The 933,884-nt window shown below is 52.1% G+C and overlaps 7 protein-coding genes across 17 annotated transcripts in view; 5 read left to right on the top strand and 2 right to left on the bottom strand.

The window, feature by feature from the left end:
• Positions 1 to 74,723, top strand: part of PPP2R2C (protein phosphatase 2 regulatory subunit Bgamma) — a 147,702-nt gene extending 72,979 nt beyond the window's left edge. For 2 of the 4 annotated variants that reach the window (XM_058301234.2, XM_004472761.4), the window contains exons 2-10: positions 12,907 to 13,004; positions 15,550 to 15,715; positions 19,566 to 19,678; positions 25,897 to 26,074; positions 41,182 to 41,346; positions 57,011 to 57,180; positions 63,028 to 63,119; positions 72,188 to 72,458; positions 73,693 to 74,723. In XM_058301234.2, coding sequence (XP_058157217.1) covers positions 12,907 to 13,004; positions 15,550 to 15,715; positions 19,566 to 19,678; positions 25,897 to 26,074; positions 41,182 to 41,346; positions 57,011 to 57,180; positions 63,028 to 63,119; positions 72,188 to 72,458; positions 73,693 to 73,704 — 1,265 coding nt within the window. In that variant the 3' untranslated portion in view covers positions 73,705 to 74,723. Of the gene's footprint in view, positions 1 to 12,906; positions 13,005 to 15,549; positions 15,716 to 19,565; positions 19,679 to 25,896; positions 26,075 to 41,181; positions 41,347 to 57,010; positions 57,181 to 63,027; positions 63,120 to 72,187; positions 72,495 to 73,692 lie in introns of those variants that run through there. The other 2 variants (XM_058301233.2, XM_004472760.5) reach the window with 1 other exon arrangement.
• Positions 74,724 to 84,776: 10,053 nt separating this feature from the next.
• WFS1 (wolframin ER transmembrane glycoprotein) lies at positions 84,777 to 125,312 on the bottom strand. Of its 2 annotated transcripts, none has more exons than XM_023587241.3 (8): positions 124,500 to 125,312; positions 116,474 to 116,710; positions 101,239 to 101,321; positions 97,167 to 97,311; positions 96,049 to 96,219; positions 94,402 to 94,482; positions 91,260 to 91,408; positions 84,777 to 87,256 (listed from the first exon to the last, which is right to left on the bottom strand). In XM_023587241.3, the coding sequence occupies exons 2-8, from the start codon at positions 116,703 to 116,705 to the stop codon at positions 85,454 to 85,456; spliced, it is 2,664 nt and encodes an 887-aa protein (XP_023443009.2). In that variant the 5' UTR covers positions 116,706 to 116,710; positions 124,500 to 125,312; the 3' UTR covers positions 84,777 to 85,453. The 2 variants fall into 2 exon arrangements, with proteins under 2 accessions (XP_023443009.2, XP_004453061.2); XM_004453004.5 differs by lacking the exon at positions 124,500 to 125,312 and adding an exon at positions 123,232 to 123,494.
• A 149,952-nt stretch (positions 125,313 to 275,264) lies between these two features.
• On the top strand, positions 275,265 to 372,305 carry JAKMIP1 (janus kinase and microtubule interacting protein 1). The gene is made up of 22 exons (XM_071217400.1): positions 275,265 to 277,786; positions 279,682 to 279,954; positions 288,911 to 289,405; positions 312,965 to 313,174; positions 317,123 to 317,242; positions 320,139 to 320,285; positions 321,124 to 321,264; positions 322,887 to 322,946; positions 336,164 to 336,283; positions 339,079 to 339,207; positions 340,650 to 340,733; positions 343,149 to 343,211; positions 345,009 to 345,107; positions 347,647 to 347,748; positions 348,424 to 348,477; positions 349,012 to 349,077; positions 355,843 to 355,911; positions 357,607 to 357,684; positions 360,538 to 360,741; positions 364,478 to 364,543; positions 368,628 to 368,672; positions 369,741 to 372,305. Exons 2-22 carry the CDS (start codon positions 279,826 to 279,828, stop codon positions 369,768 to 369,770), a joined length of 2,511 nt encoding a protein of 836 aa, XP_071073501.1. The 5' UTR covers positions 275,265 to 277,786; positions 279,682 to 279,825; the 3' UTR covers positions 369,771 to 372,305.
• C1H4orf50 (chromosome 1 C4orf50 homolog) lies at positions 371,735 to 521,527 on the top strand. Of its 2 annotated transcripts, XM_071217390.1 has the most exons (14): positions 372,225 to 372,305; positions 375,886 to 376,277; positions 380,792 to 380,930; positions 397,139 to 397,268; positions 398,654 to 398,781; positions 400,736 to 403,165; positions 417,046 to 417,219; positions 424,750 to 424,806; positions 427,715 to 427,897; positions 433,116 to 433,164; positions 435,305 to 435,414; positions 462,948 to 463,166; positions 465,219 to 465,873; positions 514,552 to 521,527. In XM_071217390.1, exons 2-14 carry the CDS (start codon positions 376,000 to 376,002, stop codon positions 514,923 to 514,925), a joined length of 4,926 nt encoding a protein of 1,641 aa, XP_071073491.1. In that variant the 5' UTR covers positions 372,225 to 372,305; positions 375,886 to 375,999; the 3' UTR covers positions 514,926 to 521,527. The 2 variants fall into 2 exon arrangements, with proteins under 2 accessions (XP_058157210.1, XP_071073491.1); XM_058301227.2 differs by lacking the exons at positions 462,948 to 463,166; positions 465,219 to 465,873 and having other exon boundaries at positions 371,735 to 372,305.
• Positions 521,528 to 525,709: 4,182 nt separating this feature from the next.
• Positions 525,710 to 598,167, top strand: CRMP1 (collapsin response mediator protein 1). 2 transcript variants are annotated; one of them, XM_058301222.2, is made up of 14 exons: positions 525,710 to 526,128; positions 554,867 to 554,955; positions 558,114 to 558,298; positions 562,237 to 562,401; positions 574,733 to 574,794; positions 575,598 to 575,678; positions 580,379 to 580,447; positions 582,079 to 582,199; positions 584,785 to 584,941; positions 587,511 to 587,652; positions 588,232 to 588,402; positions 592,240 to 592,419; positions 594,674 to 594,839; positions 597,180 to 598,167. In XM_058301222.2, the coding sequence occupies exons 1-14, from the start codon at positions 525,748 to 525,750 to the stop codon at positions 597,269 to 597,271; spliced, it is 2,061 nt and encodes a 686-aa protein (XP_058157205.1). In that variant the 5' UTR covers positions 525,710 to 525,747; the 3' UTR covers positions 597,272 to 598,167. The 2 variants fall into 2 exon arrangements, with proteins under 2 accessions (XP_058157205.1, XP_058157207.1); XM_058301224.2 differs by lacking the exon at positions 525,710 to 526,128 and adding an exon at positions 529,979 to 530,187.
• Positions 598,168 to 599,401: 1,234 nt separating this feature from the next.
• Positions 599,402 to 690,349, bottom strand: EVC (EvC ciliary complex subunit 1). Its single transcript, XM_058301221.2, has 21 exons — positions 690,012 to 690,349; positions 681,622 to 681,747; positions 669,812 to 669,895; positions 667,535 to 667,767; positions 665,552 to 665,636; positions 662,504 to 662,599; positions 656,148 to 656,285; positions 653,243 to 653,401; positions 649,305 to 649,521; positions 647,714 to 647,862; positions 645,189 to 645,287; positions 633,278 to 633,490; positions 626,452 to 626,561; positions 623,491 to 623,701; positions 622,487 to 622,693; positions 615,858 to 616,002; positions 612,988 to 613,096; positions 608,040 to 608,166; positions 607,478 to 607,571; positions 606,622 to 606,733; positions 599,402 to 605,532 (listed from the first exon to the last, which is right to left on the bottom strand). Exons 1-21 carry the CDS (start codon positions 690,183 to 690,185, stop codon positions 605,391 to 605,393), a joined length of 3,030 nt encoding a protein of 1,009 aa, XP_058157204.1. The 5' UTR covers positions 690,186 to 690,349; the 3' UTR covers positions 599,402 to 605,390.
• Positions 690,350 to 691,656: 1,307 nt separating this feature from the next.
• EVC2 (EvC ciliary complex subunit 2) lies at positions 691,657 to 858,546 on the top strand. Of its 5 annotated transcripts, XM_071217375.1 has the most exons (23): positions 692,194 to 692,469; positions 703,857 to 703,911; positions 706,749 to 706,806; positions 707,191 to 707,357; positions 709,471 to 709,539; positions 716,501 to 716,687; positions 720,538 to 720,647; positions 724,425 to 724,478; positions 742,210 to 742,344; positions 744,970 to 745,109; positions 771,273 to 771,597; positions 779,320 to 779,559; positions 782,194 to 782,369; positions 784,223 to 784,382; positions 795,356 to 795,810; positions 801,267 to 801,471; positions 806,897 to 807,019; positions 836,053 to 836,280; positions 843,628 to 843,842; positions 846,184 to 846,271; positions 853,322 to 853,506; positions 856,046 to 856,147; positions 857,835 to 858,546. In XM_071217375.1, exons 4-23 carry the CDS (start codon positions 707,208 to 707,210, stop codon positions 858,103 to 858,105), a joined length of 3,618 nt encoding a protein of 1,205 aa, XP_071073476.1. In that variant the 5' UTR covers positions 692,194 to 692,469; positions 703,857 to 703,911; positions 706,749 to 706,806; positions 707,191 to 707,207; the 3' UTR covers positions 858,106 to 858,546. The 5 variants fall into 5 exon arrangements, with proteins under 5 accessions (XP_058157184.1, XP_058157179.1, XP_058157193.1 ...); XM_058301201.2 differs by lacking the exon at positions 706,749 to 706,806 and having other exon boundaries at positions 691,657 to 692,469; positions 806,900 to 807,019; XM_058301196.1 differs by lacking the exon at positions 706,749 to 706,806 and having other exon boundaries at positions 692,101 to 692,469.
• The last annotated feature ends 75,338 nt before the right edge of the window (positions 858,547 to 933,884 follow it).

The following is a 933,884-nucleotide window of genomic DNA, read 5'->3' as shown; positions in this document are numbered from 1 at the left end:
AATCCAGCGGCCCCGGTCAGGCCCGCACCCTGCCTGAGTGAGCCTCTGCTTGCCCAGCTTTACAGCGGGCACAGCGCGGCCTGCCGGCTGGGCAGGATGGAGTGGGCGAGGTGTGGGGGTCCGAGGCCTGGCCTGGGCTCCGTCACCTGGCCTGGGGCCAGCCCACCCCACTCACCGTCTCCAGGGCACAGACCCTGGAGTCAGGCAGGCAGAGAGGCACCTGCCTAGGGCCTGGGGCCAAGTTCAACCCGGGAGCTGCGGTTTCTGCACGCGTGAGACGGGAGGATACCGCGCATCACTGACAGCTGTCTCGAGGGCTAAATGCACACCCTGCGTCCAGGCCAGGGGCCCCTCCAGGGCAGCCGGCGTGGAACCAGGCTGGGACCTCTCCAGAGCCACCCTTGCCCGCCGCCTGGTGGCCTGAGCAGAGGAGCCCAGGGGGCGCTCCCGGTCTCCAGCGGAGGGGGTCGGTGGAGAACTGCAGCGGCCTTGGAATCGGGGGGCCCTGCTGTGCCGGGTCCTGCCAGTGCCTTTGTGCCAGCACCCCGATTCACAGCACCGTCACCTGGTTTCCTGGGCCCCGTATCAGAGGGCACAAGAGGGGGCCTTAAAGCGACAGGGATTGACTCGCGGTTCTGGGGCCCACGAGCGTGGAATGGGGGTGGCGGGGTGGCGAAGGCGCTCGGGGAGGGGCCTTCCTTGCCCCTGCCGGCTTTTGCGCACACTCCCCGGGGTTCCTGGCTGTAGCTGCGGCACCCCCCTCTCTGCCTCGGTGGTCGCTCGGCCTTCTCCCCTGCCTCTGTGTCCATTTGCCCCCTTCTGGTCAGGACACCAGTCGTGCTGTGCTAGGGCCAGTCCAGCTTGGCCTCATCTTAGCTAATCACATCTCCAGGACCCTGTTCCCAAGTAAGGGCCCAGCCACAGGCCCGGGGCTCAGGACTTGAACATGTCGTTCAACCCATAACGCAGATGGGGAAACTGAGCCTCCCGAGGTTGAGCTGCTCAAGGTCATGAGCCAGGGGCAGCGCTGGCATTGATCAGGGGCCTGTCTGATTGTCAAGCTCTTCCCCTGGTGTGCTGTGGTCCCCCCCCGTGATGGGACCCTCTTGTCCCGGGACGTCTGCACCCTATACCATACCTTAACAGGGCCCCTGGAGGCTGGGGTAATGGGGCCTGTCAGCAGGAAACGGGGAGAAGGGAAAGGAAAGCAACCTGGCTCTGTACGTGCGGCTCTTGCCCTGTCTATTTAGATGGAAGATTCTGGGGCAGGGGGCCTGAATTCCCATTGCCCAGCGCAGGGCATTTAGCAGGTGCTTAGGAAATACTTGTTAATATATTAGGTGTCCCTTTTGGGGAGTGCCAACAGTCCGTCTGGCTTAAGGGCTGTGTTGGGAGTGGTGAGCGAGGGCTCGCCAGGCAGAGTGGTCGTATCAGCCAAAAGGCTATTTATTTGGGGTAGGAGGTTATGAGCACCAGGCCCCTAGAGAGCCCAGCTCAAGGCACCACGGGAGGTTGCCACGTGTTGACACAAGATGGCGGCCATGTCTGTGAGGCGCCGCCTTCCTCTTCCCCCTGAGTCTCCGGGGGCCCAGCTCCTTCGACCGCAGCTGTAGGCCGGAGGGCTCCTTTCTTCCCAGGCTCAGCCACTCCTTTCTCTTCACAAGGTCAGCTGGCAGGAGAATGGCTCTTTCTCTTCCCGTGGTGCAAGATCAAAGTTGGTTCCTCTGCCAGGCATGTGGCGCTCCCTTGCTTCCTCCGTGTCTTTCTTCTTCTGCCGTCTTGATTGAGCGTCTGTCTATATCCCCCAAGGAGGCGGGAACTCAACCCTGCATGTGCTAGTGTCGTGGTCAAATCAAAGCCCTAATCTTTTTTTTTTAATAATACTTTTTAAAATTAAAGTTACTAGATCACATAGAATGTTACATTAAAAAAACATAAGAGGTTCCCATATAACCCGCTCCCCACCTCCCCACCCCCGTCATTTTTGTAAATTGTATTTTTTTGAAGATACATACATACAAAAAAGGTTACATTATAAAAAACATAAGAGGTTCCCGTATACCCCCACCCCCCACCCCACTCCTCCCACACCAACAACCTCCCCCATCATCGTGGCACACTCATCACACTCAGTGAACACACTCTGGAGCGCTGCTGCACCACGTGGATGACAGTTTACCCTGCAGTTCGCACTCTCCCCCAGTCCATTCAGTGGGTTATGGCAGGATATATAATGTCCAGCATCTGACCCTGCAGTATCATTTAGGACAACTCCAAGTCCCCAAAATGCCCCCACATCACATCTCCTTCCCGCTCCCTGCCCTCAGCGGCTACCGTGGCCACTTTCTCCCCGTCAGTGCTACAATTTTTTCCATTACTAGTCACAGTAGTTCCATAGTAGAATATCAGTAAGTCCACTCTAATCCATACTCTATTCCTCCATCCTGTGGACCCTGGGATGGTGATGTCCACTCCACCTCTATATCGAGAGGGGGCTTAGATCCCACATGGCTGCTGGATGCAATCCTCCTGCTTGCAGCTGTAGGCACTCTTGGCTCCCTGGTGTGGGGGTTGACCTTCACCTCCCCATTAGCTAAACTGTAAAGCAACCAAAGGACATCAAGCCCAGGGGAACAGACAAGTTTACAAACATTATATCTCTTTTTGGAATTCATAAATAATATCAAACTGCCACGAGTGCCTTGTCCGGGGAGCAAGGGGGAGCCCCAGAAGGCTTTGGGGAGCATCAGGATTCGGGTTCCGGCTGAGCAGTGGCCTGGGCTGGTGGCAGGAAACCCAAAGAGGAGACGGCATCAGTTGTCCAGGTGAGAGGGGCTAATGGCCCTGGCTGGGACAGGAGAGTGGACAGCGGGCACGGGGCTCGCTCTGCCCCCGGGACCCCAGCACCCCCGGCCTGGGGAAGTGTGGCCAGAGGCAGGGCAGCTCACTGTCTTCCCCCTGCCCCCCAGGAGCAGACACAGGCTCTGGGGAGGGGGGCCGAGGTCTGATGGACGTGCTGATGTGACAAGACCTGAAGGTTGTCCTTGTCACCAGGCCAGCTTGGCCCTGCTCGCCTGTCTGCTGGCCGGGGTCTGAGAAAGCTGGCTGTAGCCTGAGTAAGGGGACAGGGCCCGTGGGACCCCAGGTGCCAGGAAGACAGAAGGCAGCCCGGGCCAGCTGGCCTGGTGGGGATGTGGGCGGTCAGTCTGAATCAACATCAGCCCTCCTCCTTCCTCCCCCCGCGGCTCCTCACCCTGGCACGGGAACAGCACATTACAGTTTGCAGAGCCCCCCGGCATGGGCTGCTCTTATTATCGCCCTTTCACAAATGGGGAAACGGAGGTCTGCATCACACAACCAGGTCAGGGTGGGATTTGAAGCCAGATCCCCTGGCAGCACATACACGTCCCACACACCAGCAGCGGTTTGGAGGCTCATTTCCTTCTCTCATTCTCTTTTATTCTTCTCCTCTCTTTCTTTCTTTCAAGATCAGATAGTTCTGTGATTTGGCTTCCATAAATAAAATAGTACACTGCTCACGGCAGCTCAGAGTTTTGAGCAGCTTCTTGTTCTGAGCACCGTGTGTGTGTATCCTAGTTGAATCCTCACAACCTACCTGAGATGATAGTGTAATACCCATTTCAGAGCTGAGGAAACTGAGGCTCAGTGAATGTGTGTGCAGCCCCTCTAAGCTGTGGCCTTCGCATCCCAACCCTGTCAGCAGATTTCAAGCCTTGCCCTCACCACAGTCAGAAGGCAGGGGCCCAGCAGCTCCCGTCCGGCAGGTCCGGGCAGGGTGCTGGGAATCTTCGTTTTTCTCTGAGAAGCTGGGGTGATTGTGCTGTGGGGCTTTGCAGAGCCTGTGCTGGGAGGAAGCAGAGCGGAGCAGGCCAGGAGCAGGCCGTCTCCTCTGGGCTCCTCCACCGTGGCCCTGTCCCTAGGCCAGCTGCTGGCCTTGAGCCGCCGGGCCCCCTTTGCAGGCCGGCGGGGCTCCAGTGGAAGGCGGCACCCGGAGGCCACCCTGAAGCCGCGGCCGGGGTGGCCCCTGCTCTGGACAGAAGCCGGCCGGGCCCAGCGTCAGAGCCAGCAGCGTGGCTGGGTCCCGCTGACCTCGGCGCATCACAGCTGCCCTCCCACTGCCCGGCCCATCTGCCTCGGTGCCAGCTGGGCCCACAGACGCTGAGGAGGGCCCCGTCTGGCCTGGGCAGGGGGGAGCTGGCAGCCGCAGCCCCCGGCCCCCTCGCCCTGGCCCGGTGGGGCACCCGCAGAAGGGGCGTCCTTGTCCCACCCTTGCTCCGGCCCTCGCAGCCCCCCATCCCTTCCGCGGGTCGATGGAGCGGGGCCCCGGTGGGCCTGGCTTTCTGCTTGAAGAGCAAGGGGCCTGCCTGCTCGGAATCACCGGGGGCCTAGGGGGCTACCACTCGGCCGCCGAAAGGAGCCAAGTACCAAGGATGGTGCGTCGAGGTGGACCTTGGAAGCCTCAGGCCGAGGGGAGAGGCCGGACGCAAAAGGCCCTGCTTTGTGTGATCCCATCCATACCAAGTGTCCCCACGAGGCCAGGCCACAGAGTCAGGCAGTGGATCGGTGGCTGCCAGGGGCTGGGAGAGCGGCAAGCGGGGTGTGACTGCTGACGAGAATGGGGTGGCTCTGGGGCTGATGGAAGTGTCCCGGGGTCGGCTGCCCGAGGGTGACCCTCCCCAAAACCACTGAAGTGTCCATTTTATTTTATTTTTATTTATTTATTTTAAAATCTCCCTCCCCTTCCCCTCTGTGACAAAGCTATTAGCTCACAGAGCCGATGCCAGGTCCAGGAGGCACTGCCCTGCCGGGCATGGCAAGTGGATTAGTCAGCCAAAGGGGCGCTGATGCAAAATACCAGAAACTGGTTGGTTTTTATAAAGGGTATTTATTTGGCATAGGAGCTTACAGAGACCAGGCCATAAAGCATAAGGTACTTCCCTCACCAAAGTCTGTGTGCATGTGTTGGAGCAAGACGGCTGCCGACAGCTGCAAGGGTTCAGGCCTCCTGGGCTCCTACGTTCCTGGGGCTTGCTTTTCTCTGGGTTCAAGGTTCCTCTCTTCCTGGGTTCCTCCTTGCTTCTCTTTCCTCTGGGAGCTTACTCCCCAGGGCTCCAGCTTAAGGCTTCAGCATCAAACTTCAACGTCAAAACTCCAATGTTGAAAGCCCTCAACTCTGTCCTTTATCTGTGATTCCCACCCACCCAGGGGCGGGGACTCAATGCCCTAATCCTAACTCAATCCTGCCAGGTACAGATCAGATTACAAACAATGTTTCTTTTTGTAATTCATCAATTATATGAAATTGCTGTAGTGAGGATTGGACTTGGGGGCAATGCCGGCAAACTCCCCCCCCTCCCCCCCGCGGCCCCAGGGGGTCCCGGGAACCTCCTCCCCCTCATCTTGTCCCCTGAACAACATCAGGAGGCACTGTTTGCTAATTCCTCTTTCCCCCGGGAGGACGGAGGTGCAGGAGGGAGGCGGCTTGTCCAGAGTCACCAGGCAGAAAGAGGTGGGGGGGGGGGGATATCCCCGGGGGGGGGGGTGTGTCCCACCCGCGGGCAGGACCAGGCCCCGGAAACCAGCAGCAGCACGGCCAGCCGCCTGCGGGTGGCGGGACCTGGGATGTGTCGTCTTCTCCCTATCGCGGAAGGGTCAGCATCCAAAGGCACAGAGCCTGGCGTCCTCAGGGCGGTGCAAGTGGGGCAGGCGCAGGCGGCACCTGCTCGAGACACCCCCTCCCCAACACCTCCCGCCAGCCGCTCACATTTGCCCCCAGCACAGGCCTGGAGCGGCCCATGCCCTCCCCGCTGCCACCGCCTGCAGCCTGCAGGGTGGAGACGCTCACCAGGCCTGCTGGGGGCAGGGGAGAAGATGGGGTGCACAAAATGTGGGGAGCCTGCCGCGAAGGTGAAACCACGAGTGCCGCGCCCTTGATGCCTGGGTGGGGCCTGGACGCCACGGGAGCCGGCGGGGCCTCCAGGTGAGGGCTGGGCCGCGGCAGGTGCCACCGGGGTCGCCACCGTTTCCTGAAACCACGGGTGGGGCGGTGGCCTGCCCTGCCCTGGGGGTCTCCTGATGAAACGTCTGGCCCCGGGGCGGCCAAGGCGCTGCATGGAGCGGGCATTTCTCTCCTCCGTGCCTGCTTGGTGACGGAGGCTGACGGTGGGGCGGGGCCTGCAGCTCTGCTGCCCCCCGCTCGCCGGCTGGCTGCTGCAGGGACCCCGCAGGTAGAAGAGGGGGGTGGGGGCTGGGCTGTTTCCTGCCTGTGGCCACTCTGCCCGCTCTGGGTAGGCCTGGTGGGTGGTTCAAGCTCTCGTTCCTCTCTTGGGTCCTTCACTGGGATTCTGGAAGTTTCCCACCAGGCCACCTCCCGCAGAATCCTGGGCCTGGGTGGTCACAGCCGTACGTCCAGTGGCCAGGAGCCAGCTGCAGCCTCCCTCTGCTGGACTCCCCTTGCCCCCTCAGGCCACCCACAGAGAGGACCTAAGGTGCCCTGGTGCCAGCTCTCCGCTGCCCCCTTGCTCAGGCCTTCCTCATCCCGCGTCACGGAGGCCCAGGGCGGCAGGCCTGGTTTCCTGCCACCAAAAATGTGTTGTGGCGCTCTCGGTCTCCCCAGGCTTGGGGAGGGGTCCGGCATGCCCCCATCCCTCTCCCAGAAGGGGGGAGGGGAAGACTCAGCTTGGCGCCTGCTTTCTCAGAAATGCTGACCCCACTTCCCCACCCCTGTGCCCGCCCTGCCCCCCCAGGTACCCCTTTAAATGTGGACGGGCATGGTTGTCATGTCAAGGACCCCAGCCAGCTTCCCTGGGACTAAATCCCGCTCTGTCCTCCAAAGCTGGGGGGCTTTGGGCAAGTTATCATCCTGTCGATGCCTTGGTGTCCTCATCTGTAAAGTGGGGGTGATGATACTACAACCACTCCTAGGGGGTGTTAAGAGGAGGAGATGATGATACTACGACCACTGCTTGGGGGTGTTAAGAGGAGGAGATGATGACACTACAACCACTCCTTGAGGGTGTTAAGAGGAGGAGCAAAGTGGTTCCCAGCAAGCGCTGGGAGTGTTGAGGATTATCATAACCTGTCCTGGGCATTGGTGCTTGGAGAGCTTCTACGGAGAGTGTCTGTATTTCACCTTCATTCTTGAAGAATATTTTTATTGGATAAAGAACCTGGTTAACAGGTTTTTGGTATTTTTCTTTCAGCACTTTTAAAATGTCTTCGGATTTGATTATTACTGATGAGAAGTCAGCAGCCATTTGAGTCACGGGGCTTCCAGCTGCTTGCAAATTTTTCTCTTTATTTTGGTTTTCAGCAGTTTCACTATGATATGCCTAAGATTTTCTTTGTATTTATCCTGCTTGGAGTTAGCTGAACTTCTTAAATTTGTAAAGTTCTCTTTACCAAAAAGGGTATTTTTCAGTCATTATTTCAATTCTTTCTTCTACTAACTTCATTATTTCTCTCCTCTCCTTATGGAATTCTCATTATACACGTTAAAACTTTTGATGTTGTTCCCGAGGTCCTTGAAGATCTGGTTGTTGTTGGTAGTTGTTTTTTTCCCTTTGTTTTGTTTTGGACTCTCTTCTTCAGATTGGGCAATTTCTATTGATAGACTTTTCAAATTCAAGAATTCTGTCTTCTCAAATTTTATGCTAAGCAATTTGGTGAATTTTCTATTTTAGATCTTGTATTTTTCAGTTACAGAATTTCTATTTGGTTCTTTTTCAGTAGTTTCTTTTTCTCAGTTGAGATTTTCTTCCTTTTCATTCAGTTTGAGCATGTTTCACATTCTTGAATGTAGTTATTAGCTACTTTTAGAATGTTTCCTAATTCCCACATCCAGGAGCTTTCAGGGTCGGTTTCCATTGATTGTCTTTTATCGTAAGTATAAGATAGGTTTAACGATTTCTTCTTATATCAAGTAATTTTGGACTGTATCCTGGGTGTTGTAAAAGAAACCACTATAAAGATTTACTATGTTTCTCCGAAGAGCATTTTGTTTTGCTTTTCCGGCAGTTAGCCTGACTGGACTGAACTGCAAACTGTCTCTGTGGACAGCGGCTAAAATCTCAGTCCCGTTCTTTGAGGCTGTGCTGGGCTGCTTGTCGTCTGTCCTGTGCATGAGGGCTTGTGGTCAGCCAGAGATTCAGGCGGAGTTTACGTGCCACGTGTGGGATCCCCCGTGGGTCTCTCCTTTCTAGGACTTACTCCCTCACTTTCCAGCTGCTGGCTTGTCACAGACTCTGACTTCCGGCTTGTCAAACTGGTAAGACTGGTTTTCTGTGTGAGTCCCTGCAGCCACGGGGCTCAACCTCTGCCTTAGCCCCTTGAACGTGGACGATGCCCACTGCTGCTCCCTTCTAGTTGCCAGCTCCCCTGCCACGTCTGCTGACAGCTGGTCACACTCGAGTGTCTTCAGCTAGTTTGCTTTTCTCAAGGGTTTATGGTTGTTTTCTGTGAAAGATTTGATCCAACAGGGGCTGCTGGCCCATTACCGGAAGCAAACTTTCCCGTGGAGAGCCCGAGTGACTGTCGCCTCCACAGGGTTGGGTTGCCCTCTGTTTTCCAGAGACTGCTGGGCACCAGGAGGGTTCAAATCTGTGAAATACCCCAGCGTTTCCCCCTCTGTGGGAGAGAGACTAGACCACCCCGTGTGCATTTCTCTGTAGCCGTGCAGGGTGCACAGTGGGTGGAAGACCTTGGCTGTGGGAAAACCATGAATTGGGAGAGGGGAGAGGGCTGTCCAGGAAGGCTTCCTGGAGGAGGTGGTATCGGGGCTGGGTAAGTGTAACAAATTCCGGGATGAGAGGATGGGCCACCAAAACGGCCGCGCTCAGGTTTTAGTGATGGGACCGTACCGCGTCAGGGGAGAGGACTTCTCCTAAGGCAGGCTCGCCAAGACACTGTAAACATGGGTCAGCGTCACTCGTGCCCCACCCCTTCCTCGACCTGGGTAGGAGGGGCTTCGCGGTGGGCTGGTTGCTCTGTAAATGTTTGCAGAACACGAGTGGGGGGTGACGGTCAGGACCCCAAGTCCATACAGTGAGGTTTGGGCGATGAATTATCTCACAGAATTCTGCGCTGGCCACTGAGTTTCGAGGAGGCCGTAACTTCTGTCCAGTAAATTCCGGTAATTCATCATTCCTGGGATCAGCGGTGCCCCCCCCTTCCCAGCCTCTCAGCCCCATCTCCTCACTCGAGCCCCTAACCTTGGGCCGCCCCTGCCATCACCACGTGACAGATGATGAAACCGAGGCTCAGAGAAGTGAAGTGTCCTTCCCCAGACCACACAGCACCGGGACTGAGACTCCAACCCAGGACCTCTGACGGGTGCACAGAGGGAGGGCAAGGCGGTGCCTCCGGGGGGGCTGCCGGTGGAGATATGAGTCCTGCCCCCAGAGGGCCGGCGCGAGGTTCAGGAGAGGCAGGGGTGTGAAAACGACCGAGAAATGATAAATTGCCGGCGTGATAAATTGCCGGCAGGCGTGAGGCCCGTCCCGGGAAACCGCCCTCGTTTATGGGCTGCCTTCACGCTGGGGGGCCCCCATGTTACGTTGGGGTTTTAATTTAATAGTGTTGCTGTTTTTCCATCATCATCATCATAGATGTTCATTATAGAAAACTTAGAAAACCTAGAGAAGGAGAAAAAGGAGGGGCAGTGATTTTATTCCAGTCACCCCGGTCAACCTCTGTGAACAGTTGAGGGATTTTTTTCCCCGGCTTCTTTTTCCCCAAGCCCGGTTGGCTGGCTTATTTCACATGACTGTGCTCACTGGTCTATATAATTAAAAACATTTTATATGCGATTTGATGTCCTGCTCGTTGCTCCTTAGGGGATTTTACTAGGAGATGGCAAGAAGTCCAGCACTGCTGGGCGGTGGCTCAGGCTCCCGCGCAGCCTGCTGCTGACGCCACGCTCAGCGCGTCCGTGTGTTCCCAAAGAGCCGCCTTCTGCCGTTCTGCCTCCCAACAGCTTCTCCCTCTCCTTCCTGTCACTGCCCAAGCGGCATTCGTGTGTAGCTCGGGCCACCACAGACCAGGGGCTGCCTCCCAAAGGCCCCTGCGGGAGAAAGAAAAGGCCCCCCGTGGGACAGATGTGAATAGCCATGCAGGCACCGCTCCAGGTCCTGAGAGCGGAGTTGCCAGCCCAAAGAACCGAGCTTCCCGGCCTCCTGGGGCCCTCGTTCTGATGGGAGGAGCCGGCCGGTAGACAAAAGAAGGCGACAGCCGAACGCTGGGTCAGGCTCATGGGGACGGCGAGGTGCTGGGGGCTGTGCTTTCCCACGGGGTGGGCAGAGGTGGCTCAACGAGGGGGCAGCGCTTGAGCAGGCGTGAAGGAAGGAAGGGGACGAGCGGGCTGCTGTCCAGGGGCCATCCACTCCGGGCAGGAAGGACAGGTCTGGAGACAGAGGCTGCCTGGGTTCTTTAGAGAAGTGGCCAGGAGAGCAGAATGCAAGTGCCAGGTGGAGAGGGGTGGGCGGCGAGCCTGGGGAGGGAGGGTATCTGTGACCTTCTGAGGAGCTAGAAACCTGTCACTCCCATGGCACGAGCCATAAATGGTGGTCACACATGTGCGGCGAGGGCTGCTGGAGGCGTGGCCGGCTCGCCCGGGCCCCTTGGGTCTGCCAGGCTCTCGGCTGTGCTCAGCTGGGGCAGCTCTGCACGGCTGCCGCCCTCCTCCTCCCAGGACCGATGGGCTAGCCTGGGCACTTCCTGCTTCTGGCAGGGTCGTAGCACGGCAAGCCCCGGTGCCCGAGACCGCGTCCAGCCTCTGCTTGCAGCCCGCTGGCCAACATCACACTCAGTAAAGCACGTCCCACAGCTGAGCTGAGAGTCGGGGCAGGGTGGGAGGTGCTGCCACGGTCCACGGCCAAGGCCACAGATGCAGGGCAGGGCTGGCAACTGGGCTCCACGTGTGGCCTTCCCAGGGGGCTGCAGGTCACCCAGGCCCGGTGGGTCGCCGTGAGACCTCGGCTTCCTCTCGGTGCCAGATAGGAAAACCACAAGAGGGTCTCAGCAGGGAGCGGCATGCTCGGACGTGGGTGCTGCAGGTGCCCTCGGGCTGCTCTGCCGGGTCGCAGCAGGCGGGGAGGAAAGCTCGGCGCTCCAGGAGGAGGTGTCGCAGCGTCCGGGCAAGAGGTGGCTGGGTTTTGGATACACTGTAAAGCTCGAGCGGCAGGCCTGGGTGGGGGCACGAGAGGGGGGCATCCACGGCGGCTTAGGTCTTTGGCCCGAGTGGGTGGGAGGCTGCTGCTGCCATCACCTGAGGGGTGGAAGGGGTTGGGGAGGGATCTGGAATTCGGGTTTGGGGCCCCGGGGAGGCCAGTGAGCCGAGAAATAACGGTGTGGCTTGGGGTTCCACGATGGCCCTGGCAGCGAAGGGCGCTAGATCGCGGGGCAGGGAGGCCCACGCAGCTTCTCGCCTGCCGTGGACCAGGTGAGGGAAGGTGGCTCAGCCTTGGAGGGGGGCTGCCGGAGGAGGGCGCGGCCCTGCAGTCGGCGAGGGCGGCTCTGTCACCTTCGGGCGGGGATTCCCGGGTTTGAGACTCTGGGACAGGAATGTGAGGAATTAGAGGGCACGGCTCCCACCTCTGCATGTTGCTGCCTGAGCACGGGGGGCTCTGTTCCAGACCTTTCCACTCTTCAAGACGTACTAGAAAATGCGGATTTTTACGTGAAATCTTCCACTTGTCGAATGAAGGCAATAAATTCAAATAAAAATCACTTGGTGGCTTCAGCAAAACTTGCTCTTGGCCCAGCCCTCAGGTTCCCATTGGTTCGGGGGACCCAAGAACGTTGGTGACAAAAGGGCATTTTCCCTGGTTCACATGGGGAAACTGAGGCCTGGAGATGGGGCTGTCATTTCTCTCTGAGCACCTGCCCCCCAGGAGGGCCACCCTGGGTGCTTCAGTCTCTAGGTACAACCCCCTAAGGAAGGATTTGAGAGAGCAGTGCCAGGAGCATTCAAAGCTGGCTCAGCATTCTAGGAGCAAAGACTGGGGAGAAACCCGAGAGGCCTTCCTGGAGGTGGGGCCCTTGGAGCTGGGCTGGAGGGGAGGGGACAGCTCCCCCTCAGCCTCACTGTGTGCGTGCGGATGGCTCCGGTGTCTGTAGAGGTGCCGGGAAGGGCAGGCCTGTCTGAGGGGCTGGGATTCCTGACGGGAGGTGGGGTTGCATCCGGGGGCTTTGGATGCCAGCCTCGGGAGCTTGGATTCAGTGCCCGTGGGGCACCCGTCTCCATGGAGCCAGCTGGGGTTACGTGCTCTCCTTTCCTGCCCCCTGACCTCCCCCCATGGGCCCACCCCAGTGCAGGGGCCACACCCCAAAGGATGTCAAGTGGAGATATCGACACAGGCCACTGGGTGCTTTGGGCCTTTTGTCCACCTGCCCCTCCCCCACTCCCCTGCAAGCCCCCCCTCCCTCGTAAGCATGGGCTCCTGGGAAGCTTTTCCCACCCACCTTCCCTGCACCAGCGCCCCTGTGCACCTGCCCCTAGAACACCACCCCGTGTTTATTTGCACAGCTGGGGCCCCTGTGAGACCCTGAACTGGGTGGGGCCAGAGGGTGCCCAATCTGTCTCTGTGGATTTGGGTCTAGCGAGTGTCAGACTTGAATCTGCATCACCGAGAGAAGCATGTGGGAAAACCTCACGCTGCCGCTTTAAGGAAGGGAAGGAGGCGGGAGACCAAAGTGGATCCCATCCCTGAACCAGCGTGGACGGGCCGGGAGGGCATCCCAGGGCTGCGCTGCTGCCCCGTGCCTCGGTTTCCCGTGTGTCCCCGGGGCCCCGTCCAGGGCTGTGGGGCCCTGATCTCCGCCCCCCCCCCCAGCGTGCGGCCCCTGGAATCTAATGAGCAACCCCTCCTGTCTCTTGGCTCCTCCCAGCTGATATCATTTCCACGGTCGAGTTCAACCACACCGGAGAGCTGCTGGCCACGGGTGACAAGGGCGGCCGCGTCGTCATCTTCCAGCGGGAGCCGGAGGTGCGAGCGGGCTTGGTGGGAGGTGGGGGTGCGGGGCTGGGGTGTGGGGCGCCACTGTCCAGCTTGGGCCCCCACCCACGGGGTACCATGGGGCGTGCTGTGGGGACCGCGTTCTGGGGAAACGTGCCCGCCCTGCCCTGTCTGCTCGCTTCCTCCCTGCAGTCCCTGGGGCTGGATGGAAAGGAAAGTGCTGGGATGCAGGGAGCAGGGGCTGGGGATCCAGGGAGCCCGCGGGGGCCTCACCAAGCCACGTCCTGAGCCCCTGCGCCAGCGGGCGTGCTCTGCCGTCACCCGGAGCTCCCCCGGGGGGACCATTTCTAGGATACTGAAGAGCTAAGCTCCCAAGTTTAATGAGCACCTACTGTTTGCAGACATCTTGCTACCTTCCCTCTGTACTTCAGGCCCTTTACTCTCCACGAGGGGAGGGGTCCACGCCCCACTTTACAGACAGAGAATTCAGAAGTTTACCCAGCCTGGTGACCCAGACAGAATGTGTGAAACCAACCAGTGGGGTGGGGGAAGAGAAGGGAAAGGAGGGGGAGGAGAAGAGAGGGAGGGGGAGGGGAAGGGTGGGGGAGGGGAGGAGGGAGAAGGAAGCAATCGCAGAGCCTCCGCCCCTTCACTGACTGCTGGACCGAGTCCCCACAGCCCAGCTTCCTTGAGGGCGGGCGTTACCTGTGCGCCCTCCCCTGACCCTCGCACAACCCAGTGGGTTCAGTGGGGCGCTGTCCTTCGCCTCATTTTACAGGTGAGGAGGTGGGGGCCCAGCTGACTTCCACTGGCTGACAAGGGCACGTGGCAGATTAGGGACAGCCACGGGCTGGGCGCATTTATCTCAGCGCCGCGGAATGCAAGTCGAAGCCTCCCTTTGGCCAAATGGTAGAGAAAAATTAAATTGGTAGATACCAGCCTAACGTTTTCCTCCTTTCTTTCTTAATTCTGGTCACACTGACTTTTTTTTTTTTAACTTGGGTATTTTATTTATTTATTTTTGAGCATTTATTTATTTTTTATTGTATTTTCTTGAAGATCCATAGATCACAAAAAATGTTACATTAAAAAATATAAGAGGTCCCCACATACCCCCACCCCCTCCACTCCTCCCACATCAACAGCCTCTTTCATCATTGTGGCACATCCTTTGCATTTGGTGAATACATTTTGGAGCACTGCTGCACCACATGGATTATAGTTTACATTGTAGTTTACACTCTCCCCCAGCCCATTCAGTGGGTTATGGCAGGACATATAATGTCCAGCATCTGTCCCTGCCATATCATTTAGGACAACTCCAAGTCCAGAAAATGTCCTGACATCACATCTCCTCTTCCCTCTCCCTGCCCTCAGCAACTGCCGTGGCCACTTTCTCCAGATCAATGTTACAGTTTCTTCCATTGCTAGTCACAATAGTTCCATAGTAGAATACCAGTAAGTCCACTCTAATCCACACTCTGTTCCTCCATCCTGTGGACTCTGGGATGGTGATGTCCACTCCACCTCTATATCGAGAGGGGGCTTAGATCCCACGTGGATGATGGATGCGATTCTCCTGCTTGCAGCTGTAGGCACTCTCGGTTCCCTGGTGTGGTGGTTGACCTTCTTCACCTCCCTGTTAGCTGACCAGTTTAATAGCCAGTGCTCATGGGACGTGAAGTGAATTAGGGGCAAAATATTGAAGAACTTTAAAGGTTTTCAGGAACAGGAAAGGTATATACGTATAAAAATAAGACAAGATAAGTTTTAAAAATCAACCTAAGTACTTGAAACTGTGCTGGGTTTGGTGTCGTTTTGTTCCAGGCAATTATGCTTGTGGTTGTAGTTTTACATAATCCATATCAGTTGTCTGCTGGGAAAATGGCCCCTGGTCCACATGGTGCACTTAGTCACCTCAATATTTTGGGGGTTCTGCCAGCAAGGTCCTTATTACAAGGAACTCTGCTGCCTAAACCGGGGTGGGAACCACCAAGGAAAGCCTGATATTGCAGGATATTCTGCTCCAGTGTCTATTCTGCTGCAGATGGCATTCGCTCATCGAGCCTGGCTCAGTTAGAAACACGGAATTTAGGAGCTGGTCAGGGCCAGCCTTGGCCTCAGACCTCAGCAGGGCGAGTGACGGCCACATGGTGCACACATGGCCTTGAGCAGGTCACTCCGCTCTCTGAGCCGCTGCTTGCTCTTCTGTAACATGGGGATCACCGTGGCGCCCAGCGCAGAGGGTGGCTTTGAGGACCTCGATGATGCATGGGAAACACTTAGCTCAGGGCTGGCACATAGTAGGCGCACGATACAATGTGAGCTTACTTGTCCGATGAGATGGGATCCCCAAGAGGGCCTTGGCCATGATCACCAGCAAGTTCCTGGCTCTGTAGCATACCAAGTTTCCTGTGACCCCTTGACACGGGTCCATTCGCTCCGCTGGGCGCCCAGTCGTCACGGCTGTTGGGCCCGGGTGAGTTTAACGATCCCATCCCCTCCTCCAGGGGCTGGCGCCACCTGTCCTTGGCAGTCATGGTGCTCAGGCCCCTTCTCCTGGGTTTCCTTGCAGAGTAAAAATGCGCCCCACAGCCAGGGCGAGTACGACGTCTACAGCACTTTCCAGAGCCACGAGCCGGAGTTTGACTATCTCAAGAGCCTGGAGATAGAGGAGAAGATCAACAAGATCAAATGGCTCCCGCAGCAGAATGCCGCCCACTCCCTCCTGTCCACCAACGGTGAGGTGCCTCCCCCCATGCCGTGCGCGTTCGCACTGGGGTAGCGTCTGCTGGTTCACACTTCTCATAGACCCTGAGCGTTTTCCGACATCTTTAGGACTCCGGAAAGTAATGACTTGAGTCGCACGTAGAGTCCATCAGGAGACTGTGCCGTAGCTTCCCCAGCCGTTGCCCTGTGGTGGGACAGGTGGGCTCTTGCACCATCCCAGGTCATGCCATCGTGGACATCTCCGTGTCCTCTCTGAGGGTGGAGGGAGCTTGGGTGTCCTGACTGAGGCAACCTGGTCAGTGAGTACAGTGCACACGTGACACAAAGTTAACTCTCTGTCCCCACCCCTCAGATCAGAGGTGGAAGGAGCACTGGCTTGGGAGCCCGGCTGGACACTTTCTCATCCTGCCTCCAGGTCCCCAAGGTGGCTCTTGGTTCTCCTCCCCTTCCATGGTCTACCTGGGATGGAGCGGCTCCTGGGGCCATCTTGCCTTGGCTGGTGGTGGGACCGGGGCTGAAACCCAGCTGTCCAGTACCCTAGGCCCGTCCTCCCCTCCTTCACCTTCCCAGAGGGTCCTGCCCTGGCCCCATTCCCATTGATCAGAGGTTGGCTGGGATGGGTGGAGGACAGATGGGGATTCTATCCCAGCCCTGTGGCCTTGGGGAGGTGACCTTGCTACCCTGGGCCTCAGTTTCCTCACCTGTCCATCAACCTGGAGGCACCTTCCTCTGGAGTCACGGAGAGGATGGAGTGAGCTGGTGCCCACCCAGTGTCCCGAGCCCAGTGGGCACTGCTGGAGCACGATGACCTTACCTGAGGCTGTCACCTGCACCTTCTCTGAGGAGGTCCTCGCTGCTGGGGCAGCCTCGGAGGCGCTCCTGAGCCTGGCCGGGCTCACCTCCCACCAGCCCTCTCGGCTTCTCACCTGGCCACTCCCTCCTCCTCCCTTCCACCTCCGCTGGGTGGCACCTGCCACCGAGCCTTCCCTGACCTCACAGCTGAGCCAGCTGTCCCTGCAGTGGGTGTTCCGGCCCCTGCCGACCCCGGCCTGACCCTCGCAGACACCTGCTCTTCTGGTTGTATGCGTCCAGCTCAGACTCCAAGCAAGCATGCCCTGGACCTGATTCTGTGTCCCCTAAACAGGGCCTGGCAGGGGGTCGGCGCTCCCCCGAGTGAGTGGGCCCTTCCCCTGAGCTGGAGCAGGGATGCTCAGACGTTCTCCCTGATGGCGGGCCACCCAACGGGTGAGAGCACCGCTCTGGCGCCAGCCCCTGGGTTCAGATCCAGGACCCCCACTTGCAGCTTGGGTGACCTTTGGCAAGAGCTTCAGTCACTGCCTCAGTTTCCTCATCTGAGCATGGTACTGACTGTCCTTGCCTCATGGGGCTATTGGGAGGATGAAATGAAATACTGAACAGGGCCTGGCTCTACTAAGCCCTAAACAAGTGCCACTTTAAAAAAAAAAATCATTTAAAGGAGACGTGCCATTTCCCTTCTGCCTCTCTGGAAGGAAAGCTCACCTTTAGGAACTCCCTAACACCCCTCTCCCCTCCCAACCTTCTCCAGCTTGCCGCCTCTTCAGAGGGAGGCAGGGGATCCCATTAGGGCCCAGGAAAGATCCATAGCGGGGTGCCGACACACAGAGGGTCCTGGAGACAGAGACCCGTGAGGGGGTGGGTGGGGTGGAGGATTTACAAGCCCATCCCACCCAAAGACACAGAGAGGTCAAGACTGGCTTTATGAACTGTTGGGAAGCCCCTTTTTGGCCTCAGTATTTTTTCTGCACCCCCGACCCAGATAATAGGCTGTTTGAGATTTCCCACAGCTTCCTGATGCTCTGTTTCCTTAAATTCAGTCTGCTTTCTCTCTCTCTTCCTTTTGTATAGTTTTTACTGCTTTGTCTTTAAGTTTACTTATTTTTTTCTTAAACAGTGTCCAATCTGCTGTCAGTCCCATCCAGTGTATTTTGCATTTCAGACATTGTATTTTTCACCACTAGGATTTTCATTTGGGTGTTTCTTATATCTTCCATTTATCTCTTTAACATGGTCATGTTTTCCTCTACCTTCTTGAATATATGGAATATCATTGAGATGCCCATTTTGATGTCCTTGTCTACTAATTCTGTCATCTGTGTCATTTCTGGGTTTGTTTCTATCAACTTTCCTCCTCATTTCGGGTGGTATTTTCCTGTTTCTTTGCCTGCCTGACAGTTTTTGTTTGGATGCTAGACATTGTGAATTTCATCTTGCTGCGTGCTGAATATTTTTGTGTTCCCTTCAATGTTCTTGGGCTTTGTTCTGGGGCACAGTTGAATTCCTTGGAAACGGTTTGAAATTATGGAGACTGACTTTTAAGCTTTCTTAACTGAGACCAGAGAAGCCTTTATTCTGAGACTAATTTTGCCTCACCACTAACACAGTGCCCATCTGAGTACTCTACCCGCTACCCCGTGATTATTATAAGGCACCTCCCCTCTGGTTGGGGGGATGTGAGCTGTCTTGGCTCTGTGTGGTTTCCCGGGATTGTTGCACCTGCCCCCTGCCAGCCTCACACGTGTGCCCTGATCACTGCTCAGCTGAAGGCTCCCAGCACACCCTCTGCCCATCCTCAGAGCTCTTCTGTGCACTTCTTTCCTCTCTGGAACTCATTCCAGGGACTCCTAGTTGCTTTGATCTCTCAGAATTTTCAACTATTTCCCCAACTCAGCCAGACCCCTGGGCTCTGTTGGGGTTCACCCTCCCTGCTCCTTGGCCTGGAATCTACCCCCAACAGTTAGCTGGGGCGACCGTAGCACCCACCTCACTTGTTTCTCTTCTCCCAGGATCCTGCACTGTCTGTTTCTTGAAGCCTTTGTTTTATATCACAGCCCACCTCCAGCTTTGAATTCCAGCTCCACTCTTTCCTTTTTTTTTTTTTAAAGATTTATTTATTTATTTAATTTCCCCCCCTCCCCTGGTTGTCTGTTCTTGGTGTCTGTTTGCTGCGTCTTGTTTCTTTGTCCGCTTCTGTTGTCGTCAGCGGCACGGGAAGTGTGGGCGGCGCCATTCCTGGGCAGGCTGCTCTTTCTTTTCACGCTGGGCGGCTTTCCTCACGGGCGCACTCCTTGCGCGTGGGGCTCCCCCACGCGGGGGACACCCTTGCGTGGCAAGGCACTCCCTGTGCGCATCAGCACTGCGCATGGCCAGCTCCACACGGGTCAAGGAGGCCTGGGGGTTGAACCGCAGACTTCCCATGTGGTAGACGGACGCCCTAACCACTGGGCCAAAGTCCGTTTCCCCTCCACTCTTTCCTAGCTGCCCGACATGGGGCATGTGTCAAGTGCTTAATTGATATCAGTTTCTTCACACACCCCCTTCCTTCCCATGAACATGGTGATAGTTGTTTTGGCTACTGAAGATTTCTCTTTTGATGTTCTTGGCAGGATTCCAGACAAGCTAGGCTGCTGGACAGCTGAGCCCTGAATAGGTGGGAAGTGGGTTAGAAATAGCAAATAATTTACCCTCTTCTGTCAATGAAGGACTTAAAAAGTAGGAAGCTGAGTTGGTGCTGTCTTTCTGGAAATCAGTTTGGAGACTGATACCTCCCCATAAAAGTGTCATACCCTTTAACAGCAACAATCTCACCTTTAGAAATTGATTGCAAGTTAACAATGGAGAATGGAGACAAACAATCTATACTGCAAAGTTGTTCACTGCACCAGTATGCAGAATAGTTAAATCGAAAGGGCCTACATGTTCAAGAATAGAATAACATAATTGATCGGTGCCTGTATCATTACCTAGTTGGCTAGAGTGAATATCCTGTTCTTTGTGTTGATGTTGATTATGTGTCTTGATTTACTTTTTCTGTTTGTAAAGATAAAACTATCAAATTGTGGAAGATCACAGAAAGAGATAAAAGGCCCGAAGGCTATAACCTAAAAGATGAAGAGGGGAAACTCAAGGACCTGTCCACAGTGACATCCCTACAGGTAAGATGGGGAGCACAGAAGATTCCAGCAAGTGGGAGGCTTGTTTATGGTTCCTTTTTAAAAGAATGAGCATTTTAGGACTCGAGAGGCCTTAGAGATTTGAAACAGGAGCCAGGTTCAAATCCTGGTTGGGCTGCCTACTTGTGGGGTGGCCTCCTGTCCCATGCCTCAGTTTCCTCACCTGCAAAATAGGGATGATAATTGTTCTGCTGGGAGTCTTGGGAGGATGAGGTGAGATGCATAAAGCACTTTTCACCTGGCATGCAGCATCGCGAGCAAGTCGTGTACTCCCTAGTTATACAAACGGGGAAACTAAGGCTCAGAGAGAGGCAGCAACTCACCAAAGCTGCTCAGCCAAGTTACTGGCAGAACCAGAGGAGAATCCGCTAGTTGAGCTTTGTGAATTCCGAGGTCACAGAGGGAAGACTGGAACTTGCGATTCTTGTAACATTTACAAGTTACAGCTTGAAACACTGGAATTGGTGTAAAAGAGACTGGGAAGGTTAAGCTGCAGATCTGTGCTAAAAGAAACTCATGTCCCTAGCACCTTTAAAAGGCCAAAGGACTCATCTTTCTCCCAGGGGAGAGTGTGAAACTTGGGAGAAAGACCCCTGTAGTTACCTGGAGTCCCAAGTCCTGGGTTCAAATCCTCCTCTGCCATTTTCTGACAGTGTGAGCTTGGGCACGGTTCTCAGGCTGCATGAGCCACGATTCTGCACCTGGAGCAAAAATAAATGGCTCTGTAGTGAGTACTGTATCTTCTGTACCCTCTCTGTGGAATAACTCACCTGACCCTCGCCAAAACTCTAAAAGCTGGCATTGCTATTACCAGCCCCATTTCACAGAGGGGAAACCCAGGGGTGAAATGGGCTTCCCAACTGGTTACATCGACTGTGAGGTGCAGAGCCGGGACCCAAATCATTCTGCTCCAAGAAGGGGGAGTGAGGTCACCTGCCTCCAGGAGAGCCGTGGGGACGGCCGGTGGCATCACGTGGAAAGGGCTCTGTCCTCGTTGGTTTCCTTTCTTCTCCATCGGGGAGAAGCAAATGGGGGGCCACCTCGTTCTCCCTGTGTCCTGGTTTGCCAGGGCTGCTGTGACAAGTACTGCACACTGGTTGGCTTAAGCAACAGGCTTTCCTTGGCCACGGCTTGGGAGGCTGGAAGTTCACATGTCAAGCCGTGGGCAGGGCTGTACTTCCTCTGGAGCCTGGGCGGGTCTGGTGCTGGCCTCACGCGGCACGCCGTCTGCTGCGTCTGCCCTTTGGCTTCTGCCCACCTCTGGCGTCTACTCACTGATGCTTCTGCAATTGCTCTCTTTGTCAGGCTCCACTCCTATGGAGTAAAGCCCGTCCTGATTTATTCTGGCCACATATTAACTAAAAATGACATCCTCAAAGGTTTAGGTTGGAACATGTCTTTTGGGGGGGACATGATTTAGTCCCCAGTAGACTGCATTTTGGACCCCCAAAAAGGCATGTTCTTTCCACGGGCAAGACGCATTCACCCCATCTCAATATCCCAGAAGTCCAAAGTCTTATCCAAAATTAGGCTGGGGTGTGGTCCATCTGGGGCAAAACTCCTCTCCATCTGTGGGCCTGTGAAACCTAGAAAACAAGTCATCTGCTTCCAAAATGCAATGGTGGGATGGGCATGGGATAGATATTCCCATTCCAGAAGGGAGAAATTGGAAGGAAAATGGGTCACAGATCACAAGCACATTCAAAGCCCAGCAGGGCAAACTCCGTTAGATTCCAAGTTCCGAGAGACGTCTGCGGATCAGTGCTTTATCCTCCAGGCCTGTTGGCGCAGGAGCCCCAGACTTTCAAGAGCGCAACCATGCTCGCTCCCTGAATGATGTGCATAGACGTCCCCCCCCCCCGAGTATTGGGGTGGAAGGCTGCAAGTACCCCATGCAAGCACCAGGGCAGAAGCCCTGCCCTACCCAAAGGTGCAGGCAGAAGCCCCTTTCTCTGAACTCAAGAAGATCCCTTTGGCTCAGACCTCTGCTTCCATAGTTCTGCCCTTGAAGTCATCTTTCCTTCATTTCACCCCATCTTTGTTCCTTTCAGACCAGGCTTCTGCTCATACAAAATTCTCAGAAGCCTTGTCAGTTTGGTATGCAGTACTCTGGAATCCAAGCTCTCAGGTACAAAGGTCTTCCCCAGCTCCTTCCTGGATAAAAGCATTTCTAATTTGACTTCCTCTGAGATGGCTGCCTGGGTCCCTGAGTTATATGCCTATCTCCTTAGCAAAGCGGGGTTCAGCCAAACCCTCAGACAGAGCTCTGTTCTCTGGGAACTCACCTCCCAGATGCTCAGGGAGAGCCCTGGCGGAGCTGCTTCTGTCTCTAGTCTCAGAACATGCTATCTGGATAGGCCGAGAATTTTCCTAATTATTAATTGCTGTTCCTTGTGCTTAACAGTTCATTCCTCAGTTTATCTCTTTCCTCTTACCTTTTACTATAAGCAGTGAGGAAGAACTAGGCAGTGCCTTCCACACTTAGCATGGAAATCTCCTCAGCTAAAGGACCAAATTCATTGCTTTCAAGGTCTGCCTTCTATCCAACATCAGAACACAATTTAGCCAAGTTCTCTGCCACTTTATCACAAGGATCTTCTTTCCTCCAGTTTCCAATGGCACAGTCATCATTTCCTTCTATGGCTTCACCAGTAGCACCTTTAACATCTGTTACTTCTGTCAACATTCTGTTCATGACAATGTCTGTATTGTCTAAGATGACCGAAACTTTCTCTGCAGCTATTTCTGAGCCCTGCACCAGAATTGCCTTTAATGTCCGTATTTCTACCAATGGTCTCTTCAGTGCAATCTAGGATTTTTCTATCAAGTATCTCAGAATTCCTCCAGCCTCTACCCATTGCCCAATTCCAAAGCCACTTCCACGTTTTTAAATATTTGTAATAGCAACACTCCACTTCCTGGCATCGAAATCTGCCTTAGTTTGCTGGGGCTGCTATGACAAATACCATGCATTGGCTGGCTTAATAATAGGAATTTAGTGGCTCGTGGTTTCCAGGCTAGAAGCCCCAAATCAGGGTGATGCCAGGCCAGCTCCCGCCTGGAGTCTCTCGCGTTCTGGTGTCCTCTGTCATGTGGCAGTTTTCCATCCTCTGCATCTGCTCTTCTGGATCCTGCTGACTTCTGGCTTCTATTGACTGACACAGCCAAATGTCCTCTCTTTATAAGGCCTTCAACCTGGGTCATTTTGGCCACATCTTAACTAATAAAAACATCTTCAGAAATCCCGTTTACAAATGGGTTCTCACCCCCAGGAAGATGGATTATGACTTGACCCTGTCTTTTGAGGGGGGTGTGAGTCAATCCCCTACACCCTGGCTTCTAGAACCATTCCTGGCATGTAGGGGGTGCTTATGGAGCACCTGCTGCATGCCCCACCCAGCTCTAGGGCCGCAGTGAACTAAGAGGCTTGCAGAGCCTCAAGGGTGATGACGCAGGGTCTATTTCTTAATGTCCCCGCACCTGAGGCAGGCCTGGCATGGAGGAGGTGACTTCAGAGTGCTGATGAATGAGCAAGGGCGAGCTCTGGGAGGTGATTCCTTTTCCCCGCTCCAGTTTCTGCATTCTGATGTGATTGGAAAATGCTGGATTGTCTCCCTGGGTTGGTATCTTAACTCCAAGGGTGCTGCTGCCGGGGAGAATTTCAGCTGCCCGATGCAAGGGGTGGTGCTAGCGCCTCTCCCAGGCCGCACAGACACGCTGTTAGCAAATCCACCCACTGACCTTTTCCTAAGAAACTTCACCGGTGCACACAGTCCAAGTGTCCAGTGAGTTGTCATAAATGGGAAACCCTCATCAGTGTTCTTGGGAAGGAGGGACAAGTGTTTAAATATGTGGGTGTCGAAGTGGCCATCATAAATACATTCTGAGAAAGCAAGGAAGCCAGTTAGCTTCAGCATGAAGTAATGGGGTGTGACGGTGCCCCCCACCCCTACCCCAAGAAGGCTGTTGGTTTTTTTCCTATAATTTTTTTTTTTAAAGATTTATTTTTTGGTTTATTTCTCCCCCCTCATTTTCCCGTTGTCTGCTTTCTGTATCCATTTGCTGTGGGTTCTTGTGTCTGCTTGTATTCTCATTAGGCGGCTCTGGGAACCGATCCTGGGACCTTCTGGAGTGGGAGAGAGATTACTCTCTTGCGCCACTGCATCTCCCTGTTCTGCTACATCTTATTTTCTCTCTTGTGTGTCTCTTGTTGTGTCACCTTGCCGCACCAGCTCTCCGTGTTGGCCGGCATTCCTGCGCAGGGCGGCTTTCCCGTGCTGGGTGACATTCCCATGCAGATCGGTACTCCTGTGTGGGGCCTCACTTCTGCACGGGGCCGGCACTCCTCATGGGCCAGCTTGCCCTCACCAGGAGGCCTGGGCATCGAACCCTGGACCTCCTCTATGGTAGACAGGAACCGAATTGGTTGAGCCACATCCGTTTTCCCCAAGGTTTATGAGGGTTTCAGATCCCGTGGGGAGGATGCGATGATCACATCTGGGTCGCTCTGGATCACATCTGGGTCATTCCTGATCACATCTGGATCACATCTGGGTCACTCTGGATCACATCTGGGTCACTTAGGATCAGATCTGGATTGCTCTGGATCACATCTGGATCGCTCTGCATTTGGAGGCAGAGCCCGGGGCCCCTGGGAACCCCATTCATTTCTCTCCCAGGATCTGGAATTTTTCTTTCTGTGCCATGCGCATCTCAAACTAACCCGCCCCTAAACTTGGCCTGGAGGAGAACAAGGGGAAGGCTTGGGGGTCCCTGGCCTTTCCTCACCCCCTCCCTGCATTTCACCCCTCATGCCAGCCCTGAGCAGCTCTCTACAGGATCTGTGCATTTCATGCCGGGGGCAGCTCCAGGCAAAGGCCCTGGTGGCCCCAGAAGTGAGCAAGACAAGGCTCAGTGCCCCCCAGCGTGTTCCCAGCCCCGCGGGCCGTGCGCACGGAAACCCCACCGCAGTGGCCGCCACGCCGGGGAGCCCCGGGCGGCACCTGTTCAGCAGGCACCATCCTTGCCTGCGCCTCCCACCTTTTTCGGAGGTACTGGGGATTGAACCCAGGACCCTGTATGTGGGAAGCAGGTGCTCAACCACTGAGCTGCATCCACTCCGCAGCCCCTTTCATAGACACGGAGACCAGAGGCCCAGGGAGGTGGCATAGCGGTGAAGGGCGGGACTGACCGACAGGCAGGTTTGGGCCTCCAGCATGAGCGCCACGAGAGCCCCCTGGGGCCGGTCGCACCTGGGCGCCGCCCGGCCCCGCCCCTGCCTGACTCTGGGCCTTGGGTCCATCAGCTTCACCCAGGCCCGGTCTCCTTATCAGGAAAGTGGAGGCGGACACGCCACCTGCATTTTCTGGGCATCCTGTCTGGGTCAGGCTGGGCACTAGCCACAGCCCCGTCCACCTGTCTGTCTCTGCACCTCACAGTTCCTGGGACAGAGAGACAGTCCTGACACATAGGTCGGGGCGTGTGTGGAGTGCTGGGGTGAGGAGAGGCGAGTCACCTCGGACAGGGCACACTCAGGGCCAAGGGACCCAGAGTCCCAGCCACCGATGCTGGCTCAGGAAGGTCCTCCGAGACAGGAATTGGTAAGAGTCAGGCTGGCACCAGCGGCTATGATGAGTAAATCCCAGCATTTGGGGTTAGAACACACAGAAACTAATTTCTCCCCCATGGAGAGGTCCGGTGCCCGCGGGTCTGATCTGTGCCCGGCTCCGCTGGGACACAGTCTCCTTCCAGCCCGTGCACCCCGGGTCCTCGGCTTTGAGCCGGCGGAAGGGGAAGGGGGTGGGGGAGGCTCACCGGTGGATTAGCCACCTTGGCCCGCAGGTGCTCCCGTGGCACTGGGGGTCCATGCCGACCGTCGCTTCCGGGGACAGCTCCGCTCTGTGGAAGGGGGAGCTCATGAGTTTGTTTAGTCCCACTGAAGGGACGCAGTCCTCAGTGTCGGCACAAGGCTCAGGCCCAGGGGGCCACTGCAGAGCTGGCTGGGGGGGCCGAGTGGCGACGGGTGTCGGCCCCTGGCACGACTTCCTCCCACACGTGGAGGACGGGCGCCCGCCCCTGCCTCTGGGTTGAGCTCCCGTGGCGTCTTGCGAATGCCGCCCCCGGCCCGCCCCCCGAGGCTCCCACCCCCGTCCTCGCCCCACGCTGAGCCCACTCTGACCGCCCCCCTCTGTGCGTGGCAGGTGCCCGTGCTGAAGCCGATGGACCTGATGGTGGAGGTGAGCCCGCGGAGGGTCTTCGCCAATGGCCACACCTACCACATCAACTCCATTTCCGTCAACAGCGACTGCGAGACGTACATGTCGGCCGACGACCTGCGCATCAACCTGTGGCACCTGGCCATCACCGACAGGAGCTTCAGTATCCTTGTCCTCGGCCCTCGCCCGGGGGGCAGCCCGGGACCCCCTCCAGGCACCGCTCTCCATTGTCCACAGGACTGGGGTGGGGGGCTTAGCCTGAAGCGGGCACCAGGGGCTCCGCTCTGCCTCGGGTCAAAACGAGGGACCCCTGCCTCGCGGTGTGTGAACGAGGCCCTCGGGTGGCATCGTGGGCCCCCTTTGTGCAGAGAGGACGGGGCTGTGCCCCCCTCCAGGGAGGAGCCCGGGGTCCAGCAGCAGGTGGCGGGGGTCCCTGCATGCTGGGACCCCACCCCCATGAAGGAGGAGGAGGGCCCCCGGCTCCCCTGGACTCCTCCCGGAGGCCCGAAGCAAGCGCCTTCGGTATTTCGTGAACAGCAGTGGGATCCCGCCCGGCCTTAGCATGGCAGTCAGGGTGTTGGGAGCCCAGCTGGGGGGGGTCCAGGGAGCACCCCTGCTTGGCATCCCCTGTACCTGGGGCAAGCTGGGGTGGTGGGATTGGCTCTGCCCCCCACCACTGGGGAGGGGAGAACGGTGGCTGTATGAGCACTGGGGAGGGGGTGAGGCAGACACTGCGCTCCCCCTTTTACAGATGAGGAAACCGAGTCACAGAAAGACAAGTAACATGGCTCTGTGTTGGGTTTGTCTCCCTTCTAGCCCCTGCCAGGAGATAATTAGCCAAGAAGGCTGTAAGCAGGGGGCAATGCTGCCAGCTTTGGAGAGCACTCTGCTCCGAGGGGCTGTGGGGGCAGGCGGTGTGAGGGGGAAGCAAGGAGACCAGTGAGTAATGCGGGGGGGGGGGGTAGCTGGCGGTGGCAGGCTGGGCTGGGTGTGGGTAGGAGGGGGCGGCATGGAGAGCCCAGAGGGAGAGCTTGCAGCATCTACAGCAGATCACTGCATGACGATCGTCTGTACCAAGGTGGCCACAGGACATGGGCACAGATTCCTGAGAATAAGGAAAGAGGGTCTGTGCCAGGACAGGACTCCCGAGTCGTTCTGTCCACCTGGTCCCCTCACCCCGCAGCTGACACAGAGTGTGCCCCTTCTAGGGGCTGGAGAACACGGCTTTCACCAGGTCCTTACTGCACACCTGCTGTGCGCCAGGCCCCGTGCTCAATGCCCGAACCAGACAGGCGTCCTTGCTCTCCTGCAGTGGACAGATGACAAACCACTGATGCAGCAAACGAGCGAAAGGTAGAGCCGGCGAGCGCGGGGGATCAGAGCCGCGGGGGCGGTGGGACACGTGCGCGCGGCTCGTGCTCTTCTCCAGCCTCCTTCGGGCATGCGGCTGCGGGCGCGGGTGGGTGGCGAGGGAGCCGGCAGCGCTGTTGTTGCCAAGCAAACACGAGGGAGTCGCGCTGATAGGGTGTGCGGGAGAGGGGAACAGCTGATGGATTCCCAGCCAGGCGAGGGGGGTCAGGAACATCCCAGAGGTGAGAACATGGAGGGGAGGCCCCGCGGGCACCCAGAGCCTTCCCCCGCTGCCTTCGCCTTCCCTGCCCTGTACCTCGGTCCACCCTGAGCAGCTCCTCCCGTTTTGTGGATGTGACTAATGTTAATTGATCGACACATCGAAGGCCTCGGTGCTCAGGGACAGCAGTGGCGTCTCAGTGCACGCTCTTGCCTGGAAAATTTAAGCGTCAGGCAGAGGAAGGAGCCGAGCGTCTCCAGGGAACGTTGTGGTTATGGAAACTGCCCCTGGTGAGAGCCGGGCACCGGGGAACCCGGCCACACGTGGGGCAGTGACAAGACGCGGGGTCCCAGGGCCGAGAGACCTGCCGCCCGCGCCCAGCGGAGACAAGCCCGCCTCGGCAGGGAAGGCATGGGGACCGCGGGCGGCAGGTGCGGGCACGGCTCTGACGGCAGCTGAGGAATTAGAAAAGGCGTTTCATTTCCAGCGTGGCTGGAGGCGTGGGAGGCGGCCGCGCGCCACGCTGAGCCGGGGAATTGCTCTGAAATTTTGAGACCCTTTTTGAACAAGTACGGGCTGGAGGCCTCCGGCCGTCAGATGGCGGTTCTGATTCGTGCTGAGAGGAGAGCCCAGGGCTGGGGGGCTGCGCCTGGGCTGGGGGGAAGGAGGGGAGGGGGCGGGCAGTAGGAAGACACTCTCCGGGACCTGGGAGTTGGCATCCCTTTCTCTCTTGCATGGTGATGCCTCGGTCTGTGCGGACGATGCTGGGGTCAGCGGCTAAAACCCGGCGGAAGCATCATGCTGTGTGACCTCCCCCTCAAGGCCAGATGGCGACATTCCCATCTGACACTGCTTTGACTATTGGGCAATAAGCAAGCTGACAAAGAGGCTGTGCCCCTCCAGAGTTGGCTGTTAGGACGGAGTGATGGGGCCCGCAATGGATGCAGCTGTGTCCCCGGCGTGTCCGAGCCCCGGTGGCCTGCTCTGCTCCCCCAGGCTCCGGCAGTGGGGAGTTCGCAGCCTCCTTCCTTTTCCTTTCCCCCAAACCTGCAGGAGGTGCCTTGCCCTCTTCTCTCCCCTCTGTGGTCTCGAATCTACCCCCTCGTGCCCCTCCCCTTCCCTGTGACCCCCTGCCTGCCTCTGTCCCCTGCCAAGGGCCCAGCCCATCCTTGCCCACCGTGGCTCATGCAGCGATCAGTCCTCTGCAGAGGGGCTCCTGCAGGGCTGCTCTGACAAGCTCGTCCCCTGCTTGAAGCCCCCAGTGGCTCCCCGTCAGAGCCTGGGGGGCCCCGGACCCCTCCGCGGCGCCTCTGAGGTCCTTGGCGATCACCTGTGCCTCTCTCCAGTGCCCCCCTCGCTCCGAGTCTCTGGTCAGCCTTGCTCACACTTTCTCTCTCTGCCTTAGCTCGGTTCCTGCCCATCTCACCAGGCCACCTGCCCTGATCTCTCTGCCGTCCCTCTCTAGCCCTGGACTGGCCAGAGGTCTTTCTGGGACTCCAGCCCCTTTTCCTGCTCCCTGGGGACTCTGGGTTTTCCTTGACTGCTAACACGACTGCCTCCTCGGTTTCCAGATGAAAGCTTTGCAATTAGGCACAGACCGAGCCCTCTCTGTGTCCCCAGCCCTAACGCCGAGCCTGGCACGGAGCAGGTGCCCAGGAGTGCCGACAGGTGGGGCAGCCTGGGGCTGCCCAGTGAGGGCATCCGCAGTTCCACGTGGTCTTTGGAAAGACCTCTTTGGAAGTTAGGGCTGCTGGTGACCCAGGGACCCCAGATGTGGCAGGGTACAGAGGACACCAGCCTTCGGGGCCGGGCAGACCTGCGGTCAGATTTGTTACTTAACCTCCCGGGATGTCGATTTCTGTAAATGTAAAATGGGCAAAAACTCCTCATCGCATGGATCTGAGGGGCTGCGTAGCATGGGAATGATAAGGAACGACAAACTAATCCGTGTAAAGGGCTGGCGGCTCACTGGCACCCAGCCCCTGGCCCTTTGAAACAGGAGCCCCTCGGACAGTCAGGGTTTGTTCTCAGAAAATTCCTGCGTCGTCTCTGGATTTTTAAAGCTCTTTGCTCTGCCAGCACCATCTCCGCCTCCGTTTAAACAGCCTCCCACCTCCCTTAATACCAACATTTTGAGACGGTTGCACAGCTCGGGTGATTCTTTCTCCAGTTCAGGGCATCTTAAAGGTAACGAACGGCTCCGGCGGCCGCAGCTGATTGACCGCTGCTCTATTTTTAGCACCTGGAGAATTGTGAAGAAGGTTCGATTGATTTTTCTGCCCCCCCCCCCCCCGCCCCCGAGCAGTTTCTCACGGTGAAGCCGCGGTCTGGAACAAATCTCTAATTCCCAGTTACAGAGTGGGTCGCGCAGCCCGGCGCCCCGGAGGCGGGTTAGTGTGGGGCCTGGCTGGTGCAGGGAGCAAAGGAGGGGACTGGCCGAGTCCCCTCTACACGGTGGGCTCGGTGCCAGGCTGAGACCCCAGAACCTGGGCCACAGTCTTGCCCTTCACTCTCCGAGCAGCCCCTCCCCGGCACCCAGTCAGGCCGAGCCCCCTGGCCCCATCCACTCAGCCGGCCTGTCTCCTGGATTGGGGGCTGTGGGGCGGAGCAGCCGGGCTGGAGCCCCGGGTGCAGTGTGGACGCACAGCGCACCCCAGGCCCGACCTCATGGGCCTCCTCTGGCCATCCTGTGCACGGTACCGCCTCGCAGAGAAGGAAACCGGGAAGTGCCTGCTGCAAAACGCTCTGGCCACAGTTTACTGGGTCAGTAGACCTGATGGTAAGAAATAGAGGCCGTGAGTCAGGACTCTTGGGTTCTGCTTCAGCTCTGCTGCTACCTGCCTGTGGTTCTGTCAGATTTACTCTTGTGCATTCATTCATCATTCATTCAGTCATTCAGCAGTTTTCAGGAGTCTACTTTGTGTTGTGCATTGGACTTGGTGCTGGGGATACAAACAGAATCACTGCCAGGGTCTCCGAGTACAGTTGCACAGGTTGTCTGCTGCACAAAGGGTCACAAGGGAGGTGCCAAGTGGGGGCAGAAATCAAATCCAGGCGTCTTGAGAAGACACTTTTTTCTAATTCCTTACGGAGGAGTTATCTTGCACTGTCAGCTTTTGAGCCAACGGGTCCAGGTCCCTTTGTGAATTTCTAGTGGAGCAAGACAAGAGGCAGTCAACAGGCCGAGCCTCAGGCTCTCCCTGACTCCAGGTCCCTGTCCCCACCTCCTGTGACCGTCGTCCTCCTCGCCCTGATAAAGGCAATGACCTCCTCCCTGGCCTTCCATGTGGGTTTAAGAACCCAGGCTGCTGGGGTGCGTCTCGGCCCCAGGCTTGGCGCCTCTGCCGCCTTGGCCAGGTGGCTTCAACTCTCTGGGTCTCGGTTTCCTCACGTGTAAAGAGGAGAGACTCCTGCTCATCTCCAGGGCGTTGTGAGGACAGGGTGTCCCGATCCCACCTGCCAAGCGCTGGGAGCCGTGCCCGGCGCACGGTTGATGCCACGGCGCCATCAGGTGTTACCAGATACGCATCCCCTTTTGTCCCCTTATATTTTGTTTCTTAAAAACGTCCACGGCCTCACAGCCCTGCTCGGAACCTTCTAGCAACTCCTGCCAACTCCAAGTCGTCTCCACGCCGTTCCTCTGGCCCTGCCCCCTCCCCGGCTTCTCCTCCCTCTGCACCTTGTTCCGTGGGCGCCAGCCTCACCTGGCGCAGCCCACGCCTGCCCTCGCTGCCAGCAAGGGGCTTCCGTCCAGGCGGGCCTGAGTCCCCCTGACCAGCCCGTCTGACCTAGACCCGCCTCCCCTGTCCCCTCGGCCCCTTCCCCTGCTGCGTACAAGAGAGCGCTGGCCCCGCCGCACTCGTGGTGTTTTCGGCCTCCCGCTGGACTCCCAGCTCCGCGAGGCCTGTGTCTGCTTTACCTGGACTGACGCTCAGCCCGTGGTGGGTGCGCAAAGAAAGACGCGGTCCCAGGAAGGCGGATGAGAAGCGGGCGAGGACCCCAGCTCTGTCAGGTGGCGGGGGAGGCTCCTGGAAGGACAGACGCTGGGTTCCTGGACCTGCCACCTCGTCTTGGCAGCCGTCTCGCCTTCCTGGGCCCGTTTCCTCCCTCTGCAGATGGGTGGGGTGGAACTGCCTGCTCTGAGACCACGCTTCAGCCCGGCTGGGGGAGAGACTCTCTCGAGGTTTCAGCTCGGGGGGGAGACCCTCTCCAGGTTTCGGCTGGGGGGGCGTGGAAACCCTCTCCAAGTCTCCTTGGTCTGGAGCTGGTTTATGCTGGTCCCCAAGGGTGAGCTGAGTCCCTCTTGCCAACCGCACCTTTGGGGACATCACTCTGCTGGCGTGAAATCATCCATGGGGTAATATTTATACCACAAATGTCTACCAATGCTTAAAATCCACCCCCATCCCCCTTGCCCCCCATCTCCCCAGAGAGCCGGTTGTCCAGGCTTGCAGCACACCACTGCTGGGGCCTTACCTGGCGGGCAGGGGCTGAGCCCACCTCCAGGGCCCAGGGCCCCGCGCCGCCGTCCGCGGTGCTGATCTGACAACACGCTGTGGTTATGTAGTTATGTAGTTATGAACGTGCCCCTTGCACAGATGAGGAAACCAAGCTGCTGGAAAGTTAAGTCACGTGGCTGGGACATGGCCCCCTGGACTCAGACGTGGCCCCCTGGACACGGAGAGCAGACATCTCACCCTCCTGCTACCCTGCCTCCCGGGCGTGGTGGTCAGTGGCCCCGCTATGACCGCTCTTTACTGTGCATTTAGTCTGCCAGGCGCTGGGCTAAGTGCACGGCTCCTTTCTTACATTTGACCCTCCCAGCAGCTCGCCTGTGCGAGGGGGTCCCGTCGCCCCTTACGGCGGTGGAGATGAGCCCCGGGAGAGGGATTCGCCCACCTGCGGCCCCTCCTGACCCCGGTCATCAGATTGCCCTCCCAGCAGGAGTGGATCGGTCCTTACTTTATATCCTAGGGGCAGGCAGGGCCGGGCCCGTGGGCTTGGCGGCGGCGCGAAGCCTCTGCCGTCCTGCTAGGGCTGGGGGCGTGGCCCCACCGTGCCACCCGCCCTTCCTGAAGGGCCTCTGAGGCACTTCGTGGACACGCTCTCCTTGACAACGTACTTGCAACCCCGTCGTCACCGTCAGTCCCAGCTCGCGCCCCGAAGCCCGTCCCCACCACCCTGGGCGCTTGCCGCACCTGCGTCGCCCCAGGGCCGCCCCCTCTCTCGAGTCTCCCCTCTTCTCTCTTCCAGGGCAGCGTTCGCACTCGCCCCACCGCCCTGCCCGCTCTCAGCTTCTCCAACGCACACTTGGCCTCCTCAGAGCCTTTCCGCCGGCTGCGATGCCCCCTGCCCTCACAGCCCCCGCACCTGCCCCCAGCCCGGCTCTCGTCCTGGATGACTCCTCCCCCGTCAGGCCTCGGCTTAATGCCTTTCTCAGAGAACCTTCCCCGACCTGCCGCGGGCACCCACACGTCTCGGGCATCAGTCACAGGGCAGACACTGGCACAGGGAGCCTGTCTTGCCCCTGCTGGACCCCCCGGGTGTGAAGCCTTATGCTCGGCCCAGCCCCGCCCCTGGCTGGCTGACCCGGGGTCTCCCGCCCAGCACCCAGGAAGCCTGGACACAGTCCAGCCCAAACCCCGAGGGTCCTTCCAGACATTGCACTTTCTGTACCCTGCTTAATTTTATGCCTTTTTATCTATAGGCAGAGGAAGACTGGTGTAATTAAAGTATTAACGTCATGCCAGGTCCTCCAGCGTGTGCATCTTCTCATGAGGTCTTCCTTGTAGCCCTGCCCAGCAGGCATGATCAACCCACCCTGCAGATGAGAATGCAGGGCACAGAGAGGTTGAGAGGCTGACTGGAGGTCACACAGCTGGTCTGCAGGAGGCTGGGAAGTCAAACCTGGCCTTGTGGCTCAGAGTTCAGGGCTTTCCTGGCATCTCACAGCTTTCCTAAGTCCTTCAGGAACCATGTGAGCTGGCTGGGGACAGGTGCATGGGCCGGATCCTCTCACAGAGGGCAGAGGCTCGCCAGCGAGCAGTTATGCAGAACGACCCCTGTCCCGTGGCCCAGCGGTCTGGGTGGTGTTCCTCGAGAGGGACAGCGCAGTTGCCACCTGCCAGGTGCTCTGAGCAGAGGAGGGAAGGAGGCGGAGGCTGCAGGAGCGCCCCTGTAGGGTCCGGCAGGCTTTCCCAGCACTCACCGCTCACCTTTGCGGCCAGGTCAGGGGTGGAGAAAACTTGCTGGAGCCAGCGGTCGGGCTGGCCGCGCCCCACCAGGGCAGCCTCCGCATCGCAGCCTCCACGCTGAGCCGGCGTGGGATGCCCTTCCTGGCCCTTTGCAGCGCCACCTGCCTCCCTCGCTCCCGAGGATGCTCGGTTGCCGTGGTAACAGCCGCCTCCCATCCGGAGAGCCCGTTCCTGCCGCGACGCATCTGAACCCGGCACGCTTTGCTTGGTTACAGCAATGGAGCCCCCGCCACAGCCCTCGCTTCCCCCCAGCCCCCATCGGTTCTCAGCCTCCACCAGCCCACGGCTCAAGGACACGGCCAAATCCAGAGGACACCCCCCCCCCCCACCATCAGGGACCTCGGGAGAGCTGCAGCGTGCGTGGAAATTCACTTTTCTCCAGAACTGTCCGGGAAGTCAGGAAGCGGGGGTTCTGGATCCCCCTCCCCACGGCGGGGAGGGGGAGGCTCCGGGCCCCCCTCCTCGCTCGGGCTCCCCCCCCCTTGTGGGTCCCTTCCTGCAGGGCCTGGCGTCAGCAGCTCTCTGGGGCCACACCTGCTGTGAAGCTGGGCTCAGTTCTGTGCCCTTACAGGGGTCACGGCGCCTCCCCTAAGGATTGTCCTAACAGCAGGCAGCATCTGCGTGGGCTTCTTGCACTTAGGGAGTGCCCCCCGTACCCGCCCTCTCGCTGGAGCGCCCCACGGAGCGGGTGAGGCGGCCTGTGGTGCCCTCAGCAGTCGCCTGGCGCGCCAGCGGCTGAACGAGCCACGCTTAGTCCCAGTTCCCACTCAGAAGGGGTGGCTGCTCTGGCTGGGGTCCCCCAGGAAAGTATGTTGAGTCCGAATCCCCAGTACCTTAAGAAGAGGGCATTACTTGGAAATGGGGTCTTCGCAAATATTAAATTAAGACGTCATACTGGATTAGGGTGTGCCCAGAACCCAGGGACCGGTGGCCTTGTAAGAAGAGGGGGGCACGGCGAAGGCGGCCATGTGGAGATGGGGCAGACACTGGGGAGACGGCCGCCAGCCGAGGCACCACGGAGCCTCCAGAAGCCGGAGTAGCCAAGGAAGAAGGTTCCGGAGAGAGCACGGCCCTCCCAACATCTTGGTTTCGGATTTCTGGCCCCAGAACTGCGCGAGGAGACATTCCTGGGGTTCTAAGCCCCCCGCTTGTGGCAGCAGCTCAGTGGGGCTCGGAGGGGCACAGCCGGTGGAACGGGAGCCCCTGGGCTGACCAGCCTCCCCCCACGTTTCTCGAGCCCCCGGCATGGACTCGCGTGGGGGCGCTGGGCTCCAGGACTGCGGCTGCTGCGCAGTGCGCGGCGCTGCCTTGACCCGGCAGGGCTGTGCGAGATGAGGAGATGCCCTTGGCGGGATGAAGGGGCTTCCATAAAGGTGCAAACTTGATGACGCTGCAGAAGGCGCATCTGGATTGCATTTCCCGTGTCCTTGGCAGGAAGAGAAGAGGCCTTGCTCTCAGGCTGCGCCAGCTCCTTCCTGTGAGTCCTGCTTGCACAGGGGGGCCCCAGAGGAAGGGCCGGGGCTCGGCTCCTCATCCCACCCCTACAGGGTGAGGGGGCTTCCCACACTGGGGTGGGGGGGCCCACCTGCCCCTCAGGGGCTGGACTTGCTGGGTCTGAAGTTGAAACCTGGGATCTGGGGACAAGGGGAGCAGATGGGGGAGGTCAGGCCTGGGGGTCCATCCAAGGAAAAGGGGCTCCTCGCAGGAAATGGGGACTGGGAGCCAGGGGACCGCCTGGGTGCAAAGTGTCCTCCCAGCCCTGGATGTGCTCCGGGGAGCTGGCCGCCCCTCTCTGCCCCCTGCGTGCCGGCCGTCCTCTGTCGCGGTGCCCACGGCTGCCCCTCTCCCGTGGTCACTGCATGATGTTCAAGGCGGCTTTGAGTCTGGGAGCTTCCCAGCAGCCGGTCAGTATCGCACGCGTTCTACCACGCGACCCTTAGCCGTTCACTTACAAAACACCTACTCTGTGCCAGGCTCCGTCCTCAGCCCATCGCGTGCCCGATCCTAATGGATCCTGACGAGGTATGCGATTGCCATTTGAAGGTCACGGCCGTGAACAGCAGGGCTGGTCTCTGAGCCAGGAATGTATGATTGCAAGTCTAGGTGTTTCTTCCTCCCATGGCCCCTTAGAGAAACTGCGGGTCGCGCACGCTGAGATGGAGTCCCATCCAGGACGAGCTAGGTGTGCTCCCACCACAGGGCCCTTGCACTTGCAGTACGCTCTGCTTGCACCGCCCCATCCCCAGGCCCTTGGAGCTCCCTGCTTTGTATCCTCAGATGTCTGTCCACAGGTTGCCTGCACGGAGGGGCCTCCTGTAGCCCCTCGCCTCCTCCCAAATTCTGTGTCTTTCACCTTTATGTTTTTGCAAGCATTTTTCGCTGCTTATTGGACACCCCTGGGCCCTGGTCTCCTCTTCCAAAACTAAGAGTAGCGTTGCCTTCCTTCCAGGGTTGGGAGAACAGGGTTTCTAAACCAGAAGGGCCTTTCATGAGGAAAGACTTAGGGTGCTCTCCTCTGCTAGCCCTCTTTCCCCAGGCCTGCATTCACTCGTTCCTGCATGCATCAGTCCTGCTGGGACACCCCTGAGCACCTGCGCTGAGCCCGCTGTGCGCGCTGGGTGGTAGGGAAGGCGGGCGGCCCGCGGCACCGTGACCCAAGGTCCAGGGATCTGCAAGGATGAGCCACCAAGTGGGACCTTGCCTTGGTGGTCAGGCAGGGACCATGCCAAGCCCGGAGGGTTCTGGAGACTTCACACCGTGGGGCGTAGCTAGAGGGAGGGGGCAGAGGCTGGGAAGGGCGGTGGGGCGGTCACGGTGGGACTCGAATGCCGGCCAAGATGTGTGGCTTCCTCTCATGGACAGCAGGTACAGCTGTGCTGGTCAGCGGGAGAGCCGGCCGCTGTTCTAGGAAGCTCGTTCCCCAAGGGGTGGGGCTGAGAGGTGGGGGAGACGGGAAAGCAGGGAGCCCATTTCTGCTCGGCTGCAGGGAAGGAGGGCGAGCAGCTTCTGGAGACACCCTGCTTCTGGGCCTGGGGTTAGGGGCTGGGGTGCTGGGGCAGGGCCCATCTGGGGTGGGTGCCAAGGACGGTCTTGGGCATGTGCACCCTACAGCCCCCAGGAAGCAACGCGGCATGGCTTGGGCTGCGCCCGGGGCCCCGGGTCAGGAGCGGCGTCACGGGTGCTCACTTCTGTCCACTCTCCTGCAAATGCCTCCCTCTGTGCGACAAACTCTCCCTGTAGAGAAAATGATCCCCAGCGGCCCAAGTGCGACTGGAAGTTCAGCAAAAGCCCGTCGACAGTTCAAGTACAAGGAGAGTAACTCAGCCGCTTCGCCGGGGCGGCGCTCGTGGCCGAGGCCGGCTGTGCTCCTTCTCAGGGAGGCCGGTCCTGAAATGAGCTCTGTGCAGCGCGGTTTTGGGAGCGGGATTGCTACGGCCGATCGCGACACGGGGACGGGGCCACCTGAGGGCCAGTCCTCAGAAGGAAAGAGTGCCCCAGACTTGTGAACGGGGAAACCGAGGCTGGAGTGGAAGTGCTTTCACAGGTAGCCCTGCATGTTCCAGAGACGGCTGTGCCTTCCCCTTCTGCCCCCAGCCCCTGCCTGTTGGGATGGTCACTGCCGGGCGGGATGGCCAGTCCCGCTCGGCTGAGGGGCAGGGCAGGAGGGACGCTCGCGGACCCTGGGACGTATCACCCTGCTGCTTCCCCCCGCAGGAATCCTCAGGTCTCTGCTTTAGGAGGTGATAAAAGGATGTGGAGTAGCCCCACCTCAGGGACCCCGCACCCTCCCCTGGGTGCCATCAGGACACTGTCGCCCCACCCTGGCCCTCCACCCATGTGCCATTGGGGACCCTGTCACCCCACTCTGGCCCTGTACCCTTGTGCTGTCTGCACCGTCACCCCACCCTGGCCCTGCACCCATGTGCCATTGGGGACCCTGTCACCCCACCCTTGTGCCTTAGGGGACCCTGACTCCCCACCCTGGCTCCACCCTCAATCTTGTGCCCTCAGCCCTCGGCAGCCCCACGTGCCCATGGTCAGGTGCACTTGCTGCGGGCGTGGTCGCGCCTCTGGACTTGTAGACGCCGACGTGGCCTCCGACCTGTTTCTGACGGGGGTGTGGGGCAGGCAGGCCGGCGCCTCGTGGAGCAAGAGCTGTCCCGAGGGCCCCCGGGGCGGTCAAGCCAATCGGGCAGGGCAGCCGCGCACGCGTGAGGAGGACCAGGGTGTCGGGCCGGGGGGGGGCTCAGCCCTGCTCCGCCCTCCCTGGCCACCGGCACCCATGGCTCCTGAGCTCGAGGGACGTCGCCGGGAGCCAGAGGCCAAGTGCGGGCCAGGAGCACCTGGTAATGTGCTGCCGAATCACAAGAAACCGCTGCCGGGCGTGAGCCGCCGTGAAGGGTCCACTGGCCTCATGAGAATCTGGTCTTTGTGGCGGCGGGGGTTCAAGAGCTGAAGCTCAGAACTCCACCCTTCTCCGTCGAGATGCCTCTAGAACATCCCAAGGGGGGAAGGAAAGAGTGTTCGGGGCAGCGAAGCAGCCCGGGGGTTTGGTTATGCCGCAGTAACAAATGGCCGCAGGTGGCCGAGGCTTGGAGCAGCCCCGGTGTGCTTCCCATTCCAGCCACACGTCCACCGGCCGAGGGACGGTGATGCAGGACCTACGACTGGCTCTCGAGGCTTCAGCCTGTCGGTGACACGCGTCGCTTGTCACTGCCTCCCACCGCTGGCCAAAGCAGCACGGCAGCTGGCCACCCTGAGCTCGGCAGGGCCGGTGGGCCAGTCTCCCCCAGGAGGGAACCAGGATATGGGGACCCAGGAGCCCGTGAGGCCAGAGCTCTGAAACGAGGTGGCCCCTCGTCCCCTAACGAGCGGCTCAGCCAGGCGCGCTAAACTCGACCCTTGCCCCCGGGCCCGCGGCTTCCTGGCCCCCCGGCTTTCGTTCGTGTCCTGAGTTCTGTCGAGGGAATTCAGTCCCCTTTGCCCCGACCCTTGGGTGTGGAACATTAAACAGAGGCTGTACCGACGTTCCTGGCTGTTCACGATCGACCGCAGACACCGTTTAAAGTTTCAGCCGGGCCGGAGCAGGTGGAACGCCCCGGCAGGTGCGGGCCAGGCGGTGCAGCCGGCAAACGGTGGGTGCCGCTGGTGAGATTAGCATCAGAGAAGTCTTGGTTCTTTTTCTCTCTTAACCTTCAGCATCATTTTTCACTCTTTAATCTCAGCTTCTTATCATACCAGAAAACCCCAGTTTCCTAGGAAACCAATTCAGGCGCCGATGATTTAGTTCAATTTTTTGTCCCTTCATAGATGTATCTTTTGTTTTTAAGGAGAAGTTGTGAGATTACGGAACACTCGTCCATGGAAAACATGATTCCCACACACCCCCTGTTTATTAACACCTTGCGTTGCCGTGGAACATTTGTTACAATTGGCGATAGCACGTTTTTATAACTGTACTATTCTGAATAATGAGAGTCCATGGTTTACTTTAGGAGTCACTGTTTCTGTAGTATATTGATATTTTTAAAATTTATATTCTGTTGCCATACATGCCACCTAGTCTTTCCCCTTTTAACCACATTCACACCTGTAGTTCAGGGCTGTTAATTATGTTCTCATGTTGTACTCTCGCCGCCCTCCATTACCAAAACACTTCCATCCTTCCAAATAGGAACCGTGGACCTTGGCTCCTTAATCTCGCATGCCCTGTCCTGCCTCATCCCCTGGTAGCCTGGAGTCTAGATTCCGACTCTGTGAGTTGGCGTCTTCTAAACATTTCACGTCAGCGAGAGCGCCCAGTGTTTGTCCTTCGGCGTCTGCCTGTTGCCCTCGGCAGGATGTCCTCTGGCTTCGTCCCTTGGTCCCACGGTTCTGGTCCTCGCCCCTCTTTCCAGCTGACCTTCATGTTGTTTTCATGTGATTCTTGGTTTCTGACTAGTGTGCTCCTTGGAAATGAGATTTCAGTGTGAGCACCAAGGCCTTCTCGGGTCCTTCTGTTCGACCATCTTTTCGGATCTGTTAGAGACTGTTATGTTTACAGAAGTCAGAAAATGCCTTTCCTTACTGAGAGGAGCAGCTGCGTGGAGTGGGAGCAGGGGGGCGTCTCGGCGCCTCCGCCAATGCTCTCCAGATGATAGGAAGCAAGAAAGGGAGCTGACGTTTGTGGAGCTTTGCAGTGTGCAGAGCTCACTGCACACCTGTGGGATTAGCACTGTGAACCCATTGTACAGGTGAGGAAACTGAGGCACAGAGGCTTGCACAGCCAGGAGGTGGCTGGGCTGGGACCCAAGGCCAGACCCTCTGGCACCAGCGCCTGCGTACAAATGAATGGGGGAAGGACCCTGTCCAGGGAATGGCAGGTGGGGCATGGACTGGGGAGACTGGGGCAGACCAGGGACCTGGGGTGTTGCTCTCAGATGGTGGGCAAGCAGGAGGAGCTGAAGCTGCAGTGACAGGGGGCGGGGCTCTGCTGGGCCTTGAACGTCATGCCAGGTGGCTCCGATTCGCTGCGGTGGGCAGCAGGGAGCACATAGGGAAAGAGTAGGCTTGGGCGCCCGGGGGGCCGAGGCTGAATCCAGCCTTACCACGGAGTGCTGGAGCCCCCTGGACAAGTCGCTTAACCTCTCTGCACTCAGTGCAGGAGTCGGGGCTACCTTGCAAGCAGCAAACAAAAGACAGAGAACCTTAAACAAAAAAGCAAATAGGGAAGCGGACATGGCTCAACTGATAGAGCGTCCACCTACCATATGGGAGGTCCAGGGTTCAAACCCAGGGCTTCCTGGCCCATGTGGTGAACTGGCCCACGTGCAGCACTGCCACTTGCAAGGAGTGCTATGCCACCCAGGGGTGTCCCCCACGTAGGGAGCCCCATGCGCAAGGAGTGCACCCCACATTGAGCTGCCCCGCACGAGAAAAGCACAGCCTGCCCAGGAGTGGCACCGCACACACGGAGAGCTGACGCAGCAAGGTGACGCAACAAAGAGAGACGCAGATTCTCGGTGCCGCTGAGAATTTAAGCAGACACAAAAGAACACAGCGAATGGACACAGAGAGCAGACAGCTGGGGGTGGGGGGGAGAAATAAATACAAAATAAATCTTAAAAAAACACAAACAGGAAAACTTCCCCGAAGGAAAACCTTGAGACTGGGAGCAGATTGAGGGTGGTGGGTGCTGGGGTGGGTTAGCCCCAGATCCTGCCAGCAGTGCCCCAGACACAAGTCAGCATCCGGTACACAGTAGGCGCTCCATTAACGCTCCTGTCCTGCTTGACGGGAAGGCGGGCAGGGGTGGGGGTGGGTGTCAACGATCGCTTTGCGGTGTGGGACCAGGCGGCAGACAGCCCCTGCCAGGGGGCGGGCGGCAGTCGGGGGCCCCGCGGGGCGGGGTGGGTTGCGGCGGGGACCCCGGAGCCTGCCGGCCCTTTCCTTGACGGCGCCGCGCAGACATCGTGGACATCAAACCGGCCAACATGGAGGACCTCACGGAGGTGATCACGGCGTCCGAGTTCCACCCGCACCACTGCAACCTCTTCGTCTACAGCAGCAGCAAGGGCTCCCTGCGGCTGTGCGACATGCGGGCGGCCGCCCTGTGCGACAAGCACTCCAAACGTAAGTGCCCGCCCGCCCGCCGCTGCGGAGGGGAGGCGCCTTGGGGGTGGGAGGGTCTTGCCCCGCTGCCCTCCCCCACCTCGAGCTGCTGCATGGCCAGGGACTGCCCGGCATGCGGGTGGGAATTGTAGGACCGGAAGTAGGAAGTGAGCTGCTCCCCAGGCCTTTGAAGGAGACCAGAACCTGAGTCACCTCCTCCAGGAAGCCCTCCCTGGCCTCTCTCACCCTGTGGAACTTTCCGTGAACTGCTCTGTGTCCCCCAGCCTAGGAGCTCCCGAGGGCAGAGTCTGTCACCTGTCATGCTGTCATCCTAGAAGCCCTGGGGTTTCACCAGGTCTCTGGGGCATAACAAGTTCCAAGGGCAGAAGCGGCCACAGCTCGCTGAGGGGTGCGCCCTGAGCCAGGCACCTGCCGAGCTCTTTCCTTCATGACTCGCTCCCAGCAAGGTCCTAGGCAGGAGAGGAAACTGAGGCTGCAGGGGTGGGCCCAGGGTCTCCCGGCCCGAAAGGGAGGGAGCCAGGACTCGAACCCGGGGCTCTGGGGCGCCGCGTCCCCGCCCTTCCCGCCGGGCTGGGCTGGTTGGTGCTGGCCGTGGCAGGCGCCTCACTCGGCCAGGGCGTTCGCTGGACGCAGCTGAAGGCGCAGGAGGGGGCAGGTGGTCCCCGTCCCCAGCCTAGCGGGGTCGGCCGGGCCCCCGCGGGCAGGGCAGGGGTAGGTCTCCCTGTTCTGCTGGGTCTGCCCCCAGGGCCCAGAACAGTGTCAGGAAACCACTTGTCAAGAGAATGAATGAATGAAGGAGCGAATGAACGACCCGCCGGCCCCGGGCGCAGGGCTTCATTAAAGTCGGGGGGCGGCAGAGGCTTGTCTGGGGGCGACCGGGTCAGGAGCTGGGCTTCACCAGGCAGCGAGAAAGAGTGGGGGTCCCCACACCAGCCCGGGGCTGCAGCAGCCACCCCGCTTCCCGTCTCCTCCTCCCTGCTCGGGGGTGAGGGGATGGCCCTGTCGGCCCCCCGCGCCCCCTCGTGCCCTTCTCTGTGGCCTGTCCTCACTCTGTGGACGTTCTCGGGGCCTGGCCGTGCCGGCGCGGGGCAGGACGCTCGAGCTCCCCCAACCGCCCTCGTCCACATGCGCAGGTACGCACGGCGTCCCCGGGACCCGAGCTCTGCGCGGTCCCCGGACGGAAGGCGGCCCCCTGAGGCCCCTCACTGGCCACGCTGTGGCCACTGGACCCGACCGTCCACCCGCGCTCAGCCCTCACGCACGCACGAGCCCCTGCCTCAGCCGGGCGCAGGGTCCCACGGAGAGCCGAGGACGGAGCCCCCCACCAGGAGCCGACTGCTGGAGGGGGGGCCCGTGAGGAGCACGGCCCTGGGGCTCCTAATGCCGGGCGGTGTTGAGTGACGGAGGAACAGACACGCTGAGGGGGCGAAAGGGAAGAATGTTCTGGAAGGAGGGCACAGCAGGGGCGAAGGCTCCCAGGTGGAGTGTGCCCGAGGGCCAGTGGGCCCCGGGGCCGTGACCAGGGAGTTGAGGCCGGGGAGGGGGTGGGTGGAGGGCCAGCCAGGACCCCACTTTCACCTCCTTGGGGTGGGAACCCACGGAGGACGGAGTGTAGGCGGGACGTGACGGTGAGTCCCGGGAAAGCCCCCGGTGGCTGTGAGGAGCGCGGGGGGCCGGGTGGGCTCGGCGCTGTGCGGAGGCGGCCTTCCTTCCTGTCCCCGAAGGAGGTCGGGTGTGGACATGTGGCACCGCATCCCGGTGGCTCAGCGTTTGGCCTCGAGCGCCTGCGTCAAGGGGACCCTTGCCCAGCCCGGGACGGCCCGCGCGGGACAAGGGGGGTCCCCCGGGCCTGTTTTGGAGGCAGTGCGTGTGAATCTGCACGGAGCCCTGGAGAGCGGTGTTGGGGGGCGGCCAGGGGCTCAGCGGGGGTTCAGGGGAGGGGTTCCCCTGGAGATAAAATGAGGGGGGGTCCTTAGCGTTGGGATGGGATGAGTGGGCAGCCGAGGGGCTGGCAGGGCCCTGGGGGAGAGCGCGGTGCCTGCCCCGGGGGCCGGGTGCGTTTCCAGGCGCTGCGTAACAAACCACCGCGAACCGCGCTGCTGACCACCGCGCACGGGAGTTCTCCTGGGTTCCGTGGTCCCCGAGGCCAGCACGGGGGTCCCCGGGCTGAAGTGTCCCTTCTGAGGGTCCAGGGGAAATCGCTTCTCTGGCTGCCCTGCCGTGGACACTGCCTGCTCACAGGCCCAGCGGGCAGCACGGGGCGTCTGTGGGGCCAGGGTCCTGCTGACCGAGAGGCCTCTCCCCCACCACTGTCCTGTGCCCACCCCCGATGCCTCGGGCCGCACACCACCCCGAGGTTGCCCGTGTGCTGCTCCGGGGCAGGGCATGAGGGGAAGATTGGCAAAGAGAAAAGAGGGCATCCTCCAGGAGCCCCCACTCCTGAACAGCCTGAGTCAACAGGGAGTCAACAGGCACCCCGGTAATAGAATATAGTTCAGCCATTTAAAATACCGTTTAGAAGAGATGTTTAACGACACAGGGAAGTAAGTATGGCAAAAGATTCAGTGGGGGAGAAAAAGCCAGGGTATGACTGCATTGCCAAGGAATGGAACTAGAGGAAACACGGGAAAGGAATGTGCTGGAAATGGCCTGAGTGGTGGGGCTAGGAGAAAGCCATTTCTCCTTTCTCCTGGCATTTTTCTGTGTATGGATATTTTAAAGTGTGGATTTAAACTTTGAATCAGAACACGCGTGTGTGTGGGGCGGGGCGTGTTTTAGGATAAAGAGATCCCCGCACAGAACGAGCTGCACGAGGGAGGTGGCCCCACGCGCTCCTCCGTGGGCTGGAGGTGGACGGGGGAGGCCCCGGGCTTTTGTGACCCGTGGCGTCGGGCTCCAGGGTCGGGAAGAGCCGCCGCCACCAGCGCGGCCGTTGTGTCCGTCGTCCACGTGCAGGCACAGGCGTGGGCTCAGGTTCCAGAACCGTCAGCCCCGGGTGTGTGACTGCCCGTGGCCGGCCCACCACCCCCAGAGCGCAGGAGATAGGACGCAGTGCACGACCCGCTCGGTTTTCATCTCCCACGTCTGCCTCGGGGACTGCGGGGGACGCTGGCTTTAGGGCCTCGGGGTTCCCGGGGTGCGCTGAGGTTCCAGCAGGTTGCTGGGCAGAGCGAGAGGCGGAGCAGTGTGGGCTTTTGACCGCGTGCCCGGCTGACCCCAGGGCCAGGGCTCTGGCTGGGAAATTCCCCAGCGTCCCTTGCGGTGCCCAGGGGACTCACCTGGGGGCTTTGGAAAATACAGATGCCCGGGCCCCAGCCCGGCCAGTGTTTCCAGGTCTCTACAGACAGGGCTGGGGCTGAATTGATTTGCTAAGATTTTCTGTAAGCTTTTTCACGTATGTTTGTGAGGCTGATCTTTCATTTTCTTTTTTTAGACTCCTCTTGCTCAGTTTTATTAGGATTATTCCTGTCTCCTAAAAATTAGTCAAGCAGCCTCCTCTCTCTTTTCTCTGGAATAAGAGAAAAAAAAATACACATATTATTATACACATTATATAAAATATATCCACTCCTTGAAGTTTCAGTAGAACTCATGTGTAAATCCATAAGGTGTCTTTTGGGGGAGAATGTATATTTTTTTTTTACCACCAAATCCGTTTTTTTGTCGTTGTTGGAAATATACAGTGTTCTGTTTCTCTTTGAGTGAATTTTGTATTTGAAATTTTTCTAGACCTTTGCCCCGTTCTCAAGATCAATTTTCTCTACTCAGATACTTTCTCTTCAATGACAAAGGATTTAAAATGAACTGCGTGGTTCACCAGCCCTTTAACACACCTGTCCGCCTTCTCTTCTCCCTTGTCCACTGAACTTGCCTTAAATAAGGAGTGAGACGTGGAAATACCTGTCTGTCTGTACGTGGGCTCTTGGCGCACGTGAGAAGTGCAGTGGGCGGCCCATCCCCGGGGAGCAGGGGTGCCGGGGTGAAGCTGGGGGGACCACAGAAGAGCTGGTCCTGGCGCTAACCCACTCCCCCCGTGTAAACTCCCTAGGCGGGACCTTCTGGTTAAATTACATCACCTGGGGTGCTTGGATTAGATTGTGGGGCCCAGGTGGTCTTCGTCCTCTTACTGGGGTCCTTTGTAAGTGGGAGAAACATGCAGCGATGCCGAGGAACAGCTGAGCGCGGAGGCGGCGGGGGCGCGCGCAGGTGCCGCCCGCGGCTGCAGCTCCGGGAGCCTCCCCTGCTCGGGCTGCGTGTGGACCCTTTCCAGCCTCGAGCTGCCAGCCTGTGACTTAGTGAAGCCCCCTTGTAAGAGCCAACCCATTTCTGGTTGCCTTGGCAACCGTTAGCAAACTAAGACACAGGTGTTAATCCTGTACAAGAGCCCTGAACTCTTCCTCCTTTCCCCTCTCCATTCTACCGGGTCATCTAGTCACTGCCCCAGACTCAGAGACCCATCGATTGGGACATCCCCGGAGAGGAGCCTCCACGCCTTATGCCCCCAGAGGGAGAGTGGTGGTTTGTGGTCCCTGAGCACGGGGGGAGAGGTTTATTTCTGCAGACAGGCAGATGAGGAAACTGAGGCCCGAACCGCGAGGAGGCTCAGGAGCCCTGCCCGCCCCCCGGAGCTGGGTGCGGGGCCTCTCTGGTCCAGCCCCCCCCTCCTCCCCCCCGCCTCCCCTCTCTCTCCAAGGCAGCAGAAGCACTGGTCTTTGTCTGCCGGTCGTCCTGACAGGGTAACCATGGAAACCACCGTAAATGCATCCTCGAAATAGACAGTTATTTCAGCTGGTGACGGCACAGGGCCTTGCTGGAGGGAGCACAGAGGTTTGTCAGGCGCCGTGGCAAGGAGCCGCTCCCCGCTGGGACCCCTGCCATGTGCCGGCCCCGGGACGGGGTGCACCGGGCCCCAGCAGCACGCCCCTGGGGAGCCCCCCGCACATGCCCGGCGCTGTCCTAAGTTTCATGTCATCGAGGCCACAGTGATACCCGGCGATGGCCGAGCTGCGGGGTTCGCGTCCCAGTTGGGGAAACCGAGTCTTCCAGCTGAAACATCGCCACTTGAGACGGCACGAAGTTTATTCTCTTCCACGTCCGGAGGTCGGAATGCAAAGTCCGGGCGTCAGCAGGCCTGGTGCCTTCTGGAGACTTCGGGGGAGAAGAGCCTCCTGTCTCCGTCCTCCACCACCAAAAGGCTCCCCTGGGCCCCCGTCGGCGCAGCTCCTCCTCCTGCCTGGGCGCTTCCCGTTTTACGAGGACCTTCGTGGTTGCGTCGGGCTCACCCGGAGCACCCTGCCTTGACGTCCTCGCCCACACGCCCCTCTGCCGTGGAAGGTGGCACTCTCAGGGTGTGGGCAGTAGGAGGACGTGGCCTCCGTGTGCCCGGGTGGCTGTAACGGAGAACACGGCCTCCGGGGCTTAGCCGACAGGACTCTCTAACCTGGCACCTGGGACCCAGGTGTGGCAGGGCCGCGCCTGCTCTTAGGGGAGACGCCCTCCCCGGCTGCTGCTCCGTGTCCAGCCGTCAGGCCCTGCGTCCGGCACGTGGCCGTCTCTCTCCGTGTCTGTCTGCCCAGCTTCGTCCCCATTCCCCCTCTTCTGAGCACCCCAGTCCTATTGGATCACGCCCCCCACCCACTTTGGCCTCGTCTTGGCCGATCACATCCCCAAAGCCTCATTTACGCCTACGCTCACGCCCCCAGGACTCGAGCGTGCCTTTGGGGGGCACGGTTCACCCCACACAAGACAAACTCGGGGCCGTTCTCCATCCACCGCACGACATCTGCTCCAGGCCTCACGGCTGGCCGAGCCAGGAGAGGGCCCTGGGGGCGCCCCCACCTACGGCCTGCGCTTTGCACTGAGTCTTTCCAGAAGCCATGAGAGCTGAGAGCTCTGGCTGGGAATTGTGGGTGAGCCAGGATGGTTTAAAGGGGCCGGGTGGGGGGCAGCGGACGTGGCTCAACTGATAGAGCGTCCATCTACCATATAAGAGGCCTAGGATTCAAACCCAGGGCCTCCTGACCCATATGGTGAGCTGGCCCATGCACAGTGCTGCCACGTGCAAGGAGTGCCCTGCCACGCAGGGGTGTCCCCCGTGTAGGGAAGTCCCTCGCGCAAGGAGTATGCCCCGTAAGGAGAGCCGCCCAGTGCAAAAAAAGCACAGCCTGTCCAGGAGTGGCACCGAATACACGGAGAGCTGACGCAGCAAAAAGAGACACAGATTCCCAGTGCTTCCAAGAATGCAAGCAGACACAGAAGAACACACAGCGAATGGACTTGAGGGCAGACAACTGGCGGGGGGGGAGGGGGGAAGGGGAGAGAAATAAATAATAAAATAAAATAAAGGGGGGGCTGTGTGGGGTCCCCTAGACCTCCCTGGCAGTGAATCTGGAGCAGCAAGTCCAGACCCCACTGCCCCCTGCTGGGCCTGCAGCCCCGTGGGGCCAGAGTGGAGCCAAAGTTGCCAGGCAGAGGGCAAAGCCCGTGCAAAGGCCCTGGGGTTGCCTGGACGACGGGGCGGCAGGAGCACAGCAGGGTGGGAGGTGAGGCTGGAGAGGCACGGAGCCCGCAGCACCCACCTGAGAGACCTGGCAGCCCCAGGAGCAGGAGCTCCCGCCCCCACTGAAGGGGACGTGACTGGCTCACGGCTCTCCAGAGTGCTCGCAGACCCTTCTGCCCTCTGCCCTCTAAGTGCCGGCGACCTCTGGACCTCTGCCCTTGGCCAAGGCCTTCACACGGCTGCTCGATGCTCCCTCTGCTCTGCGCGGCTGCAGCCTCGAGGCGCGTGCTCTCGTCTGCCTTATCAACAGGGCACAACAGGCGGGGCAGGGTGGACACGGGGCCAGCGGGAGGAAAGGGGTGCTGGCGCGCGGCGCAGTGGGCGGCCCCCGCGGCCGGAGCCCACTGGATAGGCTGGTGGCTTGAATGAGGGTGGGGTCAGGGAAGGCCGCCTGGGTGCTCGGATGGGGAGGGCATGTCCTTAGGGTGGTCTGAAAGGCAGAGGGAAGCTACAGTCGAGGGTGACCACTGTCACCAGTTCCGCTGGGGTCTCCGTCGCGCCCCTCCCCACCCTGCCCGGCCTCGGCCCTCCTGACCGTGGCAGGTGGGGAGAAACGAGGCCATGCCTCCCCCAACAGTGGGCGGTGCCAGGGACCCCAGGGACCCCGGGGTCTGGAAGTCCAGCCTGCCTTCTGCTGCCGCTGCGCAGGCTCCTCCCAGAGCCGACGTCGGAGGCGGGGACGTCCCGGGGTAGTGCCGGGGCAAGGAGAGGCTGCGGGGCCTCTAGGCAGGAAAGATGGGGGGCAAAGTGGGACGGGCTCTAGGAGCTGGCAGGAAAGATGGGGGGCAAAGTGGGAGGGGCTCTAGGAGCTGGCAGGAAAGATGGGGGGCAAAGTGGGAGGGGCGTCTCGGAGAGGAAACAACAGGCACCCGCTGGGAAGGCCGCTCTCCAGTTTGGCTGAGCAGCTGCACCGAGGCGGGCCCGGCCCGGTGCCTTCCGCCCGTTATACCAGTTTCCAGGTGGGAGAACCCGGGCTCAGCGAGGTTGAGGGGTGTGCCTGGGGCCCAAAGAGCATGAGCTGCGGAGGTTGAGCCCAAAGTCTCTCGGCTCTTTCTGCTCTGCTCCGCTGTGTGTGGCTGAGCAGGGATAGGGGCAGGCAAGCGGGGCACCCTGGGTGCAGAATTTAAGGAGAAGCACCCTCGCAGGGCAGGTGAGGGCCAGCTCATGAAGAAGCTTGTCAGAGACAAGCAGGAGTTTGAACCTTGACCCTCTGGGCACTGGGGAGCCGTAGAGGGTTTTAGACAGAAGGACGATGCCATCAGGGTCGCGTGTCGGGCTGGAGAGGAAGGTTGGGTGCCGTCCTTCGAGCCGATGCACCCCATATCTTCAGGCTCCCCCAGGACCCCTCTACCTTGGCCTGAGCAGAGGCCAGGGAGGGGGGACATCTCACCCCTCTCCCACCTGTGCTGGGGACCCCTCAAGATGCCCGATAGGAGAACAATGCTGGAAAACTGGCTGGGGCCCCGAGAGCCTTAATGATGCAAAGTCCTTAAAAAAGAAACAGGATCGAGATTTCTGCAGGTTCAGAGCCCTCGGCAGTTTAAATAATTAGATGGGGGGGGGCACTGGCCCAAGCTGGGGACCGCCAGTGCCAGGGCTGTGGGGCTTGGTCCAGCAGTAATTCCTGGGGCCTGTCCTCAGTGGTTCCGGCAATCCGAGGGGAGCCCTCCCTCCCCCTCGTCTCTCAGGAAGGCCCTGGGGGCAGGGGGAGCAGGTTTCAGTAGGTGGGGGGTCCAGGGATGGAGGAGGAATCGTCAGCTTTCCTGTCTTTAAAAAAATGTGTCCAGCATTTCACAGAAAGGTTTAGAAAGAAAAACAAGAGCATTCAAGTGTAAGTTTGCAAGCTCATCGATATTATTCCCATTATTTTTCGGACTTCAGTCCTTTTGGCCTTAAAAAGCAATCCGGCCCGTTCCGCCAGGACTGGGGTTATGAGGCCACTCTGCTGGCTCTGCTTTCCGTGACGGATGGCGGTTTCCGCCCCACCCTGACCTCCGCGGTTTGCTCCTCCTTGAAGCTGGCCAGTGGCTCTGGGGCTTCGAGGGCGGACGGCACGTCCATGATTTTTGGTCCCTGATCCTGCTAACTTCCGTGCCCTGCAAGGCCAGCTGGGAAGTCTGCAGAGCGCAGGGTGGGCTCAGGCCTGAGCAGAGACCTGCCCCAGGGGCTCCGTCAGAGGGTCCAGAGTCAGGGGTACGAGAAGCAGCCCTTTCCTGATGCGCTCGTTACGTCTGTTCTGATCCCTCGCCAGAAATGCTGGCTCGGTTGACACTGGGTTCCCGCCGCCTCCCCGGGGGGCGGGGCTTATCCAGGCCAGGGTGTGGCGGGGGCCACCAGCTCACTGTCCACATCGAGGCCTGGGGTCACTTCTCCCCGGTATTAGGTCTCCGGGTCCGCTAGGCTCAATTAGCCTCATGTAGCGAGAACGTAGCATCCCACCGTTTTTTAGTTGAGGAAAGAAATCAAGTATTGAAATTGTTCTTTCTTTACTCCAAGTATCTGAGAGCAGAAAGAAATGTCACGCTTCCTTTTCTGACTTAACAAAGAGAAATCCAGATACTTGTACCTTCAGAAAACAAAGCTGTCCATTTAATTGTCCTCTCCAGGGCACAACGCATGACTTTGTAAGGCGTTTGGGAGGCTCAAGGTAACTTCCACAGGATGACCCCTTGTTAGAAGGAACCTCTGCAGGGACCATTGGGTGACGCGGGAGAAGCTTTTTGCAGCTTCGGCGAGGAGGGGGCGTTCCTGCCTCTCCTGGTGAGAGTTCTCCCATCGGCCAGGGAGCTCCACCAGCAGCACCCAGGCAAAGAGCTCGGGGGCTGGTCGGAAGCCGGGGGTGGGGGCGCGGCAAGCCGGGGGCCTGAGTGGGCCACTGGCGAGTTGCTCGTGAATGCGCTCACTGCGCCTTCACCCCCCAGAGCCTCTCATTTCCCCCCAAGGGTGTGGTTTTTGGGGTCATGAAAGCCAGAAGGGCCGGCAGCCGCTTCTGCATGGCGCATGCCCCATCCTCCCTCTCGGGCCACCAGTGGCCTCGGGCCAGAGGGGGCCTGAGAGTGGGCGGAGTGGAAGGCGCAAGGGCTGAGGACAGTAACTCGGGGGTGGCTTCTCATGGGGGTGTATGAGCCAGGGCTCCCAGCAAACGGGCTGGCGGGAGATAGAAACACATTCGTAAGTGGATACTAAGAGATGGATTATGTGTATATATGTGTATATACAAAGGCCCGTCGATACTAAGGGCCTGTAAGAAATGGCTCGCACAGCCCTGGGGACTGGCAGGTCTGGGTTCCTCGAGCGGGCTGCAAGTCGCCGTCTCGAGGGGACGCTGGTGCCCCGAGGAGAAGCCGGCTGCCTGCAGTGGAGATGGGAATTCCTCTCTGGCTGCCGAAGTCCTCAGTTCTCTCCGTAAGACCTCCAGCGGCCTGATGAGGAGACGCCTGTCACTGCGTCTTCCGGGTTGATTGTAGATGCAGCCGAGTGGCTGGTGATCTAAATCCATGCAAGCCCCTCATAGGGGCAGTCGGGCCAGCGCACGCTTGACCACGCAGTAGGCACCGTGACCCGGCCGAGGTGGCCCTGGGACTCAGCCGTCAGGGGCGCCATCCGCATCCCACCCCTGAGGCCAGGCCGCGCTGGGCTACGGAGAAGGCGCTGGGCCCTGTGGCCGTGCTCCCCGCTCAAGCCACTTCCTCTTCCCAAAATGCTCCCCTCCCCGAATCCGCGGAAGCTCGTACTCACCCTTCCAGACCTGGACTTGGGGGTCACCTCCTCGGGGAGCCCTCGGCGGCCCCTCTGGCCCAGCCCTCACGTGGGCCAGGCGCTTGCAGGGGGCTCGGCGATGCCCGCGCGTGCTGCAGGGGCGCGGCGCTGGGTCCCCGCTTCACCCTGGCCCCCGGGGCAGGGGATCCCAGAGCCCCCAGAGCAGCCAGGCGGGCCTGAGGCCGGATGCGTGTGCCAGCCAGCGGGGACAGGTCAGCCCGGAGCAGGCCAAGAGCCAGCACCGCCGTGGCCCCTGCTCGGAGGTCACCGAAGAAACACGAGCGGCCGCTCCTCGAGCCCCGCCGCGTGCCGGCGCGGACCCAGCTGCTCGCCGCGCTCGCTCACCGGGTTGCGGAGGCCTCTTGGCCGCGGGAAGACTAACCACCAGGCGTCACGCCGGGGCGCCCAGGGCCTGGCGCTGGCCCCGCATTCTGGGGCTCTGTAGACTTGTCACTGGTGGCCCCTCTCGGTGGAGGAAGCCGACTCCGGGGTCTCCCCCGCCAGGACCGCGAAGCCCCCAGCTGACGCCCGGCAGCTGGCGGGAGGCTCATCCCTGCTCCCCACGCCCGCCCCCCGCGGCCCTGTGCGCACAGAGGACGGGGGTCGTTCCCGCTTCTCTCTTGCAGGGAATGGGAAGTGTTGGCGGGCAGCGCACGGCCTGGCCCTGCCTCCGGCCCCGCTGCCCTTTTTTCTGGCCGCCTGCCCGTCCTGCCTCGGTGCTGCTGGTGCTGCGGGGTTGATGGTGCAGCGCCTGCCAGGCCAGCTCGGGGCGGGAGCCGTCACGGCTTCGGAGAGGCCGCGCCTGCCTCGTGGGTTCCAGAAGCAGCTGGCGGTGGACGCGGCCACCACCCTTCCTGCACGGCCGGGGAAGCCACGCCTGGAGGGCAGGCACCTGGGGCTCCCTGGTGAATGCTGGGTGGCTCGAACCCACGGGCCGGGCCTCAAACCTCCCCCCGAAGCGCATCTGTGTATAATCTATACCAGAGGGATTCGGGGGGCCGCAGGAGACAGAGCAACCCTCACCCCACCCGGAGCCGGGGAGGGCTCCTGGAGAGGGGGTTCCAAGGTAGGGGCAGACTCACAGAGTCTCCTCGACACGGCTTGGGGTGACAGGTGGGGACACCACCCCACGTCCGAGCGGCACCAGCCAGGCGCGTCTGGTTATGGGACGTGCTGGGCTCTGTGGACTGGGACCCCGAAAGCCACCACCCCCCTCAGACATCTAGGTTTGGTCAGACCCAGCCTCTGTGTAGCGGCTACCGCTGCTGCGTAACGAAACGCCCCAAACTTAGCGGCATAAAATGACCGCCATGCTGTCTTTTAATTCCATAGGTCAGGGAGGTGGCCAGGGTACAGGAGCGTGGACGTGGCTGGCCGCCTCTGGGATGCTCGGATGGCTTGCTCGTCCCCCCACATGCCCTCATCTGCCCCGTGGCAGGGATGGCCGGAATGCTGGACCCCGCACAGCCGGGTCGATGGGGGCGCCCGCATGTGGCCTCACCAGCCTGATGCCCTCGAGCTCCTTGGACTTCCTAGGTAGCGGCAAGCAAGAGAACAGGCTTGGCCTGTGTGACCTGGCCTTGGGGGTCCCCCTGTCATCTCCCTGAGCTCTGCCAGCAGAGGCAGATTCCAGGGGAGGGGCTGGGACCCTACCTCGCCGTGGGAGGCATGTCCAAGAACTCGGGGGCACGTTGTCAAACTGCCACACCCTGTGTCCCCCAGGCCAGGCGACACATCTCTGACTCTGGCTGTCGGGGTTTAGGGAAGCCCCCTCCCCTCTTGGGAAGACGAGGGGAGAGGCCAGCCCTCCCAGCTGTCCCCAAGGGCCCCCTTGGCCCTTGCAGCTGCGGGGATGGGAGACTTGGGGACATCAGAGGGGCCGCTCGGGGGTCTCCACGTGCCAGCCCCGGGCAGCTGGCCCCACCTTTAAATCCGGGCTCTTGGCGCTGCGCCTTTGGTTCTAGGCCTCTGGTCGCTGCTGGGATTGCGAGACAGCAGGACGCGCCGCCTTTAGCACCCAGGGTTAATACATGCCGGGGTGCGCAATGCGCCAGGAACCTTACAAGGGATTTTGTTTCCTCCGAAGTCACACAAACAATAAATAACTTCTCCTCTCATGCGACCAGCTTTGAGCGACGGGCTGTGGGCCCCTGGCCAGGGCCTGCCCCCCAGCTGCTGTGTTAGCGCAGGCAAGGCGCCTGACCTCTCTGGGCTGTGTCTCCTCACCAGCTAGGGAGGATAGGAACAGCGCTAGTCCCTAGAGCCGTTGGGGAGCTCAGGGGCTCGCCCGGGATGGCACCTGGCATGCTGCCAGCGGGCACTCACCCTTGTCCACCTGTGACCCAGCCCTGGCAGTTCTGTCTCTTATCAATCCGTGCTTCTCCCCTCTGCCCTACCTAGAGCCCTGCCTCCCTTCCCCGCCCGGACCCCTCTCCTCTCCCTGCTCTCCTGTCCCCCTGCCCATCCGGTCTCAACGCCGCAGGGAAAGGGGTCCTGGAGAAACCGCGTCTGAGCACGCCCTCCCCTGCTCCCAGCCCTCTGCGGCTCCCCATTGCCAATGGGCTCACGTCCCTCTCCCGGCTGACAGCCCCCTCCTCTGCGGCCTGCCCCACTGCGGTCAAGGCCAGGGGCTGCCTGATTGGGCCACGGACACTGGAGCCCCGGGGAGCCTCAGGCAAGGGTGGGGTGGCCTCCTCCTTGTGGACTTGCTCCTTCCTGGCAGGGGCGCCGGGGGCAGCGCCGCCCCTGCCCGTCGGCCGAGGAGCCCGCGGCTCGGCAGGGGAGGGGGGGACAGCGGTCCCCCCCGCAGGCCTGGCTTCTCCCAAAGTCAGCCCCCTACCCCGCTCGCCTTCCGCTCCCAGGCTGTGACGTTTCTCCTGGCCCACCCTTCTGCTCGCACGTATCAAAAGATGGCCTGCTGGGAGATGCACCCCGGGAGGGATGGAGGGAGTCTACGCTGGGGGGCGGGGCCCGGAACCCAGGGGCGTCTGGAGGGGGGTCGGGGCTGCTTCCCCTTGAAGAGGAGCGTGTTTCCAGCCCGTTTCACCCTTGTTTAGTCCAGCGCCGGATGCGCTGACGCCACGGGCCTTCCTAAACGGGATCTGACCCCTTGGGTGCTACAACAGGACTCCCCGCCCGGGGAGTGGGGTGCTGAGCGTGGGAGCCGGAGACGCCCCGTCAGCAGCCGGCAAGGTCATCTGGGGTCGTTGCAGGCAGCCTCCCGGGCCCCGGCTTTCGAGGTGCTCTTGAAGGCCTGTCTCTCCAAGGCCCGTCCCAGGTGCCTCCTTCCCTGCCTTCCTGCGGGACCCCGGCTGCCAGAGGCAGGTCAACGCAGGAGCCCTTTCTGGCCCCAAGGACGGCGTTCCCCATGTCAGCTCAGGACCACTGGGGCCGACTGTTTTTTCTTTGAATGGGCCAGCACGTGGTGGCTTCTGTCTGTGCTGACGGTGGCACCTTGGATTTTCTGTGGCCCTGGCCTTCTGTCTAATGGAATCTTCCGCCACTGTGGGAGGGGTGCTGCAGCCTCCTGCCTGTCCCTGGACCCTCAGTGGCTCCCGCCTCCCTGGGAGTAACATCCTCACCCGGCCCGGTGGCTGGCATGGCCCAGCGTGGGTGGCCCCGTCGCTGCCGCCTGCCCCTTGCTCGCTCCTGTCTTCCCTGGCCTCACACTGTCCCTGCCCCAGGGCCTTTGCGCGTGCTGCCCCAGCTTCCAGGAAGGCTCCCGTCCTGGGGGTCCCCGTGTCCCTCTCTCTGGGTCCCTCCAGCCTCTGCTCAGCCGCCGTCTTCCGTGGCGGCCCCGTCCTCTAATCTACGAGCCCGTCGCCTTGTCTCCTCGCCGCCCTCCTGGCATTCACCGCCGCCTGACCGTGGAGTCGGTCTCTTAGCGGCTGCCGGCCTCTGCGAGGGGCGGGCCGGGCCCATCGGGGCAGGGCTTCCCTGGGTCACGGCCTCGTCCCCAGGGCCTGGCACGGTGCCCAGCACCAGGTGGGGGACGGCGAGGATTGGTTGGCGGAGCGGATGCGTGAGTGAGCGAACGCGAGAGTATGTGCGTGCCTCCAATCCCGCGCGCCACCGCCTCCACCCTGCAGAGGGCGCTGGGCCAGGGCCGCCTTCCTGGGAGACGGAGAACAGGGGCCTGCCCGGGGTGGGCGTAAGGGCCAGGACAGACTGGAGGGGTGGGAGTGAAGGCCTGTGACCAGAGCGGGCAGGCAGGAAGTGGGGCGCTGGGTAGCCCCCGGAGCGGGAGGCGCGGCCAGGCTCTCTGCTTGCCTGGTCAGTCTTCGGGACTGGGAACGCACCCCCAGGCAGCTCTCAGGCACGGCCGGCCGGCTCGTTGGGTTCCGGTCCTCCCACCACCCCGTCCTCTTCCCACGGGTCCCCGGGCCTCTCCACAGCCCAGGTACGAATGGGCTAACGCTCGGCCGGCAGGAGCCCCCCTTCCGCTCTTCCCAGGGCCGCTTCAGGATCTGCTTGGCCAGTGCGGGCATCGGCTGGCAAACTGGGGGCAGAGAGTTACAGGCCCAGGGGCTGGGAGAGCTTGGCCACGCTCCCAGGGAAGGCCTGGACGCCGGGCAGGCCTGGCGACTGGGGAGAGAGGGAGGGCGCTGCTGGGGAAACCGCGTGGCTGGGGTCGGGGCAGGGACAACCAACGCTCTTGCCTTCAGGGGCCGGTTGGGTGGCTCTATGTGAGCAGCTGGTCGAGATAACAGGCAGGCGGTTGGCAAACAGGAACCTGGAGCCCCCCTCTGTGGGTGGCTGGATTTGACTTAGTTTCAATCCTGATACCAGAGCCGACCCGTGGGCAGGGTCCGGCCGTGGACCCCCGTGCACCCTGGGCAGAGGAGAGCGTCAGGCCCGTTGGGAGCCAGAGCCCCAGGCGGTGCCCAGCCTGGGTCCAGGGCACTGTCCAGCACATCTGCGAATGTCAGGACACCTCTGCGACGCGGTGTCCAGCGTCACCACCAGGGGGCAGTAGAGCGCAGCCCACCACGCGCACGTGGGGGCTCGCACGGGCCGACGCCACCCCTTTCCAGCTCTGAGACTGGCCTGGTTCTCAGCCACCTGTGCCTCAGTTTCCCTTGCACTGGGCACCATAGCACCGACCTGGTATTTTTTTCAGAGGATCGAGCCCGGCGCCCGGCTCCTAGTAAATGCTCAGTGAGCACTGCTGCCCCAAAGGAACGCTCCCTGCAGCCAGCTCGGCCGTGTGGAGGCACTGGGGCCGCCGCCCTTCGGGATTTAGTTACAGCTCGGGTGATGGCGTGACTGAGCGAGAGCCGTGGATGGCGAGCGCGGGGGGAGGCCATCGCTTCTCCCAGCGGCCCCGCTGCTTCTCTGCCCCTGCAGTGTTTGAGGAGCCCGAGGACCCCAGCAACCGCTCCTTCTTCTCGGAAATCATTTCCTCCGTGTCGGACGTGAAGTTCAGCCACAGCGGCCGGTACATGCTCACGCGGGATTACCTCACCGTCAAGGTCTGGGACCTGAACATGGAGGCGAGGCCCATCGAGACCTACCAGGTGGGCGCCGCGCCTCGGGGGTGCGCGCTGCAGGGTGGGACCCCCCCAGGCTGCCCTTCCCTGAGCGGAGAACTCCCGTGGAAGGGGCTGCCCGGCTTCCGAGCGCCCGTTGGTGGTGAAGACACCGGGCCCGGGGCAGGAAGTGACTGCACCCTGACCCCACGGCGCGGCCCCCTGGAAGCCGTGACAGTCGCCTGCTCTCCGGCGGGGACTAAGCCTGCGGTCCGGGGCCCAGGGGAGGGAAAGGAGGGGGCGAAGAAGCGTGGCCGGCTGGGGCGCCCGGCTGGAGGGTGCAGACCGTGGCCTGCCTTCCGGGAGCCGGTGCCCGCCTCTCAGCACTAGGGGGTTGGGCATCACCCCCCCAGAAGCAGCCCTCGGGAATGCCCACGCGGCGGGCGAGGGGCCCTTGGTCGTCGAGGCCTCAGCACAGCCTGAAGGGCGGGTACCGTGGGCAAGAGGGAGCCCCGCGGCCCAGGGGCAGCTTCCTGGAAAGTCGGAACTCAAAGATCTGCCGTGGAGGAAGGGAGCGTTCTTTACCTATTAGGGCCCACCTAGACATGTTCGGGGGTAGAAAGCAAAATCCACACGGGGCTCACATGAAGCGGGCACTCGCAGGAGCTGGGGCCGCGTTAAGGCTGTTTCCAGCCGGGCCTCCGGCTGGGGAGATCCAGGAGGCTTCCTGGAGGAGGTGACCTCTACGATGGCTCTGTAGGATGGGCTGGATTCAGCTGTGCAGCGGTAGTGGGAAAATGCTCCACTGGAAACGCCAGCCCGGTCCAAGCCTTAGGCACTCTCTTCCTCACAGCCCCGGCCATGTGGGGTGCTTTCAGCCCCCCTTGGCAGAAAGGAAACTGGGGACCCGAGAGCTTACACGGGCAGGTCTCACAGCTGGGGGGCAGCAGAGCCACAATGCAGAGCCTGAATTTGGGGCTCCAGCCTCCCCACCCTCCTGCCAGGCCTGGGGGAGGGCAGGGAGCCCGGAGAGGGGGAGCCCCCGAGCCTGACCCGGGCTCACGCCTGGGGGTCTGACCCCTTCCCTGCTCCCACCCCCGTGGTTTGCCCCGTGTGCCCTCGGAGCCCTGCAGCCCCCGCTGGCTTCTCGCCGCAGGCCCCCCGCCGGCTGGAGAGCAGCTCCCTCCACACACTGCACACTCCAGGGGGGGCGTCGGTTCCTTCTGTCCCCCCTGGAAATGGCGGAGGCCCGAGCTGGGGACAGGGACTAAATAACCCCTACCCAGGCCGGCACGGCCCTGTCGGCGAGGGTCTGTGAACCCCTGAACTGACGCGCAGTGTTTCGTAAGGGCATCTGGGGGGACAGATCCTGCAGCGTTCAGAGAGTCTGACCTAACGATTCTAAAATAACAGTTTTATAAAAGCAACCCAGTCCCCAGCGTTTCCTGGGTGCTCGGTATGTGTCAGAAGTTGTGCGGCAGGCGTGTGTTTGGCTGCCTTGCAGGACTTAACAAACAAGGGCTTGTTTTTCTCCCATGACGTGGTGCCTGGAAGTGGGCAGTCCAGAAACGGTGAGTGGCTCTGTGACCTCATCCGTGTCCCAGGCTCCTTCTCTGATCCAGTCCACCATCATTTGATGGTACTTTTCCACCTCTGCGTGAGATACCTCATGGTTACAAAATGGCTGCTGTACCTCCAGGCACCATGTCTCTGTTTTGCAGGTAGGAAGTAGGAGGAATTGGGAAAGGCTGTGTCAGGTGGGTCTGTTGCACATTTTATTGGAATAACAGAAGCCTTCTCAGAACTCTGCTCAGAAGATGTCTTACAATTCATTGGCTGAAATGATCCACAGTCAACCACCACAGTGCTGGAAAAATGAGTAATTAGCTTTCCAGCTTGTGTCGTTTGGGAAGGCCGAGAAAAGGGGTGGGGTGGGTGTTGAGGGAGCCAGCCCTTGGCGGGAGCCACGTTCAACAACATTCTTGCACACTTGTGTTCATCTAAGCTTCCCCCTGCCCAGGGAGGTGGGGCCGGTATTCTCCCCGTCCCATTTTATTTGGAGGAAATTGCATTCACGGCCGCGGTGACAGAGCTGGTAGGCAGCAGGCCTTAGCCTGGTACTCGGGTTTTTGGCTCTCGGGGCCAAAGCGCTTCCTGATCCTGCCACCAGAGGGCAGGAGAGAGAATAGCAAGTGTTTGGACGAGTGCAGCAGTAAAGCCGGGGGACTAAGTGAGGAGGACACATGGAGGTATAGACAGGCAGATGGCATTTGTGCCTTCACTGTAGGTGTCACACCCTCAGGCTGCTCTGGGTCCGGGGCTCAGAGAGGAGGAGAGCTGGCCTCACCTGAATTTCCCAAGCAGACAGGAATGCTGGGAGCATCCGCATGGCGGGGCTGGGGCAGGGGGAGGCTCACCAGAGATGGGCATGAGACCTCTGGGGGACTGAGGGGGAGCACGATGCTGGGGGGGGGGCTGGGGAGGGATGCATGGGGGGGTCAGCCCCCCCCATACCCCCACTCTGTTTCCCTTTCTAGACTGTCTCCTGGTGTCACCCTCATACCCTCACACTGCGTGGGTTCATCAGCCTTTCCCCTCTCCAGTGCCCTGGAGGCAGCCCCTGCTTCCTTGCCTCAGGGACCCCTCCTCACCTTTCCTAAGGGGGTGGCTCCAGCGCTGCCCCCAGCTCACTGTCTGGGGCTCTCCTTGGCCTCTCTGTGCAGATCTCGGATCAGAAGTGGCTGAGTCCAGTTCCATCACACTCAGGAGCACATATTCCAAAGTAGGACCCTCTGCCATGGCACAGAACTCCAAACCCATCTGCCATGACCATATACCCTGTAGATCTCTGTAGCCTTCAGGAGAACCAGTACCTAGGGTTGTAACTATTTTGGCTTTTTCTGGGGTCCTGCTGAGGTGTGCAGAAGCTTGACCCCTCTGATGACCTCCCAACTCTTTTTGGAAGACTTAGCCATATAAACTCATTTGTCTTTGCCATTTCCCCCTTTTATTCAAGGTCAAAAAGCAGTTTTTAACACTTGATACAACTGAGATATTCTGCTGGTTGAGTTGACCCTTTTATTCGAGGTCTCTTTCTAGTTGCTTCACCAGATAGTGTTTGGTAGTAATCCCTTGGCGCCAGGGAGGCTCATCCCCGGGAGTCCTGTCCAACGCTGGGGGGAAGGTAATGCATTTACATGCTGAGTTTGGCTGAGAGGCTCAGTGGGCTCTGCTTACTTCTCCCACAGCTGCCCCAGGCACCCCCAGCCCCTCTACTCCCTCACTGCAGCTGGGGCTGCTCCCCAAACCCCTGGCTGCCACCCAAGCTGGCAGCCAGGCCTCTGGAATGCCCCCTCCCCCCGCGCCCCTCCCTCCTGGGGTCTCCCCTCTTTCCAGCCTCTCCCAGCTGCAGGCTGTCTCCTGGACCACCTTGCCCAGGCCCCGAGCCCTGAGCCCTTCATCCCCTCCAGAAGATAGGGTGATCTCCTGTGATGGGGGGACAAGACAAATAGGTCCTGCCTTGAGGGACTTCCACTGTGGTGGGGACAATCTGCCAGCCACTGAGCAAGTAGACAAATAAAATAATCATCATCTGCAAAAAGTATAATGAAAAAAGCAGGGGCCAGGGCAGAGGAAATAAGGGTGCCAAGGCCTGAGGGAGGCCGGGGAGCGGGCCGGCTGGAGGAAGTTCCTGCAGAGGGAACGACAAGTGCAGAACCTTGAGGCAGAAGTAGTCAAGGAACAGCAAGGAGCCAGCCTGGAACAGAGTGAGCGTGGGGGAGAGAAGAGGAGGCTGAGGTCAGAGGGGTGACGGGGCACAGCCTCGGGACTTGCCGGCCCTGGAAGGCTTTGAGCAGAGGAGAGAGGCGATCCCACCCCCTTCTAAAAGGCCCCTCTGGCTGCCTGTGGAGGTGGAATGGGGGTCCGGGCTGGGCAGAAGCAGCGAGCCCAGCTGGGGGGCGTTTGGAGGATGGGGTGGGGGTTGGTGTAGGTGGGGCAGGCAGAGCAGCCGGGGCTGGGTCTTTAGGTTCCCAGTGGACGGGGGAAATCAAGGCTGCTGCTGCCCCTGCCCGGGGGGCTGGGGGAGGACTGGGGCCTGGGGGGAGTAGGCACAGCAGTTCTGAAGGGGGCTCGCAGGCGTCCACATGGGAAGATCACAGGGGCAGGGGGCAGCCAGGCCGGAGTGGCCGGGAGGGTGGCGTCTAAAGACGGGGGGATGTGCCAGGGTCTCCTTAACAGTGATGGGGGAGCAGGGACCCCCCGTGGGAGAGTGACAGACTGACGGTGACAAACTGGGCTAAGCATCGTGACGAAGGAAACCAACAGGACACAGAGACGCGAGAGGGGCAGGGGCGCAAGTGCTTCTCGGGTGGGGCGGCCAGGAGGGCCCCTCGGAGGAGGGGGCACCGCGGCCGAGACCTGAAGAAGTCACCATGGCAAGACCAAGGGCGCGAGAAGAGCAGGCAGAGGGGCTGACACAGTCCTTGAGGGTGGAGAGCCATGGGGCTTCTGATGTGCTGTAAGAGGCAGAGCGAGGGCAGGAAGGCACAGCCTGGGGCAATCCAGGGCGGCTGACTGGAGGAGGCATTTTTAAAGCTGAACGGGAGGTTCCCAGCCAGAAAAGCTTGAGAACCTCAAAAGGAAAACCAACGAAAACGGGATTTTGCTTTCATTCGGAGGTGCGCCCACCTCGGCTCCCTGGAGGGGCCCCCTGAGCAGCGCCCCCCCTCCTTTCTCTCCGGCTGCCCCCCACACTTGAGCCCTGCTCTACTGCCCACCACTGCCCACAGGAGTTGGTACCTCTCTCCAGCTTCCCTTGGGGCAGCCCCTCTCAGGTGCTGGGAGTTTCGTCTGGTTTAAGCCCCCGCTCCGGTCTGGGGTGCTCTTCTGACCCCCAGTTTCAGACAGGCACCCTGAGGGCCCCCCACCTTCCTGGTGCACAGCCAGGATGGGGCAGAGCTGGGGGCGGCCCAGGGCCGCTGTGAGCGCTGGCGTAGGCCTCGTAGGGCCAGTAGCGGCATCTCCCGTGTGTAAGGCTCTGCTACTTACGAGCTGTGTGACCTCCGGCCACTTACCACACCTCTCTGAGCCTCGGCATCTGCCAATTGGAGGGGTTCCAAGATGGTGCCCAAGAAGCTGCAAGCACAGGGCCCTTTCCTCGCTGGTCACCATCCACAGAGGACGTGACGGCCACCGAGCAGTCGCCCCGCAATGAATCCCCCAAGTACCCCTGGCGGGTGTGCTTATCACCCCTTGAGGACAAGGAAACTGCGCCCAGAGAGGTGCAGCCACTCACCTGAGGCCACACGGCCAGGAGGGGCAGAGCCAGGTTCCAGACCCAGGCGTTCCTGGCCCCGGGCTGGCTGTGCTCCCTTCGACCCTGTGCTGGTCCCCTGGCACTGCCCCTCTGCCCACTGCTCAGGAGCCGCCCGTGGGCTCCCAGCCTCCTGCCTTCCCTGTGCGGGGCTGCGGGCGCCCCTCAGGAATGGGCTTGGGTCGGAGGCCGGGTCAGGCCCCAGGGGGCACAGCCGCTCCAGCCACACTCACAGCCTTCTCTGGCGGGCTGGGGGCTGGGGCCCAGGGGGCTGGGTGGCTGGGGGCTGGGGACTGGGGGCCTGGGGCTTGGGGGCTGGGGCTCAGGGCCCAGTGGACCAGGGGCTGGGCACCGGGGGGCAAGGTCCAGGGGCTGGGAGTCTGGGGGGTGGGGGACTGGGGGGCCGGGGGCCAGGGATCCAGGGTGTTGGAGGGCCAGGGGGCCAGGGGCTGGGGCTGGGAGCTGGGGCCGGGGGGCAGGGGAGCTGGGGTGCTGGGGGCCGGGGTGCTGGGGGGCCAGGGGCCAGTGTCCGGGGCCAGGGTCCGGCGCCCTGTCCGCTCACCGCGCGCCTCTCCCTCCAGGTCCACGACTACCTTCGCAGCAAGCTCTGCTCCCTGTACGAGAATGACTGCATTTTTGACAAGTTCGAATGCGCCTGGAACGGCAGCGACAGGTAACCTCGGGCCCCAGCAGGGGCCTGGGCTGCGGGCGCAGCTGAGAGCGTCACGGGGGCCTGGCCAGGACATCGGGCGCTCGCCCAGGACGCCCTTTCCCGTGGCTGGCACCAGCTCCAGGCCGCAAGCTCGAGCTGCAAGGCGCATCCGTCCCGAGTCCCTGCTCGGTCCAGGGACCCTCACCACGCCATCCCCCCAGGTCATCGGGGGCTGGTCCCAGAGCCTCGGCCATCGCCGCCGTGCCCGCCCCTCTGTGGAGCTCGGCCCCTGCCCTGCCCTCCTCCCACCCGCGGGCTGCAGCCCCGCAGGCCCCTGGGGCTTGGGGAGCCCCTTGCAGCCCATGTGCCATCCGTGTGCCCAGACGCCTCCCGAGACCCCTGCCCCAGGAGAGCGCACGTCCGGGGCTCCGCCCCCATGGGCTCACCCCGTGGGCTCAGCTGGGGCGGCCTGGGGAGGCCTGGCCGTGACCGTGGCCCTGGGGCAGGATTCCCCACCCAGCTGAGGGGCGGGGGGCGCCTCTTCCAGATCAGCAGCCCTTCGCTCGCGGTCCAGCAGGGCTTGAGGTTCTGGGGTGCAGTAGCCTCAAAAGCTGCGAAGTGGCCCCTGCTCCTGCCGCTGCCCGTCTCCCCACGAGCTGCCGCCCAGCCCGGCTGCCCCAATCCTCACGGGGGTCTCCAGCAGGCAAGGCCCCCGCGGGGTCGAAGCCCACGCCTCGGAGCTTTGCCTGTCACCCTCCTCACTGGGGCCACCTGCCCCCCTCCCCCACTGTCCGGCGTGGTTGGCAGAAGGGGCGCAGGGAGAGCCGCGGCCCTGGGGGCGTCCGGCCGCGGGTGCACCCGGCAGGGGGCTGTCACCACGAGGCCAGGAGCCACCGGCTCGGTCCTGCCGGGCAGGGTGTCTGCGTGAGGCCCCTCTCGGCTCTGTCCCCGGGACGCGCTGGGCCCGTGGGGACGGGTGAGTGGGGAGAGGCAGGGGCCGAAGGACAGAGTCAGCCAGGAGGCCCCCACGGCCCCCGGAAGCCGGGCTGACCCCCTGAAGGCTGCCGACGGCCTGGGGCTCCCCGGCCCGAGGGGCTTCCCAGCAGGGGCTGTGCCCGCCAGGGGCGCCCTGGGCACTGGCCGTTCAGGAGGCAGGTGGGGGCCAGACGGCAGCACGGGGAGGGTCCTTGGACCCCGGCGCTCTGTGCAGGCCCAGCACCCCCGGGGAGGACGGGGCTCCCCTGAGCACAGGCAGGGTCCCTGGAGCCTGTGTGTGTCTCAGGGAGGGGCCCGCCCTGCCCTCCCTGCCCGTCCTTCCTCCACGTGGCCACCAGGGGGCGCCCGTGGGCAGACAGCGCACCCGGAACCCCGCTCGCCGGCCTCCCACCGCGGCTCCGGTCTGTACCGCACGCGCCACCCCACTCTGCCTCGCCCCGCCATTGCCCCTCCACACCTGGCTCCGCTCCTGTCCCCTGGAGCCCCACTTGCCACCCCTGTCATATCTGCTCAAGGCCACCTCCTCCAGGAAGCCTTCCCAGGGAGCCGCAGGCTCGGCTCACGTCACCCCTGCCTCCCGAGCTTCCCTGCCTGTAGCTCGTGCTTCCTCCTGCCTCTGTCCATGTTCGCCTCCCCCACGGGAGGGAGTGTCCGGGGACGTGGGGCTGATGCACCCCAATCCTGAGCCCCTTGATGGCCTCGGGAAGGCGCTGAACTGCCCGTTCCTTCCGCTTCACCCCACAGACGCCCCCCGAGCCTTCCTCTCAGCCAGGCATACCCTGTGCGGGGGGCTGGGACCCCACCTGCCAGGGCCGCCCAGTCTGAGGGAGGCGCCCGCGGAGCCCGGGACCCCTGCCCTGCGGACCTGACTTCCGGGACTCAGTGCCCTGTCCTCCTCGTCTCCGTGGGACTCTCACCCAGTGTGGCCCAGAGGAGAGCTCTGGATTTGCTGCCTGTGGGGGCTGTTCTGGTACCTTCTCCCACCCTTTGCCAACTCCAGCAAGACTTTGTTCACAGGAGCCTGAGGGAGGGGGCAGCAGCCTCAGTGGCAGTTCCCACCCCACCACTGACCCCCTGGGATCTTGATCGAGCCTCTGGGCCTCTCCGAGGTTTAGTCCACTCATCCAGGTTGTGGCGCTAATACAACATGACCTTCTGTGGCTGTTTTGGGGCCCAGAGGCCAAGTGTGAAGCTCTTGGCAAGGTTGGCAGTGGACGATGTATTTTGCACACACACCTGTGTGGTCTAACTTACCCTTCCCCCAAGGCCGCCTCCTCCACGAAGCCTTCCTTGCTTGGTCTGTTCTGCATGGGAGAAAGGAATTTTCTACCAAGTGTCTCTGGGTTGCAGACAACTGGGATCAGAGGAGCATAAGCTAAAAAGGCTCTTTGGGTTCTGGAGGCCCCGGGCAGGGCTGCGTCTCTGAGGCGCTCTCCTTCTCCATCTTTTCCCCTCTCCGCTTCTCCCTGCCTCTCCTTCTGCACTGGCCTCATTCTCCCCTGCTGCAGCTGGCGTCCCCCTCACTGCTGGGGACGAAACCCCAGAGAGTTCTCTCTTCCCTTGTCCTTCAGCCCACAAGCCTCCCCCAGGGTCTATTGAAAACGCTCAAGGAAGGATCCAGTTGGCTTAGGGTGGGTCACGTGCTCACTTTCTGAGCCTATCACCATGGACTCTGCCATGCCAGGGGTGGGGAGAAAGCTGTGATTGACAGTCCCCCAAGAGCCGCGGGGATTGGGGAGGAGCCTTTTCCACTGGAAAGAGGGGAGCTGGGGGACAAACGGTGACCCCCGTGTGCCGATGAGGAAAACGAGGCTTGGAGCTGTGAAGCCCTAGGTGCCAGTCAGGGAAGGGATGTCCCTTCTGGTGTTAAGGGAACCTTCTAGAATTCAAGAGCGCTCCAGCAATGGGCCGGGTGTGCTGGCTAGATTAGCAGGGCGCGCACCTCCAGCCGAGGCCGGGTGTTGCCGGGTGAGTGAGGCCCCTTCCCGGGCACCTGGGGTGGGGCGGGGGGCGCGCCTTCCCCAGAGCACTTGTCAGCTCGATCCCTGCACCTTAGGAGAGGACTCTTAGCTGTGTGGGCGGCAAAGGACTTAAATGATCTCGCTCCCCGTCCTTGGTGGGTCAGAGGAAGGACAAGCATCGGGCGACGCCACCGGGGCTTCCTGAAGTGACTCCTTGCTCCTGGCTGGGTGACGGGGGTGGCCCTGGGGCTTCCCACCCTCCCAGCGGCCCTTCTCTGGGGTGGCCGGTGACGCTCTCAGTCGCCTGCCCTTGTCTGGGGCCCCTTCCACACCGGCGCAGTGACCGTGCCTCCAGGTCACGTGCAGAGCTGTCGTGCTGGGGAAATTCAGCATTCAGCAAATAATGGGAGGCCGGAAGTGCTGCTCTAAGCGTTTTCCACCTGTCCCCTGAGTCAGTACCAGGCTCCCGCAGGGATGCGGAAGCAGAGCCAGGGCCTCCACCAGGTGGCAGCCCAAGCACCTGAGTGCACCTGAGCAGGCCTGAGTGCACTTGAATGTACCTGAGCTCACCTGAGTGCACCTGAACGCACCTGAGCACGCCTGAGTGCACCTGAGCTCACCTGAGCACACCTGAGCGCACACCTGGCTTTGGCATCGTGCCTCCCCCACAGACAAGCAGGTTGGCCAAGCAAGGGCGGCGCCCCCACTTTTACCACAAGGTCAGCTCAGAGAAGTGAACCCACCGGCCCCACATCCTACAGCGGCTCGGCCGCCCGGGACTCCCCTGGCCCAGCCCTGAGCTCCTTCTGCCTCACCAGCCGCTCCGGGGAGGAGGCCATGGTCAGGGTGTGGGATTCACAGAGGCGTGGGTGTTTTAAGAGCACCCCCTCCCCAGCTACCCGGGCCCCGCCTCGCAGCCTCTGCTGCCCCTCCAGGTACAGGCTCTGGACCGCCCAGGGTTGAGTGCGAAGGCCGGGGAGAGGCTCAGACACAGGAGGGAGGGAGCTGCGGGGGCGCCCCACGGCCGGCCCAGCGCACCCTCCTGGGAGCAGGGACCGGCCCCTCTGGCGGCTGCCTCAGGCCATTTGCACGTTCCCTCCAGCCCGGGCGCTGTGGGGTACCTGGGGCTCCCCAACCCCTGCTGACTCACTTCTGTGCTCCCAGGCCTGGCCCAGAGACCGCAGGGGTGTGCAGAAGGCCTGGACGTGGGACCCCCCCCTCCAGGCCGCCCGGGGTCCAGCGTGGGAAAGCACCCTGCCTAGCTCCCGGGGGTCCTCAGCAGACGGCGGTTCCCCAGCTGTGGCCCAGCCCCTGGCACGGGGCTCAGGGGACGCCATCGTGGGGTGAAGGGAAGGGTGGGAGTGGGGGCGCCTGGCAGCCCATGAACAGGTCTGCCCACCCTCTTACCTGGTGCCCTCCTACCCCGGGCTGGAGGCTGGGGGTCACGGTTCCTCAGACTTCCAGCCGGGGACCCCACCCCCTGCAGGGCACGGGGCTGTCCCCTTGCCTGGGGTCTGCAGACTCGGCTCACACGAGAGGACAGGGCGCCGAGGACCCGGCCGACACGGACCGACCCTGCGGTGCAAGCCCCGCAGTGCAGTGAGAGCCGAGCACCCGGAGCCGGAAGGCCTGGTAGTGGGAGCAGGAGGGGAGCCGAGGGGCCTGTTCTGCGGGAGGGACTTGGGGGCAGCCCCCCGGGGAGGCAGCACTCCAGTCTCAAGAGCCCACCAGGAGTTTATCCACAGAAGGTGGAAGGGCATTCTGGGAAGGGGAACAGCATCAGAGGGCTCAGAGGCCAGAGTGTTTGACGTGGTCATAGCTTGGTGCAGAGGGTGGAGCAGAAGTTAAGGGGTTAATAAGGCCCCCCGGAGTGGGTGTTCCACCTGGGGAGTTCTGTGGGGATGAGGAACTGGGGAGGGGGCTACTGCAGTCGTCCCACAGAGGTGATGGCGGGGAGGATAGAAGGCGGGGGGTGGGGGGCAGGACCCCGTTCTGATGGCTCAGGGGTCCAGGAATGGACAGGACCTCCCAGCAGGAGGCGGGCAGGCCCTGCACCCACCTCGCCCCCCATTGAGCACGACGACACCAAGCCTTTGAGGAAACGGGAACCCGTTCAGGAACGGAAGCAGGTGCGGCTTAGAGGGTGCCTCAGACTGGCTGAACCGGCCGGCCTGGCCCTCAGCCCCGAGGGCTCGTTTCTAGGGTTCGGGCCCCGGCTCCCAGGAGGCCACCCCACCCGAGCCTCGGCATCCTCCCCTGTGGAGGGGACCCCAGAAGCGCCCCTCTATTGAGAGGTCTGAGAAGTGAGGGAAGGAAAAAGCGTGAGGCCCCGGGCCCGCCTGCCCCCACCCCCGTGACCCCCAGCTACAGGCGACGCTGATGGCAGGGGCGGCGGCCGTCAGGCTGCGCGGGGGGAGGCGGGGGCTGCGGCGCGCAGGTGCTCCAGGGGCCCCAGGGCCTGCCCGCCTTCCCGCCGCCCCGCCACGGTCTCTTTCTCTCTTTGTCTCTGTCTCTGTCTCTCTTTGTCTCTGTCTCTCTTTTTTCACTAGAAGAGGTTTACTATTTGATAAAAATTATACAGAAGTATTCAAATCAGAAATGCTTTAGAATGTGCACCACTAAGTCAATACTTCTTAGTAGGGAAGGTAAAAGACTTCCTCGATGGGGGGAAAAGAAGGCAAGAGAAAGACTGAATTAAAAAAAAAATCATGACAACTCTGTTAAAGAAAATGTTTAAGTCAACATTGATTTTTGTTTTTTGTTTTTCGACAAGGATATTGCAACGATTACTTAAAATCTGGTGGCACATTCTTTAGTAGGTCCTTAAGGCAATACATTTAAACTAATTTACAATTTGATTTAATGTTAACTTTTTTAAAACATCAACCTCAAAATAGATGCTTAAAATAAAGCCCTCCCAATAGCCTTTTTAAAATGTATTCAGATGTTTCCTAAAAAATAACAACAGTAGCTTTATTATAGCCACTGCAGTTAAGGGTCTCCCAGAATTATTCTTAGGAGTTCACCACAACAGATCACGCCAGCTTCATCCAGTGGGGCAGTGCACAGAAAAGCAGTTTTCAGTTGCTGGTGCTTTTTTTGTACCATTGTATATCAAAATTTTCATTATATCTTCAAAATCCAATGTCTATAAAGTAAATCAAGTCACCTCATAACTTAGACTTTAGAATAAAGTAGAGACATCTGCAGTTATCAGTAAATTGCCACCTTTAATGCACCCTGCAGTGCCCTCTGGAAGGGTCACAGAAGGACAGTTACAACCATATGATCTGTCTCTCTCTGTCTCTGTCTCTCTGTCTCTGTGTCTCTCTCTGTCTCTTGTCTCTCTGTCTTTCCATCTCTGTCTCTCCCGTCTCTCTGTCTCTTTGTCTCTGTCTTTGTCTCCCTCTGTCTCCCGCTGTCTCTGTGTCTCTTTGTGTCTCTCTGTCTCTCCCTGTCTTTGTCTCTCTTTGTCTCTGGCTCTCTGGCTCTCTTTGTCTCTGTCTCTGTCTCTCTGTCTCTCCCTGTCTCTCTGTCTCTCTCTGTCTCGGTGTGTCTCTCTCCCTCTGTCTCTTTGTCCCTCTCTGTATCTCCCTGTCTCTCTCCCTCTTTCCCTCTGTCTCTCCCTCTGTCTCTGTCTCTCACACCCTCCCCGCCCAGCCCTGGCCCCTCCTCCCTCCCTCGGCCGCCTCCTCCCACCTGCTTCCCTCAAACGACCCGCTGTCCCCTCGGTCGTCCTTCAGATTCGGCCTGGACTCGCCCCAGGGACTGTCGCTCCGAGGACAGCCCCTCTCAGGGACACAGGGGCCCCCACCCGCCCCCCACCTCCCAGCCCTCCCTGCCAAGGACAGGCGGGGGTGACGTGGAGCTGTGGGTCCTGGGGACGGGCTGCCGGGCATGGCCACCCTCCCACCCCCGGCCTCCCCGAATGGCCTGAAGACAACGGTGCCCCCAGGGGAGCCGGGGGCTGCATGCGGGGGTGGGCGGGGGTGGGCGGGACCCCAGGAACCCCTGGCTGCAGCCCCCGCCGGCCCCGCGCCTGTGCTGCGCCCCGGCCTGCCTGGGGGACAGGGGGTGCCCTCCCAGCCCCAGCCTGGCTGCCCCCGGGGCTGCCCCGGCATCCTCTGGCCCCTGGGGTGAGGCCCTTGGCCGTGCTGGACACGCCCCCGCCTGCAGGCCGTCCCCACCGCCACCAACAGGTGTCCAGGGCCCTGTCCAAGCGGATCCCCACCCCCAGGACCAGGGCCCGGGACTGGACGCGCCTCGGGGGGTTCTGTCCCCAGCAGCTCCTGCCTCCGCTGGGCTCGCCCGCTGCAACACGAGGGCCAAAGCCTGTCTTTTGGGGGGTCCGAGGTTCAGCCTACCTCACTTGGTGGGTACCTCTGGGGACAGCACCCTCTGGACGCTCAGGTCCTCTGGGAGCAAGGAAGGCCCTGGCTCCGCGTCCATCTCATTTAAAAGCAGCCCCTCCCGGGCTGGGGGCTTGCCGTGACCGCTGGGGGCCTCCCCTCGGGGCGTTGCGGCCCAGCTGTGCGGGCGCGGGGGCTGGCGGGGCCCCCACTCCCTCTGCCCTTCTCCGGGCCGGTGCCCCATGCTCTGCGCGGCTGCTCCGACGGGCGGTGGGGAGCCCGCAGGAGCCCCTGGGGCGGCTGGGGGGCCGGGGCGTGTGCCCCCGGTGGGCGCCTCTCGAGGCTGCGGGGCCCCTGGACATGGCGCCCCTGCCGGCCCTCCGCGCGCACGTCCGTGTCTCTCTGTCTCTCTCCACCCCCTTCCCTTAGCCCTTCAGGCCTGGGGGGAGAGCAGCACCCCAACTGACCAGCCCCAGGGCACTGCGCCTGCGCCGGGCTCCCATGTACCGTACATCTGCATTTGCAAACATTCTGTACTGGGCTCTTCAGATTCTCGGGTGGGCGAGGGCCCCTGCCCTCGCAGGGGAGGGCCCTGCTTCACCCCTCCAGATGCCCCAGAACACCCCAGGAGGGCTGCTCCCCCAGAGGGTCGTGCCGTCCTCGCAGACCTCCCTTGTCTGCCCCCCCCAGCCCATCTCCTGACGCAAAGGGAGAGCAGGTCAGAGGGCGGGGACGGCAGCGAGCCTGGACCCTGCAGGGTGTGACCCAGTGGGGTGCTTGGCCTTGGGGGGCAGGCGCCATCTCAGGAGCGGCGCGGCCGGCAGCAGAAGCCGGGGGAGCTGGGGTCCCCGGACCCGAGGCCTCTGCGGCACCCCAGGCAGCGCAGGGCAGGAGCTGCCGAGCCTCGGGCAGTGCCACCTCCTCACACAGGAGCTTGGGGACTTCCGTCGCCCCTTAGGTCCCCGGAATGGATCGTTCCAGCCCCACGGGGCCGGGGCCCCTCAGCTGGGGGCCTCTCCAGCCCCACCCATCGCCATCCAGAAGGTGTGGCGTTAGGAGGTAGCCCGGGGCCTCTGACCCCCACTTGCCTACCTCCTTCAGGCCACAGGGTGGACTCCCCAAGGGCTCCAGGAGGCGTGTCACACGCCACAGGGGGACATGGAGCGGGTGCCTGGGGCCCGCCCCGAGCTGCCAGGCGCCCGGTGCACCTTCTCCCTCAGGAAAGGGGTGCGGTGGCAGCGCTGTGTGACCCCTGCCTGGGACACGGCATCCCCGGGGGGCCGGGGCCGCCCGTGACAAAACAGCGGGGGGCTTAAAGCAACAGGAGTGGCTCCTCCCCGTCAGGGTGCTAGGAGTCCTCACAGTGCTTCCCAGGTCCGAAGGCAACCTTTGGATCTTGTTTTCAGGAGGTACTGGGTCTTGGACCCAGGACCTCGCACATGGGAGGCAGGCGCTCAACCACGGAGTCACATCCGCTCCCCAATGAGTTGGTGGGGGGGGTACTGGGAGGCAGGCGCTCAACCACGGAGCCGCACCCACGCCCCTTCTCTGCCTTTTCTTAGCTCCTGGTGGTTTGCCAGAAATCCGAGGTGGCCTCCCCCGTCCCCCACCGCCCACGCCCCGATTCCCTCTTCTTGGGGCCTCTCCCGCGGGGCCTCGTCTTGACAAACCCTGTCTTCACAGACGCTGTTTCCACCGCGCCCCGTTCCCCGGAGGCCGGGGGGTGGGGGACTCGGACCTGGCTCGCGGGGGGCCCCCGCTGACCCCCCTCTCCTCCCGCCAGTGTCATCATGACGGGGGCCTACAACAACTTCTTCCGCATGTTCGACCGCGACACCAAGCGCGACGTGACCCTGGAGGCGTCGCGCGAGAGCAGCAAGCCCAGGGCGGTGCTGAAGCCGCGGCGCGTGTGCCTGGGCGGCCGGCGCCGGCGCGACGACGTCAGCGTCGACAGCCTCGACTTCGCCAAGAAGATCCTGCACACGGCCTGGCACCCGGCCGAGAACATCATCGCCATCGCCGCCACCAACAACCTCTACATCTTCCAGGACAAGGTGAGCTCCGAGGTGCACTAGCCGGGCCCGGCCGGCGCGGCGAGGGACAAGGGACGGCGGTGAGGACCGCGCGGGGGCCCGGGGGCCCGGCCCCCTCTGCCCCGGCGGCCCCGGCCCGAGCCGGCTGCTGGGAGGTGACGGCCACGCTCGTCAGGTGCCTCGACACGCGCCTGCCGGGCCACCGCCCTAGGGCCTTTCGCGCCCCCCGGGGGATTTTTTTCGGGGACAGGTAGCCAGCTAGGGATGCTCTCGGTGCCTCGGTTCTGCCGCCCTCACCCGAGCTTTTGGGATCCCGGGTTCGTGCGGAGAATCTGCAGGTGCCAGCTCCTCTTTTGGGCTCGGTCGGTGTCCTGAAATACCCGGGTCCGCTCCGGCTCCCGGAGGGGACAGGGGCTCAGTCCCTCTGTGCACCTGCCTGGCCTCCTCGCCTAACTCGTCCAGCTGCCGGGCGCCTCCCACTTGCCCGACACGGTGCTCGCTCGTCGGGCGACAGCTCTCCAGGGGCCTTGACGTCCGCACCCACCCAGCCCCCCGGGGGCTCAGCTTAAGCCTCGGCTCTGCGCCAGGGGCCAGGGATAAGGGGGAACCATCTAGCTCCCCAACACAAGGGGAAACTGAGGCTCCCGGAGAGTAAAAGTCCTGCCCAAGGCACACACCAGCCAGGGGAGCTGGGACCCCCCCCCCCAAGGCTCCTTCCAAGACGCCACGCAGTGGCTCATAGTAAGGTGACGTTTAGCCTGGAAGGGGCCAGAAGCTTCTTCATCCCGTGACCCCGTGATGCGGGACTGGCAGCTGAGGTGACGACGGGCGCCGCGGGGGGAAGGGGCCTCCCGGTGGCAGGTGGAGGAGCCGCCGTGGCCCTGCTGTGGCGCCTGCCATGGCTCGGCCTCTCGGGGACTCCCCGCATCACCCCAGAGACACCCTTTCCAGGGGAACCCAACTGCTCCGAGAGGAAACTGCATGCCTGACCACTGTAGAATATACACCTCCTTCAAGGCCCGCACGGCCCCGGGAGACTGTCCGGTTTAGTGCTGTCGCCTCCCGACGGCGAGGCCACGGGAAATGCGGTCTTCCTGCAGCGTCCCGGGTTCTGGCGAGACCCGACCCGCCAGCCCTGCCAGCCACGCTCTCGGGCCGTGGAATTGCAGCCACGCCACGTGGCTTCATGTTTGGATTCAGAAAGCCAAGTGCCGGCACGGCCCAGCAGAAGCCACCGTTTTGTTTTTTTTTACAGGATGTCACGTAACCCAGGATACGGACCCGACTGGGATTTTTCTCAGTGGATCGCTCTCTACTTCTGTGTGTGTAAAAGCACAAAACGCATGTATACTCACTTCCGGCCCTATCGTAATTCCACAAGGAAATGGGCCCATTGGTTTTTTTTTTTTAAATCGACATGAATGAAGAATGTTTTGTTTATATGTCACGGTAAACTCCAGGTGACCTGGACAGTATTATATGTACATAACTAGTCTAATTAAATTTAACAATCAAAGGATTGGATTCCTTTTTTTTCCCCTTGTAAAGAGGTTTGAGAATGTGGTAAACTGTACAGAAATCTCACTGATGCCAAAATCCAGCTTTGAGGGCCTTACACAAGTACACGGCTCTTGGCAGGATCCATTCCCTTTGTGGGTCAAGCACTAGCAGCGGAGACTTGCATTTGTAACTAGAGTCACTATTGAATCACATGTTTAGCATTTACCTTCTTCAAAGTACAGGTCTCACACTGTATTAAGAAGGAGGTCTTAATACATTACTACTTCCTTACTTCTGTTTTAAAGTTTGGGAACCAAACCAAAAAGAAATGGAAGAACGAAAAAGATCTTAGAAGAAAGGTGTATCTTCGGAACCTTTGAAAAGAATGATGTCCAAAGCAAATTGTGAATAATCGTATGTGTGTCGAGAAAAGATGTTGGGGAGGGGGGGGTCCTGGCAAAAGTAGAAATGGCAAAAGGACCAGTTTAATAGGCACAAACTTTGCATCCTTACTGGGTAAATGTTCTGGTCTTCTTGAACGTATGGGCGTTCAGAGTCATTGTGAATTGTGGTTTCCTTTTTTCCCCTGTCGCTGTTTTCTGGGGATGCGGCTCTTGGTGGCGTAGGCTGTGTGGTGGTACAGTAGGCAGACCTGCTCATGTTGGACTCTTAACTCCTAGTTGCATTCTTTTTCTTGGTGTCTCACAAATTATCCAACTGTTGAATAAAATTATAAATATGTGAATACCAGCTTTTTCCAATAAAATAACAAATGTTACATCTACAGTTGGGCTCGGCATGCCGTTTGTTTTGACTGCGGCCCACCCGGGGAAGGGGCTCCCGTTGGGAAGCAGCTTGGCTGGCTGCTCTTAGCCTTTCTGCGCCTTGAACTCATCACCGGGAGATGGAGTTAACCCTAGAATCTACGTCATCAATTTCACAGACGGGTGGGGGTTCAATGAGGTAATCCTCGCAAAGCACTGTGTCTGGCACACAAGCACCGAATCAACGATAGGTGATAGTTTCGTGTTTTGTTTCTTCCTTTTGAAGCAGGCACGAATAGCTGACCATGATTTCCAAATACGTTTTCGTTATCCCGTTACCCTTTACGACCCTCACATCCACGCTGAGCATGGGGTACAGATGAGCACACCCAGCTCAAGAATTGACTCAAGATCGCACGGCTACTGTGTGTGGCAGCCGGGGTTTCATGCTTGGGTGGGCCGACTCCTAAAACAGTGCTCCCCAGCGTCACACAAACGGCTCGGTGTCCCAGAGAGCCTGGAGGGGATGACCGCCGGGGTCGACTGCCCCTTGGGTTTCCCTGCGCCCCTCGTGGAGCCCAGGGGTCGCTTCTTCAATCAGGCCTGGCAGCCCGCAGGATGTGCATAAAGGAGCAGAGAGCCCCCTGCTGGCCAGGTGCCCGCGGACGCCGGAGACGCACCCCTCAGCGTGGTGGCCAGGGTGCAGAGCTGGCAGTGCTGCACTGAGCCCTCCGTCCCGCCGCGCCGAGGGCTTGCCGCGTCTTATCTCGCGCGTGTTGTCTTGTCTTGACTTCATGTTATTCGTTTCGCAGGGGGTGAGGGCAGGACTATTGTTAGACCCATTTTACAGATGAAGAAACCGGGACTTTCAGTGACTTAGCTTTGGCCCAAGGCCATAGAGCCAGTGAGCGGTGGAACGAGGATTCAAACTCAGGCGGCGAAGGTGCCGGGTCCATGGGGGACACTCAAAAGCCGGTGGTGAGTATCTCAGCCTTGGCCCGACCGGGCCCAGCCTTGACTGGCGCCGAAGAGTGCGGTGGGCAGAGTGATGGCCACCCATGTGGCTGCGCCCTCGCCCTCATCGAGGGCCCCCTTGTCCTGAGGCCCGGCCCCAACTGGTCCTTGGTGGCCCCGTGCTGAGTGAAGGGGGGCGGAGGAGCACGGGGGACCCTCCCAGCCACCACCACCCCTCGCTCCCCAAGCCCAGCGAAATGCAGCGAAGGGGTAGAAGACAAGCCCACGAGGCGGGGGGGGGGGGGGGGGGGGGGGAGAGGATGCACCGCGACAGCAGCTTAGAAGGGAAGAAAGCTGATCCCGGGAGCAGATGGAGCTCAAGTGCGTGAGCAGCTGCTCCCCATGTCTGGGCTCAATCTTCGGTGCCTCCTGAAAAAATGGAAGAAAGCTGAACCTAAGCCAGCTGTGGGGTTTGCACCCCAAAACTGGACCTTGAGGCGGCAGGGACCTCTGGAGATGAGGTTGCAGATGATGAGCAAAAATGGGGATTTTCTGCAAGTCTGCTTCAGCAGCAGCAGGCCGGGTCCCCTCGCTGGGCCCGGCAGCAGGTGGGGGGCTCATCGGAGGGAGAACTGGGGTGGGGGGGTGCCACCCCACAGTGGGTTATGCTTGTCCCCCCCACCGTGTGGAAGATGACAGCTTCCTCACTGGGACGCCGGCCAGTCTAAGAGGAAAGCCCGGCTGCTGACATCTGGGGGACCCTAGCCCTGGACCGGGAGGCAGGGTGGCGGCTGGGTGGGCCAGCATGGCCTCAGCTCAGGTTTCGTCACGGGCTTGATGTCAGTGGGATGACATGAATGACAGGGCCTTGTCATCCAGCAGGCTTGTTCACATGGCGGGCCCAGGGTTCCTAAGAGCAGCAGGATGGGGTAAGCCTGAGGGCACAGGAGCCTGTCAAGGCTCTGTATGTGCCACTTTGCCCCTGTCCCATTGGCTAGCATCAGTCACATGGCCAAGCCCAGATTTGGGATGGAAGGGAGCTGCCCAAGGGTATGGATTCAGGGAGGAATATAAAAACTTCCTCCCAGCCATTTGCCCTTTCTTAGAAAGCTACTGGAGGATGCACTCCACCAAAAGGAAGGAATAAACCAGCAAAGAAGAAACACTAAGGCAGAGTTTCCTACCTGTCCCAGATATCTAATATTCCCTCTCACAGGGCAAGAAAATTGTTAGCCAAGCTCGTGGCCGTCCACAAGGGCCTTTCCTGCAGCTAGATGGGGCCACCTAATTTCTGCCCAATGGACATGATGGGTCCAAATGCCAGGCATTATTCTAGGAGGAAAGAAGCCTGGCTTTGCCCTTGACTCTCGACACTGGCAAGGCTGTAGACACAATGGTGGGAGTTGGAATAGTTATTTCAGATCTCAAGGGAGAAAATGGGGCTGGAGGGAGACATGGCCGGCACACTAGCCTTGGACCAACTCCTCAGATATTTGCCTAAAAGAGAAACTAGTTTGTGTAAGCCACTGTCCTTTGGGGGTCTCTTGGTTGCAGCAGCCTCCCTGTTTTCTCGCTCATCCATGTGGGACCCCAGGAAATGGGGATCTAACAGGAGAGAGGCAAAGGGCATGGCCCATGATGTGGAAGGGGAGCCCAGGGTGGCAGCCGGGCAGAGGCCACGAGAGCGTCCAGGTCAAAGCAGGAAGGCGGAACGCTCCAGAATGATGCCGCTCGGGGGGAAAAGAGAGCAGAACTGAGCTTACCTGAGAGTGTTAACGTATCGGGAAGAGTGTTACACTTTTGGCAAACAAATTAGTGATCAATACAGAGAAAACTAGACAAACAAAAACCCTAATTATGAATTCCAGGACAAACAAAATGGTTTTACTGGAAAGAAGGTCATCACCGTGGGTGCTGGGGGTTGAAGCCTGTCCCCGCTAAAGGCATGTGGACGCGACCCCTGGTGTGAACTCATTTGTGGAGGGAGCCCAGACTGAACGGGGGCAGGGGCTGGGTCCAGCAGGCCTGGAGTCCGGATAAGCCAAGGGGTCTGGACACAGAGGAGCCGGCGGAGCCTGCGCCAGCACGCCACGGTCTTCGGAGAGAAGGCATCGCCTGGCTGAGGCCCCCGTTTTGGGCATCTAGCCTTAAAACCATGAGCCAATGAAGTGCCGTTGTTTGAGCTAACAGGGCATTTGTTTTAGCAGATGGGGAACTAAAGCAGTGTGTGAGGCAGCTCGGTGCAAATGCTATTTACGTAGCACAGAAACGAACATGAGCATTGACTGACCCACCCCCCATGAGACGACATTCGGGAGGTGGGGGGAGGGAGTGTCTGGTTGGGGACAGGAGATCAGAGGGGCTGAGTGACAGCAAAACACTTGTCTTCCAAGGTGTCAGTGGATAGTATGTAAAACTGGAAAAATCAGAGCATATGAACATGTAACTCAGAAACAGGGAGGTAATTAGCAGAAGAAACAGCTAAAAGGGCGGAAAGCAGCTGCCTCAGAGGTGTGGGAGTCAGGGGTAAAGCAATGGGACGGGGAAATGACGCTGTTATTATAACTTTAAAACATAAACATTTGACTTGATCTAAAAAGACACTGGAGGGAAGCAGATGTGGCTAAAGTAAGCGGGCTTCCGTCTACCATACAGGAGGTCCAGGGTTCGATACCCAGGGCCTCCTGGTGAAGGCGAGCTGGCCCACGCAGTGTGCTGCCCCACACAGGAGTGCTGGCCCGTGTGGAGGGCTGGCACAGCAAGATGACGCAACACCAGGAGACATAGAGGAGAGAGAACGAGATGCCGCAGATCAGGGAGCTGAGATGGCACAAGAGAATGTTCACCTCTTTCGCACTCCAGAAGGCCCCAGGATCAGTTCCCAGAGCCGCCTAATGAGAATACAAGCAGACACAGAAGAACACACAGCGAATGGACACAGAGAGCAGACAATGGAGGGAGCAGGGAGAAATAAATAAATGCAAAAAAAAAAAAAGTAGACCCACCACCTGCCCTGATTTGGGGTGGCTCATGAGAGGGTCACAGGGGTGGCAGATACTGGGCTGGCAGGGAGATGGAGGTGGCCCCAAACCTACAGAGGTTCCTGGGGACCTGGCAGGGGGCCGTGGGGGAGAAGCCTAAAAGGGACCTGACTGCCAACCTGCTGGGGTGGGGAGGGGCGGGGGGCACAGCGTTCAGCAGACCCAGCCTCATCACTTACCAGTGTATCTGTTATCTCTTGCCGTGTAATAAATGGTCCCCAAATTCAGCAACTTAAAACAACACTTACCATGTCACATGGCTTCCAGGGGTCAGGGGTCCAGGAACAGCCTAGGCGCCCTTATGCGCATGTGGCCAGGCTGTGGGCCGCGGCGGTCATCTCTGAGGACTTGGCTGGGGCTGGAGCTTGTTTCCAGGCGCGCTTAGATGCCTGTAGGCTGGAGTCCCAGTTCCTTGCTGAGTGCCTCCCCCAGCCCCTGCCCAGGGTAACTGATGGAAGGAAGACAGCGGCCCAGCCAGCAGCTGCAGTCTTCATTAACTAACACCGGAAGTGACGGGTCATGCTTGCTCCTGACATGCTCTGCTGGTACCATGGGGAGGGAAGGATACCAGGGGGCGGCAGGGGGCATGGGGCATCTTCTTGGCCACCATGGGGGGGCAAAAGTCAGCCCCAGGCTCCCCATTTGTACACCCTGGCTGACACAGCGACCTGGCGAGGTGTGAGGGAATCCAGCAGCCGTCGCAGCGGCTCTGGAGATGCCTGGTCAGTCGTCTCCCCCTGCTCCGGGCTCCAGTGCCCCCCACCCCCGGGTGGGGCTGAGGCTTTGGAGGCTCCACTGGCTCCACGTGGCGGGCTCAGCTGCACCCCCAGTACTGGATCGCCCCAGGCCCGGCCCCTCTTCCTGGGGAGGGGTTCTCAGCTTCCAATGCGATCAGCCCCCCCTGCAGAGCTTCCGACAACCCCACCCCCCTCCCAGGTATGAGTGGGACGCAGGCAGCAGAGAGAAACCATGTAGGAGGGAAAGGGCCTTTCTGGCTAAAAGTTTGCAGGAAAACCCCCACAAATCTCTAGTTACTTGGAGGAAAGCTCGAGACAGTTGTTTGGCCGTTTGATCTGAAATTGCTTCTGGAAAGGGAGATGGGGGAAGCTGTCTTTTTTTTCCTTCGTTTTTTTTTTTTCTATTTTCATCCAGGCTACTTTTCAAAGTGACAATATAGAAGTTCAAAAACTTGACTAGCAACTTTAACAAAGGCTTACCAGCCTTCGGGAGGTGGTTTCCTAGCAACCCAGAAGCTTTTAGAGCTCAAATAATTGCTCAAGTCGTGATTCATTTCAAACCGAAAGGTCCTTTTTAAATAAAAAACAAAGCACCATTAACTCTACCTGGCTGCTGTCAGAATTACAAGGGGGCCCACTCAGTCAAGCCGCACGGGAATTCAGCGCGGGCCGCGCACCTGCAAGACGCAGCAGTATTACAGGACAAAAAAAGGGAAAATGAAAGTGGTCAAAACCCCATTATTCAAACCACGCAGAAAGTATGTCCAAACATGGGAAACAGCTATGGATGTGTGGAGAAGCGAGGTGTGGTTATACTTCTTTCAAAACTACGGAATTCATTTAACTCTCCTGTAAAGCGGGGACAAGGTGCGAGTGGCTGTGTCCCTTGGCCGTGACCCGGAAGGAGGCCCCGCTTGGCCTTGGCAAGCTCTCCCCCTGCCCTTGCAAATTCGGTTAAACCTTCCTGTGCTCATTCTGGAAACCCTTCCCAAGCTGTGAGCTGGGGGCGCGGCGCAGGGACGCTGGCGCCGGGCTGCGGGCCTCAAACTCCGGCTTCGGTGCAGCTTGCCCAACAGCACAGGCGGGTCCTGGCGATCCTGGGGGCATCGTGGGGGGCCTCAGCGGCCGCTCGAAGGAGCCCGCAACCCGGGGCAGGCGGTGGTTGGGGAGCAGCCGTGGCCGCCAACACCTGCAGAGGGGGGCCTGGGGGTCCGACTGCATGCATCACCTGGGACCCCCAGCCCAGCCCAGAGAGGGGACTGGCCGTGACCGGGATCCTGTGGCCACGCGGTGAGGAAGGGAAGTGGACATTTGCCGTTCGTGGTGTCAGGAGCCCTTTCCCTCCCGCTGGGTGCTCTCCTGCTTGGGGGCACCCCCTGGCCTCGTGCGTGCAAGCTGGGTGGGACTGAGTCGGGGCGTCCAGCCTCCTCCAGCCCCAGCACTCGCCCTCCCCGGCCTCTGAGCCTCGAGGGCTGGGAGAAGGACGCCGCGGGGGACGACGTGGCGCTGGTGCTCTGCCGGTGGGACCCCGAGAAAGGCGGGTTCATCAGTGGACGTCCCGGGGCAGGATGGTCACAGCCTGCCCACCCTGAGCCCCCCACCAGCTGCTCCCACAGCCCCCGGCTCCATCAGGACCCTGAGCCCGCTCGCCCCCCAGGCGTCCCCGGGCCTCACCCACCAGATGAGGTTGAAGGACAGTCGCCTCTGTGGCCAGCCAGGCCCTTCCCTGGGAGACGGCAGGGGGCCCCTCTCGGCCAGCGTGGGGAAGGGGCTCCAGGGATGTGGGATTTCACCAGAGTCCAGGCTGGGAGGACAGGCCCTGGTGTCCAGTCCAGCTTTGCCACCTCCGGCAGTGTCAGTGGACGAGCCGCTCTGCCCTTGAACCTTTAGAATCCTCAGCAGCACAATCGGAGGGGCTGGGAGGGGCAATTGTGACCCCGTAGCCTAGACGTGAGGACCCCAGGAGGGGAGGTAAGGGTCGGCCCACAGCGGGCGCGGGAGCCTCTGCTCCAGACGGTTCTCATGGCCAAGGCCAAGACCAGGTCTGAGCCGGGGAAGCCGCCAGGATTACAGGGGTCGAGGCCTTTCTAACTGTTTACGTACCCTGTCCCAAGAAGCTCCACCAGAACCCAACAGCCCTCAGCACGGCAGGGCTGCGGCGGGGGGCAGGGGGTCAGCCTTTCGCCATCTCTTCTCTCCCCCAGACCCCACCAAGTACCCCGCCCGTCTCCCGAGGCTTAGCGCTGACCCTGTCCCACCCCCGCCGGCTCTCCCAGCTGTCCAAGGCTGGAGCTCCCAGCTGCCCACGGAACCAGGCTAAAATCCGTCGCCTCTACCGGCCCACGCGCCCTCCCTGCCCACGCCTTATGCCCGATCCCTTGAGCGCCTTGTGGCCTGGGACCCTGGCTGGGACCTTCTGATCTGTGCCTCGAATACTGACTCTTCTTCCCAGAGCCCTCCACCTCGTTTCTCCCCTACTTTTCCTATCCAAGGCCCCTCTGCCCATGTTGTCGGGGCCCCCTGCCAGGCTGGACGTGTCCCCCCTCCTGTCCTCCTGCTCAGAAGTCAGGCCGTTCTTCCTCCCATCTGCCCCGCTGCGGGGCCCGCTCTGGGCCAGGGTTGAGCTCAGCATCACGAGACCATAAATATTTGTTCAAGGGCAGCGGTGAGTGAATTCAAGGCTCATTAGTTAAAGTAAATAGGGGCAGTTTTAGACAGTAAGTCCCAGGCGTTGGCCAAGTTCTGAGGAATTACCCGCGGTGCCGGGAGAAAGGCGGGGGTCTGTCCTCAGGGTGCGGTCTGGGTGTACAGCCTCTGTCAGATAGCCCACCTGCCTCTGCGTTTTTTTCCCCCCATAGCTCCCCTTTGATATTTGGTTCAACTTATTCTAGGTCCTCAAAACTGCCCGGCCTAAGTTATCAAAATCGAGCCAGGGACTCACTAGTGGGGCACACGCTTTCTCCCAGGGGGCGGATACAAAGAGAGCCCACAAGTTTTTGTCCATGCAATTCCCTGGCTGGCCAGCAGATGGTGCTCGCCAGCGCCCCCTCCACGTTGGTGCTTCTGCCTGGGCTTTCCTGTGCTCCTGTGTCGAATCTCAAGGGCAGAGGTTCAGAGCAGGCTCTGGTGGCTGAATTCACGGAAGAAAAGCCCCCCGGCTTCCCCCCTCTTCTCCCTTGACACAGCTGACAGGGAGGAAGATGGCTGTTCCCCTCAGTTGGCTGCAGCGAGCCAGGGGCTGTACCCCAGCTTAGTATCTCGGGGCGGGAGGGGTTGGTGGGGAGCCCTTCCTGGCAGCCCAGGGGGCTCGGTGACTTACGGGTGTTGTTTCGGCCTCTTCGCCTCCTGTCCCTCACTCCCATGGGAGCCGTGTAGCACTGTCCTTGTCTGCTGACCCCCAAAGCAGGTGCCCCGCACAGCTTTTGGCTCCTTCTCTGTTGTTTTAGCCAGAGCGTTCGCCTCTGCCTGTTAGGTCGTGGCCATCCGGGCTTTTTGCTTAGGCCATTCCAGCAGCTCCCATCTGAGCGTGGGTGTGTAACGAAGTTTAACTTCTGTAAAGTCTAGAAGGGACTTGACAGGTCTGGTGAGTGACCCCTCATCTAAAGGTGGTTCTGACGTCCACAGGCGTTGGGCTCCTTTAAGGACAGGAGCCAGTGTCTGTGCGTGTGCCGGACGCAGGCACAATTCTACCGCCTCGCAGGAAACGCGCTCCTTCGGGCCTCTCACCGTGGGGTCCATCCCCTGGGCCCAGTTTTGCAGGGGAAGCGGGGCCTCAGGAGGCCACAGCTGGGGGGCAGGCGGGGGGTCAAGGCCGGGTAGGCCGATTCCCGCCCCGGCTGCACATGCTGTGCACCTGTACTCACAAAGACTTTACAGATGTAGATGGGCATGTAGTTTTGTAAAAAGGGTCTCGCTGCTAAGGTTTGGAGCCCAGATTGGAAAAGGCCGTGTAGACAGGATAGGGAGGCCTGGGCACATGGGGTGTGGGAGAGCGAGGAGCAGGGGCAGAGGGCCCCGGAGGGCACCGCCCCTCCCCCCAGGCAGGCGGTCCAGGAGGGGCGCCGAGTGGCTGGCTGGTGGCCGAGGGCAGGCCGGGGGCCAGCGGGTCTCGGTCCAAGCCTGGCCATTCCCTGCTCCCCAAACATGTCCTCTGCCATGGCTGGGGGTCCTCAGACGCCCCCTGGGAGGCATGAGATCCACGGGGCGTCTGGATTTGCTCGGAGAGGATGTGACTCTGGCCAGTCAGAGGGGTGCCTGGGAGGCTGAAGCGACGGGTGACACATCTCCCGGTCTCGGGGAAGGGGACAGGGAGAACTGGGGCTGGCCTTCAACCTCGTCCCACCACACAGGGAAGGGGCCCCGTGAGCACAGGACAGGGGACGCCCCTCTGAGCAATCAGCATGTGCCATTTCCAGCCTGCCCCGTGGAGACAGGGATAAGAGCAGGGTGTGCCATGGGGACACAGCTGCCATCCACTGCTGAGATGAGCTTTGCTGAAAAGAGGGGCAGCCACTCCCTAGCACGAGGTGTGCAGACCACGGAAAGAACACGTGGCCGGCCCAGCCACAAGCAAAGACGTGGCACCCAGTGGCCGGCCCATGGGGCCAGTGGGGGGAGCGGGGGTGGCCTTGTCCTCAGCGTCAGCCAAGAAGCGGAGAGAGGACACAAGGGACACAGGCGCCCGCCCAGTGGCTGACCCTGCCCGCGCTGCTCACGCAGCTCTAATGACTTAATTCCTGACAACAGTCCTTTGGGAGGACAACGGGACGTCGCTGAACACACGATGTGGTTTCCAAGCATATTGGAGCCACCAAACTGTGACTACCCACGGACGCTCTACTTCATCAGCAATTTGAGGTTCAAAAATAACTGTAGGAGCGTGATGGATGCCACCTGCTCTCAAATGTTTAGAAAACGCACAGGCAACGGAGAAGCAGGCAGGCCGGGAGAGTGATGCGGCAACTGTGGCAGGTGCCAAGGGTTGCTAAACCTGTGTAGGGGAGGTTGAGTTCTACGTCTTGTTTCAGGTCTGAAATTATTTCAAAATAAAAAGTACAGATGAATTGTGACTGCACCACGGTCACCCAGGGAGCTGTGACACGGCAGCCTCACCTGGCCGTGCTGGGGGAAGGGCAGCCGCCGCGGGGGCCCCTCCCGTTGTGGGCAGCGCCAGGGGCTGCTCTACAGACAGGTGGGCGGAGAGGCGTCTCGAAGAGGCGCTGCTCCTCTGTAACTCCAAGCGCACCTGTGCTTAATGCAACACGAGTGCTTACACCTGTTCTTATTCTCCACCCCCGTGCAAGGCAAGACTTGTCTGAACAGAACAAAGAGCACACAGCACTCTAGGTTTTACCAACGGGCTTTATTTTGGCCACATTCCATTTGCTTTCTGCTCTACAGGATCAAACGCGGGCCAGCATTTCTGAGCACTGGAGAGAGACACCCCAGGATTATTCTCAATTTCCCAAGTCCTGGCAGATTCACGCAAGAGCGTCACGCACATGGTGGGAGAGCCACGAGGCACACGGTGGAGCCCGGCCCCTGGCACAGGGATGCTCTGGCCGGAGCTACCACCTCCCCGCCCGGCCCCCCGACCTGCGAATTCAGGCCGGCCCTGACCGGGCGGCAGTGCTCAGGCGCTGTCGAGCACACCATCCTCAAGGGTCAGCAAAGATCAAATAAATAAAGCGTGCGATCGCTTAGCTTACACGGCAGCACACCCAAACACAAAAGCAAATGAGGTTAGCAGGGTGCAGGGAGGGGAGAACTTCATACATAAAGTGCTTCTCGGGACACAGGGATCTTAGTGGTGGAGCCCGGTACACCGGCTTTGCTCAGAAAGGTGCGGGCTGGGGGAGCGGCTGTGCATGCAATTCCCAAGCGCGCGCGGTACCGGGCGCGGGCAGAGCTTCCAGGGGCCAGCCCGCCCCACCGGGGCTGAGCAGCCCACGCGCCAACAGGTCTCACGCAGCGTGAGCGCCAGGCCCCGTCCGCTGGCCGGGGTCGCCGGGGGGCGTCTCTCAGGCCGCGGACAGGAAGGGGAAGAAGAAGAAGTCGAAGGCGAACTTGACGGCGCTGTGCACGGTGCCCCGCCAATCGTGCTCGATCTTGACGTGCCGCCGGGCCGGCGACAGCTGGGCCATGCAGTTGAGGCAGCTGATGGCCTTGAGCTCGAAGACGGGCCACTTGCTGCCCAGGCGGCCCTCCAGGATGGTGCTGAACTCGACCAGGCTGCCCTGGCGCAGGTGGAGCAGCACGCCCTTGAACTCGCTGCTGGCCCGCAGCACCAGGTCCTTGGTGACGTCGTCGTCCTCGGGGCCGCGGCTGCCGTTGCCGTAGGGCATGCCCACCGTGATCTCGAACTTGTAGCGGTCGAACTTCTTGATGTGGCAGGGGTGCTTGGCCAGCAGCTTGAGGCGGCACAGCTCCTCCTCGGCCGTGGAGGTGTTGCCGGGGCTGCACGAGGGGTAGGCCTCGCCGTAGAGGCAGCGCAGCCAGTCGCCCACGAAGAACGGCAGCATGTTGATGGCCGACTCGGCGCTGTTGTCGGTCTCGGTGACGCGGACGTACTTGAAGCGGCCCGTCCACGTGACCCGGTGGCCCTCCAGGTGGCTGCACAGGAGCTGGGTGCGCGCCATGTTGGTCTCCCTCCAGGCCCGCGGCCCGCACAGGTGGCCGTACTGCTGCCAGGTCAGCGTGGAGTTGTAGACCTTCATGCCCTCCGAGCGGTACACGTAGAACCAGCAGAAGAGCACGATGGCCGAGAGCCACACCAGGATGAGCTTGACCATGGAGCTCCGCGTCAGGGACTGCACCATGGCCAGCACCGAGAAGTGGGCCCTGCTCCACCGGCGCCACAGCAGGGGCACGCTGCAGGCCGCCACGGCCACAGCCACCTTGGCGAGCCCCAGGGCCAGGAACCAGCGGGCGCACTGCACCACGGCCATCAGGGCGAGGCCAGCCACGAGGACCGGGAGGGCGAAGAGGAAGAGGAAGTAGCCGACGGACGCGCGGATCAGCCCCAGGCCGGTGGACTCGAGCAGGATGACCACGGACAGCTCGCACCACATGAAGCAGACCAGGTAGGGGACCAGGTAGCAGTAGGTGCCCTGGAAGTTGCGCAGCTGGGCCATGCGGAAGAAGAGGTAGAGGAGGTAGACGTAGAGCAGGCACGGGACGCTGGCGTTCAGCACGACGAAGTGGCCGAGCGGCACCGTGAAGAAGGTCTGGCCGAGCAGCTGCAGGCAGCGCCAGTCCAGGGGCACGCTGGGCAGGAGGGAGAGCAGGCCGGCCGTGACCTCGGTCAGCAGCGCCCGCCGCGTGTAGGGCTCGGCCGAGGAGCTCAGGCTCAGGTAGCTGGTGACGGTGAAGAAGAGCGAGACGACGGCCAGCTCCGAGCAGGGGATGCAGTCCTTGCTGGCGACGGGGAAGGAGAAGATGACGAAGGCGACCGACAGCAGGAAGTGGGCGTAGGGCTCCAGGTGGTTCCAGCCGAAGTTGACCTCGGCCTGCTCCACGTCCAGGTTGGGCTCGAAGCGCAGCAGCAGGCTGGTGAGCGCGCGGAAGTTCTCCCAGGCCTTGCTGTCCTGGAAGACCTTGAGGGTGCAGATCACCATGGAGACGAAGGCCAGGTAGAAGACGACCAGCGGCACGGAGAAGGCGAAGAAGTCGATGGTCAGGTTGCTGATGACGAAGAAGAAGATGAGCGCGTTGATGTGGTGGGTGGGCACGATGGTGGACAGCCAGTGCATGCCCGCCTTGGAGGCCACGTCGATCAGGTACTCTTTGATCTCCATGATGGCGTGCAAGGGGTACTTGACCACCTGGGGAGGGGGAGGCAGACCGAGAGCGCGCTCGGGGCGGCCCTGCTCGCGCTCCTGCCCCCGCCACCTTCCCGCCCCCGGGCCCTTTGCACGCAGGCCCCACCTCTAACGTCCCGCCGCCTGCTGCGTCCTCCCCGCGCTCCGCGGTCCCTCCACCTTCTCGGGGGTCACCCGCACAAGACATGCCTGCGCCCGAGACCTCGAGCACCTGGAGGTGCGCGTCTGGGGCCTCCCCTGAGCCTCCCCCGGCCTCACTGGGGCCTCCCCCCGCAGGAGCCTGCCTTGGGGCTCAGCTCTGCACAGCGGCAAGGGGCTGTGGCTCTCGAGCCTCAGCTTCCCCCACCCCCAGGGCTCGTCACCAGGGCTGTGCAGGGCCCCTCGGGCGCTTTAAAGAAGGGGCAGGCCTGCAGAGTCCCAGCGTGGCCGTAGCTGCCCCAAAAGAGAGCAAGACGGAAAGCTGAGTAGCAGGGCTGTATGTCTGTCCTGCAAGAGGTGATGACACAGCTGCTGAGTGATCAGGTGGGACATACACACCTTTGGTGACGAGGCCTGAGAACCGCCTACTGCCACCCACCTGGGCACACACACACCCCTCATTACTGCTCAGAACAGACACAGCCCCACACAGCCAACCTGTGCTTGGGGCGAAGGGCAGAGGCAATTCCTGGCCTTGACACGGCCAAGGACGCAGGCAGGGATGTGGGGTGGACTTTGGGGAGCAGCCTCGGGAAGGGGTCGGCGGCCCCCACGTCCTGCCTCGTTTTCTGTGCAGACCTTGCAGGGGCTTCCAGTCCTCCCCAGGCCTGGAGGGGGTGAAGAGGGCGAGGCCGTGGGCAGAGTCGCCCCGCAAATGTGGCATGGGGAGGGAGCAGGGGTCTGAGATTCCAGGGGCTCAAGGGTCTGGGCCAGGGACACTCAGCACATCACCCACACACAGGGACAGAGCGGGCCCGGCTGCACCGCAAAGCCCACCCGAGGGCGACGTGAGAGAGCCAGCGGGCCCCGGCGATGGGCAGCCGGCAGCTGGACCCTCTGGCGGTGCCCGGGCAGGCCCCTCCCACTCCCACGGGGCAGCTCTGGTGCCCGACGTGAAGGTGGGAGTCCCGGGGGGACGGTGACCGAGCAGCACCACCAGCGTGTGGCTGTCACTGCCCCAGGGCCCCGGCTGCAGGCTCAAGATGACCAGGATGCTGGAAGCAGCGGGAAGGTTAAGCCTTCCACAGATGAAGGAAACTGGAGTGCCGGGAAGGGCGTGTGAGCATGCGCCCGCACACGTGTGAGGTTTGTCACTCCCATACGCTGCTGGCAGCCCACTAAAGCGCTGCTCCCTAACAAACCGGTATACCGGCTCGGGCCTCCCCAGCTCTCCGGGGCCACGACCCTCCCCGCAAGCGGCCAGTGTGCCCACACTGCCTGTGGACGGCTAAGGGAACGGCCGGGGCCGCAGCGCCAGCCCTTGCGGGCCTCCCTGAGCTCGCCAGGGAGCAGGCGAGCACTCAGACAGGGAGCAGGCGAGCACTCAGACAGGGAGCAGGCGACACTCAGACAGCGAGCAGGCGAGCACTCAGACAGCGAGCAGGCGAGCACTCAGACAGGGAGCAGGCAAGCACTCAGACAGGGAGCAGGCGAGCACTCAGACAGCGAGCAGGCGAGCACTCAGACAGCGAGCAGGCGAGCACTCAGACAGGGAGCAGGCGAGCACTCAGACAGCGAGCAGGCGAGCACTCAGACAGGGAGCAGGCGAGCACTCAGACAGGGAGCTGCCTCCAGGGACCCGGGGGGGGGGTTGCTCTGGAGGAAGCCAGCCCCGCCGGCTCGGAGCCCCCGGAGGAGCTGGGGCCTGTGGCTGCGGCCTGCCCCGTTCGCCTCTGTGGAGCTGGCCTTGCTCCTGGCAGGCCGGGCTAAGCGCTCAGTGGGCTCGTCCTGCTGCCTCTCAAGGCCACCCCACCCTGTTTAGTCAACACGGCACAGCTGGAGGGGCCGGCCTTGCGCACCAGAGGAGCTCACTCATTAAAGTTCATCCCAAGTCCTGCCTTACGCTCAAACCCACTCATATGCACTTTAAAAAGAAATCCAAGGGCCCACACAATCACATGGCGGAGAGGGCATTTAGAAGCTTCTAGAACATGGTGCCTGGCCTCTGCTGCACAGAGTAGTGGGGCCTGCTCCACACCTGGGCCACTCTGACCAGGGGAGCATCCTCTTTCGTAAAGTCCCAGACTGCTTCCCACCAGCTCCACCCAGGTCCCACCTCTTGGGGACCCCAAGAATTGTGGGACTAAAGAGTTTCATCTCCTTTTCTTTCGGAAATGTGAAACAAATTAAACTCTTTGAGCAGAAAAAAGTGAAATAAAAAATGGGAGTAGGGAACCCGTTCTACTGAAGGGGCAGGGAGGAGTGTTCTGTTCAGGTATGGGGCTATCGGCCGTTTTTCCCTGCTGACACAAGCAACCAGGAGAAGGGAACATTCACAACCCGTGCAGCTGGACACACGGCCGGCCTTCAGCCAACCGGAGACAAACAAGCCTAAACCTGATTCAAACCGGAGGTTTCCCATATGCTGTGTTGGCCTTTAACTTAATGTGGGAAAAAATAAGGATTTTGAAATCTCATTAGTGCTTACTTCAAGAAAGTCACTGGAGCAGTGCCTGGAGAGCACTGCGAGGACGCCTGGAACGTGCTCTGGGGAGCACCATTAGTGCCAAGAGAGCACCTGTCCTGCCGCGCTTGGGTGTGCCAAGCCCCCAGAGCGTGGACCCCAGAGCACGCCCCCCCAGGGCACAGCCCCCCAGAGCGCAGACCGCAGAGCATGGCCCCCCAGAGCGCGGAACACAGAGCACGGCCCCCTGAGTGCGGAACACAGAGCACGGCCCCCTGAGTGCGGACCCCAGAGTGCAGACCCCAGAGAGCGGCCCCCCAGATGCGGCCCCCCAGAGCGCAGCCCCGCCTCTGCTCTCCAAGCAGCTATTAGAAGCCAGGACAGCTCTGGGTTTGGGGAGACGCCTGCCCGGGTCATTGTAGAGGACATTGAAAAGGACATTGTAAAGTCCTTTTGTACAGGACTCAAGATACTTGTGACAGTTTCAGACACCACCACAAGAGGCAAGGCCTTGCTGCCTCCTTGACAGGAAAGCGTAAACCTCTCCCTTCCAGAGGCCTCTCGGGTTCTTTTACGCCTCTGCAGTCACCCTCACCTGGGCCCTCAGGGGCACTGGGAGCGCCGGCCCCCTGCCCGGACCACGCCAGGCTCTGCCCCCGCCTCGCGCCTTAGGAAGCGCTGACGGCCGCCACCTGTGCGAGCTCGCGGCCGGCCCCTCGCCTCGCTCCTGACCCTGACCTCTAAGGCCCACGCCTGGCTCGGAGCCTCTGGCCCTGGGCCCACGACCCGGGCTGGGTGGGAAGCTGGAGGCGGCTAACCCATCGCCCCGGGGTGTGCCCAGCTCTGGGGTCCCCCCGGGCTCCACACTCGTGCCTGGTGCCATCGGCTCCTGGACGTGGTCACCCCTGCCCACACCGGGCCGCAGCCCCTCCCGGCGCCTGTTGGCCTGCCTCCGCCCTGGATAGTGAGCGGCGGGGATGGGGCGGCAGCACGAGCTGCTCTGACCCCCCTGGCACTCCCAGCTGCCCACGGCTCCTCAGCTACCCTTGACCCTTGGAGACCTTTCAGCCTTCTCTCGCCTTCTGACCCCGACCCACTGGGTTCTAATCCACTGTGGACCTGACGGCCATGTACAGTCTTAGAGAAAACAACACGTGACCCCAGGACTTCTGGGATGGCCAAGGGCTGTGGGCCTTGTGGTGACACCCCAGAGGCCCGGTGCACTTGGCACAGGCTCCCAGCAGGCCCGGCTGTGTCGGCTGCAGGCCCCTGGAAATCCTGGCGTTCTCCGCAGAGTTAAGTACAGACGTCTCTAACTCGGAGGCGCCGAGCGGGGGGCCGCAGTTCCAGAAGCTCCTGAGTGCCCGGGCAGCACCGGGGCTTCTCCGCCCCCAGCCCGCTCACCTTCAGGCGCAGCGGCAGGTCCTCGGGGCTCTTCCCTGCCAGCTCGTCGTCGTCGTCGTCGTCCTGCAGGAACAGGTTGGTGGGGATGATGCCCTGGGCGTACTTCTTGGTGATCTCCACGAAGTCATCCAGCGCGATGTAGTTCTTGGCTGCAGCACAAGCGAGAAGGGCGGGGTCTCAGCCAGACAGGCCGTGTGCCGTCACCCCGCCGTGGGACAGCCGGGCACGGCAGGGGGCAGGCCATGCTCAAGGGGTGCTAAGCGAGCCCGGGGGCAGGGCAGCTGCCACCCCAGCCCTGGACACACAGACAAGGACCAGGCTGGAAGGGGCAGGAAGGCCCACTGAGGGTGGCCCCGGCCCCACCGCCCCATTCCACAGAGCCCAGCCCTCCCAGCCCTCGAGGCCGTCTCTGCACCAGCCCTTCCATGACCCGCCGTTGTCTCAGCCCCCCTGCCCCGCGCAGGCCCCGGCTCTGCCTCCCCCTCCCGGCGCTGTGCCACGTGGCCTGCAGCCCTGTCGCCGCAGACCCCCACCCTCCATGCACCCAGCGGGCTGCTGGGTGCAGACACTTCCTACGCTCAAGAAACTTGTGTGCAGACCTGGTCCAGCCCCAGGGCTGGGCCCTCAGCCTGGCGGGGGACACAGACGCTGGATACGCTGTAGGCGAGCAGAACCCCCCAGGGCAGTGTCCGCCCCAGAGCTCTTGTCCCGCTGGCTTGCAAGGAGGGCCCGGGAGGGTCTGGGGAATGAGCCAGTGCAGGCTGACCACGGCCACAGCAGCCCTGCCAGCCAGCGCGCCCACGGCCACGCTCCACAGGCCTGGGAGCCACAGCCATTGCCTCTCCTGGACGCTGGCCAAGAGCACCTGGGGGGGGCTGTCCCTGGTGCTGGGGAGGAGGCAAGGAGCAAGGCCTCGCCGCGTGGAAGTGGCATGCTTGGAAGGAAGAAGGGCGGCGAGCACCAGCAAAGCCAATGTGTCGGCTGCTGGCACGCAAGGAGCAGCAGACAAGGCAGAGCAGGGCGAGGGGGCGCCCCTGGACCCTGAAGCTGGGGGCAGCTCGCAGCACAGCACCGGGAACAGCAGGCACCACGTCTTCAGGCAAGAGCGTGAAGGAGCACCCAAGGGGCGAGGGCGGAGCAGGTGGGGCTGGAGCACCGCGGGGCGCACGCGGCGAGCCCTGGCCTGGGTTTTAGGGGGTCCCTGGGCTGCCGTGGGAGAATCACCCGCCAGGGTCTTGGCGCAGTGAGGGCGGCTGCAGGGCCGGGAGCCCGGGATCGAGGAGCAGACACTACTGGGGGCCACGGGGGGCCCAGCTCCAGGTGGGCGGAAACCCAGGAAAGGGCAGGGGGCCTGGATCAGGGCGCGCCTGCCGCGGTCGCCGAGTGAGGTGCTGAGGGGCTTACAGACGGAGCAGACAAGGGTGTGCGGGAAGGGAGGTGTCGGCACCCCCGGAAGGCGGAAGGCGGCTGGGGGAGGGGCCCACTGAGGCTGTGCAGGCATGGCGCGTGGGCGGGACGGACCAGTCTTGGGCGGGACCCCGTGGGGGCCCCCGAAGGCACTGACACCAAGGGACATGTCACACAAGGCAGCGAGCGTGGAGGTTTTGGGGGCCAAGGCCAGGCCCGCAACGGCCCCCGTGTCCAGAGGGGCAGAGGCCTGAGGGCGGCAGCAGCTGGCGGGTGCCCTGGGGGCGGGCGGGGCCCTCCGGAGGGAAGGGGCCACGCCGAGCCAGGTGGGGACAGAGCACCTGGAGCACCGGCCTTGGAGGGCATGGTGCCCTGGACGAGGGCCATTCCGGTGGGAGGACAGAGAAGCCTGGCTGCAGCCGGGTGGGGCTGGGAGGGCGGGAGGCGCGGGCTGCAGGCGCCCCCTCTGGTTTGGCTGGAGAGGGGAGCTGGGAAACGGGGTGACCGCAGATGGGAAGTGAGGTCCAGAGAGGGGTGTGGGTTTTCAATTTACTGAAGTGGGAGAAAGCAGGAAGGCTGCGGTGCGGGAGGGCGGGCTGGCCCGGGCGCCTGCCTCCACCGCGCCCACGGCCCCCTGGAAGGTTCTGGACCTGCTGGAGCTCTCTGCAGGCTGAGCGGGCCCAAGCGGGCCTGCGCGGCCCCTGCAGCTCTATTTCAGGCTGAGCTACCCACCTCGCCCACACCTCCTCTGAGATCCTTCCACTTCAAATACCGTCAGATCCCGACACCCAAGAGGCTTAAAAAGAAAACTGAAAAGCCTCTCGGCTCCTCGTTCCCCTGAGTCACGCGCTTCTCCGCTGCGGCGTGGCACGTCTCCTCGCCCCCCGCGGAGGCAGCCAGGGAAACGTGCGTGCAGCCCCGCGCCCATCGCGGGGGCAGGGGCACGTAGGCGCAGTGAGGCAACTTGTCGGTGAAGCTCCAAGAAGACCCTCTAGAGAAGCTTCCTTGGCCCCGCGGGAAGGTGTGGGGTGACCCTACCCGTACGGCACCCACCTCTGTGACAGAAGCTCCTGGCGCCGAGGGGTCCCTCGGGCGTCTCATGGGAGCAGCTGGCTGGGAAAGGGAGGCCCCGAGAGAAACCCGAGCCCTGCCCCAGGGGCCAGAAGAGCCAGGGCGAGGCCAGGCTCCCTGCTGGTGCCAAGGGGACCCTGATGCGCCAGCACAGCCATCTCTGGGACGGGGGCCAGGCCTGGGAGCAGTGACCAGGCCCCCGAGGCAATGACCAGGCAGGGCAACTGCTCAGGGAGGACCCAAGAGCCCGGATGTCGAAAGGGTCGGCACGCCCCTCACGCCCCCTGCCTGCCCCCAGGCCCCGTGCTCCGTGCTGCAGCCCACTCTGGGCCTCTGCTGGTGCCGCCCGTCCTGCCCGGGGCGCCCGCTCCTTGCCCTCCCCCCGCACCCCCATCGTGCAGCACCAGCCCCTTGCCCTCCCCCGACACCCCCATCCTGTGGCACCGCCAAGCCTCTCTGGTCTCTGTCCTTTGTCTGTCCTTCTAGAGCATGTGCTCCTGGTGAGCCGATGATCCCCCAGTGCCCAAACCCTGCACCCTGGATAGCCCGGGATGGAGCCGACCGGGACCTGCCCGTGCTCTCTGCACTCCTGGCAGGGGCCTGGGGTGCTGGGGGCGGCGTGGAGGTGGGTGGCGGCAGACGCAGGGCCGCTCGCCGCACTCACCCTCACTGCTGACCAGGCGCTCCAGCATCCGCCGTTGCTTCTGCAGCGACTTGGGCACTGGGCCTGGCTGTGTGCCTCCATCTGCAGGGGACAGAAGCGAGGATCAGGGTGGGCTGGGGCTGACCCACATGGCCCGCAGCCCGCCATGCCCAGCCGGCACGCTCCTGGGGCGTCCAAGCTCCAGGGACCACGGGACCTGGGTCCCCTGCCGTGGCCCTGGATGGGCGGCCATCTCTGAGCCCGTACCCGCTAGGACAGACCTGGCTCCCTCCTGGCACTGGGCACTGGCCAGTCCATCATTAGGGTGTGCCATCCTCTAATCAGCTCAGCCTGCACTGCCTGTTGGTGCAGTGGCCCCCTGGACAGACTGGGAGCACACAGGAAAGAGCCAGGGCCACTCGTCCCTGGGCCTCCAGCCCCAGACCCTGCAGGGAGCGCAACACGGGCCTGTTGAAAGACCTGTGCCAGGATTTAGGTTTTCCCTTTTTTCTCTTGCTCATTGTCTGCTCATTGTTTTTGTTTATTGTTTTGTTTTCTTTAGGAAGCACTGGAAACTGAACCTGGCACTGCCCATGTGGAAGGCAGGTGCTCAACTGCTTGAGCCACATCCGCTCCCCCCATTCTGTCCTTCTGACACGTTATCACCCCGTTTCTCCCCCAGACCTGCAGACAACTGCTGAGCCCTTCCCAGTGCTAGGTCCTGAGGAATTGGCGCTGAGTGCCAGGCCTGCCCCTGCAGGTTCAGGGCCACGCAGGGGGTGACAGAGAACAGATCAAGACCTGCTCAGAGGGGCTGAGATGGGGAAGCTGGGGGCAGCAGGTCCAGACAAGCTGGAGCTCCCAGTGAGGGAGGCGGGGGGCCGCGGGCTTTGTGCAGGCTCATCACACACGTCCTTTTGGGTGGGGCAGCCAGGGTCCCAGGCCGTGCAGACATCCCACCCCAGCATTCCACACTCCCCAGCCTAAGCTGGAACGTGACCGAAGTCCCCGAAAGCCGAGGCCTGCTCTGCGGGCCCTGCCCAGAGACCCAGCGCAGGAGAGAGTCTCAGCCTGCAGTGTGTCCAGGAGCAGAGCCTGCTTCCCGCAGGCCCCAGAAGCAAAATCCAGGACCAGGCCTGCCGTGGCCTCCGGCCTGCCCGTGGCACTGAGGGTCTGTAGGTGCTCGAGCCACCACCTGGTGGGCCCGAAGGAGATGAGGGCGCAGTGGGGCGGGCACAGAGCACCTTTCTGAGCAGGTTGAGGTGGAAAAGGTCAGGAGCTGCAGAGGCACCGCTGATGCCCACTGGGGCACCTTCTCCAGTGCCGGGCGGGGAGAAGGCGCGGGTGGGCTAAGCAGCTGGTGAGGAAGGCCGCGTGGGGGCTCTGGGGGCAGCCGGCTCAGCGGCCCTCAAGCCTGGTATCGGGGCCAGGCCCCTGCCCACATCTGTCCCTTCACCTGGGCCCTTTAGGAGGAGCAGGACGCCCTAGGATGTCAGTAGGAGGGGCAGCGTCTGGGGAGGGACACCGGGGCAGAGCAAGTGGCGCTGGACCCAAAGGAGGCAGGCCTGGGGTAGCGGGGGTCTAGGGGGGGCCTGAAGGGCAGGCAGAGCCCGCGGGGGCTGAGCAGCCGCTCCAGCCTCCGCGGCGCGGCGGCGCCAGGGCGCGCACCGTGCTGGTCCACCTGGCCGACGTTCTCCAGCAGCTCCGCCACCGCCACCTGCTTCTTCTTCTTGGGGTTGAGCTTCCAGTACATGACGAGCGCCGCCTTGCGCACGGCCCTCTCCAGGTCCGTCTCCGAGGACAGCTTCCTCACCTCCTGCTCGTTCTCCGAGGTGATGCCTGGGGGACAAGGCTAGTGAAGGCCGCCGCCCTGCCCCTGAGGCCCGGCCGGTTCTGCCCGCGAGGGCCTTCGGGGCAGGGCGGGCGGGGAAGGAGGGGGCCTGAGCCCCTGCCAGCACCCACGCCGGCAAAGCCGGCTGGACCCTCGCCGAGGGCCACGGCGGGCAGGCACCCGGCCAAGGAATCTCAGCACCTGCCACGAGCTCCGCTTTCACCTTTGACCCTCAGGACGAGCCCGGCAGCAGGTGCTGCTGTCCCCGCCCCGCAGACAGGACACCAAGGCACAGGGTGAGGTGCTGGCCCAAGGCCACACAGGCACGAAGGCGGGGCTGGGTCTCAAACCCAGGCCACCGGCGGCCACACTATGGCCCCTGGGGCTGCGGTGGCCATGGTGGTACCCTTGGCATGCAGCCCAGGACAGCTGGGAGGCCGTGCTCCCCACATGGAGAGCAGCCCTTCGGGGGGAGACAGGAGGCCCGGCCTGCAGCAGGCGTGCAAGCACCTTTCCCACCCCAGTAGCTGCCACTCTCCCTTGTCCAGCCACGCCACAGACATCGGGCGGCCTCTGTAGGAGAGCAGCGTCAGCTACGGGACCCCTGGGATGAGCGAGGGAGCTCCTGTGTCCTTTAAAACTCACCTGGTTTCACCTTAAACGTATTTCTATAGCCAGAAAGCACACGGTATAGAGTGGGGGACCCGTGGTCCACGCGAGGCCACAGCCTCAGCGCCCCCTTGCCCGCCCTCTGGTTCCAGGCACTTGACTGTGCCCCTCAGAGCCTCGGGGAACCTCTGGCTCCCCACGAGCACCGGTGTGGCTACGCTGCCCGGCTGGCCAGTGCAAGGCCCCCGCAGCGGCCCTGGCCGCAGGCCCTACCGCCCTTGCTGTTCACTTGCTGGTCTCCTGCGCAGCAGCCCGCGGGCAGGGCTGGGAGGGCGCGCGGACCCACCTTTCCTGTCGGCCAGGCACCGCCGGAGCAGCTTGACGGCCTCCCGCCGGCCCTGCTTCGCGGCGAGGACCAGCCAGTCCACAGCGGTGCAGTTGTTGAGCTCTTCGTCCGCCGCGGCGGCGAGCCGCAGGTAGTGCTTCCCCACCTGCAGGACAGATGCCCCGACCGGCCCTCGGTAGCCTGCCCAGACGCCGTGGGGGGCCTGCTTCCCCCCAGGGCGACCCCGGGCTCCCTGGACCCCCCACCCGGCCAGTCGGACCCCTCCTTAGACGTGGGGGGCTGCCCCGTCACCTGCTCCTCCACCCCCACTGCAGACGAGGCGACTGCGGCTCTGACCCCAGCCACCTCCTTCCTGGATTCGCACCCGCACACCCCCCGCCGGGGCTCCCCCATCGGGGCTGGTAATTCATAGTGAGGATTTGGTCCGTTTACCACTTCTCTAAATCGTCAGAGTTAGGGCTGGAGAGAGGCCAGCTAGCACCGGGTCTGCAGGCTGCAGCTCGTGGGCTAAATCCAGCCACGGGCTGTGCTGGTAGACGGCGCTTCCTTGGCCCACAGGATGCCCACCGGTGCCCTGCTCTCTGCATTGCTTTCCTGCCGCACGGGAGCTGGGCACCTCGACAGGCTTGTCGGGCTTGTAAAGCCCGAAACTCTCTGCCTGGCCCTTCGTGGAGGAGGCTTGCCGGGCCCTGGTCTGGCTCATCATCCCGTCTGCACCCAGGCGGGGCCCACAGGGGGCTGCCCGGCCTCCCCTGGCTCAAAGGCCTGGCACAGGCTGGGGGAGGAGTGGGGGTGCACGGAGGGCGTGAAGCAGGAGGAGGGATATCGTCTCGTAGGGCTTCACACGGGAGCTTTCCTCGTCCTCGGGGAGCAGTGGGGGGTCGCTCTTGACAATGGCGGGACAGCAGGACCGGGGCCCCCAGTGGGGCCGCCGCGGAGGGCGGCGAGGGCTGGTGAGAGGTCCCTGCTGGGCCGGGGCGCCAGGCCTCTCTGGGCCTCTCTGGAGAAGGCACTACGAGGCTCCAGCCAGGGCGGAAGGAGAGGCAGACGCCAGGCACACGACCCCCGAGCTCGCCCCGCCCTGCCCCTGTGGGGGCCTAGGGCTCTTCGTTTGTCACACCAGGGGCTGGGCTGACCCCCAGTTTTGAGGTCCTAACCCCAAGGTGAGGAAGCAGCAAGGAACACATCGGCTGACACGCCCAGGGCGAAGCTGGAGGAGGGGGAGGCGGGGCCAGGGTCCTCGCGGGGGCCAGGGCAGGCAGAGGCCGCGTCTCGCCTTCGGGGGTCCTGGGAGCACTTCGGGCGCCCATGCTCCCGCCCTGGCTCACTGCAGGGGAAGGGGCACACGCCCAACGGCCCAGAACAGGACAGAGCCCACCGAGAATCCGAGGGACCGGGCGAGGGAGACAGCCCCCCTGAGGCCAGTGCTGCCCCCCACACCAGGAGAGGGTATGCACGGCTCCCCCCCTCGCTGTGCAAGGGCTGTTTAGTTCTGCGCATGTGCGAGATGGGACAGAGGGAAACAGAGACCAAGAAAGACAAGTAGAGAGAGAATCAAAAAGAAAGAGGAAGGGAGACAGGCAGAGGAGCAGAGAGACGTGGAGAGAGCAGGGTGCAGATCATAGTGCGACGGTCACAGAGAATGGAGAAAGAGGGAGAGAGAAAAGAAAAAGCAGTCAGGTAGTGGAAGGACGTCGAGAGAGCACAGAGACCCCGAGCCAGAAGGCCAGATGAAGCAAAAGGCAGCCAGACACGCAGAAACAGGAGAAACTGAGTAGAACAGGGGGGCAAAGAGGAAGAGGGGACGGGGGAAACGGAGAACCTGAGCAGGATGGAGAGAGGCAGCGAGACAAAGGGGCAGAGACAGGAAGCGTGATAGAGAGCCCGCGAGGCGGGCACAGGACAAAGAAGGCAGCAGCCGGCGCAGGCCCACGAGGAGCCCTCCTGGCCAGAGCTCCCCGCCGCGTGCCCCTGGGTGGGGGCCTAGCCCTCCTGGCCTTGGCCTCCTCACCCAAGAAGTGAGAACGGGAACTCTGCCCTGCGCGGACGCCAGGAAGACAAGGTGCCGCTGCCGGGGCCGGCCGATGATGGCCAGGGTGGACCCCGGAGAGCGTCCCGGGTGCCGGGCCTGGGCCCAGCATCCCCCCACAAGGCCCGACCCAGGACCCGAGGGCAGGTGTGACAGCCGCTGTTCAGAGCCCTCGCCAGAGGTCCACCAGCGAGGCCAGCGCGCAGCTTCCCGGTCCTCAGGGCCAGCCCCAACGCACGGGGCCGTAAGTGCCCACAGCCCTCCCCGCAGGCCCCCGGCCCCGGGAGCAGGAGGAGCAGGACCGGGGGCTGCCTATGGCCCCCATGCCAGGGCCCAGCTGTGGTCAGTGCCTGCGCCCAGCCTCAGCGCCTGGCCCACCGCAAGGAGCGCCCTCCAGGAAGCCAGCGGGCCTCAGGGCGCGTCAACCCGGCCCCAGGCACCTGTCCCCAGGCCTGGCCCTCCCTGCTGAACACGGATGTTGGCAGCGGCCCCCCCGAGCCCTGCTCTGCAACTCGCACAACCCAGGGGGCGATGGGGACCCTCGCAGCCACCCGCTACCCAGGCCCAGCTGAGGAAGGGAGCTGGGCCCCTGCACAGAGCCCCCCAAGCCCCTCTCTGGCTTCTTGCTCTCCCAGCACCTGGCAGGGCCCGGGCCTGGGGTCCGGTGGCTGGCACCCTCCCGCCCTCAACGGCCCCTTCGCCCACCCAGGGTCTGCGGCCCACACTGGCTGCTCCTGCCTCGATGCCCCAGGCCTGCAACCGGGGCCCGAGCCCCCACCGCCCCAAGCCTGCCTGCAGCGACCCAGCAGACGCAGTCCTGACCTTGGTGTCGTGCTGCGCCGTGGCGCTTCCAGGCTCGCTGCCTGCCCCGGGGCGCCCCCAGCCTCCTCCAGGGCTCCTGATGGCCCCCGCAGCCCCATCTCCTGTCCACATGCCTCCCAGGCTGCGGGCCTCCTGGGCCCCACTGCCAAGCACCCAGGCTCCATCCGTGGATGCCCTGTGCTGGCTCCACCTTCTCCCCTGGCGACGGAGCCTGGCCCGACGGCTCTAAACACCCACGTAAGGCCCCTGATGCGCAGCGACCCAGACCGCGCCCAGGCTCCAGCTCCCTCCCAGCTGACCCCGCGGCTCCACCTGGACTCCTGGGGGAGGCATCTCGGTGGCATGCGGCCAGGACGCTCGCGCCTTGCTTGCCGGCCAGACCAACCAGCCCTGCCCCCCCAAGCCAGCACATGCCCCTCCAGGAGCAAACACGGACCCTGCCCGTGCCCACCCACAGCCAGCCTGGCCGCACGCCCTGCCAACTCCACCCCCCCCAGGGACCCCCAGACCACTCGCTCTTGCCAGCAGTGTTGCCGGCCCCCTATTCTCACCACCTCCCTACTTGGGTGACGGTCAGGAAAGCCTCCTAGAGAGCCTTCCCCACCCCTAACCCCCAGAGCCAGAGGGGCCTTGGAGAGCTACGCACCAGAGCCCGTCACGCCCAGAGGCTTCGTGCCCTCCCACCTTTCAGTTCCCGTGGGGTGCGCGCGTTCTCCCTCCTCGGGCCCCAGGGGTGCAGGTGTCGGCCTCGGCCGAGCCGCCCCCTCCCCGCATGGCCTTCCCAACGGGCCCTCTGCCACGCCCCGCCTCGGGACCGTGTCCGTCTCCTCCTTATCGTTTGGAATGAATCCACTCGTGTGTCTCTAGCTGTGAGCACAGGGACCGCCTGCCTGCCCCCTGCCAGGGGCACCGCGATTGAGCCTGAGGGCCTGGGCGCACAGCTGGTGGCCAGCCACGCCCACCGCCCTGGACCCACAGGCTGAGGCAGGGGAGGGTGAGGTAGGGCAGCGGCCTGGGGTGCCCGGGCAGAAGCCGCCGGGCAGGGGGAGCCTGTGACAAATGTTGAGCAGGACACGGGCCGGACACACTCTCCAGAATGGTGATGGGGGACACGGCAGGCGTGAAGCGGGGTGCCGGGCCAGCGCGCTGGTGCTGCCTCCCACTTCCCACCCGGCACCTGCTCCTCTGGGCCAGGCTGCTGGGCCGTCGCGGTGTGCTCACCTCCGTCTGCGCCTTGGGGTCCCCGGCCTTGGCCTTCTCCAGGACGTCCTCAAAGGGGACTGCCGTCTCTTCCGCCACAGGCCCTTCAGCGTGGGAGAAGAGACACAACGTCACAAAGCGAGTCCAGTCTCCACCCGAGGAGCGGGAAGGGCAGGCAGCACAGGCCTGGGAAGCCCAGGAACTGCTTCTCGCCTTGAGATCCCTCCCCGGAGGGTGGGCGCAGACGCCACGAGGGGACGGGCTCCGAGGGCGATCTGCCCTGCAGTGACGCCACAGCAGGCGGCACAGGGGCCAACCGTGCCCCGGGGCAGCCCTCCCCAGCCCCTCAGCGCTCTTTGGGTGGGAGGTGTGGGGGGTGCACACCTGGGGGCCCCACCCCCACCCCGTTCCAGCCAGCACAGCTGAGCTCCTGCCTGCTCTACCTCTGGGGCTCAGGTTCGAAAGCCCCAACTTAAACAAGAGAACCTGCACCCCAAGGCCCAGCTCCCCGGTAAACCTCACGCTCGTGCTCCCACAATGGCGTCCGGTCCTCGCCCACGTGCAGGCTCTCTGGGGGTTACCACCAGGGGCCAGAGGTTTGACATCCACGTCACCGTGACCCCCTCCTCTGCGGAGTGCCCCTCGGACACACCGTGAGCCCCTCCGGGGCCGCTGGAGGCTGCTCAGCCTGTCCTCGCTCGTCACACGTGAAGGCTATTCCCAGGCTATTTCATTAAAGGGGCCCCAAACGATCCCACGCGCACTTCTCCTTTTGGGGACGGCTGTCTGGACAGCTCCTTCGGAGTCAAATTGCGAGGCTCGGGCCGGCGCCGTGGAGGCCCGTGCTGGTGTTACTAAAGAGGCATCCTGTTTCCCCACATCCTGGAATGCGCTTCCCCACGCCCTAACCAGCAACGCGACACGCTACCGAGCTGAGCAGCCCTCCTCGCGAGGCCCAAGCCGGCCTCCGCGGCCCCCCACCTCCACACCCTGCCTCGTCTCTGGGCAGGGGCCCTGGGCCTCGCGGGAACGCCTCGCGTGCCGCGCGTTGGGGGGCGCTCGCCTCTCGCCTTGCCTGGACAGAAGGCAGATTAAGGGAGCAGGTCCCCAGGAAAACTGCTCCGTCCCCTTTGCGGTGCCACCGGGGCTTTCCCAGAACCGGCTCTGCAGCAAGGGGTGCGGCCCGGTCCCCACGTCCAGGGTGGAGCAAGCGTGCGGGGGGAGGCAGCCTGGGATGGCACAGGGGACACGAGAAGGCCCCAGGCCCCGGCAGCCGAGGCGCGGGCTCTAGGAAGGAGTGGGGATTCCCCCAAGGCCGCACAGGGACACGCACGCCACCTCCTCTCGAGGGACAGCGTCACGCATGGCGTCCACCTCGCCCTGCAGGGAGTCCTACTGGCTCGAGGGCTCTGGGGCCCACGGAGGTGGCACTGGCCAGCCCTCGGCCAGCCCTCCTCCGAGTGGCCCCGACCCTGTGCTGCCCACCAGGCCCGTTCACGCTTCTCGCTGCTGCCACACTCCGCGGGCCCTTCCTGTGTCCGGCCATGGCTTAGTGGCTCTGGGCCCAGGACCCAAACGGCTGACGTAGACACAGGTGGATGTGCAGGTCACCCCAGCTCCCTGGGCCCGTCACGACAGTCGTTCACGTTGATCGATGAGAAGGTTTAGGATTAAGTGAGAGAAGACGCTGGGTGCCGGCTCACAAGATGGGAGCTTCATTTCCCTCCCGGGTCCCGTCTGGGTGAACCCAGGCCCTCTGCGCTCCCTCGCCGAGGTCGTACTCTCAGCACAGCGCTGGGCTCCCTGCGAGCGCAAAACCCTCTTCTCCACTAGCTGAACTCACCAGCGTACAGCCTCCCCCCACCCCTTGTTTTACACATCAGGATGTAGAAGAGTCAAGCATGCATCTGTTGACTAGAAAAGATTGTCTAGCCCGTGATTTAGTTTTTCAGAGACTATTCATAGCCTGACATTTCAAGACGTCTCCCCAATACACAGGATCCTTTTGAAACAACACAATACCTCCCTCGTCATTACTGCAGCTTCTGCATCATCATTACTGCATCACAGAAATGTCCTGGCAACCGCCCAGATGCTGGGCTCGTGCTGAAGGCCAGGCGGCGTGATCAGCTGTTTCCATGTAAGGGGAGCCCTTGCGGGCAGCTCCCTGCTCACACCCCAAGCGACGCCTCCAGAGGCTGGTTCTGCAGCGCGGGGCCCCAGGGCCGTGGCGCACACGCGCTCCCTCATGCTGGCCTCCCCTGCGCCTGGCACAGGGACCGGCCGTCTGCCTGCTGACACCTGGTCCTCGTCTTTCCTGGAAGAGCAGCTCCACGTCCCTTTTCGGGCTCCACCCCTCCTGCACTCTCGGTCCTGGGGGTCTGGGTTACTTGTTCACCCCACGTGTGCGTCGCTCAGGGATGGACAAAGGCCCAAGTCAGGCCCAGAGGGTTTGTGCTGGAACTGTGGGAAAGCGTGCTTTCTCCTGCTGGACACGGCTCAGCGGGTGCCAGCTTGGAGCCCTGGGGGGCCACCCCACGGCACCAGCCCACCTGAGGGTGAGGACAGCACAGAGCTGAGGGGGAGAGCAAGTGAGTTTCCAAAGACATCAGGGCCCCTGGATCCAGCCGTGCCTGAAGCTGGACATCTACTAGAATCTTATTGAAAACACAGACGCACGGACTAATTAAAGCCCTTCTTATCTTCCATTTTTCTTTTTTTGTTTGTTTGCTTTAATGGATTTATATAGGGTTTGTCAGTTACAACTAAACAGGGCCTGAATTTAACTGCCAAGCAGGCACAAACAGCAAAAATAATTTCAGCGCTGTGGCCTTGGGCAGGCCTCTCGCTTCTTGGGCTGACCCTCCCTGCGGTCAGATTGAGGGAGCTGGGCAGACCCACAGAGAAGCACCCCCTCCTGTCTTTAAAGACTCCTCTCCCATGGATCTCAGCATTCCAGGTTTCTGTGGCCACAGCGGGTGAACAAACGACGCTCTGCTCATTTCCTCCTGAGCTCCCAGCAGGCCGGGCTCTTCTGGGTGCCATCCCCTCCCCAGCACCCGTTTCTGCTGGAACTGGAACGCCACCTCCCAGCCTCCAGCAGCCTTGCCGGGGACAGCCAGGGGCCCTGGATCTAGCCCAGCTCACCGCCAGCTCCCAGCACCACCCGGGGCAGTGAGGCCCAGCGGCCGTGGAGAAACTGGAGGGAGGGAGGCCCTCTGGGTGGGGCACCCAGATCCTCGCACGGGGCCTGCAGGCAGCGAGCGCGCAGCCTGTGTCTCACCTGCCTAGGTGGGCCCCGATCTGAGCAGGCGGAGCACGTGGAGAGCAGGCCGTGGGCAGCCCGTGGGGGTGCCGAGCCAGGCGCGTCCCCCACTTGAAGGCTCCACTAGCTCCAAACCTGCACGAGACTCTGCCCCAGACGGTGCTGCATGGAAGAAAGCCGATGCCAGCATCGTGACAGCGCCTCGAGATATGCTTCGTCAGTCCTTAAAATCGTCGCACGTGTGCCAAAGTGCTGCTCGAGGGAGAGTGCAAGTTTACACACGGAACAATCCACGCGACGCCACGCTGTCTCCAGCGTGGCTGCCACCTTGCCCTTCCCCACCCCAGCCTTGAGCTGTCTGTCACCTCCTAGGGTCCCACGGATCCAGGAAGTGGGCCGAAGATACCCACCCTGTGGACCGTGGTGAGCGGAGAGGTGAACAAGGGAGGAGCAGGCGTGTCGTCGTCACGTGGCCAAGCTCAGGGCAGCCAGGCCGCTCTGCACCCAGAGGGTCCCTTGGCCTCGGTGGGGCGAGTTCTTGGAACCATCAGGGTGTGACCCTGGGCCACCGCGCTTTCCAGGGGCTGGCGGGACGGCAGCAGGGACAGAGGCAGGCGGCAGTCCAGCGCCCCGGGCAGGCAGCCCGGCCCACCCTCCCAAGAGGCCCACGCAGGGCGGTGGCCTCGGCCCCTTCACTCAGCCAAGGGCACGTCTCGGGTACGAGCTCTGCCCAGTCCTGGCACCCGAGCCAAAAGAGGCAGTCCCTGCCCTCGGGACCTGTCGCCAGTGCAAGACAGGGGCAGCAGAGGTGCCGGGGGACACCGGTCCACACTGGGGAGGCTGCCTGGGGAGGTGACGTCTGAGGCTTGAAATGTGAGGAGGAGGCTGGCGGTGACAGAGGAGGGTGAGCCGCCAAGTTTCCACAGCCTCAGAGAGCACGGCACCTGCCCGAGCCTCACCCGAGGCTGCGTTCGTCTGGCAACAGGGTGTGCTACTAGGTGGCAGGGAGAGGAAGTGTCACAGCCGGGCTCTGAGGTCCCACAGGCCACGTGTGTTTGAATCACAGGCAGGTGTGCAAGGATAAAGTAGCACGCACAAGCCACCACATGCTAGATTGACAGCCCAGCACCCCGACTGCAGGCCACGGACCCGATTGGCCAGGGAGCCGTGCCCAGGTCAGCAGGCCGGACGCTCTGTGCCATGCAGACCCCACGCCCGCCAGCAGGCTCCCTGCTTCTCGCACCACTGTCCAGGTCCAAGCTCAGAAACCTCTGGAAACTGCCCTGGTGTCCCCATCTCAGGTGGAGCCACTGCCACCTATTTAGCTCTCCGCCAGGGACCCATCTCTCTTCCTCTCACCCCACGACCAACTTCCAGACCTTTCCGGCCCAGTCACCTGCTCGCTGCCCGGCCTAGCCTCCTCGCTGATCCTGGCAGCCACGGCCGCTGCACTCACAAGAAGGCCATTCTCCTTCCCAACCCTCGGGGCCCGCATGCCCAGGTCGCCTTGGAGGTCTCGGCACCCCCAGCTGAGGGCCCCCTCCCAGGCCAGGGTGTGTCTGACCCATCCCCTGCACACCCTAGAAGCAAAGGCTTCCTGGCAGGCGGCGCCCTGCCGGTTCAGGCGGTTCCTGCCAGAACCTGCACCTGTGTCCCTGCAGCTGCCAACACGCGCCACGCCCAGGCCGGCCACAGGAAGGCCATGCAGTCTCAGCGGTCGTGGGCTAGCTGCCCACCATGACCGCCAAGGATGGGGACAGGGTGCAGCCACCCCCTCCACCCCACGCCTCGGCCTGGGCAGGAAAAGACACGCTCATCACCACTGCAGGCACCGCCCTCCACCAGCCCCGGGTGCGCGCCCACCGGCCACCCCCCGAGGCACAGAGGCTCGAGCGGCCAGGCTCTCCCACAGGGAGGGTGCAGACCGAGGCTGGCACCCGGCTGTCCCGGCCAGAACCTCACCCTCAGCCTTGAGGATGGAGAGGCCCGGCTCAGGTCTGACCCAGCGCCTGTACCCAGCAGATGTGCAGCGCAGCACAGTGGGGATGGGGGTGTGCTGGGTCACCTGGGCCGGGGGTGAGGCGCTCCCCTCGTTCTTGGGGTGGCTGGAGGTAAGCCAGCGCCCCGCAGGGTTGGAGTCTCAGGACCCCTGTGGAAAAGGCGCCCATTGCCCACCTGCGGGGCTGCCAACGGCCAACCCCCCCCCCCCCCCCCCCGTAAGCCCCATCATACCCAGGAGGAGGCTGGACAAACATGAAACATAAAGACAGCCGTATCACCCTCTGAAAACAGACAGGAACTGGAGCTCTCCTAACAGGCAGCGCCAGCACACACCTGGGCGGCCTCATCCCCAGCGCAGGGCACTGTGACTCCATCCCCACTGCCCCCAGGAGGACGGGGCACTGCGGCCAGGTGGGGCTGCCAGGAACACCAAGGTGGCCTAGCCCTTAGAAGGCAACCAGTGCAGCTTGCCGCGTTCACAGAATAAAGGAGAAAACGATGGGGTCACCGCGGACCCCCGACACATGCAGGGGAAACGTTTGACGAAATGCAACCCCTGCTCATGGGACCTTTTAACAAATCAGGAGTAAGAGGGAACTGCTTGGCATCACTGGACACCCCTGGATGGGCTGCGCCGAGGAGGAAGTCCCGAGAAGCCCACGGCCCCTCTCCCATCGAGGAAGCATCGGGCAGACCCAGGTTAGTAGGCGTGTGCACATGTGCGCACGTGTGTGTGTGCGTGTGCACGTGTGTGTGTGCATGTGCGTGCATGCATCCATGTGTCCATCCTCCCCGAGCGGGTCGCGTGCCGCTGGAGGACGGCCCAGCAGTGACTAAGTCTTGATTCACGAGGTTGACTCGGGCGGCTTAAACCCCCTCGCTGCTGCCTGTTTACAAACAGAAACAGCGCACACCTGCTCCCACAGCCCCACGCCGTGCAGCCCCCAGCGAGGGCCGCAGCTCTGGCCGCCGCCCACCGTGGCCTGCGGGCTCGGGAGGAAGCCACCGCTCCTCTCGGGGTGCGCAGGCCCAGGGCTTCCACTCGGGGACCCCAGGTCAGTCCCGGCCCTGCACCCCTCCAGGGGGCACCAAGAGTGGGGGCGGGTGGAGGGAGCCTGCTGTCCCCCATGGTGTCACACCCACGGGTCTCCTGAGCCGGGAGGCCCCAGGACCGAGGTTCTCTTCACCCCCACGTGGCGGATGAGGAAACTGAGGCTGGGAGTGAGGCGACTTGCCCAGGGCACAGAGCTGGGGCTGAGGGCGAGGTTGGAGCCAGTGAGGTTTCCAGCACAGCACCCCACCCACTTCCTTGGGAGGGGCCAGACAGTGGTCACTCAGGGAGGAAGGAGACCCGAGCTCAAGGCCAGGTGCAACTCAGTGCCTGTGCCACTCGCAGGGCGCTGCACGCCACCCTCAGTGTGCTACACGCCCCAGTACAGTCACTTCCATCCCGCCCATCCAGGGGCTCCCAAGGGCAGGCCTGAGCTCCCGTCCTCCACCCCGTAGCCCGCCCTGAGCCCCCGCCCTCTGTCCCCATAGCCCACCCTGAGCCTCTGCCCTCTGTCTCCCCAGCCCGGCCTGAGCCCCCGCCCCCTGTCCCCGTAGCCCGCCCTGAGCCCCCGCCCTCTGTCCCTGCAGCCCGGCCTAAGCCTCTGCCCTCTGTCCCCCCAGCCCGCCCTGAGCCCCTGCCCTCTGTCCCCGTAGCCCGCCCTGAGCCTCTGCCCTCTGTCCCCCCAGCCCGGCCTGAGCCCCCGCCCTCCGTCCCCGTAGCCCGCCCTGAGCCCCCACCCTCTGTCCCCGCAGCCCGGCCTGAGCCTCTGCCCTCTGTCCCCCCAGCCCGGTCTGAGCCCCCGCCCTCCGTCCCCGCAGCCTTCCCTGAGCCCCTGCCCTCCGTCCCCGCAGCCTTCCCTGAGCCCCCGCCCTCCGTCCCCACAGCCTTCCGAGCCCCCGCCCTCTGCCCCACAGCCAGCCCTGAGCCCCTGCCCTCTGTCTCTGGAGCCTGCCCTGAGCCCGTGCCCTCTGTCCCCGCAGTCTGGCTCAACCAGGCCGCCTCTGGACAAGCTGACAAGCCCAGGTCCAACCCTAACCATCTCTGATTTGTTTCGGGCACTTCTCTGAGCCTCCGTTTCCTTCACCGAAACAGGAAGCAGTCCCGTGCCTGGGCCCTCTGCGGTGCCCACGTCCTGGGTCCCCACGGCCCCCATGGCCCACGAGGGTAAACGGCACTGGTGCACCACGAGCACATGCCCACCGTCACCACCACCGTGGTCCCGCAGGCCGGATGGGCACAAAGCCTGCAGCCACTCCCCGACCGCCGCCCTCACCAGCCGCAGACCCGGAGTCTCCCTTTGCGGGGTCTTCTCACCTGGAAACGGGGTGACAGCAGAGCCTGTTTCCAGGTGTGGGAGGCGAGCGTGGCGAGTGCAGGAGGCAGACTTCGAGCGGCACCGGCAGTGGCTACGCTTACTGCTGGCGTTTGCGCCGGTGCCCAGGGCCCCTTCCTGACACGGACTGGCGGGTGAGTTGCAACTAAGGAGGAGGAAAGCCGTGCCGAGGCCCAGCCCTCCCGCGCCCAGGGGCCTGCTGTCGCCTGTGAGTGGGGCGCAGGGAGCTGGGGAAGGCGGTGTGCCCCCAGGCCCATGGGCCCGCAGGGCGGGCAGGAACCGGGGCTGCCACCCCGGCCCTCAGGAGCAGAAGCCAAATCGAGATCACCCTTGCCCGTGGACACCCCTTGCTGGAAACTCACTCGGGCGCAGCGCCTTCCTGCACAGCTGCTTTCCATTACCCCACCGCAGCCCAGGGCGCCGCAGCCCTGGCTTCCACCCAGCGGCAGGGGACAGGGGCGGCAGCAGCGGCCAAGATCCGGAGCCGGCACTAGTCTGCCCAGTGGCCTCGGAGACACAGGAGGGGCCGTGACCTCCAAGGAGATGTGAGACCCAGGGCCCCAGCACGGGTGCGCTTCTGAGGGAGAAGCCCGTGCTCGGCCAGGAGCTGCCACGGGGCCTGCGGTCACTGAGGGCAGGCACTCGGCAATGCGTCTGGCACCACGCTGAAGTGGCCGGTGCAAGGCATGCCCAGGCCACCTGTGTGCCTGTCACACACAGCCCCTCCTCGGTTCCCTCGTCTCTGAAGTGGGGAGAACAGACTTCCCTCATGGTGGTGTGACCTCTGAGGACAAGCGGGCACATGGCAGGCGCTCCTCACAGGCAGACATTGTTGAGCTGGGCACAACCGCCCACGGCGGGCGGCCTCACCAGGGAAGGACGACAGGGCAGGGGCGTGCGGGCTGGGAACGTAAGGCCAGGTCTGGCCAGAGGCGGTGGCCGCTGCAGTTCTCTAAGTCAGCCGAGACCAGCTGGGGAAACCGGAAGCTTCATCCCACTCCACCCACCGAACAGAGATTTCACACCTGCCCACGTGGTGGTGCGGGGGAGTAAAGGAAGCCCCGCGCACAAACGTGCGTGTGCACACAAAGGGTTTGGTACGACGAGCTTCCTTTGGGAGTGGGGCAGGGAGAAATTCAGGAAAAGTCTAAACTACTGTGTAGCAGTTTCATATTATTGATGAATTCCAAAAAGAAATATTGCATTATGTTTGTAAAGTAATCAAGTAAACCTCTTGTGCCAGAAGGGGGTTGAGTCCCCACCCACTAAGGGGTGGGGACTCACAGATAAAAAGCATGGCAAAGGACAGAGTTGAGGTTTTCTGATGTTGGAGTTTTGATGTTGGAGTTTGATGCTGAAGACTTAAGCTGGAGCCCCGGGAAGTCAGCTCACAGAGGAAAGAGAAGCCAGCCCCAGGAAGGAAGGAACCTTGAATCCAGAGAAAAGCAAGCCCCAGGGATGTAGGAACCCAGGAAGCCTGAACCCTCGCAGACGTCAGAAGCCATCTTGCTCCAAACAGACTTTGGTGAGGGAAGTAACTTATGCTTTACGGCCTGGTATTTGTAAGCTCCTACCCCAAATAAGTACCCTTTGTAAAAAACACCCAATTTCTGGTATTTTGCATCAGCGCCCCTTTGGCTGACCAACACACACAGCTATATTCTGGAAAACACAGCCGTGTTCTCTGCCACCAGATGCCCAGGTCAGCACATTAACAAAGCACAATACCCAGTGAATCTGCTCCAGAAGCAAATGGAACACGACCTCACACAGACCGTGAAGTGCCAAACAAGTGCCAGAAAACAGCAGCACTAAGCACAGAGGTCGTGCTCACTCGCCGGAGCCCGGGGCTGAGACTACCAGCCTAACCCCTCCCAAGGGGCCTACTTGGCCTCCCGGGGCCCCGGACAAGACCAAGCTCCACGCCCGGCATCCGATGCCCCCCACTGCCCAGCCACCACCCCCTGCCCCCACCTACCAGCCAGGCCACGACCAGCCCCTCCCACCCTGCCCAGCCTCCAGTGGTCCCAGACCAGCCACTGCCCTGAGCCCACCCTGCGCCTCTGCCCCGCAGGCCTTTGCCAATGCTGCCCCTGGCACCCGGGGCTCATCCCCATAGCCTGGCACATGCCTTGCTCTTATCATCCTCCTTTGCCCAGAGCGTGACACCCAGAAGACGTGCCCTAAACGCTGGCTGCCGGCTGGACAAAAGGGTGCCTTCCCCCAGAACCAGCAGGGGTGCAGCACAAGGGGTGTGAGGCGCAGCCCGTCAGCAGCCAATGGGCCTGGCTCAGCCTGCCCACCACAGCCCAGACCAGGGACTGCCAGCCGTCCAGGAGGGCAGCCCCACGCAGGCCCTGTGAGCCGGTCCTGCCGAGGCAGTCGCCCCGGAGCTGTGGGGCGTTATCGCACCTCATCCTCACCACACTCTGCCGAGGCGCCCGGCGCACCCGAGAACCACGTGGCCACTGCAAGACCTGCCACCAAGCCCCCGTTTCCTCAACTGCAGCGAGTGGGAGCCACTGCAAGGCACCCAGGTGGCTTGCGTCAGTGTCCAAATGTCCACTGCAGGAGCCTCCCAGCAAGGCCAGGGGTAGGGAACGCCCAGGCTGGGCGAGCAAATACGTGATGAGGACACCGGATCTGGCGAGCTCCAGGCCAGCTCTTTAATTTTTAAAAAGCAGCTTAGCAGTACAGAAAACGTACTGTCCAGAGCTACGTATTCCGGGCAATCGCTCAGATGTTACCCAAGAAAAAAACAACAGGAGATAAAATGTGAGAGAGAAAAGGAAAATCAAAACCAGTTTGAATCCAGCCACTCCTGCCTGAGAAGCAAGGAGGTGGTCCTCCCCAGCGGTGCCTGCAGGGGGGCGGTGGGGGCGCGGGTGGGGTATCTGGCAGACTCACGGGGGTCCTTCCACCAGGACAAGACGAGCAGGCAAACCCTGCCAAGCACCCACCTGCCCGTCGTCCACGCCCACCGGGCATCTACCACAAGCCGTCTGTCTGTATGTCCCCCCGTCTGTCCTCCTCCCCGTGCTGGCTTTAGTCTTCTGTGGGCCCCAGAAATCCTGCTCTTAAAGAGAACCCACTCCTGTCCTGGAACCCCGGCGCAGAGGGGACCTTTTGGTTAGACGCTGCAGTTAGGGGCCTCTGGTTAGGTGCAGGACCCAGGCGGGTATCGATCCCCTTACGAGAGTCCTTTATAAAACGGGGGACTCAAGAGCTGCAGACACCAGGAAAAAAAAGCTGCAGTGACACAGAGGTCCAGAGCCCGGAGGCTGGGATTGGTGGAGCAGAGGCACGGGAAGAGGCCCCAAGAGGCCGAGAGAGGCCCACGGCGAGCCCGAAGCTGCAGCACGAGGCCTGGAGGAGCGGGGAGACCAGCAGACCCTGCCACATGCCTGAGCGCCCACAGCCGAGCTCTGGGAGAACGTGAGCCTGGGCAGGCAGAGCCGCTGTGCTGCCTTGCGACGTGGCAGGAGTCCAGGACGGCCAGCAGCCGACCTGGGATGAGACAGAGCCTCTGACGATGACACCTTGATGTGGACATTTTCACAGCCGCACGGAACCTGATAAATCCCCACTGTCAAGGCCCCCTGTTTCTGGCTTCTTGAACTGGCAGCCTCTAGCAGACAGCAACACGCCCTGACACAAGACGGAAGGAGAGATTTTGTATCCCAAACTCTAAGACGTGAGAACGTGCGCTAAGCCACCCACACCAGCCAGACGCGCTACTTGCCCACGTGGGCATTCTTAGTCGAGGGTCTCGGGCTGCCGGCGCTGCCGACACCGCCCGCCGCTGCCTTAGCCAGCAGGAGGTGACCTATTCTGAGGCCGTCTCCCAGTTCTGAGGCTCCCTGGAAGGCCAAGCTCAAGGTGTGGGCAGGCCACGAGATCTCCAAGTCAGAAGTGTCCGGTGCTGGCTTGCCGGCAGTCCATGCTCAGCCTCGGCCTCTGCCACGGAGCCGCCTGGCTCCTCCGGTGGCTTCTGCTTCCGGAACTCTAGTCATACCAAACTAAGGCCCACCCCGGCTCAGGGGGTCCTCCTCTTGGCAGGCTCATCGGGGAGCCCACTTATATGTGGGTTTGCAGCCAAGGGCTGGGCAGGACTAGAATGGGCCTTTGTAGGCGACGCGACTCAATCTCGCGCACCCAGCCACGCGCAGCCTGTGCTCAGTGGGAGTCACAGACCTTCACGGGGGAGACGACACGCCAGGAGACGCCCCAGGAGGTGGGGTTCACGGGCCTGGAGCTGCCTCGTGACGTGCCTGAAGCACGCTGTGCAGTCACAGCTGCAGAGCACCCAGCGTCTCATGAGGAAGTCCCCGTCCAGGCACACATGGAGGGGGCTGGAAGCAAACGGCCCTGAGGACGGGAGCCCCCAGCTCAGCACCACACTCTGGCCCGCGCACTCCCTGGCACACTGCAGGGCGTGAGCAACGTCCATTCGCATGCCAAGTCCCAGCCCGGGGGGCAGCCCCACGAGGTCGGTAGTGTCATGCCTGCTCTGCACACACAGGAACGGGCTCGGCCAGGCCTCCCGACTCCCGCAGGTGCACGGCTCAAGGCCGCCAGCTGAGCCGAGGTGCACACCTTCAAAGGCCCCCGAACCACCCCAGGGCCCTGACACAGCTAAGCACACAGTTCCTGTGGACGAGTGGGGACCCCAGGGCTCGGGAAGAGCGAGCACCCAGGCAGGACAGGGTGAGGGCTCAGCACGGGCGCCTACCAGAGGGACAGTTTCTCAGACTGCAGCTCACAACCGCGACAGGGTCGTGAAATCGGCTCCACTGCCGGGATGGTGTGAAGCTGCACCGACCCCAGAATGTGTGCTCTTCAGGCTAATCCATTCCCGTGGGTGCCAAAGAAGGACCTTTGGATTAGGTTGTACTTGAATAAAGTGTGGCCGAGGTGGCTCTTTAACTCTTTTCCTGGAATCCTTAATAAGACAATGAGATTCACAGAGAGAGAGAAAGCCAGGGAAGCAAAACGCTGGAAGCAACAAAACCCGAGAAGGGAGAGGCCAGCAGACCCGCCGCGTGCCTGGCCATGTGGCGGAGGAGCCCCGGACGGCCGGCAGCCGGACTCGCGGAAGAAGGCAGCGCCTCGATATGGGCATTTTCACGGCTTCAGAACCAGAAACTTGTGAGCGAATTAATCCCCACTGTAAAAGCCGACTGTTTCTGGCAGCCAAATAGACTAGAACAACTGCCCACAAGCAGCATTTTTTAAAATAAAAGAAAAAGAACAAAAATAGACCACAACACACACAGAAAGAACAACTATTACTCTAGAAATTTCCATTCCCACTGAGTGTGTGTGTGAGGATGAGTGTAACAGTGCATGTGTGAGAACACTCGAGAGTACGGTAGTGTGCATGTGAGAGCACGCAGGTGCGTTAAACGTATGCGTAAGCATGTATTTATGTGTGTGTGCACACCAAGCTGCAAAAGAAAACGTATTTCTTCCTGTGGGTGAGGTCAGCAAGTGTAAGAGGCAGTGGGGTCTCGAGGGGATTTCAAGAGGTGGAGGGGGGTGACGTGTTTTGGGCAGAGGTTTCCAGGCGGGCAAAGGGCAGGTGGGAAAACGGGGAGCGGTCTCGGTGCGCAGGAGGAGTGGGTGGTAACCCAGGAAGGCAAGCAACGGGACTGTCCGCAGAGGCCTCTGGAGCGGTGGCTGGGCCGGGCAGCAGAGCCGGGAGCAGCGGCCGGAAGCCCGCCCTGGCAGGCAGGGCCCGCAGAGGCAGGACCTGTGGGCGTGAGCCCCAGCCCCGCGGGGTGGCTGGAGGGCGGCAGTCTCCTGGCTCCCTGCGCAGCCTTGCCTCCAGGGCGGGGGCTTTCTGGAGCCGGCAGCCCCCTGGCCCCAGGTCAGTGGACTCACCTCGGCCAGAGGCAAACCCAAAGTGCCTGGCAGCCTGACCTTGGCAGAAGGCGGTTCCCCCTCGGCCGGGCTCCGAAGGAACGGCAGCAACGACGCGCCTGCCCACAGAGCCTGCACCCAGCCCTGGCCTATCGCTGCCTGCACCATGGGTTCCTGGAAGGCGAGGCTGGGCCGGGGGCACCCTCCTCATCTGGGGGCCCATCTCAGATGCGGCCCAGACGGGGGCTCGCCAACGCTTTGTTTGGGGGGGAGTGAATGAATGGGCCCTCCCGCCTGGCTCCCACCCCGCCCGTGCGTTAGGAGTCACTGCACCCACCTTAACCAAACCCCAATGCCAGGGCTCAGAGCCACAGGTTTGCAGGCAAGTGTCCAAGACGGGGCCAGTCCCTGCAGTTTCCAAAACACGCCCCGGCTGAGTCTCAGGCCCAGCCAGGGCTACGATGTCCTGCCCACTGGCTCGGGGTCTGGGGACAGCCCCCTCACCCGTCCATCCTCCTGCTCCCACCCTCAGCCACACCACGGCCTTTAAAAGACAATTCAGGTCACAGTATTCCTCTGCTCAAATCCTGGCACTGCCCCCATCCCAAAGCCCAGTCAAAGATATGCGAGGGCCCTGAGGCTGTCCAGCCGTGCCGCGCCTCCCCACGCCCTCTCCAGCAGCACCTCCCACCTACCGCCCACACCCTGCCCCCTACCGCCCTCACCCTGCCCCAGCAGCGCAGGCCATCTGCACACGCTACTCCCCCCGCCTGAACCACCCTTTCCTCGTGAATCGACAAGGCGGAAGCGCCCTCATTTCCTTCGGGTCTTCCTTGGTGGTAGATGAACGGATGGAGGGAGTAAAGAACAGAGACCGGCAGGTGGACACCTGATGTGGCTCTCTCTAGTACTGAATGTCCTTGTGTGTCCCCCACCCCCATGAGCTCGAGACGGCGAGGCTCATCACTGTCCCCTGCGAGCTGGCAGGGACAGAGCGCGGTGGTCCAAGGAGCAGCAGGGACCTGGGGGCTCTGTCCAGACGTGTTCCGGGTGGCAGCCAGCCCCCGCAGAGCCGCCTGCTCAGACAACCCCTCGGGAGACAGTGGAAGGGTAGCAGGCGTGACCGCACTGGACGGGAGTAGAGTGGGTGTCCAAAGAACTGGGTGGGCCCGGCCTGGCGGAAGGGTAGCCTTCCTCACCGGATGTGCAACTGCCCCTCGGGCCAAGGGCACGGCAGGATGAAACCAAGCCACTGGATTAGAAATAAAGAATCTTGATGATGCTCCTGCATAGACGTAACAAATGTTTCACAACAATGCAAGGTGTTGGTGGAAGGGTGATGTATGGGCATGTTTAAGTTCACAACTTTTATTGTACATTTATTATGTATGTTCATCTATGAATGATACACTTAGATAAAACTAAAATTTAAAAAAAGTAAAGAAAAGCCAATGAAGAAATGTGACATCTGCCACAATCTCTGCTGGTGAACGTGGGCTCAAAGCCCACTGCGCCCGTGAAAGCTGAAAGGCCCTGATGGAATGGAGAGCCCGGCGCTGCCAGCCCACACCCACAGCAGGGCAGCATGGGCCCACCCCCGCTATGGCGAAGGCTGCAGACCCTGACCCCCAGGGGCCGCTGCCCACCACGGGACCCCTCAGGGCCCGGGGACCATTCCCGTTTGCACAGCCAGCTCTGGCCAGGGCTAAGGACAAGGTCAGCTCTCTAGCCCCTGTCCCCTTACCAGCTGCGTCTGCTCCATCTCGGCTCCCGGCATGCTGGGCCCGGGACCCGGCCGGGGTGGCTGTGTCTCCAACATCTGGTCCGGGTCCCGCTTGGGGTCCAGGAGCTTGGGGCGCCTCGCTCTTCTCCTGCTCCACCGAGGTGGTGGCGTTGAGCCGCGCGCGGGCCTGGGGCTGCAGCGGGGGCGTGGGCTGTGGGTGAGACGGGCTCGGCGGCGTGGCGCTGGAGTCCATCCTGCCTGCAAGAACAGAGGGTCAGAGGTGTGCCAGGGCTGGTGAGGCCCGCAGCTCCGGCTTGGACCCCCTGGTAAGGGGAGGAGAGGGGGCAGGCAAACGGGAGGGGCCGCCTGCCGGGCCGTGTGCCCTCCCCTGCGGCCTCCCGGCAGCCCGGGGCCTCAGCGCAGGTGTGTGGAGGAGGGCATCGAGGGCTGCCCCCTCTCGCGGGCTAGCTCAGCATCGCAGGGCAGTCACAGTCTCAGGCCCTAGCATCTTGAAAAGCCCTGTGACCTTGGGCCTTGGTGTGCGTGTCTGTGAAATGGGCATGAGATAACACCGCACAGGTTTGGGGTGAGGCTCAACGAGAAGAGCCCACAGGAGTAGGCAGCAGTGCCCACACAGAGGGGAAGTTAAGAAGATGCGGGCAGGTGGGATGGGGTGGGGGCTGGGGAGCAAGGGGAGCCGGGAAGGGGGGGGAACACAATGGACAGAGCCAGATCTGCGGCCAGACCTGCCCACTTCAGAGCGCCAAGCACGGAGTGTCCACGCCACCGGTGTTAGGACAGGGTGCAGAACAGGATACTTTACGTCGGTAGCACTGGCAGAGGACTGACCAACAGACAGGGCACAGGGCACGTCTCGGGACCGTGGGAAGGGCTCGGCCAGTCAGTAAACACGGCCGCCCGGGCCTGGAAAAAACCACCCATGCACCCCGAGGGCAACCCGGAGTCACGGACTCGGGACGGGCCTGGGGCCCTGGATGGGCTTCAGGGGCCCACAGAGCCAGGACCTGGGCGCAGGGAAGGCCTGCCCGCAGGCGCCCCTTAGGGCTCGGTGCCCGCGGCCTGGTGCTCCCAGGCGGGCTCGACCCTCCCTCTGCAGCTCAGCGTCCCATCAGCAGGGGGCGGCTGTGAGTCCCAGAGGAGGCCAGAGGCCCAGAGCTGTGCCAGGCGCAGGACCATGGCCGCCTCCCATCACCCAGGTCCTGGCGAGCAGCCACGCCCAGGGGTGCTGGCGGCTATCTGCGGAGACGGTCACCGGGGCGGCCCCAGCTGTCTACCCCCGCCTGTCGCCGGGGGCCGGCCAGCCATTTCTGCCCACTCCCCGTGACAAACGCGCCCTCGAGGTCGGATCTGGGCCGGCCAAAGAACACTACAGATTTCAATCTGGCCGTCCCTCCCTCGGAGGGGCCTGAGCTCTTCCTTCATAGCCACCCCGGTTGGGTCACCGGCGCGGAGCTGCCCGGGAAACTGACTCAGCGCTCAGCTTCTGGGAACAAAAGCCGGGGGCAGCTCGGGTCGGTTCTGCTGGACGCCTCCCTGAAGCACACGGGCTGACCCCGGTGAGCAGGGCCGGCGGCAGGCGGGGGACGAGGCCATGACGGCCCCACACCCGCAGGGCACACGCCGCGGACGTTCACGAAGATACCGACGCTCCAGACCACGTGCGGCCGCGTCCCAGCTCACGGTCCCACTAGCTCCCCCGATGGCCCCTGAATCCAGTGCAATCTTGTCAGGACCAGGACAGCGTGCCTTCCAGGCACGGCCACCCGCCACCAGCACCCGGAGGGCGCCGGCCTGCTCTCGGCGTGAGGTGGGTGGGCCGGGGCCCCCCCAGCCAGGGGGGAGCTGCCACCACCATCCTGGCTCCAGAGCCGGGAGGCCGTCTACCCTCAGCTTGCACCCGTTCCCGACGAGAAAGTTCCACTCAGGAAAGGCCTCTAAGAAATGCCGTGGCAGGCCGAAGGCTGCCTCACGGACACGCTCCCCGTCCCCTGCGCCCCCGTGGCCGTGCGCCCACCTGAACGGGACCCCTCCAAGACGCTGCTGGTGGTCACCGCGCGGCCAAGCGGAAGAGCATGGCCCCCGGTGCTGATCAGAGACCTCGCGGGGACGGCCTGGAAGGACGTCAGGGAGCGAGAACGGACAGGCCGGCGCCGCGGGACGAGGCAGAGGGACGAGGCAGAAGGGCGAGGCTGGGGAGCCCAGGGGCACCCGGTCAGGCTGGCGCCAGCACGCCAGGCCCGGGGAGGAGGGGCGCTTTGGGGAGAGCTTGCTTGGGGACTTCTCCCCACACCAACGGCTTCCTGCCGCTCAGCCCACCCTCTGTGCCCGCTACGTGACAGTGGCGCTGAGCTGGGATTCAAACCCACACGGCCTGAGGCCAGAGCCCCTGGCTTTCCCGCCGGGAAGTCCAGGCCTCTGGAAGCCTGGGCCCCGCCTGCCCCTGCAACCTCCCCTCCCGCCTGGCCCTCCACTCTGCCCGCTCACTCCCCAAACCTGACTGCAGGTCAGCATCGGCCCGCACCCCCCGCCCCCCGTTCTGCTCCTGTAGCCTTCCTTCTAGAATGTCCGTCTATCCCTCCCACCCCTACAGCCTTCAGATCAATTCAAGGAGCTCCAGCTGCTCCTGCCGGGAGCTTCCCAGCCGCCTCTGCTCTGAAGCCTTGTCTTCCTCACCTGCACTCAGGTAAATACTCTGCGTTCAGAGTATCCTCAGTCGGAGCCCTCCCTCTAGAGGGTCTTAGAGGGGGTCTTGTACCCCCAAGAGGAGCTGGACTGGGGCACAGCACCAGCCCGGGACAAGAGGACAGCACTTTACAAGCAGAAGCAACACAGGGGGTGGATCCCAGGTCTGCTTTCCTGGGAGACAGCCTCACTGCGTCATGGTCTCCCCGCCTGTGAAGTGGGAATAGTACCCCCCACCCCACGCTGGGGTGCTGTGGGCATTCGGGACAAGATGGAGAAAGCAACGTGTGAACTACCAAGCAGTTAAAAATTCCAAGCTGTCACTCCCTGCTGCTGGACAAACATCTGACGGAAGGCGCGTCAGCACACAGGCTCGGGCTGGGCTGCGGGGCCACATACCGAGCACGTCCCATTCCAGCCCAAATGAAGAGTTTAAAGAAATTCTCTGGGCAGTCAGGACAGGTGCGTGGAGGAGGTTCATTTTCAGGTTCTGGGGGCCCGGCCTTTTCTGGGCCACAGGCCTGTAACTGCCAAACAAGCTGAGCAGCTCCTCTCCACAGCTGGGTCACACACCACGGCGCGGGGGCCCTTCCTTGGCGAGCCTTTCCCCCGTGACCTGGGACCCCCGAAGCCGGGCTGCCTCCCGCTCGCTGCAGGGCCCCTGCCGATGGACTCGCCTGGCAGCCATCGGGGCTTCATGTCCATTGCGGTTGGGGCTGCTGCGCCCCGGGGCAGGAGTGCTGGCAGGGAGCCAGCAGACGTGGCCTTGGGGTGGCCATCGGCAAGCGCCCCCCAGGTCTCAGAACCAGAGCACCATCACCCGCCTCCTCCAACCCTGCCACGAGTGGAGGGGTGGGACCCGGCGTCCCCGAGGCCGAGGTGGCAGCTGGGAACAGCCCCCGTGCAGGGTCCACAGATGCAGAAAGGCTGGCGTTCTTCTCCCGCGAGCTCGGAGGGGTATTTTTATCCCATCAAAACACAAAAGGCCAGCACCAGGGAGCTCAGCCGAGGGGCCACCACCAGGAGGGCTGGACGGCCTCACGTCCACTGAGACCCAGCGCCTGCGTGCGCTCTGCCAAGACGCTCACACCCTGGCCGCGGCCGGCCCCAGCTCCGTGCTCCCAGGAGGCATCCTGGCCCCCTGAGCCCACTCCTAGAAACGCGTCCGTGGGAAGCCTTCAAGCTGCTCGTGCACTGACCCCGGAACCCAGCCCAGGGCCAACCCGGGATGCCACGGGACTCACCCCGGGGTGTCGGTCACACGGCTAGTGCTCAGACTGTCCAGAACTGCGCCCGTCCACGTGTGGTGGCACTGCCCAGAGAGCAGTCAGCCGTGACCTTGTGCATGAAAACCCAAAGGCCAGGAAGATGGCTGCACTGTGCTGCTAAGCAAGACTTAAACCAGCCTGGGAGGCAATCCCGCATCTGTTTAGGATGAAGACAAAACACACCTACAGAAAAAGGTGGAAGACAATTCCCCCAGAGCATTAACAATGGTTTTCTCTGGGTGGGAAGGATGATGGGTGGTTTTGTTTTCATTCTCTCTTCTTCAAATGTCTTTCCTTAGTTTTCTATAATGACTGTGCAATGTTTTTGGAATTAAAAAACCTGTACTACTTAAAAACCCACCTGCAACTCAGCCCTGAGGAGGGGGCCCAGGGAGCAGGGCCCTGGGGAAGGCGGGGAGGGGTCTCGGGGGCTGGGCTGTCTGCTCCGGCCGGTCCCTCCTGGCCACGCGCCCTGGCACAGGGCTGGCTCCTCAAGACAAGGGCACAAAGCCCTTGGTGGCTCCCAGCTACCTATTTTTGCTCTAGAGGATTAAGGGCCAAACCAAGGAACATTCCAGCTTCTCCCACTGTGGCCAGTTCACGTGAACAAAGGGGGCCTCCAGCCGGGAATGCCGGGACCCTGATCCTGGACGGCCAGAGACAGCCCAGTGCTGTCCCCAGTGGCCCGGCCATCCTGCACACCTGGCGCCTGCCCCAGGTCTGGCCTAAGGACCCATCTTATGCCAAACACCGCCCGGGGCACCCTCACCACCAAGAGAACCATGCACGATGGCCGGCCAGCAGCTCAGTCTGGACGGGAGGGGCGGCACCTAGAGAGCCGCCCCCTCGTGCAGGGTGAAGGCAGAGCAGCAATCAGGGCTGTGCACAGGAGCCCCTCACCCGCCCCAGCAAAGGGGAAGGGTGGAGTCTGCAAGAGAGGCCCTGGCTACGCCTGCGTTGCCCTCCACCCTGGCGAGAGTGAGCCAGGCTGGGACAGGGCAGCGTCCTGGGCCTTCCAGCAGGGAGAGGTGCCCAGGAGAAAGGAGCAGAGGGAGCGAGCCAGCAGCACACCCAGGAAGTTCAAGGGGGCTGGGGGGTGAGTGCCTGTGGAGGACACAAGCCAGGAGAAGAGGCTGAGTGAGCCGCAGACAGGTCAGGGAGGCCCCGAGCGCCGGAGCCAGGAAGGCAGTGAGCCGAGAAGTGGCACCAAAGTGGCACCGTTCAAGAACTTTCCACGGGGGGGCTGTGTGGACACAGGAGTGGTCGGGGAGGAGGCTGGGGGTGTCCAGGGCTGCAGAGAGGAGACCGGACCAGGCAGGCTTCACAGAGGCTTCAGGGCAGACAGGCTCCGTCCCCGGCTCAATGCGGGGGGCAGCCGGGGATGGTGGGGGGCTGTGGTGGGTGACACCACTGGCCGCAGTGGGGACCGGGCAGGGGGTGCTGCGTGAAGCGTAAAGGTCCGCATCTCCTGTGACCTTCTCCGCACCACCGTGGGGGGGTGTTTGGTGTCACTCGCAGGGTCAGCCTATCTGGGGGTGCTGCTCCCCGTGACCAGCACCAGCCCAGGAGGTCCGTCCCGAGCCGGCCTGCGATGGGCAGAAGAGTCCAAGTGGGAAGGAGTGATTTCGTCTCCTTCCTAGTCTTTCCTGTACCCAGTAAAGTCCACACACCTGAGGTGCGGGAGAGGGCAAGGGAGCAAGAGAGAAAAACCTTGCACCATTATGAATCGTCTCTTGAAATCCGGGGTCCAACGTGAAGGGGCTCCAGAGGGGCTCAGCCCCTTTGAGATGGGCACAGGTGGGCGGCGAGCAGGGGCGCTTCCCGTTGGCAGCCCTGGGCTGCAGCTGCACACAGGGTGCCCCGGGCACGGCTCGGTGAGTGATGGGTGCAGGCAGGAGGAGCTGGGGACAAGCTGTAAAGCCCGGGCCAAATGCCAGGGGTCACGGTCCAAGGTGAGGAGGAGCAGGGCTGCGGGTTCACCCCCAGCTGGCGGGGTCCCAGGCAGGCCACCAAACCCAGGAGCCTCAGCTTCCTCCTGTGTGCGATGGGGACCGTAATTGCCACCCCCAACGCTACTGCGAGGGTTCAAGCCCGTGCTGAGGGGGAGGGGGTGGTGCTGGACAAACCTCAAGTCCCTGGAATCTCATCACATCAACCACAAAGAACGCGGCGGCAGAGAAGGCTCCAGAACACCCAGAGGGCCTGTGCGGGGCTCCCCAGGACCCTCCACTGTCCCAACCGAAGTGAGAGGGACAGGCAGAGCCCAGGGCTGCCCCTGCCCCGCCCTCGACGAGAGGGGTCCCCGGCGGGGAGTGGCTGCTGCCCAGCACCCGGGCGGGCTTGGGGGGCTCACGCTGGCGCAGGAGCTGCCCCGGCCGGGGGCCCGCACTGGGAGTTCGCACCCACCGCTCCGCAGCCCTGGACCGGGAAGGGCCGGGACGGGGCAGGTGGGCCGGGGGCGCCCGGATCGCTCGGCCTCCCCGGCCTCGGCCTGCCCACCCGCCACGGGGGCTGGCGGCGAGGCGGGGTCGGGAGCTCTGAAGGCCCTGGCGGGGGCCGCGGGACCCCGGACGCGGGCGGGGCGCGCACCCCGGGGAACCCCGACTCCGGCCGCGGAGAATCGTCTCGAGCTCGGAGGCGCGGGCGGGACCCCGACCTGCCAACTCTCGGGGACCAGCAGAGGCCGCGGGGACCAGCACGCCTGGACCGCACGTCCGTGCGGCCGGGAAACTGAGGCCCGAGGCGGGCGGCCCGTCCCGAGTCTCTGTCCAGGCCCTCGCGCACTCACCCCCGCCCCGAAGTACTCACTAGGCCAGCGAAGGGGCCGCCCTCGGCGCTGCGACGCCCTCGGGCCTCTGGGTCGGCCGCGAAGTTCTCGGGAGGAGCGCGAGGGACCAGAGCGGGGAGCGAAGCGGCGCGGGGCGAGCGACCCGGCAGGCTGCTGCCGGCGCCGGCTAGCGCGGCCCTGGGAGGCAGGGGGTGGGGCAAGGGGCGGGGCCTCCGCCGGCCCTCCAATCACGAAGCGGCCCGAGGGACGCGGCGCCGGCCCGGTCCGCCGAGCGGCCGGCGCCCCTGCCAATCAGGGCGCGCTTCCGCCAATTACGGTGCGCCTCGCCTGACTACCTCCGGCCCTCCTCCCACGCTGCCAGGTCGGTGGATGCCTGGGAAGGGGCCGGGTCTGCCCCGCCCACCGCGAAAGTTTCTGAGAGGACTCGGCCGGCCCCGCCCACGGGCCCGGCCCCGCCCACAGGCGTCCCGTCGCAGGGCGGGGCCTTTCGCCTTATGCTGTGGGTTCCTGGCGAGGCTGGGCTCCGTTTCCGTCCGCCACTGAGGCCTCAGGGGCCCCAACTTAAATTTCATTACATTTGCCAGTATAATTAACTTGTGCTCTTTTGAGACATCCTAATTCCAGCCTCGCCAGGGACAAGAGAGGGTTCCCCTAATGTAACAAAGCAGAGGTGGAAAAACTGCCTCCATGTAAATTTTGCATGGAGCCAAGCCCTGCTTTAAATGCACATCAAATGCAATGTAGCAAGCTTTTCACAAAGGTGTGTGTGGGCCCTCTTATCAATAACGGTAGCGGATGTGGCTCAAGCAGTTGAGCGCCTGCTTCCCACATGGGAAGTCCCCGTTCCGTTCCTGGTGCCTCCTAAGAAAAACAAAGACGAAGGAGCAAACAAAGGAGAAAACCAACTCCGGGGACAGGTGTGGCTCAGTGGTTGAGCGCCTTCCCACTTAGGAGGTCCCGGGTTCATTTCCCCCCTGCCCCCCTTTTTGAGCCTTTTTGAGTCTCCCTTACCTCAAAAAAAAAAAATTATATATACCTCACCGTGGAGTGATGCAAGGAACAGGGGCTTTGGGAGACCCTCTTATTCCGAGCTCTGGGGGTCTAAGAGGTGTGGTTTGGAGGTGCAGCAGCCTTCAACTTGAGGCCAGCCTTTGAGAATGTGAGGCCCTGCCGGCGGCCCCCAGCTCCCTAGACTGTCTGCTCTGTGGCCAGTCCTCACGCAAACCTGAGATGCCTGTCCTGGGTTACCGTTGTGGAAACTGAGACTGAGAGCCCGTAAGCAACTTACCAGCAATTGGGCTGCCAGCGTGTTGGGAGAAGAGATTCTGGAAAGTTCTTGCAGATGAGCTCCATCCACTGACAACTCTGCCTCAGGACTTGGCTCAAAGTTCACCATTCACATTTGGTCCCCAGCTGTCCCCCTCCAGCCCCCAATCTTCTCATCTACCCCCTGAGAAGCTCACGAAGGAAGGAAGCCATCATCGAGCTGCACCCAGGCTCGGCTTTTGGGGGCATCCACGTGGCAGGTCAACTCAGAACTCCATCAAGGGGAGAGCAGACTAGCCGACTGCATAAGGTGGAGTAGACGCCTTGAAAGATAGAGGCAGAGCACGTGAAAATCATCAAGAAAAAAGACCCTGAAGAACAGTCCCAAGAGGGTGACACCCACAGATAAGAGTGCCAAGAAGAGCCAGGGGGAAACAGAGAAAATGTCCCTGGGCTGAGGCCCTGCTGTGAAATCCCAAACTCCAAGGACAAGATTCTTCAGAATTCCAGAAAGAATGGGTCACTTCCAAAGGACGGAGTTTCAGAATGGCCCCAGGTTCCTAGAAGAGTCTAGAACAAAGTGTATAGGCGCTGAGCATGTGATTCCAGATTCCTTTCCCTGACTCTGCTGGAATGCATCTGTCAAACCAAAAGATAAACATGTCCGGTGTGGCAAGACTGAGCGAGGGGCCCAGCAATGTTATCTTTCACAGGAAAACACTCCAGGAAGTGCCCGTCCCTCCAATATAGTTCACTCCCAGCAGAGATGTCAAGCTAGGGCATGACAGCCGGCAGAGTATGTGGTCAAATCCAAACAAGCCTGGGAATTTGCCCAGTCATTGTTAAGCAAGGATTCTTGAAACACAAGCCACATACTAAAGGGAAAACTGTGTTAGCCTGGAATTTAAAAAACAGTACCTGTCTTAGCAAACCCAGGAGGTGAGGGAGCAGGGAGTGGAGTGCATCCAGACCATTCTAAGGTCACATCCCATCTGGGAGAGAAAGAGGGGAGAGGGTCTGATTTTGTGGGAGGGGAGAGTTGGAAAGTAAAACTTCATGTTGGGGGATATTGTGACCATTTACTCTTAATGCTTAACAAGGAGATACTGGTTTGATGATGACTATCAGGGATCGGAAAGCAGCAACTGGTAGAGAGGATGCGGAGAAGAACTTCTGAATTAATGGACAAAAGTTGGGGCGGTGGTGGGTGGATGTGGAGAGAAGGATTTGGGAAGCAAAACTAAGGAAGGAGGAAAAAAGGAAATAACAGCAGTAACAAAGCTTAGTAAGATTAAACAGGAAATGAAAGAAAAGAAATAAACATGAACATCGGCTTTCATAATAAATGCAGATGGGCTGAATTTTCCCTCAAAATCCTGGAAGATTGGGGTAAAAAATAAAATCAAGGTAGATGCTATTTACAAGGAACATACAAAAAGTGGTGACAAATAAAGCTTCACCGTGGGCAACATTTGCCACTTGAAATTGAAAAAAAATTACAAGAACGGCAAATTACTAATGGATAAAGAGGAATTTAAAGCAGAAAAGCATTCAAAAGAACAAAGAATGGTATTATGTAACAGTGCATGGTACAATCCACAAAGATTCAGTAGTCATAAATCTCAAGCACATAAAAAAGAGGCAGCCCAACACTTGAAGCAATAACTGCTAGAAATTCTAGAACTTATTGAAACAGCGCTGGTCGGAGAAAGATCTAGTTGTTCAATGCCATCTCCTCTAGCAGGCCTGAACTCACTACCCCAGAGAGCCAAGCCCTGGATTTGCTGTTGAGGATTGAATAAGTGAATGAGTGAATGAATGAGTCACCTGGCACACGGACCTCATAAAAGCCCCTTCCTACCTGCAGGACGTTGTCCCAGCTCGTTATTGTGACATCCAGATATGCTTCTCCCACCTTCAATCCACCTATCCCACCTGCAGTCCCCTGGTTTCTTCCACTGTGTTCAGATTCTGCCTACCCATATTTAAAGCTGACTTCCATTTACTCAACCAAAGTTTATTGAGTTCCCACCAGTTCCAGGCACTGGCTGTGCTAAGCATCCAAAGAAAAATGAAGGTGGCCTGGTGAGTTACCTTCTCCTGGAGAACAGCGTTGGGGGGCTTTCCCAGACCATTGGTGCAGTAGGCTAGTTAACAGCCCCCAAAGATCTTAGGCCTTGATTTCAGGAGTCTAAATGTGACCTTATTTGAGAAAAGGGTCTTTGCAGGTGTGATTAAGTAAAGACTCTAGAGATGGAGATTACCCTGGATTATCTGTGTGGGCCCCAAATGCCGTCACAAGTGTCCTTTGAAGAGGAAGGTAAAGGGGGATTTGACCCCTGTAGAGGAGAAGGCGATATGGAAAGACGGAGCAGAGAGAGACTGGCAGATGCCGGCCTTGAAGATGGGAGTGACGTGGCCACAAGCCAAGGAATGCCAGGAGGCACCAGGAGCTGGAATTGGCATGGGACGGGTTCTCCCTGCTGTGACCCAGGAACACCACTTGCCCACTTCTGACCTCCAGAACTGTGAGAGAATACATTTTTGTTGTTTTTATTTTTTTTTTTTTAATTTTTTTATTTTTTATTGACTTTGTAATAATATTACATTAAAAATATATATGTGAGGTCCCATTCAACCCCACCCCCCCACCCCCCCTCTCCCCCCCCCCCCCAACAACACTCGTTCCCATCATCATGACACATCCATTGGATTTGGTAAGTACATCTTTGGGCACCTCTGCACCTCATATACATTGGTTCACATCATGGCCCATACTCTCCTCTATTCCATCATGTAGGCCCTGTGAGGATTTACAATGTCCGGTGATTACCTCTGAAGCACCATCCAGGGCAGCTCCATGTCCCGAAGACGCCTCCACCTCTCATCTCTTCCTGCCTTTCCCCATACCCTTTGTCCATTATGTCCACTTTTCCCAATCCAATGCCACCTCTTCTATGTGGACACTGGATTGGTTGTGTCCATTGCACCTTTATGTCAAGAGGAGGCCATTTTTGTTGTTTTAATTCCTTACAGCAGCTGTCGGACACTCATACAGTCAGGAGTGCTGTGTCGGGTCTACAGTCCTATTTTTACCTGGGGCCTACCTGGCGTCCTGCCGATGAGCTTGGAGGACCGGGACATTCCAGCCCTTGGTGTTCTAGTCTGCTGGGCTGCCGAAAACAATATACCAGAAATGGGTCAGCTTTTACAATGGGGATTTATTTGCTTGCAAGCATGCAGTTCTGAGGCTGTGAAATGTCCAAATCACAGGTTCATCAAGAAAATACCTTCCTCCTGAAGACTGGCTGCTGGCAATCCTGGACTCCCCTGTCTGATGGCAAGGTGCATGGTGGCATTTGCTGGTCTCTCCCTTCTCTTCCAGGTTTTATTCCTTCCAGCTTCTTGCTTCCAGGCTTTCTCTCTGAATTTCATTCTCTTATAAAGGACTCCAGTAAGAGGATTTAGACCCACCCTGGGTCATGGCTTACTGAAGGAACCTCATCAAAAGGCCCTACTTACAACAGGTTCCCACCACAGGAATGGGTGAGCTTTAAGAACATGATGTTCTGGGGTCCATAGAGCTTCACATCCCACCGACTTAGAAGCGGCCAAGGCCAGGTGGCATGGTTTCCAGCATGTCGGCCGGATGGGGCCTTGATGATGCCTTGATTTGGACATTTTTCTCAGCCTCGGAGCTGTAAGTTTGTAAGCTAATAAATTCCCATTGTAAGAGCCAGCCCCTTTCTGATGTCCTGCTTTGTGGGCCAAGCACATTAGAACAGAGGGAAGGGTCCAGCTTCCAGAGGCCTCCCACTTCTCTTCTCCCACCTGGTCCTCCTAGAGCCATGTGGCCAGGCTGGCCCTGCTCCCATGGAACCCACCAGGAGAGGGAGTGACCTTAGCCTCTGGGGTTCTGCTCCCTCTACCTCCCGCACCCTCTGGCCAGCGGCGCCCCCTCCCTCCTCCACTTTCCCTTTATAAACCTGAGCTCCCCGCCCACTCTGCAGTCTCCTTGGAGTCCCAGCGGAAGTGGCTGAAGCGCTGACCAGAGGGCTTGCTGCTGGTCCCAGGGCCCTGAGTCACCAGGCCTGGGGGCTCCATCAGGGCCCCACCCGCACGCCTGCCAACACCGCCCACCCGCACGCACGCACTCGCTCAAACCTGCAGGCTGCGGGCGGCTCTGGGCCCCCCGTGTGTCTGAGTCGTGATTTACTCATCTCTGCAGGCACCGTGACTGCCACTTGACAGTCTTGCCAGTGAGTCACCAAGTGCATGGGGAGTTTCATTTGGGAAGAGAGAGCACCCGCCAAGCTCGGGCAGAGCACAGCTTCCCCACACAGGGGAGAAGCACTGCTCCACGAGCCCCCGGGCCTGCCCCTAACTCACTGAGCCGTGCCACCAAGCCCCCGGCCCCCCACCTCCTGCAAAATGGAGCCAGCCAGCCTCTCTGGGACAAAAGCATGGGGCCTGCACAGCTGACATCCTGCTTAATGGTGAAAGACTGACAGCTGTCCCTCTAAGATCAGGAACACGGCAAGGATGCCACAGTCACCACTGTTGCAATGGTTTCTTCGACTTTATACCCAAAGCACAAGCAACAAAAGACAAAAATAGATAAATGATGGGACCTCATCAAAATAAAAAACGTTTGTACCTCAAAGGATTTTATCATGAAAGAAAAATGACAGCCTACACAATGGGAGAAAATATTTGTCACGATATGCCTGAAAAAGGTTTAATATCTGGAACATAAAGAAACGTTCAACTTAACGACAAAAAGACAAACAACCCAATTTAAAATGGGCAAAAGACTTGAACAGACATCTCTCCAAAAAATGTATACAAATGGCCAGAAAGTACATGAAAAGATGCTCAACATCATTAGTCATTGGGGAAATGCACATCACCACCACAGTGAGATACTATTTCACACACATTAGAATAGCCACTATTTTTTTAAAAAAGGAAAGTAAGTGTTAAAAAAGATGTGGAGAAGTAGGAACACTCATTCACTGCTGGTGGCGATGTGAAATAGCACAGCCACTGTGCAGGGCCGTTTTGCAGTTCCCCAGAAAGCTAAGTGTAGAACTACCAGATGACCCAGCAATCCCACTGCTGGGTATACACCCACAAGAATTGAAAGCAAGGATCCAAACAGATGTTTGCACACTGGTCTTCATAGCAGTATTATTCACAATTGCCAAAGGATGAGAGCAGCCCAAGTGTCCTTCGGTCAATGAGTGGATAAATAAAATGTGGTATATACTTATACGCAATGGAATATTTTTCAGCCGTAAAAAGGAATGAAGTCATGGTACGTGCAACAACTTGGATGAACCTGGGAGTCATCATGTTGATGGTTGCAATAAACCAGACACAAAAGGACAAATATTGTATGATCTCACTGATTTGAGACAATTAGAAAAAGCAAATTCATGGAGTCAGATTCTAAAATGTAGGTTACCAAGGGACAGGCTAGGGAGAGCAAATGGGAAGTTAAGCTTAAAAGGTATAAGCTTCCTATTTGGGCAGATGGGAATGTTTGGGAAATGGATGGTGGTGATGGTAGCGCAACGTTGTAAATGCAATTAACAGCACTGAAATATATATCTGAATGTGATTAAAAGGGGAAATGTTAAATTGTATGCATGGTAACAGAATAAAAACTTAAAAACCCACGGAACTACACTACATGGTGAACCCGAAGTTAAAGCATGGGTTTTAATTAATAGTACAATTATAAAAATGCTATCATCAATCATGGCAAATATGCCACACCAATGGAAGATGTTGGTGGTGGGGTGGTATATGGGAATCCAATATTTTATGCATGATTGTTCTGGAAACCCTCAACTTCTCTGATAAAGAAAAAACAAATAAAAGGAAACGCGTAGGGCCTGGCTGTGGCATCGGTCACGGTGGCCCAGTTGCTGCCGACGGCTTGGCCAGCGAGTCTTGGGGCTCCGTGTCACCAGGGCAGTGGCCCCCGGCCGAGCCTCCCATGTGCCAGGCGCCACGCCTGCTCTTGTTTGGTGCGGGTTCATCTTATAAACGTCAGGATCAGCAGGGGAGCCATTCACACCGGGGTGGAGGAGCTCAGGGAACTCCTACTACGTGCTCTTCCGCAGAACCAACTGGGTACCGTGACAAGAGATGAAGGGTCTGCGGTACCTGCTTCTGTCCCTGCCCCAGGGGTGCTTATAGGCTTGTTTGGTCCAGAAGCCCCAAATGCCAGCCACCTGTTAGAGAACAGGGACGACGGAGCCAGGCAGGAGAAAGGTTCCTGCCGGGGGAGAAATCAGGCTGGCAGGATTTCAGCGTGCAGCCTGCCATCAGGCAGCAGAAGTCCTGGAAGACTCCCTGGAGGAGGGGCCGGCTTTAAATCAGCGGGCGGAGCATGGAGAGGGAGGCGAGGGCCCTCGGTTCTCGCCGTGGTGGGTCGTCAGGCAAGGCTGGCTCAGCTGAGGTCCTTAGACCTGGAGCAGCTCACTGGACACGGCGAGCCTCAACTCGTTCCTCCCCTGTAAAGTGAGGATTCCTGCCTCTATACCATGGGATTACTGGAAAGCTCCATGGGCCCTCCTGCATGCGAGAGCCCGGCGTCGCCGCTGGCACGTGGTGGGACTCTGGGGATGCTGGCATCCTTCAGCATCGCACCCCAGGGCTCTGCTCCTCTTTCCTTCACCTGGTTCTCATTAAACCCACACCTCAGCCTGGGCGGGCAGCACCCCCGGGTACAGACCGGCCCTCAGAGGCTTGAGAGCTGGGACGACACGCCCACGGTCACGCCCACAGTCCCAAAGCCCTGCTGTGCTGCCACCACCCACCGGCCCATGTTTGAAACCCAACAAGCTCAGCTCGTGGGTGTCAGGTGACTCTTTCAGACAGCCCCAGGGAGCCGGCCCCCCTCGCCTCCTCCAGGCCCCGCGCAGAGAACTTGCAGCCTGCCTTGAGTCCCCAGCCCCTCCTGTCTCAACACAAAACCCGGAACTGGTGGGAGAGGGAACTGCTTGTTCACTTGAGCAGGAGACGTTAGAGTGAAATCTTGAGCGTCACAGCACTTAGGAGATGTCAAGAGGAGCTGAAAATTACCCAAGTCAAACCCCTCCCCAGAACCTTCCGGACACCCGCTTGGCTCAGCCCCAGCGATCAGAACCGCATGGACCCGTGTTGACATGGAGACTGGCAGGAAAACTGGGGGAAGAAAGCTCTTTCGATACACGTGGGAGCAATCTGGACTGTGTGACAGAGAAGTTGTTTTTGACAGTCCTTAGAAATACCGATTACCCAGAAGCCTTGCTGGGATTGCAGATCACTGTTTTCCTTAAATTTGGGATGCAATGGAAAGCATCAGGCTATGGTTCCTACTTGCTCCTGAGATGCCAAAGCGCATCTCCTAGGAGAGGAGGAGCAGACCTGGGCACAAGTGAGCGTCACTGTTGTCGGACATGAAACGCATGAATTAGTTGACCTTAGAGTTTTTCCCAGAGGCTGTTCCCAATTGGCTGCTCTCAATTCTGCTTGAACTTTGTCCTGCCGTGATGCAGAGGCCATAGGCCACCACCCCCAGGGGGTAGCCGCCTTGGTCCCGGAGTGGAGGGAGCACCAGCTGGCCTGGTGCCAACAGGTGGGTTCCACAGAGAGAGGCTGGCGCCCAAGATGAATGAAGCCTTGAGGGCAGACTCCAGCTCTTATTTTCAGAACAAGGTTCAAGGTGGCGAGGGCACAGCAGCGTTCCCGGGAAGGGCAGTGGGGGTCCGGAGGAGGCCGGAGGGAGTTGGGGAGGCGGGGAGCATTTAACAAGGCCTTCAAGAAGGAACAGAATTTGCCTCTAGGAAGAGGAGAGAGAGGGCATTCCTGGTGGAAGGCATGACGTGTTCGGAGGCTTGGAGGGTGAACCCAGGCAGAGGTTCTGGGTGAGGAGAGTGGAGGTGTGGGGAGAGGGGCTGCTCCAGAGGACAGAGAGGTAAGTTGAGGCTAGGTGGTGAAGGGCCTCGAGAGTCACGCTAAAATGTTTGGAACTCATCTAATAGGCAAAGAAATCACACCACAACCCACTTGACCCCAGAGGTCCCCTTGGGAAAAGTAAGGCACATTCCACGAGAATCAGTTAACTCTTGCTGCGTAACAAACTATGCCAAGATTTGGTGGCTTTTCAAGGGAGTGAAAAGACAACTTACAGCATGAGAGAAAATAGTTTCAAATCATCTATCAGATATGGATCTGATATCCTTATATAAAGGATGCCTACAACGTGGAAAAGGCAAACAACCCAATTAAAACATGGACAAAGGGTTTGAGTAGACATTTCTACAAAGGAGATGTGCAAATGGCCCATAAGCACTTGAAAAGATGCTCAGCGTCATTAGCCATTAGGGAAATGCAAATCAAACCCACAGTGAGATACCATTTCATACTCCTAAGGATGCTATTATTTTCAAAAATGGAAAATGGAAAGGATACAGTGAAATTGGAACTCTAGGGTATTGTTGGTGGGAATGTAAAATTGAGCAGCCACCCGCAGGCACTGCAGAGCACCGCCCAGCCCACAGGCTCCACGGAAAGCCGACTCAGCAAGGTGACCCAACGACAAAGGGAGACAAGCAAAAAAAAAACACACAGAAGAAGAGCACGCAGTGAATGGACACAGCAAGCAAGTCGCAGGGGGGAAGGGAAATAAAATAAATAAATACAGACACAGAAGAACGCACAGCAAATGGACACAGGGTGCAGACAGCACGCAAAAAGCCCCGGGGAGGGGGGAATATATATATATATATTTATATATATTTTAAAAAAGGTCCTGTAACCCCACTTGTACAGTTACTCAAGTGAACAGAAATTATTTCCACGAAAAAATCTCACAACCAAATATTAAAAAAAAAAAAAAAAAGGTGTGGCCACTGTGGAAAGCAATATGGCTGTTCTTCAAAAAGTTAAATGTAGAATTGCCATTTAACCCAGCCACTCCACTTCTAGGTATCTACCCGAAGAGCATGAAAACAGGGCTGCAAACAGATGCTGTACACCAACATTTTCAGCAGCATTATTCACCATAGCAAGGGCCGGAAACCACTCAGATGTCCATCAGCAGATGAATGGATAAAGAAAATGTGGCTTATACACACAAGGGAAAAAATGAAGTTATGGATATGTTGCAACATGGAAGAACCTTGGAAACTTTAGGCTTAGTGAAATAGGCAAGATGCATAAGACAAACACTATAATATAAATTTTAAGAGATGGCTAGAAATAGCAAATCTACAGAGAGAGAGAAATCAGATTTGGAGGTTACAGGGGAGGAGGAGAGTTTATAAAAATTTAAAAAATTTAAAAAAACAAGTGGCTTAAAACAACCCCCACTTTACTTGCTTATGATTCATAGTCAGGAATTTGGGCAGGTATCGGCTGGGTGGCTCTTTTGCTCCAGGTGGCACCAGCCAGGGTCATCCGCTCAGCTGCATTTGGAGTGAAGGTCCGAGAAAGCCTCCCTTGCCTACCTGGCACGTGGGACCTCCTGCACGTGGACCTCCTGCGCGTGGCCCTCCTGCACGTGGACCTCCTGCGCGTGGCCCTCCTGCACGTGGACCTCCTGCGCGTGGCCCTCCTGCGTGTGGCCCTCCTGCACGTGGCCCTCCTGCACGTGGACCTCCTGTGCGTGGCCCTCCTGCGCGTGGCCCTCCTGCACGTGGCCCTCCTGCACGTGGACCTCCTACACATGGACCTCCTGCACGTGGCCCTCCTGCACGTGGCCTCTGTCTAAACGTGACCAGCTTGGGCTTCTTTCCAGCATGGTGGTCTAGACAGTCAAACTTCTTACATGGCGGCTGGCTAGGTGAGGTAGTTTCAAGAGGGGCAAAAGTGGATGCTCACGTCTCTTCAGGCCCAGCCTCTGGAGTTAGCCTCTTTTCCACCATAAACTAGTCACAGAGGAGCCAGCCCAGGTTCCCTAGGATGACTGGCCGAGTATTTGCAGCCCATTTAATCTGTCACAGCCTCCTGCCAGGAGGTTAAGGAGCCAGCCATGGCACAGGCTGAGGTAGAGGCACAGTCAGAGCTGAAACTCAGGTCTTTGGGCTCGTGGGCAGCCCTCTTTCCTTCTCCTCACACAGTCCACAAAGGCACGTTATCAGCATGGAAAAATATTTCAGCTAAAGAGGAGATTGCTGGAACCTGGGCTCGGTTTTTCTGCTTCACTGAATGTCCAGTTAGTTTTTAAAGAGGCTGGTTAGCTAAATGAAACAGGCACGTGGAGAAGCCTTTGTCTCTAGTGGAAAAAATAAGAAACAGGAGTCAAGGTTACTAAGCAACGAACAGAAAGTAAAATGAATTGAGCAGGCATCAAATTAAATAGGGCTCTTCCACCTTTGTCACAGAAAAAATCTGTGTGCAAACCAGAGTGAACAGATGTGGCTACTTGTGCTGGCACTGACTGGCCCTGGGGCTCCAGCGCCCCAGACACTGGTGGACCTCACAGAGGGCTGAGGAAATAATCATTTCAGCCCACGGTGACCCACTCACTTATACCACCACCACCACCCTCACCACCACCACCATCTCCACTGCCATCACCATCACCATCTTCACCACCATCAACATCACCACCATCCTCACCATCACCATCACCACCACCACCACCCTCACCACCACCACCAACTCTACTGCCATCACCACCACCATTCTCACCACCACCACCATCACCACCATCCTCACCACCATCCTCACCACCATCACCACCACCGTCACCATCACCACCACCACCACCACCACCACCAACTCTACTGCCATCACCACCACCATTCTCACCACCATCCTCACCACCATCACCATCACCACCACCACCACCACCACCACCACCATCGCTAACACCATCACCACCACCACCACCACCATCACCACCACCACCACCACCATCACCACCACCACCATCTCCACTGCCATCACCATCACCATCTTCACCACCATCAACATCACCACCACCATCCTCACCACCACCACCACCACCACCACCCTCACCACCACCATCGCCAACACCATCACCACCACCACCACCACCGTCACCGTCACCACCACCACCACCACCACCACCACCACCACCATCACCACCACCAACTCTACTGCCATCACCACCACCATCCTCACCACCATCCTCACCACCACCACCACCACCATTGCCAACACCATCACCACCACCACCACCACCAACATCACCATCACCACCACCACCATCACCACCACCACCATCACCACTGCCATTGCCATCACCATCACCACTGTTGTCACCATCATTATCAACAACACTCAAATGTAAGGGAAAACACCCTAGTGACAGCTAGAACCTTCACCTCTTTCTTATCTGGGAGAGTGTTAGTGCTTACTGAGCACCTGTGTATTACCTCATGCGGTCCTTTCAATAGTCACCCAAGGTAGGTACTCTTATTCCCCCCATTTTATGTTTGGGGAAATAGAGTGTGTAGGCAGCTTGTCCAGGGTCCCACAGGCCCACCGTGGCAGAGGCATCCTTTATACCTGGTGACCGACGTGCGCTCAGCCACTCAGAGTTTTCCTCTTGGGCTCCCATGGAGAATCGAGTGACACCCCCATTTTGCAGCCAGGGTTCAGAAATGTTAAGAGACTTGCTCCAGGCCACACAGCAGGACCATGCCTTGTCTTCTCCTCAGGCTGGGGCTCTCTGTCCAAGGCTGCATCCTCTGAAAGCCAGCTCTTTGCCAGTCCACCAGGTGTCATGGTCTTCCAAGAAGGGTCTTCCAAGAGCTGCCCCCAGCTCTGTCCTGCTGTCATGTTTAAACATTTCACATGCATGCCCCTTGGTGTGCTTCCTCACCTCGCCTCTCTTTGAGCTTGCACAGTGGTTCTCTCCATGACCCATGGAATTAGACCTCTTTGGAGGTGAAGCAAGCCACAAACAAGCCACTTGCATGTCCGTCTCCCCCCACTCCCACGTTGAGGGCAGGAAAGTTTTGCTGAACTGAGCTGCAGAAGGGTTTTGCAAACAATAAAGTGCTTGTAAAACTTCATCCTGATAAACTGTGATTAGTGAGGCACATGGAACAATGGAGCTCTTTGATAGAAAGCCGAGTGCCTCTTTATCAGGAATTTATGACCACTTGAAACAGGTGACTTGAGAAGCAGTGGCAGGAGCCACCATGGACGCCTGGCAGAGGCAGAGCAGTGGGGATGGGCGCCAGTCATCAAGCTTGATGCTGGTCATTCATCTGCCAGTCTTGCGGCCCCTCCTTGGTTCCTCCACATCTCAGCTCAGGCCATCTACTCGGTGTGCGTTGCTGAGAGGTGGCCAGTGTCGTGCTCCTCCTCCACATGCTCAGCCTCCAACCAGCGGCCGAGAGGGAGGTCTCGGGGCCCTGGGGGTGGTGATGCCCCAGGTCGGGGAAGTTGGGGTCTCTGAGCCATCGGTGGAGGAAGGCTGTTGCCAACCAGGCCACCCACGTGGACCCATGGGAACAAAAATGAACTCTATTGGTAAGTGTGGGGGTTGGAGCTGTATGGACCCCAAAAAACATGTTCTCAGAGGTAATCCATCCCTGTGGGTGTGGACCCATTGTAAGTGGGACCTCTCGATGAGGTGACTTCACTTAGGGTTTGGCCCAATTCATGGCGGCTGGCTCTGGAGTTCAGTGCCTTGCCAGTGGGCCCTGGAATTTGTGCTCCTGAGTGTAATGGAGCTGGACTCAGATTTGACTTTTCTACACATGCCTCTTCTGTCACTTTTACTGAACCTGTGGTTGACGCTGGGGTTGGTGTGTACCCAGGAGACTTGAATCTCTGGACTGGCCGTGTGCCAGCTGGGCCCTGAGCCTCAGCAGAGTTGCAGCTCCTACTCTCCGGTTTGCTGGACTTGCACAGGTCGGCTAACAGGGAGGTGAAGAAGGTCAACCACCACACCAGGGAACCGAGAGTGCCTACAACTGCAAGTAAGAGACTCGCATCCATCAAGCAATTCAATCATATGGTCTTAATCTTCTCACTGGATGGAGTCCTTTACCAATGGAATGAGGAGAGAGCAAGAGAGTGAGAGCACACCCCAGAGGCAGGAAGCTGAACTCAACATAACCCTGAAGAGAAGAGAGAGAGCAGCAGACGCCGCCATGTGACGGAGGAGTCCCGGAGTCCCTGCAGCCGGTCTTCAGGAAGAAAGTATCACCTGATGATGCCTTGGTGTGGACATTTTCTGGACATAAACTGTAAGTGAATAAATTCCATTGTGTAAGGCAACCCATTTCGTGATATCTGCTTAAAGCAGCTAGGAAACTAAAGCAGTCAGCCACTGACATCTGGGCTTATATGTCACTGCAGCTAGCGTTGTCCTCACTAGCACACACACAGACCTGGGTTCCATCCTCGCCCTACCCTCAGCTAGCCATCTAGCCTGGGGCCAGTAACGTCCCCTCTCTCAGCCTCAGTTTCCACATCTGTCACATGGGAGGAATACTGCCTCAAAAGTTTGTCAGGAGCAGTTTGGAAGATAACTAACCCACGTAAAGTAATTTGCTCAGAAGCTGGTGACCGGTAGCCTTAGCGGAAGCTAGCCCCCTCTCTGCCGAAGCCCCCACTTTCCTAGGTCATCTAACAAATGTTTATGGCTGTCCTGCTGTGGCCAGGTGTGACCCTACCCACTCACGGCAGAGTACTACTGAGCCAATGAGGACGTTACCTGAGTAAGTGAACACCTGAAAATAAAGCCAACAAGGCGCTGCCAGGTATCGAGAGGAGACCAGACACACAGATGTCCTCGCTGGCCTCTCCCTAGGGCGGGCCGAGCCTCCCACACAAACATTCTTCCAAGCCCTCTTTCTTCTCTGGCAGGTGCAAGCACATCACCCGGGGCCTGCAGAAATGCAGATTCGCCTTCAGCAGGGCTGGCCTTGGGATTTCGTCTGCCTGCTCGAGTAGGAACCGTGGGCAGCAGCCCAGCAGCCCAGGGGGCTTGTTAGGAACGCAGGGTCTCAGCCCCCCGACCGCCCCCCGAGAATTCTGCCTTTTAACACAACTCCCCCGAGTCGTGCATGAAGCAGCTTTGAGAAATGCTGCCCGAGGGCCACTGAGTTCCTGCCACAAGACGGCACAAGGCGAGGGTTTTCACAGCGCGGACAGCGGGTGGCTGCAGACGGCCACGGAGGCCGCGCCACGCCCCGCGGCCTTTGCCCGGGCTCGCACGCCCAGGCGGCTTGAGACACGCTTTCCTGCACGAACTCTGCCTCCTCGTCCTCCAGGTTGCTCCCCTCACTGCCCCCCTCCTGTGAGACTCTCCTTGTGCCTCCTTCTGCCCGAGAGGGTGGCGGAGGGCCAAGCGGGCATGTCCAGTGGCTGGCAGGTGGCTGCTGTGGCATTGAACTTAGGACCGTCAGGCCATGCGCTAATCAGACTGTTTGGGGGAGACGGCAAAGAAGCTCGTGTATGCGGCGGGGCGCGGGCGCGGCGGGGGGAGGATTTGACTGAGCTGACCCCCCCGGCCCTAGTTTCTGTGTTGCTTCTCTTCCAAGTTCTCGGTTGCTCAAGCCAATGAGCAACCGCTTGGCTCTGGTGACCTCTAGTGGACACCCTCTGAATGGCAGCATTTCAGATGAGCCCTTGACATCACTGTGAGCGGCTGAGCCTGCAGGAGGCGAGCTTCAAGGTCACCTCCCAGACCCCGTGGAGCAGAGATGAGCCTTCCCCACTCAGCCCTGCCCTGGCAGCAGACATGCAAGCTCAATGGTTGCGATTTTTAAACGGCTTTATTGAGACATAACTCACATCCCTTTAGAGTGTACAATTCAACCATTTTTAGTGTGTTCAGTTTTGCAAAGACCACGATCAATTTCAGAACACCTGCATCACCCCCAAAAGAAAGCCTGTACTTACTAGCAGCCACTCTCCATATCCCCTCACCAAACCCCACTAACCGACGTTCTGTCTGGATAACTTCCCTATTCCAGAAGTTTCAAGTAAATGGAATCACTCAATGATCATTTTAACAGGACAAATTTGCCTGAGACGGTACACCCAGGGCAGGCTTCTCAGATTTTTGGCGCCTACAAATCACCTTACAATATTATTCAAATGCAGATTCTGCATCGGTAAGCCTGGGGCGAGTTCGAGATTCTGCTTTCTTCACAGATCACCAGAGGATGCTGCCCTGGGGCCTAAACCACACTTTTGGGTGGGGAGGAGAGATCGAGAGTTCAGATTCACTGACACCTGCCGCCACAGGCGAGGGGCCTGCAGTGGGGAGGGAGGGCTGTGCCTCCCGCAGCGGGGTGAGAGGGTTGTCACCACCGACCCTCGGGTTTAAAGGCAGTGCTCGTGCCGCACGCACAGCTCTACATGGGTAGACATTAAGGGAAGAATTTCTGCCTTAGAAAAGTTGTGGCAGAGCATTAGGGCTGACACGTAGCGGTTCCTTCCATTGTCATCCCCTGGCCACGACATAGGGCCCAAAGCAGGGGGAAAGGGCAATTGAATTATTGAATATGAAGCTTTCCCCTTTAAAAATGTTTTATTACTTATGGAACGTAATGGGGTAATAGTGACACATGAGCAACAATATAAACACACAAAGTATAAAAGTAAACATTTGGTGTCGTGGGTTTATATTGCACAATAAATAGCAATACTTTATTGATGTGATGATTTGATTATAAGAGTCCCTGGCTCGCTTTTCTGCAAATTCATTTAATAGGTCATCAAGATTTATACTTTCAGCAACTTTATTTTTAGTTTCAGGACAGCAGTTGTTCTTGGCAAATGCGAGCTCACAAATAATTTTTGGTAATTGTCCATTTTGAGATCTTTCTGCTGGTGCAAGTGTTACTGGACCTGAGAGTATTTTGGAGGTTGCGGTGCCATTGGGATAGATATTGGATAAATTATTTTAATAGAAATTTTAGTTCAGCTAGAGCTGATGATTCTTACAGAACAATTATTCTAAAAAGGTTTGACCCTTCAAACAAAATCAGTTTCATGTAAGCCTGAATTTAATTTTAGATGTGAATTTATACTAAGGTATTTGAAGGCTTTGTCTGGCATTCCCTGTAACTTGTTGAGGTCATACGAGAAGCCGAAAGCGGCTTTATGATTTGCATGTAATTCAAAACATCTGCCTATGCACTTGATTGTGAGATCTCCAAATAACAAATAATTAATAATTGGCTTACCAGAGCTTCATATGAAATTATTAATAGTGTTCTTTTCCATCTAACATGGGATGTTTGATTTTCATTTTCACTCCTAAGCCTATGGCTATTTGTTTTGTAATTTTATAATAGTTTTCAGAACCAGAGATTCTAAACTCTGGAGAACTAATAACTGGGCTATTCTTCCCAGCAATGTCCAGGTGTTCACTTCTATTCTGTAATAATTTACTGACCAGGGGTTCGGCCCGAGCCCCGGCAGGTCCTGGCTCCAGAGTTCCTAATTGTGCAGCACAGGACAGCCTCAGGGTGGAAGGGCAGGTAGGTCTCCTGTTGTGGGGACTCAGGATGGCTGCCACTGCCCCTGCCCTCACCACACCCGCCCAGGCCCATGCCTCAGCCCCACCCACCCCCTTGGGGCCCCGCGCAGCCCAGCCTGCCCGAGGCATGTATGGCATGGGCACTGTGCCCATGGCTGCCCGCACATCTCTTCTGCCCACCCATGCCCCACTGTCTCCTCAGACTTCGCTTAAGAAACACACAAGTTCAAAGATAAAAGTATCAAGAATTTCAAGCCAGCAGCAGCAGTTTCATGAAACCGCAAGCGAGCGCAGGGCCTTCTGAAGTCCCTGCTAACAGCTGCCGCACGATCTGTGGACTCATTTAACACTCCACAGTCCACTGCCGACACCCCCACTTTACAGATGGGACGCTGAGCACCCTAGGGGCGGGTAACTTACTGAGGCACGCAGCTAGCAGGGGCCGTGCTGGGCACCCGGCAGGGCGGTGCAGAGCTGGTGCTGCTGGAGGTGCAGTTAGCCACGAGGCCCTCAGCTCCCAGCGGGGGTGCTCGCTCCACCTCAGGCTCTGCTTCTCTAGGGCCGCACCCAGGCCCTCCCTGCAAGAGGCAGAGCCACCTCCGAGGCCAGGCTCCCAGGCTCCCAGCTCGCCAGGGTGGAGAGAGGAAAGGGGTCAGGCTGTGACTCCAGCCTACTGAGTCCTAAAAGTGGGTTGTCCGAGAGAGAATTTTAAACTGGAGCCAGGACCTAAGAAGAAGTCCTGAAATCCACTCAATGGACTGTGCCCTGCAGTTTTAAAGCATGAAACAGAAAAGAAGACAACGTGTCAGAGTGCACCCCTTCAGGAAGAGTCAATACTGTTTTGCAAAGCTTTGGTTTGCATTATATGAGTGTGTGCTGGGTCAGGTAAAATGCGTTTCTCCTGTGTCTCCAGGGCAAGTCTGGGCCACATGCGTAGGTCCCAGGTCTGCTGAGGGGCACACTCATGGCACACTGTAGAGTGCAGATGCAGCTGCAGTCTCCATCACAGTTCCTCGAGGTTCCCGTGGCCCAGGAAGCCTGCCCACACGCTCATGGCTCACCTTTCTCTGTCCAAGAGCAGCCAACACCCCAAGTCCTCTAAATGCACCCAGAGAAGCACATCCTGCAGAGATCCCAGGCTCTGAACTGCAGCGGTGCCTCCCTGGGGGACCTCAGGTGACGCGGCCGGGAGTTGGATTTCAGGTGGGGTGCCTGGTTCCATCCCGGCCTCTCACCAGCCGGTCAGGCCCCAGCGCTGCCGTCTGGGTTTGGCAGCAGCTTTGTCTGGGGCCCCAGGGCTGGCCCCAGGACGTTTGCACATGCTCCTGCAAATGCTGGCTCACCCAAGGTGTGGAAAACACCTTGGAAAGGGCGCCTGCCGGCCAGAAACTCAAACACAGAGCCGGACACCCAGTGAACGTGACAGGAATCCCTTCTGCCAAGAGGCTCAGAGGTGGGGTTAGAGGAGACCAGCCGCGCCGAGCCTCCTGTCGGCACCTGGCAGGTGGTCAAGGAAGGTGCGCTGGCCGCGGCGGCTCCTGGGACCCACCTGGAGAGCAGCTGTCAGGAGCAGCGCGGATGCCCTGGCGCCATTTCTCCCCGTCTACAGATGGGCTCAGGCAGACGCACCTGGCCTGGACAAGTGAGGCGTTCGAAGCTCCAGGTACACAGCAGACCGCCCATGTGCTCACTGGAGACTGGAGGTTTAGACCTCGGCTACTGAAACTCCCTGGTGCAATTGGGGAAACAGAGGCAGAGGGCGGGGCTCCAGGTCCCACAGGCTTCTGGAGGCAGAGCCGTGGCCAGAATCAACCTTACCTACCATCCCACGTGAATCCTTCCCCCCTGCTGCCCGAGGAAGCTGGACCTGGCACCTTCGCTGTGGACCTGCCATTTCTTAACTTCTTGGGGTGTTGCCAGCAAAGCACAGGCCTCGGGCCCAGGTGCCTGGGGGCAGCTCCGAGGTGGGAACGACGAAAAGGTGCCTCAGCGGATGCGCACACGAGCACAGCGTGGTCTTGTCCATACAGTGGAATGGTATTTGGCCATAGGAAGGAATGAAGGACCGATGCTACAACACGCAGAAGCTAGAGGAGAGAAGTCAGACAGGAAAAGCCATTCGTAAGAAGCACCCAGAATGGGGAAACCTTCAGAGACTGGAAGCAGACTAGTGGGCGCTTAGGGCTAGAGGCATGGGGTCTCGGGGGTGACGGCTAAAGGGTATGGGGTTTCCTTTTGAGGTGATGAAAATGGTCCACAATCAACCATAGCGATACCTGCATAACTCTGAGAATTTACCAAAAATTGTATACTTTAAACAGGCAAATCGTAAGATAGAGAAATTGCATATTAATAAAGCTGTTTAAGAAATGGAGGCAGCCTGCCTGGCTCCTGCCTTTGCCCGTCCCCCTTGTCCTCGTCCTGCCTGGAATGAAGAAGCAGTGCTGGAGGCCGAGCAGCCTTTGTGGGGTGAAAAGTCTTAGGACAAAGGGACAACTGAGCGGAGAGACAGAGGGGCTGGCCCTCCTGGCCGCCACCGGCCCAGCCCTGGGCAGTCACCCCTGGACTTCCCGTTCCATGGCCACCGAGGACGGTCTCTGCTGCCAGGGCAGCCCCAGCCCTTGCCTGGCATCCCCACCCCGCCTGGGGGGGCTGGAGCCCTGGAGACCACCCACCCTTTTGTATAGACATCCACTCTCAGGCCCCACGTGCTGTGACCCCCCGGGCCCTGCCCAGGCCCCTCGCCCTTCCCGCCCCCAGGGCACACGCCCGCCGGCCTCCTCGCCCCTTCTGTGCCCACGCTGCCAGCTGCGCAGACCCCCATCCTGGAAACTCCCCCAGCAAGGCTTGACGGGAGCTGGGGACCCCAGCTCCTACCCCAGTGCCCCCAGGGACGGCCGCTCCCACCTGGGCTGGCCTCCCAAAGGAACCGCGGCGGGCAGGGGCTGCTCTCAGCGTCCCCTTCCGGGGGGCCGACCTGGGACGAGCGGCTTTTCTCACTCGACCCTTTGGTGGCGATGACAGTCCTGATCATGATTCCGCTGAGGCAGAGGCTCCAGGCCTGCCCCGAGGCAGGGTGACAACGCAAGCCCGGGAGTGGTTCAAAGTCAGGGCCCTCCACGCCACGGCCCTGCGGCCACTGCAGCCGCGACGTGTGGGCTCCGGGAGGGCACGCTTCACGGGGTGTCGCCTGTGCAGAGGCCCCTACCCGATCTCCCCCCACCTCAGCCCCCCAGCTTTTAAGCCCCCCGTGGGGCCCTGTGCGGGCAGGTGCCCTGCGGAGTCGCGGGCACACCAGACAGGCCCGGGGGCCGCGCAATCGCGCTCAGTGGTTTATTTCCTCCCGGACCAGCCGCGCCGCCTGCGAGGTCCCCTCTGCGGGGCCCCGTGGCCTGCCGTCCTCCCCCCCCCCCGAGAGGGGTGAGCCGGGGCCGCCGCTTTACGCCGCGGAGCTGGAGGAGGAGACCAAGTCGGGGTTCTGCCTGGCAGCCGCCGGAGCGGGGGCCCCAGCTGCCTTCTCAGGCCCGCGGGGACCCCTGCCCGGGGCCAGGCCGGCACCCAGGTCCCGGGGCCGCTCTGCGCCCTGCGCACGGCCTGGAAGGGGGGGCGGGAGCCACCACCTCCGGGCCTCAGACCTCAGGTGCCCGCTTGGCGACAGCCAGGTCCCTCCTGGAGGCGCCTCTGACTCCGGAGCCGATGAGCAAGCCGAGTGTGCCGGAGGCGGGGTTTCCTGGCCTTGCGGGGCCCGGGCGGCCTAGCCGCAGGCCTCCCCTGGGAAGGACGCTCAGGGGGCACACCTGGGCTTGCATCGCCCCACGGCCCCCTCCATCGGCCCCCAGAGCTGCGGCTGCTGAAGCTCCAGCCACGGCTGGGAAGAGACCTGCGCCTCGGGTTAAGGCCCCAGGAACCCTCCTGCCCGGCCCCACCTGCAGGGCAGGCCTCACCTGTGGCGCTGTCACGCCGCTCTCATTTAGACGCCATGCAAAAACGCACGCGGAAATCACCCCCAGGCCCGCGTTCTCCCTCAAGCTGAGTGGGGAGGGACCCCAGCTCCCGCGGCACCCAGCCACCCCTTCCCCATCCCCCCGCCGCAGGGCCCCTGGGTTTGAGGCTTCTATTTAAGGGAGCAGGAATGTCCCGGACCGACCTGGCCAGCTGGGCTCTGAGCGTCACTGCCTCTCAGGGCAGAGCCCGGCATGGGCTGGCCACGCAGGAATGTTTGTTGATTGAAGAAACGAATGACTGGGTGCATGAGTGGGTGAACAGATGGCACCCTCCCCCGGCCCTGGTTCATGGGCCAGTAGAGGGGGGCAGGGGGCGCTGGCGTGGGGGCCAGGGCGGGGTGGGGGGGCGTCTGCCCTGATGGCACCTGCTCACCTGAGCTCACAGCCTGCAGGCCAAAGTGGGAGAGCGTCAGCACCACGCTCAGGGGCTCCAGCTCCTTCTCCAGGACGCCCCGCAGGCCCCGAGGCCCCGCCGGCTCCCCCCCACCTCCAGCCTCTGCCGCTGGTTCTGGAGGGAACGGTGGAAGGCTCAGGGGTGGGTGGCTCGTCCTCGGCGGGGAGCAAGATGACACCCAAACGGGGTGAAGGAAGGAATGAGTACGTAAATAAGGAAACAGTCGGCGCTCGCTGTTCGCAGCGACACACCAAACGCCGCGTGGCCACGTGGGGGGATCGAGGGAGCGAAGCAGGAGCCAAAGGCTGGGGACACAGAGCCGCAAAGAGACAAGGCGGCTGCGCGGGCCGTAAGGACGCGTGCGCGAGGCCCGCGGGAGAGGGACGCGGCGCGTATGCGGGCCGCGGGGTTAGGAGGTCGTGCTCCGCGGGTCCCGGGGCGGGCGGCAGGTGCTTCCCTCCCGGGCTCGCGCGCCCGCCGCGTCACCTGGAGCCCCGCCAGCTGCCCCCCAGGGCCTCCCGCTGCGCCCGCGCCCTCCAGCGTCCTCTCCGGTTCTCTGAGCTCCAATTCCTCGCCTGCGGGGAGACGCAGGAGAAGGCGGTCATTTTCCGCTGTGGGCCAGCAAGGGGCCCTCCCCGTGCCTTCACCGGAGCCCCCATCCACGCGGGCCGTTTTCCAGAGTGTGGGAACAGCGCTTGTCCCTCTCCCGGGTCGTGGTGGTGGCGTCTGTCCTGGGGGAAGTGTGGCAGGTGCAGGAAGGGAGGGAGAACGTGAGGAGGGCCCTCGGGCTTGCCTGCAGGACCACCACTGTCCACAACAGGGCCCCCCGGGGGTACTGGCACATAGCTGAGGTTGTTGGGAAGGAGAAAGGACATGGGCCTTGGGACCAGAAGGGTTTACCTCTCTGCTGGGCCACTCACCTGTGCAGCCTTGAGTAGGCTGCTTAACACTCTCTGTGCCACCCTTTCCTCCTCTTTATTTATTTATGTCTTTATTTTATTAATATTACATTTTTTAAAAATGAGGTCCCCATATACTCCCCACCCCCCTCACTCCACTCCTCCCCCCATAGCAACAACCTCCTCCATCATCATGAGACATTCATTGCACTTGGTGAATACATCTCTGAGCACTGCTGCACCTCATGGTCAATGGTCCACGCCATAGCCCACACTCTCCCCCAGTCCACCCAGTGGGCCATGGCAGGACATACCATGTCCAGCATCTGTCCCTGCAGCACCACCCAGGACAACTCCAAGTCCCGAAAACACCCCCACATCACATCTCTTCCTCCCACTCCCTACCCCCAGCAGCCACCATGGCCACTTTCTCCACACCAATGCCACATTTTCTTCGATTGCTAATCACAATAGTTCATGAATAGAATATCAGTAAGTCCACTCTAATCCATACTCTATTCCTCCATCCTGTGGACCTTGGATTGGTTGTGTCCACTCCACATCTATATCAAGAGGGGGCTTAGATTCCACATGGATGCTGGATGCAATCCTCCTGCTTGCAGCTGTAGGCACTCTTGGCTCCCTGGTGTGGTGGTTGACCTTCTTCAACTCCATGTTAGCTGAGTGGGGTAAGTCCAAGAAATCAGAGTGTAGGAGCTAAAGTCTGTTGAGGCTCAGGGCCTGGCTATCACATGGTCAGTCCAGAGATTCAGGTCCCCTGGGTATATATTAAACCAAATTCTCTTACCTGGCTCACAGTACTGGTATGAGAATGAAAAGGCCATTCCCTGTACAGAGCACCATGCCTGGCATGCTGGGGTGCACCGCTTCCTCTCCTTCTGGTTATCATTTTTACTCTCACAATCTTACACTGCACCATTTTCTGGTGGTTTCCATGTAATAGTATAACCTATTGTGTGATTTCTTCTGACTTGCATTACAAAACCCTCGATCACCAATTGTGTGGCCACCAAATTGACCACTCACTTTTAAGCAGTTTAAAGATAGACTCTTGCAAGAAATACAAGTCGAGCAAAGCAAAATTCTCTGGAGCCAGGCTCGGAGCAGAAGGGCATCAGGGCACTTGGCTTCCTCTTCCGACTCCCCTTGTTCAAACTCTGGCTTTCCTCTTCTTTCAGAGACTTCAGAGGCTTGGAGCGCTCGACAGACTCTTTCAAATTCCCCTAAAAAGCCAAGAAATCCTGGGTGAGGGCCGGCCCCACGGCATCACGTGAGCAGCCCCTTGTGTCTGCTCTCAGTCCAGAGGTGGGCACACAGTCCCTGCCTCCAGGTCCCAGCAGGTGGGGAGACAGGCACATATGCAGAAGACACCGGGGCAGGGCGATGGTGGAAGAAAGCAGGGAAGGCTTCCTGGAGGAGGAGTCCTTAACCGAGCTGGGCTTTGAAGGGTGAAGAGGAGTGTGCTTGGCACACAAAGGGAAGAAGGCCATTGCAGCAGAAGGGCAGGCTGAGTGAAGAGGCAAAGGTGTTTCCCAGCAGGCATCTCTGGGGGACCGTTGGCAGCTTGGTGGGAAATGGAGGACCGACTGGCGCAGTCCCTGGCTCATGCTAAGAAGAGCTGACCCGCAGAGTGTGCCAGGACCGCGACGCGTCGCTAGTCCTTCCTGGAGGTGGGCATCATCGTTCTCCCTGCGGGCAGCTCCTTTGTGCAAGGGATGGAGGGAGGAAGTGCCGTGCAGGGCTGGGAGCCAGCCGGTCTGCCTTCCCAGGGGGCCTGCGAGGCAGAAGCGCCTGTGGGCGCCCAGCGGGAGAGGTCTCAGCTTTAGCCCCCGGGATGCTGCCCAGGACAGAAGGCAGCCGAGCAGCCGCCCGGAGCAGGGGGCCTGGGCGCCCCTGGGCACTGAGCGCTGACGGGTAAGAGGTTTCCCGTCGGGGCGGTGGTCACGTTCCCAAACCAGGCAGAGTGGGGCCGCCGACCTGTGGCTCTCTTAGAAGCCACGTGCGGGCTTGCGTGGCACAGGAGCCACATTCAGTCAAGGCATCGAGCCGAAGGAACCTGGGGCCGCGGGCCGCCATCTGCTCAGCACCCTGTCTGGCTGGGGAGCCAGCGGGGGTCCCAGGGGGTGGGCCAGGGCAGGAGGTTTTCTGGGGAGGTGCCGGCAGAGGGACAGGTGATCCTGGGCTCAGCCCAGCTCAGTGGGCCCCAGGGCAACAAGAGCCATTTGCAACCCCAGCCCAGAAGGGATGCCGGGCTAAAGCCCCCTCCCCAGCCAGGGCCCGGGCTGGGGGACCACAGCCTGGCAGCCCGCCCAGCGTGGGACAGCGAGAGCCCTTCTCTCCTGCAGGCTCTTCCCAATGAGCAGAAATGGCCAAGCTCTCCAGAGCCCGACGGATGAAGCAGGGCGGGGGCGATGCAGAGGGGGCATGAGGCCAGGCTGGCCTCCGTCTGCTTCCTAGAAATAATTATAAAGGTGCTTCGAGGGTTTCCCCAGAGCACAGCCACAGGCCCCCAGCACAAGTGTTTACGGGATTGGTAAATGAGCCCTCCTTCTCCCCGTGGGTGATTTATACAGCAGAATTCTAAGCGTCAGGGGCGTAGAGCTGACACTGGCTGGCAGGTAACGAGGCGCGTTTTCACCTTTGGGGTGACTACTTATCTCCAACAAGCCTTTTTGGGGAACAGTCTACGTCCTTCCATCCCATACTTGCTCCTGAATATTCCTGTAGCAGATATTTATGGAGCACCTGCTGTGGGCGGTGCGGTAGACTCCAGGGTAGCACCCCGAGCCCCTCACAAGGACAGAACCAAGGAGGCCCCCAGCCCAAGCCCCAGGCCCACGAAGACTTTCTGGACGAGGGGACAGAGAGAGGCCCTGCAGGAGGCACTTTCCACCCCCAGGAGAGCCGGGGAGACGGGCAAATTCATCCTGATTTTCCAGACAGAAAGCAGAGGGCACAGAGAGGTTAAGCCACTGGCCCAGAACCACCCAGCAAGTGCAGCGCAGCATCTGGCTTAATCTAGATCTCCTGACCCAGGGGTCATCCCAGTTCCCTTGTGACAACTTTAAACAACAGGTGGCGGAGGAAAAAATAACTCCAATTCCTGTTTTCCCTTTCGGGGGTTCCTTGCTGGCCCCAGAGAACAGTCATCGTGGCGGGGGCCTCCTTCGGCGCCAGGGTTCTCCTTTCCCGTGAAGGCTCGTCCTTTCAGGCCTGTTCACCCAAGGGCATTGGCACTGACCCGGGCCCTTGAGCCTGGGTTTCTTCCCGACAGGCCGCTGTGTGTTCTTTTCTGGGCCCCTAGCACATGCCACAGTGCCCAGAAAGAAACGCGTGCTCGGGAGTTGTATGCTGAATGGATTCATTCGTTCATTCATTCGTTTGTTCATTTGTTCATCCACACATCCATCCATCCATCCATCCATCCATCCATCCATCCAACAAACCAATCCTTATCAAGCAACCTCCTTCGAGTGCCAGGCATGGCTCTAGGTCAAGGCTACGGCAGTGACTGAAAGGGCAATATCCCCGCCTGTGGGGCTTACATTTGGGGGTGATAAGGGTCAGTAGCAAAATGAGTGAGCAACTGAGCGAGGCTGCTAGAAGGTGGCAGGAATGACCCGGCGAGGCAAAGCTGGGAGGAGGACACTGAGTGTCAGGGGCCAGCGGGCTTGCGACTGAAGGACCTGCAGGCAGGGAAGCCTCCTTGGGGAGGTGACAGGTGAAGGACAGAGGGAGGCACCAGGCACGGAAGGCGCAGGGTGGCGTCCACTCTCCAGGTGGGCACGATCAGGGGCCCTCCCTTCCAAGGACACTTAAGGAGCCCGTGGGCCGGGTCCAAGGAGGAACCGAGGCCCCGAGGGGCGGGGCCCACATGGGGGGCTTGCTAACGAAGAGGCCAACTGACACTGTGTTCCCTGGGAGACCCGCCCCCTCCCAAACACCCACCTGGAGGTGAGTCTGATTAGATCCTATCTTAAATTAAGACGAAATCCTAAGCAGGTGTGGAGAGGGTGGCAGATCTGGGGACTCAGGGCAGGTGGAAGGGAGGCCTGCCGTTGCCTACAGGTTACCTGTGAGGTTCTGCGGGTGCTGCTTCCCCAGCAGGTGTTCCTTCTTGTTATGCAGAGAACTGAAGAACTGCCTGCAGGTCCTACAGTACACGTCCCTGTTTTCATGCCCCTGTGGGCAGAAGGGGTTTCAGACGAGCTGGCACAAGGCGCTCGCTGAACATAGAATGAGCTCAAAGGGCATGGGCGGGGGGAATGAGAGTACTTTGGAACCAGACAGAGGTGGTGACTGCACAACGGCATTGTTCCTTTTCAAAGTTCATTTGTAAAGGGTGAGTTTCTGTTTGGATGACTTTCCACTAAAACAAAACACAGCACAGCACGGGCATCTGGCTTCCCGTGGACCGCCGGGTCCTGCTGCGCCCTCTTCCACCTGTGCCATCACTTGCAGCCTCACTGTTTTGAGGCTTTCCTGAGCCCAGCTGAGCACGCCAACTTGCTGAGATCCTTGCCACCAGGCGGGAGGCAGTGCCAGCACTGGCAGGGAGGGCGCAGCAGGCCGGCCACGCAGGGGCTCTGGGCGTTGGGTGCGTGCCCGGGAGGGCAGCCACCCATCCTGGCTTGCTGTTTTCCCAAGTTTGCTATGAAATCCTAAACCAGAGTGAACTCTAAGACCAAGGATGTGCCCTCTCATCAGAATGTAGATGAACTAACTCGTAGGTGCGTCTGTACCTGCGGATATTTCTGGAAGATGCACTAGAAATGGATCACAGCACATTGGGGTACACTCGGGGTGCCTTGGGCTACAGGGAGGTTGGGGGGATCTAAGGGACCTGGGAGTCTGGCATGTGAGGAGCCACTGCTCACTGTGACCTGCTGGGTACTGTTTGTGCGTGCATGTGTTACCATGTGTGTGAACTACTTTTAAAATTTAAAACCTAGTTAATTAAAAAAGCATATCTAGCTATCTGCATTTGTATCCATTTACTAGTTATGTAATAACTCCCAAAACTCTAACAAGAGACAGTCCCTGACACAAATTTGGAAGCCCCCCGCCGGGCCTGGAGAAGCCCGCTGCTTGTGAGCCTCTCCTGGGAAGGGCACCCTGCACCCTGAGCGGGTCCTAGCCCAGAGCTGCACCTGTGCGGGAGGACGGCATGCTGGGCTGCTCCCACACCCCTTGGTGGGCCACTTCCCACACTCACTAAATGAGTCCACCTTAAAAATTAAGACCTTTGAAAGACACAGGCGTTCAATTTCCCCCTACCAAAAGACACATGTACACAGTTTCCCACTTCCAGTTCCGTTTGTAATACTTTGTAGTTTATAAAAATCACGAACCTTAAGAAGAGTGGGTATTTTGTTACAAAGTTTTCCTTTCTATCTTGCCCCAAAGCAAAAACGGTGATCTTCTCAAGTGTTTATGGGTCTTTCTCCAGGATAGACCTTATGTAGGGTCACAAAACAGATCTCAATAAATTAAAAAACATTAAAATTATACAAAACACTTTCTCTGATCATAATGGAATAAAGCTGGAAATCAACAACAGGCAGAAAAAGGGAAAATACACAACTATATGGAGATTATCAATACACACTTAATATAGTGGGTCAAAGAAGAAATTACAAGAGAAATGATTAAATATCTTGAGATGAATGAAAACAAGAGCACAACATATCAAAACCTATGGGATATGCAGTGAAGGCAGTGCTGAGAGGGAAATTCATAGCCCTCAATGCTTACATTGAAAAAGAAGACAGCACTAAAATCAAAGACCTAAGTACACAGCTGGAGGAACCAGAAAAAGAACAGCAAACTAATCCCAAAGCAAGCAGAAGGAATGAAATAACAAAGATCACAGCAGAAGTAAGTGAAATTGAGAACAAGAACAACAACCAAAAAAACACAGAGAGAATTAACAAAACCAAAATCTGGTCTTTGAGAAGATGAACAAAATTGACCAGCCCTTAGCTAGACTAACAAAGAAAAAAAGAGAGAAGATGCCAATAAACAAAACTAGAAATGAAAACAGGGGCATTATTACTGACCCCACAGAAATACAAGTGACCATAAGAGGATACTATGAACAACTGTATGCTAACAAACTAGACAATGTAGATGACACTGACAAACGCTGAGGAACTTAAGAACAGCCTACACTGACCCTATAAAAAAATAGAAGACCTCAACCAATCGCAAGTAAAGAGATTGAAACAGTCATCAAACACCTCCACAAAATGAAAAGCCGTGGACCAGATGGCTTCATAGGTGAGTTCTACCAAGCATTCAAAAGAGATTTAATACCAATCTTACTCAAACTCTTCCAAAAAATTGAACAGGAAGGAACGCTACCAAAGTCATTCAATGAAGCCAGCATCACCCTAATACCAAAGCCAGATATAGATATTACAAAAAGAAGAAATTTTTTGACCCATTTCCCTAATGAATATAGATGCAAAATTCTAAACAAAATACTCACTGATCAAATACAATAACACATTAAAGGAATAATTACTCATCATGATCAACTGGGTTTTTTCCCAGGCAGACAAGGATGGCTCAACACAAAAAATCAATCAGGGAAATACATCATGTTAATAAATCAAAGAAGAAAAAACACAGGATCATCTAGATTGATATACTAGCAGAAAAGGCATTTGACAAAATCCAGCAACCTTTCATGGTAGGAACACTCCAAAAGCTAGGAATTGAGGGAAGCTTTCTCAACATGATAAAGAGCCTACATGAAAAACTCACAGCCAACGTCGTACTCAATGGTGAAAGGCGGAAAGCTTTCCCGTTGAGCTCAGGAAAAAGATAAGGATGACTGGTGTCACCACTGTTGTTCAATATGGTGCTAGAGGATCTAGCTAGAGCTAGAAAAGGAAATAAAAGGCATCCAAATTGGAAAGGCAGAAGTAAAACTTTGGTAATTCAAAGATGGTATGATCCTATACTTATAAAGTCCTGAAGAATCTATAACAAGATCACTAGAGCTAAAAAATGGGTTCAGGAGAATGGCAGAATATAAGATTAATATGCAAAAACCAACAGCATGTCTATACACTAGTAGTGAGCAATCTGAGGAGGAAATCAAGGAAAAAATTCCATTTACTATAGTGACAAAAAGAATCAAATATTTAGGAATAAACTTAACCGCGGATGTAAAGGACCTGTATTCAGAAAACTGCAATTCATTGCCAAAAGAAACTAAAGAAGACCTACATAAATGGAAGGACATTTTTGTTCATGGATTCGAAGATTAAGTATCATTAAGATGTCAATTCTACCCAAATTAATTTACAGATTCAATGCAATCCCAATGAAAATCCCAATAGCCCTTTTAAAAAGAAATAGAAGAGCCAATTATCAAAAATTTTTGGAAGGGTAAGGGACCTTGAATAGCCAGAGACATCTGAAAAAGGAAGCACAAAGTTAGAGGACTCTCATTTCCTAACTTTAAATCATATTACCCACCTACAGTGGTAAAAACAGCATAGCACTGGCATAAAGATAGACATACAGATCAATGGAACTGAATTGATGGTTCATAAATAGACCCTCATACCTACAGTCAAGTGATTTCTGACAAGGCTGTCAAAGCCCATATAGCTGGGGCAGAACAGTTTGCTCAACAAATGGTGCTGGAAGAACGGGATATCCATATCCAAAAGAAAGAGGACCCCCACCTCGGACCTTAGACAAAAATTAACTCAAGGTGGATCCAAGTCCTAAATTTAAAAGGTAGAACCATACAGCCCCTGGAAAAAAATGTAAGGAACATAATCAAGACCTGGCAGTAGTGGTGGTTTCTTAAACCTTACACCAAAAGCACAAGCAATGAAAGGAAAAAATCTATAACTGGGACCTCCTCAAACTTAAACACATCTATGCTTCAAAGGACTTTGCCAAGAAGGTGAAAGGGTAGCTTACTCAATGGAAGAAAATATTTGGAAACCACATATCCAATAAGGGTTTGATTTCCACTATAAAAAGATCATACAACCCAACAATAAAATGGCAAACAATCCAACTAAACAGACTTAAATAGACATTTTTCCAAAAAGGAAATACAAATGGTGAAGAAGCACATGAAAATGTTGATATCACTAAGCTATTAGGAAATGCAAATCAAAACTACACAGAGGGAAACAGACTTGGCCCAGTGGTTAGGGCGTCCATCTACCACATGGGAGGTCCACGGTTCAAACCCCGGGCCTCCTTGACCCGTGTGGAGCTGGCCCATGCGCAGTGCTGAGGCGTGCAAGGAGTGCCCTGCCACGCAGGGGTGTCCCCCATGTAGGGGAGCCCCATGCACAAGGAGTGCACCTCGTAAGGAGAGCTGTCCAGCGTGAAAGAAAGTGCAGCCTGCCCAGGAATGGCGCCGCACACACAGAGAGCTGACACAATAAGATGACGCAACAAAAAGAAACACAGATTCCCATGCCGCTGACAACAACAGAAGTGGACAAAGAAGAACATGCGGCAAATAGACACAGAGAACAGACAACTGGGGTGGGAGGGGAAGGGGAGAGAAATAAATAAATATCTTTAAAAAAAAAACTACACAGAGATGTCATCTCACACCTCATAGAATGACCATTATTAAAAAAACAAAACAAAACAGAAAACAAGTACTGGAGAGGATGTGAAAAAAACAGGCACATTCCTTCACTGCTGGTGGGAATGTAGACTGGTGCAGCCTCTGTGGAAAACAGTTTGGCGGTTCCTGAGGAAGCTAAATATAGAACTGCCATAGCCATCCCTCTACTAGGAATGTATCCAGAAAAACTGAAAACGGGAATGCAAACAGATATTTGCACACTGATGTTCACAGTGGCATTATTCACAATTGCCAAAAGATGGGCACAACCCAAGTGTCCATCAACCGATGAATGGATAAACAAAAGTGGTCTCTACCCACGATGGAATACTCTGCTGCTATAAGAAGACATGAAATTGGGACACATGTGACAACATGGATGAACCTTGAGGACATGATGCTGAGTGAAATAAGCCAGCCACAGAAGGAAAAATATTGTATAGTTTCACTAATGTGAACTAAATATGATTTTGGAGTTAAAATTTTAACTAAATGGAGTAAAACTCTAGAGTATAGGTTACCAGGAGATAGGCTGAAGGTTGAAAAGGGGTACTGATGCTTAATGTATGTAGAATTTTTAATAGCTTGACTGGACAAGTGTAGAAATGGATAGAGTTGATGTAACACATTATAGTGAGGACAACTAACACTGCTGACTTATAAAAGCCCTCACTTGACATAGATGTGCAATGGACACAACCAATCCAATGTCCACAGAGAAAATGTGGAATGGGTGTGGGAACGGTAGCCATGGGGGCTGCTGGGTGTGGGGAACGGGAGGAAGAGATGAGATGTGGAGGCGTTTTCGGGACGTGGAGTTGTCCTGGGTGGTGCTTCACGGACAATTACGGGACATTATAGATCCCCCCAGGGCCCACTGGATGGAACGTGAGAGAGTCTGGGCTATGATGTGGACCATTGACTATGGGGTGCAGTGATGCTCAGAGATGAACTTACCAGGTGCAATGGATGTGTCATGATGATGGGAGAGAGTGTTGCTGTGGGGGGAGTGGCGGGCGGGGGCGGTGGGGTTGAATGGGACCTCATATTTTTCATAATGTAATTTTTAAAAAAAATAATAAATAATTAAAAAAAATAAAAAAATAAAAAAATAAAAAAAAAAAGACCAACAGTTATCACTATAAAAAAAATAATAAATGTGATTGTGACTGAAAGGGGTAGGCTAGGGAAGTAAATGCCAATTGAAAGACAGCTAGAAAATAACCTAGGGACTATAGAACATAGTGACCTCGGTATTGGAGGAGGGTTGTGGCTTAGCACAAATACAAGAATGTTCTTTTATGAAACAGAACAAATGTATATCACTATTACAAGGCTGTAAGAACATGGTGACACTTGGGGAAAATGCAATTCATGTAACTTATGGACTATAGCTAACAGCAGTATGATAATATTCTTGTATCAATGTCAAAGAAGGTATTCAATCAACAGTAAGTGTCAATAACGGGGTATGGGATTTCTTCCATTGGACTAAGGAAAACATTCAAAAAATTTACTGAGCCGATGACTGCACAGCTCTGATGAAAGTGAGAGCCACTGAGTGTGCACTTCAGGTGGACGGCGCAGGCATGGGACTGTATGACACGGTGGGCCACGAGGTGGGTGATGGACTGCGGTAAACAGCACAAGCATGAGCACGTTCTTTCATGAACTATACGCATGTGCAGTTCTAATACATGGTGTTAATAACAGTGGATGTGTGATCAGTAACAGAAGAGATTGTAGTCTTGATGTGGAGAAAGTGGCTACGGTAGCGGCTGATGGTCGGGAGAGGGAAGAAGAGATGTGATGTGGGGGCATTTTCAGGACTTGGCGTTGTCCTGGGTGGTGCTGCAGGGACAGATGCTGGACATTGTATGTCCTGCCATGGCCCACTGGGTGGACTGGGGGAGAGTGTAGACTACAATGTAGACCACTGTCCATGGGGTGCAGCAGTGCTCCAAGATGTGTTCACCAAATGCAGTGAATGTGCCACGATGATGAAAGTGGTTGTTGATGTGGGAGGAGTGGGATGAGGGGGGTAGGGGGTATATGGGGACCTCATATTTTTTTAATGTAACATTTAAAAGAAAAGAAAATAAAGAGAGAAAAAAAGATAATAGTGGATGTATGGGGAAAAAATACACCAAATATAAGTTATGGACCGTAGTAGTGATATTTCGATGATGTTTCTTCTTAATCTGTAATATTCCACAGCAATGCAAGGTGTTGGTGGAGGGGTGATGTATGGCAATTCTACACATTATGCACGATTGTTTTGTAAGCTCTCAACTTCTCTAATAAAAAAATACATATTCATATATGAAAATTGCTGACCTGTGGTACTCTACGGGAACGAACACATAACACAGTGACAGATCATTCTGCTTGAGCTCTAAGTGTGGCCCGGACGTTGATTTATAATTCTAAAGTTGGGTTCATTCACTCGGTAGGTACAGCAGGCGTCAGGCACCCAGCCAGGAGCTGGGGGTCAGAAGGAGCAAAAATAGGCACAGTCCCTTTTCTCACGGGGCTTTCTGCCAAGCAAGGGTGACGAGGATGGAGAAAAGGACATGCTGTAAGAAGGGCCAGGCGGGGAGCACAGGGGTTTCTGAGAACCCATAACTGGCCGTGGTCTAAGTGGGGTGGGGTGGGAGGAAAGGGCTTCCCTGAGGAAGGCAGCTTTGACCCATGCGCTAAAGGATGAGCAGGAGGTAAGTGGTGAGGGAGTAAGGTGGGCGGCCAGGCAGGGCATGTGCAAAGATCCTGCGGCAGGAGCCAGGCTATGCCGGGGGCTGGGGGCTGGGGAAGGGAGAGGGCATGCGATGAGCCTGGAGAGGACCCTGGGCCCTGGGAAGGGCTGGGGTCTTTTTCCTGACAGCAAGAGGCAGACACCCACGGGGGTTCCACTCAAAAGAGCAGCACGTGAGAGGAGGTGGGCAGCGGAGGGGAAAGCAGGGAGGCCACGGGGAGGCTGCAGGTGACAGAGGATGGTGGCCGGGACTGGGGGTGGGGGGCAGGGGAGCTGGAAGGGGTGCCTGGATTTGAGAGACACAGGCAAGGGGGTACTGGGTGGACCTGGCGAGATGGTGGATACAGGGGCGAGGGAGCAGGAGATGTCGAGGGGCGCCCGTGTTTTCAGCTCTGTGACTGGGTGGGCACAGGTGTCCTCCGCCGGGCGAGCTGGGGGACAGCAGACCGGGCTCTCGAGCTTTTAGTTTCAGGTCCCCTGAGCCAACCGCGGCGAGACCCAGAGGCCGACGGGGACGAGAGGCACTCGGCCCCCTGCGCGTGCCCGGGACGAGGCTGCCAGCGGCTGCACGTGGGCACCACCCTGCCGAGAGGGGACAGCGAGCGGGGAAGGGAGGGGCTCGGGCCTAAGCCTTGGGGAGCAGTGGAGGAAGGCGCTCCTGCAAGGGGGGAGGGGGAGTGCTGGGCAGGGAGGTGGGAGGGTGGCCGGAGAGAGGAGGGGACCCCATGGAGGAGGGAGGGGTGGCGGTGCCTGTGCCCACTGAGGCTGGTGCTGAGCAAACCAAGTGATCGCCCGAGATGCCCAGACGCCTCAACAAGAGGTCCCAGCCCATCGCTCCCGCATATGTAAATTACCATCATCACTGTACAATTAATATTACAGCTACTATTACAGACCACCCAGGCTGGCAGTTCCAAGTGTTAGGGCTCAGAGATCTTTTGACCATTGATGGGAGGGGCCAACCCGTCATTCACATAATCACGAGGGCAAATCCTTTTGCGATCTGTAGGCCAAGATTAGGGACCTCTGCCTAGAGAAAATGAATCATGAGGTGCCTAGAAAAAGTGTCAAAGGATGCACAGCCCAGGAATCATCCTATATCATTTCCAAAAAAAAAAATGTGAGCTCTCCATACACCAGAATCCGTGTGTATTTCTTTCTGACTCGACCAGGAGCAGCAGAGCATTCCCTGAGCGCCAGCACCCAGGCACGGCCCTGGCCCCTCGCTTTGGGCCCCTCCATGGTTGAGTATTTGCAGGGCGGACATGTAAGGAGTGTGACACAGTGCCACCTGCAAGTGGCAGGCAGAGGCTACGACGTGTGAACAGTGCTGAGGGCGACGGCAGGTCTGTCCAGTCACACTCGTCCCCTGAGCCCCAGTCACGGCGAGGAAGACGAGGCAGGGAGAACCGGCAGGGACTCGTCTGGGGTCATGGTGCTGCTGAAGGGGAGGGCGCACCTCTGGCAGTGGCAGCCGCACGCTGGCATCCCTCCACGGGGGACGTGGCAAGTGGATGAGACTGCGTAGGGAGCTAGATGCCAGGTCAGGGAAAGCCTAGCCATGCAAGCAGTAGGGAGTCAGGGCAGGCTCTGGGCAGAGAGTGGGAGGGTAGCTGGTTGCGCAGAGCAGACCCTTCGGGGGGCAGAGGCTGCAGGCTGGAGCCTGGGTTGCCGAGGTCTGCACTTAAGGCAGGTGGGGACCCGGGGAAGCCCTCTGCCCTCTAGGTGAGTCCTCAAATCGATTTCTGACGACAAAAGACAGTGCGCTTAAAACAACTTATCATTAATAAGGGTAAAGAAAAGGGAAAAAATACCTGCCATCCCATTTCCACTTATTGTAGGGAACAGTTTCTCGGGCAGCCTTCTAGAAAATTTCTGTGTAAACACATCTGCCCTTTAAAGTCATTTCAGCCATGCTCTGTCTGCTGATGAAATACACCCTTCACTGGTAAATTGGAACTCAAAGGGCAAACCCCTATAAATTCCACCCTAGCTTATTGGAACCTGGCTCCACGTGGCATGCCCAGGCCCCTGAACTGCCTGGAGCTGCCCTGGGCTCAGCGCTCTGCCCGCCTCCAGGCTTCCCCACCGGGTCTCCTCTGCCTGGCACAGCCCCTCTGCCCCACCTCCAGGCGCCGCCACCCCGGCCAGCGCCTGCTCTGGGAATTTTTCCACGCTCTCTTTAGGAAGAGTCACCTCGTGCGGCCGGCCCCGCGGTCTTTCCAGAGGCACCCAGCAGCCTCGGGGGCTCCTTGTCACGGTGGGCAGGCCCCACTGCCCGTTGCCACCCACCGTGAGAGCCCCTCGCGCTTCACCCACCTCCGCGTCCCCAGTGCCTGGGCCCCTGCCTCCCAAGGACCTGGGGCCAGTAAATCCTCAGCCAAGGAACACACCCAAAGAGGCGGATGCGCTGGCCACGCCCCAGGAGAACTTACAACTGTGTGCCCAGCTCTGTTTCTCTCCCAGGTGCTGTGACAAAGGGCCCCTGGCGCGCGTGGCCGGGGGTGGGGACATCCACAGCGCTGGCACAGGAGCCAGACGTCCCCGCCAGGGGGGCGCGGGCCCCACCTGGCCACGCCCGCTCCCGGCAGGGCGCCCTGTGCACTGCCCGCCTCCTGCAGGACGGCCCGGGGGGCCTGCGACCCCTGGTGGGCCTGGAGCTGGAGGAGGCAGCGCTGCTTGTCCTTGCCCGCCTCGTAAACGTACCTCTGGAAGGAAAAGAACGGCTGAGACTCTTCATCTAGGGGGCTCTCGGCCAACCTGTCGGTGGCTTTCAGTCCCAAGAAGTCTGCTTGCATACCTCCAGGGACGGGGCCCTCACTACCCTCAAGCACCTTCCCTCCTTCTTTGAAGGACAGTGCAGAAGCTTTTCCTGCTGACAACCTGGAGGCTGCCTTCCTGGGGCCTCCCGGCAGGTGTGTCTGACGCTACAGGGGTGAGGGGCTCCATCGGGCCCCTCTTGTGGACATTAGGCTTGTGTTCAGTTGTCATGGGTGCAGACCTCAGTGCGTTACCCTGTGCAGGGTCTGGGTCTGGGGACTGGTGATGAAACGGCCAGTGAGCCCCAGCTCCAGGCTTGGGGGTGCTCCTCGGGGCTGCCCCCTCCATGACTGTCTTTCCTCCACCAGGACCTCCCTCTCACCTCCCGTCCCTTGGCCAAATCTTACTTACCCTTCGAGACTCAGCACAGACAGTCATTTCCTCCAGGAAGCCTTCTCAGGCACCCCCAGGCTGGACAGGTGCCCCTGGAGTCCCCCAGCCCGTCGTACAGACCACTGCCCCTACACCCCTCACCCCGCACTGTCTGTGTCTGCCTAGGGCACAGACGAGACTGTGAGCTCCTTGAGCATAGGGACTTTGTCTCCTTTCTAGCCGCAGGCCGCACGGAGCTGGCCTTTTGGACACGCGTGGGTGGTCGCTGGTAAACCCGGACAACGTGGGGTGCCAGTGAAACTCCCCCTAAGAATACTGCCGAGTAGCTAACATTCACAGTATTTATTTACTTTGGCTACTTGGTAACTTGATACAAATAATAAGTATATAATCCAGTAAATATTAAACAAGCACGGTCAGACCAAGGGACAAATAAGAATGGCTGTGGGGGAGCCCCGGGCCTGGAGCTGGGCAAGGACAGGGCGAAGGATTTCCGGAATGGTGCAGACAGCTCGGAGACTCCCACAGCCTCGGACAGAGGTCCTGTGTCTCTCGTTTTCCTGTAAGAGCCGCCCTGGGCTCTGCAATGACCACCCTTGTTGGCAAAACTAGCTATGATTTTCCTGTCTCGTGCAGCTGACCGGTTGGAGGCTTGGATCGTTTGTGACAGGGGTGACTCCCCCTAACCATCCTCACCCACCTATACCCACGGTAGCTCTGCCCTGATCTGTTCTATGTACGTGTGCGTGTGTGTGTGAGCACGGGCTTGTGTACATGTGAGTGTGCACAGGAGCGTGCAAGCATGTGTGCACGTGGGTGGGCGTGCATGTGTGAGTGTGTGACACACTGTGTGCACATGTGCGGTCACTTCTCACCCACTCCTGACGTTGCCTGCCACACGGAGGCAGCTCCATTAGCTCAGCTCTCCTGCTTTCTTCTGCAGCCCGCTCCCCTCCCCGTGGGAGAAGGAACTCACCTCAGTGGTCAATTTAGGAGCCAGGTCAGGAGATGCTTGTTGAGTGGGGAGACCAGCAGTCCAGCTCTGCCAGCAACTGGCGCCCCTGACCCACAGGCATTCTCTGTCCAGTGGTAAGGCAGACACTTTCATCTCCATCTGGCTGGCTACTCAGTCTCTTTCCAAATGGTTGCAAAGGCTGGTAGGATGGAGAGCGGTGTTAATCACCGACGTCCTTTACCTCTCCTCCCCGCAATTAGGGTTTCTCTGTAATGGCTTCTTCAAATCACAGCCTTCTATGGCCGAGGCTGAGTTAAAGTGGTGGGGGTTGAAAGTAGCTCATCTCAGGGCCTTGCTGTTTGACCTGGAGACGTGGCGCTGGAGGCAGGGTGCCCTTCTGGAACAAGAATGGGCCCTGGGGTCAAACATACTTAGGAAGCGAATGGGAGGGCTTCCAGAAGGAGGTGACACTGGAACCTGGCCTGAGCAGAAGATGGCCCATGGCCCATCATGGCTGGAGTGGACAGGGGTGGTGGCAGAAGTTGTCATTGGACTATGGCATGCATGTGATGCTGAAGGGGCTTGGCTCTGTCCCATCAATTGGTGTTTCCTCTACGGTGAGCCCAGAACACACTTCCAGAAGAGGCGGACAGGCGCCCTCTGAAAGACGGTTCCGTGGCAGGGTCAGTTTGGGAAACGCCACACTCCAGCGTGCCCCCCTGCTCGCCCTGCCCCTCCCTGCCCACCTCCTGCAGGTCTCCCTCGTCCTTGGCTGCAGCCTCAGCACCTGGAACGGGCCAGGCACCTGGCAGGCGCCCAAAACGTATTTCTTACATGAACAAAACTACATTAAACACCTGGAAATTGTCCTAGAAAATAGGAAGGAAACCTGTTCAACCTGTCTCACTCCAGGACTTCCTAAATTTATTTGACAACTGGCCCACGTTTCTCGGAAGACTCGTGCTGCAGGCCATAGCTGGGGAGACGCTGCCAGGAGCCACCAGAAGCCAGCACTGCTTGACGGAGAAAGGGGAGACGCGCCTTGTGTCTGCATTCCCAAAAACTCCTTCTGTCTGCGGTGTGACGGGATGAGGAGGACCAGCTCGCCATCTCAGAAGGGACCCTCTGCGTCAGCCCGCCGGGAGCAGGACTTACCTGCTTTTTCTCCTGAGACAGCTCAGCCCACTGAGCAGCCAGCATCTTCGTAATTTCCGTAAAAGGCAGATCGGGGTGGCTGGCCCTCAGCTGACCGGAAAGGAAGATCACGTACCTGAGAGGAACACACGCAGGACCGCTCTGAGCAGACGGCTTGGCAGGAAAGCAGGTGGGCCTGGCACAGCCATTTCCACTTTCTGGTTTTCATAAAAATCAGGAGTCACAGGTTTGCCCATTTTTCCAACCGAATCAGCAACATGGAGGTTAAGAGAGAAAAATACTTGCATGGCCGGTTTACTCCATGAAAGGCCAGGGAAGTGGAGAGGGGCTCCCCTGGAGCGGTGGGAGGGGTCCCAAGCCGGGGTAGGCCGTGTCTGGCAGGAGACGCATTCGAATCCCTGTGCTTTGCTCTGTGGGAAAGTCGCTTTCCCACCTGAGCCCCAGTTTCCCCTCTATGGATGGGCATACCACACCTGTTCACAGACTGGCTGTGAGGCCCAAATGCTCCATGCTCGGGCCCTCCCAGGCTCTGGGTCAGGATCCACTGAGGCAGAGACAGGGAAGCTGCAGGCCTGGAGCGAGACAAAGCCACCTGCAGACCCAAAGGCCGGTCGGCAGGTCACAGGGAGGACCCTCGCCCTCTGGAATCTGGGGCCTGAGGACCAAGACAGCAGGGGAGCTTCGAGGGAGCAGAGCGACCCCAGGGCAGGGGCGCTGGCAGCCTGAGACCTCTTCTGTAGCCCAGGATGCTGGAGGGGGACAGCAGGGTTGCAGGGGGCTGGGAAGACGGAGTTTGGGGCCTCAGAGCACCTGGGTCCAAGCCCGGAATGGAAACTAGACCCACAGACTCCGTTTCCCACCTGGGAGCCCAGCCCAGCTCTCCTGGCCTCTCCTTTTAAGGAACAGAACTTTATTGTAGCTTTAAGAACTAAACAGTCGGCCCCTCTCTCCCCGAAGCGTGAACCCCTACAGATCTGGAGCCCTAAAAGAGCAGACAATGCTGGGATGGAACCAGGGCCACCCCAGCTCACAGCGCAGGCCGCATGGGGAGCCCCCGAGCCCTCCGTGGCGCTGGGTCATCTTACCCTGCAGTGGGGGCGCGGGGAACAGAAAGAGCCCTCGGGGGCTTCCTTTTCTTGCCTTTGAGCCAGCCCCCTTTCCTTTTCTGCAGCAGAAACACCACACAGGAAAACCCCAAGATTAGCGACAATGAGTTACCACATTCAGAGCACGGTCTATGACAACAATGATGATCGACTAACGTCGATCTCTGCTCCACACTCATAGCCAATCGACATGTCCCCTAGAGGACAAGGGACCTGGGTATGGGGAGAGGAAATGACCACCCTAGGGCTGCCCAGCAGGTGCAGGAGCCAGGATGGCCTCTCCCTTCTAAGCTGCAGAATGGCCATCGGGCCATCAGGTGCCATCAAGAAGCAACCCCGGGGAAGTGGATGTGGCTCAACTGATAGAGCATCCCCCTACCACATGGGAGGTCCGTGGTTCAAACCCCGGGCCTCCTGACCCGTGTGGTGAGCTGGCTCACGCGCAGCACTGGTGTGCGCAAGGAGTGCCCTGCCACGCAGGGGTGTGCCCCGCGTAAGGGAGCCCCACGCGCAAGGAGTGTGCCCTGTAAAGAGAGTTGCCCAACGGAAAGAAAGTGCAGCCCGCCCAGGAATGGCGCCGCACACACGGAGAGCTGATGCAGCAAGATGACCCAACAAAAAGAGACACAGGTTCCCAGTGCCTCCAAGAATGCAAGCAGACACAGAAGAACACACAGCAAATGGACACAAGAGAGCACAATGGGTGGGGGGTAGGGAGAGGAAATAAATAAAATAAATCTTAAAAAAAAAAAAAGGAAGCAACCCCAGGCTTGGGCCGCTAGGTCTGCAGGGAGATGTGGTAGAACCTCTGTGCCAGGAGGCAGGGACAGGGGGCTGCACATCTGAGCTTGACTGATGCTTGGCCTGCATTCAGACCTCAGCTCTGCCACTTACCTGCTGTGTGGTCTTGGGCAAATTATTAACTGCCCAAGTTTCCCCACCTGACAATGGGGATCGTGATAGTCCCTCCGTCATGGTTGCCAGGAGGACTGAATGTGTTAATGTTTGTTCCGTGCTGAGAACCTGGCGGGGCTCAGGAAGGGAGGGCTGTTATCAAGGCAAGAGACCCCTCCCCACCGACGCCAGCTTTCAGGGGGGAAAGCCAGGCGGCCAGCTTGCCTTCCGTTCATCTCATTTCTCGGTTCTTCAACAGCGACTGAGCTCTTGCTATAACCGGGACCCTGTGCCAGGCTTGGAGCTGAGGACACAGTCGGCGCCCTCAGGCAGCTTAGCGCCTAATGGAAGAGGCTGGCCTGTCACTAAGTAATTCTAAACAATTCATTACGGGGCTAGATGCGATGCAACGACCGCCTGAGCATCCCGGCACTCAGGGCTCAGCTTCAGCTCTCCCTAAACCAAACCCACTCGCTGTGCCAAAAGTGGGGGTGAATAATCAAAATGTGGCCTGAAAACCTATGTCAGCAGGTGGTGTTTTCGAGCTTTTAAAACACCTTCACGGGCTTGCTCATTTCGGTCTTCTGAAAGCCAGGAGAAGGGGAGCAAGCCGGCGGCCCCGCAGGTGGCTGGGAGAGGAGCTGACTGTGCGGCCAGGCCGGATGTGGCCCACGGAGGACAGGGGTCGACAGGGCTGGCTGGCTTTGGGGACTTCAGGGGCAAGTGGACAGAGCTCAGGCCAGGCAGTGTGACCACGTGTTTGATGAGACCACGCCTCCAAAGTACCTGGCAAGGCAGCAGGCATGCAGCTGGTGCTCAATCAACGACGCACTCGCTCACTCATTTACCGGGACCCTGCTGACCAGCAAGTCTGAAGGTGAACGAGGACAACCCTTTCAGGACCGCGGAGAGTTCGCAGGGTCCCAGGCTCGGGTTTCATTTGCTAAACCCAGAGAGCAACCGCCTTTTCCAGTGCTGGAGTTCATGGGGCGTTCACACGTGTTTCTGAATGTGAATCCCACGTTCCCCTGCTAAAGCAGGCATTATCATCATCCAGTGTCTCGGAGAGGTGATGTCATCTGGCCCCTGAGCTGCAGCGCCAAGTCGAGACGGGCGGGCCCCTGCCAGGAGGACACCCACGGCTTCTACTAGAGCCAGAGCCTTTCCCTGGAGACCCCACAACCGCCTGAGGGGACGGGGGAAGGAGCCTGGCCAGCCACGGGCGCCTCCCTTCCTGCTCAGCTGCTCCGCTACAGCAAGTGGAGAAGATACTTTTTTTCTTAAAATTTTTAATATAGTTTATTGCATTTCTCCATATCCTAGTAGTATGGTCAGGAATTTTAAAAAATGTGCTTATTTTATAGCCATCTTTGGCCCCTCATTCACTTCTTTATTTAAAAAAAAAAATCCTTCCTTGAATGTTTTCTTAATTAGCCTGGAAACCAGAGTTACTAAAACAAAAGCAGTTGGAAAGGCTGCAGGGAAATTTTCCCCTGAAACTTTTCTTGCTGAAATTTTCAAGCAGGATTTACACCGAATTGACTCTGCCCTAGATAGAGCCATGGACACAGCGAGCTCATCGTTAGACAGGGTGTGGAGAACGTCCTGCACACACTGGACTACACCAGTTACAAAAGAAAAGGAGAGGCAGAACGTGATTGAGCAAGGAAAGACTGAGTTTTAAAAAGGGAGCTGATGTGGCTCTGCGGATGAGCACTGGTTTCCCATATATGAGGTCCTGGGTTCAATCCCAGGCCCGGACCCCTCCAAAAAAGAAAAAGTGTAGCCAGCAGCTGAGCAAAAAATCAACTAAAAAATTGAAGGGAAATTCAGAAAATCAAAATTCAATGGGAGAATAAATCCATTCCAATGATCATTCACCAGCTCAGACCTTTTGCATCCAAAATTGCAACAAAGAGAATTTTTGATATTTGGCTTTATAAGTATAATTTTGTTTTAAAAAGAACATGTCTTCTGGGTGTAGAGGCAGGGTGTAGAGGATGGATGTGGGCTCACGTCCCAGCAAGACACAGTGTGACTTGAGGTCCCCCTTTACCTGTGCAGGCCTTAGCTGTATAAAGGGGTGGGGAAAAGCTGGGATGGATGAACTGATGTTTGTAAAAGGTGTAGCCCAGTGCCTGGTGTGTGGCAGGAACTCAACGCGGGTGCTCCTTCCCTCTCTCTATCAGGATGGGAAAAAAACCAAGTACAAACTAATAAACAGGATTCTACAGAGTTACTGAATAAGTTTCAAAGAGAAAAGTATTTTATCTTATGCAACTTATTTTCATGTCATTCATTTGGGAAGAAGACCAATGTTCAGATGATTATAATCATGAATAGGAAATGGCTCTTGGCTCTGTGGGTTTTACAGAGAACTTCCCCAGCAAAGGCTGGATCCTGGCTATTTCTACTCGGGGAGTGGCTTGGCTAGGGGCATGCCAGAGCAAGTGCGCTCCCTCTCTTGGAAGGGTGAGGATGTTCCTTTCAAGATGGTGCCCACGACCCATGGTTCTAGGTGACATGAGAAAAATTAAACTGTTTAAGGCTGGGCTCCTCCTAGTCAGTATCAGGATCCTGGCTTAGATTAGGATTCTAGTTCATTTATTTCTGGAATAAACTGAACACTGCAAAAGAGGCACTTTTCCAAATTTTTAACGGAGGACTATGAGACGCCACTGGCACCCCTTTGCCTAATTTCTCATTGTTCAGTTTTAACCAGCTTTGAGGACTGGAGGCCAAAGGGAGAGTTTGTAATTCTCAGGGAGCGTGAAGGGAGGTGGTTAAAACTGGACCCTGGAATCAGGCTGTCCAAATTCTAATCCTGATGTTTCCATGTACTGGCTGTGGAACCGTGAGCCCATCCCTAATTGCTCTCTGCCTCAGTTTCCCCCTCCGTACAGTGGGGATCCCAGTTCTTACCTCACTAGCTGTGATGGTTGTAGAAGCTCTGAGAACAGGCACCTGGGCACAGGAAGCCCTCAGCTTGACGACTGTTCCTGAAGGGTCAGCCCCTGGCACTCTCAGGCTGCCCCTTCCGCTTCTGCACATGCCCTTGGGAAAGTCCTTAGACCTTTCTGAGTGTGACCATCACTTGCAAAGTGGGGCTGGCTTGTGAAGGTCACATGGAGAAGACCTACACAAAGGGCAAGTGTTTCTATCACTCAGGACTCAGCCCCAGCTCTCAGAGGAGCAAAGGACCTGCATTAAGTGCCCCCCACACTTCTGCATGGTTGGCAGACACTGCCAGTCGACTCCCAGAGTCCATTCTGCCTTTTCCTCCTTAGGAGTCGAACCCTGATTTTTATCCAGGCACCTGGAATCAATATTTGTTTCCCAGCCTCCCTTGAGGCAGGGTGGAACCATGTGACTAAGTTCCAGCTAATAATTCATAAAAGGAAGGTCTCACTTCCTGCTTCCTACTGGCTGGAATGTGAACATGAGAACTTGAGGGCTGGCACTAAAGCAGCCACCTTGGACCAGGAGGCAGTATGCCAAGTATAGCAGATCAGTGAGATGGAAAAAGTCTGGACCTCTGCTGATGGTGATGCTTCCACGCCAGCCCTGGATGGACCACCTACCTTCAGATGTCATTCACATGAGAAAGAAAATTAAAAATTTCTATCTTATCTAAGCCTCTATCATTTGAGGAGTTTTTCATTATATGCAACTGAGTCTCATACTAAATGATGTAGAGAGTCGTTGCTTCCTTCTGGTATTTCTAAGTAGATCCTTGTCATCTCTCACCTAAACTAGTACCACAAGAAGGTGGAAAGGAAAAAACTTGCTGAACCCCTATTATGTGCCAGAGCCTTTGCTCTGTGACCGATATTCAGTCTTCACAGATTCCTTTAAAGGAAGCAATATTTTCCCCATGCTACGCAGAAAAGGAAACGGAGGCTCAAAGAGTTAACATGTCTTGCCAGAGTGGGCAGCGGCAAAGCAGATGCCCATACCCATCTGTCTGTGTCCAAAGCCCCTCCTCTTCCCACTGCAGCCCCCACTGGCTCCCTTCACTGGCCTGTCCTCCGCTTCACTCCACACCAGCCCCCTTTCCCACACAGAGAGCCCACCTGGGCAGAGGCCCACTGGAGGACCACACGGGCCCCGGAACCTCCACCGGCAGCTCCAGGTTTCCTGGCGTGGTTAGGAACAGGAGTCTGAGTCTCTGCTCTGCCGTTTACTGTGTGACTTTGGGTAGGTTCCTGACTTCCCTGTGCCCCAGAGCCATCCCTGTTAATAAGTGAGGATGAAAATACCAGCCTCGAAGAGACAAGCTACAGAAGTGTGCAGCCCAGAGCTTGGAAATGCTAAAATAAAGTACTCTTGCACTGCAGCTGAGGTCCTCGCGGCCTGCCCCGGGTCCCCCACTTGCCTTTGGCTCCTCCGTGTCCAGCTCCTTCGGGTCCCTCGGTTGTCATGCTGCACAGGAGAGGCGCCAGATCCCGGCAGTGGGTCTGGATCATGGAAGCTCCGGGGGAAAGCTCATGCACCCCATCTGGAGGTAGAAGGAGGAAATCCGCAGGCGCTGAAACAGCAGGACGACCGTCAAGCAGATGCGGGGATGCCGACGCCCCTGAAATCTGACCAGCACGGCACTCTCCTGCACAACGTTTTTCACAAGTGCCTGCAAAGGCCCGAGACCCCAGTCGACAGTCGCTTTTCTGGGGCACGAGTGGACAGCCGCACAGAGAAGGCTGGACTGCGGGAATAAGTCACCTCTCTGGCGGGCAGACGGAACCGAGGGCCAGATCCTGCCCCCCAAACCACACTGCAGGGGCTGTGACGGGCGCCCCTTTGCCCAGGAGATGTTGTGGCTGCAACGGTGGGTTCTGAATGAGACCGTGGGATTCAGACCCCAGCTCCCACAACTCAGCCGCGGGCCATCAGCGACACACTCCGCCTGCACCGTCCTCCAGTCAGGGTGAGTCTCAGACCTACTTTGTGGGGTCACTGTGTGCCTGCTGCGTGCTGGGCTCGGCAGGTGCAGGGCACGGGACAGATGCAAGTCCCAGGGCCCCTTGGCCCCTGGAGTGTACAGTGGGGGGCAGAGAATTAATTGCACTAGTGAAGGCCTCAGAGCAGAATGCAGCACTCCGTGGGCCCTCCATAAATGCTTGCTGCTGCTTCGGTGGCATTTCAAATTGGGGCTTTGCAGAAATCTGTGCTCTGAGAATTCAAAAGCTGACTGTGGTCAAATTACCCCTCTAGGAAGGAACGGGGTATTGCTTGTGACACCCCTTGTCCAGACGGGAGGGGTGTGGGAGAGGGCCACTTTCCTAGCTGAGGTCGAGTCCACTTTCCATGCACAAACTGTGTGTAGATAGGGAAACTGAGGCACAAGGAAGCAGAGTGTCTTGTCCAGAGTCACACAAGTAGGCAGAGCCTGCAGGAGGTCCCAGGCCAAGTCTCCTGGTTGCCAGCCCAGGGTCCAGCCCCCCGCCCCCTGCCCTGGCTGTGACTTTTCACGCCCAGCTCTCAGGTGGCAGCCTTAAGCGGGACCCTCACGAGTGGCCCATGGCCTTCCTTAAAAAGCCACCACACAGAAAACGCCCCCCTGCCAAACCCCTCCCAGCACCGGCTTGTCCCAGAACAAGGAAAAGGACGGAAGGAGCCACCGAATTTCCTCCCAGGTCCCTGGGAAGAAAAAATGCAGCAAATGGTGATGATGACAAAGCCCAGTGTTCTAGAACTTTCCTTGCCGGTCCCTTTGCTGTTTCCCTCTAGCCTGGCTTGGTCCAGGGACCATAATCTGTCGCTGTGACTCTTCTGACTTTAATTGGCATTTTTGTTTTGAATCCTAATTTGTGGGACGGTGCAGAACCAATGAGGTACACAAGGAGGCTAAGAAGTCAAGGTGGTCCTGCCCTCGGCCTCCAGCACCGAGTCCCCTCCCTCAGGGATTCTTTGTGCGCCCTTCCGGAGCAGGTCTGTGCACTCACAAACGCTCCTGTCCGCCCCATGGCAAACACCTGCTTCCTTCACGGAAGTTCCCGCACATGCGAAGCAGGCGCTCAACCACCGAGCTACGCCCCACTCTCCAGCTCTTTCTGCCCGAGCACAGGCCCCCACATGCCTCGGGCAAGGCTGTGGAGGAGCCTTGGTGCACTCACCTGCGTCAGTAATGGGCGCAGGGCTTATCCCTGATCTTGGCGCGCAGGCATGTCATGCGTGTGGGTGGCTCTCTAGGAATTGGACGGCGGGGTGCACAGCATTCCTGATTCCAGCAGACCCTGGCTGGCACGTGTCTGGCTCACCTTCCTCCCAGGGACCCCCACCTCTGGCTCACAAGCAGGGGGTCCAGGCTCTACAATGCCGGTCCCGTTGCCCCTCATGCACCTCCAAGGCTTCCTCTGCCTTCAGCCTGCAGCCCGGGCCCCCCTGCCCAGCATTGCAGGTTCCAGAAGGCCAGGCCCGCACTCCTCCTCCAGCCCCCCCTGCTCCAGCTGACCCCACTCCCTCTGAAGCGTGATGACCAAGACGAGAGGCTCAGACCTTCACGTCTATTATCCCGCTTAATCTTCGTGAGCCTCTGACCATGGCCACCCATTGCACAGATGGTGGAGCACGTTTGGAGAGCTTGGTGGCCTTCGCCAGTGTCCACAGCTGGGCAGGGGTGATGGCACCCAGCTCCCCGGCCACCGCCCTGACACGAGTTCCTCTCCCACCCAGGGCAGCTGCTCTGATTCAGATGCCTCCACTCCCCAGCCCAGCCCCCAGTCTCCCCTGCTTCGGGCCCTTTTCCGGGGCAGCAGGGAGAGGCCCACCTAGAAGAAAGTTCCCGGTTGATTCACTCAGTCAGTGGACAGACCTACTTCCAGGGGTCGGCCAGCAGGTCGGCTCTGGGCACAAGCCACCAGACCAGGGAGCTAGCTGCCATCCCCAGGTCATTCTTAGGTCCACAGAGGGCAGGGCCATAGAATCACTTTGCCTAATATTTTCATTCTAATTATGGGTAAACTGAGGCTCTATGGCTCGCCCAGGACCTCCAGTTGAGAGGAGGAGGAGCCTCTCCTGGAGCCAGGCCTCCTGATGGGTTGGACAGTTTAGGGGTGACACCTCCAACTCGCAGAGACTGCCTGGCTGCAGGACCCAGCTCTGCCACCCATCAGCCATGTCACCCCTTGTGCCTCAGTTTCCACACCTGTAAGAGGGGGCTACAGACTGAGGACTGACTCAGTGACTCCTGGTAGAGCACCCAGGAAGCAGGCAATGACCAAGGGCTGTTGTTATTCTAACTTCAAAGTCCTCGTTTGAACGTAAGAAAACTGCGAGTTAAACTTTGGGCCCAAATGCTGTTTGTCCTCTGGTGACAGAAATACATTAATCAGGAACAAATCATATGATTGTCATTGATTATCCTACAAGGTCAGGAGACAGGACTTTTTTGCTTAAGGGAAGGTTCTAGATAGGAAACGTAAACCTTTCCAGCGTCATGCCAACATGCCCAGGGCTGCTGCTGGAGGCCTGGCACCCACCCCTGGTACCACCCTGGTTATGCCAGGAACGACCCGCTCAAGTCGCCGAGCACCTTCGGGTTCTCCCTGGGCCAGCTCCCTCCCCAGGACGAGGCGAACACAGGCTCGCCGGCCCAAGAGCGCCCCACCCGCGCAGCTGTCCTTAGGGCCAGCGGGGCTCGCGGGCCGCGCGTCCCCGCCCTCCGCTCGCCGACGGCGGCGGGGCCTGGACTTGCCCCCGGCTCGGCCGCGGGGGCCGCGCCCCTTCAGCACCGCCGGCCGCGCACCGCGCCCGGCCCGGGTCCCCGCGCAGGCAGCGCGGCCGGGAAGGGGGTGGTGACGCCGGGGCGGCCCAGGCACCTGCGGACCGAGGGGACGCGCAGGCCTCGCGGCACGTGCCCGGGCCCCCGCCCCGGGGCGCCCCCACCGCGTCCCAGGAACGACCCCCAGGCCCCCGAGCCCCAGAGGGGTAGGGGGCGCCCCTCGGGCCGCCGACCCGCAGCCTGGCCGCAGTCCCGCTGCGTGGCGCGCGCCCGCCCCGGCCGCCTGCCCCGCGCGTCCGCCCGGCCTGGGCGAGGCCCGCAGCGGGGGCACGCGCCCTGCCCGCCGCTCCCGGGGCTGCTGCGCGGGCCCGGGGCGCGGGATCGGCCGCTCCGGACCGGGTCGCACCAGCCGGGACCGGGGCGGGCGCGCGCGTCGGGCTCCGGGCTCCGGGCTTTGCGAGCAGCCCGCGCTCCGGCGGGGGCAGGGAGGGGAGGGTGGGAAAGAAGGATGGGGAGGGGAGGAGGGATGGGAGGAGGGCGGGGCGGGAGATGGGCGGGGCGAGGGAGGAGAGGAGCGGGGGGGGGGGAGGGGAGAGGAGGGGGGGCGGAGGGTCTGCCCGCAGAGCCCCGCCTCTCCGCCTGCTGGCCTGTGAGGTGCAGGGTCTGAACCAAGAGCGGGTCTTTATGTTATTTATACTTATGCTAATGTTTTCAGATGCCAAGGAATAATTATGCATAATCACTGTGGTGAAACTAGAAAACCCTTAGGAGCCCATCTCTACCACCTGTTACTCTTCGCGGTGCTTCCTTTACCCACATCTCTATATAATTTCAAGGCTCATTTGAAATGTTTAGAAACAGCCTAGAGCGAGCTCGTCCCGCTTCTTTCCAAGGGCATGGCTGTGCTCTCAAGGTCCCTTCCGGTCTGTGGCAGGCGGCCCGAAGGCAATCGTGGGGCTCACGCTTTTTGTGGGTGCGAGTTCTCCAGGTTATGAATGAGACGGCCCAGCCCCTGGAGCCAGGCGTTTCTTAGCCCCCCGCCCCCGTCCTGGGTGACCTCGGGCCAGTTGCTTCCCCTCTCTGGGCTTGCCTCTCGGCTGCTCAGTGGTGAAGGTAATCGTGCCTGGAGGCTCGCGGGATTGATGAGTTACGGCCCCTGAAGTCCATCGGAAGCGCTTGACAGCTCTGTTAGCTATCATTACGGAGGCCTTCTGCAAGCATTAATGATAATGAGCAATAATTGCATCAGTTATTAATTCGGTCTTTTAATTCTTCCCCCAGACAGCCATTCCATTCCTTTGCTTTTATTTTTAACCAACCAGTGCCTTCAGTAAGTAGCTCCCTTAAGCTCCCTGTCCTCAGTTTCTCCCCTATAGAAGGATTCGGCACCAGCCTCACAGAGGCGTTTGAGAAACAAACGAGAGACTGGGGCAGGGGAACGCCCACCACCTGTCCAGCCCCAGCCGGTGCGGGGCACTGGGCAGTAAGTGCCCGCACAGCTCTCCTGTGCTGGGGCTTCAGAGCAGGAGAGCACCCGGGAGGGCTAGATCACCATGTCGTCCCTCTGCACCGGGGGACACCGAGGCCTGGAGAGGGCAAGTGGCTTGTCCAAGGGACGCGCCTTCTACCTCCCCGCACAGTCTCAAGTGAGTCCCACTAAATGCAGGAAATACATGCTGAGATCACCTCCCTACAAAATGGGTAAAAAATATTTCCTGAAAATCAGCCTTTGTGAAGAGCTAAGAAAATTACAAAACAGAGCAGTCCCGTGAGACTTGTGTTTTCCTATATCAGGCCATGCAATAAAGCCACTGTAATCAGGTTGGTGTTGAGACAGGAATGGGCAAATTAGATGAGTGAGGCAAGAGAGGGAACTGAAACTAAGTACAGCGCATGTATTAAAGTAATATGGGACAAATACTAGAGATCAGTTCAGGGAAAAGAAGGAATGCTTAATAAATAGTGCTCATAGCAGCTGACCAGTCTTCTGAAAAGGGAAAAACTGGACTCCAACCTTATTCCCAACACTACAGTAAATTCTAGGTGGGTGTTGGGGGACGAATCGCGTACCCCACCTAACACGTGCTCAGGTCCTGTGGGTGAGAACCCATTTGTCAATAGGTCCTTTGAAGAGCTATTAGGTCAGGTGTGGCAAGCTGGGGGGGGGGGGTGAGCCTTAACCCAACCTGGCTGAAGTCTAATAAGAAGGGAAATAGGACACAGAAGCCAGGAATCGGCAAAACCAGAGGAGCAGACGTGGGCGAGAAAGACTGCCAGGTGATGGGCGGTTGCCAGGATACCAGGAGACGCATGGCCTCTCAAGTCCTTCAGTTTGGACTTTTGGCCTTCAAAACAGTGAGACAATAAATTCCTGCTGTTTAAGCCAATCCATTTTGTGGCATTTGTCATAGCAACCCAGGCAAACTAAGATCATGGATGAGAGACCTAAATGAATAAAGTAAACAATAAACATCGTGAAGGAGTCTTTGGGATCCCAATAGTATACTCGGCTCAGCTGAAAAGCCGCCTCTGATTGAAACACAGATGGGGGGGCTGGCTGCAACCAATGTCAAATGCCCAGCTAAACTCACAGGAAGATCCTGGGAAACAGCCAAGGATCACTTTTTTTCCCCAATGAAGGAATAATCAGCCCAAACCAGAACGAGCAGAAGAGGGAGATCCGGGCACTGGGTACACCACGTACATGGCACTTCGAGTTTGAGAGCCTCATGGTGGCAAAGGGGACCAAGGACAAAACTTTGACACCTCTGCTGACTCTGAGTTGAAAAACATAAAAAATAAAACAAATAGTCTCTCTTGAGACTCTGTAGCCAGAGGACTGCTCCCGTGAGTGCCCGATGTTCAAATTTACACTGCTCCCAAGGTCAAGAAACCTCACTTATGAAACTAAATTAAAATAATTACAGTTTGGTTGTGCTCCCTGGATCCCAGAAGAAGCAATTGCAAATGCTCTCTGGAGAAAAGCACCCTCAATCCAGATGCATCAGGATTTCCAAAGATGAACTTTGGCCATGTTGAGTTCATAGTAAAAATTACCATGCATATGAGGAAATAAGCTGGTGTAAGGAGGAGTTGGCAGAATAACAAACAAAATATTTAGATCCCCAAACATTTCTGACGCTAGAAATATAATTCAGACTATACAATAATTATATATAAACATAAACTGTTTAAAGAAATAATAAAGATCAGTAAGTCCACTCTAATCCATACTCTATTCCTCCATCCTGTGGACTCTTGTGATTAGTAATGGAAGAAGTTGTAGCACTGATGTGGAGAAAGTGGCCACGGTAGCTGCTGAGGGCAGGGAGAGGGAAGACGAGATGTGACGTGGCGGCATTTTCAGGACTTGGAGTTGTCCTGGGTGGTGCTGCAGGGACAGATGCTGGACATTATAAATCCTGCCATAACCCACTGAATGGACGGGGCGGGGAGTGTAAACTACAATGTAAACTATAATCCATGTGGTGCAGCAGTGCTCCAAAATGTATTCACCAAATGCAGTGAATGTGCCACGATGATGGAAGAGGTTGTTGATGTGGGAGGAGTGGGGTGAGGGGGGTGGGGGGGTATGTGGGGACCTCTTATATTTTTTGAATGTAACATTTAAAAAAAATAAAGAGAGAGAAAAACAACAACAACAACAAAACAACAAACTTAAAAAAAAATACAGAATTACGTATTTGGAGAGAATGAGGAAAAATAGGAAGACTCATGCCTTAATGGTATTTTTGTAAACCCACAATCTCCTAATTAAAAAAAATTTAAGAAAAAAAAGAAATAATAAAGAGAATAAAGAGTGTTCAAGGAACAAAAGTCAAACAAATATGATGAAGAAGATTTTTTAAAAGCCTAGTAGAACATGCAAGAAAGTAATTATTGAAATAAAAGCCTCAATGGATGACTTAAACAGCAGCTCAGATCATCTAAAGAGATAAATTGAAGAAGAAAAATCACATGATCTTCTCGATTGCTGCAGAAAAGGCATTTTACAAAATACATCATCCTTTCTTGGTAAAAACACTCTAAAAATAGGCATAGAAGGAAGCTTTCTCAATGTGGTAAAGAGCATATATGAACAACCTACAGCTAGCATTGTACTCAATGGAGAAAGACTGAAAGCTTTCCCACTGAGATCAGGAACAAGACATGGATGTCCACTCACCACTGTTATTCAATATTGTGATAGAAGTTCTAGAGCAATTAATAAATAAAAGACACCCAAAAAAGAAAGGAAGAACTAAAACTTTCACTATTCATTGGTGATATGATGCTATATCTAGAAAATCCTAAAAAATCTGCAGCAAAGCTACTGGAACTAATTGAAGAGTTCAACAAAGTGGTGGGATACAACATTAATACAAAAATCAAATGTTTTTATATACTATTGATGAACAATCAGAGGAGGAAATCATAAAAAATTTCCAGTGATACTAGCGACTAAAAGAATCAAGAGTTTAGGAATGAACTTAACCAAGGACATAAAGGACCTGTATTCAGAAAACTACAAAGCGTTGCTGAAAGAAACTGAAGAGGACTTAAATAAATGGATGGACATGCTGTATTTATGGACTAGAAAACTAAATATCATTAAGATGTCAATTATACCCAAACTGATTTACAGATTCAACGCAATCCCAATAAAAATCTCAACACGCTTTTTTGCAGAAATGGAAAAACCAATAATCAATTTTATTTGGAAAGATAAGGGGCCCCAAATAGCCAAAAATGTCTTCAAATGGAAGGACAAAGTTGGAGGACTCTCACTTCCTGACTTGAAAGCATATTACTTAGCTACAGTGGTGTGGCAGTTTGATATTATTCATGAATCCCCTAAAAGAAAAAGATTATGCTTGTAAGCTGGTCTGTTCCTCTGGGTGTGATACCCTTTCAATGCATTAGATTCAGCTGACATGTCTTGATTAAATTTCCTGTTAAGAGTAGGGCTTTGATTTGAGCACTTTGGCAGGGCATGACCCAGGGTTGAGTCCCATGCCCTTGGTGGGCTGATGCAAATGGGCACTCACCCAGGAAGAGGGGGAGCTCCATAGGCATGGAGGAGAGAGAGAACTTTGTCAGTTTTGATCCTGGAAGCCCTGGAGAGAGACAAGTCCTATGCCAGCCTATAACTTAGATTGGAAGACACTGTGCCCACGGATCCTTAAGAGGAAGAAGGAAGGAGAGACCCGGCAGAGACTTCCCACCATCTTGCTTCAACTCGTGGCAACAGACTTTGGGGAAATAGTACCAGTTATGGTACCTTGAGTTGGACTCTTTAGGACCTTGTAACTGTAAACTTTTACCTCCAAATAAATACCCTTTATAAAAGCCAACAGAGTTCTGGTACTTTGCATCAGCAATCTTTTGGCTGACTAATACAAGTGGTTAAAAAAAAAAAAGCATGGTACTGGTATAAAGACGGGCAGATTGACCAAATGGCAGTAAATCTAGCACTCAGAAACAGACCCTCACATCTATGGTCAAGTGATTTTTGACAAGGCAGTCAAGCCCTCCTGGCCAGGCCAGAACAGTCTATTTAACAAATGGCGTTAGGAGAACTGGGACGATCATACCCAAAAGGAAGAAAGAGTATCCTATCTGACACCTTATATAAAAAATAACTCAAAATGGATCAAGGATCTAAATATAAAAGGGACAACCATAAAACACCTAGAAGAAAATGTATGAAAATATCTTCAAGATCTTGCTGTAGGCAGTAGTTTCTTAAATCTTACACCAAAAGTATGAGCAACAAAAGAAAAAATAGATAAATGGGACTTCCTCAAAATAGAACACTTTTGCACCTCAAAGGACTTTGTCAAAAGGCAGCCAATTCAATGGGAAAAAAATGTTTGGAAATCCAATATCTGATAAGAGTTTAATACCCATGATAGATAAAGAGATATTACAATTCAACAATAAAAAGACAAACTACCCACTTTAAAAATGGGCAAAAAACTGGTATAGACAGTTGTCCAAAGAAGAAATATTAATGACAAAAGAACACATGAAAAAAGTTCTACATTATTAGTGGTTAAGGAAATGCAAATTAAGTCTACAAGATATCTCACACCTCCTGGAATGGCCACTATTAAAACGTCAGAAAACTACAAGTATTGGTGAGGATGTGGAGAGATAGGAAGGTTTGTCCACTGTTGATGGGAGTGTGGAATGGTGCAGTCACTGTGGAGACTGTTTGGCAGTTCCTAAGGAACTTGCCGTGTGACCCAGCAATACCACACTAGGTATCAACCCAGAAGAACTGAAAGCAGTGGCACGAACAGACTTCTGCACACCAGTGTTCACAGCAGTGTTATTTACAATTGCCAAGAGGTGGAAACAACCCTGGTGTTCATCAACTGACGAATGGATAAACACACTGTGGTGTATATACACAAAGGAATACTATGTATTTGTAAGAAGAAATCAAGTCGTGAAGCATATGCCAACATGGATGAGCCTGGAGGACATTATGTTGAGTGAAGCAAGCCAGACACAAAAGGACAAATACTCTATGATTACGCTGTTATGAGCTGAATGTATTGTGTAAACTCATTGAGTTAATAATTAGAATATAGGTCACCAGAAAATAGAATGAGGGTAGAGAATGGAAAGCTGAGTGTTGATCTGTACAGAAGTGGAAAAAGGTTGTTTGTAAATCTTTGGAAATGAACAGAAATGGTGAAAGCACATCATAGTGTTTGTAACTAGCTGAGCTATTAGATGGGTATGACATTGATTGAAAGGGTAAGTCTAAGGACATGTATATTACTAGAAGGAAAGCTAAAAAATGTAACATGGGGGTTATAGCGAAATCTCACGTGAAATATGAGTATGGGTAATAGTGCATATATAAGATGTTTTTACAAATATAAACCCAAATAAACTAGAGAGACAGAAACAGAATAGCACCTAGGCATGGCAGGGGAAGCATAGAGAGACTGAGAGGTGATGAGTTTTTTTGTTTGTTTGCTTTTTTGTTTATTATTATTACTGGAATAATGAAAATGCTCTCATAATGATTGAAGGGATGAATGCACAACTATGTGATTATGTCAAATGCCTTTGATTATATACTTTGGATGGATTTATTCTTTATTACTATGTACCAATACAATTGATTTGTTTAAAAAAAAACGATTGTAAAAGCAACAGAAAGAAAAGACATGTATTTTACAAAGGAATGAAAATTACCATACTTTATCAAATTTAAGATGCGAATTTTCCCACATTTTAGCATATCTGAAGTTGGGACAACTCTTACTATTGATGGAGTCTTACAGTGATAAGTGACAGAGTTTTTCTCCCCCAGTAATAAAATAATAGTGGATCTTATAATTGGTGGTGTCTTAGAGTCAATGGAATATGGTAGACTGGAAGCAGACTTGTCACTGGCATGATGGGAGTCTGAAGAAGGCGAAATAATATGTTTAAGGTTCTGTAAAATTTTCAATAAAATAAAAAATTCAGAGAGATGAGAAATTTGCCTCCTGATGTAAACAACTGGAAAACTGGACAAAATATACGAAACAATTATTTCAACAGAGCAGGGCCATAATCCCTGATAGCAGAGAAACAAACAAGGGAACCTTGTTGATCATTTGGCTTCCTGCCTAGAAGCATTTTCTTGATCATGATTCAAGCAAGGGGAACCAAATCACAGAAAGGAGGCCCTGCTGAGTCGAGGAGACACAGATAGAAGAGACACAGATAGAAGGGTGGCCAAGGCAGCTGGGATTTGAGGATCAGCGTACAAGAGAAGAGGGAGATGTGCAGAGAAAGAGATCTAGAACTTTACCTAAGGGCCTTTGAGTATCTGGATCAATACTAAGGAAAGCATGTGTAGGGTGAAACTTCACAACATTAGACAAAGAATCGCTACCAGACAGCCAAAATCTGAATAATTCTTGGATCTCAAATGGGCGGGGGTCCATTTGCGTTCTCGTCAGTCAGAGTGGAAAGACCTTGTTGAACATCCTGAGGTATTTGGTAGAGACCCCAGAAAGGCTGCATCTGAGGAGTAGGGTTGATACAGCCCTAATGTAAAAGCAACCATAGACCCAACGAAACAAAAATTAAAACCAAACTTCCAAAGAAGCAAACTGATCTGCAAGTAAATTAGCTGCCTGTCAGAACAAAACCAGACACTCGTAAAAAAACAGACACACTCAACATAACAGCAAAATGCCTAGCATCCATTAAAAAATTACTAGACAAATGAAGAAACAGGAAAACATAACCACACTAGAAGAAAAAGTATCAGTCATAAAAGACCCAGAAAAGACAGATGATGAGACTGGAATTCAGGGGCTGTAAAGAAACGATTTTTAAACTGCTTAAGGATCTAAAGAAAAACATGAAACTAATGAGATAAATGTAAGATAATAGAGAAACAAATGGAACATCTAGTGCTGAAATGTACAGTATCAGATAGGAAAAATTCATTGGATAACTTCAAAGATGCTTGGACACTGAAGAAGATAAGATTAGTGGCTATGAAAATGCAGTAGCAGAAATGATTCTAACTGAAGAGAAAAAAATGGCTGGAAAAAAAATGAACAGAGCTTTAGTGACCTGGGGAATAATATTGAGTGGTTATATGTAATTAGAGTCTTACAAAGGGGGGAGGATCAGAAATGAATATTTGGAGAAATGATGGCTGAAAATTTTAAGAATTCGATGAAAAGTATAAATACACAGATCTAAAAGTCTCAATGAATTGCAAACACCAAAAACACACAAACACTGTATTGGTTAGGATTCTCCAGAGAAACAGAACCAACAGACACATATATCTACAACATCTTTCTCTCTATATATTTTATGTTTATGGTTATATTTTTACTTATATATATATTTGTATTTGTATTTATTCATTGTAAGGAATTGACTCACACAACTGTAGGGGCTGGCAAGTCTGAACTTGATAGGCAGACTGCAAACTGGAAATTCTAATAAAAATCCTTAGTCTGAATATCCTAGTGGAAGCTGGCTGCCTGGAAATTCCAGCAAGAACCAATGATTAAATTGAGTTCAAATTTCTCTTTTGACCTCTGAAATCCTCAATCTGAGTTTTAAGACCTCCAGCAGATTGGATGAGGTGATACTGCACATTGCCGAGAGCAATCTCCTTTGTTGATCATAGGTGCAATCGACTGATTATAAATGCAAATTCCATTTCAAAATACACTCATATCAATAAGCAGGCCAGAGCTTGACTGAACAACTGGACACCATAATCTAGCCAGGTTACATATGAAATGAACCATCTCACAAACACATGCACACATGCGCACACACACCCATGCGCATCTTAATCAAATTGCTGGAGACCAATAACAAAGAAGATAATTTAAAAGCAGCCAGAGAAACTATTACACCAAGAGAAGAGCTGAGATGGAGGACCTATATTACTTGCATTTTTAAGACTCATTGTAAAGTTACAATAACTAAGGTATTGTGATGTTGGAGTCAAAGATGACACATAGGTTAATGGAACAGAAGAGACCCAGAGATAGACTCACACACACGTGGTCAATTGACTTTTGACAAAAGTGCAAAGAAAATTCAGTAGGAAAAGGATAGTCTTTTCAACAAATGATGTTGAAACAATTGGATATCCATATAAAAATAAATTTTGATCCATATTATAAACCATCTATGAAAATCACCTCAAAATGAATGACAGATCCAAATATAAAACTTAAAACTATAAACTTTTAAAAGAAAACATATGGGAAAATGGTTGTATCTTTGGGTCAGGCAACAGTTTCCTAGATACCGTTAAATAAAATGGCCACCTGCACTGGGCATTGCTGGGAGCAACCCCCTTTCTAAGAAATGACTGGGACCTTCCAGAAAGTCGATTATCTACAGGGACAGGATCTTCTGATATCCAGGAGAGTTGCAGTTTGAGTGGCACTTAGACACTAAGTGATAAGTCAGTTTTGGTCGAGCAGAAGTAGCCTACCAGAAATGGGTAAGCATGCCATGCCATTCATCCACTCCCTGTTGTGTCAGACACGCCCATGTAATAAGAACCTTGAGTGTCAACCACCCACTAGAGTCTCCCACTTGGCAGTCCTCTCAGGGCCTTGGTGAGCGGCTCTGACCAGATGGCTGTGGGGACGCACGTCAGCTTTCCCGGCTTGCGATCGCCTTGCCTGAGCAGTTTCTCCTTCAGCAAACCCTTTGAATGCTGTGGCTTTTACATGGGAAATGATTTCTTTTGACACTATGATACTCAAAGCATGAAACACTGTCCAGGCGGTGACAAGAGAAGCCACGAGTTTGGAGAAATTGTACGCACACACAATTTATGTTTATATTTAGCTATATTTCTACATACCCAGGATTAAGAAAGAACTCTCAAAACTCAATAAAAACAAAACAAAACACAAACAATCCAATTAAAAAGCGGTGGAAAGATTTGAACAGACACTTCCATAAGATATACAAATGGCAAACCACCGCAGAACAGATGCTCACATCGTCAGTCATGCAAATTAGAGTGCAAACTGAAACTGCAGTGAGCTGCCACGACACACCTATTAGGATGTCTAAAATTAAAAGAGGGACCATACTGGTTTTGGCAAGGTTGTAGAGGAACTGGGGCTCTCGTGCCCTGCTGGTGGAAATGTAAACTGGGACAACCACTTTGGGAAAGAATTGGGCAGTTCTTAAAAAGTTAAGCATACATTTACCACATGACATGGCCTACACTCCTAGACATAGATCCGAGAGAAATGAAAGCATATGCTCATACAAAGACGTAGATACAAATGTATATAGCAACTTTATTTGCAAGAGCCCCAAACTGGAAACAACCCAAATGTTTATCAATGTGTGACTGGATAAGCAAATTGTGGTATATCCATACAATGGGAGACTCTTCAGCGAGAAGAAGGAATAAACTATTGATTGGTGCAACACTTCGGATGGATCTCTAAATAATTATGCCAAGTGAAACAAGACCAAAGAAGAGATCAGGGCTTGAGAGTGGGTGGGAAGAGGCAGGAGGGAGGGTTACAAATGGGCTCAGGAGGGCGGCCGACTTGGCCCAGTGGTTAGGGCGTCCGTCCACCACATGGGAGGTCCTGAGTTCAAACCCCGGGCCTCCTTGACTCGTGTGCAACTGGCCCATGCGCAGTGCTGATGCGCACAAGGAGTGCCCTGCCACGCAGGGGTGTCCCCCCTGTAGGGGAGCCCCACGCGCAAGGAGTGTGCCCTGTAAGGAGAGCCGCCCAACATGAAAGAAAGTGCAGCCTGCCCAGGAATGGCGCCGCACACACGGAGAGCTGACACAAGATGACGCAACAAAAAGAAACACAGATTCCCATGCCGTTGACAACAACAGAAGTGGACAAAGAAGACGCAGCAAATAGACACAGAGAACAGACAACCAGGGTGGGAGGGGGAAGGGGAGAGAAATAAATAAATAAATCTTGAAAAACAAAACAAAAATAAATGGGCTTAGGAACCTTTGGTGGGTGATGAGTATGTACCAGTCGCTTGGGGTGATGGCTTCACAGGGATATGTAGTGCCCAAACTTATATATGTGCCATTTATTATAGGCCAGTGTTACCTCAATAATGTTGTTACAAAAAGAGAAAAGGACAATTCACAGTTTTAAGGAAAAATAATTGCGATGTACTTTTGGACTTATGAGAAATACAGATGTAAAATAGTTACTAGCACAAAGGGCAGGTGGGGAAATTGCAGTATATTGTTATTAAATTTCTTAGATTACGTGTGAAATGGTACATCTTCCTTGAATTAGCCTGTGATAAATTAAAGATGCATATTATAAACCCTAGACTGACTAGTAAAAGACATAAAATAGAAGTATAGCTAAGATCATAGAGGTTATAAAATAGAACGCTAAAGTCACAACTCAGAATATGAAAGGGACAGAAGAAAAAAAGAACAGAGAACAGATGGGAAAAACAAAAAGCAAACACCAAGAAGGAAGACTGAAACCAAACTGTGTCAATAATTACACGAAAACTAAATGGGTTTTCCACTCCAACTAAAAGGCAGAGGTTACCAGATGGACACACAGGAAGACCTGGTGATACACTGTCTACCAAAAACTCCCTTTAAATGTAAAACTGAGGTACAAGTTGAAAGAAAAAATAGACTATGCAAACACTAAGAATGAAGAATTTTTATAAAGTTAAATCAATATTGGAAAAAATAGACTTTATAGCAAAGAATATTGCCAGACAAGAGGGACATTTCGTACCGATAAAGGGTCAGTTCATTGAGAAGACATGACAATCCCAAACATGCGAATCTATAATAATAATACTCAAAATACCTGCACCAATAACTCACAGAACTGAAGGGAGAACTAGGGGAAAGGAGATATTCCCAACTGTAGTTGGAGATGTTTTAACATCTCTCTTTCTCAGTAATTGATCAAATGAGTAGATAAAAATCAGTGGGCACATAAATCTGTATAGTACTCTCAAATAACTTCACCTAATTGACATTCACAGACCCTTCCACCCAGAAATAATAAAAATCACACTCTTTTCAAGGTCATATGGAAAATTCACCAAGATAGACCCTTGGCTGGATCCCAGAACATGTCTCAACAAAATTAAAGGGACTGGCATCAAATACAGTATTTCTTTGACTATCTAGTGTTCAATTAGACCTCAGGAACATTAAGATGACTAAATGTGGTACACTGCACACACACAATGGAATGTTAGTCAGCCGTAAAAAGCAATGAAGTACCAATACATGCTGTAACATGGATGAACCTTGAAAACATGCTAAGTGAAAACTGTCAGACCCAAAGACATATTAGATGATTCCAAATCAAATGAAATGTCCAGAACAGGGAAATCTATAGGCAAAAAGTAGGTCAGTGGTTGCTTGAAAGGGGAGCAACAGATGAAGGGTACAGGGTTTCTTTTTAAGATGATAAAAATGTTCTAGGAATGATCGTGGTGATGGTTGTATATGTCTGAATATACTAAAAAACATTGACTTGTACACTGTGAATGAGTGAGTTCCATGTTTATGAATTATATCTTAATAAAGCTGTTAAAAATGATGTCTAGAAAATCTTCCAAATATTTAGGAATGTAGCAACACACTTCATGTTCTAAATAATATATGGGCCAAAGAAGAAATCATGAGGGAAAATAGAAAATATTTAAAATGGACCAGGCAATCCCACTATTAGGTATGTGAATATAATGAACAACACTGAGTTATATATTTGAATGTGGTTAAAAGGGGGAAATTTTAGGATGTATATATGTTAGGAGAATAAAAATTAAAACTAACAAAATTATAAGACTGTACAGAACAAATGGTGAATGCTAATGTAAACTGTGGCCTATAGTTAATAATTCAATTGTATAATATTCGTTCATGAATTGTAACAAGTGCACCACATTAACGCAAGGTGTTAATAATGGGGGTGTGTGTGAATGGGAACTTTGTATTTTCCACATGATTTTTCTGTACACTTACAACTTCTTTGAATAAAAAATTTGCATGATAATACATACTGTATATATAAATTTATTGATATCTAACTTAAAGTGTAAAAAAATAGCTAAAACCAAAATATTAGGAAAAAAATGTATTCTGGTATGGAAGTGATGATGATTAAGGTATTTAAGCTTTGTAAAATATGGTAAAACATCTGTTAATCACTAAAAGGATGGCAATAAATTGTGTAACTTTCAGACATTAGAGGAAATGGAGTAAGAAAAAGCTGAATCAATTCAAATGAAGAAAAAAGAGAAAAAAGAAAAGGCAGGACAAATAAAAATACAAATGAGATGTGTAGCAATATCTCAAAAAGAATGAGACCAGTAATCACAGTACATGCCGATGATCAAATGGGCTGGTTAAGTCATAGAGTGCTAGCCTGAATAAAAATAAAAACCCAACTATACACTGTTTTCAAGAGACACACCTAAAGAATGAAGACAAAGGAAGGTTGAGAGTCAAAGGATTAAAAAAGACACATGAAGTGAGGGAAAGTTACAATAGCTTTTAATATTGGACAAAGTAAACTTCAGATTGAAGCATGTTTAAGATAAAGAGTTTCACTAGCAAATACAACATTTAGCAAGAAGATATCACAATTCTAGAATTGCATGCATGGTATATGAAATAAAAATAAATAAGAGATGGACAAAACTAAAAGGAAAGATTGACAAATACACTATCTTAGTGGGGATTTCAACATACCTCTTAATAATTGACAGGTCAAAGAACCAAAAAATAAAATTTGGTAAGGATGGAGGATATTTGAATGACACAATGAACAGGCTTGATTTATTGAACACATATAGAGCGCTCCACCGTCATGTAACGAACACATAAAACTTTAAGAAAGACACCATTTACAAGAGTGGAACAACATTTACTGCACAAATAAATCTATTGGCAGATATGCAAGACCTTTATGCAGAAAATTATAATTCCACATTGATAGGTGTTTAAGAATTGAATAAATAGAGGGACTCATAAGTAGGAGAACTTTGGTATTACAAGAGGCCATATGGGCGGTGGACTTGGCCCAGTGGTTAGGGCATCCGTCTACCCCATGTGAGGTCCGCGGTTCAAACCCCGGGCCTCCTTGACCCGTGTGGAGCTGGCCCATGCGCAGTGCTGATGCACGCGAGGAGTGCTGTGCCATGCAGGGGTGTCCCCCACGTGGGGGAGCCCCACGCGCAAGGAGTGTGCCCCGTAAGGAGAGCCACCCAACACGAAAGAAAGTGCAGCCTGCCCAGGAATGGTGCCCCATACATGGAGAGCTGACACAAGATGATGCAACAAAAAGAAACACAGATTCCTGTGCCTCTGACAACAACAGAAGTGGACAAAGAAGACGCAGCAAATAGTCACAGAGAACAGACAACTGGGGTGGGGGGGGGGGAAGGGGAGAGAAATAAATAAATAAATAAATCTTTAAAACAAAAAAACAAAAAAAAACAAAAAAACAAGAGGCCATATGTCTCCACACTGATAGATTCAATGCAGTTCCCATCAAAATCCCAATGGGCTTTTGCAAAATTTGGTAAGTTAATTCCAAAACTTAAAAATAGCTAAACTGCTCCTGAAAATGAAAAGCTGTGGGGGGGGGGGGGAGCGGGAAGGGCTTGATGTAGCGGAGATCAAGATTTACTATAAAGCTAAAGTAATCATAATAGTGATAGATAAAGATAGCTCAGAGACAGACAAATGGGAAAATAGAATAAAATAAGGAGACCATAAATAGATGGAAAGTTGATATATGATAGAAAGTGGCACTGCAGTTCCTGGGGAGAAAGGATGGAATTTGAAATAAGTGATGCTGGGACAATTGGCTATTCACAGGCAGTAAAATGAAATAAGATCTCCACTTCATACTCTACATAAAATTCAATTTCGGGGGCATTAATTCTTAAAACTAAAAAGTAAGTCTTTAAAATATTTAGAAGATAATATGGGAGAATATTTTTAGTGCCTTTAGATAGGGAAGGATTTCTTAAAATAAAACCCACAAAAAAACCCACAAATCATATAGGAAAATGTTGAAAATATTTTACTATATTAATACTTCTATGCACTCAAAGGATCCCAAAATAAAATGAAATGGTAAGCCATGTAACCCACAAAGCATGAGTACCCAGAAAACATAAAGAAATATAAAGAAATCCTGAAAATCAGTAAGAAAAAGACAACCCAATTGAAAAGCAATGAAGATACACAAAGAGGCATCTTCATGGAGCAGAGGGTACAAGTAGCCAAAACTTACAAAGAGTTGCCAAACCTGATGAGTAGTCAGAGAAATTCAAAATAAAAGCTCTGAGATACCACTTCCTTGTCACCAGGTGGGCAAAACTTAAAAAATTCAGCTCGTCTTACAAGTTGGCAAGGATGTGGAGGCACGGGTTTGCTTATAGACTGTTGGATGGATAATAAATTAGTACCAACATTTTGGGAAACTATTTGGTGGTGTCTTGTAAAGTTGAAGGTGTCTGAGCCCTACGCCTTAGCAATTCTGTTCCTACAGCATACACTGTGGACCACAGTTGTCAACCAGTGGTGAGTTTGCTTCTGGTGGCCAGTGGGAAACATCTGTAAACATTTTTGGTCGCCACCCTCCTGGAGGTGGGGTGGGGAGGGGGTGCTCCTGGCATCTGGTGGGTGGAGGCCCGGGTGCTGCTAAAGATCCCACAATGCACAGAGCAGCCCCACCCCCACCCCACCCAAGAATTATCCCCCCTCAAGTATCAATTGTTCTGCTAGTGAGAATGCTCTAGAAACTTTTTTTTTAATTAATTATTTATTTTTTTAAATTACATTATGAAAAATATGAGGTCCCATTCAACCCCACCACCCCCGCCCCCCACTCCCCCACAGCAACACTCTCTCCCATCATCATGACACATCCATTGCACCTGGTAAGTTCATCTCTGAGCATCACTGCACCCCGTAGTCAATGGTCCACATCATAGCCCAGACTCTCTCACGTTCCATCCAGTGGGCCCTGGGGGGATCTATAATGTCCCGTAATTGTCCGTGAAGCACTATCCAGGACAACTCCACGTCCCGAAAACGCCTCCACATCTCATCTCTTCCTCCCGTTCCCCACACCCAGCAGCCACCATGGCTACCGTTCCCACACCCATTCCACATTTTCTCTGTGGACATTGGATTGGTTGTGTCCATTGCACACCTATGTCAAGTGAGGGCTTAGATTGCACAGGGGTACTGGATGCACTCTTCCTGCTTCTAGTTGTAGACACTCTAGGCTCCATGTTGTGGTGGTTGACCTTCTTCAACTCCATGTTAGCTGAGTGGAGTAAGTCCAATAAATCAAAGTGTAGGAGCTGAAGCCTGTTGAGGCTCTGGGCCTGGGTGTCATATTATCAGTCCAGAGATTCAAATCCCCTACATATATCTTAAACCCAGCACCAACTACAATTCCAATAAAGTAGCATGCAAGTCTTGTGAAAAGAGATCCCCTCTGAGTCCAATTCCATCACGCAGAAACACCAGCTCCAAAGAAGGGCTATCTGTCATGGCAGTGAACCCCTTCTGCCATGACCATAGAACCCGTGGGTCTCTTTATCCCTCAAAAGAACCAATACCTGGGGTTGTATCTACCTTATCTGTCTCTTAGACTCTGTTCAGTTGTACATAGGGGTATTCCTTCTGACAACCTCCAGACTCTTTTTTAGAGACTCACAGCCTTATAATCTCATTTCTCCTTTCCATTTCCCCCTTACATTAGGTCAAACAGCTTCCCGAAGTCATGTTATTATATGTAGACAGGTATATTCTGCTGTTCCGCATTGAATCTTTAATTCAAGGTCATTTTATAGTTGCTTCTTCAGCTGGTATGTGGTAGTGATCCCTCGGTGCCAGGGAGGCTCATCCCCGGGTGTCATGTCCCACACTGGGGGGAATGCATCGCATCTACACGCTGAGTTTGGCTGTGAGAGTGGCCACATTTGAGTAACATGCAGGCTGTCAGGAGGAAACCCCCAGGCACAATGCTACTCTAGGCCGTGTTCTTACTGCAGGTGTATAGGCTCAAAAGTGTAACCATTAGTATCATGAGCCCACTGTTGGGCCCTCCTTCCTTCCTGGTTCTTGCCGTTGCACCTGGAGGATTGCCGCTGCTCTCCCAGGGCCCACAACAGTGACCCCCCGGCCAGGAGCCCAGTACCCCCCCAGCTGTTGTTTTTGTTTCCACTATGAGTATATGTAGACATTACCATATACCCTGGGCATATGCCCTGTATAACTCCCTGTCAACCATATATATCCTGTCAATAACATCCCATATCAGTATTCCTCCGCTGCCATTGTTGAACCACTCTGTGATCCAAAACTTCCCGTAAAGTGAATCCCAACATAATGTCAGCTTCAGAAGAGTCTTAGATCACTGAAATTCATATATACAATATACAGTATTTCCCCAGATCCACCATAAAACCTTTTCCCTTGCACAGCAATAATCTTTTAACTTATTCATATCATATTTCCTGAAACTGATGTACAGATTCCAACACTATAGTTTTCAAACAAGGTGACATTTGTGCTTACTATGTGGTCCATATTTTAGGCTGTACAGTTTTCTAAATTTTTTAGTTATCCTATGTTTTGTCTTATGGTTTTCATTATTAGTCTGTTGTCCCCTATATGTTTTTGGTGTAATATTAGCTGTTTTATATTCATCCTCGTGTACTCTCACATAACTCCTCTTTTGCCCCCTTATTTACCTTTGTTCCATCCATTCCACATCCATTTTCCCCTCCCCTTAGGGCCCACAACGCCTGCCAATCTAATACCCTGGGAGCCGTCCTTTCTCACGAGAGATACAGTTCTCTCTATTCGACGGCATTAGTCTTCCCCAGGATATGGGTCCACCCCACCCAATGGTAGAACCCACCTTGGCAAAATGAGCCTTCAGCTATTCCCTCCGGAGTCCGTCACGCATCAGACCATACCCCCTGAGCGTCCTAACCAGGTAACCCTCCTACTTATACTTTGATACTTTTTACTCAACATTTAGTTCTCAATGAACTTCTGACACTCTCCCATATTCGTATGTTGCCCCTCCCTCCCACCTATTTCTTGGACAATATTACCCCTCTTCCCATCCCCAGCCCCCCTGAAACCCAGAAAACCCCACCCGAAGGTAACCCCTTGCCCCCATTTTGTCCCTTCTTTGTGCTCATACTTACCGCCAGCTCATCACAGATTCCACCCCTGCAGACATTAACTCACAGCCTTCCTCCACCCCCCGATTTCCAGTAAGCCACTTTTCCAGACTCTAGCTCTCTGAGGCAGTTAACTTATTTCATATCATTGAGGTCATATAGTATTTGTCCTTCAATGCCTGGGTTGCTTCACTCAACATAAGATTCTCAAGGTTCATCCATGTTATCACGTGCGATTGTAGTGTATTGGTTCTTACAGCTGAGTAGTATTCCATTGTGTGTATATACCACATTTTATTGATCCACTCATCTGTTGATGGACATTTGGATTGATTCCAACTTTTGGCGATAGTGAACAATGCTGCTATGAACATTGGTGTACATATATCGGTTTGTGTCCTTGTTTTCAGATCTGATGGGTATATACCCAGCAGTGGTATTGCTGGTCATATGGCAAATCTATGGATAATTTTTTGAGAAACCGCCAAACTGTCCTCCAGAATGGTTGGATCCTTCTGCATTCCCACCAGCAATGGATGAGTGTTCCCCTTTCTTCACATCCTCTCCAGCATTTGTATTCTACTGTTTTTTTCATGGCTGCCAATCTTATGGGAGTAAGATGGTATCTCATTGTAGTTTTGATTTGCATTTCCCTGATAGCTAGGGATTTGGAGCATTTTTTCATGTGCTTTTTAGCCATTTGTATTTCTTCTTTGGAGAAGTGTCTGTTTAAGTCTTTTTCCCATTTTTTAAATGGGTTGTTTATCTTTTTGTTTTCAAGATATATGAGTTCTTTATATATGCAAGTTATAAGTCTCTTATCAGATATATGGTTGCCAAATATTTTCTCCCATTGTGTGGGTTCCCTTTTTACTTTCTTGACAAACTCCTTTGAGGTGCAGAAGGCTTTAATTCTGAGGTAGTCCCATTTATCTATTTGTTCTTTTGCTGCTCGTGCTTTTGGTGTGATATTCATGAAGCCATTTCCTATTACAAGGTCCTGTAGATGTTTCCCTACACTGCTTTCTAAGGTCTTTATGGTCTTGGCTCTTATATTTAGGTCTTTGATCCATCTTGAGTTGATCTTTGTATAAGGTGTGAGATGGTAATCCTCTTTCATTCTTCTACATATGGCTATCCAGTTCCCCAGGCACCATTTGTTGAATAGGCCATTCTCTCCCAGTTGAGAGGGTTTGGTGGCTTTATCGAATATTATATGGCTATATACATGAGGTTCTATATCTGAACTTTCAATTCGATTCCATTGGTCTGTGTGTCTCTCCTTATGCCAGTACCATGCTGTTTTCACTACTGTAGCTTTGTAGTATGTTTTGAAGTCAGGAAGTGTGATTCCTCCTATTTCGTTTTTCTTTTTCAATATGTCTTTGGCTATTCGGGGCCTCTTTCTATTCCAAATAAATTTCATAGTTAGTTTTTCTAGTTCCTTAAAGAAGGCTGTGTTGATTTTTATCGGGATTGCATTGAATGTGTAGATCAGTTTTGGTAGGATAGACATCTTAATAATATTCAGTCTTCCTATCCATGAACAGGGAATATTCTTCCATTTATTTAGGTCTTCTTTGATTTCCTTGAACAATCTTGTATAGTTCTCGATGTATAAGTTCTTTACCTCTTTAGTTAAATTTATTCCTAAGTATTTGATTTTTTTATTTACTATTGTGAATGGTATTTGTTTCTTGATTTCCTCCTGATCTTGCTCATTATTGGTGTATAGAAATGCTACTGATTTTTGCGCATTGATCTTATAACCTGCGACTTTACTAAACTCATTTATGAGTTCTAGAAGCTTTGTTGTAGATCTCTCAGGGTTTTCTATATATAGGATCATGTCATCTGCAAATAGTGAAATTTTTACTTCTTCCCTTCCAATTTGAATGCCTTTTATATCTGGTTCTTGTCTCAGTGCTCGAGCCAGTACTTCCAAGACAATGTTAAATAGGAGCGGAGACAATGGGCATCCTTGTCTTGTTCCTGAGTTTAGAGGGAAGGATTTCAGGATTTCGCCATTGTAAACAATGTTGGCTTTCGGTTTTTCATATATACTCTTTATCATGTTCAAAAAGTTTCCTTGTATTCCGATCTTTTGGAGTGTTTTTATCAGGAAGGGGTGCTGTATTTTGTCAAATGCCTTTTTTGCATCTATAGATATAATCATGTGGTTTTTTTCTCTCAGTCTGCTTATATGGTGTATTACATTGATTGATTTTCTTATGTTGAACCATCCTTGCATACCTGGAATAAATCCCACTTGGTCATGGTGTATAATTTGTTCAATGTGTTGTTGAATACGATTAGCAAGTATTTTGTTAAGTATTTTTGCGTCTAGGTTCATTAGAGAAATTGGTCTGTAATTTTCCTTTCTTGTGGTGTCTTTGTTTGGCTTTGGTACTAGGGTAATGTTGGCATCATAGAAGGAATTAGGCAGTGTTCCTTCTGTTTCGATTTTTTGGAATAGTTTCAACAGGATTGGTGTTAGTTCTTTCCGGAATGTTTTGTAGAATTCACCTGTGAAGCCGTCTGGCCCTGGGCTCTTCTTAGTTGGGAGATTTTTAATGACTGATTCTATCTCTGTGCTTGTGATTGGTTTGTTAAGATCATCAATTTCTTCTTTCGTCAGTATGGGCTGCTTATGTGTTTCTAGGAATTTGTCCATTTCCTCTAAATTGTCATTTTTGTTGGAATATAGTTTTTCAAAGTATCCTCTTATGATAGTCTTTATTTCTGTGGGTCAGTGGTGATATCACCTTTCTCATTTCTTATTTTGTGTATTTGCATCTTTTCTCTTTTTTTCTTTGTTAGTCTCGCTAAAGGTTTGTCAATTTTGTTGATCTTCTCAAAAAACCAGCTCTTGGTCTTGTTTATTTTTTCAAGTGCTTTCTTATTTTCTATTTCATTTAGTTCTGCTCTTATCTTTGTTATTTCCTTCCTTCTTCTTCCTGTTGGGTTACTTTGTTCTAGAAACTTTTGATCTATGTGCATTAGATAAGAGTGCCAATATCCATAGTAGCTGTTTAAACATAGTAACTGTTTAAATTGAAAAAAGAGAAAGGAAATAACAAGACTGTCTATCCAAAGTTCAGTTTATATGTATCAAAATGGACCAATGATAAGGAATCACTCTTGAGATAATGGTTACCATTTGGTGAAAGGCATATAGGAGGGTCCAACAATAAGGTCAAGGTATTATTTCTTAAGCTGGATGGGGGTATCCCAGTCTTCCTTCCTCCCCCTCCCCCTCCCCCTCCCCCTCCTTCCCTTTCTTTCATTTGGAGGTATGGGGGATTGAATCCATGACCTCATACATGGGAAGCAGGTGCTCAACCACTGAGCTTCATCTGCTCCCTTGTATTATTATTATTATTTTTTAAAGATTTATTTAATTTATTTATCTCTCCCCGTCCACTTGTAGTTTGCACTAGCTGTGTCTGTTCATCTTCTTTGTTTCTTTAGTGGGCACCAGGAACCAAACCCGGGACCTCTGATGGTGGAGGGAGGCGCCTAATCGCTTAAGCCACCTCTGTTCCATGCTTTGTTGTGTCTCTCATTATGTTTTTCTTCTTCTGTCTCTTGTTGCATCAGCTTGCCATGCCTACGCGTCACACCAGCTCGCTGTCTTCTTTAGGAGGCCCTGGGAACTGAACCATGGACCTCTCGTGTGGTAGGCGGGAGCCCAATTTCTTGAGCCACATCCACTTCCCTTGTATTATTTTTTATTCCTTGAATGCGTCAGGCACTTGTGCTGAGCTTCATTTATAGCAATGCATTGAATCCCCAGCCAAACTGTGAGGCTACTACTCATAGCATGAGCTCCATTTCACAAGTGAGGAAACTGAGGCATGTAAAGATTCAGGGACTTTTCGAGCTAGTAAGTGGCACAGCTGGTCCAAACCAGGTAGTCCAGCTCCTGTGGTGACCTGCAGTCACCACCTACATCTTGGTAAGAGCAGGCGCCTCCAGTTCATCCTTTCTTCTACATCCAACTAAGTGCAGGTCCAGCCCCAGGGATGGGGGCCTCACGACTCCCCAGAGGAAGGAATCCAGATGTGCCTCCCTGCGATGTAGGGATGGGCTCACACTCAAGTCAGAGCAGGGGCAGGGAAAGCAGCTTCCGATGCCGACAGACTCTTGGCTCTGACATTTGCTAGCCGAGGAATCCTTGGGCAGGTGCCTCCTGTATTCAGTTTCAGGCTAATTAGGATAGCAGTGGTACCTGTTTCCCAGCGTCATTTCTAGGGTCACATGGTGACCACGGGCTGGCAGCGGGCGTGGGTGCGCTGCAAAGCTAAGGGAGCATCAGCTGCGGGACCCCTGGGAGGGCTCTAGGGACAAGCTCACAAGGGCATGTCGTTTTGGAAATCTTGTAGAAGTGTGATATTTTAGTCTCAGCTGGTTAAACTGGCTGTTTCATCCCCTCCGACTTCCTGTCTCCCACTTCCTCTCCTGCTGGGAGACGTTGAGTGGCTAGCGGAGAGCATGCTGGGGAAATAGCTGAAGGCAGGTTGAGCTGGGCACACCTTTGCTTTGGGGGTGGTGGGATATGTTCGTACGGTTTGCTGCAGATTTGTGTATGTCAAGTTCTAGCTTGCTGGCCCCTTGCCCCGGCTTCCAGGGGGGCCTCTCCCTGCGCTGGGCCAGCTCGTGGACATCGGGCATGGACGCGGGCTACCAAGCCTACGGCCAGAAGTCTACAGGGAGAGAGGAGTTTTGAGATGGAATGCTTCCAAAGCTTAATGCTCATTTATTTATGAAATGATAGAGGTTTTGCCAATGTTGCCAGCATTCTTAGAACAAACATGTACTTTACTAATGAGTTATGAGCATGAAGTTTTCTAACCAAAATTTAAATAATTTCCATCCGCCACATTATAGTACTCTGAGTTTTCTATTTTCTTCTTAGAAAAAAAAATTACAAAATCTGTTTTCCTCTGAGGGGGAAATAAAAAAGGATGAAGCCAAAAAAATGTAGGAAATGATGTTAGAAAGGCAGGTGTTTGGTAGTTAATAAAATTTTATATTATTTTTCTGGATTTTGTAATGTTTGTGGTATTTGTCACCTGAAAACATTTTTTTAAGTTATGAATTTTTAAATTATTCTAAATAAATATTCATGTTTGTATCTAAATTTTTAAGGTTAGTTATGAGTTAGGGGAAGGGTTAGGTTTAGCATTAGGATTTTTGTTAGGTTAAGAGTTAGGGTTAGGGTTAGGGTTGGGTTGTTTTAGGGTTAGAGTTTTTTTTTAAATTCTGAATTTATTTTATTATTTAACATAGCAATTTTATTGGTACATACAAATTACAAATTTTCTATTTGCAATTTTATATTTTTTTCTTAAAGGGGATCGCCCACATTGTAGAAGCTCCAGGCCCTATGTGACTAGGATCCATCAGTGTTAGTTTCCTGCTCAAACTCTATTCTTTGCCTCTTCCTCGATAATGTCACACTTGTTTTGTTTCAGGGAGTGATGCACTCTCTCCTTGAAAAGAAACCATTTCCCAGCATTCTCAAAAGCCAGGAATGACCCTGTGACGCTATTCTGGCCAATAATTGAAACACAGATCTCTACAGGGAGCTTCTAGGACTTTCAGCTTAGTTGGGATGTGCCTTTTACCTTATCCTTCTTGACTGGAAGAGTGATGGGATGCTGGGTGAGGGGGCAGCCATCTTGCCAACATGAGGGGACTACGAGGAAGAAGCTTACATACTGAGGATGAAGGTGGGAAAGAGAATGAAATGAGGGACTGATGACATTTGGATTTCTTGTTAAGTGACAAAAAAGAAACACTTCTTTAAGCCATCGTATATTTGGGATTTTGATTACGCCATGGACAGACAGGATCCCCCTCTGTGTACCCTCTTCCTCACAGCACGTCTTGAGGGACTTGGAGAGAGCCATCGAGTTCTCACACTGGATTTGCCCCTTGGCACTAGGCTCATCTCCACAAATAGTGGTCAGTGTCTACGGGTCGCCAGACGCAGCGCTACGTACTGGGGAGTTAGAAGTGACCATGTCTGCACTTAAGGTGAAGCTAACAACAAGCACAGCATTCCAGTTGGGTGGGATAGTGCGAGAACACGAGTGAGTAAAGGCACGGCAGCTAGAGCAGGGCGTGAGGGAGGGCTGGGGGAGGCAGGGGGGCCCACAGAGAGCCAGTGTCCACCTCCCCGCCTTGGAGCCTCTCTGGTCCACGAAGTCTTGCCTGTCTGACCTGGGCCACACTCACCTCATGCTGACTGCATTTTCCTCCTCATTGTTCCATCTCCTGTGGCTCCACCACCCCACCCCCTGCTCAGGCACAGAGCCAGGCCCCGTGGCAGACACTGCTTCCTCACCGCTCTCGTCCCAGCCTTCGCAAGTCCTGCGGGCCCCACCGCTAGACCTCTCTGATGCTCCTCTTCCCTCGCCAGCAAAGCGTGCCCCTGCCCTGCCGCCTTGCAGGGACCCTTCCTCCTGCAAGCCAACTCCACAAGGCGGCCAGAGAATCCGCCAATGGACAGTCTCAGGTCTGCTCACAGATACTCCGGTCTCCCCACCCTGTTTGGGCCTGACCAGGGACTTGGCCAATGAAATGTGGAGAGAAGGTGATGTGTGCCTGTCCACGTGGAAGCTTTAGAAGCCCGGACGAGCTACCACGCTTCATCCAGACTGTCGTGCCCATTGCGGATGCAAGGCTGAGGCAGAGCCTCCACGAGCGTGGCTTCCTAAGCCAGTGAGACGTTGGGTTTGTTTGTCACTGCAGCTTAACACAGCTTATCCTGACCTACACATTTTAATAATGTAAACCTGACAGTGACCCTGCCTTAGGGTAAACTGTGCATCCTGCCCCACAGCCCACAGAAGCTGCCCACCTCCCCAGCCTCACCTTTTGCCACTCTCCCACTAACTGCTCTGCGGCTGAGATACCTGCTCTCTTCCAGCTTCTCCAGTGGGCCACCTTTTCCTCCAGTCAAGGTCCTTATCCATAGCTTTCCCTTTGGGTGGATGTGCTTCCCTTCCCCCACTCTAGAACCTTTCTAGAAGGCAGGGCAGTGGCCTCGGCCCCGCTGGTCCCTGCCCCACCCCTAGATCTTAATGACTACCTGCCACCTAGGACGTGTCCATAAATGCCTCTTGAGTGAATCTGAATGAAAGAAGGAACCTGTCCCAGCTAAATCCTACTGCCCCTTCCACCTCACACCTTTGCGGACCCTGCGGTTGTGCAGTGCTGCAGAGTCTGACCTCAGGGGTACGTCCCGGGTTCGGATCCCAGCTCTGCCACTGCCTTGATCACTGGGCTCTACCCTCTGCCTTGCAGGCGGGCGGATCTGGTAACCCAGGGGCCGCGTCTCCTTCACCACCCACCTCCCAGGGCGGGCCGAGCCCCGCGGTCCCCACCCTCCCTCTCAGGGCCGTGAGCCCCCTGCGGGCAGGGCAGGGATGGGGACGGTCGTGGGGGCTGGCCCTGCTCGGGGCACCCGGAGGGCGCCCGGGCGCACTGCGCACGCTCCCGCACCTCCTCCCGCGGCCGCAGAAGCGCTCCCGGGCTCGGCCCGGGGCGGGGGCGGGGCGAGCGCCGGGCCCTCCTCCCTGACGGGCGGGAGGCCCGGCCAATCGGAGCGGGGCCCCGGGGGCGGGGCGGGGCCGTGCGGGAGCCGGGCGCGGGGGGCCGCGCGAGCTGCAGCCGCGAGCGTGCGGCACGCGCCGGCCGGTGGCGGGGACCCTCGTCGCCAGCGCCGCCCCGCGCCCCCCGCGCCGCCGCGCCCGCGCGCGTCGGCCCGTCGGCCTCACCTGCTTTTTACGGTTTTTTTTTTTGCATGCATTCGTTTTCTGTCCCGTTTTGTCCTTTTTAAGGCGGCGGCGGCTGGGGGCGGCCGGAGGATGCGGCGCGGGGCTGCGCTCGCCGCGCCCGCTGCTGCCGCCCGGCTCGGGCCTGAGCGCCCCGCAGGTGGGTACAGGTGCGCCGGGGCGCGGGAGGCGTAGGGGAGCCGGCGGCCGGGGACACGGGGACCGGCGCCGCCCCGCCCATCGCCCCCTTCCCCTCCTCCAGCCCTCGCGCGCCCCCTCGATCCCGCGTCCCCTCTCGCATCCCACCTCCGGGGAGCCCCGCCCTGCCATCGCCACCCCCCACCCCTCCCCAGAACCCCCTCAACGGCTCCAGCCCAAGGACCACGTCCCGCATCCACCGCCCCTCCCCAGCGCGTCGCCGCCCCGCTCTCCCTCACGCCACCCCCGTTTCCACTCCTCCCCCCATTCCGCCTCCGAGCCGAGCAGGGGGAGGGGGACCCACCCGGGGCCTCCGCGGAGGGGCGCGGGGGGCGTGGCCGGCCGGTCCCCGCCGCGTCCTCCTTCGGGTGGGTCAGGTCCCGCGGAGGCACGGAGGACGGGGCGGGAGACGCGCCGCGGCGGCGGGGGGGCCGCGAGGGCGAGGCCGCCGGGCCCGCGCCGCCACCCCCGGGACCCGCACAACCCACGCCTCCGCGGCCCCTGCCACGCTCCCCCTCGCGGGTGCTGCGCCCACGTGGGCGCGGGGAGGAGGCAGGTGAGATGGGAAGAAAGGCTGGACCCCACCCTCCTGCCCGGCCGGCGCGCCCTGGGCGCACCCCGCCTCGGGAGATGGCAGGAGGGGACTGGCTCCCGCGGCGGCCCGCACCTCCCCGGGGCCCGGCGCGCGGGCCGGCGGCCTTTCCGGCTGGCGTTCGTGCGCCGCGGCCTGGACCCCTCGGTCCCCTCCCCGTGGCCCCGTCCTCCCCGCGGGCCGATGCCACAGCCCGCTTGCCAGGCCCGACCCTTTCGCCTTCGCAGCCCGCCCACCCCCGTCCCACCCCGTGGTCCGCCCTTCCCCGGCCTCGCTCCCCGCCAGCCTGTGCCCGCGCCGGACGCCCCAGCGATACCGTATCTGACGGCTCCCCCTCCTCCTTCCCCCACCCCTCCACGCGCACTGCCCTTGGCCATCGCTGCGCCGTTCCCGTTCCGGGGAGGGCCTCCGCCCCTCATCCGGCCAGCTCCTACTAGCCCAAGGGCAGGGAGAGCCCCTTGCCCGTCTGGGCCTCCTGTGTGACGGATCCCACCGCCCTGGGAGACCCCTGTCTGATGGTCTCTGCCACCGGATGAGGATTTCTGGGAGGGCAGGAGCAGCCTCTTCCGTCCCTCTGTCCTCAGCGCCCTGCGCAGGGCTCTGCCCACGGGGTGCCTATCGGATGGAGGGGCCTTCCCTTAACCCAGGGGTGCGGTGTGGGGGCGGGGCAGGGGGAGGAGCCAGCTCCTGGGTGCGCCCCAGCCCCAGGCAGGTAGGTGGCAGTGCCATTCGCCCAGATGGGCAAGGAGGAGGGGCAGTCTGGCAGGGGCCGGTGGTCAGGACCCCCTTTCACCCCACCTGCCCCCCAGCAGTGCACTGTCCCTCCCTCATAGAGGTTTATGGACAGTTGCAAACTTGGGGAGGTGCTTGGTCCCTGTGGGTGACGCCAAGCAGCTCTGTTCTGGATTGGGGGGCTGCCACCTTTAGTCTTTTCATAGCAGGGAGCCCCACAAAGGGTCGCGGCATGGGCCCAGCCAGCCCAGCCAGTGAGATCATTGCCCCTTTCCCCATCCGAAACCATCTGCGGCTCCCACTGCCCCCAGGCCTCCCGCAGCCCTGGCTCACGTGCTGCCCTCCCCCCAGCCCACTGCTCCCCTGTGCCCACCTCAGGTGTCTGACTCAGCCTCACGGGGCACTGCTGTGTGCCCAGACATGGCTTCCCACTTTGACTTTTCCCCGCAGGTTTTCTCCCCCCCCTCCCTGGGAATGCCCCCCATCCCTTCTCTGTCTAGAGAACTCCTATTCCTATGATAAAGCCCTGCTCCCTTGTTGTTTTCTTGTATGGTTTTCCCTGACTCCACCAACCCGAGTGGTTTTCTTACCTATACTCTCCCACAATGCATACGCATCCAGGATGATATTTTGTTAGTGTTTCCTTAAGCAGATCTTAAGGTCTGAGGGGCAGCCCCTCTTTGGGGAGCCCTTGACCTTCTGGGGAGGTGGTCATGCCGTCACTGCCAGCCGCTGGCGTAGAGGCAGGTGCATAGGGACACAGAGCCTAGCGAGGAGGCGGCAGGCCTGAGGTCCCTCTCCCTTGTGCCTGAGGCGGGGCGGGGCCCGGGGTTGAGCGGCGGGAGGAGCAGCGTGTGAGCGGCGTTTGCGGGCCGTGCTCGCCGCGTGGGCTCGTGTCGGCTGCGTAAGGCCCCGGGAGGGAGCCCCCCTTTTCAGGCTCTGGAGCCCGACTCCCTGGGCGCCCATCCCAGCCCCGGCCCTCCCTCAGTGGGTTCTTGGGCAAGCCCCTCCCACCGTGGGTCTTCTAGGGAAAACGGGGTGCCTTCCTGGGAGAGCCGTCGGGCTCACCTGTGGCCTGTCCTCACTGCTGTGTCCCAAGAGGATCGAGTACCCTCTCTTCGACTGGAGTGGCGTGAGGACTGGCAGTGTGGCCCCTGGGCCCAAGGGGCAGTTAGGACATGGTCCTGGTTATGACGGGATATACGATGAATGATGGAAAAACTAGCCCTTCAGCTTCGCCGCGCGCCGCAGCTCCGGGTAGAGGCCCTTTGTCCTCTAGCGGAAAGTACCAGCTAGTGAGCTGGGTGCTGGGTAAGAGGAGTGGACAGTGATGGCCGCGTGCGCGTGCGTGTGTGTGTGTGTGGTTGCCGTGCTGGCCAGTGTGGACCTGGCGAGAAGGCTGCCGGGCACCCTGACCTCAGGGCTCCCGTGGTGCAGGCCTCCTCCCTGCTCCCCAGGACACCTGCCTTGGGGTCTCCCTCCCATCCTACACTTCTTTCCCGCCCAGTTGGAGGGGCGCAGGCGGTTCTGGTCCTTTCCGCCAAGTTCCTAGGAAAATGCTTCAGGAACCAGTGGACAGAAGTTGCAGCCGCCGGCCAGCTGAGCTGAGGGGCGTGAGGGCTGGGGGCCCGTGTGACCTTGCGCAAGTCACGCAACCTCTCCGAGCCTCGGTTCCTTTTTCTTGGGAATGTGGATGATGTTCGGGTGAGAAAAATTGCCGTCATTGCTTGAACTGTCGCTTCTGTACGGAGAGCTATTTAGCTGGGAAAGCGTCATTCGGGGAATGGAGGAGCTGCGTCTCGGGCGGCGAGGGGTCGGCGGCCTCTGGGGCCACGGGCCGAGCTCACACGTGGGTCTCCCTCACTGTGGAGCTGAGGGTCGCCCCACGTCTCCCACTGGCCTGCAGCGGGAGAGGCCCTCCTTCCAGGGCCCTTGGGAGAAGCACCCCAGAGGAGGCTTTTTGGGCTTCGTGGGAGCAGCAGGCCACGTGAGCATCAGTAGCCGCAGTAAAGGATCCCAGGGGCGGCCAGTGGGGGCACCTCGGCGTCCTCGCCTGGCCCTGGATGCCTTCCGAAAACGTTTTCTTTCCTCACTTCGCTCCAGGGCCAGAGTGGACAGGGCAGGGGCCGTGGGCCAGGAGTGAAGGGCGGGGGCAGGACGGGGGGTCTTGGGGCCCTCTCGCTCTCAAGGACAGGGGTTTGAGTCCCTCCTGCAGGAGGTGGGATGGGGAAGAGGGGCGTGGCCAAGGAGGTCATTGTCACCTGGTGCAGACTCAGCCCTGACGGCTGAAGGGAGAGGGAGAGGGGGGCGCACCCGGGGTGGGGCGGCTCAGAGGGAGGGGGCGGCCGGGGGCTCTGCTCTTGCTTGTGGCGTTAGTATTTATTTTTGGAATCACAGCCTGGAAGTCTTGCACCACTCGCATGTCTACAGAAGTGAATCGAAATAAATGCCATCTTTCCAAGTTCCTGAACTGTGACTGTTAACATTTGCTACGCTGGTACTGAGTTCCAGGGCGTTTCCCAGGAGATGGCATGCTCGGGCCCGCTGCCTGTTTTTGTAAATAAAGTTTTATTGGAGCACGGCCCCCCCCACTTGTGAACACAGGGTGGAGGGCTGTTCCCTCGGCAGCGTTGAGCAGTTGCCACATGGATCGTCTAGCCCTTTGTGGAGAGAGTTTGCCTCCCCGGCCTGTCTGTCCCACCCGGATTGGACCCCTCGGTCCTCGGCACAAGCCCACAAGCAGGGCACCTCTGTGCTCCTGTTGGTCAGTGGGCATTGAGGGGCTCCAGGCCGGCCCGTGGCCACGGCCAGGAGGTAGGAGGGCTGGGATTTGAACCCGGGCAGCCCATGTCCTCAGCCCCCAGGCTGTCCCGTGCGGGTTGTGTAGAACCAGGCAGACAGGAGAGGCATCACGGTTCAGTAGAGGAGGTTTTGACTTGGCCTTGAATCCGGTCTCTGCCATTTCCCGGTGAATCTCAGACAAGCCTCTGAATGCCCTGCAGCTCGGTTTCCTCACTCGTGAAGTGGGGTACCCCCACCTGCGTTCCTTGACGCCCACGGTTGTGAGGATGGAAGAACAGGACAGAGGCCTGTGGCCAGTGGACGGGAACACGGGTGCTCGCTCCCTCGATCTCCTTCACCCCCCTTAAATGGGACGCCGTCCCCCCCCCGGTGTCAGGACGGCCAGTGCCTCTCTGCGTGACCCGCGGTGGCCCTCCGCTCCAGCTCCTGGCAGCACCCCAAGCCCGGGGCCCAGGAGGACCCGGCACTATTTGAATGCAGGCCGCCTGCTCTCCTGGCTGCAAGGCCCGCACTTGGCTCCGAGGGCCATTTTGAGGAATGAAAGGGGGTTCTGTGTGCGGCCAGGCCTGGGTGCCAGGGGCTGCTCGCTGTGGCAGCGACGCCCCCGTGTGCAGGTCAGAGGAAAGCCCTGGCAGGCCCCGCTGGCCCCACGCCTCCGCTTCTGCTGCGCTTGCACACGGGAGCCCCGGGCTTGCCGGGAGCCCTGGACCTGCCCGGAGCCCGGCTCCGTCCACGGGGCGTCCTGCTTCTTTGGAGGCGTGGGCCGTGGAGGTGAGGAGCGCCCTGCTAGCGGGCCCTGCGCATCACCGTCTCCGATCTCCTCCCCTGTGCCGTGGCTGGTGGACGCTGCCCGCATGTATCCAAGGTAGGAGTTTGACCTTATCCACTTGCTCTGATGCTGGGATTTTATTGAATCAGATCACAGCCTAGCTCTTCCTTTGAAGCAATTGTTTAAAAAAAATTTAAAAAAGTGTTTTCCTTTTTTAACGAGGGGAAGAAAATTCACATAACAGGAGCTGCTTTAACACGTGCAGCTCAGTGGCGTTCCACGCAGTCACGGTGTTTTGCAACATCATCTCTGTCTGGTTCTAAACCATTTTATCGCTCCCAAAAGGAACCCCGTGCCCATTCAGCCGTCACTCCCCGGCCCTCGGCAGCCACAAATCTGTCCCGTCCCTGTGGGCTGGCCTCTCCTGGGCCCTTCATAAGGATGCAATCGTGCCACATGTGACCTTTCATCTGGCTTCTCTCACTTGGCATTGGGGATTGAACCCTGAGCCTGGAAAACATGTTCTCGATCTCCATCCGTTCCTGCGGGTGTAAACCCAATGTTAAAACGGCCTTTCGAGGGTATTTTTTCAGTTGAGACTTGGCCAGCTGAATCAGTTTGGGCTTAAATCCAGATGACTGGAGCCCTCTATTAGCAGAAATTCGACACAGAGCGGAAGCCACGGTGGGGGGCAGGGGCGGGCCAGAAGCTGGAGGTCACCAGAACCGGGAAGAGAGAGAAGATGCCTCCATGGGCACTGCCGTGTACGGAAAGGCCAGGGAATCCTGAAGATTGCTGGTCAGCCGGAAAATACCCTGGGAAGAAGCAGCCAGCCTGTTAGCCCCTGAAACCACGAGCCAGTGCCTTCCTCTGGCTGAGCCCACCCATGGCAGGGCATTTGTTTTAGCAGCCGGGAAGCTAAGGGCCTCGATGGAACGTTTCTGAGTCCATCCACGTTCAGAACGTGTAAGAACTTCCCTCCTTTTTCTGGGCTAAGTACTATTCCCCCGGTGGGTACACCCCACTGTGTCTCTCCGTGCATCTGCTGGTAGACACCCCAGCTGTCCCCACACTGCTGACCACTGAGCGACTTGTGTGGAACAGTTTCCCCCAGGGCTGTGGCTGCCCGGCTCTGTCCAGGGCAGGTACCTTCAGGCACGCCCTCATTCACAGCCTGCTGCTCCCTCTCTCATCAGTCTGTCCACCCACCGCTGGCTGTGAATGCCCCATCCATGCCAGGTGCAGGGCTGGGGGCTTCTTCAGATCCAGAGAGTGATCTGTTGGTTTCTCCTTTTCCAGCCAAGAGCTTGGGAGTGCCCGGGGCAGCAGGGGCATGGTGGGCACAGCAGGGTGGCCCTGGCTGCCTGCCTGCCAGTCCCTGGAGCATGCCTGATGCGCTTCCTGCTCAGGGCTTCCGTCTTTGCCGCTCTGTCTGTCTGGAGCCATCGTTCCCTGCCTTTGGTGGCCCTGCTTCTTTCCAGTCTTGAGGTCCCAGCTTCCTCTTCCCCTCCTTGGGGAGCTCCTCCCTGCCCAACCAGGTGGAGGCGCTGCCCCCCCACCCTCTTATTCTCCCCTTTGGCCCTTGCTTCTTCAGGGAGTCTGCACGACCTGGATGGATTTTAATTGTTTCCTTTTTTATTATCAGTCCCCCCACCCCAAGCATAAGTGAGAATGAAAGTGTGGGTAGGGCAGGACCCCAGCTTGTCTTGTCTCCCCATCTCCAGCCCCAGCATGGCACTTGTCGTTGTCATTGTTTGAAGCCAGATGTGGATTAGCTTCCCAGCTCTGTGATCTAAGGCATGTTGCTTGATCTTTCCAGGCTTCATTTTCTACTTTTGTTAAATTTAGATGGTGCTTTCACCTTGAGGGGTTGTTAGCACGGTGAAAAATATGCAGTCATTTGCAAAGACGAGGTATGAAGAGAAGAATGTAAGACATCTCAGGAATAATTTTAACATTTGTTACCTGTCGACATATTATTTTGGGTGTATTGGGCTAAATGGAATGTATTATTAAAATTAATTTCACCTGTTTCTTATGACCTTGACCGTGGCTCCTAGGACATTTGATGTGGCATGTGGGGCTCACGGCCTTTCTCTTTCGGGTAGAGTGGCTCTGGATTGGGAGCTCCTTGTGGGCAGGGACCAGGCGGAGGGCACAGCGGCAGTGGTTCACCCCCCAGCTCTGCCTTCATGAATTCTGTGAGCTTCAGTGCGTTGTTTACCATTTTTTGTATGTCAGTTTCATCCTCTGTTAACAAGAAGCTCTGTGCGATGACAAATGATGACCACACACACTTGGGGGCCTCCTGTGCGCCAGGCCCCCCACTAGGGATGGGGCTGCAGCCAGGACAAAGCCTAGCAGGTCCCGGCACACGTTCTGGTGGGGGTGGGAGGGACAGCCACAGCCTACAAATACAAACATAAATAAAATGTGGCTAGTCCTCTGAGGGAGGGAAGTTGGGGACCCAGGCAATGAGAGGGGCTTCCATCACATCCCCCAGGAAAGCCTTGGGAGGTCAGGAAGGGGACTGCCAGCCTGGCACATAGTGGGTACTCACCACATAGCAGCCGAGGCCATGGCTCTTCACTCTAGTGAGAGTCACCCCCCAGCTGAGGCCCGAGAGCCTTCACCTTGTAAGAGTCACCCCCCAGCTGAGTCCCGAGAGCCTTCACACTAGTGAGAGTCCCCCCCAGCTGAGGCCCGAGAGCCTTCACACTAGTGAGAGTCCCCCCCAGCTGAGGCCCGAGAGCCTTCACACTAGTGAGAGTCACCCCCAGCTAAGGCCCGAGAGTCTTCACACTAGTGAGAGTCACCCCCCTAGCTGAGGCCTGAGAGCCTTCACTCTAGTGAGAGTCACCCCCTAGCTGAGGCCTGAGAGCCTTCACACTAGTGAGAGTCACCTCTCAGCTCAGGCTTGCGAGCCTTCACTCTAGTGAGTGTCACCCCCCAGCTGAGGCCGAGAGCCTTCACACTAGTGAGAGTCACCCCCCAGCTGAGGCCCAAGAGCCTTCACACTAGTGAGAGTCACCCCCCAGCTGAAGCCCGAGAGCCTTCACCTTATAAGAGTCACCCCCCAGCTGAGACCTGAGAGCCTTCACACTAGTGAGAGTCACCCCCAGCTGAGGCCCGAGAGCCTTCACACTAGTGAGAGTCACCCCCCAGCTGAGGCCCGAGAGCCTTCACACTAGTGAGAGTCACCCCCCAGCTGAGGCCTGAGAGCCTTCACTCTAGTGAGAGTCACCCCCAGCTGAGGCCTGAGAGCCTTCACTCTAGTGAGAGTCACCCCCAGCTGAGGCCCGAGAGCCTTCACACTAGTGAGAGTCACCCCCCAGCTGAGGCCCGAGAGCCTTCACACTAGCGAGAGTCACCCCCCAGCTGAGGCCCGAGAGCCTTCACACTAGTGAGAGTCACCCCCCAGCTGAGGCCCAAGAGCCTTCACACTAGTGAGAGTCACCCCCCAGCTGAGGCCCGAGAGCCTTCACACTAGTAAGAGTCACCCCCCAGCTGAGGCCCGAGAGCCTTCACACTAGTGAGAGTCACCCCCCAGCAGTTCTAGCCACACCAGTCCCTTTGCATGTGATAACTGCGCCAGGATTTTGCTCTCCTCCGAAGAGTCTGCAACCTCACGTTCTTTTTCTGTGGCCTCTGAATCCAGGTACCCTCTCCCTGCATCTCCAGCACCCCATTTCTGGGCTGCCCCCCATGGCCTGTTTTGACTGACGGGGACGGCGGATTCTCAAGAGGTTGGCACAGGCCACGTCCATGGCCAATACCTGGCCTCGTGCTTTGTGCTTCTCCCTCTGCCCGGCACCCACTTTCTCCCAGGCCCTGCTCCAGCCACTTCACCCTTGGGAGCTCTGGCATCCTGGGGTAACACTGCCCCCACGTCAGGGCAGGAGGGAGGATGCCCGGGGGCAGGGCTCTCTTCTGAGTTTTGCAGGGGTCAGTAAACGCTCTTGGCCTTGGTTCCCACGCAGGTACCTGGCGTGGTGCCTCCGGCTGGGGTTGGGAGTGGTGTTGGGTGGTGCTTACAAAAAGCGGACCCCAGCCCAGGTGGGTAAGGGGGGCGGCAGCGAGGCCTTGCGCCCCTCAGTGGGCCTGCACCATCTTATTCCTGGTGCACAAGTGACGCACCTGAGACTGCTCAGGTCGGCGTGGCAGGAGCGGCGGGGGGTGGGTTCACGCCCCTGGGGCCGTTCCTCAGGGTGGTTGTTACTCGTGGAGAGAGAGCAGCGGCTTAGCCCAGTGTCCACGTGCCTGGTCTGCTTCCCGCTCCGAACCTGCCACCCCCACCCCGCGGACCCTGCCCCCCTCCTCCTCCGCCCATGCCCTCGCTTACCATTTGCCTCCTCCAGGAATGCCCCTCTATCCCCCTGCCAAGGCCTGCCTGGCAGTACGGCCTCCTCCATCCTTCCTGGGCCCCCAAGAGAGACCCACTTGGTGCCCCCGCAAAGGTGACCGAGCGAATGAAGTCGCTGCGGCTGCTTCGGGCAGGGCGGCCCGGGGCCAGAGGCCGGCAGGAAGGGGCTCCTGGTTCGTGCCAGCGTGTGGCGTTTGGGCCTGTCCCTGCCTCCTCCTCCTGCCAGCCTGCAGCAGAGCAGGCATCCGGCGATGCCCGACCTCTGCTGCCGCCGGCGGCCTTGACCTGCCATCCTCCCTCCCCTGCCCACCTGGGCAGCATGCACTTGGCCGTGCCTGAGCCTTCTTCCTCCCACAGTCCTTCCCTGACTGTGCCCCAATCTCCACGGTGTCCCCGTCTCTGTCCCAGGGTGGGCTGGGAGTGTCCTTGTGCTCCCACTGTCTGAGCCTCCCTGTGTCACTGCTCTGGCCACGAGGTATTACAGGTGCCAGGGGGCGTTTGACTCCCCCGCTGCACAGAGAGTTCCGTGGGGGTGGGTGCTGCCCAGTCCTGGAGTCTGGCTGGGGCAAGCACAGAGTAGGGGTACAGTGGATTTGGCCATAAGTCTCCTTTTAGGTCAGTGGTGGGCGGGGCCTGAACGGAAACACAGGGGGTTCTCTGTTGGACCCGCGGTCCACTTTGCGGAGCTGCAGGTACTGTCACACCTGTAGTTCAGACACCGCTGCGCAGCACAGGGTCATATAAGCCCGGAGGTGGCTTCTGTAAGGTTGCCGTAAAAGTCAGTCATCACAGGTGAATGCAGTAGAAGAGGGTACTGCTGGGACCTAAGGGAGCACTGGAATAGAGGATGTAACCTTATGTCAAGGTTAAATTTCTTGGACTTGATAACTGCACTTGAGGTGCCTTTGTAAGTCAATATCCTTGTCGTAGGAAATCCAAATGCAGGTATTGTGTGTGGACGCGGTAGGATGTGTGCAGCCCGCTCTCAGACCTTCAGGGGACAGATGGAAGGGGTGCTATGGGAAGGTGGCAAAACGCTAACAGTGGTGGGTCTGGGTATCTGGGGGGATGGGGTATGTTGGCATTCTCCGTATGGGGTTTGTGTTATTTTTGCAACGGTCCTGTAAGTTTTTATTTCAAAATAAAAAGGTAAAAAGTAGAAAGAGCAAAACTCAGTGGAGCCCTTCCCTTCCTTTTACTGTGACCTACTTTTGGTTCAAGGCAGCAAAAAAAAAAAACAAAGTTAGAAAGCTCTGCCTCAGTGCCCACGCTGCGTTCCTGCCTGCACGGAGGACCCTCCTGCTAAGTTAAATGGCCCGAGTTCCCTCCTCCTCCCACGCGGCGCCCTCGGCAGGCGCTTCGGAAGGCACAGGGTCGCTTTGTTGGGCCGGGGCAGCTGGTGCGTGAGCGCGCTGGGCGCGGTGCTAATTGGATTTCTTTGCCGAGTCTTGGAGCCTTCCAGGCTCAGGGCTGGAGCATTTTCCTTTGTCCATCCAGACACGTTGTGTTTAAAGAGGGCCCAGATGCCCCCAAATGGTCGCTGATCTGTTTAAATGGATGGCAACCGGGCAGTGCCCTGGAGGGAGGTGCTTCTGCCTGTGAATGGCAGGCCACCAGCACTGGCCGCGCTGCCGACGCTCCCCCTGACTTTCCTAAAGGGGCGCTAACAACGAATGCAGGCTGAGAGGTTCTGCTCGTCTGAGCTGGCCCTTTAATTCAGGGTCTTTTCCAGTTGCATCACGAGTTAGTGATGGGTAGCAATCCCTCCGTTGTCCTGAGTGATACCGCAGGGTCAGATGCTGGGCTTTGTATAGCCTGCCGTAACCCACTGAATGGACCGGGGAGAGTGTGAACTGCAGGGTAAACTGTCATCCACGTGGTGCAGCAGCGCTCCAGAGTGTGTTCACCGAGTGTGATGAGTGTGCCACGATGATGGGGGAGGTTGTTGGTGTGACGGGAGTGGGGTGGGGGGTGAGGGGTATATGGGAACCTCTTAAGTGTTTTTTTGTGATGTATATATCTTTAAAAAAAAACACAACTTACAAAAATGATGGGGTGGGGGGGTGGGGAGTGGGTTATATGGAAACCTCTTATTTTTTTTAATGTTTTTTAATGTAGTGTTCTTTGTGATCTATTAACTTTAATTTTAAAAATGCAAAAAAAACCCAAAAAATAAAAAGAAGAATTCAGGCTCTTTAAACCGAAGACACAAGCAGGCCCTGATGCCAGAGAGGCTATCAGAAATTGAGTCTGCTCCACCCAGAAGATGGGGGGGTGGTCTCCTAAACCTCAGGTGATCCCAGGAAAAGTCATCAGGAATTTGGTATTTGTGATAATGTCGCCTGGATTGTCGCCACAGGTTGGCTGATGAGCAGAGAGCTTTGTAGGTAAAGCAGGAGGTCAGGTGGCGAGGAGGGTGGGATGGGGGTGCTAAGTCGCTGTCGTGCAGGGATGAGGCCTGAAGGGTGTGGGACAATGTCTTGTCTGTTCCTTGGAGAGAAGCAGAAAGGACCTCTGCGCCCCCGGGTGCTGCGAGTGTGAAAGCTCTGCCCCTAGTGTAGACTCTGTGAGTCCAGCCACTCTTCCCACCTTGACCCGAAGCACTGAGCTGTGACCCCACTCCTGATTGCCACAGCCCGTGGAGGTCGTCCCCCCACACGCATGCTACGGCCACCTTCCTGTGGGATGAGCAGGTTGTAAACCTCCCTCCCTCCTGTCCACGAGGCTGGCAGGGACATTCTGTAGATCGGGTTCAGCAACTTTTGGATACTTGACTTGCTGCTTTTTGCTGGGGCCAGAGAGAGTGAAAATCAGGAATGAGTAAAAAACGATTTTGTTTTTTTTTAAGATTTATTTTATTTCTTTCTCTCCCCTTCTCCCTCCATCCCCCTGTTGTCTGCTCTCTTGTGTCCATTCACTGTGTGCTTGAATTCTCAGTGGCAACGGGAATCTGTGTCTCTCCTTGTTGCATCATCTTGCCGTGTCAGCTCTCCGTGTGTGCGGTGCCGCTCCTGGGTGGTCCGCGCTTTTCGCCGTGGTGGCTCTCCTTGTGGGGCGCACTCCTTGCGCGTGGGGCAACCCCTACACGGGGGGGCATCCCTGCGTGGAACGGCACTCCTTGTGCATGGCAGCACTGCATGTGGGGCAGCTCACCACGTGGGCCAGGAGGCTCTGGATTTGAACCCTGGACCTCCTATATGGAAGGTAGATGCTCTATCAGTTGAGCCACATCCGCCTCCCCCATTTTAGATTGACTAGGAATGGTCAGAGAGAGAATTTTGTTAGCTCAATTTGAAAGAGGTAGCTTTAAAAAAAAAAAAAGAGAAGACACTCTTTGAAGTTCTTGCCCTGATTTGCCTGCCAAACAGAGTGCCAGGCTCAGGGGCTGATGCCCAGTTCCGCCCTCGCCAGCGTTATCCTCTATGGCTCCCATCTACCCCCTTTACTTCCGGCCCAGCTGAAGGCCCCCTGCCTTTTCCTCGGCCACTGCTTTTGGCCTCTGTGGCTGTGCTCATGCTGTCCCCCCTGCCTGGAAAGCCTGTCCCTCTGCTGGGCCCCCATCCTGCTGCCCCCTGCCCCCCTGGCAGGCAGCTTTCCCCCCTCACTGTACTTCAGGGGAGCTTCTCCCGGGGGCCCCCCGTAGGGGTTGGTGACGACGCCGTGTTTCTCCTGTCCTGGGCTGAGGGCCCCGAGGCTGGGTCTCATCCTCTCCTCTTGTCCCCTTCTTGCCTGGCACAGTTGGGGAATTTTTTGCACTGGGGTAGACGTAAGGATACTGCTCAGAACCAGCGTGATACTTAGTTCTGTAGATATTTTGGCAACATAGTTTTAATGGTTCCGATGGGAAAGTTGTCTGTGGGCTGACTCGAACTCCTGCCTCCATGGGCCTCAATCAGGGGGCTGGGGGTGAGCCTTTTTTCCATGCGGGGACCCTGGACCTGCAGCCTCAGCAGCCCCTGGGAGCAGGATGGAGGTGCTGGCTCAGCAGCTCTGGGGCCCCCGGGGGTTCCAATCCCACTCAAGTTTGAGGACCAAGGCAGGCGGCTGGTCCCCACTTACCTGTAGGGACACAGGTCCCCACTTCCCTGCTTGATGGTGTCTGAAATGGTTGGCCCAATGGTCGGCTCCCTGTAATGTGCACGAAGCACCCGACCACCCCCTGATTGGCCCACGAGACCCTTGTTTTGCAGTGTTGGGTGCCTGCCCAGCCAAATGCGCCCATGTTCCCATTTGGCGCTCAAGCAAGGGGCGCACTTGGCTTCTAGAGCCGTCCTGTAGAACAGGAGAGAAGTCCAGGCTCCGTTACCCGGCACTGCCCCTGAGCAAACAGGAGCTGGATGGTGGTTTTCTAGGCAGGCAGGGAAGGCAGCGGGGCGTGGACACAGGCTCCCAGCCAGGCCTCGGAGACCTGGGGTGGGGTCCTGCGCGCCTCTGGCCTTGGCGGGGTCCTTCCTCCCCACGGGTGACGGTGGGGGGCCTGCTGTGGCTGGGCTCGGTTTCTGCCCTCGTGAAGCCCTGAAACAGGTAATTACAGAGCAACGCCATAGCTTACCTCTCTCTGCGCCTGCTTCCCAGCTGTCAAATGAAGTGTTTGCAAAACGTTTCCTTGTTTTACCCGCTCAACCTCTCCCTGCCCCCAGTGCACAGGAGGCAAGTGCTGCTTTATCATCACCTTGACTTTCTGATGAGTTGATATGGCTATGAGTCTCCAAAAAGAGCCGGGAGGTTATCAGAGGGGTTGCCCTTATGCACACCTCAGCAGAGTCCCAGAGACAGATAAAGTACATACAACCCTGGGTATTGGTTCTTCTGAGGGCTGCAGAGACCCACAGGTTCTAGGGTCATGGCAGATGGAGTTCAGTGCCACGTCAGTTGGCCCCACTTTGGAGTTTGTGTTTCTGTGTGATGGAGCTGGACTCAGATGTGGTCTTTGTCCACAGGCCTCTCCTCTTACTTTTACCAGAACTGTAGTTGGTGCTGGGATTTAATATATACCCAGGGGACCTGAATCTCTGGACTGACCATGTGATAGCCAGGCCCTGACCCTCAACAGACTTGCTTTGTCCACTCCACCTCTACATCAAGAGGGGGCTTAGATTCCACATGGATGCTGGATGCAATTCTCCTGCTTTCAGTTGTAGGCACTCTTGACTCCCTGCTGTGGTGGTTGACCTTCTTCACCTCCATTTTACCTGAGTGGGGTAAGTCCAACAAACCAGAGTGTAGGAGCTGGAGTGGACACAACCATTCCAAGGTCCACAGAATGGAGGAATAGAGTATGGATTAGAGTGGACTTACTGATATTCTATTCATGAATTATTGTGATTAGTAATCGAAGAAAATGTGGCATTGGTGTGGAGAAAGTGGCCATGGTGGCTGCTGGGGGTAGGGAGTGGGAGGAAGAGATGTGATGTGGGGGCATTTTCGGGGTTGGAGTTGTCCTGGGTGGTGCTGCAGGGACAGTTACTGGACATTGTATGTCCTCCCATGGCCCACTGGGTGGGCTGTGGGAGATTGTGGGCTATGGTGTGGACCATTGACCATGAGGTGCAGCGGTGCTCAGAGACGTATTCACCAAGTGCAATGAATGTCTCATGATGATGGAGGAGGTTGTTGTTATGGGGGGAAGAGTGGGGTCAGGGGGTGGGGGGTTCTATGGGAACCTCATATTTTTTGAATGTAACATTAAAAAATAAATAAAGACAAAAATAAAAAAAAATAAACTGAACAGCGCTTACTAGTTAGAAGGCCAGTCAATAAAAACAGACACTTTCGCTCTGACGGATGTAAAATAACTTTTTACGGTCGTAGCCTTCCCAGCCCCGGCATCCAAGCCGAGTCACCTTTGCTCTGGTTGTGAAAATATTTGCATATGGATTTGCAGTTGGTGACTTCCTTGTTAAAAGCTTGCCTTGCGGTCTCAGGCCACCTTCCACGGAGGTGACGGGAGAGGGCTCGAGGCTGGTGGCTTCTGTGAGGCCTCGTGCTTGGTGTGCGGCTCATTTGAGTTTGTGGGACATTTTTGTAGTTGACAATTAAAGCAGCGTTCGCTGCCCCAGGTCTCTCCCCCATCCCCCAGCATCTTCCGGGAGCCCCAGGGCTAAGGTGCGGGTTTCAAAACCCAGGCCAGGTCATCGTGCCCGGAAGCTCTGCCGTGCCCGTGCCACCCCTGCCTTCCCTGGCTCTGTGTGCCATGTGCTGTCGCCGGCCCGGTTCAGCCTCCCCGTGTCCTTATTCTCTGCGATGAGGACCTGGGAGTGGGAGCCTCCAAGCGCCTCACGGACTGAGCCGGGCTGAACTGGAGGGAAGGGCCACTGTCAGCACCACCAGCTCCTGCCTCCCAATCCCTGAGAACCCAGTGCCCCCGGGAGCTCGGAGGGCCTGTCTGCTCGCTCCTTTCGCCGGGTGGCTTGTGTGAGTTGGGAGTGTTTGGAAGAGGGATGTGGCCCCAGGAAAGGATAATGACTTTTTTTTTTAGGAGGTACCGGGGATTGAACCCAGGACCTTGTATGTGGGAAGCAGGTGCTCAGCCATGGAGCTACATCTGCTCCCCAGTGAGAACTGGTTTTTTCATTTGGTTTATTTGTTTGTTTTTAGGAGGTACTGGGATCGAACCCGGGACCTCGTACATGGGAAGCAGGCGCTCAGCACTTGAGCTCCATCTGCTCCCCGGTAATGTCTTTCTGAAACCCCAGGCTGTCTGGGCCACTCCTCTGCTCCAGGGCTCCCTGGTGGCCCAGGTTGAAGCACAGACTCCTGAAGCCACAGTGCGCTCTGCCTCTCGACACTCCTACCTGCTCCCGACCCTGACCTTACAGACTGAACTTGCTCCCCCCCTTGGACTTGGCACAGCTGGGCCTCTTCCTCGCCTGCCCTTCCTGCAGCCTGAGAGCTGGCTCAGGCTCACTGGGCACCTCCCTGACCCTCCAGGCTGGGCCGGTGTCTCCCTGCACATATCTCTGTCGTGCCCTGGTCACTCCATGTGCCTGTTGCCTTTCGTGGTCTTTCTCCCCCAACCGAGTGGAGCCCCTTGAGGGCAGGGGCTGTGCGGGATTTACGCCTGAGGCCTCGGAGCCCAGCAGTGGGCCTGGCATGGTGCAAGCAGTGGGTTACTGCTGAATGGATGGATGGGTCGATGGAAAGATGGATGGGTGGGTGGAAGAAAGAAGGGAGAGAGGGAGGGCGGGAGAATAGATGGATGGATGGATGGTTGAGTGGATGGTTGGGTAGATGGGTAGATGGATGGACGGGTGGATTTTTGGATGGGTAGATAGATGGATGAGCTTTTGTTCAGGCTGCTCTCCTTACCCAAGGGTGATTCAGCCTCCTTAGATCTCTGCTCCTTTATCTGCATGTCCAGATTTCACCTTGCCAGGGACCCCTTCAGTTGTCAGTTCCTTTACCTACACTCCCTGGTATCCTGTTTACACCAGGGCTTGTATTTATTTCTCCTTGACTCGACTGACAGCTCCTCAAGGGTGTGAGTGAGCCATTGGCACACTCAGCCCCTGCACCAGCACGTTCAAGGGATGTCTGTACCTAATAAAATCATACCTGACTTTCCTCCTTCTCTGTCATGCTGATAGTAACCTGATGCTAACCTGGCACTAACCTGGTAGTGAACTCTTAGTAACCTGGCACTAACCTATAGTAATCTAGCAGGAATCTGGTAGTAACCATAATAACCTGGTAGTGCCTTGGTCCCAGCCTCCCCCAACCTGGAATTGGTGTCACTCTCTGAGCCCTGGCCTCTCCCTGCCATCTCAGCCACTCTGCCTCTGAGTCTGAGCTGCTTTCCTGAGAGAAACCCAGAATACAGCTGAGCCCTGGGTTCTACCTCCCACTGGTGCACTAAAGCTTGGTGCACACAGCAGGTGCTCAGTGAATGTCTGTTGGGAAGTATCTGTAGCACAGTGAGCCCCGTTGAGGGGCTGCTAGAGAGAGGATGCACAAACCACAAAAAGAAGCTGCTCTTTGCTTGGAAACACCGAGCAGCCCTGCCCGTGCTCGGCGGTGTGGTTGCTTGCCAGCTTCCGTGACTCATTTCAGCAGAGGCAGGACAGAAGCCACCAAAAGGCCAGGGCCTCTTCTGGTACTTTTAAAGGGGCCAATTAGTAAAGGGGAGATTTTTAAATGATGGAGGAAGTTTGCGAAGAGCCAGCAAGTAGCAGTCAAAAGATCAAAGACTGTATTCAGATGGGGACTTGAATGAGCCACTTAATTGCTTTAAGCTGAAGTTTCCTTCCCTATAAAATGAGGAAGATAATAGGAGCCTCCTGAGGACCTTGTGACACCTGAGATGATGTGTGGAAAGCCTCCTGATATTTGCAGCCACTTAGGACGCAGTGGCCATCTACCTCCAGGTATGCAGAATGGCTGGGCTTAGCTAGTTGCCCAGTAAATTAGTTTCCTTGGCCTTCCTGTGGGTGGGGCCATATCTGGGCTCCCACTGCCCCAACTGTACCCTCATTTCCTAGTATGATATCTGGCATCCAGAAGCTATGTCGTAGAGCAGGTAAGAACGTGGACTCTAGAGCCAGACTTCCTGGGTCCAAACACATCATAGTTGAGTCACCTGGGCCAGCCTATGCTACCTCTCCTTGCTTTCATTTCCTCATCTTAAAAATGGGGACAACGATAATATACATGTCAAAAGACCACAGGACACTAGATAATTTGGAAAGCTTAGAACAGTGCCTGGCACACAGTGAGAACTTTAGAAGCAGGAACTATTGTTCTTGTTACTTGTTGCATATTTGTTAAATTGTATTTAATTCTGTCTTATGGGAAAGGGGAGTGGGTGCTGTCTCTGCTCTGTTCTCACAGCAGAGGTATGGGTCCCCACTGCCCATCTCCTCCTCAGTCTGTCCTCTTCAGGACCTGGTAAGGTTTTACAATAAAAACCTAAGGAAAAAAGAAAACACCACATGCACAGAATGTTCTAAAGGAAGCCCCATAGTGTTCTCTTAAGTGTTGATAAATGACTCTCATTCTTCTATTTGATGAGAATTTTGTTGTGTAGATTCTGCCTGTGTTATGAGTAGCAATTTTATCAGAAACTGTTTTTGTTTGTGGGGAACTGAAGTAGGTGGTTTTCTGATGATACTGGATGCTGTTCATGAGCTGGAATATTTTGAAACTGCTGTTTTATGAAAGCCCTGGGACTAATTCAGTGGTGTTTAGTTGAGCCGTCAATGTGCTTTGTTCTTGGTGTGCAGGAAGAAACCTGACTGTTCATTCCTAACGAATGTTCTTGGGTGTCTTCTAAGAGTTAGGCACAGAAAACAAAATGAACACAGCTCTTTGGGCACTGGGAGGTGCCTAAGAGTCAGGCAGATCTGGGTTCGAGTTCTGAGCCTGCCGCTTACAAGTTGCAGACCTCAGGCTAGTGACTGCACCTCGCTGAGCCTCAGTTTCCTTATCTGTAAAAAGGAGATACTACCGATACCTGCTTTACAAGGTGGGTTTGAGGATGGCTTGAGATAAGGTGAGCCCAGTGTCGCCCCTGGCCTGCAGCAGGTGCTTATAGATGGCAGCTCTGGATTTAGCTGCAGCTTTGGCATGTGGAGGCAGGAGTGATGCCCCAGGGCCCCAGGCAGCCTGCCTCGGGGCCACCCCGGGGCCACTTCCTTCCCCTTGTCCTCTGCCTGTCAGAAGGTGCAGGGGGCCTCTCGCAGGGGAGGCAGCCACCTGTGTGGAGGCGAGAGCCTGACTTCCTGTGGGTTTGCAGCTCTGCCGGTGGCCCCGTCGATGGCGGTGGTGTCTCCAGGCGCGCACAGCTGGCGTCCCCTGCCCGGGGCTCGGCTCTCCTACGCGGTCAAGCCTCTGGGCTGCTCCCCCGGGTGGGCGCTTTATGCTCCCCTACAGACCTCTCAACCAGCAGGCAAGAAGGCAGGAGGACACTGAGGCTCTGCATAACACACAGAATTCGTGACCCTGGGGCCGGGCTCTGCCTTGGTCTGCCTGACCCCAAGCTCGTCCTCTTTCCACCCAGACGTGGTCTTTCCCGGTGGGGTCCGTGCAGGCGGCTGAGGTTTGGGTGGTGGGTCCTTGCCAGAGCGACCTTCCAGTGGCTGCCCGACACCATTTCATCTGATGAAAAGGCAAAAAAACCCAAAAACGCATGGCAGCCCCTTCTAGTCTTATTTTTTTTTCCCGTCTGCACATATGGTAAGTTTGTTGTTTTCCCCGGCTCGTGGTCTGTGGTCATCGTTGTGAAGCCTCACAGTCCCTTGTGGACATTTTCACCCGTTGCTCTGCTCTGCTCTGGAACCATTTCTCCGCCTGGGCTCTTGTGGGTTCGCTCAGCCAACGTCCCCTGTGCCCCCCAGGCCGGGCACGAGCGGGGGCTGGAGACGGCTGTGAAGGCGACACGGCGGTGGGGGTGCGGGGGTGCTGTGCGAGCGGGAGACGGAAGCGGCCTGGTCTTGGGTGGGGAGCGAGGCTGGCATGGGCTTCCCTGGGGACGTCACCTGGTGTGGCCGGGTTGGGGGTGGCCAGAGAGGAGGAGCCGGCAGAGGGGCGGCGGGCAGCGCGCCCAGAGGCTCGGGCTGGAGTCAGGGGCTCCCGAGGCCGTTGCTGATCCAGGGGCTCGGCCATGGGTGGCGGCCTTGGAGTTGGCGCGGAGGTGTCGGTCCTCGGGGGATGCGGCCAGTGTTCAAGCGGGTTGATCCGTGGATCGCTGCCCCGTCCCTGCAGCGGTTGCCTTAGTCCATCTCATCTGTGCCTCAGTCCCAGGGGACAGGATTGTCTCCGACTCAGAGAGGTGATGTGGGTTCCCATGGGCCACACGGGGCAATCACGGAGGTCTTCCTGGAGCAGGTGGCGATCTGCTTACAGACCTTTATGGGGCTCAGTAGAATGTCGAGGGTGAGGAGAGCACAGGATGGGAGGGAAGAGGTCTCCCCATGTAGATCTGCAGTAGACACGCCCTCCCTGGGCCCAGCTTCCCACCTGTGCAGAGGACAGGTTGGACCAGGTGGCCCTGCTGAATATCCCGCCCACCCTGAAGTCCGTGTTGCCTCTACAATGTCAGCTGAGCAGTTTTCCTTTGGGGAAGGCGATGTTTTCTGCCAACACCCTCTGCCACCTCTGTGGTTTCAGGGTGCCAGTGGATGTCCAGCAGGGTGGCTGCTCTCACAACAAGGTCATGCCCTGCCCACTCTTTTGAGACAGGCTTGGACCCCTCACAGGCCACCAGGCTGTCAGGGCTGCTGGGAAGTTCCCTGCCGGTAGGATGCTGCGAAGCCAGCACTGCAGTCTGACGGATCCGTGTTCGAATCCCAGATCCTCTCGTTCCTGCAGCGGGACCTCACGCCAGGCACTCTACCCCCGAGAACCTCGGTTTCCTCTTTTGTCAAATCTCCCAGCCCCTAATCCACCACCCTGTTTGGAGCAGGTCAGGGCGATACGGCACCGCTGCTCCCCGTTTCTTTGGAAAGGCAGCCCATGGAGCAGTAAGGTGCTTGGGAGACAGTTGAGGAGATTCATAAAGGGAGGCAGGTGTGGCTCAAGCACTTGGGCTCCCGTCTACCATATAGGAGGTCCAGGGTTCAATGCCCAGGGCCTCCTGGTGAAGACGAGCTGGCCCACGTGGTGAGCTGGCCCACGTGGAGTGCTGGCCCCCCGGAGTGCTGCCCTGCGCAGGAGTGCTGCCCCACATGGAGAGCTGGTGCTGCAAGATGACGCAACAAAAAAGAGACACAGAGGAGAGACAATAAGAGACGCAGCAGACCAGGGAGATGAGGTGGCACAAGAGAATGATCACTTCTCTCCCACTCCAGAAGGTCCCAGGATTGGTTCTCAGAGCTGCCTAATGAGAAGACAAGTAGACACAGATGAACACACAGCGAATGGACACAGAGAGTGGACAGTGGAGGGAGGGAGGAAAAAAAAAAGCTAAAAAAAATATATATATAGTCACTGGGGCCCTAGGAGAGCCTCCTCCCCTGCTCAGCTGGCCTGCGGGGCCCTGTGGTTTAGCTCCTGATGTGCTCGTGTCCGGGGCTCGCCTCAGGCCTTTTTGTCCCCCATTGACTAGGACGCAGCCTCTGCATTGTCTTCCTTCCTCCAGTGGCACCTCCTCCAGGCAGCTCTCTGGGCTGACCCTGGAGGAACTGGTCTGAAATTCCTGGGGGTCTGATGTTCTGTGCCCCAGTGTAAACTTGGCCCCTGCTGCTTTCCAGGTCAGGTCCAAGCCCTGGATTTGTTGTGCTTCCTGCCTCCTTCTAGCTGGAATCACACCAGGGCAGGCGGACCTGTAGGTCTCTGTGTCTTTAGCGCAAAGCACTGGCATGCAGCCGACACCCCGCGATGCTGGCACTGCTCCTACCGCTGTGAGCAGGGCACGCCATACCCGTTAGTGATTGTGGGTACAACCCTGGAGATAACTAGGTATTATTATCTTTCTTTTAGGGGTGAGAAAACTGAGGTTTGGAGAGGGCAGCGGTTCTGATGGGACTCAAAGCGGTCGTTGAAATAAATATACTTTTAACTTTTTAACCTAAGTGTCTGCAACATTAATTGGGAAAAAAGGAGTCTGAGTCCTGGATACCAAGTGTTTTGCAGGTGTGCAGAGCTGGGGGTTTGGCAGGAACGTGGTGGGTGTGGGCCGGCGGGGGCTTCTAGGGAAGTGTCGCTCGGCCGGGGCGGAGCTGTGCGGGAAACACTGCCCGGCACGGCCATGCCAGGGCCGGTCCGCGGCTGGCATCAGGCCTCCGGTTTGTCCAGCCGTCGTAGCGTGTCAGCGATGCAGTTTAGGACATGAGCAGGTGGAGAGTTCTTCTTCACTCAGTGTTTGCTGATCGCTAGTCATTACTATTTACATTTAAAATGGTATATAAAATTAATGAAAGCATGGCAGAAAAAGAAAAATAATGGCAACCAACTGCACTCCCACCCCTCTAACCAGCTGTTGGTGGACTGGGGGCTTGGCATAGCTGCCCCAAGGGCCCTGGGGAAACTGAGGCTCCTAGAGATGGTGTGGCTTCTCCAAGCAGGTGGGAGACGCGCGCTCTGGACCAGTCCCCTGGTCTTCTGCGCCACGGCCTGCTCTTGCCTGTGGGTGTGAGGACACGTGACTTCTGTCGTCTTGGACACGGAGCCCGAGTACAGGTCTGGCATCCGTGGGGGACTCGTGATCCTCCATCGCCGTGCCCAGGCCCCGTCAGCCACGCTGCCGCAGCAGTCGTCACAGGTGATTCTTTACCTGGTGGCAGCTGTTCTTGAGTGTCGTTCCTTTTTACTTCCCCACCGCCTGGATCTCCTGGGGAAGGTTTACTTTTGGCACAGGGCGCTGTGGCAAAGACACACATGCACCCTGCATGCTCTCCAAGAAGCGCTCAGAGACTGGGGTCAAGGAAAAATTCGCAATTTGGGACGCTGTTGGGACAGCTGGTGAAACCTGAATCTGAAATTGCTCAGTTTTCTGATTCTGGTCATTGTGTTGGGCTTAGGTAAGGTCCTCGGTCACAGGAGATAAAAGCTGAACCGTTTAGGGTGAGATGTTACAACTCATTTTCAGTCAATTCCAAAAAATATCCATGTGTGTCTAAAATGCCTCTCTCTAGAGAGGAGGCCACGGCGGGGCCATTGGAACAGTTGGTGAATCTAGATAAACATGTCCGGCCACTCACTGTCCTCCTCTTGGAACTTTTTTGTAGATTTTGAAACTTTGCCAAAAAAAAAAGTGCTTCCAGCGGAGGCGGTGCCCTCAGGTGCCACTGCATCGCCTGTCTGTCCTGCCTCGGTTGTCTCAAGGCAGAGGGAACTGCTTGCCCCATAGTTCAGTGCCCAGAGGCCTCTTGGGAGCCAAGACAGGGGCTTTTTTTTTTTTTTAAGACTTATTTTTTATCTATTTCTCTCCCCTTCCTCCCCAGTTGTCTGCTCTCTGTGTCCATTCACTGTGTGTTCTGTGTCCACTTGCATTCTTGTCAGTGGCACCGGGAATCTGTGTCCCTTTTTGTTGCGTCATCTTGCTGCATCAGCTCTCCATGTGGGTGGCGCCACTCCTGGGCAGGCTGCACTTTTTTCGCGCTGGGCGGCTCTCCTTATGGGGCGCACTCCTTGCACGTGGGGCTCCCCTACGCGGGGGACACCCCTACATGGCATGGCACTCCTTGCACACATCAGCACTCGCGTGGGCCAGCTCACCACATGGGTCAGGAGGCCGCTGGGTTTGAACCCTGGACCTTCCATGTGGTAGGCGGATGCTCTATCCATTGAGCCAAATCTGCTTCCCAAGACAGGGGCTTTTGACGAAATTAATTTCTCCTACACAGAGAAATGACTTTGTCTTTCAGAATCTTTGCTTTCGGACCAAACTTCCTTCAAATTTTCATTTCTCTCCTTCGCCTACACTTGTAAAATTTTACTGCCTTTTATGTTACCTAAGAAGTATTTGTCATGGTGACTACTTAAATAGAGAAGAGAGTGGAGACTTTGCTAATCTTTCCCCTTTTCTCCATCCTGCCAGGTTCTGTGCCCTGGGAAGTTGCCAGGGGTGGGTGGCAACCTTGTTCTCTACTTGTACAAACACATGCAGACTTTCAGGAGGGCGTAATTTCTTTTCTCTTTTAATTCTTTTTTTAACCTCGTTGAATTCCTGCTTCTCCTTGAAGATTCAGCATGGAGGGCGCCTCCTCCAGGAAGTCTCCGAGTGCTGACCTCACTTGGTTGTGATGATCTGATTACGAGCCACCGCCCCTGCCCGACCTTGGGCAATGCAGGGGCAGCGGCTGTTTCCGTCTCCTGTCTGCGCTCGAGCTGGGTGCCTTGAGGATGCACAGCCTGTGATTGTGAACAGACAGGGAGGGGAGGCCTGGGTGAGGAGGCCGTGTGAGCACAGCCTCGCAGGTAAGAGAAGCTTTCTCATTCCAACGTCACCTTCTAAACCCTGGGAAGAGAGTCCCGGGGCCGGGAGCACCTGGGGACTGAAGGTCACTCTGGGGAACAGGGCCACCTCCAGGGACCTCTGCCTGGATCTCGGTCCCTTTATCTTCCCACAGTGCCCCTCCTTCCTCAGCGAGGCTCTGTTCTCTGCAGCCGGGATTGATTAATGTCATCTGCAGATCACAACAGTGCCAAGGGACCGGGCACTGCCAGTTCAGCTGGCATAAAGCCGAGGGGCTGGCTTCTGGGCTGACGCGCCGGGGCAGCGTGGAGAAAAGCTGTTGCTCTGAGCGGCTCAGTTGAGCTTCCAGCTGATTCCAGCCAGAGGGGCGCTGGCTGGCCTGCGGGAGGGAGAGTGGACTAACATGCCAGAGGACTTACCTTAAGGGAAGAGAGCGGGGCTGGGGATGCCAGCCTGACCTGGGGCGGGATGTGCCCTGGGAAGACTGTCAGGTGGGGAGCTAGTGGAAGAGAAGTGAGAATCCTGCTTTCCTTCTAGTTCTTGTTGCCTATTAATGATAAATATTAATCAATTAAATGTCTTTTCAAGAACAATCACATTACCAGCTTTGAAACCAGCACGTCCCCCTTAAGTGGAGGCGTAAACTGAGTGGTGAAGTCAGGGCTGGTTGGCTCATTCCATCAACAAACAAGCCCGGGTTCTATGCTGAGCCTTATGTGGGGGTTGGAGTATGGAGACACGAGAAGCACAGTCCTGCCCTCAGGGCGTTTCTAGTCTAAGAGGGTTTGGAGGTAGAGTCTTTAACGTCTGTCTCTCCATACCCGTCACTAGTTTGTGCTTATAGCATTCACTTCTGCACAAACACCGTAGGGAATTAGAGATGGCTGACTAGCAGCAGGCTCTGTAGCCTTCTCTCTCTGTTTCTCATCTGCCTGTGTACCTGTGGCCAGGCATTCTTTGATGGCTGGGCATGTGCTGGAAATGTTCACTAGTGATGGTGTTGGTGGTGGTGGTGATTGTGGGTGCTGGTAGTGGAGAAGTTGCTGGTGGTGGTGATGGTGGTTGTGCAAGTGGTGGTGCTGATGTGCTGGTGGTGCTAGTGCTACTGGTGGAGGTGGTGATCATGCTGGTGATGGTGATGTAGGTGGTCATGGTGATCCAGAAGGTGGTGGTGATGGTGATGGTGGTGGTAGCAAGGATTATGTGGTAGCGATGGTGATAGTGGTAGAGAGGGTGATGGTTATGGTGGTGGTGGTGATGGTGGTGGTAGTGATGGTTGTGCAAGTGGTAGTGGTGAAAATGCTGGTGGTACTGCTGGTGGAGGTGGTGATGGTAGTGGTAGTGATCGTGATGGAGGTGCTTGGTGATGGTGAAGGTGGTGGTGGTAATGGTTATGATAGAGGGTTGGTAATGGTGGTGGTTCTGGTAGTGATGGTGGTGGTGATGATGTTGATGGTGGTTCTGGTAGTTGTGATGGTGGTAGTGGTGGTGGTCGTGGTGATGGTGATGATGGTGGTGTTGGTGGTGGTGTTGGTGGTGGTAGTGAACGTCATCACGATGATGATGGTGGTGGTGGTGATGGTTGTGATGGTGGTGATATGGTGAAGGTGGTGGTGGTGATGGTGATGGTGATGACAATGATGGTGGTGGTGGTGGTGGTGATGGTGATGGTGGTGGTAGTAATGGTGCTGGTGATGATGGTGGTGGTGATGGTGGAGGTGGTAGTGATGGGGATTACGATGATGATGGTGGTGGTGGTGATGGTTGTGATGGTGGTGATATGGTGAAGGTGGTGGTGGTGATGGTGGTGGTGGTGTTGTGGTGGTGATAGTGATGGTGATGACAATGATGGTGGTGGTGGTGGTGGTGGTGATGGTGGTGGTAGTAATGGTGCTGGTGATGATGGTGGTGGTGATGGTGGAGGTGGTAGTGATGGGGATTACGATAATGATGGTGGTGGTGGTGATGGTAGTGTTGTTGGTGGTGGTTGTGATGGTGGTGATGGTGGTGGTGATGATGGTGATGGTGGTGGTAGTGATGGTGCTGGTGATGATGGTGATGGTGGTGGTGGTGGTGGTAGTGATGGGGATTACGATGATGGTGGTGGTGGTGATGGTAGAGTTGTTGTTGGTGGTGGTGGTTGTGGTGGTGGTGGTGGTAGTTGTGATGGTGGTGGTGATGGTGGTGATGGTGGTGGTGATGGTGGTAGTGATGGGGATTACGATGATGATGGTGGTGGTGGTGAGGTGGTGAGGTGGTGATGTGGTGATGGTGGTGATGGTGGTGGTAGATCAGGTGCCCTGATCTGAGTGTCCCTTTCTTGCCCGCCTGCAGCACAGGCCTTGGTGGCAGGCCTCATACTCAGCGCCTCCCCTTCCAGATGGTGGGGAGAAGCCGTCTTGCAGTCCAGGAGACCTGCGTGCAAACCCCGATTCTGCTGTTTGCCAGTGATGCTGTGTCACCGTGGACAGCATAGCTCTCTTGAGCTCCTTGTTAATCTGTAAGATAGGAGAAATAAAACGTTGACTCCAAAGGAAGTTTTGAGATAGAGTGACCATAAGCAGCTAGGCACAGCGCCCAACACGCGGGAGCCTTCTTTAAGAGCGATAGCTGCTAACGTCTGGTAAAACAGATCGGAGTGGCTCTCAGACTTTGTCAGATCAGAATCACCGAAGAACTTGGTAACTTGAAACCTGCTTCAAGAGCCGGTCCTCCCGGTGGTTTGCACAGCCAAGTTTGAGAACCCCTGATCCACCTGAAGACCTGGAGGCTGTTATTAGCCGATAGCTAAGGACACCCACTTCTGTTCTGGGGACCAGAGGGCCCTTCCCTGGGGTGGGGAACATGGCAGGAGCCCGGGTACCAGGGAGGGAGACGTGTGCCCAGGTCAGGGCTGGTGGAGTCTGAGGTATCTGTGGGTCAGCCGGAGGAGGGTCCCAGCTGGCAGTTGGGGTCCCAGGTCTGCAACTCCCACGACATCCCGGGCTGTAGCCCTGCTGTCTCTTGGGAAGCCTGCGGGTTCTTCAGGACCTCCTGCTTCTCGGTTTGTACCTGACAATGAACACCTGGCCGAACCCGGGGCTGTGTAGACGCAGGATCGTTTGATCTGGGATCTGGCAGAATGTCGCGTGCCGTAAGCCAGGTCGGTGTTTCATTAACGATCTGCCCGTTTTCTCCTGTCTCTGCCCCTCGGGCTCCTGCCTCCTCTGTGCTTGGGAAGGGCCCTGGTCCCACTTCTCTCGCCCTTCCCTCCCCTGAAGCCCCTTCTGGGGCTACACGACCCCCAGAGGGGCCGTCACCACTGTCCCTGGTAGACTCTGGGCATGGACACGCTTTCTCTCCACCTCGAGGGCTTTGGTTTGGTTCACTGGCTTACCGGTTCAGGCTAAAGTACCTTTTGTCTTAAAAGCCAATTTTAAAATAAATATGATCTGTATAAACAGCTTTATTGAGATGTAATTCACTTAAAATAAAATTCACCATTTTAAGGGGTATGTTCAGTGGCTCTGCGCGCGCCAGCCTGTTAACTAAAACGCCCGCGACGGCCTTCTCATCTCCAAAGAGCGGCTTCTCCTCGCTGCCCTGGATGGCTCTGCTCCCATGTGCGCTGCCTCCTCTCCCGGGCCCGCGCCCCTGAGCTAGCAGCCCTGTGGGTGCCGACTCACAGCCAGAACAAGGCGGTGGGGTGCAGGGTCCACCAAGGAGGGCGAGGGTCTCGAGCTGAGCGAATTCTGTGTGATCCACAGCTCTGTGTTCTCCTGCGTCCTTGGGTATAGAAATACCATTTTCTTTTCTCTCCTGAACGTTTTGTGCCATTGATTCCTGGTGGTTTTTGATTCAGTTATAAATAGCCTTGTATCTCCAATTTCACCCACTAATTGGTTCTTGCTGGTATAGAGGATAGAAAGTGACTGTCTTTGGGGGATTCTAAAAATCTTATTTGCTATCTTTTTTTTTTTAAGATTATTTATTTCTCTCCCCTTCTGCCCCCCCCCCCAGGTGTCTGTTCTCTGTGTCTATTTGCTGTGTGTTCTTCTTTTGTCCACTTCAGCGGCATGGGAATCTGTGTTTCTTTTTGTTGCCTCATCTTGTGTCAGCTCTCTGTGTGTGCAGCACCATTCCTGGGCAGGCTGCACTTTATTTTGCACTGGGTGGCTCTCCTAATGGGGCACACTCCTTACGGGGCGTACTCCTTGCTCGTGGGGCTCCCCTACGCGGGGGACACCCCTGTGTGGCAGGGAACTCCTTGCGCGCATCAGCACTGCGCATGGGCCAGCTCCACACGGGTCACGGAGGCCCGGGGTTTGAACCGTGGACCTCCCATGTGGTAGACGGACGCCCTATCCACTGGGCCAAGTCCGCTTCCCTTATTTGCTATCTTTTAGATTTGACACTTTGACTTTGGTCTCGGTGCTGCTGCTACTTCTCTCCCACCTAATTTTCCTCCCTCTGTTCTCTTGGTCTTACTAGTCTTCTCCTGTGGCCTTGTTCTTTTCTTCCTTGCCCTTGTTTGCAGTTTTCCAATGTCTCTTGCTGAGAATTTGCTTTTTTCCCAACGGTCTCCTCCCCTACCCTCAAATGGAGATGGTTTTCTCCGTCTATCTTGATGGTTTGGGTCATGATGTCAGTGGGTGCCCTGATGTGGTCTCCCCACCCCCCCAAAAAAGGGGGTCATCCAGGTTGGAGACCCGTTTTTGTACACAGCAGGTGTCACGAGCTCCTTCCACGGCCCTGGGGTCTGGCTGAACCGTGGATGGTTTAGCAGTCCCCCCCGATGCCCGCTGGAGGTGTCACCCCTTGTCTGACTCTCTCCCTGGGGTCAGTTCTATACACGAGGCTGCCGGAGCAAAAGCAGTCCGTGGGTAAATTTCTCACAAAATTGCCAAATGACACGCCAGGAAATGTGCCTATTTTGGACCCACCTGGAGTGAATGAGGATAGCAGTTTCCCAGAGCCTTGCCAACAAGGAATACCTCTGATCTTTGCCAGTGCGGTAAGTGAAGATTCTCGTCCCAGGTTCCAGTTCTTAGGTCTTGGTGAGCTTGATTCTCTTGTCTGCATGCTGGTCATTTGCTTTCTTCGTTTAGGAATTCAGCGTTTACACGAGTTTTTCTCTTATCATGCTGCTTTATGCAATTTTGCTTTGTAAAACTTCTATCGATCAGGATATTAGCCTGTGGTCTGTAATATATTACAGTTATTTTTTTTTCCCAGCGTGTGGTTGATGTGTAGCTCGATGATGTCTTTTGGTCTGCAGAGGTTTAAATATTTTTGCCTTTTGTATCATGCTTACTAAGAGCTTTCACCTATAAATATTTGCTTCTAGGAAATTTGTGGTTTCTTAGTTTTTATTTAAATCTGTAAACCACCTGAAACGTGTTTTGCTGTAAGGAGCTAGGTGGCTATCCAGTTTTATTTGTTCCCCAAGAGCTAGTCATTTATCCCAATTCGGTGTTGCTGTATCTGCCCTGTTTTTCCTCTGTTGTATTTTGTATGTTAAATTCCGGTGTATGTCCTTGAAGCTATTTTGGGACTTTCTCTCTGTCTCATTGATCTATTGAAAGCCCTATTTTTACAACCTTAAGGAGAGAGGTTCTCTTTCCGCTTACTCCTGAAGCTTCCTTTCCTAACTTGGGAAGATGGACTTCATTTCTGGGACCCTGTCTGCTCGTGGAGGAGCTAAGAGAGCATCAGTGGTCCTTCCCTCCCTCCCAGGGGAATAGCCTTGCTGCTTTTTTTTTTTAAGATTTATTTTTATTTATTTCTCTTCCCCTACCCCCCTGCTCTCTGTGTGTGCTGCGCCACTCCTGGGCGGGCTGCACTTTTTTCATGCAGGGTAGCTCTCCTTGCATGGCATGGCACTCCTTGTGCATGGCAGCACTGCACGTGGGCCAGCTCACCACACAGGCCAGGAGGCCCTGGGTTTGAACCCTGGACCCTCCATGTGGTAGGTGGACGCTCCATCAGTTGAGTCACGTCCGCTTCTTAACGCCTCATCAGATCCCCCCGCGGCTCCAAACCCAACCCTTCATCTGACCTCCAGATATTTGCTCACTGCGGACTCAGGCCACGCCCCGTGCTGGGCTAGCGGGGAGAATTCACATCTCCCCTACCCTGAAGCCCGTGGACCTGAGTTTACCTGCGGGCCTCACCGGGATCCTACGTGGACACAGGCTGACAACAGACGCCCCCTCTGCCCCGCCAACTGGCCCCTCGAAGGTTCTCGGCCTCCCTGAGCTGGCCGGTCATGGCGGGACCCTCTGTGATCCTCCCAGGGAAGAAGCTGGGGTGGCTGGAGTGTGCGCTTTGTGCTGGGCATCGATGCCTTAGTCCTGGTGGTGTCCCCGAGAGGTGGCCCGGGCTTGTCATACAGCTTTGAGCCAATGGAGGCAAAGAGCACGCGAGTACCTTGACGTGGGGCCCTGCGAGAGGGGCAGCGGCAGCCCACAGCCCAGCCCTTCTTCCCAGCGCTGGACGCACAGCCCCGAGAGCTCCCTGAAGTTGGGGGGATAAAAATGACCCACGGGAAGAAAGCTGAGCTCGTGCCCTTGATGGGCCCTCCCAGTGAGTGTGAGAGCGAGACAGCCCCTGCAGAGGTGAGGTGGCACGTCCAGGTCCCATGGGGCCGGTGGCCAAGCTGGGATTCTGGTCTCCGCAGCCCACCCTCTTACCTGCTCCTCGGGTTCCCGATAAGGTGGCCAAAATGATGGAGCATCGTCAAAAAGGGTAATTTTATGACGGAAAGCGTGTGCTGGGGTTTTGTTTGAAAATTTTAGGATTCCTATACTTCCCCATTTGTAGGTCCTGAAGTATCACTCATTCGCTGTATTTGTGTTGTAAATTGCTGCTTGTCAGAGAAGGTCCAAATTAATTAATCCCATAGGATTCTCAGAATCCCCTTGTGCCCTGGGCCCTTTGACAGATGAGAACACCTTGCCAGGTGCCTTCTACTCTCTGACTGGCTGTCCTGCTTCCTGACTGCTAGACAGATACTGCACGATGGGCTGGCGTAAACAGTGGGAATTTATTGGCTCCTGTTTCGAGGCTGGGAGAAGTCCAAAATCGAGGTGTCAGCGTGGCAGTGCTCCCCCCCAGGACTGTGGCATCCTCGGGGTTCCGTGGCCCGTGTACCGCCCTGCACCCCCCCACCACATGGCGACACCCTTCTTTTCTCTTCCGGAGTCAGTGTGGCCACGTGGCTTTCTGTTTATGAAGTCTCCAGCCGTAGGCTAAAGACCAGCCTCGTTCACTCGGCCACACCTTAACTCAAAACACCTTCAAAGGACCCTGTTCACAAAGGGTTCACACCCCAGGAATGGAGTTTCTGGGGTGCATAACTCAACCTGCCACACTCGCCATGGGATAAGTGGGGTCTCGGCTAGGGAGCTGTCTGCCCCACATCAGGCAGTCCCAATGGTCAGGACAGCCATCCTGGACAGACCAACAGCCGCGTGTCAGCACGGCCGTGAAGTTCCAGCTGGACTGCTGGGAACGGTGGAGCCGCGATTCAGCCCTTGTCTGACACAGAACCCCCCTTTTCTAGCACCTTCCTTGGCCTCTGAGGTTGGAGATGGTGCAGAAGCCGCACCCCTGCCCATCCTGGACACTGTCAGAAGTTTCCCAGATGAAGAAAGTCAACGACGTTGGTTTGCTTCAGACCTTCACAGGCATCTCAGCAGCCAAGCTGGGACGACTGGGCCTGCTGCGGGCTGGAGCGGGAAGCTTAAAACAGATGGCCCTGGATTTATTTTTGCAAATCACGGGAAAGGGAATGCATGACAATCTGTTAGCTGTGTGGACATCTGATTTAAAATTTTTTGTCAGAATTACAGATCCTATTAGATAACGGTATTTTGTTACATCCAAGATGCCATCAGTTGGACGATGCATCATTATTTTTGTACCACTGAAGACAGGGAAGAAATGCTGCCAGTAAAACATCGTAAGGTGATTTCAGAAATGTGAAAACATGCACATCTTAGGGTGGCTGCCATTCGGTGGTGTTTGCTCGTTGGTGAACTGCTTCTCTAGGGCTTGCCTGGGTACAAAGATGTATGTGGTCCTTGTTGCCAGGAAGCACAGTATCTGGCCAGGTATTTATTTATTTATTTTTTAAGATTTATTTTTATTTATTTCTCTCCCCTTCCCCCACCCCTGCCCCGGCTGTCTGCTCTCTGTGTCCATTCGCTGTGTGTTCTTCTGTGACTGCTTCTATCCTTATCAGCGGCACGGGAATCTGTGTCTCATTTTGTTGCGTCATCTTGCTGCATCAGCTCTCCGTGTGTGCGGCGCCACTCCTGGGCAGGCTGCGCTTTCTTTAGCACTGGGCGGCTCTCCTTGCGGGGTGCATGCCTTGTGCATGGGGTTCCCCTACGTGGGGGACACCCTGCGTGGCACGGCACTCCTTGCGTGCATCAGCACTGCGCGTGGGCCGGCTCACCACCCGGGTCAGGAGGCCCTGGGTTTGAACCATGGACCTCCCAGGTGGTAGGCGGACGCTCTATCAGTTGAGCCAATTCTGCTTCCCAGGCCAGGTATTTAGAAGTGCAAATAGATATTGGAGAAGAGTTTTCTGACTGCTGGGCTCATTTCTATTTCTTGTGCACTTCTTCATGTCAGGCAGGGGCACCCCGCAGTGGACAAAATGACTTGGGGAGCTGACCCTGCCAACAAATACTTGTCTCCAACGGTGACTCTCAAATGGGACACTGCAAACCCTGCCAGAATTCTTGTTAAAAATGAGATGACCCGGCCCTGCCAATGGTGTGCCATCCGTTAGGGCTCGGGCTGGACCCGGAGCCTGCATTTTGACCGGCACCGAGGGCGTCCGCCCAGGGCGTCTTCAGACCACCACTTGAGAAATGAGCTTTGGGTTCAAGGGTTTCTTAATATCCCTTGTACAAAAGTTCCGTGGCACCTTCAGTTGTTGCACAGCTAGAGAATATTCCATGGGCTTCCCGTGTTCCCTATTGTAAGTAACCTGTCCACAAAGATCTCCGCAGCTCTGTGCTTGGGTAAGTCCTCAGTGGGTTGGTTTTCTGTTTTTTAGGGTCAATGAGTCCACGGATTTTAAGGTGGCTTTTAAGGGTGAGTCACTTAGGGGTTCACCGCCGATGCCTCCAGCGTCATCAGCTCCCCTGAGCCAGCCGCCCCTCAGGAGCAAGGTCCCTAACTGTGCCAGTCTCCTCGCCCCTTAAAGGGGATACTACGAGCACCTCCTCGTGAGGGTGGTTGCGAGGATTAAAGTGGAGTGCCTGGAAGAGAGCTGCGCGTGCCCGGCTCTGTGCGCCTCGGCCGTGGTGGGGGTTGCTGCAGTGAACGACACTCCCGGTGGAGAGGGTGCCGTGCCTCGGCAGGGCCCCGGCAGCCCAGCATGCTTTGGGATTCATGCCCGAGAATGGATTTCCTTTTCATGGACCCAGTTTCAGCCCTCGCCCCGCTGTCTGTAGAAATGCCTTCCCTCCACGCTGCCCTGCCATGGATGTGCTGCTCTGCTCGTTGTCTCCTCCCTGACGTCCACCTGCCCAAGGTAAACTGACCTCCTGTATGCATTTGATGCGGAAGAAAGGAAGGCCCTTGAGAGCAGGTTCCAGCCCCCCCTCCCATTCCGCCCCTCCTCCCTGTCTTCTCTGGGCTGATATGAGGGAGAGAGCTTCTTGGGAGCCAGACCTCCTGTGGAAGGTGATGACTGAATGGGCCTTTGAGGAATGAGTAGGAGTTTTCTGAGCGAAGAAGGAAGAAAGGGCTGTTGGGGCTGATGCAGCAGCATGTGCTGAGGCACAGCAGTGTGTTTGGGCCATTTCCGTCATTCTGTACAGTGGGATGTGAGAGCCTGGGTCATATGTAACCTGCAAAGGGGGTGGCGTTGGGTGGGCTTGAAAGGGTCTCCGTTTCCAGGGCTGCAGAGTTGCCACGTGGTTCCTGCCCGCGGTGGGCCCAGCGAGGGGTGGGAGCCAGCACTCAGGGGATAAAGAGAGTTCTAGAGCCTCCCTTTCTCCCCAGGCTGAAGCGCGCCTCCCCCCCTTCATTTCCTGTTTCTAATTTCTTTGAGGGGCTGTAGACGTCTGACACAGGCCTTCCTAATTGCTGAGGGTGCAGAAGGCTTCCTTCAGTCATTTAGCTCGCCGTGAACTCGGTGCTTGGAAGGGGACCAGCCTTCCTTTGCACTCTTGGCAGTAGATCCTTCTGGAAGTGCAGATCGGACATTGTAGAGGGGTTTTCTTGCAAATGGTTTTTCTCTCCGAGGGTATTTCTTGCAGATCATTTTGATGTGAAAATGAGTGAATTATTACGATAACTGAAAGGACTAGAAGGTGGGCGGAAGTCTGAGAGGGAGAGCACCCTGGCTGGCGCCCCTTCGGTTCGCTCCCCGCTTCCACACCCACCGTCTCCCGAGACACAGGCTCTGCCTGCTCTGCAGAGCAGAAGCGGGCGCTTCTCCCCAGGGCTGCCAGAGACGGTTTGAGGGGCTGGGAAGAGGGTGGGCTTTGGACTCGCCCTGGGGCTCACCAGCGGGTATTTAGTAAGCGCCTGATATATACAAGGCATTGGAGGAGGCTCCAGGGCAAGTAGGATGTGGACTGGGAGGGCCTGGGGAGAGGTGGTTTCTAAGTGGGAACGCGTGTGCTCTGCTGGCAGAGGATTTCAGGTGGCACCTGGGCAGAGGTATTTCACTTCACTAGGCTTACTTAGTGTACATTAGAGAACACACAGCTAGCACCTTAGGCATGTGGTGTGGTGGAAATTATTAGCTGGAATAAGACTGCAGTATGGATTTAGGTTAAAAAAACAGGTGGTGGACTTGGCCCAGTGGTTAGGGCATCCGTCTACCACATGGGAGGCCCGCGGTTCAAACCCCGGGCCTCCGTGACCCGTGTGGAGCTGGCCCATGCGCAGTGCTGATGTGCGCAAGGAGTGCCCTGCCACACAGGGGTGTCCCCCGCATAGGGGAGCCCCACGCGCAAGGAGTGCGCCCCGTAAGGAGAGCTGCCCAGCGCAAAAGAAAGTGCAGCCTGCCGAGGAATGGCGCCGCACACACGGAGAGCTGACACAAGATGATGCAACAAAAAGACACACAGATTCCCGTGCCGCTGACGACAACAGAAGCGGACAAGGAGGACGCAGCAAATAGACACAGAGAACAGACAACCGAGGTTGGGGGTGGGGGAAGAGAAATAAATAAATAAATAAATCTTAAAAAAAAAGTTAAAAAAACAGAACAGTAAAACAATAACAAGAGGTAAATCAAAGCATGTTGAAAAGAGGCACGAGGGAACGTTTTGCGGTTCCCAGCAAAGTTTTATAATATCTCTTGAGCGTCAAAACTCATACTTAAAATGTCGACTGTACCTCAGTTGAGGCGATTTAAGTACGCGTGGTGGGCGCTGGATGTGGGGATCCCAGCAGCAGAAACGGAATGCTGGAGGTTTGGGAAACAGTGTCCGGCAACCTCATTTTTCAAGGAAGAAGTGGCAGCCCAGAGAGGGGAGACGCTGGGCTCAAGGTCCCAGAGCGAGTTGGTGGAAGGGTGCCTGGCGCTCCCCTCGGGCTCCCTCTCGCACTCCCGAGGCCCACCGTGCCCAGGCCTGGTCTAAAGACGGTGGAGAATGTCCCCGACCGGCAGGGGCCGGGGAGGGCCGCGTGGGCCGGGCCGGCCTGGCTGTGAGCAGCGGTCAGTGCTGTGCAGCCCTGAACAGGGGGAGAAGCCTCGGGCAGGTCCGGCTGGGACTGGGTGGAGCTTGGCTTTGGGGCCTCGGCTGGGGGCCTGCGGATGGACCTGGGCTGGCTGTCAGAGAAGGTGGGAGTGGGGTGCGCAGGTGCGCGGCTTGTTGCAGCAAAGCACCCTGTCCCCAGATTAGCAGGTAGGTCCCCGGGGGTTACCGGAATTGCTAAGCCACGCCCACCTCTGCGAGAAGATTCCAGAGACCTCCTGCTGCAGGAGGGACGTTCTCTAGGTATCGAGATCCAAGGGCTGTAGTCACATCGAGGGGTTAAAGGCCCACAGGAACGTGCCTGGAGCGTCCTCCCGTGGGTGTGCCTGGGGCCCACGGTGGAGCCCTTGTCCTCCCGTGGGTGGGAACGGGCCGCCTGCCCCCCCCACGTGCAGCCGGCTCGTCCAGCTGCACCGTGCACACCAGCTCTCACCTGGCACAGCTGGAGGGTGCACAGCGTGGCTGGGGGCTGGGAGCAGGAGGCTCGGGCTTAGATGGTGCAGCTGCCCCCAAAGAGCTGGAAAGTAAGGCCCGCGCCCCCCAAGTCACAGCGGGGTGTCTCGGCAGACTTAGGAGCTCTGTGCCTTTCTTGGTCCCAGTTAGGGGGTGCTGCTGGGTAGGCGTTAACCCCAGCTGGCTCATCCCCTAGGTTTGTTCTCTCATCATTCTCTCTCCCTTCCTCCCTCCCTCCCTCCCTCTCTCCTTACCCCTTCTTCCTTCTTCCTTCCTTCCTTCCTTCCTTCCTTCCTTCCTTCCTTCCTTCCTTCCTTCCTTCCTTCCTTCCTTCCTTCCTTCCTTCCTTCCTTCCTTCCTTCCTTCCTTCCTTCCTTCCTTCCTTCCTTCCTTCCTTCCTTCCTTCCTTCCTTCCTTCCTCCCCCCTTCCCTTCCCTTCCCTTCCCTTCCCTTCCCTTCCCTTCCCTTCCCTTCCTCCCCCCTTCCCTTCCCTTCCCTTCCCTCCCCTCCCCTCCCCTCCTCTCCCCTCCCCTCCCCTCCCCTCCCCTCCCCTCCCCTAAATAACAGCAGCGGCAGGCTGGCGGGCTGAGTGACAGCGGGCCGTGTGCCCAGCTCGCCCCAGCCCGTCCCATTCCCGTGGCGCCTCCCTGGGCTGGACGGTGGTTTAATACTCCTGTCTTACAGATGAGCACCCCGAGACCCAGGCAGGGGCAGGAGGCCCTCCCCCCCCTCCCTGCGGCTCCCCAGCGTGTGACATAGACATGGAGCCCTGGCCTCAGACAACCCTGAGCGCAAGGGAGCAGCGGGCGGGGGTGCGGGCACGGGGGGGGGGGGGGGGGGGACAGCGGCAGAGGTGGGAGAGCGCGCTGGAGCCTCCAGGGAGCAGGTCTGGGGAGACTTTTGGGGGCCGGAGGGGCCAGGTGGGGAGTGGTGGTGGCAGCGGTGGCTGGAGCAGAGGGCCCCGCTCAGGAGGGCTTGGCGGGGCGGGGGCGCCGCGCAGCGGGGCTGGGCTGGCTCATTCGGGGGGCAGCGAGTGAGGACGCGGGCTCGAGCCTGGCCTTCGCCTGGGCCCGCCACGCTTAGGGACCGTCTTGAGAAGGCTGCGTGAGTCCTCGAAGCTCCGATTTCCCCGTGTGTGCAGGGACATCGTAGGGCTTGTCTTGCAGGGTCTTTGTGAGGATGAAATGAGGTGAGCCTGGAACACACGGTTGGCGCCGCTGCTTTTATTTTTGGTGTGTGGGCTGCTGTGGCCTGTCATAGGTGGGTGGGACAGGGACAACCTCAGGGTCTGGGTGCTGCAGGCCTCGACTGCCAGGCCGGAGAGCCTGGACCGGAGCCTGGAGACGGGGTGGGGGGCGGACGGGATTAGACGGGGCGGCCGTGGTCAGGGGACCTCTGGCTTGCGGGGAAAGGCCGCTGTCCCCACACGGCCTCGCCCAGCCTTTGAGCGGTGGTGGGTGACGCCGACCCACCCTCCGGCCCCACCCTGCGGCCGCGTGGGCACCCTCAAGGATGGCCCTGCTCGGGCGGGGGCCTGCGTCCTCCACTGAGGCATTGGGACTGACTTGGCACCTGAGCCTGGGCTGCGGCGAGGCCCCAGGGTCTCTTCTTTCCATGACGCTCCAGGAAGCTGACTGCAGAGTTTTCCGAGGTGCTTGGTAAAAACTTTGCTTCCTGCCAGCAGCACCGGGGCTATCCGGGGGGCCCAGATGGAGGAGGAAGCCGGCCAGATGCTGAGGCAGGCGCTGCTGGCGCTGGGAGTTCTGCATCAAGACGGGATGACACGAGCACAGGGTGCGTCTCAGGGCAGGGGGAGCAGGGCCTCTGGTCCTGGGTGCAGCAACCGCTGCGTCCCCACCGCGCCACGCCCCAGCCAGGCCCCAGAGGCGGGAGGTGGCTACCTGCCCGGCCCTGGAGAGCTTCTAGAAACACCTGAGCAGCGGGTCTCCTGCCCCAGGCCGCCCGTCGGGCAGGGCATCTCCCCTCTGAAATGGGAGCAGGTGGGCGAGAGGAGCGTCCGTTTCATGGCATTACGAAGATTTCTGAGAGAAGGCCCAGGAAGCGTGGCACCTGCTCCCCGGATGCTCGGTTCACTCCCTCCCATGTGCTAGAATGTTCTCTGGTGTCTGGAGGTGGGGGGGTGGAGCTCTACCTGCTCCTTTACCTTTCGTCCTCAGAGCTCGGTATGGAGCAGGGTGGTCCACCCACCTTTGTGATGTGCCTGTTGAAAGAGTGAGTGTGGGATTGGCCGAGGAGGATAGGGTGGGTTTAGACGAGTGGAGACTTGGAGGGGGCGGGTCGGGGATGGAGGTGGCAGAGGAGCAGCGGGACGGAGGCGGGGGGGGGGGGGGGGCGGGTAGGAAGGAGGTGGGCTTGGCGGGAGGACGCGCTCCCCGTGGGGAAGGAGAAGGGGTGGGCTGGGCCACGGGGCGGGATCGCGACAGGCAGTGGACCAGCGACAGGATCTGAGATGGGCCTTTGAGCCCGGGTGGGAAGTGGTCCAAGTCGGGGGGCGCGCCGGGGCCTGGCCGTGTTCTCCTGGGGCTTACCTCCATCTTGGGAGAGGAAAAACGACTGGGCATAGAAAGAGAACTGGACGTAGTTTTGATTTCGTGGGTCGATAGACCTTGAATTGGGCACATTTTCTTTTACCTTATTATTTGCCTTAAGCGTCTCCTGCGCGCATGTGGAGGAAAGCAGGTGATTCAGAGTCCCACCTGGTTTCACATCCCGAAGGCAGCGTTTCTCACCTTTCGTGACTTTGGGCCACGGCCCTTGATTTCCCTGAAACTCGGTTTTCCTGCCCATAAAACGGGCACATCCTGCCTCTTCCGTAAGCCCGGGAGGGTCAGCTGCCGGGGACCTGGAGGGCCCGGGCCCGGACACCGCGCCCCCTCACTGCTGGGCCTTTCCCTTCTGGGAGAGAAGATTCCAAGAGCACGAGGACACGCCCGGGCCCGGCGCTGCGGCTGCGAGTGGGGGGCTGCCCATTCATCTTTATCTTCTTCTCAGAACCTCTCAGAAGTGATGAGTGTGATTTTCATAATCACCCATGTGACTTACAAGGCCCAGCGATCCACCTGCTGGGTCCTTGCGTCGGCAGAGTGGCCCTGGGCCCGCCTGTGGCAGGCGCGTGCCCGCGGCGGGCTGGCCGGCTGCGCCCGGGCCTGCCAGGCTGCTGCTCCGGAGCCTCAGGCTGGAGGGAGGAGCTGGCCCCGCGTGCCTTTGGGCCAAGCCTTTTGCCTCTTGGAGTGACCCTCAGGCCATTGCCCTGGTCAGCCCTGGTGGCCTCTCTAAGTCCAGGGCCCAAGTCAGCCCCTCTGGCTGTGTGAGCTTGGGCCAGCGGCGTGGCCTCTGGGAGCCCAGGACTCCCCTCCCCCTGCAGACCTAAACGCCTCCCAGGCACCCACGCCGCAGCCCCGGGCATCGCCCTTGCCGTCTCATGCTCTTACGTCATCGAGGCCCTCTCCAGAAAAGTGGCTGTCTCCATTTTAAACGTCTGCACATTGAAAGCTATTCGCTAAGATGGAGAGCTCACTGCAAGCTAGCGCCCCAGGAGGCCGTGGTAACATCTGCAGATGAGGCTCTGTCCTCCCCGGGCCTTATAATTCGTGTGTGTGTGTGTGAGTGTGTGTGGTGTGTTTGGAGGCAGAGCAATAAGTAAAAAGGCAGCAGGAAAGGCGCTGGGGATTGAGTCGTGCCCCCCGCAGGCCTGTGCAGGCCCCAGCCCCTGGTCCGGGGGTGTGGATCCATTTGTAAGTAGGACCTTGCAAACTCTGCTAGTTGAGGTGTGCCCAGACGGAAGGAAGGGGGCTCGGTCCAAACGCTGAAGGCCTTCGGAGAAAAGGGAAGTGGGCACAAAGTGGAAGCCACAGGAGGACACCAAGGAGACGTGGCCCGAGCGCCATTGCCAGAGGCCGTCTCCAGACCACTGCGGACTTCAGGGAGAGGGCACAGCCTGCCAGCATCTTTGTTTTTGGACTTACAGCCTCCGAATCATGAGCCAGTAAATTCCTGTTGTTTGAGCCAACCAGTTCGGCAGTACTTGTCGTAGCAGCGCCGGCAAACTAAGACGAAAGGCAAGCCTTTGGTTGCCTGGAGTTCCTGGAGGGTCAGGCTATAAACTTATTCCCTTTCCTCCAGTTTCCCAGCACGTGGTAGGTACCCAGGAAATGCTAGTGAATTGAATTGGGTGAAAGGAAGAAAGAAATTGGCTCCTGCTGTCTTGAAAAGGTTGACCTGTCGTTCGTGGCGCCCAGACCTGCAGAAAGCATTTGGTGTCCTGGGTATTGCAAGGGGTTCTGGGGACCAGTGATGCTCGTATGTTTTTCCTGGGCTCCAGAAGCTGAGGCTTGCTATCATCCTTTGCTTAGGGGGAAACAAATGCAAGGTAGATTCTTCTACACTGGGCAAACCTGCTCGGGTGAGCCGGCCTTCAGAGCTGTGTAAACCGGCTGTGTGCCTTGTCTCGCCAGCAGGTGCGGCTGCCTGGCTCCTGGTCTGAAACGGATGCACTCTAGCCCTCAAGTCGTTGCATTTTAGCTGACACCCAGCTGGATGCGTTAGAGTTTGGGGAACAGTGGACATTTTACCCAGCCCCCGGCATTTTCAGAAAGCTGCCCTGCCGTGGACTTAATTTGCCTCCATTTCTTCTTTTACTATTCGCTCAACACTGACTCAGGAACTCTCCTAGGCCCTGGAAGGCAACCAAGACAAGGTCTCTGTTCTTAAGGAGTTAACGCTCAGAGAGCACGGGCTGTAGAAGGGCGGGTTCTGTCTGTCCCAGTGCTGCGAGCAGCCTTGGCGCAGAGGCTCGGTGGACGCCTGTGTAAGGAGGGAATGGTTAGATGGGGCGTCAGTAGGCAGCGCCAGCCCAGTGAGGTCAGGGCGGCCATGACAGAGGGAAGCACACGGGTCGTGAGAGTCTCAAAGCAGCTTCTGGAAACTTCTTGTGGGGAGGAGACTTGTGAGCTGAGGAAAAGCTATTCTCCAGACAGGGCTGGGTCCTGTGGGCAGTGGAAGGCACAGAGGCGAAGCCACACACCTGGGCTGGGAGCTGGTGTGGTCAGAGAGGTGGGGGGTCAGAGCGGTGGGGGGGTCAGAGCGGTGGGGGGGTCAGAGCAGTGGGGGGGTCAGAGCGGTGGGGGGGTCAGAGCGGTGGGGGGGTCAGCGTGGTGGGGGGGGGTCAGAGCGGTGGTGGGAGCGTTGGGAGCTGAGTGCTCGGCTTCCGGGTAAGTGGAGGCATGGGCAGAGCACTGTGTGCCCAGCTCCCGGGCTTGGGCTGGACCCTCAGGCTGGGCTTGCTCTCGCAGCCGTCCAACAGAGGCCCGGGAGAGATGGGGGGCAGGGCCTGGGGGACGGACGCAGCTGACGTGGCACATCCCGGCCTCCCCCGGGTCTCCACAGCCACTCGGTTGATGGTTCTTCCTGACATGAGCCTTTTTAAAAGCGGCCAGTTTGGCCCTTATGTGACTGAGTTTCGAGACAGGGGAATTTCAGAATTCCCATTCCATTGCTCCGCTGAGGTGGAGAAGTTTCTTGCGTCAGGTCCTCATCTCGCTTCCTGTGTTTAGTGAAGGAACGGAGACCTCGGCATCATCAGACCCAGGTTCGAATCCTGCTCCGTGACGTTCCAGCTGTGCGACCCGCGGGAACTTTCTTGACTTCTCTGAATTTCATTGTCCTCACCTGTTAAAAGATGGGCAGTGCTGGTACCCGCCTCATCATGAGGCGGAAGTTGAGGGAGATGCTGCACGTAGCAGGCCCAGCACGGCGTTATTCCTCTGCCCATCAGAAAGGATGGCGTTTGGGAAGCGGCTGTGGCCAATCAGCTGGGCTCCCGGCTACCATGTGGGGGGCCCTGGGTTTGCGTCCCGGGGCCTCCACGTGAAGGCAGGCTCGCTCACATGCTGCAGAGAGCCACTGGCCCACAAGCGCCACGGAGAGCCGCTGGCCCGCACGCCGCAGAGAGCCAGCTGACCAAGGTGATGCAGCAAAAAGGGAGACAAGCAAAAAAAAATGCAGAAGAGCAGGCAGCGAATGGACACAGAGCGCAAACAAGAAGCAAGCCGCAAGTGGGGAGGGGATAAATAAAAAATAAATACAGACCCACAGGAGAATGCACAGTGAATGGACGCAGAGAGCAAACAGCAAGCAAACCGCAAGGGGGGGGGGATTAAAAAAAAAAAAGATGGCATTTGACCTGATGGCGTCAGCACCCACTGTTGTTTACATTATAGTTGGCTTGGGGGGAGAGTTACACAAAATTCACATCCATTCCCTTCTGCATGGCTTTTCTGTGCTTTTCTGGCTTTTCTGTGCACAGGAGGCAACTGAGTCTGGTGGAAAGGCTTTGGCATTGGCCCAGTTTTGAATCCCAGGTATGAGCCGAGCTGTGTGACCTTGGGCAAGTCACTTAACCTCTCTGAGTTTCACTTTCTGGTTTCCTCGTCTCTGAACTGGGGATGGTAATAACTCCCATCTCACCCTGGTGTCATGGCAAATGTGGAAAGTCCAGAGCTAGGAACTGAGCTGGAGTCTTCTGGCCCCTGGTCCAGTGCTCTTGCATCCTCATCATAATTTATCTGGCGCTGAGTTTTTGATATAACGCTGTGTCTGTCCTTCTAGGCCATTCGTGTAGGGTGATGTTAAAAGTGAGCAGGGACTGAACGATAGCGAGTGCCCAGATTTATGAGGGAAGGTTTTAGAAGTTCTGGGGTCGGCTTGGCTGCGTTCCCCAGGTCACTTCCAGGCATATTTTGGAACGAAAGCCAGCCTGTCCCCCAGGTAGCGCTGCCTCTCAGGCGGGATACATGGGGAGAAGGTGCTGGGGACGCTCCCACTGCTGCTCTTTGTCCAGAGCTGATGCTCTTGAGCCTTACACCAGCCTGCGTGAGGGGCTTGTTGAGGCTGCTTAAGAAAAACACCAGTGTCTGCACCCCACTCAGACCTGCGAAATCAGATTCTCTCACGTCATGCCAGGCTGGGTACTTTTAAGAGGGACCCAGGGAATTCTGACTTGCCCCCAGGCTGAGAACCCCTGGGTGCGCGGAGGCTGCATGGGTTCAGCAAGGAGATGAGTCATGGGCGTTGGAGTCCAACCACGAAGCCAACTGTGTGGCTTTGGGCAAGTGACTTGACCTCTCTGATCCATAGGTTCCTCATCCATCCAATGGGGAAAGCACTTTTTAAATTGCAGGGTTGTCATGAGGGTCGAAGGAGATGCTATGTAGAAAGTGCCTGCCTTGGCATGTTGCGCAGGGCATGTACTTAGACTGTCGTGGCTGCTTTTGCAATTGACAGTCATGCCAGTCTGAGGGTGGATGCCCAGGAGGCCTGTTTCTTCCAGACTGAAATTCCATTTTGGCATTACTCACTGCTTGTACATAAAAAGAATGTCGATTTTTGTATGTTGATCTTGTTTCCTGCAACTATGCTAGACTCATTTATTAGACCTGATAGGTGTGTGTGTGTGTGTTTGTGTGTTGGCAGATGCTTTAGGATTTTCTCTACACAAGGTCACATTGTCTGCAAGTAGAGATCATGCTGCTTCTTCCTCTCCAATCTGGCTGCCTTTTATTTCTTGCCTAATCTCCCTGCTAAATCTTCTAGTACATGGTTACAAAACAGACATTCTTAGGGGAAAGCATTCTGTCTCTCACAATGAAGTACAAGGCTGGCTGTGAGTTTTCTGTAGTTAGCCTTTTCCAGGTTGAGGAAGTTCTCTTTGTTTCCTAGTTTCTTGGGTGTTTGTTTGTTTTTTTAATCATAAAAGAGTATTGGATTTAGTCAGATGCTCTTTCTGCACCTGTGGCGATGATTGTGAGGTTTGTTCTTTATTCTGTTAATATGGTGTATTGCACTGATTGATATTTGGATGTAAAACTAACCTTGAATTCCTGGGCTAAATCCCACTTGGCCATGGTGTGTAATTCTTTTTATGTGTTGTTGGATTTGATTTTCTTGTATTCTGTGGAGGATTTTTGAGTCTACATTCATGAGAGAGATTTGAGCTGTAGTTTTCTTTCCTTGTGATGTCTTTGGTTTTGGTATTAGGGTAATACTGGCCTTGTAGAGCGAGTTGCAAAGTGTTGTTCTATTTTTTGGAAGAGTTTGGTATTAATGCTTCTTTATTTTATTTTTTTAAAGATTTATTTATTTATTTATTTATTTATTTCTCTCCCCTTCTCCCCCCCCCCAGTTGTCTGCTCTCCGTGTCTATTTGCTGCGTCTTCTTTGTCTGCTTCTGTTGTTGTCAGCGGCACGGGAATCTGTGTTTCTTTTTGTTGCGTCATCTTGCTGTGTCAGCTCTCCGTGTGGGCGGCGCCATTCCTGGGCAGGCTGCACTTTCTTTCGCGCTGGGCGGCTCTCCTTACGGGGCGCACTCCTTGCGTGTGGGGCTCCCCTGCACGGAGACACCCCTGCGTGGCAGGGCACTCCTTGCATGCATCAGCACTGCACATGGGCCAGCTCCACACGGGTCAAGGAGGCCCGGGGTCTGAACCGGGGTAGACGAGGCCCGGGGGTCTGAATGGGGTAGACGGACGCCCTAACCACTGGGCCACGTCCGCCGCCCAATGCTTCTTTAAACATTGGGTGGAACTCACCCGGTAAGCCGTCAAGCCAGGGTGTTTCTCTGTCTCTGGGTGTTAAATATATTTAACGTAGCAAGTACAGTTGTCAGCTCTTTGTTGTGATGCGATTTTATCAGAATTGGAAAGGTAAGGTTGACCAGGCCAGGGCTTTGAAACGACCAGTGTACGTTGGATTTGCAGTTCCTCTGCTACCCGGAAGGAGTCGCCAGGGAGGGCGATTTTGCCAGCTCAGACCCTTGCTGGCCCTGGGACATGCCCTTTTTCCTAAACTCTCCCCCACGGCGGGCTCTGCGTGGGCCTGGACTGGCGTCTCCCCTAGCCTGGTGGGGTGGATGGTGCGGTCCCCGGTTCTGGTGAGGGGGTGGAGGGGAAGGATGGCCCGGGCCCAGAACCCCCAGCTGTGGGAGGCGGGGGCGGCTGGCACGGCCCCGCCCCCCAGGATCCCCTGCTGACCTGAGAGAGGCGGCGCCTGCCCTTCCTCCTCCTTGCGCTTTCTAGAGCAGGCTCTGTTGGAACCGCCTGGAGGGCTTGCTGCACGACGGCCCAGAAGCTGCATTTCTAACGCAGCTGCCATTTGCGGTGCTGCTGGCCCCGGGACCGCGGCCTTAAGAACCGCTGCTAAAATTTGGGCCTATGGGGACCCTGGTTAGGACCAGCAGGCCCATCTCTGCCCGCTGCGGGGAGCGAGGTGGAGGGTGGACGTGCCCCGGGCCTCCTGGTCTCCCCAAGTTCAGAGACGGCCCAGTGGGGAGTGGCTGGCGGCGGGGCCTTGAGGCCTTGGCGAGTGGAAAGGAGGGTTCCCACTTCCAGATCCCAGGTTTGACCTGGATTCAGGTGGGAAGCCCCGAAGCCCCTGCGTCTGTCTGTCCAGAAGGTTTTCAGAAGGTGTCCAGATGGAAGTCAAAATGAAATAAAGGCTTGGGAAGAGGAAGTGGCTCAACTGATAGAGCGTCCATCTACCACATGGGAGGTCCACGGTTCAAACCCCGGGCCTCCTCGACCCGTGTGGAGCTGGCCCACGTGCAGTGCTGACGTATGCAAGGAGTGCCGTGCCATGCAGGGGCGCCCTGGTGTAGGGCTGCCCCACGCACAAGGAGTGCACTCCATAAGGAGAGCTGCTCTGCATGAAAAAAGCGCAGCCTGCCCAGGAGTGGTGCCGCACACAGGGAGAGCTGACGCAGCAAGATGACACAATAAGAAGAGACACAGATTCCCAGTGCCCCTGGATAACAAGTGGACACAGAAGAACACACAGTGAATGGACACAGAGAGCAGCCACCGGGGGGTGGGGGGTGGGGGGGAAGAGAAACAAATAAAATAAATCTTTAAAAACAAACAAAAATGGAATAAAGCTTCATGTGTTTTGAAAACTCTCCCTCGCCTCAAGTGCGGTGTGGGGGGTGTGAGGTGGGCTAGCTCATCTCCCCGCGCAGAGCGGACCCCACGTTACCCCGGTGTCTGTCCCTTACAGGTGGGGAGTGGGGCTCAGGGCACTTGGGTAGCCTGCCCGAGCCACAGGCGGGCAGGGGTGGAGCTCACGTTGGACCTGCGCCTTCCAGAGCCTGCCAGGCTGCCCCGGGGGACGGGGCAGATTTCCTCGTTCATAGTGCAGAAGGAGCCGAGGGGGCGGAGAGGGCTGGGGCCAGGCGCCCTCATTTCCAGAGTGCCAATTCAGCTTTCCAGCCTCGGTTTTCTTGCCTGTAAAGAATGGGCTTGGTTTTTTGTGATTTCTGTATCTTTAAAAAAAAAAAGGACAATTGAATAAAAAAATATATTTAAAAAAAAAAGAACGGGCCTGGGACATGATTGCTGAAGTGGTTGAAAATTCCTTGGGGCTGTCATTTGCGACCTCTTCCCAGCCTTGGAGACCACCCTCGGGCTGCTTAGTGTGTCCTTCAGGGATCAAGTCACCTCATGATCCCAGCCAGGGCTGCCTGAGCAGCGACCGCAGCCAGGCTCCTTCTGGAACATTCCCTCCTCATCTCAGGGGCTCCTGACGTCAGGAGAAGGCCTGGTCCTCCCCAGAGGTCGTGGACTTGACCCCAGTCCCAGTGCCAATGGTCATTCTGTCAGGTGTGAAATGATTTCCTTAATAGCTGGTGCTATCGAGCCTCTTCTTGGGTGTCTTTTGGCCATTTGTATCTCCACTCTGGAAAAATGTCTGTTCAAGTTTTTGCCCGTTTTTAGATTGGGCTGCTTGTCGTTTTGCCATTAAGTTGTGTGATCTCTTTATAGAACATGGAACTCAATCCCTTGTCAGGTATGTGGTTTCCAAAAATTTTTTTTCCCATTGAGTTGGCTGCCTTTTTACTTTCTTAGCAAACTGTTTGAAATACAAGTGTTTCATTTTGAGGCAGTCCCATTTTTCTATTTTGTTGCTTGTGGTTTGGGTGTAACGTCCGTGAAAAACCATCACTCCCCACAAGATCTTGAAGATGCTTCCCTATATTTGCTTCCGGGAGTTTTATGGTTGTAGCTTTTATATTTAGGCCCTTGATCCATTTTGAATAAATTTTTTTGCATAAAGAGTGAGATAGGGTCCTCTTTCATTGAATAAACTGTTCTGCCCCCGTTGGGTGGGGTTGACTGCCTTGTCAAAAATCACTTGACATAAGATGTGAGGTCTATTTCCAAACTCTCAATTTGATTCCATGGGTCAATTCATCTGTCTTGATGCCAGTACCATGCTGTTTTAACCAATGTAGCTAAATAATATGCTTTAAAGTTAGAAGTGAGTGTCCTCCAACTTCTTTTTCTTTTTTAAGGATATTTAACTATTCCAGGACTTTTACCCTTCCAGATAAACTTGATAATTGGCTTTTCCAATTCTACAAAGAAAGATATTGGAATTTTTGTCAGGATTGCATTAAATCTATAGATCAATTTGGGTAGAATTGACCTCTTAATGATATTTAGTCTTCCAATCTGTGAACACGATATCCTTCCATTTATCTAGATCATCTTTGGGTTCTTTCAGCAATATTTTACAGTTTTCAGGTCCTGTATGTCCTTGGTTAAGTTTATTCCTAAGTGTTTGATTCTTTTAGTTGCTATTGTAAATGGAATTGTTTTTCTGACTTCTTCAGATTGCTCATAGGCATGTGTATTAGTCAGCCAAAGGGGTGCTGATGCAAAATACCAGAAATCTATTGGCTTTTATAGAGGGTATTTATTTGGGGTAGAAGCTTAGAGTTACCAGGCCATAAAGCATAAGTTACTTTCTGCACCAAAATCTATTTGCACGTGTTGGAGCAAGATGGCTGCCGACGTCTGCCAAGGTCCAGCCTTCCTCTTCCTTTTGAGGCTCCATGGTCCCAGCTTCCTCCAGTATCAGCTGTAGGCTGGGGTAAGTCTCGCCTCTCTCCCAGGGCTTGTTCTTCTCCCGGCTCAGCTGCTCTGGTCAGCTGTAGACTACCAGGCTCTCTCTCTTCCTGGGGCCTCTGCTGTGTCTATGAAGCTGTCTCTATTCCTCTGGGTTCTTCTCCTGTGTGTTTACTTCCAGGGTTCCAGTATCAAAAAACTCCTACTAACTCCTCTGCTGTGTAGTTTTCTCTGTGAGTCCCTGCCCACCAAAGGGGCAGGGACTCCACGTCCTACTGATGTGGCCCAATCAAAACCTTAATCATAATTTAATCAAGTAAAAGTGAAACCTCTGAATCCAATACAATCTAATATGCCCAGAGAAATAGATCAGTTCACAATCATAATCCAATATCTGTTTTTGGAATTCATGAATAATACCAAACTGCTACAGTATGTACAGAAACACTATTGATTTTTGTGTGCTAATTTTGTATCCTGCCACTTGCTGAAAATTGTAAGTTCTAATAGTTTGGTTGTGCATTTTTCAGGATTTTCTAAGTATAGGATCATATGATCAGTGAATAGCAAGGGCTTTACATCTTCCTTTTCTATTTGGGTGCTTTTTATTTCTTTTTCTTGCCTCATTGCTCTAGCTACAACTTCCAGCATAATATCGAATAACAGTGCAGACACTGGGCATCCTTGTCTTGTTCCTGATCCCAATGGGAAAGCTTTCAGCCTTTCACCATTGTGAAAGCGCTAGCTGTAGGTTTTTCGTATATGCACTTTATCTTACTGAGAAAATTCCCTTCTATTCCTATCTTTGAGAGCGTTCCTTATCAAAAAAGGATATTGAATTTTGTCAAATGCCTTTTCTGCATCTATTGAAGATCATCCTCTGATTTTTCTTCTTCAGTTTATAATGGGGTGTACTGTACCAATTAATTTTCTTATGTTGAACCATTCTTGCATACCTGTATAAAACCCACTTGATCATAATGTATAATTTTTTAATGTGGTTTTAGATTCAGTTAGCAAGTATTTTGTTAAGGATTTTTGCATCTATATTCATTAGAGAAATTGGTCTTTAATTTTCTTCTTTTGTAGTATCTTTATCTGGTTTTGGTGTTAGGGTGATGTTGGCTTCATAGAGTAAGTTTGGCTGCATTCCTTCAATCTGTCCATTTCATTACCATTGTCTAGTGTGTTGGCATACAGTTGGTCAAAGTATGCTCTTAGGGTCATTTTTATTTCTGCTGGGTCAGTGGTAATGTCACCCTTCTCATTTCTGATTTTATGTATTTGCATATTTTCTCTTTTTTTTTCTTTGCTAAACTAGCTAAGGGTTTATTGATTTTATTGATCTTCCTGAAGAACCAACTTTTAGTTCTACTTATTTTCTCTATTGTTTCTTGTTCTCCATTTCATTTAATTCTGCTCTGATCTTTATTATATCTTCCTTCTGCTTGCTGTGGGATTGAGTTGTTCATTCTTTTTCTAGTTCCTCCAGATGTGCTGTCAGGTCTTTGATTTTAGCTCTTTCTGGATGTGGAGAAATAGGCACACTCCTTCACTGGTGGTGGGAGTGTAAAATGGTGCAGCCTCTGTGGGAAGACTACTTGGTGGTTCTTTAGGAAGCTAAATATAGACCTGCCATATGATCCAGCAATCCGGCTGCTAGGAATACATTCAGAAGAACTGAGAGCAAGGATACGAACAGGCATCGTACACTGACGTTTATAGGGGTGTTTATTCACAATTGCTAAAAGGTGGAAACAGCCTAAGTGTCCATCAACTGATGAATGGATTATTAACAAGATGTGGTATATACATGCGATGGAACACTACTCAGCTCTAAGAAGAAAGCAATTGCGGAAGCATATGACAACATGGAGGAACCTTGACAATAGTATGTCGAGTGAAATAAGCAAGACACAAAAGGACGAATATTGTATGGTCTCAGTGATGTGAACTAAATACAATGAGTAGACTTACGGAGTTGAACTATGATGTGTACATTGGTGGGAGACGGAATGAGGGTTGAGAAGGGGAGCTGAGGCTGGATGTCTATAAAATGTCAATAAGGTCAAATGGAAATATGTGGTAATGGATGGATTTGATGGTGACACCTTATAATGAATGTAACAAACACTGTTGATTTATGGATGTAGTTGTGGCTGAATCGAGTAGTCTGGGAGGTTAATGTTATTTGGAAGACAGCTGGAAGATAATTTAGGAAATGAGTAACAGTGATTTTGGCATTAGATGAGGATAGTGGTTAATAATATAAATACAGGAATGTTTTTCTACTATAAGACATTAGCATGTGATGATATATGGAAAAATATAACTAATGACATTTATAGACTATAGTTAACAACAAGATTGTAATGTTCAGGAAGTAGACTTGGCCCAGTGGTTAGGGCATCTGCCTGCCACATGGGAGGCCCGCGGTTCAAACCCCGGGCCTCCCTGACCCGTGTGGAGCTGGCCCATGCGCAGTGCTGATGCGCGCAAGGAGTGCCCTGCCACACAGGGGTGTCCCCCGCGTAGGGGAGCCCCACGCGCAAGGAGTGCACCCCATAAGGAGAGCCGCCCAGCGTGAAAGAAAGTGCAGCCTGCCCAGGAATGGTGCCGCACACATGGAAAGTTGACACACAAGATGACGCAACAAAAAGAAACACAGATTCCTGTGCTGCTGACAACAACAGAAACAGACAAAGAAGAACATGCAGCAAATAGATACAGAGAACAAACAACTGGGGCAGGAGGGGGGAAGGGGAGAGAAATAAAAAAAAATCTTAAAAAAAAAAGATTGTGATGTTTTTGGGACAAAAGAGAAGGTACTTTATTAATGCTAAAGGTAAGGCAAAGAATATGGGGTTTGGTTTTGTGAGATATGAATATGATTAAGCATTTTTTCTCTTCATTTTTTTTTCAATAATAAAGAGACCTTGAGTATGTCATTTAACTAATCTGTGTTCTTCTGTGTATCTTTCTGAACACTGGAGGAACAAGTGAGTGAGTTGTTGGCATTAGATGAAATGAAAGTACCTGGACAGAATTTTTTAGGAGTAATGATTCCGTAACTTATTGAGCTGCCTTTTGTCTGTTATTTTATTTTTTGAATTTGAAATAAAGTATGAATAAAAAATTTAAAAACACCAGTGATTATGAACAAAAGCAGAGCACACAGCTTTTTAGTGTTGCTGAGTCTACTTAGAACTTTTATTGCGTGACAAATTCATGTGATCCTTGGGTTGAAGGTACAAAAAAATTACTTAGAAAGCATAAGACTCAGAAAAAACAGAATATGAAAAGCTGCTCTGCTTAAAAAGCAGAATTGCCGGCCAGGTGGGCGCTGATGGGGACAAGCCCCCTGGAAGCTTCGTGGCGTTTGGCCTGCGGTTCTGCCCCTGGAAGGGACTCTCTCCTCGGGGAGTAATTCCAAATATGCTCAGTTACTGCAGTTTCCTTCAGCGAGGAGGAAACATTGGAAATCGTCCAAAATGCAGGGACTGACCAGTTCAGGGCCTCACTCCCACTCTTCAGAGTGCCTTGGAAAAATATGTGTTTTATGATGACCAAATGGAAAGGACAAGGTAAAAAATCATCTATAGGCTTGAGTTTGAAAAATAACTGAAAACTACACCCAGGAAGACAGACTAGAAGGAAATCGTGGAAGAGTGAATGGTGCTTAGGGTTGGACCTTGTGGGAGCAGTTTCTTTTTCTGTTCCCTTTCCATGTCTGTTTACCTAAGTGTTTTTCATGGCATGTACTGACTTCTGTAATGAGAGTAGTGGTTAACACTCGTACAAAGCACACGCTCCCTTGATGGGCCACTGGAACATTCCCTTCCAAGACCCCCGAGGCTGCAGTGAGGAGCTGGTTGCCATTAGCACTGCTCCCGCCAGGCTGCTCAGGGTCAGCAGGGCAAGGGTAGGTGAGGCTGGACAGTAGCACCGTCCTTGGCATCTGCGTCCGGTCATCTGCTGAGGTCAGCGGCTGGCGAGGAGGAGGAGGGAGAGTCTCCAGGCCACGGGAGTGGGGGGAGACGGGGCACTGCCCACGTCAGGCTTTGGGGAGGGCAGTGCTGGTGTCCTGATTACAGAGGGGTGTGTGTGGAGTGTGGCCAGTGTTTGTTTTGTGACATCGGCGACTTAGGAGGTGTTGTGTACACCCCTTTTGACAGTAGAGCTGTTTGTTGTTCCACATGATACACTCGGGATGGTTGTGACTGAGGGAGGAGGCGTGGCCCCCCTTGCTCACAAGTGCCCTCGTGTCCTGGGAGCCAGGCCCTGAGCCTGAGTGTGAGCTCACACTCATGCCACACACCTGGCAATGCACCTGGCCCACCCATGCCTGGTGACACACCTGGCCCCAGTCACCCACTTGGCCCCACCCACACACCCGGTGACACGCCTGGCCCCAGTCACACCCCTGGCGACACACCTGGCCCCACCATCCCTCAGCTCTGTGTTCCAGGGTAAAGGAAGTGCTTTGGCTTCTTGGAACTTCAGTTTCTGCTCCTCTAAAGGGTGGGGAAGGAGGACACCATTTTTCTGAGGGCTTACTATGTGCTGGCACTGTGCCAAGATGCTCAACAAAGGCTTTCCCCGTGGGCCTGTGGTTGGCTTTGGGGACATTAATTATCTTTATTGCAATTGCTTAATTAATTACTACTCTTCTTGAAGACACGAAAAAGGATACCAGATGGGAGAAATACCCTCCTTCCAAATTGTCTGGGGCCATTTTAATCATTTTTTCTCTAATGTAGAAAATATTGCAGTTTCATTGTGGAAAATTTGGAATACACAGAGAAAGAGGTGATTCCTTCACCTCCCCGGGAGAGGGGGTGGCCAGGCCACTGGTGGGCCCCACCTCAGCTGTCCTTGTTGGCCCAGCAGGTGGACTTCTCTCTGAGCCAGCAGGATGACCTGGTCTGCTCCCCTTGGAGGTGGGCTTAGGTCTGCTAGGCTCGGTGGTGAAGCAGGCACCCCAGGCACCAGGGAGGATACAGCACTTTAGCAATGCACTTGAACAACTTTTAAGAACAGGACGTCCACTGAGCCAGGCAATCTATTTGGGCAATTTATAGTAAGGAAAGCATCAGGTTGAACTCTGATTTTTGTGGGAGGATATCTATTACACACTTGTTTATAACGCCCCCCCCAAAAAAAATTGAAGAAAGAAAAATAGGAAACAGTCTAGATCTCCAGTTGGTGAACCATTGTATATGATTTTTTTCCTACTGCCATCCAGTGTTGTTCTTGAATTGTAGTTTTTTAACAAATCGAGACGATATTTTATATGTGTCTTTTAAGTTGCAAATATATCTAGAGCCATTTTCAGTGTCATTAAAATGGTCTCCTGAAGCTGTGGTTTTCAAATGTTCGTTAGCTGGGGTGGAACCTTTTTTAAAGGTCTTGAGGCCTTTAGAAAAAAACAGGTGCGTGTTGGGCGGATGGGGTGGCGCCTGGGCTTCTGAGGAACCCAGAGGAGAGCAGTGCTGACCTTTGCTGGCGTGTGTTTGGGTGTGCACGTGTGTGTGTCTAAAAGCTCGACCATTTGATGTGGGCCTGGGAAGCTTGAAGGACGACAGTAAATCCAGTAATCAACAATGGGAAGCAGATTTGGCTCAATTGATAGAGTGTCCGCCTACCATATGGGAGTTCCAGGGTTCAAACCCCAGGCCTCCTTGACCTGTGTGGAGCTGGCCCATGCTCAGTGCTGATGCATGCAAGGAGTGCCCTGCCATGCAGAGGTGTCCCCTGCATAGGGGAGCCCTACGGGCAAGGAGCGACCCTGCAAGGAGTACGCCCTGCAAGGAGAGCCGCCCTGCTTAAAAAAAAGTGCAGCCTGCCCAGGAGTGGCACTGCACACATGGAGAGCTGATGCAGCAAGATGATGCAACAACAACAAAAAAGACAGATTCCCAGTGCCACCGACAAGAATGCAAGTGGACAAAGAAGAACACTCAGTGAATGGACACAGAGAGCAGACAAGGGGGGGGATAAAAAATAATAATAAAATCTTAAACAAAAAAGAACACACACACACGCACAAAAGATAACCAACAAGTTGTTAAATGCCGGCCACTGTCCTAAGGAGGCAGCTGGTGTGCCTGAGCTCATTTTACACTCCCCACCAGGCCAGGAGGTAGGGATTACTAGTTTCCTCATGTCCAGGTGGGACACTGAGGCCCGAGAGGACAAGCACCCTGCCCAGTACACACAGCCAGCGAGCGGTAGAGTCAAGAATCTAACCCAGACGGTCTGACGCCAGAGCAGGCGCCGAGGCCACCGCGCCTCCCTGCCAGCCTGCGCTTCTGGAATATACAGTCCTGGCCATGGCTGTGGCTGTGGACAGGGTCTATTTGCAGTCAGTGTGAATAAAGTGTGTGTTTTTCGCCTTGTCCTTTAGGATTGTTTTGTGTGTCCCCCCTTAATCGTAACTGGTTAGTGGGGCGCCCCAGTGTCCATGTATGTTCAGTTGCAGACGACAGAAGCTGCTCTGTCGAGCTACTTGAAACAGAAAGGGTGCCGACATGGGGAAGGAGGTGCTGGCCGTGTAGTGGGAAGGGTGGGGGAGCTGGGTTTGGCCTCAGGATCGGCCACCAGCGTGACAGCTCTGACCTGCCCTCTGGGAGCTGCCACCACTGGGGACCCGGGGAGTTGGGACCCCTGCCCCTGCGCTGACTCCAGGTTCAGCTGTGAAAAGCCAGGGATGGGAAAGCCATGGCCAGAACTGTTGCCTAGGACACCCCACATCTGCTGCGCCCACACCATCAGAATGGGAGCCTGGCATGGTTCGAGTGCAGTGCAAGGAACGGAAGCCACAGGTGGGACCCTAGCTGCAAGGGAGTCTGGGAAATGCAGTTTCAGCTTCCCAGCCTCCACAGTACAGGGCGGCACATGTAGCCCACTTTGGATTTGTTTTTTGCTCCGGGTGCTGAGACGCTGGATGGACAGCTTGTTCTGGATTTTGGGCCATGTTCCCCAAAAGACGTGTTCAAATCCTAACCCCCAGTTCCACGAATGTGATCTCATTAGGAAATAGGGTCTTTGAAGACGTGATTGGTAAAGATGAGGTCACCCTGTGTTAGGTGGATGCTCATCCAGTCGGGCTGGAGTCCTAGAAGCAGAGGAGGTTTGCGCACAGAAGTAGGAGACAGAGAGAGGGAGACGGCATGTGCTGCAGGCAGAGGCTGAATTTTGGGTGGCCGCCGCCAGCACCCTGCAGGCCTCGGAGGGAGTGCACGGACACCGGCTTTCACTCTCTGGCTTCCAGCACCAGGAGACAATCAGTTGCTGTGGTTTTAAGCCCCCCAGGGGGTGGCACTTTGTTACAGCAGTCCTAGCAAAAGAAGACACAGTAAAGGAGCATTTCCCAAATCCTGGAGCTTATTGCAGTTCCCCGGTTCTCCCGGAGCACAGGACATGAAGGGGGGCGTGGTTCGTGTTAACGCACCGCCAGAGCTTCCCAGGGTGTGAGACGGCTTTCCAGGAACACAGCAAGTGGGACCTAGTTCAGCTTCAACAGGCAGCGCCTCGGGCGGTTCCTTGAATGCTGGCGAATGCTCGGTCTGATCCTGCTCTGGCCCCTTAGGAAGGAGGCAGTGACAGCCGGCAGGGGCTTCTCCAGGCAGTGGACTGGGCGGGCCCTGCGCAGGAGCTGTGGGTAGGGGGGAGGGAGGGACTGAGAAGGTGGGCCTTGCAGAACGCCTGCCCAGCGGGCTTCCCGGGGGAGGCCGCCAAGGAGGAGTTCGAATCTGGGCAGAGGAGGGCTCGGGGGCTGTGGGGTCACACAGGCCTGGTGGACTCTTGGGCTCTCCCCTCCGCTTCACTTGCTAGAGCCTCAGCTTCCTCCTCTGTGAAATGGGGCAGTCACTTGTATCCCACACGGTGGTCCCGGAGAGGCAACGCAAAACTGAGCTAAAATTTGAGTAGCTTTGTCGCCAGTAGCGGAGGTTTTGACTTCTCCAACCCAGCAGGCCCTGCCGTACCTGGGTGATGGGAGGGGGAGGATCGTTCTTATTTTCGTTTTTTTCAGGGCAGACCATTTCTTGGAAATCTAGATTCTTCACCTTAGTTTGACTCTTGGGTAATACTAATCACCCTCAAAAGTAAGAAAAGACAACCTACAGAATGAGAGAATAGTTGCAAATCATGTATCTGAGAAGGAATATCCAGAATATGTAAAGAACACGAGCAGTTTGACATTACTGGTGAATTCTGAAAAGAAACATTGGATTATGTTTGTAAACTGATCTTTTCCTCTGGGTATATTAGATTATATTGGATTTATAAGTTTCCTTGGTTAAGTAATCAGGTAAACCTCTTGTGCCAGTAGGGCATTGAGTCCCCACACAGATAAAAGGCACGGCAAAGGACAGAGTCGAGGGCTTTTAATGTTGGAGTTTTAAGTTTTGAGTTTGATGCTAAAGCTGGAGCCCCGAGGAGAGAGAGAGCGCCGTTTACCTGATAGTCTACAGCTGACCTTGTGCAGGAAACAGGAGCTGAGCCCAGAGCAGCCCAGGAAGCCTGAACCCTGGCAGACGTCGGCAGCCATCTTGCTCCAAATAGACTCTGGTGAGGGAAGTACCTTGTGCTTTATGGGCTGGTATCCGTAAGCTCCTACCCCAAATAAATACCCTTTATAAAAACCAACGAATTCCTTGTATTTTACATCAGCACCCATTTGGCTGACCAATACAAACACCTACAATTCAATGACAAAAAGACAACCTAGTTAAAAAATGGGCATAGGGCTTGAATAGACATGTTGCCGAAGAGGATATGCAAACGGCCAATAAACACATGCAATCACACACCATTGTGGTTTTAATTTGCATTTCTCTAATGACTCACAACCACAGTGGGATACCCCTTTTGTCCCCTAGGATGGCTATTATTTGAAAAATGAAAAATAACAAGTGTTGGGCGAGGATGTGGAGAAATGGGAACTGCATGCATTGTTGGTGGGAACAGAAAATGGTGCAGCCACCTAGGAAACCGGTGGGTGGATCCTCAAAGTGAAACATTAAATTACCATAGGACCCGGCAAGTCCACTCCTAGGTGTGTACCTTAAAGAATTGAAAACAGGAACTCAAAGAGAAACTAGTCACCCACAGGGGGAAACAACCCAAGTGTCTATCGACAGAAGAATGGATAAACAAAGTGGTCCGTCCACACAATGGACTAGTACTCGTCTGTAAGAAGAGCTGAAGCTCTGAGACTTCCTGCCGCGTGGGTGAACCTCGGGGACATTTTGCTTTGTGAAATCAGCCAGACCCAGCAGGACCAATGTTCCATCATTCCGCTTCCATGAAACATTTAACATAGCAAATCCATGGGGATGGAAAGCAGATGAGAGGAACCAGGGACTGGGGGCATGGATGAGGTGGGGGGAGGGTTGTGGCTTGGCAGTTAAAGAGTGTTTGGAAAGTTTGGCAATTTTAGAAATGTGAAAATTAATAAAAATAAGGAAAGCAAGAAAGAAATGGTACCTCCTGGGGACAGCGGCAGGAGCCATTTCTGGCTGTGGGAAGGGCGGGCGCCTTGTTTGTCCAGGTTCAGCAGAGGGAAAGTAACCCCCACAGACCTTGAGAGGGTCTCTGTGATTTAATTTAGATTCATCATTACTATTCTTTGGGTCTCATTTTTGTTTTGGAGGTACTGGGATTGAACCCAGGACCTTGTACATGCAAAGCAGGAGTTCAACCACTGGGCTCCAACCGCTCCCATCATTTTTAAAAAAATAATGTGCTCGTTGACTTTCATTTTTATAATGTTATTTCATCTTATTGAATTGACTACAAAGATCTTTATTAAATTTAAAAAAAGAAGTGGGGTTTTCTTTTGGTTGTAGTTTAGAGGTTCTGTCAACATTGAGAGCCTAACGGTGGCTGGGAGGTAATTCGAGTGTCCATTTCCCTTCGTGTGCTATGAGTGTTCGGAAGTTGGCTGGCTTCGAGATGGCAGGATAATCCATCGCTTTCTCCATCCTCCCTCCCTCCTGCGTGCGGCTTTTCACATTTCACTGGGCAGGGCTTTGCCAAAGCAGCATGGGGCTAACTGCAAGGTGTTTCCCTCGGGGGCAGTTTCTCCGGCCTCTCTGGGGCCATGGAGTGACCCCAAGTCCAGGCTGTGCGTGTCACTGGCCACGGGGCTGGGGCTCCAGATCTGCTCAGTTCAGTGGCACCCACCATCTTGGAACACGGCTGTGCTTTAATTCTTGGGTGCATCTCCAGATGGACACACGCAGGACTCTGGGCCCCTCTGCCATCGAAGGCGGCGTCCGCAGGCGCCCGACTGCTGCCTGGTGGCCTCCAGCCCCCACATCATCCTGCGCGTCAGTAAGAACGGTGCTGATTCTGTGACTGGGGTTTCCGTGGTGGGGAGAGGGGGCGTCCCGAGCTGTTGTGGCAGAAGGGGTGGCCCTGGGGCATTTGCCTCACAGCCTTCCCAGCTGTGGTGAGGGTCCAGAGGACAGGACCCTCATCTCTCTGTGACGATGCTGAAAAGAAGAAACAAGCAGGAGTCAGAGAGAGGCCGCCGGCCTCATCAGGGCAGGGCAGGACCGGCTCATGGTGCTCTGTGTCGCAGTTTCGTGTCCAGCACCCTACCTGGTGTTTAGGTAATGCTGAGAACACCTGCTGATCCAGGGGTGGAAAGAAGTGTCCACCTGCTTTCTCTGATGCTGAGGCCTGTGGCGTGGGCAGGTGAAACGTGCACAGCTCTGCTCACCAGGAGCAAGCCCAGGAGAGTAGGACGTTGTTTTGCCAAGGGCCATGTCAGCTCAGGAGGGGCCCAGCTGGCACGGGGGGTGGGGGTGGCAGCGGGTCAGTGACTCTGTCCACACACGCTGCACCCAGCAGAGGGCTCAGGAGACCCCATCCCTTCAAGGATCCTGCGTGTCCCTCACCAGCTGAACTTCGAGGATGTGGGGAACACCCCACGGGGCGCTGCTGCCACACTTGAGCAGACGCCCAAAGGCAGGGTCCTGATGCCATTGTCTACTTGGGGCCGCCCCTTTGCTTGGTACCAGAGGCCCGGTCAACCCATGGCTCGGGAGGAGCTGGGACTCCTGGAGGGCAGGCAGGTGCGTGGACGTGGAGATCCAGCGAGGCCGTGGGGGGCCTGGCAAGGCACCCGCTGCTGTACTCCGAGGCATCGAGGCCACAGCAGGTTCACTTATCACTCTTCTTATTTTTTTAAATATATGTTTTATTTATTTCTAAAAGATACTTAGATTATATAAAATGTTACATAAAAAATTATAAGGGATTCCCATATGTCCTACTCCCCACGCCTCCCACTTTACCCCACTTTAACAACTTCTTTCATGAGTGTGCTGCATTCATTGCAGTTGCTGAACACATTTTGGAGCATTGCCACACAGTATGGATTACAGTTTACATTGTAGTTTATATGCTCTCCCACTCAATCCTGTAGGTTATGGCAGGATATATCATGTCCTTTCAATGTCTTTGCAGTGTCATTCAGGACAATTCCAAGTCTCGAAAATGCCCCCATATTACACCTCTTATTCTCTCTCCCTGCCTTCAGTAACTCCAGTGGCCACCATCTCCACATCAATTATATATCTTCCATTGCTTGAGTCACAATAACTCTGTAGCAGAAAACCAGTAAGTCCACTTTAGTCCATATTTTATTCCCTAGTCTTGAGGATTCTGGGATGGTGATGGCCACTCCACCTCTAATTGAGAGAGGGCTTTGATCCCATTTGGCTGATGGATGGCTCTCTTGCTTGCAGTTGTAGACTCTCTTGGTTCCTTGGTGTGTGGTTACCCATCCTCACCACCTTTAGTTGTCCTGGGGGAGTCCAGTGAACTGGGGAGTAGGTGTTGCAACTCCACTGAGGCTCAGTGTCCAGCTGGCACATGGACAGCCCAAAGAGTCAGGTCTCTTGGGCATATACCTACCAACTCCAGCACCAACTATAGGTTCAAATAGAACGGACATTAGAGGCATATGTAGAGAAGTTACAACTGAGTTCAACTCTGTCACACTTGGGAGCACAAACTCCAAAGTAGGGCCCACTGGCAAGGTACCAAACTCCAGAGCTATCTGCCATGGCTGTAGGATCTTGGTGTCTTCAGAGCCCTCAGGAGTCCCACTATTTGGGATAGTATCTATTTTTGCTGTCTGTGAGATCCTGCTGGGATGTGCATAGGTGTTACCTCTGTGATGACCTCCTGACTAATTTTGAAGTCCCTTAGCCATATAAACTCATTTGTCTTTACCATTTCCCCCTTTTATTCAAGGTCTTTTTCCACTTGTATCACTAGCCGGTGTTTGGTAGTAATTCCTCAGCACCAGGGAGGCTCATTCCCAGGTTTCATGCTCCATGCTGGGAGGAAGGTAATGCATTTACATGCTGAGTTTGGCTTAGAGAGTGGCCACATTTGAGCAACATAGAGGCTCTCAGGAGGTAACTCTTAGGCACCCTGCAGCTCTAGGTCAAGTTGCCATTTCAAGTTCAAAAGACTCATAAGCATAGTTATCATACCAAGGGTCCATCAATGGACCGTCCTTCTTCACTAGTCATTGCCCCTATACTTGGGGGATTGTTGCTGTTCCAGTAGAGAATGTGGCAGAGCTCCCCAGGATGGGAATTCAGTATTCTTTTGGTTGTGTGAATCTCTGCCCACTATGGCAATGCCCCACGAACATTTGAACATATTTATATACCTGATATGTATGCCCAGGTAAACTTCCTCCCATGTATCTCCCATCACGACACCCCTCACCAGTGACACTCCCTTGCTCTAGTCGTAACCTTTCTGTGATCTGAAACTTCTTTTAAAAACGAAGCCAAGAATATTGCCAAATTCAATTAATAGGAAAGTGAAATAATGATAGGTTTAAACATAAAAAATAAAATACATAATAATTTAGAAAAACTGAAACTAAAATTTAAAAATTGGGGTGTTTAATGAAAAATATTTAAAAAAATTTTTTTTGACATTTTGCCTTTTATCACTATAATAACTGTTGTCCTGTATGTACAGTGGCATTTTCTTCCATTTCTTTTTCAGAGTCTTATTTTTCAGTATGTCTTCAAAAAAGTTTTCGGTCACAGTAAAATCACATACAGAATATCAGGGACTCCCATGTACTGAACATCGTCTTCCTTTTTCCCCTTCCCTATTAATGACCTTTTACATGTGGATGGTACATTGTTAGAGGTGATGTACAAATACTGAAACACAGCTACTAACCATGGTCCGTAGTTTCCATTATGGTTTACATTTTTGACCATACACTTTCATAAATTTTTGGTGAAATTTAACATGGCCTGTATCCATCATTGCAAGATCAGGCAGAACACTTCCATTGCCCCCTAAACACCCCCTCTTCCGTCTGTTCTATTCCTCTCTCCCCCTCCCCTCGGGGCCCACAGTGACCACCAGGCTTCACTCCGTGAAGGACAAGATTCATAGATACCTGCAGCAACACTGAGGGCTGGACACACTGGTCTGTGCTCCCCATCAGGAGCCAGCCATGCTCTCCAGGGACACCCTTCCCTCTGAGGACATATCGGGCCTCCCCAGGATGGGAGTCCAACTCCTTCCCACTCTTATTATTTTTATTAGGGAAGTTTTAGGTTTGTAGAACAAGCATGCATCAAATACGGGGTTCCATCTACCCCCTATTATTAACACCTTGCATTAGTGTGGATAAGTTGTTACAATTAATGAAAGAACATTTTTATGATTGTACTATTAACTTTTTATTCTAGTAACGTATATGACCTAAAATTTCCCCTTTCCACCATGCTCAAATCTGTAATGCAGTGCTGGTAATTACAGCCACAGTGTTGTGCCACCAGCACGCCGTCCATTGCTAGAGTGTTTCTGTCACCCCAAGCAGAAACTCTGTGCCACTGCAGCCTTAGCTTCCCATCCCCTGTGGGATTTGTTGTGTTTTTCCTGGCAGGGGCAGAACGGGGCTGTTTTGTGCTTCAGGTGGCACCTGCTGGGGCCATGGGAGTGTGGCTGGGAGCAGGCAAGGAGACTTGGGGCTTTTGAAGCTGGCCGGGCTGCGGACAATGGGGCAGGAACCCAGGGCCACTTGGCAGGTGGAACTGTTGGCTCGGGAGGTGTGTGTGGGGGCGAGCAGCGGCGCCTGGGCGCTGGCAGCCCCGGGTGGGTGTTGCCGAGCAGATGACGCATCTGTTCATTTTGCTCTCGTTGAAGAAGCCCTTCAGTGCCCAGAGGGGTCTGCTGTGCGGGGACAAGTCCCCTGGGCCCGGGTTTGGACCTGGTGTCGGTAAAGACTCCCCTTGGCTCCCTGCTCCCTCCTGGTCCTGGACTCTGCCCTGCACGCGCCCTGGGGTGCCCGTCTCAGGGAAGCGAGGGCCCCTCTCCATGCCTTTGGATGCACAGCTGCAGGAAAGCCATACTCCCCTGTCTCCCTGGAGATGACCATTACTTGAGCATCTCCTGGGTGGTGGCGCGGTCAGGGGGCTTTGAGCGGAGGAGACAGGCACCCCAGCCGCGTGTCACATGCGCTGCCGAGGCCGCAGCTGGCATCCCCGCCTGGCTGGCTCGAAAGCCGGGGCTCTTTCCTGGCTGCTCGGCTGGGGGCAAGTGACCGTCTCTGGGCGTCAGTTTCTTCCTCTGCGAACGGGGCATGAGGGTCGTCGCTGCGCCCCGTGCGGTCGTGAGGATTCAGAGATGCTTCTGAGGTGCCTCATACATGGCTCAAATGCCACCTGGAGAAGAGCAGGCTGGGGGGAGGATGTGGTTGGAGTCGCCACGCCTCAGGGGCCTGGACTCGGGACGGGTGGCTTCAGAGTGCCAGAAGGAGCTGAGGGCAGCCCTTTTTGGTTCGAGAGAAGGAAGTGCTTTCTTCTGCCTTGGGCTGCCCCAGGCGAGCCGGTGCCCATGAGGGTGGCCTTTCAGCAGAGCCGGGATGAGCACGGGGCTGCGGGGGGCGGTGGGGAGGGGAGGGGGAGGGATGCCTTTTGGGGGGGCCCTGCGGGCGCCTGGGTCCGAGCTCTGGTGCTCTGGCGCTCTGGGGAAGTGCCCTGTCGCCCCCGCCCTTGCCTCTGACTGCCTGGGTGGCTGGGTTGCTCTTTACGCGGTGTCCAGAGCCACGTCTGTGGAGCGCGTCGCAGCCTCCCCAGCACTCACGTGCCTTGTCCTGTGGGTCTTTAGCAAGGAGCCCGAGAGTGGGACTGTCCCCGCACAGCCATCCAGCCAGGCCTCGCCGGCCGCCCCCCTAGGCCACCCCTTTCCTCTGCTTACCCCCTTTCCTTCCTGAACAGCCAGCTGCACAGCGGACCTGACGGGGCCGCCTTGGAGGTCATCCCGAGCCTCAGTTTCCCCGTCTGTAAGTGGGTGAGAACAGTCTCTGTCCTGCCCCCCTGGGGTCAGTGTGCAGCTCGGGTGAGGGAGGCGGGCCCAGGCAGCTGGCGGGCAGGAGTCGGGGGCGCCGTGGGCAACTCGGACCCCTTGGGTTAAAGAACGAGGGTGGTGACCCCGCCAGCCTGGGCGGGGTAGGGTCCCCCGGAGCAGAGCTGCCGTCCTGAGCTTGTCACCACTTGCTCTGGGCACCTGCGGCTTCCCAGAATCACGGGGTCCTGGGAAGGCTTGACAAGAGCCCGGGACTCCCTTAGGAATTCTGGTGGGACGGGAAGATTTATGCATGTCTCGGATTGCTTCCTTAGAGACTCCGGCGCTTTCCATGCTTGTCAGAACTGCCGGGCGTGTGTGTGTGTGTGTGGGGGTGGTGGTGGTGGAGCGTATGGTGCATGTGCAGTGTGTGTGTGTGTGTGTGGTATGTGGTGTGTGAGGTATGTATGTGATATATGTGTGTGCAGTGCATGTGTGTGGTTCACATGTGCTGCGTGTGTGATGCATGTGTGTTGTGTGGTGCTTTGTGGTGTGTCTGGTGTGTGCCTTGTGGTTTGTGTAGGGTGCATGTGTGTTGTGTGTGGTGCATGTGGTATGTGTGCAGTGTGTGTGTGGTGTGTGTGGTTCACGTGTGTTGTGTGTGTGATGTGTGGCGCATGTGGGTCACTTAAACGGCCTCAGCCCCCCGTTACACGAGGGACTCTGGTTTGTGGGGTGCACAGTGAACACCCTGAAGTCACAAGGGAAGTCGGGGAATCTCAGCCCCACAGCCACAGCCCCCGCCCCGGGCGTCAGCTCCAAACGGTCCCAGCTTGGTGGGAACCCTGGTCTTGTCTGCAGGGCGCTCATGGGGGTCTCAGCCCTCAGGGGTCCCTGCTAGGGGTCCTGGAGCAGGGAGGCAGCCAGCCTGGGGACGGGCGTGCCCCCGTGGCTGTGGCAGTGATAACACCGTGAGCCCAGAAAGCAGGAGCCTGTGGGAGGTGAGCGCCTCTCGGTCAGCTGGGCTGGGGCCCAGGGTGGTCCTGGGGGGTGGCTGCCCCCCATGTTCTCTGCAACTCCAGGTGAGCTCCGTTGACTGCCTGGCGGTGGGGGTCCAGGGTGGGCAGGTTCTCTTCTCTCTCCTGGCACCTGGCCAGGCCCCTGACCTGCTCAGGCCTCAGTTTCCCCACCTGTAAAATGTCTGTCCCTTGCACCCATCCTGGCCACTGGCCTTCCAGTCTTAAACACACATGGATGATGGTGTCCAGACTAGAGCCATCTCCATGAGGATGCCCTGGGGACAATTAGGAGGTGGCCCAAGGTGGCCGTGAGGCAGGGAGAGGCGTGTGCAGAGGCTGCTGAGCCTGAACATGGTGGCAGGCGGCCAGGGGCCAGGAGACCAGGGGTGGCCCCATGGAAACGGACAGGGAGGAGCAAGGGCGGCTGGATGGTGGCAGGAGGGACGCCTCTGGGAGCTGGTGAAAGGGGACAAGACTGGACAGCTGGACGTTTGGGGTCTGGCTGACTTGATCCTGGGGGCTGATGTGTGGATTGGAAGAATCCCGCCAAGTGCTTGGAACGGGGTCCCGCCCTCGGGGCCGTGGCGGTGCAGGCTGTGGTTTTTGCGGCATCGTTTCTAAGCGCCACCAGCGTGGCCCTGTGGAACCCCGCCCAGCGGCTCACCTCCACGCAGAGCTGCTGCAGGACCCAGCACCACTGACGGGTGGGAAACCCGGACTGAGAGGGCACAGCTGGTCAGGCCCGGGCCACGGAGGGGTAAGGGCAGGGCTGGGGGGGGGGACCGAGCTCCTCGTTCCGGTCCCTTCCGTAGCACTTTGTCCTTATGAAACGTGTTTGTTTCCTACCACTGATTGTTTTCAGTAAAGTAAGAGCCTGGGCAGCACATGCCCCCTTAATTCGCTGTCATTGGAAAATGAGACTTCCTAAGAAAGCTAATATTCTAGGGCTCCCACAACCTTTTTCCTGTAAGTATTGACGCTTCATTTTAATCTCTCTGTCTTTGGCAGGGGTGTGGTGGAACAGTCCTTGCCTCCTAGATGGTCAGCTCTCTTTTCTTCATCCTGTCTGTCTGTTCCAGCTTCAGCTTCCCACCTGCCCAGGGCTGGGAGAACAGGCATGGCGGCTTGCTGGCCGAGGATGGGCATTGTGAACGGCTGGCATTGTGTGGTAAAGCACGAGGCAGGAGGCTCCCAGCAAGGGCGTCCCCTCGGGCGAGGGATGCCCCTCCCGGCTTTTAGGTCACCTTCTGATCTGTGGGGCTGCTCCCCGGTCAGCGAGCCTCCTTGGGGGCCAGTTGAAAACTGGAAGCATCAATGGAAGTGAGACGGAAGAGGAAGTGGGATTCAGGGTGGCCCCATCTGTATGCATATGAATGGCCAAGATGGGGAAAAAACGTGGAGCCTTTTGAATTTGCTGAATTATAGCATTAACAAGTCATACTTTTTGCTTGTAAAAATGGATTTTATGGTTGGCGAAGTAGTAAAATTGTTCACATGTTTTGAGTGCTTGTTAGGGTCCGAGCCTTGGTTTTAAGCATCTTGCAAGTAGTAACTTACTTCATCCTCACCACAACCTTATAAGGAAACGATAATGACTGGCCTCATTTTCAGATGAGGAAACCGAGGCACAGAGCTCTCTTGTCTGAGGCTGGCTCTGGAGGCTGTGCTTAACCCTTTGTACGCCCTCTTACTGATCCCCACACCGTGTGCCTCGGTTTTGCAGTTGAGGAAACTAAAGCTCAGAGATACCGAGCGGCACAGTGCGTGCCCCCGGCCAGCCCTTGCTTCTGTGGGGCCGGGGTCCAGGTTGGCAGCCGCTCCCTCTAACCTCTTTACAGGGCGTTGTGCTATTTTTCTTCATATGACCTCTGCCACTCCTGATTCCTGGTGTACTGTCTTTTAAAAACAGCAATGATCTTTTATTTTTTTCGTGGTAAACATGCAAGACAGGGTCTTTGTAGAGACTTTGTAAACCATATCTAGGTAAAAAGCAAACCTGAACAACAGGAAACAAGGATGAGCCTTGAGGACATCGTGTTGAGTGAAACAAGCCAGGCACAAAAAGACAGATATAGTAGGATTCCACTTACATGAAAGACCCAGAAAGTACATACTCTGCGATGGGGAGTTAATGCATAACGGGTTCAGGTTTCTGTTCGGGGAGACGGGAAGTTCTGGGAATGGCTGGTGGTGAGGGCACAGTATTGGGATGTGACTAACGCCCCTGCATCGTCTCCTGGCATGTGGCTGAGGTGGGAAATTTTACACTGCATGTACGCCACCACAATTAAAGAAAAGGACTGAAGAGACAATGACATCTGAATGCAGTACCTGATCCTGGCCTGGACTTCATAATCGAGGAAAAGAGGCCCAAAGGACCCTATGGGGACAAGTGAAAAACTTGGTATGTGGACCATACGTTTTACATCAGTGTTAAACTTCCTAAACGTGATAGCTGTCCTGCAGGTGGTACGTGAGTGTCCTTGTTCTCAGGAAATGTATGTGGAGGTGTTGTTAGAGGACCGTGATGTGTGCAACCTATTTTTAGAGGTTTAGAAGATGATTGATAGCTATAGATTTTAGCTAGATAATTAGGTGATAGATGATTACATCAATAGATGATAGATCAATAGATGATAGATAACAGATGGAGGGATAGAATTATATAACAAATGTAGCAAAATGCTAAAAGTTGGTAAATTTGGGAATCTGAATTGAAGTTCTGTATGTTGTTTTTGTACTTTTGCATCTTCCTATAAATTTGAAGTTTTGTTTAAAAAATAGTAAAAAAAAGAGGAAAAAGCCCAACTACCCTTACCTCCTCAAAGGATACCCATTGTTGGAAGATTGGTGAATGTTCATCTGGGCTCTTTCACACCTGAACTTGAATTCCCACGCTATCTATACTACTATGTAAGTTGCTTGTTTCTACTTACTACCTGGCAAGCATGTATTTGAAAGGCAGTGGTCTCGGGGCAGATCTGACCCGCAGATGATTTTGTTTGGACTATACAACATGAAAAAAATTTTTTTGAATTTGTTACTAACATATAAACATTTGGGGGATTTCACATAAAATTCAGCTTCTGATTTCTCTTGAAAAATCGGATCTGGTGCCTCAGGGTTGGGCTCTTGATTATTGGCTGGAGCAGGTGTGGCTCTGTCGGTGGGTTAGGGGTACACCCTCACTTCCTGGGCAGCTCACTCACCTGTGCTTCCTGCGGGGCCGGGGCGCACACTGGGGGTTTGTGATGTCCGCACCTTCCCCTTTATATGGCCTTAGCAGGACATCTTTGAGGAAGCCCCTCTAGCTAGCACTTGGGTCCTTTCCAGACTCTTGCCCTCTTAAATATGCATGGCACTCTTCTTTGGAAGATGTGGGAAGTCAAAGGGAAGAGAGTGCAGACCTCCAAATCTTCATGTTCCCAGCCTGAATGCCAGGAAGTAGCCAACCCTTTCTCCCTTCTCTTACACAGCCAGATTTTCAACGGAGTCATTGGGGTCATTGACCCCAGGTCAACTATGGATAGTTTTTTGTAAGTCAGGCAGGGCAGGTTAACTTGGATAATGATGATGGTGATGATGGTGATGATAGTAGTGATGTTGTAGGTGGTGACAGTGGTGGTGATGGTGGTGATGGTGTTCGTGGTGGTGGTGGTGGTGGTGGTGGTGATGGTGGTGGTGATGGTGGTGGTGGTGGTGGTGGTGATGGTGTTTGTGGTGATGGTGGTGATGGTGGTGATGGTGGTGGTGGTGGTGGTGGTGGTGACGATGGTGGTGGTGGTGATGGTGGTGGTGATGATGTTCATGGTGGTGGTGGTGGTGAGGGAGGTGGTGGTGATGGTGGTGATGATGGTGATGGTGATGATGGTGGTGGTGGTGGTGGTGGTGATGATGGTGGTGATGGTGGTGATGGTGGTGGTGATGGTGTTCGTGGTGGTTGTGGTGGTGAGGGAGGTGATGGTGATGGTGGTGATGATGGTGATGGTGATGGTGGTGATGGTGGTGGTGGTGGTGGTGGTGGTGACGATGGTGGTGGTGGTGATGGTGGTGGTGATGATGGTGGTGGTGGTGGTGAGGGAGGTGGTGGTGATGGTGGTGATGATGGTGATGGTGATGATGGTGGTGGTGGTGGTGGTGGTGATGATGGTGGTGATGGTGGTGATGGTGGTGGTGATGGTGTTCGTGGTGGTTGTGGTGGTGAGGGAGGTGATGGTGATGGTGGTGATGATGGTGATGGTGATGGTGGTGATGGTGGTGGTGGTGGTGGTGATGGTGGTGATGGTGTTCGTGGTGGTGGTGGTGAGGGAGGTGATGGTGGTGGTGGTGATGGTGGTGGTGGTGGTGGTGATGGTGGTGATGGTGTTCGTGGTGGTGGTGGTGGTGGTGATGATGGTGGTGGTGGTGGTGGTGATGGTGGTGATGGTGGTAGTGATGGAGGTGATGGTGATGGAGGTGATGGTGGTGGTGGTGAAGCTGACATTTTTGAACAGTACTACATATCAGGACTGTGCCAAGAACTTTGCAAACGTGAAGTCATTTAATCCTCCAACTCTTCAGACTGGGGGCTCGCAAGTCCTGTTTTATAGATGAGGAGAGTGAGCAACAAAGAATTAGTGGAAGGCTTGGAAATGCTAGCCTGGGGTGTGAACCTCACACTGCTATTTCAGCTAATGTTCAAAAGAGCATCTAGCACATTCTTTTTCATTGTTTTTGTGGAAACAGCATTACAACAGTCATGGAATTCAAAATGAACCTTAGAAATCAGCAGATGTGGACTAGGTGGCAAGCACCATTTTCACATCTCTCCTGGGCTCTGCCTCAGGCAGGCAGGGTTTCTGCGCTGCTTTTGTTGCTCAGCCTTATTTGATGCATTTTCCCAGGTTGTTCCTTGGTTGGCTGATACGTCCTATTTATTTAGCCCTTCCTCAATATTTGGGCCCTTGTGTCATTCCAGTTTTTCATTGCTATAAACACTTAGAATGTTAGTACATTTTGGGTATATGGCACGTTCCTTTTGGTAGTGTTTTGGTTTTCTAGGCTACTTAAAGCTAATACCGTGAAATGGGTTGGCGTAAATGGGAAATTTATTAGCTTACACTTTTGAGGCTTGGAAAATGTCCAAATCAAGACATCATCAAGGTGGTGCTTTCTTCCCAAAGTCCGGCTGCCGGCAATCCTGGGCTCTTTTGCCACGTGGCAAGGCATGTGGCAGGTCTGCTCATTTCTCCCTTTGCATCTGGGTTTCGTTGCTTTCAGCTTCTTGCTTCTGCGCCTTTTCTCTCATTCTCTCTGCACTCATTCTGTTGATAAAGGACTCGAGTAAAATGATTAAGGCCCATCCTGCGTGAAGGGGCCCACGCATTAACTGAAGGAGCCTCATCAAAAGGTCCCACTTACAGGGGTTCACACTCCCAGGAATGGATCAGATTGAAAAACATGTTTTTCTGGGGGTACATACAGCTTTAGAACACCACAATTTCCTTGGAATAAATTCCCAAGAAGCTTATTACTGAGCCAGGGATGGGAATACTTTTAAGACTTTTAAATCAGCACCAACTATTTGGATTTAAATATTTGAATCAAAGGAGTACACTGACTCAGAGATGTTTTTCATTGAGATGATATTCCCATAACGTAAAACTTACCATTTTAAAGTGAACAACTCAGAGACATTCAGTACATTGAAAATGCGCTGCAGCCACCACCTCATCCAGGTCTAAAATACTTTCATCACCCCCAAAGAAGACCCGTACCCATTAAGCAGTGACTCCCCATTTCCCCCTCCCCCCGCCCCCTGGCAACCACTACTACGTGTGTTGTGTCTTTGAATTTGCCGGTTCTGGATACTTCATCTAAATGGAATCATGCACTCTGTGACCTTTGTGTCTGGCTTCCTTCACTTAGCATACGATTTTGAGGTTCATCCACTTTCTAGCATGCATCAGGAATTCATTTCTTTTTACGGCTGAGGAATATTCTGCTGTCCAGGTAGACCACGTGGGTTTACCCATTCGGCTGCTGGTGACACTTGGGCTGTTGCCACCTTTTGGCTATTGTGGGTAAAGCTGCCGTGAAGATGGGTGTACAAGGAGCTGTTGGAGTCGCTGTTTTCAGTTGTTGGGTATATATCTAGGAATGGAATGCTGGGTCCTATGGTAATTCCGTGTCTGACTTTTATAAGAAATTGCCAAATGGGTTTCCACAGTGGCTGTACCATTTTATCTTCCCACCAGCAATAGAGTTTTAAAGGGCCCGTTAAATAATGAATGTTCAGGTAAAAAAAAGGACCTAGGTTCTTTGTGGCATGCCCACAGAAAGGATTCAACTTGACAGATACACCTCCTGCACACTTTCCCCAGGGTGTCCACATAATTTTTTTGTTAATGATCAGGACTTCCTGCAAAGAAGGCCTCTTGGGGATGGTCTCTAATTTTTGCATATCAGGTGCTATTTGGTTTTCATCGTCTTGAAGGAGCTGATTTTTTCATAGGTTTTATGAATCCCATTATAAGAATATCAGGCTGCACGGTGTCGGAGGTCTCGTTGGAAGCCCTGTATCAGCCGTTTAATAAGAGAGCAATCTTGGGTAATTTGTTTCAGTTTTCCAAGCCTCACTTTCATCTGCAAAATGGGGGCGATGGGAATTTCTTGTCTTACTTCCCCAGTTGTGAAAGTGCAAGTGTGCGAAGCCGCTGTCAGATGGGAGGCCTTCCTGCTTAGCTGACAGGAAGTGCAGCGCGGGCAGCGGGGGGCTCACTGAGAGGGCGCCCTGAGCAGCTGGTCGCCTTCAGTCCTTTGGAGCGGGGGGTGTGGGCAGTGGGGTATATGGGAACTTCTTATGCTTTTTAATGTAACATTTTGCATGATCTATGTATTTTTTTAAAAAGATAATAAAAAAGGAAAAAAAACATGAAAAGTATTAAAAGAAAGAAATACACTCAGCATCAAAAAAAAAAGTATCCGCGTGTGCCCTCGTGGGTCTCCTGCCTGCCGCTGTGCTCCCTTCCTAGGGCTCTTGTAACAAAGAGCTTCCATCCACGGCAGTTGTCCAGGGCCCCCTGCTCAGAGGGACCTACTTGGAGGGGCCTGCTCAGTGGGATGTGCTCAGAGGGCCCCCACACTTGGTTTACTGCCACGTCACCGTCTTGAAATTCTTACTAACGTTGGAACAAGGGCCCTGGCGTTTTCCTTTTTCCTGGCCCTGCACACCACGCGCTGGCCCTGCCCGCACCCATGGACCACGACCGTCTGGGCTGCAGCTTGTCCCTGCCCCTCCCGACACTGCCTTTGGGGAGACCGTGGTGGAGCCGTCCCACGGGCCTGCTTTCTTCGCTCCCAGCACTGACCACAGTCCCTCGGTCTTTTGCGTATCCGTGCGCCTGGTCGTCTCCCGGCTGGAAGCTCTGAGAGGACGGGGACCCGGCCTTGTCCCATCTGACCCGGCAGCCCAGCACGTGGCCAGGTGCTCGGGGCACTTGCTGGGATGAGGTCTCTCGGCTCGGACTCGTCCCCCCTGGGTGGCTTTGAGCGAGCCGCTTGGCCCTGCTTGTTTGTCCACACGGTGGACTGTGCCGTGTCCTGCTGACCGGGCTGTCGTCAGCTCCAAATGAAGTGTCCCTGGCACGGGGTGGGCGTCAAACTCGTTGCAGGTAGGATGGTGACCCGCTGTGCCTCCCGCTGGGCGAGGGCCGGGCGAGGACCTGTGGAGGCCGGCGGGCTCTGAGGGTGGATTCCAGGGGTGCCTGAGCCTCTGGCCATGACCTCGGGGCCTGGCTGCTGAGGCCCACATGAGCCTGGATTTGACGTGGCTCAGAATGTTGGGGCACCTTCCCATCCTGCACCCTACGCGTCTCTCCGTTCCTTGAGGCCCCGTCCTGGCCTGTGTTGAGCGTGGGATGTCAAGAGCACTAGGCCTAGTGTCAGTTCCCTGGAACTTACTCATCCTGGGAAGTTTGCTGGGCACAGGGAGGGGTGGATGGAGCTGGGGGTCAAGGCCCTTCCCTGCCCTTGAGGAGCTGGTGGGGCCTGACGATGAGCCAACACAAAGGGTTATCTCTAGGGGTCTCTGCTGTGGCCCCCGCCAGCCTGTGGTTGTGGGTGTCCAGAGGAGGCACCCCATCCAGCATGAGGAATCCAGGGAGGCTTCCTGGAGGAGGAGGGGCTGGAGAGGAGCTTTCTGGATTGGGGGCTACATGCAGCATGGCCTGCTGGGGAGTGCGGTGGGGGGAGGCAAGGGAGGGGAGAGGCTGTGCGGCCTGGGGAATTGGGCCAGGACTTCCATCAAAATGGCCTGAGCCTTTAATGGCTGCTCTGGCCTCAGCTCTGCAGTCGCAGACTGCAATCCCTCTTGGGGCCTCAGTTTTCTCATCTCTAAAGAGATAAGGGAGGTGGATGTGGCTCAGGTGACTGAGATCCCGCCTACCACAAGGGAGGCTCATGGTTTGGTTCCCAGTGCCTCCTAAAGAAGACAGTGAACTGCCACGACGGGCAGGCATGGCAAGCTGATGCAACAAGAGACACGAAGCAAAAACCTAAGGAGAGACACAGCAAAGCAGGGAGTGGAGTGGCTCAAGCGATTAGGCGCCTCCCTCCCACATTGAAAGGCCCGGGTTCAGTTCCTGGTGCCTCCTAAAGACACAGCGCCATGTGGGGGTGGGGAGAAAGAAATAAAATAAATCTTTAAATAGAAAGAGAGAGGAGATTAGTAGTGTATGGAGGTCCTAGTGACCTGATGGCAGGAACCACATTTCTTGGGGGTGCTGTGGCCTGCTAAGAACTTGGGTGATGGGGAGGTGCAGCATCCCTTTGGGTGTCCGGCCTGGTCGGCTCCTGCCTGTCTTGTCCTTTGATTCTTCTGCTCTTGGGGTCTTGAGAGCCCTTGCCCGCTGGGGAGGGGGGAGGCTCAGGTGCCGGCCCCTGCTCTCCTGGCCCTCCGAGGCTGCTGAGCTGCTGCCTTCCAAGGGCTGGGAGCCTCTCTGCTGTGCCCCTGGCTCCCTGGCCTGCGTGGTCCCCATGCCTCACTGTGGAGTGCGCCTGGCTGCCAGCGTCCTGCCTGCCAGGTCCCTGTCCCTGAGGGCCAGCCGCGTTGCCTCCTGGAGGCCCATGTGCCTTGTCTGCTGGGCGGCCATCTTCCATGACTCATGCTTCCTGCAGCTTCAGCGGAGTGTCCATCAGGGTTCTCCAGAGAAACAGCCGGCAGGGCATCTACCTATCTATATCTGTCTAATCTAAGAGATTGTAGGCATTGGCTCACGCAAGGCCACGTCCCATGGGGTAGGCCACAAGCTGGAAGCGCCAATGAAGGTGGCTTTGAATTCCCCAGAAGAAGCTGCCTGAAGTGTCTAGAAATTCTTTGTGACTGCCGACATCCTCAATTCTTGCTCTGAGGCCTCCAACTGATCGGGTGAGGAAACTCCCCTCCTTGCTGAGGTCGTCTCCTCTGCTGATGTAGATGCAATCAGCTGTAGATGCAGTCAACTGGCTGTAGATGAAATCCATCTAGAAAATACCCTCACAGTTACCATCGGATCAGTGCTGTCTTGACCAAACAACTGGGCACCATCACCTGGCCAGGTTGACACATGAACTTAACCATCACAAGTGTCCTGAGAAGGGATGCTGGGGATGGAAACGGGCCTTCAGGTTGTACCTGGGGCCGCTGAGAAGCTGTGCCAGTGATGCCCCATGGCACGTGAGCCTGGATATCATAGCTTTGAGCAGTGCCCAGTCCCAGCACACGTGGCCCTGAGGCCAGTAATCTGACCCTTGTGGAAATCACCAGGAGGCTGACATTGCTTCGGCTAAAGAAGTCAGTTTTCTTTTGTCTTCGAGTGTGTCTTTGCTGGGCTTTGGATACTGATTACAGAGATATTCCTTATAAGGCCTTGTGACACTGGTGGCATTGTCCCCATTCAACGGATGAGGCAGCTGAGTGTCCGAGAAGTTCAGGGCTTTGGCCAGAACCCCGCAGCCAGGGACCTGGGACTCCAGGCCAGGCTGGCCTTGCTCTGGAGTGGCTGCCCTCGGCTTGAGTGACAAGCCTGTCCTGTGGAAGGGCAGCTGTCTTCTGTGGGGGACTGGGGGTGTTGGCCTGTGTTCTGTCTTCATGGGGAGCACGTCTGCATCCAGCGGAAGTGCCCTCTGATTGCACCTGCCGTGACCCTCAGCTCCGGCGTGAGGCTGCTGGCTGGACCGTTCCTGGGCACGGGGCCCGTTTTCTTTCTCTTTATCTTTTTTCTTGGGTCCTTCCCAGCTGGGTCCAGACCTTTTTCTGAAACTTGCTTGCTTTTCTTGCAAAAACAAAACACACATTGCATCATTTTCTATCTAGGGTAGTACTTGCACCTTAAAGGAATCTTGGTTTTTCTAGAAGAGGATAAGAAGAAAATCAACATCGCTTCTAATTCCAATGCCTGGGTCATCGCAGTTAGCATTTTGCAGGTGACTGGTCCTCCCCACTGCACCCCCAGCTCCAGTACAGGGCCAGGCACATCACAGATGCTCAATAAATATTTGTGACCAAGTGAAAAAATGAACAAATGTGTATATAGTTTTCGCAAAGTTGGGATCATAAATTTTATATATATCTGTATGTATATGTATTTTTTTTTTTTACCCTGCTTGTTCCACTGTTTATGACTTTTAACAGTTCTCCATGCTGAGTTTGCTGCTTTGACATAATTTACCTAACCCACCCCCGGCTGCTGAGCATTGTGTTGTTAGCGTGAACGTACAGGGGTTTATGTCGGTTGCTATACCTCTGATTAGTTCCTAAAATGCATTCCTAGAAGTGGCACCATTGGGTCAAAGGCTGCGATAGAGGAGAAAACTTCCTTTTTTGGGGGTTATTTCTGAAGGGTGCTTCCTGTTTGTTCAGGGCGTGGGGGGGTGCATTTCATAAGCAGAGTCCTGCTGAGCCCTGCTGTCTTACCAAAATGGGCTGGTCAGGGCAGCTAGTGGATGAATTATGTATTAAGCTCTTAGCAGTCAAGGCCAAGCAAATGGCGTGCATATGATCTGCATGGACCTTTCTGGAGTGGACCGGTGGGCTGTTGCTTGCCCTGCATAGTCCTTCACGTCCTGCTGAGCACATCGCTCTGCCCTGCTCCAGAGGAGTGTCACTGGCCTCCCTCACGGCCTTCCGGATTTTCTTGTTGGGACAGTATTGGGATTGAATCACACCCCACACAAGCACATGCCGGTTCCTAATCCCGGCCTGTGGGTGGGCACCCGTTTGTCAATAGGCCTTTGACGATGCTGTTATTAATCAAGGCACGGACTCATTGGTGAATAGGATTTTCAAAGATCTTATTTAGATGAGGCTGAACTGACTCGGGGTGGGCCTCGGCGGAGGACTAAGTGCTTTTAAGCAGAGGGGGTTTGCGCGCAGGCGGTCAGTGGCAGCCCAAAGCCGGGACAGGCCAGCAGGCAGTCGCGGCTGGAGGAGCAGGTGCAGGAGCCAGGGCGAGCGCGCACGGGACGGAGGTGCCGGGAAGCCACGGACTCCGGGAGGAAGCCAGCCCTGCCGGCACCTTGATGAGGGACTTCCAGCCTCCAGAACGTGAGACAGAAACTCCTGTCATTTATGCCAACCCGCTGCGTGGTGTCTGTCATTGCAGCGCTGGCAGGTCAAGACAGACAGATATCCTGGGCCCTCCGGGCCGGCAGGCCACTCTCCACTCTCCTTCTCAATCGCTGAGCATCTCCAGCTCTGGCGATGACAAATCTTCATCCATTTCCTTCTCTCAGCATTCCTGTCTGTCTCCCAGTGTCCCATTCTGTCTCTCAGCATCCCTCTCTGTCTCCCAGCATCCCTGTCTGTCTCCTAGTATCCCTGTCTCCCAGCAACCCTGTCTTCCAGCATCCCTCTCTATCTCCCAGCATCCCTCTCTGTCTCCCAGCATCCTTCTGTCTCCCAGCATCCCTGTCTGTTTCCCAGCAGCCCTCTCTGTCTCCCAGCATCCCTCTCTCTCTCCCAGCAGCCCTTCTGAGTCTGCCCAGTTTGGCTCCTGACTCCCATACCCATTTCCTTGGACTCCATGCTGCTGAATCCAGTGTCCAGTTTCTGGTCCTCATCTGTGCTCTTGGTAATTGTCCACACTGTTGACGCCTTCCTTCCAGAATCTTTTTCTTCTTAGCTCCCCTGGTTGTCCCTTTTCCCCTTTCTATGAAGCTTCTTGTTTAGGGTCCCCCTTGACAATTTCATCTCTTCTGCTCAGCTTCAAGGTTACCTTCAGGTTCACATGTTACCTTGTTCTCTTCTCCCTCTGCATTCTCCCTCCAGGAGATATAATCCCAGCACCACCACTTCTACCTGTGTGACCTTAGGCAGCTTCCTTAACCTCTCTGTGCCTCGATTCTCTCATCTAAGAATGGCCTAATAACTCTACCTACCTCTTCAGGTACTGTGTAGATAGATTACATGTGCCCCAGCTCCTGTCCCAGGCCTCGGCACATAATAAATGCCACTTAGATGTTTGCTGTGACCCCTCAGCCATTCATTCATTCCCTCACTCAGGCAGCAAATATTGATAAAGCGCCTCGAACGGGCTGGGCTCTGTTGTAGGCACAGGGGATACAGCAAGGAACACGCCAGACCAAGGCCGGACCATTTGCAGCTTACATCCTGGTGCAGGGGAGACGGACACAAAATAAGTAAATATATACTTAGTCATATGCAAACAATAACATGGCAGAGGACGGGGGAAAAGGGACTGGAGATGGGCCTCTAGCGGCAGTGTGGCATGGTAATGAGGGAAAGGACTTGGAGCCAAGGAAGGAGGGGTCAGGCCTGGCTCGCCCGCTTCCTGCTGAGCCCTTCCCGGGGTAGCAGCACTTCCTCTCTGGGAGGTGGGGCAACAGTGCACTGCCCCTGAGGGCTGCTGTGAGCGCCAGCGAGTTACTCTTAAGTCAGCTAGAACAGTCTCACGATACACAGTATATTTTGCAAATACATATGCATCTGTAAATATCATATATTGCTAAAATTAGTATTTTATAGAAGGCAGTAGTTTCTGAAGAGCTGACATTGGAGCAGATATCTGAAGGAATGAGAGAGCAAGAGATAACTGGGGGAAGAACTTTCCAGAGAGAGGGGCCAGCAGGGGCAGAGGCTCTGACATGGCAGTGTGTTTCATGGTTTGGGGAAAGCCAGGAAGTCACTGTGGGGGCGCAGGAGTGAGGGAGAGAGGGTGGAAGAAGCGTTTGAGAGGAAGCAGGGGCCACTCCGCCTTGACGGCAGTGTCCACTGGACACGTGGGGAGTGGACGTTCAGGGCAGCTAAGACGGGGGCCCAGCACTGGGGTCCTGGGGTGGCCACGGCTTCAATCCAGACTCGTCTGTCTCTGAAGACTTGGCTCTGTCCCGGTTTGCCAGGCAGCTGTGACACAGTGGGTTGGCTTAAACAGCAGGAATTTTTGGCTCATGGCGTTGAGGTCAGAAGTCCAAAGTCCAGCTCTGGGCTAGGCTGGCTTCCTCCTGAAAACCTGCTGCATTCTGGCCCCGGCTGCCGGCCGTCCTCGGCAGTCCTCGGCTTGTGTCTCTGCCACACTTCCTTTATCGCCTCTGTGACTTCTGGGCTCTGCCTGCTAAGCCTCCAGCGGAATGGCTCAGGGCCCACCCTGCCTCAGTTGGCTGCCCGGTAACTGAAGATAACACCCTCCAAAGGGCCTGTTTCACAGTGGCTCACACCCACGGGACGCGGAGTAAGATGAAGAGCTTGTGTTTTCTGGGGCGCAGACGTCCACCTGCCCTAGGTTGTTTACGTCACTGCAGGACTTGCGCTTGTGGTGGGAACGGAAGGAGTAATCAGGGCCGTCTAGGAATCTGCGGGGCTAGCCTGAGAAAAGCCCAGTCCCTCCCGCTCAGGAGGGGCTGGCTTGGCCGGGTCCGGGGACAGGGAGTGCCAGCCTCCTGCAGGTGAGGGGTCTTCCTGAGTGCTTGCTGTGGGCCAGGCTCTGTCCTAGGCCCTGGAGAGGGGGCATGCGTCGGGGGAACAAAGCAGATCAAACCCCTTGTCCTCCGGAAGCTGAGGTTCCAGTGGGGACCGACACACAATAATCAGGAGAGGCCTGTGGAGGGAGTGCCAGGAGGCGTAAGTGCCGTGGACGAAAAGGCAGGACGGCGAGGGAGGGGGCACGGGCTCTGATTCTAAACGGCGAGGCCGGTGACGGCAGAGTTGAGATCTTGGCGAGAAGTGCGTGGCTCGGGGCACTTGTCCTTTGCCAGCCTGGACGCTCGTGCCCCATTTAATGACCTCTTCTAGGCTAAAGAGGTTTGTCTTTTTGTCACCGCCCTGACTCGTCCCTCCCACACTGACTTTGCTACTCACCTGGGACATGTTTTGATGACGAGCCAGATTTTTGAGATTAAGAGCATTAGGGCAGTGGCACGTGGAAGGGAGGCGGGCTCTGGCGTCCCCGGCTGGGTGCGGCTGGGTGCAGCCTTGCTGTGCCTTCTCAACCAGCAGCCGCAGTCCACGCTACTGCCCCAGGGACGGCCCATGGGGAAGAGCCCCGGCTTGGCGGGCACCCCCAAAGCCTTCCCCTGGTGTCGGGGTCAGCACCCCCTTACTGTGATGCCAGTGGTCAGGTGCCAACTGCTCACTCCCACTTCCTCCTCTGCACCGGGGGTGAAGCCCCCCGTCCTCTCTGAAGCCCCCTGGCCCTTTGGGCAGCCGCCTCCTTTCTGAGCTCTCGGGAAGGCGCTGTGTGCCCTGGAATTGGAGTGGGGAAGTTTGGGGGTTTAGGGACCGTCACCACCACCTGGTGCAACTTTGGACAAGTCCCTTTTGGGGTCCGGGTTTCCTAAAGCAGGCAGTCCCGGGTTCAACTCCTGACTCTGCCTCTTACTGGGGGTGTGGCTGTCACTGGTGCTCCACCTCCGTGCCTGCTTGCACAGCTGTAATGCTGGGCATCACCTAGCCGGAGGAGCTGATGAAGCAAGAGGCAGCACAGGTGTGTCGTCTACAGCGGGTGCCCCGTGAGTTCTTGCTGCCAGCACTGGGCTGGTTTCGAGGGGCTTTGGCTTTGCCACCCCCATGGTTTTTGAGGACAATCAGACCAAACTGAAGGTGTGAGAATCCCCCAGAGGCCCGGGAGCCACGGCCGGACCGCTCGCTTTCCAGGACTCCTGCCTGCCGGGTGACCTGCTCGGGCCCTGGCACAGAGACAACTACTACTTAGCGGTCACCTTCCTCAGGAACCTTCATTGCTTCTTCCAGCCTGGCCTAATGCCTGCGCCGGGTGCGGAGCTGACAGCGCACAGCCCGTGTTCATCCGGGGGCAGGGGAGTGGGAACCCTGACCTACGGAAGTCTGCCAGCCGGTTTCCCAAAGCTCCATGCTCAGTCCCTGCTCCAGAGGCACCTGGGAGTGCTGATGGGAAATGCAGATTCCCTGGCACCCACATACCCCTCCCGCTCCCCCCCCCATGCTTTGTGTGCCGGGGCCAGGCCTAGGGATCTGCCTTTGACAACAAGCACCCCAGGTGCCTGAGGCACCCTGAGGTTGGCAGACTGCCTTCTTCAGGTGGCTTAGGAGGCAGACGCACCCAGGGCTGCTCCAGGTGTGATCTGTGGACCCGCAGCTTCCGCATCACCTGGGCGCTTGTTAGAAATGCAAATCGGCTTCTCTGGGGGTGGGGTCGGGGCAGGGTGTCTTCAGCTCCCAGCCGTCCCGAGGCACTCCCAAGTTTGCGAAGTCCTAGGTGTGCCCCGTGAATGGCGGGACATTTGGCAGCTGACGCAGGTGTCGCGCTCGGGGAGGGAGGCCTCCGCCTGCCTCTCCCCGCTCACTCGGCTTCCCCTCTTCCCAGGCCCCCCGGTGATGGTGGTTTCCGCGGAGGAGCGAGCTGAGGCCTGCGCCTCCGGGTAGCAGGTAGCACCGTGGCGCAGGGAGCCGCGCCTGCCGCTGGCGGGCGAGCGCCGCAGGACCTGCGCCCCTCCACCCTCGAGGAAGCATGTCCAAGAAGGGCCGCGGCAAGGGCGAGAAGCCCGACATGGAGGCGGACGCGGTGCAGATGGCCAACGAGGAGCTGCGGGCCAAGCTGACCAGCATCCAGATCGAGTTTCAGCAGGAAAAGAGCAAGGTGGGTGGGGAGGGGGGGCGGGCAGGGCCTCGGGGTCTGCGGGTGGTAAGCACCCCGGTGGACGAGGCGGGGCTGGGGCCCCGTCTGCACCCAGCCCTGCCCAACCTCAAGCGGGCCCCTCGTTCAAGGGTTACTATCAGATGTCGCTGGAGGCTGCCTGGTGGAATCCTGCCCCACGCGCCGGCGGGGTGTCCTTGGACAAGCCACTTTACTCTCCATGCTTAAGCGTCGTCACCCGTGGGGTGGGGGTAGCCATAGTGCCCCCAATGGGGCTGCGGCCAGGCATTAGAGCCGAGCCTGGCACTGCCCTTCGGGCAGGTGTGGACTTTGGAGGCACCAGCAGAAAGTCTGCTTGGGGGGCCCTGTGGTCCTTGGGCAGCTTTGCGCCATTGTGCTCCACCCATGGCAGCTGGGGGAGGGGGAGCTCAGGCTTTCGGGTCCTTGGCCCCTCGCTGGCTTCACAACTTAAGGCCCCAGACCTGCATTTTCCCACCTGTGCCCTGACAGGTGAGTCACCTCCCAGGTGGAGGGGGTCGTAAAGGGCCCCTGAAACATGCACAGTAAAGAGCCCTGGGCAAGGGGCCTGCCTGCCCTGGTTGTTGGTGAGGTGCAGGCTTGGGTGGGCTTCAGGGCAAAGCAACCCGGAGTGCAGTGAGCCGGAGAGGAACCCCCATCCTCACGGGGTGGGGCAGGGGAAGGGGCTGGGGCCTGGGGGCCTGGGCTGCCGAGGGCCCCCTGGTGTGTGGAGTGCTCTCCAGCCCGTGCCCCTGGCACCTGGAGTGAAGGGCCAGGCACTTCCAGCAGGTGCCCCCCTCTGGGTGGGAGCTGGGACTGGGCACATGGACAGGGGCTTAGGGCCCGTCTCCAGACCAGCTCCGGGGCCCGAGGGCTAAACCGAAAAGAGGCAGAGCCCCAGCCCTGGGAGATTGGGGGCCAGTGTGCACCCCCATCTCCAGGCACTGGGTGCTCGGGAAGAGAAGTGCTGTCTCCCCCATCTTCAGGTCCTGGGGCTCAGGGACAGAGGTGCCCTCTCCTGTCACCAGGCAGGAGCTCAGTGACAGGTATGCTCCATCCCAGCTCCAAGCACTGGGCGCTCGGAAATAGGTGTGCAAACACCCCTCCCCCCCATCTCTGGGAAGTGGGAACTTGGAGACAAATGTGTCCTCCACCTTCAGGCACTGGGAGCTCAAGAACAAATGCCCATCCCCATCTCGAGGTCCTGTGATCTTGGGGACAGAGGTGACCTCCCATCCCCAGGTACTGGGAACTCAAGGACAAATGCGCCCTCCCACCCCCATTTCCAGGCATTAGGAGCTGGGGGACAGAGGCACCCCCACTCCATCTCCAGATACTGAGATTCCAGGCTGTCTGTAACCTCCTCCAGCCCTGGCTGCAGGTGGCAGCCACCTGTCCACGTCAGGGGGGACTCACCTGCGGGTTGCAGGGCTGGCAGCTGAGCACCTGGGGGCTGCAGACCGGGGAGGTCCTACCCGGAAGTAGGGCAGCAGCTGCGCTTGTGGCGTCAGACTCCCAGCCTCCACCCCACTGCCACAGGTGTCCAGCCCAGAGAGCCGGGTCAAGCCAGTTAACCTCCCCATGCCTCGGTTTCCCCACCTGTTGAACATGGCCTTCGGAGACTCCTGCCTCCCTGGGTGGCTCGAGTAAATGAGATGGTCAAGTACAGGGTTGGATGCCGCCTGCCACTCGAGGCATTGGGGGTCTGTCGTGGCTTCTCTGGAGGCAAAGCCAGGGGCTTTTGCTGGGCGGGGCTGGTATCCCCCAGGGCTGCAGTTTCCTTCCTGCCTCCAGGCTGCATAGGAATTTCCCCATGGGGGTGCCCTGGCTGCCTGTTTTCCCAGTCCAGCCACCTTCCCTGAGCTCTGTCTCCTTCTGGAGGGCACACTGCTGACTCCGCTGGGAGGGTGCCCATTCTCCGAGAATTCGACCTATGTGCGTGTGGGCTGGTTGGAAAAGCATAAATAGAAGCCTAATTGGGCTTGGGTACTCTTTGACATGCCCTAACGATAATTGTTGATGCCACATTTATTTTAGTGACTGGTGAGAGAGGGAATGGTGTTTACACAATCCCACGCGTCCAGCTCCACTCACGAGCCACCCGAGCCTCAGTGGGGTTACCAAGGCCCGAGGGCAGAGTCCTGGCACCGAGAGGTGCTAGGGTGGGTAGGCGGGAGGAGAGCGGAGAGGCGGAGGAGGTGCAGGCGCTCCCCGCCACCTGGCGGCTGTCATTAACCGTCTTGCAGCAAGCAGCCCGCGCTGGTTCCTGGTCCCCACGGGGCTGGCAACGAGCCGGGCACTCACCTGTTGACTCAGACGTGAATGGGACCGAGGCCCACCCTCGGGCGGCTTCCAGCCCCACTGGGCGCATGGAGAGGTTGGCACTTGGCTGTGAATTTGTGGCTGCAGGGGCATCTCGGGGCTCTGGGCGGCCCTGACCCAACCCCTGGCCAAGGAAACCTTCCCACCACTACTGGAGGATGGTGGAGGTGTCCCGGGCCGTGGGGTTGCTCAGGGCAAAATTGGACCCGGTGGGGCTGATGAGGAGGCTGTGGTTACTATTCACAGACCCCGCAGGCTGTTCATCCTTCCCTTTTCTTCCCTCAGGCCACAACTATTTAATGAGCCAGGCTGTGTTCTAGGAACTGCAGGTCCCTCTCCTGGAGCTTGTATTCCATTTGGGGAGGTCGGAGAGGAACATAATGATTACCGTAGAGAGTTTACCAGGTGGGGAAAGTTCCAGGGAGCAGCGAAAGCAGGAGGGGATGGAGAGGCCTGGATATCGCGTGTGCACTTTGGATTAGAATCCAGGCCTGCTTTGTTTTCTTGCTACACTGTTCTGGATTTGGCCACTGGGAGCTCCTGCAGTTGACCCGTGACCTTTAGACACAGCCCATTGCTGCAGGGTTTTACAATTTTGTTTGTTTAAGCCTTAATTTAAGTGGGCATGTCCTTACTTTCTGGAACTACAAGGGGCATCGTGTACCTTTCCTGCTTGAGTCCTAGAACGAGCCATTTCTCCCAGGAGCCCTGCTTCCTTCTGTTGGAGACTGGGATTAGAAATCAAGGTCCTGGGCGCCAGGTGTGCTCAGAGCTGCTGGGGCGTCCCTGCTTCTCGGCCCTCTCCACTGACGGCGGGGGGACGTGCGTGTCCACCAACCCCTGTGCACGCCGCACCCCTGACTAGTCCTACGTGAGTCCACACCCATGTCTCTGCTCTAATCCATACCGTGTGGCTCTTGCAGTCCCCTCCCCTGGCTTATCTGTATCTCGCGGGGCGCCAGGGGAAACCTGGCCCCACCACCTGCTGTCCTGGGCTTACTTGCCCAGTGCCACACCTGAGTGTCTTCAAGCTGGGAAGCCGAGCCCCCGTGGGACTCGGGAGGCCTTGCGCCCTGGGGGCTGGTGGCTGATGTGCACTTGCAGAGGTCTGCCTGGCTGCCGAGAGGGACCCGGGGTGAGCGGGCAGGAGCCGCAGGAGGGAGGTTGTTGGTTGGGTGGCGATTGCCGGGGTCTGGCAGAGGGCCCACTGGGGTGGGAGCGGGGAGCGGGGAGGTGTGGTTGGTCAGGAGTGCGGGGCCAGCCCGCAGGACTGTGAGGGCAGAGGCAGGGCCCGGCGCGGTGCTGCTGGTGCCGATGGATTCGCCACGGCAGCCCCACCCCCAGCGTCCTCCCGCCGTCCTCTGACTCCTGTCACCGCACTTGGGGTCCAGGTGCCAAGGATCGGGCGGGCGCTGGCCCCTGGCCCTGCTGTGCCTCTGGACTTGGTGGGTGCAGTGCTGGGCGCCCTTCGCAGACCTGCCCAGCTTCCCTGAGTAGGGAGGGGTGACCCTGTGCTTCCCTGGGGGCGCCCAGGCCCCGCTCTGCCACACCCGGTCCTGTCTACCTGGGCTCAGCAGCACGGGGCTGAGCCGGTGGGACCCCACGGGGTCTTTGGCCTGGCCCTGTCCTCTGTCCACGTTCCTGCCGCACACCTCCTCACCACCCGGCCGTCCTAGCCGCCCCCTCTGTCCCCTCCCAGGAACGGCCACCCCCCCCCCACCCCGGGAACGGCTCCCGGGCTCCGCGGTGTGCGCTCAGCTCTGCTGACCCAGGTAGGCGGCCCTGCTCACCCTCCGCGCACCTCCCCATGTCCCTCCCCTCTCGCCATGGGTCTCAGCGGGGCTTGCTCACGCCCACCGCCGGGGTGCAAACCCAGGCCTGCAGCAGCCACCTTGCAATTCCCAGCCGTGCCAGGCGTGGGCTGACCATCCTCCTCCCAGCAGCCCTCCAGGGGCAGCCGTCGCCCTCCCTGAGCCCTGCCAGTGTCAGCAATGGCCCCGGGATTTGACCCCAGGTTACTGTCAGGGTTAGTCAGGGAGGTGAGGGCAGTGTCGCCTCTCGTCTCTAGCGGAGCAGTGCTGTTGCCTGGCTCAGGTTCCCGCTTCCGGGTTCAAAGCTTTGGGGACGCTCCGGCTGCAGCCCGGTACTAGCCAGACCTGCATGTGCTTTGTTTCTAAATCCTGCGTCTTTGCCTGGGTTTGCTTTCTTTGCTTCTCTCCCTGCTCTTTTTTTTTTTAATACCTCCCCCCCCCCTCCCCCCCCCCCCCCCGCCGCCCCCAGTTGTCTGCTCTCTGTGTCCATTCACTGTGTGTTCTTCTATGTCCACTTGTATTCTTGTCAGTGGCACCGGGTTTCTGTCTCTTTTTGTTGCATCATCTTGTTATGTCAGCTCTCCGTGTGTGCGGCGCCACTCCTGGGCAGGCTGCACTTTCTTTCGCTCTGGGCGGCTCTCCTTACGGGCGCACTCCTTGCACGTGGGGCTCCCCTACGCGGGAGACACCCCTGCGTGGCATGGCACTCCTTGCGTGCATCAGCACTGTGCGTGGGCCAGCTCATCACACGGGTCAGGAGGCCCGGGGTTTGAACCCTGGGCCCCCCATGTGGTAGGCGGATGCTCTATCCATTGAGCCACATCTGCTTCCCTCCCTGCTGTTTTAAGTAGGGAATATTAATACTCAGGTGACGGGATGAATTCCTCACTTAAAATCAATTTTAACGTGTTCGTATGCTATAAACAAGATGGTTTGTTTGGGGGAAAATGTTGCCATTTTCCACAGAAGCAGCTGCTCGGTGCTTCTGGGACTAGGATTATTTAGAAAACAAATGGCTTGGAAGGTGCCTGTGTCGATGGAAGCTATTTGAAGTGAAAAGGTCTCCTAAAGCATTTTGGCTCATTTCACAAATAATGTTTTATGTTGTTGGCTGATTCCATTAAGAGGTTTCAGGCTGGGCTGGTGGCCCTGCAGTGGCCAGAACCTTCTCTGGGGCCAGGTGAGGCCTGGCTCTGCCCCTGGGCAGCTGTTCCCCTCAGGCAGGTCACTGGAAGCTTCTCTGGGCCTCGTGGGAAATGGGCAGCGAGCTCCCGCCCTCCTGGGGCTGCCGAGAGGGTAAAGGGCCTTGTCCTGGGGCCCAGCCCAGGCACGGGGGTCCCTGGCAAGGACGGCCCCTCCCCTCCTGCTCCCCTCTCCACTTGGTCTGCCCAGCTCGAGTCGAGTCATGCACCACGGGAAGGTATTTCAGCTTTGGCGAGAGCCACGGTCACTGCCAGGTGTGCCCCGTGATGAAACTGGCCGTTCTCATAACTCTCGGGATTGGAAGGGCCTTCAAAGCCTTGCCGTGCCTCTCCCCCACCTCCAGGGTGATCACCTCGGCGGACGAGGGCTCACCACCTCCAGTTCTAAAGAGCGAAAGCTTCACCTCTTGGCGGCTGCAGGGCACAGTTATTGACAAATACTGGGAAGCCTCTCAAGCGCAGGCGTGTAGAGTGCTAGCAATAGGACGGTGAGCCGGGAGGCGGGGGACGCAGAGCTCTGTAGGGGGCAGGGGGCAGAAATGGACAGGGGGCGTCATTCAGCAGGGTGGGTGCATCCTGGACTGTGGCAGCTCAGAGTGGGGGCTTTTTCGGTGGGCACGTATGGGCCAGGAGGGCTTCCCGGGTGAGTAGAAATTAGCCAGGAGGTGACGGGAATAGTGTTCAAGGAGTGGGAATAGCATGTGTGAAGGTTCTGAGTGGGAAGAGAACGGCACTGGAGGGACTGAAAAGCTGTTCCGCAGGGCCGCAGGGCCGATGTGAGCTGGGGTAGGAGTTCTGTCAGGAGAAGTAAACAGCCCCTGGTTTTCAGGCCTGTGAAGAGTCAGTGAACAAAATAAACGGTAAGGGAGGATTCACCTGAGAAGGGTGTCCCCCCCGGGGCTGCGGGAGCCACTGGGGGGATGTGTGGTGGCCGGTTCAGCTGGATGCCTGTGCGCTGGATGCCGCAACGTGGCGCCCGCTGGGCCCTGCGCTCCAGCCTGGCCTGCGTTCTAAGCAGAGAGCAGCCGGTGTTCTCTGCTCTGAGCCCTACAGCCGCTTGCTGTTCCCTGCAGCCTCCACAGGCGCCAGCGGCCTTAGCGCCACTCGCATTCACGCCCCCCACCGCCCACCACCCCTCCGTGGCCCTGCTGGGTCCCTGCTGCTGTCTCTCCTGCCCCTCGGTGTCGCTGAGCCCCAGCCTCCTCATCTCACAGGGCTCGCTGCGGGGATTTAGCAGCCTCCCGGCTCGTGTGAAACTCATTGCTCGGCAAATGTATAGCGACTGGGTGGAAGGGAAGAAGGAAGGAAGGAAGGAATAAATGAATGAGTGAAGACACCAGCTCAGCCCCCAGCAGCCCCACTGTCCTGAACCTTCTGCTTTTTCTGCCCTGGTGGCTTCCCCAGGTCCCCCCCAGGTGTGCCCCCCGCTGCTGCTCACCTGGTCACACCTCCGCAGGTGGGGCATGCTGCCCGCATCGGTCTCCTGCCCCTGCCAGTTGGGTGAGCCGGGCAGCGTCCTTGGCCTTGGCGGGCTTCCCTTCTGGCTGGGGAAGCAGACGGCACACACAAAGCCGGCGTGGGCTCTCCTGCCGTGTTAAATTACCGGCAGGCACTGAACAGCCAAGGGGGACGCTGGGCGCTGAGTTCTTGGTGATGATGCGAGTGTGTGTTTGGGGGGAAGTGACGGCTGTTATTTCAGACGGAGACACTGGGAAAGACCTGTCTAGGAGGTGACATTTGAGCAGACCTAAAGAAGGGGAGGGGGCGAGCTGTGTCGGGAACTCGGGGAAGTGCGTCCCAGGCAGAGCATACAGCCCGGCCGGGGCCCAAAGCTGAAGAACATTCTAGGTGTCTGGTTGGAATTCAGGACGCTCTCGGGCTCACTGTGGCTACCTGGGACTAGGGGGTTCTTATTCCCTAAATACACCTGGACGACTCCACCTGGTTGCCACAGAAGTGCTGCTTTTTCAGGACACTGCCTGCCAAGCTCTAAATCAGTGGCCTCAAGGTGAGTTTCGAGTATCCAGCCTGCCGATAGTTCTCGAGCCTCTGCCTCTGCCACGCCGGGGTAAGTTCCCTGGGGAGCGAGCCCAGCCCTCGGGGTCGCAGCCACTCACCTGCGCCTACTTCCCAGGCAGGTGCAGAGCGCCCGCTTCACACGAGTCGGCCCGCAGTTGATGCGGGCAGTGCGGCGCACCCTGCAAGCGCTGTCCCTCTAGGGCAGCTCTGCCGCTGCTGGCGTTTACTCGGCACTGACGGCGCCAGCACCGGGCAGGCTGGGCGCTTTACGTAAACGAGAGCCGCCTCCTCTCTCCTCTTCAGAGGGTGCTTTTATTTCCATTGAGTACTCTGGATCCCTGGGTGGGAAAGGGAAGTCAGGATTCGAACCCAGGCCCTACCGTTTCCAGTGCTCACTCTCCGAGCCTCCAGCCACAGAGGTGGGCCCGTGCACCCACCTTTCACTGTCCACCGTGCACTCTAGTTTCCCTTGGTGGATATTCCAGATGAAACAACCAGAGGAAACCAGGCTCCTGCTGGGTAATTTCCAGACACGGCAGGTGAGGCGCACCAGCCTTGAGGCCGCCTCGCCTGCGTGGTGCCTTCAGCCGCGCACCTGCCGCTAGTCTTCATTTCTCGATCCTGATCCAGTAACGACACTTGACACCATCCCCAAGTCCCGGCGCTTCCTTCTCCGGAGCCAGGTGTGCCTGGATGTTGAGGGTGTTTTCGTGGAGAGGCCCCCTGGCTGTCCTCTGGCTTGTGCTGGGTGCCGGGCACGGGGCTGGGGGCTCGAGGTGGGGATCACGAGGGTGGGAGCGGGGTCCTCGGTGGCCGGCGTCTGGGGGGCCCTTGTGTGGTGGCTCTGCTGCCGTCCTGTGGGGGTTTGTGTAAGCCTGTGTCCTGGGAGGGCGGGTCCTGCTGCCAGGGACCCTTCTGGCCTGAGGCCAGACCCTGACTCGTCAGCCCCTGCCACCTTGACAGCTCCCAGCTGCGTCTCATTAAAGACCATTAGCTCTAGTGGCGTGAAGGCTACCAGGTGTGGGGGATGCGGAGTCAGGCCTGAGGGCACTTGTCCTGGGGAGGGGGATGGGGACTGTCACGAGCCTTTGGGCACTTGACTTACATCCAGGGGAGAAGAATCTGGAAAGGCTGATTGGGGCACCTGATGGTACAGAGTGTGGGTTATCCCAGGAGCACCAGCACCCTGGCTTGGCACTTCCCAGCCCGAGGCCATCTCTGGGCCTGTGGCCTTCCTGTCCCCCTGGACCCCCACAGTCTCTCCAGGAAGGCTGAGCGGTCCACGGGGTGTCTGCGAGATGATTTCATCAGTCGGGAGTCTTTTGTCTGTCTTCACCATATCTGAATTTCCATTTTCCTTCTAATGTGTTAAATGAGTCATTTCCATTGATAACAATCACGTTTTATTTAGGTGAAAAGGCAAATGGGTTAACAAAAATCTCAAGCAAATAGTAGGAGAGGTTCTGGATGGGGTTGGTGGGAAGGGCAATGGCGTGTGGGGACCGCGGCGGGTCTCCTGGGTCACATGGCAGGGGGCCGGGGTCCCGCCCCTTCCCCTGACCGCCTGTCTGTCCCGCCCGGCTGCAGGTGGGCAAGCTGCGCGAGCGGCTGCAGGAGGCCCGGCTGGAGCGCGAGCAGGAGCAGCGGCGGCACACGGCCTACGTGTCGGAGCTCAAGGCCAAGCTGCACGAGGAGAAGACCAAGGAGCTGCAAGCGCTGCGCGAGGGGCTCATCCGGCAGCACGAGCAGGAGGCGGCGCGCGCGGCCAAGATCAAGGAGGGCGAGCTGCAGCGGCTGCAGGCCATGCTGAACGTGCTGCGCGACGGCGCGGCCGACAAGGTCAAGTCGGCGCTGCTGGCGGACGCGCGCGACGAGGCGCGCCGGACCTTCGACGGCGAGCGCCTGCGACTGCAGCAGGAGATCCTGGAGCTCAAGGCGGCGCGCAAGCAGGCGGAGGAGGCGCTCAGCACCTGCGTGCAGGCCGACAAGGCCAAGGCGGCCGACCTGCGCGCCGCCTACCAGGCGCACCAGGACGAGGTGCACCGCATCAAGCGCGAGTGCGAGCGCGACATCCGCCGGCTGGTACGTGCCACGCGCTCCCCTCCCCGGCGCGCACCCTGCGTGCCTTCCCTCGGGCATGCGAGAAGTGCACACCGCCGAGGACCTGCGGTGTCCCCGGCACTGTTCCAGGCATGGGGGAGGCAGCCAGGTCCCTGCCATCCTAGGTGTGCCAGAGGAAGCTTTGCGGGCCACCAGGTCTCCCCTCTCTAGCTGCGTGGTCCTTGGCAGATCACCTAACAGCTGAGAGCACGGTGTTCCCATCTGTGTGATGAGGTGATCAGAGGACAGGTAGGGTTGCAAGAATGGACTGTGATAGCATAACCAAGCTCCGGGCATTGATTTATTCATTTAGTTGATAAACCGGAAGCAGACCTGCACCTCCAGGGAAGATGTGGTAGGACGCAGCAGGCCGGGCACCCTCCTGCAAGAAGGGGGACGGAGTGTAAATTGTAAGCAGTTGAATTTTTAAACATACCAGAGAACGGCGGAGGCTGTGAGGGCTGGAGGAGCTAGCCTTCTAGAGGGGACGGGCAAGAGCCCTTCCTGGGTGCGCTGACCACTGGCAGCCACTGCCTTCCCTGGGGTGGGGGCGTTTGCCGACCCTGGGTGTGGGCTGAGGATTGGGGTTGGCGCAAGCACGGCGATGCTCTCAGGGATGGAGAAATCATTAGAATCTGAGTTGACGGGAAAGACCCGGAGCCTAGAGCAGCCTCAGACCCTGGGCCAGGTGGCTGCCCAGGATGTTCATGGACGTGTGGGCTGATGTGGGAGGCCAGCGAGCGGGGCTGGAAAGACGGAGTGAAAGCACTCAGGGCCAGGGGCACTGGAGGGGCTGCCCCGCAGCACGGCCCGTCTGCCCGCTAGATGGCTGTCAGACTTTGAACCTGTGTGGAGGTTAAAAAGCTGAAGCTAAGATGGTCAGACAGGCTCAAAGGACAACAATAGCAACTGGGATATTTACAAGAGATATGCCTTAATTATGGTGATACAGTGTGAAAGTAAAGAGATGCGAAAAGATAATGAGTTCCACAAACTCTAACTGGAAGCAAGCTGGTTTGGCTCTGGGTAAAGTAGACTTCAAGGCAGGAGGTAAGCCTCGAGACAAACAGGGACCGTCTTAATAATAAAAGGGTCAATTAAACAAGAGTGCACTTAATCAAACCTCAAAATGTATGGAAGAAAAAATTATGAAAACGAAAAGAAGTAGATAAATCCACAATTATAAATGGAGCTTCACACACCTCTCAGTAAGTGTTAAAAACAAGCAAACAAAAAATGAGGATTATGAATTGAGCCACATAGTTAACCAATTTGAATCAAGCTAACTGATTATCATCGTCCAGTAATTGCAAGATGCTATTTTTTTTAAGAGCACACAGAAAATTATCCAAATAGACAATAGATTGGGCCATAAAGCAACTCACAAGAAATTTCAAGAGATTGAAATCTTAGAGAGCATTTAATTCCCCTCTGGTAAAAAAAAAAAAAATTAGAAATCATAAAAGAACACGCTAGAAAATCTCCCAATGACTGGGAATTAAGCAGCATATTTCTAAATACCCGTGGCTCAAAGAAATGATTATTGTAATAGAAATGAGATCATATTTTGAATTGAATATAATCAAAGTACAACATTTCAAATTTTGTGGGTCATAGTTGAATCAGTCCTTAGAGCAAAGATATTTTAGGGAAAAAAAGAAATGCTGAAAATTAACCATCGAAGCTTCCAAATCAAGGGGGAAAAAAGAACAGAATATTAAACCCCAAGAAAGTAGAATGAAGGAAATAATAAACAGAGAAATCACTGAAATAAAATCAGTAAAGAAAATCAGTAAACTCAAAGTTAATTAAAATTGATAAATTGATAAGTCCCTAGCAAAACTGATCAAGATACTAGAAATCACCAGTATAAGAAGGGGAAATACAACAGCTCCTACATACTTTGAAAAGCTAAGAAGAGTTCATTTAGAACAACGTGTGCCAATAAGCTTGAAACTTAAATGAAACAAAGTTCTTAAACAAGCACAGCTCACCCAAAGTGAAGAAATGGGAAATGTGAGTATTCCAATAGCTGTTAAAGACATTGAGTCTGGAATTAACAATCCCTCCCCTCCCCCAGCCAAAAAAACAAAGGCCAGACCCAGATGGCCTCACAGGTAAATTCTTCAAATATTTAAAGAAGAGACAAATCAAATTTTATGCAAATTCTTCCAGAAAATAGAGAAATAGGGAACATATTCTAACTCCCTTTATTTTAAGCCAGCATAACTCTGATTCTGAAACCAATGACATTACCAGGAAAGAACATTTTTGGATTATTTATGAACATTAATACAGGAATCCTAAATAAAATATGAGCAAATCAGATCCAACAACATGTAGAAAAGCTAGTAAGTTATGACTAGATGGGGTTTATTCTAGGAATAAAAGATTGGTCTAATAGTCCAAATCAATAAACGTAGTCATAGAATAGTCATAGAATAAATCAGAAAGAAATGGTGTTCATCTTAGTATATGGAGAAAAAGCATTTGATAAAATTTACCATCCCTTTGTGAAAGAAATTCTCATCAAGCCAGGAATAGATTGAAATTTCCCTAATCCGATAATGGGTATGTAATAAAAACCTACTACAAACAGTATTCACTATAATAAAATAGTGAACATTTCTCCCTAAATTCAAGGATAAAGCAAGATGTACATTATCACCACCTCTGTTTGACATTGAATACAAAAGACAACAAAAATGAAAGTATTAATGATTGGAAAAAAAGGAGGAAAACTGTCATTGTTTGCTGATGTTATGAATGTGGTACAGAAAATCCAAGAGAATCTACAAACTACTAGAATTAATAAATGAATTAAGTGAAGTCTCTAGATACAAAGTTAATATGTAAAAATTAACTATTTCTGGGAGGTGGATGTGGCTCAAGCAGTTGGGCACCTGCCTCCCACACGGGAGGCCCCAGGTTCGATTCCCAGTGCCTCCTAAAGAAGATGAACTGCAACGAGCTGTGAGAGGAAGTGGCTCAAGTAGTTGGGCACTCGCCTCCTACATGGGAGGTCCCGGTTTCAGTTCCTGGTACCTTCTGAAGATGAGCAGGCAGACGAGAGAGCCATGGCTGGGGCAGGGTGGGTGGGGGGTAAAAAATGTTTCTATAGTCTAGCAATGGACAGTTGGAAAAGGAAACTTAAAAAATACCGTATCTAATAGAGCATCAAAAAAGTCAAATACCTAGGGATGAATATGAAATATAATAAGTTATAAGATTTCTACCCTGAAAACTACAAAGCATTGATGAAAAAAATAAAGGAGATTTAAACAGGGACCATTTTCATGGAGTAGAAGACTTAGTATAGGTATCAGTTTTTCCATAATTGACGTATAAATTCAAAGCTCTCCCTACCACGATCCCAGCAGACATTTCATAGACTTTGGCAAGGAGAGTCTGTAATTGATGTAGAATCACAGTCTTGAAGAAAAGCAGTTGGAGTCTTACACGGCCATCTAACAACGTTTAGTCTAAAGCTTCAGGACTCAAGCCCATGAGGCTGAAGGAGGGACAGATAGGTCAATGAACAGAAAAGTCTGGAAAGAGACCTAGACATACATGCTTGCTCGATTTAGAACAAAGGCACCACTGTCATTCAGTAAGGACAAGATGGTCTTTTTGATAAACAACATTGGAGCAGGTGGATATCCATAAGAAAAAGGTACCATGCTATAGGGATATTAACCCCACATTATACCATCCACAAGGATGAGTTCTTCTGGACCACAGACATAGATGAAAAAGGAAAACAATGAAGCCACGAGGAGAAAACAAAGAAGGACCTCTTCCTGACCTAGGGACAGGCGAATACCTCCTAAGCAGAACAAATACACTATTCACATCAATACACTCTTTAGGAAAGGTTGTACTTTGGACAATAAAGAACTTTTGTTCGCCTAAAGGCTTTGATCAAAGAGAGACAAGGTAAACTACAGACTGGGAGAAGATATTTTCATTAAGTGTGCCAGAAAGAACCTTTATTCTGATTATAAAAAGAACCATAAAACAATGTGAAAAATAACGAAATTTTACAATGGATAAAGACTTGAAATGGAACTTCAAAAAGAGAATACCTAAATGACCAATAAACATTCGAAAAGGTGCTCAAACTCATTGATCCCTGATGAGGGAAATAAAAATGAAAATCACAGTGTAATACTATTTTACATCCTCCAGAATATCTACAAAAAAAAGAAAAAGAAAAAAAGGCTCTGACAATAACAGTTGATAAGAACCCTCGTACATTACTGCTGGGGCTATAAAATTGTGCAGCCACTTTGGAAGGTGTTTTGGAAATTTCTTAAAATGTTCAACATAAATTTATATTTTGAACCAGAAATTCCACTCTTAAGTATCTACTTAAGAGTAATGAAAGCATGTATCTACATAAGGGTTTTTATGTGAATGTTCATAGCAATATTATCCATAAAATGGAAATGACCCACACATTCATTAATTGGTGAGTGGATAAAATGTAATATGCCCGTTGAATAGTGTACTATTCAGCAATTAAAAGGAATGAAATATGGGTGCGTGCTGTAGCGCGGACAAAACTCAAAAACCTCCTGCTAAGCCACAGACACCACGATACGAAAGACCTCGTGTTGTAGGACTGTGCTTAGGAGTGGGGTTCACTGTCGGGGATGAGGGGGTTCTTGGAAGGGTGAAAATGTTCTGAAGCAATTATAGTGAAGGCAGCATAGCTCACTTCTAAAAATCATTGATTGTACACTTAAACTGGATGAATTTTATGGGTTATAAATTATACCTCAAAAACCTTAAAATAAAAAATGAAAATCTGGGAAATTCAAATAGTTTGATAAAAGTTCAGTTGAGAATCATGGACCTTGTATGTGTATTAAGAAGAATAAACCATATTTATAAGAGAAGTGAAAACACACAATGAGCTAACCTCTGCATCACCACCAGGATGGCTAAATTTAGAAAGACTGGCAATACCAAATAATGTCAAGAATTTAGAGCAATGAGAACTCTTGTATATTCCTAGTGAGAGTATAACTTGGGTTCAACAGTTTTAGAAAGTAGGAAATATCTTCTATAGATATCTCCTGTTCCTATACTATGTCCTACTAATTCCACTTCTAGGCATATGGCCAAGATAAATGAGTGTGTATGTCCACCAAAAGATATGTACAAGAGTACTGATAATAACTGTGACCACTATAGCCTCAAACTAGAAAGTCTGAATGTCCACCATCTGTAAAATGGGCACTTCTGCTTTTAGCCATCCAAAACTGGCATTAGAATGAACCACCCACTGTAAACAGTTATTAAGCTGGCCAAAACACAGGGCAACTATTTTTAAACATCAGACAGCAGGCAGCACAAGCCTATGATCCTTGAAAGATCAAGCAGGTGAGGTCAGCCCCACTCTCCCCTAGCTTTCTGCTTGGGGTCCTTTCCTGACTGCAGTTCGGGAATAGAGCACAAGGCAGAGAGCTGGGTTTGGGAGCAGTGAGGCCGCTGGAATTGCACTGTCTACCCAAGAGGGTAGCTGTGTAGAAGGCAGCTGGTAGTATGTGCAGAATTCTCTTGGGTCTTTGGCCAAGGGCTGGTGTGCACGGCAAAGGGCGGCATTTGTGAGGCCTGGCAGAGCAGCTGCTGGGGGCTGAGAGCCTAGTGGAGATACTGAGCCAGGTGCTGGGAGGCACCAGGGCTCTAACTCAGCCCTGGTGGAGAGACCTTTTCAGACACCTCGGACATTTAGCTGAGAGCTCAGAAAGCCCACACTCTGGGAATAAGGATGTTCCCAAGGACAGTTTCTGAGCCTTAGTGCTATTGTCACTTGGGGCTGGGTAATTCTTTAACATGGGGGCTGTCTGTGCGTCGTAGGGCGTTTAGCAGCATCCCTAGTCTCGATCCGCTAGTTGCCAGCTGTGACCACCAAAAATGTGTCCTCATATCCCCAAAGGGGCAAAATCACCCTGGTTGAGAGCCACCGCTGTAGAGTAAGGGCCAAATCCCAGAACTCATGACAAATCCAAAACAGACTTATCCAGCAAAGAAAGAAATCACTCCTGACAGGATAGAGCAGATATGCCAGTAGTTTAGCTCTTGCCATAACAAAACTCAGCACCCTTTGAAGTAAGACAGAATAATCCAGACTTCTTAGAAGCAACATAGCAGCCACAGTATTCAGCATACAATAAAACATTTCAAGACATCAGGAAGCGTGACCTTTAATCAAGAGAAAAAGCAGTCAATGGAAACAGAACCCGAGATGGCCCAGATGTTGAAGTTGGAAGGCAAGGACTTTAAAATACATTTAATAGCTCTTTTCAAGCATTTAAAGGAAAAGAAGGGCATAATGGGTGAACAGATAGGGACATCCTGGCAAAGAAATGGAAACTATTAAACAGAAAGTTTAGGTCAGAAATGTGACGTATCTGAAAGGAAAGAAACTCACTGGATAGGGTTAATAGCAGATAGGAAACTGTAGAGAAAAGGGTCAGTGAATTTAAAGATAGAACAATAAAAAATAAACGAGAGTTGAAAGATACTGAACAAAAAATGAGTAGTGCCCATATCCTGTGGGCCAATATTGTCTCATATGTGTTACTGGAGTATTAGAAGTACTAGAAGGAGAAGAGAAAGAGACAGAATGGGGAAGAAAAAAAGTTTAAAGAACAAAATGGCAACACATTTCTCAAATTCGGTAAAAGATATCAATCTATAAATCTAAGAATCTCAGAAAATCCCGTCAGGATAAATATAAATAAAACTGTACCTTAGCATATCATGATCAAACTACTAAAAACCAAAGATAAAGGAAAAAATCTTGGAACCAGCCAGACCTAAATGACACTTTACCTATAGGGGATCAAATGATGGCTGGCATCTCATCAGAGACAAGGCTAGAGATGATGGAATGGTATCTTTTAAAGTGCAAAACCAAAAATCTGTCAACTCAGAATTGTACATCCAGCAAAAACATTCTTTCCTAAAAAATAAGGGTGAAATAAAGACATTTTCAGATAAGTGAAAACTAAGATAATTCATCAGCAGAAACCAAACTGCCAGAAATGCTGAGGGAAGTTCTTAAGATGAAGGCATGATATCAGATAGAAATTCAGTTTTATAGGAAGGCAATGAAGAACATCAGAGATGAGTAAATGTGAATAAATATACATGATAATTTATGCATTTATTTACATATAATTCTCAGTTTCTTTAAAAACACAAGTGGTTATTTAGAATAATAGCATTGTATTGAGGTTTATAACATGCACATAAGTAAAATATGGAGGTAGTTAGATGTAGATAGATGGAATGATATTCATTCTTGTAAGATTCTTACATCTTACTTGAAGGAGAGTACAATACAATATAAGGAGGCTGTGACAAATCAAGATCTAAAAAAAGCACAAAGAGACACAGTTAAAAAGCTAATTGAGGAAATAAAATGGGATGCTAAAAAGCATTTGTTTATGCCAAAAGAAGGTTGAAAAGGACGATCAAAAGAAAAATCAGATGGGATAAATAAAAAACAAACAGAAAAATGGGAGAATTAAACAAAATTGTTAATGTGGCATTACGTTAAATGTGAAGGGTCTAAGCCAGTTAAAAGGCAGAAATTGTCTGACCGGATGAAAAAGACACACTTTAAATATAAAGAGCTACTTTCCTAAAGTAAAAGCATAGAAAATATACTGTGTAAACTATAGAAATAACGAGAATTGATAATGGTGTCTTTAGTCAGTGGAATATTACACAACAATGTGAAAGCATGACCTTATGACACACCCAAGGACATGAAAGACTCTCACGGACATAATGCCAGCACTAAAGAGGACCAGAGACCAGCACAAAACCTAGATACCATGTGATTCCATTTGGATGAAGTTTAAGAAAGGTAAGATTAATCTGTGGAGATAGAATGGGTTACCTTTGGGGATGGGCTGATTAGTCTTCTCAGGTCTTAGAAATTTCTTTTCACCTGGGTTGTGGATACAGAGGTGTATGACATATAGGGAGACCTTGCTTGTGCGTTACATGGAATGCACGCCTATTGGACCCACATCCCTGCTTCGCATGGCACCATGTTAAATGGGACACATGCATATTGGAATTGCAGCCCTGCTTTGTATGGTTTCTGGCGAATGAAATCTAATCCAATCTGTGTAGCCACACAATGCAAAGAAGGGATTTTGATATGTACAACTTGAATTAATACAGTGACATGCAAGTGAGGACTACATGTATATGTAAAAATTAGTTGAATGATACATTTAAACTTTGTGCCCTCTTCTGCATTTATGTTACGCCTCAACTAAAGAATCATTAAAATGAAAAGGAAAATAAGTTACCAGCATTTCTAGGTGTTTCGAAGGGCCCGGTCAATGGCACCCTGCTATTGTCTGCTCTGATTCTGAATCTGTTTGAGATGAAGACAAAAGCATCATCAGCTGGTGTTGTAAATTGTTACACTTACTAGTGACAAAGGCTAAGTCAGAAAATGCATTTTTTGTAAAAGGCCAAGTGGTTTTTGAACTTCTTGTCCCTGTTTAGACTCTGCAGCAGCTTAGAGGAGGGAAGGTTTGAGTCTGCAAGTCAGCAGAGCAGATGCCGCCACCCAGGCCCTGGCTGGCCCTGGCCCCGTGGAGGAGAGGGTGGAGAGCCAGTCCTCACCGTCTGGCCCAGGGGTTCTTAACCAGGGGTCGTCGGACCTGGAGGTCTGCGGGAAGGTTTCAGGGGGTCCGGGAACTTGAATTGAAAAAAAATCCGCTTATTATCTTATTTTCTCTCACCTCTAACTGAAATGCAGCATTTCCTTCACTTATGAATGTATGCAATAAATTACAGCTGTATGCATTTCATACCACGTTACAGTTGCATGTCTCAAAAAATCACGCTCATCCATGTTTAAAAATTACGGCAGTTGTTAGACCCGACGCTAGTGGAGTGCCATAGAGCTATCTGCCACTATGTTCTAGAAGGGGTCTGTGGAACAAAAAAGGTGAAGAACCCCTCATCTGGCCCTTTGAGAGACTGGCGCCATCTAATTGAGAATGTTGAGGAGCAAGGGGTGGGGCAAAAGGCCAGGGGCTGGAGGGAAATGGCTCCTTGTGGGAGGCAGGGTCTCCCCTAACAAGATGGACAGGAGGCTTAGTTCAGTCCTTTTGGTGTCAAGGGGCAGAAACCCAGCTCGAGCTCCGTCAGTACCTTTGGGAATTGGTCAGTAACTGAAAACACGGCAGGTGGCGCGGGGCCTGGCGGTGGAGAGGACGTCTCGGACGGGCTCTTCCTTCCTCCCTCCCCAGCTCTACTCCCCTCCGAGTCGACTTCACTGTCAGGCAGGCTCTGGGACGAGGTGGCTGCCAGTAGCTTTACTTGCTCCGGCTCAGATGCTTGTGGAAAGATTGTGTCAGTTTCCACCAAGGCCTGAATGGGCCCTGATCGGGGATGGACTAGGCCAATGACGAGGAAAGGAACTTGGGGAGGCCCACCCCGACCCCCCTGAGCAGAGGGTGAGGCCGCAAGGGGGCAGCTGCTCAGGCAGAACTGCCAGGGTGTCCACACCGACGCGCCTTGAAGGAGGCCACGCCATGCCAGGCTGTGCTTGGGTGCCCGGCACCCACTCCGTCAGTGTCCATTGTTCACCTCTGACTTTTTTATTCCAGAACTCTCTGGAGGCCGCCCCTGAGCGGTCTCTGGTTGTCAGCAGACCCTGTGTTTCTGTCTCACCGATGCGTTGAGCCACAAAAGCTCCAGCTGCTTTTCTTTCAGAGAGAGCCTTCACTGGCCTTAAGATAATAAAAACAAAACAGCAACCTGCCATCCTGATCTTGAATTATCTTGATCAGAGGCAACAAGATTGGGTTCCTCCAAGTTGCAGAAGCAGGTTTTGGTCCAGCTTAGGTTGGCCCCAGCGCCGTTTGCCAAGTGATGACGAAAATGAACATTTCCCGTTGCGTTTCTTGTTGTGCAGCGGGCAGTGGCGTGTAAAGCTTCACCCTGTCTTCACAGATCGCTTTCTGAAGGTCGAGGTATTTCAACTCTCATCTGGCAGGTTAAAAGTTGAGCAGCATCTCGATGTCCTCAGGTGGCCCTAACAAAGCACCATGACCGGGATGGCCTAAGACACCAGAAGGTGTTGTCGCGCAGTCCCCGATGAAGGTGGCGGCGGGGCTGTGCTTCCTTCCAAGTTCTTGGGGAAGGATCTGCCCCGGGCCTCTTCCAGCGCCTGGTGGGTTGCGCCGCCCGTGGCCTTGTCCGTCTGCCTGTGCCCAAACTTCCTCCTCTTCTGGGGACCCAGCCTGCTGGGTTCAGGGCCCTCCTCCAGGGTGATCGTGCTCTCACCTGCCGGAGTCCATCCGTAGGGGCCCTCTTTCCAAAGTAGGGCAGAGTCTGAGGGCCTGGGATTAGGGCTCCAAAGGATCATTTGGGGGGATGTAGTTCAGCCCGTCAGAGTGGAGTTTCACCCTCTTGTGATGGACACAGGATTGAAAGCAATGCCCACTGAGCTCTCTTAGCATTGACAGAGTATTTGATGCACAGACAGCAGGCGTGGAACTAGGAAAATAAAGAGATTGGGGAGCCTTCTTAAGACAGCAAGTTACAAGAAACACTGGACCTCAGTAACTGGTCCAGGGTTGGGAATAGGCAGAGCTCAAAGAGGCAAAGCAATGCCTCCTAAATATAAACGATTGTCCAACTTCACCAGTTATGAAGTGCAAATTAGAACAGCAGGATGCTTTTGTTTCCTGTCAAATGAGCCAACATTAAAAAAATAACAGGGGGTGACTCAGATGTCAAAGAAGAAGACGGTGACAAGGGCTCCTGCAGGTCCCTCCTGCAGGCCCCTCTCGGCCTCGGGGCCTTTGAACGGGCAGGGCCCCCGGCCATCCTCTGAGAGGACACTTCGGGATCTTTGCATGGCTCGGCCCGTCTCACTGTTAAGCTCCCACCCCAAACGTCACTGTTGCGCGGAGCCTGTCCTGAGCACTGGCATTTTTGACAAGCTGTAGAGACTTGGGGAAATGCACGCAAGATTGAAAGTGAGAAAACGAAACAGGACACCCCATTCTATACGCACAGCTGTGCAAATGAATGAAAAAGAAAAATGCGTAGATGCCTGAGGAAGAGGGAACGGTGGAAGTGTTGGCAGAGGTGGCCCCTGGCTGCCAAAGTTATTTATGGGTGGCCTCTGTGTCTTTATTCCTTGGGGTATTTTCATTTTCTTCTAGTGAGTGTGCATTCTTTTCATAATTGGGCAAAACTGGGTTTTTTGAAAAAGTGCTTTTGTTTGGAAGGAATTTGACAAGACAGGGGACATGAAGTCACAGGTAATACTGGGCCTTGAGCTGCAGGACCCTGGGGGGATGGGTAGGAGAGGGCTGAGGCGCCAGCCTGCGTGAGGGACTCGGGTCCCCAAAACTCCAGGGTCCCGCGGTTTGCTTTCAGGTTGCTTTGAGAGTCTCTGCTTTTCTTCCCAGGCCTGTGTGCCGAGCCTGCAGCCTCCGGGCTGGGGTCAGACCCTCTCGTGCCAGCTGGTGGGAGAGACTGGCTCGTTTCCAGTCTGTTTTGTGTTTGCATCTAGCGGGAGGCAGCTGGGCGATGTGGGAGGGGGTTGCCTCTCTCCCTTGGCCAGGACATTGAAGAAGAGAGACTAGCGTTTCCCCGTGCACTTCACTTGGTGAGCACCTGCTGGTTGAGCACAGATTCTGGGGCTTTCCTTTTGCCCTTTTATAAAACCATAATTAGGAAGCACGCCATCCGCCCACTGCAGACTTGCTGGGTGCCTGCTGGGCCGGCCTTGGGCTGGGGTGCCGAGGCCAAAGGCGGGCAGTCCGGGGCTGGGCGCTGAGGACACTGGACCCAGCAGCAGGAAGGAGAGGGTGAAGGTGCCCAGATGACCAGCGGGGTTGAGTGATGAGGGGCACACGGCCGGGGCTCGGTAAGCCTCTGCCCCTTCTCCATCGCGCCCTTTCCCAGTGAACGCCGCAGAGTCGTTCTCCCGGCAGCCCCTTCAGGCAGCGGTGGGCCGTGCCTCCCTGCACGTGGACAGCAGTCGCTGGGCGGGGGCCTTGCTGCGCTTCCTGACCCTGCCCTTGAGGGACTGCCCCCTCCACGGCAGCGAATGCTCCCGAAGGAGAACTGGAGCGACTGTTTCCACAGCGCCACGTTTGGGAGGTCGCACTGGGCTGGTGCCCGAGACCAGCCTCGTGTTCTCGTGTCACATAGTCCTCAGTGTCTGCCTTGAAAACAGTAGCACGTGGCTCTGACTTCCTGCCAGCAGCTGCCTGCAAAATAGTAGACGGCCAGCTTAGCAGGGGCGGAAGGGCTGCTGCTGTCAGTGGCAGGGACGGGATTTGCTCTCAGGCAGTGAGTAGAGTTCTGGGCACGGTGGGTGCCCGTCAGTGGAATATTTTTCTGCATTGCAACGTGGTGTAGGCATTAGGGCTACAGAGAAAAATCAGGGGTGGTCCTGGACTGCAGAAAGCTGACACGTTACCACGGACAGGCCTGTAAACAATTACAGTGTGGGGGGTTCAGTTCAGGGATGGGATCATATAAGCCAAAGAGCAGCAAAGATGTGATTACCCTGTGTGTGAGTTCTGAAGGATGGATAAGAGTTTGTCCACAGCAACGCTGGCAGAGGTTAGGAGGTGTGAACGGGCGTGATATGGTCATTTGTATCTCAAGTCTGAGATAGCCATGGTGATGTTTGACTCTTGGGCTTCTAGTAAACTATTAAGTGAAAACTACATTGGAATATACCATTGCCCAGTATTCCAGACTTTATTTTCTTTCATTTAACAAGAGTTTGTAAATTATTCAATGTCTGTGGGAAAAGTATATGTAGCAGTTTGATATATTGGTGAATTCCAAAAGGAAATATTGGATTATGTTTGTAAACTGGTCTGTCCCTGGGTGAGATTAAATTATGATTAGGGTTTTGATTGGGCCACGTCAGTAGGGTGTTGAGTCCCTGCCCCTTGGTGGGTGGGGACTCACAGATAAAAGACACAGCAAAGGACAGAGTTGGAGCTTTGCTGTTGGAATTTTTGATGCTGGAGTCTTGAGCTGGAGCCTGGGAAGTAAGCACAGAGGAGCTTGGTCATGAGGAAAGAGAGAAGGCCTGGGAAGAGAAACAAGCCATTCACCTAATAGTCTGCAGTTGACCTTGTGGAGTGAGCAGAGCAGCTGAGCCCGGAGAGAGGCAAGCCCTGGGAAGAGAGGAGCCAGGGAGCCGGAGCCCCGGCAGACGTCGGCAGCCATCTTGCTCCAACACGTGGCAAAGGACTTTGATGAGGGAAGTAACTTGTGCTTTATGGCCTGGTAACTGTGGGCTTCCACTCCAAATAAATACCATTTATAAAAGCCAACCGATTTCTGGTATTTTGCCTCAGCATCCCTTTGGCTGACTAATACAGAATAGGTGAGATAATGGACACCTGTGCACCTGCTCCAGGAGGGACAGACACATCAAGGTGTAACTGAAGCCCCGTGCTTGCTCCCATCCCCCGTCACTGGAATTTGGAATGGATGATTCTCATGAATGTGTTTGCCCTTCAGTTTCCTGCTCAGGTGGTTATAAACCATATAGTGGTGCTGTGTGCACATTTTTAGAGTCTTCCTGCTCTGTGACCTCTGGGGACCTGTGGTCAAGGAGATGTTGCAGAAGGGATGGGCTCTGCTGCAACCTCAGCAGGCATGGACGGAGGGCTGAAGTGGCACACCAGTGAAGGAAGCGGCCGTCCCATCTGCCTTCCCGTGGGCTCTCAGTGCACAGCATCTCCCCTCGATGGCTTTCCAGCACCCCTCTGCAGAGCCCCGAGAGCCCCAGAGGAGCGGGGTAGGGTGGGGGACGTGGCCATGGGGAGCAGGAGGGTCCGGTGCCTGCCCTATTTCTTTCCCTGTACACTCAAAGGAAGTGGTTCTTTGCCCAGTGTCTCTCATTTCGTGGAAGGGGAAACTGAGGTCCGGAGACAAGAGCGAGTCACCAAAGAGCAGAAAGGCCATTCACTGACCGTGATTCACTGGCTATTCGCCGGCCTCTGGGGCCAGGTTCTGGGCAGACTTGTGCCCCAGCACGCCTGGGACGTGCTGTTGCAGGGAGGGCAGCTGAGAGGGCGAGGGTGGGGATCGTTCAGGAAGGTACTGGGAGGGCTTCGGGGTGAGGCCCCGTTTCTCTTCCCTCTTTCTTCAAGGCTGGTGGTGGTTGGTTCCCCACCCTCACCCCTCAGTACCTGAAGGACTTGGGGTTCCCGGGCTCTCGCATGGCACAAAGGCACCCGTGGAACAATTCTTTTAGAGCAGAGCTGCCCCGGCCGCTGCAGTGAGCGCCGTGCCGTGGCGGGTGTCAGCTGTGGGGGTTCCCTCGGCGCGATACGCCACAGGACATCTCAGGAGTGGGCGGCAGTGTGACTTGGTGCCTCTTGAAGTCCCCGTCCAGCTCCAGACTGGGCAGCCAGTCCTTGGCAGATCACGCGTTCACATCCTGCTAATCTGGTGCTGAGAACTGCAGGAGGAAGGCATCAGTTTAAAATTTCCAACTTTTAGAAAACCTAGGCGTGTGTCGGTTCTGTGTCCTCACGCGTGCGCTTCAGCCCTTCTCCTCTTTGTGTGCGTGTATGTTTGCATGTTTGTGGGGACATAACAGGGCATAATAGGAAGAGAAAGCCTTTGGCGAAAGTCTGCTCTGGGTGGGAATCCAAACTCTACCACCTGTCAGCTGTGCGACCCCAGGCAAGTTGCTTAGCCTCTCTGAGCTTTCAGTGCCTCCTCTATAAATTGGGGATAATCACGGTCTGCCTCAGGATTAGGAGAATTAAATGAGCCCATCTTCTAGAAACAGCTTATTGTTTCCGGAATGGGAGACATGCAAACTATGTGCCTTTGTCATAGGAAATGTTGATATTTTAGGGAAATAATATGGAGGAAACCATGCTTTTACAGAAGAGACTGCTGGAGCTGAATTTAAAATGTACCAGGGATTCTGTGATTTAAAGTTTCTGTTTCTATTTCAGGGCATAACGAAAATATCCTCAGTTTACTCTCAGGATGTGTGTGTCGTTTTCACTTTCAATGACCCAATTAGGAAAACTGAGCAAAAAGAACAAATGTCCGTTTTTCCCAGTCTGTCCCTCCCCTTGATAAATGTCCTTCCTTGGGCAAATCGGTTGCCAGTGGCAACGTGTCCGGAAAGTGGGCTGCCTGTTTCGTTTCCTTGTCAGCTGGATTAGATTAGGAATGCAAGAAGGCTTTCTGACTTCCGCACGTGCATTTAATATTTCTCTTGAAATAAGTCATCATGGGAGGCATGAAGGAGCAGAACTCCTGTTTCTGGACCTATTCCTTAGCTCGCTTAGGATTAGAACTGGCTGCATGCCTTTAAGAAGTTTCTTTCTTTCTCATTAGCAAAGTCTGTAGGTCGGCAGCTAAGGCTGCTCTCAGAGTCACAGGCGTGTCCCAACTTGCCCCTCAGAGGGCATCTGGGCTGTGGGCCTTCTCCTCATGGACCCTTATCCCCCATGGAGCACCGGCCATCACATGCTCATCCCAGATTGACTGTAGGAGGGAAGGTGGAAAAGAGTGTGGAGTCATCACTTAATAACACCATCTTTTTAGAAGTCCTGCCTGCTCTCATTTATACCTCTTTGACCAGAACGTATTCACTGGGCCACACTAACTGTAAGGGGGCAAGGGTGGCAAATGTCGTCCTGTGCTCCAAATAAATCCACGTGGGATCCCAAGGAGGAGAGTGAGAACGGGTGCCAGGGTAGCTGCCACTGCTTCATTCTCCAGTTCCCCAAAGCTTTGCGGTGATGTGGAGTGAACAAAATTACTTGCCCATCTGTGGTCTCGTTGGGAGCCAGCTGAACCGAGGTTTTTGCTGAGACGAGTGTCCTCGTGGATTTGGACGCTGAGAAGTGCTGAGATTCCAGGCCCGTGGGCCAGCGGGGGCTTGGGGGAGGCTGAGCCGAGCCCGCCTCTGTTCTCCTGCTGACCTCCGCCTCTCCGGGTGGGCAGCGGCAGCTTCGAGGGTCCGGGGGAGACTGCATGGGGAGCGTCTGTGTGGTACGAAACGTCGAACCTTGCGCTCGCTGGGCACGCAAGAGTTGAGAGCTGGTCCTCGTCCACTTCCTTGCTCTTTCCCTACTTCTGTGTCAATGGGGATTTAATTTTTTTGATTGCAGGTGGTGGCAGTTCCACCTCAGAGCAGCATAAGCAGCGGGAGCCGGTCGGCGTGTAGCTGTGAAGTCACAGGATTGGCCTCGTGGCCCCGGGGGAGGTTCTGGAGCCAGGTCTCGTCTCCACTCCGCCTCAAGCTCCCAGGGGCTCACCTTGTGCTGGGGAGATGCTGCCGTGGTGCGGGGCCCCACATCCTCATACCACCCCGTACAGAGAATCCCTTCCTTTAGCAACTCAGTCAAAAGGAGCATGTCCTAGCAACACACCTAGGGCCTGGGCTCTGATTGGGCCAGCTTCCTATCCCTGAACCAATGGCTACCATTGGGTCACATGACATGAGCCAATCAGGGTATGCCGTGGGAACTTGGAATGTTTCCGTCCCACCCCTCCCCCAGACCACACACTTTGCCTGGGGACGGATGCAGGAGAACGGAGTTGGATGCAGGAAGAACTGGGAATGCTTTGCACACACAGGTGATGAGGTACCTGGAGGTTCAGTGGCAGCGAATCACCACCTCATCAGGGTTCCCAAGGGCAGGGGGCCGGATCGCTGAGCACTCAGCCTGCGAGTCAGGCCTAAACTCAACAGTAGTGAGGCTGCCGGCCCTGAGCTCTGTGGTTGGAAGTCTCTGGAACCTCAGGACTCTGGTTAGGGAAATATAACAGTCTAGAGAACGCTGGCTCTGGAATGTGTTCTGTGCCACCCATCAGGTCCCGGGTACCGTGTCTGCCAATGGACCCTCATCCATGGCTATGAGGTGTGAGCTGCCTGTGCCCCCTGACGTGGGGAATTGGCCCTCCTCTGGGTAGAGGATTTGGGATTCTGGAGAGACTGGTGATTGTGTAGGTTTCTGTGTAGGGAGCTGGAGGGGGCACAGTGGCTTGGACTCCACTTCCAGAGCCAGTCCCTGAGCAGAGAGAAGTGAGGCAGGGAGGCTGCAGTGAACACGCCCAAACCGCTACCCCGTCCCAGGCTGACCTGGCTGGTAACTGTTAACCCCCTTCCCTGCTGGCCTTCCCAGCCCCCCTAGTGTTAATCTTTTGACTCCTAGCACTAACCACTCTCTAATCTAGCCTAGTGTTCGTTTATTATTATGCCTAGGGTCTACCTCCACCTCTCGGAATGCAAGTTCCAAGGGCAGGGCATTTGCTTCGTTTTGCCCACCAGCGCTTCACAGCTCCTGGGTGAAGCCTGGCCCACTGGCGGCGCTCCGTTCAGTATCTGTTAACTTACCCACTGCGCGTTTGAGTGGCTTCCATTAATGAATTCCTTCCACATGGATTCTCACTGCTCCTGGCTTGGCCTCTGCACTGGCAGCAACTTTTCAGCCTCCTTGAGGAATCTTCCCTGCCGTGAGATAAATTCCTTCTGCTCCTTCAGCTGGTGCCGCTCTCCCGGGATTTGGGATTTGGCGAAGGCAGGTAGATTCTGTGGATTGTCGCCAGGGGGAGCAGTGGGCGCCTCCTGCAGCTGCTTGTGGAGAAACCGCCCCTGGCTGCTGGGGAGGTGGGCTGGGGCAGCAGGTGACCGTGCGGGCAGGGGTTGGAGAGCCTCCTTGGCTCTTCTGGAGGCGACATCTCCAAGAACTTGTCAGAACTCCAAGAACGCTGCTTGAAAACCAGCCAGACTGGAGTTTGAGGGTATTGTTTCCCCTTCTCTGTTTTCAGTGATATTTTATCAGTGTATGCTGGTCCACTCGGGAAAGAAGGTGGCCTGTGCTAGCTGGGAGCTGGACTACATTAGGGATGGCAGTTAACATTGACAGTGCGTTTTCAATATGCGGGGAACTGTGCAAAATTCTTTTCCTGGATGATCTGAATCTTCCCAAAGATTCAGTCGTGCAGGTTCTAAGGTGTCCTCCTTCCACTGGCAGCCAAGACAGGATGGGAGCACCCTTGCCCCAGCCCCCCGCAGACAGTGGAGCAGGGATTTGAGCTCAGCCGCCTGAACACGGCCCTTAACCGGTATGCTCTGAACTTGAGGTGTCCGGTTTGGAAGGACGATCTCCAGATTATAGTCAACATTAATTTAACGTAGCAGGCGAGCGAGACGAGCATTTCCTATTAGTTTTCTGTGGTTGCCGTAACAAGTGACAGTACCGGCAGGTTTACCGCCAGCAGACATGTGTCGCCGCCCAGTTGTGCGGTCCTGAGGTCCACGGTCAGGGCTTCAGCAGGGTCATCCCCCCTCCGAAGGCCTAGGGAGCCCTTCCTGGCCTTTCCCAGCGGTGGTGGCCCCGGGCGGTCCCCGGCTTGGGGCCGTGTCCTCCAGGCTGTCCCCCGTTCTCCCAGCCATCTCCCCTTTTCATGGGTACCTTGTCACTGGATTTAGGGTTCACTGCTGAACCCAGGGCCATCTCATCTCAAGGTCCTTACCTGAATTACTTCTGCCAAGGCCCTTTCCCCAAACCAGGGTCATGTTTCCAGGGCCAGGGGCCACTATTCACCTCACCGCCATGTTCCTTCACCCATTCAACGTGTTTGCCCCCAAAGGAGATAGGCGTCTAGGAAGGGCAGTTTACTGAGAGCTGCCATGTCCACACGGCAAGAGCAGACAGCGATCGAACGCTTTGCCTGCCAGGCGCGGCCCACGTCTAGAGCACTTCCCTCTCTGTCCTGCGGGTTAGGTCCCACCGTCCTCCCCACTGCACAGATGAGAAAACCAAGCCTTGGGGGCGATTGGGTAACTTGGCCAAGACTAAGAAGGGGGGCCCGTGGTTGAGCCGGCACTTTGGCCCCAGCGCTCCTAAGCAGTTGCCTTCTCTCTGCTCCCCCACAACCCGACCTCAGAGCCCCCCTTGTGGGTGGCTGTGCCTCCACGTGAGGGGCCTGAGTCATGAGATGAACCGTTACATAGCCTGTCGCTGGAGGCTTGGGCTCCAGGCCACTGCTACTGCTTAAAAAATATTTTTTTTTTCTGTTTCAAAAATTTAAAATTTTTATTTTAAGATTTCCAACATTTACAACTACTCTATCTTCTGAACAGTAACTCCCACTTCCCCCTTTTCCCTATGCCCAGGTAACCTCTAATCTACCTTCTGTCTCTAAGAATTGGCTATTGATAGATATTTTATCTAAGTGAGATCCCACAGCCTTTGGGCTGATGTGCCTTGCTTATTTCATTCAGCATAATGTTTTCAAGGTTCAGTGTCTAAGACTGCAGCTTGTCTCCAAGCTTCTTATAGCTGAATAATATTCCATATTATTTTCTTTATCCATTCGTCATTCATGTGTCAATACACACTTGGCTTGTTCCCACATTTTGGCTATTTTAACAATGCTGCTATGAACATTGGTGTCCAAGTATCTGTTTGAATACCCGTTTTCAAATCTTGTGGGTACGTAAGATTTTCACTCCTAGAGGAGTGGAATTGCCATGTCATATGGTAAGTCTGTGTCTAGCCTTTTGAAGGACTACCATATTGCTTTCTGCAGCAGCTGTACTGATTTAGCATCTCACCAACAAAGCACAGGGTTCCTACTTCTCCAGTGTCTTCTCCAGCACTTGCTATTTTCTGTTTTATAAAATAATAGCCATTCTAGTGGTATGAAGTGGCATCTCATTGTGACTTTGATTTTGCATTTCCCTAATGATGTTGAGCATCTTTTTCATATGCTTATTGGCCATTTGTACATCCCCTTTGGATAATTGTCCAAGTTCTTTGCCCATTTTTTAATAATTGGGTTGTCTTTTTTGTGTTGAGTTGTAAGAGTTCTTTCTGTATTCTGGATATTAAGCCCTTTTAGATATATGATTTGTATCTATTTTCTCCCGTTCTGTAGGTTGTCTTTTCAATGTATTGATAATATCCTATGATGCAAAAAAGTTTTTAATTTTGCTGAAATCGAACTTCTCTATGGCTTCTCTTACTGCTTTTGCTTTTGGTGTCATATCTGAGAATGCATTGTCAGAGCCAAGGTTATGATTTGCTCCTATGTTATCATCTAAGAGTTTTATGGTTTTAATTCTTATGTTTAGGCCCTTGATTCTTTTTAGTTTTTGTATACAGTGTGAGATAGGGAGCCAACTTCATTCTTTTGCAAGTGGAGATCCGGTTTTCCCAGCACCAATTGTTAAAGAGACTATTCCTTCCCCATGGCAGATACTGGGCACCCGTGTAAAAACTCACTTCTCCATAGATGTGGTGCCCTCTTCTGGACTTTCAGTTCTATTCCATCTATCTCCTTGTCTGTGCTTTATGCCAGTATCACATTGTTTTGATTACTTTAGCTTTGTTTTGGAATCTGAAAGTGTAACACCTCCAACCTTATTCTTATATTTCAAAATTGTGTTAGCAATTTGTATCCCCTTACAATTCCATAGGAAATTGAGGATAAGATTTTTCATTTCTGCAAAAGAAAAAAGGCTAAAGGAAATTGGATAAGGATTGACTCTGTAAATTGTGTTGGGTAATATTGACATTTTAGTAATATTAAGTCTTATAGTTCATGAACATGGGATATCTTCCCATTTACTTCAGTCTTCTTTCATTTCTCTTAGTAGTGGTTTATAGTTTTCAGTATTCTATTAATGTGGTGTATTACTTTTACTGTTTTTGTATGTTGAACTACCCTTGCATTCCTGGGATAACTCCCACTTGGTCATGGTGCATAATGCTTTAAATGTACTGTTGGATTTGGTTTGCTAGTATTTTTTAAAAGGATTTTTGTATCATATTCAAAATTGTACCATATACAAAAATTGGTCTGTAATTTTATTTTCTTGTGCTGTCTTTATACAGCTTTGGTTTCAGGGTAATGCCGGCCTCAAAGAATGAATTAAGAAGTGTTCCCTCCTTTTGAATATTTTGGAGGAGTTTGAAAAAGATTGGTGTTAGTTCTTTAAATGTTTGGTAGAACTTACACAGCAAAGCCATCTGGTCCTAGGCTTTTCTTGGTGGGAGGTTTTTGATTATTGATTTCATCTCTTTAGTTGTTACATGTCTGGTGAGGTTTTTTATTTCTTCCTGCATCCCTTTAGGCACTGCATGTGTTTCTAGGAATTTGTCCACAGCATCTGGGCTATCTAATTTGTTGGCATACAGTAGTTCATAGTATTCTTTTATAATGCTTTTTCTTTCTGTAAGGTTGGTAGTGATGTCACCCTTATCATTTCTGACTTTCGAGTTGTTTGCTTCTTACTCCAGGTATGGTGTTCTTTTCACTGTGCCAAGTCAGCTCTTATCAAATGCGCTTACATTTTATATTGGGTAAGCAATGTAGTATTCATGTTACATTGCCTTACATGGTGGCATGCTTATTGTGGACACTCAAACAGATGTAAATAATGCCACACACATTATGTCACACAAAGTTTATCCTTAGGGGACTTTGTTGAAACCATCCTTCCTAAAGCATTAGAGTTCCTTTCAGAGCTTTTTCATGTACCTTATCTCAAATAGAATTTATTCCTTAATCCCATGGTGATATTTGGAAGTGAAATCACTGTGGTTGAAGCTATTGTGATTTTTGTTGATAAGTGAAATTCTAGTACTTGTGAAATTTTCTCATTTAGCTCCCTTTCTGGCTGTTGACTTTTTGCCCAGAAGAAGTTAAAGTTCAGCCTGGGCTGAAGGTTCCTTCATAAATGTGAGATGCTGTGGCCTTGGTTAAGGCACAGTCATTATCTGGGAAAAGGGCACAAAGAGTGATGATCCAGAGAATAAAAGCGGGTGTACCTGAGATTAAGAGGAACTTAGCATTCTTCTAATTCCTGTTCTGTGTCTCAGAGCAGGAGGGAAAGGAGGCAGGAGTAACAATCATTGCCAGAGCTGGATAAGGAGAATTTATTAAGTAGGTCAGCAAAAAGATATAAAAGGACAGTTTAATAAAGAAAAATTGCCTCATTTCTTTAGAGATAATGGTCCCCTGAACCCTGTTGTGTTGTCTTTTCACCTCCGCGTTCATACAGGTTCTCCTACAACACATAAATATCTTTTGACTCAGTTTCCCCACTGCCACCTGGCCTGCTTTTTCACACACAGCCTGTGTCCTCCAGCAGTGCTTGAAGAGATGAGGCTGGGGGTGAGCGTGGGCTTAAGTTTAGGTTCTGTAGCAGTTTGATATGGTCATGAATTCCAAAAGTAGATATTGGATTATGTTTGTAAACTGGTCTTTCCCTGGGCTGATTAAATTATGATTAGGGCTTTGATTAGGTGACATCAGTAGGGCATAGATAAAAGACACAGCAAAGGACAGAGTTGGAGCTTTCGTTATTGGAGCTTTGATGCTGGAGTCTTGAGGTGGAGCCCCAGGAAGTAAGCACACAGAAGCACTTGGTTGTGAGGAAAGAGAAGCCAGCCCCAGGAAGAGAAGAACCCTGAGCCTGGAGAGGAGCAAGCCCAGAAGCTTGAACCCTGGCAGCCGTCTTGCTCCAACATGTGGCAAAAGACTTTGGTGAAGGAAGTCACCTATGCTTTATGGCCTGGTAACCGTGAGCTCCTACCCCACATAAATACCCTTTATAAAAACCAACCAATTTCTGGTATTTTGCATCAGCGCCCCTTTAGCTGTCTGATACAGGTTTCCATGAGGTCCCTTGGAGATTCAAGAAGAGAGTTGGGCACCATGTTCCTCTGAGTTTGGAGGTCAGAGAAAAATCAGGCCTGGTGTATGCATTTACCCATCAGCTGCACATGAGGGAGTTAACTCAATGCCCAGGGAAGGGGTACAGAGTGGGAAAAGGTGCAGGCGTTGGGAGACCTTTACTGGCAAGCAGAACAAGACAGGTCTATAGGTAAGATGGAAACCAAGAAATCGTCTGGGCTGGGGGCAGGAGAACAGCTAGAGACTGGTAATCTGGAAGTCAAGAGAAGAGCTTCAAGAAGCAGGGAGTAGGTGACAGTTTCAGAGGCCAGAGGAGTCAAGGATGGGAGGACAGAAAAATGTCCTTTGGATTTGATTCACGGAGAGCCTGAGAGACCTTCGTGGGAGCTGGCTGGGTGGAGGAGTGGGGGCTGTGGCCGGATTGCAGGAGATAAGGGGGAGTGGGGGCAAGGAGCGGAGATGGGGAGCAGCCAACTCAGCCATGCAGTGTGGCTGCGCAGGGCAGGGGAGACTGGCGGCTGCAGGGACGTGGAGGGCCAGGATTGGAGGCGAGAGGGACTCGAACGTTTATCAATTTAAACAGGAAGGTCTGGTGGGAACCGTAGGGGACTTGAACCTAGTGCTCTCTGCCTCCGGTATTTGCACCTTAACCCCTGTGCTCAGGCTGGGAGTGAAGGGGAACGGGCTCCCCTCGGCAGGGCCTCGCCCCGAGACGGCTGCCTTCAGGAGACACAGGCTTTGCCAGGGCATAAGGCGCAGAGTGGGGCAAGGATTTCCCTGGGCACGAGCCCCTCGGGGTGACTGCTTATTCTTTCTCTTTTTCAGATGGATGAAATCAAAGGGAAAGATCGGGTGATTCTGACCTTGGAGAAGGAACTTGGCGTGCAGACCGGTCAGGCGCAGAAGCTGCTGCTTCAGAAGGAAGCTTTGGACGAGCAGCTGGTGCAAGTCAAAGAGGCTGAGCGGTACCACAGCAGTCCAAAGAAAGAGCTCCCGCCTGGCATAGGAGACATGACAGAGCTCATGGGAGTCCAGGTGAGTGGCGGGGGTGGGGGTGGCCGTTCCTGCAAGGACTGGCGCCCAGGGGTCCACCCACCCACCCACTCTTCTTCTCCCGCTTATTCTTGCAGTCCACTGGCCTGCCTTCCTGCTTTCTCTCACTCCGCTAAGCTCCCCTGTCCCTCCCTTCTATCCACCCTTTTGTCATCTGTCCATCCGGCCCTCTTCCTTTCTCCCTCCCTTACCAAATTTTCTAATATTCCCTGAATGCTAGGCTCCCGCTGAGAATACAGAGGTGGGAAACAGGCTGCCTTTGTCCTCAGTGGCCTCCGAGCTCAGTTGAAAAGAAAGAAATGGAGACATGAGCTCAGGATCCATAGAGTGAGAGCCCAGGAAGGGGCCTGGCCAGTAAAGGAAGGGACCAAGTCACAGTCCTGCCAGGGGAGCGGGTGCTGAGCCCGCAGGCAAGGGCAGCAGCTCGGTATGTAACCGAAGCACCGAGGAGGCTGTCCTCATTCATTCATTCATTCAATATATATATACCTGAGCAACTGTTAGGATTGCTGTGCTAGACACCATATTTGACATTCGATCTGGCATTTCAGTGGTGAGCAAGCTGGACGTAATTCCTGCCCTTGAGGAATTTCTAGCAAGTCTCAGGAGCTGTGAGCGTAGTGCAGCCTGGGCTGTGGTGGGAAGAGTCGGGGGCTCCATCCCGAGGGTCCCCGTGGACCAGACCCAGATGTTTGGGGGGTGGAAGCGCATGACGTCTGTCACCTCTGACATGAAGTCTTCCGGCAAGTCTCTGGCAGAGCTTGGGGGGTCATCCATATCGCGTGGCCTCAGGGAGCCCCTGACCTGTACAGCCCTCCCAGGGATCGCCCATGAAGTCGTCACATGAATTTTATAAGAAAGGCTTATCCGTGTTCTGAGAGGTTTAAGCTTCCTCTTTTCAAAATGGAGGTAAAATTCACGGGGCAGACATTTCACCATTTTATTTTATTTTATTTTATTTTATTTTTTTTTGACAAAGATCATTGAATTTAATGCAATCAAAGGGTATCACAACCAGAGGAATAGATTAGTTTACAAACATAATCCTTCTCTTTTTGGGATTCACAAACATAATCTCAAACTGTCACAATACCTTATTATTAACACTTTGCATTAGTATGATACATTTGTTACAATTCATGAAAAAACATTATTATAACTGTACTATTAACAATAGCCCATCACTTACAATAGTGTTCAGTGGTTATATTGTATAGTCCTGTTTCTTTTTATTTTTTAATTTTGTTTTGTTTTGTTTTTATTTTTTTTTATTTTTTATTTTTTTAATATTTATTTATTATTATTATTTTTAATTACATTAAAAAAAAATATATGAGGTCCCATTCAACCCCACCGCCCCCGCCCCCCACTCCCCCCACAGCAACACTCTCTCCCATCATCGTGATACATCCATTGCACCTGGTAAGTTCATCTCTGAGCATCACTGCACCCCATAGTCAATGGTCCACATCATAGCCCAGACTCTCTCACGTTCCATCCAGTGGGCCCTGGGGGGATCTACAGTGTCCCGTAATTGTCCGTGAAGCACTATCCAGGACAACTCCACGTCCCGAAAACGCCTCCACATCTCATCTCTTCCTCCCGTTCCCCACACCCAGCAGCCCCCATGGCTACCGTTCCCACACCCATTCCACATTTTCTCTGTGGACATTGGATTGATTGTGTCCATTGCACACCTATGTCAAGTGAGGGCTTAGATTCCACATGGGTACTGGATGCACTCTTCCCGCTTCTAGTTGTAGACACTCTAGGCTCCATGTTGTGGTGGTTGACCTTCTTCAACTCCATGTTAGCTGAGTGGAGTAAGTCCAATAAGTCAAAGTGTAGGAGCTGAAGTCTGTTGAGGCTCTGGGCCTGGGTGTCATATTATCAGTCCAGAGATTCAAATCCCCTACATATATCTTAAACCCAGCACCAACTACAATTCCAATAAAGTAGCACGCAAGTCTTGTGAAAAGAGATCCTTTCTGAGTCCATTTCCATCACGCAGAAACACCAGCTCCAAAGAAGGGCCATCTGTCATGGCAGTGAACCCCTTCTGCCATGACCATAGAACCCGTGGGTCTCTTTATCCCTCAAAATAACCAATACCTGGGGTTGTATCTACCTTATCTGTCTCTTAGACTCTGTTCAGTTGTACATAGGGGTATTCCTTCTGACAACCTCCAGACTCTTTTTTAGAGACTCACAGCCTTATAATCTCATTTCTCCTTTCCTTTTCCCCCTTACATTAGGTCAAACCGCTTCCCGAAGTCATGTTATTATATGTAGACAGGTATATTCTGCTGTTCCGCATTGAATTTAATTCAAGGTCATTTTCTAGTTGCTTCTTCAGCTGGTATGTGGTAGTGATCCCTCGGTGCCAGGGAGGCTCATCCCCGGGTGTCGTGTCCCACGCTGGGGGGAATGCATCACATCTACACGCTGAGTTTGGCTGTGAGAGTGGCCACATTTGAGTAACATGAAGGCTGTCAGGAGGAAACCCCCAGGCACAATGCTACTCTAGGCCTTGTTCTTATTGCAGGTGCATAGGCTCAAAAGTGTAGCCATTAGTATCAAGAGCCCACTGTTGGGCCCTCCTTCCTTCCTGGTTCTTGCCGTTGCACCTGGAGGATTGCCGCTGCTCTCCCAGGGCCCACAACAGTGACCCCCCGGCCAGGAGCCCAGTAACCCCCCAGCTGTTGTTTTTAATTGTTTCCACTATGAGTATATATAGACATTACCATATACCCTGGGCATATGCCCTGTATAACTCCCTGTCAACCATATATATCCTGTCAATAACACCCCATATCAGTATTCCTCCGCTGCCATTGTTGAACCACTCTGTGATCCAAAACTTCCCGTAAAGTGAATCCCAACATAATGTCAGCTTCAGAAGAGTCTTAGATCACCAAAATTCATATATACAATATACAGTATTTCCCCAGATCCACCATAAAACCTTTTCCCTTCCACAGCAATAATCTTTTAACTTATTCATATCATATTTCCTGAAACTGATGTACAGATTCCGAAACTATAGTTTTCAAACAAGGTAACATTTGTGCTTACTATGTGGTCCATACTTTAGGTTGTACAGTTTTCTAAATTTTTTAGTTATCCTATGTTTTGTCTTATGGTTTTCATTATTAGTCTGTCGTCCCCTATATGTTTTTGGTGTAATATTAGCTGTTTTATATTCATCCTCGTGTACTCTCACATAACTCCTCTTTTGCCCCCTTATTTACCTTTGTTCCATCCATTGCACGTCCATTTTCCCCTCCCCTTAGGGCCCACAACGCCTGCCAATCTAATGCCATTTCACCATTTTAAAGCCAACGATTCAGTGCCATGTAGGGCCTTCCCTCCAGTCTCGCACCCACTGAGTGGCCACGCCCCCTTCTGCATTCCCCCGGCTCCCGGTAATCCCCACCTGCTCTCTGTCTCCAAGAATAGGCCTTTTCCGGAGCTTTCATATAAAGAGTCCTACGCTATGTGCCTCCCACGTCTGGCTGTTTTCTCGTGGCTTGACGTGTCGAGGTTTGTCCTCGTTGTAGCGTGTACCCAGACTGCTGTCCCTTATGGCTGAATCATGTCCCATCACATGGATGAACCACGGTTGGTTTGTCCGTCACCCACTGATGGGCACTTGGTAGTTTCCACCTTTTGGCTGTTGGGAATAATGCCGCGGTGGACGTCTGTCCCCAGGTTTCTACGTGGATGAACGTTTCCACCTCTCTCAGATATAGACCCAGGAGAGGAGTTTCTGGGTCCTCTAGTAATTCCGTGTTTAACTTCCTGAGGAACAGCTGAACATTTCCACAGCAGCGGCGCCATGTTATACTCCCGCCAGCAACGCACAGCTTTGTCAAGTGGTTCTGGGTCCTGCTTCTTGAAAGTACATTTGTATCTCGACTTCTTTTTTAGGATCAGCATATGGACGAGCGAGATGTGAGGCGATTTCAACTCAAAATTGCTGAACTGAATTCGGTGATACGGAAGCTGGAAGACAGAAATACCCTCTTGGCAGATGAGAGGAACGAACTGGTAAACCCACCCCCGCGAGACAGATGGCACCTTAGAGGGCACGAGGAAGGGGCTTGGGGCCGGGAAGCACGTCTTAAGCAGAAAGTCAATGCAGAGGCTGTCTGGTTTCTTTCCTTTCTCTTTCTGACTAAAAATCTAACACTCACACACTGAAGAAATGTGTTACTGCCCTTGGTTTCTCAGGAATTTATCCTGAGCAAACTACTGGTTAAGTCCATTGTGAAGTACAGAGAAGATGTTCGTTGCGGTGTTGTTTATACAGTCAGCCCCGGTTGTTCAACACTAACGCGTTGGTCAGAGTCATCCTGGAATGTTCACACAGTCATTAAGAGTGACACGGTAGCGTATTTAATTGACATGGAAATTTGTTCATAATACAGTAAATGATAAAAGCAGTTTATAGAACAGAAATGCCGTCGTCCTGGACATGAGAAGTTCTCCTTGGTGGGGGTGATTATGGATTATTTTTATTTTTTGCTTATTTACTTTGTTTTGCGAAAAAATTTCATATATTTCTATTTTTAGAAAGACTTAAATTTCTGGTTAAAAATAAAGTTCTGGGAAAATTAACCGTATTTTTTGAATGCGGTTAAATTTGCTGGAGAGACAGCTAAACTCATGTTTTATGCAGTGGTAGTCAATACATAAATGTGACAAATGCTTCAGAGTTTCTGTTTATTCTACTTTTTATGGAAGTAAATGTGTCCACAGAATAGTTGAAGGAATGGTGGATGAAAAGTGCTAAAAAGTACACCTCTTATTTCATAATTTTAAGAGAACCAAAATAAATTAATTTCCTTCCAGGACTTTTTGTTTTGTTTTTTTATTTTTTAATTTTTCCAGTGCTTTTTACAGGCACATTTTCTATAACTTTATTCCAATTGTGCATTTCATATTATGTCACCACTTTTACTTAAATACTCATGAGTTACATAGTATTTTACTATGCTTGAAATAATTCAGATAATAGTATTTAATTGGCCCTTCAGTCTTAGGATCATGGGTAACTGCTGTGGACAGTTTGGAGTGATTCTTTGGTATTTTTAATGCTTATACGAACATATTGACAACAACTGTGAGACTTTGGTTTGTGGTTACAGAATGGAATTTTCCACCCCGTGTGAGTTCTGTAGCTTGCTTTTTTCACTTAATGATCAGTTTCGGCATTCCCGATCCATGCTAAAGAGCTGCCTCTGTCCTTTTAATGGCCGTGCCGTGTCGTGTGAACATGCCACGGTTGGCCCACCCGTTCCCCACGATGGGTGTTTGGGCTCTCAGGCTCCTTTGCTATCACAAACGTGCTGACTTGAAGACCCATCTCTGTCTCGACACACTTGAACCTTTAATTCTGTGGGGTAGATTTCTAGGAATAGAGCATATGGGTCAAAGGGCGTATCCATTTCTCATTTTAGCGGATGCCATGTGAGTATTTTATCCTAAGTTTTGCCGCCTGATGGCCAAAGGTGGAGTCTACACTCAGACTGCCTGTGCTTGTCTCTTGGTTCTAGCACTGTCTTTGTACCTTGAGCGCATTGCCTCACCTCGCTGGGCCCAGGATCCCTGTCTATAAAATGGGGGTGGGGATGGTAGCCCCCTCAAAGTGTTGTGGTGAGGGTTAAATGCTAGGGGACGTGGGGCAGGCAGGGCTCAGCACCGTTTTGGGAACGTGGCTAGTGCTTGATACAACCACAGCTGTTCTTGTGGTCATCGTCTCGATGGATATTGAGTGCTTCCTAAGTTTTGCCACTAAAAATAATCCCGGGAAGAATATAACCAAGAGTTAGATTTCTATAACAGGTCCACAGGGGGGTGCTGCCGTCACGCCCATTTCCTAGATGGGGAAACCAAGCCCTAGGGTTTGACCGTGGTCACACAGCAGGTGAATGCACACGGCCCCTGGGACTCCATGCCCGGAAGGAAAAACAGAGGCAGCCTCTGCTGGTCCAAGCCCTCCCGTCCCCTCCCTGTCCGCGCCACTGCTGTCCTTTCCCACGGGCCACCGCGCCGTCTGCCTCGCTGGGCTGGCCTGTGCACAGCAGCCAGTGTGGCGGATTGTTCTAGATGCCAGGCTGACCAGAGCATCTTCCTGCCCCAAGGCTCTCGGGCGCCGGGAATGGTGCTTGGACGGCTGAGCCTGCCCCTGACCCCCCACCCCCTTCCCACGCCCACGTGGCCTTCGGCTGTGCTGAGTGACGGTCCCTGAGCACGCAGTGCTTCTTCCCATTCGGCACCTTTGCACACGTGGTCCTGGCTGACCACAGACTCGTCTCTGCCCTCATCCGCATGTCTGTCGGGGGGCTTCCAGAGGGCAGACCCCCGCACCTTCCCTTTGACCCGGCACAGGGGACCCCCGATGCCGCTCAGCAAAGAAGGGCTGCACGCCTGCTGTGTCACCCGCTGTGTCACAATAGGGTCTGCTGTGGAGGACTTTGAGTGCCCCGGGGGTGGATGATGTCATCTTCCTCTCTGTGCTCCCGGCACTGAGCCTGGGGGCACCTGCTGTAGGAAAGAGTTTTGGGGTGCCGTCTCGGTTTGCCCCGAAACAGATTGGTTTCAAGTGCAGGCGGAGCAGCCGCGGGGAGGAGCTGGGAGGCTGGGTGGACTTTACGTGGGGGCCCACCGCCTCTGGGGGTGACCCCTGGCGTAGAGGCAGTGCAGGCTGCTGGCCGGCTGGGACCTCCCATGGGGGCTGCAGGGGCCTCCCCCCCTGCCCTGCCCCCCGGCCCCGGGGCTCGGGGCGCCAGCGCATTCGGAAGTGGGTGTCTGGGGTCTCCTTGGCGCTCACACTGCTGTAGCAGCCCTGGGCTGGAGAAAGGCCAGGTGGCGTCTTCGGGCCTTCACGGCGCTGTGCCGTCCCCTGGGCCCTCCGGGGCTTGACGCTGTCCCTCCCCCGCAGCTGAAACGCTCCCGGGAGACCGAGGTGCAGCTGAAGCCTTTGGTGGAGAAGAACCGGCGCATGAACAAGAAGAACGAGGACCTGCTGCACAGCATCCAGAGGATGGAGGAGAAGATCAAGAACCTCACGAGGGAGAACGTGGACATGGTGAGTCGTCGGCCCCGGGGCCGCCCCGCCCGGGCGCCCGCCCCTGTCGGGGACTCCCTTGGCCCGCCTTCTCGGGGGGTCACCTCCCGCCCGCCTCCTCCAGGAAGCCCTCCCGAGGCTGCGGGCGCCTGTGGCTGGCGGGAGAAGGTCCAAGCAAAGTCACAGGGCCGGCTGGGCACCGCGGCCCCGCCTTCCCGCCCTGACACCGGGGACGTGCCTCGCTGTCTCTCTGAGCCTCAGTTTCTTCATCTATAAAATGGGAATGGGCGCGTCAGCACTGCAGAGAGGATGACAGGGTAGCATGCAAAGGCCTCGCAGAACCCTCGGCTCCCGGGGAGGCTGAGAGCGCGGGAGCCACGGCCATGGCGGCGCTTTGCGTAGGGGATGGTTTTGCGCCAAGAGGAATGACTGGCCTTGGGGGAGGGCGCCTCGTAGCCATTGCGGATGGGGTAGGCTCTGGCTCATTGTTCAAAGCCGCATGAATCACTCCTATTTCACAGCTGAAGAGACCGAGGCTCAGAGAGCGCGGGTACAGGCGCAAGCGTGCGGGACACACGCCTTCCGGAACCTTCCGCCTCCAGCTCGTTTTGGGCAGCCCTTACTCTCAGCCCTGAGCAGGCTCAGCCTCGCCTCAGGCTTGGTTATTGTTTCCAGTGCCCGCCCCTCCGGGCACCGTCCCCCCAGCTTAGACCGCAGGCGGCCCCCACTCCCTTCCATCCCGCGGCTGCCCTTCCATCCCGCGGCCGCTCTTCCATCCCCGCATCCCCCGGCCCCCTCGGGGGGTCCCTGACTAACGCCGTCGGGTGGACGAACCCACGTGCTCTCCCCTTGGCTGCAGAAAGAGAAGCTGTCGGCGCAGGCGTCCCTGAAGAGGCACACGTCCTTGAACGACCTCAGCCTGACGCGGGACGAGCAGGAGATCGAGTTCCTGAGGCTGCAGGTCCTGGAGCAGCAGCACGTCATCGACGACCTGGCGCTGGTAGGCCTCACGCCCAGGTGGCGCAGGGGCCGGGCGGTGCGCGGGGCCGGCGGCACCGCCCTGGGAGCGCGGCTGGCACCTCCTGACACTGCGCACGCCCATGTAGTCTTCTGGAAAGCTCCCTCTCCCGCACCCGGATGAGACCCCTGGGGCCTGGGGACGGTTTCCATGGCTACCCCTTCCCTGGGATGGCCTCTCCTGTTGGCTGCAGGTGCGCAGCAGTGTCGTCTTAGGAACCGGCCTTCACAGAGCGGCGTGGTCTGAGAAGCCTTGGAATTTTTTGTTTTATTTTTAGCATAGCAGCTGCTATGACAGTGGGCTTGAGCCGCAAACCTGAGCCTGGATGTGTGATCGGGATGGGAGGAACGTGCTGTGGCTGCGTGCGCACGCTTCCTGGCGTGTTCGTGGAGTGTGGGTGTGGCGAGGGGCTGCGTGGGTCTTGAGGAGGGGGGTTATATCCACACACCTCTGCAGCTGCCTGTGAAAGGAGCCCGGGAGCTGCGGCCCCGTCAGCCGGGCGGCTCGTGCTCGTCCAAGGGGCCAAGTTCGGGCACCGATCTTGAAGAGTAGAAAAGCCAGGATTCAGGTGCTAGCCGGGGCTCTGACCGCGGCTGCTAAGTCATGGGCACTTTGGCTGCATGTGTCTATCTCTTCAAGTCTTCCTGCCCTCCTGCTCTCCCTTCCTTCCTTTTTGCCAAGTTCCTTCCCTCCCTCCCATCCATACATCCATCCTTTTGTCTTTCCATTTTTCCCTCCATCCATCAACTATCCTTCCATCCATCCTTTCATTTCACCCATCCTTTAATTTTTCCCTCCCTCCCTGCATCCATCTTTGCTTCATTACACAGAAGACTTGATGCAACTTAGGATGAAAATAAAACTATAGTAAAGTAAAAAGAGTAATAATAAACCAAATTAACACCTGGGAAAAGAAAGATAATGGTGTCCAACAAGATCAGGAAGAATAAATGGGTGGACCACCGGGGTTGTGGCCCGGTACCAGATTGACCTCTGCCAGGAGGCAGCCAAAGGGAAAAGGAAGTGGTGAGCATTTTCTGCTTTTACCTGGGGCAAGAAGCTACAGCTCCTGAGATGACTCCTTTGAGAGCTGTCTGCCCCAGGATAGCCACCAGGCACCCACGGGTGCTTGTTCTTTGTGGTGACTCTGCAGGGCAGGCTATGGAACCAGGAATGAGAGAACTCAAGCCAGTTGCCTGCCCGGAAGCAGGCGCAGTGGGGGTCTGAGCCCAGCTCTTTGGGGCCCCAAAGCCACACTCTTCCCTCCCACTTGGCTGCTGTCACAGGTGACAGCTGCCGAGGGCGGCAGGAAAGACCCTCTCAGAGCTTAACGCTTCCAGCCTCCAAGCAGACGTCCTGGGTTTAACAGGGTGGCGCAGCTTGGCACTTTCCCAGTAAGGTCTGAGTCTGGTCAAGGGCTTGCAGAGACCGGGCAGCTCTGTGGCTCTCACTTCCGAGACGTGGTCGCTTGGGTGGCACCTGGGCACCTGGCAGAGGCCGTGCTCGGGCAACCGCGTCGGGAGCTGTGCCCTTGGAGACTGAGTCGGGGTGGTTGGTGGGCCGTGGGGCTGGCCGAGAATGCCAGCGGCTGTGTTTCCTTCTAGGAGAGAGAACGGCTGTTGCGCGCCAAGAGACAACGCGGGAAAAGCGTGAAGCCACCCAAGGTGAGCCCGTGCCGGGGCCGCCGCCGGCCTGGGGCGAGACGCGGGTCTGCGGCGCAGGGCTGCTGGAGCGGGTGGTGTGGGCAGCTCATCGCGGCCCTCCTCTTGGCAAGGGCCATGCTGAAAAACCTACCACCGTCTCTCCAAGCACCGTAAATTACAGCCGTGTCGCCTGGCCCGGGTATGGTAATTTATTCATGAAAAACTTACCGATGAAGTCTTTATTGAGGCTTCCGGGTATGCTCACCTCAAATTAAAAACCATAAATACTTAGCCCCTCTGAAGGATTTAAAGGGCACTCCGACTTAGTTTATAAGAGCTTATAGATGCTGTTCTGGAAAATGAGGGGCTTTGGGCTCTTTTGGAATAATACAGAATTGCACTGTCATTGAAAAAAGTAGTTTTTCCCAATTTCATAGAGTTGATGTCAGAATGTCCTAGTGGAGAGAGTGGAGAGCTGAGCTCGTAAGCTCAAACACTCACAGGGACCAAACTGGAGGGTAAAGGAGCAGCTCGGGGTGGGTGTATATTTAAAATAGATGTAGTTCGCATTTAAACCTGTAAATATATTTTCAATTCCATAAAGACATGTGCCACTCTCCTTTTTATTGAACTATATTCCCTCCTTCTGATTTGTCTTTTGATAGGGATATGGTTATAGAGAAATATTTTTGTTTCTATGAGAACTCTCCACATCTGTGAATGACCATGGACAAAAAGCCTTGGTGTCAGGGGGACAGTAGTGGGTGGTGGGGACTGGAGCAAAGACGGGCCTGAATGCTAATTGCTCTGAGAAAATGGGCCAGATGATGTCATATAGTCCAATCTTTTCAAGAGAAACAGAAATTCTTATTTTTTGTGAAATCTAAGGATTTTAAAATGTTGGTTCAAATGTTTATTGTACAGTTAGTGGGCCAAATAAAATATGCCTGTGCACCACATTTGGCCCTTAGCCTGCCCTTTAGTGACCTCTCGTATAGCAGTTAGGTTAGTGCCATTAGAGCAATCCCTGCTCATGGACGATTTGCTACATCCTAACACTTGGATATGTAATTATTTATGTGGTCCACTTTCATTCTCACAGAAACCCTGTGAGGGTGGCATTCTTTTATTTTTTCCCACTTTACATGCACAGTTGATTCTTTAGTAGTTCTCTTCTACAAAGTCACTGTGCTCACCGAGTTGGCAAATTCTGAACCTGGCTCCTGCCAGCCTCGTGTCACAACATTTTCATCAGCCGATCAACCTATAACCTGCTTTCTGTGTATTCCTGTTTAAGGACCCCTCGTTTAGTATATGTTGCTGATTCATTAGCACTGATCTCATGGCCACCGGCCCTGTACTGCTTACCCTTGTCTGATACCTGCGTTTTCTCCCTATAACCTGCCACAGCCTTTGTGCAGTAAATGTTCACTTCAACCTACACTTGGGCGCTGCTTTAAACAGCAGAATCACCAACATAAAGCACCAAGTGGCTAAAAGGCCCCTGGTTTCACAAGCTGAAATAAGGCAGAGCGGGCGTTGCCTTGTTTGACCTCCGCTGGGAACGAGTGCTGGGCGGTGCAGATTCTTGGCTGCTCCGTGCCCATGTGCAAATGACCATGAGAGCTCCATAAGTATCGATTTTTGAAGTTTCGGATACATTTTAGCAAGCAGGCGAATTCCCAAGTACAGAGTGTGTGGCTAACGAGGACCACCGTAGATGTAAAGTATAGCTTAACTTAATGAGCCAAAGTCCCTTGTCCGCAGGTCAGAAAACTAGTCAGTTGGCAAAGCTGAGATTCAAACCCAAGCCTGGGGCTCCAAGGACCAAGCTTTTACAGGCCAGGCAAGTTGCCGCACCTGCAGATCTCTCTGTGCTGAAATTATAAACTTGGAAATGGGAAGTGGTTCCAGCCTGCTTATATTTAAATAAGGCATTTTTATTATGGGAGTAACATAAGCACACTATGGAATGCCTGGGAAATAAAAAGACATCAACCATGGCCTCTCCCCACTGCGCTCGGTGCTGGCGTTTTAATTCATTTCCCTTGGCAGTTGTTCTGCATCACTTTTTTTTTTTTAATGACATAACTGTGATTGTAGAAGATGCTTCTGCCCTCTGGTTTTTTCCTTAGTATTATAAGCATTTATTCATGCTATGACACTGTAATCATAAATATAACTTTTTATGGCTACATAATCCGGTGAGTAGATGGGCCATAAATTAGTTTACCATTTTGCTGGCGCTGAGCATGTTTGCTTCCAGCTCTTCACCGTGTGAATAATGCAGTGAGAAATACCTTTCTGCTTGCGTGGCTGCTCTCTCCCAGCCAGTTCTCTTTCATTCCTGGATTATTGAACCTTTCATTAAGATACCATACCATTATTTAGTTGCCTGTTCTACTATTTGAGTGTTCTGCTCCTGCACATACCACTGCTGCCAACTCCTTTTGTCCAAAAAGTTGGGTCCATTCTGGATTGTTCCCAAGGGTAAATTTCCGAAGTTGTCACGAGGGTGGAGGTGGGAAGGCTTTGACTAAGGAACATGCGCCCCCTGCTGTAGGATGGGAGAGTAGCACCACTTTGCTCTGCACCAGGAGTACATGCCAGGGCCATTTTCACCAGGGGACATAGGTTGCAAAACCAAAATATAAAGGTCTGCAGTCTGTCCCTGTAACTGGACACACTGTGACCTCACACACCCTATAAAGCTTCTGGAGCTGGATTTTCGGGAAACCCATTGTTGGGCCATGACTCTATCTTTTAATCCTATCTCAGAATGCCTGGAATAAGAAAGACTGTTTTTTTTCTTTTCCTGAATTCTGCACGTTTATGGGAGTGGCTCAGTTTGCCAGGGCTGCTGTAACACAATACCTCACACCGGCTGGCTAATACAAAAGGAATCGATGGACTCACAGTTTGGAAGCCAGAAGTTCACAGTCAAGGTGTCAGCAGACCGCAACTTCCCTGAAGCCTGCAGCGTTTGGCCGTGGCTCAGTCGCTGCCCCCGCCACGTGCCCTCTGCCTCCTTCTGGCTCCTCCCGAGGCATGTGCTTCTGTCTGCTGCTAAGGACTCCAGTCCTACCTGATTAAGGCCTGCCCTGTTGGGCCTTATTTTCCTAGAATCTCCAGAGATCCCTTTTGCAAACGGGCACACCCACAGAGCTGGGGTTAGGACTTGAGCACGTCACTGTGGGGGACACGGAGGAAAAACGTTAGAAAGGAACCGGACGGAGTCATGATTGTTCCAGTTGCATGTACGGTAGGCTCCAGTGAGGACACGCGCCATAGCTGCGTCTCCCTCCTGCTCACAGTACCTTATTCACTGCCTGGGACAGGGAAGGTGTCCCTCAGTATTTGTGGGTTGCATAAGTCAATTGCTTTTACTGGAAAAACATGGTGCTTTGGTTTCCTGGCTTTGAATACCACCCAGTGGGTTGGCGTAACGACAGGACTTGGCAGGCCTACAGTTCCAGCAGCTAGAAGGCTGCTGACCCCGGGTCGGGCTCTTGCCTGGCTGGCGATCTTGGAGGTTCCTTGGCCTTTCCATCACGTGGCTGAGCACATGGCAGCGTCTTCTCCTTCCTCTTCTGGGTTCCGTTGACTTCCAGCTCCTGGCAGCTCACATGGCTTCTCCTTCCTGCCCAATATCCTCTGCTTCTGAGGCCTTCTGCTCTATTAACTAAGCCCCCTCCTGCAGTCTGGGTGCATCTTAACTAACGGCATCTTCAGAGGTCCAGCTGACCAATGGGTTCATGCCACAGGGCCAGCAGCTGGGACCTGAGCACGCCTTTTGTGGGGGCATGATTCAACCCCCAACCCAGAGATTGTCACAGAAGACCAAGGGTGTGTGGTCACTTTATTAAAATAGTTCAATGCCCTGAGAAGAGGTTTGGGGATCTCTGTGGAAATTTTCCTGAGCTGGTTCAGCGTCTTTCCGTCTTACTGTTTCCATGGCCACCAGCCCCTTCTCTCTTCCTCGAGGTGGACTGCAGGTCGGCCTTCCTCCCATGCCCCTGTGTAATCCAGGCATCATCTGGGACCCAGTGGATCCAGCCGTGGCCCGAGCAGGCCTCCTCACCCCCCAGGGCCACCTCTCCGGCCTGGGTGGCTTCCTGTTTGTCTGTCCCACTGGCTGCGGGACTTCCTTTTCCTGTTGGTCTCTGTCCCTTATGCTTCCTAGCACTTTGCCTGGGGTGGGAGTACAGGCTTCTGCTCGACAGACTAGGGTGCTGAAGGTGTGGAAGTTTCTGGAACTCACCGAGGCCTGGCAGCCTGTCCCTGCTCTCCCTGCTGCCTGTCCTTTGGAAGGGCCATCGTGGGCAGCTTGCATGCTGCAGCCCACCTCCCCACCCCGGAAGGGGGCTCCTCACATTCCACAGCCCCAGCCCGATTTGTGGGAAGGTGCAGGAAGGGCAGAGGGGGAGAAGCCCGCCTCGTCTACCTACTGGGGGGACCTCGCGTCCCCTAGGGCAGGTGATGCTGTCGCTGGGCTGCTGGCTCTCCCGACGTCCCCTTGCCGCTGGCTTTGCCTGGGGAAACTGCTAGCGCAGCAGGCGCTCAGGTTTGCCTGTAGGGAGGATGGCAGGAGAAGGCGCGAGCAGTTCCTGGAGCCCTCTCCTGGGGCGGGACGTGCTCTGCAGGAGCTCTGATGTCGCCTGGATTGAAGCAAAGTCCCAGGGTGTGGGGTGCGGGGGGGAGTTGGCATGGAAGTTGTGCACAGTGGCCTCCTCAGCACGTGGGTCGTGACAGCTCAGCGCGTTTTGCTGGTGGAGCGTTGTTTGAAGGGGGCTTGGGGATCTTGGGAGAGCAGGGAAATGCAGCCTCCAGCCGAGCCGTGCAGCGCCACCCACCTTACTCTTCTGTGACACTGGGCAAGTTCCACCCAGGAGATGAAAGCTAGCTTCTGGCTCCGGGAGGAGGCAGGCGATCGGCAACCTGCAGGCCCTTCCTCCCTGCACCTTAGATCCAACACCTTCTGAGGGAGGAGAGCTGCTTGAATGCAGATTCCCAGGCCCTGGCCCCCCCCCCCCCATTCCGATTCTAATTCAGCACAGAGCTGCCCAGGGCATCTTGTCCCGGTGTGGAGTGCCCCGGGGACATCGAAAGCTCTGGAATAGCCAGGAAGCGATGGTGGTTCGAGGCCATTCGTTCAGGTGGGACGGGAGTGAGGATAAGGGGGCACCTCCGCTCTCAGGACAGGGGGTCGCAGGCTCGCGCCTGGAGGAAGGGCCCAGCCTTCCCCTCCAGGCAGCGCGCTTCCCCATCGGCCCCCGTGGCTTCCTTCCGCCCTCCCTGCTCTTCCTGGGACACCTTAACCAGCCGCAACTTCACAGCAGCTCCCAGCTTCTCCCCTTCCCTCCAGACCATCATTTCGAGGCACGAGTTTGATCCTTCCGCCTTCTCGCCTTACATTCTGCTGGCTCCCCATTTCCTGGGTGTGAGAAGGGAGCTCTGTGGCCAGGCCCATGGGGCCTCCTGGGACCTGGCCCAGCCCAGCTCCCGCTGTATCCCCCTCCCCGCGGCTCTCAGCTCTGCCCTCCTGCCCCTGCCTCATCTCCATCCTCTGCCCACACCAGTCCCTCACCTCCTGGGCACACGGGGCACCTGCCGCTCCTGCGGGACGCGGCTGGGGCGTTGCCCTCCCCAAGGCCCCGCCCCCTCCCCGGGTTCTGTGCCAGGCCCCATGCTCCGCCTGCACTGACGGCACCGCCCCCTTCTCGGCCGTGTCCACACCTGCTTCCCTGGCGGGCCCCCAGCGGCTCCTCTCTACCGACACCCGGGTGCCAGGAAGAGCTTGGTGGGTGCTGGTGGTTGAAGGAGGGCGTGGCGGGGGTCCCCGAGGAGAGGGGGGGCTGGAGCCCCGTGGTCTGGCTGGGACCCCACGAGGAGGGCTGGAGCCTGGCCTGTGGCTCGTGCCTGGGGTCTTGGGTCTGGGAACGGGGCTAACTTGGGCTCCCCGGGTCAGGGGCTGGCAGGAAGCGAGGGTCGTTGTGGTGGGGCACGCCCCTGGCCTGGAGCTCCGCCCCGCCTGCAGTGGGCTGGGGGTGAAGGCCGGGGACGGCCCAGGCCGATGGGCTCGGGGCCCTTCCCAGCCCCCTTCCCTGCAGCCCGGCTGCCTCAGCCGGCAGGTGTCAGGTGACAGGGACAGAGAGGCATCTCAGCCTCCCAGAGCTTCCTGCAGGGCTGGGAGTCCACACGGAGCAGGCGTCCGCCCCACCAGGGACATCACCAATGCCTGGCAACTCGTGGTGTCCCCGGAGCCGGGAAGCCTCGAGGGCCGCGCAGTGCTTGCTCTTGGTAACACACGCAAGGCAAAGGCTGCCCTTGTTTTTCCGGATGCTCCAGGTTCACATGGCTTGGAGAGAAGTCAGCCTTTAGGCTGGTCCCAGGACTCGGCAGCTGGAAGATGGCTTAATTTATAGGATCACCTCTCCTTCCCCCTTTACCCAAGATTTTCTCTTTCCTAGTGTCAAAAACTCAGCCACTAACGCAGAGAAGGGGATTCATGGGAAGTCTAAGGGTGCTGGCTTCAGGAACGGTTGGATCCAGGTGCTCACACGCTGTTGCCAGGATTCTGTCTCCCTCTGCCTCTCAGCTCTGCTTTCCTCTGGGTTGGCCTCCTTTTCAGGAAGGCTTCCCATGGGGTGGCCCAAGCCCCACGGCTGCTTTAGCAGCCTCGGGCTTATGTTCTATCTGCCCAGAAACCTTCGAGGTCAGAGGGCACCTCTCCTTCTCAATGGTCTCCGCAAAAGACCCCCGGCTGATGTTCCTTGCTCAGCCCAGGTCACAGGCCCAGCCCTGGAGCAGCTCCAGCGCCATCTGGGCGGCACCTCATTTGGAAGAACGACTTAAAGGATGAGTTCAATTACACGATACGATCACGTAGCTAATACCACGAACTCTTTAAAAGCCACAGAGCGCCGAGCATTATTGAAGTTCAACAGTCATAGGAACTTGACGGCCAACGTTTCTTCTTTGGCGAATTGTCTCTTGCATTTGAATGTTTTGCTATTTGATGCAGTATATGAGTTTTACTGTTTCGTGGTCAAATCCGCCAGTTTCCCCCCATATCCAGGCTTTGCTTTAGGTGTTTTAACTACAGAAGTTTTCCACCCCAAGAAAGGCAAGATTCTCAGATGCCCACGAGGGGCCCCCTGAAGACGTCGGTCTAGTTCACAAGTTGCAGTTTTCTATTCAGTTATGGATTGCTTCACTCTGTAAGTGGTAAAACAAATGCTGGTGAAATGATTGCAGAGGGACCCCCGGGCCTGGCCAGTCGGGGATGGGTGAGGGGCGTCTGGGGGGCGGGGCTGAGCTCCCCCCCCACCCCTGACTCAGAGGAAGGAGGCTCCTCCTCTGCTGCTGCCGCAGTCGCTCGGGACCCAGGCCCTGGGGTGGCGTTGACAACGGGCTTCGGCCTGGGAGGAAAGCCCCGGAGAATAAGCCAGCCCGAGGGCGGCCCTCTGTGACGCCGCGCTCCCGCCGAGCCGCCACCCGTGCCCCAGCAGCCTGGCTGTGCCCAGGAGCTGGCGCCCTTTTGACAGGGGAGCACCTCCCAGGAGCGCCCTGTGCCGCGGGGAGCAGGCGACGGTGGGCCCCGCGTGGGAGAGGAGCGGGGCGGCTCCGGGAGCGAGCCGTGCTTCCCCCCGACTCGAGAGAGGCCTGCGGCGGGCGCCAGTGATGTGGCCTTCGGTGGCCCTGGCCCACGCAGGCTAGCGGGCTCCGCGGCCCTCCGGTCACCATGGAGTACATCCTCTTCGTGCTCTACTTCTCTTTCTTCCTCTGCCTCTGCGCCCTCGTGTGCCTCTATTTTTCGGGCTGCCAGGAGATGACCTACAAGCACGAAGGTGAGCGGCCGGCTTTGGGGGGCGCGGCGGGTCCCTCGCACCTCGATGGCCGATGGCTGGGAAGCGCCTCCTCGTTCCTGGTGGGCCGAGGTGTGGACGAGGGGAGCCTGGGAGAGGCCGGGTTCCGGCGCCGGCTGGTTTATTTTGGGGGTGACTCCTCTTTCCTCTCTGTCTCATTTGATCTAAGAATGAGCATCTCTGTGTAGTCAAAGTGTCAGTGAAGGAGAAATGTTTATTTTTCAGTTATTTTTGGACAAATCCACCTTTAAAATAGGCATTAGTTTGCAAGAGGGAGTCAGTAGGGCCAGGCTTTGGTTGTGAAGAAAATGGGAGCCTGGAGGCGTGAGCCCTTTTTACGTGTGAACTTGGAATGAACAAGAGCTGGAAGTGTAGCCCCATAAGCTAGCCTGTCTTACGAATCGGATAGGGGGTTTTAGAATTGAGGTTCAGAACACTTAACAGTTTTTTTCTTGCCTGACATTTTTGTACATCCAAGCATTAGAGGACGCTTTGTTTTCTAGGTGGCTCTCCTCTCTTTCCTCATAGCAGATGTTATTTCATATATATTTTGAAAATGCAGCACAAGCCCAAACGGTATTGCTTTCAAAACAAGACAGCTACCGTGTTTTGGCTTTAAACCATAAAATGCCTTTTGTTTCTATTTCATCTTTTATAAATAAAGGCATAAATATGTTTTGTTCATTTTAGCTCCCCTTGTAAAATATAGATACTTAATACAAAATTAACCCCTAAAAACAACAAACTGACTCCAGCTCCACCCCGTGTGTTACAAAAAGCAGAAGTGCATGATGGGGAAATGGTGGTTCGCTGCTGCTGAGGAAGTTGTGGATTCTGCATGTATTTGTGGATCTGCGGCCATGGTTGTTATTACGTTGGCACTTCACTCCTTTTTGGGGGGTTGATTTCCTCCCTGCTTCCCTCCCTCCGGTGTGGCTCTCTGGGGGCACGTTTCACTTTGGGGGCCCCTCGTCTACGAGGCGGCTCTGCTCTAAGCGCAGGCCCGTGGGCAGGGTCTCCGGGCAGGACCCCCAGCAGGGCTCGGCCGCTGAGTGTTGACCAGCCGTCCTGCAAGGTTTCAGAAGCAACCCCTGGGGCATCCCGGGTGGTGGGCACCGGCCTGCCAGCCCCCAGCCCTGGCCTCGCGACCAGGCTCAGCGGCTTGTCGACTTGCTTGCACAGGGAGTGGCCGGTGACGCTCCCCGGGGCCTCGTGCAGGGCCCGGGGCGGGGCCGCTCTGTGGCCCCCACCGGTCGGCACAGCAAACACAGGCCGTCCCCGGAGGCCCTGCCACCGGCGTGTTTACACGACATGAGGTCCCCGAGGTCCCCGAGCGACAGCATGGAAGACAGGGCGCCCAGGCGATGAGCTGCATGCCTGTCCAGAGGGGATCCTGGGCTGAAGCACACCACTCCCTCAGGGGCCTTGTCACTGTCACCGTGTCATGGCCCCTAGGAGACCTGCACCCAGAGGGTGTGACGGCAGCACCCAGTCTACGGGAGGTTTGAGCAGCTGATGGTCTCTCCTGCAGGAGAAAGGCCCATGAGGTCCCCGGAGGTACTCGGCCCCACATCCCCCCTGTGCTGCTCACCTGGGCAGGTAACCAGGTGGTAGCCCTCCCGACGGGGGTGAGCAAGTGAAAAGGATGCCATGTGCAAACCGGAAACTATCTGTGGACAGGCAGACCAGTTTGTCTGCGTTCCTGACTCAGTGCAAATACGCACCTAAGGAGGCATGCTTCTGGAGTGCCTGTGTGGGCCAGGCCCTGGCAACAGTGGTGAGCAAAAGAGCCCAGTCCCTGCCCGCGTGGAGCTTATGCTCTAGAAGGGGGAGGCAGAAGGTATATGCGGAGAAGACGCACCTCTGTCAGATGGCAGTGCACTGGCGTGGGCGCAGGGCCTTGCATGCGGTCAGGGAAACCTGCTTGGATGAGGCGCAGTCGTGCAAAGGCCTGGAGGAGGCGAGAGAGCAGGCCGTGGTTTCTGGGGGACAGGTGTGCAGACAGAGGTACATGGGGTGTGGTGGCTGTGCTGCGGGGTGTGCTGTGTGCACATGAGTGAAGGTGTGTGCCCAGTGTGTGCAAGGGGCAGGCGTGCGCTGTGTGTGTGTAAGGTACTCAGTGTGTGTAAGGTGCAGGCATGCACTAAGCATGTGTGGTGCAGGTATGCACTCGGCATCTGTAAGGTGCAGGCATGCACTAAGTGTGTAAGATATGGCATGCACTAAGCAAGCATAAGGTATGGCATGCACTAAGTGTGTTGGCATGCACTAAGCGTGTGTAAGGTGCAGGCATGCACTAAGCATGTGTAAGGTATGGCATGCCCTCAGCATAAGGTACAGTGTGCCCTCAGCGTGTGTGAGGTGCAGGCATGTGCTGGGTGTAAGTATGGCATGCACTCAGTGTGTGTAAGGTGCAGGCGTGCACTCTGTGTGTAAGGTATGGGGTGCACTTGGTTTGTGTAAGGTGCCGGTGTGCAATGGGTGTGTGTAAGGTATGACATGCCCTCAGCGTGTATAAGGTGCAGGCGTGTGCTGGGTGTGTGTAAGGTGTAGGTGTATGCTTGGCCTGTGTAAGGTGTAGTGTGTGCTCAGCATGTGTAAGATGTAGGCGTGCACTTGGCATGTATAAGGTGTGTGTAAGGGGCAGGCGTGTGCATGGCGTGTGTAAGGTACAGTGTGTGCTCAGCGCGCGTAGGGTGTAGTCATGTACTTGCTTGTGTTAGAGATGGTGTGCGCTTGGCTTGTGTAAGCTACGGCGTGTGCTCAGCGTGTGCAAGGTGCAGGCGTGTCCTTGGCACGCAGTTGAGCAGAGCAGCGGCGTGAGAGGGGCGCGGGGGGAGGTCGAGCGTGCAGAGCCGTGCGGGCCGCGGTTTGGCTGCTGGCCCTTCCTCGGGTGATACGTGAGCCCCTGGGGGGCTCGAGCAGAGGACGGGCCTGACGTGACTCTGAAGAAGTGGCCACTCTGGCTGCCAGGGTGAGGGACGGGGGCAGAAGCAGGGAGGCGGGCAGGAGGCGGTTTCAGGAGCCGTGGTGAGAGATGGTGATGGCTCAGGACAGAGGCACTGGGTGGGCAGAGCTGGTGGGCAGGGCTGGTGGGCAGGGTTGGCAGGCAGGACTGACAGACAGGGCTGGGGGCAAAGCTGGCAGGGCAGGGCAGGGGGGCAGAGCTGGTGGGCAGACGCGGTTAGAGCTGGGGCCAGGGCTGGTGGGCAGGACTGACGGGCAGAGCTGGTGGGCAGGGCTGGCGGGCAGAGCTGGTGGGCAGGACTGACGGGCAGGGCTGGCGGGCAAGGATGATGGGCAGGGCTGGTGGGCAGGGCTGGGGAGCAGGACTGGCGGGTAGAGGGGGGCAGGGCTGGTGGGCAGGACTGGTGGGTAGAGCTGGCGGGCAGAGGGGGGCAGGGCTGGGGGGCAGGGCTGGTGGGCAGGGCTGGTGGGCAGGGCTGGTGGGTACAGGGGAGCAGGGCTAGGGGGCAGGGCTAGTGGGCAGAGGGGGGCAGGACTGGATTCTGTCTTGAAGGCGGAGCCCGCAGGTGCTCCCAGAAAAGAGCTGGGTGCACGAGACAAGGGCCAGAGGGGAGGCCAGGGTTTGTCCTGGGCACATGGAAGGACGGAGCTGCCGGCAGCTGCACTGTCAGGCGCGGGAGGGCAGGCTCTGGGCGTTTGTTCTGAGGCAGCACCCGCTTGGATGGTGGAGGAGGCGGCTGGGTAGAGGACTCTGGAGTGGGGGAGAGGCGCGTGCCCCCGTGGACCCACAGTGGAAATGGAGTTCAAGGTGACAGCACCGCACAGCCGGACGCCCAGGGCAGGAGCGTTCTAGAGAGCAGGTGGCGGGCACCTCCAGCTAAGCCACTTCAGAACCTGATGAGACCCCCCCACCCCCTTCCCTGAGCCTGCGTTATTCCTTCGTCACTTTAGGTGGACTGCCCGGTGTTCCTCGCCTTGGGCCCAGGAGACTGAGCCGGCTTAAGCAGGCAAACGGGGGGCCCTGGGCAGGGGCTGCGTGCCCTGCCCGCTGGGGACTGGGGACGGGGTAGGCCTGGAGTTGGGTCCAATGCTTTGTCGTGCTCGTGAGAACATTCGTTGACAGTAGAAACCACAAACCCCTTCTCGGGGGCGGAAGGAAAGCCAGGGCTCCTGAAACAAGGGGCAGTGCTCCAGTGCGTGTGGGTGGCCGTCCGCGGCTCGCTGGGGGCTCAGCAGCCCCCAGGGCCCGGCTCACGCTGGGTTTAGATGTGTCGTGTGCCTGGCTCGACCCAGGATCTGCCCCGTAGCAGGGGAGCGAATGACTTCATAGAGTGAGTGAATGAATGAATGGCGCTCGGCCTCCTGCATGGGCTGCTGTGGTGGCAGGCGGGGATCCAGGTGGCAGGCACGGGAGGCGCGGACATCACCCCGGCCTGGGCCTGAGTGACGGCAGGGGGGCCTCACGCAGCCCTTGGGAGCAGATGAACGTTCCAGGCTCCCCCAGACGTTAGAAGACGCAGCCCGCGGGCAGGTGACCCAGGGCCGGACCCCCTTGCCCAGCTGGGCGCGGCGCGGGGGCAGCTGAAGGCCTCTCTTTCCGCCCGAGCCGTCACCTGCTTCTGGCCCCCGTGTCAGTCCAGACTGTCCCCCGGACTGTCCCCCGGATGAGGCACCCCCGAGCCCGGCAGCTCCTGGTTCTCCTGCAGGCTGGTCCGGCCCGGTGCACACATGGCTCCCACGTGCATGCGGGGCCCTGCCACCCAGGGCTGCGCCCCTAAACCAGGGGCTTATGACCGCAGGCGTTTGCTGCCCCTCAGTCCTGGGGGCTGGAAGTCAGGAGGAGGGTGCCGGCAGGCCGTGCCCCGCGAGGCCCGGGGTGGGGTCGCTGCCGAGAAGCCGAGCTCTCCTCTGGCTCGTGGCTCAGCTCCGCCCCCTCCATCACGCGGCCTGTGTCCAGGGGTGCTCTGAAGACACGGGTCGTGGGGGGCGAGGGGTCTCTCCTAACCCAGCTTGGCCTCATCTGGACTAAAAACATCTCAAAGATGTGACTCGCAGTCACGAGGCCGGGGCTTAGGGCTTGGATGTGTCTTTTTCGGGTGCACTATTAAGACCTAACAGGGGTTCTGTGTCATTTCATAGAGAAGAGGTAGGAGCTCAGAGAGGCTAAGTGACTTGCCTAAGTCCGCACAGCCCGTGGGCAGGAGCCGGAGCTGCCCAGCTGCACCCCCGCCCATTCCTCCACGCTTCCGCCTCCTGCTGCGCCTTTCCCTTCCAGTTCCCTACCCACCCCATGAACCCCCTGTGGGGGCACCCTGGTGGTCTCAACGGGAGCCGTCGGCCCTCTTCCCAGGACCTCCGACACACCGGCTCTGTCCCCAATGCCGTGCAATTTCCCTTCCGCAGAAGCATGTTGTGGAGACATTTTTTGGATTTGACGAGGAGTCTGTGGACTCGGAAACGCTGTCGGAAACGTCCTACAACACGGACAGGACGCCGGCCACGCCCGAGGAGGACCTGGACGATGTAAGTGACTTGTGGGCCCTCCTGTGGGGTCCCCCGGCCCTCGAGCTCACGGGTCTAAGGCATGAGAGCGGCCACGTCGGGTGTCCTCAGGCGACGCTTCCCCCGAGCCCCGCGGCCGCCGGCCTGGACTCCCGCTCGGCCAGGCCCATGGCAGCGTCCACCAGCCCCACCTCCTCCCCGGGTTTTGCTGCTCTCAGCCTCTTGCTTCCGTGGCTTTCTCTAGCTCTGTGCATTCATCCCGTTTATTTATTTTATTTTATTTTATTTTTTTCTCTCTTTACTTTTTTTTTTAACGTTACATTAAAAAAATATAAGAGGTCTCCAAATACCCCCACCCCCCTCACCCGCCTCCTCCCACATCAACAGCCTCTTTCATCATCGTGGCACATTCATTGCATTTGGTGAATACATTTTGGAGCACTGCTGCACCGCATGCGTAACAGTTTACATTGTTCATACTCTTCCCCCAGTCCACCCAGTGGGCCATGGCAGGACATACAATGTCCAGCATCTGTCCCTGCAGCACCACCCAGGACAACTCCAAGTCCTGAAAATGCCCCCACATCACATCTCTTCTTCCCTCTCCCTGCTCTCAGCAGCTACTGTGGCCACTTTCTCCACCTCAATGCTACAATTTCTTCCATTACTAATCACAATAGTTCTATAGTAGAATACAGTAAGTCCACTCTAATCCATACTCTATTCCTCCATCCGTGGACCCTGGGATGGTGCTGTCCACTCCACCTCTGTATCGAGAGGGGGCTTAGATTCCACATGGATGCTGGATGCAATCCTCCTGCTTGCAGCTGTAGGCGCCCTTGGCTCCCTGGTGTGGTGGTTGACCTTCTTCACCATCCTGTTAGCTGGCCGGGGCAAGTCCAATAAACCAGAGGATAGGAGTTGCAGGTCTGCTGAGGCTCAGGGCCTGGCCGTCACATGGACAGTCCAGAGATTCAGGTCCATTCATCCCGTTTATATCCAGTAAGAGGATTAAGAGCCCACTGGGCCGCGCCTTAACTGAAGGAACCTCGTCTAAAGGTCCTGCTGACAAGACGTCCACACCACAGGAATGGATGAGCTCTAAGAGCCGGGTTTTCTGGGGTACACACAGCCTCAGGCTACCACCATCGGATAGTTTGCTCTTCCTCACTCAAGATTTAAATCCCACCGGCAATGTCTGGGGCTGGGGGGTCCCCCTCTGATGGGCCCGCAGTGGGAGGGGCCCCTCCTTCCCCTCCCAGGGCGAGTGTTGAGGGGTGGCACCATCGTGCTCCTTCACTGTGCCGTCGGATGGTGTTTTCCTTGCCTCCCCTACATGCACACACACACACGCACATGTATGCACACACACAACTGGGTGGAAGCAGCATGGTTGCCCTTCTGAAGATTGTTAGGAGAACGCCCAAACAGGACTAAGGCGTGCAGAGGGGCAAGTTAGGCTCCCCTGGAATCCATCACCAGGGGCCAGCTCTTAGGCCCCCCTGGCTCATGCAGGTACGTCCCCAGGCGGTGGATGGAGCTGGGTTCTCAAGGTGCAAGGGCAGCTCCGTGTTCTCTCTGCCCTCAGTGAACCAGGAAGAGCCACCTTTTAGAAACTTCTGGAGCTCCAGACTTCCTCCACCTCCCCCTCTGCTTCCCCCGCTGGTGCCTGGCGCAGGCCCGGGTCCGCCTCCCGGCCTTGCTCCTTGGCCCCCTCCCTCCTGGGAGCCTTTCCCAAGCCCAGGGAGGACCCCCCCCATGGCTCCCTGGGGGAGGTGGGCGTGGTGCAGCTCGGCCCCAGCCCAGTGCTCGGGGTGGGCGTCTCCTGCACCTGCCCTTTGGGCTCCTTTCCCGCTCTGGGTGGTCCTTCCGGGGGAGCCCCTTCTAGGAGGGCGCCCAGGCTGGCCTCCTCCCAGGTCCACTGGCCATGGCCAGACTCGGCAGCCTGGCCTGGCTGTGCCCGGGGCGGCCACCTTCCCTCTGCTGCCACCTCCCGCCCAAACTCCAGGGCTCATGGTGGCCTCTGCGTGGCCCCTGACATCTTCTCCTGGAGGGAGATGGGTGCCCTGCTGGCACCCCCAGGCTCAGCCCCCCACGCAGGCCGGAGGGGGCCGGCCATGCTGGACACGTGCTCACAGTCTGCCATGCAGCGGGGGTCTGGATGGGGCGTGTGGCCCTTGGGGACTTGTGCTTGGTCGTGGGCCTGTGCCCAAACACCGAGTCTTGATTTCATGTGCTGTCACGTTTAACGGAAACAGAGTCAAGCCAGACTGGTGCTTTCGGCTAGCTCCCCTCAGCCACCTCTAACAGGCGTCCTCGGTGTCAGCACACATCGTCATCGTGCACGGCGGGGGGAGGCGGGCTTCAGATGGCGCCCATCCTGCCTCTAATGGTTCCAACCGGTGGACATTCGGCTCGTTGTTCCAACTGTGCGATGAACCTTCCCTCTTTGTACCTTTGCCAACCTATCGGGTTATCCCGAGGAGATTCCCAGAGGGAGAAGCACGGGGACAGACCGGGCCTCGCTGTTTAACCTTCCTCTGTGGCATCCAGGCGGCCTCCGTGGGCCCCTTCCCTCCCCCAAACTGCTGCCACCTGCGTCAGGTGACTCCCGGGAGCTCCTGAGCCCTGGGGACAAGGGCCAATGGGGGAGAGGTGAAGGCTTCTCCGGGCTGCCGGTTCCCGTCACCTCCCAGTGACGACCAGCTCGTCGGGGGCCCCCAGCAGAGCCGTTGGAGGCCGGCTTCCGTGCGAGTCGTCCCTGGCACCCGCCGCCCTCCAGGTCATGCGCTGTCCCCCTGCTCTCCCCCCTGCAGCTCACCACCCGAGAAGAGGCCGACCTGCGCTTCTGCCAGCTGACCCGGGAGTACCAGGCCCTGCAGCGCGCCTACGCCCTGCTGCAGAAGCAGGCGGGGGGCACGCTGGACGCCGAGCGCGAGGCGCGGGTGAGCGCGGGCCCCGTGCCCATCCCGGCGCGGGGGTGCCGCCACCTGCCCCGGCCTTCGTGCCCCGGGAGGGGGTGGCGGGGAGGCGATGGGGACGCCCTGGAGAGGGGCCCGGCGCTCACCTGCCGGGCGCCGGCTCGCCTTCCTTGGGGCTGCAGCAGGAGCCCTGGCGCTGAGTGGCCAGAGGGCCATGGTACGTGCCACGTCCAGCACACGCCTGATGTGTGGCCGCCTGCAGGACTGGTTTTGGGATTTAAGGCTGAACCCACGAAACCACCGACCCCTTGCATGCTTTGTCATCTCCCTCCCGGGCTGAGAAACCCCCAGACCTGGAGAACTCACCTGTGGAACGTGCAGGGACTGTGGGGGGCTCCCAGCCCTGGAGGCACCCCGTCTTGGTCACCTCCATCCAGAACCAGTGGGGGGGCAGGAGTGGGGGGCCCGGGGGCTTATGCCACCGTGAGAGGAGGTAAGTGCTGGCTCGGGGGCAGCGGATCGTGTTTGTTTCTCGTGTTTTAAAGTAAGCCCTGTGCGGCTGTGAGTGAACAGATTCTCTCCCCTGTTGGGGTCTGTGTATTTTTGCAACAAGAGGAGCCTAACTTTAAGGAGTCTACATTTTTAACACAGAGTAAATGGCACTGCTCCTTGTGCTCCCTGTTTGCTTAGGAAGAGAGATGCTTGTGTACTCCGTGAGTACCGGAGCAAATACTTTGCCTTGGAATCTCAGCCCTTTGTTCCGAACTCCAATGCGGGAACTTGCTGTACAGGGCTATTTGCGTTTGTTTCATTTTTGATTTTTAAAGATTTCATCCGATTGCCACCATTTAAAAGTCAAGAGATTTCCCATCAAAATCCAGATTCCTGGCTCCTCTTGAAAAACCAGTACATCTGCTGGCACCAGCCTTCCCCTTTCCTGTGCCTGTAACTGAATGGCAGTTTCCCTTAGAAATGGGGCGTGTGCCTCCAGTTTGCCAGACTCCCCACCATTCCCTATCACCTCACACCCATTTGGCTTCCCTAACTTACGTGACCTGGTCCTTGAAGGCATTTTGGTTTTCAGCCCTTGCTGTAGGTGACAAAAGGCCCCACTCAGGGAGCTTGGTCGGTCTGAAAGCACTCGGTAGTGTTCATTCACGAGCAAACACTGAACTTGGTTGGAGAGCTGAGATTGGGGCCCTCATGTCTTGGTTCTGGCTCACCCACCCCCACAAGGACCTGGTCCCTTCTCCAGGCTTCCTTGTCCCTGAAATGGAGGTGGTTAGAACCGACAACCCCTCACGACCTTTCAATACTTAGAATCCTCTCAGGAGGTGACCAGGGACCTCAGCGCGGCCGGGCGGTGAGCGCGGGGCCTGGCGGGGCCTGGCGGGCAGTGCCCCATCTCCCCTTGCCCGTGGCCCCTGGGCGGCGCCTGCTCACTTCCTCTTCTCTTTTGCCTCCAGACTCGGGAGCAGCTCCAAGCCGACCTGCTGAGGTGTCAGGCCAAAATCGAGGACCTGGAGAAGTCCCTGGTTGAGAAAGGCCAGGTGAGCAGGGACGGCCGCGCGCCCCGGGCGCACCCCGCTCAAGGGCAAGGGCCCCTGGCCACGGGCGGTGTCCCCGGGGCTGGCCGGGGTGCCCCCTGGGGCTGGGCCGGGCCGAGGACCTGGCGCCCCATCGGCACCTCCCGGGGCGTCAGGGAAGTCAGTACTAGTGGGACGCAGGCGAGAATAAGCGTGGAGGTTTTCAGAAGTCAGAGTGTTAGATCTGACTTGGCTTTTCCTGTGTTTGCCAAAAGAGCAAAAGGAGAATTCCCAAAGCAAAGTGGTGACCAAAATCTTCTTGGACCTGCACCTGAAGAACAGGTGCCTCGGCCCTTAAGATGCCGTTGTACACCTGAACCGGCCCCCAGCCCGAGCTGTGGATTGCTGCAGAGTTCACGGCCCAGGCAGCAGGTTTCCCTGCTGTGATTGTGGCACCAAAGAATCCGGCACCTGTGCTGCTTAGATTAGAGCCACCGCCGCGTGCCTGCTCTCTGAACGGGAGGCCTGGTGGAGAGGCCAGGCCTGGGCCTCGACCATCCCCTGGGGTGGGGGCGGCCTGCAGGGGGTCTAGGTGGAAGGCTGGCCTCCCAGGGGGTGCCTGGCACCCACGGGCAGCAGCAGGCCGAGAAGTGCGTCGTGGGCCCTGCCCTCTGTGCCAGAAAGACCCTGCCAGGCGACAGCACCAGGACACACCCCAGGTCAGGTGCCCACCTGTCTACCTGCCCCTCCAAGCGGGAGCAGCCTGCCCCACGCGGCTGCTCGGGGGTCCAGGGATGGGGACCCGCTGTCCTGCAGCTGCTCTGTCTAAAACATACCTCCTCGGCCAGCAAAGAGGGAGGCCAGAGCCAGTACCCGGCCCCGCCAACCGCCGGGGCGCCACGGCGGGTGCATGGGTAGGTGGGTGCTTGGTGACCCCCTGCCTCTGCCTCTGGCAGACCATCCAAGGGGACGCCCCCTCCCGCAGGCACTGGGGACTGAGGGCATCTGGCAAGTACAGCCAGATGTCATGGGGCCTGGTGGGATGTGTGGAGTTGGTGGAGGTGGGGGTACCCCAGTCTCCTCATCTGTAAAATGGGGTTAATCATCTTGCTTCCAGATTGGGGGAGGGGCAGGAGGAGAGCAGGGAGAGTCACGGGGCAGAGCTGAGGTCCAGGGGAGAGAGGAGACGGCTTTTGCAATCTCCTGTCTTGACTTGCCGCTGACCTCAGCTCTCTTTTCCATATTGAGCTCCTGTCCTTTTAACTCACGTGGTTATGGTCTCTGATTTAACTTCCCTCTCCAGGGTCCTGGTCCTGTGTTGGTGGGCCAGCCCTGCCCTCAACACCTGCTAAATGAAGGGACCAGTTTGGGACAAACAGACGATCCCTTATTCAGCAAGTGCTTACCAGAGCCCTTGCCCCGTGCCAGGACCCGTGCTTGGTACACAGGATAATGTATCAGTTAGCTGTTGCTGTATAATGAGCTACCCCAAAACTTAGCTGGTTCAAACCACACTAGTTTTATTGGTTCCCATTCGGTGTGTCGGCCGTTTGGACTGTGCTCAGCTGGATGCTGCTGCTGGGTCACCTGGGGTGACTCTTGTAGCTGCCTTTGCCTGGCAGGTTGGCTGGAGCCGGCTGGTGTAAAACAGCCTCACTCACACGTCTGGGCGTTGTGCCAGCTCGTGGCCAGGTCTCCCCTTGTGGTCTCTCCTCCTGAAGGGCGCTGGCCTTGCTTCTTTAACTAGTGGTCTTGGCGCAGGGAAAAAGGGCAAGTCCCAAGGCACCAGAGCTTTCCAAGGCTCTGCTCGCAGCACCTTTGCTGATGTGATGGCTTTGCTAAGGCCACGGCCACGCCATAAGGCTGAGAAATAGACCCTTCTCTTGATGCGAGAGCCCCTGAATCACCTTGTGCATGGGTGTGCACGTGGCACTAGGAGGGGCTATTGCCACCTTTGCTGCCAGCAATCTGCCACCCATAAAAAGATGCATCAGAGCCCTGCCCTCCTGGAGACCCCCGCCCCCAGGTGCCTACACGTGTGCAAGCCCCGCAACGGTACAGCGCGATACGTGTTAAGGAAGTGTGGTGGGCAGCGGAGCACCAGGCGGGAGGAAGAGGGCTCCGGAAGGCATGCCCTTCCTTCGCTCACTGACTCATTCATCCACCACCCAGTATTTACACGCACCTGCCATGGGCCAGGTCCTGTGGTGGGCTCTGGGACGCGTTGGTGAAAAGACAGACGCGGCTGTGGGCTCACACAGCTCACGTGAGCAGGATATGACCAGGCCCAGAACCGTGGGGAGCATGCGCTAAAGAAGTGGGACCCCTGCACACAGGGGACTGCGGGGCCGGTGCCATGGGGTGCCCTTCTGGGACCATTTTAACGTCGTTTGCATCTGCGGCTTCAACGAGTGTGAACATATTTAGTCTTTTCCTTAGGATTCCAAATGGGTTGAAGAAAAGCAGCAGCTCATGAGAACAAACCAAGACTTGCTGGAAAAGGTACGTGGAGCTCAGCCTCTAGCCCTTAGCCCGGCCACAAGTGCCAGGGAGTGGGCAGATAAAACCCCAGGAGTCTGAAATCCAGGGGTGGCAGGGCTGGGCCCTTCTCGGGGGCCATTTGACGCCTCCCTCCCGGCTTCTGGTGGTTGCCGGGAATCCTCGGCTTCTGGCAGCTTCCCTGTGCTCTCGGCCTCTGTCTTCTCCCAGCATTCTCCTAAGTGTCCGCGCCTCCCTGCAGATTTCCCTTTCGCAGGGACCCCAGCCGTGCCCTAATCCAGGATGGCCTTGGCTTAACTTGTTTCCCTCTGCAAAGACCCTGCTTCCAAAGAAGGCCACCTCCACAGGTTCCGGGGCTGGGGGCCAGACCAATTTTTTGGGGACGGGACACAATTCAAGCCACAACCTTGCCCCTCCCCGATCCCATAGTCCACTGGGACCTCAGAGCCTGACACTGGGACTGTGAGTCTCTCTCGGTGTCACCCAGCTCAGCTTGCATGAACCGGTGCTGGGCACTCACTGCTTCTCCCGGCAGCCTTTTCCAAGCCTGTCAGCTTGCCGGCTGTTACTTCCTCCCCTGTGGAGTCGAAGCCAGCTTCCCGGGCACTCCGGGCTGCTGTGGCCGCTGGTCCTGGTTTGTGCCCTCCCATCGTGCAGGCCTCCAGGTCGCCTCCGCCGGTGCTTTGGGGGTCCAGCGTCCCCTTACCTTCCCAGGGCACGGGGGGAGGGCAACGTCCTCGGGCGCCTTTACCCAGCCCCCAGGCGCTGAGAGGCTGCGAGCCCCTGCCCTTCCCCTCTGGTCGTGGAACCCTCCAGAGCTCTCGCGGGGAGTGCAGCCTAGGTTAGTAGATCTAATCCTTTGGGCTGAGACCTCAGCTTGTATTTTTTCTTGTTGGGGTACAATTCAGCAACTTGTACTAACTTCACTGAATGTGCAGCCATCACCACCATGCTGTTCTAGAACATTTCCATCCCCCACAAAGCCTCTCCATTTGCAGTTCCACTCACTGGTGTGGCAGACTGCCCCGTGCCTGGGAGAGTTTGGGCAGCCTCCGTCCTGCTCTCCAGATTCTGGGAGCCCCGACTGCCCCAGTGGTAACAACAGGAAATTCTGGTTCCTATTTCCAAACTTCACCCAGGGCGGGAGGCCCACCCCTCCTGGGGGCTCCTGTTGGAAGCAGTAGTGAGGGAGGGCGATCGGAATATATTTTGGGTGCTTCCTCAAAATCCCCCATTTGCACTCTTGGCCTCGTCAGTCCTCACGGCAGCCGGTGCAGTAAGTGCTGGTGACAGAAACCGAGGCAGGGAGCACCTAGGAGCTCGCCCGGGTCTCCAGTTTCGGGCCCAGGTCTTGCCTGCAGACCCATTTGCACTTGCAGCCGCAGAGCACCCACTAAGCTCTCTGGGAAAGGTGAGGCTCATGGTGCCTCCCTGCTGCAGTGTGTGGGGACTCCCAGTGGGCCAATCGTGGGGGGGTGGGGAATCGGAGGCCCCCGTGTTGACGTCGGGAAAGGACCCGAGAGCTCGTGCCTCCATGTCCTCGTCCATTCATTCAGCAGATGTTCAGGGGTCCCGACGCTGGGCCCAACTGGCGGCCACTGAGGTGAGCCAGGCACGGCCCTGCCTCCCTGCTCCCAGCCTCGTGGGCCGTCGCCAATGCCCCCCTCCCCGCGCCGTCCCCCCCGGGAACCGGTCTCCGGCTTCCCCAAGGTGGTCTGTGCTCGGGCACCTGCCTCTCCCGGCCCCAGGTGAGAGACCGCGGCTCTCCTGCCCACTGACCCCGAGGTTTCTTTGCTCTAGATTTCTAGACTGGAAATGGAAGAGAGCCAGCTGAAGAACGAAATGCAAGATGCAAAGGACCAGAATGAGCTGTTAGAATTCAGAGTGCTAGAACTCGAAGTAAGAGACTCTATCTGTTGTAAACTCTCAAACGGAGCAGACATTCTCTTTGAACCCAAACTGAAATTCATGTAAAGCTCCCAGATGTTCTCAAGCATGTGTAAAGGGGACATATTCTAGTTTCTTCTTCTTCTTCTTCTTCTTTTTTTTTTAACCTGTATGTTCGGAATAATTTCACTGCCTTAATGTGTTCTGGAGAGAATGCTCGCCGAAGTCTATGGACGTGTACCAGAGCTAATATATTTATTGCCTACGGCTTGTTTTGCACTTAATAAAATAATTTGTTTTTGCAATATTTTGCCTTTTTTATTTGTGTTTCATTTCCATAACTACTTCTTTCCTGCATGTACAGTCACCTGCTACGCATTCTGCAAACTGGACAGGGCTGAATTGCTGTCGCAATTAATAACACACCTTTTTAAGTGATAGTGCATGCAGCAAATCTCACCTTTTGAAATAGCAGGTCCAACTTGGCCAGCTATTACCTCTGTAAGGTGTTTAATGCTAGTTTGGACTCAATTTCTGTTTGCCAAGGTAAATACAAGGTAAGTAAAAACAGAGCAAAAGGATGCATTTGCAGAGGCGATTAGGAACACTAGTTACGTTGCTTAAACTCTTTTATCAAGTGAATCCAGACCTGCGCGTCCAGCAATATTGGACTAAAAAAATTGACCGTTTGCAACTCCAACTGCGAATCTGCTCTTTAGTGTGGAGGGAGACCGAGGGTGTAGACGTCGCGTGCCTTCAGGAGCTTCCCCCAGTACACACCGTGTTGGACTCGGGGCAAGGATGCCGATGGTGTTCTTGCTTCCGACGCACATCCCGCCCCAGGCGTGTTACTGTTCTGCCATGCTGTCATCTGAATTCATAGTCCTCTTTCTTTTTCTGTTTACAACTCAATGTTTTCAACGGGGCCTACACCCGTGCCGGGTTTCATAAACACGTGCAGTTCACTCCCTGCTCTCTCCCAGCTGGAGCCCCTGCATGTGCGACGGCCTCGGGGAGAGTGTCTGTGCCCTGCTGGGGGTTTCTCGGAGTTTGTTCTCTCCTCCTGGCTGTTGTTAAAATTCAGTTTGCACTAGAACTTCCCGCCTGTACACTGTCCTGTCGGCAGGGACCGTGGCCCGAGTCGTTCTCGGAAACAAGTGGTCCTCGGCTGTCTTGGAAGGGGCTCAGTACTTTAGTGAGGCCACGGCAATTAGAAGCCACGCGCGCGCCTGCTGCTGCTGCTGTTAACTGCAGGCCGTCGGGCTGCGTCTCCCCTGAGGGTGCCATCGTCACTGTGCACCTTAGTAGAACTCTCCTAAGTTTCTCCACATCCTTCAGGCCCTTCAGAAACCCGCTTTCATGTAAATGCTCATGTTCATGCAAAATGGGAACTTCCTTTGATGACATTTTCTGTGGAGACTGCATTTCAACGAGCTGTCACAGCTAGAAGCATGCCCAGAACTAACCTGCCACAGGCTTAGCTCACCTTGGCTGATAATTCCCATAATTCACGGGAACTAAGCAAATGGGTGCCCCCCGACTTCCCCTGGCTTCAGCCTCAGCCAGGAGTCTCTTTAAGACCTGCCCCCGGAACTGGGCTTCTCTTGCTTCCATTCCTTAGCTGAGTTGTTGAAGAGGTCCGCTGCTTCTGCGGCTAGGTTCTGCAGAGGTGGTTCAGAGCAGGTTATCCTTATTTTATGGTAACGCTGATATAATAAAAAAAGCTTTTTGAAGGTGTGTTTGGAAGAAGGCTTCTCTGCTGACCTTCCCCTGCCAGGTGCTAAGAGCGCAGAGCTCTACGTAGGCGGCACATTGGAGACCGGAGCCCTGGAGCGGCTGCTCTTGTCCTGTTATAAACTTGTGTTTTATGTCCGATGAATACATAATCTCTTCTGGGAAAAAGTACCTGTTGGGAGAAATGCTTGCTTTTCCTTCCGTCGTAATTGAGAGAAGACTGTAAACGTAAGGCAGGGCAAGAATCATTGGTGGCTGCGCTAGAGCAGCTCAAGAGACCTTTTGAACTGAGTTGGCAGATTATATTAAAAAGCTCGTGAAGCCAGCGCTTGGGTCATGGGACCTCGGACCCAGCCACCCAAGCCGTGGCTGTGTCCACAAGGTGAAAACAGCGACACCTGCCTCGTGGGGTCGTGACTAGAGGAGCTGTAGACATGCCTGATTCGGGTAATGCCCGAGAGTCCCCGACTTCTGCTATTTACTGAAATTTAGTGCAATTCTTGTTCACAAATATTACCGAGATAATTCTGTGACTTCTTGGGCTGTGGTCTCGCAGTGGGTCCACTCGTGATACTGCGTTAACGATTTCTTCCCAGCTGACTAGGTAAGGCGGGGACGCGTCTCCGAAAGAAGACCTGCGGCTGGGAAAGGCGCGACGCGTAGGGTAGTTCACAGGCAAGGATGTCGCGTCTGAACTTGCACTTTTTAGTAACCCCTTTGTCAACTGGAATTCATTGGTTTTTGCTAAGTAACGGGGAGATGACAAATGAGAACTAGCCCAATAAAATGCTGTTTTTAAACCAAATCTTTTTCCCAGGAGAGAGAGCGGAGGTCGCCAGCCTTTAACCTCCAAATCACCACCTTCCCCGAGAACGACAGCAGTGCGCTCCAGCTCTTCTGTCACCAGGAAGGAGTGAAGGTAGCGTGCCTGGGGGGTGCCTCTCCCGAACCGACAGCCAAGGGCCCACCCGGTGCAGTTGTCAAGGGGTTTGTGTCCTTGTGTCCACCAAAGGGTTGATTTCAGTGAGATACCCCTGTTCCTCTTCCATATTTTGAAAGTTGTAGTTTATTTGTTTAGAAGACCACCAAAAAAGTTACTCTGTGGCCCCCTATAAGATGAGCAGAGTTTGGGGTACAGCCTAAGTGCATACCTCAGCTCAACCACTTCCTACTCTGACCCTCTCTGAACCCCAGGCTCTTCATCTAGGATGGCGTTTAGCACAGTGCCTGGCACGTGGTGGGTGCTCTGTGGATGGGAGCTGGGCTGCTGCACTTGGAACAGCTCAGTGTTGGCCATTTTCCTGGAGTCCTGCCAGGCCCGGGGGCACAGAGATGGTCCTTCCTACCCACAAGATGCCACGGGCCTTTCTAGAAATCATGTTTATGCTGACAAACAGGCCTCCACTCGACCCTTCCGGCTTCTACCAGTTACTAGCCTTTTCTCCTCACTCCCCAAAGGGGTGCCAAGGGGGAAAGCCGGCTCTGCTCCGCGCTAGCAGGAGAGGAAGGGCCTGGCGTCCCATCCCGGACTTAGGAACTGGCGTGGACGGTCTGTGTAGCTCACACAACATTGAACGTTGGAAATCTTTTCCAGGATGTGAATGTATCTGAACTTATGAAGAAATTAGATATCCTTGGCGATAATGGGGTAACTATGACTGTTTGGTTTCCGGTTTTGTGTTCTCGTTTCGATTCGGGTGTTTTCTGTGTGACTTTTTCTGTCTTTAGTTTCTCCCTGATTTCAGAGAGCTGACAAATACAATGTAAGGCTTTTGTATGGCGGTGTTCCTGGGGGGGGGGCTGGGCATTCGTCAGAGAGCTTCTGGAATTGGGTCATCCCACGGCTTGGGAGTTGGGGGGGGAAGCCCTGGAAGTCAGGCCCCAGAAAGAAGGTGGAGTCGCTCGAGATTTCTGAAATCAGAAAGTGCCGCTTTTGCCTTCTTTAAAAGTTTGGCCCGATCGAGGCCCGATTTCCAGATGGCGCAGTGCCACCAAGTGCTCCCGACCAGGGGGCCAGGTCTTCAGGCTCGCAGAGCTGCCTTTAAATGCTGGTCCCCGTAGTGAGAGGGGGGCCCACCCTCGGGGACGCAGCTCGGACAGGAGCCACGAGCGCTGCCCAGCAGTGTCTTCGCGTGGATTTGGAATTCAGTGTGAAACGCCCTTGCCCGTTTTTGTGTTTTAGAATTTGAGGAATGAAGAACAGGTTGCAATAATCCAAGCCGGGACTGTGCTTGCCCTGTGTGAAAAGGTAGAAGCCAGCAGCATTTCTGTCCATCCACCCTCATCCAAGCTTCCCTGCACCATACAAGAAACTGTACATTGGCGTCTCACTTTGTTGTGGCAGCATGCGTGTCCCTTAAGTGCAGTGTGTGCGTCCGCATGTGCATGGCTCTTTCTTCTTACTGAAAGTAACACGCAGTGTTTGTCGAAAGCTTCCAGACCACTGAAGGAAAAAAAACTTCTTCCCCATCAAGAGTACGATCTGCAGCATTTGGTATATTTCCTCCCCAGCTTTTTAAAAATATATGTATATATAACTCAGTTGAAATCACTTTTGATATCCCATTTGTTGTCCTGGTTTGTAAGCTTCCCCCATGTCACTTAAAATGGTTCACCGACATCTGAATGGCACCGCGTTTATCTCACCCCGTGGTTGAGCCATTCCTGAATCATTCCTTAGTTCGATATTTTGGGTGCTTCCACTTTTTTTTTTTCTCATTGACAATCATGCAGTGCTAAACATCTTTATGCACAAATCTCTACATTTTAAACACACCCTTAGGATAGATTCTAGAAGTGGAATCGCTGGGCCAAATGGTATCAACATTTCTCAGGGCTCTGGTGGTTCCTGAAGGCTTTCCAGAAGACTCTCGCTCACTGCTGTGCGGCTGTACTGCTGCCTTGGCACTCACCGTGGCATCTTACAGATGAGGACTCTGCAGATGGGATGGGGAAAAGTTCCGCCACGCCGTTGATTTACTTTTCACGTATCCGCATGCTAGTGATGCTGTTTCTGTGTGTATCATCAGTTGTAATTGTGAATTGTAATTGTATTTCCTTTGAGGATTTTCCATCGGGCTTTGTTCATTCCTTCCTTCCTTCAACAGATATGTGTTTGTTGTAGTCGTGGGTTTTCTCACCAACTTCTCCCAGTGCTTTACAGATGAAAGAGACGGCTCGTCACTGTATTTGTGAAAAACACATGCCCGGTTTACTTGCCTTCCACTTTCATTTAGGACCTTCTGCATACACACTTTGCTATCTATACAGCATTTTATGCAGCTCCTTTTAGATGAACATTAAGACGCTATTTTTATAATGATGAAGTCTTAATGAACTTTTAGCAGGATACCCTCCAGCATCTTTGGAATGACATGTAGCATACAAACCCTGTCTTTCCTGGGCGCTTGTCGGCTCCTCCCCAGTCGATCTGGCCACGGGCCTGTGGCTTAGCCTTGTCCGAGGCCTCACGGGGGCCATTTCACGGCTCGCTCCCACGCCCCAGCCCCTCGCCTGCCTGAGTTGGCTTCCGCAGGTGTGGAGTGGGGGCGGGGCGGGGCACACCTGGTTGGCAGGTAGCTGGGACAGTGTTAGGGACAGAGGACACTCTCATCAGGGAAACCAGGGGGGCCGTCCAGCCTCCCTTAGCGGCGCTCCCTGGAGCGCCACAGGAAGTGCTCCTTGAGACTGCGCCTTGGCGTCAACGCCTGTTTGAGCGCTCCCTGAACAGCAGCCTCCAGGCGCCGAGTGCCGGGCGGGGCCCGGGAGGACGCAGAGGTGGTCTGCCTGCCGGCCCCCCTCGTCGTCCGGGGCTTCCCGGGCTCGGTGGCCTCCCCTGGCCTGCTGCCCCTGGCGGGGTTTCGGCGGGGCAGCCCCATGGCAGCCGCTGCTCGCCTCCGGCTGCCCCACGCCTTGCCCAGCCGGTGGCCTGACACCTGAGCCGCGGAGCCAAGCGGCCTTGAGCCTTGCAGGTTAGTGCGAGGCCTGACAGACACACCTGTTTAAGAGCACCTGGGCGGTGCGCGCTCTTTGGGGACACTGCTTCATCAGGGCTTGTCGGAAGCTGCCTCCCTGCTTCCCGTTGCCCCCCAGGAGCCGTGCCCGGCAAGGTCCTAAGACCTACCTGGCCTGCGTCTGCCCCGCTTTCCCAGAACCGCAGCTTCGGACCAGACCTTCCGTGCTCCAGGGCTCCTCCTCCTCTCACCGGTCATGGGATTGGCAACGCCATCGTCCCTTGATGGATGAGGAATTGGAGCCTGCTTGGACGCTGCCGTCCCTGCTCGCCTGGCTGTGAGCTCTGCCCGCCTCCCAGCACGTACCTGCCCACTCTCGCTAGCCCCATGCCAGCTGCTGTTTGCCTCCGGCTGCCCACGCAGCCTTGCCAAGCTGGCAGCCTGGCCCCTGCTTCTGCGCCCTAGCCTGGCAGGTCGTGCCGGCTGCCCTGGGCTGCCAGCTCTCCGCAGGTCCCGGCAGGGCGGGGCGGGTGTGTGGGCAGCGGCCACGGGCTGGAGTCTCAGGGGCCCCGCCTCTGCCTGGCCCGGGGGTGCCCAGCTCCCCGGCTGGAACAGTCCTTGGGGGGTGTTCATAGGCTTGGCCCGTGTTTGCCCAGATCAGCTCCCGTGAGCCCCTGGCCCTGCCGTCGGCTCTGAATCAAGGGTTTCATCGTCAAATAAACCTGCGAGTTGCTGCAAGTCTTCTCTTCCTGGAGAGTCACGGTCCACCTCTGCATGTGAGGTGGTGAGAGAGCTCGAGAGGGAAGTTGGAAACGGGGTCCGGGGCGCCTGCCAGGGTGGCTGACGCAGCGGCCAGGTGCCTCGCTGTCCCATTTGCCAGGATGCAGGACTTCCACTGCTGAGACTGGGACTGTCCCCAGCAGACCGGGACGAGCAGGCCACCCTCGAGCTGATAAGCCCCCCAGACGCGCTCACAGAGGGCATGAGGGCCCTGGGTGCCTCCGCCAGTGAGCTTGGCCAAGGGTGCAGTTAGCCCCTCTCAACTGAACACACCTTCTCTGTAAACACCGTCCTTCCACGGTGGTAGCTGAGAAACTGAAGTTAACTCCTATTGTCTGCTTAGAGACACAAAACCCGTTTCTTAGCATCTAAATGTAGCGCAACTCAAGCTGCTTGGGGTGGACGATCTTGCTGCCGCAAGCCCCGCTCCCGGTGACCCCTAACGAAGCCCCGTCCCATCTGTCAATCTCGACCAGACGCAGGCCCCTGTTTCCTGGGCTGTGCTAACAAAGCTCCACAAACGAGGGACCTTGGAACAAGCGAAATGAATTTTTCCCGTTTCGGAGGCCGCAAGTCCAAGCTCAAGCTGCCGGTGGGGCCCCGCTCCCCCCGCAGGCCTGGCCAGGCGCCCCCCCGGCCTCGTCCACCTCGGCCTGAGGCCGCAGCAGCCCATCCCTGCCGCCGCCGCCTTCACGGAGGACCCCAGGCCTGTTGGTTTGGGGGCCCCCCCACTCGAGGACGACCCCCTGGTCACCCATTCCATTTGCAATCCTTCGTGAGAGTCACGACGCAGCCCTCTTCTCCCTGAAGTTCAAAACCGACGGAGAAAGAGACGCAGGGCCCAGGAGGACGGAACTTTGAAAAACGGGTGTCAGGATGGGGAGCGGCCAGGCTGTCTGAAGGTTGGCCCCAGGGTCCAGGCCTGGGGACCCTCCCCTGCAGGGAGAGTTGGGTCCTTGGGGGAGAGAGACACGTCCGCATGTCCCAGCTGGCGGTGGTGTCCCAGGGCCCGGCTCCTGCAGAACCAGCGCGCATGATGGAGAGGGCTGGCCCGAGCCGTGTCTGCCAGGCAGGCTGGTCCTTGAGCTCCCCTCTCCCCCGTGCCATGACCCTGGGCTGGGCTGGGAGGCAGACCCTCGCCCTGCAGGGGGTCACCCCAAATGGAGACACCCCGTTTCCCCCCCACATCTCTGCAGGGGGCCAGCCCCCCCCCCTCCCCTGGGGAGGATCCCTAGGGGGCTAGGAAGAGGTGGGCGTCCCTGCCCGACACTCAGTATGTGTCACTGCAGGGGACAGAGGGAGTGGGGTTTCCTGCTGGAGGGCCCCCTCGAGACATCGGGCTGGGCAACTTGATATTGAACCCGTGACCCCACAAGCCGCAGGCCCCGCATGGACACGTCGCGTTAATTGCAGAAAAGGACTTGATGAGGTTTTTCTTTATCTGCTTATCGAATCTTTTCTTTGCAAAACCTGATTTCATGGCCTACAAAACCTGTACGAAAGCAGCTTGATCTGCTGATTCAAAACTGGATTTGGTTTCTGTTTTAATCTTTAGTCACATTAGGATATCAAAAGTGGGGCATTTTCCATTCCTCAAAACCTAAGACCCCCCGCGCCCCTTCTCAGCACTGCCTACCTAAAGTGCCCGGCTGGGTGCCGCGGCCCATGCCCGGGGCGCCAGTGAGGAGGCAGACCGTCAGGAGCGGCCTCTGAGAGCGCAGCCGTCCACACCCGCACCAAACCCCACAGCTCGCACCCTCCTGTGCTCACCAAGGCCCAGGGCACCTGCTGGCAGCCAGGCCTGTGCCGGGCCAGGAAGTGCGGCCCAAGGCAGTGGTGGTCCCTGCCACTGCCAGTTGGTGGGGAGGGACACAACAGCAGTGTGTCTGGTGAGCTGTGACAAGGCAATCACAAGGTGACGTGGGAATCCACGGAGCGCAGCTGGCCCCGTGAACTCAGGTGGCAGGGCAGGCTTCCTGGAGGAGGTGACCCCCACTGGCCTTGTGGGCTCAGGTGGCAGGGCAGGCTTCCTAGAGGAGGTGACGGCAGCTGGCCCTGTGGACTCAGGTGGCGGGGCAGGCTTCCTGAAGAAGGTGATAGCAGCTGGCCCTGTGGACTCCAGGGCAGGCTTCCTGGAGGATGTGATGGCAGCTGGCCCCGTGGACTCAGGTGGCAGGGCAGGCTTCCTGGAGGAGGAGACAGCAGCTGGCCCTGTGGACTCCAGGGAAAGCTTCCTGGAGGAGGTGACGGCAGCTGGCCCTGTGGACTCCAGGGAAGGCTTCCTGGAGGAGGTGACGGCAGCTGGCCCTGTGGACTCCAGGGAAGGCTTCCTGGAGGAGGTGACGGCAGCTGGCCCTGTGGACTCCAGGGAAGGCTTCCTGGAGGAGGTGACGGCAGCTGGCCCTGTGGACTCCAGGGAAGGCTTCCTGGAGGAGGTGACAGCAGCTGACCTTGTGGACTCAGATGGCAGAGCAGCCTTCCTGGAGGAGGTGACAGCAGCTGGCCCCGTGGACTTAGGTGGCAGGGCAGGCTTCCTGGAGGTGGTGACGGCAGATGGCCCTGTGGACTCAGGTGGCAGGGCAGGCTTCCTGGAGGTGGTGACGGCAGCTGGCCCTGTGGACTCCAGGGAAGGCTTCCTGGAGGAGGTGACAGCAGCTGACCTTGTGGACTCAGGTGGCAGGGCAGGCTGGAGGCGGTGACGGCAGCTGGCCCCATGGACTCAGGTGGCAGGGCAGGCTTCCTGGAGGGGTAATAGCAGCTGGTCCTGTGGACTCCAGGGCAGGCTTCCTGGAGGAGGTGACGGCAGCTGACCTTGTGGACTCTAGAGCAGGCTTCCTGGAAGAGGCCCTTAAGGCATTAGCATCATAAAGATCCAGGACTGGGGGATCTAATGAAGTTCCAAGCAGAGCACAAGGCCCGTGCAAAGGCCCGTGCAAAGGCCCTGAGGCCTGAGACGAAGGAAAACTGGTCTTGTTTGAGGAACTAAACACAGCTCAGGCTGACAGCCCAGGTCTCCAGGGGGAGTGGAGCGTGCTCAGGGATGAGGCCAGGGTGTGGCAAGCGCGGCTGGGGACTGGAAAGAGACACTGTGGGCTGAGCAGAGAGAGTGAGGAGCGCGTGCCAGGGCTGGGCGCCGAGGGCCGCAGAGCTCAGGGTGGCCGGGGAGGGCCGAGGAGCCTGCTGAGAGGTCTGAGGAGCCGCAGGCAGAGGAGGAGGGGAGAGGCAGGCACATGCTCAGCACCACGGAAGGAGCCACAGGGACGGAGGTGCCGGAAGGGACGGTCAGCAGGCTGGATGCACGAGGCCAGGGCGCCGCCAGGCCAAGAAGGAGCTGTGGCGCTTGGCGGCGAGCTCAGACGCTGGGTCAGGGCCTGCAGACATGCCCACACCATCCTCCCCCCCCCTCAGGTAGCGGCCATCAGGTGGGCTTGCCCCTTTCCAGGTATGCTCCACCTGGAGACACACCCACACACCTACCCCCTCAGGAGCAGCCGCCCACCACTGCCAGGGGCGGCCCTCCCCGGCACGGACTGGCGAATAGAGGCTGACTGCTCCCCACACCTGCCCACCCACGGGTGCCCGCCCCACAGGGACTCGAGACCCCTCCCCCAGTGCTTTGGCGCTGCGGAGCTCTGGCACACTCGCTCACCGTGCATGAGGCTTTCACGCCCTTCCACGTGCCGTGCGTGATGCCACACTCCTCCCTCAGCCCGTGCCCGGGCACACCTGGCACACCTGGCACACCTGGGCTGCGCCAACATGCAGCTGGGCTGTGGCTTTAGAGCCCTGCAGGCTGGGGTCCAAGCCCCCCACTGTGTGACCTCGGACAAGCTCCTGAACTTAACTCAGCACCTGGGCTGCAGGTGGGAGTGAGGATGCGCCCAAAGCCTTCAGCACAGCGCCCGGCGCCGCGTGGGCTCAGGGGCCCTGCGCGCCAGCTCGCGGCTGCACGTTCTCACGGCCTTCCACGTGCAGGCTCACCCCTGCACGTACTGCCCTCACACTATCTCTTGCCCACACGTACCTGACTTTGCACACTCAACCACACCTAGTCACACCTGCCTCCACCTCCTTGACCCCATCTCTCTGTGAGCCAGCAGCTGCTGTTGGATAAAGCCAAACCTATCCACAGACCAGACAGTTCCATCCCGAGTGCCCCCTGGGACGGGCCGGCGACCCTCGTCGCGCCGGGAAGCCTTGTCTGGAGAGGCCCCCGCACAGGCGCGGCTTTGGCGAAGCCCCCTGGGCACCGCGTCTCACGGCCCCCTGCTGTTTTCCAGTGGCTGAAGCAAATAGAGGGGACGGAGGCGGCCCTGACCCAGAAGATGATCGACCTGGAGAAGGAAAAGGTAAAAGACTGGAGCCCCTGGGGGGAGCGTGGGAAGAGCGCAGGCCCCTGCGCCCCGGGAAGGCTCTGCGCACAGGGGCACACACATCTCTTTGCGGGGTGCGGTATTTTCCTAGGCCTGCTGTGACCGACTTCTACACCAGGCTGGCTCAGAACCAAAGGACTGTATTCTCCCTTGTTCCGGGGCCCGAAGTGCACGGTCCAGGTGGTGGCAGGGCCGCTGACCGCTGCGGGGCGGGTCCATCCTGGCCTCTCTGGCTCCTGCCGGCCAGGCTGCCTGTGCCCCCTTGGCTCGTAGCTGCAGCCCCGTGATCTCTGCCTGCGCCCGGCGAGGCCACCTTCCCCGGGCATCTGAGTGTCAGTGCGTCCTGCCTCCCCTCTTACAAGGACACTGGCTACGGGCTCAAGGCCCACTGCAGTGACCTCTGCAGAGGCCCTATATCCAAAGAAAGTCGCCTTCTGAGGTTCCGGGTGGACGTGGATTTGGGAGGAGACTCGCCAGCCCAGGACACGGGTAGATTTTGCTCCTGCCCGGGGGCTGTAGGGGTCATTATCGTCCATCCTTTTATTCTTTAACCCACGCAATTACCAAATGCGTCTTTCCTGGGTCTCTGCTGGGTGCCAGGCCCTATGCTGGGAGGAGTGAGAGAATAATGAACGGGCGAGGGCCCTGCCCTGCAAGCCAGCAACCAGGCCCGGGGGGACGTGCTCGCGAGCCGACAAGGACCCTGCGGCAGGTCAGGGGAGTCCGGCGCGACGTGGAGGTGCTTGGCCCAGTGGCTGTGGAGACAGAGTGTGGCCTTGACTCTTCCCTGTTTCCTTACTGGCTCTGGGGCAAGGCGTCGTGCCCCTTTGTTTCTACATCAGTGAAACCATTTCTGTGTCTGGGTGGGAAGGATGAGCTATCTAGACACACGTCCTGCACAGTGCTTGGAGCACCCAGTACCTGACAAATGGTGGCTATGGGAGTGACTCTTCAAACCCAGGGGCGAGGGGCATGTAGGGTGGAGGGCATTTCACCTGGCCTGGGGGTGTCAGGGAAGGCTCCCCGGAAGACATGTTTCTTGAGTCTGCAAAGACCAGTTGGAATTTTCCAAGTAGAAATGGGAGCTGAAGGAGAAAGGGTTTTCCAGGTAGAAGGAATAATTTAAGGTCAGGAAGTGGTGTGTGCTGTGGAAAGAATCCTGGGCTCAAATCAGAAAGCCTGCGTTTCTAGTCCCATTGAACTGTGGCCTCTGGGTCGAGACACTGGTCCTCTCTGGCCCTCTGGTTCTTCATCCAGTGAACTGGCTCTAACTGAATGAAAGCAAGTCAGTCTTAAAAGAGATTTCTGTTCTAGCGAGGTCCTGCCCTTGAGGACATAAAGAGTGACCTGGAGGGTGGGGAAGAAACATATGGCCACGACCCCTGTGGGGGGCGGGTGTTGCAGGTCAAGCAGGAAGCGGGAGAGGATCTGAAAACCATTGAGCCAGTGTTCAGGGGCCCCCAGGGTGTGGCAGGAGAGCCCAGAAGGACCCTGGGATTCAGGCCGGGGGGGCCAGGTTCGTTGTAGTGGGGCCAGAGGAGAGAAGCCGGGGGAGGGGCTGCCTGGCCGTGACCCCGAGTCGCGGCCACCGTCACTCCCTCGCACAAGGAGAGCTCCCCTGCCCGGGCTCTCCCCTGGCCTGCGTCCCTCACGGAGCCCCCTCTTTTCCAGGACCTGTTCAGCAGGCAGAAGGGCTACCTGGAGGAGGAGCTGGACTGCAGGAAGCAAGCCCTGGACCAGGCTTACCTGGTAGGACCGGAAGTGGGCTTGACGCTTCGGCTTTTTAGACCCAGCGCTCGCAGCTGTTTCTCCTTCGGGGTTGAAACTGTGTCTAGGGCACGCACGCTCTGTGGGAAGAGAGAAAAAGCCCGTGTCCTTGGTGTGACGAGACACAGATTCGGATTTTCTGAATCGAACATGATTTCCAAAAACATTTAAAGTGACCTGATAGCTTCCTTAGACATTTAATTCTAGTAATCACTGGGGGTGGATGAGAAGATGCTGTCTTTCTTCTGTGTTTGCTTGTGCTTAAATGTGCATGCAAACTTCCAGCCCCCTCGTGGGCTTGCCCATGAAAAGGAAAAAGGGGCGGGCTCCAGGGAGCCTGGACGGAGAGGGCTGTGCGGTCAGATACCCGCCGTCCACTCAGCTGCTATAGGTCCTGCGCGGCCGCGCTGCGTGGGTCACCGGAATGGATCTGGTCTTCCTGGTGCAGAAGGGAAACCAGGCTCTCGTTCAGCGTCCAGGGGCTCCCATTCCAAGGGCAAGTGCTCCTGGCCCCGAGAGCCGAGCTCCCCCCGCTCTCCCAGGTCCTCCCGTGGGGTGGGGGCATTGACTGAGAAACACCCCCCAGCCCCGTGGGGTGGGCCCCCAGCTCAGACCACCATTCAGGGTTCAGTGCTGCTCCTTTGAGGGAGACTCCGGCATAGTAAACAAAATCTGGAGCAATTCAAATCTTTGTCCCGGCCATTTGTAGTTAAAATCGTTTTACAGAATGGATTTGCCTCGAAGAAATGCAGAGTTAAGAACTAGAACATGAGGTTCAGATCCTAGTTTCCACGAGAGGTTCCAGGAAAAGGCAGGGCTCAGGGCAGAGGGGAGAGGGCGTGGCCTCTGACCTTTCATGGGGCAGGGGCAGGAGCCGGAGAAGAGCAGAAGGAACGAAGCCTTGGCAGGACACGGCCTTTTCCTTCTCACTGTCTGGACGCCCAAGGTTATGACGGTGTTCCGGGCAATTAGGCTCATATTCATCCATGATCTTGACCTTCTCCCGCCATCTTTAAGCTTTGTGGTTTTTCCTTGGTTCCGTCCAGTCTGTTCTTTGGTGAACACGTTTCCCCCACAGGGCACACTGTACTTGGCACTGCCCTCCCTTAGCATTTCCCCGAAACCACTCAGGAACGCTAGCTCAAGAGACACTGCAGGAACGGAAGGCCACATGGGGGGGGGAGTTCCTGCAATGGAATAAGTTGGGAAAATTCTGGGTTAAGTTTTCCACTGAAAGACGAGAGGAACAGAGGCTGAGGTTTTCCCAGCTTACTTGATCGTGGACCCTCTTTTCAAGGGACACCTTGCAGAACGGTGTTTCCCAAGCCCACTGTTCCTTCCCCCTTCACTGGTCTAAGTACCGTCTCCAGGAGGCCCTGGGGATTTCAGGCCTGCTTCTGCCACCAGGGATCAGCCACATGACACCAAAGGACAGGCCAAAGCCCCAGTGGGATTTCCATCACGTGACGAGAGCTTGGCGCTCTGACGAGGCAGCAGGTGAATGTGAACATACCAGGAAGGAAAAAGCACCCAGAGGGTGGCAGGGACCGTGTGCCGGGGCAGGTGCGATGGGCGGAGGGTGCCAGGAGGGGCGTCCCCCTGTCCCTTTGTCATCAAGCTCAGCGACAGGAGGGGCTGAGTGGGGAGGTGGGGTTGGGCCGGCCCACAGCTGCGATTCAGGAATTGGGGATGGGGTCCAGGCTGGAAGAAGATAACTTAGGGGTCTCCTTGGCGCTTGGGCTGAGCCGAGAGGAGGTGAGCAAGGAGGCGCAGGCCAGCGCTCCCTCTGTGGGGAGCCCGTGAGGGCCACGATGGCTTTCAGTGGCTGTGCCAGGGACAGACTCCCAGCCTTTCACTTCCCAGGGGAGCCACGGGGGTGAGCAGGGGGGCCTGGGATTTAAAATTGCTCCTGGCCCCGCCGGGCCTGGGAGTCCACCTGGGAGGTAGGGCAGCCGAGGGGCTGGAGGAGCGGGTGACCAGCCATTGGGGGGCGGAACATTGCCCCTGGGCAGCCCTCGCCTCAAACCGCCTGGCGCCACTTCCGGCCATTTCCATGGAAATGGGTGATTGTCTCTATGCCCGTGGTTTCCTTGGAAGGGATGTCACTATTCCCTCGTGACGGATGTTGATGGAGATTTGGGGAGACAGAAAAGGGGACACTTTTCTCTTTTGTCGGTAGATAGTCCCACGAGGTCACTCTATTTGAGTGTCTTGCTGAGAAGTTGAAAAGGTAGAGCTTCCTCCAATGATTAAAACACAGAGCTTCGGAAGCCTCCTCTGATGGCCAGCTAAGCTTTCGTTCAGCTTTGCTAGCAGAGGCTGTCCCGCTTTTCTTTTTCGGGGGTAGGGGGTGGGGTGCAGGGGTGACAGCGATTAGAACATTGTCACTATTTGCTTCGGGTTAAAATTGCATTCCTAAGGGGCCGGCTAAAGCCAGATGTGTGCAAATTGAGACAGATTTTCCCACTGGCACCCATTATAAAAGGGCAGCTTTGTTCCCAAGGTTGGGGGAGCAAACTGGAAACCAAGGATAAAATAAAAACCATCTGAGTCAAACCTCTGAATCAGACCCCCTAAACGGAGGTTGCGCTTATTTCCTTTCGCTTGTCGCCTCTTGGAGGGAGTGGGGCGTTGAAGGGAGTGGAACGTGTTTCCCACGTGAACGGCAGCTTCCTCACGGCCCCCCGGGGCGGCCTGCCTCTCTGCACCGCCCTCGCACGCCTCTCCCCTCCGCCCGAGCTCCCCGCACTTTAGGTCCCACTCCAACACCGCCCTGGTGATTCCCATTCTCCCCGTTTGCGACCTGCAACTGTCTGTGTGATTTGGGCCGCTCAGAAAATCCAGGACCTGGAGGCCACGCTGTACACGGCGCTGCAGCAGGAGCCCGGGCACCGGGCGGGCGAGGCGCTGAGTGCGGGCCGGCAGGAGGCGCTGCAGGCCGCCGTGGAGAAGGTGCGCCGCCACATCCTCCGGCAGAGCCGCGAGTTCGACAGCCAGATCCTGCGGGAACGCATGGAGCTGCTGCAGCAGGCCCAGCAGGTGAGGGGCGAGCGGCCGCCGCCCACAGGGCATGCCCGGGAGCAGGTTTCTGGGAAGCCCGTTTGGCCCTCAACTCCCACCATAACCTGCGGCATAGATTTCCCAGTGACGCGGGCAAGGTGTGGCACTGGGGCAAAATACCCAGACACCGTTTCGCTCGGCATGTGTCCAACCACAGGGTCCCCAGCCCCCCCAAGCGGTAATGCTACCCAGATAGTGCACCCCAGGGTCCCTGGGGCCCCGCTCCTCCAGCATCTGCATTCCGTCTCGAGCTTGTAACTAAGAGTAGCAAGGCGACCCCGACACTCACCCCTGCGGGGTGCAGGGAGGGGAGTTTAGCAGGAACGGGGCTTCCTGATCATGTGTGATTTTCTAGGGGGCAAGTCTCAGGGGCACCCCGCGCAGGTGCAGCAGGTGTGGTATCACCCACACCCTCGGTGTCCTGAGGGAAGAGGGGCGACGCAGGGCAGGGCGGGGTTGGAGGAGAGCGGGGAGGGCACGGGTCCCTGCTCCCCGGGGAAGTGGGGCGGGTGGCTGGGGCAGGAGTCAGCCACTGTGCTGTGCCGAGGACTTTGAGGAGGGACACAAGAATTCAAAGTGATGATGACCAGACAATGGGGGTTATTTGCACGGCAGGGGTGGGGGGCTAAGGGGAGAGGGCAAGGAGGGACCTGGGGCCAGGTACCACCAAAGAGAACTGGGTGGGACCCAGTGGCGGGAGATGGCCCTCGGGCTGTTGCCACGGAGCGTGTGTGCACGCTCCCGTCCCCGAGGAAGTGACTCGAGTTGCCCCCAAACGTGCAACTGACCCGGGCCCTGCCAAGGGGCAGTCTGATAGCAGGCGCCACGTGCCAGGGCAGGCAGGGAGGGTCTCTTTCCAGGGGAGGCCAGGGTAGGTCCCGAAGGAGGGGCCCCCTGAGCCAGGTGCAGGAGGATGAGCCTTCCAGGCTCAGAGCAACACGGCGTGTTAGGCTGAGAGTAGCCGAGCGTTCAGGAGCACAGACATGTGGCACCCTGCTTCTCCCACTTATTAGCTGTGTGACCTTGGATGAGGTACTTCACCTCTCTGGGTTTCAGTTTCCTCCTTTGTGAAAGGTTGATGACAATGAAGCCCACCACGTTGGGACATTGCAGAGCTGAAATGAATTCTTACATGTAAAATGCTGCCTAAAAAGTGAGTAGCTGGAGTGTAGACCAGGAGGTGGGGCAGAAGAAGACCTGGGGAGCAGTGGAGGTGCTGGGGGCTGACTTGACCCTAACGCCCAGCAGGCCTTGCCTCGGGTGCAGGACCGGCCCCCGAGCGGGCAGCAAACGAATGGGCCGATTTTGTATTCAGGAAGTCTAGCTCCCAGGAGAAGGACCTTCCGGTGTCTAAACACAAAGGCCGTGGCCCCAGCCGAGGAGGGGAGACCACCGAAGGCGCTGCTTGTGGTGGTCGCAGCCCAAAAGGCAGCACGGGCCGGTGAGCCAACCCGAAGACGCGGGCACTGCCACGTTCGGCCGTGACTCCGGGGAAAGGCCCGCGTCGCCCACGCTCGGAAGGGCACTGGGGAGCCAGTGCAAGGCCATGGCGCTGCCCGGCCTGCAGGCAGCCGGGGGCTGGGATCCGTTAGAGAAGAAAGATCACGGAAACGCGGGGCTTGGCGGTTGTGTGGCTCCCGGGACTTCCTTTCCTGCGGCTCTGGCCAAGGCTGTGCAGTAAATGGCCCGACGCAGGGGAGGGTGGCCGCTGGACTGCCCCAGGGAGGCGGTTCATCTTCCTTTGTCTGGAGACGTTTTCAAGTCACTGGGGGGTTCTGCTGGAGGTAAATGATTGACAGCCCTGCTCCCACGACCTTGTACTTGCTAAGATGTAGCGATACGCACGTGGGAGCCAGCATGAGAGAACATGCGGGTAATACGCCGCGCCGAGGTGCTAGGGAAATAAGGATGAGGTCTTAGGCCGTGGCCGGCGCGTGGTAGCAGCTCGACAGAAGGAAGGCTCTTTTTAAATGTTTTATTTTTATTAGAGAAGCTGTGGGTTTCCAGAAAAACCATGCGTAAAATATGGGAATCCCATCCATCCTCCACCAAGTCCACCTTGCATCTGTGTGAACGTTTCTTACAACTGGTGATAGCATTTTTTAAAATTTTTTTTAAAAATTAGTTACTCTTGTTTACAATTAATGAAAGATTATTAAAATACTACTGTTCACTATAGACCATAGTTTACATTAGGTGTGTTTTCCCCATATCCCACCCTGTTATTAGCACCTTGTATTAGTGTCATACAGTTAAGAAAGAACATTCTTATCCTTGCACTATTAACTATAGTGCATCATCTGCAGTAGGGTTCACTGTGTCATACAGTCCTGCTTTATCTTTTAATTTTTATTCCAGTAACAAACAGGACCTAAAGTGTCCCCTTTTAGCCACATTGGTCTCTATGCTTCAGGGCTGTTAATTACACTCACACTGATGTACTACCACTGCCACCGTCCATCCCCAATCCTTAACCATCAACTAAATAGAAATTCTTACAAATGAAGCATCAGGTTTTTAAAATGTGCCCTGCCTCTGCCGCGCCCATGGGCAGACGCAGGTGGTGGTTTCCCTCTGGGGAAGAGAGGTGGGGAAGCGCTGTCTGCCTGCAGGTGCCTAGAGCCCTGATCTCACCCGCTGCACCCTGCGCCTGCAGGGGTCGTGTCCTCAGCCATGGGCAGGGCTCTGATCTCCTCGTTCAGGATGGGTGCCAGCGCGGAGAGGTTGAAGAACCAGCCCAGGGGCACATTTCCGAGAGAAGAAGTAATTTTCCAGTCTCTTTCCTGCCAGTCCACTCACTATTTTGCTGCCAGTGCGATCCTTCTAAAATCAACATCCCATCCTTTCCCTGCTTAAAACCACCGGCTCCCATGACAGCCCCAAGTCCGTGAGCTTCCACCCAGACCCGTGAGACCCTTGGGGCTGCTGAGCTCCCTCCTCCCGGCTGCTGCGCTCCCTCCTCCCGGCCGCTGAGCGCCCTCCTCCTGGCCGCTGAGCTCCCTCCCGTCCCCTCCTCAGCAGGTTCCGTGCCTCTGGGCGCCCTCCCCACCTCTGGACCCCGCCTGTGGACTTTCCTGAGCACCTGTTTGAAATGGGACCCCGCCCCCCGCCTCCCCCACCTGCTCGGTTTTCGCCAGAAATTGTTTTTCCATCTGCTGTGCCATCAATTCATTTCAGACTTGATATTGTCTACTAATTAGACCATAAGCAGGGTCCTACTCCCCTGTCCAGGGGCAGTCGCACCGCCGGGACCCTTGCTGGAAATGTGGCTTCCCAGGCCCTGCCTGGACCTGCTGAGTCAGAAGCTGGGGGAAGGGAGCAGCCTGTTGTCACCCGCCCTCGGGCGATGCTGCCAGCAGCTGGGGAGTCCCTGCTCCAGGAGGCACCCAAGGCCACCCTGACCCGATGAGGGCCCCAGGCTGGTCCAGCCTGCCCCGCAGCCCCACGGCACCCTAGCAGCAAGGGGACCGGGGTACTTCAGGGCTGCCAGGGTGAAAGCCATCGTGTGGGATGGAGCTCCAGGCAGAGGCCCCTGTGGGGGAGGTACTGCCTGAAGGACCCCTTCTGGGGAGCAGGTGAGCTCCTGTACCTTGCTTTGCTGGGGGCTGTGCAGGGGTGCGCTTGCTGTTGTCAGCTAGGCCACGATGGCGAATGAAGACTGAGAATTCACTCGTGACAAGTGGCGTTTCCTGACACACAACTTACTGTGTTTCAGAGAGTCCGAGAACTGGAGGATAAGCTGGAGGTTCAGAAGAGACACCTGAAAGAACTGGAGGAGAAGGTAGGCAGCGTGTGCTGGACCCTCCACTGGCTTTCTTTCCGTGGGACGTTAGCGTGGACCTTTGTTTTCCCGGCCAGTTTCATAATGTGCAAAGGCATGGGCTCTCCTCCAGCCCCCTCCCTAGTCCCTACTCCCAGTCAGCTCACCCAGGAAGTCAATCGCCTTCGGACCATTTCCTGGTGCCGCTGCTCCCATCTGACTGGCTGCCAGAAACTCTGGAGTCCAGGACAACTTCGCATGTGTGTGTGTGTTGGGGGCAGGGATTGTGTGCAGGTGTGCGGTTGCTTGAGGGAGTTGTGTGTGTGGGGTTGAATGCAAGCAGGTATGTGTGTGTGTTGTATGTGTGGGGTTGTGTATGTAAGGTTGTGTGTACGGGTGGGGTTGCGTATGTGGAGGTTGTGTGTGTAGGTATGTTATGGGGAGCTTGTGTGTATCATTTTATGTGGGGGTTTTTGTGTGGGGGGTTACATGTATGTATTATGTGCATGGAGTGTTGAGTGTGAGAGGTTGTATGTGTGGTTGTGTGGGGTTGTGTATGTGGGGTTGTGTGGCTTGTGTGTGGGATTGTGTGGGGGTTGTGGACATGCAGGGTTGTGTATGTACAGGGGTGTGTGTGAGGCTGTGTGCATTGTGTGTGGGTTTGAGTGGGAGGGTTGTGGGCATCTAGGATTGTGTGTGTATAGGGTTATGTGTGTACAGGGTTGTGTGTGGAGCTGTGTGTGTTGTGTGGAGGGTTGTTAGTGTGGGTTATCTTTGAGGGACTGTGGGGGTTGTTTGTGTGGGTTTTGTGTGTGTAGGAGTGTCGTATGTGGGTTTGTGCGTGTGGAGTTGTGTTTATGGGGTTGTGGGGCTTGTGTATGGAGTTGTGAGTTAGATTGTACGTGTGTTGGTTGTGTTTGTGGAGTTCCGGGGCTTGTGTGTGTGGTTGTGGGCAGCTGTGTGTGTGGAGTTGTGTGGGTGGCTGGGGATTGATTGTGTTGGGGTAGTACGGGGGGTTGTGTTTGTGGGCTTGTGGGGCTTGTGGTGTGGGAACGTGTGTGGCTGCCTGTGGGTTGTGTGTGTCTTTTCCCCCAGGCCCTCACTCACTCCCTCAAGCCACCACACAGCAGGCTCGAGCAGCCTTCTTCATGACAGGGTCCCCAGGCTTCTCAGAGACACGCCTCTGCCTGCGGGGACAGGCCGGCTACGGCTCTGCCCCACTTAACTCCCCAGGGCACCCCCTTCACGCGTGAGCAAGCTGAGGCGCAGCGGGGCCCACTCCCTGGTCCCCAGCCCCACAGCGGGGTCCACTCATGGTCCCCGGCCCCTCAGCTGGGGCCGCAGGGGCCTTTGTCGCCCCACACCGAGCCCTCCACACGAGCTGCCGAGGCAGAGGGAGGGCGGCAGCCGCCTGCGTCCGCTGGGGGCCACGTGTGCACGGAGGCGTCCGGCCTGCGTCCCCCGAGACGTCCTCCAGGGCAGGGACAGGTTTTATTCACTTTGTCCTCGGGACAGCTCTTGCCAAGACCAGGGCCGGATCAGCAGGTTGGGTGACGAGTAAACCAATGGCTGAGGACCTCGGCGACACCGAGAAAGCCACCATCCCTTATCTCATAGCTCAGCGGAAGCAGGAGTCGCGGGAACCAGGCCCCGCCGGGGGCCCTGCTGTGCTGAAGAGGGGGTGCGGGTCAAATCCGGAGGGCGACGCAGGGTCGGCCGGGGGAGGCCAGAGACAGATTTCAGGGCGGCCCCCACGTGGACCGCCAGCCCTCCCTGTCCTGGAGGAGGCCCAGCCCTGCCTGCTGGGCCGTGGGGCCGCCCTCAGCGCTCCCCATCGGCCACGGGGCCTCCTTCCTCTCAGGAGGTGGGCGCTTCGGGCAGGTGAACCCTCTACCTGGAGCTCAGGGGGCTGCGCTACCTGCAGGGCCCTCAGGGTGGCGACAGAGAGTCTTGGGGGCCTCCACACAGGGCTGGGGTTCTCTCCTGCAGGCTCCTGGGGTGGCCTGGGTGGGGGGTCCCGTGAGCAGCTGCTTCCTCCAGTCCCCACCTGCCCGGCCGCTCTGCCCCCAGCCTCCCGAGGGGTCTCTGAGACGGGCCTGCGGGCTGTCACCTGGCCCTGGGCTCTGAGCTCTAGGGAAGGCATCCTGCCTGTCCGGGGCCTGGGGCGCTCATGTGCCGCTGGCAGTGGAACTGTCCGTCCCCTCAGGCTGCTGTGGGGACTCAGCGGGGCGGTCACGGGGACGCTCTTAGCCCAGGACCCAGAGCGAGGCAGGTGGGCCGCGCCCTGGCCCTGCCGTCCCACCCCGCCTCCCAGGTAGCTTTGCAACCTTTGTCTGCAAAATGGGTCACAGAGCAAGTGGCGCCAGGCAGACAAAGGCTAGCATGTCATCACGGTTGTTCTTGCCTTAAAAGTGGAAAATGGAACAGTGGGATGCCAGCAGAGGGGAAGAACAGTGAATGTTTGAATGGTCTTTCTGGTTCTTTTTTCCCTCTTTTATCACAGAAGCGAGTTGCAAAGAGCTGATATATAGAGCTAGAGGGACTGGCCGGGACAGACCCCTGGTTAGGCCTGTAGGGCTAAAGCCATGCAAAGACCTTTGTGTCACAACTGCATTTCTTCGTGGCCTCTAATGGCCTGCGATGGTGGGATGATAACTCCAGCCCCGTCATCAGCCTGTGACCCGTCTGTCTCTTTGTCGGGGCCTGGCTCTGGACCCTTCCCTGCCCCACCCCGCCGGGTGGCTTTGGCAAATCCTTCTCCTCTCTGGGTCTCAGTTTCCCTATGTAGAAAATAAAGGGCTAGGTGACTCCAAAGACCCCTTCTAGCTCTAATTCCAATGATTTAAAAGACGGCCCGAGGAGGAGTGCATCCAGTACCCATATGGAATCTAAGCCCTCACTTGACATAGATGTGCAATGGACACAACCAATCCAATGTCCACAGAGAAAATGTGGAATGGGTGTGGGAACGGTAGCCATGGGGGCTGCTGGGTGTGGGGAACGGGAGGAAGAGATGAGATGTGGAGGCGTTTTCGGGACGTGGAGTTGTCCTGGATAGTGCTTCACGGACAATTACGGGATATTATAGATCCCCCCAGGGCCCACTGGATGGAACGTGAGAGAGTCTGGGCTATGATGTGGACCATTGACTATGGGGTGCAGTGATGCTCAGAGATGAACTTACCAGGTGCAATGGATGTGTCATGATGATGGGAGAGAGTGTTGCTGTGGGGGGAGTGGGGGGCGGGGGCGGTGGGGTTGAATGGGACCTCATATTTTTCATAATGTAATTTTTAAAAAATATAATAAATAAATAATTTAAAAAAATAAAAATAAAAAAAATAAAAAAATAAAATAAAATGTTCACTCTTACCAAAAAAAAAAAGACTGCCCGAGTTAGTGGCTGATTGTTTAGACTTTAATTGTTCCAGTAATAAATACGAGGTGTTACCTTGTTTGATAAAATTATTTTCCAAAACCCCAGATGACACTCAGAAAAGTTTCATCGAATGACCAGCCACCCTTTTAGGAACAAAGCAAGGCATGGATAAGGGGGGGGAAACAAGTTTTCTATTTTCAAACTGACCTGTACGATTTTCCATCCTTGGAGACCAGTTTCAGCCCTGACCTTTTTTCTTTTTAATATAGAGCAATCAAAGTGCACAAAATAGTATAAATAGTGAATCTCTGGGAAAAGAGCACCTGCCGGGGAAGAGGCAGGAGGGAGGGCTCTGCTGGCCCCTCAGGTGGACCAGGTGCCCAGCAGGTGGAACCTGCCTGCTCTTGGCTGGAGGCCCCACCCACGGCCCCCGAGAGCCCTCGCCTCGCCCGCGTCCTGCCCACTCCTGCAGGAAAGGCTGGTGGCTGCGCACACACCAGCCCCCCACCAGGGAGGGTGTAGACGTGATGTCTCCACCGCAAGGGGCTTCCCGGTGAACCCAGCTCTGAAGCTGCTAATGCCCCTTTCTCCTTCTGAAGCTTGTGATTTGCTGTCGTTGAATCCCATACTACATATCTTACATCTTCTTTTCTTTTCTTTTCTTTTCCTCATTTTCTTTTGGTCTTATTTTATAGTTTTTGTTCCTGTTTTTGTTTTTCTCGCTAGCCTTCATTCTGTGGCCTTGATGACGTCAGTGAGCCAGGAGCTCGGGTTGGTATCCTTTTCACTGACAAACATTACGGTTTTGTTTTTGGTAAATAACAAGAGGCTTGCTTGCCTGCAGCCTCTGACTCTAGAATTTGGGGCCCCGCCTGGTGGCAGGCCCCTCGGCCCTCCAGCCTCCTCAGGTCTGGTGGTCCTGGGTTCCGGGCTGGAAAGCCCACTGTGAATGAGAGTGGAAAGCAGGGCGCCCGGTGTCCTGCCCGCTTCCCTGGGGGCAGCCCGCCCTGAAAAGGGGGCTTCTGGGCTTTTCCACGGGCTCTCTCTGTTTGGACCTTACTTCCTGGGGGCTTAGAAAATGCCCTGGGAGGCCCAGACTGGGGTAGACTCCCAGGGCCAGGGGTCTGCCTGGGAGGCTGGCCATGACCTTGGCACAGAGCCGCCCAGAGAGCATGGAGGAAAGGTCGCGCCAGCCCCCTGGCCTCATGCCCAGCCTGGCCCCGACCCGCAGGCTGTGCCCAGGTACCTCCGGAGCGAAGCGCTCCGGGAAGCTGCTCCTGCCAGCCCCGAGTGTCCCCAGGACGCAGTCCATGATTCCCACTTCGGCTCCTACTCCTGCCTTCTCCCTGTTGTGGGGGATCACCTGGGGCGGCATCTGCCCCCACCCTCGGGCCTAGAGTCCTGCCCCTGCACCCATTCCCTCGGATGCCCGCGGTACCCAGGCCACCTGGGCTCAGCGCCCCTGCTGGGTGCTTGCCTGCTGGTCTCACGGACTTCCTGGAGGCTGAGCCCGGGCACAGGGCATTTCTGGGCTCTTCTATGCCTAAAACAGGGTAGAGGCCATCCAGTGTTTGTTGAATGAATAAAGGAACAACCCCAGGTCTTAGAGGACAACTTGCACCAAGTCCCATGAGATCAGGGTGGGGGTAGCTGCAGGGGTGTGGAGGGGCGGGCGCTGGAGGGCAGTTGACCTGCATCCTGCTGCTTCTCCTGGGCTGTCTGGGAAGGCCATCAAGGGAGCCCGTGGAGAGGCCAGGACAGTAGGGGGTGGGTGGGGCCGTTGCCGTCACCTTAAGTCCTGGTTCTCACATCATTTCAAATTGCCTTGTAATCTGACAGGAGAGAGAAAGAGCTCGTGGAGGAACCTGAGTCCCTATGGCAACTCCAAACCCTCAAACCAAATTTCAACAGCAAAACAAGTTATTCCAAGTCCAGAGACGGAAAACAGAACCACGTGCATTTGACAAGAGCCTCCAGGTGCAGCCGTTTTGGCTCCACGGCTGGGTCCTGGCTCGCCCAGGCTCTAGGGACTCTGCAGTGATGACGAGGATTTTGTTGAGATGGGGGCCACATCAGTGTCCCGACGGGGGCTCCGCTGACAGCGCAAGGAAACTAAGTGCAATTACCGGCAGCGGGAGTTTGGGGCCAGGCCCGGCTCCTTTTTCCTGCCTGCACGCTTCCCCTGGCCGGGCAGGTGTGGCCGCGGGACAGACGCCCTTGCTGACCTGTGTACATATGTCCCCTGCTCATCCCGGGGTCTGCGCTGGCTGGCAAGTGTTCCTGTGACCTGAAGCCAAATTCGAGCCACGTTGCACCCCCCTCCCAATCCACTTGCAGCTGGGACAGCCGCGGGAGAACAGACGGCGTGGGACACAGACCGGGGGGTCTGAGCCTCGCCCGTCATGGGGGGCAGACACCAGCGACCTCAGGCTTCCCGGGGGAGGCACCGGCCCCCTCACTCTCATGGCCGGGGCGAAAGACTCAGAACCACCTGTCCTGGGGCCACGGGGAATGAGGCCTGGGCAGGGGGAGCCACGCTGGGGCCTGGCCTGCAGCTGGATTTTTACTTGCAAGGGGCTGGAGGGCAGAAGAACTCCCGAGCCCCTACAGGGAAGGCGCCTCCTGCTGTCAGGGCCCCGGGCCACTGCCTTGGGCTCCCTGAGGGGCGGAGGGCCCTGAATTGAGCTGGGACAGTTGTCAGGAAGGCAGTGCCAGGAATCCCAGGAGAGGTCGGGAATCCCAGGAGAGGCACTGCTCCCTGCAGCGGCTGCTGCTGTCCCCTTAGGGGCTGGGCGGTCCCGTCCCTCAGGAAGAGCCCTGCTCCCCCAGCCTTCTCCCCCAAACTTTGGGAAGCAAAGATATTTGGAATTAAAACAGAGCAAGTCAAGTGGAAGATCATGAATGATTAGAAAATGGCAACCCAAGACCAGACCTCCTAGAGCGTGTTGGCAAGGTCGGACGTCTGCCTGCTCTGGTTAAAATGAGCAGCCCCACGATGTCTAGAGAGAAGAAACTAGGGAAAGCTAAAACGGCTGACGTCCAGGCGCTGAGGGAATCAAAGGTGAGGGGACCCAGCAGAGCTGATGAAGGTTCTTGCAAGGTCAAATCCAAGGATGGGAAGGACTGGAGGAGCACAACGAAGGCTCCCAGCTGGACAGGAGGCAGCTCAACCAAGTCGAAGCATTAGTGGAGAGGAGCACAGCACACTGGGCGGGTGAGACGGACCTGGCCTGAAAAGCCAAGTCCAAGGCGTCTGTTCCACCAGCCCCTTGGACCTACCGCAGCCTGGCGACAAAGTGAGAAAGAACGATGTCTTTTCTTGGAACACAAACCACAGAACGGGCCCCTGGGCCTGCCAGGCTGTGCGGGAGTGTGGGACTGCGCAGGGAGAGCCAACCAAGGCTGTGCCCGCTCTGTCTGGGCAGAGGAAGCACAAGGAAGCATAGCCCTGCTCAATCCTGAGGCCCGGGAGTGGCCCTGGAGGCCGGGACCCCTGTGTCCTGTCCCCTGCCCAGGAGGCGTGAGTGGGGAGGGGTCCGCAGAGCCCCGTCTGTCCATCTGCGGGAGCGGGCGGCATCCGTGACTGCCCGGCGCCCTGTCCCGGCCCTCAGGGTCTCGGCCCAGCCCCGTCCCCGCTCCCAGCCGCAGATGCTGGCAAAGAACTGGCCTTCCCGAGGCTTAGTGTGTCCCGCCGTGGACGGGGGTGACCGGACCCCGGCGGTGCCTCCCACAAGTATTCGGCCCATGAGATGTCCACAGCCCCTCGGCTCTCGAAAGGGGGCGTCGCGGGGCCCTCGGTGGGCTCAGCCCTGCAGTCCCTGGAGAGAAGAAACTTGGGTGGAAACTCAAATGCCCAAAATGCAGGCCGCAGAGGGACTCAAAGGGCAGGGGAGCCCAACCGAGGAGACGGAAGTTCTCAGAAGGCCACATCCAAGATGGGAAGGACCCGGGGATCAGCAGAGCAGGAGCCTCGAAGACAGGGGGAAGGGGTGTCCAAGGCACATCACGGGACCGGTGGACCCGAGCTGCACACAGCCCCCACCTGTCTGCCGTGCACAAAGCCCGCGGCCTGTGCTCTCTGCTGCCCCCAGGCCACAGCTCAGGCGCGAGGGGCTGAGAGGCAAGCAGGCAGGGAGGCGAGCTGCCCTGGCTGAGAAGCTCCTGTCCCCAAGGGGAGCCAGTGTCTTCTGTAACGATCCCGGGCCCTGCGGCCACGGCCTCTCTGGGGCCAGGCCCCCGACCCAGATGCCATGCCCACGGGGAAGCCCCGGCACCACGGCGTGTCTCGCCAAAGCCCGCACCCACGCCCTCTGGGTGTGCTGGGCAGTCGGGGTGGTTGGCTGTTTTGCCGGGAGCATCCTTGCCTCATAGGGCGGCTGAATTCCACCCACGTGTGGTTCCCAGGTGCGTGGCCTCAACCCAGGGCCCGTTCTCGCAGCAAGGGGAGGTGGGTTAGCCCTTTCCCAGCAGCTTCCTCACGGAGTGGCAGGCAGAGGGCGGCCCCGTGGCGCAGCTCAGAAGGGACGATTTCCCACCCCGACCGCTTAAGCCCTCTGTGGGCCGACAGTGGCCAGTGGAGTCAGGGCGGGGGGCCGAGGGCCAGAACCGCCAGCAGGGTCAGCTTTCAGGGGACTGAGCAAGGGGGGTCAGGGCGGGGCGACCTGGTCTGCCTGGGTGTGATGGGGTCCCCAGGACCCGGGGCTTCCAGCTTTAAAACGGGCTAGTCCCGGGCAGAGCTGCTCCCTGCAGCCACGAGGACTTGGGAGCTGGGTCCCCTTCCTTTTCGTCTCCAGCTGCTGGCGGTGGCCTTTCTCTCTGGGGCACAGGGGCTGACCTCGCGGGCCGTGCACAGGGCCTTGTGCTCCGAGTGGACGCCCCTGGAACTAGCTCAGCCTAAAGGCACGAGGGGCGGCCCCGGGCTGCCTCGAGGGGGAAGGGCGAGCGCAGCGGGCGTCCCCTCCCGCTCGGCTGACCCTGGATCCTGCGTGCTTCTCCTTCCCAAGCTGCTGTCCTTCCCCTGGCCTCTCCTACCCGCTGTCCTGTCCACCCTCCAGCACGTGACAGGGCGGGGCCACGGTCCTCAGCTGCTCCCTCGGCTCCTGACAGTGACAGGGGGTCCCAGCCCACGGGTGGCCCTCCTTCCCCCGCTCCGGCACTGCGGAGCAGCTCTCGTCTTTCCTCTGACCCCCGCAGCCTCGGGGCTCCTTACAGCCCATGTCAGTCTGTCCTCCTTCCCCATCCCAGATCCTCCGAGGAGCCCGGGTGCCTGCGGGCTGAGGCCTCCACCCTCGGGAAACTCACGGGGCTGATACACCGTTGGAGGCCCCTGTTTCTCTCCATTCCCCAAACACTGAGGGGTCGTTCTACCTTTGTCTTACCCTAATCTTTTTTTTTTTTTTTCATTACAATAAGGAGAAACTGGGAGGGAAATATGAGTCCCTGGTCATCTGCAGTTCAGTAAACCTGCAGGGCATCCTCCATTCCATTTCAGTCCGAGAGTCTTTTTTTTTTTTTAAGATTTATTTATTTATTTATTTCTCTCCCCTTTCCCCCCACCCCAGTTGTCTGTTCTCTGTGTCTATTTGCTGCGTCGTCTTCTTTGTCCGCTTCTGTTGTTGTCAGCGGCCCGGGAATCTGTGTTCTTTTTGTTGCGTCATCTTGCTGTGTCAGCTCTCTGTGTGTGTGGCGCCATTCCTGGGCAGGCTGCACTTTCTTTCGCGTTGGGCGGCTCTCCTTATGGGGCGCACTCCTTGCGCGTGGGGCTGCCCTATGCAGGGGACACCCCTGCGTGGCAGGGCACTCCTTGCGCGCATCAGCACTGAGCATGGGCCAGCTCCACACGGGTCAAGGAGGCCCGGGGTTTGAACTGTAGACCTTCCATGTGGTAGACGGACGCCCTGACCACTGGGCCAAGTCGGCTTTCCCCCCTAATCTTCCTGGTTACTTATCCAAGAAGAGCCTGAGGTGCTTCCCTCGGTGGAGGGTCTGGGCTCTGGGGGTCCCTTCACCTATCCCAGGATGTTCTCCTGGGAAAGACCTGGAAGGTCTCCTTCCTACGTGGGTGCTGAATGAGGCAAAAAGCAAAGCTCACGGTACTTTTTCCATCGGTCACTCTGCCTCGCCCAGCTGCCAGTCACTCCTGCTAAGTGGCACTCATCGCTGGCATTCCTGGAGGCTGGCTGTGTGCCAAGCGCAGGGCTCGTGGAGCTGCTGCTGTCTTGATTTGCAAGATGCTGAGTCACTTGCCAAAGACCTCGTGGCGAGGAATTGGCAGAGCTGGGCGCAGCCCAGCAGCCAACCCCACGGTCTGGGATCTTGCTGTTGCCTCTGCCCACCACTGGTAGTCAGCTGCTCTGCATAGGTCAGCTCATTTATTCCTCATAGCTCTTTATATAGGTATGGTTTTTACCTCCCTTTGTTATGAGAAGTTAAATCTATCCAGGATCGTACCTGGGGAGCGACAGAGATGGGATTTGTACCCAGAGAGTTTGCGCCAGTGCCTGAGCTGTGAGTCGTGTCACTCTACTCATTCTAGGCTAACACCCTGCCCCCCCCCACCCCTGCCGACTTCTCTCTGTCTACTGCACCCACCTTGGCCACCGGGCTCACTGGCTGCTCTGTGTCAGGCCTGGCTTGTTTTAACAGCCTTCTCCATGTCTAGCTGCCTCCATTCCCACCCCTCTGTCCTAGGGTCCTATGGCCCCCGGAACAAAGGACCGCAAACTGGGGGCTTAAAACCACAGGAATTTACTGTCTCGGGATCTGGAGCCTGAGTCTGTGATGACAGTGGCTCCCACAGGCCTGGGCACTCCTCGACTGGCAGCTGCTCGGCTTCGGTTCCTGCCCTCACCGTCCCGCGGCATTCTCCCGGTCTGTGTGTCCCGGTGTTCAAACCCCTCTTCTTAAAAGACACCCGTCATACTGGGTGGCAGGTCAGCCTACCCCAGTTCAGTCTCATCTTACCTGGTCACATCCTCAAAGACCCCACATTCCACGGGGTGTAGGGCCGCAGCTGTGGGACGGGGGTGAGGACGTGAATGTGTCTTTTTAGGGAGCCCAAGTCAACCCCTCACACCCTCTGTCCCCTGAGGGCATGCTCTAAAATTAATACTTGGCCAGTTCCCTCGCAGGGTCTAAATACTTCCGTGACTCCCCATTGCCTGCAGAAAGATGCCAGAGCTCCTGCCCTGGCACCCAGGGCCCTCTCCACCCTCGCTGCCCACTTCCGCCTGTGGTATGGCCACTGGTCGGGCCACTAAGGAGGCTCCCAACCCCTCCCTTGTCCTGGCCGCCTGCTTTGGGGCTCGTGCCCTGGGGACCCCTCGGCCTGGGGACAGTCTTCCCCCCTCCCCCTCAGCCTCGGGCCCCCTCCCAGCCTCCACGGAAGCGCTTCCTCTTGTCCTTGGGACTTGGTGTCCCACGCCGTAGCTCCTCCACTAGAACCGACACTCGGGACTTGGAGTTGGAAAGACCGGATTTGAACCCCAAATCTGCCACTTGCCATTTGTGGGGTCTGGACAAGCTCCTCAACACCCCCCCCCCCCAGCCTCCCTTTGTCATCTGGGAAATGCGCCTGATAAACCCCACCTCTCAGGGTCCCAGGAGCCCTGTGCTAGGGAAGACTGAGGTGGCCCCAGAGCACGGCTGGAGCTCAGAATGGTGTGGGTTTGACCTCCCCTTTGTCTAGAAAATTCTAGGTCCTGGATAAAAGAAACTTAGCTCACTGTGGGCTGAACATGTGAGCCTCAATATGAGAATTTATAAAATTCTAATGTCCCCACCCAGAAATCTTCTTTCACCTCTTTGTCTGCAGTATTAAGCTCTGAATTCCAAGTGCCTGTGCGTGACTCTTGCTTTGGGTCAGCTCTGGCGTGCTGACCCGTGTAGGAAAACGAGCAGCTCCCATTCATATTGTATGACATTGGTGCTAGTGAAACCCAAGCCGCCGACTCATAAATAATCCACCTCTTCTTGCCGTCTCAAGGGATACTTGCCTGAACCGTCTCAAGGCACAGTGGCCACCCCGAAGGCTCCAGAAAGTCAATGTTGCAATCTCGCTGTCCGGTCAGCCAGTCTCGCCCCGTGAACGCTCTGCCGGATGGAGACGGCGGCTCAAGGGCGGACGGAGAAGAGCTTCAGCTACATCATCAGGGTCCCGGGCAGCGATGGGTTTGAGACGATGAACGTCGACGTGAAGCTCGACACGTCCTGGATATTCCGCGATGGCGAATCAGGCGACGCGGCGCGGGGCCGCCTTCTGGAAGGAGCGGCGGGGAGCCTGGACGTGGCGACGGGGGCGCTCGCGGAGCGGCCGGGGTCCCCCGAGCGGAACCCGCTGGGCAGGCACGTGCTCTCCGAGGCTGGGCTGCGGCGCAGGTAACCTTGCCGTTTTGGCTTCTCCGGGTATTGAACCGATCCGGAGGCTCCTGTGCGTGTCAGGGGAGGCAGTGACGCGCTGAGGTCCGAGGCGAGGGCTCTGCACGTGCTGGGCGGGTCGTCCTCCCCACAAGCCCTCGTGGCCTGTGGGCTTGTCTTTACAGCGGAGGAAACAGACCTGCCGGCCTTGGTTTGCTCTCGGAATCCTTCTCCATCTTCCCCTTTCTGCATCCGGGGGCTGAGCCTGCAAAGTCTTATTTCCCAGGCTCCTTGCTTCTCTTGGGCTCAGCCGATGGAAAGCACTGGAAGGGAAGGAAGAAGGGAGAAGCCGGGGTCTCCTTTCTCCCCTCTTCGGCTTTGCGTGGCATCTCCCGCTGGCTGCAGCTCAGCCATGGCGCCGGCTTCCTCCGAGCTCCCGGCGCCTGCCTGGCGCCTGGGCCCCTGCCCTGGGTGTCCCTGCAGCCCCCAGGGCAGTGGTTCATCTTTGGGGACCTGCCCCCTCCTGCCTGGCCTTGCAGCAAATTTGGTGTCTTGTTAGCTGGTTCCCTGGCTCTGCGCCACTCTGTTCATCCCTGCTTTCCTGACTGGGCTCACGTGCTCCCCAAGATTGAGCCTTTGACTCCAGGTCTTTCTCCAAAGTCCGTCTTCTTTGCTGGTGTTATTTTGATGTGGAGGCCGGCAGAAGGAGGCAGGGCCTCACAATTATATCAGAGGACAAACCCGGGTGGCAGGGCAGTCCACATGTGCTGGGGTAGGTGCTGATGGGTTTACCAGTAGCCCAGCAACCAAGCGTCTTCGATTTTTTTCTGGATGTCCTCATTTCCTTGTATTTTCCTTCCTTCAATAAAGGTGAGTCACTAAACATGTATTTAAATGTGATTTACTTGGTAAAATTTTTTACGTGAGGAAATTCAGAGATCAGAAAAAGTATTTTGTGACCGTATGTGATGGTTCCTTCATCCATCCATTCATCAGTTTATTCTACAACCTGCACTTCCCCACCCAGAGTCCTGGACTGAGCACGGGGCGTGAGGCCAGGTCAGGGGGCCCCAGGCCAAGAGAGGCTTGCGGCGTGACCTCGGATGGTTGTACGTTCTTATCCTCCAGAGGCAGTCAGCAAAACCCAGGTTCTGGCCTGGGGAAGACAGCGGGGGCTCGTGAATAAGGGGCGGCTTTCACTCAGGCAAGGAAACCCCTCCCAGAGGAGACCCCTCTGTGTGAAAGAGAGCCAGACGGTCCCAGGGGACCCCATGAGCAAGGAGAGGAAGGGGCCCTCGGTGGGAGCATGGGGAGCCAGGGGCCTGTGGGTGAGGACTGGGCCGGCCTGGAAACCGCCCCCCAACCCGCCCTTGGGGAGGTGTGTGCAGCCACCCTCTGTTCTCTTTGAAGACGGGTGCACCTCCTGCAGGGGTTTGGACCAGGACTAGAGGAGGAAGGAGGGCTATCCTTTACAGAGCGCCTACTGCATGCACAGCTCAGTGCAGGCCCCTCCCACACATGCCTCGTCTTTGCTCCCCGGGACCTCATGGCACATGCAGTGATATCCTCCCCTTTGACAGATAAGGAAACTGAGGCTGGGAGGGTGCCAGGAGCTGGAGGCAGCCCTCTGGTGGCAGATTTTAGGCTCATTTCACCCTGGCTTTCGTCTAGCCAGGGCATGGATTCAAGAGCTGGAATTTAAAAGTATTTATTATAAACATAATGTAACTGCATCGTTAAAAAGTTGAGAAAGAAAACCCCTCTTCCATCTCCATAAAACTGTCATGTTTGCATGTTCATTTCCAATCTAAAGGCAACAAAGTGAGGGAGCGTTGAACTTACTGAGGGCTTGCTCTGTTTACAGGCTTTACACGTATTTAAAATAATGGCAAAAGAGGTGGTATTGGCCTCATTTTCTGGATGGGAGAATCAAGGTGTCGGCCAGGCCATGCGCCTTTCAGACCTCTCGGGAAAAATCCCCGTCCTCGCCTCTTCCATCTTCTAGGGCTGCATTCCCTGCACGCCTTGGCCCAAGACCCCTTCCTCCATCCTCAAGGCCAGCCGCGGAGCCCCTTGCTTCAGCGCTCACCTCACCTTGCCCTTCTCCTGCCTGCGTGCCGCTCGCAAGGAACCCTGGGCTGGCACTTCGGGCCCACGTGGGTAATCCCAAACCATCTCCCGCCTCTAGATCCTCAGCACCATCCATTCCGCCAAGCCTCTTTGCAGTAACATTCGCCAGTCCTGGCGATCTTTGTGGGCCGTTCTTCAGCCGACCACAAAGGGATTTGCCATTTTCTGCTTAGTTTTCATATAGGGATAGTATCAGAATTAAATGCTGCCTCAGATGTCACAAGCAGGACGGTCTCAAAAAGGCAGAGGAAAGACTATTCTTTGCCCTTTCAGCGCTCACTGTGTGTGTGTGTTTTTAAAAGATTAATTTTTCTCCACCCCACCCCCCGCCCCAGTTGTCTCTTCTCTGTGTCTATTTGCTGCGTCTTCTTTGTCCGCTTCTGTTGTTGTCAGCGGCACAGGAATCTGTGTTTCTTCTTGTTGCGTCATCTTGTTGTGTCAGCTCTCCGTGTGGGCGGCGCCATTCCTGAGCAGGCTGCACTTTCTTTCACGCTGGGCGGCTCTCCTTACGGAGCGCACTCCTTGCGCGTGGGGCTCCCCTACGCGGGGGACACCCCTGCATGGCAGGGCACTCCTTGCGCACATCAGCACTGCGCATGGGCCAGCTCCACACGGGTCAAGGAGGCCCGGGGTTTGAACCTTGGACCTCCCATGTGGTAGACGGACGCCCTAACCACTGGGCCAAGTCTGCTTCCCTCTCACTGTGTTTTATGGCCGCCCAGAAGGAACTCAGTGTGACTCTGACTCATGCCCACTCCTCAGGCTCAGTTGGGAAGGAACTTTACTATAAGCCACACAAGAGGACACACCCCCCACGTCACTTCTGAGAACCTCCCCGGGGCCTCGGAACTGGAGTAGGAGAGGGGCCTTCTCATCATAGTAACGATCATAATAACACACCATTTTATTTCATCTTTACAATGACTCTGGCACAATTACCTCTATTTTGCAGATAAAGAGAGGGAGGGTCATAGTGGTCCCTGGCTGGGAAGAGGCAAAGCTAGGCCCTCACCAAGGGGAGCAGAGTCCGTCCTGGAAGAGCGGGTCTCCCAGTGTGGGCGCGGGTGAAGGAGGAAGGGGGTGCAGGGCTGTTCACGCAGAGCGAGAACGGATTTTGCATGTTTATTGTGGTTTTCTATTGTAAAGGCAAGAACGGCACATAAGGGGACTTGGGAACTAGACAGCAGCAGGGAAACGGGAGCCTTCGTGGGGCCTCCTCTCAGCGCAGCCAGGAGCAGGGGTTTGTCCTCCCTTTACCTGCCAGGGCAGAGTTCCCTTCCAGTTTGGAAATCACTTTAAAAAAAAAAAAATCCCCTCCCCCCGTTCCCGGCTTTCTATGTCCATTCTCTGTGTGTTCTTCTGTGTCTGCTTGTATTCTCATTAGGCGGCTCCAGGAACTGATCCTGGGACCTTCCGGATGGGAGAGAGACAATAACTCCCTTGCACCCCCTCAGCTCCCTGTTCGGCTATGTCTTCTTATTTCATCTCCTCTGTTGTTGTGTCATCTTGCTGCACAAGCTCTCCGTGTTGGCCGGCTCTCCTGCGCGGGGCAGCTCTTCCCACACAAGGTGGCATTTTCACGCAAGGCGGCTCTCCTGTGTGGGGCATTCCCACATGGGCCGGCACTCTGTGTGGACCAGCTCACCACGTGGGCCAGCTCGCCCTCACCAGGAGGCCCTGGGCATCGAACCCTGGGCCTCCTATATGGCAGACCGGAGCCCAGTTGGTTGAGCCACATCCGTTTCCCTGGAAATTACTTTTGCTTATGTCATCGGCTCAACATTTTCCCAGCCTTCCGACTGCTAGACAGACTTCCAATGTCTCCCTCTTGTAAATAATACAGAGATTAGTATTTGTTGTTGTTATTGCAGAAAACATTTTTATAATTTCAATGTTTTCCATAGAGTGGATGTCCAAGAATGTAGCTACCGTGGGAGGCAGTGCAGCCTAGGGTTAAGAACGTGAGTTTGGCAGTCAGGCGGCTAGGACTTTATAATGCTGTGTGGCCTTGGGCAAATTGCTGGACCTCTCTGATCCTCAGTTTCCTCATGTGTGAAGTGGGGCTAACAGAACCCACCAGCAGATTGGGGATGTCATGAGGATTGATTGATTACTGAGTGGCACGGACATGCTCACACGGAGCTGGTATCACTAGCTCACGGGGTTACTGGCTGAAGGGCAGGGACACCCTCAGGTGCCCCATACATGGTGCCTTATGATTCAGAAGAAACCTGAAGCATTTTAGATCATCTGGAAAGAGACACGCACAACCGCTGTGTGAAACGCTGCTCCATCAGGAGGTCGAACTGGCCAAATGACCCAATACGTTGCCCGGGCGCCTGAGGAACGCGCGGCCGCGTCGGCCCGTGTCCTGAGTGGGTGCCTTCCTGCTTCCCACGCTGCAGAGTTCGGGAGCTGGAGCTGTCGGAGCAGAGGCTCGTCGCGGAGGTGGACCGGCTCCACGCCCGGGTGTCCCGGGAGAGAAGCGCCGCCCTCCGCGCGCAGGAGCAGCTGCAGGCGCTGCGGGGGGAGCTCGCCCGCCGGGTACCGTTTCCTTCTTCTTTCCTACGCTTACTTCTCCCCCCAGGCTGAGCCGGGAAGCGGGGGGAGCCTGGGAGAGCCCGCCCAGGAGGGGCCGGGGGTCCTCCTGCTTCTGACTGAGTCTCGGGCTGCAGCCCCTCTGGCCTCAGCTTGCCCCTCCGTGAAACGGGACGGGTGCCCCGGCCCCACGGGTCTCCTGGCAGGCTCCAGGGGGGGCTGGGCACCGCTGCGAGCTCTGGTCCAAGGTTCATCTCAGGAGCACCTCGGGGACGTGGCCTGAGGAGGAGCTGGGGGCCGCAGGCTCCCCGCCCTCGGGGCGCTCCCATGCAGGTGGCGGGCACAGAGGGAAAACGAGGGGCTCCACCACTGGGTGCTGGTCGCTGGAAGGGAGGTGGGAGCCCACCGGGGTGGGGGGTGAGGGGTGTCGAGGAGAGCTGCTGGGACCTGGGCTGTTGGGAAGGGCGTGGGAGTGCCGGCGGCGTGGAAAGGCCCAGAAGTGTGAGCAGAGTGGGGGGCGGAGTGGGAGACCAAGGGCTGAGGCCGGAGGGCGGAGGCTGAGCCCCGGGGCCTTGCCTGCCACCCCCCACTGTGCGGATGAGTTCTGAAAACGGGACAGCCGGGTGGGGGGCATGTAAAGAGGTGAAGTTCGGAGTCCGGTGGTCATTTTGGGGATACCATTCTGCTGTGTGGGAGAGAGAGGGGGTGTGGAGGGGGACCCATGGGAGTTGCTGCTTGGGGGAGCCGTGGGCGGTTAAGGGTGCCGGCTCTCGAGGCAGATGCCTGAGCCAAACCCCTAGCTGTGTGACCTTGGGCAAGGGACTTAACCTCTCTGGGCCTCAGTTTCCTCATCTGTGAAATGGGAATAACATAGTCCCTTCCCATAGGGTTATCGCGTGAGTTAATACACGTAACACGCAACAGTAGGCTCATAAGTGGTGTTAGCTGATTTTATAATCCTCTGCCGTTATGGAGATGGTCCGGGCGAGAGAGGACAGGGCTGCAGGGTGGGCCACGTATGGGAAATACTTCCCAGGCAGAAGGGACAGGGCTCCGTGGGCAGCTGCGCAGGCTGCAGGAAGGTCCCCAGGTGTCCTGAGTTTGCTGGTTGCTACATACAGCGTGGCCCAGTGATTTTCAAATCGCAGTTTGCAGCCCATGCGTGGGCTGTGAAATCAGTTCAGGGAGTCGCAGCCAGCCTGGAAAGAACAAAGCAGGCCAGGGAGTGTGAAAGGCTTTGCCGGTGCCAAGGGGAGGCTGTTTCAGGAAAGTTCTGTCTCAGTTGCACGTGTGCTTTGCTTCCAGTGGGAGCAATCCGGGAAGTTTGAAAATACTGGTAAAGCCATTAACTACAAAGATGTGGACGGTGGAGACGGGGGGACGCCGGTTACATTGCAAGTAGCCTTTGGGGTGCTGGCTGGGGAGACGTCCACGTGGAATCCCCCACCTTTATACTGGGTTCGAGGTGCAGAAGGCTGAGCTAATTCTCTTCCTTGGATCATGCTGCTCAGTGTCTCCTGTCCCGACAGGAGATGGTAACAGCAGGTGCAGCAGTGGGACACGTGACAGTCTCCTTAGAAAGTGCTTTAATAAGCATTTTTTAAAAAGATTTATTTGTCACCCCCCCTCTTGTTTTTGTACTCACTGTCTTGCCCTCTGTGCCCATTTGCTGTGTGCTCTCTGTGTCTGCTTATCTTCTCTTCTCATTTTCTCTTTAGGAGGCACCGGGAACCGATCCTGGGACCTCCGACGTGGTAGAGAGGCACTCAATCGCTTGAGCCACCTCAGCTCCCTGCTTTGTTGTGTCTCTAGTCTCTCCTCTTTGTCTCTTTTTGTTGTGCCAGCTCTCCGCATGGGCCAGCTTTCCACGTGGGCCAGTTCACTGCCCGGGCCAGCTTATTTTCACCCGGGACCTCCCATATGGTAGACGGGAGCCCAGTCGCTCGAGCCACATCTGCTTCCCGATAAGCATTTTTTGAGCCTGGCCCTGTACCCATGTGGGAATTCAGAGGTGGTCAGATGCAGCCCGGCAGCCGAGGTGTTCACAGGGTGAGGGGCGACCAGCCAGGGGGCTGCCTCATGGTGGTCAGTGTTACCGCTGGCCTTCCCATAGAAGGTGGTAAACCCCATTGGCACGTGCATCTCCTGATTTATGATGCGCTCCTGTACTCTGTACGGTACCATGACAGGACTGTCACTAAACCCCACTTTGCAGATGAGAGGCAGAAGTTCAGAGAGGCAAGGGGGCTCATCCAGGGGCCGAGAGCCCAGGGACAGCCCAGCCCCAAACCTCCAACCCGAAAGCTGTTGCCAGAGTCACTTGCATTTTGGAGATTTTGTAGGAGTCCATAAATGAGTTTCCTCTGATCCTTATACCTCATATTCACCAAATGGCCAGTTTTCTTGGTTGCCGTAAATATTCCTGGCAAGCAGCTGGGTCCAAAGATGCCTCATTTCTGTAACCACCCGTTGGCTTTGTCTTCTGCATGCACGTGTGGCGGAAGCGCAGGAGCTGGCACTAGTGTTTAAAAGAAAGCTCAACGTGGAGCCCGTTCCACCTATTGGCCGACATTGGTTCTGGACTCTGGACAAGGACTTCCCTGTAACAGAGGGGCCCGCCTCCCTCTGGCTCAGCCCAAGGCGGGTGTGGGGGCGAGGGAGGCTCAGGAACAGGGGAGATGGAGCGAGGAGAGACCTGGAATCAGATTCACGGGCGTGTGCATCCTGACCACGGGGGAGTCTGCAGGTCATTGCCCCTCAGTCACTTCCGAGTGCCGCGTGGGGAAGGTAGTGATATCTCCCTCCAAGGGGGCACTCACCGGGGTCACTGCTGCTGGGGCCCTGGTCCTGAGCCACCAGCCGGAGGCGGGGGCCACAGGCTCTAAGTGCTGGGACGTGAATGCCCTGGGGTGGAAGCGGGGATGGGCAGCGCGCTCCGGACAGCGGCTGTTTACAAGCCTGTGTGGAGGTATCGGGGGGTTGGAGCCAAGGGTGTGGCCTTCCTGGTGCCCGCTGGGCTCTGCCCATCTCCCTGCACAGGGCCAGGACAGGGTGAGGCAAGTGAGGCATCGCCTCCCATGCAAAATTTAAGGGGGCTCCAAACCCGGTAATCCAGATACAGTATATTTCAATACCCAGCATCAATGCACAACAACTCCAGGGTGGCCAAAATAGGGAAACTTGAGATGAAGGCAGGATGGGCGTGAGTGACTGGGTCCCCTTCCGGCCTCCCGACCCCCTCCTCCAGCCCCAACTTGTAGGTGCGGGAGGAGTGCCGGCCGGGTGGCGGCCGCGGGGGCGGCTGCGGCGCAGGGACGAGGTGCTGGGGCGACAGGCGGCGGCCCTGGAGCGCCGCTGGCGGACCCAGGGGCACCAGCTGGGCCTGGTGCGGGCGCAGGAGCGGCGGCTGGAGTGGGACATGCGGCACCTCGGCCGTGCCGCTGGCCGAGCTCAAGGCCGCGGCCTCGGGCAGCCCCCGGGGCGCCCGCGGGGGGCGGCACGGCACGCCCTGCGGGCCAGGGCCGAGCGCGACCAGCGCGGGCGGTGGGCGACCGAGTGCAGGCTGAGCCAGCACCGCGCCGCGGGGTGCAGGCTCCGCGGGGAGCTGGAGGAGCTGCGCGGCTGCCCCTATGAGCTGACGCTGTCGGAGATCGGCCTCCTGGGCCAGGTGGAGGACCTCGCTGACCAAAACAGGAGCCTACGGGAGCAGCTGGGAACCCAGGCCCCCGGGGACAGAGGGCATAGGACAGCCCCTGCCGGTGGCTGTAGCCTGGTAAGTGGCTGGAATCCATGGCAGGAGTTTCCACTTTTTCTTTTACAGCCACTTGGTCAAGGCATTGACCTATCCATTCCACAGTCTTCTTTTTCATCCACCCGGCCAACTCAGCCAACTCAGATCCACCTGTTCGTCCGTCCGTCCTTCCGTCCATCCGTTCATCCACCCACCCACCCACCCATCCACCCACCCATCCATCCATCCACCCATCCATCTATCCATCCATCCACCTGTCATCACCTCTCTCTCTACCCAGCCAATCCTACCCACCCACTGTTACATTTTGGACCCGATCATTCATCCATGCATTCGCCTCTCTCCCCATCTGTCCATCTGCTCATCTACCAACTACCTACATGTCCGCCCAGCCACCCAGCCACCTACTTGTCCATCCACATATCTACCCATCTCTCCATTTGTCTATATATCCTCCATCTCCTTCCTTTCACCTTAGCCAATCCCACACCAGTCGCCATCCGGCCATCCTCATCACCTGTTCCCTCCCATCCTTCCACCTACCCAACGTTTAATGAGTTGCTCCTTGGTGCCAGATGTGCTAGATGAGGTAGTGGATGTGTAGTGTTAGGTAACTCTCAGGTGCCCGCGAAATCCTCTCTAGTCAATCCCTTCCCCACAAAAGCAAGGCCCCTTCTGCTCCCTCCCCTGCAGCCCCAGAGGCGACAGTGGCGCCCCACACTACGGTTCCGCGTGTGCATCTTCCTTCCTCCTTAGTTCTAATGTGAGCCCCGTGAGGGCGGCATCCAGGTTGATGGGTCTTTGTAGCCTCAACCCCCGATAGCAGGACACAGGAGGTCGGGGACTGTGTGGTAGAAAGCTCACACACAGGCCCGGGTCCCTTTGTGGCTCCCATATTTGCTAGCTGTGTGGCTTTGGGCAAGTTTCTTAAGCTCTGGAGGTTAGGACAGGCTGGACCTATATTTATTCATTCAACTGGGAAGAATAAAAACTTATATTTCCTGCATTCCTGCCCCTGGCATGCCACTTTAATAAATGTTTCATGGAGGCTCCGAGAGGTAGCGTCCTTTACCTGTTGTCACACAGCTAGAAAAAGACAGAGCTGGACTTTGAGCTAAGGTTGCTATGAGTCCAAGGGCACTGTTTCTCCTCAGCCAGGCCACCTCCCTGAAAAAAAGTGTTAACTCAACTCCATCAAAGTGAGAAAAATCTCTGCTTTCCCCCCTTGGGTCAGTGTGCATTTATGGAAATATCAGCAAGTATCCCTACCCCAAAGACTGCTCATTAAAAAGTATCTAATTTATTTTTGGACCTAGAAAATCTATTACAAATTAACTTGAAAATTAAATGCTCTGCCTTTTCCCAGTATAATGAAATGTAGTTTGCTAGATTATTTTTAATATAATGACTTCATCTGTGGCAATATTTCCCCTTCTTTCTACCTTTTCCTTGTATTGTCACTCGTCTGCACTTCCTATTCATTATTCCTTGGCTATGCTCATCAGATAAAAGGAAAACAGGGTGTACATTTCATACTGGCTCTTGATCGTAATTTTGGAAAATATATCATGTATTGATGGAGACTAATTTAGAATCCTTCCTATAATTTTCCTAAATGTAAGACTTTTATTTAGGCTGTTGGCTTAAGTCCTCATTCTCCCAGTCTCTCTATCCATCCCATATGCTACTATTTGCTATTTCTTCTAAATGGCTCTCTGAGAGAAGGAGTGAATGAATAAATATTTAAGAAGCACCTGCTAATATTTTGTATGTGTTCTCCTAACAGCCTGGCAAGCAGGGCTAACATCCCCCAGAACAGATGGAGAAGCTGAGTCTCAGGGAGGTCAGCGACTTGACCAGTCACCTGCCTGCTGAGATTCCAGGCCAGCAGGGGACACAAGCCAGAGCAGAGCTGAGGCTCCAGCCTGCCACCCCGCCTTGCTGTTCAGGAGTTGGGGCTGGCGTTAGTGGCTGGATCCAGTAGACCAGATACTGTTAGTTCAATATGTGACCTTCTCGGTGCTACATGCTTCATCTTTTAAAAGTCCCCACACTCCAGGCCACTCCCTTCCACGCTCAGGGGAATTACATCTCTCTGGAGCTCGTGCTTGCAAGGATGCTGTGGAAGCTGAAGTGCACAGTGACATTTTTTCCCCTGCATAGTCCCTAAATTGCCCCTAAAATGTGTCTCCTTAGCCAATTATCCCTCCAGATTTGGAAGAGATCCTGAGTAGCAGAGAAAGCAAGAAGTAGGGACCTGTGGAGTAGGAAGTACTGATCATGAAACACTGGAGCTGCGAGCATTGGGGTGAGATGCTTTCACTGCCAGAGGCAGGGGGACCCCAGGTAGACAGGCAAAAGCTCTTGCCTCTTACCTGCAAGATACCTTTGGGCACGTTACTAAATCACTCTGTACTTCAGTGTTTCAAGATGTGACATGGGAATAATGCTAGGACCTACTTGCTCGAATGGTTGTGAAGATTAAATGAGAAAGTCCTAGTAAAGCCTCTCTTAGCATAGTGCCTTGTACTTAGTAAGTGATCAAGAAAATTTAGGTTCTATCATTACCACCATCCTCCTCCTCATTCTTACCACCATCACCACCACTGCCATCACCATCACCTCTGTTGCCATCACCACCATCACCACCATCACCACCATCACCACCATCACCACCATCACCATCACCACCATCACCATCACCACCATCATCACCACCACCATCACCACCACCATCACCACCATCACCATCATCACCATCACCATCACCACCATCATCACCACCACCATCACCACCACCATCACCACCATCACCATCATCACCATCACCATCACCACCACCATCACCATCACCTCCCTTACCACCACCACCACCATCACCACCATCACCATCATCACCATCACCATCACCACCACCACCACCATCATCACCACCACCATCACCACCACCACCATCACCACCATCACCATCATCACCATCACCATCACCACCATCATCACCACCACCATCACCACCACCATCACCACCATCACCATCATCACCATCACCATCACCACCATCACCATCACCACCATCATCACCACCACCATCACCACCACCACCACCATCATCACCACCACCACCACCATCACCATCACCACCATCACCACCATCACCATCACCACCACCACCATCACCATCACCACCACCATCACCATCACCACCATCACCACCATCACCATCATCACCATCACCATCACCACCATCATCACCACCACCATCACCACCATCACCATCATCACCATCACCATCACCACCATCACCATCACCACCATCATCACCACCACCATCACCACCACCACCACCATCATCACCACCACCACCACCATCACCATCACCACCATCACCACCATCACCATCACCACCACCACCATCACCACCATCACCACCATCACCATCATCACCATCACCATCACCACCATCACCACCACCATCACCACCATCACCACCACCATCACCACCACCACCACCATCACCACCATCACCACCACCACCACCATCACCATCACCATCACCACCATCACCACCACCATCACCACCACCACCATCACCACCATCACCACCATCACCATCATCACCATCACCATCACCACCATCACCACCACCATCACCACCATCACCACCACCATCACCACCACCACCACCATCACCATCACCACCATCACCACCATCACCATCACCACCATCACCATCACCACCACCACCATCGCCATCACCACCATCACCATCACCACCACCACCATCACCACCATCATCACCATCACCATCACCACCACCACCATCACCATCACCACCATCACCATCACCATCACCACCACCACCATCACCACCATCATCACCACCACCATCACCACCACCATCACCACCATCACCATCATCACCATCACCATCACCACCATCACCATCACCACCATCATCACCACCACCATCACCACCACCACCACCATCATCACCACCACCACCACCATCACCATCACCACCATCACCACCATCACCATCATCACCATCACCATCACCACCATCATCACCACCACCATCACCACCATCACCATCATCACCATCACCATCACCATCACCACCATCACCATCACCACCATCATCACCACCACCATCACCACCACCACCACCATCATCACCACCACCACCACCATCACCATCACCACCATCACCATCACCACCACCACCATCACCACCATCACCACCATCACCATCATCACCATCACCATCACCACCATCACCACCACCATCACCACCATCACCACCACCATCACCACCACCACCACCATCACCACCATCACCACCACCACCACCATCACCATCACCATCACCACCATCACCACCACCATCACCACCATCACCACCACCATCACCACCACCACCACCATCACCACCATCACCACCATCACCATCATCACCATCACCATCACCACCATCACCACCACCATCACCACCATCACCACCACCATCACCACCACCACCACCATCACCATCACCACCATCACCACCATCACCATCACCACCATCACCATCACCACCACCACCATCGCCATCACCACCATCACCATCACCACCACCACCATCACCACCATCATCACCATCACCATCACCACCACCACCATCACCATCACCACCATCACCATCACCATCACCATCACCACCATCATCACCATCACCATCACCACCACCACCATCACCACCATCATCACCATCACCATCACCACCATCACCATCACCACCATCATCACAACTATCACCTTTACCATCATCACCATCACCACCATCACCACCACCATCATCATCACCATCATCATCCTCATCATCACCTCCTTCCAGGCCTGTGTTCATGTAGCAGTATGTTGGGTAGAATCACCTGCACTATTCACATGGTAATTTTGTCTCTCTTGGCTTTCTATTTTTTCCTGCGGGCTTATCCTGGGATGGAGTAGGGTAACTGTGGGTGGGCTGTGTCTCCTTTGATCTGGTGGAACTTCTGGTGGAAGCACAGGCTGATGGGGTCCCGGGTGGGTGGGGTCTGTAAGTGCCAGCTCTCCAGAGTCACCGCGGCCTGTGGATGGGCTGTGGGCTAAGGGGCTGATGTGAATTGCCATGGCCTTCTGGAAGGGCTCTCATGGGTTATGGTTCTCTTTGCTGAGGGCTAAGAACCTCTACCTTGTTGCCAAGATGGGCCTGAAGTGGCATGTCAGGTGGGCGAGCTCCCTAGCTGGCAGGAGACCCAGGTTGGGAGGTGGAGCCGGGGGAAGGGCGTGGACCTTCCCTTCTGTGCCAGGAGCTGCACACGCTTAATCCTACCTGCTGCCAAGTAGGTGTCATCATGCCAGCTTCCTAGATGAGGACATGGAGGGCGCAGAGGTGCAATATCCTGCCCAAGGTCACACAGCCCAAAGGAACGAGAACCTGGATTTAATTCCACCCCTGGCCTTTTCCTTTGCGTCCATCCAGACTCCTGGTCTGGAAATTTCCCAAAAGCAGTCTGGCTTGCTCGTGCAGCTGGGAGCAGCCTTCCAGTGAGCGGGGAATTGTGCCCGCAGTTATCCTGGGCTCAGGCTGGGCGTGGGCCTTCTCGGACCACCTGGGCTAGGGAGTGAAGCCGCAGGAGGAAGGCACAGGGGCAGCGGGACACTGTGGAGCCAGCTGTGGGGAGGAGCGCCAGAGCCACACTGTGGGGAAGGGCCCGCCTGGGGAACGCTGGGGCTACAGGCGGGGCCCCCGGGGAAACGGGGCAGGTGCAGGGAAGGGGCGGGGGCGGTCTCGCTTCCTCCTCCAGGGAGCCTCCTCACGCCTCCCCCAGCATGCCCTGTCCACTGGGTGGTCAGTGCTCGACGGCGCTTCCCGAGGGCAGGCGCTAGGTCTGGGTGCCCCAGCCTGCTCAGAAGTGTTTGCAGAGCGCACCAGTGACAGGGGCAGTCAGAGGCGCTGAGCCGATCTTCATTTGATGACGTGATGCTGGGTTAAGGGAGCTGAGAAACGCCTGCGCGACAGGGTCGGGCCTTCCCAAGCCCGCGAGGCCGAGACTCAGAGCTGGGTGCGGGCTCCTTTGAGAACGCCGTGACCTCGGGCGTCCTCTCGCCCTGTGGATTTTCTCTGGAGGCTGCGGAGCATCCCTGCTGCCTACCTAGCGACGGGCCCCAAAGTGCGTGAGTGCGCAGGCCTTGGAGAGATGGGAAAAGGCTAGCAAATGCCAGGCCCGTTTCACCCCAAAACCCCTGTGGGCAGCCCGTGACCCAGGCTTCCGGCACTCTAAGAGGGGGTCCGCGAAGCGCCCGGTGGGGAGTGGGCTTAGCAAGGCGCTCGTGCCGGCTGCAGGTGGACTTTGCTTTTGTTGTGCTTTGTGTCCTTTTTGCATCCGCTTGTTCTAACTTCCGGAGGAGGTGGGCTCTCCACCCGCTGGCGGCCGCATCGCCCTACGCAGGGGACTTGGCATCATGGCAACCTCTTGTCGAAGTCGGGCCTTTTTTTTTTTTTTTTTGGCAATGCTCTTTATTTTTTAATTATCTTTTTTTAAAAGTTAATAGAGCACACAAAACGTTACATTAAAAAACATAAGAGGTTCCCATATACCCCACTCCCCAACCCTCACCCCAGCAATTTTTTTAATTGCATTTTTTTGAAGATACATAGATATAAAAAATGTTACATTAAAACATGTAAGAGGTTCCCACATACGCCACCCACCCCCCCCCCCACTCCTCCCACACCAACAACCTCTTTCATCATTGTGGGACATTCACTGCATTTGGTGAATACATTTTGGAGCACTGCTGCACCACATGGATGATAGTTTACATTGTAGTTTACTCTCCCCCAGTCCACCCAGTGGGCCATGGGAGGACATACCATGTCCAGCATCTGTCCCTGCAGCACCACCCAGGACAACTCCAAGTCCTGAAGATGCCCCCACATCACATCTCTTCTTCCCACTACCACCCTCAGCAGCCAGTGCTACAGTTTCTTCCATTACTAGTCACAATAGTTCCTAGTAGAATACCAGTAAGTCCACTCTAGTCCATACTCTATTCCTCCATCCTGTGGCTCCTGGGCTGGTGATGTCCACTCCCCCTCTATATCGAGAGGGGAAGGTGGGCCTTAGGGCATCCAACGTGGAGGCAGGTGGGGCCCAAAGAACCCTCAGCTGGGCAGCGTCCAGATGGACAGAGGGTGCCTGGACAGAGACCCCGTGGCGGCGGGTGTGTGGCTGGAGGCTTTGTGGACGAGGGAACATGGACAGAGGCAAGTGGGCGGAGGTGCGTGGACAGAGGCTGCGTGGACGGAGGCGCACCTGCCTGGTCGGCTGTGCCCCACATCCCTGCACTGACCCTGGGACCCTGGGATCTGCAAGTCCTTTTACTTCTTTGTGCCTCGTTTCCCTCTGCCTAAAACAGGGACTCAAGTACTTCTCCAGAAGACCCAGGATGAGGACCAAGCAGGAGGAGGGTGCTCTGGTGGCGCTGGCTCCTGGCACCCTGGGGGCCCCTCTGGCATGCGCGGCTCCTCTGTAGCTACTGGCCACTGAGCCAGACACTTCTTTCTTGGCTTAGGCCTGAGCTCAGGACAGGGCTGGGGGGTGACATGTCGAGACCCTGCAGCACAGAGGACAAATGGGAGGAAGGGGAGGGACAAGGGACAGGGCGGGGAAGGAGGACGCCGGTGTTTGGGAAGGGGGCTGCACCCAGGGTCCCAGGGTAGGGTCACATCTGCCAGGCGCCGTCCCCCTCTCCCAGGGCAGCTGGTGGCCCAGGCGGGAGCATCTCGGGGTTGAGAAGGGCCCGCTTGGAGCAGAGAGGGCCTCCCGAGAGGGCCCCCGGAAAGAGGTGAAGTTGCAGCCGATTGCCGGCCCCTCGGGTGAGTGCAGCCTGAGATTTTAGAATGAAAATGCTAGAACCTGTAGAAAAGGAAAATTACCGAGCCAGGCGCGTCCCTCAGGGCCTCGGTCTGGCGCAGGGGCTGCGGCCCCCGGACTTGGGGCATCTGGGCAAGCCTGCGCAGGGCTTTGAGCGTGGCGGGTGGGCGAGGTTCTGGAAGGAGGACCCAGAGCCGTCAGTGCCTTTTCAGAGGGCCCGTGGCCCTGGACCACTGTGCTAGCCTCCACGCAGCCCCCTTCGTCAGACCCCGGCGGCTCCCCAGCCCCTTCAGGACCACACCTGAGCTCCTAACTGCGGCGTTGGAGGCCCCGGATGCCCGGCTCCGAGCCCTTCCTGCACCCCACGTGGCTCTTCGGGCTCCAGCTGCTTGTTCCTCATTGTTGCCATCTGGGTCTGATGCAGCTCTAAACCCCAGCCCTGGCCCGGAGCTGTGATGTGCTTGGAGAGTGAATGAATGTAAATGAATGAATGACTGTAAGAAGAGTCCATTGCCCCTGGGAAATGGAAACTTCCAGCCAGGGACAGTCTCCAAGGGCTCTGCTGTGGTGTGAGCGTAGAAACTGAGCACACAGGGAAGTGAGGGAGAAGGCCCCGCCCGGGTGTGTGTGCAACAGAGCTAAGGTCATTGCACAAGCAAACAGCTATCGATGCTTTGTGTGCCTGGAACAGCAGCTCGTTTCATCCCCAGAACAGGCTCCTGAGGGAGTAGAACAACGATTCCCATTTTGCAGATGGAGAAACTGAGGCAGGCAGATGAAGTCCCTTGTCTAAGGAAATGAAAGAAGCAGGATCTGAAGTGAGGCACAAGCAACACGATCTGGGAATTGTGGTGTGAGTTATGGGGGCTGTAACAGAATATATTTTATTGGCTTCATAGTCACAAATCAGTCTCCTAAATAGAAACTCATGCTGGGAGGTGGCCAGGTCAGGGAACAGCGTCCTTCCCCAGCCCCACGTTCAAGAAGTCACGTGCCAGGCAAGAGCAAGGTGTTTGGAGGCCAGGTCCCTGGAGGAATGGCTCCCCAAGGCTGAGCCGTGCCCAGGGAGAAGAGTTTGGGGTTTCTCTTAAGCCCAGAGAAATCAGGGGCCTGGGCGAAAGGAAATGCAAAAGGACTGTGGTTTGCAGATCAGCGTGGCCTCCCTGCAGGCATGGCCGCGTGCTCTTCCGTGAGGACGCTCTGGGCGCCTGCCACGTCCCAGGCACCGGGGCGGCAGTGGGCTGCAGAGGTGGTGGGCCAGGCGTGGACCCTGCTCTGCAGAAGCTGACGGGAGGCGTGCACAGGCGCAGGCAGTGACCATTCAGGACCCTGAACTGCCTCAGCAGAGAAGGGCTCGGGGGCTGTGGCCCCGCCTGGGGGCTCCTGCGGCGCCGCAGGTGACAGGACAATAGGGCAAGGCAGGGTTGCTCCCGCGCGCGCCTCTGCCCCGGTAGAGTGGGTAGAGCGGCCCCTGGTGGCGGAGCCGTGCACCTGCCTTCTCCCTGTTAACTGGAGGCGGCTTCTGCAGACCTGAAATGACACATTTGTTACTCACTCTGACAGCGAGCAAGAGCTCTAGAAGCAGCGTCGAAACTCTAAAATAGAGATTTCACAAGAGGCAAAAGCCACGTGCACACGCGCACTATGTAAAAGAACACAAAGGGCCAGGGATAGGAGCATGCCGAAGGTCAGTCGCCCTAGTTCTAAAATAGCTGCAAATAAGCCCAACCTCAAAACCCCATTTTTTCCTCTCTCTGTTTTTCAAACATTAGAGTCCCTGCTGTTGTGGAAGGTGGGGGAAGTGGGCGGGCTCATAAGTGGACATGCCGTTGCAGGAGGGCAGACAGGTAAGCAGCAAATGCCTTATGCACCGCGTGTGTGCTGGGGCCTCAGGCTTTGGCTTCCAAGGGCACCTCCAAAAGGAAATAGTCATAGGTGTGCAGAGGAGTCACGTACAGTGAAGACCGTCTCGGTGTTGTCTGTAGATTGTAAAAATTGGGAACCATGTAAATATTGAAAAAGAGAACTGGTTTGGTAACGTAAAGCATACCTCCTAGCAGAGAATATTAGCCAGCCCTTTAAAATCCTATTCCAGCGAACTCATGGGAAAAAAGTCCTTCTATCATTGAGTGAAAAATACACACAGCAAAAATGGAAATTTTGTATAAACCCAGTTTTGCAAGAACTTACATGCATAGAAACAAAAGCCTGGAAGGACCTATTCTAACATGTTACGAGAGTTGGTGTCTGGGTATTGTTGTGTTCCTCATTATTTTCTTCTCCTTGCTTATATTGATCTTTCAAAATAATTTACATATGAAAGCTAAAACCAAAGTTATAGGCAGATGTTTTCTAGAGTATTAAACACCCAGAAGGACTGACAAGGCTGAGCAGAGTGGTGCAGAAAGGGGGAGAGAAAGTTCAGGATAAAGTTCGAAGACCTGTCCTCTGGTCCAGTTCTCCCACGGCCTTGCTGTGTGACCTTGGATTAATCACTCTACCTCTCTGAGTATCGGTTTCATCACATATGAAATGATAGACTAAACTAGATCATGGGCAGAATTTCAGTGCAGCACTGCAGACGGGGCAGTGCCCCACTGGGTGTCAGCTCCCTGAGGGCAGAGGCCTGTGTGTGTTTCAGCCATTGCTGTGTCCCCCAGCTCCTAGAAAAGGGCCAGCCACAGAGTTGAACTGAACTGACATCACCTGGGTTTTGTAACAAAATCCAGAAGGTGATATAGAGAATGACAATGGTGACCAGTTCTGCCTTCTTAAGGTGTGGAGAGTGGCCTTGGACACTCCCACCCCAGCCTCTCTGCTTTTTAGCTATTCCTTTCTCATTCCTTCGACTTCTCTCTCTTCCTCGCTCTCACTTTGACTTTCTGTCTCTTCCTCTCCCCGTCCTAGTCCCACTTTCTCCTTTTCTCTTTCGTGTTCTTTCTCTTCCTTTTTTTGCCTTCTCTCTCTCTCATTTTCTCCTCTCCATCTTGTACAAAGGTGATTTTAAGCTGCTGATAGAAACATTTTGCTCTGATCAGGTGGGAAACAAATGGATAAAGACGAGAGTCTGGGAGTCCCCAGACACCTGCAGAGGTGGGGTCCTTGGGACAAAATGCCGGTGCCCAGCCTCCACTGGAGCTGACTGGCTTGGGGTGCAGCTTGTGCCTGGGTACTTGTTTAAAAGCTTTTGGGTGATCATGCGCAGTGGCCAGGGCTGAGAGCCCCTGGTGTGGGTGGAGAAATGGACAGGACACAAACCATCACACAGAGAGCAGAAGGGCACAAGCTCAGAGTGTGAGGAGGGGAGGCAGAGGGAGGTAACAGGGTGGTGGCTGGAGGAGGGTCAAGGAGGGCCACCCAAGGAACTGGCCTGCATACCAATCCCAGACGGGGAGCAGGGAAGCCAGGCGGAGTGGGCTGGGAAGGAGGTCCAGGGCAAGTACTGCCGTGCAAAGGCCCTGCGGCAGGAGGGAGAACGGACCGTTCCGGGGACAGAGGCAGAGGTGGGGGGGGGGGTGAAGCTGGGTGGGGGGTTACCTTTCACTGCAGCTCTAGGTGCCAGAGAGTTATGAACAGGAGAGCGGCCTGATCCAGTTTCCGTTTTTCCATATCTTGGGGCTGAGTGGAATGTAGAAAGGAGGAGGAGGGAGCAAGATCAGGGAAAGCTTTGCTGAGAAAGCAGCTGATGAAGGATAAACCTCGGGGTGAGGCGGGGCTGGCCAGGGAAGGTCAGATATCAATTTGATATCAAATAGCAAACATTTCTTCAGCACCTACTTGGTGCCAGGCTAAGGGGAAGCCCAGTTCCTTCTGGAAAGGAGCGTCTGGGCTGGGGGGCGATGGGTGGGTAAGCAAGCAGCGCAGCTCGAACCCAGTGCTGCAGGGGCCCGGGGCGTGGGGACCCAGAGAAGAGCTGGCTCCAAGCCGGGGGTCAGGTGAGGCTCACGAGGAGGTGCCCCTAATTCCTCTGTGGACGGTGGGTTAGAGCTGGTGTTTTTCCCTGGATCAGCCCTGAGGAGCTGTCTCTAAGTGATGTGCAGAAGTCGGTCAGCTTCTGGAAGCTTCTTGCTCAGACTCCCCATCTTTTGGAGAGAGGCCGAGGGAGAGGGGTGCTGCCCAGTGACCCCTGGCAGGAGCATTTGGGACTTGCTGACAGTTGAGAGAAAGGACCGTCCAGGCCGGGGGGCCTTCACCCCAGCCCTCTGGCAGGGGGGCTCGGGCATGAGGATGGAGAGGGGGCTGGGAGCTGTCGTGCCAGCTGCAGGAAGTCCAGGCCCAGCTTTGCTGGATGGACAGACTCCTGTGGGGACCCAGTGCTGCTCCGTGATTCCTAGCCATCAGGACCTATGTGCTAATAGGGATGTTGGGCCTGGTGGCCCGAGGGTGCTGGTCGGGGCAGTCGCCAGCCCACCTGCCGGCTGCACCTGAGCCCCGCCCAGGCGTGGGAGAGCGCAGGGCTGTCCCCAGCTCCCTGGCTCACCGGGAGGGGCCCGTGGGAGGGCAGTGCAGAGCACGCCTTAGCCACAGCTGCTCACCACTCCCTTATTTTTTTCCCCTTCCTCAAGGATGCACCGGACTGTGCTCAGGATGAATTCCTGCCCCTTCCACGGGAGGAGGTACCGGCTCCCTGCAGAAGCCACAGCCCGCTAGCCTACCCGTGGGCCAGCAGTGCCGAAGAAGCGAGGGCCTCAGCAGGTGTGTGGGCTCCTCCGTGCTCGAGGGGTGGGAGTGCCCAGATGACACCCACCGGGCGCAGGGGCTGTGGCCGGGTGAGCTCACTTACATGACGCCGTGATGATGCACAGGGGCGCTCTCCCCCACTCTACCGATGGGAAACGGAGGCTCAGGGAGGTGGCGTCACAGGCTCAGTGCTACACAGAGGATGGAGCTGGGGTCAGGGTCCGCAGCGCCCACGAGGGGGCTTTGACTCAGGCTCCCGCAACACTTCAGGACCCCTCAGCTCTCGGGAGGGGGCTGGCAGGGGCCGGCAGCTCTGTCTGCAGTGGGAGTTGCCTTTGTAGAAGCACATACAGTGACAGGGAGCTGTCCCCTCCCCACGCCCAGCCCAGGTGATGGCTCAGGTGCGAGGGGGTGAGACACCTGGCAGTACAGGGGCTCAGACCCCCGGGTCCCCAGCCCGCCCCTAATGGAAGCCAGTGTGGCTCACAACAGTCTCGGCCCTGCTATGGGGGCCACTGCGCGCGGGAAGCCGCGCCGCCCGCTGGCTGCAGGGTTTTTCAGAGTCCTCGCGCCCCAGGCGTTCCGGACGAGGCGCTGTCATCGTTGGTACCTAAGTGGGGTTGCCGAGAGCAGCTGGTGCTGCCCCCTTGTCCCCCTTCCGGGGAGCAGAGCCTCAAGCTCCACCAAGGTCAAGTTTGGCCTCGGAGCGGGAGGGCGGGGTTCTTGTCTTTAACCACGGAGCCTTTTGGCTGCCAGGTGCGAGCGATTGCTTCTTCATCCCCTGCACCCGCCGCGCAGGGCCGGGGTAGGGTGAGTACCCACTGGACGGTGAGGACGCCGAGGCTAGAGCCAGCGTGGGCTTGGCCAGTGCCTGAGCTCTGCGCTCAGACCATGTGGCTCTGGAACGCGGCTCCGCCACCTCTCTGGTGACACACTCCATGTCTCCCAGCCTCGGTTTCCTCATCTGCCAGATGAGGTCACACGACAGTCACAGGCCGTGGTTGAGAGCTGCTGAGCCGCTGAAGTGCCGTCTTTTTTTTTTATTCCCCCCTCCTGTGGCTTGCTTGCTGTCTGCTCTGTGTCCATTCGCTGTGCGCTGTTCTGTGTTTTTTTCCTTGTCTCCCTTTTTGCTGTTGTTGTTGCATCATCTTGCTGAGTCAGCACTCCACGGCGCTTGTGGGCCGGGCAGCTGTCCACAGCGTGCGGGTGAGCTGCCTTCACAAGGAGGCCCCAGGACGCGAACCCAGGGCCTCCCATAGGGTAGACGGGAGCCCAGCTGATTGAGCCACAGCCGCTTCCCAGTGCCATCTTATTTTAACAAGAGGTCACACGCGTGGATGCTAGTGGCCATCATTGTGAGCTGGGAGGGCCTCTTTAACCCGGGGTCTGTCGCTTCCCAGGTCAGGCCTCGGAGGGGCCCTGCACCCAGAGCTGCGCCGGGGCTGGACGAGGCCTCTCTGTCTGGGCTCCAGGCCCAGAGACCATGGGCGAGCTCCCGGGAGCCCTTGCAGGACCTGAGCGAGAACAGGTGAGGCCACAGGCAGGTCGTCAGCAGGTGCTCACACATGGGGGAGGGGGGGGGTAGCAAGCTGAAGGGGCAGGAGAGGGAAAGAAGCCGGGGGTCTGGACATGGTCAAGTGGGAGGTTTGAGGTGACAGAACGGCCCGACCACTGGGGCAGGCAGGGGTGTGGGAGGAAGGGACCTCGGCCCTGTGTCTGTGCCCCTTGCTGTGTCTGCTCTCAGGAACTGTCTGCCATCCCACCTGTGGGGCAGGTGCTACCGCCCTGGAGGAGGAGGAGGAGGCTCCAAGGGCTGCCGGGATTCCCAAGGTGGAGCCGGAGCTCAGCCCCCACAGGCCCCTCTGCCCCTCGCCGTCTCCTGCAAGGACAGAGCCCAGGGTCACTGCTCACCTGCACTGGCACGCTGTTTCCCTCGAAGGAACAGAGGCGTGCTGGCCTGGCGCTAAGCTCGCCAGCCCTGGCAGGCTCTGTGCGGCGAGGGCCTTCGCCATCTCTTCGTTTGCTCCGGCTGCGTCCTTAGCCCCCCGTGCGTGTCACGCCATTAGTGACAACGGGTTGAGCGTGGACCGTGGGCCAGGTTCTAGGAAGAGCCCAGCTCAGGCAGATAGGAGCCAGGGCCAGGTGGGGGAGAGAGCAGGTGGAGAGCGAAGCACGGCCGTGCTGAGGCCCAGGTGGGGCTGGGTCACGTGGCGTCGCACACGCGATGGTGTGGTGTGATGTCACAGGGGCATGAGCTTTGCGAGCCCAGGAGGCGGTCGGCTCTGAACTGCTTTGTGGCGAGTGACTGTGCAGTTAACTCTCTTTCTTGTTTCTTTGGGGATGGAAGGAAGAAACATCTGCTCTATTCATTTCTAACTTGGGAAATGAGAACATCACACTTCCACTGCCTGCGTGCGTCCACTCTCTGTGCCTCTCGGTTGACAGGCCCTCGGTTTGCCAGGGCGGCTGCTGCACGTACCGCACACTGGTTGGCTTAAAGACAGGAATTAATTGTCTCAGCTTTGGAGGCTACAAGTCTAAAATCGAGGTGTCGGCAGGGGCAGGCTTTCTCTGGAATCTGTCGCGCTCTGGTGTTCAGACCTCAGACTGCCGCGTGGCTGTGGGCCTCCTACTGCTTTGTGCCCAAATGTCCTCTTCTTCCAAGGACTCCTGTTCTGTCCCCCAATTCAGCCAGGCCACGCTTAACCAATAGGGTGCTAATAAGTCCTCTTTAAGGTGGGTTCGCGTGCACGGGGCTCATAATTCAATGCTCAACATCGGAAAATCAGAATAATAGCTAATAACGTGGTTTTAAGCACTTCTTTTCGTGGACGCATGTCTATCGTTTTAATGGTCTTCTAAGGCAGGCACTCTTTTATCCTGTTTCACAGAAGAGGACGAGGCACAGAGAGGTTCAGCAACTGCTTCTGGTCATAAAGCCAGGAGAGGGGAGCCTGGGCGCTCTCTGCTCTGCTCCTCCAGTGACGCCCCTTGCATGCCTCGGGTGGCCCTGCCGTCTCCCACTCCCAACTACGAGTACAACTTATGGGCTGCCAGAGCCCCTTTAGACCACCCAGCCCAGGTCCCCACGTCACTGATGGGAATCAGGCTCTGGGATCGCCCACTGCGTGGAGCCCTGCCTGGAAGGTGCTGTGGAGGAGGAGAAAGTGGGGCCCGGGGACGGGAAGTGCTGGACAGCGGCCAGGGGAGGCCTGTGGGAGGAAGTCCCATTTGAATCCAGATGTGCATGAAGCAGAGGAGTGAGCCACGAGGGTCTTTAGAGAAAGGCTATTCCGAGCAGAGGGCAGAGCAGGTGCAAAGGCCCTGGGGCGGCGACTGGCTTGGGCTGTGTGGGGAAGAGCCAGGGGCCTGCCTGAGTGACGAAGCATAGAGAAGAGCTCCAGGAACAGAGGCCGAGTGGTGGGCCCGGGTGAAGGAAGGCAGCGGCTGCTTCACATCTCCTTCTCTCTTTCTGTCCGTAGCTCACTCTGCCCGCGTCCAGCCTGGATGAGCAGATCCTCCTCCTCGCCTGTGGCTGCCCTCCAGGGCAGGGTCTGGATAGGACAGTCCACCCCGGGGCCCTGGCCTGCACGTCGGGGCCGAGTCCTGCCGCTGGCCCAGCTCTGGAGTCCTTTGTGCTGCTGCAGATGTGCACACTCCCTCCCTGGGGGCCGGCTGGGGACCCCGCTCTCCTGCCCCTGCAGCTGCTCCGGGAGGCATCTCCAGAAGAACCCCAAGAGGTGCCGGGCGCCGGGCCCCTGCTTTTCCCCAAAGCCGCAGGACGGCCCAGCTGGGACTGTCACCAGGCGACAAGCTGCGCCGCCTCCCCCCACCAGAAGTTTCCCGGGAGAGGGCCCGGGGGTCTAGAAGAGCCCCTGACGGAGGCAGGAGGAGCCCCGGGGTGGAGAGGCGAGGAGCAGGAGGCGCAGGGGACCTGGGGCAGGAAGGAGGAGAGCTGCGGTGACAAGTGCCGGCCAAGTCCCCGAAGCCCTGAGGACCTGACCCTGGAAAATGGTGTGAGCGCCCCAGAGGGCCAGCAGGCCGAGGCCGGGCACGGGCTTCGGGCGCCTCTTTTGCAGGGGGAGGCCTCCGCGGCCAGGGCGGGCCCTGTGGCCCTAAGCGGGAGGGGAAGCGGGGGAGGCTGTCCCTGGGAGCTCCAAGGGGCGCCTTCGCCCGAGCAGGAGGAAGAGGCCCACCCGGCCACCTGCCCCAGGGGCCACGGGGTCCAAGAGCCGTCCCCTGCAGGCCTTGTGTCCCCCGCGGAGCGAGGCACAGCCGTCAGGAGAAGGGCTCGGGGCCTGGGGGCGAGGCAGCACCCGGGGCTGCCCAGTCCTGAGCTCCTGCAGGGCGCAGGCCCCGTGGGCCTCGCCCAAGACGGAGAGAAGGTGCTGCACCTGGAAGGGGCCCGCCCAGGGCCCAGGGGTGCCCTGGAGGAGCCCGACGTTGAGGGCCACGAGGACACGGAGACGTGGATCTCAGCGGAAGGGGAAGACTCGCCACCGGCCCCCGGCCCGTCAGCGTCAGCTGAGGGTGACGCACCTGCCAACAGACTCCGGGCCCCGCGCGATGGAGGTGACAGGCGTGGGCTCAGAATAGAGGCGTTCGAAAAGGAGCTGGAGGCCTGTTTCCAGCAGCTCGCCCTCCTGGAGCTGGGGAGCGGGGCCCGCGCGTGGGAAACCTCCACGCAGGCTGGAGAGGATTGCAGCCTCGCTGGGCCATGGCACAGCCGCGAGGACGCTCATTTCCAGGAAGTTTGGGCAAACCACGGTTCGGCTATTCCTTCTGCAGAGCAAGCAGAGCCCAACGCGACTGACGAAGGTGTCAGATCCGGAAAGGCCGAGGCCCTGGGCCCCGGAGGAGATCTTCCAGGGATGGAGCCCGGTTTGGGGGCCGCGAGCCCCGGGCCTGTAGCCCGACCCACCGAGCTGGACAGGGGGCTGCCCTCCCCGCCGCCGGGAGGCCTGGGAAGGCTGGAGAGAAGGTTTGCCCAGCTCATTTCTGCACTGAAGGAAGAGAGACGCCAAGCTTTCCTTGACCACGCCACCCTTCGGGAAGATGAAGAGAGATGGCATGGAGAAGTGCGTGCTCTGGAAAGAGAGAGGGAGAGGAGCGCGCGAAGTATCCGCTCCCTGGAGCAGGAGTGCGGCAGGCTGGCGGGGGACGTGGTGCGCCTGAAGACGGAGGTGGATCAGTACTTGCAGCTCCTCTCTGAGCTCGAGGACTGCAACGGGAAGAGCTACAGCAGGATTTCGGAGCTGGAAGAGGAAAACGAGCAACTCCGAAGGCACCTGGGCCAGGTGCAGACGGCAATGTCGGAGCAGCTGCAGCGAGCCCGGGGGGCGGTGGAGCGCATCACGCTGGAGAATGGGCAACTCAAGGCGCTGATTTCAGAGCTCAGGGTCAGCTATAAAGAACTGATAAAGGATGTCGTGTTGGGCATTGAAGGCATGATCCGGGGCGGTGGGAACGGACACCTCCTCTGCGGGATTCGGCTTCTGGAGAGGGAAGTCGTGCTGGACGCCAGCGCAGGTGCAGGGCACCTGGGGAGAGGGGAGAAGCACCTGCAGGGTGAGGCCAAGGCGGCTGCGGGCGAGGTAGACGCCCTGGACAAGGCGGTGCAGGTGCCTCAACTTCCAGGGCAAGAGATCGCGAGCGCCCAGGGGCCGCCCTGGCAGGGGGAGTCGGCCGTGGCCGGAGGGCAGGTGGGCGCTTCCTCGTGCATGGAGAATTCCAGACACGGAGCTGGTTCTACGGCGCCATCGTTGGTGGGGAGCGACGCTGACGCCCCCAGTGCCCTGGGAGAAGACGTCGATGGAGGAGTCAAAGGAGGACAGTTGGAGAAAGAGGAGAAAAGGAAATGGTGTTCTGTGGAGCACGGGCGGGCTCTGGGGCCCCCAGGCCGGGACCCCCAGGTAGGTCGAGTCCGAAAGCGGCCTGGGAAGGGGCTTGCTGCCTTGCCTAGCGCTGCCCCTGCTCTAAGTGCGTGAGACGCTTCTGTTTCCTACTATTGCTTGTCTGAGGTTTCTCCCGTTAACTCATTTAATCCAATCACCCCCACCCAGCGATGGGCAAACAGGCACAGAGAAATTAAGTGGCTTGCCCTAAGAGGTTGGGGGTGGGACTCAAAACTCCGCTGTCCTGCTCCAGCGTCTCCGCTCTCACCTGCTGCCAGAGACTCGAGCCTGCCCCGTGGCTTAGGCTTTGGAGGGTTTGCTTACACCTTAAAATCAGAGCCTGTGTTCTAGCATCTAGAGTCTTTCAGGGAGCTCAAGTTAAAATTCTGCACATTGGGATTTTTTTTCCTCCCCACTTGCACACTTTCCCGTTCCCCCCCTCTCCATGGCTCCCTCATCTGCCTGCTTGTTGTCTGCTTGATGTGTCTGCTTGTCTTCTTTAGGAGGCCTCGGAAACCAAACCTGGGACCTCCCGTGTGGGAGGCAGGTGCACAACTGCTTGAGCCACATCTGCTCTCCCCACATTGGTTTTTTTTTTTAATCTTTTTTTAAAAAATTTCTTTGTCTTTATTTTTTTTTTAATGTAACATTCAAAAAATATGAGGTCCCCATATACCCCCCACCCCCCTTACCCCACTCCTCCCATCCTCCCATAACAACAACCTCCTCCATCATCATGGGACATTCATTGCACTTGGTGAATACATCTCTGAGCACCGCTGCACCTCATGGTCAATGGTCCACACCATAGCCCACACTCTCCCACAGTCCACCCAGTGGGCCATGGGGGGACATACAATGTCCAGTAACTGTCCCTGCAGCACCACCCAGGACAACTCCAAGTCCTAAAAATGCCCCCACATCACATCTCTTCTTCCCACTCCCCACCCTCAGCAGCTACCATGGCCACTTTCTCCACATCTATGCTACATTTACTTCCATTACTAATCACTATAGTTTCAGAATAGAATATCAATAAGTCCACTCTAATCCATACTCTATTCCTCCATTCTGTGGACCCTGAGATGGTTATGTCCACTCCATCGCTATATCGAGAGGGTACTTAGATTCCACTTGGATGATGGATGCAATTCTCCTGTTTGCAGTTGTAGGCACTCTTGGCTCCCTGGTGTGGTGGTTGACCTTCTTCACCTCCCTGTTAGCTGGCCGGGGCAAGTCCAATAAACCAGACGGTAGGAGTTGCAAGTCTGTTGAGGCTCAGAGCCTGGCTCTCACATGGACAGTTCAGAGATTCAGGTCCCCTGAGTATACACTAAACCCCAGCACCAACCACAGGTCTGAGATCACATCTGAGTCCAGCTCCATCACACAGAAGCACAAACTCCAAAGTAGGGCCAATTGACATGGCACTGAACTCCATCTGCCATGACCATAGAACCGGTGGGTCTCTGTAGCCCTCAGGAGAACCAATACCTGGGGTTGTATCTACTTTAGCTGTCTCTGGGACTCTGCTGAGGTATGCGTAGGGCAACCCCTCTGATAACCTCCCAGCTCATTTTTGGAGACTCATAGCCATATAAACTCATTTGTCCTTTCCATTTTCCCCTTTTATTTAAGGTCAAAAGCATTTTTAACTCCTTTTTTTTTTTTGCTTCACTTTATTTATTTATTATTTTAATGTTACATTAAAAAAATATGAGGTCCCCATACACCCCCCACACCCCTCACCCCACTCCTCCCCCCATAACAATAACCTCCTCCATCATCATGAGACATTCATTGCATTTGGTGAATACATCTCTGAGCACCGCTGCACCTCATGGTCAATGGTCCACACCATAGCCCACACTCTCCCACCGTCCACCCAGTGGGCCATGGGAGGACATACAATGTCTGGTAACTGTCCCTGCAGCACCACCCAGGACAACTTCAAGTACCGAAAATGCCCCCATATCTCATCTCTTCCTCCCACTCCCTACCCCCAGCAGGCACCATGGCCACTTTCTCCACACCAATGCCACATTTTCTTCAATTACTAATCACAATAGTTCATGAATAGAATATCAGTAAGTCCACTCTAATCCATACTCTATTCCTCCATCCTGTGGATCTTAGAATGGTTGTGTCCACTCCACATCTATATCAAGAGGGGGCTTAGATTCCACATGGATGCTGGATGCAATTCTCCTGCTTTCAGTTGTAGGCACTCTTGACTCCCTGGTGTGGTGGTTGACCTTCTTCAACTCCATGTTAGCTGAGTGGGGTAAGTCCAATAAACCAGAGTGTAGGAGTTGCAAGTCTGTTGAGGGTCAGGGCCTGGCTATCACATGGTCAGTCCAGAGATTCAGGTCCCCTGGGTTTACACTAAACCCCAGCACCAACTACGGATCTGGTAAAAGTAACAGGAGAGGCTTGTGAACAAATTCACACCTGAGTCCAGCTCCATCACACAGAAACACAAACTCCAAAGTAGGGCCAACTGACATGGCACTGAACTCCATTTGCCATGACTATAGAACCTGTGGGTCTCTGTAGCTCTCAGAAAAACCAATACCTGAGGTTGTATCTACTTTATCTGTCTCTGGGACTCTGCTGAGGTGTGCATAAGGGTGACCCCTCTGATAACCTCCTGGCTCTTTTTGGAGACTCATAGCCATATAAACTCATTTGTCCTTCACATTTCCCCCTTTTATTCAGGTCAAAAAGCACTTTTAGCCCCTGGTATTATATGTAGACTGAGATATTCTGCTGGTCTGAGTTGACCCTTTTATTCAAGGTCATTTTCTAGTTACATCATCAGCTGGTACTTGGTAGTAATCCCTCAGCACCAGTGAGGCTCACCCTGGGGAGTCATGTCCCACACTGGGGAGAAGGCAATGAATTTACATGCTGAGTTTGGCTTCAAGACTGGCCACATTTGAGCAACATGGGGCTCCCAGGAGGTAACTCTTAGGCTCCCTGCAGCTCTAGGCCTTGTTCTTATTTCAGGCACACAGGCTCACAAGCATTGGGTTTTGAAGGATACAGTGGGAAGAGTAGTGGGCTTTCCTACTTGATAAGCAAGGTTTGAACCCCATTTCTGTGCTTGCTAGGCCTGTTACTTTAAGCCAAGGTATGGACTGCTCTGAGTCAGTTTCTTCCTCCTCTGTGCATAGTACTCAGGTTTCAGGTCTTCTATGATAAAAGGAGAATTGGTCTATCAGCTATCTAGCATCCACCTATCATCTCTCTATCATCCATCTACCTATCTAATCTATCATCTATCAGTCAATCTCTGTCATCTATTATCTATTTATTTATCTATCAGTCAATATGATATATTATCTAACATTTATCTGTCTCTATGTATAGCATATCTATCTCCATTGAGTCTATCATCTATTATATCTATCTATAATCTCTATCTACCTATCTCTATCATCTATATACACCTACCTATCTGCCTACTCTCTCTCTGCTCTCTCTCTTTCTCTATCATCTTTCTATCATCTGTCTCTACTTATTTATATCATCTATATCTGTCATCTATTTTATCTGTCTATAATCTCTATCTACCTATCTCTATCATCTGTCTATCAGACCTATTATCTATATATCTACCTACCTGCCCACTCTGTCTGTCTGTCTATCCATCCATCCATCCATCTAAAAATGGCACACTTGCACCTAACACCAAGCAGATTGTTGCCAGGCATCCATTCATTCAGCAGACTTTGAAGACATCCACTGAAGACCAACTTTGCATTGCCCTGAGTCCTGTGAAATCAATTCTAACAAAGGATCTCTGCCCTCAATAAGCTCCTGCTCTAGGGTGCGAGACAGCAAACATGTAAACAAGGAGAAACCAAATTTCTTCAAATAGAGGAAAGAGCAGAGACAATGGTGCGCAGGACAAGGCTTACTGGTGGGGCACCTGCTCCAAATGGGGGTGGTGGGGCAGGCATCTCAGTGAGGGAAGGTTTTAAATTTTTTTAGTTAGGATTTTACACATTGATATCTGATGTAAACAGGGTAAACCGTCGGTGTGAACCCTGATGAATTTTTACGTGTACCCACAATCCAGATCTACTTGTAAAAGGATAATCTCATCCCAGGAGGTGGCCTCGAGCCCCTTTCCACCAGTTCACCCACCCCCACTGTTCTGCTCTTACCTGTTCTTAAACTTCACTAAATTCCACCCCTTGGTATGCGCTCCTGCATTTCCTACTCTTCAGACCATGTTATATCACTACTTTGTTCTGTAACATTTCTTTATATGAATCTTCTACAATTTACATATCCATTTTCTGTCGAGACTTTTGGATTGCTTCTAGTTCTTGCTATCATGAATTAAGTTGTTACGAATGTTCTGGTATGTGTCTTTCTGTGGATATAGCACTTACTTCTCTCGGATAAATACCTGTGAGTGGAATGGCTGCGGCACAGGGTAGATGTTAGACTTAGCTTTAGTACCTACTGGCATACAGTCTTGCACAGTGTTGATCCAAATCACACCCTCCCCCGGCATTGTCTGAGCATTTCAGTTACTTCATGTCCTCACCAACCCTTGGTAGTATTGGTCTTCTAAATTTTAGTTCTTCTGTGTTATCTCATCATAGCTTTAACTTGCATTTCCCTTATGAGTAATGACACTGAGCATCTTTTCATGTACTTATTTGTCATTTGCCTATTTTCTTTGGTGAAGTGCTTGTCTGAGTCTTTTGGCTAATATTAAATTGTAGAGGTTTTTTTTTTTCTTATTGATTTGTAGCCATTCTTTATATATTCTGGATATAATTCTGTTGTCAGATATATGTATTGCAGATTTCTTCTTCCAGTCTGTAGTTTGATTATTCACTTTCTTAATGACATCGTTTGATGAACAAATGATATTTATTTAATAATGTCCAATTTATCTTTTTTTTTTCTTTTATGGTTAGTGCTTTTTTGTGCTGTCTTTAAGAAATCTTTGCCCTCTCTAATGTCATGAAGTTACTCTCCTAGGTTTTCTTGGAGAAGTTTGACTGTTTCAAAGTCCACATTTAAGTCTGTGATATGCCTCAGATGAATATTTCTATATGGATTGAGGTCGAGGTCAAGGTTTATTTTCTTACAAATGAATATCTAGTTATCCATAACAACTTTGTTGAAAAGACCATCCTTCCCCTGCAGAATTGTGCCAGACTTTTGTCATAAATCAAGAGACCATCTGTGTGGGTCAGTGTCTGGCCTGTGCCCTTGGTCCATTTATCGACCCTTGGACCAGTGGCATGCTCTCTTAGTTGTTGCTTTGCGGTAAAGCTTGCCATTTGGTAGTTTAAGTTCTCCAATTCAATTCTTCTTTTTGAAGATTGTCTCCTGGTCCTGGTCCTGGACCTTTCCTGGTCCTTTGCATTTTCATATAAATTTTTTTAAAAAGACTTATTTAATATATTTCTCTCCCCTTCTCCCCATTGTCTGCTCTCTGTGTCCATTCACTGTGTGTTCTTCTGTGTCTGCTTGAATTATCCGGCAGAATTGAGAAACTGCATCTCTTTTTTTTGGTGCTTCATCTTGCTGTGTCAGCTCTCCGTTTGTGTGATGCCACTCCTGGGTGGGCTGCACTTTTTTCACATGGGGCAGCTCTCCTTGTGGGGCGCACTCCTTGCGCATGGGGCACCCCTATGCGGGGGCGCCCTGGCATGGCACAGCACTCCTTGTGCGTGGCAGCACTTCACATGGGCCAGCTCACCACATGGGCCAGGAGGCCCTGGGGATCGAATCCTGGACCCTCCATATGGTAGAAGGATGCTCTATCAGTTGAGCCATGTCTGCTTCCCCATATAAATTTGAGAATCAATTTTCACAGGAAAAAAACTACTGGAATTTGTACTGAGATTTCATTAAATCTGTACATCAATTTGGGAGATAGGTGATCCGCCTCTCAATTATGGACCATTCCAATCCATGAATATAGAATAACTTTCCAATTATTTAGATCTTTTATTTCTCTTAGTAACCCTTTGCTGTTTTCGGTGTAGAGGTCTCACACATTTTTTGTCAGATATATTCCTAAATATGTTCCATTTTTGATGCTACTTTCAATGGTATGCTTTTTAAATTTCATTTTCCAAGTGTTGTTTGCTAGTATGTCAAAATACTCTTGATTTCTATAGATTGCTTTTGTATCTGCTGAACAAACTAATTAACTTGTTAATTTAACAGTTGCTCACAGATTATTTTGGGCTTTTTATGAATATAATCATATCATTTGCAAATGAATACAATTTAATTTTTCCTCACCAATCTTTGTGATTATAACTTTGTCCTTGCCCAATTGCCCTGGTGAGGAACTCCAGGACAGTGGTGAGTAGAAATGGTGGTAGTAGAATCCTGCTCTTGTTCCTGACTTCAGGGGCAGTGCACTGAAGAGATCACCACTGGGTAAGATGTAAACTGTGGATTTTTTTCTTAATTAAGGATATTTCCTTCCAGTCCATGCTTGCTGAGTTTCTTGCCCCCTGAATGTGTGTTAAGCTTTATCAGATGTTTTTCCTGCATCTATTGAAAGCATCGTATGGCTTTTTCTATTACATTGCTGTGGAAAATTAAAATGACAGATGATTAAAACTTCATCCCACCTTGCATTCCTAAAACAAACCACATTGTTCCTTAAGTATTATCTTTTTGACATACCTCTAGAATCTATTTGAAAATATTTTGTTTTGAATCTTTGCATCTATGTTCTCGAGATAGTATTAGCTTTATTATGAAGTTATCATCTGGTCTTGGTATTAAGGTTATGTTTGCTGCATAAAATATGTTTCCTCTTTTTCTACCTCTGGAAAGATTTGTGTAAAATTGATAGCATTTGTTCTAAAAATATTTGGGAGAATTCACCAGTGAAGCTCTCTGAGCTCTCTGAGCTGGGAGTATTCTTTTTGGGAAGGATGTTCAATTCCAAATTCAAATTCTTCAATAAATATAGGTCTTTACAGATTTTCTATGTCTTGTGTCAGTTGTGGTAAACTGTGTTTTCAAAGGAATATGATCATTTCATCTACATTTTCAAATGTGTTAGCTTAAGGTTTTCATGATTTCATCATAGTGGCCTTTACGGCCTGTAGATGCTTAATATTGAGGCTTTGAATTCATTTTCTGCCCCCCTGCCCGTTATATCAGTCATTTCAAGTAACCAACTTTTGCCTTTGCTGGTTTGCTTTATTGTATATATGTTTTCTAGTTTATTTCTGCTTGTATCTTTATTTTCTTCCTTCCACTTTCTTTTAAGTTTAATTTGTTCTTTTTTTTTCTTTTTGTGTTGAAAGCTTACTTAGATCATTGGTTTTCAACTCTTCTTTAATAACAGGGATTTAAAGCTACACATTTCTATCTAAGCCTTGTTTTAGCTGCATCCTAGATGTTTTGTTTGATATGTTTTACTTTTAAACATTTTCAGTTAAAACTATTTCCTAATTTCCATTGAATTTCCTCCTTGATCCATGTGTTATTTAGAAGAATGTTGATTAGTTTCCAAGCATCTGGGGGAATTTTTAGTTATATTTTGTTATTGATTCTGTTATTTCACTTTTGTCAGAGAATATAGACTATATTATTTCAATCATTTGAAACTTGTTGAGACTTGTTATAGACTGGCTATGATCTATTTTGATAAATATCTGATAAACTTTTGTAAAGAATGTCTATTCTGGAGTTTTGTGTGTTAACTGGGCCAGCTGGTTAATTGTACTAATCAAATCTTCTATATCTTTATTGATATGTTGTCTATTCTTTTCTGACATTTTTAAAAAGTCTTCAACTCTGATATGCATTTGTATATTTCTTCTTTTAGTTTTGCTTCATATTTATTGAAGCTAAAATTCCTAAAAAATCCTAGGATTATTTTATCTTACTATTGAATTGACCATTTATCATGATGAAAGTTTTCTCATGATCTCTTAGAACAAATCTTGCCTTATAGTCTACTTCATCTGATATTAGTGCTTTAGTGGTATAAAACTTTTCTATACCATTTATCTTTTTGCTTTCAACCTATCTATCTTTATATTTAAAATGTGTTTCTTATAATATAGGGCTGTTATTTATAAATTTATTTCTGTTTGACCATCTTTACCCTTTAAGTGTTAGATCCCGTTTACATTTAGTGTACATATTCAAGTTGGGTTTGTGTCTATTTTCTTGCTATGTTTTTGCCTCATCTATTCTCTTTTCTTTCATTCTTCCTTTTCTGCCTTTTATGGCATTGATAAATATTTTTATTATTCTCCTTCTACTCCATTTGCTTTTTGCTACACAGTTTAGTATCATTCTTTCAGTGATTGCCCTGGAAATTTCAAAATGTATCTATTAGTTATTAAAATTTACCTTAAATTAGTACTTTAATTATGTCCAAGTAATGCAAAAAATCTTTTAATAGTTTTACTTCGTTTATTCCCCTTCCATCTTTTTATTATTTGTTGATATCAAATGTTTTCCTTCTATGTATAATAAATTCTACAAGTTCTGATCATTATTTTAAATAATCAATAGTCTTTCCTATGTACCCATATCATCACTTTCTAGTGCTGTTCATTCCTCCTTCTGCTTCTTTTCCTTCTGCCTGAAGAATTTTAGCACTTTTTGTGGGGAGGGTCTGATGGTGATGCATTCTCTCATATCTTTTTCTGAAAACATTTTCTTTCATCTTCACTTTTGAGAGATACTTTTCCTGGATTCAGAATTTTAGGTAGGCAGATATTTCCCCTACTTCAGGACAGTACTTTAAAGATCTCATTCCCTTGGCTTCGGGCTCCCAGAGCTTCCATTAAAAACTCAGTGGTCATTGTCATTGTGTTTTTCCATGATAATGACTGCTTTTAAGATTGCCTTTTAATCTTGGCGCTTTGGCTGTTTGTGATCTGCTTAGGTGTTTCAGTTTCCTGGCTACTAAAGCAAATACATACCAGGCATGTGCTAGCTTAAACAATGGGGATTTATTGGCTTACAGTTTTGAGGCTGGGAGAAGTCCAAAATCAAGATGTCATCAAGGGAAAGCAGACTTGGCCCAGTGGTTAGGACGTCCGTCTACCACATGGGAGGTCCACAGTTCAAACCCCAGGCCTCCTTGACCCATGTCGAGTTGGCCCATGCACAGTGCTGATGCGCACAAGGAGTGCCGTGCCATGCAAGGGTTTCCCCCACATAGGGGAGCCCCATGCGCAAGGAGTATGCCCCGTACGGAAAGCCGCCCAGGGCAAAAGAAAGTGCAGCCTGCCCAGGAATGGTGCTGCACACATGGAGAGCTGACACAAGGTGACGCAACAAAAAGAGACACAGATTCCCATGCCTCTGACAACAACAGAAGCAGACACAGAAGAACACACAGCAAATAGACACACAGAACAGACAACTGGGGCTGGGGAAGAGGAGAGAAATCAATCAATCAATAAATCTTAAAAAAAAAAAAAAGATGTCATCAAGTCTTTCTCCCAGAAGGCTGTAGTGTTCTTGGGTTGCCTGCTGGTGGTCCTTGGTCCTTGGCTTTTCAGTCCCATGGAATGAGCATGGAGCCTCTCCCAGTTTCTTTCTTCTCTTCTGGGTTCCATTGGCTTTCAGCTTCCAGCTGCTCCCTGTGGCTTCTCTCTGTCTGACTTACCCTCTGCTTAGAAAGGGCTCCAGTAATCTGGATTAATGCCCAAACTGATTTATTTAGGCCACTCCTTAAGTGAAGTAACATCTTGAAGAGATCTTTTTCACAATATGTCCACACCCACAAGAATGGAGTAAGTTTAAGAACATGTTTTTCTGGAATACGTAATTCTAAGCTACCCCACTAGGTTGGTTTTATTTTAATTTCTCCTGTTTGAGGTTTTCTGAGTTTCTTGAAGTCGACAGTTTATGTCTTTTGTCAGATTTGGAACTTTCTTGATCATTATTTATTCAAATAATTTTTTCTTTCCTATTTTTTTTTCTCCTCTCCTTCTAGAAATCCAGACTGTTTGACTGAGTACAACATCTCTCAAGAACTCTGTTCTATTTGTTTCCCTTTTTTTTACTTTGTGCTTCAGTTTGGATTTTCTATTGACCTGTCTTTTAGCTCTAACCCTGTGTTCGTCTGTCTATCTGATGTTAAATCCATCCAATGAGTTTGTAATTTCATTTATCTTATTTTGCAGTTCCAGGCTATCCCTTTTACCCTTTCTTGCATCCATTTTGTCTATTTTCTCCCTATTCCTTAAATTATAGTTATTTTGAAGGTCTTATCCAGTAACTCTACTATCTGGACCATCTCTGGGTCTGTTCCTATTGACTATTTTATTTCTTGGTAAACAGTTACATTTTCCTGCTTCATATGACTTGTAATTTTTGTAATTTTTATGTTGGACATTATGTATAAGGTGTTGTGGAGGATTATTATTTTCCCTAAAGAATGCTGAATGAGTTTTTTTCTGGCAAGTAGTTATATGATCAGCACACTATCTTATGTCTGTACAGGTCTCTTTGCATTTCCCCCTCAGTCCTAGGGCTCTATGTTGCTTCTAATGCCTGGTTCTTGTTCCTAGGGTATCAGGTGAGTTCCCAGTGCATTTACCAAGGTCTCTCCCCTTTAGCTTGGCCAGAACTCTACCAGCTACAGCAGGTAACCTCCAGCTGCTGTTCTCTTCTAGACCTCAGAGTCTCGCCCTATGCTGAACAGCCTGTAATTCGGCCAAGGGACCCATGGGGCATCTCTAGGGTGACATTCACGTGTTTCTCAGCAGCTCTCTTCTCTCTGCTGCTCTGTACACAGCTCCAACTGCCTTCGGGGTCCTGAACACCCATCTCTGAATCCTTCACATTGGGGGCCACCACTTATAACTGGGGCTCTATTTTTTTAAAACCATGGTTCAGAAAGTGTTTTAGAGACAAATCCAGGAAGAATGTGGAGGTTGTTCTGCTTCCTTTTTCTCATGGACTATAGCCCTGCAAAGCCCTGTCTGATGCCTGCCAAGAGTTGTTTTTATATTTTGCCAAGATTTTATAGGTGTCCTATACCCACTATTCAGACCTGGTAGGAGTGGAAACTCTGAGGGGGTGAATTCTGAGTTGAAGCATTAATGGTTAGAAAGGAGCCGGCTAGGAAGAGCATTCCAGGTGAAGGGCTAGCAAGTGGTCAGGCTTGGAAGCAGGAAAGAGCCTGGGTTGCTGGAAAACAGAAGTAGCCAGTGTGGCTGGATCACAGTGGGCAAGGAGGGGGTGTGGTACGAGAGGAGGTTGGGGAAGTTGTCAGCGCACAGATCAATTCGGTATTAGAGGCTATGGCACTGATATTCTGTCTTAATCCAACAGGAAATCATTGGAAGGTTTTAAGCAGAGAGCACCATGGTCCAATTCATGTTTTTAAGAGATTACTGTCTACTGTGAGGCAAAGGAGAAAGACACAGGGAAACCTGTCCAGAGGCTTTCACAGTCACCTAGCAAGAAATGATCCTTGAGTTGAGACAGTTGAGATTAAAAGAAGAGCGTATTCCAGACAAAAACTGGAGTTGGAAGCAATGGGATCTGTTGATGGACAGGAGTCAGGGGGTGAGGCAGGCATCTTTCTGTCCATTCTCCAGGGAATAGACAGGGCCATCTGAAGTCACAAACCTGATGATGGTACTATCTGGCCCGAAACCCTTCTGGGTCTTCCGTCTTGCCACTGCCCTCAGCACGGAACCCACATCTCACCTGTGAGTTCTCACCTGGCCCCAATGCCTCGGGAGCTCTGGCTTTTGTGACCCGCCCCCCACCCTCTTCCCTCCATGCTGCAGACTTGGTCTTAATTCCCTGCATCCCTGACCTGGCCCTCCCTCCACCCTAGCCTGATCCTGGGAGTGCCTGCTCCTTGAATAGGTCTCATTTTGGGGGTTGGGGGCAGTTCCTATAGGAAACTGTCCCCAAACCCCAACCCCACCCCAGGCCGTGCCGAGCACTGTGATGATGTCCTGGAGCTGGCTTAGCCCATTTCTTCCCAAAGCTGCCTTCCCTGGCTTAGCGTTGGTAGCTTGTCTCAGTGGGAGTATCGACAGCCCAGAACTCTGCCAATGCCACAGATTCGTGTCCCTCCCCAACTCCAGAGAGAGGTTGTTAACTCTTTACCCCCCTCCCTCCCCCTCCTCCCTGGATGGGTGCCTCGTCTGGTGGTTTAGTGCCTGGCGTCTTCTCTCCAGGCTGTGCTGAATTGCCTGTTTCTGGGTTGTCCCACCCACTGGACAGAGCTCCTCATTGTCTTCCCAGCCCAAGTACCACGAGCGGCTGGGGCATCGCTGGCAATGCCTGCTTAGGGAGTGGGGTCTCCCAGGACAGCTGGCAGGGCTGGCCCCCTAAGCCCCTCCCCACGCTTTGATCCTCTGTAGCACAGACCGTGTACGCTCCCACACGGGCCGTGGCAGGATGCCCTCGTGCCGGTCACTGCAGAGGGGAGAAGCAGCAGCGGCACGCGCTTCCCGGAAAGGCCAAGTTGTTTTGCAAGCCTTGGAGCTGGGAGTTGACGGAAACGCTCGGGGCACCCATCTGTTCTCGACAGGGCCCAGCCTGTGAGAATCAGGCCCACGCGGTGGGAATTTCTATTAATTAAAAAAAAAAGCACATTCTGCTCTAGAGTTTCTCATGAACAAGGCAGGTGCCTAATCAGCCGCCGGGTCACGTGGATTCTCCCCTCTCCTCCAAAGAGCAGTGCTGGGGGTCCCGCCCCTCCTGCTCAGACCCAGGTCAGGAGCACGGGAAGGGATGCTCTTTGTGGCCCTTGGGGGGTCCCAGGGAGCCTGATTGAAATAAAAGGCAGACTGCGCCAGAACGAGCCAGGCCTTCTGGAAGGCTGAGCCTCTGGGCTCCCGCACCCATCACAGACGGAACTTTTGCTTTTTCAGAAGGATACCTCGGTGGCGCTGTGAATCAAGAGCACTGTGAGTGTGTGGCCTTCGGCCCAGAAATTCCCCTTTTGATGGTCTTAGGAAGGAATCGGAGGGGCATTCAAATATTTTGTAGCAGGATCTTTATCACAGCCCCAGTTGCAACAGGAAAATGTTAGAATAATCTGAGTGTTCGACATGGTCCCAGAATGCTGTGAAAACACAAATGACAGTGCTTTCAACATGGGCAAATGCCCATGAAGTGCTGTTAAGGGAGAAGAAGCCAAAATCAAAGGATGTGCCTGGGATGATTGCATTTTTCACTTCAATTTTGCAAAGAAGAGAGATGTGTGGCTATTTATACAAAAATATAAATGTAAACATTTTAAAACTAAAAAAAATTAGAATCCAGAACCATCTGAACAGTTAGCTTCGCTATCATTTGGCCTCACTTACCTACGATTAAAAAACAGCCACTTCCCTCCCTCCCTCCCAGGCGTCCGCTCCTGGCTCCCTACAGAGCCCACCGCCCCACCCAAGACCCAAGCAGAGTGAGAGGCAATTGGGTGCTGATTTAAGAAAAGTGCTCGGGGATAATACAGTCCCTTCTGTTTTATGCAGATATACACCACTTTCATAAGCATCTCCTAATTTGATTCGGACATTAAATTTTAGTCATCATTATCCTGTGATCCAATCTATTAAAACAGATTCTGGAATGCCATTCCATATCATGTCCTTTAAAAAACAATATTCTAGAATGTTATTCTGGGACTCCGGCCATCCTCCCGGACACACTGCCCCACCCCCAAGACAACGTGCACGCACGTGTGAGAGAGCAGAGCAGGGCAGACATCCCCAAGGTCGTGCTGGATTCTAGGATTGGGAGTGATTTCTGCTTCCTTGTTATCTAAAGATTTTACCATAAGGAAAGGTAAGCAGCAAAAAAAAAAAAAAAAGTGTTGAGAACAACGCTGTCTTCATTTTTTCCCTGAGGCATATTCCTTGGCAGTTGACAAGGTTTCTTTGCAATCTGTGCCTCCGCAGCTCCTGGACGCCGAGGCGGGGGCTTCCGAGGAAGGCCTCAGGCTGTGCGTCCGGCAGCTCCGCCACCAGGTGCTGACCCTGAGGTGCCAGCTCCAGGACCAGGTGGCCTGGGGCCAGGGACTGCAGGCCCAGGAGGAGGAAGCCAGCCACCGCAGGGCCGCTCTGCAGGACCAGGTAAGCTCCAGGGCCAGGTAGGCTCAGGGCAGGTAGGCTCCAGGGCCAGGTAGGTTCCAGGACCAGGTAGGCTCAGGGCCGGGTAGGCTCCAGGGTCAGGTAGGTTCCAGGGCCAGGGAGACTCCAGGGCCAGGTAGGCTCCAGGGCCATGTAGGCTCCAGGGCCAGGTAGGTTCCAGGACCGGGTAGGCTCAGGGCCGGGTAGGCTCCAGGTCAGGTAGGTTCCAGGACCAGGGAGACTCCAGGGCTGGGTAGGCTCCAGGGCCAGGTAGGCTCAGGGCTGGGTAAGCTCAGGGCCAGGTAGGCTCCAGGACCAGGTAGGTTCCAGGGCCAGGTAGGTTCCAGGGCCTGGTAGGTTCCAGGGCCAGATAGGCTCTAAGACCAGGTAGATTCCAGGGCCAGGTAGGCTCAGGGCAGGTAGGCTCCAGGGCCAGGTAGGTTCCAGGACCAGGTAGGTTCAGGGCCAGGTAGGCTCCACGGCCGGGTAGGCTCCAGGGCCAGGTAGGGTCCAGGGCCAAGTAGGTTCCAGGACCAGGTAGGCTCAGGGCCAGGTAAGTTCCAGGACCAGGTAGGCTCAGAGCCAGGTAGGTTCCAGGGTCTGGTAGGTTCCAGGGCCAGGTAGGCTCCAGGACCAGGCAGGCTTCAGGACCAGGTAGGCTTCAGGGCCAGGTAGGCTCATGGCCAGGTAGGCTCCAGGGCCAGGTAGGTGGGCTGGCTGCCTCATCTCCCTAACACCCCACACACAAACACATACACGCAAAGGGGTGCTCCCTTACCCTGGGGAACTTTGAGCATAGACAGATAATCACCCGAGCCCTTACCAGCAGATTCATCCTGTGTCAGGTGTTTAGAGGATAGAACGGTATAAGGAAGGAAAATATAGGCATAATCACCCCACCTAGCTAAACTCTTTTTTAAAAAAAAGCAAAGATGTTGCATGAGTAACAGTGAAGTCCTTCCTCTGTAGGAGGGAGGTGGGTGTGGCCATAAAAGGGCTAGAAGAGGGATCCAGTGGCCACAGAGCTCGTTTGTGTCTTCCTGTGGTGGGTGCGTGCACGTGGACAGGTAATGAAACTGCACGTCTGAGTAAGATCCGTGGGTGGTCTCAGGGTCAGCTCAGTGATATTGTACTATAGTTTTACACAATGTTACCATTGTGTTACCAATGTATGCAGGTACAGCATGCAAGGGTTCTCTCTCTATTGTTTCTTAGAACCACAGGGAAATAAAAAAATTATCTCAGTTTTTAAAAAAATGAAAAAAAAAGAAGTCCTTCCTTCTCCTTCAACCCAACCCCTTGTTTTCTTTAATATTTTTTCATCTCTACATACCTACAATCAGAATATGTATATGTGTATATGCGTAAACATATGAAATTATAGCATACAAAACTAGTCTCCACCTCGTTTTCATTTAATAAAAGATGTTGGTGATATTTCCCTGTCAAATGCATACAAACTGACCCCATTTTTTACAATACTGCATATTATGTAATCATGAGGACAGGCCATCATTTAACTGATTGTTTTGGGAAATGTGTATTGTTTCTGTTTCTTTACTTGACAAACAAGGCTTCATCGACCATTCCTATACATTGATCCTGGCATACATTTCTGGATTACAAAAAATAAAGAGTCAAAAAGGAATTACTGGGACAAAGGATAGCACATCAAACTTTGATCAAATAGTCCTCCAAAATGGTTACATCTTTATAGTCTCACCAAGAATGAATGAGTGTTCTTGTTTCCACTGCAATTTGTTACCCTGATTGCTATCAAACTAAATGTTTTTGACCAGCTGATGGATGAACTGACGCACAGTGGGCATGCTGATGTGACCCCTGGTTCTTTCCCACGTGTCCACTGTGTTGTCCCTATCGCACTGTGCACAACTTCCTATAGCTTCTCATCCATGTTGCGCAGTAACCTTTGTGTCCATTATTTTATGACTGCAGCCAACCATCAGGTGCACGTGATTTTCTATTGTTGGACCTATTGTTATCTAGCGATTTATTATTATAGTAAATTATTATTATATTATTAATATCATTGATTATTAACTTTACTAATATTATTGTTTATATATAATTGTTTACAGAATTGAGTGGAAATTCATGGAATCTTAACATATCTTGCAAAATTGATTTCCAAAAATAGTAGCACCTGCTTCCAAAATCACTAGCAGGAAACAGGGGCACCTCTCTTTTGTCCCTTCAACCAACATGGGTGAGGCAATACTACTTTTTTTCTTCCTACTTTTCTGATGTATGAAAAAAAATGTTACCTCCAGTTACACGTGTTAAGCCTTTCCACCCTATCCCATATATTTCATTGTTTGTTTTTTTGTTTTGTTTTAGTCTAACACATTTTTAAAATTAAAGTTAATAATAGAGCACACAGAATGTTACATTAAAAAAACATGAGTTTCCCATATAAACCACTCCCCACCCCCCCACCCCATCATTTTTGTAAATTGTATTTTCTTGAAGATACATACATCATAAAAAATGTTACATTAAAAAAACATAAGAGGTTTCAACATACCTCCCACCCCACCCCCCACCCCACTCCTCCCACATCAACAACCTCCCCCATCATTGTGGCACACTCTTTGCACTCAACAAACACATTTTGGTGCACTGCTGAAACACATGGATAATAGTATATTATTAGTTCACTCTTTCCCAGTACACTCTGTAGTTCATTCTTCCCCAGTACATTAGTGGGTTGTGGCAGGATATATAATATCTAGCATCTGACCCTGCAATATAATTTAGGACAACTCCAAGTCCCAAAAATGTCCCCACATCACATCTCTCCTTCCCTCTCCCTGCCCACAGCAACTACTGTGGCCACTTTCTCCATGTCAATGCTACATTTTCTTCTATTACTAGTCACAAGAGTTTTATAGTGGAATATCAGTAAATCTACTCTAACCCATGTTTTATTCCTCCATCCTGTGGACCATGGGATGGTGATGTTCACTACACCTCCATATCAAAAGGGGGCTTAGATTGCACATGAATGGCGAAGGTAATTCTTCTGCTTGCAGTTGTAGGCACTTTTGGTTCCCTCTTATGGTGATTGACCATCTTCACCTTCCTGTTAGCTGACCTGGGTAAGTCCAACGAACTGGAGAGTATGAGTTGCAACTCTGCTGAGGCTCAGAGCCCAGCTGGCACATGAGCAGGCCAGAGATTCAAGTCCCCTGAGTATATACCATCTCTAGAGCCAACCACAGGATCAGTAAAAGTGACAGAAGAGGCATGTATAGAAAGGTCACATCTGAGTCCAGCTCCATCACTCTCAGGAGCACAAATTCCAAACTAGGGCCCACTGACATGTCACTGAACTCCAAATCCATCTGCCATGACCATATACCCTGTGGGTCTCCATAGGCTTCAGGAGAACCAGCACCTAGGGTTGTATCTACTTTAGCTGTTTCTGGGGTTCTGCTGAGGCGTGTGTAAGCATGACCCCTCTGATGACCTCCCAACTCTTTTTTTGAAGACTCTTAGCCATATAAACTCATTTGTCTTTGCCATTTCCTCCTTTTATTCAAGGTCAAACAGCAGTTTTTAACACATGATTGTATATGTAGGCTGAGATATTCTGCTGGTCTGAGTTGACCCTTTTATTCAAGGTCTCTTTCTAGTTGCATCACCAGTTAATGATTAGTAGTAATCCCTCGGTGCCAGGGAGGCTCATCCCTGGGACTGATGTCCCATGCTGGGGGGAAGGTTACATGCTGAGTTTGGCTTAGAGAGTGGCCATATTTGAGTAACATGGAGGTTCTCAGGAGGTAACTCTTAGGCACCCTGCAGCTCTAGGCCTAGTTCATATTTCAGGCACACAGGCTCATAAGCATAGTCATCAGTATCAAGGGCTCATCACTGGACCATCCTTCCTTTTTGGTCTTTGCCATTGCACTTGGGGGATTATTGCTGTTCCAGTGGGGAATATGACAGAGCTCCCCTGAGTAGGAACTCAGCACTCCCTCAGTTGTTGTTTGTAACTGTAACTACTATGAAAATACCCAACATATATCAGAACAATTTAAAGTCCCCTATATACACGCCCTGGAGAACTCCCTCCCACCTACGTGCCCCACATAAATAACACCCCACACCAGTGTTCCTCCCCTGCCATAGTTGAACCTCTCTCTTCTTTAACAATGAAGCCTAATGTATTGCTAAATTGAATTAATAGGAAAATGAAATATGGTGATGGGTTTAAAGATTAGAAATAGACCTACTAATTTAGAAATACTGAAATAAAGTAAAAATAAGTTGTTTTCAAAAAATGAAAAATATTATAAAGCTTTGTTTTTAACATTTGCCTTTCATCACTGTAATAGGTGTTGCCCTGTATGTACAGTGGCAAGGCACTTTCTTTCATTTCTTCCTCATATCCCATACATTTTAAATCAGGTTTTGGGGTTTTTTTTTTGCATTGTTTTTCTTTCTGTGTTTTAGTTTGGGTATTTCCTTTTGGTCTATCTTCGTGTTAAATAGTACCCTTTAGATGACTGGAGATTGCTCTTAAACTCATTGTCTTAGTTCCTAATTTCAGGTATCATTTTTTGCATTCCTAGACTTTCCATTTGATTCTTTTTTAAAAACATTCAATTCTCTGCTGACATTCTTGTAATGCAATTCTGAGCATGTTAATCAGTGCCTTTAAAGTCTGTCTCTCATAACTCCAGTATTTAAATCTCTTGTGGCTCTGTTTCTAGTATCTTTTATTTGTCTGGTCATCCACTTTAGACTCTTATTAGACCAGGTAATCTTTGACCAAATGCCAAACACTGTGAATGAACAACTGTAGAGCTACCTTGAGACTCTCGATGGTGTTATAATTCCACAGAGAAAAGTTTGCTGCTGGTAGGCATTAGGATGGTTCAAAGCGGGGCTTCGTCCTTCGTGAGGACTGGCCTCCAGGGGAGAGGCTGGGAGGTTCCTGGACCAGGGCCCCTTCTCTTGGGTGGCACCTGACTCCAATGTTTGTCCCTGGCAGCCCTGTGAGAATGCCAGGAGTCCTGCAATGCACCTATTTAAAGTGTGCAATCCAGCGCTTTTCAGTATACTCACAGTTGTGCACCCATCTCCACAGTCAATTTCAGAACATTTCATTGCCCTCGCCCCAGAAAATCCTGTACGAATTAGCAGTCACTCCCCATTTCCCCTAGCTCTAGACAGCCGCTAGTCTACTTGGCGTTTATTCTGGGCATCTCACATAAATGGAATAGTCTGTAGGTCCTTGGTGACTGGCTTCTTTCACTTAGGATAATCTCTCATCCATGTTGTACCATGGATCAGAACTTCATTTCTGTTTATTGCCAAGTAATATTCTCTTATGCATACATACCAAATTTTATTCAACCATTCATCAGTTGATAGACCTGTGGGTTGTTTTATCTTTTGGACTATTATGGATAATGCTACTATGGAAATACATGTACAGGTTTTTGCAGGGACATATGCTTTCATTTCTCTCAGGTATATATGTAGGAGTGGAACTGCTGAGTCAACTCTAGGTTTAACATTTTGAGAGACTGCTGGACTGTTTTCCAAAATGACTGCAGCATTTTCCATTTCTGCTCTCATGTGTGATGGTTCCCACTTCTGTACATCTTCGATAACACTTTTATTGTCCTTTTTTTTTTTGTGATAGCTGTGCTAGTGGTTGTGAAGTGGGATCTCATTGTGGTTTTGATTTGCATTTCCCTAATGGCTAATGATGTTGAGCATCTTTTATGTGGTTTTGGCCATTTGTATGTCTTCCTTGGAGAAATGTCCATTCAGATCCTTTACCTATTTTTAACTGGGTTATTTTTCTATTACTGAGTTGTAAGAGTTCTTCATGTATTCCAGATACAAATCCCTTATCAGATATATGATTTGCAAATATTTTCTCCCACATTGTGGGTTATCACTCACTTTCTTCACTTTCACTTTTTTTAAAAATCAGTTTTATTGATACATATTAATAAAACTTGCAGTCTATCCAAAGTGGACAATCAATGGTATTTGGTATAGTCACATGGTTGTGCATTCATCAGTGCAATCATTATCAGAGTATTTTCATTATTCCAATCTTAATAATTCACTTTTTTATTACAAATGTCCTGGTATGCATTTCATAGCAATATATTCATGCAATTTTCTAAACCGAAGCACAAAGAAGGTTTAATATAAATATACAATAATAATGCCTAGAAATATTACTGAGTGCCTTTCAAATATGAGACAGTCTGCTTGGAGCTTTGAATATGTTAAAAAATGTATGGCAAAATAGGTGGGTAGAAGTAAGCCTTGTTTGTACAGCAAAGAAACAGAAGCCATATTAATTTTATTATTTATTAATTCCACAAACAAAGAATTGGTTAAATCAATTATGATTTGGCCTCGTGATGAAAAAATATGTGACATTTTAGAGTAACAAGGTCAGTTTGTACGTGCTGGTACAGAAACAACACAATTGCAAATTAAATGTCAAAAACAAGATGCAAAGCGTTTTGGGTGGTGAGATTGCGCATACGTGCTCACACACACACACACACACACACACATTCTGACTGTGGCATGTAGGGCTGAGAAGAGCAGTAGAGGACTTTGGTTGATTGCCTTTTAACTGACCTCAGGGGGAGCTGGAGGGTGAGAGGCAAAGCCTGCGGGCCGGAGCTTCTGCCCTCGAGGCTCGAGCAGGGCCCCTCGGTGACTCAGCTGGGCCTGGCCTGGCCGGAAGGGCCCAGGCCACTTTGCCCCCACACCTGGTGCCCGGCAGGTGGCTGGAAGGCTGCAGGCCGCTGTGCCCCCGCCCTCTCCATGTCATCCAGGGCGTCCCTTGCAGGCTCTCCGGCCGGAGCTTGGACGGCTTGGGGCTGGCAGAGACCAAAAGCGGAAGCTTCCAGCCCGGACCTCATGCTACCTCCAGGCTCTTCTATCGGCCAAAGCATCACAGTCCTGCCCGGGTTTGAGGGGAAGTGACGTGGACCCCGCCTCTCGACTGGAGGATGTCAGAATTTGTGGTCCTCTTTAATTTGCTGCAAATAACAATGCCAGTGCTGATTCCTGGGCCCTGTCTGGGTGCCAGGTCTTGCTTGAAGCACTTGGCATGAATTGACTCGCTGTGTCCTCATATTGGGTGGGCACTGATGTCACTCCCGCTCTACAGACGGGAAAACTGAGCCAGGGAGTGCCTGGGAGACATGCACAAGGTCTCAGGAATGGCAGTGGCCGAGCTGGGTTTAGGATGCAGGTGTCTGACGGATCCCACAGATTTAATGCCACATCCCAAAACGGGCCCTGTGTGGACACTCGGGGAGGCTCCCTCAAAGAGGAGGAAGAGAGCCTCTAGTCATTCTCGGGAGCTCAGTGTCCTTCCTCCCTGGACACCCTTCCCAGCACCGAGCTCTCCCTGCAGGCAAAGAGGGAAGACCCAGAACCACCTTCTCTGAGCCAGGCGTGCCCCGGGGAGTCCTGAATTGATCATCAATGGCTGAGCGATTAAATACGTTGGTTCTATTTCAGCTTGAAGATCTTCAGAAAAGGCACCACGAAGCAAAATTGGCTGTGGCCCCTCTGCAGGTAAAATGCTCCTAAGAGCCGTAGGAAATGTCTTTTTTCTTAAATGAAAACAGGGTTTAGCGTGTTTCCCGTTATGAGCGGCACACATCCCTAGTGATGCACAGACGGGAAAGCAGAAGGAAGGCCACGGAGACCCCTCTGCTTTCCTCCCGCGTGTTTTCAGGAGCACCTGGGATCCTGCCGTATCTAGACTTTCACATCCTGCTTTTTCCCACTTGAACTAGCCCTAGAAGGTCTCCTCGTCTCGTTGCTGGCTTCTGTAGCCGCAGCGTTCGTGCTGAAGTGAAGTGAGGCGCCTCCGTTCGTGCCAACCTCAGCTCCTTGCTGGGTGCTTTCATTTTCATTATGGTACACAGATGCTCTGATGCCCATTTTACTAGAAACCTTTTCTCCAACTGTCCAGACATTTCTTTAGGACAGATTCCCAGAAATGGCCTTACAGGCCCCCGGGGTTTACACTGTTCTTTGTTAGGACTTGATTAGGACGAAACGTTTAATCGGTTATGGCGCCTGCGTTGGGAAGCGCGCTGGAGGGTCCACTGCCCCCTGTGGTCCCGTGGTGTAGACAGGGGAACCGTGGCCGGGGAGTCAGAAGTACGTGGTTAAATCCCTGGACCCCCAAGGGCCTCCCGAGCCACGACTGCACCCCGGCCTCAGTTTCCTCAGCTTTTACATCAGAGACCTGAGCCACGATTTTGAAGTCCTCTTCCACCCCGGAATTCTGCGCTCGTACCTGTGAAGGGGAGATACAGCCGCCCCCGCGCGCGCAGGCTGATCCGGGGCGCTGTGGTGTCAGGGATGGACGAGTGCGGCGCCAACTGTGCAGCTCTCAAAAGCAGGTGGCGCTCGTCCTTTGGTTGGTATCTTTTACTGACACGAGGATCACAAGCCCTTGTAAACTGTAAAGTGCTTTTCAAATGTGAGATAAGAACAGACCCCCAAATATGCCGTGTATAGGAAGCAGGACCTGACCCAGAAAATGGGGCAGGAGAGACAGTGCCTGGACCCAACGCCCGCCCCCCATGGGGGGGTCGTCTCACCCTGGGCCTCAGTTTCCTCTACAAAAGGGCCCTGTGATTCCTTACCTGGCCTGAAAGAGTTTGTGAGGTTTCATAATGAAATAACCTCCGTCTATTACGTTCCTACCGCATGCCAGGCAGTCTACGTGGATTTTGTTTTATTTCTCTTCCCTTCCCCCCCCTCCTCCCGTTGTCTGCTCTCTGTGTCCATTCGCTGTGTGTTCTTCTGTGTCTGCTTGCCTTCTTGTCAGCGGCACTGGGAATCTATGTCTCTTTTTGTTGTGTCATCTTCCTGCATCAGCTCTCCGTGTGTGTGGCCCCATTCCTGGGCAGGCTGCGATTTTTTCACATGGGGTGGCTCTCCTTATGGGGTGCGCTCCTTGCACGTGGGGCTCCCCTATGCAGGGACACCCCTGTGTGGCAGGGCACTTCTTGCACGCATCAGCACTGCGCGTGGGCCAGCTCCACACGGGTCAAGGAGGCCCGGGGTTTGAACCCTGGACCTCCCATGTGGTAGACAGACGCTCTATCCATTGAGCCAAATCCGCTTCCCAGTCTACAAGTATTTTAATTTACTATAACCACTGTGTCAGGTCGTGGGGCATGGATGCCCCTTTTACAGATGGGGAAACTGAGGCTCAGAGAGACGAGTGAGCTGCCCAAGGTCACACAGGCTGGTCAGATGTGGGGATGAGATCTGATCCCCGCTCTGTCTGTTGCCGGAGCCTGTGGCCCCCCAGTCACTCTCTCTGATGGATAGGTTTATGAAGACCCCATAAGCGGCCCTGTCACCATCAGCCACGGCGTCCTCTCCGAGGGGACCCTGTGAAGCCGAGGCTAACACTGGACGAGGGAGCTGGGCGCTGGTGCGGCCGCATCTCCAGGCCCTGACGGGCCGGGGCGGTGGGGCCTGGCAGACCCTGGGCAGCTGGGCCCCTGCCCCCTGACCTGCCACGGGCCACTGTCATCTGGACCCCGCCTCCGGGAGCCCCACCCAGAGGTGCTGGGCCCCCAGCCTCCAAGGCAGCCTGCCCTCTGTGCCCCCGCCTGCCTTTGCCGGGTGCTCAGGCGCCACTGCCCAGCCCTGCCCTGCGAGAGCCCCCGAGCCCTGGGAAGATTTGCAAGCGGTCCAGGCCCGACAAGGGCTTCATTCAGCATCTTCTGCCACCAGAGGGGTGGCATGCCCGAGAGGGAAAGCCCCTCGCCCGGGGCTGGAGTCGCACCCTCCAGAGGCTCAGATCTGGGGGAGGCCATTTGCGTGGCACAGGGTCACTCCCTTGTGCCATTCGTAAGGATGCCCAAGGTTCCTGCGCTGTGACAGCCCAGGCCTCAGGGAGCCCCCAGTCTATGCGGGGGATGGACCCGGGATAAAGGAAGCCAGGCCCAGGGCAGCCCAGCGGGACAGCCGACCTGTGAGTCGGGGAGGCCTGCCCAGAGAAGGGGGCCCAGGATGCCACAGGACAAGATCGGAGCAAACAAGCAGGTCCCCGAGGCTTTTCTGGACGAGACCCGAGCCGTGCCGTCGGGGCCTACGTGCCCTGGCTCCTGTTGTCTTCACGCAACCCTGCGGGCTGGTGCCACGAGCAGGCGGGTCGGGTGCAGAGAGGAGCTGCTCACGGGGTGGGCGGCGGAGGGACCGAAGTCCACGCTCCTGCCCGCCCCGCTGCCCCAGCGAGGGCGGTGGGCGCCCCCCGGGGTGGGCCCAGCTCGGCCTTCCACTTTCCAAGCTGGTGCGGGCTTCCGGGGTGGGGGGAGAGGGCGAGCGGGGCAGAGGGCCGTGGAGGAGCTCAGGGGTGGGGGGCTGTGGCGCAGGGAGCTGGGGCGGCCCTCCCGTGGCCACCCCGGGGGCGCCTGGAGCCCCCATGCCCTCCCCTCGCCCCTCCTTCCAGGCCAAGGTGGCTTCCCTGGTCCGGAAGTGCCGGGAGCGCAACAAGCTGATCACACTCCTGCTGCGGGAGCTGCGCAGACACGGCGCCGTGGACCCCCCGCTCTCCCAGACGGCACGGGCCATGGTGGACGATGTGGCCCTGGCTGAGTATGCAGCCTGCTTCCTTCCCCTGGCAGCGCAGGAGGTATGTGCCCTGGTGCCGCGTTCTGTCCAGCCACCTGTCGGCTTCCTGGCTGGTACTGCCCGTCCCTCCTGCCGCTGTCCCAGCCTGCCCACGCTCCCTGGACCCCTTTCTGGTGCCAGCGGGCTGGGACAGAAAAGCCAGCCCGATGACTCCCTTCAAGCGCTCATGACATGTTGCAGGATTTTAATTTTAATTCAGAGTCATTCGAGCATCATCGTGTCTACTGCACCAAACAGGCCGTTCAGGCGTGCCTCAGGACCTTTGCACCCGCTGCTTCCTCTGGCAGGCTGCTTTGCCTGCCGGGCCGCCTCCTAGCCATCCTCCAAGGCACGGGTCAAGCATGCCCTGGCCCAGCAGCCTGCCCTGAATCCCCTGGCCCCTGGGGCTGGCCCCGCCAGCCCCAGCCCTCCACTTCACGTGGACACACACAACGTGGCACGCCCAAGGGCTCTTCCCCCTGCAGTGGCACCTGTCTGCTGGGGCCAGGGCTGGAATGCTGAGCCCCGAGGGCCAGCACAGAGGAGCTGCCGGGTGAGACAACGGACTGGATAAATGAGGTGCCCCCCTCCTGACGGTCAACCAGGAGAGGACCACCAGGCTCAGAGAGGGTCAGAGGCTTTCTCCAGGTCGCAGGTGCCCAGGTGGCAGTGATGGGTGCCCACTCTCCTGGCCCAGGCCCGGGATCTGCGCCATCTCCGCACAGCAGCACCCATGGGCGGCCACCCCGCCCGCCGACACGCACGCCGCCCTGGGGCGAGAAGCAATGCCCCCACCAGACTGGCTTGGAGTCTTACGGGCCGAGGGCGAAACGCGGCGTCCGGTGCAAACGCAGCCTGAGCCGCCCTCCACCCGTGCCCGGGGCCCTGCCGCCAGCTCGGCGCCCACCTGGCGAGTGTGTCTGGCCCTGCCCGGCTGGGCCACTGACGACCAGCCTCCACGCCCCGCAGCTTCCCAGGCCCTTCCTCTTCTCCCAGGAAGGCTCGTTCAGGGCCTGACCTTGAATCCAGACCTCCAAGACTCCTAGTCCAGTGCTCCTGCCTTTGCCCCTCCCCACAGCTAGAGTCGGGGTGAGAAAAGAGTTTGAATATTGTCGGATGGCCTGGCACTGTTGCTGGTTGCAGAAAGTGCTGGAAAACTGTGTTGCATGAGACAGGACTGAAAAGAGAGGTCCAGGGAAGGTGTCAGTGCTGCTGGCCCTGTGCGGTGAGAGCCCGTCCTTCCAAGGGCTGCTCCTTGGTCCTGCGGGCTCAGCAGTGGGGCCTGGAATGTTGGTTCCGTTTGGATAGACTGATTTGCATTGACCAGACTCACAGAGCCTGATGTATAAACCAGAACACTCATTTATTTCCTAAGAGGAATGCCACACTAGTACAGGCTGAAGTATGGGACAGAGGAGATGACAAAAGAGCAGCCTCGTCTCTCCCTCTGGGCGAGCTCTGTGCAAAGCCAGCCTCATTCGTTCATTTGCTCACTTGATAGGCCATATGCATTTATAGCCAGAAGGCTGCTCAGGAGCTGAAATGAGAACTGGGAGCGCTTAGAGGGGTCGGCCTGATGCGCCCACGTCCTGGGCTGGACCACGTGTCTCTACCAGGCCTTTGGAGAGGCCACGGCCGGTTCTCCGTGCCCACGGTGGCCAGCCTCCTGACCGACAGGCTCCATTCTCAAAGTTGCTGCCCCACTCCTCCACTCTGCTTGCTCCGGCGCCCGCTCCCCCTCGTGCGCTGGCGCTGCACCTGCCCTGGCCCGCTGGGCGTTACCTCACAGCTCAGCTTTTGAAGGACGGCCCTGCTGTGGCGGCTGGGGCAGCACGTTCTCCCCTCCCTGCACCAGGGTTATTCGTTGAGCACCCACCGCCGTGAGCCAGGCCTGGTGCCGGGGCGTGGAGAGAAACGGGGAAGAGGCCTGGCAAAACGTGCAGAGGGCAAGGTGGTAAAATGCTCGCAAGCCGCAGGGAGTGCCCAAAGGAAGCAAACGGGGCTGGGAGAGCCGCTGACTAGGTGCCCGGCCTCTCTGAGCCTCGGTTTTGTCGTCTGTAAAATGGGAGCAGCAAAGCTCCCCTCGCAGAGCTGCCGTGAACACCGAGATGACTCGTCCAGCCCCCTGTAAGGTGCTTCCCACAGGGTAAGGTCCCATCTGTGAGGGCAGGCAGTGTGGCCTGGGATCGGGGTGCTCTGGGGTCCACTCCTGCCTGTCACTGTCAAGCTCTGTGACCTGAAGATGCTCACAGGTACCGTTTAGCACGTGGGGGCCTGTTTAATGCTTTGTGTTCACGAACTCGTGGAGGCCTCCTGGGGCAGGTACTGGCTTGTCCCTCTTCTCAGATGAGAAAGCTGAGGCTCAGAGAGGCTGCGAGCCTTGCCTGGGAGCCCCACCTACAAGGAACCGACTCAGTCTTTTGTGGAGTTGAAAGTGCATGAGCTGTAGAGCTCGACTTTGAAGCTGGCACACCCCTGAGAAAATGGGGGTGACGGGAGCTGCTTGGTGGAGTTGCTGGGAAGACAGGCGCCGGCCCCTGGTCCGGTTAGTGCCCAGCCTTCGTGCCGCCGTCCCCCTCCAGCTGGGAGGCCAGGCCTCAGCTTGCAGATCCGTACAAAGAGAGGCAGTGGAAGAAAATGGCCCTCTGCTCCATCCACCAAGAGCGCCCAGGCTGGCAGCAGCGGGGGTCCTGGCAGAGGCGAGGCTGCCCGCGAGGCCAGGGGGCCTGACTGCGCAGAGGCATGGCGTGGGGTCTTTTGTTAACAGGGAGCCACTGACGGTGCTGGAGCAGGGACTGGAGTGTGCCAGGGAGAATCCACCAGGGCCTGCAGGCAGGCCTGAGCAGGGTCAGGGAGGAGAGAGGAGGCCGCCTCCCTGCTAGCAGGGCGATGGCATTGCAGGGAACGCAGGTGGAACCCCCGATGGAGGCCTTGGGCTGCGGCGGCAGCCGGGAAGGAGGTCATCATGGTTGGGGGTCCTGGGAGCAGCGCGCAGGGGCAGACTTGCCGGGGAGGGCATGGGCCCCCGGGTGCCTGCGGTGTCCCAAGCTGCTCACGTTCTCTGGCCTCCGCCCTCGGACGTCCCACTGGCCATGGATGTCTAAGTACAGGACGGGGCTGGACGCACCCACATTCATTTATTCACTTGGAGCAGTGATAGCCGAGGCCGCCTGCTGAGAGGGCATTGAGTGACGGGGACCCCTGCCTTCCAAGGGCTGCTTGGTCTCTGAAACTGGAAGTGGCATGTCCACTGCGAGTGGACAGGCTGACCTCCAGGGACCAAACTCACAGAGACTGATGTGTAGACCAGAAGGTTAATCTATTCATTTCTTATGAGAAACAGAAGTACCGGGCACTTTCCGTGGATTGACTCTCAGCTAGCATGGGGCCTTGGAAACACACGGGCGACCTAGTAAAGCAACTGCTAGTTTTACCTCCCCTGGCTCTCCGTTGCTCTTCCGTCCACGTCCCGGAGATGTCTTGCCTTCCTCTGGGCATTAGTCATGATCTGTACATGGGCCTTCAGAAATGGAATCGCATCTGAAAGGAGGGCAGTGGGCCCCGGATGGATTCCAGAGCCGTTCCTCAAAGCCCTCAACTCTCCGAGTGCAGCACATCAGCGACGCCAAGCCTGCGCCTCCGAGGAGCGAGGCACTTCTTTTCCTCCCAGCCCTGCAGTCTCTGAGGTGGAGACTGTTTCCCCAAAAGTCTGCCTGGGGAGAGAGTTGGGGGTGGGGGCGAGCTTCATGCCCCCTCCCTGCTGTGTCATGCATTCAGTCGACATGCCATTTCCTTCTAACAAAACGCTTACCGGGACCGTGTTGGCGTTTCCTGCGATGCAAAGGCGAGGGGCGGAGAGCTCGGCCGGCCCGGCTAAGTGCCTGGACCCAGACGAGACAGCGCCAGCTCCAGCCTAAGCGCTGGCTCCTGAGCCCCTCCAGGCCGATGGGGTAGCGGGGAGCACCCCCTGTCGGCCGGGCCACCCAGACGTCAGCGTGGCGCGTGGGGAACGGAGCCTCGCTCTCAGGTTGGAGGAGCCCCGTCCAGGGAGGACACCTGCTTCTAAGCCGGGTGCCATCGGGGGACTTAGCTGAGGCAGGAGCGCTGAGCGGAGAGGACTGGGGACTGCGTTCCCAGGGGAGGAAGCGCTTGAACTCGGCCTTGAGGAGCTGGAGGCCGGGCGTGGAGGCCCTGGGCTGGGGGAGCGGCACTGCGCAGGCTGGGCTGGGGCTGGGGGTACTGACCAGCACTCACAGGCAGATCCGCACACTATCGGGGGGCAGGCTCAACACGCCGGCACCGGCCTGGTATAGAGGCGCTCCCCCAAAGTGGGGGTGTTAGGGTCAGCGTCACACATAGCCACTTTGCTCGGGTCTGGGCACAGGAAGATGGTCGAGCCCTAATCCATGCCGCTGGGTTGCCAATGGATTAATCCATTTCAGAGGGGACTGTCACAGAGCCCAGTGGTCACAGCACCACACGATACAGCCTGGGTGGGAACCCCGCCAGGTGGAGTCAGGAAAGACTTTACGGGGACGGGACATTCGCATGAGGTCTTGACATGTACGTAGGAGTTCACCAGAGGAAGAATGTGCGGGAGTCTTCCAGGCAGGGGCAGGGGAGGCATGAGCGGCAAGGGCAGTGGAGGCAGAGGGACAGGGATATCACGACAAGACTGCACCCTGGGGCCCCATTCGAGCAGAAATGCCCAAGAGGAAGCACAAGAGAGGCTGCTGGCTGTGAGCCAACACTGACCTGCCTCGGAGTCCCCAGCCGGCTGACCGTGAGCTGACGGGCTGAGCAGCCGTTGCCACTAGCCCTCTCACGGACCCTGCGCAATCGCGGGGCCAGACAGACGTCTGCACCGAGGGGCAGGGGATTCCGCTCAAGCCCAGCCCAGTTTCGGGGGGACTGAATCAGGAACCTCAGACGTGCGGCCCCATAAGCAGCCTTCGGAGGTGGCGTTGGGGCCTTGGAGAAAGAGAACTTCTCCTGGATGTTCCTACCTGCTGCCTCTCGCCTCGCCCCCGTCGTCAGCAGCTGCTGAAACGCGTTCCTCTGCTCAGAGCTGGTCCTTGGCCCCTGTCCTCCCTAAGAGCAAAGCCCGCGTCTTCCTGGTTTCCTCGGAGGTCCCTGGGAAGAGGAGCGGGGGGCGGCCCTGCTTCGGCTCGTTCTTGGTCATCTGTGCGAGGCTCCGCATCCTGGCCCCGCAGGGTGACCGTTGGTGTCTTCTCTTCCAGGCGAGGCACCAGCTGGACGTCGGGCCTGAGGAGGCAGCAGTTGTACAAGGTCAGTGGCATGTTCAGTTAGCGAGCTCTAAGCCAGCAGGGCCGTCTGCCGGGCTGCGTGTGTGTAAGGGAAGGTCGGCGGGGGGCAAACGCGCCCTGTCCAGTTCACACCACGAGAGGAAAGCAGACGCCCCCCCGGCGCCCTCCGCTCTGGCCCTGCTTCTCATTTCCCAGCCCCCGGCCGCCCCCTGGGGAGCACCGCCACCCCGCCAGCCCTGCGGCTGCCCTCCCGGGCGCTCAGCCCAAGCCCGCCGTGCTGTGTGGGGAGAGGCTATTTTCACAGGTGATGCATTTACAATGGTGAGAAATTAACACTTATGCTCAATGAAACCTTTCTGGGCACTGACAGGACGCCAAGGGGTGCCATGCACTAACCTGGGGATTGTGATATTCAGCTAAATTAAAAATAAGGGGAATGTGGGAAGTGGCTGTGGCTCAATCAAGCAGGCTCCCGTCTACCATAAGAGAGGCCCTCGGTTCGCGTCCCGGGGCCTCCTTGTGAAGGCAGCCTGGCCCGCGCCTGCAGAGAGCTGCCGGCCCGCGCCCGCGGAGAGCTGGTGCAGCAAGATGACGCAACAAAGGGAGACAAGCAGACACAGAAGAACTTGCAGCGAATGGACACAGAGAGCAGACAGCCAGCAAGCCACAAGGGGGGCAGTAAATAAATAAAAAAGGGGCTGTATCAGATAATGCCAGTTAGGTGGCTACACACGCACGTCTGTGATCGGCAGCTTAGGATGGAGGAGAGGGACTAAAATGCTGGTAGTGGTTATTTAGAGAGATGGTTACGTGAGTGATTTTTTTTTGTTGTGTTATTTTTATTATGATTATTAGTTTTTAAATTAGATGTTCTCTGGCCAAACAGAACCTCCCTGTCTCTTGTTTAAATGCAGAGTGTCGTCAGCATGGGGCGGGGTGGGGGGACTTCCAAGCAGTTGTTTAAGGTGAGTGCTTAGCAGGTGCGCAATTAAAATCGTGGAGAAGGTGTGAACATCTTACCTCTCTTACGGCTCTTGAGGTCTCTTCATCTCGTTCTGCCTGTTACTCTTCTTTTCTTCCCAGCTGTGTGATCTTGGATGAGTTAATTAACCTCTCTGAGTCCCAGACTCTTACCTTTAAAAGATGGATGATATGACTGTCCTCGGGAGTTGCCAGACCTAAGTGACAAGCAAAACACATAGCAGGGTGCCGGGCCCCTGGAAGGAATCCATCAGCAGGAAGGCTCTTGCTCTCAGTCTTCACCTGGCCGGGGTGGGCCCCTGTTTCCATAGTGGGAGGGGCACAAATTCTAAGGCGGGTCCTGCCCCCGCCTCTCACGTGCTCTGGGAACCCGGGCCAGCCCCGCTTCGCTGGGCTCAGCGTCCTCACCTTTATTATTATTTTTAAAGATATATTTATTTATTTCTCTCTGCCCCCCCGACCCCAGTTGTCGGTTCTCTGTGTCTATTTGCTGCGTCTTCTTTTGTCTGCTTCTGTTGTTGTCAGCGGCACAGGAATCTGTGTTTCTTTTTGTTGCTTCATCTTGCTGTGTCAGCTCTCCGTGTGTGCAGCGCCATTCCTGGGCAGGCTGCACTCTCCCTTGCGCTGGGCGGCTCTCCTTACGGGGCACACTCCTTGCGCGTGGGGCGGCACTCCTTGCGCACATCAGCACTGTGCATTGGCCAGCTGCACACGGGTCAAGGAGGCCCGGGGTTTGAACCGCAGACCTCCCACATGGTAGATGGATGCCCTAACCACTGGGCCAAGTCTGCCGCCGGCTTCCTCATCTTTAGAAGAAGGGAATGTGCGGGGCCGAGCCGTTCATTCACCAGCATTTCCCAGCCTTGCCCCGCGCCAGGCCCGGGCACCGCAGAGCCCCCAGGGGAGAGCTGACATGCGGCGGTGCCGCAGCCTGCGCTGGAGGAGCTCACGGGCAGGCAGGGGGAGGCCTGGCCACCCTGAGGCCAGGACACTGCGTCGGAGGCGCGGGGATGAGGCGCTCGGAGGTCAGAGGTGCGCGAGAGCCTCTGTCCTGCTGTGGGGACCTGGGCATGGCTGAGGGGGCAGAGAGAGGATGGAGAAGTTTAGACAAAGCTCAGGGAATCGTCGGTCTGTAAAGTGGCTTCCTAGGCTGAGGCTCGACTGGGAATATTCTCTTCTAGCTCCGAATTACCTCCCGGATCCAGAAATGGACAGTGTCCTCCGCCGCTCGCCGGATTCTGAGCCTGGGGATGAGTGGTGGGCACAGACGACACACCTCGACCCTCGAAAGGTGAGTGCACACCCGCCACCTGCTGTTTAAATAAGCTCTCAAAGTGACAAAGGTCCACAGCCGGAGTGTACGGCTCAGCGAATTCTCAGAGTGCCCACACACATAAAACCAGCGCCCGGTCAAGCAACACCCCGTGGCCCCTCCGCTGCCCCCTCCTGGTCACTGCCCCTTCCCACACCCCCAAATGTGAACATCCCAACTTCTAACGTCGTATATTAGTTTTGCCCATTTTTGAACTTGATACTTTATCTAAATAGGATTACACAGGGCATGTTCTTCTGTGCTTGCTTTCTTTTGCTCAGTATTTTGTTTGTGAGTTTCATCTATGTTGTTACACGTGGCAGTAATTCTTTATCATCACTGTAGATAATTCCGTTATATGAGTATATTACAATTGATCCGTTCTACTGTTGAGAATGGATAAGTAAATTGTGGGTTGTTATTGGACTTGACAATTACAGGTCATGCTCCTAGAGACCTTCTTGGAGATATTTTTGGTGTGTATATGTTCTTCTGTCCGGCACATATGGACGTGAGGGAAGAATTACGAATAATAGGAGAGCAAGTGTTCAGGTTATAGTAGATACTTCCAAAGTTTCCCAAAGGAATTGCACCAGTTGTCCTTCCCAGCGGCAGTGCAAGAGCGTCCCGGCTGACACAGGTCCCCAGTACTTGGCGTTGCTGGTCCTTTACATTGCAGCTATTGGCTGCTTTACTTTCCATTTTCCTGATGACCACTGAGTGGAGGAGCTTTTCATGTTCGTTGCTCATTTGGGTTTGGATTTCCTCTATTGTAAAGGGCCTGTTCAAGACTCTGGTCTGTTTTTCTGAGTTGTCTTTTTCTTGTTGATTTAGGGATTCTTTATGCAGTCTCGATACAATAGATGCGTCTGTTATATGTTTGGAAAACTATGGCTTTACTTTTCATTCTATAACTGGACTCATACTTTGATGATCAGAAGTTCCTGATTTGAAAAGTGTGTCCATTTTGTCAATCTTCCCCTTTCTGACTAGTGCTTTTGGGGTCCTGGTTAAGAATTCTTCCCCTACTCCACGTTCATAAAAACTTCCTATGCTATCTTCTAGGAGTTTTATTGTAGTATCTTTCACAATTAGGTCTAAAATCCGCCTAGAAATGATTTTGTTTGTGGTTGAGATAGGAGTCAAGGTCCAGTGTTTCCTCTCTATATACACACCCAACTGACCCAGAGAAATCTAACCAAAAGACCGGCCTTTTACCACTTTGCACCACCAAAGGCAGTGGTCCTGGGTTCAGATTACTCTCCCACTCATAAACTACAATTGGCCATAATGTGACACCACTGACTTTGTGGATGTCAACGGGATGGGAATCACAGCAAAGCTGTGTCCAGTGGCCTTAAACAGGGGTCTGTACCAACGCCCCCATGAAGGTGTGCTCTTGGCCTTGGGGTGGATGCTGAGCCCTGAGCACAGGTGAATGTCATACCTGACAGGTCCTGGTCTTGTAACAGCCCTTGGGCATCAACTCCAGGTCCCCACGAGAGACACTCTTGGTTTAAAGAAAGACACGGCACAGAGAGGTCGTGGCCTGGGCTCCCCACCGTGATTTGATTGTCACTCACAGTCCTCATAGTCAGGTGTAGTTTACCCATCTGGTCGTTTTTGTAAGAAGCAATGTGCTCTGGCATTCCACATCTGTACTGGAATGTCCTCCTCCCAGCTGATGTTCCACGTTTATGTGAACCTACTACATCTCCAGGGCACCAGTGTCAGGGAAAGTCAACCTGTGTTTCCCTTCCCGCAGAGAAGGGAAGGGACCCCGTGATGGGACCCCTGCTCCGAGGGCATCTTTGATCTCTCCACACATGCACTCATCAGTTTCTGAACTCCATTCTGTGCTTTGATCTGTTCGTCTATCCTTGTGCCAATACCGCAGTGACTCCCTTATTGTAGTGTGTCACAGCCTTGGCATCTGGTAGTGTGAGGTCCCCAGCTGTGTCCTTAAGGAGCCCGGGCTCGGTCGTTTTCCATATATGTTTTAGAATCAGCTTGTCAATTTCCATAGAAAAATCTACTGGGATTTTGATTGGGGTTGCATTATATCTATAGATCAGTTTGGAGAGAATTGTTATGTTTACAATATTAAGTCTTCCAATTCATGAATATTGTATATCCTTCCATTTATTTAGGTTTGTTTGAATTTCTCCCTGAAATATTTTATGCCATTCTGTGTGGAGTTCTAATAAATTTTTGTTACTTTTATTCATTGGTATTTAATATGTTGTGATGCTATAGTAAATGGTATGTTTTAAAAATGTGACTTCCTAATTGTTTTCTTGTTGTGGTATAGAGAAATAAAACGTAATTTTGCATATTGACCTTCTGCCCACTGACTTTGCCAGATCAACTTATTAATTCTCAGTGTTTATCGGTAGATAACTTGGATGTTCTACATATACAGTCTTGTTATCTGTGAATAATGATGATTCCATTTCTTCCTTCCTAATCGTGATTACTTTTAGCTATATTTTTTGCCCATTGCATTATCTGAGCCCTCCACTAAAATGTTGAATCAAAGTTGTTATAGGGCTTATCTTTTACCCTTCCCAGTCTAAGAGGAAAAGTTTTCAAATATTTGCTCTTGTTTTTTTTTTTAAAGATACCCTTTATCAGACTGTAAAATTCCTCTTATTCTTAATTTGGTAAAAGTTTATCTTAAGTGGACATTGAATGTTATATTCTTTTTCTGGAACAATTAAAAGGATCATATGGTTTTTCTCCTTTTTCATTTACTGTGGTGAATCGTGTTGGCTGAATTTCAAATATTATGCCACTCTACATTCCTGGATATGACATATTGTTTATTTCATATATTGCTAGTTCCGATTTTCTGATCTTTTGTTTATGATTTATGCACTTATGTTCATGAGAGAGACGATTTGGAATTTTTCTTTGTTATAATATCCTTATCAGGTTTTGGTACCAGAATTTTGTTGGTCTCATGAAAGGAACTGGAAGTGTTCATGCATCTTGAAAGGCCTAATTGGTCTTATCGGTTATTTTAATGTTTAAAGCAGGGCTTCTTAAGCCTTTTTGCTCCACGGACCCTTTTGCCAGTCAGGTGAAAACCACGGACCCCTTCTCAGAATGTAGCAGCAGATAGTTTTATGAGTCAATTAACCTTGAGTCTAACAACTACTGTAACTTTGAAGAATGGATGAGCGTAAGTGGTCTTTTGAGATATGCAGCAACTGTAATGTGATATGAAATGAATGCTGCTGTAATTTATTGCATACATTCGTACATGAAGGAAATGCTAGATTTCAGTTCAAGGTCAGAGGAAATCAAGCTAATAAGTTGATTGTTTTCAATTCAAGCTCATGGGACCCCCTGAAATCTTCCTTGGTTACGAACACCTGGCTTAAAGTCGTTAGAGTCATTCACTACTGAAGTCATCCTGTCCTGGACATTTTTTAAAAAGGATATTTTATTTTAATTTTTTTATTTTAATTTTTTCAAAGAAACTTAGATTACATAAAATTTACACACAAAATATAGGGGATTTCCATATGCATCGCTCCCTAGCCCTCCCACATTTTCCCACTTGAGCAACATACTTCATTAGTGTGGTACATTTGTCGCAATTGATAAACACATCTTGGGGCATTGCCACTAAGCGATGATTATAGTTTACACTCTCTTCTGCACATTTTTACAACTTATGACATGATATATAATAGCCCATATCTGTCATTGAAATGTCATTCAGGATAATTCCAAGTCCCAAAAATGCCCCCAAATTATACCTATTTTTCCCTCTCCCTCCCCTAAGAACCTACAATGGCCACTGCCTCCACATTCATGATAAAATTTCTTTCTTTGCTAGGATCACAACAAGTATACAGTAGAATAACTGTGAGTCTACTCTACTCCAATCCTGAGGATTCTGGGATGGCGATGCCCACTCCACCTCTAACTGAGAGGTGGCTTAGGTCCCATGGGGCAGATGGATGGAACTATCTTAGTTGAAGTTGCAGACTCTCTCTGTTCCTTGTGATGGTCATTGTCATCATCATCTTCTTGTTAGTTGTTCTGGGTGAGTCCAATGAACTGGAGAGTAGGTGTTGCAAGTCTGTTGAGATTCTGACTGATGCATGGACAGCCCAGAGATTTAAGTCTCTTGGGCATACACCTATCAACTCAAGTACTAACTATAGGTTCAAATAGAAGGGGCAGCAGAGCCATGTGTAGGGAAACCACAATTGAGTCCAACTCTGTCACACTGGGGAGCATAAATTCCAAAGTAGGGCCCACTGGCAGGCTCCAAACTCCTGAGCTGTCTGCCCTGCCTATAGTGTCTGGATGTCTCTAGAGCCCTCAGGAGCCTGCTAGTTGAGGTAATATTTACTTGGCAGTCTATGAGTTCCTGCTGAGACGTGCATAAGCGTAACCTCTGAAATGACCTCCCGACTCACTTTGGAGTCTCTTAGCCATGTAAACTCATTTGTCTTTTTATCCTTTCCCCCTTTTGGTCAAGGTCTTTTTCCAGTTGCACTGCTAGTTGGTACTTGGTAGTAATCCCTTGGTGCCATGGAGGCTAATTCCGAGAAGTCATGTCCCATGCTAGGGGGAATGTAATGCATTTATACGCTGAGTTTTGGCTTAGAGAGAGCCCACATTTGAGCAACATGGAAGCTCTCAGGAGATAATGCCTAGGCACCCTATAATACTATGCTAAGATTCACTTTCAGAAGTAAAGTTTCATTACAATCAAGGATCCATCAGTGGTCCATTCTCCTTAACTAGTCTCTGCTCCTGTACTCAGGTTATTCTTGCTATCCCAGAGAATTTGGCAAAGCTCCCCAGGATGGAAATTTGATATTTCTTTAGTTGTTGTAGATCTCCAGCCATTGTGACAATACCCCATGAACACTTGAGCACATTCATATGCCTAATAGGTATGCCCCAGGTGAACCTCCTCCCATACATCCCCCCTCTTTGACACCCCGCACCAATATCCTCCCCTGACACAGTTGTAACCCTTCTGTGGTCCAAAATAACTGAATACAATTAATAGGAAAATGATATAATGTTAGTTTTAAAAATAATGAATAAAACACAAAAAATTTTTTAAAGTTTAAAATAAAGAAAAAAATAAAAAATACAAAGTGTAAAATTTTAAAAATTTAAACATTATGTCTTTTATCACGGTAAGATCTATTGTCTTGCATGTACAGGATCATTTGTTTCCATTTATTCACTAAGAGTCTAATTTTTTTCATTTGTTCAAAGACGTTTTAGGTTACAGAAAAGTCACATACAGAATATAGGTGATTCCCATATACCCGACACCCTGTACCTTTTCTCCTTTCCCCTATTAATGACATTTTACATGTGGATGGTACATTTGTTACAATGGATGTACAAATATTGAAACATTGCTACTAGCCATGGTCAATGATTTACATTGTGGTTAACATTTTGGACCGCACACTTTCATAGATTTTGATGAAATTTAACATGGTCTATATCCACCCTTGCAAGATCATGTAGAGCAATTCCATCACCCCCAAAATGTCCCATATCCTATATATTCTATTCCTCCCTCCCTCTCCCCTAGGGACCCACGGTAACCACCAAGATTAACTCATTGAAGGGCCAGATTCATAGTGATTTGCAACAACATTGAGGGCTTGACATACTGGCTTGTCCTCCCCTATTAGGCTCTGCCTATGCTCTCGACAGGCTCATGTCTCTCTATTTGTGAACACAGCGGGACTCCCCAGGATGAAAGTCCAAAATCTTTCCACTCATTATGTGAGCCTCCACCCCCGGTACAACACACTATGACAAGATGAACACTACACACTCCCTAGAAGCCTGTTCCAGGGACGACCTGTCCTGCGTGCCCCCCACATTCCAACCCCTTAAACCAGTAACCCTTCCCTGACATATTTTCCAAAAGAACATTCCCAATCTTGTAGTTTCAGCCACATACCTGCAAATCCCAAGAGTTGGCATGCTCCATCCCCCAACTCTCCCCCCAATTCCATGGACAGTCTAACCCACGTCCCCACCCTACCCCCTTACAGATCAGCACCTCCCAGCCCAATAGCATCTCTGCCCCACTGTCATGCCCATCCACTGCCCAACTACACCCTTCCACCTTATCATAGATTTTGCCCATGTGGGCAGTGACTTGCAATCTTCTTCTCCCTCACTGTCTCCTGTAAACCTGTCTTCCAGATTCTAGCTTTGTGATCCTGCTCAATCTGCTTAATTCATATCAGTGAGGTCATGCAATATTTGTCCTTCCGTGTCTGGCTTGCTTCATTCAACATAAGGTCTTCAAGATTCTCCCATGTTATCCCACGTGTTAATACTGCATTCCTTCTTATAGCTGAGTAATATTCCATTGCATGTACGTACCACAATTTGTTTATCCATCTGTTGATGGACATTTGGGTGGTTTCCAACTTTTGGCAATAGTGAATAATGCCGCCCTGAACATTGGTGTGCATATATCTGTTCGTGTCCTTGCTTTCAGTTCTTCTGGGTATATAACCGGCAGTGGGATTGCTGGATTATACGGCAGTTCTATAGTTACCATTCTATATTCCCACCAGCAGTGGATAAATTTCTCATTCCTCCACATCCTCTCCAACACTTGTAGTCCTCTGTTTTTCTAATAGCTGCCAGTCTAATGGGTATAAGAGAATATCTCATTGTAGTTTTGATTTGTATTTCCCCAATAGCTGGTGATGTTGAGCATGTTTTCTGGTGCTCTTTAGCCATTTATATTTCCTCTTTGGAGAAGTGTCTATTCAAATCTCTTGCCCATTTTTTTAGATTTTTTTTTATTTCAATTTTAAAGATCTTTTGTATTTTGTTATTTTTTAAATTATCATTATTTCATTTTCTTATTAATTGTATTTGGTTATTTTGTTGGCTTCATTTTCAAAGATGTTTTAGATCACAGAAGGATTACAGCTGTGACAGGGGAGGATCATTGATGTGGGATGCCAATGATGGGAGATGCATGGGAGGAGGTTCACCTGGGGCATGCCTATAAGGCATGTGAATGTTTTCAGGTGCTCATGGTGCATTGCCAGGGTGGGTGGAGATCCACACGATATCTGAAAGAATATCAAATTCCCATCCTGGGAATTCTGCCACATTCTCGAATGGGATAGCGAGAATCCCCCAAGTACAGGGGCTAGTGAAGGAGGATGGACCATTGCACCAGGCCCTTGATATTGGTGATTGTACTTATGAACCTTTTGTTTTGAAATTGAAACTTAGTCTAGTATTATAGGTTGCCTAAGAGTTACCTCCTGAGAGTCCCCTTGTTGCTCAAATGTGGCCTCTCTCTAAGTTAAACTGAGTTTATAAATGTATTATCTTCCCCTCTGGCATGGGACATAAATCCCGTAGGGATGAGCTTTCCTGGAACCTAGGGATGACTACCAAGTGCCAACTAGCAATGCAGCTGGAAAAAGACCTTGATCAAATGGGGAAAAGGGTAAAGACAAATGAGTATGTATGTCTAACAGGTTATACTTACGCATATCTGAGCAGGATCTTATTGACTGCCACAGTAAATATTGCCTCAAATAGTGGGGCTCTTGAGTCTTGCCCATTTGCGAATGGGTTGCTTGTCTTTTTATTTTCAAGGTGTAGGATTTCTTTATATACACTGGATATTAGGCCCCTACCAAATATATGGTTACCAAATATTTTCTTCCATTGAGTAGGCTGCCTTTTCACTTTGATAAACTCCTTTGAGGTACAAAAGTTTTTATTTTTGAGGAGGTCCCATTCATTTATCTATTTTTTCTTTCATTGCTTGTGCTTTGGGTATAAAGTTTGTGAAACCATTTCCTAGTACAAGATCCTATAGATGCTTCCCTATATTATTTTCTAGGAGCTTTATGGCCTTGGCTCTATATTTCGATCTTTGATCCATCTTGAGTTAATTTTTGTGTAAGGTGGGAGATAGTATTCCTCTCTCATTCTTTTAGATATGGATATCCAGTTCTCCAAGCACCATTTTTTGAAGAGGCCAGTCTCTCCTAGTTGAGTGGGCCTGTTGCTTTGTTGAATACCTGGTGACTGTATATATAGGCATCTATATCAGAACTCTCAATACAGTTCCATTGGTCAATATTCTATCCTTGTGCCAATACCAGGCAGCTTTGACCACTGCAGCCTTGTAGAATGTTTTAAAGTCAGTGTGATTCTTCTGATTTCATTTTTCTTTTTCAGTTTATCTTTGACTATTTGGGGCCCCTTGCCTTTCCAAATAGTTAGCTTTTTCAATTCAGTAAAAAATGCTGTGATAATTTTTATAATTGCATTAAATCTGTAAATCAATGGGTAGGATAGACATCTTAATGATGTTTAGTCTTCCTATCCATAAACAGGGAATATTCTTCCATTTATTTAAGTCTTCCTTGATTTCCTTTAACAGTGTTGTGTAGTTTTCTACATATAAGTCATTTACATCTTTAGGTAAATTTATTCCTATTTTAGTTGCTATTGTAAATGGGATTTTTTTCCTTTTTTCTTCCTTAGATTGCTCATTATTGGTGTACAGAAATGCTACTGATTTTTGCACATTGATCTTATAACCTGCCTCTTTACTGAACTCATTTATAAGCTCTAGAAACTTTGTTGTAGATTTCTCAGGGCTTTCTATGTATAGGATCACGTCATCTGCAAATAGTGAAATTTTTACTTCTCCCTTTCCCAATTTGGATGCCTTTTATACCTTTTTCTTGCCTAAGTGCTTGAGCAAGTGCTTCTAACACAGTGTTAAACAAGAGCAGTGACAGTGGGCATCCGTGTCTTGTTCCTGGTCTTAGAGGAAGTTTTAGCATTTCACCATTGAATATAATGTTAATGGGTTTTTCATATATACACTTTATCATGTTGAGGAAATTTCCTTCTATTCCTATCTTTTGAAGTTTTTATCAGGAAAGGGTGCTGTATTTTGTCAAATGCTCTTTCTGCATCTATAGAGATGATTGTGTGATTTTTTCCTTTTGATCCCCTTATGTGGTTTATTACTGATTGATTTTCTTACGTTGAGCCATCCTTACATACCAGGGACGAAACCCACTTGGTCATGGTGTATAATTCATTTGATGTGTTGTTTAATACAATTAACAACTATTTTGTTGAGGATTTTAGCATCTAGATTCATTAGAGAGATTGGTCTATAGTTTTCCTTTCTCGAGGCATCTTTGTTTGGCTTTGATATTAGGGTGATGTTGGCATCATAGAATGAGTTAGGCAATGTGCTCTCCACTTCTGTTTTTTGGAAGAGTTTAAGCAGGATTGGTGTTAGTTCTTTCCAGAATGTTTGGTAGAATTACCTGTGAAGTCATCTGGTCCTGGGCTCTTCTTAGTTGGGAGGTTTTTGATAACTAATCCTATCTCATTTCTTGTGATTGTTCTGTTGAGTTCATTAATTTCTTCTTTCATCAATGTAGGCTGTTTGTGTGTTTCTAGGAATTTGGCTATTTTCTCTAAGTTATCTATCTTGTTGGTATACAATTGTTCAGAGTATTCTCTTATGATACTCTTTATTTCTATGGGGTCAGTGAGATACTCCCTTCCTCATTTCTCATTTTATGTATTTGGAAATTTTTTCTTGTGCTGTTCAAAGTTATGGATTTAATTTTGTTAGTAGAGATAGGAATATTCAGATTTTCTATTTACTTTTGATAAATCATTTTTCTAGTAATAAAATTTATGGCATCTAAATTTTCCAGTCTAATGGAATAAAATGGTTTATGATTTTGTGATCTTTTCTTAATTTCAGTGGGGTCTATACTGACTTTTTGTTGTTGTTGTTATTTGTATCTTTCTTCTTGATCATTTTTTCTAGAGGTTTTGACAAATTTAAAGTAATTCAAAGAATAATTTTTGGTCACATTAATTCATTATATTAGAATTCTAGTTCACTGATTTCTTTTTTTCTTAATTAAAGAAGTTGTGGGTTTACAGAAGAATCATGGCATAAAATGCAGGGTTCCCATATATCACCCAATTAGACAAGAAAAGTCTTGCATTGGTTAAAATTGTTGCAGTTGTACTAACTACAGTTCATGGCTTGCCTTAGGGATCACTGTATTTTGTATTATATAGTTCCTATGGTTTTTTTTAAAAAGTTTATTCTAGTAGTATATGCAGCCTAAAATTTCCCCTTTTAACCTCATTCAAATGTATAATTCAGTGCTGTTAATTATGTTCACAATATTGTACTACCATTACCACCACCCATTACCATCCAAAACTTTTTCATCATTCCATATAGAAGCGCTGTACAATTTAAGCCATAACTCCCTATTTCCTATCCTCACCCCATCCCCTGTTAACCTCTATTCTAGATTCTCATTCTTTGCGTTTGCTTATTATAATTATTTAATATTAGTGAAATCATACAATATTTGTTGCTTTGTATCGACTTATTTTAAAAACTCAACATGATGTCTTCAAGGTTCATCTGTGTTGTTGCATGTATCAGAACTTCATCCCTTTCTACGGCTGAATAATATTCCAATGTATATAAATACCACAATTTGTTTTTCTATTCATCAGTTAATGAACAATTGGATTGCTTCAGTCCTGTGGCAATTGTGAATGATGCCGCTATGAATCAGTGTACAAATATTTGATTGAGAACCTGCTTTCGGTTCCTTTATGTATATACCTGGAAATGGGATTGCCAGATCATATGATAAGTCTATACTTAACTTTCTGAGGATTCATCCATCTGTTTTCTGTAGTGACTGCACCATTTCACATTTCCACCAACAATGAATGTATTTCTATTTCTTGACATCCACTCCAATACTTGCAATTTTCTATTATTATTTTTTAATAGCAGCCATTCTAGTGGATATGAAATGATGTTTTATTGTGGTTTTTATTTGCCCGTTCTAATGGCTAATGATTTTGAACATCTTCTCATGTGTTTTTCGTCTACTTATATATCCTCTTTGGAGAAATGTTTACTTAAGTCTTTTGCCCATTTTAAAAATTGGGTTGTTTGTATTTTTATTGATGAGTGGTAGGATTTCTTTAAATATTCTGGATATTAAACCCTTACCAGATGTGTGGTTTCCAAATATTTTCTCCCGTGGTATGGATTGTCTTTTGCTTTCATGATAAAATCCTTTGATGCGCAAAGTTTTTACATTTGATAAGGTCCCATTCATCTATTTTTTTCTTTCATTGTTTGTGCTCTGGGTGTAAAATCTAAGAAACCATTGCCTAACAATGATTGGTTTGATGCTTTCCTATGTTTTCTTCTAGGAGTTTACTAGTTTTGGCTCTTATATTTAGGTTTTTTATCCATTTTGTGTTGATTTTTGTATATGGTATGAGGTAGGGACCCACTTTCATTCTTTTGCATATGGATTTCCAGTTTTCCCAGCACCATTCCCAATTGAGTGTTCTTTTCCCCTTTGTCAAACATCAGTTGGCCATAAAAGTGAGAGTTGATTTCTGAACTCTGAACTTGATTCCATTGTTCTATGTGTATATCCTTGTGCCAGTACCATGCTGTCGTGATTACTTGAGGCTTTGTAATAAGTTCTAAGACTGAGGAAACATAGATCCTCCAACTTCATTCTTTTTTAAGATGGCTTTGGCTATACAGGACTCCTTTTCCTTCCATATAAATTTGATAGTTGGCTTTTCCAAAATTGTTGGAATTTTTATTGAAATTGTTGAATCTGTAAATTACTTTAGCAGAATTGCCTTCTTAACAATGATTACTCTTTTCATCCATATTTTTTATTTCTTTGTTTTATATGTTCAATCCTTTACATCTTGGTGAGATTTATTCCTAGATATTGGATTATTTTATTTGCTATTGAAATGGAGTTTTTTCTTTCTTGATTTTTCTTCTAATTTTTCATTATTAGTGTATAGAAACACTAATGATTTTTGGGTGTTGATCTTGTACCCTACCACTTTGATGAATTCATTTATTAACTCAAGGAGGTTTATTGTACAATTTTCAGGATTTCCTGTATATAAGATCATGTCATCTGCAAATAAGGAAATCTTTACTTCTTCCTCTCTAATTTAGATGCCTTTATTTCTTTTTCTTGCATAATTGCTCATGCAAGAGCTTCAACTGCAGTGTTAAATAATTGTGGTGACAGTGGGCATCTTTGTCTACTTCCTGATCTTAGAGGGAAAGATTTCAGTCTTTCACCATTAAGTATGTTGTTAGCTGTAGATTTTCCATAAATGCCCTTTATCATGTTGAGGGAATTTCTATTCCTAGTTTTCTAAGTGTTTATATCAAGAAGGGTGTTGAATTAGGTCAAATGCCTTTTCTGTAAAAATGAGATGATCATGTGCCATTTTCTTCAATCTTTTAATGTATTACATGAATTGATTTTCTTATGTTGAACTACCCTTGCATACCTGGAGTAATCTCACGTGATCATGGTGTGTAATTGTTTTAATATGCTGTCAGATTCAGTTTGCTAGTATTTTGTTGAGGATTTTTACATCTATATTCATAAGAGAAATTGGTGTATTATACTCTTTTTGTGGAACCTTTATATGGCTTTGGTATATGGATGATGTTGACCTCATAAAACAAATTAAGAAGTGTTCCCTCTTCAATTATTTGCAGGAGTTTGACAAGATTTGGTGTTCATTCTTCCTGGAATATTTGGTGAAATTTCCCTGTGAGGCCATCTTGTCCTGGGCTTTTCTTCGTTGAGAGGTTTTTAATGACTGATTCAATCTCTTTCCTAGTTCATTGTTTATTGACATCTTCTATTTTCTCTTGAGTCAGTATAGATAGTTTGTGTGTATAGTGGTTTGAAGACAAATGTACCCCAGAAAAACATATCAAAATCTATTCTGTTCCTGTGGATGTGATCCCATTGTAAGAAGGATCTTTTGGTGAATTACTTCAGTTAAGATATGGTCCACCTCAGGATGTGTCTTAATCCTGTTACTGGAGTCCTTTATAAGCTGAATGAAATTCAGACAGAGAGGGAAAGTCAGAGGCAGCAGCCAAAGGTTGAACATCCATGGAATCTGGAAGAGAATGGAGAGACCAGGAGACACTGCTATATGTCTTGCCATGTGGCAAGCTAAGGACCAAGGATTGCCAACAGCCAGCCCCAGGACACCTCAGTCTTTGGGTAGAAAGTATTGCCATGAGGATGACTTGATTTGGGCTTTCTTTTTTGCTTTGAATAATGGAAACAAATGACCACTGTTTAAGCTGACCCATTGCATGGTATTTTCTTGAGCAGCCAAGGAAACTAAAGGAGTCTGTTTCTAAGAATTTGTCCTTTTCATCTAATTTATCTAGTTTTTGGTGTACAGTTGTTCATATTATCCTCTTATAATCCTTTTTATTCCTGTGGGGTCAGCAGTAATGTGATGGTTAAGTTAATGTGTCAATTCAGCAAGGTAATTGTGCCCAGTTGTTTGATTAAGCAAGCACTGGGCTAATTGTAATACAAGGACATTTATGGACTTTAGACATCAGTGAGCTCATTGCATAGATGGCTGATTACATCAACAATCAATCAAGAAGAAGAGAGAGAGAACTTGTCAGTTTTGATCCTGGAGCCCTGGGGAGAGATGAGCCATTCACCTGATAGTTTGTAACTGAGCAGCTGATAAGGCCTGGAAGGAAACAAGCCCTATGCCAGGCTGATATAGGAAGCCCTGAGAGAGAGCCCTATGCCAGCCTACAGATGAGATTAGAAGAAGCTGGGGCCATGGGGCCTTAAGAAGAAGAAGGAAGGAGAGACCAGGCAGAGATTGCCTGCCATCTTGCTTCAGGATGTGGCAACTGACTTTGGTGAAAAAGGAGCCTTGAGTTGGACTCTTTAGGGCCTTGTAATTGTAAGCTTTTACATAAAATAAATACCCTTTTAAAAGCCAATAGATTTTTGGTACTTTGCATCAGCACCCCTTCGACTGATTAATATAAGTAATATCACCCTTTTCATTTCAGATTTTAGTTATTTGTGTACTCACACTTTTTTCTTTGTCAGCCTATCTAAAGATTTGGCTATTTTATTGATCTTTTCAAATAATTAAGGTTTGGTTTTGTGATTCTATTATTTTTCATTCTATATTTCATTTATCTTCACTCTAGTCTTTTTTATTTCCTTCATTTTCCTTACTTTGGATTTAGTGTGCTCTTCCTTCTCTAGATCCTCGAGTTTTGAGATAAGGTTTCTGATTTGAAATCTTTCTTCTTTTTTAATGTAAACAGTTAGAGATATAATTTCCCTCTCAGCACTGCCTTTGCTGCATCCTATAAGTTTTGATATGTTGTGTTTTCATTTTTATTCGCCTCAAGTTATTGTCCAATTTCCTTGTGATTTCCCAATTAGCCCACTGTTTGAGTACATGGTCTAATTTAACATATTTGTGAGTTTTCCATTTTTCTTCTGTTATTGATTTCTAGCCTCATTCTGTTGTGATTGGAAAAGATACATTATGTGGTATCAATACTTTTTAATTGATTGAAACTTGTTTTGTGATCTAATATCCCAGAGAATGATCCATTTGCACTAAAGAAGAATGTTGTATTCTTTTGCTGTTGGGTCTGGCAGATCTAGTTGGAATAGATTAATGTTCAAGTTTTATATTTCCTTTTTGATCTTCCATCTAGATGGTCTATCCACTATTGAAAGAAGTATACTCGAGTCTCCTATTATTAATAAAGTAGAACTATCTATTTTCCCTTTGATATCTGTCAATATTTGCTTTATATATTTTGGGGCTCTTTTGTTAGGGGCATATGTACTCATAATTGTTATGTATCCTTGTTTAACTGAACACTTTATCAGTATAGAATGACCTTCATTGTCCCTTATAACCATTTTTTGACTTAAAGTCTCTTTTATCTGATATTAGTATAGCCACCCCAGCTCTCTTTTGGTTGCTACTTGCCTGGTATACTTTTTCTATCCTTTCACTTTCCACCTACTTATTTCTTTGAATTTAAGGTAAGTCTCTTGTAAGTAGCGTATAGCTGGGTCATGCTTTTTAAAATCCATTCTGTTACTCTCTGCCTTTTGATTGGAGGGTTAATTCCATTTACATTTAAATTCACCACTGATAACACTGGACTTTCTTCTGCCATCTTTCTATTTAGCCTTTGTAAGCCACACCTTTGTTGTCCCTAAATTCTTCTGTTAATGTCTACTTTCATATTTATTTGATTTTTGTATTGTACCATATTGAGTCCCTTCTCATTTCCTTCTGGACATATTTTTCATTTATTTTCTTTGTGGTTACCGTGGAGTTAAAATGCAACATCTTAAATATATAACCATCATATTTAATTAGATACCAACTTTACTTGAATAGCATAGGCATACACTCTTCCTATACCCCTCTGTCCCCCTCCTCTTTGGTATTTGTTACAAATTATATTTTATGTCCAAAACTATAGAATTAACATTACTTTTTATATATTTACATTTTAGTACCTATAAGAAGTACCAGATGGAGTTACATACAAAAAAAATACAATATGATAGTACTGGATTTCTAATTACCCATATGGTAAATGTACCTGAAGTCTTTATTTCTTTATGCCCCTTTGATCCACTGTCTAGAGTCCCTTCCTTTCAGTCTGAAGAACTCCCTTTACATTGCTTCTAGGATAGGTCTAGTGGGTGATGAACTCCCTCAGCTTTGTTTATCTTGGAATGTCTTCATCTCTCCCTAATTTTTCAAAGATGTCTTGCCAAATATAAACTTCTTGGTTGGCTATTGTTGTCTTTCAGCTCTTTAAATATTTAATCCTACTGCCTTCTTGCCTCTGTGGTTTCCAACGAGAAACTGGCACTCAGTCTAATGGAGACTCCCTTGTTCATACCAAGTTGCTTTTTCTCTTGCAGTTTTCAGAACTCTCTCCTTGTCCTTTGCATTCCACAGCTAAACCAATGTATTAGGCAGTCAAAGGGGTGCTGATGCAAAATACCAGACATCTGTTGGCTTTTATAAAGGGGTATTTGGGGCAGAAACTTACAGTCACAAGACCCTAAAGAGTCCATCTGAGGTGCAATAAGAGGTACTTGCTCACCCAAAGTCATTTGCCACGTGTTGAAGCAACATGGCAGGTGATATCTGGACGAGGGTTCAGCCTTCCTTTTCCTCTTAAGGCTCCATGGTCCCAGCTTCTTCTGATCTCAGCTGTAGGCTGGCATAATGTTCCTCTCTTTCCCCAGGGTTCATTTCTTTCTGGGCTCAGTAGCTCTGGTGTCTTCACAGGGTCACCTGTAGACTATCAGGCTCTCTCTCTTCCTGGGTTCTCTCCCCTGTCTAATAAGCCATTTCTATTCCTCTGTGTTCTTCTCCTGTATGAGTGTCCACCCACCAAGGGGGCAGGGACTCAACACTGAGTCATACTTAATGATGTGGTTGAATCAAAGCCCTAATCTTAACATAATTTAATCAGATGTCTCAGCTGAATCCAATACAATCAAAGTGTTATCACACCCAGAGGAACCAACCAGTTTACAAACATAATCAATATCTCTCTTTGGAATTCATAAACAACATCAAACTGCCACAGCCATTATGTGGTGGGTCTTATTCCTCTTCAGGTTTATGCTATTTGTTGTTCTCTGGGCTTCTTGGATGTGCACATTCACATCTTTTGCTAAGTTTAGGAAGTTTTCTGTCACCATTTCTTTGAATAGTCCTTCTGGCCCCCTCTCTCTCTCTTCTCTTTCTGGGTCTCCCATAAAGCATATATTGGTATGCTTGATGGTGTCCCCCAGGTGTCTAGGCTATTTTCATTCTTTATAATTCTTTTTTCTTTTGCTTCTCAGTGTGTCTTTGAGTTCATTAATTCTTTCTTCTTCCAACTCCAGTCTGCTCTTGAAATCCTCCTGGGCATTCTTCATTTCAACTATTGTGTTCTTCAACTCCAGTAGTTCTTTTTGTTTCCTTTAAAATTTTTCTATTCCTTTTATGAGGCTCTCATATTCACTCATTGTTTTCCTGATATCCTTTGGTTCTCTCTCTGCATTTTCCCTCATCTCCTTGAAGATCATTTTTTAAGAGTCTTTGTCCAGTATAGCCACAGGCTAGTCTTCTTTGTTGATGTTTTCTGGATTTTTATCCTCTTCTTTGGATGGGCCTTCATTTCCTATCTCTTTGTCTTGTAACCCTTGTTGCAGACTGTACATTTCTATATTTAAAAATGTTAACTATGGGATTTACTACCTGAGATGTCTGTATCTTGAGTTTGTGTCCAGCTGATGATATGACAGAGATTTTCTTAAGTGTCAGGAACAACAAAACCAAGCAAACCTAAGCAAAATATTGCCTTTCACATTCTTTGCAAATTGGCTTTGTGTTGGCAGGTGTGCTCCTTCAGAGTTCAGCCTTCCTTTCAAGGTCATCCTAGGGCAAATGCAAAGTGCAGGGTCTTCTCTTGTCTATTCTGGGCCTGGGGCTTGTCCTGGGCTTGTGCTTGCCAGTGACCTTAGGAGCTCCCCTATTTACAGGAGTTTGAATGCCCCCTCTACGTCCCTGGAAACATATCTTCTCTCTCTCCTGGATCTCCCACTGTAAGATTTAAAGCAGGTAAGCCTTTGCCCCAGGCCACCTGACTCAATTTTTTCTTTCTCTGCTTTTTTTTTCCTTGCCTGGAGAGCAAATTCTGGAGGGGGCCCACTGGAGAGGCGTTTCCAAGTCAGTCTTTCCCAGCCAGAACTAGGCCAGGGACACACAAAGGGAGCCCCAGCCAACTCTAAATTCTCTGGAAAGAGGATGAGGGAGGGGCCAGGAAGGGAGGTAGGAGCTTCCCCCGCAACTCTAAGCTGCGCTTTCTTGTCTTGGCACCTGCCCAGCAAATCTAGGCCTCTAACTCTCCTCTGCAGCCCCGAGGAGGTGCACCTCTTTAAGTCTTCTCTGCTGCTCTTGTCTGGGGTGGGTTGGAACACGATGGTCCTCAAAGCCAAACCCAGTGATCTGAAGTAGCTGGTGACAAGCAGTGAGCAGTACTAAGACCGTACACCCTCAGACTGTGGAGGTTTGAGTCTTTATGTCCCACTCTGGTGCCAGCAAGCTGCACCAGTACCTTTCTGTGCCTGACACAAGGGTAGGGCTGGGCAATGGTTGCCACCACGTGGAGAGTACAATTCAGTGCTATTTTCTGTACTTTACCAGCCTCTTCTTTCTGCTCTTCTCCAGATGCTGCTGTGTTCTACTGGCCTCTGAAGTTTTGAAACAGTTGATTCAGACACTTCCTATCTGTTTAATAGGTGTTCTGATGCATGGCCTCATTGCTGGAGCTTCCAACTCTATCATCTTCCCACCCCTCCTTCACTGATTTCTGTCTTTACCTTTATTGTTTCCTTCCTTCAATTTTCTGTAGTTTTAATTTTGCTATTCTTTTTCTGACTATGGAAATAGATACATAGCTAATGAATAATTGGCCTTTTTTCTTTCCTAATACATGCATTTAAAGCTATAATTTTCTCCTCTAATAGCAGCTTTAGCTGCTTCTAATATGCTTTGATCAGTTATATTTTCATTATTGCTCAGTTCAAAATACTTTCTAATTTCCATTGTGATTTCTTCTTTGAACTCTGGGTTATTGAAAAGTGTTTTGTTTAATTTCTAAGCATTTGAGACTTCTTGTTATCTCTTTGTTACTAATTGCTAGATTAATTCAGCTGTGACCAGAGATCATCTTCTGTATAATTTCAGTTCTTTGTAATTGGTCAAGGTTTGCTTTCTGGCTAAATTTTATTAAAAGTTTCATATGCCTTTGAAAATAAAGTTTATTCTACAGTTGTTGGGTGCATAATCACTGTGTGTATCGATTACATCAAGTTTGTTAACCATGGAAAGAGTCTTTTATATCCTTGCTGATATATTTCTAATTATTCTGTCAAATACTGAGAGAATTGTTTTAAAATCTCCCACAATGATTGTACATTTGTCTCTTTTCTTTCAGTGCTATTAATTTTTGGTTTATATGTTTTCAGGCTATGTTGTTAGATGCTTACAAATTTAGAATTATTATATTATTTTACTGGATTGAACATTTTTGTCACTATAAAATGTCTCTGTACTTTCAGTAATGCTTCTTGCCTTCATTTTCTAACTAGCCTGGTATGTGCGTAGCTACAGTAGCATTCTTTTGCTCATTGTTAAATGGCATATCTTCATATGTTTTCTATCCCTTTACTTTAAACCTTTTGGAAAGCTTATATTTAAAGCACAACTCTTATAAGCAGTATATGGTTAGATTTTTTTCTTCTCTGACAATCTTTGTTTTTTAATTGGGTTGTTTAGTTTATTTACATTTTATAATGTGATCACTAGCCTAAATTCATCATCTTACTATTTTTCCTACCTGTACCCTTTTACTCTCCTCTCTTGCTCCCTTTAGGTTTCTTTACTATATTTTGTTACTCTATTTCCTCCTCTATTAGCATTCCAGCTACTTGTAAGTTTTCACTGACTTTAGTGATTATGAGATTGCCATATGCATCCTTACCTTATTAAAATCTAATGTAAATTAGTATTTCTACCAGTTCTGTACAGTTCCAAGGCCTCCATTAGGGCCTTGTAAGAATTTCACTCAAATATGTATCTTTAAAAAAATAAAGGACAATTTAAAAATTGCTATAAAAACATTTTGCTTTAAAAAAAAGAATTTCACTCAATTTATTCTCTCCTATCTCTTGTTCTTATTGTTCTGTATTCTGAAACTTTGAAAATTATAGTTTTTTCCAGTCACTGTTTATTTAGATTTGCTTATATATTTACCTATTCCCTTACTTTACATTTCCTTCTGCATCTCTGCATTATTACTGGGGTAATTTTCTTCTGCCTAGAGAACACCTTTCTGCATTTCTTTTAGAGTTTGTCCTGGCAATGAGTTCTCTCCACTTTGTTTATCTGAAAATCTTTTTTCCCCTTTATTTATGAAGCATACTTTGCTGAATATAGGATTCTAAAGGGGCTGTTATTTTTTTCCACTGTCTCTGTTGAGAAGATTGCTTAGAGTCTTATTTATACTCCTTTGAAGATAATATGTCTTTTTAAAAAAAATCTGGTTCCTTTTAAGATTAAAAAAAACCTTTAGGCATGTGGTGTGATATACAAGGTAGGTATCTGATGGTATAGGACATGGCAGAAGAGCTGGTCAGAGGCCTCATGAGCCTTTAAAAAAAGAAAACACTTTGTCTTTGGTTTTAGCAGTTTCTCTATGATTCGCCTAATTTTTCATAATTATTCTGCTTGGAGTTAATAGTACAACTTGACTCTGCGGCTTGATTTTTACTTTGGAAAATTCTTAGTCTTTATGTAGCCAGCTATTGCTTCTACTTCATTCTCTTCTCTGGGATTCTGATTATTTAGTTTAGAGCATTTATCCTGTATAGCTTATGCCTTTTTCTGCATTTTCCATCCTTTTGTTTCTCTTTGCTTGTGTACAGTTTCCTCTGACCTATATTTAATCACATTAATTCTTTCTACTGATGTACCTACTCTGTTGTTAAACATATCCAATGAGTTCCTGACTTCAGATATTATAATTTCCATTTCTAGAATTTATTTATTTATTTTTTTATAGTTTCTAGTTATTTGCTGAATTCTTCATCTTATAATTTATTTTTTGGACATATGTCTTAGTTGGCCAGGGCTGCTATGACAAATATCATGCTCTGGTTGGCTTATACAATGGGGATTTATTTGGTCCTAGATTGGGAGGCTAGAAATGCAAAGCCATGGTGTCACCTTGTCCATGCTCTCTCCAAAGTCTGCAGCCGTCTGGTGATGATGGCAGTCCTTCATACATGGCAACTTCTCTCTGGCTTCTCCTATTTGTGGCTTCTACTTCCATGTCCAATTTCCTTTGCTTACAAGGACCTTAGCCACATGGGATCAAGGCCTGCCCTCATTCAGCGTGGCCATACCTCCTAATAAGAGACTCCTCAGAGGTCCTATCTACAAATGTGTTCATACCCACAGGACCAGTGATCAGGACTCGAGCATGTCCTTTGTTGAGGATGTGATTCAATATACTTACCAACAATATACTTAGCATAATAATTTTGAATCCCACCTGATAAGTCCAAAATCTAGATCTTACATGGTCTTTATTATCAATTTGTTTTGCATTTTTGGTCAAATCATGTGGTCTCTGGTTATTTTAATCAAGTGCTGGACATTATTATTGCAAACTTGAAGGGATAATTTGAGGTTCTGCTTGATGATATTTTCATTCTGAGAGGACTTCCTTTTATTATGGACAGGTGGCTAGGCTAGGGGTAGTTCATCTCCATCCCATCAGGATTGATTTGAAGATGGGTTTTGGTTCTTATGAAATCTACTTTATTTCTTATTTCCTTGTGCTCCCGGGATATAGCCTTGTAGGGTCCCAACCAAAATCCTCCAGTGTTTATCAGGGTTCCTTTCCTTTAGTCCCAACCCCAAGAGGCTATCAAAAGCTGTAATTACTTCAGAGTTGCTGAAGGCAGGGAGAGGGAAAAAGAGGGGTGATAATGGGGCATTTTCAGGACTTGGAGTTGTCCTCAATGATATTGCAGGGACAGATGCCGGGCACTGTATATCCTGCCATAACCCACTGAATGGGCTGGGGGAGTGTAAACTACAACATAAACTAGAATCCATGCTGAGCAGCAGTGCTCCAAAATGTACTCATCAAATGCAACCAATGTACCACACTAATGAGAGAGGTTGTTGATGTGGGAGGAGTGGGTGGTGTGGGGAGTGGGGTATATGGGAACTTCTTATATTTTTTAATGTAACATTTTGTGTGATCCATGTATCTTTAAAAAAAAAAGATAACAAAATTTTAAAAATTTTTAAATGAAAAAAAAAACACAACTGTACTTTAGCTTTTTACCAGTCAGCTGCCATTTTCACTTAAGACTCTACCATCACCTAGAAGGGAAATATGGCCCCAAGTGCTCTGCTAAGTTCTCTAGCTTCTCTCTTTTTGGATTTTAGCCCCATAAATTCTCACAGGCTTGAAAGTTCCCAGATGTATTCAAGGAGATGTTTTTGTGATATCTTGTTCTTTTCCTCTATTTACTAGAGGTTTGGTCTAAAATATCTTAGTCACTGCTAGAAACAGCACTCTGTCTTCCCAGCCATTTATTTTTTTTATTTAAAAACTTACGTACTTTAGAGTCTGAAAAGCCTGCATTTAAATCCCAATGATGCCTTTTGTTAATTTGGCATTATTGGGAAAATCACTTAGTGGTCTGAGTCTAACTCTCCTCATCTGTAAAATGGAGATAATACTGGCTACTCCTGCAATGAGGATAAAATCAAGTGAGCTGGGCGTTTAGTGTGTGCCTGGAATGTGTCCAAGGAAAAAAGCAGCCATTGAGGGGGGAGGAAAACTGACCCAGTCTTAGCATTTTATCTCAACCTATTGTTGTTTTTCCTCTCTTTTGTGTTCCTGTGGCTTCTCTCTTGCCTCCATGGCTATTTTTGTTTTTATCTAAAAAAAAAAAAAGGAGACAATTTTTGGGACAAGTCATTGACATCACACACATTCAGTACCAGCACTGTCCTGGCTCAGGAGATCCTGGCTCAGGAGATCTTAGCTCAGGAGATTCTGGCTCAGGAGATCCTGGCTCAGGAGATCCTGGCTCAGGAGATCCTGACTCAGGGCAGGCATTCAATAACTGGTAGCTACTGTTAGTGACCTTTCTGACTTCTGTTGCTGCTTAGTAGTGTCTTTGTTTTTAAACTAATTGTCGACAAGCTATTCTTAATGTCTTGTTTATTATCTAGCAATAAGAGCTTATTTCCAGATTTTTTAATCTTTCCCTTAGAGAATTACCTCTGAATTTTGATCCCTGACCGACTGTATCAAAAGCAGGTAGAAGGCATCTAGAAAAGGGTACAACTCCAAATAGAGGAGTGAAGTATTTGGGAATTGCAGGGAAGTCAATGTGACTGGAGCATTAATGTAGAGAGGACTCTTGGAGATGCTGATGATATTGATAATAACAAGGAAAAAGAAGATACTCATTCCCATTTCTTATGTCAGGCAATGCATTAGCCCTGTCAGTTCTCACAATGAAACCACAAAATTGATATCAGTATTAGCTTACTTTACCTATTAGGAAAGATGAGGCACAGAGATGATGAGTTACCTGCCCAACCTGAACTATTTGAAATTGTCCATATTATACCACCTTGTCTAGATGATTTAAACCATTATTTGGCCAGACCATGCTTGACCTGCACTTGGATATGCAATGGGAGTGGTCCCTCTGGTTCCCTCCCACCCATAGCTCCCTTGTTTCTTTGTTGTCTACTCATTGTGTCTGCTCATCTGCTCGTCTTCTTCAGGAGGCACTGGGAACTGAGCCTGGGACCTCCCAGGTGGGAGCTGGGTACCCAACTGCTTGAACCACATCTGCTCCCTGCTTGTTATGTCAGCTTGTGTCTGCTCATTGCATCAGCTCTTCTTCCTTAGGAGGAACTGGGAATTCCCGTGTGGGAGGCAGGCCCTCAACTGCTTGAGCCACATCTGCTCCCATTTCTGGTCTCTCTTGAAGTTCCAACCTGGAGCTCAGTATGAGGAAAAAACCTCAAACATTTACTTAGGATGATATAAGCCAAAAAACTCCAGCAAACCTTTCAAGGAACTAGGCGAAGTACAAATAATGAATGGATGAACCAAAGGTGTAGCTTTTTTCTTTTTCATTTCCTCCCCTTTCCCTCCCCCTCCCTTGCCCTGCTGTTTTTGCTGCCTGTGTCCACTCATTGTGTCTTCTGTATCTATTTCTCCTTTTTTGTCTTCTCATCTTTCTCCTCTAGGATTCACTGGGATTCAATTGTGGGGACCTCTGATGTGGAAAGAGGTTCCCTGTCAATTGCACCACCTCAGTTCCTGGTCTCCGCTGCGCTTCACCTTGATTCTCTCCTTCTTTCTTCTGTTGCATCATCATCTTGCTGTGTGACTCACTTGCATGGGCACTGGCTCACTGCATGGGCACTCAGCTTGCTGTGTGGGCTCTCAGCTCACCATGCAGGCACTGGCTCGCCATGCAGGCACTCATGGGAACTTGGCTCACTGTGCAGGCACTTGGCTCATCACGTGGACACTTGGCTCACCGTGCGGGCACTCATGTGAGCACCTGGCTCACCACGCCAGCACTGGCTCACCACAAAGGCACACTTTCTCTTCTTTTTCATCAGGAGGCCTCAGGGACCAAACCTGGGTCCTCCCATATGGTAGGCGGAAGCCCTATCACCTGAGCCACATCTGCTTCCCCAAAAGTGCCTCTTTTTTTTTTTTTAGATTTATTTTATTTTTTCTCTCCCTCCCCCCACCCATTGTCTATTCTCTGTGTCCATTTGCTGTGTGTTCTTCTGTGTCTGCTTGCATTCTCAGTGGCATCGGGAATCTGTGTCTCTTTTTGTTGCATCATCTTGAAGCTCTCCACGTGTGTGATGCCACTCCTGGGCAGGCAGCACTTTTTTTGCATGGGGCGGCTCTCCTTGTGGGGTGCACTCCTTGAGTGTGGGGCTCCCCTATGTGGGGGTACACCTAGTGTGGCACGGCACTCCTTGTGCGCGGCAGTTTTGCATGTGGGCCAGCTCACCACACAGGTCAGGAGGCCCTGGGTTTGAACCCTGGGACCTTCCATATGGTAGGCGGACGCTCTACCAGTTGAGCCACATCTGCTTCCCCAAAAGTGCATCTTAATAGCCTTACGTTTCAAGTTTCTCAGTTACCTCAACTTTCTTCGATGCTATCGCCACAAATGTAGAATGTCACTTGATAAAAACCTTTTTTGTGTGGGAAACACTGTCAGGTTCACAGGGTATTTTTGTTTCCCTGTAGCAAGATGACAGAATGTCAGTTTACACGTTTTTGTTTCCATGCATGGCACGTTCCTGGCCCACAAAAGGCCTTCGAAAAATGAGGAGGGGGGCTTCATCTCCACAGGCTTTCCAGGGTGGGTCACGGGCACCTCGTCCTCATTCCCAGTGTTGGGTTTTCACCGGAGCTGTGGCTCCTCACACCCGCAGCAGGCGTCGAGAGCAGAGCTGTCCGCCCTGGGGAAAATCAGATTGCAAAGTGTGTCTGCACTGGCTTCGGGAAAGAGTGTCCCATGGAAAAAATGAACTCGTTAAATAACTACACCAGGGGATTCTAACCTATCAGCAAAATGAGGTCATGGATTCTTGAAGGGCAGTAGCTAAATAGGTCACATATCTCAATTATACTTTGTGTTTGAACTTGAGGAAAGAAACGGGGCCTAAAACCATCAAAAAATATTCTGAAAAGTCTAGTAAACCTTATAAGTTGCAAACACGTAGCGACTGAAGAAAAGTCTTAGCTCCTTAGCACATGGGCCTGATCACATCGTTCCTCCTCTTAAACCCTTCTTCATATCCCATTTGCAACAACACACTGTTGTAGCTAACAGTGTGGGCTCTACATGTGGCTGGGGTTCAAATCCTGGCTCTGCCAGCTATTAGCTGTGTGACCTTGCCTCTCTGGGCCTCTCTTCATCTATATATAACAGGATTATAATCATATTTACCTCCTCGGGTTATTGTAAAGATGAAATGAATGAATATATGTGAAGTGCTTAGTCCAGTGCCTGGCACATCACGAGAACTCAATAAATGTTAGCTGACATAGGTTGAACTATATGAAATTGCCAGGATTATACCACCCTATCCCTAGAGAAGTGATAGTTTCAAATGGCTTAAGCTATTGTCATTATGATCATTGCAAGATCAAGTTCAGGCTTTGTATTAGTCAGCCAAAGAGGTGCTGATGCAAAGTTCCAGAAATTGGTTGGCCTTTATAATGGGTATTTATTTGGGGTAGAGGGTTACAATCATAAGGCCTGAAAGAGTCTGACTCAAGGTACCATAAGAGGTACTTTCTCACCCAAAGTCCGTTGCTATGGGTTAGAGCAAGATGGCTGCTGGTCTCTGTGAGGGTTCAGCCTTCCTCTTCCTCCTAAGGCTCCGAGGTCCCAGCTCCTTCCTCCCTCAGCTGTAGGCTGGCAGAGGTCTTTACTCTTTCCCAGGGGCTCAATTCTCTCTGAGCTCAGCTGCTCTGTTCTCTCCACAAGGTCAGTGGAGACTCTTAGATGCTCTCTCTTCCTGGGGCCTCTGCTGTGTCTATGGAGCCATCTCATTCCTCTGTGTTCTTCTCCTGTGTGTTTACTTCCCAGGGCTCCAGCTCAAAAACTTCAACTCACTCTTCTGCTATGTTGTTTTCTCTCTGGTCCCCACCCACCAAGGGGGCGGGGACTCCACATTCTATTGACGTGGCCCAAGCAAAGCCTTAACCATAATTTAATCAAGTAAAAGTGAAACCTTTGAGTTTAATGCACTCTAATATGCCCAGAGGAACAGACCAGTTTACAAACATAATCCAGTGTCTGTCTTTAAAATTCATAAACAGTATCAGACTGCTGCAGACGCCTAAGCCTGGTGCTGGCGTTCCGTGTGTGCTTTCCTTCACCTGGACTGCCCTTGGATTTTCCGTGCCTGCCAGTCCTGCTCTTCCCCCAGCCCAGCTCGGGCACCGCCTCTCCCACGAGGCCTTGGAGGGACCTCAGAGTGGAGCTGGATGTCGCCTGCTGGGTGCCCCGTCGGCACCTGCACCAGCCTCCCCACCAGCTCGCCTCTGCACTGTCGTCAGGCTTATTTGCCTCCCTCTTGCTGGCCTGGCCCACGGGGAGGAGCCCTGTGTCCACCTCCTTCGCCAACCCGCTCCCTTCCAGGCCACCTCTTACCACCAAGGGGGATCCTGAGTGGCCACATGGCCCTTCTGTCACTGTCCCATTCCCTCTTGGAGGACTGAGAACTGGTCCGAGGTGGACTCGCGTTACTGAACGCAATGCTCCTTCCGTTCTCTCGTGGGAAAGGTGCTTGAGCGACAGAAGTTGCTGGTCGTGAAGGACTGGCATGCATGTGACATCGGCCGGCAGGGGCGAAAGAGCAGGAGCGGCCTTTGAGATCAGGGGGCCTGGGTTTGCTGGCAGAGCTAGTGCTCAGAGCCCTCTGAGTTTGGTAAGGTGTTTAGTCTGGGAGCCCGCTAGCTGCTCCTGCAGCTGTGACCCAGGTCTGATGCTAGCTTGTTGGGAGATTGAATAAAAGCTGTGACTCAGCACCTTTGGCAGAGCCACTGGCTTCCTGCGGACATTGATGGGGGGGGGTCACCTGTCCCTGTCACTGGGAGCAAGAGCGTTTCTAGAGGAGATCCACCTACAGGATGCCCATGGGGGGCTGTCTGGTCAGGTACCCCAGGTGACTTGGGCTGAGAGCTGGAACCTGCCCCAATCTCAGTTTCCCCATCTGTCACCCAGCGGTGATGGCAGGTGCCTCATCAGGCAATAATAAAAAGAACGTGCGCCCACGCATTAGGTGCCAGACACGGAAAGTGCTCGATCCACGGTAGTTGTCGTTGCGTCTCCTCCTGGGATAAAACGTGTGGCCAGAGGGGCTTTTACTAACGTGCAGAAGTGGAGACCATTTCACTGTACTCTCGCCTCCAGCACCCTCTGCCTTGGGGACCGATGTGGGATCCAGGGGCGCGCCCCGCCGAAGCCACCGTGACGTCAGGGCTCGCTGTCCCTTGCCAGCAAGAAGAGGGGGGCCTGTCCTGTCCCGCCCTCGAAGATGACAGCATCCCACCACCCTCCGAGCTCCTGAGCCCGGCGAGGATCCTGGCTTTTTACAAAGAACTTCGAGAGAGCGTGTGCGGCAATCCCCAGGTCAATAAATCACCGCTGGAGTTGTAAATTTAATAGAAACCCTCGTTCTCCGGGGCCATTTCATAGACTCCATAAATATTTGAAGCAGAAGCTTCGAGAGTGCTTGAAGAAATTGGTAGCAATTGAGGCCCTCGTTCAGAGGCAAGTGGTTTTGCCTTCGGCTTGGGGGCGTGTGTGCTTGAGAGAAACACTGGGCTGTGCCTTGCAAATTCTGCAAGTCTGGCAAATGTCTGGCAAATGTCAAGGCGGCCAAGGAAATGTTTATTGAACGGAGGCCAGGGGGTCACAAGGCGGGGTGGCTTTGCCACTGCGGGGTGAAACTTGGCATAGTCTGGGCACATTTTTGGTTGTCACAGCTGGGGGTAGAGGGTGCTGTTGGCTGTAGCAGGCGAAGGCCAGGCATGCTGCTAAAACAACAAGGCCCAGGGCAGGCCCCGCCCCAAAGAACCACCCGCTCCAGCTGAGGTTGGGAAGACTGGGCTAGCCCCCCTGGCTCCCGACAGGCTTGGGAAGGCCTGGGCTAGCCCCTTACCTCCTGACACACCTGTCACAGAGACTAGTTTGTTATTTTCGTGTTCCCTGGGTCCCTCCCACGTTTTAGAGGAGCTTTGTCTACTAAATAAAATGCCTGGTTTCAGTAATCATATATTTTACTTTGAACAATATTAAAAACCAATAGGAGCTTTCTAATCAGTCCGTTCATTCCACAGACATTTTCTGACCTCCACCACAGGCCAGGCTCGTGCTTGGTGTGGGAGGGGGCTGTAACGAGGCCGGGGGGGGTGCTGCGAGGGTCGGCGCTGGCCGCTCCGAGGGGCTCGCGTGCAGTGGAGACACAGGCCAGGCATCCCCGTGCAGCCTGCCGCCCTATGGGCTGCGAGCTAAGGGGCGCAGGGAGGCGGGGGTCCCACCTGGCTCGGGGAGGGGGAGGTCAGCCACGAGGGATCTGCCGAGTGGAGTGGCAAGGGCCAACGAGTTGTTCGACACATGGGTGAGGTGGGGAAGCGTGTTAGGGTCAGAGGGAATAGCCTGTGCAAAGGCTCTGCGCATGGGACTGACGGGAGCCCTGAGGGAACTGCCAGCAGTGCAGGGGTGCGCGGAGGGTGGGGAGAGGCACGGAGGGGTGAGAGGCGAGGCAGGGGAGCTGGGTGGGGTCGGGCTGCAGGGACCTGATGCGCCAGCGTCTGGGTCCAAGGTGCGTGCAGGCTTTGGAGGGATGGATCCTGGGGCCGTGGGGAGGAGCAAGCGGTCAGCGTAATGACCAGAGCAGGCTGGACATGCAGCCACAACAGGCCTCCTGTCACTGTCACCCCTCCCCACCCCCCAAGGCTGAACTTGGGACATGTGCAAGGCAGCCCCTTCCCAATTCTGTTGCCCTTGTGTAAGGACAAGGACGGGGCAGGTGGGAAAAAGTGCAGATTTTGTTTAGTGTATGTGGATTTTGTTTAGTGTAGTTAACCCTCTATTTTAAAATAAAATAGGAGACAGAGGGTTCCCATTTACCCTTCACCTGCTTCCCCAGATGTTGACCCCTTGGCTAACCATAGAACCATTATAGAAACAAATGCTTTTATTTGGGGGAAAACTGGGAAGCCATTGCAGCATAAGGAAAGCACGCTCGTTGCAACCATTTCAGTTAGCTGGTGGCCATCGGATCCGTTCACCTGCTCTTTCGATTGATTTACCAGCAGTCACGCCCCTGAGTCCTTCAACGCACACCCGGCAGAAGCTGTGTGTGTGCCCAGCCCTTGGTTAGGAGATGGGGAGACAAGTGAAGACGACGTGGTCACCTCAGTCCCCAGGAGCTCACGGGGACCCTGCAGCCCCATTTCCACCCTGCATGGAGACCCCCAAGTTCAAAGCCACTGTCAACACCGCTCCCCGACATTCTTTGGCCCTTTCACCCGCCACGGCGCCCGCTTAAGTTCCCCTTATGAGGCGTCCTGCAGAGCTCCTCAGTAACCTTGGTGTTGTGGTCCCTCTTTTGTCCCTTCCCCCTTTGTTTTGGTCCCTTCCTTTATCCTCCCCCCTTTGTTTGGGACGACGCATCAGGAAGATGATGGAGAGAGGCTCCCCACCCAGTCGAGTCAAGGGGACCAGCCAGCCTTACTGTCTTCTGAACCGGCCTGCACCCCCGTTTCTGATCTCCGGGGTGCCCCGGGAGGCCCCCACCTCGGGCGTCTCGTCGCTCTCGTGCTTGTGCTGCCTCTGCTTGCGTCCCGCACCTCCCAGGGTGGCGATGGGCAAATCTACAAGGGACGCGGAGGCCGTCTTGGCAGCTCAGCCCAGCGATTCCACAGTCAACCACGTTGTTCCGAGGCCAGAAGCCACCAGAAGCCGCCGGTTCCTGCTGGTGCCAGGCGCGGGGCCCCGGGAGCTGCTCCCTGGGGCCACCCTGCAGTGGTGGAGAGCCAGCTCTGTGCTCCCCTGGCCTGCCTGGTGCCACCTCCCAGCCCTCTGGAGGGGCCCCGGGGGCCGCTGCCACCCCCCTCAGTGGGCCGGGTGCAGCCAGGGTCCAGCCTCTTTGGATGCTCGGGGGACACTGGCGACAGAGCGGGCCTCCGGGAGCTGGTGTCAGGCCACCCCATGCCCTATGGCTCTGAGCGACACAACAGCCCCTGGAGACGGGCCAGGTGGGCCAGCTGGGGCCGCCAGGGCAGGAGTCGTTTGTCAAGCTGCTGTCAGTGGACCACCCTGTCCCAGCAAGGTACGTGCACCCACCCCTGTGCTCGTGCAAGGACCCCAAGCTTTTAGCACAATCCGAGGCCCGGCTTGGCCGCGCTGTAAAGCGTTAGGTGCAGCTTCTCCTCCCTGCTGCTGCATTCTCCTGCCTTCTGCAAGGCGTCCTGCTCCAGGCAGGGCCTTGCACCCAGCAGACGCTTTCCCTGGGCACCTGGCAGGGCAGGTGAGGGACTACAGCGGGTCATTACTCAAATGACTCTGTAGGACTAGAAAATCCCAGTGTAGCTTAAATATTCAAGCGTCGCCCTGTTCCTTTTAATGTTAGAGAAACTCGCTGGCCCTCCTGCTCCCATGTCAGTAAGCAGAGTGACAGAGCGAATGCGAGCCGATTTAGCTCCGCCCAAAACGGGGAAACCGTGAGCACCTCCCCTCGCCACCTGCACCTTCACACCTGTCATTATTGGTACCGGCCCGTCCCTACCACCCCCATCCTCAGCACCCCAAGATGGCCTGACCCCGGGTACCGTGAATGTTTTAAGATTAACTTCTTAGAAGTGTCACCCTGATGATTAACTGTCTTTGTTCTGACCGGTGTGAGAGCTGTGAGGAAACCCCGAGTGGGGGGGCGGGCTGGCGGCTGCGCGGCAGATAGAGCCACTTGTCCTTCCAGCCGCCCCAGTGTGTCCCTTCTGCCACGCCGAGCCAAGGGACCCAGCCGAGGACCCCGGCCCCTCTTCAGCCATGGGCATCTTCCCCTGTAGCCCCCATCCTCCGGGCTTGTGGGCAGACAGATGAGTGGACTGTGACTGCGTGGAATGTTCTGTGTGGGGCAGGGGACCCGCAGGGCAGGGGGCACAGAGGGAGACCCGGTGAGAACTCAGGAGGGCTTCCTGGAGGAGGTGACGACTGAGTGGAGCCCTGGAGGTGGCCAGGGGTCAGCTGGGGAGGGAGGAAGGGGCGACTCCCTGCCTGAAGGCCCGGGGTTGGGGGGGGCAAGAAGGGGGTTGGACATATACCCTTGGAAGGGGAGGTGCAAGAGGGAAGGGGGCACTGGGTGCTGCCCTTTTTTTTTTTTTTCAATCCTATTGTGACTTTTCTTTTAGAGAAATTTTTCTTTATTTTTAATATAAGTAGTACATTTACATTATTCAAAATTCCAAAGGCACAGACGTCTACGCAGTGAAAGTTTCTCCCCTCCCCCGTTCCCCAGTCCCTTCCCCAGAGGCAAAACCCGTCTGGAAGGACAGCCCGGGAACCCTGCCGGGGTATCCGCGTAGTTATGAAGTTTGCACACGCCCCCTCCCCTTTACGCCTCGGTGGTGGCACTTCCCCTTCTCTGCTGCACTTTGCTTTCCTCGTTTCTCCATCTCGATCATTCCATGTCAGAGCACAAATGTCTCATTCATGTTTTTCAACAGCTGCGTTGTTTCCTATCGTGTGCATTTAACCAGCTCTCGGTCAATGGACAGTTGAATTGTGTCTGATGTTTTGCTCTTAAAACTATCGCTGTCACAAACACTTTTATACATCTCTCTTTTCACACACGTGTGACTCTGAGGATAAATTCCCGAGGAGGCATTGCTGGGTCGAATGAGATAAGCACGTGTCCTTTAGAGAGACCCGCCAGCCCCCGCCCCACCTGGAGGTGTAGCACCCCACTCGGGGTGCCTGTGGCCACGTGTCAGGTCAACTGGGCATCTTCCTTTTGAGTCCCTAATGGGTCAGGCAGCGTGAACCAGACCAGTCCCCGCCCTCATGGTTACGGTTCCCCTGGAGAGGGACCACCCACGGCCCAGGCCAGGGACCACCCACAGCACAGATGGGGGACCACCCATGGCCAAGGCCAGCCACCACCCATGGCCCAAGTGAGGGACCACCCATGGCTCAGGCCAGGCACCACCCACAGCCCAGGCCAGGGACCACCCACAACCCAGATGGGGGGCTACCCATGGCCCAGGTGAGGGACCACCCACAGCCCAGGCCAGGGACCACCCACAGCCCAGATGGGGGACCACCCATGGCCCAGGTGAGGGGCCACCCACAGCCCAGGCCAGGGACCACCCATGGTCTGGGTGAGGGACCACCCACAGCGCAGGCCGGGGACCACCCACAGCCCAGGTGAGGGACTACCCTCGGCCCAGCCAGGGCCACCACGCCCCGTCCTCCAGGTGCTGACTGCCTGGTGGGAGGGCGACGCGTGGCATAGGCGAGGTCAGAGCACAGAGACAGGCGTCTGGCACCGGGGCGCTTGGCGGTCCAGGGGGAGGTGGCTGCAGAGAGGGGCGGCTCGGCGGGGGCCGGGCGGGAAGGACTTAGGCGTCTGAGGGGCTCGGCTCTGCCGGCGCTGGGGCAGTGGCGGGCACCCCAGCGCTCGTGTGCTCTGGGGCTAGGAAGTCGGCGAGGGCAGAGGAGGCCTGGGCGGGTGTGGCGAGGGCCGGGGGGGAGGTGGGCACCCGGGGAGCAGGGAGGCAGGGGGTGGGCCCCGGGTGCACGTCCCCGCGCCCCATCAGGAGCCCAGCCCACGCACCCCACCCAGGTCTGGATTCGGGTCCTGCCCGTAACTCGGTGCTTGGCCTTGAGCCAGGACTCAGTTTTCTCATCGGGGAAACGGGGGTGCTGCTTTCCTAGGGGGTTGTGTGGAGGAGGGGGTGTGTGCCTGTGAAGCTCTAAGTAGAGGCCCTGGGTGACGGGAAGGGTGTTGCAGGTGCTGCTAATGTGTTATTTCATTTGAAAGCTGTTTTTAAATTTTGAGGTACCTGGACTGGGGATTGAACCCGGGACCTTGTATGTGGAAAGCAGGTGCTCAACCACTTGAGCTACATCCACTCCCTGCTGTTTTATTTCTACACGTGGAATTTAAAAGGGAATGATCAAGAATCACTTAGCTAGGGCAACGACAGGTGACGCGGACTGTGATCACGCGGACCCACGTGAAGGCTTAGGGGGGAGGGCAGGTGGGTGAAGAGATCTGAATCAAAGGGTGGTGCTCCCCAGGGATGGCGTGGGCGTCACCGAAGCTTGCCAGGGCTGCGGCGGGCAGGAGCTCGGCCTCCGTGCGCCCCGGGGCTCCACGCAGACCCCCACCGCGGAAGCACTGCGCGGACTGTCCAGCCGTGGCTCCTTCGCTGGTCCGCCTTTTCGAGAAAAGTGTCTCCTGTGGATTCGAGTCGCGTCCATCTGGGGCCCCTTCTGCAGGTGGGCTGGGTCGGGCATCTCCATTTCCAAAATGTCCGTCTGTCTGTCTAGAAGAAGGCCCGGTCCCGCTGTGTGGGCCGGTGCTTTTGACCTCGTTAGGCCCTTTGTCATGTAAAGCATTTCATATAGGACGTAGAGGTCAAGTGTAAGGGCTTGGCTCCCTGGGCCGAGGTTCCAGTTCAGTGGCTCATCAGCTGTGAGTCCCTGAGCGCAGCACTTAACTCCTCCGGGCCTCGATTTCCTCACCTGTAAAACGATGCGAGTGACAGGACCTACCTTACGAGTCTGCATTCAAGAAGGAATACGGAGAGGTCAGATGCCTGAGTCCAGCACATGCCACCTGCTTGATAAGTATCCGCTGTTCCTGTCGTTGGTGTTGTTTTAAAATGCAGCTTGCCATCCATCGCTCCAAACCTCCACCGCCTTACGCAGAAAACGCCTTGAAATGCAAAGAAATCACCATGAAGCATGTCAGATAATTCTTAGGGCGACCCCCTCCTCCCTTGCAGGTCACCTGCCACCCCTCTGGGATCTGGCGGACCCCTGCTCTCTGGCTTCCTCCACCGCCCTCTGCGCCAGCCTCGCCAGCCATGTCCTGCGCCCCTGCTGCCGCCCTCCGGGTACCCTCTACCTGTCCCTGAATGCACTTACAGGCACACTTGCCACAGGCTCTCGCCTCACATCCCACTTTGCATTTCTTCTTGGTGCAGCGGCGAGCTGGTTTCTTAGCTCCCCGCCTCAGCTTTCTTTTCTGAAAACCGCGCCCGCCCCTCGCAGGGAGGCCGAGACAGTCCCAAGTCGCCAAGCACAGGGCCTGCCCCGTTCGGCTGCGGTTAGTCTGGTGGCTGCAAGGGTCGGGTGCAGCCTGGGGCCCGCGGATTCTGCGAGCCCCCCGCGGCTGCCCATGGGTGCCCGTCCTTCTCCCAGGCCCCTCTGCCGGCACCTTGCCCCACGCTCGGCACCGTTGACGGTCACTGCGGTGATTCGTGCGCGCTCCTCCCACCCCAGGCCTGCGGAGGAGTCTCGGCAGGCGCAGCGAGCACAGCACCGTCCCCCGCAGCCCTGGGGACGGCAGCCCCGGAACTACCACCCACCCCCCCGCCCCAGGCACCCTGGCTCCACGCGGGGCTCGGATGCAGGGCTGCTGCCCTTCCATCACGGCTACTTGTGTCCCCATCTACTTCCGAGAAAGTTGAAGAGGCTTAACCTAAAAGACACGGAGACACTCCACCTCTAAATCAAGAAGGGGTCCTCAGGATGGAGGAATCAAATATGGATCAGAGTGGACTTACTGATACTCTACTATGGAACTATTGTGACTCGAGCAATGGAAGAAACCGTATCATGATGTGGGGACGGTGGCCACGGGAGTTGCTGAGGGCAGGGCGACGGAAGAAGACGTGTGGTATGGGGGCATTTGCAGGACTTGGAGTTGTCCTAAATGATACTGCAGGAACAGATGCAGGACGTTATATATCCTGCCATAACCCATTGAATGGACCAGGGGAGAGTGTGAACTACAGGGTAAACTATTACCCACGTGGTGCAGCAGTGCTCCAGAATGTGTTCACCGAGAGCAGTGAGTGTGCCACGATGATGGGGGAGGTTGTCGGTGTGGGAGGAGTGGAGGGGATATATGGGGACCGCCTATATTTTCTAATGTGCCATTTTGAGTGATCTATGTATCTTTTTTCCTCTCCCTCCTCCTCTCTCTTCCTCTCCCTCCTCCTCCTCTCTATTCCTCTCCCCTCCTCCTCTCTCTCCCTCCCTCTCCCCCTTCCTCCTCTCTCCTCCTCTCCCCTCCTCCTCTCCCTCTCCCCACCTCCCCTCTCCCCTCCAGCCCCTTTCCCTCCCCAGCACACACACACCAGCTCTTCCCTCTGCTCTAGAGCTCAGCCAAGTGCTCCCCAGGCCCCATGCCCTGCAGGGCCCAGGGTGGTCCCGGGGATGAGAGTCGTCTAGCAGGAGGCAGGTGTGAGGCTGGGGGACAGGCAGGACCTGGCTTTCCCTGCCTCCTGCTGCTGCTGCTTCCTTGCCCCCTGGCCCCAGGGCAGATGCTCTTGTGTTTGCACCACACTGGACCAGACCCCAGGCCAATACCCATGCCCCCGACACACACACACACACACACACACACACGCACACACACACACACGGCAGACTGCTGACGGAGCTGGTGGGTGCAAGTCCCAGCAGCCTCCAGGAACCAGCTCCCTCTTGTTTCTGATGGGTTAATCTTTGCACACACGACTGCTGTGGGCCTACTGTGTGCCGGGTTGTCCTGGGTGCATGGTAGGCAGAGCGGGATTGTAACGTATTTGCCGGTGGGAAGACTCACCACTGGGCAGCAAGAGCCAAATGGTGCCACCCCCGCTCTTCCGGGACTGCCACGTCTGGCTGTCCAGGGTGACTACTGAGCAAGGCATCTGGCCTGGGGCAAAGGGGGCGAGATCCAGTCCTGCTCTCCTCGCCAAGCCCTGCACCCTGGCCCGGGGCTGTCCCGGGGAGGGGTGCTTTTCACAAGTTTGCACCAAGAGCACCTTAGCTGCCCTGCAAGCTGCAGTCTCCCCGAGGGGCTTCCCTGCCCAGCCGTTCAGGTCCCTGCTTGCCGTCCACCTGAGGTCAGTGGGTCTTGGTGGCATTATGGGACCCTGAGGCCTTCCTGGTACAGCCCTCCAGTTCGTTAAGGGGAGGGAGGGGAGTGTCCCCTGTATCTGCAGCCTCAGGTCTGACACAGGAGCCGGGCGCCCTCTCAGGGACGTGTCCCGGCAGGACGGTGTTCTCCTCTCCCAGATGCTGCGTGTCGACTCCTTCCTTGCATCCCCAAATACTCTGAGCCCGGCATGCGGGGCCCTGTGCTAGGGACGATCTGCCCCTCCAGGACTGTCAGCCCCAGGGAAGAGCAGGAGTTCCAGGACAGGGCCCCAGCGCCGCGGCATGGGGGTGCCGCTTCACAGCTGTGTGTCCCTAGGAAAGCTGCTGGACTTCCCCGTGGTCATGGACTGCGGCAGCAATCGTGCCGGTAACAAAGCCCCCCAAACTCAGGGAGACCCGCGCGCCGTGTCACGATGCCTTGGCTCAGAGGCCCGCTGTCTCCACCACAGTCATCGGCCAAAGCAAGTCACAGGGCCAGGCCCAGCACCGTGGGGTGGGGACACGTCCTCCGCCCGCTCCTCACACGGCAGAGGGAGGAAGGGCCGACACCGAGAAGTCGCCACGGGACGGGAGACAGCGAGGGCGCTTGGCAGCTGCCGGCCTCGCTCGCCTCCTCCTTGGCCGCGCCTCCAATAGCTCTGTATTGGGATGAAATATTCATCAGGCAAAACAAGAGTTGTGATAGAAAATTCATCCCCCGGATGGCGTCCAGGCATTGGACTCTGCAGGTGGCCATGGGCAGGTCACCTCTGGGGCGGCCAGTGCCTTCCCACCTCCTTTCCGTGCACCGTTTCCTCCTCACTCGGCCCCTGCAAACATTTTTGCTCTCCTGCTTGGTTGTCCAAGCTAAACAGGGACGTCCAGGGAAGAGTAATCGAGCCCAGTCGGCCCTCAGAGGAGCCAGGCAGGCTTTTTCTTGAGCACGTCAGTCTCTAAGGAAATTTGGAATATTTCCCCCGGAGTTTCCTTAAGGAAGGGAAGTGCCGTGCAAAAGGGTGAGTGTGGTGGGAGCATGGAGGCCAAGTCTCTCAGAGGGTTGGTTCTTGGCCAGTTATGGTCAGACTCTCTGAGGAAGGCGTCCCACTTCCCATGTTCTGGAGGGGGAAACTGAGGCTCAAATGTGCCTGCCTTGGCAGAGCTCTTAGTGAAGGCAAGTACCGAACCCGTGGTTTATCTCCTGAGTGCCATAACCACACAACTTCCGGGAAGGCCGTGACCACAGGCTTGTTAGCCAGACGGGGGTTGAGGCAGAGCCCTGTGCAGCCTGCCGTGCCAGCCAGTGCCCGTTCATTTCATGTCCAAGCAGAGACCGTGCAGCCTGCCGTGCCAGCCAGTGCCCGTTCATCTCATGTCCAAGCAGAGACCGTGCAGCCTGCCGTGCCAGCCAGTGCCCGTTCATCTCATGTCCAAGCAGAGACCGTGCAGCCTGCCGTGCCAGCCAGTGCCCGTTCATCTCATGTCCAAGCAGAGACCGTGCAGCCTGCCGTGCCAGCCAGTGCCCGTTCATCTCATGTCCAAGCAGAGACCGTGCAGCCTGCCGTGCCAGCCAGTGCCCGTTCATCTCATGTCCAAGCAGAGACCGTGCAGCCTGCCGTGCCAGCCAGTGCCCGTTCATTTCATGTCCAAGCAGAGACCGTGCAGCCTGCCATGCCAGCCAGTGCCCGTTCATTTCATGTCCAAGCAGAGACCGTGCAGCCTGCCGTGCCAGCCAGTGCCCATTCATTTCATGTCCAAGCAGAGACCGTGCAGCCTGCCGTGCCAGCCAGTGCCCGTTCATTTCATGTCCAAGCAGAGACCGTGCAGCCTGCCATGCCAGCCAGTGCCCGTTCATTTCATGTCCAAGCAGAGACCGTGCAGCCTGCCGTGCCAGCCAGTGCCCATTCATTTCATGCCCAGCAGAGCCCTATGGAGCCTGCCATGCCAGCCAGTGTCCGTTCATTTCATGTCCAGGCAGAGTCCCTTGTAGCCTGCCATGCCAGCCAGTGCCCGTTCATTTCATGTCCAGCCAGAGTTCCTTGTAGCCTGCCGTGCCAGCCAGTGCCCGTTCATTTCATGCCCAGCAGAGCTCTGTGCAGCCTGCCATGCCAGCCAGTGCCCGTTCATTTCATGTCCAGCCAGAGTTCCTTGTAGCCTGCCGTGCCAGCCAGTGCCCGTTCATTTCATGCCCAGCAGAGCTCTGTGCAGCCTGCCATGCCAGCCAGTGCCCGTTCATTTCATGTCCAAGCAGAGACCCGTGCAGCCTGCCATGCCAGCCAGTGCCCATTCATTTCATGCCCAAGCAGAGACCGTGCAACCTGCCATGCCAGCCAGTGCCCGTTCATTTCATGCCCAGGCAGGCTCCCTTGTAGCCTGCCATGCCAGCCAGTGCCCGTTCATTTCATGTCCAAGCAGAGACCCGTGCAGCCTGCCATGCCAACCAGTGCCCATTCATTTCATGCCCAGCAGAGACCCGTGCAGCCTGCCGTGCCAGGCAGTGCCCATTCATTTCATGCCCAGGCAGAGACCCATGCAGCCTGCCATGCCAGCCAGTGCCCATTCATTTCATGTCCAGCCAGAGTCCCTTGTAGCCTGCCATGCCAGCCAGTGCCATTCATTTCATGCCCAGCAGAGACCCATGGAACCTGTCGTGCCATCCAGTGCCCGTTCATTTCATGCCCAGCAGAGCTCTGTGCAGCCTGCCATGCCAGCCAGTGCCCGTTCATTTCATGTCCAGCCAGAGTTCCTTGTAGCCTGCCGTGCCAGCCAGTGCCCGTTCATTTCATGCCCAGCAGAGCTCTGTGCAGCCTGCCATGCCAGCCAGTGCCCGTTCATTTCATGTCCAAGCAGAGACCCGTGCAGCCTGCCATGCCAGCCAGTGCCCATTCATTTCATGCCCAAGCAGAGACCGTGCAACCTGCCATGCCAGCCAGTGCCCGTTCATTTCATGCCCAGGCAGGCTCCCTTGTAGCCTGCCATGCCAGCCAGTGCCCGTTCATTTCATGTCCAAGCAGAGACCCGTGCAGCCTGCCATGCCAACCAGTGCCCATTCATTTCATGCCCAGCAGAGACCCGTGCAGCCTGCCATGCCAGGCAGTGCCCATTCATTTCATGCCCAGGCAGAGACCCATGCAGCCTGCCATGCCAGCCAGTGCCCATTCATTTCATGTCCAGCCAGAGTCCCTTGTAGCCTGCCATGCCAGCCAGTGCCATTCATTTCATGCCCAGCAGAGACCCATGGAACCTGTCGTGCCATCCAGTGCCCATTCATTTCATGCCCAGCAGAGACCTGTGCAGCCTGCCATGCCAGGCAGTGCCCGCTTATTTTATGCCCAGGCAGAGTCCCTTGCAGCCTGCCGTACCATCCAGTGCCTGTTCATTTCATGCCCAGCAGAGCTCGGTGCAGCCTGCTGTGCCAGGCAGTGCCCGTTCATTTCATGCCCAGGCTGGGCCAGGCACAGGGCATGCAAAAGTGCCATCACCGCAGCACGTCTAAGGCATTCTCTGTCCAGCGGGGCGGACAGTCGTGGGGAACCACGCCCATTTAATCGAGGCGGACTAGAAAGGGGACTTGACTTCTAAGAATGCCAGGGAGCACAGGCGTTGAAGCAGCCCAGAAAGTGGCGGTCCGACGGGGAGAGCGTCGGAATGGTAAGGCAGGCAGCATTTGAACCAGCCCCCAAGCATTGCAAAGGGAAGAGAAGGAGGGCGCTGGGGGTGCCCCTGCCTGGGCGCCAGCGTGGGGTATGGAACAAGCGACAGGGATGGCCGGCGGTAAAAGTCAGATGGCGATTAAGAGCCGGGCGAACACAGGGTGATGCGGCTGGAAACGCCGCCGGGGTTGGACGCCATGGCTACGGAGCTTGAGTCTTGTTCCGGGGCCATCTCCCAAAGAAGCGCGGAGCCCTTGTCTCTAGAGGGTCTCCCTGGGGAAACTGAGTTCTGCGGTCAAAGGGGTGTGGGGAATGGCTGCTGGAGATCCTTAGGCAGTATCAGCTCGCTGTTGTGCAACAGTTCCCGAGGCAGAAATGTTTCTCACTTTGGCTTTGGTTTGGGTTCGGATTCAGAGAAGAGCAGAAGGAGGAGCTGGACTCTCACCCAGGCACCCCCCTCCCCGAAATGGTCCAGGGATTGCAGGGGGTCTGGGTGGGAGCGAAAGGTGGCCCGAGAGTGAAGATCAGGAAGGAAGGGATGGAAGATGGAGGTGGAGGAGGACAGGGGACTTCCGACTCACTCTTTGTCTTTGAAGGTTAATTTTTCTGCTCGAAGAGCTGGTGTTTATGATATATACCATCTCCTTGGTCCATTTATTGTGGGCATTTTATCTGTGCCGTTATTATTTGGACCATAAAGTTCACCTTATAGATAAAGTGGCATTTTTTCTCAGCCTTGTATTTTTATTTCTTGTTTCATGAAGGTTCGTCTCCCAGCATTGACTGGCAGGGTAACAGCCAAGTGACTTGGGATGAGAGTGATCTGAACACCTCCACTAGTTCTGGCACTCGCTCGCCACAGGACCTGTGGTCACTTACCTCTCTGAGCCCCAGTTTCTCACGCCAGGCCCTGCTTTCTAAGCATGTTCTACCAGGAGGTGCCGAGTCCCTTTTTTTGTGATGTCAGCAGCCACTGTTACTCAATGCCCAGATTCAGGAGCTCATTAGTGGCTCTAATATGGAGATGTTCAAACTCCATCATTCCTTCTTCATTTATTAGGGGGAGCATTTCTAGAAGGAGGAGCGTTCCTTCACCTGAAAGCTGGATGGAGGATAAAGCATCCTGATTTTATCTAATTTTCGTCCACCCCTAAAGCTTACGTGCCACATGAAAGGACTCTTGCTTGTTCACTCTCTCTTGCTCACTCGCTTCCTAGCTCACTCATTCTCACCCATCCTTTCATTTACTTGCTCACTGATCCATCATCCACTCATTCGCTCACTCTCCAACATTTGCTGAATGCCTGCTCTGCGCTGCTCGTGGGGTACAGACCCGTGGGGGAGAGAGACAGGTGAGCTGTGAATTCAGTCGAAGGGACTGTGGCACCAGAGGTATTTACAAGGTCCTATGGGCACAGAGGGGAAGGTCCCTAAGGAAGCGGGGGCGGGGGGAAGAGGGCTGGAAGAGGCTCTAAGGCTGACATCTGGGTTTGCACCCTGTCATGCGGTGCTTTGCAGACAGTGATGGTCACCCCCCGATGTGGGTCCCTGGAGGCTGGCTGAGAGCCAAACACTCTTACACTTCCTCAGGGGAGTTTTTAAAGCTGGATGGAAGACAAAGCAGTCCTGATTTTATTTGGGCTCCCATGGACAGATCCAGCTGGGGTTCCTTGAGGTGTTGTGTAGCATCTCCAGGACTCTGAGACGAGCAGGCTTGAGGGCAGGTCACTGTGCTGGGTCAAGGCTTCAGCAGAGCGATGGGGACCTCTGCAGAGGCACGACGGATGGCCGCCCTGCAGGAAGTGGCGGTGGTCAGCTGTGGGGGGCAACCGGGGGCGGGCCGGGGGGAGCGTGGCCCCTGACAGGTCTCATTGCCCCTGCCTCTCACTGACCCCGTGATTTGGGGAAAGACCCCTAGCCTCCCGGAGGCCCCGCTTTCCCACCGTTTTGGGCACATGGTACCTGGTCCTTACTGCCTGGGCACCTGTTCTGTGACATGCTGCTTGGGATACTGACAAAGGGTGCGACCCCTCGGGGGTGCATTCTCGTACCCCGCAGCACCCTGAATCTCACAATTACTTAGGTCTTTTCCTCCGTGGCCTCCCTGCTACATCACTGCAGCTCATTCCCTCTGCCTGCACCCATCTCCAGGCTGGGCAGACAGAGGACAATGAGCTCTTCTTGACAAAGCTGCATCCTAACGTGGGCTTGGTAATGAAACCGTCCCACCGGCAGGATTTGGGCCAAGAGGATGTAAGTTCTCCATTGTGGTTCAGCATCTTCATTTCACCAGTTAGGGTCCTGGTGGGAAAGAGGGGCACCTCCAAACAGGTGATTGAAGTCCATGTAACAAGAGGGCAAATTGCCGTGGGATGGGTGGGTAAGGGTCAGACAAGGGATGGCAAGAGCAAGAAGCTGCTGCAATCTCAGGGTCAGAGGGTGGGGAGAGGGTGCCATGACCCCTGGGCACTGGCCAGACCTGTGGCTTGGGGTGGAGGAATCTAGCTTCTGCTGCTACCTAACTCGGATGGGCCTGAATTGGAGGACAATTCTGGAATCTTCTCTCCTCCCACCCTCCAGGCTCCTGCTTGTGCCTCCAATCGGCCAAACCAAACCACACGACTCACCAGCTGTGGGATATTGGCCCTGAGCCTCAGTTTTCTTCTCTGAGAAATGGGCTTTGGAGAGGGTAAAAGAATAAAGGCAGGCTGCCTGGCCTCCCTTAGGTACTTGGAAGGTGTTAGCCCTCTCCCCTTCCCTGGGAAGTCTTCCCAGCTGTCCGCCTTCCCATGCCACAGGACTTTCCAGTTTCCACGACCCCTGCACAGAGAGCCCCCATCCAGCTGCCTTTTCCTGCTTCCCCGCTCCTGCCTGTCTCCCATCAGGCTACAGTTCCTCAAGGCATGGACTTCCTCTTGTCCATCTCTTTCCCTCCACCCAGCACAGGCCCGGGGACAGTGGCATGTCCTCCCCCCATGGGGGCTTCTGGGGAGACAGGGTGAGACCCCTCACATGTGACCTAGGAAGTGGCATCACCAGTCATGGCGGAGGATGTGCCTGGCACCCTGGGTGTTTTCTCTCTTGATGCTTGTCCACCTCTCATGCCTTCCATTAGTTCAGTCACACATTCATCTCACACATGCTCATGGAGCACCTCCCAGGTGCCAGGAAACAGAGAAGAGCCATGGAAAACTGGGGGGAGACGTAAAGAGGGGGGGCAGGAAGAGGCTCTGAGCCCAGCGGGGGCTCAGGGGGGCCCCGGGGAAGCCCCAGGGAAGCTGAGTGCCCCAAGAGCTGCAGGGAACTTCGGAGCATGCAGTGGGACTCCCCAGGGGCAGGGGAGGACCCTGGAACCAGAGCCACATGTGATGGGAGCTCGGGCCTTGTGACTCTGCCCCCTTGTCCGCCATGTAGTGTACTAGAGACATTTGGCAGGAGGTAAAGGTAAGGAAGACTCAGAGGGTTACTTGGGACAGGGTGCAGCTCCTGGGGGCTATCTTCACAGCCAAGCATGGTCCTAAAGGGAGGCCCTTGCCCACCTCTGCCCTTGCTGAAGTCCTTTGTCATAGTCAGACAGCCTGGGGTGGTGGTTGTCACTCTCAGTAGGAACGTCTTAGCCTCCAAGAGCTCCAAGTAAAAAGCTCCACACAAGTCTTCAGGGAGCAGGGATTTACCCTCTCCCAGTTCAGGAGGCCAGAAGTCCAAGGCCAAGGTGGAGGCCGCATGTTCCCCAAAGGCTGCAGGGGAGAAGCCCTGCGGGCCTCGTCCTGTGTCTGGGCGTTGCTGGCCATCCCTGGTGCTTTCTGCCTCCGCGTCGCTTCCGTCTGCCTCAGCTGTCTGTGTGTCTGTGTGTCCTCTCCTCTTATAAGGACACGGGACATTGGCTCAGGGCCGTCCTAATCCCATGTGCTCCCATCTTACCTGGTTACATCTGCAAAGACCTTTCTACCAAGTAGGTCACGTCCTGAGATTCCAGATGGAGGTGAATTTTGGGGTGGACACAATTCAACACACCAGGGGGATCTTGCCACTTGAAAAATAAAGTGAACCTCTGATAAGTATTATTCTGATAGGTGTCAGACTAGAAATAACAAACCAAGCTATGAGGCAACAAAGGCATTGGTTTAGGGTCTTAGAATTGCAATTCAGGGAGCACAGATTCAGGTAGCCACCCAAATCTTGTCCTTCTTGGCATTTCCAGGCAGGGGTTTTAAAGGCAAAGAAGAAAATTAGACAAGTTGTTTGTGGTTGGTGGCTACTGGGGGACGCCAGTTGTTCAGATTACTAGGTAATTCATCTTAGCTTGTCTCGTGGCTTGTTTCTGATGTGCTTGGGATTTTCATGACCACCGTAGTTTAAGGCTTTGCAGACCTTGGCCGTTTGTGGGATCTGGCCCAGCCGTGCATAAGAAATCTCCAAAAAGACCGCCTGCCTCGTTTTGAAATCTAGCCATAGAAACTCAGTTTTGTTTGATTTCTTTTCACATCACAATAATACTAAATAGAGGACATGACTCATCCTTTAGCATGCCCACAATCCATGTCTCAGGTTGTGTACTTATCTCTTTCCTTGTTTCTTAATAAACTCTTTACTCCCTTGGCTAAAAAAAAAAAACTAAACTAAATAGGGACTTGAGTCATTGAACGTGATTTCCTAAATCATGTCCCTAATTTCCTGTTCTTTCCCCAACTGCGGGGTCTCAAGAAAAGAGGCTGCCTGGCTGAAGTGCCTGAAAGTCCTTCCCACCTCTCGTTTCTGGGTGGGGTTTGACAGGCTGCAGTGTCTCCTCATGGGTTCTCTTGTTTGAGTCTCGTAACATCCATGGGAGATGGAAGATGTTTTGAAGGTCAGGTGCGGCTCACGTGGCTGGGGTGAAGGGCAGAGGTCGGCCTTATCTGACCCCTCATCCACCCTCAGGATGAGCTGGAAAGGCCACCACGACCCCCAGGCTCTCCCTGATTTCACCTGCGGGGTGCTCGGGCATGAGCACAGCACCCCCGGGAGAAAACAGAAATCAAATGGGAATCCCTGAGAAAAGTCAGGGGGCTTAGCTTCAGAGCAAATGTAAAGAAACAGATGCAGGTCGTGAGGATATTGTTGGGTCCATTGTGGTCTAAAAGATTTTAGAAAAGATGTGTTGTCTCCAAAAAGAAACCTACTGCAGATGCCTTGCCGGACACTGGGTATTGTAGAAATCACTGTGGCTATTGGGAGGAAAGAGTCTAAATGTTTATTGAACATCTATTCTGTGCTGAGCTAGAAGATTTTCAGATATTGTCTGAAAAATTAGGATAATGTAATACACTAAAATATATTCCCATTGCCGACCAAGGGCTGGCAAATAAAAAATCAACATATATATGTATAAATGTTTGAGTAAATTTGGAAAAAAATAAAAATAAACAAAACACTTAAATGATGTTCACTTTCAAAAGTCTAGCCAGACTTTTGAAAAATTGAGATCTTACTCTATGTCATAATATGTAATGGCATTTCCCATTCAACATTGTGTTAGCAAAGTATTATTTTATAGGGGCAAGATAGAATGTTGGTTAAGATAATGGATCCTGGAGCTATTCTCTCTGGACACTTGCCACCTGGAGGCAAGTTGCCTAAATCCTTCTGTGCCACTCTTTCCTCATCAATAAAATGGACTTAACAGCAGTCCCTATCTTATAGGGCCACAGAATTAAGTGAGTTAAATAGGTGAAGAGCTTACAGCAGATAGCAAGTTTCCACTAAGTATTTGATATTGTTTAGTAAAATTGTTTACTAAAATTATTTAGTAAAATTATTTAACTGGGCCTTTTTCAAGGCCTGTTCATACATGTTGCCATATTTAATTTCTATGCTAAGAAATCAGGCTTGTCTCCCACGTGGCAGATGCTGAAACTGAGACTCGGAGCAGAGGAGTCACTTGCCAAATGTCCTCTCGTCATTGACAAAGCTGAGGTTCCAACCCTTTGAGGTCAAGTCTGTCCCCCAACTCCCTATCCTGTACCTGGGCACCAGTGTCCCCGGTCTTAGCTCTGAGTAAATGAGGTCAGAGCCAGAGCTGCTATTGATTTGTCCGGTGCTGATTGTTGCTGCTTCCTGGGGCAGTACGGGCCTGTTGGAGAGTAAAGAAGACATTTTCAATCCATTTCTAACCCACCCCTTGCCCCCAATTATTTCAAGCCAGCTGCCACTTGTCCCTGGAGCTCCCTTAGGCAGCTGGGATGATCTGCCTCTTGAGAGCCAGTCTTTCCCCTGTGCCTGGCAGCTGCCCAGCATTCAGTAAATGAGCGCACAACTGAGCTGAAAGCCGCTCTTTAAAATAAACATTGACAACTGTTTATTTTAATACTTAGGGCTGAAGCCAAGATTGAAGAAGGACAAAGAAAGGAAATTAGTTGGGAGAAGACTTGAGGCACATGTAAGGAATGCCCCAAATCTCCAAGGAGCTGTGGAGGAGAAGAGGTTGGAGGAGGGGCATGGTCAACTGGGTCAAGCCTGGGTCCTGGATGAGCCAGGCTGGGTTCCAAGCCCGGTGTGACCTCGTCCAGTTTCTTTAGTTCTCTCAGCCTCATCTGTAAAATGGGAACCACGCTGCCTTCTTACCCTGCAAGCCGCAGTGGGGGCGATGAGAGAATGTGCTCAGGGTGTTTTTAGCATGGCAGAAGTCTCGTCTGCTGTGTTCTAGGCATTGGTGTTCTCAGTTTTCTAAAGAGTATTTGGCGCACAGTGGAAATGAGTGCATGTGATGGCAGAAGTGGATACTCCATAAAGGAGACTTCTTCCCTTCATGACACGCTGTGTGGGTCCCAGAGGGTGAGTATGGGGTGGTGGGGGCAGAAGTTGAAAAATAAGAGAGAAGCAGCATGAAAAAAGCTGCAGGGTCTGGAGCCAGAGTTCCGGTCCCTGCTCTGCCACTGGCTAGCTATGCAAACTGAGACAAACTGCTGCCTCAGTTTCCTCATTAGCAATTGGGGACAATAATTGTAATGTGCAGAGGTTGCTGTGAGAATGACAAGAGCTTTACATTTGCGAAACACTTGAACTCAGAGCCTGGCACAAAGGAAACACTCAGTTAATGTGACTCACTACCACTCTACCACCATCATCATCATCACCACCATCATCACCACCATCACCATCATCACCATCACCATCATCATCAGCACCACGTCCACCACCATCATCACCATCACCATCACCATCACATCACCACCACCTTCACCACCATCATCACCATCACCACTATCTCCACCACCATCACCACCACCTCCACCACCGTCATCACCATCACCACTACCTCCACCACCATCATCACCATCACCATCATCATCATCATCACCACCATCATCACCATCACCATCATCATCACCACCACCCCCACCACCATCACCATCACCACCACCTCCATCACCACCACCTCCATCACCACCACCACCATCACCGCCATCACCATCATCACCATCATCATCACCACCACCTCCACCACCATCCCTATCATCACTATCGCCACCACCATCACCATAATCACCATCACCATCACCTCCACGACCATCATCATCACCACCTCCACCACCATCACTATCATCACCATCACCACCACCTCCGCCATCACCATCACCATCATCATATCATTTTATTACTTGGAGGAAGGGAGATGTTTTCATCTTATAATGCTGGGTAGGAAAGCCTCCCTTAAGCTTGCTCACCCGAAATAACCACCTTTGAATCTGCTTATGCTTTGATGAGTTAGTAATTCGGACTGGCACCGTTAGGTGGTTTCCTCCTGGTCTGGGGGTGGGGTCTAAGATGCTGTGTCAGGTCTGATGGCTGGTTTGTTCAGCGCCACGTGGCCTGTGCTCCCCGTGGCCTCTCATCGTCCAGGAGGCAGTCTAAGGCCAGGGTTCCAAAGGAGAGAACAGGAGCTTCCAGGCCTCGTAAGGCCACAGCCCAGGGTTCTCAGAGCATCCCCTCTGCTGCTTTCTGTTGGTCAGAACAGCTCAGGAGGCCAGCCCAGATTCAAGGGTGGGGGGTTAGACTCGACCTCCCTTGGAGGAGCGGGGGTGTCACACTGCAAATGGATGTGTCCTCAGAGGTGGGGGTATACAGCCAGTCGCTGCTTATGTGCCATGCACTTTGACTTCCAGGGCCATTATTCACGGTGCAAAATCAGCTCATTGGTGAAGCAAGGCCATTCACTGTCACCGTGGATAGGCCAGCCCAGTGTGCACAGCGTTGAGATGGCTGAGATGGTGGGGTGTTCAGGCAAAGGGGCCCAGGCTTCTTCCTGTCTGAGAATTGCAGGATTCCAAGAAAACTCATAACTGGATGTTGAGTTACAGATGGGAGGTGGGACATCTGTTGAGGGGTGGGAATGCAGTGTCATGCTGAGTGTTGCCGATGAGAAGCAGGTGAGGATCTGCAGAGGCCTGTGGCTGGCCCTGGGCCCTGGAGACTTTAGCTCTCTTACTAGCCTGGAAGGGAGAGTTGTATGATTTTCGAGGGCTCATCATCAACAGAGGGAAATGGAATGATCTAGACTCTCAGTGTCTTCTAGGGGACCTGAAGCCGAAGTCTCTTTATGATACCTTGGTCATGAAATCACAGTGAGTGTGGACAGGACACTTTTCCATCCACACCCATAGTTTCTGCCTCTGAACTTTTGTAGCCAGTAAGTTCATGGTTAAAAAATGAGATGCATTTGTGGGGAAGATGGAGCCATGAGCAGCAGGCAAACCTCCCACCAAGAATAAGAAAGTCTGTTTTATAGAAAATGTAAAAATTATCTCACAATGGGGACCAGAGGAGCCATGATTCCAGAGAGGGGGAAGCGTGGAGAGGCAAGTGAGGCCCGGCAGCTTTTGCAATTGGGAAATGGGGTACGAGGCTGAGAACTTAGGCCACACCCACTGATGAGGGCAGAGAGGCCGGATTACGGGTTTGATGGCTGCAGACAAATGGCTGGTGGTGTCCTCCAGACAGAGCCTGATTCTAAAGCTGTGCAGAACAACCAATCTGAAAGCCTCTGAGCAGCAACTGGAGTTTGCCACAATCCTGAGGCTGGGAAGAGCAGGCTCATGTTCAGGTGTCCCCAGGGAAATGGGCTCAGTGAACTTGTGGACCCCCGGGGGCCAGGGGGAGCCTCGAGCAAGGGAGTGAGGTTGTGTTTTGGAAAGACCGTTTTGGACCCATTGTGGAGAAAGGGTTGGAGGGGACCATCTGGGGGACAGAAAACCACCGGGGAAGGCCCGGAGAGAGAAGAGGTGGCCCGCTCAGTGGACAATGACTGAGGGCCTGCAGTCTAGGATGGCGATTAATTTGTCCCGTTTCTTTCATAAATCAAAGAAGCAGATAAATGTGAGCAGACAGAGGAAGGCATGCTCCGCGGTGAATGGGCCATCTGTCTCAGCAGCAAACTTGGGAAGATGAGGGGGAAGCAGAGGCGGGGAAGAGGCATTATCTGTCTGAAATGATAGAAGAGAAAAGAAAACTGACATTATATTATGAAAGGGTTTGACGGGTTTTTACACGAGGAAGAGGAATGTGTCTTGACTGGTGTGATATTAAGCAGAATTGGAACTGGGAATGGAGTCAAATTAAGGTGACAAAATAAAAGAAAGCAGATTACCTGAGACGTGGGGATGAATCAGCTCAACTGTCTCATTTGAGGAAACTGAGGCCCAGGGAGAAAATGTGGCTTCCCCAAGGGACCTAACAAATAGACTGAAAAACCGCATTTGCTCTTTTCATGTTCCCTGCTGGGAAGCACCATCTCTCCCCACCCATGGCCCTCCTGCTCAGAAGGCTCCTCTGTGGTCATCCAGAGTCACATGGCAATTGCTCCGTTTTTTGGAAGGGCTCATCAGAGAGCTTTTCATTGGCAAAGACTATATTATTCTTCTGATTCCCATTATGATTCCATGAATTGTCTAGAATCCTGTTTTCAAATTCTACGTGTGTAGAGTTTTTCCTTATTTTGTTCTTAACGTTTGCAGTTGCATAGAATCAGAGAATCGGTTTATATCATTTCACTCTTTTTGGTACTTGTGGGATGTTGATCTATTTCCAAGTATATGGGGATGTGATAGTTAGGTTAATGTGTCAACGTGGCCAGGAAATTGTGCCCAGTAGTTTGGTCAAGCAAGTACTGGGCTAATTGTAATACAAGGGCATTTATGGACTTTAGTCAACAGTGATTTTGCTTCCTAAATAGCTGATACTAATGTCACTCAGGGAGATTGCTGTCAGCAATGAGTGACGCTTTATCCAATCAATTGAATGCCTTAAAAGGGGAAGTGGGGAAGCGGATGTGGCTCAAGTGAGAGGGCTTCCTCCTACCATGTGGGAGGCCCGGGTTCAAGCCCTGGGGCCTCCTGGTGAAGAAAAGAAGAGAAAGTGTGCCTGTGCGGTGAGCCAGTGCCTGTGTGACAAGCCGAGTGCCCGCACAGTGAGCCAGTGACCGTGCAAGTGAGTCATGCAGCAAGATGATGATGCAACAAAAAAAAAGAGAGATGAAGGGCAGAGTCAAAGTGAAGTGCAGCAGAAACCAGGAACTGAGGTGGTACAACTGACAGTGAACCTCTCTCTACATCAGAGGTTCCCAGAATTGAATCCCAGTGAATCCTAGAGGAGGAAGATGAGAAGAACAACAAGAGAAATAGATACAGAAGATCATACAGTGAATGGATATAGACAGCAAAAACAGCAGGGCAGAGAGATGGGGAGGAGAAGTGGAAGGGAGAATAAATAAATAAATAAATCTATTTTTAAAAATGAGGAAGTGATTTCAGTATTCAGAGAGAATTTCCCAGCTCGTCTGTGGACAGCCAACATCTCCCAGAAACTCATCAAGGACCTTCACTGGACTTTCATTGGACCCCTGGTGTACAGCCTGCCTGCAGAACCTGGACTTGTGCATCCCCACAGTCACGTGAGAGACTCTTGCAAAATCTCAGACTATTGACAGATTTCTCCTGTTGATTCTGTTTCCCTAGAGAACCCTGACTAATATAGCGGACTTTTGCAAATGTTCCGTAGGCATTTGAAAATGACATGTATTTGCTTATTAATGGTTTTAGATTTCTCTGCAGTTCATTTTACTAAACTTATAAGTGTCTGTGAATTTTCTTTAAGCATCCTGATATTTTTGTGTGCTTGAGCTATCAAATTCTGAGAAAGATGTATTTGAACATCCAGCACTGAGGGTAGATTTAATTATTTCTCCTTTTAATTTTGTCAATTTTTGCTTTGTGTATTTTGAAGCTATATTATTCAGTACATACAAGTCTCATGTTTTTCTATCATGCTATGGAACTTTATTTTACAGTTTGGTAGTGTCCTCCTTTGTTCTTACTATTGCTTTATGCTTTCGGGTGTATTTTGTTTAATGTTCATATAGCTATATCAAGTGTCTTTTGGTTAGTATTTGCCTGGTACATCTTTTCTCTTTTAAGGTCAACCTTTCTCCATCCTTATATTTTAGCTATGTCTTTGGTAACAGTGTATAGCTATGTTTGGAAAATCCAGTTTTTGATTCCTGATTTTTCGTAGAGGGTTTAGTCCATTTATAATTGTGATAGCTAATATAAAGATTTTCTTCCATCACCTTTTTTTTTTAAAGACTTATTTTTTAAATTTATTTCTCTCGCCTTCCCTGCCCCTCCCCCCCAGTTGTCTGCTCTCTGTGTGCATTCTCTGCATGTTCTTCTGTGTCCACTTATATTCTTGTCAGCAGCACGGGGACCTGTGTCTCTTTTTGTTGCATCATCTTGCTCTATCAGCTCTCCATGTGTGCAGCACCACTCCTGGGCAGGTTGCACTTTTTTTGCACTGGGCAGCTTTCCTTACGGGGTGCACTCCCTGTGCGTGGGGCTCCCCTGCGCGAGAGACACCGCTGTGTGGCACAGCACCCTTTGCGTGCATCAGCACTGCGCATGGGCCAGCTCCACATGAGTCAGGAGGCCCTGGGTTTGAACCCCGGACCTCCCATGTCCATCAACTTATTTTATACTTACTTATACCCTACTTTTGCGGTGCCTCTTGCTTCCTCTTTTCCTGCTTTCTGTAACTGATAGGGTTTCTTTATCCCGCCTTTCCCCCCTGGTATACATTATCTTTCTAGCCTTTCAGTAGTCACCATGTAAAACTTCATTGTGCTTTATCTATCTACCTTCCTCCCAGATGCAAGAACCCTAGACGGCTTTGAATCTGTCACCCTCCTTTATACCTTTCAGTAGTATATCCTCACGCTGTTTTTATACTTCCCACATTAGTCACCCTCCTTACTACTTTATATAGTCAATACTTATTGAAATTTACCTACATATTTGCCAATTTCTTTGCTCACCATTTTTTCTTACATTTTGTTTTTTCCTTAGGGGTTCAATTTCTTTCTCCTTGGAGTACATTCTTTGCTAGCATTTTTCAGCCAAGCTCTGTTAACCATAAACCTTCTCAGTCTTTGTCTGAAAATGTCTTTATTTTGCTTTCACTAGTAGGTGGTAGCTTAGCTTGATACAAAATTGCAGATCGTCTCTCACATCTTCTTGGTAATGTTATGGTATTATTCCATGTCCTCTGGAGTTGATCAAGGAGACTGTTATTGCTGTAATTGCCATATCTTTGCATATAATCTGTCTTTCTGTTTGTTTTTAGAATCTTCTCTTTGTCTTTGGGGTTCTAATGCTCTACAGCAAGATGTATATTCATTTTTATTTATCCTACTTGAAGGTTGTAATTCCTAAATCTGAAAAATTACATCTTTCAGCATTTCTGGAAAATTCTAACTAGTTATATATTTGAATATTGTTTTCTCCCTTTCTCTTCTTTTCCCTTCTAGAAATGCTATTAGCAGTGTTAGATTGCCTGGTTCATTCCTTAGTGGCTCATAACCTCTCTTCCATGCTGTCCAGCTCTTTATCTATCCAAGATATAGTCTAGATGACTTCTTGAATTGAATCTTCAAGTTAACTACTTTTTTCCCCCAGTGTGTATATTCTGCAGCCAGACTGCCAGGGCCCTAACCACGTGATGTTTCTGTGCCTCTGTTTCCTCTTCTTTAGAATAAGAATAACAATCACAGCCTAAAATTATTTTGAAGCTAATTGAGTCTGTACATAAAGTTCTTAGAGCAGTTCCTGGCCCATCATAAGGGCTGTATAAATGTTAGACATTATTTTAATTGTTTTAAGAATATACTTTATGTCTCTATCCAATAGTTTTAAATCTTAGCCTGTGGGCCTTTATCTGTGGGAATCCTGTGTGGTCTCAGCTTCAGCCCCAAGAGTATCCCAGGCTTGAGGGTATCGGGGCAATACTGGCTCCAGACTATCAGGAGTATCATTGGTCAGAGATTTCATGAGCTCAGGGCATCATTTTCATGTCCATTTATGGCTAGAGGTTTCTGTGCAATCTATTTTTTTAATTTATTTTTTAAATTAAATTGTCTTTTTTTTTGAAAGGTACATAGATCACAAAAATGTTACATTAAAAAATGCAAGAGGCTCCCATATAGCCCTCGCCCCACCCACTCCTCCCACATTAACAACCTCTTTCATCATTGTGGTACATTCACTGAATTTGGTGAATACATTTTGGAGCACTGCTGCACTGCATGGATTATAGTTTACATTGTAGTTCACACTCTCCCCAAGTCCACTCACTGGGTTAAGGCAGGATATATAATGTCCAGCATCTGTCCCTACAATATCATTTAGGACGACTCCAAGTCCCAAAAATGCCCCCACATCTCATCTCTTCTTCCCTCTCCCTGCCCTCAGCAACTACTGTGGCCACTTTCTCCAGTTCAATGCTACAATTTCTTCCATTACTAGTCATAATAGTTCTATAGTAGAATACCATATTTTATTCCTCCATCCTGTGGACCCTGGGTTGGTGATGTCCTCTTCACCTCTATATTGAGAGGGGGCTTGGATCCCACATAGTTGATGGATGCGATTCTCCTGCTTGGAGTTGTAGGCATTCTCAGTTCCCTGGTTTGGTGGTTGACCATCTTCACCTCCTCTTAGCTGACCAACAAACCAGAGAGTCCAACAAGTCCAACAAACCAGAGAGTAGGAGCTGCAACTCTGTTGAGGCTCAGAGCTCTAGGCAATTTAGATGGTATGAGTTCAACCCCAAATTCTCTTGAGATACAGGCCCATGTTTCTCATGGGAGACTGTTTTTTCTCATCCAGAGCTCAGGCTATGGAAGGTGAGCTGCTTCATCATCTCATGCTGTAGGTGGACGGTCCCCCAGTCTACCCTTTTGCTAAGGCAATACCCTTCTAGGGTCCTGCCTTTACTTGGTAGGCTCAGTACCAGCTCCTTGACTCTCTTGGGCCGAGAGGCCCCTACGTGTGTGTTAACCCCTCCCCTCATTTTTGGAGACCAGCACAGCCACCCTGGGCAGCTGTGGCACCACCTTACATGTGGATTCCCGTCACTATCTTGTGAACTCAACTCTTGATGCACAGATGCTTTAACCACTTTATTCAGCACTGCCAAAGTTATTCGGTGTGTTGTACACAGACACCAAAACCCTCGTGGCTTCTTCACGACCCCACGCTAGCATGGGGTCGGCTCAGGGGTGGAGCTCAGGAAATAGCTGTTGAGTGCACGGACTGGCTGACTGGACAGTTCAGAGCCTGGACCACTGCATCTCTATCTGCCTGGAAGTCTGGTCCCAAACATAGAAGACTCTGCCAGGAAGGATGGCAATGGGAATTTAACCAGAGGATATGACGGTCCTCCAGCAGTCACTTAACCAGTGTTCCTTGGGCACCTGCTGCATGCCTGGTGCTGCCCTGGCTCTGGGTCCAGCAGCGACTAAGGCAGCACAGACCCTGCCTTCCTGCAGCTTATGGCCCAGCAGAGTGGTGGACACGTGTGCCGCGGGCAGTGTGTGGACTGCCTGGGGGCCCTGTCAAAAGGCGGGTTCTGGGGCAGGAAGCCTGGGCCTGTGCCTCTGCATTTCCAACAAGCTCCTGGTGATCACGCAGTGGCTCGGTGGAAATGAAACACCACAGTAAGGACCCAGGGAGGGCTGGCAACACAGAGAAGCAGGTGTCAGTACAGGCTTTGGAATTCAGCAAACTGGGGCCGAGTCTGGCTGGCAGCTTTCTCCCCCTGTGGAGCAGATCAAGTCTCTTCACCTCTCCAAGCCTCAGTTTTCTCAACTGTAAAACACTTTCCTCATCAGCCGTTAAGAGGAAACAGATAAGGAAACCTTTATAATAGCCAGCAGCCACTTTGTGCAGCCACTGTTCCACCCAGTTCATAGGTATTAACTCATGTAGCCCTCACCACAACCATATATACACATTATTATTAACTCTGCTTTAAAGCTGGGAAACTGAGGCACAGTGCTGTTAGGTAACCGGCTTGGCATCACACTGCCAGAACTAAAGGCTGGCATTTGAACTCTAATCCCATGCTCTTAACCCTCTAGTGTGCTGCTTACAGGAAGGCATGGGCTATGGGAAGATACCTTACATGGTTTCTGGCCAATAAAAGTAGTGCTCGGTATTAGCTATTAGTGTTATTGTTACAAATGTTGTGACCGTGGTCATTGTTGTTATTATTATGATTATTTACAGTAAACCTGGTCCCAGGCCTCGAGAGCACAGGGCCCAGGAGACCCAGGCACACGCGTCGGAGGAGCGCTCACTTCTCCCAGCGTGAACTGTGGAAGCCATGTGTGGGGTCTGCCCTGGAGGGTGAGGAGGGTTGGGGGGACAGTTGGGGGCGCAGGGGCTTTGGGCTAAGGGAACAGCATCAGACGACCAGCCTGGCTGGGTGGAGGGACGCCAAGACTGGAAAGGCAGGTTGCACCAGATATTGGAGTATTTAGGCGGCCACCCGAGGAGCTGGAATTTCTCCTGTAGGTCCTGAGGCACCAAGAGAAGTTCTTTGGTAGAGCAGCTGCAATTGTTTTTTTGTTTTTAAAGAAGCTCAGCTCTCTGTTGAGTTTTCCCATAAAAGGAAACTTCCCCAAAATTTGTCATTGAAGATATTGGAGCAGAAAGATAATAAAGACAGGGGTGACATGGAAAGAATCGATACATTTGAATGATTTTTGAGTCAAAAATAACAGCTGACACTCTGTGTGTGCGTACTAGGTGCCTGGCACTGTTCCAAGCCGTCGTTATCATTTAGTCAAGTTAATCTTCATGGCCAGCCAGGGAGGCACTTCTCCTTTACCACCCCTTCTTACAACTAAGGAAACAGAGGCACAGAGAGGTTACGGAAGTATCCAGGGGCTCAGGTGCAGGGGGAGGTGTCACTGCAGGTCACACTCTCAGCCCCTGACCCGTGCTGCCAGTCCAACATGAGAGGGAAGGGGGGCCTTTGCCCCCCAGCTTCCGTGTGTCTCTGCCCTCCTCTGTGTCCTTTCCCACCTCCCCTCTCCACTGCCCCATTCTGCCTCTCTTGACCTCTTCCACCTCCTCCCCACATTCCCCCCAGGCGTATCACCAGAAGTCCCCCATTTCTGCTTCCTTACACTCCTGGAGGGAGCCCTTCCCCATCTGTGGGTTATGCCCAGGCCCCCCCAGGCTGGGTCAGTGCCGGCCTGGAGCATGAAGGACTCAGTGGAGGACATCTCTGGTGCCCCCACCAGGTTCCTAGGAGAGCCCGAGCCCTGCAGGGAGCAGACATGGTCATGACAAAAACAACTCCTGCCCGAGGATGATCCCCCCTGCTCGCCCCTGCACCAGGGGGTCTGGGCTGCTGGACACGCAGAGATGACAAGTCACAGCTCCTGTCCTTGGGGGCTCTGGTCTCACAAGCAAGGACCTCGAGCATAGCCTGATGTGCATCGATGTGTGCAGGGAGAGCCCAGGGTAGAGGCCAGGGGGTCCTGCCAGAGGCAGATGGAGACCACCGGTGGGGGGTAGACAGGGAAGTGGGCAGAATCTGCCAGCCTAGGGAAGCGAAAAGGCCCTCATTACAAAATTCATGAATGGCAAACTCAGGACTTTGGATTTCCTCCCAGAATCAGTAGGGAGCCATCCAGACTTTTTAATCAATGCAGTAACAGGCATGTATTTGTGTTCTAGGATGCTAACTTTAAAAAGCTCTTTTTACAAAGTGTTTTCACATCCATTTCGGCATCACATCTTCCCTGCACCCTCTGGGAGAGAGGGAGGCAGGTAAAACAACCCCCATTTTATAAATATGAAAAGCAAGCTGTGGATGGATTAAAAGACCTCCTGGGGTCACTAAGAGTCAATGCAGTAGAACTAGGACTCAAATTCAAGGCTTCTGACTTCAGTGTCCCTAATCCCTAGGCTTTCGAGTAACTTCTAAAGAGAAACTTATATTTAAAAACCAAAGAGCAGAGATTGAAATCATAGCACTTAACAACAGTATGAATGTTTCTGTGCCTTATTGTGTGGCTGCTACATGTCATAATGGGTTATCTCATTTTAAACCTTCTGACCATTTATGAAGTTTGTAATATTTTCTGCCTCTTGCAGAGAAAGTTAAGCCACTTACTAATTGGTGACAAGCAGATCCGGGATTTAAATCCAGCTCTATCTGTCTTTAAATACTGTAGGCACCTTCCCCCCCCCCCCCCCCCCCACACCCATGGTTTGTGACTTCCTTCTCTGGGAAAATGGTCATCTCAGAAGCAGAGGCAGCTCACACGGCCATTACTTTCAGCACCTCGGACAGGAGCAGGCGCGCTTTCCCCATCCTGCGTGTTTCCTTAAAGAAGCTCCTGTGCAACCTGCAGTGCTATGAACACAGTGGGAAGTGAGCTCTGATGGAAAAGAGACTCTTTTCTGTTCCTTGGGGCATTCATCCAATAACTGAGCTTGGTTCATCTGCCTGGGAAGACAAGTGGCTGCTGGGCTGTTAGCTGGCAGGGTATTAAGTTTACCTGCCATATTGACCTGAGAGGATGGGCAGAAGCCCAAAAGTGGCACTGAAATTAGCCCCCATGAAGAGGCTGGGGGGAGGGGGGGGCTGGAAAGAGCTTAGCATTTGGGACTTAAGTGTCAACTGTGTCTAAATATTCATTGAGTGACTGTGTAGTTGTGTGGTTTCTAATCCTGACTCTTTCTAACTTTCTGCGGGCCTTACATGATTTGATTCACCTCTCTAGTTTTGGTCTCCATTCTCTAACTGCTCTGTAAATATTTCCTGAAAAATGAATGGTGGGAGGAAATGACATCTAAGTGAACAGTGGCAACACAGAGTGGTGATTTTTGTGTCGAATCCCATAGGATGAGCCCTGAGCAGACTGAGCGGACGTGTGGGTGCAGAGGGCAGGCATGCGGCATCTGAGAAGGCTGCCTGGAGGAGGTGGAGCTGGAGGAGTCCTCCCTGCAGAGAGAGTGGAGTCAGGCCTCACAGCCTGAAGCTTGCAAGGGCCTGATGTGTAGGGAGGATGGGGAGGATAAGAGTAAAAGCAACACATGATGTTTATAGAGTGGAAAGATGGCAGACTCAGTCAGAAGGGCACTTTTAGTTCTGCTCAGCCTCTTAAGAGCTGCTCTTTGTTTTTCAACCTCCTTTTCTGAGGAATGAGGATCTTGATAAATCACGCCACCTTCCCAAATGAGTGGAAGTGGAGGTCTTCACAGCCCATGTGTTCTGCACAAATGGGAGGGCGTGCTCCTCCACCTAGGAAACGAAGCTTCCACCTCCTTGCAAAGTTCAGATCCCTGAGAGAGGCTCTTCCCTGCTGCCGCCTGCACATCTGCATGCGCTTGGAGGCCGCCTCCATAGTCTGGATATACGCAGCCAAGGTCATGGGAACACAACAGCCAAACAGCTGGGACTGTTCATTCCAGGGACTTGTTTCCAGCTCAGCCCCAGTCTTGGGAAGTCTCTTTTCTGCTGGGCCTGACAGAGATGGATGGCTGTGACCTGCAGTCTCTGGGGCAGGGCGTTTTCATTCTAGTCTCGTTGGAATGGATCCAGGCAGTTCCACGCCCCTTGCGAGCTTTGTCAGTTGGGCCTGAATAGTCTGGCCGCTGAAGCACAAGGCATGGGTTCACTCCCATCCAGGGATGTCCCTCCCTTCTCTCTTCCTTCATCCCTTCCCCTCCTTTCCTCCCCCCTCCCCACTTCTCTCCTTCCAGTCCTTTCTTCCAGCGTTTGTTGAGCCCCTGGCAGGCTGGTGCTGGGGGCAGCAGAGATGAATCAAAATGTGGTTCCTGCCCTCCAGGGGCTCCTGTGCTGGGGACAGGCCCTGGAGTTGATTGCAACACCACAAACTAGAAACACGACATGCACGAACGGAGCAGGGACGCAGGTTCTGAAGGGAGCTCGAGGCGGGCGGCGGGGGCTCTGGCTCTGTACACACCACATACAAAGCCGCTGCCCCTGCTCTGCACTGACCCTGGGGAGACACACATCATTAAAGTGACCAGGTTTTTAAGGTTTACAGAACCTGAACATTTTAATTCTATCACAATTTTATGAGGTGGCAAACTCTTTAAAAAAAATGGACTCAGAAGAGCGTGGGTGAGGGGCTGAGCCAACACTTGAAGTTGGAGGCAGTTTAAAGTGGGAAAAAGAAGCCAGGAACTCGGGGGGCCGAGATCACCACATGCAGCCTGTGAAACCACCCCTGACTCATAACACCCAACACATGTTAGGGGCGGAAGCAGTACGGCGACCGGCCATCCCAGCATGGCCCTCGTTCAGAGGAGGTGAAGGCAAAATGACAGGGGTCCCTGAGCAGGTGTGTGGCTGCAGAGCTGCGGCAGGTACAGGAGCCATGTCCCTCGATCCCCAGCCCCCTTGGGCAGCCTCTGCAGGGCTCCAACATTTTTGTGTACCGACGTGTCGTCACACCTGAAAGGCTCACTGGACTCCAGCAGACGTGGGGGCAAAGTTTAAAGGCCATAAACCTCCATGACATTATAAACCTATCAGGTAAAAGCCCTCTGAAGCTTCCCATCTCTAGCAGGGCCCAATAAATTTGCTCACTGTGGAGTGGCCAATATTTAAAGCTGGATATTGTCCTAACAGCTCTTTATGATCTAGCAACTTCAACACTTAATTACCCTTTATTTGGTTATAGCACAATTAGGAAATTGGATCAAGCACTTGAACTTTTAACTCTCTTCCCTTTACGGTGGTGGTATATGCAAATGGGGAATTATAAGTACCCTTTCAGTTTGGCTCCTGGAAGCTTGCAGCTTGCTGCTACTCTACTTATCCAAGACGCGCTTAATTTACAGGAGCTTTGTTACTCTGAGTTTCTCCCTTTTATCTTTCTTATAATAAGAAATAAAATGTAACTTTCCTTCTCCCTTTCCTTCTGTCTCTTTCCTACTATCACGAGTCGCTCTTATTAAAACAAAATTCACTCCAGTCAGTTCTCTTGGGTCTCTCAAAGGAATATATTTCATTTTGGGCAGCAAAGCCAAGAGAATTTAATGTTATTCTAAAGGAGAATGCACTCACTTTTGCAAAACAAACTGTAAATCTAGCTACCTTGCCTGGTAGATTTAGGGTAAAGGAATATTTGCATAGCTTCCAGCCTTTGGAATGATGCAGATATGGACATGGAAAAAATGTCAGCTGGCTGATGAGTCAGGAGCCTGAAAAATGCTCACAGCATTTGACTGGGCAATAACCCCTTCTGGGGATTCGTCACTAGATAGATCATTGAGCCACAGAAACAGCTAATTGCTAAATTTGTCACAATGTGATTTATAACAACAAATTATTAGCCACAGCCTAAATATCTAAGGGAGGGAAATGGTTACCTAAATTACTTAAATTACAGTGTATCCACGTGATGAAGTACTGGCCATTAAACATTCATTCAGCATTGTCTAAAGTGTAGCAGGAACCGTGTCAGGAGGTGGCTGTGCGACTACGTAGAGCCAGGTTATGCCACTGTCAACCGTGGCAGCGACGAAGGCTGCACTTAGGAAATCAATTTCAGCAGCACTAAGTCAAAAAAAGCCGCGAAGCAAAACCATCTCATCTCTGTGGAACACATTCCCCCAAATGTCCTCTGGCAAGTGGCTTATTTTTTTGTTTTTATCAATTTCCCAAAGTATTTTTAAGGTGCTCATAATTTCTATAATGGGAAATAATAGGGAAGTATAAAAAAGGAAGCTTTTGACAGATTAATTGGAAAGTGTCACCCTTAGAAATTACTTTTGTCTGCCAGAAGTCACTGCCCCTTTGGAGTGACACGTGGGGTCGTGCTCCATGACGGGATGGCCCCTCGTCGCCAGGAGGTGTTGGACGCTGGGAGCCCTGTGCCCCTGGGCCCCACCTCACTCCCTGTGGACCCTCGTGGGGCCCCTCGCCCCCCACGCCTGCCCGGCCGCCCCCCATGTGCCTGCGGGCTCCCGGCAGCTGGACAGCCCTGGGCCACAGCACACAAAGGTACTTCATCATCAGCTCGTCGTGCTCCCCGGCGGCTGGGACTGCAGCTGCTCCTGGCTGAGGTGGCTGGCGTGTGCGCGTGCGCGTGCTGACACACAGGCAGCCAGAGGACGGGCTTGGTTTATTGTTACACCCTTGACTTTGTGAAATTAAATACCTGGGGTTTGTATTCCACGCCCCTGCCTTACTGAATATGAATGGCTCAGCACGTTGTTTCCGGGTAATTTTGTGAAAGATTTTCATTTTCGTTTCTGGCTTAAGGAGACCTGCCTAATTTAGCTGATCAGGTGTATTATGAACATTCACAGTTTATAGAAGACTATAAACGTTGTGTTTCTTAACCTTGCAAGTTCCACATGTTAATTTTAGCTCCATTTCTGCAGAGGCCTCCAGGGGGCTGCAGTTGAGACTCAGGGAGAGCGGGGCAGGTCTCCTGGCCTGGCGATGCTTGCTGTCCACTTGGGGATGTAGCAGACACTGACCACCTGGGGTGACCAGAGCTGGGACCCACGGGGGCTCTCTGGGAGCCCAGAGGAGGCGTGTAGCCCGGCAGAGGGTGCACTCGGGAAAGGTTTCCTGGAGGAAGCCCTTTCTATGCTGTGACGTGAAGATACTGGGACAAGAGAGAAAGCTCCAGGCAGAGGGGACAGCATGGACAAGGGCCAGAGGCTAGACAGCCTGGCAGGAGCCGAGTATGGTCAAAGTAGCAGTGGTCAGTGATGAGGCTGGACGAGGAGGCCTTGGACACATGGAGCCATTCAATCTGCTGTCACAGGACCTGGCCAGGAATGAGTCAGTTGCCCCTAAGGCCAGCTCCAAGAGCACAGCTTTGAGGACAGAGGGGGCCACTGGCCAAGGAATGTGGGCGACCTCTAGGAGGAAGGAAAGGCGTTCTCCCCAGGGCCTTCAGGAAGGAGTGCAGCCCTGCCAACCCTTGATTTTAGCGCAGGGAGACCCAGCTCAGGTTGCTGCCTCCAGACCCCTGCAAGAACCGGTGTGTGTTGCGAGCTGCCACGTGGGCGGTCACTTGTTTTGGCAACTAGGAAACTAACACAGCCGGGATCAGGCGATGTTTGATCCCTCCTGTGGTTTGCTTAGAGGATGTTGTGGTCCATGCTGAGAGAAGATGGCAAAGGGTCTTATTTCTTGTCCCACTTCGTCACGGTCAGGGCAGCGTCTGAGGCTGATGTTTTGCAAAATTGTTTACGTTCAATACGAGGATGCCAGCGCTGTGAGTGCCAGCTGGCCCCTGCAGCACTGGGCCTGCCTGGTAGCACCTCACCAGTCCCTGGCAGTCAGGGTTGCCATTCTGTCTCGCTGCTTGTAAATATTTTTCTTTCTTTTTTTCTTGCTTTGGAGGGACCAACTCTCAAGAACAGAACGGTCCCATGCTGGGCGTTTGGCTTTTTGTTTAGCTTTTGCCTGGACATCTCCAGAGATGGGGAGCTCACTATTGTCCAAAGCAGCTCAGTCCACTTAGAAAGAACTTGAATTCATAGAAAAGTCCTTATGGTTTAGAGCTGACGTCATCCTCAGGGTCTGTGAGAATACGCATGCAAATAATATGCAGATGGTTCTGCTTCTAGAGAGACTTTTCCCTTATGCTTCTCAGGACAACCTTTCTGCTTGTCTGCGTCATTTCTCTTCTGCCCACACGTTGCCGCCTGCGATAAACTGCATGCTGAGCCCTAGCCCGTTGGCACGAAGCATTAAACCTGGAGCCACCTAATGCTTGCGGGACTCGCTGCAAAGTGAAAGAAGAGTTCAATAACAGCCCCTCCCCTTGTCCCCAAACATTTCATCCCCAGATGCCACGAGACCCAGGGGAAGGGGCGCCGTGCACCAGGATGGGAGCTCCCTTTTGGAGCGGTTGCAAGTATTAAATACATATCACCTTGAATATTGAATTAGTGAAACGTGCAATGTGCCTGGCTCAGTGCTCGGTCCAGAGCTAGCCCACCATCCGTGCCCACCACCACAATCGTCATCGTTGTCATCGTCCCTGGACTTGGAGTCAGAACCTGGTTTGAATCCCAACTTCATCCTCTCCAGCTCGGGCAGGATGCTCAGCCTCCCTGAATACTATTATAATTTTTCCTCTGCAGAGTGGGAATTATCATAGTTACCTTCTGTCGTGGCAGAAATAATTAAATACATAATGTGTAACATTTTTTAAAAATAATGTGTGTACACTACCAGCATATAGAAAGCACATGTGAAACACTGGGTCCCTCTGCCTCTGTCACGTGGAAAATCATGTCTACTCGCTGTAAAGCTGAACACGTGGCCCTCCTTACAGAGTGGCTGCGAGAACCTGGGGAGATAATGGGTGAAAAGTGGTTTGTGAATGCTAAAGCGCCAGGAAAATGCTTGTAACGATGATTGCTAATTAAAATTTAGGACAGGCAGGAGAGAAGCACGGGGCGAGATGGAGATCTAAATCTCCTGCCTTCAAAGGGTCTTTTAAAGATGCGGAGGGGGGAAATATCATCAATTAAGAGATGAGTTGCAGGGAGGCAGGAGGAATCTTCCCGGTTGCTTCCAGACCTGGGACTCTGTGCTCAGCCACCCTGCACTTGCTGAGAGCGTGACGAGTGTCCTCCTTGGGGCAGGCACGCGGTGGCAGGGGGCTCTCAGCGGCAGCGAGCCCTCCTGGCTCCTGCCCTCGTCGACCTTGCAGTCCAGTGGCCCGCTCAGTTGGAGGAGCTTCCTAAGAAACAAGCCCCGGAGACCTTCCCAGGGAAAGCACCTGGGCGGGGACCGGCCGTCCCTTTTCGGGGTTCATTTTCCCCTGCCCCCAGACTACAAGCTCCTTGAGGCCAAGGACTGCAGCTTGTTTTCCTGCATGTCCCCAAGCCCTGGGGCAGTGCTGGGCCCTGAAAGGGGGTGGGACACACAAGGGTGGGAGTGAATGAACTTCATGGAAGCTGGCTTCTGAGCTGTAAGGGAGCAGGTGGCTGTCACCACGACCCCCAGGGGCTTTGTAGGGAAGGGAGGTTTGCACCTTCCCAGGCTGCTTTCCTGACAACCTGAGCGCGGGAGGGCTGTCGAGAGGGGAAGTCGCAGTTCTTGCAGGCCTTGGGCTCCTTTGCATGGCGGTTGCTGGCGTCGCTGGCATTCACGGGGCTCGGCTCCTCCCGGCACTCGGCAGTGAGAGCCTCCTTCCCGCAGGCTTGTGTTCCGATGGCACTGAGATCTGGACTGTGGCCGACACCCCCTGACGTCTTTTGATTTTGTGTTTTCTTTGCGTTTGCAGCAGTTACCAACTTTGGCCAGACACCAGCAAGCTGGGGACAGAGCACTAGCTTTGTTAGGTCCCCGTGGGGACTTTCTGGGTGGGCTCAGAGGGTGGCTCTGCTGCTTTTGAGTCCCATGGGGGAGCCAAGGGGTCTCTCCCTTCCCCTGCTGGCCCTCTGGTAGCACCCTCAGTTCAGCGCTCTCCCTGTCCCCATTTTCTCCCCTCCCAGCACCAGCCACCAGCTCCAGCCACCAGACGGGTCATCCCTTACAAGGGAAGTCTTTGTGCATCACTCCCATGCACAAAAATTTGAACACAGGTCTCACCGTTGTCTACTGGGTGCATCCCACCTCTTGACTCGGCATTCCAGGCTTTTGCCACCCTCTGCAGTTTTCTCTCCTCCTCTCTCTCCAATCCTGAATCCCACATACTTGCCCTAGTAGTCTTTCTGGAAACCCATCCCACATTTCCCCATCCCTGGATATTTCTCATGGCTTCCCTCACATCCAGACCCTCTTACCCTTTGATGCTGACTCTAAAGCAACCTCTTCCTTGAAGGCTTTGGCAGTTTCCATCACTTGGAAGCAAATTCGACCTCTGCGTTCTCTTATCTTCACAGCATTGTCCTGGAATATTCACCACTTCCCTGTGGGTGCACACAAAGACATGTGCCGCCATATGCACAGAAAGACACAGGCGCAAGCGTCCTCCTGGCATCCCCGTCTGGGTGGACACTTCCAGCAGTGGATGGGAGGGGGGGGACGCCCCCTGGGGGGATCTGGCCTGGCTGTACCTGGACCCCAGCCCCAGCTGCTGCTCAGGTCTCCAGGTGGTGTCCTGAGGCCCAGAACACATCCTCAGCTGCCCTGCCCAATGCAGCCTGTGTCTTGTCACTCATGGGGCCAAAAAGAACATCCTCACAGTCAGCAGCTGCTGTGCATACAAGGTTGACTGCTTTTGCTCTGTTGTCACAATACGTGCAATGACGACCAAACTTGGTATTGAGTCTCCTCCCTCATCATCTGAGCTGAACAATTATATTCACAGCTGATGGTGAGTGGCTATTTCTAACATTCCAAGTCCCTTTAGAGACACTTGACACTTATCAACTCAGTTAATCTTCACAACCAACCCTGCGAAGTAGATGTTATCATCATTCCTCTCCACAGATATGGAGGAAGAGATCCATTAATTGTCCAAGGTTGCACAGCTAGGAAGTGGCAGAGATGGGATTTGAACCTGGCAGATTAGCTCCAAAGACCTAGCTCTATTGGCTATGCAATAAATAATTATGAATGTACCATGAGCAATCTTGAATTCAGAGCTGATTTATGAAAAGCCTCTTACCCCGTGAGCTTTGTCGAAGCTCAGTCAGTGAGCATTTCCTCCTCCACCCACCTCCACTCCAACGGCAGATTCATAGGGCTTGGTCCTTCTGGAACCCATTGAGCACCAATGTCTGTCCCACTGAGCAGCAGTGAGTCCTTGCAAAAACACCGTATCCCTCAGCGTGGTGTTAGCTGACCCAGGGCCAAGGGGAGACCCCGTCAGGGGTGAGTGTGTCGGAAGGGGCCACTTGGAGAGGGCACCTGTGCCACCGTTCATGCCTATGTCGCTCCTTGCTCATGGGACCTTCCTGCGTGACACCCTCAACCAAGCAACAGTGCCGTTTCATTCTACAGAGCTGCCCATCCCCTGCCTCCTTGCAGGGGCTCAACCAGGCCCTAAGGAGAGTGCTACCCACCCAACCTGCCTGCTCCCACCTCCATCCGCTGCTTGGAAGAAGAGTGAGTGAAGGAAGAGTTCCTGTGTCACCTGGAAAGTTGTACACACCCCAAGGCAGCCCACCCAGGCTTCCAGAACCTTTCTGAGAGGCGGTATCCAGGGAAACTGGGCATTGGATTGCCAACTTGCCAGCCTGGGGCTTCCCCGGAACTGAAAACAGGCCCCCGCATCAGCAGGAACACGTCCAACTCCGGAAACGGCACAGCCCAGAGGCCCTGAACGAGAAGGGGGAGTCCTGAGCTCCAGTCTTGCCCCTGCCTGGCCACTTCCTTCCAGCGTCCTCATCAGAGAAGCAGGTTGACCAGCAGCTCCCCGGTCTCTCTGAGCGGAGTTGCTGCACAAGGTCAAGGAGCAAAATTAGTGAATTTTCTCTGGAGACCACAAAGCACCATGAGATGCTGAGCAAAGCCCTCAGCATCTCTGGCCTCAGTTTCTCCATCTGCTTAGAGAGGAACGTGGTCTGGACCAGCGGTTCTCAGCCCCGGCTGCACATTCGAGTCGCCCTGAGGAGCTTGAAAGGACAGTGATGCCTGAGCCCTAAGCCCAGAGACTTCCATTCGATGGGTTAAGAGGGGCTCCAGGGAAGGCCATCACTCACTGCCCTCGGGTGGTGTTGACGAGCAGATGGGCCAAGAAGGCTGGGTCCAGTGGCCTCTGAGCAGGGCCACTCTGCCAGTTGAGAGTTCAGGAGATGTAAGTAAATGCTGAAGGACCTGATGCTGACAGTTTCCTTAGCGTGCCTTTGAGATGTGGATGCAGTGAAAAGCTGATTTACGAGCAGCCAGCTACGATGTGATCTGCCGTCTCCTTCCCCGTAATGCTTCCTTTTGAAAATCACCTGGTGAGTCCAGGCAGATGCAGCCGAGCTCAGCTCTTCTCTGTGGCCCCAGCTCAGCTCAGGATGGACGAGCTAGACTCTGCTTGGACCACTTGCAAGTGCTTAGCTGTGCGAAGAGACTATTGTTCTTATTTTCCTGTCCAATGACGACAGAGTGCAAGGCGGTTCCACGTGGGGTTCAAGAGCAAACCTCTCAGATTTGAGCTCCAGCCATACCTCTCTTTAGATGTGTCACCCTGGTGAGGCTCTCAGACCCCCGCGACTCAGTTTTTCTGATCTGTGAAATGGGAAGTGAGTGTAGCATGTCCTACTGGGGTGGCCTTGAGGGTGACATGGCGGCACTGACGTATAGCAACTGGCAGAGTGCACGATGGATGCTAACTGTCGTTATATTGTAGCTGCTCTTATGATTATGAATGTCATTGTGTAAAGGAGAGATAAATACTGGTGGCCATTGTCGGTTTGTTTCATCTCGATTTGGGTTGTTTTTGGATTCCCTGAAAAAGCAAGATAGTTAGCCATTAAAACCCAAATAGGACTGAAGTGTAGAGAATTCGTTTGGAGATCTCCAAACCCAGATGGCATCTTACCTGGCAGGATAAGCGACTTTCATTCATTTACCCAACAAACGCCTCCGATGTGCCAGGCGCCTGGCTCAGTGTGGGAGCTCCAGCGATGAGCAAGCTGGACGTGGCTCTCTCCACGCAGAGCTCAGAGCAGATTCAGATGGTACATAACCGCTCACGTAAGGACGAGTCGATTTCAGCGATTTTAGTTGCTGTGAAGGAGCGACTATAACAAGGGAGCCCGGATGTGGAAGCTTCTGCGGGGAGTGACACTGCAGCCAGGCCCTGAAGGGTGAGCAGTCACCTGGCTGCCGAGGGGAGAGCTGTCCCGGTAGAGGAGCAGCCTGTGCCAAGGGTCTGAGGCCGGGCAGCGAGCAGCCAGCGAGCTGGGAGTTTGGGTGGCAGGGCAGGCAGGGGCTGGGGTTTGCAGGGCCTCCAGGTAGAGGAGGGAGCCTCGGGGACGCGCCTGCCCGGCGGCCAGTTCCAGCTCCCGTGGGGAGTTGATGGCAGGGTCTCCGGTGGCCACAAGGACGTGAAGTCCAGTTAGGAAGCCCCAGGCACTGTGGCCATCACAAGGAACTAAAAGACAAAAAGGCGTCACATTCAGGTAGAGCTGGGGTGGGAGGTGTGGTTGGGAAAAGAGGAAGGAGAAAAGGGCCGGGCTTGGGCTGACCAGTGTGGCGGGGCCACCCAGCATGGTGGGGCCGGCCTGATTTGCTCCATTCTCGGGTCAGTGGCTCTTTCTGCGACCCGCTGGCGAACGCCCGCGTGCTCCATGGTCCATCTGGGGGGGAGGGGCGAGGACACCGCTCCTATTTTATTTCTTTTTTTCTCTCTCTCTTTATTATTATTTTTTTAATGTTACATTCAAAAAATATAAGAGGTCCCCATATACCCTCCACCCCCCTCACCCCACTCCTCCCACAACAACAACCTCTTTCATCATCGTGGCGCATTCACTGCACCTGGTGAATACACTTTGGAGCACTGCTGCACCCCATGGATAGTGGTTTACATTGTAGTTTACACTCTCCCCCAGTCCACCCAGTGGGCCATGGCAGGACACACAGTGTCCAGCAACTGTCCCTGCACTACCACCCAGGGCAACTCCAAGTCCTGAAAATGCCCCCACATCACATTTCTTCTTCCCTCTCCCTACCATCAGCAGCTACCGTGGCCGCTTTCTCCACATCACTGCTACAATTTCTTCCATTACTAATCTCAATAGTTTCATAGTAGAATACCAGTAAGTCCACTCTAATCCATACCCTATTCCTCCAGCCTCTGGACCTTGGGACGGTGATGTCCACTAGTTTTAGGAGACTCGGTGTCTCCCGGGCGTTCTCCCTGGAGCTTTGTGAAAACCAAGTGGCAGTGCGGTTTCATTCCCCAGAGCCGCCTGTCCCTTACAGCCTCACCCCGGGGCCCTTGGGCCATTTTTCTTAGTCCTGCTCGGCGGCGGTCCAGTTCCAGGGCCCAGATGACTGCCGGCTGCGGCTCCTCCACTCGGCGCTGACCGCACCGCAGCCTCACGCCCGTGGTGACGGATGGCTGGAGGCCGGCAGCTCTAATGACCTTTGTGGATGGGGACCCGCTCGGCACGGCTGAAACGCCGGCTGCTCCACAGTGAAACGCCTTCTGGCGCTGGGCGGGCTTTCCAAGGCTCCAGGCTGCATCTTGCCGGGGCTTTCTGTAGAAACACAGGGACTGAAAGCCTCGGGCTCGCAGGGGTTATGGGGTCGTTATTCCGGCTTTGAAGGAGTCCTGTTCTTCTCTGTCGTATTTTCCTGCACGCTGTGGTTCGCATATTTTTTAAGATAAATGTTAAGCATCTCTGACTTCTGCGACCCCAGGCTGGCTGAGCAGGGCTGGGCGGTCGAGGCCACCCTCTCCGAAGCTTTCGGGGCTGGGTCACACCCAGCTTGGCCTTCCAGCTGAAAGTCTTGGGGTGCCCTGTGGGGAGCTGGGTCTCGGGGCGAGGCAGATCTGGCTTCAAATGTCAGTTCTGCCGCTTTCCACATAAGTGATTTTGGTTTCAACATCTCAGCCCCAGTTTCCTTATTGAAGATGTGGGGCTAAGGACAGTCATCAGGGGATTAGAGAATTAGATTTAGAAAAAAGTGGGGGCGCTGGTGCAGCAGGCACAACGCAGAGGTCTGTAACCCCAGGTTACCCCCCAGAGTCCCTTTCAATTCAGAAGAAAAGTTCTTGGGGTCCCGACGCCACACCGCCTTCGTCTGCTTGCCTCCGATCTCGGCTGCAATGACTTTTGGGCCATCTCCAGGTTCTCCTAGCAAGGTGCCCCGAGGGGAAAAGTCTCCCACCAAGGCCTTCTGCACTGTAGCCCAGCACCTGCAGCAGTGACCTCGACAGGCGCCCCCCACCAGCTGCCGCCCTCCCTTCTCCCCCTCCCTCACCCTGCTTCCTGCATCCCCCGCCCCGGAACCCAAACCAAGGCCATGGTTACGCCCCCGCGGACTGAAGGTTTTGCCCTGGCCGAGCCACCCTGCTCTCAGGGCAACGCGGGTCTCCTCTGTGTCCTGGGGGTGCAGGGGGGCAGGCAAGGGCACGTGAGGGAGAACAGCCCAGCTCCGGCAGCCCGGGCTCCAGCCTGCAGACCCCACCCCCGTTTGCTGACCACCGCAGTTTTCAGTCAACTTGACCCGGCTTGGCCTTGGTTTCTCCACCCAAGAAGGGTGACGCCTTCTCTGGGAGCATCCCCCGAGTGGCAGTGGGGGACCCCCAGGGACGGGGCCCGGGCCCCGTGGCTCTGCTTTGCCCCGACACCCCCACAGCTGATTGCTCCACGGCCAGACACCTGACCCAGCCTGGGCCAACTGCAGTTCTAGAATTTCTCGATCTGAAACTGTGAAAGAAATTTCTATCTGAAATTGCAACAGAAGCCCAAAAGTAACTTCAGGAGCTGTTCCTGGGAAGGGAGCCAGGATGGAATAAGAAAGACAACAGACACACCCTTGGAGAAATAGAAGGGTGGGGAGTGGGCTCCCTGGCGGAGCCGGGGCCCCTGTCCGCGCGGCGTGGGACCTGGGTGGCCGCTCATCTTTCCCTTCAGTTGCGCCAGGCGTCCTGGCTGCAATTTCTCGTTGTCCCTTGGGGACTTCGATTTGGTTGCTGTCACTGGCAGCTGGGTTGTGACAGATACACGACCTGGAATAGTAAGAGCCCAGTAAAAGTTGGTCCTGGGAACCTGGGCAGAGTGTATGTCAACAGGGAGAAGGTGTGACCCAAAAGTCACGCCCAGGAGGAAGAGGAGGGGGTCCTAACATGTAGTGGGCTTCTAGAATGTGCCAGCCACTGACTCACCACTTCACATACATTTCCTTGTTTGAGAGAAGGGGCAGGATGCATGTGGCTTCAAGTAACAGAAGGACCTCCTCAACAGTGGCTGAAATTAACATATGTTCATTACCCCACATATCCAGGACACAGAGGTGTGCGGCCTCGCGGGTGGTCTGGTAGCCCAGTGATGCTGTTTTCCACCCTTCAGACCCACTGTCTTCAGCTGGTCAGTGTCTCTTCCAGGTGAGAGTCGCCTCCTGGTTACAGAATGGCTGCGCAGCGTCAGACCTCACCTCTGTGTCCAAGGAGGAAAGGGGAAGGCAAACCTTTTCAAGTGTTGCCAGCAAACTTTGTCTTATATCTCATTGGCCAAATCTAACCATAAATGTGTCCCATGGCCATTCCTAGCCAAGAGCCAGTGTCCACCTTTCCACCGTCTAGGCTGGGGGGAGGGAGGGCAGGTGTGTGACAAAAGAGAGAGGGACTGGGGACAACCACGAATTGGCCAAGAGATTGTCTTTTCCTAGTAGCGTGAACCAGGAGAGTGATTTGCGGACGAGTTAGAAGGGAAGCAGGTGAGAGGAGTGCTCACCTTGTGAATAGAAGACATTATTTGCATCATAGAATTTCAAGCAACTCCTTTCTGAGCTGCTTATTGTACCAAAGAAGTGAGTAGACAGACAACCGAGACTAAACTAAAATTCCTGAGAAATACAGGAGAATTTTTCCTAATGGGGAAGGAGACTATGAGATGGCACCTACCGCCGATTTGGGATTTGATGAAAGTGGCTTTTCTTAGCATTTCTGTGTGCATAAGCAAATTCCACTGACTCAGCCACATCACACAAGCTCAAGGTTGCATCCAAGTGAGATCAAGTACGGATTCCTTTAACACTGTGGAATGAGATGTTAGACTCAGTATTTCCAAGTGATAAATGAGATGTACCACTGGATAACTTCCTTCTAATATTAAATAGATCTGCTGGCCATGGTATATTTAAATTCCTATTGAAAAAATTCAAATGATGAAAATTAATATTAAGTGATGTGTGCTTATTACAGAAAAAATAGAAAAGAGAGAAAAACAATTAAGAAGAACACATTAAAATCCATGAAAAATCACCTAACACTCAGTAAGGCTAAGGCATGGATAAGGTTCCTTGCAAGATCCACGATCATAGCCAGTATAACGATTTTATAGGTTTTTCTTCGTCTAATCTCACCTTGTAGGCATTTTCCCCATGCTAATATGCAGTCTTTCTCCACTTCACTTTTCCTAGTATGCCTTACAAAGCTTTCTTGACCATCACCCTATTGTGAACACTTGGGCTGCTTCCTTTTTTTTGCTACAATAAATAATGTGATGGTTATCCTTGTAGAGAAGTCTTCGTCTTTATAATGAATTATTTCTTATGTACCAGTTTTCAGAAACAGACTTACTATCTCAAAGGGAGGGAATAAACATTCTTAGGTCCACTGATAGCTATTGCTGCTTCAGAAATTCAAATTCGTGATAAAACTTACTTAAAGACAGACAACGCAGTGGGAAAGACTTCCTTTTCCGTTCTCCCTCTCGGCAGCCTGTGGGTTTGGCCATAATGTCTGCGGCAATTTATTGCCTTATTTCTAAATAGAATCGATACATCCCGGAGCCTCGGTGGAATGAGATTCAGAGGGCCCGGCTCCTGAGCGAATCCGTCAATTAGAGTAGTATGTTAGGAAGGGAGGAAGTGAAAATGACCTCAATGAATCTCGGTATTGAAACACACATTAGGGCATTTGGAGGAAACAGCATTTTATCTTTATCTATGTTTTCTGTACCCAGTAAGATTACGAAGCTCTTGGAAATTGGATAGCGGTCCTTACGTTTCATGGCATTTGTTCTTTCCACACAAAACACTAGCATACTGGACCCCCACTCCCCCTTATTCAAAATCGATTCCAAGAATAGCCGTTGCATGTCTGCCAGGCTCCAGGAAATGGGCAGCTCTGGGGAGGTGGCCTCTGTCCTCCAGGGGCATGGGCTGGCTTCTCCACTGTTTCCCAAGGTTCAAATGCCAGCTCTGCCAGTCTTGAGATGGTGGTTATCTGGGGCCCCCAAATTTCAGCTCCCTCTCGGTAGCCCTATGAGGTGGGAGATATCACCCTCACTTTACAGATGGGGAAATCACGGAAGAGAGGTTAAGTAATTTGCCCAAGGTCTCACCCGTACCAAATTCTGAGGCAGGTGCACTTTGCCATCACACCTTTTCCGTAAGGACAGGCAAGTTTCCTTGGCAGTAATTTCAAGAGCCTGTCTACAAAGCCTTTTACATGGATGCTGGCTTGCTCTCTTTGTGAAGTTGCACGTACCGCAGTTAGAACAACATTCTGCTCATTCCAGTTCTCTTCTATCACTTTCACAAGGCTGGCATCCCTCTCTCATTCATTCGTTCGTTCATTCACTCACTGGACACACAGCAGTTTCCTGGCACCGGCCCTTCCGGGCTCCCAGCACCCATCGCGTGCATCTCTTCCCAAATCCTCAGTGATGTCATGTCGGGGGCTTGAAACCAGCCATGACGGGAGTACTTACACGACAGAAATCCGCAAATGCTACGAATCAGGTCTGTTTCTCCTGAGAGCCGTTGTCAGACATTTGCCCACTCACTGCTGAAGTTCTCCTGTTCCGTGTCCTGCCAGAGCCCGAGAATGGCAAGTTGCCCCTTCATCTTTCCACCTTGGGGTGGACAGATGGGCCCTACCGCTTGGCAGGGGAAGTGGGCACAGCTGGGCCTTGCTGTATGTCCTCTCACCACCCTGAGGGGACCACAGGGCAGCTGAGGAGCCACCTGAGGCCAGACTCAGCATGTCTGGAGAGAGGCCCCTCTCCGTGAATGGACCCTGTGCTGGGGCTTTACATGGCATTCGAGAGAGTCCTTTTGCAGCCTCACACACGCTCTGGCAAGCCTCACTAACTCTGGATGTGGATGGATTTCCCAATACCTAGAGGCATCCAATGGAACTGGCTTCTTTGGCGTAGGGGGTGGGCTCCCCATCACAGAAGGAATCTAAGAAGAGTCGGAGCAGTCTCCCATCGGGGCTCAAGAAGAGCTGATTTTGAGAGGCCCAGGAAACCTCACAAGTTCAGAAGTCCTGGGGGGAAGGAACCCACTGACTCTGATGAAGCATCTGATAGAGAAGCAGGGATGTGGTCCTGCTTGCAAGCTCTATAGGTACAAAAAGTAAAATGTGAGCCTCCTGAGAGTGGGGACTTCATCTTATTTTCTCCCTTATTTTTCTTCATCTTTTTCCAGTGCTGGGCACAAAAAAAGTTCTCAGTGTATGCTGGCATGAGGTGAAATAGATGGGGCGTTGGCTGGAGAGCAGGGAAGCTACTCCAAGCCCGACCATTATTGAGCCGTGATGATCACAGGGCCACGTTCTCTCTCGGGCTCTGCTTCCTCAGTCAATCAACTGAGGGGTTTGTTCTAGACGATTTGTTAGAACTAACTGGTTCGCTAATTAAAACACCACGATTCACACCAAACCTGTGTACAGCATCATGTGGATCATAAACACAGACATCATTTAAAATATAAAGTCAGTGGCCAGATGGAGCAGGGTGAGGAGACTCTTGAATTTTGAAGCCTTTTGTTTAAAAAACAAGTCACGAATTTTATAGTTGATTCCCTTTACCTGCAAGGAAATGCGGAATATTCCTTGAGGAAATATGTTGGGACCAGGTTGCATTCGATCAGAACCAAGCTACAGCCATGTAGATTTAATCTGTCCTTTGTCAGCATCTGCCCCGTTCAGAAGGGCTCCTTGTCTGCTTGGGACCACTTCACGTGTGTTTCTCCACATTTCTTAAGAGCATGGACCTGGGCGGCTGGCCCTCAGCTCTGTGACCTTGGGGCACTTTCTCCCTCAGCCTCAGTGTCCTCGTTTGCAGGTTGGGAAAATGAGAAACATGCACATAAGGAGTTGGGAGGAGCCAGTGAGCCTGTCAAGGGGGCTGAGCTGGGCGAGTGTGAGTTGTGCCCCTTGGGTCATCAGGTTTGGCCCTGTCTGTCCTCCACCTGGAGCCCTCTTACCACACTCCTCCCCTGGGCTGACTCCTCCTTGTCGGGTCCCTCAGGGCAGGGGCCTTCTTGGTGCATCTACCTGCTCTTCCTCATCCCCCAAGATCCCAGGCTCCCCCTTCATGCTCCGATCACCCCCTGGAGGCTGCCAGTCCTTCTGCCCTGGGAGTCTGTGGGTTCCCAAGAACAGCACTTTGCATTGCTTGCCAATCCCGAGCTCTCGGCCAGAGCCCAGCAGGCCATGGGGAGCTGAACACGTTCAGAGGAGGACACTTGCAAAGGGAACTTTCTGACCCAGAACTCTTCCTGATGAAGCGCTGGTGGAAAGAGAAGCTCCCAACCCCAAATCTCAAGAAAAGAATGACGCTGAGGCAAGAACCCACCGAGCCTGTGCGTCATGCCGGAAGCACTTGTCAATTGTCCACTCATTGGTCTCCCCGGCCACCTGCGCTCCTCTGGTGGCCAGGGTGGATGTGTTCAGTCTGCAAGGAGTTCCTGCAGCTGCTGCATGAAGTGGAGGGGCTTGCATTTCAAGAGAGGAGAAGTGGGCAGGGCAGGCTGTAGGCCTCTGGAAGTCTGCTAAGAAGTTTGGATTTATGCAGAGAAATGTACAAAATGGTCTGAAGTAGAGAAGTAGTGCCATCTGCTTTCTGGTAATTCTGACTTTTATTTAGAGAATGGATTGCTGGGTAGAGATGGGGCCAGCCTGGAAGCGGGATGCCTGGTTGGTATGCTGTCCCAGAGGTCCAGGTAAAGGAGAGTGGTGGGGAACGACTGCCGAGGGAGAAAGGAAGATGGAGCATATCGCACAGCTCTGTGTTTTCAGTCTGAAATCTGAAGTAGGCCAGGTCGGCACTGCTTTGATTTACAGATCAGAGGAAGAGAAAGGGAGGGGACAGGTAGTTCCCTATGATGACAGTCCTGTCTGCCCCCTCTACCCCTGCAGAAGGCAGCATGACCTGGGGGTGACTACATGGTGTCAAGGACAGTCACGTCCCTGGTGGTCTCTCCATAAAAGCACATTCTCTCATTGAGGAGCTCTCGTCTTCACAAAGTCTGGAACTAAGTAGGACATGGATGAGTGTTCCCAATTTTGTCCTCATTTTCTGATACTCCAGGGCTTCCTCCCTCTCCCCATCACGTGGTTGTCTCCTGCCTGGAATCTCCACCAAGATCTGCTTGCACATTTACTTCCTTCGTTGGCCCAGGAAGTAAGGCCGCAGCCTGTCCCTCCCCAGCTCCACAGGGGGTTTACGTGCCCACCATGGTCTTACAGATTCATAGCATCACAGGTTTGGAAGGGGCCTTTGGGCCCACTTGTTAACTGTTTGCCAAATCCAGGAATCCTCTGTGAGGACAGAAGTGTCTGGTTTTTTTTTGTGTGTGCGTGTGTTTTTCCATCTCAACACTCCCTGTTGTTTGGAGCTCAGTGCATGGCACATAGTAGAGCAAATGATTGAATGGATGGATGGATGGATGGATGGATGGATGGATGGATGGATGGATGAGTGAGTAAGTGAATGCTCAGCTCTCACTGTTAGAAAGCCCTTTTTCTAGCCTAGGTGAAACATGCTTCTTAGGAGCTGCCACTTAATGAGCCCAAGTTCACTCGTTGACGCTGCCCACAACACACCTCTCTTCCCCTGGTGGGGCCACATCTAGCAAGTTCAGCATTCTGTTCTTCAAACACACCCACTGGTTCCTGCCAAGTTTGCTCCTACCCTAGGACCTTTACCCTTCTGCTCCTTCTCCCTAGGACCCCTGATCCCCATCTCTTTCCATGAATAATTCTCCTTTTCTTTTGGGTCTGAGCTCCAATGTCACTTCCTCAGAAAGGCTTTTCCTATCCACTCAATCTGGAGTAACATCTCCCCATTACCTCTTCATCTCTCCATGCTGAATTCTGGATTGATTTCCTGAGAGCCATCTTCCAGTTCACCAATTTTCTCTTCATCTTTGTCTAATCTCCCAATGAATTTGCTCATTGAGGTCTTATGCCAGTTACTTTGCTTTTCATTTATAGAGTGTATATTTGAATATTATAAGCACTCTTATAATTAGCCCCCCTTTTTTTATTCCCCTATTATATACAGTTCCTCTGTAATGGTTTCTCCTGTTTATTGCATCTGCTGACCATCTGTAATGGAGTTGGCTATCTCTGTAATTGTTGTAATCTTTAACGTAACTTTGTCAGGAGTTATCATCTGTTGGATGTCCCACATGTACGTGGGTTATGGAGGTGACCCTGTGGTATTTATCAGTTCTGAAACAGTTGTTTTGTTCTTTTTTTGGCAAATGCAAGCTCAGTGCAAGGATATTAATATACCTATGCTTAGATAGGTGCACCGCTTCCGTTGACAGTGATTTACTTTTCTGCTTTTTACTCAAACTGGAGCATCATCTGTCTCAGTGGCATGCAAACAACAGGAGCACGTGTACTGCATGAGCTGAATGCATAGGAATCACCCAGTTTAATTCATGAGTATCTCCCAGGAAACTCAGGGAAAACCAGATTTCTGTGTTAAGCATACTGATTCCATAGGTCTGAGATTGAGCCTAGAATCTGAATCTCTATAAATCTCTCCAAGTGATTCTGATGTATAACAAAGTTTGGGTACCAATGCTTCTGTAAGCTTTGAGGCTCTGAATTGAGTTTAGGTTGATCTTGCTTATTCCCTCTAAAACAAAAAGATTTAAAGTAGCTTACATATAGATATAAATACATTTTGAAAATCAGACTAAAAACCACCTACACAAACAAACAAGCTAAGCAAATGCGAGCTGGCTTTCCTCCATGGTTGGGAGCCCCTGGGAGATGCTGTGGCTGGCATCTTCACCAAACTCCTTATGATGGACATGACCTTGAGCTGGGTGGGAGCCATCTCCAGGGACTGGCAGCGTTACCTGGTGAAATCAGTTATGTGGGTCCACAGTGGAACCGCCCAGAGATGCTTCTTTCTGACAGGGTTTTAATTTTCCTGGGCCCCCTCTGCAAACTCAGTTTGCCCAATACATTTATTGATCTGGCAGCATCCATGAAAGTTCCTCTCAGAAAATTGATCTCTCCAGACTTGCCCTCTGCCCCTCGTGCCTCACAGCCAGTGTTCTCTCACCTCTGGGCTTCTGCCCAAGCTGTTTCCTCTGCCCAGAAAACTCCTGTTCATCTCTAAGATGCTGCTCAAATGTCCACCACCCAAGGCGATCTTTCTCTTCCCCTCCTTCATTTCCTTCCTTTCTTCCTCTAAAACCATTAATTATGCCCTTACCATGTCCTGGCCCCAACTTCCCTCTATCCAGCTCCATCTCCCACTACCCTGCCCCTCACTTCTCTGTCGCTCCACTCTGGGTTTTCATACTACCTCTCTCTCCCCACAGGGCCTTTGCCTGGAGAGCACCCCCCCCCACTCCTACCATCTTCCACCTTGATCATTCCCTGCTCAGGATGCCTTCCCTGACCCTTCTGCAGACATCTCTCTTGGCACTTTTTTGTCCCAGTACTTCTTAGAGCTACAATGTAACACTTATGTGGTGATTCCTTTATTCCTCTCTGTCTCCTCGACCAGACCAAAACCTCATGAGGACAGGAACTGTAAGCAGGGAGCCTAGCGCAGAGCCGGGCTTAGAGGGGGTGCTCGACAACTGTTAGCTGAGTGGACGAATGCCAGCCCCGAGATCCGCATTTCTCTTTCCTTTCTATCAGTGATTCTTAGCCTTCTATGGGCCCTCGCCCCCTGGAGCGTCTCATGAATATGAGAGTCTCTGCACAAATAGATGCAAATGCTGATTCCCATAAACATTCCATATTGTTTCAAGGGTTCATGGACTCCCAAAATAAAAGGAGAGGGGTGCCTATTAATTCTAAGCTAAGCTTCTTTTCTAGAAAGAGCAGCTGATGGATTATTAACAACTATTCCATGCTGTAAGCCCACCACATATGGAGATAAAGTGGGTCTCCCAGCAACTTAATCACTTAGAGATGAATCAAGTCTGTTGTTTTTGTTTTTGTTTTCAGGTAGAAGCGGTGCTGGTTGGTGTGTTCCCTTTAAGAACTCATGGCTCTGCTTTTGTTCTGGTAGGAGAGAAGACAGCACAGAGGCGAAACCCAAGTCAGAAGATATTTATACTCTTCCTAACTGATGGGCAGAGCAGAGGCCGTGGAGTTTACAGGCCCGCCCAGGGAGCTGAGATACGGCCACACGGCCGCGACCTGCCTCACGTCATTTATGGGGCGCGTTTCTGCTTTGTGCAGTGCACCTGGGGTCCGAAGAGCGCCCTGGGCTGCAAGAAGCCCGTTCCTGAGCACGGGGGTGGAAGGAACCCGGGAGCTGAAAGCTGGGCTGCCCCTAACTCTTCATCTTGCCCAAATTACTTACCTCTTCCGCACTTCCATTCCTTCCTCCATCTCGGGTCCTCACGCCTCCAGGACAGTTGTGTTGTGACAATGAGCTAATGGGCGGGAACACGCTGTAAGACGCTTCCCCGTGTCAGGAGTCCTCGCTGCATTTGTAAAACGTGCCTCCAGCTCCTCTCGTTCAATTTACTGATTGTTCTCAGCAGCCTGGAGTCCTCATTATGTTTACAGACCCGCAAAGTTTCTGTCCAAGACGGGTCACGCGTTGGGACAGGATAATGGTTTTTTAATTAACAAGCCCCTGCAGAGCTTCGTCTAAGGTGGAGGTTCTACCCTGTGAGCAAAATTGTACCCCTGGGAGCGCTCTCCCAGGGAGAGGGGCCAGGGATTCCCAAATGAGCCTGGGACCCCCAAGTGGTCCAGATCCCCTAGGCTAAGGGGAAAGGACGCTGTCAGGGCACCCCGAGGTGCAGCTAGACTCTAGCTTGCGGGTGGCTTGAAGGCTGTCCCTTCACCTCTCTGCGCCTTGCTTCCTCATCTGTAAAATGGGTGCAATTCCAGGCCCTCCAGTCTACATCCCAGCCGTGCCATCTGATGCGCTGTAGCCTCTCCCTGATTGTGCCCTCCCCTAGAGAGGCAGTTCCCGTGCCAGCTGGCAGACACCTGCTGGGTGCCTCCTGGGTGCCAGGCTCTGGCCACATGGGAAGGTACTGAGTGTCCTTGCTGCTCGGGTACGTGGAGAGCTCTTCATGCAACTGTGTCTGTGAATTGTCCCCCACATCAGCTCCGATGTGCCCCCGGCGCTGTGGCCTGGGCCAGCTTGGTTCGCCCGGCAGCGAGAGAGCATCACCGCCCCGCGGCTGTGCCTGGCGCTCGGGGGCCGTGAACCCTGTCGCATCCGCTGTAAACGTTTCCCTGGAGAGCGCAGGACCAAGAGGCCGTCTTCCTCAGGGACACTGGAACCCCAAGCATCCCCCAGGAAGACAGAGCGAAAGCAAACTGCCACATGGGGAACCGCGCGAGCGGAGCTCTTCCTGCCCCTGCCGCTGTGAGATGGAGGAGACGGGGCGAGGGGGGCGGCGCGGATGGTCCTGCTCGCGGCACACATACCACGTGGATGTCTCGGACCCCAGGGCCGAGGGCCGAGGGGTGAGTGGCGGGCAGGCCTGCAGCCTCCCTCCCCCAAGAGACTGTGGAGCTTCTAGTTCGCGGGAAGTACATGGGCAGAGGCGGCCCTCAAAGATGTCTTGTTTGGCCTGCAAAGTGCTTTTTAATACCGATTAGCAAGTGACATTTAAAAACGAAGAGATTCCTCGGGAAAATCTGGGTCCCTGGCTTCTCTTGGGAAATCGAAGCACACGGAGCCTCCGTCCTCACGGCCACAACCGGAGCTGGACGAGGCCGGCACCCTCCGTGTGCTACGTCACCTGCTTTCCTGCCACGGGCTTTGAGTTGGTGACAGCTGGCTGGTCCCAGACTGCGGCCAAGGTCGCTCAGCCAGTGCAGTGGCCATGGGCAGGGGCCTGGGCTGGACCTCCTGCCCTCAGCTCTGCCGCCGGCCTGCCCCTGGGCCCCGGGCCCTCAGCCTTCTGAGTCTAAGCTCTTCATTCGGAGGAAAGCGGGAGAGATGAGACCTTCCCCAGAAGCCTGGAGACCCCAGGAGAGGCTGCACCTGGATGCCCTTTGTGAGCCACGGGGAGAGCTTCGGCTACGAGGGTGTCCTTGGCACAGCACTGGCCGAGTCAGGAGCCCTGGGCCTGGGGGTCTGTTTCCACACCTGCAAGACGGGAACAGGGGCTCAGCCTTCCTCCTGGCGCACTTCGAGGAGTAACTGGAACAGGGCCTGGAAAGCCCGAGCAGAGGGCTTGGCGATTTACCAATGTGGCTTTCCAAAAGGTGAGGGCAACTTCCAAGGGCTCTAATCTCCTCTGCAGCAGAGCACAAGCCAAGGTGGGAAGGACCTGGCCCCGGAGCCCTCAGCCGGACCTCAGAACCCACCTGGGCGGTGGGCCCACCTCTCTCATGTGCTAATTCCTCCAGTGGGAGCATGTCACTGTCTCCCCAGCACAAAGAGAAATGTCAGGGGCCAAGCATGTAGTAGGTGCTCAATAAAGTTTAATTTCTTCCCTTCCCTTCTGAAACAGAACTCTGCCTCTGAGCTTAAGAGAATGGCATACTTCCCAAATATTAAAAGAAAAAACATAGGGAAGAGAGAACATGTGCTTTCCAGCTTCCCTCTGGAGCACCAAGTGCTTACATGTTCTGGGAACTGGGTTTCATTCATTCATTCATTCACTCAACCAGTGCACATTTATTGGACACCACTAAGCACCAGGCACCGTGGTAGGCAACTGGCATTACAGAGGGAAGCAAATAGACCCAAACCCTGCCTCCTGGCGCCGATTTCACTTTGGTTAGTCAGTTGATGCGCATTCGTCAAGGGCCTGGTGTGCTGGGCTTTGCAAGGGCCCTGGCTTTGCCCTCAAGGCCCATTTTTGCTGCCAGGTGCAGGTTTCCACCGCCTCAGAGCCCTGCCTGCTCCTCTGCCTGCCCCAGGGGCCTTGTCCTGGGCCTCAGCCCAGCACCCCACCGCTGGTCCCTCCCTCCGTGCGAGCGTCTTCCCTCGCCTCTGTCCTGCTTCAGCATCCCTGAGAGCCCTCTGGGGTGAGGTTCATCACGCCGCACAGGGGCACCCTTCCAGGAGCTGGCGTGAAACTCTTCAGGACTGAGTAAATGTAAGCGGTCGTGGAGGAGCAAGAGATCAAGAGTTTGGGGTCTGAAGTCAGAAGAACTGGGCTGGAGCATGGATGCTGCAACTTCTTAGCCGTGAGGCCGTGAGAAAGTCAGTTTCCCTCCTCGGTTTGCTCATCTGGCAAACGGGGATAAAAAATTACCTGCTTCAGGAGTTGCCATGAGAATTAATGTCTAAATTGGGGAAAAGCACTTTGCAAACTTAAAAGTGCTGTGCGTATACTTTACTTATGTCATTAACGCAGTGCATACTTATGTATCTACCGTGTGCCATTATGAACAAGGGGCTTTACCTTATGACAATTTGGAGAAGGCCTTCAGGCTAAGGATGAAAAGAATTGCTTGTCAGATGGCTGTACTGTGCATTCATAGATTATGATTAGCAACAGCCAGCGGGTTGGCATGGCAACGCTTCCCCATGAACCGCTAGGCAGTGTTCCTAAAATAGGTACACTGGAGGTGTGGCGGCAGCAGAGGCAGCGTGGGCTCTCTGCTCTGTGGCCCGAAATAGGCTGCACCCATAACTGCGTACTTGGAGGACCCATGCCTCTGCCCTTCCCAGATGACCAGCTGTGCAGTAATGAAGACGTCAGACATGGAAAAAGCCCTTGTTAGAGCTGGAGAGGGTCTAAGCCTTAATCTAGCGTCAACGCTCTAGCCTTTCCCCATGTACTGGTGAGGAAATCGAAGCCCAGAGAAGTTAAGTGAAATAGCTGAGGTCACACAGCTGTCTGATTGCAAATGGGACCTGGACCTGTTGCTGCAGGCTCTCCTGATTTTGATTCTAGATCTGGGCCAGATGCTCTTCATTTTTAATGGGTGGCAACCCATATGGTGTCACTAAGCAACATGGTAGATTGAGGAATTCCTTCCTTTGTGTAGAATTCATGCCCATATTTCTTCCTGGGGAAACCCTGAAGCCCAAGATTCCCTTAAACGTAGCCATTTCTTGGCAAGGCTTGGATGAATGGGGTTGAAATCTACCCCTTCACAGCATCCTCCGTCCTAATTTCTCAATGATGACAATCAAGCAGCACAGCTGATGGAAAGCTTATGAATTGCTTTGAGACGCGATTATTTCATACGAGTGTAGTTCCCCATCACTGCAGAGTGCAGGGAGCCCAAGTCCTTCACGAGATGAGATCCTTCCTATCTGTTTTACTCCACAGCTCACTGCACAAACTTGGTGAACTTGCAGGGGAGCTTTCCACCTGCAGGCAGGTGAGCTGCTTTAAGAGACTCCCAGTTCCCATTTGATTCCAAGGCGCAATCGCCACCGTGGTCTGGGACACGGGAGAAACTTTTTGAAAATGCCGTCAACTCCTGAAGAAGGGTGCTAGACACTTTTGGCATATTTTAAATGTTCAACCTTTTTTCATTTCTCTTTTGAGACAGTGTTGTGCATGCATGAAACAGGCTCCCGGCAAGGAGGGGGGTGTGGCTCTCTTCTGCTTGTCTGCGCTGGACCATTTATGGGACGTGAAGGTTGCGCTCTGCGGTGAAGGGTCCTCACCCTGGCTGCGTAGACTCACCTGTAAGATTTAAATAACTATGTGCCCCTTGAATAGGGTTGTCTTGGGCTCAAGTCCAGGCAGCACTTACAATCTCCACTGAGCCTAACGGGCAGCCTTGGGGAGAAGCTCCTGCAGTCCTCTCCACAGTCCCTTTCAGTTGTCCCATCTACTGCACTAAATCAATTCCAAGAGGCCGTTGGGGGTTCCTTCTGTGTTAGACTCATGTTTAATTTTGATTCCTCTTTATGAAAGGGAAGTGGACTCAGAGTTGACAGAAGGAAACTTCTCATCTTTGGAATATTTTGACCATGAGTCTGCTTTGAAAGGGCCTTTTTAATAGCTAATGGTGCTTATGAAAATGAAATGCATGACATGATAAACCATTCAGTTCCACTGCAGCTGAGCCCGGGTGCCAAACTCTTAATGGTTGCTCATTGCACAATTACATTAAAGTTCAGATAACCCAACTGTGTGTTGCAGCAAACACGCTAAATGCATATGTGGGATAGAGTTGCTTGCATCCTAAAAATCTACCAGAAATAGATATTCTAAGTCCGCTATGATCTCTAAGTTTGCCAATCGTATAAGCAAATAGAAGCAGGCCACAAATCTGGCAATTTGTTCTGCTGGGCAATTGTGTTCCTACCTGGCTTTGAAACAAATTCTTTGGAAATCTTCTGGTGACTTTAAGAGGCAGAGAAAGAAACTCTGGGGTTTGTTCATGTATTTAGTCCTCTTTCCTGTGTTATGAGGATTACTAGATAAAGATAGTTCATGCCTTGGACCTGAAAACTGCTTTTAATAAGAGTCAGTAGCCTTAGGATTGAAGGGGTTGGGTTTTCTTTATCCCATTTGATCTTCCCTAAAGCCTATTGTTGCTTCAGCAAGCAGTGTTCCCATCCAAATCTGATTTCTGCATCTTTGGCATAAATGTGACACCGAGAAACACTGGAAGACTAATGGAAGAATTGATACCATGAAAAGAAGGTTTTCTCCAACACCATTCTTCTTTGTCTTTGCAAAACATCACCGGGCTGTGCCAAAGGATAAAAGGATGATACCTTTTTATGGGATGGTAGAACAAGGGAAGAAAAAGACAAATAAGTGGGATTGTTAAAAATTGCTGGGGAGCCAATGTAGCTCAAGTGATTGAGCACCTGCCTCCCATGTAGGAGGCCCTGGGCTCAATCCCCAGCACCTCCTTAAAAAATGCTGAAAACTTAATATCAACTCTCTACCAAAGTGTTTTCTCTTTTTATAAGTAAAGTAATAAAATACACTGTTTGTAAATGGGACATTGACAGTGGTGGGGGAAGGTAACTTCTGCACAGTGATGTTATAACTATTAAAACCTTAGACTTTTCACTGAGACAAGGGCAAGATCTTCCTCTAACAAGGAAAGGAGAAAGAGTTAGGGTGCCAGGAACATATGGCTCTGCCACCAACTAGCTGTGCAAGCTTGGACAGTTTACAGAATGTCTCAGCTCAGTGCCTTCCATGGAACCAGGTGCTAAGCTAGTACCTGTCATGCAAGGATAGTTTGAGCATTAAAGAGATAGCACATGTTTTTTAAAGCACCCTGCACAACTGAGTGCTCTGTGGGTGCTGGGACTCTTCCCTCACACCTGTGGAAATGGGCTCTGCACAAATGCATTTCAGTGGGGCTGGGTATGGCTCATACCACCCACCTGAGGTGGGGGGGCTAAGATGACATTTTCCGTGGCTTAGGTTTCAAAAACCAGCTTTTGATGGTAGGGCCGGCAAGGAACTTGGATGCCACAAGACTTTCTAGCTCATTTTGGTAGAACCTCCCTGGTCTTCTCACTCCTTCCAGGGTTGAATCCTGGGAGGCATGAATGTGGCTAGAAACCATGAGAAGGTTGTGACACACAGGGATCAGTTTCATAATTGAATATTTTCCCACTGGATCCCAAATGCACAAAACCCACACCTTGCAATTGCATAGATCCCAAAGGACTCCTCTATGTCCCCATTAATATACCCAAGGATCAGAACCACGGCAGTCCAAGTTCTGTCCCTCCCCCCCTTAGGAGCACCAGTTCACTTGGGAGTGGTCCAGCTACACACACATACAAAAAACCCTTCCTTTGGGATGCCCCCTGACGGGACCCTCCCTTGGGTCCTGGGGCAGTGGGCTGCTCCCAACCCCTGTCTGCAGTGAAATGCAGAGGCACCAGTCCTCGGAGATGCTCATCGGCCTTCAGACTTCCCCGATTCATTCTGAGTCAGGCTCAGTGCTCCCTTCTGGGTTTTCGAGATTTGTAACGATTGTTCAATCTTGTGTAAAATAGGCTGGCATTTTCTCTTGTTACCAAGATGTATTTTTCTATGTTAGTTAAATGTATAATTTGTGTAATTTTGTACATTAAAATGTATGCTTTTTCAGCAATTAAAAGTTTTTTCCCCCCTTTTGAACATTTAGTTCATTCGTCGTTCATTTTTAAAGTGTTGTTGATCTTGACACAAGAGAAAAAGAATTCTCTTGGTATTTGGTGGGGTATAAGTGATTTCAGAAGTCACATCCATGTTGCACAAATAATGAAGTTGCTTCCTTTATGAGCCATTATATCCTGATATCAGTGTTCTATTGCGGAGGAGACAGATTGCCAAAACCTGGTGGCTTAAAATCAGCCATATTATGGCCTTACAGTTTGGGAAGTAGAAGTCTGAAAATGGGAGTCATTGGGCTAAAATCAAGGAGCCAGCTGGGCTGTGTTCTTTCTGAAAGCTCCAAGGGAGCATCTGCTTCCTTGCTTGCCTTTCCAGCTTCTAGAGGCCCCCTGCCTCCTTTGGATGGTAGCCCCTTCCTCCGTCTTCAAAGCCAGTAGCGTGGCACCTTCAAATCTCTGTGCGACTCTGACTCCTGTGGTCTCAGGGCCTCCTCTAACTCTTCTGCCTCCCTCTTCTGACTCTTCTGCCCCCTCTTTTGCTTATAAAGATGCTTCCTTAACTCAGTTGCATCTGCAAGGTCCCCTTTGGCCATGTAAAGTAACATAGTCACAATCCACTCTTGCACTGATTTGGAGTCTGCTGAAGAACGCCCACACTTTAGAACAGATCTGGATTTGAAGGGTATCTCTGCTACTTTCCGGCTATACAACTTTAGGCAACTTGCTTAACTTCCCTGAACTTCTTTTCTAATATCCCGAATGAGCACAACAAACCATTACTTGGCTCCCACATTTGCTAAGAGTATTATACAGTTGGAAATAAACTCCAATTCCCTCTCCCTCCCTCACTTTTGGAAAGCACTCTTTTTCCAGCTTGGGTTTAAACGGTTTTGTTTTGCCTACACGAAGGCACCCATGCAGACTCTGTGGCTGAGCTGGCTTCTCCTGCCCTCCCGGCTGCCATCTGACATGCCTCTCTCTGTTTGCTGCCATCACCCTGGGAGACTTCATGATATGACTGAATGAGCTCAAGACTTGTCCTCCAGCCAGTGCCACGGTTTAGTTCACTTAAGAAAACCCCATCCCCTTAGGACTGAGAGCACAGGACAGCATGCGGGAGGTCCCAGCCATCATCTGGAGAAAATGTGGCTTGCTCAGGTTTGCCGTGCTTCCCACTGTTCTCCTTGGCCTCCCGGCTAGCAGGCAAGTGCACGTCCCAACTTGCACCCTGGGCTTTATTTGCTGCCTCCCTTCCTCCACTCCACTTAGGTTACTAGCTGTATTTTGGGGTGATATTGTAGAAAGGACTCAGATAAACCGGAATTGAAATCCAGGCTGTGTCACGTATTGACAGTGACCTCTGAGCAAGAGACTTAGTGCTTGTGGTCCTCCAGCCCTAAAATGGAGGTGGCCTTGCCTGTCACATGGGGCTGATGAAACAGGCGAAATTGTATAAAGCGGGAGGTAATGAGTGAAAATGAGCAGTGAGTATGAAGAACACTTAAATGTCAGGCTCCTCCTAAGGGGAGGATGGGGGTGATGAGGGGTCATGTAAAGTCTGTGGCACATAGGAGGTGTCCATGTGCTGGCTGAATGTCGAATGACTTGTTGCCCAAGGTTGCACAGAGAACAGGATTTGAACTCCAAGATCTAGGCTCTCCTGACTTCGCCAGGTCCACTCCCTTGTTCCTGCTTTCCCAATGAGACCTCCTCATGAGGCTCTCCTCGTTTCCATGAACAGCACCAACTGCAAGTTTTTGTACTTTATTTCAGGTAGCCCCCAGGAGCTCCCAAGTCGGATTCTTTTGCGAGAACATACAAAAGGTGGGACCACTTCTTTAGGTTCGCAGGACAGAAACCTACTGGCTCTCCTAGGAGTCACAGCTTTGTTCTGGAGTGGGAAGGTCCAGTTTATCCACAAAACCTCCTAAGGCTGTGCTTTGGGGTTAAGGTGAGCGTGGGGCCATAACAGGTCCTGAGTCCTCGAAAACAGCAGCGATTTCCTTGGTTTTTGGCGCCATCACTAGATTCCCTCAATGGAAGCCTCTCCAGACGAGGAGGCACAGAGGCTGTCCCCCATCTGCCTTTTTTTCATTCTTTTCTTCTCCCCTTCTGCACCTCTTCCGCCATATTGAACCCTTCTCACTCCCTGGAGCACCTGTCTGTTTCACGGGCTCCTTCTGCTGGAATGTTCTCTCCCAGGACCTTCAATCCGCTCCCTTCTACCCACCCACCCCGTCCTCGCCTCCACCCGCTTTGTGTACCTCGGCACCTCGTAAAGATCGCTGACACCTCCCTTGATACTCTCTTCTTCTTCGTGTCTAAACCTCCGTCCCCTCCCCAAATATCCTCCTCCTGAAGACAGGGACTTCATAAAACTCCATCTCTGTGATCCCAGCACTAATTCCTCAGGCACAGAGAAAGAACTTGCTGACCACCCACCGAGGGGGCTGCCTGGCTGAGAGGCTGTGAGCCGGGAGGCGCTGCTTCTCCGCACACGCCCGAGGCAACGCCGCCTGGCTGGTTCCAGGGCTGAAAGACGGGAAAGGCGGGGAGGTGTCAGCTAAGGCCGTAGACCCGATGTCCTCGGAGTCCTCGGTCCACGCGTCTCAGCAGCCATACGGATTGTGAAATCCGACGGCCTGGGACCCGGGAGCGGGACCACGCGGCGACCGCCGGGCCGCGTGCTGAAGGGACAGCTCCCGCCGCGGGGAGGCGCGGGGAGGCGCGGGGCTCTGCGCGAGGGCGGGGGGCTCTCGCCATGGACGCACGCCCCCGGGTCCTGACCTTGGGCGTCGAGGCTGGTCCTCGGAGCGCGCGACAGCTGGTGAACCCGCCCTCCCGGGAAGCGCAGCTGGGCCCGCCGCGTCCTCAGGGACTTTTAGGACCCTCTGCCTGATAATAATCATGGAGAAATGAGAGACGGTGTCCAGGCCTCCGAGAAGGGTCAAGGGGAGCCCCAGCAGAGCGATCCCCAGGCCCCCTCCCGCCCTCTGGCCTAATCAGAGAAGCCCGCCCCCCGCCCCCCCCCGGACTGCTAGCTTCTGGCGCAGCCAGCTCCCGGCAGGTGCCCCTAGATGGGGAGGCGTTTGTGGGAATGTGTGGGTAGACGGGAGGGGGTACTCTAGCTCTATGTCTTTCTCTGGGGCGTTTCTATTTAAGCTCCTGACTTTCCTTATTTGGGGTGTGGATTTGGGTGTGTGTTTACAAGTGCACGAGTGTGTGGGTTTATGAGTGCACCAGCGTGTGGAGTTGTTTGTGAATTTGCCTTTTGATGAGCGTGCGCAAAGCTCTTTGTTGTTTGTGTGTGCTGGAATGAATGCCATGTGTGTGTGACTCGCTGGTTCGCGTGCAAGAGCGTACTTCTCTTGCGCGGCTGTGTGACCATAGCCCTAGCCCGTCCCCCTTGCCCTGCTGCACCATTCTCGCTGCGGGTTAGCGCTGCTGGCCCACGAAGATATATGTCGCCTGGTCCCCTCCCTGGAATGTCAGCTCCCAGGGACTAGGGACTGTCCATTTCGTCCACCGGCCTGTCCCCAGCAGGGCCGGTCACTCGCGAGAGCCCAGTGGTTGAATGGATGAAGCGCGTGTCCAGTATGGAAGTGTCTCGGCTGTGCAATTCATCTCGGTGTGAGGCCGGACGCGGGCGTGGGTGACAGAATTTCTGGTGTGTGTGGACGTAATCGACTCTGAATGTGGATAAGCATGTGTGCCTGCTTGTGCAAACTTGCCTGCGATGTGCATGAGCTGGCCTGTGTGTGTCGGGATCGTGTGTAATTGACTCTGGTGCAGGAACCAGCATGCTTGTGCGTCTCTCGCGTGTGTGTATGGCGTAATTGCTATGCGTGTGCTTGCGGAGTGTGTGAGAGCGTGTGCGCGCGCGCGCGGTTCCCACCCCGCCCTCCCCTCGCGCCCCGCGCTTCCCCGGGGAGCGCAGCAGGGGTGCGGCGAGGGCACTGCGGTTCGGCCGCCCGCCCTCCGCGCTGCGGCTGGCGCGCGTCACCGTCCCGCCCCGCCCGCGCGGCGCTCCCCGCCCGGCGGTCCTTTGTAGGCCGCGGCTCCGCGCGCCCGCAGCCGCCCGCCAGGCGCCGCCCCGGCCCCGCCCCGGCCCCGCCCCGCCGCGCGCCCCGCCCCGCCCCTCTCCCGGCCGCAGTCGCGCCTGGGCCGCCGCGGGCCCGCACCGAGGCGCGGAGCGCGGCGCACGGCGTGGGCGAGGGCCGCGGGCGGGCGGGCGGCGGGGCGGGCATGGCGGACCGGCGGCGCGCGTGGAACACGGAGGACGACCTGCCCGTGTACTTGGCGCGGCCGGGCAGCGCGGCGCAGACCCCGCGCCAGAAGTACGGCGGCATGTTCGCCGCGGTGGAGGGCGCCTACGAGAACAAGACCATCGACTTCGACGCGTACAGCGTGGGCCGCCGCGGCTCGGCGCGCACGCCGCGCAGCGCCGGCCGACTCGACGCGGTCGGCCTGCCCGCGCCCGGCGGCAGCGAGGACACCGCCAGCGACGTGAGCGAGCCCTCGGGCTCGGCCGTCAGCTCCCCGGGCGAGCGCGACGAGCGGCCGCCGGCGCTGCGCATCCGCTGCCCCGCGCCCCGCGACCTGCCGCTCGGCCGGGACAATGGCCAGGTACCCTCGGGGCGCGCGGTGGCCGGGCTGAGAGGGGAGGACGGGACTCTGGGGGACCCTGGCCGTGGGACCGTCCGAGGACTGTGCCCGGGTCCCGTGGGCTGGGGCTACCTGGTTTGGGAGCTCTACGGAAAGACCCCTCCCCCACCCCACCGTACACGGCTCCTGGGAGGTTGTTGTCCTGGGTCAAGGTTGGCCAGCATAGTCCGTGGCACCCCGAAAGGATCCTCGAGGTCCCACCCCCCACCCCTCTTCTGCAGGAAGGAAAAGCGAGGCTCTGAGAGGGGAAGTAAGTTGGCTAAAGCCGCCGCATGGGCCCCTAAAGCGTGAGGGGACCTTTGGGATGAATCTAGTCCACGGCTCCCTAATCTGTTCTCTGGAAAGAAGGGGAGCTGCGTTTCCGCATTCGCCCATTCATTGGTAATTATAGGGGACCGACTACGTCAGGCTGCTGGGAGAGGTTAAGCAAATCGCCTGTGGCCACACAGCGTAAAGCTGGAAGGAACCTTTTCTAAGTGTTCCGGTCCTGATTTCGAGGGAAAGATTTGGTTCAAGATTTAGATCGTCAGGCAGGTACAACTGTAAGCCCTCACCCCCAGCACTGACATTCCAAGGGGCGCACCTGAGTCCCGCGGCAGGACTCACTGTGCCCACTTGACAAGGCAAGTTGGAGGCAGAGCTGGGATTTGAACTGGTTGACAGCCTTGGAGGGTTTTTGTTTGTTTGTTCCTGAAAATGGGAAAGCCTCCGGGAGAGGGAATGCCAGGCCCGTGGGTCTTCTCCCTTGAGATAGTTGTATCCAGGGAACTGGAGGAAGACGGGAGGATGGCTGCCCCAGCTTCCGGAGGGCTCGGGTGATTAAGGGTCAGGGCGAGGTGCCTGGAGAGAGGCAGTTGGAGCCTCCGAGGGTCAGCTTGGCCGAGGCTTGCTGTTTGAGCCCCTGGGTGGGCGCTGGGTGCCTGGGTCAGCCTTCCCGATCTCACCCTCCAGAAGTTCCCAGGCAAGGGTGGGCTGCAGATTCATTGTGAGGATTACATCCGTTAATGCTTGTAGGTAGTGAGCGTTCAATAAATGCTCGCTGTTCAGTTTTCTTACCATGATCATTTTTATTAACTCTTCATTTTTTAAGGCATAAAGTGTGCCCGGAGGAGATCGGGACAGAAATCCGGGAGGGCTTCCTGGAGGAGTAGGGGCTAGGTTGGCCTGCCGGTGCCGCGGCGCAGTAGAGGGTCACCTGGCCTCCCCAGCTTCTCACCCGGGACTCCAACCCCACCCTGTGGCTCGGGCGCTCTCCGTGGTGCTGAACCGGGTGTCCCGCTAGGGAGAGAGATGGCGAGAAGTCCAGGCCCCTCCTCCCCACGGCCTTTTTATCTCCCCCGTCCAACCCCTTCCCTGGCGGCCCTACCTCGGTTGGGACCCAGGCTCCCACGCCCGAGCGAGAGGCTTCAGGACCGCGCACCGAGAGGCCGGGGACGGTGCCGGGGATCCCAGGTTTCCGGCCAAGGCGCTTTGCCCCCCTTGAACCTCAGTTTCTCCATCTGTGAAATGGGGGTGTCTCAAAGCGAGGTGGAGTATATCGGGGAAGGGAGAGCGCTTTGTGCACGGCCGGGAGCTGTCTGAGGGCGCGCGCGGGCTGGAGCCGCGATCAGTGTCACCAACTCCAGCCTGGTCCCCGAGATCTGCCTGGGTCGGCCCCGCAGCCGCGCCTCGGCGCTCGGGGACGCCGGACGCTCCACCACTCCCGTTCCTCGACCCTCCTCTTTCCCCTTCCCCCGCCGACCTCCTCCCGCCTTTCACCGCTGCTGCCCGGGAACCGGACAAAAGGCGGCGCCTCCGGCGCGCGGTGGTCTCCGCTAGCGCTCGAGGTCGAGCCGAGGGGCTCCCGGTCTGCCGGGGTGGGGGTGGGGGTGGCGGAAGCGTTTTCCTTTCTGCCTACGCAGCGGCCCGGGAGCTTGGGCTCCAGCAGTCTCGGGCCCTGGGCCGGGCCTCGCTGCTGCAGCGCCGGCAAAAGACACCTCGGCTTCCCGGGGAGGGGTTTCGGCGGCGCAGGCGCAGTCGCAGCGCTCCCCGCGGCCCGAGGCGGAGTGGCTGCGGCATTCTGCAGCCCCGCAGCCGGCTTGGGAGCAGCCAGGGTTTGGCCAATCGGCGGCCGCTGCCCCTCCCCCTCCTCCGCGCTCGGTCCTGTCCCCAGCCCTGGAGCTTCCCTCCCGGGACTGGCCCCCTGAGAACGCCCTGGTGCCTGGCACCTGGGACTGAAACGCGCCGAGGAAGGGAATGTAGGAGGCGGGGGGAGGGAGGCTGCCCGCTTGTAATTTCCGGTCCCCAACAATGAGTCAGGACCCAGCTCAGAGCTAGGGCTGAATGCATAACGTAGAGGAATGAGCGCTCGACCAGGTGTGTGGCGACCTGGTTTCCAGATGCTTCTGTGCTGCAACTAATCTACTCTGCACCTGCGCCACACCATTTTTACCTCGCCATAGGCCTCAGTTTTCCGTCTGTAAAATGAGGAAATTATGGCCCAGTGCTGCTGGACTCCTAAGCAGTTTCTCCCCCGTGAAGCTACAACCCCAGCCCTGTTTTCAGGCCCAGGCACCTCTGGCCTCCTGCCCTGGGCCTGGGATTGGCCTTGGTAGGAGTGGAGATCCCGGCTCCAGGGTGCACCTGGCAGGTGAGGGTTTTGCCATACTGTGCAGAACTTGAGGGTAGAGAAGCGTCATCTTTGCAAAAGGGTTGTGGGTTTGGATTTTGCAGGCAACAGAGAGGGACAGAGCAGCCTGGCATTTCCTACTGCCTGGTGATGTGTGGGGGCTGTGCTGGGTGGTCCCCTCACCCCCTCTTTCTCTTCCTCTGTTATGAAGGCTGTCAAGCCATGCCCTGACTTCCCGCCACCACATCTGGATTGCAGGGGCTGTGCTGGGCTCCACTGTCTGCTGGGGGTAGGAGTGGCTGGTTGGTTCTACTCCTCCAACTGCCCCGTCTTCTCTGGGGGGCTGTGGGGGCCTTAGAGCCCATGACCAGGCTCTCGAGGTGCCCACTGCCTGATATGGTAAGACTGCAGGGCGACCTGGTGGCCCGAGGCTGCTGTGCGGCGAGAGAGCTCCTGCAGGTGGCAGCCAGTTTTTAGCACGTCATCCGTCGTGTCCCCACTGCCTTCCCAGGGTCTGGCTTCAAGGCCTGTCCTTAGCTGCCCTCAGGAAAGGCTGGTCAGGGCTGGGGGCTGGGGGCTGGGACTAAAGGGGGCAGGGAAAGGCTTTCTGGAGGAGGAGGCTTGGGAGATGGGTCTGGGAAGAGGGGGTACCCTTTGTCTGGGGTGGGTTATCCAAGGCGAGTGAATAAAGGATTGGAGCTGGAGATGTAAAAGTGCTGGATCTGCTGGGGGACTGGCGTGGGGGGTCGACAGTGTGGAACGAAGGGAGGGCGTCGGGGAGCATTCAATGGGGCCCAATCCCCGAGAGCCTGGAGAGCTCGGCAAGCTGGGGCGTTCCCGGCGCGGGCCCCACGCGGCCGTTCTGGGGCCGCGCCAGCTGCGGGGCCGCACACCTGTGGCGCCGCCCCCGGGGTCTGCGGGCGCTTCCGCAGCTCGCCCCTGGCTGGTCGAGACAGCCTGGAATCGCGAGAGCGAGGCCGGGCCCGCCGGGGGCGTGTGCGGGGCGGCTGAGGGGGTGGAGGGGGGGCTGGGGGCGGAGTGGGGGGATCGGAAGGGAAGCGCTTCCTGGTTCGAGCCGAGAGGGGCGAATCGGCCTCGGCTCGGCGCCGCCGGGAGGAGCTGTGTGTCTGCAGCCCCCTCCTCCCGCCCTCGCCGCTCCCGCCTCCTCCCGCCCTCCTCGGGGAGCCGCGCGGTGCTGGCAGCCGGAGCGCGGCGGCGGCGGCGGGCGGGCCGAGCAGCCGCGGGCAGCTACCCTCCGCGCCTCTCTCCGTTCTCCCGGGCCTTTGTGGCCGCGCCCGCGGGGAGCGGAGTCTGACCCCGCGTCTGCCAGTCCCGCAGATCCGCGCGGCCCGGCCGAGGGCGCGGCGGGGGCCATGTCTTACCAAGGCAAGAAGAGTATCCCGCACATCACGGTGAGCCAGGCCCGCCCCCGCCCCTGCCCCCGCCCTGCCGCGCGGCTTTCTGGCTGGGGGGGTGGTCGCCGCCGGGTCGGGATCTGCGGGGATGGCGTGGGCGGCCCGAGGCTTCCTGCGTCGCCGCGGGTGGGGCGGGGCCGGCCGGGGCCTGGCAGCCCCCTCCCCCGGCCTCTGGGGACCGCGGCAGTGATGGGGGGCGCGGGGCGGGGCTGGAGCCTCGGGTCCTACTCCTGTGGGCTCGGAGCCCTTCCCCCCCGGGACGTGCGGGAGGATGGCGTGGCCCCGGAGGATGCGGCGCTGAACAAAAGAGGGAGGGGCGCGGGGTCCGCACCCCCTCCCTCCGGCCCTCGCGGGGATGGGAGGGTGAGCCGAGTCTCCTGCGCGCCGCCCCCTCCCTGTCCGGCTCTCCGCACCTCGCTCCGGAGTTCCTTTCCCGCCAGAGGAAGGGAAAAGATGGACGGGCCCCCTCCCCGCCCGCACTGACGGAGTGGAAATGTGGACTCCAGCCCGCGCCATGCTGGAGGCGCCGCAGCTCAGAAGAGCCTAAGGGGTGGCCACGGCGCTGCAGTCCAGGAAGGGTTAACGCTGGCGGGGCTGGGCGGCAGGAGGGTGGGGATGGTGGAGGGGACTGAGCGGCCACGGCCGGCCCCTGGGTGTGGCCGGAAACAAAGGAACCCCGTCTTTATGCTTTGTCTCTAAGGGTGGGGAGTTCAGGGCGCTGAGATCAAGAGGTCTGTCCTCCTTGCCATCCTGGGCTGGATGGACATCAGTGGGTGGCCCAGAAGGTTCTTGAAGAATGGGGACCATGGACATTGGAAAGTCAGTGGGTGGCGGTGCCAGAGCATCCAGGGGCTGGGAGGCAGGATTCGGGGTGCAGTGTAATCCTCTGGGGTGACGGCCTTTGGTGTGAGAGCAGGAAACCGGGGTCCTCATTCATCTTTAGGCTCAGGTACCGCCCCTGCACCTGCAGGCTGGGCCGCCTTTTGGAGGAGGAGGGAGCTGGCATTTTCCACCTGCTGTCCCGAGCTTGGCAGGCCTGGCTTTACCAGATCCTCCCCACAGTCCTTAGGGAAGCAGTGCTGAGAAAGCTCCCTGAGGCCGGAGAGCAGGGGTGGGAGGGAGCCTGCCTCCTGCCTGGCTCTGGGCTGATTCTTTCGTTAGAAAATCGAGGGGCTTTGTTGAGTTCTCCTCTCCAGACGTGGGGCCTCTGAGTGGGGACCCGCCTCTTATCCGTCGCAGAGCCCTGCACTCTAAGAGGTGTCAGGGCCAACGCTGCGCTTGGCAGGGAACCTGTGCAAGAAATGTGGTTGCCCGACTTGGTCTCAGGGCCCTCTGATCCAGTCCCTGGGGGAAACCGAGGCAGGAGGGAGCCACAGGGTGTGTGTGTGTGACATAGTGACCGGTGAGGTCAGAAGCCATGGGTCTGGAGCCAGGTCCCTCCCTTAGCGACTGTGTGACCCCGGGCAGGACCCTGGCTGGCCCACTAGTGACCTGAGGGATGGAGCAAGGTGGTCTTTAGGGCAGTGCTATGTCCATTTCTCAGTCTGCACGGCCAGAGCGGTCACCCTGCCCTGAGACCCCTCTGGGGTGGAGGTGAATCGCCTAGGCTGCATCCCAGCAGACGGACATGGGACTGTATCCTGCTCTGCCGCCTCTCTGATATCTAAAGTAGGAGTGACTCTGCCACGTCATAGGGCTCGTGAGCATTGGAGAGGACCCTGGCCAAGCGCCTTGTGTGTGTTAGAGAAGAGCATGGCGAAGGCTTCCTAACTGCTGGCTGCTCCCACGCTTTCGTCCTCAGTGGGCAGCCCAGAGTAAATCCAAGGCGTGGCTCCAACAAGTCTGGGGAGGAGAGAAAAACAAGCTTCTTTCCCAGGACAGAGGGCACTGACAAGGTATTGGTGTTTGAATTGTCCATATTCCCACCCCGCCCAGAAAGATTTGTGGTTTAAAGAATAAAGCAGCTTTGTTAGGAGCCTTCAGCCACCTCGGGACATTTTGCTAATGCCCATGTTTTGTTGGGACCCAGAATCCTCTCTGTGAATGCCATTAGGTGAATGGGCAGGCAGTGTGGCTTTCCAAATGCTGTGCCCATAACTTGGTCAGAGTATTCATTTGCTAAGTTAATGATAATAAGCACCTGACCTGGACCAGGCACCCACCGTGCTGGGTGCTAGCTGGAAATGGTGGGAAGGAGATGGACTCTGCCCTTGCCTTCCCAGAATTGCTGTTGGGCAAAGAAGACTGACATTTAAACCTTAAAGCACAATCAAGTGTGGTGGGTGCGGTAAGGGCTGCAGGAGGCCACAGCAGGGACACTCGTACTAATCCCAGAAGTGGGCAGGTGGGAGGCAGAGGGGACAGGGAGGAGGGGTCCTGCCTGTGTGGCATGCTGGAGAAGCTAAAGGCCAGGCGGATATGTGGGAGCCAACCTCAGCTTCCAAGTGTGGCTTCTCCATGTAGCAATCACAAATCCTGGAGTTGGTAGAGATGTCTTTGGCAGTCACGGCGTGTGTGGCCTGCGGAGAGACCCCAAGGGCAGGGCAAAGGACCAAGATGCACAATGTGGGACAAAGCACAGGGGAGAAGGTGGTGCTTCTTTGGTGCCCCTTGGGGCCACACCTTTCTCATCTGAGCACTGGCGTTGAAGGATCCAGCTTGCCAGTCAATTCAGGCGGGAGAGATGGGGGCTTGGGCAGGGGAGGAGAAGGGACATCCCAGGCAGGGGCACAGTATGGACAAACGCTGGGCGTGGCTCAGAGCAAACAAAGGCACAGGCTTAGGGGCTGCAGAAGCTCTGGGCTGGGAGGAGAGCCCCTAAGGGGGTGGGGAAGTCTGGGGGAGTCCAGCACCGCCACGATGATTGACAGTCATTATTAAAAATAAGACTTTGAGGGTCCCGTGCGTGTTGCAGGGTGTTACAGCCTTCGCTCTGCTTTCCGTGCCCTTGCTCAGTTCTTAGATGATCACGTGAGGAAGGCAGGCTGGATATATCCCTGCCTCCCGAAGAGTAAACGAGGATCAAGGAGCTCTAGGGGCATGCGACAGTTTGTAAAAGTGACCTTGCGCTGGCCTGTGGGTGAAGAAGGAACTCGGGTTCAAGCAGGGAGGGTAGATGGGCTTGTCTGCCTGCTAAGAGAATCACATCCTGATCTGAAGTCCATGAGTGTGTGTGTGTGCATGCGAACGTGTTTGCCTGTGTGTAAAACTGTGGTTGTGAGTGTGCGCACGCATGTATTCTATCAAACAGATGAGACCGCAAGGGAAGAAAAGGTGTATGAAGTAAAAGTTAGTTAACTCTGATGTGCGAATGCGCAAAAACCGCCCGAGGCCTGTTTTGCCTCTTTCTGAGGGTGGCATTCAGCCTCTCGCCATCTGTTCAGTTCATTCCTTGCACTTTTGCACGTGGGGTCTGAGATGACTGCGGGTATTTGCCGTGCACAGTGTGAAATCAGATGGCAGTGGGATAGCAGGACAGAGGAGGAGGGAAGGTCACAGGACAGGGATTTGGATGCCCATGCTGACCTTTGGTTTCCCGGACCCCATGGCCAAGACCTGAGCACCGCTGGTTATATCACGTGCTTGATCAGAAAGGTAGTGGACCATTTCCTCAAGGGAAAATTATTTCAAAGTCAAATTCTTAATTATCTCACTGGGGACAGGAAAGTGATGCTGAGATATAACGTCTCCCATGATATAACCACACAGACTTTGCCCTGAATGACTGTTTCTGGTCATGAACTTGACTAAGACCAAAGACACAAAACCCACGTGATAGGACATATGTGAATGAGCCTGGTACACAGTAGGTGTTTAACAAATGATAGTGTCCTTCTCCAGACTCCGGCTGCCTCTTTGAGGAAAGTATAATTCAGAATGGCAGGCAACCAGCAAGGTTAGCTACGCATTTACTATGTTCCTCAAAGCGTGCAAGGTATGCTGGGCACTTAAAAGTATAAATTTCGTTTGTACTTAATAAAGCCATGTAGTCTAATTTTCCTCATTTGAAAAATGGAAATAATAATTCTGTCTCACAGGGTTGTTTCGGGAATTGAATGACTTAGTGTATGGGAGATGCTTAGAAGAGCGCCTGCACGTAGTTCATTGCATGTTGCAACATAGGGTTAGTTCTTATTATTACTGTGGTATTGTGTGTTAGGCAACAAACAACCCCACAGTCCTAGTGATTTTCAAGAGTACACATTTATCTCTTGACCATGCTACATGAGGCCTGTGAGTTGGCTGTCATTTTGCCCTGGGCCTCTGGTGAGCTGTGGGTTCTGCTCCATGTGTCTTCACGTTGAGGCTCAGGCTAAAGTAGCAGAGGACAGAAGCATCAGAGACTGGCAGCAACCTTCAACTCCTCTAAAAACTTCTGACTACACATGACGTCTTTCATAGTGCTCATTAGTCCATTGGTCAAAGCAATCACATGATCAAGCCCAAGTCTATGCAAAGTAGTCTTTCCAGAGAAGAGGTAAGGATTAAATGTGAAAGTTCCTGCATGAAATACTGCCGTCTTAGTTTCCTGACTGCTCAAGCAAATCCCATGCAATGCATTGACTCATGGATTTGAGGCTAGGAAAAAGTCAAAATCAAAGTGTCATAAAGGCAATGCTTTCTTCCTGAATGATTGGCATTCTGCAGCTGGCTGCCGGTGATCCTTGGTCCAGGCCTCCTCTGTCTCATGGCAAGGCATATGGCTGCCTCTCCTGGCCTCTCCATTCTCTTCTTGCTTCCACTGACCTTGAGCTTCTTGCTTTCTCTCTGTCTGTCTGAATTTCATTTGCTTACAAAGGACTCCAGAAGTAGGACTAAGACACATCCTCAACAAAGTGTTCTATTTATAGTGCATTCACCCAGAATGGGTTAAGTTTTTTGGGTTCCATACAGCTCCAAACCACCATAGATGCTAAGAAACACCAGTGCTGAGGTGGTCAGAAGCATAGGGGATGAGTCTGGAGCAAAAGACCTTTTTCATTCTTAGGTTGAATTGGCAAATGCCAAATTGAGGTGCTTCATGGGCAACTGGCAATCATTTTGGAATGGGAGTGGGAGGCAAGGGCTGGACGTGGACATAGGGACCCATGTCAAGAGGAATTGCTAGAAGTTATGAAAATGCAAGATATTCCAGCGGCCTGTGGTTCTCAGCTCACGTGCTGTGAGCACAGTTGTGTACTAACAGCATCTGCAGATGTGCTGCTGAATTTTGATCAACATTTAAAGTTTGTTGCTACAAATCTGTTAGGTGGAGCTCTGAGCACTCACAAGCAGAGGGGTGTTGGGTGGAGTCTGATTTGCTGTGAGTAAAAAGTCCTGGGAAACTCCTGCCGTGGAAAGGGAGCATCAGAGGACTTTGCCCCTTGAGCCTGTAAGAGAACTCCGGGCCGGGCAGTGGACAGCACCAGGTGCTGAACAGAGAGCTAGTCCAGGGGGTGTGGGAGCTGCTTTGGGCCCTGTGAGCAGAGGTCAAGTCACACCGTAGTCATGATTGCTGGCTTATTTGGTGTTGACTTGGGGCTTTAATTCCTTAAGAATGATGCCAGATTTTATGCTATTTGAAAGTGTGTCCTGAACAAAGAAAGGCTGAGAACCATTGCCCTAGAGAGACACTGGACATACTGAATATAAAGTGCTCGCTGTGAAAATTAGTAGGTCTTTTATAAGGATGCAGCTGGTAATCTGGAATACTCTATTAATCGATCTCCTTGAGTTGCCTTGGAGAGTTATCAACCCGTGTTGGATGACTACATCTTCTCTTTCTTCCACCCTGGAGCCTGCACCCTAGAGTCGCCCTGTTGGGGTTCAGCTTTGTGAATGGCATGGCCACTGCTGGTTTCTCTGTCCACAGTCCCTGACAATGGGCAGACCCCAGGTGCTCAGGTATTTCAGTGCCACTTCTGGAAGGCTGAGTGTCTGTCACTTGGGAGGTGCCATCTCTGGGTCTCCCAGAGAGGATGTTTAAATTAATCCCAAATGAACGCTTCAATTCTGGTACAAATCCATCCAGGCCCTTTTACATTTTGTGGTAATGGCTTTTAAAAAAGCAGACGCCTGTGTTCATCTGTCTTTCGTGTATAGTATTGTGCTTCTATTCTAGCACCCATCAGCCTGTGTTACCAATCCTTGTTGCCTTGTCTGCCTACCCCGCTAAAATACCTGCCACAGTCTCTGTGCCTAGGACATACTCATTGGATTGTAAATCAAGGGAAATGGTTGCCCTGTGGCCCTGCACATCTCTGGAAACTTTTAAAAAGATTTATTTATTTATTTATTTATCTATTTATCTATTTATATCTATTTACTTTTTTATTTATTCCCACCACCTCTTGTTGTTTACACTCTTGTTGTTTGCTCTCTGTGTCTGTTCATTGTGTGCTTTCTCTGTCTGATTGTCTTCTTTTTATTTTTTATTTTTTTCCCTTCCCCCTCTCCCTACCCTGCTGTTTTTTGCTGTCTGTGTCCATTTACTATGTGATCTTCTGTATCTATTTCTTTTTGTCTTCTCTTCTTGTTTTTTACTCTAGGATTCACCGGGATTCAATCCTGGGAACATCTGATGTGGAGACAGATTCCCTGTCACTTGCAGCACCTCAGTTCCTGGTTTCTGTTGCACCTGGCCTTGACTCTCCCCTTCATCTCTCTTTTTGTTGTGTCATCATCTTGCTGTGTGACTCACTTGTATGGGCACTGGCTTGCTGCATGGGCACCTGGCTCACCACATGGGCACTTGGTTCGCCATGTGGGCACTGGCTTACCTCATGGACACACTTTTTTTTTTTTACCAGGAGGCCCCAGGGATCGAACCCAGGTCCTCCCATATGATAGATGGATGCCCAGCCACTTCAGTCATATCCACTTCCCTTGTCTTCTTTTTAGGAGGCACCAGAAACCAAATCTGGGACTTCCCATGTGGGAAGAAGGTGCCCAATCGCTTGAGCTGCATCTGCTCCCTGCTTGTTGTGTCTGTTGTTATGTCTCCTCATTGTGTCATCTCATTGTGTTAGCTTACCTTGCCAGCCCTTTGCGTCAGCTCATTGTCTTGCTTGTCTCCTTTAGGAGGTATTAGGAACCGAACCCATGCCCTCCCATGTGGGAGGTGTGTGCCCAACTGCTTGAGCCACCTCCACCCCCTCTGGAGATTTTTGACCCAGATGGTACTCGTCTCCAGCAGGCCAGCAGCCACATCACCCACCGGAGTGGCTAAAAACAAATGAGTTTAATTGAAGTGCCCAGCTGTAAGGGATTGGCTGAGTGCCTGTTGTTATAGTGGTTCAATGGAATATCATGCAGCCATTAAAATAGTGGTGATGCAAAGTTTTAATGACCAAGGGAAATGCTTGTTATAGTTTGCATGAAAAAGGCAGGACAGGAAATGGCATAACGCGTACATTCATTCTCAACTATGTAAAAAAAAGTAGCAATAAACCAATAAATAGACAGTTAGGGAAAACTTCCAAATGTTAATGGTGGTACTTTTATAAATTCATTTATTCAATAAATGTATATTGAGCACCTACTCTATACCAGGCACCCTTTAAAAAATACGTACGTATTATTTTTAAAAAATATGTACGTATTATTTTTACAGTGGAACGAAATAGTAAGTGTATTAGCTGTCCCCTGGTCCATCTTGTGGTGGTCCTTTCTACTTCAGGCAACACTTCCCTCTTCCACTCCCCTGCTCCCTCCCAGGCCATGTCAGGTTTTGCCACTTTAGTGCAGACGTGTAGACTCAATGTGGAAGATGCCATGTGGGAGCCATGTGGCCTTTGGCAGGGTCATCAATCTCCACTGTGTGTCCTCCATGGCAAAATGGGGGTAAAAGGGTACCTCCCTTATGAGGTTGGGGAGAACTGAAGGTGATGGAGGAAAAGCACCCAGTGCAGCTACTGGCTCACACTGGGCTCAGTCATGTGGGTCGTGGTGGTCCCAGCTCAGGACACGTCCTCTTAGCTGTGTTAACCCATCAGTAGTTCATGGGTTAATATTATCTGGCATCCAGCCAAGAGCCAGCCCTCTGCATGGGTCTTAATTCTTAACTACTCTTGTTGCAGTGTTGCTGATTCTGAGCTCTTCTGGCATGGCCTGTAGATTTCTCCAGAAAATCCAGGTGTTCCAGAGAGAAAATTCTCCTGAAACATCAGCAAGTATCTCATGACCCCAACGATTTGTTGGAACCCAAACCCCACCCGGGGTTCCCATTGTTCCTGGCCTCTGTGCCCCAGGCATCGAGGCATTGTCCCTGGCCAGGCATGCCCTCCCTGGTCCCCTGCCTTCCGTGGTCAGAACCCCTCTCCACCGTGGATCTTGGGGCTCTCCCACTTCAGTAACGTTGGCTTCTTACTCGTGTCCCTCTGCCTCCAGTTAACTGGGAGCCCTTGGAGGAGCGGCTCAATGTCAGTTCTCCTCAACACCTAAAATCTCGCGCAGAGGGACCCTAAACTGGGCAAGTGGGTGAATAACCCCCACCTGCAGACAGTGCTGCTTCGCTGGGTGAGGAGGTTTAGCCTTCTTTGACAAGTGTTCTACCTTGGATTTGGCATATGGGGAGTTACCAAGCAGAAGCAGTTAAAAGTAGCATGAAGGGCTCTTGGAGCTCAAAGGAAAGGGCATCCAAAGTGGGCACTTTGGGAGTGGGAGAGGGAAGCTACAGCACATCAGTGGGACTCAGGGGCCTTAGAGCAGTGTATAATAGTTCATGCAGAGGAGCACGCTCTTATGAGAGTAACAGTCTTCATTTCCTGCTGGACCTATGTACCACAAACTGGGGAGCTTCAAACAACAGAAATGTATCCCCTCCACAGTTCTGAAGGCCAAACGTCTGCACCCAGGGTGTGGGTGGCGCCGTGCCTCCCTGGGTCCTCCCTGGCCCCTTCTGGCCCCTGGGGTGTGCGGACACCCCTCGGCACTCCTTGGTGAGCAGCTGTAGCACTTCAACCTCTGCCTCGGTCGTTGCTGGCTTCCTCCCCCATGTCTGTGACTCTTCTCCCTGTTCCATCAGGACACGTCTTATTGGATTAGGGACCTCATTTTAACTCGACCAATTCCATCTGTCATGACCCTATTTCCAAACAGGTACATGCACAGGTACCTGGTATTAGGACTTCCACAAATATTCTTGGGGGACATGATTCAACCCCAAACCAGAACCTTCCATGTACAAGTTGGATCATCACATCAGCCTCTCCCACTCCCCCAGAGCCTTGGCTGTACAGCTACTTGAGGTCAGAGCTTGGGGTCAGTTCAGTTAGTGGATTGGATGCAAAGGTACATGGAGCAAACAGGTGACTGAGGGAATTTTGTTCCCAAATCATCCTTTTTATCATTCCACAGCCATCGACCCTTAGGACTTAAGCCCTAGTAAAATATCAGCAAATATTTGATTTCTGCCATCACAACATTGATATCCTTTGAGGAGGCAGGCTGGAGTATCTGTTGCCACCAATCCACACCATCTCCCCTCTAGGGCAGGAATTCCAGATGCCCTCTCCTCCAGTAACAGGGTGCTCGCCAGCCTACAAGGCAGCCCGCTTTACTCTGGGAGAGCTCTCATGTTAGAAAGCTCTTCTCCATGTGCGCTGGAAGTCTGCTTCTTGCTCGACTTTTGCCCCCCGAATTTTCACAGGTTCCTTCTTCCACAATGCTGTTCCTAGAGGTACAGAAAACAGTTCTCAGGCCCCTGGGACCTTCTGTTCCTCAGGAGAAACTGCCCCAGTTCTTTATTCCTCGTTTTGCACAGTTCCAGGTACAATGTTTGAGTTTTTCCCTCCTCTCCTTTTCTCCCCATCTCCTCTCCCCTCCCCTTCTTTCCTCTCATTCTCTCCTCCCCTCCCTTCCCCTCTCCTCTCCTTCCCTTTCTTTTTTTTTTCTCTTTTTTCTATACTTTTTTTTCTGGGCATTCAGAGTGAAAAATAGATTCAGACTAAAACTGTAATGATTTGGCACCAAAAAAATTTCTAGAGCCATAGGCTCCTTGGCAAAGCCAATAAAAGCGTGGAGACCTTTTCCTGCCTCCTCCAATACACAAACATGGAGGGTTTTATATAAAATATGTCAGAGATTTCATGTATTGAGTGCGTTTATATATTATTTTCTGTAGTCCTCACAGCAGCCTGTGAGGTGGGTGCTTTGATTAGCCCCATTTACAGATGTGGAAACTGAGGCACACAGAGGGTAAGAATCTTCCAGATGTCACCCTTTTGAGACACTGTGGGGAATGAGCTATAATCTCTGATGAGAGAGATCGCACGGTCTTGAGGGAGAAATAAGAATATGAAAGTGAGCCAGAGAAACAGAAGCATCACAAAATAAATGCTAATCAGAATTGCAAGCCATACGCCGTGGGATCCCCAAGGAGTACCGTGTCTTCCTGGAGTCAGGCCACTGCCTCCCGGGGTGAGTTAGAATTCAGTGGGCAGGGCAGGCGTGGCAGGAAATCCAGTGGGCACAGGGGTGGGTGTGAATGGGCTGTTTAGGGGGCTGGGGTGTGATGTGAACAGACAAATGTGGTGGGGCAAGGCTGGGAGGGGGTGGGGGCAGCTGGTGAGAGCTGGGGTCAGACCCTTCAACCTGCATGGGAGAAGCTGGTGAGAGGCATGACGTGGCTGGATTCGTGTTTCCTTAGGGGTCATGACAGGCAGCAGGGTGACCTCTGAAAGGCTGGGGCAGCAGGTGAACAGCAGGGGTTGAGGGCTGACCTGGGAGAGGGGCAGTGGGAGTGGAAACAGCAGGTGGGACTGAGAACATCTCGAGAGCAGGTGCAGTGAGGTTTGGAGAAGGGTTGGCCTTGGAGCTGTAGGGGATTTGGAGGAAAGTTGAAGATGGAACTGAGCATTTTACAAGCTCTGTCTCCCCATATTGTTAGGATTTTAAAAAGTCAGGCATGGGCCTTGAAATGACAATTTCACTTTGAGAGCATCCCTGTGCATTAAGAAGGGACCCTGACATGCAGAGAGGTGACTTCACCAAGGGACAGGGTTGGTAAGTGAGTACAGGAAGCCTGGCTTCCGCATGCCAGTGCCTAACTCCCGGACTGCACCACCTCTTCATAAAATGAGGATTAAATGAGATAATAAATGAGAATGTGGAGCAACCGGCTCACAGGATGCATTGCCGAGGCCTGCTAGGTGAACAGGTCTTTGCGCTTAACATCTGTCCCCCAGGAGCCCTTGGCAGCTTTCAGAGCACTTTAATCTGCCTCATCCTTTACCACTTCAGCCGCAGCACCTCTTTAGGGAGCAGTTGAGAGGCCTGGCACAGGGATGTACCTGATAAGTAGCAGAATGACTACAAATGCTCTATTTATGCTTATCTCCATTTTACAGAAAAGGAAACTGAGGCTCAGCCGTGCTAACTAGGCACAGAGAAGACTGTACTAACCCTCAGAGGACAGGGGGCTGGACCTTTAGGTACCACGTGGAACTAGGATCAAATTTGGACTTCTGGTTGTGTGACCCTGCACAAATTACTTCTTATCTCTGAGTTTCCTCATTCATGGCAATCATACCTACTGGTTCAGGTGACTTAAGAATTAAGAATGAAAGCTTGCAGACCACAGAATTAGCCCTTCATATGAGTTCAACAAATGTGACTCACTGAAAGACAAAGGACTTCTGTTCCGATTTCCATGTATAAGATGAGACACGGGGACATGGGGACCCAGAAATGGGCCAGATATGGGTACAGATAGAGTATCATCCTCCTGCAGGTGGCACAAGTGGCTTAGCCACTCCTGGGGTCAAAAAAGAGGTTTAGTACTTTAAAATCAGATATTCAGTCCATCAGGGAGTGTTTCCTGTGTGTCTAGCAGGTACAATGCAGCCTTCAAGCTCACTGTTATAACTGCAGTTGTCATGGAAACAGGCCCGAGCTTGCAGAAAGGGCCTGGCATCCATGGGAACTGCCTGTATTTCTGATTCACGAAGGAGGGAAATGCCACCCTGCCCCCTACGTATGTGAGTGGAGGAAAAATTTGTGTTAATTAGATTCTGTCTTATCCTTGCCACTTCCTGGGATGCTTTCCTGGGTAGTGTGGCAAAGAACTGCAGCTGGCAAGCTGTCCCTGGAGGCAGAATCAAAGGCGAATGAGACGGTTTTCTGTGACTTGATTTGAGTGTGCAGCTGGAGTAGACAGCAGGCCTTGCTGCTCCAGGAGGGCTGGATGGAACATCTGAGAGGGGGAGGCACTGGTTTATTACATGCCTGAAGCAAGAAGTGGAATTGTGAAGTGTTTGTGCTAGAATACCTCACAGACAGCCATTGCTGTGGCTGCTAACACAGGAGATTGGTGGTGTTTCAATCTGTGTTTGATATGATAATGCTGTGTAACAAACAGCCCCAAAACTCTGTGGCTTACAATGATAGGTATTTGTGTTTTGCTGGTGGGTCTATAGGTGGCAGAGGCTCATTGTCTTCAAGCGTCTGTTTGGGGTCCAGTGTGCTCTACCCATCTTCTTATTCTGGGACACCGACTGCAGAAGCTGCCATTCCTTGGGGCAGGTCATTCTCATGCTGATGGGCAGACGCTCAAGAGCGAGAGCCTAAACCCACTGCCTCTTTTTTTTAATTGATTTTTTAAATTGTCTTTTAAAAAAAGATAAACAGATCACACAAAATGTTACATTAAAAAACATAAGAGGTTTCCTTTATACCCCACTCCACACCCCCACCCCCACCCCTCCCACGTCAACATCCCCTTTCATCAGTAAGGCACACTGATTGCAATTGGTGAATACACCCTGGAGCACTGCCACACCACGTGGATTATAGTTTACATTGTAGTTCACACTCTCCCCCAGTCCATCCCGTGGATTATGGCAGGACATACAGTGTCCTTCATCTGTCCCTGCAGTATCATTCAGGACAACTCCAAGTCCTGAAAATTCCCCATAGCACACCTTTTCCTCCCTCTCCCTACCCTCAGCAACTCCCATGGCCATCACCTCCATGCCAATGATTCAATTTCATCCATTGCTAGAGTCACAATGGTTCTATAGTAGAATACCAGCAAGTCCACTCCAATCCATATTATATTCCTCCATCCTATGGACCCTGGGATTGTGATGTCCACTCCACCTCTAAATTGAGAGGTGCCTTAGATTCACATGGTTGATGGATACGATTCTCCTGCTTGCAGTTATAGACATTCTTGGTTCCCTGGTGTGCTGGTTGACCTTACTCACCTCCCCGTCAGCTGACCTAGGTAAGTTCAACAAACAGGAGAGTAGGTGTTGCAACTCTGCTGAGGCTCAGGGCCCAGCTGGCATATGGACAGTCCAGAGAGTCAAGTCTCCTGAACATACACAAACCCCAGCGCCAGTCACACAGAAGAGGTACGTGTTGAGAAGTCAAATCTGAGTACAACTCCATCACAACTCAGGAGCACAAATTCCAAAGTAGGGCCCACTGGCAAGGCAATGAACTCCAGAGCCATCTGTCCTGAAACTTGTGAACCCGTATGTCTCTGTAGCCCTCAGGAGCATCATTACCTGGAGTTGTATCTACTTTGGCTGTCTCTGGGATCCGGCCGAGACATGCATAAGCGTGACCTCTCTGATGACTTCCTGACTCATTTTGAAGTCTCTTAACCATATAAACTCATTTGTCTTTGCCATTTCCCCCTTTTATTCAAGGTCTTTTTCTAGTTGCATCACCAGCTAGTGGTGATGATAATCCTTTGGCACCAGGGAGGCTCATCCCTGGGAGTCAAGTCCTATGCTAGGGGGAAGGCAATGCATTTACATGCTGAGTTTGGCTTAGAGACACACTGCCTTTTTTTTTTTTTTAAGATTTATTTATTTCTCTCCCCTTCCCCCCCCCCACCCCCCACCCTGGTTGTCTGTTCTCTGTGTCTATTTGGTGCATCTTCTTCATCCACTTCTGTTGTTGTCAGCAGCATGGGAATCTGTGTTTCTTTTTGTTGCGTCATCTTGTGTCAGCTCTCCGTGTGGGCGGTGCCATTCTTGGGCAGGCTGCACTTTCTTTCATGCTGGGTGGCTCTCCTTATGGGGCGCACTCCTTGCACGTGGGGCTCCCCTACATGGGGGACACCCCTGCGTGGCACGGCCCTCCTTGCATGCATCAGCACTGCACATGGGCCAGCTCCACACGGGTCAAGGAGGCCCAGGGTTTGAACCATGGACCTCCCATGTGGTAGGCAGACGCCCTAACTGCTGGGCCAAGTCCGCCTCCCCACTGCCTCTTAAAGCAGGACTGAGGTACACACATCTACTCTCATTCTCTTGGTCAAATTAAGTCACATGAAGCACTCACAGCCAGGAGGGCAAGGAAGCATACTTCCCCCACACTGAAGCTTAGAAAGATCAGGGAAGGAATGAAGAAATGGGTCCAAATAACAGAATCTACATCAAGATTATTTGGGGCATTTGCTAAGAACATCAATTCCTGCCCATTAACCTAGATCTGGTAAATGAATATCTTTAAAAAGTGGCCTGGATCCGAATTTTAACAAGCAATACCAGGGGATTTTGAGGATCATACAGGTGTGTATCGTGCCATTGTGTGTGTGTGTGTGTGTGCTTGGGGTATACATACCTATCCTATTGGATTGATTTTTTATTTTTTAGATTTTAATAGACTTTATTTTTTAGAGAAATTTTAGGTTTACATAAAAAATGCACAGAAAGTACAGAGTTTCCTTCTGCCCCTCTCCCCTCCATGCCATGTATCTACTATTACAGGATCACACAGAATGCTTCACTGCCCTAAAAGGGCCCCGTTCTCCACCTTTTCACCAGCCACCCCGGAACTCCTGGCAGCCAGTGATCTCTTTGCTGTCTCTGTAGTTTTACCTTTTCCAGAATGTCATAGAGTTGAAATCATACAGTATGCCACCTTTTCAGATTAGCTTCCCTCACTTAGCAGTGTGAATTTCAGGTTCTCCCATGTCTTTTCTTAGGTTGATAGCTCACTTCTCTTTCTTGCTGGGTAATAGTCCATTGTAGGATGTGCCACAGTTTGTGTACCCACTCACTTACAGAAGGTCACCTTGGTGGCTTTGGTTTTGGGACAGTCATGAATAAAGCTGCTGTGGACTTTTGGGTGCAGGTTTTCATGCTCCTATTGCATTTTTGATTTGCAAATGTTAGATTGAGCACCAGTGGATTGTCAGATTTGAAGACCTAATAGCTTCCAAAATTGCTCTTGGCCTTTCCTCCATTTTAAAAGAGAGCAATTCCAGCCGCATTCAATGCAGGGACAAGCACATTTCTACCCAAATGAGGCTTCCTTGACCCTTTTTGAGTCTCATTTCCTTGATTGCCCTTGGAATAGGAAGAGTTTCTGCATCTTTCCAGGACCTACTGGCCATGTCATTACCCTGAGATTTCCTCCCCTTCCCATTGGTGAATCCGCATGCAGCTGACAGCCCTGGGTGGAGCTGCCTTCTCATTGTAAAGACCATGCTTCTGAGATCCCCTTGACACTCACCCTTTCATCAACCCCAGATTCCACTCTCTGTATGAATGCAGCATTGTGTGTGTGGGGGGGCATCTGTGGGTTATATGCCCTCCCCATAATTCCTGAGGTGGAAGAATTAAAATGTTGAAAGGGTGATACAAAAATTAAAAAGTACTTAAAATCAGCCACCTACGTTGCGAACCATGGTTTAGGATTATCTTGGGTTTTTTTTTTTCCGGTAAGGTAATGATTACAAATTTGTCAGTGAGCTGAGAAAGAAACATGGGCAAGAACTGCAAGGCTGGATGATGTATGAGAGAGGGGGGATCTTGGGTGTCCCATGGTTTGAAGAAACCTTGCTTTCCCAGTGCCCAGGAGCGTTTCAGAACCATGGACAGCACCCCCCGCCCCAGCAGCCTGAACCAGAAACTTTGCGAACACGGAGCCTCTGTATCCACGCTACCCTGGCTGTCCCACAGTGCTTCGTTGCTGCTCTGTAGTAAGGGCTTCTGGGTTCCCTGTCGTCTCCCAGATTTCTAGCAAGGCTAGTTTGGTAAGACTGGTGCATCTCTCATCTGCCCAGGAGCCCCAGACATGAATGGATCTTATAGATCTTCTGTGAGCAGCTTTGTGGATGGGGGGACAGATTTTATTCCCACCCTGCAGGAGGGAGAAGAGAACCCCGGGAGGGCTAATGTTTCACGCGGGGATAAATGATGATGCAGAAGAGCCTGTGCAACCAAGAGCCTTCCCTCCTCGCTGAGGCTCTTCTGTTTGTGTTGCAGATGGAAGAATGCCTGGATCCCCAAAGGCTAACGTTTGTAAGCAGAGCTCAACATAATACTTAATGTTTGTGCAGAGAACAAAAGTGTCTTGCCAATGCCAGCTCTCTCCTCCCAATTGGGGCTGGACAGGAGATAATAGCAGGTTTGAGAAGAAGCCCTTTCCCTTTCCTGGGCTGCTCCCCCGACTTGACAGTAGGGATGCGGTGACAGCCCAGCACCAAGGCTTTCGGTGGCCCCCTCGTGAGGAGACTTTTCAGCATCACCCATCTTGCATGGGTTCTGCGCTCAGCAAGCTTCTATACCTGGGCACCCAGGTTGGGCCTTTTCCAGGGATTTTTAAAAACAGGAGAGACTTTTTTTTTTTATCTGTCAGTCTACTCTTTTCTCCCTTTCTCTTTCTTTCTTCCCCTTTTACTCCCCCTCTCCCTTCTTTACTCTTCTCTCTTTCTCCCGTCTTCCATCCTTCTTTCCTTATCCTTCTTTTATCTTACCTTCCCTGCCATTCTCTCTTCCTCTTTTCAAACTTTCTCCTTTTCCTTCCTTCCTACTCCCTTGTCTTCTTTCTAGCATCCCCCCTCCTCCCTTTCAGTATTTTTTCACTGCTGAGTGAGGCTCCTGGTGATCTAGGGAAGAAAAATGGAGCGCACAGGGTTTACCGGCTGTGCAGGGACACCCAGCTCAGCAGATGGGCGTGTAGACAAGGACCCTGAAGTGTCATGAATGTTGTGGGAGAGAGGCGTGTGCAATGGGCCATGGGGGTGTGGGGGACGCCCCCGAAGTCTTCCCTAGGGGAAGCCAATTACTACCAGAAGCACCCACTTCCCCTTGAATTACCAGTATATAGTTTGGTGTTTTTGCTTTTTCACTTTTCATTTTGTTGCCAAGTACTTTTGTTTGTCCTTTAGAATCCCTGGGAAATATTTTAGTAGCTGAGTGATACCCCATCAGCAGTACAGTTGTAACAGTGTAATGAAATCTGGATCACATCTTTGTATATAGTTTTTATAAGTCCCGTTTGTGACATTTTCCTGAGAACACATTCCCCGCAGTGCATCTCAGACTCAAAGGCTGTGAACCTTTTGTAAGGCCCTTGACACACGTCGCCAACTTGTTCAACACTTTCCTCACTGTGACGTCCTGTTGTAGAATTTGAGAGAAGTTCAATTATTTGCGTATAGAAAGGCCAGGACTCAGGAATGATTTTGAGAAGGAAAAATGGTTTACTGATGGCTGGCCGGACTCGGGAGCTTTCTGTTTCAATCCCGAGCCCCGAACAAGATTTTATACAGAGAGGAAAGGCCAAGTGGTCCTTTTGTTTCAGTTCTCAATAGGCTTGAATTAGCATGTATCTTCTACATCCTAGGTAAGCTTTTAGCGTGGACTTCATACATTCTAGATAAGCTTTTAGCACATTTGGTTTGCACTTCCCCTGAATATTTAAAGTTTATAGAGTTTGCATTGATAAACGGTTTCCTGGGACTGGAGTCGTTGCCATGGTTACTAAGGGCAGGGCTGCAGCCTCTCACCATCCCACACCCACAAGTCAGGACAGACAGCTTAGGTTAAGGTTATCTCTGAAGAGACAAAGAGCCTCCCACCCATAGCCCACATCAGTCCCAGGGCACGGTGTGGAGGGGAATGGGAAGATTAGCAGTGCCTTTCTCCGCTTCTGCCAAGGGTCAGTGTGCAGTTGGAGTTGGGAGAAGCTGCTGTGTTTGAGTCCTTCCCTGGTGGACACCCTTCTGTTCCCGCCCCGGGGGAGCCCCTCCGCCCTTCTTCATGGGGTGTATTAGTCGGCCAAAGGGCTGCTGATGCCAAGCGCCAGAACTCTGCTGGCTTTCCTAAAGGGTGTCTACTTGGGTAGAAGTTTCAGTTACAAGGCCATAGAAAGTCCAGCTTGAGGTTGCTCTCTCACCCAGTCACTTGCCCCATGTTGAAGCATGACCGTGGCCGATCCCTGCCTGTCTCGCCTTCCCGGCGTCCTCGTCCTCTGAGGCTCCGTGGGCCCGGCTCCTGCCCCATCTCAGCTGTGGGCTGGCCCGGGGCCGTCCCCAGGGCATCCCGTATCTGTCTCAGCTGCAGACTCTCAGGCGAATGGCCCATCCCTCTCCCCAGGATCACACGTGTGTCTTTTTGAGTGAGTGCCTGTTTATATCAACCCACCAAGGGGGCAGGGACGCAGCCTGAGTCACTCCTGATTGACGGCGCCCAATCAGAAGCTCTGGATTGATTTTTATCAGGTGAACTTAATCAGAGCCCCCCACCCCACCCCCCACTGAATTGAATACAATCAAAGGGTATCACACCCAGAGGAAGAGATTACTTCACAAGCATAATCTTTTTTGGATTCATAAAATAATCTCAAACTGCGGCACTTGGCCTTGGGGTTCCCACGAACTGGCACCCACGCCCCTCTGTGCCTTGCACCCTCTCTCAACCCAAGGAAACGCTTCCTGATCCCCATGCCTGCCAGGCTCCTTCCCAGCTCCCTGCTCTCCCCCGTGCCCCTCCCTCTCTCTGGAATCTCTTCTGCAGTGCAGCGAATTCCTCCTCGTTCTTCACCCTCAGATGCAGCAGCCTTCCCCTGGGGGGGGGCTGGGTGGAGACCCTGTGTGCTTCCCTCTGTCCGTTGGGGTTTCAGGGACCGGTTATGACTCTCGTCTTCTCTGCTGGCCTGGGGAGCCCCGAAGGCAGGGACTCCTCCTTTCAGTGGTACACACCCCTTCCCTGTTGAGACAGATACCAGCTCGTAGTTCCCCCAGCCGGAAACGGCCAAGGATAAAAGCACTACCGAGAGTCCGGTGGGCCGGGCCAGTTCACACGCAGGCCGCACCGAGCTCTCCCAGCAGCCCCGGTGGCACGGAGGGGTCCGGGCTCAGGCGGGGAGTAAGTGCTGGAGCGGGAGCCTGCACCTGCCCGAGCCAGAGGGTCGGTTCTTACCCGACGCTGAGCCGGGAACGCGGGTTACGTGGGAGATAGATCGTTTCCACTTTAGGAAAACGATGTCGCTGTGGGATGAACTGGCTACCTCTGGCACACCCTCGCTGCTAAATTCAGCTGTGAGGCTCTCGCTGAATTTTTAACCCGATGGTTTATTTTATTCAAATATTGAAATGGTAATTTTTATACGGAGCTCGCCATCGTTCACATCTGTAATCTCTGTGTTCCTTACAATAACCCTGGGAAGCCAGTGGACAGGCCTGGCATTGCTATTCTTTTCGATGTGTGGACTTTTTAATTAAATTTTTTAAAATGATGTACAGTAGGCATCACTCTTTTTGGTGTGCAAAACTCTGTGTGCAGAGTTGGTGTGCAGAAACTCTGTGAGTTTCTCTTTTCCCCTTCACTTCTGTGAGCTCTTAACCCTAATAATACTCTATGCCTGATGAAAGGGAATCTTAGAGCGCTAGGTCCTTGGGTCCTGTCAGACCTTGGGATCTTCCTCACTTGCATCTGATGATGGAGTGCCGTGGGTTCTAGAGCATGGGAATGTTTAAAACTGGACAGACCTGTGATTTAATGGACCCAGCACTGGCCAGGAAGTCAGAAAGCCTGGAGTCTCATCTCCACCCTTGTTTATTGTGTGACTTCGGAGGTCAAACCTGCCTCTTAGCATCTTTTTTCTCAGAGATCATTCCAGAACATTCCATAAGAACCCTTTCAGCAAGTCACTGAGAGTATAACTTTCTTAAAGCACATTTCCAAAGGTGTCGTCTATGGAAAAGTGCCCATGTCAGATTTTCCACAAAACAAAAATAGAAGTTTGGAAAAGACGCAGCCTAGGTTGTTTCCGTGAGTATTGACATTCCACGGTGGCAGTGTGAGGGACAGAGGCATCCTGTGGTGGAGGCGCCCCCTGCTTCCGTTTACTCCAGCATTTTCTAAGCTCACTGCACCTGGGAACCCCTTTTTGGAATAACCCCTTTTAACATCCCTCAGAATTTGAGATCCAAAGAATATGGCTTTGAACATGTTGACGAGGGGGCAGAGGAATTCCTAACTTGGAGAAAATGGGGAAATAAATCAGCTCTTGACTTACGCTGACCTTATTTTCCCCCCAGAAATATACCAGCCTCTGAGAGACCGCAAGAGCTCAGGCCCCTGGAGGTCTGGTGGTAGTTGCGGGGGCTTTTGAATGCACGCTCCACCCTCCGATCCCAGGAAGGGCTGCTCTCCTGGCAGGCAGCACAGCAAAACACCACCTTTCAGGCTGTGCCTGCAAAACCTGCTATTACCTGTGACAGCGCAAGCGGCTGCGCGCGGGCGGCCCTGCAGGGAAGCCGGTGCTGGCTGCTGATGATCCGTGTCCTCGCTCGCTGGGGCCGGGGCACCTGCACGCCGGCTTGCCTCTGCTCCCCGGGTATGCCTGGAGTTTGGAACAGAACTTGGGCTCCTCGCACCCACGGTCCCACTTGGTCAGTCTCCGCCCTGGGCACGCACAGGTCACGGCTCGCTCCTAACCTAGAGACAGAGGCGGGCTGTGGGCCCCCGGGGGTGACTCAGCTTCCTGCAGAGGCTGTTCCCAGGGTGCAGGGCGTGCCGTGTCCCACCTTGCTCCTTGCCTTGTCCTCTCATGCCTTTCCTCTCCATCCTCACCCATTCATTCTTCGAGTTTGTCCAGTCATTTCCTCATTCATTCACTCACTCACTCACTCATTCAGCAGGCCAGGTTGTGTTCAAGATGTTGGAGGTGCAGGGAAGAACACAGATGTAAGTCCCTGCCCTCACGTTGCTGAGGCCGGTAAGGGCCGCGCCTGGCATGGTGCACGTGCAGCCGGTGCCCCGGAGGTGGGCCGTGCGCAGCCTGTAGGGTGGCGCGCAGCCTTGACTGCAGAGGGGTGAGTCACACTCTAAACAAACGTAAGCGTGAAGTGAGTGGTACCACGAGAGGTGTCGTGAAACCGTGAAGCAGGCAAGGGGTGTAGGCTGTGCTGGCGGAGCGGGGGCGATCGGGGCTTCGTGCAGGGCCACCGAGGGAGGGGCTTCAGGTAGTGACGCTGAGCAGACACCTGAAGGAACAGTGAGCCCGGGGCTTGCCAGGAGGGTGAGGATCCGGTTCAAGGATGCCTTGCGACCTCGGCCTCTACCTGATGAGGTGGGACCTGCTGGGGGGTCTTGAGCAGCAGGCCACGTGTACTGTTTCTGCTCAAGCCCGTCTCCCTGCTCCCTGGCTGGAGTTCAGCTCCTTCTCTGGGGTTGTGCTGCTCCCTGGCTGGGGTTCAGCTCCTTCTCTGGGGTTGTGCTGCTCCCTGGCTGGGGTTCAGCTCCTTCTCTGGGGTTGTGCTGCTCCCTGGCTGGGGCTCAGCTCCTTCTCTGGGGTTGTGTTGCTCCCTGGCTGGGGTTCAGCTCCTTCTCTGGGGTTGTGCTGCTCCCTGGCTGGGGTTCAGCTCCTTCTCTGGGGTTGCATGCCAGCCTCTGCTTGCGCCTCTGGCCAGATGCCACGGGCTGACTCACTGTGGCATAGGGCCATCCTGAAGATCCCCAGGGGGTCCCGGCGGGGCCCAGCCCCAACTGCCCATGGCCTTAGCTGGACCAACATGCTCCCTCTGCTGGAGTCCCAGGCCTGCCTCCGTCCCCCCTCTTCCTCGCTCCAGCTTCCTAGCGTCACCTCCGAGGAACCCCAAGACCCCAAGACCCCGTCTCAGGGAGCACACCACAGGCACTCTTCCAGGGGCGGGTACGCTGAATTATTATTGCCTGGTGTGTCAGTCAGCCAAAGGGTGCTGATGCAAAATACCAGAAATCAGTTGGCTTTTATAAAGGGTATTTATTTGGGGTAGGAGCTTACAGATGTCAGGCCATAAAGCATAAATTACTTCCCTCACCAAAGTCTATTTCCACGTGTTGGAGCAAGATGGCTGCCGACGTCTACGAGGGTTCAGGCTTCCTGGGTTCCTCTCTTCCCGGGGCTCGCTTCTCTTGGAGCTCATTTCTTTCTGGGCTCAGCCCCTTGGCTTGCTCAACAAGTTCAGCTGCAAACTGTTTGGTAAACAGCTTCCCTCTCTTTCTGGGGCCTCTGCCGTGTCGAATGGAGCCTTCTTTCCTTCCTCACGTGTCTGCTTCTGTGTTCACTTCCCAGGCTCCAGGATCAAAACTCCCACCTCCCTTCTCTCTAGCCTGGTTTCTTCTGAGTCTCCGCCCACCAAGGGGGTGGGGATGCAATGTCCTACTGACGCGGCCCAATCAAAGCCTTAATCATTATTTAATTGATTAAAAGTGAACCACCTGCATCAAATATAATCTAGTATGCCCAGAGGGACAGAGCAGTTTATAAACATAATCCGGTATCTATTTTTGGGATTCATACACAATATCAAATTGCCACACCTGGCTACTGTCTTTCCCTCACCCAAGAGATGAGAAACCCCTTGAGGCAGAGCCTGTGTTTTATTCACCATCACCTCTGCAGCTCCAAAATAATACAAAGAGTGAAGAAGCACCTGGGAAAAATTTCTTATCCCCCAAGAAATACAAATTGGCAAATATTATGATAACTGTATTAGCCAAAGGGGTGCTGATGCAAAATACCAGAAATCTGTTGGTTTTTATAAAGGGTATTTATCTGCGGTAGGAGCTTACAGATACCAGGCCATAAAGCATAAGTTACTTCCCTCACCAGAGTCTATTCCCATGTGTTGGAGCAAGGTGGCTGCCGACGTCTGCCAGGGTTCAGGCTTCCTGGGTTCCTCTCTTCCCAGGTCTTGCTTCTTCCTGGGCTCAGGGTTCCTCTCTTCCCAGGACTTGCCTTTCTTTCTTCACAACCAAGCTCCTATGTGTGTTTACCTACTGGGGCTCCAGCTCAAAACTCCAACCTCCCTTCTTTGTGGTGCATTTTCTTGGTGAGTCACCCTACTGACATGGCCCAGTCAAAGCCTTAATCATTATTTAATCAAGTAAGCCTCTGAATCCAATATAACCTAGTATGCCTAGAGGAAAAGACCAGTTTACAAACATAATCCAATATTTCTTTTTGGAATTCATCAATAATATCAAACTGCTACAATAACCAAGGATGCATGGTGGCCTGCTGCATGGCAGATTGGGGCAATGCTTTTGGAAAGCAATTTGGTCATATTTATTGAACGCTGTAAACAAGGTTTATGCCGTTTGACTATATGCTTCTGAGAATTTAGTCTAACAAAATAGTCCAAACTATGGGGAAGCTTTGTGCACAAAGATGTTCATTGTAGCATATGTATAATCCTGAGAAACTGGAAATAATTTAAATGCTGAACAATGGAGGTATAACTGAACAGTTTATTATATATCCATTAGATGGACTGTTTGTGGCCATTTAAAAATTATGGTATGAGGAACATGTAATAACTTGGGTGCGCTTATGGTAAAATATAAAACAGGATGCAGTCGTGTGGGTTTCTGGCTCCTAGAATTCATCACCCTCTTTGTGCTGCTGGACCTTGGCATGTCAGTTCTCTCTGCCAAGAACACTCATCATTTACCCTCCCCGGCCTTCTCCCCCAGCCATTTGGTCCAGCGCTCACTACTTATTTTCCAAATCTGATGCCCCAGGCAAGGCTGGCAGCCCTTTCACTGTGCTCCCATAGCAGATGCCCCTCCGGGCTCTGCCTGGGACCCCCAGTACCCACTCTGTCTTGGTAAACCTCTGGCTTTCTGTCCACTATCAGCTCCCGGACAGCAGATGCCAGCTGGAGCCCTGGTTCCTCTGCTCCTTGGAGCCCGGCCCCGGGCGTGGCGCTGAGGTCAGACATCTGTTGGGTGCATGGATGTGTTGACAAGTGTGGAAAAGAGAGAAATGGGTGGAGAGCACTATTGGAATGTCCAAGGAGGTTGTGGTGGGCAAGCAGGGTTTGTTTTTTTCCTTTTGTTATCTTTTAGATTTTTTCTTGATTTTTTATTACTATATTCGGTAATAATGCCTTGAGAAATTCCTGTTCTACAGATGACTCAAGTCTCTGCAATAAATACATGATATTAAAAAGGGAGGAGGGACCAGTAGAGATTTCAATGGACTGCAGAGAACTATGAACCGGCGCAGTGTGGGGACTTTGGGTTCTGGTTCAAACCAACCAACTGTAAACAGTCAATTTTGAGACAGTTAAGGACAAGTGACCCTGGACTGGCTATTAGCCGGTAGGAAGGAATTAGTGTTAATTGGGTGAGTTGGGATAATGACTGTGGTTATGTTTATTAAACATTCCTTATTGGTTAGAGATGTACTAAAGTAGTTAGGGGTAGAATAATGTTGGGGATTTGTATGACACTTCAGCAAAAACAAAATGAAACCAAAGTCTTCTTGGGGGGAGAAAAGGTGAAACAAGAAGGAAATTGTTGAAATTGTTGAATCTGAGTGACGGTCATAGGGGACTATTTATGTCATTTCTTTCCTTTTGAAAATATCTGCAACTTTTTTGGTTACAAATGACAAACAAAGAAAAGCCCCTCTTCTGGCCTTCCCCCGATGACACTGAATGCTTTGCTTTGCTTTTCAGAGTGACCGGCTCCTCATCAAAGGTGGACGGATCATCAACGACGACCAGTCCCTCTATGCCGATGTCTACCTGGAAGATGGACTTATAAAGTTGGTTGACCCACAGGGGTGCTCGGAATTCTGCTTTAGAAGCTCCCCGCTCCCCTCGGCTGCCTGGCCCTTAGATGGAGCTGCAGCCCGCTGTGCTACCCCAGTTCCTGGGAATGTCAGGAGTAGAGGTCCCCAGAGGGGCTAGGGGGGGATAATTCCAAAATGCATGCAGAGGGTGGGCTGGCTCGCATGGCATGCGCCCTGTGCTGGGCTGGCTGCTGCACCCCTCTGCAGGCACCTCACTGAAAGCGCACACTCACCCCGTAAAACACAGGCTCTGCTCCCTGTTTAATCGTGGTGGAAGTGGGGTGGCCAGTGAGGCTAAGCAGCTTTGCCCCTAACTTGCTCTGGGGCCTGGCACAGAGCCTGGCACCGAGTAGGTGGCCAGGATGCTGTTTATGTCAAAGCGTCAACCAGTGGGTCTCGACACGCTACATGCGGGGACCCTGTGGCCAAGGTCCCATCTGGAACCAGGAAGGAGGGGATAAAGGCAGGTTGGGTGGTGAGGGGAGACGTATGAAAACTGCAGTTTTCTAACTCAACAACTCCATGGATACAGAGAATCCAGCCATGGGGTGAACCCACCCTCTGGGTGGGACTTCTGGGGTTCCAGGGCAGAACAGGTGAAACACACCTGCAGATCTTTATGGGATCACCACCCCCCAAGCCACATGTTGCCCACGGTTTGGACTGCCTACTACTTCCCTCGCCTTAGTCCCCAGGATGTATACAGGGCAAGTGGTCATTGGTCGAGCTGCATTTATCAAGTGCTTGCTGTATGTATGAACCCCTGCAGGCTTAGGACCCTGGCTCACTTGATTGTTGCAGCAATATGCAATTTCCAATGATCCAGTATTTGTGAGTGCCTCTTATTCAGATACCCCTTTTTGTGTTAAGTTCTGTTGTAAGTGCCAGCGCTCCTTTTCCTGCCTCGTTAAGCAGAACAAGTGGCTGGGTGAATGCCTTGGGAGTTAGCCGAGGGGCCGTGCCGGCAGCAGTCCTCCCTGGCTGGGAAGTGTGGGCAAGGGAGTGACCATGCGGAGACCACCTGGTGCACAGACAAGCAATTATTTTGCCTCAGTGTGATCAAACCCCAAGAATCCTTTTCTTTTGTGGCCATGTGCCAGTTGTTTTTTAAAACCTCTCCAGCTATGCTTTGTGCGAAATTAATTATGAGTCACGGAAGGTTCCATTCAGTTCACTCAGCTTTAGTGAATCAGCACTCATCACTGAAGTGCCTTCTGAGTCTCCCAGGTCGCGGGGGGCGGGGGAGGGAGGGACACACTCATTCCCTGAGCTGCCTTTCTCCTCCTCCTTCCCTTGGGCTCTTGGGCCCCATGCGCTGGGCTGTCCTCCTAATTCACTGGGGGTCCCCATTGGTTTAGCCCTGGAGAACCTTTCAATGGAGACCCATCCCTCACGTGCTATGTGACCTTGACCAGCCACTGCACCCCTCTGAGTTTCATTTTCTCTTGTCAATGTAAATACTTCCTGCCTCCCGGGGTTGTGGGCAAGAGATTAGAGAAGCTTTGTAAAGAGCGACCTGGTAGGACTGCGCCCCTGACAATTGTACTTGGCCTCCGAGTCACAGACCCGCAGCAGACCTGGCTGTGCTTTCTCCTCCCCGCATGTCATTGCCCACGGGCGCTGAGTGTTCAAGCGGCGCCCCTCCTCATCTCGCAGTGCCCGTGCTCTTGCCGGCTAAGTGTTTGAACTTGATCCTGTCTTCTTGAAATGCCGCCGTGAGCGTTAGATGAGGTCATCCGTGAAGGACTTGGAGCAGCACCTGTTCCACGGTCAGCAGTTTTTCCTCCAAGGTTAGGGTGTCCCCTTCAGAGCCTCCCTTCAGCTCCTGGCCTGAGCCCGCGTGTTTGGAGAGGGCTGGTGGAAGGATGGGGCAAATCAGGCCGAAAGTTATGGTGGGAAGGAGTTGGTGGCTGGTGCATAGGGTGGTGGCAGGGGCGGCATTGCCCGTAGTTGCTCCCTTTGTGCCTGGCACATGGGCTTGTTTCCAATTTTAGGAAGGGCAACGTGTGTTGCCCCAATTCTGCAGAGGAGCCCAGGCAGAGTCCCCAGACCTCTTGCCTGCATCCAACTCGCCTGGGCCAGCCCCTCCCAGGGGTCCAGAAGAGCCCCGAGAGCTTGGCCGCCTCGTGCATGCGTTCTCTTCGAGGCCTGACGCTCTGCTCACTGAAACAATATTTGCCCCTGTCTTTGCTACTGGCATTTTTAGGGGACTTAGAAAAACAGATACTGCTGCCTAAATCCAGTTGGACTTTTTAAAAACTAAAAGTTGCTTGTGGCTGATTCTAATGCTCTCAGCTGGCCATTGACCTTGGAAAGCGGCAGAATACCCAGCCTGGCTGCCTCTCTTGCCCCCCCAGGCACCCAGACATGGACCCCAGGGCTTCCTACAGATCAAACCCCACCCTGCCCCGGTCATCTGAGCAAGTCACCCGCAGACACCATGGGGCAAGCCTTCTGTTTCCTAGGCTTCCTCCCCGCACCCTTGGAATTCTACCCCCTGGACGAAGTTGGCAAGCACCTGGCATGTTGGGGAACAGATGTGATCATTAGAGTTCAGGAAAGTTCTTCCTGCAGCGTGAGTCCCTCACAGCGCATCACTGGCTCTGTCTCGTGGATGCTGGGAGAGGTTAGGAAGCTCCCTGAGGCCAGCGGTCCTGCACGTTGGCCTGAGAGGAGAACTTGGGTGTCTTGGCTCTGCAAGCTCGCAGGAGAACGGGAGCTTCTCCCCCTGCCTTGCTGCCTCTGCAATCGCTCCCCTCTTGTGCCTCTTCTTGTGGTCCCTGAGGGCAGGCATGCATCAAGTGGTCTAGAGGGGCAGCTGTGCAGAGGACCCTTTGCCACTTGATGGAGACGCTGGTCTCATCCTCTGCTGGATTCAGCTCTGCCACCACCTCCTGCCCCCCAGCCCTCTCTGCTGTGCTGGGTGGCAACCGTCTGCCTGCGTGACTTTCTTTCCCATTAGATCGTGAGCTCCTTGAGGACTGGGACCCCCACCCCGAGTGGTCTCTCTATCCCGTATCACGTAGGGCCTTGCTGAGAAATGTTTATTTCCAGAGTCAGAGTCCCACACTGGACTGCCCATGCTATTTTTCTTTAAAAAACCAAAGGCTGTCTCTGCTGTTTGGTTCCAGGCAAATAGGGGAGAATTTAATTGTTCCTGGTGGCGTGAAGACGATTGAGGCCAACGGGCGGATGGTTCTCCCCGGAGGTATTGATGTCAACACGTACCTGCAGAAGCCCTGTCAGGGGATGACTGCAGCCGACGACTTCTTCCAGGGGACCAAGGCGGCCCTGGCCGGCGGGACCACCATGATCAGTGAGTGGCACCAGTCTTAGCGATGCCTTCGCGACATCGGCTGTGTGTTCTCTTCTTGCCAGATCACCAGCAATGCCACCAACGCTTTCTATAAACCAGGCGCGTGGCTCAGGGCATCGATTAATTTCAGTGTTTTATGAAGCATATTTGGTGTGTCATGGGTGGTACACAAGGTGACTTTATAGGCAATAGGGATGTTGAAAAAAATGTAATTGCTTGAATATGTATTGAAATAAAAATAACTGGCACATCATGGATAGTATTGTTTTGGTTGCATTTGAAGTCAGCATTTAGAATTCTAAAAATTGTGAATTGAGTAAAAAGTATTAACTAATAATAGTGGTTTTATGGAAATAAAGCAAAAAATCCTGCACGTGGCATGCAGATGGCTAAAGTTTTGGAACCAGTGACGTAGGTATTCTTATGACAGCAGGGTAATGGAGGCTCAGCCCAAGGATGCACCACTGGGAAGTGGTTGTATTTGTCAGTATGGCTGTAGTCATGCTGTGATAGTGCTGCATAACAAACAGTCCCCAAATCCCAAGCAGTGTCTGTTTTCCTTACTGAAGGATCTGTGGGAGCCCAGGAGGGGCTCTGCTTCAGGCTGTGGATTGGGTTCAGGTGGGCACTGTAGTCTTCAATTCTAGAGGCAATGAGTACTCAGTCTTGGTCATCCCATGGTGGGTGGCAGGAGTGCAAGAGGGGTCTGGCAGAAGCTTGCCTCTCCTCTTACCACCTCGTCTCTTCACTTACACGCTGTCACTTCTGCCCATGTTCTTTGAACCAAAGCAAGTCACACGTCAAAGCCCAAAGTCGGTGGAAGTGCGCTCTACCCACGGCGAACCATGGCGAGGGCGGGAACAAGAAAAACTGCAGACCAACACTGCCAGTTCTCTGGGAAGCCAGACGTTTCCCTACTGCCCTATGTGGCCTGCAAAGCTGCTTTTTCTTGCATGTTACTGTGATAGGTGATTTTAATGTTCCTGCAACTGTTAGGCTATTCAATTCCAGGTGGCTGGGCCCTGCGCTAGCCTAGCCCTGCCCACCTCTCCCCATCCTAGGAGTCCCTTTGAAGTCCATTCTGTGGCTGTTAGTCACCCACTGTGGGTGGGGCTGGTGCGTCCGAGCTGCCCCGAGCCCCTGAGCTGGGAGGGTGTGGCTCCACTCATGGGACATGCACTCTCCTGTCCCGGCTTCCAAAAGGCACCCCATGGGTCTGCTGCTTGGGGCAGTGGGAGGCGCCCAGTCCTGGCACCTGGGTCGACTTGGACTTGATCGCGTTTGCCAGGGTTGGAACCTGAGTGCTGCCCCTTGGTGACTGCACAGCTGTGGGCAGGCACTTCACCTCTCGGAGCCTCAGCTTCCTCATCTGGAACTTGGGCTTTATAGTACGAGCTGCCTTGAGTTGCTGGATAAACGTGTGGGGTTCCTTGGTGCCCAACGTGGCATGTGGTCAGCTTTTTGGAAGGATAAGTACGGGTGGTTCAGAGAGGTGGAGAAGGCAGGTCCAGCCTGGGGCAGGGGGAGCCCTGGAGAGGAGCCAGGGTCCTGGGCCCCATCTAGCTCCCTCCCATTCCTCGCTCTGCTACAAAATCACCAGCAGGGCCACAGCAAGGGCTGTGTGAATGGCAGTGGGGGGCTCTGGATCCCCACCCCATTTCTTTACTCCTTTATTCGGGCCACTCTGCACCGGGCCTGTGCTAGGCAGTGGGGAGAGAATGAAGAAAAGCCGACGTGATGCTTGTTCAGAAGGATTTCAGCCCAGTGGGGCGTCACTAATCACCCCCATATGGGGCTCTCCTCTCCACCAGGTGCTGCACAACACAGGTGCAAGACACCTTGCACTTCAGGGTGGGGGGTGCAGGGAAGGTTCCCTGGGGCAGTGACATTGGCTCAGGGACTTAGGGGTGAGTGAGTCACGAAAGTGATGAGGGGAGATGGAACAGAACTTCAGGGAGAGGGCCCAGCAAGCCCAGGGGTGGGCAGGGCCACCTCATGTGAAAGAGACAGGAAGAAGGCCTGCGAGGCATGGGACAGAGAGTGGGTGGTGGACAATGTGACCTGGAACGAGGCAGAGCCTGGAGGGTGCTGGCTCAGTGGCCAAGGTCAGAATTTTGGTCTTTTCCACATGGGCAGTGGGCAGCTATGAGGGATCTTAAGGAATGTTTTGGGGCCTGAAAATATCAGATCAGAAAAGCGGGACCAGATTGGATGGGGTGGACCAGTTGGGAGGTGATGGCGGTAGATCAAGTAAGTGATGGAGGTGGCTGGGATTTGGGGAGTGGTGGTGGAGTTAGGCAGAAGTGGACAGCTCCAGGGCTACTGAGGAGGTACATCAGCAGGACCTCATCGTGGATTAACTGTGGGGTGACGTGAAAGAAAGAAAGTGTCAAGGGGAGACTGTCTGCTTCTGCCTTGTGGAGCGTAGGGATGGCGGGAGCCCTCACAGCTGGGGGTGCAGAGTTAAGGAGACGGGTTTGGGAATGGGATGGGAGAGGGGATGATACTGCTTGAGGTTTTGGACATTCCAAGTTTGAGGAACTTCCAGTCATTCTTGTGGAGAGGTCAAGGAAATAACTGGATTAAGATTTCTGTAGCTCAGAAGGAGCAGTAAATTTTAACCAGCAGGGGCATAGAAAGTTCTAGCACTAAGCAATGAGGCGCTCCCTACTTAAATGGCAAAGTAAAGGAGGAAGGGTCTGTAGGGAGATTGAGGAGAAATAGCCCAAAAGTAGGGGAAGAGTCAGAAGGATGTGTTGACAGGGGAAGGCAGGGAAGAACAAGTTTGAAGATGGAAAGGTGATTCACTGCACCCATAGCCCTAAGAGGTCAAGTGCAGTGAGCACTGGTAGTGTTCATTAGGTTTACAGACACGAAGGTCAGATTAGCAAAGGCTGATGCTTTTGGATGCATGGAGGAGTGAGTGGGTGGAGGTGAGCAGAGGCAACAGCTTACAGATGTTTGGCCATGAAGGGTGGATGTAGGGAGACACGGGGCAGTAACTAGAGGAAAATGGAAAGTCGGGTGGTGTTTATGAAAACAGGGGCTCCCCCTTTGATCAGCTTCACATTTAAGGTTTTATTTGAAAAAGGAACGATGGGGCTAACGTATTTTTGGTCTCTAAGGCCTCTTTCATCTTGTCACTCTGTGCCAAGGGAGCAGTGTGGATTGTTGGGTAGGAGTTAAGTTTTGCATCCGGCAAGTCTCCCTTGCAAGCTTCTCCCCTACTGCTTACTAGCTGTGTGACCTTGGGCAAGTTCCTTACCCTCATTGAGCCCCAGTTTCTTCATCTGCAAAATGAAGATATTGTTGTTCACTTAATGGAATGGCTGTAAGGATTCAATGGGACTTTACATAAATTTATGTAAAGTCATTGTTAGTTGTATCTGACAATAGGAAGCATAAAATAAATAGTTATATGATGGTGGTGGTGGCCATAATGATAAAACAATGGTGACAATCATAACGATGAAGAATTAAGACAGTGGTGAAGGGGTCACTGTAGATGGTTCTGGCAATGATGGTGACAATGCTGGTAACATTGACAGTGATGGGTGTGGGGGTGATGATGAAAGGCATAGTGACGATGAGGATGTTGACCTTGATGATGAAGGTGGTGGTGATGGGATGATGGTGGTGGTGATGGTGTTGATGTTGATGATATTGGAGATGATGGTCATGGTCGTGATGATGATGGTGATGATAGTGACGATGATGATGATGGTGGTGGTGATGGTGACAATGATGGTGATGGTAGTGATGATGGTACTTCATGGTGATGTTGGTACTGATGATGGTGATGATGGTGACAATTATGGTGATGATGGTGGTGATGATGATGGTGGTGGTGGTGATGCAACTCAGAAGATGAGTAAATCTTGCTGGAACAACTTGAGTCCTAAGCAGCTTTGGAATGTGACACCTTTTTCTTGCCCCAGTTGACCATGTTGTTCCTGAACCTGGGTCCAGCCTGCTCACCTCCTTTGAGAAGTGGCATGAAGCTGCTGACACCAAATCCTGCTGTGACTACTCCCTCCATGTGGACATCACAAGCTGGTGCGACGGCGTTCGGGAGGAGCTGGAGGTGCTGGTGCAGGACAAAGGTCAGTTAAAGCTTCAGAATGGGGCGGGGTTCTGGAATCCCTGGTTCTGTGGTGAATCCAACTATGTGGAATTAAAAGTCCCTTTATCTGCGTCTGCTGGGAGCCCATCTCTGAGCTGTGTCCTCCTGCCTAAAGAACAATGGGAAGCAGGCTACCCTCCTGCAGGAGCCAGTCCTCTTCTGCTTTAAGCTCTTTGCAGGTATCCTCTTGTTGACCTAAGAAGGCCTGGTTGCCTTAACATGCCATGCACGGGCCGCCCTGATCTAACCTTGCTTTCTTTTCTTGGCTCATCTCCCTCTTCTATTATAAACTCATTCTGGTACTTGTTTTCCTGGATGCTTTCCCCAAAACCTGCCACATCTCTGGGCCTTTGTTCAAGCCATTACCCCACCAGGAATGGCCTTTCTTTTTCTCTGTCAAAATCCTACTCTTCTCCCCTTTAAGACCCAGCTCCGATATCGCCTTCTCCAGTTTTCCCATCGGAACAGCTTCTTTCCTTGAACACCCAGTGCAGCTTACTTGGAACTCTCCTGAAGCACTCGTTCCATTCATTCTTGGATTCTGGAGCATTGGTTTCCTATCTGGCTCTTCCAGGAAACACTGAGCTCCATGAAGGAAGGGACTGTCTACACATCTACGGCCTCACCCTCGTGCTCCTCTGCGCTCACAGCAGCTGTCCCTACACGGTAGACACTTTACGATGTGCCCTTGACAACTACTTAGAATGGAGGTGAATTGACCCGAAGACACAAAAGAGGCAGAGAAGATAGAAGTGAATGAGTCAGGGCGTGAGCCATCATCTAGGAAAGAGACAGTCCGGGAGAGCTTTCCGAGGAGGTGGCATCAAATGGTGGTGCTTCAAGGACAGCTGGGATGGGTTTTCAATTTTCAAAATAAATGTGATATGGTTTCTCATTATACTACAAAAAGTCAGAGATTCGAGAGAAGGAAAATAGAATTATCTCTCTCCTACTTTCCCCCTCCCCCTCCCCCCAGTGCAATTTACAATTAACATCAAGGATTAACCCTTCGATCCCTGTCCATTTACAGAAACGTTCTGTAACGTATAGACTTGTGCCCTTGCTGGTATTTGGAATCTGGCTGTTTTCACTTAACATTTTATGAGTAGTCATTACTCTTCATTAATAACTTTTTAATGGCTCGTAATATGTGGTGTAACGGTTCATTTGCTTAGCTGTTTTCTTTTTATTGGGCACTTAAGGTTTCTATTTGTTTTATTATAAATTGTGTTATGGTGAACATCTTTGTATATACACGCAGGCTTTCATTTCTGATTTTTTTTTTAGATTTCCAGAAAGGTATTTTCTAGGTCACAGGTTTAATTTTTAACATTTCTCATATTTTTAGGAGCACACATGGGTTTTAAATGTCTACACAGCTTAAAATTTTTATGTAAGTTTTGAAATCAGTACATGCTTATTGAAAAAAGAAGTGTCTAAAGCAAAAGTGGCAATGTGGTTTTTATTTTTTCCAGATATTTTCTTATTTGTAAATATATATACGAAATTTTTGAATATGTATATACATATCCTATTGTTATATATACACATACATATATACATATAAGCTTTACATAAATGGGATCATAATGTGCATAACATTCTTTAGTATGTTTTGTTTTTGTTTTTTTAAAGTAATTTTTTTTTTAAGATTTATTTTTTATTTCTCTCCCCTCCTCCCCCCAGTTGTCTGCTCTCTGTGTCCATTCGGTGCATATTCTTCTGTGACTGCTTCTATCCTTAGCAGCAGCACCAGGAATCTGTGTCTCTTTTTGTTGCGTCATCTTGTGTCAGCTCTCCGTGTGTGCAGCGCCATTCCTGGGCAGGCTGCACTTTCTTTCGCGCTGGGCAGCTCTCCTTACGGGGTGCACTCCTTGCGCGTGGGGCTCCCCTATGCGGGGGACACCCCTGCGTGGCAGGGCACTCCTTGCGCGCATCAGCACTGCACATGGGCCAGCTCCACACGGGTCAAGGAGGCCCGGGGTTTGAACCGTGGACCTTCCATATGGTAGGCGAATGCTGTATCCATTGGGCCAAGTTCCCTTCCCTTTAATATGCTTTGTTTACCCCCAATAATATGTCTTGGACAACCAAGTCTCTCCATTTAGCCACTGTACAACCTTGGGCTAGTCACTCAACCTCTCTGTTCCTTAGTTTCCTCATCTGGAAAATGTAGGTAATAGAAATGTTGTTATGGAGATCAAATGACGGGCTCTATGTAAAGTGCTCGTGTCCGTGCCTGGCTCTCATTGTTCCGGGTAGTGTATACCTCAGGTCTCCTGCGTCCACTGTTTGGAGTACTGGGCTTTGTTGCTCTGGCTCCTATCAGTGGACCTGATAAAAGGTCTGTGTTGCCAGGGCTCTCCCAGCAGCCAACTCCATGGCCGCGATCAGCCCGCAGGAGGCGAGCATGTATGTGTTTCCAAGGGCTGGTCTAACAAAAAGGGCCACAAACTCAGCAGCTTAAAACAGTGCAGATTTATCGTAGCATTTTGGAGGTCAGAAGTCCCAAATCGACCTTACAGAGCTAAATCGTAAGACCGTGCTCCGTGTCAAATCACCTGGAGCTGGAGCCCCTGGAGGCTCTGGGGAGGAACTCCTTCCATGCCTCTTCCAGCTGCTTCCGTAGCTCCTGGCCCTTTCCTCCATCCCCAGAGCCTGCAAGTGCATCGCTCCTGCCTCTGCTTCCCTCCTCACAGCTCCTTCTCGACCTCTGACCCCCCTGCCTCCCTCTACTCCTGTAAGGACCCTTGAGATTTTACTGGAATCCTCTCCCTGTCTCAAGGTCCATGACTTTGTCATGTCTGCTCAGCCCCCTTTGCCATGGAAGGGGCCGCAGTCACAGGGCCCCGGGGCTGAGGGTGGGGCTATCTCTAGGGGACGCTCTGCAGCTGACCACCACGGTGGTGGGCTGAGCCCCCACGAGAGACGCGAGGTGGACACCGACCGCTCAGAACCCTGAGCGGCCTTCCGCGTGGCCCCAGGCGAGGGCCAGGGGGCCGGGGCTCCCCAGCTCTGTCGATTGGGCCTGGGGTGCGGGTCCCTCTGGGAAGGGGTGTGAGCCTCCAAACAGGGTGGGCAGCCGGGGGTGGTCTGCAGCTGGGGGGATGCCCGCCCCTGCCCCGGGCCGTTTCCGGCTGCTTGCTCCTCCTTGTGGGGGAGGCTGCTAGGCGGGCCCCACGTGTGCCGGCGCAGGCCTTTCTCTAGGGCGCGCAGCTGCAAGTGCGAGTGGGACTGGCGGAGGTGGGGGCACGGCAGGGAAGGGACGGCGACCATACGCACGGGCCAGTGGGGGACACCGGGGCCTGCTCCTGAGCTGGGGCGCGCAGCAAGTGCTGGGCCTCTCCTCTGACCTGGGGTCCCCCTCTAAAGCGGGCGGTTTCGCACTTCCCTCCCTGACACACGCACTTGTGCGCACGCGACTCTATAAGCACCACGTGCCTCACCCGAAGCAGAAGGATATGGAAAGAGCCAGGGGTCTGCGGGCCTGGGTTCAAGTCCTGCCTTTTCCTCTGGCTGTGCAACCTTGTACGTGTTGCCCCGCCGCCCTCTCCAAGCGCCCTCAGTGGCTCCCCGTGCCCCCATCCGTAGGAAGTCCTGGGTGCAGGGCTGCGTCAGGCTGGGCTGTGTGAGTGCCCCTCCCCCCAGGGCGTTTCTGTTGTCATAGCAACCCTGGGAGCTCGCAGTGCTCTTGGTCTGTACCATGATGAGCTCCTATGTCGCACTGGTCCCCGGGACTCTTGCAGGCGTGCCCTTCTGTACGTCCCCTAACCCTCCACGGGATGACAGAAGGGGCCCCCACCCCACCCCTATCCCCCTCCTGCTGTGGATAGAGGCCCCCCCAGTCCTTCAAGGGGAGCACAGGTGTGGAGGAGGGGGCACGTCCTTTCCCTTGGCCCAGTGCTGCTAATGCTGGGGGACCTTTGTTTGCACCCCGCAGTGGGGTGAGAGGGCAGGGCTGGGTCTGCAGCGGCCGGAAGAGGCAGCTGCTAACAGAGGAGTTTTGCACGGGAAGCGGCACTCGCCTGCCTGTCCCCCTTCTGGGCCCCGCCCTGGCCTCCTCCCTGCCTTCCTCCCTGCCCTCCCAGCCGTGGGTTCCCCCAGGTTGCAGCTTCAGACACTCACCCCCTTTCCTGCCACGGGCCTCAGCCTCCCTGAGGGACAGTCAGAATGAAATGGCCAATTCCTTCCTTTGTGGAGCAAGTGGGCAGGCTCAGGGGGCCACCAGCCCGCCCCAAGGTCAAACCTCGCGCTTCCGCTTGTGCTTGAGCCGCCGTTCCTGCCCGAAGCCTTTCCTGCTGGCTCTGGGGAGCAAGTGGCTCTGGGGAGCAGGGCTGGCCACCTCTCCAAGCAGGTGGTCCCTCCGAAAGCCCGCAGCCCCAGTGGGGTCAGGGTGCTCTGGGCTTGATGTGGCTGTCACTGTGGCCGCCTTGGGGTGAGGTGGGGCATATGTCCCTTTCTCAGGGTCCCAGCAGGCGGCAAGCTTCTCTATGGGGCTCAGTTCTCTCACCGGAAGCATGAGGCACTTGGATTAGACCTGATTCAGAACTGCCCACCGAGCACTAAGAAATCTGTGCTGCAGCCGGAGCCCTGCCCTAGACCCACCAGATCAGGGTCCCTGGGAGGGTGTGTCTTCAAAGCCCAGGGCCGGCCCTGACCTGACCCCCTGGGGCTGGTGTCCCCTGGGTCAGGAGTTCAAGCCCAAAGGAAAATCAACCTCCTGCAACCCCATGGCCCCAGGACCCTCCTCAGGCTTCCCTTCAAGTCCCCTGAGCCCTCTGCCCCTGGGTGGCTCAGAGAAGGGGCCTCTTCTGGGGTGATGGTGGATGAGGCGGTTGGGGTCCCTTCTAGAGTGGAGACGAGGAGAGGCGTTGCCCGGGGCGCGGGAAAGTCTGGCCTGCTTCCAGAGCCGTTGTCCTCGCCCTTTCCCTCCCGCAGGCCGGCTCTCGATGAGCATTGTTTTATGGGATCCCAAGTACACTCCACTAATTAGCGCACTCTGCTAAGAGTGCACTATCCTAATTAATTCCCTCTTACTCCTCAAGGGTCTATTTGAGCGTCACTTTCTCGGGAAGGCCTTTGCTGAAGCCCCTGCCTTCTCTGTGCCCCCTCCCCTCAAAACGCGAGTGTGATGAGTCGGCAAGCCCGGCCCAGCCTTCCCGGCCTCATGAGCCCACCTGCCTCCGGGGTCCTCCTGTAGGTGGACGTAGGAGATGGGCAGGGCTCCTCCCCGAGGGGCTCCCGGCTGCCACAGCTCATCGCCACCCATCCCCCGTGACCCGACTCAGACCCAAAGAGCACGTGGTGTCCCGGATGCCCACAGGTGGCTGGGGCCCACCGTGTCCCACCGGAGGTCATGGCCCTTCCCTGCCTTCTCTCAGCCAGGGGCGCTGCCACCCAGCGTTTGCTTCAGGTGGAAACCTGGGGGAGCCTCGTGCTGGGTGACCCCCTTCCCTGCCTCGCCCTCTTCCACCCGCTGGGTCCCGCTCGGCAGCTCCCGTCCGTCCACGGCTCTCCACCCCACGGCCCCTTCCCTGGCTGGGCCTTACCGGGTCCCGGCCAGATGCCCGCCTCAGCCTCGTCCCCCCTCCAAGCCTTTCTCCCCACAGCCTTCCATGTGGCTTTTGGAACAAGGCCAGCAGCCGGAGCCCTCCAGCAGCTCTGTGTTTTTCGCAGGATGAGATCCAAGCTGCCCCCTGGCTTTCAGGGGCTTTCTCGCCAGGAGCCCTGCTCACCTCTCCAGACGCATCTCACGCCCTGCCCCTCGTACCCGGCGCTCCGGGCCCCCCAAACCTGTCAGTTTGCTGTATCCATCAGGCCTTCTCTTATGTTCAGAGCATGCAAATGCCCTTCCCCTTCCTGATCCTCTCTTCCTCCTTTTTCTTACCCTTCTATTTGTGGCGGAGCTACAGCTTCCTCCAGGAAGCCTCCCCTGATGCCCCATTTCCAGACTCAGCGTCTGCCCTACAGCCCCGGTGCCTCCCCATCACAGGGTTCAGGATACAAAGTTGCATTGTCTGTTTCCTTGTTGATATTTGCCTCTCCCCCACCCCCAGAGGGCAGGGACTCCCCGTCTTCCAGCCACATGACCCTTGCCTGCACACACGAGACAGGCCACAAATATTTGTCAGCTGATTGATTTCCTGGAAGATGCTCTTATTAATCTCTGTATCCAAATATTGAGCATGTGCCTGGCACAGAACAAGCTCTCAGTGCCGTTTACAGCGTGACCAAATGGGTGGGGGACGGGACGAGGGCAGGGAGGGAGGGAGAGAAGGCAGGAAGGAAGGGGCCCGGCCTCCCGATTTAGTGCAGCTCTCTCAGGTCAGAAGGGCGCTCTTGGGAATGGTGGCGTTCTCACGATTGTTGAAAACCGGGTGCAGAGAGTTTTCAGGACAGGAAATCCGCTGGGAGCTCGTTCAGTCTCTTCCTCTATTTTTAGAGATGGGGAAACTGAAGTCCAGAGAGTGTTAATAACTTTCCTGGCATCACACAGGACAGGCTTTCCTGACAGAGCTGCTGCTAGCACTTTCGGTGTCTCAGTGGGACTTGGGAAGACATACCCTCCCCAGACAGACCAAGTGAACAAGAGTCCTTGTGCCAGGGCTCAGGCTTGGCAGGAGGGACTCAGGCTTAGTGGGAGAGACTCAGGCTTGGTGGGACGGACTCAGGCTTAGTAGGAGGGACTCAGGCTTGGTGGGAGGAACTCAGGGTTAGTGGGAGGAACCCAGGCTTAGTGGGAGGAGCCCAGGCTTAGCAGGAGGGGCGCAGGCTGGGTTTCAGCACCCTGGGGAGCTCTCTGAGCTGAGAGTTCTCCAAGGGCCACCACCCAGCTCCTGGTCTCCTTCCTGCCAGGTGCTCCTTCCACTCTTATTTAGGCTGGGAGAATGCCAAGTTCAGGGATCTGGCATTCGGAACTCGAATCAGTTCTTTGATCCATCAATCTCTGGTTGTTTTAGGAGTCTCAAAGCATAAGAAGTCACTCTGAGACAGGCTGTTGCCGAGGTGGCGTGTGGACTTGGGGGAGGATGGCTGTCCCTCGGGGTGGGATTCATGATAACCACTGAGAAGGGGGTCCTGCTTGCCATTTCTGCCACTTCCCCAAGCACGATTAATAATAGCTCAGATTTGTCAGATGTGTCAGCAGCATTTCAGTCTCGAGATAGAGGCCTTGACTCAGAAACTACTCAAAGGGGGAGAAAAAGAAGCTGTTGGGAAGAGGAAAGCAGCTCCCTAGGTTCAAGGGGTGGGGAAATTGACTCTGCTTCTTGAGAACTCCTGCAAAGTCTTCATAGACATTTGAATTTGCCAGTCCGTTCTCTTCCTGGCACCTATCTCCATGTGAAATTATCCTATTCCCTCCTTTGTTAATTGCTCGCCATCCCCTCCAGCATGTAGGCAGGGACCCGTCTATCTCTGCAGCTGTATCTCTAGCTTCTGGAATGGTGCTTCATGCATAGTAAGTACTCAGTGAATATTTGATGAATGAGAAGATAAATATTCCATGAAAAATGTGCCTAGGGTCCAATATGCTTGATAACTGCTCCTTGTTTATTCTCTTCTGCAATATTCGTAATGCACCTTATCACGCTAAACTCTATGAGACGGCCTGCCGCAAAGAAGCCTGCTCATTGTTGATGAATTTGGTTTTTCTTCATCCAGTATAGAAAGTGACATCCTTGGGCTAGATTGTAAACAGTGAATCCCTCCGGAGCTGGGCTTGAGCAAAAGAAAGCAAGTTCCCCTGAGTGACCTGGGGGTGTGTCTGAGGGGCCCATGCCCGCGGTGTCTTCTTCTCTGCCTTTGTCTTCCAGCCAGCTCCCTTCTCACTTCTCACTCTCGACTGCGTTCTCGACGTCCTCATCCCCTGTGGTGGAACTCCACAGCCCTCCTCTGGCTCTATGTCGCTTCTGATTCAGAGCCCAGCAGGTGTCCTTGGGTAGCGGTTAGACTCAGCCCCACACCCTGGTCCAGATTAGCATGTGCCAGTTGCCCAGTCCTGGACCCACCATCTGTGGTCTGGGGTCACGTTGCATGAACACGGCTGCTTCCCAGTTACCGCGTGTCTAGGGGAAGAGGAGAGACAGAAATTGCCAGATGGTGTAAGAAAGTGCCAGAAACTGGAGGCCTTTGGGAATGCGTTCACCACTGTCTTAGTTTGCCAGAGATGCTGTGACAAGTACCACACAATGGGTTGGCTTAGCAACAGGAATGTATTGGGCCATGGTTACTGAGGCTAGATGTCCAAAATTGAGGCATCAGCAAGCCCATGCTTTCTCCCTGAAGTCTGGAGCATTCTCATGCTGACTTGCCCCAATCTTTGGGGTTCCTTGGTTGCATCTCTACCTCTGTCACGTGGCCACCTCTCTCTCCTCTCTGGCTTCTGACCTCTGGCTTCTTCTGTTTACATCCAAATACCTCTCATTTTTAGACCTCCAGCTCCATCGATTAAGGCCTGTTCTGATTCCCTTTGGCCATACAAGTCATAACACCTTCAGAAGGTCTTATTTACAAATAGGTTCACACCCACATGGACATGGATTAAAACTTGAACTTGTCTTTTGTGGGGGAGATGAGTCAATCCCAACAGTCCACACTCTCTGGTTCCCCAAAAAACATGTTCTTCTTGGTACCCATGACCTCTGTTTTCCTTCCAACTTTTCCCTCCTGGAATGGGAATGTCTATCCCATGCTTGCCCCCACCCTTGTACTTTTGAAGTGGATAACTTGTTTCTAGGTTTCTCAAGTCCACAGAGGAATTTTGCCCCAAGATGGGCCACACCCACAGATTTTACACGTGTATGTTTTATTAGGGACATTGTAAACTTACAAAACAATCGTGCACAATGTGCAGAATTCCCATACATTCTCCCTCCACCAACACCTTACCACACCCATAGATTTTGATGAGACTTCGAACTTAGATTTTTTACTACGTCTTTAGGACTTTTGGGATTTTGCATATGGGTGAAACCTGGCAGGACAAATTCCCCTTGATTCCAAGGTCTCAGAATCTGGCGGTCAGTGCTTTGTTCTGTAGGCTTGCTGGGGTAGCAGCCTCACCTTTCCAAGTGCTGGGGCAGCAGCCGCACCCTCCCAGGACACCTGGGCCCCACCCCATCTAAGCGTTAGGTTGGTGGCCTCAACCTCCCCTAACATTGGGGTGGAAGGCCGGCTCCTCCAAACACTGAGGCAGAAGCCCTTTTCTCTTGGGCCAAGATGTCTCTTTGGCCAGGCCTCTACTTCCGTGGTTCTGCCTGTGGAGTCATTTTTCCTTCAGTTTGTCCATCCCTGTCCCTTTTCGTCCAGGTTGGATGTGCCTCTGCTCATATAAAATTCTCAAAACTTTGTCAGTTTGTATGCAGTTCAAGGGGGTCCGAGTTAGCAGACTAAAAGGCCTTCTACAGCTCCTTCCTGGATAAAAGTATTTCCAGTTTGACTTCCTCTGAGATGGGTGACTGGGTCCCTGAGTCATATGCCCATCTTCTTAGCAAAGGGGGGTTCAGCCAAACCCTTGCACAGAGCCCTGTTTTTGGGAGGTCGCCTCCCAGACGCTCTCGGAGGTCTCTGATAGAGCTGCTTCCATCTGTAGTCTGAGTACACAATCTGGATAGGCTGAGAATTTTCCAAGTCATCCATTTCTAGTTCCTTTGAGCTTAAAAGTTCAGTCCCCAGTTTATCCCTTTCTTTTCTCCTTTTACTCTAAGCTGCAAGGTGAAGTCAGGCCTCACCTCGCACACCTAGCTTGGAAAGCTCTTCGGCTAAACATCCAAGTTCATTGCTTACAAGTTCTGTGTTCCATCTGATAGCGGAACACAATTTTGCCAAGTTTTCTGTCCCTCTATAGCAAAGATTGCCTTTTCTACAGATTCCAGTAATACATTCATCACTTCCTTCTAAGGCCTCACTGGAAACACATTTAAGTCCATTTTTCTCCCAACGTTCTGTTCATGACGATATATGTATTCTTTAAGACAACAGAGACTTTCTCTGTAACTCTCTTTACAGCAACCTAGGCTTTTTCCATCAAGTGCCTTGAAATTCTTCCAGCCTCTGCTCACCAATTCCAAATCCACTTCTACACTTTTAGGTATTTCTAAGAGCAACAGCCCAGCCTCAGTACCCAAAATGGACTTAGTTTCCCAGGGCTGCTGTGAAAATACCACAAACTGGTTGGCATAACAACAGGTATTTATTGGCTCATGGTTTCGGAGGCTAAAAGTCCAAAATCAAGGTGTTGGCAAGGTCATGCTTTCTCCCAAAAGTCTGTCGCCTTCTGCTGCTGGTTTGCCTCCACCTTTGGGGCTCCTTGGCTGTGTCCCTGTCTCCATGACATGGCACTCTCTCTCTCCTCTGTCATCTTCCGACGATGTCTGAATTTCCTCTCTTTATAAAAACCTTCAGTAATATAGATTAAGGCCCTATTTACAAATGGGTTCACACCCACAGAAACACAGATGAAGACTTGAGTGTGTCTTTTGTGGGGGACATGATCCAATCCCCAATAACAACCCAGTAGGAATTCTATACAGTCTCGTTGAAGTGGTGTTCCATGGAATATTCTTGAGGAAAAACTGGGATGATGGCATTTGTGAATTTAGGAAGTTTTGAGAGTGTCAGGACTTACTGTATTTCCACGAGGATTTATTGCCCATAGTAAACTTAACCAGAACAAGAATATTAAAACATTTAAAACTCCTGGTATGTATTGCCAAATTGCTTTTCTAAGCAATTGTACTTACCTGACTTGTGCCAGTTGGCATCACTTGCCATGTAAGAGGGGCTCATTTTGATGCACATATATTAGCAGTGAGTAGCATATTTTAAAATATAGCACCATATTGAGGTTTTTAAATTTTATTTTTTGTGGTTTTAATATGAATTACTTTGATTATAAATACCAAATCTTTTTCTCATCCTTATTAGTTAGCTATTTACTTCTTTTTTCTTAAATGATCTAAAAATATGGTTTGCCTTTGCTTCCTGTGTGTTTGCTTTTATTTTAATCTTTTTATTATAAAATAAAAGACAGATACAGAAAACCATGCAAATTAAGTACATGGCTTCATGAATTATTATAAGATGTATCCCACTGAGGCCAAAAAGTAGAATTTTACTAGCTCCTTCTATGGGTCCTTTGAAATTACAACTCCTTCATTCCACCTAAAAGTAGACATTTTTCTAGTGTTTTAAAAATAAGATTATTTTTAAGCACTGTAAAATTTTTACCAATACAACTTTTCAAGTTGGTTTGATTTTATTGAGTTTTTTAAATTAACTTACAGAAAGTTTCTACTTATAACAAGTTAAATCTATGATAATTTTTCATGCTAGCTTCTAATCTGAGAGACCTTCACGCTACCCCAACCCACCCCTTCCCCTAGGGAACCAGTTCTTAGATATATTTATTAATTCTACTATGCCTCTGCTTTCTAATTCATTGTTTCTGGGGTTACTTGTTTGTTTTTGTTATGTTTTTTACTTCTAATTTATGGTGGACTTTATCTTGAAATTTCTTATGATAGAAACTTACTTGATTTATATATTACCCCCACCCCTTTAAAAAATAGTGATACATTTAAAGCTATGAATTTACCTCTCACTACAGTTGTACCTGTTTACTCATTGCTATTTCTTCTGTGTCTGTATAAAATGAGTGTTTTTGTGCCACAGACACATCAAAAAGGTTTTCCTTTATAAGAAATACAATATCTATTGTCACTTTTATTTCATTTTACTTGATCAGCCAGAGATAGTATTTTATGTTAATCTCTGACTACAGCTTTGTCTTTTAACTTCTCTTGAGCCTCAGTGCATCTGTCCCATCCCATTTGCCTTGGGCAGCCTCCTAACTCTCCCCATTTCTCCTTGCCTTTCCACACACCCATCCTCTACACTGCCGCCAGGATAGTCTTTGTGCCACTCCTTTGCTGTGACAGCACATGCCCCCTTTGCTCCAGCCACATGACATCTTCCAGGAAGTGCAACCCCGTGTCCTTTCATGCTCCTTGCAGGCTAGGTCCACCTCTTGGCTGGGATATTTTCTCCTTCTCCACCTCCTCCTCCTCCACCTCCTCCTCCTCCTCCTCCTCCTCCTTCTCCTCCTTCTCCTCGTTCAGATCCTGTGTAGGTGAGACCTCCCAGGAAGCCTCTGGCCCTCCTACATGCCCCCAGCCTGGGCTAGGTGCCCTCACCGTGATGCCCCCACCACCCTGGGCCCCCTTTACCCCAGGGTCACCCCACCCTGCTAGAAAAGGATGTTTGTTTTTTCCTTAAACACATTTTTCTATTCTGCTTTTAACCTGAAACAGGAGTCAATTCCTTCCAAGTCTACATGGCCTACAAGGACCTCTACCAGCTGTCCGACAGCCAGGTACTGCTGCACCAGTCCTCTCCTCACCACCTGGGCGGGGCGGGGCCAGCTCTGCACGGCCCGAGGCGGCATTCCAAGTTCTCACAGTGAAATGCCGGGTGGCCTTTGGCCAGCCGATGCTTTCCCGTACCCTGAGAGTAGGGTGGAGTGGGTGGTCCTGGCATGCTCCCACCCAACCTTGCGTAGCCTCCGAGTCATGAGGGGAGCTCAGGAAGAAAACAGATTCTCAGATCCCACCACAGGCGCTCTGGAATCTGTGCTTCCTCAAAACTCTGCAGTTGATTCTGCTGCTCAAGCCACGTTGGGGGCCATTTCATTAGTGTAGACACTAGATGAGACCCCTGCTCGCCTTGAACCAATTGCAAGACATCAGGCGAGCACGTCCCTTCTCGATTTTCTCATCTGTAAGATGTGATCACCTCTGGCCCTGCCAGCTTCACACTGTGGTTATATGGATGAGCTGATGCAAGGAAGAGGAGGCTGTAAATCGTTCTCCAGGGAGTTGCTGTTTACTGGGCACCTGGGCTCCTGGCTTCTTTATTCTCTTTTGTCATCTCTACCTTGCCTTCTGCTTGCGGCAAGGGTGATGAAGAGGCTGGATGGATGCTGGAGCCAGGCTGCTTGGCTGCAAGCCTTGCCGAACCAGCCGCTGGCTGTGCAGCCCGGCAGCTGTCCCAGCCTCTTGGTGCTGTGGCACCCCCATCGGCAAGTGGACGGCTGTGTGTGGGGGTGGAACGGCCTTTGTCAAGGCACATGACGCGGTGATTTTAATCTCATGCTAATTTTTGCTCGTGCTTCCTTAGCTCTATGAAGCCTTCACCTTCCTCAAGGGGCTGGGTGCTGTGATCCTCGTCCATGCGGAAAATGGAGACTTGATAGCTCAGGTGAGTGGACCCCCACTTCTTCCACCTCAGACTGTCGTTCTTGTTGGAAAGGGTCTCATAATGAGGGAACTGAGGCACTGATTAGTGAGGGGATAGGCAGTGAAGGGTCATGCCGAGAACTGGATGTCACAGCAGACACACCAAGGCTCTCCCCATGGCCCCCCACCCCTTGTCTGCACTCTATGTCCATTTACTGTGTGTTCTTCTGTGTCCGCTTGCATTCTTATCAGCAGCACTGGGAATCTGTGTCTCTTTTTGTCGCATCATCTTGCTGCATCAGCTCTCTGTGTGTGTGGTGCCACTCCTGGGCAGGTTGCATTTTTTCACGCTGGGCAGCTCTCCTTGTGGGGCACTCTCCTTGCACGTGGGGCTCCCCTACACGGGGGCACCCCTGCGTGGCATGGCACTCCTTGTGTGCATCTGCACTGCGCATGGGCCAGCTCATCACACAGGTCAGGACCTGGGTTTAAACCCTGGACCTCCCATATCGTAGGCGGATGCTCTATCTGTTGAGCCAAATCCACTTCCCACAAACTGCCTCTAGAACCTCAGTTTTCTTATCTGTACAATGGAATGTCATAACTTCTTGTGAACTTCAAAGGGTTTGCATGAGGAGCAGGTAAGGAGCTGAAATGCTTTGCAAATCAGAGGCAATCCCCATAGAAGGCAGTGTTGCTCATTGTCCTAGGGGATTGGGGGGCACATGATGGATGGAGCCAAGACTTGGAGTAGGTGTTCCAGCCCGGTGCCCACTGCCTCCCAGCTGTGGGACCTTGGACAAGGAACTTCACCCGTCCAGGCTCTCCTTCTTCTTCCATCAGTGCCTGCCTTGCCGTGCTGTTGTGAGGATACCATGGCATCATGTATGTGAAGTTCAGTGACGGATGCACCACAGGCTGTAGGCATGCAAAGATTTGGGATAGGGTGAGACATGAGCACCTGGTGATCACTCTGGTTGAGGGGTGGAGGATTTGATGGGGAAAGAATAAAGTTGGGATTATCAGGATCAGCTCGGTTCTACTCCAGCCATTCTCATGAGGAATGAAGAGGTAGAGAGAGATGGGGGAGGTGTGGGCGTGCTAGGAGGGGGCACGAGCTACAGTGCTCACTGACTGGGCGGATGGAGGGGAAGGGGGTAAAGGATGACACCTGGGCTCTGATGTGGTGGTTGGTGAGAAAGCCAGAAATCGGGGTCCGGGATGCAGGAGATTTGGATACAGCCAGTGAAAGTAGAAAATGGCAGTATGCCTATGTTGAAATTCACGACCCACTCCATGGGGTGGATACAAGGATTCCCGGAGGATAACTTGCTCCTTCTTTCCCAGGTCCATTGGGTTCCAGAGCCCAGTGGGAGAGCAGCGTGATGGTGAAGGGCGTAGGGTCTGGCGCTTCACTTTCAAGGTTAAACTCGTGGCTTTACTTCCTACTCTCTGTATGCTTGCAGCTTATCTTTAAAATTGGAATTCTTTCCAAAGTAAGATGTAAAAACAAAATAAAACCCCAAAAAGTCCATGCCTCAGTTCCATCCCATAGCCCTATTCTTTTCAATGGTAGCAAGTCACTAAGCCCCACCCACACTCAAGGGGCAGGGAACCCCCCAGCATGGGGGTCCCAGGAGGTGGGGATCATTGGGGGCATCCCATAGGCTGCCACCAACCTGTCCTCTGATCCCCAATATTCATGTCCCTCCCACGTACAAAATACATTCATCACTCCCAAGGTCCCCTCAGATTTCATCTCATTGCAGCATGAGCTCAGAATCCAGAATCTTATCATCTACGTCAGGTCTCGGTATAGATGTGGTGCCTTGGGGTAGTTTCTCTCAAGCTATCGGTCTGTAAAAGTAAAGAGGCAGGTGATTTGTCTCCCATGCGCTCAGCACACAATGGCGGGATGGGTAGGATAACTGCCATAGACATTCCTTTTCAAAGAAGGGGCAAATGGAAGGCATAAAGAATTCACTGGTTCCTGAAACCCAGGCACATGTTGGCGGTTCCTTAATTAGATCTCAGAGCCTGAGACTAATTCTCCTTGGCTCTTTGCTCCAGCTTCTGGATTCTCGGTTCCTTTCTCCAAGTCATAATTCCTTTTTTGTGAAACAGCACATTTGCTGCTGAATCGCTCTCTCGGCCTGCTTTCTACCAGGAGAATTTGTACAATCTTTGTCCCTTTCTGAGCTGGTGTGCAGTGTTTTGCTAACAGAATTCTCCCTAAACCTTCTTGGGCCTCCTGTGCGTCTCCCTGGAATTCACTCCATTAGGCAAAAGTCACACCCACACATTCCTTCCAGATAAGCCCTCCTGTGTCGTGGTGAGACTGCTGAGGGATGAAGCCCTTTAGCTTCCAAGAGGCAGTGATGTTGGATGGAGAGGACCAAGGGACAGTCCCCTCGTCTCTCGTATGTGATGGGTACCCTCATGCACCATCTTCATCTTTCTGAGCTCCTAACAAAAGTTGCAGTGTCCTACCCTTCACTCTATCCCTAGAGGACTGCTTCCTGGTGTCTTGGATTTGAAATTTGCTCACAATCCATTTCTTAATTTTACTATCTTTTGTCCTTTGAAGAGGCCGAGAATTTTCAAAACCATCAAGTCTTATTTCCTATGTGTTTACCACCCATTCCCTCAATTTATTTCTCTCCTACCCCATTGCACTCTAAGCAGCAAAAAGAAATCATTGGTTTTCTGAGAAGTCTTCTTAGCTAGATGCCCCAGTTCATCAGGCCCTTTGCCATGTCGAATTCCACCACAGGAATATATCACAGTTTAGTCTTCAGTTGGTGGACATTTGGATAGTTTCAAATTTGGGACTATTGTGGGTAAAAGTAGCCATGCATATTCATGTTCGTAATTTTGCATTTCTGTTAGTATATAGAGTTGATTTTTGTTATTCATGGTAGTTATGTTCTATTAAGTCACCAGAAACACTAAATCTGTGAATTCTGGACCATTGTTCTGAGGAGAAAAACAGGCTTAAGGTCCCTGTGAGCCTCTGGTCACAGCATTTTCATCAATCAATCAGTGCACAACCTTGCTTTATTTGTGTTTCTGTTTAAAGACACCTTACCCCATATTGTTGATGCACCGACATTGAACTCAGCCAGCAGCACTACAGCCTGTGCCTGGTGAAGCTTAAGGAACACACGTATGTTCTCTGGACGGCAGCTCGCAGCCTTCCTGCGCTTAGGAACACTGGACAGTGCTTCAGCACCACACTTGGGGGCCATTTTAAACCATGACATTGCTCAAAAAAATCCACCACAATGCAAACACATGGCACTAAATATACAATGAGAAGGACGCTTGTTTCTAGTATGAGCACCAAAACAAGAAGGCAGGATGTCACCTTGTTTGGCCTCAGTTGGGAACGTGTGTGTTGAGTGACTTGAATTTTTTGCCACTGTATGTATTTCTATGAATGACCCTGAAAGCATCAGGAATGTACAAATACATTTTATGAGTTGGTGAATTTGCAAATACAGAATCTGGATAATGAGGACTAACTGTACCTAGGGGTAGACCTGCTGGGTCGTAGGGGATGTGTTTATCTAGCTTTGCTAGTTACTGCTAGCCAGCTTTCCAGAGGGTACCAAGTTATACTCCCACCCTCCACCAGCAGTGCGTGAGAATCCGGTTTGGAGCTCTCAGTTTTGAGTTTTGCATCAGGGATTTCTTCAGTCTTCCCACTGCCAATCTAAGACCTAGCTTTCTCAGCTCCAATAGGACTTTTTCCATAGCCTCTCCATCTCTTGGTAAATAGTTTGTAAAAATGCTTTGTAAACACCATCTTCAATAGCTGTAAATTATTCTGTTGTTTCCTTAACTTCACCCCATTGGTAAGACCTAGAATTTGTTTCCAGTTTATAAACTCGGGCTTTATAACCATAGACGCACAGTTGAAATTGTGATTTTTTTTCGTGGGTCATGGGGGTCTGAGCCCACAGTTGGGATGTATCCAAGAATCATGAGACAGAAACCATGGAAGTTAAAATTAGCAGCAGCACAGCCGGCATCCAGGCAATATAAATGCTTTTTTAAAAAAGAAATTAAAAGTGTCCCTGGGGTGAGGAAACCTTGGAATGAAGGGATTTGAATCTGGGCCATCGGCACAGGGAGCCGTTTCAAGGTGATATGAGAAGCTTGAGGCAGAAGTTTCCTGCCAAAAAGAAGATGGCAGTAGAGAATGGCGGCAGCCTGTGCTAATTATTAGTCAGCTCTCGCCCTGTGCCAGGTATCACGCGAAGTGTTTTTACCTTCACGGTAACCGTGATGCACACAGTGTACCCTCCAGCGTGAAGGAGAAAAGGACTGAGCAAGCTGGAGGGGCTTGTTGGAAGCCACGGGGCTGGTGAGGACAGGAGCTGGGCTCTGTTTAGGGTGCTTCGATGTCAGCCACGTGCAGTAGCCAGGGTCCTTGCTGTTCCGATTCCTTTCCAAGGGACAGCCCTGTGGCCGAGCGGAGGTGGGCGGGTGGTGGGGGTCCTGGAAGTGCATTTCCTCACAGCCGCCTCCTCCCAGCTCTGGGAGATGGAGGGGAAGCAGGTCTGGATGTGGACGGCCAGGCGGGTGGAGGGGTGGGAGAGCCCTGGCCCCCGGATGGAGCACTGCAGGCCCCGCCTCCTGTCCGGCCTCAGCTCCTGGGGCCGGCTTCTCCCAGCCGTGCTGGGCTGCGATCGCTGACCCCTGGTTCTTGTCTTTTAGGAACAAAAGCGGATCTTAGGGATGGGCATCACCGGTCCTGAGGGCCACGCACTGAGCAGGCCTGAAGAGGTAAAGGGGCCTCCACCGGGCATGGCTCGGCCGTCGCTAGAGCGCGCCCCGACGCTGTTCCAGCGGGAACAGCACAGCCGGCCCCTGTCCGCCCATGCTCCAGCGGAGCATCCCGGCACATGCCGCTTCCTGGGGGGCCTGCCCTCTGATTCCGGGAGTCCTGGGTGCTGGCAGGTCCAACGGGGAAGCTGGGGGCGCTCCCAGGGTCCTGGCCCCTCCCACCAAGGCCCCTTGGACAGGTCGGGGGTCAAATCGCCTGGACTATGGCTTTGTGCAGCTCTCTGCCCTGGCCAAGAATCCTGCCCAGGGACTCGGGGTAGGACGATAGAAAAGTGCCGGCAGGTTCCGAGGCCTGTGCCCAGGACACACCGTGCCTGCCCTGCCTGCCACTCTTCCAAGGCTAGGAAATGAGGACCCCTCTAGGGGTGACAGTGTGAGTGTGTGTGTGTGTGTGTGCAGGAGTATGCATAGGGGTGTGTGCAAGTGTGTGAGAGTATGAGTGTGATAGCATGCTTTGACTGAGTGTATGAGTATGATGTGAGTGTGTAAATATGCAAATGAGGGCGTGATTGTGATAGTGTAGTGGGCGTGAGTGACGTGCATGTGTGCAGGTGAGTATGAGTTGTGTGTGAGCATGTGTGAGTGGGTACGTGATTGAGTGTGAATGTGTGTGAGTGGGATTGTGTGAGAGCGTGTGAATATGAGTGTAAGTTGTGAGTGTGAGTGTGTGTGGCAATATGAGTGCATGTGACTGAGTGTGTGCGCATGTGTGTGCCGGGCAGGGGTCCTCGAGGCCGGCAGACCTGGCCTGTGGTGGGGTAGGCGCCGCACACCTGAGCTGAGAGGACGTTCTCAGCTTACGTCCACTTCTCCAACCAATCTGCCCCGCTCCCTCCTGGCTTGGCGCTGGGCTGGGCCCTGGGGACAGGTGCAGGGGAGGCACCTCCCTGCCCTGAGGGCTCCCGACCTGGCCCCGTGCCACTTGTGAGGCCACAGCCTGCGCGGCCACAGCCCTTGGCCGCTGGCCCCTGGGGAGACCGTTGCTCTGCCCTGGCATCGGGCTTGACTGCAGCCTCCGCCGGGCCGTGGGTGGGCTTGCCCCGGAGAGTGGTGGGGACCCTTCCCGGTGAAGTCGCCTCACTGGGTGGGGGCAGCAGGACCACGCCGCGGGCCACACCGGAAGGGAAATTAGGGAAACCAAACCAAACCAGCGGTCTTTCCGCGTGAGACGCGCTGGCCCAAGTGGGGAGAGAGACCCAACGAGCACGGCGCAGGAGTGTGCGCAGGGCGAACGCAAGAGCCCCCGTTCCTTGTGATGGGTGTTTTGTAAAAGACGCACCTGCAGGGTGCCTGCGGAGCCCGCATCCGCCCGGGGCACCCCTGGCCCTGCCCCCTGACATGCCGCACGCCTGCAGGGGAGCCGGTCACCGAGTCTGGCCTCCCGCCCTCGGACCACGTGCATTTGGCCTTGTCGGTCTCTCATTTCTGACCCATCTTCCACCTTTGGCGCGGTGGGTGTCCCGTCAGGCCCTACGTAAGAACGACCAAAGGCCTCTGGTTCGGGGGGAGCCCCGGGGTCGGGGGGCGGCCCGGCCCCTCGCCCGGTGACCCCGTGTCTGCCGTCCCCGCAGCTGGAGGCCGAGGCGGTGTTCCGGGCGGTCACCATCGCCGGCCAGGTCAATTGTCCCGTATACGTCACCAAGGTCATGAGCAAGAGTGCCGCCGACGTCATCACGCTGGCCAGGAAGAAAGGTGAGCCACCGCACCGGGCTCCCTGGGGCGGGGGGTCCTGGGGACGTGGGGCGGCCGGCCGGGGGCGAGGGGTGGGACGGGGTGGAGTTCCCTGGCGGGCCGTGTGCTCGCCGTGAGGCCTCGAGGTCTGCGCCTCGGTTTCCTCGTTTGTAAAACGGGGTTGATTGCACCGGTGTTGCAGGCTCAAACTTGGTCTTTGAGGAGCTCTGCAGGTCCTGAGCCTTCAGCTCAAGGGCGAGGGGGGTCCCGCCTGCCCTCCCCCTCCCCACGTCCTGAGTCTCGGCTGTGGGCGTGGAGGGAGGAAGGTGCCCCCCCCAGTGCCTCGGGGTGGGGGGACAGCCGAGTGCTGGGTGCAGGGCTGTGCCGTTCGGGGCAGGCTCTGCGCCGACACGGAGCACTAGTCCGCCCCGCGCTCCATTTCCACGTCTCGGAAGTGCACGCAATGGGCTCACGGTCGTGAAGCACCCCGCAGGGTCCTTGGCGCGCCCCAAGCGCTCGGGACAGGGAGTCGAGGCTGACCTCGGCTCCAGGTGGACGCTCACGTCCGCAGGACCCATCGCCTGCCCGCCCCTGCCTCGGAGCCCTCCTGTCCCGGCCCCAAGCCGCACACCGCAGCTCCACGCAGTTGGGGCCGGATGTGCCATCGGCGGCTCTGTGGGTATTGGGCATGAGATTCGGGGAGGGCACTGGGGGTTCCCCTCGAGCCTTTTCCACGGTGAGGTGGGCAACCCCCAAGCATCACTGGACCAAGAAGGAAGAGGATGCCAGGGCAGCCTCAGCTCAGAGAGAGCAAAGGAGAGAGACAGAGAGAGAGACACACACACACAAAGAGCACGCAATCCCCGGCCATCACTGGACAGAGGACGGGCCCTGGGCAGCCGCAACTCAGAGAGAGAGAGAGAGAGAGAGAGAGAGCACTTGTTACCAGGGAGGTGCCTAAAACCCTTTGACCAGCAGCCCGAGGACGCTGGCCCCCGGGACGAGGCCGGCCCCAGGCGCTCTCTCTCAGTCGTGGGGCAGTCTCGGGAGCTCTGGGTCAGTGCAGATGGGCAAACAGAAATAAACTACACCAGCAAGAAGAACTTGCCATTTCCTGAGCACCCCCCCCCCCAGACATCCTGCCCTTTACTTCTCACAGGTACCCTAGCTGGGAAGTAGGAGTAATTCCATTCTTTAAGGTCTTCATAAAATATTTTATTTGACCGATGCTAGCCAAAATATTTCAGCTTTTAATCCATCTAACCATGAGAGGTTTGCAGGACTGTTTCTGTAGCCTGCAAACTCCGTGGTGAGCTTAGATTTACAGTGCATCGCAGTTCGCACCAACCCCATTGCAAGGGCTGTGTTTCTGGATGTGGCCAGGGGCTGCCCTGCCGGCCAGCACCGCTTTGGGCTGTTTTAGTAGTGTTTTTAAGGGCAGCCTTAGCTGGAGAGCCCTCGCACAGCTCTCGTATCGCACAGCTTGCTCAGGATTAGCTGTTTCAGAGAGGAGAGTAAGGCTCGAGAGGCTTCGAGATCGGAAAGCACACCTCCCACAACAACCGCCCTCATCATTGCGGCCTCTTACATTTTTCAGTGTAACATTTTTTGTGTGATGTGTATATCTTCAAGAAAATACAATTTATAAAAATGATGTGGTGGGGGGTGGGCAGTGGGTTATATGGGAACCTCTTATGTTTTCTGTTTTTTTAATGTTTTTTAATGTAACATTCCTTGTGATCTATTAACCTCAATTTTTAAAAAGAAAAATTAAAAAGCAGCAATGTAGCCTTGGAGTTAGGCTGCCCTGGGCAATCGAGGAACAGCTAGTGATTTGTGGCTGTGACATTTAATTAAACAGCGTGTCAGAGTCAGTCCCTCGTTCACACCAGCCACATTTCAAGTGCCCACGAGCCACATGTGGCTGGTGGCTGCTGCACTGGATGTGCAGGGTCAGAGCAGGGCATCGCCATAGAAAGTTCCCCTGGTGCCAGAGCCGCCTCTCCCCCTTGCTGGCCAGGGGCCTTGGCGAGCACAGCCGTGGCACTCATCTCCCCACGGCCCTGGCCGGCAGGCCTTGACACTCTTGCCTCTTGGCAGAAGCACATGTGGTCCACTTGCTGGCAGCCAGCCGGAACTTCTGGGAAGTGAGTGCCCAGGCCAGCAGCCCCCGTGGGTGCGGACCTGGAGAGATTGCCCTTTGTGGCCTGTTTCCCTCCCTTCTCTCACCTCCTCACTCCCCAGCCAATTTCCTGGTCTCACCTCCCAAATGAGCTTGACCCTTGTTGGAAGATCCGCTTGTGGCAAACCAAACCAGGGGAGCAAATTGCCTCTCAGTGCCTCAGTTTACAAGGGAATGACGGTAATAATACCCAAATGCTAATAGCAAGAGTGTTATCCAGAGGGTGCCCGGCAGCTCACTGGGCACCACCCCGGTCACGTGGTGGGGATGGTGGTGTCCCCCAGGGTCTCCGTGGCTCCAGTGGGGTGCTGGGAGGCGGACGGCTGGTGTCATCCCCTCCCCTGGGGTTCTCCTGTGCCATCGGCGTCTACCCCGAGAGCCCGCTGCCCGCTAACCGCGCCCGTCTGCGTCTCGCACCCCCCAGGTCCCCTGGTCTTCGGCGAGCCCATTGCTGCCAGCCTGGGGACCGACGGCACCCACTACTGGAGCAAGAACTGGGCCAAGGCGGCGGCGTTTGTGACGTCTCCGCCCCTCAGCCCGGACCCCAGCACGCCCGACTACCTGACATCCCTGCTGGCCTGGTGAGACCCCCACGCGGACGTGGGAGATGGTGGGCGGGGGAAGCCTCCCTGGCGCGGCGGCTCTCGCCTGCTCGTGCCGGGCGCCTCGATGCTCTCGTGGGCGACGGGCCGTCGGGAGCTAAGAGCCGGAGTACTAAGTCATTGCTCCGCGTGCTCACGTCGCTCGACCGCCTCCTGTTTGTCCAACATAAGCTCCCGCGAAATACCAGACCATCTGGTGCATCGGGCATCACCCAGAACTAGGCCCGCAGGTCCTGCTCGGCCCCAGCCAGTAGGGCATGCCCCAGGAACCCCTCCACCTGCGTCTACTCATTGGCAAAGGGGAGCCTGACTCCTGCTGCAGAGGCTGGAGGAAGGCAGTGGAGGCAAAACCCTAGGTTCAAGTCTCCGGATGGGTTTGCTGCTGCTGGCAAAGCACCTTCTATGGCCCCTGCACACATGGGAGCACAGCCCCATATCGTCCCCTCCCTTGGTTGTTACCCAGCCGAGGGGCGGACGAGACTAAGGCGTCGAGGGGGGCACAGCGACGCGGGCTCAGAACGGGACTCACGGAGGGCTCTCTGGAGGAGGTGGCGTCAGGGCCGGCACTTGGGGGATGGCTAGGAGTTGGCCTGACGGACAAGGATGAGACAGGACTTCTCGGCAGGGAGGGGGCAGGGGTATGTCCCTGCCATGGGAGACTGTGGCAATCCCTAGCGCACGCGTCCGAGGCCTCGCTCAACAGCTGCAGCTCGCATTTAATGAGGCCCAAACGAGCCCCTCGCCGTCCCCTGCCGGGCTCCTGCAACCCCCATCTGGCCAGATCAGGGAGTGGTGGGAACTCAGGCCAGACACCGCAGACTCTGACGGTGTCTTGCTCCTCAGCCCTGGCCGCCCTGGCCCCTCCTGGATCACCCTGCTTGTCCCCGAGCCCAGGCACCCGTTGTCCTCAGGGACCACATGGTATGTGGCCCCCAGAGCAAGCCGGTCCTCTGTGTGGGAACCTCCAGCAGTTCTCCTCTCTGAGGAAATCCAAGCCCTGGCAGTGGCCCGCGATCTCGCGGTCTGGGTGGCCCTAGTGCCTGCCACTTCCCTGCCTCCCTGCCCCGGCCCATGCTCTCTGTGGCCTTCTCGGTGAGGCCTTCTTGAGCGTCTTTAAAGCGGCAGGTGCAGCCCGTCCCCAGACCAGCCCCTGCCCTGCTTTGCCGCAGCAGTGCCGTGGGCACCACCCGCTCTCTCCGTCGCCCGCTGCTCGGCTTTAGCCCGTCTCCCGCCACCCCTCGCTAGGGTGTCAGCGACCACCATTGCTGTTCCGAGACGCAGCCCTGTTGCCCGGGATCGCGCCGGGCGCGGGGAGGCGGGCAGGGCGCTTCTGGTGAGCGAGTGAGTGACGCAAGTTCCAGATACGCTCCCGGCGTGGTGCGTCCTGCTTGCAGAGCTGGAGCTCGGCCCCTGCCTGAGTTTATCATCCCAGCATACCGGGCGCTTACCCAAGTCCGGGCGCCCACTTGAGGCCCCAGGGTGTTTTCTTTCAAAGGCCCGAGGGACTGGAAAGCAAACCCAGGCGGCACGCTCTGTTCAACCTGGAGAAGCCCCAGCCTTCCCGTTAACAAGATAAAAAAGGCAGCCTGCTCACGTCACGTGACTTCCCGTGACCGCTGGAGCCAGGCGACCGAGGCTCCCTGCCCATGTGGGATGCCTCTGAGTGCGAGACACGCAGGCACACAGGGAAGGCTTTCAGTGATCTCATTGATGGATTGGTTGGCGGCAATCAAGTTTTTTTCTTCTTTTTAAAACATTGAGATAAAATTCACGTAGTATAAAATTCACCACGCATTTGATCTTTAGAGAAAAGGTAAGGGGCAGGGGGAGAAAGGGAGGAAGAGCCGACGGAATCGGCCTTCCTGGCTCCGCCGCGCGTCGGTCGTGCGCAGGCGTCGGCTCGTTCGGTGCCCACGGCAGTCCCGGGCTGCGGGCTCCTTTCTCCTCTCCACGTCATCCGCGGAGGAAAGCCGAACGACTTGCCCAGCCAGGAGGTGGCGGAGCCAGGGTTGAAAAGAGGCTGTCGGCTTTGCGAGCCGCTCAGTGCGGGGTCGTGGCGGGGATGGAGGGGTTGCGCTGGAAGCGGCTCGCCCCGGCCTCCACGCCTTCTGCGCTGGGCTCCTTTCTCCAAGCAAGGAACGCACGTGGTGGCGGCAGCGGGGGGTCGTGGGCTCTGGGGAGCTGGAAGGACAGGCCCCGCTCGGCCCCTGGGGCAGGAATGGGGACGCCGTCACCGGGAGCTGCTGGCCGGCGGGGTGGTCAGTCCGTGGAGGCCACGCCAGGCGCCTCCGGGCACAGCCCAGAGCCAGCGCTGACCTCGAGCCACTCTCCTGACTCCCAGCCCAGTTTCCAGTTTCCAGCAAGACCCAGGCAGCCAAAGGGTTTCCAGGGTCACCCGCTCCCTGCCAGTGACACACCCCGGGACCCCTCTCCCCGAACGCCCCTTGGGTTTTAGGCCCCACGCCTGCGCTCTCGGGTGTCTGAAGCCGGGGTTTGCCCTCCAGAGTCCACTCAGGCCTGAGCTACGCCCGTTTTCTGTCCCTGGCAGTGGAGACCTGCAGGTCACGGGCAGCGGCCACTGCCCCTACAGCACGGCCCAGAAGGCGGTGGGCAAGGACAACTTCACGCTGATCCCCGAGGGCGTCAACGGGGTGGAGGAGCGCATGACCGTCGTCTGGGACAAGGCCGTGGTAAGGGGTCACCCGGTGTCTCCCCGCAGGAACGTTCTAGAAACGCCCCGCCTGGCCCAGCGAAGCCCGTGCGTTATGCCCTGTGTCCCCTAAGAAAGTACTGCAGGTCCTGGAGCCCCCTCTGCGTTCAGAGGCCCCGGCGGTCCTTTGCCCGTGAAAAGATGAGAAAATGCTGTTTGGTTTTAACCACGTTTCGGCTGTGTGACACCGGCTTTGTGACTTGCGTGCGCGTCAGTTTGGAGTGGGGGGTTGACCGCACAGGAGGATTCTCGTTGCAGGCGGACCCCCCAGGCCACACTCTGGTGGCTGACTTGAAACCAGGGGTTTTTATTTTCTATTAAACTCTGACCCCGTGCAACGGGCGAGAGGCCAGGTGGCTCTTGGGCAGGTGTCGGCACACGTCGGTGACGGCGTTTCTGCTCTCAGGAGGCCAAGCCGCTCGGTGCTCTTTCAGGATGGTGGTTTCCAGCTGGGGAAAGGGGAGACTCAGAGCTCCCTGTGGGGAGTCCGGTGGCGGGCCCGGGCTAGTTCCCTGCCGCGTTTCAGGGTGCCCCTTTCACCTGTGGCTCTCGCCCTCAGGCGACCGGTAAAATGGACGAGAACCAGTTTGTCGCCGTCACCAGCACGAATGCCGCCAAGATCTTCAACCTGTACCCGCGGAAAGGCCGGATTGCCGTGGGCTCGGACGCCGACGTGGTCATCTGGGACCCCGACAAGGTCAAGACCATCACAGCCAAGAGCCATAAGTCGGTGAGTCCCGGCCTGGCCCGCGACGCGCCCGGTTTGGATAAGCCGTCGTCCGGGAATGGCTTATGAACGGGTTTTCCATCCAGACGTGATCTGGTAGCTCCGTCATCCCAGTTTCCCCTCTGCTTGGAGAAGGGCTCTGAGCGGGCTCGGCGTGGCTGCCGCTGTGCTCTCGTACCTGTGAGCCGTGGCTCCCCATTTCCCTGCAGCCCTGGGCAGCCACGATGCGCTCTCTGCCCCGATGGAGGAGCCTGCTCCGGACACTTCTCGTGCTTGGAATCCTACTGTGTGGTCCTTTGTGCCCGCTTCTTGCCTTTTGCATTGTGGTTTTTTTCCCTTCTTTGTTTTTTTTTAAATGTTACATTAAAAATATATAAGGTCCCCATATACTCCCCACCCCCTCCCCCCACTCCATGTTTTTGAGGGTCTGCCGTGTTGCAGCACGCTCAGGGCTTCATTCCTTTTTATGGCCAAATAATATTCCATCGTGTGATATACCACGCTTTATCCATTCCTCCGTTGATGAACTGTCTTTTAAAGGGTATAAAAGAAGCCAGTAGTCGCCTCCTAGAGGTGAGAAACCAGGGATGGGAGAGAAGTGTGTTTTATCACCATCTTCTGTGCTTTTGAAGTTTTTACTTTGCTCACATATTCCCTTTTAAAGAACGAGGTAATGAGCTTCTAAAATTCTGTGTGACTGTGCAAGTTAGACTGTGGCATTTTGTTTGTTTGTTTTTTGTTTTTTAAAGATTTATTTTTGTTTATTTTTTTCCCCCACCCCAGTTGTCTGTTCTCTGTGTCTATTTGCTGCATCTTCTTTTGTCCGCTTCTGTTGTTGTCCACATGGGAATCTGTGTTTCTTTTTGTTGCATCATCTTGTTGTGTCAGCTCTCCATGTGGGCGGCGCCATTCCTGGGCAGGCTGCACTTTCTTTCATGCTGGGCAGCTCTCCTTACAGGCGTACTCCTTGCGGGTGGGGCTCCCCTACGCGGGGGACACCCCTGCATGGCATGGCACTCCTTGCGCGCATCAGCGCTGCGCATGGGCCAGCTCTACATGAGTAAAGGAGGCCCGGGGTTTGAACCGCGGACCTCCCATGTGGTAGACGGACGCCCTAACCACTGGGCCAAGTCCGCTTTCCCTAGACCGTGGCATTTGTGAAGCACGTAACTTGAGCCTCGTAGGAAGCCCCATCTGTGAGGACCTCAGCACCTCCTGTCCCCCGGCGAAGAGCAGGGACGCCGCCCGCCCACGTCCTGGGTGCTGGGGTGGCGGTTGTGACAGGAAAGGTAGAGGCTCACATCTGCGCCACAATCCAAGCGTCGCCTTCAGCCAAAGCCTGGATCTTCAGGGTGGCTCGGGAAGAATTAGGCTGAGGACACACTGTGCGCCTGGAGCCTGGGAGGCAGCTGTGATCTCAGAGCTTGGTGCAGTTTGACCTTGTTCCTAGCAGCTGTGATTGTTTGGCTGAAAACCCTGTGTAGATCCTTAAAATCCTTCACAAGAATAGAATCCAGTGGCTGACTGCAAAGCAGTATAATGATTTCCTAGGAAATAATAAAAAACTATTTGGCAAAATAGACTGGGAGTCAAAATCTTGTTGATTTTAGCAATAAAAACAAAAGGAACCATGTAAAATCAGGCCTTTTTTTTTTAGGAGGTACTCAGGACGGATCCCAGGACCTTGTACATAGGAAGCAGGTGCTCAACCACTGAGCTACGTCCACTCCCTAATGCAGGACTTTTTAATGAAAAAGATTCAGTGAAGTGGAAATGTCAATTCTTTATCTTAATCTGTAAGTTTGAGGCCACCCCATCAGAAAAGTCAAGACTCTTTTTTTTTTTTTAACTAGAAAAGAGGATTCCTGTAAGATAAATGTGAGAATAATCAAAAACATTTCTGTAAAAAGGAAAGCTAAGGAGAGTTCACTAGCCATCCCTGTGGTTAAAATATCTTATAAGGCGACCATAACTGAAGCAGCTTGGTATTGTTACAAGAGAAAGGAGAATCAGGAAATAGACTGACTACATGTGGGAATTTGGTTCACGGTACAGGAGACAGTGAAAAGTAGTGAGAAAAAGAGAGTTATGCAGCCAATTGTGTGGCAACGTCTCGCTAACCTTCTGCCTCTTTACCGCCAAATAAATTCAAAACAATCAAAGACTGAAATAGAAATAAAATTACAAAAAGAACTTGAATAAAATGTAGATTTTTAAAAATCATAGTTTTGAAGGGAAGAAGACAAAGCTGAGAAATTGTAAAGGAAAAGGTCGGTCTATTTGAACACTGACTATATAAAATTTAAACAACAACAAAAATAACTCCGCAGGGTGAAAAAAAAAAGCGAAAATACTTCATAGGAGGTGAAAAGACAGAGGATACACAGGAGAAGTATTTGCAGTATGTGGAGCAAAGGGCTAAATCAAATTCCTTAACATTGAGCCAGTCCTCAGAACTCAGTAAGAAAAGTACCAAAAACCTCACAAATAGATCAACGCGCCCAAACGCAAAGTTAGCAATTAGAAATACGCAATGGGTTTATATTCATTTAGAAGATACTCAGTCTCACTTCCAGTTCCGTAGACCAGCCCCCACGCGCAGCTTCCCCTGCTGACGCCTTGTGTAGAATTGGGGAGCGACGCTGGTGCGCTGCCAGTCACTGAAGGCTGGGCTGCGTGCGGCTCCCTCTTGGTGGCGGGCAGGTTTTGGGTTTCAGCAAGTGCCTTATGTCATGAATTCCTCTTTACAGTGTCACACAGAGAGACAGCTTCTCTGTCCTAGAAAGAAATGCTCTGTGTCACCTCTTCCCCCCTGCCCCATATTCCCCGACCTCGGAGCCTCTGGCAACCATGGAATTTTTTTGCTGTCTCTCGAGTTTTGCCTTTTCCAGAATGCCACAGAGTTGGAATTATACAGGACGCAGCTTTTTCAGATGACTCCTTCTGCTTAGCGCTCTGCCTTTGAAGTTTTCCCACGCCTTCTGGGGCTCGAGAGCTCGTGTCTCTTTAGTGCTGAATAAGGTTCCGTTGTGTGGACGGACCTCGGTTTTGTGTCCATTCGCCTCTGGAGGGCGCCTTGGCTGCCTTCCATTTGGGCGGTTCTGAAAAAGCTGCTGTCAGCATTCGTGGGCGGGCCTGGACGTGGGCGTCGGCTCTCAACGCCTTTGGGCAAATGCGGAGGAACTCGGTTGCCACTTGGGAAGGCATGTATTTAGCTTTCTAAGGACCGCCAGACTGTCCTTGTTGCATCGCCACCAGCCAAGCCCGAGCGTTCCTGTCGCTCCACATCCTCGCCAGCAGCTGGAACTGTCGGTGTCTTGGATTTTAGCCATTCTAATCGACGTGTGGTTTTTTTTAGCTCATTTTTGTTTTAATCTGCAATTCCCTAAAGACGTGGTGTTCAGCATCTTTTCATTTGCTGCTTTGCAATCTCTATAACTCCTTGGGTGAGGTGACTGTTCATCTCATTTGCCCTTTTTAATTGCCCTTCTTATTACTGAGTTTAATAAATTTATCTTCAAAGGCATAAAAATGTCCATTCCCACCCAGGCAGCCACACGGCATGACGCCGCAGTCCCCATTTGCACTCCGGAACAACCTTAGTTTGAATAAGTAGAACCCCCAGCAACCTAAGTGCTCAGTGGGGGGGGGACTGATCATGCAAATAAGGGGGGATACCATGGAGTACGGTACAGCCCTGAAAAAGGGGTTTAAGCGAGGAGACACTGAAAAATGCTCACGAGAGCATGTTAGCTAAACACGCTGTGAGGAACAAGGCGGCTCGGGCAGAGGGAAAGGAAAGGAATTGACAACGTACGGCTGTGCTTGCTTGACACGCAGGCCGTCGAGTACAACATCTTCGAGGGCATGGAGTGCCACGGCTCCCCGCTGGTGGTCATCAGCCAGGGCAAGGTGGTCTTTGAGGACGGAAGCATCCAGGTCAGCAAGGGCGTGGGCCACTTCATCCCGCGGAAGCCCTTCCCCGAGCACCTGTACCAGCGCGTCAAGATCAGGAACAAGGTGCGTGCGTGCGGGGCCGGCGGGCAGGGCCGGGGCCCCCGTTTCCCACGGACCCAGGCTCCATCAGGTGCAGAGCCGGCCAATGTCAGAGCACCCCCTTCCTGTCTCGTCCGACAGGCCGCGGCCTTGCTCTGCCCACGTCTTGGGACTGGGGTGGAGGGTAAAGGGCTGTTTGCGCCCCAAGGTGGGCACACGTGGGCACGGAAGGGACACGCGCCGTCCAGGGCGCTGCCCCGGCGTCATCGCGGGTGGCCGCCGCCACCTGCCATTGGAGGTGCTGGGATGCAGAAAGCAGCGGAGGCGCTTCCCAGAGTCCCAGCTAGTCAGGCCCAGAAGCCAGTGAGCCGGGCCCTGCTACTGACCCCACTCAAGCCCGTGGCACCCTCGAGGGAGAGCCCAAGACCTCCAGGGGGGGCCGACGCCTTCCTCTCTTCCCTGCAGCCCCTGCCCTGTTGCATCGATATTTTCCTCCTTTTTCTTGGCGAGTCTTGGCATCGACCTGGGAAGGTGCCCGTGAGAGGATAAGCAGCGGCTCTGCCCTAGCCCTCCCCTAACCCTGCCCGTGGCCACTCCCCCTGCTTTTGGCCACCTTCCCGGCCCTGGCCCTGCCATCACGGTGAAGACCTGCCGCCCGCGGCAGAAAGGGCAGTGGTGTGTGCGCGCGTGTGTGTGTAAAGGCGTGTGCATGGGGAGAATGTGAGTGTACGCATGTGCACGTGTACATCTGTGTATATGTGTGCATGGGGTGAGTGCGTGTGTATGCACGTGCCTGTGTGTGTATGCTTGTGAGTGTGGGGGATGTGAGCGCATATGTGCATGTGTGTAGGTGTGTGCACACATGCACAAGTGTGGGTGTGGCAGTGAGCACACGCATGTGGGATGAGTGCATATGTGTGTGCATGTGTGAGGGTTAGTGTGCGTGCACAGTACACGTGTGCTTGCATGTGTGTGTGGGAATTGAGTGCACGTGTGAGAGGATGAGCATGTGCATGTTTGTGTGCACATGGGGATGTGTATTTGTGAGTGGGAGATGTGTGCATGTGTGTGTATGCACGTGTGGGGGTGAGTGCATGCACACGGACACATGTGAGTGTGTGCATGTGGGGAATGTGTGCTCACATGCACATGTGTGGGTGTGGGGATGAGCGTGTATGCGTGCAAGCAGGGGAGTGAGTGCACGCGTGTGGGGGTGTGAGTGCACACGTGTGCATGTGTGGTGTGGGGACGAGTGTGTGCACACATGTGCGCGTGCGTGGTCAGGTCCTCTGGTATTTCACTCCTGCTCCGTCACCACCAGTTTGGATGGAAAAGTCCATGGCCTCGTGCCAGCGCCCGCCCCTGTGGTCTATGGTCTGTGTCCAGCCCTCCCCACGCCGCCTCCCACGAGCAGCACCCAGTGGACGCCGCGGGTCAGGTGGGGAGAACCACGGCCTTAGGAGCAGGGCGTCTGGTAGGAGATCCTGCCGGAGCCAGCAGTGTGGCTGAGCGGAAGGCAGGGTACTGGCAGAGCGAGGCTCCTCTTGGGAGCCCATGGCTGGGACACCCACCCCGGGGATGGAAGCACTCTGTGGGCTTTGTCCCGAGTGGGACAGGAGGAGCCTGAGGTCCCAGGTCGCTGGGGGGACAGAGCTGCCACCTGATGACAGCTACGGGGAGCCAGACCCTGGTACTGAAAACAAGCCTGCTTGCTGCAGAGCGGGGAGCCGGGGCGCCGCCGCTGGCTCAGGGAAGGCCCGGGCACACCCCTGGAGGCAGGCTGCTCTCAGGGGGCCGGGAGGACGCCCCTGAGGTCCCCAGCGCTGCCCGGGGCAGCTGAAGGCCCCCGGCTCAGGCCCCGGGTGCCCGGCTTCTCGCTGCAGGGCCTCCTCTGGCTCTCCAGGAGCCATCCCTGGGGCAGCCCTCCGCCCGAGCAGTGGGGACCCCCTCCCATGGGCCAGTTCCAGGGTGTGTCCCATGGTCTCCTGGAGCTCTGGTACCCACACAGGTGACCCACCCCCTCCCTCCTTTCTGGAGTCACCCCCCAGGACCTGCCCGGAGTCCTTTCTTTGGAAGAACCCAAAGAAAGACAGGCCCTTTGACGCCTCCAGCCCTGACTCAGTGTCCCTGGGGACAGGAGGACCATGAAAGTACCTTCCTCTTAGAAATGGCTCTGGGGCCCTCTGGCATGAAGCTGTGGTGTGGGCGTGGGCGTGCCCTCCCTGTCCTGCGTGTGCCTTGTCGCTCCATTGCCCTCTCTCTCCCTCCCTCCCTGTAGGTGTCTGGGTTGCAAGGCGTTTCCAGAGGCATGTACGACGGCCCCGTGTACGAGGTGCCAGCCACACCGAAATATGCAACTCCGGCTCCTTCTGCCAAATCCTCGCCTTCCAAACACCAGCCTCCGCCCATCAGGAACCTCCACCAGTCCAACTTCAGCTTATCAGGTCAGAAACCAGCCACACACCGAGAGCTTCCCAGCTGGGCCCCCCCTGCGGCCCCTTGAGGCCGGGGATGGGGCTTCGGGCCCTGGGGGAGGAAGCGAGGAGTGAGTGGGGACACCCACTCCCCTTTCCCCATCGTGTGGGCTGGAGGGGTCTTGGGGCAAACTGGCTCTTGGTTTGTGAAGAGTCTGCACCCAAAGTGTCCCTGAGCTCTTCTGGAAGCATCCTTGGGCAACGTTTTGCTCTAAACGTGGAGTGGAGGAGAAGAACACAACACGAGGAGGAGTAGCTGCCACTTGGGGTGTGGGTGGTTCAGTCTGCTGCAGTTAATGAAGCACTTTCATCCTGAGACAACCCTCTGTGTAAAGTGCTATTGCTCCCATATTCTTTTTTTTTTTTTTTTTAAGATTTATTTCTCCCCACTGCCCTCTTTGTTTGCACTTGCTGTGTCTGTTTGTCTTCCTTGTTTTTCTAGGAGGCATTGGGTACCAAACCCGGGACCTCTGATGTGGAAGGGAGGCACCTAATCGCTTGAGCCACCTCCACCCCCTGCTTTGTTTTATCTGTCATTACGTTTTCCTCCTTGTGTCTCTTGTTGGGTCATCTTGTTGTGTTAGCTTGCCATGCCTGCCTGATGAGTCAGCTTGCTGTCTTGCTCATCTTCTTTAGAAGGCACTAGGAACCGAACTTGGGACCTCTCATGTGGTAGGCGAGATCTCAATCTCTTGAGCCACATCTTCTTCCCAAAAGAGGAAACTGGGACCCCGAGAAGTTCAGGGTCAACCTACCTGGATTTCGTGCCCAACAGGACAGGTGTATGAACACAATCCCATGTTGGTGAGGACCCTCGGATTTTTTTAAGGCCCCAGGGGCGCATGTCTGCAGTTCTACTGGGACGCCACAAGAGGGCAGGCATATCACGTTGGAAGCCTTGGAACTGGATTTTCGTCCTGCAAAATACTTGAGCAATTAACAAGTTCGGCCCGCGGCCCTGCTCTGGGCCAGCCTGCGGCATTTTGGCGGGTGCCTTCCTTTGCTGGCCACAGCATGGACGCCTTCTAACATCGGTTGCGACTTCACCAACGTCCTCTTAGACGTTTGCACCCTGCGGCATGAGATGGTGGTGGCGTGGTGTCCTGGATGAGGGTCCCGTTGGCCAGCGGGCGTTTCCAGAGTGCTGGCGCGCCATCAGCAAGCACAGATGGTCACGGGGAAAGCATGCGCAACGCCGCGCCCGATGCCCGATTTCTGAGCCTTCAGGAGATCCCTGAATTACCAGGAAGGCCAGTTGTCTACCAGCAAGACAATGGGAACAAATGAAAGTCCACGCACAAGACCATGTCCTTCGCAGCTTCTGAGGATAAGTCGGATAATGCCAGGGCCCTTCTGGTTGACCCCTCTGATTTTACAGGGAAGGCGAGGAGGCCACAGAGGGGCTGATTATTCCACATTACCCAAATTCACCCAAACCGCAGACGCCTGATGAAACGCGGCCCCACCCCGCAACATCCCACCGTTCACTCATCATTTTCTGCTTATTTCCTGAGTGCTGGGCCCTGTCCTCAGCGCTGGCCTTTTAAATCATCACCTAACTACAAGGGTGCGCGTAGGATGGAGGGGACGGTTGGCTTTCAGGAATTAAAGCGTACGATACTCCTTCATGCAGGTCTGACCACTGCAAGGAGGAAGCTCAGCCCAGCTTGAGTAGTTCACACGCACATGCACAAACCTGCACACACACACGCACACGTGCAAATACACACCCGGGCATAAAATGCGCCTGGAGCACCAGGCGCTGTGCTGAGCCTGAGGATTGGGAGCCCCTGCTCTGACCTTAGTAAGAGAGCAGGCGTGGAGACAAGCCAGTGTGGGCCTGAGTCGTGGTTTCCCTCCACGCCACGTGCCCCGCACCTCAGATTCCTCCTCTGTCCATCGGGGGGATAAAAACACCCCCTCCGCCATCTCGTCGTGTGGCCTAAGCGCAGCCAGGCGCGGTAAAGCGCCAACCCCATGCCTGCACACAGCAGGCGCTGGATAAGTGTTTGCACATCCGTCTCAAGAAGGTCGGATTCTACTGGGGAAGCCGGGCAAGAAATGGGGTGAGGTGGTCAGAGCCTTGAGGGAGGAACCAGGGATGCTGAGGGAGCACAGGGGAGAGAGGGGGACTCGGTGGAAATCAGGGGAGGCTTCCTGGAGGCAGCGATCCCAGACTGTGCTCTGAATGGAAGGCATTTTGCGCCGAGGGCACGGGCTCCAGAGAGGAGGTGGCACAGGGAGGTCCAGGCCTCCAGGAACGGCTTCAGCAGATCTTTCCAGAACTCACCAGCAACCTGTCTCTTTCAGGTGCCCAGATAGATGACAACAATCCCCGACGCACCGGCCACCGCATCGTGGCGCCCCCCGGAGGCCGCTCCAACATCACCAGCCTCGGCTGACCGCCACGGGTGGATGCGCTCGAGCCAAGGATTCGGGGACGCGCGCCCGTTCCTTTTCCCGTCTGTTTCTGCGCCCACGGTTTTAGTTGGTACCGATGGTGGGGGCTGAGTGATGTTCTTTTCCTTTTCTGTTTAGGAAGAAGTGCTTCTAGTGTGGTGTGTTTGCCTGGAAATTGCCCCGCGTTTGTCCACTTCAGAGCATGGTGTTTTCCTCCCTTCTCTAGTGCCCCGCGGGGCGTAGCCTCGTCTCGTGCTGTCCCTTCCGCGTCTCACTTCGGTGGCCCCACGGATCTGAGCGGTGCTTCATTCGTGCCCCTGTAGCTGTTGTAGGTAGTTGGTGCATGTTACTAACGTACGTGTGCGAAGCTTTGAGTGTGTCCGAGGAAACGCGTGGCCCAGGGTGGTCGCAGACACACAGCCATGACCGGCGCCGAGGGAAGAGCCGTCCCCGTCGCCCCCGCCCACGGCGGCGCTGGAGGCAGCCCTGCCCACCCTGCCCACCCAGCCCCGGTGGCCTCCTGGGGGCTCTCAGAAAGGCAGCGACCCCCTGCCTGGCCGCAGGGAAACGCCGCCCGCGTCCAGCCCCGGTGTCCGTCTCGGCCCTCGCGCGCCGCCGCGTCCTCCTGGCCAGCTCTGGACTTCGGGCCACGCCGGGGGCCCACGGAACGGCGCCTCCCCATCCGCGTTCGGGGCCGAGGACGTGGGCGACGGCCGCTCCCCCGTTCCCTGAGTTCCGGTCCCTCTGAGGCACTTGGCGGGCAGTCGGATTTTTTTAAAGTTTTGTACAAAGTTTTCCTTTGGAATCACCCCATTTTTACTTACCAACCGACTTCTTGTGGCTCTTATTTCTGAATTCAAAGCTTGTGAGAAAATAAAGAAAACAAACTGCCCACGGACACGAGTGAGCATCTTTGGTGTCGTGGCGGCGTCCGGGTGGCGAGCCTGGTGCTTCGCCGGCCCCTGCGGTCACCCCGTGGTGGGAGGGGGCTCATGGGAGAGCTGGGGAAGGGGGAGGCAGGGGAGCCACTTCCCGGCTTCTGGAGCGTGAGGTCCCGCAGCAGGGCAAGCTTTCACAGCAGCCGCTCTGGTGCCCACTGTAATGGCCACGCGCCGCTAAGGGTGTTACGTAGGAAACGTAAGACTCAGACTGGAAACTCCAACCATTTTGCGTCCCTCCAGGCCCATAAACCACATGTCAGTTCTAAGAAGGGGTAGAAAGTACCAGGTAGCAGGTGCTATATGAAGTAGGCACTATTCTTATCCGCCTCACACAGATGAGGAAACTGAGTCGCTGAGAGGTGAATGACCTAAGGCCGCACAACTAGGAAGTGGCAGAACCAGGATTTGAATCCAGAACCCAGGCAGTTTAGCTCAAAGTCCAGCTTTTGCTGCTCCTTTGTTATTACAGGCAGGACAGCTCTGGGGGCCCCGGGTGGGCTCATCGGCATCAGCACATTCTCTGCGCCCCTACCCCAGCTTGGCTCCGGTGTCTTGGCTAAGGGCCAGCGTGTGTGGGCTCAGCCCTTCCTGGAACACAGCGGGAGGCTGGGAAGGGCCAAGAAGGGATAGGACGGATTTCTCATGTTTGGCCTCGGCCCATCTGGACTGTTGAAGGACAAGGTAGGAAACTCCTGGGACCAAAAGTACGGCTGGCAGCAGCCAGCTGGCACCTGCCCTCCATTGCTGCTCTCCCGCCTCACCTGCAGAGCCCTGCCGAGGGCTGGAGCTGGAGCTTAGCTGCTCCAACGTCCTGTGAGAGCCCTTCTCTGGGGCCAGCTCTGCGGGGCTCTCGGCTGACTCCCCGGCCACCGGAGCCACCGCCCAGTCGACCTAAGCAAGGTATCCTGACCGGTGCCAGCACCCACAGGCCATGCTAAGGTCCCCCGGGCCCTTGGAGAAGTTCAGTGGCAAGGGTGGGGCACCCTGCTGGCAGTGAGAGGAAGACAAGTCATAATTCTAGAGGCTGAGCTCCAACGATCCTCTGCACGTGGTTTTCTTTTTTAAAAAATTTTAATAGATTTTTTATTTTTTTAAAGATACATAGATCATACAAAATGTTACATTAAAAATTAGAATCCTATATACCCCCACTCCCCACTCCACCCCCACTCCGCTCGCTTCACCAAATTCTTTCATCCTTTCATCTCTTGATCTCAGGTGGTGGGAGTATTTCTCAGAAAGGCTCAAGGGAAGGGCTTCATTTTCTTTTTCATTCATTCATTCATTCATTCATTCATCCATCAGCTGTGTGCTATGTGCCTCCTGTGGCCACTGTGCTAGATGCGGGTGGCCTTACAACTGTGACTTCAACTCTTTGACTTCTTACAGCCTTGCTCAGGTCTTCTAGAAGGTTTTAGAACTTCTAGAACTCCCGTAGGGATCCCATTTTCTGCAGGATTGGCCCTGGTGTGCCTCCCAGGGTTCCCATTTTAATTGTCTTCTCATTCTCGGAGCAACCCCGTTGCTTCGTCCTCTTCGCTGTTGACCTCCAAGTTCAGATCTCCAGCCCCGATCTCCCTTCGGAGCCCACGGTCACCGCAATACGTCCGAACCCGAGAGCCTCGTCTTCCTCTCCCACTCGCCTGTGCTCCTTGCCCCTCGCCACCCACTCCGCCACGCAGGCAGCAATGCGGGGGCTTCCTCGCCCTCCTGTCCCTCCTCTCCCCCACACCAGCCAGGTCTGGATAATACCTGCCAACATCCCCATATCCCGCCTCTCCCTTCATCACCTTGGCTGCCGCCTCATCTGGTCGCCCAGTCACCCTATTTCAGGATGTTTGCAGCAGCCCCTGCCTCGCCTGCCCTTGTCACCGCCTGCCCTCCCCGCGTCACAGCTTTCACCACCCGGCGCATTCTAAAGCACGGGGCGCCATTCCCCGAAGCACTCCAAGGCTCCCACCGGAGCGAATCTCCACTCCTTGGCTTGGCATCCGGGCCCTCCGCCCCCCGCCCTGACCCCATGCCCAGCTTCCCATGTGCCACATCCAGCCGCCCACACGGACTGTCCCGTATCGGCTGGACGGAGCCCTGGAGGACCCCCGGGCCTCTGCCCTTTGTTCTCTGCCAGGCGCCCACGTGGCAGCAGATCGGCCCGGCCAGCCACCCTTCACCTCCGTGGGCGTCCGGAGGGTGTGCTTTTCTGCCGGGGCCACGCTGGGCGGCAGAGGGCACGGGGAGGGCAATAATCTGTGTTGTCACACGTGGAAGCGAAGCTGGCATGGGCCCAGACCCCTGGACCAGAGCTGGGCTGAACTGAGCAACGACTCAGCGGAGGGCTTCAGAGAAGCCCCGGGCGTCTGCCCACCTGGACCCTCCCCATCCAGAAGCCGAGCGTGGACGCCTCTTCCCGTCACCGGTGCTGCAGGTTGCCTGTCCCCGACGGGGCTCTTTGGAGGTGGGATGCCAGCTCTCCACGTCGCCACCCTTAGCCTTCATTTCTTGTACTGTTTTTCCTACAGCCACGACCAGGGTCCCTGGGCGGTCTGGAACTTGGCAAACAAGTCCATGTCCAAATTCCTAATTCTGGGTTTGCCCTCACTCGGCAGGCAGTTATTCCCTATTTGCCCACGTCTCAACCCGCTCCTGGGCTCTGCCGCCTCATGGGCTCTGCAGGCTGCTCACAGCCCTTCAGTGTAAAAGGGGAGCGGGCAGGAAAGAAGCCCTCCGTTTCTTTTCCTGCCCCCGTAGTTGCCCATGGCGAAAGGAGCAGGTGGGGTGGCCCTGAGCTTCCAGGCCCATTGCCCCAACGCGACACCCAAGGAGGGACTTTATCAGCTCCCTGCCACGAAAGGGCGTGGGGGTGGAGGGAAGAGAGCCCCGAAGCCCCGTCCCTGCTGAGCTCCAGGCACCGTCCCTTGGAGCCCAGAAGCTTCTGCCCGTGCTGGGCAGCCCCGGGAGATGAGCTCTACAGTCCATGCCGTGCAGCCTGCTGGGCTCCCAAATCTAAATCCCTCATTGCTGAGCATTTCAGCATCTGCCACATTTGAGGGCGCTTCCTCTTTCTGGTCTGGGCACCAGATTTTCTTTCGTTTGGTTGTGACTTTTTAATTGAGATATAGGTTATGTGCGGTAAAATATGCAAATTGGAAATGGCACGTCACCACGGGACCATCGCCTACTCGAGAGAGAGGACTTTCTTGGCATCCAGGTAGCTGTAGTTTGTTCTTTTTCATTGCAGTGTTATTTTGCGATGCATGAATATACCATTAAATTACTTACACATTTGGATTGCACCATGTTGGATATTTGGGTTGCATCCAGTTGAGGCTATTCTGAATAAAGCAGCTACAAATATTCTTGTTCATGTCTCTTGTGGACATGTTGCTCTGTTCTGTTGGTACAGACAACCAGACCTAGAATTCCTGAGTCACAGAGTACATGTATGTTGAGCCTTAGTAGAGCCACAGAGGTTTCTAGGGTGTGAGCAACATGTGAGCATTTCATTTTCTCCTATTCCACATCGATGCTTGGTTTTGTTAGCCTTTTCACTTTTAGCCATTCTGTCACATTCTGGATTTCATCTGAATTTCTCTGATGCTTGAGAATATCAAGCCCTTTTATATGTGCTCATTGGCCATTTGGAGATCTTATTTTTTGAAGTGCTTGGTCAGGTATTTCATCCATTTAAAAAATTGGGTTGTCTGGTATGTCTTTTCCTCGTTGATTTATAGGGTTTAGGTATGTATCGTGGAGGTCTCTGCTGGATACATGTATTTCAAATATCTCCTAGTTTGTGGTTTGTCTTGCCACTCTCTTAATACTGTCTTTGATGAAAGGATGTACATAATTTTAATGAAGTCTAATTTAGTGCTCTTCTTTTATGGTTAGAGCTTTTTGCATTTTAAGAAATCTTTGCTAACTCTGAAGTCATGAAGACACTGTATGAGCTTCTCGATGCTGCTATAACAAATGCCCAAAACCTACTGGCTCAAAACCACACAAATTTATCTTACAGTTCTGGAGGTCAGCAGTCTGAAAATGGGTCTCCTTGGGCTAAAACCCAGGAGCCTGGAGAGCTGTGTGCTCCTGAAGGCTCTAGGGGTGAATCCATTGTCTTGCTTTTTCCAGCTTCTGAGGGTGCCCACCGTGCTTGACTTGTGGCCCCTATTTTCAAAGCCAGCAATGGCCAGCTGAGCCCTCCCATCACGTTGCTCTGACACTCTCCTGCCCCCTCTTCCACATTTAAAGGACCCTGTTACACTAGGTCCACCTGAGTGATCCAGGCAACCTCATTTTAAGGCCAGCTGATCTGCAGCTTTAATTTCATCTGCAATCTTAATCCCCCCTGCCATGTGACACAGCATGTCCACAGGGGCATGGCCGTCTTGGGCTGGGGGTGGGGTGATGGGGCATCACTCTGCTGACAATAGTCTTCTGTGTCTTCTTCAGGAAGCTTTGCTTGATCTTTCACACTTGGGTCTGTGATCCGTCTCTCATTCATCTTTGTGTATGAGGGGAGGTAGGGTTCAAGGAGCCCAGGAAAAAAATACAGATTCCTCAGCCCCCTGGCCAAATCTACTGGCTGAGAATCTCTGGGATAGGACCAAAAAGACAGCGATTTTGAAGTGTTTCCTGGGTCATTCTGATGGGCAGCCAAAACTGTACACCACAGTGGAAGAGAACGTTTTTCAGATTTCCTCCTTTTTCTTCCCTCCCTTTTCCCTCTTTCCCCCACCGTATTGTGGGGAGCCTGGTATTTGCCAGGCCCTGTCCTGGTAAAGGGGAATGCATGTCAACACTGTGCAGGGGAGAGTCAGGTCTCCCACTGTTCCCCAAAGCGCCTCGTTACTCAGTGTGAGCGCCACTAAGGAAGCACTGGGTGGGGCAGAGGATGCGCTTTCCCACTCCTCACGGCCAGAAGCCAGTCTACGGCAAGTCTCCCAATCATCAGATGTGTGCATTTTCACTGGAGGAAAAGAAACAGAATTACAGAGACGTGTCAAGCAATGAATTGGTAAAAATGTGATTTTTTCTAGGAGTTTGTTAGACTCCCTGGAATTTTGTGGACTGTGTTGGTTTTCGTAGGCTACGTGGTTTGTGCTGGTTTCCTCTCTCGTTCTAAGGAGGAGGGGTGGAAGAGAAGGAAAGAGTCGGACCGGTTAGGGGGGTTCTGCAGCAGCAGCGAGCTCTCCACCGCCCTCGTCAGGGTTTCGGGGGCCACAGATTAAAAGTCAGACACCAGGCTGGCTGGACGATTCCCAGGAGCGTGTACTGACCTCAGGAAACGCGGGGACATCGTCCTAGCACCGAGAGGGTAAGTTTTCATAAAAGAATCAGCGCACTGAGCCCTCCTTGTACCATTCGTGGGCTCTCTCCAGTTCCAGCTCCTTCTGTCACCATAACAACCCACAGCCCATAATAAGAGCTGGGGGGGTCACGAAAGGGAGGGGCTTCTCACAGGAGGGAGCGGCTGAGGCGGGGCCTCGGGGCCATGGGGCTCTGAGCTCGGGCAGCCGCAGCCCCCACCGACGCCCACCGCGGCCCCGGGACTCCCGCGTCATTGTCCCGAGGGAGGCGTCCGTGAGGTCGGCCGCGCCAGGTCCCCAGGCGTGTCCCACGGCCAGCCTGCCACGTGGCCGAAAGCAGTCAGTCCACAGGTGTTGAGAGTCGGGGGCTCCAAAGTGGGCCCAGCGTGGGTCGAGGGGGCGGGAGGGCACAGGGGCAGGCGACACGCTCCTTCGCCAAGGAAGCCACGCGGAAGAAGCAAGACAAATCCCCACGACCAGCCGTGAACGCTGGTGCCCGGGCGGGGGCCGGCAGGGAGGCCATGGGGCACGAGACCACGGCGCCGCCTCCAACCCCACGCGTCATCTCAGGTGACCTGGCCTGTCCTGGTGCTCACGGGGCCTGTGCCCACCATGCTCCGGGCACAGGACCAGACTCTCCTGGGGGGGCCGCCGTGTCCACAGGGGTGAGTGCCCGACGCAGGCTGGTTCTGAAAGCAGTGCACAAAGGAGGCCACGGGGACGCCTGCTCGGGCCACGGGGGCACTGCTGGCTCATTCTGGAAATCCCGCCTGCGGCCAAGAGGCTGCAGGAAGGACGGGCGAGGTCAGCTGGGTGGCCACGGGGCTACTTCTCTTCAGGAGCCACGCCATGCCGGACAGAGGCTCGCTGAGGTCTTAAGAAGTAAAGATTTGGGCCACAAATGGCGCAGACAAGCCCGGAGGCAGAGGCTCCCGGGCCACGGCTTCGTGGCACCATTAGGCGGCTACGTCCTTGACCTGCCCGGGGCCTGGCCACTTTGACGTAGGTCGGAGGTTCTCAACTGCTGGGGAGAACTGGGGGCCCACGGGGGCCCCTGGGGTCGCCACCCTCCAGCCGGTCACGCAGGAGGCAGCCCCTGCCACAAGGAACCACGCGGCCCCACACGTCCTGGTGCCCAGAGCTGCAGACTTCGAGGCAGAAGGCGGTTTTCTCCGTGGGTGGGGGAGGCCTCTGTGCAGGGGTTGGGGGGGCAGGCAGGGCTGGCATCTTCTGGAAGTCCTCACCGTCCATGGGGAGAAGCAGCCGCCTCAGGCGCACTTCTCTTGGAGAGGGCGATGGCCATGGGGTGCAGGGGCCCCCTGCCCTCTGGCACGATGTCCGGCGGCTGGGCAGGCCCCTCTGCCAGCACTTTAAGTGCCCCCGGAGAAGGTCACTATAGACGTGACTGCGCGTGGGCTCCTGGGTGGCCAGGGCAGGCCTCCGGGCCAGGGACCCCGCGTCTGTCAGGCCACGCTGCCCCGAGATGCAGACCCCCGTGCCCAGGCCTCCGCTGCAGGTGCAGCCGAAGAACGGCAAACCCTGAAGGCGGGAGCCTGTCCTGATTGGAGAACCGTGGCGGCCACTGGTCCCCATGCAGGAGGGAGTGTGGGGGTGGCTGAGGCCCGCAGTGGTGGTGGCCTCCGGGCCCAGCCAGGGGGCAGGTGCCCACGGCCAGGGAAGGTGGCAGAGGTCACTGACGAGCGGAACCAGGGCTCAGGGTCAGGGTTAAGCACGCAGTCGCCTCCACGCCCTGGCTGGTGCCTCCCCGGGCGGGAGGGCCCCCGGTGTTTACGCTTCTCGGGTCCTTTAGCAGCCCCGGAGGCGGGCAGGGGAGACCCCTCCACCCTCACGCGGCTGGGGAGGGGCGGCGGGCTTCAGACGAGATTGTCGGCGCAGGAGTCTCGGCTCCCTCGTTCCCGCCCGGCTCGCTTCACCTCCAAGCTGCTTCTTTTCTTCAGCATCTTCCTTGGGTTCTCCCCGTCACCGGCTTCGTTTTCCGGCTGGCTCAGCCTTTTGCTGCTCGGGACACGGGAGAAGAAAGTGGTCGGTGAGAACTGTGGGTGGCATCTGGACTCTGTCCCAATGCAGTAACTCACCCAGGCTGATTAATGAAAGAAAAGGCAGTGGCTGGCGATCAAAATGAGATTCGCTTTGGTTCAGGTTGTTAAAAACAAATGAAACTGTTTCCCGGGGCTTGGTGGGCGAGGCCCGTCCCCGTGGCCGAGGCACCCAGGGCTGCTCGACCCGCTTCAAATCCTGAAGGCCCTTTGGCAGGCGGGCGGACCGGGAGGGACGGCTGGGCCTGGCCGGCCAGGCCAGAAGCGGCGGGGTCCACGGTCACGGCTGACCAGATCAAACTGACACTAGTGAGAATGGTAATGTCGTTACCCAGACTCCCGGTGATACCCCACACAGTACCCCAGGTAATACCCCACCTGCCCCGCTAATACCCCACGTCATCCCCAGGTGAGACTCCCCAGGAAATACCCCAGGCAATACTGAGGCTCCCCAGCTGATACTCCAGGTAATACTGAGACTCCCTAGGTAACATTCCAGGTAATGCCCCAAGTAATACCGAGCCTCCCCAGGTAACCAGGTAATAACCAGACTCCCATGGTAACACCTGGACTCCCCGGGTAATACTCCAGGTAATACCAGGACTCCCCAGGCAACACCCCAGGTAATACTCCAGGTAATACTGAAAGCCTCCAGGTAATGCTGAGAGTCTCCAGGTAATACCCCAGTAAGACTCCCCAGGCAACACCCCAAGTAATACCCCAAATAATACCCCAGGTCAGATTTCCCAGCTAATACTGCAGGCAATACTGAGACTCCCCAGGTAATATTCCAGGTAATGCCCCAGGTAAAACCAAGCCTCCCCAGGTAATACTGAGCCTCCCCAGGTAATATCGAGCCTCCCCGGTTAATATTCCAGGTAATGCTCCGGCTATTACTGAGCCTCCCCAGGTAATCCCGGGAGGCCGAGCCCCGGTTCCAGCTGCCAGGCCACGCTGACCCCGTGGTTCCTCGGACCCCTGCATTCAGCTCTGAGAGGTGCTGCTGTCCCTGCAAGTGGTCAGTGTGTGTCAGCTGGGCCCGCCGTACCTGAGCGGTCCTGAGGTGTGGCCCCCCGAGGCAGGGTCGTCGTCGTTGGGGCCTCCCGGGTCCCCTCTCTCCCGGGGAGGCGGCTTCTTCCTTTTGGCCCTCAGGGGCTTCTCTGCAGAAGACACGCGATTTAGGCACGTGCCCAGCTCTCCCGACCGCACCCCAGCCCACCTGACATGTTCTGAGCGTGCTCCGTGGGCCCCCAAGCCCTCGGTGCCTAACTGCTCACGTACCCACTTAACTGCCAAGGAAACTGAGGCCCGGAGGTGAGGGTCCTTCCGGGGCCAGGCAGCTGGCGAGCGGCCGAGCTGGGGGTGAATTTCAGCCTATTGCGCCACCCCCCCAGGTCTTCCTCCTGCACCCCCTAGCTTGACAGCTTATGGAGCTGAGAGAAACTGAGGCAGAGCATCAAAGCTGTGGTTTTCTCTCAATGGACCAGTCACCATCCTTTCTTTTCCCCACATTGGGAGCCCTGGGGTCAGGCTGTGCCAGGCTGGGAGGAGCCACACACTCAAGCGGTAAGGAGAGCTGGGCTAGGCGCCCGGCGTCGGAACATTGGCCCTTGGTGGGCCACGCGGCTTATTCCGAAGCTCAGAGGACCAGCCAGAGACAGCACCTGGGATGGCGGGTGTGTCACTGTGGCTGTTGCTGCCATCTGCCACTTAACAGATGACAAGACAGAAGGACACGCAGCTGATGGATGGCAGGGCCAGGCCTTGGAGACTGGCAGCAACAGACAAGGACCTGAAGCCCAGAGAGGTTAAGCACGATGCCCAAGGCCACACAGCTCACAAGCGGTGGATGTGGGACTCTGCCCGGAACGCCTCCCGCCACAACGGCGGCCCCCGTGACTTACCGGACAGCCCGCGCTTGTTGGAGAAGGGTCTGCTTTCCGCCAGGGGCACTCGGGCCAGGGCCGCCAGCTCCGAGATGAAGCTCTGCTCTGCCTCCTGCAGGCAGAAGGGAGAGCTGCGTGGGGCCTGCCCCAGCCTTTCCCCTCAAGCCCCCGCCCCTAAGGCAGGAGGGGAAGGGACCACGCCCCCCACTTGGGGGGTGATTCTCCAAGAAACCTCAGTGAAAATCGAGGCTGCCATGGTGCCATCACTCACTGGAGAAGCCCAGCTGGCGGCGATTTACACCCAGGGAGATGCTTGTTTAAGCGTCGGTTCAGTAGATGTGAACTGACCGGCTGCTCTGGGCCTGGCCCCAAGCTGGGCACTGCCCGCCCTCCAGGTGTTTGGAAAAGGGGGGAGACCGGAGGCAAAGCCAGCCAGGTCCCGGGGTCAGCGACGTGACAGAGGCCAGCAGAGAGGCCCAGAGGGTCCCCTCGGGCAGGGCCCCGCTGCTGGGGGCATCTGCTCTTCTCCCTCCTCCTTTGACCACTGCTTGTGCTCAGAGGCCTGCTCCGAAGGGCGCACCTGCAGCTGCGCCTCGAGCCGGGCCTCCAGGTGGTCCAGCCCCGCGGCCCTCTGCTTCTGCGCGTCCAGGCGGGTGCGCTGGTGCACGGCGAGCCGCGCCAGGAGCCTCTGCTGCTGCGACCACAACCTGGCAGAAGGAATCGGGCGGGTGAATCTGATTTCCCCGGGCGCTGGCTGAGTCGGGAGAATTCGTGGCTGACGCAGGTAAGCCCCGGCAGCCACGCGTGGAGAATGGACCACGGAGCGCCACTGACGGGGGCTGCGCACGCCGCGGGCGGGACCGGGCCCTCTGCGGCCGCTGGCTCATCGTAAAAGCGGATGCTGCCGGGTCAACACTTAGACATGGTGGAGCCGTGTGGACCCAGTTAAACACGTTCCTAAACAGTCCATTCCGTGGGTGTCACCCACTGCAGGTAGGGCCTTTTGAGGAGATGGCTTCAGGGAAGGTGGGGCCCAGCCCAATCGGGGCGGTTTTAACCCTCTTCCCGGAGTCCTTTATAAGAGGATGCAATTCAGACAGAGAGGGTCCAGCAAGGCGGGACGTCAGCAGAACCCAGAGAAGGGAGAGATCTCTCACCACGTGCTGTGCCATATGGTAGAGCCCAGGACCAAGGACTCTGACGGCCAGCCCAGGGGGGCCAGTCTTGGGGAAGAAAGCATCATATGGATGACGCCTTGATTTGTACCTTCTCTTTATTTAAATTTTTTTAAAATTAAATAGTCTTTTTTATAAGGTACAGAGATCACAAAAAAACTTACATTAAAAAATACAAGGGGAAGCGGACTTGGCCCAGTGGTTAGGGCATCCGCCTACCACATGGGAGGTCCGCGGTTCAAACCCCGGGCCTCCTTGACCCATGTGGAGCTGGCCCATGTGCAGTGCTGATGCGCGCAAGGAGTGCCCTGCCACGCAGGGGTGTCCCCCACGTAGGCGAGCCCCACGAGCAAGGAGTGCGCCCCGTAAGAAGAGCCGCCCAGCGCGAAAGAAAGTACAGCCTGCCCAGGAATGGCGCCGCCCACATGGAGAGCTGACACAGCAAGATGACGCAACAAAAAGAAACACAGATTCCCGTGCTGCTGACAACAACAGAAGCGGACAAAGAAGACGCAGCAAATAGACACAGAGAGCAGACAACTAGGGCAGGGGGAGGGAAGAGAAATAAAAAAAAAAATACAAGAGGTTCCCACATACCCCACCCCTGATTCCCCCCACTAATTAATTCCCATTAAGTCAAACCACTGCATGGTATTTGCTTTAGCAGCCAAGGAAACTAAAACAGGAGTTTCCAGGGTTTTCCATGCACATTGTTTCATGGGACCCTCAGAGTTGCGTGGTGATGTGATAAGAACAAGGAGTAGAAAAGCCAGTGGCGCTCAGAGGGGCAGAGGAGCTTCCCTGAGGCTACCAGGGGCACAGTGGCTGAGCAATGGTATCCTTCTTACGCCAAAGCAAACTTCCCCCAGGGGAGAGACATGCTCCTAAAGGGCCCAGAGGCTGACCAGCTGCCCAGGCTTACTTTTAATTTCAGAATTGTTTTGGCCCCCTCTCCTGGCAAATAGAAAGCTTGTTTCCTACGAGGCAGTATCTGAGAAATCCTGACTATGGCAGCCCTTGTGTTCCAAGAGGCAGAAGCCTGAGCCGGGGCAGAGGCAGGACCCTGACCTGGGCAGTGGAGACCCTTCCTCTCCCTCTTTGAGTGCTTACTTCCTTGACCGACCTTCCTCCAGCCCTCAGCAAAGGGAAGCATGCAAACCCAGCCACCCAGTTCCCATAGTGCTCTCTGCCTTCTTCCTTTCAGTCTTTGGGGGCTGGTTTTCTCAAAGGGCTAAATATCTATACCTGAAGGCAGACGCCACCTTTAGCATCAACGGGCAGTTTTCTATGTCGTGTGAGCTGAAGGCACAAAATGCCATCTTGCCTTTGCTTCTGTTCTTCCTTCTGCCAGTAATACCTTTCCCCAATGCTCTTGATCCAGTAAACTCCTATTCATCCTACAAGACCCGATCATCCATCTGTCCACTCATCAGTTCACTCATTCAAGTGGTGCTGGCATGCCAGGTGGAAAGGACTGATGTGGCTAAGCGACTTCTAGCCCCTGCCTGAGGGAGCTCTCCTTTGAGCTGGGGGATAGACGTTGAACGATAACTAATGCAGCTGAGGCAAGGGCACCGAGGCGCAGCCTCTCCCAGACTCTCCAGGGGGCTTCCTGATCAAGCTGTGGGAAATACATGCTGGGGGCAGAAGTCAAAACCTGGCGGGGCCGGGCTCCCTCGGGGCAGCCCCTACTTTCCCTCTCCCAGCGCCTGGCCACCCCGGCTTGTGGCCGCCTCACTCGCTCTCTGCTCCCGCCCCCTCCGTGTCTGCGGGGCTCCCTCGGCCTCACCTTCGGGACACGCCCGGGCATTCGGGCCCACCCCCCAGCGCAGGGCGGCCGCATCTCCAGGCCTTTAATTGACTGAATTCCTCCACAAAGACCCTTCCTCCTCACAGGTTCAGGGGTAGGACGTGGACTGGCCGTGGGGCCCCATCCACCCCACGATGCTGTCACTGCCTACTGGTCATCCACATCCCCGGAGGACCCGGCTCCTGGCGTGCTGCAAGGTGAGACTCGAGCGGTCAGCAGGTGCCGATGCCGGAAGGGCTCAGCCATGACATGGCCGGGCCGCGGAGAGCAGGACAAGGGGGGAAAGCCAAGAAGGGCTGGCCAGAGGGTGCGGCTCTCACCCGGGCTGGGGGAGTAACGAGGCCCTGGGACCAAGGGCAGCTGAGAGAGGAACCACACTTCCCAAACAGGCCCCACCCGTGGAGCACAGAGGAGGCTGGCTGGGACAGCCGGCTTGAGAACAGGAGCTCACTTAGAACCGAGGATCATTCTCTTGTGCAAGGAGGAACCTTGGCTACAGGCCTGGCTCAGGGTTTGAGTCAATCAGACTGGTGTATCGTCTCAGAGATAACTCAAAGTTGAATATGAAAGTGGATATTTAAAAAAATAATTTGATTCCAAGACTTATCTGAATTTCTAACTGTGCATACTGCAGAGGGCCTGGCGAATGCCCCCCCACCCCCAGGGGCCTTGCTTTCCTCTTCCACAAAGGGGCGGGAGCTGGACAGCTGACCACTAAGGCCCCTCCTTTCGGATCAAATGGGTCAAAATGAAGTCCTAGGAACACATATCCCTCCCAATTCCTGGGGAATGTGCTAAAAATTCAGATTCCTGGGCTCCCTCTCAAGCCCCCTGAATCTGAGTCTCCTGGTATGAGGCCCAGAATCTGCATGTTTAACAGGAAAGCCAAGTCATGCTTACGCTCCCAAAATCTGAGAACCACTGGCCTGGCGTTTGGGGGAGAACGAAGGTCAAGGCAAGCCCTTGGCACCAAACAGCAGGGCACTGGCTGGCCGCCGGGGAAGACCAGTGGATGTCTCGGGACTGGGGATGCCAGACTCAGTCGGACCCAAGGGGCTGCCTAAACGAGCAGAAGAGGGCGGCACCAAAAGTGGCCTGTGATGGGGCAGGACTCACTCTCCTCCATCCCGCCTGCCTGTTTGTCCATCTGCTGCATCTAGATGATGGGACTCCTCTGTCCAGGCAAGGGACCCTCCCCGCTGTGGCCCCCTACCCTGTACCGATTTATTGCTGGCCTTTTACTGGTCCATCTCCCCTCCAGGCTCTGAGCTCCTGGAGAGAGCACTCTGTCCCGGTGCCTCCGCGGGGCCTGCAAACAGTAGGCGCTTAGGAGACGCATGTCAGGGCTGCGCCCATATCCCCTCAGCCTGCCCCGGAGGTTGCCGGCACTTGGTGGACAGCTGCTGGGCACGCCAAAGGCTTCTCAGGGCCGGCCGCTGCGCCTCGGCCCAGGGGCGGCTGGAAGGGTGAGCTCACACTTGCAGGGCAGACCCATAAGCGGCGTGGAACGGGACTCAGCGGCTAAAGAGCCCGTTTCCCCGCCCCTTGGCATCATTTCAAGTCTACTCTACACGATGTCTTGGAAGGTCTGGGGTGGGGCTGAGCCTCAGCGGCCCTCAGTGGTGACCCCTTCTTATTGGATGCGTCACTGACTTTCCTTCCTTGTGGGGGGCCAAATAAGGCCCCCCAGAGATGCCCTCATCCCTGCATCCTGTGTGTCACGCACCGTGGCAAACAGGACTTGGTGGGCATAATTAAGTCATGAACTTTAAGATTAGGAGATCTTGCTGGACTATCTAAGTCGGCCCAATCTAATCATCGAAACATTAAAAGCAGAGAAATCTCCGCAGCTGGAGGTAGAGAAGTGGGCAGCAGAGGACGTCAGAGAGGTTCCAGGCTTGAGCGGGATCTGATGCGCTGTGGCTGGCTCTGACGCGAGAGCCCACATGCAGGAACCAGAGAGCAACCTCAAGGAGCTTGGGTGGCCGCGCTGACAGCCGGCCACCAGAGGGGGCCTCAGTCCTACAGACGCCAGGCCCTGGAATCTTCAACCACCTCAATGTCCCGGGAGGCAGACTGGTTCTTCCCGAGCCCGGCAGGCTGACACCTGGAGATCGGCCTTGGAAGCCCAAAGCAGAGAAGCGGCCCAGCCAACCTGGTCTTCCGACCTGCAGACCTCCGGGCAAGGGAGCGTGACTTGTGGTCCTGCGACAGCAGCAACAGGAAACACCCGCCTCCCGCTCCCTTCTCAGCCCCCTCGCCAGGCTCCACTGCAAACGACCTGCACCCACGTTCTTGCCTCGGGGGCTGCTCTGGGGGACCCCTGACTGTGAATGAGAGGGGAGGCGCCATGGGCAGGGCTGTGAACGCCATGTAAGCGCTGCCAGGCACTGTACAAGGTGCCGAGTGCGTCAACCCTGGCACGGCTAGCGGACGATAAAGCAGGCAGGTGCAGAGGAGCCTGGGTGCTGCCCAGTGCAGGGAGAGCCTGAGGCCCGGAGGCGCAGAGGAGGCGGGACACCCGCCCAGAGAGGCCCCCTCACCTCTGGTGGACCGCTCCGGAGCCGTCCTGGGCACCTGGCGTCGGGCCCACCGGCGAGGGGTCGCTCAGTTCTTGCTTTTTCCGCAGTTGGTAATTTTCCATTCGCTCACCTAGACCGTTGCACAAACAGAATCAGGGAGCTTGCCTGGGGCATCGACGCTGGGTCAGGTGGGCGGCAGGTACTGGGGGAGGGGTGTGGCTGAGCACACCTGCTCTCCCAGGGCAGCCACGGCCCCCAGACCGGCCCTCCCAGTCCCGCCTTGGGAAAAGGGCTGCGTGCGTGCACGAGTGTGCGAGTGGCGGCCGCTTAGATGACAGCCGTGCATGGCAGGAGGGAGACTGCCCCAGGGGGCCCCTCTACCTGCACCGTCTCCTGCTCTCCTTTAGAAAGGGGAGGTGGAGAGACCACCACACATAGCTGGAGAGCCCACCACAGACAGCTCAGGAGCCCACCACAAACACCTCGAAAACGACAGCACAACCAGAACGGAAAAAGAAATGAGCTCTCAAGTCATGAAAAGACACGGAGGGGCCTTCGGCGCACACTGGGAAGTGAAAGGGGCCACTCTGCAGAGGCCACACAGCGGACGTTTCCTGCCAGATGACGCTGTGAAGGCACAAGGAGGGACACCGGGAGAAGTCAGTGGTTGCCACCGGCTGGGGGGGCGGAGGGGGCATTTTGAGGGCAGTGAAACTAAAATCCAAGGAACACAGCAGGTGGACCCCGAGGTACGCTACAGGCTTTAGTGACGATAGTGCCGGAACCTTGGGTCATCGTTGTCCCTTGCGCCACACTGAATGCAAGAGGTTAGAAACGGGAGGCGGTGTGTGCGGGGGCGTGTGCGTGAGGCAGGCACGTCGATGGGAACTCCCTGCTCTCCACGTCATTTTTCCATAAGCTTAAATCTGCTCTAAAAACTCTTCAAAAATTTTTTTAAGATTAAAAACAAAAACGACTGTGCGGGCAGAGCTGTGGGTGGGCAAGTGGCCTTCCAAATGCTGGCACGGAAAGGAGAGCGTTCCAGCAGCGACGAGCTGGTCTCCAGCCCCGGGTTTCCTGGAGCCCCTTCTCACTGGCACGTTCAGCTGCTCAGCGCAGCCTTGGCCAGTAGACAGCGGGTCGCCCGGGACCTCCGTGGAGGCGGCCGCCCCTCGTCACGGCCAGCAGCGCCGGGAGTGACGATAAAGGGCACGTCTCAACGCGGATAATCCAACGAGCCCCTCAGTGCTTCCAGGAGAACTGCAGCGCACGCCCTGGGTGGCGGATCAGGCGGAACCTTGGCTGGGGGAGCAACCGACAGCCCCCGGGCCGCTCAGAACCCGGGCATTTTAGCACCTAGAGCAGCTTTAAACGGACAAGCTTTGGGGACAGGTGACTTAAAAATAAAGGAGTTGGCGTGGCTGCCGCGTGGCATCGTTTCGGTGCACCGGCCAGGGCCGCCAGGGCTCTGCAATCCCTCGTTAAAGGGGGGCATTAAGGAAGCAGAGAGTAAGCCGAGTCCAACCCTAATCCCACGGATGGGGAAACTGAGGCCTAGAGGGCGGCGGCGACAGGCCTGGTTACCGACGGCTCTACGGCGGCAAGCGCTCCCGGCTCTCCTGCTGCACGAGTCCGACACAACAGGATTCCGTGGCAGCGGCTCCGTAACCACCGGGCAGAATTCTTGGCATGTGCCACATCCAAGGAAACTGCTCGCAGGGGATATCATTTAATCGAAGCCCCGGATCTCCCAGGACGAGGGGCAGGGAAAGGGGCAGCCACGCTCGGCTGTGAGAACTTAACCGCGAGACGCTCTCGGAAGCAGGTGCCAGGCCTGCCGCCCAGCAGCTCTCGGGGAACGACAGCCACTCGGATCCGCCGACGCCCAGGCAGAGCCATCGGAGGGCAGGGTCCCACCCTGTCCTGCACACCTGGGGGTGGCGGAGCATGTGGTAGGCAGAAAAGACACGGACTTTTGTGCATTATTCATATATTCTTGCCATTCCACCACCAGGGGTGGACCTTTACAGGAGCCCGCGGCAGAACTTGCTTTTGGTCTCAGGCACTTCTCCTGGGTCACGGGTCTGTTCTTAGGGCAAGGTCACCGTGAAGGTTGTAGCTAAGTCCCTGTCTCCTTGGCAGCCAGGAGGCTTGCAGCCAAATCATCTCAGCTCCCGGTGGGACCCAATGGCCGCGTCCTCTCGCCGACTCCATCTCCTCCTGTGACCTTTACGTCCCCTCGTCCTACTTAACTACTTTAAAAAAATCCTGGGAGGCGGACTTGGCCCCGTGGTTAGGGCGTCCGCCTACCACATGGAGGTCCGCGGTTCAAACTCTGGGCCTCCTTGACCTGTGTGGAGCTGGCCCATGCGCAGTGCTGATGCACGCAAGGAGTGCCGTGCCACCCAGGGGTGTCCCCCGCATAGGGGAGCCCCACACGCAAGGAGTGCACCCCGTAAGGAGAGCTGCCCAGCACGAAAGAAAGTGCAGCCTGCCCAGGAATGGTGCCGCACCCACGGAGAGCTGACACAATAAGATGACGCAACAAAAAGAGACACAGATTCCCATGCCGCTGACAACAGAAGGGGACAAAAAGAAGAACACACAACAAATAGACACAGATAATGGACAACTGAGGTGGGGGGGGGGAAGGGGAGAGAAATAAATAAAATACATCGGAAAAAAAAATCCTATTGTACTGAATGTGGCTATTCCTTTAAGTGCCCTGAAAGTCCTTTCTGGGACAAAGCAGGGGCTCAAGAAATCCATAAAAATATTTTTTAAAAATTCCCCCAAAGGGAATGGCCCAAACCTGACATCCTGCGCTGCCCCCACCCCAAGCAGCGTCTGGCCCGCCTCTCCCGGTCTCCCCGCGGAGACGCCGCACGTACCCTGCAGGGTCTTCAGCTGCTGCAGTGTCCTCTCCTCGTGGTCCTGCAGGACCCTCCTGAGCTGCTGGTCGTAGGTTTGCACGAGCCGCCCGACACTGGCGCCAGTCACATAGACGCTCTCCACGGCCGCCTCCAGCAGAGCTCTCTGTGGGGACGAGGGGGTGGACTGACCACTCGGCAGAGGAGTCGTGGGTGGGGTCCACCCTGGAGGACCAGGCCCTCTCCCTCTGATCACACCTTCCAGCCCACCTCCCAACCTTGACCACTCCGGGAGAGCTCATCGCTGGTTTCAACCACTCCTGATAGTCCTAGTTTTCTCCTAGTTGGGGACTGTAGCAATTTGATATGGTTATGAATTCCAAAAATAGATATTGGCTTGTGTTTGTAAACTGGCCTGTACTGGGGCATGACTGAGTTATGATTAGGGCTTTGATTGGGCCACGTCATTAGGGCATTGAGTCCCCTCCCCTTGGTGGGTGGGGACTCACAGATAAAAGGCACCACAGCAGAGGACAGAGTTGGGGGTTTCTGGTGTTGGAGTTTTGATATTGGAGTCTGATGCTGAAGCCTTAAGCTGGAGCCCCAGGAAGTCAGCATGCAGAGGGAAGAGAAGCCAGCCCCAGGAAGAGAGGAACCCTGAGCCCAGGAAGAAGCAAGCCCTGGAAAGAAAGGAACCTTGAACCCAGAGAGAAGCAAGACCCTGAAAGGGAGGAACCCAGGAAGCCTGAGCCCTCGCAGACGTCGGCAGCCATCTTGCTCCAAATAGACTTTGATGAGGGAAGTAACTTATGTTTTATGGCCTGGTAACTGTAAGCTCCTACCCCAAATAAATATCCTTTATAAAACCAAGCAGTTTCTGGTATTTTGCATCAGCACCTCTTTGGCTAATACAGGGATGTTCTAAGGGTCAAAAAGATGCAAGGTCAGGGGACATCAACTGGGGAGGCCTTCCCTTTCAGATCACACAGGTGCAGCCTCCGCAGGGGACAGACACTGCCTCTTCTCTTTTCCTGCCTGGAATGCCAACCTGATGTCTGGAGATGGGGTGGCCATTTTGAGACTATGAGGTAGCAGACCCAGGTACGGTGGGGCAGAATGAAAGAGCCTGGGTCCTTATTTGCAGTATTAAGTCACTGCACCAGCCTCAAGATTTCTCAATATGTGGGATAAATGAAGTACTTCTTTGGGCCATTTTAGTAGGGCTTTCTGGAACTTGCAGCTTCCTGACCCATACACCTTCAGACCCAAAGCTGAAAAGACAGGAAATGCTCAGCCACCCCATCATCAGGGATGTGTCGGCCCGGCACTGGCTACGGTACCACTGCTTACGTCACGTGAGGATGGGCACAAGTCAGAAAAGCCCCCGTGTCGGCGACCCTCCGCGGAGCACCGACGAGGTTCTGGGCAAGGGTCCAGCAGCCATTTGTTGAGTGGTTTTGTCCGAGGGCTGTGCTCTTGCTTGCTCTCCCGCCCCTCTGCGAAAGGCCACTGCTTGGCAGGTGCTTAGCCGAGGCCGAGGAGCAGCAGGGGTCGCCCCACGGGTGGCAGCGCAGGCTGACCGCTCCCTGCCCCACCTCTGCCCGACTTTCTCAACCCGAGGAGCGGCTCCGACCCCAGCCCTCCACGGGCGGGGGGGCTCCAGCCTCGCATGTCCCGTCAGGGGACCCCCCGGTGGCTGACGGCCTTGCTTCAACTTTTGTTAAGAACACGGAAGCAAAGGGACAGGAGGCCCCTCCCTGTCCCCATCACTGCCCTGCACTCTGTCCGTCTGCCTCCCTGGCACGGTGGGGCAGTGCCGCTCGCCCTGCCCGCCTCCTCTCCTGGGGCCTCGGACCTAGGCCCCGCTCCTTCTCTGCAGTTATTTCTTGCTAGCAGATCGTGCTCATTGGCCGGCTCAGGTGCTCTATCACCTTTAATTCCACCCTCCTCCTTGGGGCTTTTTGCTTGCTGTCTGCTCTCTGTGTCCATTCACTGTGCATTCTTCTGTGTCTGTATTTATTTATTCCCTCCCCCTCTTGCAGCTTGCTTGGTGTCTGCTCTCTGTGTCCATTCACTGCACACTCTTCTGTGCTCTTTTGCTTGTCTCCTTTTCTGTTGTGTCACCTTGCTCAGTCGGCTCTCTGCAGCGCACGGGCCAGCCTGCCTTCACAAGGAGGCCCCAGGACGCGAACCCAGAGCCTCCCATAGGTTAGACGGGAGCCCAGCTGACTGAGCCACAGCCGCTTCCCTATCACCTTTAATTTTTAAGCCCTTCTTCGGGTCCCGCCTGCTCCTCGGCTCCCCTTTAGCAAAACTCCTCTATGCCGAGTGGCCAAGAGCTTACCGGGCCCTCTCCCCCTGAGCCGCTGGAGCCCGGGCACCTGAGGACAGAACACGCCGTGCTTGCATCTCCTTCCATTCCCACGCACCCAGCGCTCCTGGGCTGTGGCTGCTTGAGGCTTTTGTGGACGCCAGGAAAGCTCACGGCCTTAGGGCTGGGCCATCCCTGTGGGTGTGAACCTGCTGCGGGTGCGACCTACTGACCAGGTCACTTCAGTCCAGCCTCCGAGGAGGCCACTTTGGTGAGGCAAGACCCAGGCTGGGTCTTAGTTCTCCTACTGACATCCTTTATAAACGAGGCAGATGTGGGGACAGACACAGGAGCTCAGAGAGGAACCCGCCAGCGGAGAGAGAGGCCACCGACGGAGCAGCCAGAGGCTGGATGCAATGGACCCTGGAGAGGGCAGAGACCGGCAGGGGCCACCACGCGCCTCCCGCGACGGAGGAGTCCAGGGCGCCTGCAGCCCGTCTCTGGGGAGACAGCGTCACCTGGTGCCTTGACTCAGACATTTTTTCTTTGCCTCTGAACCGTAAGCGGTCAAGTTAATGCACCCCCATTAAAAAGCCAGCCCCTTTCGGGTCTATCATTTTTTGGCAGCTTTCAGCAAATGAAAACATTAAGAGTTGAAAAAGCTTAGAGCAAGGAGGTGCTAGTGCCCGACTTGAGTCCCCCACCCCCCGACACAGGTTGCAGTCCTAACCGCCCCGATCTCGGGATGTGACCGTCTCTGGAAACAGGGCTATTGCACATGGCAATCGTGAAGGTGGGTCCTGCCGGAGCAGGGTGGGCGCTCCATCCAATCTGACTGTCCTCAGAAGAGAAGAGATGCAGAGGAGAGGCTGTGCAAAGACGGGCGCAGAGATGCAGAGGAGAGGCCGCATGAAGACGGGTGCAGAGAAGAGGCGCAGAGGAGAGGCCATGTGAAGACGGGGCGCAGAGAAGAGGCGCAGAGGAGAGGCCATGCGAAGACGGGCGCAGAGACGCAGAGGAGAGGCCGCACGAAGACGGGCGCGGAGAAGAGGCGCAGAGGAGAGGCCGCGCGAAGACAGGCGCGGAGAAGAGGCGCAGAGGAGAGGCCGCGCGAAGACGGGCATGGAGAAGAGGCGCAGAGGAGAGGCCGTGCGAAGACAGGCACAGAGAAGAGGCGCAGAGGAGAGGCCGTGCGAAGACGGACGCGGAGAAGAGGCACAGAGGAGAGGCCGTGCGAAGACGGGCGCGGAGAAGAGACGCAGAGGAGAGGCTGTGTGAAGACGGACGCGGAGAAGAGGCACAGAGGAGAGGCCGTGCGAAGACGGACGCGGAGAAGAGACGCAGAGGAGAGGCCGCGCGAAGACGGGCGTGGAGAAGAGATGCAGAGGAGAGGCTATGCGAAGACGGACGCGGAGAAGAGATGCAGAGGAGAGGCCGCGCGAAGACAGGCGCGGAGAAGAGACAGAGGAGAGGCCACGCGAAGACGGACGTGGAGAAGAGACAGAGGAGAGGCCATGTGAAGATGGGCGTGGAGAAGAGACGCAGAGTAGAGGCCGCGCGAAGACGGACGCAGAGAAGAGATGCAGAGGAGAGGCTGTGCGAAGACGGACGCAGAAAAGGGATGCAGAGGAGAGGCCATGTGAAGACGGACGCGGAGAAGGGGTGCTGTGGCTCCATGCCAAGGAGCGCCAGGGACGGCCGGCAGCCACTGGAGCCAGAACGGGCAAAGGGGGACCCTCCCCCATGGGATGCAGAGGGAGACGGTCCGGCCCAAGCCTTGCTTTGTGGCCTCCAGTGCGGCGAGCAGACACGTTTCTGCCATCGTCAGCCACCCGGTTCAGGTGGCAGCAGCCACTGGAAGCTGAGCCAGGAGGCGACCTGCTCGACAACACAAGCCAGGGCCAGGCGGACGTCTGGGTGCCACTGGTGGACTGGTGGACAGGCCAGCACAGTGAATGTGGGCCTGGCTGAGAGACGGGCTGCGTGCTGTACCCAAGCGAAGCCATCCTCGCGGCAGCCCCAGTGAGCCTGAGACCCGCACCTGCCTGCTCGTCCCAGGTGGCAGCACCTCCCAGCCACAGACGGGCTGTGCACACCAACGTGGGGTCTCGGGGGGCGGCAGCCCAGGAGGGCAGAGCCTGCACTGCGGGAGGAAGGCAGGACCTGAGCTCCGTCCCCACTCTGCCCCTCACGGGCTGGGGGCTTTGAACGTGTCCGCTGCCCAATCATGAGCCTCGGTTTTTCCATCTGAACAGTGGGAAGGAAAAGCATCCTAATCGGGTGACGGTAAATTCTGCGTGTCCATGTGGCTTGGCTCTGGTGGCCGGTGTCTGATGCTGGCGAGAAGTCATTTCATAGCCGGGGTTAGCAGCCACAGTCAGGTGACGTTAAGTAGGGAGAGGGCCCAGCACGCGTGGCCCTTATTACTTCACGTCACCCGAGGTTTCTTCTCCGCGGTTTCCCCGGGAAACGGCACATTAGTGCTTGCTGGAATTTTCGGCCTGCTTGCCTTGCCCTACAGGTTTTGGAGTTGCCGGGCCCTGAGGTTATATGAGCCAATTCCTTGAAATAAATGAACCTCTTTATACATATGCACATGTGTATACACATAAACGAATCTTTTCATACGTATGCACACATGTGAACTTCTTTATACAGATGCACACATACACATGAATCTCTGCACATATGCACACGTGCACACACATGAACCTCTATACATATGCACACATGAACCTCTTTATACAAATGTACACCTGTGCACACACATGAACCTCTTTATATATGTACACGTACACAGAAATCTCTACATATGCACACACGAGCTTCTATACATATGCACACATGTGCACACACATGAACCCCAATACACGCACACACACATGTACAATACACGAATCTCTTTGTACATATGCACATGCACGAACCTCTACATATGCACACATGTGCACACGCATGAATCTCTTTATGCACATGTGCACATATGAACCTCTATGCATGTGCACACATGTGCACACATGCCGAATCTCTTTATTCATATGCACACGTGTGCATGCACACACATCCTGCTGGTTCTGTTTCTCTGGGGAACCCTGACTGGTAAGACTCCATGAACTAAGGCAGGCGACAGCACTGAGACTTAGAAGCACAAGGCTAAGGTTGCATATTGTTTCCTACTATTACTATGATTATTTTCATCCCTATTATTTATTATTATTGTAAACCTAAGGGCTAAACCCTTGTCTGCTCAAGTCAGACTCACGATGGCTGCTGTGCCCAGCTATTAGGGTCAACTCAGCCAACCACCCAGGTTGTGGGAAAGGCAGGTAGTGTCAGCAGAAGTGCAGGGACTTGGGTTCAGATTTGCTTCTGCCCTGACCAGCTGTGTGACTCTGGGGCAGAGCATGTCCCTCTCAGAGCTGCCTTGCCCGGGCCACGCTGGCACATGATGCCGCCCTACAGAGCTGCTGTAAAGACCATCTGGTGTCTAGAACACACCAGGCAGGGCCCGGCTGCGGCAGGCAGAGCTGCGGTCAGTTCCAAAGGACCCTCAGGGTCCCGCGAGGGAGGTCAGCCCATCTCACAGACGGGGACCCTGGGGCTCGGGGAGTGGGAACCCCACAGGGACACAGGGGCTCGGGGAAGTGTGGGGACCCCACGGGGACATGGGGGGCTCAGGAAAGTGTGGGAACCCCACAGGGACACTGAGGCTTGGGAAGTATGGGAACCCCATGGGGACATTAGAGCTTGAGAAGTGTGGGGACCCCACGGGGACCCCAGAGCTTGGAGAAGTGTGGGACCCCATGAGGACATTGGGGCTTGGGAAGTGTGGGAACCCTATGGGGACACTAAGGCTCAGGAAGTGTGGGGGACCCAGGGGGACCCTGGGGCTCAGGGAAGAGTGGGGACCCCACAGGGACACTGAGGCTCGGGAAGTGTGGGGACCCCACGGGGACACAGGGGCTCAGGGAAGTGTGGGAACCCCATGGGAACCCTGGGGCTCGGGAAGTGTGGGGACCCCATGAGGACCCTGGGGCTCGGGAAGTGTGGGGACCCCACAGGGACACTGAGGCTCAGGGAAGTGTGGGAACCCCATGAGGACCCTGGGGCTCGGGAAGTGTGGGGACCCCACAGGGATACTGAGGCTCTGGAAGCGTGGGGACCCCATGGGGACCCCGGGGCTCAGGAAAGTATGGGGACCCCACGAGGCCACAAGGCAAGGACCTGACCCAGACGTCTGGATTCCGGGGCGCTGCTCTTTCCCCCTGCCCCTGCCCAGCCCCTGCCCAGCCCCAGCCCAGCCCCACCCCTCGCCGCAGGGGCCGGGGGCCGCACGCACCTTGAAGGCGTCCCGGTCCTTGGCCCGGCTCCTGGTGGCCGCGTTGCGCGCGTGGCCGAGCAGGGCCTGCCCGGCCGCCCGCTCCGCGTGCTGCTGCAGGAGCCGCCCGACGTCCCGGGCCTCGGCCACGAGCTGCTGGTGCAGCTGCAGCCGCGTCTGCTGCGCCTCCGCCTCCAGCCTGCCGGCCTCCTCCACGACCCGCGCCTCCTGGCAAGCAAGGGCAGGGGCAGGGCGCTGGCTGCTGCCCTGCAGCCCAGCACCCCAACACAGCGCCCCACCAGGGGGACAGGGACAGCCTTAGGCTCCCCAAGCCAACACGGGACGTCAGCGGAAGGGCCTGCCTCAAGCATTTATTGAACACCAGTTGTGTGCCCAGTGCCAAGAACTTGTTCCTCCTTCCAAAACATGGTGAGGATGTGGCGACTCAGACAAGTTAAGTAACTTTTCAGAAGCCACACAGCGGGGCAGGCTTTGGAGTCTAAGGGGTCTTCTGGGGACACAGGAGCCGAGGCAGGGCCTGGGGACCGTCTGCCTTCCGTGTGGGAAGAAGGCGTTGGAGAGGGGCTCCTGGAGTTGGGGGGTAAGGTCCTGCTGGGTCCCCCCACTTCACAGAGCAATCAGGGTGGAGCCGAAGGCGCCGTGCACTTGGCCCTCGCCAAGGCTCAAAACGCTCAGCTTCTCCTGCAGCCCCGCAGTTACCCGCAGGAGGCCTGGAGCCAGCCTGCGGGGCCGGGACCGCAGCTGGTGACGTCCCTCTTTCGGTCCGTCCAGCCGCCACGCAGGCACAGGGCCCCCTCCCGCCCCCCATGACTGCACTTCTCTCTGCTCTGATTTCAGGTGCATTTTCTGGCCTGACGCTCCCTCTCGCAGCACTGGAACCTCTGGTTCCCCGAGCGTCCCTCCGGGCACCTGCCCTCATCCCCACCCCACAACTGCGCTGGAGGAGGGCTGCGGGCTTGGGCTTGGGTGGCCGGTGGGGGGGGACGGGGCGGGGCTGTCCTCACCAAGGCTGTGAGCAGCTGCCACTGGTGCTCGTCCAGACACGGCGCGGAGACCCGTTCGAGCGCATGCTGCTCGCGCAGCTCCTGCAGGAGGCTCCTCTTCCCCGACAGCCTCATCTGGGCCAGGGCCGTGGTGGCGCTGCCCCGGAGGGCCAGCCGCCGGAGGGCCGCGCGCAGCCGCAGCTCGTGCCCCTGCAGGACGCACCGCGCGGACCTTGGGGCGAGAGGACGGGCGAGGGGGGTCAGTTCTCAGGCTCCCCGAGAAACTCACAGAGTAGTCAGGTCCTCGGGGGCCCCTGCTCAGAAGGAGGGGGGTTAGTGCCAGCCCTCTCCTGCTGAGCCCCGGCCACTGCCCAAGCACACCCGGCCACCTCTCTTCTACTGCTGGTTCTTTTAACTTTGTTTCATGTGGCCCCAAGGTTCAGGAGCCCGTGCGCAGCTGCCTACAGCACGCATCCACTTGAATTTCTGGCATAATTCTCAAAATTTACCCTTCCAAACCTAAAATCACGAGCTGACTAAGCTATTTCTGATTCCCTGTCTCAGGGAATCGAAGAAAGAATGCTAGTTCTTCCAGAGAGGCCCGACATCTGGTTTAATAATGTGAGGTATTTGTTGAGAGCCTGAAAAGCTGAACAGGGCTTTGGACATCTTATGGGATTAGGGGCCAGAAATCAGAGTTCTGGGGCTCATCCTAGGAATACGGGGGAACCAGGAAAAGGACACCCCTTGCAAAAGGTCTAGTTCAATCAGCTAACTTCCCAAATGGATGGATCTGCCCACACTGCCAGAAGTAAGAAATCCTTTCTGGAGGAAGATCACATTATCTGAAGTCTTATCTCCACAGTTTTTTCATGCATAGTGTCCAGCATTCAATCAAAATAACCAGGCATGCAAAGAGATAAGACTTGACCAAAAATCAAGATAAAAACAGACACCGGAAGCATGCCCACGAGATAGCTGATACTGGAATAATCAGACATGAACTTTAAACAAATTATGATTACTATGTGTTCATGAAAATCAATGACAAGATGAAGACTTTCAGCTTTAACTGGAGACTACGGGCAAGAATCAAATGGTAATTCCAGACCTGAAAACACTAAAGCTAGAAACTCAGTAGATGGATTTAACAGCAGATAAGAGAGAGAAGAAAAAAGAATTACCTGGAAGACAGGTCAAAAGAAAATACCCAGAATGGAGCACAGAGAACAAAAGAATGGAAAACATGGGCTAGCACGTAAGAGATGTATGGAAGCAGGTGAAGATGTCTAATACACATGCAGCTGGTGCTCCTGGAAGGGAAGAGGAAAAGAATGGGGAGGTAATCTTTAAAGAGGTAATGACCAAAAAATTTCCAAACCTTAAGAAAGACAAGTCACAGACTCAAGACACACTACAGATTTATTTAAAAAAAAAAAAAACAAAAGCCACGGAAACACACACACACGTCTTAACATGTCATGAAAAACAAGGAAGAAAAGGAAATCTTAACAGCAGCCAGAAATACGCAAATTCCAAAGACGACAGGTTGTTACCTTATAAAAGTGTTGAAAAATTGGCAACCAAACCAGCATTCTATAAACAAAGAAAGTATCTGTCAAAAATGAAGATAAGACATTTTCATTCAAACAAACACCAAGAGAATTTGTCACTTAAAAGAGGGACCCTCCAGGCAAAGGAAAATGATCTCAGATTGGCAGTGCCAGGATAGGGGAAAGAATCAAGAGCAATGGGAAGGGTAAACACGTCAGTAAATCTAAATGAACACTGATTGCGTCAAAAAGAATAATAACAATATCCTACAGGGCTGAAAACAGAAAGAATCCAAGGGCACAATGACAGAAGCACAACTGGAGTTAAGCCATTTCCGGTGTTTGCACTGTCTAGGAAGAAGGAGTATATTGATGTATATTAGACTTGGACAAGTCAAGGGTGCAATTTAAATCTCTAAACCAGTAAAAGCACAGTGAAAGAACATAATTAACAAGCCAAAGGGAGATAAAAATTGAATAATAAAAAAAAAAAACTATGCAAAAGAAGGCAAGAAAGGTGAGACAACTTAAAACAGCAAAGTGGTAGACTTAAAACCCAAGTATATTATTATTAGGATTTACATCAAACTGTAAATGGACCAAATACTATTAATGCAATGACAGGCTTCCAGGCTAGACAAATCCTCCAATTCTTCTCTGTTGCCCTTAACATGGTCCACTGGGTCTGCCCAAGGGCAGCCCTGCTTATCTTTCCACCCTCTTCTCCTGGTGTGTTCTTTGTATTATTCAAAGCTACTGCCATATACCTGTTCCTTGACAAGCACAGATTAGGTGCCTGGAAAATGCAGGGCAACTGAAAGATAGTTATATCAAAATAACTTTTCTCAGATAAAATAAGGAAAAAAAAGTTTTATCAAGTTGAAAAACCCATATTTACACTAACAGTTATAGTGAAAATATGAAAAATGAATATAAAACCTGATAAAGAAATGAGGAGTCAATGCAAACGGGCACCAGGATCTTCTGGGGATGATGGAAATAGTCTAAGTTTGGATTGTGGTGATGGGTGCACAATTCCACCAATTTACTAAAAATCAGTGAATTCTGTACTGACAAATGAATAAATTTCACAATATGTAAATGATATCCCCAAAAGCTGTTAGTAAAAAAACAAGCTTTCCTATGAAGGAGAATCCCATGAAGTAGATACCATGACCACCAGTTTACAGATGAGGAAACTGAGGCTAAGAAATGCTCAGTAATTTGCCCTGATGGTGACTCCAAGTTGGAACTTTTGGTCACGGAATTCTACTGGCATTCTTCTACACTGTCAGGTTTACAATTTTAGGCTCTAGAAACCACACCCTGAGGAAGGCAGGGTGGCGGCCAATGTGCCCACCCTACGGACAAGGACAACAGGGGTACCGTGCGGCTCACAGGCCTGGCACCTTCCGAAAGTTGTACTCACTCTTCGCTGAGGCCGCCGAGTCGGCTCAGGGCTCCGTGGATGGTGCTCTCGTGCTCTTGGCGCAGGTGCATCTGCAGCCCAGTGGACAGTGTGTACTCCTCCATCCACAGCTAAACACCAGACAGGTTGCACGTGGGCCGTCAGCCAAAGCTCACCTTACCAATCCCTGCTATACACCCATACATGGGTTGTGCCTTCAGCTGCTTGTTTGAAAAAAACCTTCTACCCTGTTTTCATCAAAATAGACTCAAAATTCCTTTTCTACCCTGATTTCATTAAAATGTTCTCCTATATTTTGTTCTAGATGTTTTAAAGGTTTGCTACTCACCTTGAGGTCTTCAAACATCTAAAATTGAGGACGGGATCTCATTTCCTCTGGATAAATGGATAACCAATTGCCCCAGCAGGTTATTGAATAACTTATTTTTCCTTACTGGTCTGTCAACTTTTACGCGGCTTTCATATATGCATGCATCTGCTTCCAGGTTCTTGATTGTTCTCTTGGTCTGTTTACTTATTTCTGCACCCATACCACACTGTGTTAACTGCTATGGTTTATAGCAAGTCTTTATAGTGTGAAGGCAAGCATCCCTTATTCTCTTGTCCCGAAGTGTTAATGGCTATTCTAGGATTAGTTTGTCAAGTTTAGCCGAAAGTCTTTTTGAATTTCATTGTAATTGATTTTATGGATTATTTTGGAGAGAAATGCCATCTTTTCAAAACAGAGTTTTCCCATCCACAAACAAGGAATTTCTCCCAAGTTTTCCTTCACACCTTTTGTGACGTTTTATAATAAGCTTTTCCATTGAGCTCATAGACACTTTGGTCAGATTCATTTTAGTACTCACAGCTTTTATTCTGAAGAGGACCTTTGTTTTACTAAGTGTTGCTGCTACATAGGAAATCTACTGGTTTGGGATATTGATTTTTGTCTCTGGCAACCCTGCTGTGCTCTCTTAATTGCTGCAATAATTAATCCGCAGATTCTTTTGACTTTTCAGTGGAGACATCTGTATCAGCCACAGTTAGCAGCGGGCACAGAATCTGCGTGGGGACATGAGATCACTGTTTTTGATTATATTGTTTGGGTCTTCTTTTTAGGGCTTGGCTTAGGGCTTGGCTGGTCTCTCATTTTCTGTGCAGTGGGTGTTAAAATCCTACCATGATTCCTATTTGTCCATTTTTCCTTTTAATTCTGTCCATTTTTGTCTCACATAATTTGAAGTTAAGTAGTATCTTCCTAAAGAATTGTTCCTTTCACGTGATACAATGATCCTCTTTGTCTCTAGGGAATACTGTCCGCCTAAGGTAGCGTCTGATGTGACTATTACGCGCCAACTTTCTTTTGGTGAGCATTTCCCGGCACACCTCTTTCCTGTCCTTGACTGTCTAGCTTTCAGTGTCGCAATGTTCTCGCTGAGTCCCTGGCAATACCACCGAGCTAGAGAGTCGAATGCTTTTTTCCACAGCCTAAGGGAACCTGCTCCCATTCATTGCGGCTGACGGTCTATTCTACCTAGTTCTCCTTAATCCTTTTACTGGTCAGTGCCCTCCACCAGGACCACCCCCTGTGAACATGCTGGGTTTATTACGTGTTGCAGTGGGGGAGAATGCGCACCACCGGGTGGGTGTTGGAGAGGGCTTATTACAGGATTTGGGCTTATATCTTCAGGTGATTTTTGGAGAGGGTTCAAGAAGTGGGGTTTTGTGCTAGACTGGGGGTAATTCCATATTTGAGTATCTCAAAAAACCTTACCTAGAAGGAGAGGGGGAGATTAGAGCTGTGACTGGGAAAGCAGCATCCGTCACACAAATCAGCCAAGGGAGGGGGTGTCTGGCCACTTTGTGTTCAGGCGTGACTGTAGAGTTCCCTTGTTCTGGCCTTCGGCTGTCAAGGTCACAGAGTGGCCTTGTCTGATGCTGGCAGTCTGTGGAACTGTCTGGGTTTGAAGGAACTCCAAAGCCCCACTGAGTGCCAGGCAGGTTCTGAGACATGAGGGGCTGCTTTTTTCTTCTCAAGGGTTACTCTCTTCATCTTCAACTTGAACTCTTGATTTATACACTTATATAAAGTTAGTTAATTGTCTACCCTCCTCCAGAATAGAAGGAAATAGGCAATTCCAATGTTCTCACCTTCTATGATATTGCTATTATTTTGGTTCTGTCCTGTTCAACTCCTCACTTTTCATGTAATCAACATTCGTTTTGGTCAATATTATTTATTCCCTTAATTTTCCTCAACAGTTTTGAAAGTTACATGTTAAATTCCTCTACTTATAGTAGTTTAAAATTAACTTTGTGTTTCTGAACATAGCCTGAAATTAGTATTTCCTTTATTTTAGGATTGGGGTGTTGTCAACTCTGAAAACTTCTTATGCTCCATCACTTTAAGTATCACTCTCCTCCATTCTCTACTCCTCCTTCTGGAATGCCTATAAGCCTTCAAGGAAGTTCCTGTAGGACTTTCTCAGTCTCATCTCCTGTATTTTAAACTTCTTCCATACTTTTCATCTCTAGCTCTCTGTGGTAGATACTCCGGCTCATTTTTTCACACTTACCTTCCAGTTCAGGCATTATTTCTTCAGCCTTATTTAATCATCAGCTGCCAATTCAGCCACTGAATTTCAGTTTTCATGACTAGAGTCACCATTTCTAAAAGTTGATGGCCTTTAGTTTATCTTGCCTTTTTTCAGAGTGCCTTGCTCTTAGGCTCACTGATTCCTTTCTTTTTTATTGTTTTAAGCAGACTTATTCTATCAGCTCTTTCTGTTCGTGCTTTCATCTGAGCTTCCTGTGTTTGCTGTTACGGTGGCTTGTCTCCTCGGGTGTTTTTTGTAATTGCGGACGTGAGCTCACCTTCAGCGTGGGTTTACCTGTGAAATTCCGCAACATCCGAAACCGCACTGCTAATGAATGGAAGAGCAGGGACTCGGCTCTCAGTGTGGGTGTCTCCAGATCTCAGGCCTCCTCTATACCCTGCCAGCTCCTGACAGTCTATCCCCAGGGGAAATACGTGCCTACCTCAGCTACACGGACCTGTCACAGTGGGAACTCAGGGACAAGGCGAGAATCCTTGGCATCCCTGAGCCGTGGCTTCCGCCCTGCAGCCTGGAGATGGCACGTGTTGCGGGACACGCACAAACCCCAGCTCAGCGGCTGTCGTGCTGGCCCTGGCCATCAGCACCGGCTCACCAGTGGCCGTGGAAGAGCTATCCTCTCCGCTTTCATTCCCTAAGGGTTGAGGAAGGGTGCGACTAACAGCGACTGCATGTACCTGCTGAAAGGTTTACGGTAGTTGGGGCGGGTGCTGAAGTCAACACCTAAGGCAAGCTGTGGACATAATCAAAAGGACCCTTGTCAAAAAAATTGTGTTTCATTCTTACTACGGTTTAATAGATTTGCTTTAGGGGTAAATGTAACCCTGTGCAGACAAGGGTATGTGCAAATACAGAATTACATGGTAATGCACAGTATATAACAGAGGAAGTTTGCAAAATTTTATTTATTGCAAGCTTTCTTTTCTTGCCAAACTTATCAGGAAAATATGCATAAGATGTGACTCTACTGTAATATTTATGGCCATCCAGGGAGAAGAGAAAGTATAAACCCCATGAAGAAGAGATAACACGCAATCCCAATGGCACAGATGGGCAAAGCGTGGCTCTGAGGAGTTCAACAGTGGTCGCGCCAGCCGATGCCAAAGCCGCTGGGCGTTCTGCAGCTCGGCACTCCACCGCATCTCCCACCCTTGGGTCAAGAGGCCAAATTTAAGGCCTGGTGCTGCCTTACTTAGTTACGCAGTCTTGGGCAAAGTGCTTCACTTCCTTGTCTGTCTCGATTTCCTTGTCTTTCAAATGAGGGGGTACCTGAAAGCCTGGGAGATGACCGAGAACGTGTGTAGCTGGAGAAGGGGGTGCGGGCCAGGGTCCTGGGGCACTCCAGAGTTCAGACTTGAGGGCGATGACAAGGAACCAGTGCAGGAGACTGGAAAGGGGCAACCCAACCAGAGAGGGTGTTGAGGGGCAGGGGAGAGGTCAGAAGGGCCAAGTGCTGCTGAGTGAAGAGGAGGCTGAGAGCGCAGCTGGGAGGGGAGTGGGTCGGTGGGGAGGTGGTGGGAACCTGCCTGGCTGGGGGTCTGCAGAGTGGGAGGAGAGTGAGAGGGAGCCCTGGTGGCTGGGCTCCAGGGTTGGTGGCCTTTCCTGCTGTGCCACGCTGCAGAGTCAACAGTGCCACGCTGCAGAGTCAACTGCTGCACTCCTTGTTAAGAAGTCAGACTCTCGTGCATTGTGTGTTGGTTTCCTATTGCTGTGATAACCCCTTCTATGGACGTGGTATGTGTTATCCCGCAGCTCTGGAGGTTGGAAGTCTCACCTGGGTCTCACTGGGCTAAAACCAAGGCGTGGCAGGCCCGTGGACCTTCTGGAGGCTCCAGCGAAGGATCTGTTTCCTTGCTTCTTCCAGCCCCTAGAGGCCACCCGCATTCCTTGGCTCGTGGCCCCTTCCTCTACCTTCAATCTGGCAATGCACAGCTGAGTGGCCGAGTCTTTCTCAGGTCATTTCTCTCTGGCTCTGACACTCCTGCCCTCTCTTGTAAGGATTCTTGGGATCCCACTGGGCCCACTCAGATAATCAGGATAATCCACCCATCCCGAGAGCCTTGACTTCATCACATGTGCCAGGACAGGTAGCATATGCACAGGTAAGGGGCTCCGGGAAGACCCCACACGGGGAAATCCCATTCTATGGCCTGTCTCGATCCTGTAATGAGCACATCCCACTGTCCTTAACCCTGTCCCTGATGAAGAGGATACGACATCCCCAAGGCCCTTCGAGTAGAAAAAAACATGGGGAAGGCACGCTGCGCTCTCCATCTTCCACGAATAGTTATGTTGATGTTTCTCTCTCCCTGACTAAATATTCATCTGAACCGCAGAAAGTTCCCATTTTCCAGATGCAGAAGCTGGGGTCCGGAGACAGTAATTTATGCAAAAGCAGAGTTGTGAGAGGCCAGCTCACAGGCCAAAGCCCACGTCCCACCAATGCGTTCGCTCTCACAAACCCAGGCTTCCAAGGTCAGGGCCTTGCTGCAAAGCCACAGCTGTCTCTAGTGGGTGATCCGACATCGGAGGCACAGGGGCCTCACCTGGTGAGCTTTCCAAAGTTCTGCTGCCCAGAGCTCCACCCAGAGATGGTAATTTAACCTGCCTGGGGCCCAGGAGTCAGTAGTATTGGCTGAATTCCGCTTTGTTTAGATTCTTTGGAGGAATACAAGGTCAAGGTGACCCTGTGATAATTTCCAAATCTGCATTATTGCTGCTGGAAATGCAGCAAAGTTTTCTTGAGCACTTACTAGATCCCAGACACAGAGCTTTGAATAAGGGAAAAGAATATGAAGAGCGGGTGGCTGGCCTCGAGGAGCTTACAGTCTAACGCAGAGGGCAGGCAAGTTACCTACGGCAATGTGAGGCCTCTTAGCTAACAGGAAGTGTGCTCGGCTACTCCGGCAGGCAGGAAGCTGAGCTCTGGCCCCACCCGCACGGCTGGGAAAGCATGATGCTTTCTTCTATTTCCTCTCCACCCCTCCAAGTCATTGCTGTAGAAACCTGTTTGACGTACCAGTGGGGGTGCTCTTTTGCTAGAAAACCTGGCATAAAGAAATGGGGGCTGTTTCCCATGGCCTGTGTCTCGGGTGGGCAGCCCAGGGCTGGCACAGCCGCTCAGCCACACACAGCAACGGGGCTGGTTGCCTGCCCCCCCCCCCCGCCCCCCAGCTCCAGGGTCATGGCATGAAGCCACATGAAGCCTCCAGGCCAGGAGCAGGCTGGGGCCTCCCAGGAAGGAGGACAAAGGGGGAGGGCTGGACAGGGGGTTTCTCCCAGCAAGACCTGGCTTTAGAATTAGGAACAAGAACCTTTTGCAGGCACGACCCTGTGTCAGGGGCCAGAACTGCGCCACTTGGCCACATTGCGTGGCAAGGGTAGGGGGATCCTGAGTGTGTTGGCGTGGCAGCCTCTACATGGGAAGGAAATGCAAGCAGTTTGCAGTCGGCCACCTTTGGAAAATTCCTTCTTTTAGTTTTTCATTTTTTTAAAAAGTAAAATTAGCAGCGTATTAGTTTCCTCTGGCAAACTTCATGGCTGGAAACAATACAGGCATTGTCGTACAGTTCTGGAGGTCAGAAGGCTGAAATGGGTCTCGGAGCTAAAACCAAGGGGACACGCACGGAGATGTCTTTTATGTGACTTAACGCACAACTTAACACACCAGCTTCCAGAGGCCACCTGCTTTCCTTGTCTTTGGCCACATCACTGGGATCTCAGCTTCCATCGTCCTTCTCCTTCTCCGTCTGACAAGGAGCCTTGTGATGCCACCCCCCCACCCCCGGGCAGGAGACCCCCCCCATCAAGAGCCTTGAACCACATCTGCAGGCCCCTTCTGCCACGTAACGCAGCACCTTCGGGTTCCAGGGGTGAGGCTGTGGACAGCTTTGGGGGCATCCTTGACTCGGCCGATCACGTGTACACAACGGACTTCCACTGCAAGGGTCCCCTGAGAGCAGCCCTCCCCACCCAGTGCTAGCCCTGTGTCCCACTTTTCTTTCTGCTGCCCCTTTTTTCCTTGCTCTTTATCTCCATCATTCTAGATAACGGGCTTTGCTGCTCTTTCTTAGCCCACCCCCTGAAGACAGCACCTCTGAGCTCCCGCACGGGAGGGGGCGCGTGCTCTCACCCCCACCCTGGCAATGGGAATCCTTGCCAAGCATCCATGATTCTTCCTGGCTTCTGACACACCGACCCCAGACCCCCCCGCCCTCGGGAAGTCCCACCTGCTTTTCCTGCTCCAGGAGGTCCTGGAAGAGCCTCCACTGCTGCTTCCGAAAGCGGTCCGACGCCCCCAGCTGCTGGGCCGCGTTCTCCTGGGCCCCCCGCCCCAGGCATTCACACTCTGCCTGGGGCAGGCCGGTCACACCCGAGAGCATCTCGAGGAACAGGACGTCCATGAACTTCTGAAAGGTTCCCATGGTGCCGTGGTACAGCTCCTGAGGCCGAGAACCACAGGGCGGAGTTAGAAGGCGTGTTCTCACTGGGTGCGGCACGTGTGCCTCCCTCCCCCTCCTCACGCATGTACCACAGGACGCAGGCCATGGACACGCACACACGCCCTGGGCACTGCCCCCTGCCTCCCAGCCTTCCTTCCCCCTGAACCCAAACTCCAGGTCTCCCCGAAACCCCCAACCAGGCCTCCTCTCCATCCCCACCTAGCTCTTCTCCCAGCCCCCAGGGCCTCTAAATGTCTCCCCTAAGCAGGACGTCCCTGAAGGTGGCTTCTGCTGTGGTTAATGTACAGAAAAGGCATCTCACTGCATGTCTCATTACGCAGATGCTATTTCAGGTCACTCCCCTTTGTTTTACCTCCAGGCACTTTCACACTTTGGACAACTCCTCCTCATCCTGCAAAACCCGTCCCAATGTTCCTTCCAGACTTTGGGTGCCCACAGCTCTTTGGTCAGCCCTCTCTGGGTATCTACACCACAGGTACCTGTCACCCCACTAAAGCACAGCTCCCCCAAAGCAGAGCTGCATGGTATCGCATCTCACGTCCTCTCTGATGAAGCACCTGACTGCCACCCCTGGACGCGCCAGCCTTGGCCGGGGTCATTGTGGTTTAGGCTGAGTGTCTGCTTCCCTTCTGGAAGCCGGGAATTTCTGTGCTTGCTAAGCAGAAGCGGAGAAACCCAGGGTGCTAAGTCTCTAACGCGCGTCCCTGATACCCTGTGTTGTCACAACTTGTCACTGGGGAATTAAGTGAGTCCTGTGCCACTCCACAGGGAGAGGATTCCAGGAGCATTGACGCTGCCCCATGAGCCTTTCCCCCTTGCTGGTTTTTCTGTCTGTTGGAAGGAATAAACCTTGGCCGTAGGTGTGACCTATGCTCAGTCCTGTGGGCTCTCCTCGTGAATCGCAGGACACAGTGCCCTTTCTCTGCTACCTCTCCTAGCATTTACCAGCCTCTGGGGCCCTCGGTGGCTTGACCGGCCTTCTCATGGGCGAGTCCACGTGGTTTAGTAAGAACAAAGTTTTATCTTACTACCTTTGCACCTGCAGGGCCTAACAGAGAACCTGGCGGATAGCAGATGACAATTATAATGAACAATTATAAATTCCTACCCTTTGACAGTGTCATAAACCCTTTCCCTACATAATCTCCTTCAAGCCTTCCAACAGCCCAGCAATGATGTCCTGTTACAATCACCCCCACTTTACAGCCGATGACACTGAGGCTGGAGAAGAAGAATAACTTGAGCAAGGCCCCCATTTGTGTGTGGTGGGTCTAGGCTCTTGGGCGCTGGGACGCACATGCGCACCGGTGTGCTTCACGCTACCTGGTTTTTTGAAAGGAAAATAAACTTGTCTTCTGCACCTCATTGACTGCTGAGGTCATAATTTGTGTGTTCAATGAAGGCAAGCCAAAGTCAGTCCAAATCCATGTTAATTCACCCAAACGAATGCCATGCTCATGGCCAAGCTGGACTTTGTTCAGAGTAAAGTGACCTCAGGGGCAGACGGGGTCCACCTCTCGCTAAGATTTACAGACCCCACTTCTGGAAATGGCACCAGGCAACTTGACCCAATCCTGCCATGAGGACGAAGGTTTTCTCCCAAGATGTTCAGAAAAATCCCCGAAAAGCTAACAAGATGCTGACGAATGCCCGGGCCGAGGTCTTAGAGAAGGACACACACACACAGGCACGCCCGGCCCCGCAGCTGCTTCTGGCTAGCGGTGCGTGGGTCAGTGCCAGGAGGCTGGCTGAGGAGCTGAGCCATACTCTGACAGCCTCAAGAGGGCAGGAGCAGAAGGGAGAGGTGATGGTTTCCCGTAGGTGAGGGCCCTGGTGAGCCATCCCATGCTTAGCGGGGAGGATGCAAAAGCTGCCCGTGAGACGTGTGACATGGAAGGAAACCAGCCCAGACTGGTTTAAACAGATTGCAGCCTGGAGTCAAGTCATCTAGGTTTCCCTGGATATTTCAGGCCCCGATTTTGAATTAAGGTGCCCCTAGATCAGAAGAGGCCTGGAAATATTTCTACAAATAAATGCACAAATTTGGAATACGGTACACAATAAAAATAAACAGACTCAAGAGGTGACAAGACAACCTTCCATCAGGCCACAGAAACAAAGCCACAGGCAGTCCAGAGACTCTGATCAGAAGATGTGGATTTTTAAGTACCTGTGCTTACCGAACTCATGAAATTAAAATCCCAACCTTAACCACTTCAGCATGGAGCTGGGAACAACAAAAAATAACATTACAGAGTGAAAAATAACCAATTAGCAATTTCAGAATTGAAAAATGCTGTCTGAAATTAAGAACTCAATGGACAAGTTTCAGTGGAGATGGAGCTGAAGAAAGGATCAGTGCTCTGGAAGATAAATCAGAACACAGCCCAAGAGACTAACAGATGGAAAACATGGAAAAGAAGACAAAGTCAGAGAACAAATAAGACCTGAGATACTGAACTGGAGCCCTAGAAAGAGAAAAGGGAAAGCCTGGGCAGAAGCAATAGTTGATGAGATAATGGCTAAAGAATTTTCCAAAATTGATGAAAGGAATTTACAGACAAGAAAGTTTTTGTCTCCTCTTTAAATGTAAAACAGAGGCTTAATAAATTGCACAAGTTTACATAGGGGTCCCTTTCAATGAGGTTCCAGTGCCCAAACTCTTAATTACAATACTACTCAGATAAATATTTTTAACAACAAATGACTGACTGACTGACTGAATGAATGAGGGTATAGTCAGCATCTAGTACACACAATTTTTCTATATTAAAAGCAGATAAAATAGTCTTTAGGGGAAAAAATCATCACTAGAAATAAAGGGGTCACTCCATAATGCCAAAAGATTTAATTCACTAGGAAGACATAAAAATTCTAAATTTATATGGACTAAATAGCATTACCGAATTCAATGCCAGCTGCCACATTAACAAAATAGAGGAAAAAAAGTCTAATTACCTCAGGAGATGAAGAAGAAAGAATTTTACAAAATTCAATATCCATGCAAGAGAAATGCTCTTAGCAAATGAGGAATGGAAGAGAACATCCTTAATCTAATAAAAACTATAGCAAACATGTACATAACAGTGAAAACCACAAAATATCATAAGGAAAAAACAAATACATTAAATAAATGTAGATTTATATCATGTTTATGGATTAGAAAACTTGATCCTGTGAATATTTAATTTTCCCAAAATTGATCTATAAATTCAAAACTCTAATCAATATTGATAGGTATGTCAGTAACTACACAGGACATTGATTGAAGCTGCACAGTCTCTTTAACCCAATAATTCCTCTGGTTGGTATGTATCCAAGAGAAACACATGCACCCATTTATCAAGAGGCATCTATGAGAAAGTTCGTGTCAAAAAATGCAAGAATTTAAAATTAGAAGCCATACAACGGTCCATCAGCAATGGAATGGATAAATAAATGGTGGTATGCTTATATGATGGACTATCATATAGCAACGAGGAAGAGTGAACCACTGCTACACACACAGCATGGATGAATCTCACAAGTATGATGTTGAGTGAAACAAGCCTGATAGAAAAAAATACATGCTATGACTCCATTTATGTACCATTCAAAAGCAGGAGAAGCTACACTGCAGTGTTCAGAGATGTACACTTAGGCATAAAACTGTAAGGACAAGCAAGGACCCGATGCCCTTGGAGATTCCAAAGGGCAGGCTGAAGGTTGTGAACTCCAAGGAAGGTTTACAATGAGTACCCCAGGAGAAGCTGGCTGGCTGAGATAGAGATGGAAATACCTGCTTCTGAGAACTGAAATCATCCCTTCTCCTTTTAAAACCTTCAACTGATTGGATGAGATGTCTCTCATTGCTGAAGGCAATCTCCTTAGTTGATTGCAGATGTCATCGGCCATAAATACAATCAACGTATTGATGATTTAAGTCCACAAAATGTCCTCAAAGTACAATTAGGCCAGTGCTTGACCAAACACCTGGACTCCAAAACCTGGTCCAGGTGACCCAAGAACATAACCATAGCAGGCCCCCGCCCCGGTCAACTGGGCAGCCATACACATCACCTGAAACCATATTTAATTGCTAATTAAAAAACAGTAACACATTTTCCTGTTGCTCAGCTGGCCTGCATACAACTGGAATGCACTAAATATCTCCAGTATAGGGTGCAAGTCCTTGGGTAACAGTCAATCTTAAACTTGACATCCCTATTACACAAATACTATGACATGAAGCTAACACAACCTATGTTATATTTTAAGGGGAGAAGGTAGGGAAGAAAAATATATTTTGCTTTATGTACATATACATAAACATATTTCTAATAAAAAACAAGGAAGAAATATTCATAGTTACTACAGTTCTTCTTTCTGAAACTGGTCACGTGGTCATAGCTCATATTTATAACTACCTTTTTCTACTACACATCCCTTATTTCCTTTATCTCAGCAAGCACCTCAGTTGGCCATGGTTCTTTGCCTGGTGGGGTGAACTAAACCTCAATTCCTGAAGTTTCTGGACCTGTAGCAGTTTTGCCTGGATTGGGTTGTAGCAGTTTTCCATTTACTTTAATCATAGGACACAGCAGTACTAGGAGACACCCTAGAGGATCTCCTGTATTCCAGGCAAACTCTTCTTTACCCCCATTATGTAGATGTAGCCCTATTTCCCCTTGATAGTCAGGATCAATCACCCCAGCCAGTACAGTAATTCCCTTCTTTGCCTGTTGATTCAGAGGCATGAGGAGCCCAAAGTGGCCAGGTGGCAGTCTTGACTCCATTTCAATGGATTCGTTGTTCTGTCCACTGGTGGTGTGCCTTCATTTGGAACTAAGGCCTGTAGACAAGCAGAGCTTAAGGTTGCAGGGACAGGAAGCAAAAGGTTTCCTAGTGGGTCACTAGGGGTGATAGTGAGTGGGGCCACTCCCATTTCCACCCCTTGGTTCCTGGACCCATGGATCCTGGTTATGGGAAAAACACTCCATAGAATGGTCGCTGATTTAAAGCTTACACAGCCTCCTGGAGAACATTGCCCCAGCCCTGTGAGGTATTGCCACCTAGTTGGGGCCATAAACGAGCATCCAAAATGCCAGTTCACTGTTATATCAATTCAGCTGCTCCAGGATGGTGGGGAACATGGCAAGACCAGTGAATGCCATGGGCACGTGCCCATTCCTGCACATCGTATGCTGTGAAACGGGTCCTTGATCAGAAGCAATGCTGTGTGGAATGCCATGATGGTGGATAAAGCATTCTGTAAGTTCATGGGTGGTAGCTTTGGCAGAAGCATTGCATGCAGGGAGAGCCCTGGAGGAGTGGAGAGTTGGTGGAGGGGCTTCTGAGGTGGGTGGAGGGAAGGAGGCAGCGCTGAAGCCACAGAATGCATCTTTCCTGCACCGCCTGGATCAGTCCAACCTGCTGGGCATTTTGTTTCTCATCACAGAAACCAAAACTTCACCCCATGGCTTTGAAGATGCATGTTCACCTGCTTGGGAGTAAGGTGTGGGCAGGCCTCTGTGACAGTGCAACCTGGCCGGCCTCTTACAACAGGAAGGTTGTTGGGCCAGGAGATGGGGCGTCTGCCTCTGCTGGGCCATCGGTCAGCAGTGAGGCCATGGAGCAACCCCGTCCTGTCTGGGCCTCTCTCCGGACAAAGGAGGAAAGTGAAACTTGTGCCATAAACTTTAGGGGATGTAGGGAGAGCTCCCCATATCCATGTGTCTTGCCACATTACTCTGTAAGGCCTTCCCACGGTGGGTGGGGACCTACTTCCCTCCCCTTTAACTTTGGGTTCAGCCATGTGAGTGGCTTTGGCTAATCGAATGAGGAGGATGGGAAGTGTGCTGGTTCCAAGGCTAGACCTCAAGAGATCCTGCAGGCTTCTCCTTGCCCTCTCGCACCTCTGCCATTGTTATGAGGACATGCCCAGGCTAGCCCCCTATCTCAGGAGAGGATGAGAGAGACCTGTGGAGCAGGGTCAACCATCTCATCCAGCCCTGTCTAGATCAGCCAGCACACAGACCGTGAGAATAAATCTCTGCTACTTGAAGCCAAGGAATTCTAATGTGTTTTGTTATGCAGCGTTATTTGGCCATAGTCACACAATACAACCCTGGACTGAGGAGCTGCTTTCGCCACTCCAGAGGTGAAAGCTCTGGTATAACACGTGTTGCATCCTCACCACATTCAGAGGCTCATTCTGTCAATCTTGAACAAGGCAGACAAGGACACTGACCTTAGGGAGGTGACAGTCCAATGGGACAGGGACTCACACAGTGCTCTGGAAGTGTGACGGCAGGGGGGAGGGAAGCCCTAGGGACAGGCCAGGAGCCTAACTGAGCTGGGGAGGGCTCAGGGAAGGGGTCCCCCAGAAGTGACATTTAAGCCGAGGCCCAAAGGAGAAGCATGAGATGGCCAGGGAGAGCCAAGGGAGTGGAGTGGAGCATTCAGATAGTAGGAGTGTGTGCAGGGCACTGGCAAGGAGGACCAGTCCTTCAGGGAGCCGAGACATCTGAGGGTGGCTGGAAGACAGCACACGGGGACACAACCCCAGAGAGAACAGGGGGTCAAGGAGGTCAGAGGAAGGGAGGAGATGACAGAATGGAAGTTGAGGGTCCTGACTGCGGGCTTTGACGATGGGTGTCGGGGTCATTAGCCAGGGATGTGGGCAGCCTTCTAGAAGCTGCCGTTGGCAAGGAAGGGGATTCCTCCCGGAGCCTCCAGAAGGAACCTGCCCTGCTGACATCAAGATTATTGTCCGGCGAGGAACACAAGTATCCAGACGTACGATAATAACTCTGCGTTGTCCTGAGCCACTGATTTGGGGGCGATCTGTTAGGGCAGCACGAGAAAGCCAGTGCACCCTCTTCAGGGGGCCCGTGATCCAGGTGACGAGTCAATCCATCACTTCTGAGTGGCCGCCTCTGAGGTACGTGCCAACCCCATGCAGCCCCCCCACAGACAGGGGCCAGGGGTCGAGAAATGAACAAGCCACACTCCTCACCAAGGACGGCCATTCCTCCTCTTATCCTCCGAATCACTCCTGTCCCGCCTGGAGTGGCACGCGCTGGGCTTGAACCCCAGGCCTCCAGCCGTGTGACCTTGAACAAAACACCAGCCTGTCAGCACCCCATCACTACTCCTATCTCTGAGGACAGAGTTTAATTTTCTCTGGCACAAATTGGTGTGCATGTGTGTGGGGTGGGGGTGGGTGGGGGGAGGTTATCCCTTCACCACATCTCTCAGAAGCTTTTCGAGAGAAATAGCATGCATAGAGCATTCCGGAAATGAAATCCAGACAGACAAGCAAGTCCGTGTGGCCCTCTGAAATTGTACAGCAGGCGGCTCAGCTGCGAGCCCTGTGATTTTGGGGGTGAGTCTGGGCTCATTGAGGGGATCTCTGAGACGCTGTGTTAGGAAGCTGGTGCAGCTCAGCGGAGCTCATTGAAATTAAACTGAAGATGTGCTGGTTTGTTTAGTGGCCAAGTGACAGTGGGAATTTAGGAAAACACGCTTTTCTCCGTAGCCCCAAGAACCATTACCCCATCCTCAAATCTATCTCACAGCCAGTGCACCCACAACTACATGCTCCACATCACGCCCGAGGGAAGGTAGAACGATGTGTGTGTGTGACGGGCTGGGAAGCAGCCAGCCGATGGCCAGGCAAGGGGACTGTGTGGACCTGTCCCTGACATCCTCCTGGACATACACTGGAGAACGATGAGAGGGGTGGCAGGCTGGAGGGCCCGCTCTGAGCTTCCCATGGCACTGGAATGGGGGCTTAGAACAGAAATGCTGTGAAATGCTGTTGTCTTTCCGGTGGCGGCCAGGACTCTAAAGTCAAGGCGTCGGCAGGGCTGAGCTCCCTCTGTAGGCTCCGGGCGCAGGGGTGGGGGGCCCTTCCTGGCCCTGGGCCCGGCTCCTGGGGCTGCCGGCAGCCCTTGGGGTTCCCTGGCTGGCAGGTGCATCACCCCAATTCCACCTCCATCTTCACGTGGATTCTCCCGGGGGCCAGTCTGTGCCTGTGCCCCAATTTCCCTTCTTAGAAGGACACCAGCCACTCTGGAATTGGCCTCCCTCTCCTCCAGTTTGGCCTCAACTTAACTAATTACTCCTATAATGACCTTTTTTTCCCAAATAAGGTCCCATTCTGAGGTCCTGAGAGTTAGGACTTGGACATATCTTTTTTTTTTATCCCCTCCTTGCGACTTTTTTTTTTGCATTCTGTCTGCTCTCTGTGTCCATTCGTTGTACATTCTTCTGTGTCTGCATTTATTTATTTTCCCCTCCCCCCTTGTGGATTGCTTGCTATCTGCTCTGTGTTCATTCGCTGCCAGTTCTTCTGTGTTCTTGCTTGTCTCCCTTCTTTTGTTGCATCACCTTTGCTGAGTCAGCTCTCCACGGTGTCTGTGGGCCAGGCAGCGCTCTCTGGTGTGCAGGTAAGCCTGCCTTCACAAGAGGCCTCGGGACGTGAACTGAAGGCCTCCCATATGGTAGACGGGGGTTCATCCAATTGAGGCACAGCTGCTTCCCTGGACGTATCTTTTTGGGGACACAATTCAAAATCCACAGGCATGGACTTACTTGAACCTCTTAACAACCACCTGCAGACAGCTTATTGGCAGACCCTGTCCCTCCGAGCTCAGTGCCGCCCCGGTCCAAGCTCCTGTGGGCTCTCGCCTGGATCACAGCCATGCTTCCTACCTGGCTCTCCACGCAGAAACCAAACGGAGCCTTGCAAAACACGAGCCGTGACACTTCGCCACTCCAAGCTCTCCTGTGACTTCCTGCTCACCCCGAAGTAAATGCAAACGCCAGAGGACTGCCCGGAGGATTGCCCATGAAGCCCTGCGAGGAGGGGGTCCCCCAGTGCTCGGGCCTCGCTGTTCTGCTCCCCCTGCCAGCACACTGGCCTCTGTGCTGCTGCAGGAACCCCGGGCACGCTCTGTGGGGGTTGAGGCCTGCACCCAAACAGCTGCCTGCTGAACCCCCAGGGCCTAGAAGCGTGTGTTGGACTAAGCAGTGCTCAGTGATATTTGTCCCGTGGAAAGGATGAATGGACCAACTCTCCCAAGGTCACTGGCCAGCGAGGAAGGAGCCAGATCCACCCCCAGATCCCAGCCCTGGAGCCCCAAGTCAGGCTCCAACCACTGGCCCGTGTGTCCTGATGCCCTCACTGCACACGGGCTGGGGGGGAAGGGGTTTCCTGGGCGCCCACTGTGCGCCCGGCCTGGGCCTCATGCCTGCTCCCCTAAACCCCATGCTACTGTCCCCGGGGCCAGGGTTCTCGACTTCTGGGCCATAGAAAAGGAAGGTGGAGCTCAGGGAAGCTCAGGCTCTCGCCTGAGGTGGCCCAGCCAGGGACGGCCCAGCCAGGATTCCAGTGGGAGTCCACACGGGAGGATTTCAACCTCCAGCTTCCGCAAACATCAGGTAAAGACGTCTGCAATAACTGCAACAGCAGTATCTGCAGTTCAGGACTGTAAATTAAGGCTGGCTCTTTGGAACTTAAGGATTCAAAATAGATGATGAAATGAATCTAAGAAAATATCTCTGGACTCATTCTGGAGATAAGCCGACCCCCGACTTTGGCTTCTTCCTTCAAAAACACCTGTGCAAAGACCTGCAAGCACACCTGCAGCTTGCTGCCTGACGCTGACCCCCGCTGTGCACTTCCAAGGACCCCTCTCAAGAAGTAGCCTCCCGCAGCCCCCATCCTAGTTCACACCAAGGCCTCTGCCTACGTAGAAAAGAGGGTTGCTTTGACTTTCTTGGGCCAGGCTCAAAGACACCCAGTTATGCCCCACACAGCCAGAAAAGCCAAATGCCTAATTCCATGACGGTGCTGGAGGGACGAGGCCGGGCTCACTCTGGCATCATCAGCAAGCCTTTACTGAAAGCAACGGATTTCCTGGGACACCACGGGGACAGACGAGGCCATTGCACACAGCCCCTCCTACTGAATCCTTGCAGCTGTCACTGACGGGTGTTCCCCCTTGTTTTATGGAAGAAAACATGGGATCGAGGTGACCGAGATCTTAGACTCAGATCCCGGCTTAGGGTGGGAAGCGCCTGCCCGCTGAGAATGTGTGCAGCTGGAGGGGAGCAGAGAGGGGCCCAGGGGCTGCGGCGGTGGGGTGGGGGCATCTCCAGCATCTGCCCCTCCTGCATCGGCCCTTTTGATTCTCCCTCTCGCACACCCTGCCTCCCCCCAGACGGTGCCCCTCAAACTTTGCCGGGCACTGGAATCGCCGGGAGGGTGACGAAGCTGGCACAGGCCCGGGCGCTGAAGCAAGAGGGGCCCCGGGTGGCTGCATGATGGCCACGTTCCTCGGCGAGACGGGGACAACCAAAGCCCGAGGCAGCAGCGTAAGGGGAGGAAATCGAGGCACAGGGCGGTGAGAGAGCTGCTCCCGATCACGCCCTGTGAGCAGCCCGGGGGGATTTGGACCCTCAAGGTCCAAGACGTGGAGCAGCCTGGTCAGGGGCCGGGACGTGAGAAAGCTCTTCCCTGAAGCCCCGGCTCCACCCTTGCCGGCCGTGTAGCCCTCGAGCCAGATTATTGGGCCAGCACAGAGAGGCGATGCCCCTAGCCGTGGTAACACAGCACGGGACGCCCAGGCGTGTCCAGAACTCGGCTTCCTCTCTCCTGACCCTGCAGAGCATGAGCCCGCTCCTCGGTGCCTGGGGATCCTGGGGCATTGAGCAGTTGAGTGGCACCCTGTACACTTTGCAAGAAAACCCTTCCTGGCAACTCGGCCCCCAGGGCAGGAAAATGGAGCACGGACCTCCAGGGGGTCTCGCGGGGCTTATAGGATCCCACGCTCAGAAGGCGCTTAGAGCAGGAGCTCCTAGGCCTCTGCCAGGGGTTCTCCCGGCCCCGCTGTCCTCGTCCCAGGCGTGCGGCAATGGGGGACGGCACCAAGCAGACAGTGGTGCCTTGCACGCGCGATCTCACTCTGCCCTCCCACCCCCGAGGAGAGGGGCTGCCCCTGGCCCCGTTCCCCAGGTGGAGACCCCTGGAACTAGAGCGGCCAAGCTACGTTCTTGCGGCCACGCAGGAGGAAGTGGAGGGGCCCGAGGCCAGCCAGGCCCTCTGAGCCCAGAGTCTGCCCTTGTCCTTGGCGCTACCTGCCGCTCTCACACCCATCACGTTACTTCACGACCAGGGGTCCTCGTTGCTTTTCTGGGGGCTCTGGGAGCTGCCTGAGGCATTGTTCTGTCTGGCTCGGCCTCACATGCCAGGGACCCCTGCCATTTTGGAGGGCTCAGGCCCCCATTCCAGGCTGCAAGGGGTCGCGGAGGGAGAAGAGGTGGTGCTGGACCCTGGGCCATGCCCAGGACCCTTTCTCATCGCCGACCTTCACTGCTGACACCCTGCAGATGCCAGGCCTGCTCTTGTCCTGGGTGAAATAGCGGGAGTTGAGGTTTGGAGGTGAGTCCAGGGTACCCCAGAAACGGAAGGGGTCTCAGCTACGGCCCAGCCCGACACCCTGTGCTCCACCAGGTGTAAGGGGGCCTGCAGCAGGCACGTGTCCTGCCTGTGGTCACGCAGCCCAGGAGAGCCCGGGCTGGGGCCCGAGCAGGGGTCCTCAGGGGTCCCGAGCCAGGAGGCAGCAGTGACCTCACACGTACTCGTGCATCCTAAGGCTTCTCTGCCCATCCCGCCTCGACGGCCACGTACCTGGCAGAGCGCGGACATGGCCTGGGTGCTCTCGACGTCCTCCTCCTCCTCCAGGTCACTCCGCATCAACCTCTGCCTCTCCAGGACCTCGTGAAAAGCCTGCGAGCAAAACAGTAGCTGAGTCCAGTGGAAAAATGCGGATCCCTCCCTTCTCTCCAGAATATTCTGCCCAAGGGATCCCTGCCTGATTTCTAGGGAAGGAAAACGAGGCCAGTGGCTTCTGCAGCTGGTGCCTTACCTCCAGGCCAGTGCGAGCAAACCCAGTTCCCAGGAAAACCACAGGCTGTGCCTTAGTCAACCCCGGCTGCGGCTCTGCCCGGGGTCAGGAGGAGCCACCAGGCCAGCCCTCTCTGCAGGCCGCCAGCCTCCCAGGCCATCCTCTTGGGCTGTGGCTGGCGGGCATCACCCCCCGGACCCTGGGAGGTCACCCAGGGGAGCCGCAGCCGGGCAGGTGACATCCATGGACGATTCCAGCCCAGGGCGGTCAGTGACCATGGCCCTGCTCCATCCACGCGCCTGGGGCCTCGGGTGAGTGGCTCATGTCCCTGCCCTGAGCGACCAGCAAGGCAGGTGGAGGCGGGGGCTGGCCCCGGGGGCACAGCGAGAAGCCCCAGACGTGGTCAGAGGGGCCCTGGGACGTCAAGACTGAGCGACGGGCTCCCCCGGGCCCATCCTCAGGGGAATGTGCGATCTGAGTCTGCAGGCACCATCCGGGAGGAAGATGGGCTGGGGATCCAGGCTCAAGGAGCTACAGCAGTGACCACCCCTGCCTTTGGAAGGGAGCAGGGCAGGGTCCCCTGGGGACCTAGTTAGCCCAGGGCCAGGGGGAGGGGTGGGAGATGAGAGGGGAGGGGCTGGACCAGAAAATAGAGGGCCCGGGAGGCAGTGTGTAGCAGTTTGATGTGGCTGTGAATTCCAGAAATAGATACTGGATTATGTTTGTGATCTGGTCTGTACCTGGGCATGACTGAGTTATGATTAGGGCTTTGATTGGGCCACGTCATTAGGGCGTTGAGTCCCCACCCACCAGGGGGACTCAACAGATAAAAGGCGTGGCAGAGAATAGAGTGCAGGGCTTTTGACGTTGGAGTTTTGATGTTGGAGTTTGATGCTGAAGCCTTAAGCTGGAACCCTGGGAAGTAAGCTCACAGAGGAAACAGAAGCCAGCCCAGGAAGAGAGGAACCCTGAGCCCAGGAAGAAGCAAGACCCTGGAAGGGAGGAACCCTGAACCCAGAGAGAAGCAAGATCCTAGAAGAGAGGAACCCAGGAAGCCTGCACCCCGGCAGGCGTTGGCAGCCATCTTGCTGAGGGACTTTGGTGAGGGAAGTAAATTATGATTATGGCCTGGTATCTGCAAGCTCCTACCCCAAATAAATACCCTTTATAAAAACCAACCAAATTCTGGTATTTTGCATCAGCGCCCCTCTGGCTAATGCAGCAGTGCTAAAGAGTCTGGTGCTCGCTCTTTGGTTCATTCCCTGTTCACTCATTCATTCGTGACTCACCCACCCCTGCAAGCCCGCCCTCCACCCGCTGTCTCCTGGATGCCCTCGTGCGCCTGGCCTGGGATGCAGGGACCGCTCGGCCTCGCTCTCTGCTCTTGCGGCTCACACCCAGGGATGGACAATCAAGAAAAAGGCCCAGAAACCGCAGGCTGACCAAGAGCGGTGCCCCGTAGCTCCTCACTCTTATTCCAAGTAGATCTTCTCAAGCAGCGGCACCCCACCCCCACCCGCCCTTTGAGACAAACCCAGCAGCTCCCCAGGCCTGGGCCCAGGAAGGAGACTCCTGGGGGGGGTGGAGGGGCGGCCGGAAGGGCCTCTGTGCGGGGGGCGGGGGTCTCCTGAGGCTTCTCCCTGGGGTGCTGCCGCCACCACCACCACCCCACCCCTGGGGAGGCCTGTGCAGGGTGCCGGGGGGGTCCGGCGGAGCGGACACCAGCTGCACCAGACGCCAACGCAGACCGACGGGCATAGAGAGGCGGTTCAGGCCGGTACCCCCACTGGGTCTCCCTGCACCCTAACACCCTATAGTGGGGGGTGGGAGCCGCTGCTCCTGCTTCGTGGCTGAGGAAGCTGGAGGGCAGGCCATGCTGCCCAGCCAGTGTCCGAGGCACAGACCACGGATGAGCCCCGGGTGCCCACTGCCAGGCACCGAGAGGGCAGGCGGGGCCCCGTATGTCCCTGGCTGCTCAGCTAATTCGTTTCCTGGAAAGAGGGGACACCTCGCCTCCTGCTCTCCCCGGGCTCCCTGCCCCTCCTCAGTCCAGGGCAGGCGGCCTCCCTGCCCAGACTTGCTGCCCTCAGGGCCCCTCCCTGTGCGGCGAGTGCCCCCCACCCTCCAGCCGTGGACGCCCTGCTTCGGGCTGGCCAAACCTCTCCAGCTTCTCCCACTCCTCTTCCCACCAGCCCAGGAGGGCCCCACCCTCACCCACGCCGAAACCGAGGGGCCCCGGGCGAGGAGGTGACCCCCCGCCCCAGCACGCCCAGGGGGACGCAGACACCACCCGGCTCGACCCGGTCACCTGCAGGAACTGCTCGGGGCGGGCGGCCTGCCGCGCCTCGGCCAGGAAGCTCCTCCGCGCCCCCTCCTGGGCCAGCGCCAGCCCCGCCGCCGCCTCCACGTGGCGGGCCCGCGACGCCCTGACCAGGTCCTTCCCTCGCTGGACAAACTCTGAAATTGAAGCGAGCCACGGAACGTCACGGCGACTCTCGAGGCAGAAGCTCCCGCGGCTTCTTCCGCCAACACGGAAGAGGGCGAGGAACTTGGGGGCGACCCCGGTTTCCTTGTCGTCCCAATGTGCAGGCTTCCCACGAGGGCGGACGGGGCGGCTCCTCGCCTTTCCAAGCCCCCGTACCTGCAGGGACCCCGCCAGCCCTGGGCCGGCTCTGCGCTCTGCAGGGGGCTGCGCTTCGCTGCTGTGCGGGGCGGCCGGCCCACCTGGCTGTTGGCTCTGGACAAGGGAGAGTGCGGGACTTGCCAGGTGGGCGGTGCGGGAGCCACGGGAGGGCAGAGCAGCCCACGTCTGCAGGGAAGACGGCAGCCTGGCGGACTTGGGCTGAGCCCAAACCACACGGATGAGTTACTAGAGGCAGCAGGCAAAGAGGGGGCAGGACCCAGGGGCACAGAGGAGACTCCAAATGCCAGGGTGTGGGGAGGGGAATGGGGGCCAAGAACGGTCGGGGGGCGACAGGGAGCAGGAGGCAGCCCTGCCCTCCTAGAGCATGGGGTCTACAGGGACGTGGGAAGGGGGCTCAGGGCCGTGCCAGGCAAGGAGGTGGGGGGGCACTGTGGCACAAGAAGGACGAGGGGTGGCAGTCAGGGCGGACCCCAGAGAAGGCTCGCCAGGACAGGCAGCGCCGGAGGAGGACTTAGTCGGGTTTGTTTTGCTGGGGGTGGGGGGTTTTGAGAGATGAGAGGCAAACGAGGGGCCTGGGGTCCCTGGGGAGGCGTCTTTCGGGGTCCCACCCTCATACACCCGCCCGCCCGCCACACTCCTTTTACACTTGTGGGAACACAGACATGCTTCCCTGAGTTGGATCTGGCAACCGGTTTGGACTCTGGCACCAAAGTGGGGACAGCGGCCTGATGTCCAAGAGGGACCAGAGCACTCCCCCTGCCAGGGGCCCTCCCTCCAGCTCCGACCGCCTGGTCCAGACCCCGGCCAAGAGTCCCTGCCCCTCGGCTGCCGGTGGAGCGGAACTTCTGTCTTCTGTGCTGTCCAGGGGCCTGGGCAGCAGCAGGTGTCCCGTGTTCCCAGAGGCAGGACACCCGGTACTTGGAGACCGCTGGGACGGCCAGGCTGCAGCTCTGGGACGCCGTGCCCAGGGGCCAGCAGACCTCCACCCTCTCGCCGCCTCCCTGGCTGCGTCTCCGGAAGGCTGGGTGGCGACGGCCATGGGATCCGGCCCGGCCCACGCCTCTGGGAATACAGATTCCAGGCGCAGAGGTGCAATGAGAGGCTCAGGGAGATTAGGTGACACGGGACATGATACGGGGGACAGGAATCAGCCTCGGCTCCCGCCACGGGCAGTGCTGTCCCCTGGCACCTCTACAAGTGCCGCCCAGCCCAGAAGGCCCACGTGGCAGCCGGGGCGCCCCAGCCGAGCGCTCACCCCGGCTGAAGCGCTCTGCCTCCTCCCAGAAGGCCTTGTGCTGCTGCGTGAGCAGCGCCTCCTTCTGCCACGCCGACAGCTTCCCCTCGACGCTCAGCAGCTCCAGGCTGTGGGAAATGGCGGCCAGCCGGCACTTGGTCTCCTCCTGGATCTGCAGCCTCAGGCACTCGATTGTTTTGGCCATGTGCACCCGCCTCATTGTTCTCTCCAGGGTGTCCTAAGAGGGGAGACACACGGACAGTAGGCTGGGACGTCCCGGGCCAGTGCTCGGCTCTGGAGCAAACACGGTCAGGTCTGGCTTCCCCCTGCCCTCCCCTGACACCCCCCACCCAGAGCACAGCACAGCAGGACAAACCTCCCACGGGGACGCGGAGAGGCGCGCAGATGTGGACATCCGTGAGCGCTCAGTACACAGCAAGCACCCCCTCGAGACCACATGGATGCAAACAAATTCAACCGTGGACACATGGAAGACGACAATCTCCCTCCCCTTTCCTTACTGTCATCCCTCCCCCAGTCACAGTGGCCCCTTGGCCCCCAGAGCCCTGGAAAAGAAATGCAAAGAGAAACAAGACAAGTGACAGCAAGTTTTGGCTTTGGGGACTCAGCCTACCTGGGCCCTGCGGCTGCCGGAGACTTCCAAATGGACTTAAATCTACAGGGAGCACGATGTACACAGACAGCTCTCAAATGTTCAGAAAAGAGATAGAAGAATAGATGGACAGGAAAAAGGGTGGAAAGACAGATGCACGGATGGACAGCTGGATAGCTGGATGGGTGGAGAGAGAGAACGATACGGCCAAGGTGGCAAGATACTACAGTTGGTGGCTCTGGGTGTCTGGAGTGGACAGGGGTCCTCTGCATGGCTTTTGCATTAGCCACGTCTGCATCCCTTGTCCTCGCTTCTCAGAGAGGAGATGCTCAACAAATGCTTGTTGAAAAGCCGCTGGGCTGGCTCGGTGGCAGGTACCTGTCAGGGCCAGGGGCTGCTGTTCTAAAGTCAAGGACTCTGCACCTCAGTGAAGGGCTGCTGGCACCCAGGGGGGCCCCACCCGCCACCTGGGCCCTGCAGGGGCCTGCCGTCCCTCACTCCCTCCTCTCCATTTCCTTCTCACGTGCCCACAGCTGCACCCCGGCTCAGGTCCGCATCGCCCCTGCCCTGGCTACTGCACCGGTCTGTTCCTAGTCTCCCCACCCCCCACCCCTCCCCATACGTCCTGCCCCCACATTGCAGGAAGGGTGGCTGCTGTGGCTGTCACCTGTCCCCCAGCCTCTCCATCACTGTCCTCAAACAAAGCCCAGATGGAGCCTTATCCTGTGTCCCCCAGCCCCAATGGCCCCCCTCCCGTCATCCCACTTCCCCCAAGCTTTGTCTCTGAGGGGCTCATCAGGGGGCAAGTCCAGGCTGCACCGAGGGCCCCTGGAGACAGGGTGCAGGCCTGGTCACCGAGACCCCACTGCCCAGCCTGGCCTGTGTTTGAACGAGGCTGAGAAAATGAGCTCCCGTTGCAGACAGAACGCCGGCGCTCATTCGGGAAGGCCACCAAATGGCCCAAGGAACGGCCGCCTTGACCCCTCCTTGCTGCCAAACGAGTCTGAGTAGCGCTACCGGTGGCCACTAGAGGGCGCCACAGGACAAGCGCTACGAGCCAGGTGCAGGCGCCAGGGGCAGGCGGTAAGGGGTTCCCCTGCTCCCCGACTCCCAGAGGAGCAGGCAGGACGGAGGAGGGGGCAGAGCTGTGTGCAACTATCCCAGCTGCAGCCCCCTCGGGAGGCTGGGGGAGGAAATTTACCCTCCAGGGAAGATGGCTGAGCTCGGGCAGGGGCTGCAGGGGACAGCGCGGGACCCTTAGAGTGCAGGATGGCCCCTCGCAGCCGCACTACCCGGGGCAGGGCTTCCTTTCTGTGCCTCAGTCTCCTCATCTGTAAAAGGGGGGATAATAAGGGCACCTAATGAAAGGGTTGTTGTGGGATTAAAGAAAATATGTAAGTGCTTAAATTAAGACGCAGAGCTCGGCCAGTGCTCGACCAGCGGGCGCATTTTCAAAACCACCCAGGGCAAGTCCGCTTTTACTGTCCATCTAAAAGGCCTGATTCTGATGACTTCCGGGCCCCTTCAGGGGATATTCAGTGACGTTGTGTGACGCATCCAGGGCCCGACTTCCCGGCCAGTGGCGCCCGGAGCCAGCCCAGGGGCGTCGGCTCTTCTGGCATTGACCAACAAGGCATTTCGCGGTCCCGGAGCCCCGTCTCACCTCTTGGGTGCGTGCAGCGCAGGCGCAGCCGGGCCGTCCCACTTCCGATCAAACCTAAACTCAGCCCTCTGCAGCCTCATTGCCAGGGGCTTCCCTCTGCCCGCTGACATGTGGCCTGTGGGAGTCTAATCACTGCCCTGCTCTGTTCCAGCAGCAACCCTTGTGTGGACTCCTTTAACACCCTCCACCAGGCTGGGGCAGGGGCTGTCACGATCCCCATTTGACAGGTGATGAGACTGAGTCACAGAGAGGTTAAAAAGTCTGCCCAAGGTCACAGAGCAAAACCGTCTGCATCCTTGCCCTCCGAGTGCCTGTTCGCCACAGAACATGGCACACAGCTGGTGCTCATTAAATGTTGGCTGAAGGAGGGTCATACTGCTAAACTGGAAAATCTCTTCCCTACTATTTGGAGGTGACTGGCTAAGTCCTCTAAGGATGTATTCCCTCTCCCCTCCCACATCAATTTCCTGCTCAAAGGAAAAAAAAGAAAAAGGGAGAAAGGTTTTTCAACTTCGGTGAGCATTAATCTGCATCAGCGGCCCTTACCAAATCAAAATCCAATTCCCAGGCACCTGGGCTGCAAACCAGAGGGCTCGGGACAGGCTCAGCTGTGTCACTGGCACTGAGCTGGCTCCTTATCTGTTAATTGCGAATAAAACGCTCTGCCTCTCTATTGAGCAGGGTTGAGGAGGACAAGGAGATTATACATGTCTATGGTGAGAGGAAAATACATACAATTCTCAAACAACAGCGTGCATGTGTCCCCGGGGGGATTTCCTCCGCATGGGTTCTGCTTCAGTCTGCGTCCCTAACCAGCCCCCAGGTGGTGCCAGAGCTGCCTGCCGGGGGACCCCATGGTGAGGAGAAGCGAGGTTTGGGGAGGCCTCGTGGGTGGAGAAGCAGCAGGGCCTGAGGGCAGGGTGGGCACTGCAGTTTTCAGAGCCAGGTGTAACCTGCCTGGTGCACCTGTCAGAAATGTAATTCTGTGCTCAGGAGGCTCAGAGGAAAGGAAAGCAGAGGATCAGCCTCTTTAGGACCATTATTTTACAAATGGGGTAACTGAAGCTCAGAGAGGTTAGGTAACTTGTTCAAGATCACAACGCTTCAAGAGGCTGAGCCTAGATTCAAAGCCAGATTGGCAAGGTCGCAGCCCTGACCGTACATCAAAATCATCTGGGGAAGCCAGTGACGGCCGGGGCTCTACTCCGGGCCCACCCACCCAGAATCGTGGGGGCAAGGCCTGGGAACAGACATTTTGTAGAAGCTCCCCAGGTGACACACGGGGCAGACGGGGAGCAAAGTGATCTGCTTCCACGCCAGGGGCTGTCACCCCTCGCTGGTCACACCTGGGAGCTTCTAAAACCCCAATGTCCAGCCGCACGCCTGACCAGGCAGGCAAGATCCTCGAGGCTGGGACCCAGCTGGCACCAAAGCGTCAATAATTTTTAGAGCTCCCCAGATAATTCCAAATTGCAGCCAGGTTTGAGAATGACGCACTGACTCCAGTAGCACTGAGCATTCATGGCATAGAGGGATAAATTCATGGCTGTTTTCTGGGGCTCTTTCTCCCTCTGCAACACGGAAGTGTTTGAGCAAATGATCCCTAGGGGTCTTCGAGCCTCGGAATCCCACATTTCCATTTTAGATCTCTTCCCCTTCCCTGCCTACCCCCTCCGGAATTACCAGCGCCTGCAGGTCCTGAGCTTCATGCAACAGCCCTTCCGCCGCAATCATTCTTTCCGTCACAGTCATCACGAGCTGGCGGGCTTTGGCGCTGGAACACTTGAACTGGTCCACGAGAAGGTGCTGGATGTTTTCCATCTGTTTCCAGAAAGCCTCCATCTGTGAAATGAGAGCGAGAATCCAGAGGTTGGGGCTGTAGGAGAAACTTACGTAAGACAACTGTACAGTTCTGTACTTGGGAATTATAATTTGTTCTTTAGCCCAAAGGGGGAAGCTAAACTAGAGTCAATCTTGGCAAGAAATCACATTCTATAAAAAGTTTCCTCTTCGTGCCATCTTAGGTTTCGGTCCCTTTTGAGAAGGCTTTTCAGCAAACACCATGGCCCTGCTGATAACAAACGAAAGGGGCAAGTTCACCCTGCTTGGATTACTACGAGGGGACGCAAGGAATCGGGCAGAGTGCTCCTGCAAGCTTTGGGATCTTCACAAGGGATTAAACATGTTAGCAAACAGATGCACCAACAACCACTAAAGATTAGGGTTTAAGCTAAAAGTACAAACAATATGGTAGAGATGACAACGGCCATGATCACATTTTGCTTTAAAATCTTTTTCCTTTTTTTCTGCCTTTTTTCCAGGAGCAGAGCTGGGAATTGCCAAGTGGCTGTGAACGCCAGGGCTGTGCTTGGTCACGGTCACCTCTCAGAGCTCCGCAAATGGTACCAGGAACCATTAAAGACTTTCCTTTAAGACCTGCAGGTCACGTCATTTGTGAATAAAGTGTGTCCTGGGAGGATGCAGGGACAGGCTCAGAAGAGGCAGGGACCTTACCGAAGGGCCCAGAGTCCAGGAGCGGCAGAGGCAGGTGGTAAGTAAAATAAAGTGGCCTGCAGTGGGGACCCCCTTCTGAGAGAGGATTTCCCAGAAGATGAAAACGATCTTCCGAGAAGATGGCACAATGGAGACAGACGGTCAGAGCGGACAGTGTACCCTGATAACCAATGTCCATCTGCCTCCCACTTGGTAAGACCCCCTGTGTAAAAGGGACACAGCGCCAGCCAGTCAGAAGGCGCCCTTGCGTGCTTCTGCGTTCGCCCTACATGAGCTTCCTCGTTCCACCCCACCGCGGCAGTGGATGTGGTGCTGCCAGCTTCTTGAATCGTTTTCTTTCTGAACGAGATGCTGCTGGTTTCACGAATCACTCAATAAACTTCAGGCAAAGTTTTTCTTCCTTTTTTTTTTTAATTAATTAATTTTTTTTATTTCTCTCCCCTTCTCTGCCCTCCCCCCCACCAGTTGTCTGCTCTCTGTGTCCTTTTGCTGTGCATTCTTCTGTGTCCGCTGATATTCTTACCAGCGGCACGGGAATCTGTGTCTCTTTTTGTTGCATCATCTTGTGTCAGTTCTCTGTGTGCATGGTGCCACTCCTGGGCAGGCTAAACTTTCTTTCACGCTGGGTGGCTCTCCTTACGGGGCGCACTCCTTGAATGTGGGGCTCCCCTACACGGGGGACACCCCTGCATGGCACGGCACTCCTTGTATGCATCAGCGCTGCGCGTGGGCCAGCTCACCACGCGGGTCAGGAGGCCCTGGACCTTCCACGTGGTAGGCGGACACTCTATCCGTTGAGTCAAACCCACTTCCCCAAAGTTTTCCTTTTACCGCAGGATTGTTCGGGTCCACACAGCACCCAAGGCGGTGCTTTCCCCCACCTTGCCTCTCTGCCTTACAGGTGCTGTATGCACACGTCTCCTACCTGGACAGGGCGGGGGCGGCGAGTGACACCCAGGCTCCTGCTGAGCTTGTCACTATGGCTACAGAAAAGTGACACTTGGGCTCTCTCAATCTTAAATCCCGAGTCCATCCCACCACCCACCTCCCAAGGTTAGGCACGGCCAGAAGCAGCCAGCACCCATGTGAAGTGGCACCTCTTGACATTTTGGCCACCGGCTCAGGGGCCTCCTGCCCACTCAGTAAATCCTTCATCAGCCGCTGGTGCGCTCCTCCTCCCCTCCCTGCCAGCGGTGACTTGCAGTGCCCTCCACCCCACCCTCTTGCCCCTTTCACAACAGATGCCGTAAGAGAAAGTCGATGATCAACCACTGCCTCCCACCCGGCCAGAAACAGTTCTGTTGACCGGCTTCGTCTCTTCTCTTCCAGTTCCAGAGGGTTAGGCTGCCCCACCCACTCTTCTTAAAAAACCCCTCCATTCCCCTGGCATCGGCAATGGGTTGAATTATGTCCCCCAACACACATGCTGGACGTGTATGCACATACACACATCCTCGCCCTCTGCCCTGGGGCTGTGGCCCTCATGTGGAAATAGGGTGGCTGCAGAGAGCATGAGCTAGATTAAGATGGGGCCACGCTCTCATTAGCAGGTGCCTAATCCAATCGGACCGGTGCCCTTTGAAGAGATGAGACAGACGAGACACAAGAGGGGCACAGAGTGGGTGCCCAGGAATTTTTGTTTCTGGAGGAAGAAATTGGGAGCACTGGAACCCACCAGAAATAAAAGGTCTTTTGAGGAAGCCATCTCCTCTAGAATTTAAAAACACAGGACGGATGCCTGGAGTTTGAGAAGTTAGTGGCTAAGAATCTGTTCTCTCCCCCAGGCAGTAAATGACACAGAGGGTTACAGCAGTCTTCGCTTTGAATGATAAAGAGATCAATCTAAAATTTAAATGCAGGGAATTTATTTTTAAAAACTCCCTCTGTAACCAGTCTCTGCTCCTTAATTACACTTTATCGCTTAACTGCCGAAGCTGGATTCCAGCCTCCGGGGCAGAAACACGATAGGGAATTAAGTATTAAACAGGCTTCGATGTATCATCTCTTTAATCTACCCAATTTAACTGTCCGGGAAACCACGGCTCTCGCGTGGGAAAGAAAATCCATCACGTACGTTATCTACGAGCTGCTCCGCGTTCTCTCGCTCCTTCCTTTCCACCTCTGCTAACGTGAGGTATTCTGAGTCCTCCACACCCAACATTTCTGTACGCGACAGTTTGGACTGAAGTTCCTTTTCTAATTCATCCAAATCCTGAAAAATAGAAAGCAAATAAACAACAAAATCCAATGCATTTTATTTTTTATTTAAAAAAAATTTTTTTCCCAATGCATTTTAAATTTTAGGAAGACAGATGTTGTTATTCTTCACCACATTATCACAAAATATTTTTAACCACAATTAAATGCTCTAGGCACTGTTCTACTTAAGTTTGATGGTAAAAATCTGTTTTTCTCATTTAATATAGTTCGGAGAATAATGCATTTTCTTCTGATTAAGAAATAAAGGGCCATACTTCAAAAGCAAAATGAAACAAAGCAAAACAAATGAAACCATATCTTGCTGCCCTTATGGAGTCCTAGAAAATGCCATGACATTTGGGGAGCTGGGAGGGAACATTACTTCCCCACACTCTCGTTTCCATGGGGAAGAATTAACTCAGTACACCGTAGGGGAGTCCTCCTCTGGGACAGAGCGACTAACTCTCCCATGGAAACCAAAGGAGTGGGGCGGCAATGCTACTGCCCAAGCCCTGAATTTCATGGCAGTAGGGATGATGAAGATGACGACAACAATGATGACAATGGACATGTTGGCAGAGGTGGGGGTAATGAAGAGGATAAACATGATGGCGGTGCGGGTGATGTCACGGCAACGAGAGTGATGACGACGATGATAAAGATGAGGGTGACAGTAATGGAAGGAGGACAGCGATGTTGGTGACATGGACAATGATGATGAAGACATTGACAGTTGCAGTGGTAGTGGCAGTGGAGCAATAAAATGATAACGATGGCAACAATACTGATGATGACCATGATGGTCAATTTTCTGTGTCAACCTGGCTAGCCTGCAGCCCTCAGCTGTCTGGTCAAACATCAGTCTAGACGACAGTGTGAAGGTATTTTGAAAACGTGATGAACATCCACAATCAGCTGACTCTAAGTAAAGGAGATCACCCTCGATAACATAGGTGGACCTCATTCAATCAGTCCAAGGCCACAAGAGCAAAAAGAGAAGTTTCCTAGAGAAGAAGAAATTTGGCCTCAAGACAGTATCAGCTCTTGTCTGAGTCTTAAGCCCACTGGTCTGCCCTACAGATTGGGGACTTTGTCAGTCCCCATAATCCCATGAGCTGATTTCTTAAAACACACGTCTTTAGCATGAGCAACAAAAGAAAACATGGATAAATGGGACGTCCTCAAACTTAAACACTTTTCTGATTCAAAGGACTTTATCAAGATGGTGAAAAGGCAGCCCACTCAATGGGAGAAAATATTTGGAAACCACATGTCCAATATGAGTTTGATTTCCATTCTATATAAAGAGATTGTACAACTCAACAATAAAAGAGCAAGTAATCCAATTTAAAAATGGGCAGAAGATTTAAATAGACATTTCTCCAAAAAGGAAATATAAATGACCAAAAAGACATGAAAAAAAATATTCCATATCACTAGCTATTAGGGAAATGCAAATCAAAACAACAGTGAGATATCATCTAACACCACATAGAATGGCCATTATTAAAAAAACAGCTGGGCCCTGAGCCTCAGCAGACTACCCTGTGGTTCATTGGACTTTTCCTGGCCAGCTAAAAGGGAGGTGAAGAAGGTCAACCACCACACCAGGAAGCCAAGAATGCCTACAACTGCAAGCAGAATTGCATCCATCATCCATATGGGATCTAAACCGCCTCTCAATACAGAGATGGAATGGACATCACCATCCCAGGGTCCACAGGATGGAGGAATAAAGTATGGATTAGAGTGGACTTACTGATATTCTACTATGGAACTATTGTGATTAGTAATGGAAGAAACTGGCCACAGTAATTGCTGTGGAGAACGTGGCCATAGTAATTGCTGAGGGCAGGGAGAGGGAAGAAGAGATGTGACGTGGGAGCATTTTTGGGACTTGGAATTGTCCTAAATGATATTGCAGGGACAGATGCTAGACATTATATATCCTGCTATAATCCACTGAATGGACTTGGGGAGAATGTCAACTACAATGTAAACTATTATCCATGGGGGCAGCAGTGCTCCAAAATGTATTCACCAAATGCAATGAATGTCCCATGGTGATGAAAGAGGATGTCAATGTGGGAGGAGTGGGGTGAGGGGGGGTGTAGGATATATGGGGACCTCTTATATTTTTTGAATGAAAATAAAGAGACCGTAGATTTAAAAAAACCTACAACAACAGACAATAGTAAGTGCTGGAGAGGGTGTGGAGAAATAGGAACACTCCTTCACTGTTGGTGGGTGTATTTCAGTAAACCTGCAGGACATGCTTCATTAGATGTCAAAGTCTGACAGTCAATCTTAAGAAAATGGTTTCTTTTCCTTGGGGCCTTATGGGAGCTCACACTTTTCACAGGCTTGCCCAAGGGCCATTTTCTTGGTTCCACCCTCATCAAGCATCTGAGTGGTGACCAAGCTCCAGATCTAAACCTTGATGAGCCATTGGAGTGATTGTCACACCTTACCCAAACTTTGGGTTAGAGACTGAATCCCCCTAGTACCGTGAGGTAAAGACAACATCCTCCCTAACCTTTGGCATACAGGCTCAACCCTCTCAGAGCAATGAGTTGACCACTTGGCCTTCCCTAATCCATGGGGGACAGGCCTGGCCCTCTTGGACCTATGGGCCATTGGCCTCAACCACCCTAATCCTTAAGGAATGTGCTCTACCCTCTTTGTACCCTGAGGTGGCAAAACTCTCTCTGAACATCAGGTGGGAACATCCACCATCTTCAACGGCTGGGGCAAACTCAACCTCTCTTTATACATGGGTGGGATTTCCTCTCTTGGCCCAGGTGATGTCTTAATTTCAAATCTCAGCTTCCATGGTTTTCCTCTTAAAGCTGTTTCTCCTTCAATCTCTCCTTTCCATGTCCCTTTTAGTCCAAGCTGACATTGGTTATGTTCACACAGCTCTCTCAAAAAGCTTGTTGGTTTAGCACACAAGAAGCAGGGGTCTAAGCCATCAGACAGTAAAACTTTCCACAAGTCTTTCTGAGATAACTGCATCTTCATTCCTGATTTACAAGTTCAAAGTTTAGTTAAGTCCTCCATTGGTGTACTATCATCTGGGAGCTTGATTTCCAGAGGCTTGGACTTTGCAGAATCAGTTTCTGTTTTCTTTGTGCCCAACAGTTCAGTCCTCAGAGAATTTCTCTCATCTAGCATTCTGCTATAAGCTGCAAGCAGAAGCCAAGCTGCATTCTCCAAGTTTACTTTGGAAAGTTCTTCAGCTAAATGCCCAGGTTCACCATTTTCAAATTCTGCCTTCCATATAATATCATGAGTTAATTTTGCTAAGTTCTCTGTGACTTTAAAATATGGATTGCCTTTCCTCCAGTTTCCAATAATAGTTTCATCATTTACTTCTAAGGCATCATAAAAAGTCTCTTCAGCACCCATATTGATATCAACAGTCTCTGCAAAGCAATCTTGGCTTTTTCCATCTAGCATCTCACAATTCCTCCAAAAAATACCCCTTACCTATTTATAAATCTGTTCTAGCATTTTGGTAATTGCAAAAGCACTTTCCCACTCCTCAGTACCAAATTCTGTATTAGTCAGCCGAAGGGGTGCTGGTGCAAAATACCAGAAATCTGTTGGCTTTCATAAAGAGTATTTATTTGGGGTAGAAGCTTAGTTACCAGGCCATAAAGCATAAGGTACTTCTCTCATGAAAGTCTTTTGCCATGTGTTGGATCAAGATGGCTGCCAATGTCTGCCAGGGTTCAGGCTTCCTGGGTTCTTCTCTTTCCAGGTGTTGCTTCTCTCTGGGCTCAGGCTTCCTCTTTCCTCGGGGCTTGCTTCTTTTTCCTCTGTGTGCTTCCTTCCTGGGGCTCCAACTCAAGACTCCAGCATCAAACTCAAAATCAAAACCTCCAGCATCAAAAAGCTCCAACTCCTTGCCATGCCTTTTAGCTATGAGTCCCCACCCACCAAGGGGAGGGGACTCAACACCGTACTGATGTGGCCCAGTCAAAGCTCTAACCATAATTTAATCATGCCCAGGTACAGACTGGTTTACAAACATAATTCATAATCTATTTTTGGAATTCATAACTATATCAAACTGCTCAGTAGGATTGTAAAATGCTGCAGCCTCTGTGGAAGGCAGTTTGGTGGTTCCTCAGGAAGCTAAAGATAGAACTGCCATATGATCCAGCAATTCCTCTACTAGGACTATATCCAGAAGAACCTAAAACTATGTCACAAACAGACATCTGTACACTGATGTTCCTAGTGATGTTATTCACAATTGCCAAAAGACGGGAACAACCTAAGTGTCCATCAACCAACCAATGAATAGATAAACAAAATGTATTATATACACACAATGGAATACTATGCTGCAGTAAAAAGAAATGAGATTGGGACATATATGATAACATGGATGAATCTTGAAGACATACTAAGTGAAGTAAGCCAGACACAAAAGGACAACAACTATTGCATGGTCTCTTTAATATGAACTAAATATGAAGAATAAACACATGGTGTTAAAACGGAGAACTACTAGGTTTTAAGAAGAACTACTGATGCTTAATGTTTGTAGAAGTTTTAATTAACTTGACTGTGAAAGTGTGGAAATGGATAGAGCTGATGGTAACATATCATAGTGAGTAGCAACTGGTTTATAAATGGGATTGTGGCTGAAATGCATAGTCTGGGGAAATAAATATCAATTGAAAGAAAGCTAACAAATATCCAGGGACTGAATAACACAGTGAACCCAGAGGAGGATGAGAATTGTGGTTCAGGGTACAAATGCAAGAGTGTCCTTCTGTGAGCTAGAGCAGATGTATATCACTATTGCAGGGTGGTGGGAATGTGTAGAAGCATGGGAAAACTACAACTGGTGTGACTAATAGACTGTGGTTAACAGCAATACTACAATATTCTTGCACCAATGCCAAAGATGTACTGTGCTGATTTTGGGGGGTATGGAAAAAGTGTGCCAAATGTATGCTATGGACCATGGTTGGTGGTAATAGTCTGATGATATTATCTCATAATCTGTATCAAACGTTCCACCACTGTGTGGTGTGTTGGTGAAGGGGTGTTGTATGGGAATTCTACACACGTGTGTGATCATTTTGCAAGTTCACAATCTCGGTAATAAAAAAATATTTTTAAAAAATAGGGTGGGTTGGGGGGGGAAACACCAAATGTAAGATAGGGACTATGGTTATGGTTAGGAGCATTTTGATGATGCTCTTGCATAGTTTGTAACAAATGTTTCACAACAATGCAAGGTGTTGGTGGAGCGGTGATGTATGGGACCCCTGCATGTTATTATGTATGTTTATTTTGTAAGTTCACAATCTTTACTATATACTCATTGTTTATGCATGTCCATGTATGAATGATATACTTCAATAAAAATATATTTTAAAAAACCCACATCTTTATATGAGTGTGTGTGTGTATAAAGAGTGGGTGTACATACGAGTAAGTTTACATACACGATTGGTTCTGTTTCTTTGGAGAACCCTAATGATGAAATGACAAAGATGAGGATGATGCTGGTGATGGTGAAGAGGGTGACGATGACAAGGGTGATGATGAGGATGATGAAGGATGATGATGACAATAGTAATGAGAGGATGATGAAAGATGATGATGGTGGTGGTAGAAATGAAGATAAAGACACTCTCCTGTATTAGAGTCTATCACTATGCTATGTGCTTCACACTCATTTTCTCTCATGCTTTTTGCAGTTCTGGAGGACAGGGATTATTATCCTCATTTTATGAAGGAAGAACTAGGACTCTGAGAGCTTGTAAAAGATAGAACCAGGACACCAAACTCTACCAGTCTGACTCCAACTCCTGACTCTTTCTGCTGCACATGAAACCATGTAAACTTTGTATAAAAAACTGAAAAGAGTAGGATACACAATAATATAAAAAATGATAACCAATAAACAAACTATGTATTTGAAGATACTCCAAACATGCAGAAAATAACAGTGGCTGGCTGTTTTTTAATACATGACATGAGCCACATTATTTTTTCTGCTTTGAATATTTTCCAAATTTTAATAATACACATTTCTATTTTCATACATAGACACATACTTTTACCATTGTACTGCGTTAAAAACTGTATATTGTAATAACTTTTACATATGAAAGCAAAATAACTTATAATATTATAACTATTACATATTTTAATAAACTAAGTTATCATAAACTTAGGTTGAAATACAGTTGAAGACATACTTACATTTTCTTGTTTGGAAAGAATCTTTTGGTATAATTCATCATCAGACTTCTTTTTAGGAAGGTCAAGGAGGCACATTTTAAAAATCTGAATAAACATCTATTGTTAAAAAAGTAAACATAACAAGAGAAGTTTGGACAATCCTTCTTCCAATGGGGTCTCTCTCTCTTTCTCTGTGCCACACTCCTTTTATCATTCTCTCTTCCCTCCATATCTATCTATATCCATCCATCCATCCATCCATCCATCCATTCTTCACCCATACATCATGCATCCATCCATCCCCCATATACTTTTTGCTATAGGAAAGACCTATAGGTCTTTTCATGAAGCTCTAAAGAATGCTTCCTTTCTTCTTCATTCACTCAACAGATATTTATTAGGTACTGTGGTGGTTAGGCTATTGTGTCAACTCAGCCAGGTAATTGTGCCCAGTTGTTTGGTCAAGCAAGCACTGGGCTAACTTAATACAAGTCCATTTATGGACTTAAGTCACCATTGACTTTACTGCAGTGGTAAATCATAGATGGCTGGTTATAATTTAATTACATCAATCAGGGAGATTGCCATCAGCAATGAGTGACGCTTAACCCAATCAGTTGAATGACTTAAAAGGGGAAGTGATTCCAGCATTGAGAGAGAATTTCCTAGCTTGTCTTTGGACAGCCAACCTCTCCCAGTCCCAAGAACCTTCACTGGACTTTCACTGCAGCCCCTGGTTGCAGGCTGCCTATGGAACCTGAACTTGTGCATCCCCACGGCTGCCTGAGAGACTCTGACAGAACTGCATACTATTGACAGATATCTCTTGTTGATTCTGTTTCCCTAGAGAACCCTGACTAATACAGGTACCTACTTTGTGCAAGACCCTCCACATTCCCTATTTCCATGTGAGTCAAGAAAATATAAAAAGCAAAGTGGGTACCTTCTTGTGGAGAGAATGGAGAGATGGTTACATGGTACTGGAATGTGTGAAGTCAGCCACTCCAGCCTCCTGTCTCAACAGAGATGTCCCTAAACCTAGAAGAACCCTCCCAGAAATGAGCACATCCAGGAGAGTCCAGAGGGCGCTGTCTCCACAGCTGAACAATTCACCCATTGAATGGCATCTGGGTTGTTTCCAGGTTTGGGTTATTATGAATAATGCTGCTATGCTCATGTACAGATTTTTGTGTGAACATACATTTCCATTCTTTCTGGGATAAACGGCCAAGAATGCAAGTGCTGGGTCTTCTGGTAATTTTATATTTAGTTTTTAGAGAAATGTCCCCACCACCCCCTCTTGGGTGCTCTAGTCTATTATAATGCAGATAACAATTTGTCACAGGCCCCTTTGGTTACTTGCTTCTTACTCTGTTTAGCTGTCTGTGAGATGCTTCTCTGCCTACAGGACAAATGCTGGGAGGTGAGCCTCAGACAGCTTCCTGGCTCAGTCTTCAGGCTTCCGCTGAAGGGACTGGCAGGGATGTACCCAAGTATGCACACGGGGGTCATCTGCTCCCACTGACCAGGACTAGGGAGCCACAATGGGGCACAGGCTGGCTCCATGCTGCACAGGGAGTGGCTGGGAGTGGGGCTACAAGAGTGCAGTGTGCTTTGCCTACCAGTTTCCATGCTGCTTTTCTTGATTCGATACTGGCCCATTTACTGCTACCCTTTAACTGTTTTCTGGAGTCTTGAGGAGTATGGTTTTGCCGGGCTTTGCTAGTAATTCAAAGATTCTGTGGGGGGATGGCTCCCAGGAACATCTCATGCCACCATCTTGGTCAACCAGAAGCCCCTACATTTCTTTCTACTGCTTCCCTGATGTAATCTTCTTTTAATTCTCTAGTTTCCTGCAGGCACATCTAAGCCTCTGCTTCTACCTCTGTCACTCTATCCACCACTCTCCCCTTCTCCTTCCAGAGAGCTCTCTTTGCTCATATGTAGGACTCTGATAACTCCTGGCTCAGAGCCAGAGTGGACTGTCTCAGGGACTGTGTGTCTCTGGCAGGGACTGATCTTGTTTTTCTGATGTCCACGGGCTCTGAATTCTCATTAATTCAATCAGAGAATGCAGGCGTAGGAAAAGGTACTGAACATCCCGTCTCGGCTCCACACTGACTGTCTTCTGACCTTGGGCAAGTCCTTCATTCTATGCCTCAGTTTCCTCACCTGTGAAGTAGAGACAACGGCACCCACCTCCCTGGGTTGTTTGAGGTTTAAATATAATCTGTATCATCCCCCCGGGGCCTGGCACATCCTAAGCACACAATCAATGTTAGCCCTCTCTAGTATCATCACCACTGTCATGGGCTGAATGAGGTCCCCCCAAAAAGGTACCCAAGACCTGACCCCGGTACCTGGAACAACCCCAGGGCATGGCACACTTGACTTTATTTAGAAATGGGGTCTGTGCAGATGCACTGAAGCCGCAGACCTTGTGATGAGAGCACCCTGGATTTAGGGAGGGTCCCAAATCCAGAAAGAGGCCTCCTTATAAGAGAAAGGGAGATTTGGGCCAGAGATACCGACTAGAAGACGGGCGGAGAATGGGGTGATGCGGCCACAAGCCAAGGGACACCAGAAGCTGAAAGAGACCAGGGAGGATCCTCCACTGGAGCCCCCAGATGGAGCGCGGCCCCCCTGGCACCTCAATTTTGGACTTCCCTCCTCCAGAACCGAAGAGAAAGGAGGTCTGTTGTTTTATGCCACCAGGTAGACAGTGAGTAGTCAGGGCAGGCCCAGGACACTAATCCAATCACTATCATCATCCTCTAAAAATACTCTTCTCGTTCTGGTGTTGTCTGTCTCTGCCTCCAGCAGGAGATGGACCCCACTTTCTTCTGAAGCCTCACAGTTCTGCTCAAAGTCAAGGCTGCCTCGGGATGCCAGGCACGGGCCTGTCCCCCGCCTTGTGCTTGGACGTCTACTGCCACTCTTTCATCCCCGCGGCTGCTCGGCTGACACGGACGACCCCTCCTCGGGGGTCTCTAGGGCTCCGTGCACAGACAGCCTTGCCCTCCAGTGCTGTCCCCACACAAGGGAGAGAAAACAACCCCCCCCACCTACCATGTGCTTCTCCTGTCTCAGCGCCGTGTCCAAACGCAGCAGATCTTTCAGGTGGAGGTTATAGATGCACAAGTGAATGTCTGCACTGAAAAATAAAGAGAGAAAGAGGCAAGGCTTTGGAGTATCTGAAATGAGGAACGAGGCTGGAGAACACACGCACATCCCTGCCCAGGACCAGCCGCCGGACCTCACTCCAGGTTTTAAATTCCGCAGCAGGAGGATCTTCCTAACAACCATCCCAGCTTCTAAGGAGAAATCCAGGGGGCCGTGTGGTTCCCAGGAGTGAACAGAACATCCCTCAGTGTAAGGGACACAGCGACTGTGACACTAAAGACAGAACCCATGGAAAGAGGGAGGGTGAGAGAAATGAGAAGTATTCCTGCTCCAGGCATCGTCATGTCAGTGTCACACGCAGGCTCCCCTCGGTGCTGTGATGGGGACGTGCTCAGTCCACTTTGCAGGGGAGGAAACTGACCCAGGGAAGAGGGGGTCAGACACAGGTACACGCCAGAGGCAAACAGAGGTCCTGGGCCCCACTTCCCTCCAGGCAAACGCAGCGTAGACGACTCCACTCCCACCCGAATGGCCACAGCCTCCATATCCAGGTGGTGGTGCACAGCCCTTCCCAGCTGGCCAGGCCCACCCAAGGAGGCTCCTGCCCAGCAAGGACCTTCTCCCCTTCTTCGGGGTCAAGGCCAAGCTCAGGGTTCCAAGCCCACTCCTGCCGTGGCCCCGAGCCGTGGCCGAGCCCTGGCCCCTTGGACTTGCTGCACTTGCTGAGCGCCAATGGGGCAGCCTGCCGAGACTGAGTTTCTGGAGCACCTACTATGTGCAAAGCCCTGTACTGGGCTGGAGATTTGGCTGTTCAGAGAAGAGCTTCAGAGACAAGGTCATGGGGTCGAAACTTGTTCCATCGTTCACTCGCTGTGCGACCTCGGGCAAGTCATTTAGCCTCTCTGTGGGTTACTTACTCTTCAGAAAACGGGGAAGATAATAGTACCGACTTCATAGAGATTTTTAGGAGAAATGAATGAATGAACAGATGAATGTATGATTATTCTCACTGTGGCAATTTGATATTATTTATGAATTTCAAAAAGAGATATAGAGGGAAGCAGCTGTGGCTCAATCAGCTGGGCTCCCGTCTACCATATGGGAGGCCCTGGGTTCATGTCCCAGGGCCTCCTTGTGAAGGCAGGCTGGCCTGTGCCCATGGAGAGCTGGCGGCCCGTGCCCGCAGAGAGCTGGAGCAGCAAGATGACGCAACAAAGGGAGACAAGCAGACATAGAAGAACGCGCAGCGAATGGACACAGAGAAGAGACAGCAAGCAAGCGCCGGGGGGTGGGGAATAAATGAAATTAAAAAAAAAATTTTTTTAAGTCTTAAAAAAAAGAGAGATATAGATTGTGTTTGTCAACGGGTCTGTTCCTCTGGCATGATGATGCTTTGATTGTATTAGATTCAGCTGAGATGTCTGATTAAATTATGTTACTATTAGGGCTTTGATTCAACCAACATTATTAGAGTGCGACTCGGCGTTGAGTCCCAGCTGCCTTGGTGGGCTGAGAAAACAGACTGACACACAGAAGAAGAGACGCGTAGCAGATACACAGAGGACCCTGGGGCCCCGGGAAGAGAGGTGAGCCAATAGTCTGCAGTTGACCCTGTGAAGAGAACAGACAGCTGAGCACAGAAAGAAACAAGCCCCAGAGGAAGAGGGAGGAGCCCAAGCAGCCGACAACTGAGACTGGAAGAAGCTGGGACCATGGAGCCTTAAGAGGAAGAAGGCGAGCCCTCACTGACATCGCCCGCCATCTTGCTCCAACGTGTGGCAACCGACTTTGGGTGGCTGGGTCGCTGTGGGTCCACGGTTGTCACTGAACCTCTCTGAACCTCTGTCTCCTCGTCTGTACCATGACACAACCCACCAGCCTGCTCAGAGGGAACAGGAGGTGTCACCCTCCCTTCTGCCGCGCCCTTACCTCTCAGAGGCGAGCAGCTGGGGGAAGCTGTGCACCCGGAGGAAGGTGCGGCTGAGGAGCCTGCTGTCGCTGGTGGCCGAGTGAATGCTGGACGAGGAGCTGCCGTCGTCCTTCTCGGCCTGGCTCAGGCTCCCCAGGCTGCTGGACGGGGACGCCTCCACCGGCTGGTTTGGCAGCACGGGCTGCTTCAGGTTCTCATGCAGGGACGGGTTGGAGGAGCCGTCGGCCAGAGGCTGCGGTGGCGGGAGAGAACGCGCACGCCGTGAAGCCGCGGGGCACGATGACGGATGTCACGAACGTGCTGGTGACACCCGGGGGGGAGCGGACAGTAAACGGACCCGGGACCACACCTCGGGGACCCTTATTACCACTCGGCGGCCCCTCCCCTGCCCCAGAAGGCCAGCCCTTTGCACCTGTGCTGCGTCCCCGAGGCTGTCACCTGCCTCTGCTCCTTGATGGCCCACCTGCCCCCCACACCTCCGCCAGGAGCGGCCCATCTCCCTGTGCCGCTGTCTCAGGGCCCCGGGCCTGCTCCGTCCACCTGGCCTCCTGAGGCCCACCTGGCTCTTCTCCATCTAGCGGGCGTCACCCTGCTGCCCGCAGGCCTCTGACTTGGGATGGACTCAAGGCTCCTTAGCAAGGAACCCACTCCCCCACGCCAGGCACTGCCGCGACCACTGAGGTGAGCACGTTCCTCTGTGTCCGGCCTCAGCCCCCGCTGCTTCCTCATTTCCATGCCCAGGCCACATGGAGCTGTCAGCTCCAGACCTTTCTTGCCGTTTCATCCTTCTGGGCTGTTCCAGGCTCTGGTCCCCCTGACTGAAACTCCCTGCCCTGGCCGGCTGCTGGGCGGAGGCACCTTGCAGCAGACTCTGGGGCCGTTTGCATTTTGCCACTTCTCACCAGCTATCCTGGGTCCAGCCAGACTGTGACGGCACCCAGGATGAGAACAATGCTTGCTGACCACTAGGTCATCCTCTGCCACCGTGCCTGCACCCTGGGCTGCTTGGGAGCGGGTGTTGGTCCACAAATAAATGGACGTCCCCGGCTGGGAAGTTCAGCCCCTGCCCTCACCCATCAGACAGCTCAGTGCAGGAAGCGGTCCCCCGTGTGTGTTTCAGGGAACGGTCCCATGAACCGTAACCTGTTACTCCCCTCGACGAGGGTTCCGGGGAAACGTGTATCTGGGAAAGTTGGGTTATACCACATGAAACAATTTCACTGGTGCGGGAATTCTGAGTCTTCGATGTGTTCTGGATCTCTTTGAAGGCAAATAGCAATATATTTTAAAAATTACTAATAACTTGTACTGAGTGCTTAGAAAATGCTGCTCACTGTCCTAAGCCCTCCTTCGGCCCTTGTGACATTCCGGTGAGTAGGCCTGACGCTTATCCTTGATTCACAGGTGAAGAAACTGAGGCACAGAGGAATGAGGAAATGGCTCAAGTGCCCGGCTGAGATGGGCATTAAGATGGAAGCAGGGTGATTCCAGACCCCGACTTCTTAACTCTGGGAGAGGGGTGGGATTTTCCTGAACCTACTTGTCCAGGAAACTCTTTCCTCATAGACATCACCCAGGGTGAAAGCTCCCTGAAGCCCCAGGGAAAATATCACTGTTGGTGACACTCTCAGCCACAGGTGGACATCCTGGTTACAGGTGTCAGCTCTGTAGTAGAAGCCTGGGTTTGACTGGAGCTCTACTGCCACCTCCTGCTGTGTGGCCTTGGGCAGATCATTAGCCTCTCTGGGCCTTAGTTTCCTTATGTGTGAAGAGGAAGTAACAATAATATTTACTTTGTATTACTGTGAGGTTGAAATGCCTAAGGCATGAAAAATACCTGGCACTATGCCAGCCCCAAAAGAAGCATTCGGAAAAATGCCAGCTGCTGGCATAGGTCCTGGGGTCTGTGAGTGTGCACTGATGTCCACGAGGGAACCAGTATCGGTGTTTGAATTAGTGTAAAAAGGGCAGAGGGGATGGCGGCAGGCCCTCCAGTGCTGCTGGGCCACGGCCCTGCTGCTGTCCCTGGGGGCACAAGTACCTGCACAACCCTGAAACAATGAGCAAAACCCTCTTCCCTGATAATGCTGCTAGAAATGGGAGAACCCTCCAGTTCTGCTCCATTACAAAGCCTGAGAAATCATTCCTTTTCGAACAGTTTGCCATAAACGACTTGTATAGAACCAAAGATTATGCCTTAAACTCCCTCTCTCCCAGATTTCCAGTGAACTATGGAATAAAAATAGCATCTCGAAGACAGAGCCCAGAACGCTCACCCGGAATTTTTGATTGATGGGATAGACGACTTTTGCCTTCAGTGCGAATGCTGTGATGTTGCTGTTGAAAGGTGGCTCACACTCCTGGAAAGAAAGAGAAAAAATGGCATGGGATGCTTTCTGTAAAATGAAGGACAGACCACCAAGTGTTTGCAAATGCTGCACTCCAGCTCTAACAGTGTCCTCGAGAAGGGACCTCCGCAAGCACACTTAGATCCAAATACGTGTTTACTCACTGAAGGGGGGATGATGGATGGATGGATGGACAGATAGTTGGATGGATGGATGGGTGGATGGATGGGCAGGTGGATGGATGGGCGGGTGGATGGATGGATGGGCAGGTGGATGAATGGGTGAGCAGGTGGGTGGGTGGGTAGGTAGGGGAATGGGAGGATGGATGGATGGATGGATGGAAGGATGGATGGACGGATGGATGGGCAGGCAGGTCAGTGAATGGGTAGATGGGGATAAGTTGATGGATGGGTGGGTAGGTAGGTGGGGGGATGGGGAATGGATGGGTGAGTGGATGGATGTGCAGGTGGATAAATGGGTGGATGGATATAGATAGATGCTACCATGACACATTTGTTATTTAATTCTAATTCTTCAGCTTTGGGAGAAATAAGAATTTGTGATACGTCATAAAGTAGCAAGCATCTTCCTAAGTCTTACAAACCATCTTTTGGTGGAAAGCAAACACACAAAATAATTTTAGCATTATCTGAGATACAAACCCATAGCTATGGCAACACATACATGCAACTTTGGATTAGGTCTTTAAATGAAAAGAAGTGTTCAGAGGAGTCTTTTTACTTCCTTGAGTTTCAGCCTTCCCAGAGGTTACACAGGTACAATACCTGCTCCAAGGACCACGGGGATAAAGCAACCAGTGGTGCTGCTACAACGGAGGAGAAACTGAGCAATGAGCTGTCCTCAGACTCCACTTGGGAGTCACCTCCCCTGAAGGGCCCTCCCTGACTGCGCCTGGACACTCTTGGTGACCTGCCTTACATGCAGACATCCTCTCTGCAGCTATCTCCTCTCGGGGGCACCCACCCCACTCTGCAAAACCAGCGCTGAAGAAACGCTTTCGGAACAAGCACAAGTGACCGAAGGCAGACAGGCATTCCAGACAGTGGGACACTTCTGCTCAGCTCTCGGCAGGGTGGCAGAGGAAAACTGCATCGAAGTCTCTTCCAGTGTTTTCTAGCTAAATCCTGAAGAAGAGCTCCGTTACCAACTGCCAAGTTCCCCTTGGAGTTAGACACCCTATGGCGGGGAACACAGAGGGATTTATTGCTTCTCTGCTACCTGGGGCACTGCAGCAGCAGCGCGTTGAGCTGGCCCCGTGGCCCCTACACATCCCCAGAGAATGCTTCCCCTTGAGCCCAGCTGAGCAGAGCCCCGGGGGCACGAGGGCCAGCTCTGGCTCTCGTCATTCCCACCTCTGCCGGTATCACCGGCACCACCAGGCTTAGACGACAAGCACGGGGGAGGCCGCCAACGAGTGCTACCCCCCTAAGCTCCAAAGACCCCGCCATATGGAGATGGATCTCCATTTCTCAGGTGAGGCATGTGAGGCGCTGAGAGGCAAAGCCCCACGTCCAAGGTCTCCCAGTGAAAAGGCAAACTGAGCCAGGACGTGGCTGGAGGTTCCTGGCTCTGGCATCTGTGCTCATTACCGCCACCGCGCTGGCCCCGTCGACATGACACCGTGAGACGGAGAGTAACAGCCGTGCGAGGAAAGGAGAAGTGGACATTCAGCACCAGGACCCCACAGGGAGGAGCGCTCGCCTCGGCACACAAGCCGGGTGCCCCAGCACCCTGTCATTCCCACCCCCACCCGCCACCCAACCAACCACTGTCAATGCCACCTGCTACGTATCCACAGGGCTGGCCTAAGCCCCATCACCCGTACCTCCCGGGTGGCAATAGTCTCCTAACTGGCCCCCCATCATGGACTAAGGGCCAACTCTGAGCCAGGAATTTCCGGCCCCTTGCCAACATAATGATCACCCAGCCGCCAGCCTGGTGAGGTAGGTACTATCCTCATCCCCCCTTTACAGGGCAGAGCCCGGCTTGGAGGCTCACATCTGCAGCCATTCTCCCCGTGGCAATCAAGGCATCCCTTAACCGTGCCTTCCCCAACACTGCCTTCCCGCCTTCCCACCTGCCCTTCGTGTGTGTGGGGATGGGGAGGTGGTACAGGGCGTGGCCTGCCCCCACCCCCGGCATCCCATCCCACCTTCTGCTTGAAGCTTTCTTAGAGAACAAAGCCCGAGGATGGCAGGAAGATTCAAAAGCTGGTTTCTGGAGGGGCTGATCCAGGACAGGCTACTTAATTTGCAGGGCCTGGCACAAAGTGAAAATGCAGTTGGAGGGCAGCAGCCAGGCCCGGGGCCCCCGAGAGCCCGGGGTCCTGCGTGGCAGCTCAGGTCGCCCGCCCGCCCGCGAGGCCGCCCCAGCTCATCTTCAAGTGTGGACATGTTTTGGCTCACGGGAAAGCCACAGAAGCAAGAAAGGGCGAGGTGCATTTTTAAACTTCTTACAAATTGACTTGAAAAGAACGGAACGAAGGGTGGAGAGCGATAGGAGAGCATGGTCTCTGTGCTCCAGAAGCCTTCTGCAAAAGGAGTAACACGTTCAACTGTAACGATTAAAGCCACTGCACGTCGAGTGAAAAGGATGCAGGTGGCAGGGTCGGCCCGAGGCAGTGGGAGGCCTGGCTCGTGCATCGACGACGCCATCGCGCGCCGTGGGGAGGACCTCTGAGGGTGCCATCGTGTCCGTCTCGTCCCCCTGCAGACTGTGAGAGCTCCTGGAGGGCGAGTGCCCGTGGCGGGCACGGGCTTGTCAGGGCTGGAGGCCGGGGGAGGCCCGGGTGTGGGCGAGGAAGGGGGGGACTGGCTCCCGCTCCCCGTACAGGAGTCCTTGGTTTCATTCTCTTTGTTCACCGCGCTCCTGAAATTCAGGTGTCCTCCCAGTTCTGCTCACCTCCCCAGCCGCAGCCGTACAATTAGTCAGAAAATTGGTTGCAGCACGAATTTATAATGTAAAGCTTCCTCAGCTGAAGCCACGCGATCATTCGGAAAATTAGCTAAAGCATAACCGCAGACAGGAAAAAGCCATTCCGTGCTCTGACAGGAAGGTGATCTCAGCCAAATACGCAGAAATGCGCCTATAGAGGGTCCGAGCCCACCTCCTTCCTCCAAAGGAAAAGGGCAGGATGAAGAGGGCAAAGGCTGGGTGGGGGCTCGCCGCAACGGCTGGTTTCCTGCTGGGCCGGCTAGGGTGCCCGGTTATTTGGTCAAACACTACATTGCTGTGGAGGCGTTTTGTAGAGGGGATTAGCATCTAAACTCAGTTGACTTTAAAAAAAGGAGTTTATCCCCCATAATGGGGGCAGGAGGGGGGCTCATCCAATCGATTAAGGGTCTTAAGAACAAGAACTGTGGTTTCCAGAAGAAATCCTACTCCTCTCTGAGTTTCTAGCCTGCTGGCTTCCCCTACAGATTTCGGATTCAAGACTTTAATTATCAACTTGTACTGGAATTTCCAGCCTCCAGCCTGCCCTGTGGAGTCCAGACTCGCCAACCCCACAATCATGTGAGCCAACTCCTTAAAATAAATGTCTGTCTGTCTGTCTCTTTCTCTTTCTCAATTAATCAAAGGTTTTGTTTCTCTGGAGAACCCTGACTTCTTATACACACTCCTCACAGCCTTCTGGAATTTTGTTTGTTTTTGGCTGAAGTGAGCTTTTTATCAAAACAGAGTTCATCTGAGGAGCAGCACGAACCACAAATCCCCTGATTTCCTGTTCATTCGAGGACAATGGAGTTAAAAGCTCAACTCTCCCAGGCAAAAACAGCCCTGTCCGTGCTGAACCGACAAACGCAGGCGCCGGAGGGCAGAGGCTTCTGGCACGCCAGTCACTCGAGCAGGCAGATCTTTAACTGCGGCTTGGCAATGATTAGCTCATAATGGGCATCTGCTCAGCACAGCTAATGGTTCACAGCACAGACATTCTCCGGCAGGAATCTGGGCTGGCCTTCCGGGGCTCGAGAGACCTGGATTCCCCTGCAAACATGGCGAGCGCCTCCTCCCTCCTGGTGGCAGGAAGGTTCCCACGAGCTCGCTCCATCCGGGTGGCACCGTCACGGTCCCTGGAAAGGTGCGCGAGCAGGGGCCCAGAGGGCTGCGCTTCTTGCCCAACCTCTCACAGCAAGCAAATGGCAGAGCCAGCACTGGGTTCTGGGATTCCAGATCCCAAAGCCAACGTTCTTTTTGTTGCAGCCAAAGCTGTCCTAGGTAGGGTTTTTAATAGCATTGAGGGAGGGGGCAGAGGGATGGAGGGGAACAGAGAGTGGGGACAGGGAAGGCAGGGAGAGAAAGAGAAACAGTGATGGACACACCATGCCCCTAGAGGCTCACGCACAGATGCACATGGAGAGATCCAGAAAGGGGGAGAAGACAGGAGGACACGCAGGCAGATGTCCACCCATAGGTACGCAGACACACATGGGGATGGACACAGAAACAAGAGGCACACACCAGCCACGGCCACGAGAGGGGGCGCTGACTGAACCTGCTCGCAGTCTGGGGCTTGGAAACAGCTCGTGGGAGCTCTCTGTCCATCTTTTACAATCTGCGCCTTCCCCCGCCCGAACCCCCCCTGAATAGGGCAAGGCTACTCCTTCCCAGGGCTCTGCCCCCACAGGTAAGGAATCTTGGGGAAGTACGGCCAGAAGACAACTCTCAAGAAATGGATTTTCAGCATATCTGGAAGCTTACCCGTTGGGACTTCAAATCTTTGGGTGAGCTTTGTTTTAAAACTCTGGCCCATTTTGATTCTGTGGTGAGCCGAGGCCACTGCAGATGACCGTATCTATCAAAGTGAGGTGTGGGGACACGGCCCTCAGTGGACACGGGCCAGACACGGGTGGAAATCCCGGCTTGGCCAGGCCCAGCCGTGGGGAACGACTGCCCTCCCTGAGCCTCAGTTTCCCCATTTGGAAAATGGAAATAAAAATAAGATCTACCTCACGGGGTTGCTGAGAGAATGACGTGAGGCAACTCACACGTGCGTTCACGTCACCCACAAACAATGGGTGGGGAACTGCCAGGCACCCAGAAGGTGCTCGTTAAATCCATCTTTTCCCTTTCCAGGACACACGTGTGTTTTACCTCTGGGCAATTGGGCCTGACTGACTGAAGTCTGTAGCACTTCCTGGGAAACCAGGAAGTGAGGAAACATCACCACTTTGGAACAAACACCCTCTCCACCCAGATGGCTCACGCAGGGAGCAATGCTCTAGGAGCAGGCTCAGGGCTGGATGGAGAGAGGGCACCAGGAGCGGGGATCACTGCCTCCACCTTGGCATCTCTGCCAGAGGCCCCGCCCTCCCACTCTGATCCAGCCACTGAAGAAAATAAAAGTGAAAGGCCCTGCCCTGGCCAAGATGGTGGGGGGAGACGCTTCAGGGCTCCATGCTACCCACCCCCTGGCCAGATGCTGTGAACACCAGCAAGAACTGGCAGAAACATCTTTCTAAAAGCTCCAAAGAACAGTTAAAGGACTGCAGTTAACAGGGCAAGCGCTGAATCAAGAAAAAGACCATTTAAAAGCAGGAGGCTCTCTCGGCGCCCTGGCAGGCCCTCCACCACACCTCGCTAGTTTGGCACGGAGCCCTCCGGTTCCAGAGGGAGGTCTAGTAACCCTCATGCATGTCCTGAGAGCATGTACATGTTGCCCTAGCTGGTAGTGGCATGAGGGACTTGCCATCCCGAACTTGCCTGCGTGTAGAAGGCAGCACACAGCGCCTTCCTACAGACCACTGTGGGCTAGCAGTCAAGATGTGCTGCCTGGAGCAAGGGCTTGCTGGCTGTAGGACGCACAGCACAGTGCCTGGACTGCAAGGAAACTGTTTCCTAGGAAAGAGGTGACGTTCGTAACTACAGGCACAGGCCCAAGATAAGATACATGTGCAGAAAGGATCTAGGCGGCCCCTTACACTTGGCCCTACAGCTATTCTCTAAATTCACTATATAGCTAAGCCCTGAAGGAGAGCACTGCACAAGTCAATCTGCAAAGACTGGGAAAGATGTTTGTGTTTTCTTTTGTTCCTTCTTCTGTTTTTCCAAGGAAAGCTCTGTAATAACACCAGCGGGATACAAGCTTAAGGAACAGACATCTCAGACTATAAGTTCCAGAGATAGTACATTAAAATATCAAAATGCCCGGGTTCAACAAAAGGTTACAAGACATACAAAGAAACAGGTAGTGACAGCCCAGGCAAAGGAGAAGATTAAAGCATTAGAAACCATCAGTAAGGAGGATGAGAACTGGGACATTCCAAAGACTTAAAAAATGGTCCTGAATATGATCAAAGAGCTAATGGAATACACGGACAACAAACTAATGGAAATCTGGAAAACAAGAGAGGTATCAATAGAGAGATGGAAATTATGCAAAAGAACCAAACCGAGCTGAAAACCATAGTAACAGAAATTGAAAGTTGTCTAGAGGGGTTCAACAGCAGATTGGAGCTGGGAGAAAAAAATTAAAGAATTTGAAGGCAAGACAATTGAAAATATCCAATCTGAGAAGCAGAAAGAAGAAAGAATGAAGAAAAGTGAATAGGGTCTGAGGAATCTGTGCGACACCATCAAGTATACTAATATATACATTATGGGAATTCCAGAAAGAAAAGGAGAGAAAGGAGCAGAGAGGATATTCAAAGAAGTAACGGTTGAAAAGCCCCAAATCTAATGAAAGACAAGAATATACACACCCAAGACACTCACATACTTCAAACCCAAATTGACCCTCACCACAGCATATTATAATGAAACTGTTAAATGCCAAAGACAGAGAGAATTCTGAAATGTGCATGAGAGCAGCAACGTGTCATGTACAAGGGAGCCTCAGTAAGATTAAGTGCTGATTTCTCACTGGAAACCCTTGAGGCAAGAAGACAGAGGGATAACATATTTAAAGTGCTGAAAGCAAAAAATTGCTAATGGAAAAGGGAATATCTCCCAAAACTACTTTTTTTTTAAATGAGGGAGAGACAGAAAGAGAGCTGCCATTTTTGCCCTGCCACATGAGAGGACCCCAGGGTCGCCGACAAGCCACAGAAAGACAGAGAGACCCCCAGAGCTGAGAGAGAGGCCGGAGGCTGGAATCAGCAGAGCCAAAGCTGAAGCAGTGAGGCCCCCAAGTGGCTAGGCCCATGGGGCAGCTCGAAGCTGAAAGAGAGAGCCCCAGAGAAGAGGTTAGGGATGGGCTGGCCATCTTTATATCCTGCCGTATGCTTGACCTCCCACAGCTGAGCCCCAAGAGAAAGTATCTTGAGATGACACGGCCATGTGCCTGATCACCTTTGGCTTCAATCTGAGCACGTGCCCACTGGCCTGAAATGCCGTACTGACCACAAGCATCTGATTTTTTCCCTGTGTGCTGCACAGTCCTCATTTAGGCAATAAATACTCATGAACAGAATATCCTACACGGTCACGGGAATGACATCTCCTTGTATGACCATCTCCAAGAACGGGAATTGCATTGCCTCCAGCCAAGTCACATTCATGGGGTTCAAGGCAGATATCATTTTGTGGGATTCTAAGAAAAGGAAGCTGATAGTTCAGTTGTCACTTGACAAGGGCAAAATTGAAGCGCTGGCCTTCTCTCCAAATGACTGGTACCTGGTCAAAGTGGGAGGCCCAGATGATGGGAGTGTGGTGGGGTGCAGCCTCTCCAAGAGGGACCCATCTGCAGTAGCCCTGCCGCTGGCCTCAACGTAGGCCATGCCACCACGGCGGTCTTCCCAAAGTGCAGAGAAGACATGCTTGTGGCTACTGGGAAATACGTGTCTGCATTCCGAGTTTTCAGAACTCACGAATGACCACGTTTGCCTGTACAGAAAACATGGGGACGCCAACCCGGGGGAACACATCCTGGTTGTGGAGCCATTGAAAATCCTTTTGCTGAACGTATTTTAAATACGGGTATTTGAAAATTCTGGGCTTCCTACCAAAAAGATTCTGCGTACCTGCTAAATGAATTTCAGGTCCTTGTTTGTTACTGATTGGATTATATCCAATCCACGCTCATGGAATAATTTGCACATTTGCAGGTCCACTTACTAGCTGATGTTTCCTACCACCTGCTCTTGATTTAGGTTTCATGAAATGATACTGTTTGGATGAACTGTGCCAGGAATATTCAAATGTTTCACTTCTAGTCATATGAGATCATTTCTGGTAGGTCAGCTTCAACCAGTCGAAGGTCTGAACAGAGGCCAGCATCTGTCTAACTGGAGAAATTAATTTACAAATCCCCTAAGCAGAGCCTTGTGTAGAACTTACAGTGAAGGCTAAACATGTATAAGAGCTTCCTCTACGTCATGTACCACTGTACAACAGTCAAAAGTAAGAAACCCAAAAATGTAGGGTTGAAGTATATGTTGGGTGAAACCACCCTCTCTGACCCTGGTGCAAACAGTGCTGCGGTCTCCCATCTGTGAAAGGCACACATGGCAGGTTACTCTGCCAGCTGGAGTAAAGAATTTGTACTGCTTTCCAGCTATACTTTTTCTAGTCCCCACCATGCGACAGGCAGTATGCATCTGTTCTGTGGCTAATGAAAGAGGAAGGACTCATTCAGAGGCCATGAAACTAACTGGCCAACCTGAAAGCCAGCCCCCATGGAGCAAATCTTATTAGAACACTGCTCTAATCCTTCCACAGCCGACCACAGCCCACCCTGTGTTTTGAGCCCAGCAGTGACCGGGAAACCCAACTCCTTTCCGTTCTGCAGAATAGTTTGGCTCAGCCTGTTTTCCTGGGGTCTTCCTGCCCCTTAGCAGCTGCTTAAGCACCAGACATTGGCCCATTCTCATGTCCATGGGCAACATTTCTCCAGGAGTCAAAATTCGAATTTTATGCCAATTAAAAAAAAAAAGAAAAGGACAGTCTATATTCTAAGTCTGCCTCAACTTCATGTGACATTGACCACGGATAACTGAGAAAAAGTTCACCCTCAAAGTAAGATTTCTGATATGGGTTCATCACAGTCCCAAATACTTGTACTGTATTATATTGTTTCCATGAGACAGCCAACAAATTTCAACATTCCAAATTTCAAATTTTAAGTTTCAGCATGCAAATCACATCTAACAGGAAGGCAATGGAAAAACTGATCATTTTTAACTTTTGAAAGTGAAGTCAAAATATTTATTAAGCAGTTATTACATGATAACTCTGTCAGCTGAAAAATATAAAAAGGAAAACTGAACTGTTCAAGATATTTTTTAAATTAATCATTTCTGTCTTAGGATATTAACTGAAGTCTTTGCGACATTGACTGTGATACTTTTATAAAATTATTAATTCAAAGGAACTCAACATACAGAGATTAAATACCAATCCTATGCCAGGCTCATTTGTTAGGTGCTGACTTTGCTAACTGTTGAGTGGCTTAACCTCATTTCCTCTTCCTTGAAGACAGGTCTCTTCAACCTAAAGAGCTCCCTTTCAAACACTTCCGCACAATCAATACCTTAAAAAAACATACTTCATGAACTCTGAATTACTCTTCATTTGTTTACATGCTTATTTGCATGTTTGTTATCAGTATTGAGCATGCACTTCAGAGCTACGGCTGGGTGTGAACCCCACTCTTGTATGTATAAGCTACATATTTTCTCATTTGCTTTTTTTTTTAAAAAGAGGGAATGATTAAGACATTGAAACAAAAGCTGAGGGAATCTGTCACCACTCGTCAGCCCTACAGGAGATACTAGAATTCTGCAGAGAGAAAGGAAAGGACAATAGACAATAGATTCAAGCTGCTTGAAGAAGTAAAGATCTCCAGTAAGAGGAAGGACAGGTAACTATAAATAGGCATACTATCGTATTTTGGGCTTGTAATGCCACTTTTTACTTCTTATAGGATCTAAAAGGCAAATGCATAAAATATAATGAGAAATCAGTGTTTGTGGGCTAAGAGTGCATAAACATGAAATTTTTGCCAAGAACCATTTCAAGGCGGGGGAACAGAGGAGTAGAGGGAAGTGGTTTGTGTGTGACAATGAAGGTAAGTTGGTATAAGCAAATGAGATAGTTATAGATTTGGGATGTTACATTTAAGGCCCACAGTAACTTCAAAGAAAATATCAGGGAATATGCCAGCACACAGAGAATGAAATTAGAGGACAGGATGCCAGGGGTGGAGGCAGAGGGAATGGGGAGTTAATGCATAATGGTGTCCAGTTTCTATGTGGGGAGATGGGAAAGTTTTAGTACTGGAAGGTGGTGAGGGTACCTTAACACGGCAGCTGTGATGAATACCATTGAATGGTATCCTTGTGAGAGGTAGAGACGGGAAAGTTTATGTTTCACATATACTCCCACTATTTAGAAAAAAAGAAAGAGCAGCTAAAGAGAGACAATTAAATGCAATACATGGCCCTGGGCAGTTCTAGCAAGGGAGGAGAAAAGGCTTGAAAGAACATTATTTGGACTAAGAAAAAAACTGGAATACATACTGTTAATTTTTTTGCACTTGACAACTGCACTTAAGGTGGTTACAGAAATAAATATCCTTGTTCTTGGGAAATGCTCAAGGCAGTATTAAGTGTCCAAGGAGTGGCAGGATGTATACAGCCCACACTCAAGTGTTCAGAAAATGGACTGATACGTAGACAGACAGGCAGACAGACAGAATGTCACACAGCAAATGTGGCCAAATGTTAAAACTGGTAGATCTGGGTATCTGGAGTGGGATGGGAGTGAGGGTATGTTAGAGTTCGCTGTATGGATTTTATTGTTTTTGCAAGTCCTGTAAGTGTGATAGTATTTCAAAATAAAAAGTTAAAATTCCAAGAAGAAAAATAAACCACCTCATGGCAGTTATGATAAAAGAAACAAGTGAAGGTGATCAGAGAAGGCCTCCCCCAGGAGATGCCATGCCAGCGAGCCCTCTCAGCTGAGAAGCCCAGGGCTAGGAAAGAGCTTTCCAAGCAGTGGGGACAGAAAGTCTAAGGTTTCTAAGATGGGTAAAAGCTGAACATTTCCATACAGGATGCCAGTGTCCCCTGGTGAACAAGAGGGACAGTTAGAAGGCATGAGCTTTCCAGGTCACGGACAAGCAGGCATCTTACTGTAGGTGCGCTGAGAAAATTACAAAGTTGTGTACAAAAATGAATAAAACATAAATAAAAAATGACAGTAGACTCATTCACAAATGTTCACAGCAGCCATATACAGAATAGCCAAACACCGGAAACAAGCCAGTCCATTGCCCAAATGTCCACTGATGAGTGGACAAGCAAACTGTAGTAGACACACACACAATGGCACACTACCAGGCAATCAGAAGGGACGAACTGTCAATGCATGCAAACAACACGGACAACATCTGCAAAGCATCATGTTGAGGCAACACAGGCACCAAAGAGCACGTGATTCTACTCGCAGAAAGTTCTAGAGCAAGCAAAGCAAACCTATGGTGGCAGAAATCGCAGCAGTGGCTGCCTCCAGGAAGAGCAGAACAGACCAGAAAGGGTACACTGAGAATTCTCTGGGATGGTGGAAATGCTTGTGATTGGGGTATCAGTCACACAACTGTCAAAAAATCAAACGTCCGCTCAAAATCTGTGCATTTCACTATACGTAAATTAGACCTCGAAAAGGAAGTGGATTGGGAAAAACTGTCTGTCAGAGGCTCGTATAGGTGGCACCTGTGCCTCCAGGCAGGACACGGGACACCAATCTGCACCCTGATGAAACAACATAAACACAAAGCTTACGTCCAGGGCCCCTTCGTCCTTGGAAGTCTGCGCTTCTCTCTTCCGCCTCCGAGGTGGAGAGCTGGTTTCCGAGGGCGCATGCACTTCAGATTCCAGGTTCTTGAGGAGACTTTGAGCGTCGTCCTTCTAGGAGCCAAAGGGGTAGGAGACAACGCGGAGTCCGTCAGCCGGGCGGCTCCGGGGACGTGGCCACCCCCCTCTCCGCCCTCAGCAGGCAGGCTTGCTCAAATCTGCACTGTTGCCGGTGCCAGGCCCTCTGCGGGCAGCGGCCCTCCTCCCACCCACCCCGCAGACCACCCCCCACCCCTCAGAACTACCCAGATGCCCCTTCCTGGGAAGTCCTGCCCAGCGCCCTGCAATGGGAGCCGCCCCATCTCAGCGCTCCCCAGGACTTGGAGGTAATACTTGGAACAAAGCCAGTGCCTGTTTCCTTCGGGGGCCCCGGGCCCCGTTAGACTGAGTCCCTTTTTTTTTTGTATGACATCTTATTTAATAGCCCTTAATTTGTGAGTTTAAATACACATGCTACCCTGAGTTAACAACTAATAGTTTACACACAGGAGTCCTGGCCAAGCAGCCCTAATGGGAACTGGACGACAGGCTGAGACTCTGTTTCCATTTGGGTTCCCTCGGGCTCCACAGGTGACTTCTGTCTTGGGAAGGAGATGCACACTCATCTGTGAAGTCAGGGTTCACCAACGGAGGGATATCAATCGAGTTGACCAAAGTCACCAAAAAAGAGACAAGTGTCCTCAGGCCCGCACAGGACCAACTTGGGAAAATACTGGCATCTGCTCCCCACCTGCACCCCGTGGCCAAAGGCACCGCCGACCATCGAGGAAGGCCTGAGTTCCTCGAGGGTGACAGCTTTGCACAGGAAATGGCACATGAAGATAAACTGCCTGCTAGTTTTAATAATCACACTGGGTTACCCTTAACAAAATAGATAGATACCCTTAAATTACAGGGCAGTATCTATTGTGAGCTACCTAAAATCCTCTTAGGCCAGGGACACTTGTCAAGTCCTTCTTTGGCCACGGATGTCATCTTTGATACTGAGGAAATGCCACCAGCTTGTCATTGAGTTAGTCACCAAGATTACTGAGCATCTAACAGGGGCCAAGCCTTGTTCTAGAATCACGAACACAGTATACGAGGGCCTTGCATTCACGGAGCTCACATTGCAGTGGCAGAACACTAACAGGCAGTGATACCTATATTTTATCTATAGGTCAGGGCTGATAAGTCGAGAGAGAGAAGTAAAGGTGGTTGGGGCGATGGAGAGCGGTGAGAGGGTGCTATGGATTGGACTGTGCCCCTCCCCCGCAAGGCATGTTCCGTTCCTAAACTCTGGTCCCAGGACTGCGATGCTGCTTGAGAAAGGGCTTAGTGACGAGGGGGCCAAACTGGGTTAGGGTGGGTCCTAATCAGTAGGATTGGTGTCCTGCTTGGGAGAGGACATTTGGACCCAGTGGGGGGAGGAGGTGGCAGCTGTGGGGTGGAGGGACGGGTTGCCGGCACGCCCCGGCCGAGCCCCACAGGCTTCAGACGTGGTCCTGGTCACGGACACTTTGGCTTGGACTTCTAGTCTCCAGGACTGTGACAGTAAATCCCTGCTGTTTTTTAAGCCACCCAAACGCTTTGGTATGGCAGCCCTAGGAAATCGGAACCCAAGACAGAAGGGAAGGCCTCCTGGATAAGGGGGCGTTTGAGAAAAAGCGTGAAGAAAGGGAGGGAGAAAGCCATTCAGATACGAGGGGGAACAGCATTCCAGGCAGAAGGCACAGCACGTGCGAAGGCCCAGAGGCAGGCACGTGCTCAGGCTGTCCAGGGAGGTCCATGTGGCTGGAGCAGAGTAAGGGGTGGATGTTGGGGTAGAAGAGGGTAGAGGATGAGAACGGACGGTGGCGGGGGTTAGCTCATGTAGGGCTACATAAACCACGGTAAGAATTTGGACTTGACTCTGAGTATCAGCAGAGACCCCAGAACAGGGGTTCTTAACCTTTTTTGTCCCCCTTGCCAGTAAAGTGACAGCCACGGGCCTTTACTTAGCACACACCACACTGTGTATTATTTAATAAATGTATCATACCCACCCCAGCACGTCCCCACAAGAATAACGCTCTTGGAATTTCAATCCAAGCTCACGGACCCCAGGTTCAGAACCTGCCCTAGAACATCTGGAGCAGAGAACTGAGAAGTTCTGAGCACGGGCTGGAGAGCAGAATCCGCGGCAGAGCAGGCGGCCCGATAGGAGGCCGCTGAGGCCGGACGGGAGCGCAGACCCGGTGGGAGCAGGGCGGCAAGAAGGGCCTGAACTCGGCCCAGAAGACAAAACCAAGAGGCTCTCCATCCGACTGGATGTGCGGTGGGAGCACCAGAGAGGAGGCGGGGGTGGTCCCCAGGCCTGGACCTGAGCAGCCAGTGACCGGCATCAGGAGAGCACATGACGTGCCTCACCTCACTCACCAACTCGCCTCTGAACCGACGCCGTGTGCGCCAGGGCGGGCAGCCAGCGGCCCAAGGCTCCGCTCTCAGAGTCAGCATGTCATGACCGGTTGACTGAGCCCCAGTTCCTTCTCTGGCAAGACCCACCTGCTCCTAGGACCCCAGAACGTCCCCACAAAGCCTGCCGGGGGAACCCAGAGGCAAAGGCCTGCATTTCCTTCCGGGCCCGGCGAGGTCGGACGAAACCAGTTCCACATGTTTTCTCTACCCCGTCCAGTGGGCCTTGGGCAAGGCATCCAGGCTCTTTAAGCCTCTGCTCCCTGATCTGTGAAATGGGGGTACTGATCCCCACCTCCCAAGATGGCGGGATGGATTAAAGAGATGCTCTCTGCCAAGGAGCACCTGCTGTCCCCTGCCCAGCTGCTCTTCAGCTCACTGAGTATTGAATGACCAGAGCAAATCCCCATCAATCCCAAGAGAAGGATGTCTGTGCCCTGTGAACTGAGGGGCTTGGTGAGGGAAACCAGAAGAGGCCTTCCCACCCCTGTGGTCCTTAAAACACATAAGTGGGGAGCAGATGTGGCTCAAGCAGTTGAGCGCCCGCCTCCCACAAGGGAGGTCCCAGTTCAGTTACTGGTACCCCCTTAAGAAGACTAACAAACAATGAGCAGACACGGAGCAAAAACAATGAGCAGACACCAAGCAAAAATGAGCAATGAGTAAAAACAATGAGCAGATGAGCAAAAACAATTAGCAAAAACGAGCAGATGACAAGTGCAAACAACGAGCAAAACCAATGAGGAAACAGAGGGAGCCATCTCAGAAGGAGAAAAAAAAAATACAAGTGGACACCAAGGACAGAAGAAGTTTAGTAAATACTGAATGCATAACCGAGACATCGCCTCCTCCTGGGTGGTGGGGGCAGCACGCTGCTCCTTTCTGCCTCTGCTTCCCCTGCGCCTGGCATGGGCATGGCCCAGCAGAGCTGCCCGGTGGGTGGGGAAGAGAGTGAAGCAGAAAGGCCACGACGGAATTGTACAAAGCAGTCTGGCTCAGGAGTCGCAGCGGAATTCAGAAAGGAGAAAGGGCAGGCAGGCCCACGAGGTGTGGGGGACACCAAGACACCCCTTCATCCATCCAACGTTTACCAAGCGACGATGCTCTTCTGAGCCTGGGGAGGCCAAGACGAGCAAAACCTGCTGCTCATGCAGGAGCTCGTGCACTGGCCTCACGGGCTGAGTGGCTCACCCCAGGACCCCAGCAGGCAGCCAAGGCAGCAAGAGCCAAGTGGCATTCCAGCCACACAGCTGGATGGAAGGGGGCGGAGCTGGTGGCTGAGCTGGTATTCTGGCCCCAGTGCCTGTCCCACTGTGAAAGAAGTTGTAAGACAGCAGGTCACCTGGCTAGCAGGTGTAGAAGCACGAGCTCAAAGTGCTCAGGTCCATCTGTGAGTGGTCAAGCAGGTCTGCAGCAAAACCTTGGCCTCGAGGTGGAGGTGTGAAGGTCAACAGGAACTGCGGGGGAGAGAAGTGGAAAGGGGACTTCTATCCAAAGACAAAAAACTGAACCCAGACTTGAGCTCTGCTGCTGCCCTTCAGCCCACTGAAATGACAGCAGAGGATCTTTTTCTAAAAGGCATAAACCCAAAGGTGGCTGGAAACCGTGAAGAGGAGACGGCCTGGGCACACCCGAGCAACTGACCCCACATTCAGCAGTGGGAAAAGCCCACCACTGATCCTTGGAAGACCTCGGAGGCTCAGCATGTGTGCACTGCATGGCACATTGCAAAGGGCCACGCATTCTTTTCAGCAACGACCATCAGAAGGTTTCCCCAGCCCTCGGATCTGGGCTGGCCTGTAATGTGCTTTGGTCACCAAAACGGGGCAGAAGCAGTGCTGCATGAGTTCCAAGTCTGGACCTCAAGAGGCCTGGCAACCTCCACTTTTGGTCTCTTGGGACTTGGCCTTTGTGTAAAGACCAAACTAGTCTGTGGGCAGATGAGAGACCCCTCAGAGAGCTGGTACAGTTGTCCCAGTTGAGACACTAATGTACGAGTGAGTGTGGCCAAAACCACGTGAAGCAGGGTCAAGTCTTCCCAGCTCAGCCCGGCCCAAACTGCATACCCACAGGATCCTGACCAAATAAATGATCTCTGTTTTAAGCCACTAAGGTTTGTTTTGTTTTTTATTTTTGTTTTGGTTCTATGATCTCTTTATTTATTTATTTTTAAATGTTACATTAAAAAAATAAAAGAGGTTCCCATATACCCCCCACCCTCCCTCACCCCTCTCCTCCCATATCAACAACCTCTTTCATCATCATGGCACATCCATTACATTTGGTGAATACATTCTGGAGCACTGCTGCACCCCATGGATAGTGGTTTACACTCTCCCCTAGGACATTCAGTGGGTTATGGCAGGATATATAATGTCCAGCATCTGTCCCTGCAGTATCATTCAGGACAACTCCAAGTCCAGAAAATGCCCCACATCACACCTCTTCTTCCCTCTCCCTGCCCTCAGCAACTACTGTGGCCACTTGCTCCACATCGATGCTACAGTTTCTTCCACCACTAGTCACAGTAGTGAAGCAACCAGGTCTCGTTAGAGGTAGGGAGGAAGGCAGGGCTCAGAAGGGGAGGGCTGGCTGAAAGTGTGACGCCCTCACCTCCTTCCACAGGCCGTGCAGCTGCACAGGTGTCTAAAGCCTCCCTCTTTCGAGGCCCTCTGGACTGGGGGCCTCCAGCACAGTAGATTCTAGGGGCCGTAGTGACAACAGGCAGAGCAGGTGCCAGATGCCATACTGAAAGTTGAGCCTTCCAGTGAGTTCTCAGCATGTGGCTCCCAGAAGCCTGGCATCCAGGCCTTTACTCTCCAGGAAGCAGACTACAAAAACATTTTCTGGACAATCTGAGCAGCCCTAGAAAAAAGTCTTAGTTCCTCATTCTGGGTGTGGGGGGGTGAGATGATTGCTGGGCAAATACTCACCCCCTTCCCCACCCCCCCATCTCGACGGGCCCCCTTGATGACGGGCTTGACTTTGGGACTTCTTTCAGCCCATGGAATGTGGGTGCAAGAGAGCGTTTCAGATCTGAGCCTCAGGGCCTCCAGACTCTGCCACACGTCCAGGCAGTCACCGCCCCGCCAGCCCGGGTCCCCCAAGCCAACCTGTGTCCCTGTGAGGGTGAGAATAAAGGCCTGCTGTCGTAGGACAGGAAGATTCCGCGGCTACCAGTTTACCCACCAGAGCTGAACAACAAGAGATCCGCAAGGAAGGACCCGCTCAGATCACCCTACAGGAAAGACCTGGAGAGAAAAAACCCACCCACCCCACAGAGCGAGCATCAGCTTTTCACCTCCCCGTTAAAAATACCCCAAAGCCAAGGTCACCAGCCATTTGAGGACAGACTCTAACATAAAAGACAAAACTCAAAACAGACGAAAGAAGAAAGCACCCAGGTAACAGCCTTCACAGGGGAAAGAAAACGTTAAACAAACAAGCCACTAAAAGACCCTCAGAAAAGTTAAGAGGAGGTGCTGCATTCACAGGACAAGAACCGGATACTATAAATATAGAACATTCTGAGGTTAAAAGGAGCTCCTGAAAACTACAAATACTAAAAACTTACCAAAAGCATAATGGTGAGAAAAGTCTCCCGGGAAATGGAGTAAAAAAGACAAAAGAGATGGAAAATCAGAGAGAAAGAATAAGATGGAGGCCTAATTCAACAAAAAATAAAAGGAGTTCCCCCAAAAAACAACATATATATATATACATATATATATATAAAAGGAAAAAAAAAATCATCAAAGAAATCAAGAAACTGAGTTCCTAGTTTGAAAAGGCCTTCCACATGCCCAACAAAATGGGTGAAAATAGACTCCCAGAGAACCATTCTGGTATAATTTCATATCCTGGGATCAGATAGAAAGATATTTCAAGATTCTAAAAATGAGCAAAAGAAAAAGGAGTATCCTGCAAAAGATCAGGATTTGGGAAAGATCCCACATTAGCAATGGAAGTTGGACAACAATGAGAAAATGCCTTAAAATTCTGAGAGAAAATGATTCCCAACCTGGAATTCTATAGCTACTAATCTAACCAAATTAAGCACAATGGTAGAATAAGAGGGGTCGATTCAGACATTCAGGTTTGCAAAAAAGCTGCACGCATCCCTTTCTCAGAAAGCTACCCACGGGAGGAAAGGCGAGTGTCCGGGAACCCTACACAGAGGATCCCACTCAAGAGGGAAGCGAGGCGGTTCCTGGTATCACGGCCCCTGATAAGTGAAAGCCTAGAGAGCAGCTGCTTCTCCAACTTCACCAGGAGGGCTTGGGAAACTCTGCCTGCTCCCAGAGAGCAGGAGGGGGTGGGCACCCCTGGCCTGGTGAGCCACCTTAAGTCGTGTGCCAGGGAATCTGGACTTCTTCCTGGGTAGGCAAACGGGAGTCACTGGAGGGTCTGATCAGGAAGTCATAGCCTCAGATGTGCATTTTAGAAATAGAGAGAAGAGGGAGGAGACAGGAGGCAAGGGGTCTGGTTCGAAAGGAGGTTGTTGCCAAGGTCACATCCAAGTCATCAGCAGATCCCCTCAGCCCCGTCCTCGGGCCAGAGTCCCCTCCAGCGCCACCGACCTGGCCCGAGCCACCGTCACCCTCATCGGGACAGCGCAGGCTGTGTGAACTCCAGCGTTCTTGGGTGTGAAATGGAATCCTAACCCCCACCTTATCAGATAGCAAATGACTGAAGCTCTGGCCTTGGGGTTCAAATCTCGGCCCCATCACGAGCCACTGAGTAACCCTGGACAAGTATCAGCTTGCTGCGCCGAGACCGCTGCACTTGCAGAGTGAGGGCTCTGGTAGTTCCCGGCCTCACTGGCTCCCCGAACGCCCACCTCTGTCACCACTTCCCAGCAGAACATCCCCAAGTCCACCTGCAGTGGGAGAGAGCTATGCTCACGTCCACATCTGCTGCACTTGTCTCCTTTTTCCATTGGCCAGGGCTGGGGATAAAAGCCCACGCCACCTGATCTCAGAGCTAACCATACTTTATCCCTCAAAAGAGGTCAAAGCTGCAAGGACCTAGAATAGCCATCATGCTGCAGTATGCATCCGAGTAACAGCCAATTTCGCAAGAGCAGCTGCCACCTGAAATGCCCTCGGACCTCCTTTAGAGCTGCCCCTCCACACGGCGGAGGGTAGTGAGGAGCAGGGCTTGGGGGTTAGACACAAGACTGCCACTTGGGGAAGTTTCCTAGCCTCTCTGTGCCTCAGTTTCCTGAACCGTGTAATTGTTCCGTGAAGTGACTTACAAAGTCGTGGAGATTCCATGACATAAGGCAGGTAGAGGGTCTACCTCGAAACCCAGGACACAGTGGTGCTCAGCAAATGCTGACATTATCATTTTCCCTATCACACAACCAGCCAGGCTGCACCATAATCACAGCAAGGTGAGGCCGTGAACCCTGCTGGTGGCTTCTGAGCCCCTGGGACAGCAGCTGGCAAGAGAAGGCGCTCAGAAGTTTTACAGAGGTGAATGGGACTCAGAGAAACCCACCAGGCAGGGAACAGAAGGTGGAAAGGACAACCAAGGGCCAGCGTCCAAAGTCCTCCTTCTGTTCACCAAGCCGAGATGGGTCCCTCTGCCAGTGCCCAGTCCAAACCCTCCCACCACAGATGAGGAGACCGAGGGTCAGAGAAGTGTAGCAGCTGGTCTTAGATCACAAAGTAGTTGATGAGGCAGGCAATGACCTGCCAACCCGCCGCCTCCCTCGGAAATCACTGTCTCCATCTGACTCCAGGAGCAGCAGGGGAGGCCCGCGGCCAGCGATCCTTCTGCCCGCGGACGCCGATCCCTGGCGCGAACCCTGGACCCCGGGGCGACGCGAGGACCGTGGCCCGGCCGCCCCCGCCCCGCGCCCGCCCGCTCGGCCGACCCACCTGGTGCCGGGGCCGCAGGCGGCCGGCGCGACAGCCGAGCCAGAGGCCGCAGCAGACGCCGAGCGCGGCGCCCAGCAGCACGGCGGGGGCCAGCAGCGCGGGCGCGGGGCGCAGCGCCTCCCGGCCCAGGGGCAGCCGCGCGTCGCTCCCGCAGGCCGCCGCGCCGCGGGCCATCGGGGGCGCTCAGGCCGCGGGCCCGCCGCATCCCGCCCGCCGCCGCGCACGGCCCGGGCCCGCCGCGCGCGGCCCGGTCCCCGCCAGCTCGGCGACGCGGGGCTCGGGGTCCAGGCGGGCCAGGGGCGCGGCGCGCTGGCGGACTTCTCCGCGGAGGAGCGCTCTCCCGCTGCCCAGCGCCGTCCCGCCCCGGGGAGGAGGCGGAGCGTGGGCCCAAAACTTTGAGCCAGCCCCGCCCCAGCCCGGCCCTTCACTGAGCATGCCCGGGAGGGGAGGCTGCACGGCCTCTTGCTTTCCGGGGGACGTTGCTCGATTAAATGTAGGATGCGCTGAGCGTCTTGGGTGGTGAGCCCATCCACTCCCTTAGAAAGCTCTGGATGGGACTGTGTTCAGCCCACCCACCTGAAGGGGAAGTCAGAGGCGCTAAGGCCACCAAATGCAGCTCCCATGCCAGGCCGTGCCCCAACTCTACCTCTGCCTTTTCCCTGGAAGCTTATTTGCCGGGGTCCCCTGTTTTAATACCACTTCTCTCAGAAGCGGCCAAGGCTTTTCTCTAAGGCAATCTACGTGGAGAGATGGCCCCAGCCAATCCACACTAGAAGTCACCGCGCCATGTATGCATCCACTGGGCATTTGGGGAGACCCTGCCGGGGGGTGAGGGTGGGGTGGGTAAACAACTAGATGCTTTTGGCATCCTGTTCTAGGTGCTAGTTGGCATCCTAGGTGCTGGGGATGCAGCCGTAAACATACATGTGCAAACGCACACATACTCTCCCTCTTAGAAATTATAAATTCCACAGGGAGGTAGTGAGGGCTGGGCCCGAGAGGGAAGTGACTCATCCAAGGTCACACAGCCAGGGGGTGAGACTGAATATATTCCCACCCACGGCCGCCTGGCTGCAGGGCCCACCGTCCGTGCTGTGGAATTCCTTAAACGTTTTCTCAGCAGCATCTCTAAGTCTCCCGGGCATATCTCTAGGGGCAATCATCTGAAGTTTTGGCTTCATGCTGGGTGTTTCTTTGGATTCTCAGACTTCGGTTTGAAATGTAGCGTTCTTTGCATTTTACTTTATAGGAGTTGTTGGAATATGAAAATCACCCTTTAGGTGATCACTGTCAAATCTAAATGATGGTCCGGTGAGATGCCCGGTAGTTCCCCTGAGGTTTTGTCTCCCCCCTGGCACGCTGAGAAGGTGGACCTGGCTAAGGTCTCAGGTTCTCACCCCACTGCCCGGTCCGTGGCAGGTCAGGGAAGGCCTGGCTCAGGGGTTGAAGGCTGCGGGCTGATGGCTGCCCAGCAGGAAGTGCCGGGCAGAGCTGAGCCCACTCCCCAGGGAGCAGGTGGCAGCTGTCACCCAGAGCCCAGACAGGGCTCGGAAGCTCGAAGAGGCAGAGTCTGCCCTCCCGGGCCCTCCTCCCCAGCCCACATGGTGCTATCCATTCTTACTCCCCCTCTGGCTGCCTCCCCACTGCAAGGCACAGCCCGGCCCCATGGAAGGTTCAGGGAAGCTTCCTGAGCGGCTGCTGGCTCCAGGAACCGCCTCTCCCCTCTTGTTCCCCTAGAGACATGCCCCCAGACTGGTCTGACAGGGAGTTGGGAGAGGGGAGAGTGGAGGAACAGGACAGCCCGGGACGGGAGATCGCTTGCAGCTGAGAGCTCAGGCAGTGGGTGCTGGAGGGTGCTGAACGGAACAGAAAGGAAGCGGGACTGCCTGTCCCTCTTTGCCCGGAGCGCAGAGAAAGTTAGAGGAGGGGCACTTGGAGCCTGGAAAGCTTTCGGACAGGCAAGTGGCCTGGTCCGCTTTGGGAGGTGCAAGGAAACCCGCGCGCAGCAGCTCCGCGCCGGCCTGGCTCGCTCCCTCCCTCCGCGGAGCGCGGCCGCCTCCCAGGCGAGCCAAGCCCCAGATGCCAGAGCCAGCTCCAGAAAACATCCCGTGGAGCACGCACTGAGCATGCTCGGCGGCTGGGCGGGCCTGGGGTCCGGAAGCAGCTGGGACTCTTCCGCGTCGGCCACTTGGGGGTCGCCCACCCCCGGCTCGCCATGGGCCTCACGGGCGCCCCGGGGTGCGCCCGGCTGCGCGCCTCGTGGGTGCTGGTCGGGGGCCTCCTGGCTGCGGCCCTGGTGCTGCCCGCTGGGCCTGGGGTCCGAGGCTGGCCCCCCGCGGGCCCGGGTCCCTACTGCCGCCTCGTCACCACGCAGTCTCCCCCGGATCCCCCCGTGGCTGGGCCCGGCCCGGGGACCCTTCTGGGCCGGAGCTCAGCAGGTCTTGAACTCACAGTGCAGGTAAGAACCTCCGCGGCGGGCGGGCTGGGGGGCTTCGTCTACACCCGCGGCAGGGAGACCCTTAGTTTTGGGCAAAGAATCAGAAAGGACAGGATCTGAATAGAATTCATCGTGGCATTCCTTAGATGCATCCGGCCTATTGCCCCAAAACTGAGGATTCCGCAGGGGTAGTTGCTTGGCCCGGGTTCTAGCCCTTGCCTGCAGCTGGCGGGCTCTGTGGTCTCCATGGGTTACTTCACCTCTCTGTGCCTCCGTTTCCTGATCTGTAAAACGGGGATCATTTCAGCTCTTCCCCTAAGGGTGGAGGCGAGAGTTACATGTGTTATTGTTTGTGAAACACTGCAGGGCAGTTAAAAGAGTTGAGGTTATTGGCTGGATTTTGTAAGCACCTGACTTTTTCTGGCCACTTCCCACTTAAGCCTGTCCCTCTCTCTGGTCCCAGAGCCCTGGCTGTCACCCTGGATCTTCCATCCACACCCCCAACTTGGCCCAGGTCCCCCTCCCCAGCCAATCACCAGCCCAGTGCCCTTTCCTCCAGATCTGCTCCAAAGTCTGTTGGGTTCATGGGGATTGACTCCCCTGTGTTTCCCCACCAACGTCTTGGCACCCATCTCTCATCCTTCCTCCTGCCGGCCTCGAGAATGATCTGAACAATGTACACATCCAAGCACCTCCCTCCGGGGCTTACACTTCCTCTGGGGCCCCTCATCCCTCAAGTCCAGGCATCTTCTCCCCGGGGTGCCCTGTCCAGGGGTCCCCACCCACCGATGCGGCCAGCTCCAGGGCCCTTGCTGCCCGTTTGACAGGCTCTTAGGTCTCTTAAACAGGATCCCTTTCACGTTCTTTGCTGGAGAAGAGAATAATAATGCTGTGTCGACTTACTGAGCTTTGAGAAAATGACATGTTGCATTTTCCCAAGGTCCTTTCCCTTACCCCTGACCTTGGAAGGTGGGGAATATCTGGCCCCCTGTGCAGACAGGAAGACCGAGGCCCAGCGAGCAGCAATGCCCTTGCCTGGCCTGTGCTCCTGCTGGGCTGCTGGGCCTGTGCGCTCTGGTGGTGGTTCGCCTCTGCTCAGAGCAGCGGTGTCTTGGGTGTGTCACCTCCAAGAGGGCAGGCAGTGCCTCTGGGAAGGGCTGAGGCTGTCCTGGATACCCGGCTGGCACCAGTGCAGGTTGAGGCCAGGGCATCTCGCTCTCTAGTGCTGCCCCTGTCCTTGCAAGAAGCTGAGAGGGAGTGCCTCCCTGTTCCCTGGGCTCCTCCCTGGTCCCCTATTTCCCTCCTCCATGGCCTGGGTCCCTCCCCCATGTCCTAGGGCCCTCCCCCATGCCCTGTGCCCCTCCCCTGTGTCCTGGGTCCCTTCCTGTGTCCTGGGTCCCTCTCCTGTGTCCTAGGTCCTTCCCCCATGTCCTGGGTCCTTCCCCCATGTCCTGGGTCCCTCTCTGTGTCCTGGGTCTCTCCCCTGTCTCCCTCTCATGTCCTGGGTCCCTCCCCTGTCTCCTGGGTCCCTCTCATGTCCTAGGTCCCTCCCCGTGTCCTGGGTCCCTCCCTGTGTCCTGGGTCCCTGCCCTGTCTCCTGGTTCCTTCTCTGTCCTGGGTCCCTTCCTGTGTTCTGGGTCCCTCCCTGTGTCCTGGGTCCCTTCCTGTGTTCTGGGTCTCTCTCCTGTGTCCTAGGTCCCTCTCTTGTGTCCTAGGTCCTTCCCCCATGTCCTGGGTCCCTCTCTGTGTCCTGGGTCCCTCCCCTGTCTTCTGGGTCCCTCTCATGTCCTAGGTCCCTCCCCGTGTCCTGGGTCCCTCCCTGTGTCCTGGGTCCCTGCCCTGTTTTCTGGTTCCTTTTCTGTCCTGGGTCTCTTCCTGTGTTCTGGGTCCCTCTCCTGTGTCCTAGGTCCCTCCCTTGTGTCCTAGGTCCTTCCCCCATGTCCTGGGTCCCTCTCTGTGTCCTGGGTCTCTCCCCTGTCTCCCTCTCATGTCCTGGGTCTCTCCTCTGTCTCCTGGGTCCCTCTCATGTCTTAGGTCCCTCCCCGTGTCCTGGGTCCCTCCCCATGTCCTGGGTTCCTTCCCCATGTCCTAGGCCCCTCCCCCATGTCCTAGGTCCCTCCCCCATGTCCTAGATCCTTCCCCAATGTCCTGGGTCCCTCTCTGTATCCTGCTGTGCCACCTCCCTTCCTGACCCTGGGCTGACTTTGGACAGTCCCTAGATGAGCTGCACAGGAAAGAGCCCAGGCAGTGGAGTGGGCTCTCCCAGGGCCGACCCCTCTGTGGGTCTGGGCAAGTCCGAGGCCTCTGGCCTTGCTGGTCTGAACACTGCTGATAAGAACTGTTTCCAGAGCACAGTTCCTGCGGGGTTTCTTATAGCTGTCCCTACTGTGGATATTTCCGGCCTTCCCTGGTGTCCCCTCCCTCCCTCCTGCCCCACTTGTTCCTAGCTTCCCTGCTAAGTACCACACCGTGGTCATCTTTGTGTGGAGTGACCAAGTGCTGTGGGCAAAAGAAGCAGGTAGGAGGGAGGAGTGCCAGGGGAGGCACTGGGTTTGGGGGTCAGAGGAAGATGTTAAGTTGTGGCTTGAAGGATACGTCAGCTCAACCAGGGAAGGGGGGGGGGACTGGTCTTCTGGGGTGCAGCTGCCGAGGTGGCTCCTTCCACCTGCCTGTGGCCCCAGGTGCCCGGCCGTCCCTGCACTGGGACACTGACCACACAGTGTGGGCTCTTGCCTTTCTCCTTGACTGGACCGGGAGTCCCTGTGGGCAGGGTTTTGTCTTCCTTCCTTTCTTCATTCAGCACCCATGGAGCGTGCCTCCTTTACCTCATCAGTTCTCAAAGTGGGGTGACCGGACACCTTAGGGGTTCCCTGGGTCAGACCTACTTCCCAGTAACACTAAGATGTTATCTTTTCCACTCTCCTTTTCTCACAACTGGGGTTTTTCAGAGGTGACATTATCTGGCAGCAGTTTGAGTGAAGAAGCAGATAAAAGAGTCCAGTTTCTATTAAGCCAGACACAGAAGAGCTCTGCAGAAATGCAAAACAATGCCATTCTTCTCACTAATTTATCTTTTGTGGTATTAACTTTATTTTTATTATTTCCTTTGTGATTGGTGTAACTGTATTTGCCCCAGGGATTCTCACTTTTATGCAGAAGTAGATTAACATTCAGATAAATCCTAAATGATAAAAGTTATACTTCTGACATATTAACATTAATTTTTATTATTTCCTGGGAGAGCACCACAAATATTTGCTCTATGGGCATGAAGGACACCAACAATCCTGAGTAGTAGTAATATATTTGGTTTTTGAAATAGATTTTAAAGAACTTGTAAGAGGTAAAATTGCTGAAAGCCCAGTTTATGTGATATCTCCATGCAGGCCTTTGAAACAGATAAAATGCTGATGCCCTTCATTTATGGTGTAGTGTGAGCCGAAACATAAAGGACGCCAGTCCTAGCTGGCAGAGAGTGTCCCCCCTAAACGACAGATCTGGGGAAGATAAAAGATGATCGAGGATCTTGATTTTGCTGCCACTGAAAAGGGCTATGAATTATAGTCTGGTATGGGAAGAGTGAGAATTATTGGAACGTGTTCAGCTTACTCCTGGTGGAGTTTTTTTTTTTTATTTCGAGGTACTTTCAAACTTAGAGGATGATTGAAAGAGAAATAAAAACCCCACTCAGGAGGCTCCAGTCTACCCTTGACAACCCTAGAGCCCCAGCCCCACCACATGTAGCATTTCGCAGTATTTGCCATGTCATTCTACCTATCTATCCATCCACCCATCCACCCCTCTATTTCTCTATGTCTGTCTATGTATCCCCACATTTTCTGAACACATAAGTGTCGGTTGTGTACGTCATGCTCCTTGCACACTTAATACTGTCATGTAAGTTCCTTGGAACAAGGATTTCACTTTGGAACCACCTTCGATGACTGCCTCTTCCCACAGCACTCCTCTCCTCATGGGTGACGGACAATACCATTTTAGTGTATCGCTTTCTAGCCTTTAAAATATGATTGTTAAGTATATGGTTTTTGATGAAGTGGGATCATGTAATTCTTAATACCTGGGTCTTGGTGATTTCACTTGATGTGTCTTGGAGCTCTTTCTAGGTAAAGATCGATGTTCCATTGTCTGTAATAGCTGCATCATTGGTAGATGTAGTAGTTTGATATTATGGATGAATTCCAAAAAGAAATACTGGATTATGTTGGCAAACTGGTCTTTTCCTCTGGGCATATTTGAGTGTATTGGATTCAGAGGCTTTACTTTAATTGATTATATAGTGATTAAGGCTTTGATTGGGCCACCTCAATAGGGTGCTGAGTCCCCGCCCCTCGGTGGGGACTCACAGAAGAACTGCACCACCGAGGAGGGAGGTGGGAATCTGAGCTGGAGCCTGGGAGGTGAGCACACAGAGGAGCTTCGTGGTGAGGAAAGAGAGAAGGGCCAGGAAGAGAAACAAGCTGTGCACCTAGGAGTCTACAGCTGACCTTGTGGAGAGAGGAGAGCAACTGAGCCCAGAGAGAGGCAAGCCCCAGGAAGGGAAGGACCCAGGAAGCCTGAGCCCTGGCAGACGTCAGCAGCCATCTTGTTCCAACACATGGCAAAGGACTTTGGTGAGGGACGTACCTATGCTTTATGGCCCAGTAACTGTACCAGATATCATTTTGGGTAAGCTTCCACCCAAAATAAATAACCTTCATAAAAACCAATTGATTTCTGGTATTTTGCATCAGCTCCCATTTGGCTGACTAATAGTCATTTCCTATTCTAAATAGGCTTCTTTAGGCTGTCCATCACATAAACCCCACATGAACAAGGTGAGGCCAGAAGATTGTCTCCATAAACTGGGAATTACAGGGTGGGTTTGGCATGAGGCCAAGCTGGAACTGCCTGTGTCAGTTCTCATTCGTCCTCTCACCTTCCGTCTATCTCCACATCTCTGTCTGTGCATCTTGCTGCTGTTCTGTCTGCTTCCCTCCGTGAGCTGCTGGACTGCTCTTTTGCTGTGGATGGGCTGTCTCCAAGCAGCTGGGAGAGCTGACCTCCAGCATCACTGGCCTGACGTCCTGCTGCCAGGCTACCTCGGCCCAGAGTGTGTCCGGGGCCCTGGGGTCCAGTGCCTAGCTGTGGTCTGGGGCAAGAGCTGACAGTGACGCATTTCACATCCTTTCTCATTCCATTACAGAGAATCCAGCAAGCCCCAGCTGGAGTCAGGCTGCCTGGGTCCTGCCCACCTGGAGTGAGTGATCTAGCCACTCCAAGTCTCGGGATATTACTTGTAAAATGAGGATCCTATTTCAAGGGGACCACTTGGCACATTTGGAACAACAGCACAGGACAAGGTGCATTGGGAGGGCTTCATTTGAGTCCAGGTTTACTGTTATATAGTAGGTATCTCGGGGACATTGTATTAGTCAGGGTTCTCCAGGGAAACAGAACCGACAGGAGATAGCTGTAAATAGTATGAGATTTTATAAAATTGTCTAATGCGACCATGGGGATACACACGTTAAGTTCTTTAGGACAGGCTCTAAGCCAGGGACTCCACTGAAAATCCTGAGTTCCCCAGGAGATGCTGGCCCTCTGAAGCAGAGCTGGGAGCTCTCTCTCTGAATGCTGAAATCAGATCTCCTTTTCAGGGCTTCAGCTCATTGCATGAGACATCACTTATTGCTGATGGCAGTTTCCTCAGTTGACTGTAGATGTTGTCAGCCATATGTGCAATCAACTCACGGATGATTAAAGTCCATGAAATGCCCTTGTATTACAGTTAGCCTAGTGCTTGCTTGAACAAACAGCTGGGCTCCATTACCTGGCCAAGGTGACACATTAACCAAGCCATCACAGCTATCCCAGGGTCCACTGTGTCCCAAAAGTGGAGTGGGAGGGTTTGGCTGGGCTTGGATTGGACATGTTTCATAATTATATGACATTGAGCGTCTGCTTGATCTGGGAGGGGCCGTCGTCCTCACTTTTCAGGTGAAGAAGAGGTTGAAAGGCTGGCCAGGGACGCAGAGCCAGCAAGTGGTCCCAGGTTGAATCCAGCTCTCCTGGCTCTCCGTCTAGTGTTCTATTTGCCTCCCCATGAGAAATGGCAGGATCGTGGGAATTCAGAGGCTCAGGGCTCATCCAAGGTCACAGGGTTAGTGACTAGCAGAGTTGCGCTTCAAACCCAGGGCTGCCCAAGTATATGAAATTTCGACCTCACTGGGCTGCCCTTCTGACGGAGCGGATGGCTTCCACGGGGAACAGAAGGCAATCAAGTGTGTACTCAAAAGCTGGTGATGAAGGTTGACTTTTAAAAACTTACTGTAGGTAATTGGAGTATGCAAATTCATAGAGTCAGAAATTAGAATACAGGTCTTTTTTTGTTTCCTTGGCTGCCCAAGCAAATACCGTGCAAGGGGTTGACTTTAGCAATGGGGATTTATTCATGTATAGTTTTGAGGTCAGGAGTATGTCCAAATCAAGGCACCACCAAGACGATGCTTTCTTCTCGAAGACCAGCTTCTGCACTGGCTACTGGCAGTCCTTGGTCCTGGGCTCCTTTGTCATGTGGCAGAGCACAGGGCAGCCTCTCCTGGCCTTTCCCTTTTCTTTTGGGTTTTGTTGACCTTCTGCTTCTTGCTTTCTCTCTCTCTGAATTTTATTTTATTTTATTATTTATTTATTTTTATTTTTTAATGTTACATTAAAAAAATATGAGGTCCCCATATACCCCCCCTCACCCCCCTCCTCCCATAACAACAACCTCCTCCAACATCATAGGACACTCACAGCACTTGGTGAACACATCTCTGAGCACTGCTGCACCACATGGTCAGTGGTCCACATTTAAGTTTACACGCTCCCCCAATCCACCCAGTGGGCCATGGGAGGACATACCACGTCCAGTAACTGTCCCCGCAGTACCACCCAGGACAACTCCAAGTCCTGAAAATGCCCCCACATCACATCTCTTCTTCCCACTCCCCACCCCCAGCAGCCATCATGGCCACTTCCTCCACCTCAATGCCACATTTACTTCCATCACTAATCACAACAATTCCAGAGTTGAGCATCAGCAAGTCCACTCCAATCCATACTCCACTCCTCCATTCTGTGGACTCTGGGATGGCTATGTCCACTCCACCTCTGTATCAAGAGGGTGCTTAGTTTCCACTTAGATGATGGATGCAGTTCTCCTGTTTGCAGTTGTAGGCACTCTTGGCTCCCTGGTGTGGTGGTTGACCTTCTTCACCTCCCTGTTAGCTGGCTAAGTTAAGTCCAATAAACCAAAGGATAGGAGTTGTAAGTCTGTTGAGGCTCAGGGCCTGGCCAGCACATGGGCAGTCCAGAGATTTAGGTCCCCTGAATATACACTAAACCCCAGTATCAACCACAGGTCTGGTAAAAATGACAGGAGAGGCTTGTGAACAAAGATCACATCTGAGTCCAACTCCATCACACTAGGAACACAAACTCCAAAGTAGGGCCAACCGACATGGCACTGAACTCCATCTGCCATGACCATAGAACCTGTGGGTCTCTGTAGCCCTCACAAGAACCAATACCTGGGGTTGTACCTACTTTACCTGTCTCTGGGACTTTGTTGAGGTGTGCATAAGGGCGACCCCTCTGATGACCTCCCCAGCTCTTTTTTGGAGACTCATAGCCATATAAACTCATTTGTCCTTTCCATTCCCCCCTTTTATTCAAGGTCAAAAAGCATTTTTAACTCCTGATATTACATGTAGGCTGAGATATTCTGCTGGTCTGAGTTGACCCTTTTATTCAAGATTGTTCTCCAGCCACATCATCAGCTGGTATTTGGTAGTAATCCCTCGGTGCCAGGGAGGCTCATCCCCAGGAGTCTTGTCCCACGCTGGGGGGAAGGCAATGCGTTTTCATGCTGAGTTTGACTTCGAGACTGGCCACATTTGAGCAACATGGAGGGTCCCAGGAGGTAACTCTTAGGCACCCTGTAGCTCTAGACCTAGTTCTTGTTTCAGGCACACAGGTTCACAAGCATAGTCATTAGCATCAAGGGCTCATTGTTGGACCATCCTTCCTTATTGGTCTTAGCCATTGCACTCGGGGGATTGTTGCTGTTCCATTAGGGAATGCGACAGAGCTCCCCCAGTCAGGAACTCAGCACTTCCCTAGCCGTCGTTCCCAACTGTAACCACTATGAAAATATCCAAACATTTTTATGCACCCCACACAAATGCCCTGGAGAACTCCCTCCCAATCATGTGCCCCCACCAATAACCCCCCACACCAGTATTCCTCCCTCGCCACCATTGAACTCCTCTATGGCCCAATCTCTCTGAACCTTATTCTCTTGTAAAGGACTCCAGTAAGGGAATTAATTAATAAAACCCATCATAATTGGGTTGGGCCACACCTGAACTGAAGTAACCTCTTCCGAAGGGCCTATCTGTAAAGGGTTCACACCCTCAGGAATGGATTACATTTAAGAGCATGTTTTTCTGGGATACGTACAGCTCCACACCACCACAACAGTTGCCAGGAGCAGGGGTGGGCAGGAGGAATGGGAAGTTAAAGTTTAATTGGTATAGAGTTTCTATTTGGGGTGATGGAAAATTTTGGTAATGGATGGTGGTGATGGGAGCACAACATTGGGGACATAATTAACACCACTGAATTATGTACTTGAAATGGTTAAAATGGGAAATTTTAGGTTGTATATATGGCACTTGAATAAAAATTTAAAAAACAGAACTGTACAACATTAACAGTGAACCTTAAAGTGCAGTATAGACTGTAGTTGATAATATAATTGTAATAATATTGTTTCATCCATTGTAACAAAGGTACCATGTGGATGCAAAATGTTAATACCCAGAAAGACCATGTGTGAGGCAGGGTATGTGGGAACCCTGTATGGTCTGAACATTTTTTTCTGTAAACCAACAGCTGCTCTAATAAAAAACTAGAAAAGTATTTCAAACATCGGGATGAAAGTGCAACCAATCGCAGTGTGACCCATTCATGAAAATTACTTTTATCCCCTCTTGCAAGAATGTTCTTCAGTTAATGACTGTTTTAGTTTGCTAAAGGCTGCAGGGAACAATATACCAGAAATTGGTTGCCTTTTAGAGTGGGAATTTATTAGGTTAAAAGCTTACAGTTCCAAGACTGGGAAAAAAATGTCCGAATCAAGGCATCATCTGAGATGATGCCTCAGCGAAGTCCAGCTGTTGGTGATCCTGGACTCCTGCCCTGGGGTGGGCCGATGGCAGCTCTGCTGGTCCCTGCCTTCTCCAGGGTGCGTTGCTTTCAGCTGCTCACTCTCCATGGGCCTTCCCTCTCAGCCTCTTGGGGCCTCTTTCCATGCCTCTGTGTTCCTCTGTTTTCAGCCTCTGGCCTCTGGGACCTCTTTCCCTGTCTTTGTGGCATGTGTCCCATGTCTGCAGCTATTCAATCCTCCAGCTTTTTTGTCCTGTTTGTTTGTTTTCCTGTATTTTCTTCAATTGAAAGTTTAATCAATTTTTTGAAACCATAATTATTACTATTTTTTTGGATGTCATTGTTTTCTTTTTTTTGGAAATTTTTATTGTCTTCTTTTTAAAAAGGATAAATAGATCACACAAAATGTTACATTAAAAAACATAAGAGGTTCCCATATACCTCACTCCCCACCACCCCCCTGCTCTTCCCACATCAACATCCCATTTCATCAGTGAAACACATTCATTGCATTTGGTGAATACATCCTGGAGAACTGCCACACCGCATGGACCATAGTTTACATTGTAGTTCATACTCTTCCCCCAGTCCATCCAGTGGGTTATGGCAGGACATACATTGTCCTGCATCTGTCCCTGCAGTATCATTCAGGACAACTCCTATTCCCGAAAATGCCCCCACATCACACCTCTTCTTCCCTCTCCCTGCCCTCAGCAACTCCTGTGGCCAAAGTCTCCACATGAATGACACAATTTCTTCCATTGCTAGAGTCACAACAGTTCTATAGTAGAATACCAGCAAGTCCTCTCCAATCCATATTATATTCCATCCTGTGGACCCTGGGATGGCGATGTCCACTCCACCTCTAAATTGAGAAGGGGCTTAGATCCCACATGGCTGATGGATGTGATTCTCCTGCTTACAGCTGCAGACTCTCTCAGTTCCCTGGTGTGATGGTTAACCATTCTCACCTCCTTTTAGCAGACCTGGGTTAAGTGCAATGAACCGCAGAGTAGGTGTTGCAACTCTCCTGAGGCTCAGGGCCCAGCTGGCACATGGGTGGTCCAGAGATTGAAGTCTCCTGAGCATGCACCAACCCCAGTGCCAATCACAGGATCAGTAAAAGTGACAGAAGAAGCATGTGTAGAGAGGTCACATCTGAATCCAACTCCATCACAATCAGGAGCACTCCAAAGTAGGGCCCACTGGCAAGACAATGAGCTACAGAGCCATCTGCCATGACTGTAGAGCCTGTGTGTCTCTGTAGCCCTCAGGAATACCAGTACCTGGGATTGTATCTACTTTGGCTGTCTCTGGGATCCAGCCGAGACGTGCATAAGTGCAACCCCTCTGATGACCTTCCGACCTGTTTTGAAGATCTTAGCCATATAAACGTACTTGTCTTTACCATTTCACCCTTTTATTCAAGGTCTTTTTCTAGTTCTACCACCAGTTGGTGATGGTAGTAATCCCTCAGCGCCAGGGAGGCTCATCCCAGGAATCATGTCCCACAGTTGGGTGAAGGTAATGTAATTACATGCTGAATTTGGCTTAGAGAGTGGCCACATTTGGTCACACATGGAGGCTCTCAGGATGTAACTCTTAGGCATAGTGCAGCTCTAGGCTTAGTTGAAATTTCAAGTACACAGGCTCCCTTGATACTGATGACAATAGTCCTTGTTTGTAAAGGACTCCAGTAAGAGGATTAAGATCCTGGATCCCGCAAGCTAATCAAAGGTCCTTAACTGAAGTGATCTATTCAAAAGGTCCCTTAGCCAAATCTAATCAGAGGGTCCCATCTACAATGGGTTTACAGGTACAGGTATGGCTTTGCTTTAAGAGGGACTCGGAGTTGTCCTGGGTGATGCTGCAGGGACAGTTACCGGACATTTTATGTCCTCCCATGGCCCACTGGATGGAACATGGGAGAATGTGGGCTATGATGTGGACCATTGACCATGGGGTGCAGCGGTGCTCAGAGATGTATTCACCGAATCCAATGAATGTCTCATGATGATGGAGGATGATGTTGCTATGGGGGGAAGAGTGGGGTGAAGGGGGTGGGGGGTGTATGGGGACCTCATATTTTTTGAATGTAATATTGAAAAAATAAAGAAAAAAAAAAACAGAATAGTATTTTCTGGAGTCACAAAACACTCAAACCAGCACGCTGACTTTGCATCTTTTTAATTTTTTAGGCCTTGCAGTGTCCAATTTGGCGTTGCATGGAAAACTCTCACTTGCACACCACAGGTAAGTTTTACTTTTGTTTGAGTTTCCCCCATTTTGACCATGAAAAAGAGTCAGGATCCTAAAAGCTCCTCCCCCACCTCCCTCACACTCCACCACCCTCTCACCATTTCCCTCCTTGGGCAAATGGGTTTTACCCTGACCTTATGAAACAGAGGCAGTACCTCCCCTCTGACAGCGGGCTGCAGCGTTTAGGTCCAGGTGGGCTGCTGTGCATTCACTCTGGAGGAGCGTGCCTCGTAAAGCACAGGATGGGCGCTAGCCCGCTGTGTCGGCTTCCCCTGGCCTCTGGAACACACTGCTTCCAACAGTGTCTTCAAACAACACAGGCTTATTCTCTGACAGTTCTGGAGGCTGGACAAAGTCTGGAATCTGTTTGGCTGGGGCTAAAATCAAGGTGTCCAGAGGCTCGAGGGGAGAGCCCCTCCCATGCCTCTCCAGCACCTGGAGCTGCGTGCCTTGCATTGCCCCTTCCTCCATCTTCCTCCACCTTCCAGGCTGGCAGTGGAGCGCCTTCCCTTGCTGACTGTTTCCACGTGCTTCTATTACAAGGCTGTGTCCTCCTATGTCTGGGTCAAATCCCCTCTGCCTCCCTTTTCTAGGGATACTTGTGGTGGCATTCAGGGCCTGTTGGAAAATCCAGGCAATCTCCCCACCTCCAGACCCCTAACTGAACCACACCTGCACGGTTCCTGTTTCCATGAAAGGTAGCGTGTTCTCAGGTCCCAGGGACTCAGATGTGGACATCTCTGGGGGCCGTTATGCAGCCTGCCACACCAGGGGACAGAAATTCAATGCAAACTGGAGTAAGCAAACGGTGATCATGGCACCGTGCAGGGGGCCCCCGTCTGCGGGGGCTCGCGCTCCCAGGCTCTGCCTTCCTCTCCCCGTCACTGCTTAGCACCATCCTCAGGCAGATTCTTTCCATGGCCCTGGCAAGGCCAGGCCTGCAGGAGCCTTACCTGGGACCTGCAGCGCAGAAGACTGTTTGCCAAGAGCTCTGGCACCTGTTCCAGGGAAGACTGATGGGCACAGCTTGGGCCAGAAGCCCGCCCCGGAGCCCAGTGCCGAGGCCAGGAGGGGGCAGTGCTGGGCCCTGTGCCTGGACTCCGTGCCTCCTTCACCTCTGGGGCTGGGTGGGCTGGGTCCAGGCCAGCTCTGCTGGACTCTGGGCCCTGAGCAGTATTTTCCTGACTAGAGGAGGCCTTCCATACAAAACTGGCTTGGTCACCCTCGCCTGCTCAGCCCAGGTTCTGAAGACACCTTCTGCAGGGGCCCTGTCTTCCAAGAGGGATAAATATGTTTGTTTTCCTGTGTCTTTTGTTAACTTTCCTACATCTTTACATTTTACACAATCCATGCTTTTCATTTTAGTCAACTAGAAGTGCTATCTCTGAAATAACGGGGACATTTCATTCGTTGATTAAGCGCATTTATTGGTCAAAGGGAGTACAGGGTAGAAAGGGCTGTGATTGGAGTTAGGATGAGTCAGGCCACTGGAAGCGAGTTCCAGGAGGGCTTCCTGGAAGAGGTGATGCTCAGCCAAGTCCCAAGGAGGAGTGGCGGTCAGCTAACTGGACCAGGTGAGGGAGGGGGCACCTTCCAAGGCATGGCAGCCCTGAGGTGAGCCAGTTCAGGGTGTTCCAGAGACTGCCCAGGAGGACTTCAAATGGGCATAGGTTAGTGGAAATAAGGGGGAATCCACTGGGTGGTGATGGAGAGGAACGTCTAGCTTGACTCCTTCCCTGCTGTCTGAGGACACCAATAGCTACTGTCCTCCTCCCATCAGCCTGGTGGCTGGTCCTTCTGAGGACCAGGGAGGAGCCCCAGAGATGACGCCCGGTGTGGCTTTTCAAAAAAGATTTTATGTCCAGGAAGTCTGCGGGGCACGGGTTCCTCCCTTAGCCCCGGGGGCTGGGCTGGGCTGGAGGGGCGCCCAGGCGCTCTTGCACCCAGGTGGTTTCCCACACATTCCAGGCGCCCTGAGTCAGCAGCTGGCAGGGGAAAACGCCCACCAGTGTCCGTGATGAGGGCTGGGTCTCTCAACTCCCCGTGCTCGGTTTCCCCGCATGAGTAGTTCTTCAACAGACACCTTATTCTCCATTCCAACTCTGTGAACTAAATCAGCCGCAGATCCTAGTCAAGAAAAAAAAAGGCTCACTTTTTTCAGGTCCCAGTTCCATGTCTCTTTAATATTTTTATCTTTTTTCCCCACATATATTTTGAAGTTTTTTCAAATCCAGCATCGATGTCCGATGGAAGATCTTGTGTAACAAAGACTGAAAAATAACTTCCTGTTCTGTCAAAATGCAGTTTATTTTTGGGTAGGAGATAAATTTCTAGAAGGCAAAATTCCACAGTCCAGATCATTTCAAAAATATAAATTTCTAACCTTCAGCCTCAATCCCTCCAATGTGCATTCACATATAGCATCTCATGAACTTCGTATCAGTCCGTCTGAGTGGTATTTTAACCACATTCACAGCTGAGGGGCCCCAAGGCCCAGGGAACTTGGCTGACCTGCCCCGGGTCACCCAGCTGGTTAGAAACAAAGCCAGGTCCGCTTAGGAGGTCCCCTGACCCCCTAACCAGGACCACGTAAGTGACATTTCTGTGTCATTGTGTAAATTCACAGTGTTTGTGAATTTTGAAAAGATATTCATGTAGAGAAAGTTCTAGAAGGAGTCATTTTATGTTGGGCGGCTCAGCAGGCATTTGTGTCTGGCAGTGTGCAGCCCTCCTTGTAATAGCCATCAGCAGTGCTCACCGGGGCTCACTCTGCAGCAGGCTGGTGCTCAGAAGGAACCAACGAGTTAGGATTGCTTTTCTCCCCACTTTAGGCTTAAGGAAACTGAGGCACCGAGCAGTTTAGGTGTCTTGCCCGAGGACGCAGAGCTGGTGAGTGGCAAAGCTGGGATTTAACCCAGAGCTGTCTGCGACCCATGTCTGTAAGAGTCTCCTGGGCATGGCCCTTTCCTAGTGGTTCTGCCTCAGTGGGTTTGGCGTGGGGCCCAGGAATGTGCATTTTAGCACATGGCCCTGGTCAGGGCACCACATTTGAGAAACATTCTTCTAAGCTCTAGAGCCTCCTGATGAGCATGTCTCATTTTCCTGGCAAAGAGACGATATGCCATTCATTCACTCAACTCATTCACTTATTAATTTGTTCTGCAAACGTTTTCCAAGTGCCTTCCCTGAGCCGTGTGCCCTGGCTCCAGGGTTAAGTGTCCCACCTCACAGCCTTTCTGCATTACGTAACGCACGCGCATTGGTGGTTTGCAGTGGCAGTGGCCTTTGGAATGGAATTCACCGAGAAAGTCCAAGTCTATAAGCCCCTGCCGACGTCCGCAGCCTCAAGTGGTCCCTGGACTCATTCCATATTTGCTTTTATATCCTCCTGGACAAAGAAGACCTTATTTAAAAGAGAGTCTTCTAGAACACACTACCTGGTAAGTAACCGGTGTAATATTTTAACAGAAAAAAAAATCAGAAATTGGGAAGAGAGCCAGTTTTGAGCCAACTGTGCAAAATTCCACTGGTCTTTATTCCTCCAAAAAGTACATCCCATTTCTTGCACTGAACAGAGTTGTCATTTGGGAGAAAAGTGATTTTTAAAAAATCCTTCCAAGTGCTCTTTCTTCTTTATAACAAATAGTATTTGGATAATAGAATCTCTGAATCTGAGCCTTTGGCTGCTGCGCCGGGTGGTTTTAAAGGAAGGCTGGAGGTTCTGCTTTCCCCAGACCAATTCCAGTCCCAGCTGTTGTAAAAACGACGCCCCTGGTAACACCAGTGAACACGTGATGAGCATCTACGACCTGCCAGGCCCTGGGCTTAGCAGCATGTAGGCATGATCCCACGCGAGCCTCGTTACAAATTTTTTTAAATCAGGTCCTACTTTTGCTAAGGATTAGAGAGATGAGACAGGCGTGGCATTTGAAGCCTGCGCCTGCTCTTACCTGCTGCCCCCGCGCCTCCTGGCCTCTGCGTGGCGTTGTGCGCTGGGCTCCATGTAGGAGCAGGACTGCCTTCCAACCTCAGGTTTCAGGACTTATGTCACAGCGAGGCCCCGGGGCCCAGCCACCAGGCCACGGCAGGCTGGAGCCCCTTGCGGGCCATCGCTGCTCTTCTGAGGCTCTGTAACGACAGGCAGCCTGTTGCCTCTCGAGGCAGCTCCAGCAGCCATCCGCCCGCCCTGCATGGTAGCTGCTCGCCAAGCCTTAGTGGGCAGGTGTTGCTTATGGAAGCCTGGAAGTCCTGGCCTGGCCTTGGGCAGGAGCCTCTGCTCTTTCCGGGCCGCCAGGTCGCTGCGGCGTGGGGGCAGGTGAGGGCCAGCAGCTCCCCCGGGAATGGAGGCAGCGCCCGGGCCTTCTTAGGGAAGCCGTGCCCCCTCTCTGGGGCTCTGTTCGTTGCTGCACTTGAAAAGGTTGCCCTCTGGAGAGCTTGCGTGCCCTGGAGAGGTGGGAGCCCCCGGAGTCCCCGGGCCCAGGGGAGTCCCAGGAGGGTGGGTTCATTCCTGAGCCTTCCTTTCCTCACCTGTAAGACAGAGTGAAGGCATGTCGCATGCTGGGGCGGCGCCTGGCACTCGAAAACGAGAACCATTGGTACGATGGTGAATTGCCCCTGAGAGCCACGGAGGCCACGATTCAGAGGGCAGCTCGCCCCGCTGGTGTCAGGTGGGCTGGCGGAGAGTGGGGCGAGCCAAGGAGAGGGTCCCCGTGGCAGCCAGGACCCTGGGGAGCTCTGTGGGGGTGTGAGCAGGGTGGAAAGGGGCAGGTGCGGGTCATGATGACGCGGGGAGGCTTGTGCCTGGTGCGCCAGCCCTGGCTTCCCGGGACACCCCTCCAGGGGAGCCACTGCAGGGCTGGCAGGTGACATCTGAGTGCACTCTCAGCTCACGGGGCAGCCGCCCTGGTACTCGGCGCCGCAGCCTCTCTTTCATCAGGGTGTGGCCAGCGCACTGTCAGCCGCACCCCATGAGGCACGCCAGACAGCTTAGCAGTCCGCAGGTGATTTCCACTGCTCGGCTCACCGCCCCTCACAGCTTTCAGCCCCAGCTTGCAGAGTCCCCGTGTCGACACGCATTCTTTACTGGCCACCCTCAGACCAGGAGGAGGCCACGGGCAGCCATGCGCTCACGTCCTTCTCTCCCCATAGGCTTTAACCTCCCATGCTGTAATGCACTTTGTTTTTTATTAATTAGAGAAGTAGGTTTCCAGAAAAATTATGCAGAAAATGGAGTACCCAGATACCCCCACTCCCACGATTAGCACTTGGACTTGGTGTGATACTTCGTTACAATGGCTGTGAGAATGTTACTGTAATTGTGCTATTCGCAATAGTCCATCATACACAGTAGGGTTCACTGTTTGCGTGGCGCAGTCCTTTGTGTGTGTGTGATGTTTAAAATATTTATTCTAGTAACATACTTAAAGCAGTTGGTGTGTTAGCAGAAAGCAGCCCTTGACCCCCTTTTAAAAGGTTTGTCATGCTGTGTTTTTATTAAATGTGGTAGCATGAGGTATTTTTTTATTTTTTACTGACTTCTATATTTTATTGTAGCATGGAGACGTTTTGAGAGAATTTCAAAGAACTTCTGAGAGTGGAGTCATTTTTCAGAAATGTGCCGTGGTAAGTTTCCAGAGGTGGGTTACACTGGAAGAGAAAATCACTGGGTTTTGCCTAAAATCATATTAGTAGACATAGCAAGTGATGGCTGCAACGCCTGGCTCGGAAACCGATAGCTGTTATTATGACTGTGAGTCTCCTGTGTGAGAGCTGGACCTCACGGGGTTACCCACCTGGGCCCCGGGAGTGGAGAGGTGAGGTCACTGGCAGGGCCTTCACATTTTATTTGGCAGCACCAGACTGAGGCTTTTCTAACAGCTGAGTTATTGTCAGTAAAAATCTGCCATGAACGTTTAGATTTTAGATTCTTTTAGATTACAAATGTTTAAGAGGTTTAGACTTCTAATCTAACATTCTTCAAGATTATGAGCATCCACAGGGGGCACAGTAGTTTTAGAAAGGGCTTTTGGTCTTACCGAGCCCTGAGATGGCTGTCCCCATTGGCCTCAGTTTTCATCTTAGGAGACGGGCTCGGCCCCTTCTCCCCGCATCTGCCCGCTGTGGACAGAGCCCCTGCTGTGAGGTCAGCTCCTTGCCAAGTGCTTTCCCCGAGAAGCATGCCATCTGCTCTGGAGAAGGCCAGGGACTGGGGGGCCGCCTGAGAGGGCGATCGGGAAGGCTGCCTGGAGGAGGTGACCCCTGAGCTGAGCTGTTAGAAGCAGGAGGCAGGTCCAGAGGGAGCGGCCTAGAAGTTGGGGTGATGTGGGGAGACCAGAGTGTGTGGCTTTGCGGGATACGGGTGAGACCTGCGTGGCAGGGTTGTCAGCGAAACCAGCTGAGTGGCAACCGGCGGTGATGCCCTTTGCAACTCTTTCCAGGAAGCTTCCTTGGGGGGTGGGCAGCACACTGGGCTTTGGAGGAGAAAGGGTCTCTAGTCTGAAGGGTCCCGCTTTCCAGTGGACCCAGGGCTTCGTGGGCTGGGTGGGGCTTGTGGATACCCCTGCAGGATGGAGAAGGGGGCAGCCCTGCGCGGCCCTCGAGGGCTGCTGATGCCAAAAAGCAAGTGTTAGCACTTTGTATGGTGAACGTAATTTACTGGACTTGCAAATAATATACGTAGATAGAGATGGACAGGGGCAAGCAGCTGTGGCTCAGGCAATTGAGCTTCTGTTTACTATATGGAGGACCTGGGTTCGATCCCTGGGACCTCCTAGCAAAAAAAAAAAGGCATCCCAGACCTGCGCAGAGAGGCGCAAGCCCCTGCGCGGAGTGGAGAGGTGCACCAAAAAGACGATGATGCAACCAGATAGCAAAAAAAAAAAGAAGGCTAGGGCCCCTGGTCAGTTGCGCTTTTTGAGATGTCTTTCCTCCTCCCTGATTCCAGAATTATCTCAAAAGAAAGTAGAACCATTATTTCTGAGAACAGTTAAAATATAATCAGGGCATGAGAAAGAATGCTCACTTCTGTTCTAGACACCGACTCATCTTCCCTTGAGCTTTTACTTCCCTGTCTTTACAGCTGACCTAATGTTTCTTTATCTTCCACAACTTAAGCACATGACCCCTCCTGTTGTTTGGTTTTATGTCCTCCTTCTGTTTTATTTATTAGCCTGAAGATGGAGAAAATTCTGAATGTTGCCCCATAGGCTTCTCAAAGTTAGCCTGGCCCAAAGTGGAACCCCCAATGCCCAAGCTTCCTCCCCCAAACCTGCTCTTCCTGTGTCTTCTCCATGTGGAGAAATGTGGCAGCATCACCGTGTAGTTGCTCAGGCCGACAGTTCTGGAGGCGTGGCTGAGACGGCTCTTTCTACCCCACACCCAGCCCCCCCCCCCCCCCCCGGATCCCTCAGGTGTCGTGACCTGAGCCATCCTCACCACCGCCGTTACGCTCGCCCCACACCGTCTCCTCACTGGTCCCCCAGCTTCCACACATTTCTGTCCACCTCCCGGGTCTGTTCTCCTTGGGGAAGCCAGGGGAACCCTTTAAAAACACAAGCGAGCACAGGTCTTGTTCGCTCACACCTGCTCCCCGTGGGTTTCCCTCCGATTAGAATACAATTCAAACCCATTAATGACCTGTGGGGCTCTCAGCATCTGCCTCCCGTGGCTTCTGAGTGAAGGGTCCTGGGAAGGTCAACGTTGGCATGCCTGAAAAGGACTTTATCCTAGTCCTTTGATTGCAAGTTTGACTAGTTATAGAATCCATTTTCCCCAGGTGTTTGAAGGCATCGCTCCGTGGTCTTAGCTTCCAGTGTTCCTGCTGAGAAGTCTAAAATATATAAATTTTTATTAGAGAAATTGTAGGTTTACATGGAGATCCATGCAGAAAATATAATCTCATATACCTGCCCCCATTAGTAACATTTAGCATTACAAAAGTGTGGTAGCTTTGTTCAAATTCATGAGCAAATGTAATTGTACTATTAACTGTGTCCATGGTTTACATCAAGGGTCACTGTGTTGTACAGCCTATGGCATTTTTTGTTATACTTTTTATTCTAGCAATATATATACCACCTAAAATTTCCCCCTTTTAACCACATTCAGGTGTACAAGTCAGTGGTGTTGCTTACGCTCACCATGTTGTGTTACCATCATCACTACACATTACCACAACTCTTCCGGTCCTTTGTTGGAACTTTTTTCTTTCCTCTCTGAAAGTTTTGAAGAGCTCCCCATTGCCTTGGTTTTGTTCTCAAATTCTCAGTGATCACCCTGGGATTTTTCTCCATCCGTTTTGAGGTACTCTGAGGGCTCTCTCACTCTGGGGACACAGACCCTCTCATTCTGGGATGTTTCCTTATAGCAATAATAGCTATCACCTACCTACTGCCAGGAAGGTGCCGGGGTTGTTCAATTCCTCTGTACATATGAACTCATTTACCACTCAGAAGCCGATAATTAGGCCTGCAATTGAGCTTGTCAGAAGGGCTAAGTAGGGTGCCTTGTGTATCAGGTTCTGTGGCCACCAGAAGAAATGCCACAAGGTGGGTGGCTTCAAGCAACAAGCGTCTGTTCTCTCTCACTTCTGGAGGTGAGAATCCTGAAACGGTGTGGGCAGGCCATGCCCCTCTGGAGTTCAGGGCGGGACTCCTCCTGGCTTCTTCCCGGCTCCTAGCTGGGGCTGCAGCCCTCGGTGCGCCTCGGCTTGGCTTGCAGTAGCCTCCCTCCGGGCTCCGCCTTTGTCTCCACGTGGCCCTCTTGTCTCGGTGTCTCCTGCTCTGCTCATAGGGTGTCGGGACTGGGGTTAGGGCCCACCCCAGTTCAGTCTGACCTCATCTCAACATAAAGACATCAGCAAAGACTCTGGTGGGGATTGAACCGTGTCCCTCAAAGAAGACACGTTCCAGTCCCAGCCCCCAGTCCTGTGGAACCCATTCGTAAATAGGACCTTTCAAGATGTTGCTAGTGAAGGGATGGACTCCTTTGTGAATAGGATCTTCAAAGATCCTGTTTAGATGAGGCTAAATTAAATCAGGGTGGACCTTCATCCAAATGACCAGTCTTTACAAGCAAAGAAAATTGGACAAAGAAATACAGGCCAGAAGTAAGAAAAGCCAGAGAGAGAGAAAGTGCCATGTGATGGAGGCTTGCCAGCTCCAGAATGCTCTTGACTTTGGAGAAAGCCTGACCCTGCTGACACTTAATTTTGGACTCCTACCCTCCAAAACTGTGAGCCAATCAGTTTCCATAGTTTAAACCAACAGGTATATGGTATTTGTCGTAGCAGCCGTGGCATCTGCTGAGGGCTTACCATTGACAGCTCAGTCCCTTACCAGGGGTCCAAACAAGCATTATTATTGTGGGGATGTGTTGGTGCGGGTGTGATATATTTATTAAATAATTCACGTATAGTGTAGACTTAGTAAGGGGTCCATGGATCAGAAAAGGTTAAGAACCCCTGCCATAGACCTAATTCAGATATCCCTAGACTAAGCACTAGGTGGGCTTTTATTTCATGTGCTACAATGGGAACTCGGCTGAGTTTTACATCTTGTAAAGTAGCAAGCTGCGAATAAAGATTTACACATTCTTCTAGCCTGGAAAGGGGTGTGTGTGGCTTATCTGATGTTGTTGAATATGTAACTTGTGCTGGGAGCATGGCCCCATGGTTGTGATGCTGAAGTAACAGCCAACTCTAAAACCTGCTCCAGAAAGGGCTGCACCTGACAGCTTGGCCCTTTTGAGATCACTCAACTGATTGATTGATTGATTGGTGGGTGGAGTGATTGATTGATTTTCAGGTAGGTGGAACTGGTTTCTTGGGTTTGGAATGGAGGGATTGGCCCTAGACTTTGCATTCCAAGACCAAGTCACAGTCTTTAACTCAGAGAACTCCCAGTGTTTCAGGGTTCGAGAGTGCGGTCCAGGAACACCTGGTAATGAAGAGCAAACCTTTCACTCATCCAGCATGTGCTTTCGTCATTTTTGTAATCCCTGGACTGAAGGGATTGAAAGCTCTGGGATTGGGCTTAAGAAGCAGGTGGCCGTGTGGATGTGGTAGGCGTTTGTGTGCTCTGTGGAGAGTGCTTTTCGGGAGAATATGAGCTGGGGTTAGAGGTGTGATTGTGGAGGGAACTGGTACCTGGGGAAGAGGCTGAGTGCTATGGGGGCTTGGGGGTGGGATGGCGGTGATGGTGCAGGGAAAGAGGAGAAGAGGGCATTGTCTTGGGAGAACTTTGGGAAAAATGCAGGGATACACGTCTTGCTGCATGGTGTGTCATGGAAGGAGTTGGATTTGCATTTGGGGGGCATTTCCTTATGGTTTGGGGGAAGGAATGAGAAGCAGATGTGGCTCAGTGAGGGCCACACCTCCCAGGTCCCTCTCCTGTGCAAGCCTCCTGCTAGGCACCAGGTGCTCAGAGAAGTCCGAGACAGGTCCATGGCACCTGAGGACTCACGCAGAGGAGTAAACAGCAGTGGAGGGTAATGGCAGGAAGGAGAAGGACATGGCGGAGGTGAGGGCGCAGGACCAGCACGGAGCAGCGGGGCCTTCCGGGGGCAGAGGCTTAAAGGAGGAGGACTGCCTGCAGGTGGAGGAGGAGAGCTGAGCCTCGAGAGCACGGGGGCTGGCCTGGGCAAGGCGCAGGGCCAGCGTGGCCTGAGGTGGGGGGTGCTGGCAGCCCAGGCCGAGGGAAACCCAGTGAAGGAAGCACTTGACCTGCCGCAGAGAACACGTGAGCCACATGTTGGTTCTCAGGCCAAGGGCAGAGAATGCGATTAAAGCAGCCGGACCACTCGAGTACCACACAGGTGGGAATCGTGCGTTTACCTGTCTAGAATCCCCAGCACTTTGTGGTGGGCCTGTGGCAGGGAACGGTCCCAGGGAACATTTTAGGATGGCTGAAGGAAGAACTTTCTGGTAACTCTTCGACCTAAGTAAAACCCCTTGAGGGCAAGGGCCATATCCTCCAGCACCTTGCCTGGGTGGGTCCCAGATCCCAGGAGGCACTTGATGTGTTAAAATGATGGCGTTGATGAAGGAAAATGAATCCTACTGTGGATGAGTTGCCACGTGCCCAGAAGGCATTTTGAGATTATGGAATCATGCATGTGCTTTGTGGGGGACCCAAGATGAAAGTCGCACCTTTAAGTCGGGGGGGAGAAATCTGATGGGTTATTGTCCATTTCCCAACCCCCACCATCCAGTTCAGCTCCAGGTATTTCTAGCAAAATCCAGAAGGAACCAGGCCATGGGGGTCCCAGTTTGCTCATCGCCCTCAGACGGCTCTTGGTCTGGTGTGGGAAACCAACGTGGGGCTTTCAATCCAGCCTGGCCACAGGGACTGTTTTGGGGGGGCAGTGGTGGCTGAGGTGCATTTAGGGGGACAGGTAGGGTCACTCAGGTGATGGGGAGGGCATCAGGGGGCCATGACCCGGACAACAGCTCCCCTTTAGCCCCCGTGTCCCTCTCTTTTCTTTCCCCATCGGAGTGTGGCATTATCTACTCCTTTCTACTCATCTTCCTGAACTCTGTTGAAAATTCCTAGAAGTGTCGAGGAGAGCAGGGACTTGATAAACGTTTATGCCAATGCTGCGCTCGTCAAATTCACTGTCAGTTCATGGAATATGGGCCCCACACCCATGCCCAGCCCCCTGGAACAGCCTCCTGGAAATGTTCTTTTTTTGTACTTTAACCTAATTTTCTTTGTCTTTATTTAATTTTGAATAGATGATAATTCTCATGGCTAAATTTAAAAGGTAGGAAAGACTCCCCTTCCCATCCCAGCCCCCGCCCCCACTAGTTCCCTTCCCTGGTTACAAGCAGCATTACCAGTTTCTTGTGCGTCCTTCTGAAGAGGTTTTCTGCGGTAAGCATGCACTCGTGTGTGTGAGTGTACATGGGCGTGCACACTTAAAGGGGGTCTTTCCGCCCCTCTTTACGGAGACGGTAGGATTCTGTGCACACAGTTTTGCGATTTGCGTTTTCCTTTTATTGCCTTCACTCATTTCAGAACGTACATTCTTCCTTCTCCCTTCCACAGCTCCCGCCTCTTTTGTGGCAGAGCTGGGCTAGAGGGGATGCAGGAGTGGCGGGAGCAGGGTGAGATGGGCACGTGCAGGGGTCCCGGCTGCTTGGGCTGCTGGATGGCGTCCAAGAGCAGAGCCAGTCAAGAACGTGGCTGAGCAGAATCCAGACGGGCAAGACGCCTCGGCTTGTTCCCCGAAATCAGCCTGTGATCAGAGGCCCTGCTCTGGGCTTCAGAGTAACTGGGTGCGAAAGATCCGACATTTGCTTTTCCCGTCATACGGATTGTCAGGATCTCCCCAACCTGACTGCCGTGGCGCACTTGGAGGTTTTTCTCCCCTAAGTTTCTCTGCAGGGCGAGTTCCCTGCGCTTCCTTGAAACGGTCTCCGACAACAGCTTGGCAAAGGTGCGTCCAGACTCAGCCGGAGCCTCCGTGAGACTCTAACTCTCTCTTTCTTCCAGAGGACAGCATGCACGCAGGCGGGGCTGGGTCACCGTTTGTGAACCTGGACTTGTCCGTGAGCATGCACCCCTTTCGTTTCCTCCCGTGCCAGGTCTCCGGGCAGAGCGAACGGCCGGCGGCTCAGGTGCGGCTGCTCGTGAACAACACCAGGTCGCCGCTGGCCGCCAACCTCTCTGACCTGCTCTTGCTGGACAACATCACCGGCCTCACCGTCCATGGCTCGATCGGAAATAAGACCTCCGAAGGATTCCAGGCTTTCAGGAAGAAGTTTCTGCAGGGTGAGATCGGAAGATGGCAAATGATGAGAGCGCGGTCGATTTAACCCTTCTCCTCTCAGCTTTTTCACAAGCCTAAGCCAATCGAGTTGGTCCTTCTACTCTGACTTCATTTCTAAACTGTAGAAAGTGTGTCCTCCCTGTCTTGGGGTATCTGCAGTTTCCCAGCTGCTAAAACAGATACTGTACGATGGGTTGGAATCGATTGGCTCCTGGCTGTGGAGGCTGGAAGGCTGGCCTCCTCTAAGGTTGGTGTCACCAGGCTGCTGGCAATCTGTGGGCTTGCTTGGCTTTTCTGTCGTGCAGCAGTGTGCTCTGCTTTCTCTTCCGGGTTCCATCGGCTTCCAGCTTCTGGCTGCTCCCGTGGCTAACATTGGATAAGGCCCTTCGCCTTCCATCTGCTAGTAACTCCTCAGCTAGTAACGCCTTCAGAGGTCCTGACAAAGGGGCTCACACCCGCAGGACAGGGGCCGGCTCCTGAGCCTTTTGTGGGGGACCAACTGCGTTAACAAGTAGAGGGTGGTGACCAAACTGTACCAGGATAAAATCACCATTATTTATCCCTTTCGTTGTCACAGTCTGGTCTTCCTCACCTTCTCTCTTCTACCTTAGCTTTCACCACTATGCAGAAATAAAGGAGAACGTCGGGGATGTTTAACACATAAAAATTCAAGGATGCCTTGGGCTGTGCTCATTTTCTCCTTTTTCCTTTACTGTTATTATCTGGAGCTCTCAATAAATTGAGGAATGAAGCACCCTGTAGCCGCTGGGGCCAAAATGTGACCCCTGTTAAGGATGGCACAAAGCCACAGGCAGGCTTTGGGTGCCTACCAGACGTGCCCACCCACTGCATGGTGCAGTTAGCAGGACTTTCTCCTCTACCAGCCACCTCGGGCCGTCCTGGAGGCGCCGAGCAGAGACTGCTCTCTGCCAGCAGCTCAGCCTCGCAGGCAGGAACCCCAGCCCATCAGACAGGGCTCTCTGCTTCTAGGGGGTAGAGTCAGAAAGGGGCGGAGAGAGGCTGGCCCTGTTTCAGTAGGCACCCACACTCATCGATGGAGCCCTCCGGAGTGGCGCGCACGTGCTTTCCTTCGACAGTCTACCATTTGGTTCTCTCGAGGGGGCTTCCGTTCATCTGAAGACCACCAGGGGTGGCTGGTCCCTGGAGGTGCGCCTGAGTGGGCAGAAGAGAGTGTTTTTCCCCCAGAGTCTTTGGAAATGACTTGGAATATGACGTTATTGAAATAAACTCTATTACCCATTTCAAATCATGCCTAGTCACCTCGTTCAGCAGGGGCTTTGAAATGTGACTAAGTGATAATCCTGAGTTTAAACTGAATAAAATTCCTCCAACAGTTACCAGCCACCCGCAGAGCGGTGCCCCACAATTGAATGAAAACACCACCCATTAGCAGTTTCTCAGAGAGAAATTAAGTTCTCAGGAATGAATTCCCTATAAATTAAAAGTCAAATATATTCAGGTCCAAAGGAATTAAAATCTGAAATCAAATTCTTCTGCTCTTGATGGTTTAAAGTCTCAAAGCCAATATTCTCCAGTTAAAATTCCCCTAATCATCTTCCTGACATTTTATTCTGCCCAGACTCCAGCAGGACTCTTGACATCTGGAAGGGGAGGGTCTCCTTTAGCCATGGAGAAAGTGTAGAGCCTTCATCTCAGAAGCTGAATTCATTTAATGCCAACTCCCTTTTTATAAAGTCTACAGAGGGACACAAAAGAGTATCACAAAAACAAAATGTGCATCCATGTGATGGAATACTGTTTGGCAAGAAAAAGGGATGAAATTCTAATACATGTTACAACACAGATGACTCTGAAAATGTTACGTGCAGTGAAATAAGCCAGACATGAAAGAACACATATTGTGTGATTCCATTTATGTGAAATGTTCAAAAAAGGCCAATGTATAGAAACAGAAAGTTAATTGGTGGTTGCCAGGGATGGGAGTGGGACAGGGGGATAAATTTTTTAGGGTGATGGAAATGTTCTAAAGTTAGAACGTGGTGATGGTTGTACAACTCGTAAATGTACTAAAATTCCTTGAATTGTGCACTTAGCATGGGTGGATTTTATGGTAAGTGCATTACAGCTCAATGCTGTTAAAGCTAACAAGAAGAGGATCAGCGTGTCGGCCCCACCCCACCCAGTCCAGGCCATGAGCCAGTTGGGTCCACTTAGTGATTCACAGGCCAGAGCTGAGCTCAGGGGCATCTGCAGGGAGGAGCTGGCTGGAGCTGCTGCCCTTGGCATTCACTTGACCAAGCACCTCCAGCCTCTGCCTGGCGCCTGGTGCCTGGAGCCCATGCCGTTGCAGACGGAGGAGCCCCCGTAGGAGCTGTCTCGTTGGTTGAGTTGGATTTTAAATTTGAATGTGGCTGGAGAACGGGTGCAATACAATGGGAAACGGAGGCTGCAGTGGTTGAGCAAAGAGAGTGTGTTACTTGGGGTTCCAAGGAGAGAGGGGATCCCATGGGGGATCCATGGGAAGGGCCATCAGCTCAGGGACCTCCACCAGCAGCGAGCGGGGACCATACAGGCTGAGCGAGAGGGACCCGTGGGCTTGTGCCTCTGTTGGGATCTGGGGGTGGAAGTTAGATTTCCTGCAGGAGTCCAGGGTTGGTACGTTTCAAGCAGATGCACATGAAACAGTGAAGGAATGGGGGTCCCGGGGCAGTGGGGTTGGTGAGCTTAGCATTCGGGGCCAGCTGTGGGTTCTGGGTGAGTCGTGAGGGCAATGTGGTTGGTGGCTGCAGATGTAAAGTTGAGCTCGGGGAGTGGAACGCTGTTGAGTTGGCCAAAGGGCAGTGTCCAGGCCGGTGGCTTGGCCAGAGGGAGACAGCTACAGGTGCAGCACACCAAACATTGGGGTAGTTGGGGCAGGAGCTGGCGTGGGCACGATGCGTTTCCAGTATCACACGGAGAATCCCCCTGTGTGTGTTGCACCCTCTTTCAGAAGGTGGAGCTTGAGCCATCCTTGCCTCTTGCCAAACTGGAAACCTTGCAGAGGGGGCTGCCCCGTCACTGGATCTTGTTTGAGCTTTCTCTCTTTTCCCATCCAGGATCCCCAGCACCTGTGCATTTACCTTGGGGTTCAAGTGCATGTGGCCTCTGACCAACGCAGAGCCCCCTCCTCCTGTGTACAGACCTTTTCAGTCCTGTCCTCTTGTTGAGAGTGGGCTGAGCCAGAAACCCTGTCTCCCTGGGCAGTTCTCCCTCTTGTGTTACTGAACCATCGAGGGCCAACTGGACACTCCAAGTTGGGGACTGGATGGGGACATGAAGCCAGGGTTAGCGTCTTCACAGCCCCGCCCCGGCCCTGGCCTAGTGCCACCTCCCCGTGTGGAGCTGAGGGTGGGCCTCGCAGCTGTGCGGAGGGGCCAGGGCAGGGGCTGCAGCTCTGCCCACCAAGGCTCAAGGGCCCGTGATGACCTTCCTTAGAGGAGCGGAGGGTGGTGGTGGGAATCAGCTGCTGCCCGCCTGGGTTCAGAACGCAGCCCAATGTGTGGGAGCTGAGGAATCCCGGGTCAGGAGGATGTCCCCACCACGTCCCAGGTAAGGCTTCAGCTCTGTAGGGCAGAGGAGCTCCTGTGCCTGCTGCCAGTCCCTGCCACCCGAGGGGGTCCAGGAGCTGATGCACCCCGTTGTGCTTCCCCAGTTTGCCACTCAAGAATGCTCCCCACTTGCGGGTACAGGAAATGCAGCGTCCCTTGCTTAAGCCCCAGCGGGGAGGGGGGCCTCCTTTTGAACCTCAAAAGACCGTGGCTGCGTCTGGGGTGCGGTGGGCCAGCTGGTGATCACGGTCCTGTCCTGACTCGCTGCCTTCTCTCTGAGCAGTTGGGGACACCTACGCCGTGGGCTACAGCGCCTGGCTGGAGGCCGGGAGCCTCAGGAACGGGGAGACGCTGATGCTGCCGGCCCAGCTCGCCTTCCAGACTTCGTCCCCGGTATCTTCTTTGTTCCTTTTATTTCGGTAATTGTGGGAGGCGGTTTTAAAAACATGGACACTCAAGGCACAAGAGCTGTCCGTCCATCCATTCAGTGGTGTCACGTCTGGGTAGGCTCAGGGGCTTCGGGGCACGGGTGGTTACCCTTGGCTCTGCTCCTTGACCTTGAGTGGGTTTCTCAGTCCCTCTGGGCCTCCCCAGGGTCTCTGTAGACAGAGTAACCGATAGTTGGCCATTTCCTGCCGCTGTGTCCCGTGCATGCTGAGCTCCCCACCCGTGGCCACCGTGTCCATCAGCACCTTCATTCTTACTTATCTTTTTGTTAATCCTTCTATTTAATGTGTGCTGGGCGATGACCCGTCCTGCGCCAGGCCCTGGGGACAAGGGCTGATGGAGGTGCAGTCTTGTCGGGAGGGACTTATGCTCGGGTACTTCTGACACTATGGAGACCCTTAGGAATGCGGTGCATGAGCGCCCAGTGTGCCCACCCAGGGCCGCAGGACGATGCAGCCTGGGGCCCCCTGGCCAGCTCCTGCTAGGGACCCCTCCCACCCTCAAGTCTGCAGGGCCCAGCGTGGCGTTTCTGCTGCAATAAGCAAAAACCAAAACTAGATAAATTAGGTGAAAGGAGAAATTACAAAAAGGTGAACACCAGATACAAGAAAACTGCATAAAACAGAAAAGACAAATCCCTCAGGGGTTAAGTACAAAGTCAAAAGCAGAGGACAAAGAAGGATAAGAAATAGAGATAAAGCGGCCTAGCGGAAATGCCATCAGCAAGTTAGAGGAAAAGAAAGCCAGGAATAAAAACCCAGTAAATGTTTTTGTGTGATGTATGTATCTTAGAAATGAAAAAAAAACCAAAAACCCAGTAAGCGGAGATAAAAATTTCAGATCAGGCAGCAGGCTGCACTCAGAAACCAAAATGAGAGCGGCCGCCCCTCCACCGGCCCCGGCAGGCCAGGATGCCCGGCAGCCGCACAGCCCAAGGTGCGGGGCTGGCTGGGGTGGTGGGGGGCGTGGCGTGGAGTGCAGCCCCCTGACTTAACCCAGCGTGACTTTCTAGCCCCGCCACGCCCTGGTATCGTCCTGGCTCTTCTCTTGAGTGGCTCCTTTGTGTGCAATGCCGGCTGTCCTTACTTTGCTGCCACAGTGTGACTTGCAGATATGATTCCTCTAGCGAGTTAGAGTCTGCCTTCCACACAGAGTTCAGCAAAGATTAGGCACGTAGCAAGTGCGCCAAGAGTGCACGTGGAGTCCAGCAGGCTTGGGAAGGACAGGAGACTTAGAGAACGTCCCCCTTGCCCCACGGACCAGAGGGAGCCCTGCCACACTCTGTTCACGTGGGCTGCTCAAAGTTAGTGGCAGAGGTGTCTGCTTACGGCGTGCCAGGCCACTGCGTAGCATACGTATTAGGCAAAAGGCAGAGCTTGGTTCTGCTCTTTGAAGGCACTGATGAAAAATGCCTCACTCCCCCAGGGCCAGAAACAGCCCTGCACGTAATGGTGCTCGGTAAATATGTGTTGAATAAATGAAGGAACAAGTCGGCGAACACGTGAATCTTGGTTATTTCCTTTTTTAATGCCTTGGAGCCTCAGGTTTCTTATTTATGAGGAGATTGTCATATCAGTGTCAAGACGTTTTTTGTGGGGATACTTGAAATGGCACATATAATCTCCTTCAAAGCCCTCGGGGTGGACAGATAGTGAAGTGCAGGGGGCCGAATTGAGTCTGCCCAGTATCCCACCCACCTGAAGCTTCCAGCACCCCCAGCTCTGGTAGCTGGTGCTCTGGGCTCCCCATCAGCACCTCTTCTTCCTAGACCGTCCACAGAAACCACTTGTCAGAGGCCCTTGGCACTCATGATTGTTGAGTGAATAAACTCTCAAGTTGTGTCACCCGGTTGAACTGGGAGTCCCTTTGGATGGTGGGTGCTGGTAACTGATGTGGAGAGCACCAGTGTGTATTTAGGGCTGAAAATGGTCTGACCCAAAGTCTGAGTGTCTGCTCAATGTGGCCACACTGGTTTGCTCTGCTCGTTGGTCCCTCAAGAAAGTGTTCTTCTACAAAAGGTAAATTAAATAAATTATTTAAAAATATAGTATGTTTATACAGGGTGAAGTTCTTCAAATGTGTCTGGTGGTGGTGCCTGATAGCTCAGGGGCTGGGGACCGTCTCCCTATTTGTATTGCTGGAAACTTTGCAACCTCTCGGGCTGTTTCCCCACGTGGAAAACATGAGGCACCGGAGGAGACCCCCAGATCTCATCTAGTTCTGACTTTTAGGATGCACACACACCACCATCAAATTCATCTAGGGGCAGGTGAAACATACCTGGATGAATGAAGCCAGGTAAAGAGCAAGAGAGACTGAAACGTCTCAGGTTCATTACAATGCCATGTAAATGTTAGGTCTGCCCTGTAAACGTCCCCCCATCCCTCCTGGCCTATGTCTTCGACTCCCTGCTCTGCAGGGTTGGCGTTCTGTGGATGGATGAAGGCTGGCTCGGGAGCACGTTTCGAGCTCCTCTCTGCTTAGATCCTGGGTGTCAGACGCACAGGGAGGAGGCCCCAGGCAGAGAGCACTGTGGCCTCTGCTCTGTGCCTTGGGAGTCCAGCTCAGGATACCCTGAAACTCCCAGGGCTCCCTAGATATTCTAAAGCAGAGGCCATTCGAGAAGCAGAAGGGCCAAGTGACTGCTTTGTCATTTTCCTTTGTTTGAGGCTGGGTTCCTTCTTTAAAGCTTCATATTTAATTTTTTTCCCATTTCACTCCTACAAAAGAGGACTGGTGGCGTTTGGATTTCCCTTTGAACCCTCCATTAGGTTGCCTCCTTTGCCCCATAATGGATTTGGGATGCCCCGGTGCTTCCCAGCGCTGTGGCTATGACACCCGTACAGCAGCCATCGGGATTCGCTACCTGGAGGGGGAGGGGAAATGTATGTTCAAATGCCTTGGTAGGGTCCATGGTGGGGGGTGACCCAGGGTGACCCCCCCAGCCCCAAGGCCCAAGGTTAGAACAGTGCTGCCGCTCCTGCTGCTTACTGCTGATACTTCACAGCGCCCCATGTGCCAGGCACTGTTCCAGGCCCCATCTTAATTAATTCAATCCTCACAGCGACCTTACAAGGTGACTGTGGCTCCCATTTCACAGATGAGGAAACTGAGGCACAGAGAGGTTAAAATCTGGCGTGAGGTCAGACAGCCGGTGAGCAACGAACCTGCGGTCTCCACCCATGACCCTGGCACCTCTCAGCGTCAACTCACCTGCCTCTGCCCGGGAAGGAATTCGTCCTGGGGGGTGCCTTCTCAGATACCATGCGGGTGGGCAGAGCTCTGCAGACACGCACCTTCCATGGGTCTGGTTCCTCTCTGCTCAACAGTGGACTAGAGGGTGCTGGGATTTGGGGCAGGGATGAGCCCAGGCCAGAGCCCGGCATTCTCCCCCTCCCAGGAAGGAGGCAGGCGCCCAGAGAGTCCGAGTGCCCGGCCCCGGGTTGCCCAGCTGCTGACCACCCCAGCCCCGAGCATTTCACGAGGGCCCCCTGCCAGCAACATCCGTGGCGACCGGGGAAGCTGGAGTGTGGCTCTCACGCTTGCACGTGGTAGAGAAGCAGGTCTGCAATTCCTCAGGCCTTCCCTGCTGGGGCTCTAGCCCCTCTGCAAGTTTCGACCCACCGGGCATGGGGTGGGTGCTGGAGGGGCTCCCAAGTGGTCGGCAATGGAGCGGAGGCTCCAAACACTGTGGCTAAAGCGCTTTTCTCTCCCCTTTTCTAGAACCGAACACAGCTAAAAGCTCTTTTCACCATAACCGTCGAAGAAGAGATAACGGTAAGAGCAAACGGAGGACACGACCCCCACTCCCAGCTTTGTCCAAGTGTGTCTTTCTGGACCTGTGGAGGCTTGTCTGTCCTCGGAGCCACGGGGAGGGCCCAGGGGCTGGACTTGGCACCACGGGCGTGCGTTGGGACCGGGGCTCCCCGCGTTTTTTCAGGTCTGCCAGGAAGGCCCGAGGCTGCCTGGCCACTTAGCACTTTCTGTTCCCCTGAGGCCCCCACATCTGGGCAAGGCGACCAGTTACTACCTGGACAGGTGAGGCTCCACCCACCGTCTACGCTCCCACCAGGTCTTCACAGGCCCCCCTGCCTCTGCCCTCCACCGCTAGCACTTTTCCATTTGTGTTCGTCGGCCTGTGCACGCACGACTCACTCCGCTCACTTGGTGTGCCCACTAAGTGTCTGTACCTTATGCAACACCAGACCCCACTCCTTAAGCACCTACTGTGTGCCAGGCATGCTAAGTGATTTCATATGCAGAGTCATTTAGTCCTCACCACAGTCTCATGAGGTTGATTCTATTTTCAAATCATCCCTGTTTCACAGACAGGGAAACTGAGGCACAATAGGGTCAAATAACTTCTCCAGAGTGTATGGCTAGTGTGCTGGGGGTGCCCCGGTTCTGTGATTCACTAGAAGGACTCACGGGACCCTGCGTATCTTTGTACTTACAGCTATGATTTATTTCAGCGCCAGGATCCAGCAGAATCCGGCAAGGGAAAAGGCCCATGGGGCCAAGTTCAGGGGAGCCCAGGGGTCAGCACCCAAGGGTCCTCTCCCATGGAGTTGCAAGGGACGTGCTTAATTCTACGAGCTGTGGATGTTGTCTAGCAGGGAAGCTTGTTAGAGACTCAGTGCCCAGGGTTTTTACTGGGGGCTGGTCACGGGCCTCCAAACCCCAGAAGGAAAGCAGAAACCACGTTGTTTGCACTTTCTGGGCCCAGGGAGCCATTCTTGTCAGGGGTTCGAGGGACACTCCCCAAATCCAAGTTCCCAGAAGCCAGCTAAGCACCGGCCTGGCAAGCAGGCCTCGCAGAGGAGCGCGGACAGGCCCGTGTCCATCCGCATACACATGCGCTAACTCTTCTCTGCACGCTAGCCCGTGGTACAGCCAGGTGTGGACCCAGCTTGCTTGGCTCCAGAGCCTGCTGTCGGCCTCCTTATGAGCAGGAGGGATGGAAATAAAACAGGAGCCTGGTCTCGAGAGCACGCTGACGCATTAGTGCACAGATAAAAACAGTTCTTCTCGCTGCTCTGTGGGCCTTTTGCTGGCAGGGCCACTTCTCATTCATCCCCTGTCCCCCACTGCGTCTGACCTGTCGGTGGCGAGTATCCCTTGATTGACTTCATGGGGATCAGTGACGGTGATTGCTGCTCAGTGGAGACGTGGCTGGCAGCCGTGTGATTGCAGTAGCAGGCAGGGGACATCCATTTCTGTGGCCTTCATGGCCCTGCCTCCGTGCCCCAGGCCCGCTGATGTGGGTGGAGATGAGCCATTCCCTGGCCTTCGGGGCCACACCTACCACACACCTTACCTCTATGAGACACAGGAGAAGGGTCTCCCCTGGGGTGCAGCCCCCTGGATGCAAGGCTTAGTGGTGGATTGGGGCTGGAATTCAGCCCCCACCAGCCCCTGGGCCAGGCACCCTTGGGCAGCGGGCCATGTTCATGGAGCTGGACGTCAGGTGGGGCGATGAGTCCTGCTTAGGTCACAGGGGGCCCTGCAGAGTTGTGAGTAGAGCAGGCTCTCAGACAAGAAGGCATAGTTTCCATGGATGATGTGTGACCTGGGGCATGTAATGCCTTTCTGGGCTTCAGTTTTCTCAACTGTAAAATGGGAATAGTCAAAGTACCCACTTACGAGGGTGGTTGATAAAGTAGATGGATCCATATGCATGAAGCACTCAGTACAGCGCCTGGAACAATGCAAGTGCCCGATAAATGCCAGCTGCTATTATTATTATTATTATTACATTGTTACTATTACATATACATGGAAAGAACACCTTGCCCAATATTCCGTGATAATTACAACTGAATGGTAAGTAACAGGGTCTCAAACCCAAATGCCTTCAGAGGCCACACAGGTCCCATAAACGTGTGAATCAGACCCAGGCCTCAAGGTTCTCGGAAGGCGTGGAGCCTAGAGGCTCAGGAGACCAGCAGCCCCCATCCCCATCCTCACTCTGAGATGTGAAACAGAAAAAAAAAAAGACCAGGCAATACACAGCTGTGACTGAATTTGCTGGCTTCTGACACAAAATATAAATAGTACATTCTCTGGATACCGACAGGAGAGAAAGAGCTGTGTGGATGATGGTGGACAGACAGGGTTCCTTGAGGAGATAAGAAGTCCCTTGGGCCCTCAAGGTTAAGGTCTAGTTAGAGATGGAGAGGGGGCTCCAGCAGGCTAACCCTCTGCACAGATATCAGCCCAAGATCTGAGTTCGACGTTAGGCCAGGATTGATTGTGGGGAAGATGTGCACCAAGATGTTACTAGGTGCAAGCACCATCCCTAGAACCACTGAGCAGACACACCAGGACACGGACTGACTTGGGCACACGCAAAGGGACTGAATTACCTCCGGAAAGGGTGATATTGTGACCGACTGGGGAACCTGGCAGTGAGGAAAAATGCTCCCCTGGCATTTTCATTAAGCAATTACAGAAAAAGGGTAAAGACATAGTGTTGAGCTGTTGTATAAATTTGGATTTCTGCAATATTTGGAAGATACCCCATTGCTTCCTTCATTTCCTATTTCTTTCCTGAGTATGAATCTGACATGTCGGACAAGGAAAATGAAGTCCCAACAAGTCGCTTCCCATTTTGTCTCCATTTTGTTTTTCTCGAGTAGAGTCTCTCTGAGGGGGAAAGAACCACACTCTTCCGTCCATGCTGGCTCACACCCACACTGCTGGGGTTAGTTGCATGCACCCACGGAGGGGAGAACAGGTTGTAGGCTCTCCTGCAAGGATCTCGAGGTCTAATTAGGAAACAGACATCTAGACAAATTATTACATTGCCCAAATGCATTTAGAATGCAATTCCAATACAAATCCTAAGGGAATTTGGAGGGGAATGTGATAAAGTGAATCAGACTTTCACCTGAAAATCTAAATGTATGAAACTGGATAAGAAAATCTTGAAAATGAAGAGTGATACGAGAGGACTGTTGCTAGCATTTATTCACATCATTATAAAGCTACACGAATGCAGACTGCACCTATGGCACGGAAGGTTGGACTAAAGGGACCAAATAGAACATCCATACATGTGTATATAATGAAATGGTATTTCAAATCAGTGGGAATGTGTATATACAAAAATCTGTGAGCAACTGCCTGGACCTTTTGGAAGGAAAATAAAGAAGCATTCCCTAATGTTAAAATCTAAGTAGAAGAAACAATGGATTAAAGTGAATGTAAGTTGATACTATATAGTATGAAGAAAACCATGAAGGAAAACCATGGATTTGAATACATAGATAAAAGAAACTTTAAAATTAAAGACAGCTTAACAAAGATAAGTGACAAACTTGGGGAAACATTTATAACATACATGAAAGGCAAGGTTTAATATCTTTAATATATAAAGAGCTCCTATAAACTAATAAGAGATAGCAATCTATGCACAAGATGAGACCATCAAAGAGTTGATTCTCATTATTTGCGGTAGTTTTGTTCTATGACGTCTCCCCAAACACTGAATTAGTGAATATGACCGTTGCTTCTTGAGCCTCTAGTCACAACATTTCCATCAACTGATCAGTACATAACCTTGTTTTATGTGTGTTTCTGTTTAAATAGACCTTGTTGATTAATTCACGTTGAACTCACGGCCAGCAGTACATAACTCATCCCTGAACCAAGGTTCTCTAACTCAGGTATTTTCCCCATAGGTATGTCACAGCCTTCTTGTGCTTGGGAACACTAGGAAACACTTTGGCACTATGCTTGGGAGCATTTTAAACGATGAAATCACCAACAAAAAGTACAAAAAATGTAAAAAATATGGCACTAAATATACTGCATAAAGGATACTTGTTTATATTATTAGAGCTGAAAAAGATGGCAGAGTGTTGGTTTGCTCTCCCTCAGCTGGAAATATGCATGTCGAGTGAGACAAAATGTTGATTTTGGATTACAAACAAATTTTAGCACATTGGTGAATTTTTAAATATGGAATCCACAAACAATGAGGATCACCTGTACAGGGTTTTACAAGGTGGCCTTGAAGCACAACGGAGGAGATTTTGGTACTGTTGGCAAAATCCTGTGGCTCTGAGTTGAACTTGGAAGACCAGGGACCTTCAAGCAATCACATATTTTCGATTATCCCTTTTCTATGTTGCCTCTTCTCCACTCTACTCCCTGGTCTGGCCCGAGTCCTTCTTGTTTGGATTATTACACCAGCCTCTAACTGGCCTCCTGGCCTGTGGCCCTGCTCCCCTCCAGCCAACTGTCCATGCTGCGGTGACCTTCCCTCAAACACAAGCCGCCTGCTTCATATGTTGAGGGATTCCTATTCCTGCTGGATCAAGCCCCGTTCCCTCCATTTAATATTCAGGATCCCCATCCCTTCTCTCTCCCAGTGCCATGATATTCCTTTCCCACCTGTTCTTGGAACTCTTGAGCAACTTATAACCATCCTTCAGGACATTACCAACTCCCCGCTGTGCCTTATGGTCCCCTGGCCATGCCCAGTGGGTTGATTGCACCCTCTGCTAGATCCCATGGGATTGGAATAACTTAAACCTGTACTACTCTGAATTGAGGTTATTCCCCTGGTTGACACTTGATGTATTTTTGTTGACATTGGAATAGAATTTATGCCTTGGAAGAGACACTAAAGAACATCTAGTGCCCCTTCTTCATTTGGCAAAGCAAAATGACTCAGGTCCAGAGAGGCACCATGGCCTGGCCGGGCTTCCGCAGTTTGATGACGCAATTGTGGAATGGCCTTCTGCTGTGAACCCAGCCTCACCCTCTTGATTGGTCAGTTAGAAAAGCTCCCTTGGTAAGCTTGACTTCCCAGCTCTTGCCCTTGCCAGGGTTGTCATATAAGAGGCCAAGAGCCCCTCTGCTCTCAACACTGCCCCCTCGAGGGCTGTGTGAGAATTGCATCTTTAACTCAAAGGGAAGGATTTGACCTAAATTGTCCTAAATTGCCCTTATGCACACCTGAGCAGAGTCTCAGAGACAGATAAAGTAGATACAACCCCAGGTATTGGTTCTTTTGAGGGCTAAAGAGACCCACGGGTTCTATGGTCATGGCAGATGGGGTTCACTGCCATGTCAGTTGGCCCTTCTTTGGAGCTGGTGTTTCTGCGTGATGGAACTGGACTCAGATAGGATCTCTTTTCACAAGACTTTCATGCTACTTTACTGGAATTGTAGTTGGTGTTGGGGTTTAAGATATATTTAGGGGATATGGATCTCTGGACTGACAATATGATAGCCACGCCCTGAACCTCAACAGACTTCAATTCCTACACTCTGATTTATTGGACTTCCCCCCCTCAGCTAACATGGAGTTGAAGAAGGTCAATCACCACAACATGGAGCCTAGAGTGTCTACAACTGAAAGCAGGAGGATTGCATCCAGTATCCATGTGGAATCTAAGCCCCCTCTTGACATAGATGTACAATGGACACAACCAATCCAATGTCCGCAGAGAAAATGTGGCATTGGTGTGGGAAGGGTGGCCATGGTGGCTGCTGGGTGTGGGGAATGGGAGGAAGAGATGAGATGTGGTGGCGTTTTCGGGACTTGGAGTTGTCCTGGGTGGTGCTTCACAGACAATTACGAGACATTGTAGATCCCCACAGGTCCCACTGGATGGAACGTGGGAGAGTGTCGGCTATGATGTGGACCATTAACTATGAGGTGCAGCGATGCCCAGAGATGTACTTACCAAATGCAATGGATGTGTCATGATGATGGGAGAGAGTGTTGCTGTGGGGGGAGTGGGGGTGGGGGCGGTGGGGTTGAATGGGACTTCATATTTTTTGAATGTAATATTTTTTTAAAAAATGAATAAAAAAAAACAAAAACAAACAAACAAACAAAAAAACCGAAATTGTCCTAAAATCTCATTCAGGACTGTCATTCTATGTGATCTCCCCTTTTCCCCAAACTTTTTCTTTTTTTTTTTTAAGAGGAGGTCATTTCATCTATTTGCCCGTTGGGGAAAGTTTGAAGAAATACCCACTGGGCACATGCACCCCTTCCCACCCCCTCCTGGAAGTTGGAAGAATAAGACAACGTTACCTTGTAATCCTACTGCCAGAGAGAACCATGACCACCAAGTTAGCTTTTGCCTTCCATTAGTTGATTAGTCAATGTATTATGTAATGAAGTCTAACTGTATAAGCCCTCCTGCAACCTGTTTTTTTTGTGGCATGCTGCTGGATTTTCAGCATTTAAAGCATTTTCTTTGAAAGGCCTTTTGTTCTAGCATCATTTTTCATAATTGCAGTGATAGCATTTGCTAAAGGAATCTGCTGCCAGAGAGTATGTGGCAAAGGGGTGTTCAGAGGTGACTATTCTCCAGAGGCAAGAAGCAGATGTCGGTGAGGACTCTGCAGGGTAGGAAGCGGGCACAGAGAAGCCCTCTCTTCTTTAGGCGGTGACGTTTCTGGTGAACTTGTTCTTTGAAATCTGTACTTACAGTGATCATCAGTGGAATCTGACTGCAACATTTTTAGGGGTGTCTCAGAAGTGTGGTTAACCTGGGGCCGGTTTCCAGTCCTCGCTGCAGAGGTGCCTCTCAGCAAGGCACCAGGGACATTTATGGCTTCCCCGTCTCTGCATCCTCCTCCATCACCACGTCCTGTTGACTGTCTCCTAAATATTCTTCCAACCTTGCTGTCCCCTCCAACCTAACGACGATAGGAGGAGGAGTGATGGCACCTACCTTTATCAAGTCGTTTCTATGAGCTGCAGCCCTCTCAGGTCGGCTCTACTTTTTGTCCATCGTGTAATACACAGAAGGTAAAATTTACCATTAGGGACTATGACAGTTTGAAGCTGGGTGGACCCCAGAAGTTTATGTCTTTAGAGCTAATCCATTCCTGTGCATGCAGACCTATTTTAGGTGGGACCTTTTGGTTAAGTTCCTTCAGCTAAGGGCCTTTGAGTGGATTGCGTGACCCAGGGTGGGTCTTAATCCTCTTACTGGAGTCCTTCAGAAACAGAGGAATAAAAAGCTGCAGACATAGAAAAGAACTGCAGAGACAGAGGAACCCAGAAGCAGAGGGAGAAGGCCCAGGAGCCAGAAGCTGAAATCAGTGAAACACAGAAGCTGAGAGGAGCCACTGAAGCCCAAAGCTGAGAGCAAAAAGACCTGGAGGAGAGGGGAGAGACGAGCAGACACCACCCAGTCCCTGCTCGCCCACAGCTGCGGCTCTGGGAGAAAGCATCGCCTGATGATGCCTTGATTTGGACACTTTCTTGGCCTTGGGACTGTAAACTTTTAAGTTAATAAATCCCCATTGTAGCAGCCAACCCATTTCTGGCACATTGCATTTCAGCATCCTAGCAAATGAAAACAGAAATATTTCATACATTCACAGCGTTCCAGTTCTAGAACATTTTCCTCACACCCCAGAAGAAAACCCCATGCCCATTAAGCAGTGACTCTCCTTTCCCTCCTCTTTCCAGCCCCCACAGCCACTAATCAGCTTTCTGTCTCTGGTTGTGCCAACTGTCTCTATGGATTCTGCCAATACTCAGTAAATAGGATCATACACCATGGGATCATTTGTATCTGCCTTCTTTCGCTTTGCATAATGTTTTCAAGTTCATGCTTTAGCATGTATCAGTACTTCATTCCTTTTTATGGTCAAATAATGTTGTGTTGTCTGGATAGGCCACATTTTGTTTATCCATTCAACAGTTTATAAATATTTAGGTTATGTCCCCTTTTTGGCTTTTATGAATGAAGCCACTGAACATTCACACACAATTGTTACGTGGACATATGCTTTCATTTCTCTTGGGCATATATGCTTGGGAAGGGAATTGCTGGGTCAGGTGGTAATTCTGTTTAACTGACTGAGAAATAGAAACCATCCTCTTTATCTTCCTTTTGCTGATGGAGAAACCACAGCTTAGAGGGGAAGGCCGGTGTCCCACAGTGCGATAGGGGGTGGAGAGGGGACTTGAGCCCTCTGTAAGGCCAAAGTCCTTAGTCCTAACTAGGTGCTTGTTTCACACCTCCTCATTCTTCCCTTGGCCGAGGCATGCAGGTTTATCCTTGACCAGGCAGAAGTTCATGCAGCAGCCAGAATTACCTTCCTAAAAAATACTCATCTGATGCCTTCCTTCCTGGCCTCAAAGCCTGCAGTGACTCCCCTTTGCCTGTAAGACAAGGTCATCCATCCTTAACCTGCTCTTGAAGGCCTTGGGGCTGCTTTTCTTGCTGCCTCCAGGTCGTGACTCATACTGGCCACCTGCCTGGCTCACCCTCTCCGGGCCCTGGCTTGTCCTCCTTTGCCCAGGGGCCCCTCTTGGGGAATCTTCTTGGGTCCCCAAGCTGGGCAAGGGATGCCCCTGCTCCCTGCCGCCATCACACTGTGTCTGCACTGCCTATTTTCCTGCCCGTTCCTCCGGGAGATTGTGACCTCCATGGAGCAGAGTCTGGGGCTTGTTCCTGTTCTGGCTGCACAGAGCTCATCAGATCGGGGAATTAAGTCGTGTCAGGAAAGCCTATTGCTGGGTTTAAACGCTGGGTCAAGCCTGGCTGTGTTGGAGGGCAGTCCATTGTGATGCATCCACTTAAGCCAAGAGTCTCAGGCAAACTGGATTAATGAAGAGGGGTTGCTGTACAGGTGGCAAGGGCATCAGGATTTTGAGCTATAAAAATGTAAGATTCAAAAGGAAGTAAGACCTGGCCTGCAGTAAAAAGTTCAACAAAGGTGTTGGTGGTGAAGGATCATTTTGAAAGAATCATGATGGCATTTGGCTGGAGACTCAGGTGTTCCAAGAGTCACTTTCACCTAAAAGGTTCTCGGGAGAGCTCTATACTCAGAGTGGGGCTTAAAATGTTAGCAGTGGCACAAGCCCCTGACGACCCAACACGGGGCTCCTGGTAAAGGCCAGGCTGGAGCGTGAGTCCTAGAGCAGTAGCATGGTATGAGGGCTACTGACCCACACTGCTGGATGTGAATCCTGGCTCCATTCCTTACTAGCTCGTGACCTTGGGCAATTTATTTAACTGTTCTGTACCTTGGCCTTACAGTTTGCAAAGAAAGGATTAAAATAGTATCCACCTCCTAGTACGGTCCATGACATGTAGTAATTGCTCAATATAGGTTAGTGGCAGTGATGGTGGAGATGATGGTGATAGTCATGGTGGTAATGATGGTGATGACTGCGATGATGATGGTGAGGTGATATGGCGGTGTTGGTGAGGATGGTGAGGGTGAGGTGGAGATGGTGATGATAGTCATGGCGATGGTGGTGATGATGATGATGATGGTAATGGTGATAATGACGGTGATGACTGCGATGATGATGGTGAGGTGATATGGCGGTGTTGATGAGGATGGTGAGGGTGATGGTGGAGATGGTGATGATGATGATGACGGTAATGGTGGTAATGATGGTGATGACTGCGATGATGATGGTGAGGTGATATGGCAGTGTTGGTGAGGATGGTGAGGATGATGGTGGAGATGGTGATGATAGTCATGGTGATGGTGGAGATGATGGTGATAGTCATGCTGATGGTGGAGATGATGGTGATAGTCATGGTGATGGTGATGGTGATGGTGGTGATTACGTGGAGCCTCCTTCCCATAAAGCTATGTCTAGAGCTCTTTCTACTGGCCATTCTCGTAGAGGAGGAAAGTTGAGGAGACGGTGTGGGTGTCAGGAAAGCGGGGCCTCGCTTACTTAAGCAATTCTGCTAAAGGGAGAAGGTTGGAAAGAAGAAAGAGAGAGTCCTGAGTGGGCTCTCCTGGGGAAGACAGGAGCTCCCTAGGTTTGCTTATCACTTGGTGTATTGGTTTGAAGCTGTATGTGCCCCAGAAAAAATGTCGTTCTTAAACCTAGTCCATTCCTCTGGGTGTGACCTCATCGTAAGAGGGGCCTGTTGATGAGGTGACTTCAGGTAAGGTGTGGCTCACCTCAGTCAGGGTGGGTATTAGTCCTATTACTGGAGTCCTTTAAAAGAGAAAGCCACAGAGAGAACCATCAGAAGCTGAACATCACCAAACTCAGAAGAGAAAGGAGAGAGCAGGACACAGCGCCTTGTGCCTTGCCACGTGACAAGCTAAGAGCCAAGGATCGCCAGCAGCCAGTCTTTGGGGAGAAAGCATCACTTTCAGGATGCCTTGATTTGGATTTTCTTTAGCCTCAAAACCATGAGCTAATAAATTCCCATTGTTTAAGCCAACCCATTGCATGGTATTTGCGTGAGCAGCCAAGGACATTAAAATACTTGGTGGCAGAAAACAGGAAGTGCAAGAGGGATGGGGAGAAGGATGGAAGGATCTGCAGAGCTGGCCCTGGCTGTACCCCCTTCCTAGCTCTAGACATTCGTTCCTGTGGCTGTGCTGCCACACTGAGCAGGGCTGCTCCCCTGAACTCCCCGCACTGCATGTCAGCCTCTAGTTCTCTTGGCCACATGGCAGGGCAAAGCGGGTAAGATTTCAAGAAGATTCAGGGAAGGAGGAGGTGGGGAGAGGAAGGAAGCAAGAGGCCTTGACTCAGCTGGCCACTTCCACTTCATGGAGTCAAAAAGAGAGACTGTGTGTGTGTGTGAGAGAGAGAGAGAGAGAGAGAGAGAGAGAGAGAGAGAGAGAGAGAGAGAGAGAGAAGGAGGAGGAGGAGAAGGGCAGGAGAGGCTTTCAGGCTTAAGGCAGTGACCCTACTCACCTGTGATTCTGTCCCCATCTGTTTCTGACTCTCACCAATCATTCTAGTAATTTCTACCCTGCTGTGGGGATATGAGATGGAAAACACCTGTGGGAAACCACAGCCCCCTGGGCAGCAAGCAGTGACATCTAGTGGGGGGAACACAGACTTTGGAGTCAGGCTGAGCTAGCTCTGCCATTTCTTAACTGTGGCCTTTGTCCATGTCTTTAGTCTCTTTGAACCTCCATGTGTCCAGCAGTAGAATGGGGACAGTCCACCCTCCCCAGGATTGTGGGGGGTCGAATGGGATGAAGTATACCACGCACCTCACCTATGCCCTGCCGCGCGGTGGAGACCTAAATGGATGCCCTTCTCCATCCTGGCTGTCTTCCTGAAGCTCTAAAAAGGGTTTTGCCTTCTCTAAAAGAACAAACTCTGGAAAGGGTTCCTGCTCTTTATTCCCTTTGTGCTCTTGAGAGACAGATTTTTTTTTGTCTCCTCTCCACCCATGTTTTCATTTGACCTCTGTGCAATGCTTTTCATATTTATCCAGTTTATTGATTTTTTTCCTGGCTAGTAGGTGCACAATCAAGGCTCAGGGCTCAGAGGGATGTTTCCAGCATGAATGGGGCACTTGCATTTCATTTTGGTACTAATCAAAATTCAAGATCTACAATCCGGAGGATGTTAGATTATGAAAATAGAACTGGTTCCCTGGCTATCCGTGGTAACAGCCTTTACAGACAGAGGCTGACCCATCACAGAGGAGTTACGTGTGGAGTCAGTTTGATTCAGATTCCAGTCAACTGTCTTCTGACCTAACTTGGCTTTGACAGTCTGCAAGGTCAGGTTGACATTACTGGTCTGCCAGGAAAATCTAACCTTGACGACAGCCTACCTGTGGCCACTGTCCGTGAGGCTAGGCCAGCTGTCTTCTAGCCACCACACAGTACATGTCATGTTCCCACGTGCAGCTGGCTTGAATTTAACTGGCATAGCCTGGGTTCCCTTGAAGCAGGTGCTGACACGGATTTTGGGGTGCAGGATGTTTTCCAGTGGCAGAGAAGCATTAACATAGCAGACCCAAGTTCTTGTTTACAAGGTTGCCCCTTTGCTGGTGCCTGGACACTTGCATTTCAGGAAGTTTCCACCATTCCCTAATGGTAAGTGCAGGTCCCTGTGCTTGGACTGTGCCAACAGGTGGTTTCTGGTGAGCACTTGCTTTCCTTCTGGGAGTCTGGAATCTTGTGACATGCCAGGTTGAGCAGGCCTCTGTGGCCAGTGCCCAATCAAAGCCCTAGGCACTGGGTCCAAGTGAGCCTCCCTGACAGATGACATTTCACATGAGCTGTCGCAGTTCATCGCTGGAGGAATTAAGCAGGTCCCGTGTGACTGGGAGAGAACTCTGGAAGCCTGTGCCTGGTTCTTCCAGACTTTGTCCCAGGTACATTTTCTTCTGCTGATTTTGCTTTGTATCCTTTGGCTGCAATAAACCATAGCCAGGGGCACGACGGTGTGCCAAGTCCCCTGGGTCCTCCTAGCAAGTCATCAAACCTGGGGTAGTTCCATCAGTCATCAACACCTGGGAAGGGAAGGAGGTGGAAGAAGGATGGGCCAGAAAACGTTGAATTGTGATTTGGGCTAACCAAGCCTCAGTTATCCTGGCAGAGAGCTCCGGAGCCACTGTTGGCACCAGAGCCTCAAAATATGCGGCAGTTGTACCCCCCACCTGCTAAGTTACCAGGTGTAGGTGGACCTTAGAAAGGTGGACCTCAAGCAAGGTGAATGGCGCAGTGGACGCAGTCCCTGAGGCTGGAGGACGTCCGCTAATTGTACTGCCTGTAGCTGGGCAGCCAGTGCTTTCTTGCAGGGGAATCTGGGTGGTGCATCTCCATACTTAACAAATTTGCCTGTAAAGAATGTATGGTTTTACAAATTTTATTGTGGTGACATATGTACAACACAAAATCTACCAATTTATCTCCTTTCAAGTATACAATTCAGTGGTGTTAATTATATTCACAACACCATCTCTTACCAAAATTTTCCCATCACCATTGCCCTAAACAGAAACTTTGCACCTAAAGCGTGAAGTCCTCCTTCCCCACACCTGGTGCTGTCCCTGGTAACCTGTGTTCTAATCTCAGAGTATGTGAAGTTTTAGGTTATAATGATTTCAAATCAGTGAAATCATACAGTGTTTGCCCTCTAGTGCCAGGTTTATTTCACTCAACATGATGTCTTCAAGGTTCTTTCATGTATGTAGATCCTACCATTTTTTTAATCTACTGATGGATGCTTGGGTTGTAAATAGTACTGCCATGTACATCGTTGTGCAAATCTCTGTTTAAGTCCGTGCTTTAACGTCTTTGGGGTATATACCAACAGTTATATGGCAATTCTGTGTTTAACTTACCACTGTTTTCCGCAGAGGCTGCACCTTTTTACGTTCCCACCAGCAGTGCACAAGAGTTCTTATTTCTCCACATCCTCACTAACCCCTGTTACTTTCCATTTCTTAAATAATAGGTGTTCTAATGGTTATGAAGTGGTATCTCATGGTGGGGAGAGAAATACATAAATAAATCTTAAAAAAAAAAGAATTGGCCATAGATGTAAGTTTATTTCTGAACCCTCCTTTTAATTCCATTCATCTATATGTCTCTCCTTGTGCCAATACCATGCTGTTTTGATTATTGTGGCTTTGCAATACATTTTTTAAAAGGAAAGTGTGAATCTCCAACTTTGTTTTTCTTTTTCTAGATGTTTTTGACTATTTGGGGCCCCTTACCCTTTTGTATGAGTTTGATGACTGGTTTTTCCATTTCTGTGAAGGGACGGCTATTAGAATTTTGATTGGGTTTGGATTGAATCTAAAAATCACTTTGGGTAGAATTGACATCTTAAAAATATTTAGTCTTTCAATCCATGAACACAGCACCCTTTCGTTTATTTAGGTCATCTTTGATTTCTTTCAGCAATGTTTCATAGTTTCCCACATACAATCTCCTTACATTCTTGGTTTAATTTATTCATAGATATTTTATTCTTTTAGTTGATATTGTGAATGGAACTTTTTTCTTGATTTCATTTTCACATTGTTCATTACTAGTGAATAGAAACACCACTGATTTTATCTTCTATGCCATCATTTTTTCTGAATTAATTTATTAGCTCTAATAGCTTTCTTGCATATTTTTAAAAATTTTCTCTATATAGGATCATATCTTCTGCAAATAGGGAAAGTTTTACTTCTTCCTTTCCAACTTGGATGCATTTTGTTTCTTTTTCTTGTCTAATAGCTCTGGTTTGAACTTCCGGTACAGTGATGAATTGGACAAAATTGTCTTGTTCCTGATCTTAGGGGCGAGCTTTCAGTTTCACCTTTGAGTATGATGTTAGCTGTGGGTTTTTCATATATGGCCATTATCAAGTTGAGGAAGTTTCCTTTTCATCCTACTTTTCCAAGTTTTTTATCAAGATTTTGTCAAATATATTTTCTGCATCAATTGAGAATGATCACATTTTTTCCTTCAGTCTATTAATGTGGTGTATTTTATTAAATGCCATTTCTTACATTGAACCTCCCTTGCATTCTTAGGATTAGTACTACTTAATCATGGAGTGAAAGGATAATAATGCTTTTAATATACTATTGGATTTAGTTTGCTAGTATTTTGTTGAAAAGTTTTACATCTATAGCCATAAGGGATATTGGTCTGGGTTTTCGTTTCTCATGATATTTTTATCTGGCTTTGGTATAAGAGTAATGATAGCCTCATATAATGAGTTAGGGAGGGTCTCTTTGATTTTTTTGCAATAAACAACATTGGTGTTGCTGCTTCTTTGGATATTTGGCGAATTCACCAGTCATGTTATCTTGTCCTGGACTTTTCTAAGAGATTTTTTATTACTTTGATTCAGTCTCTTGTTATTTGTCTGTTGAGATGTTCTATTTTTTTTTTCTTGATTTATTTTAGGTGATTTGAGTATTTCTAGGAGTCTGTTTCCTGTAGGCTATCTATTTTGTTGCACAATTAAGTGTAACCTCTTAAAATCCTTTTTTTTTTTTATTTCTGTGGGATTGGTAGAAATGTCCCCTCTTTCATTTCTGATTTTAATTATTTGGGTTCTCTCTCTTCTTTTACTTCTCAGTCTAGCTAAAGGTTTACCGATTTTATTGATTTTTTCAAAAACCAACTTTTATTTTCATTGATTATTATTTTTCTATTCTCTGTTTCATTTGTCTCTACTCTTAACTTTACTATATCCTTCCTTCTTCTCATTTTGGGTTTAGTTTGTTCTCCTTCTAGTTCCTTCAAGGGCGAGGTTAGATTACGGATTTGTGATCTCTCTTGGTTTTCAAGAAAGCATTTAAAGCTATAAATTTCTCAGCACTACCTTTGCTATATCCCAGATATTTTGATATGGTGTACATTTGTTTTCATTTTTCTCAACATATATCCTAATATCCCTTGTGATTTTTTCTTTGATCCATTAGTTGTTGTCTTAGTTTCCAGACCATAATGACAAATACCACACAGTGTGTTGGCTTAGCAACAGGAATATATTGGCTCACAGTCTCAGAGGCTAGAAATCTTTCTGCCTTCTGGGTTTAGTCATGCTCTGGTTGACTAGCCTGGTTCCTTGGCCTTTCCATCACATGGCAATGTCCTCTCCTTTCTCCTCTGGATTCCAGCTCCCTCCCATGGCTTCTCTCTTCCATGTCCAATGTCCTTGCTTCTTAGCACTACAGACATAGTAGGTTACAGACCAGCCTCATTCAGTTTGGGCACACCTTGAGTAGTAATAGCATCTTCCAAAGGGCTCGCACCTGCAGGACCAGGTATTAGGACTTGAACATTCTTTTTGTAGGAGAAACGATTTAATCCCCAAAAGTTGTTTAAGTGTGTATTGTTTAACTTCCACATATTTGGGAGTTTACCAGTTCTCTGTCTGGTATTATTTCCAGCGTCATTTCTTTGTGTTTGGAGAAGATACTTCATATGATTATAGTATTTTTAAAGTTGTCAAGAATGGTTTTGTGCCATAACATATGGTCTATCCTGGAGAATGATCCATGTTCACTTGAGAAGAAGGTATATTCTGCAGTTGGGTGAAGTGTTCTTTATGTGTATGATAGTTCTATATGTGTATGAACCAGCTATGGTTCATAATTGTTCAAGTCTTCTATTTCTGTATTGATCATCTGTCTAGATGGTCTATCCATTATTGAAAGAAGTGTGTTGAGGTCTTCTGCTATTAATATAGAACTGTTCTTACCTTCAACTCTGTCAATATTTGCTTCATATATTTTGGAACTCTGCCATTAGGTGGATATATATTTAAAATCATTATATATTCTTGATGAATTGACTCTTATATCAATATAAAGTGTCCTTTTTTCCTTGCAACTGTTTTTGACCTAAAGTCTATTTATTGTATGTTACTATAGCTACCCAGCTCTTTTTTGGTTATTTTTTACATGGAATCGTTTTTTACGTTCTTTCACCTCCAACCTATTTGTGTCTTTGAATTTCAGGTGAGTCTCTTGTACACAGCTTATAGTAGGTAATGTTCTTTAATCTCCATTACCAATCTCTGCCTTTTGACTGGAGCGTTCGATTCTTTTACATTAAATGTAACTACTGATAATGCAGGATTCTCTTGTGCCATTTCATAATCTTATATCTCTTTCATCCATCAATTCTTCCCATTGCTGCCTACTTTTGTATTTGGTGACCCTTTTTTAGTGTGGGCAGTTAACATCTCTTGAGTGCCTGTTACGTGCTGGGCTTGGGGCTGGCTGGGTCCTACTCTGTGCAAATCACCATGCATCAGTGCTTTGAAGAACTTGTCCCATCTAATCTCATGAATGTGCTGGGTGGGAGCTGTGCCGAAAGGAAGCTCTGCACAGAGGTCCAGTGATGCCCTCAGGTGGCCTAGCCAGTAGGTGGCAGGCTGGGTTTCAAATCCCAGGCCTTCTGGACTCCGAAGAACTATGAGTCAGTCTCTGACCTGAAAGCTGTGAAGTGTGACCATGGACGAATCCCCTCTCCCCTCTTTTTAAAATTTTATTTTATTTTTTACAAGTTTCTCTGTTAACACAAGATGACCACTACAATAACAAGAAATCTCCTTTGGTCCTGGGTTATGCTCTCCACCCCTCCCTTATTTTTGTTGATTCCTCAATCTTGAGGGATTTGGGCCAATGTTCATTCTGACTGCTTCAGGCTGAGAATAGGTAGAGAGGTTATGGGACAGGCAAAGGACTTGTTTTGCTTGCAGTTGAAGATACTCCTGGCTTTGGGGATGGGACAGGGCCATCATCATCATTTTGTTAGTTGTCCAGGGCAAGCCAAAGATCTGGAGAGCCCATCTGCTGCATTTCAGGGCCCAGCCAGCGTAGGAACAACCCAAAGATTTAAGTCTCTGATAAATATACTTAACCAGTCCATTGAAAATGATAGATTCAAATAAAAGGACTGGAAAAACCTGATTAGAGAATTTATAAATGAGCGTAACTATGTTATTTTGGAGAAATACCTTTTCATATATTCCTGGATAGGGCCAGTCGTGGGGGTGTTGATTTCATGTGGCCGTGTGGCTCATCTATGGTGTCCAGATGTCCCCAGAGCCCTCAGGAGCATTTTACTTCAGGCTTTGTTTGCTGTGGCAGTTTGTGAAATCTTCCTGGGACCTGCATCAGCATGACCTCTGGAATGACCTCCCAACTTACTTTGAAGTCTCTTAGCCATAATAACTATTTTATTTGATATTTCCCCCTTTGGGCTAAGGTCTTTTTCCAAATGTGTTGGTGGTTAATGCTGGCTAATATCCCCCTCTCTCTCACTGTCCTTGCAGGTTCTACCAAACCATGGGCTCCATGCCGCAGGATTCTTCATTGCCTTCATGCTCTCCCTGGGGCTGACTTGGGTCACGCTCGTCTTCGTGGCTCAGTGTCAGTGTTTAAAGGGAACCATGCTGAACAGACACCGGGTGAGTCTCCACTGAGTTTTCTTCCCTGAGCCTCATTTGGTTGGTGGTAGAGATGAGATTGAAGCTTGTTCTCCAGCTTGGAGGTTCTCAACCCTGGACCTACAGCCGTATCTTGGGGAAGCAAGTACCAAATACTGTGGTGCGAGTCCCACTTCTAGGAATTCTGCTTTGATTGTCCTGAGATAGAACCCCATTATTAGTGACTTTTAAAAGCTCCCGGATGATACTAATGGGCAGTCAGGGTTGGTCCCTCCTGCAGTCTAGCTGGAAAAAATTGAGCACTCCACCTGTGAGGTCAGCTGTGTGTTCTCACCATACCCTCAATGTAGATGCTATTCCGCGCTCCCACTAAAAAGCTTCAGGACTCTCTGTGATCCTCAAGATGCAGCCTGGGCTGCTTCATGGCTTATAAAGCTACCTGTGATCTGGCTCCTCCCTGCCTCGCCTGCCTCTTTCGGCGTCACGCCTCACCCTCCCGCCATATTGAACGACTTGACATTTCCTAAGGATGTACTCACACTTCTGTATGTTTTCAGTCCTCTGTGCACTTTTCAATCCTCTCTTCATCTTTCAATTAACATAATTCTTACCTTTCCTGTAAGAGTCCATTCACACCTTGCCTCTCCCTGGAAGTCTGGCCAGTTCTCAGCTAGGTTAGGGGCCTGGTCTCCCATGCTAGTTTTGTTTACTCCACTCAGCTCTTCTGATCTGTGAACTCCTCCATCTCTGCATTCCCGTCTTAGTTTGGGCTCCCACAGAAGCAGACCTTTAGATAAGGATTCCAATTCAAGGAGCTTGTATTGGAAGTGACCCCCGGAGGTCATCGTTGGGAGGGGGGAAGGGAAGGCAGCCAATAGGGGTGAGTGATCATCAAGCCCCCATTACAGGAACCTGGAGCTTGGTCCCACTGGGGAGCTCTGGGCAGCAATGCGGAAGTGGCCTCAGAGGGGCAGGGCGCTGGGCTCATTATCCACCAAGTCCCCTGAGTCACTGGCCGAGGATGGCTCCTGGGGCCGGGGGGCTGAGGGGGAAGGGTGGTATTCCTTCCCTGGCATGGGCTGGTGGGTGCTGCAGTGATGAGAGTGAGGGGATACGGGTAGGGGCTCTGGTGTCCAATGGTGTCTGCTCCTGTCCCCACTGCCCGGGACAAAGGCCGGAGCTTCAAAGGCAGTCAGTAAACGCACGAAGGAGTGGATGAAGCTCGGTCAATTGATGGATGGGTGGACAGAGGAAGGAAAGCACAGCAGCAGTTCCTAGAGCTGGAGGCGTTCTTTGAAACTGTTAGCAGAAGATACTTGGTAGTGAGCGTGCTTGGCAGGTGGATTTGTCCCTGCTGGGTCCTCCAGGGCTGGAGCTCTTGTAGCTGGATGTCTTCGAGGTCAGCTGCTTGAAAGAAGCACCTGTCAGCTTCCTCCCTCACTTTACATTGAGGAGCCTGATGCCCATGAAGTTAAACAACTTGCTTCACGGGGCCAAGCTCAGGCTGGGCCACTGGCTTCTGGGCCCCGCTCTCTGGAGAGCTGGAAGGCCCGTCCCCACCTGGAACTCCCGTTGTTCACTGTGTCTCTGCGTCCTGGAGGAAAGGATCGTCATTTCAAAGCAAGGTCAGCCCACCATCTCCTTGGAAGGCAAAAACGAGAACGGTCCAGCTAATCACACATTCTACTTGCTTTCTCAAAGCCATTATCAATTGGAAAAGAACAAAATACCGTGGCTGCAGTGATGGAGGAGCAAGATTTATTTCCCGGAGATTAAAGGCTGATTGTTAGAGCTGCAGGGAGGAAAGCAAAGTATGCATTTGATTTAAAGTCTGAAGGCCCTTACAATATATTTTTTCTCTGTATCCCAGAATGATCTCTTGCCACATTTTTAAAACTTTTTTTGGCCAGCGCCATGGTGACTGTAGAGATAACATACCTTGTAAAACAGAAGACGCCTTTGGAGTTAGAGCAATTTGGACTCCAATACCAACCTGCCTCTCTATGGGCTGTGTGGCTTCAGGTCACGCTGCTTCACCTCTCTGAACCTCAGTGTCCTTTTTGTAAAGTGGGAGTAAGAACATTTGTCTTGTTGTCATGACAGTTTAATGCTATAGCACACACAAAGCACCCCAAATTGTACCTGGCATAGGGATAGGAATGTGATTATTGCCCATTTCTGCAGTATTGGTGACACTGGGGACAAGACAGGTACATCATCAGTACACTCAGTGGGTTGGCTTGCGTTATCACATCCATCTCAAGAATTCTACGCTTTGACTTGAAAGCAGCCAGATTCCTGGAGTTGAGGGCCATCATGCTGATGGGGAGTTTTGAGGACAATGATGATGGTGGTGAAGCATTTTCATGGGTCTGTACAGATTGCAGCAGCCTCTGTTTCCATTGCTTTGCTTTATCCACACAACAGCCCCATGTAGGGCCATGGGAATCAGGATCCCATTTCTTAGATGAGGAAATGGAGGCTCAGAGAAGGGTCCTGGTTGGCCCCAGGCCCCCTGCTCACAGTGGTGGGGCTGACCAGGCTTTCAGACTCCACCCCCCCACCTCAACTTCCCTTGTAGCTCCTCTACCACATGATATTCATGAGAACGCCTGCTAAATGGTTTTCTCTGACTTTCTTTTAAAGGTTCAGCATCATGAGAGCAAGCTGGAGCACTCCCAGTTCACCTCTGCCAGTGGCGTGAATGAGGATCTTGCTCTAAATGACCAAATGATAGATATCCTGTCTTTGGAGGACCCTGGGAGCATGCTTCAAGCCTTGGAAGAGTAAGAATTCTCAGTCACCTTATACTTCCATGGGTGTGATGAATGCTTCAATTATGGCAGGAGAGAAAATGCTAAATACCTTTCATTCATTCTTTCTTTGTTCATTCATTCAGCTATTCATTCATTTTGTACTTAGTAGTCATAATCAAACATCTACCCTGCACTAATCACTCTGCTTGTCAGTTAGGAAAAGAGATGTCTAAGACATAGTTCCTGCAATTAAGGCAGTTGGATCTAGTGGAGAAGACAGACAGACAGAAAGTGACTGTTAAGTTTGGTAAGCACCACACTAAGGGACAGATCAGGGCTGGCTGAGCAGAGAAGAGGAAGTAATTACCTATGGCAGAGTCTTAGACATCCTTCTCAGAAAAGGTGACAGTTTTTTTCATAGGTAAAAAGGAATGCCATTTATAATATCAACAAACACAGATGTACATAAAATCATCCAAAGAAGCTTAAGAAATGCAAAGAACTTTTTATGGAAAATATATAAAAATTTACCAGCAAACGTAAGATTTGAATAAATGGAAAGAACATATTCTCTCTTGGACTAAGTATCAGTTAGTTATTGCTGCGTAACAAGCCACCCTGAAAACTTAGTGTCTTAAAATACCCAGGGCTCCTGATTGAGTTGTCTGACCCCTTAAAAGGACTCAGCTGCATGGTTGTGGGCCTGGCTGGGTTCCGTCTTGTGTCTGCAGTGAGCTGTGTTAACTGGGTGTCTCTGTTCTGTGGCTGGCTGGCTGCTGGCTGGGGGGCATAGAGTGTCTTGAATATCCTTGCCCAGACTTGTTCTTGTGAATTTCCTTTTTATAGGCGAATGGCCCCATAGATTTAAGCTGCCTTGGTTTAGTTTAATGCCTTCAAGCAGCTTTGAAATAGTTTTTCTCTGTAGTTTTTCTCAGTAGAGCAGGTGACATTTTAACAATTCTTGAAGCATGGAGAGAAGTTTTCCAAGTGGTGGATTAAGTGAGGAAAGGCCTTTCAGGAAAAAAGAAGGAAGGGCAGTTGCTAGCATGGGAAATGAGCAAGATACATTTGGCAAAATGTAAATAGCAGGGGAGCAGATTGTGGCTCAAGCAGTTGGGCACCAGCTTCCCACATGGGAGGTCCTGGGTTTAGTTCCTGGTTCTTCCTAGAAACAGGGAAACAGCCAACAAGTAAACAAACAAAGGGGCCAACTCACGGGAGCTGATGTGGCTCAGTGGTCGAGTTCTGGGTTCCCATATTCAAGGTCCTGGATTCAATCCCCGGCCCTGGTACCTCAAAAAAAAAATGTAAGTAGCAAAGAATGATTGGTGTGTAGGTTGGAGCATTGAATGTAGAAAAGGGGCAGAGGCAGCTGGAGAGAGGCTGGCCAGGTGGTGTGATTATCTGCTAAACTGAATTCCGTTCTTTTTATTTATTTAACAAACACTTGTGTTGTACTGCCTCCGTACCAGGAACTATTCTAAGAACTTCACAAATATTAACCTGTATAATTCTCTTAACAACCCTATGACCCTCCAGGGTCCATATTCTGGATCAGGATGCTACATGCCCAGTATGTCTCCTGGCCAGCCACATGGACTACGGCCCATGAACTGACCATCAATAGATAAGTTTCATCAACTTGGCCTTCCTTCTTTTGTTTCAATAAATATGGATGACTGCTTTAGGTTTCTTTTTTACAGTTGTTTGTCAAAACTCTCAGTTTTATCTTCTACTTCCTTAAACATATTAAGCATAATTATTTTAAAGTCTCTGAAAACTCCATTCTGTGAACTCTTGTGTCTATTATTTATCGTTTCTTTTAGTTTTTGATCATATTATTGTGGCTCATTGTATTAGTCAGCCAAATGGGTGCTGATGCAAAATACCAGAAATCTGTTGGCTTTTATAAAAGGGTATTTATTTAGGGTAGAAGCTTACACTTACCAGGCCATAAGGCATAAGTTCATAAGTAACTTCCCTCATCAAAGTCTGTTGCATGTGTTGGAGCAAGATGGCTGCTGATGTCTGCAAGGGTTCAGCCTTCTTCTTTTTAAGGCTCCATGATTCCAGCTTCTTCTGATCTCAGCTGTATGCTGGGATAAGTCTTGTCTCTCCTGGGGCTTGTCTCCCTGGGCTCAGCTGCTCTGTTCCCTCCCCATAGTCAGCTGCAGACTATCAGGCTCTCTCTCTTCTCAGGATCTCTGCAGTGTCTATGGAGCTGTCTCTTATTTCTTTGTGTTCTCCTGTGTATTTTCTTCCCAGGGCTCCAGCTCAAAACTCCAACCTCCCTCCTCTGCTTTGTGGTTTTCTCTGTGAATCCCTGCTCCTTTTGTGGGCAGGGACTCAATGTCCTACTGACATGGCCCAATCAAAGCCTTAATCAAAATCTGGTCAAGTAAGAATGAAACCTCTGAATCCAAAACAATCTAATATGCCCATAGGAACAGACCAGTTTACAAACATAATCCAATATTTAATTTTGGAATTCATAAGCAATACAAACTGCTACACTCATGCTTAGGTATCTTTGATTATGTGCCAGACATTGTATATGAAAATTGAGAGGATAATTTGTGCATAGGCTGATGTTGTCTTCTTCCAGAGAGCTAGGGGTGTTTGAAACTTTGGATTCCTTAACCCAGTCATGGATTGGGTCATTCAAAACTGGGTTTCAAGGTCTGGTCTATTTCTAGCATATCTTTACTCCTGAGTTATGGTCTTTCAGAGTTCCCACCAAAATCCTAAGGGATATTTTATCAGGGAAACTTGTTCTTGGCAGCCTCAGAACTCCATTTTTTTGTCCCACTAGCTCCATAGTATGTCAAAAACTTTGTTCAGCTTCTCTTCTCAGCTCCCTCTCCTAGAATCAGCAAATGCCCTTAGGGAAAAAGTGGCCCCAAATACGTGCTACTGTCTCTGGGTTTTCTCCACCCACATATGCATCCCATAATTTTCCATTGCCTTTTTTTTAACTTTCACATGTTCCCAAACAGCATTTGTTTTTGTCCAGTTTTACTGTTTGTTCTCAGTGGGGTAGTTGGCCTGTGTTACCTGGGCTTCCCCTTACTGGGATTGGAACCCTGAAAGCATCTTTGTGTGAATCACAATCAAGGTGACAAACCAAACACATTTCTGACCATCAGAGGCACTCTGATGAAGGTGATATATGTGGAAATGAGCAGGCAGTGGTTGTGTGTGTGTGTGTACAGGCGGAAGCTGGTAAAGAACAGGTGCTAGTGAAAGTGAGGGTGGAGAGCTAGGGGCTGGGACATGGAAGGTTCTGGCAGGAGGCCAGGCTCCACAGTAAGCCCTGGAGACCCATGGGATGTTTTTTAGTATAGGCAGATTCGTGCTTTAGAAGACCAGTCTGGATGCAAATGGAGAATGGCTCAGAGGGGAGAGACAGGCAGAAAGCCTGGTGGGAGGTGTTGACCTTTGACATAGGGTGGGCGCAGTAGTTCAGGAGAAGGTAGAGCCAGAAGAGCCTCCAGAACTTGGCAAGTGATTGTTCTGCGATTGGGTGTGTGTGTGGAGGAGGCTGCTGTGTGGACAGTGAGGAATAGAGAAAAATCTAGGGTGACTCCCTTGTTTCTAGGGCTTCCTTTTGTGTGTTTATTAGTTTGATTTTTGCCTGGGGGAGGAGAAATCACCCAACAGTTCAGGCTGCTCAGCAGATCTGGAGGCTGCCGGAATGTCCAGAGAGAGGAGAATGCAGGAGAGTAGTTAGACACTAAATCAGAGGCCAAGACCCCTGCAGCTCCCTTTGTGCCCAGCACTCCAGCCGTTGAGCAGACTTAATTCTTGTTTGGGCACCTCCTATTTTTGTGCTGTATGTCTTTTTTTTCTTTGGACTGATGGCTATTAATATGTGGCTATAGGGGAACCACCCCCTTGACCTGGATTCCACTTACAGGAAACCTTTCCAAATTCTAGACTCAAGATGCGTTGCTGCACCTGTGCATTGCACTCTGGGGTGGAATTTCTATGAATTTGGAGTCAAGATGATGATACAACTTTTTATTAGGATATGTGACCCTGTGTTTGCATAGCATTTACTTTTTTTTTTTTTTTAAGGTTTATTTATTTATTTATTTATTTATTTCTCTCCCTTTCCCCCTCTTCCCCCTACCCCGGTCATCTGTTCTCTGTGTCTATTTGCTCCGTCTTCTTTGTCCACTTCTGTTGTTGTCAGCAGCACGGGAATCTGTGTTTCTTTTTGTTGCATCATCTTGTTGTGTCATCTTGTGTCAGTTCCCCATGTGTGCAGCCCACTCCTGGGCAGGCTGTACTTTCTTTCGCGCTGGGCAGCTCTCCTTACGGGGTGCACTCCTTGCGCGTGGGGCTCCCCTACGCGGGGGACACCCCTGCATGGCAGGGCACTCCTTGTGCGCATCAGCACCGCGCATGAGCCAGCTCCTCACGGGTCAAGGAGGCCCGGGGTTTGAACCGCGGATGTCCCATGTGGTAGACGGGCGCCCTAACCACTGGGCCAAGTCCGCCGCCTGCATAGCATTTAGAAGTTGCAGTGTCTTGCACACAGCTTTACCCTGCTCCTCATACAACGCTCTTTGTAGGCATATTGTTTTCAGTATTTGAGAGTTGAAGGATCTAATGCTCAGCTAGGTAAAGAGTTTTAGCCTCAGTCACACATGGGTAAATGACAGAACAGGCTTGAGCTTTCTACCTATTTAATCATGGGCACATTGCATTTTATAAAAATTCAGTGAGCCACAGTTTCCTCAGATCTCAAATGGAGAAACCGTGATATGAAAGAAACTCGTGAATGTGAGTCTTGCTGAGCTTGGCTCTGATTTAAAGGGGGAGATTAGCAGATACGAAAGGGAAGTGTGTAAACCAATTAGCACTTCCTTGGGTCTTTCTCAAGGAAATCAAAAACAGCTCTGAAAATGGGAACTCTTGGAAGCAAAATTGAGCAGCTCTCTGAGCTCTGGTTTATAAAGAGGGATCCAAGATAGACCTAGACACGGAAAAACTCTGCTTTCCTTTGTTGTGTCTACTGATTGGCCTGAGAAAAGTGTGTCTGACTCACGCTGCTTTGTGAGCTGAATGGGTGTTCCAAGCACGGAGGCCGTGGCGCCCTGCTTGAGGGAGGGGGTGCTTTCCTTGCCCAGTGCCTTCCTGAGTGCCAGGCCTTCGGCTTTGGGAGTAAAGGGTTGCCTGAACCCCAAGGTGGAGCTCAGGCCTTGTTGGTCCATTTCTGGGTGGCAGGGTGATTGCCCTTGGCTAATTAAGCTTTGTGCAGCTGTTCAGATGTGATCCTGTATTTTAGCCTAATTCCCTAATCAGAATGCCAAGGGTGACAAATTAAAATTTGCCACCCCATGCTCACAAGGGAGGAGGGAGGAGTGGATGGGCAATGTGGAAAAAGAGGGGAGTTGCTGGCAGATTCATAAATGTCACTTATTATGTAAGTGGTATGAGCAGCTAATCATCAAAATGTTTCCTTATTAAAAGCCAATTTTCTTTCAAAACAGAGAAATGAAAAGTAGTGTGAGATGATTCGGCTTGTGTGATTAGCACCTAGTATTTAATTTGCAAGTAGATAGTGCTCTCTAACCTTCTGACCGGAATAATTCATGCTTTAGAATGCGAAAGTATTTATCCTCCTGTCTTCGTGTTTTATTCAAACAGTGATGGATTAGGAGAAACCCAGTCTTCTTTTATCCCTACATCATATGACATTATAAACAGCTACTGTCATTCGCCGGCCCTGATACCTGAATGCAGTAGGGATGTTGACCTTGACAAAGGTTTTATTCTTGTGAATGGAATTTTATATTGTTTTTCCTGGGGAGCCGCTTTGTTTTCCCTGAGGAGTGTTTAACGTTGATGATCAAGCATGGCCTGAGAGTGTTGAGCTGAAGAGCTAAATTTGATCCCCCTTTCTTTTCTCCCTGCTTTCCCTCTTCCCTCCCCATCCCGACGTTCATAAATGTTGAATGCCAGCTCTGTTTCAGGAGCTGTGGTGGTGTGATCATTTTAGGGTCCTTGTGATTTTTTTTTCTTTTAAATTGTAACATGGTCAATTACTTTTAATCTTTTCATCTTAACTTATAGTCAGGCTTAGAAGCTTCCAGAAAGAAAATGCCATTCAGAATGTCAGGGGCTTAGTGTGCATGGAAATCTGTGATATTCTCCCTGCAAAAAACAGCTTTTTTCTACAGCAGATCATTAATCCCATTTGTGGTTCTTCCAGAAGGTTTGGCTGCCAGTCGGAATATGCCCTTAGGTGCATTCACCAGCCACCTCCTTGCTACGACCAATGGGAAAGTTGCTCTTATCTTGCTGATCTATTTTTGACAAAGAACCTTTCCTTGGTGTGCTTGGTTGTTTATCTTTTCCATCACTTATTCTTTGGCAGCCCTTTCTGAGAGAAATGTTTCCTTTGGTTTTTATCGGGCTTCTTGACTACTGTCCTAAGGCGGTAGGCTCCATGCCAAGGCATGCTGGGGCAAGGTGGAAGGAGGAACTGGGCAGGACTGGCTGGACTCTGGAAGCTTCTAGAGCCACGGAGCACCCTCAGTACTTCCCGTAAGATTGCCAGCTCCTGCTTTATGCTGGTCCTGACTGTTGCCACACGCAAACAGCTGGTGATCTTATTTAATTCTCACAGCAACTCTCGCTTTTTAGACAAAGTAGCCGACGTTTAGAAGGTTTTGTAGTGTTTTCCTGCTCGCACAGATGCGCACAGAGAGCACAGGCCTGAGTGCTTTCAAATCCACTCTTCTGTTGACAGGGGACCTGTTTTCAAGGATTGAACTGAAGTGTTCACACAGCAGCACAGAGAATAAAGGAAGTCCAGACCTCTGTTCATTTTCTCGGTTACTAAAACAAAGCTCACTACTTTCTTTGGATGCTACTGACATTGCCTCTAAACCATCTCAAAATTATGTTTTGTACAGAATAGGTGTAGAGGGACTATTTGTTGAATGGAGACTTTTAAATCATTGTATTGAGTAGTTTTTTATGTGCCAGCTGTATGATATGTTTTTGTGTGTTGGTTTGTTTCACAGCTGCTCTTCTTTTTATTCCCTACAAACATGATGTGGAGAAGTGATCCTGTTGCTCATCTCCAAAAACTTCATGCCCAGGGAAATTAGCACCTTGCCCTAGGTTCTTTGATTCATTTGTTCTTTCATTGGGTTGTTCTTTCATGCATGCAGTGGTTTTTTAAAATTAATGAGCTGATTGGTTATTGTACTAGGTGCTTGTTGGGATGGTCTTAGATAAAAGAGCTGAGGGAATCGACCAATTCCTTCCTTCCCTCCCTCCTTTCTTCCCATAGTGATCAAGAGTTTAGGACAAAAGCAAACACCCTGCGTGCGCTCTGGCATCCCGTGGAGGTTCTCGACACGTTGTTGCGCCGTGGCCAGGCTATGCATTTGTCTCCTGTGTTAGATGCCGGGCTGTCTCTGTCTCACTGAATGAGCATCAGTGTCTGGCAAATGAACGGGGAATGAGTGGGGTGGCATGAGAGCTGGATCTGGAAGGGCCATTAGGAAGAGAGCAGGGTGTTCTCAGCAGGGGGAACGGATGTCGGCGAGTCCTCGGAATGTGAGAGGGACCTGGCACCCTCACGAGGCCTGGGGAGCCGTCAGAAGCTGGGCCCAGGCCCCGGGTGGGTGTCAGGCAAGAGACTTAGTCACTTGAAGAAAGAGCTCCCAAACTCTCCGTTCCTTCCCCCCTGCAACCCCGTGGTGCCGAGAACTCCCGCCTGGGCCATTCCTGGATTTCCAGAGGGAGCGACATCAGAGTTCACCTGCAATGTCAGCCGCTGGTGGGGAAGGTCAGCGAGGTGGAAAGCAGCCCGCCGGTCAACCTGCCCGTTGCCGCATTCCCGCGAGGCGGGGGAGCTGCAGCCCGGCCCTTGATGAGCCGGAGCAGGATTTCTGTGTGGCATAAAGTGGACAGCTGAGGAGCAGAGCAGTGGTTAACATGACAACCCGACTGTCCTCTCCCAGCAAGGGAGCCCTTGTGGAGGTCCACGGCCGACTCAGCCTTCCGTTTTTACAGCAGATATTTCTTTTTTTTTTTAAAGGTTAATTTTTTATTTGTTTCTCGCCCATTCCCCCTCTCTCCACCCCTCCCCCCCATTCTCTGCTCTCTGTGTCTATTCGCTGTGTGTTCTTCTTTGTTCACTTCTGTTGTTGTCAGCGGCACTGGGAATCTGTGTTTCTTTTTGTTGCGTCATCTTGCTGTGTCAGCTCTCCGTGTGTTTGGCGCCGTTCCTGGGCAGGCTGCACTTTTTTTGCACTGGGTGGCTCTCCTTACAGGGCGCACTCCTTGCGCGTGGGGCTCCCCTACACGGGGGCATCCCTGCGTGGCACGGCACTCCTTGCGCGCATCAGCACTGCGCATGGGCCAGCTGCACACGGGTCAGGAGGCCCGGGGTTTGAACCGCGGACCTCCCATGTGGTCGGCGGACGCTCTATCCATTGAGCCAAATCTGCCTCTGCAGATAATTCTTGAGCCCCCGCTGGGCTCCAGCACTGTGCTGGGCCGGGTGCTGGCCAGACAAGCCCTGCCCAGCCCAACGCGGATGAGGTGGGCCGAGCGCGCAGCGGCGGCCCCCGCACGCGGCGCCCACGACGGTTCACATGGGGGCCCTTTCGCCCGGCAGGAGTGAGGTGCTGCGGCCTCCCACCCTCTCCCCTGCCACACTCCACCCCCTCGGACCACGACGTCCATTCGCCCTCTGAGAGGTTTCATAGAAGTAAAAGGAAAGACTCCACCTGCGGAGTGTGGGCGAGGGGCCCGCTGAGCACACCCCCCCCCCCCCCGCCTTGAGTTCTGGCCAGTTGGGAAGTCAGACACACGGAAGGTGGGGCCTCCAGCCCGGCGCCGCCTCCCCGCTCCGCTCTTTTCCCTCTTGGAGCCAGGTCTAGATGGCTTTAACCTGCAGAACTGGACGCCCCTGGGGCTTCCTCTCCCTGACGGAAGTGGGGAGGGGAAGCTTGGCCCCTGCCCAGCCGGCCGATGAGATTGGGGACGTGAGTCACAAGGAGAAAGGCCGCGCCGCCCGGCGGGGGCAGGCTGAGCTGCTCTGGGGGGCGCCCGCTCTGGGCCGCTGCCTCGCCTCACTGGACACTCAGCTCTGGGCCTGGCATTGGCCTGCAGACGGCGGCCAAAACGGGTTACCCGGGGCTCTTTCTGTCCTGCAGAAGAGACGTCAGTGGTCTTGGAAACGCCAAGGATTTTGTTTTCTTTCTTTCTCTTGACATGAGTCAGTTTTTAGTAAATAATGAATGTGGCAAAGGATTCGAACAGCATCAAGAACATATCCTAGAATCAGGTGCCGCCTCATCGCCAGCGCTTTCCTCATCCTCGCCCAAGGCAGTGCTTGCCGTCGTTGGCTTGTACCCTTTGAAGATCCTCTCTGACTGTATAAATATTTATACGTTTATTATCGCTTTTTAGATGAAAATCACAGCATACTTTACACACTTTGGCTCCCTTTTTTTTCACTCTGCAGCAAGCTTGGAGCTCATTCAGTATCAATACACAGAGGGCCATGCGAGACGCTAAGTGTTTTAGGTGCGCTAGCCGTCCTCTGAACAATCTCTGGGCTAAGTAATATTTACACCTGAGGATACTGCGGCATGGAGAGTTGATGTCATTTGCGCACGCTCACAGGGCTCGTGGTGTACAGGCCACCTGAGCCCAGCGTCCACACTCTTAATCTCCACGCTCGGAGGTTCATTTAACCAACCCCCGTTGATGGATCTGTGGATCTGCGCTTGCCTCCTACTGTTTGCTCTCAGCGCCACAGTGCACATTGTGAACAAACATCTTTGCACACGTGTGCAAGGTTTTCTGTATCATGCATTCCTCAAATAGGAATTGCTACACCAGGATCTCCTAATTTGGGTAGATCTTGCTAAATCAACCACCAGAAAAGCCAGGCCCATTTACAGTGCCCCGGCGTAGGAGAGCACCTTCTGTCTCACACCCTTGTCACTGGTGGGAGGCCACGGCCGCCCTGGTAGCTTCTGTGAACAGATTTCAGGAAACACTCAGGGTTCATGGATTAATTCAGATGGACTTGGATGTTGAAGGAATCAACCAATTCCTCCCTCCCTCCCTTCCTTCTGCACTTAGCAGGTGTGAGGTCTAACACCTTGTTACGTGTTGGAGAAACGTTTGTGTTTCCTGGTCTGCTCAGTAGAGCCATTGGCCTTGGCTTGGCACGGGACTGCGGGAGTTGCAATCCCACGCCGCCACTTCTGAGCTCTGTCACGTACTCGCTGGGCAACCCTTGCAAACCTGTGACCTGGCTGTGCCCCAGGGGTCGTAGCAGGCCCCTCCCAAGAGAGTGAGGGTGGGAGCGGAGGATGTGTGGCTCCTGGGAAGGTCGTTACACGTTTCCAGTCATTTTATTCCTGGGCTCCCATGGCACCTGTCGTGTCTTTGACTCGGCTTTACAGATTTTGCAGAAGCGGACTCCTGCCCTGTTACTCCCTGCTCTGCGCGAGCTTGTGCCACAGCTGTTTGGGTCATGGTAGTTGGCAAGGGGCAGGAAATACAACTGTGAGCCCCGAACAGGCAGGGTCCCGGCTCCCAGAGCTTACGTCTAGCGGGGCAGACAAGATTTCATCTGAGAAAGTATCGAAGAAGGTAGCCTTATGCCCTGTGCTAAGAAGCAGTGACCCCTGCGGACTTGGAAACCTGCTCTAGGGCCCCTCTTACCCCTGAGGTTAGGGGTCAAAGGTTAGGCATGTGGTCAGTCCTTGGGAAGCTGATTGGGGACAGCACTGCAGCAGCAAGGCCAGCCTGGACAGAAGCACAGCGCTCAGGACACTTCCAGGGAGGCATCCGGTTACCCAGAGGCATCAGAGCCTTCAGCCTGTGACTTGGAAGAACTGCTGAGGAAGGGCAAGTGGGGCGTGAGGCTGGCCAGCTGCGGGGGGCTGCCCGGAGGGGGGTGTCTCAGGGCTTTGATCCAGATTGGGGCCCGTTGGCTGGGGGCAGACCCCTAGAGCTTTTGAGAAGGGGAAATGATGGCATCAGAACGCGTCCCTCCAATCCCAGGGGGAATTATACTTGGTTTTCCTTGTGAGCATTTATCGATTTGGCCTCTTGGTGCTGACCAGGGGATTTAGCTCAGATTTCTTTTACTTCCTAGGAAATCGTTTGTTGCTTTTGTGGTTTGTCACCAACAACGTGAAAGTATCCAAGATACGGATCTCTTTGGAGCAGGGGTTCTTATCAGGGGGTCCATGAGCTTAAATTGAAACTCAAAAGAACATTCTTGTGGGAACGTGGTGGCGCAGGTGTGATACGTTTACTAAATACTACACGGGACGGTGTGGGCTTAGTAAGGGCTCTGTGGTGTTCACCTGACTGCAGAGGGGTCCATGGAACAAAAAAGGTGAGGAGCCCCTGCCCTGGAGGAGTACTCCTGCCTGCTCACTGGGTCTGAGTGAGGGGCTCACCCACAGACCCCTGCGTCGATGTTGGCGTTTTGTTGCTGGGGAGGTCAGTTCCTTAGGAGATCTGCTGTTGGTTTTAAAACTGTCATTATTATTTCACTTTTTTATTAATTTCATTTGGTTATTTTGTTGGCTTCATCTGTCCAAGGGGCTGACGGTGGCGGGGCCAGTGGCTCGCCTGCCCCGACCTACCTGCTCCGTCCGCCGTGGCTGACGTCTGCACTGCCCTCGTTCCCACGGCGGCCCCTGCACCCCACGCCTCCCGAGCCCCGCCTGCATCCTGGGTGCCATTGTGGGCAGCATGAATGCAGGGATGGGTCAGGAGTGGCCACCGGCCTTCAGAAATGCCCCGTACACAGGAGATGGCCCACTCCTGAACAGTGTAGGCAAGGGGGGTGTGTGTGCATGTGTGTGTGTGTGTGTGTATGTGAGTGTGAACAGGCACTGCACAGGGGCCGTGGAGTGGGGCAGCTGTGGGCAGGTGTCTGGGGAGGCCGGGCAGGGTCTACTGTCAGGCGAGGCTGCCGCCAGGCCCAGAGCCTAGAAGAAAAGCACCTGGGGGGACGGCGGGGCACCTTTGTTCCCCATCTGCAGACTTCTAAGAAAGGGGGGCTCTGCACTCCCCAGGGAGCCCTGATGGACAATGGCTTTAGCCTCTCTTCCTGCCCTTCCCTGCACTCTCCCAGAGAGAAGGGGCCCCATTCCTGTGCCCCCCGACCCCAAATGTGCGTCACCGGGATTTCTGCTAATGCCACCTCATCAGAGAGGTCTTCCCAGTCCCCCTGCACTGGAAGCATGGGTTGGCTCCATGCCAGCCAGCGAGGGGCTGGGGAGGGCCCAGGCATGGCACCAGAAGATCCTGCCACTTTAATTTTTTAAAATTTTATTTTCTTAAATATACTTTTTTTTTTTTTAAAGATACTTGGATTACATTAATGTTACATAAAAAATGTAGGGGATTCCCATATGCCCCATTCCCTACTCCTCCCACACTTTCCCACATTAGCAACATCCTTCAATAGTGTGGTACGTTTGTTACAATTGATGACCGCATTTTGGAGCATTGTCACTAAGTGTGGATTATAGTTTACATTGTAGTTTAAACTCTCTTCCCTGCACAATCTTTTAAGTTATGACAAGATAAATAAAGACCTGTATCTGTCATTGCAACATCATTCAGGACATTTCTAATGTCCCAAAAATGCCCCCATATTACAACTATTTTTCCCTTTCCCTCCCCTCAGAACCTCCAGTGGCCACTGCCTCCACATCAATGATAAAAGTTCTTCCATTGCTAGAATCACAATAAGTCTATAGTAGAATAACTCTAGTCTATTATTCATTCCCTAATCCTGAGGATTCTAGGATGGTGATGCCCACTCTGCCTTTAATTGAGAGGGGGCTTAGGTCCCATGGGGCAGATGGATGGGACTATCTTGCTTGCAATTGTAGACTCTCTCTGTTCCTTGGGATGGTCATTGTCCATAATCATCTCCTTCTTAGTTGTACTGGGCGAGTCCAATGAACTAGAGAGTTGGTGTTACAACTCTGTTGAGATTCAAGGCCCACCTGGCACATGGACAGCTCAAAGATTTAAATTTCTTGGACATTAACCTGTCAACTCTAGTACTAACTATAGGTTCAAATAGAAGGGGCAGAAGACCCATGTGTAGGGAAACCACGACTGAGTCCAACTCTGTCTCACTGGGGAGCATAAATTCCAAAGTAGGGCCCACTGGCAGGGTGCCAAACTCCTGAGCTGTCAGCCCTGCCTATAATGTCTGCATGTCTCCAGAGCCCTCAAGGGCCCCGCTATTTGAGGCAATATTTACTGTGGTAGTCAATTGGATCCTGCTAAGTTGTGCATATGCGTAACCTCAGGAATGACCTCACGACTCACTTTGATGCCTCTTAGCCATATAAACTCTTTTGTTTTTACCCTTTCCACCTTTTGGTCAAGGTCTTTTTTCCAGTTGCATTGCTATTAATAATTGGTGCTTGGTAGTAATCCCTCAGTGCCAGGGAGGCTCATCCCTGGGAGTCATGTCCCACACTGGGGGGAAGGTAGTGCATTTATATGCTGAGTTTGGCTTAGAGAGAGGCCACATTTGAGCAACAAGGAGGTGCTCAGGAGGTAACTCTTAGACAATTTATAATCCTAGGCTAAGTTTCCATTTCAAAAGAAAAGGTTCATAAGTACAGTCATCACTATCAAGAGCCCATCAGTGGTCATCCTCCTTCACTAGTCACTGCCCCTATATACTTGAGGGATTCTTGCTGTCCCATTAGAAAATGTGGCAGAGTTCCCCAGGGTGAGAATTGGATATTCTTTCTGTTACTGTATGGATCTCCACCCACTGTGACAATGCCCCATGAACACTTGAACTCATTCATATGCCTTATAAGTATGCCTCAGGTAAACCTCCTCCATGCAATCCCTGTCACCAGCATCCCATACCAATGATCTTCCCCTGCCACAGTGTAGCCCTTCTATGATCCAAACTTCTTAAAAAATGAAGCCAACAAAACAACCAAGTAAAATTAAGAAGAAAATGAAATAATGATAGTTTTAAAAATAACAAAATACAAAAAAATTTTAAAAATTTGAATAAACATTAAAAAATTTTTTAAAATTTGAGATTATGTCTTTCATCACTGTAAGAGCTGTTGAATTGCATATACAGTGACATTTTCTTCCATTTATTCCCACGGTGTCTTATTTTTTTTTCATTTTTATCTTCAAAGAAGCTTTAGGTTACGGAAAAATTACATACAGAATATAGGGAATTCCCGTATACCCAACAACCTCCCCATTTTCCCCTTTCCCCTATTAAGAACATTTTACATATGGATGATATATTTGTTACATTTGATGTACAAACCTTGAAGCATTGCTACTAACCATGGTCAATGATTTACAATATGGTTTGCACTTTGGAGCACACATTTTATAAATTTTGACAAAATTTAGAATGGCCTTTATCCATCACTGCGAAATAATGTACAACAATTCCAATGCCCCCAAAACACCTCATGTTCCATCTCTTCTATTCTTCTCTCCCCATTCCCTCAGGACCCACAGCAACCACCAAGCTTCACTCCTTGAAAAACAAGATTCATAGTTACTTGCAACAAAATTGAGGGCTTGACATACTGGCTCTGCCTATGCTCTCGAGAGACTCCCGCCTCTCTATTTGAGAATATAGCAGGACTCCACAGGATGGGAGTCTAACACCTTCCTGTTCATTCTGTGGCTCTCCACCCACTGACACAACACACTATGACGGGATGAACTCACACACTCCCTAGAAGCCTGCCCAAGGTGTGCACTGTTCCGCATGGCCCCCACATCTAGCACCCTAAACCAGTAACCCTACCCTACCATATTCGCCAAAAGAACATTCCCAGTGCAGTTTCAACCACATACCCGCAAAACTCCAGAATTCATCTGCTCCCTCCTCCCAGTTCCATGGAAGGTGCAACCCACCCCGCTACCTTCTCCCCCTCACAGACCAGCACCTCCCAACCCAAGAGCATCTCTGCACCACTGTTAATGCCTATCTACTGTACAACTAAACCCTTCCACCTTATCATAGATTTCACCCATATGGGTATTGGCTCACAACCCTCTACTCCCTTTCTATCTCCTGTAAACCTGTCTTCCAGACTCTAGCTGTGAGTCTGCTCATTTTGCTTAATTCATATCAGTGAGGTCATGTAATATTTGTCTATTGGTGTCTAACTTGCTTGTCTCAACATAATGTCTCCAACGTTCATCCACGTTATCCCATGTTTAATATGCATTCCTTCTTACTGCTGAGTAATATTCCATTGTATGTATATACCAGGGCTTGCTTATCCATTCACCTGTTGATGGACATTTGGGTTATTTCCAACTTTGGGCTGTGAATAATACTGTTGCGAACATTGGTGTGCATATATCTGTTTGTGTCCCTGCTTTCAACTCTTCTGGATATATACCCTGTAGTGGGATTGCTGGATCATATGACAATTCTATAATTAGCTTCCTAAAAAACTGCCAGGCTCACCTCCACAATGGCTGCACCATTCTGCATTCCTACCAGCAATGGATAATGGTTCCCATTCCTCCACATCCTCTCCAACACTTGTAGTCCTATTTTTTTTGGTAGCCGCCAGTCTAATGGGTATAAGATGACATCTCATTGTAGTTTTGATTTGCATTTTCCTAATAGCTAGTAATATTGAGCATCTTTACATGTGCTTTTTAGCCATTTGTGTTTCTTCTTTGGAAAAGTGTCTACCTAAATCATTTGCTCATTTTTTAAATGAGTTTTTGTCTTTTTATTTTTGAGGTGTAGGATTTCTTTATATATGCTGGGTATTAGGCTCCTATCAGCTATATGGTCACCAAATATTTTCTGCCTTTGAGTAGGCTGCCTTTTCACTTACTTGACAAACTGATTTGAAGTGCAAAAGTTTTTAATTTTGAGGAGGTCCCATTTATCTATTTTTTCTTTCATTGCTCATGCAATTGGGTGTAAAGTTAATGAAACCATTTCTAATACAAGATCTTGTAGATGTTTCCCTATATTATCTTCCAAGATCTTTAGGGTCTTGGCTCTTACATTTGGATCCTTGATCCATCTTGAGTTAGTTTTTGTATAAGGTGTGAGATGATGTTCCTCTCTCAGTCTTTTGGATATGGATATCCAGTTCTCCAAGCACCATTTGTTGAAGAGGCCATTCTCTCCCAGTTGAGTGGGCTTATTGGCCTTGTTGAGTATCAGTTGACTGTATATGTGAGTATCTATATCAGATTCTCACTTCAATTCCATTGGTCAATATTTCTATCCTTGTATCAATACCATGCAGTTCTGACCACTGTAACTTCGTAGTATGTTTTAAAGTCAGGTAGTGTGATTCCTCCGATTTCATTTTTCTTTTTCAATATGTCTTGGCTATTTGGGGCCCCTTGTCCTTCAGAATAAATTTCATAGTTAGTTTTTCCCTTTCAGTAAAAACTGCTATAGTAATTTTTATTAAGATTACATTAAGTCTGTAAATAGTTTAGGTAGGATAGACATCTTAACGATGTTTAGTCATCCTGTCCATGAATAGGGAATATTCTTTCATTTATTTAGATCTTCTTTGATTTCCTGTAACAGTGTTGCTTAGTTTTCTGTGTCCAAGTTGTTTACAATTTTAGTAAAATTTATTCCTAGATACTTGATTCGTTTAGTTGCTATTGTACATGGGATTTATTTTCTTGATTACCTCTTCAGATTGCCCATTATTGGTGTACAGAAATGCTGCTGATCTTTGCACATTGATCTTATAACCTGCCACTTTACTGAATTCACTTATAAGCTCTAGATTTATCAGGGTTTTCAAGGTATAGGATCATGTCATCTGAAAATGAATTTTTACTTCTTCATTTCCAATTTGTATTCCTTTTATGTATCTTTTTTTTTTTTTTTTGCCTAAGTGCTTAAGCAGGTACTTCTAACACAATGTTAAATAAGAGTGGTGACAGTGGGAACCCTTGTTTTCTTCCAGATCTTGGAGGGAAAGCTTTTAGGATTTCACTATTGAATATGATGGTAGGTGTGGATTTTTCATATATACCTTTTATCACATTGAGAAAATTGCCTTCTATGCCTATCTTTTGAAGTGTTTTTTATCAGGAAAGGGTGCTATGTTTTGTTGAATGCTTTTTCTGTATCTAAAGAGATTATTGTGTGATTTTTTTCTTTTGATCTATTAATGTGGTGTATTACATAGATTGATTTTATGTCAAACCATCCTTGCATACCAGAGATGAAACCCACTTGGTCATGGTGTGTAATTTGATGTGTTGTTGAATATGATTAGAAAGTATTTTGTTGAGGATTTTAGCATCTAGTTGCATTAGAGAGATTGGTCTATAGTTTTCCTTTCTCGAGGCATCTTTGGCTTTGATGTTAGAGTGATGTTGGCATCATAGAATGAATTAGGCAGTGTTCCCTCCACTTCTGTTTTTTTTGAAGAGTTTAAGCAGGATTGGCATTAGTTCTTTCCAGAATATTTGGTAGAATTCACCTGTGAAGCCATCTGGGCCTGGGCTCTTCTAGTTGGGAGGTTTTTGATAACTAATTCAATGTCATTACTTGTGATTGGTCTGTTGAGTTCATCAGTTTCTTCTTTCATCAGTGTTGGCTGCTTGAGTGTTTCTAGGAACTTGTCCATTTCCTCTGAATTATCCATCTTGTTGGCATACAGTTTTTCAAAGTATCCTGTTACGATATTCTATTTCTGTAAGGTCAATAGTGATATCCCCTTCCTCATTTCTTATTTTATGTATTTGCATCTTCCCTCTTTTCTTTTTTTTTGTTAGTCTAGCTTAGGGTTTGTCAGTTTTATTAGTCTTCTCAAAGAGCCAGCTTTTGGTTTTGTTTTATCTTTTCTATTGCTTTCTTATTTTCAATTTCATTTAAAATTTGGTGCTTTCCCTGTTACTGCAATCCTTTAACCGTTTTCTGGAGCTTTGAGAAAAATGTTTCTGCCAATTCTTGCTAGTTGTTTAAAGCTTCTGTGGGGGAACTAAGCCCTAAATCTTCTCTGCCACCTTGATTGGGGTGGGTCTGTTATATATTTTTGTGACTTTACTTTTTTTCTTTAATTAGGGAAGCTGTGGGTTTATAGAACAATAATGAATAAAATACAAGATTTCCTTATACCACCCTAATATTAACACCTTGCATTTGTATGGAACATCTGTTATACTTGATGATAGCACATTTTAATAATTGTGCTATTAACTATAGTCCAGGGCTTAACTTAGGGTTCACTGTTTGTGTAGTGTATTTCCATGTGTTGTTTTTATTTTATTTTGTTACCACATATATAATCTAACATTTCCCATTTTAATCACATTCAGGTATATATTTCAGTGCTGTTAATGACATTAGCAATGTTGTGCTGCCATCACTACCATCCATTACCAAAATATTTCCATCACTCTGAATATGAACCATTTATATTTTAAGCCTTAACTTCACATTTCCTAACCCACCCCTCTCCTGGTAACCTTTACTCTAGATTCTGACTCCATGAATTTTGCTTATTCTAATTATTTCATATCAGTGAAATCATATATTATTTGTCATTTTGTGCCTGATTTAGTTCATTCAACATAATATCTTCAAGGTTTATCCATGTCATCCCATGTATCAGGACTTTCATTCCTTTTTACGGCTTAATAATATTCCATCATATGTATACACCACATTTTGTTTGTCCATTCATCACTTGATGGACACTTTGGTTGCTTCCACCTTTTGGCAGTTGTGAATAATATCTCTATGAACATTGGTGTGCAAATATCTGTTTGATTCCCTGCTTTCAATTCATTAAGGTATATACTTAATAATAGGATTGCCAGGTCATTTGGTAATTCTATACTCAGCTTTCCAAGGAACCACTAAACTGTCTTCCACAGCAGTTTCATCATTTTACATTGCCATGAGTGAGTGTTTCTGTTTCTCCACATCCTCTCCAAAACTCTTTCTTTTCTTTTCTTTTAAATAGATGCCTTTCTGATGGTATGAAAAGGTATTTCATTGTGGTTTTGATTCATATTTCCCTGGTGGCTAAAGATGCTGCTGAGCATCTTTTCATGTGCTTTCTGATCATTTGTATATGTTCATTGGAGAGATGTCTGTTCAAGTCTTTATTTTTTAATTGGGTTGTTTGTCTTTGTGTTGTTAAGTTGAAGGATTTCTTTATATACACTGGATAGTAAATCCTTATCAGAGATGTGGGTTTCCAAATATAGTCTCCCATTGTGTAGGTTGCAGTATAACTTTCATGATGAAGTCCGTTCAGATGCAAAAGTTTTTCATTTTGATGAGGTCCCATTTTCTATTTTTTCTTTGGTTGCTTGTACTTCCGGTGTAAATTCTAAGAAACCATTGCCTAAATAAGGTCTTAAAGATGCTTCCATATGTTTTCTTCTAGGAGTCTGATAGTTCTGGCTTTTTTATTTACATTTTTGATCCACTTTGAGTTGCTCATTCATTTTTTCCCATATCCTTTAATTCTTTCTCTGTGTTTTCCTTCATCTCAGAGCATTTTTAAGATCATTTTTTAAACTTTGTTCAGAATGCCCACATTCTTGTCTTCTTTGTTGGTGTTTTCTGGATTTTTGTCCTCTTCCCATGGATGGATCATCGTTTCCAAATCTGTTTGTCTTGTCATCTTTTTGCACACTGGACATGTTAATATTTTAAAATATTAACTCTGGGATTTATTCCCTGGAATGCCTGTGTCGTTTGTAACCAGCTGGTGATAAGACATGGATTTTCCTTCCAGGCAAGTCTGCCCAAGGTGAATGCAGTGGGCAAGATTATCCCTGTCTTCCCAGGCATGGCAGGAGGCTGGCCTCCCTCTCCTGGGCGTGAAGAAGGCAAGATTTTACCCCGGACTTTTCACCTCCACAGTTTCTTCCCCGCCTTTCTTTGTCTCAAGCTGCTCTTTGGCTGGCTGCTGCCCACCCATCCATTTGGACTCAGCTTACGTGTCCTGGCCCCAGGGACACTCATGACCCCCTTTTCCTTGGCGGCACATACCCCACTTATGATGAATGGGTTTTGGGGTCATTTACTACCTGTCTCCTGCTGGAGCACACCTGTTCTGTTCACTGCTGTACCCCCAGATTCTAGCATATGTTAGTGACTCCATAATAGTAGTGTTGCATGAGTGAGATATGAAATGGGGAAAGAAACATTGGGCACAAAGATGCCACCATCAAATAGCCCCAAATCACAGTTTTCTCCAAAAGAAAATAAAGAGAACTGCATCCTAACAAGCTGAAGTGGCCAGAGGGGTGCTCTGCTGAGCCTGGCTTGGTAAAGGACCTTTGCAAGAGAGAGGAGGGCATTGGACCTCTCATGTCAATAAAGCTCAGGCCCTGCAGGAGCCGAGGCTGTTTATGACCCGGGAGAGAACAAAGGGCCTTCTCAGTTATATCCCTGCACCTAGAAAAGGAGGAGAGGTGATGAATTTCTGGTATTCACAGACTTTGTCTTCTATTTTCTTGGTGAAAAGGAAGTAGAAAGAGAAGTTCCCTACCCACGAGGCAGATGACATTTTGGAGAAAGCCTGGGGTCTGGATCTTTCTGGCAGAGAAGGTTGCCAACTCCCCTGATCCCAAAGTTTCTGCTTCTGCAGGTTATTGTGAAAAGCAAATGAGTTAGCAGTTACTAAGCACCTACTGTGTGCCTGGAATCCCTTTAAGCATGTTAGTTCTTTTGGCTCATTTATTCTTGTGATTTAGGGTATCATTAACTACCATTTACAGAGAAGGAAACTGAGGCACCGAGAGTTGAAATAATGTGGCTGAGATTGTTTAGTCTGGACTGGAGATATTTTGTATATATGTGGCCACAACTGTAAGGTTATTGTGGAGAGAACAGTGGAACCTGTGACAGTGGTGGAAATTTTAGGGAAGCCATTTCAGCTCATTATGAAGAATACCTTTCTGAGCCCTGTAATAGTGGAAAGGCCTTCCTGGAGAGGCACTGAGCTCCCCATCGTTGTGGGTGTGCAAGCCAGAAGCTCATGACTACTTGATAGGGAATCTATTGAGGAAATCTGTGCCTTGTTTAGAAGCATGAATTAGCTGATGCTTAGAGTTTGTTTTATTTCTCAGGCTGTCTTTCGTATGACCCTCAGCTAAGCTTCAGGCAGAGTACAGTCTGCCTTTCTAAATAAGAATTTCTAATGTCATCTATCTAATCATCTTTCTCTCTACCTGCCTGTCATCTGTCTGTCTGTCCATCTCTCTGTTGGCTATGCTTTCCTCAGGCCTTTTCTTTTCTCATATAGAGTAATATCCACGAAGACTGATAAATGCAACAACAGCAACAGCAGGGGGAAGTAACATTTTCCAGCCTCTGTTCTGTGCCGAGCACTAGGCTAAGGGGCTCACAGTCTTTGTTGGGGGCCTAAAGGGCAGCAGACATTGGAACCCTGCACCTGGGGTTCAAATCCCCGCTGTGCCACTTAATAGCTGTGCGACCTTGGACCAGGTATTTTAACTTTTCTGTGCCTCAGTTTCTCCACCTATAAAAAATGGGGTTAACTGCTTACCTTACGGGGTTGTTGTGAGGATTAAATGGTTTAATACACGTAAAGCTGTTGTTTAAAAGCCTGTACGTGCTGTACCGTAATGAATGACTGATACACCCAGTACCGCGAGAGGCAAGGTCTTGAACCGTCTCCGTGACCCTCCATTGGGGTGGGTGATGATAATCTCACTTCACAGGAGGGAAACAGGCACAGGGACATCAAGGCTCTCACAGCAGCTTGCCCAGTTCCTAAAGGGGTGGAGGGGAGGCTGGAAATGAAGTCACTGTGACTCCCAAGGCCCTGCTCAGACACGAAATGAAATCCTTGCTGTGTCCAAAAGGTATGAGTACGTGCCTGAAAGGGAATTAGGAGGAAGGCTCAGGAGAACGTTTAAACTGGGGAGAGGAGCACTCATGGCTCTTCCTGGGCTGTTCCAGAGCTGACTGCCCTGCAGGATCTGGCCGGCAGGTAGGCTGAGGAACAGGCAGCGATTGGGAAAGCCCAGCCCAGGGTTTCCCTTTAAGAAGTCCCTAAAGCCGTGGGTGGGCCCAGTCTCACTTTTGCACTGGAAGAGCTCTAAGTGGAAAACGTCCAGGAGGAAAGACACAAGCTGATGGGCCCTTGCAGCTTGCATTCTGTTTGGGTTTGTGCCATAGTAAAAGAAAAAGGAGAAAATGATTTATCCTAAGTTTTCGTGATGTTTCACTCAGAGGTGGTGACCAGTTTTACTCTGATTCAACCTCCCATTATAATTTGGACAGTTACAAACTAAGGAGGATAATCAATCACCCGCCTAAATTTCTGTTGTCCATGCCCTCGAAACAACAGTATGTAAATATGACCTCCTTGGAGTCCATAATGGAATTTTACAGTATTATCTATCCACAGAAACGAGCCTCTGATGGGGAAAATTTGTTTCACTAGCACCAAATTGGTTTATGTGAGTCTATATGCTTATACCAGCTAACTTGAACAAAGGGGATTTATATTGTAAAAAATGGCCATGGCAATTTAGTTTTCTTTCTGAATTATCTTCCATGTTGATTATCAAGCCCTTTTTCACATTTATTGCCTTTTGTATCAAATTTTATCCTAATTTTGTTCTGATACCTTGCTCACCATTTGGTGACAACTAGATTAATTTTTATGTGAAAGAAATGAGGAGTAAGATGCTAATGTCTTTTTCTTTTTAATCATCATTAGCTAATCAAAGTATTCATCCATTCCTGAATAATACAGGCTGTGCTGTTTCTTTTAGAGGTGTTATTATGAGCGAGCCTTTTTCTTTCTTTTTTTTTTTAAATGTTACATTAAAAAAATGTAAGGGGTCCCCTTATACCCCTCACCACCCTCACCCCATTCCTCTCACATCAACAACCTCTTTCATCATCGTGGCACATTCATTGCATTTGGTGAATACATTTTGGAGCACTGCTGCACTGCATGGATAATGGTTTACATTGTAGTTTACACTCTCCCCCAGTCCACCCAGTGGGCCATGGCAGAACATACAGTGTCCAGCATCTGTCCCTGCAGTACCATCCAAGACAACTCCAAGTCCTGAAAATGTCCCGCATCATAGCTCTTCTTTCCTTTCCCTGCCCCCAGCAACTACCGTGGCCACTTTCTCCACATCAATGCTACAATTTCTTTCATTACTAATCACAATAGTTCCATAGTAGAATATCAGTAAGTCCATTAATAAATCATAATGGCTTATGTTTATTGAGTTCTTGTTATGTGCTGGACATTGTTCTAAACTGCTTGAAGTAACTCACTTACAAGAGGGTCTCACTTGTGCAGGACGTACATGCTGCAAAAGTAGCCTGTGCAAATTTGTCCATCTTTCCAGTGCAGTGGCAAGATGACATTTTTGTGACCAGAAAAAATTAATGCTCCCTTGGAAAGCAGTGTTTGAATCCTGTTAATTTTGCCAAATTGTTGGAGCAGTAAAAAATTCTTAAGAATCATGGGAAGCAGACTTGGCCCAATGGATAAGGCATCTGCCTACCACATGGGAGGTCCGCGGTTCAAACCCCGGGCCTCCTTGACCCATGTGGAGCTGGCTCAGGTGCAGTGCTGATGTGTGCAAGGAGTGCCCTGCCATGCAGGGGTGTCCCCCGCATAGTGGAGCCCACACACAAGGAGTGCACCCTGTAAGGAGAGCTGCCCAGCACAAGAGAAAGTGCAGCCTGCCCAAGAATGGGGCTGCACACACAGAGAGCTGACACAGCAAGATGAAGCAACAAAAAGAAACACAGATTCCCGGTGCCGCTGATAAGGATAGAAGCAGTCACAGAAGAACACACAGCAAGTGGACACAGAGAGCAGACAACTGGGGGGGGGGGCAGTGGGGAAGAGGAGAGAAATAAATAAAAAATAAATCTTTTTTAAAAAAAACCCAAAAACTTAAGAATCAGAGCCCAATGAGTACAACTCAGAATTTCTGTGTGTATCATGGAGTCATTAGGGACTCTTTATTGTTGTTGTTTTGTTTTGTTTTGTTTTGTTTTTAAGAAGTAGAACATTTCATTGTTGTTTGACTAAATTAAAAATGCCATAAGGGCAGATGGGAATTTACCTCTTTACCAATTAATCCAATCCTTTATGTGAATGACGAATTCTGAATATTTATCTTTTTCTCCTGTGGCCATTTGGGAAATTAACAGATGAGTGTTAGCTTCACCAATAGCATGGTACTTGATTGTTCTAAAGGCACATTTTCCCCTCATTTGTGTCATTGAAGCATACTGACAGTTTTTAATGTTGTCACTTCTGCCAGTTTATCGATAGTGATTAACATCAAAACTATTTAAACCAAGTCCCTATGAAATTGTCTTCCCAATCATTTGGGGAAAGCAACTTGTGGTCCCTGGACTCTGTTCTGTAGCTAGTCTCCTGGGAGACAGAAAGGCGAAGAAGGAAAGTATCATTATACAGCCCCAGCAGAATGCCAGACGCGATGCCAGTCATTTTATCTTCTCACCTCTATTAACTCTGAACATCAACCTAGGAGGGTTTTAGATTTACAGAATTGAGAAGATAGTGTTACTGGATTTTATCTAGGTTCTTGGCTATGCTGCAGAAATGAATTTTAAGAGCACGCCAGGTGAGTTAGACCAGTAATTTATTCAGGTGGGGAGGGAAGAGAAATGGGAGAAAATAACACAGCAGGGGTCCTAGGTAGAGAGGAAGGAGCCGAAAAAGTAATAAAGAGGGCTGATTTACAGGCTGCAATTTCCCATTCTAGGTTATAAATGCCCAGGTTTTACTTACATGGTGATCCAAGTGGGGGAGAAGCAGTTAGAGCCCGGGTTCAGAGGCAAGAGAGCACGAGAGAGCATGGTCAGGGTGGTGGTCCACTTTATAAACTATTAATTATTACACCTGTTTGCTCATGGCAGGGGAGGGGTCCCAGCTGTTTGCTGTTTTGATTGATCACCTCACCCATCAATCCTCCACTGAGGACTCAATGATAAAGTCCTTGGGGAATATCTGGGGCTTTTCTTTGCTTCCAGAAGAAGCCTTTGTTCTGGGTAGCAGAGTCCTGGGGGTGGAGGTCCTCCAGCAGCCATCTTGGGAGTTGCTGATGTCCATGTGGACTCTGCCGGGTTCCAGATCCGTCTACTGATTCCCTGTCTTACTAGCCTGCATCAATGTATAAGATTCCCATATGCCCCACACACAGTTTCCCTTATTACCAGCATCTTACTTTAGTAAGTACACTTGTTACAATTAGTGAACCAATGTTGATGCATTATTGTTAACTAAAGTCTATCCTTTTATTCAGATTTCCTTTGTTTTGTTTTTTTTTAAACCATTCTAGAATCCCATACACAATACCGCATTACTTGTCCATAAACTAATTTGTACTTGGGGAAAAAAAGTAAAGTCAACATTATTCTTAAATCCTCCAACTATTTTTAACTATCCATTTGTACCTTGGTCTCCTTTCTGGACTATGAGTTACTTGTTGACAAAGGCCACCTCCATATTCCTTATTGTTCCCAGTAGGATACCCTTTATTTATTGAGTAAAACTTTGTTAATTTGGTGACTGCCCTTCAATAACTGGATGGAGCAGGAAGGAAGGAAAAAAGGGAGATGAGGGGAGAAGGAAGAAAAGCCTTACTTACTGTCTTCGTTTGCTGGGCTGCTGTGACAGATATCGCAACCTTGTTGGCTTACACAACAGGAATTCATTATCCCACAGCACTGGAGGCTGGAAGTTCAACTTCAAGGTATCCACCAGGCCATGCTTTCTCTGGAGTCTGTAGCATTCTGTTGATGGCTTCTCGCCATCCTTGGGGTTTCTTGGCTTGTAGAAACATCTCTGCCTCACGGCAATAGCTCTCTCCTTCTCTGGCTTCTCCTGACTCACCACATCCGAATTTCCTCTGCCTACGAGGACATCAGCCATGTTGGATTAAGGCCCACCATGATTTGGTTTGGCCTAATCCAAATAAGATCTCCAAAGGTCCTGTTTACAAATGAGTTCCCCCTCACAGGACTGTGAGTTAAGACTTGAACATGTCTTTGTGGGGGGCATGATTCAATCTACCACACTTACAAATAATTTCAGACCTCAGAACTTTGAGGGACCGCCTTGTGATTTTGTGTAATGGGATTCTTGTGACCTTTGTGTTTCCCAGCTTGGAGATCGCAACCCTGAACCAGGCAGACTCAGACCTGGAGGCTTGTCGAACCCACATCAGCAGAGATATCATTGCCCTTTTACTGAGAAATCTGACCAGCAGTGGCCACCTCTCCCCGCAAGTAGAGAGGAAGATGTGTGCTGTTTTCAAAAAGCAGTTTCTGTTGTTGGAGAATGAAATACAAGAAGAGTATGACCGGAAGATGGTGGCACTGACAGCTGAGTGTGACCTGGAAGCAAGGAAGAGGACAGAGATCCAGTACCAGAGGGAGATGGCGGCAATGGAGGAAGCGGAAGAGTTGCTGAAGCGGGCTAGCGAGAGGGTAAGGGAGCTCCGGAAGAAAGCTTTCACTTGCCTCTCTCCTTCCTCTCAATGTCATTTAGCCATTTATTCATTTACATTCACAAACCCATCTATCCTCCCTTCCACTCACCCACCCACCTACCCCATCCATCCATACACACATATATATATACATATGTCCACTTTTACATACATCTACCTACCCACCATCCATTTGTCTATCTGTCATCCATCAGTCCATCTGTCCAGTTGTCCACCTATCCACCAGTCCATCCACCCATTCATCCATCTTTCTATCCATCCACCCATTTTCTAGCCATCAGCACTTCCACCCATCCATTTGTCCATCCATCCATCTACCCGTCCATCTTTCCATCCCTTATGAAGAATGCACTCCATGCTCTATTCAGTGATGCAGCTCCAAACAATCTCTATTTTTCTTCTTGCTTAATTGGTTATTGCGTCTTTTCCATAAAAATAATACATTCTCAATGAGGGAAACTCACTGAGTGTTAGGAAACTACAGTCCTCAAGCCAAACCATGCTGGCCTGTTTCTGCATAGCCTCTGAGTTAGGAAGGGTTTTTAAAGGTTTGTACAAAACAAAAAAAAAAGAGACGAATATGTGACAGAGACCCCCCTGCAAGGCCAAAGATGGTCATCTGGCACTTCACAGCACGGTTGGCCAACTCCAGCTCCCAGGCATAAAAAGAAAAACCCTGAAAACAAGCGGTGAAAACCCGTCATGTGGCTGAAGTGCAGGCTGTCATTCATTCAGCCTGTGTTGAGTTCCTGCTGTATGCCTGACCCTCAAACTACAGTGCCTGCCACGGCTGCCTGCACTCCTGCTCTGACTTTGGTGTACATTTCAGCGGCCTGCTGTATACTGCTTTTTAGCAAAGCAAAGTTTATGCAGTTCATATAATTGCGCATTTTGCTGGTTTCCACTTGCCATCCCATCATAAACATCTTATGATACTATTATATAAATTTTAAGAATGTACTGATAGCGCACCCCCATTTAGCACTTCCTGCACCAGGCCTTGCTCTAAGCTCATGCCACATTGCTGCCCTTAGTGTGTTCCCCATCAGGCTGACCATTTATAAATGTTCCAAGCCTTTGCTACCAAAGGATGGCCTGGGGTCACACCTTCTGTTGTGTAGCCCCATTATGTACCCAGGGGCGGGCGGAGCTGGGATGGGGGAGGAGAGTAAGAGCTCCCTTCCCTCAGGGCTCATTCCTTCTCCTTGGAGTGTGTGTGTGAGGAGGGGACCCCCTAAACCTGCCTTATCCAGGACTGCTTGTCTGAGCTGGTCCAGCCCGCAGTCCTTGCACCTGCTACCGGAGCGCACACAGCTCAGAACCTCGTGGGCAGAGACCAGTCACCTCATCTTAGCCCAGCTGCTTCCAGAAATAGCGTCCCAACTGCCTACGGGCATAGAACAGTTTCCCTCTCAGGCCTTGTAGCCACTCATCCCACAGAACCACGGACTGTACTTTCTAATTACCCGAAGATGTGTTATTAGCTCCAAATAAGGCACGAAATTTATTTGGGACAATGCATGGTTTTCTTTCATAATTCAAAATGAACAGTTTTTAAAATGTAGAGTTTAGGAATTCTGGGCAGTTGTGTAGAGATTAAGCTCTTCGTGTTGATGCCGTAGCTCAGCTTGCAGAGCCTCTCTCCATGGAGCAGTCCCAGGCAGAGGAGGGAGGGCCGGAGACCCTGGAGGCAGACTCTCTGGCTTTAGAGCCTCACTCTGTTTTTCCGCAGCTTGCGTTGCTCAGTCTCTTGGGGTCTCGGTTTCCTTCCCTAAAAGGAGGATGGCAGTGATGCCTGTGGGTGGTGAGGACAAAGGAGCGATTGCTTGTATGGTACTTAGACCGCCCTTGTCCCAGAGTCACCCTGCAGGGGGCTACCAGGCACCATTTCCTGTCATCTTCAAAGAAGCTGGGGCGTGGCCCAGTCGGGGAATGTGAGCTATTTCCATTTCGAGGTGGGGAGGCAGAGGCCCGAGGGAAGCCACTTGCCGTGTAGTAGAGAAAGAAGGCGGGTGTAGGCGGTATCGAAGGCCAGGATGCGAGAACTCTGCGAGGGAAATTGATTTATTTCGACCGGCCAGACTCAGCAGACTCCTGTCCTAATAAAAACCGAGCCGGAATGGAATTGTGGGTCCCCTTTTATACAGAAAAGATGAAAGGGTGGGGAGTTAAACGGTGCTTTTATGAAAGAAAACGACTTTCCTTGTTAGTTAAGTGTTTGTCTGAGTACCAGATAGGTTTTGAATTAAAGTACCCCCCACATTTCAGGTGAGCTTGAATTAGCATATCCCCCACATTTCAGGGGAGCTTGAATTAGCATATCCCCCACATTTCAGGGGAGCTTGAATTAGCATATCCCCCACATTTCAGGTGAGCTTGAATTAGCATATCCCCCACATTTCAGGTGAGCTTGAATTAGCATATCCCCCACATTTCAGGTGAGCTTGAATTAGCATATCCCCCACATTTCAGGGGAGCTTGAATTAGCATATCCCCCACATTTCAGGTGAGCTTGAATTAGCATATCCCCCACATTTCAGGGGAGCTTGAATTAGCATATCCTCCACATTTCAGGGGAGCTTGAATTAAAATCTCCCCTACATTCCGTCTGGATGCAACTTTGAATACACATTTGCGACGGCTTGCTCGGTCGGTAGAGGTGGGGTCTGGCTGCAGACGAGGGGTCGGTCCAGCTCTGGACGAGGGGTCGGTCCCACTTGGGACGAAGGGTCGGTCCCACTTGGGACGAGGGGTCGGTCCGGCAGCAGACGAGGGATCGGTCTCACAAGGGGTTGCGCGGTTCGGCTGACGGGGTCGCCCGGCGAAGCCGGCGACGAAGGGGTCGCCCGGAGAAGCAGGCGACGAACTGGGGACAAGGGAGGCCAGGCCCTTGTCGGGGGCTCTCAGGACTGGAGGGCGCACGGCAGAAGAACTACCGCGGAGACAAGGTAAACACGCAAGTCCACTTTACTGAGGGAGAGGCAACAGTTTTATAGGGGCTGGGGAAGGCTGATTGGTCGAAGCCATGCCCTGTTCTGATTGGTTGCCGGCGAAAGGTCAGTGGGTGGTACTGGACGGGGGAGGGGTGGTGGTTAGGGATTGGCTGTCGCTGTTGCTGGGGGAAGGGGCAGGGTTTAGGGATTGGTGGCTGCTGTTGCTGGGGTGGAGGGCAGACTTGAGTTTTCCGCCCACGCCTGGCTATTGCTGCTGTCGGGGGAAGGGAAAAGGGCAGACTGGAATTTTCTGCCCTGCGCCTGCGCAGGGAGAAGGAAGAAGAAGGGTGCCGCCCCACAAGGCATCGGGTGGCGCCATCTGGGAGGAGGGGCGGCCGCGGAAGCATGGCGCCGAGAAGGGGAGACCCGAGGGCACTCTGCGCCCATGCCGAGCTTCCTTCAGGGGTGGCGGTGGGCCCGACCAACCACCCTATTATGGGGGCAGCGGAATTAGGCCTACCGCGGCCGCTCCCCTGCCAGGCCAGCAAACCACACTTCAGCCGGAGGGGTGACCGCACACATTCAGTCTTACATCCTTTCTGAACATTCAAAGACTGTAGGGCCTTTATCACTTATTTGGATTTCTAGAGACTAGGTACACTTGGATACAGAATTAGGCAATTTTGAATTGATGCACAGGCTGTATTAGCCCCACACCCGACAACCACTCGCTGCTGGTTCCAGGCTGGTTCCCAGCTGGGCTCATTCTTCTCCACCCACCTGCTTCCCACATGCTCCTGGGGCTGTGCCCCCCTCGGCCTCAGGCCTTCTCATTCTTCTGGGTCTTATTCTTCGTCACAGGAACCTTTACCTTTGAGCTGTCTCTGAATGGGTATTTTTTTTTTTGTCTTTTTTTTTTTTTTAATGTTACATTAAAAAAATATGAGGTGCCCATATATCCCCCACCCCCCTCACCCCACTCCTTCCCCCATAACAACCTCCTCCATCATCACGAGACATTCACTGCATTTGGTGTATACATCTCTGAGTACCACTGCACCTCATGGTCAATGGTCCACACCATAGCCCACACTCTCCCGCAGTCCACCCAGTGGGCCATGGGAGGACGTACATCGTCCGGTAACTGTCCCTGCAGCACCACCCAGGACAACTCCAAGTCCCAAAAACACCCCCACATCTCATCTCTTCCTCCCACTCCCTACCCCCAGCAGCAACCATGGCCACTTTCTCCACACCAATGCCACATTTTCTTCGATTACTAATCACAATAGTTCATGAATAGAATATCAGTAATCTACTCTAATCCTACTCTATTCCTCCATCCTGTGGACCTTGGAATGGTTGTGTCCACTCCACCTCTATATCAAGAGGGGGCTTAGATTCCACATGGATGCTGGATGCAATCCTCCTGCTTTCAGTTGTAGGCACTCTTGGCTCCCTGGTGTGGTGGTTGACCTTCTTCACCTCCATGTTAGCTGAGTGGGGTAAGTCCAAACCAGGGATTGGAATTGCAAATCTGTTGAGGCTCAGGGCCTGGCTATGACATGGATAGTCCAGAGATTCAGGTCCCCTGGGTATACACTAAACCCCAGCACCAACTACAGTTCTGGTAAAAGTAACAGGAGAGACTTGTAGACAAAGATCACATCTGAGTCCAGCTCCATCACACAGAAACACAAATTTTTAGTAAAACTTGCGTGTGATTTGCTTGTCTTGTTAAACTGAGTACAGGGAGTATAATTCAGTACCGTCCTAACTTCCTGAGTTTGATTTACCCTTTCTGATGGCGTAGAGCCAATGCTGTGAACCGATTGCTCCAGAGCGGCCTGCTGCAGGCCAGTGCTTCTCAAGCCGAGACCGAAGTGCCCCCACCCCACTCCCACGCCCATTTCCTACACAGGACAAATTGCTTTGCTAGGCACTTGATGCCACTGGACAGAGAGCATCCCTGAGTTCCCTGGAGTCCATTTGATTGGAAAGCTTCCTAGGGAGTCAGGGGCAAGATGTATGTTTTTAAGGTTCCTTTGTTGCCAATATTTAAAATGTAAAGCTCCAGGTAAAAATCCAGATTCCCTAAAAATTGGGAATGTTTGGTCTGCGTGGAGCAGTGTAGCCCTTTGGTGGGGTGAAGACTGACTGCCCCTTTAGGCAAGGCTTGCTTTTTCCCTGTGCTCCACTACCCACCACTCCCTATTGACTCTCATACCAGGATCCCTCATTGATGTCCATGTATGACCTTCCCTGCGTGGCAGCCCTGGGGTTGAACTTGGTCAGGGGTTGAATGCATTTCTGCAGGGCCCTGGACACCCCCTTAGGAGGGCAGTGCCTGTAGAAGGGGGCGTTCCCATTCAAGTTAATTTTAGGGAATGTGTCCCCGATGCAACATATTGTCTATGCCCTATTCTTCAGCAAAAAAATATTCTAAATAAGGATAGATCATGCAGTTTAGGACATGTGGGCGCATGCCTGTGTGTGTGTGCAAGCACTTTCTGTCCTGGCTGTCAGAAGGTAAATGGGTTTTACCCATATTTCATAACTATCAGTTCAACTAAATGGAGGTTTGGGGCTTATCAAATTCCCTACTGTCCAAAAAGAGGGTCACTTGGATGGATGAACCGACCTGGCCGGGCTCCAGTGATGCGGTCAGTGGCAGAGCGTCCCTGCAGCCCCCGCACCTGGGCCCAGACCCTCTCGTGGTTTTCGGAGAATTGCTTTTATGGTTTAGATCAGGTCAGCTGGGAGTAGCCCCTTCTCTCGGATAGAGTGACTCTGCAGCGTCTAATCCTGTGCATTTTATAAAAGTGGCTTCTTAAAGAGACCTCGTCACTTGTGCTGACAGATCCTGGAGGTGCGGCGGGGCAGGCAGGTGAAGTCCCTGGGCGCTGAGTGCTGGGCATCGCGCGCACCCCCAGGACAGGGCAGGCAGGTGAAGGTGCTGGGCGCCGCGTGCATCCCCAGGACAGGGCAGGCAGGTGAAGTCCCTGGGCGCTGAGTGCTGGGCGCCGCGCGCACCCCCAGGACAGGGCAGGCAGGTGAAGTCCCTGGGCGCTGAGTGCTGGGCGCCGCGCGCACCCCCAAGACAGGGATTCTCGTGGCGTGGCTCTCGTACCAGCACGACTTTAGGGGGCCCCAAGTCAGCCCCACTCCTCTTTTGACCCAGATTCTGAACAAACTGAAACGTCGACGAGATACTGAGGCCAGGACATTGCCCGAGCAGGCTTTTGTGAGCAACGGGAAGTGGAAGTGGGGGTGAGTGTGACGGGGTGGGGAACACTAGGCCTGCTCCCTGGAGGAGCGTGTCCTTTACTTAGACATCACACCCACCTTCTGCCTAGAATTTGGGAGAGGCTTTTAATTCCTCTGAGCTTGTGTTTCTTCACTTGTAAAATGAAGTGTATTCGTTTTTTATGCTGTGTAACACATTGTCGCAAATTCAGTGACTTAAAACACCAGTTCCATTTGTTACAGCCTCCGTGGGGCAGGAGTCCGCGTATGGCTTGGCTGGGCTCTCGGCTCAGGGTCTCGCAAATCAAGCTGTCGGCTGGGCTGCATTCTCATCTAGAGCTCGGTCCTGGTCCAGTCCTATTCAAGTCGTGGCAGAATACATTTCCTTGTGGTTGCAAGACAGGGGCCCTCGGCTCTTAGAGCCTGCTTCGCTCCATGAACAGTTTAGAGTGTCACTGTTTGCTTCTTCAGGAAGTGCCGTGTCCTTCCCTAAGGAAGCGCACCTGATTAAGCCAGGCCCACCCAGATCATCTCCTTTCCGATGAACTCAAAGTTGTAATCAAATCATGGGAGTGGCTGTCGCATCTTATTTCAAGTTCGCGCCCATCCTCAGGGAGCAGCGATTTGCACACACACTGGGGCTTGGGGCCTGTCTTAGAATTCTGCCTACCACATGGAGTTAATAATGCTCTCCTCCTGGAAGACGAGTCGTACTGAGCTAATGGGAGTGAGAATGCAGTAGGAGCTCAGCAGAGGTGTTTTTACAGCCTTCTTTTCCTCAAAATGGACCACACAAATTGCAGGCATCCAAACAGCCATTTCCCAGCACTTCTTTTTCATTTTTCACCCAGTGATCTCAGCTTGGGCCTGATTGCTGGTATTTTTCTCCTCGACTAAGTTACAAATGAAAAATGATGGAAATAATCTTGCAAGCCTAACAGCACAGTACGTTGATGTGTAAGAGTTTTCCATTTTTGCAGGCTATTTTCAGGCCGTATGATTTGCAGATTTCTACTCCTGTGAATTTTCTGCTTTGAAATTGTTTTGGAAGATAGTAATGTAACAGGGGAGGACAGGTTGCAACAGCATTTCCTGGGACTTAGCAGCCTCATCGTTGTCAGTTTGCAGCATTGTGCCTGTGCATATGTGTTGTGTGTGTGCATTTGTATATGTGTACCACGTGCGCACTGGTGTTTATGTGCATGCATGTCCGTGCGCTTGTGTGCATGTGCGTGGCCATTTATGTTTACTGTGTTCATGTGTGTGCACACGTGGCCATGTGCAAGGCGTGTTCATGTGTGCACACATGCTCGTGCGTGTGCATTGCTGGATGTGCGCTGAGTTCGTGTGTGTGCGCGCATGTTGCTGTGTGTGCACGTGCACGTTGCTGCGTGTGCACAGGGGTGTGCACCTGTGCCTGGGCAGTGTGCACCTGCCACACGTGTGCACATGTGTTCAAGCGTGCCCGTGCGTGCAGATTCAGCGCCAGCCCCTCACGCAGCCACCCTCTGTCTCTGCAGAGCGCGGGCGAGTGTGGCAGCCTCCTGCGCGCCGCCCACGGCCTGGAGCAGGACCAGCTGAGAAGGTCTCTGGCCCTGCAGCAGGATGAAGACCTCGCCAAGGCTCGCCGGCAGCTGGCCATTTTCCAGAGAAACGAACTGCACCGTATCTTTTTCACTCAGATCAAAAGTGCTCTTTTAAAAGGGGAACTGAAGCCAGAGGCAGCTAAAATGCTGCTGCAGGATTATTCTCAAGCGCAGGTAATGCCTCCAATCAGGCTTGCTCTGAAGGCAGGGTAATTTTGCTGAACTGGCTCGGTAACTTTCTCTGCTCACAGTTATGTCCTGCCTTCTCCTTTGTGCTGCATACCAATGGCCTTTTCTTCTTCTGCCTCTTCACGTGTGGGCGAGTTCCCAGTAAGTAGAGCCACCTGGGTCTCAGGCAGACCTGGGTGTGAATTCTGACTCCACTACCTATCAGCGGTGTGATCTGAGCAAATTATAACCTCTCTGAGCCTTGGTTTGCTCACCTGTAAAATGGGGTAGTAGCATATTCACAGGGTGGTGATGCGGATGGCATGACCTTATTCATGAGAAGCCAGTGCTTGGCATAATTCATGTTTAATATTTATAGCAGTAAAAAGGGAAAAAAAATTATCTCTCTCTGTGTGTCTGTTTATATCTATCTATCTGAAAACATAAATATAAATAATGACATTTGATTTATACCTAGGGTTTAGGATATTTATCTGTGCCTGGGTGAATGTGTATTTCTGCACAAAAGCTGAAAATGAATGTTATTAATCATGGCTGAATAAATTCCTAGACAATGGCAAAAATAATTGGTCTGAAACTCTCACCATTGCTGTGAATTTCTTAAGGGGTCTGTATGAAGAATTTTAAATACATTTGCACGTACACACACACACAGAGTGAGATCATTTCTGTGCAGGAATGCAGTTCATCACTGGGTGCTGCGGACTTGCCCCAGGTGTGGTAATGGTAATTAACCGTTGAGTGCTCGTTTAGTTTATGGGATTTTGAGTTTTGACTGTGAACAGAATATTTGAGAGACACAGATGTCAACCCCTCGTAGGGCTGCCTCCTCCAATCTGTGAGCTAATTTCTGACTATAAAAAGCAAAGGCACCAGGGGACCCAGCCTAAAGGACTCGGGGCACCGACAGGAGTTGGTGGTGCAATTTCCTCGTCAGTCCAGTGTTTCTTTTGTTTCAAGAATGGATACCTCTGGCTCTTGAGAAATGTGTCTTTCTGATATAGCAGGCAATTTTACCTTTATCACCAAAACTCATTCAGGAGAGTTGGCCGCTTGGTTGAATGGCTCTCTCAAGATCCCCTACTGGCTCTAGAAGCTCTGGTTCCCTCCCAGCAGGGCGAGCCGCGTCCATTCAGACGTGGGGACCAAAACTGGTGGACACCAAAATAGAACCAGCAGGTGAGGTGCAGGCACAGATGTCCAAGTGTGGGTGTGAGCGGGCCTGTCCCCAGGGATGGAGCCACAAGACTCAGCACTCAACGAAGGAGCCACGAAAGTCAGCCCATGCTAGGCCTGCCCCTTCCCGGGGGTGTTGCCACCAGCCCTGGGGTTCGGTTCCGGCTACAGGCCAAATGGGGGCACAGCTGGCATGGACCAGGGGTGTCCCAGGAGGAGACCAAGTAATCATCGTGAGCCTCTCCAGAAGAGAGGGTCATGCTCAGAAGAACCCAGGGCCAAAAGAGAACAAGCTAGCCTCAGTGCTGGCCTGGGTTTTTCCCGCTGAAACTTAGGTGAGAGTAGATAAGGGAGGAGTCTTCCATATTCACAGTGAAAACAAATGAGGAAAGCTGGTGTTTTGGAGGTGACGCAGCGTGAAGTTAGAGCCCAGGCCCTGGAATTAGATCAGCGGGTTCAAATCCCTGCTCAGCCATTTAGCAACTGCGGAGCACAAACTCAGTTTCCTCGTCTGTGAAACGGGAATAAATAATACTCTGCCTGAGTGAAGTTGGACAATGCGGTGAAGCCCTCAACCCAATGCCTGGCCCAGAAAAAACCCTAGGGCAGGCTAAGTCATCATTGCTCTCCTGAGTGTCGTAGGCTTTTGTTCATTTTGCATTTTGTAGGTGGAGAATGCTTTTGTGGACTGGTCCTCTTGTCTCCTCTGTGATGTGGGAGCTCCTGGTTTAGCCCAGAGCTTCGCACCCGCCCTGGTGCTCCGCACCCTGGTTGCTCTGGAGGTGTGAGTGAATGCGAGTGAATAAGCGAATGAGAGGAACCCACATTACACTCCTTAGGGCCATCAGCTGTTTGATAACTCTACCGTCGCTTTTTATTTTTTTTATGCCCCCTCTTATGGCTTTTTCTTTGCTTGCTGTCTGCTTTCTGTGTCCATTCACTGTGCGTTCTTCTGTGTCTGTATTTTATTTTTATTTATTGCCCCCCCTTTGTGGCTTCCTTGCTTTCTGCTCTCTGTGTCCATTCGCTGCGCGCTGTTCTGTTTTTGCTTGTCTCCCTTTTTGTTGCGTCACCTTTCTGAGTTGGCTCTCTGCAGTGCTTACAGGCCAGGTGGCACGCCTGGGTCAGCAGCTGTCCACAGCATGCGGGTGAGCTGCCTTCACAAGGAGGCCCGGGACACCAACCCAGGGCCTCCCGAACGGTAGACGGGAGCCCAACCGATGGAGCCTCAGCCGCTTCCTCTCCCATCACTTTCTAAAGCATTCTTTTCTTACTAATACGTAGTTACCTTGTAAGCCTTTGCTAAGGGTGGGGAGGTTTCAGGTTTAATCTCAGTGCTCCTTTCCCGATGTATTTTCTTCTGAAAAGATACATATTTAAATGTTTAAAAAGAAGTTTCTCTAAATGTTAATTGGGCATCTTTTCTTGATTTACTTTAAACAGGCAAAGGTAGAAGAGTTAATGGACTTCTTCCAGGCTACTAAGAGATACCATCTAAGTAAAAGGTTTGGCCACAGGGAGTACCTGGTCCACAACATGAGGTCTTCAGAGACCCGTGGCCAAGGCCTCCTGAGCACCGCGGCCGCTCAGCTGAGCCAGCTCATCCAGAGGCACGAGAGGTGAGACCGGCCAGCCGCAGCAGACACTGGCTCCTTTGTTCTTTCCTTGTACACACCAGCTGCCCTTTAAGTCTTTCTTAAGACTTGGCTAATTGTAAAAAAAAAAAAAAAGAGCCAACTCCTTGGCATTAGAGAATTTTAAGAACATACACGAGAGTAGCGGGAGCAGGGCTGTGAATCCCACGGGCCCATCCTTACGCTTCAGCAGATATCACCTCCTGGCCACCTGTGATGTGGCCGGAGACCCCCACCCAGGACCATCGAGGCAGGTCGCCACCAGCGCTTCATTGAGAAATCGGCGATGGAAGCACATCGACTGCGTGATGATGCGGTCCACTTCTGAGCTCCAGCTCCTGCATCACCCGGTGGTACAGAGTGTTAACATGTAGATATGTGGGTTCTGTTGTAGTCAGGCTTCTCTAGGGAACCAGAGCGGGCAGGATCGTTTGTGTACAAATGTGTCAATGTCATGAGATTTGTCATAGGAATCGGCTCACACAACGATGGGGATTCAAGTCTAAGTTCCGTAAGGCAGAGAGGGCCAGGAAAGGTTTCCACGATTTCCCCGGGAGAAGCTGGCTGGCCCAAGGGGAGATGGAAATTTCCCTTCTGACTGCTGAAATCATCAGTTCTCCTTGGAAGGCCTTCAGCGGATAGGACGGGACATCTGTCATTGCTGACAACAGTCTCTTAGTTGAGTGCAGATGTCACCAGGCATAAATGAATCAACTGATGATTTAAATCCACAAAGTAGCCTCACATGACAGGCCAGCGCTTGCTTGGCCAGACTACTGGGCAGCATCACTGGGCCAAGCAGACACAAGAACCTTATGTCACAGGCCCCCAATGGTTTTTCTCAGGAGCACCTGGCGTATCTTGTGCTCAGGTATCACGGAGGGGCTGCAGCTCCCCCTCCTCCCACAGCCCTCCTTCTCAACTCTTCTTTGAGGCCGCTTAATTGTGAACAATGAAATTTATTCTTTTAGGTTACAAGAAGCTCTAAAATTAATTGGGATGGGACTATAAAGTTGGCTTCCTTTTGATGATCCAAGGTTTTATGAATTGGTTTTACTACTGAGATAATTTTATCAGGGCTTTGCAGGGCTCCTGCTCCGTTTAATGAGGATTCTGCAAAATTCAAATTAGGCACACTCTCCCCACCCAGAGATGCAAATGAATTTATCACTGCAATTGACTTGAAGTTCCAGCTTAATTTTCACTCAAGTGAAAGGAACACTTCCTTGCCTTGAAGTACTCCACAGCTGCTTGCGCTGGTTTTGAGCAGTTACCAGGGAAAGGAACTGTACCTCTTATTGTCACATTTTATTTTAAAAGCCTGGCCCAGACTTCTATTTCTCCAACACGCCTCTGCCGTTCATTCACTCCTGTGTTCATTCCTTCAAGAAGCCTGCAGCGTGAGTCACTGGGTGCCGAGGCGGGCCCACCCAGGGCTGCAGATGGACCAGGCGTGCTGGTGGCGACTGTGGCAGAAACAGACAGTCCCTCCCTTTGCCCCTTGGACTTGGCTTGTGCCGTTCCTGTCGCCAGAAATTCCTGATTCACCATCTCACTTGGAAAACTCTGTCTGTACCCCAGCAGCCCCCTCAGGGGCTACTTCCCCAGAAGTCTCACCCTCCTTCCACCCTGGCAGATGCTTCCTCTCCTGGGGTTCTTTCTCTGTGTCCCTAATGACACCCACCATTTTCTGCTCTGTATTTTAGAAATGCCATGGCTGCCCGTTCTCTATGGCTTCTTGAGGGTAAAGATTCTTCAGCTTCTAACAAACCCTAATGTGGAGACAAACCTCCAGGTGAGTTTGGAGAGTGCATTAACGCTCTGTCTTTTTGGTCTAGGGCGGGATACTTAGATGAAGACCAGATGGAAATGCTGCTGGAGCGAGCGCAGACAGAAGTCTTTTCTATAAAACAAAAGTTAGACAACGACTTAAAGCAGGAAAAGAAGAAGCTCCATCAAAAACTAATACTTAAGAGAAGGCGAGAAATGTTGCAAAAGGTAGGTAAAGCTCTATGCTGTTCATTCTAGAAGCATTTCTGAACACCCACTGAGTCCCATGCTAGGAATTCACTGCAGTGGCCCAGAAGGGCAGCCTGGCAGAGCTCACGATCGCACATCTGCAGTTGACTGGTAGTGACTTTTTGGTACAAAGGATACTATTGTACTATCTACGTCAGCAGAGCAGAGGGTGGTGGTGGGTTAGTGATGTCTTCCCAGGAATAGGGTTGCTGGTTCAGGGGGTTAGTGATGTTGCTGATGATGAACACTGTGCGAAGTGTCCTGAAGTTTTTGTCTGAGGCTTGCAAGAGCCCTGTGAGGTAGATACTCCTGTTTTATGCCTTTCTTTTATAGAAATAGAACTGAGGCAAGGCTCAGAGAAGTAACGTGGTCAAGGTCAAATAGAGCAAGTGACAGAAGTGGGATTTGAACCCAGCCTCTCTGACCCAGAGCCTAAGCCCTGATCCTAGGCACTCATCTGCCCAGCTGCCTGCCTGCCCTGAGCGAGGAAGAGGGACCAACATACAAAAGCAAAAATGCCCTATACCGTGTTCCCCCGTGACATGTACCGCACACCCCAGCAGTGCACTCTTTCTGTTAGCGGAACCCTCTGGGTTCTGGGCTTCTAGGCTCTTGGCTATGACACATAAAGGAATTTAAGGACATGTCATAGGGTAGGCAAGGGAGTAAAGATTTTCTTAAGAAAAGGGAAAAGTGATAGTTCACAATCCGAGACGTGGGTTGCAGACCATGCTACAGGGTAAGAGATGCACCTGTGGGGCCCCCGGCTTAGGCCTCTTAGGACTTTTCCTTCTCCCCTTTCCTCATGTTGGAGAGGGGTCCCAGCTGGTTGCTGCTCTGATTCGTTGCCCTACCTGTTAGCTCTCAGAGGGCCAAAGTTGAGGCCTTTTGTTAGGAGGTATCCAGGGCTTCCCCTTCACTCCAAAAAGAGTTCCAAATAGGACCTTGTAGCTCAGGTCTCTTTGGCTTTCTTAGGAGCAGGGGGATTCCAGGCAGGATCTCACAACTGTGTTCTCTACTGCCCATGTTCTTTTCTGGGTCCCAGCCACTTTCCCTCTCTTCCTATGCTCACCTGCCTCAAATTCCCCCGCAGAGAGTTTACACCCTTATTCTTAAGGGAGAACTGAAGAGCAATGGTCATTATTCTGTAGCTGCTTCCCTCTGGTTAGCAGGACTAGGCCCTGCCTGAGAGAGTATAAAAACTTCTGGCTATTCTACTGAGGTTGAGGGTAGACAGGTCCAGCACTGTGGTTGGAACTGGATGATATCCACACATGACTAATAGCTTGTTCTGGAAGACATTGATTCTAGAAGAAATAAACTTAGTAGGAATTTAAGATACATGATCCTACTAAAAAGATAAAGAAGAAGGTGGTAAGCAGGCCTAAAAAGGGGGCCAGCCAGGACACACTGGACCATGCGAGTGAGAAAGGCCAGGGGCCTTCAGAGGCTGCATCCTCCCAAAGCTGATGGGGAACAGCGTTCTTCCTTGAGTACTTTTATGCTGTTGGTTAACTCTAAGACAGGGGTTCTTAACAAGGGGTCTGTGAGCTTGAACTGAAATTGAAGAAAGCATTATTCTTGTGGGGATGTGTTGGTGCAGGTGTGATATATTTATTAACTAATACAAAGTATAGTGCGGACTTAGTAAGGGGTCTGTGGTTTTCATCTGACTGGCAAAGGGGTCTGTGGGACAAAAAAGGTTAAGAAACCCCTGCTTTAAGGAGAGATTGTGGTAGACAAGCTGGGTTTCGTATAAATTGCCAACCCCAGTTCCCACGGCAGAAATGGTTATGTCTAGAACAACTAGTAGAGGTATGAGTAGAGGCACTGCCATATACATAAACTCACAAAGACAATTTAGGCAATAAGATAAGCATATGGCAAACAAAATAAAAACAGTACTTAAGAGAACTATTCTTTTATCTTACAGGCATGTTCATTACCAGCTTAGAAAATGAATTATGTTTACCAAGATTTTTAGCATGTTCAATATTCTGCATATGATCTAGAAAAGAAGAGATATTGTCATATTCATCAGGCATATAGGTACAGTACTTAATACTAATTAATGCACAAGTTTCTTCTTGAGCTACAGTTAATAGATCTAAACTTCAGGTATATAATACCATGGATGTGTCTTTCCATGGGAGCAGCCCATAATGCCAGTTGTGTTTAAGTTCTGCTTATATTACTCTGGTCATTATTGCTCCTCTTGGTATGTCCTTCACACAGCCAGCATGCTGCAGCACTGTTGGTCCTTAGAGGGAAGCTCCAGTGTTTCACTGGCCTCGTGCATAGTGCCCTTCAGCACTACAAAACAGAGCTAACCTGGAGGCAATGTCCATTGTCAACCTGGTCTTGTTGAGCCATTGCCAGCTGCTGCAGGAGTCTGAAACTGCTACATATTCTGCATTTCAGGAGCATGTTTAGAGATATGGTAGTTACTTTTATTATTTTAGGGGTCATAGTGACCAACCTAGCCAATAACTCAAATGGAGAGGCACCATGCAGGTTACTGGGGCCTGGTTTGAATATGTAAGAGAATTTGACAATACTGAAATCTATCATTTTGTCCACTTTCTAAATACTTACAATACATTGTATAACATAGCGAATTAATGTAACTATTTTGGTACTTTACTTTTCACTTCTACACTTTTACCATGATTATATTAATTAACAGGTATTTTACTTTAGCAGTACAGAAAAAGTTACTTTCTTAATTATTTTATGAAACATAAAATTCCCAATGGAATCAGTGTTATCTTCCCTTTACCACCACCTTGATATGAGATTGAGGTGGCTGCTGACAGGTTTCTCTGTCATGAAGTCACTTTTTGTTATCAATATCCATTAGTTTAGGTTTCTAATTAATAATTGCTTCCTGGAATTAGACATTTAAATGCTTCAGATTTGAAGATGCTTTTACAAACTTCTTATAACTAGCCATAACCACATTGACTAGTTACTTTACATTTAAATAAGCTTATTAAATTATAGTTAGCAACCATTGAAATTTACCTTTATCCATTTAAAGGTCTTTCTGTACCTCACTTATTCTGGTCTGTGAAAATTAGTCATTTCACTTTAGGACAGAACTATATTTCATCAAACATGAACTTACAATTTTGATCTTAAAGATTTAATACATAGAATGCTAATTTATTCTATTAGTATCCTATTAACCTAGGGAGATTACATCCAAGTTAAATAAAATTGAAACCATTAGAGTTTATGCAGGGAATGTCCTTTGTTCTTTCCTTCACAAGAGGCTAAAACCTTTTTTCTTTAATAAAATTCTGAAACTGTGAATAACCTTAAAAGCATACTGGTTGCTAGGTTCTGGAATATATTATAATTGTTTAATTTGTTCTAGTCATAATCTAGAAAAGATCCTTCCATAGCTTTCAAGGACTTCTTTCACTCACTGAAATTTGACAATTGGATTATTAGTTACTCTCATTTTCAGGCTGTTAAAAGGTTTAAATTGGAGAATTAGTGGACAACCTATATTTCTTAATTCCCCAGCCTAATAAATAAGTGCTTACTTAATTTTTAACAATTTGAGTAGAGCTCTTTTAAGGATTTTCATTTGTTAATTTGATATTACTGGGAAGCAGATTTGGCCCAACAGATAGGGCGTCCGCCTATCACATGGGAGGTCCAAGGTTCAAACCCAGGACCTCCTGACCCATGTGATGAGCTGGCCCATGTGCAGTGCTGATGCATGCAAGGAGTGCCATGCCACGCAGGGATGTCCCCTGTGTAGGGGAGCCCCGTGTGTAAGGAGTGCACCTCATAAGGATTGCCGCCCAGCATGGAAAAAGTGCAGCCTACCCAGGAATGGCGCCGCACACACGGAGAGCTGACATAGAAAGAAGATGTAACAAAAAGAGACCCAGATTCCATGTCCTGCTAACAAGAATACAAGCAGACACCGAACACACAGTGAATGGACACAGAGCAGACAACTGGGGGCGGGGGGAGGGCAGGAAAGGGGAGAGAAATAAATTAAAAAATAAATCTTAAAAAAAAAATTGATATTACCATCCCAATGTATGAAAATATACACTGGACAAATAGACACAAATAGACACAAAAACACAGAATTCACTAATGTTATTTATGATTTTCATTCTCTTACAAAATAAGGTTAATTGTATAATAACATTTAAAAGATCTCTTAAAAGGTTATTTCTAATTAATCTTCACGTGACCATGCAGTTTTGCACAAAAATTTCCTTTTAGTTATTGGCTTATAACCAAATTGATCCTAATGCTTTAAAATACAATCTACAACATTTTCATTTACTTCAGAACTTTGCTTATTTCCCATTTTGACTTCAACAGACCTTGGATGAGCAATGCTACTTCTAGTATATACTCACTAAGATTACTGTAGTCTCAGGGAAAACTGGTTTTTTCTTCTCATGACCTGCTGCTTTCAGAATTCTTGAGCTCAAAATGGGAGGCTCCCCACTCCCCAGTTGTCAGAGATCACAGGACCAGCCACCCCTGGACTGGAAGAGTGGATGTCCAACCCTGAGGGCCAAGGATTCCAACCTTGCAGCTGTTTCCTCAAAGGTCCCTGGGGTCCCTCTGGGCTCTTGCCCAGAATAGGTAAAATGGAGTCCACACTGGATAATAATGAGAGAAAGCAGGGCTGTTAACATCTGTGGAAGGAAGGAGACAGGGTGTCTCAAATTTGCCATTTCCCAAGTTTCCATGAATTCAAACTGGAGTCCAGCCCTGAAATAACCATAAACAAAGGCAAACTTGGTTTTGAATTACCATCACAGTAGCAAGCAAAAGCAAGGCAAAACTAGTCCCAAAGTAACCATAAACAAAGGTAAATCAGTCTAAGATTACCATCATAGTGGTCGGTCTAGGCTAAATCCACCCAGTTATAGCAATTTCAGCTTTTGCTGTTTTATAACATAAAGGCATCTATACAATGGTCTTAACTCTTCGTTAGTTTCTAGTAAGATTCCACTTAAAAACAAATTGGGCACTTTTGTTTATTAACTAAGCAACTAAAACTACTTTATTAGTAATATTAATGTTGCTAAATTTTACTACTTTTCCAGCAGTTGAACTAATTCCATGTGATTTCTCTTATACATCAAATCAGATTGCAAGATAGCAGTGACATTTAAAGACTCATTTTGAGGTTACCTTACACAGTTATCCAGTTGGTTACAGGGGAACCCAAAATCTGATTTATGAATTCCTAGGCACGAGCAGACTAAGTTAAACACAGATTTAAACCCAAAGAACATAGATTTAAAAAGTTAAACACAAGGCTAATCACAGATTAGAACAGAAGAGAGAATTTTACACACTTAATTAGCAAAGGGACAGAAGCCATTTTCCGGAAACTTTTATTCTTTTTAAAATATTTTTATGATTATCTTTTTTTTAAAGATACATGGATCACACAAAATGTTACATTAAAAAATATGAGGTTCTCCCGTACCCCACTCCACACCCCCACACACACTCCTCCCACATCGACGACCTCTTTCATTAGTGTGGTAATTGATGGCATATGAGGACGTTCCTTATTCTACAGGGGAGAGGTCTAGTAAATGACCTAAATCTTGATTCCCCATTCACTACCCTTATTGGGCACAAGCAGGCTAGAGAGTTCTGGCGAGCAGGCAGAACCAAGTAATTGGCTCCTGTGTAATTAAGAAATTACCAGTCTTACCTGCCACATCAAGGGTCCCCCGAGGCTCTTCCTGGTTGATGGTTCACGTGTGGCTTCAGGCCCCTTCCCTCCTCCCCTGGGACAAAGCCCTGTCTGGGTAGCGAGGCAGCCTGGGGCCAGGTTCCTGCTGATGTGGATTCTGGATTTGGGGGCCCTGAAGTGTTGGCCCCTCTAATGGCAGCAGTTAAAAGATGAGCCTGCTTTTGGGCCATGCCTCCCCTTCCTCACCTGCTTCTCCTCGGTGGTTTCGTCTTGATTGTTGAAAACTGCAAAGGCTGTTTCCGAAAGGGAGTTAAGGGAAGTCTGGGGGCCCAGGGAAAGGTGTTTTTTTTTTTGCAGCTTCCTACAGATATCTGAGGCAGACTGGCTAGGTTTCCAGGTTCTGCCTCTTAGTAACGTCCCTGAGCTTATAATCGACTGGTTTGGCAATGCATCTCCTCATGCCTCCTGGCCACACGGTCTCTGGCCCTCAGATCAGCCTGTCTCCTTCTTTCCTCTTACAGGCTTAAGTGGAATTCAGGGTCAGAGGCCAGTCCTAGCCGTTCTGTAGCCACATGGTGTGGCAGGAAAAGATTTGCCTCTTTCCTTTTAGACCTTCAGCAGGTAGGCTGTGCCGATTCCTGAGAAGATACCTCATTGGGGAGTCTGCTGGAATGCTGGAGGATCTGCGCCCATTGTTCTAAGGAGACTGGGGAAAAGCCTGTCAGCCAACCCGGCACCCCAGAGGCTGGCTCCATTGAACTTTTGCTCTCCAAGTCTTGGGAGACGTTTGGAGTTGCTTCTCTGGTTCCTGGCCTCCCGGAAAGCACAGAGACCATGTGCCCAGGCATCCCTGGGGCGAAGTCAGTCTTGGGAGACGTCTGGCCCTTGGTTCCGGACCAAAGCTACCAAACTGCGTGATTCTTCCTAGAAAGGGGGCTGCTGGAAACTTTTCTTTTGACTACTTTTGCAGAGGTCTTAGAAGGTGGGCCATGAGAGGGACCACCACCTTGGCCTGAGTTTGCAGTTCCAGTGGACATTAAGAGCATGTTCAAAGCAGACTGATGTGCGGCTTACAGGCAGACAGCCTTGCGGGCCCTGGGTAAGGGATTAAGACGGGCTTCAGGGCCTCCTGGGGGCTGAGTGGGGAAGGAACCTGCAGGCACAGGCCAGGGCGAGAGGCTCAGGGCCTCTCTGTTTTTGTTTTTGTTTTCCTTTAGGATTGTGTTTTATTTTTTAAAATTTATTTCTCTCCTTCCCCCCCCTCCCCAGTTGTCTGCTCTCTGTCCATTCTCTTTGTGTTCTTCTGTGTCTCTTTTATTCTTGTCAGTGGCACTGGGAATCTGTGTGTCTTTTTGTTGCGTCATCTTGCTGTGTCATCTCTCCGTGTGTGCGGTGCCACTCCTGGGCGGGCTGCACTTTTTTCATGCGGGGCAGCTCTCCTTGCAGGACGCACGCCTTGTGCATGGGACTCCCCTACACGGGGGACACCCCTGCGTGGCACGGCACTCCTTGCGCACATCAGCACTGCGCGTGGGCCAGCGCACCACACAGGATTCCCTGGGTTTGAACCCTGGATCTCCCATGTGGTAGGTGGATACTCTATCCATTGAGCCAAATCCGCTTCCCAGAGCCTCACTGTTAAAAGAGGCACGGACAGGCTTTAATTAAAAACTGACCAGTCTTGGGGGGGTGGTTGGAAGCATTAACTTGCCTCTGTCTCCTGACTTGGCTCACCAAATACGCTGGCAGAATGCTCTGGGTTCTGGGTCTCTAGGCTCTTGGTGTGTCACATAAAAGAATTTAAGGACATGGCACAGGGTAAGCAAGGGAGTAAAGAGTTTATTAAGAAACAAGAAAAGAGATAGTTCACAATTGGAGATGTGGGTTGCGGCTGTGCTACAGGGTTAGAGATGCACCCTTGGGGCCCTGGGTTAGGCCTTTTAAGACTTTTCCTTCTCCCCTTTCCTCACATTGGGGAGCGGCCCAGCTGTTTGCTGTTCTGGTTGGTTGCCCCGCTTGTTAGCTCTCAGGGGGCCGGGTGGGGGGCGAGGCCTGTTGTTTGGAGGTATCTGGGGCTTCCCCTTGACCCCAGAAAGAGTTCCAAATGGAACCTTGTGGCCAGGGTCTCTGACTTTCTTAGTAGCAGGGGGTTTCTGTACGGGGCCTCATGGCCATGTTCTCTGCTGCATCCCAGACGCTCTCCCTCTTTCTCTATGTATCCTGCATCACTCCTGTCCAGGGACGCTGAGGCCGGCTTTTCAGAGCAGTGTCCCCTGAGTCCCAGAGGATGAACGTGCATCTGACGTGTGTGAGGCTGGGAAGCCCATGGCGGGAGCAGGAGAAGCAGTGAGGAGAGAGTTCACTGCTGCATTTGGGGTGTCAGGGACGTGATGGGGCCAGAGCCTGCAGAGGTGTGAGGGCAGGGGCTGGAGGAGACCTGCCTGGGAAGCAGTGGCCAAGTCCTGAGGGCAGACACTCCAGGCTTAGGAGCTGACCCTACTCCGAGGACAGTGGGGAACAATTGGGGGCTTCAGGGAAGGACGTTGTCAGGTTTGTGGTGTAGGAGCACAGGTGAGCACCCTGTGGGAAGAGCTGGAAGGGCCTGGGGGCAGGGGTCCCTGGGGAGGCACCAGCACTTGGCCAGTGAGAGCTAGTGAGGAGCTGAACCAAACCAGTGCCCTGAACCCAGGGATAAGGGCAGATTCTGGGCATGTAGGAGATGTACCAGGTGAGGCTTTGGTCATCTGCCACCATTTAGGAGGTGGAGGGGTGCACAGGAGCCTTTTAATTTTATTGATAGAAACTCTGCAATGTTAGTCCATGGTTGCATTCCCTCCTTATGTTTTTTCATTCCTCAATCTTACTGACTTTGGGATGGTGATGCTCAACTCTGCTTCTGATTGAGAGGGGGCTTAGATCCCATGGGGCAGATGTATGGAGCTGTCTTCCTTGTCGTTGTAGATACTCTTTTGTTTTATGGATGGGCATCAGCCCATCTTCATCATTTTGTTAGTTGTCTTGGGCAAATTCAATGAACTGGAAAAGAGGTGTTGGCAGCAACTCTGCTGAAATTCAGGGCTCAACCAGTATATGAACAGACCAAAGATTTAAGACTCTGGGACATATATTTAATGGGCGTAGTGCTAATTATAGGTTCAAATAAAAGGGGTAGAAGAATCATGTGTAGGGAAGTTATAAATGAGTCGAACTCTGATACATTGGGGAAATGGATTAGTATATATTCCAAGGCAAGGCCCACTGATGGGGTGCTGAATTCCTGGGGTTGTCTGCCCTGCCCCTAGTGCTAATGTTTCTAGAGCCCTCAGGAATTCCCGTTTGAATCATTGTTCATTGTGGCAGTCAGTGAAATCCTCCTACGATGTGCCTAAACATAACCTTGGAATGACCTCCTGACTCACTGTGAACTCTCTTAGCCATAAAAACTCTTTTGTGTTTAATATTTCCCCCTTTTGGTTAAGGACTTTTTCCAAATGCATCGCTGGTTGGTCCTTGGTAATAATCCCTCAGTGCCAGGGAGGCTTATCCCCAGGTGTCATGTCCTACACTGGGGGAAGGTAGTGAGTTTATTTGCTGAGTTTGGCTTAGGGAGAGGCCACATTTGAGCAACAAGGAGGTTTTCAATAGGTAATTCTTAGGCAATAGATATTATTAGGCTAAATTTCAATTTTACAAGAATAAGGTTTATAAGTACAAGCATTAATATCAAAGGCTTGGTGTATTGGTCTGTCCTCTTTTGCTAGGCACTGCCTGTGTACTCTAGAGATTCTTGCTACTCTGTTAGAGAATGTAGCAAGACTCTCCAGGATAGAAATTTAATATTTATTTGTTATTGTGTGGGTCATGGCGCGAACACCCCATGACCATATAAACACATTTTATTCCATAGAGGCATGCCCTAGGTGCACCCCTTCCCACACATCCCCTCCCACCAACACCCTGCACAAGTGATCCTCCCCTGCCATAGTTTTAACTTTTTTCTAATCCAAGACCTCCCTAAAAACAAAGGTGAAAAAAAATTCTTATATTGTGCCTTTTATCACCATAACATCTATTATTTTTTTATGTATGTTTACAATTTCTCCTGTATGTTCCCCCAGAGTCTTCATTTTTTAAAACTTTATTTCCCAAGAAGTTTTAGATTACAGAAAAGTTACATTGAAAATTTAGGGGATTCCCCTATATCCACCTCCTCCCCCTCACATTTTCCCCTATGTATTAGTCAGCCAAAGGGGTGCTGATACGAAATACCAGAAATCTGATGGGTATTATAAAGGGTATTTATTTCGGGTAGGAACTTATAGATATCAGGTCATAAAGCGTAAGTTACTTCCCTCACCAAAGTCTATTGGAGCAAGATGGCTGCCAACGTCTGCGAGGGTTCAGGCTTCCTGGGTTCCTACATCCCTGGGCTTGCTTTTCTCTGGATTCAAGGTTCCTTCCTTCCTGGGGCTGGCTTCTCTTTCCTCTGTGTCCTGACTTCCCGGGACTCCAGCTTAAGGCTTCAGCATCAAACTCCAACATCAGAAAAACCGTCAACTCGTCCCTTGCCATGCCTTTTATCTGTGAGTCCCCACCCACCAAGGGGCGGGGACTCAACACCCTAATCATAGCTCAATCTTGCCCAGGTACAGATCAGATTACAAGCATAATCCAGTATTTCTTTTTGGAGTTCATCAATTATATCAAACTGATACACCCTGTTTTATAACATCGTACATGAATATTGTACATTTATTACAATTGATTAACAAATATTAAAGCATTGCTTCTCACCATGGTCAGCTGTTTGCCTGGCACATGTAGAAGATGTTTATTGGTGCAAACCCTGAATCAGGCACTTTTCTAAGAGCTCCACGTGTATCAAGCGACTTGTATAATCCCAACGACGGCCCCATCAGGTAGGTCCTATTATTATCCCATTTTATACATTAGAAATGGAAACACAGAAAGGATAACTCACTGTGGGTCACCCGTCCTGTAAGCAGAGGTGCCAGAATTTGAACCCAGTGGTCTAGCTCCTGAGATTTCCCTACTTGGTGACATCTTTGAAGTTGAACAAATGAAGTTCTCTATTTTCAGCTCTTTGCTTAGGGAGAATTTTCTAGGTGTGAGATGATTGGGGGAAAGGGTGTTAATATTCTGTGGCTTTTGCAACAGATTTCCGAAGCATTTTCCCAAAGGGTTTTACCCACCAAGCCCCATCCGCATTTAATTTTCCATTCCCAAATCCCCCCAGCACAAGGAGCAGCGGAAGGAGCAGCTGTCCATCGGCGAAGCCTTCCACGCGGTCGAGGACGTCAGCCAGTACCTGGGCCGGTGGCGGAGCCTGATGGCCGAGCACAGCGCCGCCCTGGAGGAGCTGCAGGAGCGGCTGGACCAGGCCGCCCTGGACGAGCTCCGGGCCCGGAGCCTCTCGCTGTCCGAGAAGGGCTCCGAGGAGCTGCGGCGACTCCAGAACACGGCCATGACCCAGGAGCTGCTCAAGCGCAGCGTGCCGTGGCTCTTCCTGCAGCAGATCCTGGAGGAGCACGGCCAGGAGATGGCTGCCCGGGCCGAGCAGCTCGAGGGCGAGGAGCGGGCCAGGAGCCAGGAGGGCGTCCAGAGCGTCAGGCAGAGGCTGAAGGCCGACGCCCCAGAGGCCGCGATGGAGGAGCAGGCGGAGCTGCGGCACTGGGAGCACTTGGTGTTCATGTGAGTGTCCCTGTTCCGCCCATCGTTCGCTGCGTCGCTAATTTACGCTGATTATCATTCGGGAAGCACGCACTGACCTCCACTTCTAAGAGAATGCAGTGGGCCACCGCCGGCCAACACCTGCCGCGGTAACTGGAAAATGATGAGATGTTGCACAAGGAATGTTTTTAAAGCCATGGGGAGCTGGGGGGAACAACGGGGTCTAGTCAAAGTTAAATTCCACGGGGGCCAATATTCAACCATCCTCTGCCCTGCAGCACATCCCAATTTTTTGTGCAGACTGACTGGGCTTGACCAAAGAAAGGGATCTCTGGTGGGTAAGAGAGAGCACAGAGCTTTTGGCCATCGTCTGGGGCTGGCACCATGGATTAGAACTGGAGGAGCCCCACACATGGCCAGAAGAGGGGCTGTCCAGCGGAATGGGGCGTGGTCAGTGTGCCCGAAATACCACTGCCACGGCTGTCTGAGAATGGGCAGGTTACTTAGTTACCCTGGGCCTCAGCTTTCTTGCCTATTGTTCTAGTTTGCTAAGCTGCCAAAAGCGGATACCATAAAATGTGTTGGAATTTATTAGCTCACAAGCTTACAGTTTTGAGCCATGAGAATATCCAAATCAAGGCATCATCAAGGCGGCACTTCCTGCCTGAAGACTGGCCTCGGGTGAAACTACTTTCTCTGTTACAGAGAATCTTTTCTCTGTAAAAGATTAAGACTCACCCTGGGCCACAGCTTAACTGAAATAACCTATTCAAAGGGTCCTGATTACAACAGGTTCACATCCACAGGAGTGGATTAGATTTAAGAACATGATTTTTGGGGAGTACATACAGATTCAAACCACCACACCTATAAAATGGGATGATAACGCTAAATCATTTAGGGTGCTTTCAGCTGCACAGGAAGTTATCACATGGTTTAAAAACATGAAGAGAATGTTTTATAAGGAGAAATCAAGAGGTAAATAATTACAGTTTTATTTCAGTGGTTTCATGCTCATATCCAGGAACCAGCTCTTGCCATCTTCCCATTTCTGGTGTTGTGTTAGTCTTTGGGCTCATCCCCTCATGGTTTCAGGATGGCTGCTGCATCTCTGTATGTCATATTCCTCATCCCTTTTTTTTTTTTTATCCCTCCCCCTTTGCAGCTTTTTGTGTGCTGTCTGCTCTCTGTGTCCATTCGCTGTGCGTTCTTCTGTGCCTGTATTTATTTCTTTATTTTTATTTATTTCCATCCCACCCCACCCGCAGCTTGCTTGCTATCTGTTCTCTGTGTCCATTCGCTGCATGCTCTTTTACGTTTTTGCTTGTCTTCCTTTTTGTTGCATCACCCTGCTGAGTCAGCTCCCTGTGGCACTTATGGGCCGGGCGGCACTCTGCAGCGTGCGGGCGAGCCTGCCTTCACAAGGAGGCCCCGGGACGCGAACCCAGGGCCTCCCATAGGGTAGACGGGAGCCCAACTGATTGAGCCACAGCCGCTTCCCTCCTCATCCCTTTTTAACATCTGAGGAATAAAACCTTGAGATCCCAGTGGGGAGGACCAGCACATCAGCCCCATGTCTAAGCCAATCACTGGCAAGGAAAATAAATGACCATGATTGTCTTAGACCAGAAGATGGCAAACTTCCTCTTTAAAGGACCAGATAGTATATAGGTTAGACTTTGAGGACCACAAGGCCTCTGTTGAAACTGCTCCCTTCAGCCGTGGAGGCATGAAAGCAGCCATAGGTAATGGTAAACAAATGAGCATGGCTGTGTGCCAGTGAAACTTTATTTACAGAACAGGCCGTGGGCCAGGCTTGACCCGTGGCTGTGGTTTGCTGATCCCTGCTTAGAAGACGTTTGGTCCCCTCCCTGGAGCTGTGAGGGGCTTTCCTGTCCCCAGGATTGTTGGAGTGTTAGTGCCTTTAAACAAAACCAATACGGGGAAGGAGCCTGGCTCCTGATCAGGAAATCCTGTATCTAGCCAAACACCAGCTTCCCAGCCCTGCCGAGGGATTCCCTGAGCCACTGCGGACAGCTCTCACCACATGGCCGGCCCACCATCGGTGCACAACGAGCAGGGGCCTCGGTCAGCAGCACTCTCATCCCGGGGTTGGGAGCGCTCATTTATCAGTTTGTGTGATGGAGCATAAACGCACAACAAAAAAACTACGTCGGGAAACTCCATCCATGCGGCCTGGCTAGCGCAGTGGGCGCTGTTTACAGCGGACACGCTCTTGCCTGATTTCCAGTGATACAGCCCCTTTCCCTTCAACCAGCAGATGTGCTGATCAGTGTCTTTAAAGCTGCTTTTCCTTTGAGCGAGCAAACAAATCTAGGAAACTCCATTCGAGCAATTTTTTTTTAAATCCCTTTCAGGGTGCTTCCCTTGGTATAGAAATTCCACGGCTTAATTTTATTCTTAGTCACAATTTAAATCCCAAGTCTACGGCCCTTTTTAAGAAAACAGCCGTATCTACCACGCTTTTGTGGAGAGAGTGTGTGTGTGTTTGGGGGAGGCCCTCCTGTCTCCCCTGTTAACCCAGTGCGCCCCATCTCACTCCCACCAGGAGGCGCCCCGAGGCTCCCAGGGCGCTGCCTGGCCTTGGTGGACCTGCGCCAGCGCAGTGCTCCAGCTCTTCCTTGGGTCTTTGATTGGCAGCAAATGCAGTGTCTCTCTGTGACTCCTCAGTAGGAGTCACCTCCAAGGGACAGGGTCCCCCTGGCCTCAGTGACATAGCACCTCTGCCTACACAGTATACTTCTCCGGGGTTCCGACTTTGCCACCAGGGAGAACAGGGCCCCCCAGGTGTCTGCAGAGAGCAATACTGCCTCAGTTGGGTTAAGTAAGCTCCAGGGTCTTTCCCATCTCTCTCTTTCAGGATCTTGGCCTCGTTCGGTTTTCCATTTTGTCAGCTTTTGCTTTCTTTTTTTTTTTTTTTTTTTGCATTTTTTTGTTTGAGTGTTAATTAGCAAATTTTATTATTTATTTTTCTATTTTTTTTAAAATGTTACATTAAAAAAATATAAGAGGTTCCCATATACCCCACCCCCTACCCCCTACTCCTCCCACATCATCAACCTCTTTCATCATCGTGGCACATTCATTGCATTTGGTGAATACATTTTGGAGCACTGCTGCACCCCATGGAGAGTGGTTTACATTGTAGTTCACACTCTCCCCCAGTCCACCCAGTGGGCCATGGCAGGACACACAATGTCCAGCATCTGTCCCTGCAGCACCACCCAGGACAACTCCACGTCCTGAAAATGCCCCCACATCACATCTCTTCTTCCCTCTCCCTACCCTCAGCAGCTACCGTGGCCACTTCCTCCACGTCAATGCTACAATTTCTTCCATTACTAATCACAATAGTTCCATAGTAGAATATCAGTAAGTCCACTCTAATCCATACTCTATTTCTCCATCCTGTGGACCCTGGGATGGTGATGTCCACTCCACTTCTATATCAAGACTGTCCATGTGACAGCTGGGCCCTGAGCCTCAGCAGACTTGCAACTCCTACCCTCTGGTTCGTTGGACTTACCCCAGCCGGCTAACAGGGAGGTGAAGGTCAACCACCACACCAGGGAGCCAAGAGTGCCTACAGCAGCTTTTGCTTTCTAGCCGAGGGAAATAAGATGCTATCTTTTCCAAGCCCATAAAAGTCATATCCTTAAATGCCACTTCTTATTCCCACTGATTCTTCCCAGCAGTAACTGTTCAGTTCAACTTAGATCCCTCCAGAGCCTCTCTGTAAGCGGACTCTTCGTAGCCTGTGAATAAAGCTGGACATTCCCATCACTGGGTGGTCATTTTCTTCAACTTCATCTCAATCCATTTTGCAGGGAATATTGGTAAAGCTGCTGCTCATTTAGCCTTCACCAGAAGAGAAGTCTGCCTTGCTATCAGAAAGCTCTTTATGATTTTTCTAAGGGTTAAAGAGGGCCAATGAAGCATCACACCGCTGTGGTCTGCTATGTGCTTTGTTTATTTAAGATTCTGAAAGGTTGTAGCCTTTATTTCTGAGGACATTATATAAAAATAGCTTTGCACAAAGCTTTCAAAACCCATTTTTATCAGCTTCCCAATTTCAAGCAAGATGGGGCTGCTGGAAACCCGGTCAGATAACGTAAGAATTAATGAGTGCAAATATTTTTGCCAGGAAAATCACATCTGAGAGCCTTCTTTCTAAGCTCCTGTCTTGATTCTAAACTCCTCCAGGCCAAGATCCTGTCTCCCGTATTTGTTTTATTTTGGTGCCTACGTGGTAGACGGGAGTAAAACAGGACCACCAAGGGCTGCTCCTGTCTGAAGGTGGGCAGGGATAATGGTTCGGGTTCATATCAGCTGTTTTCCCACGTACTCGGCAGACACACAGCTCAAGGCTCTACACAAGGGAAGGCACAAGTGGGCATCTCAGTTCCCTGCTGTGTTCCAGAAATTGGGAGGGCAACCTCCAATGAGGAGCTCAAGACAGAGGTGTCGCGCCATGGGGCCTGCAGACCGTTCTCAGCCGAGGGCCCTCAGCCCTGAATGTCCACGTCTGTTTCCACGTGAGGCCTGGGAATTTGGGTGTAGTGAGGCTGACCCTGGCATCCTCCCACAGTAGGTGCTCTGCATATATTTCTGAATTTCAAAGATAATTCTGAATTTCAAAGCATTCATGGACACATATTTTATACAGCCAGGGTGGATGGAACGTTGTTGGAATAAGCAAATAAATTCAAGTCTATCTTCAGAGAATACTTGTCAAGTGAATAAACGAACAGACACATTGTCCAAAGCAGGAAGGGAAATGGCTTCTCCCTAAACCGCTCTCTCCTGGGTCAGGGAGGGATTTCTTTCCAGAAGCCCCCAGCATTCTTCCCCAAACATCTCATGGGTAGAAAGGGAGCCTGTGGTTGTGGGCCATCCTGGGAAAGAAGAGAGTTGTGTTCCTCAGTTTCCTTTTCTATGGGACGGATGGATTTGTGATGCTCTGTGCCGGACATTCAGCACAGTTCCTGATGCAGAGTCGGTGCAATGGATGGTAGCTGTTGGCCACCATCCTTTAGGGTCCATCACGAAAGAACCCCTTGGCCCTGACCACACCAGCCAAGGCCACCGTCCCTCCTCAGCACAGCTGACCAGTCTTGACGGACAAGCCTTTGGCTTCCTGTCCATTTCTACCATCTACCAGGTTATCTTCTAGGGCATGAGTGCCGGAGGGCCTGTTGCTCCTCAGAGACGTCCTCCAGTCTTGTCTCCTTCATGTCCACGCTCCCAGCTCCATGTCATACCCAACACGACATGTATTAGGCGCTCAGAAAACACCTGCAAATGAAGACATGATGAGGGAATCGATGCTTTTTTCCTCCACCGCAGACACAGATTTGACAAATGCATCTGAACTTTGACTTTTGGCTCCCCCACCCCACCCCAAGCTCCTGCTTTCTTCTCTTGATAAAAACATGTGCCTGTTCCTCCTTTGCCAGGAAGCTGTGCTCCTCAGCCTTCTCCCTGTCTGAGGAGCAGCTGCTGTGGATGAGGCAGGAGGCCCACGGCTGCTTTGCTCAGATGGACAGGAGCCTGGCCCTGCCCAAGACCCGAGCCCGCGTCCTGCTGCAGCAGCTGCAGACTGCCTGGCAAGACGCGGAGTTCCTGAAATTGGACCAGGCGCTGGCTGCCCCCGAGCTGCAGGTAGGAAGGGAACTGGCTGCCCTCTCGATTTCCAAGGCGGGGCCCCTCTCAGCTGCTGATCTCCTGGGCCCAGCCTCTCCCATCACCCTGAGCTCATCGCCCCCTCCCATCTTCTTCTTCTTCTTCTTCTGTATTCATTTCAGTCTTCTTCAACTCCAGTATTTCTCTGGAGAGATTACCAGATTGCTCCTTTCATTGTCTTCCATATCCTTTAGTTCTTGCCGTGTGCTTTCCTTTATCCCCTGAGCATAATGAGGGTCATTTTTTTTTCTCTGTCCAAAGAATGGTCCTCTTCATTGATGGTTTCTGGATTTTTATCTTGTTCCTTTGGATGGGCCATCATTTCCTTATTCTTTGTCTTGTAAATTTTTGTTATATACCCTACATTTTGATATTTTAAAGTGTTAATTCTGTGATTTAATCCCTAAGTTGTCTGTGCCAGGAACTAATCAAAACAAACCAACCAAAGCAAAAAGCACCTTTTACTGTCTTTGCCTTTGGGCTCTCTCTGGCTGGTGGTGGCCTTCAGAGCTTAGCTCTCTTATCAAGAAGATCTTTGGGACTTGGAGTTGTCCTGGGTGGTGCTGCAGGGACAGTTACCGGGCATTGTGTGTCCTTCCATGGGCCACTGGGTGGACGGGGGGAGAGTGTGGGCTATGGTGTGGACCATTGACCATGAGGTGCAGCGGTGCTCAGAGATGTATTCACCAAATGCAATGGGTACCTCATGATGATGGAGGAGGTTGTTGTTATGGGGGGAGGGGTGGGGGGAGGGGGGTGGGGGTATATGGGGACCTCATATTTTTTTAATGTAATATTAAAAAAATAAATTAAAAAAAAGAGATGGAAAAAAAAAAAAGAAGCCTATCAGCCTGAGGCAAATGGGAAGCCCAGCGCCCGCTCATCTTCCCTGAGCTGGCTTGCTGGAGGCCTTAGGGGCTCCCAGATGACAGTGTGCAGGAGTTCTAGTCCACGCCCCCCTCTTCCCCTTGAAATTGACCTCCTCGCCTCCTGGGTGCTCCCTGGAGTGACTTCATGCAGGTGCAGGTAGCCCTCTGCGTCAGGCTGCTCCAGCTGTGTTTCTCACACCATCCCAGCTGGCCGCAAGCGAGGGCCCCCCAGGCCTGTTTCCAGGCTCAGGCTCAGCCTTCCTCTGGAAAGACTGGCACTGTCATACGTGCGTCAGCGCAGCGGGGCCGCTGTTTCCCCTGGAACAGGGCGGGAGACCCACAGTGGGAGTGGGAGCCGGCTTCACCCCACGTTGCGGAGGGGCCGGGGAGGGGCCAGCAAGGGCCCCAGGATCACCTGCTATGGTTTTGGAAGCTACTTTTCTTGATTCGACACTTGTCCGATTAACGTAGCCTTGGAACTGTGTTCCATAGTTTTGAGAAAGGCTGCTGGCTGAGATTCCTCTGCAGCTTTTGCCCCGGGTGGAGGGAGAGGGAGGGCTGGAGCAATGGCCCCCTTCAGAGCTGCCCCCCTACCACCGTAATCTGGAAGAGCTGATGGAAAGGAGGGATCGGCTCCCTACGCGGAGTTTGGAGGCCTAGTTCTTTGTGGCCCACCCTGGCACCAGCAAGCTGCACCAGGGGGCAGAGCTGCCTCCAGGCGGCCGGGGCGGGGCATGGCAGCTGATGCAGGGAAGCGGCCCTCACCGGCGTCTACGGCAGTTTATCAGCCTCTTCCCCCCTCTCCTCCCTGGACGCTGCTCCATGCTCCCCTCCACTCAGAGCCTTTCAAAACAGTTGATTCTTCAGGACGTTTTTCACCCTCTAAAACGACCTGGTCTCCTGGCTTGCTCGTTGCTGGTGCCTCCACGGCACAGTCCTGGGAGCTGGCCCCTTGCCCCGCCTGCTCTCCACCCCATTCCCAGCACCTCGAAGAGGGCCTGGCACGTGGGAGGTGCCAGGAAACTGTTGACTGCCCAAACCAACCAAAGCCCCAGGCCGTGTGGGAAATGTCGGGTCTCCTCTTGAGGTGTTAACACATGGCATTGAGAGCATTTTTCAATGACATATGCTTACATCATCTCACCTGAATTTCACAGCGGTGCCAGGAGGGAGATGTTGTGTCCCCATTTTACAGATGAGAAAACTTACCAAGCAGAGGAAAAGTACCTTAACTAAGGCAGGCAGGGCATAAAAATGATGAGCATGCAGCTGATGTCTGACGTTAAACCCACTGTTTTTCCTTTAGGGGAAGAATATTTTCAGAATATCTTTTTGAATTAAAAAGAGTAGATGCAGATGTAGAAAAATTTATATTCTTTCAAATTAAAACAAAATGCTTTTGTTTTCTTAGAAGGCAGTGGATATATAAAATATTAAAAAGTTAAAGAGTAAGAGACACATTCTTTTTAAAACAGATTTTGGAACAATCAGTAAAATATTTCCAGGTGACGGATGAGACATAATTCGGTATCCTCTATTTCCCCTGCTTTTGAGCCTTCCAAGGGACACACGTGACAGGAATGAGCAGTTTGTAACTTTACAGCCTTCCAGGGTGCTCTGATTTCCAAATGGAAATGGCCACCTCGCATTCTGCCACCACAAAGCAGACCCTGTCTGCCCTGGACACCAGGTGTGCCTGCACCTGTTCCACGTTCAGCCGGCGTTGGCACCACGATTGGCTGAATCGTGCTCCTTCACAGCCGCAGTCCTGAGGAAGCAGCAGTGCAGATGGCCGGGGGTCTGCTGGCCTTGTGCTGAGCACTGGGCCAGGGGCGCACAGGAGGGGCCGGAGGTCCACAGGAGGGGCTGGTGTGTCCTGCCATCACCCTGGGCCCAGGGCTTCACCTGTGAGTGGCTACCCCTTGACCCCCTTCCCCATGGTGGAGCGCAGCTCTGGGAGGTGGTGGGTGGGAGCCACCCCATCACCCAGCTGTGCGGTGGGAACCCAGCCCCTGCCCCTTGCCTGCCTGAGTGAGGGCCACTTACCACAGGCAATGGAGAGCTCCTGATTGGTTTTTTTTTTTCAACTTTTTTAATATAAAAAAGTTTTTCTATTCATGCCTTCATGTTTAAAATGGGACTACTGAGGATTATTATGGGGACTAGGTGATATAATATGTAGAAAAGGATTACTTGGCGCCCAATGCCTGCCTATTCCCTGCCCACCCACCCCCATCTTTCTTCTTGCCCTTAGGTAACCCCTCAGTTGCCTCCCTGTTGCCTTCTGTTTGGCTCTAGGACCCCCAACAGAGACAGTGTCTGTTGGCCCCCCAATTCTCCAGGACCATTTGTGGAAATGGGGTTCAAAAGATCTGGTGAACCCTAAGGGCTCTTTCTTTGGACCTTTCCATGGCTCCCTCTGCCAGGAAACAGGTTCTGGCGTGCTCTAAAGGCTGCACGGGGCTGGCCCTGACCAGAGGCGTGCTGGTAAACTGGCTCTTTGGGTGGGAAAACAACCATCACACCCCTGATGTGTAGCACGGGCCCGTGTCCATGGTGTACATGCCTCCTCCAGTTCCATTCTTAGGCCATCAACGTGGCATCCTTTGGAAGAGATTTTCCCAGTTGGGCAAGGATTTGCACACTCCACCCTCCTGAACTAGTGCAAGCTGCAGCACACCCCTGCCCCGGCCCCTCTCCAGCTTGGTCTCCTCCCCAGCCCCAGCCCAAACTCCAGCCTCAGAGTCTGGCCCACCAAGCCTGGCTGTGCTCCCGAGAGGGTTGATCCATTGTTTCCTTACTTTGGTGTTATCCAGGTTAGATTGGGAGATGAAAACCACAGTTCACTCGTGGACTTCACTGGTCACGGCCTGGATTCTTAGAGACCTGGCTAGAGGAGGCAGGACACCTGCGGTCTAGTTCTCAGGGTTCCCGTGATGTGGCTTTACACCGTGGATTCGGCTCTCCTGGCCTTGGTTTCCTCCTGTGAACTCAGTGAGCTCCCCTGTGTCTGTGAATTACTGTGGACATGCTAGCTGTCCTCTGAAGGTGGGCTGGTGCAGATGCTGAGGACATGGGGTCCCCTTGGGCGTTATGGTCACGGCTGGCCCATGTGACTATGTGGGCGTCCCAGGTAGAGCCTGCTGGGGGAAGGGACAGATCATGGGACTTCAGGGGACGTGGTGGAAGAGGGAGGAAGGGCAGGTGGGAGAGCCAGAAGGGAAGGAGGCTTCACTGGGGAGTGACCGCCTGCTGGCTATTGCACCAAGCACCTTCTCTATGCATGTTGTGTTGTGTGCTACAGTGTGCTTTGCTGGGTTGTGTGATATTATATTATGCTCTGTCATATTGTTGTGATACGTTAGCTTATGTTAGATTGTTATGTGTTAATATGTTATGTCCCATTACGCTGTATTTCATTTTGTTACAATACCTTGCATGCTATATTGTTGTGTTGTGTTGTGTCATGGTATGCTGTATTCTATCATGTTTTTCGGTTTATTATAGGTTATATTGTGCTGTATTAAGTTATGTTTTGTTTATGTTGTGTTATGTGACATTCTTGTGGTAACCCTATAGGGTAGATAGTATCTGTTTTGCAGATGAGGAAACTGAGGCTCAGAGATTGAAGCATATGCTTGTTTCATTCATTCATGCATTCATTCGTTCATTCATTCATTCATTCATTCATTCATTCAATAGCAGTTTACTGAGCACGCAGGGCCTCCTCTCTGAATACTCTCACCCTTGCTCATTCTATTCCAAGTCCAAGCTTGTTCTCTTTTCAGGGCCTCTACCTTTGTTGCTTCCTGGGCTTAGAGCCTTCTGCTTCTGGATGTTTCCATGCCTGAGGCCGGCTTATCATTTGGACCTTGGCTACAATGTCACTTCCTCATGTTGTGACGAAGCAGCCCTATTTGTGCAGGTCATGCCTGTTCTTCTTCAGGGGCGACTGTGTACATCACGTGCTGTGTGCATGGCACCCCCTTGCATGCACATGGACATGACAAGTGCCCTCGACAGCGTTGCACCCCTTGAAAGTTTTCCTTCTCCTCCAATTTAGAGACTTCCATTCACTCTCCTTTTGCCTAACCTTATTTTTCGTGCATTCATCAACCATCTGTTGTATCTTCTTTAGGTATTTGTTTTCATGCATGTTGATGGTTTCCTCCCTTATCATGTGAACTTCACAAGGGCAGGGCCTCATCTGTTATGGTCCCTGATCAGAGAGGTCAGCGGGTCTGAGGTCCCACAGCTTGTCAGGAGGTGGGTCCAGGTAGCCACTGCCTGACTCCAAAGCTCCGGTCCTGTCCACCTGTTTGCTTCTCATCTCTTTGATGGGAGGAGCCCACCAAAGTAGGTAAAGACCAAAGGCCCTGAAATTGAGCTCGTGCCCAGAAAAGCACATGCCATCCCTCCTGCCTTTGTCCAGGGCCAGAGCTTTACAGCTCTGTGAGCTGCAGGGACCCGGGGCTGCGTGAACCTGCTGATGCTGATGTCTTCTCTTGCCAATGTCTTCTGTGCCCCCTCTGTAGCAGCAGTCCAAAGTGAGAAAGCAGCGCTCCAAGAGCCGAAGCAAGGTAGACCTGTTGAAGAAGTGCATCGAAGATAAAATCCACCTCCTTGAGGAGCAGGCGCCTGAAGACCTGGCTGAGAAGGTCAGTGCTTCCACTTATCCTTTGTTCCTCGGTGCTCAGGGCGGGGCTGTGTCTGCCCATTCAAGGGGCACACGGAGCCCTGAGGCCTCTACCTTCCAGGCCGGCCCAGGCCCCGAGCTCTTAAACTCGTGGTCCTCCAGGCAGGCCCGTGCCATCCTCCCCTGTGACTTTCCACCATCCCTTCTGTCTGGAGACTCATCCACTTCTCCGCCAGGACATGCCCTGCTCATCCTCAGGCCTCGTGTCCGGAGCTGGCTCCACTGGCAAAAGTTGCCACCTTCTTCACGTATTTATTTCACCAGCATCTCCCTTCTCGTCTTGCTTCGCCTCCTTCTCCTGCCCTGCTGCCCATCCCTCCTTATTTCTGTTTGGCACACCAGCATATGCTTTTAGTCATGCTCATCCCTCTTTCTGGAATTACCTTTGCACCTTTCTTTACCTGGATACATGAATTTTGTCCTTTCCCACCCTAAGGGATTGCCGTCCTGGACTTACCTGTGCACCTGAGTTCTTCCCACCGCTTGCTCTGCCCCACCCCTAGTCCCGCCCTGACCTGTGTGCTTCTGAATCAGAGCACTGTCGGAGAGTCCATTTATTTCTCAAGTCTTTGGGCAATGCAGCAGCCTCCGGGCTCTGTGCTCATTAGCTCTTGGTTGCAACAGTGGCTGAGCCAGGCCATCCCCTACTTTGCTGGAGCACACACTCTAGTTGGAGAGATGGACAAGAAACATCTAAATGGACAAAAGTAGAGTCTATTTGGTGTTATTAAGGAAATAAAGAAGATGAAGTGATAGTAGTGACAGGTGGGGTGGGGTGGAAGTGGGGTCGACTGTCGGTGGGAAAAGCCAGGAGCTGTCTCTCTGAGGAGGTGACATTTAGGAGTGGATGCTGTGTTCCCACTGCCTGTCCCCTATAGGGCGCAGCAGAGGGCAGGGTCCCGAGAAGGGTATGTTCAAGAGATGGATACATTTAACCACATTTAGAGCTCCTGTTTTCCTTCCTTTCTTCTGTCCATGCCCCTTGCCTGGTTGGTTTTTTTAATTTTATTTTAATTTTTAGTACCTGTGTGTATTTCTTGGAACACAAATTTATAAGCTGGCCAAGGGCCTTAGAAACTGCTCTGGACAAGGTCAGTAGGTCCTTGTAGGTGTGTCCAGGTTGTTGATGTCTTAAGAGACCTGATAAGGAGCACATCCATTCCCATTCAAGTTCTATTTGAGAAAAAACTCAGAGTAAGGCAAGCAGAACCAAAATATCACCCTTACTGTTGCCAAGGCTAACTGGGGAGATATAAACTGGTGTGAGTGCCAAGCAGGCTTGCTCAACAGCTCCAGAATTAAATGGAATCAGCCCCCCATTCACAAGTGTCTCCAGAGGGTACCTGGAGTGGAGATGCTCCTGGAGGGACAGAGCAGAAGCAGTGCGCTCAGAGGCGGCGGGAGAAGAGCTGAGCCGAGCCTGCCCCGTCCAGTCCCAGGTACCAACAAGGGGAGGAAGACGGGTGAAGGGAGCCCAGGAGCTCTGTCCCACCGAGGAAATAACAGCATGTAGAGATAGGGGAGAGGAGCATTTACCCCAGAACTTTTGTGGAGTGAGGGTGCAGGCTTGGGGGGGCATCCAGAGAGGCTGAGGCCAGTGAAGAGCCTGGCCTAGCTGGAGCTTGGGTAACAGCTGGCGATGGGAAAGCAGGGCCCCGGGGAAAGTTCTCCAATGCCAGGCCCAGAAGGATGAGTGGGGCCTCCCTGGCACCAGCGAGGTGGGGTAATCACAGACTGAATGATGGGGAGGGGGGATTGCGCAGGGGTACCCACCGGGGGGCTGGGGTACGGATGGGACACCATTCCTACCCAGCAGCTGTGGCGGTGACCGCAGCATCCTGCAGGCCCCTGCCTCGGGCTCAGGAAGGTCCGGTTTCCAGCCCAGGGGCCCAGCAACAGGTGTGTGCTGGGCATGGGGCTGCCATGGCCCACCTGTGTGACGTCACCTGCTGCACACAGACGTCATGTTCCCACCTTGACTGGAGGCACAGATTCGTAACTGCTTCCTCAATAGCAGGAATAGCACTGGCTCCATGGCAGACTGGAAAAAGATCATTTCCAAGAATCTCTGTGATACACGTGATATATATGGTAACGGCCTGTGTCGGCCATCCTGGGCCCTGGGTCCCGGGTCCCTCTCCAGTTGAGGTATGCTCTGGCACATACCTCTCGATGTGTGCCTGTATTAGTCAGCCAAAGGGGTGCTGATGCAAAATACCAGAAATCTGTTGGCTTTTAATAAAGCGTATTTATTTGGGGTAGAAGCCTACAGGTCCCAGGCCATAAAGCATAAGTTGCTTCCCTCAGCAAAGTCCATTTCCCCATGTTGGAGAAAGATGGCTGCTGATGACTGCAAGGGCTCAAGCTTCCTGGGTTCCTCTCTCCCCGGGGCTTGATTCTCTCCAGGCTCAGCTGCTCTGCTCCTCTGTGTGCTTACTTCCTGGGCTCCAACTCAAAACCCCCAACGCTGTCCTTTGCCATGTCTTTTATCCGTGAGTCCCCACCCACCGAGGGGCAGAGACCCAACATCCTACTGACCCAATCAAAGCCCTAATCATAATTTCATCAAGTAAACTTCTGACTCCAATATAATCTAGTATGCCCAGAGGAAAAGACCAGTTCACAAATAGAATTTAGTGTCTATTTCTGAAGTTCATAAACAATGCCAAACTGCTTCAGGGGTTTAAACAACAGGTATTACTGGCTGACAGTTTTGGAAGCCAGAAGTCCAAAGTCAAGGTGCAGCAAGGCCGTGCTTTTTCTAAAGTCAGTAGCATGCTGGTGATGGCAGTCCTTTGTTGCGTGGCGTCCTCTCTCTGGCTTCTCCTTCCACATCCAGTTCCCTTTCTTTATTGGATGAAGGCCCTTCCTCATTCATTTTAGCCTCATGTATCTAATTATAGCATCTCCAAAGGTCTCATGTACAAATACATTCACACCCACAGGACCAAGGGTTGGGACCTGAACCTGTCTTTGGGGGGGAGGGGCACGATTCAGTCCCCCACGACCTATGAGGGGGCAGAAGGCCTGGTGGGATGCGAATTGTCCCCACCCAGGCAGCCAGCAGGCTGCGACCCCGCCCTGTGAAGCCATGCCCATCCGAGGGGAAGCTTCACCTGCGGGTCACCCATTCACAGGTGCCGCAGAAGGCACCTTTCACCTATGGAAGTTCTACTAAAGGCATTTCGCTAAGAAAAAAGAACAAAAAAACCAGAGAGCCAGAAACATAACGACAGAGAAAGGGCACTTGAAACTGGCAGATGAGCCTGGCTGCCGTTGCCACTCCATGAGCAGAAGCCTCCAGGTGAGGACGAGGAAGGAGTGTGGCTCCTCCCTGCCCGGAGCCACACTCAGCACCCGCACCCTGCCCCCAGGTACCTCTCGAGCTGACGTAGGTGGTATGTATGTACATACGTGTAATATACATAATCTATGTAATGTATGGATGGAGAAATGGAATATGGATTAGAGTGGACTTACTGATATTCTATTCATGAACTACTGTGATTAGTAATCGAAGAAAATGTGGCATTGGTGTGGAGAAAGTGGCCGTGGTGGCTGCTGGGTGTGGGGAATGGGAGGAAGAGATGAGATGTGGAGGCGTTTTCGGGACTTGGAGTTGTCCTGAGTGGTGCTGCAGGGACAGTTACCAGACCTTGTATGTCCTCCCATGGCCTACTGGGTGGACTGGGGGAGAGTGTGGGCTATGGTGTGGACCATTGACCATGAGGTGCAGCGATGCTCAGAGATGTATTCACCAAGTGCAATGAATGTCTCATGATGATGGAGGAGGTTGTTGCTATGGGGGGAGGAGTGGGGTGAGGGGGGTGGGGGGTATATGTGTGGATCCTGCCCTTGAACCTAAGCTCTGCCTGGCTTTTCTCATGTGGGTGGGAAATGGCTCAAACAGGCCTCAGCTCCTGCAGCTGTAAAATGAGGACCCCAGCAGTGCCGTCCCAGGGCTTTTGAAGGAAGTTTTCAGGTCTGAAGCAGACCGCAATGCTAGTTTTCCCCTAATCATCAGGTAGTTCCACAAGCTACATAATTGAGGCCTCTTGGAGAAGGGCGATGAGATCCCATAACTGGGACTTCCTGGAGAAGGGTCAGGCAGGCGTTTGTCAGCTGTGACATTTTAACGACAGGCCGTCATCACGATTGCCTGTTTCATTGTGGCAAGTGTCAATAGAATTCTGCCTGTGGCTTTTATGTTCCTCCCCAAACTGATCGATTTTGGTGTTTGTTCAGATCTTTCACCTGCGGGGTAAGGGCAGCTCGTAGTGGGACATGCCAGCCACTCAGAGCTATTTGATCAGGCTTCAGACCCGGGGAGTCCCTAGAGCTTCTGCAGCTGGAAAGACGGAGCTGGGCTTTGCTAACAACTGCCCCTGAGATCCTGAGATCCACTGCAAGGTGCCGGCCTGGCAGGTGGTACGGTAGCCCCAGAGGAGGGTTGGCACTATAGCTTGGCCGCAGAGCACGCTGGTAGCAGTGCACCAGACTCTGCCTCTGATGTCCATGCCAACCCTCAGCCCCGTCTCTATAAGTCCCTTCTCTGGAATCTTCATCTGCCCGGGGGAGCTTAGGAGAATTGCCCAAGGCCCACTCTTAGCGAGTGGTGGAGCTGGCCATTGCACAGGCTTGTCTGCCCCTCTCCCATGCCCCTTTCACTGCAGAATCTCAGTGGCACCAGGCAGTCAGAGTTGAGGAGCCTTTAACCTCCCAAGGGAACTCCTTGTTGCCCTTCCCCGCCACGTCCCTCTTCTTCCTTCTCCTTGCCCTTCTCCATCCTCCCTTTTCCCCTTCTCTTTCCATGTCCACCTCTAAGGAACATCCTGGAGTGCTTTTTCTGGCCCAGGCACTGCTCTAGGTTTCTGCCCCGGAGATGCACACCACTTGGCATGGGAAACCTATTTGAGGTTTGCATCTGGCTTTCACACAGAAAATCCAGCTGACTAATCTATAGCCGCACCTGGGATGAATGCTCATGGGGCTAATTCAGGAAGAGTTGTAGGATGGCTACAGGGGGAAAGGAGAGACAGATAGACAAGAATAAGTGTGCCCCCCTTCCTGTACAGCCCATGGGTCAGTGGGACAAGGCGTCAGCGCTGGTCCCAGGCAGCTGCACCAAGAAGCAAAAATGGCCCTGTGATCAGAGACTGGGATGTTCAGCTATGTATTCCAGACCTGATGGGCAAGGACAAACTCACAGACTCAGAGTTTTGAACCTGGAAGATTTTGGAGGATACGTACATTTTAAAGTTCCTAAATAAATTTTGGTTGTGATTGCGTTGGACTTACAGATTGATTGGAGAATTGTCATCCTGTTCAAAATGATGGCATGTTCCTTGTCGTATCCAGATCTTCTTTTATGATCTTTAATAGAGTTTTACAATTGTTTCTATAAGGAGGGTGACCATAGCTCTCAGGGGGCCTGGGACCGTCCCAGTGTCCCCTGTTCTCCCTGAGTCCCTTCCGATTAGCTCTCTTTCACTCTCAGATTAGGCGCCGAATCATGTCCACAAAGGTCTTGTGGACGTCCTGACTAAATTATAGATTTGGTTGCAATTGTGGGTGATAATCTATTTTTAATTATATTTTTGATTTATTTGATATGGGTGTAAAGAAATGTTACTAATTTTTTGTCTCTCCAGACATCCTTATTTTTTCTCTGGAGCCAGATTGCTGGGTCCAAGTCCTAACTCTGCCACATTCTAGCTGTGTAATCTTGGGCAAGTGGCTTACCATCTGTATGCCTCAGTGTACTTATCTGTCAAGTAGGGATACTAGAGGCACATATCTCTTAAGATTGTCATGAGGATTTGTCTGTTGATTCTGTGTATTTTTTGCACAGTGAATTATATTGTCTATAAATAATGACAGTTTTGTATCTTTACTTCCATCCCTATACCTCATTTTTCTTTTCTTATTGTGGTGAGAATCTGTGGTGCTTTTTTTTAATCGGTGGTACTGGAGACTGAACCTGGGACCTCGTACATAGGAAGCAGGTGCTCAAACAATGAGCTACATCCACTTAAACAGCAGTGATGATAATGGGAATCAGTGCCTTGTCCTTGCTCTTAAAGAGAATGTTTAAATTTTTTTATCAAGTATAGTGTTTGATAAAATTGTCTAAGGCTATAATCCTAAACAAGTTAAGAAATTTCCTTTTTATTCCTTTGTTGCTGGGGTTTTTCAAAATCATAAATAGGTTTTGAACTTTATGAAATACTTTTTCAGCAGTTATGGAAATAATCTTATGATTGCCTCACTTTGTCTATAAATGTTGTGAATTATACCAATAGATTGTCTGATACTGATCCATTCCTTCCATTTAATGTATGTTGTCAGATTTCATAATTTTTCCATTTCATCTGTCTATTGTCTTTACTATTTGTAGAGAAGTTCCTTCTTCCCATCCTATTTGTAGAGAAGTTCCTTCTTCCAATCCTGAATTTTGTGTCTTTTCTCTCTCTCCTTTGTTTTTCTTTGTAGTCTGGCTAAAAGTTTGTCGATTTCATTGATTTTGTTTTTCAAAGAATCTATTTTGGCTTTTATTTGTTTTCTCTATTACTTTCCCATTCCTGTTTTTTTTAAATTATTGATTTCTGCTTTTATCTTTATTCCCTTCCTTTTACTTCCTTTGGGTTTAATTTTCTCTTCATTTTTTAGTTTTCTAAGATGGACACTCAAGCCATTTATTTGAGACCATCCTTCCTTTCTGAGTATTTAATGATATAAATTTCCATGTAAACATTACTTTAGCAGCATCCAGGGTTTTTTATATGTTGAGGTTTTCTTTTCATTCAGTTGAAAATAGTTTCTAATTGCGAGTTCTTCTTTTATCTATGGGTTATTTAGAAGTATATGGCTTAAGCCCTAAATATTTGGTGATTTTCCAGTTATTGTTCTGATTTATTTGTAGATATTATGATTAACAGTGTAAGTTACTGTTACTGATTTCTATTTTATTTCTATATTTGTCCAAGATCATGTATTGTATGATTTATATTATATTCTTTTAAATTTATTGAGAATGGTTTGATGACCAGGAATATACTCAATATTAGTCAAAGTTTCCTGTACACTTCAAAATAATGTTTGTTCTGTTATTTTAGGTTGAGTGTTCCATAAATGTCAATTGCTTCATGTTGGTTGATAGTGCTGTTCAAGTCTTCAGTGTTACTGCTCATTTTCTAATATCTTTTTCTATTAATTACTAAGAGGAGACTTTTGAAATCTCCAACTACAATTGTGGATTTCTCTCAGTTTTTGTTTTAAGCATTTTGATGCTCTTTTATTAGGTGTTATATTAGTCAGGGTTCTCTAGGGAAACAGAATCAACAGGAGATATCTCTAAATATTATGCTGTTTTATAAAATTGTCTCTCACAACCATGAGAATGCATGCACACAAATTCCCTAGGGCAGGCTGTAAGCTGGGAACACTCATGAAGGTTTTCGATCAATTTCCCAGGAGGAGCTGACTGACTGAAAGAGAGATGAAAATTCTGTCTTCTGACTGGTGAAATCATCCCTTCTTTTAAAGCCTCCAACTGATTGGATAAGACATCTCTCATTGCTGACTGCAGTCTCCTCAGTTGATTATAGGTGCTATCAACCATAGATAGAATCAACTTACTAATGATTTATGTACATGAAATATCCTCATAGTAACAGTAGGTCAGTGTGTGCATAACCAAACAACTGGGCACCATTACCTGGCCAAGTTGACACATGAGCCTAACCATCACAAATGCATATATATCCAGGATCATTATGTCCTGTTGCTGAATTGATGTCTTATTCTGAAGTCTCTCATTTTGTCTGATAATAATCTAGCCACTGCAGGGTTCTTTGGATTAGTGTTTGCATAGTAAATATTTTCCATCCTTTTTCTTTTAATCTATCTGTCTTTATATTTTAAAATAATGTCTTACAGACAGCATAAATTGAGTCTTGATTTTAATATAATTTGACAATCTCTGTCTTTTAATTGAAGATTCTAAGCAACTTACATTTAATACAATTATCAGTATGATTGGATTTAAGTCTACTCTCTTGTTATTTTTCTATTTCCCCCAACAGTTTTTTTTTTTCTTCTCCTCTTTCACTTCTCCTTTTAGATTAATTGAGTCTTTTTATGATTCTGGATTATATTAACAAGTGATTCATTTGCCTTACTTTTTTTCTAATAGTTTCTCTGGGGCTTACTAAATATGTTTAACTTAAAACTGCCTTTATTTTATTTTATTTTTTTATTAGTGCTATTTTTTATTCTTTTTAAAATTAAAGTTAATAGATCACAAAGAATGTTACATTAAAAAACATAAGAGGTTCCCATATAACCCACTCCCCATCCCCCCAAACCCATCATTTTTGTAAATTGTATTTTTTGAAGATATATACATCTCAAAAAATGTTACATTAAAAAACATAAGATATTTCCATATACCTTCCACCTCCCTACCCATTCCTCCCACACCAACAACTGCCTTTATATAATGTTAATTTCACTGTCTATATAACCTTATACAGTATACTTCCATTTCCTCCCTCCTGGCCTTTGTCCCATTATTATCATACATTTTACTTCTATGTAGTTTATTAACACAATTCTTTGCTAATATTTTAAAAATTAAAGTTAGTTATCTTTTAAAAATTAAAAAAAAAAGGAGAAAAAAATTGTACTTACCTACATATTTACCATTTTCAGGGCTCCTTATTTCATTGCACAGTTCCAAATATTCATCTATCACATTCTTTCTGCTAGAACAACTTCCTGTAACATTACTTGTAGTGCAAATCTGCAGCGATGAATTTTCTCAGTTTTTATTGGTGTGAGAAAATCTTGTTTCACCTTCATTTCTGAAAGATATTTTCATTATATATAATATTCTAGATGAACAAGTGTTTATTTTCTTTCAGTGCTTTAAAGATGTCACTGCCTTGTTTTTTGTCTTGTGTAATTTAAATATGTCTTTTCTCTGGCAGCTTTTAATAGTTTATGTTTTCAATTTGATTATGATGTGCCTTGGTGGTATTTTTAATATTTATTATGTTTGACTTTCAATGTGGTGCTTAGATTTATGTATTTATAGTTTTCATCAAATTTGGAAAATTCCTTCAAATATTTTCCTGCCCCTCCCCCTTCATCTAGAACTCCAGTTACATGTTAGACCACTTGCTAATGCTCCACAGTCTTTTCTGTCTCTGTGCTTCTTTTTGTGTCATTTCAATTACTGTGTCTACAAGGTCACTGATATTTTCTTCTACAGTCTCTAACCTGCTATTAATCCTGTCCAGTATATTTCTTATTGTAGATGTTACATTTCTCATCTCTAGAAGTCATATTTTTAAAATGTCTTCCATTTCTACCTTCATCGTATTTGTTTTCTTCTACATTCTTGAATTTAAAGACCATATTTATTACTGCTATTATAATGTCCTGGTCTGCTGGTTCCATCATCTCTGTGTATTTCTTTGTTTTATTTTTCTTGGGTTCTGGGTCTTGTTTCCCTGATTGATTACATACTTGGTAATTTTTTATTGGAAATTTTAACTAGTAAATTTTATCCTGCTGGGTGCTGGGTTTTGTTCTGTTCTTTTTGTAGTATTAGGGTTTATTCTGGTATGTAGTTTACTTGCTTGGGATCAGTTGGGACCCCTTTGAGACTTGATTTTGAGCTTTGTTAGGGTGGATCAAGACGTGCCTTTAGTCTAGGGTTAATCCATCCCCACTATTACGTGACACCCTCCTGAAACTCCTCCTGATGCCTTCTGTGTTAGGAGGTCATTTCACTCTAGCTAGTGGAAGTAGACTCTTCAAGATCTGAGTGAGGTCCTGAGATTGCCCTTCCTATTGCTTTCTGGTGGTTCTTTCCCTGGCCCCTGGTATTTTTTCTCAAGCATGCACAGTGCTATGCCTAAGAACTGAGGGAATGCCTGAAAATTTCTGGTACTCTGTGTCTCTTTGTTCAGCTGCTTTCTCTTTGGTTCTCTGTTCGACAAATTCTAGCCACAGTAACCTTCCAAACTCTGATCTATTTTTATCTTAACCTAGTGAGTCTGACAGGCTCACTAGAAACTGTTCAAGCAACAAGCTAGGGGCAGTTATGAGGTTCATTTTGTCTATTTTCCTTCTCTCAGATATCCCAGTCCTATGCTTCCTGTTAGCCAGTATCTGAAAACCATTGCTGCTTATATTTTATCTGGTTTTCTAGTTGCTTAAAGTAGAAAAATAAATCTGGTCCCTGTTATTCCATCATGTCTAGTGGTGGAAACTTCCACCTATCCTATTGTTAATGATTTCTAATTTTATTGTATTTTGGTTAGAGAACAAAGTGTATATGATACTGATTCTTTGAAATTTATTGAGGCCTTCCTTGCAACTTTATACTAGGACATTTTTTAAAAGCGATTTCATTTGTCCTCAAAAAGGATAAGTATTACCCACTGCCAACACCATACTTAACAGCGAAAGACTCAAAACTTTCCCCCTAAGATCAGGAACAAGACAAGGGTGTCTGCCCTTGGTACTTCTATTCAAAACTGAATCAAGAGTTCTAGCAGGGCAACTTTTAGGCAGGAAATGAAAATAAGAGGCATCTAAATTGGATAGAAGTAAACCAGTCTATTAGCAGATAACATGATCTAATATATAGAAAATTGTATAATATCCACACAAAAAGCAATTAACAAGTTCAGCAAAGTTGCAGGATACAAGACCAATATACAAAAGTTGGTTGTATTTCTAAGAAACAGCAGAAATGAAAAAATCTGAAAATGAAATAAAGAAAACAACTGCATTTACAATAGATACAAAAAGAATAAAATACTTAGGAAAAAAATTAACCAAGGATTTGCAAGACTTATTTACTGAAAACTACCAAATATTGTTGAAAGAAATTGAAGAAGTCCTAAATAAATGGAAATACATGCCATGTTCATGAACTGGAAGACAATATTGTTAAGATGGCAATACTGTCCAAATTGACCTGTCGATTCAATGTAATATCTAAATTCCAACTGCCCCCCCACTTTTTTTGGCAGACAAGCTGGACAAGCTGATCTTGAAGTTGATATGGAATTGTAAGGGACCCTGAATAGCCAAGCAATCTTGATAAAGAACAGAAATGAAGGGTTCATACTTTCTGATTTCAAAACTCACTACAGAGCTACAATAGTCAAAATAGTATGGTTCTGGCATATGAATAGTCATTTAGATCAGTGGGGTAGAATTGAGAGTCCAGGCAAAAACTCGTACATCTTTGGTCAGTTGATTTTCAACAAGGGTGTCAAAATCATTCAATGGGGAAGGAGTAGTCTTTTTAAACAAATAATGCTGCATATCTACATGTAAAACAATAATAACTTGAACCCTTAATTCACACCATATGCAAAAATTAATTCCAAATGAATCAAAGACCTAAGAGTAAAAACTAAAACTATGAAATTCTTAGAAGAAACCAAGTTGTTAATCTTCATGGTTTTGAATTTGGCAACAGTTTCTTAAATATGACGTCAAAAGCATCAATAAAAGAATAGTAGATAAATTGGGACTTCATCAAAATTTAAAACTTTTGGGCATCAAAGGAAGTGTAAAAACAGCCCACAGACTTGGATAAAATACTTGCAAATGTTATATCTGTTAAGGATCTAGTATCTAGATACATAAAGAACTCAAATTCAATAATAAAAAGGCAAATAACCCAATTTTAAAATGGCCAAAATACTTGTTTTGTTTGGTTTGGTTTTTTTTGGTCTTCATTTTTTAAAATGTTACATTCAAAAAATACGAGGTCCCATATACCCCCCACCCCCCTCACCCCACTCCTCCCATAACAACAACCTCAACAAAACCACAGTAAGATACCACTTCATACCCACTGGGATGGCTATAATAATAATTTTAAGAAGGAAAATAATACGTGTTAGGGAATATGTGGAGAAATGTCATACATTACTGGTGGGAAAGTGGTGCAGATGCTATGGAAGGCAGTTAGGTGGTTCCTCAATAAGTTAAACATAGAATTGCCATATGACCCAACAACTCCACTCCTAGACATATACCCAAGATAATTGAAAACGTGTTTAAAAAAAACTTGTACAGGAATATTCATATCAGCATTATTCATAATAGCCAAAAAGTTGGAAAGCACCCTTATGTCCATCAACAGAATAATGGATAAACTAATTGTGGTATATCAGTGCATTGGAGTATTATTCAGCCATAAAAAGGAATGAATTCTGAAACCTGCTATGACATGGACCATTAGACTATGTCAAAGAAGCAAGACACAAGAGACCACATGTTGCATGAGTCCCTTTACGTGAGCTATCCAGAGTCAGCAAGTCCATTGAGGCAGAATGCAGACTCATAACCAGGGGCTGGGGGGCGGGGGCCGGGGAGACTGTGGAATGGGTGTGGGCTTTCTTTGGAGGTGATGAAGACGTTCTGGAAGTCGATAGTGGTGAGGGTTTTACAATATTGTGAATGCGCCAGGAGCCACTGACTTGTACACCTTACAGTGCTTAAAATGGTGAGCGTGTGTGTTGTGTGACTTTATCTCAATAAGGAACAAAAGAGGTGCGAGAAGGAGAAATCGTGAGGAACAAGATGAGCAGGCCTGGCTGGTGCAGGAGGAGACCCTCGATCTCAGGAATCTGGGATCTGACCGAAAGTTCATGTGGTAAAAGTGTCATTTAAAAAGTTTTTTTTTTCTTTATTTTCTTTTAAATGTTACATTCAAAAAATATTAGGTCCCCATATAACCCCCACCCCACCAACGCCACCCCTCCCACATCAACAAACTCTTCCATTATTGTGGCACATCCACTGCACCTGGCGAATACTTTCTGGAGCACCGCTGCTCCCCATGGGCAGTGGTCCACATTGTAGTCCACACTCTCCCCCAGTCCAGCCAGTGGGCCACGGCAGGACACACAATGTCCAGCATCTGTCCCTGCAGCACCACCCAGGACAACTCCAAATCCTGAAAATGCCCCCACATCACATCTCTTCTTCCCTCTCCCGACCATCAGCAGCCACCGTGACCACCCTCTCCACATCACTACTACAATTTCTTCCCTTACTAATCACAATAGTTCCCCAGCAGAACACCAGTAAGTCCACTCTAATCCATACTCTATTATCTACTCTTCTGTGATAGTAGAATGCTTGCACCTTTGTGAGAACAACCCATATCCCAATTTCCAAGATTGTTTCAAATATCTAGGATTGAAAGCAACTTAAAATGCGCATTAACAGAAGGCTAGATAAATCAAAAGCAAGGAGAATGCGCTCATGTGCTGATGTGGAAAAGCTTCAAGTTTCAGGGTTCAGTAAAAAGCATGTACACACACAGAGGCAGGCAGGTAGACTCGATCGCTAGATGATTTGTTAAAGGATGAGAACATGCTGGTAGGAATGCAGGAGGGGCTCTGGGGAGGCAGGGGGCAGGTAGGCGGGTCCCGAGGGGTCTGGGCAGCGGCGCTGAGGAGCTGGGACCCCCACCACACGCAGCCCAAGACTGCGGAAGCCCGGAAGCAGGGCTGAGGTGGTGGGTTTGCTTCTCATCCTCTCGGGTCTGCCAGCAGGGATGGTGGGTGGGGGCTGCCTGAAGGTGGGAAGTCCCCAGGGGCGCTCTGGCCGTTGACCAGCGAGAGGGAAGGGCAGAGCTGGGGCAGTGGGGAAAAGGCCTGACCATTTAGGGGAGACTTTGTAGAGAAGGCTTGGGCGAGCTGTATCTTCCGGGGTCCCCTGCATGGCCTCCGCTGCTCAGTTCTCCTCACCTGGCTGGCGCTAGGGGATACAGGCTCCACCCCGCTCTGAGCTGTTCTTCTCCTTCTGCTGGCAGGTGGGTTTTAGAGCTGAGGCAGCCCTGGCAGCCCAGGAAAGCCTGACCTCTCAGCAGGGGTGAGGCTGTGATGTGGGCTTGGGAGATGACCAGAATCGCTCTAAGCTCTGCTTCCCTGCGACCACCTCCCTGCCAGGGCTGCCCTGCTAACGCCAGTCCCACTTGCTTCCCTTGGAGGGCACCCGAGGAGGGCTGCTTGGAGGCGGGTGCCCTATGGGGAGGGGACATTGGGGTCTTCTACCCCTGACCTCAGGAGACTATAGCCAGCTAGAGCCAGTGAGTAGGATCTTAGTCCTGGAAGGCTGCCATGCAAAATGACCCCTGGCCAAGGTCCTGCTGCCTAAACACTTGGACCAACCCAGAGAGTGTATCTGGTTTCTCCTATTCTAATGCCGAGGGCAGTCCACAAAGCAGAGAAGATACCTAGTTCAGGTTATACATCTCATTTTTTAACTTTGTACCTTTTGGAAATAGTCTCTCTCTCCCTCCCCTCTCTCTTTTTCTCTCTATCTGTGTATCATCTATCATTATGTATCATATCTATTATCTATCGCTACCTATCTTTATCATCTACCCATATCTGTCTATATTTATTTGCAACTTAATCATCTACATCTATCTGCTTACCTACTTATATCATTTATCTATCATCTATCATATCTATTGGATCTATCATCCATCTAGCTATCTGTCTATCATCATCTATGTGTCATCTATATCTACCTATCATCTCTCTATTGTATCTTTCTGTATCTATACCTATCTGTATCACCTATTCATATGTTGCCTATCTCTCTGTGTCTCAATCATCTATCTCTATCTACCTACCTTTATCATTTATTGATCATCTATTTATTGCTATCATCTGTCAGTCTATCTACCTATCTATCTCTGTCTGTCTACCTATCTATCTATCTATCTATCTATCTATCTATCTATCTATCTATCTATCTATCTATCTATCTATCTTTGCTCTTTACTTAACACCAAAACATGAAGCTTTCCTGTATCACTACATAAGAGCTGCTGCATTGCTTTTGACAGCAGCGTGGAATGTAGGAATCTTAGGTGATTTTACCAGCCCTCAAACGACCTTTGGGTCGTTTTCAATCCCTTGATCTTTCACACCATCCTGAAGCTTCTGCATACATCCTACACCCTTGGTAATGAAACAGGTAGAGCAACTATCACTATCTCCATTTCCCAGTTGAAAATACTGAGGCTCAGAAAGTTTGAGAGGCTCACCCAGGGTCATGAGCTGGTAAGGTAGAATAGAACCCACAGCACAGCCCCGTGTGTCCCATTTCTGCGTCCTTTTAGCAGATCTGATTGATGCCTCCAGCAACGCAGGTGACACTGCTGTTCAGGTTTGGTGTGCTTCTCCTGCTCTCTTTGCTCAGCCTATATGCAAATTTCTCATAAATTTTCTTTAGAAACATTTGAACATAAATGACGATGACACAACCACATAATCCTGCTCACCCATTATTTCTGGTTTTATTTTAACGATCTCGCTTTCCGTCAGAGTGGCACGGCCGCTGCGGAGCCATTCCCCCATCCATTATTCATTCACCGTCTCCGCAGTTCCTGATCTGCCGTGCAAGCCTGGTTCTTAGGAATCCCTTCCTCCAGGGGTGGGACTTCCCACCGCTGCCACCCCGGCGTGCTATTGTGTTTCTGCAGCTGCCTCTGCAATTATGCAGGGGTGACTGGCACTTCTTCACACTCCTGTCACTGCAGAAGTGACGAGCATTTAAGCATGAGAATAACGTGCTCATTTTCAGATGGCCTGGTGAGCGAAAACTGACGGCAGGTCCTTGTAAAGCTGGGAAGGAAGGCATATTGGAAGGGAATCCATTTCAGGAAGGGCAGGGGAAATCCGCCCGTCCACACAGCCTGGGAAAGCCTCCTGGCGGTCCTCCCGTGTCTTCCCTGCAGCTCCCTCATGCCTTTCCCCAGCCTCCGTCAGAGTCATCTCCAGAAGCACGGTGGTCCCCAGGGCTTCCCAACACCATCCAGTTTTCTTAGCTTAGGGCTCAAGGCCCCACAGTCAGGCCTCAGCTTACCTTTCCAATCTCATTTTCTGCTGCTTCTTCCTGTCCCATACCTAGAGGTTACCATGGTTATTTTCAGATGTTTTGGATGTAGTGATTTTTCTTTGTTCTAATTTTTACATTGCCCATTTGAAAATTGTATTTTTCATTTTTCTCAAATGTAGGCACACATTCTTTCCAAAAGTGAAATAATTCACAAATTTTGGGCTGAAAAAAAGAGCAGCTCTCTCCTTCCCCAGCCACACACACACACACACACACACACAAACACAGGTTTCCTTGAAGTAGCAATTTTCAGCTCTTTCCCTGGAAGTAACAATTTTCAACTCTCTGTCTTGATCTGTTGGTTTACCTTCATACCTCCAAGTAATGTCTTGTCCTGCTGTTTCTTGATTTCTCCGCTTTAGGCGTCATCGATTCACTTTCCCCTGTGGAAGGGAAATGTTTAGCTGCCTTTCTTCTCAGCCTGCCCGGCACACGAGCCCTGCCTGGCCCCCCTCACCTTCGCCCCAACATAGTTAGGCCAGTACATAAGGATTCTATGACTCTTTACATGTTATTTGTGGTAAGTCATGTGTTAACCTGGGATTCCTTTTTCTTTCTTTTAAAATTAGAAAAAGTATTTGAAAAGTTACAGATTTCAGAAAAATGATGCAGAAAGTACAGGGTTCCCATAAACTACCTTAGTATTACTACCTTTTATTGATGGGGCACATTGGTTACAACTGATGAAATCATATGTTTATAATTGTACTAACTATACTCTGTGACTTAACTTAGGGTTTACTATTCCTGTTGTGAAATTCCATGGATTTTTTAGAAATGTTTTTCTATTAACAGATATACAACCTAACTTTTGCCCTTTTCACCACATTAAAATATCTAGTTCAGTTTTGTTGATTAGGATCACAGTGCTGTGCTATCATCACCATCATACATTTCCAAAACGTTCCCTTCTTCTCCTTTTCCCTATCCCCACCCAGCTGTCCCTGGTAACCTGTATTCTATATTTGACCTGTATCGGTTTGGTTATTCTAGCTACTTCCTACCAGTGAAATTATACAATATTTGTCCTTTTGTAGTTGACTTATTTCATTCAACACGATGTCTTCAGGGTTTATCCATGTTGTCATATGCCTCAGAACTTCATTCCTTTTTACAGCTGAATAATATTCCATTCTATGGGTGTACCACATTTGGTTGTATAGTCATTTGTTGATGGACACTTGGGTTGCTTCCAACTTTTGGCAATTGTGAATAATGCCTCCATGAACATCAGTGTACAAATGATCTGTTTGAGTCCCTGCATTCATTTCTTTTGGGTATACCTAGAAGTGGATTTGCCAGGTCATAGGGTAAACTCTATAGTTAACTTTCTGAGGAACCACCAAACTGTCTTCCACAGCAGCTGCACTAATTTATATTCCCACCAGTAATGAATGAGTGTTCCTATTTCTCCATATCCTTTCCAACACTTGTAATTTTCCAGTTTTTTTAATAGTAGTTATTCTGGATTATGAAGTCGAATCTTGTTGTGGGTTTGATTTGATTTTCCTTTATGGCTAATGATGTGGAGCATCTTTTCATGTGCATTCTGGCCATTTGTTTATCCTCTCTGAGAACTGTCTATTCAAGTCATTTGCCCATTTTTCAATTGTATTGTTTGTCTGCCTGTTGAGTTGAAGGATTTTTTTTAATATATTCTGGATATTAAACCCTTACCAGATATGTGGTTTCCAAATATTTTCTCCCATTGTGTAGGTGGTTGTTTTACTTTCATGATAAAGTCCTCTATGTCCCAAATTTTTAATTTTGATGAGGTCCCATTTATCTATTTTTCTTTTGTTGCTTGTGCTTGGTTATAAAGTCTAAAAAACTATTGCTTAACACAAGATCCTGAAGATGCTTCCCTATGTTTTCTTCTAGGAGTTTTATAGTCCTGGTTTTTATATTTAGGTCTTTCATGAATTTGAGTTGATTTTTGTATATGGTATGAGGTAGGGATCCACCTTCAGTCTTTTGCATATGGACATCTAGTTTTCCCAGCACCATTTATTGAAGAGACTATTCTTTCCCAACTGAGTGGTCTTTTCTCCCTTGTCATAAACATGAGGATTCATTTCTGCACTCTCAATTCAAGTCCATTGGTCCGTATGTCTGTCTTTGTGCTAGTGCCATACTGTTTTTATTACTGTGACTTTGTAATGAGTTTTAAGATCAGGAAGTGTGAGTCCTCCAACTTCATTATTTTTCAAGATAACTTTGGCTATGGAGCCCCTTACCTTTCCATATAAACATGACGACTAGAATTTCCATTTTTGCAGATAAGGTTGTTGGAATTTTGATTGAGATTGCATTGAATCTGTAAATCACTTTGGGCAGAAGTTTCATCTTAACATTATTTGGTCCTCTAGTCCATGAACACAGATGTCTGTTAATTTATTTAGGTCATCTTTGATATCTTTTAGCAATGTTTTGAAGTTTCCTTTACTCCTTGTTTAGATTTAGTCCAAGATGTTTGATAGTTTTTGTTGCTATTGGAAATGGGACATTTTCCTTGATTTCTTCTTCAGATTACCCATTACTAGTGTACAGAAACACCACTGATTTTGGGGGGATTGATCTTGTAATCCCTCACATTTCTGAATTCATTTATTAGCTCTTGTAGCTTTGTTGTAGATTGTTCACAAATAAGCAAACTTATTCCTTTCCCATTTGAATGCCTTTTATTTCTTTTTTCCTGCATAATGCTCTGGCTATTACTTCCAGCACAATACTGAATAACAGTGGGGGCAGCGCGCATCCTTGCCTTGTTCCTGGTCTTAGAGGGAAAGCGTTTGATAATTCATCAGTTACTATGATGTTAGCTGTGCATTTTTAATATATGCTCTTTATCATGTTGAGGAAGTTTCCTTTTATTCCTAGTTTCCTAAGTGTTTGTTTAATCAAGAAGACCTCCTATCTCAGTCTCGGCTATTCACTTTCTTCCTGAGTTCAGCGGTAGCTGTCAGGCATACAGCAGGCCTCCTCTCCTCTTGAGCTGCTTCATAGGCCCAGCCTCTTGGGGCTTCATGCTTAAGTGATCCTCTGGTCCTCTCTCTTATACGGCACGATGATACATGGTGACTTCCTTTTCCTGTGTCTGTCTGTGCCTTAATTTTTATCAGATTCAGCAAAAGGGTGGAGACTCAAGCTGGCTCACGCTTCATTGACATTGTCCAATCAAAATCCCTAAATTGGTCTTATCAAAGTAATCTAATCAAAAGTTTCCCAACCTAACTTAATGCAATCAAATGATATCACACCCACAGGGATAGATTAGTTCAAAAAATCTTTCTCTTTTTTGTTATTCATAAAATAATCTCAAACTGCCACACTTTGTTTCTAGGAATTTGTCCATTTCATCTAGGTTATCTAATTTGTTGGCATATAGTTATTCATAGTAGTCTCATATAGTCCTGTTATTTCAGTAGAGTCTGTAGTAATGCCCCCCTTTTGTTTCTGTTTTAATTATTTGTGTCCTTTCTCTTTTTATCTTTGACAATCTAGCTAAAGGTTTGTTCATTTTATTTGTCTTTTCATACAACCAACTTTTGGTTTTGTTGATTCTCTCTATTGTTTCTTAACTCTCAATTTCATTTATTTCCACTCTAGTCTTCGTTATTTTCTTCCTTCTGCTTGCTTTGTGTTAGTTTTCTCTTCTTTTAATAGTTCCTCCAGTTTTGAGATTAGGTGTCTGGGTCTGATTTGAGATCTTTTTTCTTTTCAAGATAAGCATTTAAAGCCATAAATTTCCCTCTCTGCACTGCCTTTGCTGCATCCTATAAATTTTGAGTAAGTATGTTGTATTGTCATTTTCAATTACCTCAAGGTAACTTCTAATTTCTCTGTTGATTTACTCTTTAACCTGTTGGTTTCAGAGCATTTTGTTTAATTTCCACATATTTGTGAATTTTCCTTTTCTTCCTCTGTTACTGATTTCTAGCTTCATCCCATTATGTATGATTTCAATAATTTTGAATGTATTGAGATATTTGTTTTGTGGTCTAAGGTCTGGTCTATCCTAGGGAATAATCCATGTGCATGAGAGAAGAATGTGTATTCTGTTGTTGTTGGGTGAAGTGTTTATATATGTCTGTTAGGTCACATTGGTTTAGAGTATTGTTCAAATCTTATATTTCCTTATGAATCTTTTGTCTAGATGTTCTATCCATTAATGAAAGTGGTGTATTAAAGTCTCCTACTATTAACATAGAACTATTTCTAACTTCAAATTTTCAGTCTTTAGGGCTCTGCTGTTAGGTGCATGCATATTTATAATTTTTCTTTATTCTTATTAAATTGATTCCTCAAAATGAGCTTTCTTGACTCTGCACCTGCCCAATAAATGTCACCCTTCCACTGTCCCTTGCAGCTCTGAGGAGGCATACCATCTTCAAGTTTCCTCTACTGCCTTTGTCCAGGATGGGTTGGAATAATGGCCACCCTCAGAGCTGGGCCCAGCAATCCAAAGGAGCTAACCATAAGCAGTGATCAGAGATTATTGGACCTTCCCCCAGATCTTGAGGAAATGGATTTTTATTTCCTTCCCTGGCACCGGCAGGCTACACCTCACCTCACTGCTGCCTGCCAAGAGAGTGGGTTCAAGGCGACGGTAACTACTATGTAAAGAGAGCAATTGACTGGTATTTACCATAATTTACCAGGCTCTTCCACCCACTCTTCCCCAATGCTATCTGATGTTCTACTGGACTCTGGAGTTTCGTTGATTCAGACTATTTCTGCCTGGTTTAATAGTTGTTCTGGTGGAGGGACTGATTCCTAGAACTTTGTAGTCTGCCATCTTCCCACAATTCCCTGGATTCCTTTTTTATTTCCTGTATCACTTTTTGTTTTTTGTGGAGTTTATAATTCTCCTCCTCTCTCTCTCTCTCTCTCACACACACACATACACACACATACATTTGGTTGCCTTTCTATGTACTTATCATTAATTCAACCCATTTCTCTGCCAGTTTTCCAAATCTCCTGTCAGGACAGTCACATATGGCATGTCTTCTGTCAGTTCTCTTCTCTTGAGGAGATCTCTCCCTGCACCTCTGACTTGCTCCATTTGAACATTGCCTTCTATGCCTGATACCCAGCAGCCATCTTGAAATCATGCTACTAGTTCTCTTCAGCCCTCTATTCCCTGATTAGTCTTTGTTTTAATGAAACACAGCCCCCATTAGCTTCTTGGTAAAGGGCGCGTGGGAGAGTTAAATATTTTGAAATTTTGTTAGGCTGAAATTTTTTTATTCTGCCGCTATACTTGACTGATAGTTTGACCAATCTTAGAATTCTGGGAATTGTTTAAAATTGTTCTTATGATTTCCTCTTCTTTTCTCTAATTTCTATTTCTAAAACTGTAATTATTCAGATGTTGGACCTTATGGACTGCCCCTTTGGTTTCTTTTGTGTGTGTGTGTTTTTCTCTTTACCTTCACTTTATTCTTTTGCATACTTTTTGGAGGGTGTCCTATGCTTTATCTTCTAAACCTTTGAGGTTTTCCTTTAAATTTTTAACTTCTAATTCTTCAAGAGCATTTTCACTCCGAATGTTCTCTTCTTAAGGAAATAACATATTCATATTATTTTAAGACTGCTATGACTTCCGGTATCTCTCTGGAAACATTCAGTTTCTTTTGGTTACTGCTTGTCCACTGTTACCTCCATGTTCATAGATGTCTGCTCTCACTTGGCGGTCTGCTCATGTGTATGAGTGTAGTAATAAAAGCTGCTGGGAGGCTGTGCACCCAGAAGTAGGGCTGGTGGGCTGTGCCCCTGCTCTGCTAGATCAGTCTGGGCCATTCTGTCGGGGAACCTCCGATGTCAGTGTTTTCAGCTCATTCTTCAAGAGTGGTCAGATTCTCCAGGAAGAGCCTTCTGGCCTGCTGCCTGGATGGAAAAGGCCCAGCTGCCAGCACTGGGGCACCACACGGGAAGGAGGCCTGGGGTTTTAGAAGTCTGATTGTGAACTTTCAGCCCTCTGTTTTCATGACAGGGCCTTAACCTTCGACTGAGCCTGATTTCCCAAGTTCAGAGACTCTTCCAGACAACAAGTCTCCAGTCGTCTGCAGGGCTGAGAGAGGACATTGGCCTGCTGGGCAGAGGAGGGGTGTGGAAGAGGTTTTCTGGGGAAGTGTTTCCTAATGAGATATTCTAATCTTTCCTCCTGTTTTAGTTTCACTTTTTAGCCCCACTTTTAGATGTATGTTTTGATATGGGGGGATTATGCAGGGTGGATTATGTTCATTTTTTGCTTCCTCCATTGCTGATAGAATTCAGCTTTTTGGGGGGTCTGTTAAGCCCTTTACTGCTCATTAATTGGGGCAGTTTGAGGTTATTTATGAATCCCAAAAAGGGAAAGATTATGTTTTAAACTAATCTGTTCTTTTGGGTGTGATATCCTTTGATTGTGTTAGATTCAGCTGAGATGTCTTTGATTAAATTACCTGTTAAAATTAGGGCTTTGATTCCACCGTGTCAGTAGGGCGTGACTCACGGTTGGACTCCTGCCCCCTTGTTGGGCAGATCTAAACCTACACTAACCAAGAAGACAGATGGGCAAAGAGAGCTCTGTCAGTTTTGATCTTGGAGCCATTCACCTGGTAGTTTACAGCTGAGACTGATACAGGAGGCCCTGAGAGATGAGCCCTGTGCCAGCCTAGAGCTGAGATGGGAGGAAGCTGGGCCCACAGAGCCTCAAGAGGAAAAGAAAGCCCAGGAAAGAGAGACCAGGCAGAGACTGGCAACCATGGTGTGTTAACACATGAGCAACTGACTTGGTGAGAAAGCATCCTTGAGTTGGACTCTTTAGGGCCTTATAATTGTGAGCTTTTACCCCAAATAAATACCCTTTATAAAAGCCAGCAGATTTCTAGTACTTTGCATTAGTAGCCCTTTGGCAGACTAATACGTTGCTCTACTTTCCAGCTTTTAAAATTTTGTTGCTGTTGTTTCTTCTTCATTTTTCCCATATTTTTCCTTTTGCCTTAAAAAAAAAAAAGGGAGATGCATGTTACAAATCTGCTGTCTTCGTTGTTAATATTTTCTAAATTAACGTGTGTATTTTGTAATAAAAAATATAAAAACAATTTTAAAGGAGAAAAAAAATCCCAATATTACAAACCATTATTTTATCTTTTTTTCTGCAACACGACAGAGACCCCATTCAGCTAATAATTATAATAATAAAAATAATAATAGTAGTGATAATAATGGCAGCTATTCTTTATTAGGACTTACTAGATACCGGGCACTGTACTAAGTATTATCTCTTTTTATTGTATTGTTTCCTTTCCACAGAAGAAACTGAGGCTCTGAGAGGTTGAACAACTTGTCTAGATTACACAGCAAGTTAAGTGATTAGCTCCTGTGTGAGAGATATCAAATCAATCTTGAACAAAGTATAAAAAAACAAAACTAGGCTGTGTGGTTTAAGGCAGTACTCCAAATTTGAGATTTCTGTATTTTCAATATTTAGATGGAGAAGTCTTTCCATGCGTACACATTAATTTTTCTATCTCTAAAATTTAAGCACTAACAATGCTTATTTAGCAAAGTAGTGTTTTGTTCAACAATGGTTAATCCAAGCAACCTTGACTGAGTCCACTTCCATCTTGATGCAAGATGGATTCGATACAAGAGTCTTAAACCCCTTCCCTCTTCTTACTGCCTCTGGGCATTTTGGACCCATGCAGCAACCTGGTGTGCCACTAGAACGGGAAGCTATGACTGTGTAGCTCTAGCCACTGTTACCCACACCCAGCACCAGCCTTTTCCTCCCCACATTTATTTGTGAGATTCTTGGTGTGGTCCGTGCTCGTGGTCTCTGTCCACATAGATGGACTTTTGCTGGTTAGACTCTTATCCTCTCTCCACTTCTTCATGATTCTCCTAGGAGGAAGTTATCCAGTGGTCTGGAAGAAGGAACTGGGCATGCTCAGCTCAACTCCACCCTCCCTCCATTCTGTGCTGAGCTAGTGGAGAAGGTCTGCTGTTTGGGGGAGTATGTTTCTGTTTGGATACACATCTGAACCACTTTCTCTAATCTCACTTTCATCTCCATTAAAGCTGACATTTGACTTCTCTCTGGCTTGACCATGCATGTGATTGTATTTGGTTCCCACCTTGGGCACGGAGGAGGTTTGTGATTCATTGAACTTTCTAGAATTACGATCACTCTCTGTTCCTTAACTTGAGTTTCTTTTATGATGCCTTTAAAGGTCATCCCAGTGCACAGAAGAAATCTCTTCTTTGAAATCCACATTGCTGTCATGGAAAACAAGTTAGGAAGATCTTTGAAATTCTCATTTAAAATAAAAATATTTAGCGGCATATTGTTTTGCAGATGAAGTTTTACTATTTTAGATAGTGTGAATATTTAATGAAGCCGTCTTTAATTCCTCATAGAAATGCAAATCTGTATGCTTTCCCATGAGTTCTTTTAGACAAGGATGGAATCTCTAGCTGGGGACATATTCTGAAGGTGCCGGAATTAACAAATTAAGCTTCTCAAAGAAGAAGGAAAGAGGATTTTGGAGGATCTTTCTTTTCTAAACTTTGTCTTCCACCTGGTACTTAGGGCATATCCCACAGGCTTTAGGTGCTCTCCCACTTTTCAGGTATGCAGTACATAAATAAAAAGCTTGCCATGTCCCTCACATTGACCCCTCCACTGTACTGCACCCCTGCAGGGGGCTCGGGCTTACCCTATCCTTGGACCACCACCCCACCCCAGAGTGTCAAGAGTAAGCAAAACCACGTGGAGATAACACAGGAAATACCTCGCAGATGGATACTTAACAGAGGAGACCTCACTTGCATTTCCTCTCACCCCCAGGCCCCCGGTCACTCGTGGTGCTCAGAATCCCCCAGCAGGCTGCCCGCGGTCCTGCCCTCTGCCCCAGGAGAAGGTCTGCAGCCCTGCACCCAGGACACAGGGCCCTGGGACACGTTTCTGCCCAACCTCCAGGTCCCCTCTGCCATTTCCTCTCCTAGATGCTTCCCACTTTCGTCGTGATCCTCTCTGCTCCCCACGGGAAGCCTGCGCACTCTAGTCTCGGTGCCTTTGATTGTGCTGCTCCCTCTTAGCTGAATGCTGGATCCTGTACCGTCCAATTCAAACACCGGTGCCTTCCCACCCTGCGCTGAGCCTCCCCTTGCCTGTCCCATTAGCCTGCCACATCACCCTTGTGGCGCCAACCCCCACCTACCTATAATCACAGTATTAGCCACAGCCGCAACAGCCAGCCCAACAGCAGCTGGCGTTTACTCAACACGCCTCCGTGCCAGCTCTCTCAGATATTAAACTGTTTAATGACGGTGGTGCGCTGAAGCTGTATGGACCCCAGAAAAACAGGTTCTCAAGGCGAATCCATTCCTACGGGTGTGAACCCACTCTAAGTAGGACCTTTCAGTGAGGCTCTTCCAGTTAAGGCATGGCCTGCCTCAGTCAGGATGGGTTTTAATCCTATTACTGGATCCTTTATAAGGGAATGAAATTCAGAGAAAGCCACAGGAGGGAAGAAGCTGCAACAGACTCAGAAGAGAAGGGAGAGACCCACAGACGCCACCGTGTGCCTTGCCATTTGGTGGAGGAGCCCAGGATCATTGGCAGTCGGTCTTTGGGTAGAGAGTGAAGCAGTCTAGTAAAATAGGGACTCAATAGATGGATCTGGAACCTCACAGAGTCCACGTGGACATCAGTAACCCCAGATGGCTGCTGGAAGGCCCTCCCCAAGATTCTGCCACTCAGAACAAGGGCTTCTTCTGGAAGCCAGGAGAAGCCCCGGATATTCCCCGAGGACTTTATCATTGGGCCCTCCAGGGGATTGATGGGTAGAGTGATCAGTCAAAACAGCAGCTGGAACTCCTGCCCTGCCATTAGCCAAGGGGTGGAGTAAATAACAGTTCAAAAAGCCAGGCGTGAGGCCTGAGTGCGCGCTCTTGCGTGCTCTTGCCTGTGGACGCCTGTCCTGCCCTCTGTGCACCACTCTCGCCAGTTTTTCTCTGTGTGATGGCCACGCAAGTAAAACCTGGGGATTTATAACCTGAAATGGGGAATTGTCATCTGTAAATCAGCCCTCTTTATCCCTTTTCAGCACTTTCCTCTCTACCTGGGACCCCTGCTCTGTTATTTTCTCTCATTTCTCGTCCCTCCTTGCCTGAATAAATTACTGGCCTAACTCACCCGATGTGCTCTTGAAATTCATTTCTGCAGCATAGCCAAGAACCTAGACAAAATCTGGTAGCAAAAGCACTGCCTTGATGATGCCTTGATTTGGACATTTGCCCTCACTCTAAGCGCTAGCGAATAAATTCCCATTGTTCGAGCTGAACAATTTCATGGTATGTACTTTAAGGTGCTTAGGGAACTAAAACACACGGGTGTACACAGTTGTCAAAACTTAGATTGTACACTGAGTACGTGCAGATTACTGTGTGGCAGTTATACCTTAACTAGGCTGTTTTTTAAAAATTGCTCTGTGTTGGGTGGTATTATTATCGTTGTTTTACACATGAAGGAGCAGAGGCATAGACAGATTAGTGTTAACTGCCCAAGGTCACTGGTTAGTAGCTGGGATCTGGCGTCTGTCTGCAGCAGCCATGCTCTTTGTTGCTGTTATTGCTTCTCAGTAAAGATCCACGTCTCATTCATTTTCCTTCTCTAGCTCCCCCCCTCCCCCCCCCCGGGGAGCTGCACAGTGCTTTCAGCTGCACAGAGTTGGTGCTCATTAATGATTTTTTTTTTTGGATTAATGAATGAGGGTGTAAATATATTTTTTGTTGTTAATGTAAATTTACTGTGAAAAAATAAATGTGGAAAGAGGGAATTTACTGAGAGACTAAGATCGGTAAAGCGCTTTAAAGACTCGGGCTCCTAAATGTCCCTGTATAGATGTAATCACACACCACCTCGGGGTCGCCGCCTTGAGGGGCATCGGACCGACCATGCAAGCTGTGTGCGCTGCTCAGCCGACCTGGCAGGAAGCCCACCCAGAAGGCCAAGCCCCCTTATCTGCTGTTACCATGGAAACCCAACAATGGGCTAGTGGCGGTCACCTGTCTTCCAAATTAGGGAAAAAGCAAGGTCTGGTATCATCCCCTTGTGAGCAAGGTTTCGTGGGCTAGGGAACATCCTAATGGACCTCTTTCCTCCAGGAGGTCTGGGTTTCGTCCGATTCTGCAGGTTGCCTCTGCAGATGTGCATTCGTGGGTGGTCCTGCTCATCCTCCAAGGCCCATCTCACCTCTCCAGGGAGGCTTTGGGGGCTCCCCCAGGAGGGATCACCCTCCCCTAGCCCACAACACCTGACCAGAGTCCTTTTCTTCTTTAGGGCCCTTTTCGCTCTCCCCTGCATCTGAGTTTTTCCTGAAGGACAAACCCTAGAAATGAAGCCTGAGCTTTCCACACCGAGGCTTGCGTCCTGCCGAGGCTGTCGTGGACTGGCCTTGGCCTTGGGAAGGTCGGCAGGTGTGGGGGGAGCCCTGCCCTTGGCTCCTGACAGCCTGTATTTTTTTTCTTTTCTTTTTTTTGAATTTTTTTTCTCTATTTTTTTTCAAATTTACATTAAAAAAAATAGGAGGTCCCCATATACCCCCCACCCCCCTCACCCCACTCCTCCCACACCAACAACCTCTGTATTTTATTGTAAACATTTTTCTGATGCCGACTACGTTAAAACATCTGAATATGAACAGATGAATATTAAAAATAGGTTTGAGAGCAGAAAACTCTACCAACTTTTAAGATGAAAGACTTGTGCTATAATCCCCCCCACCCCGGTTTGGTTTAGTTCCTTGGGCAGGGGAGAGGGTTACTATTTCCAGTGACCTGCCTTTTTAGGGGTTTGGGGGCTGGAGTCTGAGAAACACTAGACTGTGGTGTCCCTGGAACAGCTTTTCTGGAGAAGGCAGTGCGTGGAGACTGAGATGCGTTGGAACGAGTGCTGGCAGTGCAGTCCTGCATCTAGGATTTGCCGAGGACTGGGGTGACCTGTGCTGGAGGAGCTCCTGTTTTGGCGGGGGACCTGTGGCTAGGGGTAGGACCCTGAAGAAGGACGTGGAGGACGCCAAACATCTGCAGAAATGACGCTGCTGCCAAGCAGTTCGTTGGAGACCAGAGACCAAAAGGACAAATCGGAGAGTTTCAGGAAGACACGAATGGGAGGAGCACTGGAAGCAGCGCCAAGAGCAGGGCATTCAGGCTCAAAGAGCTGTGAGTAGGAGTAGGTGTGACGGAAGTCCCAGATGTGGGGTGGCCCTGGTAGAACAGAACAGACCTTTCCAAGTGTCGCTTGGTTGAGAGCAGGGTGGGACCTCATAGCCCACATTTAGAAGGTTGTTTCCCTAGGGAACGGGGAGCCGCTCAAGGTTTTGCACTAAATAGCAACACGATGAGAATGAGAAATATGGAATTTTTTTCTCTCCTCCCCGCCCCTGTTGTCTGCTCTTGTGTCCATTCACTGTGTGTTTTTCTGTGTCTGCTTGCATTCTTGCCAGCGGCACCGGGAATCTGTGTCTCTTTTTGTTGCGTTATCTTGCTGCATCAGCTCACCGTGTGTGCAGCACTACTCCTGGGTGGGCTGCTCTCACTGCAGGGCGCACTCCCTGCGCATGGGGCTCCCCCACGCGGGGGACACCCCTGCGTGGCACGGCACTCCTTGCGCGCATCAGCACTGCACACGGGCCAGCTCCACACTGGTCAAGGAGGCCCGGGGTTTGAACCCTGGACCTCCCGTGTGATAGACAGACGCTCTATCAGTTGAGCCAAATCTGCTTCCCAGAAATATGGAATTAATGACCACCAGACTCCAGAGATCAGGGAGGGGCTTTAGAAGCAGCGGGCCAGCCCTGGTCCTAAAGGAGCCCCCGGTCTCCGGTGCATCGTGGTTTTAAACACTTGGAGACGTTTTTCGGGATCCCGAACAAATGGCTGACTGCCGTAGGTCTAAAAGGATGCCGTTTATTAGCCGTGTGCTCTCTTTCCCCCGCTCACCGCCCACTTCACCCCTGTCTGGTTTCTGTCTTGGCGCTGTCCCAGGCACGCGGAGAATTGCTGCGCGAGAGGGTGCAGCAGCTGGAGGCCCAGGAGGAGCGCTTTGCGGAGACGCTGGCCTCTCTGCAGTTCCAGAAGGCGGCCAAGATGACGGAGACCCTGTCGGCGTACACCGCCCTCCTGGGCATCCGGGACCTGCTCCTGGAAGAGCTGAGCGAGTCCGAGACCCTGACAAAGGCGGCCTGTGCGCAGATCCTGGAGTCCCACAGCCCGGTGAGCTCAGCCTCCGGGAGGCGGCGGCACAGCCTGGCCCCGTCACCCCCTGGTGCTTTTTGGAGCCCGCCTCCGTTTCTTCTCCTTCCCCGAGCTTCTAGCAACCACCCGACCTGTCACTGTGAGGACCGAATGCGGTCACGTATGATCACAGAGCACCTTCTCACCCAAGACCTCTTCACTGACCCTAAGACTCCTCCTTTTTGCATTTTAACGTCTCTGAAACTGGATGCATCTTATAGTCAAGGGCACGTGAGAGTTGAATTATTGGCATTGTCTCTTTCATAGGGTTATGAAATAGAACAGAGTGTCTTTCATTAATATCATCCTAGATACAATGGAATAAGGTATTCATTTTTATTTTTACAATTCTAATTATTACCATTCTTTCCATGTGCTGCGTTTTCCAGGGGGACAGGTATATCCATAAAGCCAAAGCTATGCCAGTAGCTCTTTTGATGACTAATTTAGTCTTTTTCTGTATAAATTTTAGAATTCCATGGGTTGTTATATTATTTATAGCAAAGAAAAGGGCACTCACGTTTATGATGTGCCTCGTATGTCGGAGGCGGGCTCTAGTGAGTTGTGAATGGAGATGGTCTCATTTAAGCATTGAGAACTCTAATTATGCGCCAGATTATTGTTTAAGCTTGATCAGTAATTTGCAATTTTGATCAGTAATTTGCCGCTTTACAGTTTTGCTGTTTGTCTTATTAATTAATTATTGAGCCCTACTATGCAGCAGGTACTATTATTATGCTCAGTTCTCAGGTAAAGAAATTGAGATGCAGGCAGGTGGCATGTCAGGCACTTGGTCAAGGTCATATGGCTAATAAACGGCAGGCTCCAGAAACTGAATCTCTGTTCCCGACTTCAGCCCACTGTGCCGTGTTCATGGATATACTACTTGAGCCACCAAGGGGGATCCACAAAATTTCTTTTAAAAATAGTAAATGACAGACTCTGTGGGGACCAAGGCTATTTTTTCTGGCCAACCCTAGACACCCTGCATGGTGACAACAATTTTAAAGATCTAAAGGTAGTAGAAGGATTTGTAGCTTCCAGCACATGTCATCCAGATGCTGGATAAATGGAAATATACTTTTTTTTTTTTCAATGAGAAACTTAATGTTTTTCTTTCTTTTTTTTTTTTTAATTACCTTTTTTTAAAAGTTACTAGATCACTAAATGATATTGCAGGAAATATACTTTTTAATGCTTTGCTGAACTTGCAAGAGAATATGGAAAACCCCCAAGGGCCAAGGATACTGCAGAGGAAGCTGAATCTTGGAGGTAGATGGAAAATTCAAAAATTATTTTACCATGGGGGTAAAGGCTGAAGCATAACAACAATGCATGACTTTGAGGAAGAGGAGGTGAGGCCTTGGGATGCACTAATGTGGCCAAAAACTCCATGAGGGGCTCAGGGCAGCTTTCCACCCACCAGCCAAGGAAACCGACCGGGAAACCAGTCCACCTGCACCCCTGCTCCCGGGGTGGGGGAAAGTCTCCCCTGGGAATTCCACATCGGGAAGGAGCAGAAGTATATTTTAGCCATTCTGTTGGGGAGCCTCCAAACTGATAAATTAAATTAAAATGGTTTCAGACTGGTAGTGTGCCCCGTACATGGCAGAAGCAAAGGCAGATCATCTCCAGAGAAAACTATTCTCAATCTGGGCACATTAGGATTTCCAAAGAGTACGTTTAGCCAAATGTGAGTTCTCAGTAAAAAAAAAAAAGAAAAAAAGATAAAGCAACATTGAACATAATAGAAGGAAGAAAGGCAACCTATACACAGAAGAAACAAAAAACAAGATTATAATCCCCAGAAGTTTTAGAGATTAGTATAGAATGCAAAATGATTTGTGAAACTGTTAAACGAGTTAAAGATAATACCAAAATGGTAAAAAAATAAAAATAAAAATCAATTTACCTGGAGCACACAGTAATTCTAAATGTGTATATACGTAACAAAAGACTCAAAATAGCAAAAGGAAAAGTAGTTAACAAGGAGAAATTCATAAATCTATCACCACTAGTGGGAAATTTCTGTCCTTCTCTCAGTAATTGATAGGTAAATCAGATGAACCACAATAAAGAAATAAACTGACCAACACAACTAAACTGTATTTTGTAGACATATACAGACTCTCGTGACTAACATTGTTCTACAGCACACATGGAAAAGATTTCAAAAAATTGACCATGTGGTATCATTCTGATCACCTTATGGACAGCAAAGATATTAAGTTAAATCATTTTTTTTTTAATGATGCCAAAGTCTATATATATCTGGAAATTTTAAAGCACACTTCTAAATAATTCATGAGTCAAAGAAATATTGGAAATTAAAAAATATGTAGAACAGAAAAATAATGTGAATAGTACTTATTAAAATTGTGGGATTCATGGGGTTGGATATGGTTCAAGCCGTTGAGCACCTGCCTCCCACATGGGAGTTCCTGTGTCCCATTGCCTCCTAAAAACAAAACAAAACAAAACAAACAACAAGCAAAACAAATTAAAAAAACAGCTTCAGGAAGCTGATGTGGCTCAGTGGTTGAGCACTGGCCAGCCCCTGGTACCTCAAAAAAAAAAATCGTGGGAGTCAGCTAAAGCAGTTTTTAGAGATAAATTTATGCCCTAAACACTTACATTAGGAAAGAAGAAAGGCTTACAATTAAGATCAAATGAAAAGTTGGGGTGGGGGAGAAGCAACAAAATGAACCTGTAGAAAGTAGAAGGAAGGAAGTTAAGAGCATAAATAAATTAATTAAAACCAAAACTACCATGGAAAGAATCAATAAAGTAAAAAGATGATTTTTTTAAACAAATTCTAATGAAATATAGAACTCTCTGGCAAGACTGACAATTTTAAAAAGAAGGTAAGAGACTAGTAAATAATATTAGCATTATAAAAAGCAACATAACTATCAATGTGTTAGAGTTTTAAAATAAATTAACGCAGATAAATTTGAAAACCGAAATGAAATGAAAAGTTCCTAGAAAAATGGCCACTGCCAAAACTGACTCGAGTAGAAAAAAGTGACTGAGTAGTCCTATTACCATAAAAGAATTGGTTCAGTAGTTGAAATTTTTTTCACACAATAGAAAGACTCAACCCCAGTTGTTTTATAGGTGAGTTTCTTCAAATTTTCAAGTATCAAAAATTTCCAGTCATATACAAATTATTCTGAGATTAGGAAAATAGGGAATATTCCTCAACTAATTTTATTAAGCTAGGATAACCTTGACCCACCCCCAAACCCAACATGAATAGAATGAGAAAGAACAATGGTAGAGCAAGCCCACCCATAAATATAAATGTAAAATTTGTAAGCAAAAAATAGCAGTCACAACAAACATAATCCAGCCATGTATTAAAAAATACATCATGGAGCTTGGATTTATCCCAAGAATAAAAGTTTAACCTTAGAACATCCATTTTTAAAATCCACCAGTTTAAAAGGAGGTAAACCAAAGGTCATTTCAGTATACCAGAGGAAGTAGTAGAGTTCAACATCCATTAAATGTAAAACTCCTTACCAAATTAACAATAGAAGGAAACCTCTAAAATATATTCCACAACCCTCCCGCCCCCAGCAATTGTCCTCACACTTAGAAGTGATTGGGAAACGGACTTTGGCCCAGTGGTTAGGGCGTCCGTCTACCACATGGGAGGTCCGCGGTTCAAACCCCGGGCCTCCTCTACCCGTGTGGAGCTGGCCATGCGCAGTGCTGATGCGCGCAAGGAGTGCCGTGCCATGCAAGGGTGTCCCCCGCGTGGGGGAGCCCCACGCGCAAGGAGTGCGCCCGTGAGGAAAGCCGCCCAGCGTGAAAAGAAAGAGCAGCCTGCCTAGGAATGGCGCTGCCCACACTTCCCGTGCCGCTGACGACAACAGAAGTGGAAAAAGAAACAAGACGCAGCAAATAGACACCAAGAACAGACAACCAGGGGAGGGGGGGAAATTAAATAAATAAAATAAATCTTTAAAAAAAAAAAGAAAGAAGTGATCGTGTGGAGGTGGACCTCTGCCCACCTTTCAAATGGAGGAAATGACGCCTTCAGAAGGGGGGCGGGGGAGGCAGGTCCAAGGTCACTGAATAGTTAAGGGCAGAATAAGGACCCTGGAAGCTTCTGGCGCTTGGTCCACAACTCATCTGTCTACCCATGGGAAACCTGGGACACAGGCATGGTCCAGCCCTAAAACAATGTCTCCTTTAACTTGAGAACATCTAATTTCTATTAATAGGCAAGGAAGACAACACATACATTTTCAATTTCATGCTCAAGCTTTCTTGAGTAGCATCACTGCCTCCCATCTCTAGTTTGTCTAGAATAGAGAAGCTACTGTGTCCTGCACTGGAAGGAACTAATAATAAATCAGATGATGTCATATTATTAAACTGAAGCTAACACAATGGATATAATGCAGGGTTTTCTTCAGTTTGCATTTGGGGGAAGACAAGCCTTTTGGTTTTTCCCAGATAATAGACCTTGATTCTGCAATTTGCTCATTCAGCGTTGACTGCTTTCCTAGTGTCAATGGGCTTTTAAGCTATTAAACTTTCCGGAAATTTTTTAAAAAAATCTTATGAAATGAAATGCTTTAGAAGAAATGGTTACTGAGAAAACTGTACCAAGTACACCTAATTTGATGAAAGATTTAGACTCATTTAGTGAAACAGGAATATATTCAAGGACTCAGGGGATCCCTGGTCAAGTGGCAAGGATGGACAAACTTCAGTAGATGGGCTTACTGATAACTGTGAACCCAGACTTCTGTACCTGCTGCATTTTCATTTCATTTTACATTGCTGTGTACCCCTGTCCCAAGCCCGAAACCTGAGGGGCTCCTCCGTTCTCACATCTGCCTTACCCCTCATGTGCCACTGGTCACCCAGTTACAGATTTTGCCTGAGTTCTCTCGTTTCTGAATTCGGCTGCCCAGCTCCACTGCTCTGATTCATCTAGACCTGAAAAATATTCTAACGTTCATCTTAGCTAGCACCGAGTTCTCATTAAGCCCATGGCACGGTGTTCAGCATTTATATACCTTCTGACAGCCCTGTGTGATTATTATGCCCATTTCGCAGGCGAGGGAACTGAGGTCAGGGAAGGCCCCTCACTTCTCCTCGGTCCCACAACTGGAAAGCAGAGCCGAGGCCTTCTGTCTCCAAGGCCTGTGTCCCTGGCTATTGTCCAGTCTGCCTGGCTGAAAGCCAGAGGGATCTCCCTGAAAAAATAAAATTGGTCACTCACAGTCCCCTCCCCCAGCTCATTTAAAAATCTCCCCTCCCACCATGCCCTCCCTCAGACCTTGCCCTTTAGCCTTCTGGACCTTCTCCCCGCTGCCTGAACACTTGAGTCAGTCATGCCGCTGTTTCTTTGAAGGACCCTCTGCCTAGAATGCTTCTACCCCACCCCTTTGCAAACACCTACTGCATCTTACAACAAGTCCAAATGTTGCCTCTTCCATGAAGCCATCTGTGATTCCTTCAGGCAGAGTTGGTCTCTCCTGGTTCTGTGCTCCCGTAACCCTCTGTTCCAAATCTCTGTGATAGCAGATCATAGCCATTAGCCATCACAGTAACTGGTGCAGACAGCGGTCCGTTGTTTCCAGAGTCTGGGGGCCACATCTCATGCACCCCTGAATCCCTCATACCCATTAAAATGCCAGGAACTCTCTATCTACTATCACCTATCTGCTGTCCTTCAGCTCTCTGTCTTTGTATCATTATCTGCCTTATCCATCCGTCCTTCTGTTCATTCATCTATCATCCATCCATCTACCCATCCACCCACCATCTATCTGTCTGTTCCTAACCAGAGTTCATGGGCAGCTTGAAAATCAAGCTGTTTTATGGCAGGCTTTGTCCCCTCCATGTCTCCCGGTGGCAGTGCCAGGCAAGGTCAGCCTCCGCCTCAGGCAGTGGGCTGGGGTTGGCTCCTCCGTAGAAGTGCCCCTGGCCCACGTGCCTGTGCTGCAAAACTCATTTGGGGAAAATGTATCTTAGTGTTCAGGGAAACTCTGCCTTCAGTTCTGTTTCCATTTTCTACAGCAAGAGGGATCTTCATCATTACAGATCTCACCATGTTAGAAACCTCTGCTTGGGAGCATTCAAAGCTTCCCTGTGGCACATGGCTTGGCTATAAACCTCTTTAGGCTATGACCTGACTTTGCCCCTCTGGCTGATTTTTCTTCTGTCTTGGGTCTTTATATGTGTGTGTGTGTTTCTTTTTATGTTGGGTCTTGAGTCTTGAGTAGTGTCTCTGAGCCTTTTTGGTGGCTTTGAGAATCTGATACAAGTTCCGATCCTTCTGCAGGAAAACAGACTATTTTGCACTGATTTTAACCAGATCCAGGACTGTTATCTGCAAATGAGGGCATCCAAGGCCACTGTCGCAGCCCCTGGCAACCTGGTGAATGATGGGCTAAGTGTTTGCGTCCTGCGAATCCTGGGGCCCTCTTGCCTCCCCTCCTAAGAAGCAGGAGAGGCTGTGGACATTTTCTTCTTCCCGGTTTATCTGAGTTGCATGGCCTAAAGAATGAGACTTACTCTCCTTGGCCAACGAGATGCAGCATAGCTGGTGGTTGAGAGCACAAACCCTGCAGCCAACCACCCTGGCCTCAAAATCTGGCTTCACTGCTTACCAGCTACGTAACCAGACAAATTACCCTAACCCTCTCTGTCCCAATTTCCTCATCTGTAAAACGTGGGACTAGGAGTATGTATTCCCCAGGGTTGTTGTAAGGATTAAATGAGGCTAATATATGTAAAGGATTTAGAATAGTGCCAGGCATTCTCTAAATACTATGGGTATTTGTTCTGGCATGTTCCATGAACATGCTATGTTCTGGCATGGTTGCTATGTTCTGGCATGTTCCAGAACAGCCACCATCCATCGTGGATGTATGCGGACACTCCGCAGTGTTAGCAGTAGGTGCTAGCCACCCAGCACTGTGCCACATGCTGCAGGAGAGATGGAGAGACGTAGCCTGCTTCAGAGAGCCCACTCTCCAGCAGAAGGTCCACAGTTGTCCCCAGGTGACTGTTAAAATGTAGGCAGGGAGTGGGAGCATGGGGAGGGGGTCCCCAAGCCCTTCGCTGAGGAGGTTCTTCTGGAGCCAGAACTTGAAAGAAGAGTTGGCATTGGTCAGGCAAGCAGGGAAAGGTGCTGCAGCCTGGAGCGTGTGAGGACATGGTGCAGCTACAACAAACAATTTGGCACGACCAGACAGGGAAGGTATTCAACGACTTCAGATGCCTTGCCAAGCAGTGGGCTTTTGTCCCACGGCCCATTTGCCTTCTGCAGCAGACTTACCCCCTACCCCCTCTGTGCAGGAGCTCCAGGAGCTGGAAAGGAAGCTGGAGGACGAGCTGGTGCAGCAGGAGGCCGCCCAGCAGCAGCAGGCCCTGGAGAGCTGGCAGCAGTGGATGGCCGAGGGGCCCGGGCTGCCCAGCGAGCCTGGGGAGGAGGATTCTGGAAGGCAGGTGTCCTCTGTCCTGTGGCGAGCCCTGAGCGAGAGCCAGGTGTTACTGGAGCAGCACCAGCAGAGGTGAGCCTGGGACCCTGACTCGTGAGGCCACCGCAGGCCTGGGGAACCCGGTTTCTCCGACGCCATCCCACCTGGGCACCCAGGCCAGACCTGCTGCCTTTGAAGCATCCTTCTTCTTCCCTGACATCTTCTTAGGCTTTTTTTCCTTTCAACATCTTTGGGAATTTACTAAACATGGTATTTTTAAATACTTTTTATTTTGAAATAATTTTAGACTCACAAGGGTTGCGAAAACAGTGCAGAGAGAGCCCATGCTTCGCCCGGCTTGGACCGTGGTATCCAAGGTTCATTGTCAAATTCTGAGCATGAACACTGGTGAGATGCAATGAACTAAAGCAGCAGCCCTACTCAGATTTTGCCATAAACATGATATTTTATATTCTGCCCTTTTATTGTAAAACAGACAGGACCCCATTCTTTTTATGCTTTGCATTCTTTTTCAGTTAGGATTGCACAATTAGCCTTTACCCGTGTCATTATGAACAGTCAGTAAACACATTTTTAAACAGCTCCATAGTGTCTACCTTGTGTATAATGTTGATGAGGAAGGGAAGGAATGCAAACTAGATACACAATGCGATTCCAGGTTTTCAAATGCACACAAAAATCCATTGGAGGGCACCTACAATCTGATCTATTGGACTTACCACACTCAGCTAAGATGGAGTTGAAGAAGGACAACCTCCACACCATGGAGCCTAGAGTGATTACAACTGAAAATGGGAGGATTGCATCCAGCATCCATGTGGAATCTGAGCCTCCTCTTGACATAGAGGTGCAATGGACACAACCAATCCAATGTCCACATAGAAGAGGTGGCATTGGATTGGGAAAAGTGGACATGGTGGACGATGGGTAGGGGGAAAGGCAGGAAGAGATGAGAGGTGGAGGCGTCTTTGGGACATGGAGCTGCCCTGGATGGTGCTTCAGAGGTAATCACCGGACATTGTAAATCCTCACAGGGCCCACTGGATGGAATGGAGGAGAGTATGGGCCATGATGTGAACCATTGTCTATGAGGTGCAGAGGTGCCCAAAGATGTACTTACCAAATCCAATGGATGTGTCATGATGATGGGAACGAGTGTTGTTGGGGGGGGGGGAGAGGGGGGGGCGGGGGGGTGGGGTTGAATGGGACCTCACATATATATTTTTAATGTAATATTATTACAAAGTCAATTAAAAAAAATCCATTGGAGGGATATAGACCAACTTTAATAGATGTGATTCTGGGGCGGTGACATTACAGGTGAATTTAATTTATTTGATTGTGCTTTTCTGTATAAACACAACATCAAAGTGCAATTTCAGTTTTCTTGAAATAACTGTGTGAGGGGCTGAAGACACATGCTTGGAGGAAATGCTCAGAGATACCGTGAACTTGATCTTGGCTGGGATCTTAGAGTATGTAAGACTCATGTGCTCCCTGCAGGCTCCCTGCAGGCGAATGCTGGGGAGCCAGCTTTTGACATGAGCTGCACCTGGGGAGAGTTTATGTTGTATAGATCAGCAAGGATGCGGGCAGAAAACCCATGGTGCCAAGGGACCCATGGGGTAGACGCCTTGGTGAGGAATTCTGGAAGCCTGGTAAGGACCTTCCCAAGAAGAGGTGCCACCCAGTCCTTGTGTTCAGAGCCAGAACCAACCTTGGAAAAGGTGTTTCGAGACCTGCATCTTTGTCCTCTTCAGCACGTGATGACTGACATGGAGAGTTTTCTTAGTAGGACCACAGATTGCTCTGCAGAGCCACAGAAAACTCTCCACCAGCCCTCCCTCCTGGTGAGCCCGCTCCCTTACAGTTTGGCTCAGTGTGCCAGGGCTGCTAAAACAAATACCACCAACTGATTAGCCTGGACAGCAGGGATTCAGTGTCTCACAGTTTTGGTGAGACTGGCTCGTGCTTTCCCCAAAGTTTGGCATTACTTGCTGGCCATCCACAGCTCAGTCCCTGCTTCAGTCACGTGACCCCCTTTGTTTCCTATTACTGTGTCCAAATTCCTTCTGCTTATGTGGACTCCAGCCTATTTTAGATTAAGCTCCACCCTGATTCAGGTTGGCCTCATCTTAATAGGGTTTTCAAAGTTCCTATTTACAAGTGGGTTCACACCCACTGGACCAGGGGTAGGACTTGACCATCTCTGTGGGGGCCATGATTCAATAAAAAATACACCATTTGCCAAGTAGTCTAGGCAAGAAGAGGTGTCTCTTCTGAGCCTCTGTTCTGATGAATAAAATGAAACGATGAATAAACATAAAAAAAGATAGCATGGATTAGATTTGTGTTTCTCATATTATCCCTTTGTAACCACACCAGATTCACGTACTTTTTATTTCCATTCCAGTTTGAGAGAAGAGCAACAGAAGAGTGTCGTGCTTGAAGATTTGCTGGAAAACATGGAGATAGACACCTTCATGACCCTGTATGGCCAGGTAAAGACATGCTGGCATGTTTTTGGTCCAGCCCTTGCCGAGCTTCCTCTGAGTCTGTTTTCTCCCCTGTAGGATGGGGAGGACAATGGGGAAATGCTGAGTGGGTTTAGAAGCCCCTGACCTGGGGCCCGGCACATAGAGAACATTTAATCAGTGGTCAAGCGATGACAACGACAACATCCTGGCCCTGATGGGTTTCTTTTCTGTGATTCGCAGGCACCCAACATCTTCCTCTTCTCATTCTCAAATAGGTTTAATTAAAAAGAGGGACACAGAAGTAGGTCTCACAAGCAACCAAGTTGGTAAGAGGAAGCTGGGCCAGATTGGGGGCCTGTGGGATGTCAGAGTTGAGGATGGCGGCCTTCTCATTCCTGGCAGAGCGCAGCCCCAGGTCCCTTCCTGAGCCGCACCCCGGGCTGTGTGCACGTAGCCACGTGTGGTTCCTCGCCTGGCTTCCTGCTAATGGTTGAGTTTCACGTGCACCCTGAGATGGGCTTCCCGAGCTTCACGGTTTCTCGAACCACCAGGAAACATGACTTCCTACAGCGGCTTAACAAGAGGTCTGGAGCCACTGTGCTTCCAGGGTCTGGTGATCTCAGAGCTGTTTATCTGCCATTCTGTCTGCTTTTTCAATTAGTTCTGGCCCTCGTGTCTGTGAGCTGGGCCAGAAGAAGGAGGGAGGTAGAAGAACACATGGTCCTTTTCTTTTCAAGAAAGCAGATGCTCCCCAAGTCCCCACAGTCAACCTTGATTTAAATCCAGAGGGCAGAACTGGCCTGGGATCACGCCTGGTCAAGAGGGATCCTGGGAGTCTAGTCCTTATTTCCCAGCATCCAAGAAGAAAGTCAGTAGGGAGAAGGGCGTTGGGACAGCTTTGGGGACTCCAGGCAGCAGAATGTGCCCCGGCCGTCCCCAGTCATACTCCCCAAATCTATTGGCTGCCATGGCCAATTACCATAGGAGTGGCTTCAAATAACATGTGCTTATTGTCTGACAGTGCTTGGGGTTGGAAGTGTGGTCCCCTTGCGGCAGGTAATGGTGTGGGAGAGCTACCTATCCTTCTGGAGGCTCTAGGGAAGGCTGTTTCCTCCTGACTCCGAGTAGTTGGTGGGACTCAGTGCCCTACAGACGTGGAATAGATGTGTCTGTTCCCCAGCCGACAGCTGAGGGCCATTCCCAGGCTCTAGTTCTCGACCCCCTTGCATCTTCAAAGCCAGCAACATCGAATCTCTCCATCCCTCCTGCTGTCACATGTCCCTTGACCCACCACAGCATGAAAGGTTCTCACATGACGAGGTTGGACCCGCCGATAATCCAGATGATCTTTTCATCTCAAGGTCCCAAATTTTAATCCTATTGTCAAAGTCCCCTTGCCATGGATTCCAGGGAGTGGGGCTTGGGCATCTCATTTTCCTGCCAATCACACCAAACAAGAAGACAAGGTCCATGTCAGAAGGGTGAGAGTCAACGTGAGTTTAGCTCCTTTGTCCTTCCTTCTCCCGTGAGAACTGCCCTGGGCTTTACAGATATTTGCAAGAGGGTATCTACCCTATGCAAAATACTTCCTATTCATTATCTCCCTGTGGGTGGGTTCTATGACCATTCCCCATGTAGACACAGATCCTACACAGGCACATCCCTGCCCAAATCCACTCTCCCACTAAGAGCTGGTGCAGGGATCTGAGCCCAGGCTCTTTCCCCACCTCAGCTCCAGAGTAGGGGCCTATGAGGTAGGGAAGGGAGGGGACTCATGTCCCAAGCTCGTGCTGTGCCCAGAGCATTATCCTGGGCACTGGCATCTGTTATTCCTGGAATCCTTGCAGAAAGCTGAGAAGTAGGGAGTGACATCTCCACTTTATAAATCAAAGAAGAGGCTCCTGTCCCAGAATGTGGGGTCAGGGAAGGCTTCCAGAAATGCCAACCTGCGGTCACCCCTCGGGCTGAAGTGTGGTTTGCTGGCCTGGCGGGGGAGTGGCCAGGGTAGGCCTAATTCCGCTGCCCCCATAATAGGGTGGCTGGTCGGACTCACCGCCACCCCTGAAGGGAGCTCGGCATGGGCGCAGAGTGCCCTCGGGTCTCCCCTTCTCGGCAGCCATGCTTCCGCGGCCGCCCTCCTCCCGGATGGCGCCACACGATGCCTGTGGGGCGGCACCCTTCTTCTTCTTTCTCCCTGCGCAGGCGCAGGGTGGAAAATTCCAGTCTGCCCTTTTCCCCTCCCCCGACAGCAGCAACAGCCAGGCGTGGGCGGAGAAATCCAGCCCGCCCTTTTCCCTCCCCCCCCCCCACAGCAGCAACAGCCAGGCGTGGGCGGGAAACTCAAGTCTGCCCTCCACCCCAGCAACAGCAGCCACCAATCCCTAAACCCTGCCCCTTCCCCCAGCAACAGCGACAGCCAATCCCTAACCACCACCCCTCCCCCGTCCAGTACCGCCCACTGACCTTTCTCCAGCAACCAATCAGAACAGGGCGTGGCTTCGACCAGTCAGCCTTCCCCAGCCCTTATAAAACTGTTGCCTCTCCCTCAATAAAGTGGACTTGCGTGTTTACCTTGTCTCTGCGGTAGTTTTTCTGCCGTGCGCTCTCCAGTCCTGAGAGCCCCCGACAAGGGTCTGGCCTCCCTTGTCCCCAGTTCGTCGCCTGCTTCTCCGGGCGACCCCTTCGTCGCCGGCTTCGCCGGGCGACCCCGTCAGCCGAACCGCGCAACCCCTGTGAGACCGACTCCTCGTCTGCTGCCGGACCGACCCCTCGTCCCAAGCGGGACCGACCCCTCGTCCCAAGTGGGACCGACCCCTCGTCCAGAGCGGGACCGACCCCTCGTCCGCAGCCAGACCCCACCTCTACCGACCGAGCAAGCCGCCGCACCAACCCTTGTCCAGAGTCGAGAAAGATGTGTTAGAGCCAATGGGAAAGCAGTTTGGGGGAGAGGACGTTCCAGGCAGAAGGAGGCACATGCAAGGGCAGTGGCCTGGGCCAGTGGAAGGCGTTCAGGTGAGAACGCCCAGGTCAGTGTGACTGGTGGGGCAGGTGTCACCAGGGGGCTTCAGGTCTTTGAAGACAAATGCTACACAATGGGTCACCTTAAACAGTGGGAATTTATTGTCTCATGGTTTTCAGGCTAGAAGTCTAAATTGAGTCATCAGCAAGGCAACGCTTTCTTCCAGAAGATTGTGGCACTCTGGGGCTGCCAGTGATTTCGGTCCTTGGTTTTCCTCTCACATGACAGTGCACATGGCAGCATCTTCTCCTTTCTCTTCCAGGTTCCTTCACTTCCAGCTTCTGACAGTTCCCTGTGGCTTCTCTCTCTCTCCAATTACCTTTAGCCCTATTAGATGGAGGCCCACCCTCATTCACTTTAACTAATAGCATCGTCAAAGATCCATTTACAAATGGGTTCTTACCCACGGGACCTGGATATGCCTTTTGTGGGGGACGTGATTTAGTCCCCAACAGAGGGCTCCTAAGTAAACAGGCTTGGTATTTAGGACACGTTTCCCTGTAACTTCCCTGAAAACACTTGTATGGAGGTTAAACAGGACTCCAGCTGCCACATCCAGTGGTCAAATCCCTGAGCTTGTCTTTCTTGAGCTCTTCATGGCTCTTGACCTAGAAAGTCAAGCCCTTCTCCTTGAATCTGGCCTTCCCTTGCCTTCCAGTACCCCGGAATCCTGGTTCCCTCCCACCCATTCACCTTAACTAATAGCAGTCTCCTCTGACCCCCTTTCCCTGCTGCTCTTCTTTGCAGCCCTTGGATGTTGGATGCCCGGGTGCCATCCTGGGACCTCATTTCCCTTCTCTCTGTCCTCATTCCCCTGCTGGTCTCACTGGCACCCTGATTCCTTCCTCATGCTCTCTCCAGACCTGACCTCTGCCCTGAACTCAAAGCTTGACTGTGCCTCTTGACTTGGCATCTAAGAGACATTAACATTAGGCTTAAATTGTCCAAACAGAGCTAGAGACGGCTGATATCCCTTCCCTCTCCCATACCTGCTCCACCAATGTCAGGAAGTGGCTCCTCCATTTACCCAGCAGCTCGTACCTCATTGCTCCCTTTCTCTCAGTGAAAAGCCTCACCACCTCCTCTCACCTGCTTTTGTTCAAGTTGCCATCCTCTCATCTGGGCTACTGTCTCCCTGATACCTCTCCTTGCAGATGCTCTACTTTCCATGTAACACCCAAACAATCCTCATCTCCTATAGTGACATCCCATTTTGCTGAAGATAAAGGCCAAAATCCTTGCCACTGTTAAAAGAACCCATCTGCCTGACCTGCTATCCTTTTGTCTTAGTTTGCCAGAGCCACTTTGATAAATACCACACAATGGGTTGGCTTAGCAAGCACTTACCATCTTACAGTTTTGAAAGCTACAAAATCAAGATGGCGGCAAGGCCCTGCTTTCTCGGAGAATCGGCAGCATCTGGTGATGGCAGTCCTCCATCTCATGGCCATCTCTCTACCCTCTGGCTTTTTCTGGCTTCTGACTTCTTCCTAAGGCTTTTCTGATGGTGTCCAAATTTCCTCTCTTTATAAGGCCTCGAGTCATGGATTAAGGCCCACGCTGGTTCGGCTTGGACATACCTAAATAGCATCTTCAGAGATCCTTAACTGATAACTCCTTCAAAGAGTCAGGAACACAGGATAAGACTTGAACATATCTTTTGCAGCGGAAGCAATTCAATCCCCGGCACCTTCCTCTCACATTGCTCTCTCTGTACACACAGCGTTCTTTGCCCTCCCTCAAGCCCACCAAGCACATTCCCACCTCAGGGTCTCTGCTCCCACTTCCCCTCTGCCTGGAATGCACTTCCCCTTGAGGTCCCATGGCTTACTTCCTCCCTGCCTTCAGGCTTCTGTTCGGATGTCACCCCTCTAAAGTATGAGCCGCCCCCACCCACGTCTGCCCCTTACCCCGCCTTAGTGTTCCTCCTAGTCCCGGCCACTCCCTGATGTTGGTAGATGGTTCATCTACCGCTTGTATCTTTACCTGACGACAGGGACTTGGTCTGTTTTACTCACTGCTCTGTCTCCCATGGCTGGAATGGGGCCCAAGACCTAACAAGACTCCACTGCAGTTAGTTAAATGAGTAAATGTACTAGTTATCCAGTGGTCAGCTAAATAGCAGCTCCCCAAACATTCTCTGTCCTCATCCCTGGCCCCGTGTGACCTTATCTGGCAAAAGGGCCTTTGCAGATGGGATGAAGGGAAGGCACTTGAGATGGGAGGCTATCCAGGTGGGCCCCAGGTAACTGCAAGGGTCCCATAAGAAGGCATTAGAAGGGCCAGGGTCAGAGAAGCAGGTGACGTGATAACAGAGACAGGGACTGAGTGATGCCCTTTAGAGATGGAATTGGGGCTGATAAGCCAAGGAATGCAGGAGGCCTCTAGAACCTGGATGAGGCAGAGAAGTGGATTCTCCCCTGGAGCTTCCAGAAGGAACGGGCTCTGCTGACAGCTTTCACCCAGTGAGACTGCTCTTGGACATCTGCAGCTGGCTGAGCTCCAGAACTGTCTGAGAATGTTGTTGCCGTAAGCCATGAAGGTAGTGGTAATTTGTTTTAGCAGCCACAGCAACTACAACTTGCTGGGAGCCCGCTGCTTGTCACTTTGGTGTCTTGTATAGTCGGAATTCTTTTTAGGCATAAATGACAGAAATCCAAGTCAAACTAATTTGAGCGTAAAAAGGAATGTAGATCCCCCAAGATCAGGGCTGAGTTGCCTCTGCTGGTCTGGGGGCTCACAGGCAGGAGGACTCTCCCTGGGTCCCTGTGTTCTTCCACTTCTCCTCCTTTACTCTCCGTTCACTAACAGGCTTTCTGCGTGCAAAGGGGGAGGTTGGCAGCCGGCAGCCCTGAGCTCATGGCTTTTCAGCATCCAGCTCAACAGCAGAGAGGACTTCTCTCCCACTGCCCTGCTGTATAAAACCCCAGGGAAGGTCTCCGATTGGCCTGGCTTGGGGGTGAACCCACCTCTTGCTGGGAGAAGGAGCTGTTGTTTGTGTCCTCACAGGGCAGAGCAGTTTTACCTGCCCTTCTCCTTTTGCTCTTGATGCAGGGATGATCCCTACCCCCATTTGCCAGGTGGGGAAGCTGAGGCACAGAGAGAAGCAAGGACTTTGGGAAACGGTTCCCTGCAGCAGGGCTGGGAGCCCAATGCAGGTTTTCCAGAGTACACAGCCTGCACTCTTTACTTTAAAACCGTTTTATTTTGAGATACTTTTCCATTCACAGAGAATTGCAAGGCTAATGCAGGAGGTCCTGTGTCCCCAGTCCTGTGTTTCCCTCAGTTTCCCCCAATGCTTGCATCTAACAAAACAATTGTACAATATCAAAACCAGGAAATTGACACTGGGATAAAGTGTGTATATAGTGTATATCGTTTTATCCACGTAACTGCACGTAATTACCACCACAATCAAGACTGGAACTATTCCATCACCACAAAGATTTCCTTTGGGCGATCCCTACAGTTATAGGCACCCCACCCCCCGCCGCCATCCCCGGCCCCTCACCACCCTGTTCTCCATCCCTAGATTTTGCCATTTGGGGAGTGTTACATGCGTGGAATGGTACAGAATGCGCCCTCTGGAGATGGGCTGCTTTCGGGCAGCGTTCTGCCCCGAGACGCACCCAGTTTGTTCTCGTTTCTCACAGAGCCATATTCTGTGGTTTGCATGTTGCACAGTTTCTGTAATGGTTCCCCTCTTGGGGGACGTTTCATTTGCTTCCAAGCCTGTACTCTCCCCTCCGCGCAGTCCAGCCGCAAGAGCGCCGGCATGAGGTGGCCCGCCGGCCCGCGCGGGCCAGGCTGATTGGGGCACCATCCCAGCGAGCTGAGAGTCCTTGGAAGGGACAGATGGAGCCTTTGAAAATCCTTTGAGGACCCAAGGTTGCTGACAAAATAGGTTTTTCTGACAGGTCTGCGAATTTGAGAGCGTGTTTCTAAGATCAAGCTCCTAAAATATCGCCCATTCCCGAGAATGTCATCATGAGAAAGCGCTGCTCCCCAAGGCTCGAGGCGCCGAGGCGCTGAACTCCTTCTCCTGACCGCCCTAGGAGCTGCGCCTGGCATCTTACCTGGCGAAGCTGGCCGCGGTGCCCGGGGGGACGCTGCGCCGGCTCCTGACCGTGGCCCTGCCTGCAGCCTGGCAGCCCGAGCTCCTGGCCGCGCTCGACGTGGGCAGTGACAGCACCCTGGAGGCTGAAGGCGGCGGGGAGCGGGCCGACCTGGCCAGGAGGCGGTGAGTGCCCCGAGGAGGCAAAGCAGGGTGGGCAGAGCGGGGGGACGCTCTACCAGGAGGCACGCTGTCGTCCAAGGATGGGGTCGCTAGGGAGCCTTCTGACTTTTAATAATAAACAGTATCCTTAGAGCAGTTTTCAGTTTATAGAAAAATCACACTGCAAGTACAGACTTCTCACATATCGCCCCCCCCCCAACGTTACTACCCGATTATTAGTATCTTAGGTTAGTGTGGCCCATTAAGTACAATTGATGCTCCACTCCTGATGCATTATTAGTAACTGAAGTTGCTGTAGGGTTCCCTCTCTTTGTTGTACAGTACTGTGGGGTGTGTCAATTGGGTAAGGTCACAAATCCACCGTGACGGTTTCATACCAGTTTCATTGCACTAAAGCTGCCCTGAGCTCCATCTGTCCCCCCCCACCCCACCCCACCATACCCCAGGAATCCATTTTAAACCTACTAGGTTCAAGTATTTTGTCCATACTTTCCATTTTAGTCACAAATTTTTTTAAACTGGAACCTTAAGAATATAAGTTTACCTGGGCCATGTAAATGTCATACACCCCCCACAAGACAGTGTGAAAAATACATAAAAGGAAAAAGGAGAAGAAGTAGCCATGGTTCTACTACCTGGAGCAAATAGCTATTAGCCTCTTATATTTCTTCCTGCCTAAAGTGTGTGTGTGTGCGGGGGGGGGGGGGGGGGTGTAGACTGTGTAAGTGATCCTCAAGCACATACAACCTTACAGCCTGTTTTCCACTTAACCCTATAGCAGAAGCAGTTGGCTTCTTACCTTTCAAATCCCACCCATGCCTAAAGATCTTCCTACAAAATCATTATCACACTATTTGGACTGTATTTCCTGTTATTTTTAGTAGCGATTTAAAATTCCCACTTTTCCCTGTTATTGAATCACCGGCATAGGTATTGTTTTTGATGACTGTCTGATACTCCACTGAGGGTGTAGCATAGTGTGTCTAACTCACTCTCTTACTGGACATTAGCCTGAGTCCATTTTTCTGTGGTTATGGGTGATGCTTCACTGAACATCGGGGTTCATAGGTGTTTTCTTTAAGATCAGGGTCCATATATGAAAGGGCTCAGTAAAGGCCTGATGCTGGGGTGCAGAGGGAGGCAGGTTTGGGGGACAGCCAGCAGTGTGACTTAAGACTAGGGGGTATGGGGGGCGATGAAGCAAAGCAATGGCTAAGTCTGAAAGGCGGTTGAATGCCAGATGCCAGGATTCACGCCAAACCTGAAATAGTGTTGACTGTCAGGCGCCCAGGTCCTCTACCTGGACCCACAGGGGGCTGGGGACGGGCCTCTGGGCATCCTGGAACCTGCGGCAATGGCACAGTTTTGCAGATGGGCATGAGTGTACGTGGCTTTTTCTGAGAAAAGGGTCAGTGTCTTCTTATCAGAGTCTCAAAAGGCTCCCTGACTCAAAAAGGAAAGCAGCACAGCTGAGGACAAAAGAGTAGGGCTGGGGTGGGAGGAGGGTGAGTGGGCAGGGTGGGAGTCCATGCCCGAGGCCCGGGTGTGGGTGTGGGTGCTGAAGGAGGGCTGGGCGCAGGCAGAGACAGACCTGAGGCCACTGCTCTGGCACCCCAAGTGCCTGGCGTCTGGTCACTGTTATGGGTTCAGGGCCTCTGACTACAAGCAGCAGAGACCAGTGGCCGATCTACGCATCGTGGGGGACCTGTCAGAATCCAGGGGGTGGGCAGCGCCAGCTGGTCCGATGGGCACCTCGGGGTGCTGCCATCAGAGGGCCTTCCTTCTCTGGCGAAGACTCGGCTTCCTGGGGAAGACCGGCAGGGTCCGTTTCCACAGCCAGCCGGGCCGGTGTGGGACAGAAAGCGTGGCCGGGAGCCCAGGCTTTCAGGTCCGCAGTGTCCTTTGATGGTGTGACTTGAACCCCAGGCCTGCAGGCAGCCCCCTGCTCTGCCTCCGGGGGCAAGGCTTTCAGGGGTTCCCCCTTCCTCGGGCTGGAAGCCGCACCCATGGCTTTATGGGGCACTGGGGCTCTTTACGCCCAGATCCCTGCCTACCCCACTCTCCAAACTTCCGCTGTCCCTTTCCACCTTCCTTTCTCATTCCCGAAATGCCACCTAGGCAATGGGAGGACGTGGGCGAGTAAGAGGGATGTTGTCTGCCCGCGTAGACCTGCCTTCCAGTGGGCGACAGGCCACCCGCGAGTCAACAAGGAGAGAGCCTCCTTCGTGAAGCCGTCAGGGCTCCCTCTGCCCAAAGCCAGGACTCAGCTCAGCTGTCCCTGCCTCCAGGGAGGCTTCCTCTGCTGACCCAGACACCTCTTACCTGTCTGTGAGCCCACCGGAGGGCCCGATGAGGGAGCACGTGGGGTCTGAACCAGATGAGAGAAGTTTGTCAGCGCACCCTGACTGACAGGGAGAACCGAGGGTGAAATTCTCAGGGTTCCCGGAGGGATGGAACTCCTTAGAGTTTTTTCAGGAATTACCCTTTGCTTGAAAGTTCTGTTATTTTTTGAAAACGTAAGACCCTGCCTTCTTGCTGTCAGGAAGCACCAGGACTGGTGGCAATCCTTGGAGAGCCGACTGCGAGGAGACCTGATAAGCAGAGGATTAGAAAAGATGCTGTGGGCCCGCGGGAGGAAGGAGAGGTGAGGGGCCTTCTCGGTGGGCTGGAGAGGGAGGTGCAGGTGGGGTGGAGGGGCTTTGCTGCACCCGTTCCTTCCCTCAAGACCCCTTATCTTTATTCAAAGAGGGATTAGTGTAGAAGCTGAAGATAAGCCTGTAGCTATCAGGGAAGAGAACAGTTCTCTTAACATTGATTAGCATTTTAATTACTGTATTTATTTTAACTAATGGTTGTTTCTAAATGGAACCTAATTAGAAGGAGAATGATTCGGTCTAGGCTGCTGGGCTTCTTAGTTTCCAAAGCCCCTTCTCCTCTTCTGTCGCTTTGGAGCCTCCCCCCCTCCAGAAAAAAGAGAAGCCCCTTGAGGTCAAGTGGGAGACCCCAAGTCTGCAGCTGGGAAATAGCGGCCACAGAAGCTGGAATCATCCAAATGCCCCCCACCCCCCAAGATTCCCCTAGACTTCCAGTCCAGTGCTCTATTCACTCCATTGAAGGCCTTTTTAATTTTTTTGGCCGTGGTTATTGTACCACCTTAGAGATGAGAGGCAAGCTAGGGGCTGGGTATTTTTAGATGGCCGCAAACAGTTGACCAGCTGTCTCTTATGATTCTATTAGAGAAGATTTGGAAAAAGAATAGCATTAGGTAGAGTCATAACAGGGCACACATACATACCCAGTGTGTGTTTCCAGCCAGAGCCCTGCCCTCCTCCACAGTTTGTTTCTCAGAGCTCAAGTGTAGATGCTGAGCTGGGGCTGCACTATCGGCGATAAACATCTTGGCACCCTGGAGACTCGATTGGATTTCAGAATTTAGTCCCCAAGAAAAAAATTAGATTGAAAAAATGGAGCCAGAACCAACAAAATTAAATTCCAACTATAAAAAGTGACAGCCCTTCACCAAGGGACCCAGGAGCAGTTGCTCGAGTATGGGACGGGAGCGAAGGCCTTCCTCTGCTGCTCCAGTGGCAATGGAGGGGGTGCCCGTCAAGGGAAGGGGCAGACGTCCCACGGCGCCAGCTCACCGTGCTGGCCTTGCTCGGCCAAAGGCTCTGTGGACACACGGTGGAAAGGGACTGTGGAGTCACACAGCTGGGTTTGAATCCTGGCTCAGACTCATCACTAGCTGCAAGGGCAGGAGTCAGTGGTGATGCGCGGGCAGCCGAATCTGCCCCCTGACTTCCGGAAGGTGGGCCTGCCATTGACTTCCGGGGGGGTCGACTCCCAGTGTGTCTGTCCTGCCCTGCCGGGGCAGTGAGAGAGCCTTGTAGCTTGCAGGCTTTCTAGGGCTCTCAGGGTGAGTCATGGCCTTTATCAAGAGCAGCTAGGAAGTGGGGGCTGGACCATTCTTTACACCGATGCCGCGGTGCTTTTCCCGGCCAGGCTCCGAGCCTTCCCCTTCTCTTGCTTAACTTCCTAACTTGCTGGGTTTCATCAGCCCCCCTTTTAATGGGAATGCTCCACCATGGTGGAGCTTGAGCTTTACAATGTGCTGACCTCTGGCTCCCAAAACTGAAAGGTAACAGTCGTGAGCCACTGCAGCGCCCACTGCCACAGGCGTCAAGTAACTTGGGGGCCCTGTGGTGACCAAGGGAAAAGCCTTCCTTTAAAACAGCATTTCACTGGGGCCTCCAGGACTGGAGAACTCTGTCCAAAGGCTCAGGGGATCAGTGGTCAAAAATGTCACCTTTGATCTTCTGTTCTTTCCTTAGCATATTAAAGAAGGTGTGTCTCCCTCTCACAGAGAGGATGGGATTCTCTGGAAAAGGAAGTTGGCCCCACCTGTCCTTGGAACCCATCGGGGAACCGGTCCCATTGCCCGTTGTTGGGGCAGAAGCCATTGACTTACTGAACACGGGCGAAAAGCTTTTTATATTCAGAAACCCAAAGGAGCCAGAGATCTCTTTGCACGCTCCTCCCAGGAAGAAGAAGAAGAACTTTCTGAATGCCAAAAAGGCCACCTGGGCCTCGAGCTTGGACTAGACGCTGGGAAAGCTTCACAAGGAGAGTCTGAAGACAGAAGCATTGATATTCTCCTTCCCACCGGTGTTTTTTGTTTAGAGGGTACAACTTGCAAATACAAATTGCAAGGCAGAAATACACAGACACTCCCGAGCGACAGCCTACCACCCCCAGCCTTCCAAGTTCTCTCTTTAATCTGGGCCTTCTGAGTTTCCAGGTGGCTCACTCTCCGCATCACAAGGCACTTGATGAAACCTGGGACCACCTCCTCAACACATGCTGCTTCCAGCCCCACCTCACCACGGATCTGTTGGAAGCCCCCCTTCCTCACCATCATTCATGTTGCCTGGCTGGGTTATGGAGTACGGGTCAAGGGCAGGGTTCCCTGTTCTGTGGTTTGCGTTTGTTGCATACTCCATTTTTATAGAGGAAACTTTAAGTAATAAATGTGTGTTCAACAAAGGTCTTCTCAGTGGAATCCGTTTTACTTCATGTGATTAGTTGTTAGTGACTTGTCATATTTGGACAACCTATTGCCATCTTTGACATATAGATTGGCCCCCTTGCTGAACAGTATTTGCCACTGGGATATAAGATCCCAGTTCAAATGAGCATTGTACTTCCCATTTATAAGTGAGGAAATTCAGAGGCTTAAAAAAGTGATGTGTTTTGTGCAAGGTTGTCAAGCTGGTCTGCAGCAAAATCAGGACACACCAGGGCTTCAGAGCCCTCCAGCTCTCGAATGCCCCCGGCCCCTTCTGTGATCAGTGGACCCCGAGAGCCCTCAGACACACTGGCCAGCAGGTAGGCTGTAGAAAACCCCTGATGTTTAAAAAGTGCTTTTATGTGCCCACAGCTGCGGTGGAGGCCAATGTGGTCTCATTGGCAAGGGGAAGAGAAGAGGTTTCCAGTTTGGTTGGGATTTTAAATTTGTGTCCAGGTAGAGGTCAGGGGCAAGACAATGGTAAACTGAGGCCATGATGCATGAGAAAAGATAAATTGTTACAGGTCCTGGGAGGAGGGGGGAGCACAAGGGATTGAGGGAAGCACCATCGGCTGGGGGTGGGGGCTCAACCAGCAGGGGGGGAGCATGCAGGTAGAGCAAGAGGGCCCTAGGCCTGTGCATTTACTGGGTCCAGGAGTGAAGGTTAGGAGATTGCCTGCAGGAGCGAAGGATCAGTGTGTCGAAAGCAAACGTGTGAAAAGGGGAAGGGACTGAGGGTTGAGGGAGCTGGGGAAGGGGAGCTTATCATTTGGGGCGAATTGAAGGTTTGGGGTGAGATGTGGGGGGCTCTGAGGGAAAGCTGCTGATCAATCAGGCCTAAGGGCAGTGTTGAGGCAAGTGGCTCAGCCAAGGTGAGAAGGAAGCTGAGGCAGCACGCAAAAACGTTGGTAGTTATAGCAGAAAGGAATCCTGAGGAAGCGGCTAATTCATGCTCGCTGCTAGGCCCTTCCAGCTGCTCCAGCCCACTTAATGTCACTAATCCACAGGTGGGTTTCATTTTCCTGTGTTGCAACCGAGGAAGCTGAGATGCAGCTTATAGTTTTACAGGAAAGCTTGTCCCTTGCCCCGTTTGAACCCAGGTCTCCTAACATTAAACCCTGGGACATCCCGTTTTCACTGGCAACCAGAAAGTCAAGTTTCATTTGGAGTTTCTGCCTGCGTGCTGCAGCTAGGAAACAAGGGCCTGTGCGGGGCAGGAGGCATGCCTTGCTCCCAGCTGCAGGCTGTGCACAACCACGGTTCCCTATGGTCACCCCTCGGGCTGAAGTGTGGTTTGCTGGCCTGGCGGGGGAGCAGCCACGGCAGGCCAAGCCGCTGCCCCCATAATAGGGTGGCTGGTCGGACTCACCGCCACCCCTGAAGGGAGCTCGGCATGGGCGCAGAGTGCCCTCGGGTCTCCCCTTCTCGGCAGCCATGCTTCCACGGCCGCCCTCCTCCCGGATGGCGCCACACGATGCCTGTGGGGCGGCACCCTTCTTCTTCCTTCTCCCTGCGCAGGCGCAGGGCAGAAAATTCCAGTCTGCCCTTTTCCCCTCCCCCGACAGCAGCAACAGCCAGGCGTGGGCGGGAAACTCAAGTCTGCCCTCCACCCCAGCAACAGCAGCCACCAATCCCTAAACCCTGCCCCTTCCCCCAGCAACAGCGACAGCCAATCCCTAACCACCACCCCTCCCCCATCCGGTACCGCCCACTGACCTTTCGCCGGCAACCAATCAGAACAGGGCGTGGCTTCGACCAATCAGCCTTCCCCAGCCCCTATAAAACTGTTGCCTCTCCCTCAGTAAAGTGGACTTGCGTGTTTACCTTGTCTCCGCGGTAGTTCTTCTGCCGTGTGCCCTCCAGTCCTGAGAGCCCCCGACAAGGGCCTGGCCTCCCTTGTCCCCAGTTCGTCGCCTGCTTCTCCGGGCGACCCCTTCGTCGCCTGCTTCTCCGGGCGACCCCTTTGTCACCGGCTTCGCCGGGCGACCCCGTCAGCCGAACCGCGCAACCCCTGTGAGACCGATCCCTCGACTGCTGCCGGACCGACCCCTCGTCCCAAGTGGGACCGACCCCTCGTCCAGAGCTGGACCGACCCCTCGTCCGCAGCCAGACCCCACCTCTACCGACCGAGCAAGCCGCCGCAGTTCCCTACATACGGGAAAGCAATGCGGGAAAGATTAGATGGGCCCGGTTTTCCCACCAGAAGGCCCCAGGAGTGGACAGAGGACAGCGGGCAGGGATTTTCACCCATACCATAGCAGTATGGACCCCTGCGGACTTCAGAGTAAGCAGACTGCAGTTCAAATCCTGCTCCACTACTTGTGAGCCCGGTATGCTTGGGCATGCCACCTGGCCTTTCTTTTTTCTTTCTTTCTTTACGACTCATGCTTTACTGCACATTTATGAAAAACAGCACAGTGCCTGGGATGTGTTTGGGGCACAGCTGTGTTCTTTATTGACTAAATAATATTCAGAACAAGACAGAGAGGTGCAGTTGAGCCCAGTTTAGCTGTTTCTGGGGTTTTTTTGTTTGTTTGTTTTTGTGCTTTAAAGCTAAATGCCCATCTTTTATTGAGATGTTTTCTAGTGTCTGACAATTTCATGCAGTTACTGACCAATTACATTAGTTGGAATGACAGTGCTCTCAAGAGACACAATTGTAGTCTCCTTGGTTTCTAGAATAATGCTATTATAAAGTCTTCCATAGGGGAGGGTTGACTGATTTGAGTCTTTAGTAAATACTATTACACATTAACATGCAATAGTCTAGATTTTTGCAGAAGTTGTATACGAAATGGTAGGAACCTTGGGTCCAAGAATGTCACCATTCATTTTTTTCTTCTTTTTTATTAGATATATTATAGTTTTACAAAAAATCATGCAGAAAGTATAGAGTTCCCATATACTGCCCTCCAGTCTTCCCTATTAACAGTCTGCAAAAATGTAGTAGTTCTGTTACAATTGATGAAACAATATCATTGTAATTATACTATAGTCTAGTTTACATTAGGGCTCATTTGTGTTGTACAAATGTATGGTTTGGTTTTTTTTAAAGATTTTTATTCTGGTAACATATACAACTTAAAATTTCCCATTTTAACCACTTTCAAATTACAAGTCAGTGATGTTAGTTATGTTCACAGTGTTGTGCTACCATCAACACCAACTATCACCAAAACTCTTCTATCCCCCCAAACAAACTCTGCAATAATTAAGCATTATTGCCCTACTCCCTATTCCTACCCTGTCCCCCAACAATCTGAACTCTATTTTGTACGAATTTTCATATTCTAATTATTTCATGTAAGTAGACCCCTACAATATTTGTCTATTTGCCTCTGGCTTATTTCACTCAACGTGATGTCTTCAAGTTTCATCCATGTTGACACATATTTTAGAACTTCCTTCCTCTTTGTGGCTGAATAATATTCCATTGTATGCATATACCACATTTTGTTTATACATTCATCTGGGTCACTTCCATCTTTTGATGATTGTAGATGATGTCACTATGAACATTGGTGTGCAAATATCTGTTTGAGATGCTGCTTTCAATTCTTTGGGGTCTATACCTAGAAGCAGAATTGTCAGGTCATATGATAATTTTATACTTAACTTTCTGGGTAACTACCAAACCATTTTCCACAGTGGCAGCATCATATTACATTCCCATCCTCTCCAATGCTTATTTTCCATTTTTAATAGCCCTTCTTGTGGGCTACTATTAATGGTATCTCATTACAATAAAATACACTATTAATGGTACCTCATTACAGTAAAATACACTCTAATACTACTAGTGTTTATAAGTACTCATGGTTACATTTACTGTATGTACGTATTCTGTACTGATTCACAGTCTAGTGTCCTTTCTTTTCTGTCTGAAGGACGCCCTTTAACATTGCTTGTAGGGCAGGTCTGTTGGTGATGAACTCCCTCTGCTTTTGTTTACCTGGGAATGTCTTCATCTCTCCCTCATTTTTGAAAGGAAGTATTGCCAGTTTTAAAATTCTTGGCAGGCATTCAATGGTTTGACTACAGTGTGTCAGGCCATGGTTCTTTTACAGTTTATTGTGTTTGGCGTTTGTCAGGATGCTTGACTGTGCACATTCATGTCTTTGGTTAAATTGGGGGATTTTTCTGCCATTATTTCTTTGAATATTCCCCTTCCTCTTTCTCTCTGCTCCTTCTGGGACTTCCATGGTGCATATATTGGCATGCTTGATGGTGTCCCACAAGTCTCCTAGGCTGTGATCACTTTTCATTCTTTTTTCTTTCTGTAGCATGCCTGCATCCCTGGGCTGTGACCTTGGCAATTGCTTCTTAGCATCTCCTCCCCCACCTTATTGGTACTCTGTGGGTATGGTGGTAAATCATGGGGGAAGAGGAATATTCTACAATCTTAAGATAAAATGACAGTCTTGTAGTGTGCCTGCATCCCTGGGTTGTGATCTTGGCAATTGCTTCTTAGCGTCTCTGCCCCCATCTCTAGGTGAGACAAGAAGGCTAGAGGGGGCTAGAGTCAGGGAAATGCCTTTCTCTCAGGTGGCAGAAGGCTCTGTTAAGACCCTTCCCCTGCAGGGTGGGCCTCTGCTATGGAGAAAGCTCTGGGTATATTTCACAATGGCCACATTCTGCCTCCCCCTGACAGAGCCATGGGGGAGAGGACCCTTGGCTCTTGTGGGAACCCAGTGGGCTTCCTGGAGACAAAACCCAGAAAAGCATGGGGGATCCCCTAAGACTGCAACCCACAGGAGTATATGACGCTCATGTGAGTCCACACTCAGCCCTGTTTAAGTATTCCTGCCAGTTGATGGTTCCAGCAGCTTCTAACCCCAGGAAGAGAGACCTCAGCCACAACTCTCTAGATTTGCATGTCTCTAGATTTTGGACTGATCATTTGTCTCCATTCTCTGATAGGTACAAGAAAAGTTGTGGAGTTTTAATTTGTTCTGCTTTTCCCTTGTATAAGAATAGGAAATATGACTTCCAAGGTCATTACATGTTGTAGCTGAAACCAAGAGTCATTCCTTTTAGTTATTTTCATCATGTTGATAATTTCTCCTTCACTTTTGAGCATGTGAGGAATATATCGTAGCTCGTTGAATGTCCTCATTTGTGAGTTCTATTATGTCAATCATTTCCAGGTCAGTTTCTATTGATTTATTTTTGTCTTGCTTATGGTTTGTATTTTTCTACTGCTTTGTCTGGTAATATTTTGATGATACCAGATATTTGGAATTTTACATTACTGGGGTGCTATATTTTGTTGTACTCCTTTAAATAATTTTGGGCTTTGTTCTCCTTACAGTTAAATTATTTGGGATCCTTTTGAGTTGTTTAAGGCTTGCTTTTTTATACAGCTTTATTGAGATATTATTTACATACCACACAGTACACCATTTAAAATGTGCAGTTCAGTGTTTTCATTATATTTACAAGTTGTGTAATCATAAGTGTAATCTAATATAATTTTTAAAACTTTCCATCACCCCATAAAGAAACCTTGTACATATCCCATTCACCATCCCTTCCTGGAATTCCCATGCTCTTCCCTACCCTCCCAGGCTCAAGGCAACCACTAATCTTCCTGCCTGTGTAGATAGGTTGGTTCTAAGCTTTGCCATGGTAAATCCAGAGCAGCTCATTTGTCCAGCTACTAAGCTAACATCCGTCAGAGGACTCCAGCTGATGCATTACAAGCCGACTGGTAAGAATGTACATATTCCCAGGCCTTGTGAACTTCAGAAATTGTTTGATCATTTGAAACGATTTCTTTCTAATACTTTTCCCCCCGCCCCCATCAGGTTCCTCTTGTGCCTGCACAGATTAGTGTTCAAAGACTTAAGCACATCCTTCTGCTGAGCGCAAGCACACCCTGGCTCTCCCCCACTCTCCAGGGTTCTGCCTCTTAAGTTCTAGTCACCTCAGCCTCCCCCAAATCCCATCCTCTGTCACCTCAGTTCATGGAGACTGCTGGGCTCAGCCTGGGGTTCCTTCTCACATCTGCGGCCCTAACTTAGAGCAGGTGTAGGGCTCTTCTCATTAATTTTCCTTCTTTCAGATATCACAGGCCTCTTCCACTGATGCCCAATGTCTGAAAATAGTGGATGCGTGCATTTTGTCCAATTCTCTAGCTGTTGAAGTTCAGAGTCTATTTTAGGCTCTGTCACTCGATTACAGTCAGAAATCCTTCCATACTATTTTGAAGCAGATCCCAGATATCATATCATTTCATCCATAAATCTTTTAGTATGTATGTCCAAAACGTTAGAACACTTTTCATCTTTTAACATAACTACAAAACAAGTTAATTAAACTCTAGGGAAAACAAAAGATTACACACAGAAAAAGGAGATGGAATAAAAATGCACTTCATGGCTCAGCTTGAAATAAAATTTTGTTAGTTATAGTAATGTAAATACTGAGTATTTGCCTAAGCCTATGCTTTAATTGCAGTAGATAAATGGAGAGAGAAAGGTGTGTGTGTGTGAGAGAATTTGTGTGTGTGTAAGAGAGCTAAAGCCTCATCCCCCATAGCAGCGTGTTAATATATGATATCTATAACAAGATGTTAAGTTACAGTATGTCCTTTAGAAATATAAATGTTAATACCACAGAATTAATAAGTAAACAACTGAAAGTAGCTGCTTCTGGGGAAGAGCAATTAGGGGTAGAAGACTGCTATCTTCTGTCATAAAATTTATTAAATCATTTTCCTTTAAATTATGTACATATATTACTTTTATTTAAAAAAACACAGGTAAGTGGACTTGGCCCAGTGGTTAGGGCGTCCGCCTACCACATGGGAGGTCCGTGGTTCAAACCCCGGGCCTCCTTGACCCGTGTGGAGCTGGCTCATGCAGTGCTCATGCGCGCAAGGAGTGCCTGCCACGCAGGGGTGTCCCCCGCGTAGGAGAGCCCCACGCACAAGGAGTGTACCCCATAGGGAGAGCCACCCAGCGCCAAAGAAAGTGCAGCCTGCCCAAGAATGGTGCCGCATACACGGAAGAGCTGACACAATAAGATGACGCAACGAAAGGAAACACAGATTCCCATGCTGCTGACAACAACAGAGGCGGACGAAGAACACGCAGCAAAATAGACACAGAGAACAGACAACTGGGGCGGGGGGAGGGGGGGTGGGAGAAGGGAAGAGAAATAAATAAATCTTTAAAATAAAATAAAAAAACACAGACACAAGAGAGACCAGGGTTTATTCCTGTTTTTATCACTTTCTTGGGGTTTCACACCAGGCAGGTGACTTAATCTCTCACAGCGTCAGTTTCCTCCTTAGTAAAGCTGAGCGCGTTCTCTTGCAGGCTGGTTGCGGGTCAGAACGACTCGAGGTCCAGGGCTCAGCACAATGTCTGAGAACTTGGCATAAAGGGATAGCACGTAGCAGGATGGGAGCCCACTTGGACTTGGGACTCTGCCTCCCCTAGACTAGCCGTGGGGCCCTGGGCGAGGTCCTCACCCTCCTACCATTCATTTTACTCATCTATAAACCAAAGGTAAAAAATAGCACCCATTCCAAGATGCTCGTGAGGAGGAGACTAGAGAGCACCTTCCACGCCTCGCACGTACTAAGCACTTCATCAGGGTGGCTGATTGTGGGGTGGTATGGATATGATGATAGTGTAAGGCCAGATAGCCTATGCTGGCTTAATTGTTGCTATTCAGCTTTTCAATTATGTGAATTAATATTTTGTGGCATGGGAAAACAGCAAATAGGGCAAGTGAAAAAGGAGCAGGGTTGAATGACTAGCATTCAGTCGATGTCTATTCAATAAACGAACATGAAAGCGGTAGGAAGGGAGGATGAGGGGAAAAAAGGAAGGAGGGAGAGAGGGAGGGAAGAAGCAAGGCAGGCAACCAAGGAGGGGAGGAAGAAACGAGTCATGTATTAAATGTGTATATATAAATAAAAAGAATTTGAAGAGAGTAGAGCAAACCACTAACATTGCTTGTCCATGTAAGGTTGATTACAAGTATTTTATTTTGTTGTTGTTTTTTTTCCTTTGTGCTTTTGAGTAGCTTCCAGATTTGTTTAAATGAATCTCTAGTGCCTTTGTAATAAGATAACACAAAATGTGATATATAAATCAGGTTTGGAATAAGGAATGTAATTTTCATATTTTGTCTTCTAGCTTATTTCTGGGTTAGGAGTATCTAAAACTCACTTTATATAATAATCATAAATCATTAAATCCACCTTCCTACCAATTATTGCACTCTGCTGCGACTGGATGGCTTTGAATGTTCTGGACATAGTCCAAGTCTCAGAGTTCAACTGCATGGAACAGACAATCCCAGATAATACTGATTTAAATAAGATATGAGTTTAATTTTCCCTCACGGAATGTACAGTTCAGTGGTGGACTGTCCAGGCTGGTACAGTTGCCCCAGGAATGTCACGAATGCCCTGGGGTCCTTCTGTTATTCTTCTCTGCCATTCTAGCCACATGGCTTCCAGCCTCTAGGGTACCTCACAGTCCCAAGACAGCTGCTGCAACTCCAATCATAACATCCTCACTTGAGGTCCATAGAAGGAGAGCAGATAAGAGCAAAATAGACCAGCTGTGCCATCCCCTTCAGGAGAATTCCCAGAAGCCCAGTCTCTGAATGTCTGCTGGCAAGTACTGGATCAGGACTGAGTCATGTGACCACCCCCAGCTGCAAGGGAGGATGAAATATGCTATTTTAAACTGCCGTCCTCCCAAAGTGGGGTTCTGTAGTAAAACAGCATGGGAAAAAGGGTTCGGATGGACACTCAAAGTCTCTGCCAGATTCCTTTGTGGATAGCAGGGGAACCAAAATGATTGCTAAGAAGTGAGGGCCTTGCGTGCCGTTTCTTCCACTTAGATCTTCACTGACTCCCACCCTCTTGGAATCAGAAGGGGCTACAGGGGGAACTGGTCTCTAAGTGAGTAACTCCCTCAAACTCACCCAGCTCAGCGACTAGCAGGGCCAGATTCTAACTCAGGTACCCCCAACGCTGCAGCCCGTGTTCCTGCCACTGCTGCACCCAGGCTTCCCCTGGCTGATAAAGGACTCATTAACTCACTTCCCTTTCAAACGTTTGCTGAGTGCTTGGCACCTGGTAGAGAATTAGTAAATATGTGTTCAGCGAATACGAATGAGGGAAGGAGTGAAGGTCTTGAGAAGGGGGCAGCAGTGAGGGCCGCAGGGAACCGTCTGCCAGGTGTTAGGAAGCAGTGAGGATGGCGTCCCCCTCTTTCTGGGGAGCACCCCAGGAGAACTTCCCCAAGGAGCATCACCTGGAAGATGAACCTGGAGGTCCAAGCAGGGAGTGCAAGTTGGGAAATAGCATCATCAGGCTTGGAGGCCTGAAGGAAGCAGGTGGGGATCTTAGTATGATGGGAAGGAGGGAGCCGGTGGAGCCAGGCGGGTCTGTGACTGCAGGGCTGGGCTCCCTCCCAGGGGCTTTGTCCTTGGGCTCAGGGAGGGGACGAAATGACTTTGACCCTCAGGTAGCTTGCCACATTTTCACCACAGTATTTTTTTTCCTTTTTCTCTTTTTATTGTATTTTTTTGAAGATATAGAGATCATGAAAAATGTTACATTAAAAAATATGAAAGGTTCCCACCCCCCACCCACCCCCACTCCTCCCACATCAACCACCTCTTTCATCATCGTGGCACATTCATTGCATTTGGTGAATACAGTTTGGAGCACTGCTGCACCACATGGATAGTGGTTTACATTGTACTTTACACTCTCCCCCAGTCCATTCAGTGGGTTATGCCAGGATATATAATGTCCAGCATCTGTTCCTTCAATATCATTTAGGACAACTCCAAGTCCCAAAAATGCCCCCCTATCATATCCCTTCTTCCCTCTCCCTGCCCTCAGCACCTCCTGTGGCTACTTTCTCCACATCAATGCTACAGTTTCTTCCATTACTAGTCACAATAATTCTATAGTAGAATACCAGCAAGCTCACTCTAATCCATACTCTATTCCTCCATCCTATGGACCCTGGGATGGTGATGTCCATTCCACCTCTATATCGAGAGGGGGCTTAGTCCCACATGGATGATGGATGCGATTCTCTAGCTTACAGTTGTAGGCACTCTCGGTTCCCTGGTGTGGTGGTTGTACTTATAACCCCTCACTGTTCTCTGCAATTCCATTTTTGGATTTTGCAAAATGAACTCCCAGTGGGACCTGCAGGAAGCTCTGCTCACAGTCTGCCCTGAAGCTCCAATTTCATCTTCTGGTTGATGCCACTTTACACTTCCCCGTTGGTGAGCTGGGAGAATTTAATCACCAAGGCCTGCCCACGGATTGACCCTCGGTTCTCCAGCTCCTGCGACTGGTTTGGCTGTGATTTGCTTTGAAGGACTTCATGATGCACCCACGTTTTCCTTGGAATGGCACCTCTTGAAATTTAGAAGTCAGTGGGGAGGGGAGATTGGACAATGAAACTGAGTTCCATCTGGAGAAAAAAGAATTTTAATTGCTCCGAGAAAGAAGGGTTAATCTAATTCCTTCTGGTTTCAAAAACCATGATTTTTCTCTCTCTCTTTAAAAACAATAATTCAATTTCCATTTCTAGCCACCATTCTATCTGCTGCACAAAGCTTCATCTGGTCATGGCCGGGTAAACCCAATCAAACGCAGTGATTTCTTAGTCAATTGTAGTCTACTCGGTTGAATTCAGAATCCAGTTTCCTCCCTCCTCTCCCCCGCTGGCATCGTGGGTGGGGAGCTGCAAGGTGCACAACAAGCCTGCCTGGTTTTTGTGTTCAGCTTTGATCTTGACTGGTCGTGCAGCAACGCGCTGTCGGTTGTGATTGTGTCCTTCAGGTCCCAAGAGTCTCAGGTCCTCTCCCCTTTGCTGGACATAAACGTCGGCTGTCCCCTACCCCTTGCCATGCAAGCCAGTCATGCTGGCTGTCCCCAGGCCTTGTAGCTCAGACCCTCCTGCAGCCACTGCCCCCACCGCTCCAGTACCACGAGGGAAGCTTGTATTTTCTGTGGGGCTTGCTGCCCTCCAGAGCTGCGGACAGGAGCAGGCACGTGCCCCCTCCCAAGTCCCCCCGACATCCCTCACCTGGGGTCTCAAACATTGCCCCCTTGGGCAGCCCCCATAACCTTTCCATGGCTTTGCCTGGTGAGGGTGTGTGTGTGTGTGTGTGAATCCTGGAACACGCTCTCCCTGTTTCTCTCCCTCCTTCCTGCAGATTCTTATTTCCCACTGGGTTAGAAATCTGGGTCTTATTCAGAATTTTTATGATGAACTTTTCATATTTTGCCAGCTCTATTGTTTGCGGCACACTCTTTGCATTCAGAATCCTCCCAATTCCTAGATTTGGGAAACACTTTGATCCCCTCAAAGCTTGTCCTTGCAGTGAAAGCTCTGGGCTTCACGACAATGGCTTCTAGAGTTTGAAGAGATGATTTTGGAGGTCGATGGCTGAGAACTTAACTCTGCTCTCTAGAATTGTTCAGACCTGAAGATGAGGCATACTGAATGCTCGTGCCTGTTGGCTGGGCAATGGGCAATGGGTGACAGGCACATGGTGGGGAAGATCCTGGTTAGCCCAGAAGTTTCCCCTGCCCCTTCTCCAGGTAACCAGGGGTGTTTCTCACAATGTCTGATAGGGACTTGTCTTAGTTTGCCTGAGTTGCTGTAAAAATAAATGCCATGCAATGGTTGGTCTAAACACGGGTTTATTGGCTCACAGTTTTGGATGCTAGGAAGCTTGCCTTCACAAAGCCTGGGCATTCGAGATTGACTTGCGGCAATCCCCGACTTTCCAGTCACATGGCACTATCCTCACCTTTCTCTTCTGCTTCCCGCTGATTTCCATCTTCTCTCTGGGGTCTTCTTTGGCCCTCACTTGTATTTCATCTCTTTCTTTTTTAAATTTTTTTATTGTTATTTTTTTGAACATACATAGATCACACAAAATGTTACATTAAAAAATATAAGGGGTTCCCATATACCCTACCCCCTACCCCACCCCACTCCTCTCACATCATCAACCTCTTTCATCTTTGTGGCACATTCATTGCATTTGGTGAATACATTTTGGAGCACTGCCACACAGCATGGATTATAGTTTACATTGTAGTTTACACTCTCTTCCAGTCCATTCAGTGGGTTATGGCAGGATATATGTCCAGCATCTGACCCTGCAATATCATTTAGAACAACTCCAAGTCCCCAAAATGCCCCTACATCACATCTCGTCTTCCCTTTCCCTGCCCTCAGCAACTACCATGCCCACTGTCTCCACATCAATGATACAATTTCTTCAATTGCTAGAGTCACAATAATTCTATGGTAGAATACCAGTAAGTCCACTGTAATCCACATTTTATTCCTCCATCCTCTGGACCCTGAGATGGTGATGTCCACTCCACCTCTATTTCGAGAGGGAGCTTAGATCCCACATGGTTGATGGATGCAATTCTCCTGCTTGGAGTTGTAGGCACCCTTGGTTCCCAGGTGTGGTGGTTGGCCATCTTCATCTCCTTGTTAGTTGACCTGGGTAAGTCCACCTACCAGAGAGTAGGTGTTGTAACTCTGCTGAGGCTCAGGGCCCAGCTGGCACATGGACAGTCCAGAAATTCAAGTCTCCTGAGTACACCAACCCCAGCGCCAAACACAGGTTCAGTAAAAGTGACAGAAGAGTCACATGTAAAGAAGTCACATCTGAGTCCAACTCCATCACACTCAGGAACACAAATTACAAAGTAGGGCCCACTGACAAGGCACTGAACTCCAGAGTCATCTGCCATGACTGTAGAACCTGTGTGTCTCTGTAGCCCTCAGGAGCACCAGTGCCAGGGGTTGTATCTACTTTGGCTGTCTCTAGGATCCTCCTGAGGTGTGCATAAATGCAACCCCACTGATGATCTCCTGACTCTTTTTGAAGACTGCTAGCCATATAAACTCATTTGCTTTTATCATTTCTCCCTTTTTCTAGTTGGATCACCCAGTTAGTGATTGGTAGTAATCCCTCGGTGCCAGGAAGGCTCATCCCCAGGAGTCATGTCCCTTGCTGGGGGAAGGTAATGCATTTACATGCTGAGTTTGGCTTAGAGAGTGGCCACATTTGAGAAACATGGAGGCTCTTAGGAGATAACTCTCAGGCACACTGCAGCTAATATCCCAATTTACTTTTTACTTTATTTTAGCTTTTCTAAATTAGTGTATATTCTATTTCTAATATTTAAACCTATCATTTCTATTTCATTTTCCTATTAATCAAATTTGGCAATATAATAGGCTTCATTTTTCAAAAGTTTTGGACCACAGAGGGGTTCAACTATGGCAGGGAAGCAACGCTGGTGTGGGGTGTTATTGATGGGGGATACGTGTTTGGGAGGGAGTCATCCAGGGCATGTATATAGAGTATATAAAAATGTTCAGATATTTGTTGGGTATTTTCATAGTAGTTACAGTTACAAAAAACAACTGAGAGAGTGCTGAGTTCCTAGCCAGGGGAGCTCTGTTACATTCCCCAGTGGAACAGCAACGATTCCCCAAGTGCAAGGGCAAAAACCAGTTAAGAAGGATGGTCCAATGATGAGCACTTGATACTGATGACTATGTTTATGAGCCTGTGTGCCTGTTTCATCTCTTTCTAAGGCCTCTGTGAACTGGATGAAGAGCCACCCTGCTTCAGTTAGCTTTTGGAGTCTGTTTTCAGTGGTTCATGCCCATAGGGACACAGATTAAGATGAAGAGCAGGTCTCAATTGGCATCCATAATCAGTTCTACCCCAGGCATGTAGGTACCTGAATGTTTGGTACAAACCCAACTGAGTTATCTCCAACTAAGGGCTCCAAATCTTTGAATCCTTATTCCCACAGTTATAAATTTGTAAAAAAAAAAAAAAAAAAAAAAAGAATTCTGCCCTGCCTACCTGCCTCAGGCAATGTGTGTGGGCTGAGGGTGGAGAGGGGCATTTTTATGCTGTAGGACAGAGAAAATTCAAAGTTGCTAAAATGGCTGAGGTTGGCAGTGGGCCAGGACAGTGAGGGAAGGGCCTGGGAGAGCTGCCTTATTAGAGATTTGGTCCTGAAGGGTATCGGGAATGAAAGAAAGAGAAAAAGGAAAGTGAAAGAAATAGAAAGAAAGAAAGAACGAGAGAGCTGGGATCAGGGGGTCTGCAGGTAGAGACTCATCAGACAACTTTATTGTTTACAAGGGGCTCTCTATATACTGCAGTCTACATGACAACAAGCAACAACATGCAGTTAACTATCAGCATTACTCACAGTCTAAGGAATTCAAAAGATCTTATCTCAAGGTACAAAGTCTAAGAGTTCTATTTACTACAAAAGATATGTGTTCATCTTTTCTTTCAGCCTTTAACAGCTTCATCCTGTTTGCCCAGAACTCTTTAATTACCACATTCCTTAGGTTGCAAGTATAGCCATGGAAACAGCACATCTCTTCTTGCAAGACCACTGTGCCTCAGTTTCCAATATTTCCCCCTTTTTGTTTTAGTCAAGGTGACTGTGCCTGTCTCAGGTTGCCCTCCTCTGAGAGTCTTGCCTGTCATTGACTACCAGCCACGCTCTTTGACTTGGGGAAATTATTGAAGTGCTTTTGCTAGCACCAGATTATTCGCATGTCGCATGGCTATTACGCTTTGCAGTTTTCTTTGATAGCACTGTTCGGCACAGGTGAGAATCAGGAGCAACAGAACAAATATGATTAGTCCTATTCCTAAAGCTGACAGGAAATGCTGTCATTTCCACCAATTAACTGGGTTAAATTTTGTAATATGTGAAATCATATCTGAGAAAATATCCTTATCATTTGCTACATAAATTTGATTATGAGGCATCACTAATATTTTCCTTTGTAATTCAATTATTTCCAGAGAGATATTACTTTCATGGCCTAATAAATTATTCTTAATTTTTTCCATACTATATCTGATGAATTATATGCAAGAGGAGTTATACAGAAATTACTTTCATTCCAGTCACACCTCGACACCCTTAACAAATTTAAATTATACAATTGATCTCCAATATGTAACACAGCTGATTCCAAATCATTAACTCGATTGTTTAACTGCTCATCTATATGCTCTTGACTATGCCACAAATCACTAACATTTTTATGCCAATCATGTACATATTGTTGTGTTTGTATTTTCATGTAAAGCTACCACAGCAGTAGCAGCAGTTGTAATGATTCCAATTAGTCCCAAAATGCTTATAATAAGCAATCCAATAAAGCACCTAGTCCATTTCAAGAATTCTTACGTAGCAATAACTGACTTTCAGAAGACAACTGCCAAATCTGCGTCCTTCTCACAGGTATCCAGATGCCTTTTCTGGTCATCGCTATTGTTTCTCCATCCTGCAACACACTTTCTGATAGACATGTATACAATGTACCATTTTCATAAAACAATGAGTCATTCTTAATAGTTATCTTACCAGTTTTGAAAACAAATGGATCTCTAACACAGGCTTTAAAATAATATGTTTGATTAAGGGTTAAATACTGTCCTGTCTTATTTATATTTCCCAACCATTCATAAGTAGGGGCAATTCCAAGAAATATTTTCCACAAATCCTTTTGTAGGTTATGACTATGAGTGTCATTAGTGCAAGGGGTTGGTATCCATTTTCCTTTGTAATGTTAACAGTTCCTGCTACAATAAAATTAGGAGAGAGCACACAGGCCCAAAGTCCAAAGGTAGACACAAGCTGCAAGTTCACAGTTCCAGGATTTGTAAAGTTAATGTGATGCATGGCAGCAATTGCCACAGGTCTCAGTGAAGTATTTTATTTTAAAGATTTATTTTATTTATTTATTTCTCTCCCCTTCCTTCCCACCCACCCCCACCCCGGTTGTCTGTTCTCTGTGTCTATTTGCTGTGTCTTCTTTTTGTCCACTTCTGTTGTTGTCAGCGGCACAGGAATCTGTTTCTTTTTGTTGCGTCATCTTGTGTCAGCTCTCCGTGTGTGTGGCGCCATTCCTGGGCAGGCTGCACTTTCTTTTGCGCTGGGGCAGCTCTCCTTACGAGGTGCACTCCTTGCACGTGGGGCTCCCCTATGCGGGGGACACCCCTGCGTGGCAGGGCACTCCTTGCGCGCATCAACACTGCACATGGGCCAGCTCCACATGGGTCAAGGAGGCCTGGGGTTTGAACCGCAGACCTCCCATGTGGTAGATGGATGCCCTAACCACTGGGCCAAGTCCACTTCCCTCAGTGAAGTATTTTTAACCTCCAACCATATTTCCACTTTTCCCCCTTTTTGTTTTTGTAAAGTAATGAATACAGCTCAGGTGGATTTTTGTTGTATTACTCCCTGGAGGGTTTGAATTGTGCATCTGAGGGCTCATTCTTCTCAAGAGCAGAAGGGATCTGATGTCACAGTCATTGGAGTAAGCATGAAGGAAGTTATGGGGGATGTGTATGAGCTGTTGGCGAGTAACAGGCAGCCAGAACTGCTGGACTAGGCACCACAAGGTTTGGTACTCATGATGTTCACCTTTTCAGTGGAGCCACTTTTGTCTTTTCTCAGGTTTCAGTGGTTGGGCCCAAAGGTAACTGTGTCAACAGTTCTAAAAGGACGTTAGAGGAGTGGGCAGGGACATGACAGTCACCTGTTACTACTAGCAGGTATCCCAGATGTTTTTTCATAGATCTGAGGGTGATTTACAATAGTCCATTATTTCTGTCTTGCTTTTAGTATTTGCAATCCACCCCTGGATAGGGATGGCAGTCTTCAGAGTGAGCAGACACTACTGGGTTAAGTCTTTCACTTTTAGCAGGGCCTCCCATGCTACACACAATTGCTTTTTCATATTTTGCTTTTGGCCTTTTATCAGAATTGTGATTAAAACCCAAGGGGTACTTGTTTACGATTTTGCCTTTGCTACAAACTCCACCCAAAGCCAATATTGGTGCTGGCCACATCCAATTCATAGGCTAAGTTAATGTCCACAGTTTACCTTCCTTTTATTATTATGTGAAGCAGCTTGCTGGAGGTTTTCCTACTTCCATGAAGGACTTTTCCCAAATAATACATACAATGGTTTTAATATTTGAGCTAAATGAGGGATGAAAGATTTTCAGCACTTCAACAATATTACAAACTCTATTAACATGAGAAGACATTGCACTCCATCAACTACAATAGAGGGCATAGTTTTATCCCACCCAACCAAACAACATTTAAGAATTTAATAGAGCAGCAGGGACTTTGCAGCCTGTCCCAATTGTTTGCCTAGTTCAGGCTCTTAAGATCAGATACTATTGTCTCTGATGTTTTTCATTCTGAAAAAAGGATTACTGGTTAATATAATGTCATCAGTAGAGTTTCAGCCACCGATTTTTTCTATGCAGCTAGATTATTATCACCATGCCAGGACAGATGGTTGGGCTATGCACACAGCCTTGGAGAAGCACTGCAAAAGTCCATTGTTGGATTTTCCATAGATAGGAGAATGCAGGCTGGCTTGACCTGTCTAATAAGATACTAAAGAAAGTCTTAGCACGTTTTAAAATAAAGTGATCGTGATACCACTTTATTTTGGATATTAATTTCTTGCAACAAACTAGCAATATTTTGGACTGCTGCATACTACAATGATGTTATTTTAATTTATGATGAAAGGTTGTTTCTGTGACACACTTTTTATATTAATTAAAATAAAATTAACCATATTGTACGTTTGCTTAATATTATGTTGAAATATTGGTAAAATTATACATTCTTAAGCATTCATATGAACCTTTTACTCATATAACTTTAATTAACAGAGGGTTAAAAAATCCTTTTAATTTTATAAAACTTTTAAACACCTTCCATTCAACTTATAACTTATTAAATGAACTCAACTATTTAATTTTTCTTTCAAGGCAAAGAACAAATCTCTTGTTATTAGTTTGTAATAAAAAGCTACTTTTCAGGATTTGATTTTGAGAAAGCAGGTTGGAACATTATTTTCCTTTAAAAGAGATAAGACCTTTTCTTCTTTGAATACTGAGGAAATGATGAGATTAAAGCACAAGAAGCTATTTTGATAAAACAGACTTTCTTTGTATACTGATTAATCAGGATGAAAACTTTTCATAAACTTTTACCAAAACAGGCTAATGACTTGAGAGACTTTGAGAAGGAACAAAATTTTTAACTTTGCATCAATATATTATTTGATACTAAAACTTTTAAAACTTTATAGGTAGACCCATCAAATCTTACTCAACTTTAACCATAAACATTTTTCTTCCACAAACCTTGTACACTTTCAGTATTCATTCAAGTTTGTCCCACATTTTACTTTTTCTTAATAAGCAATCATTTTATCTTAGGACAAAATTATTTTTTGTTTCTTTAATAATAAAAACACATTCTATATATCCCACATACATAAGTTACCAAAACAATTTTGAAGATTGTTTTCAGGCAAACTTTTTTCAACATATAATTACTATCAACACTAAACAAACTTGTTAAAATAATGAACTTTTCTTCACTTTAAATACTTAGTAGCATGCAATACCAGAAACAGTCTTTTAAAAACAAGTTGGCAGGGGAAGCTAGCAGCCAACAAGTTCTCTTGTTATAAAACTACCTTATTTTATTATTATTATTATCAATTCAGGTTTTCTTTAACAATGACTTTTTGGAATTAGCCATTTAAATACCTTAATTTAAACAACGCTTCATTAAACTTCTTATAATTATTTATAACCATATAAACTATAATTACATTATTTTAAGACAATTTTACCTTCACAGAACACATCCCCTTACCCAAAGTTACTACAATACCCTTTATAACTTACCACATGCGTTCAAGTTCTGTTCTGTATATGTTCTTTCTGATTTTATGAGGACCAGCTGTCTTATTTTAGGACAAAACACACTTTTTTAAACAAACTCATCAACTTTTAGTTAGCACTTCTACAAAATTTTTACCTTTCAAAATATTTATTCAAGTTTTATGTCCTTTACTTTGTGAAGAAAAATAAACTGTTTATTTCAATTTAGGCAAGAACCATTTTTTATGAAAAGACATAGTAATTTCATTAATTAAGACTTACAATTTTTAACACTGTAGAGATCCCATTAACATTTAAACGTAAGTATTAATATAAGTGCTTATTTAATTTTTGGCCATTTGAATAGAGCTCTTTTAGAAATTTTTATTTATTAATTTATATTACCATCCGAAAGTATCAAAATATACACTGACATTGAACAAACAGACAAACACAGAACTATTAAAACACACAAATAGAAACATACAGTTTACAATTGACTCATAATTCTTACTTTTTTGGTATAGCTGTTTTTAAGTTCTCCATCATATCACATCTTAGATTTTACTTTTTAAGATTTCTTCTGGAATCCATGTTGCCTGTAACATGCAAGCTTGTGCTTGGAACATTTTTATTAGTTATCAACAATCAGTTGCGATAACTTGAGCAGCATAAATGTGGTTAAGCTCTTATTCAGCAGTTTAGACAGACCGTTAACACACAGTTTTGGATTACTACTCTGTAAGACTAGACTGAGACTTGAAGTTCAGGAGTAAACTATTGATTTAAAACCGAAAATTCCTTTTAACACCTTGATAAAAATTTTGTACTAGTTTTATTATCTTGGTTAAATAGGCCCAAGCAGAATTAACATGGAAACAAAACAGAGCACCAATGTTGCCATGTTTTTCTCCTTTCCAGCAGTTTAATTCTATTAACCCCCACTAGCCCACAGCTACATTGTCATGTAGACAGCAGGGGGTTTACAGAGTCGCTGCCAGAATAATTTCCTTATCTTAGTTAACACTTTAACACAGAGTTTTCTTAAAAGCCTGATTTCACTAACAAGGACTTTATTTAGTATTTTTGCCTGTTCTAAATCTTTCAATAGTTTAAAAGGTATTGGTTCATGATGGAACTCAGCACCTCCCTGAGGATTATTAGCATCTGATGGGGTTGGTCATGATATAACCAGAAAAACTAATGAGAATTGCACGGCCTCCAGATCCCCTTGTCAAGATCCGTGCAATAAACAGTGCATTAAGGGTGTTTGAGGAGTGGGGTTGGAAACAACTATCTTTTTAACATAGGGTAAAGCGACTGCTGTATCTGAAAAAAATTTCAGGTGCTGAGGTCCGGGCAGCCATAAGCGGAGTTTCATCAGGCACAGTAGGTTGAACTGGATATCTAGGATACACGCCTGGATGAGATAAATGGAGACTGGATATTTCATTAGAGCAGACAGTTATTTTCTTATCTATGAAAGGATTAGTACTAGGATTAGGTATAAAGCCAGGAGACTCTCCTCCACCTTTTGGCTCAGAATTTAGTTCTTTCAAATGGGCCTCCATTTTCTGTTTGTCTATGGGTTTTGAAAATATAGTAATTTCTTCTTCATCATCTTCCTCTGACTGTAAAGGATCTAAGATGGCAGCAATTTGCTGGCACAAAGCCCACACAGATAAAAGGAATGGATTCCCCTCTCTGATATGCTCTCCGTAAAGCTTTCATTACACGTTTCCACTGTTTCGAATTTAAGACATTATGCCCCTGAGACTGAAACCAAACACAATTCTTCTGTATTAAAGCAAACAATTCTTTTAACTCACAACTTTTTACAGGCACCCCACTACCTTTCAACAAAGTTTTTAACACTTGCAAATATTCTTCCACACATCCCGTTTGATTACCCATTACCCTGATGGCTTCACAGAAATGCTACTTACCTAAAAGAAGACTCGAGTCATGCTGCTTTGGACGTCATTCACGACCCTCATAAGGGTCCTTTCCGCAGTTCCCGATACTGTTTTGGAAGACTCACTTCTTTGGGCCAGATGTTGAGTGTCATTTGTTGGAGATTTTGGCCTGAAGGGTATTGGGATTGAAAGAGAGAGAGAAAGAGAGGAAGAGAGGAAGGAAGAGAGGAAGGAAGGAAGGGAGGAAGGAAGAGAGGGAGGAAGGGAGGAAGAGAGGAAGGAAGAGAGGAAGGAAGGGAGGAAGGGAGGAAGGGAGGAAGGGAGGAAGGGAGGAAGGAGAAAGAAGAAAAAGAGAGAGCTGGGATCAGGGGGTCTGCGAGTAGAGACTCATCAGACAACTTTATTGTTTACAAGGAGCTCTCTATATACCCGGGTCTACATGAGAACAAGCAGCAACATGCAGTTAACTATTAGCATTACTCATAGTTTAAGGAATTCAAAAAATCTTATCTCAAGGTACAAAGTCTAAGTGTTCTATTCACTACAAAAGATGTGCTCTTCTTTTCTTTCAGCCTTTAACAGCTTCATCCTGTTTGCCTGGAACTCTTTAACTACCACATTCCTTAGGGTGCAAGTGTAGCCATGGAAACAGCACATCTCTCCTTGCAAGACCACTCTGCCTCAGTTTCCAGTTACCCCCTCCCCCCCGGGCCACAAGCCATGCTGGGACAGCTCCCCAGTGTGCTAGCGACCTTTGGTCCAGTAGGAGGTCTTTGAGCCAATCCTGAGAACTTACTCTGTTGCCAGGGTCTGTTCATAGCATGGTCCATGTAATAACACTGTTGTACTTCAGAACTCGGCAAGGCAAGGGCCTCTGTGGTTCCCATTTTGTAGATGGGGGAACTGAGGCATATGGTTAAGTAATGTGCCCAGATTTGCAAGCTGCCCGGAGATGGGGCCAAGATTAACACCCGGGAAGGCTCCCCCACACCTGGAAGCGTAAGAATAAGCATCTTGCTTCTTCCAGGAATTTCCCATAAAAGCTGTGAGCATCTGGAAATTAGGGTTCTTTACAGGAAGCTGAGAGGCCCTTCTCCAGTATAAGGTTTAGGGGCTCCATGAGCACTGTTCCAGCTCCACCCCACTGGCCTGGTGCCGGGGCAAGCCACACACGCTGAACTGACTTGATAATAAGGTGTCACTAATATCACTTCTCCCAGGAGAAGTGCTCAGTTTTCTTGTCTGCAAAATGGACACAAGAATCTCTAGTTAGGTCTTTCTCTCTCTCTCTCTGTCTCTCTGTCTCTCTCTCTCTGTATGTGCATGTGTGTGAAGATGAACTGTAACTGAGAGGTTACAAGGGGAAATGACAGGGGCAGTCAGTGCTCCTATAGGCCAGTGGGAGAGCAGAATGATAGGATCGAAAGAAAGAACCCCTAGGCCTTCAGCACCCACAGAGAGGGAGCAAACCTCTCTTCAGTGATCTTGTTTATTTATTTAATTGTTACTGAAACCATAGATTTATAATTGCTTTTTGTGTATTTTCATTTTTGAAACTGTAAGAAATAAAAAGTGGAGTTACGTACTAAGAACTACAATACATTAGTACTGGTATTTATGGTTACCCATGTGTATTTATGGTTACCTATATACCTTTCCTGAAAGTCTTTTTTATTTCCTGTCTCTTTGATCCACTGTCCAGTGTCCTTTACTTTCAGTCTCAAGAACTCCCTTTAGCTTTGCCTCTGGGCAGGTCTAGTGCTGGCAAACTCCTGAAACCTTCGTTTTCTGGGAATGTCTTAATCTCACCTTCATTTTTGAAAGACAGTCTTGCCAAATATAAATTTCTTGTTTGGTACTTATTTTCTATTGACTTTAAAAATGTGATACCACTGCCCTTCTGCTTCCATGCTTTCTGGAGAGAAATCTGAACTTAATCCTATTGGGACTCTCTTGTACATAACACATTGCTTTTCTTTTCTTTTTTTAACTTTATTTTATATATTGAATAATTGGAAATATACACAATAATTTAAAAAGAAAAAGAAAATACGGCTGAATAAAAACATACATTTCTCAATTAGATGTACTGGATACATATACTTTTTTTGAATCATACAATATGTTACACAATATATTTGGTTCATAGCAACACAATCATACAGTATTTATCCTTTTGTGTCTGGCTTGCTTCACTGAACATAATGCCTTCCAGCTTCATCCATGTTGTCATGTGCTTTATGACTTCATTTTTTCTTTCAGCTGTATGATATTCCATTGTGTAAATACAACACAGCTTATCTATCCATTCATCTGTTGATGGACACTTGGGCTATTTCCATCTTTTGACAATTGTGAATAATGCTGCTATGAACATCAGTGTGCAGATGTCTGTTCATGTCACTGCTCTCAGTTATTCTGGGTATATACCCAGTTGTGGTATTGCAGGGTCACATGACAACTCTTTATTCAACAATTTTAGGAACTGCCAAACAGCCCTCCACAGTGGCTGTACCATTCCACATTCCTACCAACAGTGAATAAGTGTTCCTATCTCTCCCCATCCTCTCCAATACTTGCAGTTCTCTGTCTTTTTAATAGTGGCCATTCTGATAGGTGTGAAATGGTATTTCATTGTGGTTTTTATTTGCATTTCCCTAATCATTAGTGATGTTGAGCATTTCTTCATGTGTTTTTTTGCCATTTGTATTTCTTCTTTGGACAAATGTCTATTCAGGCCTTTTGCCCATTTTTTAATTGGATAATTTGTCTTTTTATTGCTGAGCTGTAACATCCCTTTATATATCCTGGATATTAAACCCTTTTTGGATATGTGATTTCCAAATATTTTCTCCCATTAAGTTGACTACCTTTTCACTCTTTTGGCAAAGTCCTGTAAGGTGCAAAACTGTTTAATTTTGAGGAGGTCCCACTTATCTATATTTCCTTTTGTTGCACATGCTTTGAGTATAAAGTCCAGAGACCATCACTCACTACAAAGTCTTGAAGATGTTTCCCTAAATTTATTCTAGTAGTTTTGTGGTCCTGGCTTTTATAGTTAGGTCTTTGATCCATTTTGAGTTGATTCTTGTATAGGGAATGAGATAGGGGTCCTCTTTCATTCTTTTGGTTATAGATAGCCAGTGCTCCCAGCACTGTTTGTGGAAGAGACTGTTTCGTCTCATTAACTTGGTAGGTTTGTCAAAAACCAGTTGGGAGAGTATGGGCTATGATGTGGACCATTGACCATGAGGTGCAGTGATGCCCAGAGATATACTTACCAAATGCAATGGATATGTCATGATGATGGGAGAGAGTGTTGCTGTGGGGGGAGTGGTGGGGTGGGGGCGGTGGGGTTGAATGGGACTTCATATTTTTTGAATGTAATATTTTAAAAAAATGAATAAAAAAAGAAAAAAAAAAGAAAAAAACGAAAACAAAAAACCAGTTGACTGTATATGCAAGGGTTTATTTCTGGATTCTCAGTTCTATTCCTCTGATTGATGTGTCTGTCTTTATGCCAGTACTATGCTGTTTTGACCACTCTAGCTTTGTAATATGTTTCAAGGTCAGGCAGTGAAATTCATCCCACATCACTCTTCTTTTTTAAAATGCTTTTGGTTATTCGGGTGCACTTTCCCTTCCAAATGAATTTGGTAATTGCCTTTTCTAATTCTGTAAACTGTTAGGATTTTTACTGGTATGCATTGAAACTTTAAATCAGTTTGTGTAAGATTGAATTGACATCTTTATTTGGGTAAGATTGATGATATTTATTCTTCCAATCTATGAATATGGAATGTCTTTCCACTTTTTAGGTCTTTTTAAATTTCTTTTTGCATTGTTTTGTAGTTTTCTGCGTATAGGTCCTGTACTTCTTTGACTAAACTAATTCCTTCATATTTGAGTCTTTTTGTTACTATTCTAAATGGATTTTTCCCCCTGATTCCTCCTCAGATTGTTCAGTAATAGTGTACAAAAACATTACTGACTTTTGCATGTTGATCTTGTGTCCTGCCACTTTGCCGAACTCATTTATTTGCTCAAGTAGCTTTGTCGTGAATACTTCAGAATTTTTTAAGTACAGGATCATGTTATCCGCAAACAAAGTGAGAGACTTTTCTTCCTCTTTTCCTATTTGGATGCCTTTAATTGTTTTTCTTGTCTAATTGCCCTAGCTATAACTTCTAGTACAATATTGAATAACTGATGACAGCAGGAATCCTTGTCTTGTTCTGGACCTTAGAGGGAACACTTTCAACCTTTCTCCATTGAGTACAATGCTGGACATGGGTTTTTCATATACACCTTTTATCATATTGAGGAATTTTCCTTCTATTCCTATATTTTGATGTGTTTTATCAAAAAAGGATGCTGGATTTTGTTGAATGCCTGTTCTGCATCAATTGAGAGTATTATGTGTTTTTTTTCCTTCAATTTGTTAATGTGGTGTATTATGTTGATTGATTTTCTTACATTGAACCATCCTTGCATACCAGGAATAAATCCCACTTGGCTGAGATATATAAGTCCTTCAATATGCTGTTGGATTCAATTTTCAAGTATTTTGTTGAAAATTTTTGCACCTATGTTCATTAAAGAGATTAGTCTGTAATTTTCTTTTCTTATAGTATCTTTATCTGGCTTTCGTATTAGGGTGATGTTGGCTTCATAAAATGTATTGGGTAATTTTTCCTTCTCTAAAATTTTTTGGAAGAGCTTAAACAGAATTGGTATTAATTTTTTTTCAGAATGCTTGGAGCATTCATGTGAAGCTATCTGGTCCTAGATTTTTCTTTGCTAGGAGATTTTTGATGATGGATTCAATCTCTTTAAATGTAATTGTTAAGTTCTTGTATTTCTTGTAGCATCAGTGTAGGTTGTTCATTTATTTCTAGGAATTTGTCCATTTCACCTAGGTTGTCTAGTTTGTTGGCATATAGTTTCTCATAATATCCTCTTATGATCCTTTTTATTTTTATGGGGTCAGCCATAATTTCCCCCTTTCATTTCTGATTATATTTATTTGCATCTTCTCTCTTTTTTTCTTTGTTAGTCCAGCTAGGGGTTTGTCAATTTTATTGATCTTCTCAGAGAACCAGCTTTCGGTTTTGCGGATTTTCTCTTTTTATTCTCAATTTCATTTATTTCTGCTCTAATCTTTATTATTTCTTTTCTTCTGTTTGCTTTGGGATTGGTTTGCTGTTCCTTTTCTAGTTTCTCTAGTTGTTCAGTTAAATCTTTGAGTTTAGCTCTTTCTTCTTTTTCGAGATAGGCATTTGGGCTATAAATTTCCTTCTCAAGACTGCCTTTGCTGTATCCCATAAAATTTGATAACCTGTGTTCTCATTTTCATTTTTCTCAATATATTTACTGATTTCACTGGCAATTTCTTCTTTGACCCACTGATTATTTAAGAGTGTGTTGTTTAGCCTCCACACATTTGCAAATTTACATATTTCCTATCTATTTTTTTGTTATATTCACTTTATTTTTTTATTTATTTTTTGTCTTTATTTCTTTAATGTTACATTCAAAAAATATGAGGTCCCCATATATCCCCACCCCCCTCACCCCACTCCTCCCATAAAAACAACCTCCTCCATCATCATGGGACATTCATTCACTGCTGCATCACATGGTCAATGGAATGCATTATAGTTTACACTCTCCCCCAGTGCACTCAGTGGGTCATGGAAGGACATACAATGTCTGGTAACTGTCCCTGCAGTACCACCCAGACAGCTCCAAATCCTGAAAATGCCCCCACATCACATCTCTTCTTCCCACTCCCTACCCTCAGCAACTACCATGGCCACTTTCTCCAGATCAATGCTACATTTTCTTCGATTACTAATCACAATAGTTCATGAATAGAATATCAGTAAGTCCATTCTAATCCATACTCTATTCCTCCATCCTGTGGACCTTGGAATGGTTGTGTCCACTCCACATAGGTATCAAGAGGGGACTTAGATTCCACATGGATGCTGGATGCAATCCTCCTGCTTTTAGTTGTAGGCACTCTTGGCTTCATGGTGTGGTGGTTGACCTTCTTCACCTCCATGTTAGCTGAGTGGGGTAAGTCCAATAAACCAGAGTGTAGGAGTTGCTACTCTGTTGAGGCTCAGGGCCTGGCTATCACATGGACAGTCCAGAGATTCAGGTCCCCTGGGTATACACTAAACCCCAGCACCAACTACAGATCCAGTAAAAGTAACAGGAGAGACTTGTGAACAAAGATCACATCTGAGTCCAGTTCCATCACACAGAAACACAAACTTCAAAGTAGGGCCAACTGATATGGCACTGAACTCCATCTGCCATGACCATAGAATGTGTGGGTCTCTGTAGCCCTCAGAAGAACCAATACCTGGGGTTGTATCTACTTTATCTGTCTCTGGGACTCTGCCAAGGTGTGCATAAGGGCGACCCCTCTGATAACCTCCCAGCTCTTCTTTGGAGATTCATAGCCATATAAACTCATTTGTCCTTTCCATTTCCCCCTTTTATTCAGGTCAAGAAGCATTTTTAACTCCTGATATTATATGTTCGCTGAGATATTCTGCTGGTCTGAGTTGACCCTTTTATTCAAGGTCATTTTCTAGTTACATCATTATCTGGTACTTGGTAGTAATCCCTCGGGGCCAGGGAGGTTCATCCCCGGGAGTCATGTCCCATGCTGGGGGGAAGACAATGCATTTACATGCTGAGGTTGGCTCCAAGACTGGCCACATTTGAGCAACACGGAGGCTCTCAGGAGGTAACTCCTATCTATTATTGATTCCTAGTTTCATTCCACTATGATCTGAGAAGGTGCTTAGTATAATTTCAATCTTTTTATATTTATTGAGAACTGCATTTTGCCCTAACATGTGGTCTATCCTGGAGAAAGATCCAAGGGTACTTGAGAAGAATGTATAAACCACCGATTTTGGATGCAGTGTTCTGTATGTCTGTTAGGTCTAATTTGCTTATCATATTGTTCATGTTCTCTGTTTCCTTGTTCATCTTCTGTCTGGTTGTTTGATCTAATGATGTGAGTGGGTGCTGAAGTCTACAATTATTGTAGTGATGTCTATTTCTCCCTTCACTTTTCCCAGAGTTTGTCTCATGTACTTTGGGGCATCCTGGTTAGATGCATAGATATTTATAAATGTTATATCTTCCTGGTGGGTTGTCCCTTTTATTAATATATAATGGCCTTCTGTGTCTCTTATAACTTTTTTGCTTTTAAAGTCTATTTTGTCTGATATTAGTATAGCTACCCTGCTCTTTTTTGGTTACTATTTACATGGAGTATCTTTTCCCAACCTTTCACTTTTAGCTATTTTGTATCCCTGAGTCTAAGGTGAGTTTCTTGTAAGCATCATATGGATGGGCTCATGTTTTTTTATCCATTCTGTCAGCCTGTATCTTTTGACTGGGGAGTTTAATCCATTCACATTCAATGATATTGCACTATTTACTTCCACCATTTTATTCTTTGGTTGTCATATATCACAGCATATTTCTGTCTGTCTTTTTACACTTTTGGTTATCCTTTCTGCTATTCTTTCTTCTATACTCTCCTCCAAGCCTCTCTATCCTGTCTTTTTCTTTTAGGTTCTAAGGCTCCCTTTAATATTTCCTGCAAAGGTGGATTCTTTTTCAAACACTCTTAGTTTCTGTTTGTGACTATTTTATGCTCACCTTCATATTTGAAGGACAATTTTGCTGGATAAATAATTCTCAGCTGGCAATTTTTCTCTTTCGGTATCCTCATTGTTTCATACCACTGTCTTCTTGCCTCCATAGTTTCTGAAGAGAAATTTGCACTAAGTCTTACTGGACGTCCCTTGTATGTGATGGTTTGCTTCTCCCTTGATGCTCTGAGAATTTTCTCTTTATCTGTGACATTTGGCATTCTGAATAGTGTGCATCTTGGAGTAGGTCTATTCAGATTTATTCTGATTGGGGTACAGTGTGCTTCTTGGACATGTAAGTTCATTTCTTTCATGAGAGTTAGGAAATTTTTGGCTATTATTTCCTCAAATACTCTTTCTGCCCCTTTTCCCTTCTCTTCTCCTTCTGGAACTCCCATGACACATATGTTGTTGTTTCCTGTTGTCATTCAACTCTCTGAGCCCCTGCTCAATTTTTCCCATTCTTTGCTCTATTCAAATTTAGCTGTTCTGTCTTTGGTATGACTTATTCTTTAGTCTTTCATTTCGAATCTGCTGTTGTATGCCTCTAATATGTTTTTGAACTCAACTATTGTGTCTTTCATTCCTATGAGTCCTGTTACTTTTCTGTTCAGGATTTCAAATTCTTCTTTGCACTTGCGCAATGTCTTTTTGATGTCATTTATCTCTTTAACATATTGCCTTTCAACTCATTAATTTGATTTTGGAAATGTGTATGCATCTTGTTGATTAGTTCTCTCAAATTCTGTGTCTCTTCTGGGGCTTTAATATATTCCTTTTTATTTTGGGGGCCATGTCTTCTATTTTCTGAGTATGGTTCATTATTTTTTCTGATGTCTAGGTATCTGATTAGGATGTAGTTTACTCAGAGGCTCAATTTCTTTTTCTTTTGTAGGGATTTAGTGGCAGGAGGCTGTGTGTTACCACTGCTTTTTCATTCTTGGCTTGACCTGGATTGGTTCCTCAAAACTGGCCCCTGGACCCAGTAATTGGTTGTAGACTCACTACCTAGGGCCTTGGGGAGGGAGGCTACCAGTTCTTCACTGGCTCCCAGGGCACACCACTGCATGGTCCCACCCATCCTGGAAGGGCTGGTGGGACACAGGAGACAAAATTTACATGTCAGAAGCTGTGTCAGTCTTAGGCTATGTCCCTCTCTCTCCCCTTTCCTGGGGTGGTAGATCCCTGGAACCCCCTTTATCTGTAGTGGCAGGCCCAGAGGCCTGAGAATTCTGAAGTGTCTTTAGTTTGGGGAAGAGTGCCAGCAGCAGCTGCTGCTGGTTTCAACTCACAGTTCTGTTGCTGTGATTTCCCTTCTTTGTCCCTCTCTCCTCTGGACAATGTCCAGCCTTGACCTGGTGTCCTTAACCCTGGAAGATCTTTTCCTAGGCAGTTTCAGACTCTCCTCTAGTTATTTTTCTGGAGGGGAAGAGAGTCCCATGTCTTTCTAGTCTACCATCTTCCCAGAAGTTGCCTTTCTCTTGCAGCTTTCAGAACTCTTTGCCCTTGACATTTGACAGGTTGACTACTTTGTATCTGTGTACTTTTCTCTTTGAGTTCATCTTCTGTGATTCATTGAACTTCTTGAATGTGCATATTCATGTCTTTTGCTATGTTTGGGAAAATTTCTGCCATTATTTATTTGAATATTCCTTCTGCCTCTTTCTTCTCCTTCTGGGACTTTCATAATGTATATATTGGTACTCTTAATGTAGTCCACAGGTCTCTTAGGTTATTTATGCTTTATTTTTTAAGATTTATTTTTATTTCTTTCTCTCCCCTTCCCCCCACCCCCCATTTGTCTGCTCTCTGTGTCCATTCGGTGTGTATTCTTCTGTGACCACTTCTATCCTTATCAGTGGCATCAGGAATCTGTGTTTCTTTTTGTTGAGTCATCTTGTTGTGTCAGCTCTCCGTGTGTGCAGCACCATTCTTGGGCAGGCTGAACTTTCTTTTGCACTGGGTGGCTCTCCTTACAGGGAGGCTCCCCTAGACAGGGGACATCCCTGCGTGGCAGGGCACTCCTTGCATGCATCAGCACTGTGCATGCACGCATCAGCACTGTGCATGGGCCAGCTCCACATGGGTCAAGGAAGCCTGGGGTTTGAACTGCAGACCTCCCATGAGGTAGGCAGACACCCTCCATTGGGCCAAGTCTGCTTCCTATTTATGCTTTTTAAAATTAATTTATCATTCTGTTCCTTAGACTGACTCATTCAATTGTCTTGTCTTTGAATCATTGATTCATTATTCTGCCAACTCTAATCTGCAGTGAAACCCTCTAGGACAGTTTTCTTTGAGGTCTTTGTGGTCTTCAATGCTAGTATTTCTGTTTGGTCCCTTTTTAAAATTTTTATCTCTTTTTTGTATCATATTGTTCATTTCCCCCGATAGTCTTTAGATCTTTCCCTGTATTTCCTTTTATCTTATTCGGCATATTGAGAATTTTTTTTTTTTGTCTCTGTTCTTTATGTACACAGTCTGTCTTCTTCATTGATGTTTTCTGGAATTTTTCCTATTCTTTTGTATGGACTATCATTTCTTGATTCTTTGTTTTCCTTGTAATCTTTTTGTTACACTGTACATTTTAATATCGTGAAGTGTTAAATCTGGAATTTAGCCCCTGAGCTGTCTGTTTCTTGAGTTTGTATCCAGTTCATGTGATGACAGAGATTTCCTTGAGTGTCAGGAGCTAAGAAAACCAAGCAAACCAATGCAAATAATACCTTATATAATTTCTGCAAATTTGCTCTGCATTGGCCAGTGTTGTCCTTCAGAGATTAGTCCCCCTATCAAGGAGTTCAGCCCAAGGTGAATGCAAAGTGCAGGGTCCTCTCTATCCTTTCTGAGCCTGTCTTGTGCAGAGCTTGTGCTTGCCAGTGGACTTAGGAATTCCCCTGTTTACCACAATTTGAATGTCCCCTCTACTACCTATGAAATTGACTTTCTCCTTTTCCCTGGTCCTCTATTGTATGACTTACATATGTGATTAGCCTTTGCTCAGGCTACTTTGACTAGGTATTCACAGCTGTTTCTGCATTGAGGGTAAATTCTGGGAAGGTGAGCCTAGGAGGATTTTCCTAGGTCAGTTTTGATGCTACCTCCCAATTAATTGGCACCAACATACAGCCACCCCAGTATGCCCAGTGGGGTTCTTTTCTTCTCCTGAACAGGGCAAGGGACCCACAATGGGAGCATAGGCTGGCTGCACACCATAATAGGGAGTTGAAGAGGGGTGGACAGCAAAATTGTCAGGAACTTCTCCTATGGCTATTAAAACAGAATTTTCTTGATTTGGCACTTGCTGAGTCACTGCAGTCCTTCAGCTGTTTTATAGTTTTGAGGAAGGGTACTATCTTAAGACTCCTCTGCTACTTTTGTCTCAAGGGGGTTAAAACACTGGCTGCTCTCAGAGCTGACCCCTAGTGATCTGAAATAACTGAATGAAGAGCAGTGATCAGTGATCAGACTGCACATGCCCAGATTTTGGAGAACTAGATGGTTATAGCACATTCTGCCACCAGTAAGCTGCACCAGGAGCAGGGGGCAGTAAACCCTCCTGCTTCCTGCTATGAGGTTGAGGGATAGGGGATGGTAGCCACTGCACAGATTGTGAGATTCACCAGCATTTCCTGCAATTTACCAGCCTCCTCCTCCAGCCCTTCCTCAGATGCCACACCGTGTTCTACTAGAATCCAGAGTTTCCACTTAGTTGATTTAGATGATTCCTTCCAATTCAGTAGTTGTTTTGTTGGAGGAACCAATTCCTAAAGCTTCTTACTCTGCCATCTTCCCACAATCCTCCACATGCTCTTAATCTCAGTCTGCATCTCTGTGCATGTGAGCTTGTTTATAAAAGGGCCCTTTAAAGATGTGCTATTAGTCTAGGTGTGGCCCAACTGAATCAGGGTGGACCTGAATCCATATTAGTGGAGTCCTTTCACTCCTCGTTCTCCTTGGAATTCTGTCACCTGGAGATCCTGGCGGGTCTGGAGGGCTGCTTCACTGTCTTATCACGACGTGGGATATGAGGGCTGGGAGGACCAGGCAGCCCATCAAGTTCAGGAGATCCAGGAAGGGAAAGTCCAGGTAGACTTTCATGTCCTTTCTGGCCCCACTCTCCAGGAAAGCCAGAGGGCAGGAGGATCCATGATGGCAATTCCTGGAGATCCAGAAAGGCCAGGTGGGCCCTGTATCCCAGGAACCCCTCACTCTCCTTTTTCTCCAGGCAAGCCAGGTAACCCAATGTTTCCTTTTTCTCTTACAAGTTATACCAGTCCCAGGCTTAGGAATTACAAGACCAGGAGGCCCATTTGGGCCAACATCATCCTTTTGGTCCTTTTCATCATCCCTTCCTTGCTCACCAGGGTAACCAGGATCACGAGGCAAACCAGTTGGCAAAGTGAAACCAATAGGCTGGCAGCCATTGGAGGAGGAAGAATTGGTGATCTCTTTAAATTCTCACACTAACCTTGGGGGATGAATTTTCAGCTGCAGCAATGCTGTTACTGCCCCTTTCCCAATCCCTTGAGAAGTATCAGCATCTGTTTATGTCAGGTTCTGTATCTGACTCATTCCACCTTCCTGGAATGACTCCCTCCCTGCCCCCTGCCTCAACATGGTGTACATGCACACAAAACATACACACACACCCCATCCTTGTTCTTCTGCCTGGCTAAATTCTTCTCACCCTTTAGGTCCCAGGAAAGCAATCCCTGACCTGCAGACCAAGTCTGATCTCCTCTTGCTGCTCCCATGGTCTCCCCTTTGTCTTGTTTGCCATCCACTTAACCAGGGTAACTATTTGTACACATCAGGGTGCCTCACTGGATGTAAACTCAGTGAAGACAGTGACTTCATCCTGTTCACCACTCCATCCCAGCACCTGGTATAGGGCTGGGCACATAGGACCGGATCCATGCATATTTGTTAAATGAACAAGTGAATTAGGTGTCATCTTTATTTTCAAAAGGGGAGAAGAAAGTTCAGGGAAGTAAAGTGACCTGCTCAGCTTCTCCCAGGCTGGAGAGAGGCAGAATAAAGCCTTGGACCCTGAGCTCACAATGCTGACATCACCAACAGGCGGTGAAAAGTCTTGCTTCAAGGCACCTCTGAAAGTTTGCGAGACTGAGCAGAAGGACGTGGAATCATTCCTGTATTCTAAACACGTAGAAAGGAAAAAGAAAACACATGCTTTCAAAGGCACTTATTTTCAACCCTTCCAAATCACATTTTATTACAACACTACTTCTCTTTAGGTCTTGGCTCAAAAGTCCATTTTCAGGACCTTGCCTGACCTTTCTCTTTGAAACCAGAACCCCCTCCACCTCTTCTCTTCCCTGTCCCTGCTCTATTTTTCTCTATATACTCGTTACCATCTGACATACAATTTACTTGTTGGATTGTTTCTTGTCTGCTGCCTGCTGTGGGGTTGTCAGTTTCTCAAGAGCAGAGCTTGGTGGGCTCCTGGGTACCTAGACAGTTCACGGCTGTCTCCTGGGTACCTAGAATAGTTCCTACACTCAGTAGGTGCTCAAGAAATAATTGTTGAATGAATGAATGAATTTGCCTCTTCCCCATAGCATGAGTCCTCCCTTAAAAAAAAAAATCTGTCTTCTCATAGAGAGAGCAATCCTATTCCTTTTACAGTTAGACTAAAACTCTATTGTCTGCAAAGTATAGAGACAGCTGGAACTGCTAAAATTACAATTTAAAAATTCATTAGAATGGGTGAGTGAGCAGTGTTGGGAAGTCTCAGGCACTGAGGTAGGGGGTGAAATGGAAAGAGCTTCTCTGAGAAGTCTGATTCCACCACAATTGTCTTAGCCAGCCAAAGGAGTGCTGATGCAAAATACAAGAATTGGTTGGTTTTTATAAAGGGTATTTATTTGGGGCAGAAGTTTACAGATACCAGGCCATAAAGCATAAGTTACTTCTCTCACCAAAGTCTATTTTCACATGTTGGAGCAAGATGGCTGTTGATGACTGTGAGGGTTCAGGCTTCCTGGGTTCCTCTGGGCTCAGTTCCTCTGTTTCCTCTACAAGGTCAGCTAGACTGTTAGGTGAACAGCTCTGTCTCTTTCCCCGGGACTCCAGTTTAAGACTTCAGCATCAAGCTCCAACATCAAAACTCCAACATTAAGAATTCTCAACTCTGTCCTTTGCCATGCCCTAATGACATGGCCCAATCAAAGCCCTAATCATAACTTAATCATGCCCAGGTACAGACCAGATTACAAACATAATCCAATATCAATTTTTGGAATTCATAACCATGTCAAACTGCTACAACAATCTTGCCAGCCATATACATTGTTCAAGTTTTATTTATTTTTTGTCTTTCTTTATTTTTAAATTTTAATGAAGTATATAGTTTATACATGAAAATACATAAAAATAAGCATATAGTAAAAGTTGTGAACTTGCAAAAAAACCTGCATAACATCTTCCAAGGGTCCCATATTTCACCCCCCCAAACACCTTGCATTGTTGTGAAATATTTGTTACAAATTATGAAAGAATATCATCAAAATATTGCTACTATAGTCCATATATTACCTTTGGTGTAGAACTTTGTCAAGCTGATAATTGAATATTAGTTTTAAAAACAACAGTATTGGCATGTAATTAACATAATAAATTGCACATATTTAAAATGTACAATTTGGTACATTTTGAAACCTGGAATATAGATGCAAAACCATCACTCAATCAAGGTAATGAACATATCCATCCCCATAAATGTTTCATATGCCTTTTAATTCCTCCCTACAACTGCACCCAGTTCCCCCGTCCCCAGGCAACCACTGATCTGTTCTGACACTGTATATTATCTTGCATTTCAGAGCCTTTTTAAATAAGTGGATCAAATAGCATATACTTTTTTTTTTCACTCTGCATAATTATTTTGAGCTTCATCCCTTTTTTGCATGTGTCACTAGTCCATTCTTTTTATTGCTGAACAGTTTTCTATTTTACGGTTATACCACAATTTGTTTATGCATTCACCTGTTGATGGAAATTAGATTGTTTCCAGGTTTAGCTATTACAAATAAACCTGCTATGAATATTTCATGTATCAGACTTTTTGTGGGCATATGGATTAATCTCTCTTGGATAAATATCTTAGGGTGGAATGGCTAGATCATATAGTAAGTGTATATTAAACTTTGTAGGAATCTTTCAAACTGTCTTCCAAAGTGGGTTTCCCATTCCCTTTAACAGTGTATGAGAGTTCCAGTTCCTCCATCTTCCTACCAACAATGAGTGTAGTTAATTCTTTTTTTCATTCAAGGCATTCTAATAGGTGTGAAGTAACTTATCATTGCAACTTTAATTTGGATTTCATGTGCTCTATTTGCCAGCCATACATATTTTTGGTGAAATGTCTGGTTAAATCTTTTACCCATTTTTATTCAGTTGTTTAATTTTTCTTTTTAATTTTGAAAGTTCATTATATATTTTGGATTCAAATCCTTTATCAAATGTATGTTTTACAAATATTTTCTCCAGTTCTGCAGCTTGTCTTTTCATTCTTTTAACAGTGTATTTTATTTTATTTTATTTTTTTAAAGATTTAGTTTTTATTTATTTCTCTCCCCCCCCCCCCCCATTGTCTGCTCTCTGGGTCCATTCTCTTTGTGTTCTTCTGTGTCCGCTTGGATTCTTGTCAGTGGCACTTGGAATCTGTGTCTCTTTTTTGTGTGTCATCTTGCTGCATCAGCTCTCCATGTGTGCAGCACCACACCTGGGCAGGCTGCGCTTTCTTCATGCAGGGCAGCTCTCCTTATGGGGCACACTTCTTGCGCATGGGGCTCCCCTATGCTTGGGACATCCCTGTGTGGCATGGCACTCCTTGTGCGCCTCAGCACTGCGCATGGGCCAGCTCATCACATGGGTCAGGAGGCCCTGTTGAGCCAATTCCGCTTCCCAACAGTGTATTTTATTTTATTTTTTGTTTGTTTTTGTCTTTATTTATTTTTTTTAATGTTACATTAAAAAAATATGAGGTCCCCATACACCCCCCACCCCCTCACACTACTCCTCCCACAACAACCTCCCACATCATCATGCCGCATTCATTGTACTTGGTGAACACATCTCTGAGCACTGCCGCACCACATGGTCAACAGTGTATTTTAAAAAGCAGATATTCTTAATTTTGATAAGGCCCAATTTGTCAAGTTTTTCTTTTATGGATTGTGTTTTATTGTTATATCTAAAAAATCATTGCCCAGTTGAAGATTGTAAAGGTGATTTCTGATGTTTTCTTCCAGTATTTTTATAGTGTTAGACTTACGTTTAGGTCTATAATTCATTTGTAATACAAGTAATGGATCAAAGTTTTTCATATGTAAATATGGATATCCAAATGTTACAAAATCATTTGTTGAAAAGACTATCCTTTTTCCACTGAATTGCCTTTACATCTTTATAAAAAACCAGTTGTACTTAAATGTTTAAGTCTATTTCTCTACTCTGTATTTTGTTCCATTGATTTATTTCTTTATTTTGAAAATAACACTAAAGTCTCTTGATCAAAGTAGCTTTATGACAAACCTTGAAATCAGGTGGTGTTAGACCTACAAATTTGTTCTTTTTCAAAGCTGTTTTGGCTATTTTATGTCCTTTACATTTCTATATGAATTTTAGAATCATCTTATGAATTTCTATAGGGTAGACTTTGTGATTTTGATTCAGATTATGATGAACTGTAGATCACTTTAGGAAGAAATTACATCCTAACAATATTGACTCTTCCAACCCATGAATAAGTTATGGCTCTCCATTTATTTAGCTCTTCTTTAATCTCCTTCTGCAATGTTTATAGTTTCTACTGTGCTGTTGTCAGTTTTTCATAAATATTAAATAATTTTAATGCTAGTATAAATCATTGCTTTTAAAGTTTTCAATTTGTTCTTTATTGCTAGTATATAGAAATTCAGTTTACTTTGAGGAGTTTTTGTGTATCCTGCAAACTTGATAAACTCACTCATTGGTCCTAGTGGCTTCTTTGTAGATTCTATCAGGTTTTCTATTGAGACAATCATGGTGTCTTCAAATAAAATTTTGTACTTTTTTTTTTTCAAATCAGAGTGCCTTTCATTTATTTTTCTTGTCTTATTGCAATGCCTAAACCCCCTCAGTACAATGTTTAATAGAAGTGTTTAGAGGAGAAATACTTGAATTGTTCCTGATTCTGTCATTAAGTTTAATGTTACCTGTAGGTTTTTCATGGATGCCCTTTATCATATGGAAAAAGTTCTCTTCAATATCTATTTTGCTATTAGTTTTCATCAGAAATGGATGTTGGATATTTTCAAATGCTTTTGATGCATCTATTGAGATGATGACATGATTTTCCTTTCTCATCCTTTTTTAGGATAAATTACAATTGCTGATTTTTGAATATTAAGCCAACCTTGCTTTCCTAGGATAATCCCAACTTGTTCATGATAGAGCATCCTCTTTTTTTTTAACAAATCAATTTTAATGATACATATTAATAAACATATAAATCATCCAAAGTGTACAATCAATGGTATTTGCTATAATCACATAGTCATGCATCAATCACTTCAATCATTATTAGAGAATTTTCATTATTTTTTAAATAACAATAAAAAAAGAAATTATTGGTTTTTCTTTGTGAAAATTTTGTAAAGAATTTTTGCTTCTAAGTTCACGGGGAATATCAGTCTGTACTTTTCTTATAATGTCTTTGGTTTTAGAATCACAGTATTGCTGAATTTATAAAATGAGTTGGGAAGTGTACTCTCACATAGGTTTTTTTTGGAAGACTATGGCGAGAACTGGTATCATTTCTTCCTTATGAATTAACCATTGAATTATGGTACATGGGGTTTTCTTTATTGCAAAGTTTTTAACTACTAATTATATTTCTTTAGATGTATAGAATTATGAAGGTTGTCTATTTCTTCTTGAATAATCTTTGTTAGTTTAGGTCTTTAAAGATTTTGTCCATTTCAGCTAAAGTGTTGAATTATTGGCATAAAACAAATCTCAATATTTCCTTATTATCCTTTTAATTTCTGAGAACATGTAGTGATGTCACTCATACCATTCTTGATAGTGGTAATATGTGCATTCATTCATTTAGTATCCTGATCAGCCTGAATAGAAGTTTATGAATTACATTGATTATTTTTCAAAGAATTAGTTTTTTTTTTTAATCCAGGTACAAGATTTTTTAAAATGTAAAGTTGTATTGACGTATATCATTCATACATGAGCATATATAAACAATAAGTGTATAGTAAAAATTGTGAAATTACAAAACAAACATGCATGTCATCATACAGGGCTACCATACAACACCTGACCACTAACACATTGCATTGTTGTGAAACATTTGTTACAATCTATGAAAGTGCATTGTTAAAATATTACTACTAACTGTAGTCCATCTCTTACATTTGGTTTATTTTCCCCCAAACCACCCGATCATTAATTCCCTGTATTAGTACTATATACATATATATTTTTTTATTTTTCTCCTAGGTGGTTTTTAAAAAAATTTCTTTGTCTTTTTTTTTTTAATGTTACATTAAAAAAATATGAGGTCCCCATATATCCCTCACCCCACTCCTCCCATAACAACAACCTCCTCCATCATCATGGGACATTCAGTGCACTTGGTGAATACATCTCTGAGCACCGCTGCACCACATGGTCAATGGTCCACATTATAGTTTACACTCTCCCCCAGTCTACCTAGTGGGCCATGGGAAGACATACCATGTCCAGTAACTGTCCCTGCAGGACCACCCAGGACAACTCCAAGTACTGAAAATGCCCCCACATCACATCTCTTCTTCTCACTCCCTACCCCCAGCAGTCACCATGGCCACTTTCTCCACGTCAATGCTACAGTTTCTTCCATTACTAAGGACAGCGCTGAGGGACGATAGTAATTCTTCTGTAGTTACTTCCTGCTGGTTAGGGTAGTAGTCCCAGCCTGAAAGACATGAACCTCTCTTGCTATTCTATGGAGGTTAAGAAAAGATGGATCTGACACTGTGGTTGGAACTGGATGAAATCCTTGCATAACTAATAAGGTCTTTATTCTGAAAGAAATAAACTTAATTAGAATTTAAAAATACATTGTCCCACTAAAAGGATAAAGAAGATGGTGAGAAGCAGTCCCAAAGAGGAGGCCAGCCATGACATACAGGACCATGAGAATAAGAAAGGCCATGTGACTTCAGAGGCGGCATCCCCCCAAAATTGATGGGAAACAGCATTCTTCCTTGAGTTCTTTTATACTGTAGGTTACCACTAGGGAGCGAGGGTGGTAGACCTGCTGGGTTTGATATACACTACCAACCCCAGTTCCCACAGTGGTGGTTATGCCTAGGACAGCTAAGAGAGTTATGAAGAGGCACTTCCCTAGACAAACTCACAGACAGTATAGGCAAAAAGACAAGCATATGGCAAACAAAATTAAGACAGTACTTAAGAGCGCCATTCCTTAATCTTATAGGCACATTCACTAAGTACTTAGAAAATGAATTAAGTTTACCAGGACTTTTAGCATGTTCATTATCCCTCTGCATACGATCTAGAATAGAAAGATATCATCATAATCATCAGACATATATCTAGAATAGGAGAGATATAGCTATAGCATTTAATCAATTCACAAGTTCCTTTTTCAGCTCTAATGAATAGATCTAAGCTCCAGGTTTGCAATACCATATATGTTATCTTCCAATGGGAGCAGGCCATAATGCCAATTGAGTTCAAGCTCTACTTACCCAGCTCTGATAATCATTGCTTCATTTGGTGTTCCCTTCACACAGCCTGCATGCTGCAGCACTTTTGACCCTAGAGAGAAGCTAGGAAGGTAGGCTCTGGTATTTCACTCGCCTGGTGCATAGTGTCCTTTGGCACAATGAACCAGAGCCAGTCTGGAGGCAATATCTGTTGTACATCTGGCCATATCTAGCCATCGCTGGCTGCTGCAGGAATCTGAAACTGCAACAGTACTCTTCACCCACTTCAGGAGCATGTTCAGAGATGAGTAGATACTTTTATTGTCTTAGGGGTCAGTGACCAACTTAGCCAATAATGCAAATGGGGAGGCACCATTCAATGTACTGAAGGCCTGGTTTGAATGCATAAGGGAGTTAGACGATACTGAACTCTACCTCTTAATTTTCATACAGTTTCTAATCACTTCCAAGGCAATGTTTAACATATCATATGAACTTAACTATTTTAGTACTTTGTTTTTTACTTTTACATCTTTACCATGATTATGTTAATTAACAGGTATTTTAATTTAGCAGCACAGGAAAAACTACTTTCAAAATTATTTTATGAAAATTTAAGATTCCCAATGGAATCAAGATTACTTTTCCTTACCACCACTTTAATATGCAGATTGAAGAGGCCTCTGACAGATTTCCCTTTTATGAAGTTACTTTTTGTTATTAATATCAATTAGGTTTCTAATAAATAATGGCTTCCTGGAATTAGCCATTTAAATGCTTCAGTTTAGAAGATGCTTTCACAAACTCCTTATAATTAACCATAAGCACATAGACTAGTTATTTTATCTTAAAATAAGCTTATTATATTACAATTAGCAACCAATAAAATTTACTTTATCCTTTTAAGAAAAGACAGACCTACATTTCCTTCTTTAAGTTATTTTCATTAGACATGAAATTATAATTTTCATCACCTTAAAGATTTAATACATATAATGTTAATTTATTTGTTGGTATTCAGTAAACCTAGGGAGATACACCAAAGCTAAATAAGGTTGAAACTACTACAGTTTATGCAAGGAATGATTTTTTTCCTCCTTCCTTTATAGGAGGCTAAAACCTCTTTTCTTTAATAAAATTCTAAAACTGTGGATACTCTTCAAAATATACTGACTGCTAGGTTCTGGAATATATTACAATTGCTTAATTGTTTTAATCATAATTTAGAAAAGATCTTTTCATAGCTTTCAAGGACTTTACTTACTGAAATTTGACAATTGGAATATTAACCACACTTATTTTAAGGCTGTTAAAAGGTTTAAATTGGGGAATTTTGGGGCAAACTGATTCTCAATTCCCCAGCCTAGGAGATAGAGTTTTAATCCGCCACCCCTAACCCCTCCCTCAGAGCTCTTTCAAAGAGAAGACCCTGGGGGCTGGGTAGGTCAAAGAGTTTAGGAAAATCTTTTTCCCTTTCCCAGTAGTTTCTATATTCAGATTTCCACATGACCTTTGCATCCTGCTTAGTCTAATTTGGGCTCTAGGAATATTCATTCACATACATAACTGCATATTTAATTTTTAACAATTTGAATAGAGATCTTCTAAAAATTTTCATTTGTTAATTTGATATTACCATCCCGATGTATGAAAATATACACTGAGCAAATAGGCAGTCACAAATAGAGAGTTAGACACAAAAACACAAATCACTGATGTTACTTATAATTTACATTCTTTTACAAAATAAGCTTAACAGTAAAATACCATCTAAAGAATTTCTTTTAAGGTTATTTCTAGTTACTCTAATTTGCACTGTGACCATGCAGTTTTGCACAAGAATTTTGTTCCTTTTAATTATTGGCTTATAACCAAATTGCCCCCAATGCTTTAAAATACAATTTACAATATTTTACTTTATTTCAAAGCTTTGCTTATTTCCCATTTTGGCTTTGGCAGACCTTGGATGAAAAACACTAATTCCAGTATGCACTCACTGCAGTCAGTGGAGCCTCAGGGAAACTGGTTTCCCTCCTGAATTGCTGCTTTTAGGAACCTCAACAGTCTAGGTGGGAGGCCTGCCCCACTCCACAGTCCTCGGAGATAACAGGACTCCTGTGGCCTCTGGACAGGAAGAGTGGACGTCCAACCCTGAGGGTCAAGAATTCCACCAGACTACAATTTAGTCCACACTTGGAGCCATGAGAGAAAGCTGGGTTATTGGCACCAGGGGAAGGAGAGAAGACAGGACTGTCTCAAGTTTTCTTTCCCCTGAGCTATAGTGGGTAGAAGTTGTCATGAAATAACCATAAGCAAAGGCAAGGGGTGAAGCTGCACCTGAAGTAACCATAAATAAAGGCAAACTCAGTTTATTCTTACTACCACAATAGCTAGCAAAAGCCAGGTGTGCTTAGACTTGAAGTACCATTAACAAAGGTAAATTAGTCTAAGATAATACTTAAAATAGTAGAGCTAGGCTAAGTCCATCCAGCTATAGGAATTTCAGATATTATCCTTCTGCTGTTTTATAGTAGAAAGGCATCTACATAATGCCCTTAACGCTTAGGTACAGTTTCTAGTAAGCTTCCACTTAAAAACAATTTGGGTACTTCCGTTTATTAACTAAGCAACTACAACAATTTTATTAGTGCCAAGTTTTTCTGCATTTTCAGAGCTGAATTATTTCCAGTTGTGAATTATACACCAAATTCAATTGCAACATAGTATTGACATTTAAAGACTCGTTTTTAGGTTTCCTTTCACTGATATCCAATTTGTAACAGGCGAACACTAAATCTGATTTACAAGTTCCTAGGCATGAGCAGACTAACAAAGTTAAAGCAAGCACAGAGTAGAACAGAAGAGAGAATTTTACACACTTGGAGCAAAGCTGATTTTAATGAAAAGGAGTTAACTACCAGTCTAAGGAAATGATACAATGGGTGACAGCTGTTTTGAGCTCACAGAGGTCCTGGTAAACTCCCAGGGGACTCCTGCTCAGCACAGGTCACAAGCCCAGTAAAATCTCAAGGCTGGTCTCACCTACCACCCAGAACTTCCTTGGATCTACATGGCATGAGGCTCACCCCTACCACCTCTGGAGAGGCCAGAAGTCTGGGCAGACCGAGCTTATGTCCTATGGGAGCCTCTTCAGGAACCTCTTTAAAATGAGAGCCAAAAGAGGGACAGACAGGCTAGAAAAAGTTTAGATTCACCAGTCCTTGCTGGTGTCCAAGAGGATTACCTGCCTCTAGAACTCCTGGATGTCGCTCTCCAAATGAAGCCAGGCAAGTGTTGGTTCTTGGCTATGTCGCACAAAGGAATTTAAGAACATGCTAGTTTAGTTAAGCCAGTAAAGAATTTATTGAGACTTGGGGGAAAAATAACAGAGCTTGCTGAGAAATGGAAGAGAAAGACAGAAATATGCACTGAGATTTGATGCGGGCATCTCTTGGCAGTCTTTTTGTTTATTTTTAAAGAGGATTTAGATTACATAAAGGTTACATCAAATATATAGGCAATTCCCATATTCCCCACCCCTCCCCTTCCCACACTTGCCCTCATTAACAACATCTTTCATTAGTGTGGTATAATTGTTACAGTTGATGAACACATATTGAAGCATTGCTACTAAGCATGGGCTATAGTTTACATTATGGTTTACATTTTGCACCACACAATTTTATAGGTTTTGACAAAATTTACAATGGCTGGTATCCATCACTGCAATATTATGCAGAACAATATTAATGTCCCAAAAATGCCCCGTGTTACACCTATTCTTCCCTCTCCCTCCCCTCAGAACTTCTGGTGATCACTGTCTTTGTATCAGTGTTACAATTTCTTCCATTGCTAGAGTAATTATAAGTCTACTTTAGTCCATAGTTACATTCCTGTCTTATGTTTGTTTGTTACTCAGTCTTGAGGATTTGGGAATGGTGATGCCCATTCTCCTTCCAGTTGAGAGGAGACTTAGATCCCAAGTGGCAGGTGGATGGAACTGTCTTGCTTGCTGTCATAGACACTCTCTGTTTTTTGAGGATGGGCATTGTCCATCATCATCCTTTTGTTAGTTGTCCTGTGTGAATCCAATGAACTGGAGAGTAGGTGTTGGCTGTAACTCTGTTGAGGTTCAGAGCTCAACTGGCATAGGAATGACAGGAAGTTTTAAGTCTCTGGGACATAAATTTAATGGGTATAGTGCTAATTATAGGTTCAAATAAAAGTGAGCCATGGAGGAAGTGGCTGTGACTCAATCAGTTGGGTTCCCGTCTACCATATGGGAGGTGCTGGGTTTGTGTCCGGGGGCCTCCTTGTGAAGGCAGGCTCACCCACATGCCGTGGAGAGCCACCGGCCTGCAAGCGCTGTGGAGAGCCAACTCAGCAAGGTGACACAACAGAAAAGGGAGACAAGTGAAAACACAGAAGAGCATGCAGTGAATGGACACAGAGAGCAGACAACAAGCAAGCCACAAGGGGAAGTGGGAGGAATAAAAAAAAAAGTGAGCCATGTGCAGGAAATTATGAATGAGTCTAAGTCTGATAAATTGGAGAGGTGGGTTAGCATATATTCCAAGGAAAGGCCCACTAATGTTGTCAATTTCCTGGGGTTGTGTGCCCTGCCTATAGCATGGAGATGTCTTTAGAGCCCTCAGGAGCACCCCTGCTTAAGGTACTCACTGTTTAACAGTTGGTAAGATCCTCCTGAGATGTGCATAAGTGTAACCTCTGGAATGACCTCCCAATTCACTTGAAATCTCTCTGCCATAAAATCCTTTTGCATTTAATATTTCACCCTTTTGGTCTAGATCTTTTTCCAAATTCATGGCTAGTTAGAACTTTTATTGGGACTTGTTTTATGGCCCAGATTATGATCCATCTTACTAAATATTTCATATGCATCTCCTTAAATTTCTACTAATTTTTGCTTCATTTATTTTGAAGCTCTTTTATTAGGTCCATAATCACTTAGGATTGCTATGTCCTTTTAATGAATTGACCCCTTTATCATTATAAAATCACCTTTTAAATATCCCTGGTAATGTTCTTTCCTTCAGTTTACTTTTTATAATATTAATAAGGCCACTCCAGCTCTCTTTTCATTACTGATAGCTGTGGTATATCATTTGTCATTCTTTTACATTTAACCTACTTGTGCCTTAGTTTTAAAATGGGTTGTAGCATATAGTCAGACCTTACTTTTTAAATCCAATCTGACAATATCTGCCATTTAAGTGAGGTATTTGGATCATTTATAGTTAATGTGATTATTGATGGGAGTGTTTAAATCTCCAATCTCACTATTTGTTTTCTATTTATCCTATTTGTTCTTTGTTTCCCTTTTCTTCTGTATTTCTTTTCCTTTGTGTTAGTTGAGTATTTGTATGAATCCAGTTTATCTCTTTTATTGGCATATTACTAAAACTCTTTGTTTTGTTATTTTAATGGTTGCACTAGGGTTATAATATTTACGTATAACTTACAGTCTACCTGCAAGTGATATTATACAATTTCACACAAAGTATAAGAACTTTACAATAGTATACATCCATTCCTCCTCTCCCAGTCTTTGTTCTGTTTTCATACATTTCACATCTATATTATTATATATGTTTAAATAGTCAATTATCTTTTAGTGAAATATAACTTATAAGAAAAAAATTTGTAAGCTTTTCTGGTAGTCACCACATCTAGGATTCTTCTTTCCTTTGTGGTAATTCTGATTTCCATTTGGTATGTTTTTCTTTCTGCCTGAAGGACTTTTAACAGTTTTTATAGTGCAGTTATCATTGTAGTGAATTTTTGTTTTGTTTTGTATCCTTGTAAAGATCTTTAATTTACATTTAATTTGAAAGATATTTTTGCTGGGTATAGATTTATTTCTTTTAGTACTCTTGACATTTTTTTCTTTTAGTACCCTAAAGATGTTGTTCCACTATCTTCATGCTTGTATGATTTCTGATGAGAAATTTACTACCACCCTTATCTTTCTCCTACTGTACATAAAGCATCTTTTTTTCTCTGACCGCTTTTAATATTTGTTCTTTATCCTTGGCTTTGAGCAAATTGATTATAGTGTACTTTGGTGTAGTTTTATTTATTTGGAATTTGTTGAGGATCTTTGATATATAGGCTTATGGTTTTCATTAAACTTGGAAAACTTTTGGGCATTATTTCATCATGTATTATTTTCTGTCCTCTCTTCTCTCTTTTCTTTAGGGCACTACAGTTACATGCTTTGTCAAACAGCCCACTGATACTCCATTCATTTTTTTAGTCATTTTTTCTCTATGTTTCATTTTTTTATAGTTTCCTCTGATACCTCTTCTAGTTAACTAGTCTTTTCTTCTAATCCCATTGTTTTTTAAAAAATCTTAAATATTGTAGTTTTCACTTTTAGAAGTTCAGTAGGGTCCTTTTAATGTTTCCATTTGACATGTTCAATCTTGCCTTTTTAACATAGTGAATACTCATAATAATTGTTTTAATATCATTGCCTGTTAATTCTGACAATTGTGTCAATTCCAGCTGGTTCAATTGATTTCTTTGGTGCCCCATTTTGCATCCTACTTCCTGCTTCTTTGAATGCCTGGTATAACTTGATTGAATGGCAATTATTTTGCCTTGTTGGGTGCTAGATATTTTTGGATTACTATAAATATTCTTGATCTTCTTTCTGAGATATTAAGAACTTACAAAGACTTTGATCCTTTGGGTCTGATTTTTAAGATTTTATTAGGCAGGGACCATTTAGTTTAAAGCTAATTATCCTCCACTATTCATCTTAAGTACTGGACCTAAAGGGTCTGGAATTATGAGGCTTTCGAATATGCCTGGTGGGAAAAGACACTAATCTCAGCCCAGTGTGACCACCAGATACTGTTGCCTCTAATTCTTTTGGGTGCTTCTTTTGTTTTTCTCAAATGCATATGCTGATCAGTACTTTGCTGAATAATTGAGAGTGACCATTTACAGATCTTGGCAATTCTCTCTTGCTGTAGCTCTCTCTTTTCTATAACTTATAACTTGACTTTGAGCAAATTCTGGCCTATAACTTCTGCCTGGTAATTTCTGACCACCTTGGAATCCCTGGGCTATCAGCTCTTCCTTGAAAATGTAGGAATCCTCTGGGCTCCACTTGGGTATCCATTCCTGGGGCAATGCCTGGAAAATTTCTCAACACAGAAAGTGGGGCAACCGTAGGGCTCACTTCATTTATTTCCTATGTGTCACTGTCCTTTGTTGCCTGATGTCCAATGTTTTGAAAACTATCATTTTGTCCATTTTGTCCATTTTTAAAACTTTTCCAAGTGGGAGAATACTGGTCCTTGTTACTACATTTTGATCAGAAGTGAGAGAAGTCTCCCAAAGTCATCTTAAAGCAGTTGAATTTACATTTCTCTTACTACAAGCAAGGTTAAACATCTTTTCATACATTTAAGAATATTTTTCTTTTTCTGTTTATTATGCATTCATTTCTTAGGAGCTCATTTTTCTCTAGGACTTTTCTTCCTCCTATAGTTTTGGAAAATTCCATAGAGATTTATATATTAGGGATAATAAGTCTTTGTTATTGTTGTAATTTAAGTTCCAAATATTTTCCAAGCTTAGTATTTGTCATTTCAATGTTTATGTTTTGCCATGCAAAGCTTTTTACACTTTATGTAAAAGATATTCTTTAATTGCTTCTAAATTATTAAGCGTATTTCTTAAAAAAATCTATATACAGAAACTCATTAAATGAAAACTAACCGATAAGACAAACTCAGCAAGAATCTCTTAGCTTCTGATATAATAGACTGACAATATCCAGATTTTTCTTTAATTATAGTATCTTAGAAATGTATTCATTGAATATTTGCATATGTCTATGTTGAAACTGGTTGCTAAAGTTAGATAAGATTAACTTCTGCATATTGGATTCAATTATTCTTGCTCTCAAAACTCTTCTAATTAAAGGGTCCATGGAAGAAATTCCAAGCACAGGAACCCAGACAGACATTTATTTAGAAATGGTCAAAGAGACTTAACAAGGAAACATGGTGAAGGGAAAGATGTGCTACTCTTCACTGAGCACTTACAGTGTTGCAGACCAATTTAGAAGACAGTAGTGTAAGAACAAGGGTGTAATAGATATTGTCGTGTTTGTGGCTGCCTCATCTTTGGAATATTCTTCCTATATTGGAAAATTTCTCTCCTTATGTTACCTGCCTCTTTGAAGTCGAAATCAGTAATTCACTTTCCAGGTTCCCTTAGGACTCAGGGCAGGCATGTGACTTGGACTTCACCAATCAGGCACACTTACATGAAACTGATTTACATGAGAGAAATGATTGGATGAAGCAAGAGCCTTGGGAAATCCACTTCCTGGTGAGCATCACAGCAGGGGCTTCCTACTTTCAAGGAGGGGCAGCAGGGCCACGGGTCTGATGCCCAGTGTCCCAGGTCACTCTGTGAGCTAAGCTGTCTGTCCAGTGGAAGCGGCAATGGGATCGTCACTGGAGTTGTTGACCAGCAGGGTGATTTGGACATTGTTCCTGCATACTTTAGTTACCCTATCTGATTCTCACATGCTTTTGGGGGTCTGGGAGCTCCCTCAAGTCTTTGTATTGAGGTTGGGGGGTTCCTTCTAATGACTCTCCGACTTGCACATTACTTCAGGCTTGTCAGCAAGGAGACACAATGAAGATTTGCAGCTTCCTCAGAGCTGACAAAAGAAGAGAGATAAACAAGAAAACAATCCTCCTTGTTTTCTCTAAAGAATGGAGACGTGGGAAATTAAAGACATGGTGTTATGGCCACCAACTGTTTCCTTTGTTGATCCAAGTAGAAGTCCAGCATTTCCCGGGGGCCAGGTGCTGTGCCAATTGACTGACTGCTCTGGGGTGCAGGAGGAAAAACAGAGCATCAAAACTCTTTAACCAGTGCATTATTAAAAATAACAATCATGGCTGCAAAATAATCCTGTGCAGACTACACAGCAGTAAGATGCTTGAAGTTGCTGAACACAAAGCCCAAACACATTAATTTGGTAAATTAGCAGAAGGTTATTCTTCTTCCACCCCCCAGCCAGATTACAGGAAATTTTAGCACAGAATGACAATACACTGCAGGAGAAAAATCCCCAGGAGTGATACGAACCCTTTGTTTCCTGGGGCTTCCGTACCAAAGCACCACAAATGGCACTGGCTTAAAACAATAGGAATTTACTGTCTCCCAGTCCTGGAGGCTGGAAGCCTGAAACCATGGTGCTGGCAGGCTGTTTGAAGTCTGTGGGGAAGACTATTTTTGTGCCCCTTCTAGCATCCTGGGGCTTGCCGCAGTCCTTGGCGTTCTCTCCTCTGCCTCTCTGTTGGGGTCCACATTCCCCTTCCTGTAAGGACACCCGTCATATTGGCTTAAAGGCCCACCATTGTCCAGTGTGACTGCATTTTAACTTGCTCTAATTACATCTGTAATGACCCCATTTCCAAATAAGATCATGTTCTGAGGTACTGGGGAATAGAACTTCAACATATCTTTTTGGGAGATGTAGTTCAATCCATATAAATCCTTTAGTTCTCAATGCTATGGTAGACTTTGATGGTCATGCAAAAATCCCAGCCTCTCTCCTGATATGGTACCTCACAAATTTCAAAGTATTTTTATTCACTCATTTAACTCCTCAACTATTAGTTAATGGAGTGTTGGCTATGTGCCAGGACTGTTCTAAAATCAGAGACACAATGGTGAAAATGCCCACCAAGTCCCACACCCCATGGGGTTATCATTCTCATATCATTCTCTCACTGTGTTGAGCTAATGATCATTTTCTGTATAGAAAATTTGGGCTCATCACGCAGCCTAAAGGCCCTTTCCCAGTCCATACTCCACAGAGCAGCCAGGCAGATCTTTTTGAAAAATGAAATCACTCCCTGCTTAAAGCCCTCCAATGGTTCAACACTTCATAGAATAAAATCCAAATTCCTTGTAGGTGCCTATAAGACCTTGAACAGCTTGGCTCTTGGCTCTCTTTCCCTTGCATACCATTACCCATAGTTAAGGTCTCTCTTCTTCTAATACACAAAGCTGGGTCCTGCCTCAGGGTCTTTGCACAAGCTATTCCCCAACACCCTAATTTCCATATATTCCTTTGGCTGATTCCTACCATTCAAGTTTCAGCTCAAACATGGCCTCCTCTAAGAATCTTTCCTGGACTAGTCTACCTTACCTAAATTAGCATACACACCACCCATCTTTCTCTCAACTCCCTGTTTTATTTTTCACATAGCCGTATCAGTCAGTATTCTTAATCACAAACCATGGAAATCTGGCTGATATAGGCATGAAAAAATTAACTGTAAAGGAACTGAGCTGCTCACAAAAATGTTGAGAAGGTCAGAGAACCAGGCTTATGGGGTTATGATGTAAGGAGCAATGCCTGAAATACTATAGCTTCTGCAACCATCATCATCACCACCACTACCACCACCACCACCACCACCAAGCATGAAAAGCTAGAGCTTGTACAACTCCATCTTGGCCACTGGACAATGGACACCTCGATTGCTATAACTGTGGCCCCAGAAAGTCAATCTTCTGGAATTGTCACCACTGTCACATATAGAGAATTCTCCTTTTTCCTGCTTTCTTCCACCACTAGCTTTCAGTTCAGTCTCAGATAGGTACATTTGATTGGGAGAACTGAGGTCAAATGCCCACACCTTGGATGTCAGGAAGTGGGAAAAGTAAACATCTGCAAAGGCAGCTTCTCTGGCTAGAGATAAACTCTGATGAGGTGTAGAATTTCCTAAACACAGAAAAGAGATTTGGAGTCTGGATATCTATGTTCATTTGTTTTGGTGCTGTAACAAATTACCATAATGTGGCCGCTCTCTAAGCCAAACTCAGCATGTAAATGCATTACCTTCCCCCCAGTGTGGGACAGGACTCCTGAGGATGAGCCTCCCTGGCACCAAGGGATTACTACAATCACTAACTGGTGATTCAACTAGAAAAAGACCTTGAATAAAAGGGGGATATGGTAAAGATAAGTGAGTTTATATGGCTAAGAGACTTCAAAAAATAGTCAGGAGGTCATCAGAGGGGTCACACTTATGCACGCCTCAGCAGGATCCCAGAGACAGCCAAAGTAGATGCAACCTCAGGTGCTGGTGCTCCTGAGGGCTACGGAGACACACAGGTTCTATGGTCATGGCAGATGGCTCTGGAGTTCAGTGCCTTGTCAGTGGGCCCTACTTTGTAATTTGTGTTCCTAAGTGTGATGGAGTTGGACTCAGATGTGACCTTTCTACACATGCCTCTTCTGTCACTTCTACTGAACCTGTGTTTGGTGCTGGGGTTGGTGTATACTCAGGAGACTTGAATCTCTGGACTGTCCATATGCCAGCTGGACCCTGGGCCTCAGCAGAGTTGCAACACCTATTTTCTGGTTTGTTGGACTTACACAGGTCAGCTAACAGGGTGGTGAAGATGGTCAACCACCACACCAGGGAACTGAGAGTGCCTAACTCCAAGCAGGAGATTCACATCCATCAACCATATGGGATCTAAGCCTCCTCTCAATATAGAGGTGGAGTGGACATCACCATTCCAGGGTCCATAGGATGGAGAAATAAAATATGAATTAGAGTGGACTTACTTTTATTCTACTATAGAACTATTGTGACTAGTAATGGAGGAAACTGTAGCATTGATGTGGAGAAAGTGGCCACAGTAGTTGCTGAGGGCAGGGAGAGGGAAGAAAAGATGTGATGTGGGGGCATTTTTGGGACTTGGAGTTGTGCTAAATGATATTGCAGGGACAGATGTTGGACATCATATATCCTGCCATAACCCACCGAAAGTACTGGGGGAGAGTGTAAACTACAATATAAACTATAATTCATGCTGTGCAGCAGTGCTCCAAAATGTATTCACCAAATGCAATGAATGTGCCACAATGATGAAAGAAGTTGTTGATGTGGGAGGAATGGAGAGGTGGGGTGTGGGTTATATGGGAACCTCTTACATTTTTTAATGTAACATTTTTGTGTGTGATTTATGTATCTTCAAAAAAAAAACAATTAAAAATTTTTAAAAAAACAACACAGATTTGCCTTATAGTTCTGGAGGTCAGAAATCCAAAATGGTCTCACTGGTCTAAAACCAAGGTGTTGGGAGGACTGTGTTCCCTCTAGAAGCTGTAGGGAAGAGTTTGTTCCCTTGCCTTTTCCAGGTTCCAGATGCCGCCTGCCTTCCTTGGCTCACAGCCATGTCACTCTGAGCTTTGCTTCCGTTGTCACATGCTTCTTCTCTGACTTTAACTCCGTCTTCCACCTGCTCATAAGGACCTTGTGATGACATTAGGCCCACCTGGATGATTCAAGATAATTTTCATATCTCATGATCCTTAACTTAATCACATCTACAAAGTCACTTTAGCCATGTGAGGTGACACATTCACAAATTTTCTGGGGATCCTAGGACATCTGTCTACCACAACCATCCAAAAGAAAGGTCACATGCCACTACAATAACACTTTTTGCTATCTGAAATTATCCTCTAGATTTAGTTGTTTATTATTTCTGCCTCCCCCAAAAGACTGCCAGATCCACTGGGCTGAGACCTTGCCTTCTTGTTGGCTGTTCCACCCCAGAACCTGCAATGGAGACTGTCTCGGTTCTTGAGTAGCAGGAATGATACTAAGCACTAACTAATGGCCAGATGCTGTTGTGAGTGGGTAAATTAATTTACTGTTCACACTACCCTCCAAGACAGGTACAATTCCTATCTGCATTTGATAGGTAAAGAAACAGAGGTGTGGAGAAGTTAAGCAACTGGCTCTGTGGCTTTGGAGCCACAGAGATGAGAGATTTGGAGTCTGGATCAGAAGCAGACTTCTGATTTGGGGGCATTCGCTCCTGAGAGAATGGAATCTAGGTACTACCTGGTGGCCACAAAACCCTGGCAGGTGGGCATGGGTCTCTAGTTTCCATGGAGGAGAATAAAATGTGCAGAAAATGAGTGCCTTCCTAGGATCCTACAGGAATAAATGGCAATGAGAAGACTTGTAACTGGGTCTCCTGGCTCCCCGGGCTAGTGCTCTCTCTCCTTGTCTGCAGAAAAGAAAGTAGACTCTCCCCATACATGACACTCTAAGACAAGGTATCAAAAGGCAACAGAAAAGTGTGGTTCCTGTTGCGGCATTTGAGGAGACCCAATAAATGTTCTTTGTCTTCCCCACCATGGGCCAAACACACTGAGAGTTAAGGCAAAGGTGTAAGGTAGATGGAGGCCACAATATCACCTTTATTTCAGTAAAGCCTAGGCTGGAGGTTGTGACTTAAATCAACAGGCAGTTGGCTTCCTCAGTACTCACACCCGTTTAGAAATACACCACAGCAACAGGGATCGACACAGGTCTCCCACATGGGGGACAAGAAGGGGGCAGAGGGTATACCCTCCTAGGGGAAGGGGTCCCTGCAAGAAAAAGAGGCGAAAGGAAAGGGTTAAGCTATGCATGCCAAGTTTCTTTCCTGATTCAGCATTCCACAAATTGCTCTATTTCCTCCTAAGGAGAGTGAGTGAATAAGGGAAGGAAGTCAAGACTTTGCTCTGTGTGGGGTGACCAGCTTGTCCCGGTTTCTACTGCGATTCACCAGTTTGAACACTAAAAGTCCCACATCAGGACCCCACTTGTTCCTGGGCACTAACACTGGTGGATCCCCTTCCTCACAGAGACATTCCCCTAACACCACCGCCTTGTCATCCAGCCTGGAAAACGTGCCCCTAGAGATGCGGGTTCTAATTTGTTGGGATCTGTAGGAACTCTGAAATGCCCTGAAGAGTGGGTAGACCAGGTGGAGAGAGGAAATCCCAGTGTCCCCATTGCTGACTGATGCGAGGAAGGCTGGATTAGAGAAGAAAGGCCTGGGGTTTAGAATCCACTGTGCCCTTGGACAAGTTCCAGTCTCTCCACAGGTTTTACGTAGCATGAAGGGCCTGGAACAGAGAGTCTCTAATGTGCCCACTGTGACCCTACCACCTCCAGAAACTCATCACCTTACTCTTAAAATAGCTCCAACATCCACACGGCTCACTCCTTCACCTCTTTTATGCCGGTTTCATTCAAATGTCACCATGTCCTTGTTGCCCTTTTGAAAACTGCAACCCATTCCTCCCACCTGCATACCTCTCCCTCTTCCCTCATTTCGCATACCTCTCCCTCTTCCCTCATTTCCTGCTTACTTTTCTCCATAGCACTCATCAATTCCTAACATCCTCTGTCATTTCCTTATTTATTTGTTTATAATATGACAGCTTCATAAGAAAGTGTTGTTGTCTGCTTTTTCTCCAGGGAATGGCAGCACTTAGAACATGGTGGGCGCATCTGTTGAATGAATGAATATCTGACTGAATGAATGAACAAGGCTCGGCTTCCTTTGATCCTCTTCTGTGCTGTGGATGGTAAGGCTCCCTCCTGGCACTGGAGTGGTGAGGATGAAATGAGAAAAAGTCACTAGAGCCCCTGGCTCACCACTTCCTGATGTTGGCAATCGCTGGTCCTGCCCCGGTTCAGCTCACAGGCGTGGTTCCCACCCCAGGAGCACTCAGGTGGTTGCCAGGGAGAGAGGATGACAGCAGTCAGCTTTAGAAGGAAGTCGGATGCAGTCAGTCCCTGCTCACTGCACACAGATGAGTGACATCTCAGTGGATGAAAACCGAGACTCCACAGTGCAGCGTTTAAGAGCACAAGCTGGGGCTTGGGCCAGAGCCAGCTTGAGTCCTGGATTTTATTACCTGTGTGGCTCCGGGCAAGTTTCTTCATGACACAACACAACGGAGACCGAGCTCACTGTCACTAGAGAGGCAGAGTGGTAGATGGGCGAAAGCTTAGCCTTTGGCAGCAGCCCACCTGGCTGCCCCAGCCTGTCCCTCTGTAGCTTTGCAAACTTGGGCAATCACTGAACCCGTCCGTGCCTCTGGTTCTGCTGAAAAGCGGGGATGGTGGTAAAGGTGCCTGCCTCCCTCAAGGGGTTATTGCAAGAATTAAATGAGCTAACATGCGTGAGTGCTGCAGGACCAGTCGTACTCGGCAGCGGCTGCATCCACAATGTAGGCAGCGTGGCCAGCGGCATGAGGCAGCATTTAGAGACTGCTGACTTTACTCCAGGCACTGGTTTACGAGCTTAGCATGCATCTCATTTAACCCTCTGAGGACTTGTTTGGAAAGATGGAATGGGGGTGAGGCTGTGGATGAAATTATACTCAATTTTGTTTTTCATATTTAAAAAAAAAACCTCATTTTTGTGTTAAACAAATCTGGTTTCCTTGAATTTCAATTTTAAATTTCTTACCAGCAAAAAAATAGATGAACTCCAGATTTGTTGTGAGAATTCAGTGAGTTATTTTTTGTGAGGTCCTGGGCACATTCCCAGTGGGTCACTGGTGGGGGAGGGAGAGTTGAAGCCTCTTGTCAAACCAGACTCTAAGAGGGACCACTGAGAGGATGGGGTCACTATCTGCCCTCCTTCTCTCTTCTCCGGAATTCTTTGTCTTTCATCATTTCGGTTGTTCTCAGCTGGAAACAGTCAGAAAAGCTCACCCAGATGGGTGGAAAAAGGCAGCCTTTCATCTCCGAAGCTTGTCATCTTTAGTTTTTTGCTGATGCTCAGTTCTGTTTCTCAGAAAGGAAAAAAAATCCCCAAAACCCTTCACAAACACAAAGAACATCAGGAACAACTTTACGTCCTGAAGGCGGAGTCTGAGGAGACTGCCTGATGTGGGAAGGCTGGGGGGAGCAGACCTCTGTCCAACCGGGAGCACTTGTTTGTATGTTGGACCTGCAAGCTTGTTCCCAAGAGAATTCACACAAAGTCAAGGGTGCTTGGGGCACCCTGAGGGCTGGCTGCCCCTCTGCCACTAAACTTGACCCACTTCCTTTGGCTTTAGGTCAGAAGGCAGTATAGTGTCTTTGAAAGGGACAGGGTGGGGATAGTCCATGGGGAATGAGCATGTGAAGCAAACCCCTTTGACTGGCCAACACAGTTCATGTTCAAATATGAGCAATCACTCATCCTTCAGTGCCTGGCATATGGGAGGTGTTCCATCATTTACGGTATTATTATTCTCCATTAGAGCCATAATGATAAGGCTGTATTTTATGGTTCATCACTGTATTAATAATTACTATAGGGAAAGGAACTTGGCCCAGTGTTTAGGGCGTCCGTCTACCACATGGTAGGTCCACGGTTCAAACCTCGGGCCTCCTTGACCCGTGTGGAGCTGGCCCATGTGCAGTGCTGATGCGCGCAAGGAGTGCCCTGCCACGCAGGGGTGTCCCCGCATAGGGGAGCCCCACATGCAGGAAGTGCGCCCCGTAAGGAGAGTTGCCCAGCACGAAAGAAAGTGCAGCTTGCCTAAGAATGGCACCGCACACATGGAGAGCTGACACAGCAAGATGACACAACAAAAAGAGACACAATTTCCCGCGCCGCTGACAACAACAGAAGCGGACAGAGAAACAAGATGCAGTGAATAGACACAGAGAACAGACAACCGGGGTGGAGGGGGAGGGGAGAGCAATAAATAAATAAATAAAATCTTAAAAAAAAAAAATTACTGTTTTTTCTCTTGTAGGTCAGGTTCTCCCAGAAGCAGAGCCTGAGCCAAGGATTGGGTGCAAGTGATTTATGGAGGAAGGGGCTAGAAAAGGAGTTGGGGGTACTGATAGGGAAGAGAAAGAGGCCCAGTGAGTCTTTGATTCTGGGTGAAGTCCCAGCCCCAGCCTGAGCCTGAGGGGTACACTGGAGCATAGATTATATCTCAGAGTTTCTCTTGCGAAAGGTGCTGGGTTTTTGTACACTGACTGGTCAGTCACTGGTGCTGTATTGGAGGGTTGGGAAGGGCCATGGGTAAGTTCCCCAGTTCTGCTGGCTCTTCCTACTGCTAAGAAGGCTCTGGTGCCCAAGGGAAAGCCTGTGAATGGCCCAGGAGCAAGCTCAGCAGCAAAACATGCAGGGGCTGGAGCTGGAGGCACAGAGCTGGCCAAAGGGTCTGAGGGGATCTGGGCTGGGCACCAGTTGTATCTGCTGTATTTTTCTTTATCCAAGATTTGTGTGAGAGATAGTGAAAAGACTAGACCTGTATTGGTGCAGACCCACTTAAGCCCTTTGATCTGGACAGAGACTGTCATTCATTCAGTCTGGGTGAGTGAGCGTAGCAGACAGTCATGGTCAGGTGTGCGGTCAAAGCTCCAGCTAGCAGCAAGGAGTTCCCTGGCATGGACTCTCCTGCAGTGCGTGCAGCCGCCACATGGAGAGATGGTCACTGAGGGCAGGAGGCTCGTGTTTCCAAGAATCTGGTATGACACTTTTTTAAATTATAAAAACAATACATAAGCATGGAAAAAAGAGAATTCAATACTCCTGAAAGGGATGCAATGAAAAATAAAGTCTTCCTCTTTGCCATTATCCCACCTCTGCCTCCAGGTGAATCTTCCTGCAGAAATAATGCTTAACATGCCTGATTTTATTTTCCTAATTATATATCATCCGATTTTATGAGTATATGCCTTTATTTATAATTACATATAATTTTTGATACATAAACACTGTTTTCTTATTCTTCACATTGAAAAATAGGGGATTTCATTAAATACCCTGTCTTCCACCTTCCTGCCTTCCATCCTTCCACATTGTCATCGTTTTCTTGATATTTTGGTTTCTTCTACGGGTTGAGTAGAGGTAAACTGTGAAGGTAATGAAGTTTAAGCTTTGGGGCCTCTCAATTTTTTGGGCTCTTTTCAAAGCCCTGTGCCTAATTTTGAAATTCTAATATCATATTCATTTCCTTCAAGAAGGGCCCAAGTTGTATAAGCTCCAGGTGCCTGAAAACTTGGAGTGGCTCCCATAAAATTTATAATGTCGGTATAACCATACTAACAAGATATAAAACCGTCACACAATGAGAATGCTAATAAGTGCTATTTCTTATTTCATCAATTTAAAATTGTGTCTGTAGAGTCCCACTATGAAAAATGAGCTAATTAGCGCCTTGCTGGCTCTCTCCACCTCTTCACCCCACCCTCCCATTTCCTGACTTCTGTCGGCTCAAACACAAGCACATTCTCTCTTCTAAATATAATGAAAAAGTCTGTGCTTTGTCCACAGTTTTATTATAAAAATTTTAACAAACATAATCTTTTGCAACATTATGTTTCTGAGAATATGATTTTCTGTCAAGCCAAGTATTTTGATTAGACCAAGGAGAAGAACCCGTTGGTGAAAGTTAGCAGAGAAGGCAAGTGGTTCAGGCCTGGTGGTGGGTCCAGTGCTTTCTTTCACTAGTTGTGTGACTCAGTTTCCTCAGTTTCCTCAGCACTAAAATAGGGATCCTAATTTCATCGATCTCATTGTGAGAATTTCATGTGTTTAAGCAAGTGCTTAGTACAATGCTTAGCATATAGTATGCACTCAGTATAGCTCACTGTTCTAATTACTGACCTGTGTCTCAACTTTTAATCACATTCCTTCATATTCATTTTACTGTCTTCTATAGATATTTCTTCTGCTTATTCCTTCAACCTTTTTATTGATTTCTTTTTTTGCAGTGGCAATAATTTTTAATTTCCAGAAATTCTTTCATGTTCTTAACTGTTTTTCATAGGAGCTTTCCTATTGTTTTATGACTGTAATATCTTCTATAGTCTCTCTGAGGATATGAATTCAGTCTTTTAAAGTTCTCTTCTTTCCCTGGCATTGACTGTTTTCTTTGGGGAGAGCTGTTTTGTATGTGTATCTTGGTCCCTCTCTTTTGTGCTGTTGTTGTCCCTGGCTTCTGGTGAACCTGGCCTGTCCTTTTGTTTCTCAATAAAAGACCAGGCTGGTGATCAAAGGTGGTTCTGTGGGTTCCTGCTGCGGCTGTGCCACTGAGTCTGGTTATCAGCTTCTCCTGTGGAGGGAAGGCTAGCTGCTGGCTTTGGGCTTGTGGCTTTCTGCCAGTGAGTTCCACTTTAGGCTATGCAGACTGGACAGAGAGACAGGGTAGTGTCTCCTTCCAAATGTAAGATCACTGCTGGACAACAATACCTACTCATCAGAGTCTTGACCTCTTCAGGTGTAGCTTTCTGTTCCTTTTAGAAGAAGAAGTGCAGTTTCAGTCTTGGAAAAATTAAAGCTACTACTGGGACTGAGGCTGGATGCTGGGATGGCTGAGATCAAGCTCTTTTGCAGAAACCTTATTTTGAAATAATTTTAGATTTCTAGAGGAGCTGCACAGATAACAAAGAGTTTCCATATACGATTCGCTCCCCTTCCCTTAATGTCAGCATTTTACATAACTGTGGTATATTGGTCAAGACTAAATACATTGCTGTCAACTAAACTCTGGGCCTTAATTGGATTTAATCAGTTTTCTCAGTAATGTTCTTTTTTCCATTCTGTGATGCAATCAGGATATCCCAATGCATTTAGTTGTCATGTCTCCTTAGTTCCCTTAAATTTGTGCAATTTCCTGGTTTTTCCTTCTCTTCCATGATGTTGGCACTTTCGATGAGCAATAATCAGGCATTTTGTAGAATGTTTGTCAGTTGGGGTTTGTATGATACTCTTTCATGATGAGACTGGGGTTATGGATTTGGGGAGGTATACGGCAAAGGTGAAGCAGGCTTCTCCTTGCATCAGTCAGCATGACTTATTGCTGATGATGTTATCCTCGATCACTTGGTTTTAGGTGGTATCTCCAGGGGTTCCAGGATCAGTCATTATTGTCCATGGCCCATCTTCCTGGCCAGTTTTTCTGAACTTTATTTGTAAAGAAGTTTTAGATTACAGAAACGTTACATAAAAAATATGGGAGATTCCCATATACCTTGCCCCTTCTCCCTCTTACATTTTCCCCTATTAACAGCATTTTTCATGAGAGGTACATTTGTTACAGTTGATGAACAAGCATTGGTAGTAAGCATGGTCTATAGTTTACATTATGGTTTACATTTCGCACTGTAATTTTATAGGTTTTGACAAAATGTGTGATGTCCTGGCCACTTTTGAGGGGTACATGGATTGATACCTCAATCAGGTCAGTCAGTTAGTTCCTTCTTCAGGACTTTGAACTTGAGAGATGGTGTGTCAGGCCAGTCTCTCTCCAGGTGCTTATTTTTTGGAATGAGAGAACCACCGAGGGCAACTTTACAACTCACTATTTGCAGAAAGCCACTCAGTGAGGTGAGAAAATGCTACACATTTAGCAAATAATTTTATCTTTCACAGCCCCAGCTTCCTCTTTTGTGAGAAAGGGTTAATGATATTGACCCTCAAGAAATCTTTGGATTAAACAAGACAATACAGGCAGAAGGGCTGGTTCAGGGCCTGGCAGGGGGTATGTTCTCAGTAAACAACAGTTTCCATGCCTGCATCTTTCTAAGGTACTGTCTACCCCTGACATTCTAAAGTCCTGCAAATTACGTCACCATAAAACACAAATGCCTACAAGCGAATTCTTTTCACAGAATTGATTTAAGATAGAAATAAAGAAAACTAGAGGCTTTTGTTCTTCTGCCTTTTGTCTTTGGTAAATCAGAGACAGAAAGTCCTGGGCGGGAGTCCTTGCTAATAAAATTGTAATATTTTTCTCAAATCCTTTGTTAAGAGCTATAGTCTTAGTCCCAAACCTTCCTTTTTTCCTAACAAAACTTCAAGTTTGTTCAAGTGCCTCCCATTCCCACACCACAGAGAGGAAAGTGATCCCATCTCTAGCTGAAAATGGTGGATGGCAATTAGGCTATGGCAATCATAGGACTCCACACCGCATGGCAATGATTGGTTTAAGGTGGGCATGTGACCCAGGTGTGACCAGTGAGCCAGGAGGGATCGTCTGCCGGACACTTCTGGGAAAGGTTTCTCTTCTTTGAGACAGAGCCATGAGAAGGCAGGGCTGCTGCTTCCCCTCGGTGCTGCTGTGACTGGATATGACATGCGTGGCTGTGTCAGCCCTCTAATGACCATGAGGGTCACCAACCTGAAGACACCCACACACCAAGGACATCAGTGCAAAGGATGGACGAAACATGATGTTGATGACTTGTGGACCATTCCGTGGCAATAATTGTCCCTCCCTTGGACTCATGACTAAGTGGGAGAATGCTTTTTCTTGTTTCAAGCAACTGGAGTTGGGTTTCCCATTACTTATGGTAGAAAGCAAGCAGATATACTACACCTTCAGAAAAGTCCTCCTGCAAGCAATCTTTTCAATATCCCTCACCAGAGACTTTTGCAGAGGTCCCCTTTCAACACAGCTGATATTTTTACCTAAGAGATCAAGTGTGCAAGGGAGCAGGATATGGAGCAGATACTGAACTATCTGCTATTCCCAGAAGGTGCTCAGGTTCCTTTTTTTTAAATCTCTGGGACTTTTCAAAAAAAAAGAGAAAGAGAAGCATACAAGAGAAAACACTCAACTCCAAGCATCTGGAGTTCTTATTTCCCTCACAAGAGGGATGAGTGAGAGCTGAATATAGTTTTACCAAGTGTACATTGCCAGGCAATAGAAGCTCTCTCCATACCTGGCTTTGTTTACGCCTCAGGACAGCCCTCTGAGGTCAGGATTATGAAGGAGGCTCAGGAATTTCAAGTGACTTGTCCTAGGTCAGTCTGACTCCAAAGTCCTGCTTCTTTCCCCAAGCCCACGGTGGTGAGCCAGGGGCTGGCAGTGGTGTGTCATCAGGACTCACAGTAGCTGAGACTGAGGAGAGGGAGCAGGGCTGAGGCAGGAGGGCCAGAGGAAGACTTTGGCAGATCATGGCTGGACGAGCACCTATCTGGGGCCTCCCATAGAAGTCTCAGGTGAGGTCAGGTCACTATAAACTGGAGGGATATTTCCCCCTGCTCAGTAGAGTCAGCCAGGGCTCAGCCCAGCTTTGATGCCACTCCTTCCAGGAGGAATTCCAGGATCTTTTCCTCACCACCTGTATTAGTCAGCCAGAGGGGTGCTGATGCAAAGTACCAGAAAACTGTTGGTTTTTATAAAGGGTATTTATTTGGGGTAAAAGCTTACAGTCTCAAGGCCATGGAAAGTCCAACTTAAGGCACCGTAAGAGGTTCTTTCTCACCAGTGAGCTGCCATATGTTGAAGCAAGATGGCGGGCAATCTCTGCCTGCTCTCTCCTTCCCCACTGTGGTTCCTCTTTCTCCTGAGGCTTCGTGCTTAAGCGATCCTGCAGTCCTCTCCATCTTGGCATAGGGCTGGTTTCTTTCCAGGCCTTCAGTCTCAGCTCTTCTACTCTCTTCCTGATTTCAGCTGTAAACTATCAGACAAAATGTCTCATCTGTCCCCGGGCCGCAGTTGTTTGAGCCTTCTCCTGTCAGGATAAAAAATGACGGAGTTCTCTCTTCCTGAGTCTACCTGTGTGAATGTGCATTTATATCAGACCCACCAGGGGGTGGGGACTCAACCTGAGTCACTCCCACTGAAGTAGTGGAATCAAAAGCCCTAAATCAATCTTAATGGTTATTCATAGGCCCCTAATACAATCAAAGAGTATCACACCCAGAGGAATGGATTAGTTTACAAACATAATCTTTCTCTTTTGGGGATTCATAAAATAATCTCAAACTGCCACATCACCCTAAATGACCTTTCTATGAACAGTCACTCTTCTACCAGCTCCCCTCTTAGGGGATTGCACACTTTCTACCTGGTGTTGGGAGGATGGGCGCCCACATATTGGTTCTCCAGCTAGACTGGATTCCTTGCCAATACTGTAATGATGAGAGCTGAGGTACCATATGGCTTTCTTCAATCCTCTCCCCACTCCCTGCTTAAGCCATATTCACTTATGTACTGTTCCCAGAAGATGCCCAGGTTCCTTTAATTTTTTTTTTTTCTTTAGTATTTTAGAAGTTTTATTTTTTGACCATTTACACTTAGGGGGAAAATCTTTCAGAAATCAATATAGTGTTATAAATAGGGGTTCAAAAACCATTTTTTTGTCTCTCTGTAAATCCATTTGACCTGCGCCTTTAATTGAAATGTTGAACCTTTTCCCCATGCACTGAAATTTCACCTTTATGATAAATGAAGTTACCATATATAGGTGTCTGAATTTTTGTTCTGTAGCAGTTGATATAATTGATGAATTCCAAAAAGAAATATTGGATTATGTTTGTAATCTGATCTGTACCTGGGCATGATTGAGTTATGATTAGGGTGTGGAGTCCCCACCCCGTCCCCAACCCTTGGTGGGTGGAGATTCGCAGATAAAAGGCATGGCAAAGGATAGAGCTGGAGCTTTTGATGTGGGCATTTCTGATGTTAGAGTTTGATGCTGAAGACCTGGGAAGTCAGCACCCAGAGGAAAGAGAAGCCAGTACCAGGAAGGAAGGAACTTTGAACCCAGAGTAAAGCAAACCCCAGGAACATAGGAACCCAGGAAGCTTGAACCCTCACAGACGTCAGCAGCCATCTTGCTCCAAATAGACTTTGGTGAGGAAACTAACTTATGCTTTATGGCCTAGTATCTGTAAACTCCTACCCCAAATAAATACCCTTTATAAAAACTAACCAGTTTCTGGTAGTGGGTCTGTTCCATTAGCTCCAAACCCAGCCCTCCTCTTTTGACTGGTTATTTTTAAAAAATTAATTTATGAAAGTATATCACTCATACATAAGCATATGTAAACAATAAGTGTAAAATAATAGCTGTGAACTTACAAAACAAACATATATAACATCATACAGGACACTCATAACTCACCCACCAATAATTTGCATTGTTGTTAAACCTTTTTAACTATTGATTAAAGAGCATTGTTAAAATAATATTACTAACCAAATTATTTTTCCCCCAGCTAACCCTATTATTACTATCTTTATATCATTTCTATATGAACACACATAAACAATTAAGTGTATAGTAAAAGTTGTGGACTTACAAAGCAAACATGCATAGCATCATACAGGGGTCCATACACCAACCCTCCACCAACACCTTGCAAAGTCAGGGGAACTTTGTTACAAGTTATGAAAGAATATTGTCAAATTCTTACTACTAATCATAGTCCTTATCTTACATTTGGTGTGTTTTTCCCCAACCCACTCCATTATTATTTTTTAAAAATATGTTTTATGATAGAAGTTGTAAACTTATAAAACAATCATGCATATGTGTAGAATTCCCAAACAACATCCTCCATCAAAACACCACACTGTGGTGGAACATTTGCTACAGATAAGTTAATATCATCTGATGTTACCATGTCCATAGTGTATATTTGGCTCACATTTTCCATACTCCCTCATTATCAACACAGTACATATTTCACATAGATGCAAGAATTTTATATTATTACTGCTAACCACAGTCCATACAGTCCACTTGTATTTTTCCCATGCTTCTCCACATTCCCAACACCCTGCAGTAGTGATGTACATTTGCTCTAGCTCACAAAGGACACTCTTGCATCTGTACCATCAACCTAAGTTCTCATCCAGCTCTTCGCTTACTGTGCTATTCAGTTCCTAGATTATTCTCTAGCATTCTGGAAATTGCCATTTACATACCTAGACTACCATTTTCAGCCACATCCCCATTTATAAACTAACTCTTACTCACTTTGTGTTACATCCATTCTATATATCTTCACACGTTTACAGTAAAGCTAATTAAAACTTTTATATGCATTAAACATCAGTAGTCCATCTCAGTCCTCCTCTTATCTCCTTTAAAAATCTACCACCTACCACCAGGTCTTGAAGATATTTCCTATGATTTCTTCTAGAAGTTTTATGATTCTTTTATTTTTAGGTCTTTGATCCATTTTGACTTAATTTTGGATAAGGTGTGAGATAGGGGTCCTCTTTCCTTCTTTTGGCTATGGATATCCAGTTCTTTCAGCACCATTTTTTGAATGGATTGTTCTACCCGAGCTGTGTGCATTTGACAGGCTAGTCAAAATCACTTGACCATGCACGAAGAGGGTCTATTTCTGAACCATCAGTTTGGTTCCATTGGTCTATGTTTCTGTCTTTATGACAGTACCATGCTGTTTTTACCACTATAGCTAGGTAATATGATTTAAAGTCTGGAGATGAGGGTTTGCTTTTCCTTTTTTAGATGTTTCTGGCTATTCAGGACCCATCACCCTTCCAAATAAATTTGATGATTATGTTTCCATTTTTTTTCTTAAATGCTGGTGGAATTTTTATTGGGATTGCATTGAATCTGTATATCAGTTTGAGTAGAAATGACATCTTAGTGATATTTAGTTTTCCAATCCATGAGTATGGAATGTTCTTCCAGTTATTTAGGTCTTTTTTGATTTCTTTTAACACTGAGCTGCAGTTTTCTGAATACAAGTGCTTTACATCATTAATTAACTTTATTCCTGACTATTTGACTTTTATCTGTCATATTTTATTTTCACCACTCTTTTGACACTTTTAGTTACTTTGATTGATATAATCTTCATTTCTAGACTCCCTTCCAGTCCTATCTCTTCTGTCTTTTCTTTTCAGGCTCTAGTGCACCCTTTAGTATTTCCTCAAAATCTGGTCTCTTGCTTAAAAATTCTCTCAGTTTTTGTTTATCTGTGAACATTCTAACCTCACCCTCATTTTTGAAAGACAGTCTTGCTGGATATAAAATTCATGGCTGGAACTTTTTCTCTTATAGTATCTTAAATATACCAGACCACTGTCTTCTTGCCTCCATGGTTTCTGGTGAGAAATCAGCACTTAATCTTATTGTGTATCCCTTATATGTTATGCATTGCTTTTCTCTTGCTGTTCTCATAATTCTCTTTGTTTTTGGCAATAGACATTCTGATGAGTTTGTGTCTCAGAGTTGGTCTGTTCAGATTTCTTCAGAAGGGAGTACATTGTGCTTCTTGGACATGGATATCTATGTCCTTCAATAGGATTGGCAAATTTTCTACCACGATTTCTTCAAATATTCCTTCTGCCCCTTTTCCCTTCTCTTCTCCTTCTGGGACACCCATGACATGTATGTTTGCATGCCTTTTGCTGTCATTTAGTTCCCTGAGACCTTGTTCAATTTTTTTCCATTCTTTTCTTCATCTGTTCTTTTGTATGTTCACTTTCAGAGGCCATTTCTTCAAGCTCACAAATCCTTTCTTCTGCCTCCTCAAATCTGCTATTATATTGTTCCATTTTTTTATAATTTCATTTATTGTACCTTTCATTCCCATAGATCTGCTATTTTTCTATGCATGCTTTCAAATTCTTCTTAGTGTTCATCCAATGTCTTCTTAATATCCTTAATCTCTTTAGCCATCTCATTGAATTTATTAAGGATATTTGTTTGAACATCTATGATTAGTTGTCTCAACTACTTTTTGTCATCTGGAAGCTTATCTTGTTCTTTTAACTGGGCCATATCTTCATGTCTTTTGCTGTGGGTTGTAATTTTTTGTTGATGTCTTGGCATCTGGCTTACTAGAGTATTTATTCTGGGTGCAGTTTTTCTCTTTAGTTTATGGCTTCCTGCTCTTTCTCCCTTGCTGGTTGTGCAGTAGGAGCCAAGGATGTAGTTGGTGCTATAAACTGTGTAGGCTCAAGCTTCCCTCATTGCCCAGGAACCGATGAAGCTTCTCCCAACTTTCTCCTTTGACAGTGGAGGGACAGAGACCCAACTGTGAGGAATAATCCATGTTGCACAGGCCAAGGCTGTAGTTGCCCAGAAGGACTAATGAAGCTTCATGCCCCTTTCTGCCCTGCCTGGGCAAGGGATGGAACTGCAGGTATGGGCAGCAATCTATGCAATGCCCCAGTAGTTGCCCTGTTAGACTTCCAGTTATTCAGTCTGTGCCAGCCAAAGGTACCTGCAGTTACCTGGATAGGCTGGTGCAGTGCCCACCATCCTCCTCCCTGCCAGAGTCAGGGCTGAAGCCTAGTCTAGGGCTGCAGGCCCATCTGGGTAAAAGAAACCAGTTCCTACTGTCACTGTGATTTTTGGTCAGCTGGGCTTCCTCTCATGTTGGGGGCAGAGTAAAAATGGTGGCCGCTAGCCTCTTTCTGACCTGGACAGGTTCACACCTTAACTGTTCTCAGGATTATACCTTAGCCAGCTGAATCTACTAACCGGTAGCCAAAATCAGTGGCCAACTGTCTCCTCCTTCCCTGTTTTTGGGAAATGGAGCTTCCAGTTCCAACCACAGAATATCTCCTGGGGCAGAGTGGGATGATCACCAACCTCCGCGGATTGGCCAATAATTTCCCAGAGAGGCTGTTGCAGGTCCCTGCAATGCCCTCCCTGCTGGAGGAGGGGCTGGGGCCTAGGCTAGAGCTGTAATCTGACCTGGATGGAAAGAAGCCAGTCCCCACCAGCACTGTGATTTTCAGTCTGCCCCACTTCCCCTTGTGCCAGGCATGGAGTTAAGATGGTGACTCCTGACCTCTTTCTGACTTAGACAGGCTCAAACTTTAGCTGTTCTCAGGATTATACTTTAGCCTGCTGAATATACTCATCAGCAGCTGAAGTTGGTGCTCAACCTTCTCTTCCTCCCCTGTTTTTGGGAAGTGGAACTTTCATTTCCAGCCGTGGAACAGCTCCTGAGGCAGCTTGTGCCTCTAGTGGGGGATAGGCACCAGCCTCCAGGGTGTGGAGCACTCTATTTAAAAGTCTTCTCTGCAGATGATCAGTCTCCTCCTTCCACTCCTTCAAGCATGTGGCAGGATGCTCTTCTGGCCTCCTGGAGCCCCCAAACAGGTGTTTCAGGTAGCTCAGATAGCTCTGCGTGTTTACTAACTGTCCTGTAGCAGGAGCTGACTCTAGTAGCTCCTTACTCTGCCACCATCTTGCTGGTTTTTCTGGTTCATTTAATTTTTATCTCTGGGATTTTTCAAAACATAGGTCTCTGCCTACCACCACACAACTAATTGTCTACTTTCTTTTCCTTTTTTTGCTGAACTGAGGTTTCAAATCTTCTAGCTGGTCTAGGCACCCCCTCTGTGTGCCTGTCCTTTCCACTGTTCTGAGCACCCCCTGTTGAAGCACTTGTATGCCATGTTGTCATCTCCCTTCACTTCCTTCTCGAGGGCAGGGATTGCGCAAGTGCCACCTGCTTGTTCCTTAGAGATGTAAGAGTCCAGTTGTCAGGTGGCTGGTCTGGTCAGTGAAAGATCCTGGCAACATTCAGAGCCCAGCAGCATATGGGACCAAATCTCCCAGAGGTATTGATATAAAAGGAAATACAAAGTGCATGTCCACCATTACACCCTTGCTGTGAACCTGTAGCAGTTTGATATGGTTATGAATTCCAAAAATAGATTTGGATTATGTTTGTAATCTTGTCTATACCTGGGCATGATTGAGTTTTGATTAGGGCTTTGATTAGGCCATGCCATTAGGGCACTCACAGATAAAAGGAAAGAATTGAGGGTCCTTAATGTTGGAGTTTTGATATTGGAGTTTGATGTTGAAGACTTAAGCTGGAGCCCCGGGAAGTAAGCTCACAGAGGAAAGAGAAGCCAGCCCCAGGAAGAAAGGAATCTTGAATCCAGAGAGAAGCAAGACTCTAGAAGGGAGGAACCCAGGAAGCCTGAACCCTCACAGCCATTTGCAGTCATCTTGTTCCAACACATGAAAATAGACTTTGGTGAGGGAAGTAACTTATGCTTTATGGCCTGGTGTCTGTAAGCTCCTACCCCAAATAAATACCCTTTATAAAAACCAACAATGAGCCCTTGATACTGATGGCTATGATTATGAGCCTGTGTGCCTGAAATATGAACTAGGACTAGAGCTGTAGGGTGCCTAAGAGTTACCTCCTGAGAGCCTCCATGTTGCTCAAATGTGGCCATTCTCTAAGCTAAACTCAGCAGGTAAATACATTACCTTCCCCCCAGCATAGGATATGACTTCCAGGGATGAGCCTCCCTGGTGCTACCAAGCACCAGCTGATGATATAACTAGAAAAAGACTTTGAATAAAAGGGTCAGCTCAGACCAGCAGAATTTCTCAGCCTACATGTAATATCAGGTGTTAAAAACTGCTTTTTGACTTTGCATAAAAGGGAGAAATGGAAAGGACAAATGAGTTTATCTGGCTATAAGTCTCTAAGAAAGAGTTGGGAGGTCATCAGAGAGGTAATACTTATGCATACCTCAGCAGAGTACCAGATACTGCCAAAGAAGATAGGAACCCAGGTACTGGTTCTCTTGAGGGCTACAGAGACCCACAGGTTCTATGATCATGGCAGATGGCTCTGGAGTTCAGTGCCATGTCAGTTGGCCCTACTTTGGAGTTTGTGTTCCTGAGTGTGATGTAGTTGGACTCAGATATGACCTTCCTACACATGCCTCTTCTGTTACTTTTACTGGACCTGTGGTTGGCTTCGGGGTTGGTGTATACTCAGGAGATCTGAATCTCTGAACTGTCCATGTGACAGCCAGGCCCTGAGCCTCAGCAGATGTACAACTCCTACCCTCTGGTTTATTGGTCTTACCCTGGCCAGCAAATAGGAAGGTGAAGAAGTCAACCACCACACCAGAGAGCCAAGAAGGCCTACAACTGCAAGCAGGAGAATTGCATCCATCATTCATGTGAAATCTAAGCCCCCTCTTGATGTAGAGGGGGACTGGACATAATCGTCCCAGGGTCCACAGGATGGAGGAATAGAGTATGGATTAGAGTGGATTTACTGGTGTTCTGCTGGGGAACTATTGTGATTAGTAATGGAAGAAATTGTAGTATTTACGTGAAGAAAGTGGCCACTATAGCTGCTGATGGTAGGGAAAGGGAAGAAGAGATATGATGTGGGGGCATTTTCAGGATTTGGAATTGTGGTGCTGCAGGGACAGATGCTGGACATTGTATGTCCTGCCATGGCTCACTGGGGGGACTGGGGGAGAGAGTAAACTACAATGTAAACCATTATCCATGTGATGCAGCTGTGCTCCAAAATGTATTCACCAGGTGCAGTTAATGTGCCACAATGATGGAAGAGGTTGTTGATGTGGGAGGTGTGGGGTGAAGGGGGTAGGGGGTACATGGGGACCTCATATTTTTTCAATGCAACATATAAAAGAAAAGAAAAAAGAAAAAAAAATCCAACCAATTTCTAGTGTTTTGCATCAGCACCCTTTTGGCTGACTGATACAGACCCCAAAGAAAAGGAAATCGGCGAGGGTGAGGACCTTCCATGTGGGGGCTGACAAACCCTGGGCCTGTTTGATTTTGGTCCCTCTGATCGAGTGGGGCTCTCTGACGGCTTCGTAGCTGACAGAAAAGGGGATCCCCACACATATTCTCCTGGCAGGTCTTTCTCCCGCCAGTCCTTTTCCCCCACAGGGAAAGAAGAATTTCTCTTCTGTTACTAGTGGGTGGGGCTGCTGGACTCTGCAATCTTGGGCTGGCTGGTGCCAAGGCTGACTCTTGGGCAGAGTAGAGGACCTTGCCAAGGCTTTGATCCTGTGCATCTTCCTTCAACTTGACCTTCTAGCTTCGATATTGGTGAAGTCATTCTCTGATTCCCACTTTGTTATTGTTTCCTGAGCTCCCTGGAGAATCTTGTGTGGTTGGAGTCAGGGAGATGGGGAGGGGTCCAGGTGTTCCTCAGCCCTGGCCACAGCCTCAGTAGAGAATCCCACCACCTCACCCTTAGTCTGTAAGAGTAGACAGAAAAATATAAAATGCGAAGTGAATTCCTATTTTTTAAAAATGCCATTCGATTAGGCACAGAATACCGTGGTACGGAGTCCGAATTAGGACGACGTGAAGATGGCAGCACCATTGCCTGGGAAGGCCTGTAGTGTAACTTTTCACCCTTCCTGGAGAGAGGCAAGAATTAAGAAGCATGAGCAGAAATAAACATGATGGGCAGAGATGCCGAGAGGGGAATCCGTTAATCATGGCTGTCTGTGATTACCCAGAAAAAGCTACTTGTTCTGTGTGACAGCTTGTAATTAAACACGAGGGAGCCCTTGCGTGATTTCATGTTTGGAGTCGGAAGAGGAAATGAGGCAGGCAGCCAGCAAATGGCGCCACCAGAGAGGCACGGTATGGGCTGAATCATGAAAATGACGGGTGCTTGCCCAGCGTGGCTGGAAGTCCTCCCTCCATGCCCACTGAGAACTGCCGTAAGCCAGCTCTGTGCTGGGGGGCCCGCAGGAGATAGTCCCATGGAATTCGTGGCCCGGGCTGGGGTGGGGGGCTCATAGCCACCAGTGGGCCAGTGTGGCAAGTGCCGCAGAACCACTGGGTGGGCTCCTGACCAAGGGGAGGAAGAAAATTGAAACAGAGAGACTTCCAATATTACAGAACTGGGAGGGCTTTATTGACGAGTCTCCACTATTTGGAAAAAAGTCCATTTGAGAACAAAATGGGCCAGGGATTCTCTGCAATGCTTCTCCATGGGGAAAACCTTAGGGTTGAATTGCCACCTTCTGAGACCCCCTGGCTTTTGCAGGTGAGCAAAGCAACTATGCATTTGCAGTCTGCCCACTGAATGTTCCAGATAGAGCTTCTGGATTATGGATCTGCAAAATTTTTGGAAAAAGTCAGATGGTAAATATTTTAGGCTTGGTGGGTCATCTGGAATCTGTTGCAACCGCTCAACTCTGCCATTGTAGAGGGAAAGACTATAGGGAATTGAATGTGTGTGGCTGGATTTGGCCCACGGGCAGCAGTTTACTGACCCTCGTTCTAGGTCCCTGCTACTCATGGTGAGGACCCTGGCCCAGTAACATCAATGAGCCCTGGGAGGAGTCAGAAATGCAGAATCTCAGGCCCCCCAGACACACAGAACCAGCATCCACATGCTCATGAAGGCGGTCCCTGGGACATCCACAGATATCACCATGCTAGGTATGGCCTCACCTGTCATCTGTAAAATGCAGCTGCTTCACACATGCAGCAGGCTGGGTGGCTGTGAGCATTCCAAGGACTCACAGGTTCAATGTGTTGGCAGACAATTCTCATTGGGTCTCTTGTGTTGATGCATGTCTTGCAACTGTGGCTCTGGTTGCCCTTTTGTACCAGATTGTCTTCTCAAGAAGGATGTCTGTACATGAGAAATCTGGCAGATAGTGGCCGTGGCAGACGGTGACCTTAGGCCCATTGTGAACAGTTTCCCTCCCTGCACTCTGGGTGCCTCTCTTGGAACACACCTGCCATGTGTGCAGTCCTCCCCTGGCCTTCTCTGCGTGGCCTGTGAGCCTGGTGGCTGGGAGAAGCAAAGCAAGGAAGCTGCCACTTATGTGGTTAGTAAAAAAAAATCCTTTCTTTGCCTTTGACTCAGGAGTCCCTTTGCTGATGAGAAGGGAGGTTTCCACGGATGAATCAACGTCAAGAGTCCCAAACAGGCCTCTGCACCCAACAGGCATTCTGTCCCCTGCAATGTTCTTGATTGCACAAGAAAGGAGGGATAGCGTTGGCCTTGCTCTTTGGCTCTGTCCATGGCTGGCTCCCAGGGATCTCCGTCAGGACACTTGGGGTTGGAAATCTATTGTACACTATGGACCATACTTAGTAATAATATATGGATATTGCTTCATCACTTGTAACAAATGTACCACACTAATACAAGATATAAATAAGAGGGGAGACTGATGGGGTCGGGTAGGGTAGGGAATGTGTGGGAACTCTGCATGCTTTCTGGGTAATTTTTCTGTAAATCTAAAGCTGCTCTAAAACAGAAAATCTATTAAGTTTTTTTTTTTAAGAGAAGAAAGAAAAAGCTAGGGTTAAGTCCAGATTGGGAGATTTCATCCCCTTGGCAATCCTTCTGGAACACCATTTAAACCTGATATTTACCAGCATAGAAAATCTGGGGTGGTTTTTCTGGTCCTGATACAGATTGGGAGGGGGCTGGCAACCCCCAGGCCAACCCCTGAAGAGAAAGTTCAAAGAGTTTGGACTCAGGCAGACCTGTGTCAAATCTTGAGTCTGTCACAAAGTAGCTGAGTGGCCTCAGGCAAGGTACCGGTACTCATAAGAGTTCATTTCCCACATCTCTAAAACGCGGTTACTCCACCAGGTGAACTCATTTTAAGTTTTCAGCAGAGAGAGTGTACCAGTGAGGGTGGGCCATTAGTTTCCGAGAGCCACTGGAACAAATGACCACAGCTGGGTGGCTTAAAGCAGAATCCTCTAGGAGTCTAGGGCAGAATCCTCCCTCGCCTCTTCCACTTTGGTGGTGGTAGGTAACCCCTGGCGCTCCTCGGCTGGAGGACACGTTACTCCAACCTTGGTGTCCATCAGCACGTCACGTTTCCATGTTGAAATTTCCCTCCGATGAGGACACCAGTCATGATGGACTAGGGCTGGAGGTTAGGACCTGAACAGAACTTTTAGGGGGGCACAATTCAACTCTCCTCAGTGTGTTTTGCTAAGTCTCTCTCCTTCTGACCCTCTAGCCCCTTCTGCGGTTCCAGGAGAAGCAGCCTGGGTACTTCTGGCAGGGTTCCCCAGGTGGCTGCTGGGGCTCCCCAGGTGGCTGTGGAGTGTCCCAGGTGCCCCAGTGGCTCCCAGGTGGTTTGGGAGATCGCTTGGTAGCTACAAGGGCTCCCCAGGTGGCTGTGGGCCTTCCCAGGTGGTTCTAGGGCTCTCCAGGTAGTTATAGGGCTCCCCAGGTGATTATATACTCCCCAGGTGGTTAATAGGCTCCCCAGGTGGCTGTGGGGCTCCCCAGGTAATTATAGGCTCCCCAGGTGGCTGTGGGCCTTCCCAGGTGGTTATAGGGCTCCCCAGGTAGTTATAGGGCTCCCCAGGTGATTATATACTCCCCAGGTGGTTAATAGGCTCCCCAGGTGGCTGTGGGGCTCCCCAGGTAATTATAGGCTTCCCAGGTGGCTGTGGGCCTTCCCAGGTAGTTGCAGAGCTTCCCAGGTGGCTGCTGGGGCTCACCAGGTGCTCTAGGGGCTCCCCAAGTGGCTACCCCTTGCAGATTGCTTCTGTCAAGGCCACCATCACCTACTTGACACCAAGTCTGAAGTAGGCTCCTCAGAAAGGGGCAGAGATGGAAGGTTTTGGGGTGGACTGGGGCAGGTGGAGGAGCCTCGTTTCCTGACAGGTCAATTTGTAAGAAAAGCTTCACGACATAGGAAGTGACGTCTTACTCTGTAAGGACTTTGCCTTCACATGGTACTGTGCGAGTGAACAAGTGTGCTCACACAGCTCCCCAAAACTGACCCTCATAATGGCCACATGAAGGAGGCAGGCCCTTCTCCTAGGTGAAGAAGTCGATGCTCAGATGTAGGGGGACTTGCTGAAGGCCCCACTGGGAATAGTGGACCTTCCTGTGAACCATACCAACTCCCAACTCCAGGACGAACTCTGGCAGGACCAGCCTGGGACTGGATGGACACCACCACTCCAGGGAGGTCCACTGTGCCCAGGCCAGTAGCCCGTGACCACTGGGACATCTGGGGACATTATGATCTGATGTGTGTAGAGTCCAAGGTCCCTGGAAAGGAAACTGAACCTGGCCCAGAGCTGGGGCTGAGATGGCTGCAGGCCTCTCTGATGGACAGAGCTTCCCTCGAGGGAGCTGGCAAGACAAGCCCTGGCAGTGGGCCAGGGAGCAGCAGGAGGCAGGCATGCCAAGGTCAGGAGGAAGCTGTGTGGGCTCCTCCTTGATCAGCTCCACCTCATGCTCATGCACTGAGAGAAGGCGAGGGCAGAGGCACAAAAGAGAAACGAGTTGCTCAGGCCCCACGTGCTCTGTGGTGGAACCAACTTTTAGAAGAGCTGATTGAACAGAGCTGTGGCCTTACAGCCTGGGGAGGGAGAAAGGGGCGGAGGCCTGGAGGTGAGGGTCATGGCCTGTGGATGGCCAGTCAGTGATGGACAACACAGCACAGAGATGATAAATGCGGGGGGCAACCTCAGCTTTTAGGGGAGCAGCCCCTTTCCTCCAGTCCCTGGGGCCAACAAACTGGTGGGGCCAGGGGGACCTTTGGGCTAACATAAAATTACCCTTTGGTCAGGAAAATTTGAAGAAAAGGATTCTGGGGAAAATACTGTAAGATCTGTTGGTAAATGGGAAGGGAGTCAGAGCATCCAGATTGGGGTGCTTATTATAAACTTGACCCAATTTTACTTCCTGGCATGAGAAGCCTGAGCTATATTTCAGTGGAGGCTGAACGGCCCTATGGCCGCCACTTGCCTATAACTTGTCCCACTGCCTGACTCTTAAATCATAAGATAAATCCTCTTGCAAATTCTTGCTCTGGTCTGGGTTGCTTTAATCAGATTGCATT

Source organism: Dasypus novemcinctus, chromosome 1, assembly GCF_030445035.2.
Source record: "Dasypus novemcinctus isolate mDasNov1 chromosome 1, mDasNov1.1.hap2, whole genome shotgun sequence".
NCBI classification, from domain to species: Eukaryota; Metazoa; Chordata; class Mammalia; order Cingulata; family Dasypodidae; genus Dasypus; species Dasypus novemcinctus.
This window is presented reverse-complemented; position numbering and strand designations above follow the sequence as displayed.

Bases quoted from the DNA above. Each gene is read 5' to 3' on its own strand.
- WFS1 (XM_023587241.3), bottom strand. From the start codon at position 116,705: ATGGACTCCAGCGCCACGCCGCCGAGCCCGTCTCACCCACAGCCCACG. The intron at 101,322-116,473 runs GTAAGGGGACAG...CCCACGCTGAAG, and splicing joins AGATGGAGCAGACGCAGCTG to GGCCTGTGGCGGAAGAGACG. The intron at 94,483-96,048 runs GTGCGCGCCCTG...TGTCCCCTGCAG, and splicing joins CGGCCAGGTGGACCAGCACG to ATGGAGGCACACAGCCAGGC.
- CRMP1 (XM_058301222.2), top strand. From the start codon at position 525,748: ATGGCGGACCGGCGGCGCGCGTGGAACACGGAGGACGACCTGCCCGTG. The intron at 587,653-588,231 runs GTAAGGGGTCAC...TCTCGCCCTCAG, and splicing joins TCGTCTGGGACAAGGCCGTG to GCGACCGGTAAAATGGACGA. The intron at 594,840-597,179 runs GTCAGAAACCAG...TGTCTCTTTCAG, and splicing joins GTCCAACTTCAGCTTATCAG to GTGCCCAGATAGATGACAAC.
- C1H4orf50 (XM_071217390.1), top strand. From the start codon at position 376,000: ATGGAGACGGCGGCTCAAGGGCGGACGGAGAAGAGCTTCAGCTACATC. The intron at 435,415-462,947 runs GTGAGTGCACAC...TCTCGCCTCCAG, and splicing joins CACACCTCGACCCTCGAAAG to CACCCTCTGCCTTGGGGACC. The intron at 465,874-514,551 runs GTACGTGCACCC...TTGTTCTGGTAG, and splicing joins GACCACCCTGTCCCAGCAAG to GAGAGAAGACAGCACAGAGG.
- JAKMIP1 (XM_071217400.1), top strand. From the start codon at position 279,826: ATGTCCAAGAAGGGCCGCGGCAAGGGCGAGAAGCCCGACATGGAGGCG. The intron at 339,208-340,649 runs GTGAGCGCGGGC...TTTTGCCTCCAG, and splicing joins ACGCCGAGCGCGAGGCGCGG to ACTCGGGAGCAGCTCCAAGC. The intron at 355,912-357,606 runs GTAAAAGACTGG...CCTCTTTTCCAG, and splicing joins TCGACCTGGAGAAGGAAAAG to GACCTGTTCAGCAGGCAGAA.
- EVC2 (XM_058301196.1), top strand. From the start codon at position 692,227: ATGGGCCTCACGGGCGCCCCGGGGTGCGCCCGGCTGCGCGCCTCGTGG. The intron at 801,472-806,896 runs GTAGGAAGGGAA...CCCCCTCTGTAG, and splicing joins TGGCTGCCCCCGAGCTGCAG to CAGCAGTCCAAAGTGAGAAA. The intron at 846,272-853,321 runs GTAAAGACATGC...TGACCGCCCTAG, and splicing joins TCATGACCCTGTATGGCCAG to GAGCTGCGCCTGGCATCTTA.
- EVC (XM_058301221.2), bottom strand. From the start codon at position 690,185: ATGGCCCGCGGCGCGGCGGCCTGCGGGAGCGACGCGCGGCTGCCCCTG. The intron at 608,167-612,987 runs GTGAGGGGGCCT...TCCTTCTGCCAG, and splicing joins TCCGGAGCGGTCCACCAGAG to GTTGTGGTCGCAGCAGCAGA. The intron at 605,533-606,621 runs GTACGGCGGGCC...TGTCCCGAGCAG, and splicing joins CACACCTCAGGACCGCTCAG to CAAAAGGCTGAGCCAGCCGG.